This window comes from Schistocerca americana, chromosome 3 (assembly GCF_021461395.2).
Source record: "Schistocerca americana isolate TAMUIC-IGC-003095 chromosome 3, iqSchAmer2.1, whole genome shotgun sequence".
Classification (NCBI taxonomy): domain Eukaryota; kingdom Metazoa; phylum Arthropoda; class Insecta; order Orthoptera; family Acrididae; genus Schistocerca; species Schistocerca americana.
The window spans coordinates 751,698,633-752,852,065 of record NC_060121.1 but is presented as its reverse complement, the minus strand read 5'-3'; the positions used below and the strand labels follow the sequence as shown (position 1 = coordinate 752,852,065).

Here is a 1,153,433-nt window from a genome sequence, read left to right as displayed (position 1 = left end):
CCAGACACACACACACACTGGTTTATTTTTATTACTGATTATTCCCCTTTAGGAGAGTGTGTGAATGTGAGCCAACACAGCTTCACTCCCTTTTTCCTTTTTTCCCAAAACCTCTTCATTAATTCACTGCAGACTCCAAATTTTCTATTAAACTCCATGCATGGACACCAAATTAACTGGAAAATGGCCACTTGTGACGGAGCAAGTTGGGATATTTTTACTTCCTTTCTTGTTTTGCCATTTGCCTCCTTAAAATTCATTTTTTGAATTAATTACCATTATCATATAGGAGTATAATCTGCATTTTCATAAAAGAGAAAGGTTGGCCCTCAGATTTAAAGAACAAAACACCAGATCTAATTCTGTGCTTAGTTTTATGTATGTAATTGATTTTCTAATTTATTTTGACTATTCCTAGTTAGTATCTTTTGTTATAGGGTGAAATCAGTAATTGTTTCGTAACTTAAATTCTATTGTTGACTTATAAACAAATATAAATTCTATACTAATTATAAACATTTGGAGAAACAACTAATAGTATTCTTAAAGGATCTATTTGGATCTATTCAAAAACATGTAAGCAAAGCCAGCCCTTAATTAATTCCCATGTACTTTTCAGTTTTGTCAAAAGTATTGTTTGCATAACTATATTTGTTAATTTCATGATTTAAACAAATAATTCAGGCTAAATCTTGTAGTAGAAGAAACTATTAGAAAGAACCAATTGTTTGATGTATTCAGTTAATCAAATGAGTTAAGTTTTAATTATAATTTCTGTAAATTTAACTTCAAACAATGTATGGTTGCAGTAACTATTATTGTGAGGGTATATAAGGACCCAATTTTTGGTCCCGAATTTCAGATGAGAAACTTGTGTTGGTTAGAACAACAATAATGCATCAACTTAACAGTGAAATAAGTGTAACACAATTAGGCTGTGTGTTAAAACAATGACAGTGTCTGTTCCATATGTACCTGATTATTCCGGAAGAACTACAGACTATGTGGTTATGTTTTCTACTGCTTGTAAATGTTCAACAGTAAACTATTGTAGGAGTATGTGGATGTTTGCCTGCAACCTATTAATGAGGCTTATCGCAAGTTAAACAATAGTGCACTGGCCATATAACTGTGCAATATTGGGGGGGGGGGGGGGGGGGGTTGTGAACAGTGAAAGTAAAGGTCTGTGAAATGGAACTGTGCAACTGTTGCCTACATCATTTACAGTAGGCACTGCACTTCCACCCCATATTTTTTTAGCCAATACGTCGACACCGAGGACAGTTAATGAAGAAATGAAAGTGCGCAAACCGTCACACACTGAAAACAAAGCATGGAAAAATCACACAGGTTTATGTTGACAAAGTCCTACATAAATGGAAAAAATTATCATCAAAACAGTATAAAATGAGTTATATTATTCTAGACACTCTTTGCATACAACTAACAAGGAAAACTTCCCATTGCAACTCCCTCAGATTTATTGCTAAAATGGCCCAGTGGATAGTCTGCCAAAAACTGAACATAGATCAAACACAAAAAACAGGAAAAAAGTGTACTGAACTATGAAGAAAAAAAAAACAAAATAGAACAGTGAACGGTCCAAGCTTAATGAGTGCAACAGTGAGCGAAGTGGAAGAGCAATGGCAATGTGGTTGATTTATCACAGTGTTGAACTACAAAGCAACTGAAAAACACCCTGGTGTATATTTTTTTTTTCTCCACAGCATTATGAACTCTCCATCCAGTCATTGAAATGTTTGTTGTGTTCCTGTAGTCTTGGCAGTTGTCATACTACACACTGGTTATTGAATATGAGTCACACTATAAGAATATATTACTGTCAGATGTAAATGTGATGAATAGTGAGAGAAGACGAGATACCACATAAATGTCTCACAGAAATGAAAACTACAAATAAACAGGTGTGAACTATTTTACAGCAAAGGAATTCAAGAGTCAAAACTTCCAAAATGGAACACAACTTCAAGGATGATAAAAACATATGTTTTGACAGAGCACATAGAAACTGTCATTGTGGAACTGTTGTGTTCACTTGTTGCAGCTTATGTGACAAACTGTCCGCAGCTTGTGGTCATGCGGTAGCGTTTTCACTTCCAACGCCCAGGGTCCCAGGTTCGATTCCCAGTGAGGTCATGGATTTTCCCTGCCTTGAGATGACTGGGGGTTGTTGTGTTGTCTTCATCATCATCATCATCATTCATCCCCATTACGGTCGGAGGAAGGCGATGGCAAACCACCTCCGCTACGACCTTGCCTAGTCAGCGGTGCGGGTCTCCCGCATCGTTCCCTACGCTCCTCGGAGTATGGGACCTCATCATCATCATCATCATCATCATCATCATCATCATGTGACAAACTATTATGTTTTCATCATTTCCTCGGGAGTGGTCACATTCACATTCATAGAAACACCTGAATCAAGCAAGGAGGCATATCTCACTGACTCACTCACCCACTAACCACGCGTACAAATTAGGTGTGTCGATAAGGGATTCCTATCTTATGATACATGTACTGTCACTAACGCCATATGTGATACACCAGCTGTATTTGCAGATACAGTTGACTTGTCACCTTGTCATCAAACGCTTGTGATTCCCATTCGAAAGCCCACTTCCTTTCAGCTGCTGATAGAATAGTTGTGCAGAATCAACTTTCATTATAGGTTTCTTCCTTACACTTATTATCGGCATATGGGAGCTTCAAAGACGGCTTGCCCACTTAGCAGTCCAACACCGTGACCATGTAACTGCGATGCTGTAGCTGGTCATGGTCACTATGTTGCACTTCCTGTGCTTGCTTCCCCCCCCCCCCCCCCCCCCCTCCCCAGTTTCCATGCGTGATCCATTTTCAGTTTTCAATGGGCTGTCCACTGGGCTCTCTTACCACTAAATATGAGGGGGGTGTGGTGGAGAGTTTCCCTTCTAAGATTTTACCTGGAACAGAAGATTAGTTAAAATATCTGTTCTTCTCGCTTGTCAAAGCAACAAATGGGTATGATTTAAATACCCTCACATAAAAAAATAAAAAAGTGACAGGTGTAGGGGATGTTAACCAGTTAGAGCCAAAACAGTAATTAATAATGAAGCAGTAGAGAAAGTTAAATTAATTTATTTTTGGTTTGAGATAGCACATCAAATGACGATGCAGGTAGAATGCTACAGAAATTCCAATATTTATATGGATAATCCAATAGCTTTATGAAACTAGCAGAAGAGATATATTGCTTAAATTTTGCAGGGTGATCCAGTAGGAACAGTCAAAATTCAGGGATGTGACAAGAGCAATTATTCGAAGCATCTCTAGTAAACATGAGCTCTGAAATGCATACTATAAGAGCTATGAGCACTTTTCCTTCTCCGCTGCTGTGAAACAAATCTCTCCTACTCAACAAGTGCTCATAGCTCTTTAGGTATGCATTTTGGAACAAATTTACTAGCCTTTCCTACTGTGAATGATTGTTCCTTCCATTTCCTTGAATACTGACCATTCCTCCTGGGACAACATATATAAAGTAACAGTAGAACCAACACTGTTGTATGGATGTAAATGTTGAACATTTAATGAATGACACATAAAAAGGATAGAAATTGCAGTGATGAGATTTCTGAGAACTGCAGCTGGCTACACATTACTTGAAGATAAGATATGAGGAAAGCATGAAACATTTAGTTCAAATTAAGGAATAGTGAAGTAAAGGAACAAATGGAAAGCACATGTAACAGGAATGCAAGAAACAAGAACACCAAAGTCACAGTCAAAGAAAAGATGGACCGCAAAAATACTTGTGGATGGAAAAAAATTGGAAAAGGTTTAATTTTTAATGACCACATGTTGAATTCTCTGTGGACAAACATTTACAGAAGTCAAGCTACGCCATTGCTTCAGAAGCTTGCGTGAAATGTGGTTCAATATTCTATTGTAAGATACTTCCTCAAAAATTTTCACAACTACAGGATGAGAGATGACTCAGTAATGAGAGGTCACTTGCTTAGCTCTACTTTTATAAACGGGTGTTACTAATGAATACTTCAGTCTCTTAGTAAATAAATCTCAGCTCACTGACTGATGGCAAATTTCATTTGAATGAAGTGTTATCAACTAAGCACAAAAAGTTAGTTGCTAATAAGAATACCATCATTATCACAAGAGCTACTTTCTTTGTGTGACCTAATAATTCAGCATCTACATGTACATGATTACTCTGCAATTCATATTTAAGTGCATGACAGAGGGTTCATTGAATTACCTTCAAGCTACTTCACTACTGTTCCATTCTTGAGCAGTGCTTGGGAAAAATCAATCTGTGAGAGCTCCGATTTCTCTTATTTTACTATGATGATCATTTCTCCCTTTGTACGCGCATGCCAACAAAGTATTTTCACACATCAAGGAAAAACTTTATGATTGAAATTTCATGAGAAGGTCCTTCTGCAACAAAGAATGTCTTTGCTTCAACGACTGCCATCCCAATTTGTGTGTCATATTCATGGCACACTTGTGCCTATTTCACGATAACAACAAAAGAGATTCCCTTCTTTTAATTTTTTTTGATGGTCTCTGTGATTCCTATCTGATGCAGATCCCACACCACACATTAATACTCCAGAAGAGGGCAGACAAGTGTAGTGCGAGCAGTCTCTTTAGTAGACCTGTTGCATTTTCTGGTCTTCTACAAATAAATTGTAGACTTTGGTTTGCCTTCCCCACAACATTATCTGTGTGATTGTTCCAGTTTAAGTTATTCATGGTTGTAATCCCCAAGTATTTAGTTGAATTCAGAGCCTTTAGATTTGTGTGATTTATCATGTAACCAAAATTTAGCAGATTTCTTTTCAGTGCTCACGTGGATGACTTAACACTTTTCATTATTTAAGAGTTAACTGCATACTTTTCGCACTGTACAGATATCTTTTCTAAATCTTTTGCAATTTGTTTTGATCATCTCATAACTTTACAAGACAATAAATGACAGCAGCATCAGCAAACAATCTAGGAGGGTTGTCAGATTCTCTCTTAAATCATTTATTTAGATTAGGAATGGCAGAGGGTCTATAACATTTCCTTGAGTAACACCAGCTATTACTTCTGTTTTACTTGGTGACTTTCTGTCAATTACTACAAACGATGACATTTCCAACAGAAAATCATGAATCCTGTCACACAACTGAGACCATACTCTGCAATCACACATTTTGATTAGAAGTTGCTTGTGAGGAACGGTGCAAAAGCTTTCTGGAAATCTGAAAATAATGTCACACAGAAGAAGGTGTTATTAGATGAATGACTAACACTAACTTCACTTAACGAAGATTTATTCAGCACTTCCACATACAAGAGTGCGGAGCGAACTGCCTCCGGCCAGAACACGTATTGTACATATACAGTTACAGAACATTCCAGTACAATGGTTCTTGACAGTTGTGGGTACTTCTAGAATGTACTCAAACCAAATATAGAAATTAAAATGTTACAGTTCAGGTGAGTTTTGAACTCACGACCTTCCACGCAACAGTCTAGTATCATAACCACTACACTACAGTGACTGTGCTACTCAGCTTCTTCTGCGGCATTGCTCCCTCCTTAAGAGAACAGCATCTTGGTGTTACGTCCTCCTGGTCTGGGAATGAGTCATCGTTCCTGCATACCCTGACTCCTGATGACTGATGTTTGCCCTGGCAGTGATCTTCTTAGAACTTCCCTTGCTTCTATGCTCGTCATCACCTTTCCACTTGTTGCCTGTTGCTGGAGCTTCGAATTTATCCTGGGTTGCAGGATCCTTATAGAGCTTCATTCGAAGGATGTGAACTGTATCTCTGATCTTTCGTAGTCTTGTGTCAGGGTTGATATCTTCAACTTCAGAAGTAACATCAGACAACTGTCTTACAACCTTATAAGGTCCAAAGTAGTGCCTGAGGAGATTCTCAGAGAGACCAACCTTCTGAACAGGAGTGAAGATCCAGACGAGGTCACCAGACTGGTAGACAACAGGGCAATGGCTCGCGTCATACCTTCGGCAGTTGTTTTCTTGAGCCTGCATCATGCGGAGTCGAGCTAACTGCCAAGTTTCCGCAGCTCTGGTTAACACCTGGCCGATGTAGTTGTCGTCCACGTCATCAGGATGTAACGGAAACACAGTGTCCATCATTGTCATCACCTCACGCCTATGCACCAGGAAAAAATGGCGTAAATCCTTTGGTGTCTTGTTTGGTGGTGCTGTAGGCAAATGTCTCGAAAGTTAGCACCTCATCCCAGTTGCTTTGCTCAACATTGATGAACATTGATAGCATGTCAGGCAAGGTCTTATTAAGGCATTCAGTAAGCTCGCTAATTTGTGGATAGTAGGTAGTCGTCATGTGATGAGTAATGTTACACCGACGGTTGATCTCTGTCACAAGATTCGATTGAAAAACTTTCCTTGATCCATAATTAACGACCTTGTGGCACTGTGTTTTAGTACAATGTCTTCTACAATGAATTTGGCTGCCTCGAATGCTTCGGCTGTTTTCACGGCTTTTGTAATGGCATAGCGTATCAGATAATCAGTGCAAACAATAATCCATCTATTGCCACAAGCAGACATTGGAAATCGTCTGAGGAGGTCAATCCCAACACGCTGAAAAGGCGTTTCGGCTGGTGGAATTGGTACGAGTCAGCCAGGTCGTTTCTGAGGAACTGCCTTTCTCCTCTGGCACTCTCGACAATGCGACACATAGTGACGGACACTCCTAAATAAACCTGGACTGAAAAATCTCTTGCTGATCCTATTGTATGTCTTAATAAATCCTAAATGTCTGGCCTCAGGTGTGTCATGGAATTTCTGTAGAACATCTAAGTGCATGTGTTTAGGAATCACTGGTAGCTACCTCTTTCCAAACAGATCAAAGTTTTTCTTGCAGAGTAAATTGTTAATTACCTTAAATTGTCCTTTTAAATCTTCTGACCGATTTAAGGCAAGCATAATTTGAGATACCTTGGCATCCTCGTGCTCAGCAGAGAGATCCTGGAGTGCAGCGAGACAGTCACTATCTTCATCAAAGTCTTGATGGTTTGCACATGGTTTCTTGAGAGAGAGTCAGCATCTTGGTGTTTTCTTCCACTTTTGTACACTATGGTAATGTCATACTCTTGAAGATTCTAGTGCCCGCCTGGTGAGTCATCCTGTTGGGTCCTTAAGACCTGTCAGCCAACAAAGTGAATGATGGCCTGTAAGAACTGTAAATGGCCTTCCATAGAGATACTGTCAAAATCTGCACATGGCCCAAATCACAGCAAGACATTCTCTTCCTGTAGTTGAGTAGTTTCTCTCGGCTTTTGTAAGTGTCCTAGAAGCATAGGCTATAACCTATTTTCCATCCAAGATTTGCACCAGAACAGCACTGATCCCATACCCACTGGTATCTGTGTGTAGTCCTGTAGGTGCTCTATCATCATACAGACCTAGTACAGGGTCAGCCATCAGAGCTTTTTGCAGCACATTAAAAGAATCTTGTTGAGCACCACCCCAGATAAATTTAGGATCATCTTTTAAAAAATCTTGGAGTGGCCTGGCTTTAATACAAAAGTCTTTGATAAAATGACAGTAATAAGAACATAATCCGAGGAAGCTTCTCACATCTCTAATACTTTTAGGAATAGGAAATTCCATTATAGATCTCACCTTTTCTGGGTCTGGCTGCACACCTTCATTTGACACAAGGTGTCCTAGTATTTTGATTTCTTTTGCACCAAAGAGACACTTTCTTGGATTAAGTTTCAGTTTGCCTTGTTGGAAACACTTAAGAATGGCCCTCAGTCTTTTTGTGTGTTCATCAAATGTCTCTGAGAACACTACATCATCATTTAAATAACAAAGACACATTGTCCCCTTCAGGTGACTTAGAAGATTATCTATCATCTGTTCAAAAGTGGCTGGTGCATTACACAAACAAAATGGCATTACCCTAAGCTCTTACAGGCCCTCAGTGGTAATGAATGCAGTTTTCTCATGATCAGCCTCATCTACTTCGATTTGCCAGTATCCCGAGTACATGTCCATGGTTGAGAAAAACTTAGCCCCCTTCAGACAATCTAGTGTATCGTCAATTTGTGGAAGAGGGTAAACGTCCTTTTTAGTTATCTTATTAAGCTTCCTGTATCCTACACAAAAGCACCAACTGCCATCCTCCTTCCTCACGAGAACCACTGGTGATGACCATGGGCTCTGTGAAGGCTGAACGATGTCATTCTTCTTCATTTTCTCTACCTCGTGACAAATTATTTGACGTTCCATTGCTGACACATGGTATGCTCTCTGGCTTATTTGTTGATGGTCTCCAGTGCTAATCCGGCGCTTCACCATCGATTTGTCTAATTTGCTCATCGCCTGTGGATTGAAGCATTCAGAGAACTTTTGAAGAATGGCAAGTAGCTTCTTCCATTGTTCCTTAGTGAGATCTGGTGATAGTCGAGCTAGAAGATCTTGTCTCGTAGTGGTAGCGCTAATTTCGCCCACAAACATGGCATAGGAGGTTTCTATGACACTCAGTTGTTCTCCAATTAATGGCCCAGTGTTTGCTACGCACATGCGTCTTGGAAGAATCTGCAGTTCTCGGCGACAGTTAACCATCCACAATTCACTGAATCCATTCTGAAACGAGCCGACAGAGGCTGAGATGACCAAGTTATTCTTCAGTTGTATGCTTCTCTTACATTTCACTACAAGATCCATGGGTTGATGCATGGCATGATATGTGACAGTTACCTTTCTAGCACTGATTGCAGGAATGATCACTTCATCCAGCACACATATACCCGGGCTGCTGAAACATGTCACTTCAAGGTCACTCTCCATGCACCACAGACTTGATAGTGTAACTAACAAACAACTGAGGAATGGGAGGCGCCGTGTCTACTGAACCAATAACAGCACCAAACAAAAGCCGGTTCTGGCATCAACGCTACCATGTTGCTGGCTTCCGTGTAAATATTATATGTTAGTGCGTGAACGCCTGCTATTGTGTTGTGTTACCGCCTCGACTACAGTTTTTGTTTGATAAACAATGTCACCAAAACAATATCGTTCACCAAGCGACAATCCGTTGCGCCGTGGAGTGCCATTAAATAGTCAGGCTTTGGATTTACTACAGAGGATGCGTGAGTTTTACGAGTAAGAAAAAGAATTTGTTTCTGTTCATGGGCATGCGTCAATTCCTGCCAATAAAGTTTTAGAGCGTACCTCGAAAACTCTAGGACTCAGTGAAAGAACAGTCATAATAAGGAAAGGTGTGCTACTTCAAGACTTACAAGGCAGTGAAGTAAATAGTGTGGAAGAAAGCCCCTTTGGAAGAAACAGTGTGTTTTTAAGTACTCCGGGCAAGAAAAAGAAGCAGCCTCAACCTATTACAGATATTGATTCTTTCCAATCTGATGCAATTTGTCGACACATATACGGATACTATAAAAGGAAAGAATACCCCACAATAGCGAAGTTGCTAATTTCTTTAAAAGAAAGTGAACTTTTCTCAGGGGGGGAAAACATCACTTAAGATTATATTAAAAAGTATGGGCTTCCATTTCAAAAAGTTAGATGGACGAAAACTGTAACTTGAAAAAGCTCATGTCATCATAGCTCGTACCATTTTCTTACACAAAATTGTGGAAACGACATACACTCAGTCATATGGTTAGATGAAACCTGTGTCAGCGCTGGAGAATCGATTGAGACATGCTCGACAGATGATACTCCGAATAGCAGCGGTCATCAGCCAACAGGAAGAGGATCATGATTAATTTTGGCCCATGCAGGATCTTCAAACGGCTTTGTGCCTGAAGGACTTCTAGTTTTTCGATCGAAAAAAAAAAACGGTGACTATCATGAGGATATTGACCACCCACGGTTTCTACAGTGGTTTAAAAATTTGTAGCTCCAGTTTAGTGTTCCGACAGTTTTTGTGATGGACAATGCACCGTACCATTCCATGATTTTAGATAAAACTCCCACCACTAGTGACCGTAAAGAAACTATGGTGCAGTGGTTGCAGGCGAGAGACATTGCTGTGGGCATGAACATGACAAAACTGCTGTCATACTCGCTCATGAAACAATATAAGCCTGTGACGCCTAAATACATTGTAGATGAAATTGCAAGCAAACAGGGTCACTTGGTAATTAGGCTACCGCCTTATCACTGTCATTTTAATCCAATTGAATTGGTTTGGGGTGAACTCAAGGCATAAATTAGAAGTAACAACAAGACTTTTACTATACAGAAGTGGAAAGACTGCTACGTGAAGGTCTTGCTACTGTAGACGCTACCTTATGGAGGAAAAAAGTAGACTATGTTGTTAAACTGATAAGAGAAGCACTGACTATAGATGGCATTATAAATGAAAATGAACAGTTAATGATTTCTCTTAATGATGATGATGATGATGATGATGATGATGATGATGAAGACAACGGTTTTGGTGCCGATTCCAATGACAGTGAAGGAGAACTGGATGGAATTGCGCCATTGACGTCATAAATCGGTGAGTGTAAATGTATACAGCAACTTTTTCTCTCTGCAATCGGGTAGGCTATGTATGTTTTGCTTTATTTCTTTCTAAGAGTATGGATAGCGTGTTATTTGGTATTCTTAGATTTGCATTTTATATGACGTTTTACATGCAGCTATTACTGTAAGAATTTGGAATGACTTTTCATAGATATTGTCATTAACTTCAGGTGTTTTTATTTCCTGGTTTAATATACTATCAAACGCCTAGTCTCCATCGTTGTTCTCTCAATTGTTAGAAAAATGTACTTTGTTGCACTTACGTATAAATTTTGATTGCAGTTTACATTTACAAAACGTACTTCGGAGTTGTGGGCGTTTGCAGTGGCAGCTATTGCAACCTCGCAATCGCAGTGAAGCCAACCACACGCGAGCTGTCAAGTGACATGTTTCACCAGCCCGGGTATAGTCACCACACACTCGGATGTGCATCTTCCTGTGCACAGTATCTCATCTCGTCTAGCATAATCTTTGAGCGACCACAATCTATAATTGCCTGAGAAGCTTTCAAAAAGTCCCATCCAAGAATGACGTCATGACTACACTCTTGTAAGATGATGAATTCTAAGGGCTAGGTATGGCCACTTATACCCACACGAATGACACATCTTCCTGTAGGTTTCACATATTTCCCATGAGCCACCTTCAGCAGATATGTTTTGTTGTCTATGAATACGGTTTTCTGCAACTGGTGGTGGTACTTCTCCGAAATGACTGTATATGACGCTCCAGAGTCCACAAGAGCTTGGGCTTGTCAGCCATCCTTGAGGATATTGACCTAGTTTCCTATCATTTTTGTAGTGATTGACATTGGAGGAGTTTTCTCTTTGGCGGCCTCACCTCTAAGGAAGGTGGCACCCTTTAGTTTTCCAGGTTGCAGCAGCTGGGTCATCGGCTGGAGCTTCTAAACAGTGATGGAGACCTTGATCAGCATGTTGGGGAGCGTCCTCTCCAGCGGCTAGCTTACGGAGATGGTGACCTATGTCGTCCTGCACCCACATCGTCTTGTTCATCTTTGTCGTCCCAGAGTTGGCGTCGGCTAAGATCAGTCTGCTGTCTTCTGGCGCAGGTGTCATCAAATATGTGCCACCTTTCTTGACAATAGCTCTCCACATGTCCCGGATGTTCACAGTGGAAACATACTGGATGGTTATCCTGGGTCCTCCAGACGTTAGTCTTCCTTGGTGCCCAGACAGGTACCTCATGTGGCATTGTAGGAATGTAACTTTGCATGGGTCTAGAACTTTTACCGTTTTAAAGGGAAATAAAGGACGAGATATTGGTTTCAATGTCTGTTCCACTTCCTCCCTTATGACCTCTTGAAGTATCTCGCTGTTTTGCTCGCTGTGCAATTCAAGTGCCTTCTGAACTTCCTCTCTCACTATCTGATGAAGAACACTTGTGAAATCAGTTTCTTCCTCCATCACAGACATCGATACGATGTTTCGAAGCTGTTCAAACTTCTTGAGTGTAATTCTTTTTTGATGCATTGTCTCGATATACTGACACCATTTTATGAAGTCATCTGCTGTCGAAACCTCCTTCAGGAGGTCCTTCATGAGATGTGCAACCTTATCTTCCTCCTCCATTCTAGGATCCACTATTTACACAGCTCCAAGACATCTTGAATGTAGGATGCTGTTATTTCTCCTGGATGCTGTGCCCTGCAATTTATCTTCAGCCTCGTACTTCTGTCGTGTCTCACTGAAATACTTGCGCAGTTCCGTGTGGAATACTTCCCAGCTTGTGAACTTCTCCTCGTTGTTCTCATACCATTGCTTGGCAGTGCCCTCCAAGTAAAAAAATACGTTATCCAAACACATGGTGTCATCCCATTTCTTAAATTTGGCTATAAGCTCATATACCTTCAGCCACTTGTTTGGGTCTTGGCTGTCGGCACCAGAGAACCCGGAAGGATGTCTTAGATGGTGGCACACAGTTGCTGTCATCGTAACGTCCTCTTCTTCTGTTTCCGATAGATTGCGATCGATTGAATACGGCTTGAACTCTGGTTTCTCGCCGTGTAAACGGTGGCTCTGTCATGGCCTGATGGGAGCCAGTGTGTCGTCGATAATGTACGCTATCACAAGTTCCAATACCCAGCGCCTCCACCAGAATAATGTCACATAGAAGAAGGAGTTAGATGAATGATGAACACCAACTTCACTTAACGAAGGTCTATTCAGCACTTCCATATACAGAGCTACAGAGCTAACTGCCTCCGGCCAGAATACATACGGTATATATAGAGTTACACAACATTCCCATACAATGACTCTTGAAATTTGTGGATACTTCTAGAATGTACTCGAACCGAATATAGAAATTAAAATTTTACATTTCAGGCGAGTTTTGAACTCGCGAACCTCCATGCAACAGTCTAGTATCATAACCACTACACTACAGTGACTGTGCTACTCAGCTTCTTCTGCGACAATATAGAACCATTTTGACATCCCCCGTCACAGCACTCCTTACTGCAAGAGAATAAAGAGGTAGCTGTGTTTAAGAAGAATGATCTTTCTGAATCCATGTCAGCTATTTGTCAGTAAACCATTTTCTTCGAGGTAATTCATAATATTCAAACATTATATGTTCCAAAATCCTACCATAAATTGACAATAGTGATGTGGTTCTGTAATTCAGCAGATTACTCCTATTTCTTTTCTTGGGTATTGATGTGACTTGTGCAACATTCCACTCTTTGGGTACAGATACTTCTATGAAGAGAGGTTGTATACGATTGCTACGTATGGAGCTACTGTATCAGCATACTCTGAAAGGAACCTAAATGGTACACAATCTGGACTGAAGGGCTTGCCCTTATTAAGTGGTTTAAGCAGCTCCGCTACACTGAGGATATCAACTTCTAAGTTACTCATGTTGGCATGTGGTCTTAATTTGAATTGTGTAATATTTACTTCTTATTTTGTGAAGGAATTCTGGAAAACCGTGTTTAGTAACTGGTGGCACTGTGATCAGAAACATCACCATTGTTTATGAACGTCCAGCATGCTGGAACAATTGCGGGTCAGCAACTTCTGTCACTCAGTACAACGAAAAGCCAGCCAAAGTTGCAAATTTCACTTTTTTAATTTACGTAACGACTAATTTCAGGCCAGGACACATTCTCATATTCTCATGTGAGATAGTTAAAATGGTATTTCCAAAAATAAAAAGAAACACACCAGAATTATATATGTATTATGAAATGCAAATGAACAGCTGCAGAGGAGTTATCCATATTTATTTATTTATTTATTTATCCATCTTTAAGCATTTACATACAATCGATGTCATCATGAGTAATGTAAAATTTACATATTAAGAAATATAACTATCGTGAGGTATCACACAAAGTTAAAGTAAAAATTTTAAAAGAACATACATAATAAAGAAATACATTTGATACATAAAGATATCCCACATAACTAAAGTGTGCATTTTAAAGAATGTGTATACTAAAAGAATACATTTCATACATAAGAATTTCTCCACATGTTTAACAGTTAAATGTGGAACTACAGAGAAAAAAAAAGCTTAGGAAGAGGTACAAACAGAGTTGCAAGTTCTTTCGTAAGTCAGGTCTATTTTTGAAGAGTTTTCAAATTCTTTAACACTGTAAAAAGCTTCGTCTTTCAGCCAGTTTTTAGTCTTACTTTTAAATATATTAAGAGAGACACAATGTGCCTGCACAGGTAATGTGTTGAAAAGCGTAATTCCCATGTATTCATAACTGTCTTGTGTTTTCGTGAGTCGAGTTGTTGGTATGTCTATCTTAAATGTTTGACGAGTGTTATGATTATGAATGGACTGCTTAGGGTTGTAACTGCTAAAGTTTTCTTTTATGTACAAAAGGCAGCTGTATATAAAAAGAGAAGGGACAGTCATCATCATCTGTAATTCTTTGAAGTATGACCTACATGATATGTTATTTTTTGTAATCCCAGAGATGCTCCCGATAGATTTCTTTTGCCAAATAAAAATTTTCCTGGACCATGGAGAATTACCACATAGAAGAAAACCATAGCTAATATGACAATGAAAAAATGCATACTAGGAATTAATCAGCAGGCTTTCAGAAACACAGGTGCATAATTTTTTCAGGAAATAGATAACTCGCGAAAGCTTTCGAGATGTGTTGCCTATGTGACTCTGCCAGGTTAATTTCGTATCTAATTATATGCCAAGAAGTTTGGTAGAAGTGTACTCAATATCAGCATTGGATAAGCTGAAGGATATATTTACAGTCTTTTCATACTTAATAGCTAACTCACTGATAACTCGCGAAAGCTTTCGAGATATGTTGTCTATGTAACTCTGCCAGGTTAATTTCGTATCTAAGTATATGCCAAGAAGTTTGGTAGAAGTGTACTCAATATCAGCATTGGATAAGCTGAAGGATATATTTACAGTCTTTTCATAGTTAATAGCTAACTCACTGGCTTCAAACCACATATTGGATAATCTGAGAAAATCTTTACTTTGCTCCTGCAGTTTATTTATGTCCTCCCCTGAATTGATGAAAGTTGTATCATCTGCGTAAAGCACAGATTTGCATGGCATATTGCTGGGCAGGTCATTTATAAATATTATAAACAGTAATGGCCCAAGCACTGATCCTTGGGGTACACCTCTAGTGACATTCAGTAATTGTGACTTTTGACCATTGTAGCTTAAAGTTTGCTTTCTGTTACTGAGATATGATTTAATAAGGGAGAATTCCAGATCCCTAATGCCATAACACCATAGTTTTTCCAGCAGATAATTTGGATTCAAAAGAAGATTGCACAATAGAAACAACATTTTCAACAGCATTAATTGTTGATAACTGGGCCCTAAAACCATATTGAGACTTAGTCAGTACATTGTTTTTTGACAAATGCATGTTAATTTGCTTTTGTATACAATATTCGATTATTTTTGAAAAAATAGGTATCAGAGAAATTGGACGATAATTATTAGTGCAGTTTTTATCAGCCTTTTTGTGTAATGGAATTACTACTGTCTTCTTTAGACATTCTGGAAAAATACCACTGTCAAATATCCAGTTTATGAGTGTGCAGAGAGGGAATGATATAAAGTCAATTATTTTTTTTAATCACAAAATTTGAGAGGCCATAAATATCTTCTGATCTAGAGTCAGTTAACTTTGCCACTGATTTAATTACATCACTTATTTCCACATGTCCCCAATTACAGATTGGCACAGTATCAGCAAAGTTTTGTGAAAACTGGTTTATATAAGTAGATTGTGAATTTAATTTTGAACCCTTCTTATGAGAAGATGAGGGATTAGTGTTTGCTGCATTGATAAAAAAAAGAGGTTAAATTCATCTGGGGTGACATTAACATCAGTTGTAACTTTTACGCTATGACTACCTGTACCTAATTCTGCTTTAATGACCCTCCATGCAGCCTTACACTTATTATTGGAGTTTTTAATGAAGATATCATTTGCTCTACATTTTGCTAATATGATTTGTGATCTATAGTGTCTCTTGAGGCTAACATACGTTGCATTGTCAACACTACCATTTTTTACCTTATCATAGCATATCAAAACCATTAATCTTAGCTTCTGTAAATATGGTGTGAACCACCTATTTGGAGTAGTTCTACCATGCTTTCTTGCCATAGTTTTGTTTCGTTTGGTAACCAATGGACAGGAGGTATTGAAAATTTCAGATAGAGTACTAACAAACCTGCTACAAGCCTCCTCAACATTGTTGGAAGCATATATTATATTATTCCAGTTTAATACCTTCAGCTTATCCCTGAAGCTATTTATGCTTTTATCATTTAATAACCTGACATACCAGGTTGGTTCACAATCCCCCATTGTTCATTAATTGTTAGTTTTACCCATATACCTTTGTGATCTGTCAGATGGTCGACATTAAGGAGTCCCAATTCAAAATCACTTTAACTATTCATTTGCACTACATAATGCGTATATATTCCTGACATGTTTTTTGTATTTTTGGAAACACCACTTTGATTATCTTGCACAATGATTTGAAAATAGGTCTCAGCCCGAAACTAGTCATCGAGTAAATAAAAAAGAAATTTGCAACTCTGGCTGGGTTTTCATTGTACTGATCACAATTGTTATCATGCAATGAAGGTATTGATTGCATTTTGCTACTCATGTACTTTACATGTGAGCAGAATTTCCTTGAGTTCACTGTCAGATTTTGAGAGAGCGTTTTATTGTGAAAACTATTAAAAGCACCTGACACTGACGTTTGTGCTGCATTTCAGGCTTCTGTAAAACTTCACCAATCTTGAGGGTTTGTGTTCTTTTAAATTTGGCATGCTGTTTTCGTTGCTTCTGCTGTAATATTCAGTATTGCTACAACCACCTTGTGGTCACCAACCCCTGTATCTATCATGGTGATACCTATTTACTCATGATTATTTGTTGCTAAGAGGTCAAGTACATTTTCACAACCAATTACAATCTGTGTGGACTTCTGAATTAACTGTTCAAAATAATTTTCTGAGAAAGCATTCAGTATAATTCTGGATGACATTTTATGCCTACCACTATGTATGGAGTCCTATTTGAAATGACACTCAAGTTTTCTGTCAACTGTTCAGCAATCTATCATCTGACTGGTGGGGGGGAAGGGCGCTAAAAGGAATCAATTATTAATTTATTCCATTCACCATAACTAACTCACAAGAACCATCCACTTCAATTTCACAACATAAACTGCTGACAGCAACAAGCATATCACGACCCACTGTATTTAATCTATCCTTTCTGAACACAGTTTGGTCATTTGTAAAAATTTTGGCTGAACTTATTTCCGGCTTTAGCCAGCTTTCCATGCCTACAATGATTTGAGATTCAGTACTTTTTATTAGCACTTTGAGTTCTGTTCTTTCACTACACAGCTACAATAATTTACAACACTGATTGTTGCTTGGCCTATCTACATACTGTGTTTACCTGCATCCTTTTAGACTGATGCTCTTTCTGTGGATTCCTGGGACCTTCTAACCAAAAAGCTGCCCAATCCTCTATACACAGCCCCTGCTACCTAAGTAGCTGCTTCTTGTGTGTAGTGTATCCTTGACCAATTTAGCAGAACACTGGAAACCCACCATTCTATGGCGTTGAGTCAAGGAATCTGTAGCCCACATGGTTGCAGAACCAGCTGAGCCTCTGATTCAGACCCTTCACTCAGCTCTGTACCGAAGGACCACAGTCAGTTCTCTCGATGATGCTCCACCTTCATCTGGCAAGGAAGACTAGCAGTCTTTACCACTTTAGCTAGCTGCCCGAGACCAGAGAGAATCCAAAGTAACATACATCATTAGTACTGACACGAACCATCACTTGCAGTTGGCTAAACCCTGTTCTCTTCATGGCAGTTGGAAGCATGCATTGCACATTTGTAATGAGTCCTCCTGGTATGCGCACAGAGTGCACACTGGATCCTTTCGCCGTCCTCGGCAGCCATTACGTGCATAACATTGGGCCTCCTAGCTACTAGTAATTCCACCCCCTGTGAATGCATATACATTGTGGACCAAAAACAATTCCCGTGACTTCATCTGGCTTAGGAACTTTTTCAGCCACAGATAGTCCCCAAAACCTATTCGCCAGATGAACTGGAGAGGCACTCTGATTGCCCCCCTCACAAAGTTTTTCATTCCCTGGCACATCTTGGAATGGCCTCTCACTCGACAACGGGTGAGGGGTCAACCTGTGTGGGCAGTACCCAGGACGGCTACAGTAGTGGACCAATTGAGGGACACACGGAATGTGCTCAATGTCCCTCAGGTGCCCACGTCTAGCCCCTTCACAGCGATGCACATTGGCAACAGCATTAAGCTGTGTGACTGAAGCCAACATCACATGGAGCTTTGAGTGAAGAATCATTTACTTAGCTCGCATCTGAACACAGCAATCACAGTTCCCATCTATACTAAAGACAGCCTGGTAAATACAGAGACACACATGAAATATAGGAGTTTAAGGTGAAGATCACAGAGGGACTTTAAAACACATTGCTGCTTGTAGGAAGCTGTGTCAACTCACAGTACTCTGTTGTGATGCTGCTGTTCCAAAACATACCACTTGACTCAACTCTCTGCAATCTCTACAACATTTAATTTGGTAAAATCAGAGTCTGCTAAAGTCTACATCATGTTGGATGACTGCCCAATTTTTAGCCATTCTGTGCATCCCCCTCCACTAGCCAGTTGCAGCCAATAATATTTCCTCATTCCGAGTGGGTAGCAGCGAGTTACAACTAGACAGTGAGAATCTCACTCCTACTTGCTGCACTGTTGCCATACTTCACGACAACCGAATTATTCATTCAACTCTCAGTCTTTTTTTTTCCTTTTTTTATCGTAGCAGTATGGGTGTGAATGTGTATCCGTAAATGTTTAAGTGCGATAAAAAAAAAAAAAAAAAAAAAAAACAGTTGATGGCAATAAATGTGAAGTGCTTCACAAGCAGGCAAGGGGGATTATTTAACACATTAGTAACTTTTAAAAACGTGAATTTGAAAGCAGGTCTCTTACTGTTGACATTTGAAGACACATGAATGGACTCCAGAACCATGTGGTGATGTGGTGTTGGAAAGAGAACTGTAAAGAGAATTGTAAACGAAAGTGTCAGAGCTGTAGGATCCGTATAAAAAGTTGGTTTCGTGTTGCCTGGAAAGCATCAAAATCACAAGGAACCTGTAACACAAATGGATAGTTTTAACAATGATGTTTTAAAGTGCTCCATGTGAATGATGAATACCTGAAAACACAAAAACGTGTTACAGTTATGCGGCAGAAAATTAGCTTCAATGGTAAGCGCTTCAGCAATATAAAGAATTTTAAAAGATGTTGGTTCCTGATATCTTAAGAAGAGAGTTTTTAGTTTGAAGAAGTGACATAGGTGCAGCACGAACTACATCCCATCACGATACAAGAGGAGGGGGTAGTTCAACAGTGTATTACCTTGATGAAATATAGGCCAATTAGACTCATTCCAGGAAGATCTGGTGGAAAATGAGTGATGGTATTGGAGGTTTTAAAGTTTTATAGGAATACATATAGAAGTGACGGTGGTATTATGATGTAGACTTTAAAACTAAGAAATATTATTGCTTTGTTCCAAAGACTCATGGCTTAAAAAATGTGTGTCAACATATCACTTGCATACATAATAATGAGAACTTCCTAGCCTTTTTGATTAGGACTTTGTATACTTTGAATTATACAGACTATAACAAATTGCCCAAGGAGAAGTTAAGCTTCTGGGTCATTCCATGTCAATTCAACCAATTTGAGAAAATATTCCAGCTAATAGTCTCAGATTTGGCTGAAATTTAGCACACCAATGCTACCAAGTGTGGAACACTCATGTACAAAATTTTAAGTTCCCTGCCAATTAATTCTAGAATTATGGCGTGACCCGGAAGTTGCAACCCGCATCTGGCAATCTATCTTCAGACCCAACTTCAGCTCTTAATAGCTTTGGAACTATTCCACATAGTCCAGTGAAATTTTTACAACCCAGTAACATCCACTTGGAGAACAAATTCTATGAATCAAAATACCAACAAAATATTTCTGAGGGAAAACAAAAAATTCCAAAATGTGATTAAAAAATGTAATACATTAAAAGGTACATATTGTAGGTGCCCTCTGTGCCAAATATAATTCACTCAAAAAGAGTATAAATTTTTTTTGTCGCAAGCTTAATGTGGCCTAAACACACACAGAACTCATCTTGTCCATATCAGTCACACAAACAGAGTTACATGCACATGAAAATAATAAAAATTTGAAAAATTATCTGAAAAACATGGACTTCCTAAGTGTGGTAGCACAAAAGGGACAAGTGATATCCAAGCCAAATTTCAAGCACTGCATAAGTAGACCATAATATAATATGTGGCAAAATTTCAACTTGCTATTGCAAGGCATTTGTGTACAATTAAAGTTGACAGATATATATTTGGTGACTTTTTTTTTAACACGATTTAGCAAGTAATGGTGATGATGCAGACAACTTGTTTCAGATAAAGCTGCAGCAATTGTTGGGAACCATTAGGCAACAGAAAGTTAAACAATGGTAGTTTTCAGGGACAGAATGAGTCATTGTTAGGCAGGAACAACAAAGGAATCAAGCAACAATTACAGGTTACTTATGTTTTTAATATTCTAGTTCAGACTGGTCAGTACTGTTGTGGAAAGTCAGTATGGAGGCAGAAGAATGTACTAGTGGTGCGTTTGTTCAAACAAGTTGCAGTATTGGTAGGGAAGAAGCATCTGAATGTCATAAAACAACATATGGAACAAAATGTGGCATTCACTTTGTACTGTATGATCTGGATGAATCGGACCAAGATTTGTTGCTATGGAGATCTGGGATACACCCTGTGGGTACAAGAAGTACAGTTCCAAGAAACTTTAGTGTTTGTTATCATCACATGAAAGTGTTTCTGGATAAGTATTCTTTCCTACAAAGAAGTTGTTTTGATCCATTTCGGATTCATAAGAAGACAGTGAAGTGTAGCCTCAGAGAAATTGATATAAAATCAGTATTGAAAGTGAATCAGTGCATGTGACTTAACATGAAACCAGGACAAAAGTTGTGTTCCAGGTGGGTTACACTGCTAAAAAATGAAGAATATTCTGATAATTTACACGACACTGACAAAGAGTATCAACCACCTACAACCACAGCGGATGAGCAATTAAATACTTCAGTGACTGCTCTTGGTTTTTCTCCCATGAAGACAGACAAAGCTGGGAAGAGAGACAGGCCCAGCTATGGTAGAAGAAAACTACAAGAAGCTCAAATGAAATTAAAATGCAAAATAGCTGACACACTAATGGTGGAAGAACTATCTGCTCCAAAGGAACAGAAATCATGCCAGAAATGCTCTGATTTGGACAAAACTGATTGATTTGGGGAAAAAAAAAAAAAAAAAAAAAAAAAAAAAAAAAAAAAAATGTGCCATATGCACACACCATTGCATCTTCCAGCTGGCCGATTGACTACACTGCAAAGGAATTCAATGTTTCTACATATATGGCAAAGCAAGCTAGGAAAATAAAAGCAACCCAAGGAGTGCTCCCACAACTTCAGCAGGCTCAGGGTAAGCAATTGAGTTCAGAAATAAAGGTGCTAGTGTCAGAGTTTTATGAAAATAATGACTACAGCCGAATAATGCCTGGAAAAAATGACTATGTAAAGGTGAAAACGTGAAATGTACGTGTACAGATGCAAAAAAGACTGTTGCTATGCAACATATCAGAACTATATGTAGAATTCCAGGAAAATTATCCCAATACCAAAGTAGGTTTATCATCTTTTTTCAATCTTCGGCAAAAATGGGTTGTGCCTGTAAGTGCAAGGGGCACACACAATGTGTATGTGAGACCCATCAAAATGCTAAGCTGATGTTTGCTGCTATAAAGGATTCTGGTCTGGATTACAAAGGTGCAATGAAGCTGCTAGAGTGTGACATCAGTTCCTACCAGTGCATGATACACAGGTGTGAAAAGTGTCCTGGTAAGGTAAATCTTGCAGAACACATGAATAACAAACTGTATAGTGAACTCCTTATGGATGACAATGAACTTGTTTCTTATAATCAACGGACACACATGGATTGCACAAGTCTTGAAACAAAGCAAAGTACAGTGGAAGATTTTGTTGAAATGTGTTGTCAAAAAACAGACAAACAGACCACACACAGCTTCACAGCAACAGCACAATCGGCTATCTCCAGTTTAGTAAGGATAATTTGAAACAAGATGAAATTATAGTAATACTAGACTTTTCTGAAAATTATGCATTTATAGTTCAAGATGCCATCCAAGGATATCATTGGGACAACAGCAAGCAATTCTCCAGCCATTTGCGATTTACTATAGAGGTGAATCAGGTGATGTGTGTGTCATGAACCTGTCCGTTTTTAGTAACTGTTTAATTCATGATGCCATTGCAGTTCATGCCAACATTCGAACTGCCATGGCATGTGTGAAAAACAAACTGCCTCACATACATTTTGCAAAAAACTTCAGTGATGGGGCAGGTAGTCAGTACAAAAACTGTAAAAATTTCAAAAATTTATGCATGCATTACCATGATTTTCAAATTCACGCAGAATGGAATTTGTCTTTAAATATGTCTGCTTGTGTCTGTATATGTGTGGATGGATATGTGTGTGTGTGCGCGAGTGTATACCCGTCCTTTTTTCCCCCTAAGGTAAGTCTTTCCGCTCCCGGGATTGGAATGACTCCTTACCCTCTCCCTTAAAACCCACTTCCTTTCGTCTTTCCCTCTCCTTCCCTCTTTCCTGATGAGGCAACAGTTTGTTGCGAAAGCTTGAATTTTGTGTGTAGGTTTGTGGTTGTTTGTGTGTCTTTCGACCTGCCTGCACTTTCATTTGGTAAGTCAAATCATCTTTGTTTTTAGATATATATTTCCTACATGGAATGTTTCCCTCTATTATAACAATATATATACCTATTCTCTGTGAATCACTGATACAATTGGCAGAGGATTATATACAGACAATGACAATAACAACTTTATTTCACTATGAATATTATTGAAGTTGACAATTTACAGACCAATTGAAACAATGATGGCTCAATTCTGTTACTTCACAGAATCAAATACCAAAAGCTAGTGTGTAGAAAAAGAGCAATGGACCCTGCCAGGATGGGACAAACATTGAAGGAGGAGGAGGAGGAGGAGGAGGAGGTGGAGGTGTGTAGAAAAAGTGCTTTCAAGATTATGAATGTTTAAAAACATATCTAATTACAAAATCTCTCTCTGAAACAAGAATCATTGTAGGACACACTATTGGAATTGTTAAATGGTCATTATTAATTAATGTCAAATTATATCACTGGACTGCACTTTAAAAGTTATTACTAACGTAGAAGGTGTAATGACACGTGCTGCATATTCATTTATTTACAACTATGAAAAGTACTGAATTAATGATTAATGTTCTCTGGACAGGATCTGCATTTCCTAAAACCATTCTTTCAGACTCTGAACTGATCTTAAAATGTTTTTCTCAACTCTGTTAATGAGAACTTTATAATGTATCTTGTATGTAACTGGAAACAGACACGTACTTTCAGAATTTCTGACATTGAATTTTCACTCCTTTTTTATGCAATGTGCACATTAATTCTATTATGAATTCTCATAGAAGATTTTCAGTTCTAACATTTTATGCAATTCTAGCTTTAATTGTTGGACTGACCTTTTCAGTATTTTCTGGAGGTGCTGAAAATGCTAGTTAAGTTACTGAAACAGAGGAGTTAAAGGCCCATCAAAAATTGGGTTAATATTCGATAACTGTTGTGATGTGAGTCAGCTACATACTTAAAAATTACTCCATGAAGCTTCATTTGAAACTTGCTGTTGTTTGTGTTTATATATGACAAATGTAAACAGTGTGCTTTCCTGACATTTAAACTGAGATCCCCACTTTTTATAGACAGTGTGTTACTGATTACACTATCCAAGAATTCCACATACACAGTCTCAAAGTTTCTGCTTTTCTGTACGCAATAAAGAGAGAGTAACAATATTATGAGAAGGAAAGTTGCTACTCACCACGATTAATTGTGAGAGACTTTTTGTTGTGCCTATCCTGACTCAGCATCTCCGCTATATGGTGAGTAGCAACTTTCCTTCTCATAATATTGTTACTTTCCATCTTGGATTTTTAATAAAGAGAGAGGATCCATAGCAAATTTAAATTTTGCATTGGTCCACAATGCATTCTTGAATGGCGTGACTGGTAGAAATTGTACATGAACGGCATGGATCTGGGTCTGAATCCCAGTTTGTTGGATACTTTTAAGTTATCACACAAACTGTCACAATAAATATCTGCAAGAGAATGAAAGAATACATTTTTTAACGTGTTATATGCACATTTCTTTCTTGAGTACAACAGAATTATTTGAAAATCAGATCAGATTGGATCATTAAGAAATTCAGAAAATGTTATACTGGTTATGTGTGCACGCACCCCCCCCCCCCCCCCCCCCTCCCCACCATAAAACAATTTGAGATACACTTAATTAAAACGACACTCTTAATACCTTGGAATATAATATCGTGAGACGCTATTGGAGAAAATTATATTTTGACATTAAAAAGAAGTTGAAAATGAGATAACAAAACCCATCTTATTAGAGCCATGAAAACAGTTTCCGTAAGCACAACTAAGTAAACAGAAAATCAAAAGAAATAGTGGAATATTTTCAATATAAATATCAAGAATCACATAGACATTGCCTGTTTAGTGACTAAAAATATACCACTTACTATAAGAAGTCACCTGTTTAATTTACAATTTATTATAGCACTGGTTTGGATCTTCCACCCCCAAAAAATCATTTTTATTTACTCTTTCATTCATACCAGAAAATTATTTTCAACAAAAAGTAGCCACAGACTTCGTAAATGGGTAATAAAATCTTGTCGATTTCCTTGGTGTCTAATTAGTGGACAACATGTTCTTTTCCTAATTCCATTTCTACCTGTGAAATATTCCACTCACTGTAAATGCATAACATGATTTTTTAAAGAAATTTCTTCATTAGTACATAATGTTTCTGAAAGTTCAACTTAGCTGACAATTAGGGTACGACTACTACTGACCCACTGACTTCAGACAGAACTTGCAGAAGACTACTGCTTACAGCACCAGATAAAGAAAACTACACTGGTTATAAAAAAATTGTGCATAAAAATGAAATTAACAGTGAGTTGGATGTATATCAGGGTGTATATGTGGACACGGAAAAAAAAATCCCGGATTTTTCCCACATTTCCTGGCTAAAAATACGCTTTTTCCATCGATGCAGAATTTCCTGGCACTTTAGAAAATGAAACTCAGGGAGAAAAACACGTTTTGGAAATATGTTTGATGTGCAGCAACATATACACTGCATATTTCCGTATTACGAAAGTATAACTTCGAATTCCACCGAACACCACATGTTACTTCTTGATGCATTGAAATCAAGATTGCGATGCACTTTTGTAAGCCGGTCGGAGATCATGTCACGTGATATCACTAGCTGATGACAGTGGATATTTAGAGCATAGGACACATGATGAAGTCAGCTAATAGCAACATCACCGTTAACTAGTGCGAACACACAAACAGGAAAAGTCAATGGTTTAAATAAATATACGTAGTGTTGCTACAAGAAAAGAAAAGCTTTCACGTATAATATTGGTCTCTAAGATTAATAAGCTGCAAGTGAAGCTAAGCTTTCACATGTAATGTTGATCATCTTTGCACGTGTTACACTAAGGTACATCACACAAATTTGCCAGTAACATTTTTAACGACAACATAAATATCTGATCTTCTAGGCTCAAAATTTGTCTAAATGGTCTTCCTCAAAGAGCTGATTTTTAAATGAGAGTTAAATGCTCTGTGATTTAAGAAATTCTTTGTACATTCTCGCACATAGTTCATCTTGCATAAAAGGAAATTCACTTCAAAGTAAAGCTTTTCAAACAACCATTCGCAATATTTTCTTGCGAAAGAGGTTCATTTCTGCAGCTGCCAGAGAGCGCCAGATAACAGATGTCAAGTGTACAACATTAAAAGATCTTATATTACGTCATAAAAGAAACAAGGCCTTAGAAGATACTCCAGGAGCACCGGAATTTCGTGAACCATACTAAAAGTATAATTTGGCTTAAAGTTCACATTTGTATGTCTTTGAGTACCAGGACTGTATTATCTCATGTTGGGTTCTTTATTATGGCAGAATGCTAGAAGATGAAAATGTGCACTTGAAATGCAGCAAACAGCTGAAACTAGCCAATAGCGTAGAATTGAACACTTTATTTCAAATAAATTGACTTCCTCAGTGGGAAAGATTAAGAAAATCCCAATTTCTTCAGCAAACCGACTAAACTAACTTCATTGTTCTGCGAGGCAATTAATGCTTGACTGTCAGAAAGGTGCAAATAAAATTAAATCTCCAACTAATAACATATTTTAGCCTACCATAATTATGTGAATGTATTTTAATTCACTTGATAGCTCTCCGCCACAGAAATCCATTTGTTTTCATTTGACATGAAAGTAATAAACGAAGAGGAAACAGCAAAATCACTTAACGCAAATACGGGTCTCATGGAGACTACCCACCTCGCCACTGCAACTCAGACTGCTCTGTGCAACTGCTCTGTGCATCAGCCCTGGATCTATGATATTGCCGAACCAGGGCAATACTTCGCTAACCCTGCCACAATCACCGGTTTAGTTATCCTGCGTTTATTCTCTGGTTAGGTGTTATTACATTTTCGGACAATGCATTTTCTGCACTTCTCCCCGAATAGAACTCAAGTGGCTGCTAGCAGTGGACTGTACAACTGGCCCTTACTAGTGTAGTGGTCTGGACAAAAATTTTCTGTTAAAATTTCATTTTCTTGGATGAGAAGATAATAAGCAATATTTTTTGCCTGTTATTCCTATTAGTCATTTATTTCCATTCTGGTAGTCTGAATCTATTTATTTCGCTAGTTTCCAGAATGAGATTTTCACTCTACAGCGGAGTGTGCACCGATATGAAACTTCCTGTGTGCCAGTCAGACTCGAACTCGGGACCTTTGCTTTTCGTGGGCAAGTGCTCTACCATCTGAGCTACCCAAGCACGACTCACGCCCTGTCCTCACAGCTTTACTTCCGCCAGTTTTAATCTGCCAGGAAGTTTCAATTTCGCTAGTAATTACAACAATGCTGACCATTCACAAACCCAATCAACCACATAAACAGTGATTGGCTTTCACGCGTTCGGCTTTATTCCGCTCAGCTCGTATAGCTCCATCCCCTTTTGTCTGCAGGAAAGTTTATTTCTAGATGCAATGGGGATTCCCCTGGCAGGACATCACATATACTACGCATGTATTCAAAAATCAACTCACGATTCATTCAGAAATCAACTTAGAATGTGTTCAAAAACAAACAGGGATGTGTTTCAAAACCATATGAATAATTGATAGACCAATGATGCTAGGTGCTTTATGAAACAAGGTTTCTTTCCTCAAGAGTAGTAATTTGGCCCCCCCTCCCTGAAATTGCCATCCAGGGCAGATACCTCGGTTTGCCCCCGCCCCCTAGATCCAGGCCTGTTGCACATGCGTGAATCTGAATCTTAGGTGCACCAGTCCAGGTAGCATCTGGCTGCTTGCTTCTATTGCTTATGCAGCTAACTGCCGCACTTCTGTAGCCAGAAGCAGGAGGTACTGCTTATATGTGACTCAACTGCGCGCATGCGCATGAGCTCGCTCGCAACTGCTCAAATGAATCTATGTAAACAGACGTGACGTCACGTTCATCGGAGGCAATTTGTTGTTATTAAGCACTGCTTCATCTTTCTAAAGCCTTTGACACATTTTGTTGTTGGCAGACGCTTCTATGAGCACTGTGTTTTTTTGTTGTATATGGCACATTTCCTTTGCACCTTAAGTTTTATTTTCATTTTTTTCTCTTGTTCATGTTTTATTGCTGTAGTATTAGTCTGCAGTAGTGAGATACTGTAATATCCTTTGTTTGAGTATTGGTTCTTACCAGTCAAAGTTGCCTAAATTTAACTGAAAACTAAAACGATGAAAAATTCCCGGAATTCTAAAAAATTCCCAGATTTTCCCCAGATCTCTCAGTTGTCCCGGGTCCTATACACCCAGTATATTTACTGTTCATCAATCACACTGGGAAAATGTTTTTAATTACTGCTATTCTGGAAATATTGGCACTAATAACAAAAATAAATCTATTCCAACACCAAACTACTCCTTAAAAGTATTTTGAGGAATATGAATTTTGCCTGCTGATAAAGTCACAATTGTCTACAAAATTAAAGCAGCATCTTCTGGTTCCATTCTGTACAGTATGCATGCTTCTTTTCTGTCAAATTACATCTGTAATTTTCTATAGCTAACTTAAGTTTTAATATAGTATTAAAATGAGATCAATTATGTAGTCAATTAATACAATTTCACTAAACGCTGAATATTCACATCACTTTTCAATGATCCCTGTGGACATTTCTGATTATTATTATAATAGTGCAATTTACACCACCCAAAACTTCTCAGCGGCTGCATCTTCTCTTGTGTAAAATATAGTTTAATAGGCAGTGCATTTATTTTGCCTCATGGCAACAACATTTTTTTCTCCCATGATTTAAATGACACTTTCAAGAAACAACTGCAAGGAAAATGAATCTAAAAGAGGAAACGAATCAATGATTTTCACGAGAGGAAATTTTATCATTATCAATTCAATTTAATTTGAGTGTAAATAACATTCATAAAATACAGCAGAACTAGAAAAATAATAGTATACAGTTTCTTAAATGCAATACAATAGAAAATATCTAATTCTCTATAATGCATATCAGCTATTATTACTGATACATACTGACAACCTTATACTGTGATGTAAGTAAAATATTCATCAGTCGCTTTTAAAGCCACTCTCATCCAGATATGTATGTATGTTATGTATGTATGTATGTATGTACAAATATGAAGTTACATCTTTGGTCACAAAACATTAACAATGATGTATCACACTGGCAACATTTATACTGGCTAACATCTACTTCTCTAAGACTTTTGTTTAAAAAAATCACAGTATAGTGAAACAATAAAATTATTAGGGAATGGTTTGAGCATTTACTGGGCTATCACATTGCATTACAGAATCACAGTTAACTGTGCTAATAGCTATCAGAAAGTATGTTGAACACGTATCCCAATGATTCTGTTATGATCATCATAATGACTCTGCATTACAACTAAATTATGATTTATGTAAGTTCTTCAGCTATGGGAGTCAACTGGACCCACCAGGAGAGCAAACATAGTGTATCACACTGTTAGCCATGTAGCGTTTTATGTGCTGTACTTTGATATTTTTGACCAGTATTCAAATTGCTTTCAGTTCAACATCAGAAGGTGAGTTGACAATTGGTCTGAACATACGACTGGCACATGTGTTTCCTGACATGGTAACACTGATTACAGGTGAATTAGGCACCACAACTCCAATGTGAGAATCTGGAAATACAGAAAACATATTAGTCTAGAACTAGTTACAGGTGGAAAGGATTTAAGTCCCGGTTCATGCACAAAACAAGATGATACATGTATGTGCAAAATATTTTGGATTTTTTGTATCTCCTTTACAAGTACATCAGAGGAAATGACCCGAAAAATAGATGCATTTTAATGTTATCAATTTTTTGGATTTGGGGTAGCAGCTATTATACTTTAACAGTAATAACTATTTACATTCAATCACTCTTGAAACATGTAACTGAATTGATCAAGTAATGTTAAATTGATTGAATGGAAATAATCATTGCTGAGAACAGATACAAAACTTCCAAGGGATATTTATAGAGGACAGCCAAAATCAGATGAAAATGTTTATTCTATTGAAACAGATTAGTCAAGTTTTCTCGTTACTTCACTCCTTTCTGTGCCTTGCTAAGATGGAATCTAATTTATTTCTCCTTCTGTTTTAATATTTATGAAAGTTGATGTTCCATAAGACTGACTTTACTGTTAATAATCAACTACACATTGTTTCTGAACTATGGTTACTTTGTCGTCCAAACACTTTGCTATACAGGGTTAAGAAATAAAAAGTGTTAAAACGAAATTTTCTAACACTTTCATGACCAAAGCCTACTGACAAGTGTGATGCAAAAGGTGACGAATTTAGATGTGCAAAAAGAACTATAATGTATGACTTCCATTTCTTTCCATGTACAGGGTGCCCATAATTGAAGTTCCAGTTTCAAAACACTGCAGAAAGAGAAAATATGAACACCAACAAGTGTGCGGCACATGGCTATTTCTCAGTTAGCATGCTAGAGGTCCAACACGACTGTCTCCATGAAGCATCGTGCGCTGTTGGTAAAGCTCTTTAAAAAGAACGATGATGTGCCAATATCCCAGCAGAAGTTATGGACACTCAAAGAAGGGCATGAAAGAAGGCACTTGTCCAATGTCTGCTACAGGTCTGTAGAAAATAATTAGAAAATTCGAAAAAGATAGGTTCTTTTGAAGTGCAGTGTGGCAGACGGAGGAAAGCAGTTGATCTGATGTCTCTTGAAGGTGTAGCCACAGCATTGCAAGAGGGGTTGAGCAGTGGTGTGCAAATATGCAGCGCATGTGGAATTGTCTGAACAGTGGACATGCCTGCAAGCACTGCGCATAAAATCCTTCGGAACACTCTGCACTGTTATCCATACAAAACCACCATGTTCAGGAGTTGCTTCCTGCTGACCTGCCAGCAGGGCATTCACTCTGGAATTTCTTACCCACATGGAAATGGACAATGGATGGCCATGGAACATTCTGTTGATAGACAAAGCCCATTTTTATCTCCAAGGACATGCCAATACGCACAATTGCCAAATCTGAGCAATGGAACATCCACACGCATGGTAACTGGAACAATTTCATTCAGCAAAAGTGACTGTGGGGTGTGTGTTGTTGAGATTGTTTATCATATGGCCATATTTTTTTGAGGAGATGAGTTCTGCAGATCCTGTTATCTGCACAGTCACTGGTAAACACTATGAGACTTTTTGCACACCAACTTCATTCCAACTCTTCAACAGTGTGAACGTGTGGGTAGGATCATTTTTATGCTAGATGGCACTCCTCTGCACAACGCACAGCCAGTGAAGCGGCTGCTGCAGAGGCACTATGGCAATGTTATAATTATCAGCTGTCATTTCCCAACAGCCTAGCTGTCTGCATCACCAGGTTTTAATCAGTGTGACTTCTGTATGTGGGGTTATCTGAAAGATAAGTGCTCCAATTACGAATGCAGCTGAATTGAACAACACATTTTGAACATGACTCCGAGACATACTGCATGTTGTGGAATATGCTTGTGGTTTCTCAATTTCAACCTGGTGGCAAAAAAGGTGGACAGCGTAACAAACACCTCTTGTGCCAGTTATACAAAAATTAGAAACCAATGTCATTTTGCTTTTTATGTTGTTTTTGGCCACAGGACAATTACCATATTTATCCAATTGTAAGATGAGGTTTTTTCCCCAATTTAGTCATTCAACAAATATAGGGCTCTCTCATATTCACAGATTACACTATTGCTGCTGAGATTAACATTTTTACATTGTTTAATGAATGATTATAGGGGTCATCTTACATTTTCAGACGGGACTTTGGCCACTGATGATTTGTACAAATTTAGGGCTTAGCAAAAAATACCTGCATTAGAATAGGATCAAGATTCCTGATACACCAAAGCGCTTGATACAGTGTCCATCTTGCTCGAACAATCATGTGACACTTGACTCACAGCACTAGTCGAGAAACTATGACTTAGCCAATACAACAATCTAATGATCTGTTTTAAAATTGACAATTTTGTGAAACAAAGGAGGAAATGGCATTAAATCGATCAACTCACAGATTTTTGTTGTATATGAACAGGTTTTTAATAAAAGTTCTCACTGATGAGTAGATACAGTATACATATATTTATGCGACTTTTTAAATAGAGGTAACATTCAAAGGTGAAAATGTTGTCCCTCAAAATCCATTACTTAATTCTGAACCCCAGTCAATATGTTATTTGGTTCTGCGCAACTGTAATGATTTACCAAGTGGATCGCACAAGGAAATACAATCACTGTTCACATCCTGGAATACCAGGGAAAAACGTTACCAGCATTAGTACAAGATTGTGACATTCAGATGAAACAAGAAAGAAGAAAATTAATCCAGTATTAATTGTCTAGAAAATAAAAATCTCATTACACTGACAGCAATAGTTACCACGAGAATTAACTATGGTGGAAAGACCCACTGCGGAGATACTACAGACAGCTTCATTAGATTGTGGGATGAGCGAAAGTTTGAGAACTGTAGTGAATTGTGATTGTGATATTTTATTTACATATTTGTTGCCGTTGTTACATTTGTCCTGCTCCACTGTAGATACATGCTGCCCTTGTTTCCCTGTTGCTGGAGCACAGCTCTATGGAATGGTTGGAGGGGAAACAGCGACACCAGCTTGGCTGAGAAACTGAATTATAGTGAGTGTGCGGAGGGAGGGTGCTGTGCAGCCAGCAAATTCTGCCGTCCTGCCAACCATAGTAAACTACACCTTGTACTTTGACTTTTTATGAATGTCTACCATATTTAAACTGCAATTTGCCTGAATCAATTTGTACTTTGAACTGAACCAACTTTAAAATTGAACAAATACTCATCAATAGCAAACATTTCTGCAGGAAATGGTAAAAATTTAGACTGGAGCTATTGGTGTATTTAGTGTTTCATGCAGCAATGTTGTCGACACTCATCGGGAGGTATGACGGGATGATGGGGGGGGGGGGGGGGGGGGGGGCAGCTGCCAGTTCTACACATCCAATGAGGTAGTGGCAGGCAGACAATATGGTTGGGAGCAAGAGACATAACATTCTCACATCAGTACAGAAGTGAAATCCACTATTTATTCAGAGAGAGAGAGAGAGAGAGAGAGAGAGAGAGAGAGAGAAACAGTTGTGTTCTCAGGTCATAACATAACCACAACCCCGGAAAGAAAAATATTTGGCACAACAAAGATGTAAATTTTGCACCTGTCCTGTTAGGATGATGACTATAATGATTTATAATAGTGATACCACAGATGAGAGGCTAACTAAACAAAAAGGCAGTGAAGATAAAAATTAATGTAAAAATTTCTTTTTATTTATTTGTCCTTGTATTATCAAAATACAGAAACTCGGTAAATAACAAAGGTAAGAATGCACGAAACAAACTTTTTAGACAAGCCATAGCCATTGTATTGCAATTCATCTGTCATTTGTAGCCAACCCAATTGACATTAAGACACTTACAGTGCCATCTATAGCTAAAGTTTCATTAAATTTTTTTATACCACAGCTCTTCCCCCTGCATCACTAATATGGTATTCAAATTTGACATCTTTCTGAGCAGTGGTTCTCTTTCTACAGTGTTTTGAAACTGGCACTTTAATTATGGTCACCCTGTACATACCAACAATTTCGTTTTGTATATGGATGCTTTGCAGCTTGCAAATACACACTGCTGCTCAATAATGTATGTTGTTTTTTCGCCCTATTTTACTGAAAGCCTAGTAATAAAGCACGTGCTCATCTGCAGCAGCACATACATAACACACACATACATTATCACCGCTATCCATCTGACAGCGATGTGGGCACGTAAGGTGGTAAGGAAAGCATATAAGCAGACCTCTTTCATCCCTTCATGCTTAAGGCCTTTCCCGAAGGTGACGGCATCTTCCAGAATGACACTGTCTGTGTCACCAGCCCAGAATCGTTCCAAGATGGTTTGAGGAGCATGACAGTGAGCTCACATTGATGCATTGGGCACCTAATGCACCTGCACTGAACATGATGGAACACATCTGAACACTATTGTGTGTCAGCTCCATGCTCTCAAACCCCCAGCATATAATTTACAGTAATTGTATTACCTATCCATAGACATCTGGTACTAAATACCATCAGAAACCTTCTGAAGACTACATGCCATGCAAAGCAGAACTCCAGCTGTACAGTGTTCCAAATGTGAACCCACACACACGCACGCACGCACGCACGCACACCTTGAAGCATCGAGGAATAGTCAAATTGGCAATGAAAGGGACTGTGGGGAGTAAAAATTGTGCTGTGCGAAGTGTTGAATGCAGTGTGGTTAAGTGGTGTCTATCACCAGATGGCATATTGCAGATCGCCTATTCGAAGTATCTTATGCTTATATGTTCAGGAATACTCGATATCTGTATAAACAGTGGCACCCTTTGTCCAGGAGTTGAGTTCTGTACTGGCAGTACATTGTCATTCAAACACTAAGGGTTGTATTTCATTGACAACCCTGCTTCCAGATTTGGACTTGATTGTGGTTTTGATATGACATTCTTGGAGTAGATGTTGAGCACTTCAAAACATCCACATCACCCTGGCTTTAATTAGGTAATATGAAAACTGTTACTCACATGGATAGGAACTAGAATACAAGCAGTAACTCATTCTCAAGGTCCGTATATTCAGGAGTCCAATGGATTCAAAGCCAGCACTAAGCCAACTGTGCATCAGGCATCCATCAGTGTCTTCTGGAGACACAGATCAAGATTCAACCTACAAACTATAAACAACAGATGGGATGACTTGAAATGTTTGGTAAATGTGTACTTTTACTTGGATGGCACAGCCCAACAGTGGTACAAAAACAACAAAGAGCAGCTGGATAGTTGGGATAAATTGCAGCCTGCACTGAAGAAAAAGTTTGGCAACAATCAGCAGCAAGTCCACTTGGCAGAAGATCAACTGCAGAACAGCAGCAAGTCCACTTGGCAGAAGATCAACTGAAGAACAGGGTGTAACGTCATGTGGAAATGACAGTCCTACATACAGAATGTTTTGGCCCTATGCCACATTGTGAATCCAAATATGACCAAAGTTGATAAAATCTTATACTTGAAGAAAAGAGTCTCACAAGACACACTACGTTCTTCTTCAAATCAACGGAGGAATTCAAGTGGTGATGAAGCATTGAGGAAATGCAACAGAGAAAGAATCGGGGGAAAGAAGTATGTCTGACTCCTGAATGTGGTCCCTAAGGCAGCTGTGAAAGACCATCACAACATCGCCTCTGTCATACAGTAGGCAGTGAGAGAAGAGAGACACATTTTATGCAAACAGTGCTGTAGGATAAAGTAAGCAAGAGATAGCAGGCATGCAATACTATCTGATACATCAGGAGGTAATATAGAATGTTGAAGAAGATGTGTATTGATCTAAAACACCAACCTCTGCCACCAGACAAATGCTGCAGGAAGAATATATTGGCCAACTCAGACTTATGCCGCATGACAATTCAGCACTGATGGTACAATCAACTCCTGTACCAAATATAATGCCATGTAGAAGAGCAGACAATCCAGGAGGCCAAAGAAACATTTTGCATGTTTCTGCACAGGAAGAAGGACAGTTTTTGACGACTACTATGCCATCAAACAACAAGTATCTTTCAAGTCAACTGAAGATGATTATAGTCGACCTGTGGGATGAAGTCAATATTCATACCCTGGACAATATCATGCTGCAGCCATTTTCTGCTGTCATACGATGTAGTAGCCACTCACCTAGCTGTTGACTTGAGGAAAACTAAGTGAGGTGACAATCTATGGAGGCGAGACTGCCAAGATCAAAGTCCTCCATGCTCAATAGCCACCAAGTTGTCAGGAAATCTCTCTCTATCATCATCAGCCATGGCCAACCTGTGTAGCTGCTAGTTGACTAAAGATGATTTATGCTACATGATCCAAAACCAATTGTGTTGAAAATCACAAAGCGGAAATATGATTAGCTGACAGGAACATGAATTGCAATAATAACTATCAATGACAGAACACAGCCCTTCAAATTTGTTGTTTTAACAGAATGTAGTCATGTTAGTGTCAGATGGAACTTGTTGCATGCATCACAAGCAGCCATAGTGTGTGGAAGAACGCAACCGCAGATTGATGAATTCTACCAACAAGAAAACAGACTCCTCCGGGCAGTTGCTTGTCTTTGAAGACGTTACTGCCATCAGCAAGGAGAGGAGTTCCACTCACCATTTAAGATGCTCATTTAAACTATGAGGCTTTTGTCAACAGCAAAAAGTAGCTATAACTCACAAAAGAAATCTACATGCCAGTGACAATCATAAGCACTGAAAATGAAAAAAATGGAACGATTGTATGGCATTGTTGGCCGGGAGGCCCCATGCGGGGAAGTTCGGCTGCCGTATTGCAAGTCCTTTTCAGTTGACGCCACTTCGGCGACTTGCGAGTCAATGATGATGAAATGATGATGAAGAACACACTGAGGATGATTACCCACAATTATAGATCATTAACTGTCATAAGCAGCCAGAACTCACCCCTAAAGGTAAGTGCGTAGGGACAACTGAGCCAATCCAGGAAGGTCAGCTTAGTGCCAGCGACAAAGAATAGTGTTCTGTTACAACTACAGATAATGAAAAGGGGGAAGCTGCTATGGAACTGTCAAAAGGATTTGGCCTAACTGAGTAATGACCTCAACAAGTGATAGCCATTCTGTGTCAGTTATTGGATGCTTACAAATCTGGAGAGGAGAAAATAAAGAGCAAGTGGCCAGTGATTAATCATTGTATCAAGACTGGGGATCATTCATCAACTAGCCAAGGTTCGTATAGGCTGTCACTGGCTGAATGCTACTCGTTCGTTCCCTCCTGTGGTTATTTTGAAGAAAACAGTACACTGCATTTCTCAGTCGACTATCTATGACTGAACGAAACTACAAAGATGTCTACTCATTGCTGTACACTAATGAGACCTCAGCCTGCTTGAAAAGAGCAAAGTACTTCTCAATAACGAACATGCAGAAGGGCTACTGGAAAATCATGATTGACGAGGCTCACCGGGAAAAAGACCACCATCTAACTCCTGATGGCCTCTGTGAGTTCAAAGTCATGCTGTTTGGACTGTGTGGTGCTCCAGCCACCTTAGAACATGTGAGGGACAATGTGCTTCAAAACTTAAATGGACAATGTATATTTGCTATCTGGATGACATTCTCATTCTTTCAAAGACATTTGAAGAGCATCTAAGCTACTTGACAACCATGATGAAATGTGTTCAGCTTTTGGGCCTCCACCTGAATGCATAAAAATGTTTGTCATTGCCTGAGAAATAAAGATCTTGGGGTACTTAGTTAACAGCAATGGAATCCACCCCAAACCAAAGAAAATAAGAGCAGTCACCGATCTCCTGTCTACTTGGCATATGCGTGTTGATGTGAGAAGTTCTCAGAATGTGCGTATATTACCCCTGACTCATAAAGGACTTCTGTATCAAGGTACATCCCTTGCAAGAACTACTCCAGGGAAATGCCAAATTTTCAGCAATGAAGTTCAAGAAAAATCTTTACATGTCCTTACGGAGGCACTATCACCATCTCCAGTCCTAGTACTGTATTATGAGAATGACAAAACAAAACTTCACACTGATGCAAGCTGTTATGGAATAGGTGCAGCTCTGGCACAAATTCAGAAAGGTGCTGAGAAAGTGATAGCTTATGTTTACAACTCGGGAGAGTAATTCCTCTCCAACAGAGCCTTGCAATTGTTTGGGCTATCAATATATTCCGGCCGTATTTATTTGGCGAACTATTCATAGTGTGACAGACCACCATTCTCTATGCTGGCTAACTTGACTGAAGGATCCATTAGGTCAACTGGTGAGATGGGCACTGAGACTTTAGGAATATGACATCAAAGTGATATACAAAAATTGATGCAAACACAAGGAATTCTTTGGTGAAACACAGCAGCAGGGATGGAATCTTGGTCATTGCTGCATTAAATGACAATGCAGCTGACAGATAGATGCACATGCCATAGTTATCCCCAGGGCATCTGGTGCCAATTGTGCCTGCAGAAGCGCACTTCCACTGGGTTGGAATTAACTTCTTGGGTAGGTTTACAAAGTTGACAAACAGGAATTGATAGATAACAGTCTGCACTGAGTACCTCACACACTTTGCTATCATCAAAATTTTGCTGATTGCTGAAGTTCTGGAAACTGCGAAGCTCCTTGTAGAAGACATCAGTTTGAAGTGCAACAGAACATCCCATGTGATGATCTCTGACTGTGGAAAACTTTTCCAGTCCGGAGTGTTAAGAGGTAATTCCACACTGCGACATATCCCACATAACAACAACCGCCTACCACAAATACAGAAGTGGCTTCACAGATTGCTTTACTAAGATAATGGCTCACGTGCTCTCAATGTCCGTCGATGTCAAACAGATTGGGATACAATACTGCTAGTCACAACATTCAAATACAACACAAGAAGCCACTACAGGCTTCACACCATTCTTTCTGCTCCATGGTCATGAAGGTAAAATGGCAAGGGATACACTCTTCCCATTTCAATCAGGCGATAGTTAGCATTACTATGTGAAACACCTTATCACCAGGACTTTAGAAGCAAGACAGCCTGCTTGCTTAAGGATGCAGGAGGGAGACCAAGAGCATTGTCACACCAAGAAACAGACCAGGAGATGTAGTAAGGATTTTTACACCTATATAAAAAGTGAGACTATGCAGAAAGTTATTAAAGCACTACTTTGGGCTGCACTGTATCCTTTGTCATCAATTATGAAGGCTAGGATTATGACCCTTCATCAAGAAGAGAAAAGTGGAGACATCCTCTATATGCATCCCTACTACAGTCCTGAGGCGCAGATCGACAATGGAAGGTTCAAGGAAACTGAAGACCCACTCAACAATTATGAAGCTTTGACAGGAAGGGCTACTTCTGACACTCATAGTGAAGGTGACGTAACAGCACAACTAGAACAAGTGAATCCCACCAGTACTGCCATACAGAGGACCACTGAAGGTGACATAACAACACAACTTGAACATGAGACTCCATCAGTACTGCCATAAAGAGGACCACCGACAAGATCTAGACCCAGGGTGCTGCAGTCTGCGCCAATGAGAACTTCTGAAATGGGAGGTTGCTGTATCTCCAGGAGAGGGAGCAATGTCACAAGCTCTGGTGCACGCAGTATAGTATAGGGGTTAGCGTAGCTGGCTGGCATGATGTGTGCAAAACCACCAGAAATTATCTGTTATTAAGTATTTATCATTTCTGGGAAGTTCTTGAAATATCTTATGTTCGTAATGTTTGTATATTCTGGAAAATTCAATGTCAGAATAAATAGAAGAAATGACCAGGACTGAGCTCTGTTCTGGCTAGATCTTGGTGTACGAAAAATGTACTTTCAGTACTGCACGTTACCTCATCAGATTTGGATCTGAGTGTGCTTTTGACATTAACATAGTAGAGGAAGACCGAAATTTAATACAGTAGTCAGATTCAAATGGATACTGAATGAATTACGGTCACACAAGTCCAACATTAAGTTGTTCTAGCTGTTTACAGAGCTTAAAACTAGCATTCACTGGATGAGCAAGATTTAGAGTACATCTTGTGTCACACTGAAATTAAATTGGCACCTTTTAGTTCAGGTTAACAAATGTATTCTAGTTCAACTGTAGCAAAGATGAACAGCTGATAAACATACCTGACATCATTTTATTTAGCCCAGAGGCTCTTGACCTGTTGGACACCTTTGGAGATGTTCCCTTACTAGCACCTTCTTCTGTAAGTGTTCTTGAAGTGCTATCTGAAACCAGTTTACCCTTGCTGTGCTCCCAAGAATCATCTGTTGAGGCCTTCAGAGTCACGAGCTGAAACATTTTTATGATTCTTTTGATACATGAAATTTACAAATATAAAAAACAACTGTATGTTAGACTAACTAAATCAGAACCTTGCCTTTTACTGTTCTTACCAACTGACCTATTACTGCAAGACAGATAGGATTAATCTGATAGAACTCTTGTCCAGCATTTACAGTGTATGGTTTGCAGTGGAGGGCACATGAGTTACCAGAATTAATTTCTCCCCTCTCTTTTATAATTTCAAATGGTAAGCAGCAAGACAGATTCAGAGTATACCTCCGAGGTCTGAAGTGCACAAAGATATATGTTTGTGGAAGTTCTGACTAACTGCACTGTGATCTCTTGCAGCAACCTCCAGTGGGTTTTATTAAGGTCTTCTGTGATGTTCTCACACTGAATCAGTGAAATCGTGCATCTATTCTTTGAATACCATCTACTTATGCAGTTAATCCAACTTAACAATGGCCCTAGACCACCAAACAATACTAAAAAACTGCCAAACAATGGGTTTTGAATGAGTTAATCACACTTCCTTATGATTAATATGACAAATAACTAGACACAGAAGCTTTCATGCATACCTTGCTGGTGTAGTACTACTGAGTGAAAGAATTTGGGAAAGAAATGGCTGAGCCACATCCACAACCTACAGATGAGGAAGTCTTGCAACTACTCACTTTCTCAGCTGACTATTGCAATAATGAAAAGTTCATGTTATTATCAGTAGGAACTTGAATTTTGTTATATTCTGATAACTGTGAAAACAAACATCTTCTGACAAACTTTCAATAAACTGGAGATTTAATCCTGTTTATATGGTGAAAGAAAGCTACCCCCCTCTCTGTAAGGACTTGTACCAAGATACAGTGTAGATCAGCAGGCAGGAAGGTGGAGAGAACAAGAGGTTCTGCTCATTACTATGGGTGGTTATTTTTGACCAATTCACAAATTGTCTACTGCTAAACACATTTTCAGCATCAAGGCACAAACACAGAATTTCATACCACACTCTGATTATAGCTTTTGTTCCTTTCAACAAGACCATCACAAAACCTTTGACTGCTGCAGTCAACTCCACTACATGCTGCCTTAAGCACCAAGTCATTATCACCTAATCCTGCTATCTGTGATGGGTGTCTTACATTCAGGTTGCTACCAGGCACTGAGGAACCCAAGTGGTTTCACTCTATACTGTATATTTCTGGAGCACACCAGTGATGACAGTCAGTTAAACAGTTCTTAGATAGACCAATTGCACAAGACATCGTAATATTGTGGTACAAGGAATTTTATAGACATCCCAAATTAATTTGTAAATATGGCTACAGGCAGAAGATTTATAAGTTGTTTTGCTTTATTATTATTAAATAGACAGATGCGAGTTGGCAATTCCTACCCCACCATCTTTTACACATTATAATAATAGCAATTTTCTACAGAATCAAAGGAGTTGTCAAGGTGAAATTTTTTCAGTTTTCCTTTTTTTTAAATTTACTTTGCTGTCTGTTAACGCATTTTATATCACTATGTAAGTGACCAAAAATTTTAGTTTCAACACTGTGCACCCCTTTTTGTGCTAAAGACAACCTTAATGTGGGATAATGAATGCCATTTTTCCTTCTGGTATTGTAATTGTGTACTTCATAGTTACTTTTGAAATGCAGTGGATTATTTACAACAAACTTCATGAGCGAATAGATATACTGCAAAGCAGTAGTCAGAATACCCAACTCCTTAAACAGATGCATACACTATCACTTGTCACTCAAGATTCGACTTGGGCAATATAAATAAAACACTGACTGCAGGAATTATTCAAAACTACTTTCTGAATCTGAGGCTCCTTTGTAAATTGATACTGCAAATGGCAAAATCAGAGATGTAGTAACTGCTTTTTTCATAGAAAATTACATGTGTCTGTGTAGTTTTCAACACAATTTTTTTATGAAAAAAATTACATCCCACTTCCATTAAATGTCAGTTGTTCACTGTTCCTTCCTAGATACATACCCATAATATCCACTTTTTTGCATCTATTCCGCAGCCTAAAATCAAAGAAATGAATAAATGTATAGTTAAAATGTATAGTTTTTTGATAACTCCTCATACGCTAAAATTTGGTGGAGGCAAATTACACAATCTGTATATTGCCTGAACATTCTTGTCATGGCTTACTTTAGCATGGTTTTGTAATGCAGAGTTTTACTGAAAAAGAGATTTACAGACAGCTTGTCATATCATTGTTTGTCAACATTCATCGTGATCCACTGTAGCAACTTCTTGAATCTAAAGTACTCAAGGGTCTACTAATGCAGTATATTATTGAAGTAAGAACCTTTGTTCAGCACTATTGGTCATCTAATGACCATTTACCTGTAAAAGTACAATTCATGCATAATTGGCGAGCAGTGTTTTTTTTTTGTGGTTTTCGGGCGCACAACTTCAATGGTCATTAGCGCCCTGACTACTCTAAGAATGCACCGCGAGGCACAAGTGGACCGCAACAACTAAAAGGGAAAACACGATAAAAGACAGACTGACAGGCATAGGATTAAAAAACAGCATCATCAAATGTCCTTAGCGAGGTTTGTCAAATTGATAAAACGAAGAACACGAGCAGCTGCTCGTGGGTCCTCCGCTAAAATGGCATCGAAAGTATTTGGCAGGTTAAGATCGAGGCGCAGTGTGTTAAGATCTGGACAGGACATTAAAATGTGTCTAACCGTCAGCAAGTGCCCACATGGGCAGAACGGCGCCGGCGCAGCCGTCAGCAGATGGCGATGGCTGAACCGGCAGTGTCCAATTCTTAACCGGGCTAAAACGACCTCCTCCCGCCGAGAAGGGCGTGAGGAGGACGTCCAAGCCACGGGAAGAGGTTTTAAGGCCCGAAGCTTGTTGTCGGTAAGTGCAGCCCAAGCGGCATGCCACAGAGATAAGATGCGCCGACAAATCACCCTGCTAAAATCGGACGAAGGGACGCAACAAGAAGCTGTCCGAGGCTGGAGGACCGCAGCCTTGGCTGCGGCATCTGCAGCTTCGTTCCCAGGGATACCGACATGGCCAGGAACCCACATAAAGCTAACTGGAGAACCGACGTCCACCAGCTGCTGAAGAGAGCGTTGGATCCGGTGTACGAAAGGGTGAACCGGGTACGGATCACTGAGGCTCTGGATGGCGCTCAGGGAATCTGAGCAGATGACATAAGCAGAATGTCGGTGGCGGCAGATGTAAAGAACAGCCTGGTAGAGGGCAAAGAGCTCAGCTGTGAAGACCGAACAATGGCCATGGAGCCGGTATTTGAAACTTTGTGCCTCGACAATAAAGGAACACCCGACCCCGTCATTGGTCTTAGAGCCATCTGTATAAATGAAAGTCATGTCGATGAACTTCGAACGAAGTTCCAAAAAACGGGAGTGGTAGACCGAACCGGGGGTGACCTCTTTTGGGAGCGAGCTGAGGTCAAGGTGAACGCGGACCTGAGCCTGGAGCCAAGGTGGCGTGCGGCTCTCTCCCACTCGAAAGGTTGCAGGGAGTGAAAAATTAAGGTGTTGAAGGAGGCGATGAAAGCGAACTCCAGGGGGTAGCAGGGCAGAGACATACAACCCGTATTGACGGTCAAGAGAGTCGTCAAAAAAGGAACGATAAGACGGATGGTCGGGCATTGACAGTAGCCGACAGGCATACCGACAAAGCAGTATATCTCGCCGGTAGGTGAGTGGCAATTCGCCAGCGTCAGCATGAAGACTCTCTACGGGACTGGTATAAAATGCTCCGATCGCAAGTCGTAAACCCCGATGTTGTATGGAGTTGAGGCGGCGTAAGATGGATGGCCGTGCAGAGGAGTATACGAAGCTCCCATAATCCAGCTTGGAGCGGACGATCGACCGATATAGACGAAGTAGGACGGTTCGATCCGCTCCCCACGACAGACCACTGAGAACACGGAGGACATTTAAAGAACGGGTACAACGGGCGGCCAAATATGACACATGTGGAGACCAGCTAAGTTTCCTGTCAAATGTAAGGCCTAAAAATTTGGTTGCCTCCACGATTGGGAGAGCAACGGGACCGAGTCGTAAGGACGGTGGGAGAAACTCTTTGTAGCACCAGAAGTTAATACAGACCGTCTTCTCGGCAGAAAAACGGAAGCCATTGGCGACACTCCAGGAGTAAAGACGGTCAAGAGAACGCTGAAGACAGCGCTCCAGGACACGTGTACACTGCGCGCTGCAATAGATGGTAAAATCGTCCACGAAAAGGGAGCCTGATACATCAGCTGGGAGGCAATCCATTATTGGGTTGATCGCGATGGCGAAGAGAGCGACGCTCAAAACTGAGCCCTGTGGCACCCCATTCTCCTGGCGAAAGGTGTTGGACAGGACAGAACCCACACGTACCCTGAACTGTCGATCCATTAAAAAGGAACGAATAAAAAGAGGGAGGCGACCGCGAAGGCCCCATGTATGCATGGTGCGGAGAATGCCCGCCTTCCAACAGGTGTCGTAAGCCTTCTCCAAATCAAAGAACACAGCCGCGGTCGGGCGCTTCCGCAAAAAGTTATTCATAATGAAGGTCGACAAGGTAACCAGATGGTCAACAGCAGAGCGGCGCCTACGAAATCCACATTGTACATTGGTAAGTAGGCGTCGAGACTCGAGCAGCCAAACCAATCGAGAGTTAACCATTCGCTCCATCACTTTACAGACACAGCTGGTAAGCGAGATAGGTCGATAACTGGAAGGCAAGTGCTTGTCCTTCCCCGGCTTAGGAATCGGGACAACAATAGACTCGCGCCAGCATGCGGGAACATGTCCCTCAATCCAGATGCGATTGTATGTACGAAGAAGAAAACCTTTACCCGCAGGAGAAAGGTTCTTCAGCATCTGAATATGAATAGAATCTGGCCCTGGAGCAGAGGACCATGATCGGCCAAGTGCGTTTTCGAGTTCCCGCATGGTGAATGGGGCATTATAACTTTCACAATTCGAGGAGCGGAAGTTAGGTGGCCTAGCCTCCTCTGCCTGTTTGCGGGGGAGGAAGGCAGGGTGGTAATGACCGGAGCTCGAAACCTCTGCGAAAAAGCGGCCGAAGGCATTGGAGACAGCCTCAGGGGCCACAAGGACGTCATTCGCGACCTTCAAGCCAGAAACTGGTGAGTGGACCGGCGCAGGCTACCCCAGACAACAGAAGAAGGAGTAAAACTGTTGAAGGTGCTTGTGAAAGCAGCCCAGCTGGCTTTCTTGCTTTCTTTGATAATACGACGACACTGAGCACGTAATCGTTTATAATTGATACAATTCGCCACTGTAGGGTGGCGTTGAAATGTGCGTAAAGCACGTCGACGAGCACGTAAAGCGTCTCTACATGCTGCGGTCCACCAGGGGACCGGTACGCGACGTGGAGAAGAAGGAGGGTGAGGGATGGAATATTCAGCAGCAGCGAGAATGACTTCCGTGAGGTGTGCGACCTGACGATCGCAGCTTGTAAAGGTTTGATCCTGAAAGGTCGCCCTGGAAGAGAAGAGCCCCCAGTCTGCCTTGGAGATGGTCCAATTAGAGAAGCACGGAGAGGGGGTATGCTGCAGGAGATGGATAACACACGGGAAGTGGTCGCTCGAATATGTATCAGAAAGTGCATACCACTCAAACCGGCGTGCAAGTTGGGGAGTACATATAGAGAGGTCTAAATGGGAATAGGTGTGAGATGTGTCCGAAAGAAAAGTAGGGGCGCCAGTATTGAGGCAGACAAGATCGAGCTGGTTGAAAAGGTCTGCTAACAAGGAGCCCCTCGGGCAGGATGCTGGAGAGCCCCAAAGGGGATGGTGGGCATTGAAGTCTCCAGTTAACAAAAATGGTGCAGGTAGCTGAGCAATAAGTTGCATCACGTCTGCCCTGGTAACGGCAGATGACGATGGAGTGTAAACGGTACAAAAGGAAAACGTAAAAGTGGGGAGAGTAATGCGGATGGCAACTGCCTGCAGGCCGGTGTGCAACGTGATGGGATCGTAGTAAATATCACCCCGGACCAGCAACATAACCCCTCCATGAGCTGGGATACCTACCACAGGGGGTAGGTCAAAACGCACAGAGGTGTAGTGTGCCAAGGCAATTTGATCGCATGGGCGTAGCTTCGTTTCCTGGAGAGCTACGACAAGCGGACGGTGCAAGCGGAGCAGCAACTTCAAGTCCTCTCGGTTGGAGCGAATGCTGCGAATATTCCAGTGAATAAGTACCATCGTAAGAAAAGGAAGATGAGAGAAGTGGTCACCTCGAAGGCCGCTTAGGGCCTGGCTTCGAGCGAGCACTGCCACCGCTATCAGTAGGCGGACAGTCATCGTCCATTGGGTCTATAGGGTCATCGGCCATCTCGGGAGGATGGCCGGGAGGGGGAGCTTCCTCCGCCAGTGAACGGCCAGATGTACGGCGACCAGCGGTGCGGCCAGGCGAAACGGATGACGGCCTGGGGCGGCAACCGCTGGGTGGCGCAGGAGAAGAAATGCGCCGTGGCGGAGAAGGAGAACTGTGCTTCCTATGCGCCTTTTTGGAAGGACGTGTAGTGGAAGTACCGGTCGAAGGCTGGGAGGTCGAGGTACGGAGGAAGTCTGCACGGGATGGTTCCTTCTTGAAGGCCCGTGCATCTGACTTCTGGGTCTTCGTCTTAGCAGAAGCTGAGGAAGGTGCTCGTGTCTGTGGGGTGATGGGAGGAAGAGGAGACGTCGACCGCGCGATCTTAGCACTGGCCGAACGGACGACCGTGGTGCTGAAGGTCAGATCGCATGTCTGGGTTGCTACCTCCCGGGTAGTCCGAGGAGAGGGGAGGACAGTACTGTATTTCCCCGCTGGGAGCAGCGTGGGCTTCCTACTGGCCAATAGCTTGCGAGCAGCCGAGGTGGACACTTTCTCTTTGACCCGAATTTCCTGGATACAGCGTGCTTCCTTATAGACAGGACAGTCGCGGGAGGATGCGGCATGGTCACCCTGACAGTTCACACAACGAGGAGACGGAGGTGGACAGTCACCCTCATGGGCATCCCTGCCACAAGTGACACATTTAGCCGCATTGGAACAAGACTGTCGAGTGTGATTGAAACGCTGGCACTGGTAGCAGCGCGTAGGTGTCGGGACATAGGGGCGAACAGAAATAACCTCGTAGCCCGCCTTGATGCGCGATGGCAGCTTAACACTATCGAAGGTCAAGAAAATTGTCCGGGTCGGTACAAGGTCATTGTTGACCTTTTTCATGACCCTATGGACAGCCGTCACGCACTGCTCAGCGAGGAATGATTGAAGCTCCTCGTCAGTCAATCCGTCGAGGGAGCTAGTATAGACTACACCACGAGACGAATTCAAAGTTCGGTGGGCCTCCACCCGGACAGGGAACGTGTACAGGAGGGTGGCCCGAAGCAGTTTTTGTGCCTGAAAGGCACTCTCAGTTTCTAGTAATAAGGTACCGTTACGCAACCTGGTATAAGATTTGACAGATCCGGCTATGGCATCTACGCCCTTCTGAATAACGAAAGGGTTGACAGAGGAAAAATCCTTTCCGTCCTCAGATCGAGAAACTACGAGGAACTGTGGGGCAGGCGGTAGTACTTTTGTCACTGTTGGCTGGTCACGTTTCCGTTTTTGGGTCGAAGTCGAAAGAGATGGAGTAGAATCCATTGCGGAGGAATCCCCCATGATTGCCAGCGTCTCCGATGGCGCGCTCCTTCCTTGTGGGGACCCTCTCAGAGGGCACTCCCGCCTTAGGTGAATGTTTACACCTCAGGTCACACCTCCCGAGAAACAGACGGAGGGACCAATCGGCATGGTCAGAAGGTATCAGCTCAGGCAATCACCCCTCCCCGGGCCTGGCCTTTACCAGGGGGTACGCGCGTGCCTTACATGTCTACCCAGGGCGGGGACTTACGCGTTACCCCGTCACCGGCTACGCGTGCGAACGCGTGGGTCGGCCTTCAGGCACGCACAGGGAGGAAGGAAGAAGAGGAAAAAGAAGAGAGAGAGGGAGAAAGAGGACAGACTGTCTCAAACGCCGAGGCGGAGACCAGAGAAGGCAAGGAGAAGAAGGCAATGAGAAGGGAAGGAGAAGAAGGCAATGAGAAGGCAAGGAGAAGAAGGCAATGAGAAGGCAAGGAGAAGAAGGCAATGAGAAGGCAAGGAGAAAAAGGCAATGAGAAAGCAAGGAGAAGTCAAGGAGAAGTCAAGGGAAAGAGTAAGGAAGACAGTGAGGTGGAGAAGAGCAAAGAAAGGAACCAACAAAAGGAAGGAAGAAACAAGAAGTGAAAAACCAAAAGGACCACGATGATAGGTCGTGGAACTGTCCGTCTCCGGACGCAGGCGCTAACTACCCCCGTGAGGGGGATGGACTCCTTTTAGTCGCCTCTTACGACAGGCAGGAATACCGCGGGCCTATTCTAATCCCCGGACCCGCAGGGGGGGCGAGCAGTGTGTAGTCATGGCCAGTTTTTCATGCACCACCCTGCATTAATTTTGTGTGAAGGCAGGACTATTGCACAAACATGTTTTCTTTCTGGCCTTCTATCCTACTAGCCCAACACCCCTTCCTCTCCACCCACCTATATTATGAAACGATTGTGTGCCATGAAATGATAAACCTTGTGATGAATCTCTCAATCTCAGTGTGTACTTCCTGTCACTCATCAATGGAAAAGTGGAGTTTGGCTGCCTAAGACACTACTACTACTACTACTACTACTACTACTACTACTACTAATAATAATAATAATAATAATACTTATTAAACATCAAATAATCAATGTAATCACTAAAATAATACAATTTCAACACATAATAAATTTCATTCTTCTAAATAAAGTTTGGATTCTGACTCAAGTCAAGTGACAGAAAGTAATGAATGTTAAAGTTCTGTATTTGGAATGAGAGAACATTCCAGTAGATGGATACAGTGAAGCATTCACAAAGTCATTAATTGGGTCACACTACTGTCGTAACTAGAGACCAGATCACATACATCATAAAAACTCTAAAATAAGCATGCAATTATGCATGAAAAATTCTTTTAAAAACTGAATGAAAATCATCAAAATATCCAAAAACAAATAATAAAAAAAAACATGGTAGTTACTGCGTGTATTTAATCTCGAAGTCGAACCAGTGTATATCAATTACAAGAGCAGCACGAGCCAAGCGAAAAATCAGTATATTTTGAACGCTGATATCATTTATTGAATACTTTCTGGTGGAGGTTAGGAAGAGGGCCTTTCTGGGATTAATTTCTAAAAATTTGCAAAAGGGAACACATACCATATTTCAAGAATTGTTCCTTCTTTGCTGTTGTCAAGTAAAAGGTGTCTCACCATCCACAGTTGAGAGCAATGGGGACAAGTGGGGGACGATCACCACTTAAAAGATGTCGATGGCTAAATGACAGTGCTCTATACAGAGTCTAGTTAAAATTACCTCCTCCCCACGATGAATTCGGGAGGAAGAGGTCCAAGCACAGGGAAGAGCTTTCACGTCCCAAAATTTATTATTGGGAAGTGTAGACCAATGTGCATGCCATGAAAGAGCAACACGACGACATAAAAACACTCTGTAGATCGGCGAAGGGACCCATGCGAACAGCAGGTTGAGGAAGAGAGACTGCAGCCTTGGCCGCTATATCAGCCACCTCATTTCCCCGAATACCAACGTGTCCTGGGATCCAGGAATGCCACAGAGACACCCCCCAAGTGGAGCAAGTGGAGGCAGTCCTCAATCCGGTGGATCAGGGGGTGGACAGAGTAGAGAGCTTGGAGACTGAGGAGACAGCTTAGCGAATCTGAGCATATAATACACTGTATTTGCTGATGGCGACGGATGTATTGGACAGCCTGGAGAACAGTGTAAAGCTCCGCAGTAAAAACTGAACACTGGTCGGGAAGCCGAAATCGATTAGGAGTGTAGCCAATAATATAGGCACTCCCAACACCAAATGATGTTTTTGAGCCATCAGTGTAAATAAATGTGGCATCCTTCATTTGTGCGCATAGAGCAGCGAATGCCCGGCAATAAACGAGAGAAGGGGTACCACCCTTGGGAAGCTGACAAAGGTCACGGAGCAGGCAGGTCTGGGGACGGAGCCAAGGTGGTGATGTACCCCCAGTTGTCAAGAAAGTTTTACGAAAGTGGAAGGAAACAGAATGTAGCAGATGATGGAAGTGGACTCCTGGTGGTAGTAGAGAGGAAGGGCGGCCTGCATGTCCTGAATCCGAGGAGGCGTTTAAAAAAAGGTCATGGGCCGGATAAGCAGACACGGAAGACAAATGGCTAGCATAATGACTCAGAAGGACAGCTCACCAATTGGACAGTGGAGGGTAAGCAGTCTCAGCATAATGGTTGTCCACAGGGGTGGTGTAAAAAGCTCCAGACGCTAAATGCAATGCACAGTGGTGGACAGAGTCGAGACACCGAAGAATAGACGGCCAAGCAGAGGAGTAAACTATGCTTCCATAGTCCAATGTCGAGCGCACTAAGGCGCGATATAAGCGGAGAAGGACCACTCGGTCTGCCCCCCACGAGGTACTATTCAGAACACGGAGGGCGTTGACGGATTGCAGGCAGCGAGCTGAAAGATAGGAAATGTGGGAGGATCAGCACAGTTTTCTGTCAAACATAAGTCCCAAAAATTTAGCGAGGTCCACGAACGGAAGGTCGACAGGGCCTGGATGTAGGCAAGGCGGAAGAAACTCCGTACGACACCAAAAATTGACACAAACGGTCTTACTGGGAGAAAAGCGGAAGCCGGTTTCGATGCTCCAAGAGAGGAGGCGATTGAGACGACCTTGAAGACATTGTTCAAGAAGGCTGGTCCGTTGAGGGCTGTAATAGATCGCAAAATCATCCACAAAGAGGGAGCCCAAGACATCGGGAAGGAGACAATCCATAATTGGATTTATGGCAATGGCAAACAGTACTACACTTAGCATGTAGCCCTGGGGTACCCCCTTTTCTTGGGAGAAAGTACGGGAGAGAGTAGTGTTCACCCGCACTTTAAATGACCACTCTGCCATAAATTCATGACTAAAAAGGGGCAGCCGACCTCTAAAGCCCCAACAGAACAGTGTGCGCAGGATGCCTGTCCTCCAACAGGTATCGTATGCTCTCTCCAGATCAAAACATATTGCTATCGTTAGGCGTTTCCTGAGAAAATTGTTCATGATGTAAGTGGAGAGAGCAACAAGGTGGTCAACTGCAGAACGACGCTTTCGGAAACCGCATTGGGCAGGTGTTAAAAGGCTTCGGGACTCCAGCCACCAGGTTAAACGGCAATTCACCATACGCTCCAAAACCTTACATACACGACTCTTAAGAGAAATGGGGCAATAGCTAGAGGGGAGACGTTTGTCCTTTCCAGGCTTCAGAACAAGAATGACGATAGCTTCCCGCCATCTTCAGGGAAAAGCACTGTAGATCCAAATTCGATTATAAAGGCGAAGGAGGTAACGCAGACTATGGTATGATAAATGCAGCAACATTTGGACACATCATCCGGTTCTGGGGCGGAAGAGTGAGAAGAAGAGAGTGCGTGTTGGAGTTCCCACATGAATAAAACAGTATTATAGCTTTCGCTATTGGGAAAGGAGAAAGCAAGAGGTTGCAGTTTCACTGCACGTTTCTTTGGGAGAAAGGTTGGCAGGTAATTTGAAGATCTTGAAATCTCAGCAAAGTGTTGACCCAATGAGTTAGAAATTGTGACGGGGTCCACTAAGGTATCATGCGCGACAGTGACCCCAGAGATCGGGGAGAAACTAGGCGCACCAGATAACCGTCGAATGTGACTCCAAACTTCTGACGAGGGAGTGAAGGAAGGTGCTAAAAGAGCTAGTAAAGAAGTCCCAGCTTGCCTTCTTCCTATCGCGGATGATGCGACGGCGTCGTGCACGTAGCTGCTTATAGCGGATACAGTTGGCCAAAGTAGGATGGTGGCAGAAAATGCGGAGAGCACGTCGCTGCTCACGTATCGCGTCACGGCACGCCTCGTTCCACCAAGGAACTGGGGTGCGCTGGGGCAAATCGGAGGTACAAGGTATTGAACATTCTGCGGCTGTAAGAATAACTTCTGTACCTGAGTGTGCCGATCATCGATGTTAGGAAAGTGACGGTCATCGAATGTCGCTAGAGACGAAAAAAGTGTCCAATCGGCATGGGCAAACTTCCAGAATCTTGGGCGCATAGATGGCAGTTGTGGCTGCAATCTAAGGAAACATGGAAAATGGTCATTTGAGAGTGTATCAGCAAGAGTGAACCATTCAAAGTGCCGAGCTAGCTGAACAGCACCGACCAAAAGGTCCAAATGAGAGAAATTCATCGTGGAGGCAGACAAAAATGTAGGTTCCCCAGTTCTGAGGCAAAGAAGATCCATTTGGTGGAAGACGTCAATCAATAGGGAACCTCGCTGACAAGGACGCAGAGATCCCCAAAGCAGGTGGTGGGCACTGAAGTCACCAACCCGCAAATAGGGGGGCGGGAGCTGACCAAGGAGATCATCTCTTGCCATTGGTGTGGATGATGGAATGTATATGGTACAAAGAGAGAAGGTGTATCCAGAAAGGGAAAGACGGACAGCAATAGCTTGGAATGAACTGTTTAAGGGGATTGCGTGATAATGGACAGTATCATGGAGAAGAATCATAAGTCCCCCATGTGCTAGAGTGCCATCAAAAGAGTGGAGATCAAACCGGACTGACTGAAAATGAGGGAAAACAAAGCGATCATGGGGACACAGCTTTGTTTCCTGAAGACAGAAGATGACTGGCGAGTAGGATCGTAAGGGGATCAACAATTCATCCCAATTGGCTCTAATGCTGCAAATATTCCAATGGGTCATTGACATAGGGTGGACAGCAAAGGGAAGAATCTCACCACAGTTGCTTTCAACTCAACGACTGCTGAGAGCTGGCAGCCGACAGCATGGAATGGCATCCGGCCAAAGGCAGAAGATCCTGATCCATAGGTTGTTCGGGGGCAGCTCCTGCCAACAGCAATCAGCTAGTAGATCGGCCACCAGCATTGCACCTTGGCGACACGGGAGACGGCCGAGGGCGGTTACCGCCAGGTAGCACTGTAGATGAGACATGCCGTGGTGGAGGAGGAGAGGAACTTGGTTTCTTATCAGCCTTCTTGGAAACAGGACGTTGAGATGAGGGAGGAATCAATGGTTGTGTTGTTGAGGTACGTAAAAAATCTTCACAAGTAGGCTCCTTTTTGGCAGTCAGGGTGTCTGATTCTGGGGCTCGTGGTTTGGCAGAAGCTGATGATGGGTGAGCCGTAGAGTAAGCAGGTGATAGTGGGGAGGGTGAACGGGCTATCTTTGCGCTGGCCGATCTGACGACCATGGCACTAAACGTGAGATCACAAGTCTGCGTGGCTGCCTCCTTAGTAGGCCAAGGAGATCCAAGGACAGTACTATATGTACCTGCCGGAGGCACAGTGGGCTTTCGACTGGCGAATAACTTATAAGCAGCAAATGTAGACACCTTTTACTTCACTCTGATTTCCTGGATAAGCCGTTCATCTTTGAAAATTGGAAATGGGGCAATCTCTAGAGGAAGCAGTGTGGTCACCCATACAGTTGATGCAACGAGGGGATGGAGGTGGACAAGCACCCTCATGGGTATCCTTGCCACACATCGCATTTGGCCAGATTGGAACACGACTGGCTGGTACGATTGAACCACTGACACCGATAGCAATGCGTAGTGTTGGGGATGTAAGGGCGAACTGAAATTATCTCACAGCCCACTCCAATGTTCGATGGTAGTTGAACTCTGTCAAATGTGAAGAAGATAGTATGAGTTGGAAGCAAGCCCTTGTCAACCCTTTTCACGACTCTATGAACAGCTGTTACACCCTGGTCAGACAGGTAGTTTTCAATTTCCTCGTTGGACAATCTGTCGAGGGAGCGTGTATAAACCACCCCGCATGATGAATTTAAAGTGCAGTGCGCTTCCACCCGGACAGGAAAAGTGTGTAGCAGTGACGTTCGCAGCAATTTTCATGCCTGGAGGGCACTGACTTTTTCTAACAACAAGGTGCCATTTTGTAATCAGGAATAAGACTTTACAGGGCCTGCAATTGCGTCGACACCCTTCTGGATAATGAAAGGGTTGACTGTGGAGAAGTCTTGACCTTCGTCCGACCGAGAAACAAGGAACTGTGGCACTGATGGAAGAACTGTCCATGGCTGAGACTCATTTAACTTTTGCTTGTGAGCAGACATTGTAGATGTAGAGGAAAACATTGTGGAAGTATTCCCCACGATTACCGGCATCTCAGATGTTACGCTCCTTCCTTGTGGGGGCCCTCTCTGAGGGCACTCTCTCCTTAGGTGATTGTTCACATCTCAGGTCACACCTCCCGAGAAATGGACGGAGAGACCAATCGGCACATTCGGAAGGTACCAGCTCGGGTAATCACCCCTCCCTGGGCCTAGCCGTTACCAGGGGGTACACACGTGTCCTCCTTCTCTACCTGGGGCAGGGAATTACGCGTTACCCCGTCACCGCCTACGCGTGGGTCGGCCTTCAGACACGCACAGGAAGAAGAGGGGGGGGGGGGGAAGAGGGGGGGGAGGAGGGGGGGAAGGACGGGAGGAGCAAAGAAAAGGAAAGGAAAGAAGAGATGTCTCCAACGCTGCATCAGAGAAGAGGGTAAAGAGAAGAGGCAAGGAAAAGAGGAGGACAAAGGAAGGACAGATACTTTCCAGCATAGAAAGCGAAGAAGAGAGACTGTCTTATAGTTACAAGCATCCGTCTCTGGATGTAGGCACGAAACATTCTCCCAGGGAGGGGGGAGGGGGGGGGAAGGGGACGGGAAGACGAGCTGGAGGAGGGGGGGGGGGGAGGAGGGGGGATGGGGAAGGATGTGGAAAAGGAAGGTATGCAGCCTGGAAAGGAAAGAGCCGCACTAGCTCGGGGTCCCATGCATGTATCCACAAAAGAGTTGTGGACCCCCTGGGGGTCAAACAATTGATATGTACAGGACCAACTTTGAGGTATTTCGCACACACAGGCGCATGCTTAAAAACTCTAATATTTTATTTAAAAAACAAAACACAATCATGAATTTTTTTGAACAGCATTAACTTTTAAGTAACACTATTGGACCAGAGCATCATTTACAGCTTATATTACATTTTTCTGCTATTGTAAACATAAAAAAACCAAGTATTGATCCAAGCATTCGATAGTAAGATTGTGTCTTCAACCACTCAAAACTTCCTTTTTTTTTTTGCAGAAAAGGACGATTCTACATCATCTGAGGTAACTGGGCAGTATTTGAATTTGGGTGCTGTGTTGGCACTTATTGTTTCTGGCAAAAGATCACCCGTCCCATTAATAGAACTACCAATTTGGCACAAGGGTTCAAAAGCCAGGGTTATTGTTTAATATGTTTTCAAACTTTTCTTTAAGTTTTCTTGGGAATATCTCCAGTAATGAGGAGCTCACTAGAATAATTTTATTCATTAACCGAATAGATTCATTCAAAGCCAAACCTTGAGTTTCAAGCTTTTTAATACCTGCACGTATAAGGGAAAAATGAGTGCTAATCACAGCAATGTCTTTTTTAATACTGGAATCATTAAAAGCTTCCTTGCATGGCAAACTGCCAAAGCCCCTGCACTATCCAAGTCATTTACTACCGCTCTAATGGCCTCGAAATGTTCATTGTAAAACAACACAACTTCGATCCATGTACCTCAACAAGTTACCACTAGTTCGTGATGTAAAGGCAGGTTTGGTAGTTTTTCTTTGTAGGTCTTGATGCAAGCAGGAACCTTTAGAAACTTACTTTGTGGATGAAATCAATTTATTTACATTCACGAATGTGGACTGTACTTCAGCAAGGCAACGTACTCCATGAGCAAAGCATGTCACATGAATCAAATTGGGATAAAATACTCTGAGAGCTTTTCCTGCTTGGATTGTACAGGGAGCAGCATCTGAAATAAACACAAACACCCTTTGATCTGCAGAAGATTCTGGAAATCTTTTTCTAATACACTCATTCACAAATGTGGTGATCGTAGGATGATTTATTTTTTCAAGTTCTTTCAAGGTTGCTAAATAGGAAGAATAAGGCTCTCCTTTTAAAGCACGAACAATTAAATTTGCAATGTAATGACCACAAGTGTCTGTAGTTTCATCAAGTGAAATCAAGATAATGCTGTCCTTGAGTTCATTGCGTATTTGTTCCCGAACATTCATGTAAATTGTCAGTATGTAATTTTAACGCAATGTCCATTCATCTGATGTATTTTGATTTAAGCAATATTTGTGCAGAAAGCCTTGAGGATATGGTTTGTATGTTTGTGAAGAGGAATACTGCTTGCAACACATAGATCCATGTTAAACTGCCTTTTTTGGTTACCTCAGGACAATTCCCTGCAACTGCAACTTGCTGTCTTCAGAAGGCGTTGTGGTGGTCATTTCTTCTGCATTCCTGCGATTTGAGGACTTATTTTGACATGCTGGTCTATTTGAAACTTATTTTTGCATGAAACACCTTTCTCGCAAACTCGACAATATAAAACAATTCCGTCATATGTAAAGGTGTTCCAGGATGGTCAGCTATCCATGAAATGACATTTCTCTTTTTTGGGCGGCATGCCGCACAACACGTTGCACACTACACGTCATAAACACATTCAACTGTGTACAAGTAAACAGAAAACTAAACTGGGACAATGGACGTGTGACTAAAGGCTTGCATAGCTTAATTTAATAGTTGCTGACGCGTACAGTATGACAGCAAAGGGGACTAACTGGGGGCGTGGGTGCAGGAGCATTGACTCTGTCTGCCTGTTCCTGTTCCTCTTCTGTAATGATTTCACTAGGCCGTGGTATCTGTTAGCGATTGCACAGAGTTCTAGGTTGTGGTCAATCTGTGTGACATCAAAACTAGAGTGAGCTAGAGACAGCTAGTCTAAATTTTTAAATACTGCAAACAGAGCAAAAATATGCATCGTCACTAGTTTTTAGTTAAAATGGGCAATAACCGGTGAAAAGGAGCCAAATATGCAAATGCATATAATCCGGTCTCTGGCAATTACCTTCTCTAAATGCTATTTGTATTTTGGTACATGAAAGTTACCCACCTGCTCATCAATAGCAATGAACTGCCATGACCAGTTAACATTGTATAAAAATGGTCGATGGTCAAAACGGTTGTCATCTGGACTGTAACTTTCTGCATGGCATGCTGGTGTGAGTACAGTCATCTTGTGTCTATTGATTGCATAACATCGGAAAAAGTGCTTAACTTTATTTGCCACCTGAAAGGAAGGAAGAAAAAAATGAGGAATGACAAACTGACACTAGAGGACACTCATTTGCTTACTTATTACAGCAGTGATAAAACTTATGTCAAAATTACATTCAGCATTCTTTCTTATAAAACACACTGTCTGGCAAAAAAAGTAAAGCACCCACAAGACATGGATGAATGTCAATGTAACATCATACATATACACACATCAGTTCGTAAGTAAATGACACAATTAACAATTATCCTTGACAGGTAGAATGACTAGAAGAGTGCGTTAATGATGAGGGCAGGTAAATCTGTCATCAAGGTTCTGGCTGAGACCAAGACAAGGGAGGATCACGGTACAGTGAACCAAGCACATCGTAACACCTTCACATCTGTATCTGCCATCCAAGAACAAGTAACAGACTACCTGCAACATTTTGTATCCTCCCACACCCTTGGCCGGAGACTAGCTGCATCCAGACAAGGAAATTATCATCCTGTATGCAGGCTGCCATTAACATCATAACACTAACTGTTGCTCGGTCCTGTGGCCAGGTAGCATGGACTGGTGATGAATGGCACTGCATTGTGTTCAGCAATGAATTATGAGCCTGTATCGCCACAGATGACCATTGTCGAGTGTGGTGGAGATGTGGAGAAGTCCCATTCTTCCAGTGTCTTGGTGATGCACAGCAGTGTTACCCCTGCTATACCAGGGTGGGAAGCCATTGGATATGATGTCAGATCATGAGTGGTAGTGAACGGCTGATAATGATTCAACAAAAGATTGAGTAAATGTTGCCATCTCTTGAAAGTAATTAAGGACTACAGCAACATTGGATGATTACTATCTCCAGTCTTTGTGGCCTTTTGGAAAGTTTTGCCATTGTACAAAATAGTGAGGGTAATAATAATAATAATAATAATAATAATAATAATAAAAAACCATGTGGAGGCCCGGGAAAAGAACAGGCCTCCAGTATGTTCTGCCAGTCGTAAAAGGCGACAAAAAGAACAAACCACTAATACGGCTAACCCCCCCCCCCCCCCCCCCTTTTAGTGTGATTAGTTGGTTCAGGACAGAACTAATGAAGCCTCGGACAAGCGCTGTCATGGTCAGGGACGACGCTTGAACCCTATGCCCGTCCACAATGGTAACGACACTGCTAGCCATATGGAAAATGATTTAAATCCAAATAGAGGTGTTTTGCAGGATATGCTTCCTGCAACCACCCTAAAAGGAAAACAAAGACAGAGGATGAGATGGTCAGATGAAGATAACCGACACCTCATGTTCTGTTATTACCAAGCAACAAACTTAGGAACGAACACAACTGGATACAGATCACAAGTATACACAACATTTATTACCAGATACCCAGAATTAAAATTTTTAACAGAACAACGACTGGCTAATCAGATCCATGTAATTATTAAAAAAAAAAAAAAAAAAAAAAAAAAAAAAAAAAAAAAAAAAAAAAAAAAAAAAAAAAAAAAAGACCAGGATGCCCCAGTCAGAATTAGAAAACATCAAAAAACAAGTACAACAAATACTGGAACAAAATAATGTGCGATCAGAAGAAGAAGAAAATACAGTAATGGACTCAAACACCCCAGAGCAAACAAACAAAGAACAACACGCATCAATTAAACAATCAGAGGAAAACAAAATCTTAAGACAGACACCAGAACAAGCACAGATAGAACACGAAGTGACACACATGTTAGATATAGAAGAAAAATTTCAGTTGAAATATACAGAATACAAAGACACAAATACAGATATTAGACCATTCTTGCATAGACCACCAAATAACCCACAAGTCGAAACAACAATAACAACTATCAACACAATCATACACAACAAAATAAATGAAAATGCAACTATGGAACAGTTACAACTACTGATTTATATAGGAGAACTCACTACACTAAATGTACACACTAGGCAGAGATGAGAACCAACCAACACACAGAAGAAACCCACAAAACCAGCATGGCAACATAGGCTACAGATCAGAATAGAAAAACTTAGAGAAGACATCGGACAGCTAACACAATTTATAAGAAATGAAATATCAGACAAAAAACAAAAAAGGTTAGGTAAAATCTTACAACAAGAAGCGAAAGAGCAATTAGATGAATGAAGCAGAAATTACAAGCATTGGCCAAACGACTTAAGGGATACAAAAAAATTGAAAATAGAAGGAAACAAAACCAAACATTCAACACAAACCAAAAGAAATTTTACCAGACAATAGATAACACACACATTAAAATAGACAATTCACCAAACATAACAGACATGGAACACTTCTGGAGCAACATATGGTTAAACCCGGTACAACATAACAGACATGCACAGTGGATACAAGCAGAAACAGACACATGCAAGATGATACCACAAATGCCTGAAGTGATAATTTTGCAACATGAAGTCACCCGAGCAATTAATTCTACGCACAATTGGAAATCCCCTGGAAAAGATAAAATAGCAAATTTCTGGCTAAAGAAGTTCACCTTAACACATTCACATCTAACTAAATTATTTAACAGTTACATTGCAGACCCATACACAGTCCCTGATACACTTACACACGGAATAACTTATCTGAAACCTAAAGATCAAGCAGACACAGCAAACCCAGCAAAATATTGCCTCATAACATGCCTACCAACAATATACAAAATATTAACTTCAGTCATTACACAGAAATTAATGACACATACAACACAGAACAAAATCATAAATGAAGAACAAAAAGGTTGCTGCAAAGGAGCATGAGGATGTAAAGAGCAACTGATAATAGATGCAGAGGTGACATATGAAGCTAAAACTAAACAAAGGTCGCTACACTACGCATACATTGATTGCCAAAAAGCTTTTGATAGTGTACCCCACTCATGGTTACTACAGATATTGGAAATATACAAAGTAGATCCTAAATTGATACAGTTCCTAAACATAGTAATGAAAAATTGGAAAACCACACTTAATATCCAAACAAATTCAAATAATATCACATCACAGCCAATACAGATTAAGTGTGGAATATACCAAGGAGACTCATTAAGTCCTTTCTGGTTCTGCCTTGTTCTGAACCCACTATCCAACATGCTAAATAATACAAATTATGGATATAATATTACTGGAACACATCAACACAAAATCACACACTTGCTATACATGGATGATCTAAAACTACAGGCAGCAACAAATCAACAACTCAACCAGTTACTAAAGATAACAGAAGTATTCAGCAATAACATAAATATGGCTTTTGGAACAGACAAATGTAAGAAGAATAGCATAGTCAAGGGAAAACACATTAAACAAGAAGATTACATATCGGATAACCACAGCGACTGCATAAAAGCGATGGAAAAAACAGATGCCTAGAAATATCTAGGATACAGACAAAAATTGGAATAGATAATACAAATATTAAAGAAGAACTAAAAGAAAAATACAGACAAAGATTAACAAAAATACTGAAAACAGAATTGACAGCAAGAAACAAGACAAAAGCTATAAATACTTTTGCTATACCAATATTGACCTATTCATTTGGAGTAGTGAAATGGAGTAACACAGAACTAGAAGCACTCAATACACTTACACGATCACAATGCCACAAATATAGAATACATCACATACATTCAGCAACATAAAGATTCACATTAAGCAGAAAGAGAGGAGGAAGGGGATTTATCGACATAAAAAACCTACATTATGGACAGGTAGACAATTTTAGAAAATTCTTTCTAGAACAAGCAGAAACTAGCAAAATACACAAAGCAATCACTCATATAAATACATCGGCTACACCATTGCAATTACATAACCACTTCTACAACCCTTTAGATCACATAACATCAACAGATACAAAGAAAGTAAATTGGAAAAAGAAAACACTACATGGGAAGCACCCGTATCATCTAACACAGCCACACATCAATCAAGACGCATCCAACACATGGCTAAGAAAAGGCAATATATACAGTGAGAAGGAAGGATTCACGATTGCAATACAGGATCAAACAATAAACACCAGATATTACAGCAAGCATATTATTAAAGATCCCAATACCACAACAGATAAATGCAGACTTTGCAAACAACAAATAGAAACAGTAGATCACATCACAAGCGGATGTACAATACTAGCAAATACAGAATACCCCAGAAGACATGACAATATAGCAAAAATAATACATCAACAACTTGCCATACAACATAAACTAATAAAACAACACGTTCCCACAAACAAGTATGCACCACAAAATGTACTGGACAATGATGAATACAAATTATACTGGAACAGAACTATTAGAACAGATAAAACAACACCACGTAACAAACCTGACATCATACTCACCAATAAAAAGAAGAAATTAACACAACTAATCGAAATATCCATACCCAATACAACAAATATACAGAAGAAAACAGAAGAAAAAATTGAAAAATATATCCAACTGGCTGAGGAAGTCAAGGACATGTGGCATCAGGATAAAGTTGACATTATGCCAATTATACTATCAACTACAGGAGTCATACCACACAATATCCACCAATACATCAACGCAATACAGCTACATCAAAACATATATATACAACTACAGAAATCTGTAATTATTGATACATGTCCAATTACCCGAAAGTTCCTAAATGCAATGTAACATATACCGTACAGTTGAAAGGAAGTCACACTTGATCAAGGTCCGCGTCACTTTCCATTTTTAACCAGACATAACGTCTGAGAAAGGAAAGAAATAATAATAATAATAATAACACAATTATGATTATTATTATTATTGGGAAACTGATTATCTTTGAGGGTTTGCAAAACTTGAATCATGATCAGTAATCTACAATACCCGGGGATTTTCAGTTTCTTCACCAATGTCTACCAGTCAACTGTTTTAGAATTTTGCAACAGAGTATGGAAGTCTATTCTGAATCTTAAACAGTAGCACATAATCTATATGGATATTATTTTTACTTCTAATAACATAGTTGTTAATTGCTCAATTCATTTTAAATCCACTTTTGTTATTGACCAAGAATACTGTTAGGATCTTAAAGGATACTTTCCTGTATGAATGTAATATGTTTCAATACAGTACCAGTACTTATTTGGCAGAATCACGCAAAAAGATTACTCAGTAACACTGATACTTTTAAGTTCTTGAAGTTTCTGGGTGCAAAATGGAACATTATTTTGGTGTTATCTCAAGAAGGTCTTACGGAAGCTTGCTGAAAGACTTGTGTATGGTAACTAATGCTGCTTGGTATATTTCATAATGAAATTTGTCATAAGAAATATACATTTCTTTTTCAAATCAACAGTTACAAATTCACAAAATACATACACAGAATAAGAACAATCGTCATAAAGATAAAATCACACACTTTGGTCAAGAAATGTATCTATTATTCAGGAATACAATTTTTCATTAGCTTACCAATTACTATAAAAAAGTTTAACTATTAATAAATTATAGTTTAAGAGAAGCCTACAGGATTTCTTGGTGGCCAACTCCTCTCACTCTGCTCAATAATTCTTTGCCATAACCAAATGATAAACTTTTTATTAACTGTATCTCATAACACAAATTCTGCAACTCACTTTCAAAAATCTCCTCACTGTGGATCTAAAAAAAAAAAAAAAAAAAAAAAAAAAAAAAAAAAAAAAAAAAAAATGATGCATTTAATCTTTAAGATATCTCTTGTTATGCCTTAGCAAGTTCTTACAAAAATTTGCCAATACAACCACTTCTGATGGCATTTTCAGAAGAAATCCAGCATTCTGCTGCAAAAAGTTTAACGACTTCTGACAAAGCAAGCTGGGATATTTTTACTTCTCTTCTTGTTTTGCCATCTGCCTCCTTAAAATTCATTTTTTCATTTTTGACTAATTACCATTAACGTACATGAGTATAATCTGCATGTTCATAAAAGAGAAAGGTTGGCCCTCAGTTTTAAAGAATATAACACCAGATCTAATTTTGTGCTTAGTTTTATATGCAATTGATTTTCTAATTTATTTTCACTATTCCTAGTTAGTATCTTTTGTTATAGGGTGAAACCAGTAATTGTTTCATAACCTAAATTTTACTGTTGACATATAAATTCTGTACTAATTATAAACATTTGGATGAACAGCTAATAGTATTCTTAAAGCATCTATCTGGCTCTATTAGAAAACATGTTAGTGAAGCCAGACCTTAGTTAATTACAAAGTAATTAATAGTTCTGTCAAAAGTATTGTTTGCGAAATGTCTGTTAATTTCATCATTTAAACAAATACTTCAGCCCAACTCTTGTAGTAGAAGAAACTGTTAAAAAGAAGGAGGTTACCTATGTATTCAGTTAATTGAATGAAGTGAGTTAATTTTAATTTCTGTAAATTAAACATCATCAAACAATGTGTAGTTTCAGCACCTATTACTGTGAGGATATATTAGGGCACAATTTTTTGGTCCTGAGACAGTCAGTCCATGGCCCTGAGACAGTCAGTCCATGGCAGAGTTTCAGACAGGAAACCTATGTTGGGTAGAATAACAATAATGCACTAACTTAACTGTGAAATAAGTGTTACACCAATAGGCCATGTGTTAAAGCAATGACAGTGTCTGTTAAATTTATAAGAAAGACTTTGAACAGTTTGGTTAGGTTGTTATTCAGCAGGATACTACTGTAACAGTGGATGTTTGCCTGCAACCTATTAATGAGGCTTATTGAAAGTTAAACAACACTGGCCATATAACTGTTTATTATTGGGGGGAGGGGGGGGGGGGGTGTTGTGAACAGTGAAAGTAAAGAACTGTGCACCTGTCGGCTACATCATTTACAGTAGACAGTTCTGCACTTTCACCCCCCCCCCCCCCCCCCTATTTTTTCACCCAGTATCACAACGAGGTACGTCGACACAAAGGACAATCAACAAAGAAATAAAGCAGGCGAACATCACATTTGGTGCCCCAGGTGAGGAATATTGCATGTGGGCACAACAAACTAGGACTCGCTAACTTTGAACAGTGAACTCAAGAGCGGTTTACAGTGCAGTGGTGCAACAGCCAATCAGCACTTGGGTTTCATAGCCACAGTAGGCCAGCAGCCAATCAGCACAGCTGACTGGGATAAACAAGACACTTCACATAGAAAATTACAACTTACATCAGCTGTGTACCAGTCAAATCGAGATGACAACCGCAGCAGCAGCAGCAGCAGCAACAGCAACAGCAACAGGAGATGAGTGAATGACAATAAGGTAATTTCATAGCATAAGCCGTTTTATATTAAGTGATACATAATGAGTGGCATTAACGAACACAACAGTGTGATGGACGAGAATGGACAACTGGAAAGAGATTCGAAAATTGGTAATGAAGCTGCGGAGGTTAAGTTTTTAAATGAACAGAAAGATTTAATGGGGACTGGTTCTTTTGACAATAGTGGTTTTAAGTCAGACGTGAATGTACCTTCGAATGATGGGGACGAAAGCCCTATTACAAAGAGCAAAGGGGACGAAAACAGTACTGAAGTGGATGAGATTGTTAAGGTTAAGGAGGAGGAATCTAGTAGCAAAAGTCAGCAAGAGCAAAAGTTTATGGCAGACGGAAAAGTGGAGGTGACTGTAAGGCAAATTATGAGTAGTTTGAATAGTATGTGTATGAAAGAAGACATTAGTAGGGTGGAAGGTAGGATGAAAGACATTAATAGGGCGGAGAAGAAAACTGATAGCATTAGAACTGACACGGTTAGCTTAAAGGATGAACTAAAGAAAAAAATTAAAAAGGAGATTCAGGTAGTCAGCTCTAATCTTTTAGAATTAAATAACAAGGTTGAAGCAGAAGATAAAGATTGTGATGAAAAGATAAAGAATGTAGTACATAACACTAATGAGAAATTAACATTAACGAGTAGTAAATGTGTAGAAGAGAGAAAGAAGCTTTGTGATGACTACAGTAAGAGGGTGAAGGCTTCTGAAAAACAGTGTAAAGATGAAGTCAAAGCAGCCAGGAAATTTTCTGCTGAAAATAGGGTTAAACTCGAGAACCAAATCGAAGAAATTAAAAACGATTTTGAAATGGAAGTAGAAACCACATGTGCAGTAGTGGTAGAGGAAAAACTGCTAAAAGTAAGTAAAAATGTAGATTCCAAATTGGCTGAAATGGAAGAAAAGATGGAAGAGGTACAAAAACAAAAGCATAGAGTATGTAGTATCCCAAACAGTCCTTCATTTGTTAGTTGTAAGAAATTTGATAATTTTGAACCATATGGGGAAGTGCATCCACTGGATTTCATTAGAGAATTAAATGATTTGCCTGAAACATGGAATGACAAAGAGAAAATGTCATTTGTGAGAGGGTTTTTGAAGGGGGATGCTTATGGATGGGCAGCTCAGGTAGCTGATGGTTGTACTTCGTGGCAAAGCTTTGAGAAAGCTTTTTTAGATGAATATTGGTCCAAAGAGAAGCAGCAGAGAATTTTGAGTGAATTTTGGGGAGGAGAGAGATCTGACTCCAGGAAGGGTACTGCGAAAGGTTTCTGTCAGCTTTGGATAAGCAAACTGAAATATTTTGACAAAGAGCTAGGTAGTGAATCAGTAATTATGGGTTTAGAAACTAAGTTGCCTCAGAAAGTTAAGAGAATTGTTTGTACCTGCCCCTAGGGGTAATATTAGTGATTTCTTGAATTCTGTTGATAAAGTGGAGAGGGTGAAGCCCTCAGTAGAAGATTGTAGGAGGAATTTTGATGACAATGTATCAGAAAGAGAATTTCAGGTAAATAGGATGAACAGGACTAATTATAGTAGAAATTCAAGGAATGGTTGGGTGGAGGACAGCCAGATGGGCACTGAAATGGTAGGAGAAATTCAAGTAAAATAAATGGAGGAGATGATTAATTCTGGATCAAACCATTTAAACTAGATAATGCTCCAGTTTTGGCTTACACTAGAGCAGGTAGTGATGAAGAGCTATTTGTATATAAATTTGCTGTATAATCACAAGTAAGGGTAATGTAAATGATAGCAGTAAGACAAGTGTAATTACTAATTCTACTGAGATGTTGAATGACGGTGTGGGTAGCAATGTTTATCCCATAAAAGGAGACGAGGAACTTACTATAATAAAATCAAATGATGGAACAGAGGGGGTTGCTGTTGCTCAGGATGTCCAAAGTGTCAAAATGGATGTTAAATTTTAAAAAAAACATAAGGAATTCAGGTGTTTTGCTTTGCGGTCTAATACTGGAAACAAGGATCAGCTAATTAGACACATATTTGAGGACAGTGAAAGTTACAGTAGGTCTGATTCTGAAAGTAATGGTAATGATGATAGCAGTGACGAATTCAGTAGCGATGAGGACGAGGGATTTGAATTAATAATTGTTAATGATGGCCATTTGTTAAGTAAAAAAGAACAGAGGAGGATAACATTTAGCCTAATGAAGAGTTAGAGCTTGAGAGTGGTAATGAGGAATATAACCATGCTACCTGTCATTTGACTGTGTCTCATAATTTGGTAAGCTGGATGATAGTTTTTCCAGGGAAAGGATTAATGAGGATTTGTTGTATGAAGAAGATCACATGGTACGTAAAAAGGAAGTGTGGCACCCTTTAATAACAGCAAATGTACAAGGTATACATGTTACGTGTTTACTGGACAGTGGTAGTAATTTGAATGGTATTTCACAGGCATTTTTTGAATCTATTAAGAACACAGAGGGTATAGCAGTGATGCGTGTTTCTGGGATAAAAATTATTGGTGCTACTGGTAAGCTATCAAAGAGTGTGAAACGAGAGGTACTATTAACTGTGAAATTGGCAGGACAGCTGTTGGAGTGCAATTTCTTGGTGATTCAAAATCTCAGCACTGAAGTAATGTTTGAGACTAATTTCTCATGTAAATAGCAAATAGGGGGTTCAACATTCTGTGTTGGATTCATTATGTGGCATTAATGCTTACCCCAGCTGTCTGTTTCATTTTTCATGTTACCTGAGACAGTCAAACTCTTCTCCTATCCTATCTGTAGTTTATAAGTGAATCAGGAATATTTTACTTTGACTTTCATGTGATATTATGTTGTGTTAGTTGTAAGTAACAGAATCATGAGAGGATGGGAGAAAGTAAATGAGCACCACAATAAAAGAATTTATGTCAAAGAAGTAAGGTAAACAGACAATGAAAGGTGTCAACATATGTGGACTATAATTAACATCTGAAGTAATCAGCTCATGTGAAGTTAATATAATTTGGTGCATCAGCAGAGGCAATATATGGTAAGAACCATCTTGAATACTAGATCTTAATACTAACTGTGGTAAAATAGAAGTGTTTGTGTTCAGGGCAATCAGTATATGGAGATAACTATCTTTGTCATGGTACAGCTGTTTCTAATATTAAGGAATTACAACTGTAAACAGTTTTCTGGAGTAATGTATGGAATGTATAAACAAGATTTGTATGTATATCGCCCTTCAGGCTGGAATATTAAGGAATTTGATGGAATACATTGAAATAATGGTTTTTCTGAGTGATAATTTTGTCTGATCAGTAATGAGGTTAAGTTTGCCTTAGCATAAGGATCTGTTACTGTGGAGTGTTTTTCAGTAGAATCAATTTTGCATTGGATAAGCAGAGCAGGTGCAGATAATGAAGCAATAATAAAATAATGAATAATGTTAAGCTATTAATGGTTAGAGAGCCTGTCTCTGCTGTAGGGATATTTTTTGAGAAAGCACTCCACTAGTTAACGAGGTAAATAAAATAATACAGCTGACAGACATGATTAGGTAATGAAAAAGATGACTGTATACAAATAAATGTGGTGTAACTGTATTGAGGATCTAAATTTTGAACTAGGAAACATTGGGTACTGTGTATATTGTGCAATTCATGACACTGCAGTTGAGAATGAGAGTTTAATAGAAAGAGCAATATTTTAGTGAGGTACAAGTCATATAATGCTGCATCATTGGATCTATAGGTTATCTGAAAACTTCTATTTGTGTTCTGAGGAATTATGAGCTTAAAGTGGTAATACTGGGATGAAGAACAGTAATTTTGCTGATTAACCCTCTGACTGCTGGGGACATGCTAACTTGTCATGCCTCGCTGTTCCCCTGGCGCACCTGACGTGTATAAGTGCGGCCCTTGGGTCTTCCCTACAGCGCTAAGGATGTGTTGACACGTACTGCACCACTGGCCTTTCCACTGCTAGGGACGAGTTTAGGCGCGCTGAGTCACAGCTAACTGAATGCTCCAGACATGTAAACACACACAGCCGTATTTCCATCCTGCTCTTCCAGTAGCTGTCCGGTGGTCTGACTGTATAGTTCTAGAGCGCATGTGTGTTTGTTGCCGTGTTCCCTCTTTGCAGAATTAGACTTCGATTCCTGTGTTTTCGTTAGTTTTCTTGTTTTCTATGTGAGAAATGTCATGTCACTGTGGTTGCACAGATAAAGAAATCCTGGGTATGCTCACTAAGAGTGACAGTGAATTTGAATTATCTGATGTTGCTAGCCACTGCAACATTTAATAAACAGCTCTTTCAGACAGGGGTCATTTCCTGACTTGTTAAAAGTCACTGAAATAAGACCAGTGCATAAAAAGGGAAAAACTACTAATGTACAAAATTATAGGCCTATTTCATTGACATCAGAACTTAGTAAGTTGTTGGAAAGGCTATTTATTGATCAAATGGAATCATTTTTCTCTAAGTACAATATATTAAAAAGTTCTCAACATGGTTTCAGGAAGGGCAAGTCTACAATAACAGCCATAGCCACATTTATTCAAGCAGTATTGAATAAACTTGACGATGGAAACAAAGTTATTGGCACCTTTCTAGACCTATCTAAGGCTTTTGATACTGTAAATCACTCCATTCTTCTACATAAGTTAGAAACTTATGGGGTCAGAGGAGTGGCATTAGATTTGCTAAGATCATACCTTGCTGACAGGAGACAATGTGTTAAGTTGTACAACTGGGGGACTTATACAAACAGTAAAATCATCTTATAAAATTCTTAACTGTGGAGTCTCTCAGGGAAGTATTATTGGGCCTTTTCTGTTCATTGTGTACATCAATGATATAATAATTCCAAAAAATGCAGACCTTGTGAATTATGCCAATGACACCTCCTTTATAAGCTGGGGCCCTACGAAACAGCTAGCAGTAGAAAATAATATGAAGAACACTAGCCTTATCACAGAACATATGACTAAAAATAATTTAAACAATTGATAAACATAAATTCCTGGGTATTATAGTTGATGAACGTCTTACATGGAAGGAGCTCATCAGCTACATGTGTAAAAAACTCTCATGTAATACCTACCTGCTAAAACGCCTTTCTAGCATAATAGCATCACCAGTCTTAAGACAAATCTATTTTGGTATTATACACTCCCACCTACAATACAGTATTGAGATTTTGGGCAGGGCACCAACGGTATACATGGATAGGGCTTTTAGAGCCCAGAAGAGAGCAATTAGGATAATAGCGAATATTAGTAAATGTCAATCCTGTAGAGAATACTTCATTAAGTATAATATACTAACAGTGCATTCATTATATGTTCTAAGGACTATACTGTTTGTAAAAGAAAATATGGAGCACAGTATAATAAACAGTGATATCCATAGTTATAATAAAAGGAAAGAGGATTACCACATAAAATTCAGAAATAAAAAAGCAACCGATCATAATCCATTTTCTGCTGGAAGATTTTTTTTACAACAGACTGCCAAATACCATAAAAATGTTAAAAGGTAACATATTTAAAATAAAATTAAAGCAGCTGTTATTGCTAAATGTTTGTACTCCATCAATGATTTTTAATGTTGTATGTACTTTATTTCTACTACTAAACTATTATTATTGTTCATGTATGTGCTGACTATGTCCACGACTGTAAAAGTTATTATGGACAAATAAACCATTACCATTATTATTGTCTTTCCTTTCTCAGACCTTAGGTCTGGTTCGGAATGAAAGTGACGCGGACCTTGATCAAGCGTCACTTCCTTTTAACTGTACGGTATATGTTACATTGCGTTTAGGAACTTTCGGGTAATTGAACATGTATCAATAATTACGGATTTCTGAAGTTGTATATATAAGTTTGGATGTAGCTGTATTGCATTGATGTACTGGTGGATATTGCGTGGTATGACTCCTGTAGTTGAAAGTATAATTGGTATAATGTCAACTTTATCCTGATGCCACATGTCCTTGACTTCCTCAGCCAGTTGGATGTATTTTTCAATTTTTTCTCCTGTTTTCTTCTGTATATTTGCTGTATTGGGTATGGATATTTCAATTAGTTGTGTTAATTTCTTCTTTTTATTGGTGAGTATGATGTCAGGTTTGTTATGTGGCGTTGTTTTATCTGTTATAATGGTTCTGTTCCAGTACAATTTGTATTCATCATTCTCCAGTACATTTTGTGGTGTATACTTGTATGTAGGAACGTGTTGTTTTAAAAGTTTATGTTGTAAGGCAAGCTGTTGATGTATTATTTTTGCGACATTGTCATGTCTTCTGGGGTATTCTGTATTTGCTAGTATTGTACATCCGCTTGTGATGTGATCTACTGTTTCTATTTGTTGTTTGCAAAGTCTGCATTTATCTGTTGTGGTATTGGGATCTTTAATAATATGCTTGCTGTAATATCTGGTGTTTATTGTTTGATCCTGTATTGCAATCATGAATCCTTCTGTCTCACTGTATATATTGCCTCTTCTTAGCCATGTGTTGGATGCGTCTTGATTGATGTGTGGCTGTGTTAGATGATACGGGTGCTTGCCATGTAGTGTTTTCTTTTTCCAATTTACTTTCTTTGTATCTGTTGATGTCATGTGATCTAAAGGGTTGTAGAGGTGGTTATGAAATTGTAGTGGTGTAGCCGATGTATTTATGTGGGTGATTGCTTTGTGTATTTTGCTAGTTTCTGCTCGTTCTAGAAAGAATTTTCTTAAATTGTCTACCTGTCCATAATGTAGAAACAAAGATGAGGTGACTTACTGAACAAAAGCGCTGGCAGGTCGATAGACACACAAACAAACACAAACATACACACAAAATTCAAGCTTTCGCAACAAACTGTTGCCTCATCAGGAAAGAGGGAAGGAGAGGGGAAGACGAAAGGAAGTGGGTTTTAAAGGAGAGGGTAAGGAGTCATTCCAATCCCGGGAGCGGAAAGACTTGCCAAGCTTTCGCAACAAACTGTTGCCTCATCAGGAAAGAGGGAAGGAGAGGGGAAGACGAAAGGAAGTGGGTTTTAAAGGAGAGGGTAAGGAGTCATTCCAATCCCGGGATTGGAATGACTCCTTACCCTCTCCTTTAAAACCCACTTCCTTTCGTCTTCCCCTCTCCTTCCCTCTTTCCTGATGAGGCAACAGTTTGTTGCGAAAGCTTGAATTTTGTGTGTATGTTTGTGTTTGTTTGTGTGTCTATCGACCTGCCAGCGCTTTTGTTCGGTAAGTCACCTCATCTTTGTTTTTATATATAATTTTTCCCACGTGGAATGTTTCCTTCCATTATATTGATGTCCATAATGTAGGTTTTTTATGTCGATAAATCCCCTTCCTCCTTCCTTTCTGCTTAATGTGAATCTTTCTGTTGCTGAATGTATGTGATGTATTCTATATTTGTGGCATTGTGATCGTGTAAGTGTATTGAGTGCTTCTAGGTCTGTGTTACTCCATTTCACTACTCCAAATGAGTAGGTCAATATTGGTATAGCATAGGTATTTATAGCTTTTGTCTTGTTTCTTGCTGTCAATTCTGTTTTCAGTATTTTTTTTAGTCTTTGTCTATATTTTTCTTTTAGCTCTTCCTTAATATTTCTATCATCTATTCCTATTTTTTGTCTGTAACCTAGATATTTATAGGCATCTGTTTTTTCCATGGCTTCTATGCAGTCGCTGTGGTTATCCAATATGTAATCTTCTTGTTTAGTGTGTTTTCCCTTGACTATGCTATTTTTCTTACATTTGTCTGTTCCAAAAGCCATATTTATATCATTGCTAAATACTTCTGTTATCTTTAGTAATTGGTTGAGTTGTTGATTGGTTGCTGCCAGTAGTTTTAGATCATCCATATATAGCAAATGTGTGATTTTGTGTGGGTATGTTCCAGTAATATTATATCCATAATTTGTATTATTTAGCATGTTGGATAGTGGGTTCAGAGCAAGACAGAACCAGAAAGGACTTAATGAGTCTCCTTGGTATATTCCACGCTTAATCTGTATTGGCTGTGATGTGATGTTATCTGAATTTGTTTGAATATTAAGTGTGGTTTTCCAGTTTTTCATTACTATGTTTAGAAACTGTATCAATTTAGGATCTACTTTGTATATTTCCAATATCTGTAGTAACCATGAGTGGGGTACACTATCAAAGGCTTTTTGGTAATCAATGTATGCGTAGTGTAGCGACCTTTGTTTAGTTTTAGCTTGATATGTCACCTCTGTATCTATTATCAGTTGCTCTTTACATCCTCGTGCTCCTTTGCAGCAGCCTTTTTGTTCTTCATTTATGATTTTGTTCTGTGTTGTATGTGTCATTAATTTCTGTGTAATGACTGAAGTTAATATTTTGTAAATTGTTGGTAGGCATGTTATGGGGCGATATTCAGCTGGGTTTGCTGTGTCTGCTTGATCTTTAGGTTTCAGATAGGTTATTCCATGTGCAAGTGTATCAGGGAATGTGTATGGGTCTGCAATGTAACTGTTAAATAATTTAGTTAGATGTGAATGTGTTGGGGTGAACTTCTTTAGCCAGTAATTTGCTATTTTATCTTTTCCAGGGGATTTCCAATTGTGTGTAGAATTAATTGCTCGGGCGACTTCATGTTGCAAAATTATCACTTCAGGCATTTGTGGTATCATCTTGTATGTGTCTGTTTCTGCTTGTATCCACCGTGCATGCCTGTTATGTTGTACCGGGTTTGACCATATGTTGCTCCAGAAGTGTTCCATGTCTGTTATGTTTGGTGGATTGTCTGTTTTAATGTGTGTGTTATCTATTGTTTGGTAAAATCTCTTTTGGTTTGTGTTGAATGTTTGGTTTTGTTTCCTTCTATTTTCACTTTTTTTGTATCTTCTAAGTCGTTTGGCCAATGCTTGTAATTTCTGCTTCTTTTCATCTAATTGCTCTATTGCTTCTTGTTGTGAGATTTTACCTAACCTTTTTCGTTTTTTGTCTGATATTTCATTTCTTATAAATTGTGTTAGCTGTCCGATGTCTCTTCTCAGTTTTTCTATTCTGATCTGTAGCCTGTGTTGCCATGCTGGTTTTGTGGGTTTCTTCTGTGTATTGGTTTGTTCTGATCTCTGCCTAGTGTGTATATTTAGTGTAGTGAGTGCTCCTATATAAACCAGTAGTTGTAACTCTTCCATAGTTGTATTTTCATTTATTTTGTTGTGTATGATTGTGTTGATAGTTTTTATTGTTGTTTCGACTTGTGGGTTATTTGGCGGTCTATGCAAGAATGGTCTGATGTCTGTATTTGTGTCTTTGTATTCTATATATGTCAGCTGAAATTTCTCTTCTATATCTAACACGTGTGTCTCTTCGTGTTCTATTTGTGCTTGTTCTGGTGGCTGTCTTAAGATTTCGTTTTCCTCTGATTGTTTAATTGATGCGTGTTGGTCTCTGTTTGTTTGCTCTGGGATGTTTGAGTCCATTACTGTATTTTCTTCTTCTTCTGATTGCACATTATTTTGTTCCAGTATTTCTTGTACTTGTTGTTTGATGTTATCTAATTCTGACTGGGGTATCCTGTTATTTTTTATTATTACACGGATCTGATCAGCTAGTCGTTGTTCTGTTAAAAATTTTAATTCCGGGTATCTGGTAATAAATGTTGTGTATACTTGTGATCTGTATCCAGTTGTGTTGGTTCCTAGGTTTGTTGCTTGGTAATAACAGAACATGAGGTGTCGATTAACTTCATCTGACCATCTCATCCTCTGTCTTTGTTTTCCTTCTAGGGTGGTTGCAGGAAGCATATCCTGCAAAACACCTCTATTTGGATTTAAATCATTTTCCAGTTGGCTAGCAGTGTTGTTACCATTGTGGGCGGGCATAGGGTTCAAGCGTCGTCCCCGACCATGACGGCGCTTGTCCGAGGCTTCTTTAGTTCTGTCCTGAACCAAGTAATCACACTAAAAGGGGGGTTAGCCCTATTAGTGGTTTGTTCTTTTCGTCGCCTTTTACGACTGGCAGAACATACCGGAGGCATATTCTTTTCCCGGGCCTCCACGGGGACCATTATTATTATTATTATTATTATTAATCTCGAAGCTGTTGTCCTCAGTCCTTTACATCAGAGGGGGGAGCAAGAATTACAATCAACAGTTCCTCTGAATTCAAGGAATCAAAAAGTGACAGTGAAATGGTTCGGAAAAAGAGTGCACTTAAGTGACACATTTGACTGGAAAGAAACCAAATTCCAGACGTTAAACCATTACATTGGTCACTCGATTTCAGGACACAAATGTCAATTAGATACTGATCCAATCATTCTATCATTTTTTGTGATATTTGTGTCTCAAGAACTGTTGCAATTTAGTGCAGACGAAACAAATGTTTTTACTTACACCAGAGAAAATGCTACAGAATCTGTGAATTCTTGACTGTCAAAGTGGAAAGACACTGGATTTGAGGAAATTTATTGTTTTGTCTCTATTTGCCTTCTAATGGCACATGTTAAGAAGTTCAAATTAAGTCCAGAGAATTACCTTTGAACACACCAGTTTTCAGCGAAATTATGTCCCAAGATCGTTTTTGTCTACATGTGAGAATGTTACACCTCAGTGATAACTCTATGAGTACTGGAGGCAACAGTCTATTTAAAATTAGGACGATTGTTGACAAAGTTCGTAAAATGTTTCATAATTCATTTCGCCCACATCACAAGCTTTGTATAGATTAAAGTCTCTTGCTGTTCAAAGGACAATTAACTTTTAAGCAATTTATTCCAACCAAGCGAAGTAGATTTCGAATAAAGACATTTGTAATGTGTGACTGTCAGAGTGGGTATATTTTGGATTTTATTGTATAGACCGAGAAAAAGTGGCAATGTAGTGGCAACTCTTATGGGACCACATTTGGTACAGGGTCATATTCTGTATGTCGATAATTGTTACTCCAACCCAGACCTGTTCCTCTGGTTTCAAAACCATGGAACAGCCACATGTAGCACTGTTCGTAAGAAAAGGCGCAACATGCCAAAACTGCAGAAGAACTTAAAATGAGGAGAAACTGAGTTTAAGTCCACTGACAAGGTCCTAGCTATCAAGTGGTGCGATAAGAGAGAGGTGTGCATGTTGACCACAAGTCACACAACACAAATGGTTGAAACAGAGAAGACTGACAGAAGTACTGGCAAAAAAAAAAAAAAAAAAAAAAAACTACAGTGTATTGTAGATTACAATTTGAGTAAGGGTGCATTTGACCATTGTGACATGTTACTGAGCTCAGTGAGATCAGGGCGTAAGATTGTGAAATAGTGCAAGAAATATTTTTTTTCACATTCTGGATTTGTGCATTCTAAATGCTCAGGCTCTCCACCAGTCAGTAACGGGGCAAAAAATGGCACTCGCAGACTTTCACCTTTCTCTCATAAGGGAGATTGTAGAAAAATATGCTACAGAACGGAAAAAAGTGGGTAGTGGAAGGGGCTACGTTGACAAGAATCCTCTGAGATTCACAGGGAGACATTTTCCGGCTATTATCATGAGTGAACATTCGCAGAAAAAGTATGCTAATGCACAGATGTGTGGTTTGCATGAAACAGAAAGTGTGCCGGGAACTAGATACGAATGCAAAACTTGCAACGTCCCATTATGTGTTGTACCCTGCTTTTAGACTTATCATACAAAGAAGCATTACTAATCATTGGGAACTAAATCTGAGACAATTTATTGACACTTCTGAATGAATAACTAAAAAAGGGGCAAAAATGTAAAAAAAATATAAATCTATTTTTACCTTTGCCAATGCCTGTCTGAAGCCTGGATCGAAAAGGAGGATGGGAAATAGATGCCACATGTGTAAAATTATTAAAAGGAAGCCTGACTTTTTCATATGCAGCAGTTTATGGCAAATGAACGGACTTGGTGGTTGAGATGGTGCAATATCTGTACTGTGTCAAATGTAATTATGCCGGGTACATTGCACCAGTATAACAAAACCCATATATTAAACTACATTTGATACATTTAAATTATTAAGACTTAACATGGACAGTTATATTCTTTTATCCGTAGTAGTACAAATATGGATCACATTTGGTCTACTTGTAAAAGACCTGTGTTCAATAACTGATTCAAATGCCTTGATCAACGAAAAACAACATGCCATAGTTAAAACTCTGTTCCCAGTGCGATTTTTCTTGCTACTTTGCCTTTTTTGTTAGCCAATATTGGAAATTAAACTCATTGTTCTGAGGAGGATGGGGGGCTTAAAATTTGTTGTTCGAATGAGTTTGGCTTTGAAGCATTAATAGAAAACAAAAAAACGATATTTGTGAAAGAAGTATCAAATATATCCTGCTTTCATCTAACTGCCACTTGGACCTGTTGAAGGCGTGGACAACTTGGTGAGAAAATGTGTAACAGCTCATTAAGAGTGTGAAAGTGCTTGTGAAAAATACTAAACATTGAGCAAGTGAAATTTTCTGTCGAAAAAGTGAACTACAATGCGCAGTGTAATTAAACTTTTTGCAGTCCATTAGGATTTATTTTGTGTAGCAAGACAGGACTTGTACAAAGTGATATATATCTCAAAATGTAATCTTTGCTTACCCCAAAAGGACATCACTTATGATGAAGATGTCTAATTTCTATTAAAAATACAGCTTGTGGATATTCTGTGCAATTGTACAGTACACTTTATGTAAACATTTTCTTATGGGGGATTTTCATATGGCCAGCTCATAAGTATAAACTTGGAAAAACATGTATAATATAGTTTTGATAAGATTTCGTATGTAATTTTTTTTGTGTGTGTACATTGTTCAACCCAATTTTTGTGATCACTGGTAGTCATTGAATTGCCCAGTTAGCTATCTGCAATTATCTGGTCAATCCAATGAGGGGGTGATGTGACGAAGCGAGCTCTGATATTTTTACTTCCCCTCGTTTTGCCATTTGCCTCCTTAAAATTCATTTTTTACTAATTACCATTAACATACAAAAGTATAATCTGCATTTTCATAAAAGAGAAAGTTGGCTCTCAGTTTTAAAAAATATAACACCAGATCTAATTTTGTGCTTAGTTTTATGTATTTAATTGATTTTCTAATTTATTTCGACTATTCCTAGTTAGTATCTTTTTATATAGGGTGAAATCAGTAATAACTTAAATTCTATTGTTGACTTATAAACAAACAAAGTCTGTACTAATTATAAACATTTGGTGGAACAACTAATAGTATTCTTAAATGATCTATTTGGCCCTGTTCAAAACCATGTTAGCAAAGCCAGACCTTAATTAATTCCAAAGTAATTAATAGTTTTGTCAAAAGTCTGTTAATTTCATCATTTAAACACATTATTTAGCCTAACTCTTGTAGTACAAGAAACTGTCAAAATGAAGAAGTTTTCTATTTATTCAGTTAATTGAATGAAGTAAGTTTTAATCATAATTTCTGTAAATTAAATGTCGAACAATGGGTAGTTTCAGCACCTATTATTGTGAGGATATATAAGGGCCCGATTTTTGGTCTCGAGACAGTCAGTCCATGGCCGAGTTTCAGATCAGAAACTTGTGTTGGTTAGAACAACAATAATGCATCAACTTAACCATGAAATAAGTGTTACACCAATCGGCCATGTGATAAAGCAATGACAGAGTCTGTTAAATTTAATTAAAAGACTGTGAACCGCGTGGTTAGGTTGTTATTGCTCGTAGATGTTCAACAGAAAACTATTGTAGCAGTATGTGGATGTTTGCCTGCAACCTATTAATGAGGCTTATTGGAAGTTAAACAATAGTGCACGGTCATATAACTGTATTATTGGAGGGTTGTGAACAGTGAAAGTAAAGAACTGTGAAACACAACTGTGCATCTGTCGGCTACATCATTTACAGCAGTCAGTTCTTCACTTCCTCCCCCTATTTTTTCAGCCAGTATCACAACGAGGTACATCGACACAGAGGACAATCAACGAAGAAATAAAGCAGGTGAATGTCACAGACTGACCACAAACATAAGGAAGGAGACTCCAAATCCCAACGTATTCTCTATTTAATCATCTGTATGCCCACATTCTGGAACTAAAAATCCTGATTTGTTTAGTAAGTCATAACGTAAACAGTAAAATTAGAGTTCACTGTTGCACTACAGAGACAGGAATTTTTCAGTATGCTAGCATAAATCTGAAGTTCAAAATCACAAACGAAAATGCAGACAACATATGATGAGAAAAAATTGTTCAGATTATCATCTTTTCTGCTACTTATAAATGCCTAGATGATTGTAAGTGAACACCACAGAATACAACTCAGGAGTAGACGAACATTATTGTTTGTATTCTACGGTAACAAATGAGACCTAAAATTTAAAACTGTGGCCTATACATAAAAGCTAATATCACAGTAGAGCCCACCTGTTCTGGAGTACAAGTGTCACGCCATGTGTGAATAAGTTTGCAGAACATGGAATATGGCCCACAGAAATTTTGTTTTCGCAGACGCCCAAATTCACTTAGTTCTGCATAGGTCATTCCCATATCCTGTTCATCAGTTTGTGCCAGCTGACCATCTGCTAAGGGTTCAAGCTCAGCTGTGGGTGGAGCTGCAAGGATTTCCTTAAGTACAGGTAATTCAAATCTGAAAATAAAGATAACAATACATGCTTCAAAGTGATGTCATTTAAAGGTTATTTTAACCTGTATATGTAAATGGAGATTGGCACTAGCAAGAAAAGCATTTCTGGAAAAAAAGGGAATCTGTCAACTATTAATACAAATTTGAGTTTTGGGAAGACTTTTCTGGAGATATTTTTCTGAGGTGTGGTCTTGTATGGAAGTGAAATGTAGGCAGTAATTAATCAGACAAGAAGAGAATAGAAGCTTTTGAAATGTAGTGTTACAGAAGAATGCTGAAGATTACATGGTTAGAAACAACAAATGAGGTGGTACTGGATCAATCTGGGGAAAAAAGAAATTTATGGTACAATTTGATTACAAGAAGAGATCAGTCGACAGGACACATCCTGAGGTATCAACGAATTGTCAGTTTGGTAATGGAAGGAAGTGTGGGAGGATAAAAATTGTAGAGAAAGACCAAGGCTTGAATACAGTACGCGGGTTCAAATGGTTGTAGGTTGCGGTAGTTGTGGAGAGATGATGATGATGATGATGATGATGACGATGATGATGATGACGACAATGACAATGATGACGATGCTGTGCAGAACAGACTAGCATGGAGATCCATAACATAGCAACTAATAATAGTAATAGTAATAATAATAATAATAATAATAATAATAATGCTACGAGGATTGGAACTTAAATAGTGGCAACTATATATTCACAACCGATACAAAAGTTTGCACCAGTTGCTGTCCTTCAAAGTAGTCACCAGCATTGTGTAGAACCCATGGCCAGCAATGTGGAAGGCGTAGTATTCCGTTAGCAGAGCCTGTTCTGTTGATGGTGTGAGTGGAGCTGTCTACTGCCTGTCGAATCTCTGGAACAGTTCTGAAGCAAATGCTATGAAGTGGTTCCTTTATCTTCAGAATCAAATCAAAGCCATGAGGACTCAAGTGTGGGCAGTATTGTGGATGGTACAGTACATCCCAGTCGCTGTATGCGCCCGCACATTGTCGTGCAAAATGGTGGGTGGGTTGCGCAGAAAGTGTCGCCTCTTCTTTTGCAAAGCTAATCACAGGTTAAGCTCCAAAAACGAACAGTAATACGACACAAGTCCTTGGTTGTGAATAAATAGTTGCCACTCTAAGTTCCAACCCGCATACTAGTAATAGTAGTAGTAGTAGTAGTAGTAGTAATAATAATAATAATAATACAGATGATGACGACTATGATAAATGTAGAACCATGAGAGGTGTGGGAAATGGTAGGCAGACCCATAAAGAGCATTTTCTGCATGACACTTCCTCTGCATAATGTCTGTTGGATTCATACCATCATTTGATGAGTACAATAAAAATGAAACTGTATCTCCTCCTCCTCCTGCTCATCAACATCATCACATTCTTATTTCAGAACTACATATACAAGTTTTATGCCAATTAGCTCCACAGATGAGGAACAGATTGAGGACATGTATGATGAGATAAAAGAAATTATTCAGATGGTTAAAGGAGCTGAAAATTTAATAGTCATGAGGGACTGGAATTCAACATTAGGAAAAGGAAGAGAAGGGGAAGTCTTAGAGGAATAAGGACTGGGGGAAAGCAATAAAAGAGGAAACCACCTAGCAGAATTTTGAAAAAGACCATAATTTAATCACAGCTAAAACTTAGTTTAAGACTCACGAGAGAACGTTGTATACACCGGAAGCGACCTGGAGATATCAGAAGGTTTCATACTGATTATCTAATGGTTGGACAGAGATTTAGGAACCAGATTTTAAACTGTAAGATGTTTCCAGGGGCAGATGTGGACCCTGACCACAATTTATTGTTTATGAACTGCAGATTAAAACTGAAATTTGAGGAGATGGGACCTGGATAAACTGAAAGAACTGGAGGTTGTAGAGGGTTCCAGAGGGAGCATTAAGGAATGATTGACAAGAACACAGGAAAGGAAGAAGAATGGGTGGCTTTGAGAGATGAAATAGTGAAGCCAGCAGAGGATCAAGCAGGTAAAAAGACGAGGGATAATAGAAATCCTTGGGTAACAGAAGAGATATTGAATTTCAATGAGGAAAGGAGAAAATATAAAATTGCAATTAATGAAGCAAGTGAAAGGGAATATAAATGTTTAAAAAATGAGATCAACAGAAAGTACAAAATGGCTAAGCGGGAATGGCTAAACGACAAATGTAAGGATGCAGAGGCATATGTCACTAGGGTAAGATAGATACTGACTACAGGAAAATTATAGAGACCTTTGGAGAAAGAGAACTATCTGTATGAAAATCAAGAGCTCAGATGGAAAACCAGTCCTAAGCAAAGAACGGAAAGCAAAAAGGTGGAGGGAGTGTATAGAGGGGCTATACAAGGGAGATGTACCTGTGGGCAATATTGTGGAAATAGAAGAGGACGTAGAGGAAAATGAGAAGGGAGATATACTGCGTGAAGAATTTAACAGAGCACTGAAAGACCAAAGGCGAAACAAGGGCCCGGGAGTAGACAACATTCCATTATAACTATTGATAGCCTTGGGAGAGCCAGCCACGACAAACTCTTCCAACTGGCGAGCAATAAGTATGAGGCAGGCAAAATACCCTCAGACTTCAAGAAGAATATAATAATTCCGATCCCAAAGAAAGCAGGAGCTGACAGCTGTGAAAATTAATGAATTATCAGTTTAATAAGTCACGGTTGTAAAACACTAACACGAATTATTTACAGAGGAATGGAAAAACTGGTAGAAGCCGACCTCAGGGAAGATCAGTTTGGATTCAGTAGAAATGTTGGAACACTACAACTTATCTTAAAAGATGCGTTAAGGAAAGGCAAACCTACATTTCGAGCATTTTTAGACTTAGAGAAAGCTTTTGACAATGTTGACTGGAATATTCTCTTTCAAATTCCAAAGGTGGCAGGGGTGTGTGGTGTTTTGTTTTGTTTTAGGGCACTAAAACAACTGGGGTTATATGCATCAACATCAAAACTACAGAAGACGAAAACAGAGAGGAGTTAAAAAATAACTAAATGTCAATCCCAATTAACGTAAGAGAAGACAGCTAAATGATTAATGGAAAATCGAATATAAAGATGTGAAACAAATACTAACAAAGAGATAGAGGGGCTGGCCAGTACTTACCTCAGCTCAGTACAGCCGATAGATACACATAAAACAGAACTGAAAATTTACGTTCCTAGCTTTCGGAACAAATGTTCCTTCATTGGGGATGAGAGAGGGGGAAAGAAACGGAAGAAGGGAAAGGAGATTCAATTATTCACAACCCAGGTTATGATGCAACAGGGAAAGGAAAATAGGGAGGGTAGCAAGGATGGAGGCATGGTTGTCAGAGGGAAGCCAAAGATATTCTACTGTAAGTACTGTGCCAGCTTCAAACCAAAGACGATGCATACAGAAGTAAAGAGGTATATAGTATAAAGATAAACACAACTATGTAGGACGAAAAGATGCGTGAATGGCTAAAGAGGTGGGTGGGAGAAGCCAAATGGCACATACGGTGTAGCAGGTTCCTAGGTCCCTAGAATTATGCTGGAGGGCATGCTCCGCTACTGAGTATTGGGCATCTCCGAGGCGGACAGTTCGTCTGTGTCCGTTCATGCGCTCAGCCAGTTTAGTTGTTGTCATGCCGATGTAAAAGGCTGTGCAGTGCACGCGTGTCAGTTGATAAATGACATGTGTAGTTTCACACGTAGCCCTGAGTTGAATTGTGTATGTTTTACCAGTAGCGAGGCTGGAGTAAGTGGTTGTGCGGGGATGCATGGGGCAGGTTTTGCAGCGGGGTCGGTTACAGGGGTAGGAACCGCTGGGTAGAGAACATAGTCTGGGAATATTGTAGGGTTTAACAAGGATGTTACGGAGGTTGGGGGGGCGACGAAAGGCAACTCTGGGTGGTGTGGGGAGAATTTTGTCAAGGGATGATCTCATTTCAGGGGCTGACTTGAGAAAGTCATATCCCTGGCGGAGTAATTTGTTGATGTTTTCGAGGCCAGGATAATATTGGGTGACAAGGGGGATGCTTCTGTGTGGTCTGGGGGTAGGAACATTGTTGTTGGATGGGGAGGAATGTATTGCTCGAGAAATCTGTTTGTGGACAAGGTCTGCAGGATAGTTGCGGGAGAGGAAAGCACTGGTCAGGTTATTGGTGTAATTGTTGAGGGATTCGTCACTGGAGCAGATACGTTTGCCACGAATACCTAGGCTGTAGGGAAGGGAGCGTTTGATGTGGAAAGGATGGCAGCTATCAAAGTGAAGGTACTGTTGTTTGTTTGTGGGTTTGATATGGACAGAGGTGTGGATGTGAGCTTCAACAAGATGAAGGTCAACATCCAGGAAGGTGGCTTGGGTTTTGGAGAAGGACCAGGTGAAATTCAGATTCGAAAAGGAGTTGAGGTTATGGAGGAAATTAAGGAGTGTTTCTTCACCATGAGTCCAGACCACAAAGATGTCATCTATAAACCTATACCAGGCCAGGGGAAGCAGCTGTTGGGTCTTCAGGAAAGCCTCCTCCATGCGGCCCATGAAGAGGTTGGCATAGGACGGAGCCATCCTGGTTCCCATGGCCGTTCCCCTGATTTGTTTGTAGGTCTGGCCTTCAAAAGTGAAGTAATTATGGATGAGGATGAAGTTGGTGAGTGTGATAAGGAACGAGGTTTTTGGAAGATCTTCGGGTGGGTGTTGGGAGAGGTAGTGCTCAAGGGCAGAGAGACCATGGGTATGTGGGATGTTTGTGTAAAGGGATGTAGCATCTATGGTGACAAGAAAGGTTTCAGGTGGGAGAGGAGTGGGAATGGATTTGAGGCGTTCTAGGAAGTGGTTTGTGTCTTTGATGTAGGATGGGAGTCTGCGGGTGATAGGTTGTAGGTGCTCGTCTACCAGAGCTGAGATACGTTTGGTTGGGGCTTTGAAGCCTGCTACAATGGAACGGCCAGGATGGTTCTCTTTGTGGATTTTGGGTAATAGGTAGAAGGTAGGGGTACATGGCTCAGGTGGAGTGAGTAAGTCTATGGAAGCCGTTGTGAGGCCTTGTGAGGGACCTAGGATTTTTTGCAGCTCAGTCTGGATGGAGGGAATGGGGTCCTGGGTAACAGCTTTGTAGGTTGAGGTGTCAGAGAGTTGACGCAGTCCTTCTGCCACATACTCCACACGGTCAAGTACGACAGTTGTGGAGCCTTTATCCGCCAGGAGGATGACAATAGAGCGGTCTATTTTCAGCTCCTTAATGGCACGGGATTCAGCTGGGGTGATGTTGGGCATTGTCAGGATGTTCTTGAAGGAGGACTGGGAGGCAACACTGGATGTGAGGAATTCCTGGAATGTCTGCAAGGGATGGTTTTGGGGGAGGTGAGGAGGATCCCTTTGAGAAGGCAGTCGGAACTGTTCTAGACAGGGTTCAACACTGGGTCTAGTATTTGGGGGCTGTGTTTGGGTAGTGAAGTGATATTTCCAGTTGAGGTTCCGGGTGAATGAGAGGAGATCTTTAATCAGGGCAGTGTTGTTGAATTTAGGTGTTGGGCTAAAGGTTAAGCCTTTTGATAGAACAGATGTCTCTGGAGGAGAGAGGGATCTGGATGAGAGGTTTAGGACTGAATTGGGACTGGTGATATGTGGCATTTGACTGTGGTTATAGTTGAGATTTGGTCTGTGTGGGGTATGTGCTGGGAAGGGGAGATTGAGTAGGGTGGCTAGGCTAGGTTTGTTGGCTATGAGGGGGGTTTGTTGAAGGTTCTGTTGTGGTAGGTGTTTGTGAGGGATAGGGAGAGGTACCCCACTTCTTAGGTGTTGCACGAGCACTGTGGATAGTTTTTTCAGGTGGTGTGTGGCATGGAACTCAAGTTTGTAGCTGGCTTCTAGGATGATGTTCCTGAGTGTGTTCTCCATGCAAGGGTTTGAGAGGTGGAGGACTTTGAAGAGAGATAGGAGCTGCTGGGAGTGGTGGTTACATGAAGTAGTGTAGAGATTCAGGACAAGTTGGGTAAGGGCTAAGGATTGAAGGTTCTGGAAGTCCAGGAGAGACTGGTGGAAGGAGGATTTGCACCCGGAGATGGGAACTTTTAAGGTAAGCCCTTTAGGGGTAATTCCAAAGGTTAAGCAGGACCGGAGGAAAAGTATGTGGGATTGCAGTTTGGCTACGGTGAATGCATGTTTCTGGAATGAATGTAAATAATGTGGTATAGGATTAGGGTACATAGTGGGTAACTGGTGGGTAGGGAAATTAAATAACTAAAGTTGAAATAGTAATCATAAGAAGGAATAAAACACAGAGGGAAGGACGAGAAGGAAAGAAATTGTGTTGGTAATGTTCAATAACAAAGGAAGACCACTAAATAAGAAAAATATGGAAAAAGTTGACCAGACCAAGCAAGTATGTCCAGATCAGTGGAAAAGAACACACATTGCTCAAAAACAGAGATAGCGAGTGGCGAAAAAAGAAAAACCTCGTTCCTTATCACACTTACCAACTTCATCCTCATCCATAATTACTTCACTTTTGAAGGCCAGACCTACAAACAAATCAGGGGAACAGCCATGGGAACCAGGATGGCTCCGTCCTATGCCAACCTCTTCATGGGCCGCATGGAGGAGGCTTTCCTGAAGACCAAACAGCTGCTTCCCCTGGCCTGGTATAGGTTTATAGATGACATCTTTGTGGTCTGGACTCATGGTGAAGAAACACTCCTTAATTTCCTCCATAACCTCAACTCCTTTTCGAATCTGAATTTCACCTGGTCCTTCTCCAAAACCCAAGCCACCTTCCTAGATGTTGACCTTCATCTTGTTGAAGCTCACATCCACACCTCTGTCCATATCAAACCCACAAATAAACAACAGTACCTTCACTTTGATAGCTGCCATCCTTTCCACATCAAACGCTCCCTTCCCTACAGCCTAGGTATTCGTGGCAAACGTATCTGCTCCAGTGACGAATCCCTCAACAATTACACCAATAACCTGACCAGTGCTTTCCTCTCCCGCAACTATCCTGCAGACCTCGTCCACAAACAGATTTCCCGAGCAATACATTCCTCCCCATCCAACAACAATGTTCCTACCCCCAGACCACACAGAAGCATCCCCCTTGTCACCCAATATTATCCTGGCCTCGAAAACATCAACAAATTACTCTGCCAGGGATATGACTTTCTCAAGTCAGCCCCTGAAATGAGATCATCCCTTGACAAAATTCTCCCCACACCACCCAGAGTTGCCTTTCGTCGCCCCCCCTAACCTCCGTAACATCCTTGTTAAACCCTACAATATTCCCAGACTATGTTCTCTACCCAGCGGTTCCTACCCCTGTAACCGACCCCGCTGCAAAACCTGCCCCATGCATCCCCCCCACAACCACCTACTCCAGCCCCACTACTGGTAAAACATACACAATTCACGGCAGGGCTACATGTGGAACTACACATGTCATTTATCAACTGACATGCGTGCACTGCACAGCCTTTTACATCGGCATGACAACAACTAAACTGGCTGAGCGCATGAACGGACACAGACGAACTGTCCGCCTAGGAGATGCCCAATACCCAGTAGCGGAGCATGCCCTCCAGCATAATTCTAGGGACCTAGGAACCTGCTACACCGTATGTGCCATTTGGCTTCTCCCACCCAACACCAGTCCCTCTGAACTGCGGAGATGGGAACTTGCACTCCAACACATCCTTTCATCCCGCCATCCCCCTGGACTGAACCTACGTTAAAACAACCTCACTCCCATTCACTCTTCAGTCTTCTCCTCTTTCCCTTTCCTCTTTAGCCATTCACGCATCTTTTCATCCTACATAGTTGTGTTTATCTTTATACTATATACCTCTTTACTTCTGTATGCATCGTCTTTGGTTTGAAGCTGGCACAGTACTTACAGTAGAATAATTTTGGCTTCCCTCTGACAACCATGCCTCCATCCTTGCTACCCTCCCTATTTTCCTTTCCCCGTTGCTTCATAACCTGGGTTGTGAGTAACTGAATCTCCTTTCCCTTCTTCCCTTTCTTTCCCCCTCTCTCCTCCCCGATGAAGGAACATTTGTTCCGAAAGCTAGGAACGTAAATTTTCAGTTCTGTTTTATGTGTATCTATCGGCTGTACTGAGCTGAGGTAAGTACTGGCCAGCCCCTCTATCTCTTTGTTAGAAGACAGCTAAAAACAGGTATGCGGATATAGGGCTACTAAAGACACCATACAGAAATGGAGGTCCAGAACTAAAACTTAAATAGCCTTTGCCATATTGCTTTGGCGGACAGAAAGTAAAATGTGGTCAACAGCCTGGGCGTCATTTGCTAAAATGGCCGATAACTCAGACAGCAAACCAAAGCAGAGATGCAAACGGTTAAAAAGTGGTCATTCCTTCAGGAAGTGGCAGACAGTTAAACTCGGGCGCAATGTGTACAAAGTGGTGGGGGAGCGCCACATATCATATGAAGATGGCTAAAAAGGCAGTGCCCAATATGCAACTACGTTAAAATGACTTCCTCCTGGCGGGAGGGCTGAGAGGACGTTGTCCGAGCCGCTAGGAGAGGCTTAACAATCCTCAGCTTAATTCCCTTGAAGGGAACACCACCTCCTGACGGACAGTAACACAGAGATCATTGGAGGGAACATATGAGCTAGTGGGCTGAGGCACGAGGACTGCAGCCTTCGCAGCAGCCTTGTTTCCTGGCAGACCGACATGACCAGGTACCCACATAAACTACGCAGTGGCTCCACCAAAAGTGAGTAAGTGACAGCTTTCCTGGAACTGTTGCACTAAGGGATTGGTGGTGTACAACACACAGACTTTGAAGCGCACTGAGTGTGTCTGAGCAGAAGACACAATTGAAAAGTTGTCATTGCTGGATGTATTCCATGGCCTGATACAGGGCAAAGAGCTCGGCTGTAAATGCTGAGCAGTGTGCCAGGAGCCAATGTCTAAAGACGTGGGCATCAATGACAAAGGCACACCCAACACCACGGTCAGTCCAAGAGCCATCAGTGTACACATGGGTACTATCGCAAAATTCCATGTGAAGGTCTTGAAACTGAAAGTGACAGAATTGCTGAAGTAGTGTCCTTAGGAAGTGAATGAAGGCCAAGGTTAGCACAGGCCACTTCACGTAGTCAAGGTGGTGAAGGGTTCACACCCACCAGGAAAGTTGCAGGTAGTGTCAAGTTAAGCTGCCAAAGCAAGCGCCGAAAGTGGACTCCAGGACAGAAAAGGGACGCGCCTCATACTGGTGGTCAAAGGAATCATCGAAGAAGGAGGCATAGGATGGGCGGCCATGCATGCAGACAAACGGCATGCATACCTGCTGAGAACGAAGTCATGGCGGTAGGACAGTGGTAGTTCAGCACCTTCAGCATACAGACACTCAAATGGGCTAGTGTGGCCAAATGGATGCCACAATGGTGGATAGTGTGCAGATGGCATAAGAGGAATGGACGAGCAGATGCATAAACAAAGCACCCATAGTCGAGTTTCGAACGGGCAAGGAATCAGTACAAATGGAGGAGGGTGGTTCAATCGGCACCCCAGGGAGGACAAGGACGACATTGAGGAACCACGTACAGCAGGCTGCCAGGTAAGACACATGGGAGTACCAAGAGTGTTTCCTACCGAGCATGTGCCCCAAGAATTCCGTGGTTCCAACGTACAAAAGGGCAACAGGCCCAAGACAAAGATGGTGAGAGAGACCATTTTCACCATCAGAAATTCATACAGATGGTTTTGTCAGTGGAAAAACAAAAGCTGTTGTCAATGCTCCAGGAGTAAAGACGATCAAGACATTGCTGAAGATGCTGCTCAGTTAGACAGGTCTGCTGAGAATTGTCTTTTAAAAATTCTTGAAGGAAACAGGGCAGGCAACCACAGAAGCCTCACATGTAAAGAGTACAGAGGATACCAGTTCTCCAGCAGGTGTCTTAGGGCTTCTCCCTGCAGAAAACCATTCATGGCATGGGTGCACAAAGTAACGAGATGGTCAACTGCAGAACGCTGCACTTGAAATCCACACTGTGCAGTCATTAGTAAACTGCGAGACTCTAGCCACCATACCAGACGGGCATGAATCATACATTCCTTCACCTTGCAAACGCAACTGGTGAGAGAGATGGGGCAGTAGCTAGAAGGGAGTTTTTTTGTCCTTACCGGGATAAGATATGGGTATGATGGTGGCTTCGTGCCAACATCTGGGAAATGTGCTCTCTGCCCAGATGTGGTTATATGTGTTAAGCAGAAAGTGCTTGCCCACAAGAGAGGGGTGTTGCAACATCTGAACCTGGACAGCGTCTGGCCCTGGAGCGGAGGATTGGGATGAACTGAGAGCATGATCCAGCTCCCTCATAGTAAAGGCAGCATTGTAGCACTCACGATTCTGAAAAGAGAAGGGTATCGCCCAAGCCACCTATGCTCATTTCCAATGAAGGAAAGCAGGGTGATAGTGGGAAGAGCTCAAAATGGGCGCAAAATAGTGGCACAAGGTGTTGGCGATAGCAATAGGGTCCACGATAACATCATCTATGGCAGTAGTAAAATACAGGGAGTGAAAGGCTATTTACAATTTGTCCAGAAACCAGATGACAGTTTTTAGAGTCGAGGGGCACGAAAGGGAAGCAGTGGTTGACACTGGAGTGAGACAGGGTTTTAGCCAATCTCTGATGTTGTTCAATCTGTATATTGAGCAAGCAGTAAAGGAAACAAAAGAAAAATTTGAAGTAGGAATTAAAATCCATGGAGAAGAAATAAAAGATTTGAAGTTTGCTGACGACATTGTAATTCTGTCAGAGACAGCAAAGGACGTGGAAGAGCAGTTGAATGGAACGGACAGTGTCTGGAAATGAGGATATAAGATGAACAACAACAGAAACAAGACGAGGATAATGGAATGTAGTCTAATTAAATCAGATGATGCTGAGGGGATCAGATTAGGAAATGAGACACAAAGCAGTAGATGAGCAAAATAATTGATGGTGGTCGAAGTAGAGAGGATGTAAAATGTAGACAAGGAAAGTGTTTTTGAAGAAGAGAAATTTGTTAACATCAAGTATAGATGTAAGTGCCGGGAAGCCCTTTGTGAAAGTATTTGTATGGAGTGTAGATATGTATGGAAGTGAAACATGGACAATAAATAGTTCAGACAAGAAGAGAGTAGAAGCTTTTTAAATGTGGTGTTATAGAAGAACGCTGAAGATTAGATGGGCAGATCATGTAACTAATGAGCAGGTACTGAACAGAATTGGGCAGAAGAGAAATTTGTGGTACAACCTGACTAAAAGAAGGGATCAGTTGATAGGACACATTCTCAGACATCAAGGGATCACCAATTTAGTACTAGAGGGGAAGCGTGGAGGATAAAAATCATAGAGGGAGACCAAGAGATGAACACACTAAGCAGATTCAGAAGGATGTAGGCTGCCGACTCCTGGATGAAAAGACTTGCACAGGATAGAGTAGCATGGAGAGCTGCATCAAACCATTCCTTGGTGTCCCCCAGAAGAAAAAAAGCAATGGGTATCACTTGGGAGGAACGTGCAGGCTATGCCACTGATCCACCGCGCCCCATCCAGTTTTCACCAAAGGTTTCATCCAAATGCATTAACATTGCATGTGCGAAGTGCGCAGGTACATCATCGTGTTGGTATCACATATGCTGCTGCATGTTGAGTGGAAAATGTTCCAACAACTCTTTCAGAGTCTTTCATAAAAATATTAAATATTTCTGTGTGTTCAGTTGCTGGGAGAACATGTATGGACTGACCAGATTATCACCCACCGAGCTGGCCCAAATGTTCATAGTGAAGTGATCTTGGTGACCACAAACAAAGGTGGTGTGCGGTTTTTCCTTGCCCACACATGTTGACTGTGTCTGATGAACATACCCTCTCGCAGAAAAGGATGCCTCATCCATAAAAAGCACATAGTTTGGAAAGCTGCAGAATGGCACACCTTCACAAAAACCACTGACAGAATTCAATTTGATGTGTAAAATCATCTGAGTTAAGGCCTTGAACCTTCTGAGAGGGGTAAGGGCCCAAATCATCTTCATGCCAAACACACACAATTGTGGAATGGCTTACACCAATTTCCCATGCAACACATCATGAGCTTGTTGAGGATATGTTTTCCAGCAGTGGTAATGGCTCCTCTTCAAGCCCTAGTGCACACACTGTGCATTGATTACAGTGTCTGTCAGGCCTTCGCACATGTAACACAAAATCTATACACCAGGTTTCAAAGCAGGCCTTAAATGCACATGTGCTATTATGAGACTGTGTAAGTAGAAAATGTACCTCAAGTGGACTCGGCTCTTGTATGGACTTGTGGATGGCAGTAAATATGTGTGGATCTTGCATTCGTGATTAGGAAACCAATAAATGTACAAATGGTGGGCAGCATGAGCATTTTCATCCACCACCCCATAAGGACTGTGTGTGTGTGTGTGTGTGTGTGTGTGTGTGTGTGTGTGTGTGTGTGTGTGTGGGGGCGCGCGCGCGCGCGCGTGCCCTTTCCTCCCAAGAACAGCGCTCGATTTTCTGTCCACTCCACACACTAACAAAGACAAGTGTGTCCCTGTTTGAAGACAAACTGACGCAAGGCCAACCAGACTGCACAATGTGAACAGGTGCTGCCTTCTATACGACACCCATAAATGAGTCACTTGCACAGCCAAAAGCAACATGTTTACATCCCAGTAACAGGACAAAAACCCACAGTGTTGTCCCGCCTGGAATATCCACAACTATTCAACTACAGCATTTGCAAATAAACATCATAAAATTTCAACCAGATGCCTCTTTTACGTTGATGTCACGAGTACTTTGAAATCATTGGCCTGCAGACCTGCTATGGTATGGCTCGGATGGAATGTTGTGCACCTACACTCTTGGAGGTGCATGACACTGTTCAACAAGACCGACCACCATACGCTAAGGGATGCGGACATGGGCTGCTAAGTGAAATATGCTTGTTATGACCCACTCAACCAGCCCTCTCATTTTCTATATTTATTTCAGATACACACTTTATAAATGGTTTAATGACAGTATTATGGAAAGGATAGTTCCTGTAACTCTTCAGGCTTTCCTGGCGATCTAATGACATCTTGGGTTGTCGGGTGTTCTGCCGGATATCAGCGTCGTACTTGCACGATATTTCGGTCACGTAGCTCGTGACCTTCATCAGGTGCGACCTGAGACTGCTCCTCGAGTGGACCTGGTCCAGTATTTATGCCTATGGCCTTCCCCCTCCACCGACGGCTGCAGGCGCTTCCTCTGTGGTCTGCGCCCATTCCCTGCGACCTGCTGGAGCGTTGCTGCTCCGTTTTCCGTCCGCTGCGGTTCTAGGTGTTCCCTCTGCGGTCCGCGCCCACCAAACCCACTCCTGGGGGTTTCATCTACGGTCTGGGGTACCAAGCGTTCCCCCTGCGGTCCGCGCCCACTCACCACGACCTGTTGGAGCGTTGCCGCTCCGTTTTTCGTCCGCTGCGGCTCTGGATGTTCCCTCTGCGGTCCGCACCCACCAGTCACACTTCTGGGTGTTCCATCTTCGGTCTGGTGCGCCTGGCAGTCCGTCAGGGGCTCATTTTCCATCTCCATGTATCTGGTTCTTCTGTTTGTGTAGTGCTGCAGCTGGCCCCGTTGCTCCTTTAACAATTTCAGAGCCGGATCCCAGGCTCTGCTTAGCTGGTACCCTGTGTCACGGTTCATAAGATCGTCAGCCATTTTAATTTCTATCGATTCTCTTATAACACTGTCCCAAAATCTGGGTGTTTGTGCTAGAATCTTGGTATCCTCATACTTCATGGCATGATCTAGTTCTAGACAGTGTTCAGCAATGGCTGACTTAGTCACCTGTCTTAATCTAGTGTGCCTCTGATGTTCTTTGCGCCTGATCACAGTTCTTGTCGTCTGGCCAATGTAGGACATGCCACATTGACAAGGTATATTGTAAATCCCTGGCTTTCGTAACCCCAGGTCATCTTTGACACTCCCCAGCAGTCCCCCGATCTTGTTGGATGGACAGAAAACACACTTGATATTGTGTTTGCGGAGGATCCTACTGATTCTGGCAGAAATAGAGCCAGCATAGGGCAGATATGCCACCTTCTTTGCTTCATCTTGGTCTTCTTCAGGAACCTGTGGCATAGTGACTGGTTGGAGTGCCCTCTCAATTTGTCTGTCCGTGTATCCATTCTTGGAGAAAACTGTTTTGAGACGTTCTATCTCTATAGGTAGATTCTCTTGGTCTGACAGGGCACGAGCTCTGTGGACCAAAGTCTTCAGAACCCCATTCTTCTGTGCAGGGTGGTAACAGCTGCTGGCCTACAGATACAAATCAGTGTGTGTTGGTTTTCGGTACACACTGTGGCCAATTGATCCATCTGCTTTCCTCTGGACTAGTACATCCAGAAATGGCAGCTGGCCATTCTTCTCCAGTTCCATGGTGAACTTGACATTAGGGTGGCATGAGTTAAGATGTTCAAGAAACTCATTGAGCCTGTCCATCCCATGTGGTCAGATCACGAAGGTGTCATCCACATATCTAAAGAAGCATATGGGTTTAAATGTGGCTGTATCCAATGCCCTCTCCTCAAAACTCTCCATAAACATGTTGGCAACCACAGGGGACAGTGGGCTGCCCATAGCTACACCTTCAGTTTGCTCGTAATATTGGTTTCTGTACAGGAAATACGTGGATGTCAGTGTATGACTGAACAGGTCCAACAGAGCACCGTCAAATTTCTCTGCAATCAGTTCTAGTGAGTCCTTCAGTGGGACCCTGGTGAACAACGATACCACATCAAAACTAACCATGATGTCCGAGTCTATGATGTGCAGTTGTTTGAGGCATTGCAGGAAATCTTCTGAGTTGCGGATGTGGTGAATACATTTCCCCACATATGGAGACAGGAGACCTTTCAAGTACTTGGCTGTTGTGTACGTAGGTGCCCCAATATTACTGACAATAGGACATAGGGGCACGCCCTCCTTGTGTATTTTAGGCAGTCCATACAGTCTAGGTGGCACTGGCGCTTTTTCCCGTAGTTGTCTGATGATCTTATCGGGCATCCCTGTTTCCTCTAAGAAAGCACTAGTCTTCTTGGCCACCTTGTCTGTGGGGTCACACTCCAGAATTCTGTATGCAGGGTCCTCCAGAAGTTGGCGTACTTTCTCATCATAATCCACCCGCTGCAAGATGACAGTGGAGTTCCCTTTGTCTGCTGGCAGTACCACAATGCTGTTGTCTTCCCGTAGTTTCTTGAGTGCAAGCCTCTCCTCGGTTGTGATGTTCGATTTCGGCGGCCTGGCCTTGGTGAGGGCTCTGCAGGTCTCTCGTCGGACTTCCTCTGCCACATTAGGTGGTAGTGTGGCTGCAACTTGATCAAAACATCACAACATGCAACTTTTTAAAAAAAAAAAAGACTAGTGACCTGGTGTTGTGAGCAACATAATACTCTTAGTGCCAGAAGAAATGACAAATGCGCAACTGAAAACTAAGAGCTGCATCCCTTCTGAGCTGATCGTAGCGCAGCTGACTATTGTTTGATCACTCAACGCTGGCTTCTAGTTATCATGAAGAGTGTGCTACAAAATGTGTCTTCATCCATTTTATTTGCATACCAAAAAGCATTTGAGGAGAATTCTGTGTAATTTTAATGTGATTTCTACCTGGCATTCTAAGAGAAATGGCATAATTTTAGTGCGATATTTACAGTGTACTGTAGCACATTAGCAACACAAATCCAGCTGCCACTGCTGGGTTACAAATACATAATTTCCCGATTTTTTGTTTTATGTTCTATTGAGCAACACATGAACATGGGTTCACGAAACACCAGTTGCCAGTATGTTCCAAGCCATTTTAATAACACTTTAATTAGTTCACAAGCAGACCTAGTAAAAATATTGTTACTTGCTTTAAGGTTTTAATAAAAGCTTTTTTTAATTTTTTTGTTGCATCTGAAGATGGGCATTGAGACAAACCAGTTATGATTATTTACCAAAGAAAAATCATCAAACAGATATATGTTTTTCCAGAAGTAGTTGTTTTATTTATAAATGTCACCTTCACGCTGCTATGCACTCCATGTATAGAGAATCGGGTACCTCGATGCCTGATTCCGTGATGATTATGTCACAAGAAATGACCGTATCAATAAACAAGCAATTTGTTTCCATACCAAAAGGCTGTCCACAGAGCCAGTGTGCGATTCAGCATTTTGAGGTGCATTACGCAACACCTGTAGCCTAGGAAGACTGGCAGCATTTGCAGATGAAATTTTTGTTCACCGTAAGCAGCGTCTATGCAGCATTGATGAACACGGAATAGCTACAAGCACAATGACAAGGGATGAACAGGAAAGACAGAAATCCTTCCTATCATTCCTCCAAATTGTATCTGTCCTACAAGTCTGTAAACCTGAAACCACATTGGATTAAAAAATCCACAAATTAAAAATGCTAAACGACGTCATCCATACACAGCCACTATGGGATTTTACATTTTCCAAGCTATGGTCTGAAGGATGAACTGCATTTTTCCCTCTCTTCTAAAAAAATCAGTAGGATTTTAAAGGCAAGAATTTGTATTAAAAATGGCTTACTGCACACATCACTTTATACTTCGACAAGCTATATTTTTATAATTGTAATGTCTTTTCCTCAACTCTAGCTTCCTTCTTGGAGATAAATTGAGTGAGACATAATTAGGTTGAAAGATGATGATGGTGATGATGATGATGAGGATGATGACAACAACACAACAATAATAAGTAAAATAAAAAAAAATAAGGTGTTAGAGGCACAATAACCTGTTCATAGCATAAGTCAGGAAAGCACGGAGATCAGTTTTTGATATCCCTCCAATTGGATTTACATCAGCACTGGAACAGTCATATTTAGTCATGTAGCCACGTAATGCTTCATCAACATTTGCCGATCCAAGTACCAGCAGTCCTCCTGGCCTGTTACGTACCCATAGCATGAGTTGAGCAAAAAGATACGAAATTACCATCCTCAGTCTTGCCTGCAAAACAGAAATCATTGTTACAAATGACAGACAATTCACATTACTTTGTAATTTACTGAAAGTCTACTCACAACAACTACTCATCATGTAATGTCATCTAACAATTTTGCTAACATCTCTGATAATGATAGTGGAAGTGTGGATGCACTGTAAGAAGGTCTTTAGCATACATATTGTAACATTATGGCCATGTGGTTAAAAGTGATAAACCAACCAGAAGTAAACAAAACAAAAAAAGATATTTGCATGAATTACCTGGCACTCCCATGCAAGTATGCACACCTAAAATAAAGGGCAAATTTACCTTTAACGAACAACTGCTTCATTTTCACAGAGTAAAATGGAGTTTTTTTTTAAACATGTAGTGTACAGGTACCTCATGATTACTATTTTTCCCCATCATCTACAGCAATGTCTCCTCCTTTCACTCACTTGAGTTACCAGTAGCCATGGATATTAAAGAAAATACATTAATATTTTTCATAAAAAACATCGGAAGCTTCATTGATAGAAAGGATAAACTCCATATACCCACAGAGGAAAATGATGGGTCGAGTCACAGACCAGTACAACAAAAAAGAATGCTACAAACACTTCAGCTTTCGGACAAATTCCTTCTCCAGAAGTAGAAAATACACATCCATTCCCACAATAACAACTCACACACGTGTCCATTGCTTGCCTCAGGGTACTAAGGCCCTTGCCTTCCTACTGAATTCATGTCAAATTGCACTCTTTAATTTGCACTGTGTGTCCACCAGATGTGACATTTAACTACTATGGTTTTACAAATATAGTGGGTGCTACTACCAAAGATCACATGTGTAATGTCAGAGATGCATAATTTCTATGATAAATGTATGTTATGTTATATTATTTCTTAAAATTTCTTTAAAACCAGCATATTTCTACACGGAGAACAACTTTATTCCTTGCAAGTGGTGTATACTGTATTTACTCGAATCGAAGCCACACTTTTTTCCAGTTTTTGTAATCCAAAAAACCGCCTGCAGCTTAGAATCGAGTGCAAAGCAAATGGAAGTTCTGAAAAAGGTTGGTAGGTGCCACCACAACTAACGTCTGCCGTCGAATACATGTAGCGCTACACAGGCATGCTTTGCAGGCACAAAGATAAATGCTGGTGCCAAAACCTCTGTGTCAGTAAATAAATTAAAAAAAAAAAAAAAAGATGGAAGACGAGCTTTCATCTTCGACCCCAGTTTCGACCACTGCATTTTCATACATTATCCAACGAAGTAAATACAAGTTCTGTATTGTTCATCTTCAAATGTAGCAGTATTTCAATGTACTACGAAAATCCGACTGGCAAGGCTGTTTCTCAGTTTGGGATGTTTGTCAATATGGCCAACTCTACATTCTGAATTTTTTCCTACCTGTGAGAAGAGATGGTTGCTAATAGGAACTTTTATGAATTGTGAATCTCATGCACTATTCTCTTCACTATAAGAATAATATGAATATAAACATTTTGCTATGTATTGTTTCATGTTTGCTGCTATCTCATTTAAATCCTGTCTGACTAATAAACTACGAAACTAGAGTGAGACAACAGCAAATGCGGAAGAATATACATATCATGTCATGTTTATATTCTTATTATTCTTATGCCTAATAGTGATACAGTCACAAATGAAGCACGGCAATTGACTAGATTTTTAAATCTAAGATGACTAATTTCTGTGCAGAATGTAATGTACTAAAGAGGCACCTACAAAGATTTCCAAACGGAGAACAATTTTCGCTAAACTCTCATTCAGAACATCTTCTATCATACGCAGTCTATTATTTGGTTCTTGTTGATCATTATCAAAGAAAGCAGCAGTGTAAGTAACAAAAAATAGCAGTCTCCTGCCATTGTTTCGCTAATGAGACGATTCCCCTCTCTCTCTCTCTCTCTCTCTCTCTCTCTCTCTCTCTCTCTCTCTCCCCCCCCCCCCCCCCCTCCTCCCCCCCCCCCCCCCCAATTGTAAGCGGCGGTAGTGTGCACAAAAGCAAGCCATGCCGCGAGCGGCAACAGGCCGTAAACACTCATTATCAGACTGTGACAAACAATGCATGACACAGTACAGTAATGCATTTTCAGCTTAGAGTGACGTAAACACCTATAACAAAGGGAACGGCACTTATCAGATCAAAGAAAAATAAGCAATCAATTTACACCAGATGAAGCACGTGAAAAAGGTAGGGTACCCGTATAAATACGGATGGAGCACCTGACGCATATCAGTGGCTACCTGGTAGAGCTTAACTGCTAAGAGTATGACTTGAACCAAACTACTTCATCCATTCGACCTAAATTGTGTCTCATGTTGCAGTGGACCAACTTTGTTTCGATTTGGAGGTGCGGCCTAAAACTTTTCTCTCCCCTTGAATTTCGAGTCTCAAATTTCAGGTGCGGCTTAGATTCGGGAATTTTTTTTTTTTCCTTGATTTCGAGTCTCATTTTTCAGGTGCGGCGTAGATTCGAGTAAATACGGTACTCAACTTTTCATTAAGGTAAGTGGTTACAAAAGAATAAAATGTACTTTTAAAATATGAAATTACCGTTTTGGTGAATTGTTGTCACTGAGTCATAAAACCCTTCTCTCAGTTGCCAAAGAAAACCCTTTTTGATCAATAACAGACTAAGTTTGCAAGCTGTTCTTGTGCTTATGAACTACATCATTGTTTTTTGACCTTTTTATTGTTGAACAGCATCTCACAACTGATGCACTGGATGCAGGAATACTCCAAATTAGTTCAAAGAATTTTAAAATTTCACAGTATGGAGACCACCTGACACATTTCAACAAATCACCAACAATTTTATGATGCAGTTATCTGGAAATAAAGGTGACAAGTAGCTGTGAACTTAAAAAGGTAAAAAACAGCAATCTGGAGGGCACGAGGAAGGGGAAGAGAGAGTAGTGTATGGGTGGGAACAGAGATGAACACTATCTGGTGGAGGGACCAGCCTGCCAACAGGTGGCATCAGAGACACTTTCCACCCCTCCTAAAGTGGTGTTCCGTTGCCCACCCAACCTCCACAACATCCTAGTCCACCCCTATGCCACTTCCAACCCCTTGTCATAAGGATCATATCCCTGTGGAAGACAAGTGCAAAACCCGCCCAATCCACCAACCCAGCACTTCCTACTCCAGTCTGTCCCCAGTTTATCCTACACCATCAGGGGCCAGGCCACCTGTGAAAGCAGGCATGTAATTTACCAGCTCTGCTGCAATCACTGCACAGCTTTTTATGCTGGTAAGACTACCAACCAGCTGTCCACCAGGATGAATGGCCATCGCTAAACTGTGGTCAAGAGCAAAGTAGACCACCCTTTGGCATAACATCCAGCTGAACTTAACACACTTGAATGGCAACAATCCACGGTAACGTACTGTCCCGACACCCTCCACCCAACAGTTTCTACCCCCTCTATCCTATCATCTCTTCCCCAGTCTGATCTCCTATCTTGTTTATTTGCAGCCCTCTGCCGATGCATCCACACGTCTTTCTCCACTCCTCTCCTCTCCTTTTATGCACCTTTTTTTCCCCACTTCCCTGCCCCACACCTCCTGGCACTGCTCCTATTGGCGGTTTAATCTCTGCACATACCATCAACAGCATTTTTCTCTCCCCACCTATACACAATTATCCCTTCCCTTTCCCTGCCCCCTCCAGATTGCTGCTTGCATCCCATGTGACAGGTGCATTCCAGCCAGAGATGCTGAGTTGGCAGTCATGGCAGTGGTTTGGGGTCAGTGGAATGCACGCTACACTGCATCTGGCTTGAAACTGTCTTTGAAGAAATCAATCTGTCACAGTTTGTTGTACCACTGTGGTGCCAACTGCTGCTCAAATTGCTGCTGCAGATGCAGTGTGATGCACTAGAGCCATACGCCGAACACGATGGTTTTCCCTCTCAGTAGTGCCAGTGGCCATCCGCAGCCCTGTCTTCTAGTACCATACATTCTTGTGACCACTGCTGCCAGCAATCCTGTACAATGACTGCGTTCCTGCCAATTCTTCCTGCAGTATTGTACACTATTACATGACCTCATTCAAACTCAAGTGAGGTGTTGTTAATGGCATCTTCAGCATTTTAAAGACATTCTTGACAACATCAACTCACAACTTGCAATCTCAAAGATAACTACAGCTGCCAACCATTACAATGTGTATTTAAGGTAAACCTGATTTGCATCCTCATAGTGACGCTACTAGTGCCACTCTAATGCAACTGGCAAGAATTTGAAGAGACATCATCTTTCAGAAGCAGAAACTTGCCTACCAACTTTCGTTTATGTCGCACGACACTGTCTTGGTAATGAGATTTTTTTCTGTCAAAGTATATTGAGCCTTATTCACTGCAATATGATGAAAAATTACTACAATATTTAATTGCAAGACCACATAAACTTTAGGCAGTTGCATCCTTACTTCCTCATCTAGGGCCCAGGTTCTTTTGGCCGACTTTTAAAAAAAGTAGCAAGATCATTCAATGTGAGGAAAAAATTCAGCAGTTTTTATCTTTGACTCTTTTTGTGATAGCAGTGAATTCAATTGATGAGTAAAACAGAGAACAAATATTCCAGTAGAAAATGTGCTTATCAGTCTTGACTGCAATCTTTTCAAATGACTAACTATTACTGCAGCTCTTTTGTAACACTGACGATGTTCATCAGTTTTAAAAATCTCCGACAAATTTGCCTAAAAAGGTCACAGTTTATTTTGCTGTGTCACGTAAAGATAAAATTGAGGCAGTCATTGAAAGCTTTGGATTTTATCAGAACTTGACATGACAAGTTAACCAATAACTTTTTATCCAAGACTCTGCTGCGAAAGACTTTGTAGCCTTCACACTGTGACATAGTGAAGAACTAATGCGACCTGTGAGAAATAACATTTGTCAGTTTATTAGTCCATAATAACTAGGAAAAAGATTTAACTCACATATCTCCTTTTTTATTTTATTCATGAGCACAATCGAAGCAGAGGCAATCAAATCGTTCTGTTTCAGATTAACACTCCTGTGAACACAGAGGAATGTTCTAGATTATGTTCCAGTTTTTCATCATATTCACTAAAATGATTTACAGGTTCAACACAATTTCATTTGGCATTCACATATTACGGCCTCCTAACAGCTACTGGTTGGTGTCAATGTTTTGTATTGAAAGTTTGTATGCAAAATTTAATCTCAGTTCTTTTATTATGTGTGATCCAGTTGCAGGTTTACACAGTTTTATTATATTGTTCTCCTCTTCGAAACTGGGGACAGAAAAGTGGTGCAACAGAACCAAACGTTCACATAGGTGCAGGACTGCTTGGGTTTCCAAACTTTTGTTGCTCAGCATTATGATACAGAATGAGCTGGGTTGCTTACCTTCCTGGCTACAGGAGCATACCTACGCATAATGTAGAATGAACTGTTAAGACTGTTTATGGCACTGAGGTAACATAAAACCTTGGTACATGTGAGTAATTAGTTGTCTGCCATAAAACCAGGAGTATGTTTTCCATAGCACCAGATAAGAAGTAACAATTTTTAGTTCCTCTAATATCATACAAAGGCCTGCAGTCACCACACTATGGGACCTGGGCCTATGCACTATGCATGGGAAATTAACTTTAAGGCAATACTGAGGTTTTAGACGAAGATGAGACAGGAGATCTGATAATTCAATTAATAATAATAATAATAATAATAATACAAGAAGTTAGGAAAGATTTGGAAAAAAACAATATAAGTGAAAAAGATGCAACAGAAAGAGTGTGTTTCAAGAGGAAAGTGTTCAAAATAGATGGATTCCAAGGCAAGAGGGAGAAGAAGACAGGGTCAAAATGGTCTGAGGAGAGAAAAAGGACACATAGTGAAAAGATGAAAAAATACTTGAGGAAAAAGAAAGAACAACAAAGAAGGAAGCATTGAAATTGGTGTGTGGTCCTTAGATGACCCAAAAAAAAAAAGAACAACAACAACACTAATAATAATAGTAATAATAATAATCACATGCTGATATGTGTGAATATTACCAAACTACGTTTAACAGGTCATGGGTGCAAAATAGTAACACAAATTCTTCACAGAAGAAGAACAGAAAAGCTGACAGAAGCCAAATTCAGAAAAGATCAGTTTGGATACTGGAGAAATTTAGGAACATGCAAGGCAATACTGACCCTGACTTATCTTGGAAGTCAGGTTAAGGAAAGACAAACATACTTTTGTAGGATTTTTAGACTTAGAGAAAGTTTTTGACATGTTGACTGGAGTACTGCCTTTGAAATTCTGAAAGTAGTAGGCGTAAAATAGAGGGAGCAAAAGTATATTTACAACTTGTACAGAAGCCAGATGGCAGCTGTAAGAGTCGAGGGGCATGAAAGGAAAGCCGCGGTTGAGAAGGGAGTGAGACAGGGTTGCAGCCATTCCAGATGTTATTCATTCAATCTGTAAACTGAGCAAGTAGTAAAGGAAACCAAAGAAAAATCTGGAGTAGTAATTAAAGTTTAGGGAGAAGAAATAAAAACTTTGAGGTTTGCTGATAACGGTGCAATTCTGTCAGAGACAGCAAAGGACTTGGAAGTGCAGTTGAACAGAATGGACCATGTCTTGAAAGGAGGACATAAGATGAACAACAACAATAAAAGTAAAATAAGGATAATGGAATGTAGTCTAATTAAATCAGATAATAGTGAGGAAATTAGATTAGAAAACGACACATTAGATGTAGCAGATGAGGTTTGTTAATTGGGCAGCAAAGTAACTGACAATGGCCAAAGTAGAGAGGATATAAAATGATTGGCAACGGCAAGAAAAACATTTCTGAAGAAAAAATGAAAAATCCAGGATGTAATGTAACATTATAACAAAAAGGGTAGCTGCTACTCACCATGTAGCAGAGACGCTGAGTCGCAGATAGGCACAACAAAAAGACTGTCAGAAAATAAGCTTTCACCAATAAAGCCTTTGTAGAAAATAGTCCACACACACACACACACACACACACACACACACACACACACACACACAAAACTCAACTGACTCACACATGAACATAGTCATCATTTGTGTGAGAGGTTTTTTTTGTGGTGTGTGTGTGTGTGTGTGTGTGTGTGTGTGTGTGTGTGTGTGTGTGTGTGTGTGTGTGTTCAATAAAAGGCTTGTTGCCCAAAAGCTTACTTTCCAACAGTGTTTTTGTTGTGTCTATCTGCAACTCAACATCTTTGCTATATGGTGAGTAGCATTTTCGTAATATTGGTCGCAGTTAAAGATGCAGCAGGTCTCAGAACACCTGGGGTCTAAAGATGCCTTGAGAATGTGGCCATTCTTAGGTCAGATAAACAATATGTACTGTAGGACAATGCAGGAAGGAACACACAGAGGTTTTATTCCCTAAGCTACCCTGTGAATCCCGCTTCAGCTGAACATGCTTTAGAAAACCCGATGAAATTTGACAAAACCTTCATCATGGCTTGCACTAGTGGCTTCTGGGACAGTGTAATTAAATATGCAATTGAAATAAAAACAATAATAATATCATTAATAGAGACAGCAGCCACCTGCAGCTCATTGCTGTGTGGGATCCAATGATCATGATGTTGAAGTCGGCACCCTGAAAAAAGAGTCAACATATGCCTATATATGGTGATTCTGTGAGCACCAGTGATCTCACAGTTGACAGTTAGTGTATCTACGGGTGAACCTACAGCACACTTGCAGTAATACCACTTGACAATGGCCAAGAAGCACTTTGTTGAAAGCTTGTGAAATTTTAACCATTTAACAAGACTGGAAATCCAAGAATATTTTATTTAATGGTACCATTGTGAGACTCCACATTCTTCAGGGTGTATACGTGAACAAGGAAAAAAAAATTCCTGGATTTTTCCCGGATTTCCCGGTTGAAAATACACTTTCTCCCGGGTGAAGATACACTTTTTCCATGTTAAGTGACAGTATACTCTTACTGGGCACTGTAAAACTCATCAATCCTTTGAATGTTTATGGTTTTATATACCGGAGTAGAATTTCCCGGCACTTTAGAAAACGAAACTCAGGAGGGAAAAACACGTTTTGAAAGACCTTTGATGTGCAGCAACATGTATGCTGCATATTTTTGTATTACGAAGTTATAAATTCGAATTCACAAAACACTGCATGTCACTTTCCGAAGCATTGAAATAGAGATTGCGATGCGCTTTTGTAAGCCCGTCATAGCTTATGTCACGTGATCTCGCCTGCTGATGACAGCATAGGACACGTGATGTAGTCAGCAAATAGGAAGATCACTGTTACATAGCGCGAACACACAAATAAGAAAAGTTAATGGTTTAAATTAATACACATAGCATTCACATATAACATTGGTCTCTAAGATTACTAAGCTGGAAGAGAAGCTAAGCTTCTACATATAATGTTGATCTGTTTTGCACTTGTTACACTTTAAGATACACGACACAAATGAGCCAGTAAAATTTTAAATAAAGACATAAATGTCTGCTCTTCTGGGCTCGAAATTCTTCTAAACGGTCGTCCTCAAAGAGGTGATTTTTAAATGAGAGTCCAACGCTTTGTAATTTCAGAAATTTATTGTACATTCTCACACATAGCTCATCTTACGTAAAAGGAAATCTGCTTTGAATGTAATGCTTTTCAAACCACCATTCGTAATATTTTCCTGCAACCTGTTAAAAATAGGTTCGAGGTTCGTTTCTGCGGTTGCAAGGGAGTGCCAGATAGCATCACCGCGCTTGCGCAGCTACGATGACCCAGGAAGCCCATACGTTCGTATGTGTAGAACATTAAAAGATCTTACATTATGTCATAAAAGAAACAAGATGCCACAAAAATCTGTTTTGTCATCATTTAACGTGAGAGCAATAAACAAAGACAAAACAACAAAATCACTAAACGTACACACAGGTCACGTGGAGACGACCCACCTCCCCACCACAAGTCAGACTGCTCTGTGCATCAGCCCCAGATTAACTAATTTCCGAACCGGGGCAATGTTAAGTAGTGGCGCCCAGTAGTGGCGCCCAGCCACACTTCTGTAACCAGAAGCGGGACTCAACTGCGACTCAACTGCGCATGCGCAAGAGCCCGCCCGCAACTGCTCAAACGAATCTAATTTAAACAGTTGTCACGGCACAGTCATCGGAGGCAATTTGTTGTTACAAATCATTGCGTAGTCTTCCTAAAGCCTTTGACACACTATGCTGTTGGCAGACGCTTGTATGAGCACTGTTTTGTTGTTGTATATGGCGCATTTCCTTTGAAACTCTCGTCCATGTTTTGTTGCTGCAGTATTATTCTGCAGTAGCGGGATACAGTAATATCCTTTGTTAGAGTATTGGTCCTTACCAGTCAAAAAAAATTTAACAGAAAACTAAAACAATGAAAACTTCCCAGAATTTTAAACAATTCCTGGGTTTTTCCCGGTTTTCTCCTGGATGAAAAAATTCCCAGGTTTTTCCAGGATCTCCCGGTTGTCCTGGGTCGTATACAGCCTGTTCTTACATAACCAGAGAGGCGTTTTAATCCATATAAGCACAAACTCCATCCACAGTAACAATGGGATTGGCAAAAACTATGTAGAGAACATAGGTAAGTGATACTTACATCAGCAGAGTAAACAGTGGCATTAGGGAACAGTCTACCAGGTTTCAGATTATTTTCACTGACCAAAATATTTCAAATAATAGACGTCTGGGAAAAGATGGCCTACAACTGAATAGATTTGCTTTGTGAACTTTAGTAAAATGTTTACAGACGTGTGTAAAATTCTAAAAATAGTAATTTCAGAATGTATAAACACAAAAATAATATGCTTAAATGAACACTGATTACCTGAGGAATGCATGAAAGTTTTAAATAGGTAGCGAGCAGCTTTTGTAATATAAATAAATCTTTTGAAAGTTCCTGTATCCTTACTATTCCTTCAATATTTGACAACGTAAGTTGTGATCACAGCAGACTTAATCTTAAATATGTTGGTTGAAAACACCAAATCCACAAACATTCACCATTTAGTTCAGACATATGGTTTCAAGCTAAGCGTTTCTAAAAAAAAAAACAGTAGATCAGTGAACTGCATTGATAATACTATTAAAAACTACTGGTTTGAAAATAGAAAGAAGTACTGATCAGACCTAAGTATTTCATATCATTCAGCTCTGTTTGTCTAGTTCCCAAAAGGAGATAATCTAAAGGCTACAGAAACGCACATATAAAAGAATTTTAGCAAAAGCAATATGGATTTTTCTACAGTAACCTAACAATATCCTGGGTTGTTGGCACATCGGTAAACATGTAACACGTCACAGTGTGTTCATAATTTGTTAGGCAAATTTCAGTTTCCATGGATAGTTACTCTCACACAATTGCTCGCAGTTACTATTTGCTTATATTTGATACTCATTTAATGTTCATAATAATTAGCAGTTGACTTTGCACTATCACTAAGTATTAACAATGGAGAAAAAATTGAATTAATTTTCTTTGTGATGTCTTCTGCTATGCTGCTGATAGCATTTCTCTTTGTGCAGGTTTCAGAGTTTCACAGTAATTTGGAATCCAATAAAAGTTTTTCAAAGATGAAATATGAAGAACACGGCACGCAATCAAAATCACCAATTTCTCCTGAAGACCTACATATGTATTGTTTATTAGTTAATTTCTTGGACATTCATTCCAATGATCTTGATATACAGCAAAAGAAACAGGAAATAACTAACAATTCTGTGAATTGTGGTTCGAACGATGATTGTTGTGCTAATTAAAGTCCAGAACAAAAACACTGGACCTTCCAATCCCAAAGACAACATGCATAGTAGTAGCCTTCAGTGAGAGGTGTACATATTTTGGTTATACAAAGAATGGAGAAAAATGCTTAATCTTAAGCAACGTGCAAAGCTGGTTTTAATCTGTTAAACCTGAACATGAATTATATAAATGGAAGAAAGATTTACACTATGTACTTTAGTGTAACATGACAGTTTGTAACGCCGGAAATGCATATCCTCCTATTTCCATCTATTGTACTGTAAATTTTTTCCTTATTTTGTTACCTGAATATATGACATTTCTGTGCCTTTATATATTGTAATTGTTTTACTGTTTGTATATATATATATTTATGCACTTATGTCGATGTATAATTGGTTTGTTTCGTAAATATTATTTTTATTTTTACGCTGGGTCTTGCCTAGGGAAAACTGCTATCGAACGATTACATCGATGGGTCGTGTGAAGAATCAAAGTGTGTAGGATCTTTGGTAGTGTTAACTCTGCCGCGTGGAGTGCGGGCAGAAGGAGTCTGGCTGGAGTAGCGAGTGGAGCAGGTGTGTTGTGTGAAGGTCGCGCGAGTTGCCGCGCTTTCGGGGTTTGGCAGCATTTAATTGCGCTCGACTTGCGATGATAGTTTCAGACATGGTGTCGCGGACGGGAAGCATTAGCTGGCGCACATCAAGAGCCCGTTTTGTCTGGTGACCGTGTCGAGCAGAAGGCACGCCAACATCCAGCTTCTGCAACAGCGACGGCCGACAATGAGTGACTGTCGCCACCTCCTCGATCGACGGCTTCAAACCATCAATCAACCAACAAGGAAGACTAAAAGCACGTAAAGTTTCAGAACTGTATGGCAGACCTCAGCTTTTCAAACTGTTCAAATCACAAAATTACAGCAACGTAGCATGGACCTTTGTTGCTCATTGTCCCAATTGCATTGCCAAGCAGGGTCCCTTCCTTTTCCGAAATGAACCTGAGTGTCGTTGAAATTCAAACGCCAGCATTAAAATAATATAATTCAATTTCACTGCTTTAATTTCAAAGTTCAGTTAAAGTATTCATAGCTGGCTACAATATTTAGATTACACGAGCACAAATTAAGAGTGCGAGTTTTGTTAGTATATTTTAGCTTACCTGTGACTGCAGCTCAGCTTGGTACGTACAAAATTTTACTATTGTTAATTGTTCAGAATCATTTAATTCAAGTTCAAAGTTAAATCTCTTATTTCTAAATTGCGTAGAGTCAAGTTGCTTTTGAAATGATTGTTGAGGTAGTCCAAGACTAACCGTATTTTACTGAATTTCGATGTGCTTCAGAAAGAAAGCTCACTATTAACTTCAGTCACTAAATTAACTTTCGATTTTCCGGTTTTATTAATTCTTTTGCTAAATTAAGTCAGAGTGTAGCGAGATTTATTACTTATGACAAACTTTCAGTTTTCACACTACACGTGTCAACCTTCAGTTGCCACGCTTCTAGTGCTAATTATATGTGTAATAACCTTTCTTTTTCAGTTACTATAGTAATTGTCCTTAGGACTGGCGACCGTAATTTCCCCCAAATCTCAAATATCTAATTACCGCTAGTTAATTGTTAACGTAACGGCCGCACATTTACTTTCTTTATTAACTTTACCCCTTTTCAAAATTAATTTCCACCAGTTTCATTTGCATTTTTCCTTTCATTTAGATGTAACCCTTTCCTCCCTGTTTACCGACAGATTAACTTCGGTGACGATTGCTTTTCCCAAATTTTCATTAGGTACACGCGGTTTAATTTTTCACTGTCATTAAGGTCGATAAGTGAGGGGGAGGTTACAAGTTCATTAAGAAATGCCATGGCACATTCTTAGGCTCTTTGAGAAATGGAAGATATTCACATGAATGTAGAGAGAAAAATTATTATTTCATGGTAACTGAACTAGAGTGGAGCAAAACACTGCCACTAGGCTTCTGTTTATGTAGAGAGAACAATGTATGCAGGAGTTGCACCACCCATGCGCATGAGTGGTGAACGGAAGCTGTCACTTGCTGTGATGGAAGGTGTAACTGTGGACCACTAAGGAATAAGAGTCTATATTAGCAATAGCGTTTCGTAAAATCTACTGTAATTGGCTTACTCTATTGTTGAATTGTTTACAACTATCAAAGTTTTTTTTTCTGTTTTAGGTTCGCAGTACGTAAGTAGTGGATGAGGTGCAGTGCCCAAGAAGCCATGTTAACCAATCAGGAGAAGGCACAGTGTGTCCTGTGGTACCATGAGACACGATCACCAACCACAGTGAAGACACACTTCCAGACAACATTTGGAAGGAATCCACCTGATGTCAAGAGCATTAAAGCCTGGTATGAGAAGTTCAAGAACACAGGATCGGTTGCTGACCTTCTGAGGTCTGGTTGACCAAGAACCTCAGCAGACAGGGTGGAAGCTGTAAGGCAATCTTTTCTGCAAAGTCCGAAGAAATCAGTGCGCAGGGCCTCACGTGAATTACAGATGCCAAAAAGCTCTCTCCATGACATTTTACACAAACATTTATTGTTTTGTGCATACAAAGTGCAAATCGTTCAGGCCTTGTTGCCCAATAACAGTACACGTCGATATGACTTTGCGGTCGAAATGCTAACACGTATTGAGGACAATGATGGCTATCTCAGACGAATTGCCTTTTCCGACGAAGTGACCTTTTTTGTCAGTGGAGCAGTGAATTGCCATAATGTGCGCATTTGAGACTCACATCCCCCTGGTGAGGTCATGGAGTGCACCACAGGCAGTCCAAAGGTGAATGTTTGGCGCGCGCTATTGCATGATCCTTCTTCGCTGAGGCTACCATCACATCTGCAATGTATCTGGACATGTTGCAACTGTATGCTGTTCCTCAGCTGCTTCAGTATCACTCCCATGTCTTGTTTCAGCAAGATGGTGCACCGCCTCATTGGGGTTTGGACTTCCGTGCCTATCTCGATATGACCTTTCCTGGGCGATGGATTGGTCATGATGGGCCAACGGTTTGGCCTCCACGCTCTCCTGACATAACCCCATTAAACTTCTTTTTATGGGGTTATGTCACGGACGAGGTCTACCGAACACGTGTACCAGATCTTGAAACCCTGCGGCGATGGATAACCACAGTCGTTGAATCAATCCCTCCAGTGATGTTGGCTAATGTGTGGACGGAAATGGAATATCGTCTAGATGTGCTACGTGCTACCAAGGGTGCTCATGTGGAAGTTTACTGATGTGCGAAAAAACTTTGATAGTTTGTAAACAATTAGACACCAGTTTCATATTTGTATCTTACTTCTAGCCTGAGTTATCAATTTATGTAATCAGGGAAAGACTTTTCGGACACCCTGTATGATTACCTTTAAATATAATGAATTTTACTATTATGCAAACCTTCTCAGTCATATCAAATGCGAACATACAGTTGTTACTTGGTACTGATTGGCTTCTAACATACAACATAATATTAGACTTTGCTACAAAAAGAGTCAAGGTTTAAATGTAATAACAATAACTATATAATACCATTTAAGAACCAAAACTTGGTAGGTAGGAAGACTTATACTATGTTTAATCACCACATTGGAAACGATAAATTCAAAGAATCCAACTGGTTCCCAAGAAGTATTGCAGGCACAGATTAAAATGAAATATCGTTTGTTAACTATGTCTTAGAAAAACATTTCTATAAGACTGATACAATACGAAAAACTGTTTTCAGATAAACCAGGAATACAGCAGACAAGACAGATAAAATGACTGAAAATAATATTGTGAAACATAGCTTTAGTGTTTACAATAATCCATTAGTGGTAGCATATAACACTAGAGGAGGAGTCCATTTAGTGCTTGATGTCTGAACACTACACAAATGCATAGAAACAGAAAGAGACTGGCCATTTAATATTGATGAAATTTTAACGAAATTGGAACAATTGAGTATTTTAGTTCAGTGGACCTGATCACAGGACACTGTCATGTTCATGGGTTTCATCCTTACAGTAAGGTACTGTAAGACAATCTTTAACGAACTGCTAAAGCACAAGCACATACTTGATTTCTAGAATTAAATAATAAGGCAAAAAACGATATGTATTTGTTAGAAATCTAGAGACAAGAAATGATCAGAAACCATAAAACTGTATAATGGAGAACCTGGGTAAAAGACTGCATTCTTGAGCAACAAAACAAATTTTATATAAGTGAAGCAATTTATTTAACAACGAATTATAGCAAAATATAGACCCCACAAAACTGTATTGGAAGAGGTTTGAACTAATATAAACAATGAAGTATATATTGGGTAAAAGGAAAATCACTCTAAAGTAAAGCTAGAAATCATGTAAGGTATTTTAGTATGCATGGTACGTTCCACTCAAGTCCGAGAGTTTGAAGTGTAACATGACATTTTATTAGTAAATGCCACGGTGCACTCTTAGGCTCTTTGAGAAGTGGAAATATCCATGTTAATGCAGAGAGAAAAACTATTAATTTAACTGAACTAGAGTGGAGGAAAATATTGTCACTAGGCTTCTGTTTATGGAGAGCCAAGAATATATACAGGAGGAGCTAGGTGGAGTATCAAGGAATAACCAAAGAGCCTGTATTAGCAAAGACTCTTATGTAAACTATAATGTAACTGACTTACTGTATTGTACGTGGACCAAAGAAAAGGAGGAGCCTGGAGCTCATTGTAAAGTATATTGTGTTAATGTTTAATTTGACAATATATGGTTGAAATGATGGAGCTCTGGTTATGAAAGCTTCAAAATGTTTGAGGAAAGAAATTTTCTCTTTTTCCAACCAATTCACAAAATCTTTGGAAATAGAATCCAAGCACGTTAGCTGGGACTGAATAGCAACACCAGATTGACAAGATACATTTACAGTGACCGTTGTATCCGGAAGATATTATCAAATATACCGAACCTACAAAGGTCATGTGCTATGCCAGGAGGATGGCGTCCCACTCTGAGCACTAGGCACACTATAGTATGAAATTTGTGCCAAAATGAAACTCGCAAACATATGAAAGAGAAACCATTTGAAAGATTTATAACTGCTTGTGGATCAGTTAACAATTATTACCAAGGGAGATCTACCCCACTGAACTGCAAGTGAGACGAACATTAATGATTTCCAAGCCTCTGAACTGGTTAAACAGATCCAGGAAAATGAAGTCATAAAATTATGAAGTTTACCTTGTGTAAATGTGTAAAGAAGCTGTCGTTAATAAGTAATGAGCACTCCGGCTTCAGGCCATGAGTGGCCTACTGGGACCATCCGACCGCCTTGTCATCCTCAGAGGAGGATGCGGATAGGAGGGACGTGGGGTCAGCACACCGCTCTTCCGGTCGTAAGATGGTATTCTTGACCGAAGCTGCTACTATTCAGTCAAGTAGCTCCTCAATTGGCATCAAGAGGCTGAGTGCACCCCTGGCAACAGCACATGGCAACTGGATGGTCAGCCATCCAACCGCCGGCCACGCCCAACAGCGCTAACTTCGGTGATCTCACAGGAACCGGTGTATCCACTGCGGCAAGGCCGTTGCCTCGTTAATAAGTAATACTATAGATAAATTTGTAGCTTGCATAAAAAGAAGCTGCTTCTTATCCTCTAAAATGCTGTGTACAAAGCCAGTCAATGAGGTTCCGTGCAAACTACACTTTACTATTTCGACCAAAAAAGGCAGTCATTTGTGCAGTCGTCGAGTGCTATGACATATTCATATGCAACAATGTCAGTGATAAGTATATTCTGCAGCTTTCTCTCTCTCTTCAATGCAAATTGGGACAAAAAAAAAAAGACTACTTGCAAAAGTCTCATAACTGACATCACAAAAACTAGAAAAATAAGAGAGAATAATGGTCAGTGTTACATCCAAAACATCTTCTTACCAGTTGCAGAAAATAATGCATTGGTTTTGTTGGACTCTTGGCCTGGACATACCAGCATCTCTGTCATTAGAAGGACAAAGAAATGTATATAACTCTGATTCTACCTAGAACTAATAGTCTGATTCAGTTTCTCAAAAAAAAAAAAAAAAAGAAAGTGTAATGTGTTTTCCAGGAAACTGTCAGATAGTATTAGTTCTGACAGTTCCTTGTCATTTAAGGTTTTATCTGTGGAACAGCACTGTTAATCTTTAGTTATTTCTGTACTGTCAGTCTGCATCACCACACTTTACGAATTTGATCAAGTATGCCTAGTACGCAGCACAATATGCAGAACAACACATATGACCATTTCTTACTCCATTTCAGTTCTGTCTAAATAAAACTAGTAATTACTGTGAGATGCCTGAATGCACTGATTTTTCTTTTATTAGGTGGTGTGCCTGGGTAAGGAAACCCTTCATTTTTGTCATCCAATAGCCACTTTGCATTTCTGTGGCTACTACAGAGAATAAATAAGGAACTGTTTCATTATTAGAAAAAGATACATGATGCAGAAATTGTCATATGAAATGTGCTACAGGAATTTTTATAAAATATTTGACGTCAACAAACTGACATCTCGATTGATGGCAGTCATCTGTAATATAACATTATAGACTGCTTTCATTTTGTCTTGTCTGCTAATCACTTGCGGAACATAATGCATCTGCAAGTTTAACTGTCAATATGAATAGTATGGATTAAGTCTGCTTAAAATTCACGTGTGAGCATTTTGTATTTTGCACTATGCGGAACTATGTCGTCCTGTCATGGCTGCATCTGCTTATTTGCTGATTCGTGCGCTGAGCAGGAAGGGCTGTACAAACCACTGTTATAATCAGTGCATTATGTGGCAAAAATGACTAACAAACACTTTTTTAAATACTTGCAGCACGCCTTAAAATCTTACCTGCTAGCTAAAATTTTAACAGTGTATTGCTTTCAGTGTCTTCCTCCTGTGTGAAAAATTTCAGGATAGGGTTCAACAAGTTGCACTGGACCATTCCCTTGTAAGTGTTGTACGCTGGCCTATAGACTACAGTTCAAGCACCAGAAACCATGAAAAATATTTAAATTGTTTCTCAGATGTACTCAGTGATGTTTTCCTTGCAGAACCTGACAAAAGTAAGCAAGCAATAAAATTCAATGGCTTACACAAGGAACAAAAGTCTCTAGCACCAGAGCTCCACAATGAGCAACTCCAGGTTGGAATATTAACAATATAAGAAAAAGGATATATTACTACTCCGCATAAAGGTGATGTGATGAGTTGCTGGCGTGCACAATGAGAAGATTGTTATGCACTTAGCTTTTGGCCAAAGTCTTCTCCAGAAAATAAAATGCGCACATTCATTCACACAAGCAAGCACACCTCACACACATGACTGCCATCTCTGGCAGCTCAGACCGGAATATCCAGTGTCAAGTCTTGTTTTCCCTAAAACAACTAGTGTAAAATTTAACAGGAGGAAGGATATAGGATGTAATACATATTTATGTTGAGCTGTCCTGTGATCTGCACAATCACAGCACAAGACACAATTATAATTTTCATGTAGACTTCGCCTTCTTGCCAAGGGTGTGAGAACTCTAGTGCAAAAGAATTCAACACATTCCTATCTAACAGATAGAAATTGGGAATTTCTAGCAACATACTTCTGTTTGTACAAATTATCTGAATATCTACATTCAATTGAAGAGATCAGTTAGCTGCATAGGAAACAGAGTGTTTCATTATAAAGCTGCGTGAAAAGTGTTACTGTACTGTAAACAGAACTCTTTACTTACAGATGTAGGTAACTATATTCTTTGAAATTATTAATGTAATCAAGTAAATGTTAACCTACTAATAGGAGATAAACAGCCCATTTAATATAACTGAGGAAGCAGAACCCTTTTAAAATCAGCAGCTTTTTTCCTTCATTTGGTTAGATTTAACTAGCATAAGGATGGTGGAAAAAGTCTGTAACTAAGGTATATTGTACAGGGCTCCTTATTGTGGTGTTATACTTCTCCAGTGCACTCTGTACCTAAAAATAGCTGTGTGGTATGAAGGACCAGGTGAACACAAGCAGATGACCATTTAAACCCCCAACGACAAAGCTGTCCCAAAATATTGCACCTCCAAATAATTCCATACTAGTGTGTTAAAAAGTATCCCATAAAATGCAATCTTCGTAAGAAATCAAGTTTTACTGCCACCAGCAGGACCATATTTGCTACACTGGATTAGTATCCCTTGAGACCATAGTAAGAGTGGATAAGGAGCTCACCTGTGTCTAGTATCCAGACCAAGCAATAGGCGATGATTTGCTTCAGGGTCCATTCTACACAGCTCATTACACCAATGTCTGGAGCACATAAGGTTCCTTGTTCTTTTAAGGGAAAAAAAAACAAAAACACATGGTCCCTCCAAATTTTTGGAATTTGTCCTGTGTCTAATACTGACTGAAAAATTCTAGGATTTCATTTGGTTGTCTGCAGGTGACTTAATATGCTACACTGGATTCAGTCACCACCAAGCACATTACTAGCAAAGTCTTGGACAGACTTGAATATATGGAAAAGTAGCAGCTTTTGGATTCCAAACTGCTGGCTCTCAAAACTAAGCCATCCATCTCTTTGGCAACACTCTCATAGTAGAATGACGGATTCTGGCTGGTAGTGACAGTAGGCGTCAAGAAGTTATCAGTCACTGTACAGACTATGTCCCCAGGCACTGTTTGGAGGCCTACCTCAATGCAGCTACTGTACTCGGCCAACTGTGTTTATCAAAAATCTTCTTGATAGCTTCCCATATTTGTGTAGAGCATGTTAGAATATTTGATAAGAGTGTAGGAACACTTGCAGTGATCCATTTTGTGCTTTTTGACTGCATGGCACTGAATGGCCCAGCGGAGATCTGACCCTATCCCTGCTGAGTGCAGTGTCAATCACTGTACTGCAGCATCCACAAAACCATGTGTTCTGTCCAATTCCAGAAGAGACATATTCTCTTGTGGCATTAGGCTTTCCATGGCTTAATACTTGATGGTGTGGTAGTGCAGTCCAATGACATAGAGCATATTTTAAAACACTACAGAAAAGACATGTGGAATAGAGGGGATTGGAGAGAGGATTTGATAATGTCAGAGGGTGGCCCTGGCCTATGTGATCACCAAGTGTTTATGTGCATATTGTTACATCTTCTATTACTTATAAGTCAGTCTTGAGACACAGTTGATAAAAATGTCACTTTCTCCTCTCCCTATTGAGATAATCCATTCTGGATATCAACAGGTTTAAAAATTTGTCTCCTATAGATTTAGTCAGAAGTTTGGGTTCTTCCACAAGTATACTGTATATTTATATTACAATGTACGAGGGTGGTTTGAAAAGTTCTCAGAATGAAATAGAAAACAAAGTACGAGGGTTATTCCAAAAGTAAGGTCCGATTGATTGCCAAATTGAAACCACAGTGAACATCAGAAATGTTTTACTTGTAACAATTAGCTACACCTTTCAGCTACTTCTCTACGTAGTCGCCGTTCTGACTTAGACTTTTGTCATAGCGTTGTACCAACTTTTCAATAGCCTCATCATAGAAGGCAGCCGCCAGTGCTTTCCGCCAATTCTCCACGCTGGCCTACACCTCGTTGTCTGTGTCAAAATGTTGTCTTCAAAGACAGCGGTTCATGTGACCAGAGATGAAACTCAGGGGGAGACAATTGCGGACTGTATAGTGGGTAATCTAACATTTCCATTTGAAAACGATGCAGGAGCATCTTCATTGCCCCTGCAGAATGCGGCTGAGAATTGTCGTGAAGACGAAACAGCACGACAGTTATGTAATGTTGGCTGCATAGCTTCAGGCGAAATTTCTCACCAGGCCCTCGTACTTGGCGGCAGACACTATTTTCTAGACATCTTTACGCACTCACTGCGAGCTCAGAAATGAGAAGAGCGACGTGATGCTAACTGGGGTTATACTAGAGACACTACCCAACACATCTGTGCAAAGCTTTATCGGATTTTCATAGTCGTTTCCATTTCGCGACCGATCGGACCTTACTTTTGGAATAACCCTCGTACTTACATCACTGAAACTTTTTTATTTTTCCACGTAGTCTCCTTTTAGATTAATGCACTTGGTCCAACGATGTTCCAGTGCCTTTATCCCATCTCAAAAATGAGTTTCCTCCAGGCCTGCAAAATAGTTGTTAACTCCAGCTATCAATTCTTCGTATGAAGTGAATCTTCGTCCACCAAGAAAAATTTTCAGTTTTGGGAAGAGATGGAAGTCTGATGGAGCAATATCAGGTGAATAAGGTGGACATGGCAACAATTCATACCATTTTGCCATGACAACGGCACATGTGTGCAAGCACGCATTGTCTTGATGGAAGATGACTTTCTTCCTTGCTAAACCTGGCCTTTTTTCACGTATCTTTTGTTGCAATTTGTCAAGGAGTTTAGCATAGTATTCTCCAGCAATTGTTAGCCCAGTGGGGAGATAATATACAAACAGAATCCCCTTCACATCCCAGAACACTGATGCCATGACCTTTCCCGCTGAAGGAATTGTCTTTGCTTTCTTTAGTGGCTAAGAACCAGCATCTTTCTACTGCTTTGACCGTTTTATTGCCTCTGGGGTATAATAATGCACCCAAGTTTCACCTGTGGTCATCTGTGGTCACAAACTGGCACACAAAATCTCGTTTGCTTCTCCTGAAATGGGAGAAACATTGTTCCAATATGTCCATTCTCATGCGTTTTTGATCCAGCGTCAAGAGTCGCGGCATCCATCTTGCAGATAATTTTTTCGTTTCTAATTCTTCAGTTAAAATGCAATATACTCTTTCAGATGACATCTGGCAAGTGTGAGCAATTTCATGCACTTTCAATCGGCATGCCTTCATGACCATTTTGTGCACTTTTGCAATGACTTCTGGAGTAGTGACGCACCTTGGCTGACCACTGCGTGGATCACCATCTAAACTCTCCCGACCAAATTTAAATTCATTTGTCCACTTGGCACCAGCTGAATATGAAGGAGCAGAGTCCCCCAGTGTATTCTGGAAATCGACATGAACGTCCTTTGCTTTCATACTTTTCTTTACAAAGTACTTAATTACTGTTCGAATCTCAACTTTTTCCATCTTCGCAAATCACTATGCGGGAACGACAACAGAGCCATGTCACCATGACAGCTTTCTTCCAAGAGCACTGATGTGGCACATGTTTACAGGCAACAGTCAAATGAATATCACGTGAACAACTCGTTGTGCTAGACTGACCTCTCGTGATTCTGAGAACTTTTCAAACCATCCTTGTAGTATGGAAGTTATCTTATCTTTTCATCTTTCTGCCTAGTTGAGGATTCTGTGACATCAAGATTGGTAAAAGAATTTAAAGAACAAACCCCACTCACATCGCAGAATCTCTCTTCCAAATTCATCTCTCTCTTCAATCCACTGACCCCCACAAATCCATCCTCTACATGTTTCCCAAAATCCATAAACCTAACAATCCTGGACACCACACTGTAGATTGATACTGTGCTCTCAGTGAGAGGATCTTCAATCTTGTCAACCAACATCTCGAACAAAAGCCTGAGTCTAGAATCCCATATTGAAGTTATGAACTACTTCCTTCAATGACTCTCTCCTTTTCCCATTCCATTACCACCTGGATTACTGCTTACTCCCTATACATCCAACTAATTATATCCTCAAACATACCAACTTCTCCTTTGAGAGGAAGATACATAAACAAATCTGCAGCATGACCATGAGTACTTTCATGGCAACCTCCTAAGCTAATTCATTTATGGACTGTCTAGAGGAAAATTTTCTAGTCTCCCTAAAAACCAAACCCCTTATTTGGTTCAGGTTCACTGTGATATCTTCATGATTTGGACCCAGGGTTAAGACACCATATCATTATTCCACGGTCTTACACTTTCTCCCCCACTCCCTCCATTCTGTTCTCTTCAGCCCAATGTGCCACCTTTCTGGATGTTAACCTCCTCCTCTTTGATGGTTCCATCCATACTTCTGTCCATATCAAGCCCACTAACCATCAACAGTGGTCACATTTTGGCAGCTGCATCTGTTACACATTGGAAAATCACTCCCATGTAATCTGGCCACCTGTGGACAACCCATCTGCAGTGATAAGAATTTTCCTTCTTGCCCAAACCTAGTCCACAGACAGATTTCCTGAGCCATGTCCTTACACAATCCTTCAACTACCGTAACGAGCAATAAGCAGTTTGGACCATGTATATTCACAAATTTATGGTTTTATTCTATTTTCTATCTTATTTGAAATCTTTTAAACTCTGACTGTATAATATGTCGTGCCAACACAATTAACCCCCGTGATAAAAAAAAAAAAAGAAACAAACACAGTTCATAAAATTGCTGTACTACAAAAAGATATATATTTTTGTTTATGTGATATATATTAACACATTTGTTGTATTGTACTGTTAAGTGAATTTCATTTTTTGTAAATTATTTTCGATTTAATGTTCTATGTTTCGGTGTTAGTATTAATATACGAGGGTCGCCCACAACGTAAGTTCCATTTCTATTTCTATCTGTGGCAGCACTACGATCGCAGTTCCGAGCATGCGCGGCAGTTCCTCTGACTCAAGGAGAAGACATGTATACCATTTTCAGATTGCTGCTGCTGACGTGTGCTTTGTAGTGCTTCTTTATAATGTCAGCCGTAATTGAAAATGCCACCGTGTGTGAAAACAAATCTGTGATTCGTTTTCTAAATGCAAAGAAAGTTAAACTAAAAGAAATTCATTGGCAAATTTGCGAGGTATATGGACAAAATGCTAGGAGTGATTCAATGGTTAGAAGATGGATCAGACTGTTCACTGAAGGACGTGATCAAGTGCACGATGAAGAACAAAGTGGACACCTGTCTGTGGTTACTGATGAACTGGTTCACACAATTGAAGAGAAGACTAAACACAACCGTAAGTTTATACTTAATGCCCTTGCTATGGAAGTTCCGCAAATCTCACAATCACTAAGTCATGAAATTGTTACTCATTTTTTGGGACAGAAAAGGCATTTTGCTGATTGATTACTTACCACAAGGCCAAACAATCAATGCACATGTTTACTGCGAGACCATTAACAAATTGTGCCGTGCAATACAGAACAAGCGCCGAGGTTTACTGTCAAAAGGTGGTGTTTTTTTCCATGATAATGCCCGACCTCACACGGCAAACATGACCAAACAACTCTTAAGGGAATTTCACTGGGACGTGTCTGATTGTCCTCCGTACAGCCCGGACCTCGCTCCTAGTGACTCATCTCTTCTTACACCTAAAATCTGTCCCTGGTGGTCAACACTTCAATGATTATGACGAGTTGAAAGAACATGTTACCACATGACTGAATACACAGGCAGCAACCTTCTATGAAGAAGGGATACAAAAACTTGTGCCAAGCTATGACAAGTGCCTACAAAATTTCTGATGCTATGTAGAAAACTAGTTTAAAAGTTGTAGATTTTTGTACAATAAATATTTTTTCTGTATCTGTACACATTTGTTTTATATAACCAAATGGAACTTACTTTGAGGACAACCCTCGTATCTTTACTGGTGTACTTTGGAATGATGTTAAGCGGGGGCAGTTGTCTTGCATACATGTGTGTGTGGCGGCAGGAAGGAAAAATGTTAAGTTTTCTGGAGTTACGTACAAATGAAATGTATTTCACTGCATGAACGTTGTAAATTTATGGCAGCAAGGTATCTAGGACTATTATTTATGAAAATAACATACGAAACATTTTGTCATCTACATTATTCTACAAACACGTCAATCTATAGTGCTTCCAGATCTACAAGAGAACCTGGCTTCCAGGCAGAAGTAGTTAAAGCAACGGATTTAAGGAGATCCCCAAGAAGCATAATGAGTATTTTCTCTTTAAAACCACCACTAGACTCGGCCAACAATATTTAATTACTCCATCCCCCGCCCATCCTCCCCTCCTAAAAACATCCCTGACTGGACCAACTGAACCATATCGTTTGCTACAGCTTCAACTGTTTATCACTGTATCCGCAAATGAGGAACATCCTACCCACAATTCCTCCCAATCCTCCTAAAGTGGTATTCTGTTGCCCTAACAATCTATGCAATAGCCTCATCTAACCTTAATCCACATCTAACCCTTTGCCACATGAGTTATATCCCTGGGGAAGACCTCGGTGCAAGACTTGTCTCATACACATATATGCTGTAAGAGGCTTATACTAACCCACCAGAAGCAGAGCCACCTGCGAAAGCAGTCTTTCATACCAGCTATGCTGCAGTTTTCACAGCATTTTATGTTGGCACGACCAACCAGCTGTCCTCCCAAACGAAAGCCCACTACCAAATTATGGCCAAGAAGAGCAAATCTTATCTAGTGGTGGTACAACGTGCTGAGCACAATATGCTTAATTTCAATGGTTGCTTCACAACCTGTACACATCTGGATCTTCCCTCACCCAAATTCATCAGTTTATCTGAACTACGTGTTGGGAGTTGTCCTTGAAAACACGTCCTCCATTCCTGTAATCTTCCTGGCATCAATCTCTGTTCGCAATCTGCCCTCACACTTATCCCTGCCCTGCCTCAGGATACAAATTTTACTCATTCGGCACCCATGATCTCTTCCCAAGTGTCACTTCCCTCTATTCTGTTTCCCTACATACTCCTTGATGATGTCGTCATCACCATGCACTGCACGGGCACATCAGTACTTATGTACTTGTAACATGTTGTATTCCAATCCTATGCACCTCCTGCCTCCCTCACAGCTATCAGCAATCGTCCCCAATCCTCTCTGCCTTTCTCCTCTCACATGTTTCACCAAACACAAATTATCACACCAGTCAAGACACAAAACACTGCAGTCTCACCACACTGTTTTCAGCCAGCACAATGTAACTATGCTGGTGTGGTCATATATGTGTACTCTAGCTTCAAAAATGAGTCATTCAAAAGCTGGCAACATTTACAATCTTGTTTGTGTGCCTGTTGAAACTGAAAGCCTCTACTATTTGATGAGTTACCTTTGCTCCTAAATTATTTACATTCATCTAGAACTTTCCACTACCATATCTACCTACAATATGTTCTACTTACTGCCCTTCCTTCTCTCAAAATTTTTTTAAAATTTTAGTTTGCACACTGTTTTCTTACTTTATCTTCTTGCTCTAATTTACATTACTCTGTACTTCACTGAGGAATTTGTATATATGGGTAGTACATGGTTTATGATGAGAACGTATTTAAACTTTAAATCAACCTCTATCGACTTTGGTTTACTTGCATGCCAACCCAAATTGTCAAGACTTCATACATACCTGTACATTTTGCAAAGCCAAATTCTCTCTCGCACTTCCACCCCGACAGCCAAATCTTGGAACAAGACCCGTCACTGACGTAAATATGCCAAGCACAGCAGACACAGCAACATCGATGCATATATTCGTATGGTAGCTGGAAAAGGGAAATTACTATTCGGATCAGCTTAGTTTACTTATTTTTATATATTCACATATTTTCAATTAAGATATAATGAAGTGATTGTCTGCCAACAGGAATATATGATTTTATAACTATATATCTGTTAGTACAATAATGCAAAGACTACTGTGGGAAAAAATATAATTATTGTGACAAGAGTCCTCCATTAAGCTTCATCTTCAATGTCTCTCCTAACCCGACTCCTTCATTGGGCTCTCCCTCCCTTCCCACTCCGAAAAAAAATTCACCTTGTACTATTCTTTAGAGTTGGGGTTGGGTTGTTTGGGGAAGGAGACCAGACAGCGAGGTCATCGGTCTCATCGGATTAGTGAAGGATGGGGAAGGAAGTCGGCCGTGCCCTTTCAGAGGAATCATCCCGGCATTTGCCTGGAGTGATTTAGGGAAATCACGGAAAACCTAAATCAGGATGGCCGGACGCGGGATTGAACCGTCGTCCTCCCGAATGCGAGTCCAGTGTCTAACCACTGTGCCACCTCGCTCAGTATTCTTTAGAGAATGGAGAATTTACTGCATTGGAACTTTGTAACAGATGAAAAGTGTGTAATGGACTAAAACTTTAACAAACCACTTGTTTCTGTCATTGCTTGAATGTAACATAAGTAGTTTCAAGTTTATAAAAAAAGGACATCATTAACCATCTGTACAGATGTCTTGAATCTGGACATCATAATGCAAAGGTAAAAGATATTCAAAACGTCATGACAGTCATTTAAAAGTTATAAATTAGACACATCCTCAATATAAATTTGGAGCTTTGTTACTTTATTTGTGAACAATTTCAAACATGTTATTTGTAAGGAAGATGATGCTCCATGAAGTCAAACCTATACTACCTGTTTCTGATAAATCTTGATGTAGACATGGGTCAATCAAATTATAAATTTGCATATATTATTTTAATTAATGCCTTCTCTGTACAATACTGATGGAGATACTATCGAAGACAGTGCCACCAAAGCAGAGTTATTAAACAAAGCCTTCCAAAATTCCTTCACAAAAGAAAATGAAGTAAATATTCCAGAATTCGAATCAAGAACAGCTGCCAACATGAGAAACGTAGAAGTGATATCCTCGGAGTAGTGAAGCAAATTAAATCACTTAACAAAAGAAGTATCTGGTCCAGATTGTATACCAGTTAGTTTCCTTTAAGAGTATGTTGATACAGTAGCTCCAAACTTAACATATACAACTGTTCACTTTATGAAAGAGCCGTGCCCAAAAACTGGAAAGTTGCAGAGGTCACACCAATATTCAAGAAATATAGTACAAGTAATCCATTAATGTCGATATGTAGCAGGATTTTGGAACATATATTGTGTTCAAATATTATAAATTACCTTGAAGAAAACGGTCTATTGACACACACAGTCAACATGGTTTTATAAAACATCGTTGTTGTGAAACACTAACAGCCCTATACTCACACGAAGTGTCGATTCCTACTGACAAGGGATTTCAAACTGATTCCATATTTCTGGATTTCCAGAAGGCTTTTGACACTGTACCACACAAGCAGGTTGTAGTGAAATTGTATGCATATGGACTATTGTCTCAGCTATGTGACTGGGTTCATGATTTCCTGTCAGAGAGGTCACAGTTTGTATTAATTGACAAAGTCACTGAGTAAAACAGAAGTGATTTCTGGCATTCCGCAAGGCAGTGTTATAGGCTCTTTGCTGTTCCTTATCTATATAAATGACTTGGGAGACAATCTGAGCAGCTATCTTAGGTTGTTTGCAGATGACGCTGTCGTTTATCGATTAGTAAAGTCATCAGAAGATCGAAACAAATTTCAAAACGAATTAGAAAATATACCTGTATTAGAAAATATACTTTTAGTGTGGCACAACTTGACTAGAAGAAGGGATGGGTTTGTAGGACATGTTCTGAGGCATCAAGGGATCACCAATCTAGCATTGGAGGGCAGTGTGGAGGGTAAAAATCGTAGAGGGAGACCAAGAGATGAATACACCAAGCAGATTCAGAAGGATGTAGGTTGCAGTAGGTACTGGGAGATGAAGAAGCTTGCACAGGATAGAGTAGCATGGAGATGAAGAGCTGCATCAAACCAGTCTCAGGACTGAAGACAACAACAACAACAACTGTATTGTGCAAAAACTGGCAACTGACCCTAAATAACAAAAAGTGTGAGGTCATCCACATGAGTACTAAAAGGAATCTCTTAAAACTTTGGTTACACGATAAATCAGTCAAATTTAAAGGCTGGAAATTCAACTAAATACCTAGGAATTACAATTAGAAACAACTTAAATTGGAAGGAACACACAGAAAATGTTGTATGGAAGGCTAACCAAAGACTGCATTTTATTGGCAGGACACTTAGAAAATGTAACAGATCTACTAATGAGACTCCCTATACTACACTTGTCCATCCTTTAAGAACACTGCTGCACGAAGTGGGATTCTTACCAGATAGGACTGATGAAGTATGTCACAAAAGTTCAAAGGGCAGCATGTTTTGTATTATCGCGAAATAGGAGAGAGTGTGTCACTGAAATGATACAGGATTTGGGGTGGACATAATTAAAACAAAGGCATTTTTCACTGCGATGGAATCTTCTCACCAAATTTCAATCACCAACTTTTACTTCAAAATACAAAAATATTTGGTTGATGCCAGCCGACATAGGGAGAAATGATTGCTATAATAAAATAAGGGAAATCAGAGTCCGCATGGAAAGATACAGGTGTTCATTTTTTCCGCACGCTATATGAGATTGGAGTAATAGAGAATTGTAAAGGTGGTTCAATGAACCCTCTGCCAGGCACTTAAATGTGATTTGCAGAGTAGCCATGTAGAGGCAATCAAAGGAGAAACTACAATAATATTACTACAATTGCATATATCAAAGTATTTCTCCATGTTGATCCACTAACTATAAAGAGACACTTTCTTCCCCTTTAAAAATCTACATTCTCTTTGAGGGTAGCATCCATCCCATAGATCCATTACAAGCATGTGCTAACAACGATTCGCAATCTGTCATTAACTTTCTCCTTTTTTATGAAATACGCTGGAAGTTATGCATTCAAAATATCAAGAAACTCATTAACATGCTTTTCCTGCACGAACTATCGCTGACTGCATCTTCAATTCTGCTGAATGACTGATTAGAAATACATGATTCAAAGCCAATAGTTTAAATAAGTGCAACATATACGTAATTGCTCACTCTAAGAACTAATATTACACAAGAAGAAACTGTTCACTGTTATTGTGTTGACCATTGCAATAATATTTTATCTAGCAACTATAATGGGCGATATTCATTTACAGAACAGCCTTCCTCCATACTATCCTCTACCAAGTTTCACATTAAAACACCATCCAACAAATTATGTATTTTCTTTTTGTCTCTGTCTCTCTCATAATTAGTCACTTACATTGTTATTGTGATAAAAAGTGCCCTTCACAGATAACCAAAGTGATGAAGACAGAATGTTTATGTGGGGGACAGATGTTGACAAGCAATACAAAGACCAATGGTGCCACACCCGACTGAACAAGCTAATCAAATCAGCTGTCACTGAGGACAGCCTGAAATAGATTTTAGAACAAGATTAGTATTTTAATGCTGGCTTAAAGCTTCTGAAACAGTATAACTGAGGAGTCTATCAAAATATGGATGTATTAAAACTTAAAAGGAACTGAGCTTATTGGGAAACTTTTAGGTTCAAGTCATACTGAAGATGGAACATACAAACTACTAATAAATAAAGAAACTGAAGAGTATGTGAACTTTTTTATTATTACATTGGTGCATAAGTCTTTGGCGTTTGCGTTTTGTATGTTGGTTCCGTTTGCTATGGGTTTATTTATACACTGTTATTTTTTATTTATAGTTCACTGTTGCTATTTTAATTTACATATTGTCCTTTTGTCATTTGGAGGTAGTGAATGGAGCTGTGAACACTAGAAAATAGAATGCCAAGTGGAGAATTGGAACATTTCACATATTCTTCTGTTCAAGCTCAATAGAGGGGTGACAGCAATGGAGGTAGCCAGAAACATTTGCGTCATGTATGGAGATAATGCCACTGGACGGAACATGACAAGAAAATGGTTCTCTCATTTAAAGGAGGGTCATTTTGACATTAGTGACTCTCCATGTTCAGGGTTCGATAAGATTGCTTAAACACATTAATCCACAATGATCCACATTAGTGTACTCAAGAACTGGAATTTAAGGAACTGTAATTATCCCACCATTGTGTGATATCTGCAAGCAATGGGGAAGGTTCACTTGCAAGCAATGGGGAAGGTTCACTAATGAGGTTTATGGTACCATACGCTTAAACAAAAATCACACAAATCAGTGGGTGGCCATATATGTATCTCTGTTTGCTCATACCATTCCTACCCTGTATCATTACCAGTGATGAGATATGGGGTTTTTATGCTAACATAAGAAAAAGAAAGGAATAGTTAAGCCCAAACAAAGCAGGAACTCTCTGTACAAAGACCTGCACCCATGCACAAAAGATAATGTTATGCATCTGGGGGAACAGCAACAGTATAGTAAGGCTGTGTGAAGTGATGATACTCCATGATAACATCTGCCCACATTCTGCTGTACTGACAAAGAACTCTATTCAGGAGTTGGGTTGGGACTTCATTTCGCACCTATCTTATTCACCCGATCCCCTCAGATTTTCACATTTTCCATTCTCTACTGAACAACTTTCAAGGAACTTCATTTCCAGATGAAAATGCGCTCTGAACATGGCTCAATGAATTCTTTGCCTCAAAACCACATGATTTCTACAGTTATGGAATTGAAACGCATTGGCAGACCATTGTAAATAGTGAAGGAGAATGTATTATTGATGATTAAAGTCTCTTATGTGTATCTATTGTGTTTATTAAATTTATGGAAAAATGCTACAAACTTATGCACCAACTCAATAGATGGGTCATTGAATTCTTTGAAAAATGTTGTGAAGTTAAAACTGAAATAATAAAATGAATCAGTGGAGTGAAAGAAGACCTGAAGGAAGCAGGACTAACAGTTTGGTATACCAGACAGAATAATTTTTATGTGGAAAATTCGTAGCCGGGTAGTTGGCCTGCCAGAAGAAATGCTGAGCCGCCTCCTCATCTCAACGATTTTTTATGTGTGGGCCTGAAGAAAAAGAAGGGACAACAGTAAGTAGTGTGAAGTGTCTCCTCTCTCCTGTCTCAAGACAGACTCCAATGGATTCTCAGTCAGGTAACAGCACTAATAGAATGAAAAAGCAAGAGGAAGGCATCTCTTTCTTTCATCAAAATATAAGGGGCCTCTTAAACAAAACAGATCAAACTTCTTATTAATGTTAATGAAAAGGTGTACTTAACTGAGCACCATGTTACTGATAAATGTACCTTGCCATCTACAGTAAGTTATAGTTTAGTAACATACTACTGTAGGGAAAATAAAGACAAAGGTGGAGTAGCAATTTATGTTAAGGATAGTGTAGCATACAAAGCTATAGATATTAAGAAATATTGTGTGGAACAACAATTTGAGGCATGTGCAACACAATTTGAGGCATGTGCAACAGAAATAATAACTAAATTCTACACAATAATAGTGTTGGCTGTCTACAGGGATCCTTCAGGTGACAAAGACTTTTCTACATTTAATGGAACTCCTTCTGTCAGGGTTACTTCCAAAAGCAAAGGATATTGTAGTTTTGGGTGATTTCAATATAAACTTTGACAGAAAATAAGAATAAAATTGACTTTGAGATTGTGATGACCTTACATAATCTGATATCAGTAATAAACTTCCCAACAAGAATTACATCCGAGTCCCAAACTATGATTGATAGCATTTTTTTATATGCAAGTAGACATCAGAATTATACTGTCAGGCATGTTACAAGTGGGCTATCAGATCATGATAGACAAATTCTCACTCTTAATGATGGTAATCTGTTCAAAACAGAATTTCCTCAACGGAAATTCATAGGAGTAATGAATGAAGAGGCAAAAGAAACTTTCAACCATAGGTTGCAGCAAATGGATTGGTCTTTAGTATATAGCCATGATAATGTTGAAAATAAATTTAACTGTTTTATAAATGAATTCTGTGCTCTTGAAGAAATATTTCCCAAGAAATAGGTCAGAAACAGTGCTTCCAATTGTGTAAGTAAGCCTTGGATTACAAAAGGTATAAAATAGTTATGGAAAACCAAAAGGGAAACTTATGTTGCAATAAGATTATGTAAAGATGTAGAAAAATGGGAACACTATAGGTTATACTGTAAAATTTTAAAGAAGGAAATCAAAAGCCCTTTATTACGAGAAGAAAATAGATAATTCTAATAATAAAATAAAAACAATTTGGAGCATTGTAAAAAAAGAAACAGGAAGAGATACAACAAGCAAAGAAGATGTAAATAAAAATCAGATATGAAGGTACCATAGTAGATAACCCCAAAACTGTGGCTGAGATTTTTAATAAACACTTCCTATCAGTAACTCGACAGATTGGTTGCAAGCCCAATGTTGATGAAGCTATAACTCTTTGTCAAGCAGTATATTCAAACACAATTTCAGAAATGTACCTTAATCCTGTCACTGTAGAAAAAAATTTAAAAAATCATCATGTCCCTAAGAAGTAAGAACTCTGCAGGGGTGGATAATGTATCTACTAATTTACTGAAATATTCTTGTGTGTGGGTAAGAGACATTCTCTGTCATATTTTTAATGCTTCCCTTCAGGAAGATGTTGTTCCCAGTAGACTTAAGTATGTCACTGTGAAGCCCCTGCACAAAAAGGGCGCTAAAGCTGAACTAACTAACTATCGACTTCTCTCTTTGCTGACAGCTTTCTCGAAAATTCTAGAAAAGCTAGTACATGTAAGAATTACTGATCATCTCATGAAGAATGGAGTTCTCAGCAAAAGCCAATTTTGGTTTCAAAAGGGCCATTCAACAGAAGATGCAGTCTATGCACTTGCAAATGAAGTCCTAGAAACCCTTAATGAAAAAATGCTAGCACTTGGTGTCTTCTGTGATTTATCCAAAGTGTTTGAATGTGTTGATCACCAGATTCTCTTGCATAAAGCAAAGTCAGTAGGAATAAGTGGTGTTGCAGGCAATTGGCTACAGTCAAACCTCCAAGACAGAAAACAAAAAGTTGTCTTGTATAGCTCGGGTGGAGTATGTGATGTTTCCTCACATTCTGAACGGAGTTCCATTACATGTGGAGTGCCTCAGGCCTCAATTCTTTGGCCACTGTTATTCCTGGTTTTTATAAATGATCTACCATCATGTACAAGCCTCCCGTGTACATTTACATTATTTGCTGCTGATACCACAATTTTTATGAGCAGTAGAAAAGATAGTAATCTTGAGGAACTCATTAATCACATACTCTCAGATGTCGTTAATTGGTTCAAGCTGAATGGTCTCATTCAATTCCAGTAATACCAGCTTTATTCAGTTCTGCACAAAAACAGAAAAAGAGAGAGAGAGAGAGAGAGAGAGAGAGAGAGAGAGAGAGAGAGAGAGAGAGAGAGAGATATAAGTGTGACCTATGGTAATCAGCCAATAGAAAGAATGGAAACAACAAAATTTCTTGGAGTGCACATTGACAAGAAAATGAACTGGTCTTCACATATTTTAGATCTCTGTAAGAGGCTCAGCTCTGCTACATATGCTTTACGGGTTGTCACTACATGTGTTGAACCTAACACTGAAAAAGTGGAATACTATGGCTATTTCATTCACTCATGGAATACGGCATTATATTTTGGGGCAACCAGCCATTAGCAAGGAAAGTGTTCATTGCACAGAAGCGAGCTTTAAGAATTATATGTGGATTGCGCCCAAGAGACTCGTGTAGAAACAGCTTTCGAAAACTTAAAATATATGCAAAAACATGCCAATATATTTTTTCTCTGATGTGTTTTGTTTGTATTTCAACCAAACAGTAATTATCATGAGCATAAGACACAGAGGAAGAATGACATACACATCGAGCATAGAAATTTGAGCTTGGTGCAAAAGGGTGTCCACTATACTGGAACAAAACTCTTCAATGCTCTTCCTTCTGAAATAAAGACAGAGATTCATAACAAGAGTAAGTTTAAGAAAGCATTACAAATATTTCTGCTAGAAAAAGCTTTTTACAGTCTATATGAATTTTTAACTAAATAAATTGTAAACTTTTAATATTATATAATACATGTTGACATAACGCCACTAAGAATGTTATTTAACTTGAGCTCTGTATCTGTGGGTGCTCTGTATCTGTTTTCTTTAGTGCTTCAAAGTATTTTCTTTTTACTGTATTGTTGCTCAAAGATTTCACTGAATAAATTTTTATATAGTTATGTACTCAAATGTCTGCATATGCTATAAGATTATCATATTGTATTTGTAAAAACTGACTCGTTCCACGTCCTTGTGAACCCAACACAGTTGGACCTATGGAACATGAAATAAATCAAATCAAATCATTGAAACCAAAAGATTTTATGACAACATGGTGTCTCAAATTACTGACATTTATAAAACATACATAATATAACTACTTTAAAATGTTGTGTAAACAAACATTTAAAGTAAAGGTTCCCATCATTTTACAAAATAACAGTCACAAGCTGGATAAAACCAATCTTTTGGGCATGATTGCAGTGACCTTCCTCAGTATCTATTAAAAGAGAATCTGTTTCTCCCCTGTAGCCACTGCAACCATGGCCACTACAACTGTTTTACCCAATCAATGATTATTTTATAACATCATTCAGTCCTACACACACAAAACTGATGTTCACTGACTGACCTCTAAAGCTTCAGTAGTTACAGTCTTACACTACTACACAATCAGTAAAATAAGGGAAAGGTACCATTCATCTACAGTAGACTGATGCGAGGTGCACACACACGTGCGACAGAAAGCAGTGTTCATTAGCTTTCGAGTTCTGGGTGTTTTTCTAGCAGAAAGTACACACACAGACACTCAAATGCACGCTACTGTGGCCAAATCATACATTAATCTAACAAAACCAAAATCACAGATAGTTCCCAACTGTCCTTACAGTCAATATTAAATACAAAACTCCACAAATAGGTTAAAAAAAAAAAAAAAAAAAAAAAAAAAAAAAAAAAAAAAAAAAAAAAAGCCTGTTTTCGCGAGTGTCATTAGAACTGATACCTTTTAGTGACTCACCTGCCAATCTGCTGAGCGAGTGTATTGGCACGACTTTTTGTTTGTGAAGAAGAATTTTCACTTCCCATGTAGCATGTCACAAGTAACCTGTTACAGAGCTCTTTAGGATCAGATGGAGTGTATTCTGGATCACAAACGATTTTGCGAACATCGGCAAGCACCTGTGGATCTGAAGATGCCAAACAGCTTACAATAAATAATAATTAAAGAGTAAGAGCTCAAATAGCTGTGAAGAAGGAATTAAAACATATGTACCCTTCCAATATAAACATGTTAATTAGTATAGGACATTGCACTTCTGTCAATGCAAAAACAACATTTATGAAAAATAGCCATATAAAGTAGATAATACTGTTTTGTGTCAAGTTGTGTTTTCCAAAATTATTGAATCTTTTTAATATCTAGATACGGAGACAGAAACTGCTTCTCCAGGTTGATTAATTGAAATATAGAGTCCTCTGCCTATTTTTCAATATTGGTGCAACGTAAATAACAAATGAATTAATTGAAAGAAGCAGAAAATTCAAACATAACAGCTTCTCAAGTGAGGAGAAATTTGAATTATATTCGTATTTGGTCATTTAATTCACATTCAGTATGATATTTGTAAATTATGCTGAGCACATGCAAGGTTGTTTTGTTAGTCAAGAACATATTTAATTAATTTTCTGTAAATCTCATTCAAGTTGACGTAACTTTCATATTTAACATCACTGTCACTGAGAGATTCAGTTTTAAAACCAATCTACTCAGGGTTCCATTGTGAAAACAATGGTTATGAATGTTTGAAATCTATCATCTCAATTACATAAATTAATTTTAATCCACTTGGCTTCTGCAAACACTGTTGCAACCATTACTGATTTCAAACAACAAGCCTACAATTAGAATTTGCAACGAAAATAATGATTCAGTTAAATAGTATAATAATAATAATAATAATAATAATAATAATGTTACCAGACAATGGATAGTAAGGTAACCTCTCACTACACAGTGTGTCCCCGAGAGGAATGGTCACCATTCAGGGATATGACAGGAACGATCATTTGATGCTAAAGTCTGTTAAACATGGACTCTAAACTGCATACCTTAAGAGCTATGAGAACTTGTTTAGTAGCAAAGATGTGTTTCACATTAGTGAAGATGAACAAATGTTCACTCTTACAGTGTGCACTTTAGGGCTCATATTTACTAGCCTTTTTTGCTTTAAGTGACTGTTCATGTCCTATCATTGAAAACCGACCATATCTCCTGACACCATGTACATTACTTGATGCTCAACTTATTTGTAATCTGCCTGTAAGATGCTTGTCTTCCAACCAAGTCTTCCAGTACCATTCAATATTAGCAACCACTGTTGAAGAACTCCTTGATAAGGGCTATTTTACAGCACAACTTGATTGTGATACGAATTCAACATTGTCAAACAAGTCAGATTCATTCATTCACACCATGTTCTGATATGCCATAATGAAGGGGAGTAATCTAATAATTCTCCTACCCAGAAAGCACAAGCTCATGGCACAGAAGGGAGACAAGAGGAAATAAACACCAGACTAATAAAATATTACACATTATAATAACGCAAACTAAGAGCAATTGCAGAAATCAACATATACTATTAATGATGAATTCAAGAAATTATTTACAGCAGACTGACAATGTGATACACAACCACAATTCCAAAACAATCTGTCTCAAATCTTTTGAGATAAACTTGCATATTCTCTGCACATTTTCCATTACTTCTTTGAACTTTCTACCTAGGGTTGCTTAATTGTCAATGTAACATCACACTACAGCATTACTGTTTATGCATAAATTAAGATTCAAAACCATGGGAAGTATGTCATTACATTAATCATCTTCCAGTCTCTTTGAAAATCGAGAAACAGACATATACAAAGTGAACAAGTGACGGAAGCTATTACATCAATATCTAAATGGTGCTGTCTTTGACGGTAATTTAGATACAGATGCGGAGTATTAGCCACTGTTACCCTTAAATTCAGTTTATATGACTGAACACAAGCTTGGCACAATACTAACATCTACCCAGCAATAATTTTTAGTGTTCTATTCTGTTACCATTACAATAATAATTTCATTAGAATAGATTATGATTAGAAGTTGGACAATCTACTACACTCACTGATACATAGCAAACTGGATGGAGGTACGATGAAACAGAAAGTAATATTTTCAGTTCTGTTCTGTACATACAGAAGTGTTAGTAATACAGTGAAAAAACTTCAAATCAAAGTAAAAGCAGCAAATTTGGGATATATTTACTACCAAAGTAGAACATGATATTCAAGGAAGACAGAAATTTGAATTTAAAATGATGAGACACCAATGAGAATAGAGAAGACATACAAACTAAAGAGATACATAAAAAAACTGTTAGACTACTGCAAGGAATATAGGGAAGAGAGGATGAGGCAAACAGACACATAACAGAAAGAGGTTTGCATCAAAAATACGACAAATAGAGAAGGTGGTGGTTCAGAAACCAAAATACAATAATGCACAAAGACTTAACATATTCAGTGCACCAAACAAAACTTAAAATTCAGGTTTCCCCTTTTTCTCAAGCAGATGTCAAGACAAGAAAAGAAATTCTTGATAAACGGAATTTTGTTATACTGAAATCTGTACCTACAAATTAAATGTAACTGCTAACAATGAAAGAACTAGCTTTACACTTCTGAAGTGGGTCAGCTTTTCAAAAAGCCTTCTTTTCTCACCAAAAATAACAGCCAATATTGTGTTAAGGTTTGTAAAATGGTCTATATTTTGTTTCAAGCAAAAGAATACAGCTATAATCATCATCATATCCTGATGAACCTACTTAGGCTTTACCTGCATATGGTATGTTTGTCAGGTTTGCAACTGGATCCTCCAATTAAACTGATATGTTTCAGCATTTTCACTGCCATCTTCAGATGCTGAGAGGAACTGGAGAGGAACTGCTGAGGTGTCACAGCTGTTAATTCCTCCAATGCCACAGAACCCTACTGTACCAGAAACCATCCACTATTCCCCATAACAAAGTGCAAGTACAGCACAACTGGTGTGTAACATATATATTGCAATCAGGACAATTACCACTAAATCCACTGCCGACCGTGTTATAGTAGCCAAGAGACAATACATGTTAAAACAGAGCTCCATGTCTTGCTTCAAGGAAACCCAATCAATAAGATAATGTGTTAACTAATAGTTTAATCCCTAACACCTTCTTAAGGGCACTGTCCCAATACACAGATGTGGCAGCAACTACCTACATCTCCTCATGTTTCCCCAACAGCCTTCTGCAAACCATGCTCGACCAATGTGGATTTTTATGGTTGGTGTCTGATGTGGTGATCATTATCTGTATGCCTATCATGGACTGTACAAATTGTTTGGCCTATATAAGCTTTGCTACAGCAACAGAGAATCTTATACACCTGGTCTTCCTTGGCCCCAAATTATCCTTAACAGTGATAAGAAGTGTTCCAGTTCTGGCTGGTGGACAGAACAAAGTCTTGATATCAATTTTTTTTTAAATCCTCCAAATTTTGGAAGAGAGACTCCCAGCACAAGGGAGGAAAGCAACTGTTTCACATGCATCTTCATGTGTTTCTGGTGACTGTCCACACTCCAAGGTATGACAAATCTGCTTATCAGAGTAACCATTCTGAATGAGGCTGAGTACAGGACTATCTCATTGTGGAAGTTGTTTGTCATCAATAAAAGGTCATCATGATACAGTTTGCTTGTGACGCAGCAGTGGTCGCTAAAATAGAAGACATGCTACTTTACAGTCAAGGAACCTGTACTATCTGACAACATTAATATGCAATGAAACAAAAATAAAATTAAGGTGATAGTAAGCATAGCATGTGGACATGTTGGATAGCTAAATGTTAAACTTGGACAAGAGACACACTATGAAATGTATGGCATTTGCTATCCTGGAAGAAGAACAAAGACCCAAGAGGGACATACAAGGACTAGAAAGTATTGCATGGCGACTGACAGGAATTAAGAATTGTATCAAACCAATCTCCTAGTGCTGGTGACAAACAATAACTACATTCAGACTGAGTAGGCACTGCACATACAACACACTTCTTTTACAACTGAATGAGAAATAAACATAAGTCAACAGACACACTCATTTACTACTTCCTTATTACCCAACATTTCCAGTATAATTTATGGGAAAATGCTGTACAATATGTTAGAACTGCAGACCACCACATTTTTAAAATACAATTAAATTCACATATCAAGATTCCAAAATTGTAATAGTATGAAAAACAGAATGAAATTAAGGAAAACTTCACATTTTTGCCAAACTCTGATGATATGTTGCATCAACTGATGTTCAGGTAAAAAAAATGGAAATGCCATGTGGCTAGGGCCTCCCGTCGACTGGACTGTTCGCCTGGTGCAAATCTTTTGAGTTGACGCCACTTTGGCAACTTGGGTGTCGATGGGGATGAAATGATGATGATAAGGACAACACAACACCCAATCTCTGAGTGGAGAAAATCTCTGACCCAGCCGGGAATCGAACCCGGGCTGTTAGGTATGACATTCCGTCGCACTGACCACTCAGCTACCAGGGGGCGGACGATATTCAGGTGATTAATACTCAGTGCTGTAAGTGGCAAGAGAGGTATTCACAACATTTTACATACACAAACAACCAAATTTTTGTGAGAGAATATTTTGAAATACATTTAAGCAGCCTAAAAATAACACACATACTAACTGAGCAGGTTCCAGCAGTTATATGAAGACTAAGATACCTGCACAGGACAGATTGGCATGGAGAGCTGAATGAATCCAGTGTTTTGACTGAAGAATAACATGAAACTGATCAATATCATACGTCGATAACCTTTAGTGCTACAATTTTCACAAAACATGAAGCTGAATTTACAGTTCTGTTTTTGAGGCAACAATGCATCTGCATAAGAGATGCTCTGCTAAAGACATTTTTAAACTACCTATACCATCTTAGCATCACTAATTTGGCACTCCAAGTGGCATAGTGGCTGAATATCAATGACACTGTATATACACAACAACAATGCCAAAACTTCCTGACAGATGGAAACTACGTGTCCTTTCACAGACAAGTGCTCCACTAACTGGCCTATCCAAACATGACTCGTGACCCACTTTCACTACTTCATTTGTCAGATCCTCTCTCTTATCTTCCAAACTTTGTGAAAGTTTTCTTATATACATTGTGAGATAAGCACTTCTGGAAAAACAGGGTACAGTGGAGAAATGGCTTGACCACAGCCTAGGGGACTGTTTCCAGAATGAATTTTCACTCTGTAGCAGAGTGAATGCTGATCTGATTTCAAATATTAAAAGAAAAAATTGTTGAAAAAGAATATACATGAAGTTTTTATGACATCATTATCTCTTGTTGATGTATATCTTGACTTGTTCCACATTCCAGAACATTATCCTCCGTTATGGAATCTACAGAACACTATGAATGAACAAACCTGATTGGTTTTGGAATGAAAAACACACTTTTGACTTCCTTCCTTTGAAAAGGGGGGGGGGGGGGGGGGGTTATTAGTACCAACAACCAATATCTCTCTGCGTTACAGAATGCCTCTTGGGCAGCAGAAAAAACACTGTGCTACCAACAGTAAAAAGTAGTTCCCTTCCGTTTTTCTAGATTTTTCTCTAGGTAAACACTACATATTTACTGATACACAATTACAACTGGTATCTACCATCCCATAAGTGCATAAAAATTTTTTTTTTTTTTTTTTTTTTTTTTTTTTTTTTTTTTTTTTTTTCAGGTAACTGTAACTTAGTATATCTGAGACTTGCCTCCTTTTTGTACAGCCGAAACTACCTGTGTACACATTGAGTAAACAATGCAGGCACAGCTGGAAGAATCAACACCGCCACTAAGAGGCAGGAAGAAGCCACCCTGGCCGGACCTCCTAAATGAGAAAAAATTTAAATTTAAAAAATCAGAAATACAACAATATATAAAGGTAAATCTATATGAAAAATTTCTTAAGGAAAATAAGCTAGAAACAATAATCTACACTTGTTTCTCCTTTCACCTTCTTATCATTCCACAATGCCCCTATATTTAAACATCTCAGGTTTTGATGTGTGTGTGTTAATTTTTCTGCTAAAATTTTTCCCCACATATTTCCCCTTATGTCAAACAGGCATTCTTTGATTACAATGTCCAGGCTGTTTCAGGAGGAACCGTTAACATTTTAGGAGAGGGTAATGCAGACCATTTCGAATAAAACATTCCATGTAATGTGTCCAATTTTTATTTGTTACAGAAATACAGTATGAACCAAACAAAATAGTCATAGAATGTGTAGCACAGGTGAGTGATTAAGTTCAAAATTGATATTCATAAATTCCAGCTCCAAGTTTTGTAGCTCTTCCGAGGTTGTCTTTTTATTCTTTTATGAGGGCAGCACTATTCATAATCTGAACAATCAATTCATTTCATGTGTTAATTTTTACTTTGCAGACTTTACCTTTCAACAATCACTACAGGCAAAATACTTGATAGTAAGGTCACATGACCTGGGCAGCCAAGAAATTTAAGCATTTCTATTGATCCATATTCTGGGAGATCTTAGGTTTAGATTGTGTGTCACTAGAACGTGCAGTGGTCCCTTCATGTTGGAAGAATGTACCCTGCTTGTAGCCATAGGAACCTCTTCCAATAATTAAGGAAGTTAGTTTTCAACAAAATGTAGGTAATGGGGCTCTGGAAGACACACCAGTAACACAACAGGTCCAATCTACCATACTACACTACGTATTTCAGACCCCCTTCATAGGCTAATCAGTTTGCCAGACTGGTTGTAAGGACCAGCCCATCCACAGCTCTCACTAGTACAACTACATGTGGCCACTGACAACTGTCTGGTGGACTTGGTCTGCTGTGAGCCCATTATCATTGCAGTGTACTGATGGACTGTGGTTTTGCAAACATCTGGATAAGCATACAGTTTACTACTGGTGGAACACACATGGATTTACTGCTCATACACATGTGGATGGGTCTACTGATCAATCGACATATGGATAGTGGTCTCTACATAGATGCATTCTCGAAAATTTTTCTCCAAAAAAGCATGTGGGTTTTTGTCAGGCAACCAGGTTGAGTTACGAATGTTACCAGTATAATCACGAGTGAAAGTGGTTTCGTCAGTAAAAAGTATTAATGAGATTATTTGATGATTTGAAATCAGCTGACACCAAATTTCAATTGTCTTCTTTCATTTCTTCCTTGAAGGTGTTGAATCTGCTGTAAATGATACGCATAGAGTCCATGCATATGTAATGTCTGTTATATTCTTGCATGTGGAACTCTTGATTTGTGTAGGAATTTTGTATGTGCTTGTTGAAGGTGTGTGTTCTACTAACTGATAAATGTCTTCTACTTCATCCACACAGTGTTAAATTACACATTCAGATGAAATATGACTGAAGGGCATTGCACCAGTCTTATGCAGTTTAGTGAAAACAAGTAAACACTCTAGGTTGACTGGAATTTAATAAACTAAAGTTGACCATCAGTCCCTTGGTCAAGAGGCAGTTCATCTGCAGTTAGTGACATCAGACAAAAATTTGACTGAATTAGCGAAGTATAAAGGAATAGGAAAATCAAGGCCCTGAAAGCAATATTGATGACAGAGCTGAGACATAATTTAAAAGGACGTAAAAGTATATGGGATGGATGGGCTAGTACAAATGTCAGAGCAAATGAGGGATCTGCCATAGTCATCTACAACAAGAGAAAAGTCACCTGCACTCAACCACATGACAACACGAGTGAGAGAGAAGACAGTGAGCCTTTTAATTGGGAGATTAGTAATAGTAAATGTAAGAAGGTAAAAAACCTAAGAGACATTAGCTATTCCGACAATTATAAAATAAGACGAGAATAATAATTAGGTTGCAGGTGCGTCAGGCCAAGTGAGTGACCCCTGGGGCTCTGCATGAGATGGGGCTCATCCCCTCACAGCCATCCCATCCCTGAACCATTACAGTCAAAGAGGGGTATAGCATCAAAATGCTATCTCTAAAAAAGACAACAGAATGGGGTAGAAAAAAAAGGGCTAACCATGTCTAAAAGCAGTTAAAACTGACCACAGCAGCTGGCAAAGGTGGTGCAATTGAGGATCCCCACACCTAGAATGCTACAGGAGACACACCAATACCAAACAACCTCACCCAACCCAGAAAGTAGTTTAGAACATTATATCTGAGAATACAAACCACTTTTCATGAAGAAAATGGAGAATCAGTTCAACTGCCTGTGAATTGTCTGTGAATATTAGGAGGCAAAGAATCCAGAAAACTAAACTTAGCATGGAGAGCCAGGAGGCGGGGGTATTCCACCAGAATGTGAGCTACTGTCTGCAAGGCTCTGCAATCACAACATAGGGCTGGTTTGTTATATAAAATAAATCTATTGGTTAATCCAGTATGATCAAAGCGGAGGCCACATAGGATGGTGGACTACTCCTGGGAGCAACAGGAAGAGGAGCACGCACCAATAGCAGGAGTCTCCTTTATAGCATGGCATTTATTACACGGGACAATAGCCCACCAGATTTTCCATCTCTGAATGATGAGAGGTCTTATATGCACCTAAAAACATGCACGTGGGGTGTTCAAAACAAATTATAGGTGAGTAACCACTTCTCTAGCCAAATAACTGGCCAGTTCATTCCCTGGGATGACCATAACTTTGGATCCAGAGAAAGATAACTGAGCAGGCAGTACAACTAACGTCAAAGAGTAACATTGATGAATAGCCTGCGGATTGCGCATTGAGTCATTACAAAATAAAAAGGGGCTGAAGGTGGTTTGTTGAACTGAACATAAGCCATCAGCCCTACTACAAAAGACTAAACATTTCCAGCAACAAATGTTGTTCCTGACTGGTAGGCAATGTGTATTCTGCCCTAACCATGATTTTAGAATCTCCAGTGTAAATGATAGTAGGACCCTGATACTCCTGTAGAACTGAGTGGAACAGCACTGGAAGCTCATGCGGTGACAAACTTGAGAACCTTGAAACAGATCAGTTCTAATTTGTGGTCCAGGTACTTGCAAAAGCAGGGGATGGGGCAGTTATGTGGCAAAGCATGGGGAGCACATTCTGAGGAGATTAGGTGAAGGTCTCCAAGGGATATTCCAACTGGCAATTCCACAAAAGCCAGGTAACAGGGGATTAATGACCCTTGTATGCAAAAAGGTTTTGATAAGCTGGATGATCAGGAAGTTATCAGATAGTGACTGAACAAGTGAACATGAATTGTATCATTGGAAATGAAGAGGAAAGAGCCCCTCCCACCTCCCACCATTTGGCAAGGAGACTGTATGGGATTAGTCCTGAAGGTGCATGTGGAGAGTCTTATTCTATAATGATGGACTGGAGCCAATGATTTCTAAGCTGAATGTGCAGCAGAGTCATAAATATGGCATCCATAGTTCAGGTAAGATGAGACTAGGATCTACATGGAGAAGAGTAGCATTACCTGTACACCAAGAAGCGTGGGAAAAGAAGTAGAGACATGGGGCACTCATATCAGCTTTTTATCAGTGAGGAGCCCCAAAAGTCGGGATTGTGTAATAATGTCCAAGCACTGAGTATCCACCTATAGGTCTCGGTCAGAATGGACAGTGGTATGGTGACAGAAATGCATCACTTGAGTTTCTGCAGGAGACAACTGGAAGTCATGAGAAAGGGTCTGAGCGGAGGCCCAAGTCATCAACGTACGGTGCATGGTTAAGCAGCAGTCTGACAGAGCTCACTAGCTCATTGATGAAGATGAGGAACAGTGTAATACTGAGTAAAGTGCCCTGCATGATTCTGTACTCTTAGACCAGTGGGGAGATGAGTAATTTTCCAATTCTAAAACAACTCGTGGGACAAAAATTTATGAAGAAAAGTTAGTAGGGATCCTTCAAAGCCCGAGTCATGAAGGGCAAGTAAAATGTGATTCTGGAGTGTCATATGACTTACGTAAGTCAAAAAAGACTGCAATGAGGTGTTGGTATTTAGAAAAGCCTGTCAAGTTGTTGATTCCAATCTAACCAGATGGTCAACTGCAGAACGCCTCTCTTCGAAATCATGCAGATACTGGGGAAAAAGGCTTTACAATTCGATAACATAGCATAATCACTGGGCTACCTTCCTTTTTGGTAGTTTGCAGAGTATGCTGGTGAGGCTAAATGGTCAGTAGTTGTCAATGGATGTGGCTTAAGTATTAAGATGATGGTACTGTTTCACCACTGTGACGGGGAAACACCTACTACCCAAATACTATTGGAGACGCTAAGTAACTGAGTCTTTGAGTACCAGCCAAATGTTGGATTACTTCATTATGAGTCTAATTAGAGCCTGGGTATATTGTGTGATGAGTCATGAGCCTGAAGCAATTCCCAATCTGTGAAAGGTTCATTATATAATTAGGCATGACAGGAAGTATAGGACAAGGAGATGTCCTCAACCTATCTTTTATTCATTTGAAAGACTATGGAGCTTGGTCCATACATGGGAAGAAGAGACATACATTTCCAAGGAGCAGATGTAGCAATCTTTGTGTTCTTTCTTACTGTGCTTGATTCAGAGCGACTCGTTTTCAAGGGCCAGAGGAAACTGGCCCTCATCATAAATTTTGTGATATAGTTTTATTTGGTGTAACAATATTATGCAAAGGAAAGTTGCTACTCACCATATAGTGGAGATGCTGAGTCTCAGATAGGCACAACAAAAAGACGGTCACACATAGAGCATTCGGCCAGTAAAGCCTTAAACACACACACACACACACACACACACACACACACACACACACACACAATTGCAGTCTCAAGCAACTGAAACCACACTGTAGCAGTGGGGTTTCAGTTGCCTGAGACTGCAGTTGTGTGTGTGAGTTGCGTTTGCGTGCGTGCATGTGTGTATTTTTTGACGAAGGCCTCACTGGCCGAAAGCTCTGTTGTGACAGTCTTTTTGTTGTACCTACCTGCAACTCAGCATCTCTGCTCTATGGTGAGTAGCATTTTTTTTCATAATATCATTACATTCCATCCTGGATTTTCCATTGTTTAATTTTATTTGGTGAATTTTTTCAGTATTATATCAAACAGACTGAGAATGACATGAGTCTGATGTAGTGCAGGTGACACAGACCAGAGGTAATCAGGCCTAGTTTCCACTGCACTGCTACACAGACACCATGTTGCTCTGTGCTGTCAATAGCCGGGCCATTGGATCAGGTCCAGGAGCCAGCGTCAGGTGGTCCTTACTCCCTCCACACCCCCAGCTTCAAAACTGCAGTCACAGTGACATGACCAACCAGTTTCCCTTCCTCCGCTTCGTTCCTAGCTGTAGCATCACGTAGGATCAGCTTCAGTGGGCCCGGAGGATGGAGCAATTTACGCATAACTTCCTTCACCGCATCTCAGCAAACTCTGCTGTCTCTCTCCCCTCCTGCCCACTCGTTTACACAACATTTGGCGCCAGGAGGCTAGGATCTGTAGCTGGAGCCATACCGAGGTGATTCTGCACCCCTGGCAGAATTGCCCAAGCAGTGATGCCGCAGCCACAGTTGCGGCAAAAGCTGATATTTTATCTGAGCTTCAAAATATTGGAGGCAATATGTGACCTTAAATCCCTGTATTTTGCATTCACTGAGTAGGTTAGCACACTTCAGGAGTCAGGGAGGGTGGTCATTCCTGCAACTGATACAGACAGATGCTAGCGCACATGGTTAATTTTTGTCAAGTGGTCAGCCACAGCCTCCACAAACTGTTGTCACATGTGCACTGTTAAGGCGTATGTACGAAACACTGGCATTTAAAGCACAATATCAGGGGTGTGAAATATGGATTTGCACTGTAGTGATATCATGATTTTGATCTTCTTTGGAAGCACATCCCCATATTATTGTCTGGTGAGTCTCCATGTCCACAATGAATGAAGTGGATCCTCCACCTCATCAAGTGGTCATGCAGTTCTTCGCCCATTTGTAGTTTTCATTTCTGGCGAAAAATTGATCATGTACTATGTTGTGGATTTCATGGGGTACCATGGTAACAGGCACATCACAAGGTTGTTTACAAAAGAATAACACCCAGGACTGGGTAGTGTTTGCCATCCTGAGATGGAACCACTTCATAATTTGCTAGAGCAAGAGAGTTCATATGTTTTCCGTATTTTATACAAACATCATTGGCTTAATAGAAAGAAAGGGCCCTCCATCTGTTCAGGCAAAAACCAGGAAGTGAGGCAAACAACCATCTGCAAGATGGACAGTTCTGTTGTTTGCTCATTGTTGAGACCGGAGGGGGCAACTCCCTACTGACAGGATGACTGGCACTGAACTATGTGCCCTGTCTGAAGAGGCTGCTGGTGCCTAGTGGCCACTGGCTGATAGCTCTGGTCATTTCATGACACCAAATATCCACCACAATGCTGCCTACTACAAACAAGGGATCTCTTACAAGATCATCATCCAACTAAACCAAAGGCCACCTGGCATGATGGCCAATGCCCAGGGTGCTAGTACACCCAAATGGACAGACACCTAATCATAGCCATATGTAAGGACACGACAGCTTGGGTCAACAGTATGATCCCTGCATGGTCAGAGGCTATAATTATTAGGGTACATGATGATCCCTCCCCATCCCTCCATAGAGACTGTGTACCATGCTGAGAACGGGAAAATTTCCCTACTCAGTTCACAAACATATAAGAAGCTTTGAAAAGGTGGAGGTCAAGCCCAGATGTGAGGACCACACATGAATTAACTGAAATATGTGGTTTAAAATAAAATGAACTACATGGGGAGATGGCGAAGTTCTATCCGTGATTTAGACCATCAGCAAGGAATGTGTCCTAGATTCTAAGCCTGAGAAAAGATACAGTCAGAGAGTAAAACTGAAGCATAGAAAAGACTGCAATGGCTTGGTGCCCCATGATCGCCATGGACATTCTCACGTGTTGTGAGCCCCCTGGAAGGAATAAACACTCTTGAGTCTACTACTATCAGGTTAAGAAATTTTCTGTTGTACTCTATACAAGCAACAGTAATGTTTCCATTACAAAACTTATATACAAATACGATATTGGCATATTCAGTATTTGAAAATATGTGTGACATGGTCAAATGATCCATTTGAATTGGGAAATAATCACAATCACAGTTTAAGAAGTAAATTACATAAACTCTGGCACAAATTCACAACTAACTTCAAAACAAAAATGACGATTGATTAATAAAACCATGGTCAATGGAGTACCAACATGCGAAATCAAAACTTACCTTTATAACCAGCTGCATGGCTGTAAGTAGCAAGAAAACCACAGGGAATGTGTTATTCAAATTAATTCACCACCACCTAAAATATTTGCTATTTCTCCTGAAAAACACTTTCTTCCATCAGTCATTACTTTCTAATTAACAGTAATTAAAATGGCACAATGTATTTGGTTACAAAGTACCCTTTTATTTAAATTTACAGAAATAATTTCCATTATGTACAGTGCACTTCTCAATTCACCTTTTGAAACTCCCCAACAAATAATTTATTCCTAGTGTTTTCAGCGAGCTAAGAACTTTCACTGTTCCCAGCAAGAACTCATTATCAAGGAGAAAGAACTACCACAAGGGTGGCTGGCTGTATATGACACCATTTCACATAAAGTGGATCAATTTTTGGAATAATCTTTGAGCTCAATATATAAGAAATCCAAGATCTCGGGTGGCATTCAACAGAAGACTGCAAAATTTCATGTGAATAAACTATCAGTGATGTGAGCAACATATCTGGATTACCCTTAGTGTTCTGCACATTTTTAAAATGCTGAATCAGTCACAATTTTCATGCTACATGAGGTTGAAGTTGTGGAAAGATCAAGTGCAACAATTTTACAACCAATTTGGAACAGTAGTAATTTTTGAGAAAATAAAGTACGGATGCCCTTTTCCTATTTGTGCTAAGAAGTTGCTAGTTATCAATTTCACCAAACTGCAGCTGTTATTTATTAGTACTCTAGAAGTTGTTAATATGTGAACACACAAAAATTTTTGCATCAAATTTGTGCTTTACTGTGAGATTGAGCTGCTAATTTTTATCGTCTTTCATTTTCTGTATTTTTAGTTCATTCTAAAGTACAAATATTTTGCACTGGAAAGCTTGCTTCTTTGTATGTTTTGGAGACTCCTCAACATGATTTAAAAATGAGGTTGAAAATAATTATGTCAGACATTCACAAACTATTGTTACACTTAATGTTTACTTTTTGTCTATATCTAAAAATGATCAATACATTATCACAAAAATGAAAATCCAGGATAGAAATAAGTCAAGTAGGAGAATAGGCTACCCTTTATAAACTGCCCTCCACAATGATTCACTGACAATAAATGTAAAAATATCCAACTTGCATTTTATCAATTCATAATATTTTTGCAAGATAAAAGTAGTTATGTAAAAGAAGTTATATAAAAGTATCAATCTCTACTTGTCTTTTTTGCTTGAGGGCTTCAGTGACAAGAGCTGAAAATAATATACAAAACTTTAAAAGTCTCTGGTCCGCGATGTGGGTTTTAAATGACAAACACTAATTTCTTTTACTTTTGCCAATGTATTTTGGCATTTTTTTTAGTCCAAGCACAATACTTGCCAATGCAATCCCAGACTGGCCCAAGGACAAAACAAAAATTGTCCAACTGGCATCAACTTACAAAAAAAGACTCTCACGTATCAAAAATGATTTCCAAAGAAATTACATTGATCAATCCTGTGACAATTTTGTACATTAGAAAAATAGAGATCCATTCATCAGTGTAAAATATAATTAGTGTTAACATTAATCATTACTTTTATCTGATTTTGTATGAGTTGAATGCAAAAATACCTGGATGCCTAAATATTTTTGTATAAAAAGCATACTGAATATTTTCATAAATACCCAACAGGATAAAGTAATAGAAATAATGAATTAATACAACAGAAGCACTCCAGTAAAAGTCAAGACTTGCACAAACATCACCAAAAAGTGTTATCGAGTGATTTATTAACAGTGAGACCAGCTTTGATAAGAATCAATTTGCTACACACTTATTTTTAAAACATACTTCTGCTAGTACATACAGCCACTAATATAATTTCCAGACACACACTAACAACCACATTGCTTTGATTGTTGGTGGCAATCATCAAAAATTACCACAACAACCACCTTTGTGTCCTTTGATTCAAAGTGACTAATTTATTGACTATAATTAAAACGAGAACAGCATACCACTCATCTAGACAATTGTAAAAATTTGCTTCAAGCACTAGTCAGATCAACACGCAATCGTTTCCGGATGTGCACTGACTTATGCGTACAGAGTTTTAATTTCTGGTGGCAGCATGGTTGTTGGCGTGATGATTGTTGGTGGCTACCACTTTCTACTAAAAGCTGCAACATGTTAGCTAGTTAATGTGTCTGGAAGTGACAATGTGTGGGTATGTCTAGAACTTTAAGTACATCTGTACGATGATCTATACAATAGTGGTAGCCTGTGTGTGTGTGTGTGTGTGTGTGTGTGTGTGTGTGTGTGGTTTTTTGTTGTTGTTGTTGTTGTAATTATGGCCACAAAATTAGTCACTTTTAGTCCAAAAATACAATCAGCAGATTAACGCCAAATTAGTTGTATAGCCTGTAATAAAAATAAAATTTGTTTACAAGGAGTTGTAGCACACAGGTACCCCATTAGTGTTTTTAAGGATGGATCCAGTTGTTGGCTCTGACCTACCACCTTGCATAAGAGGAATCTGAACACGGTAGCTCATCATGAGAAACTTTTCTCAACCAATTTATTAGTTAGTACTTAGTTCCAAGTAAATTTAATGCTTTGCTGTAGCTAAATAATGGCTTTCGCATTTAGCAGAAATGACAATGCAATGAAACTTATGTGTCTTAACTGATGACAATAAGGACATAAGGTAGCTAAGTATGAAATATATTTCTTACGATTGATGCAGCCTTATGATGAATGTCTTTTCGGATGAAGTTTAAAATGACAATTTTTATTTCTTGACTATTTTATTCACACATTAAACATAAAAAACACTGGATGTCGACAAGTTCTACTTATTTTGATTTTCACTAAACCAGCAATATCTGGCAGCATTCTCTGTGTACTGTTAACTCGAAGATAAGCTTCTACGTTACAACCTGTGCATGAGCTGTGGGTAGATTTGAATCTCTTCACTGCAGATAAACGTGGTTCACACAATTATGCAAGTCTGAACATCAACGTAATAGTAGCTGCAAAACTGAACTGTTAGAAATTTATGACATAGAAAATTTTTATACAAGTTTACAAGACTTATTTTATTATGAAATTTTCCATGCAACTGCCTGTCATACGCTACCTAGGTAGCAAGTGAGTGCGAGCGCTCATGATTGTATAGTTGCCTCCTGAACAGGCCTGGTTCAGAGTATCTCCTTAACAAAATTCAAAACTTCTCAAGTACAAGAACACTTGCTCTTTCTAATGACACAAAAATAAATAAAATAACAGAGAACAATATTTAGCAAAATGACATGAAAAATTCAGAATTTTGATAACAAAAATTGTTGGATGTTAATACATTAGTAAATTCTTGAATACTCAACATCATCTGTAGTTCAATAGAACTTATCACGCAACTAACTTCTCTGCAAACTGTTAAAGGTCACTCAATAACCTTTACTTGTTCAAAATTTATTACCATTACAAAATTGTTGAAAAACTGTCCCAACTGATTGTCCCTTAACTCTGAAGCCGTGTAGCATGAAAATGGTGAATGACCCAAAGTAAGATTTTAGCAGTATGTTGAACATGGGAGAATGTACATCTGATATGAATATCTCCCTTGGATTACTAATAATTTAAATTTTAATCCATCTTCAGGGGGTCCAGTCACTGATCATTTTCAAATTAAGGGCTTTCCAGGTTTTCAAGACAGCTTTGTTCCATGTTACTTTCCTTTAAAAAATTTGAGACTAAAACATTTTTTCAAAATTTTATATTGATAACTTTTAGAATATGCATTATTAATTACAAGTTATTTCTTTAGTAGTATAAATCACAGACACAAATTGCAACATTTTTAAAATATTAAATACTATACATTAATTTACAGGCAATAAAAAATAAAAAATTACAAATTCTGTTTTTACAAATGTATACACATTGTAACTTGCTGATTCAAGAGAACACACTGTAGAAATTTGTCATGATAAAGATGAAAAAGTCATTTCTTTAAATTTTCTATCTCTGTGAAGCTTGACACAACATACGAGGTCTGTACAAAAATTTCTGGAACTTTGTTCACAAAATTTTTCTATGTTTATCTTTTATTTATGGCGCATGGTCTCTTTCAAAATACTCTCCTCCACCGTTGATACACTGCTTCCAACATAGTTTCACTTCCGGAAGCAGTCTTGGGATGCCTCTTGCTGGTTCACGCAAAGTGTTGTCTGCGAATTTTTTTTTATCTCATCTATTGTTGCAAATCAGGTCAGAGTGTATGGAGGATGAGGCAGCACAGTGATTTCATTTTTTGTGCAATAGTCACGCACCAACAGGGATGACGGTGTGGATGCATTATCGTGATGCAAGAGCCATGAATTGACTCACCACATTTCAGGCCACTCTTAACATTTTCTCGCAGTAGTCCCAACACATCCTAACAGTACCTTCGATTAACAGTTTATCCCTGTGACAGGAATTCATGATGGACTAACCCTTCAAAGTCAAAGAAAATTATCAGTGTGGCTTTGACATTTAACCTGAACTGATGAGGTTTTTGCCATTGAGAACCTTTCCTGACCCATTGTGAAGATTGAACCTTGGTCTCAACAACATATCCATAGACCTACGTCTGATCACCAGTTATGATTCTCTTAAGGAACATCTCTTTCTCAATTGTGTGATCTAAAAGCTCTTAACAGATTGCGAGGCGTATATAATTCTGATCTCTCGTGAGCCGTGGGACAAACTTGGAAGCAACATGATGCATTCCAAGATGCTGTGTCAGGATTTCATGACATGATCCAACTGAAATGTTACATTCTTCTACAACCCCTCAGGCAGTCAGTCTTTGATTGGCATGAACAATTTCGTTGACGTTCCTGACATGAACGTCGTTGGTAAATGGTGGAAGGCTTCCTGAATGAGAGTCACCTTCAATTTTTGTCCAGCCATTTTTAAACCATGTGAACCATTCATACCACCAAGTATGACTCAAGCATTCATCACCATAGGCTTCCTGCATCATTTGGTGTGTCTCTGTAAAGGTTTTCTAGAGTTTCATGCAAAATTTAATGCAGGTGCTTTGCTCCTATATTTCTATCATCTCAAAATTCGCAAACTGTGTGACAACGTTCTACTCAATACAGCACTAAATAATAACTAAGAGACATACAACAATGAAATTTCCAGCAGTTACGCATTAAACAGTCATCTGGAGAGATGCCAACTGTATTTTATTCCAACAAACCTTAGGTGTGAAATTACAAATGTTCTAGAATTTTTTTTTTACAGATCTCATATGTGCTCTTTTTGTTTCTAATTCTTTGATTTCAGCTTACTTTCGTTTCTTCAATAATCATTCCTCCTCTTTCACCATCCTTCGCCTTATGTTTCATATTGTCTTTGTACAAAGAATGTGCATTGTGAAAATAGTGTGTAAGCCTTTTGTCTATGATTAAATTGTCAACTCTGTGTTCTGGATTGCGTCACATATGTACCTCTGAGCAATATGGCCATTTTCTGTTTTATTTTCAACTATAATTTCAGAGTTTACAGAAAAGATTTGAGCAACAGAAGTAATTCCATGTGAAATTATTTTAATAATATGCACAAAATCTTGGAATTTTGGGTATGGCTTTTGTGTTGACATTCGCTGGTACCAGCACACCATGCGGCATAGATGCTGCGAGACGACAGACAGAGGCCGACGACAGAGTCACAGGAAACGCGCCACCAACACCCCCTCAGACACCAGTATTTAGGATCGCCGTGACAGACTGGAGGGAGGGTCTGTTTGAGTCTGTCGAACTGATTAAGTTTCAGTGTCATCAGTCACAGCTCAGCAGGAATTGCTGTAGCCATTAGCTCCGCCACTATCTTAGAGACAGGCGGCACATAGCAACTATAATTGTACTTCACCAGCAGTGAGGTTCACGCGGACGATAAAGAAGAGCATGTACCATAACGAATATCTTAAGTAAACTTTCCATTCTTATGAATAAAGTACCTAGTTAATCTACGCATGCAGTCTGTGTTACAGAAAGAGGATAGTGGCCACCAAAGTACATCCTCTCCTTGCTTCCCATGGTACTGCTCTGCAGAGACAATGAGACGAAATAAAATGTTTGAAGATAATTTGATTACATTAATTTAGAATTAAAGGTGATTTTTACTTCTCCTGTAACATTTAATCTCATCTTCAATTTTTCTTTTTCTGTAGACCTTCACAAATTCAAGTTTGACACGGTCTGCCTTTGAACCCGACATTTTTCCATTTGACACCAAAATTTCAAAACATGCTGCCAATCTTCTCTGAGCTACTTCCTGGTTTAATGCAGTTCTTGGATTCAAGCAGGAAATTGCACATGTTAAATTGTATTTGAACGGCGATCTTTCTCGCAACATCTCTGTTATGCCAACAATGCATGTTCACATATTTTCCTTTAGCAACAATATTTCATCTTCAGATACATTTCTAATTTTTTTCAATGTACTTCTTGTGGCAAAGGTCACACTGAACCTTATCAATGTAATGAAATTCTTTATATCCTTTATATCCATTGTTAAAGATGAGTTTTTGTTTTTCAAGACTTCTAGTTTCACACCTCACTGCACACAATTTTCATAAGACTATGTAGCACATCATAAAGAAATGGAGCCATTGGGACATCACTCTGAAAATCGAGTAAAAGTGGTTCCAACAAGTATGCTGTTGGACTGAAGAATGTCAGTTATGGAACTAACAGTTTGTCACTGAAAGCTTCACAAATGACTGATACTTTATGACTGGGAAATAGTTTTCCATTTGTTTATCTCAGTAACGTAATATGTCCAAAAATTTCCACGGCTTTTTCAGCTGCATTGGTGATTTTGTCCCATCTTGTTCCAGAAAATGACATAGGAAAAGACAAAGATCCAGTTATCTCAGTCTATTGTGACCACTGCATAGGTGAATCATGAAATAAATAATAAAGCACACTAAAAATGACAATTTCCCAATTAGTTTTGGATATGTCCATTTTGAAAGTGTCGTAATATGTGGAAACTGCAGATACCAATCTGTATCAGTTGTAGACAATCTAAGGATTCTTCTGATACCTTGTTAAAGTCATTTAAAAGTTTTAAATTCATGTTTGATCCATTTATTGACAACTGCTAATTTTTTTAAGTTTTCCAAACCCAACAACCTTTTTACACCTTCAAGCAAATTATTTGCTATTGTATATTTCAGAAAAACAGTAACATGTTGTTATTAATGATTTATCAAACAATAGAAAATCCAGTATGGAATGTAACAAAATTATGAGAAGGAAAGTTCCTACTCACCATATAATGGAGGCACTGCATTGCAAGCACGTGTGCACGCGCACACACACAGCTGTAGCCTCAGGCAACTGAGAACACACTGTGTGCAGCAGCACCAGTGCTTTATGAGAGCGGCAGTTGGGTAGGGGTAAGGAGGAGGCTGGAGTGGAGAGGGGGAGGGGAAGGGATAGTATGGTGAGGGCAGCAGACAGCGAAGTGCTGCAGGTTAGACTGTGGACAAGGGAGAGGTGGTGTGGGTGGAGGGGGGGGGGGGGGTGAGCAGTGAAAAAGGAGAGAAATAAAAAGACTGGGTATGATAGTGGAGTGACAGCTGTGTAGTGATGGAATGGGAACATGGAAGGGGCTGGATGGGTGAGGACAGTGACTAATGAAGGTTGGTGTCAGGAGGGTTACAGGATCGTAGACTGTATTGCAAGGAAAGTTCGCACCTGTGCAATTCAGAAAAGCTGGTATTGGTGGAAACGATCCATACAGCACAGGGTATGAAACCATCACTGACATGAAGGAAATCATGTTTGGCAGTGTGGCTCTCTTTGTTTCTTGGACACAGTTTGTCAGTGGCCATTCATGGGGCCAGACAGCTTGCATACACAGAATGCAGCACAGTGGTTGCAGCTTAGCTTCTACACCACATGACTGGTTTCACCGGTAGCCCTGCCGTTGATGGGATAGGTGATGTTAGTGACTGGCCTAGAGTAGGTGGTGATGGGAGGATGTATGGCACACGTCTTGCATCTAGGTCTATTACAGGGCTATGAGCCATGAGGTAGGGGATTGGGAACAGGGGCTGTGTAAGGATGGACAAGTACATTGTGTAGGTTCGGTGGACGGCAGATTACCACTGTCGGAGGGGTAGGAAGGATAATGGGCTGGACATTTCTCATGTCAGGGCACAACAACAGGTAATTTAAACCCTGGTGGAGAATGTAATTCGGTTACTCCATGCCTGGGTGGTACTGAATTACGAAGGGAATGATCCTCTGTGGCTGGACGGTGGGACTTTGGGAGGTGGTGAGAGACTGGAAAGATAAGACACGGGCGATTTGTTTTGCTACAAGGTTGGGAGGATAATTACAGTCAGTGTAGAGACCCTTGGTATATTTCAAGAGGGTCTGCTTGTCACTGCAGATGTGAAGACCTAGGGTGGCTGGGCTGTATGGAAGGGACTTCTAGGTACGGAATGGGTGGCAGCTGTTTAAGTATTGCTAGTGGTTAGTAGCTACTAATGTAGCCATCTTTGAGGTGGAGGTCAACATCTAGGAAGGTGGCTTGTTGGGTTGAGTAGGACCAGGTAAAGCAAATGGTGAGTAGTTGTTGAGGTTATGGAGGAATGTGGATAGGGTGTCCTCACCTTCAATCCGTCGATCGATAGCAAAGATTTCATCAGTGACTCTGAACCACATTAAGGGTTTAGGATTCTGGGTTTTTAGGAAGGATGCCTCTAGATGGCCCATGAATATGTTGGGAAAGGATGGTGCCAGGTGGTGCCCATAGCCGTATCCTAGATTTGTTTGAAGGTAATGCCTTCCAAGGAGAAGTAATTATGGGTGAGGATATAGTTAGTCATGGTGACTAGGAAGGAGCTGGTTGGTTTGAAATCCGTTGGGCGTTGGGAAAGGTACTGTTCAACTGTAGTAAGGCCATGGGCGTATGGGATGTTAGTGTACCGGGAGATGGCATCAATAGTGATGAGCGAGGAACTGTGTGGTACAGGGACAGGAACTGTGCAGAGTCGGCGGAGGAAATGTTTGGTATCTTTTATATAGGAGGGTGGGTTCCGGGTAATAGGTTGAAGGTGTTGGGCTACGAGAGCAGAGATTCTCTCAGTGGGGGCACAGTAACTGGCCACAATGGGGCGTCCTGGGTGATTAGGTTTACGGACTTTAGGAACCATGTAGAAGGTAGGAGGGCTGGGAGTGGTAGGGGTGAGCAGAGAGGGAGAGGTTCTGGGATAGGCCTAAGGATTTGAGTAGTGACTGGAGATCCTGCTGAATTATTGTAATGGGGTCACTGTGGCAAGGTTTGTAGGTGGAAGTATCAGACAGCTATCGAAGTCCTTTCACAAGGTAATCCTTGCTGTTCAAAACAACAATGGTGGAGCCTTTGTCCGCAGGCAGGATTATAATATCAGGATCAGTTTTTAGATGGTGGACTGCAGTTCTTTCTGCCAATGCACGGCTAGTTTACATGTTGAGGGATTTGAGGGCTGATGGTCAGGCAAGGTTTGAGGTTAAGAAATTCTGGATAGTTAACATGGGGTGGTTTGGGGGCAGTGGGGGTGGATCATAGTTGGATGGAGGAGTGAACTGAGTTAGGCAATGTTTAATATTGGTCTTTAGTTGAGTTGGGTTGGTGGTGACCAGCAGAAGGAGAGACGGTCTTTATCAAGTCATATGCCTGTCTATTGTTGACATACACCTCAACGGCCGAAAGCTATAATTGTGAGAGTCTTTTTGTTGTGCCTATCTGCGATTCAGCGTCTCCACTAGATGGTGAGGAGCACCTTTCCTTGTCATATATTCCATCTTGGATTTTCCAGTCTTTGATTTTTGCCTGACGGCTTTCATTCGATCCTAACCCAGTGCTGTTTTACTTTGTTACTATTTTTTTTGCATCACTATACTCAATGTCTGTTCTTATGTCTCTTCTTTCCTGTGTTTCTCTTGTCACCTTGCAAACTGCACTGCACACTCTACTTATGAGCAGCATCAGCTGTCTCAGCCGTGCACAACAGACAGCTATAAGACCACACTGATTGATGGTGCAACATCTTATGCCCCACAGTACTCCCGCCGATATAATTAATCCTCTACTTTCAAATGGGTAGATCACATAACTAATGAGGAAGTACTGAATAGGATTGGGGAGAAGAGAAGTTTGTGGCACAACTTGACCAGAAGAAGGGATTCGTTGGTAGGACATGTTCTGAGGCATCAAGGGATCACCAATTTAGTATTGGAGGGCAGCGTGGAGGGTAAAAATCGTAGAGGGAGACCAAGAGATGAATACACTAAGCAGATTCAGAAGGATGTTGGTTGCAGTAGGTACTGGGAGATGAAGAAGCTGGCACAGGATAGAGTAGCATGGAGAGCTGCATCAAACCAGTCTCAGGACTGAAGACCACAACAACAACAACAACAACACTTTCAAATTGATCACTGTCCCTGCGTCATTTCCTGCATGTTAACTCCCGCACCATTTCGGTGCCACACGATCTTTTGCCTCATCCTATGACCCCCCCCTCTCCCCCCCCCCCCCCCCCAACCACTTTCTCCATTCTATCCCAGTTCGCAACCACTAATTCCACCATCCAGTCACATCTGCTGTCCTCCTCCTTTACATTTATCCATCCTCAGAAATGCTACCCACAGTAATATATTTTTTATTAGTTATTCCTTACTTTGATCCTTGTGAATTATCACCAATTTCAGTGAGTTTTCACCTTTCATTATCACTGACTCCCTCAGATTTCAACTTGTTTCCCCCTTTTGCATCCATTTAATCCTTTTCGTGAATTTTCACATGTATCTGGGTGTATCTTTGTGTAATTTTTTGGACATAATTCTACATTATTTACATAATTTTTTGCGTTTTTCCACCACCATGGATCCTTATCCCTAGCCAGATCCCAGTCTCGCATACTGTTCCTGCATTGTTTCTTGGCTCATGGAATCCCCCTAATGGCCTTACCATCAAATTACCCATCTCCAGCTGCCACCCCCCCTTCCACAATGATCTCAAGCTGTTCCGATACTGCCAATCCTTAGCCCTCACAAACATAGTGCTGTAAAACAATATCAACCAAGCCCAAATCTCTTCTTTGCAATATCTTCTCTCCATCCACAAAATTCTCCTGCTATGCAATCTGAAATTCCTGGAACCCATAACACACATTGAAACTCTTGCCCTGCAGGAACTTGAGCAACATCAACAACACTACCTCAAAACGCTCTTCATCCTGCTCACTTCCTACTCATGCATGGAGAACACTGTCTACCACCTCTTCAACAATCTCCAAACCTCCCCACAACCCCTCATAGCTGACAAACCCTGTCTCGCAGAACTACTACACTTATGCTACCCTTCAAAACTCCCTCCCACCATCACACAGAATCCAGAACCTAAACAGACCTGCGACAGTCATGAACCTTTCCTCCAGGAGCCTTATCCCCACAGAAATATCAGTCATTTCCAAAAGCCTCCTCACCTTTTGCCACACCCCGAAATTCAATGCTACAGGACTTGTTAAAGACCTTCTCTTCTTCTCCCGGTCCCTACACTGGAGATGCTACCAATCAGACTCAACCAAAGACCAATACTGAACATTGCCTAACTCAGTTCACTCCTCCATTCAACCATGATCCACCCCCACTGCCCCCAAACCACCCCATTAGCAGAGGTTGACAATACTGCTTCAGTTGTAAATTACTTTATTTTCACATGACCGGTTTCAGACTGTTGTAAGCCCATCCTCAGGTGTCATGCTGGAAATAACAAAAGACTGGAGATAATTTTCACACACAACACACATAGAAAACAAAAAAAACAATTTTTTCCTAAAAAGTTTAAAAAACTTTTAAAAAACATTTCAAAACTGCCGATCAGGCTAGGTGCTTTGAAACATGTGTCAATGCGCAAGTGGCATCAGACAGTACTACAGACGACTGCCTGGGTAGGGAATATATGCAAATGATGATATGACACTTTCGCTGTGCTGTGGTTCCCGAGCACCGTGTGTACCAGGCATGGTGTGCTGCCTGTGAGCACAGAACAGGGAGTAGCGGATGCTAACGAGGAGGCAAATTGGTAAACCAGAGTGGTAAAAGTGCTGCCATCTACCGACGGAGAGAAGAACGTTGGGCCACTAGCGCGGCAATTCACAATTTGAATTTAGTGGTTTACCCCACGTTCTTCTCTCCATCAATAGATGGCAGCACTTTTGCCACTCTGGTTTACCAATTTGCCTCCTCGTTCGCATCCGCTACTCCCTGTTCTGCACTCAAAGGCAGCACACTGCACCTAGTATATGCGGCGCTTGGGGACCACAGCACACTGTTAAGTGTCATGATATTATTTGTATTTATTTCCTACCCAGGCAGTTGTCCGCAGTACTGCCTGGTGCCACTTGGGCATTGGCATAGGTTACACAGCACCTAGCCCAACCAATGGTTTCTAAATGTTTTTTAAAAGTTTTTAAAACTTTTTAGAAAAAAAAGTTTTTTAGTTTTTTGTGTGTGTTGCAGCACGTGAAAATTATTCCAGTATGACACCTGAGGATGGGCTTATAACAGTCCAAAACCGGTCATGTGAAAATAAAGTAATTTACAACAGAAGCGGTATTTTCAACCTCTGCTATAATGCTCAGTTGCAGATGTTCTTCCAATAGGATTGTTTGCACCCCCTGTTAATTTTTCAGAATTTCTTAACCTCGAACATTCCCTCACCATTATTCCCCAAATCCCTCAACGGGCAAACTAACTTTACATCTGCAGAAAGAGCCACAGTCCACCATCTAAAAACTTATCCTGACCTTATAATCAATCTTACCTGCAGACAAAGGCTCCAGCACTGTCGTTTTGAAACATGAGGATTACATGGTGGAAGGATGCCGCCACCTGTCAGACATTCCCACCTACAAACCTTGCCACAGTTACACCATTCCAGTAATCCAGCATTATCTCCAATCACAACTCAAATTGTTAGGTACATCCCAGAACCTCTCTTAAGTCCATCTCTCTGTTCACCACTACCAACAACACGCACTCCTACCTTTTACATTGCTTCCTAAAGTCCATAAACGTAATCTCCCAGAATGCCCCCTTGTGGCCGATTACTGTGCCCACACCAAGGGAATCTCTCCTCTTGTAGACCAACGTCTTCAACCTATTACCCAGAACCTACCCTCCAATATAAAAGATACCAACCATTTCCTCCACCGACTCTGCACAGTTCCTGGCTCTTTACCACACAGTGCCCTGCTTGTTACTACTGATGCCACCTCCCTGTACACTAACATCCCTAATGCACATTAGAGATGGGCAAAACTGTTCTTTTCAGAGATCGGATCAGAATTGTTCACTCCCTGAAATGAATTAGCTCTTTTTCATGACTCACCACTCATTTACAATAGAAAATAAATGGAAGGCACATTGCCCTTTGAACTTGGTTTATTCCAGTACTATACCTGTATTTTGATCTTATTTGATCCTATTTTGAAGTAACACAGATAATGAGTAAGAATTTTGTATTGTTTATTGAAATTTCCACGATATGACAAAGTTTTTGATTATTGATTTATTTTGCACTATCGTGGTTTTTTGGGTGATCGGAAAATGTTGTAACTTGAGATTTACATTAACAATATATTTGGCTACAATGTATTAAAATTTCATTAACCTCATACAAATACATCGCAAGCCATATATTTTTAAAATGAACGTTTCCTTCCGAAGACGCCTAAAATCGCAAAATCCGTACCAGAATAAGAAAAAAACTATAAATTTGACTGTAAAACGAAAGTGCTGCATATAGCCTTACGCAGAATAAAACAAGGAAAATATTGGTGTATCACATTTTGCGATACGTTTATCGGTTCGCTCGTAATTAAAGCGTAAATTCGAGTGTCCATAATAAAAATCCTATAGTAAGAGGAGTCGTCAGGAACCTAATCTAATCAGTTTAAACAAATAAAAATAAAATAAAAACAAATGATGTATACATAACATAATAATGTAATATACGTAGCGGTATTACTACGAAGAACAATATCCAGTAGAGACGAACTCCGATGCCGAGCCGCTGAGTCGAGCAGGTCGAGCCGCGAACTGTATTACTGCGTCAGCCGAGACCGTAGAGACCAGAGTGACACCTGAGTCGCTTTGCTCAACGCTCTGGCTAGAGTCGAGACGGTCGGGTGAGCGTTGAGCGGGCGAGTTCCGAGGGTGGGGGGAGCGGTGAACTCACCCGCTCTGAGACAAATCGTCTGTTCTCTTGCGAGTAGGTTGTTGCAAGTAGTTCCTATGTTATCCGCTAGGTGGCTCTCTGTCCTGTTGCTCGCATCAACTGCCCAGAGGGCAGGACGTGCGACTGAAACGATCGCCGACAGAGTGCGATGCGAAGTCAAGCTGCGCCAGACACTGCGCGCGGCAGACGACGCACGGAGACGGCACGGCATATGTGAAACACTAAATCCAATGGGGCACTGCACAACGGAGGCAGCCAAGGTAGAAGCAGGGCAGAGGCCGGCGCTGGCTGTGTTGTGTGGCGTGCACTGTGCTGTGACCAGCAGAGGCGCCGCTGATATGCTCCGTCTCTCTCTCTCTCTCTCTCTCTCTCTCTCTCTGCCGTGGGAAACGTTTGGAGCTACCGTTCTTTTTTTCTGAATCACTGATTGTTCACTCCTTTGAAAGATTCAACTCTATGAATTAGTTCAAGAGTACATCCCCCATCTCTAATGCACATACCCTTATCGCTATTGAACACTACCTTTCCCAACGCCCAATGGATGCCAAATCAACCACCTCCTTCCTAGTCGCCATGACCAACTATATCCTCATCCACAATTACTTCTCCTTGGAAGACATTACCTACAAAAAAATCTGGGGTACAGCTATGGGCACCTGCATGGCACTATCCTATACCAACGTATTCATGGACCATCTAAAGGAATCCTTCCTCAAAACCCAGACACCTAAACCCCTCACCTGGTTCAGATTCATTGATGACATCTTTGCTATGTGGATCAAAGGTGAGGACAGGTTTTGAGACTAATTTTCACTGTGGAAACTATTATAAGCATCTCACATTGAAGTCTGTGCTAAATTTTGAGCTTCTGTAAAAGATCATCAATCTTGGAGATTTTATGTCCATTTAAATTTGTCATGCTTTTTTTTGTTGCTTCTGCAACACTGTTCTGAAGTGTTTGGTATACCAAGGAGGATCAGCTTCATCGTTTGTTAATATATTTCGTATAAATCTCTTAATTGCTGCCGACACTGTTTCTTTGACTTCAAGCCATAGCTGGTCTACACTTACATTGTTAATTTGGAATGAGTAGAAGGCGTCAAGTGAATTTTTATCTGCTTTTTTTTGAATAGGTGTATGTTTCATTTATTTTTGGAGGATCTGGTGGTTACAATATTCAGTCTCGCTATGACGACCCTGTGTTCGCTAATTCCTGTACCTGTTTTAATGCTTGTTATTAGCTCTGGGTTATTTGTTTCAAAACGTCAATTGTGTTTTTACAACCATTTACTATTCGTGTGGGCTCAAGCACTAACTGCTCGAAATAATTTTCAGAGGATTCATTTAGCACAATTTCGGATGATGTTATATGCGTACCTCTGGATTTAAACATGTGTTTTCTTGTCAAGAATGACTTCTGCCCTTACTCTCAGGAACTATCTACTTCAATTTCACGACAAGGTGAACTACTCCTAACAGCAACAAACACGCCACCGCCAACTGTGTTTAGCCTAACTTTTCGGAATATCATTAGGTTCTTCACAGAAATTTCGGGTTAACTTATCTCCCGCTTTAGCCAGCTTTCAGTGCCTATAATGATTTAAGCATCAGTGTTTTCTATTAGCTCTGGTACTTTTGCAACACAGCTATGACAGTTTGCAATTGTTATACCGATTGGATCACCAACGAGTACTATATGTATAATATGTAGATTCCCCTTTGAATATTCAAATGCTATTTGAAATATCACAGAGGGTATGGTACCAAAAAAATTGAAAAAAATTGAAGTTTTCAAATACAAATGAAGGTTTTTCCCAGTTTTTTTTCCTGATTTTGAAAATTCCTTGCTTTTTCTAGGTTTTTCAACATTTCAATGTTCACTGGACACCTTGATCTTAAATATAGTCGAAACAATCAAAACTGTCAAAGCTCTTGCAGCCTCCAATGGAAAGCCGTGTAAAATCAGAATTGTTTTGTATCCCGAGCTTAATGTTTGCATAGTTCAGCTTTATTCTATAAGGAACACCCTCGAAAATTCCATTCAGACTGGAGATAGATAGTTGTGGGGAATGAACCTATAGTCACCTGTTGTAAAACTTAGTACAAACTTTTGACTGGCATGCTGGAGTACTGTTGTGAAGACAAATGGCAGTAACCATACCTATAATGTGAGACAGACATTATTTTCTGTATATTTTCACAGTGACAGTCCACTCGAGTTTTAGAGGCCGCAGTTACCTCTCAAATTACAAAATATTTGAACAGGGAGGAGCCATATGTACAGTCTGCTCCAAGTACAGGATACATCAACGAAAAGAGCTGATCCGCCGCTATCCCCAAGAAAAAATGTATCAAAAACTTATCATCAGCATTGTTCTTACAGTGCAACATTTATCAATCCTATGTGAGAAATAACTAGAACAAAAATGGCAGGAGGCATCAGGCTTTTGGGTGTAACAAGTGTAAATTCTAGCAAAGCTTGGAAGTTTATTGCGATTTATCAACCTTCCACCTGTAACTGGAAAACATACTTGGCATTATTTGTACTTGCATTGGTATTACCTTCCTACATTTCCTTTTTTAGGAACAATAATTTAAAATTACAATGAGACAGAGAGGCAGTCCAGTATGTCATTTTGGAAGGCAGAGTTCCAGTACTGCTGATACATTTAAAAATGGGAAAAAAAATTGTTAGGCTTCTGAATTACCATTTCTTTCTTTGAGGAGAAAAGAGAGAGATGATGTGAAAGTACAGAACAGAGAGAGAGGCCACAGGTTCCAGCATAAGTTTCCAACTGTTGTCAGGATGAGGGAAACTAAGACAATGAGTGAGAAGTGTGAGACAGAATGAGGACCTCCTGTTATCTCTAACACTTTACTGCTCCATCTTTATTTCCCATGGTTCACATCATGCATACATTACAAACCACTGTGACGTGAATGACAAAGGGTATTTATCATTATACAAGTTTTAGGGTTTCTTCCCATTCTACTTTGAAATGGAGCATGGAAAAAATTACCATTTAAATGCATCTGTGTGCTCTGTAATTACTGTAATCTTGTCTTTGCAACTCCTATAGGAGCAATACTGAAGGGTCTGCAACATATTTTAAATTCAATACTGGTTCTTGAAACTTTGTAAGTACACTTTTGTCAGATAGTTGGCATATATCTTCATGTGCATGCCAACCCACATTTTTCCGCATTTCCATTACACTGTCCTGAGAGTCAAACAAACTTGTTACCTTTTGCGTTGCCCTTCTCTTCACACATTCAATATTCCCTGTTAGTTCAGTTTCTGTGAGTCAAACACACTTGAGCAACATTCCAAAATGAGGTGTACAAGTGTTCTGTAAGCAGACTTCTTTTTAGAAAAACTGCATGTTCCCCATATTCTAACAATGAACTGAAGTCTGCAACCTAATTCACCTGAGACTGAACCTATGTGATGATTTAATTTTGTTTTGTCACGAATTACTGAAGCCAATTATTTCTATTACTGACTAATTGCAACTGCAAGTTGATATTGTATTTAGAGGTACTAGTTTTCTGCTTCTTTTGTAATGTGCAAACCTAAAACAAAAATAATACAAGCTTTTCAAAGCTTCATAAAACAGATCTGTTTGCAACAACAGTAACAACAGCAGCAGCAGTTACAGCTCCACCATAAAATGTGAAGTGCATCAAAATACAGATTTCATCAAAACTTCATTACACACTTGATATATTTGAAGAGATGATTGACACACACTCCCAAAAATTGCTGGGATGGTGTGAATGACTGCATGGCCTCAAAAACTCTTGTTTGGGTTATATTTCTGACCCCCTCTCCCTTCCTGCAGTAATTAAGTACTAGTGTAAAGCTACTTACTGAGCAGAGATATAATGAATGTTGGAACTGTACTGTTATAGACACTCCATGCAATATTTATGCTTTGCCTTTAGTCTATGGTTAACCCCTGATATATGCATATCAGATTGGTTTTGTTTTGGATGGAGATATGTTTGAGTCGAGGTCAGTCCGAGTTGTGCATTTAAGTATGGAAAAAGAGTTGTAACAAGTAAACTGAAGATTATGCCAATGTTCTCCATGGAATTATTTGGACACAAAAACTGAAAGGCCAATAAATGTCTTCTTCACACCACTGCCAGTGAGACTAAATTTCAATTCTACATCTTCCAGTTTCACTGTTGCCATAAAAGTTACAGATCGATGGCACAGGCACGATAGGGAGATGCCAGTTTAGCAGATACACCTGCAGTAAACTATCAATTTATTTCTCTATGCTGCTACAAGGATGACAACTTCCATATTGGGCCACACACTGCACTGGGTAATCTGTTTTTCATTTCAAAAATATAAGAAAACACTCTTTATTTAGGGATTTGAAATAGGCTTAATTATTATAAGAATACTGTAGGTACGACATTTTACGAGAATAGCTTTAGCGAAATGGAATCTCGCTGTCTAGTTCCCCTTTCTGATTCTTAATGTACCCATGCCTTGAAAAAAATTTAATGGAAACCATACAGTTTATGTTATTCACCATAACAACATAGACTGAAACAGAAAAAAAGGCACCTCCAATACCTATTCATCCCAGGGAAAACAGCAATTCATATTCATTGGTCTGCTTTAAATAGTTAAGACTATAAAATGGCTAGACCCATTCTGAAAGCATGCTTGTATATTTGGCTAACTTAGACACACATTTTAAAATATCTATGACAGTTCTAGTGGACATCTTGAATGTTACAAGGAGGAGACTAGTAGTTCTATAGCTTCTGAATACATGTGTCTTTGCTCACAAAGTGGAACAATTGTAACACTTCTACAGTGATGGGAAAATTAAATTAATATTTAACAAACTACTTTGCAAGTTTACTCTGGGTTTAGCTAGTCATCAGTTCTCCCAAAAATCATCATTGGGAGTGAAACACACTGTATTAGCATGTATGTATCATCTGCCAGTTTAATATGGTGATAAGTATTTAATCTACAAGATCTGGGAATGAAGTGAGTAATCCGATTGTCAGAAGATAGATGTCTCCTTAAGTGTGCACTGATTTCTCATTTGGAAGATATGGACATGCATTCAAAGTTTCAAATACATTCCAGGATAATATAACTGCCAGACACTGAGGACACGTACTTTCTTGAATTTGTTCTCTTGTCCTTGTGAACAGATGAGGGATGCCGTCTTTCCCCATTTCTTTTTCTCCCTCCTCCCCCCCCCCCCTCTCCTTTTTCTGGACTGATACACAAAAGATTTTTCAAAAAGCAAACAAAGATGCTAAATCTGTAGTGTATGTAATGTGTAACTTAACAGCATTAGAGCCTTTTTTTCCATCAAGAATCCGACTTTTCAATCAGGTCCATCTCAATTATGCCACCTTTTGTAGAGTCTCCCCAATGATTGGTATCAAATAGTCAAGTACTCACAGTCCAGCATTGGGATTCTTCTGTCTCCCATGTGTTACAAGTGCGTCTACTATTTATTCTTATATTTACAGCTATATCCTTAATAGGTCCAACATTTAAAAAAATTTCTAGAGAATTTTATTTATGAACCTGTGTGCCTTTTAATTCCATCATTCACTGAAATTAACATTGTAGACCAAATAATTTAATTTGCTTGTCAGCTCTATTAGATACATATTTGAGCAGTTCTTTAGTTCTTACTGTCTCTCCCCTTTGAAATGGGATTGATCTCATTTAATGGGAACAATCCCCTTCTAAAGGGGCAGCCAATAAGAAGACTTCGATATTTCTAACGTAACTGTGTTAGTTATCCTCCAACAAACTTATGAAATGTCAAATAGAAGGAATTTTTGTTCATTTTATTTCCCCATTATTTGCAGAAGCTCTTTCCATCAATGGCACTTATATTATAGCATAAAATGAAAAACATACAGTGCGTAGTTTGGGATCTTTTTTTAATACCTGAGGTAATCCCAAAGCCAACAAGCTGGACCCAAGGCAATTTCCTGCTGAGGCGTGTGATATAACCACTCAATGGGCCTTTCTGTTGGTAGGAACACATCATTATCTGCTGAAAGTGCAAAATCTACACTTATACGTGGATAAGAAGGACTAGCTGCTGCATGATGTGTTCGAGATCGCACAGCATTGCGGTAAGTGCGTATGTCTTCAAGATCCACTGTTGATACTACTACTTCCTGTGTGGAAAGAAAGTCGTAGATAATTAGAAAACAAACTTATAATATGGCATTTGTATTCTGAATACTACCAGAATAATAATAATAATAATAATAATAATAATAATAATAATAATAAATCTGTAATTATTGACACTTGTTCAATTACCCGAAAGTTCCTAAATGCAATGTAACATATACCGTACAGTTAAAAGAAAGTCACGCTTGATCAAGGTCCGCGTCACTTTCCATTTTTGACCAGACATAACGTCTGAGAAAAGATAGAAATAATAATAATAATAATAATAATAATGGGTGATTTAGCAACTTGTGAATAATACATATTTTATTAAATTAATAGATATTACCTATAATAATAAAACAATTACTGGTAAACAATAACAATATGGCTGATGAACAAAATAATACTTCAGAACAATTCATAAATTTGTTCAAAAAGTTGATACTATGAAAATTGTGGTATGTACTACTGAGCCGAAGATTAGCTACTAAGCTGTGCACAACTTCCATACTCATGGACCTAAATCCTTTAAAAAAAAAAAAAAAATGTAGTGTGAAATCTTATGGAACTTAACTGCTAAGGTCATCAGTACCTAAGCTTACACACTACTTAACCTAAATTATCTTAAGGACAAACACACACACCCATGCCTGAGGGAGGACTCTAACCTCCGCTGGGACCAGCCGCACAGTCCATGACTGAAGCGCCTTAGACCGCACGGCTAATCCTGCGCGGCGACCTACATCCTTAGATTCTGACATTTTGCACTGGGATGATAACTCATTCTCCAGATAGAAGACCTTAGACACACCCCAAATTTTAAAAGGAACTTTAACTCATATTCAAATAAAACAATTTTCTCAATTATCAACACCAAGCACATAACATGTGTGAATGCCATAGAGAAACAGTCAGGTGCTCACTCATTTGCACAGACGCCTGGAGCCAAAAGGAAATTCAAAAAGGAAATGGAAACTGACTGGGGATAGGGAAACGCTGGAAAGGGGAGGATGTAGGACACTAGCAGGGGACAGGGGAGGGGGAGAGGAGATGGCATAGGAAGGCATTATACACAATTATTTTATAAAAACATTTTGAAAACTAATTAGTATGAACTCATGTAAAGTAACCTCGGTTATCAATTTATTACACCAAAGCTACTAAAATAGTACATAATGAACACTGATGACACAGCATGGATAATACTTACCACTTCAGACAAACTAAACTGCTGGCTTCGATTCAAGATACCACCATTCAGAGCTATACAGGAGCATCCATTGAAATACATTCTCTGGCCATCACAGCCACGAAGATTGCTGAATAGGTAACAACCCCCTGCCTGCAATTTTTAAGTCAAATAATGCTGTGAAACTGGAAAAGTAAAACAAGTGCTGGTTATATGAGTTGATGCAATCAACCCTAACTCAGTGAGTCTTAAAGTTTCCACAAAATTCTAAATACTGTTATTGGCTGAAGTCGAGCAACCATGCATTAACTTAATTAGAAAATGTGTGTATTGTCACCTCGTCTGCATAAAATTGTTGTCAAATTGACCATGGTTTTGACAGCACTAAGGCAGTCTTCATCAGAATAAAGATTACAAAGGATTACATGTAATCACACCATGGGTGAGAAACATCTGAGCAAAAATGCTCATCAAATTGAAATTATTACAAGAATAAAAATTAAACTGTAAAAATATAACACGTTTGTCAACTGGAATAAAATGTTCCATCGAAATACAACGGCAGTTGCGAGGTCGCTTAGGGCTAAGAACTGCATCAAACTGCTGCTACCGTCACACTAGTGTATTTCAATCGAACATTTTATTCCAATTGACAAACATGTTATATTTTTACAGTTTAATTTTTATTCTTGTGATAATTTCAATTTGACAAGAGCATTTTTGCTCAGATGTTTTTCACCTATGGTGTGATTACATGTAATCCTATGTAACTTTTATTCTGATGAAGACCGCCTTAGTGCTGTCAAAACCATAGTCAATTTGACAATTTTATACAGCCAAGGTAGCTATACACACATTTTGTAATTAAGTTTCCATGAACTTATTTTGTTGTTAAAAGGAATGAAGAAAGAAGAGACAGAGGTAATCATTCTACTTACCTTAATCTCATTAATAGATTGAGCATTAGTTTAAATGGACAAGTTGAGGAGGACAATGCATCATTGTTCCATTTAAGTAACCATCTTGTTTTTCAATCAAAGTGATTTGGGGATACCAAATAAACACTTAGTTGGGCAAATTAAAATATAAAACTGCTCAAGTAATATATTGCCTTAGTTACTGTGATACCTCATCAGTTATTAGTCCTTAATTTATACCCTGACAAATTTAAATGAAATAGACACTAGAAGAAAAACTAGTTATTGAGTTGTTTAGTTAGAAGAGCAGAAGCTTGTTTTTTCACACTTGGTGAGCCAGAAATTCATTTACAGCCATCTTGGGTGTAATTATTGAGGTTGTCCTTGACTCAAAATTTGGTTTGAACACTGCAGTGGTTTGCTGTGCATGACTCAGACAGAGGTGATGTGCATGCCTTTGCTTCCAAACCATGGAGTGACTTGGCATCTTTCACAATAACAAATCATCATCACAGATAAAAGAAGTGAAATGGGATAGAAAAAAATCCTATGACCAACTAAGTATTGAACACCAGACCTTCAGATTTGTAGCTGCACATTCACCCACTAAGTCACACAAGAATTAATCAAAAGCTCCTGATTAGTGTCACAGAAAATTACATCAATTATGATAGTTGGCATTTATCTTCTAGGGTGGTACAGTGAACGGCTGAAAACATGTCTGAAAAGCATGCAGCTCTACCATATGGTTAAATGGTGATGGCATCCTTGTGGGTAAAATCTTCTGGAAGCAAAATAGCTCATCATTTGGGTCTCCAGGAAGAGACCAATCAGGAGTAGTCATTAGAAAAACAACACTGACATTCTACAGGGTGGGGTATGGGATATTAGCTGCCTCAACAGGGCAATCAGGATAAATAACTGTGGATGGATTGTTTCAAGTTAAATACAGTGGGAATTAGCAAAGCATGAAGGATTTCTGGTCAGATGGACACAGGGTCATAAATACAGAATCAAATAGTGTAATGCAAGGGTTAGTCTAATAATGGAAAAAAAAAAAATCAGTAATGCGAGTAAGTTCTGTGAACAGCATAGTGAATGTCTACTCACAGCAACAATAGATATTAGGCCATAATTCACCAGAACAGTACAGGTTTCTTCTGCTAAGGAAGAGATTGAAAGAGTACATGAGATAAAATAAATTATTCAGCTAATTAAGGGAGACAAAAACTAAATTTTGATGGACTGGAATTCAATAGTAAGAAGATCAGTAAAATAGTAGGAGAACATGGACTAGAGGTAGGAGTGAAAGAGGAAGCCATCTGGCAGAATTTTACACAGAGAATTGTTTCATGATTCCTAACACTTTGTTTAAGAATCGTGTAAGAAGACTGTATACCTGGAAGGGACCTGGATGTACTGAAAGGCTTTGAATTAATTACATAATGACAAGACAGAGATTTTGGAACCAGATTTTAAACTGTAAGACATTTTAAGGAGCAGATGTGAAAGGGACATATAATTAATTGGTTATGAACTTCAGATTAAAACAGAAGAAATTGCAATAGGTAGGAAATTAAGGAGATGAGATAAGGATAAAATGAAAGCACCATAGGTTGTTGAGAGTTTCAAAGGTTAAATGGGTGGAATTAGGCAATTACTGGCTAGAACATGGGAAAGACACACAATAGAAGATGAACAGGTAGCCTTGAGAGATGAAATAGTGAAGGCAGCAGAGCATCAAATAAGGTAAAAAGACAAAGCCTAGTGGAAATCCATGGATTAATCAGGAGATAATGAATTTAATTAACACTAGGAGAAAACATAAATATGCAGCAAATGAAATAGGTGAAAAGAAATACAGACTTATAAAAAATGAGATCTGCAGACAGCCATTTTGCACTATGTGGGGATAGCTAGAAGACAAATTAAAGGATGTAGAAGTATGTATAAGTAGGAGCAAGACACATTCCACCTATCAAATAGAGCTTTGGAGAAAAGAAGCTGCTGAATGAATACTATGAGATCATGTGGTAAGACATTATTAAGAATAGAAGAGAAAGCTGAAAGGTGGAAGGAGTATTATGAGGGTCTATACAAGGGAGATGAAATTGAAGGCAATGGAGAAGAGGAAGTAGACGAAAACAAGTCAGGAGATGTGATACTGAGGGAACAATTTGAAAGAGCACCTAATAACAAGTTGACTAAAGACCCCTAGAATCAATGACATTCCTTCAGAATTACTGATATACTAGGGAGAGCCAGCAATGAAAAAACTGTTCAATCTATTGTGCAAGAGGCACAAGACATGTGAAACACCCCCAGATTTAAAAAAAGAATGCAATAATCCGAATTCAATAGAAGGCAGGAACTGAGGGTGTCAATATTAATGATCTATCAGTCAATAACACTGGTTGCAAAATTCTGTCACATATTATTTACAGGAGAATGGAAAAACTTGAAGGCTACTCATAGAAGGACAGTTTCGGTTCAGAAGAAATGCAGGAATACATGAGGCAATACTGGCCTTACGATTTGTCCTAGAAGATTGGCTGAAGAAAGGCAAACTTATGTTTATAGCATTTGTAGATTTACAGAAAGCTTTTGGCAATGCTGACTGGAATACACCCTTTGAAATTCTGAAGATAGCAGGTATAAAAAGCAGGCAGCGAAAGTTGACTACAGTTATAAGAGTTGAAAGGTACGAAAGGCAAGCCATTGCTGAGAAGGAAGTGAGACAGGGTTGTAGCCCATCCCAGTGCTATTCAGTGTGTGCTGATGACATTGTAATTCTGTCAGAAACAGCAAAAGATTTATAAGATCAGTTTAATTTAATTGATAGTCTCTTGAAAAGAAGCCATACAAAGAATATCAATAAGAGTACAAAAAGGGTAACAGGATGAAGTCAAATCAAATTAAGTTATGCTGAAGGAATTAATTTAGGAAATCAGACATGAAAGTAATAATCAAGTTTTGCTACTTAATTAGCAAAACAACTGATGAAGACCGAAGTAGATAGGATATAAAATGCAGGTTGGCTATAACACAAAAAGCATTTCTGAAAAAGAGGAATTTGTTAACAACTAATTTATTTTTAAGTGTGAAAAAGTCTTTTCTGGGGGTATCTGAATGGAATGTGTGATATTGCCAGCTGGAACAACTACAACTGCATCTTCAATTGCATCACTGATTACTGTAATTTTTCTTTCCAGTAGTTTATGCCAATTATTATATTTTTGTGTGTACCGTACATCAATGACATGTATGTATGTGCTGACAAAAATGAATTGGACTTTGCTCCGCCTCAATTTATTATTCAGTAATTACTTTCATTGCACTGGGTCCAACAGTATCATTGGTTTTAACTTCTACATCTATACTCAGCAAACCACCATAAAGTGCATGGCAGAGGGTACATCCCATCGTACCAGTTATTTGGGTTTCTTCCCATTCCATTCATGTATGGAGCATGTGAAGAATTATTGTCTGAATGCCTCTGTGCATGCAGTAATTGTTTTAATCTTATCCTCATGATCCCTATGTGAACAATGCATATGGGGGCTGTAATATAGTCCTAGAGTCGTCATTTAAATCTGGTTCTTGAAATTTTGATAATATACTTTCTTGGGATAGTTTACATCTGTCTTCAAGAGTCTTCCAGTACAGTTCCTTCAGTATGTCTGTGATACTCTCCCATGGATCTGACAAACCTGTGACCATTGTGCCACAGTTCTCCGTATATGTTGAATATCCCCCGTTAGTCCTGTCTGGTATTGATCCCAAACACTTGACAATATTCTAGAATTTGTTGCGTAAGTGATTTGTAAGCAATCTCCTTTGCAGACTGATTGCACTTCCCCAGTATTCTCACAATAAACTGAAGTCTACCACCTGCTTTACCCACAACTGAACCTATGTGATCATTCCATTTCGTTTCATATTCCTATAAAGTGTTACACACAGGTATTTGTGAGAGTTAGCCAATTCTAACAGTGACTCACTGATATTTAGTCAGAGGATACTACATTTTTCGTTTTGTGAAGTGTAAAATTTTACATTTCTGAATATTTAGAGTGATTTGCTTATGTCTGCACCTTTTTGTTACCTTATCGAGATCTGCATGAATACTTATGCAACTTCTTTCAGACAGTACTTCATTACAGATAACTGTACCATCTGCAAAAAGTCTCAGGTCACTAATGTCTGCAAGGTCATTAATATACAACATTAACAGCAGGAGTCCCAAGACACTTAGGCTGTGTTAAAAAAAAACAACTCTTAACTGAACTTCTTATTGTCAGAAGACTTAACATCATGTGAGTTAATATACATCTGTGAAAGAAGAAAGGCCATTCATTACAAAAACTGGCATCCCAATTTACACAGACATATCTTATTTTGCACGAAGCTAATTAACTTATAATTACCACTGAAAATCCCATATCGTCTTAATTCTACTGCCAATTTTACCTTCGGGCATGTTAGGTTCTCAACTTTTAACACTGTACTTTTGTTGCTCTACTTTTTTCGCATCTAGTGACACCTCTTAATAATTAAGCTGCTGTTTGGATTTTGAATAATTTAACATTGCGTAATTTTTTAATGTGGCATTAGTACTCATGAGCCCGACATTCTTAGAGCACATACATTTTCTTAATTCCTAGATTACCTCATCCTCTGTACACAAAAATTTTGTCAATATTTATACTCCATCCTGAATAGCAATATTTTACCTAGCCACTTCTTGAATTACAGTATAACTTGCAAAATAGTCATTCAAAGTGAGGGAGTCTGCACCCTGCCCTGGTCAAGTTAACAAGCATGTAACATCTATGCTCCTGGTGTCTGTTCACACCTAAGCTATGCACAGTTAGTTTGCAGATATACAGACATCTGCAACTGCGAAATTAAGTACAGTTGATGTCTAATAACTTTCAAGTGATTTTCGTAATTCAAGTTGATGAATATTTTGACTGAATTGTGTTGTGATTCGTAGGAGAGGTGAACTATCATCATCATCATCATCATCATCATCATCATCATCATCATCATCATCATACAAATAATGTATTGTTGAATATTGAATATTATGAGTTAATTAACGAGTGAGCTAAGTGAGTCACTGCACTGTACTTTGACAGATTTCTACAAGGCCATACTACATGTGAACTGTGATGTTCTGAGTAAATATGGACAGTGTTTAGTGCCACACTTAATTACTTTGTTCAATCACTTAAGACCATTACTGATTACTGGACAATGCTTCATTAATGTGTGTTGAATAACTTTGTAATTTGTATGAATATTTCTGCAACGTACAAGCAATGTAATCTTTAAGTTAATAAAATAAGTGGAAAAGTGCAACTTGAACTGTGGTGTTGGGTACATTTTTTCTGAATAAACACCACCCTATATTCAAGATTTTCAGCTTCAAGGCAGCAAACAGATACGCTACCAAGGAGGTGATTGAGAATATGGTAAATCAAAGTTGGTGCTTTACAAGCATAGTCATGTATGGTAATGAAATGTGGACAATAAGCAGTTCAGACAAAAAGAAAATAGAAGCTTTTGATACGTGGTGCTACCAAAGAATGCTGACAATTAGAGGGGTAGATCAGGTAACTAATGAGAAGGCTCTGGATCAAACTGGTGAAAAGAGAAATCAATGGTATGAATTGACTAAAAGAAGAGATCAGTAGGTACAACACATCCTAAGGCACAAGCTTTGTGATTCAATTGCCAGTTGATCATAACAGGACATTTTGCGACACTTAACTGTTGACTTTTACTTCATTGTGTACTTCAAAGTTATAAATTATAACTACTCATCCCTTTCTCATACACCTGTGTGAAACAGACAGCAAATTGTAGGACACACAATAGTTGCTTTTCTTTTCTGCTATAGTATTCCTAAGTTACCTCAGCTCACAGTTACACTTTTTTTAGTTATCTGCTGAATATTTCGATTAGTTTGTAACTATCTGTTTAATTATTTCAACATGATGCAACACACTCCTATTTAGTACTTTTCTTGGACCTTTTTGTTTAATAATTCATCTAACTGGTATAAAATAACTTACAAACAAGCAAGGAAAAATGCGTTCCCTACCTTTGCTGAAGCAGATTTCACTAAATCTACTGTAACATATGCTTTACGTAACTCCATGTATGAACCAGAACCATTTACTATGACTTCTACACCATCCAGGCTCATTGGTATATGAGTGCTGCAACATTTATAAGCAGCTTACAGTGATTTTCTATTTCAAAATTTGAAATAAGATTAATAATAATGAAGTCCACTTTGCTTACAAGAAATTAAGTACAGAAGACGATACCTCTCTGGGTGCCACAGTTCTTCACAAATCTCAAACCCGATACATGTGTCTTTTGTAGAAAGAATACCATCTCCAAATGGTACCACTTTCTGTCCAGTATAAGCTGATATCATACGTGGTAGATAATAGTCCTCAACCTGACGAACCTATAGACAAGGGATTGAAATTATTATATGAATCAAACATCATAAATGTTGCTGAAAAGTGCCCATTTTCCTGTGAAAGTTCACATTCACCAGAACTGCATAAGGAAGGCAAGATCTGAAACACTTGTTTAAAGCAGTTTTAAGTGAGAGCCATTTGAGGGAATATTAATTCTATCTGTTTTTGTTCAATTTATGTTTCATGTGCAAGTGTTTCAACCAGCAGAGCATCGAGATACCTGGAATCAGACCACTCACATTGTAGCTGAAGCCCACATATGGAGGCTTCACATATTCCAAGAAGAAATGAACTGTATTAATTGCTATACAATTACTGACCACCATAATAAACAAAAGATTTACTATTAGATTTACTTGTTTCTTCTTCTTCTGCTGCTGCTCTCCCACTCCCACTCCACCTACTCCTACTCCACCTACTACTACTCCTACTCCTCCACCTACTACTACTCCTACTACTACTCCTACTCCTCCACCTACTCCTCCACCTACTACTACTCCTACTGCTCCTACTACTCCTACTACTCCTACTACTCCTACTGCTCCTACTACTCCTACTACTCCTACTACTCCTACTACTCCTACTACTCCTACTCCTACTCCTCCACCTACTACTACTACTACTACTACTACTACTCCTACTCCTACTCCTCCACCTACTACTACTACTACTACTCCTACTCCTACTCCTCCACCTACTACTACTACTACTACTACTACTACTACTCCTCCACCTACTCCTACTCCTACTCCTCCACCTACTCCTACTCCTACTCCTACTCCTCCACCTACTCCTACTCCTACTCCTACTCCTCCACCTACTCCTACTCCTCCACCTACTCCTACTCCTACTCCTCCACCTACTCCTACTCCTACTCCTCCACCTACTCCTACTCCTACTCCTCCACCTACTCCTACTCCTACTCCTCCACCTACTCCTACTCCTACTCCTCCACCTACTCCTACTCCTACTCCTCCACCTACTCCTACTCCTCCACCTACTCCTACTCCTACTCCTCCACCTACTCCTACTCCTCCACCTACTCCTACTCCTCCACCTACTCCTACTCCTCCACCTACTCCTACTCCTCCACCTACTCCTACTCCTCCACCTACTCCTACTCCTCCACCTACTCCTACTCCTCCACCTACTCCTACTCTTCCACCTACACATACACCTACTTCAATTTAAGAGAATCTGCAGGTTTGCTTCCCTTACGAAAATTTTGCATGTCTGTCAATACCTAAATTGTTTCTTTGCAGCTCCAAACTAACCTCAAATTACAATAAATAGAGATTTTTAATGACTGCATGTCAACAGTACAATACAGCATCTGACAACTGGGCTTTCAACAGCTAAAAGTCTCCATTTCAAAACTTGTAAAATAACAGGAGAATAAGGAAGTTGCAGAGATGCATGAAATAATCAACTCAGGTGCCAAAATTATGAGAAAGGTCCAAAAATATTGGCATAGCGTAAGTCAATTACTAGACATTACGCCATAGTGACTTTTTGATGAAATGACATGAAGCCTTTACAGCTCAATCACTCAAAAATTAATATCACACGATATTCCTCTAAAACATAATCCTGTAATGTTTCACATCTGTGTTTATTTTAACTGATAAACATAAAAAATATGGACTATAACTCATTTTATAGGTGATTCAGAATACAGGTAGGAGCTGAAAGTAGCTTAACACTTTACCAATTTCATTAGTTTTCAGAGCTGCAACATTGTCCTAGAAGACAATGTACAACTAATGGCTGTCTCTCCCATATAACTTACATATACAATTTCGTGGAAGAGTTATTAGTGTATCATTGTCAATAATGATGATTTTTGGTGCTAAAATAATAAGCAAGTATTAACTTAGGAACAGAGCAAGACGAATTATACCTTTCTCCACGGAGAGAACCATCTTGTTTCCCTGTAGTTTCCATCTTCACATAGGAACATTTTTGGTCGAATTAATAGTAGTTTCCTATAACAATGGACAGCCATTACAAATGTCACTCAATAGAAACAAATCCTTCCATTCAATAGCTTAATATATTTACCTGTTTAAGAAAGCAACCCTGCAATTATATGTAACATTTCTATGCATAACAGGCATTCCAACATCAATTAGCATGTCTTTACAAAGAGGACTGATAAGTATCTCTAACAGTACTTCCCAGCAGTGAAGGAGTGTGTCACTTTCATGAAAATGATCTTCGCAGCTGTAACCACTGTAAAAAAACCAACACAAGTCATATAACAAACACAACTGCACCAAGAACGTATGTCAAAAGTAGTTTCTATAAATAGTACATTAAACAATGGACAATCCAGGATGGAATGAAACAAAATTATGAAAAGGATAGTTGCTACTCACCAAACAACCCAGAGGTGCTGTTTCACAGATAGGCACAACAAAAAGACTGTCAGAAAGAGAGTTTTCGGCCGACAAGGCCTTTGTCAAAATTAAACTCCACACCCACCCACCCACCCACCCACCCACACACACACACACACACACACACACACACACACACACACACACACAAACTCTCATAACACATGACTACAGTCTCAGCATCTCCACTATATAGTGAGCAGCAACTATGCTTTTCAAAATATTGTTACTACTGCAGTAAAACTATACCAAACAGTAACTTGCAAATTCAAATACCTTCATGGCAGTGGAATTTATGGTATCATTCAAAAATTACATTACAGTTTGTTGTCTTAATACAAGACCAACATTACACAAAAGTAAGATAGAAGAGAGTTGACAAGTTTCCAATGTATTAGTTGCCTTGTTCTTACCAGTACTGCTTTCTACAACACACTGCCGAGTGCTGCTAATGATGATGAAGAAGAAAATGCAATTCAAAAGGATAGTGATAAAAAGACTGTGTTTAGTAGAGAACAAAACTAAAAAAACATTCTGATACAGAAAGAGATGATAGAAGTGAAGCATAGTTCTCCCTGCGTCCACACGATTGCTGTAAATTTTCTCCACTGTTCCACGATGTTAGGGTACTCTTAATTTGTGTAGTGTTCATGATGTATCCACTGAAAAGTGGATCTTGCGGTTCACTGAATCATCATTTTGACAGGTTTGCATGGCCTTTTTATTCTGGATGACATAGGTCTTAGATCACTGGAAAAAATAACTGCAAAGTACCTAGGACTAACTGTCTGGAGCAACCTCAAGTGGAACAGTCTGGACTAACTGCCTGGAGCAACCTTAAGTGGAATACTCTAATGGCTTTGGACAACAATTTAAGTGCGAAGTAGATACCTAAACTTCCATTCTTTTACGAGGTGACTTACTTGAGATGCTCAGCTGACCTTCCTCATTGGCTAGCCTGCTGCTGCAAACTCTCTTTCACTTTATCTCCAAAGTATGCTGCTAGGTACAGGAATCCCTTAAGACTCTTTCTACTTATAAAAATAGGTAGGCATACAAATTTTCATTTGCTTCAAATAACAACATATATTTGAACTTCAGATATATTACAAATCTCACTCTTCATATAAATATATACTGCTTCGAAGCCTCTCGTCTTCGAGTGCTAGAAACAATCTAATTTACATACAAGAGAAAGTTTGCTTAAACACCATGTCCAGTCTCAACATGAACCATACTACACATCTTCCCTTCAACAAGGCTAAGTTTTTCTCAAGCGTACCTTCTCAACTGTTCTCGTTATTATAACAATGGTCGCTGACACAATTAGCACAGAACAACAGAAAAGCTCCTCCATGGCTCTTCCGCATACTTTCACTAAAATTTCCAAGGATCACCTGACAAGTATTTGTCGCTGCTGTTCAACAGCCACGTCTACTTTCTATTCGCGACTGAATTTCAAACCTGCACACACAAACGTGACATGCAGTAGGTACAATTATATCATCTCACACCCACTTCTAAAATATCGTGTGTTTGAGACAGTAGAGGCCTGAGTGGTTCTAGAATGTATGCAGAAATTCTTGAAACACTACATACATCCCCCCTTCCCCCCCCCCCCCCCCTCAATTGAGAAGGGGAAAAAATGGTTGCTAAGATCTAAGAAGAGAAATAGGATAGCCCCAAAGACAGGAAAACCTTCCCACCCCCCTTCCCCAGGATCCCTACCAGTCAGGTACTTGAGTGAGATGCTAGAGGAGGTTTGATATTAAATCATCTCCTACAGAATGGACATTCCCACCTTCAACCTTGAGGTCCCCAAAGGAAATCTTAGCAACCCTATGGAAATGGCAAATGTTGAAGAATCGGGCACACTTGTTGCCGAGGGTTGTCTGAAAGGTGTGGTGTGTGTTTCGTGTTAGCCATGATTTATTTGCTCTTGTAAACTATGCTTTTATTTACAATACCCACCCCTTCAAAAACCTATGTAAACCCTCCCATTTACATCACATATCTTAAATGGTATAAAATACTCTATACAAAATAGAAAATTTATACACTATGGTATCACATTGTTTAATTATTTACCTCATACTATATTATCTATAAATATAACACTCTATTCATTTTATTTTATGTCTATATTATTTTCTTTCATGTTCTATGATTCTCCTAAGTTTTCTTTATCTTGTAGTCTTATCCATTTTTCTAAGCACTATGATTATAGGATAGTTTAAGATATTAGGAATAGATGACAGAATAGTTTAAGATTTTAAAGGAATTCAGTGCAGGAAAACTATTTTGGAAGAAACACCAAAAACAACTTGGGATCTGATGGTTATCACTCCGCCCGTTAACTCAGAATGTTTACATCCCTGGGGGGAATATATGACTCCGCCCGGGTCCCATGGATTTGATATTAACTTTTCTTGTGCACTGGCAGACCAGTATTTCTCTTCAAGCTTCTTTTGAAAATCTCGCCACTGCAAATCAGTCACCACTTCACTAGTTAACCCTAGGATGCATGGTGCCGAAAACACACATGAATGCATATGCAGAGCCTCCAAGGCCCTGCCCTAATTTAAAATTTTCCTCTTTTCATATAATCATTCTTTGGGGATTTTATTTCTGTCAAATTTATTGTCATATTGAAAGATTCCTAAGATAAAGTAACAGGATATGGTGGGCCTGATTAACATTTTATTAAAAAAACTCTAATACTGAATTTTTATTAGTTACATCCATTTACATACAACATATACAAATAATTTTATTAATTCACTCATAAGTTGCAGTTTAAATTTTATAACATTTATTACAACCAATTTCTTCAATTAAAACGTACTCATTATTCACAATATTATGTATATAGGCAATATTTTGACAAAAAGTTATTATTCATTGTTCACATAAAACTGCATTTTTCTTAGTTTTCAACATGTGACAAACAAGATGCACAAAAAATGCCACAATGTTCCTTACAAATGTTGGTTTTACACTTAATGCATGTCATAGCACTTTTCCTTTGTTTATTATATGAACAATAATTGCATCATCATCTTTTACCTGAAACAGGTAGTTGGTTCGGCAATATGACATCTTTTTGAACACCACATCTTTGCATGGCATCAACAAGTTTCTTTGGAAGATTAGAGATCTGAATGCGAAGTTCCATTAGTGGTCTTACCATTTCCTCTGCTAAATCACTTAGGAACAAACGCCTTTTATCACTTCTTCCAATTTGGTATGTCAGATGTTGGGCGGAAAATAAAATTTCACTGTTCATTGCTGCGACGTCCATCATATTCATCCATAATGCAAATGGCCATCATCTTGTTTGTCTCTTGCAAGTGTAATAACGAATTTTCTGGTCCATTCGATTTACTCCACCCTTCGTAGAGTTATAGAACTTTAGTATATCTGGTTTCTTTTTTGCACGAGTTTCATCAATGTTTCTGTCGTGATACATTGTGCTAATGAGAACTACAGACTACTACTTTTTGGGATCATAACTCACCATTGTAATGTCACCTCTAAATGCAAACAAAGAGGAATGAATCGCCCTAGAGGTAGATGGCTTCATCTCATTAGGAATTTCTGGTTTATTTTGTTTGATTGTTCCCACCACTGTAATTTGCTTCTGAAGCATCTCTTCTGCCAACTGCACACTAGTAAAGAAGTTGTCAACAGTAATATTTTTTGATGATCGTTCAATGGTTTTAGCAAGATCTTTCACCACATTCAGTCCAAGGTTTTTCTGAATAAGTTCATGGGGCTTCCTTCCCGTGTAAACATTTTTGTCTAAAGCATATGTAGATGTAGCATCACATAATCTGAATATTTTTATGCCATACTTGGCTGGTTTAGAGGGCATATACTGGGTGAAGCTGCATCTTGCACGGAATGGGACTAGCTGTTCGGCAACTGTGAGCGAATCATTGGGAATCATTCTATTTCTACACTTGTCAGGAAATAGTTCCCACACATAGCGAACAGCTGCAAGTTTGTCATCTGCAGATCGAGCTTCACGGGTATGCCTGTCATCAAATCTAATCGTTCTCCTTACATCCTCGAATCTATTTATTGACTTGGTGGCCTTATATTTAGGATTTGCCTTTTCATCCAAAAATAATTCTCTAATACGGACATCCCAACTCTTCTCAACACCAGAAAGCAGTAAAAGACTAAGAAAACCCTCCATTTCAGCAATTGAAACGATTTTCCACGTTTTACCACGTAAAGCCGCCACTCTTCTGCCTTCAATATTTGTGCAGTTGATGATTTCCTCTAGTATCTCCTTGGAGATGAAATAATCCCAGGCATCCTTAGGTTTACTGGTTTTCAAACCACGGGCTGGACCAGGTGCCTTCTTTACAATGTTATGGACAGGCATACGAAAAGTTGCAGGAGGATCTTATTTCCAAATCGTTCCATTCCGACTAATGTGTGTGTGGTCTTCTATACCTTTTTGTGGTGGTTCTTCATATTCAGACTCTGATGAAGTAATATTATCTAAAGGACTGTCATCTGCCTCAATATTCACATGTCCAGGTTCATTGGCTGATTCTTCACTACTTGCATCTTCAAAAATATTTCCTTCCTCGCAAGAATCATCATCTTCAAACCACTGAGCCACAACACTTTCAAAATTAGCTGCATTTGCACGTTGTGATACTCTTGCTTTGCGTGTTGAAGCCATAGCAAAAGGCGTGTCTCTCAAACAGCAGCTTGTGCAGCACTGAGTCATACTCGTAACAATATGTGCCTTGCAGCAACAAACAAACTGCAGTAACAATGAGGCTGACAAGAGCAGTACAGGATAACAATACTATGCAATAATAAAACATTTGATAGCAAAAAGATCAATAATACACCGACATCGCCAATATGTGAAATAAGTGTGTATTATTTTTTAGTTATACTATTACTACTACAGCTACTGCTGTTGTTGACACTCCTGTTGCTGGAAATACCACTACAGTTATTGTTGAATTAATAACTGCTCCCAAACAAATGTTGAAGACAATATAGGCTAAAGAACATTTATAAATGTGTGAGGGCTTCTGAAGCCCTGCTTATGCATTCACGGTGTATGGGTAAACGTATTGAATTATACAAAAAACTTAAAAAGGTATCTCACTCAGACTTGATAGGAGGAATGTCACAGTGTTAGTGAAAGAGTATTGGAAAGCAGTTAGAAATCAAACAAAAAATTACAGAATTTTTTTAAAAATGAAGACATACAAGGGCCTCTGAGGCCCTGTATATGCATCCTAGGGTTAACACAGCATTAGGTGAAGATATTTTTTTCCTGCTTTCTCTCGGTAACTTTTTGATCTATAGTTTCTTCAACTTGTTCCTCCAAACTACTTATATTTATGATGTCACAGTTCACTTGTTTCTCTTTGAAGTTCCTTTCCACATTATCTACTCGTGTATTAACACCTGTAAATTGCGATTGAATTATTGGCATTAAATTATCCTGTTTATCAACACATTCTTTCAAAGTATTCAACCCTTGCTTTATAGCATTAAATTTAACATTGCACACATTTTCAAAGGATCCTAACTTTTCATTAAGCTCTGATTCTACACTATTACATTTGTCTTCAATATTTAATTCTAACCTTTTTGTCAAATTTTGAAAATTATCACTCTGTTTCTGGCTGAAGTCAAGGAACTAGTGAATTCATTCTTCATATCTAATTTCAAATTTTCTACTTTATTATTTAAGGTATCAAATTCAGTCTTTAAAGCATCCGTGCCTTCACGTAGATTACTAAATTATTTGTTATGTTAGTTGACTTTGGCATTTAACAATGCTAAATTTGTTGTTTGGGCACTTAATTGAGAATTTGCTGATTCTAGTTTTCCACTTACTAAATTTAGTCAAAACTCAAAATGTGACTAACTCAGACCAGTCAGGCATTCCCTTACTAACTTTCATAGCCATATCTGGTTCTTGAGTTTCCTCGGCTTGTCGTATGTTATCCATATTCTTGCAAGCTTTTGATCTTGTAAGCATTTAACTAGCTTTAAGCATGGTAACTACACTAATGAAGTTCACTGAACAGTTTGTACCACTTTGTACTAAAACAATAAAGTTTTGTTTTATGCTCATTCGGCAGAGAATCTGTGCTGCATTGGTGAGCAGATATGGAGGCAGGTCTGCACCGGTGAACAGCAGCTGGCGCCGGTGTCGTCGGATGTTGGTTGCCACGTCTTCGTCCCCGCAATGTGTGTGTGAGAGCTCTGCACTCCCCACTCCTGATCATCTTAATCACAGTGTTGTAGGCATATTTCTTCTTAGATAAACACACTGGAATCTTCTTCTCTATTTCTCAATTCAAAATTTTGCTCCTTTAAATACTTACACATGTTTTGGACGACGACAATTTCAGTGTGAAGTAGATACCCAAACTTCCATTCTTTTACAAGATGACTTACTTGAGATGCTCGGCCAACCTACCTTGCTAGCTAGCCTGCTGCTGCAAACTGTCTTTCACTACTTCTACGAAGTACGCTGCTAGGTACAGGAATCTCTGAAGACTCTTTCTACTTACTTTTATAAGTAGACATGCAAAGTTTCATTTGCTTCAACTAAAGACGTATATTTGAACTTCAGACATATTACAAATCTCACTCTTCATATAAATATATACTGCTTCGTAAGTCTCCCGTGTCTCCAAATATTAGAAACAAACTAATTTACATATAAGAGAAAGTTGGCTTAAACACCATGCCCAGTCTCAACATGAACCATAATACATGTCTTCTCTTCAACAAGGCTAAGACAAGAGTTTTTCGCAAGAGTACCTTCTCAACAGTTCTCGTTATTATAACAATGGTCACTGACACAATTAGCACAGAATAACATAGAAGCTCCATGGTTCTTCCGTACACTAAACCTCCATGGATCGCCCGACAAGTACTTGTCGTTGCCGTTCGACCACCGCGTCTACATTCTTCTCACAACTGAATTTCAAACCTGCACACACGAACATGTGATGCACAGTAGGTAGAATTTTATCATCCCACACTCACTTATAAAATATCGTGTGTTCGAGACCGTAGAAGGCTGAGTTGTTCTAGAATTTGTGCAGAAATTCTCGAAACACTACAATACTACATAAAAAGAACTGTCAGAACAGCAGAGGACAGGCTGAAATTTATTGGAATGAATCTTAAGAAAATGTAATTCAGCAAGAAAGTGGCTTACGAAAGGATTAAAAGAAGAAATAGAGAAGATACAATGAAGAGCAGCACATTTCATCACATCATTTAGTAGATGGGAGAGTGTCATTTGATGATGCTCACCAAACTCCAGAGGCAGTTGCAGCAAGCCAGGCATTGTGTATAATAGAGAGTGTTATTGTTGAAACTCCAAGAGCATACATATGAAAAAGGGTCAGGTGACATATTATTTCCTTATACTTAGGGCTTGTGAAATGTCCACAACTATACAATGAGAAACATTAGAGCTTATATGGAAGTTCACAGGCAATTGTTCTGCCCATGCACCTTTGCGAACGGAGCAGGGAGGGGGCAAATGGTGGTACCACACGTACCCTCCAAAACACACTGTAAGGTGGCTTACAGAGTACAGATGTAGTAAAGATCCTGGGCTGCATTGCTATTTCAGTACAAAGTAGATGGGAGACAAGACGATTCAGGCATAAAATTTCCGATTTTTGGTAACATGCAAAAAAATTTTAATGGAAAAATGAGGCATTATGAAAGAGCTGTGAATCCACTACTAAAAAGAAATCACGAAAGTCACAGCAATAGAAATTTTGCAGACACCAGCATCCTGCTAAAGAGTCAAGCAGGAGAAACACCAAAAGTGCAGCTTGGAATCCATACAGTAAGTGTTTCAACTATGGTGCCAGAGTCCACATGTCAAGTGACTTAAGAGTGAGGGAAATAGAAGCTTGAATTTCAACCATATTCAGTCCAAATGCGGGAACTAAAAGAATAATCAAAAGGTGAAAATGAATGCAAAAGCTTTTAAGAAGAGTATTAACAATAGAAAATTTAAAAAGTAAGAAGAACTAGCTGAGAGACAAAAACACTGCTAGTGTCCTTCCCTCTCAGCTGACTGTGGCAGTCACACAACAGTATGTCTGAGAGACAACAGGTGCTCCAAGATTGCAAGAAACCATTGTAATCTAGATAACATTTCTGAAAAACTGTCTCTTTCCAAGCGTATTTTACAGGTACTGTTGAGACTGATGATGTGAAAGTTGGAACACCCATTTATGTGATTCCGGAGACAATATGAACTCTGATATGGTAATCGACACTGTTCATCATACACACATACCACTTTGTCATTCAATGTTAAAGACAGAGATGTAATTTTACTGACACAATGATCCTCATAAATTTCGGTTTCTGATGTTACATACCATTGAACTAAGTTTTCTACAATGCCAAGGGATTATCTGGTTTGAAGTGTTTTTTTCTTTTTTCAGCGCAGAACCACTTCTTTCTTGATCAGAAAATAGGCAATGCCTTTAAAATTATCTTTGCAAAAGACATAAATGACCTGTACTGTGAGAATTTGGTCTGTGGTTGGTCTTTGTAGGCTGGCTTTACTTATTTCTTGTACCTCCTACTCCATCACATACATTTTTACCATGGTAAGATGCAAAAAAGTGCCATTCAACCTCCAACCCAAAGTCTACTTTGTGGTTGCACAGATTTGAAAAATTCTTTTTGTTTTTATACTGATTACCACTTCCATCTGAAAAGTATACCAGCTTCTCAACCTTGGGAAAATTTTCTTTTATGTAATTTATTACATACTTTTGAAACACGTACAGCCGAAGTGTTGTGCTCCATGTAGGCACTTAGAATGTAGACTGAAGAACTGCAAACTTCATCTTTCTCATTTTTAAAGTAGAGGAAGCACTGTTGCCTGGTCATTGGCCCTATGTACCCTTGTATTGCATCCTGAATCACTAATGTAAAATTTGCTGCAAAATCAACTAGCACTATGCATTCAGTTTCATGAAGTTGTGCTTTTTTGTTCTTCAAAAACTTACTTAGGATTTTAGAGACATGGTAGTCATTTTTGAGCTTTTGTAAGTTATCAATAAAAGATTCCAAGTACTCTTCCTGAGATTTAACCACTATCATCATTTCTGTCCTGTCAGTTGTGACCCACTGTTTGAAGGTAATACTGACTGGCATTTCCTCATCATATTCATGAAACAAAAATTAATAACGGCTTCCTTACCAGGGCATTTATTACACAAACTCATCATGCAGTCAGAACTGTTAGTGTCACAGACCATTAAATCTAGTATCTCTTTGTAGTTAAGATCACTGAGTTTTGCACCCGCAATCATCAGTTTGAGATTCTGATGATATAAACAAACAGGTACGGAGTGTGTCCCTGAGGATCCAGACAAAATAAACCACTTAGGTTGGAGGTCACAAAATTTTGACCTACCAATTTTGCATACAGGATGAGCATTTAAATCTGACAACACTAGTCATTTCTGCTTCATTAATTTAACTGCATTTATAAGAACTCTTTAGCTATCTTTGCAACCAGGGCACATTCCACTGTTTTCATCATCTTCAAAAAACTGCTTTCTCTTTCTGTTTCTTCACTTATACCTACTCCATTCTTCTTCCCTAAAACTGAAAGAATGCCTTGCTCTTTCACTAATTTTCGGGTTAGTTTAACCAAAATATGAGAAACGTTGAATTCATGACCTATTACAGAGGGTAGTGGGGGGGGGGGGGGAAGAGACAGAGGGTAGTGGGGGGGGGGGGGAAGAGACAGAGGGTAGTGGGGGGGGGGGGGGGAAGAGACAGAGGGTAGTGGGGGGGGGGGGGAAGAGACAGAGGGTAGTGGGGGGGGGGGGGGGGGGAAGAGACAGAGGGTAGTGGGGGGGGGGGGGGGAAGAGACAGAGGGTAGTGGGGGGGGGGGGGGGAAGAGACAGAGGGTAGTGGGGTGGGGGGGGGGAAGAGACAGACGGTAGAGAGGGGGGGGGGGAAGACACAGACAGTAGAGAGGGGGGGGGAGAAGACACAGAGGGTAGTGGGCGGGGGCGGGGGAGAAGACACAGAGGGTAGTGGGCGGGCGGGGGGGGGGGCGAGAAGACACAGAGGGTAGTGGGCGGGGGGGGGGGGCGAGAAGACACAGAGGGTAGTGGGCGGGGGGGGGGGGGGGGCGAGAAGACACAGAGGGTAGTGGGCGGGGGGGGGGGGGCGAGAAGACACAGAGGGTAGTGGGCGGGGGGGGGGGGGGGCGAGAAGACACAGAGGGTAGTGGGCGGGGGGGGGGGGGGCGAGAAGACACAGAGGGTAGTGGGCGGGGGGGGGGGGGCGAGAAGACACAGAGGGTAGTGGGCGGGGGGGGGGGGGGGAGAAGACACAGAGGGTAGTGGGCGGGGGGGGGGAGAAGACACAGAGGGTAGTGGGCGCGGGGGGGGGGGGGAGAAGACACAGAGGGTAGTGGGCGCGGGGGGGGGGGGGGAGAAGACACAGAGGGTAGTGGGCGCGGGGGGGGGGGGAGAAGACACAGAGGGTAGTGGGCGGGGGGGGGAGAAGACACAGAGGGTAGTGGGCGGGGGGGGGGGGAGAAGACACAGAGGGTAGTGGGCGGGGGGGGGGGGGAGAAGACACAGAGGGTAGTGGGCGGGGGGGGGGGGAGAAGACACAGAGGGTAGTGGGCGGGGGGGGGGGGGAGAAGACACAGAGGGTAGTGGGCGGGGGGGGGGGGGGAGAAGACACAGAGGGTAGTGGGCGGGGGGGGGGGGGAGAAGACACAGAGGGTAGTGGGCGGGGGGGGGGGGGAGAAGACACAGAGGGTAGTGGGCGGGGGGGGGAGAAGACACAGAGGGTAGTGGGCGGGGGGGGGGGGAGAAGACACAGAGGGTAGTGGGCGGGGGGGGGGGGGAGAAGACACAGAGGGTAGTGGGCGGGGGGGGGGGGGGGAGAAGACACAGAGGGTAGTGGGCGGGGGGGGGGGGGGGGGGGGGAGAAGACACAGAGGGTAGTGGGCGGGGGGGGGGGGGAGAAGACACAGAGGGTAGTGGGCGGGGGGGGGGGGGGAGAAGACACAGAGGGTAGTGGGCGGGGGGGGGGGGGGGGAGAAGACACAGAGGGTAGTGGGCGGGGGGGGGGGGGGGGGGGAGAAGACACAGAGGGTAGTGGGCGGGGGAGGGGGGGGGAGAAGACACAGAGGGTAGTGGGCGGGGGAGGGGGGGGGAGAAGACACAGAGGGTAGTGGGCGGGGGGGGGGGGGAGAAGACACAGAGGGTAGTGGGCGGGGGGGGGGGAGAAGACACAGAGGGTAGTGGGCGGGGGGGGGGGAGAAGACACAGAGGGTAGTGGGCGGGGGGGTGGGGGGAGAAGACACAGAGGGTAGTGGGCGGGGGGGGGGGGGGGAGAAGACACAGAGGGTAGTGGGCGGGGGGGGGGGGGGGGAGAAGACACAGAGGGTAGTGGGCGGGGGGGGGGGGGAGAAGACACAGAGGGTAGTGGGCGGGGGAGGGGGGGGGAGAAGACACAGAGGGTAGTGGGCGGGGGAGGGGGGGGGAGAAGACACAGAGGGTAGTGGGCGGGGGAGGGGGGGGGAGAAGACACAGAGGGTAGTGGGCGGGGGGGGGAGAAGACACAGAGGGTAGGGGGGGGGGGGAGAAGACACAGAGGGTAGGGGGGGGGGGAGAAGACACAGAGGGTAGGGGGGGGGAGAAGACACAGAGGGTAGGGGGGGGGGGGAGACACAGAGGGTAGGGGGGAGACACAGAGGGTAGGGGGGGGGAGACTCAGAGGGTAGGGGGGGGGGAGACACAGAGGGTAGGGGGGGGGGAGACACAGAGGGTAGGGGGGGGGAGACACAGAGGGTAGGGGGGGGGAGACACAGAGGGTAGGGGGGGGGAGACACAGAGGGTAGGGGGGGGGAGACACAGAGGGTAGGGGGGGGGGGAGACACAGAGGGTAGGGGGGGGGGAGACACAGAGGGTAGGGGGGGGGGAGACACAGAGGGTAGGGGGGGGGGGAGACACAGAGGGTAGGGGGGGGGAGACACAGAGGGTAGGGGGGGGGGGGAGACACAGAGGGTAGGGGGGGGGGGAGACACAGAGGGTAGGGGGGGGAGGCACAGAGGGTAGGGGGGGGAGGCACAGAGGGTAGGGGGGGGGAGGCACAGAGGGTAGGGGGGGGAGGCACAGAGGGTAGGGGGGGGGGAGACACAGAGGGTAGGGGGGGGGGAGACACAGAGGGTAGGGGGGGGGAGACACAGAGGGTAGGGGGGGGGGGAGACACAGAGGGTAGGGGGGGGGGAGACACAGAGGGTGGGGGGGGGGGGGAGACACAGAGGGTGGGGGGGGAGACACAGAGGGTAGGGGGGGGAGACACAGAGGGTACGGGGGGGGGGGGGGAGACAGAGGGTAGGGGGGGGGGGGGGAGACAGAGGGTAGGGGGGGGGAGACAGAGGGTAGGGGGGGGGGGAGACAGAGGGTAGGGGGGGGGGAGACAGAGGGTAGGGGGGGGGGGGAGACAGAGGGTAGGGGGGGGGAGACAGAGGGTAGGGGGGGGGGAGACAGAGGGTAGGGGGGGGGAGACAGAGGGTAGGGGGGGGAGACAGAGGGTAGGGGGGGGGAGACAGAGGGTAGGGGGGGGGGAGACAGAGGGTAGGGGGGGGAGACAGAGGGTAGGGGGGGAGACAGAGGGTAGGGGGGGGAGACAGAGGGTAGGGGGGGAGACAGAGGGTAGGGGGGGAGACAGAGGGTAGGGGGGGAGACAGAGGGTAGGGGGGGAGACAGAGGGTAGGGGGGGAGACAGAGGGTAGGGGGGGAGACAGAGGGTAGGGGGGGAGACAGAGGGTAGGGGGGGAGACAGAGGGTAGGGGGGGAGACAGAGGGTAGGGGGGGAGACAGAGGGTAGGGGGGGAGACAGAGGGTAGGGGGGGAGACAGAGGGTAGGGGGGGAGACAGAGGGTAGGGGGGGAGACAGAGGGTAGGGGGGGGAGACAGAGGGTAGGGGGGGAGACAGAGGGTAGGGGGGGAGACAGAGGGTAGGGGGGGAGACAGAGGGTAGGGGGGGAGACAGAGGGTAGGGGGGGAGACAGAGGGTAGGGGGGGAGACAGAGGGTAGGGGGGGAGACAGAGGGTAGGGGGGGAGACAGAGGGTAGGGGGGGAGACAGAGGGTAGGGGGGGAGACAGAGGGTAGGGGGGGAGACAGAGGGTAGGGGGGGAGACAGAGGGTAGGGGGGGAGACAGAGGGTAGGGGGGGGAGACAGAGGGTAGGGGGGGAGACAGAGGGTAGGGGGGGAGACAGAGGGTAGGGGGGGAGACAGAGGGTAGGGGGGGAGACAGAGGGTAGGGGGGGAGACAGAGGGTAGGGGGGGAGACAGAGGGTAGGGGGGGAGACAGAGGGTAGGGGGGGAGACAGAGGGTAGGGGGGGAGACAGAGGGTAGGGGGGGAGACAGAGGGTAGGGGGGGAGACAGAGGGTAGGGGGGGGAGACAGAGGGTAGGGGGGGAGACAGAGGGTAGGGGGGGAGACAGAGGGTAGGGGGGGAGACAGAGGGTAGGGGGGGAGACAGAGGGTAGGGGGGGAGACAGAGGGTAGGGGGGGAGACAGAGGGTAGGGGGGGAGACAGAGGGTAGGGGGGGAGACAGAGGGTAGGGGGGGAGACAGAGGGTAGGGGGGGAGACAGAGGGTAGGGGGGGAGACAGAGGGTAGGGGGGGAGACAGAGGGTAGGGGGGGAGACAGAGGGTAGGGGGGGAGACAGAGGGTAGGGGGGGAGACAGAGGGTAGGGGGGGGAGACAGAGGGTAGGGGGGGAGACAGAGGGTAGGGGGGGAGACAGAGGGTAGGGGGGGAGACAGAGGGTAGGGGGGGAGACAGAGGGTAGGGGGGGAGACAGAGGGTAGGGGGGGAGACAGAGGGTAGGGGGGGAGACAGATGTATGTTCAGAGTCAACGAAACTTCTTAATGAAGTATGGATGAGATGCACCATTGCACCCTTCAATCTGGGTATGGCGCAAAAAATTTATGGAGATAGGGACTGCGTTGGATGAAGGGTGGAGTGGGCGACCAAGAACATCTGAGGGAAACATTGATACCGTTTTAACATTTTCACTCGTTAACCTACGAAGTCCATCCGCACTGCTGCCAGACAGTTGCCACTAACACGTTCAACTGTGCATAAGGTCCTCCACACAAACTTACGGTTGTACGCTTACAAAGTGCAACTGTTATAGACACTTGAACCAAATGACAAGCCAAAACTGACAGTTTGCACTCAACATGCTGGAATGCGTTTCAGAGGATGAAGCAGTCCTCAACTGTGTTTGTTGCAGTGTCAAGGCAACTTTTAATGTTTCTGGGACATTAAACAGACACAATATGAGGTTCCGGGGATCTGAACATCCCTACGTGACTAGGGAGCTTCAGTCCAAAAGTGACAGTGTGGTGCGTGCAGTAGCCACCAGAAAGATCGTGGGAGGCGCACATCGGCACAGCGCATCACGGACAGTAGTTGCTACAAGCAGAGTCCCGTCCACCAGACGGCACGTGAGAATTCGGCCGTGCCCTCTGCCGGTGGAACAACAACAACAACAACAACAACAACTCAGGCAGCACGGGCCGTGCCCAGTCAGTTCACATCGAGCATGTCTAGCAGACAGTTCCCGGTCTACGCTATGTGAAGTGCGACGGAAAACGTGAACCGTGTTACTACACAATTGGCGATGAGTAGGGTCGTTCTTTGGCATGTTGCGCCATCATTCCGGTTTCGCAGCTTATCCGCGGCATGGGGGATTCAGTGTGGGATTTGGTTGAGCAGCAGACGGCGCTATGGCAACCATGAAACAAGTGCTTCCGGCATTGCTCTCCACACAGTCTGCTCCAGTGCCATTCCCTCCTCCCTTTCCCCTGTATAATGAGACGGCGGCAGAATTTCCAGGCATTTCATGTTGCCGATGAGGAGGTATGTCGTGCTCTTTTCTTGTCTTGGATATCTCCCTCTCTGTATCAAGTTTTGCGGCAGCTAGCGCCGTTGCAGGAACCCTCGTCCTTGTCTTTTGACGCATTGTGTTCATTGGTGTCTTCATATAATCGCCGCCGCCCACATGTTGTGGCGGCTAGTTCTATCAATGCAAGAAACAGCCCCATCAGTCTTACTGGGAGTGGGCCGCTACCCTGCACGGTCTTAGTCGCAAGTATCATTTTGTCACGGAGCAGTCGCGAGAGTTGTATGCCCACGTTATGGTGCAAGACGTCATTGTTCGTTCGGCCCCTGATAGGGAGGTCCGGCAACCGGCCCTGCAGTTGGAAGACTCTTCCCTTGAGGAAGTCCTGTCCATTGCTCAATCGTGTGAAGTCCCTCACGCCGTAGGTCAACAGTTGGAAGCGTGGTGTGATGTCGCGGCGGTTCAGGGCAGCGTGGTCGCGTCCACTGCATCCGGGTTGGACGATGTTCGAACGGTACAATCCGGCCGTTACGACTGCTCCCGCACGGCGCGTAAACAGAGTTCCAGCCGCCGGCCCCTATCACCGTCATGTGTGTCGTGCTATATACATCATGACCCTTCTGCACAAGGTTGTTCCTTTTCATTGGTCACCTGCATGAGAGCGAGCGTTTACCTCGTTGAAGGGTTCCTCACGTCTGCGCCTTGTTTGGCTACTTTTGACCCCAATAAGCTGTTGGTCCTGGCTACAGATGCATCGCAGTATGGGGTGGGGGCAGTCCTGGCCCATCGCAACGCGGATGGCTCCGAGCAGCCACTGGCGTTTGTGTCTAAAACTCTTAGTCCCACACAGGGCCATTATTCCCAGGTGGAAAAAGAGGCATTGGCCATTGTCTACGCTGTTACCAAGTTTCACCCTTTCTTGTAAGACACGAAGTTTCAGTTAATCACTGACCATAAGCCATTAATATCGTTATTTGGCCCCGTCTCTCAGATTCCGGATAGGGCGGCCCACAGACTACAGCGCTGGGCCTTGTTCCTCTCTAAGTACCATTATGACATTCATTTTTGCCCTACCAGACAGCATGCCAAAGCCGATGATCTTTCCCGTCTTCCGGTGGGCCCAAAACCTAAGTTCGATCGGGAGGAGATAATGTGTTTTCATTTGGATGTGGCGTCCCGCCAAGTGGTTGATGGCTTGCCGATCACTAGTTGTAGAGTCGCCAGGGAAACGGCAGCTGACCCAGTTCTCTGGCAAGTAGTTCACCTTGTTCGGCAGGGGTGGTCATCCCGACCTCTAGGCAGGGCCTTGGACCCTCTTCGTAATTATTTTGTTCTACGAGACCGCCTCTCAGTCTTGGAAGGAGTTCTCCTTCTGGCTACCGATGATACAGCTCCTCGCGTGGTTGTTCCTGCAAGTTTGTGAAGGGAAGTCCTCACATTATTACATGAGGGGCACTGGGGTGTTTTCCAGTATTAAAACCTTGGCTCGCAGACATGTGTACTGGCCCGGTATTGACAGAGAAATTGAGCACTTGGTGGCCGCCTGTTCCTAGTGTGTGAGCCAACAGGCGTCTCCCAGGTCAACGTTCTCTTCATGGCCGCCTGCAACCCAGGCATGGGAATGTGTTCCCATCGATTTTGCGGGCCCGTTTCTCAATGGATTTGGCTCATTGTCATTGATGCTTATTCCCGATTCCCATATGTGGTTCGCTGCTCCTCAACCACTTCAGAAGTTGCAACCCAGGCACTGGCAAAAATATTTTCTGTGGAAGGTCTGCCAGTCACCCTGGTCTCGGACAATGGACCTCAGTTTATTTCGCAGACCTTCCAGGATTTTTGTAGGCGCTTCGGTATTCGGCATGTTTGCTCTCCCCCCTTTCATCCACAATCGAATGGGGAAGCTGAGCGCATGGTGCGCACCTTTAAGACGCAGATGAAAAAGTATGTGCACGAATTTCCTGCGGAGGAGGCGTTGACGTTTTTCCTGACGGCATACCGGACCACACTGATGAGAGAACACAGCCCCGCAGAGCTCCTCCACGGGCGCCAACCTAGGCTCTGCTGCACCTCCTCCGGCCTGTTCCTCGCCAGTCTTCGCGAAACGGAGTACCCAGTTTTCCACCGGATATGTCGGTCTGGGAACGTGGGTTTGGTCGCAATCCACGTTGGATACCGGCGGTGGTCCTGCACCAAAATGGCCGCCGGCTCTATACCTTGCAGGCGGGGGACCGGGTGGTACGTCGTCACCAAAATCAGCTACGTCCACGTTTGGGCACCCACCCTCCGACCCCTCGGGCACCGGCTTCCCCATTGCCGGCACCCGTGTTTTCTCATGGGACACTACCACTCCTCCCCCCTGTGACTCCCCCACACTGCGATGGTTCTCAGCCTTGGCAGCCTCCAGTAGCTCCAGCAACAGCACCCCCATCATTATAGATGCCCGGCGAGAGCCAGCCCCCCTCGCAGACCTGGTTTCTCAGGAGGCTGGTTCACCTGTGGTCGTCCCTTCCCCATCGTCCACGCCACTGGGTCTTGCTCCTCCCGAAGTGGACCAGGATCCAGAGTTCGACGGCTTGTCTCTCGTTCTGTCCCGGGCTCCATTAGTGGGACGACGGGAGCCTCTTCGTGTGGGTCACTTGCAGCAGTATTCGAAGGTTCCGGCTCGAGGGTTGGCAGATCCCCTCGACTCCAGCCTTCCGATGGACGTGGAGGTCATCGCTCCTGCACGACGCTCCACCTTCCGACGCAGTGGATCACAGTGGCTTCACCCCCCGAAGGAGGAGGAGTGCAGTAGCCACCAGAAAGATCGCAGGAGGCGCACATCGGCACGGCACGTCACGGACAGTAGTTGCGGCAAGTAGAGTCCCATCCATCAGAGGGCACGCGAGAATTCGGCCGTGACCTCTGCTGGTGGAACAACAACAACAACAACAACAACAACAACAACAACTCAGGCAGCATGGGCTGTGCCCAGTCAGTTCACATCGGGCATGTCTAGCAGACAGTTTCCGGTCTACGCTATGTGAAGTGCGACGGAAAACATGAATTGTGTTACTACAGTGTGGAATCATGTGCAACCGAATAATTGGTCCATTTCTCTTCAATGAGTCAACAATTACTGGAGATGATTACCTCAACCTTCTGACCGAACATGTAGCACCACAACTGATTGAATTACAACCAACTATCATTTTCCAGCAAGATGGTGCACCACCACATTGGGGACTGCATGTTCATCAGATCCTCTATGAAACATTTCCAGGCAGGTGGATTGGGAAGGATGGGTCAATTCCTTGGCCACAGCGTTTGCCAGGAGAAGGAGACAGAGTGTAGGGGGGAGGGGGGGGGGGGGGGAAGGAGACAAAGTGTGGGGGGGAGGAGACAGAGTGTAGGGGGGGAAGGAGGAGACAGAGTGTAGGGGGGGGGGGGGGGAAGGAGGAGACAGAGTGTATTAATAAAGTAGCTTTTTTTAATGGGGGTGTGTAAACGATATCGTGTCTCAAACACAGATACGCTGACTTTAAGCAAAGGAATCAAATTTCCATTGCCACCATTGATGACGCTATGCTACAGCAAACATGGCAAGAAGTCGAGTACTGTCTTTAAGTGCTTCGTTCAACTAAAGGTGCCCATACAGAGGTTTATTAAACACTGTCAAAAAAACTTTTATAAACACTGATTACAATAAAAGAAATTTTTTTACAATATTTCAACAGCTGTCATTATAATAAAATTTTGAAGTTGTAAAGAGACTTGATGGACACCCCGTAAATAAAATACATACAAATTTAGGAAGAATAAATATGTCATGACAGCACTGCCATCTATGAGTGAAGCCACACATTATTCAGACTACTACACCATAAAACCCTTGAGCAGAACACTTCCTATGGATTGAAAGAACCAAAGTTACACTCATTTACAAAAAAGGGGGCAATGGAATTGATCCAGGGAACAGTTGTCCTGTAACCACAAGTTATGAAATGCATGTACATACCTACTTTGCAAAGCACTAGAAGTGCCTCACAGAAGCCATTTAGGTTTCATTGCTCTTCCGTGAAATCATTTGTGCTGTCATTCTTTCAATTTGTTCCAGTGTTAGCCGTGTAATGGGGCCCCTTAGGAACATGGTTGCCAAGGAGGGGAAAGAATCCAGCGTGCAGTCTGTGTGCATATTGAGGCGGAGTCATTCCAGATGTGGAAAGGGTGCTTCTGGATGCCATGAAGAGTACAGGGAGCAGCCAACTGCAGGTGGTGGCTCATGTCTGTACCAATGACATGTGTTGCTTTGGATTGGAGAAGATTCTCTCTGGTTTCGGGTAGCTAGCGAAAATGGTAAGGACTGCCAGTCTTGCTTGCGAGATTAAGACAGAGCGCACCACCTGCAGCATCATCGATAGAACCGACTGTGATCCTTTTGTCCAGAGCCGAGTGGAGGGTCTGAATCAGGGGCTCTAGCAGTTCCGAGACCATGTAGGATGCAGATTCCTCGACTTGCGCTGTCGGGTGGTGGGTTTCCGGGTTCCGCTTAATAGATCAGGATTCCATTACACACAGGAAGTGGCTACATGGGTAGTGGGGGCTTTGTGGAAGGGACTTTTTAGGTTAGAGGGTCTCAGGAAACCACAGAAAGAGCGTCCGTCTAAAAGGGGGCAGGTAAAACACAGTAAGGTAGTTGCAGAAACAATCTGTATTGTAGTTTTAAATTTTCATCACTGTGTTGTGAACAAACCAGAGCTCCAAGCCCTAATAGAAAGCACTGGAGCTCAAATAGTTATAGGTATGGAAAGCTGGCTAAAGGTGAAAATAAGTTCAGCTGAAATTTTTTCAAAGAACCTAACAGTATTCAGAAAGGATAGATTAAATACAGTTGGTGGTGGAGAAGTAGTTTACATTGTAGTGAAATCTAATTAGATAATTCCTGTGAAATAGTATGGGTAGAGGTTATACCTAACAATATGACTAAATTATTAATTGGATTGTGTTACCAACCCCCTGACTCAGAAGATATATGAAGACGGTATCTGTTCTTTCCGACATGTGTGCCCCGGTTGAGGCACACATTTTCAACTGTCCCCGTTGATATTTATCAACACCTGTCAGCAGCTTAAGGTCTGGATTTCACTGTAATTTCATTCTTCGAGAGCTGCAAGATCACCAATGGTATCTGTTCTTTCAGACATGTCCGAAAGAACAGATACCACCTTCATGTAGATAAGGCTTATCAGTCAATGATCTTCTTCAGTGCATATACACTCACATTGCCCGAACTCTTATGGGAATCGGTAGACTGACTGCTGCGAGTAATGAGTGTAGTGGGCAAGGGCACTACAAATGTAGTGTGTGGACAGTAAGATGAAAATGTGGGTCTCACGGGGAGCATACCAGAGATAAGTCCCTGCAGTCACACTATCATCTGTGTCCTCGGTGGCTCAGACGGATAAAGCATCTGCCATGTAAGCAAGATATCCCAGGTTCGAGTCCCTGTCAGGGCACACATTTTCAACTGTCACCGTTGATATTTATCAATGCGTGCCAGCAACTAAAGGTCTGGATTTCATTGTAATTTCAGAAGATAAATAGGTGCCCCACTCATCTGATCACATAAGCATAGAAAAGATGTGGAATGATTTCAAAGAAATAGTATTGACGTCAATTGAGAGATATATACCACATAAATTAATCAGTGATGGTATTGATCCCCTATGGTACACAAAACGGGTCAGATCGCTGTTGCCGAATCTACGAAAAAAAGCATGCCAAATTTGAAAAACCTCAAAATCCCCAAGATTGGCAAAGTTTTGCAGAAGTTCGAAATATAGCGCATGCTTCAATGTGAGATGCTTTTGATAATTTCCATAACGAAACACTGTCTCGGAATCTGGAACAAAACCCACAGAGATTCTGGTCATATATAATGCGCACCAGTGGTAAGACGCAATCAAAACCTTCACTGCGCAATAACAACGGTGAAGTTACTGATGACAGTGCCACTAAGGCACTGAAAGGTTTTCCGAAACCCTTTCACCAAAGAAGACGATTCCTGAATTCCAGTCAAGAGCAACTGTGAGGATGAGAAACATGGCTTAAATCGCTTAATAAAGGCAAGGCCTCTAGTCCAGATGGCATACCAGTCAGGTTCCTTTTAGAGTAACATCTCGCTCACAGAAAGTTCCGTACCTAAAGACTGGAAAATTGCTCAAGTCACACCAGTACCCAAAAAGGGAAATAGGAGTAATCCGCTGAATTACAGGCCCATATCACTAACGTCGATTTGCAGTAGGGTTTTGGAACATATGAATTACCTCAAAGAAAATTATTTGTTGACACATAGTCAACACAGATTCCGGAAACACCATTCTTGTGAAACACAACTAGCTCTTTATACTCATGAGGTAATGAGTGCTATCGACAGGGAATGTCAAACTGATTCCATATTTTTAGATTTCCTGAAGGCTTTCAACACCGTTCCTCACAAGCGTCTTCTAACCAAACCGCATGCCTATGGAGTATCGCCTCAGTTGTGCAACTGGATTCGTGATTTCCTGTCAGAAAGGTCACAGTTTGTAGTAATAGACAAAAAGTCAGTCAGTAAAATAGAAGTTATATCCAGTGCTCCCCAGGGAAGTGTTATAGGCCCTCTATTGTACCTGATCTATATTAACAACAAAGGAGACAATCTGATTAGCCCTGTAAGATTATTTGCAGATGATGCTGTCATTTACCGTCTTGTAAAGTCATCAGATGACCACGACGAATTGCAAAATGATTTAGATAAGCTATCTTTGTGGTGCAAAAAGTGGCAATTGACCCTGAATAAGGAAAAATGTGAGTTATTCACTTGAGTACTGAAAGAAATCCGCTGAATTTCGATTACACGATAAGTCACACAAATCTGAATTTGAACTAAATACTTAGGGATTACAATTACAAATAACCTAAATTGGAACAATCACATAGATAACATTGTGGGTAGAGCAAACCAAAGACTGCGATTCATTGGCAGAACACTCAGGAGGTGCAACAGATCTACTAAAGAGACTGCTTACACTACACTTGTCCACCCTATTCTGGAGTATTGTCAAGCGGTGTGAGATCCGCATCAGATGGGACTGACAGATGACATCAAAAAAATTCAAAGAAGGGGGGCTCGTTTTGTATTATCGCAAAATAGGGGAAATAGTGCCACAGACACAATACGTGAATTGCAGTGGCAATCATTAAAACAAAGGCGTTTTTCATTGCAAAGGGATCTTCTCATTGAAGTTCAATCACCAGTTTTCTGTTCCGATTGTGAAAATATTCTGTTGGCGCACACCTACATAGGGAGAAATGATCATCACAATAAAACAAGAGAAATCAGGGCTTGCACAGAAAAATTCAAGTGCTCATTTTTCCCGTGGGTTGTTCGAGAGTGGAACGGTAGAGAGACAACTTGAAGATGGCTCATTGAACCCTTTGCCAGGCACTTAATTGTGAATAGCAGAGTAATCACGTAGATATAGAATATGCCCTGTTAGTCATATCCAATATGGCTCCTGCGAACTTTAACTATACTGTAAGATGGGATGCACCATGTTTTGTACACAGTTTCCTCTGTACACTGATCTTATGTGCCCAGTATTCTGGAAATGAACTGAATTGTGGTGCTTTCCCTGTGACTGAGGCTTTGTGATCATTACATTCCACATCCATGCAAATTGTTACACCAAGAGAGCTGCACAAATTGACTGATTCAGAATGTGATTCATAGATATTATAGTAATAGGTACCACCATTCTGCATTTTGTGAAGTACACAATTTCATATTTCTTTACACTCAAAGCGAGTTGCCAACCTTTGCACTGCACAGAAGTCTTCAAACCTAACTGGATGTGTGTTTGCAGCTTTTTCAGATAGTACTGCATCATCTGCAAAATGTCTGGGATTACTGTTAATCTTGTTTGCCAGGTTATTAATATACAAAATGAATAGTAACGGTCTAAAACACTTCCTGGGGTTGTCTCAAATTACTTCTACCCCTGAAAATGACTATATAAGATAACATATTGCATCCTCCCTACCAATAAATTCACAATCAAGTCATAAATTTTGTTTGATACCCACTACAATCATACTTTCTTTAAACATGAGAGTTTGGTTTTGCATGACTAATATTTTCGAAATTCTTGCTGGTTGCTATGGATAACATCATTCTTCTTGAAACATCTCATTCTGAGTTTACAACATGACCTAGGATTCTTAAACAAATGGACATCAATGAGACTGGACGGTAGTTCTGTGGATCACTTCTGCTACACTTCTTGTAGGCAGGTAGATCTTGTCTTTTCTACAACAACTGGGCACAGTTTTTTTGTGCAAAAAATCTGCATTATATCATGGCTAAAATGGGAGCCAACTCTGCTACAAATCCTGTGTAAAATGTGACATGGATTCCATTAGGCCCTGGAGCCTTGTTTAGTTTAGTGTTTTTAGCAGTTTCTCAGTACTACTGGTACTAGTACCTTTATTACTTATCTTTGAAGTGGTGCAAGAATGAACCTGGGGGAATAATCCTCTACCTTCTTTTATACAGAAACATCTGCAAACGGACTGCAGCACTTCTGATTTTGGTTTACTACCTTTAATTTCAATTCCCATAATACCCTGGAGTGTCTTGACATTAAATTTTGTGCCACTGACAGCCTTTACATACCAGCAAGTAATCTTTGATGGCTTTACGCATTACCCTTTTGAAAGCTGTACATCTTTCAATTGGTATTTCTCCATCTATAACCCTATGCTTTGTTTTACACTGATTATGCAGTACGCAGACTTCAAATACAAAATGCTATCAGGAGCAAAAGGACTACCTTCATATATTTTGAAAAGACAGTTTCCACAAATTCACAGTCATTTGATTATGGTTTTAGGGCGCAAAACTGCTATGGGCATAAGTGTCCATTCTGTGGCTTAGTGAAAGGGGAAAAAAAATTAAATCAGCAGCAATGGGAGCGAAACTCAAGGAAGAGGGAAACTAAAAACAGAAGGACATCTTAAAAAACTGCTATTGAAGGGGGGTTGTTTTCTCCGAAAAGAGCTTCAAATGACCAATGTCATCTCACTGACACTGATAAACTCAAAGATGCCATCGGCTGAGCTCATGTCATCTGCTAAAAGGGAAGATATATCAGGCGACAACTGTAAATGGGCGCATAGCGGATTACAATAGGAGCACTGAAGTAAAAGGTGTCTCACCATCCATAGTTGAGAGCAGTGAGGACAAAGCAGGGGGATCGCCACTCGAAAGATGTCGATGACTAAAAATATAGTGCCCACTCCGAAGTCTAGTTAAAATTACCTCCTCCTGACGATGAGGCCGGGAGGAAGAGGTTCGAGCACAGGGAATAGGTTTTATGCCGTAATTTATTATTGGGAACTGCAGACCAATGTGTGTGCTATAAAAGAGCAACATGATGACATTAAACACTCTTTAGATTGGCAAAGGGAACAAAGTGAACAGTGGGCCAAGGAAGAGAGACCGCAGCCTTCACCACTATATCAACTGCCTCATTGCCGCAGATATCAACATGCCTTGGGATCCAGAGGAATACCACAGGGATGCCTGGAGGGACAAAACTAACTTTCCCTATCCTAAACAGTGGTGCCAATACAGAGATGAAGGAGATTGGCTCTTTCCATTGGTGTGGACAAAGGAATGTATATGGTACAGAGAGAGAAGGTGTATCAGAAAGGGAAAGATGTACAGTAACAGCTTGGAAGGAACTGTTTAAGGTGATCATGTAATAGTATTGTGGAGCAGAATCATAAATCCCCATGTGCCGACGTGCCATCAACAGAGGGAAGATCAAACCGGACTGATTAGAAATGAGAAAAGACAAAATGATCATGGGGACATAGCTTTGTTTCCTGAAGACAGAAGACGACCGGGAAGTAGGATCGTAAGATGATCAACAGTTCATCCCAAGGGTGGACAGGAGAGGGAAAAATCTCACCACGGTTGCCATCAACTCAACAACCGCTGAGAGCCAGAGGCTGACTGCATGGAACAGCATTCAGCCAAAGGCAGAAGATCGCGATCCATAGGTTGTTTGGGAGCAGCTCCTGCCGCCAGTGATCAGCCACTAGTGGTGCATCTTCGTGACACAGAAGATGGCTGAGGAGGCTACCGCTGGGTGGTGCAGTAGAAGAGACATGCTGTGGTGGAGAAGGAGAGGAACTTTGTTTCTTATGAGCCTTCTTGGAAGCAGGACGTTGAGGTGAGGGAGGAGTCGATTGTTGACTGTGAGGTGTGGGTACATAAAAAGTCTTCACAAGTAGGCTTATTTTTGGAAGTCTGGGCATCCAATTTTGGGGCCCATAATTTAGCAGGAGCCGATGAAGGTTGAGCCTTGAGAGTGAGTGGAGATAGTGGGGAGGTTGAACGGGCAATCTTTGGGCTGGCCAATCTGATAACAGTGGCACTACAGGTGAGATCACAAGTCTGTGTGGCTACCTCCTTACTCGTTACTAGGGGTGGGGGTGGGGGGTGGGGAGGGTGTACTGCGTGCTCACACAAAAAAATACTCCAAAGAGCAATGGACAGAAGCAACCATATGGATTTTAAGTTTTTAAGATTTTTGAAAATCTTTCTACAGGTACAAGTAATTTGGCAGATTTTAATGGGTTTACAACAACATTATTAAATGATGATCTGGACAGAAGTTCATTTACAAACTTCTAAGTAAAGTGCACTGCATCACCTAGCTATTCATCTGTTCTACAGCGAAGACTTAGATGTTATGTTACACTGCCGGAAAAAATAAATGATAGTACAGCCTTTCAGAGGTTTCCAGTTCACTCAACATTTATTGTTGCAATGGTGCATATTGAGCACATGAAATGATTACATTTACAGATCAACAGTCCAAGTGGTTCTGAGGTACCAGTTATCGACCCACAAAAAGTTGCTGCACATTTTGCAGAGCACACTGAGTTTCATAGGCAGTGTAAGGGCAAGCATTATTATGTTGGAACAACACATCACCTTCCTTTTGCAAGAACGACTAAAGAAGGAGTCTAACAATAGTCTCCATGTATCAAGTGCTGGTTAGTGTCTTCTGCAAAAACACCAAAGCTGAATGAGAATTGTCGCTTATTGTAGCCCAGACCACAATGCCTGGGATGGGGCCAGTGTATCTTGGACAAATGCACTCTACTAGACAGCGCTCACCAGGCCTACTTCATACGCACAAATGGCCATCACTTGCATACAGCCAGAATCTGCTTTCACTGCTGAAGACCATGGCACACCATTCCATCTTTCAAGTGATCCTCCGATGTCACCTATCAAGCAATGCACGTCCATGCTGTGACATTAGCAGAAGATGGGCTAGAGGTGTGCATGCCCGTAGTCTAACTGCTGATAACCAGTTCATAACAGTTCGTCTTGACATGCCTGGGCTCACAAGCTCTCTTATTTGTGCTGTGAAAGTGAATGATCTTCCACTGCTGCCCTTACAATACGACAACCCTAGTGGGCATCTGTGCAGCATCGTCATCCAGAACGTCTACAGGTGTGAGAATGCTCACATGACCACCAATACCGGCGCCATTACAGAAATGGTGCAGCATATGTAACTCGTGTGGCAATTCTCTGGAAGGACTATCCCACCACTTGGAAGATGATGATTTGATACTTTCAAACTGAGTGAGTAGGCCGTGGATAAGAAGAACACATCTCTGTGGAATGGTTGCATCCTTGCTTCACCACCACTGAGCCTTTTGGCTGAGAGCATTCCCTACTAAAGGGCAGACACAGATGGTGCTCTGGTAGCTATGCCACTAAACTATCTGTTGGCGAATGATGTTGAAACCATTATCGTGTTGTGGTGTCAGTCGCCGCCGAATGTATCAGGATGACCAAATGTAGCGGGCAGACGCCAAATGTAGTGAGTGAGTTCCACGTGGCGCCGTATTAAAACTCGGCAATAACTTTCCAAATGACATATCTGCTTCCACTACAGTGCTCTGTTCACCTCAGTCTGTGTCACAGGGCCTTGCAATGCTAAGGCCACCACCCAAGCGACCCAGTGCAACACGCTGCTGTGTGTCGGCCTTGTAGGACCGCGTCGTCAGGGCTGCGCAGACAGCCGGCTCAGGGGTCTTATTCCCCGTTGACTCAGCCACCGAGTGGCCCACTGTGTCCTTCCTCGCTGGCATAGCTGGTGGTAGCAGGCCGTGGAGTGGCCTGCCACTGGCTGGCTACGGACCCACATTGGCCTCAGGGGGGTTGGACCAACGACCCGTCATGGACTGTGACGCTGGCACCCACCTGTTGCTTCGTGTAGCCTGGCCGTGTAACATGCCCGCCGTCCAGGAAAGCTGCCACACTTGAGTGAATCTCGTTAGAAAATGGCACCTATTTACACTCTGCTGTGTGCCTCTGTTTTGCTAATGTGGCGCTTTGCATCATATACGCACAACACTTATATCGCGCAGGGGACCCCTTTGGCCTGTGACTTGCGCCATAGAAACTGCCGTGGGCACCTTCTCTGACAGTTCTACGCCCCTGTGACCTCTATTTGCCTTCACCACTGCTGGTATGCGTAACTTACTGCAATCTGGCAAGCACCTGGCTGTAACTCGTGCTCTGAATAACACACAAAACTAACTTTCCCTATACTAAACAGTGGTGCCGCTACAATCGGTAAATTCACTGTCCCCCATGTGGCATATACAATTGTCGGATCAAAATGGATGTCATCTTTCCAAGTTTCTAATTTTTCCCAGCAGTACATAATTTCAGACTCTTTGCAGGTAATGATGTGTTCTATACACCGTAAACACTGTACCTTAGCACAGTGCTAAAGAGGGGAAAAAAAGAAAGGCACAGTCCATTAATAAAGTGGTGTATCATGCAATGATTTGTTTTTGGCAGCAGCAGAAATGTAGCAGGAACGTCAGGCCAGTCCAGGCAATTAAAGAAGTCATCTGGCATAGCCTGATGTGGCTGTAACACTCTGTTGTTGCCAAAAATGAATTATTGTATGATAATCCACTTTATCAATGGGTTATGTCATTTTGTTTTGGGTCTGCTAATAGCTCGCTATGGTACTGTCGTATAGGAATTCATTGTGTACTAAGGATGCATGCATGTATCTGCAAACAAACACACAAATAATTACATCATCACTATATGTTTAATTTGATGATTAAAACTTTATGATCACCCTAGCACATGCTAAAACTCTTAATTGGAATATACTCTATAAGAGAGAATTTAATATACATCAAGAGTCATTTCCAAGAACGGTTTTTCACATTGGAATCTGTGAGCATACCCAGCTCCAAACATACCATCTGTGTAGGGATCAGCTACATAAAATTATGCAGTTCTTTATTTATTGAAATCAGCAAACAAATACAATACATGGTAACTAACATTACAAAGAAATACCAAGCTACACTACTCCTGACCAAAATCTTACAACTTCGATTGCACCTGTTGTCACAAATAGAAGAATGATCTGTGCAAGATGCAAGGAACAGATGGCAATTCAGTGGGTGCTCCATGGTCTGTGGTTCCCCAGTCACAGTTGGTGGTATCCACAGGGATGTGCCATTTCTGGAAGTTACTCCTGGATCTCCCAACTTCAAAACAAAGATGGCTGCGTGACCTCCACACTATCAAATTCTGTTCATGCCCCAGTGGGAGGGTTTCCAAAGGAAGAGGCCATGCAGATCGAGATCAAGAGATCCAAAATTGATTTCTTGCTGTACTTTCTACTCTTTGCAACACTAAAGTACTCTTGAGGAAATTTCTTCTGGACCTCAACCTTAAGGTTGATTAAACATATCACTGTACTGGATGGTTTTCCTGATGAGCCCAATTGGTTCTCTCTGCATTTCCATTTACTTCACAACAAATATCAAGTGGTACTATGCCAGTGAAACACTAGAGTTTTACAAGTGGCATAGGTTTAACACAACCTGAAGTAAGTCTACATGTTTTGTTTAGCACCTTGTGCACTATGTTTGTGAGGGTGGATTTTTACAAGACTGGGCATGCATACTCTACAGCACTGTAACATGTTGCTACTGCTATCATTCTCACCGTTTGTTGTAGAGTGCCTCAAATGCTACCAGTTATCTTGCAAAGGATATTATTTCTGGTTTTCACCTTCATTCTACTATTCTCACAATACTTATTGTAGGTTGAAGTATGATATAGAGTGACTCCCAAATATTTTGGATGGATTGTATTTACTAAATGTATCCTTTTATTATGTGATGTAAAGTCTGCAATGTGCCTGATTGTGCTTAAGATGAAACACACACAGTTGTGTTTGTTAGTTTGGACAAAGCTGACTGTCAGAGTTAACAGGCACTAAGGTTCTTAAATGTGTCTATCATGTAGGCTTCAATATCTTCAAAAGATTTCCCTCGACTCACAAATGTCTGCCCTAATTTCAGCTGTTCTGCGCATCCCCTCCACTAGCCACTGGCAGCCAATAATATTCACTCTCTTTCCAAGTGGGTAGCAGCAAGTTACAACTAGACAGCGAGAACATCACTCCTATATGCTGCACTGTTGCCGTACCTCGCAACAGCAGAATTCATTCAACTGTCAGATTTTTTTTTTTAAATTCTTTTTTTCTTGTAGCAGTATAGGTTTGAAGGTGCAACTGTAAATGTTTAAGTGCAATTTAAAAAAGAACCTGGTGACAGCAATAAATGCGAAGTGCTTCACAAGCAGGTGAGGTGGATTATTTACCACATTTATAACTTTTTCAAACATGAATTTGAAAGAAACTTCCTGGCAGATTAAAACTGTGTGCCCGACCGAGACTCAAACTCGGGACCTTTGCCTTTCGCGGGCAAGTGCTCTTCCAACTGAGCTACCGAAGCACGACTCACGCCCGGTACTCACAGCTTTACTTCTGCCAGTACCTCGTCTCCTACCTTCCACTTGAGCACTTGCCCGCGAAAGGCAAAGGTCCCGAGTTCGAGTCTCGGTCGGGCACACAGTTTTAATCTGCCAGGAAGTTTCATATCAGCGCACACTCCGCTGCAGAGTGAAAATCTCATTCATGAATTTGAAAGCTGGTGTCCTACTGTTTACATTTGGAGAAACAAGAACAGACTCCTAAACCATGTCATGTCAACAAGATTACTGTAAAGAGAATTGTAAATGAAAGCATAGGAACCCTACAAAAAGTTGGTTTCGTGTCACCTGGTAAGCATCAGAAATCTCAAGGAACCTGTAACACAAAAGGGATGGTTTTAACAAAGATGTTTAAAGTGCTCCATGTGAATGATGAATGCCCAAAGACACAAAAATGTGTTACAGTTATGCACGAGAAGATTAGCTTCAGTTATAAGCACTTCATCAATGTAAACAATTTTAAAGGATGTCGTTTCCTTATATGTTAACATGAGAGGTTTTAGTTCCAACAAGTGACATAGGTGAGCACAAACTACATCCCATCATGATACAAGAGAAGGAGGTAGTTCAACAGTGCATTACCCTGATGAAACAAGGGTCAGTTAGAATAATTCCAGGAAGATCTGCTAAAAAATGAGTGATAGTACTGGTGGTTTTAAAGTTTTCATAGGAATAGGTTCTCAGATAATTATTCTGCATGATGACTCCATCTGGTTTTGTTTCTGAGAGTAAACTTGTATTTACCTGTAAGAAAAACAGCAGTGACTACCATTTGGAAATGAATGCTGTCAGTGTTGTGGCATGATTCACAATTCTTGTCACACCTTGCTTCAAAGTCAGCCACTGCCAGTTATAATTCAACTGTTACAGAGAAAACACTAAGTATAAACACCAGAAAAGTGGTAATTTTTCTATGGCTTAAAAATAAAAATATTAAGCACAGTATAAACCAGACTTGTGCTGATCTCCTGCAGCTCGTTAATTTATACAAGTCACATGACAGAACGTACAAAGTTTACTTCCTTGCACATGAATGGGGTCACACAGTTTAGTGTTTACCCACATCTCACAGTCAATGTAGCCCAATGGAATTAATTTGGGAAAAGGATAAGGCTATGTTGGAGGAAAAAGAAAACAAAAGATAACATTCACTGAATCGCTTGTGCATGAGGCAATTTAGGCAATAGAGAACATTCCACATGTAGCATGGGCACAGCCTGTGCAGCATGCTGAAAAGCTTCAGAAAGAATAATTTGACAGGGAAGCGATGATGGATGTAAGTCTTGAACCTACCTTCGTAAATTTACGATCAGGTTGTTTGGAAACAGACTCAAATAGAAGTGACAGTGGTATTGCAATGTAGACTTTGAAACAAAGTAATAATAGTTTTAAAGACTCATGGTTTAAAAAAATGTGTTTCTCAACATATCAGTTGTATACATAACAATGAGAACTTCCTAGCCTTTTTGATTAGGACTTTTTATCCTTTGAATTATGAACGCTATAATGTTCAACATGTTGCCCAAAGAGAAGCTAACCTTTCTGCCACCATGTTGTACGCTCTAATAACACGCGAGAATGCAGCTAGATAAATTTGTCAAAAGTCTGATATTTCCACAAGTGAACCCCTACCATTTTCAAGGCACAAATTGGATAAGGCCCTAAAATGACAGTAACTGTTACTTGTCGAGATATCAGTCGTTTTCAATGTTACCGGTCATCATTCCCTGGAGTTATTCACAGAGGATGGTTAATTGTTTGCTTGTTCAATGGATTATACAGGCAGTCTCTCACTGCAATGTCGAACAAGTTAGTTTACACTAATACTGCCCGTTAACCGTGAAAAATATGACAACTTACTGAGCATTTTTATGATAGCCTCTTCTACCACTAGTTCTTTTTTATGCACATTGATTACATTTAACTACAGCCAAACACAAAAACACACACACCTTACACACATTTTTAAAAATTCTATTGAGTAGAAGCAGTTGTCAACCAAATACAATGATTTCAGTTTGTGCTTGAAGTTAATTTTGTTGTGGATTAAATTTTTACTTATAATACAGATCACTATAAATGGCAATTATTGCAAGCAGTTTCAATGATCTTGTCGTTAGTCAATTGTCATATTGAGAAAAATTGCAATTCACTTCTTCAAAAAGATGTCAGCTGTTCTCACCCCCCGATGTGACTTGGAGTAGATCTGTGGAACAGTGGACGCAATGTTGTCAAGACATGAATTAATACTTCATGACAACGGATCAAAATTTGTTTTAATATTTACTATTCCCCTCATAGATTTGAATGTATAATATAATGTAGCATAGGCAAATGAGTCTGACTGTTGTCCGCAGCAATGCAGTTTGTCAATGTGGATTGACTTTGCCCTCTCTCTGCTGCCGCACATGCGTAGTTCTCATCCCTTCGTTGCTCCGCCTCTATTCGTGGAAGCACCATCTTACATGGCACGAGCTATAGTGCCAGATGATCAGCTCAAAGGAAAATCCTTGTGATTGCCAGAAATGGTTGGTCATTGGTATAAACGTTAAATATCATTGGTGAAAGGAAACTTCCTTGTGGTAAGCCATTTCTGTGACATCTCCATCAACTAAGCTGAGTCTGGAAGTTCCCATGAAATTTCTTGTTTTGGAGTAAAGTTTGGTGAAACCATAATCTTTCATTGCCCGGTAGATCTTATGTGACAATACACAATGTCTGACAGTATCATAAGCAGCTTTAAAGTCGATAAAAGCTACTCCTGTAATTTTCTGGGTTTTGAAGCCATCATTTAGGTGTTGAACTGAACATCAGCACACCAGAACCAATTCAATGATCAACATGGTGAAAAAAATGGCCTTTCAGAGTTGAAACTGGCCACCATCTCTCAATTAATATTGAAGGTCTTACACCAAACAAGGAAGAACTACTACCAGATTAGGTAAGTCATAACCAGAATTTTAATTTAATGTGCATTCAGGAAATTCACAGCAACTTACTCCTTCGATCTCCAAAAATAAAAGGGATGAGTCAAGTAATTGGACATCGTCACTGAAAATACAGAAGTATCATCATCAAAACACATAATCAAGATCTCTCTGCTGGGATATTGGTGGAAGATGATACAGAAATTCTCACAGTTGGTTGGTTGGTTGGTTTGGGGGATTAAAGGGACCAGACTGCTACGGTCATCGGTCCCTTTGTCCAAGTACTAAAAAAACACCCACAGAGAATAAAATACGAGTAACAGAATAGAGCACAGACAACACTGAACAAGAGAAACTGAGACAAAGACCAGACAAAACAAACTAAAAGCACACAGAGTGTGGCGGTGGTTGGCCGACCAGAGAAATAAAAAAGGAAAAGCCAACCACTTGAAACACATTAAAAAATCAGTTTAAAACCGGAGGCCAAAGGCCAGAATCAACACAAAACAATAAGATAAAAACAGAAACACTCAGATTAAAGAATAAAAACCCCCTGCCCGAATAAAATGTAAAACTAAGTCAGCCATAGCCGAGTCATCTGTTAAAAGGGCAGGGAGCGAGTCAGGCAGTGTGAACGACTGCCTGAGCGCAGCTAAAAACGGACACTCCAATAAAACGAACCACGGATAAAACGGAGCCGCAGCGACACAGAGGCGCGTCCTCACGGCGCAATAAGTGGCCGTGCGTAAGCCGAGTGTGCCCAATGCGCAGCCGGCAGAGGACAACAGACTCCTTGCGAGAGACCCGCAAGGAGGAGCGCCACACACCGGTAGCCCCCTTGATGGCCCGAAGTTTGTTGCGTGAAGGCAGGGCGCGCCATTCAGTGTCCCAAAGGTCCAGAATTTTGCGGCGTAGGAACGCTCGCAAATCTGTCTCCGGGAGGCCAACGTCCAGAGATGGTGCACTAGTCGCCTCTTTCGCCAGCCGGTCAACATTCTCGTTGCCGGGGATCCCAACATGGCCTGGGGTCCACACGAAGACCGCAGAGCGGCCGCAACGCGCAAGAGTATGCAGGGACTCATGGATAGCCATCACCAGACGGGAACGAGGAAAACACTGGTCGAGTGCTCGTAAACTGCTCAGGGAATCGCTACAGATAACGAAGGACTCACCTGAGCAGGAGCGGATATACTCTAGGGCTCGAAAGATGGCGACCAGCTCAGCAGTGTAAACGCTGCAGCCAGCTGGCAAGGAACGTTGTTCGGAATGGTCCCCTAGAGTGAGCGCATAACCGACTCGACCAGCAACCATCGAGCCGTCGGTGTAAACAATGCCAGAGCCCTGATACGTGGCCAGGATGGAATAAAAGCGGCGGCAGAAGGCCTCTGGAGGGACGGAGTCCTTCGAGCCCTGTGCCAAGTCGAGCCGAAGGCAAGGGCGAGGAACACACCATGGGGGTGTACGCAGAGGCGCCTAGAAAGGAGGCGGAACAGGGAAAAACCCAAGCCCGCAGAGAAGCTCCTTGACGCGTATGGCGATCGGACAACCCGACCGGGGCCGACGTTCCGGCAGATGGACGACTGACTGCGGGAACAGGAGACGATAGTTAGGATGCCCGGGCGAGCTTAGAACGTGGGCAGCACAAGCGGCCAGCAAACGTTGGCGTCAGAACCGCAGTGGAGGGACACCTGCCTCCACGAGTAAGCTGTCCACAGGGCTGGTGCGGAAAGCACCAGTGGCAAGGCGTATCCCGCTGTGGAGAATTGGGTCCAGCACCCGCAACGCAGACGGGGATGCTGAGCCATATGCCAGGCACCCATAATCCAGACGGGACTGGATTAACGCATGGTAGAGCCGTAACAGGGTAGAGCGGTTGGCTCCCCAGCGGGTGTGGCTCAAACATCGCAGTGCATTGAGATGCCGCCAACACGTCTGTTTGAGCTGCCGGATATGAGGCAGCCAAGTCAACCGGGCATCGAAAACCACCCCCAAAAACCTGTGTGATTCCACCACCGAAAGAAGATCGCCGTTAAGAGAAAGCTGCGGCTCCGGGTGGACAGTACGTCGCCGGCAGAAATGCATAACGCAGGTCTTGGCTGCCGAAAACTGAAACCCATGCGCTACAGCCCAAGACTGCGCCCTACGGATAGCGCCCTGTAGCTGGCGTTCAACAGCTGCAATGCCGGGAGAGCTGTAATAAAGGCAGAAGTCGTCAGCATACAGGGAAGCGGAGACAGAGTTTCCCACGGCCGCAGCAAGACCGTTAATGGCTATTAAAAACAGACACACACTTAAAACGGAACCCTGTGGCACACCGTTCTCCTGGACGTGGGAGGAACTATACGAGGCCGCGACTTGCACGCGGAAGGTACGACACGACAGAAAATTGCGGATAAAAATCGGCAGAGGACCCCGAAGACCCCATCCATGAAGCGTAGAAAGGATGTGATGACGCCACGTCGTATCGTACGCCTTCCGCATGTCGAAAAAGACAGCGACCAGGTGCTGACGGCGGGAAAAGGCAGTACGGATGGCCGACTCCAGGCTCACCAGATTACGGAACCCACCCTGAGATGGAGCCAGAAGGCCCCGAGACTCCAGTACCCAATTCAAGCGCCGGCTCACCATCCGTTCAAGCAACTTGCAAAGAACGTTGGTGAGGCTAATGGGACGGTAGCTGTCCACCTCCAGAGGGTTCTTTCCAGGTTTCAAAACGGGGATGACAATGCCTTCCCGCCATTGCGACGGAAACTCCCCCTCGACCCAAAGACGGTTGTAAAGATCGAGAAGGCGCCGCTGGCAGTCCACTGAAAGGTGTTTCAGCATCTGACAGTGGATGCCATCTGGCCCAGGAGCGGTATCAGGGCAAGCAGCGAGGGCACTGCGAAATTCCCACTCACTAAATGGAGCATTGTAAGATTCTGGGTGGTTGGTGCGAAACGAAAGGCTCCGACGTTCCATCCGCTCTTTAATGGAGCGGAAGGCCTGGGGGTAATTCGCAGAAGCGGAACTCATAGCAAAATACTCTGCTAAGCGATTTGCAATGACGTCGGAGTCCGTACAAACTGCTCCATTCAGTGAGAGCGCAGGGACGCTGGCAGGGGTCCGATAGCCGTAGACGCGTCGAATCTTGGCCCAGACCTGCGAGGGAGTGACATGGAGGCCAATGGTGGACACATACCGCTCCCAGCACTCCTTCTTGCCTTGGCGGATAAGGAGGCGGGCCCGCACACGCAGCCGTTTGAAGGCGATAAGGTGGTCGAGGGAAGGATGTCACTTGTGACGCTGGAGCGCCCGCCGGCGATCTTTAATCGCTTCAGCGATCTCAGGCGACCACCAAGGCACAGCCTTCCGCCGAGGGGACCCACAGGAATGGGGAATGGCAGATTCTGCGGCAGTAACGATGCCGGTGGTGACCGATTGAACCACCGCATCAATGTCATCGGTAGAGAGAGGCTCAAAAGCGGCAGTGGAGGAGAACAAGTCCCAGTCAGCCTTATTCATAGCCCATCTGCTAGGGCGCCCAGAAGAGTGGCGCTGTGGTAGTGACAAAATGATCGGAAAATGGTCACTACCACACAGGTCGTCATGCACACTCCATTGGACAGACGGTAAGAGGCTATGGCTACAGATTGAAAGGTCAATGGCGGAGTAGGTGCCATGCGCCACACTGAAGTGTGTGAAGGCACCATCATTTAACAGCGAGAGATCGAGCTGCGACAATAAATGCTCAACGATGGCGCCTCGACCTGTTGCCACTGATCCACCCCACAGAGGGTTATGGGCGTTGAAGTCGCCCAATAGCAAGAAAGGTGGCGGCAATTGGGCGACCAGTGCAGCCAGGACATGCTGCGAGACATCACCATCCGGTGGAAGGTAAAGACTGCAGACGGTAACAGCCTGTGGCGTCCACACGCATACAGCGACAGCCTCTAAAGGCGTCTGGAGACGGACAGACTCGCTGTGCAGAGTGTGAAGGACATATATGCAGACGCCACCAGACACCCTTTCATAAGCTGCTCGGTTCTTATAATAACCCCGATAGCCACGGAGGGCGGGGGTTCGCATTGCTGGAAACCAAGTTTCCTGGAGAGCAATGCAGAAGAAAGGGTGAAGGCTGATAAGTTGACGGAGCTCAGCTAGATGGTGGAAGAAACCGCTGCAGTTCCACTGGAGGATGGTGTCGTCCATGGCTGGGAAAGGCGTGACGGGACTGGGAAGGCAGATTACGCCACTGGGTCACCTGCTGCCGCCGATGGAGCATCCGTGCAAATGCCATCCATTGCGTCCGAGGGACCGGCAAGAGCGAGGTCCTCAGCGGACGCCAGAATCTCCACCTCGTCCTCAGAGGCAGAGCTTGTAGGAAGCGGTGGGATCGGTGCCACCGTAATACCGTTGGTCTTGGGGACTTTCTTCTTTTTCTGCTTGTCACGCTGTGCCTTCGGCGGTTCAGGCTGCATGGGCTTCACTGGGTCAGTCTCAGGGACAGACGACAACCGCGAGGCCCGACGACCAGGGACTGGCAGTTGTTTCAACCACTTGCGGGCGTCCGCTTTTCCACTGGTCGGAACTTGCGAAGGGAGGTCCCCAAGGGATCCCTTCCTGGCGAGAGCAGCCGAAGAAGTCTTACGCTTCTCCGGCTGGGAAGGGGGAGCTGATGTCCCCGATGGTTGGGAGGGTGTTGCTCCTGGAGAAGATGGAGTAGGAGCAACAGGGTGTGAAGTGCCCCCCACAAGCAAGTGGGCCGGTGGAGGCTGACCGATCTTAGAGCCGATTCGTGATGACGGGAGAACCGTCGTTGCAGCAGCGGCGTAGGTTGACGGCATTGCCACAGGATGGAGCCTCTCATATTTCCGTCTAGCCTCGGGGTAGGTCAGCCGGTCCAAGGTCTTATATTCCATTATCTTCCGTTCTTTCTGCAATATCCTGCAGTCCGGCGAGCAGGGGGAATGGTGTTCTCCGCAGTTAACACAGATAGGAGGCGGGGCACATGGAGTATCGGGATGCGAAGGACGTCCGCAATCCCAACACGTGATGCTGGAAGTACAGCGAGATGACATGTGCCCGAACTTCCAGCATTTAAAACACCGCATCGGAGGAGGGATATATGGTTTCACATCACAACGGTAAACCATCACCTTAACCTTTTCGGGTAAGACATCACCCTCAAAGGCCAAGATGAAGGCACCGGTGGCGACCTGATTATCCCTCGGACCCCGATGGACGCGCCGGACGAAGTGAACACAGTTAAGCTGAGTAATTATGTTAAGACACAAATTATCAACTTCATATAATACTGATTATCACGATGTTTGGTTTGTGGGGCACTCAACTGTGCAGTTATTAGCACCCGTACAAATTGCCAACCTCTGCTCAGTCCAATCTCGCCACTTTCATGAGTGATGATGAAATGGTGAGGGCAACACAAACACCCAGTCATCTTGAAGCAGGTGAAAATCCATGACCTGCCGTGAGTCGAACTCGGGACCCTGTGCTCGGGAAGCAAGAAAGCAACCACGAGCTGCAGACGCATATAATATTCTTACTGCTCACTTTTGTAGGATGTATAGTTATGTGAATGGTCATAGTCTCTCAGCAACTCTCCTCCCCCACAGTCCAGAAACAATACTTCATATTCACATAAAATGTCACTGATTTAAAAATGTTTGATCAATTTCTAGTTTTGGCTTCAGAAAGTATTTTCACAGTAATGTGATTTTATCATATAGATGCAGACCTTAACATTGGGTTCATGGTCCAGAAAGTGGGGTGGTTCACAGGGTTGAGATATCAGAATTTTTCTCTGCCCCTTTCTTAGTCATGGTAAAGCAATAAACAGTACATAACCGTACACAAAAAGAGGCAGTAAATACTACCACAAAAATTAAATGAAGTCTCATAACTTCCAGAAACAGTCAAGTATTTTTCACAGAATGTGAAGACTTACCATATTTCTAATTCTGGTCCGCTTCGATAATTTGCACCAGCTTCTCTAGCTTCTTCTATACTTTGTAAAATTCGACTTAGGTTTCCTTTGAAATCTAATGCCCACTGATTTAGTGTGCATACTGCAACAGTGATTTTTCTCCCCATTATTGGAAACAGTGGAGGATACTGAAATAAAATAATGGTCAATGAACAGAAAGAAGAAAACCAATTACATTGCAAACATAATTAAAATCAACTCACACTATCATAGGTGTTCAGAGCCGTCTGATCAAAATACGGAAGCATGAAAGTACATAAATATACACTTTCCACATAAGTGCCTCACTAATCAAACATAAAAATTACAATATTATGGAAAGAATAGATTGCTACTCACTATATAGCAGAAATGTTGACTCACAGACACAAAAAAATGTTCAAATGTGTGTGAAATCTTAAGGGACTTAGCTGCTAAGGTCATCAGTCCCTAAGCTTAAACACTACTTAATCTAAACTACCCTAAGGACAAACACACACACCCATACCCGAGGGAGGACTCGAACCTCCGCCGGGACCAGACGCACAGTCCATGACTGCAGCACCTTAGACCGCTCGGCTAATCCCACGCGGCTAACAGACACAACAAAGAGACTACTAAACAAGTCAGCTTTTAGCCAAAAGGGGGTAAAGGAGTGGCTGGGGCAGTGAGGGGGAGGGGGAGGAACAGGCTGTCTAGGGCCAAAGTGGGAACAGGGAAGGGGGTGAAGGACAGTGACTAACAAAGGTTGAAGCTGGGGCAGAGGAGTTACAGGAATGTAGGATACATTGCAGGGAGAGTTCCCACCTGTGTGATTCAGTAAAGGTGGTGGTGGTAGGAAGGATCCAGATAGCACAGGCTGTGAGGCAGCCACTGAAGTGAAGAATGCTAAGACGGGCAAGTGTGCTCATCAACTGGAAGGTCCAGGTGGTTCTTTGCAACAGTTTTGTCAGTGGACAGATAGCTTTGTTGGTAGTAGCTTAGCTCAGATTACATAACTGCTTTCACAAGTAGGCCCGCCTTTTTTGGGGTAGGTGATGCTTGTAGCCTGACTGTGGTAGGTGGTGGTGGGAGGATGTATGGGGCAGGTCTTGCCTCTATGTTTGTTACAGGGATATGAGCACAAGACAAGGTGTTGGGAGCAAAGATGGAGTAGGAATGGACTAGTATATAGTGTAAGTTTGGTGGGTGGCAGAATACCACTGTGGGAGAGGGTGGGAAGGATAGTAGGTAGAACATTCCTCATTTCAGGGCACAACATAAGGCAGTCACACCCTAGTGGAGAAAGTGGTTAGTTGCACCAGTCTTAAGTGGTAGTGAGTCCTGAGAAGAATGCTGCTCTATGGCCAGATGGTGGGACTTGGAGAGGTGGTGTGTGACTGGAGAGGTATTATATGGGAGTTATTTCAATTTGTGAAGGCAAAATGAGACCCTTGGTATATTTTGAGAGGGACTGCTCATCACTACAGATGTGATGGCCAGGGGGTGGCTAGGCTATATGGATGTGACTTCTTGGTATGGAATGGATGGCAGCCGTTTAAGTGGAGGTAGCTGGTGGTCGGTAAGTTTGATATGGATGGAGGTACTGAGATACCTATCTTTGAGGTGGAGGTCAACATCAAGGAAAGTGACTTGTGGGGTCTAGTAGGACCATGTGAATTGAAGAGAGAAGAAGGTGATGAGGTTCTGGAGAATGTGGATAGGGTGTCCTCACCCTCAATCCAGGTCATGAAGACGTCATCAATGAATCTGAACCATGGGTGATGACTCCAAAGGCAAGGTAATTGGGGATGAGGATATAGTTGGTGATGGTATCAACAAATGAGGGTGTGAGTTTGGAAACTGTTGGGCGCTGGGAAAGAAATGTGCAATAGCAGCAACACTGTGGGCATTAGGAATCTTAGTTGTAAAGGGAGGCAGCATCAATATCGATGAGCAGGGTGTGGTAAAGGAAGAGGAACTGTGGAGAGTTGGAGGAAAAGGTTTGTGTCTCATATAGGACGGCAGGTTGAGGGTAATAGGCTACAGGTGTTTGTCTATAGGGACAGAGAGTCTCTCAGTGGGAATGTGCAGTAACTGGCCACAATGGGGCATCCTGGGTGGACATTAGGAAGCACGTAGAAGATAGGAGTGTGGGGAGTGCTAGGGGTGAGGGGAGGTAGACTCCAGAGAGATGTTCTGGGATAAGCCTAAGGATTTCAGGAGAATCTGGAAAGCCTGTTGTGTTTCTGGAATGGGGTCACTGTGGCAGTGTTGGTAGGTGGATGAATATCCTTGTCCATCCCTACTCCAGCCCTGCTCTCAACCACTTGCAAAACCTGTCCCATACATCCTCCCAGCAACACCTATTTCAATCTGGTCACATGCATGAACGATCCCATCAAAGGCAAGGCTAACTGTAAAATCATTGATGTGACATACAAGCAAAGCTGCAACCACTGCACTGCATTCTACATGGGCATAACAACCAACAAGCTGTCAGTCTGATGAATCGGCACCGACAAAATCTAGTCAAGAAACATCTAGACCATCCTGTTGCTAAATACCCTGCCCAACATAACATTCTTCACTTCAACAACTGCATCACAGCCTGTGCCATCTTCTTACCACACTAGTTTTTCTGAACTGTGCATGTGGAACTTACCCCTACCATACATGTTACGTGACCGTAACCTCTTGGCCTCAACCTTCAGTAATCACTGTCTTTCATCTGCTTCCCTGTTCTCACTCCAGCGCTATAGAGCCTTCTATTCAACCAACGCACCCACAGTCTCTTCACTTCTCTCCTTTTCCACTCCCTTTCCCCCTCCCTCCACCTAATCTCTTGGCTGCATCTAGCTGCCCTACCCTCTCCCCATTTTGTCCTTGTCTTCTACCACAAGCACCGCTATTCCGTTCCCCAACCCTAACTTGCCATTCCTCCCCCTCCCCAGCCTCCCCCTCTACCCTTATCTGGCCTTGGCAGCCAGTGAGAGTGGTCATGTGCTGACAGTTGTATTTGCTTGAGAGAGAGAGAGAGAGAGAGAGAGAGAGAGAGAGAGTGTGAGTGTGTGTGTGTGTGTGTGTGTGTGTGTGTGTGTGTGTGTGTGCACGCGCGCGCGCGCGCGTGCACACACACACACACACACACACACACACACACACACACACACACACACACACACACACACACACACTACATGATCAACAACACATGCCTACATGATCAACAACACATGCCTACATGATCAACAACACATGCCTACATGATCAACACCACATGCCTACATGATCAACAACACATGCCTACATGATCAACAACACATGCCTACATGATCAACAACACATGCCTACATGATCAACAACACATGCCTACATGATCAACAACACATGCCTACATGATCACGTTGACTGTTAGTGCAGCGTCTCATGACATAAATTACTCCCGCCAAAATCATTAATCCTAGACCTTCAAACTGATCACTCTTCCTGCATCACATTTTCGTGCTATTTTCTGTAAATGCTTTCATCTTACCAACCCCATCCTCACTGCCCCACTCTTTCTCCTCTCCTATTCCAGTTCACATATACTAACCTACTTCATCTAGTCACATCTGCTGTCCCCGTTCTTCATTAATGTCTGCCCGCCAAACTGCAACCAACATTGTAGTCTTTATTTACTTTTATCTCTGATCTTATTGTTTTTTCCCATTTATTTCAGTTCATTTTTACCTTCAAGTATTAGCCCTACTACCTTAGGTTTTATCTTGTTCCCCAAATTTCATCCATTCAGTCCTTTTTGTGATTTTTCCTATATATTTTGGAATATTTGTGTGTATTTTTCCTCATATATTTATGTTATTTAAGTATTTTTATGCATTTTTATCCACCACCATGGATCCTTGCTCCTTCCATCTGTGATAATACAGAAACGTTTCCTTGTCCCTAGCCAGAAACTAGTCCCACATACTATTCCCCTGTTGTTTGGCTCATGAACTTCCCCTAAATGGCCTTACCATCAAATTACTCATCTCCAGCGGCAGCCCCTCCTTCCATAATGACATCCATCTGTTCAGATTCCACCAGTCCTTAACCCTCACAACATAGTCCTGCAAAACCATGTAAATCAGGCACAAATCTCCTTGCTACACTTCCTCTCCACCAGTAAAATTCTCCTGCTGTGCAGTCACGAATTCCTGTATCTCATCTCTTAAATTGTGACACTAGCCCTCCAGAAACTAAGTGCACAATACCACCTCAAAAAACTCTCCAACCTGTTCACCTCCTACTTCCACCTTGAGCTATCACTATCCAACTCTCCTACAACAGCCTCCAAACCTCCCCCACATCCCCTCATACCTGACAAACCCTGCCTCGCAGACCTGCATTTACTGTACGCTCAAAAACCCTCCCCCATCAACATACAGAATACAGAACAAACAGATCCAAAAGCCAGTCATGAATTTTTCCTCCAAAAGCCTTAGTCCCACAGAAGTATTAATCCTTTCCAAAGGCCTTCCCTTTTGTCCCACTCCCAAATAGGCTATTTTCCTATGTTAAAAATATGGTTCGGATTATTGTTATTCTGACTTATTATAACATTTAAGTAGCATTTATGATCAACATTATCACAAGGTATGTGTTATTTCCATGTAATAAAAGCTTAAAAATCATTAAATATCAAGATTTGCTCACATGATCGAAACCACTCTGTTATTGGCTGATGCTCTGGTAACTTCACAGACTAGGAGTAAAGTCGAAGCTTTATGTGTGTGATGGGAGCATTAGACAAAGTTATGGGCTTTCTACATACTTTTTCTGCGAACAGTTTATCTATTTCGTAATGTAAAATGCAATTACAACTTTTTAAGTAACAATAATATGGAATTTTGTGAATTATGATAGTGAAAAACCTAGCGAAAGTTCATGCCTTTATGCTCCACCCATTTAGAGTAGAGGTATGGAATGACTCCTTACCCTCTCCCTTAAAACCCACATTCTTTTGTCTTTCCCTCTCCTTCCCTCTTTCCTGACGAAGCAACCGTTGGTTGCGAAAGCTCGAATTTTGTGTGTATGTTTGTGTGTGTATCGACCTGCCAGCGCTTTCTTTTGGTAAGTCACATCATCTTTGTTTTTAGATATATTTTTCCCACGTGGAATGTTTCCCTCTATTATATATATATACTCCTGGAAATGGAAAAAAGAACACATTGACACCGGTGTGTCAGACCCACCATACTTGCTCCGGACACTGCGAGAGGGCTGTACAAGCAATGATCACACGCACGGCACAGCGGATACACCAGGAACCGCGGTGTTGCCCGTCGAATGGCGCTAGCTGCGCAGCATTTGTGCACCGCCGCCGTCAGTGTCAGCCAGTTTGCCGTGGCATACGGAGCTCCATCGCAGTCTTTAACACTGGTAGCATGCCGCGACAGCGTGGACGTGAACCGTATGTGCAGTTGACGGACTCTGAGCGAGGGCGTATAGTGGGCATGCGGGAGGCCGGGTGGACGTACCGCCGAATTGCTCAACACGTGGGGCGTGAGGTCTCCACAGTACATCGATGTTGTCGCCAGTGGTCGGCGGAAGGTGCATGTGCCCGTCGACCTGGGACCGGACCTCAGCGACGCACGGATGCACGCCAACACCGTAGGATCCTACGCAGTGCCGTAGGGGACCGCACCGCCACTTCCCAGCAAATTAGGGACACTGTTGCTCCTGGGGTATCGGCGAGGACCATTCGCAACCGTCTCCATGAAGCTGGGCTACGGTCCCGCACACCGTTAGGCCGTCTTCCGCTCACGCCCCAACATCGTGCAGCCCGCCTCCAGTGCTGTCGCGACAGGCGTGAATGGAGGGACGAATGGAGACGTGTCGTCTTCAGCGATGAGAGTCGCTTCTGCCTTGGTGCCAATGATGGTCGTATGCGTGTTTGGCGCCGTGCAGGTGAGCGCCACAATCAGGACTGCATACGACCGAGGCACACAGGGCCAACACCCGGCATCATGGTGTGGGGAGCGATCTCCTACACTGGCCGTACACCACTGGTGATTGTTGAGGGGACACTGAATAGTGCACGGTATATCCAAACCGTCATCGAACCCATCGTTCTACCATTCCTAGACCGGCAAGGGAACTTGCTGTTCCAACAGGACATTGCACGTCCGCATGTATCCCATGCCACCCAACGTGCTCTAGAAGGTGTAAGTCAACTACCCTGGCCAGCAAGATCTCCGGATCTGTCCCCCATTGAGCATGTTTGGGACTGGATGAAGCGTCGTCTCACGCGGTCTGCACGTCCAGCACGAACACTGGTCCAACTGAGGCGCCAGGTGGAAATGGCATGGCAAGCCGTTCCACAGGACTACATCCAGCATCTCTACGATCGTCTCCATGGGAGAATAGCAGCCTGCATTGCTGCAAAAGGTGGATATACACTGTACTAGTGCCGACATTGTGCATGCTCTGTTGCCTGTGTCTATGTGCCTGTGGTTCTGTCAGTGTGATCATGTGATGTATCTGACCCCAGGAATGTGTCAATGAAGTTTCCCCTTCCTGGGACAATGAATTCATGGTGTTCTTATTTCAATTTCCAGGAGTGTATATACAAAGATGATGTGACTTACCAAAGGGAAGCGCTGGCATGTCGATAGACACACAAACAAACAGAAACACACACACAAAATTCAAGCTTTCGCAACCAACGGTTGCCTCGTCAGGAAAGAGGGAAGGAGAGGGAAAGACGAAAGGATTTGGGTTTTAAGGGAGAGGGTAAGGAGTCATTCCAACCCCGGGAGTGGAAAGCCTTACCTTAGGGGGAAAAAAAAGGACGGGTATACATCCGCGCGCACACACACATATCCATCTACACATATACAGACACAAGCAGACTTTTTCCTCCCCCCCCCCCCCCAGTGGAATGTTTCCTCCTATATATATATATATATATATATATATATATATATATATATATATATATATGTGTGTGTGTGTGTGTGTGTGTGTGTGTGTGTGTGTGTGTGTATTTTTGACAAAAGCCTTGTTGGCCAAAAGCTCATTTTGTGACAGTCTTTTTGTTGTGCCTATCTGCAACTCAACATCTCTCCTATATGGTGAGTAGCAACTATCCTTTCAGAATATTGTTAATTTTCACTAAGAGTTTAATTTTGTCCAATGACACTATCCTTCCTTGTAACAGCAGAAAAGCACATGTAAATTAATTTCAACTTCTCAGTGCAATGCACTTTCAATTCAGTTCACGAACTTGTACAGCGACATTGTGACAATTTGCCGACACAGTGCAGCCTGTTTTATTCTATGGAACACTCAAAAACAACTTTTCAGTAGTTTTATTGTTGTATTTGTGCAGTACACCATTTTCCAAAACAAGACATCACTGAACGAGCTTTATGACAGAAGTAGTGTGGCTAGCCAATGACATCACAGGCATCACAATTTGAATGGAGCATTTTAGTGGGCTTTCACATTATTTAAATTTCATTTACGTTTTTATAAAAGAATACTGAAATTCAAGAAGGCAAAAAAGCATGTTAGGAGTGTAAAATGACATAATTAATCATTTAAGACAATTTCCAGAAAACAAATACCCTCTACAATTTTGCTGGACTTGTTAAAGACCTCTCCATCTCCCGGTCTCTACAACAGATACACTTTTTCACCACCAATCAGATTCAACGAACAACCAATGCTGAACACTGTCTGCCTCAGTTCAACCCTCCATCCAACAGTGAGTCACCCCCACTAACCCCAAATCAACCCACTTAACCCCGAATCTTACCTCACCATCATTCCCCAAACCCCCTCAACATGCAAGCTAACCTTACATCCCCAGAGAATTGTAATTCACCATCCGACACTGATCCCGACCTCACAAACCTATTTGCTGCAAATGCTCCGCAACTGTATTTTTGAACAGAAAGCATTACCTGGTGGTAGGACTCTGCCAGCCATCAGATTCATCCATCTTTTTCCCTGCCACAGTGACCCCATTTAAGAAATCCAACAGGATTTCCAGTCTCTTCTCAAATCCTTAAGCCCATCGCAGAACCTCTCCCCAGAGTCAACCTCTCTCCTCACCCCTACCACTCCCTACATTCTTCCTTAAGTCCATAAAACCTAACTGGTCACAGCACCCAATTATGACCAGTTACTATGTTCCCACTGAGAGAATCTCTGTTCTCACAGACCAACACCTTCAGCTTATTATTCGCAACTCACCCTCCTATATAAAAGACCCCACCCATTTTCTCCAGCTACTCTCCACACCTTCTGTTCCTTTACCAAACAGTACCCTGATTGTCACTGTTGATTCCACCTCACTTCACACTAACATCTCTAATGCTCATAGTCTTGCTTCAATTGAACATTACTTTCCCAACACCCAACAAATTACAAACCTACCACCTACTTACTGGTCACCAACTATATCCTCACTCACAATTACCTTTTACCTTAGAAGGCATCAACTACAAACAAATCTGTGGTACAGCAATGGGCATCCACTTGTCGTCATTGTATACCACATTATTCATAAGTGGTCATGAGGAATCTTTCCTGACTGTGCAGAATCCTAAACCTCTCACCTGATTCAGATTCACTGATGACATCTTCATGAATTGGATCAAGGATGATAAAACCCGGTACACATTCCTACACATCCTCAATGTCTTCTCCTCTATTCACTTCACCTGGTTCTACTGAACTCCACAAGCCACCTCCCACAATGATGTTTTCTATCTTAAAGACAGCTACAGCAGTAATTCTGTCCATATCAAACCTACCAATCACCATCAATGCCTCCACTTCAACAGCTGCCACCCATTCCATATCAAGAAGTGTCTTTCACACAGCCTAGCCACTCCTGGCCGTTGCATCTGTAGTGAGGAGCAGTCCCCCCTCTAAATATACCAATGGTCTCATTGAGGCCTTTCTAGACCAAAATAACTGTCCCAATCTTGTACAGAAACAGGACTCCCATGCATTCTCTGTCCTGTCACCCACCACCCCCAAGTCCCACTGTCCGGCCAGTCAGGAGCATTCCCCTTCATGACTTAGTACCACCCAAGACTGGAGCAACTGAATCACTTTCTCTGAAAGGGTTTCACTATCCTTTCCACCCCTCCCACACTTGTATTCCACTGCCCATTGAACCTAAGCATTATTCTCGTCCACCCATATGTAACCTGTTTCCAACACCTTGCCTCATGGCTCGTATCCCTGTAACAGACCTAGATGTAATACTTGCCCCATACATCCACCACCATCTACTCCACTCCTCTCACAGACATCACCTATACCATCAAATACAGGGTTACCTGTAAAAGGATTAATGTGATCTACGAGATAAGCAGCAACTACTGTGCTGCATTCTATGTGGCTGTGACAGCCAACAAGCTGTCTGTCTGCATGAACAGCCACCGACAAATCGTGGTCAAGGATCACCTAGACCACCCAGCTGCTGAGCATGCTGCCCAACACAACATTCTTCACTTCAGTGACTGTTTCACAGTCTGTGCTATTTGGATCCTTCCTACCAATACCTGATTTTCTGAATTGCACAGGTGAGAATTCTCCCTGAAATATATCTTACAATCCCATAACATCCCTGGCTTCAACATTCTCTGTACTTACCCACTTCCCAGTTCCCATTCCAGCACTACACAGCCTTCTGTTACACCAAAACATCCACAGTCTTTTCACTTCTCTAATTCTCCACTCCCTTCCCTCCCCCCACTTAACATCTGACCTCTCAACTGGACGTAGTTGCCCTACCTTCTCCCAATCACATCCCTACACACTCCCACAAGCACTATTTTACAGTTCCCCACCCCTAACCTGCTACACCTCCCACTCCCTGCCCCAGCTTCCTCCTTGCCCCAGACACAGACTGCTTCTCCCATTATGCACAGTTGCTCACATTCTTGTCTTGGTACACAGTGCCAGTTGTCACGTGTGTGTGTGTGTGTGTGTGTGTGTGTGTGTGTGTGTGTGTGTGTGTGTGTGTGTGTTTGATTTCCTATTCCAGAAGGAGGCTTTTTGGCCAAAAGCTTACTTGTTTAGCTGTCTGTCTGTCGTGCCTATCTGCAACTCAACATCTCCACTATATGGTGTGTAGCAATCTATGCTTTTCATAATACTGGCATCATTCCATCCTGAATTCCCAGTGCATAAAAATTAATCAAACATAAACAAAAGCACTTAAAACAGTACTCATCTACAATGCAAAATGAGATTAATTGACCAGTAATATTCAGTTCTGGGGCTAACATAAGCCTCCTTCAAATTGTGGTTACAGATGTGTGAAAATAACACCAAGTCTGACCCCTGTATCAAAATACCTACATGTAAGGTGCATTTGTGAATGGGAGGGGGAGAAAGAAAGTATGTAAACCAGCTCTCATCAATCCCTGAAATGAGACTCCACTATCCTCTTGACTTCTCTCACAGTGGTATTCCACCATCCACCCAACTTGGGCAATACCCTTGACCACATCTATTCCACCCCTGCTACCAAGCCCTAGCCCCATGGCTCCCATACCTATAAAAGGCTTAGATGCAAGATCTGAGAAATACATCCTCCCACTAACACCTACTCCCATTCTCTCAAAGACATTTCCTATCCCATCAAAGCCAGGGCCAAGTGTGAAAGCAGCCATGTGGTTCACGAACTTACCTGCAACCACTGTGTGTGGCATTCCACTTAGGCATGAGGGGCAAACTGTGCTCAGGAGACACAACACAAAAATGTGTGCTTGACTTAAATGGCTGCCTCCAAGTCCATGCCATCTGGATACACCCCCCCCCCCCCCACCCTCACCTTGGCTGTTCATTGTTCTTGTTAAGAAGCATTTATAAAAAAATCAGTAGCTTTTTTATTTTATTCTCACATTAATACTTCACTTTCTATTTTACAAATGCTATGCCCACAACAATGGAATCTCACAACTGTTCATAGTCTCATTTTTCATACAACTGTAAGAAATATCAGTTACATGGAAACCATTGATATTAAATTTTTTTCTCGGACATGCATGAAAATATTGTGGCCTAATTGTGGTGACTTGTACCAGAGTACAGAAAGGTTTCATTGTCATGCATTATAAAACCTTTCTGTACTCTGGTACAAGTCACAACAATTATTTTAAAAAGTTAAAATGGATCCATTTATTTTATAACTATACAGGGTGTTTGGAGAGGAAAGGTCAATATTTTACACAATGATACCATAGGTAATTCTGAACAAAAATGTTATATGAACATAGGTCCGCAAATGCTTTGTTAGGGAGGTATGGGTATTGAAAGGAACTTTAATTCAGCAAAACTGATGTGCACAACGTGAACGTATATGCAATATAACTGGTCTGTTATGTGATCTTCTCGCAAACAATGCACAGGTACATGCCATGTTTATGATATGCAACCTACCACATATTATGATCATATGACGTATGTAGTACAATCACCTGTTTGTTCAGTTGTGCCATGTAAGCTGCATTGTGTAGTGTACCGGCAAGGGATCAGTCAGTCGTGTAGTGTATGGTGTTAACTGTGTTCGTACAAGCACTGCTAACAATGCCACATGTCTACAGTAATGAGGAACATGCAGATATGGTATTTGTTTATAGCTTCTGCGACGGTAGTGCTACTGCTGCAAGAGAAGAATACCACAGGTGCTTTCTGACTCGACGATTACTTGATCGCAGGGTGTTTACCAAAGTAAACTGTAAGGCCCACCACATTAAGAGTATCGCTTTCATCATCTGAGACATGAATGCTCTCTTTGTTCAGTACCAATGAACATCTAACTGAGCACAAAGACTGTCAAGGCATGCAGGAAATTTCTCTTTTACCTGTATGCAAATAAGAAAGACAGAAAAAGTTTTCATCCATAACAAAACAAAAATCTCTACAACTGTAATTTAGTTCAACTTAGTATAAATAGCAAAAACTCTAGACAGCTCAAAGTAACCATAAATATTTGTGAGAGATACATGTAGCATTTGGTTTCTTGCCCTGCTGGGCCTCTCCTTAAAAGCTCAGTTAGGGAGAATGTGACTCGATATGCAAACCAATTTTCAAATTGCTCTGTAGCTTCAACAATTTTCCATGGAACTGTCTTCACTCAAATCAAATTCCTACCATCTTCCCATAAGTATAATAAAATCTCTTGATACATCCAGCATGCTGGACGTACCTGCATATGAGTAAACCATCCTTCAGGGTGAGTATCCTTACAGTTAAGCTGTAGACGTAACACCATTGGTCAGAATGACATCAAATTGCAATAGAATATTATCAGAGAAGGGGGAAAACATATAGCAGAAGAAAAAAAATAGTGTGACAATTGATCAAAATACGGAGCTGTCATGTGCACTACCTACTGAAGTTGGTATTAACATGCTGGGTACATGGCTTTTCCTCCTTTTGCATCTACGACATTTGCCATCACTGTCTCAACCGAAGACCACGTTCTGCTTGTAAAGCTGTATTACAAGAATAATGACGATAAACTCTTACTGTTAATGTCAATTGCAGGCTTAAACTTATTTGTATTCTTTTAAAATTTTTTAGAACAGAAGGCCTATCCTTTTTCAAAACAATCTTTCTCCAATTTCCTTGTAAATTATGCAAGAAATAAGTAACTTTTGAGAATTTTTGGACACTTACAAAACTATATTTTCATAAGTTACCAGTATGAGCGTTTTTGGATAACATATTGCATAGCAAATCACTCACAGTTACTGCCTAAGAATACATCATCCCAAATTTCACAGTATATCAGTGCAAATAAATCAACATTTTTGAGAATTTTTTGGAAGGTACCATTGCCTTTCACATAATCCACTTTGTAGTAAATTGGCAAACAAGATTTAGTTACTGAAGCACATCTCAACTAGCATATTGTGTTGCATCTACTTTTTCCTTACAGAGGAGTATATATTATCTACATTTATCATGAATTAACTATTTTCGAGTTTGTTAATAACTATAATTGACCTCAAAATGTTTTAGTGGATTAGTAATTTTACCACAGGTTATTCTGTTGCCTTAAAAGAAATCTCATTTTCTGTATTTGCTTCAATTCTTATAGGGAATCAGCGGTTTTTTTAGCTTAACAAATATAAATGATAATGAGCAGGCTTCATTTCAAATTTGTTGACTGTCCTGTAATACACTGCACTAGGCAAAATGCAGTCCCACTGTGAATGCTGTTCACAAACACAGGATGAATTGACTGACATTTGTAAGCAGCTGGAAATCACCCTGACTACTCTCAAATGATTGGCAGCTGCTGCAAACTGGTGTATTGGAAGAGCTCCCAAGAGTCATGTCCTTGTGGTACCATTATCAAAAGCACTTTAAGTACTATCCTCTCCTGTAGATCCTGCCTCTACTGCAGGAAGTACAGGATCTGTCATTCCTCACTCATCCATTTGACTGCAAGTAGCATTTCAATGGCAGCTCTTGTTACACTGATCCCCTTAACCAACAAGTTGAAGGTGCTGTCATTTATCAAAACTGAAACTGAGCCAGTGGGTCGCACTTCACTGCTTTGGGGAAACCTGTTTTCTCCAGTGTCAAGATACAGCAAAACACAAAACAGCAGGCATCTAAATCATCGGCATTTCAACATACTACAAATAATGGTACCCTTTAGGGAAATGGTGGCAAGGTTGTGGTGCATGTAGGAACAAATGATGCTTGTCTAGAAGCTCCATGCGATATTGTTTGGCCAAGACTCAGAAACGGGTGTGCATTAAATGGTAATTGGATCCTTCTACTGCCAACCAGACTCATCTCCTATTGTAACGGAAAACTTCAAAGAAAGTCTCAGTTCACTTTTACGCTAAGCTCCCCAATCTTACTGTATTCATCAGTGGAGACTTAAATCATCCAATTTACAGTTTTGTTAGTAGTGAGCAGAAGACATCCAGTGAAACATTACTAAATTCCTTCACTGAAAACTACCTAGAACAGATAGTTTAGAACCTTTTCACAATGGAAATGTATTGGATTTAATGGCAACAAACAGACTTTACCTCTTTGAGGATGTACACACAAACTCTCATCACTGTGCACGAGGCAGTTGTGGCGACAATGATTATCGAACTATAGAGGGCAACTAAAATAGGCAGCACAAAGATATATCTTTTGAGTAAACTAGATAAAAAATCAATTTTGTATCTTAATGAGGAACTTGAAACTTTCAGCACAGGGCAGGAGCATGCAGAGGAACTCCGTCTCAAGTATAAAAAAATAGCTGACCATGCACTTGATACATATGTACACAGCAGAACAGTTCAAGATTGGAAAAACCTTCAAGGTATACAGTAATTGTGGAAAAACTTCTAAAGTAGCAGACTACTGCATAATAAGTGTAAAACAGAACATAGGATTTTGGACGGAGATATGGTGAATGAAACATTTTTGGCTGTCAAGAAAGAAATGCGTGAGGCATTCAAAGACTACTTTAGCAGAACACTGTCAAATTATCTTTTACAAAACCACAAGAATTTCTGGTCATTTATCAAGATTCACATTGAGACTGAGCAAATGTATTATTTTAGGATAGGTATGTCACTTTTTGCATAGATAATCTTTTTTACGTACCAACTTCAGAAAGTAAATTACACATTTTTCCAACACAAAGGGCTCCTGTGAACAATCAGAGTGTTTGACAAAATCACTTATCTAGCCCTGTGTTTGTCAAGCAAGCCTTACATGTACAAACAATGTTTGTCAATATAACCTAACTTTAGAAGCAGATGCTGTTCGTGAGTATTGAAAATGGTAACAAATATTGAAAAAGCATTTTTGGCACCAACCTTGGCACCGTGCCAAAAAGAGAAGAAGAAAACAACACTAGTGCAAGGAATGGTTCAAACAGAGATCAATATAACCAAAAACATCTCCTGAAAGAAATACTGCTCTTCAAAATTGATGATTACATCAACATTCTTAGAATGGACCCAGAAAATTTAATATCTTGTTAGAATTACTTCGCCCTCACATAGAAAAAGAAGACAATTACGGGAAAATTTATATCAGCTTCCTAATGATTATCAATAACTTTGATATACCAAGCAACAGGGGCAGAGTTTGAAGATTTGAAGTTTGTATCTGTGATTCCATGTCACACCTTGAGTCTCATTATTATGGAAACATGTGAAGCAATAAATGAAATATTAAAAGCCAAAATTCAGGTAAGTGTTCTTATTCTTTTATTCCAACAAGCTTACAGTTATCTCACATAAAAAGATACAAAACACAAAAACAAAGTACAAGTGTTTCAGTCATCTCATAAATAATTATTGTTCATCATCTATGTGTCAACTGTTGGTTGTTAGTCATTCACAAAAACTATTGTTTGTGGAAAAATAATTGATGCCACTGAAGTGCTTATGTCACTGAAGCACATATTTTCAACATGTGACCGGAGTACACGATAACATAATTTCTGTTGAGATTCCCACTTTCTCCTTCAAATATTATATTCTTAATAAATTTTTCTGCCAGTATTCTTTGGCCACTGTCGATACGTTCTAGCATCATGGCCCAAATTTTTTGCTAACAGAGTACTTTCCTATTTTTTTTGGAGAGTTCCTTTGCCAGTAATATCAATTCTTCCTAAAGGTCTCCTCCTTCTTCCTGTGCAGTTGCAAGAACTTTTTTGGACGCTGGTGGCTTTGCTGATGATTACTGTAACAATACATAAAGAAATTGGTATGCAATGCATTCATGTACCTATTTATTTATGGATATATTTGTTTCAGCTACCCAAAACGGAAGATGGTTGGCAGAATATAATGAAACAATTTGGAAGTTGTTGAAATTTCTTTAATTGCATTGGGTCTATTGATGGAAAACATGTCACTACTTAGAAACCACCTCAGCATTCTGGCCTCTATTACTATAATTACAGAGGGATGTACAGCATTGTGCTAATGGGTACAGCTAATGCAAAATATGAGTTTATTACGGTGAATGATGATCTTAATGGCAGAATATCTGATGGAGTAATAAAAAAAATACCAAACTTTGTCTATTGGGAAACAACCTATTGCAGAAAAGAAGTTTCCATGTGCAGTGATGAAGCCTTTCAGTGGCATACAAATCTAATGAAATCATATAGCAAAAATGTCTTAAATGCTTAATTATCACTTGTCTCGTGCCCATAAGGTCATAAAACATCCACTATTTTTAAAAACCAATTAATTTGTCTCTGGAGAAAGCTAAAATTGTTGTATTGGCTTGTTGCCATTTGCACTATTCATTAATTTAAAAACAGCAATTTATTCAGCATGGAGAGGTAGAAACTGAAGACTGTGCTACAAGTACTGTTACACCTGGTGAAGGAATGATTACTGAGAGATGTGTCCAGTTCAGTCATCTAAAGCAGGGAATTCCTTATCGCTAGTGAAGCAAGTATGAGAAGACTGCTGTGAATACTTTGTGACAGATGGAGCAGTTCCCTGTTAAAACAAATGCCTGCAACAATAACATTTTTATATGTGTTACTACCAACTGTATCATTATAGAAAATGTGACAAGATTTAATACAAATAAAGATATACAAAAATTAGTTACCTGATTTCCGATTTTGTTAATTCCGACCTCCTCTTCCATTTGGTCTTCTAAAAGAGATACTTCATCATAGTTCCACAGCGTGGGCACACTGTCATCAAAAGTACTGGAGGACTTTTATTTCTTTATTTTATTGCTCTCTCACTTGTACGACGTCCGAAGAATATTGCTTTCTTCACTTCTTCCTCCATGATGCAGGGTTAAGAAAAGCACAACGCCTCTATCGTTTTGTTCAGAGCTAACATTCTTTTATTTTTATCTATAGAATAGCTCAACTTCACTTTCCACAACAGTGCGAACTCACGATACAGTGATAAACTGGAGCACAAATTCTTTCTTGCTCACATTTTGCGAAGGAACATCTCTGCCATGGTCTGTTATCTTCGAAACATGGCATGCAACTGCTACTGTTTCTGTTTATGTTATTGCATGACACACACAGGTGTACAGAAACGAACTTGACAAAAACTGTCAAACTTTCTGTCAATCGAAGTTCCTGTCAAACACACTATGTTTGACAAGCACATCAAACAGCACTGTACACATTCAAATATTTGGCAAACATAGTCAAGTTTGACAAAATGTTTGATCATTTACAGGGGCCTTAAGATCATTGCACTACAAGTAGTGAATTGTCAGAAAAGAGTACATATTCCAGGCTTCCTAAAGGCACACTTTTGTCGTGGTATGGATAAAAGGTGCACCACAATCTGCAAGTGAAATGGTATGGCAACTGGAAATATACGCCAAAGCTGAAGAATGTGGGTTAGTACGATTCACATGGCCAAAACATCTAAACTGCACACAGACTCATAATGAAATGGTGCCAACAATTTGACTACAGCCAAACAGACAAGGACAATATCGATCAAGAAGTTCACATCTAGCATCATGTGATTTCCATCTTTTTGGACAGCTAGAAGAACATGGGGAGGGAGATTACAGCAATTAGGATGTTCACACAGCAGTTTTTGACAAAAGAGTGAATTTTTATCATTCAGGAATTGAATGATGAATAGAACATGCCAACTGTTCTTTACAGAATCTCTGTGAAAAAAAATTATTTGGCTGTTTCACTTTGAAATGTAGCGCAGTATTTAATAAAAGTTACTTGGTCTGCTATAACAACATGTAAATTACTTGCTGAAGCCCCCTCTTACCTTTGCAACTGATATTAGAGTGACACTTGTTACCACTTAATATATTTTACTACTCTTCTCATAATGAAGTTTAGCAGTGACATATTTCAGTACACCTGGGAATATATTATGTGACAGTAAAATATTAAACAGCCTATACTGCATGTAAGTGAAGAACAGACAGTAATTTACTTGAAGTATTTTCAACACCTTAAGTTTCTGCTTTTGAGAGTTCAATGCATTCTTAATTTGTTTGGCAGACAATGGAGTAATTGTGATCTGGCTGCATGTATGTAGTACCAACACTGCTTCTGCGTGAATTCTATTGTTTACTCTCTCGAACTTCCCATGCCAGTTAGCCAAGTTATTTTCAAATGGTTCAAATGGCTCTAAGCACTATGTGACTTAACATCTGAGGTCATCAGTCCTATAGACTTAGAACTACTTAAACCTAACTAACCTAAGGACAGCACACACATCCATGCCCGAGGCAAGATTCGAACCTGTGACAGTAGCAGCAGCGTGGTACTGGACTGAAGTGCCTAGAACCGCTGGGCCACTGCAGCCGGCAGTTATTTTCCAGAAGTGATTATTAAGTATGCTGACTATATGACTTCTCCCATTTACTATTTGACTGTGTAATTTAACATCTACATGTATTCCTTAAATAATGTTCTGGTTGCTCTTTTAAATATTGGCCATATCATTTTACGATCTGAATATTAATTTCAGAGTTTATACAAGGATTTTGTGATTAAACAGCATTGCATTTGATCTACAATGAAATCAGGCCTCGTCCTTTGGTCAGCAATTTCTTACAATTTCCTTTTCTTGCACACAAACTGTAACATATTCTAATATAAATAACATTCTGAACGTTATCAACTTTGATATGGATGAATGAACGAATGAATGAATGAATAAATAGGGACTACTGATATTTTTATCCCTTCTGTAACCTACAGTTTTGTCATATTAGTGCCACACTAAATACAGGCCACACATTAAATGGTCTAAGGACCAATAAATAAATTTGCTTATAAAATTCTGTAAATTTAACAGTAATGTTAATGGTTTCATGTTTACGTTGTATTCTTTCATTTGCAGCTATTAGGTACAGATGTCACATAGCACTCTGAATACAACCACCAAAACATTTTGTCTACTGCTGTTATAGATTCTGTATTACTCCATCATGCACAGTCCCCAACTGAGCTTTCTGTCCATACAAGAGCTCGGATACCTCAGCAGATGCAGCATCAGGTTTCTATTTAAGAGTCAGCTACCTCAGTCATCTGGTTAAGGATCTTAAGTCAGAGTTCTCTGTAATGAAGCATTTGGCAGTGGCGACAGCAACAGCAACAGTTGTGGCTGAGGATTAAAGCTTCTGTCTCAACATCAGATTACCTCTGGTAGTCCTAACTACTGGATTGAATTGTGCCTCACAAATAGTGGAACTCAACAATACTGTGCTTGTTAAATCCTAAATGACAAACTTGGTGACACAAAAATGCAAATGTGTGGGTTCCTCTTTGATGATGCATAATATGCAGCCTAAGAATTATAGTGTGCACTTCTGTGTATATAACTGTAATATATTTCACTTAAAAAAATTCCTTTGCAAGCAATCAAGAGAAAGGTTGTAAGCTCTCTCGTTTGTGAATAGGTATTAATTTACTTTTGTTTTTATAACCTGTGATACATCAAATAACATATGTACATTGACACAATTTGTGGCAGAACAGCTGAAAAATTAACAATCAATTTAATGGTTAAATGGTTAATGAGTGAAGCTTTCAACAACGACTGTCTATGTATCCACACACCATCTCACGGTCAAGTTTATATATATTGGTATCTAACTTCCTGGCACGGCAGCACAACACATCGGAAAAAAAGGACGTGTCTTGGGCAGATCTTTAATGCGCTGTAGTACTGAAACTGCGTATCTGATAAATAAGAAAGTGCAAATACGAAATCCACCATTCCAAACATCGTGAAACGTTTTCTTCAATGTTATGCGCTGACTATGGAAATCTACATGGACTTAATGACCTAATAGTCCTCAACAAGATATCAATTTGCCGTCCAAGTATGCTGGACATGTAGTAGCCCGTTATCTCCTTACAGTATCGCAGTTTTTAAACCATTTCAGTTCTCTATTGTTTTAACTACGGATGAAATGGTGTCGATGTCAGTCAAAACGAAGGGCATGACCATGGGTGTATAACAGTTTTCACGATATGACCCGTTTATACGTGAAATTAATGTATCCAAACTTGAATGGTGGTTGGAGCTTGCAGACTTCATTCACTCATACAAATGATATAATGTGCCTGTCAAATTTACATACCGTACTTCATTATCGGTCCAGTGAAATTTGCATCCATCTGTAGCCTTCGTGACAATTTCCGTAATAAAAGTTGGAACGACTCAACTAAGCTAGTAGTTGGTAAAAAAAAAACGCAAAAGTTTAAATAACACATGTGACATAATTGACAAAGAATTTTAAGGAGGCCTGTGTACATTTTTCAGCTAAACTGAGTAACTGAAGTATTTCTGTCTTGCTCTCTTAATGTGAAAGAACATTCGCAACAGGTGTGACAAGTCGCTTTACTGTAAGCATTTGTAATTTGGACAAAAAACAGGACTTACTTTTCTTACAACCTCGTGACAGGCGCGGAATGGTCCAACTGCAATTCGTCACCGTACGCTTGAAGAGTGGCAAATCTGCAGCTATCCTGTCAATCAACTTCTGGTATTTTCAGGTGCACAATCATCGCTCACGTATCACTCGACACTCGCAAACAAATACCATATGCCCCGCGATGCACTTCGGGGAAACTATAAATTACGTGTATCGATTAATATGTCGACGCTATCTCGAGTTCCTCCTAGCGCATAGTGTGGTCGTCGATATCGACATAACGTCGCCAGGCTACGAGAAGGAAGTTTCACGAATTCCCGCTTTAATTTAAGAATCCCGAACTAACCATACTTCTGTAATTAAAAGCAACATCGCATGAGGCAAGTCATGCTAGTCTCCGTTCAAGCCTTTTCATAAGCATAATTACTGCATGTTGGTAAATAAATCCTATTATGCATAAATCAAGTGCATACTTCGTCCGTTTACACTTTAATATTGAAGCAATTTATTTTGAAGTTATTAGCAATTTACTTTGCAGTTATTTGCGGATTCCAGTTAATTAATGAGAATCTGCGACGTAAATGAAAGGACAGCGCCAAACATTTTGCTATTTTGCGGGGAGGATAATAAATCATTTAGCTGTAGGTCCACACGAAAGCGTTCCCTTAACGTCAATGCAGCCGGAGTAGCCTATTTACGGCGAAAATTAGTAACCAAATGAAATAAGCCTACACTTCATTAACAAGTTTTAGGTGGTGTTTTTAAACTTACATTGCACAGCGTCGGTAACGAATTTGTTTCGAATGCCTCAGCAGTTAAGCATGAATTTGCAGGACTGGGGATGTGAATCTTTTTATTGCAATTGGCTTTGCAAATCCGAGGTCCATTTGATTGATGCAGTTCCGAAAATGACATTTCCGTAGACTCTTGATACGGTACAATTTTCTACAAACAGGCGGCAAAATATAGTGTTTACTCGTTATATCACATGACAAGGCGATCTTCTGCACCAGCATTCGTTCTCGTACAGCATTAACATTCCCGAAGTGCGAATATGCGTCATTCCAGTGGTACTAATACCAGAAGAAACAAACAAATTCTGTATGTTGCTCCTGGCACATTAAAGCAACTAGACTATAAATTCCAGCTTTCGTCTACCAAAACAAAAAGCACGACGATTCCATAAAACAATTTCCGTAACCGCGGCAACAGCAGTAAAATTTTGTAAACGGTATAGAAGTCTTCAAAGTAACAACGTCTATTTCCCTAACATCATCACAATCCAAGGAAGAAGGAACGTAAGCAGCAACAAGAAATGAAGGCTCTCTGTGCCAGGGTTTGACGCGAATTGCTACTCTGATAGCGCTGACCACGATTGCTACAAGTAACAATTTTTGAAATATTGTGCGACCTCCAATTGCGAAATCTGTAGACTACAGTGGAGACACCTACCTCGGCAACTGTGGCAAGTTTCTGAGAGAGGACGTCGCTCTTGGTTCCTTGTTTGGAATTGCCCTGACCCGACATAATGTTGATGGCCCTGACCCGACATAATGTTGATGAAACGCTTTCCAGCAAGTAAATTTAACTGATATTCTGGACGTAAACATAACTTACGCATCTGATACTACATTTAACAAATGAAAATCCTGGAGGAAATGTAGCTGCCTTTGTGACAAAGCTCACATACCATCGTTTCTCGACTAATGGCCATGTGCTCCTGGTTTTATATTTTTCGTCCAGTGACGTCCAAACAGAACGGTTTATTAGTTATGTTAATTACCTTGTCGGCTCTGAATGAAAATGCACACTAACTGCAAAAGTTCAGATTCTACACGAATCGTACCGTAAATATTTATTGCTTCATTAAGTTTTGCATCGCCTTAGAGGGCCGTCGCTGTAATTGCCTCATCAATTTTGTATTTCATCAAGTATAATCAACGTCGTCAGAGTTGTGACACCGGTGTGCACAGATCATGTGCAAATTGGCTCTAAACCATGTATACATATTCATTTACGTCTAAATCTATACTCTGCAAACCACTGCAAAGTGCATGGCAAAGAGTATGTCCCACTGTACCGGTTATTGGGATCCCCCCCCCCCCCCATTCTATTCAGTTTGAAACGCTGGGAAAATGGTTATTTAAATTCTTCCTCAAGTGCTGTAATTAATCTAAAATTGTGATTATAATTGCCAACTCGAACCCCACAGGAGCGATACGTGGCGAGTTTTAGTATATTCCTGGAGTCACTGTTGAAATCCAGTTCTTGCAACTCTATAAGTAAGTTTTCTCTGGATATTTAACACCTATTTTCAAGAGTCTGCCATTTCAATTTCTTCAGCATCTCTGTGGCACTCTTCCTTGGTCAAACTAACCTGTGACCATGATGTGGCTCTTCTCTGTATACAGTCAATATCCCCTGTTAGTTCTACCTGGTAAAGGTCCCACACACTTGAGCAATATTTAGTATAGGTTGAAGTTCTCTTTGGAGACTGATTTCATTTCCCTGTTATTCTACCAATGAACCAAAGTATGCTACCTGATTTACATATGACTACGCTTATGTGGTTGTTCCATTTCATATCACTGCAAATTGCTAAACTGAAGTCTTTGCATGAGTTACTGCTTCCAGTTGTAACTCTTTGACTTAATAGTCAAAGGGTATGACACTTTTTTTCTTTTTGTGAATTACATAATTTTACATTCCTGAACATTTAATGCAAGTCATCCATCTTAGCTACACTTTGAAATCTTATCAAGATCCAACTGAATATCTCTGGAACTTTTTTTTAGAGAGTACTTCATTATAGAGAACTGCATCATCTGCAAGAAGTCTAAAGTTCATGCTAACATTATCTGCAATGTCATTCATATGCAACATGAGCAGGAAGGAACTCAACACACTTCCATGGGGCACACTCAAAGTTACTTCTACAGCTGTAGATGACTCTCCATTCAAGAGAACATGCTGCATCCTCCCTACCAAATTATTCTCAGTCCAGTCATAAATTTCTCATGGTAACCCATATGATAGTGTGTTTGATAACAATTGTAAATGCAGTACTGAGTAAAATGCTTTTCGGAAATCAAGAAATATAGCATCTGTCTGACTGCCTTAATCCAAAGCTTTGAGTGTGTCATGTGAAACAAGTGCAAGTTGAGTTTCACATGACTGATGTCTTCAGAAACCATGCTGGTTGGCACGGAGAAGGCTATGGATGTCAAGGTTATTGGGCGATACTTCTGTGGATCGCTACTACCACCTGAGTTGGGAACTCGTGTGACCTGTGCTTCCTTCCAAATACTGAGCACAATTTTTCCTTCAGGGATCTATAACTATAGCTAAAAGAGCCGCAAATGCAATACGGAACCTGGTAAGGGGTTCCACCAGGCCTCGGAGCTTTGCTCAGTTTTAATCAAATCAGTCGTTTCTGCCAGTTTTAACAATTCAATTGTTTCTCAACACCACTGACACTTGTTTCATCATCTTTTCAGTGTTACCAGTATTAAACTGGGTCAATTATATGGCTTTTCCTTTGCAAAGGAAAATTTGAAAGCAGAGTTCAGCATTTCTGCTTTTTGTTTGCTACCCTCAATTTCACATCCTGCCTCATCCACATGCAAGTGCAAAGCCTTTACATGCAACCAGAGTATCTTTAGGTTATGAGAAAAATCATTTGACAAAATTCTGCTATGGTAGTCACTGAAAGCTTCACACATTGCTCTCTTAATAGACAATCACGTTTCATTCAGCGTCTCTCTATCTGTAGCCCTTTGTTTTACACCTATTATTCAGTAGTCTCTGTTTCTTTATAAGTTTCTTTACTGTGTCTGTACGCCATGGAGGGTTCCTCCCATTTTGAATTGTTCAGCTGAGTATATATCTGTCTAGTGCATGGTCAACTATTCTTTTAATAATTTTTATTTTGGATGGAACCACAGTCATGGAAAATTTTTTGACTGTAATAATTTTTATTTTATTGTTGTATGATCCAGGTTTCATCCTTAGGTTATTTTCAAGTACAAAAACTGGAATAAACAACTGAAGTATAAATAACAGAAACAAGAAACAAGACAACCACGAAAAATAGTGAATAAATACCACAATTATTTATGTAACATTATTATGAAAAGGATAGTTGCTACTCACCATATAGCGGAGATGCTGAGTTGCACATATGCACAGCAAAAAGACCGTCACACAATAAGCTTTCGGCCAACAAGGCCTTTGTCAGAGTAGACAACAGAAACAGACACACACACACACACACACACACACACACACACACACACACACACCATCACGATCTCTGGCAGAGGCAACGACTAACGAAGGTTGAGGCCTGGAGGTTTGCAGGAATGTAGGATATATTGCAGGAAGGGTTCCCAACTGTGCAATTCAAAAAAGCATATAGCGGAGATGCTGAGTTGCACATATGCACAGCAAAAAGACCGTCACACAATAAGCTTTCGGCCAACAAGGCCTTTGTCAGGGTAGACAACAGACACACACACACACACACACACACACACACACACACACACACACACACCATCACGATCTCTGGCAGAGGCGATGACTAACGAAGGTTGAGGCCTGGAGGTTTGCAGGAACGTAGGATATATTGCGGGAAGGGTTCCCAACTGTGCAATTCAAAAAAGCTGGTTTTGGTGGAAGGATCCAGATGGCACAGGTTGTGAAGCAGTCATTGAAATGAAGAACATCATGTTGGGTGGCATGCTCTCACCAACAGGGTGGTGCAGTTGTTTTTTGGCCACAATTTGTCAGTGGACATTCATGCAGACAGTCAGCTTGTTGATTGTCATGCCCACGTAGAATGTAGCACAGTGGTTGCAGCTTAGCTTGTAAATCACATGACTGATTTCACAGATAGCCCTGCCTTTGATGGGATAGGTGATATTTGTGACCGGACTGGAGTAGTTGGTGGTGGGAGAATTTATGGAACAGATCTTGCATCTAGGTTTATAACAGGGATATGAACCGTGAGGCAAGGGGTTGGGAGCAGAGGTGGTGTGTGGATGGATGTGAGGATTGTGTTGGTTCGGTGTGTGGCAGAATACTGCTGGGGGGGGGGGGGGGGGGGGGGTTTGTGAAAGAATGGGTAGGACATTTGTCTCCAAGGGCCACAACGAGAGGTAGTTAAAACCCTGGCAGAGAATGTAATTCAGTTGCTTCAGTCGTGGGTGGTACTGAATCATGAGGGGAATGCTCCTCTATGGCCAGGTAGTGGGACTTTGAGAGCTGGTGGGTGACCGGAAAGATAAAGCATGGACAATCTGTTTTTGTACAAGGTTGGGGGGGAGGGGGCATAATTATGGTCAGTAAAGGCCTCAGTGAGACCCTTGGTGTATTTTGGGAGGGACCACTCATAACTGCAGAGGCGATGGCTACAGGTGGCTAGGCTGTATGGAAGGGACCTCTTGGCATGGAATGCATGGCAGCTGTCATTGTGAAGGTATCACTGGTGGTTGGTCGGTTTGATATGGACAGAGGTACTGACGTGGACATCTTTGAGGTGGAGGTCAATGTATATAGGGAGGTGGCTTGCTGGGTTTAGTAGTACCAGGTGAAGGGAGTGACAATGAAGGTGTTGAGGTTCTGGAGGAACCTATCCACATTCCTCCAGAACCCCAACACCTTCTCCCTCGTCAGTACCTCTGTCCGTATCAGACCTAAAAACCACCAGCAACACCTCCACTTCGACAGCTGCCACCCATTCATTCCATACCAAGAAGTCCCTTCCATACAGCCTATTCACCCGTGGTCATCACATCTACGGTGACGAGTGGTACCTCTCAAAATACACTGAGGGTCTCACTGATGCCTTTACGGATCGTAATTACCCCCCCCCCCCCCCCATAAGCTTGTATAAAAACAGATCTCCCAGGCCTATCTTCCCAGTCATCCATCACCTCCCATAGTTCCACTGTGTGTCCACAGAGGAGCATTCCCCTCGTGACTCAGCACCACCTAGGACTGGAGCAACTGAATTACATTCTCCACCAGGGTTTCAACTACCTCTTGTAGTACCCTCAAATGAAAAATGTCCTACCCACAATCTTTCTTCCCCCCCCCCCCCCCCCCCACACACACACCCTCCGACAGTGATATTCCACCACCCACCCAACCCGCACAATATCCTCACACATCCCTACACAACCCCTGCTCCCAACCTCTTCCCTCATGGTTGCAATCTTTGTAATAGACCTAGATGCAAGACCTCTCCCATACACCCTCCCACCATCATCTGCTCCAGTCCATTCACAAACATCACCTATCCCATCAAATGTATGGCTATCTGTGAAACCAATCATGTGATCTACAAGCTGAGCTGCAACCACTGTGCTACATTCTATGTGGGCATGACAATCAACAAGCTGTCTTTCTGCATGAATGTCCACCAACAAACTGTGGCCAAAATGTTACTGCACCACCCTGTTGCTGAACACACCGCTCATATCAAACCTACTGCTTCACAGCCTGTGCCATCAGGATCCTTCCCACCTACACCAGCTTTTCTGAATTGCACAGGTGGCTACTTTCCCTGCAATACATCCTAAGTTCCTGTAACCCTCCTAGCCCCAACCTTCATCAGTCATTACCTGTACCCATCTTGCTCCTTCCCTGTTCCCATCCCAGTACCACACAGCCCTCATCTTGCTCATTCCCTGTTCCCATTCTAGCACCACACAACCCTCATTCCACCAATACATCCGGTCTTTGTACTTTTCTCTTCTTTGCTGCCTCCCCCCTCTCTTCCCCTCCATCTAACTCCCCACTGCATCTAGCTGCCCTACCCTCTCTCCACCTCATCCCTGCAAGCTCCCACAGCGGCACTTCAGTGTCCCCCACTCTTAGTGTGCTATCCCTCTTTCAGCCTACCCCAGCTCTTTCTTACCCCCACCTGGCTGCCCCTCTACTCATGCACTACTGTTCATAGTCTGGATTCAGCTTCCAGAGACTATGGTCATGTGTGTGTGTGTGTGTGTGTGTGTGTGTGTGTTTCAACAAAGACCTTGTTGACCAATAGCTTATTGTATGACAGTAATTTTGTGGTGCCTATCTGCGGCTCAGTGTCTCCACTATATGGTTAATAGTAAATATCGTTTTCATAATATTGTTTACTCCATCCTGGATTTTTCATTGTGATTATTTACATTACTTATAGGTCAAAAGACATCCAACAAGTATGAAATACCAGTCCTTCTAAAAAAGCATCTCTCATCATATAGGCCAGATCTATATTTAGACAGTTTAGAAATCTTCTTACTTTTACTAATGACAGATCTTGCCTATATGAATAGATGCACTTTTTCAACAAGAACATGCATTTCATACCAGTCTGATGTCTTTTGACACATAAATAAGATAAAGAATCATGGTAACTGTGCACCATTTTTCACGGTTGCCCTGTTTCCTGCTTTTTTGGTTTATACTTCTTTTGTTTATTCCAGTTTTTGCATTTGGAAATGGCCAAAGGCCAAAATCTGGATCATATTACAATAAAATAAAAATTATTACAGTCAACATCATTCAAAAAAACTATTCTTTTAAGCTAAGCCATAGTTCCTCATTGTCCTAGAGCTTCACACTGACAAAGAAATAGTATCTCATAAGGAACAATTTACTTATAAAAGAAAGCTTGACTATCATGCATTAAAGGAAAGACTGGCACACATAAACTGGTATCAGGTAGGCCTATATGCAACAGAAGACATTAATGAAAAGTGGGAAATATTTTATACAACATTAACCCATTGTCTAAATCGAGTATGCCCAAGGGTCAAAATACTAAAGAAAACTGACAGTTCCAGGAATCTTAAACTCCCCCCTAATGTGATGAAATTAAAGAATGACATGAATGATCTATATATTCTTTTTAAATACACCAAAGTGCAGTACTTTCAATCTAAATACAAAGCCTGTAGAAAGACCTACAGGGAAGCACTTAAGACATTAAAGGCACAGAAGTATGCAGAACAGATGAGTCAAGCCTGTAACGTTAGCAAAACAGCATGAAATATAGTAAAGAAGGAAAGTGGCGGGAATGACAAGACATTGTGTAACAACATAATAATAAGGGGCAATGAAAAATTGGTTAGTGATCCACTGTGAAGTGTGTGGCAGAGGGTACATCCCATTATACCAATTGTAAGGGTTTCTTCCCATTCCATTCAGCTATGGTGCATGGGAAGATTTATTGTTTGAATACCTCAATGCATAATTATTCTACTCTTGTTCTCATGATCCCTATATGAGTGATAACATAGAGCATTGTAGTATATTACTAGAGTCATCTTTTAAAGCTGGTTCCTGCAACTTTGTTGGTAGATTTTCTTGGGATAGTTTATGACTATCTTCAATAGTCTGCCAGTTCAGTTTCTTCAGCATTGCTGTAACACCCTCCCATAGGTCAAACAAACCTGTAACCATTTTGCTGCCCTTCTCTGTATACGTTCAATATCCTCTGTTAGTCCCATATGGTATGGGTTGCACAAGTGATTTGTAAGCAGTTTACTCTGCAGACTGATTGCACTTCCCCAATATTCCACCAATAAACCAAGGCTACCACCTGCTTTACCCATGACTGAGCTTGTATGATCATTCCACTCCATATCCCTGAAAAGTGTTACCTCCAGGCATTTGTGTAAGTTGGCTGATTCCAATTATGAGCCATTAATATTGTAGTCTTTACTCTGTTTTTTTTTTTTTTTTTTCATTTTGTTAAGTGCATAATTTTGCATTTCTGAACATTTAAAGCCAGTTGCCAATCTTTGCACCACTTTGAAATCTTATCGAGATCTGACTGAATATTTATGCAGTTTCTTACAAACAGTATTTCATCGTAAATAACTGCATCATTTGCAAAATGTCTGAGGTTACTATTAATATTGTCTGCAAGGTCATTAATATACAAAATGAGCAGCAAAGGTCCCAGCATACTTAAGGCATGTTAATAAAAAATGCTCATAATTAAACAGCATTTCATTCAGCATCTCCCTGTCTAAAATCCTATGCCTTCTTTTACACCTATTGGTAATAATCTCTGTTTCTTTATAAGTGCCTTTACAGTGACTGTATACCATGGAGGATAACTCCCATTATGAACTACTTTACTGAATTCATAGCTGTCCAGTGCATGGTCAACTATTCTTTTAAACGTGAACCATAGTCCTCTACATGCTCCTTCCGTGTTCTTAAAAAGCTTCAAGTTCCTATTGAGACATGTTTTTTACATAGTTTACTGACCATAGTATCTTTATGTTTGTTCTAGTTGGCCTCTATACTTTTTGGTAATTATTGTTACCACAACCCACCTCATGCACAATGATAACAGTTTCTATGTGGACATTGTCAAAGAGGTCAGGTTTGTTTGTTGCCATTAGATCTAATAAATTTCTATCATGAGTGGGGTTCCAAACTATCTGTTCTAGGTAGTTTTCAGGGAATGCATTTAATAATGTTTCACTGGATGCCTCACTGCTATCAATTTTATACTTCAAACAGATTTCTGTACCTAATATGATGTATATGACGTGAATTTCACTACTTTTCAGGAGCACTTTGAACTCTGGCACTTTGCTGCAGATGCTTCAGCAGTTAACCAATAGGATTTTAATACTTTCATCTGTGGGAGGCATTTCTTTTGATCTTACACTGATAGTTCTCGGTTTCATAAAGCTATCATTATTTGTGTTGGATAGAGAGCCACCTAATCTAAAATCCCTTGTGTGCACCCCACACACAGTCAGCCACCTGAGTAGCAGGCTTTGATGTGTAGTGCACACCTCATGCGTTTATGGGCACCCTATAGTTCTCAACCTTATGGCACAAGTCCAGGAAGTCACAGCCTAGCATGTCACAGAACCTTTGAAGTCTTGTAGTTCAGTCCTTCCACTCGACTCAGAATTATGGGTCCATGATCAGTTTTGGGGAGAATGATGCAAATTGTGAGCTTTTGTTGAAGCTCAATGCACAAGGCTGGTCTTCTCAATGCTCTCTGCCAGTTGCTGGAATGATCCATTTATGACCTTAGAGCCTAGACAGCCATCATTTGTGACTAAATGTGCTACAGTCTGCAGCTGGTTGCACCCTGTCCCCTCAGTGGCTGCCAGAATAACCTCTTCAGCATGTTGAATGGGGCCCCCAGGCATACACACTGAGTGCAACTGGTGTGCTTCCCTATAATCACTTACTGCCATTTCCCTAAGAGGTACCATCATTCACTGTATGTCTGAACTGCTGATGATTAATAGACCCCTACCCTTTTGCATTTGGCTCTTCTTGACACCGGGCAAAACAGTTTCCCCCAAAACAGGTGAAGTGAGTGGCCCAGTTTCAGTTTTGGTGAAAGAGAGCACCTCAAAATTGTTGGTTGGAGGATAAGTGTAACATCCTGAGTCCTCCCTGCTCCCCGTCCACAGGTCACTTAGATCTGTCACTGAAACCCACTGGCAGTCAAGTAGATGAGTAATGACAGATCCTGTACTTTCTACAAGCGAGACAGGATCCACAGGAGAGGACCGTACTTGAGATACCTTTGGTAGTGGTACTGCAGGTACATGACTCTTGGGAACCAACACACAAATTCACAGCAGCTGCCAATTGTGACAGTAATTAGGACAATTTCTAACTGCTTATGAACATCAATCAACTCACCTCACATTCGAGAACAGCATTTACAATGGGGCTGCAGTTTGGCTAATGCAATATAATAGAGGAAAATGAATGAATAACTTGGAACTAAGCCTGCTGATAAATCTTTTATATTTGTTGAGCTAAAAAAACTACTAATCCTCTATAAGAATTGAAGCAAATACAAAAGATGAGATTTCTATTAAGGCAACAGAAAAACCTATGGTAAAATTACTAGTTTCTTAAAACTTTTTGAGGTTATTTGTAGTTATTAATAAACTAAAAAATAGAGCTATATATATCCCTCTTTAAGCGAAAAGTAGATGTAACACAGTATGTTAGTTATGATGTGTGCTTCAGTAACTAAATCACATATACCGATTTACTACAAAGTAGATTATGCAAAGGACAATGGAACCATCGAAAAATTCTCAAAAATGTATAATTATTTGCGTTGATATACAATGAAATTTGTAGTGATCTATTCTTAGACAGTAACTGTGAGTGATTTTTGAAATAAGTTATCGAAAAAACACCCCTACCAGTAAATTATGAAAATGTAGTTTTGTAGGTGTCTGAAAATTCTCAAACATTACCTATTTCTCATGTAACTGTACAATGAAATTAGAGAAAGATTGTTTTGAGTGAGGATAGGCCTACTGTTCTCAAAAAATTTAAAAGAGCACAAATAAATTGAAGCCTACAATAGATGATAACACTAAGAGTTTATTGGGGCACTAGCAAATGTTCAAAATGCACAGTATATCACAGTACAATTAGGTATTCATACAGTTAATGGAAGATTATTCAGAAGCGATGTGAAGAGCAAAATATGTGAATCTAGAATTACAACTGGCATACAAATCTTGGAAACACTGTCTTGGAGAAAGGAAAGTTCCAACAAGGGCATTTTCATGTCATTAAACATGCAAATTGCTCAGATTTATTACTTGGCTATTTCTGCACCAACTTCTGCAGAACACTCCAGATTGAGTTTACCTCAGTCAAAAATCTAGAAAAATGTGCAGCACCAACAGAGAATGTCTTCTGCCTGTTGCAGCTAACATTGCTCTGCCACTCAAGTTACATCATTGAACTCGTATTGTGCCCACCAACAGAGGCCATTCATCACATCATTCATGAAGAAAGCCTTGAATTTCAGACTTGGTCTCCACTCTGGTGCCATCTACGAGCTTCAGTAGATGCCGACTTTATGTCTCATACTGCACTATAGACTTTGTAGACCATTTAAACTACCACATGAATTGCATCTACAACTCCTATAACATGCCTCTGATCATTTGGAGACCAATCTTCATCTCATAGATCAGGCCTATAGCATTCTTCGACACAATCTTGCATACCTTGGCATCTGCTTGGAGGATAAAGTTGGCAACTGTGGCGCCCCCCCCCCCCCTTCCCCCCTCTTCAACACAATCTTGCCTACCTTGGTATCTGCTTGGAGGATAAAGTTGGCAACTGTGCCCCCCCCCCCCCCCCCTTCTCCTCCAGTTCACCCAGTTGGCAGGAGTTGTGTAAGAGCATGTGCATCACAGCCATAAGATATTCAGCCACTTGGTGACAGCCTCCAAGCACTACCTCCATGGGATCTTTGATCGCCTCTGGCAACCACTGAGAGCACACCCGAACAGTCCACTGACACCACACAGAACTCAACAGATGGTACAGTGCACTCCCCACTCCACATACACCCTGTGATGCTTTCACTCTATGCTTGAGGGTGCAGTGCGGAACTGCCACACTCCCTGTGTGCACCCAACCTCTGCTCTTGGACAAGTTTAAACATCCCACTCTGCAATGACAGCACACTGTGCCTTATTAAGCAACAGTTGGTGGACACCACCACCAACCCAGGTGGATGCTTCTATGTACTGGATCACACAACGAATTTAAGATTCCTGCTTGGTACAGGCATGGAGGCCAGCATATTGCCTATCACATTAGCACCTGCTGTTACAGCCCTGAGTAAGTTCAGATCATACACAGATAACATGTTTAACACCAATGTACACAATGCAACAGGAATTCAAGTGCGCCTCACTTCTGGCACAGACTTTTGTCTGGACATTTCATGTTACCAATCTTTCTTAAATATTTTTAACTTTCTTAAACATTGCAGTTTATCACAAAACATTCAGTCTTCCTTGCCACCACGCCTCCAGCTCCCTCATTCCATGCTCATCTGGCTTCGCAATCTCTCTATTACACACACATAATCCTTTCCTTCACTCTCTCTCCAAATGCTCTACATTGCCAGCTTGTCTTACCGCATGATCAGCTGAGCTAACAATTGAGTGCTCCACATCCAGTGCTCTATGTGCACATAACACCAAACTTCATCAGTTGATCTATGCAGCATCCAAGCAGCTGTTGTGGGCTCATCAGATGCCACACCAACTCACTGACATGCAGCCACCAGGCACACTGAACACGCCTGCAACCACACCCTCACCCCTTTTGGAGTCGCCACCTCTACAGCTCTCCAAGGTTAATGGCACTTCACTTCTCAGTGGTTCTCCCCAGTCCACCCTCCTCTTGGATGTTGACTGTAACCTTACTTCTATGAGTATGCATGATGTGCACAGCACACTGATTACTAACAGTCCTCATGAAATTGGTACTATGGAGGGACCACCCATACACCACAAGAATCATCCCCTCACCACTAAAGAACTACACCACGTGAAAATCGCTGTCAAAGAGTTACTATATTTGGACATTATCCACCACTCAGACAGCAACTGGTGTTCCACCATACGTCTTGTCCTCAAAAACATGGTTCGTTTCATTTGTGTGGGGCCTGCAGAGACCTGAACGCTCACACCATTATGAACAGCTACTCAAACCCCCCTACCCCCATGAACCATGGACCTTGCCATTGGTGGGGCGTACCGTAGGTGCAACCACAACGGGGGGGGGGGGGGGGGGGGTATCTGTTGAGAGCCCAGACAAACGTGTGGTTCCTGAAGAGGGGCAGCAGCCTTTTCAGTAGTTGCAGGGGCAACAGTCTGGATGATTGACTGATCTGGCCTTGCAACACTAACCAAAACGGCCTTGTTGTGCTGGTATTGCGAATGGCTGAAAGCAAGGGGAAACTACAGCTGTAATTTTTCCCGAGGGCATGCAGCTTTACTGTATGGTTAAATGATGATGGCGTCCTCTTGGGTAAAATATTCCGGAGATAAAATAGTCCCCCATTCAGATCTCCGGGCGGGGACTACTCAAGAGGACATCATTATCAGGAGAAAGAAAACTGGTGTTCTACGGATCGAAGCGTGGAATGTCAGATCCCTTAATTGGGCAGGTAGGTTAGAAAATTTAAAAAGGGAAATGGATAGGTTGAAGTTAGATATAGTGGGAATTAGTTAAGTTCGGTGGCATGAGGAACAAGACTTTTGGTCAGGTGAATACCGGGTTATAAATACAAAATCAAATAGGGATAATGCAGGAGTAGGCTTAATAATGAATAGAAAAATAGGAGCACTGGTAAGCTACTACAAACAGCATAGTGAAAGCATTATTGTGGCCAAGATAGACACGAAGCCCATGCCTACTACAGTAGTACAAGTTTATATGCCAACTAGCTCTGCAGATGATGAAGAAATTGATGAAATGTATGATGAGGTAGAAGAAATTATTCAGGTAGTGAAGGGAGACGAAAATTTAATAGTCATGGGTGACTGGAATTCGAGAGTAGGAAAAGGGAGAGAAGGAAACATAGTAGGTGAATATGGATTGGGAAAGAGAAATGAAAGAGGAAGCCGTCTGGTAGAATTTTGCACAGAGCATAACTTAATCATAGTTAACACTTGGTTCAAGAATCATAAAAGAAGGTTGTATACATGGAAGAATCCTGGAGATACTGACAGATTTCATATAGATTATATAATGGTAAGACAGAGATTTAGGAACCAGGTTTTAAATTGTAAGACATTGCCAGGGGCAGATGTGGACTCTGACCACAATCTATTGGTTATGAACTGTAGATTAAAACTGAAGAAACTGCAAAAAGGTGCGAATTTAAGGAGATGGGACCTGGATAAACTGACTAAACCAGAGGTTGTACAGAGTTTCAGGGAGAGCATAAGGGAACAATTGACAGGAATGGGGGAAAGAAATACAGTAGAAGAAGATTCGTAGCTCTGAGGGATAAAGTAGTGAGGGCAGCAGAGGATCAAGTAAGTAAAAAGACGAGGGCTAGTAGAAATCCTTGGATAACAGAAGATATATTGAATTTAATGGATGAAGGGAGAAAATATAAAAATGCAGTAAATGAACCAGGCAAAAAAGAATACAAACGTCTCAAAAATGAGATCGACAGGAAGTGCAAAATGGCTAAGCAGGGATGGCTAGAGGACAAATGTAAGGATGTAGAGACTTATCTCACTAGGGGTAAGATAGATACTGCCTACAGGAAAATTAAAGAAACCTTTGGAGAAAGGAAAACCACTTGTATGAATATCAAGAGCTCAGATGGAAACCCAGTTCTAAGCAAAGAAGGGAAAGCAGAAAGGTGGAAGGAGTATATAGAGAGTCTATACAAGGGCGATGTACTTGAGGACAATATTATGGAAATGGAATAGGAGGTAGATGAAGATGATATGGGAGATACGATACTGCGTGAAGAGTTTGACAGAGCACTCAAAGACCTGAGTCAAAACAAGGCCCCAGGAGTAGACAACATTCCATTAGAACTACTGACGGCCTTGGGAGAGCCAGTCCTGACAAAACTCTACCATCTGGTGAGCAAGATGTATGAGACAGGCGAAATACCGTCTGACTTCAAGAAGAATATTATAATACCAATCCCAAAGAAAGCAGGTGTTGACAGATGTGAAAATTACCGAACTATCAGTTTAATAAGTCACAGCTGCAAAATACTAATGTGAATTCTATACAGACGAATGGAAAAACTGGTAGAGGCCGACCTCGGCGAAGATCAGTTTGGATTCCGCAGAAATGTTGGAACACATGACGCAATACTGACCCTACGACTTATCTTAGAAAATAGATTAAAGAAAGGCAACCCTATATTTCTAGCATTTGTAGACTTAGAGAAAGCTTTTGACAATGTTGACTGGAATACTCCCTTTCAAATTCTAAAGGTGGCAGGGGTAAAATACAGGGAGCGAAAGGCTATTTACAATTTGTACAGAAACCAGATGGCAGTTATAAGAGTCGAGGGGCATGAAAGGGAAGCAGCGGTTGGAAAGGGAGCGAGACAGGGTTGTAGCCTGTCCCCGATGTTATTCAATCTGTATATTGAGCAAGCAGTAAAGGAAACAAAAGAAAAATTCGGAGTAGGTATTAAAGTCCATGGAGAAGAAATAAAAACGTTGAGGTTTGCCGATGACTTTGTAATTCTGTCAGAGACAGCAAAGGACTTGGAAGAGCTGTTGAACGGAATGGACAGTGTCTTGAAAGGAGGATATAAGATGAACATCAACAAAAGCAAAACGAGGATAATGGAATGTAGTCGAATTAAGTCGGGTGATTCTGAGGGAATTAGATTAGGAAATGAGACACTTAAAGTAGTAAAGGTTTTTTGCTATTTGGGGAGCAAAATAACTGATGATGGTCGAAGTAGAGAGGATATAAAATGTAGACTGGCAATGGCAAGGAAAGCGTTTCTGAAGAAGAGAAATTTGTTAACATCGGGTATAGATTTAAGTGTGAGGAAGTTATTTCTGAAAGTATTTGTATGGAGTGTAGCCATGTATGGAAGTGAAACATGGACGATAAATAGTTTGAACAAGAAGAGAATAGAAGCTTTCGAAATATGGTGCTACAGAAGAATGCTGAAAATTAGATGGGTAGATCACATAACTAATGAGGAGGTATTGAATAGGATTGGGGAAAAGAGGAGTTTGTGGCACAACTTGACAAGAAGAAGGGAGCGGTTGGTAGGACATGTTCTGAGGCATCAAGGGATCACAAATTTAGCATTGGAGGGCAGCGTGGAGGGTAAAAATCATAGAGAGAGACCAAGAGACGAATACACTAAGCAGATTCAGAAGGTTGTAGGTTGCAATAAGTACTGGGAGATGAAGCAGCTTGCACAGGATAGAGTAGCATGGAGAGCTGCAGGACTGAAGACAACAACTACAACAACAACTCAAACCCACATATACAGGACTTCACATAGCTACTCAATGGTGCACGAGTGTTCAATGTACTTGACTGCCCCAAAGCTTATCATCTAATTCCCTTGTTCAGAGAAAAAATACCTAAGACAGCACTCGTCACCCCTTTCAGGTTTTTTGAGTACTTTTCATGCCTTACACCCTCAAGAACGTGGCTCTGATTGAAAATGATTTATTGATGCAACCTGCCATTTTTATACACCTACATTGATGACATCCTGATCATTTCCGCCATCTGTCATGGAACATAAACAGCATCTGGTCCAAGTTCAGGTCACATTCCCTGGTAACAGTGTTGAAATCAGTCATGAAAAGTCACAACTAACTTGCAACTCTGTTACTTTCCTAGACTGTACTGTTGCTTCTGAAGGCGTCTGATCAACATCCGACTGTGTTGAGTTCATTTATAATCTTGCACTGCCCATTGACTACCTTGAGCTGTGGAGATTTATTGGCATATAAACTTCTGTTACCAGCATCTGCCTCACTCCACCCCATTTACCAATGGTTTTACTGAAAAAAACACTTCTGGCATGGCAAGAGTACCTTGGACAGTTGAAATGATCCATTCCTTCAATGTTCTTGAGATGGATCTAGCCTACACTGTGACACTGGCACATCCAGTACCTGATACACTCATTTCAGTCACTACCGATGCAAGTGACATGCCAATAGGTGCCGTCCTGCAGCAACACACTGACAATAGCACTGAGCCCTCAGTTTCTTTCAGCAAAAAGCTGTCATCTTCTCAGTGCAAGTGGCCAACTTTCGACTGTGAGGTCCTTGCAGTCTAAGAGGCAGTCAGGCACTTCTGTGATGACATTAAAGAGTGAGAGCTTACCATGTTTACTGATCACTGGGCACTTGCAAATACCATCAACAATCTAGGTAAAGATGTCCCCCCACCCCAGGCAACTCAGGCACATGGGCTCAGTCAGTCAATATCGGACAGCTACTACATATGCAGGGATGATAGTGTCATCTCCGGTTGTCTGTCACAAGTGAACATCAATATCCCTCCCACCGACAAGAACAAACTGGATCTCTTAAAAAAAGATGACACTGAACTTGCAAACATACAAACAGATCCATAATGCGCACTGAGTTTTGAATCACACATACTGCCAGGCTCCTCTCTTCTACTTTGACAGGTATTCTCCATGTTGTTGTACCTCCTTCACTATACTTCAATAGAAGAAATAGTCCTGCTAATGGAAAAGCCACATATAACACTATTACACAGGGAATTGTGCATGTAGTACAATGTTACCCATTTCACAGGATTTGAGCTTGATGTATGACTTATGGATATGGATTTGGAAATCAGACTATTAGTTCCTCTTGTTAAGATTTTTCTGGTTGTTAGAAAAATGGAATAATATGGAATCTAAGACCTTTCTGTATCAAGTTCATTAAGTGGTCTGTCAATGGATTTACAATTCCGAGCCTATCTAGACAAAGAAATGGTTAAGTTTCAGAAAAGAGCAGAAGAAGTTAATTTGGCCTACTTTCCTGCTGTTTCTTAATATAACTACACAAATAAATATAACTTTGAGGGTATGGTTCTGGGAAAGATGCCTGAATCTTTTAGCTATTAAACCCACGTACATATCTGTATTGTTTTGATCTAGAAAGGCCATGAATTTTTATTCCTTACTATGTGCTTTTTTTTAAAAAAAAAAAAAAAAAAAAAAAAAAAAAAAAAAAAAAAAAAAAAAAAAAAAAAAAAAAAAAAAAAAGGGGGGGGGGCTACGGGGGGACTTACACATTTGCATTTTTTGTTTAACCAACAACTTAAATACTTAAATATTCTATTAGCATAATACATGCATTTAAATTTATTAAGACACTTTGTTTCTAACTTTCTCTTAAGAAATGATCTGTCAAAAGCAAAAGGCAGAAGGGTGTGGTCACTCTATACTGTCATTCAGTAAGTTTGTGGTGTCCTTCATCGGTAATGCTGGAGTTCATTATGGTGTTGGCCCACCCTTAGCTTTGATGACAGCTTCCTCTCTCACAGGCATGCGTTAAATCAGGTGTTGGAAGGTTTCTTGGGGAATGGCACCTCATTCTTCATGGAGTTCTGCACTGAGGAGAGGCATCGATGTTGGTCGGTGAGGCATGGCATGAAGGCAGGATTCCAAAACATCCCAAAGGTGTTCTATAGGATTCAGGTCAGGGCTCTGTGCAGGCCAGTCCTTTACAGTGATGTTGTTGTGTAACCACTCCACCACAGGCCATGCATTATGAACAGGTGCTTAATCATGTTGAAAGATGTAATCGCCATCCGCAAATTGCTCTTCAACAATGGGAAGCAAGAAGATGCTTCAAACATCAATGTAGGCAAGTGCTGTGATAGTGCCACACCCTGCCATCAGATCGCCACATTATGTACTGTCATTCATCACTCCACACAATGTTTTCCCACTGTTCAGTCATCGAATGTTTAGCTCCTTACACCAAGCAACGCATTGTTTGGCATTTACCGGCATGATGTGTGACTTATGAGCAGCCGCTCGACCATGAAATCCCAGTTTTCTCACCTCTCCTCTAACTGTCACAGCACTTGCAGTGGATTCTGATGCAGTTTGGAATTCCTGAGTAATGGTCTGTATAGATGTCTACCTATTACACATTACGACCCTCTTCAACTGTCGGCGGTCTCTGTCAGTCAACGGACGAGGTCGGCCTTTACACTTTTGTGCTGTACATGTCCCTTCACTATTACATTGAAAACAGTGGACCTAGGGATGTTTAGGAGCATGGAAATCTTGCGTACAGACGTATGACACAAGTGTCACCTAATCACCTGACCACGTTTGAAATCCGTGAGTTCCACAGAGTGCCCCATTCTGCTCTCTTGTGATGTCTAATGACTACTGAGGCCACTGATAAATCGAGTACCTGGCAGTAGGTGGCAGCACAATGCACCTAATATAAAAACGCATATTTTTGGGGGTGTCTGCATACTTTTGATGACATAGTGTACCACAAGCATCAAGCGTGTATCTTACTAGCAATCATTCCTTGCCATGTGATGCTGCTATTGCCTGGATGGGTTTGCACTAATAGTAGATCATTGGTCATAATGTTCTGGCTGATTAGTGTACAGTCTCATTGAGGAAACAGTAGACAATTATTGGTGTGCTAACATACTGCAAAATCATCAGGTATTCAATTACTTTATTCAGCTAAAATGACATTATGTGTCATATCATGGCAAATGTTAGAAATTATAATAATCATGGGAGAGAATGAGTTAAGTTCTAATAGATATTTTTTCTGTTTTCACAGCAATGACCGAATTTTCAAACATTGTGTCTGCACATTATTCCTCTTTATATTCCCAGTCAAGAGGAAATTTGCCTCATTTGAAAACTACACACTGCACTGCACGTGGTACTGATGTTGATCTTAAGGCAAAATCTCTACCACAATATCATACAATAGGTGATGATATGACTGCAATACTTTTAATGTCATGACTCAGTAATCATACAGTACAAACGAAGTAATTATTATTCTTCATCAAGGACTGAGAAATTCATGTAATTACAGACAATTAAATGGGTTTTGTTGACTTACTTGCTGCAAGTGTATGAAACATCCATCACCTTTGGATGGCCATACTGTATGCAATATGGAGCACACATCTTTACTGCTTTAAACTCAGTACAGTACACAACAATGATTTTATGTATGTCTGCTGGTGATTATGATATTCCCTCTTACAAATTTGATTTTACTAACTTAAATTCAATTCACTATTTCATACATTGTTAAGAATTTGTCTGCATCACACTATCACTGAATAGCACTGATGACATTGCTGTCAAGCATCCTAAAGGGAAATAAATACAATACTCCATGGGATTCAATCCTAACTTTTCATCTGCATCAAGTCCTGTGCCCTTTCCATCACTGCTTTAAAATGGAGGAGGGGGGAAGGGAGACAGACATGGTAAAATGACTGATAAAATGCATGGGAACATGGAAAGAAAATCTACTATAAACATAAAAGTATTTAGTGTATTACAGATATTTTTGCTACCAGTGATCATTGTTCAGTCTGTTTGGCTTCCCACAGAGATCTCCAGCACACAAAGGAAATAAACTTAATTGTTTGGTTTTTCTTTTACTGCAGACTGTATCTGTGTTGTCCCAATAACTTACAGAGTGAGATGGCTAAGTAGTTTTAGCTTAGCTATTTCAGATAAACCAAAAGATTTCTCCAGTTCAAATTCTCATTCATATAGACAAACAGAAACATAATTACTGTGGTGTACTGTATTTACCAATGATGACATTTGCATTATGAACCATAATGTACATTGGCACTACATTGAAAATTCTCCGTGCAGGAGCTGACAACTCCTACATGAGTACTGCCGTTGTGTGCACAGGGCCTCAGCTATTGCGGTGCCTACTTGCTCTCTGTGCTTCTGTCTCTCATCTCTGACTGTCCTTCCTTCTTTTACTCACTTTCGCATGGCAACAGCCTTTGATGTTGATCCTGTTATTTCCTAGGTTCTGCTTTCCTTTCCCGTAATATACATTCATTTACTTTACATCATATTTTGGCTGAAGTAATTTTTGGTTTCCTACTGTGTTTGACCTTCAGTTTCCAAATTTTTTCTGTAGTGGGGACTGACAGTGGAAAAACACCTTAAATAGCATCTGCTGCATGCACTTTTAAAGACTACTTGTGCACAATACCTGTGTAGACTCATATATGCTCTTCAAAGCCAAGGCAGTAGACAACCTGACATGGTGGGGCTGTTATGTACCCTTTCTGTTGAGCTCCATGACATCACAGGCATCACACTGCTGATGCATAGGCTGCTGTCTTCTGGAGGTATCAGGACTCCTGGCAAAAGCCATAGAGTATGTGGCATCAGGGCAGATGTTTCACACATGAAAGATATCATACTACACAAAAACAATGGTTGTTCTGATCTGGCTATCTCGTCAGAGAGATCTAAACATTTCAGTGCAGACATTTATAACCCCACTGCTTTCCTTACTCTGGATCCCCATGGGAAGAGCAACAAGCCAGATGTCCTAGAGTGAAACAATTTATCAAATGTACTGGAACAAATGGGGATACTTTTACTGTGACAAAGCCATTATTCTTTGTGGAACATACTGAAGATAAATTTAGACAATCTGAGTCTTTGGAAAAAATGCACAATGGATCAGTGTTGATTAAAGCCTCATCTTATGTGTGTTCTACAGCTCTTCAGCCATGTGATTGTCTGGGTGACATGCTAGTGACCATTGCCTCACACAAAACTTTAAATACAGTCCAAGGAAATCACCTTCCATAGAGAGCTTATGTTCAAACTAGATAAAGAGATCTGGGATAATCTCAGGTAGCAAGGCATACATTTTGTCTGACATGGCCTTTGAAGACAATGTTATCCCAGAAAAAGTCATTCATGGTACATGTGTGACATGAAACCTTGTGTCCCAGTACCTCTGAGGTATTTCCAATGCTTACACTTTAGCCATATGTTATACTGCTGCATGGTGGACCAAAATGCGACAACTGCAGATGCTTACTCCCTGGTAAACAATCAGTTTTTAATGTCAATTGCACATGGAATTCAGCTGATGTTATCAATGTATATACTATTATACATAGTACAGTTACTAATAAAGTTAAGTTTAATTGAAATACCCCTACCATATATAAATACTGATACAGAGTCATCTTTTGACAATTTACATATATGTCTCATATGAACACACATAGGTTTGTCAATAAAAATATTGTAGCTTGATCAGTCCTTGTAGCTGAAGTTCTCCAAAGTGGATGCCAGAGAGGATAGTGCAGAAAAGAATGTATACAATAGTGACAGTCAGCCAAGACTGACAAACTTCGACAGAGACGTCAGTCAAACCAAAATCAACATGTCCACCATGGAATGCTGATGGTCCATGTAGAATGTCAGTTGTTCACCGATTCACCCACTCTTCAAGAAAGAAAAGAAAATACAGGCATACAAATCTTCTGACTGTCTGTCATATATTGGTGCACAAAAAAAATATGTACACCTGCATCCTGTTGATGTGATGACCTATTATGCAAAAGCTAGTCATCACACCCACTACCTCGAGAAGCTTCCTCCTTTGGCATGTACCAGTGACAGAGCTCCCTTTCCAGAAACCCTCACATCTGAGGCCCAACACCAGTCAGTAACAGAATGAACTGTGGCCTGTGGGTCCCAGGACAGCCCATTTTTTATCCATCCCCACAGTCATGAGAGATAAGCCCCAGTAAGAAAATGCTATGAAGGAGGAGGAGGAGAAGACAAAGAAGAGGAAGAAGAACAAGAACAAGAAGAATTTGAAGAAGGCTACTCTGGTAACCATAGAGTGCCATGTCCCCTCACACAGTCAGATTCTGAACCAATGCTCATTAATATCGTCCTGTCCCTATTGGTAAAAGGCAATGATCCTGGGGCATGACTGGTCCTGCTGGCCCTTTCATGACTAACCTGGGCAGCCATACCATGATCATCCAGTAAAACTGAGATCGATATTACTGTCTCCTGCCAGAACAACAATACTTTATTTTCTCTTCTTCCATAATTTGTGTTGTTCTACAAGGAACACACTTTACTGACGAACTTCCCCAATGCTCTGTGGTTATTGTGCATTGTCAGAACCATGCTGGCCCCAAGAAGGCATCTAGAGGGGACTGTACATTGGTTCACCCTGATATTGTCAGTGAGTGGATTCCCCTTTGTACCACATGGAAATCAATACTAGTGCAGGTCTAAGCAATCACTATTTGCAATGTTTACTTACCTCCAGGCAGCCCACATACTTAAATTGAGTCAACTACCTTAATCCAACAACTTTCTCCTCCTTTACTCCTTCTTCAAGACTTCAATGTGCATAATGACTGAGGGGAGTACCACTTCATCTGTTAGGAGTCTTTTAATTGACCAGCTTCTCAGTGACGATGGTCTGTGTCTCCTCATTGATGGTTCTCCTACTCACTTCACTGCCACCCATGGCATCAGTTCAGCTATCGTCCTAATGATCTCTTCCCCCAGTCTCATGACTTTGCTACATTGATCACTAAATGACAATCTTTGTGACAGTGACCAGTTTCCAGTGATACTGCTGCTTCCTTACCAAACCTTACCACATTTGAGTGACTTTGTGCTAAGGCTCACTATCTAATGAAACATAATGAGAAGGAATGCTAGGAGCACTATGTTTTGTCCTTGGCCACGTATGTCTCTTCATCCCAGGTGTGGGCCAAGCTCTGTAGTCTTCTGGACCACCATAGATCCACATCTGTACTGGACCTCTTTTTCCAGGATGGTCTCTGTACTGACACATCAGCTCTTGCTGAACATCTTGCAAATGATTGAAAGCTTGTCTGCCTGACATTTGTAATGGATTCTCGAATTGTGGGGACTTTTATCCCCCTATCAGTGTGGTTTCCAAGAGATATGATCCACAACTGACCATCTGGCTAGGTTGCAAACAGCAGTCCAAGAGGCTTTTTCTAAATACCAACGCATTATTACAGTCCATGTTGACCTACATAATGTATGTGACATTGGCTGGTGCCATCATATTTTATTTACCTCCACAAATGGGAATTTCAAGGCTCTCTACAAATTTTTATTCATCAGTTGTTATCCCACTGACTGTTCTGGGTTAGAGTTGGTACTTCTCTTAGCTTTCCATGGTTCGAAGAGAATGACACCCCACAGAACTCCATGCTGAGTGTCACACTCATCTGCAGTGCCATCAATGGGATAATGACTTCTGCCAGATCATTTGTCACCATTCGCTGTATGTCGACATCTTTTGCACTTGGTACTGATCCCACTCTGTAGCCTTGACTAAACACCAGCTCCAAGGTGCCATCCCACTCTTGTCATCATGACAGTTGTGAATCAAGGCAGTAAACTGCTAGTGTGCCAAGATGAAGACAGTTGATATGTCCTTATTACATTATAGGAGCATTGTGTTCTTTGTATGGGGTGCATCTGAGGGGGCACAATTCTTGGGTATGTCACAGATGTATGATTGTCTTTCTGTTGTTCGCCTTGAATGGTCAAAGTATAAGACAGGGATGGAGGCATGAGGGTGACAGGTCCTGGGATGCAGCAGCCTCATGTCAATATGCAGGTGCACAGCATGTTGAACATCAGGGTAGATGTGTAAACAGCATAAAAAGACCATCCTGTGTTCTGGTTTTATGGTGTCTTTAACAGAGACAGTGTGAGGTGACGAGTCATGTATCTGCATACTGTGATCAATGATCTGTCAGCCTTGTGCACTTGTAGTGCTGTAGATTTGTCCTTTGTCGATGAGCCATCAAGTGGTAGAGGGTTGAAGGCAGCTCTTATGCCTGTCAAAAGGGGATTTGTTGGAGGGAATGAGGCAGGTGGCATGGTTGAAAACACGATTCTTGGAAATGCACATGGTATGATCAGTCGTGAGGACAGGTTTGGAGTGGGTGAAAGTCCAGTAACCATGTGTGGCACGGAATACACAGATGATCCATGCAACACATTTAAGTGCAGCACAAGTTCCATTTGATGGGTATGCCTCCACTGTAGTGAATCTGTAGCAAAATCTTATAAGAAGCCCAGTAACCAGCCTTGTCGAATTGGTGAGCCAATTATGAACACTATCAAGTAGTCACCAGACAGACAGCAGTCATGGGCATTGTCATCAGTTTGCTTCCCTGTGGATGAGATGTGGTGGCACATGGTGCATGGTTGCTCAGTGTGTGGTTTTTTGGCTGGGTGGATGTCACTGCTGAACGGTGATGGTGACATATGTTGCATGATGCTGGCAGAAGTGGCTCTACTCAGATGTGGCATGATTGAGCACTTCTGATGGCTGTGCGGGCGTGACAAGGTTGACAATGTTCTGGATAGGCTTAAGCAAGATGAGGTCAACAGTGTATTATGGCTGTGTGAGCAACACAGGGTCGGTGATGTTCTGCACTGGGTCAGGCATGGTGCAGTTTGGGATATTCTGTCCCACTGTGAGCACAGTGGGGATGGTGGGGAAGTGTGGGTTTGTTAGTGTCACATGAAGGACGTAATTACAGCCAGGTGCAGTGATGTCAGAGTCAGAAGCAGTAGGACAAAGTCACTTGGGTTTGGCCAGAGCAAGGAAGAAAGCATGCTGGGGCTGATACTGTGGCACATGACTGCCAGTATTGTTGCCAATGGTATGACTGCATTGTCAGTGTTTATTGGAATGTTCTTGATCTAATTGTCTCACAGTCCATGGAATGCGTCAAATAGGGGTCAACTAATTTGAATCCAAGCACAGGGAATTCTGCCATTCAGCTGTTACCTCATGTTTCTGCAAGATGGGAATGGCATTGAGATCCCACAGTAAACCATCTGTTGCTTTCACTTGTTCAGGGCCATCTGCCCCCGGTAGCTGAATGGTCAGCGTGACAAATTGTCAGTCCTCTGGGCCCGGGTTTGATTCCTGGCTGGGTCGGGGAATTTTCCCCACCCGGGGACTGGGTATGTGCTGTCATCATCATCATCATCATCTTCATCATCCTATCAGCCTCATTGACTGTAGGCATCAAATTGAAAGATGGGCACTTGGCGAACAGTCTGCCCAATGGGGGGCTCTAGCCATACGATTAAATAAATAAATAACATGTTCAGGACTATTGCACTAAGACAGACCACAGTGCTGAAGCACAGCATGTACACAGTTGATGTTGAAGAGTTGATTGAGTCTCGGTGCACTGTCCAGAACAGACAGCATTACCATGGCAAGTGAATTTTGGCACATGACAATTATCCGAGGGTCATATTGTCCTTGTGCAGTATCCATTTGAAAATTACCTTGTATGTGGTCATTGTGAATTGTTGGGGTCACCACTTAGACAATGTTCCTAAACAGGGAATAGGGAGTGTTCTTGTGTAGTGTCCATTTGAAAATTACCTTGTTTGTGGTCATTGTGAATTGTTGGGGTCACCACTTAGACAATGTTCCTAAACAGGGAATAGGGAGTGTTCCAATAATGTTAAGCAAGGTGGGTATAACTAAACGCTGGCCGGAGTGGCCGTGCGGTTCTAGGCGCTACAGTCTGGAACCGAGCGACCACTACGGTTGCAGGTTCGAATCCTGCCTCGGGCATGGATCTGTGTGATGTCCTTAGGTTAGTTAGGTTTAATAAGTTCTAGGTGACTGATGACCTCAGGAGTTAAGTCGCATAGTGCTCAGAGCCATTTGAACCATTTTTTATAACTAAATATATATTATTATCATTACATTCAGAGACACATCTTTCACCAATCATGATTTGGAACACATGTCAGCAATGTGTATCACACTGAATATTCTCACACTCTACCAATAGGCATTGCAGTAGTTTGGTCTAAACAGTCTTAGAAATTCCTTTGAACTCAGATGCTTGACTGAGGTGAGCTTGAAGATCTTTATCCTGCTCCACATTAAATTGAATTACCTGACGAACAAAACCCTTATTTTGAGATGCATCAGATTCATCATGTTTCCTGAGAGCCAGTTCCAAAGCACCAGAGAAAACCCTTCAATTTTTTTCATCTTGTAAAAAAGTTATCATATGTTTAAATAAATTAGCCCAAACCTACAATTTTATTCTGCTGTCCTAAGTTTTCATTTCTGGCTCACATTTTTCTCATATAATAATTTTAAAAAATATAAATTTTATTATAAAAGTGTATAAAATTAAGAGCAAAAATGAGGAGGATGTTTTTTCTTGCACGCCCTTTTTCAGAAAAAAAAATTTAGTTTAAGAAAATAAGGGAAATATATTCCATTTATTATCTTTTTAGCAGACGTAGGCTAAAATGAACTGTTGTTTTTACATATATTTTGATATCCACCTTTTCAATACTTATTGTTATGAAATCCTTGAATAGGAAAAAATAAATTTCTCAAATTAAGAAATTCTAGGCCATTAAATTCATTATCATTGTTTCTAAATTTTTTTCCTTCCTTTATATTTTAGATTAATACTTCCATCCTCAAGAAACTGAAAATCCCAACCAATAATTAATTTCAAATATCTGTCTGGTAAAATTTATTATCAAACCCCATACAAATCTTTCACCATGTCTAGTATTCAAATACTCACAGCCAGGTGATGTAATACAAACTATTTACTTTAGCTCATCAAATTATTATTGTTAGCATTGTTGAGCTTATTCGTAGAGGCTCCATTTATACAGTAAAAATTTTTATTAATAAAATTTAAACCACACATTATTTGATCAGATAATGTCCATATGGCAACGTATTTACTTTCTTTTCTGAAATATATATCTTATAAAGTGGGCTAAGTGCCTTGTTATTTACTTTGACTGAATAAATTTCATGTTTAATTCTTTGTATTGAATTCATAGTTCTGTATTGTCTTCTATCTTTATAATCTTCTAAACTTATTTTATTTTTAACAAAACATTTGTTAATTCCTTTCCCATTTTTTTCCCTCCATATTTTGGCTTCATAATATTATAGTAAAATCATACATCATTTCTTTATCTAAATCAAGTATACTCATCCCAATATAAATTGGCTTATTAAACACAATTTTTGTTTTATTCATATGAACAGTAGTGAGATTCTCATTAAACGTTGTTCTTCCTTTGAAGTCTGTCTTCACTACAAGTTTAACTCATTTATCTCCATCTAAAACTAATTTTACAGCTACTCTATTTCTTATGTTCTCCATTGACATACGAAACAGACAATTATTCACTAACTTATAGAAATCTTTTTCAAAATCATTCTTCACTTTCATCCTCATTACTGTTATGGGAATGGGATCAGTAATCGGGATATAGAAAACATAATTCCCATATATGTCGTAGCTCATATATATTTACACTGCGTCCGTACAGATTGAAGTATAACAAAGAACTGATTAAAGTAAAGTTAAGACGGAGACTCGACAGAGCACTTAGAGTTCACAGAAATTAAGTTTAGTGGTCGATAGGAACTATTGAGGCCACACAGGCCCACCCCTCCACCCCCACCTCCCCCCTTTCAGTATGGAGTACTACAGATGTCCAAGGGTGAGGGTGTGCGGGGGTCGACTTAGGTGGAAATCGTGTGCGTAGGCAGGCGCACCACAGGTACTTCCATCTCGATCAAGGTGGATTGTGCAGACGGTGCGGCAAGAGGCAGGACCACTTCGTAGTCAGCCAGCCACTGTGGCCGGCCCGGGAGTAAGCGGGTGGGGCGGTCGATGGCATGGTGGAGGCATGTGTGGCCCTTAAGTGGATTTAGGCGTCCATGGAAATGAAAGCACCTAGAGATGCTTGGTCACACCCGCATGGGAGTGTGAGGTTGTGTGCAATGTTGACATGTAAGAGACCGTCCAATGGCAGGACCTTGGTATCTGTCAAAAGAACGAACACTCAGTCGTCGAATGTCACTATAGAAACGTTGTTCACTCGGTGCGGTGGCATGCTGCAGGATAAACTGATAGTAGGTGTGTGTGTCTCCAACACTGGAGGTGAGGGTGTGAAACCTGCACAGGGTGAAACAGGGGGCGAGGTCGGGAAACCAGTGAATGTTGGTGAAGAGTCTTCGGCGGAAGAGGTGTCCGGTGAGGTTGATGGGAGCATGTCTTCATTCTCGATCAAGGATGGATCATCAGCAGAGTCCGACTGTGGCGTTGTGAGACCATCAGGGTCAACGAAAGCCAGTTTCAGGCGATGAAGAGAAACTGTTGTGTGCAGTCTTTAATCATGATATCAAAAGCCATGTCCCCACACTGCAGGACCTTGTAGGGGCCAAGATAAGGAGGTTGAAGAGGCTGCCTAACTGCATCATCATGCAACATGATGTGGGAGCAGTCAGAGAGTGCTGTGGGAACATATGTCTCGGGCAGTGAGTGACTGATGGGTGGGTGCAAACATGTTTGTTGAAAATGCGTGTGCACCCAGCTAATGAAATCTGGTGAGGGGGGAAGATCCTCCCTAATCTGAGGAATAATAAGTTCCCCCAGTAGGACCAGATTCTTGACAAAAACAAGTTTGGATATAGTCCCCTGTAGGTCAGGTTTACAGGTCAAGCGTAGACCAAGTAGCACCCACGGGAGAGCTTCTAACCAGAGACAATCATGGCATCAAAGGGCTGTCTTGAGGGTGCGGTGCCATCTCTCCACCAACCCATTGCTTTGTGGGTAATAGGTGGTAATGTGTATTTTTTTAATACTGCAAATATTACAGAGGATGGTGGAAAGGGAGGATTTGAACTGTCAACCCTGATCGGTGGTGATAGTGGTCAGGCACCAGAAGCGAGTGATCCACGAGCCAATGAAAGCCTTGGCTACCATCTCGGCAGTAATGTTAGGGAGAGGGACAGCCTTGAACCAGCAAGACAAATGGTCGATAGTTGATAAGATATATCTATGGCCCTCTGAAGGAGGAAGAGGCCCAATGAGATCAATATGTACGTGACGGAATCATCCTGCGGGAATGTCGAACTTGCCCAGAGGTGGGGAGGTGTGGTGGCTGATCTTGTTGTGCTGGCAAGCGGCGCAGCTGCATGCCCAGGTTTGACAGTCCTGTTTCCTATTCTTCCAAACAAAATGTTCTGACACGAGACGTGTGGTGGCTCGAACGCTTGGGTGGGCTAGGTTATGCAGAGCATTGAAAACCTGCCGGCGCCACCTGGGTGGGAGCAAAGGGCATAGGGTGCTGGTCGAAGAATCACACCACACCTCGTCAGTAATGCCAGGAAATTTAGCCTTTGTGAAAACAGGTGATGTTTGTGGGTCTCGTGTGAAAGCCTGAGAATCTTCATCAGAAGCCTGGATGGAGGCCAGATCGGAAAGCTCAACGATGCGGGAAACAGTACTGATCCATGAGAAGAAACCTGCAGCAATGTTATCTGCACCCTTGATGTAACAGACGTCCGTTGTGAATTGAGAAACCACATCAAAGTGGCGGTAACGTCTCAACGTGGGTTCTCAGGTAGCTTGCACAATGCTTCTGCCAGTGGTTTGTGATCAGTGAGGACGAAAAACGAACATCCCTTGATGTCGGGGCAGAAATGTTTGATTGCCTCGTAAACAACAAGAAGCTCTCTATCGAATGCAGAATATTTTCTCTAAGCCATAGCTAGTTTCTTGGAGAAGAAATGAAGGGGAGAAACTGTGTCATCCTTGTGTTGTTGCAACACTGCCCCCACCACAATGTCTCTGGCATCCGTAGTGATGAATAACTCGGCCGAGGGGTTGGGGTGGCGAGTGTCACAGTGTGAGCTAAAGAAGTCTTCAGAGCCTTGACGGCCTCTAGCATCGGAGCAGTCCAAGAGATGGGTTTGATCCCGGAAGTTTGTTTTCCTGATAGAGCGTCCGTCAGCGGTGTCTGAACAGTGGCGGCGAAGGCAGATGGTGACAATAGTAATTGATGGTGCTGAGAAAACAGCATAGGTCTTTGTAAGTAGCCGGGGGTGGCAGAGATGTGATAGCCTGCACACGAGATTTGGGAGGCTTTATTCCATCAGCGGAGACAGTGTAACCTAGCAAGGTGACTGACACCTGGTGCAACTGAAACTTTTCTTTGTTGACCTCAAAACCATTGGAGTTCAAGGTCTGGAGGACCGTAGACAGATGATTTTCATGTTCCTCTGCTGAGCTGCTGAAAACAAGAATGTCGACTAGATAAGCAAAGCAAAAATCGAACTGTCACAAGATAGAGTCAATGAAACGTTGCCACATTTGCGCCGTGTTCTTTAGGCCGAACAGCACGAAGTGGTACTGGAATAAACCAAGCGGTGTGATAATAGCCATCTTAGGAATGTCTTCCAGCGCCACTGGAATCTGGTGGTAGGCTCGTTTACAGTCAATAACACTGAAAATTTTGATGCCCAATGACATATGAGTGAAGTCATTGATGTTCAGCACTGGGTAATTGTCCATGACAGTACGAGCGTTTAAGCATCTGTAATCGCTGCACATTCGGAAAGATCTGTCATGTTTGGGGATGAGATGGATTCATGAAGACCAGTTGCTGTCTGAAGGTTGCAGAACACCTGCCGCCAAAAGTTCATTAATCTGCTGCTGGGCCGCGTCCAACTTGATAGGGCTGAGGCATCAGACCTTATGTCTAATAGGAGGGCCAGCAGTGGTAACTATCTTGTGTGTCGTTCCATCAGTGATGGAAGAAACTGAGAACTGCACATAAGATTGGTTAACGTCCTGGCGCCGAGTCTTAGGATGAGTAGGGTGGTTGGGCGATCCTGGAGTGCTCAGTCAGCAGAGAGAGTGAACCAACGCTGCCAGGAGAAGCAGATGAGGTGACGGCAGAGTGAGCCCTGTGTCTGCCGGCCAACGGTCAGTATGCAGTGGTGGCTGTGCCGATGAACGGTGTGGAATGAACCAGCTGATGTTGCTGCAGCAGCGAATACAACTGGTCAGCGATGCATAGGCGGGAGCTGATGGACTTGAACTAGTGTGGTAACAGATGGATCTGTAGATCGGTAGGTAGCTTGGCATACCACAGGGCCCATAGCGTGGCGTCAGACATGGTATGCTCATTCACGAGCAATCGAAGGTGGTGCCAGACTTGTGAGGGGGTGTGGTCCCCCAGGTGCTCCTTGTAGAGAATCTTGATTATTAACTCTTGTGGTGAGCTGGCTAGTCATTCCATTATAGTCTTCTTTGCAAACTCATATTTTGATGCAGCCGGTGGCGAAAAGAGCAGGTCACAAATCAAATCTGAGTGGTCATGGAGGCTTGTGACAAGGCAGAGAAACTTTGAGTTGTCGTCAGACACATGTTGTAACTCGAACAGATGCTCAATGAGTGTGAACCACAATGCCGGGTTGTCCTCATTTAAGGGCAGTAGCTTCAGCAGGCAGCCAGGAGGGAGTGACGACGGTGGTTTTGGTGTCTCCTGGGGTAGCAGCTGAACTGAGGTTAAGTCAGAGGCTGGCGCTGTAGGCCCAGATTTAAACCAGGCAAGCGAATCCATAGTAGCAGCGGATGTCGTAGTTGACTGTGTGTCACGAAAATATGACACGGCAGGCACGGACGGTACCGTGGAAACAGGTGGATGGATGGCACATGAGGGGGTCCGGAAACTGGACTGTGAGTGAAGAATGCTGTATGGAAACGACCTGCTTCTGGAACATGGTGAGAGACCAGCGTGGTGGCAGATACAGGCGGTGCTCTGGCAGGTGCTTGAGCGACTGGAAACGGTGACTCTCATAAGTGAGGGGGGGGACGCCACCAGCATGGAAACTATCTGATGCTTAACATGCCTGTAGTGCATGTGACAGGCCACTGAAGCGAGGTAAGGGACCCATGTTACGCGAAACACTGAATTGTGCATGTAAATTGGACACAACTGAAACACCACGTGCACAGAACAGATCCAGTGTGGTTTGTAGTAATGGCAGCGTTGCACATCGCCTAACAGTAGGTGATGTAGCATGCTGGTTGGTGGCAAAACACGTGTTCAAATGGAGATCACTTTGTTCTTGAAACACTCGATTTAAAGAGACACAATTCGAAATATTGTTCAGTTCAAATTTCACTGTTGGATGGGCATAATCCAGTGACGTGAAGCCTGAGTCCATTGTTCGCTCTAACAGCGTAGTTGTTGACTGTTGAAAACTAATAAGGTTAGCACACGGCATTGGTTGAGAACATGAATCATTGTGCATAAATGATGAATATGCCGTTGGCAAAGGAGCGATGAAACTCAGTGAGCGGAGTTGTGCTTCCACATCTTCGAACAAGGCATTATTTGGTATGGTCCTTGCATAGTGCATATAACCTGTTGCATAAACAATGGTGCAGAAGACACGAAACAAGAGCGAACTTGGGGTCACCACTATGGGAACGGGATCAATAATCAGGATATAGAAAACTTAATTCTCATATATGTTGTAGCTCGTACATATTTACACTTGACACTGTGTCTGTACAGAATGAAGTATAACAAAGAACTGGCTAAAGTTAAGTTAAGATGGAAGCTCGACAGAGCACTTAAGAGTTCACAGATACTAAGTTTTGTGGTCGATACGAACTATCGATGCCACACTGTGTCCAAATCTATATATTTATTTAACCTCTCAAATTGTTTAAATTTTAAAACTCTCTGTAATTTTGTTATCTTCATTCCTAGAGACAGATACTGTTTAAGATTTCTATAGTGATCTACATAATTATGCTTGTCTTCCAGAATAGTCAATGACTTACTTTCCTTAGTTCCTGGCACAATTTTATTTTCGGAGCAAGTGGTAAATCTTACAATAACCATGCAATTCTTATGGATACTCTAGATTTGCTTCAAATATATATCAAATTACAAAAGTATTCAAAATCTCACTTTTTTTTGTAAAATTGGAATTATTTGAGTCTCCCATTCAAATTCACCATATGGTAAATATTGACTCATAGCATAACCATATAAATTATTTGCATCTAAAAATGCTAAATAAATTGAAACATTTTTAACATCATAATCTTCCATATATTTATTATTCACTGTAACATATATTTTACAACTTTGGGATATATAACCTCTTATCCCTGTTTCAACCATAAAATCATATCATAATTGGGTAAAAATTCAAGTGGATGATCAGTAATTTTTAACATCCCATCAAGGGTAAACCAGGTACTGTATAATAACAAGATGGATCTAAATCACATGTTTTCATACACGTTTTTCTAAAATTTCTGAATACATCAGCCAATAACAAGAGATCAGTTTTAAGATAAAGATCATATCATTCATCAAGATTTTAGATATTAAATTTTTTCCAAACTAACTTTGCATATTTATAATCTTCATAACTTATTACACGGTCATTCAGTTTATTGTAAAATTCTTCTCTTGATGGAATCTGTGTTTCTTCAAATTTCTTCCAACTATTCATATAACCATTGGGGGGTAGATGTCTTTTTTAATTACGAGATTGAATAGATTTTCTGGAAAAAAACTTTTTACTATTTTTCATTTGAACCTTTTTTTTTCAAATTTAGTGAAAGTTTGTCAAGGCTTGAAGGCATGAATTTTAACATGTCAGTAAATGTCAATTTCAAAATTTCTGTTTTCTTTCCTAAACTAATGTATCTGTCATAATTATTTGGTATTAAATCTACATCCTTTCTGTCATAAACAAGTTCTTTTACAAACAAATGAGAAGCAATTATGAGAGATTATGGAAATGAATTGGTACAAAACTTAAGATTTTTTGGTTTTAGATTACAATTATTACATAATGGACTTATATATTTTCCAGTCAAATGATCGTGATGGAGAACTGTTTTATTATTTTTTTGTGTAATGCCATCTACAGAATATTCATATATTAGATCTTGTAAGTCTTGATTGTTCTGCAGATGTCAATGGTCTCATTTCATCAGTTTCAGAATAAATTCTTCCAACTTCTTCAACCTCTTCTTTCATACATTTGATGAATTTTATATGACAATTTGGAACTCTATATACAACGGAATCTGTATAGTGTCTATTACTGTATTTGATAGTAACAAAAACAAAAACAAAAAGATTTCTACTCTGATGTCTATTAATAAATATAATTAGATTAGCTTTATTTAATTTACTGTATCCAATTAAATTATTTCTTCTACAATAATCAGGAAGTTTGGCAGTCATGAATTGATGCATTTTAACTTATTATTCAATGAAAAAAATTATTAAGGAATTTTAAATAAGGCTCAGCCAGATTTCTTAGTTTTGATATACCCTCCAGTACATCTTTTATATTTTTTGTTGTTTGTTTTTACATGATGGGTTTGGGTTAAAAAAATCTGATGTTTGATTTCTTGAAGATCAACACTTTTTTGTATGTTATTGGTCTCAGTCTGTTGTTCATCATTTTTCATTCACATCAATATTTTCAAATGTTCATTAGGAATTCATTGTAAGTGATTTTTATAATATCAATCAGAAACATTTTTTCCACAAACACAAGGAATTCTTTTACTATTGTAAAAGTTATATCATATTCATGGTTTGGAAGTGGGTTTATTTTTCTTCGTGACAAAGTGATATTTCCAGCAGAGAGTACGAGTGTAGGAAAGTAAATCTTTGACTCTTTTGTGTGTCTATCAACCTGCCAGGGCTTTCTTTTGGTAAGTCACATCATCTTTGTTTTTAGTTATATGATATTCATTTATACATCACCCCCATATCATTCCATAACCATCTTTTGTGTATCTCTGTGAAGTAAACTTATCAATTGATTTCTCAGTTTTGCAATATTTACGCAATTTGTCTTCTATTTATGTAGAAAACTTTTTATTAGAAAATTTAAAAATTTATATTTTCTAGTTTTTTATTGTATTTTTTAATACAGTCATTACCTCTGGAATTGATGTCAAATGATACCAAATAGTGATAGATCTCTTCTACCAGCACTAACTGCTTTTTTGTGAATTCACGATATTCATAGAAAGTATCATTCTTGAAAAAAATACAATAATGTACCTAAATGCAGAATACATTCCAGGAGGCACTCCTGGAAATTCTCTAAGTTACAACTCTTCATGTTTTATACTGAAAATCACATTCATCTATTTCCACATGGAAAAGTAAGTTACTGGTAATGATTATAATTGTTCTTCCTGTACATGTGCTGACTACACCATTTGTTAAAAAATTGTTTACATAATCCTATACTAGATGTTGACTTAGGCTATCCTTAAATTAATTGTAATGTATGAAAATTCAGCATATATATCATATCAACAAATAACACATCTACACCACAGGGTCTTTGATATATTCCATCTATTTTTTTGTAAATCTTGAAATAAGAACATTAACTATTTAGTTATTAATTGTGATTTCATATCTATACCTATTCACACCCACTTCTGATAAAAAATATATACCACTCCACCCACAAATAGTAAGTGATAGAAAGGCTTACATCATTGGATTGGTTCAGACATATAACTGGTATAGTTTTTGGTATAGTTGGTTGTACTGCTCTTGCTTTAATATATAAGCATTCAGTAGCATTAATAATTCTTAATTCAAGCCATTATAGTAACGATACATTATTGCTCCATAAACATCAGTGTGCTGTAGACCTGATGCAAGATCAATTTCATGAACTAGAACTTCAAATAGGTTTATTTTATCTTTTGGTGTTTCCCACAAATCTCCAAGTACCACAACTCTTCATCACTCATGTATTTCCATTGGATTATTATTCATATTTGGAAAAAAAATCATGACCTAACACATTACCTTTTCCATCTAGATCCTTTGGACAAGAGTGACCATATATTTCATAACTATGCATTCGTCTTTTATTTGTAATTAAAATATCAGGATTAGTGCTATCTTCATGAAACTGAATGTCAATATACTGTTGCCATAAATAAAATGCTGCCTTTGTTACTTGTAATATCTTTTTAGTTTGATCTTTATAATATCATTCTACATTTTTCCTTTTCAATTTATATAATATACAAGTTGTATAGTTAGTATGTATATCTTTTACACCACATCTAGGTTTATGCATAAAATTTTAAGTTACTTCAATTAGTTCATCAGTTATTTCAAGGCCACATGTGTCCTGAAATATCATTAATGCTGCTCTAAATACAACATCCCACACTTGAGTTTTTCCCTAAATCATTTAAATATTTCATTGCCTTGGCCTTTTTATTTCTTACTACTATTTTTGCAAACAGTAATAATAGAAGTTCCTCCATTTGTATACATTTAAAATATTATAAGATTAAAATATGTATATTTCTAATAAAAATTATTTTTATTAACTGTGAGTCAGTCACTGACATCATCCACAACAAGCTCATATATAATAATAACTGAGTGTTTGTTATTATTGATGAAGAGAATACACAATGATTTAAAGCTAAAGATGTAACTAAACTTTCAAATTATAATAAAATAGACAATGCCTTTAAACATTTTGACAAAACAGATACTATTACATTAGAAATGTTAAACCCTTCCATGTTGGAGGTGTTGGAAGGAAATGAAAAATCAACTACGTTCATTAATGAAGGTGTCCTCTATTCTTTAATTGTAAAATTACAAAAGTAAGAAATCAAACATTTAAAAAAATGGGTTACAAACAAGGCACTACCATCAATTTGTGAACATGGAGAATACAAAATAAAAGAAATGCATCAAAGCCAAATAACACACTTATCAAATTTAAATAAAATTAAAGATGATGGAATTAAAATTAGAGATGAACATATAGAACAGTTAACTGAGTCAGTTGATAATGCTTCAGAAATAGTACAAGAAATACACAGAGAAATTGATATACAGGGTGTATCAAAAAGAATCGTTATGTTATTTGAGATATTGTAGTGTTTTGAGAATTTCTGGATAAATTCTAGAACCACTCAGCTTTCTACCATCTCAAACACATAATATTTTAGAAGTGAGTGTGGGATGATAGAATCCTGCCTACTGTGTGTCACATGTTTGTGTGTGCAGGTTTAAAATTCAGTCACGAGAAGAATGTAGACACGGCGGTTCAATGGCAACGACAAGTACTTGTTGGGCGATCCATGGAAATTTCCTTGAAAGTGTACAGAAGAACAATGGAGCTTCTATGTGATGTGCTAATTGTGTCAGTGACCATTGTTATAATAATGGGAACAGTTGAGAAGGTACTCTGGGGAAAGACTTTTGTCTTAGCCTTCTTGAAGGGAAGACATGTGTTAGGGTCTATGTTGAAACTGGACATGGTGTTTAAGCCAACTTTTCTTTTATATGTAAATTAGTTTGTTTCTAATTTTTGGAGACACGTGAGCCTTATGAAGCAGTATATATTTACATGAAGAGTGAGATTTGTAATGTGTCTGTCTGAAGATCAAATATATCTTTAGTTAAAGCAAATGAAATTGGTATGTCTACTTATTTTTATAAGTAGAGAGACTCTTAAGAAATTCCTGTACCTACCAACATACTTTGGAGAAGAAAGTGAAAGAGAGTTTGCAGCAGCAGGCTTACTAGCAAGGAAAGTTGGCCGAGCATGTCATGTAAATCATCTCATAAAAGAAGTGGAAGTTAGTATATTTACTTTGAACTTAAATTGTCATCCAAAGCCATTAGAACCTGGTGACCAGTGAGAAAGGACTGAAAAAATAGGAATTCTAAGACCAAACAACTGAGAATAAGCTGTTGTGTGTTGCCATACCAAATAAAACAAATACGACGAAGAATCTACTACGAGACAACGGAACATGCTCAAGTATAAAAAGGAACAAAATTTTGAATTGAGAAATAGAGAAGATTCCAGTGTGTTTCTCTAAGAAGAAATTTGCCTAGAACACTTTGATTAAGAAGATCCAGTGCGGGGAGTGTAGAGCTCTCATATACATCATGGGGATGCAGACGCGGAAACCAACATCCGACGCCTCCGGCACCAGTTGCAGTTCACCGGTGCAGACCTGCCTCCACATACCCTCACTGATGCAGTGCAAATTCTCCACCAGGTGAGCATAAAACAGGACTTCATTGTTTTAGTACAAAGTGGTACAAATTGTTCAGTGAACTTTATTAGGGTAGTTACCATACTTAAAGTTACTTAAATGCTTACAAGATCTAAAGCTTGCAAGAATATGGATAACATACAACAAGTCGAGGAAACTCAAGAACCAACTATAGGCAGGAGAGTTAGTAAAGAAGTGCCACACTGGGCTAAGGCAGTAAAAATTAATCAAAGCCCAAAGTGCAGATTTAAATGCTCAAAATGCAACTCTAAGTGAAGAACTAGACTCAGTACATTCTCAATTAAATAACCAAAGTGAAACCTTAAGTAGTCAAGTGGCACATATAGGTTTGTTAAATACCAAAGTTGACTCACAAAGCAAAGAATTTAGTAATCTATGCAAAGGCATGGATGCTTTAAAGACTGAATTCAATGTCTTAAATAGTAAGGTAGAGCATTTAAAATTAGATTTAAAGAATGAATTGACTAGTTCCTTGACTATTCATGTAAATCAAATGTTTATGACTTCAGCCAGAAACAGAATGATAATTTTCAGAATTTGAGAAAAAGTCACATCATCTTTGTTTTTAGATATATTTTTCCCATGTGGAATGTTGTCTAAATGTTTTTTGTGTGTATGTGGATGTTTGTTTGCATAATCTGATTCTTCGGCCTTCTTATCTAAAGATAAGATGTAGGTTATTAGAAACCATGGAAACAAGGAAGGACTTAAGTGATAGAAGTTTGTGAATATGGAGAGAGGGAAAAAATAGATAGGTCCTCGAATGAGAAGTAAGAAAGAAAAAAAATAGATATGGTTGCTAGGATCTATGAATAGAAAGAAGATAGCCTCAAAGACAGGAAACCCTTCCGACCCCCTTCCCCAGGATCACTTCCCCTCAGGTACTTGAGTGAGACGCCGGAGGAGGTTTGGTGTTAAATCACCTCCTACAGAACGGACATTCTGACCTTCACCCTTGAGGTCCCCGAAGGAAATCTTAGCAACCTTATGGAAACGGCAAATGGTGAAGAATCAGGCACAATTGTTTGTGAGGGTTGTCTGAAAGGTGTGATGTGTGTTTTGTGTTAGCCATGATTTATTTGCTCTTGCAAACCATGATTTATTTACAATACCCACCCCTTTCAAATCCTATACAAACCCTCCCATTTACATCACATTTCATAAAAGGTATAAAATACTCTATACAAAATAGAAAATTTATACACTATGGTATCACAGTTGTTTAATTATTCACCTCATATTATATTATCCATAAATATAATACTCTTTTCATTTTATTTTATGTAGATATCGATATCTTTCTTATTCTGTGATTCTCCTAAGTTTTCTTTATCTTGTAGTCGTATCCATTTTTCTAAACACTATGATTATAGGGTAGTTTAATATGTTAGGAATAGATGACAGAATAGTTTAAGATTTTAAAGGAATTCGGGGCAGGAAAACTATTTTGGAAGAAACACTGAAAACAACTCAGTATCTGATGGTCGTCACTCTGCCCATTAACTCAGAATGTTAACATCCCTGGGGGAATATATGACTCCGCCTGGGTTCCATGGATATGATATTAACTTCTCTTGTGCACTGGCAGACCAGTATTTCCCTTTAAATTTCTTTTGGAAGTCTCCCCAAGAAGAAAAATTCTCAATATTCACAGTTCCCAATTCTGAGGTTTCTCCTGGAAGGTAACCCACAGCAAATTCAATCTTTTTAGAGTCTTCCCAATTTTTTGGCAAAGCTTGGTTAAACCTTTTCAAGAAATGTGTCAGATGTACATCTCCATTGGACTTAAATTTGGGGAATTGTCTGGATAACCCTGAATTAGCCCCCCATTGCAGATCAGTCATCACCTCACTAGTTAACACCACATTAGGTGAAGTTACCCTTTTGTCTACTTTATCCTGGATAAGCTTGAATTCTTTCCACAGGTCATCTATAACTTTCCTGGTATCATTAAGTTCAGAAGATAGAATACGAGATACATTTCTGGATGTTACTCTCTCGGTAACTTTTCGATTTATAATTTCTTCAACCTGTTCCTCCAAACTACTTATATTTATGATATCAGAGTTCACCAATTTCTCTTTGAAGTTCCTTTCCATCATATATTAACACCTGTAATTTGTGACTGAATTATTGGCATTAAATTATCCTGCTTATTTACAGTCTCTTTCAAAGTACTCAACCTTGCTTTATAGCATTAACTTTAACATTGCACACATTTTCAAAGGATCCTAACTTTTCATTAAGCTCTGATTCTACACTACTACATTTATCTTCAATATTCAAGTCTAACCTTTTTCTCAAATTCTGAAAATTATCATTCTGTTTCTGGCTGAAGCCGTAAACATTTGATTTACATGAATAGTCAAGGAACTAGTCAATTCATTCTTTAAATCTAATTTTAAATGCTCTACCTTACTATTTAAGGCATTTAATTCAGTCTTTAAAGCATCCATGCCTTTGCATAGATTACTAAATTCTTTGCTTTGTGAGTCAACTTTGGTATTTAACAAACCTATATGTGCCACTTGACTACTTAAGGTTTCACTTTGGTTATTTAATTGAGAATGTACTGAGTCTAATTCTTCACTTAGAGTCGCATTTTGAGCATTTAAATCTGCACTTTGGGCTTTGATTAAGTTTTACTACCTTAGCCCAGTGTGGCACTTCTTTACTAACTCTCCTGCCTATAGCTGGTTCTTGAGTTTCCTTGACTTGTTGTATGTTATCCATATTCTTGCAAGCTTTAGATCTTGTAAGCATTTAAGTAACTTTAAGTATGGTAACTACCCTAATAAAGTTCACTGAACAATTTGTACCACTTTGTACTAAAACAATGAAGTCCTGTTTTATGCTCACCTGGTGGAGAATTTGCACTGCATCAGTGAGGGTATGTGGAGGCAGGTCTGCACCGGTGAACTGCAACTGGTGCCGGAGGCGTCGGATGTTGGTTTCCGCGTCTGCATCCCCATGATGTATACGAGAGCTCTACACTCCCCGCACTGGACCTTCTTAATCAAAGTGTTCTAGGCAAATTTCTTCTTAGAGAAACACACTGGAATCTTCTTCTCTATTTCTTTCGTTTGGTAAGTCACATCATCTTTGTTTTAAGATATATCGCATAGGTATGTAAGAACTATGGTGGTTCTACATTGTCTTTATATACAGGGTGGTCCATTGATAGTGACTGACCAAGTATCTCACAAAATAAGCATCAAATGAAAAAACTACAAAGAGCAAAACTCGTCTAGCTTGAAGGGGGAAACCAGATGGTGCTATGGTTGGCCCGCAAGGTGGTGCTGCCATAGGTCAAACGGATATCAACTGTGTTTTTTAAATAGGAACCCCCATTTTTTATTACATATTCGTGTAGTACATAAAGAAACATGAATGTTTTAGTTGGACCACTTTTTTCACTTTGTGATAGATGGCGCTGTAATAGTCACAAACATATAAGTATGTGGTATCACATAACATTCTCCATTGCAGACAGTATTTGCTTTGTGATACATTACCCATGTTAAAATGGACCATTTACCAATTGCAGAAAAGGTCAATATCATGTTGATGTAAGGCTATTGTGATCAAAATCCCAACGGGTGTGTGCTATGTATGCTGCTCGGTATCCTGAACAACATCATCCAAGTCTCCAGACCGTTCGCTGGATAGGAAACAGGAAGTGTTCAGCCACATGTGAAACATCACCCACGACCTGTAACAAATGATGATGCCCAAGTAGGTGTTTTAGCTGCTGTTGCAGCTAATCCACACATCAGTTGCAGACAAATTGCGCGAGAATCAGGAATCTCAAAAACGTCGTTGTTGAGAATGCTACATCAACATTGATTGCACCTGTACCATATTTCTATGCACCAGGAATTGCATGGTAATGACTTTGAATGTCATGTACAGTTCTGGCACTGGGCACAAGAGAAATTATGGGACGATGACAGATTTTTTGCACGCGTTCTATTTAGCGATGAGGCATCATTCACCAACAGTGGTACCATAAACTGGCATAATATGCTTTATTGGGCAATGGAAAATCCATGATGGCTGCAACAAGTGGAACATCAGTGACCTTGGTGGGTTAATGTATGATGTGGTATTATGGGAGGAAGGGGTAATTGGCCCCCATTTTATCAATGGCAATCTAAATGGTGCAGTGTATGCTGATTTCTTACGTAATGTTCTACTGATGTTACTACAAGATGTTTCACTGCATGACAGAATGGCGATGTACTTCCAACATGATGGATGTCCAGCACATAGCTCGTGTGCGGTTGAAGCAGTATTGAATAGCATATTTCATGACAGGTGGATTGCTCCTCAAAGCTCCATACCATGGCTCGCACGTTCACCGGATCTGATGTCCCCGGGTTTCTTTCTGTGGGGAAAGTTGCAGGATATTTGCAATTGTGATCCACTGACAATGTCTGACAACATGCATCAGCGCATTGTCAATGCATGTGCGATCATTACGGGAAGGCGAAGTAAAAAAGGCGAACTACTCACTGTTGAGAGGAATGTCGTTACACGTATTGCCAAATGCATTGAGGGTGATGGACATCATTTTGACCATTTATTGCATTAATGTGGTATTTACAGGTAATCATGCTGTAACAGCATGCGTTCTCAGAAATGATAAGTTCACAAAGGTATATGTATCACATTGGAACAACCAAAATAAAATGTTCAAACGTACCTATGTTCTGCATTTTAATTTAAAAAACCCACCTGTTACTAACTGTTTGTCTAAAATTGTGAGCCATATATTTGTGACTATTACAATGCCATCTATCACAGAGCGAAAAAAGTGGTCCAACTAAAACATTCATATTTCTTTATGTAGTACATGAATATGTAACAAAATATGGGGGTTCCTATTTAAAAAAAATGCAGTTGTGTTTGTTTGTTTGTGTGTGTGTGTGTGTGTGTGTGTGTGTGTGTGTGTGTGTGTGTGTGTGTATGAAGAGGTGTATATAATGAAATAAAAGTGGCAAAGGATTCATGCGCAAAGAGGGAGACAAAAGCATGAGAGTTGTGGGGTAACTATAATGCAGTAATTAGTAGGAGATAGACAAGAAAGAAACGTGAGCAAAGAAAGAAAAAGGAAGAAGGAGTGGCATTAGTCATGCTGATCATTAGGAAATGTCAGTTTAATAAATACTCTGACAAATTGTAGGATAGTGGGACTTGAATAATATATACAGACATAGTACCTACTAAGAGTATAGAAGTTGAAAAGTAGAGGCGGACTCTAGGGAGTAAATGAAGCAGTAAAAAGTGAATACAAAGTCTAAAATAGATTTTTATTTTTACCTGAGAATGCTTAATTATAGCATACGTGGAAATGTATAATAGGGTAATGAACCACGAGGCCTACTCAGAAAGGATAAGAGAGGTGTACCTGTCATTTGCTAAGTATATAGGTCAGGTGTACCTACATGGAGATAGGACAACCTGGGGCCTAAAAAATATGAATGTTTTATAAAGGGGCATACCTACCAGAATGGAAAGAGGAAGTGCTCTCATAAGGTCAACTCACAAGCAAGGTATAGGTACTGATCCTAGGAGAAGGGGACACTCTTGTGACAAAAGTCACAAATTTCACAGGGATTATTCTGGAAAGTTTGAATTCTTTTTACAACTAGCATTGTTATGTTTCATGTAAGTTTCCTCCAAACTATAAAAAATAGTAAAAATAGTATACACTAAGGAAAAGTAGTACAAAAAATAAGAACGGAAAGTGGATTACTCATGTGTCATGAACACCTGAAGTTTATGGTTGAAAATAAGGAGGGCTTTCTTAAAATTCCTAAACACTAGGGACACTGACTGGACATGTCTGCATCTCAAAGTAAAGTAAGAACAAAATAAAGAAACACTCAGCTAAAGATTGTTCTAGAGAAAAAAAAAATGTTGTTGAAGTGAAAGATGTGTGTATAAACATGTATAAGAAAAGTATATTTTTATGATGGATATTAATTACATAATGATTGTGTATAAAATATCATGTTTCTGATCTAAGGGGGGGGGGGGGGGGATATGTAGTGTTTTAGAATTTCTGCATAAATTCTAGAACCACTCAGGCTTCTTCCGTCCCAAACAACGATATTTTAGAAGTGAGTGTGGAATGATAGAATCCTACCTAATGTGCGTCACATGTTTGTGTGTGCAGGTTTGAAATTCAGTCGCAAGAAGAATGTAGACACGGCAGTTGAATGGCAATGACAAGTACTTGTCGGGCGATCCATGGACATTTTAGTGAAAGAACCCTGGAGCTTCTATGTTACTCTGTGCTAATTGTGTCAGTGACCATTGTTATAATAATGAAAAGAGTTGAGAAGGTATTCTTGAGAAATACCTTAGTCTTAGCCTTGTTGAAGGGTAGATGTTGGGACTGGACATGGCGTTTAAGCCAACTTTCTCTTATATGTAAATTAGTTTGTTGCTAATGTTTGGAGACGTGAGAGGCTTACAAAACAGTATATATTTATTTGAAGAGTGAGATTTGTAATATTTCTGAAGTTCAAATATGTGTAGTAAGTTAAAGCAAATGAAATTGGCATGTCTACTTATTTTTATAAGTAGAGAGACTCAAGAAATTCCCGTACCTAGCAGGAAGAAGAAAGTGAAAGAGAGTTTGTAGCAGCAGGCTAACCAGCAAGGAAAGTCAGCCAAGCACGTCAAGTAAGTCATCTCGTAAAAGAAGTGGAAGTTAGTATATTTACTTCACACTGAAATTGTCGCCCAAAGCCATTAGAATATGTGCGTGAACAACATACTGTTGGAAAGAGCAAACTCTAGAGTTTTACATGGTTCCCACTAGATAGCAGCAGTGTGTGCCCACTTCAGCTCTAGTAAAAATAGTGTCGGGACAACAGAAAGCATGTTGTGTTATATGTTTTGCACAGTGCAGGTCAGTAATAACTGTTCATCATGACTTTCATACTAGGTATGGTGTGGCTCCTTGTACAGCACAGAGCATTAGGTGATGGCATGAACAATTCCAAGAAACAGGTTGTTTGTGTAAAGGCAAACTTCTGGGCCATCCTCAAGTGTCGGACACAGACATTGAACAAATCCACCATACTTTCATTGAGTCTGCTAAAATTCGTTCACCGTGCAGCTCGACAGCTTTACATGCCCTGATGTCTGTCTGGTGTGTGTTGCATTGATATTTACACATGAAACCATGCAAAATTCAGCTACTGCAAGCTCTTTGTGAAGGTGAAAAACAACGATGTGTCAAGTTCTGTAATTTCGTTCTTGGGAAGATAGAGGATGACAGTTTTCTTTCATGCTTAGTGTTTAGCGATGAGGCAACATTCCATTTAAGTGGAAAGGTACAGTCATAATGTAGGAATATGGGGTACAGAACAACTACATGAAGCTGTACAACATGAGAGGGACTCTCCAAAATTAAATGTGTTTTGTGCAGTTTCACGGAAAAAGGTGTATGGCCCATTTTTCCTTTGCCAAGAACACTGTTACAGGAAGCACATATTTCGTTATGCTTGACAACTTGCTTATACCACAGTTGGAGACTGATTCAAATGACTTCATTCACCAACAGGATGGGCCACTGCCACACCGGCATCTGGAAGAGTGGGAATTTTTAAATCAAAGGATTGCTGGACAATGGATTGGTGGCACTGGAACAAATGATTCAGCATCACATTACTAGCCTTCAACGTCACTGGATCTGACTGTATGTGATTGTTTCTGCGAGTTTATAATAACTGTTTATGTGCCTCTGATACCAACAACAATGAATGAACTGAGACATTGTATAACAGCAGCGGTTGAAGCTGTAACTCAAGACATGCTCATTCCAGTGCAGGAACAGTTTGAATACCACATTGACATATGCCATGCATCTCAAGGGGGGCATATTGAACACCTATGAAAAGGTATAAAAAAAACTTTTCGAGTTTCCTGTTCATCAAAATTCATTGTATATGTTTATTAGCTTCAGAAATATAGATGTGCCAAATCGAGTGATTCTTTTTTGATACACCCTCTATTATTACCTCTATTATTACCTCAAACATCTGATCAGAATTTAAGACTAAATTTTGTTCTTTTAAAGTTATTTGATGAAATCTTTTAATATAAAAATTATTTCATTAGAGCGCAAACAAGAAGTTTGAAAAGGCAACTGCATACAATTGAAGCTAGACATCCAAATTGTGAAGAAATGTTAAGACTTAATTGTAATCCTAATTCAGTAAATTTACACCAAAGAATGAGCAAAACTTTAAGAATTGTTTTATGACACAATTATTTCATAATTTTGGATGACTTCACACAAGAATAATTGATTAATGATATAATTAGTCTTTGATGTAGTCTTAAACTGGGCACAGCCCAAAGGCTGCTTCAGTTGCCATTTCTTTAGCTGTCACTTAATCGGGTGTAATAATTTCTCATCCCGCAAATATTTTAACAACACTTCTGTATACTGGACAAGAAGAATGATTTACTAACCATTTATCAACACATTTTTTATGAAATACATGATTACATTTCGCTTTTTCAAATTGATGATTTTGATCAGTTAAGCATATAGAACTATCTTCTACTGTCATAGATAATATTTCATAAGATTTTTTTAATTTTTGGTATGAATGATTAGATAAACTTCTATGCCTTAAAATATTGATCCAGTTAACTTTATCTTTAAATTCCATTCAGTCACTTTTGTTCAACTGATATATCATCCCAGTCTAATTTGTCTTGATATTCTCTCATAAAATTTTCAGACATTTCTTGTCCACATGATAGGTGACACCATTATTGTGTCTTGCAATTCTCACATAAAATCTTCAGATAATTTTTGTTCAGTTGATACAACACTCCAATATAATTTGTCTTTAAATTCTCTTGTGAAGTTTTCAGATAGTTTTTGTCTGTATGATATTCCTTACCAGTATATTTTGTCTTGAAATTAATTTATAAAGTCTTTTGTCAGGTTTTGACATCTTGATATATATTGCTAATTTACTCTATCCTGACAGTCTCTAATAAAATCTTCACATAATTTTTGATATGTTGATATCCTATTGCAATTTACTTTATCCTGAAATTCTCTTATGAAGTTTTCAAGCATATAACGATGTTTAGATAGAGATTTTCTCAATCTATTTTATCATTAAATTCTCTCATTAAGTTTTCAGATAATTTATGACATCTTAATATTAGATATTTCCAGTCATCTTCAGTAAGTGGAACTTTCTTTTTAATGTTATCAGCAACTAAACTTAAGAGCCAAAGAACCTGGCACACTTGCCTGATATGGCATGGCATGGACTCAATTAATGTCTGAACTAGTGCTGGAGGGAACTGACACCATGGCTCCTACAGGGCTGTCCATAAGTCCATAACTGTGTGAGGGGAGTGGAGATCTCTTCTTAACAGCACGTTGCAAGATATCTACATCTACATCTACATCTACATCTACATTGATACTCCGCAAGCCACCCAACGGTGTGTGGCGGAGGGCACTTTACGTGCCACTGTCATTACCTCCCTTTCCTGTTCCAGTCGCGTATGGTTCGCGGGAAGAACGACTGTCTGAAAGCCTCCATGCGCGCTCTAATCTCTCTAATTTTACATTCGTGATCTCCTCGGGAAGTATAAGTAGGGGGAAGCAATATATTCGATACCTCATCCAGAAACGCACCCTCTCGAAACCTGGCGAGCAAGCTACACCGCGATGCAGAGCGCCTCTCTTGCAGAGTCTGCCACTTGAGTTTATTAAACATCTCCGTAACGCTATCACGGTTACCAAATAACCCAGTGACGAAACGCGCCGCTCTTCTTTGGATCTTCTCTATCTCCTCCGTCAACCCGACCTGGTACGGATCCCACACTGATGAGCAATACTCAAGTATAGGTCGAACGAGTGTTTTGTAAGCCACCTCCTTTGTTGATGGACTACATTTTCTAAGCACTCTCCCAATGAATCTCAACCTGGTACCCGCCTTACCAACAATTAGTTTTATATGATCATTCCAGATATGCTCAATAATTTTCGTGTATGGGGAGTTTGGTGGCCAGTGGAAGCATTTAAACTCGGAAGAGGATTCCTGGAGACACTCTGTAGCAATTCTGGACATGTGGGGTATCGAATTGCCTGCTGAAATTGCCCAAGTCTGTCGGAATGCACAATGGACTTGAATGGATGCAGGTGATTAGACAGGATGTTTACGTACTTGTAACTGGTCAGAGTTGTACCTGGACATAACAGACATCCCACATCACTCTGACTGCACATTCACCACATCATTACAGAGCCTCTATTAGCTTGAACAGTTCTCTACTGACATGCAGGGTCCATAGATTTATAAGGTTGTCTACACACCCGTAAATGTCCATCTGCTCGATACAATTTGAAATGAGACTTGTCCGACCAGGCAACATGTTTCAAGTCATCAACAGTCCAATGTCATTGTTGACATGCCCAGGTGAGGCATACAGCTTTGTGTCATGCAGTTATCAAGGGTAAACGAGTGGGCCTTTGGCTCTGAAAGCCCATATTGATGATGTTTTGTTGAATGGTTCAGATGCTGACACTCGTTGGTGGCCCAGCATTAAAATCTGCAGCATTCTGCAGAATGGTTGCACTTCTGTCATGTTGAACAATTCTCTTCAGTTGCCATTGGTCCCATTCTCACAGGATCTTTTTCTGGCTGCAGCGATGTTGGAGGGTTGATGTTTTACCTGATTGCTTATATTCACAGTACACTCGTGAAATGGTCATATGGGAAAATCCCCACTTCATCGCTACCTCAGTGATGCTGCCTCTCATTACTCATGCACCGACTATAGCACCATGTTTAACTCACGTAACTCTTGATAACCTGTCACTGTAGCAGCAGTAACCAGTCTAACAACTGTGCCTGACACTTGTCGTCTTATATAGGCATTGCTGACTGCAGTGCTGTATTCTGCCTTTTTATGTATCTCTGTATCTGAGTATGCATGCCCATACCAGTTTCTTTAGTGCTTCAGTGCATAACCCCATATGTTTCATTTGTTAAATACAATTCATATAATTGTCCTAAATTTAAATTTTTACACATAAGATGAATGATTTGAATAAGTTGTTGTTTTCTCAGTTTAGAATAACCTTTAATTCCTAGTTGTTTAGCTCCAGGTTTTAATTTGCTTGATTTTAGGTTCTCCATACATAAAATTTATTTTTTATAAGGAACATATGAAACTGTCCATTTAGTATTTGTGGAAATAAGAATGTGTTGATTAGTAATAATATTTTATATTTTATTAAGGTTGTGACAACAGCCACTGAAAAATTAAATCTCTGAATAATTACAATCTAGAATATACCAAAATAAAATATAATAATCCATTAGCTTTAGAGTATGAATATATGAAAAATATTTTATCCTAATGTAAACTATTTTCTTTAACGGGAACAAACTCCAGTTAAATCTAATACTGAATCATCTAAAACATTATTCACAAGAATAACTATCTGCTAAATTTAGGTATTTTGATGCAGCTTAAAGACTGCTTTAACTGTCACTGGTTCAAAGATATTTGAAAAGAAAAATTAATAACTAATTATATCTTAATATTTCTACATAATATTCCAGCAGATGATAATTTATCCTCTGAAGAATTCAGAGTATTAAAAAAAATGTTGACAACTAATTATATTTTTACTTCATTTATGAAGATTTTCAGGGAAGAAAAATTTTGACATCCTGAAAAAATATTGACTTTACTAACCATAAAAGAGATTATAAAAGTTTTCTACAAAAAAATGAACTTGAATTTTAACAGTAACTTCTTACAATTCCACATTGGATGATTACTCTTTCTTGAAAATCAATTGATTACAAATTTTAGCTGATTTTTTTTTTTTTTTTTTTTTTTTTTTTTTTTTTTTTTTTTTAGTGTACACAAACAATACATATTTCTTCTCCATTTAGACTGTATAATTCACTTTCTCATCAGTTAATTGATCTATGGATGTGGATACATCATCATCAGGATAACATACAGATATAAAATGTGGAAGTGTTACTTTTCTCATTTGTATTGTATGATGCATTTATATATAAAAAAATTTGTTAATAATAATAAAAAATCCAATAAAAATTGTTTTCTATTAAATGGAACCAATTCCAATTACATCTAATGCTGAGGCATCTTTAATGAATATATTTCAGAACAACAACAGAATTATATATAACAATAAAGAAGTACAGCATGTACATAAAGCCTGGGAACATTTTTTTTTCCATGTATACTGCCACAGCATAGTTTGGTAATTTGCCGATAGTCAGTGCTAGTCGCAAACATGGTGACTTCAGGTGCGGAGCAAGCTTTCTGTGTGTTGGAGTTCAACAAAAACAATAGCTGTTCAACAGATGTTTAAAGCCAAGTATGGCAAGAAGCCACCAACAAGGAAGGCCATTTACCACTGGCACAACAAATTCATTATAACAGGTAGCTTGAGCTCGGTAAAAAGAAGTGGACATCCCAGTGTGAGTGAATTGAATGTGGAGCATGTATGAGAGACATTCATAATGAATCCAAAGAAATTGGTGCGTCATGCATCCCATGAGTGTGAAATGGCTCCAGTGACAGCATGGAAAGTCCTGCAACAGAAGCTGTCTATGAAAACATTCAAATTGGAGCTAGTGCAGAAGCTCAATGACGATGATAAAGACAAGTATTTTCAGTTTTGTCCGCAGATGTAATAATTGAATGAGTATGAGGATGGCATTGTTGATTGCTTAATTTTTAGCAGTGAAGCCACTTTTCACATTAATGGGAAAGTGAACAGGCATAATTGTCGAATCTTGGGTACAAAGCATCCACACGAATGGATTGAATTTAAGTGTGATTCCCCAAAGGTAAATGGTTTTTGTGCCTTGTTATGTCTACATCTATATCAGCATCTACATCATACTCTGCAAGCCACCTAATGGCGTGTGGCGGAGGGTACTTTTGGTGCCACTAACTAATCCCTCCAACCCTGTTCCACTTGCAAACAGTGCGTGAGAAGAATGATTGTTGGTAGGCCTCTGTATTGGCTCTAATTTCTCAAAAAGTGTACGGGCCATTCTTCTTTGCTGAGAGCACTGTCACTGGATATTCCTACCTGGACATGCTGCAGCAATGGCTGATGCCTCAAATGCCATCAGACTCTCTGTTCATCTTTCAGCAAGATGGAGCTCCACCCCTTTTTCATCGTGAAGTTCATGGGTACCTGAACATGGAGCTGCTGGATTGATGGATCAGCCATGCTACAGAAGGGTCAACAGTTTCATGAAATGGCCTCCCCGACACCAGATCTCACTCCGTGTGACTTTTTTCTGTGGGGACACATTAAAAATCTGGTTTATGTATTGCCTCTACCATGTGATGTAGCAGTGCTCCAGGAGAGAATATGGGGAGAAACTGCCACAGTCAAAGATGCCATGCTGGGATGGGTATGGCAAGAATTTGATTACTGTATTGAAATCTGCTGGGCCACTCATGGTTCGCATATTGATTGTTTGTAAAAAAACTTTCACAGTTTCTCTTCAAAATGCAATATGTATGACATCTGTGCGATGTTTAGTTCTTGTGTAGTAAATAATTTAAGTTGTTTCCTGACTTTATGTACACCCTGTACTTGTGATTAATTTTTAAAAACAATAATCCATGGTTTAAAACTGAGAACATTGCAGAAGCACCGAAATATGAAAATAAAAGAAAAGGAATTTGTGACCATACTAGAGAAAAACACCAAAAAACTTTGAAAATTTCTATGGAAATGAATTGGTTCCTCAATGAAATATAAAATATAATACAGTATTTGTTAATGAAACATGTTTTTTTGTTGAACATGAAATCAAAAATGGAACAAACTGAGCAATTCCAAGACTGAGTAACCAATGAAGTTTTAACATCAATCAGATGTGGTCAATATAACCTACAAACAACAATTGAAACTTACAAGAACTAGATTTAGAAACTGATAAAGAAATGGCATTGTGTGTGCTAAAGAAAAGAAGAGAAGACATTCAAAACTTAAAAATATGAGAGAAGAGGAAATGCTTTAGAACAAATAAGAGAAATGAAACCACATACCATTGTACCAACTCAAAATACTGATTTGAAAAATATGTTTGTTACTCTATGACTGCTTGATAATGAATAAAATGGTTGCTAAGTGATTAGATATCAAAGAAGAAAGTTTCAAATATGATTACATGTACTTGCATATACATATACAAATTGCAAAGAAATAATAAGAACAGAATATAATCCAAATTCAATCAACTTGTACAATAAAATGAATGAGGAACCGAATCAGAATATTAATTTTTACAGAAGTTACTTTTTGTTAAGTAAGGGATATACTAAGCAACAATTGTTACAAGATGAAAGAAATTCTTGCTAAAGCCTAATGAGTGGGTCCAGTCCAAAGACTGCTTCACCTGCCACTGCTTTAGTTGTCATTTTTGTAAATGTATTTTATCTTTAACCAGAATAGCCCAATCAAATTTTTAAAAAACATCGATCACAGTTAATTTATGTTTGCATCCTTAGTTTTGAAATTCCTTTTAAGTTTCCAGAATCCACTCCTACTACATCAGCTTGTCGTAACTTATGTATACCAAAAGAAACAACATTTCTTCTTTTAAAATTTTTTTTCATGGGTTTATATAATTCATTAATAATTTTTTATGAATATTCAGACCATGACCAACAAAATTGTTTTAACAGATTTACCTTCTATATTTTTACATATTGTACAAATTCCTTCCATCCTCTCTCTTTCTTTTTAGTAGTCACTCTTTGAGGATTATGTGTTTCAGTAACTTTTCTACACTTCAAACACCAGAAGTGTTTCTTCCGTATCATTTGAGTCTAAAAAAACAGATAGATTTAGTTACATGAATATTCTATCTTCCCTTTTCATTTCAAGTGATCAGATATTGTTTTTTTTTTTTTTTAAGTTGGCAGATAAACTCATAATGATTTTATTGTGTTCTTTGGAGGAGCAAGTGATGTATTTAAAAATGAAATTCAAAAAGCTTCAGATGAATGAAAGAAGTGTTTAGGAAACTTGACTTATACAAATGTTCTGGTAATGAATATTCCATATCGATACAACCTATCACTGTGGTCATGTATAAACAGAGAGATAAGTGCTGCAAACATGCTACTCTCGATAATATGCACACAATATGAAAACATAGAAGCCATTGATCTGAGTGGTACAGGACATAGATTCCATGCTAGAGCTGGACTACACCTAAATGAGCTAGGGAACCAGCTTGTTGTGACAAAAATAAACTTATGTGTTGTCAAGAAATCGGAGAGAAGACATACAGCATCAAAGAAAACAGATGCATCATCACATCTTCTCTGTTCACAAAAACAGCAATCATCTCCCTGTTATGCAGAAGTGGTGCACAGCACATCAGAAGAAAAGAAGCAAACTCCATAAATGCAGGAGAAGACTCCAGGCTCCCACACAGATGGTTTTTTTTATTTTTATGGACAGATCCTTACCAAGAAAGAATGAGGTCAGTGATAAAACAAAAATGCCCTTAGGAATCTCAAATGTGGATGTAAATCCCAGCACTGGTAAACAAATAAATTACAGCAACAAACATCTTTCTGATTTTGCCATCAAACTATTCAGTCAATAAGAAACAAAGTTTTAGATGTAGAGATCTTACTAAATAGAGAACTTAAGTTTATTAATGTTCTGTGCATTACAGAACACTGGCTAAATAATGACCAAATTGACTCTTTTTTCTATACCAGGATACACGCTAGCAAATTATTTCTGTAGAAACAGGTATAAAAATGGAGGTACCACAATGTTCATCAAGCATGGGTTAAAACATAAATCAATCAATAAGTTTCAACATTTCAGTGTAGAAAGAGACTATGAGTGGCACTCATTGAAGTCAGTGAGGAAAACACAGTTGGAGCATGTATTCTTGCTTCCCAAATGGAAATTTTGACTCATTTCTAAATAAGCATGAATATGTACTAAACAGTCTTCATCTAGACAAAAAATCAATAGTTCTTTGTGGGGACTTTAACACTGATTTTAATGGAACCAGCAAAAGAAAAGAACTATTGCTCAACCTCACAGATACTTTCTACTTAAAGCAGACTATAACAATCCCAATAAAAATCGGAAAAACTACTGCTACTGCCTTGGATCAGATATTTGTGAATATAATTTGTACTGCAAAATGTATAAGTACAAGTCTTAGTGATCACGAAGCTCAAGTTGTCACCATCCAAAGCTATTTACTGCCGAACCAGAACTATAAAAGAACTATAACAGCAAGACAGTTTAATACACACAATATAGAAACATTCAACTCCCTGTTATCAGGAGAAAGGTGGGAAGAAGTTTTGCAAATATGTGACACCAACAAGAAGTTTGAGAAATTCTCCAGCACCTTCATTGATTGCTTTGAAAATACATTCCCTCTCAAAACACAAGAAATAAGAGGCACAACTAAAAATCAAAGCTATGGATAATGACAAGTATCAAAATATCACATGCAAGGAAAAGAGAATTACTCAAATACAGGAAAAACAATAATTCAACCCTTCTTCTAAACAGTTACATACATGAATACTTTCAAATCTACAGAAGAGTGAAACAACAGGCAAAAAAATGAGCCAATGCTAAGTTCATAACAGAGTCAGCAAATAAAAACCAAGCACTATGGAAAGTCATAAAGAAGGAAGCAAATAAAGTATCCCCTAAAATATCCTTCTTAACCATGAGACCAAGAGTATAACCGATCCCCAACACTGCAAATCTTTTTAAATGTTACTTTGCAGAGAGCACCAATAATTTAACAGTCAGTGACAAAACAGATACTAGAAAGAAACAGGAAAACAAAGTGCACTCATGTTCCACTTCAATCTACATTGATGGAACAGCCCCAGATGAAATCATCAGTACTGCATCAGTTCATAGGAAAATGTCATCAGGGATTGATGGTACATCATAAAACAATGTATTAAAAACATTTCACTTCCTCTTGCAGATATAGTAAATTCATATTTTCTGACAGGCACATTTCCAGACAGTTTAAAAATTGCTGAAGTGGTTGCTATCCATAAGAAAGGAGAGAAAAGAAATATAGAAAACTATAGACCAGTTTCATTATTATCAGACTTTAGTAAAATCATAGAAAAAATAATGTATAATATGTTAATGAAATTTTTAGAAAAAACAAAAGTCTCACTGATTCTCAGCATGGATTCAGGAAAAATAAATCAACAACCAGTGCAATCTATGATTTTATAGAAAATACCCTGCAAGAAATACACAAAATTCAAAGAGCAACTGGCATTTTTTTAAGACTTAAGTAAAGCCTATCATATACTGGGCCACAACATACTGTTGGAGAAGCTCCAAGTGTATGGAATTAAAGGCACTACAGTAAAATGGTTCACTTCGTACTTGATGAACAGAAAACAAAAAATACAAATAAAACATGAATTAAAGGAAAACATGAGGACATGCTTCTCAGATGCAGAAGTTCTAAAGAAAGGAGTCCCTTAGGCATCCATTCTTGGGCCAATCCTCTTTCCCCTATATATGAATGATCTAGACCTGTACACTGAGTCACAAACAAACACTTTTTTGCAGATGACACAAGCATCCTAATTACAGGGAAAACACCAAGTCAGCTCCAATCAGCTGTTAATAAGACTACAAAACAGCTAAATAGATGGTTTGAGGGAAATAAACTTATGATAAACACAAAAAACAACATTCCTAAATTTCTGTTTGAAAGGTGATGCATGCTGCACCAGTATAACAAACTCCAACAAAATTTCATCTTTTCCAGAAACAAAATTTTTAGGCTTTTGGCTTCAAAACAACTTCAAATGCCACATGCATATAAACAAAATTAATGGAACACTAAATAAAACATGTTAAGTCTGTGTTTACTCTATGTCAAAGCAACTTATAGCACTGTTTGAAATGCCTACTTTGCCCAATTCCACAGCATCCTACTGTACGGAATTGTATTCTACGGTAATACACCACCTAGTTCAGTGATCTTATTAACTCAAAAAAGAACTGTGAGAGCAATGTAACATGTTCGACAAACAGATTCTTTTTCAAAAGTCATCAATTCTCCCTCTTCCCTTTATGTATATTCCAGAAATCTGTAAACATATTAGAAAGAATTTAAAAGATGTTAATGAAAATTTTAATATCCATGAACACGATACAAGACAAAAGGCAAAGTTTCATGTCCAGCCAATTAAGACATCAGCCTATATAAGCCCCACAGTAAACAGCACTACACAGATTTACAATAGTCTTCTGTATAAAGTAAGAGACATATCATCATTCTCACTCTTTTGTAAAACCCAAAGGACATTCTTATTGGATCATTGCTTCTATTACGCAGCAGAATTTCTAGATCATTTAAGATACAAAAGACATGAAGCAAGAGAGTGCAGCTACTACAAGAACCTTTGTCGATAAATCATGTATCTGCTGAAACAATCACTGTAATGGTTCTGTATCCCACAATCTGGAAACAGGATGAATCAATAGAACAAATCATATTGTACTGAATATAAAATTTGCAGTTTATCAACATTATATCTTTTTATTTCTGTTTTAAAATCAGTATGTGCCAGGTTACCATTTACATTTGCTCCAAATTGTCTTGCATTTCATATCATACCCAGATGTGTATGTTAATATTTCTAGCATGAAGATTACTTGACTGGTTTAAGTATTGTATTTCATCTGACTTTAAGAAATAAACTGTAAAAGCTTTTTCTATTTCCTTTTTTGTAAAGAAATTTATTATAGTGGTATAGTGATCACTATGGAGCTGAGTAATTTTTCCATTAAGTTGTGTTGTAGTGACATGATTATTAAGTTGTGTTATTATATCTGTATGTTCGGGTTTTGTAGTAATATTATCTAGTTGCAGACTAAAGTCTGCTTTAGTTGATACTAATTCATTTTCTAGATATTGTTTGGTAACTGTGTCATAACCACTTATATGATCCACTAAACATCTACCTTTAAAGTCAATATATCTTTTATTTGCTTTTAAGATTTTAAATAATCCTTTACAAAATTGTTTAATTAAATTTTCTACTATTGATCCTAATTCATTTTTTATGTTTCTAAGTTTATTTGCTCATTAATCATGCAGCCTTTAGGCTTCACCTTATTTCCAAAAAGTCTACTTATTAAACTTGAAGTATCACTAAATTTATAATTATCTGGCATCAGTCTTAAAACAAAATACACAAATGGCCACAAATTACTTCAATAAAATTTTTCATTCATTGTCTGTTATAGTACAATTGTCTTGAGCCAAGATATTTAACCAATTATTCAGGAACATTTTCTCCAAATGAATAAAATAAATTTTTTTTATCTTTTTTCTTAAAACAACAGATCCAGTGTGTGCTACAATGGTCAGATGTATCTAAAGTAACTACTCCATATTCTATTTTTTTTGTTTTTTGTTTTTGCTTTATTAAGTAATGCATCAATCATAAAAACACCATGAAAGTATTTGATTTTAATTGTTTAGAAATTTTTTCTGTATCAGAATTGCTTAATGCATTAAGATACATATGTATTTTGTCCCAGTTGTTTTCTTCTCCATTGCTAAATGATGTCTTTTTTGTTTTTTCAATTCCTTATTATCTTTTTCTTCTCCATTGCTCCTCTTGCAGTACCAGGTGCTCCAACAGCTAGTGAACCAATAGTTGCTAGATATGGTAATGCTGCCTGTAACAAAGGAAGAAATTCTCTTCATGTTTTGTTACTCCTAAATTTTCTTTCTTTTTTGTTAGATATCGATAATTCCCCCCCCCCCCCTTCCCCCCCGCCACCCTCCTTCCTGTTAACCATGGACCTTCCCATACCATAGATGCAACCACAATGTCAGATCCCTTAATCGGGCAGGTAGGTTAGAAAATTTAAAAAGGGATATGGATAGGTTAAAGTTAGATATAGTGGGAATTTGTGAAGTTCGGTGGCGGGAGGAGCAAGACTTTTGGTCAGGTAAATACAGGGCTATAAATACAAAATCAAATAGGGGTAATGCAGGAGTAGGTTCAAAAATGAATAAAAAATAGAAGTGTGGGTAAGCTACTACAAACAGCATAGTGAATGCCTTATTGTGGCCAAGATAGACACGAAGCCCACGCCTACTACAGTAGTACAAGTTTATATGCCAACTAGCTCTGCAGATGACGAAGAAATGGAAGAAATGTATGATGAGGTAGAAGAAATTATTCAGGTAGTGAAGGGAGATGAAAATTTAATAGTCATGGGCGACTGGAATTCGATAGTAGGAAAAGGAAGAGAAGGAAACATAGTAGGTGAATATGGATTGGGGGTAAGAAATGAAAGAGAAAGCTGCCTGGTAGAATTTTGCAGAGTGCATACCTTATTCATATATAACACTTGGTTCAAGAATCATGAAAGAAGGTTTTATACATGGAAGAAGCCTGTAGATACTAGAAGGCATCAGATAGATTATATAATGGTAAGACAGAGATTTAGGAACCAGGTTTTAAATTGTAAGACATTTCCAGGGGCAGATGTGGACTCTGACCACAATCTATTGGCTATGAAATATAGATAAAGACTGAAGGAAGTGCAAAAAGGTGGGAATTTAAGGAGATGGGACCTGGATAAACTGACTAAACCAGAGGTTGTACAGAGCTTCAGGGGGAGCATAAGGGAACAATTGACAGGAATGGGGGAAAGAAATACAGTAGAAGAAGACTGGATAGCTTTGAGGGATGAAGAAGTGAAGGCAGCAGAGGATCAAGTAGGTAGAAAGACGAGGGCTAGTAGAAATCCTTGGATAACAGAAGAAATATTGAATTTAATTGATGAAATCAGAAAATATAAAAATGTGCTAAATGAAGCAGGCAAAAAGGAATACAAACATCTCAAAAATGAGATCAACAGGAAGTGCAAAATGGCTAAGCACGGATGGCTACAGGACAAATGTGAGGATGTAGAGGCTTATCTCACTAGGGGTAAGATAGATACCGCCTACAGGAAAATTAAAGAGATCTTTGGAGAAAAGAGAACCACTTGTATGAATATCAAGAGCTCACATGGAAATCCAGTTCTAAGCAAATAAGGGAAAGCAGAAAGGTGGAAAGAGTATATAGAGGGTCTATACAAGGGTGATGTACTTGAGAAAAATTTTATGGATATGGAAGAGGATGTAGATGAAGATGAAATGGGAGATATGATATTGTGTGAAGAGTTTGACAGAGCACTGAAAGACCTAAGTCAAAACAAGGCCCCAGGAGTAGACAACATTCCATTAGAACTACTGACAGCCTCAGGAGAGCCAGTCATGACAAAACTCTACCATCTGGTGAGCAAGATGAATGAGACAGGCGAAACACCCTCAGACTTCAAGAAGAATATAATAATTCCAATCCCAAAACAGGTGTTGACAGATGTGAAAAATACTGAACTATCAGTTTAATAAGTGATGGCTGCAAAATACTAATGCGTATTCTTTACAGACGAATGGAAAAACTGGTAGAAGCCAACTTTGGGGAAGATCAGTTTGGATTCCGTAGAAATATTGGAACACGTGAGGCAATACTGACCCTACAACTTATCTTAGAAAATAGCATTTGTAGACTTAGAGAAAGCTTTTGACAATGTTGAATGGAATACTCTCTTTCAAATTCTGAAGGTGGCAGGGGTAAAATACAGGGAGAAAAAGGCTGTTTACAATTTGTAAAGAAACCAGATGACAGTTATAAGAGTCAAGGGACATGTAAGGGAAGCAGTGGTTGGGAAGGGTGTGAGACAGGGTTGTAGCCTATCCCCGATGTTATTCAATCTGTATATTGAGCAAGCAGTAAAGGAAACAAAAGAAAAATTTGGAGTAGGTATTAAAGTCCATGGAGAAGAAATAAAAACGTTGAGGTTCGCTGATGACATTGTAATTCTGTCAGAGACAGCAAAGGACTTGGAAGAGCAGTTGTACAGAATGGACAGTGTCTTGAAAGGAGGGTATAAGATGAACATCAACAAAAGCAAAACGAGGATAATGGAATGTAATCGAATTAAGTCGGGTGATGCTGAGGGAATTACATTAGGAAATGAGACACTTACAGTAGTAAATGAGTTTTGCTATTTGGGGAGCAAAATAACTGATGATGGTCGAAGTAGAGAGGATATAAAATGCAGACTGGCAACAAAAGTGGTTCTGAAGAAGAGAAATTTGTTAACATTCAAGTATAGATTTAAGTGTCCAGAAGTCGTTTCTGAATGTATTTGTTTGGAGTGTAGCCATGTATGGAAGTGAAACATGGACCATAAATAGTTTGGACAAGAAGAGAATAGAAGCTTTCGAAATTGGTGGTACAAAAGAATGCTGAAGATTAGATGGGTGGAGGACATAACTAATGAGGGGGTATTGAATAGAATTGGGGAGAAGAGGAGTTTGTGGCACAACTTGTTTAGAAAAAGCGATTGGTTGGTAGGACATGTTCTGAGGCATCAAGGGATCACCACTTTAGTATTGTACGGCAGTGTGGAGGGTTAAAATCGTAGAGGGAGACCAAGAGATGTATACACTAAGTAGATTCAGAAGGATGTAGGCTGCAGTAGCTACTGGGAGATGATGAAGCTTGCACAGGATAGAGTAGCATGGAGAGCTGCATCAAACCAGTCTAGGACTGGAGACCACAACAACATTCAAAAATTGTTTTTTACAACAAGAATAACTTGTTCTATGAGTAAAATTCTTTGTTGCACAACAATTAAAGAATTGTCAATACTATTTAACTGTTCATTATTGGGTTTAATTTTAATTTATTTCAGTTTAGTTTTGCCACTTGGGAGCAAAATATAATCAGTGCTGAAGTTATTTGTTTAGATAGATAATTTTTTTTATAAGAATCAGTATTTTTATAGTCCCCATCCAATATCATCAAGTTCAATACCAGCAACAGCTGAAGCAGTCTTGGCCATACCCATTCCTAATTTTCTCTTTCCATACATTATTCCTCTAACTGCCGTAGTCGCTAATTTTTCTCCAATTGATGCATCTGAAGCATACATTCTTTCCTTTGCAGCTAACGCAATTTCTTTATCTGCTTTGTGTCTTCCATAATTTACACTTTTCTGAATGCACGTGGCAAGTTATTCAAAAATCTAATAAAATATGGAATTCCTTTGAATTGTTGATAATAATAATGCAACATTTTTTTTGTTAGCATTTGTAATTTCAATTTTCAGCTAATTCTTCTCTATCAATAACTGCTAATCTATCGATTACATCACTAACATCATTTGTCCAAATATATTCAGTTGGTTTTTCTGTGTATTTGTTATTAAGCCTTCACCCTTTTTTGCATCTGAGAAATCTGAACTTGAAAGTGGTTGTCTTGCTTTTGGAAATTATTTTTCAGCAATTTCTTTTACTATCTTTTTTATTTTTTACCTTTACTTGATCTTATATTATTTTCAGAATTATTATTATCAGAGTATAATGCTCCTGAATTGAATAATGAATCTATAGAATTTGATAAATCAACAACAACAAATGTTGTCACCCATATCACCCACAGTAATCTGTTTTTTAGTTAACAGTGTGGTGTAGAGCGCCATAAATATCGATATTTGTTCTTTGCGTAAGTGTGCTATCTTCGAGGGGAGGGCTTTGGGCAGGATGTTGGACGCTAACGGCAGTTAGCCTCTGGACTTGTATCTGTGTAGAAGCTAAGTGTGAATAAATCTGTATCTGGGAGAATTCTAGTTGTTTACCTACAACTATTCCATATTCCCTCACTGGTGACCCCGTTTTTGTGTAATACGCGTCCGAGTTATTGCCCGAAGGTTATTTACGCTCCTACTGCGTTGGGTTTCTCCGCGATCACTAGGGCCTTTGTTCAGCTCCAGACAATGGCCTTTCAGCATTCACTGCTGCCCGGATTCCAGCAACATCTCTCCAGCACTCCTGCTGTCGTAGTGGACATGCCGCAAGAATCTTTGGAATCCTTCAGCCAGAACATGCAGGGGAATTCATTGAGTGCCGCCAGTTTCTTCCAACCGCCAAAGGCCGTGGACTCTGGCTTTGTTAGCCTGGACCTTCCCACGTGTTCTCCACAGAGTGTTGGTCGGAACATTCCTACTCCTGTGTCAAACACACACTGTGTCAATACAGTTCGTGGCATCGAGCGAGGTTTTGCTACTTTGGAAAATCCAGTAGTAAATTCAAACTCGAATCAGTTCCCGCCACGTGTGTATCCTTACGCGCCGGCTAGTCAACAGGTGTTCAATGCTCGCCAAACAGCAAATATCACACCGAGTGCGCATCCTAGTGGACGTGTGTGGGATCCTTGTGTTGCTTCTAATCAAGTCACCAATTCTGTGCTGGACAGTAATTACTCCGACATCTACAACTAGCTCCACCACTCACGGTCGAGTGAATACTGTGTGCATAATGGGCATTCACCGGCGTACTTCAGCACTTGTGGCTCTTTCCGAGCTACCACATCAATGAGAATGCACATTTTGACTACAATCCTCACACCGTTCGAGCGTCCGTCGCTTCTCAGCCGCCCCCCCCCCCCCCCCCCCCCCCGGCGTCAAGTGAATTTCGCAATTCCCACATTACGGGATGCCAATAATTCGGACTCACAATCTTCTGCATGCTCTACTTCTGTCCGAAGTAATAGGTGCACCACTGCAGTGACTGCAGTGCCGAATCTGCCGAAATTACCAGATTTCAAACCCGCTCACCCAGAGTTCTGGTTTAACCTGGTTGAGCAAACATTCAGTGTCTGTGCTTTGGACGATGACGCATGCTTCGCCTGCCTCATGAACCATCTTCACGACCGCGTCGATTTAATTTACGATCTGGTCAATGCACCCCCCCTAGCAGGGAAGTATGCTGTGGCGAAACAGACGATACTGGAGCGCGTCTCTAAACCAGGAGAGAAAATGTACGACAGCTCATCTACGAAGAGCGTCTCGGCGACAGGTCTCCGTCCCAGCTCTGGCGGTGCATCCGTCTTCTCGTCGATGAGCAAGTTATGCCTGATGACACGCTCACAGAAATCTGGACTGAAAAGCTGCCTTTACCTGTCCAGACTGCAATCTCTGCATATGAAGATAGGCCAGTAAATGAATGTTTACGCGCCGCCAACAGAGCATACTCCGCCAGGCAACGTGAGCTCCGTGCACTGCATTCTGCTCGTGACCACACTAAGACGCTTTCTGACGCCACGCCCTTGTCTGGTGCTGCTAATAACAAGTTTGTTAAACTAGCCGCCCTGCCTGCACCTTCAACTCCCCGCAACGACAGTGCATCAACCTCTGTGGAAGACTCTGGGGCACATACTCTGTCACCTAGCAACTACCCACAGGAGCACAGGCCCGCCCAACCTTATTGTTTCTTCCACGCGAGATTCGGGGAGCAAGCTCGCAAATGCCAGTCACCGTGTTCTTACCCAAACTCCAACCACAGGTAGGCTACGGTGCCACCTCCTGCGATGTAAACAACGGGCACCATCCCACGTTGCACTCCGTTTCGGACAATAACAGTAAGTGTGGTCGAGTCTTTGTTCGCGATTTAAGATCAGGTGTATGTTTTCTGGTAGACACTGTCGCAGACGTCTCTTTGCTGCTGGTTTGCCTAGCAACCAATAAAGTGCAACCACACAAAACAGTACTTCGTGCAGTGAACTTGTCTAGCCTACCGTGTTCGGGTTCCACTTTGTATACAGTGAAACTTTCGCCCGAGTGCAAGCTGGAGTGGACGTTTCTAGTGTCAACAATTGAAGAACCTATTCTCGGAACTGATTTCCTCAAGCACTATCAGTTGTCACTAGATTTTGTGCAAAATACTGTGTTTTACCCCCCCACCCCCCCCCCCCACCCCGCCCCTTAACAAACATATTCCTTTTGCTTCACCGAGTGACAGTTCGGCTAACACCAAACATGTGTGCTGTGCTAAGAAGTGTGTAAACCTATCCTTGGAGCTGCAATCTTGGACAAACAAGTGGCTAGTGGAGTGTGTCAAGTCTTCGAAGTTGCGGATGGAACGTACGGAAATGCTGCTGCATCTCCGCGACATACACCACGAGTTGGCCTCCACACAACAACGCCTCGCAGCACTACAAGCAGACAACTCATCGGTTACAGACAAGGTCAGTCCATGCCAATCTGGTGTTCCCGTGCCCGCGCATGTTAACGACAATGTTGTGAACTCTGTAAACTGTGTCAGCACCCCCTTTTGTAATGATAGGGTATGCCCGAGTGATGATGCTCCTTGCGTTCTGAATGGACAATTAACTTGCCAAGCTCGTGGCAATGAACTACGGCCATCTGTTGTTCGGCCATGCCCACTCGTGCCTACAGCGCTCGTAGCGGCACGGCCCACTACCAAGAACCAGTGTACCAACTTCGCCCTTGTTAACACGTGTGCGGCCTTTACGCATCCTACGAGTGGGTGGCACACCTGTACTTCCGTGCCCTCAGCGCCACAGCTTGGCCCGTCCGCCACTGCCTGCTCTGCTTCACGGACATCTGACTGTCGTGCCGCGCCACGTATTGCAGTAGTCACTAATGGCACAGTTCATCGGTTACGTCTAACCGATGGGCCGTTCATATCGCAACGCCCACGCTGCCTCAAGCCGGAATTTATGAAAATTGCAAAAGAACAATTGGACGATCTGTTCCAAAAGGGAATAATTGAACCTTCTTCCGGTTGCTGGGCTAGTCCTATCCTGTTTGACCAAAAGAAAGTCGGTACTTGGCTTATGGTTGGAGACTATAGGCGTTTAAATGCCCGCACCATCATTGATAAATATCCGGTCCCACACATTGCAGACTTCAATCATGCGCTCGCAGGTGCAAAGTACTTCTCTGTTTTGGACTGTAAGCACGCATTTCATCAGATTCCTATGGCTCCGGAGGATATTGAAAAGACTGCCATAAGCACTCCCTTCGGGCTGTTCCAATACAAATTTATGCCGTTTGGGTTGAAAAATGCCCCCCAAACGTGGCAGCGTTTCATCAATCAAACTTTATCCCATCTAGACTTTTGTTTCATATACATGGACAACATATTGGTTTTTGCTTCTACTTTGGAACAGAGTGAGGAGCGTGTTCAAGTCGTGACAGAGATTTTAGCAGCCGCTGGTATTGAACTGAACAATAAAAAGATTCAATTGCACCAATCATCCATCACATTCCTAAGTTATGTTGTGTCATCGGACGGTCTGACACCACCACAGGACAAGATCAAGCCTGTTCTCGAGATGCTACGCCCTCAGACCTATAGGGAATTATGCAGGTTCATCGGAACAGTTAATTATTACCGGAAACATTTGCCAGCCGCTTCTGTGGTGCAGGCTCCTCTCACAGATGCTCTTGCTGGCCCACAAACTTCTGGCACCCGCCAGGTACCATGGACACCAGACATGGACAAGGCATTTAATGAACTCAAACAGCTGTTGGCCTCCGCTGTCACTATTGCTCACCCACGGGCGGACGCCACAATGCTTATCACTACTGATGCTTGTGACAATGCTATCGGTGCAGTACTGAGTCAGACATACAACGATGTTATGACCCCCCTGCAGTTTTTCTCAAAAAAGCTAATCAACGCGCAGAAGAAATACTCAGCATTTGACAGAGAATTACTTGCAGTTTACGAGGCCATAAGACACTTCAGAACTGATGTTGAGGGACGAGATTTCTATATGCTCACTGATCACAAGCCGTTGGTTCCTGCCATAAAAAATCCTGCGACTGATCCGCCCCCACGACGCTTTCGTCACATTGATTACATCTTGCAATTTACAAATGACATTCGCTACACACCGAGCGAGGTGGCGCAGTGGTTAGACACTGGACTCGCATTCGGAAGGACGACGGTTCAATCCCGCGTCCGGCCATCCTGATTTAGGTTTTCCGTGATTTCCCTAAATCACTCCAGGCAAATGCCGGGATGGTTCCTCTGAAAGGGCACGGCCGACTTCCTTCCCCATCCTTCCCTAATCCGATGAGACCGATGACCACGCTGTCTGGTCTCCTTTCCCAAACCAACCAACCAACCAACATTCGCTACATCCGAGGAGCGGACAATGTGGTCACTGATTTTCTCTCACGTGTTGGTGCTGTCACAACCTTAATTGACTTAACGGACCTACCTCGGTTGCAATCGGCAGACCCCGATTCCATGCAGTTAATTTCAGACCACAGCTCCTCTCTCCAACCGGTACGCTCTATTTTCCCTGGCATATCTGACTTAGTGTGGTGTGATGAATTGACTGGTACGTTGCGGCCATTCATTCCTAAGCCCCTTCAACGCCAGGTCTACGACAAACTACACACATTAGCACACCCTGGTGTCAAAGCTTCCACCCGTCTGGTAGCTGAACGGTTTGTCTGGAGAGACATGCGCCATGACTGTCAGTCTTGGGCAAGGGCATGCATGTTGTGTCAACAGAACAAAGTTTCCAGGCACACTTCTCCACCCCTTGGCTGTTTTGCCCAACCGCCAGCCCGGTTTCACCATGTTCATGTCGACCTCGTAAGCCCTTTGCCCCCCTCCAAGGGTTTCCATTACTTGTTTACAGCTATTGACAGGATGACTCAGTGGGCTGAGGCTGTGCCTATTCCGAACATTACCTCTGAGACAGTAAGTCGAGCATTCTTAGATTCGTGGATCTCTAGATTTGGCTCACCTGTTTACCTCACCACTGACCAGGGGCGACAATTCGAGTCTTTAATTTTCTCTGACTTATGTAAAATGTGTGGTATTGTCAAAATTCATACTTCTGCATACCACCCCCAAAGCAATGGGCTTGTCGAGCGATGGCATCACACCTTAAAGTCTGCCCTGCGTTGCCATGACTTACTATGGACAGAGGCACTGCCCTTCGTGCTTCTTGGCCTTCGTGCGACTTTCAAGGAAGACCTCAAGGGTTCCGTAGCCGAGTTTGTGTATGGCCAACCTCTGGTTTTGCCTGGAGAATTAGTCACTCTGACCCCACTTCCACGGCCCTCTGAACTCCCTTCACTTCTCGAGTGGGTGTGCTTGCACTGCAGCAAAATTCAACCGCCACCTCCAGCTGCTCATACATCCCCACGCGTGTACGTACCGCGCACGCTAGACTCTTGTGAGTATGTGTTTCTCAGAGACGACTCAGTCAAAGCCCCGCTTCAGTCGCCCTACACAGGTCCTTACAAGGTCGTCAAATGCTTTGAGAATAACATGGATCTCCTCATAAAAGACTCTGTAACCACTGTCTCACTCAACTGAGTGAAACCAGCTTTCATTGAGCCTCAGGTGAACCTCCCTGATTCTGCCCCTATTTCTCCCATTCCTGCTTCGAGCGGCCATCCATCTTCCCACACCATGCATTCGGGTATTGATTCTCCACAGCGTGCTTCTCTGCCGAGCACTGCTCCTTCTCCGCGTTCATCTAATTCGAGTGGCCAATCTTTTCGGGGCTTCACTCCTCACAGCCCTTGCAGTCGAACTGCCAATCACTCGGATTCTACCATTGTGTTACCATCTTCGTGTGACAGCTCTTTGTCACGCCGTTCAGTCCACGCTTGCTCCTTGTTGCCTTCGGTCACGCTCCCTCGTCTGTCAGCTGATCGCCCGAGGTTGTCTCCTGCGCAGTCCAGTGCACCTGCCACCCCCCTCTTAGCAGATGCTTCCCCCTGCCATGGCTTTCCCACACCTCCCTGCCTCCCTACCATTGCTCGTACAGGTTGCATCCAAGAATTCACAACACATGTGCACCCTGATGACATACATAAATTATCTGTTGTCGTAGATGGCGATACGGTGTGTGTGGTACTCGCGTGTGACAATATTGAGGGAGGAAGTGCAGAATCTCGTGTGGTGCGCCGCATTAAATTGAGCAGAAGTGCTGCATGTGGCAATTTGCGTGCCTTTGTTAGGCCTTCTGGCAAGGTGATTCTCTGCCTGCCGGCTGACGAAGTGCTACACCTCCACTCCAGGACGGGACGTCGTCTTTAGCCGCCGGCGTCGCTTGCTGACTTCACGGTCGACGTACCAGGTTTCACCCCTAGTCTCCTACCAGTCGACCGCTTCCGCCTGACGCAGAAGAACTGTGCGTTACCTTCCTAACTTCTCACCCTCCCCCCCCCCCCCCCCCCATTCACAGGGACGTACTCCATACTGTGCGGGGGGGGGGGGGGGGGGGGGGGAGGGGGGACTATGTGGCGTAGAGCACCATAAATATCGATATTTGTTCTGTGCGTAAGTGTGCAATCTTTGAGGAGAGGGCTTTGGGCAGGATGTTGGACACTAACAGTAGTTAGCCTCCGGACTTGTATCTGTGTAGAAGCTAAGTGTGAATAAATCTGTATCTGGGAGAATTCTAGTTGTTTACCTACAACTATTCCATATTCCCTCAACAGCTTCATTAATCCATCTGTAGCTTCATATTCTTTTCCACCAATACTTAATTTATCTCCCACAAATTCTACTGGTAAACTAACAGTATATTTAAACATACCAACAGATTTCAATCCAAAAACTTTATCTTCACTATGATTAATACACTTTAACATTCTTTCACTTATTTTTTTTAACATTACCCGCATTCTCTATATTCTTCTTATTCCATTCTTTAAATTTCATTTTTATTTTTAATCTCTTTCTTCTTCACATTTATTCACTGCAGCTTGAAATTCAGATTCACACAGTGTGTAGTCGAACTTGTGGACGGTCTTCAGATTTCTTCAGTGCAGCCTGTATTTCTGATTCGCACAATGTGTAGTCGTATGTAGCAGAGCTATCATCAGACCACTCATAATGTGGACTTTGGTGTCCTGGTAATTTTTCATGATATGTAACCATTTGTTTTTCAACCTCTCTACATTTTGCAATTGCCTTCAGAACATTATCATGGAAATCTTCAATTCCTGGTTTTTAACAGGGTGATCTTCTTTATTATATTTTTTATATTCTATTCTTAGTTGTTTCTTCCATTTTTTAAATCCTCCTTTTAAATTTTCAATGTTTCTCTTTTTCTTTACCTTTTTTAACAACCTCTGGGTTGTATTTTGAAAACATTTACTAAGGCGAAAAATACACAAATAAAATTTATTTTTAATGTTTAACATTTATGATGGATTTATAAAAAAAAAATAAAACAAAGTATCCTGCTTGTACACTTATAAGAAAATAGCAGTCACATGTATCTGGCCCACATTTAACTCCTCCACTAGCCTATGAACAAATAATGTAATGTTTGCCAATTTTTTCTAATTTTCATATTCTACTATATAATCAAAAGCCTCCTATCTATTGTAAAAAGTCCAAATTGATCCTGATTCTAACTTTCACTGCATATTTCTTTAAAATTGTCAAACTTTAACCCTTAACTACAGTCATGCAGTCCTTGGGACTGCGCTACTTTTCACACCCCTGTTTCTAGGAATGCTATTGACCTGGAAGAACTGGGCAGCCCAGTAGCCTCCTTATTCTCAGTCTACTACTTGTTGCCATGGCAGTCATTGTTGCAATTGCTGTGTTTGCTTTTGTTTCATTGAAACGACTTCCACACGACTGCGTTAGTGTAAGTCAGTGACTGACTGAACATTTTTCCTTTTCATTGTGGTTGTTTTGTTCTTTGTATCCGTCGGTGACAATAACTTTGGAACTATGTCAGGTAACCCTGGTACTTCGTTTGTGAGAACAGATGATCCAAATTTTGAAGAAAAACTTTCAAGAATTATTGATGAAGTCGGGAGCGGCATATCCGATTTTGACTTTTCTGATGTGGAGGATGGTGATTTTATACATAGTGAACATGATTCGGAATCCAGTGTGTCTGGCGAGAGTGAAAGTGATGAGGAAAGGTCTGAAGGAGAATCAGATAGTGATGAAGATGAGGAACGTGCTAGGAAATACTTCTATGGCACAAATAGTTTCAAGTGGTCGGCAGTAGAACCAAACAGGCATGTCAGAATTCCAGCTCATAATATATTGAAGATACCAGCACTTCAACACGAACTCAGGGGACAATCACAGATCGACCCACTGACTGCTTGGAGATATATTTTCAGTGATAATATTCTGAACAAAATACTCACATGGACAAATGAGAAACTTGAAAAAATTAGTGGAAAATACACGGATATGGAGAGAACAGAAGTAAGACCTGGTACAATGTCTGAAATGAAGAGTTTCATCGGCCTTCTTATATACACTGCAGTATTCAAATCAAATAACGAAGACATATATTCTCTCTTTTGTACTGATGGGCCTGGCCGAGATTTTTTCCGTATCATTGTGTCATTAGCAAGATTTGCTGTAATTCTCAACTGCCTGAGATTTGACAACCCTGATGACAGGGAGTTACATAAGGTTTCTGATCCAGCAGCTGTTATAACAAACATGCTACATAAATTCAACAAAAATTCGCAGCGATCCCATATTCTTGGGGCTAATGCTACAGTTGATAAAATCCTAATTGCTTTCAGAGGACACTGTAAATTCAAACTGTATATTCCATCCAAACCGGCAAAGTAAGGCCTGAAGCTTCAATGCCTCGATGACTCCAGGACTAACTACATCTTCAACACCTATCTCTACAATGGAAAAGGCACTGATGGAGCAGGACTTTCCCCAGATGAGAAGAAATATGCTGTTCCCTCTCAGACTGTCCTCAGATTGTGCAAGCCAATAGCACATACTAACCGAAACATTACTGCTGATAACTGGTATGTGTCAATCAAACTTGCAGATGTGCTATGGAAAAATAGTTTGACCACAGTGGGAACAATGTGGAAGAACCGAAAGGAAATTCCAGCATCTTTCTTGCCTTCCCGAAGACGTGAAGTTGGAACAATGCTGTATGGATTAACCAAACACATCACACTCATTTCACATGTGCCTATGAAAGGAAGAGCAGTAATTCTTATATCAGCAATGCATCACTCCATAGAAGATGACGTGGAAATTAAAAAAACCTGTAATAATAGCCCACTATAATAAGACAAAGGGTGGTGTTGATACTGTAGACAAAAAGTGTGGCAAATATTGTTCAAGTCGCCGTACATAATGCTGGACCATGGCCATGTTTTTCTGTATTCTTGACATGAGTGTTGTCAATGCATATATTGTTCAGCAGTCATTCAAGGAAAGAACTGTGTTTACCAGGACGAACTTCATGAAAGCCCTAGTGAAAGAACTGATTGAACCTTCACTGCACAAAAGGATAATGAATAATCACCTCGCACAAGAACTGAGATTTTCTATGTCACAAAAAAGAAGAGAAAGACAAGTTATTTGTGTCGCAAGTGCAAGGTCCCAATTTGTTTGGAATACCCTTGTAAGGTGTGTCCGCAGTGCGTGTAAGGTGGTGCGAAATGTGGCCACTTTCAGTAGTGCAGATTTTTTCTGTTTAATTCGCTGTCAAGAATACTCATTAATTTTAACACTGATGGTACTTGATCAACATTAACCTGCAACAACCATGTTTCAAGTAGTGAACTACCCTTAGATATTTTGATATTTGTCCATCACTGTAAATTTCAATGAGAATTTAGAGTTCAATATAAATAGGTCTTTTCCACAGCACCGAAACAGTATTTTGTGCATATGTTACCATTTATGTATGAGTGATGAATAAATATATAGTACTAAATTCAAAAAGTATCACTAGGTTGGTGATTTTTACGTATTTTTTCCGGCTTCTGAACACGGTCCATGGGACCGCATGATTGTAGTTGGATGAGAAAGATGAGAAGTACTCACGACTGTGATTAAGGTTTAAATCACCACCAACAAACTCATGTTGAATGTTATTTAAATTTAAATTTGTGTGTGTTGAAGTTATCTCTAATTGTTTAGATGTTTTAGAATATCCCTGAGGTAAATAAAAACAATCTTTTCCTTTATGTCTTCATCTACAAAAATATTCTCTAACTACATCTTGATTTTCAAGAACAGAATCATGTAATAGTACTAGTGGATTTTCTTGGCATTGATCTATAGGTATAATTTCATCATTATACTAAATGAAAGTAGTAATCTTCTTGTTACTTTTATCTTCCACTTTTTTACACATTTGTATAAATTCATGATATTTTGATTGACTTAAATGTTTTGAGTAAACATACAAGTGACTGATTGTATTCCAGTTCAACCATCCTGATGCTAGAGTATAACCATCACTCATTAATGATGTTTCTTCACATACACTTGGTCCAATTATTGCACATCGAACAGAATTTGTTTAAAACATACCATGTTTATTTTTTGTTTCCTTCTCTGGAATTCTTATTTTTGGTTCCGAGTCATTTTCATTTAATTAAATAAATTTTTATTAGTATTACTTGAGTCACCTATTTCAACTGAGTGGTAAGTCATCTGTTCTCAAAACAGATTGACTATATCTATACAAGAAAATTTTAATATGTTGCACCATATGGTTTGTGTACAACGTTTCTAACTCCACATACTACACAAAAAATAATAAATTATGTTATGATGGAGAGACAACAGAAATTCCTGTATGTCCATATAGTTTAAGCCAAACATTCATATTAAAGCAGGTGAAATATTAAAATGGACTTATTGTTGAGAATAATGTTGAACTACATATGCATATAAAAGATAGTATTGGAAGTGTGCTTGGATTTAGTGGTCAAACCACTGAAGCTAAAAAAAAATGTTGCTAATAATGTTCTTAAAACTTTTCCATTTGAGTTTAGCTGATGGAATGTTTGTGAATCATGCTCATCACTTTCATAAAGAAACAAATATTATTTCTTCATTCAAGCCTAATGCTGAATTTGTTATATCAATAATTCATGAACCACATTACCCAGTGCTTATTTCAATTTTTGGTAGTATACAGGAATTACAAATAACTGTCACTGATAAAAATGATAATTTAATTGACTTCAATCGGACTTGTGTGAAAATTGTTTTTCAAATGTCATAATAAAATTTTATCCTTATTACATGCACAGCATTGAGAGCTATCAGTTCTGCTCATACCCTGTGGATGAGAAAATAAAAAATAATCTAAATATCCCTAACAAGGATGCAGAATTAACATAAATATAGAAGATGGATGGCTTCATACTAATCATGTTCAGTTTTACATGAGCTTCAGTATTATTGGAACTGATGGTACAGATTATCCAACTTATGATGGAAAATCTATTAAAAAAATAATCGATAATTATGTGTCAAAGCTATTTGGTTTTATAACTATAAAAAAAGGAAGTAATTTTGTGCCTGGAATAGGGCATCATTTCATTACATCATCAATTTTGTTGTATTTGACTTCATCTCTCAATGATAAGCTATGTATGGAAGGACATTTACTTAATAATGGCAAAGTAAAGAGTAAAGAAAATAAAGAGCTTTATTCACTGAATATGCCTGGTGGTTTCTTTAAGTGCTATAAAGAAATGTTATGGGAAGGGGATCTTACTGTAATTTTTACTCGAAGTTGCAATGCTGGAAATGCTCTTCATAGATGGGCTGGCTACAATGGTGCTGGAGTTGAAATAAACGATACACTTTCAAAAGAAGGTCAAATTGTAGTAGAATCAGTGGAAGTTCATGTACCTGTTCTTAAATATGAACCAAATTATTAGGTTGTACAATGAGAATATACGCTGGAAAATTGTAAAGTTCCTGTATCTTTCTATGAACTAAAAACTATGGAGGTTGCTGGTTTAAGCAACAGGAAAAATTTTGAGCTAAGTCTCATAAATTGGTACAATGCAGTAGAACTTGATACTAATTGAGAAAGTATTCAACTGATTGATTCTTCATTATATGATCATGTTAAACCTCAGGATATTTATGTTAAAATGGAAGAAATTAGATATTTCCTGAAGAAATGGAAGATTTTCTTTACATTATAAAAAGTAAGCATAATTTTAAAAAACTGAGCCCAAATCTACAATTTTATTCTACTAATGAAGTTTACAATTACATTATATATGTATCACACACATGTATAAATTCTTTCTACTTGTTTGTTGTGGCTGTTAGCTGCATCCCTATATTGGTAATCTAACTTCTCCTGAATTTTAGCTACATTACATTACATTAATATGGTACTTGTTTCATAGATCATGAATACGACATTTTGTAATGATGTGGGATATGTCAGTTTAATGTAAGTTTTCATTACACAATATATATTTTTTTGCTGTTACTACTTCATATTTAGTAGGAGGAGTTATCATTCAGAACTTCTTTGCCTAGAAATGAAAGACTCAAAACGTTGTTCACTCATCACTTTGATGATTCATATACTTTCATTTGTATATGGTCAAAATTAGTTATTCCAGTCTTATACCAATAAACATCTTCCCCAAATAACACACAAGAGAAACAAGAAACAACATTGCTTTCCTCCCATCCAAATATCCATTTGTTCTTTTGGTAAGTTTTCAGTTTGGACTTATGGCATTGATTTTTTGTTCCCTGCTGCAGATTCAGTTTCAGGAGTTGTCTACACAGTCTTTTTATCTGAATTAAATCATTGAGAATCTTGTTGCTAAATGGAGTTTTTAATAAATCACTTGCTTTGTTCATGTTTGTAATTTCCACAGACAACTGAATTTTCACTTAAAAAACACTCTACACACAACTATACTGTTTTAATTATCTGACCTCACGATGAATAACAATGTCTTTGGACTGAACAGTATTACATGAACATAAACACAAGTACCGGTACTTGACTATTGGTTTGAAGATAGGTGCTCAGCACATGGTGACTACATTAACTAGTTTTTTGTTTTGTGTCAATAACCCTGCTTCTGTGAATTATACAGATATTGAAGTAATGTCTCTTAGTTTCAAAATCTGATGGCATAAGTATATTCAGTACCACCCATATATTTTTATTTATAAGGATATTTAAGTGTATTACTTATGTATTTGATTTAATTTGAACTATAATTTGAGTTTCCAAATGTATTAGCGTTAACTATCAGTAAGATAGTAAAACAGCATTAAAGTTAGATTGAGTCTGGAATGTATTCTACTATTGTTGCTGGATAGCAGAATTGTCCGACTGTGGGCTCTGTGCTTTAATGGTCATTAACAGATCGAATGTAAGCTCTTAGTTGGAGCAATCTTCGCTCTACCTTTGCTGTAAGAACCATGCAGAAAACAACACCCTAGTCTTTCCACATGGTGCTTATGAGGGTAGACGGTGCCAATCTGGAGTTGGCTCGAAGCTTCACAAAACTACTGGGAGAATGTACGACACTTAACACACCTCTTCAAACCAGAGAACACATACTCGGAAGCAATGTTTTAAACATAATTCCTTTATAATACCCTGTCTTTCTTTTTCATACAAGTGATGCCACTGCACAGCAACACTATTCCCTGCTGTTCAGTATGCAGGTAGAATAATACTGGCATCAGCCACTACCCTGACTCACTCCCTTCTCAACTACTGCTTCTGTTTAACGTCCTTTGACCATAACAGCAATCTGATTTCTTTACAAGTAGTAGATAGCCTTTCACTCTCTGTATTTTATCCCTCCTCTTTTCAGAATTCCTGCAAATATTGTCAAACGTTTCTTCTAAATCTACAAATGGTATAAACATGGGCTTGGTTTTCTGCTGCCTTTCTTCTAAAATAGGTCGTAGTGTCAAGGGCAGCCATAAGATTGTTTGTGGGGGCTGGGGGTAGAGGTGAGAGGGAGGGCTAGACCTTACGTTACGGAATATTTTTGACATTTAGGAAGATGAATATCGACTTGTAAGTAGCTGTGGGAATATCAAGAGCTTCAAGACATCGCAGTGTCTCTGACATTCCAGCAATAGGATCTTTTGAGGGCAAAAAAGCAGAGACTATAGGTCACGCATAGTGAGTATGGAGATCACTGGTCACGCAGGATACAGTGGTCAACGTGCAGCGACCAATTTTCCTCAAAAGAGCTTAGCAAGTTCGCTTGTTTGTTCAGAAGGGGAGGCCAACAAGCACTTTCCACCTTCTAGCCGGTCAGCAATGACAGAACTGACACATATGCCCTACAATCTTTCTCAAACGATTTTACCAACTATTCGTTCAAAAATTTCATTTTTGCTTAATCTGTAGCTTTATATGTCAGGTTCATTATGATGTGCGGATCATTTAGTTAATGGTCACAGTTATTGTGATATTGACGTGGAAGTAAGATGAAATGAAATGAAGGTCCATGCTTCTTTTACAGAGCGTAGGGGAATGATGCGGGAGACCCGCACCGCCTTACTAGGCAAGATTCTAATGGAGGTGGTTTGCCATTGCCTTCCTCCAACCGTAATGGGGATGAATGATGATGATGAAGACGACACCACAACACCCAGTCATCCCGAGGCAGGAAAAATCCCTGACCCCGCCGGGAATCGAACCTGGGACCCCGTGCTCGGGAAGCGAGAACACTACTGCGAGACCACGAGGGGCGAACGGAAGTAAGATACTGCGTGAAATTCTAAAAAGGTCGCAATGAAAAATTTTGCATCTAGTGCATATTACATAATATGCTGCTGCGTATGTAATTTAGCTAACATATTGAATTTTTCTTTAAACTTGGTTGGAGATCTGTCGACAATCTCGAGAAAATTGATCTGACATAGGCTAGCAACTCATTTGCTATCGGACCACCCGAGTGATAAAGCCAGAATGAAATCGCCACAACATTCCTCATATTTAATAAATGGTTTGAGATACTGAAATGAGATTTTGGCAAATGATAGCACACAAGGAGGAGACCATTTTGCTGCTTGGTTATTGTGCAAAACTTCATTATTTACTGCATTATTCCACTAACTACACATTCTTTCGATGAAAGGATGTAGTTTTTAAGGGCCATTGATAGCTGGCAAAATGAGAAATGCTATGGGTTTTGGACCAACATAAGTGAAGTCATTACAAGTTTATTTTGTACTGAGGATGTGCTTTTTCATAAGATGCTGACCTTACTTTTGCTCAGTTCCTCATTTAATAAACTTAATAAGCCACTGTTTCAGAATTCTCTCGCAACTGCGTCTGCATACCATGTTTGTGAGGCGAGACTGTGTAAACTCCGCTGAGTTTTGGCAAAAGAAGCAAATTTTAAAATGGAAACAAGAGAAATGTGTAGGTTTTACTCAAAATTCCTCACTTGTGACTCTTCTCTGAAAGTTACAAATAGTTAACAAACCAGGCGAAAATAAATAGCTGCATTTGCGCGGAATTCTGTTTAAATACTAACCAAAGAAGAGGCGACAGATCTTTTTGAATGGTCACCACCTAAGTGTGGGCATAGAGGGGTGTCGCTTAATATTAAACCAAGAATGTGAGTGTAGGCTTCACTTTAGAATGCCACTTCCCCTTGGCATTTCCCTCGCAGTGAGTGCTCTAAGCGACACACTCCCCCCTCCCCTCACATGTCCCCATGCTTCACAAGCTGGGTTGGGTTGTTTGGGGGAGGAGGCCAGACAGCGAGGTCATCAGTCTCATCAGATTAGGGAAGAATGTGGAAGGAAGTCGGCCATGCCTTTTCAAAGGAACCATCCCGGCATTTGCCTGGAGCGATTTAGGGAAATCACTGAAAACCTAAATCAGGATGGCCAGACGCTGGAGTGAACCATCATCCTCCCGAATACGCGTCCAGTGTGCTACCCGCTTCGCCACTTCGCTCCGGCTTCCCCAGCTGACTGCGCATCTAGCGCCAACGGCAATTTGCATGCACTATACCAGTGCATTCTTCACGTATTAACAGTGTAGAAGTTCTGTAACTTCTTTCTATGCAGTAAAACGATTCATGTATAACTATGTCATACATGACCCGGTAGCAGTTCTAGTATGCCTTATCCTCTTACCTCTGTATAGCTAAAAAAACGTTGTAGTTTCCATGGTATTAAAAACCTGCGTAATACCGACTTTTACATCATTTTCTTGAAAAAATACCTGACGGCAATACATTTTTTCTTTTCTTTGAGGATAATGCCCCCAGCTCACCACCTCCGTTGCCCCTTGGTATGGGTGCCCTTGTGTAGCGTCAGTACTGTATCGCGTTTTCCTACATTTTTTTTCCAGAACCAAAACTTATCATTCTTTTGTAAATAATTTATGTCGAGATTAGTGAAATAATATTTTATTAGACAGTTTTACATATTATAGGAATGCAAAATAACACTTAGAAAAATATGAGTATATATTGCTGACTAGGATCCCTGCAATCCATAATGGTTATAGGTTTCAGGCGGTGTTTCAGACCGCTCAGTACCGCAATGGCGACACCGGAAGCAGACTTTTCCAGCGGTTCGCGCTTAGTTAAAACTGTAGTGCGATCCTCCGAGCCCTAGTGGCAGCGAGGCGAAGCTCCTTCAAGGTCACCCGCCTTGCGCAGCGTTATGCAATATACGCACACAGCCATAGAAAAAATCTCACGAGATAGAACAAAACGATCAGATTCTCATAAACATCGTTAAATACAAATGTTAGCTGAACTAAATTAAAAAAAAATCTAATGAGATAAAACCAAAAAATCTAAATTAAATAAGTCAGATAAATAAAAATAATTAAAATTAAGTTGAGACAGCCATCCAAAAAAAACCACCCATCTCCCCAGGAGTCGGAACTCCTGCACCCTTCAGAAGATACAGATCATTAGAGAGTATTCGCAGAGAACCCAGAGAGCATCCCAGAGACCCCAGAGGTACCCAGAGAGTATCCTGAAGTGAACAGGAGAACCCAGAGAGCATCCCAGAGTAACCCAGGGAGCTACAACACTAAGAAGAATCGCTTCTCGGCTTTTGACAAGATCAATGTGTAGTAATGCGATTAAAGTTCTGTATCTTCAGATGCTGCTGCAATAAAGCATGCTTGCCTATAAGATGCTGTTGCCTTGAGTCGAATAAGTATGCTGTTTCCTCACGAGAGAGATATACAGTCCCATGACATCATACTGATAAGCTTATCTAGGCGTGGCACAAAGTAAGCCCTCTCAGTACCGCAATGGCGACACCGGAAGCAGACTTTTCCAGCGGATCGCGCTTAGTTAAAACTCTAGCGCGATCCTCCGAGCCCTAGCGGCAGCCAGGCGAAGCTCCTTCAAGGTCACCCACCTTGCATAGCGTTATGCAATATACACACACAGCCATCAGTATGGCTGTCTCAACTTAATTTTTATTATTTTTATTTGCCTGACTTATTTAATTTAGATTTTTTGGTTTTATGTCGTTAGATTATTTTTTTTAATTTGGTTCAGCTAACGTTTGTATTTAACGATGTTTATGAGAATCTGATCGTTTTGTTCTATCTCGTGAGATTTTTTTTTTTTAAATTAAAAACACAAAACATCTACTGAAGCATCTTTATCTTCTGTGGGTTGCAGGGGTTACGACCCCTGGGGAGGTGGGTGGGTGTTTTCTATGGCTGTGTGCGTATATTGCATAACGCTAGAGCCTGATCGAATCTGCACACCATTTCAACGACCTTTTGGCGAGTGAATCGCCCAACCTAATTGCGGCTTTGGGCAATTTCTCAGTAAATTTATACATGCATATTGCATTAGTGATATGCAGTGTGCGATTTGGGGGGGGGGGGGGGGGGAGGGATGGGGGGGATTTCCCTCCCTCTGCATCAGACCATCCCCTCCTCTGGTTTTAGTTTATGCATCCCAACCTGGGATTTTATTTCCCATGTACTGGAGTAAAACTTTACATATAATTTAAATTTGTGGAGCCGAACATTGAAAGTTTTTAATACAGTCTTACTATTAATACTATTAATATGTTCGCTTATTAATTTTGAAAAAGTGTTATGTAGTAGGTAAGCATTTCAAAACATTTAGAACTAAATGACAAGACGATGCACGCCTCATTTCCGTAGCATGCCACAATGTTGCAAGACGTTGCCCCAGCGTAAACGAGGCTTTCTAAGCCAGGTCTGTATTGTATGGTGGATGTGATGTGTTGCGTACGAAACTAAAACCTGCAATCAGATCCAAACGTCGTGGAAAACTGTGAAGAGGTGTCATCCTGCAGCAAGATAACGCTCGCCCACATTCTGCAAAACGGACAGCCGACGCAATAAAGAAGTTGAGATTCGAGGTGCTGGAACATCCACCATACAGTCCAGACCTGGCTCCAAGCGATTTTCACATGTTTGGACCCTTAACGGAAGCACTACAGGGAAGAAGATTTGAAAGTGATGAAGACGTCATTGCTGCGGTGCAAAATTGGTTACAGATGCAACCGATGAACGTATTTTCTGATGAAATAAAAAAACTCGTAAAACGTCGCGAAAACTGCATTGAAGTCCAGGGATGTTAGGTAGAAAAATAACGCATGTTTCAGTTTTCTATCATCAGAATAAGTACAGCTTTTCACAAATGTGCCTTTACTTTTTGACTTCCTCTCGTATACCTGTATGCAGATGATTTTGTAAATAAGCTTCACCTATAATGTACTTTTAAAGATATAACAAGGGATGGCTTTTCTGATAGTGCATACGCGTGAATAGTGAGTTTCGGCATTAACATCTATTTATAAATAACTGTTTAACCATGGGTAACGCCACCGTCAAAGCTAGTAACATATATAATTGTACTAACCCCCTAAGACATCCCCCCCCCCCCCCCCCCCCCACTGGTAAAAGCACAAATCGCACACTGGTGATATGACGCCAAGTTAGGCATCAGCCATACAGACAAAGTTCAAGAAACTTAGCAACAATAATACTTTTCTTCATTTATTGAAGTAGGAAGACATCCACGCGCACACACATACAAATATACACAGTGGTCAGAAACAGTCTGAAAAACTGGTAAGGGTGTTGCAGGGGAGTAACTGTTAAGAAAAAATATCGATATGTTGCGCCCTTTCCAAGTTATTTAGCATTGAAGTTAGCCAATCAGGTCGTTGTGCGTGCAAATTCAACTACAGACGCGTTTTAAAATATGGCACTGCACAAACTTCTGTGGGTCCGTGAGTTAACACTTGTAGAGATGGGTCGTTCGCGAACTGTTGGGTCCAAAGGAACGGTTAATCAAGATGAACGGAACGAGCGAGGAACGAATTCTAAGGAACGGTCTTTCATAATTCACTTCGGTCGCAGCTTCCCACTTATAGTTCCCGGGAACGGGAAACGGCCGATCTCGTTCCCGCAACGGCCCGTCGGCCGGTCTCGCTCCTGCCACAGTTCCGTTCCCGTCTTGTCCCGGACTCGCTCTGCTGGACTCATCCTTCTTCGCGTAACCACTCGTCGCAGTTCCACTGCCGACTGCTCATAGTTCAGTATCATTCGTTTCGTTCGCTGCGCATGCCAATTCTAGATCTGTTTCAAACCTTTTCTGAACTCTGAACTTCTCGTTCTCTTCGTATTCTATTCAGCGTCCACGACCGGTAATTAAAATGTATTTTATAGTAAATTACATAAAAATTAATGGCATGTAATACATACATCTTTTCAGGTAAACAAACGGCATATCAGCTTACTTCACTATTTGTGCGGCCGGTCCCGTCGGAGGTTCGAGTCCTCCCTCGGGCATGGGTGTGTGTGTGTTTGTCCTTAGGATAATTTAGGTTAAGTAGTGTGTAAGCTTAGGGACTGATGACCTTAGCAGTTAAATCCCATAAGATTTCACACACATTTTTGAACTTTACTATTTCGATAAACAGCAGAAGAAATACTTGTAAAAAGGCAAGATTTTTTTTGTTATTACGCATGCAAAGGAAGTTGGCACGGCACCAACGAGCTAAAATTTTAAATCGTTGCACGGCACACGCGAGTGGCCATTTTCCGTCTTTTTTTGATCCAATGTAAAAGAGCATGTTCACTGTTATGGAAGACTTAACAACCAAATGAAGCCTGCGCTCCATAATAGAGTGTCTGGTTTCACAATTTGTAAAGAGAATATGATAACTTCTACAATATTATTTCAGTGGTACAGGGTGGCACACAAAAAATTGGCCCCGAGTACTAGACTGCTCATTGTCGCCCACCAATCGTCATCTATTGTTTCGAAGTTGTTGTTTGCATTAGCTTATTTGTTATTTCTTTACTGTCTAATTATTACATGTTTATCTATTCTGCTCATAGCGGTCAACAAATCGTGCGTAACTGGCGAGCAGTTTATACTCGGGGCCGGTTATTCGTGCATCACCTTATATTATTTCCCTGCAATCAGCGTCATAACGCTACAGTTGGCTAAACGAGAGGTTTTGCAGAATCACGAAAATTACAAGTGTGTGAGAATTCTGTTATGAATAAAAACTCTGTACTCCAGCGAGGAGGCAAGTGCCCCCTCTTGGCGCCTTCCATCTTCAGTCACCTACGCTACTAATTTTCTATTTTTGATAAGAACCATATACCAAGCACAAATGAACGGTGAACGAGTAAAAATGAACGGTTCTCAAAGAAGAGCGATCACCAGTGAAATAGTTCCCAAGGATGAACGAGTTTTCCCATATCTAAACACTTGCTCAAATGCTCATTACCAGTTAAAATGTGCCTTTTTCGGAAATGATAAATTTAAGGTAGGTGAGCAAAATTATGCTTGCTCAGCTTGAGGAAAGCAAACAAAGAACTTGATTGATGACACCCCCTCTGGCATAAAGCTTGAATCTGCGCATGTGACGACCTGCTTGGTTAACTTCAATGCTAAATACTGTATCTCGGAAACGGCGCAACGCAACGAATTTTTCTGTAACAGTTATATGTCAGCACAAGCTTTTCAAACTGTTTTTGACCACACAGTATATGTTCATGAATCATCTCTACACGATCCAACACCAGCTCCTCAAATTCTAGTCAGAACAATTCTTTGCTGAGAAGCACGAACAGCGCTCTACAGTTGGAACGACCCAGCTTCAATCAACGGTGATAAATTTCATTGACTCCTGTTGCAAAACTTTTCTCTGTACATTCCATCAGCATCTTGGTTCACTATACTTGAAATAGATGTCTGCAAGTTCCTGCACTCAGTAACACTCCATCTTTAACAATCAACCATAAACTGAAAATGGTGATAAACTTCACCTTGATACGTAACAGACGATTGTTTTAGTACCGTCAACGTCAATATGGTAACTGTTTCTGTGCCATCAAAAATAAACAGTTTACGAACAAGACCTCCATGGATTCCTCATTCAAGACTTCATACCGCTTGAAACATTCCCTTCCGACAATTGGTTCCATATTTCAAAATACTCGACTTAGAATCATCTACAATATGCATAATTTCCACCGCAAAGTTTTGGCACACTGCATGTATAAGGAGCAATCAAGAAGTTTCCGTTCAAATGCCGTACAGTCCAGAATCGAAAAGACAATCAGGCAAAATCGTTGTCAGCATTGAGGCAATCATCCTACCGATGAAACAGGTTGAAGATACCTGTTTGGTTAAGAAGCCCGCAACTGCCTGCTGGACATCCTGGTCCGACAGGAATCGTCGACCCTTCAAAGCCTTTTTAAGGGACTGAATGCCTGATAATCGCTTGGGGAGAGATCAGGACTACGAGTTGGCGTAACTTCTTCGTTGTGGCATTTGCTATATGGGGACGTGCCTTATCATGAAGCAGCGGCACACCTTCTCGTAGTGTCCGCCCTCGGTAGCTGAGTGGTGCCGGCACGGTAACTCAGCGTGTTCGGTCAGAGGGTTTAGCTACCCTCTGTAATAAAAAAACTGAGTGAACGGTTCAACGAACAACCTGAACGGGTGTCATGAGACATCCTCCCCGATCATATACAACGAACAAAATAGAACAAAATGAGATAAACAAAGAATTAAAAATAAAAAAAGTAGTCAGCGCGACGGACTGTCAGTCCTAAGGACCCGGGTTCGATTCCCGGCTGGGTGGGAGATGTGTTGTCCTAATCATCATCATTTCATCGCCATCGACGCGCAAGTCGCCGAAGTGGCGTCAAATCGAAAGACTTGCACCAGCTGAGCAGTCTACCCGACGGGAGGCCCTCGTCACACGACGTTATTATTATTATTACCTTCTCGCAGTGTTCCCAGTTTTCGATAGACATGCTGCCCCATACAAATTATTCATTCTCCGATCCATGTTTACTGGCGTTTGTCCTTCGACAGCCAAAAAAAGAATAACAGCACGTTGGTCCTGTTTCAACATACCTGGAAATAACGTTACCATAGTTCGCCTTTCTATGTTTGTTCACGCTGGAAAGACACGAATGTTACACTAATCCTTTGCCTACTTGTCGATGCTTATAGATCAGCATCACAGTCATGCTACGCTGCGCATATGCTGCAGCAACGCCCTCAGAAGGAAACTTTTTGATCGGCCTATATAGTATATGGGAAGAGATTGATATATATATATATATATATATATATATATATATATATATATATATATATATATATATATATATAAAAAAGCGAAATTGCTCACTCGGGATTCGCATCGTGACTTCTCACATGCCAGTGATGAAAACATGTCTCTCACAAAATGTCGCCTGGCGAATACAACCGGCAGAAAAAGGACGTTAAAAAGTGGTAATCTGGCAACAGCGTAACCACATGTATGGTAACTACCTCTGTTAGCACATATTAGTCCTACTTCACAGCTGGTGTAGTGGATAGAGTTATGGGTTAGCATGGAGGTAGATGGTTCGATCCTGGGTTGAGGCATATGTTTTTCATTTGGTAAATGAAGTCCACATGGTATAGTATATGGCATCTTAGTCGTCCACATAGATTGCAGCGAGTCCTCTAGAAAACATTTGCACTTACATACTACAATCATACAATAGGAAGATTGGTCAGCTTTGAAAGGAGTCCTTTCCTTGTAGTGGGCGTGAATTAATTCGCACCACAGCATCTACCAGCTGCAAAAACTGTCTCCAATAGTCCCCTAGATTAGTACCGACTATTATTCTTGCCTTGTTCAGGTCCATTACATTTCGTTAGGGCCTAACGTTACCAGGAGGACTAGCAATGTGCTTTGTGAATTATGTCCAAACTCGGTTACTATTTGTATGTATTATCATCATGGTCCCACTTATTATGGATTTCAACATTGAGTCTGGTAACTACATGCTTTTTAGTACATATCTCAATGCGTTATTATTATTATTGTTATTATTATTATTATTATTGTTATTATTATTATTATTATTATTATTATTATTATAATTATTCTATCAATGGGATTGTGGAAACATCATGTCTATTAGCATTAGGAAAACAGTGTAATTCGAAACCGAACATTTCACAATTAGCAGTGTGAGGATGAATCATGCAGAACAATATCTATCGGAGGGGTAATGCACATTAGGCGGAACAGTGCGCAGGACTGACTGTGTGTTTATACTGTATCCACTGTGCATCAGCCATGGACTAGTTGTGAGCAGAGTAATGCACCCATGACAGACTCCAATGTACATATGTACACGTATCTAATTTTCTCACAGTAAACCTCTAAAACAGTGTGGCAGAGGTACGGCATACACAAACAATGAATATGGGGATATGCTTCTGTTCCTTGGTGCATCTGATAACCAGGCCGGTGTTGCCGCTTGTGAATATGCTGCTAGATATCCTCGTTGATAGCACCCAGATAAAATGTGTTTTGTCATCAGGAGCTGCGCCTTTGGGAGTCAGACTCTCTCCTTCCATCATCGCATGACAGAGGTCGTCCAAGGATTCGCCATACTCCAGCTACTGAAGATGCTATTCTGGAGGTCATACGCCAAGAACCTCAGTGAAGTACATGTAACGTAGCAAGGCAACTGTGTGTCTCGCAATGCATGGTCGTTAACATGCTGCATGAGCATGGGCTACATCCCTATCATTAAGCTTTCACACAACACCTACATCCTGCAGATCGCCATCAGCAGATGCATTCTGTGAATGGTTCCAACAATAATAGGAAGGCAATGATGACTTCATGAACAGCATAATATGGTCGGATGAAGCAGCTTTCACTTGTGAGGGTGTCTTCAATATGTGCAATGCCCACCAGTGGTGTGAAGTTAACTGACACATCACTTGCGACCATGGATATCAATTCATTTTGGCATCAATGTCTGGGCCGGAATATTGGGTGACAAGTTTTTGTGCCCCTACATGTTACCTGACTGGTTGACATTACAAAGGTATCATGCATTCCTCCCAAACTATCTGCCTGTTGTGCTGGAATATGTTCCACTACATGTTCAGCAGAAGATATATTTCTAACATGATGATGCACCTCCACACTCTGGAATTAATGTGCAATAGTATTTAGACAGAACATTTCCAGGGAAATGATGCAGACGTGGAGGTCCAGTTGTATGGCCACTGCGTTCACCTGACCTATATCCCCTGAATTTCTTCCTGTGGGGACACCTGTATATATATACTCCGCTGATGAATGTGCAAGAATTGGTAGCACGTGTTCATGCTGCTCTTGTTACTGCGAAGTGTCCAGAGCTGTATGATCCGGCGGATTGGACGTGCAGGGATCTCGCTTTGAGCATCTGTTTTTATGAGGACAATGTTTTCTGTTGTGAAGGTCATACGGTCATTAATATGGACATTATTATTGTCACTGGTTGCTAATGTGTGACATCTGAGTACTCATATTACGTGTAGTATACATGACAAGTAGATGTTGTGTTACTGTACTGAGCTATCACCTTTAGCATCTCGAAATTTATATTGTTTTTGTAGTTATTCTGTTCTATGACAGGTAATTTGTTTCAACTGTCTATTTCTTATTTATCTAACCACGTACAACGACACAGCACAACTAATATGTGCTGCCAGACGTAGTTACTACGTACTGTGGTTTCAGTGTTGCCAGACTGCTACTCTTTAACGTCCTTTCTCTGCCGGATGTCTCGCCAGACGAAATTTTGTGAGAGACATTTTTTTATCGCTGGGATGTGAGGAGTCGCGCTGCGAAGCCGGAGTGCACACACACACACACACACATATATATATATATATATATATATATCGCCAAATTAAGACACGGACTTTATTTTTAATAGAAATATATTGATTAGCTAAAAAACTATGACCAACTGTTTAAAAGGTTATTGGTTCACGTTTGAAACGCAATACATTAGTGATTCAACGTAGCATGGATTCGACAAGTCCTTGATCGGCTTCCGACGGTATGTGGCACCACATGTTTACGCACAAGTCAAGCAGTAACTCACCAGTGGGTTGTGGGCAGATAGCATTCCAGATGTGTTTCCTCGAGTTTAAATCAAGCGAATTTGGTGGCCAAGGCACCAACATGAATCATTATCATTCTGCTTAGACAGCTGTTACGTTATTCTGGCCTCATGGAAGATGCCATCGCCTTTTGGGAAGAGATCAGTCTTGAAGGGATGCAGATGGTCTGCAAAATATTAATGTAGTCCTCAGCTGTTCAAATGGCTCTGAGCACTATGGGACTTAACTGCTGTGGTCATCAGTCCCCTAGAACTTAGAACTACTTAAACCTAACTAACCTAAGGACATCACACACATCCACCTCAGCTGTCTTCGTGCCTTTGATTACTACCACAAGTCCTAAGGCAGCCCAGCTGAATGATTCCCATAATGTAATACAGCACCCACAAGCCTGCGTCTTTGGTGCAGTGCATGTTTTGGGCACCCATTCGCCTGAATGACAACGTGTCCAGACACGACCATTAACCTGATGTAAAAAGAAACGTGATTATCCGACCAGGCGACATGTTTTCATTGATACACGGTTCTATCTCGAGGACCCGATGGCCACTGCAATCATAATGGATACTATCATTGCGTCAACATGGAAGACTTAGGGGTAGTCTATTGCATAACCCATGTTCGACAAAGTGTGCTGAACTGGGCACTCCGAAACGCTTAAACATGCACCAGCATCGTACTTGTAGTCAGATCTGCCACTGATCGCCACCTATCTTGCTTCACAGAGCGGGAAAGCCTCTGACCTCTGTTCTGCAATTAGGCATGCACGTCCAACACCCTGTCGCTGACTCGTGGTTTCACCACCCATCAACCATTTTCCTTAGATGCTCACAGCAGTAACACTTGGAACATCGACTAGCTTCGCCATTTTAAATCAATGGAGCACAACACTCTGCCCTCGGTCAAACTAGTTTATGTCAGCGCATTTCCCCGTTTGTATCCTGCCTAGAATGATTCTCCATTCCTGTGTTCCACTTATATACTTTCCTTACTGCATCATGAGCCCGCTACTACCGAGCGAGGTGGCGCAGTGGTTAGACACTGGACTCGCATTCGGGAGGACGACGGTTCAATCCCGCGTCCGGCCATCCTGATTTAGGTTTTCCGTGATTTTCCTAAGTCACTCCAGGCAAATGCCGGGATGGTTCCTCTGAAAGGGCACGGCCGACTTCCTTCCCTAAACCGATGAGACCGATGACCACGCTGTCTGGTCTCCTTCCCCAAACAACCAAGCAACCAACCAAGCCCGCTACTCCACCAGGTGGCATTAAGTCTCGCGGCAGACGGTGTTCACAGTGTTTAGGTCGACAAGTACATACATACACTAAGGTCATGCAGTACCTCCTAATTCGTATCGGACCTCCTCTTGCCCTGTGTAGTGCAACAATTCGATGTGTCATGGACCCAACAAGTCGCTGATAGTCCCCTGCAAAAATATTGAGCTATGCTGCTTCAATAGCCATCCATAATTGTGAAAGTGTTCCAGGTCCAGGATTTTGTGCATGAACTGGTCTCTCGATTATGTCCCGTAAATGTTCAATGGGATTCACGTCGGGCGATCTAGGTGGCCAAATCATTCACTCGAATTGTTCAGACCATTCGTCAAACTGACCGAGAACAACTGTGGCCCAGCGACATGGCTCATTGTTATCCATAAAAATTCCATAATGTTTGGGAACATGAAGTCAATGAATGAATGCAAATAGTCTCCAAGTAGCCCAATATAACCCTTTCCAGTCAATGATCAGTTCTGTTGGATTTGAGGACCCAGCCCATTCCATGTAAACACAGTGCACACCTTTATGTAGCCACCACCAGGCTGCACAGAGTCTTGTTGGTAATTTGGGTCCATGACTTCGTGGGTCTGCACCTCACTCGAACACAAGTAGCAGCTAACACCAACTAAAATCGAGACTCTGTGACCAGGGCACGGTTTTCCAATCGTCTAGGGTCCAACTGATGTGGTCACGAACCCGGGAGAGGTGCTGCAGGCGATGTCGTGCCGCTAGCATAGGCAACAGCATCGGTCTTCCGCTGCCAAATTTCACAACACTGTCCTAACGCATACGTTCGTCGTACATCCCACATTGATTTCTGCGGTTATTTCATGTAGTGACATTTGCTTATTAGTACCGACCTCTACGCAAAGGCTGCCGCTCTCGGTCGTTAAGTGAACGCTGTCGGGCAATGCAATGTCCGTGGTGAGAGGTAATGCCTGAAATTTTGGTATTCTCGGTACGCTTTTAACACCGTGGATCTCGGCGTATTGACTTCCCTAACGATTTCCGAAATGTAATGTCCCATGTGTCTAGCTCCAACTATAATTCCGCGTTCAGAGTCTGTTAATTACTGTCGTGCTGCCATAATTACGTCGGAAACCTGGATGCAAATGACAGCTCCGACAATGTACTGCACTTTTATACCTTGTGTACGCATTACTAGTGCCATCTGTATGCGTGCAAATCGCTATCCAATGACTTGTCAGTTCTTGGAAAGTATCCTTGAAGCGGAATTCATAGGTGTAACGTGTGTGGAACTTGATCAAGTAGCAATAAGATAACTGCGTCTCAAACCCCTGTCCTATTTCGTTACGACCCTCCCCTCCGTTAATACACAAAAGAGTTAAGGTAAGGAACTTTAGAAATTTCTTAAATTGTTATTTAAATAAAGTTGCACTTTTCTCAGGAATGACAACGCTAATTCAGTGCAGCCAAAATTATAGAGAAAGAAGTTAGGACAATAAAAATTTCATCACTCATATGTTTCTTATAGTTCCTCGACGAAAACGTGGCTCGCCGACAGTATAAACTACCTCTAGGTTGTATGATGTACGTTTTGCTTTTTGGGTAATATACCGTGTGGTTAAAATGCATTCATCTGTTGATTTAGTTTCCGTTTTATGTATACTAATTTTCATGTTTCCATGTTGTCTTCAAATTGAAAACTTTTTCATTATAGTCAGCCCCAATGACTTCACAAATCAAAAAAATATACTTCCTCTTCAAGAAAGGTTTACATAAGTGAAACAACGACGTACGTAACTACACTCGCAGTTTTCATCACACGGAATCATTTGAATAAACTTTCAAGTACAAAGTAATGAAATTACAATCATTCAATTTGGCAGTATGCACCAACAACTACGTCTCACAAGCGCCAATATCATACGACATACAGGTACAGTACTACTAAGAAGGACAAAGATTGTGACTACATCAGAGAAAGTATTTTACATAATAAATGAGTTGCATTTCTATTATATTTTCTTTGAAGTTATTTTAAACTTTATAATTAAAAATTTTAATGTCTATGACATCAAACGGAAATAAAATTGTATAAGAAAATATCTAAATACAGGCAATATATGAAAAATAATTAAGTTTTTTGAAAAATGACAAAATTAATTTAATTTGTGTCATATTCATTTTTCAACATTGTAAGCGCAAGCGGTCATCAGTGCGATGATTGTTTTGAACAGCACAGTGCTTTGCTAGGCATGGTTTTGTTGGAGATAGTATGCTGTTCTTTCCTCCGACCTTTGAGCTGACTCATCCAGCCAATTGTAAGGGACAGAGAGTTCAATGTGGTCTCAGGTTGGTTGATTGATTTGGGGGGTGAGGACCAAACAGCAACGTCATCGGTCCCATCAGAGTAGGGAAGGATGGGGAAGGAAATCGGCCGTGCCCTTTCAATGGAACCACTTGCCTGAAGAGATTTAGGGAAAACATGGAAACCCTAAATCAGGATGACCAGACGCGGGTTTGACAGTACCTGTCTATTGAAGTTCATCAGCCTGTGCTCTGCTGTTGTCATGATGTGACATACAACTTGTGGAGCGAGCGATTCAGACTTCCACAATGTGTACGACAGTCAGAGAGGTTGATAGGTATTTTTAGGGTGAATATCGGGAAAATGATAGAGCAGCGGTGTAGTATGCTGAAAGCTATTCTAATTCGGCCATGCACTGACAGTCTGTCTTTGCAAACACTGTAAAAAAATTTCGAGACAGTGGAAGTGTGAAGAATAAAATACGCCAAAGGAAAACAGCATCAACTGATGAAAGACATGCAACTAATATTTTAGGGGTGGTAACATACGTTGCCACTATGTGGCAGCTTGAAAATGCGAATTACATCAGCCAAAGGCGTGTTCCACGAATATACGTACGTTCCAACGCACTTCTTTCTTTTCATATTTAGCTCCACGAACTGCTTTATTGCAATGACTTTCAAAATCGATTACAGTCAACCGAACGATGTCTACGAAAACTATAAAGTGATGCGGCGTTTCTATGCAAATTTTTGTTTTCGTGTGCATCATCGTGTACAAACCATGGGCAAATTAGTCTGTGCTATATGGGCTACTGGTCAGTTGATAGTCCAGTGGTAGTAGATAAACAACAAAGTTGATGACGTGTGGCCCAGGTTCTTCAAAATGTGTGTCATCCGTCCTTATTGATGGGTATCTATAGTTCTTAACAGCTGCAGTTATTGGAAGAAACCGCTCTGCAAATAAGATATACTGCAGTAACAAACACACCACAGATTATTTCGCACCTTCGTAACAGAACATCTGACGACCGACGATTCTCGGAATTTTCTGTGTAGGTTATGACAAGAAACTTAGTTCTTCTCCGAGCGACTATCAGTTAAGATCTTTCCAGCTTTTCCACAACACTCTCCAGGAAGTAAATAAACCTGTTACAGTTCCTGCAATCTCTCCAAAAATGGTTCAAATGGCTCTGAGCACTATGGGACGTAACATCTGTGGTCATCAGTCCCCTAGAACTTAGAACTACTTAAACCTAACTAACCTAAGGACATCACACACATCCATGCCCGAGGCAGGATTCGAACCTGCGACCGTAGCGGTCACGCGGTTCCAGACTGAAGCGCGTAGAACCGCAGGGTCACACCGGCCGGCTGCAATCTCTCCACTCCCTTCTGTTGTGTGCGCTTGATTTCTCCTGTTAGACGTGCCTGAAATGGATCCTGCGGCCTCAATAAATGTCAACTTACAGATAATACAAGTAGTTTGTAAGTATTCTCTGTTAGACGAATCATTTGGTCATTGTTCTCCAAAACTTCTTCTGCAACGCTTTACTCCACGTCCCCCGGAAAAAACATGTAGAATGATGTCGAAGGTTAATTTCTGTTCTTAACTTTCAGATCCAAGCTGCTACTTTTGCATGAATGATATTCGGACACGCGTAATCAGCTAGCCGAAATGTGTCATTTTACGTTACAGATGTGGTGAGCGACCAGGTTCCGTTTAAAATTGCACTTTTCTTTTTGCGGTACAACAGGGGGAAACAAAAGATCTTTTTGTACAGCACCTGATGTGCCCCGATACCTGCAAAATAGGCCTTCCTTGACTGACGATGTCTGCGCGTGCAATATTGTTCTTTCGGCTGCTCTCTGCTCGCCTGACGTACTGTTCATTACATCCGCAAATCGCATTATTGGTTACGAGACAGGCGCACGCCAGACGATTTGTCCGCAGTGGCGGCCCGACCGCTCCCTGCCACGTGGTCGGCGGCGCCGCACGCACGTGTGTTGGGTCGATCGCCGCCAGTCCCTGGGAGCCACCGCCCAACTCCCGGAAACACGCCGCTCATCAGCATCTGGAAGAGCGGGGGTCCGAATCGAGGATCAATAGGCTGGGCGCCCGTCGTGCCAGGTGGAGACGTCCCTGCTACGATAAAGCCAGGGGGAGGCGACTCAGATCGAACTTTTACTATGCCTTTCCCTTCTAGCGAGATAGCGGGCGACCACCATGTCTGTCGCCGTTCATCCTGCCGCCGCGAGTCAGATCGTCCTGCGAGAAATTCGGACGCCGGCTTGCAGTTGGGATTGTTGTATTTTTATCGCCCTGTTCTTTCCTGTAGATCTCATTTTTGAGACGTTTGTATTCCTTTTTGCCTGCTTCACTTACTGCATTTTTGTATTTCCTCCTTTCATCAGTATCTCTTCTGTTACCCAAGGATTTCTACTAGCCCTCGTCTTTTTACCTACATGATCCTCTGCTGCCTTCACTATTTCATTCCTCAAAGGTACCAATTCTTCTTCTACTGTATTTCTTGCCCCCATTCCTGTCAATTGTTCCCTTATGCTGTCCCTGAAACTCTGTACAGCCTCTGGTTTAGTCAGTTTATCCATGTCCCATCTCCTTAAATTCCCACCTTTATGCAGTTTCTTCAGTTTTAATCTACAGTTCATAACCAATAGATTGTGGTCAATTTTTAGCATTTGTAGACTTAGAGAAAGCTATTGACAATGTTGACTGGAATACTCTCTTTCAAATTCTGAAGGTGGCAGGAGTAAAATACAGGGAGCGAAAGGCTATTTACAATTTTTACAGAAACCAGATGGCAGTTATAAGAGTCGAGGGACATGAAAGGGAAGCAGTGGTTGGGAAGGGAGTGAGACAGGGTTGTAGCCTATCCCCGAGGTTATTTAATCTGTATATTGAGCAAGCAATAAAGGAAACAAAAGAAAAGTTCGGAGTAGGTATTAAAATCAATGGAGAAGAAACAAAAACTTTGAGGTTCGCCGATGACATCGTAATTCTGTCAGAGACAGCAATGGACTTGGAAAAACAGTTGAACGGAATGGACAGTGTCTTGAAAGGAGGGTATAAGATGAACATCAACAAAAGCAAAATGAGGATAATGGAATGTAGTCGAATTAAGTCGGGTGATGCTGAGGGAATTAGATTAGGAAATGAGGCACTTAAAGTAGTAAAGGGGTTTTGCTATTTGGGGAGCAAAATAACTGATGATGGTCGAAGTAGAGAGGATATAAAATGTAGACTGGCAATGGGAAGGAAAGCATTTCTGAAGAAGAGAAATTTGTTAACATCGAGTATAGATTTAAGTGTCAGGAAGTCGTTTCTGAAAGTATTTGTATGGAGTGTAGCCATGCATGGAAGTGAAACATGGACGATAAATAGTTTAGACAAGAAGAGAATAGAAGCTTTCGAAATGTGGTGCTACAGAAGAATGCTGAAGGTTAGATGGGTAGATCACATAACTAATGAGGAGGTATTGAATAGAATTGGGGAGAAGAGGAGTTTGTAACACAACTTGACCAGAAGGGATCGTTTGGTAGGACATGTTCTGAGGCATCAAGGGATCACCAATTTAGTACTAGAGGGCAGCGTGGAGGGTAAAAATCGTAGTGGGAGACAAAGAGATGAATACACTAAGCAGATTCAGAAGGATGTAGGCTGCAGTAGGTACTGGGAGATGAAGAAGTTTGCACAGGATAGAGTAGCATGAAGAGCTGCATCAAACCAGTCTCAGGACTGAAGACCACAACAACATCCCCTTGTTCTTTTATTGTTGTCTTTCAGCCGGTCGGTTCAGATGAATTTAAGAGCCATGGCTTTGGAACTGTTTAAAGTGACGGTTCTCAGATAATAACATAGCGTTCCTGTACCATTTGCTTCTTAGGGCGCCTTTTGGGTCTTATACAAATGTTGTCGTTATTGTTGTTGTTTCCCTGCCCGAGGCCTGGTTTGACGCAGCTTTCCACGATAATCTATCCTGTCCAAGCCTCTTCAGCTCTGCATTACTGCTGCAACTTATAAAAATTTGCATCTGCTTGCTATAGTCAAGCTTCGGTTTTCCTCTACAATTTTTACCTCTCACGCTTCCCTATATCGCCCAGCTGACGATTCCTTGAAGTCTCAGGATATGGCGTGCCATTCGAGCGCTTCTTTTAGTCAAGCTATGTCAATCACAATAGTCTTTCAGAAAAATTAAGTTTCTGTTGGATACATGGTTCAATATATGCTTGATTTAGTTCTTATTTAAGGAACATGACGCCGAGATTTACACTAGGATGTCTGGGTAATACAAATAGCCTTTTCATGAGAGGAAATCGCCTCGGACATTCGGCAGGGTTCGACCATACACCCAGTACTGATCTTGTTCTTTGGTAATGGTATACCATTTTATTTGAATCAGGAGGCAAAATTAGTCTTTTTGGATATGATGCAAACATTATTATGAAGCTCGTTAAAGAAACACCCAAAGAGAAAATAGTAAATGTCGTTTCTCTTAATCTGATACAATGGTTTCCACATACAAACTTTAAACTCTGGAAAAACACAACCTATCCTGTTTTGTACTGTAAAAAATACCCCACTTGCTATGAATGTAGTTTACCAACATAAGTGATAAACGGGTTAGAAAGTTAAAGTTCTTAGGTATGCATATTGAAAAAAACTTAAATTGGGGAAGCCATATAACAGACCTTTTAAAACGTTTAGGGTCAGCTGCTTTGGCCATCGAATATAAATTTAAATTAGGAATTTCTTTTTTTTTTTTTTTTTTTTTTTTTTTTTTGGAAATAGTATGGAAGCGAAATGTGGACGTCAAACAGATGAGACAAGAAGAGAGCTCAAGCTTTTGAAATGTGGTGCTACAGAGCAGTGCTGAAGATTAGGTGGGTAGATCGCCTAACTAATGAAGAGGTACTGAACAGAATGAGGAGGAATGAAATTTGTGGCACAACTTGGGTAAAAGAAGAGAACAGTTGATAAGGTGCACTCGGAGGCATCAAGGAACTATCGATTCAGTATTAGAGGGAAGTGTGGGCGCTAAAAATTGTATAGGGAGACAAATAGATGAATACAGAAAGCATGTTCGATGGACGTAGGTTGTAGCAATTATTCGGAGATCAAGAGGCCTGCGCATGATTGAGCAGCATGCAGAGCTGCATCAAACCAGTCTTCGGCCTGAAAACCACAACAACAAGAACAGCTTTTGATATGAGAATAATTGTCAACTTTCGGGACATAGAAATCAGTAAATTAGTCTGGTTGTACTGAATGTATTTCTATCAACATTGCCAAAATCTTTTTCTAGATCCAAAAATGCTATAAACGTACTTTTACCTTCCTTCGAGCTATCGATAAAATTGGTATGAAGTGCTCTCGACCACGCACTGTACAGTGGTTTGCGGAGTATATATGTTGACGCAGATGTAGATTCTCTAACGTTTCGGCTCATTCTGAGGTAACTCTTCACTTAGGCAAAATTCATTCACTGCACAAAAGAAACGAAATAGGATTTAATGTGAAATTCACATATTTACATATTGCAGGAGTTTATTTAAACAATTGGGAATATTAAACACAGCCTTACGGTAGATTTATTCAGTGATGAAATTCGTTGTTAACGATCCATTGCAGTTTGACTGTAATAGAGACAGACACTGACAATACAAGAAGGAAAAAATGATCTGCTCTTCCCCCTTGTGCATCTAATTTTTACGACAGAAAGCAGCACAATACTCAGCTATAAAATTCTTTGATAATCTTCCCATTAACACGAATAATCTGCCAGAGAGCAGAAGTCCTTCCAAATGTAGGTTAAAGGTGTTTTGCGGACATGATCAGACATCAACATTCTTCTGTACCATCACATTCAAAAAATGGTTCAAATGGCTCTGAGCACTATGGGACTTAACTGCAGTGGTCATCAGTCCCCTAGAACTTAGAACTACCTAAACCTAACTAACCTAAGAACATCACACACATCCATGCCCGAGGCAGGATTCGAACCTGCGACCGTAGCGGTCGCGCGGCCCCAGACTTTAGCGCCTAGAACCGCTCGGCCACTCCGGCCGGCGTACCATCACATTCCAAAATTTCTATTCTCTATTATTCTAAACTTTTTACCTTCCACGTTTCGCTTTCGTACAAGGCTACACACCAGACAAATATCGTGAGAAAATAATTGCTAACACTTAAATGTTACAAAAAATCGATGTTATAAAAGTGCACTTTTTCAGAAGGCCTTTCTTGCTACTGCCAGTCTGCATTTTATATCTTCTATAATTCGGGCATGAGAACAGAATATGGATTGAGAGTAAATCGAAGAAAGACGAAAATACTGTAGAACAAAAGCAAACTGGAGCTTTTCATTTATTAAAGACGAAAGTATTAAGAAGGAGCAGAAATGAGAACAGTGAGAAAGTTTACACCAGGATTGATGGTCACGAAGTAGATGAAAGATAGGAATTATACTACCTAGGTAGCAAAATAACCAATGACGGACGGAGCAAGGAGGACATTAAAGACAGACTAGAACTTAAAAAAAGGGCATTCCTGGTCAAGAGAAGCCTACTAGTACCAAACATGGGCCTTAATTTGAGGGAGAAATTTCTGAGAATGTGTGTTTGGAGCACAGTATTGTACGGTAGTGAAAGCGGAACAGAAGAGAATCGAAGTATTTGAGATGTGGTGCTACAGAGGGATGTTGAAAATTAGGTCGACTGATAAGGTAAGGAATGAGGAGGTTCTGTGTAGAATCGGAGAGGAGAGTAATATGTGGAAAACACTGACAAGGGGAAGGTACAGGATGTACGACATCTATTAAGACATTAGTGAATGACTTTCATGTTACGAGAGGGAGCTTGTTGTTGTGGTCTTCAGTCCTGAGACTTGTTTGATGCAGCTCTCCGTGCTACTCTATGCTGTACAAGCTTCTTCATCTCCCAGTACTTACTGCAACCTACATCCTTCTGAATCTGCTTAGTGTATTCATCTCTTGGTCTCCCTCTACGATTTTTACCCCCCACACTGCCCTATAATACTAAATTGGTGATCCCTTGATGCCTCAGAACATGTCCTACCAACCGCTCCCTTCTTCTAGTCAAGTTGTGCCACAAGCTCCTCTTCTCCCCAATTCTATTCAATACCTCCTCATTAGTTATGTGATCTACCCATCTAATCTTCAGCATTTTTCTGTAGCACCACATTTCGAAAGCTTCTATTCTCTTCTTGTCTAAACTATTTATCGTCCACGTTTCACTTCCATACATGGCTACACTCCATACAAATACTTTCAGAAACGACTTCCTGACATTTAAGTCTATACTCGATGTTAACAAATTTTTCTTCTTCAGAAATGCTTTCCTTGCCATTGCCAGTCTACATTTTATATCCTCTCTACTTCGACCATCATCAGTTATTTTGCTCCCCAAATAGCAAAACTCCTTTACTACTTTAAGTGCCTCATTTCCTAATCTAATTCCCTCAGCATCACCCGACTTAATTCGACTACATTCCATTATCCTCATTTTGCTTTTGTTGATGTTCATCTTATACCCTCCTTTCAAGACACTGTCCATTCCGTTCAACTGTTCTTCCAAGTCCATTGCTGTCTCTGACAGAATTACGATGTCATCGGCTAACCTCAAAGTTTTTGTTTCTTCTCCATAGATTTTAATACCTACTCCGAACTTTTCTTTTGTTTCCTTTATTGCTTGCTCAATATACAGATTGAATAACATCGGGGACAGGCTACAACCCTGTCTCGCTCCCTTTCCAACCGCTGCTTCCCTTTCATGCCCCTCGACTCTTATAACTGCCATCTGGTTTCTGCACAAATTGTAAATAGCCTTTCGCTCCCTGTATTTTACCCCTGCCACCTTTAGAATTTGAAAGGGAGTATTCCAGTCAACATTGTCAAAAGCTTTCTCTAAGTCTACAAATGCTAGAAATATAGGGTTGCCTTTCTTTAATCTATTTTCTAAGATAAGTCGTAGGGTCAGTATTGCGTCATGTGTTCCAACATTTCTGCGGAATCCAAACTGATCTTCGCCGAGGTTGGCCTCTACCAGTTTTTCCATTCGTCTGTAAAGAATTCACATTAGTATTTTGCAGCTGTGACTTATTAAACTGATAGTTCGGTAATTTTCACATCTGCCAACACCTGCTTTCTTTGGGATTGGTATTATAATATTCTTCTTGAAGTCAGACGGTATTTCGCCTGTCTCATACATCTTGCTCACCAGATGGTAGAGTTTTGTCAGGACTGGCTCTCCCAAGGCCGTCAGTAGTTCTAATGGAATGTTGTCTACTCCTGGGGCCTTGTTTTGACTCAGGTCTTTGAGTGCTCTGTCAAACTCTTCACGCAGTATCGTATCTCCCATATCATCTTCATCTACCTCCTATTCCATTTCCATAATATTGTCCTCAAGTACATCGCCCTTGTATAGACTCTCTATATACTCCTTCCACCTTTCTGCTTTCCCTTCTTTGCTTAGAACTGGGTTTCCATCTGAGCTCTTGATATTCATACAAGTGGTTTTCCTTTCTCCAAAGGTTTCTTTAATTTTCCTGTAGGCAGTATCTATCTTACCCCTAGTGAGATAAGTCTCTACATCCTTACATTTGTCCTCTAGCCATCCCTGCTTAGCCATTTTGCACTTCCTGTCGATCTCATTTTTGAGACGTTTGTATTCTTTTTTGCCTGGTTCATTTACTGCATTTTTATATTTTCTCTCTTCATCCATTAAATTCAATATATCTTCTGTTATCCAAGGATTTCTACTAGCCCTCGTCTTTTTACTTACTTGATCCTCTGCTGCCCTCACTACTTTATCCCTCAGAGCTACCAATCTTCTTCTACTGTATTTCTTTCCCCCATTCCTGTCAATTGTTCCCTTATGCTCTCCCTGAAACTCTGTACAACCTCTGGTTTAGTCAGTTTATCCAGGTCCCATCTCCTTAAATTCGCACCTTTTTGCAGTTTCTTCAGTTTTAATCTACAGTTCATAACCAATAGATTGTGGTCAGAGTCCACATCTGCCCCTGGAAATGTCTTACAATTTAAAACCTGGTTCCTAAATCTCTGTCTTACCATTATATAATCTATCTGAAATCTGGCAGTATCTCCAGGATTCTTCCATGTATACAACCTTCTTTTATGATTCTTGAACTAAGTGTTAACTATGATTAAGTTATGCTCTGTGCAAAATTCTACCAGGCGGCTTCCTCTTTCATTTCTTACCCCCAATCCATATTCACCTACTATGTTTCCTTCTCTCCCTTTTCCTACTCTCGAATTCCAGTCACCCATGACTATTAAATTTTCATCTCCCTTCACTATCTGAATAATTTCTTCTACCTCATCATACATTTCTTCCATTTCTTCGTCATCTGCAGGGCTAGTTGGCATATAAACTTGTACTACTGTAGTAGGCGTGGGCTTCGTGTCTATCTTGGCCACAATAATGCGTTCACTATGCTGTTTGTAGTAGCTTACCCGTACTCCTATTTTTTTATTCATTATTAAATCTACTCCTGCATTACCTCTATTTGAAGGTTGCAAGTGCTACTCTGAGATGAAGAGGTTGGCACGGGAGAGGTATTCGTGGCGGGCCACATCAAACCAGTCAAAAGACTGATGACTCAAAATAAATAACTAAATCAAATAAAATCAAATAAAAATCGGCCATCGTCAATTATATTGCTCGCTAAATAGCAAGACTCATTTATTACTTTTAGTGTCTCATGTTCTAATCTAATTTCCTTAGCATCTTCTGTTTTAATTCGATTGTATTCCATTACGCTGAGTTTACTTTTGCTGCTATTCATCTTATAACCTCTTTTCAAGACAATGTCCATTCCATTCCACTATATTCGAAATCCTTTTTCCATCTGTGACAGAGTTACAATGTCATTGGCAAACCTCAAAATTTTTATTTCTTCCTCTCGAATCCCATTTCCAAATTTCGCTTTGGTTTTCTTTACTGCTTGTTCAATGAAAAGAATGAATAACTTGGACGACATGCTACAAGCGTTCTCATTCCCTTCTGAACTGCAACTCCTATCTTATATCCTTAAACTACTGCAACTGCAGGCTGGTCTTAAAGAGTGTGTTCTTTCAACATTGACAAAAACTTTTTCTTGATCTAAAAATGCCACAAATGTAGGTCCCCTTTCTTCTATGTATACATTGGTATGAAATACCCTCCACCATCCATTTTACAATGGTTTGCGGAGGACGAGTATATACGTTGATTGATGTACGTTTAAGTTTGCTGACGTTTCGGCTCATACAGGGCATAGAGCTGGAAACGTATTGCGTTTGTGGAACCAATGGGTGCCTGCCATCATGGTCTTAACAGACCATACAGAATAATCCACGTGCTGGCTCGACGCTGGAACCCTGCAATGGATGTGAACCTGTCTGCATAGACACTTCCATATCATCTGCTGCGTGCTGGATACGTTACACGCGTGTCGTTATGTCGACCATTGAGCAGGCGGAAGAGCATACAAACGCCAAGTGAAGCCTTGTGGTACCGTTGGATACATCATGTGATTTCAGTTCCCACATATTGAGTGTAATCTGAACACTACCACTACACCAGAATAAATTTAGAGCCCGAGCTAATATCCCAACTTCAGATGTCTCCACATGTCATATTTCAGCGGGATAGTACTCGAGGACAACGAGAAATTCACGAGCAGTCTTTGAAGAATAACATTTAATTGTGCTTGCATGGCCTGCACATACACCCTGAGATGTCGCCCACAAAACCTCTTTATGATGTCAGTGATTGAGTACTTACCCACAAGGGACGTTCAGCTATCGCTGTTTATTATTTACAAACACGCATACAGCCCTTATGCCAGAAGATTCTTCAAGAATATATCAAGATCGTCTTTTATAATATGCCAGACCGTTCAAAGATTGTAATTGCAACAGACGAGAGATTCTCAACACACTGAATTCTCAGGGTCAAATATCATGAATAGTTTTGTTATATCAGTTACCTGTGTGAAGTAATATACCTAACAAGTGGTCACATGTATCTTTGATTAGTGGATTATACATACAGGGTGATTCTTATTAACGTTCAGAAGCCCTCCAAACTATTTAGATGATGCTAATACAAGTAATTTAATATTAGACACATGGTCCCGTAGTTTTCAGAAAGCGAATGACAAATGTTGAACATGTCACGTCGCTGGATGACGTATCTCGCTGCATGTGTAGCGGTTGGAGCTGTCGATCCTACTCTCACAAATAGGGGGCAGTGCTACACATCACTGCGCTTGGCTACTCTGTTTTCATAATAAAACAAATTCATAGTAGTCTTGTATTACCACTACCACAAGCACTACCATATCAGATCGGATTATGCAAGAATGAATGCAGGGTACCCTAGTGCAGCAATGTGTAGAACCGCCCCTTACCTGCGAGGACAGGACCTACAGCCCCAACCGCTGCACGTGAGGCGAGGTACACTACTGGCCATTAAAATTGCTACACCAAGAAGAAATGCAGATGATAAACGGGTATTCATTGCACAAATATATTACACTAGACCTGACATGTGAGTACATTTTTACGCAATTTGGGTGCATAGATCCTGAGAAATAAGTACCCAAAACAACCACCTCTGACCGTCATAACGGCCTTGATACGCCTGGACATTGAGTCAAACAGAGCTTGGATGGCGTGTACAGGTACAGCTGCCCATGCAGCTTCAACACGATACCACAGTTCATCAAGAGTAGTCACTGGCGTATTGTGACGAGCCAGTTGCTCGGCCACCATTGACCAGAATTTTCAGTTGGTGAGAGATCTGGAGAATGTGCTGGCCAGGGCAGCAGTCTAACATTTTCTGTATCCAGAAAGGCTCGTACAGGACCTGCAACATGCGGTCGTGCATTATCCTGCTGAAATGTAGGGTTTCGCAGGGATCGAATGAAGGGTAGAGCCACGGGTCTTAACAGATCTGAAATGTAACGTCCACTGTTCAAAGTGCCGTCAATGCGAACAAGAGGTGACCGAGACGTGTAACCAATGGCACTCCACACCATCACGGCGGGTGATATGCCAGTATGGCGATGACGAATACACGCTTCCAATGTGCGTTCACCGCGTTGTCGCCAAATGTGGATGCGACCATAATGATGCTGTATATATAACCTGGAGTCATCCGAAAAAATGACGTTTTGCCATTCGTGCACCCTGGTTCGTCGTTGAGTACACCATCGCAGCGTCAAGGGTAAACGCAGCCATGGTCTCCTAGCTAATAATCCATGCTGCTGCAAGCGTCGTCGAACTGTTCGTGCAGATGGTTGTTGTCTTGCAAACGTCCCCATCTGTTGACTCAGGGATCGAGACGTGGCTGTACGATCCGTTACAGCCATGCGGGTAAGATGCCTGCCATCTTGACTGCTAGTGATACGAGGCCGTTGGGATCCAGTATGGCGTTCCGTATTACCCTCCTGAACCCACCGATTCCATATTCTGCTAACAGTCATTGGATCTCGACCAACGCGATACGATAAACCGCAATCGCGATAGGCTACAATCCGACCTTTATCAAAGTCGGAAACGTGATGGTATGCATTTCTCCTCCTTACACGAGGCATCACAACAACGTTTCACCAGGCAACGCCGGTCAACTGCTGTTTGTGTATGAAAAATCGGTTGGAAACTTTCCTCATGTCATCACGTTGTAGGTGTCGCCATCGGCGCCAACCTTGAGTGAATCCTCTGAAAAGCTAATCATTTGCATATCACAGCATCTTCTTCCTGTCGGTTAAATTTCGCGTCTGTAGCTCGTCATCTTCGTGGTGTAGCAATTTTAATGGCCAGTAGTGTACGTAATTTGGTGACGTCACATGTTCAACATTTGTCACCCACTTTTGGGGTATTTCCCTACATTTGCGACCCAATGTTTGTTATATTAAATTACTTGTGTCAACGTCTTCTATGTCGCTTCGGGGATTTTCAAACTTTAATAAGAATCACCCTGAATAATAAATATTAAATAACGCAATATGATTAGTAGCACGTCATGTCGTAAGCAGATGGGACAAAAATTTAATTTATTTACCCCCAGGGGATATAATGTTAATATAATATGACACTGTCTGTAGCCTTGATAATGACCTCAGTTCCACAAGGAAGACAGTCTATAAGTTACTTCACGTATGCCATACCTAGCCATTTATAGTCGATTAAATATCGAAGGACACGTCCAAACACGATAGCTCCTTTCTATCAGTGATGTTGATTTGCTACGTTTCACTCGCTGTTCATTGTGGTACTACGCACTGCGCCGTGCAAATAAAACTGAAGCACAAGCTTCGGAGCTTTAGGTAGAAGTCAGAGCATCTACTCGCAAGAAAAAGGAAGAAACAAAGCTTTTACTTCAGACTGTATAAATAACCTTTACCTTTTCATCCTACCTCTTACTTCTAACACAAAAGCAAAAGCTTCTAGCGATCTGCTTCGTCTGCGTTGTCTGCACCCTTTCTTGTGTAAGTTTGGGCATCTGATCTCGTTAACTTGTTCGCCGCAAGACTTCCTTTCGCTTTATTTCTTCTTAGTGAGCACATTTGACATGTCAAAGGTGTCCTTATCCGATTTAGATGAAAGCTCGATATTTGAAGAAAGTACAATAGTGTTTTAAAACATGGTCTCAGAAACGTATCCTGACTATTAGAGAAATCACAACTCTCGGAAGCAAAAAGAAAGAAACAGTAAGCAATTCCTCGTTTGCAGCAAGTTCTTATACAGGCTAGCGTCCTCGAAGAAAGCAAAATGTTTCCCAGAAACAGATAAGAAACATGCTCAGCACCACGGAATTACGCATGCTGGTGCTACTGGAGCAACTGAAATTGACAAGAATGCAAATGGAAAAAGAAACTATGGTAATGAACTTCCTTAATGCTAAGATGAAGTACGAAGACAATGCCCGAGAGAAGGAAAATACTATTCTTGGGACTGTGTTACCAATAGCTTGTTTTTGATCCTAAGAATATTTCTGTTTTTTCACAAATGAAAGAGTTCAAAGTCCTGCATTTTGTATAAGAGCTGCGATTTTTTGTCTTTTTTCATGTCTTCTCCCAGGAATATCCCCCTCACTTGCAGGCTCCTCTTAATCATACATAACTCTCAGACATATTAACTTAAGTGGCTTAGAAGGTACCAGGCAAATCTTGAGCGCTAGCACTCAAACAACTACAGTCAATCATATTTGAAACAATAAATATTAATTTTAAATGTGAACATTTTAGGTTAGGCTTTATTGTGACTGTTATTGACATTAAATGAAACAACAAGTTTACTGTTACCAGTCAGTGTTTATTAATCTCCTCGACGTGTTTCGAAGGTTTCAACCACCATCATCAGGTGGATTTACATTTGTTAGTATGACGCGTGTGTTGTGTTACTATTTTTTGGAGGAACTTGTGGCACTGTCTAGTGGAGAGACAAAACACTATCTCAGAACATGGTTTCGATTTTTTTGACAAAAAACTAAACTATATCTAACTATAAAAATAAAATAAGTGAAACGGAGCACCTCCACTGGTGACCACTGGAGGGGAGAACAGGCGGCATAAGGAAATGAACAGCTCTGCAACACCCATATCAGCAACTATGACGTCTTAATGCATGGTAAATCGGCTGCGTCGACATTAGGCCCAAGTACTGCCGACCAACATGACTTTAGCGCTGACTCCAATGTACAGCTCTGTATATAGCTCCCAACACAGAGCTTTACTCCAACGTCGTAAACAAGCTGCCCAAGGAAATACAACCAAAGACTCTTGTAACAGGCGACCGAAGCGCCATTTGGCGACTGGACAAAGACGGATCGCACCAGTAGGCAAGAATGTAAAAAATAAAATAAAAAAAAATAAAAATAAAACAGAACGAACCAACGCGCCTCAATAATTTTAAATTGCTTCTAGTCAACTGGAAGAAAAGAGAAGCTTAAAATTATACCTACGGTGATAGCATACTCCTTTTTCTGTCGTGTTACATTATTACATCACATGCACTTCGTAAAGAAGGAACCTATGGCCTCTGGAGATATTTTTATTTTCACATTTATATTTTTGTTCATCTCTGCAGTCAAAGACCTTCACAAAACTATGAGCCATCTACTAAACTAGTGTTTTATTTCTGTCTTCTTTTACTAGACAGTGCCACAGGTTCACACAAAGTTGTAAACATAAAACGTACACCGTCCGTGAAAAGGGTTTGCAGCGTACAAGCTAGGTCAACGCGGTAACTACGGTCGCAGCTTAAAATAACAATGGTAAGCAACAGATGTGCACTCGACTTGTCAGTTGTGAGCAGGCAAAGTTAAACAGTGGACGTGCGACCGTAGTGTGTCAACGTTGTTGTGTCACAAATCGCAATGGAGCAACATTTCTAAATCAAGTGTTCAAGACATTATCCAGAATGTTATGAAGATGAGAAAATTGTGTGCAAGGTTCGTGTCATACACGTCGTCTCCCGAACAGATTACTTGACTGAACTGCAAAACGTGGCCAGTTATTTTCTTTAAAGAAGTTATCGCTTGTGCCGAGAGTTGGTGTTATCAATACAAACCTACCACAAAACGACAAAATTCAGGAATTCACAGGAATGGTCAACATGTAGGGCACCTAAAGCATTAAAACCACCATCTTAATTCTTCTCAATTTTCTGTTAATCTAGTTCTGAAACTTTTTGGATGCATGTCGCATTAATTCACGTAAATCCACCTGAGGATAGGCGTTTAAACCACGAAACGCGTCGTGGATATTGAATAAACTATAACTGGCAACAGTAAACTTGTTGTTTCAACCGTTAAGTCACTGGACACACTATTACTCTCACGAATCGTTTGAACATGTTCGTGACGAACATTTAGCGTTGCAGCATTCATAGTTACACAGATAGTTGCTGAATCACAGGGTGATGGCTGATAATCTTTCGACCAGTTCGATTTCCTGTCTTGGTAACACCAAATGCTTCTTCATTCACCATAAATTCAAAATTAATAAAATTCAAACCTCATTGACGGTAGAAACACTCCTGTTATCTGTAATTATATTGATTTTTTTCTGTTATTGGGCCATAGCTAATATAGACATATAATTTCAGAAACTCATGATACCTATATGCAACATTAAAATTCAGCGGGAACAAATGGCGATTTACCAGTTTCTTGTTATTATATTTTACTAATTATCGTCGTCATGAAAAACATTCAGGCAGACGTTCGGTACACTTATCAATCTCCACAATGCCTCTTAGCTCTCCCTTGTCGCAAACTTTTTTTTCTGGATGAAAGCTACCAGTACGTCTCCTCTCACTACCGAATACTTGATTCAACCCACTCGCGATTTACTAATTTGCTACACTCATTCGAAAACACCATCACCTCCACGTACATGTACATATACACTCTGCAAAACACTGTGAATTGCATGGCAGAGGGTGCGTCCCATTCTACTAGATACTTGAACTTTTTCCCGTTCGACTTATGTATTGAGCGCGGGAAGATTTATTGCTTATATATCTCTGTGTGCGCTGTAATCAATCTAATCTTGTTTTCGTCATCCATATGGGTGCGATATGTAGGTCTTATAATATATTCCTAATATTCACTACTTAAAGTTGGATCTTAAAACTTACTAGGGCCTAAGTAGGTTTTCACGGACTAGTTTGTGCCTATCTTCAAGCGTGTACCAGCTCGGTCTTTCAGCATCTTCGCGACACTCTCCCTTGGGTCAAACAAACCTGTGGTCATTCGTGCTGCCCTTTTATCTATCCATTCAATGTCCCTGGTTAGTCCTATTTGGCCTCACACGTTTGAGCAATATTCTATGATGGATCCTACGAGTGTTTTGTAGTCTTGCAGCATTTCCCTAGTATTCTACCAACGAACCGAAGTCTGCCACCTGCTTTACCTACGACTGAGCCTATGTCATCAGTCCATTTCATAACCCTACAAATTGTTATCCCCAGGCATTTTTATGAACTGACCGATTCCAACTGTGTGTCATTGACGTTATAGGGTATTATGTTTTTTCGTTTTGTGAAGTGCACAATTTCATATTTTTAAACATTTAAAGCAAGTTGCCAATCATTGCACCACTTTGAAATCTTATCAAGATCTGATTGATTATTTGTGCAGCTTTCTTACAGACTGTACGTCATTATATCCTAACAGCATCATCTGTGAATACTCTGAGGTTGCTATGAATATTGTCTGGAAGGTTATTAATATACAACATGAACAACAAGGGTCCCAACAAATTTCCAAACATAAGACCGTACCTCTGATAATAAGCGTAGATATGGTACTCACTCAGAATGCTTTTCGGAAATCGAGGAATACTGCATGTATCTGACTGCCTTGATGCCCAGATTTCAGTAAATCGGCGGAGAAAATTGCGAGTTGATTTTAAAGTGATCGTTCTTTTCGAAATCTATGTTGACTGGCGTGAAGATTGTCATTCTGTTCGAGATACCTCATTACGTTTGAACTCAGAATATGTTATAAGAATCTACAATAAACAGACGTCAAGGATATTGGGTGGCAGTTTTATGTATCACTTGTGCTAACAAGCTTCTTGTAGACGGGTGGGAGCTGTGATTTCTTCCTATTACTGGGCCCGCCTTTCGTTCGAGGGATCTTCGTAGATTTCAGTTAAAAGAGGAGCTAACTCAGTCGCAAATTCAGTATAAAATCTGGTAGAGATTCTGTCAAGCGGGAGATTTGTTCAGTTTTAATGATTTTAGTTGTATATGCTTCTGCTTTGCTTCCCGCCATCTCAGTCTCTGTCCCGTCCACGAGCGTCGCTACACTAACACTGCGGCCACTAACAACCTTTACGTATGACCAGAATTTCTTTGGGTTTTGTAAAACAACCTTCGACAGTATCGTGATACGGAAGTCACTGAAGGCTTCCGGCATTGCTCTCTTGACAGCTAAACTCTTTTCATTTACCATCTCCGTATCTATATCCCTATGTTTTGTTTTACACACATCATAAAGTACTCTCTATTTCTTTAGAAATTCTTTACAGTGAATATGTACCATGGACGGTCTCTCCCGTCATGAACTCTTTTACATGTTACATGTATATCCCGTTGCAGGTTATGTATGTATCCTGTGCATGGTAAACTATTTCACGTTGAGCCATAGGTCTTCGATATGCTCCGCCCTTGAGCTAAAAGTTTCAACTTCATCATTGACATAATTCCATAGGGTTTCCTGCAAATAACAACTAACAATTGAACCGAAAACAAGATAGCACCTCAGGGTCTCTCCTGTCCAACTCCCGCTCCTTGAAGTCCAGCTCAATATTCTGTTTTGATCTTTAGCACTGCATCTCTCCAATAGCAAATTTCACTTCCAGGTGCTCTTTAACTTTACAACTAAAGGCCTGATCTCCTATCGTCTCGGTCACAGATATGGTATAAATTAATAGTTTTTATGGCATTATACATATGACCGAGACGATAGGACATCAGACCTAGTGTCAGATATCTTCTCAGGAGAATTAAGCCCGCCAACATCTTATTCTGCTTGCCATAAAGAAGATCTGGTCTCATATCTAAGCTCTGCTTGAAAAACTGTGCCATTAGCTGACAGATCTGGAGGTCTTTTAGAGATGTTTAACTGAACTCACATGTAAGTTCTAAAGGAACTCTGTCCTTATTCATAAGATTGTTTTTTAGTGTGGGAGAGTTCAAGTTTGGCTCATGATACGACACACAAATCTCAGTTAACTTTCATAATAGGTGGGTACTAGAGTAGTACAGTTACGGGGCTGCCGGCCCTGGTATATGTGCTTAATACCGTACTGCGTCTGGAACCGCAAGACCGCTACGGTCGCAGGTTCGAATCCTGCCTCGGGCATGGATGTTTGTGATGTCCTTAGGTTAGTTAGGTTTAAGTAGTTCTAAGTTCTAGGGGACTATTGACCTCAGAAGTTGAGTCCCATAGTGCTCAGAGCCATTTGAACCATTTTTTGAATACCGTACTGCACTTACAGGCAAAGACGTAAGTAGATCCATGATAGCTCGTAGCACTGTTCCCAGCTTTTAGATGTGAAGCACTAATGGCTACAGCGAAAATAGTAGCCGTCTACAGGGCTGTGGCAACAGAGGGACTGGCATAGGGACGTTTCCAAAACCACCTTACGTTATTGGTTGAGGCACACCCGCGCAGCAAGAATGCTCATCCCAGTCAACTGTCAGGGATCAACTTATCGCCAGCTCAACTATAGTAACATGCCCATGACGTCCCATGTACATGCCTATATGCTTGGACAGGAGAGCAGCAATGTGTTTTGTCAGCAGTAATCTTACATAACTTCATCAACAACACACACAACACAGACACACAAACACACACATTTATTCATAAATGATTGTTTTACACTTAACCAAAAAAAGTTTATGCCAAATACTGTACATAAAATTCACCTTGTCAGTAAATTTCGTATCTTTCTCTCCCTCCCCCCCCCCCTCTCTCTCTCTCTCTCTCTCCCTCTCTCTCTCACACACACACACACACATGTATGAATTCCAGACACTGACAGGCTGATCAGAAAAGTATTTTTGCTCAATCTACATCTCTACGTCTACACATACACACTCCGCAAGCCAGCGTATGGTATGTGGAAGAGGATAGCTTGTACCACTGCTAGTCATTTCTTTTCCTGTACCACTCTAAAATAGAGCAAGGGGAAAATGACTGTCTATATACCTCCATATGGGCCCAAATTTCTCTTACGTTATCTTTGTGGTACTTATGCAAAATATATGTTGCCGGTAGTAGAATCATTCTGCAGGCAGCTGTAAATGATGTAGGAGAAACAGTTCTATTCGTAAGCATTGGTAACCCTGAGAATTTTAGTGTGATTTTGAAGATCTCACACTGTAAAACTCTTTTTATTCGATTTAATTATAAACAATAGGTAATCTAATCCTCTCATTCCTGGTTTTTTAACACTGTGGATTACTGAATCATCTCCATCGATATCTATAGGTGAATCATCAATCATTGACACTTTTTTTATCAGATCGAATCGATGCTGTATAAAGTATATCACATACTTTGTTTAATGGCTTATTAAAAATGATGCTGCTAGTTTACCTCGTGTCTCTGATACCGATTCCTTTTATAACTCTTCTTCGTGAACTTAATCATCATCTTCATCACCATCGTCATCATTTTCCTCATGGTATTCATCTCCTTCTTCTCCTCCACTTCCTTCCCTGCCTTCTGCTTTCAAAAATACACAACAGAGGCGTTTAATCTTTACATGCTTATAATTGTTTTATTATCAGAACTGGGATATGATAGAATATTCAAAACGAAATTACTGTTTAACCACAAATCCATAGATGTGATAGGTGATCGAGAGCTGTACTGCATTAAATTGTCCACGCCTATGTACTACTCTGTGGTGCAGCTTTTTCAATTAGACCTCAATAGATATGCAGGGTGTTACAAAAAGGTACGGCCAAACTTTCAGGAAACATTCCTCACACACAAAGAAAGAAAATATGTTATGTGGACATGTGTCCGTAAACGCTTAATTTCCATGTTAGAGCTCATTTTATTACTTCTCTTCAAATCACATTAATCATGGAATGGAAACACACAGCAACAGAACGTACCAGCGTGACTTCAAACACTCTGTTACAGGAAATGTTCAAAATGTCCTCCGTTACCGAGGATACATGCATCCACCCTCCGTCGCATGGAGTCCCTGATGCGCTGATGCAGCCCTGGAGAATGGCGTATTGTATCACAGGCGTCCACAATACGAGCACGAAGAGTCTCTACATTTGGTACCGGGGTTGCGTAGACAAGAGCTTTCAAATGCCACCACAAATGAAAGTCAAGAGGGTTGAGGTCAGGAGAGCGTGGAGGCCATGGAATTGGTCCACCTCTACCAATCCATCGGTCACCGAATCTGTTGTTGAGAAGCGTACGAACACTTCGACTGAAATGTGCAGGAGCTCCATGGTGCATGAACCACATGTTGTGTCGTACTTGTAAAGGCACATGTTCTAGCAGCACAGGTAGAGTATCCCGTATGAAATCATGATAACGTGCTCCATTGAGCGTAGGTGGAAGAACATGGGGCCCAATCAAGACATCACCAACAATGCCTGCCCAAAAGTTCACAGAAAATCTGTGTTGATGACGGATTGCACAATTGCGTGCGGATTCTCGTCAGCCCACACATGTTGATTGTGAAAATTTACAATTTGATCACGTTGGAATGAAGCCTCATCCGTAAAGAGAACATTTGCACTGAAATGAGGATTGACACATTGTTGGATGAACTATTCGCAAAAGTGTACCCGTGGAGGCCAATCAGCTGCTGATAGTGCCTGCACACGCTGTACATGGTACGGAAACAACTGGTTCTCCCGTAGCACTCTCCATACAGTGACGTGGTCAACGTTACCTTGTACAGCAGCAACTTCTCTGACGCTGACATTAGGGTTATCGTCAACCGCACGAAGAATTGCCTCGTCCATTGCAGGTGTCCTCGTCGTTCTAGGTCTTCCCCAGTCGCGAGTCATAGGCTGGAATGTTCCGTGCTCCCTAAGACGCCGATCAATTGCTTCGAACGTCTTCCTGTCGGGACACCTTCGTTCTGGAAATCTGTCTCGATACAAACGTACCGCGCCACGACTGTTGCCCCGTGCTAATCCATACATCAAATGGGCATCTGACAACTCCGCATTTGTAAACATTGCATTGACTGCAAAACCACGTTCGTGATGAACACTAACCTGTGAGGCTACGTACTGATGCGCTTGATGCTAGTACTGTAGAGCACGTCAACACAAGCACCGAAGTCATCATCACCTTCCTTCAATTGGGCCAAATGGCGGTGAATCGAGGAAGTACAGTACATACTGACGAAACTAAAATGAGCTCTAACATGGAAATTAAGCGTTTCCGGACACATGTCCACATAACTTCTTTTCTTTATTTGTGTGTGAGGAATGTTTCCTGAAAGTTTGGCTGTACCTTTTTGTAACACCCTGTATTTAGACCCCCATACAGTGAACTGTACAAAAAATCAGTAGTGTCATATCTCAAGAGAAACTTGAAACCTTTAGCACAGAGCAGGAACATGTACAGGAACTACGACTCAAGTTTACAAGAATAGTTGTCAATGCACTCGATAGATATATACCCAGTAGAACAGTTCATAATGGAAGGGAACCTCCATGGTATACAGGCACTGTAAAGAAACTTCTAAAGAAACAGAGACTACTGCATAATCGGTGTAAAATATAGAATAGGACTCTAGGTAGAGAAATGCTGAATGAAACTTTTAGGCTATCAAGAGAGGAGAATGTTGTCAAATGATCTTTCACAAAACACAAAGAAATTCTGGTCGTATGTAAAGGCTTTTAGAGACATCAAAGATAGTGTCCAGTCCCTAGCGAATAAAACAGGAACTGAAATTGAGAATTGGAAAACAAAATCTGAAACGCTTAACTCTGTTTTCAGACGTTCTTTTACAAAATAAACACCAGGATAATTGACCCAGTTTAATCCTTGTACCACTGAAAAAATTAGTGAAATAAGAATTAGTGTCAGTGGTGTTGAGAAACAGCTGAACGTTGTAACTGGACAAAGGTCCAGTGCCCGATGGAATTTCTATCAGATTTTATACAGAATCTGCTGCTGAGTTAGTCCCTCTTCTAACCATAATTTATCTTAGATTCCTCGAATAAAAAAACGTGCCCAGTAATTGGAAGAAAGCACAGATTAAGGCCGTCTGCAAGACGGATAGTAGAAGTTATCCTCGAAACTACCGTCAAATAACCTGAACATCGATTTGTTGTAGAGTCTTCTGGGCTCAAACATAATGATGTATCTCGAAGAGAATACAGCGTGCATTCCGAAAACATCGATCATGTGATACCCAACACACACTTTTCTCATCAAACATACAGAAAGCTTTCTATCAACGGAGTCAAGTAGATGCAGTATTACTTGGTTTCTGAAAAGCACTTGACTCAGTACCACACCTACTCTTATTGTCAAAAGTACAATCACATGGGATATCAAGTGAAATTTGTGACTACATTGAGGGCATTTTGGTAGTTATCTTGTATGGAGAGTAACTTTGGTTGCTCCCCATGGAAGTGTGTTGTGGTCTTTGCTGTTCATGTTGTATGTTAATTACCTTACAGCACGCACAGAGGCATTCAAACAATCATTCTTCCCGCGCTCCATACGTGGATGGAATGCGAAGAAACCCTAATAGCTGATAGAATGGGGCATGCCCCCTGCCATGCACTTCACGGTGGTTTGCAGAGTATACATATAGATGTAGATGTAGATGTAGACAACACACGACACTTCCGTTCATCACGGTCTCCACGGGCCGACGGTCCGCCCCAGTTGGGCAGTGTTCCAACACGAAAATAACTCCTTAAATTTCCAATATATTCTACGCGTAAATCTTTAGAGAGAGTTTTACGTCTTTCTATGGCCCACTCACGCGATATATGCTTGAAACTTAAATGATGCATCAACCTGACTCTACTCATATAGTTTTATTTTATCTATTGTTACTGTCAGTGGAATCAATGGCCTCTTGAAAACATCTTTTAATTTCACTACTCTGTGGCAAATAATAGACTTCAGATTATATACTATTTGTTAGGAACATGATCTTCCCTTCCCCCTCCCCCCCCCCCCCCCCCCCGCCAAACAATTTTCATATTCACCCAATTAATATCTGGTGACGTTTCTACTACTCTGTTTAGTATAATCTTGGAAAACTAGTGGCAAAGAAATTCTCCTGTTATTGTTAATAACTTATTAATTGCCTTTCTTATGTAGGGGTGTGTCTCCCCCCCCCCCCCCCCCCCATATGCACCATAGACCTTGCAATTGGTGGGAAGGCTTGCGTGCCTCAGCGATACAGATAGCAGTACCATAGGTGCAACCACAACAGAAGGGTATCTGTTGAGAGGCCAGACAGACGTGTGGTTCCTGAAGAGGGGCAGCAGCCTTTTCAGTAGTTGCAGGGGCAACTGTCTGGATGATTGACTGATCTGGCCTTATAACACTAACCAAAACGGCCTAGCTGTGCTGGTACTGCGAACGGATGAAAGCAAGGGGAAACTACAGCCGTAATTTTTCTCCAGGGCATGCAGCTTTACTGTATGGTAAATGATGATGGCGTCCTCTTGGGTAAAATATTCCGGAGGTAAAATAGTCCCCCATTCGGATCTCCGGACGAGGACTACTCAAGAAGACGTCGTTATCAGGAGAAAGAAAACTGGCGTTCTATGGATCGGAGCGTGGAATGTCAAATTCCTTAATCGGCCAGGTAGGTTGGCAAATTTAAAAAGGGAAATGGATAGGTTAAAGTTAGATATAGTGGGAATTAGCGAAGTTCGGTGGCGGGAGGAACAAGACTTTTGGTCAGGTGAATACTGGGTTATAAATACAAAATCAGATAGGGGTAATGCAGGAGTAGATTTAATAATGAATAAAAAAATAGGAGTACGGGTAAGCTACTACAAACAAGTGAACGCATTATTGTGGCCAAGATAGACACGACGCCCACGCCTACTACAGTAGTACAAGTTTATATGCCAACTAGCTCTGCAGATGACGAAGAAATTGAAGAAATGTATGATGAGATAAAAGAAATTACTCAGATAGTGAAGCGAGACGAAAATTTAATAGTCATGGGTGACTGGAATTCGATAGTGGGAAAAGGAAGAGAAGGCAACGTAGTAGGTGAATACGGAATGGGTGTAAGAAATGAAGGAGGAAGCCGCCTGGTAGAATTTTGCACAGAGCATAACTTAATCATAGCTAACATTTGGTTCAAGAACCATAAAAGAAGGTTGTATACATAGAAGAAGCCTGGAGATATTGACAGGTTTCAGATCAATTATATAATGGTAAAACAGAGATTTAGGAACCAGGTTTTAAATTGCAAGACATTTCCAGGAGGAGATGTGGACTCTGGCCACAATCTATTGGTTATGAACTGTAGATTAAAACTGAAGAAACTGCATAAAGGTGGGAATTTAAGGAGATGGGACCTGGATAAACTGACAGCACCAGAGGTTGTACAGAGTTTCAGGGAGAGCATTAGGGAACAATTGACAAGAATGGGGGAAAGAAATACAGTAGAAGAAGAATGGGTAGCTTTGAAGGATGAAGTAGTGAAGGCAGCAGAGGATCAAGTAGGTAAAAAGACGAGGGCTAGTAGAAATCCTTGGGTGACAGAAGAAATATTGAATTTAATCGATGAACGGAGAAAATATAAAAATGCATTAAATGAAGCAGGCAAAAAAGAATACAAACGTCTCAAAAATGAGATCGACAGGAAGTGCAAAATGGCTAAGCAGGGATGGCTAGAGGACAAATGTAAGGATGTAGAGGCTTATGTCACTAGGGGTAAGGTAGATTTTGCCTACAGGAAAATTAAAGAGACCTTTGGAGAAAAGAGAACCACTTCTATGAATATCAAGAGCTCAGATGGAAACCCAGTTCTAAGCAAAGAGGGGAAAGCAGAAAGGTGGAAGGAGTGTACAGAGGGTCTATACAAGGGCTATGTTCTTGAGGACAATATTATAGAAATAGAAGAGAATGTAGATGAAGATGAAATAGGATATATGATACTTGCGTGAAGAGTTTGACAGAGCACTGAAAGACCTAAGTCGAAACAAGGCCCCAGGAGTAGACAACATTCCACCATTAGAACTATTGACAGCCTTGGGAGCACCAGTCCTGACAAAACTCTACCATCTGGTGAGCAAAATGTACGACACAGGCGAAATACCCTCAGACTTCAAGAAGAATATAATAAAACCAATCCCAAAGAAAGCAGGTGTTGACAGACGTGAAAATTACCGAACTATAAGTTTAATAAGTCACGACTGCAAAATACTAACGCAAATTCTTTACAGACGAATGGAAAAACTGGTAGAAGCCGACCTCGGGGAAGATCAGTTTGGATTCCATAGAAATATTGGAACACGTGAGGCAATACTGACCCTACGACGTATCTTAGAAGCTAGATTAAGAAAAGGCAAACCTGTGTTTCTAGCATTTGTAGACTTAGAGAAAGCTTTTGACAATGTTAACTGGAATACTCTCTTTCAAATTCTGAAGGTGGCAGGGGTAAAATACAGGGAGCGAAAGGCAGAAACCAGATGGCAGTTATAAGAGTTGAGGGACATGAAAGGGAAGCAGTGGTTGGGAAGGGAGTGAGACAGTGTAGTAGCCTCTCCCCTATGTTATTCAATCTGTATATTGAGCAAGCAGTAAAGGAAACAAAAGAAAAATTCGGAGTAGGTATTAAAATCCATGGAGAAGAAATAAAAACTTTGAGGTTCGCCGTTGACGTTGTAATTGTGTCAGAGACAACAATGGACTTGGAAGAGCAGTTGAGCGGAATGGACAGTGTCTTAAAAGATATAAGATGAACATCAACAAAAGCAAAACGAGGATAATGGAATGTAGTCAAATTAAGTCGGGTGATGCTGAGGGAATTAGATTAGGAAATGAAACACTTAAAGTAGTAAAGGAGTTTTGCTATTTAGGGAGTAAAATAACCGATGATGGTCGAAGTAGAGAGGATATAAAATGTAGACTGACAATGGCAATGAAAGCGTTTCTGAAGAAGAGAAATTTGTTAACATCTAGTATAGATTTAAGTGTCAGGAAGTCGTTACTGAAAGTATTTGTATGGAGTGTAGCCATGTATGGAAGTGAAACATGGACAATGAATAGTTTGGACAGGAAGAGAATGGCAGCTTTCGAAATGTGGTGCTACAGAATAATGCTGAAGATTAGATGGATAGATCACATAACTAATGAGGGGGTATTGAATAGAATTGGGGAGGAGACGAGCTTGTGGTACAACTTGACTAGAAGAAGGGATCGGTTGGTAGTACATGTTCTGAGGCATCAAGGGATCACCAATTTAGTATTATAGGGCAGCGTGGAGGGTAAAATCGTAGAGGGAGACCAAGAGATGAATACACTAAGCATATTCAGAAGGATGTAGGCTGCAGTACGTACTGGCAGAGGAAGCAGCTTGCACAGGATAGAGTAGCATGGAGAGCTGCATCAAACCAGTCTCAGGACTGAAGACCACAACAACAGCAACATGTAATGGTGTATCAAGGTCAACTTCCTCTTCGCATTTTCTTCGGCGACGATGATCCACGCTGGTTTTAGGCTGTTAATGGAGACCATCAAAGGTTTGCTGTTGATATCAATATCGTACGTTTGGCTGCCGCTTATTATCACTTCGAATGGTCCATTGTAGAGAGACTGTTAAGGCTAGCCACACATTGTGTGTGGGGTATGATGTGTGCACAATCCGCGACTCTCTTGCGTATGAACGGTTTTGGAGACGCCAGTGAATTGCGAGTATGGGTTTTGATGTAATGTACCACACTGGGAAGATCCGATGGGCCTGGAGTAGCAGTCGCTAACACAAATTCAGCAGGTAGCGTGAGCCTCTCGCTGTAAAGCATCGCCACAAGCGAGGCTCATAGGTCGTCTTTAAGCACTGTGCAGACACCGAGAAGCACCCTCAGAAAGGGTCTGGTCCATGTGCTTCCGCGACGCATGACAACTGTTCTCATCGTGCAGTGCCATCGATCCGTGAGGCCGTTACTCTGGGGATCGTATGCTGTGGTGCAATGGTAGGAGATGCCACAAAATTTGCAGAGGGTGGTGAGAAGTGTCGATTCGAAGTTGCGCTCCTGATCCGTGGTAACAATACCCAGGCAACCAAAAGGTGCTATCCAAACTGTTATGAAACCTCTGACCGCGAATTCTGCCGTGATATCTGTCAGGGGAACCGCTTCTACCTAGTGTGAAAATAGGTCAACCATGGAGAGAATATATCTGTAGCCTCCTGACTCTGATTAGAAGTCCCACGAAGTTTAAATGTAATTGGCGGAAGCGCCCACATGGCATTTGGAAACTGCTGAGGTGTGTCTGTGCGTGTCACCCCGCCTCACTTCACTGAAAACAGACACGTACGTGTCTGCTCATGGTAATTGCGTCTGACACCTGGCAGGATAAAGCGTTCAGTGAAAAACTGGGCTGCCATCGGACACCTGAGTGCCTGAAGTTGAGTTTGCGCCACATACACGTGTGTAGGATAGATCGGATCTTGAGTTGTGGTACATGACAAAGGTCGCTGACCTCCGGTTCTGGGATCAATCAGTAATCGGTTTTGATGTTGGAAGAACCATCCGTGAGTAAATGTTGAACAGCTGGGTTCCACTCTTGCTCATTAGCAACATGGGAGAAACAGTCTTCACTCGAGAAAGGCAGTCAACCGTGATGTTATCCAACACCTGCAGCTGCTGGATGTCGGCTGAGTATTGAGCAATTAGGTCAAAATGGCGGAACTGCCTGGGTTGACCGTCACTGACGGGTGTCGGATGGCGTCTGCCAGCAATTTGTGGTAGGTGTAAATGATTACCTGCCGTCCTTCTACATCTTCTCGAAAGTATCGTATGGCTTCGAATACTGCAAGTAATTCATGGTAGAATGCTGGCCATTTCGTCTGGGATGCTGTTAGTTTCCTGTGGGGCCTGAGGGACTGTCTTGCACCCACCACTTCTTGCTGAAAGACCACCTCGACAACTGAATCACTGACGTCAGTTATGATATTGACATAAAGCGTCAGGTATAGGATGTGCCAGCGATACTGCCGTCTCATGGTATTCCTTAGAGCAATCGAAGGCCATTTTCATGTCTGTTGTCAACACTAGTTTTCGTTTCCCTTATGTGTGAGGGCCTGCTAGGGCATCTTTCAGAGGTGCCTGAACTTGTGCTGCGTGAGGTAAGTGTCGTTGGCAGAAGTTCAGGATGCCCAGGAACTGGAAGGTCGTGATAAGTTTCCCGTGGCGGCAGCTGGCGGACAAATTCACCGCAGTCTGGAATTGATCTGATTTCCTCTGTGTTCAGACTATGTCCGAGGAATGTAACTTTGTGCATCCATAGTTGCCTTCTGTCGTCGTCGATCATCACACCTGAGTTATGGAGGGCTGTGAGGACGAGTTCGACATGCCGTTCGTGACTGTGAGAATCTTCAAGGTACGTGTAACACCCATTAGTCTTGAAGAGTACTGCATCGAAAAAATTCTGGCACGTCTGCGCCGCGTTTCTCATTTCATATCGCACAATCAAGGACTTGAAAAGGCGGGGGATATAATAATGGCCGACTTACCGATATCGTCTGGGTGCATTGGGAGAAGACAATAAGCTTTGCGGCAGTCGATCACGCTAGAAATCGTAGCTTCCACGAGCGAATGTGCGAAATCTTGAATGTCGGACACAGGGTAGCCGTCTGTGCTGTGTCACCGAATGCAATCTGCCCACTAGGGAAAGATTTTTGTCTAACGGCTCTGCCTCGTCCAAGATCTTTGAGATCTGAAGTTGAGGCTTGAATCTGACGATCTTTATGTTCAGACCGTCAGGTCCGGCACCAAAGCGGCGTCCACTAGCGAACGTAATCGAGGCCACAACTGCGAAGATCCCTCGGTGAGCTGCTCATTGTAAATCACCTGTCGCACCTGTTGCTCAGGGGCTGCGTCGTACTTCTTGTGGGCCGGCGCTGATAGAATAATGTCACTGATTTATTCCATGTGTTCAGCGAGGTGGCAGATCAACGTCGCAAGCGCCTAGCGAAGTGAATACACACTCGGCTGTCTCAAACCTTAATGTGAGTTGATCAGGCCAGAAATATGGAAGCAGCGCTACACTGTTCTGTGAAGCCAGAAACTGTTGTACCGCCTGAGCCGACTAGCAGTAAGTCATGACTTGTGCTGAGACCGACGTTCGCCCCACATTGGAACATGACGTCAATGTTGCACGGCGGTTGTGGGAACGAAGCAATTGCGTTGAATGTTGACGATCGCAGCGAGCTAGAAGCGGAAGGCTTTGTTGGCACCATATCCGTTTGCACGAAAAAAACAAACGCAAATCGTCTTCGAAACTGGTCGGCTTATAAGTTCACTAATAAAGACTGCAATGATGGCCATTGTTATCTCATAGTCGCTGTATCTAGTGAGATCACTTCGTACAACCAACTTGTTCTGTATTCCACACGGTTAATTCGTGAAGGCAATGAGAACACGGAACCGTAGCCGGTGTCGATGAATTCGGAGCAGTAGAGCTGCCAGAAACAGCGAATGAAGCAAATTTCGTGTCCATTGTTAGTGAGCAATAAAGCGAAGGTAGACGGTATCTTCCGTATAGCTCGGCGTCCATTGTACAAGGGGTAGAAGTTTCCCTCCATGTAGTGGAAGGGAATACTCCAGTGATAACCGTACACGGGCTCAAATGGTTCAAACGGCTCTGAGCACTATGGGACTCAACTGCTGTGGTCATCAGTCCCCTAGAACTTAGAACTACTAACACCTAACTAACCTAAGGACATCACACACATCCACACCCGAGGCAGGATTCGAACCTGCGACCGTAGCGGTCGCGCGGTTCCAGACTGTAGCGCCGAGAACCGGTCGGCCACTCCGGCTGGCTAACCGCACACGGGGTAGAAGTTTTCCTCTGTGTAGTGGATGGGAATACTCCAATGATCACGGCACACAACTGTTACCAATAAAACTTCTATTTTCGACCGCACAATAGAACAAGCTTCCTCCCTCTCCCATCACTTTTACTGTCCACAGCGCGAAGGCTCCAGCCTTAAAACCTCCGCTCAGCCGCGTTGGTCAGCCGTCTTCTTTGCCTCGATGTCCCCACAACTTCTTCGATGTCTTTGGCAGTTAGGAGTAAATCTGCTTTTACATTTTCATGAGTGTTTGAGTTTAGGGATTACGGTTTGGGCCTGGACAATTAAGAACCTGATCAAAATATTTTGCAAGTATTGCAGCATTTTCAGTGTTACCTAAGCCAAATCGGTGAGCTTCGTCCCGTGCCCCTCTGTTGTTAGATTTTATTTGCAGTGCAGGGTGACTCAAAAGTCCATTAACATTTGAAAATTCAATACTTCACCGAATAACGTAGGCAGAGAAGTAAAATTGCCAAGCTTACTTGAAACGACATGTGTTTTAATTGAAACAAGAAGCGCACAAAATGACCAACATATGGCACTTAATATGATACAAAAGCAATAAATTGCAAAACAATTGATTTTTACCAGAGCAGATGTTCTTATAAGAAATTCTCAACATGTCTGCCGTCATTCATCGACAATACCTGTAATCGATGGACAATGTTGTGAACAGCTCTGTAAGAATATCAGTAGGTATGGTGAGAATTTGCCGTCGCATGTTGTCTTTTAACATCCTTAATGATGTCGGACTATCGTAGTTGACTTGAGACTTCAGGTAACCCCACAACCAATAATCAAATGAAGTCTGGGCACCTGGGAGTCCAAGCATGCTGGAAGTGGATTAGATTAGATTAGATTAATACTACACTCCTGGAAATTGAAATAAGAACACCGTGAATTCATTGTCCCAGGAAGGGGAAACTTTATTGACACATTCCTGGGGTCAGATACATCACATGATCACACTGACAGAACCACAGGCACATAGACACAGGCAACAGAGCATGCACAATGTCGGCACTAGTACAGTGTATATCCACCTTTCGCAGCAATGCAGGCTGCTATTGTCCCATGGAGACGATCGTAGAGATGCTGGATGTAGTCCTGTGGAACGGCTTGCCATGCCATTTCCACCTGGCGCCTCAGTTGGACCAGCGTTCGTGCTGGACGTGCAGACCGCGTGAGACGACGCTTCATCCAGTCCCAAACATGCTCAATGGGGGACATATCCGGAGATCTTGCTGGCCAGGGTAGTTGACTTACACCTTCTAGAGCACGTTGGGTGGCACGGGATACATGCGGACGTGCATTGTCCTGTTGAACTGCAAGTTCCCTTGCCGGTCTAGGAATGGTAGAACGATGGGTTCGATGACGGTTTGGATGTACCGTGCACTATTCAGTGTCCCCTCGACGATCACCAGTGGTGTACGGCCAGTGTAGGAGATCGCTCCCCACACCATGATGCCGGGTGTTGGCCCTGTGTGCCTCGGTCGTATGCAGTCCTGATTGTGGCGCTCACCTGCACGGCGCCAAACACGCATACGACCATGATTGGCACCAAGGCAGAAGCGACTCTCATCGCTGAAGACGACACGTCTCCATTCGTCCCTCCATTCACGCCTGTCGCGACACCACTGGAGGCGGGCTGCACGATGTTGGGGCGTGAGCGGAAGACGGCCTAACGGTGTGCGGGACCGTAGCCCAGCTTCATGGAGACGGTTGCGAATGGTCCTCGCCGATACCCCAGGAGCAACAGTGTCCCTAATTTGCTGGGAAGTGGCGGTGCGGTCCCCTACGGCACTGTGTAGGATCCTACGGTCTTGGCGTGCATCCGTGCGTCGCTGCGGTCCGGTGCCAGGTCGACGGGCACGTGCACCTTCCGCCGACCACTGGCGACAACATCGATGTACTGTGGAGACCTCACGCCCCACGTGTTGAGCAATTCGGCGGTACGTCCACCCGGCCTCCCGCATGCCCACTATACGCCCTCGCTCAAAGTCCGTCAACTGCACATACGGTTCACGTCCACGCTGTCGCGGCATGCTACCAGTGTTAAAGACTGCGATGGAGCTCCGTATGCCACGGCAAACTGGCTGACACTGACGGCGGCGGTGCACAAATGCTGCGCAGCTAGCGCCATTCGACGGCCAACACCGCGGTTCCTGGTGTGTCCGCTGTGCCGTGCGTGTGATCATTGCTTGTACAGCCCTCTCGCAGTGTCCGGAGCAAGTATGGTGGGTCTGACACACCGGTGTCAATGTGTTCTTTTTTCCATTTCCAGGAGTGTAGTTCCATGGATCATGAATACGATATTTCGTAATGATGTGGAACGAGTCGGCACGCGATCCTCACCAAACAATGTGCACAAAAGACCTTTCACATGTGTAGCAACATGAGATGGGGTGCACACCCTGCATAAAAGTCGTATCTCCCAGCTCGTGTTTAACAGCCAGGCAAGGAATGATGCGATTCTGTAACACATCGGCGTACTTCGCACCTGTTATACTGACAATTTTGAAAGGAGCACTGTATATTTCCTCAAAGAAAAAGGGTCTGATCACGTTTGATGTGGTAAAATCACACCACACTGTGTCTTTCTTGTCATGCAGTGGTCGTCATGCAAGACGACAGTCTTAGAATTTTTGGTATCACACATTCTGTAGTTGTGGGTGCTGACAGATCCTCACACTGTGAAATGGACTTCGTCAGTACAGCACCATCTGTTGGGTGGGTTTTGCTCTCGTTTTGATTTCAGTAAAACCCTACGTCGTTTCAGGCATATGTGTCAAGTTTTACCTCTCTGTCTACATTATTCCACGAATTTGTGCATGATTACACTGCAATTCACAATTAAGCGCCTGGCACAGGGTTCATGGAACTATCTTTAAGCCACTTCTCTGCCGTTCCCCACTCGAACAGCATGCGGGAAAAACGAACACTAAAATATTTCCGTGGGAGCTCCGATTTCTCTTATTTTGTTATGATGATCATTTCTCCCTATGTAGGTGGTCACCAACAAAATATTTTCACACTCTGAGGAGAAAGTTCGTGATTGAAATTTTATGAGAAGATCCTGTCGCAGGGCAAAACACTTTTTTTAAATATCTGTAACCCCAGTTCGTGTTTCAAATCCGTGGCACTCACTCCCTTATTTCGTGGTAATACAAACGAGCTAACTTTCTTTGAACGTTTTTGATGCCCACAATCACTCCTATCTGATACGGATCTCAACCGCACAGCAATACTCCAGAAGAGGGAGGCCAAGCATAGTGGAAGCAGTTTCTTTAATAGACTTGTCAAATTTTCTAAGTGTTCTGCCAATAAATCGGAGTCGTTGGTTTGCTTTACCCACAACATTATCTATGTGGTCATTCCAGTTTCAGTTATTCTCAATCGTAATTCCTAGGCTTTTAGCTGAATTTACAGCTATTAAATCTGCGCGATTTATCGTGTAACTGAAATTTACCGAATTTCTTTTGGTACTCATGTGATGACTTCACAATTTCCTTTATTAGAGTCAATTGCCATTTCTTGCACCATACAGATATCTTGCGTAAATCTTATCGTTATTTAGGGTCTATTGTCACTTTTTGCACCAAACAGATATCTTGTCTAAATCTTCAAATCTTACTTTCTCCGCTAAAGATCTACTGAAAAGGGCCTCTTTAACAAAACATCTATGGATCAGTTACAGAAAACACTTGAAACTTCCCCTTTGAAAATTAAGAATGACAGTGCTGGAAAAGCTCTTACGTTATTTCATTTTCAAACAGCTGCCGCCAGTTGTGACCGAGCGGTTCTAGGCGCTTCAGTCCGGAACCGCACTGCTCCTACGGTCGCAGCTTCGAATCCTGCCTCGGGCATGGATGTGTGTGATGTCCTTAGGTTAGTTAGGTTTAAGTAGTTCTAAGTCTAGGGGACTGATGACCTCAGATGTTAAGTCCCATAGTGCTCAGAGCCATTTTTCAAACAGCTGAGCAAAACCAAACGTACTGAGACTGTTTTATCTTTACTTATTCTGATCATCACTAAACTGAGACACAATATTTTTAGCGCAACGCAATCTGACTTTCAATAATCCCTACAAAAGAATGCCCCTGACTAACAATAACCTATACCTTTCATGAATCACTTACCTCACAAAAATCTTCGTTTCTCGAACTAGTACAATACAGCGAGCGCCAATACTGCTAGCTAAATGGAAGATTCTAACTACTGAAGGCACTCACTACTGATAGGCATAGTTAGCAAATGAAAGATTTTGATGGAGAAGAAACAATGTATTTACCTTAATAGTGTTCAAAAGCCATAATATATATATCAGTTCATGACATCCAGTCTTACAAATTTCCTTTTTCTGACGGACACACGTCCAGATCGTCCGCTTATAGTAACCTCTCAAAACTCTGGCATCTCTCTCAAAAAATGGTTCAAATGGCTCTGAGCACTATGGGACTTAACATCTGTGGTCATCAGTCCCCTAGAACTTAGAACTACTTAAACCTAACTAACCTAAGGACATCACACACATCCATGCCCGAGGCAGGATTCGAACCAGCGACAGTAGCGGTCACGCGGTTCCAGATTGAAGCGCCTAGAACCGCACGGTCACACCGGACGGTGGCATCTCCCTCCCCACATCCACCACTGCTAGCTGCTCACCTCCAACAGCCCAACGCTACGCTCTGTTCACACCCAACTCCTCAACGCCCAACTGCCCAACAATGAGTCCAACCAGCTACAGACTGCACACAGCGCAGTCAGCGATTTTCATACAGAGCGCTACGTGGCGTCACCAACATAAAACCTAAACAGCCTACTTACACAATGAATATACTAATTTTATGTATACAAGTTGAACTGTTGACATATACATTTCAGTTTTGTAATTCATAGTTTAAAATTGTGGGGAATAAAGTAAAGGGAAAAAAGTTGGTAGCATCAGGAATTGAATCTGTGTCTACAAATTGCTGAATTTGACCATACGGCCATTATGTAACAACAACAGAAGATCCTAAAAAACCCTTCTATGCTTGTACAATACGCTACACGCAGTTAGAAACAAAACCTGGTGCTGTGACCAACATGCAGTTGTAGCGCTGGAAGGGGTGACATCGCATCAGTTGAAAACAGACAGCCTCGCACCTGCTCTGAGTTGATCGCAGCATGGTGGACCGTCATCTCAACACACGACACTGGTTTCTATTTATTGTGGCGAGAGCACTAAAAAACATGTTTCCCTCCACTCTATGGTTCGAAGAGAAACGGCATTATTTTAGTGCGATTTCCGGCTCGCATTCGAAGCGAATTGACATAATTTTAGTGCGACATTATAGCGTGATGTAGCGCATTAGCACATGATCACCAGTTGCCAATGCGAACGACCCAGTGCCACTCCGCAGGACGTGAATGATTGCACCACCACCAGGTCTTGCATAGTGTAGCTATCATCACTGAGTGACCAATAGCCGATTATAGTTTTTTTGGGAAATGCGATTGATATTTCTTCCTCTTCAACTGCGTACACTTTTGCTATGAAGTCTGAGTGTGTAATCGAGAAAAAAAAAATGCAGTTCTGCGTCACTGTACAGTTACTCCATGCTGAAAAAATTCTTCGCGTGGGTAATTATTCATCTGCCTTTTACATCGTGCTCCATTAGTGATATAAACTGTATTTTTCAGAAATGTAATAAGATCGCTTGTGTTTATAGCATATATTGCTTTACGGAAAGAGAAGTACATGGCAGGCGCAGTGCATTTGTGGAGAACAAAATCATGTGTTTCCCACAACATTCCAAATAAACAATTACATCGGTCACCCACAATTTGCAGTAACACGTCTGATAAGTGATTCATCAACCGCAGGAAAGACATTCCCATCCTTCCTGTCACCTCACAAGACAGCTTAGAAGAGGATTGCATTGTTTTTTTATTTTTTTATTGTTGGGTTACCAATCTTCTAGCCAGCTTTATGCAGCCTGCGACGAATTCCTCTTCTGTGCTAACCTCTCCACCTCAGAGTAGCACTTGGAGCCAATGTCCGCAATTATTTGTTGGTTGTATTTCAGTCTGTATCTTCCCTTAAGTTTTTCCCTCTACAACTCCCTGTAGAGTTGTTCCCTGATGTCTTAACACATTTCCTACCATACTGTCCCTTCTTAGTAATATTTCCACCTGTTCTATTGTCGTAATTGCGAGGAGAAGATCCTCGTTTCTTACCTTATCAGTCCACCTAATTTTCAACATCTTTCTATAGCACCACATTTCAATCACTTCGATTCTTTTCTTTTCCGGTTTTCCCGCAGCCAACAAGTCACTTTTACAGAGTGCTCTGCTCCAAATGCACATCATCAGAAATTCTTCCTCGACTAAGGGCTGATGTTTGATACTGTATGGATTAGTTTCTTACTGAACACAACATACAGTATAGGCATAGTATGCGTCACCACACAGTTCACCCCCCCCCCCACCCCCTCCCGCGAGAGAAGGAGAGGGCAGGTTCAAAATGGTTCAAATGGCTCTTTGGTCATCGGTCCCCTAGAACTTAGAACTACTTAAACCTAACTAACCTAAGGACATCACACACATCCATGCCCGAGGCAGGATTCGAACCTGCGACTGTAGCGCTCGCGCGGTTCCAGACTGTAGCGCCTAGAACCGCTCGGCCACTCCGGCCGGCGGCAGGCTCATGAAGCATGAAGCAGTGGATCCCCCCAAGGCGGCAGTGCGGTGTCGGCAGGGCAGGGTCCGCTGGCAACTGCAGAGGCCATGGCGGGGCGTCCACCGTCCGCTGGGACATTACGTTGCGAGCCGGGTGCAGTAGCAACACCCCGCCGTACCTCCACCCGGAGAGGAGGCGGCAAAGGACTGCAGTCAGCGGACGTAGTCTGACGTGCCACAAATTGGGGACAGGGCCTAGCAGTAAGGGTGTCTTCGTGCTGGGGCTTGGGCAGGCGGCGCATTGCAAGTCCTGCACAGTTCGCGCCGCACGTGTTGCATAACGCGTGCCGTCTGTAGGCACCCGCCTCAGCTGCATCTTGCTGGTAGACTGAATCAAACATTGTGGTGGGAGCGTTCCAGAATCGCTGGGTTGGTGACAGGTGTCCCGGACTTCGAAGGTGCGGAATTGGTGTCTCGCGACTTGGGCGAGATGCCAGAGGACGGGTCCAGCAGCGGGGAAAATGTGGCGGTTGTCCTGGGCGGCTCTATGGAGCAGGTGGCAGTGGAAACGGCAGGATGAAATCCATCCTCGACTCTCAAATACTACCTGCCGGGTTGTCACTGGCGGCTGGGGTACCGTTTTCGCCACTCACTGACACCTCGATTTCGACAGCGGCGCACAACGTCTCGGCAGGTTGAGCATGTACACCAACTTCAGTCGATCGATGGAGCTTCTGGAGGCAGTGCCGTGGAGTCTAGAGAAATGGTTCTTCTCCCACACTTGAGCGTGAGGTGTGGCACTGAATTCTGCAGGTGAGGCGGCGACTGGCTGGAATCCACCCAGAGCGTGACATGGGCGCACGTGTGGAGATCCTGATGCACAGACTTGTGTTCGCCGTGACGTTGAGGGAGCACGGGTATACTTGTTGTCATGCATCTGTTGTACAAAGGCTGGGATGCAGGTGGGGCCAGTAATGGATGTGGTCTGACGAAGTTGCCTGCGACAGTGAACAGCTGCCTGCACATGACCTCAGGGGTGAACACACCCGAGTCAGTTTTGTGGGCCACTAGTAAACCTGGGAGAACTGGTGACAGGACAGAGGAACAAGTTGCGGATTAACAGGTAAGGGCAGCTTTTAGGATCCTGTGGACTCTCTCCACCATGCTTTGGTTGGATGGTAACTAGATGTAAAATGGATAAGAGTAACCCACTTTTTGGTCGATGCTTCACACCGGCAAGATGTGAACTGTCGTTTGCAGTCTGTCGTCACATGGCAGGGGCACCCAAAACGTGATACCCAAGTATCTATAAAATCCCTGGTTACTGTATCCGCCATGATGTTTGCCAGTGCCACGTTTTCTGACCACTAAGCGAATTTTCAATGAAGGTAAAGATGTAATGGCGACATTTTGATCATGGAGCGGGACCTATAATGTATGAGTACATGCAAACATGGGAAGAACAATGATCTGTTTGGTGGAACTGGAGCAATAGGGACGTGTACATGACGACCTAACTTAGCACACTGGCCCGGGAGGCATTGGTGCAGTCTCTCTGGATGCTCCTGCCTGAGGACCACAAATACATGATCATTGGGTTGGGCAATGGAGGTGTTTGAAAGCCACCTCGCTGAAATCAGGAGGAAGGTATGGGCAGACGCGCTCCACGGCGTTGCCTGGGTGGTCAAAACTCATGAGAGAGTCACACCAGACGCCTAAATCTCTGTCGTTCACCATGTGTGGTAATGGTTCATTTTTGGGTCGCTGTGCTGTCTTAATAGTTGGGGATAGGCTGCCTGAGCAGTATAGTCAACGTGGGTGGTGAGGGCTCAGGAGCGATGATATTTCACTGCCAGCAGCATGCCATATGTCGGTAGTCAACTATGATATGTACTCCTACTAACGGAACTGCCTGGAGGAAATCTGTGCGCTGTGTGTAAGGGGACAAAAATTGTAGTCGCGCTGCGCTGCAAGTAGGTGCAATCACGTTCAATGCAGCTGCAACCCAAAATGTTCTTAGAGAAGGACTGAAACGCCCAAGGGTGTCAGCAGCGTCGAAAGTTGTGAAGAACGTCTTCTTGTTGATCATCGCCCTGCTAACTGTCGTTTTCGACCGAGATATGTAAGGGAATCAACGCCCCAAGGAAAGGGGTGGTTTCATTGACGTCCTTTATGCCACCCCCTGCGGCCATTTTGCACCGATTCTGAGCGGAACTGCAGAGGAAGGTTGTACGCACCATGAGCCAAATCTCAAACTTAACTGAAGCCATGCATGGGAATTACAGTTTTTCGAAAAAGTGATCCTTTATTTCTGTTGTGCAGTGTAGTAGACTTCTTTTGGCCATAAACGCTTTCTTTGAATACCTTAGTCTGTTTTTTATTTCCGTCTCGCTTCATCCGTAATGTGTATCTTGCTCCCAAGATAGCAGAATTGTTTCGCATCCTCTTCTTCTGGATCCCCAATGTTGATGGTAAGTTTCTCTCTACTTTCATTTCTACTATTCTTCATTAGTTTCATTTATCTTGTGTTTTCTCTCAATCCATATTCCTTACTCAGTAAACTGTTCATTCCATTCAGTATGTCCTGTAATTCTTCCGTGGTTTTACTGAGGATAACAGCGTCATCAGAGAATCTTATCTTTTATATCCTCTCACTTCAATTTTAATCTTACTTTTATTTCCATCATTGCTTCTTCGATGTAGACACTGAACAGTGGAGGAGAACGAGTGTATCCATGCCTTCCACGCTCTTTTATTCAAGCACTTTTTTCTTAGTCTTCCAGTCTTATTGTTCCTTCTTTGTTCTTATACACATCGTGTACTACTCGTCTTTCTCTATATCTCACACCTATTTTTGTGCGGATACTGAACATCTTGCACCATTTTACATCGACATCTACATGAATAATCCGTAAATCACATTAAAGTGCCTGGCAGAGGGTTCATCGAACCACCTTCACAATAATTATCTATTATTGCAGTCTCGTACAGCGCACGGAAAAAACGAACACCTACATCTTGCCGTGCGAGTTCTGATTTCCCTTATTTTATGATGATGATGATCGTTTCTCCGGATGTAGGTCGGTGTCAAAAAAATTTCGCATTCGAGTAGAAAATTGGTGATTGAAATTTCGTGAGAAGATTCTGCTGCAACGAAAAACGACTTTGTTTTAGTGATGTCCATCCCAAATCCTGTATCATTTCAGTGAAACTCTCTCCCCCATTTCGCGATAATAACTACTGCCCATCTTGGAACTTTCTCCACGTACTGCGTCAATCCTACCTGGTAAGGATCTAACAGTGTGCAACAGTATTCTAAAAGTCTCTTTGCTAGATCTGTTACGTTTTCTAAGTATCCCGTCAATAAAACGCAGTGTTTGGTTAGCCTTCTCCGCAACATTTTCTGTGTGTTCCTTCCAATTTATGTTGTTCGTAATTGTTATTCCTAGGTATTTAGTTGAATTTACGGCCTTTAGATTTGACTGATTTATTATGTAAGCGAAATTTAACGGATTTCTTTTAGCACTCATGTGGATGAACTCACACATATCGTTGTTTAGGCTCAATTGCCAATTTTTGCAATATACAGATACCTTTTCTAAATCGTTTTGCAATTTGTTTTGATCTTCTGATAACTTTACTAGACGATAAATGACGGCGTCATCTGCAAAATACCTAAGACGGCTGCTCAGATTGCCTCCTAAACCGTTTATATGCACTACTGGCCATTAAAATTGCTACGCCACCAAGATGACGTGCTACAGACGTGAAATTTTACTGACAGGAAGAAGATGCTGTTATATGCAAATGATTAGCTTTTCAGAACATTCATACAAGGTTGGCGCTGGTGGCGACACCTACAACGCGCTGACATGAGGAAAGTTTCCAACCGATTTCTCATACACAAACAGCAGTTGGCCGGCGTTGCACGGTGAAACGTTATTGTGATGCCTCGTCTAAGGAGGAGAAATGCGTACCATCACGTTTCCGACTTTGATAAAGGTCGGATTATAGACTATCGCGATTGCGGTTTATCGCATCGCGACATTGCTACTCGCGTTGGTTGAGATCCAATGACTGTTAGCAGAATATGGAATCGGTGGGTTCAGCAGGTTAATACGGAATGCCGTGCTGGATCCCAACGGCCTCGTATCACTAGCAGTCAAGATGACAGGCATCTTATCTGCATGGCTGCCACGTCTCGATCCCTGAGTCAACAGATGGGGACGTTTTGCAAGACAACAACCATCTGCAGATGAAGAGTTGCGAAGGTTGAGGCATTACTTTTCAGTCAACCCTCGTACATCAGTATACGCTGCACCACGAACAAATTCGCGCGCATGTCCAGTTCTCAACCCGAGAGAATGGGTGTACACCGACAGAACATTCGCCTGTACGTGGATGCGAAAATTCAGGCTATTGTGCATAAGGTTGGGGGTATGCGCAGGGAACTAGAGACGTATTACCAGACTCTTCTGAGAATGAGTAATCCGTTAAATGAGTTAGTTAATGAAATCGGTAAGAAAGTAACCGACTTAACTGAAAAGGTCGAAGCTATTGAGGGGAAAATAGATGTAGAGTTCCTTGTTGTTGAGAAGGGAAAGCAGGCACATAGTAAGAAGAAGAAGAAGAGCAGATATATAAAGCCTCACGCTGCGTAGATGTCTGATTAGTTTACACCAAGATCTCAACGAAGCAGAAAGTGATTCAAGCGCGGAAGCGGTTCGAGAGCAATTACGGTTGCTAAGGTTAGGGCTTATGGATCGACATCAAACACCAAGAGAGACTTTTAAGTCGGTTACTGAATCTCTCACGCAGCTCTCAGCATAAACAAAACCACATGATAACGATGGTGTTGCCACTGACGAATTCATTATCCGTCACGACCCTGGTCAAATAGATAGAACATTCGGCGGATTTGCATAGTTTAGAAATTGCGGGATGGTTCATAGACTGATCCAGAGGATAGAACAGTTGCAGAGTACAAGCGATTTATTGCATGCATACCTCTAAAAATGCTTATGGGCATGACACAGATTATTATGAACGATAAACAGGAACTCATTCTTGTGCGGAATGTGATGGATAATAACTCATACATTCAAGGAGCTCAAGAAGAGAATATGATCACAATCATCAAGGAAAATGCCTCACATCAGTGTATCAGACGAGGAGCGTTTGGCCGGCCACTGTGGACGAGTTGCTCTAGGCGCTTCAGTCCAGAACCGCATTGCTGCTACGGTCGCAGGTTCGAATCCTGCCTCGGGCATGGATGTGTACGATATCCTTAGGTTAGTTAGTTTTAAGTACTTCTAAGTCTAGGGGACTGATGACCTCATATGTTAAGTCCTACAGTGCTTAGAGCCATTTGAACCATTTTTGAGGAGTCGCTCATGGGAGGTTTTCGAGTACCCAGTGCTACCGACTGCGAGCAGACAAACTTGGGCTATTAAAATCTCTTCGCAGCTAGAGACACCTAGATTCATCATACTTACGTTTCAGACTGATAGAAGATGTAATGTAGCAAATGATTCCACTGTGTTCGACAACTGCAAGTTAACTAATGCCAATGTCTACCCGAATTCAGATATCTACTCATATGACAATTTACATCTGCAGTGGAATGAAAATGTATGCAGGCTTGCATATGACATGTATGCAAGGTTTCATGGTTCTTACTTTGAAAGTGCTGAAGAAGAAGGGGGGAGCGTGTCTACTCAGTCCACGGAAGTTCAAGGAGCTATTACCGATCATGGTAATAGACTGCTCGAAACAGAACGAGATAATGAAGTCTGGACCTGTAGATGTGCGAATTGACTTTGAATCTTCGACAAATTTCCCAGAACTCACTGTCACATATGCTCTAGTTCTACATGACTGAGTCATCAACTACTGCCCGCTCACTGGTGTTATGCAACGAGATGTGTAAATGAACAGGTGCCACAGAGCATTCCACAATGCAATCTCAAGTCGTGAACATCATTTCAGGCGCTCAGAATTCCTATGATGGTGAGCGTAGATAGTTCATACTTAAAGACGTTGCATTCGTAGCATACACAGAAGATGCTGGAATAATAGAGACATTCTCAGCAAACTTTGCATCACTGAGGTCTTTCAAATATGTGAAGTGTGCTAAGACACAGAAGAGTGCAAGGTGGTTAACACATTTCTACCATGGAATGCACTGGGATGATTCTGGCATACCCTATAAAGATTTGGTGACGTCGCTTCAATTATTCAAAATGGTTCAAATGGTTCTGAGCACTATGCGACTTAACATCTGAGGACATCAATTCCCTATACTTAGAACTACTTAAATCTAACTAACCTAAGGACATCACACACATCTATGCTCGTGCCAGGATTCGAACCTGCGGCCATAGCAGCAGCGTGGTTCCGGACTAAAGCGCCTGGAACCGCTCATCCACAGTGACCAGCTTCAATTATTCGACCACACGGATACCATCATCTACATGAAGTTGAAGGAGAAGATCTCATAGATGTGTCGAATCTTTAAGTTTGCTGCTGTTCAAGACCTGGAATTCTACAGGTGTCCTTCTCTCCATCGACTCAATAAGAAGAAGAAGATGTGCGAAAATAGTGTTGCTGTGTCTGCCTATGAAAATGTAAAATTGCTTTTAAGTTGGATGAGAAACAAATGAATTTTTACCTCACATCCTCTGTGCTTTCTTTTTTTTTTTTTTTTCAACCCTATTACCGCTTTGGCAATGTAGTTTTAACCACTTGCTATTCTGTGGTTTTCTTCAAGCACAGGAGATATAACTTTAGACATGTCTGCTATATATCTTTGGAAGCAGACACGGTCACGTGCCTCCTGCTCCCATAACCCAATTCATGCTGCACGATTGGCATAATTCCATGCAGCCATTCTATATATTTTGTTATCCTCCATCTTGAACTTCACCTCCTTAATAGCACTCATCTGCAGCAAAACTAATGTCATTTGTGACCTGCGCAACCTTTATATACGTATGTATACATAATGCAACAGGGAATAGGTCTTTTGTATATAACAACAACAACAAAGACGTATGGTGACGAATTTTTTTTCTTTGTTTGTTTAGTTCACACAAAGACAATATAGTTCTTGAGGTACAATACAATTCTTGAGCTACAATGCAGTTTTTGAGGTACAATATAGTATTCTTGAGGTATAAATTGACTCTGCTATTCCCATGCAGAAATACTTTTAACTTACTCGCTACAACAGTAACACTGGTTGGAAATTTTTTTATAAATCTATGCTAAAAACTAATGTGGAGATACTTTCTTTACTGCAACTAAATTCCACAGCCGCAGTAGCATTGCTTTTACAATAATCCTGATGGACTGTGAGCGATATATATACACTTAAAAACTATTCTGACTTCGATGTCTAGGACAAGACACACATGGTGCATATATATATATATATATATATATATATATATATATATATACTGTTTATGCTTTTTAATATTTTTTTTATCCTTTTTATGATTTTTTCCTTTCACACACATGATGTGTATATATGGTACTACACATTTTTCCTTTTTTATCCTTTTTCCCGCACATGCTCTCTACGTATGTAGAGTATACACACAAATATTTATATGACGTTCACTCACACACACACACACCCACACACACACACACACACACACACACACACAAAATTACTTACACTATGATAAAAGGGCCATACGTACTACTACTCCGCAGACTCTCTCTCCCTCTCTCTCTCTCTCTCTCTCTCTCTCTCTCACTCAATCAGAGTCCGCCACCCCTTCTATCTCTACAATTGAGTAGTGTGAGTATGAGCGAGTTTTAGTCCCATCATCACAAATGACGCTTTTATCGTCATGAGGCGACAGGCCGATTTTAGACTGCAGGACAGTGTACATCTCGTGTCCTCTCGATCGAATGCTGGTCTACCATACCATATGCGGTGGTTGTGGTGCAGCACCGCAAACACCACTGCACAGCCACCGCAAATAGTCTTCAATAGAGAGGGCTCTCGATGCCATACGACACACACCCTCAGCCCATCTCTGGGTGGCACCTTCCAGTGTGCGATACGCATACATTTTTGAGCGTAGACCTACAAACTCCACAATCAGCAGTCCATTCGCCTCGTTCTTCATAAGACCTAACCTTCTTGTTCTGTGGAATAATATCATAACGATTATCGTCCATGTATGAGAACGTGTCGAATTAATTACTGTGGTGCCTCATTACTTCATATGGATTGCAGTTCTTCACCCTATAGATGAAGCTATCTGTATGCATATAAAGTAGTTTAGGATCTTTGAAATGACTTTTCGCAAACTCATAATGAAAGTGGTACATGTGAAGTTTGGACAGGTCTAGTATGCACATCCCCACAAAAATAGGTGTCATAAACTCTAGTGCAGTCTTTGCCATCTCCACAGCAACAAAGTTGTTATTGAATATGGTGACCCACTTAAAATTTGGTCTGGCAATGCATTTTCTTACGCCAGAACGCCCATCCTATTCGGTTCTAATCGAAATCTCATGTCGTTTCCTCAAATTCTTCATTGTTTTACCGAAAATTGAATTATTTATTAGTCTGCAAAAATCTTTCTCAAAGCCACATGTTGCGGAAACTCTCTGTCCCGTATTCAAATCAATATATTCCTTCAATCAGAGGGACTGCTTGAAGGAGATAGCCTGGGTGATTCTAACCAGCTCCATACTCCAGCTGAGACACTGCTGGAGATTACGATAATGAATAATTTATCTCCGCTTATTCCCCAGCATTGTCATGAGTTTTGGCATGGAGCATCCTCATGGAACTAGTTGCTCTGGACACAGAGGCAAATCGGCGTGAGCATTACGCAAACTAATAGGGTATGTGAGTTCTGCCTCCACCACATACCCTGCATCAGAATCAGCTGCCTTACCCCCCACGATTTTTCCACCTAATCCCTTGCATTTGTCTTCGGGCACCATCGAAACACAACAATTGGCAGTGATTGCTGCAGAGCATGCCCGTATAAATTATTTATCCAGGTACATTATGTAACTCGAATCAAGGGATGCATTGAACCTGTAACCCATCTGCAGGTTATTTGCCTCACGGATCCCTCACTCAAAGAAAAGAAGTATGTCAGCATCAGTCAATAATTCAATGCTGCACTTCGTTTTCTCGAGCATTACGTCCCAAGACAAACCAGGTGCCATGTAACAAAAGGCGGGATCCAGAGACTATGTGGCCATGCATAGACTCTGGAATTTATCGAAAACGTCTGCAAGCAAGCGGACATCTGTGTCCATGCAAAGCCGTGCGTAATCTCCTAAAGTGGTGATGTTGACATTCACAGCATGCTCATACTCATCCGTTATGGCATCACCTGTACAGTTGCTGGTGAATGCAGTTATGTCAGGTAGCCTGGTTTCTTTGAGTTCCGCCATACTATCCACATACTCATCTGGGAAAACCCCCTTCCTAGTCACAAGGTGAAATTTTTCCTCATCAGGAAATGTAGCTCGAGTGATATGCATCTCCTTCTTATGTAGAATTTCAACGAGTTTCTGGAGTGGCGCCTCCATAAAACGTAGCATATCAAGGAAGCGGAGCGTATTTCTTGGTGTAATTCGTTTGGAGAATGAAGTGTATTTATCGACACTCTCAGGTAGGACACTGACCTGATCTTACTCCAAGCCGAAATCAACCAAGAGCTCAACTAGAAAGTGAGCGAACCCGCTTAAATAATGAAAGAAAACGGGTATGTGCCTTGGTAGCTGGTACCTCAAATTGCACGCATTGTAAGCTGCGCCACGGAGCTTCCTCGTTAGATGACAGTGGTCCCTATGAGGAGTTTCCACTTTTCTGTCTAACGCAGCCTGCAAAATATGACAATCAACTTCGTTCTCCTTCGATTTAGTTATGGGAACGTTGTCACTGTAACGCTTATCAACCTCCCATGAAAGTTTTTCGAGCTCAGTGAGCAACCAAATCGCAGGATTATCCCCGACGCAAGATTTTTAGCGGTTTAGACTGGAATCACAGGACGATACAATTTGGTATACTGCCACATATGGTACGTGTTTTTCTGTAAAGGTGGTATGTGAGGCTGTAGGGTCACCTTCACAGTGGTTCACAGGAGCGAGGAGGCATTCAAACTTGGTGTATACTACAAATGGGCATCGCTCCTGGTGGTGAGCATTCTTAAATGTTATGAATTTGTTTTTCTCAGTGGGCTTAATAACACGCACCGGGTTCTTGGGAGTGCAATCTACTAGATGTGCCGCTAACAGCTTATCTGAGAAAAAAGGCATTGAGGCACCTTAATCAAATATGCTGTTTACCATTATGGTTGCTCAGTTGGGCGGAAAGAAGTTGGGATATGTCTTTGATCCAAACATAGTGATAATTATCACCTTCAGAGACGAGTAGCATGTTTACAGGCAGCTCACGCTCACCAGAAAATTTTGAGAAATTTAAGGGCCTGATGACAATATGCTTGTCTTGCTCATCTGACTCTTCATAAACATGAACCTATATTCCAGTATTCTGTACCTCAAATTTAGGTGTGTCCTGGATCTTGATGGGGAACGCGATACCACCAACGTTATAAGACCCACGAAGATTATCACCTACATGATATGTACTGGGACGCTCAGGATGATCCCTATGATCATACTTTCTTTTGCAAGTCAGGACTGACCACGCAAAACAAGCCTGATCCTTTCTATTTTCCTCATTAATACATGCCTGATTATTAGCTACACCATTAGGTAGCTTGATACAGCTTGACCCTCCATTTACCGCATCATAACATGTGTATGGATGTCCGGGTGTAGTATTTGGCTGAGTGCTTTAGCTGACCCTCTGACCTCCATCTTGGAAAACCGGGCTAGTGTAGCACTCAAGATGGATTTACGAAACCACTCGGCGATTGACATGCTCTGCGTTATCTCGCCATTCCCCCCTCCCCCCCCCACAAAGATATTGAAGAGTTGTCTCTTCAACACCGGAATCAACTGGGGGGGGGGGGGGGGGGGGGGGGGGAAGAGGAGAGGGCGTGCGATAGTTCAATGCAGAGCACCGCACTGCATTTAATGGCAGGATACCGCGGTTCACTGACAACCTTGAGCAGCTCCTTTTCCATGACAGGAAGGCATGGCTTTAGAAAACTAATAGGGTTGCGGCACCCTCCTGTCAGGTTCTCGATCCTTGTGAATGAGATATACTCCTCAAAGGCATCTGCAATCACCGAGTATTTTAACTGCAGTATGGTATCACTGACCTGATGTCCTTCACTAAAAGGGCGATAGAGAGAACTGCCACTAGCCACATGATCTTTTCTATTACTATTAGTGCTATTCTGTGTTCACCCCACTGATGATGGCGCTGGGCAGGGGCAAGTCGGTATGCGCCAAGGCACAAATACCTTGCATTTACGCTGATTGTGACGAGGCAGATGTGATGATGATGATAATGATGGAGGAGCATGCTGTGGTGCGGCCGGGTCAGACCAATGGGAACAGCCAGATTACAGTGATGGTTCACGATGCTGTTGTTGCTGCTGCTGCTGCAGACATGACCTGGTAACTTGAGGGGTGGTGGATCGTTGCTCGGCCCACAGACGGCAGAGCGGCGGTTCTGGAGTAACGGCGGCGGCTTCCCTCCCAATAACTAGCAGCGCCCTTATAGGCGATGTGTGCCTTACTGGGCGGTTCTTTGGGGAGGAAGAAGGTTGAGCCACCACCGGTATTGGCGCCACCCTGTGGTGGCACGACCGCTGTGGAAGAAGAGATAAAAAAATAATAGTTAAGTGCATTGCTTACCACTGCTGTCCCAGTGAAAGAAAGAATTCTGAAGATCACAAGCTTATAATCAGACTGAGTAATTACCTTTTTCACTCTGTCTCCAAGGCATTAACACTTCATTGGGTGACTCCACCGCACCCTCAAAGAAGTCATCATCATCATCTAAAAGGGACAAATCATGGCGCCTTTCTTCGTCCTCTAGTTCAGTGGCCCATTGCCTAACCCATTCAGGCATCTCATCGTCCCCGTCAGAATTGGCATCTAGCAATTGGTCTGTCTCGCCTACAACAACAAACAAGATATATAAACCGAAAAACAAGTATGAAATAAGAAAAATTTTAATCGCTACTATACAAGAACAAATTACAAGGAAAATTATACTCACATGGCAATCTTGGGTGTGAACTCTCCACAGGAGGCTGGGCTGGACTTCGAGAGTCTGCCATAGTCCAACCCCTTCCATCCCTCCTCACACTCCAAGATAAAATCCTGGACTTATAATATAACAAGGAGACGGAATGAATAAGGCGAATTTAACATACACACGAAAATTTACAATCAAAATACAAATTATTTACTCACTTGGTAATCCTGTCTCCAGAACTCTGCACCTCTTGCCAATACACTATGAATCGTTGCTGCTGCTACCTCTCTTCACCTTGGGGAGAAGAAACACACGTGCACACAGAGATGGAGGTATGCGCAAGTCAGACAGCAGCAGACTGAAGTCAATGGAGGTTGGCTGTGGGTTTATATAGGCACCAAGGCGACCAATGAGAGAGCTTCATTTGAATGGACAGGCAATGAGAAGCTTTTATGGCAAGTCACTATTTCTGGAAGGACTTGGCGCGACCATCATCTCTCTTTCCAAATAACAAGAATGCTTTCATGATTAACGGTGGTTTTGCAAGTGTGCACATACACGATGAAGGCTTTTAGCAGTGAGAAGTTTATCGTTTCTGAGACATTTGTTGAAAGCAGGACAGAATGCCTCATTAGGACTGTCAGGGAGAATGCAGTCAGTGTCATTCTGGGCTATTTTTGTGAACAGGTCCTCTTAGGACAAGAATTTCCAAGCAGCCATCACGAAAGCTCCTACAACAACAACAAAAGTGACAATTATTTCTGCAACACTTTACGAATTCTTAGAAGGGACTGATGTGTAATGGATGGGCTGTCCTGTTAGGACCACTAGGAAGAATGCAACCTGTGTTATTCTGGGAAGCATTGCAAAAGACTTCTATAGTACATCCAGATGGAGACTTGGCTGTTATTTACATAGTGAGACATCAGTATAATACTGACAACCTTTTAGCCGCGCCTGCATGGGGGAGTCGCTATGCAGACATCTCTTACTTGGCAATTAGCCTTGCTCTGGACTGGCAGGTATGCATGGTGGCTGGGTAAACATGTAAGTGGCTGGAGGTGTCTCGATGTGGGACCGCTGTCCTGTTAGGATTGCTAAGGAGAATGCACCCTGTATTATTCTGGGAAGCATTGTAACAGATTTCTATAATACATCCTGAGGGAGACTTGGTTGTTATTTACATTGACATGTGAAGCCAGTATAACACTGGGAACCTTTTAGTGCACCTGCAAGGGTGAGCCGCTATGCAAACATCACTCTCGGCACCACAGCTATGCATCAGCCGCAGTGGCCAGGTAAACACGTGTTTCAACAGGAATTTCTCAGGAGACAGGTATGAAAGGGATGCCAGCGCCTCATGCTTGCGGGACACAAATGGGCACCTGTGTGTGACCCGGCAGCTGACGGTCACTTTGCAGGGCAGATCGCACCACCATGTACACGCACTGGACCTCTGTAGGGAACAGTTCACTGATACATCACTGTCGAATGTCTCAACGATAGTCTGAAAGCGATTTTACATGCAATGAGTGTTTGTGCAAGCCATTATTTTCGGCTGTTTAACGGGCGCTGATAACCTCGTTGTTGTGCGTCCTAAAACACTAATCATCATCATCATCGGCTGTTTAAACGTTGTGAGAGTGCTGGTCGAGTGTTATTTGTGCATCATTTTTTGACAATTTTATGCATAGTAGTATGTCTGTTGCATTATTTTGTCAACAGGTCTGTGGGCTGTGCAATGCATTATCTCGACAGTTTATAATTAGTGAGCGTGTATGCAGAGCGTTTTACAAGCACTATTTTGACAATTTGCCAGTTTTTTGCGTGTCTGTAGGCTGTACAATGCATTATTTTGGTGATGTACGAGTAGTTTGCTAGTCTGTGGGCATGAAATGCATTATTTTGACAGTTTACAATTAGTGAATGTGTCTGCAGATCGTTTTACATGCATTATTTTGGCAATTTACGAGTTGTTTTCATGTCTGCACATCAATGTACTGCACTATTTCGGTGATTTGCGAGTAGTTTAAAGCCTGAAGGCTATTTACTTTCACCCCAAGCTCGCCAGGCCAAGTGTTTTGTATCAGCATAACAAATATACTATGTGAAGTCCATCCATAAATAAATTGTTCCAACTTCCCACTGAAAAAATAAATAAAAGTACACTCCTTCCTCTCTCCAGCAGCTGGACACAGACTGAGTTCTTTTCCTGCTATCCCCCCCCCCCCCACCCCCCACCCCCAGACTGCCATGGGACCATGGCGCCCTCCAGTGACAGTACTGTGTACTAGGTCAGTTGGACTCTGGACCTCATGCTGAACACACTGGATGGAGCTACTGCCTATGACAACTCAAACTGTTTAAATAAACACTGCATGCAAAATGAAGGCTTACGTCCATCCTATCCAGCTGCCCGGAACAGGCTGAGTCCTTTTCCCAACAATTCCAAGGAAGAGGTGGTGGTTGGATGACTTAGGTTAGTGGAGGTAGCCCAAGTGACATTTGTGTTTCCCTGCCTTTTTCTTAGGTTAGTGGAGGTAGCCCACGTGACCTTCTTTCTGCCACAATTTGAACTTGCCGTCATTTTGGGGGGAGGGTAGGGGAGGAGGGAGGGGGTTAGGTTAGTGGAAGTAGCCCAATTGACCTATTTTCCGGCAAAAATTTGAACTTCACACTATGACGACATTGCGACATTGCCACATCTATAGATGCTATCTTGATCCGCCAGCTTCAATGAATTTGGCAAATATGCAATGGGGGGTTGTGCTCTCTTTGTACCCCTACTGCCAATATCTCCCAATTCGACTTCGGTTCTCGAAGTGCTGCAGTTGTTTCTGGAAGTTATAAGTACAGCACAGTATCCAAATTCTAGAAATATATATGACGCTTCTCATAAACAACACATCGTATATTACAATCTTGTTTACCATGACAAGCATAACAAAATTGTCATAATTACATTGATATAAACTCTGTCCAAATTGGTCTGTCTTAGTTAACAGATTCCAATTGAACACAACGATAAAAGGTTTTACCTTGTCCCCGTACGTCACTGTCATTGTTACGGCCATTCTTTTCCCACGGTTCGCATTATATCTTCAAGGCAGCATCTGATGATACTAAATAACCCACCCAACCAACAGTTACCACGAACGTGGTAAGATCCTTACCCTCGTCCTGTCTTTCAAATAGGCTGCATCCATCCATTTCAGAATGAACATACAGAAGTAAACACATCTGAACATCAGACTATACTAATTCTTTGCATAAATAAATTTTTTATGTTATGGATCATCATTCGTCGGTTCGGTAAATGTTTGTAAAACACTTTATTTTACCAAAGTGATATATTACACTACACTGTATGGCGATTACTTTTGAAATAACAAACAGTTTATTAACTTTTCTCCATGTATCTCGTCTTCATTCTTATACAACTGGCTAAACGAGAGATTCAGGGGGATCGCGGGAAATCACTTCTGTAGTTGAGTCGGCATAAGTTGATTCCTGACAGGTGTAGAGGACTGGCGCGCCAGCTTTGCAAGCCTTACCAATACCGCAACGCAATTTTGTAAACGTCTCTATGGCAGCACCTCCATGTTGTCACAGCTCTGTAGACGGCAACTGTTCTCGCCTGCAGCCGTTAGCGCTCCACAGTGGAAGGGAGTCAACAGTGCTGTGAGCTATCACGGAGTCTCTTATGCTGTCTGGACTACAGCAGTGTGTGAGAATTCCGTAGCGAATGAAAACTGTGTACTCCAGATGCCAAGGGGTGGGGTTGCTCGCTCTTACCCTCCCTCTCTTGTCGACGTCTGTGTGTGGACGTGGCCGTTTGTCATCTCTGTAATTCGAAAAATGCTTATACGCTGTCCAGTCACATTAATGTTACAACCTGTCGAAAGCCAGAATAACAACCTTTTGCGCTACTGGCCACTGCGAGACATGCAGGAAGAGAGTCAGTGAGGTTCTGGAAGGTACCTACAGAGATGTGGAGCAATGACGACTCCAGTGCTGTGTCCAGCTGCACTAGGTTTCTCAGTTGAGGATCCATGACGCGAACAGCCCGACCGTTTTGATCCCACTGATTCTCGATTAAATCTGTGGACTTCGGTGGCCAGGGGAGTGCGATGTGTTACCTTGTCCTCCTGACAGATGCCATTATGCCAAGGAAAAACAGACTCCATGACGGAATGTACATGGTCCTCAAGGATAGATCTATATTTTTGTTGATCCATTGTGCCTCCCAGTCGCCTGGACACTTCCGACTGTTATTACAGGGTGTATGCTTTCAGATATTTCGCCCTGTACACGCCAACAGCCATCTCCCCGATCGAGTATAAAGGGTGATTCATCTGAAAAAGCCACATGTCACCATTCAGTTGACGTCCTTGCAAATTACAGCCTTCAGCGCCAATGAACAGCAGTCACCATGGATGCACGAACTAGGCACCTGCTGCGAAGGCCCATATGCAGCAACGTTCGCTGAACAGTCATTGAGGAGACACTGTTGGTAGCCCTTGGTTCATCTGGGTGGTAAGTTTCTCAACAGGCGAACGTCTATTCGCCCAAACATATCTTCATAGCCGTTGTCATCTCGGCCTCGGGCTCAAGTTTCAAAAAGGTCCTGGTGGCTCAGTCTGATTCTCAGGGCCTGCCTTTTGCTGACATCTGGTTGCCATGGATTCTGTCTGCCGCCTTATACATTCTCCAGGATCGGCTGAGCATCTCATCTAACTGATGTATTACATAGCTTCCGACTTAAATGATGCAAATTTTTGCGCCACCACAATTTCTTGCATTTGAACATTTCAAAAAAATGGCTTTTTGGCTTGAATTGTTTTCTGGGTCTACTTTATCGCAACGTTCGTCCCAAGTTCGCTGGAAACTCCGTTTTAGAGTTACAAGGTAATTTGTGAAACCTTCACAGCGGTAAAAAAAAAAAAAAAAAAAAATGGCCGACATCGCGGCCAGTGCGACAGCACGTAATTTCAACGACAGCCTGACAGGATTTGTAGAGATTATGAACCTGCTCGAACTTGAGATCGGACTAGCCTGATACAACTCCTGCACAAAAGCGGACGAAAAGCATATCGAGGGAGCAGAGCAGCGGGTGACAAGTTGATAAAGAGACCCCCAGAACCACAATAGCGACTAAGAAGATGGTGGATGATCTTTTGGATCTGGACGAATTCCTGTATGGTCCACGGAACGCTGAGTAGTGAGTACTACAAAAAATACAAACCAGAACTTTAAACGCGATCTTTTACGAAACCGTTTTTTACGGTTTGGCGGGTAACATAACTTGAGAACTGCACATACTGCGATTTTGATCAGAATATGATTCCGGAATTCTAAATCGATTTGTCTATGAGGGATATCTTCAACAGTCTGTTTTCGGTGCACGCTTTTGTTTCGATTTTGTGGCGAGGAAAATGACATTTTCTTCAACCCGTCACCATTTTGTTGGATCTTAATGGTTCAAATGGCTCTGAGCACTATGGGACTTAACATCTGTGGTCATCAGTCCCCTAGAACTTAGAACTACTTAAACCTAACTAACCTAAGGACTTCACACACATCCATACCCGAGGCAGGATTCGAACCTGCTACCGTAGCGGTCACGCGGTTCCAGACTGAAGCGCCTAGAACCGCACGGCCACACCGGCCCGCTTTGGGTCTTAATATTTATCAATTATCTCATACACACTGAAAGAAAATGTATTGAACATGACTTATAGAAAATTATTTTGGTACGGGTCCTGTAGGAGGGCTTCGACAATTCCCGCCGATGGCCAACGTTCCGGCGCTAGACGCAACTACACTCCTGGAAATGGAAAAAAGAACACATTGACACCGGTGTGTCAGACCCACCATACTTGCTCCGGACACTGCGAGAGGGCTGTACAAGCAATGATCACACGCACGGCACAGCGGACACACCAGGAACCGCGGTGTTGGCCGTCGAATGGCACTAGCTGCGCAGCATTTGTGCACCGCCGCCGTCAGTGTCAGCCAGTTTGCCGTGGCATACGGAGCTCCATCGCAGTCTTTAACACTGGTAGCATGCCGCGACAGCGTGGACGTGAACCGTATGTGCAGTTGACGGACTTTGAGCGAGGGCGTATAGTGGGCATGCGGGAGGCCGGGTGGACGTACCGCCGAATTGCTCAACACGTGGGGCGTGAGGTCTCCACAGTACATCGATGTTGTCGCCAGTGGTCGGCGGAAGGTGCACGTGCCCGTCGACCTGGGACCGGACCGCAGCGATGCACGGATGCACGCCCAGACCGTAGGATCCTACGCAGTGCCGTAGGGGACCGCACCGCCACTTCCCAGCAAATTAGGGACACTGTTGCTCCTGGGGTATCGGCGAGGACCATTCGCAACCGTTTCCATGAAGCTGGGCTACGGTCCCGCACACCGTTAGGCCGTCTTCCGCTCACGCCCCAACATCGTGCAGCCCGCCTCCAGTGGTGTCGCGACAGGCGTGAATGGAGGGACGAATGGAGACGTGTCGTCTTCAGCGATGAGAGTCGCTTCTGCCTTGGTGCCAATGATGGTCGTATGCGTGTTTGGCGCCGTGCAGGTGAGCGCCACAATCAGGACTGCATACGACCGAGGCACACAGGGCCAACACCTGGCATCATGGTGTGGGGAGCGATCTCCTACACTGGCCGTACACCACTGGTGATCGTCGAGGGGACACTGAATAGTGCACGGTACATCCAAACCGTCATCGAACCCATCGTTCTACCATTCCTAGACCGGCAAGGGAACTTGCTGTTCCAACAGGACAATGCACGTCCGCATGTATCCCGTGCCACCCAACGTGCTCTAGAAGGTGTAAGTCAACTACCCTGGCCAGCAAGATCTCCGGATCTGTCCCCCATTGAGCATGTTTGGGACTGGATGAAGCGTCGTCTCACGCGGTCTGCACGTCCAGCACGAACGCTGGTCCAACTGAGGCGCCAGGTGGAAATGGCATGGCAAGCCGTTCCACAGGACTACATCCAGCATCTCTACGATCGTCTCCATGGGAGAATAGCAGCCTGCATTGCTGCGAAAGGTGGATATTCACTGTACTAGTACCGACATTGTGCATGCTCTGTTGCCTGTGTCTATGTGCCTGTGGTTCTGTCAGTGTGATCATGTGATGTATCTGACCCCAGGAATGTGTCAATAAAGTTTCCCCTTCCTGGGACAATGAATTCACGGTGTTCTTATTTCAGTTTCCAGGAGTGTATTACAGGGAGCGTCCGGCGTGACACAAAAACGATTTCCTGAGGACAAAAGTAATAAAACTATATCATCATATTTAGCACTACTTTTTGTTTTACTTGAAAAAAATAATGAAAATCACCTATTTTTCATGCGTTCAAAGAGGGCAACCCCCTTAAGTCGTAGTGGACAGTAAGTGACATGCTACATTGTCTTTGAGTGTCTCACACATTCTCTTCATTTAAAATATGATTACACCTAATTTGTCTCAAACTTATTTAAGGCCGCGTTTAACATAATCATGAGATCAGTATTACCCGAACCGTGGCCAGTTCCTACTTTGTACAATTACGAAACAAAACTATATCTCTGCCTGTATAAAGACTGATTACTGTGAAAACTTATCAAAATCCTACACGTATGAATAATTCAACTATAAAAACCTGCAGCTGGATAATACAGCAATCACTCACTCTCGTGTTGTAAGCACAACGAAAGCCGATACGATTGTCCTTTTGCTGTTTTCTGCATATTAAAATATCTCTTCGCAGCCCAATTCTACACTTTCCTGTCTTTTCAACCGTTCAGCATTCCACATTGTTTCTTATGAAAACTTGCTCTTTTTAATATTCGCAGAAGTGATTTGCAGTACGAGTCCTCTGTAATCTTCAACTTACAACACTCATTCGTCTGTCACCTTCATAATTCAAATCATACCCAGTTCATCACATTAAATTACGAATTTTTATAAACTGCAGCGATGTCTCATTCTTATATGATATTAATTTCTCTTTTAAACAACACATCCTAAAGCTGAGGATCTTCCCTCGTTATCATTGCACTGAAAGTACTGACTTCCCTAGTAAATTCTACGAACTGATACTAATTATTATTATATATTTCAGTTTGCTGTAGCTCTGTTTTATAAAATTTCTAAAGTAAAGTTACTTCCCTACTTTATAAATAACCATTACTGTGGAACAGACGGCTGGTTAGAAAATTTCACCACTAACAGATATCCGAAAGTGGGCTGCAGGTGAAAAAGGTCAGTTATTTCTGGTATGCCCATTCACGTTTGGACTATGAGTCAAACGGATTTATAAGGAGCTCTTCTCAACTTTCTCTTGACGCATATCCCAACGCTCAGTTACCGTAGTATAATACACTACTGGTCATTAAAATTGCTACACCAAGAAGAAATGCAGATGACAAATGGCTATTCATTGGACAAATATATTATACTAGAACTGACATGTGAGTACATTTTCACGCAATTTGGGTGCATAGATCCTGAGAAATAAGTACCCAGAACAACCACCTCTCGCCGTAATAACGACCTTGATACGCCTGGGCATTGAGTCAAACAGAACTTGGATGGCGTGTACAGGTACAGCTGCCCATGCAGCTTCAACATGATACCACAGTTCATCAAGAGTAGTCACTGGCGTATTGTGACGAGCCAGTTGCTCGGCCACCATTGACCAGACGTTTTAAATTGGTGAGAGATCTGGAGAATGTGCTGGCCAGGGCAGCAGTCGAACATTTTCTGTATCCAGAAAGGCCCGTACAGGACCTGCAACATGCAGCCGTGCATTATCCTGCTGAAACGTAGGGTTTTGCAGGGATCGAATGAAGGGTAGAGCCACGGGTCGTAACACATCTGAAATGTAACGTCCACTGTTCAAAGTGCCGTCAATGGGAACAAGAGGTGACCGAGACGTGTAACCAATGGCACCCCATACCATCACGCCGGGTGATACGCTTCCAATGTGGGTTCACCGCAATGTCGCCAAACACGGATGCGACCATCATGATGCTGTAAACAGAACCTGGATTCATCCGAAAAAATGACGTTTTGCCATTCGTGCCCCCAGGTTCGTCGTTGAGTACACCATCGCAGGTGCTCCTGTCCGTGATGCAGCGTCAAGGGTAACCGCAGCCATGGTCTCCGAGCTGATAGTCCATGCTGCTGCAAACGTCGTCGAACTGTTCGTGCAGATGGTTGTTGTCTTGCAAACGTCTCCATCTGTTGACTGAGGGATCGGTACAGCCATGCGGACAAGATGCCTGTCATTTCGACTGGTAGTGATGCTAGGCCTTTGGGATCCAGCACGGCGTTCCGTATTACCCCCTGAACCCACCGATGTTTGTGTATGAGAAATCGGTTGGAATCTTTCCTGATGTCAGCACGTTGTAGGTGTCGCCACCGGCGCGAACCTTGTATGAATACTCGGAAAAGCTAATCATTTGCATATCACAGCATCTTCTTCCTGTCGGTTAAATTTCGGGTCTGTAGCACGTCATCTTCGTAGTGTAGCAATTTTAATGGCCAGTAGTGTGTATAATAGTCAATAGAGCTGAATGTCAATAGCGCAACCATTGAAATCTTTCGTGAGCCAAATTTTGTTAAAATGTATAGGAAGGTGCATTGTTATTAACTTAAGTGGGGTGCTCGTAAGCTGGCCTTTGCTAGAAACATCCTCAGTGTGACTGACGTACGTGCCAACCCTCCCATCGGTCCGTTCGCGGCAGTGCACGGTACCTGCATTGCATGTTCCAAAATCCGCACGAGAAAATGTGATATTTCAGGATTAATATCTCAAATTTCTTTGATCTCAGAGATAAGGGGTCAAGTTTTGGATAGATCTTGGCCTAGAAGCCATTTGTATAGCTGTCGTAAGAACGGATATACTGTAGCTACCCTACAGTACAAGGTCAAAATTTAAATATCACACACTTCCTCCGGCGCAGGCAAATTGAGCAAATCGGCTTATTCTTTTGCATTAGGTGTTGTCTAGGGTGGGCCTTAGACGGCTTATGAAAGCAGTACTTGTTCATGGGCGGTCCTCGAGAAACACCCGAAAAATCACGATTTTGGGGTACTATAAGTACCGGTTGTGCGGATGACCACTTCTATAATTTTTATTCATGGTGAAACGTAACATCAATTATTCATGAGATCGTTTGATTAATTGTTAAGTCACTAGGTAGGACTCATACATCTAATTTCGCCTTTTGAGCTCTGCAATACGATTTTCAACAACTTCGTGGCAAAGTACTGGCTAATACTACGTCCATCCACTGGTAGGAACACGTATTGTCTTAGTTTAACTGCAGTTAGGACTTCGCATTTACAAACTGTTGGATAACAAAAGAAGTACCATATTACTATATTTGATAGTGTTTGAAAACTGTAACAACTCTTTTTGTCATACTGTTATCTTGCTAAACTATTGTTTAACATAACGGCATCTAATTACTTCATACTTACTGAAAAACGCTATAGGAAACTAGTTGACAATGTAAATAAAGTGTTTGTTTAGGCTATTGGTTTATATACTGAAATTTCGTCTACACTAAAAAGTAATGTACTCCTATTTCAAGCAGGAAGAAAGGTCGAAATACTTGGGATAATGTAGTTTCACTGCGGCTAGCAAAAATGTAATCGGCATTGTTTATATTAATCATTTCACTTATTTTTTCATGAAACCGACAACTATTACTTGACTTTGTACCTGTGTCATGTATTTCAATTGAACTCTTCAAATGATAACTTTTCTGAAATTTTGAACTACTTCTGTGATTGTAATTAACGAAATTACTATATGCTACAATGCTCCAGGTGCTAGCGAGACCTGCGAGAAATCGTGGGATAGCCAGTACAGTGTGAAATTTTGAGTTGAACTGTGTGACGTAACGTCAAATAAATTTGTGTACACCTAAAAGTTCCTTTGACTTTTCACGTTACCAGAAAATCCATGGTGTTCTCTGGACCATCATCATTTACGAAATTTCCAGGAAGAATCATCTGCAACGGATCAACGAAAAGAAGTTATGTTCTCGCCACTGTTTCGTCATTTTATTTTATGTTATTTATTTATTTATTTTTTTTTTTTTTTGAGCAATCTGAGTTACCACGTCCAACTGCAAGAGCTTTTATTTCATCTCTGTTTCTCAAGATTAATATTCGTAAAGACTTTTATTTTGATATACTTTTATTTGACAATTATTATCCCCTGCAAGGCGGTTACAGTGCAATTACAGATAGCCAAAAATTTTTACCGTATGTGCTTAAGTTGATGATCCCGAGGAGCCTTCAGACTTTTTCCGGTATCATTATCCGTTGCCGTATTCAGGGGTTCAAAGTTACCGTACTTAGGCTGAAAACCGCAAAAACCTGATTTTAATCGTGTTTACACCGTGGGCAGCAACTTCCTAAATATAAAACTGTAGAATGGGTTCAAGTTTTAACTGTACATTCCGTAGACATTTATCTAGAAACACTGTTTTCTCATTTTTGAAAAACTTTACCCGTTATCAAGATACACCCGAGAAACCAAGAGTTTTAGATATGTCTTCATTTGTAATACCTATTCATGGGCCGGACGGTGTGGCCGTGCGGTTCTAGGCGCTTCAGTTTGGAACCGCGTGACGGATATCATTATCCGTTACCGTATCCAGAGATTCAAAGTTACCGTACATATGTAAGTAAAATACGCACGTAATATCCGGCCTGAGGTGTAAATGTACACACATCAAAAAAAGTGTTGCGTCACCACGGTTCCGAGAGTTCCGGAACCTGTACAGAAAATTGGAAGAGAGATCAACATAAACATCATTTCCGACCTTTTTATTACTCATGAAAACCACACATTGCATGTTATACCACCATACAGCGAGGCCTTCAGAGGTGATGGTACAGATTGCTGTACATACCGGTACCTCTAATACTCAGTAGCACGTCCTCTTACATTGATGCATGCTTGTATTCGTCGTGGCATACTATCCACAAATTCATCAAGGCACCGTTGGTCCTGATTGTCTCACTTCCTACAGTGATTCGGCGTAGATCCCTCAGAGTGGTTGGTGGGTCACACCGTCCATAAACAGCCGTTTTCAATCTATCTCAGGCTTGTTCGACAGGGTTCATGTCTCGAGAACATGTTGGCCACTCTTTTCGAGCGATGTCGTTATCCTGAAGGAAGCCATTCACAAGATGTGCACGATGGGGCATGGTTGAACTACAGACAACACGAGCTGTGTACCTCCTTCCTGGTGGAATGACTGGAACTGATCGGCTGTCGGACCCCTCCTCCTAATAGGCGCTGCTCATGCATAGTTGTTTACATCTTTGGGTGGGTTTAGTGACATCTCTGAACAGTCAAAGGGACTGTGTCTGTGATACAATATGCACAGTCAACGTCTATCTTCAGGGGTTCTGGGGACCGGGGTGTTGCAAAACTTTTTTTGATGTGTGTAATATTGACTGACGTAGTGAACATTCGGCAAGGTTTCTGGGACATCGCAAGGATCACGTTTTTAGTTGCCAATTTATCACCAATAAATCTTAATGACGCGCTGTCTCTGTATAACGGGCATTTCCCTCCTGTAAAGGCTCCCTCATTCGGCGTAAGAGCGTACAAAAATTATTTTATCGATTGAAATTCTTTGTACTAGCAAATGAAAAACTGAATTTTTTGGTATGCTGTAGGTGTAGCTTAAAAATGTTGGCATTTTTATGTAAAGTAGCGTAAAGTGAACTTCCGGTAACTGGGAGACGATTGTGTTTTAACGTTATATTATACGTACTTATTTGTTGTAATAAAAGAAAAATTCGGAGTAGGTATTAAAATCCATGGAGAAGAAATTAAAACTTTGAGGTTCGCCGATGACGTTGTAATTCTGTCAGAGACAGCAAAGGACGTGGAAGAGCAGTTGAACGGAATGGATCGTGTCTTGGAAGGGGGGTATAAGATGAACATCAACAAAAGCCAAAAGAGGATAATGGAATGTAATCGAATTCAGTCGGGTGATGCTGAGGGAATTAGATTAGGAAATGAGACACTTAAAGTAGTACAGGAGTTTTGCTATTTGGGGAGCAAAATAAAGGATGATGGTCGAAGTAGAGAGGATATAAAATGTAGACTGGCAATGGCAAGGAAAGCGTTTATAAAGAAGAGAAATTTGTTAACATCTAGTATACACTCCTGGAAATTGAAATAAGAACACCGTGAATTCATTATCCCAGGATGGGGAAACTTTATTGACACATTCCTGGGGTCAGATACATCACATGATCACACTGACAGAACCACAGGCACATAGACATAGGCAACAGAGCATGCACAATGTCGGCACTAGTACAGTGTATATCCACCTTTCGCAGCAATGCAGGCTGCTATTGTCCCATGGAGACGATCGTAGAGATGCTGGATGTAGTCCTGTTGGAACGGCTTGCCATGCCATTTCCACCTGGCGCCTCAGTTGGACCAGCGATCGTGCTGGACGTGCAGACCGCGTGAGACGACGCTTCATCCAGTCCCAAACATGCTCAATGGGGGACAGATCCGGAGATCTTGCTGGCCAGGGTAGTTGACTTACACCTTCTAGAGCACGTTGGGTGGCACGGGATACATGCGGACGTGCATTGTCCTGTTGGAACAGCAAGTTCCCTTGCCGGTCTAGGAATGGTAGAACGATGGGTTCGATGACGGTTTGGATGTACCGTGCACTATTCAGTGTCCCCTCGACGATCACCAGTGGTGTACGGCCAGTGTAGGAGATCGCTCCCCACACCATGATGCCGGGTGTTGGCCCTGTGTGCCTCGGTCGTATGCAGTCCTGATTGTGGCGCTCACCTGCACGGCGCCAAACACGCATACGACCATGATTGGCACCAAGGCAGAAGCGACTCTCATCGCTGAAGACGACACGTCTCCATTCGTCCCTCCATTCACGCCTGTCGCGACACCACTGGAGGCGGGCTGCACGATGTTGGGGCGTGAGCGGAAGACGGCCTAACGGTGTGCGGGACCGTAGCCCAGCTTCATGGAGACGGTTGCGAATGGTCCTCGCCGATACCCCAGGAGCAACAGTGTCCCTAATTTGCTGGGAAGTGGTGGTGCGGTCCCCTACGGCACTGCGTAGGATCCTACGGTCTTGGAGTGCATCCGTGCGTCGCTGCGGTCCGGTCCCAGGTCGACGGGCACGTGCACCTTCCGCCGACCACTGGCGACAACATCGATGTACTGTGGAGACCTCACGCCCCACGTGTTGAGCAATTCGGCGGTACGTCCACCCGGCCTCCCGCATGCCCACTATACGCCCTCGCTCAAAGTCCGTCAACTGCACATACGGTTCACGTCCACGCTGTCGCGGCATGCTACCAGTGTTAAAGACTGCGATGGAGCTCCGTATGCCACGGCAAACTGGCTGACACTGACGGCGGCGGTGCACAAATGCTGCGCAGCTAGCGCCATTCGACGGCCAACACCGCGGTTCCTGGTGTGTCCGCTGTGCCGTGCGTGTGACATTGCTTGTACAGCCCTCTCGCAGTGTCCGGAGCAAGTATGGTGGGTCTGACACACAGGTGTCAATGTGTTCTTTTTTCCATTTCCAGGAGTGTAGATTTAAGTGTCAGGAAGCCGTTTCAGAAAGTATTTGTGTGGAGTGTAGCCATGTATGGAAGTGAAACATGGACGATAAATATTTTGGACAAGAAGAGAATAGAAGCTTTCGAAATGTGGTGCTACAGAAGAATGCTGAATATTAGATGGGTAGATCACATAACTAATGAGGAGATATTGAAAAGAATTGGGGAGAAGAGGAGTTTGTGGCACAGCTTGACTAGAAGAAGGGATCGATTGGTAGGACATGTTCTGAGGCATCAAGGGATCACCAATTTAGTATTGGAGGGCAGCGTGCAGGGTAAAAATCGTAGTGGGAGACAAAGAGATGAATACACTAAGCAGATTCAGAAGGATGTAGGCTGCAGTAGGTACTGGGAGATGAAGAAGCTTGCTCAGGATAGAGTAGCATGGAGAGCTGCATCAAACGAGTCTCAGGACTGAAGACCACAACAACAACAACAACAACATGTGTCGAAGTATGTAAATGTGTCGATGTACACGCGGTCCAGTCAATGTTCACGTCGACGTGCAATAATCACTCACAAAAGGCAGGTGATAGCGTTAGTAGTGAAGGACATAAAAGAGGTTTTTTTGTGGGGGCGGGGGGGGGGGGGGGGGGGGGAGAGGGTGGGTGAGGGGGCGCGGTGCCGAGACGGGATGGAGTAAATCCGTAAAATAAGTGCAATCGATGTCGTAATGCTGAAACGGAGCGATCTATTTGACGTCCAAAAGAGCATGATCGTTGGCTTTCGGGACGAGGGTGGAAAGATTTCCGAAATTCCGAAGTTCGTAAACCGTTCGCGTGCCGCCGTGGGTCAAGTATACTGTGCATGGCAAAATAGAGTTAATCAAAACCGGCGCCGTGGCAACTATGATGCACCACGGGCTATAGATGACAAGCGTGAACGACGGCTGTGGAGATGTGTACGGATTTATAGACGTGCATCTGTTGTGCAACTGACCGCCCGGATAAACCAGGGGGCCACCAACAGTGTCTCCTCAACGACTGTTCAGTGACGTTATCTTCGCAGCAGGCGCCTGGTTCTACATCTACATCCATACTCTGCAGGCCACCTGACGGTGTGTGGCGGAGGGTACCTTGAGTACCTCTATCGGTTCTCCCTTCTATTCCAGTCTCGTATTGTTCGTGGAAAGAAAGATTGTCGGTACGCCTCTGTGTGGGCTCTAACCTCTCTGATTTTATCCTCATTGTCTCCTCGCGAGATATACGTAGGAGGGAGCAATATACTGCTCCTCGGTGAAGGTATGTTCTCTAAACTTCAACAAAAGCCCGTACCGAGCTACTGAGCGTCTCTCTTGCAGAGTCTTCCACTGGAGTTTATCATCTCCGTAACGCTTTCGCGATTACTAAATGATCCTGTAACGAATTTTATTGGTTTCCATTTTGAAACTTAATGATAACGACATCATCTCAATCAACGTTTTCAAGCAAATTTGATGTTTAAAATAATGGTATAAATTAGGAGTATTCGGGCCCCCAGTACTTCAGGCTTCGTGCATGCGTCCGGTGTGCGTGGTATTAAATCATTCTTCATTTCTTACCACACCAATGTCCACTTAGCAGCTCTCTTGGCTGAAGAAAGTACGTGGCAGAGTTTGGTTCATTGGTAGGAAATTAGAAAAAATAATCAGGGCCAAAAAAGAGATTGTTACCCATCCCACAATATTGCTCAACTAGTGGGACGCGTACTAAAAAGGACTAACAATAGGTATTGAACGTGTACGAATGGTCATAGCTTTGCTTGACCCACTGGACACTGTCACGACGGTTCAGGGAAACCTGAACTGGCAGACACTTGTAGATTGACACACTCTATCCCATGAAAGCGTACTAATAAAGTTTCAAGAACCAGCTTTAAGTAAATAATTTAGGAATGTACTGCAACCCCCTACGTATCACACCTGCATGGATTACGAAGACAGGATACTAGTTAAAGGGCGACAGGGGCGGAAAGCAGCGCTCCATGGAGTCAGATTCAAATTCTTTGTTAGTCATTCACCATTTGTACATGCGATAGGCTTCGTCAGTTTACTTACTTATTAAGTTTACCCTATACGTGTTTACATTATTTGCATTGTGGTAGCCGGCCGCGGTGGTCTCGCGGTTCTAGGCGCTCAGTCCGGAACCGCGCGGCTGCTACGGTCGCAGGTTCGAATCCTGCCTCGGGCATGGATGTGTGTGAAGTCCTTAGGTTAGTTAGGTTTAAGTAGTTCTAAGTTCTAGGGGACTGATGACCACAGATGTTAAGTCCCATAGTGCTCAGAGCCATTTTGCATTGTGGTATTTGGCATTTCTAAACAATCCTCTAAAGAATAAAATAGGGTTGCTAGCTAGAAGTTCTGGAGTTTTGTCGTGAGTGATTTTATTGGTATGCTTGTGACAAATTTACACAGTATATAACTTTGATTGCCATGTAGGTATGACTATTGTTTGTTTTTGCTAGGCTGTTTTGTTTTAAGACCAGGATATTATTGGTTCTCGTTTTATAATCATATCTTTGATTTGTGACACTTAAATTTGGTAGTTCATCGAGTTTGTACTTAACCCTTCCTGTTACAGTACTTGTTCTAGATAACTGTGCCATGTTAGCTTATTTTCAAGTGCAATACCTAAAAGTTTTACATTTTGTTTTTCTATTTTTGCAGCTTTTGATAGACTGAACCACACAATTTGTGTCTTATTTACTTTTGATAGTAAACCAGTTACATTCAATCAGGATGCTGCACTTTCTTTCACCAAATTCTTTCTTTTCTTTCTATTGAAGAATATTTGTGTATGTGTGTCTTTTACAGTTAGTTATAAACAAATGTCCTTTGCCTGTGAAGATTTTTGAGACGAACAAAGAAATGAAATGGGCACAAGAAACTATCTGCACAATAAATGCAACTTGTAAACATAGAAAGCAACTCGCTCGTCAACAATCAGCTTCTGTATTTCAAAATAATTTGTCCAGCTTCCCCCTTTACCAGCAAGTGGCCGATGTGACGGCAGAATTTGCTTCCTTTCATTCCCCTGCTTCGAATCCAGACATTTTATTCGTAGTCACGCGATACTTAAACATGATCACGAAATCAGATAACGCGCTGGTTGAGAAACTCAGTAGCCGACCGTTGTGTGTTACTCGTCTTTCAGAGAAACTTTTAACACGACTTAAATATTTTCAATGCGTTGTGGAATTACATTATTTGATTCGTCTTTCGTTTCAGCGCTTTGCATACCCCAACGTATAAATCAGAAATTTACGTTGAACACTCCGTTGTCTAGATCTGCTTGGTCACAGTCTTAACAGTAATAATCCTCACACACACACACACACACACACACACACACACACACGAAAGTTCTGTCTGTAAAACTTTTTTATGTCAATTAGCAGGAGGTACAGGCCATGGAGTGAAACGAGCAAGAGGTAATAAGGGAGCAATGTAGCGACCATAACTATTCTTAAAGAACACCAAAATACACTCTAAGACATAAAAAAAGCGACGCACCACGAAGAAGGGGCGGAAGTCGGTAGGTGTGTTCTACGTTTGCTGACAAACAAGTGATTACAGTTTCAGAAAAACTGGATGATTTATTTAAGAGAAAGAGATTCACAAACTGAGCAAATCAATAACGCGTTGGTTCGCCTCCGGCCTTATGCAAGCAGGTATTCGGCATGGCATCGATTGACAGAGCTGTTGGTTGTCCTCCTAAGGAATATAGTGCAAAATTCTGTCCAATTGGCGCTTTAGATCGTCAAAATCCCGAGCTGGTTGGAGGACTCTGCCGATAATACTCCAAACGTTCTCAAGTGGGGAGAGATTAGGCTTTCTTGGTAGGGTTTGGCAGGCGCGAAGAAAAGCAGTAGAAACTCTCGCTGCGTGCGGGCGGACATTGTCTTGCTGAAATGTAAGCTCAGGATGGTTTGTCACGAAGGGCAGCAAAACGAGCCGGAGAATATCATCGATATACCGCTGTGCTGTAAGGGTGCCACAGGTAACAACCAAAGGGTTTTTCTGTTACACAGGGTGTTGGGAAACTGCCGGTACAAAATTCTAGGACTTGTTGAGGGGAGTGAGTACATAATATTTTGAATAGAAACCCGTGTCCGGAAATATCATCCAACGACGCTACGGAGTGTCAAAATTATAGGCACAGGCGCCCGTGAATGTATACACTAATGAGCCAAAACTTTATGACCACCTGCTTAAAAGCTTGTTTGTCCGTGTCTGGAACGAAATAAATCACTGACTCTGCGTATCAGCGATCCGACAGTTTGCTGGTGCGTTTGTAGAGGTATGTGACATTAGATGTCATGTAAATCGCGTAAATAACGGGCCACCGATTTGCGTACGCAGTGATGGCGCCTGATAGCGACCCAGAAGGATTCCATTGGATTTACGTCAGGCGAATTTTGTAGCCGTGACATCAATGTGAATTCACTATAATGCTCCTCAAACCACTACGGCATGGGTCTGGCTCCGAATCACAGCTGATTATACTACTGAAAGATGACATTGCTGTTGGGAAAAACATCGAGCATGAAGGAATGCAAATGGTTCTCAACTGTCAGCGTGTTTTCGCTTACTGCCACATGTCCCAGGTAAGAGCAGAGAATGTCTCCCACAGCATAATACCGCTCCCACCAGCATGCATCCGTGGTGTGCTGCACGTTTCGAGCTGCCGCTCACCTCAATGATGGAGTTTGTGGAGACGACCATCGACCTAGTGTAGCAAAAACGCGATTCACCCAAAGAGCCGATATATATCCATTGACCGATAGTCGAATCCCGATGGTCCCATGCTCACTGCGGTCACAGTTTACGATGTCGTTGGGCCAACATGTAAGCACGTAGGGTGGTCTGCTGCGGAGCTTCACTTTCAACAATGTACGAGGGTAATCCCAAAAGTAAGGCCTCCAATTTTTTTATAAGCACATAGACCTGTTTATTTCTACAATGTTTTACATCAGTTTACAGCTTGAACATTTAGCTATTTTTCGACATAATCACCATTTCTGTCGATGCATTTTTGTAGACGCTGTGGCAGTTTTTGTATGCCCATGTCATACCAGATCGCCGCCATGCTGTTCAGAAAGTTATGAACGTCTTCTTTCACTTCGTCGTCGGAGCTGAATCGCTTTACGGCCAAATGTTCTTTTAACCTAGGGAACAGGTGATAGTCACTGGGCGCCAAGTCAGGACTATAGGGTGGGTGGGTGATTATGTTCCACTGAAACTGTTGCAGGAGAGCAACGGTTTGCCGAGCGATATGTGGGCGAGCGTTGTCATGGAGAATGTGTACGCCCTTGCTCAACATTCCTCTTCTCCAGTTCTGAACTGCTCGTTAGAGTATATTTCAGAGTCTCACAGTACCTGTCAGTGTTAATTGTGGTCCCAGCGATTCAGCTTCGACGACGAGGTGAAAGAAGAGGTTCATAACTTTCTGAACAGCATGGCGGCGAGCTGGTATGACATGGGCATACAGAAACTGCCACAGAGTCTACAAAAATGCATCGACAGAAATGGTGATTATGTCGAAAAATAGCTAAATGTTCAACCTGTAAACGGATGTAAACCATTGTAGAAATAAACAGGTCTATGTACTTATAAAAAAATTGGAGACCTTGCTTTTGGGATTGCCCTTGTACAATGAACGGTATGCTCCGAGTCACTTGTGCATGGATCAGCATTGTACTCTTTCGGCAGAGATACAACAGATCACCATCTATCCTTCTTTACAGAGCAGACAAGCCCCTGAACTCCACGTTCTGTGAAGAGTCATGGATGTCCAAACATTGGCGCCTAATGGCAGTATCACTGTCCTTCTATCTCTCTCCATAGATGCTCACCACAGTAGCACTTGAATTTTTGACCAACTTCGTCTTTTTCGAGACACTCGTTCACAGTCCCTGTATAATAATAATTTGCCCTTCGTCAAAGTCGCTAATCTCAACATATTTCCCCAATGCAGCCCATGTCTTCACTAGGGTAATCCCCTGTCCGTGTCTGCTCCACTTACATACTTTTGTTAGCATGTCACATGCCTGCAACGACACCAGGCGACATCCAACGTCGCGATGGGCAGTGGTCAAAATGTTCTGGCTGATCAGTGTATACATATACACAGATCAAAAAAAGTTTGGCATCACCCCGGTTCCCAGAACTCCTAAAGATAGACGTTGACTGTGGATATTGTATCAAAGACACGGTCCCTTTGAGTGTTCAGAGATGTCACTAAACCCGCCCAAATCTGTAAATAACCATCATTGAGCAGCGCCTATTAGACGGAGGGGGTACGACAGACGATCAGTTCCAGTCATTCCACCAGGGAGGAGGTACATGGGTCATGTTTTCTGTAGTTCAAGCATGCCTAGACGGTCGATGCCGCGGTTCGATCGCGTCCGCATTGTTACTTTGTGCCAGGAAGGGCTCTCAACGAAGGAAGTGTCCAGGCATCTTGAAATGAACCAAAGTGATGTTGTTCGGACATAGGAGATACAGAGAGACAGGAACTGTCAATGACATGCCTCCCTCAGGCCACCCTAGGGCGACTACTGCAGTGAATGACCACTACCTGCGGATTATGGCTTGGGAGAAACCTGACAGCAACTCCACCATGTTGAATGATACTTTTCGTGTAGCCACAGGACGTCGTGCTACGACTCAAACTGTGCACAATTAGCTGCATGATGCGCAACTTCATTCCCGATGTCCATGATGAGGTCCATCTTTGCAACAACGACACCATGCAGCGCGCTACAGATGGGCACAACAACATGCCGAATGGATCGTACAGGATTGGCATCACGTTCTCTTCACCGATGAGTTTCACATATGCCTTCAACCAGACAATCATCGAAGACGTTTTTGCAGGCAACCCTGTCAGGCTGAATGTCTTAGACACACTGTATAGCGAGTGCAGCACGGTGGAGGTTCCCTGCTGTTTTGGGATGGCATTATGTGGGGCTGACTTAAGCTGCTGGTGGTCATGGAAGGCGCCATAACGGCTGTACGATAGGTGAATGTCGTCCTCTGACCGATAGTGCAACCATGTTGTTGTTGTTGTTGTGGTCTTCAGTCCTGAGACTGGTTTGATGCAGCTCTCCATGCTACTCTATCCTGTGCAAGCTTTTTCATCTCCCAGTACCTACTGCAACCTACATCCTTCTGAATCTGCTTAGTGTATTCATCTCTTGGTCTCCCCCTACGATTTTTACCCTCCACGCTGCCCTCCAATACTAAATTGGTGATCCCTTGATGCCTCAGAACATGTCCTAACAACCGATCCCTTCTTCTGGTCGAGTTGTGCCACAAACTTCTCTTCTCCCCAATCCTATTCAATACTTCCTCATTAGTTATGTGATCTACCCATCCAATCTTCAGCATTCTTCTGTAGCACCACATTTCGAAAGCTTCTATTCTCTTCTTGTCCAAACTATTTATCGTCCATGTTTCACTTCCATACATGGCTACACTCCATACGAATACTTTCAGAAATGACTTCTTGACACTTAAATCAATACTGGATGTTAACAAATTTCTCTTCTTCAGAAACGCTTTCCTTGCCATTGCCAGCCTACATTTTATATCCTCTCTACTTCGACCATCATCAGTTATTTTGCTCCCCAAATAGCAAAACTCCTTTACTACTTTAAGTGCCTCATTTCCTAATCTAATTCCCTCAGCATCACCCGACTTAATTAGACTACATTCCATTATCCTTGTTTTGCTTTTGTGGATGTTCATCTTATATCCTCCTTTCAAGACACTGTCCATTCCATTCAACTGCTCTTCCAAGTCCTTTGCTGTCTCTGACAGAATTACAATGTCATCGGCGAACCTCAAAGCTTTTATTTCTTCTCCATGAATTTTAATACCTACTCCGAATTTTTCTTTTGTTTCCTTTACTGCTTGCTCAATATACAATTTGAACAACATCGGGGACAGGCTACAACCCTGTCTTACTCCCTTCCCAACCACTGCTTCCCTTTCATGTCCCTCGACTCTTATAACTGCCATCTGGTTTCTGTACAAATTGTAAATAGCCTTTCGCTCCCTGTATTTTACCCCGGCCACCTTTAGAATTTGAAATAGAGTATTCCAGTCAACATTGTCAAAAGCTTTCTCTAAGTCTACAAATGCTAGAAACGTAGATTTGCCTTTCCTTAATCTTTCTTCTAAGATAAGTCGTAAGGTCAGTATTGCCTCACGTGTTCCAGTGTTTCTACGGAATCCAAACTGATCTTCCCCGAGGTTGGCTTCTACTAGTTTTTCCATTCGTCTGTAAAGCATTCGTGTTAGTATTTTGCGTCTGTGACTTATTAAGCTGATAGTTCGGTAATTTTTACATCTGTCAACACCTGCTTTCTTTGGGATTGGGAGACCATATCGGTAGCATATTAGCGAGGCATTCGTCTTCATGGATGACAATTCGCACCCCCATTGTGCACATCTTGTGAATGACTTCCTTCAGGATAACGACATCGCTCGAAAAGAGTGGCCAACATGTTCTCCAGACATGATCCCTATCGAACACACCTGGAATACATTGAAAATGGCTGTTTATGGACGACGTGACCCACCAACCACTCTGAGGGATCTACGCCGAATCACTGTTGAGGAGTGAGACAATCTGGACCAACAGTGCCTTGATGAACTTGTGGACAGTATGCCATGGCGAATACAGGCAAGCATGAATGCAAGAGGATGTGCTGCTGGGTATTAGAGGTACTGATGTGTACAGCAATCTGGACCACCACATCTGATGGCCTCGCTGTATGGTGGTACAAAATGCAATGTGTGGTTTTCATGAGCAATAAAAAAGGTGGAAATGATGTTTATGTTGATCTCTATTCCAATTTTCTGTACAGGTTCCGGAATTCATGGAACCGAGGAGACGGAAAACTTTTTTTGATGTGTGTAGGATGATTTCTTGATGATGTTATAGACTTCCAAGGATAATGGAGGAAGATAAATGTATCAATTTGAGGTAAGGGTCCCAGTACGAGAAATGAACAAATTGAAAGTTATAATGGAAATTCGTTTTGATATCTCTGACAGTCGAATATATCTACTGGTAGTGTTGTTGCTAAGAATGTAGGGTATGCAACTTTCAGAGGTTTTAGCATGGACCAAACACGGGCTCTAAAATGCATGACTGTGGAGCTATAAGTACTTATTCATCTACACTAGTGTGAAACACTCCTCCATTGAACAATTGTTGATAGCTCTTAAGGTATGCATTTCAGATCCCTTGTTTATTGGACTTTTTTTATTTTTGGTCCATACTACCACCTCTTTGTTGCCTACCCTACAGCCTTAGCAGCAACAATACCGGTATATGTATTCCAGGTAAGAGGTATCAGGACGATTTCCTCATACAACAGGGACCCTTACCTCAAACTGATACATTTTTCCTTCTCCATCATCTTTGATAGTTTGTAGCATCATCACAGCATCATCCTGTATGTACATATGAATACAGGTGCCTGCGTGTATAACTATCACGCCTTATAGCGTCGTTGGATGACATTTCTGGACACGGCTTTCTGTTAAAAATACTATGCAGTCCTACTGACTCCATTCTACAAGTCCTAGGAGTTTGTTACTGAATACTCCGAACACCGCGAGTTTTTCTTAACGGAGGGTATTCCACTTCCTGTCTCGTCTTAATTCAATTCCCTTTGGCGTGCAGGTTCTACCTGTGGACTCAAACGAACCGTGTAGGATTCGTTGACATGTGCTATCAGTCCATGAATGGGGACCACTTCCGCCTGAAATGTAGGCAGGCCTTTACGAAAGCAACTGGAGAGTACCCTTTGTGAAACATAGCTTGCAATTTTCAAAATTCTTTGCCGCTTTGGAGCGGTTTTCATACAGTATGCATGCGTTGATGTAATTTGGTGCGGGTGGGGGGAGGGGTTCTTGACAGCCCCTCCCCTTAGATCCACGCCCGCATGACATTCAACAATGCGTATTACCAGTACAGTGGTTCTTGACGCAGTATTGTCTGCCGTCTGCTGTGGTGTTTGTGAACTGCTTGTGTCGGCGGCAGTTAAGCACTAAGCGTTAGTGACCCGGATGTCTCATGCGTGGTAAATTTTCGTAGATATGGGCCTAACGATGCCAGTTATTTCACTTAGTGTTACTATTTTCAACGTTTACTAATAACGCAGTTTTCTGTGCTGTGATGGCTCAAGGAAAACACACTGATCATATGCTACATTTGAGTCTCTATTACTGACGGTTGTTTACATCAACCTGTTAACATTCGAGTTACGACAGGTATGTTTAATTTCTATTGCTGCCGAAGTCATGACCAATCCAGTATCAGTAGCGGTATTGGGAAACAGGTTGACGAAAACCGAAACGAGTGCATTATGATAACTTAGTGATTGAGTAGGCGTTCCGAACAGAGCCTAAGTCTCGAATTTCGCTTCTGGCTATTCAGCTGCAACAGCGCTACATTTTTTGCACAGACAAAGATGCGTAAACACCATAATATACGTGGATATACGATGCCATTAACATTACTGCTTGAAATTGTGTTTTACAAGATGACAAAAATTTACACAACACGAACGATAATTAGTCACTATAAAAGACTATTGTCATCCTATCTCGTCGAACGATCTTATCATGAATCACATGCAATGCTTCTTTCGAAGCCGAGAAGTAAATTAAGGAGGCTGAGTTCACAGCCCAACTGTGGTCCAACATTGTACAGAAGCTTCGGAAAGACAATGTCATGTCAATGCAAATGAACCTTTCTAAAACTTCTGGAATAAAAGAAAATGCATTTCTACATAAAATGTTTATGAAAGTAATAGCGACTCCTAATTTACTGGTGTTTTCTACCAGTAAAATCCAATTAGTAAACTTACAGTACTGGTACAGTAAAGCTGTGCAGCTTTGCTCCAACTCTGAAAAAAAAAAAGAAAAAAAAAAAAAAAACATTCGGGCCTGCCTTTTTATTTTTGTTAAAAATCGGAAGAGTTTTGATCCTGCCCAACGGTTGGCAGTTTCTACTAGCTTATATATTTCAGTTAGTCTTCCACTCGTTGTCTTGGATATCGTTTACTGCTAAGCGTATCTGTATTAATGTATTCTTGTCAAGAAAAAGTGTTATTTTGCTCCCTGAGAACTACATGCGTACACAGAAGGCAAATGTCATTCTTTTATGTGTAGAAATTAGTTATTGTCTAAACCATAACCACAGGATTGTAAACAACACGTTATTAATCTCTATACAATTGAAAACAGCCGTGTGAGCATTACTTAGTTTTGGACGTGATTCAGCTTGGGCTGAATTACCCATTCTTAATTAGATAGGCTATGTTCGTGCGTTAAAAAATCAGTGATTATACCAGGAAAATATTTTGGACAAAATCACCACCATCGACCAATAGTGACACTGAGAAAATGCCTCTTTTGCTTAACTGTTTTGAGAGGTTTTACCTCTATGTCATCCCATTTGTGAAAGAATACCTCTTTTTTTAAATGCCACTTCCACTTTATCAAGAGATGGTATCATCTCCAATAAAACTTTCAATAACACCAGGGTAATGTTTATTTTTCATACTAAGTAATCAAAGACATACAAGTCATACTGCTGGTTGGTTTCAGTTTTTCCCATGGTTTTGATTGGCTCTCTGAGATGCAACTAACACTTCCTTTTGATTTCCTCTGGATGTTTCATTAACTTTGTACGAACTTCCAGCAAGAATTTGCTCTTCTAATAGCTCTTCATCATTTGAATAATCATGCACTGGATGGCTAACAATGAAATAAAGTCTACCACCTGCTTTACCTATGATTGAACCCTAAGATGGTTACATTTCATGCCCCCACAAACTGTTACACCTAGATATTTGCATGAGTTGACTACTTCCAATTGTAATTCATTGATATGGTAGTCATAGGATACTAATAGTATGTTTTTTTGTTTGATGAAGTGTGCCATTTTACATTTCTGAACATTTAAAACAAGTTGCCTGTCTGTGAACGACCCTGAAATCGTACCAAGAACTGACTGAATATTTGTGCAGTAATTATCACATTATGCTTCATTGTAGACAACTGCATCACCTTCAAAAAGTGTGAGGTTAGTATTAATATTGACTGTCAGGTCATTAATGTATAATATGAAAGTAAGGGTCGTGACTCACTTCCCTGAAATTTACCTGAAATTCTACATCTGTTTATGACTGCTCATCCAAGATAACATGCCATCTCCTCCCTCTGAAGAAATCTTCAATCAGTCACAAATTTAATTTGATGTAATTAATTTGATGTCTCATATGAGCATACATTTATTAATATCATTGATGTAGTGCTAAGTCAAATGTTTTTTAGGAAGTCAAGAAGTACTGCACCTATTTGAGTTCCTTGATCCCTGGCTTTCAGAATGTCATCTGAGAAATGTGCAATTTGAGTTTCCTGTAACCGATGTTCTTGGAATCTGTGCTGATTGGTATGTGTAAGATTATTCAGCATGAGATATCTTGTTACATTTGAACTCAGAACATGTTGTAAGGATTCTATAAGAGATGGATGTCACTGATATTAAAGAGCAGTTTTGTGGATCACTCCAGCTACCCTTCTTGTAGAAAGATGAAGAGAGGGTATGCAGTATTATCAGTTGTTACAATAACAGTGAATTCTCAAATACAGACTGTTTACTGCATTCAAGTTTATTTTTTAATTTTTTTATGGATAAAACCATGACATCTACTGACACATAACTAGAGAGCACAATGTTCAAGGAAAAGTTTATCCTGACTACATCTGACACTATTCAGAAGTCTCAAGATGTTTGATATGCCCCCAATAAAACAGTTACTGGGCAAGGAGCCAAACAATGGCTAAAGCAGGACTCCCAGACAAATGACAGACCAGCTTTGTTGTGTTCTAACTTGCCATTATTTATGTGAACTTATTATAATGGCTTCTGTTACTGATACATAACTGGTGTAGAATTAAAAATTCCATTTTGAAGTTATCTGTATATGCAGGTACACTTCTAGAATTCAGATAATTTTGTGCTTGAAATTTTCTGATTCCCAAACTTGTGTTTTGTAAGTAGGTCACAAGCTAACTGTTCAGTGAAATGATGTATGAAAATTATTTTACCCATGAGCAACAGTAATTGTTCCAGTATTACATGTAGTACATGAAAATTTGATTTGTAATGCCAAGCATGGCCAGTATCCTGGGAGGAAAGGGATAGTAAGTCTTTTTTTAGTTAGTTAGCAATAACAACATGACTCATGAGTTACCAAATATTTTCAAATGCCATACAGCACCACTTTTTATCTTCTGGAAGAAAAATTATAAATAAAATAATTATTGTAAGGTTCTGTAAGTGAAGCCAATGAAGTTGAGTGAATTTTTCTAAGAGTGTGATCCTTTGGGGTAATGAGATTGATCTTACACATTCTCAGAACAAAAATTTGGAAGCAGTGCACTGGAACATGTGCCAAAATAGCAGAATGAGCACTAAAAGTCAGATGAACACTGTAAGACAAGGAGAAAAAGCTTAATGTTCCTTTTCATAATTTATGCATGGGGTTTTCTTGGAGTGTGCAAGTAGTACATGTACCAGCATTGATTTTCTTTCTGTCATAATACTGAAGCAAGCATTAGGCAATATAGGAAAAAAATGAAGTGCTAAGAGTGTCTCTAATAATAGATTGATGGAAAAATGCACTAAGCTCTGGTTCAAATGAAACAGTTGTATAGACAATACAAACTTATAGCCTCTTCTACAGAAAGTAATCTGAGGGACCAACATAAAAATACAATCAAAAAAGTTTGTGCACTTTATGGTAGAAAGTTAGTTTTTAGAAGGTGCAATAATACTGAGAAGAAAAATACTCAATAAAAGAATAATAGGGCCTAATGTGTGAGAGTATTTGAAATTTTTACAGCAATACGTGATTTCCTTAAATCACTCCAGACAAATGCCGGGATGGTTCCTCTGAAAGGGCATGGCCGACTTGCTTCCCGATCCTTCCCTAATCTGATGAGACCGGTGACCACGCTGTCTGGTCTCCTTCCCCAAAACAACCAACCTTTTACAGCAATAGTATGAGTTCATATTTGTAGTAATAATTATTACATGACATAAAGCAAAAAAGTAACCAAAATTTTAGGCCAAGGTGTGGCACCTACTTTCTAGCATGGAATATCTTCAGCTTGAGAGCCAGAAACTGCACAGCATTTTCTTTTTAAAGAGTGTCCGTTGCCAGTGTTGCAGTTTTGATGGTCAGGAAGCAGTCTGTAATTTTGTATTTCAGACAGGTTATGTGAATGAACTATAGTATGAAGAACCTGATGTTAATGTGAATGGTGCACAATCAGAGTAACTGTAGATATTTGAATTAATGTATAAGGGCATGGATGATACTGCTCTATATTTTGGCTTCCAGAGAAAAGTGCAGGATTGTCATTCACTGTTGTGAAAACTGAAAATGTGTTCCATTACCATTAAGTCCCCATCAGCATGTTGTTGGATAACAAGAAAGTGGCACTAATTACTGCCATATCCTGCAGTAACAAGTCACATTTAATGCAACACTCATTAAAATGATAATTACACACATCAAAAATTAAAATTTGCTATGCTTGTATTTTGTTGCTTCATGTTAACTTCACTGTGTGTGTGTGTGTGTGTGTGTGTGTGTGTGTGTGTGTGTGTTTGCACGTGTGTCTGTTCCTTTTTTTTATGAAAAAGTACTGTATTTCAGTATTCAGTGCAAAATGTAATTTGCGGGCAGGGTTTATTACTAAACGCAATGCGTGTCAAGAGGGAAAATTAACTGAATGTTGTGATGCATGTGCGATTTTCTTCCATTTACAACAGCTTTCTTTGACTAAGGAAATATAATATCTGATGATATTCTGAAACCATCTGTTGTAAGCTGTACAATAAAAATTTATTGTAAAATTCTGCAAGTGAATCCAATAAAGTTGTGTGAATTTTTCCAACAGTATGATTAATTTGAGTAATGAAATTGGTCTTACACATTCCCAAGGATAAAAATTTGGAGTTAGTGCCTGTCGTTCAGAGGAGTTTATACTTTGATTAGTGAAAATAGCTGGAAAAGTCTTATTCTTTATCTTTCACTGTTCCTTGTACTATAATATTGTATATGCTTTTGTTTTTTCATAGATATATATATTTTGATGTAAATTCTAGTGTTAGCTACGGAATACTTTGTATTACTCCCACTTCAGGCAACACAACAATGCTGAAAGTTGCAGACAGCAAGCCTAGGGCCACTCCCATTCCGTGAGAGCTGAGTTCCTTGCAAGAATATTGATTACTGTGGAGACAGTGGAGCCAAACGGTAGCTCCAGCTGTCAGTGCTACTGGAGCATTACAGGTAGTCGAACGATGGGTGACTGTAGGGGCAGGCCTGCATGTGACTGTGGGCCTGATTAGTGTTCCGATGTCGAGACTGCAAAGCATTGTCAAAGGTGTGTAAACTGCAGATTGCACAAACACTACACTAATAATAATTTTCAGTCTGCATCATACTTTTACGATGTGTCACATGCTGACCACATGGTGATTTTATATCAGAGTTACTTTGTTTATTATTTCATCATGGTAAGTAATTGAAATATAGATTTTTACCCAGATTTTGAATAACTGCATTACAAAGTGGATAAATCTCTTGTCTTTATATCAAAATTAAAAAAGAAAGAATCTACATGCCCAAGCTGAAAAAGCATGCTGCTGAACACTATAGCCTTTCACAGTTGTTTTACCAATGTGATGTAGAGAATTTGTGTAACTTTTGTTGTATTACTGGTGAAGTTTGGCTTTGTTGCCCAATTAAGTACTGCATCTATTTTCAACATTAGATAAGCAGATTATTTTAGTTACACTTGAGCACTCACTCTACTTGTCCAGTTCTGTAGTTAATATAGGAGTGAAATGCAACTGTGATACAATCATTTGAATTGCATGCAGATTTTTTTCAGAACTCATACACTTACATGAAAATGCAAAATTAGTGCAACACTTCCAAATACATGTTTTATTAAAATATTTTTCTCTTTAATAGCAGCATTGAACTACATAACTAAGGGCATCTGTATCATATAAAGTCATTATTTGTCTCTAATATTAAGTGATAGTGCATACGAGCAGTGCACTTTTGGTATATATTAGTGGTAAGTGTGAAAGAAAACTCGTTTGTAGTTGCATGAAAAAGGAAAACATCACACCATTTACAGATATCATTTTCACTTATTTTTATCTGCAATGTAGATCTATTTGTATAGAATCAGAACCCCTAGTGATGAGACTGTGCTTCAAAAATATTCAGCAAAACCTAAAATGGGAGACACATCTTAATCATGTAAATAAAAAGGTAAACACACTTACATACGCAGTAAGAATCCTCGCACAAAGTACAAGCTGTGCATCTGTGATCTTGTGATAGAAGTTTAGTATTCAGTCACTGCTGATGTATGGCATTATCTTTTGTGGGAACTCTTTAGGTACAAACAAAACATTTATGCTACAGAAAAAGATTGTTAGAATAATAAACCATGCTAAGTATAGAGACTCCCATAGACCAATATTTAAAAATCTCAATATACTGCCTCTTCCTTGCTTATATATGTATGAAATATTAAATTTCACAAAAGGAAGTATTTTAAAAGATGGAAATATCTTCAAGTATAACTGTGATTACCACCCTCATGATACTAGGCAGAAGCATTACTTTCATGTCAATACAGTAAGTCAAACATTTCTAAGAGAGGAGTGCATCATGCTGGCATAATGCTGTGCAATCACATGCCATTCTATTTGAAAGAGATGTAAAATTTACAAAAGTTGAAAGTGAAACTGAAAGGTACTTGCTTGACCACTGCTTCTGTTCTGTTTCTGAGTTTTTAGAGTACCAGAAAAGTGTAGTGTAACTGCTCAAATATTCTTAATAAGTCTATAATTTTATTTCATTATATTAAATTTGTCATCAATATTCAACATGTATTGAATAATTTTTAATTATTTATCCTTTCAAAATAACAATATGTATGATGTTGTATATACAGTTCCAACCTGACTTGCCCTAAATCTTTTGAGCAAAATATGTACCTAAACACAATTTACAGGACCAATAAAGAAAATGTGTTTCTCTGATTACTAAAAATGCTAATTTTCTAGGTAGTTGACGCAAAATAGCATATCTTTGTAACTGTCAAATCCACTATATCTGTTCATAGAATGTTATGCTTTACTGTAACCATAATTTCTCACATATGCCGCTCAGACAGAAATTTGTGCTCTAAAGAAAAATTAGGCGGACATCTACTTTCTAAACTTTTGCCTTGAGAGATCATACATTAACATACATTCAGTGATATTAAATCTTGAACTTACAAAAACATAATGTCCTTTAAGTGATATAAAATCTTGGACTTCCAGAAAGATAATGTCCTTTCACAATCAAGACAAAATAAAACTGAGGAAGGTGAACAGAAGAAAGGAAAGAATTTTGTAGAAAGGTTACTTAAATTTGTTGTCAATTTTAGGGTCTTTTAAGTTGGAGCACCGGGCTAGTTGAATAAGGACCTGAAGAAATTACCTATGTTCACATTGGAGGAAAATTCCAGACTTCATCTGAAATGATTTATGGGTGCTGCACAAAACCCAAATGAAACAAAAAGTGAATGAATTCATGTGCTCCCCAGTGTCTTAACTATTGCACCACCTCACTTGGCAAGAATTGTAGAAAACTGATGAATTTACAAAAAAAGGATTTTAGTCTTTCAGAACACTCAGTTAGTATGGAAGAAAAACTCAAGCTGGTAATGTTAATCAACATAAAAGAAAGAAGTGTGAAGGCAGCCATCTGGTGTACATAACATAAACAAAGAGCAACAACTGACAGAGGATGTGTAATGCTTGTAAGTAAAGTAGATGAGTAAACAAGAGGAGCATGGACAAAACATAATTAAAATGAGACATAAGAGGTTTGCTTGGTCTTCAGTGATCTCTTATATTATCTTTTTTTTATCTTCCTCCCTCTAGGCTGTCTTATATTATATCCTGTCATATATTTGCTCATTCTATTTGATTCCTTTGGTATTTGTTGTTAATATTACTTGTCTGGACATTCAATCTTGTATATTTTAATGGTTATTTCATATATTTTTTCATCTTATCTCCTGATCCATGGCTCCAAATGATTAGTATTGCCCTCCATTTGTTCCTTCACCTTCTATTGCCATTCCTTCTTTGTATTCTCTTCATATTTTACTTTATGAATATTATGTTGGCTTTGCTTTACTGTCAAGCAAAGCATGTGATTAGCTAGTGCATACTTTTCACATGCCTTAATAATTTACAAATACTGAAGCAGGCCTAATTCATCTTATGGAATGTGATACACATGCTTTGCCTTTGCTATGTTTTTAATTGTAATCCTGATCTATAGAAACAATGGAGTAAAGGATCCATAGTCAAATGAGACAATATATAACCAGGTACACTCAAAAAATTATTCACCATAAAAATCCTACAACGGATTACCGATATAAATTTCTCATAAGATCTCCACGTTTTTTAAAAAAATATATATATATATATATATATATATATATATATATATATATATATATATATATATATAATTTCAATTTGAACACATATTACTTGGCTTGTATATGTTTCATTAATGCTAGAAGCTGATAGTAAATGTAGGCTGTCATGTAATAGGCTCCTCTCCGTATAGCAATTACGAAAGTAAAATACATTTAAAAAAACCAAATGTATGATGTGGTTCTTGAAGAAGTTCATATTGTTGACAAGAAGACTGAATTTTCACAATTAACACCTTGTTCATTAATAAACTTCAAAAATTTTCATTAAATGTAGTGACACTATTAGGAAAAGGAAAGATTGCTACTCTTCACATAGAGAAGGCATTGAGCTGCAGACTGGCACAGTTTTTTGATTGTACCTGTCTACAGCTCAATGCCTCCTCTACAGAGGCAATATTTTAATTGTGTCTGTCTGCAACATGTTGCCTCCTCTGTGTGGTGAGTAACAGTCTATCCTTTTCAAAATATTGTTGTTATTCCATCCTGGACTTTTCATCATATGTTGTGAATGTTTCCTAACAGAAGACCAGCAATCAGGCATTGCAATCTATATTCTTATAAAACTCAACTTGTAACGGTCATCCAACTTCATTATTTTGCTCATAAAAGTGTTATTCAGTGCACTGATTGAAAGATGTTGTCAATGTACAGGGTGTACATAAAGTCTGGGAACACTTTCAATTATTTATTGCACAAGAACTAAATGTTGTACAGATGTCAAACATATTGCATTTTGAAGAGAAACTCAGAAAGTTTTTTTTACAAACATTCGATATGCTAACCATGAGTGACCCAGCAGATGTCAATATGGTAATCGAAATCTTGTCATACCCACCCCAGCATGGCATCGTCAACTGTGGCAGTTACTTACCATATTCTCTCCCAGAGCTCTGCTACATCACGTGGTAGAGGTGGTACATACACCAGATTTTTAATGTGTCCCCACAGAAAAAACTCACACAGAGTGAGATTTGTGGTCAGGGAGACCATTTCATGACACAGCTGGCCCCTTCTGTAGCATGACCGATCCATCAATGCGGCAGCTCCGTGTTCAGGTACCCAAAAACTTCACGATGAAAATGGGGGGAGCCCCATCTTGCTGAAAGATGAACGGAGAGTCCAATTGCATTTGAGGCATCATCCATTGCTGCAACATATACAAGTAGGAATATCCAGTGACAGTGCTCTCAGCGAAGAAGAATGGCACGTACAGTTTTCAATTTACCTTTGGGAAATCATGCTCAAATTCAATACATTCATGTGGATGCTTTGTATCACAATTCAAAAATTATGCCTGTTCACTTTCCCATTTTGTTGAACTCCAACACACAGGAAGCTCGCTCCACACCTGAACTCACCATGTTTGCGACTGGCGCTGACTATTGGAAAATTAACAAACAACGCTGTGGTGGTACACATGAAAAAAATAACTTTCAGGATTTCTCTTCAAAATACATATGTATGATATCTGTACAATATTTGGTTCTTGTGCAATAAATAATCGAAAGTGCTACCAAACATTATGTACACCCTGTATAATTCTTTTATTTTGTTAATTCTAATGTAGACATTTCTTGGGAGGAGGGAGTGAAATTTCCATTTATTTCATATGACAAGGTCGCAATTGAGCATCGATATACGCTGTTGTAAAACATGTCTTTTGGGTCTTATAAGGGAGAAGAAAACTTCCATTCATTGCAGAGGAAAAGACTGCAGTTGAGTGTCAGTGTATATTATCATGAAACATATCTGTGTAGTGTTATAAATCAACTTCAAACCATTGGTTATTGCTTACAATTACTGTGTAACTTGGGGCTGATAGTCATCAAGTTTTCTCAAGCTTTCTGCATTTCTTGCATATTCTGCAATTGTTGCCAATCATTTGGATGAGAAGCAGCCAGCAGTGGCAGCCTTGTCAATATCCACGCCCTGTGGTATTCAACTTACAACTAGTCCAAACAATTTTTTAAAGTTCACAACTTACAGCTTGCAGTTCACTGCTTTTCTTACTGCACGGATGGACTTTAGACATAAAATCAAAGCTAGCATTAGCGATTAAATACCCAAAATATTAATTTTAACCCTGGAATTCATGCTTGTTTGTTACCATTGCCAGTAGGCAGCTCTTTGCAAACATAAGTAAATACTGAGCACTTTGAAGGATCAGCAGTGTTCTGGTCCTTTGCAGTTGTTTCATATAGTTACTATCTGCACTTTATTCTCTCTGGTATGACACATAAGGATCAACTTTCAGATAGAGTGTAATTTACCAAAATGTACTAATTAAAAGAATTGAAAAACAGGGCAAACTATTTATTTAAAGGAGATTCAGACTTTTCTGCCGAATCTAGCCAGTATGATTTGGATTGATCACAGGTTTTTCAGGTAAATAATGATATGGATCCTACTGATGTGCTATGGACTTTCCTTTCCCTGTTAACAACATTGTCAAACAAATTAAAATTTTAAAACAATGGTAACCCCAGGTTGGAATATCAACAGTGCAAGAAAAAGATAGATTGCTACTTAGGGTAAAGGTGACACATTAAGTTGCTATCATTCATAATTGAAAAACACTTACACATTAGCTTTTGACCACAGCCTTTGTCAGAAAAAGAAAGAGAAACACACATGCATTTGTTCACACGAGCTAGCACACCTCACTTGCACATGACTGTCATCTCTGGCAGCTCAGACCAAAGCTAATGTGTGAGTGAGTTTCAAAAGTGCCTATCTGCAATGTAACATGTCATCTTTATGGTGCGTAGCAGTCCATATTTTCCTTACATTGTTAAATTAAATGCTGATATTCTCTACATTTATTATTGTTATTATTTTCATAGTTGAACATTTTACTATTTTGATGGATGTATTTCTTTCAATAAGTTCCCATTGTTAATGATATCTGGTATACAATGATCATACATCATCGATCCTCTGGTTCAAAGAACCAAAAATAAATACAATAGTAGGAGTTCTGTTCTTGTGTATGTTTCTCAAGACATGATAGGTTTGTTTTTGCACCACTGGAATAACTCAGAAAGAGGGAGAAGTAATTATATTTGCTGCCTCCCAAACTCTTGTGCAGTCATGTGGAATGGCAAATCTGCTTTTGTGACTGCTTAATATGGATTCAGTATGATTTTAGAGAATTTTTGAATAACATTTTGCTATTTCTTAAGAAGATCAATGCAGATCTGAAATGAGGAATGTGATTGTTGATCTGTAATATGCAGAGTTATGGGATCAAGGACAATGCTGTACAGAGATTTGATTAATATTTCACAGCTAGGGAACAAAGTGCTCATAACATCAGGACCAACAAATTACTTCTCTGATTGGCTAATAGATTTTATGGGGTCTAGCAATGTTTGATACTGGATTCATCTCTGTTCTTGTTGTATGTAAATGTTTTTCTACCAAAGATCAATGTACATTCAGTCTAATTCACAAGTGACCCTTCATTTTATGTGAAAATGGCTGGTAGTGTCCTGAGACTTTAGAAGATTTTGAGCCTTAGTTTCATCAAAATAGACTGAAAACAAATGTAACAGAGATGCAGAAGATGAAGTTTGAAACTATATCATCATAAATGACTGATACAGTAGTAACGATGTAGGAAAAGATAGATTGCTATGGGCTGTAAAGATGACTTGCTAAGTTGCAAACAGGCACAACTAAAAGACACTTACACATAAGCTATCGGCCACAGCCTTTGTCAGAACAAGAGAAACACACAGCATTTATTTACACAAGGAAGCACACCTCACACACACATGACTAACCAACTCTAACAGCTTGGGCCATGCTGCTGGAGCTGGTACTCATGTGTGTGTTAGGTGTGCTTGCTCATGTGAATGAATGGTGTGTGTTTCTCTTTTTCTGATGGAGGCTGTGGCTGAAAGCTAATGTGTTAGCATCTTTTAATTGTGCTTGCCTGCAACTTAGTGTGTCGCCTTTACAGTACCATAGAATGGGGCAATAGTGATTATTTGGCCTATATTTTGAAAGTTGAGCTCTCCATCGAAACTGTGATAGTATTGGAGCCGGTGCGTGATATATTAAGAAAGGTAACATTATTGTTTACGTAGCTGAATGCAAAGAATTCCCTCAGGTGTCACCTACAATTGGCCAGTAAATGGTGTGGGAAACAGTTTGTTGCTTGTAAAGAATGTTAACAGTGAAAACTTTAGTTGAAGAGCTTCGTGGGCTGTACAGATAGAGAAAGTTAATATTGTTAACTATTACTTAGTTAGTTAGGTATCATATGAACATTTACATAAATTTCTAAGTAATACTGTTGTGAAGTTACAAAGCCTTATGTGGAAAGTTGTCTTGTTACAGGGTAATAACGATCATAGCAAGAATGTACATCAAGAAGCTTGGGTGTGGTGGAAGATGCAAATACAAATCAATTTCAGTGGAAAATGCATTAAAAGTTATGTGTCAGGAGAAAATGAGCCTCAGGAGGGCATCAGAAGAATTTTCTGTATCATACACAACCCATAATGATATGTTACAGAATAAGTGTAAAAACCGAGTGGGTGCACCAACAGCTTTAGACAGGGAAGAGGAGCTAATAATTGTTGAAGGTTTATTGGTATGTGCCAAGTGGGATTTTCCACTGGGAAACATGGATGTACATAACATTGTACACTGTGATCTTAACCACACAGGGAAAATGGAAAAGAGATTTAAAGACAATCGGCTAGGATTACAGTGGGTTCATGCATTTCTGAGAAGAACACCGAACTGATGTTGAGGATCAGAGAGAACATGAAAAGAGTTAGAGCAGATGTTTCAAGGGAGATCATAACAGAATAGAGTTAGAGCAGCTGTTTCGTGGGAGATCATAACAGAATATTGCGATAATCTTAGGGAAAGGGTGGATGGAGATTGTGAGTGTGATATAATTATCTACAATGAAACAAATTTTTCTGATGACCCAGGACATGTGAAGGTGCCTGTCAAAAGAGGCATCAAGCATCCTGAGAGAATTTTAGACAGATCTAAAACTACTATCAGTGTTATGATGGAAGCATCTGAAGATGGAACATTGTTACTGCCCATTTACTGTTTACAGAAGTAAGCACCTGTATGATACTTGGACTGAGGAATTTGTGTGGGTGGTTTGATCTTAACATGTTTGAATCATGGTGGATGAAAAGTTTGTTGCCCTATGCCATGAAATTGCAGAGACCCAAGATATGATTGGAGATAACTTATCCAGTCACCTCGCGATAAGTGTCATCAAGCTTTGTGAGGAATATGACATTAGATTTGTCCTTCTGCCTCCAAATCTGATCCAACTTCACAGCCTCTTGATGTGGCATTCTTTTGCCCCTTGAAGATGACTTGGTGATGTGTGTTAGATGAGTGGAAGAAAACCAACAGAGGAGTGATGCAAAAATCAGTATTTCCTAAACTGTTGAAAGAAACTTTGCTGAAAATAGGTATTAACTCTGTGACCTAAATAATCTTATGGTTTAAAAAACTGGTATTATGCATGAAGAAGTGTTGTGTTAGCTTACACAAAATGAGAATGACATTAATAGTAATGAACCCTCCTGGATTGCATCCTTTGAATAATGTCTCCAGAAAGCCCAAGTTGGTGACCCAAATACAAGCAGACCTATCCATCATGCAAAGTGCCTGACTGTACCTCTCAGAAAAGGCATTGTGGTTAAGGATGTTATCACCAGTGATATGGAGAATAGGAAAATATGGGGTCACAAGAAGATGAAAATGTGCTGGAAACAAATAACTCAGCCTTCAGGTTGCTAGAGTCATGTCAGTTCTCCCTAAAAGATACCACTTTAACTTCAGTCAAAATTGGAAAGGAACAGCAGCTGTTGAGTGAAGATACTGTTTTTGTTGCATTACCAGGAAAAAAAGAATTCATTTCATAGGCCAGATAATAAGAAAGACAGGTTTGGGATTCTAAGAAGTCAATTTCGTGCGAAAATCAGACACTGGGGCCGCAGACACAATAGACATATGAAAAGAACAAATCATCACAGAGATGTAGCTGATATATTGCAAATGAGAGAAGTTTATTTTCTTAGAGGATGATTGTGGAGTAGAACTAATAGTAATGGAATGAGTGTTTAATTCTGAGTGTCGAGTTTTGTGTTAAAATTTGTGATTTTTGTTGTTCATGTATTTAAATGTTTAGGCCTATTTTTTTATTTTGTAACTGTAGTAGTGTTTGTACTTTTTTAAAATGTAAAATTTTGATCATTGTAACCTATGGGAAAGTGTAACATCAATAATGAAGGAAAATAAACCCCTGATTGGAATGACTCCATACCATGGGGTAACACCGATCAGCAATTTCTTTCCCATACTTGCAATGTATTCACTTGTTTCAATTTTCTATTATTATCAGGTCGATAGACACACAAACAAACACAAACATACACACAAAATTCAAGCTTTCGCAACAAACTGTTGCCTCATCAGGAAAGAGGGAAGGAGAGGGGAAGACGAAAGGATGTGGGTTTTAAGGGAGAGGGTAAGGAGTCATTCCAATCCCGGGAGCGGAAAGACTTACCTTAGGGGGAAAAAAGGACAGGTATACACTCGCACACACGCACATATCCATCCACACATACAGACACAAGCAGACATATTTAAAGACCAAAATATGTTTAAAACCAAAGACCAAAATATGTCTGCTTGTGTCTGTATGTGTGGATGGATATGTGCGTGTGTGCGAGTGTATACCTGTCCTTTTTTCCCCCTAAGGTAAGTCTTTCCGCTCCCGGGATTGGAATGACTCCTTACCCTCTCCCTTAAAACCCACTTCCTTTCGTCTTCCCCTCTCCTTCCCTCTTTCCTGATGAGGCAACAGTTTGTTGTGAAAGCTTGAATTTTGTGTGTATGTTTGTGTTTGTTTGTGTGTCTATCGACCTGCCAGCGCTTTCGTTCGGTAAGTCACCTTATCTTTGTTTTTATATATAATTTTTCCCACGTGGAATGTTTCCCTCTATTATATTGATTCTATTATTATCAAATGGACAAGAAAGAGTCACGCATTTTAAGTGGAAAATTACTTAAACATAGTTTTAGTGCCATGGGAAATATCAGTAAAAAACAACCAAAATGATTGGTATTTCCTGTTTTATGGTAAGTAGCAATTTATCTTTTCCTACATTGTTGATATCCCTGTCTTGAGTTTCCACTGTTTGACATAGAAGTAACTTATAGTGATCATGAGAACACTGAAGCAAATGTTATGAAGTCTATAGGTCAAAATTTAAGTTGGAAGCACGCGCAGAATAATTGAATAACGTAGCTTTTACAGTATTTTTTCTGATTTTACCTATGTGGATTCTAGAAAGATGTGTGCTGCCCAGAAAAAAAGATTCATGTAATTCATTATTATTCTTTGCAATTTTTTAAATTTCGCAAATTATTGTACAAAAATCACAATACAATTGAAAATTTCCAGTTCAAGCGCGATTACAGCACTCACAACAGATAAAATTTCAAATTTTTCACAGGCTCTTTAAAAATTCAAGCTTAAACATCAGAGCGTATGGTACAAAAAATTTACAACTGCCAGAAACAGCCCAGCAAGTAATTGCAGTAAGCTTAAAGAAAATCTTTGCACTAACTTGTGGAAGCTACTTCTGGATGTTTGACAGGTCAACTTTCTGGGGCTGTTTCCACATCAGGAATATGCAAAAGTAGCTTCTGCAAGTTCATGTGCTACTGGACAAATGCCTTAACATAGATCTCAGTTTTCAGAGTGATAGGTAATTGCTCTACAATTTTTGTTAGAAGTATGCTAATATTCCATTGAAAAATTTATAGAGAACAATTTTACAAGCTGAATAGGAAAATTGTACATTTATATGAAGAACAATTGTATTTTTATATAAAATGGTAACTTCTTAAGTAATAGAATCAAGTAAGTTGTCCTTGATGCTGAGTGTTCATCAGAGACAAGGGTATTGTCAGGATTGCCCCAGGAATGTATGATAGAACCACTATTATTTTTTGTATTCATAAATGATCTGATGGACAGGATGGGCAGCAGTCTGTGACTGTTTGCTGATGACGTCATAATGTATGGGAAGATGTTGAAGTTGAGAGACTGTAGGAGGAGACAAGATGACTTAGGCAAAACTTGTAGTTGGTATTATGAACAATAGCTAGCTCTAAATGCAGAAAAATTTAAGTTAAAATGGATGAGTACAAAAAATGAACCCGTAATGACAGAATTAATAGTGTGCTGCTTGACAAAGTCATGTTGTTTAAATGTGGGGGCTTATCATTGCAAAGCTGTATGAAATGTAATGAGCATGTGAATATTGTGATAGGAAAGGCGAGTGGTCAACTTCTATATATTGAGAGAACTCTGGGAAAGTTTGGTTCATCTGTAAAGGAGACCTCATATAGAACAAGCATACAACTTATCTTGAGTTCTGCTGTAGTGTTTGGGGTCTGTGTCAAGTTGGATTGAAGGAAGACATTAAAAAAATTCGGAGACAGATTTGATATCAGCAGGTTCGGATAACACACAAACATTATAGAGATGATTCAGAAGCTCAAATAGGAATCCCTGGAGGGAAGGCGACTTCAAGAAACACTATTGAGAAAATTTAGAGAAATGGCATTTGAAGCTGACTGCAGAATGATTTTACTGCTTCCAACATAAATTCACGTAAGGACCATGAAGATGAGAGACAAGAAATTATGGCCCATGCAGAGGCATAGAGGTAGTCATTTTTCTTTTGCTTTATTTGCAAGTCGAACAGGAAAGGATAGGACTAGAAGTGGTACAGGGGTATCCTCTACCATGCACTGTATGATGGCATGCAGAGTCTGTATGTAGATGGAGATATAGATGAAACACTATTTTTGAAGTGAATTAGCACAAAGTAACAAAATAAAACAAGTTTAGATTTTCTGTGATTTAATGAAGGCATCTGATTGTCTCGGCCCTGATATTCTACCATAGAAGTTAAGTTTTTATGTAATATGTAGTTCAGCACATGCCTGGTTTAGTTGCTATTTGAGTAATAGAATGGAGAAATGGAGAAAGTTACCGTAAGCTGTCTGAGTATTACAAAAAGGGATGCCACATCAAGTGCATGGGGAGAGGTTAGAAGGGGAGTCACACAAGATACAGTCATTGGCCCACTACTGTTCTTGTTTTAAGTTAATGATCTACCATTTTATATGAATTAGTCCTGTTTGCACATGATACAGCCACTGTTCTGAAGCAAAGCAAAGAAGCTTCAACTGAGGAAGTAATAAATTCTGTTTTAGTGAAAATTAGTGACCAGTTTTGTACTAATGAGTTAGCATTAAACTTTGAAACAACACAGCTCATCCAGTTTCATACAAAAATAAACCTCCTGCTGTTAACCTATTGTACCAATAAGGTGGAAAATTTTAAGTTGTGAGGTGTGCATAACGATGAAAACTTAAAGTGTAAAATCTGTGTAGTCTACATGCTAAAAGGTTAGGTCCAGCTTCTTTTCCTACTCGAATAGTTCCCAAGTTTGGGAATACAGAAATGAATGATGTAACATATTTCGTGTATTTATGTCTTCTGGACTAAATTTCTGGGCAAACTCCTCTCTTCATTGCACAAAAGAAAGGAATTATAGTTATGTGTTGATTTCACTCATGTGTAGTTTGCAGGCATCCCTTTAGGCAGTTGGAAATACAAAACTATAACCTCACAGTACTGTATAATGTTACTTATAATCCGTCTTGATTGCAAATTTTTTTTTTTATTCATATGACCGGTTTTGGTTCATCCAGAACCATCTTCAGATCTGATATTTCAGTTACAGGAGTAACCCGTCCAAATCCAGCAACTTTCACATGCTGCGTCACATGTGAACTGAAACCAAAACTGGTCATATGAATATTAAAAAAAAAAATTGCAATCAAGACGGATTATAAGTAACATTGTACAATCACTGATTGCTGCTATCCCATCAGATATTATGTCTGTTTTTGCAAAGTCACAGTACTGTTATTCACTTATGCAATTTATTATCAACAACACATCTTAGTTTGCGTGTACTGTAGCAGGCCCTTAGCCAGGCCAGCACAACCACATCCTGTAGGCTGTCTAGTGGCTGGGGCACTGGTGTTTCCTTGTCAGTTTGCCACACAACTGCTCACCACTGCCAATAGTGGCACTGTGATCGTGGAACCAGTGTCTTCATGTGTGATCACATGACTACACATATCTGTGCGTGCTCCATCCATGGCAATGCTGTGATCATAGTCACTGTTACGTGCATATCAGTCTGCCTGCCTTTACTGGCCATGACAAGGCTACCAGCAGGCAGATGGTATGGGGCTTGCTGTTGGTATAGAGCTGCCGCACCCTTTGGTTCCTGTTGTCTGCTGGCACATTGGCTTTACACCAGCGCTCACACTGTTGGTGTCATCATGGCCCAGGCAGCCTTATTGCTCAAGTACTGCCTCCCATCCACTGCTGACACGTGTCAGCACTGCTGTCATTCAAAGCAACACTGCCCCTGCTGGCCTGTCGGTCTTGCTGCATCCCAAGTGGTCACTGCTGATTGAGTGCCACCTCATGAGTGGCTACTGATGCCTGCTACCACCACCGCTGGCACATCAGATTACCGATACTGCTAATAATGTCGGGTGCCAGTCATGCCCCTCTTGCTGTAGTGCAAGTCACTGAGCATATGCCCCTAGCCAATGCCCTGCACCGGATCCGCATCAGATCTGGAGAAAGTTCTCTATATTGTAATACTAAATGTCATGTATTGTTAATCTTGTGTAATAAACCATTGCAGATAGCTCTGGGAACTGCTGTTTATTTCCAATGCCTTTACCACCATTCAAGCACTCGAAAGGTGATGATGATATGTTCCAGCCCCACCACAACACCCTCGTTGTGTGCACAGTTGCTGAATATGATCCCACGTGGCTCGTCTTGCTTGCCACTGCTGCCTGCCTTGTGGAACTCACGCCCATTGTCCCACCAGCAGCTGATTTTAGGTCCTGCTCCTATCAGGTGCCAATGCTTGACAACCCAGAAGCGCCTTAATCATTGAGGTTGCACCTGGCAACTTGTCCAACTGCAGCTGGAAGTGTACAGCAAGATGGGCTAGCCCCACCATGATTATCTAGTTGCCGGTGTGGCTGTCAATCCAGAGCATATTATTGCCACATCTGCTCCCACTGTCCTGTGCTGTTGCCACCATGCATGGATGTGTCAGCTAGTGACAAGGAATATTTCAGCATTCCCATCATCTACTGGTCTCTTCATGTCTCCGATGGCAGCCAATGGATGAGTCCATGTCTCCAATCAGCCGCAGACACTCAGCCAGCCCTGTTGCATGTGTGGCAGTCATTAATGGTTGAGCTCAGGCCTCCCATTGGCCGCTGAAGTGCTGATAATGCTGCCTTGCTGTCTCCAACTGTCACAGAACTCACCATTGGCCCTCTCATGCTCTCTCAGGCCTACTGTGTCCTCTTCAGCACTTCCATGCTCAAACCTGTAGTCTACCCTAATCGGTGTATTGCATGTTTCTGGCCCACACCTCTCTTGTTGGTGACTGGACCATGTGCTGTCTTTCTTTATGATGGTGCAGCTTATATTGTTGCACTTCCCATGCTCCTCTGTGCACTTGTCATACCATGTGACATTTTTCTGCTGGTTTGGGCATGCCCCCCCCCTCCCCCTGCTCTGCCCCGCCCTCCTCCCTGGCCCTCCTTTTGTGTGTTTTCCTGCACACAATGTGTTTCTGGACAGCTGTCACATCTTGAATGTCTGCCATTGGTCGAGACTTTGCTCCACACAGCCCCCGCATCTCTTCCAGCCCATGCCTTTCCTTATCAGGCATTTTTGATGCTTCTTGTGCGTGCCCCACTCAGAGCCCTGTTTCTGCCCTGTAGATGTGTTTGCTTCCCCTCATCATTTTTTTTTTATTTTGGCTCAGATAGCCCCACCATATCCTCCTAAGATAGGAGGTATATTGTAGTGAGCCACTACAACCACCAACATTACTCCTGCATCCTATGAGTTGTCTAGGGCTGGACCGCAGGTCTTTCCTCATCAGAGACACCAGTTTGCAGCTCAGCTGCATGCACACCACCAATAGTGGCACTGTGATCGTGGATCCATTTTCTTCATCTGCAGTCATATGACTACACATTTCTTATGTGCACAATCCATGGTGATGCTGTGATTCCAGTCACATGATTATGCACATATCAGTCTGCTTTCCTTAATAGGCCACGATGTAACCACCAGCAGGCAGTCAATTCTCCCACTCTGGAGTATTATGTCAGCCACTTGTGGCCCATCAGTCAGAGCCTCATCATTTGCCTCATTGGCTCTCAGGATTGCTGTGTCCTTGGGGCTGCCATTAGTCGAAGTGTCACCGCCATTGGTCCCCGATGCCTGTGCTCATTGGCTATACACTAGTGTGCTCTGTTGGCATTATTGCATCCTGGATGACAATGCTGGTTGAGCACCACCTCCCAATTATCACTGACACCTGTCGGCACAGCCATTGCCCAGAGCAATATCACCCTCACCACATCCCAGGTGGTCACTGCTAATCAAGTGTTGCCTTGCCAATGGCGCTGACAACTGCCAGTGCCAATACCAGCTTATTGGGCTGCTGATGCTACCAGTCTCATTGGGTGGCAATTCTGCACCTCTCATCCGAGCACCGTATCACCAGGCACGTACTGCGCACAGTGGAGCATCTCCAGGTGCCAGCAGCACCCTACCCACAGTACCACACTGGGTCCAGACTAGATCCGGAAGAACTTTCTATATTGTAGTACCATATGTCATAACTGTGAACCTTGTGCAATAAACCAATGCAGATATCATTGGGAACTGCTGTTTACTTTCTGTGCCCTTGCCATCATGCTAGGACACAAAGAGAGTAACAGAGATATTTGGAATCACAACACTAGAAGGAAAAATGAACTGCTTTATTCTTTAATGAATCTTTGGCACAGAAAATTATTTTTTTCTATGTTCTCAGCACTTACGTGGCGCTTCATTTCTGCCCTCCTCAGAATTTGGTTTCTTTGGGTGCATGAAACAGAAAGAGAACAGCAGAAAAATATTGTTGCACAGAAAAAAAAACCATATAATGGGTAGGTGTCTACTTTAATTTATATACTTTATAATTTTATTGTGAAGGTTTATTCTCTAAATTCTATACACTCTTTAATACAGTGTGGACACAACAGTTGTAAATAATAGTTTAATTTATTTATGAAAATTGATGCCCTCTCTGTTTCGTATGCTGATTGGGACTTTGTGGTGGAAAAAGCCACCGGAATCATCTTGTATTACACATATGCATTCCCTGTCAAAAAACAGCACAGTTTATTTTCAATAGGAATATGCTTGTACCTATTTTTAAACAGACTTTATTTCTATAGTTTTTTCATGTTGTGCCTATCAACAACACCCAGGTACTTAGTGCACGTCATTTAGAAATGAGTCTTCAATTCTTAGGCTGCTGTCATTTGACTTTCAATTCCATTGAACTGCATATCTGTTGTTTTTCCAGCATTCATTATGGTCTCAGGATGGTCCAAGCATTACTGGCAATGTGAAACAGGAAGTCGTCCCAGGGTGGTTGGCTGCATTGTAGATGCAAAGAACCATTTCCTTGGCTGTAGTGGAATCATAAGAGCAGGGGAATCAACAACACATTTTATTCATCAAAATTCATACAGTGACTGTGGTTGGCATCATGGTGGTGTTGTTGACACTGGATAATGGAGGCTATTCCAACAAAATGCATGGCAGGAGCAGTAATTTCTCTGCTCAGCAAAGCACAGTGGTGCGGTGGCCTCGTGCTGTAGCCATGTCCCAGTGGTGCTGTGTCAGGCACTGATGCAGTACAGTTGGCCCAGCATTGGACATTCTAGCTGGTAGTGACAGGTGCTGATGGGCATGGTTCATAGTGCCTGGTGGCAGCATAGAGGCAAGACACAATGGACCCTGAATCTGATGCTTCTGTGAAAGATGCAGTGTCAGCAGCCTACTGAAGTTCCCAGGAATCTGTTGATGTAAGTCTGCAGATGTAAGTCTGCAGGAAGCTTCTGGCAGATGGTGCCAGTTGAGACCACAGTAGTATCAGTTTTATGCACAACCCGTAGACCAACAGCTAATGACAGTAGTGGCTAGTTAAAGATGAGACTAGACCACTTTGGGTCGACACTAGCATGGAGCATTTCTCAGTGCAGGCAGCAGTTACCAACAGATACTGTTAGGTCTGTGGGGCTAGTATTTGTACTTGCTTAGATTGGTTTTATTATCAAAAGACACCATTTCTAATGATGCAGAGAGGCCCAGGCAGCTCGGCACAAAATAACACAGTGCTCCAGTGCATATATGGTGAACAGAGAGTTCAGGAGGGTGGTCAGTTTTCCCTCGTAGACAGTTATAGGCTGCACAAGTGAGAATCAGAATCAAGATGGTACTTGACCATGAAACTTATAATACCATGATTTTATGTTGGTACCTGCTGCGATATTGTTCTATATGTTGAAACATTTGCTCCATGCTAATTTGACCTTTCTGCACTGCTAGAAGCCCATCCAGGGAACTGATTAGGTTAGGATCCAAAGTATTGTTCAGGAAGGTCAGGTTTCCAGTAGGTAATATTTCCAAAGGTTTGTTGGGCAAGAACAGTAGCAGACCTCACATTCATTGAAAACACAAGCAAACTCCTGAATTACAATACCTATCATGAGAAATCTATTCAAGTAAACCACACATACAGTACCCTCTAAATAATCATTAATCTTATCACAAAAATGAAATCTATCTACACATAATACCCTGCAGTCTAATATCACAAGCAAAATACCAAGAACTTCATCATTTGTGCAACACTCAGTTACCTTGATACACCTAATAAAACCTCAGAAATCTTAATAAGCTATCACCTCCATGGCCTTAACACACATGGTAATGTGCATGTAACTGGTGTGGATGAAGACTGTCTTTCCTTTTTCTTCCCTCTGTTTTTTGGATTGGCGCCAATAATGGTGCTTGAAATGGTCTTTGATAACAGATGACGAATTTCTTTGTTTTCCCCTTTGGGGTGTAAGGGCTTGATACCAGTTCCTACTGAACACTACATATACTCCTCTTGTTTCTCACTACACTACCCCATTCATTCCTGACATTCAAGGCCTTGATATTGGCTTTTCACATGCACTTCTGCACCTCCCAGAAGATCTTCATTAAATTGTGCACTGGATAACTATTTTTCCTCACTGTAGTTTTGATGATCTCAAACAGTAAAAGGATTTTGTGGCCACACACTACTTCATACAGTGATAGGCCTATCCTTCCATGGATCTTCGTTGTGACAGTGTATGACAATAGGGCATCCCAATCATTGTGATAGCTATTCACATAGTTGCTTAGCATTTTTACCATCATTCAATGCACATGTTTTGTTCTTCCATTCACATACACATTTAAAGGGCTTTTGCATATGCAGCAGATGGCACAGCTGCTTCATTAATTCAGACATAAAATTGATCCATGATAAATGTTTCCAGGAGATTGAATTTTAATGATGAATTATGCACCATTTCCTGTGCTACTGTGTCAGCTTTTTGATTCAGGATGGCTACCATTCCCACATAATGTGAACAATGATCTATTGTGGTCAGAATATAGTGGTTTTTTGCTGGCGTGTGAGTGACAGGTTCCAAAATGTTTATACTAGTCATTTCAAATGATTTACTGGTATCTAGTAACCTTGTTAGTGGAATAAATTGATAGCTTAACTCAGCCTGATGTGCACATGATAATTGCTGCGGTGGCTGCCGCCATCAGGAGCGACTGATGGCAGATGGTGGAAGACATTCACCTTATGCTGGGCTGGCTTCAGTCACAGTACGATTCATGCCATCATGACAGAGTGTCTAAAGTTCCAGAAAATCTGTGCACAGTGGGTTTCCCACATTCTGACAGAGGAGCAGAAGTAGAACAGAATTTAAACATCCTTGTGGTGCATGGAATGGTATCATGATAAACAATATTGTTTTCCATGAAGTATTTTTGTGGGAGATAAAACATGATGCCATGATTCTGAGACAGAGAACAAGTGTCAGAGCCAACAATGAAGCACATAGATCCAGCCCCATCAAAAATATCTAAAGCTGTGCACAGCAGCTCCGGGAAAGTAATGATGATCCTTTTCTTAAATTGCAAGGATCTGCTGCCCATTGACTTTCTGGGACATGGCACTAAAATTAATTTACAACAGTACATAGACACTTTGTGAAAACAGAAGTGCTCCATCAACTCCAAACACCCAGGAATGTTGACAGATGACATCATTCAGTTGCAGGATAATGCCTGCCCACATTTTGTCCAGATTGTTTCAACTATGCTGCAGAAGCTTCACTGGAAAGTCCTTACACAACCTCCATACAGTCCTGATCTCTCCCCATGTGACCATGTGACTTCCATATTTTTGGAACCCTCATGGCCGTTGTTTGGCTTTAGACAAAGAGGCATGTGTCTGAGTACGACTGCCCCTTATGGATGAATCCTTCAGTCCCAACAATCATTTTGACACTGCTAGATCTGCTAGTGCCTTAAAATTTTTACCATATGCATAATAGCAGAAGTATGTCATGCAACATATGAGGCTCAGCATTTCCTCCTCTGTAGCAGAGTAGTTCCTCTCACTTTGTTCAGTTTTTGTGGTGCATAGGCAACTGGAAGTTCCTTTCCATCAACTTCTTGACTTAACAAATAGACAAGTGCATCATTAGTAGCATCACATGATAATATGAACTAATATGAACTTCAGTGAGACCAATACAGCAGACTAACTGGCAATAATTGTCTCAGCTTTTCAAATGCACCTTTGTATTCCAGTGTCCAGTGGAATTTTACACCTTTTTTGAATAAGGGCTTGAGAGGTTGTGCTATTTCTGCAAATTTTGGTACAAGTTTCATATAATAATTCATTAACCGTAAAAATGATTGCAACTCTTTTTCTGTCTGAAGTGTCGGAAAACTTTGTACTATGTTTTCCAATCTAGGATCTTTCCTTATCCCCCTCATGACTAAGTACATGTCTTAAGTAATTCATCTCTTACAGCTTAAAGCGAGACTTTTCTGCATTAAATGTTAGGTGTGCTGTGTCTCATGTCTTAAATACCTCCCTCAACCAACGCACATGCATCTTCATTTGTTTACAAAAACTGATATTGCCCATATACACTGTACACTACTTTGGTTTTAATCCTCTCAACACTCCATTTTCTCTCTCCATCTGAACAAGACTTGAGGAAGGCCTAATGGTACTGACCGGCCGCCATGTCATCCTCAGCCAACAGGCGTCACTGGATGTGGATATGGAGGGGCATGTGGTCAGCCACTGCTCTCCTGGCTGTATGTCAGTTTACAAGAGCAGAGCTGCTACTTCTCAGTCAAGTAGCACCTCAATTTCCCTCACAAGGACTGAGTGCACCCCACTTGCCAACAGTGCTTGGCAGACCGGATGATCACCCATCCAAGTGCCAGCCCAGCTCGACAGTGCTTAACTTCGGTGATATGATGGGAACTGGTGTTACCACTGCGGCATGGCTGTTGGCCAACACTCCATTTGATAAATGTTTAAAACATTGCTGGTATATTCTTGAACCCAAATGGTATTTGTCAATATTGGTAGTGAGCCCAAGGAACAGTAACTGCCAGTTTTGGTCAGTCCTCTGGTGCTGCTTCTAGCAGATGATAGCCACTTTTCAGATCTGTCATGGAAAAGCATCTAGACTGCAAAGATTGTCCAGGATTTCTGTTATATTCAGGAGTGGATATGCATCTGTAGTCGTATGATTATTGATACACCTGTAGTAATAGCAAAAAAGAAATTTCTTCGTTCTGTCCAATCCCTTTTTTGATGAAATCAGCACTGATGCACACTACAGGCTGGTGCTTTCTGCTCTAGTAGCATTGTGTTGGTGATTAGTGAACTTCTTCATCACCAGTTGTAGGCGTTGGTACACCCAATATGTGTTATAATACAAATATGATATGTTCCTATTTGGGATTCTTTAGCGAACCTCATAAATGAACCATTCACAACATGTTGCTTCCCGGAGGCACTAAAGCATGCAAAGGTCCTTCCCTGCATAAGAAAGGAGACCCCGAAAATTATAGGCACTTCTCTTTACTGTCATCGTTTTCCAAAATAATGGAGACTATAATGAAAATTAGATCCGTGGGGTACTTAACAAAGTACAATCTTGTGTAAAGAACAGTTTGGGTTCAGATATGGTAAAAGCACACAGTCAGCTATAGCACATTTTACAAATGTTGTTCTGGAAGCACTACATAAAGGAGATCATATAACAGGCATTTTCCTTGACAGCAGCAAAGCCTTTGATACAGTAGACCACAACATTCTTTTAAATAAACTGGAAGCCCCAGGTATAAGAGGGGTAACAAGTAAGTGGTTTATTTCATATAAAACAGAGTGTAATGAAAAGAGATCTCTTAAACAAACTCCAGTCATACTGTTAAACATGTTTCTGCCCCAGAATACATTAATGTTGGGAGTCCCCCAAGGAAGTGTGCTTGGCCCGGTACTCTTCTTGATATATATCAATGATTTTCCGCAGAGTGCCAAACACAGTGAAAGAATATTGTTTGGTGAAGACAATGACATTCTAATCAGTGAAATACCACAAAATTTAGTGAAGGACAAAGCTGAAGAAACACTCATGCATTTATGTAGATGGGTAGACAACAACAATTTAAAAAAGAAAAAAACCCGCTAGTGTTGTTAGTTGACATAAAAGTTTTCTGGGTATGGCACCACATCATAATGTATAAAACTACTGCTGCTGTACAAAAAGCAACGTTTCAGCCACAGTTGCAGCAGCCTTCTGTGCATTTTAAAGTGAATTTGACAATAATACAAAAATTAATAATGTGTTAATTTACTATCATATACAACATTCTATTCCAAACAGTTTCAAGTTGTTGAATTTAATGAAGATGGGGATCATGTTTTAAATGATGTTTTCCTTTCAGTGCTATCCTCACTATGTATTTGTGTGTCAGTTACATCTTGGAATTTTGTGTTTGCACATCATTAAACATATCTTCCTTCATTGTCAAGTGCACAGGAATATGCTAATGTAGTGGCCTTTGTCTCAGAGTGATGGTGAAAGAGATTTTTGTACCAGAATTTTGCTTGGTATTGGGAATTGATCAGCGGACTCTGTGACATTTCCTCTCCTTGGAGTCTGAATGCAAGACGACATGTGACACTGTTGATGATAATCCATCAATCAGATGCAATCATGAACTTCAGCTGACTTGTTGGTGGTAATTGAGAGCAGTAGACTATTTGCTGGCGTGTGGTTTCACATTCTCCCCTCTCATTCTCTGTGTGTCTCTCATCATCATGAATAACAAAAACACGAAATCACAACCAATGTCACCAAAACAGTTAACATCTCAGTCACTTGACATACAAGCTGCTAAAGTGAAATCAATTGCATCCATGAATATTTTATAATGCAAGCCATGAACAAAATCCTTTTGCTATACTTTTTGCTTGATGCCATGAGGGCTACAAATGGAATGAGGATATGCAAGACATCTGTAAAAGTGATGAATCTGAACACTAAGCATTTGGTAATACTGAAAATCTACCTGTTACTCATTACTTTTAGTAAACAGCACCATGCAGAATACATACATTGCTGTTGAGCACTGACATTGCAGATTCACTTCGATCCAAAATATATTTTGCTACTGGATAGATTTCCAGCATGTGTATTGTAGGCATCTAAGTCATTGCAATGAATGCATTTCTTACACAATAAACCTGACTTCTATAATACAGACAGTTTTAAATTCTGAATAATGTGTGTAGATGTGATTCATACCTTATGAAGTTTTCATGGATAGCTTGTTCTGATGCCCCAGTTAAATATTTGCTATACATGTTATAAAGTTGTTTCAACTAAGAAAGCTGTCTCAGTTAAAAATGCTGTGTGTATTATTTTACAGAAATAAACAAATAAATTAGGCATTATAATTAAATAGAACCATATTAAGATTACTGCATCAGCATTGTTGGTATCTATGAGAAGAAAGTCTGAAATGATATGTGAACCTCAAAGTGTGACCAACAAAATGTTATCACTACCACTGCCAGTACTTGGCTTCCTTAGGGTAAAAATGGAAAATGCAAGAACTACTGATGGCCTAAGTTGGGCAAAAACTATCTACACAAAAGAAAATATGCGAGCAACAAAATGTGTTAGAAAATAACAAATCACTACTTTAAGCCTTGCAGAATACTAATTACTCAGTAATGAACAGACATTATTTGAAACAGTTCTTCATTTATATGAAATAGGGTTTCTGTGAACTCTGCAGTTTCTTCTGAGGTCAAAACAAAATGAATCAAATTATTCATTCAAATAAATCAGTTACATCTTATATTGTGTATTGAAAACAATATTGATATATTGAAGAAGTTGGAACCTTAATAAACTGAAGTGTAAGAGAATCATACATACAAAATTAATTGATATCCAAGAGCAACACATACATTTCTGTGTGTAAGGAGCCTGTACTGAAATTAAGTGGGAAAGTTATCCTGAACCTTATGTGTAATAAAATACTTCAGAGTGGAGTAAGGAGGAAGATTAAGGTTTAACACACTCACAAGAAAGAGGTCATTAGAGATGGATGACAAGCTCACATTTGACAAAGATAAGGCAGGAATTTGTTTTGTCTTGGTCAGAAGAATCATCCTGGTATTCACCTTAAGTGATTTAGGAAAACTTTGGAAAATGTAATTCTGGAACGCTACAAACATATCTGTGGACCACATTCGTTTTAAATGTGAGTCCAGTGCTTTATCCATTGCATCACTGAATGTGGCAAACAGTGTAATGTGGCAAACAGTGTAATAAGAAGAGTGAAAAAAACAGTGAATAGATATGACAGGTGAGACTGAAAAACCTTAGAGGTTGGATTTGGTGGAAGTCAACAAAAGAGAGAGAAGAAAGGGACAGACTGAAGATTTCTTCGAGGCAGGGATCCGTTTGTTCAAAGTGGGTAAATTCTAATCATTATGGAGAAGACTAATGTAGTTCGAAGGTAAGGGAATGATATTTGGTGCTCATTATATCTCATAATACATGGCAGATACGGAAGTACTGTTTTTTATGTCTTTTGTCTTTACATCGTGGTAAGGACAACACATAATAAAGTCAGCTCCAAGGTTACAATTTGGGGGGGGGGGGGGTGACATATTTATTGGCAAACACATTATTGAACAGTTCACAGTTCTGACATGGAATAGAAAAGAATAGTCACTTCTGGTAGAATGATAGAGTCTTTCAAATGGAGCCCAGCTTGAGGTTCATTGGCTGACATCCAGTCATGGTCCTAGACCATGTCCAGCTTGGTAGGGGCAAAGGCTGGCAGGTGGAACCTCGGCAGTGCACTGACAGCTTATGGGAAATTAATGTTTGAAACAAAGGTGGAGTAGGGACATGAGGGTGCCAAGGGGTCAGCCAGGTGATGACATCCTAGATGATTTCCGCTCAGGTGCAGGATGGGTGGTAGGATGTTGGCAGAGCGCTGGCAGCTGATGGGAAACTTGTGCTCAAACCATTGACAGCTGCCAGGTTGCAAGGGTGCCGACAGGCTCAGACAGACAACAACATCCAAGGCGGTGTCTGGCCAGTATCTAGGTCGATGTCCAGTTTCAGCCTTACACGGCACTGGGTTGATGCCCAGTAGTATCTTCGGCTGTACTGGGACTGCTGCTGGTGAATGCTACCAATAGATGGGCTCCAAAGTATAGCTAACACAAAACTCAGAGCATGAGCAAATGCTCTTGAGCAGCGGTCATGCATCATCTGAAATATTATGGTGGAAGGATATTTGTGAGAAGTCAGGTGATGTGTGGTTGCAATGTAATGCCATGCTCAGAGGGCCACAGTTGACGTGTGAGCTGCTGCTGGGTGATACTGATGCTTCTAGTGGAGCCCACTGTAATCTGGAGCAACATGTTGCTGTGTACACAAATCAGCAGCTTGCTTTTGTGGTCTGCCAATATTTAGTAAGCACACGATGTATTCAGGCATGTTTGGGTGCTTTGGTGGACAAAGCCACAAGTAAGTTTGATTCATCTGTGAAGGAGACCGCATGTATTACATTGGAGTCACCTATTCTTGAGCACTGCTTGAGTGTTAGGGATGCATACCAGATTGGATTAAAGGAAGATATAAAAGAAATTCAGAGGCAGGCTGCTAGATTAGTTACCAGTAGGATTGAATAACATGCAAGTGTTATGGAGATGCTTCGGGAACTCAAATGGTAATCCCTGGAGGGAAGGAAACATTGTTTGTGAGCAAGGATATTGAGAAACTTTAGAGAACCAGCATTCGAAGCTGACTCCAGAATGATACTACTGCTCCCAACATGCACTGCACGTAAGGACATCGGAGATAAGATACGACAAATTATGGTTCGTATGGTGGCATATAGATAGTCATTTTTCCCTCTCTCTGTTGCGGAGTGGAACAGGAAAGGAAATAACTAATAGTGGTGCAGGGTACCTTCCGCCACGCATTGTACGTGGCTTGTGGAGTATGTATATAGGTGTAAATGTAGATATGGCAACTCGCTGGCTAAAGTTAGGTTATACTGGAGGTGGTAGTGGCTAGGTGGCTCATACAGCCACAATAAGTGTCTTTGGCATAAAAATGCAGAATATTGAAGCATAGATGTGTTAAAAGCTATTGCATTGACTATTAGAATTATAAACATCAGGGATGTCACAGATCTTTGCAACTTAATTAATTCATGTCTGAGGGAAATTAAGGAAATTTTCCAGATAAAATGAAAAGAGGTTAGGTACAAAATAGGAAATCCAATGAGCTCTGACAACTACAGACCATTTAGTTTGCTTCTCATTTTCTCAAAAGTTGTAGAAATAATAATACACAGCAGATTTATGTTGTATTTGGAAAGAAATGCCATCATAAATGGTTGACAGTTTGCACTCCAGAAAGGAAAATTGACATGAGATGTGCATTTGAATGTATAAATATAATCTCAATGGGACTATATCAAGGCCAAATCCTTTTTGTATATTTTGTGACTTATCTAAAGTTTTTGGTTTAATTGGCCGTGACATTTGAATAAGGAAACATGAACACTATGGGACTAGAAGAACTGCTCCTAGTAACTTTGAATCATACCTGCAAAATAGAAAAGCAGCAATAGAAATACAATCCAAACAAAAGAAATATTTATCAGAATTTCAGTAAATTAATCAAGGTGTACCACAGGGTAGAATATTAGATCTTCTGATGTTAATGGTATTTATAAACTATCTACCTCTAAATACTAAAAGAGAAGTGATTCTTTTTGGTGATTATAGCATTAGCATAATCATTGACACTAATTTACAGGATACCACAACAGAAGTGTCAATCAGTGGCTTGAAACCAATAGGCTGATGCTCAGTAACGAGAAAACTTAAATAGTACTTTTCAGGAACAGTAACAGAAGTAAAATAGAGAAATCCTCAAAATTACAAGCACTAGGTATGAATGTAGTTCAAAATGCACATTTCTTGTGGCTCACTGTAGATAACTGTTTACTGTGGAAAGACCACACTACTAGCAAACTAAGTTCTGTCATATTTGTTCTCTGAAACATTAAACCACAAGTAGCAAATAATGTTATGTGAATGTATATTTCTCATATTTTAATGTTATCATGACCTGCGACATAGAAGTATGTATGGGGTCAGTTGAGTAATACAGTTAAAATCTTCAAACTGCAAAAAGTAATTATCAGAAGAATGAATAATCCAAGAAGAACAGACAGCTGTAAACCACTATTCAAAACACTTAAAATTCTTTCTTTCTACAGTATGTGTATGTATGAATTACAGTTTTTTTTCTTGGAAAAATAAGAACAAGTTTAATAAAAATGAAGACATACATAACCCTGTTACCAGAAACTGTATAAAGTTGAGTGTTCCTCAACAAAATGCAGCTGAATGTGAAAAAAACACTGCTAATGGCAGTAAAACTGTAAAAGTGTTTACCACTTTGTATTATCACCCTGAAAAAATTTAAACAACCAGTAAAAATATTCTGTGTAGAAAGTCCTTTGTATTCAGCCAGTGAATTCATGCGAAATTCAACAAACTGGAAATAGGTATATGATGTGATAGAATTAAAATGTGTGTAGGTAAATTGAAAACAGATAATTTGTAATTATGTATGGTACTATTGTATTTAAAAATGATATACCTGTAATTATGACTGTTATAACACACAACCTAATTCCTGATAATTAAAAAATATGTACTGCTGAAGAAACTTGCTGATATTATTTGTTAAAAAGAGTTTTTATTGCTATCAGACCAAAGGTATGGTTAAGACTCATCATTAGATATGTTTTGGTAAACAGTTCCATACATATCCATTGAATAACCAGTTTGGTCATTAGTTACAAATATGTATTATGTTAATTCTGTGCCTCAAATCATGTCCAGCCTTGGCAGATGGTTTTGTGAGAGTGTTTATTTATAATGTATGCCATGCGTACTAATGAGTAATCAAAGTAGAGCCATCCCATTTGTGCAAGTAAGATCTCTTTTCAAAATCAGTTGTAATGATATCAAAATAAGGACTGTCCAAAAGAATGTAAGCACTGGAAAGTTTTGATAATTCATGCCCCCACCCCCAACCTGAATGCAACAACCATTCACAACTTATAGAGATTGGTTGGAGAAGGATCTTAGATGTGCTCATCCTTCTCTATACTACCTCATATGTGCTTAATGGGACTGACAGAAGGCCAAGATTGCACCAGCATGTGTGTGAAATGTTTTTACAACTTCTGTGGCGTAATTCAGGCAGGATGAAGTTGCCTGTTTGCTCTCTCTCCTGCTGTGTGTTGTTGGTAAACAAAGGGTTACAAATACACAAATCTGCCTCCAGATTGTTATTTGTATGAGGAACAATTGTAAACATAATAAGAATCAAATATGAATCCACAGTAACATGAAATGATGCCATCAGTATCCTGAACTTCACCATATGGGGGGAGAAGGATCCAACAGCCCATTTTTCTTTCTTTCTTTTTTTTTTTTCAGGTTAACATTTTGTGGGAGTGTTTGTGAGATGATAGATAAAGAGGTGCGAGCCATTATGCTCACAGTTTTACAATTATTCTTGGACTGCTTCATATCTGTGTTCAAGACATCAGTAAGCAAATAGCTTGAAACTGTAAACTTTTAAAGCAAAATGTGACACATGTGAAACAAAAAATAAGATTTTGTTCATAATTGTTGTTCAGCAGCTGCAGTGTGTATACCATTACAGTCTGTTGGTTACTATTCGTTCCATATACTGTAGGCATTTCGTGATGTGACAGAGTTTATTCTTCTAAAATGAAAGATTCCTATCTCATTCAATGCTTTTTTGACATAGGCTTGCTTATAATTTAAGCCTATACAGCATTGAACTTTTGAAGACGAGAGATTAATCTGGTCAAACCAGTAAAGTGAAATTAAAATTTTTTTGTGCAACTGATAACTGTTTTTTTATTTTGGTGAGAAAAAATGGATATAAACCAAATGTTTGAAAATATTAGCAGGCTTGTATGAAATTATAGCAAGTTAACATTTAGATATATTATTAATATTACAGTTCCATCAGGGCACAATGTCCATGGAATTGATTGACACATGGGTCTTTGAGGAGGCCTTGATGAAGCCAGCCCAGAGTCCTTGGAGTCTTGTTATTACAAATTTGTTAATAATATAACAGCTTGGAAATTGCATGCCTGTAGGCACTACATTTGTTAAGTATAATTCACCAGGCCTTGTCCAACAGTGTCCAGTTAACTCTAACACTTTTCTATATCACAAGGAGTATGTTTGTGGAGACTGTTGAGATTCCCTTTGGGCTTTCTAGATGATGAAAGCATGGTATATGCACAGTAAGAAAGAATTCTGTTAGCAACACACACTGGACCATTTCCTAGAAACATTGCTTCCAGGAAATGATCCAGCACGTGTTGCTTAGTCATTCTTAGCCCACTGCCTATGCTGTCTGAAATCTGGTGGTGTTGTATTAGAGAAGACATGAAGCCAGAGAACTGGTGTGAATTTTAGCATGCTAGTGAAAATTCTCTTTGCTTCATTTAGCTGGACATTAATATTGCTGATATGATGTCTTCTAACCCACACAGGAGCATAATATTTGGCAACAGAGCATGCAGTCGATTGTGCTGCAGTGTGTAAAGTGTCTTCTTGATCTCCCAGTGTGATGCAGTCAACTACTGATAATTTTATTTCTAATTTTATTTTTGTCTGGTTACTTCAAGATGTTTCCCAACTGCTCTAGAGTGGTCATGTATAGCGTCTGGATGTTTAGGATGTAAGTTGTAGTTTGTTTTATGTTGTTCAGAACAGATTGGTAACTTATTTTGGTTATCTTTGTTGGCATTTATTCCCTTGTAATACTTACTGTTTCGAAGGAGAAGGAAGGAAACTGATACATTGTTCATTCAGCAACATTCAGAAAGTGACTAGCTGGTGGGCTCTAGTTTCGTTACTGCTTTTCATAACCTTTTGTCTCTGGCAACTCACTCAAAAGAATCCTTTTAATTTTTTTTTCTTTATTTTCAACATGTTTGGTTTTCAGGATCATCAGTTTTCACTTCATGATTGCTCACTGATACTTTTGGACCAGCCTATCATAAATGTTGTCCTATAGACAGTAAAAAATTCAAATATGCTAAAGTTCTCACTTTACAAACCTATGGCATTTCGTACCAACATTCATTCTAAGTGTTAAAAATCCTTAAAAATTCACACTGAAAAATTATTTCATGCAGTTTAGAGACTGTTGATACAGTGCTTGCTATAGTATATTTAAAAGTAGACTTAATCTGTCTCATTCTCTGAAATATGCAAAATGTGGATAAGTCAGGTGACCTTCAAATACATGCTCTTTTGAGTGTAGAAACTTAGAAAAGAACAACTAAAAGTAGATTGTAAAAATGGGAATGTTCATTTTCCTTTTATTTTACTTTATTTCTTATCTTCTATGCTATTTCACTTTCCTTTCATAGAGGTCAAAATTACACAGGAATGTTGCACCCTCTGAAGTATAATAGAGTTTTAAATGTTCTAGTTTGTGAAAGTGTTGCACTTTTGACAATAATAACTGAATCAGAAAAACTTCTAGGTTTTCCCACTACATTCCTATTATCATTTCTCTTTGATGTGGACTGTGTTAAAAATAATTTTTCAGTTGTTGAATCATATTGTAAATTATTCTTCTCCCTAGCATAATGATGTGTCATTGACTTCATAGGATTTTGTGAGATGGTTGTTGAAATGATGATGGAAAAATGACACTCGTGTTTATTTATGATTTGAAAGTGAAGTACAATATTTCTTTATTATATTCACTTTTTTGTTTAACTTATTCTTTCATTTGAAATCTCTACTTCAGACTATGCATGGAGTAGTACCTGAGTCTAGTACTACCATTTAAGATGAGGATATATATGGCACTGCATTTACTGTAAGCAGTCTTTCATTATTTTCTACATAAGCAGCTGCATGCAGCCACAGGTCAGTTGCCACAGCACTGTGAGCAATGATGTGTAGAACCCGACTCCCCTAGCAACAATGAGTCACACTTTTCAACCAGGGAGGGGAAATGAGTGTGAGTGTGAGGTGGGGGAGTCGGAGGGCCCCACAGGCAGGCCCAGCTACTTCTCAGACTGTCAGACTATGGATTCAGGAGCTCTTGTTAAACAGCTGCAGGCAGCACTGTTCCCTATCTGTTCGAAGGGTGAGTAAAACTGTTGCTGTCTTTCACATTTTGCAGTAGCTGGAAAAGCAAAATGTATCAGGGACAATGAGAATGTTTTTGTTTATTTTAAAATTACAAAATAAACTATATTTAATTGTGATCTGTGGTAAGAATGCAGTTAAATAACTTGTGAAGTAGTGACTGGGAGATGTTCATTTTCCTTAATCACTCAGTTTGTATCTGTTCAATAAATATTTTGTGATATTCCTCTATCTTTGGTTACTTTACTTGTCAAACTACTATCTCTTGAGTTTATTATTTTCCCAAAAGAAATAAGTTTGCATGCAGTGAATTTAAATGCTGTTTAATGCCACTCTACCTTCTTACCTTTTGGCAGATTACTCTACCTTTTTATGTACTGACTGCTAAGAATATAGTTTTACTTAATATTTTATGATAACCAAAATACAGACATGCTTTTAAAAATTCATACTTTAATTACAGAAAATTTATTAACTCAGAGGTATTGTGTAAAAGTTTGTATGCGCTGTTTTAATGTTAATGGACATCTTTGTGTTATTCACTTTTAATCTCAAGCCAAAAACCAAGTTTGAGTTTAATGTTAATGTTTCTCCTATCTAGTTGTGACTTAGGATGTTTGGACAGCATCATGCGAAATCAACCACTGTAATATGTACAAGACACAAGCTCTATCAATATTTGATTGTATTTATAAGAGCGATGAGAGGTAATTGTTAAGTTTTGTGTCTTAATGCTAAGTTAATATTTTTTTATTGAGGGGTGGGGGTCATTGAGTTGCCATTTGTGCTCCTAAATGTGCCTAAATCAATGCAGCAGTTAGCATTTTTTAAATCATTCATATTTGTAAATACAGATCTTGCACCCATAATTGGGAATACTATAGCTATTTACACAAAACTTTCGAACAAAGTTATGTACTGTTCCTCTGTTATATACATGCAGCTTCAGTAAGTGGATGCATTTTCTTATCTCGGAAAATGGTTTCATATTAGCATATAATGCAAATTTTATTGTGATATAAACCATTTATCTGAATCGTTTGTCAATAAGAAAGGGCTTTGAAACAGATTTATAGTCAGATTGCATGTGAAATGAAGGTACTCTCATAAAAAATAAATTCAGAGGGGAACCAAACTGTCAGTTGTTGTCAGTAATGTTTCTGACATAAGAACACTGTGAAGATAATTCTGATGAACCCATGTTTCTGGCTCATTTAATTTATTATGAATTTCTGTTGTATGATTGACTTTATTTTATGACCACAAGTTGTTTCTATTGTTTAATGTCTTAAATGGGCTCTGTGTTGTCTAATCCAAGAATTACCTCAGTTACATGTGTTGTAATTTAGGCACATCTTAGAACTATGATGGGTAAAGAAAAAACTGTTCTTTTTTACAAAAACATGTGGACTTTGTTATGAACAATCCATTGTAGTTTGAGAGTGATAGAGGTGTTTACCAATATAGTACTAGAAACAGAAATTATATGCATTTCTCTCTACTGAATCTAATTTTGGCACAGAAAGAAGTGCAATATACAGCTATAAAACTCGTGTGATAATCTGCCCAGAGAATTAATATGTCTGACAGATACTAGATGTATTTTCAAATGTAGATTAAAGTTGTCTCTGAATTGTTAATTGTGGTTTATTAGTCTCATAATGTACATAATGTAAATAATTTTATTTAGGTACAGGAGACATGTCAAAATTGTGCTAAAACTTCACAATAAACGTTGAACAACCAATCTTAGTAACAGCATCATAACAGTCTGCTTGTGTCTGTGTATGTGCGGATGGATATGTGTGTGTGTGCGAGTGTATACCTGTCCTTCTTTCCCCCTAAGGTAAGTCTTTCCGCTCCCGGGATTGGAATGACTCCTTACCCTCTCCCTTAAAACCCACATCCTTTCGTCTTTCCCTCTCCTTCCCTCTTTCCTGACGAAGCAACCGTTGGTTGCGAAAGCTAGAATTTTGTGTGTATGTATGTGTTTGTTTGTGTTTCTATCGACCTGCCAGCGCTTTCGTATGGTAAGTCACATCATCTTTGTTTTTAAATACAGTAATATAATTTGTTTCATATATATAATTAATAAATCTTAAGACTAAGCACCCCCCTCCCTGCTGCTCAGATTATCATTTCATCCTTTATGATTATTCTACCATTTCTCCACAGAATCTGCTGTAGCCTTATTTTTTAGAATTCTGGCTTCATATTAAATATATCCTACCCACTAATTTATTATATATTGTCATCCTCATATACTGTCAAGCCCATGCATATAATTTCAGTTTATATGTGGGTAGCATAAAATTCTTTTTATTTCTCGTATTGTATGTATGGTTAAAATGATCGGCTTCAAATAATTTTTGGCTGCTGTGAAGGAAGATTACAATTTCATAAATGTATATGGAGGGAACGGTTCCACTTTGTAGTTTGCAAAATTATGGCCGACAAAATTCTCTTTGCTGTGCAGTACACATATATCTGACAATTTTCTTCTGCAGTTTCTATATTCGTGACACACTATTTGAACATCTCAGAAAATTGTGCCATACCTAACAACGAACTCAAAATAACAATGATGTGTTATTTTTCGTGAACTCATGTCAATAAAACTGCTTAATTAATTTGATGGGAAGTCAATATTTGTATTCCAGCTTAAGTTTGTGTCCTCATTTAGTCTTAAGAAATTTGATCACATCACCTTCTTTCATAAGTTAATTGTTAAGTTGTATTTTAAGTACCATTCATTTGGAATGCTTGGTTTTGAAAGGTACCTTATGGTTGTTTTCAATATTCAGTTTCAACCTATTTGGCTGGAACTGGTTTTAGGATATGAAGTTCGCTCATGATACAACTCAGAATTTTTTCTGCATTGTAATCTTCAGTTAAAACCGAAGTATCATTTGTATTCAGAACTGATGGGGAATTTATATTTATGGATAAGTCATATATGTAGAATAGGAACAGGATTGACCATAAAATGGAACTTAAGTCATACCTTGCAACCCTGTACTCCATTTAGAATAATAATTCTTTGCAATTCATATGATAATTACCCTTTGTTTTCTGTTATGCAGGTATGGTGTAAGCCATTTCAGAGCATTGCCCTTAATCCCACATTTATGTAATTTGTAGATAAGCAAGGCATGGTTTGCAGAGTCAGAGGCCTGTAACTTTACTCCTCTGAGCCAATGCTTTCATATCTTCTCACTAAAGGTATCCAGTGCATCCAGAGTGATTTTTCCTTGCTGGAATCCAAATTGGTTACTCATAATGTATCATTTTTTACAATAAAACTTTGTATCTGGTTTGTGCTTACTTTCTCTAGCACTTTTGACAGGGCTGGAAGAATAGAAATAGGGTGATGGTTTCCCAAGTCTCCACTTGACCCATTCTTGAGCAGAGATGTGATTTCGGCATGCTTCAACATATCAGGAAAACATCCTTGTTCGAAAGATTGGTTGATAATTTGTGTTAAAGGATGTGCTATTATGTGGTACCGTGCTTTAATCACTTTATAGCCTTTCCATTTCCTGTACAAATTTGCTTTCAGTAGCAGCGCCTCTGTCAAAATTGGCTGAAAAGTTGATGGGGAGCCAATATATTACTAATAATGAAGGCTACACCAGAAATTTGCAGTTCAAACACTTTACTAGAATTTTAACGCTGAATGAGCTACTGTTTATCACCAGTTTGTGTCTCCTTTACTTTAATTATGTGACAGATAAAACAAATAGCGACATACTACAGTCAGTTTATGTTCTATAATATGATTGTTCAAGTGCAATAACCTAATACTAATGCAAATATTCATAAAAATTCAAGTATGTGAACAAATAATTAGCACAGTCACTGTCTCTCAAATTTAATAGTCAATATTAGCAAGATATGCACAGTAAGTAACACTTTTCTTAGCCTAGCTCTGTTGTCATAGTGAGTGATAATCATTATTGAAGTTTGACATAGTCCATGGGAATAATTACAAGTTAATAGTCAGTCATTAGGAAATAATGACTGAGTGACTGAATTAACTTCCAGACATGAAATTTACGAGGGTCATTCAATAATTAGAGAGACAATTTGGTCTGGAGAAAAAACCATTTATTTAAAAAAAAAAAAAAAACAATACTTTTTCTACTTTTCAACATAATCCCCTTAAACATTTATGCACTTGTTCCAATAGGTTACAAGCTTTTTTTATTCCAGCCGCAAAGAACACTTTATCTTGATGTTTGAACCAATTTCCCACAAACTTTTTCACATCCTCGTTGTCTGGAACCTCTTCCCGTGTAATGCCTCCTTCATTGCACCAAACAAATGGAAATCACTAGGTGCTAAATCAGGACTGTAAGGGGGATGAGGTAGTACTTTTCAGCCCATTTTGTTGATGGTTTCACAGGTTACTTGAGCAATATGTGAATGTGCATTGTCTCGCTGGAGAATCACACCTCCCCTCTGAGGTCCATGATGTCTCTATCTCATGACTGGCTTCATCTGGTTTAAAAGCAAATCCAAGTAGTATTGGCTGTTCATTGTATGCTGCTCTTCAAGATAATCACAAAAAACTGAACCTTCAGCATCCCAAAACACCCTCAACATGACTTTTCGTGCTGATGCTCGGGTTTTGAATTTTTTCTTGACAGGTGAGGTGGTGTGCTTCCACTCCATGCTTTGTCTTTTTGATTGTGGCTCATAATTGTGAACCCAAGTTTTATCACAAGCTAAAATTTTGTTGAGAAAGTGCTCACCTTCTCTTTCATAACATTCCTTTAGCTATGTGCACACTCTCAACCGTGTTTCCTTGTGTAGCCACATCAACTCTGTTAGGACCCATCTTGCACAAGTTTTGCGGTACTTCAGCATGTTACAGATGATGTTATGAACTGTACCAGTACTAACTTGAACATCATCAACTATCATTTCCACAGTCACATGGCAGTTGGCACGAATAATGTCATCAATTCGAGTTTCAAGTGAGGGAGCTGAAACTGCAACTGGCCAGCCAGAATGGTGTTCGTCAGTCATTGAGTCGCAGCCATTTTTGAACTGCTCTATCCACTTGTAAAAATTTGCATGATTCATACAACCCTCACCATAAACTTTAGACATTATACAGTATAGATTCACTGGTTTCTAGCCTTCAACAAGTAAAAAATGAATAACAGAACATTGTTCAACTAAAATGGATGTTTCAAGCAGACTCACCATCTTGAAATATATTTTTGATATTATAAACAAAACAATGTTTATACATCAGCTAATCAGGGCTCATCCCAGTGATGCCAACTAAAAGCCATAAAAGTACTGAACTTGACCTACTAACAGTTTTTTCCCCAGACCAATTTGGCTTTTTAATTATTGAATGACTCTCATAGATAGCTTGTGCCACATTTTTGACTTGTAATTTGTACTGTATCATATGCAGTATATTATTCTGTATTTTTGGACACAGATCTGGCTCATTTCATGACTCATTGCAAACTGAACTTCATCTGAACAAAAATGGCTTTCAACATAAATTGACAGTAATTAAAACTGAAGTTTTCTCTTTGATTTATGTTTATGAGTAGTTGAGGAGATTCATTTTAACATGGACTTTCAGATACAGTAATCATTTCTGTTGAATTATGCTGCATAGTTTGCCTAGAAATGGAATTCTATTTCAGTAACGTCTCAAAAATGAGATCAACAGGAAGTGCAAAATGGGTCGGTGGGGATGGTTAGTGCACAAATATATGGGTGTAGAGGCATATATCACTAGGGGTAAGGTAGATACTGCCTACAGGAAAATTAAAGAGACCTTTGGAGAAAAGAGAACCACCTGTATGAATATCAAGAGCTCAGATGGAAAGCCAGTTCTAAGCAAAGTAGGGAAAGCAGAAAGGTGGAAAAACATATAGAGGATTTATACAAGTGTAATGTACTTGAGGGCAATATTATGTAAATGGAAGAGGGTGTAGATGAAGATGAAATGGGAGATATGATATTGCACGAAGAGTTTGACAGAGCACTGAAAGACCTAAGTCAAAACAAGGCCACACGAGTAGACAATGTTCCATTAGAACTACTGATAGCATTGGGAGAGACAGCCATGACAAACTCTTCCATCTGGTGAGCAAGATGTATGAGACAGGCGAAATACCTTCAGACTTCAAGAAGAATATAATAATTCCAACCCCAAAGAAAGCAGATATTGACAGGTATGAAAATTACTGAACTATCAGTTTAATAAGTCATGGCTGCAAAGTACTAACATGAATTCTTTACAGACAAGTGGAAAAACTGGTAGAAGCCGACCTCAGAAAGGTTCAGTTTCAATTCCATAGAAATGAAGCAAGACTGACCCTATGACTTATCTTAGGAGGTAGGTCAAGGAAAGGCAAGCCTACATTTCTATCATTTGTAGACTTAGAGAAAGCTTTTGACAATGTTGACTGGAATACTCTCTTTCAAATTCTGAAGGTAGTAGGGGTGAAATACAGGGAGCGAAAGGCTATGTGCAATTTGTACAGACACCAGATGGCAGTTATACAAGTTGAGGGGCATGAAAGAGAAGCAGTGGTTGGGAAGTGAGATAGGGTATAGCCTATCGCTGATGTTATTCAATCTGTATATTGAGCAAGCAGTAAAGGAAACAAAAGAAAATTTGGAATAGGAATTAAAATCCATGGAGAAGAACTAAAGACTTTGAGGTTTGCCGCTGACATTGTAATTCTTTCAGAGGCAGCAAAGGACCTGGAAGAGCAGTTGAATGGAATGGATAGTGTCTTGAAAGGAGGATATAAGATGAACATCAAGAAAATCAGAACTAGTATAATGGAATGTCCGCTGTAAATGGTAACAGCCAAAAAGTTGCAAGATAAAGATTTATTGAAATCCATGACCACAGTTTTGGTATATCTAAATATACCTTCACCAGAAGCAAAAATACACCTGAACAGAAAGACACCTTCATTAGCAAAAAACTTAGCAACATAACTGAGATAGTTTCAAACTCCTTGTTCTAACGTAATATAGTCTGGCTGAGCATAGCTAGTTTTCTTGTCTGTTGATGCTGATGGTCGAAGTAGAGAGGATATAAAATGTAGACTGGCAATGGAAAGGAAAGCATTTCTGAAGAAGAGAAATATGTTAACATCAAGTGTAGATTTAAGTGTCAGGAAGTATTTTCTGAAAGTGTTTGCATGGAGTGTAGCCCTGTATGGAAGTGAAACATGGATGATAAATAGTTTAGAGAATAGCAGCTTTTGAAATGTGGTGCTACAGAAGACTGCTGAAGATTAGATGGGTAGATCACCTAAATATTGAGGAGGTACTGAATAGAATTGGGGAGAAGAGAAATTTGTGGCACAACTTGACTAGAAGAATGGATCGGTTGATAGGACATGTTCTGAGGCATCAAGGGATCATCAATTTAGTATTGGAAGGCAACGCAGAGAGTAAAAATCGTAGAGGGAGACCAAGAGATGAATTCACTAAGCAGATTCAGAAGGATGTAGGTTGCAGAAGGTACTTGGAAATGAAGAAGCTTGCATAGGATAGAGTAGCATGGAGAGCTGCATCAAACCAGTCTCTGGTCTGAAGACCACAACAACAACAACAACAACAATGTTTTAACTATGGGCGTTAATTACTCTGGAATTAATTGAGTGCAAGAGTCGCTTACATATTTTCATCTTTAGCTGTTCAATCCTTTATTTTTTCTATAAGTTTTTCATCTTCTTTATCAGGAAGTCAGTAATGAGGTATATGTTTAAACATGAACAATGATAATGAAATTCAAAATTATAGATTTTAGTAATTAGTACAGTTTTTAGGTGAACTAACTATCTCATTGTATTCCTGATAACAAAAGGAATGTAATAGATAATGAAGTTGGATAAGCCCTGTGTCAGTATTTGAGATTTTTAGGTTCTGTGCACATGTTATATTAATGACAAAATTGAAGGCGTCTCAGAATTTACACATACACATAAAATTAATAACAGTAGTAATAAAATAATGAAATAATAATAATAATAATAGTTTGGGGATGGAGGAAGAGAAAATGGAACAGCTTGAAGGAATCCACCTGCTTTGTTCCAAATTCAGCATGTATCCCATTCCACCTAACAGAATTATTACTTTTTGATGATATAACATTTTCCACGTTCTTTATTGAGTGTTTTTGAAAATCCGTTACATACTCAGCTTTTGGATGGTGTCCAATGGGATTTACTTCCCTCTGGTACCCTACTATGTCAACATCTGACCTAGCCATATTTTTGAGGAATCTATTTAAATACTTTGATTTTGGAGTTGGGTTTACAGTAAGGCAATCACCTACATTAATCATAGATATTTCATGGCTACTAACTCCAATGCTGAATTGTGATTTGGCAGCAGACAATACAGTCTTTGTCTTACTTTTAGGTTGTAAAATCAACTTATAGTTTGGCATTTTTGTGGCTGTCTTCACACCTTTTTTTTAAAAAAATTATAATATCTAACATACTCAGTAAAATGGCAGTTTTATCATATTTCAGTTCATTGTGGAGTTACCTCTTCCTGACACTAGAAATTTGCATACCTTGTGTCATCCACTTACGTTTACCAGTCATTTGTTCACACATGTTTTTAACTGGAAAACATTAATTAAACATCTCAAGAAAGCTACTTAAAAATTCTCAAAGTTACTACTTGAAATACAGCAGTCAAAAGGCCATTCAATATCACTTTACTGAACTGTTTTCATCAGAATTCCTTTTATACAGCTTCCATAACTTGAAATCATGCTGTTTATTCTTACTAGTTCAGTGGATAATCCAGAAGGGGTCAGAGATTCCTAAATCTAAGCAAAATTTGTAAATATCTTCAAACACAAAATGTGTTAAAATATTATCAGTGCAGGTCGCTGACTGTATATTTACTGTAGTGGCTTGCATGAAGTATACATTGAAGCTAAAGTTATTTATTATGTCAGTGTTGTTTATGTGTCATTACTTTCAGCTATGGTATTAATATTAAAGTCATCAGATATTAAAATGTTTTTCCTTTTTTAATTATTGAGGTTTTAAGCAGGCTCTGAAATTTGGTGAGAAAAGCTTCAGTTGTAGCTGATACTCTGTAAATAGAAACTACTATGACCTTTAGGTCCCGTAACTCTCAAATATACACTATTCATTCAAATAATTAAAATAATTTCTATTTTATTCACCTTTACAATTCCTTGTTTATCATAGAGGAATACTTGAATATAAATTAGAATAATGATTTCTGTTCAAATATTTCTCTGTGATATAGAAGCAATTGTTAAGGAGAATAAAATATGAAATAGGAAATTATTTTAATTATTTGAATGAAGAGTGTATATCTATATGTTACATATTATTATTATTGAGATTGAGTAACAATTGGAAATAACAAAAATACCTTTATTTTATGTTTCGTATTATTATTATTTAGATATGTTCATTAACAATAACTTACAAAGTAGTCATAACATTCTGCCTTGTAAAATTGTAGTTTTGTTTCCTGCAATTGTGAAAATTTGAGTGTATTTGGCTAAAGCACAAGAGGAATTAGCAGAATTGTGAGCTTCGGTTTGCGGTAGTAACATTTGGGCTAGGTCATAAAGCCTCCCAAATCAGTGATAAAACCCAGGAAGTGCTACAAATCTGATAGCTTCAGTGTAGCTAACTCTAATAGCTTCAGTGCTTACTTAATAGCACACAGAAGCATACACGCATCCCAACAAATTTATTTGCAGCCTAACAATACAGAACATAAAAATGCAGGGTGAGGCTGAAAAGGTTAATAATACCAAGAAGGTATTTTTGTTGGATATAATTCATATTAAATGGATGTTATGTAATGAAATTTTCAAAGTAGGAGTGCAGGCAACAGTTTAGAATAGAATACAATAGAATAGATTTATTCACCTTTGAGGATTTTCTGTTTAATTGCTGCTGTCAAATTTTACAGATTATATATTTTCCACTTCTACATTAGACTTTACACATTACATAAATATATTTACAATAATCAGTTAATACAGTTACATAATACATTATGTTTGCACACTATATATTAAACATTACATCTGATTTTATATATTGATATATTTAACTTTGTGTATTGCGCAGTACTGCATTTTGTTATTGTAAATAGCTTATCATAATGAAGTATACTTTCATGACAGTCTTTCACTGTGTGATATTCTTAACTTTTAATCCATTTTTCAGTTTTACTTTGAAATTTATTCACACACACTGTATCACCAGTTTTTAGGACTATGTTAAAAAAGCACGATGGCAAGATGTTTATAATGGTCATGAATCTTTGCTAAATGGTATATGGCATGGCAGTTGTATGTAAATTTATTGGGTTATGCTGATGTACTAAGCTTATTAGATTAAATAGATTTATATTTTCCTTAAAATAGATCAGGCTACTGCAAATATTTATACTTGGTACTGTCATCATATTAAATTCCTTAAAGTAATTTCTACAAGATTCTGATGGTGCATGTAACATCCTTTTTCTACCATTTAAATATTATTTTTGCATCACTGGAATTTTTCTGTGATAGAATTTTATATGTCAGATGTGAGTGGAAGAAGGTAAAGTATACATATAATAAGAACATTTTGGTGATGCAACTTCTCTATTTGTGCAATAGACACTACCTGAGAGAGTCTGTTACATATTTTGTATGTATGAGTATGTTATGCAAGCCTTTAGTCAATATGAAAACTAAGAAGTTTTGCTGAGATAGTGTCCTGTTTCAGTGCATTTCAATAGAACAATATTCTTCAGTTTTTGTATAATTTGCCTTAAATCATGTGCTGCATATGTCTTTTTTGTTGCTACATTAAGCTGTAGACCATCCAGGTTCTCTCCTGTACAACTAGTGTAGCACTGTCTACATAGAGCACAGTTTCACAAGGCAATACTAAGGGCAGATCATTTATATATATAATAAATAAAATAGTGTTGAAGAACTGAGCCTTGAGATACTTCTGTTAAGGCTGGTAGACAATCTGAGTTTTGATTCTCTGAACACATAAGCTGCTGCCTGTCACTGAGGTAGGACTGCATAAAGTCAAGAGCATTCTCTCTTTTTCCATACTAATATAACTTTTCAGTCAGTATTTCAAATGAGAGTGTCTCATGGCTGAGAAGGGCTTGCCAAAAAGTGTGTTTAATACATCTGGTTGCTTCAGAAAAGCACTGGCTTTCATTTCAGAGTTTATTTCTGTTTTATTGACCTCCCATCCAAGCTTACATTTGTTTTGTGCATTAAGAATGTGTTCACCATTTACTTTACATTTAAGTAACTGGATTTCTGATTTATAATCCCCTTTTGCTGAGTACATTTGGTTGAGTTTGTTATCATTTTTATACTAGCTGCATAGTCTTTTGGGTTTAATAGGATGCTCTGCTTGCAATGATCCTAGTGATATGAAGAACAGATTTCATTAGAATCTTTAATGATTTGGCTGCAGACTTGTTTGCATTCATATCCTGCAGGATTAATTTATTCCAGTTTATTAAGTTTGATTTGCCTTTTAACTGGTTTAACTTGTGACCATTAATGGTTCAAATCAGACTTCCATTTTCAGTGGAACAGCTATGTATTTTATTATTTAAGGGATCTCAGATGACTGAGGATGACATGGCTGATGGTGAACTATATTTAGCATTATCTATTTCTTGCCTCTACAGTTCATATGGAGGCAATGTCTTTAATGGTGTTCCCAGTTTAGGCCAATTGCATCTATAAATGTTACATTTTTATATTTTCTACAGATTCTTTCCAGGTAACTCTCAAATTCTGTAATTTCTGTGGTTACACAGGGCCATCAAGGAAGATCATATCATTTGCGTTCACTATGATCTGTTGCATTGGTACAATACAAATCACAAAGGTTTAAAAATAAATAAATAAAAAAAAGAATTCCCTACTGCCATGGTCCTGTTCTTATGTAAATGTCATTTTCTCCCCCAAAAAGCACCAAATAGTTTTCAGTCTGCATTACCACTGGCTTCTGAGCAATATTTTTTTTGAAATAACGCCAAGAGGACCAACAGCATATGTAAAACTGATGAGAAAAGAAATTTGTGACACAAATTTTTTGCTTTTTCTGGGAGTAGTTTTGGTAGATTTCTTTCTGCACCTATTGGACTTTTATTCTGAGTACCTTTTGTAGTTATAGATTTGTTACTAGGCTACATTTCGTTTGTCTGTGGGTTTCAATGAATGCTTTGGTGGTAGAAACAATTCCATGTTGGCATTAATCAGTGGTCATCAAACATTTTTGTTCAAGAATTAATATTGACATTATGGGGTGGCACCTCAGGTTGCATATGCAATCATCTTATTATTAATTGGTAATCTGCATAAATTAGTATGGTGTTGTTTTGACCGTTGGTCCAAAGACTGGTGTGATGCTGCTTGCCGTGCTACTCTAGCCTGTGCAAGCCTCTTCACCTCCAAATAACTGCTACAACCTACATCCTTCTGAATCTGCTTACTGTATTCATATTCATCTCTTGGTCTCCCTGTATGATTTTTAACTGTGTCTCCCCCCCCCCCCCCCTTCCCCACATCCCCACACACCTCACTCCAGTACTAAATTCGAGATCCCATAATGATTCAGTATGTGTCCTATCAACTAATCCCTTCTTCTTGTCAGGTTGTGCCACAAATTTCATTTCTCATTATTTTTATTCATTCAGCATTCTTCTGTAGCACCACACTTCAAAAGCCTCTACTCTCTTGTCTAAACTGTTTCTCATCCACGTTTCACTTCCATATGTGGCTACACTGCAGACAAATGCCTTTACAAAAGACTTCCTACCACTTAAATCTGTATTCTATGTTAACAAATTTTTCTTCTTCAGAAACACTTTTCTTGCCATTGCCAGTTTACATTTTATATCCTCTCTATGTTGGCCATCTACATCTACATCTACATCTATACTCCGCGAGCCACCTTACGGTGTGTGGCGGAGGGTACTTATTGTACCACTATCTGATCCCCCCTTCCCTGTTCCATTCACGAATTGTGCGTGGGAAGAATGACTGCTTGTAAGTCTCCGTATTTGCTCTAATTTCTCGGATCTTTTCGTTGTGATCATTACGCGAGATATATGTGGGCGGTAGTAATATGTTGCCTATCTCTTCCCGGAATGTGCTCTCTCGTAATTTATTATTTTACTGCCCAAATAGCAAAACTCATCAACTACTTTGAGTGTCTCATTTCCTAATCTAATTCCTTCAGAACTGTCTGATATAATTTGATTGTATTCCATTATCCTTGTCATGCTTTTATTGATGGTCATCTTATATCCTCCTTCCAAGACACTGTCTGTTCCATTTAACTGCTCTTCCAAGTCCTTTACTGTCTCTGACAGGATTACAATGTCATCAGCAAACCTCAGAGCTTTTATTTCTTCTCCCTGAACTTTAATTTCTACCCCAGGTTTTTCTTTGGTTTCCTTTACTGCTTGCTCAGTGTACAGACTGAATAACATCGGGGATAGGAATCCCAGTTCTTCTCATGTCCTGCCTCTTGTACCCTCATTAATATATGAAATTGTTGCTTTGATGTGAGCTCACAGTTCATGCACACCCCTCAGTACGGTATGGTAGACAGCAGCTTTCTTTAAGTCCCAAAGTAAACAGCCTGATGAGGTTATGTCTGGATGCTTTGGGGACCAGGAAATAGGGCCTCCTCTGCTAATCCAGCAACCTGGAAATATAATGTCCAAAGCCTTCCTAATGGTGGAGGTCGAGTGAGGAGGGGCACTGTCCTGCTGTAGCATTATATTGAGGTGAAGTTCCTCAATGTGTGGAAGTGCAAACTGTTCCAACATATTCAGATAAACCTTTGAAAAAAAATAAAAAATAAAAAAAAATAAAAGAAAAATCAATTCCCCAACACAGTCATGAAGCAGATCACACCATAGCTTTACCTCTAGACTATTGTGCACTGTTCCCATGTTAAATTAGGGGTTCTCAGAGCAATTGATGCACATATTGTGTCTGTTTACCTTCTGGGACACATGAAAGCAAGCTTCATTCATGAATATCACATTTTTCAGACAGTCTGGGTCACCATCAATGTGTCTTAGAATCTCAATTGCAAAGCATTGTGCTTTGGCCTATCATCAGATTGAAGCACATGCAGCAGCTGCACTTTGTGGGCATGAAGCTTGTGCCTCTCGTGGAGCACCCTGTACACCATGGTTGGTGGTTACTGCAACTGTTGAGACATTTGACGTATTGATTTGGTTGGGCCCCAGATAAATTCCCGTTGCAACTGTTCTACATTCGTATCACTCATGCTCAGATGCCCGGAACTCATCCTCTTCTCCTCATGGCACTTCTGGATTCCTCATGTACCACTGTCAGATGGTTGGATGTGACAATAGTGTGCTTCTGTAAGGTGTCCAGAAGATCTGTTGCATCTGGGTATCAGATTTGCCCTCTGTCAACCATTACACATACTGTGCTATGAGCTGGGGGTGACCATTTAAATCAATAACTAACCTGAAAAAGAAAAAACAAAAAATAAAACAAAACAGAAAATCAGTTTAGGTGAATGTGAACATAGTGCCACAAACCACATCTTTTTACCTATCCCCATGTCTGAAATAAGCTTGATCAGGATTGTAAGGATAATTTTAGAATACCTTGTGTCCTATGAGCCTTCAACAGACTAGCTATATTAAAAGTATGGTAAGTTAGTGCTGGACCGTAAGTGCTGATGTGCTTATTGTTAAAAGTCGGCACCATTCACATTTCTTCACATCAGCTTCCCTGTTCCAAACTATCACTGCCATCGGCAACCCCAGGGTTGTCATACTACAATTATTCATTCTCTGTGTATCTGACTGCATTGCCTTTGCTTAAAATATTGCTGTCTCTGTATTTTTGTCTGTTTCTGAGCATAAAAACTAGGCTCTATTAACTTTAGTTACCATTTGCTGGACTGAGACTCGAATTCGGTCTAGCACATAGTTTTAAACTGCCAGGAAGTTTTATTTCAGTGTACACTCCACTACAGAGTGAAAATTTCATTCTGGAAACATCCCCCAAGCTATAGCTCAGTTGGCAGGACACTTGTCTGCGAAAGGCAAAGGTCGCGAGTTCGAGTCTCAATCTGACACATAATTTTAACCTACAAAGAAGTTTCATATCATCACTCTACTACGGAGTGAAAATTTCATTCTGTATCAGACAAATTGCAGACAATTTGCCTTAAACCTGTGTAAAGATTGTCTTACTCTTTGGGCAGTGTGATAAACCTTCAGTGAACTGTTTTGTGGAAGATGATTATGCAGAATTTAGAAAATTGTTGTGGAGAGAAGAGTGTACACAAGCACCATAATGCTTTCCATGTGAACACTTCTGGTAGGTGGCTATTTGCACAGCTAATTACCAGATGCATCCAGTCTGCTCAAAGCACTATCCACCTTATGCCAGTGATTCTTAATGTGTTCCCAGTATAGTGTAAAATCATCTGAAAGACAGATGTGCAAAAAAATTTAGTTGGAGTTGAAAAAATAATTAATCAAACAAAACTCTACAAACTGAACACTAGAAGCCTCAGTAATAAAAAGAGGTGAACTTCTAATACCTATGCAAGAAACTGAAAAGGCAAATGGAACGTAACAGATGTGTTGAGCTTATTAGGACTTCACATGGGAATCACTGAAATTGAATAGATGCATCTTGCTGGATGCAAGCTAATATCACACTACTGCAGAACCAGTAAGGAAAGGGAGAAGGGCTTTGTACAAAAAATTAGGTAAAGTTCCTGGTCATTCAGGTTAGTGAATATTGAGCTTATCAGCTCTTTAAATGCTGGATCACAAAGTTGACCTAGAAACACAAAAGATAGTTTGACAATTTACCAGCAGTAAATACTTTAACCTTTTAAAGTTAGCTAGAGACAGTTTTAGTAACATTATGCAGGATTAACAGGTGAATAATTGTTTGTGAAGGCTTCAATGTTGAATTTAAGCCAGTATTACTGATCCAGGACACCTAGAGCTATTAAATGACCAGGTTTGGACTATTTTCCACGGTAAAATACCATACGAGTTGTTCACAAATTGTTTTACACCCATCTTGCTTCAGTGAGTTATATCTAAAAATAATAGTTAATGGTCTATGTGCCCCCTATGATCAACTATAATATGTACATCAGTTGTATTCAGAGTGTAGAAGAAAGGTCTTGTATCACAAAATGATACAAAAAAGACTTGGTGACTGTGTTTAGAGACATGTCTTGGCAAAATTTGGAAAGAGCACAATTTCAGTCTTTGTTTCCCTTAAAAGAAACAAGGTTATTAAAAAATTTAGTGGGAGAAAGGTGAGGGATGGATAACTCTAGTGCTAGATAGAGAGAGCTCCACTTAATGTAAGTCAAGAGCTGAAACTGTATTATGATCAGCATCATAAAATTGTCAAGGATATTATTAAAAAAAGTAAAATACCTGCACTGTGTTCAAAAAATAACACACTCCAATATAAAAAGAAAAAGAATTATTAAACAAGAAATAAACAAATGTAGTAATCCACACAAAAATGACTTTCCAGAAAACAGCTCTGACCAGCAAATTCAGTGAGTGTTTCGCACAGTGCCAGCAAGCAATGAACCCAACAATATACAAAATAAAACAGATGCATTAGATTTACTTTGACACACACTGCATACAACATCAACAAACATTTCTTTTTAAAAAAAATCCTCAAGGAGACTACAGAATGTATCAGCTCAATAAAAAGTAGGAATTGTGTTGGTTATGACATTGTTTCTAGCAGACTATAAAAATCTTGTGCTGATTTGGTTGCACTGCCATTAATTTATCTTACTAAGTAATCAGTAACTTACTGCATACTTCCTGATGGCCATAAATATGATGCAGTACTCCCATTTTAAGCAAGCGTGTCCAATTACTGACTCATTTCACTCCTCCAATCTTTTTAAGTGACCTGTGGTAGAATAATGACTTGCTTTTTCTGAACAGAACTTGTTGACTGCATATCAGTTTGGCGTTAGTGGAACCCACTGACACATTACGACATAAGACATAATACCAATATGAGTATGGGAGAATAAAATATGTTGTCTCCCTTAAGGATCGGTGCTGGACCCACTCCTGTTCTTAACAGACAGAAATGATCTTCCTATAATTTTAAAGAATGGTTTAAAACTGTAATTGTTATTGATGACAAAAGCAAACTAGTGTTTGGTCCACACTCAGTGGTATTAGACATGCCTCAGATGATAGCTGAACAGGCTCACCCATGGTTCGCAGTAAGTAGTTTAAGCCTTTATTTGCCACACAAAGAAATGTTGTGAAGAAAAAAATGTTAAATTAGATGTATATGGTCAAGTTAACAATTTTAAATGCATTTGTTTTCAAAACTTGGTATGTTGCCTTCAAGTATCAGAGCTGACAAAAGCAATTGGCACTGCGCTATAAATACTACGGTGTTGTTCCCGTGGCTGAAAAATGGTTGAATTTTATACTATTTCATGTGAAGTGTCTTAAAACAATTGCTTTTTATTTCAAAGCACAGTCCAATATTGCTGTTTCCATATTTTACAGTCGAATACCAATGTCTTTCCTTTTGGCCCATACTCTGGCCAGTGACCAAAACTCTCATATTGTACATCATGCACTGGCACAAGAGCTTCTGTTTTCTTCTTCTTCTGGACTTGCTGTCCATCCAGTAGCAAAAGTCAGTCTTCCTCTTCCCAGAAAAGATATGCCGGTTTACAATGTCCCAAGTAAGAATTCGCCAACACATTTGTGTAACAATTCACCTTCAAGATTCCAGAAATAGAAAAGAATGTCTGTTACAAGTTTTTTGTTAATAATGATGTGTTATGCATGGTGACTGCATCTTCAGATGTGAAACATAGCATTATTAACAAAACACTTGCTTATATGGACTGTTGTCTATTTTTGGAACATTGTACCACTGTTGCAGCATGAGGCCAAAATGGAGTGGAGTAATGTGTTCACCATCAAGACTTTCTCTTTCCTTTTATAAGCCATTTGTTTGCACAAGGAAAAAACATTGTCACAAAATTGAAAGGAACAGACACACTGGTAACTGATGGACGCATTACCTTGCACAGTGCCTGCTAAGCATGCACACTATTCAGAAAATTTTCATTAAAGACAACAGAATATCATTGTGTATCAGAGCCAAATTGTTGCTTGCAAGTACCAAACTCTCAACATTTTTCCAAACAATTGGCAAATATAATGTTGCTTGAGAGCAACTTTGCCAAATAAAGGGTTAAGTCTGAATCTCACAAAGATTTATTTTATACAGTTTCAAGCAAACAAAATGATCTGCTGGCTGTGAAGCAGACATTCATTGTGACACACTAAGTGAAACACTATATGTAAATTTTCTTTGTGTCCACCTGAAATTAAAATGGAATCAATAGGTTGATAAATTAATCAATAAGCTCAATTCAGAATATTTTTCTGTTTGAAATATCTCTCATTCTGTACTCCTGAAAACAAATATGTTAGATTATTTTTTATGTTTTTGTCTCTGTTATCTTACAGAATTATCTCCTGAGGTAATGACCTTAAAGCAAATAAAGTGTTTATTCATTATACTTGAGCAGTACAAATATTGTGTAAAGTAGGTAATCACACATCTTGTAGAGCCATTGATTTGATTTGATTTGATTTATTATTGGTCCTGTAGATCATACAATTTGTACAGCAAAGCACATCATGATATAGGACAAGTCAATTTGAGAAATTATGTTAAGATGGTATATGACGAGAGATGACAGTAGTGGCACATAACTCACATAGCAGAATACATATAGGATACATAGACAAAATATAAAAAAAGGTGGTGTGTGATGAGAGATGATGGTCGTGCATGCTGCACATAGCAGAATACATATAAGAGATAGAGACAGATTATGAGTAATAAACAATAATTAAATTATCTTACTAAGTAGAAATATCTACAAGTGAATATAAAGCTTATTACAAGTAATTACAATATTGTGGTACATCGTTCACATAGCAGAATACATACATGAGATTCAGACAGAATATAGATAAGATACAATAATTAAATTATCTTACTAAGTAGAAACATCTACAACTGAATAAACAGCTTATTGCAAGTAATTAAAATTTTGTTTCAAGAAACTCATGTACGGAATAGAAACAGTGATTTAGTAGCAATTCCTTTAATTCAATTCTCATTATTTTTGGGTTTTTGCTTGTTTTTATGTCTGTTGGGAGGTGGTTGTATATTTTAATGCCCATACCCCATTCACATATAATTTTGTGTTGTGGGCTATAATGTGTAACTGTGTTTTGTTTGTGGTGTCATGTGTGTGGCAGTCTGCATTTCTGTCGAGGGCGTCCAAGTGCTGTACTGTAAAACAAGCTAGTTCCAATATATAGAGGCATGGCAGTGGCAGGATTTTTAGCTGTTGAAATAGTGGTTTACAGTGTTCAGTTCTTTTTTTTACATTTCATTATTCTTACTACTTGTTTTTGTAACTTGAAAATTGTGAGAGAATCAGAGCTCTTTCCCCAGAAGATTAGGCCATAGCTCAAGACAAACTCAAACAGAGCATGGTACACCAGCTTCAAGGTATCTACACTGGCTGTGTCTTTTAATGATCGTAATAGATAGCAGGTTTTACTAAGCTTTTGTGACAATGCCTCAATATGTAGTTTCCAGTTTAATGTGTTACTGATGGTAAGTCCAAGAAATTTGGTGTCCTACCAGTTCGTAATGTCATCTTTGCCAATAACTATAACTGCATTGAAGGGGGTTAGATTTTGTCTAGTAGTTCATACTTACAGTTTTTTTGAGTATTTATAAGTAGTCTATTTGCTTCAAACCACGATTCTCAATGACAAGTAGCTTCATTAACTGCATCTTGCAATTTGTCACCTCTACTGGTTATCAGGATATTTGTGTCGTCCGCAGACAGAAAGGAGCTGGCATTTGGTATGTGTTCTGGGAGATCATTTACGAACAATATGAAAAGAACAGGGTCAAGGACAGATCCCTGAGGGACGCCATTTGTTGTATGTAGTATATCTGACCTGCAGTGCCTGAATGTCTCTGATTTTCTTATTTCTACATATTGCTTTCTTTGACTAAGGTAGCTATGGAACCAATTGTCGGCTACACCTCTAATCCCATTCTTATGGAGTTTCATAAGCAGCAGCTTGTGGTCGACCATGTCAAAGGCCTTGGACTGTTCAAGAAATATACCGACAGCAGGTTGTTTATGGTCAACGAAACTTGAGCACTTTTCTAGAAATGGATACAGAGCATGTGTGGTGGTCCTATTTTTCCAAAATCCATATTGGGAAGATGTTATTATGTTGTTAGAATTGAAACATATTTCTAATCTAGTTAACATACAGTATTCAAATATTTTGAGAAGGCAGATAGTATAGCAATTGGCCTATAGTTTGTCATGTCCGTTTTCTCTCCCTTCTTGTAGAGAGGTATAATTTTAGCAAGTTTTAGCTGGTTTGGAAATGTTCCCTCTAGAAATGAGGTATTTATGATATTTGACAGGGGTCCACTGATGTAATTTGAACACTTATGAAGTAAGAAGCAGGGTATCAAATCATGCCCTGCAGAATAAATCTTTTTGACTCTTTTTTTAATAATATCTTCAGTTTCATATGGTGTTGTAGGAGATAGAAAAAAGGAGTTCAGAGGAGTATTATTTTTGAGACAAGAGTGTGCAGTGTTTGGAGACTTAGTCAGGAGATTTGTGGGAGGAGAGTGAACAGTATTTGAAGAGTTGGTTAGGAGATTTGTGGAAATTTCTGAAAAAAAGCTGTTGAATTTGTTGGCAATTTTATGTGCATTTTCAGTCTTTTGTCCTTCTATATTTAGTATGATTTTATCCTCTATCCTTAACTTTCTACCAGTCTGTTCATTTACTATACCCCAGATGGTGTTACATTTGTTGGAAGAGCACCTAATTGTTTTATCATTATGACCTTTTTTAGCCCATTTGACAACTCTCCTGTATGTGTTTTTGTAATTTTTATAGTATACCTTGAACTCTTTGGATTTGCCACTGTCCAGTTTGCTAAGTCTGTGCAGCAGCCTCATCTTTTCTGATGAAGTTTTATTTATTTATTTATTTTATTTATCCATCCGTTGACAATAAATATTGTATGGATGTTGTCAAGGGTACATGTAAGCCATTTCAAAGAAATGGGACACAAACAATATACACGTAAAAAAGTACAAAACAAAATAATACAATGAAGTTAATAATAATACAATGAAATTAATATAGCCTATATACATCCCTGCTTGTTATTTTAAATGAATAGTCTGTTTTTCATAAGGCTTTAGTTTTGTCCTCCCTAAACAGAAAGTCCTTATATACACAACACTGCTTAAGTATATATTTACAACACACAACAGCTGTCCTTTAAGTATGTAAATGTTATGAATGATTAGGTAATGAATGATTAGGTACAGATAGAGTATTTTCCATTTTGCCTTTATAAATATCATCAGAAAAAATTTGTTGACCTACATAGTCATTTACAGAATAAAAACATTGTTTTACTAGAAACTTTTTAAATTCTGTTTTAAATTTGTAATCATCTTCTAACTGCCTGATGTTGACGGGCAGTGCATTGTACAGATTTGGACTGATATGGCTCACATGCCTTTGTGTATTCGTTCTTTTTGTTTGCTGAGTATTGAGTGCTACGCTATTACGGGTATTGTAGTTATGAAAGTCGGCATTTGTCTGAAAATCTGCAATGTGGGTCCTGACATACAATACACATTTGTATATGTATAATGATGGTATAGTAAGTATTCTAAGCTTTTTGAATATGGGTTTGCAGTGTGTCTTTGGATGACTGTGAGTTATTATTCGGATGGCCCTCTTCTGCAACAAAAAAATTTGTTTTAGGCGCCCTGTTGTGGAACCCCAAAATATTATTCCATATGTGGCAAGAGATTGAAAATAGCCAAAATATGCCATCCTGGCACCCTCTGAGGTACAAACATTAGCAATAATTCTGAGGGCAAAACAGGCTGAATTAAGTTTCTGTGCAAGTTTTGTTACGTGGTCATTAAAATTTAAGTTTTCATACACATGAATCCCCAGCAGTTTTGTGGATGTCATTCTGTCTAAGGCTTTGTCACCCCACACCAGATTGAGATTTACATTTTGACATCTTTTCCCAAACTGCATATAATTTGTTTTATTTACATTCAATGTCAACCTGTTTGCATTGAACCAAGAGTGTATGTAATTTAGTACTTTATCAGCAGTTGTTGGTAGCAATTGCTATGGTGCACTTATTATCACACTAGTATCATCTGCAAATATTATTGCTTTGGCTGCATCATCTGAGGTGTGAAAATCATTTATATAGACAAGAAACAATATGGGCCCTAGGATGCTGCGTTGTGGTACTCCTGTTTCTACATTTTTTGCCTCTGATACTGAATTTATTTTGTGGTTGGAGTAAGTTGATGTCAGTCCTACAACCTGTGTTCTGTTTTTTAGGTATGATTGAAACCATTTTTTTCCTATCCCATGTCTACCCAACGCTTCCAATTTTTCTAAAGGAATGTCCTGGTTCATAGTGTCAAAAGCTTTGGAGAGGTCTAAATTTACTCCTACTACACATAATCTTTTCTAGATTTCTGATTATTTGTTCAGGTTTGCACATTACTGCTGTTTTGGTATTTTTACGTGATTGGAAGCCATGCTAATTTCGGTGCTTCATCAGTTTTTCTAGTATTTTTTAATTTGTGACCCAAGCATTCTGTTTTTTTGTTAGTGATAGTCTTTGTTTTCTCTGGGAAGTGGCAATTAAAGTAATATTCAAATATCTGCAGAAAATCTGCAGGGCTTTGGGAAGATGTTGGCCGCTAACATATATTTGAGAGAATTATAGTTGTTTACCTACAACTATATCCTATTCCCTCACCTCTCTTGTAGCATCTACCACTGGAGTTTGTTGGGCATCTCAGTAATGTTCTCATATCAAATAAGCAATTTCATGATGAAATGCTGCACTCGTAATTGTATCTTCTGTAACTTTTCTACTAATCCTGCTTGGTAAGCATCAAAGACTGGTGAACAATATTCAAGAATAGGTTGAACAAGTGTTTTCTAAGGCACTTCTCTCATTGATCAATTAAATTTCCTTAACATTGCACAATGTCCCAGCTCGGCAATTGCTTTTTATACTGGTTCTCTTATGTGGTCATTCCATTTTGGTTCACTCTGGATGGTTAATCCTAGGTACTGCTGTTTCCAGTGATTTGTTGCCAATATTTTTATCAAACAATAGATTTCCATGACCTATGTGTAAGTAACACATTATTTGCATTCAGGGTCAATTCTCAGCCCCTGCACCAAGTGTGGATTGTATGCAATGCCACAGTCTTCTGGCATTGCCACCTTTCTATAACCCTGAGCTTCCAATATTACTGACTAGATTATTAAGATAAATTGTAAACAGCTACAATCTCATAACATTCTCTTGAGGTACCCATAAAATCACCAATAGTGCTGTTGATTTTATTCCTGGTACATGTGCTCCATGATAATTTTTATTGCTTATAACAAAAATAAGTTGCTGCAAACTTGATTATCATTGTTTATGGTTCAAAGGTATACAAGAAGCTCACATGCAACAAGGAGGAGAAAACTGGGAATCCCTACCAATTCAAAAGAAAATTAAAATCTTAACTCACTAGCTACTCCTTTGATTTATGTTTTTTCTAGCTTCAAAGATAGATTATTTCTGTTAACTATTTGGCAAGGAACATTGTCTGTTGAAAATTCCATTACAAATAATAGTACAATTTGATCAGTTTTCTCTTGTTACAGGTGTAGGTAATTATTTTCATTGGAAGCTAATCATGTATTGATGTAAATATTAAGCTACCAATATATTTATCTGTCTATTATGACTTCTTTCACCCCCAGACATTATTGTTAATTTGAAAATGTCCAGTTGCATGGTGTTTTGGACTCTACATTAAATTGTAAGTGCCCCAACAACTGGCAGGATAAGTTACTTTGAAAGTCAGAGGAAGTGAAGCCATTTCATCATCCAGTAGGGACATGAATTCAAATCAACTTTTTGGTTGATGACAGCTTTAATTTAGGATACAAACAGCTGTTATTTGATATAACTGAAGAAACAGCAGCTTTTGATCAAAGTAATATTTTTCTTCTAATGGACTTGCTTCCATTTAGCTGGCCTAAGCGGAAATCATGCTAAGCAGTGTACTGCTTGTTGATTCTTAATATAGTGTACAGATTAACTTTCAAAGAGTTTGCTTCACTTTTGTTAATCTATACCTTGGGTTGTTCCATATCCCTGGTGATTCTCTTTCTTGGTGGGATCGGTTGCTTGAGGCATTATCAGATTTGCTGAAGCTGCCCACTCATCAAGAAATAAAATTTCTACTCGTCAGGAAATTAAATTGGTTTCTACTGTATGGATCACATTAATTTAGTTTTTAACTTAGAATTGTCAGCTGTATTCCAGATAAGGTAGTTAGAAACTTGATGGTTTGCCAGGCATTTTCTTATATATAAAGTGGAACAAAAAACTGCCTCTAAGTTTTAAGTTGAGAATCCAAAAACTAGACTTGGTGTTGGCTATTATTTCTTGTATATCTGTGACACATGATTCAAACTCCAGTTTCCACATAAGTATTGGCATTTTTTCAGAAACCTTATAATGCAACTGTTACATTTATATCATATTGCAAAATAGGTACCCTCAGCATTTCATTACTCACATTTGACAGTTGAAACTTATGAACTGTGATAGCAGGATAATATGTACAGATAAAATCAAAGAACTATGGGGCCTAAGGAATTATTGTCTGGGTAACAAAAAAATGTCAAATAATTTAAACTGGAAAATAATTATGTCAGTGAAATTACAGAAATATATTGAATGTTCAGTGATGATTTCTTCTCAGTTCCATGTAAAATCAGATCTCTCTCCCTCACAACCTGATATATGGGTTTATTTGAGAGTATCAGTTAGAACATCAGGAGATGGCTGTTTTACAGAAAAACAGTGAATGATTTGCAGTAACTATTAAGGTACGTCAGTGTCAGGATTCACCCATCTGTGATCAGATATGAAATAGGAAAGTAAAAGTTGCGCACCCAACATTAGCTGGTATGTATTCCCCTCTTGTGTTTCAAAAAAGTTTTCAAGGAAGTTATATTCCTAGATTTATTTCTCCAAACTCAGAGAACATACCACCATCCTGCCAAATGATACACTGCTAGAGAAACATGTTTCATAATGTGTTTCCTCTGTACCATTTCAGTAGTCCTGTGACTTAGAGGCTATTACACATATTTGGGAGAAAGAGAATAAGTGGGAAAAATAACTATAATGCATCGGTATTTCATAGTTTACTCGTGACTGCCACATTTGCTGCCACTTTGAGGAAGAGTTATTTTCTAGAAGAGTTAATTTCATTTTGGCTGATATTTATTGTTTCACATTGTTTCAGATTGTGGATCTGACATACAAACTTCTTGCCCTGAGAGGACCAACATGGGAGTTTTATAATGCTGTGGCTGTAATATTTATGGAGATGCAAACATATGTGCTTTTTAGGCCCCTGCCGTATAGGTTGCCCTACATGACAGGTGTATTGTGTGGGAATAGTATCGACGTGCTTTAGCAGTGTGTTTTGCAGGACAGCTTACACAACAGGGTCAGCAGGGTGTCTAAGTCCAAGGGCAACCAGAAAATCTGGGAAAAGCACTGGAATTTTTTTCATCTGAGAAAAACCTAGGAATTTTTTAGAATCCCAGGAATTTTTCATTGTTTAATTTTGGGTTACAATTTTTGTAATTTTGATTGACGGAACTGATACTCTGATGAAAAATTTTGCTTTAGGCCGCTACTGCAGCAATAAACATAAACATCTGCTGAGAGCAAAATATGTCAAAGGCTTTATGACAAAAACTATGCACTACCTTGTAACAAAAAGCTGCTTTCAATGAGCATAACATCACAACTTCTTACATTTCTAACAGGTTGCGGAAAAATATTGTGAACGGTGGTTTGTAAGGTGTTACTTTCAAAGTAAATTTCATTTTATGCTAGATGAATTATGTTACCTGTGAGAATGTGTGATGAATTTCTTAAATCATGGAGTGTTTGAGTCTCATTCATAACTTTGAGGACCAGCAACTTAGAAAAATTTCAGGCCCAGAAGATCATCCATTTAAGTTAGTTTTTCATATTAATTTTAGTTCTTTCATAGATTAAAAAGTATGTAATAATTAATAATAATAGCAAAAAGTATCAAGGTATGGTGAGTTTGTGAGCAATTTCATACATAATTAGCTTTCCTATGAAGTCAAAGTGCTTGACAGAACATGTACTCAGCCAGGTAACCAACAAAATTTTTGGTGTGCAGCAGTGAACTTTATAATTGTTCTTGTCAGAAATATCCAGCTGCTTAAAAAAAAATTATGACCAGTATTATAAGTGAAAGCTTAGCTTTTCTTGTAACTATACTGTATGTATATTAATTTAAACCATTAACTTTTCCTTTTTGTGTGTTCACATTACTTAACAGTGATGTTGCTTGGCTGACTACATTGTGTGCCCTACGCTCTGAATATCTGCCATCAATGGCTGGCGATATCACATGACATGAGCTATTATTGGCTGATAAAAGCAAATTGCAATCTCAGTTTTGGTGCTTTGGAAGCTATCATGCTGCATTTGTTGGAATTTGTATTTATACTTCCATAATAGGAAGATATGCAGTGTGTATCAAAGGTCTTTTCAGGATTTCTTACTTTTGCTGGGTTTCATTTCCGAAACTGCCAGGAAGTTGTGCGCCAGTGTATAAAGCCTTTACCATTCAAAGGATTGGTAAGTTTTACAGCTCTGTGGGAAAGTGTATTGTCACTTAACACAGAAGAAAAATGTACTTTCACCAGTATATTGTGTATTTTCACCAGTGAAAAAGTGTACTTTTAACTGGGAAAAAACCGGGAATTTTTTTCTTGTCTGCAATACAGCCTGGTTAAGAAATGGTTTTCCAGCACCTGACACATAGGCTGCCCAGCACAACAGGTGTGTTGTGTTGGAATAGCATCGGACTTGCTTTAGTGGCCTGCTTTGCATGGCAGCCTGCACATCATGGGAAAAACCCTCGGCATACAGGGTGTACTGCTAAGAGGCATGTTGTGGGAATAGCACCAGCCTGCTGTGTCAGTCTCTTTTTTGAAGGCTACATGTGTGAATGGGCATGCCTGGGAGAAGGGTGAGATGGATAGAGGAGATGGATAGAAGAGATGGAGAGAGGGAGGTGGGCAGGAGGGGATGGATAGGGAGAGGGGGTAGGATGGGATATATAGTGAACAAGAGATCAGGAGGGGATGTAAAGACAGATAGTGAGGAACAGGAGGAGAGGGACAGAGGGAGGGGGATAGCTGAGATGGACAGAAGGAGAGCAGGGAAGAGGACATGGGCTGAAAGGTGGGAGGAGGTGATGGAGAGAAAGGGAGGTGAGGAGGTAATGTGCAGTGAGGGTGGAGGAGGAACATTAGTTGTGACATACATGTACACAGGTGAAGCCTTGGGGAAAAGTATTGTTATACATTTAAAGCTGAGCATATGTATGTGTCTGTAAGAACTCCTCTCAGGCCCTTGGACCGGAGTGGGCCACATGTGATAAACCAACTCCTTGCCTCGAGAGGACTGACACAGGTGAGTTTGTAATACTCTAACTCTTAGTATTTACAGAGATACAGACATACATGTTTTTAAGCCCATGCCATGTAGTCTGCCCTGCACAATGAGTGTGTTGTGTGGGAATAATTTCAATCTGCTTTGCAGGGCAGCCCAAAAATCGAGATGAAGAAATGGTTTTCTGACCTCTGGCATGTAGGCTGCCAGCACAACTGGTGCATTGCATTGGAGTAATACTGGACTTGCTGTTGCGGTCTGATTTGCATGGCGGCCTACATATCGTGGAAATAAAAGGGCTTCCAAGTCCGTGGCATATAGTCTGTGCCACACAGGAGTCATGTCGTGGGAGGAGTAAAAGTCTCTTTTGCTGGGGCTCCACTTGCAGAGATGCATGCCTGGGAGAAGGATAAGATGGATAGAGGAAGAGATGGAGAGAGAGATGGGACACGAGGAGATGGGGAGGGAGAGACTGGGCAGAATGGGGTATATAGGGTGAGGGGGTCAGGAGGGGATGTAAATACAGAGAGAAAGGAGGAGGAGAAGATGGACAGAGGGGGGGTTGATGGACAAAATGGACAGAAAGAAGGGAAGAGGAGGCTGAGAGGTGGGAGGAGGAGATGCTCAGATAGGGAGGTAAGGAGGTGATGGGTAGAGAGGAGGTAGGAGGAGATAGAACAAGTGATGTGTGCATTATGCATGACATAAGCCCTGGGGAAAAGGCCTGATATGTATATGCGTAATGTATGTCTGTTTGTGTAGGTGTGTTGCGGAAATAGTACTGAGCTGCTTTATTGACCTATTTTGCAGGGGCTACACGTGCAGATTTGACAGAGCTGGAAGAAGTTTGAGATATATATGGAGGAGGGTATGGATAGAGAGAGAGTAGTCAGGAGGGGACAGGAGAGGACTGATGGGGAGAGAGGGAGAGGAGGAGATGGACAGAGAGAGGTGGGGAGGAGGAGGTGGATAGGGAGAGGGAACATAAGAGATGGACAGGAAGAGAGGGACAGGAGGAGATGGATAGAGAGAGGAGGAGGAGGAGAGGAGAATAACCACAGAGATGTGGAGGAGGTGGTGGACACACAGGTGGAGAAAGAGACGTATGCAATTATGTGTCAAATGCAGATGAAGTTTTGTGGAAAAGGCAGCAGGGGATGTACAGAGAGAGGAGACAGGAGGGGATACGTAGAGAGAGGGGGACAGGAGGGAATAGATAGAGAGGGAGCCAGGAGAGATGGTTAGGGAGAGGGGGAGGATGAGATGGTTAAAGAGTGGGGAGGACAAATTAGAAAGAGGGAGAGTGGAGGAAGATGAGATAGGCAGAGTGAGGAAGATTGACAGAGAGGGTCGAGGAGTTGGTCGGTCAGAGAGAGGGGGAGGTGTAGGAGGCAGTTTGGATGTGCAGAGGGGAAGTGGCCAGGTGGGAAGGGAAGAGGGGCAAGGAGGAGATGGGAAGAGAGAGCGGAGAAGATGGATAGAGGGAGAGAAAGATATGAACAGAGGGAGCTGGAAGGATCAGAGATAGGGAGCAGAGGAGATGAAAAAGTGAGGGGAAGGAGGAGATGGAGAGACAGAGACTGGAGAGGTGGAGATGGACAGATAGAGATGGAAGGATGAGTGGGACAGAGATGGCAGAAGGAAGAGGTGGGCACAAAGAGGGGGAGGAGGAGATCTGTACAATATATGTGTTGAACACATATACAAACAAATCCATGGGGAATATAAAGCAGAATGTCCAGTATCTTCTCGTAAACCCCTCAATCAATTTCATCCAAATTGGACACATGAACAGTAACTTCACAAGTTCCAGCACCCCATTAGAAGCAGAAATATGGGCAAAAAAGTGTTTTTTCTTAGCCCCTGCTGTATAGGATGCTGAGCACAACAGGCAGCTTATGTACAAATAGTATCAGCCTGCCTTACTTACCTGCTTTGCAGGGAGTCTATCCACCAGAGGCGAAAAATGGCTTTCAAGCCAAAGATGTGTAGGCTGCCCTGCATGACAGGCACATTGTGGGAGTAGTATAAGTTTGCTTAATTGACCTGTTTTGCATGGGCTACACATGCAGATGGGCACAGGTGGGGTAAGTTTGCAAACGATATAGGGGATGCACAGAGAGGGACAGCAGTTAGAATGAAGAGAGAGGGGGGCGGGGGGGGGGGGGGGGGGAGGGGATAGCCAGAGAGAGGACGCAGGAGAGCGATAAAGGGTGCAGGGAAAATGGATAGAGAGAGATGGGGAGGAGGAGATTGATAGGAACAGATGACAGGAGACAGGGGCAGAGAGAGAGGAGGAGAAATGAAGGAGAGGCGGGGAGGGGTAGAAGAAGAGATGTGCAGAGGGGGGAGGAGGAGGTGAACCAACAGAAGGTGGGAGGAGGTATGTGCAATATACGTGTTAAACATGTATATTGGCATAGCCATGAGGAAAAGGCTAAAGAGAGAGTGTGTGTGTGTGTGTGTGTGTGTGTATATATATATATATATATATATATATATATATATATATATATATATATATATATATATATATGGTTATAATAGAGGGAAACATTCCACGTAGGAAAGAAATATATCTAAAAACAAAGATGATGTGACTTACCAAATGAAAGTGCTGGCAGGTCGACAGACACACAAACAAACACAAACATACACACAAAATTCAAGCTTTCGCAACAAACTGTTGCCTCATCAGGAAAGAGGAAAGGAGAGGGAAAAACGAAAGGATGTGGGTTTTAAGGGTCAGGGTAAGGAGTCATTCCAATCCCGGGAGCGGAAAGACTTACCTTAGGGGGAAAAAAGGACGGGTATACACTCGCACACACACACATATCCATCCACACATATACAGACACAAGCAGACATATTTAAAGACAAAGAGTTTGGGCAGGGATGTCAGTCGAGGCAGAGGTGCAGAGGCAAAGATGTTATTGAATGACAGGTGAGGTATGAGTGGCGGCAACTTGAAATTAGCGGAGATTGAGGCCTGGTGGATAACGGGAAGAGAGGATATATTGCAGAGCAAGTTCCCATCTCCGGAGTTCGGATAGGTTGGTGTTAGTGGGAAGTATCCAGATAACCCGGACGGTGTAACACTGTGCCAAGATGTGCTGGCCATGCACCAAGGCATGTTTAGCCACAGAGTGATCCTCATTATCAACAAACACTGTCTGCCTGTGTCCATTCATGTGAATGGACAGTTTGTTGCTGGTCATTCCCACATAGAATGCGTCACAGTGTAGGCAGGTCAGTTGGTAGATCACGTGGGTGCTTTCACACGTGGCTCTGCCTTTGATCGTGTACACCTTCCGGGTTACAGGACTGGAGTAGGTGGTGGTGGGAGGGTGCATGGGACAGGTTTTACACCGGGGGCAGTTACAAGGGTAGGAGCCAGAGGGTAGGGAAGGTGGTTTGGGGATTTCATAGGGATGAACTAAGAGGTTACGAAGGTTAGGTGGACGGCGGAAAGACACTCTTGGTGGAGTGGGGAGGATTTCATGAAGGATGGATCTCATTTCAGGGCAGGATTTGAGGAAGTCGTATCCCTGCTGGAGAGCCACATTCAGAATCTGATCCAGTCCCGGAAAGTATCCTGTCACAAGTGGGGCACTTTTGTGGTTCTTCTGTGGGAGGTTCTGGGTTTGAGAGGATGAGGAAGTGGCTCTGGTTATTTGCTTCTGTACCAGGTCGGGAGGGTAGTTGCGGGATGCGAAAGCTGTTGTCAGGTTATTGATGTAATGCTTCAGGGATTCCGGACTGGAGCAGATTCGTTTGCCACGAAGACCTAGGCTGTAGCGAAGGGACCGTTTGATGTGGAATGGGTGGCAGCTGTCGTAATGGAGGTACTGTTGCTTGTTGGTGGGTTTGATGTGGACGGACGTGTGAAGCTGGCCATTGGACAGTTGGAGGTCAACATCAAGGAAAGTGGCATGGGATTTGGAGTAGGACCAGGTGAATCTGATGGAACCAAAGGAGTTGAGGTTGGAGAGGAAATTCTGGAGTTCTTCTTCACTGTGAGTCCAGATCATGAAGATGTCATCAATAAATCTGTACCAAACTTTGGGTTGGCAGGACTGGGTAACCAAGAAGGCTTCCTCTAAGCGACCCATGAATAGGTTGGCGTACGAGGGGGCCATCCTGGTACCCATGGCTGTTCCCTTTAATTGTTGGTATGTCTGGCCTTCAAAAGTGAAGAAGTTGTGGGTCAGGATGAAGCTGGCTAAGGTAATGAGGAAAGAGGTTTTAGGTAGGGTGGCAGGTGATCGGCGTGAAAGGAAGTGCTCCATCGCAGCGAGGCCCTGGACGTGCGGGATATTTGTGTATAAGGAAGTGGCATCAATGGTTACAAGGATGGTTTCTGGGGGTAACAGACTGGGTAAGGATTCCAGGCATTTGAGAAAGTGGTTGGTGTCTTTGATGAAGGATGGGAGACTGCACGTAATGGGTTGAAGGTGTTGATCTACGTAGGCAGAGATACATTCTGTGGGTGCTTGGTAACCAGCTACAATGGGGCGGCCGGGATGATTGGGTTTGTGAATTTTAGGAAGAAGGTAGAAGGTAGGGGTGCGGGGTGTCGGTGGGGTCAATGGCTTTCATTCATGACAATGCACCCTCTGCTCTCCGACCTAAGGAATAACACACCACTTGAAGTATACCCAGTTGTTGTTGTACCTGCTGGCATGCATTGAAGATGTGGTGACCCTGTAGTGTCCACACATTATTGATTGGCATGGGGTGGACCAATTCCTTCAAGTGTCACCAAAACCAAAAGTTTAAGGAGTTGAGGTCTGGGGAATGAGTAGGCCAAGGTATGGAACACCCCTGCCCAATCCAATGATCCTGAAATACCTGCATCAGATGTTTGCGCACATTGTGATGAAAGTGTTCAGGTGTGCCATCATGCATGAATCACATTTGTATTCTTTACTGCAATGGCACAGCGTCCAGCAAAATAGACAATACATCAATGAGAAGTCTAGATAATGCATGTCATTTAACCTTTGTGATAGTCGGTATGGCCCTACTAATCTATTGCCAAGTACACTTGCCCATACGTTGATTGAGAATTGGTGTTGATTCCCTCTTTCCTGAATTGCTTGGGGATTTACATCTGCCCATACATGCTAGTTATGGAAATTCACAAACCATCTTTTGGAATCCTGCCTTATTCGAAAATAAAGTCTTGGATATGAACAGTAGATTGGCAGAACCACTATCTGCCATGATGCTCCTGTGCCCGTAGTGCATGAACACGCAGTAGATGACATAGGTACAGCAATTGTTCATGAAGTACCCACTCCTCCTCCCCCCCCCCCTTCCTCCAGATAAGAGAGTGAGACACACCTTCTGATGCTGCTAATTGTCACACACTGCCCCCAGGGGTTTCTTCCATGAAGGTAGCACACACTCTTCCATGTCAGGTTTGCGGACTGTACGGGCCTTCCACTGTCAGTCATCTGAGGTGCGAGGGTTCCTGTGACCCTCAGATGCCAGAAAAGTCTGCCAAACAGCTTATCAGAGCACAGTCTGCACTGTGGATATTTTTCAGTGTAGAGAGCATGGGCTTGCAGGCTATGCCCATATCATATCTGCAGTTTCACTTGTTGAGTGAATTAATTGTCTAACAGTCAGTTGTGGTGATTACAGTTTTTTAGTGGTGGATGTGACAAGACATCCTGTAAAACATCACTAAATGCCTTCTCTGAAAACTATCTAGAACAGGGAGTTTGGAATGGCACACGTAATGGAAATATATTGGATTTAATGGCAATAAATAGATCTGACCTCTTTAGAAAGTCTACATTGAAATTTGTGTCAGTGACCATGAGGCAATTGTAGCAACAATGATTACCAGAGTGCAGAGGGCAACTAAAACAAGTAGAAAGATTTACATGTGCAGTAAACTAGATAAAAGAAACCAGTAGTGTCATCTTAATGATGAACTTGTAACATTTTCTCAGAATATGAGTATGTGGAGGATCTATGTCTCAAGTTTAACAGCAAAGGTGACTGTGCACTGGACTTATATGTACCTAGTAAAACAGTTCATGATGGGAATGACTCTTCATGGTATACTTGTCAAATACATGTGGACACTTGTTACACTAGGGACAGGCTCTTCAGTGTGGTAGACAGCTGACAGCTCCAACTGTTGAGCCTTTTTACACAAATAGCTCACTTAACAACTGCAAATAAGCACTTACTTAATAAAAGTGTAAAAGACTTCACTATACAAACACAGGCTCAGAAGATTTTTTGTTTGTGTACTCACATAAGAGATTCCCAGAAGAATGCTTCAGCTGCCATACAGTATGACTAAGACTCAGTTTTGCTTCTAGTAGTATAGAACAGGGTGCAGAGATTTACGTAGATTCTTTTCATATAAGCCCATGCAGGACATAATGGCTGATGCGCAGTGACCAGTTTTTGTCCAACTATCTTTATAAAATGATTTTACAGAAACTATTCAGTAAAAAAGTTCTTTTTTGCTTTACTAATAGCTTTATATGTCAGATTTATGATGGCACACCCATCATTTCATTAATGGTCACAGTTATTGTGATGTTTATGTGCAAATAAGATCTTTATGTGGAAATTCAAAAAAGTTTGTAATGGAAAATAGATGTTGCTGTGACTTTTCGTTTGTGCATATTACATAGTATGCTGCAGTGTATGAAATTTAGCTAACATATTGAATTTTTCTTTAGAATTGGTTGGAGAGAAAACTGATCTGACATATCTCACTCATTTGCCATTGTGCTGTGCCAGCAATAAAGCCAGTTGAAATATCCACAAAATTCCTCATATTTCATAAACAGTTTGAGATACTGAAACAAGATTTTGGCAAATAATAGCATGCAAATAGGAGAGTATTTTTCGATATGGTTATTGTGCGAAACTTAATTATCTGCTCTGTTATTCCACTAACTACAGACATTTTTGATAAAAGAATGCAATTTTTAAGGGCCGTCAATAGCTGTTGAAACAAGAAATGCTATGGATCCAGAATGAAATTTTCACTCTGCAGCACAGTGTGTGCTGATATGAAACTTCCTGGCAGATTAAAACTGTGTGCCAGACCAAGATTCGAACTCGGGACCTTTGCTTTTTGTGGGCAAGTGCTCTTCTGTCCGAACTACCCAAGCATGACTCACGACCCGTCCTCACATCTTTACTTCTGTCAGTACCTTGTGAAGGTAGGAAGAAAACATAACTGTAAGTAAATGAAATGTATTTGCATTTGCAAAATGGACAACCATCGGCTGTGTAATGGAATAATGACAATGAAAATTTGTGCTGGACCAATACCCATAAACAGTTGCTGGCTTTTCACGAGTGGTCACCTTACCATTAGGCTATCCAAGCATGACTCATGACCAGACCCAAACTTCCAAATGTCATCAACTATGTGCCTACAACCTGCATTCACTCATCATTTATGTACATTCCTGTACAGGGGAGAAATTTTAATTTAAGGTCTCTTGCTCGGTTTGGCACATGAATATGATATTGTTGTACCTGTGTTGTTCAGAAGTACATTGCAAAGTTTTTTCGTACTTGCATGCATGTCCAAAGGAACAGACATTGCGGCAACTGTAGCCATTATGAAATATACAAAATGTATTTGCAATTGTAAATATGGACTACCATCAGATGTGCAGTGGAATGACGATGGTGAAAATGTGCTGGACTGCGACTTGAACCCGCATTTCACACTTATTGCAAGCGTTTCCATTACCATTAGGTTATGTGTGCATGACTCATGGCCACACCCTAACTTCTGTATATCGTCAACTATGTGTGTCCAGTCTGTTCCTTTCTGTATATCCTATGGAACCCTGCAGTATACTTCTAAACAACACAGGCACTGCAATATTGTATATAACTGTATGTACTTCACAAGCCTTCACTGCTTCTGAAAAATATGAGAGGAAGGGAAGATAATATATTTTTTGGTAATACTGCTCCACAGACTATCAGACAACTGACACATTAATTCCATGTGACACATGATCATTATTTTACATTGTCAGTATGTAGTAAGTGATGTTATCTGCCACACTACACACTTGGCCCCTGTTTGGTTCTATGAGATTTCCTTCTAGCAGCGTGTAGTTGGACTTGTTTTTCCTTGGCTGTTCCTTTGTTTATTCGACTATTTCTTTTTTGTTGCTCTAGAAAGAAACTGTAGTCCTCACATGTCTATATTGTTTAAATTATTGGTCACATTGTGTGAGGGTTCTATCTTTCTTTAAATTGTCTGAAGCACTTAGGTGACTGTTTTGGAAACGTCTTTCATTCGTACATAACTAGAAACAATGTTCCCACTACCCAAATTTTATGATTTTCATTTACTGATTCTTCACTTCCCACTTCCCATTACGATAACACAGGATCAAAAACTAAATGAAATTGATTGAAAACTACTTATGAAGTCACTGCCGTGGCAACTTAAATAATCTTTTAAGAATCAGAATAGTGCTTACTTCTTTGTAACGACTTACAATAAACTTACACAGTTTCATAACAGAAATGATTTTACTAAATGATCTGTGTTAAAATTTACTTGAAGTTTTAAGTTGTTAGAATTAGAATAACAATATTTATTAACATTATCCTTTTTTGATGAAATCACAAATCTTTTCACATTTTTTTTAAGTCTCTTAATTTAGATTCTTTCTTACTTGCTTCGGGCTTTAGAAGTTACCTGTTAAATGAGAATAATAATTAGTATTACCATTCTTCAAATAATTGTAACTTTTTCAAAAGTAATGTCTTTTTATTACAAGTAGATGCATTATGTAACTTCAATAGTTCAGTGTTTTATGTTTCCCTTTTATTGATTCAGCAGCTTATTTATTCCATTTATAGAATAATGAATGTAAATACAAGAAAGTTATAGAAAAGTGAAAATGACTGAATAGCTCTAGTGTAATACTATGAAGGAACTGAAAGACTAGCTATAAAAAATGAAATGTACAAGTGTATTGTGGTGCGTAGTAATTAGGTGTATCTTATTCTTCAGTTAGCAAATCTTGGTCTGTTACATTAGATAGGGGCCCTCGCTTTTCTTGTTAACTGTTAATGATCTTGTAGGCAGTATTAATAATAATCTCAGAATTTTCACAGATGATCCAGTTATCTATCATGAAGTACTGTATTACAAAAGCTAAACAAATATTCACACAGGTCTTATTGCTTTCAAAATGATGCAAATACTGGCAAATTACTTTAAATGTTCAGAAATATAAAAATGCGCACTACATGAAACAACCTAGTATAGTATGACTGAAATATGAATGTGTCACAGTTGAAATTTGTCAACTCGTAGAGAGATTAGATTTACTTTCATTGCAATTGATCCATAGTGAAGAAGTCCTCCAGGTTGTAGAACATGTCAGAAAACCAATAATACATGACAAATATTTACAACTAAAACAAATAAGCTAATATACATTCCACAGGTCCCAAGTGGAATGATCATCATGTTTCTTTCTTCTTCTTCTTTTTCACCCCCCCCCCCTTTTTTTTTTTTAAGTGAACACTTTTATAACACACATTTACTAGATCGCATTAATGCACTGAGTTTAAAATCAAAAAAAATTTTTCTTATTTATAAAGTAGTAAATATGTAATATAACTACTACAATACTTATATATCTAAAAACAAAGATGATGTGACTTACCAAATGAAAGTGCTGGCAGGTCGACAGAAACACAAACAAACACAAACATACACACAAAATTCAAACTTTCGCAGCAAACAGATGCCTCATCAGGAAAGAGGGAAGGAGAGGGAAAGACGAAAGGATGTGGGTTTTAAGGGAGAGGGTAAGGAGTCATTCCAATCCCGGGAGTGGAAAGACTTACCTTAGGGGAAAAAAAGGACGGGTATACACTCGCACACACACACATATCCATCCACATATATACAGACACAAGCAGACATATTTAAAGACAAGGAGTTTGGGCAGAGATGTCAGTCGAGGCAGAAGTGCACAGGCAAAGATGTTGTTGAATAACAGGTGAGGTATGAGTGGCGGCAACTTGAAATTAGCGGAAATTGAGGCCTGGTGGATAACGGGAAAAGAGGATATATTGAAGAGCAAGTTCCCATCTCCGGAGTTCGGATAGGTTGGTGTTAGTGGGAAGTATCCAGATAACCCGGACGGTGTAACACTGTGCCAAGATGTGCTGGCCGTGCACCAAGGCATGTTTAGCCACAGGGTGATCCTCATTACCAACAAACACTGTCTGCCTGTGTCCATTCATGCGAATGGACAGTTTGTTGCTGGTCATTCCCACATAGAATGCGTCACAGTGTAGGCAGGTCAGTTGGTAGATCACGTGGGTGCTTTCACACGTGGCTCTGCCTTTGATCGTGTACACCTTCCGGGTTACAGGACTGGAGTAGGTGGTTGTGGGAGGGTGCATGGGACAGGTTTTACACCGGGGGCGGTTACAAGGGTAGGAGCCAGAGGGTAGGGAAGGTGGTTTGGGGATTTCATAGGGATGAACTAAGAGGTTACGAAGGTTAGGTGGACGGCGGAAAGACACTCTTGGTGGAGTGGGGAGGATTTCATGAAGGATGGATCTCATTTCAGGGCAGGATTTGAGGAAGCCGTATCCCTGCTGGAGAGCCACATTCAGAATCTGATCCAGTCCCGGAAAGTATCCTGTCACAAGTGGGGCACTTTTGTGGTTCTTCTGTGGGAGGTTCTGGGTTTGAGAGGATGAGGAAGTGGGTTATTTGCTTCTGTACCAGGTCGGGAGGGTAGTTGCGGGATGCGAAAGCTGTTGTCAGGTTGTTGGTGTAATGCTTCAGGGATTCCGGACTGGAGCAGATTCGTTTGCCACGAAGACCTAGGCTGTAGGGAAGGGACCGTTTGATGTGGAATGGGTGGCAGCTGTCATAATGGAGGTACTGTTGCTTGTTGGTGGGTTTGATGTGGACGGACGTGTGAAGCTGGCCATTGGACAGGATGTTGACCTCCACCTGTCCAATGGCCAGCTTCACACGTCCCTCCCGACCTGGTACAGAAGCAAATAACCAGAGCCACTTCCTCATCCTCTCAAACCCAGAACCTCCCACAGAAGAACCACAAAAGTGCCCCACTTGTGACAGGATACTTTCCGGGACTGGATCAGATTCTGAATGTGGCTCTCCAGCAGGGATACGACTTCCTCAAATCCTGCCCTGAAATGAGATCCATCCTTCATGAAATCCTCCCCATTCCACCAAGAGTGTCTTTCCGCCGTCCACCTATCCTTCGTAACCTCTTAGTTCATCCCTATGAAATCCCCAAACCACCTTCCCTACCCTCTGGCTCCTACCCTTGTAACTGCCCCCGGTGTAAAACCTGTCCCATGCACCCTCCCACCACCACCTACTCCAGTCCTGTAACCCGGAAGGTGTACACGATCAAAGGCAGAGCCACGTGTGAAAGCACCCACGTGATCTACCAACTGACCTGCCTACACTGTGACGCATTCTATGTGGGAATGACCAGCAACAAACTGTCCATTCACATGAATGGACACAGGCAGACAGTGTTTGTTGGTAATGAGGATCACCCTGTGGCTAAACATGCCTTGGTGCACGGCCAGCACATCTTGGCACAGTGTTACACCGTCCAGGTTATCTGGATACTTCCCACTAACACCAACCTATCCGAACTCCGGAGATGGGAACTTGCTCTTCAATATATCCTCTCTTCCCGTTATCCACCAGGCCTCAATCTCCGCTAATTTCAAGTTGCCGCCACTCATACCTCACCTGTCATTCAACAACATCTTTGCCTGTGCACTTCTTCCTCGACTGACATCTCTGCCCAAACTCTTTGTCTTTAAATATGTCTGCTTGTGTCTGTATATGTGTGGATGGATATGTGTGTGTGTGCGAGTGTATACACGTCCTTTTTTCCCCCTAAGGTAAGTCTTTCCGCTCCCGGGATTGGAATGACTCCTTACCCTCTCCCTTAAAACCCACATCCTTTCGTCTTTCCCTCTCCTTCCCTCTTTCCTGATGAGGCAACAGTTTGCTGCGAAAGCTTGAATTTTGTGTGTATGTTTGTGTTTGTTTGTGTTTCTGTCGACCTGCCAGCACTTTCATTTGGTAAGTCACATCATCTTTGTTTTTAGATATATTTTTCCTACGTGGAATGTTTCCCTCTATTGTAACCATACTACAATACTTATTTACAATTAACACACTGAAATAGTGCAGAAGTTCAATTGATTGTAATATATACATAACCCACAAAATCAGTTGGTTCTACTGAGAAATTCATCAATGGAGTAGAAGGAGTTGGCCACCAATAAATCCTTTAGCCTTCTCTTAAATTGAATTTCATTGGATCTTAAGCTTTTTATGGCTACTGGCAAGTTTACAAGAGTAAGTTTTAGATTAGATTACGTTAGATTAGTTTTTCGTTCCATAGATCCATGCTGAGGAGATCCTCATGGATGTGGAACATGTCAACTTTTTTTTTTAATTTTTTTAAATTTTTTTTAGCTGAAATAACAATACTAATAGTATGAATATATACAATCCATCATTTGTTTCTATTAAAAAATTCGTCTATGGAGCAGAAGGAGTTGGCCACTAGTAAGTCTTTCAAGCTCCTTTTAAATTGATCTTTATTTGTAACTAAATTTTCTATATTTGCTGGCAAATTATTGAAGATGAGTGTTCCTGAGTAGTGGACCCCTTTTTGAACTAAAGTGAGTGCTTTTAAGTCTTTGTGCAGATAATTTTTGTTCCTGCTATTGTATGTATGAACTGAGCTGTTTGTTGGAAAAAGAGATATATTATTTAGGACAAATTTCATTAAGGAGTAAATATACTGAGAGGCAGCAGTTAGTATACCCAGTTCTTTGAAGAGGTTTCTACATGACGTCTGTGAATTTACTCCACAAAGAATACGTATTACACGCTTTTGGACTCTGAAAACTTTTGTTTGACTTGAAGAGTTACCCCAAAATATTATACCATATGACATTATGGAATGAAAGTAGGCAAAGTATGCAAGCTTTTTCATTTTTATGTCGCCAATGTCTGCTAACCCTCGAATTGCAAATACAGATTTGTTAAGGCGTTTCTGCAGTTCTGTGGTGTGACTTTAAATCCTTGTGAAGATTATTCTTATTTCTTGTATTGATTCCATGAACTCAGCTGTTGGTTTGAAAAAGTCATATATTTTTAATGACAAATTTCATTAAGTTTCAAATTGTTCAAATAGCTCCGAGCACTATGGGACATAACATCTGAGGTCATCAGTCCCCTAGAACTTTGAACTACTTAAACCTAACTAACCTAAGGACATCACACACATCCATGCCTGAGGCAGGATTTGAACCTGCGACCATCGCGGTCGCGCGGTTCCAGACTGAAGTGCCTAGAACCGCTTGGCCAAATTTCATTAAGGAAGAAATATATTGGGAAGTAGTAGATAGTATCTGTAGTTCCCTAAACAGGCTTCTGCAGGACATTCTTGAGTTCACACCACATATAACTCTTATTGCATGTTTTTGTGCCCGCAAAACTTTAGCTTGGCTTGATGAATTACCCCAAGAAATAATCCTATAAAACATTATGGAGTGAAAGTAAGTGTAGTATGCCAGATTTTTCATTTTTATATCCCCTATGTCTGACAGAATTTGCTTGCAAATAGAGATTTGTTTAGACGCGTCAGCAGTTCTGTGGTGTGCTCCTCCCAGTTGAGTCTATTATCAAGCTGTAATCCCAAGAACTTAACACTGTCCACTTCTTCTATCTGCTTGTCATCATATGTTAGGCATATACTTGTGGGACACCCCATACAAGTTCTGAACTGCATGTAGTGTGTTTATTCAAAGATTAGTTATGTCCACAAATATTTTATTAGCTGCTTTCTAAGACTACACTTGATTTGCTATTTATTGCAATGTTTGTATCATTGGCAAACAAAACAAACTTAGCATCTGGTAAAGTTGCTGATGAAAGGTCATTGACACACACAAGAAAAGTAAGGGCCCTAAGATGGAACCTTGTGGGACCCCATATGTAATTAGTTCGCAGTTGTATGATGCCTGATAGCTTAATATATGCCTAATAGCTTAATACATGTCTCTTTCCTAAAACACCCTTTGTTTCCTGCCAGAGATATAAAATTTGAACCATTTTGCAGTGTTTCCTGTTACTCCACAATATTTTAATTTACTTAAAAGGATATTGTGATTTATACAGTCAGATGCCTGTGACAGATCACAAAATATACCAGTTGCCTGCAATTTTTTGTCTAATGAATTAAGTACATTTTCACTGTAAGTGTAGATATCCTTCTCAATATCAGAACCCATTAGAAATCTGAACTGCGACTTTGACAGTACGTTATTTGTGATAAGATGGTTATAAAGCCGATTGTACATTATCTTTTCTAAAATTTTTGAGAATGGCAGCATCTACAGAGCCTGACAACCCCATCTTTTCAGTAACAGATATAAAAAGTTCTGCAACACTATACACATCTGTCACCGATGTATCATTTACTCTTAATGCTATTTGCTGTTCTTCATGTGTTGTTCTACTGGTCTCCTCCTTCACTATATCTCACATTGCCTTTATTTTGTTATCTGACATGACTATCTTTACCTTGTAATATATTTGCTTTGATGTCCGTATTACAGTCTTTAATATTTTGCTCTATTTCTTGTAATGTGCTATAGCATCAACATCAGAACTGTTTCGGATTGACAGATACAGTTTTCTTTTTGTTTTACAAGACACCTCTTTTCCTTGAGTAATCTTTGGCTTCTTTGTAGACTTTGCTCTAACCTTGGTTTCGTTTTTGGGGAAAACAGTGTTCAAATAAGAGAAGCACTTTATTAGCAAAAGTGTTACATTTTTCATTCATGCCATGAGCACTATAAACATCACTCCAGTGAATGTCTCTGATGAGTGTCCTAAAATAATCAATTTATGTCTTATTGATTACCCTCTTGAGTTCAGATTTAACAGATTTAACTTTGAGTTCAGATTTAACTGTAGAGTATTTACATTTAACTGAAGAAACTGCATGTCAGGATCTAAGAGGCCATTGACTATTGGTTTTGTAATATAATTTTGTTCATTGGACTTTTCTATACAGATATTATCAATGGCTGTTTGTGAGCAATTGGCTACCCTAGTTGGAAACTTTACAGTGGGAGTTAAGTTGAATGTTAGTGTTACTAACTCAAATAAGTTCTTATTGGGAGGGTGTTTATGGAAATCTACATTGAAGTCATCAGGAATCACTATTTCTCTGTTTTTGGTTGTTAAATGGGCCAGTACAGCTTCAAGGCAGTTTATGATCAGATTAATGTTACTTCCAGGTGCTCGATATACACTTAATATTATGAAGGATTTTTTATGAAATTCTACTTCTGTTGCACATGCTTCCATATGCTGTTCTAATCAAAATTTATGAATGTGTATGTTCTTACATTTATGACAGTTCCTGATGAATGTGGCAACTCCTCCTTTCTCCATTTCTGCTCTACAAAAGTGAGATGCTAACCTAAATCTACATCTACATCGACATACATACTCCACAATCCACCATACGGTGCGTGGCGGAGGGTACCCCATATCACAACTAGCATCTTCTCTCCCTGTTCCACTCCCAAACAGAACGAGGAAAAACGATTGGCTATACACCTCTGCACAAGCCCTAATCTCTCCTATCTTATCTTTGTGGTCTTTCCGCAAAATGTTAGTTGGCAGCAGTAAAATTGTACTGTAGTCAGCCTCAAATGCTGGTTCTCTAAATTTCCTCAGTAGCAATTCACGAAAAGAACGCCTCCTTTCCTCTAGAGACTCCCACCCGAGTTCCTGAAGCATTTCCGTAACACTTGTGTGATCATCAAATGTACCAGTAACAAATCTAGCAGCCTGCCTCTGAATTGCTTCTATGTTCTCCCTCAATCTGACCAGATATGGATCCCAAACGCTCAAGCAGTACTCAAGAATATGTCGTATTAGTGTTTTATAAGCTGTCTCCTTTACAGATGAACCACATCTTCCCAAAATTCTACCAATGAACCGAAGACGATTATCCGCCTTCCCCACAACTGCCATTACATGCTTGTCCCACTTCATATCGTTCTGCAATGTTACGCCCAAATATTTAATTGATGTGACTGTGTCAAGCGCTACACTACTAATGGAGTGTTCAAACATTACAGGATTCTTTTTCCTATTCATCTGCATTAATTTACGTTTATCTATATTTAGAGTTAGCTGCCATTCTTTACACCAATCACAAATCCTGTCCAAGTCATCTTGTATCCTCCTACTATCACTCAACGACGACACCTTCCCGTACACCACAGCATCATTAGCAAACAGCTGCACATTGCTATCTACCCTATCTAAAAGATCATTTATGTAGATAGAAAACAACAGCGAATCTGCCACACTTACCTGGGGCACTCCAGATGATATCTCCACCTCCGATGAACACTCACCTGTAACACTTAAAAGTTCTATACCAGTGGTCATATGATGTTCAGAGAGGGGGTGTAACAATATGTTGGGACACGTAATGAATCAATTACCATAGACTAAGTTGTTGGTAAAGAATATTCCAGACTGGTTCATTGGTAGAATACCCGGGAAATGCAACAAGTCTACAAAGGAGGTTGTTTACAAAACACTTGTTTGACTCATCTTCGAATATTTCTCATGCCTATTGAGGCCTGCACCAAATAGGACTAGCAGGTATACTGAGCATATACAGAGAAGGACAGCACAAATGATCTCAGTTTTTGTTTCACTCATGTTAGAGTGTCACAGAAATAAGAAATAACTGAACTGGCAGACAGCTGCAGATAGATGCAATCTCTTCCAAGGAAGCATACCATATATACTCAAGTTTTTGTGCCCTAAAGCCATAACAAATAATGTATATAATCGAATAATCTGCGCATATTTTTTCCCGAATTTTATGACAAAAAACTGGGTTGCGCGGATTATTCGTAACATTGTTGGTACTGCTCCGCCTCCAACAATACATCCCTTATACTATTGCATTGTTGGGGCCTCCGTCTGTGATGCATCAGTAGCACATTAGGAGTGAGGTATTAATGTCTTCAAACTTGTTAATTATGGCTACAAGTTCTCGTTATTGCTTGTACACTGCTAAAGAAAACGTGAAAATTATTGAAGAAGCCGAGAATATTGGAAACCGTGCAGCAGGAAGAAAGTATGACAAGTATGACATGAGTGAGAGTTGTATTCCTGACTGGTGAAAAAATAAAATGCAGCTTCAAGAAACTAATAGTAATCACTGGGCATTTCACGGCCAAAAAGCAAAGCATCCGGACCTCGAGAAAAGGTTCTGTGATTATATAGATGAGAAACAACAATATGGATGCGCAGTGATGAGTGAAATGTGCCAACTTAAAGCATTGTCTTCAGCCAAAGAACTAGGCATTACCAGTTTCAAAGCTAGCTAGGGCTAGAATGAGATTTTCACTCTGCAGCGGAGTGTGCGCTAATATGAAACTTCCTGGCAGATTAAAACTGTGTGCCCGACCGAGACTCGAACTCGGGACCTTTGCCTTTCGCGGGCAAGTGCTCTACCATCTGAGCTACCGAAGCACGACTCACACCCGGTACTCACAGCTTTACTTCTGCCAGTATCTCATCTCCTACCTCCCAAACCTTACAGAAGCTCTCCTGCAAACCTTGCAGAACTAGCACTCCTGAAAGAAAGGATACAGCGGAGACATGGCTTAGCCACAGCCTGGGGGTTGTTTCCAGAATGAGATTTTCACTCTGCAGCGGAGTGTGCGCTGATATGAAACTTCCTGGCAGATTAAAATTGTGTGCCCGACCGAGACTCGAACTCGGGACCTTTGCTTTTCGCGGGCAAGTGCTCTACCATCTGAGCTACCGCTGTATCCTATCCATGGGAATTATGTCACCCATTATTTAGAAACCTGCACCAGGCAGCAGTGTGCTGCCAGTGCATTTGAAAATCATCATGTTCACCATATACACAGCAAAGAAGAACTACTGAAGGATGGCCACATCCATGAAACAAAAATTAAGATAATTTTATGCTCCCTACTCATTGTCTAAAATTGTAGGCTCGGACCCATTCCTCTCCAAAAAATGGGGATTAAAATATATCTGGAACGAAAAGAGAATTCTAAATAAGAAGTTTCTGCATGATATTGGACTTCAGAGGAGTTCATAATTGGTTAAATTTATCATTAATCTTATTAAGTAGACAATACAGTATTACATTAATGTTAAAATACTGCTACCACTCATCAGCTGCAGCTTTATACAAATGATTTGTCTCCTGTGTGCCAAAAATATGATTATGGAATTTTCTTTGAAGAAAATTTAATAGCTAAGATCCCTCTCAATGCTATTTATTCCTACTGAGTGACTTCAGCAGTTAAAACTGTCATTTTCTGATCTTTAAAAAACTTGTTTTGTACATCCTGTTTGATTATGACTGTACCACACATGCGATGTTGACATTATAGTGGATGGTATGTAGCACAGTTCCCCCAGGTTTAGTACAAGTAAAAACAGTATGTCATAAATAAAAACAAAATAGTTAAAAAACATCTTGTCTATCTGGGGATGTCTACACATGCAACATAGCACTGATGCTTGTGTGATGTTGAATTGCGTAACAGTAGACATCTGACACTTGTTTTTCTTTACATGATGAGTTAAATACATCATGAATGCACAGTTCAACTTAATTGAACTATTTACATCAAAGACTGTGTATCCACAATGAGTTTTAAGCTGTCATGTAAATGTAAACAAGTGCACACATGTGCACTAATATAAGAAGAAGTTGTTTATGAAACAAACATTTTTTCTTAATATAATGGAATTGCATAAATAAAAAATCTAACCACCAAGTGGCAGCAGGACAGCATACATATAAAAAAAGGTTTTACTTATGCAAACTTCTGGACCCAGTGCCTCCTTCAACCAGGAGAAGAGATGAAGGGGAAGGAAGAGAAAATACTACTATCCCTTCACCTTCCCTGCCTCCTCCAGATTGCTGCTTCCATCACATGTGATAGTTACATTCTGGCCCAAACTGCTGGACTTGATGGTCATGTGTGCATGGGGTGTGTTTGCCTGTGTGTATGAATAGTGTGTGTTTCTCTGTTTCTCTTTTGCTGATGAAGTTTGTGGCTGAAAGCTTTGTTTAAGTGTCTTTTAGGGAAATGCATTGATTAAATTTGAACTCAAAAGTTCCTGTTTTGTACTTTACTAAAATCTTTCCCATTAGCAATTAGAAAATCTGTCACTACTACAGGAAAGCTAACATCATTCTATTGACATTGCCTCACGCTAACAGTGCCAAATTTTATTATGTTTTGGTAAGAAATATTTGTGATTCCCACACTGTTCCTCCAACAATAGTTCAGTCTCGGTTTGTGAGGGTAGTTTTTTCAAAGAAATAAATACCAAATGCTGTATTATGGTTTCTAGCTTGAATCAAGGTTGCCAATAGATGAAAAGGGCAAAAAAGATTAGTCACAAACTGCCTGTACCTCATAGTTTGTAGGCTGTTGGTTTTAGAAATCAAGGAAATGAGGATTTCAGTTTCAGAAGTTAAAATGATGGTTCACTTTATTGTTTTGAAATACATGTTGTGATATAAAGTAAGTCATTCCAAATGAAATTACATTTTAGTCATACTGAATAAATTCTGTTTTTAAAAATATATAGGAAGTTACCTCAGCAGCTTTCTACAGAACACTCTGAAATCAAATCAAGTGGAGATCAACACTGATAATAGGACTCTGCGACCAGTTGCGAAGTTGAAGGAACCACGTGATCTGTTTGCCTTGCCTAAAGAATTAGACTGTCCACAGCAAGCTGCTCGCTGGCCAACTGAATGTCAGGTAAAATATGAGGAAAACCACAAAATTCCTATAGCGTTCATTCTTTAACTTATATATTTAGAAATTGGTTAATGTGCAACAAACTCACAAACAACAAGATTAAGTATGTACATTTTTTGAACAATTCCTGTGTACCATTAGTTTGGTTGTTTTAATGATTCATGAGTTTCATCTTTTGATTTTGTTTTTGTATGAAAATAGTTTATTGAACTATTTAAAATAGTTTTTTTACAACATTTGACCTCCCATGTAATATTTTTCATTTGCTTATATGGAATGCAGTTGAACAGTTGTAATTTGTTTTTACCATTCTTCACAAAATGGAAAAAATGTTGTATTCTATGACTATACAAGCAAGAGTCATGATTGGAATCAGCCAACTCACAAATACCTGAATGTAACACTTTGGAGGGATATAAAATACAATGATCACATAGATTCAGTTTTGGGCAAAGCAGGTGGTAGAGTTTGGTTTATTGGTAGAATACTGAGGAAGTGCAATCAGTCTACAAATCACTCATGCAACCCATCCTAGAATATTGCTCAAGTGTGTGGGACCCATACCTGATAGGACTATCAGGGGATGTTGAACATGTACAGAGAAGGGCAACATGAACAGTTACAGGTTAGTTTAATCTGTGGGAGAGTGTCACAGAAATACTGAAGGAACTGAACTGGCAGACTCTTGAAGATAGATGTAAACTATCCTGAGAAAGTCTGTTAACAAAGTTTCAAGAACTAGCTTTAAATTGTTACTCTAGGGGTATACTACAACCCCCTATGTATCTCGCTCACAAAGGGATCATGAGGATAAGATTAGAATAATTACTGCATGCACAAAGGCATTGAAACAGTTATTCTTCCTCCATTTTGGGGTCATACCCTCTGCCATTCACTTCACGGTGGTTTGTCGAGTATAGATGTAGATGTAGATTTGGCACTGAGAAGTTTTCTACACAATTGTTGCAACAGTACAATAATGCTGCAATGTTTATTGAGTGTGATGGTGTTCTTCTTAGACTGTAAGCTTCAGTTCATAGCACATATGTGACCTCTTCTTCACAAATAATATATTCAAGTGGTAAAGTAATTGTTGCTTACTAATTTATTGTCTCCAGTAGATAAAGAATTCTGTCTGATCAAGTTTACAAATTAGAGACATCTATATCTGTACAACTGCTCAGCAGTTCATACTTAAGTGCTGAGTAGAGTGTTCTTCCAACCACCTTTAGACTATTTCCCTATTGTTCCACTCTGTAACAGCTCACGGGGAAAATGAAACTAAAATCTTTCCATACAAGCTCAGATTTCTTTTATTTTATTCTTATTTTATTGTGCAATAAAATATTTTCTCATTAAAAAGTGAAAGTTGGTGAAAGAAATTTTGTGAAAAGATCTCACCATAAATGAAAGGTGCCTTTGTTTTAATGATTGCTATCCCAACTCACTTATCATATCCATGACAGTCTCTCCCCTATTTCATGAAATATGAAAAGAGCTGCCCTTCTTTGTGCATTTTTGATGTCCTCCATCAATCCTATCTGGTAAGGATCTCATACCACTCAGCAATACTCTGGCAGAGGACGGACGAGCTTAATGTAGGCATCATCATTAGTGACTGGCAGAAGTAAAGCTGTGAGAACCGGGCATGAGTCGTGCTTCGGTAGCTCAGATGGTAGAGCACTTGCCCGCGAAAGGCAAAGGTCCCGAGTTCGAGTCTCGGTCGGGCACACAGTTTTAATCTGCCAAGAAGTTTCATATCAGTGCACACTCTGCTGCAGAGTGAAAATCTCATTCTGGAAACATCCCCCAGGCTGTGGCTAAACCACGTCTCCGCTGTATCCTTTCTTTCAGGAGTGCTAGTTGTGCAAGGTTCGCAGGAGAGCTTCTGTAAAGTTTGGAAGGTAGGAGACGAGATACTGGCAGAAGTAAAGCTGTGAGAACCGGGCATGAGTCGTGCTTCGGTAGCTCAGATGGTAGAGCACTTGCCTGTGAAAGGCAAAGGTCCCGAGTTCGAGTCTCGGTCGGGCACACAGTTTTAATCTGCCAGGAAGTTTCATTAGTGATGGTGTTGCATCTACTGAGTGCTCTGCCAATAAAATTCAGCCTTTTGTTTGCCTTCCCCACAACATTATCTACATGATAATTACAATTTAAGTTGTAATTTTAATTCCTAGGTATTTAGTTGAATTGACAGCCTTTAGATTTATTTGATTTATCATGTAACAGAAATCTAACAGATTTTTTTAGTACTCATGTGCATGATCTCAAACTTTTTCTTATTGAGAGTCAATTCCTCTTTTCACACCATATGCACATGATGTCTAAATCATTTTGCAGTTGGTTTTGATCTTCTGATGACTTTTCTAGAACAATTTAAGAGGGCTGCCCAGATTGTCTCCTAAATTGTTTATAGATTGGGAACAGCCGAGTGCCTGTAACTTTTCCTTGGGAAATGGCAGGTATCACTTCTGTTTTACTTGATGACTTCCCATCCCTTATTAAAAACTGTGACCTATCACATCATGAATTTAGTCACACAGCTGAGACAATATTCTCTATTTAATTTACTCGTTTGGCATATACAAAGGCAATCATTCTTACACTCGTACTCTCTGCTGGAAGTATCACTTTGCCACGAAGAAAAATGATCCTAATCCTACTCCTAATGATCCGACTCCTCAAGACACCATCCAAATTGAACCCTGCCTGGAACAGTTCCGTCCTCCGTCACAGCGGGACCCACCTCCTCTTCCTCAAAATCACCCTCTCCAAACCTTCCAGGAATTTCTGACTTCCAGCCTTGCATCTCAATCCTTCTTAAAAAACCTTAATCCTACACCCAACATCACCACTGCTGAAGCCCAGGCTATCCGTGATCTGAAGGCTGACCGATCCATCGTCATTCTTCCGGCGGACAAGGTTTCCACGACCGTGGTACTTGATCGTTGGGAGTATGTGGCTGAGGGACTGCGTCAGCTTTCAGACAACACCACATACAAAGTTTGCCAAGGTAACCCCATTCCCGTAGTCCAGGCGGAGCTTCAAAGAATCCTCAGAACCTTAGGCCCCCTGCAAAACCTTTCACCTGACTCCATCAACCTCCTGACCCCACCGACACCCCGCACCCCTACCTTCTACCTTCTTCCTAAAATCCACAAACCCAATCATCCCGGCCGCCCCATTGTAGCTGGTTACCAAGCCCCCACAGAACGTATCTCTGCCTACGTAGATCAACACCTTCAACCCATTACATGCAGTCTCCCATCCTTCATCAAGGACACCAACCACTTCCTTGAACGCCTGGAATCCTTACCCAATCTGTTACCCCCAGAAACCATCCTTGTAACCATTGATGCCACGTCCTTATACACAAATATTCCGCACGTCCAGGGCCTCGCTGCGATGGAGCATTTCCTTTCACGCCGATCACCTGCCACCCTACCTAAAACCTCTTTCCTCATTACCTTAGCCAGCTTCATCCTGACCCACAACTTCTTCACTTTTGAAGGCCAGACATACCAACAATTAAAGGGAACAGCCATGGGTACCAGGATGGCTCCATCGTACGCCAACCTATTCATGGGTCGCTTAGAGGAAGCATTCTTGGTTACCCAAGTCTGCCAACCCAAAGTTTGGTACAGATTTATTGATGACATCTTCATGATCTGGACTCACAGTGAAGAAGAACTCCAGAATTTCCTCTCCAACCTCAACTCCTTTGGGTCCATCAGATTCACCTGGTCCTACTCCAAATCCCATGCCACTTTCCTTGACGTTGACCTCCACCTGTCCAATGGCCAACTTCACACGTCCGTCCACATCAAACCCACCAACAAGCAACAGTACCTCCATTATGACAGCTGCCACCCATTCCACATCAAACGGTCCCTTCCCTACACCCTAGGTCTTCGTGGCAAACAAATCTGCTCCAGTCCGGAATCCCTGAATCATTACACCAACAACCTGAAAACAGCTTTCGCATCCCGCAACTACCCTCCCGACCTGGTACAGAAGCAAATAACCAGAGCCACTTCCTCGTCCCCTCAAACCCAGAATCCCCCACAGAAGAACCACAAAAGTGCCCCACTTGTGACAGGATACTTTCCGGGACTGGACCAGACTCTGAATGTGGCTCTCCAGCAGGGATACGACTTCCTCAAATCCTGCCCTGAAATGAGATCCATCCTTCATGAAATCCTCCCCACTCCGCCAAGAGTGTCTTTCTGCCATCCACCTAACCTTTGTAACCTGTTAGTTCATCCCTATGAAATCCCCAAACCACCTTCACTACCCTCTGGCTCCTATCCTTGTAACCACCCCCGATGGAAAACCTGTCCCATGCACCCTCCCACCACCACCTACTCCAGTCCTGTAACCCGGAAGGTGTACACGATCAAAGGCAGAGCCACGTGTGAAAGCACCCACGTGATTTACCAACTGACCTGCCTACACTGTGATGTATTCTATGTGGGAATGACCAGCAACAAACTGTCCATTCGCATGAATGGACACAGGCAGACAGTGTTTGTTGGTAATGAGGATCAGTCTGTGGCTAAACATGCCTTGGTGCACAGCCAAGTGTTACACCGTCCGGGTTATCTGGATACTTCCCACTAACACCAACCTATCCGAACTCCGGAGATGGGAACTTGCCCTTCAGTATATCCTCTCTTCTCGTCATCCGCCAGGCCTCAATCTCCGCTAATTTCAAGTTGCCGCCACTCATAACTCACCTGTCTTTCAACAGCTTCTTTGCCTCTACACTTCTGCCTCGACTGACATCTCTGCCCAAACTCTTTGTCTTTAAATATGTCTGCTTGTGTCTGTATGTGTGGATGGATATGTGCATGTGTGCGAGTGTATACCTGTCCTTTTTTCCCCCTAAGGTAAGTCTTTCCACTCCCGGGATTGGAATGACTCCTTACCCTCTCCCTTAAAACCCACTTCCTTTCGTCTTCCCCTCTCCATCCCTCTTTCCTGATGAGGCAACAGTTTGTTGCGAAAGCTTGAATTTTGTGTGTATGTTTGTGTGTCTATCGACCTGCCAGCGCTTTCGTTCGGTAAGTCACCTCATCTTTGTTTTTATATATAATTTTTCCCACATGGAATGTTTCCTTCTATTATATTGATTACATTTTATATATATACACACACATGGATCTGTTTTTCATCATAGTAACTCTGATTTTCTCAGTCTTGACAAAATCAATGCCACAGCTTGCACTTGGCATCACTGCATCATATTTTGATCACTGCATCATATTTTATTAAATAATCTTCCTTTAGTTTTTTCTGCATGTCACAACTGAGATAAATGTATTAGTTAAGAAGGGAGTACAAAATTGGGAAAATAATAAACTCTCCAGATTGAATGTTAGTGACTCTCCTAAAAGAGTGCAAAATTGAGTTTGGAGCACTGTAGATGGTATAAAACTGGTGCCTGGCAGTATTGAGACCCCCCACCAGTGGTGTAAGTCATGGCAGTGAAGTGGTGCGTAAGCATCACTCAGTTGTATGGAATCAGCACAGTAAGATGGGTCGATGTGGAGACGTGACCTAATGGAAGAAAGGAGCCTTTGTGATTGGATGTGACCATGACTACACCATGAATGGAGTTGATTAATTTGTTGATATATCAACATGGACAGTCCAATGTGCCTACAATGAATGGTGTAACACATGCAGCCATGTGTCATGATGTAAGAACAGTGACTCTAGAAAGATCATGACTGACAGGGACCAGAGATAAGGTTCATATCATGTCAGTGATGATCAGCTTCAAACCTGATTTGTGTTATTGCTGTCAGTCAATGCAGAGCCATCTCAATCGGTTTCTGGGTGAATATAACAAAGCAAACATTTTGCAGTGGACATTTGCACTGAGATACCTCACAAAAAGTCATTGATCATAGCAGCATGCAAAGCTGCACTTGTTGAAGAGGACAAATAACTCAGAAACTGGACAGTAGCTAGTTGGAGGTGTGTAGTGTGGTCTAATTAGTAACGATTTTGCAAGACATGTAATGCATCAGTGAACTAGCAGTGCACTTAACCCACAGTACGTGGAGGGTGTAGTTCATGCCAATGTGGTTATGCGAATATTTGGGGTCCATTCATTTAGATTACTGTGAACATGAACTAGAATGTTTATTCAACATGGTTGATTACTAAGTGTTGTTCTTCCTTCTATATCTTAGTGATGAATATGCTGTGGACACTCTCATATTTTAAGATGACAACCACTATCTTCACAGTGCTGCACAGTTATGCTCCTGGTTTGATCAACACCAAGGCACCATGTCACACCTGGACTATCCTTCTGAATCACTGGATCTTAATCCTATAGAAAATTTCTGGAACTATTTGTAAATGTAGCAGTCAGTATCCTCAGGATATGGTGGCTCTACAGGATCGAATCATCAATGAATAGCTTCAATTGGGTGTGGCACACTTGAAATTTGTGGACTCTTCCTCACTTAATTGTGGATGTTACCAAAGCTTGAGGTGGTGTTATATGATACTAGTATTATTTTTTGACTGGTATCCTTTTGCAGATTCCAGACTAAGATTCATCACATCTTCTAAGAAGATGTAATTCCATGAGGTTTTGATTCTGCAGTCTGATGACATTGACATCTTGCCACGAAATTTTAACTTACGACAGGCAGCCATCTGCAAGTCAGTTTTACACTGGACATTGCTGCTGCATGTTGCTAAGCTGATAGATAATATTAGTGTGATGGGGCATGGACTGAGGTCTCGGATGCATGACCAACCCAATAAAGTTCCGTAACCACTGCTGAATTGCTCCATGTGAGGTGTACAGGTGCATGTATAATGGTATTATTGCATGGGATCACTCTCTCAAATTGTGGACCCATGCAGTTAAAATCTGGTGGTCAAAGTGAAATGTTTTTATTTATGATGTGTGTTTCTTATCGTGTTAAACTTCTGCATCTGTTGGTCTCTGGGAAGTGGAATTGTGTTCGGATTTGAAGTTGCAGGCATGTTTATTAAAAAATATGGGGCACAGCATTGTTATCTATTGGCAGTTTATTCTCACAAATCATATACTGTTCAATGATGCCAGATAGTAACTGTTCACAGCTTGTTTGTATATAAGGCCACAGTTGAAAGTTAACTAAATAACTTTGCTCGCCCACCATTGTCATTACATTAACTTATTTCTCTGCAGTTCTTATAGTATCCCTGCATCTAATATTTCACATCAGCTTTTGCCATTAAAATTAATGTATTCTGTGCTCTCATGAATTCACAGTTTGACTGACCTACAAGTAACTTACAACTGCTGGCAACTGAACTTCTCCTAATTGCTCTCGGCTCATGTCCCACTGTTTATAGCTGTGCCTTGTGGCAGGAATGCATCGTATCAGGGTTTTTGGATGATGCCTTGAAATTGAATCTTAATTAATTATTAACTTTTGAATTATGGACAATTAAGCAAAACTAATCACTTTTCCATAAATATGGACAACTGGTCTACAAAGTTAACTTGGTTGCGTGTTCTTAGGTTCCAATTTTGACACATGTAATTTTGTAAGCTGAAGACATTATGGTAGCTTCAAATCTTGATGCCTTCTGTATTAATTAAGTGGAAACAATTCCACGACACTGTTTGTGGTGGGCTACAGTATATCTATAATAATAAGAAGATTAAATCTTTTGCCGGATGAGAAAGTTGATGAATCCGTGTACGCCTATGATGCAGCCGTGATTCTATATTTGTGATAATAAGGTAATGGGAGTTGCCTGCCTCACATTTAATTGGTTGAATTAAATACACATCATTTCCAAAGGATCACACACCTCATTCAGTTGAAAATACTGTCACAGTTGATGAGATCTTCTGCAAAAAGTAGTTTCACAGATTTCATAACACTTGAATCACAAAAGGATTTGATCATCCCCAAGATTTTTGTGACAGAATAACCCATAAAATATCCTCTGGATATACAATGGTTACTTATGGTTGATTTACTTGGCTGTGAAAGGCATGTGTGGCACTGATGCTCCACATCCCTTTCTTGTGCTGTGTGTGGTCTGACTATGAAGATTTTGCCACATTGTTGTGCTATTCTGTAGACTTCACTCTTCCACAAATGCAAATCACCCTTTATTGCACCAAGAAGCTTGCAGATCTATGTGGATTGCTGGACAACAACTTTTACATAATGTTCATTTAGGATATTCTCCAATTTAGATGGAATTTTGTCCAAATATGAGAGGAATTCTCTGGAACTGAACAGCTCTTTATCCTCTTCATTTTGCAACATTTTACATTTGCTCCTTGCTTAAGTTGTTCTAACCTTATGTGAAGAATACCCATTTCCCTTGAACGCAGATTGTCAATGCACCATTATTTAAAGGACACTCAGAGTGTGTGAAGGGTAGTGGCAGCTAGATGTCTGCCGATACAGGTTTCTATGTGTGGACTTATAGTAAACAGAATGTCCTAATGACCAATTTAATTTTTTTCCTTTATTTATTGATTTGTTTCTTACTCTATCGATCCACTTGTGATAAGCTGACAAGGATATGGAATGTGTCAGTTCATTTTTTTAATATGACAATCTGTGTGAGCTTTCTGATTCAATCAGTACTTAGTGTACAAAAATGACAAAAGTAATATTAGCAATGTAGGAAAAGATAGATTGCTACTTACTGTATAGAAAACACATCAAGTTGCAAACAGGGATGATTAAAATACAGTCACATATAGCTTTTGGCCACAGCCTTCGGCAGTAAAGAGAGAGATGCACACAACTTTCACACACATACACACAGCCACGTGTAATGGCCATGCCATTTGAGGCACCATGTCACGGATTGCACGGCCCCTTCTGCCAGAAGTTCGAGTCCTTCCTCGGGTATGAGTATGTGTGTTGTTCTTAGCATAACTTAGTTTAAGTAGTGTGTAAGTCTAGGGACCAATGACCTCAGTAGTTTGGTCCCATAGAAACCCACACACACACACACACACACACACACACACACAACACACACACACACACACACACACACACACAAGCAAGCACACCTCACATACACATTATTGCCAACTCCAGCATCTTAGACCGAAATGCAACATCACATGGGACGCAAACAGCAGTCTGAAGGGGGTGGGGAAGTGGAAGGAGAAGGGATAGTAGTCTACGGATGGGGAGAGAGACAAACACAGTCTAGTAGAGTGTGCAGCATTAGACTGCCAACAGTTGCAGCGTCAGGAGGTTGTGGGGTGGGGAGGTAGGGAGAAAAAAGGAACAAAAAGAGAGAGGAGTGGGGAAAGATGGGCAGATGTGTTTGCAGAGAGATGCAAATAAACAAGGTGGGAGATGAGAACAGGAAGCAGCTGAAAGGACAGAGGGGGTGGAAACTGTTGGATGGAGGTTGTGGGGATGGTATGTTACCATAGATTGAGGCCAGGATAATTACGGGAGTGGAGAATGTGTTGAAGGATAACTCTCATCTGCACAGTTCAGAAAAGCTGGTGGTAGAGGGAAGGATCCGCATGACCTGGGTGGTGAAGCAGCCTTTGAAATTAAGAGCATTACGTTCAGCTGCATGTTGTGCCACAGGGTGGTCTACTTTGCTCTTGGCCATAGATTGGTGACAGCTGTTCATCCTGGTGGACTGCTGGTTGGTAGTCATACCAATATAAAAAGCTGTGAAATGATTGCAGCAAAGCTGGTAAATGACATGGCTGCTTTCACAGGTGGCCTGTCCCCTCATGGGATAGGGTAAGCCTGTGACAGGACTGAAATAGCAAGTGATGGTTTGGTGGACTGGACAGGTTTTGCACCTAGGTCTTCCACCGGGATGTTATCTTTGTGACAAAAGGTTGGGATTTGGAATGGTGAAGGAACAGCTAGGATTTTGTGGAGGTTGGGTGGATGACAGAACATCACTTTAGAGGGATGAGGAGTGTATTGGGTAGGTTGTCCCTCATATCTGGGCATGATGACAGGTAATCAGATCTGTGCTGAAGGATGTGGTTTATTTGTTCCAGTCTGGGGTGGTACTGGGTGATGAAGGGCATACTCCTTTGTGGCTGGTTTTTAGGGGTGGTGGGAAGATTGTGGTTGTGGGAGGAAAACCCCAATTTGGCCCCATCATCCTTCCCCAGGTCCCTTCCTCAGAACACCAACCTTTCATTAGAAGAAAGACCAGCCCTACATCCTACACAACCTCAAAACAAATCCTGACCTAACAATCCTGTCTGCGGACAAAGGTTCCACCACTGTTGTTATGAATCACAGTGACCACCTGGCAGAAGGCATCTGCCAGTTGTCTGACTCCTCCACATATAAGCTTTGCCATAGTGATCCCCTCCCAGAAGTCCAACACAAACTCCAATTCTTGCTTAAAGCCTTAGGCCCATCCCAGACCATTTACCTTGAATCCATTTCCCTCCTCACCCTGCTCACCTACCTTCTACATGCTCTCCAAAATCCATAAGCGCAACAATTGTGGATGCCCCTTTGTGGCTGGTTATTGTGCCCCCACTGGTGGTCTTGCGGTAGCGTTCTCGCTTCCTGCGCATGGGGTCTCGGGTTCGATTCCCGGCAGGGTCAGGGATTTTCCCTGCCTCGAGATGACTGGGTGTTGTTGTGTCATCTTCATCATCATCATTGATCTTCATTATGGTCAGGGGAAGGCAATGGCAAACCACCTCCACTAGGACCTTGCCTAGTATGATGGTGTGGGTCTCCTGCATTGTCCCCTACGCTCCTCGGAGTATGGGACCTCATCATCATCATCACTGAAAGAATTTTGGTACTCATTGACCAACACTAACAACCAATTGCCCATAATCTAGCCTACAATGCCAAAGACACTAACTACTTCCTTCACCGGCTCTTCACCATCCCCCCCCCCCCCCTTTACCTCCTGGATCTCTACTCGTTGCTGTTGATGCCACCTACCCACACACCAACATCCCTCATGCCCACCATCTTATTACCACTGTTGAACACTACCTTTCCCAATGTCCTTCAGATGCCAGATGCACTACCTCATTCCTCATATATCTTACTATCTTTATCCTAACCCACAACTACTTCTCATTTGAAGGGAAGGTATGTGAACAAATCCACGCCAAAGTCATGGGCACCCACATAGCATCCTCCTATGCTAACATTTTTATGAGCCATCTAGAGGAGACCTTTCTAGCCTCCCAAAACACCAACCCCCTAATCTGGTTCAGGTTCATTGATGATATTTTCATGATCTGGGCCATGGGCCAAGACACACTATCTCTGTTCCTTCACAACCTCAACACTTTCTCTTCAAGTGGCTCTCCTCAGCCCAGTGTTCCACCTTCCTAGATGTTGACCTTCTCTTCTCGTATGGCTCCATCTGCACATCTGTCCATATTAAACCCACCAACCACCAAAAGTACCTGCATTTTGACAACTGCCATCCCTTTAAAACCAAAAAATTCCTCCCATGTAGTCTGGCTACCCAGGGACAGTGTGTCTGCAGTGACAAAAACTCTTTTGCTCAGTATGCTGAGGATCTCACCAAGGCCTAGTCCACAAAGAGGTCTCCCATACCATTTCCCCTCACAACCGCAATCCTCCCATCGCCCCTAAAAACCAGCCACAAAGGAATGTCCCATTCGTCACCCAGTATCACTGTGGACTGGAACAACTAAACCACATCCTTTGCCAGGGCTTTGATTACCTATCACTGTGTCCAGAAATGAGGGACATCCTACCTGATATACTACCCACCCCTTCCAAAGTAGTGTTCTGTTGCCCACCCAACCTCCACAACATCCTAGTCCATCCCTTCGCCACTGCCAATTCCAACCCCTTGCAACAAGGATCATATCCATGTGGAAGACCTAGGTGCAAAACCTGCCCACTCCACCCATCCAGCACTTGCTATTCCAGTTGTGTCACAGGTTTATCCTACCCCATCAGGGGTTGGGCCACCTGTGAAAGCAGCCATGTCATTTACCAGTCATCGCACAGCTTTTTATATTGATATGACCACCAACCAGCTGTTCATCAGCATGAACGTCCATCACCAAATTGTGGCCTAGAGCAAAGTAGACCACCCTGTGGCTCAACATGCAGCTGAACATAGCACTCTTGATTTCAAAGACTGCTTCACTACCCAGGTCATCTGGATCCTTCCCTGTACCACCAGCTTTTGTGAACTGTGCAGTTGAGAGTTATCCTTATAATACATTCTCCACACCTGTAATAACCCTGGCCTCAACATATGGTAACATATTGACTCCACACCCTCAACCCAACAGTTTCCACCCCCTCTGCCCTATAATCTCCTCCCCATTCTCGTATCTCGCCTTGTTTTTGTTTGCAGCCCTCTGCAAACGCAACCTCCCATGATTCCTCGCTCCTTTCCTTTTTTGTTCCTTTTTTCTCCCTCATCACTATCCCACAATCTCCTGATGTTGTACCTGTTGGCAGTCTAATCCCACACACTCCACCAGACAGTGTTTGTCTGTCTTCCCAGATTGCTGCTTACATCCCATGTGATGTTGCATTCTAGCCTGAGATGCTGGAGTTGGCAGTCGTGTGCGCATGAGGTGCGCTTGCTTGTCTGTGTGTGTGTGTGTGTGTGTGTGTGTGTGTGTGTGAATTTTGTGTGTGTCTCTCTCTTTACTGCTGAAGGCTGTGGCTGATGTAGAAATCCATCTTTTCCTACATTGTTGATTTTACTTCCTGGAGTTCCCATTGTTTGAAAAGAAATATTAGATCATGGTTACATTATAAATAAGTCATAAGATGACTGATTACACTATACCATACATATAGCAAGTGAAAAATAAGGAAAAAACCACTGAAATGAACTATGTATGTTACAAGAGTATCTACGTAATTGCTCAGTCTTACATTATATTACTTCAGCCGCAGAGTTTGGAGTCCTAGGAGGTTTTTCATTGTGACTAAGAAAATTTTCCAAACTGTAAAATGACCTTTCCAGAAGAACTTGCCTCATAGGGTACCTAAATGTGGAATTGTTGTGTAACATACATTTAATATCTGGAGGGAGATCATTATAAACTTTTGCACCAGCATCTTGGCCACCCTTATGCACGTTTGTCAGATTTTTACATTTATTGTGAATATCATGCTTTCTCCTGATATTGTATTCGTGACATTCAGTATTTATTTTACACAACTCAATAGTTTTACTTATGATACACATAAGTGAAACTATGTCCTGTGAAATACCTGTTTTACACTTTTGTGCAGTCCAGACTTAAAAAATACAAAATTGTGGAAAATGTAGAATTGAGGAAAACACTAAAACCCCCAAAACACAAGCAAAACATATATAATTGGCATAAATAATAAAAAATGTAATCCTCACTAATACATTGTATAAAATCTGTATAAGTGAAGGAAATTAAATGTACAGTACAATGTTAACACAATAATTTATGATAATGAATTTCATCAATTCTTAAAAAAGTCATAGTTATACAACAGCAAGTAAAAACTTGTCAACAAATTGAAATTGGTATCTGGGTACAAGTTAATTGAGCTATTTTTTGACATGCTACAACGACAAATTATATATCAAAACACACATTTTTGAGACATCTTTTCTTTGAATTCAGCCAGAAAAAACCAAAACTTGATGAGCATGGTGATTTAAACAGAAGACTGTGAATTACTGTGATAGGTGTTGGAATTTAACTTGTAGGGGTGTGTGTTTTCCTTCTGTAGCCAGTGGCAGCTTAATTGGGTCAAGTAGACTTCACACTACTTTTTGCGGTAGTAACTCCACTAGTGGGTTTTCGACTATTGACTTTTGTGAGCACTTGTGAATGACCCATATGTTAACTGTGTGCAGTTCAATTATTTATTTCCTTCATTGTGTGTGACATACGTGCACAGCATACAGTTTCAGAGCAACAGTGCATTGAAAGTATGTCATAAATATGCCACACTTACCATTAAATGTCAATTAATAAAGCATCAGTGATGTAAGGTTTCAAGAGATTTTATGCTACCTAATGCACAATACAAAATTCAGATGAGTAAGCTGTACAATAAATGATAATGTCATGGTTAGCTGAGATAGAGCTTATAGGTTCACAGGTCACTGCATGCTAATTTTTGTTTTCAACTTTGCATTTGTTATCACTTTGTGGAACTTTGTTATGATTGTAATTCAACCATTCTGCAATATTCAGTGGTATTTAACATTTCTGTCTGATTAGAGAACGAAGAATGGAATAAAAATTTTCCTTTTTATTATTGAATGTGTGGTGATTTCCGAGAGTGTATTTAGGCAGAAACTAAGAAGGCAGCATTCCTGTAAGTGAAACAAGCAGCAGTAAAATTCATGTTTTTCCTTGTCACAAATATTTCACATGTAGCGCAACCACAAATAGAATGTTGGTGCTATAACTGAGAGTCTCCCATCACTAACATACCCATGAAGATCAACTTGCTAGACAAATTGATACCCTCATTCCTGGTCACCTACACAGCACCAACACATCGTCATTATGTCAGTCCTGCAAAAAGTAGTGTGAAACGTACTTGACCGTCATCATGGTGCAGTGAACCTAAATGGTGCAAGTTGTGTTGGCATTGCTGGTCATGGATTATGTTAGCATTTTCTCTCTCACACTCCCCTCTCCACAACAGCCTAAAATCTCCCTTAACTCTGCCACCACCCACAGTGTGACTTTCAGTCTTTTGTGTCACTTATAACTTGTTCAGTCTCATCAAATGTCAATAGGAAAAAAACGGTTTGAAATCAAGTGAGACATTGAGTAAGAAAGTAGAATCAAGTAAACCTTTCTAGGCAGAAAAGTAATATAGGCAATTTTCAGCATTGCTCTTATGAGGTTTTCACAGGGGCTATGAATTTATGGCACAGAATCATGAAAGTTCAAAGTTCGACTACAGTGGGAAAAAATATTTTTTTCATTTATTTGTTCTTCACATTACATCCTGTTATCTAGAAAGCCAACATAGGGCTTACAGTGACATTTGTGTGGATAGTAATAAACATATGTATTAATTATTTGCTTCTTGTACTTATCAGAAAAGACGCTAATTCTAGAAAAATACTACTACTAGAGTTATTTTTTACCACTGAAAAAATAAAATAAATTAAAATAAATATTAATCAACCAACCATCAATACTACTATAGGTCTACAGTTTACATACTATTTATGTTCTCTTATTAGAGTGCATCTAAACTGTTCATATTTGTTTCCATTGCTGGATCTGCACTGATACTGCTTCAGTCAACAGTCATTGTCTGCTGGATTCCTTGGGCTTAGGGCAGCACATCAGCGGCATTTCCACTTTCGAAGAAATTCCTTGTTCAAGTGTAATGTCTTAAAATTCACACTTCCATCATCACTTGCACCAACACAATCTAATTTCTTGAAAAACCATTTCATGCATTGGTCACTGACCTCAGTTGTCTTCCCTCTCTCTGTAGAGTATCTAATCTAACTGGGATGGTAATATACTGCTGTGTGGCTCAGTTCCTTGTGAAGTCTTCCTTGATCTTCCTGCATGCTGTGGCTGCAGTATTATTCAATATGCCAGAGGTTGACATGTTCTTCAGTGTTTCTCAGGGATCCAGCATTGTTTATTGACCGTTACCCACTACACAATGTTATCAAAAGTATCCGGACACCTGGATGAAAATGACTTACAAGTTCGTGGCACCCTCCATTGGTAATGCTGGAATTCAGTATGATGTTGTCCCACCCTTAGCCTTGATCACAGCTTCTACTCTTGCAGGCATACATTCAATCCTATGCTGGAAGGTTTCTTGGGGAATGCAGACCATTCTTCATGGACTGCTGCAGTGAGGAGAGGTATCAATGTCATTCAGTAAGGCCTCGCACAAAGTCGGCATTCCAAAACATTCCAAAGGTGTTCTATAGGATCCAGGTCAGGACTCTGTACAGGCCAGTCCATTACAGGGATGTTACAGTCATGTAACCACTCCGCCACAGGCCGTGCATGATGAACAGGTGCTCGATCATGTTGAAAGATGAAGTCACCATCCCCGAATTGCTCTTCAACATCGGGAAGCAAGAAGGTGCTTAAAACATCAATGTAGGCCGGTGCTGTGATAGTGCCACGCAAAACAACAAGGGGTGCAAACCCCCTGCATGAAAAACATGGTCACACCATAACACCACCATCTCTGAATTTTACTGTTGGCACTACACACTCTGGCAGGTGACATTCACTGGGCATTTGGCATACCCACACCCTGCCATTGGATCGCCACATTGTGTACCATGATTCATCGCTCCACACAACAGTTTTCCGCTGTTCAAACGTCCAATGTTTACACTCCTTACACCAAGTGAGGTGTTGTTTGGCATTTACCAGTGTGATTTGTGGCTTATGAGCAGCTGCTGGACCATGAAATCCAAGTTATCTCACCTACCTCCTAACTGTCATAGTACTTGCAGTGGATCCTGATGCAGTTTGGAATTCCTGTGTAATGGTCTGGATAGATGTCTGCCTATTACACATTACGACCATCTTCAACTGTCGGCAGTCTCTGTCAGTCAACAGATGAGGTCAGCCTGTATGCTTTCATGCTGTAGGTGTCCCTTCACGTTTCTATTTCACTATCACATCAGAAACAGTGGACCTAGGGATGTTTAGGAGTGTGGAAATCTCATGTACAGACATATGACACAAGTGACACTCAATCACCTGACCATGTTCAAAGTCCATGAGCTCTGTGGAGCACCTCATTCTGCTTTCTCACAATGTCTGATGACTACTAACTTCACTGATATGGAGTACCTGGCAGTAGGTGGCAGTGCAATGCACCTAATATGAAAAATGAATGTTTTTGGGGTGTCCGGATACTTTTGATCACATAGTGTACATCTTCATACTGCACACAGTCCTACAATGTGTGCTCTTGAGTGCTCACATTGCCACAGGTGCAACTGTCATTAATCTGCCTTTTGATATTGTACAGGTATGTAGCATACGGGCCGTGATGAGTCGGGTATTGCATCAGTCCACTCGATGGCTGGAGAAATCTCATTTTTAGTCTCTCCCTAGTGTTAGGGTGAAATTCGTATGTCCTCCTTCCAGTGCCTGATGAGGCCCATTCATTTTGCCACAGTTGCAGTATGCGATCTCCTATTAACTTCTTTTTTGGCCTCAGTTCCAAGTATCCTTCATACTTCCATTTGATTTCCTTTCTTTAACTAATAAAGTGCTGTATTTTCCTTAATTTTCAAATCCAGTGCATATGTTCCCAGAGTTGCTAACAATGCATCATTTGAGTAGTGCAGTAGGCACCCATCAATCTTACAGCACTCCATGTTCAAATGTACTGACTACTGAAGCTGGCATCATAAGCTACAATCTATGAGACCAAACGCTCACACCATATCCCATGACTGATACTAATACAGATTTGAGATATGCTCCGATTGTGTTCAAGCGAAGCTGAAAGTGCCTATTTGCAATGTCTATAATTTTGTTCATCATGTTAGTACCTTTCCTACAAGCCCACTCTATTGGTGTGCAAAGTTATCCATGAATACCCGTGGACACCTTGTTACTGCAAGTCTTCTAATAGTTACAGCATTTAATTCTGTCTTAGGATTTCGTACTATATTTCCTTTCAGCAAGAGATACATGTTCTTGTGAGATGCCAGTGATAATTTGAAACTTCTACACCATCCTTCAAGCTCATGGAGTGTTGCATTACATTTATCTTTTATAATTTTCCTTGAGTCTCTGCTTACTGTGAACAGCACACCATTGGCAAATGCTACCAGTCTGCTTACATCACCACTTTAATATTACTTCTGTAATGTGGATTCCAGTGCTACATCCCAGAAAACTTTAGAACACACATTGACCCCTGCAGACAGCCTTTTGTTATGGTCTTCATAGAAGTGAAGTTGCTTGCCTCCCATGGCATTGTACAGTGCCTCTGAACACTTCAGCTCCCTATGGTGACCAAAGGAAGATGGCCACCATAAATTATCAAAAATATCATTAGTATTGATCATCATTGCTAGAGCATACATAAAACCAGTATCTATTGCTACTGAGTTTGCCTTATTAATTGTGTCTTCAGTTGACTTGCCACTTCTAAACCTGTACTGGTGAGTGGTAACTGCTTATAATAATCTGTGATTTTGTAATATTTTGCCTAATAGTTTTCCAACTATCTTATCAGGAATGTCCAGAGAACTGTCTGTAGGACTTTGGTATCATTAGATCCTTGTCTTTCCCTTTACTTATAGTCACTACCTGGGCATTATTCCATTGTGCAGGCACCTTTCCTCCAAGAGGCACTTGTACAATTCACTTACATAGATATCTATTTAGTCATGTAAGCCTTTGGCAAGGTTCCCATCCAGTCCTGGAGGGTTTTTGCTTTTTCAGCCTGAAAATTATTTGCCTAATTTCTTCTTGTGCAAAGGAATAAACAAGCTTATTGTTTCTATAGTCTTCCTATAACATAGATTGTAATCTGTGCTGATCTTCTGTTTCATTTTCTTCTTCACTATCGGAAGCAGTGTTTCTATTAGCAGGGTGGCTGGCTGTTCCCAACTTTCTGTTACTGTGCCATCATTTCATTTGAATGTGCACAAATGAAATGAAATGAGCGTATGGCATTGTTGGCCAGGAGGCCCCATGCAGGGAAGTTCGGCCACCGTATTGCAAGTCCTTTTTAGTGGACGCCACTTTGGTGACTTGCGAGTCAATGATGATGAAAGACACACAACACCCAGTCATCACGAGGCAGAGAAAATCCCTGACCCTGCCGGGAATCTAACCCGGGACCCCGTGCGCGGGAAGCGAGAACGCTACCGCAAGACCACGAGCTGCGGACAATGTGCACAAGACTATTGATGATTGAATTTTTTTTGCTGACTCTTTTGTATTGAGTTGCCAAGCGACCGGTTTCTACGGTAGTCTCCATGAATTGTTTCCATTGTATCATTTTTGTTTTCCATAACTCTTCCTTAAAATGCTGTTTAACATGCCTATAACTATGCAGCCCTCGGATTCTTTCTTCTTGTGTCATGCTGCTGTGGTATAGCTTCCTGGCTCTTCTTATTTCACATCTTAATTTTTATAGTGCCTCAGTCCAGATGCAAGGTACTCCTCCAGAAGGATCTCTCCTGATTGGTATCAACACCTCCATTGCAGTATGTATGGGTGCTGTCAGTTCTTGCACTTTAATGTCTCCATCATCGCCCAGGGAAGGACTTCCTGGGCATTGAAACACTCTTCCGAGTTCTTCCCATTTAGCCTCCTTGATGTCAGAATGAGGGTCTTATGTGCATGTTTTATATAGTATCTTGGATTTCCCTTCCAGTGAACCTCAGCAGTTAAGTCCCAAAGTGCTCAGAGCCAAGAGCCTTCCAGTGATGGTATAGTGTATGATATTGTGATCACTCTGTGTGATGACACTCTCAAACTTCTAACCTTTCAAATGGTGTGCTTCTGCCATATCTGCTAAGTGACGTCTATATTTGACCTTTGTCTGACCCTCCTTTCATAAGGTGGCATATTGTGAGATGTTTTCAGTAGCTATTGTTGACTTCCAACATGGTTTCCTCTAGTTGTCTTCCACAATCACCAGTCTACCTTTGCTACAATACTGACTTCATGTTTGCATCAGTGGTATGTAGAGGAGGCTTTATTCTTCCTAAGTGACTAATATCCTTTAACTTTAGCAGACACTCATCAATCTCATCACTAAACTGAAAATACATAGCAACCAGGGTGCAACTTTCCTTTACGGTTAACCCTTCCACACAGAATATGTATTCTGTGCAATACGGTGATATTTTTATCACTGTGAAGGCCTTGTTGAATACCACTGTGAAGGCCTTGTTGAATACTTTTATTGTTTCCATAAGACATTGGTCTTGGGTGACCATCTGGGCAGTTACATACATACTGCGGATATTTACAGCCTTAGTATATAGTTCTTGGAGGCACAATACATCTAACTACAACTCTTCGCCATTTTCTAGTCTCATGTGACACGCTTGTACTTCTCATGACATTAAACAGTCCTATTTTTACCTCCATTAAGGATGCTGGCTATATATTCAACAGTCTGGTTATTCTCATCTGTAATCCCATGCTATAGGACTGTGTGTCATCACAAAGTAATCGTATAACATATGTATGGAGAATGATACATTTCTCATGGTAGAAACCTATTTCAATCCAGTTTTTACACTTCTGTTGGTAGAGTGTTCACTTTGAGCTAGGTCCTGTCTACAAAATCAGGAATAGGGAAAGTTATACACCCTCCTTATGGATGCATATTCCTTACCAGATATCTTAACACTGTAGCAACCATCTTCGGCACTTCCAGTATAGTGAGTTGCATCACATTCTCTGTGCTGTCATAAATCTGTGGTGTATCTGCCCTGGTCTGTGGTCTGTTACTTACATTTCTGTAGTAGGTGTTCATTCCTGCATGAAATGACTATGAGCCTTATGCTGTTTTTGTAGTAGATTTGTATCCTGCACTAGCAAATCTTCTTTTGCCTCTGTAGGAAGCACTGTATTTTTCTCAAGTTGTGTGCTGTCACATACAGATGCTACATACAGATACCCAATTTCTGTCACCAAATCTTTCTCATCTGTATCATATGTTTTCTCTTGGGAAATAGTAGTATGAAATTTTAGTTTCTGGGAAGGATTTGTACAACTACATCTACAGTCTACACCACTCATTATTCCTACAACATGTTTTTGTTCCAAGAATATTTCCTTTGCTAGTGACTGGTCTCCCCAAAATATAATTTGATATTGTGTGTTGTTAGAGAATGGAAGTACCCACAGTATGATGCTTTCTTAATGATGAAGTCCCCTATTTCAGAGATAATGTATAAGGTAAAAATTGAGCTGAGTCTCTTATGAAAGTTTACTATATGATTAGACTAGTTTACACTGCAGTCAGTCGTAACACTGAGGAACTTCGTTGCTACAACTCTTTTCTATTATCTGTGTGGCGTGTGGCGGTCCCACCTGCTTTTAATTCTTCGTTTGTTGATTGTCCTCGGTGTCGACGTACTGCATTGCTACACTTGTCGAAAAATATGGGTTGTGGATTCCAACACTGACTACTGTAAATTAGGTAGCTGACAGGTGCACAGTTGTGTTTCATAGTACTTTAATTTCACTGTTCACAAACCCCCAATAATACACAGTTACATGGTCAGTGCACTACTGTTTAACTTGCGAGAAGCCTCATTACTAGTTAGCAGGCGAAACTTCACATACTGCTACAATAGTTTCTTGTTGAACATCTGCGAGCAGTAAAACCTAACCACAAAGTTCCCAGGTCTTGAAGAATAATCAGGTACGCATGGAGCAGACATTGTCACTGTTTTTCCACATGGCCTAATTGTTTAACGCTTGTTCCACAATTAATTTGAAGCATTGTTGTTGTTCTAAGCAGCATAGGTTACTTGTCTGTAACTCTGCCATGGATTCACTTTGTCATGACCAAAAATTGGGCCCTTATATATCATCACAATAATCGGTACTGAAACTAGTTCGAAGTTAAATTTACAGACATTACAATTAAAACTTAACTCATTAAATTAACTGAATACATCAAGAAATTGCGTCTTTTTAACAGTTTCTTCTTCTGTGAGGTTTAGGCCGAATTATTTATTTAAATCATGAAATTAACAAATATAGTTATGAAACAATACTTTTTGCAAAACTGTAAAATACTTTGGAATTAATGAAGGGCTGGCTTTGCTAACATGTTTTCAAATAGAGCCAAACAGATGATTTAAGATTACTACTACTTCATCTTCCAAATGTTTATAACTAGTACAGAATTTATATTTGTTTATACGTCAACAATAGAATTTAGGTTATGAAACAATTACTGATTTCACCCTATAATGAAAGTATTAACTAGAAATAGTGGAAATAACTTATAAATTCAAATTACATACATAAAACTAAGCACAAAATTAGATCTGTTGTTTTATTCTTTAAAACTGAGAGCCAGACTTTCTCTTTTATGAAAATGCAGATTATATTCACGTTTGTTAGTGGTGATTAGTTAAAAGTGAAAAACGAATTTAAGTAGACAGATAGCAAAACAAAAGGGGAAGTAAAATTATCCCAGCTTGCAGTTATATGGTCAGGGCACTATTGTTTAACTTGCAATAAGCCTCATTACTAGTTAGCAGGCAAAACTTCACATACTGCTACAATAGTTTCTTGTTGAACATCTACAAGCAGGAAAACCTAACCACAAAAATCACAGGTCTTGAAGAATAATCAGGTATGCATGGAGCAGACACTGTCACTGTTTTTACAAACGGCCTAATTGTTTAATGCTTGTTGCACAATTAATTTGAAGCATTGTTGTTGTTCTAACCAGCACAGGTTACTTGTCTGAAACTCGGCCGTGGACTGACTGTGTCATGACCAAAAATTGGGCCCTTATATATCATCACAATAATCGATACTGAAACTACACATTGTTCAAAGTTAAATTTACAGAAATTACAATTAAAACTTAACTCATTAAATTAACTGAATACATCAAAAAATTGCGTCTTTTAAACAGTTTCTTCTACTATGAGGTTTAGGCTGAATTATTTGTTTAAATCATTAAATTAATAAAAATAATTGTGCCAACAATACTTTTGACAAAACTGTTAATTACTATGGAATTAATGAAGAGCTGGTTTTGCTAACATGTTTTCAAATAGAGCCAAATAAATACTTTAAGATTACTACTATTTCATCTTCTTAATAATTAGCTCTTCCTCTGCTTTGCCACTGGCAGTAAACTGAATGTAGATTGTTTTATTGAAATTTAATGAGACATTGACACTAAACCATTTTACTATACCAATGAGAATATTGTTAAGAGATCCTCAAGGATCTTCACACATGCAAGATCAATCATTATTGTTGGTGCTGTGTGAAAAACTGATGAAATTTCACTGTAGCTTTGTACATTTTGGCATGTCATTTATAAATATCAGGAACTGTGAATGACCAAGAATGGCTCCTTGTGGCACTCCACATTTGATGCTCCTCCATTCTGATGGAGCCAAACCAGTACAAAAATCATCTATACTAATACCACTTTCTACTCCCTCTCGTTGAGGTATGGTTATAACCACCTATTTGACACACCACTTATTTCTAAACGATTGGCTTTTTGTTATAGTATTTCATGATTCACACTGTCAAAGGGTTTTCATAAATTACAGTCCTGTTGCCACAATTTTGGCATTTAGAGACTCTAGAATTTTGTTTATAAAAGCATAGATTGCTTGCTTGGTTGACAGACCATTTTGGAAATCTAGGTGTTCCAAAATTCTTGTTTATGTGAGCCTTACTTGTATCTTCAAAAACACAATTGAACAGGGGTTTCACTACAGCATATTTGAGTCTGTAAGGCACAGTTCCTTATAGTAAGGATGTATTAAAAATGTCACAAAGTACATTGCTTATAGAAGCACAGTAGTGTTTCGAAAATTGTTGGAGATATTATCTACTTCAGAATTTCTGCGTCTTCTGAGACATGATTGTTCTTTCAGTTTCAGATATTGTGATAGGGCCAATATGAATTTTACTGATATTTGTGGGAGTAGTATTTTGCGTAAGACTCATGGCTTGAGTAACACAGCCATTGCTGCATACGGTATTTGCTCTGACACTGATAACAATTAGTCAAAAATATTGGCTACATTTTCAGGATCACATACAAGATTTACTTCATGTTTGATTTTGAAGTCTTCTAAAGTTCTTTTGTTCTTCTCCAACTCCCTCCAAACAATATTACAAATTGTCTTAATTTTATTATTAGAGTTGTCAATTTCTTGTTCATAATGTAATGCTCTTGATTTTTGTTTCAATTTCTTTTGGATCTTACAATACATTTTACAATGGCCAATTTTTGGTGTGTCCTTTGACATTCTAATTGCAATGTAAATTTCTCTCTTTGTGTTGCGTGATTGTTAAATTACCCTTGTGGTCCAGAGATGCTGAAGTATTGTTTTTAACCAACTTTTTTGGAAAACCCTCTTCAAAGAAGAATGAGAGTTCATTTACTAACATATTAAAGTTATCATGAACCTCATCCATCCTGTATACCAGGCTACAGCCCATCTGCTACAATTTATATTTAAAGATTTCCAGTGAGGCTTTGTTCATTAACCTTTTATTTTTACAGGTGAGGATTGTTTTCTTGAAAAGTGTACTGTCATGTAGAGTGAGGAGTGACAAGATCCTCTGGGATATGGAAAATATCAGAAAACAAGAATACACAATAAATATTTACAAAATAAGAACAGATATGCTAATTTACTTTCCACACATGCCAAATGAAACTGTCCTTGTGGATGTGGACTCAGTCAAAAACAGACAAAATCTTAAACATATTTACATTTAAAAGGATGTAAAACTTGTCACCAAATATTAAATGTTCGGTACACTTAGATGTGTATGCTAATTCTTAGTCTGTTGTAGCCACACATCATCAAATTAAAAAATAATAAAATGGGAAACATTTTACAGCACGTATTTACCACGATAGCTTACTGCACAAAATTTGTAGAGAAGTTTGATTATATGCAATATTCACATTATGTGATATTATTAATAACATACATCCATCAAGAGGTTCTGCTAAGCAATTCATTCATAGAACAGAAGGAGTTGGCCACCAGCATATCCTTTAGACTCTTCTCAGACTGAACTTTATTATTAGTTAAAATTTTTAGCTTCTGGTGTGTTATTGAAAAGCTGTATTGCTGAATAGTGGACACCTTTCTGACTAAAGTAAGTGACTTTAAATCTTTATGGAAGTTGTTCTTCTTTCTAGTACCGATTCCATGAACAGAGCTGTTGGTTTGAAGAAAAGAGATATATTTTTAATGAGAAATTTCATTTTGAAACAAATATATTGGGAAGCAGTAGCTAGTATCCATAGTTCCTTAAACAGCCCTCTGCAGGACATTCTAGAGTTCATACCACAAATAATTCATGTTGCATTTTGTCTTATCATTATGGAATGAAAGTATGCATAGTACACTAGCTTTTGAATTTTTATGTCACCTATATCTGACAATATCCACACAGAAAATAGAGGATTGTTAAGGCACTTCAGCAGTTCTGTGGTATGTGCCTCCCAGTTACATTTATTAGCAAGCTGTAATCCAAAGAATTTAACACTGTGAACTTCTATCTGCTTGTTATCATATTTTAGGCATATACTGGCAAGAAACCTTTCATAAGTTCTGAACTACTTATAGTATCTTTCTTCAAGGTTTAGTGGCAGACTATTGACTAGGAACATTTATTAATGTCCTTGCAAATTTTATTAGTTGACCTTTGTATGGCTATACTTGATTTATTATTTATTGGTATGTTTGTAGCATCTGTAAGCAAAACAAATGTGGCATCTGGTAATGTTATTTATGAAAGTTCATTCACATATACCCGAAAAAGTGAGGACCTTAAGATGGAGCCTTGGGGTACACCACTTGTTATTGGTTTCCAGTTGGATAATGCTTGACAGCTTAATACACATCTCTTTCCCATTGACCCACTTTGTTTTCTGTTGGAGATGTAGGATTTCAACCATTTTGCACCATTTCCTGTTACAACGTAATATTCAAAGTTACTTGAAGCACTATTGTGATTTGCACAGTAAAATGCATTTGACAGATCACAAAATATACCAAGTAGCCTGCAATTTATTGTCTAATAAATTAAGTATGTTCTCACAGTATTTGTAGTAAGCCTTCTCAATATCAGAACCTTTTATAAATCCAAATTGTGTCTTTAGTAATGTCTTATTTGTGGTTAGATGGTTAAGAAGATGACTGTATATTATCTTAACTAAAACTTTTGAGAATGAGGGCAAAAGTGATTGGATTGGAGTTTGATGGTATTTATTTATCTCCTTTCATATACAAAGGGTTAACTTCTAAATATTTCATCCATTCAGGAAATTATCCACTCATGAGAGACTGGTTATACAAATAAATTATAATGTAACTAAACTGAGAGGCACATTGTTTAGTCAGCTTTGTTGATATATTATCATATCCACTAGAATTTTTGATTTTAAGGACTTTATGCTGAACATTACTCCTACTGACTGGTGTTCTGAGGGTCATACTCATCTTATTGTAGTTATTTGTAGTGACTGGTCTGAGATATTCCATGGCAGCATCTACTGAACCTGACAGTGCCATCTTTTCAGTAACAGTTATGAAGTGCTTATTGAAAAGCTCAGCAACACTGCACACATGTGTTACCCATGTATGATATAATCTTAATGCTATGTGCTCCTCTTATCTCTGGTTCTTCCAGTTTATTTCTTCAGTATATCCCATATTGTCTTTACTTTTTATCTAATATGACTATTCTTTCTGATAATGCACTTGCTTTCATATCTGTATTACTATTGTATTTAATTTGGTGTTTCCTGGCTATTTTTTTATTATTATTATTGATGCTCATATTAAAAGTTTGATTAGCTTACATGGCTTCTTTCTTGTTAAGTTCTAGTGGTAGATTTTATTATGAAGCACACACCACTGTGTCGCAGGGATGTGGAAGAAAGAAAACTATCCAACATCCAGATAAAGTACAGTTTACCTTTATCATGAACTAAATGTCATTGATAGAATTGGTAGAAATTAATATAAAAAAATGTCTTTCATTGTCTGGTTTTATAGTCTTGGACCTAGCAAACTGTAATATTCTTCGGTTATATTTCAAAACTACTTTTTCGTAGCAAAGTTGTCTGTTTCACAATAATGTTACATTTCATCCTGTATTTTCCATTGTTTGATTGTCATAGCAAAATTGATTTAAATGCTTACGTTTTACAGTGACCAGAGATGTTAGGCTGGTAGTTAGGGACCAGAAAATGTAGCATATATTTTTGGCAAAATCCACACCAATTTTTTGCAAAATTTGGATCTATTTTCTTTGTAAATCATTAGATGCAAAAATTTAAATAGTTGTCATGCTACAAATTATTAGTTCTTTGAAATTGACTGTTAAAAGAAAAGTTGATTGGGAACTTCTTGGCTGGAATGTTTGCTTTTCCTAAAACTTCAACAACTTTTTCTTCCGAAATGGCCTTTCTTTTCTTCATTTGGCTGTATTTAAGCTATCAAAAATGATTCTTCTGTTGAAAAACAGCAGAATTTTCCCACCAATTAAGTGAGTGCATCTCTGATATAAGGTGTTTCTGGATGTTATTTGTCTTTTCCTGCCCAATTTGATGATCAAAAAATCTGCAGATTACTAATTTCGACCTTTTGTGGGCTTTCGTATACCTACAAGCCATGCTTGACATTGCTACAGATAGAACAGACAAGGCACTTAGCATAGTAGTAGAACGGAGGGTACAGAAATTTGATTTTAATGGTAGGGGAAGAATTTCGGCACCATTGAAAAACGTTACCGATTTTGTTTTCATGTCACTATATCGCAGAGGATGAGTGCTGTAGGCTATTGTCACAGGTGGCCGTGAGCATAAACAGATGTGAATTTTGACTGGCCCAGGGAAAAGAGGAGTGCGGGGAAACAAACTCCACCACAATTTCACTGGATAGCAACCTACAGCAGAACTGACACATTGTCACGAGGATCTCTTCCGGTGTTGTAAGGGTCAAGATCAAAATCTGTGATGGACTGGGATTAGTAACTTCACTTACTTCAAAGTAAGAAAAGAAAACAAGCAATGCACAACACAAATTATTTGGGTATGGTTACCGTGCATGTTTGTTGAAGTCAGCAGAGTATTGTTAACAACATAGTTCAGGCTCGACTTCTAGCAGTATTCAATGCAATTACAGTTCATCTACAGTACATCTACTTTGCATTTATTGCAAAATGCAATTTTTTCCAATCCCTACAGTTATCTTGTCTCAATACAGTTTCCAAATGAATCATTCAAGGTTAATTAAACTGATTTTTCACAAAACTAGTTTTGAATTGCACTTTAAATTAAACTGACACTCTTAGTTAACTTTTCCTCATATTATGTCTTCATAATGTAGGTAGGATATTTTTAGAAATTAAAAGTTAGTCAATCCTTTTGCTGTAATATATTTATACAACTCAAGATACATATCGCTCACATAAGCTACCACTGAACTAAAGTGAACACTCAATGAGGAAACAAGGTGATCGAACTGAAATGAGGTAATAGAATGATCTGAACAAAGTGAGACCGAGATGCTATTGTCTCTATTACTTATAGATTAATACAAACAAACAAATTCTAATCTAGAGTATTCTTACTGCTCTATTTTCTTAGAATTGTATTCCATTTATTTTTTTTAACTAATACTTAAATATAGCAATTAAACTAATTAAAGTTTATGTTTTATTAAAATTATGGCTTAAGACCATCAAAGCTGGCTACATTGCCGCCCAAACTGTGAGCAGTGAATGATTGTATCACTGGCCTCAGTCCCGAAGGCACCATAACAACATCATATATTCAGTGATCTCATTTTACATATACTTGAGTCTACTGGTGATTGCTCACTATAAAATTTCAATTATTATTAGGTATTAAATATTCCATTCTAATACTGTATGATCTTAAAAATGCTCCTTACATATTACAAGTATTTCAGATTATTATACAGGATTTTTCAGTTTTTTTATGCATTGTTTTACAATTTTCATTATTTGTTCTGTCTTGATCTTTCTTCTGGGCAGCTAGAGACTGATGATCTGGAATATTGAGGTCACAGATGCATGACCCCATTGGGGCTGTGGCTGGCAGTTTAAGAGCTGAGCCCATCAGTATCATTTTCTCGAGTTCTTGGACAGCTTTCAGCACTCCAGTAGCCTGAACATGAAACATTTGTACACATTATGAGACTATTGTAAATATTGACAAGTAGAGTTCTGTATTAGTTTCTGTTATTCCAGATGTGAACTTCATGATTTACACAGTATCTCACATTTTGTCTTATCATCTATACAGTCCATATACTGCTTTCTGTTTTTCGTAAAAACATGTCTCATACATTTTTCAGGAACACTGATTACAGTTCCTTTACTTTATGTCACCGAGATTTGTTCTTGTGCGCAACCATGAGTTAAAAATCTTGTGAATTGTTGTGATGACAGTAAGAACAGTTTCTGTCACAATTTATGCATTGGTGGATATCAGCGAGTCATTTCATAGTTTCATGGCAGAAATAGTCCCATTTGATTACACTGATTTAAAGTTACCAGCTTCTGTATAGAAAAAGTCGAGTATGCATAAGCAATGACAGGTTAACATGTTTAGTCAAGAGCTTAGCAGACACAAATATTCACAGTTAGCCATTATAAGAAAATATACCGCGAGCAAAACCACTAGTTTTGATATAGTTAAGTGAAAATATTCATCTCAAACATGTGTTAGATCCAAATGACTTCTATTGACTTTAAATACATTGGTGAGTAAATAGTCAGTTTATATTTCACTCATCAACAGACATAACTCTTGTCTGTGCAACACATGCGCCCTTGGATCAGTAATGCATTGTGAATATTAGAAATAATATATAATTACTCTTACATGCTTTAGAGGAACATTAATTAACAGTTAATAAAAATGAAATCAAGTTATAGCTGGAGGCTATTTAATCTATGTATTTATCAGTTTTCTACAGAGCTTTAAGCTTGTTTTGAAAATCATTAAAACAATTCATTACCGAGTTGATGGTTGAGATGACAGCTTGTTATGAAAATCATTAATACAATTCATTATTATATTGAATTATAGAGCTGAAGACTCATTAAATGTCCATCACTATTATTTCAAAATGAGACTGTAATTTAAATTGAACATTTAATCATCATTGCAAGCAACATGATTACAGCTGAAAATTCACTTAAGTAGTAGCAGCTAAATATACAACTGCGAGATAGCAGTTCATAAGCATTCAAACTTTAACTAAGGACTGAGACCTCAAAAACTTGCCAAAATTTCACATGGAAATCAATTTGACTAAATTTTTTTACTGCTTTTGAACATCAAAAACAATTAATTACCTAAAAGTACTACACATCATAAAATCTTTTTCAAGGAACATATACTTAAATCTAACAACAACTGACACAAAAAACCCTTTTTGCTTAAACTACATCATTACTATCTGCACTATGCACAGGACAAGGAACAAACAACTTTATTTGTAAAATCTTTTAATGTCCTTATGGGGAAAGAGGCCTTTTATTTTCCTCATTTCTGGGTAAGAGAGCTTCCTTTGTGAGAAATATCTTGAATGACATAATGTCTGGAATAGAGAGCTTTGGTGCTTTAGGATGGTTTTAAGAAGAATTTTCTCCCCTATTTTATACTGTATGGTTCATCCTAGTTTTTTATCATATTGCAATTTTCTCTTATTGGCTCTGCATCACAGTTCCTGTAAAATGTGGCATATTTGTTCATCTTTGTTACCTGCTCGCTCAGGAACTCCAGGAAGTGGATCCAACCACTCATTCTTTTCCAACCTCATCAAACATTACCTCAAATGTCATATGTTTAGAGGCTGAATGAGGTACATTGTTAAAAACACTTTCAAATCCTGTTACATAACCGATCCACTTAGACTGTTGTTTTGCAGCATAAGATCTTATAAACATATTTAATTCTCTAAAGATCCACTCGAACTCGGGTCTCGGTCGAGTCTCGGTCGGGCACACAGTTTTAATCTGCCAGGAAGTTTCATATCAGCGCACACTCCGCTGCAGAGTGAAAATCTCATTCTGGAAACATCCCCCAGGCTGTGGCTAAGCCATGTCTCTGCAATATCCTTTCTTTCAGGAGTGCTGGTTCTGCAAGGTTCGCAGGAGAGCTTCTGTAAAGTTTGGAAGGTAGGAGACGAGGTACTGGCGGAAGTAAAGCTGTGAGTACCGGGCGTGAGTCGTGCTTCGGTAGCTCAGTTGGTAGAGCACTTGCCCGCGAAAGGCAAAGGTCCCGAGTTCGAGTCTCGGTCGGGCACACAGTTTTAATCTGCCAGGAAGTTTCATATCAGCGCACACTCCGCTGCAGAGTGAAAATCTCATTCTGGAATCTGATTCTTACCAAATTTAGATTTCATTCATGTTCGTGGTAACCCCATATTCCATGAACTTTTCAAATCCTTTTTTTTTTTTTTTTTTTTTTTTTTGTAATTCAGGGTGTTCTTCCCACATTTCTTTGTCAATTAGCAAATCATTTACATAGAAAGTAACTTTATCAAGCAGCTCTGGTGCCAATACTGTATCCAGAGCTGTGATAAAAATCCCTCTGTTCGTGTTTGGACCAGACAGCATACTTGAAACAGATAGCTTCTACCAGAGAAGATGAAGCTGTATACTTCCTAGATTCTTTACCTTTTTGATCTGCCAGTACAAATATTTTAAATCCACGGAGGTGAAATATTCCACTCTGTAGAATTCTACATTTGATCTCTAAGTTTTCTGGTCACATCCTGACAGGTACAATTATTTTGTTAATATCCCATGTGTGCAAAACCAAGGGAATGCTACCATCTGTCTTGGTCATGGTGAGTAATAGATTGATATATGAAGAATTTGATGGTTTGATGATCTGCCAATCAAACATTTTATGGATCTCTTTGGTCATTACTTCTTTTTTAAACCAAGATACAGGGTAAGAAGATTGACAGAAGGTGCTGTGGGATAAACCTCCGTATGGTACAGGTAACCTTTTATAATACCAGGCTTATTGCCAAATTCCTTAATGTAATTGTTCAACAGATTACCAAGTTCCTTTTGTTGTTCATCCATAAGATACGTGGATTATAAGATACATGGATTCAATCTCTTTAATACTTATAAGGTCTGAAATCTCTACCTCCTTCTGATTATGGGCATCTTACAAACTAAATTCAGCTTCAGTGTTCAGTAGCACTTGACTGTCACATTTTATGTCAGTTAGCTGGCAGTACTTATTGTGAGGTTCCAGCAGTATACTGTTACCTTTACTTTCTAAAACTAATATTTCTACCTTCATGTCCATTATAGTTGTTCTCCCACACAGTAAATCCCATCTCAAAATACAAGAAACCAATTATTTATTCAATACCAAGAAGGTACTTTTCAGTACTTCCTTCTGGATTACAACATCAACCTGTATTTACAATTTTGCACTCTGTGACTGCTCCCCAGAATCTCCAGTAACATTACACTTACTTTTTAAACTGAGCTTCTTAAAAAATCATGGAAGTAGCAACTCCAGTATCTATAATAATATCATAGCCTGTACTGTATTCTCTTTGCCTGATTTACACTTTCTGGGATCTTTGCTATATCTTTGTTATATCACAACATTAGTACTCGGTTTTCATCATCGCATCCCTCATTCTCTGTGTCAAGCCTCAGAAGGCAAAGATTGCTCATTTTTAGTTTTCTGTATGGATCTGTCCATTAAGAGATTCTTCTGTAATGTCTTCCAATGTATGCATACGCTCTGACTGGTTTGTGACCAAGATTTTGAGGTACTTAACTGTTGTTGCATCCGTAAATGCTGTTCAGTAGTTACAGCAGCAGCAGAGACTGCCAAGACCCTTGATTGCAATTTTGGTGCCACTGATTTTTCATGTTTTGATTATCAGAGTGGTGATTTCCATTATTATGGTTACCATTATATTTTCTTTTGTGGCTATTACAGTTGTGTTGTTGGTATTGGTTTGAATTCTGGTTGTTACAGGACTGGAAGTTCTGATTAAAATTAGTGGCTGGAGCTGGCTGATAGGCAAAGTTCCATTTTCATGACCATTTCTATATCAGTTATAATTATTATTGTTCCAATTCTGGTCATGTCCATTAGTGTGGTTGTGGTTATTTTCCTAGAATTTTCACCGTAATTTTGATTATTCCCCTTCCTGTTCATTTGTTTGAGTTCCACTTGATTCAAATCAAGGAGGTCAGCTATTGACAAAAAGTATTCAAGGTTGGTATTTGATACATAAATCAATTTTATTCAAATATTGACAAGTAACTTGGCTGTCAATATTTGCAGTACTTCACAAGGTGAGATAGGTTTGTCCCAATACCGTGTTTTATTAAAGTAGCTGTAGAAATATTTCCCTAGGCTACCTTTCTTGGGGTTGTAGCAGTCAGAACCATAAACCTCTTTTCTCAACTTTTCTTGTTTGCTAGCAGACTGAAATTTGGCAATGAATCAGCATTCAAAATCTTCATATGTGTCACTCAAATCCACAACTTCGTTTGCCCACAAGGCAGCATTGCCAATTATGTGCAACACAACAAACTATACTTTATGATGTTCATTCCATGGTCATGGAAAGATGTTCCTAAAACTTGTTACGAAAGCCATTAGATGTGGGATATCCTTTCCTGAAGAATAAGTCTGGAACTGTCGATTTTTAATAATGCTCTGTTCAAGTTTTAGTAATGACAGGGACAGATAGCAACTTTTTGCCTCATCTGTGCTTTGCAAATAAGGTCTCAGCATAATATGCTCATTGCCGTATATGTACTGAGGTGATTCATTTTTGCTCGGCTTCCTCTTAGTTAGAAAAATGCCCTGATATTTGCTGTTACTAACTGAGATGTCGCTTTTGTGTGATTCAGTATTTCGGTTAATTTCATCCTGCCATTTAGAAAGTTCAAGTACTACTTTGTCTTTAATTTGCTGAAATCGGCTTTGAAATCTTTGATCATGTCTTGTGAATCCTTATCTGAATCTTTATTAGCTGACTGAATAGCAGAAGCTATTTCGGAATTTAATTTTGTCAGGTTACCTTCCATTCAGAAGGCTGTTGCAAGCAGTGACTGTTATATTGACTTGTAAATAATAGATTTCAGCTATCAGTTGTCCTTTTGAAATTTTATTGGCAGATCTAGATTTCAGCTAGAAACTAGCCATTCTCAATGCACTATCATTTTTGATCAATGCACGTAATGCCTGTTGGTCAGGCTGCATCCACAGTTCATTGAATACATGCATTGATCAAAAATTATAGTGCATTGAGAATGGCTAGTTTCTAGCTGAAATCTAGATCTGCCAATAAAATTTCAGAAGGACAACTGATAGCTGAAATCTATTATTTACAAATTTACTTTTGTGTTAATTTCAGATTGTTGTTTTCGATCCATTTGGACATCTCATCTTTCCACTTTCGACTATGATCAACTAGATATTTGTCTATGTTTTCCTCAGTTTCTACTTCAAGGTGCAACAATTTATCAGTCACTGACTTGATAGTCTTTACAATCTGAGTTTGTCTCTCTTGGAAACATCGAATTTTAACTGAGCAACTAAGGCTGGTAAACTTTCATACATTGTGTTGATTTCACCCAACTCATTACTGTGCTAGTTCATTGAGTAACCGCTTAGGTCTTTCTTCCTGTTTTTGACTAATCTTATTAGAAGAGCTGTAAACAGATCAGAACCCATCTTCCAGATGGGTATTCTGTCTGATTTTGCAACTGAATCTCTGTGTTCCTCAACCTTATTGGATAAAACTGTGGGTTTGAGGAATCAAGATTATTGACTCTGTTAACTGCTGTCTGTTTCAATATCATCAAAATCTGTTAAATTTTCTTGTGATCTGAGATCTGTAAATTTATCGGCATCCCTCCTTCCTCTTCTACTCCTAACCATTGCCGTATGAACATGATAGCCATTGATACTATCCTGATAATTATGGTGTACAATCACCAAAAATCCCAATAAACTCTCTCAACAAATCTATTTTGTATCAATATTAATACACACATAACTGGGAAAATTCACTGTGTTCTAACTACTTAGCACTAACTACGAAAATCTTGCCTTGAATTAATTACTAGTCTAAATTACTCCACTACTACTCATCAAGATGTCAATGCTATGCAAAGGCAAGTTTTCAAATACCAATGTATTTACCTTTCATAGTTGTGAGCATTTTCACCAGCAGTACTTCCGTATTCAGATAAACCTTCACCAATAAAATATTTTCTAAGTGAAGTGAAATCATGAATTAATACAAGACAGGTGCATGAAACAAAAAATATCACAGATTAGCTGCAATAAAAAATTTCCAATACACACAATTAAATAATTAAACTTTGGTCATGGTTGTGAGTGTGACCTAACACACAGATTTTTTCATATTTTACATTTTTTTTCATTCAGAGTATCTGAAGTTCTGAATCTCATTAGATGAGTGTCATTTTTGTGTTGCACATGTTCTAAATTTCTTTCAGTCTCCAAGTTTTCTAAAAATTCATTTTTTGATTAAGTTTCCTTGGTTGTATACTAGATGTCCGTGGCATTACTGGTGCGTGCACTTATTTTTTGAATTTTCTGGTGAAGTATTTTCCGTGTTTGTCCTAGTTTCATTGAGTAACTTTTTGTTTACTTTTTTGTATTCATTTTCCAACTTTTCAACTTTCTCTGACATGTTTTCTGAATCCACAGCAGAAAGCCCTTAAAGAAGTTTTTGAGCACTAAAGTTTCACAGTTGTTTTTTGGTCTTTTGCTTCCTTAATTTAATTTCCTTTTGTCTCTATTTTCCACTTCTCTAGGGATTCCAAGTCTTCTCACTTCATCAGTGTCTCATATTTTCCAGACTGAAGTTTTTTTTCCCACTTTTAGAGTGCTGATTGTAAACTGTAAACTGGATATACATTCAATTAGCTCTGATATCTCATCCTTGCAATTTACACACACTTTCTTTGTACCACCAAAATTTATGTTTTTTTGTAGAGATGCAAGATTTACTTTTACACTGGCTGCATATTGTCATTATATTCACTAAGACATCTAAATAGACACTATGACATGTAAAAATAGTACACTGCCACATTTTTCCATTTTCATTATAAATTGGATTATATTTTTAATTCAATTAAAATGATATAAAAATTGTGACAAATCTTCCTCTTCTTGGGCCACATTACAAAATTATTATGTATGTATTACCAGAAGACCTTTAGTTTAAGCTCAGCCTATTTGAGTGACCTCTGTTCAAAGTCTTCCATAAATAAAGTTTGCTGCAGTCTGGATTATTGACTGATATGGTGTTGTAACATTTGCCAACATTGCCAGGCTATGTTGCTACTGCATATGGCTGAAAGTGCGAAGACACTACATTTTCCATGGACATGCACTACCGTGTGGCTTATTGATAATAGCACCCTCTCAGGTAAAATATTTTATCGATAAAATGATCCCCCATTTGGATCTCCAGCCAAGACATCTCAGGAGGATGTCATCAGAAAAAAACAAAACTGATGTTCTGTGGGTCAAAATGTGGATTGTTAGATACCTTAATCAGCTGAATAGATTAGATTTTAAAAACAGAAATGCATAGATTAAAATTAGGTGTAGTCGTCTAAACCCTTATTAAACTACTAAAAAGAAGTTCAAAAATTATTATTGAAGTCGACAATTATTCCAGACTACATGTCAACTGCATTTATGTTCAGCTTGAGCCTGGAGTGTGTAGGATAATGCAGAATGTTGAATGATCTTCAGCAATTATAGTAAAAGTGTTGTCAGCTTAGCTTGTCCCTTGATGATCATTGTACAGGGTGTTGGGAAATTCCCGTTACAAACTTCTAGGACTCTCTGGCTAGTGCTGATACTGACAATTTACAACCCACGAGTGCCACTTACTAGCACCAAAAGGTTGCACGTGTCATGTGAAAAAGAACAGGCATATAAAGATAACACTAGCAAACCAGTGATATTACTGAGATAATCAGTACTGCATTCAGGGAGTCTATATATACTATTTGTAATTTCTTAAAACAGTGAAAAATCCAGGATGGAATGTAATGTTATTATGAAAAGGATAGTTGCTACTTACAATATAGCAGAGATGCTAAGTCACACATACGCACAACAAAAAGACTGTTGTAAAGTGAGCTTTTGCCCAACTAGGCCTTTGTCAAGAATAGACAACATACACACATGCAGTCATGCAAACACAACTCTCACATACATGACCACAGTCTCTGGTTGATGAACCTAGTCTCTTAACAGAAAATGAAAAAGTCTCATGCAGGAGTAAGTCTAAGAATGAATGAGAAAATACAAATTTAAGTGGGATACTAAGAGTGACCGAGTGAATGCATTATTGTAGCCTACACAGATATAAAAACAACACCCTCCACAGCGTACATATTTTTACACCCAGTGGTTCTGCAGATGATGAAGAGAAAGGCAGATTTTATGATGAGATAAAAGAACATATTAGATAGGTAAGGGGTGCAAAAATTTTATTGTGATTAGAGATTGGAATTTGTTGGAGGAAAGAGAAGAGAAGGAAAAATATTATGAGAACATGGACTGGGGGAAAGAAATCAAAGAGGAAGGAACCTGTTACAATTTTATGCAGAGCACATTTTAACCATTTCCAGAGATTTGTTTAAGAATCATGAAGGACAGTAATATAATTGGAAGAGGCTGGAAACACAGGAAGGTCTCAGATAGAGTATACAATGGTGAGACAGAGTTTTCAGAACCAGATTTGAAAACTGCAAAACATTTCAGGAAGCGATGTTGACTCTGAATGTAATACACTCCTGGAAATGGAAAAAAGAACACATTGACACCGGTGTGTCAGACCCACCATACTTGCTCCGGACACTGCGAGAGGGCTGTACAAGCAATGATCACACGCACGGCACAGCGGACACACCAGGAACCGCGGTGTTGGCCGTCGAATGGCGCTAGCTGCGCAGCATTTGTGCACCGCCGCCGTCAGTGCCAGCCAGTTTGCCGTGGCATACGGAGCTCCATCGCAGTCTTTAACACTGGTAGCATGCCGCGACAGCGTGGACGTGAACCGTATGTGCAGTTGACGGACTTTGAGCGAGGGCGTATAGTGGGCATGCGGGAGGCCGGGTGGACGTACCGCCGAATTGCTCAACACGTGGGGCGTGAGGTCTCCACAGTACATCGATGTTGTCGCCAGTGGTCGGCGGAAGGTGCACGTGCCCGTCGACCTGGGACCGGACCGCAGCGACGCACGGATGCACGCCAAGACCGTAGGATCCTACGCAGTGCCGTAGGGGACCGCACCGCCACTTCCCAGCAAATTAGGGACACTGTTGCTCCTGGGGTATCGGCGAGGACCATTCGCAACCGTCTCCATGAAGCTGGGCTACGGTCCCGCACACCATTAGGCCGTCTTCCGCTCACGCCCCAACATCGTGCAGCCCGCCTCCAGTGGTGTCGCGACAGGCGTGAATGGAGGGTCGAATGGAGACGTGTCGTCTTCAGCGATGAGAGTCGCTTCTGCCTTGGTGACAATGATGGCCGTATGCGTGTTTGGCGCCGTGCAGGTGAGCGCCACAATCAGGACTGCATACGACCGAGGCACACAGGGCCAACACCCGGCATCATGGTGTGGGGAGCAATCTCCTACACTGGTCGTACACCACTGGTGATCGTCGAGGGGACACTGAATAGTGCACGGTACATCCAAACCGTCATTGAACCCATCGTTCTACCATTCCTAGATCGGCAAGGGAACTTGATGTTCCAACAGGACAATGCACGTCCGCATGTATCCCGTGCCACCCAACATGCTCTAGAAGGTGTAAGTCAACTACCCTGGCCAGCAAGATCTCCGGATCTGTCCCCCATTGAGCATGTTTGGGACTGGATGAAGCGTCGTCTCATGCGGTCTGCACGTCCAGCACGAACGCTGGTCCAACTGAGGCGCCAGGTGGAAATGGCATGGCAAGCCGTTCCTGCTGCGAAAGGTGGATATACACTGTACTAGTGCCGACATTGTGCATGCTCTGTTGCCTGTGTCTATGTGCCTGTGGTTCTGTCAGTGTGATCATGTGATGTATCTGACCCCAGGAATGTGTCAATAAAGTTTCCCCTTCCTGGGACAATGAATTCACAGTGTTCTTATTTCAATTTCCAGGAGTGTATATTGGTCATGAACTGCAGATTACAACTGAATAAATTGGAGAAATGTAGGAAATTAAGGAGATACACCCGGAAGAAATTGAGAGATATACGGAAGGTGCGAAAAGTATCAGAAGGATCTTTAGGCAGTAATTGACTGAGACAGAGGAAAGTAATAGAGTGGATGACTAATGGATAGCTGTGGGAAAAGGGGTAGTGAACATAGCAGAGTATCAGATAGGTGAAAAGACAAGGCCCTACAGAAATCCCTGCATAACATAAGTGATACTGAATTTAACTGATGAAGGGAGATGATATAAAAATACTGCAATTGAAGCTGGCCAAAGGGAATACATATGTCAACAAACTGAGATTGATAGAAAGTGCAATACTGGATAGTGGAAAAGGCAAGAGGAGAAATGAAAAGCTTAGAAGTGTGCATTACTATGGGAAATATAGATACTGCCTACAAAAAAAGTTAATGAATGAAGCACCAGTGTGAATTTTAAGACCTCAGATGGCAAGCCAGTACAAGTAAAAGAGGGAAGGCTGAAAGGCAAAAGGAATGTATAGAAGAATTTTACAGGGAAAATGAACTTGAAGGCAATATTGTAGAAAAGAAAGTGGAAGCAGATGAGGACGCAAAACAGGATGCAATAATGCAAGAAATATGTGACACACCACTGAAAGACCTAAGTTGAAACGAGACCATTGGAACAGACTACATTCCCTCAGAATTATTTTCATTCTTGGCAGAGCCACTCATGACAAAACTATTCCACCTGGTATGCAAGATATATGGGACAGGTGAGATACTCTCAGGCATCAAGGACAATGTAATAATTTTAATATCACAGAGGGCAGATGTGAATATTACTGAACCCTAAGTTTAGTAAGTTGTGGTTGAAAATATGGACATGATTTATTTATAAAAGAATAGAAAAACTGTTGAAGCCTGCCTCAGGGACGATTAGTTTGAGTTCCAGAGAAATACAGGAATACACGAACTAATACTGTCCTTAAAAGTTATCTTAGAACACAGGCTTAAGAATGACAAATCTAAATATATAGCACTTGTAGATTTCAGAAACCTTGTGACAATGTTGAGTGGAATATTCTCTTTGAAATTCTAAAGCTAGCAGAAATAAAATACAGGGAGTGAAATATTCTCTACAACTTGTACAGAAACCCAACTGTGGTTGTAATCAGAAAGGGATCTAAGAAGGGGGCAGTCATTGAGAAGGGAGTGAGACAGGGTTGTAACCTATCCCTGCCATTAATTGGTTTGTACATTGAGCAAGCTGTGAAAGAAATCAAGGAGAAATTGGGAAAAGGGATTGAATTTAAAACTTGGTAAAGGAATTAAATCAAGCAATGCAGAGAGAATTAGATTAGTGAATGAGACACTTGAAGTAGCAGACGAGTTTTATTACTTGGGCAGCAGAATAACTGAAGATGATCAAGTATAATAAGAGAATATAAAATACTGATGGGCAGTAACAAGAAAAAAGATTTCTGGCAATGAAAATTATGCAGCAACATGAGACAGACATCATGGAAAATTAATATTTTATTATATTATTATTACTATTATTATTATTATTAAGAAACTGTCACTGTACTGCTTAATGATACGTGTTAGTGATTCAATTGTACATGAGTATAAATTGTATAACTTTTGGCGCACATGTTTTTTCATGTTATCATCTGTGGTATTTTGTCATTGTGCAGGTATTAGAGGAAAGAGTACAGCATATTGAATACATACCTGCAATGCCGGAACAATATTATCAGCCTACAGGAAGGGAAGTACAACCAAAACCTATTGGAGAAGAGTCTGGCACAGTTGTCTTTCAATACTACCCCATGAGTGCTGTCAATTATGTAAGTGAATGCAGTTGTCATATTCTATAGGTATAGACAGAAAAAATGTGGGTATTTTGTTGTAACTTAAGCTAAACGTGAACTATAGAAATAGGTCATATATATTATAGTATTTTCCTATTCTCCTTCATGATATTTTGTGTCATATAAAAATAAAAACGCAACTCTCGAAGCTAACTGTAGACATGATAGCTGACAAATGTGTTGGTTTCCTCAAACAGATTGCGTTTTCTTTATTTGAATATAGAATAAAAATATTTATTTCCCAATTAACATTCCAGATAGGTAAAAATGTTGACCAATCATTTCTCTTGGATGACTCTCCTACTTAGTCCTTGATTAGCCTAATTTCCTCCACCTTTTTCCTGATGAAAGAAAACCTATTTGTGAAAATTATTCTTTATGTGCATTTTGTCTGATTACAATTTTATTTCAAAGAACATTTTTCATAGTGGTTCATTTGATGTAAGCATCATATAGTAGTGTAGTTATCCACTTGAACACTTCTTTATATTTCATTCTTTTTTAATATCAGTTTCATACAGTATTTTCTTATATTATCATAGAGACTTGACTTGTGCCATCATTTCAGTTTAGCCGCTCTAGTGTTGGAGGTAGCAAATACTTTATGGATGCAAGTCCTGTTGAGAATCCAGATGAACTACGATTTGAGTCTCGTTTCGAATCAGGTAATTTAGCAAAAGTGGTGAAGATTACAGACACTTACTATGAGCTCTATCTTCGTACTGACCTGTATACCAATAGACACATGCAATGGTTCTACTTCAGAATAGAGAATACACGATCCTGCATAATGTACAGGTATGTTACTGAATTTAGGAACAAAGTCTGTTTTTGATAACTTTGTATAAATCAGCTTCACAGAAAATATGTAAAAATGTTCAGAGTATTTCTATAGTGATCTAGTTTATTTGTGAGAGACAGTATTATAAAGTTATTGTGCAACTGGCAACATTATTCTGTTTCTTATGTAAGAAAATTTCATACTTAAATTAAATAAGTATTTTACCCTTACAATATCTAGGTTCTCAATAGTAAATCTTTCAAAAGCAGATAGTCTTTATAGTGCAGGCATGAAACCTCTCATGTATTCTACAAAAGATGCTCAATTAAACGGCATTGGTTGGAGACGATTTGGTGACAACATCACTTATTTCAGGAATGATCCAGTGTGAGTTACATCTCAGTAGTAACTACTGCGTTTGTCACTCATTAACTGCTAAAAATCTATCAGCGGTTCTCTTTAATTTTCAGAAATGGGGAAGAAGATCAGGCTCCTACATACACACTTACATTCACAACAGAATTTCCTTATGACAATGACCTAGTTTATATGGCACACTGCTACCCATATACATACTCCGATCTGCAGGACTATTTAATCAGACTCCAGGTAAGACAGCTATGTGTTATTGTAACTTAAGTGCTATGAAATAACATTTGGAGCCCAGTGAGAGAAACAGCAGCTGAGTTCTATTAGAGGAAAGTACTACTGGCTTTTCTTTTTGGAGAACAACATATTGTTTTACTATAAATTTACAGTCAGAATATTTTGCACAAGTATGTTACTGTCAATGATAATGGAGGCACACAGAAGCAGTTTAGATGCTGTCTTAGTTCCTTAATCTCTCAAGCATATTTGTATGTATGAGTTTGTGTGACAGTATGTATGAGTCTGTGAGTCAGTGGGCAACAAAATGTAATTGAAAATTTGTGTAATGTTTTGACTGCATAAGGACTTTAAGTATGAAAATAATGTAATTGAAGGCATCAATGAGTGTGGAAGACAAATGCAAGATTCTCCAGTCATGAGACTGGAACATCCCCTTCTGAATCTCAAAGAAGAAAAATAAACCAGCATTGATGACAGTGCTGAAAAACATGAAAGGCCAATTATTTAAAGTAATAAATGACTGATACAGAAGAGAGAAAATGACAGAAGACTTCACACACTACAAATCACTACAATATCTAAAATAGGAAATGCTGTTGGGTGCACCATTTATAGAACACTGTTAGTGTTGTCACATGTCTCTGAAATACTAATTTATATAGTCAAGAGCAGTATAAAAGGAGAAGTAAATAAATATATTTGAGAAGACTATTCCTGATTTAGAGGAGGCAGAGAACAAGAGAAGCAGTTTTGCCTTATGTGCTATTGGAGAGGATGGATATGAATAGAAGAACTTTCTTCCCTTCATTGATTTAGAAAAAGCATTTTAGAATGTGAACTGGGAGCTATTCTTTAGAGCTATGAAGAAAGTAGATCTAGACTGGAAAGATAGAAGAATGGTTAATCAACTGTATCAGAATCAAAGCACAAAAATAAACGTCAATAAGGTCAAGAAAAAGGCCAGAATCAGAAAAGGAATTTGACAAGGCTTTCCTCTATCTCTGTATTTATTTAATTGAGGAAGCGATACAAATCATGAAGAAGAAAATAAGGATTAAAAGCCAATGGTGTGAATGTGAATATACTTTGCTGATGATATTGTAATAGTTGCTGACTCCAAAAAAGAAATGAATAGAATTCTACAAGCCCTGTCAGACATCCTTTAACTATGGAAATTGGAGGTAAACAAACAGAAACTGAAAGTAAATATGATATGGAAAAATATGGGAGAAATTAAAACAAATGTAAAAAATATATTGACAACAAAACTGATTAGTTGAAACATTTTTCTTGTCTCAGTAGTGTAATCGCAGATAACAACAGGTACCGGTACTTAATAGTGATGAAGAGAATGATTCCATTGGCAAAACAACCATTTACGACTAAGGAAAACCATTTCGGAGAGCAAATATACAAATATAGATGTTAGAAAACCATTATCAAAATCATTTGTATTGAGTACAATGCTCGGTGGATGTAAAGGTTAGACTGTGGTGAGACTGGAATGGAATCAACTTGATTCTGCTGAAATGTGTATATAGTGGAAAATGACAAAAAAAGGGTTAGATGTAAAGAAAAACCAACTTGGAAATCATAAGAGATGCTAATGAAGAGAAAAAATTCGAAAACAAAATGGAAAAAATAAAAAGAAAAGTTATTGAGCATGCCATCAAACACAAAAGTTTCATTGTTAATTTTAAATGGCAAGTGATAAGAAAGATAGGAAAACAATGGCATAGGATAAAGTATTTGGAAGACATCGAGGAGAGGATAGGATATGACAATTACATGGAACTGAAACAAACAACATTTGACAGAAGAGAGTGGTTGCATCAATGAGATATTAGACTTTAGAATATGTATGTGTCAAACAGTGGAAAATCCAGGATGGAATGCACGCTGCTGCCAAGAGCAAATGCTAAATGGCGTAGCTTTTTTACTTTGGCATTTTCCTTTCTTCATTGAGATGGGTGTGGGGCTACTTGAGTTATCTTCTCTTGTCCTCCTGTCAGTCTTCACCATGTAGTCCAACCCCCCCCCCCCTCCCCCTTCCCGCAGCAAGCAAATAAACCGATATGGTTTCTTTTTCCTAAGCATGAGTATCGTCTGTTAATTACAAGTCCACACCACTTTCTACTCTTACCTACACCCTGAATGTGATGAGTACTTGAGTACTTGTCTTGGGTGAAATGGATACACTGAAATCAGATACAAGGAATGAAGTGAGCAGACAAAGCGAGGGACACAAAATGGATCAAAACACTTTTGTAGAAAGAGCTTCCCTAGCTGCAGGAGGCTAGTGTGGGAAAGATGGTGTGGGAAATAGAAGGGTGGAGGGTGGGCAGGACACCACTTGGAATAAACTGAGGATACTGTAATTCCATCTTTGCAGCTACAAGAAAATGTTTGTTTTTGTTACCAAAATGTGTTTCATTTTATTCAAATGAAACATCATCATTGCTCTTTAATGAAACTTATTAACAACATGACCTGCTTTCTGAATTGAAGAGCATTTCATTACAAAAAAATGTCGATTTCTACATATGTTATTTCGTGCCTAGTTTTTCAATTGTATCAGGAAATACCATTTGCTTGCAGGTTTGTGGGTTGGTTATTTCTTCATTTGGCACTACTGATTTAATGATTATAACCTAATCCCACACTGCTTTGCAGAACTATGCATCTTTTGATGTTAAACACAACACTAACTAGCACTGCTATCGTTTATCTCTACCTTTTTAGCTAAAAACGTATTGCGTGTTTTGTGTAGTGGTACCAACTTTACCTCTAGTTTTTCTTTGATCTAAAACAATTTTTTTTTCTTTGATCTAAAACATTTTTTTTTTTTTTTTTTTGCATTTTGTCATATGTGTGTTATTCCATTTAATTAATTTACTGTGTATTTGTTTAATATGTAAGAGAAAAAGAAGGAGTGGTGATGGAGTTGAAAATCTAAATTGTGATTAGGGGGATAGATGGGTGTGGTGTGTTGAGGGTGGTGGGGGGGGGGGGGGGGGGGGGGGGGAGAGGGCAAAGATGAGTGAGCAGTGAGAGCAAGGTAGTGGTTTGAAGAGAGAGTTGGAGGAAAAGGTGAGGAGCAAGAGATGAAATGAAATGAAATGGCAGGAGGGAGCAGAGTGATAGAGAGTCAAAGATGGGAAAGTATTTTTTTCCACCTATGAAGAGAGAGTTGGAGGAAAAGGAATTAGCACAACACATTCATATACAAAATAGATAATATGTTAAAAAAACAAGGGATAAACATTTCCTTCAAAATAAATAATTCAATAAATAAGCACCTCCGTAAAGTGAAATCAAAACCAGATGCATACACACGATCTGGTATCTACCAGCTCAGTTGCAGGGCTTGTGAAACCAATCTGTATTTGGGTTGCTGGCAGGACATTTGATGCAAGATATAAAGAGCATTTCAGTGCAGGGAAATACAATTCAAACCACTCAACATTTGCGGGTAACCTTAAACAAGAATACTATAGACCAAGCACTATAGAAAAAGATATGAACATCAGGAAAATCAGCAAAGACAGACACCACGTCCATTTCCAGGAAAACTTCCATATGCACAAACTATTAACACACAATAAACCATAACGCAGTGACCAAATAAATATTGGAAAATTAAAAAAAAATTACACAAAGAAAGATGGGGAAAAAGCCTTTCCATCTCTGACTCTCTATCACTCCCCCTGCCCCTCCCCCCTGCCCCCCTCCCTTCCCCATATCATTTTCTCTCTTGCTTATGACCTTTTCCTCCAACTGTCTCACCATCCCACTACCCTGTTCTCTCTATTCACTCATTTTGCCTCCCCCCACCCCACCCCATCCACCTATCCTCCTGCTCACAATTTAGATTTTTAATTACATCACTACTCTTTCATTTTTCTTACATATTATATAAATGCATAGTAATATAATTAAATGGAATAATACACCTAACTTAATAGCAGAAAAAAGAACAGTTTTAGATCAAAGAAAAACTGGCAGTAAAATTGAACACTGCACAAAACACGTGATACATTTGTAGCCTTAAAGATACAAATAAATAGTAATAGTGCAATTTAGTGTTGTGTTTAACAAGAAATGTGCAGCTCTGGAAAGCTGTGTGGGATTAGGGCAGAAATAACAGTGAAGAAACAACCCAAAAACCTGCAAGCAGATGGCGTTTTCTGATGTAAGCAAAAAACCGGGCATGAGATACCGTAAGTAAAAGTCAACAAGTTTTCTAATGAACTGCTTTATGAATCTAGAAACCAAATCAAATTGTTAATGTTTTCCTTTACAGATCACTGATGATGTTTTATTTCAATAAAATGAAACACATTTGTTGACAAAAACAAGCATTTTCTTGTAGTTGCAAAGATGAAATTAAAATATCCTCAAAAACTGTGAAGCAACTGTGAACAATATGGCCAGCCACACAAATGAAGAACTTAGAATATTCGCCATATAGCAGAGATGCTGAGTCCCAGATAGACATAACAAAAACTGTCACAAAATAAACTTTCGGCCAAGAAGGCCTTTGTCAAAAAATAGACAACGGATGCACACACACACACACACACACACACACACACACACATATGCAAACACAACTCACATGCACACATGACCACAGTCTCTGGCAGCTGAAGCCAGACTATGAGCTACGGCAGCAGTGCATGATGGCAGAGGCAACTGGGAGGGGGTAAGTGGGTGGCTGGGGTGGGTGGGGGGATGGATAGTAGGGTAAGGATGGGGGTGGTGGTGAAGTATTGCTGGAGATTATGCAGGGATGAGGTGGAGAGAGGGTACAGCAGCTAGGTGTGGCCGGGAGGTTAGATGGAGGGCGGTGGAGAGAGGGAGAGTTGCGGAAAATGAGAGAAGTAAAAAGACTGAGTGCATTGGTGGAAAAGAGGGCTGTGTTGTGCTGGAATGGGAAAAGGGAAGGGTCTAGATGAGTGTGGACAATAACTGACTAAAACTAAGGCCAGGATGGTTACAGGAACATAGGATATGTTGCAGGGATAGTTCTCACCTATACAATTCAGAAAAGCTGGTGTTAGTGGGAAGGATCCATATTGGCCATTCATGCACACAGACGGCTTGTTGGTTGTCAAGCCCACAAAGAATGCAGGGATGTGAGTCATGAGGCAAGGAGTTGGGAAGAGGGACATTTCTCATTTCAGGCCATGAAGACAGGTAGTCAAGACCCTGGCGTAGAATTAATTCAGTTGCTCCAGGCCTGGGTGGTACTGAGTTATTAGGGGACTGTTCATCTGTGGCTGGACAGTAAGACTTTGGGAGGTGGTGGCTGACTAGAAAGATAAGGTAAGGGAGATTCGTTTTCTTACAAGGTTCAGGGGATAATTACAGTCTGTGAAGGCCTCAGTAAGACCCTCGGTATATTTAAAGAGGGATCACTCATCACAGCAGATGCAACAGCGCAGGTGGCTAGGCTGTATGAAAGGAACTTCTTGGTATGAAATGGATGGCTGCTGTTGAAGTGGAGCTATTGGTGGCGGTTAGTTGGTTTGATATGGACAGAGGTACTGATGTAGCCATCTTTGAGGTGGAGGTCAATATCTTAGAAGGTGGCTTGTTGGGTTGGGTGGGACCAGGTGATGACATCTTTGCAATCTGGATCAAGGGTGAGGACACCCTATCCACATTCCTCTAAAACGTCAACAGCTTCTTCTCCATTCACTTCATCTGGTCCTGCTCAACCCAACAAACCACCTTCATAGATGTTGACGTCCACCTCAAAGATGGCTACATCATTACCTCTATCCATATAAAATCTACTAACCACCAGCAATACCTACACTTCGACAGCAGTCGCCCATTCCATACCAAGAAGTCCCTTCATACAGCCTAACCTCCTGTGGCCATTACATCTGCTGTGATGTGTGGTCTCTCTCAATGTATACTGAGGGTCTCACTGAGGCCTTTACAGACCATTATTATCCTTACAACCCTATACAAAAACAAATCTCCTGTACCATATCTTTCCAGTCAGCCACCACCTCCCAAAGTCTCACTGTTCAGCCACAGAGGAGCATTTCCCTTGTAACTCAGTACCATTCAGGACTGGAGCAACTGAATTACATTCTCCACCAGGGTTTCAACTACCTCTCATCATACACTGAAATACGAAATGTTCTGCCCACAATCCTTTCCACCCTTCCCACCGAACCTACAAAATATACTCTTCAATCTCTACACAACACCTGCTCCCAAACCCTTACCTCACAGCTCATATCCTTGTAATAGACCTACATGCATGATATGTCCCACACATCCTCCTACCACGCCTTATCCCAGTCCAGTCACGAACATCACCTATCCCACAAAGGCAGGGCTACCTTTGAAACCAGTCATGTGATCTACAAGCTAAGCTGCATCCACTGTGCTGCATTCTGTGTGGGCATGACCGCCAACAAGCTGTCTGTCCACATGAATGGCCACCAACAAACTGTGGCCAAGGAACAAATGGACCACCCTGTAGCTGTGTATGCTGCCAAATATGAAATCCTTCATTTCAGTGACTGCTTCACAGCCTGTGCCATATGGATCCTTCCCCCCAACACTAGCTTTTCTGAATTGCAGAGGTCGGAACTCTCCCTGCAGTTCATCCCATGTTCGCATAACCCTCCTGGCCTCAACCTTCGTTAGTCATTTTGCTCACCCATTTAGGCCCTCCCCAGTTCCCAATCCAGCACTACACAACCCTTTATTCCATCAATGCATCCAGTCTTTTTACTTCTCTCCTTCCCCCCCCCCCCCACCCCCCCACCCCCCCACCCCCTCCTCCGTGCCCTCCATCTAACCTCCCGACTGTGCTTAGCTGCCCTACCCTCTCTCCATCTCATCCCTGCAGGCTCCCCAGCACTTCACTGTCCCCCACCCCTTCCCCCTTACCACCTCCCAGTTGCCTCTCCCATCAGGCACTGCTGCTCGTAGTCTGGCTTCAGCTGTCAGAGACTGTGGTAATGTGTGTGTGTGCGTGTATGTCCTCTAATTTTGACAGAGGTCTTGTTCACTGAAAGCTTATTTTGTGACAGTCTTTTTTTTGCTCTGCATATTTGCAATCAGCATCTCCACTATATAGTGAATAGCAACTATCCTTTTCATAATATTGTTACATTATATCCTGGATTTTCCATTGTTTGAACTTAGAATATTGTTTGGGTAAGAATAGAAAGCACATGATGCGAGCTACAGTCCAAGGTAGATATTGAGTCAGTGACAGCTTATGTAGATCTCAAATGCAATTAGTCAGATTTTAGGATTTGATATGATTTGTTGTACCATTAACTGTTTCAAGAAGCTGGAGGCTCGTTATCAGATGGAGGTGTTTCTTGTAAAAACTAGTGTACTATGTGTGTGTGTGTGTGTGTGTGTGTGTGTGTGTGTGTGTGTGCGGGTGGATGTGGGTGTGGGTGGGTGGGTGGATGGATGGATAAGTGGGTAGGTGTGTGCATGCATGCGTGAATATGGCTACAATGTACATTATCGGACTGAATTTGTCATGGATTCCATGAGGCAGTGCAGTCACCACAACATCATGACATTAGCATCTAGCTGCTCGAAGTCCAGAAAGCAATGTTTCTGTAAAACCTCCATCCAGTGATGATGAGCCTTTAGGGTCTCAAAAACTAGTTAATTATACAAATTCACAGTATCACTGTTACTCACTCCACAAGACAAGTCAAATAAGTCTGAAATTTAATCAAGGATGGGTCTGGACAAAGTGAGCAAGGCCTTACTCATAAAGCAGTTTTATTAAAATAGCAGTGACAGTGACACTACTCTTCGCGAGTATTGACACATTAAAGAAATATGAAGAGGTCATCTTTCCACACTGGTGTTGAAGAGCATGATTTGGAAGTTCAAATTGACTGATGATTTGGAAATTTCTTGTGGGAGAGGGTGACAGCCAATTGCACCACAAATTGTTGAAGAAGTTACTGTCTCCATGGCTGAGGAATGCTGGATTCAATGTGTGATCTAGCAGTGCACAAGTTGCATCATGATAGATGAACATTCCAAAGTCCACCATTGTTTCAGGCAGCAGTAGACCAATATCTAGCGCTGTTCAAAGTTGTCATGGCTGTAGATGGTTGGCACATTGAGCAATGTTTGTAACTTGGAACATAAACAAGGAATACTGTTAACAAATGTTACCCTCTCACGTGGAAATTAAAATGCATTTATTTCAATGGTTTATTTGATTTTTTTCCTTCCCCCAGATGTCCTTAAAAATGTTTCTACAACATTTCATTGTCCTATGTTGATTTGTTTGTCATGGCAGCCCTCTCAAGCAGTGAAAGTTTGATTATAACCACTCTGTACAATGCTGTACCTACTTGTGAGAATGGGGGATTATTCCCATTATAATAGGCTCTTGGTGGTCATTCATAGTCATTAAGCAGAGAAATAAGTAAGGATTTTAGTTTACAGACATAGCATACAATAATCAGCTTTATCCAGGAGTACTCATAATGCAGATGGAGATGTCTTGGCTGGGAGACTGGTATCTGTGATTCCTGAAAACACTGGATCCTGAGTGTGATGCAGGTGGTGTTGGTGGCTTTCATTTGGGTAGAGAAGATCTAGAAAAGAAATTGAGGAAAAATATTTTGTGGTCACATGAGCTTTGTGAAGGTTGCACTTGATTGAGCTGTTGGTGGAGCAGTTGTAATGTGTGAGTTGGACTTTGACCACGGCCCTGTCGAGGAGGCAGTTGATGAGCATGGTCACCCCTTTTTGGTGGCCCTGAAAGGCACCACTGCCCATATGTCATCCCAAGGGGAATAATGATGGTGGGGAGACTGCTGGAGTGGACATGCATGATTGGAGGGATAGGCAGTGGAGAGCTGGGATTATTGTGTAGGTCTTCTGCTGGGCTTGGCCTGTCCTGTGATGTGGAGCGATAGGAGGTGAAAAACAAGGTAAATGCCTCATCAATACCAGTGCAAATTTGCCTTCTGGGTTTTAAAGGCGTGGATGAACTTTGCCACCAGGCATTTAGAACCCAAATTGAACAATGCCATAGGGTTTAAACTGATGCCATTTTCTTCAAAAAACTATTGTGATTCTGCCAATGTGAAGTGAGACCTGTTGTCTGCTACTACAGTTTCTGATAATCATTCAGTGAAGAAAATGTGTAATAGGCTTGTATTGTTATTGCTAATTAAGTTGATTGCATCTGCGACATACAGGGAAATTTGATCACAGCATTAACCAGGATCAACCAATAGGAGCCAAGAAAAGGCCTGGTGAAATCCACATGAATCCGGGACCAAGGGGTCATTGCTTTGGGCCATGGGAAATATCAGTATGCCAGGGTTGTCCGTTCTGGCATGTCAGGCAAACTGCAATCATTTGTTTGATGTCTTTGTCTAGGCCCTTCAAAAAAAGTGTAGTTTGGTCAGTCTTTTGGTGATGATCATGCCCAGTGATTCTGGTGGAGTGACGTCAGCACCTGCCATTGGAGAGCACATTGTATCATGACCCTCATGTGACTGTTGTCTCTGACCAGCAAGAGGATACTATCGAGCATAGAAAATTCATGCTTACGGCACCCTGTACATCTGAACCGCAGAATGCTGGATGAGTTTGCGATCCACTGGCCACTGGCATTTCACATACTTGAGGACATCATCAAGGTCATGATCCTCTGGTCACCTCCTGCTGTGGTTATGGTATCTATAGGCAAATGTGTGAAGGCAGCCTCTGACTCTGACTCCATATGGAAGCAGCACTCCAATGCAGCATCAAAGTTGGGATTCTACCCCACCAGGAGATTGGATGATGTGTCTATGTTCATATGCTTTGTTGTTGAATGGTACTGAACAATGTAGCAGTATCCAAGGAGAAACAGTGCTCTTTGTTGCAGGCCCTGGTCAGTCTTGGTAGGTATGTTAGCATGAGAGTTAAGCAATGGCAGAAGTGGGTTATTATCTGTTAAAAGAACAAAATGCAGACATACATATAGTCATGAAACTTTTTGAGAACAAATATAATGACCAAAACCATTTTTACATTTGCCTGTAATTGCAAGTGTCAGAGTTTTTGAGGCAAATGCAGTTGGGCATTCCACCCTTTTGACTTTGTGAGGAAGAATGCCTCCAAAACAATTGCCTGATACTTCTGCTGCACAAATCAGTAACTTTGTAGGGTCATAAGCCACAAGGAATGTTGGCAGGAGGAGTGCCAGTTACTGTATAAGGCCAAAAATCCCTTGTCTCAAGTAGAGAATCAATGCCATTTAACATTTTTGCAAAGTAGCTAATGGAGCAATTCGCCAATTGCCACTGCATGGGAAATGAATTTCCAGTAGTAGTTCAGCTGACTAAACAGTTATTTTAGTTGTTTGGTAGCCTTTGGAACTGACAGTTTTTTTATTGCTTCTGCATGGTATGAAGCACCAAAAACAAACCCTAGATATTCAGCTTTTGGCACAAAAAAAGAACATTTGTCTTTGCTACACTTCATGTTGGCTTGTTGGAGAATGCTGAATAACGCTTCAAAATTTGCTGCAAGGTACTTCACATTTCTACCAGTGACGAGGATGTCATCGAGATAACAAGCTGTGTCCAGAACTCCTTCCATCAGGTGTTTCAAATATCATTGAAATATTGCTGGAGCACTAGCGATGCCAAACAGCAGATGATTGTATTAGAAAATTCGAAATCTGGTATGCATAACTGAGATGTGCCTGGAGGCTTCATCCAAAGGTAGTTGTAAAAGGACCTCACTTAAGTCAGTTTTTGCAAATAGTGTGCCACTGTCAAGTTTTGCCACATCTTTTATCTTTGGGACAGGATAGGCATCAATGATAGTTTGTGCGTTGTATTGTTTCCTAAAAAATGCCACAAATTCGTGAAGGTCAGTCTTGTTTTCTGACTCCCTCAATAGGAGTACCCCACTGTCTTTGACTCCTGGGGGTCAGGATTTCTTCTTCTTGCAGTCATAGCTTGAGGTGAAGCTTATTCTATAATATGAAATGGACATTTTTGGGCTTAAAAAACATAGACATCACTAAGGGCTTCAAGGTGATGTGTGCTTCAGAGTTAGTGATGCAAGTTGCCTGATGGGATAAAACTGAGGTATATTTCAAAAAAAGTTTCACGATGATAAGTAAAAGGCACAAAAGGTGAGATGCAGTTTATTGAATCGTCGACTTCAGGATCCAAAACATTAAAGACATCTAAATTCAAGTTGCTTGTGGCTCTCGTTAAGTCAACGACAAGAATACTAGGCAACAGGGATACTGCTTTAGACTTAATTTGAGCTCAGAATTGGCCCTTCATCTCAGCGGTGTTATTGCTGTATCTCTTCATTTGTTTTGTGATGGTTTGGAGTGATAGTAAACCGAGCTGCCTATAGGTGTCCCAGTTCATGATGGTGGTGGAGGAGATAGTATCTATTTGAAAGGTGATAGGGACAGTGTTGATTACCATCTATAATTCCAACAATCAATTGGAGATGGGCAGAATGGCCTGCATGTGGATGACATCCAGGCCTTGCACGTAGTCCACTTCATCTAAGTTAGACCCCAGTGTGTTTAGATCAGTACTATCAACGTTCATTTTAAATGTGGACTTTCAAACCTCTGCCTTATGTCCAGTTTTACCACAGGCTTTGCACTTCACACTGTGAAAGTAGCACTGCTGGTGGTGATGCATTTTGAAACAATTTGAGGTGTGACACCTTATAGCACTCCTGTCTAGATCCTGTGTATTTGGAAAATTTCTCATGCATGCACAGTGACAGATGGTCTGAAGCGGTTTCAGTCGATATGTAGTTCTAATTTTCATCTGCTAGAGGAAAGTAGTGCACAGAGACATTCAAGAAACAGGTCAAGAGAATGTTTTCTTGAATTGTTCTGTTTATTTCTTAAAGGCTTTTTTGTTTATTTATGTTTGTACAATTTTGTATATGCTTTTAGTAGTGTGAATGATGTGTGAATGTGGTATAAAGTAAATATGTGGATCATTGTTCTACTGATGAATGTTGTATGACGGGGAATTTTGCATCATAATATGTTAAGTAAGTCTATGGTAAAGGGAAAGGTAATTTGAGCGCAAATGAAAGTAGTTAATAGCATAAAGTATAAACAAAATATCAGAATGTTAAATATTTATTTTGGGAAAAAGTACAGTTCGAAAGTGTGTTATTTGTTGATTGGTTAGTCATAAAAGTGCAGACTAAAGTGGGAGAATAATGTTTTTCTATTGACCTTAAAGAAAACTGACCCATGAGAATGGAGTATTCTTCATGTGTCTTTTCTCTTGGAGATATCAAATGCTTACAGCAATCTAAAGGAGTTGGAGCACAGCCATTCAATGGTACGGTCATGTGTAGCATGAGCTCCAAAGGAAGTTATAATTTGCCAGTTTTAGTTGTGTTACATGTTCCAGAAGTGTTTTAAAGTGAAGGCATATTTATTATGGTGTGTTTGTTAGAAAGTATGGATTTTTTAACTGATTTTGTGTGTGAATAAAGACAGTAATTCTGCATGGCATATTGAGCAGATCAGTGAATAAAAACTTTAGTGCATTAGACACCGATAAACTTAATAGTATGGCGAGCATTTTCATTTAAGAACAATCCGTGCTTAGTAGCTGTTCAGATTTCAGGAAATACATTACCATAAACTTGCTAACATGAATGAAAGACTTTGTGTGTGACTGTATTAAGATTAGCATGAGCTTGACACTGAACATGTAAATTATCAAGGTTCAGAATATACTGAAGTTTTGGCAGTATTTCCACTTTTCATTCAAAATTAAGACCTTTTACTGATTCTTCCAATAGTTACATTGTATGCAGCCTAGTGAGAGTTGCAGTATGGCAGGTTTCTGCTCAGCTTTCCTACCGCCGATCTGCTGCAATCAGTTCATAGGTAGGTGCAGGTAATGGACGAAAGAAACCACACCACTGCAAATTGCTTCATAACAGTAACTTCTTGTTGTGTTGTGTCGGTGACCTGCGTCTTTTTTTTTTAGTGGGAGACTTGGCTGATGTAAACATTAGCTTTGAGAGATGGGACTGAGTTTGGGTTTTGGGTGTGAGGTGGGTGGCAAATGCCTGTGATGGGTCTAGCAGGGTCACTGAGGACTGGACTGACTACTCAAAAGCCCAAGTGAGTGGAAGGCAAGTTGCTAAAGATGGGACATTTAATTTGAGAGCTCATTTCTGAGCCCCTCATCTGGGAAATGAACTAGAATCATATCCCTCACCAGCAGTTGAGCATATGACTGTCTGCACTTAGCACTGGAGCACTGAAAATGGTGACACAGGGTAAGTCCCTGCAGTTGAACTCTTCACTCCTGGTAGAACTGTCCGTTCCATTTGTGATGACTAAACAATTTTTGCCTGGAAGCTGCCACACAAACTTACAAATCAAAATATTGTAACAAAAATGTTTTCAAATGTTCATAGGTAAAGGCATGTAGTTCTGCTTCTGGATTTAACTGCTGCAAGAAGCAATAGACATCAGCTCCTGCCTAAGCCAATAGAAAAGCATATTACTGGGTATCTCTTGAGATACCTTGGGTGATGAAATGCTGTTCTAGATGGGAGGTGTGGTGGGCTCATGGTTCTGCTTTCCTCTCAAATATTGGGAACAGTAGTGGCGACACCCTGACTACCTGGAGTCAATGTGAGACACTCTGTTGGAAACTTTGGGTGATTATTGATTATTGATGCCATCTTTTCCAACATCAGTTGCTGTGCCTGTCACATGTTTTGCAAAAGTGATAGTACTTGGTAAGTCATGTCTGTTGTGGCTGTCTACATACTGAGAGAGAAATCTGATGTAAGCACACTAAGTGTGTGGGGAAGACTCATTACCAAGCAAAGTGATACATGCTGGGCTAGGTGCAGAAGAACATACACTTAGGTAAGAAACAATAGGTTCAATAGTAACAACATAAAGTCACTCTTTTTCATCCTGAAGCATTAATTAACAAGAACCCAAAATAATGTATCATTGAAAGTAACTGTCTCAGTTTAACCTTACTGGTAGGATAAGTAATAGCTAGACAGTTTACCTAGAATGTCTAGTTCACTGAGTATCTGATGAAGTCTATATCTTAAGGACCAGAAGATAAGACAACAGTTTGTGAGTACAGTCACAATAATAAAGCTAGATACCAAATTCTGCAAGGCTGAGTGTTGAAAGGCCAAGTCTCAGCATAGCAAGGATGAAGACTGTTGGATACTCTGTATAGCTCCTGGGGCAACATTCCTTAGTTGGCAATCTGGCATTTACTACCAGATGGCATAAGTACCAGCTGGCAGCTGAATTGGTTTTGGATTGTTTGGAGCCACGTGATGTGGCAGAATCAGATAAGTCCACACTAGCTGCACCTCATAGGAATGATGCTTCTGCTGCGCACCAACAAGGCTAGTGCCCTGAGCCACAATGGTGACATCTTGAATTGTCCTCAGTAACATGCTTGATGTTGTTGTATGGATGTACTTTGTTTGGGCACTCATGTTGCCGGATACAAATTTATAAGAATACGTGGACACTATTATTCTTCTGCATTGTGATTCCCCTTATTTACATGAACAGATGCCATATTGCAAATGAGATTGAATCTTATGAAATTATTAACTGATAAATTAATTAGTACATAAAAATTAAGGTTGCAAAATTATGTAGTCAGAGTCCGAAATCTAACATTAGTTTCAATGATATCTACTGATCCAGTACTTCAAGTTTAATTGTTGCAGAAGATAATTAGTTTTATATAGTTTAAAATACTTTCCTGTAAAGTGGGAATGTTTTATTTTCAAATGGTGTAGACAGCTTTCTCCAAATATAAGTACTAACTCATTGGATTTTTCATGTAAGTAACTATATTGCTAACTTCAGTTAACTTTAGTGAAAAAGTCTAGTTATTTTTGGGTGTAGTAAAAAATATCAGATCGAAAAAAGTTTACCTGTTTTGACACAGAATCAATCTGCTGGAGAGCTGAGAGTCCAAACACCTTGTAGAAAAGAGCATAGCGCAAACGCCTTACAACCAGTTTGTGCTACTGATTAAACTAAGCAACAGAAAACAGAACATGGCATGAAGCAAAGGCCATGTCTGAGGTAGTTGATGTCTGCATACAAACTGCTGGGCTGGGCTATTACCTCTGGCCGGTAAATGACAGGGTCAGTGGGTCTGCCGACGCAATGCTTTATGCATGCCCTCCATAACAGCGTTCTGCACTATTCTGTTGTGACACCAATACCAGCTCATCTGTATCCATCTCAGTATCTGTTAGTGGTGATATTGAATATGCAGTTGTCCCTAACATCAATAGCACATATATTTTCTGCAATAGAATCAAATATGTAATGAAGAAAAAGGTATCCACTGCACCCCTTGGATGGCACTATGTAGTAATGTGCTATGGTGAAACAAGCTTAAGAGAATGTGTGAAATAACTGCAAATTACCAAATTTTGTCACATTAACAGGTCTGGTAATCAGGGCACAAGAGTATCATTGTTGCTAGACAATGTCCATTGATTATCGAGGTGATGTGTTACAGAGTAGATTTAGCATGTTGGAAAAGCAAATTTAGAACTAGGGTGAAAATACACCCCAGTGTATCTAGACATGATTATGATATCCCAGAAACCTGTGGTGAGCAATGGGTGCAGTAGGCAGGAGGGGGGGGGGGGGGGGAATGTGTAGGTTGGAACATGTGAGGTGTGCTGGACCCCATGTACACGACTCATACATGTTGCGGAAGAGAGGAGAATAAGGAGGCATATGTGTTCCTGCACCAGGCTTCCATCTTGCAGCTAATGTGAGCAGGGAGCACTTGACTGCTGAACCAATTCGCAATATTGTGTTTTTGATTTATCTACTATATGGAGAATTCATATCAGAAGTCTCAGGGTAGGACAACAAGTGGGGATACATAGTTGTAAAAGAATGAGATAGACCAACATGTGATTCACCTTCACCTGCCTGCAACAGCAGTAGTATGACACCATCATGCAGGTTCATGTGTTCATTAGCACTTACTGGTGCATGATAAAGGATGCAACAGTTCACCCCAAAGGCCTTTGGACAGTGCCATTCAACGAAGTCCTGTTGGGTAGTGAGATAACTCTGATAATCAAGACGATGATCAAACCCTTGTTTCCATTTATTTAAAGTTATAATTCTATTTAGGGACAAAATTTACTCTCTCAGTTCATCCTGGAGATGGAAAGTGGAGATAGGAAATTCTACACATGACACTGCATAACTCCAGGCACTGATATCCTTTCCACATTGACCACAAATTATATTATATTAAATAGAACAATGGAAAATCCAGGATGGAATGTAACAATATTATGAGAAGGAAAGTTGTTACTCGCCATGTAGAAGAGATGCTGAGTTGCAGATAGGCACAACAAAAAGACTCTCACAATTAAAGTTTTCAGCCATTAAGGCCTTTGTCAACAATAGACTCACACACACACACACACACACACACACACACACACACAAGTCGTGTGGGTGAGTTGCATTTGTGTGAGCATGTCAGTCTGTGTGTCTGTGTGGTGTGTGTGTGTGTGTGTGTGTGTGTGTGTGTGTGTGTGTGTGTGTGTGCATATATGAGTCTATTGGTGATGAAGGCCTTAAATTTCCAAAAGCTTTAATTGTGAGAGTCTTTTTGTTGTGCCTATCTGCAACTCAGCATATCCACTATATGGTGAGTAGCAACTTTCCTTCTCATAGTATTATTATGCTAAATAATCATTATATAGAATGGTGTGGATTGATGATGTGGCTGTATGCAGTTATCAGCCACACATATGTTTTTGCAGGGTGTTGGCTGACTCATATGACTGCCACAGTATCTACCCGCATGATAGTCGACCATTATAGTGGGCAGGGAGACGTCAGGTAAGGCGGGCAGAAAGATGTCACTGGAAACTCAGCCCCCACATTATCACAACAGGAACTTTGTTTATGAGTGTTTAAATTCCTACATGTCTGATACGCGATGCCACATTGCATCTAGAGATAGACTCATTTGAGCTAAAGGAGATGGAGAATAGTGATCAGTTTAGTGACAGAACTAGACCAAGATTTCAGACAAATGTTTGGAAAGGGGGATGTTCAGTTATGTGACAATGAAGCATAGGGGTGTTTGAAACATCACACTGGAGGTGGAGGATTCTTTTTCTTCTGGACACACTTTGCAATGTTAGCTCTGTCCCATAGTGGTTCAGCACATATGACAGGCAAATGTGGTGCACCTTGCCAGTGATTAGGTTTCAGTCTACTGCGCCACGAATAAGTAAAGGTGTGCATTTGGGAATTCTTGTAAATTTTGTGCAGCTATGGCTGGAAGGTAGTAGTTAAGGGATTGACTGGCTCATCAGAAGGCAGGCTCGGGCAATGTTGATATTTTGCAAACTTTCTTGCAAGGCAGGTTTACGATGCCACTTGTAGGCTGGAAGGCATGGCCAGGCAGGCACTGTATACAAGTGTGAAGTAATCAGGGCAGCATGGGGCACTGACATGGTGTGAAGAACCCGTATGTTTACAACAGCACCTAGTGACTTGTGAGTAGGGGCCCAAGTGGGCTGAAGAAAGCTGACATAATTATTTAAAGAGCTCTCCATTTGTCCCCACCAGAGGAACTACATCAGAGGCATAGAAAAAAGGCACATGAATAAGTGAGCCCAGAGGCTCAATTCTGGCAGTTGTGTGGCCATTCTGCCCATGTGCAGAACAGGAGAGAATGTAGGCCAACTATGATAACCTTTTGGTGATGGATATTGGCAACCAACCATCTCACTGAATCTACCTCCAACCTCTGCTGCACATATGCATCATAGCTGTGGCAAGGCCCCTTGGAGCTATAATGGTGTGAGGGGCGAGAATGCTTCTGGCCTCCACCCTCTGGGTGGCATCGTCCAGTGGACTGCAAGGTGCCGTTTGCAGGGCTGGAGCTGAGGTGAGAACTCACAGCATCCCAGGTGCAAAGTTGTGGTTGAGGGAGCAGTCAGTCATGTTCTAGGCCATGGGCACAGCTAACACATGCAGCGGCCACTTAGCCATGGCATGAACAAGAGTGTTATTTCTGCAACACTGGGTGACCAGATGCTGGCACTACAGATGTCGGCATTGGCACTGACCCACACATGCATGCTGTGTGGTGCCATCACCAAGTTCAGCAGATGGTCCATTGTGTTCCTTTGATGTAATAAAGTTAACAACACACTTGCCTGTGTTTCTCTGCACACTTCGGTGTGGGTCACCCGTCTCTCCCAGATCATAGCTCTCAGTCATTCTGACATATTAAAACCCTTGAACTCAGGGGGATTGTAACCATTTGGTGTCAGGAAGTGGTTTCTTCAATTTCCGATGCAGTACATTGTGTTAGAAAGTATTCGCTGATGTCCAACAGTATATTTTGGTTAGAGAGTTGGTTTAAGTGAGTGGTAAGTGAGACAGTGGCACTTGATGTAGGTACCAGCTCAGCACAAGGCAGTGCAGTGAGTCTAAGGTTTACTTATGTTATTTTTTGTTTGCTCTCATTGTCAGAGTCAGTTGTATGAGCTAGGATATGAGATCCTTAGAGTTACTTTGTGTAGGGGTAATGTTGGACAAGATAATTTAGTGCCAGTGAGGTGTTCATATTGCAATTTGTCTGGGCACTGGTTGCCATGAACCAGAACTGTAGCTGCTGTGTATTTGTATGTTGGCATACTGGTCATCTGTCGATGCTGTGATGGAGAAATTAATTTGTGCTTACATTTTTTTGTATAGTTAAATGGTAGTTTGTGTTCTGTCTTTCTTTTTCTTTTTTTTTTAAAAAAAAAGAAAAATCAGTTGAATTATGGTGGAAGTAGAGTACACAAAATGGTGGAAACTTATGCTACTACCTCAGATGCAGTTGCTGCTTTAATTTGGCAAATGGAAGGCATTAACAAAGCAGTTTGAGAGCATGAAGGAGAGAAATTTCAAACTTAATTGTGAGTTGGAGGCTTGTAAAGAGAGTCAAGTTCAGCCACAATGAGAGCCACAGGGGAGTAAGTCTGGACTAAGAGTTCCTTCTGTTCCATATGGCGTGGCAGTGCTTGCACTGATTAATCCCTTTTTGGGCAAGGCAATGGTGTGAGCCTATGGAATATCAGAGCCTACGGAATATCAGACCAGCTGTGTGGCTGGATTGAAGAGTTTTTAGCAAACAAAACACAGCATGTTGTTATCAATGGAGAGACGTCTACAGACATTAAAGTAACCTCTGGCGTGCCACAGGGGAGTGTTATGGGACCATTGCTTTTCACAATATATATAAATGACCTAGTACATAGTGCCGGAAGTCCAATGCGGCTTTTCGCGGATGATGCTGTAGCATACAGAGAAGTTGCAGCATTAGAAAATTGTAGCGAAATGCAGGAAGATCTGCAGCGGATAGGCACTTGGTGCAGGGAGTATCAACTGACCCTTAACATAGACAAATGTAATGTATTGCGAATACATAGAAAGAAGGATCCTTTATTGTATGATTATATGATAGCGGAACAAACACTGGTAGCAGTTACTTCTGTAAAATATCTGGGAGTATGCGTGCGGAACGATTTGAAGTGGACCGATCATATAAAATTAATTGTTGGTAAGGCGGGTACCATGTTGAGATTCATTGGGAGAGTCCTTAGAAAATGTAGTCCATCAACAAAGTAGGTGGCTTACAAAACACTCGTTCGACCTATACTTGAGTATTGCTCATCAGTGTGGGATCCGTACCAGATCGGGTTGACAGAGGAGATAGAGAAGATCCAAAGATGAGCGGCGCGTTTCGTCACAGGGTTATTTGGTAACCATGATAGCGTTACGGAGATGTTTAACAAACTCAAGTGGCAGACTCTGCAAGAGAGGCGTTCTGCATCGCGGTGTAGCTTGCTCGCCAGGTTTCGAGAGGGTGTGTTTCTGGATGAGGTATCGAATATATTGCTTCCCCCTACTTATACCTCCCGAGGAGATCACGAATGTAAAATTAGAGAGATTAGAGCGCGCACGGAGGCTTTCAGACAGTCGTTCTTCCCGCGAACCATACGCGACTGGAACAGGAAAGGGAGGTAATGACAGTGGCACGTAAAGTGCCCTCCGCCACACACCGTTGGGTGGCTTGCGGAGTATAAATGTAGATGTAGATGTAGATGTAGATGTGACAGTTTTCATTAATGATGTTAGGGACACTGCGGAAGCACGTGGGTGGTCAGATGAAATAACCCTTTATGTTGCTAATATTCATTTGGCAGGGGACACCAAAGCATATTTTGTCTACCACAGGACATTAAGTAAAGCACATACATTCCAGGCACTGGATTGTACCAGGTGTATCAAAAGCAGAACAGTGCATGATTTTTTTTGGAGAAATTAAGTACAATGTTGACGCAGGATAATGAGTCTGTGGAATCCATAAGCTAAATGCAAAGGCATGTGTACAGATCCAGAATGCAGAAGCTAATAGAGCGCTATTACAGGAGGCAGAAATTAGAGCATTGGATGTTTTTTGTGTGGTGTACGTGCTGAAATGTCATGGAGGGCACTTATGGAGAACCCAGAGGACTTAGAGGCAGCTCTTAGGATCACAACAGAGGAAGTGCCTACATAGCAGAGAGTGGACCACCACATGTCACTTCTGAACTCAAGTGTTATAGATGTGGTTGGGAGTGGTATGTAAGGAAGCAGTGTAAGCAGCCAGAGTGCTATACGTCTGGCATATTGGGCCACTGGGCATTTGAGTGTAGATGTAGGAAGGGTGGAAAGCACCAGGCAAGGGAAGCAGACATTAAATGCAAATGGGATTGCTTCAACCATTGGAACACAGTTCTGATAGACCATAATACGGCACAAGTTAGTGCACAGTTGAAATGTAGCATAGTGAGTGACAGGAAACAGAGATCTGTGGTGGACACTGATGCAGATGTGTCCGTTATCAGTCTGGACCTCATGGGAAAGAGGAGACTGGAGTCACCACAGTATAGGTTACATGAGGTTGGCAATAATAGTGTGGAATTGGGTACAGCAGAACTGGAGTTTTTGGTCAGAAAATCTAAGTTCATTGCACACATGGAGATGCTGCCATCCATAGGTGAAGGTTGTTCAGTGATTCTTGGGCTAGACTTTCTCGTCAAACCTCATGCTAAGATTGAATGTTTGCAACACATAGTGGAACTTAATGGGACTTAGTTTCAGCTGGAGGAAACAGTTGCAACTGAGACAATGGTGCATGGTTCACTTATATGGAGGTGAGACCATCTAAGCTGCATACATTTTCAGTAAAGATCGATCAGCAGGATAAAATACCATCAGGTATGGGAAAGATAGTGTGCGTTTCAGTAGATACCGATTTTCTGTGGGTTTCAGTAGATACCGATTTTCTGAGGCAAACGTTATATGCGGTTGAACCGCTCTTAAGCATCGAAGAGTTGGATAGTTTGCATTGTTTTTTCTGCTGGATTTTAGTGTTGGTGAGTGACGTTAATGGGGGACAGATAATTCTGGTTAATGTGGATTACTTTGGCACAGGGGAGGTAAATCTGTCAAAGGGTATAATAATAGCCACTCTGGAAATCTTGGAGGATGAGGACTTTGAGAGGTCAAACATAGAGGGAAGCCACAAACAAACCATCTGTATGAAAGTGTTACAAGGGAAAGTAAGTTATTTGGAGGGCAGAGACCAAATGGCTATAGAGAACTTGTTGTTGAGGTTTAGTGATTTATTTTGTGCAAATGGAGGGTTACCGGCAATCCTGCTGACACAACATGACACACCAACAAGGGATGGCGCACCAGTTTATACGAAGCCATACCATATAACAAAGCAGCTATGGCCAATGGTAGAAGAATTTATTGAACAACAATTACAGAATGGTATCATAAAACCAAGTGACAGATGGAGGGCAAAAATTGTCATCACGCCAAAGAAGTCGGCAGATGTGACACAGAAATACAGATTTTGCTGTGACTGCAGATATTTAAATGTGCAAACCATTTCAGATTCTACTCCAATTCCAAACATCATGGAAATTTAGGATAATCTGGGTCAGTGTCGGTTCTTGACAAAAGTGGACATCAGGAGAGGATACCATCATTTGGAGGTGGTGCCTGAAGATAGGTACAAAAACAGTATTTACCATCCCAGCAGGACATTTTCAATACAAATGGTGCCATTTGGACTAAAGAACACACTGGCAACTTTTAAGCGGTTGTTAGATGGGGTACTGAGAGGATTAAAGCCAAAAACTTGATCTCGATGACATAATTGTGTATTCAGAGGATTTATTAGAGCTTGTGAAATGTTTGGAGGATGCCTTTAGTAGACTATGAATTGTATGTTTGACGTTAATTGTGGACAAGTTTCAGTTTTTGCAAACTCAAGTGAACTATCTGGGGCATGTGATTAGTGAGCATGGTGTATAGACTGAGTCTCACAGATGCAGTTCAAAGTTATCCAATACCAGAAACAACTGAGCAGGTACAGTCATTTATTATCCTCTGTAATTGTCGTAGATGCTTTGTGAAGGTCTTTGCGAGAATAGCCAGACCCTTGGACAAGATACTAAAGAAGGGGATGAGATTCAATTGGTTGCATGAACGTCAGGAGCCATTTGAAAAATTGAAAGAAATATTAGTTTCAAATCCAGTATTGGTTTTTCCAGATTTTGAGAAAGAGTTGATCCTTTTGTGTGATGCTTCAAATGAGGCAGACAGTTGGGCTTTGGGACAGATGATAGGTCAGGAACATCTGATAGCTTAGGCTTCAAGGCAGTTAAACAAGGCGGACTGTAACTACTCAACCAAGGAGAAAGAGGCGATGGTGGTCGTATATGGTATTACATATTTTCAGTGTTATCTGTACGGTGACAAATTTAACATCGTGACACACCAAGATCATTGATGCTGTTGCTTGATTTGAAAGATTCATCTAGTAGATTAACTCAGGGCACTTAAACTTAGTGAATTGGCATTTGAGGTAATCCATAAGCCAGGGAGATCTCATGCAAATGTAGATTCATTAAGTCGTGGAGTAGCAATGTTAAGTACACTAGGGAAGAGTGTTGAAGAGTGGCAATGGGCACAGGCAAGGGGTAAGGCAGGCTAGGTGTGGTGTAAGTCACATCCATATTTCATTATGCACGAGGGTTTGTTGTGTAGAACAACAAGGTGTGGACCATGTGTGGTGGTTCCAGAGGGTTTTCGGAAGGAAGTCCTGCAATGAGCTCATGACCATATGTTGTTAGTTCATGGTGGGCGATGTGCTACAGACAGACGTGTAGCAAAGCAGTTTTGATGGAGGAACAGGAAGCGTGATGTGGAACAGTATGTTAAGGACTGTGTGCCATGCACACAGAGGGCCAACATGATGCATCAGAAAGTGCTACTGCAAAGGTTACCAGAGGTGTCCAGTCCTTTTTCTGTGGTACGGTTGGATGTCCTCAGGCCATTAATAAAACACAAGCAGGAAATAGGTATGTTCTCACTATTATCTATCATTTTTCATGATTTTTGGCAATGAGCTGATGCCAGACCAATGAGGTAGTACTGTTGCACAGGCATTAGTAAACAACTGGATATTAATGTTTGGTGTACCTGAGTCCATAATTACAAACCAAGGCACAAATTTTGTCTCAGATTTAATGAAATAAATATGCTGCGTGTTGCGTGTACGGAAGTTACAGATGAGTCTGTTTCATCTGCAGACAAATGGAAGAATGGAACACGTGCATAAGACAATTGCAGAGATTTTGAGCTATTACGTAGGTTCCAAGCTCAACAGTTGGGTCGCCGGTGTACCTTATGTACAGTGTGCTTATAATTCGAAGGTTCAGACTGCAGTGGGCTTGGTGTTCGGCAGGAAAATGCCATCCCCCTTTGATGTTTTGATTCCCAAACTAGGACCAGATGGTGAGTCGGTGAGGAAGTTTGCCAGAAACAAAGTACTTGGTGTGATAAACCTTTTGCATTTCCTTTATGTTTTCGTCTTCTTTAAAAGAGAGAAGATGAATCGGTAGCCCATCATAGAGCCTATGCCCACCATCATGTATTTTTTGACCTTCAGTTGTTAAAAAACAGAGGATTTTTTCTTGTACCAATATGAGGAAGAAAGGATTCGCGCTCAGCTAGTGAACGAGTGGGAAGCATGCCATTTTTAGTGAGTAATTGTAGACTGCCATTTTGGGGTCGCTATGAATAAGTGAGGAGTATGTATTTCATATATGCACCGTTTAGAAAAATACAGTATTGTTTTATTAACAGAAAGGTCGTGTGAGTTGTTATTTCAAATAGTACAATAATTACAAGAACTGAAGCCCACCTGTGTACTTTGGAAAATTACAAAGATCCGATAAGCGTAATAGGAACACGGTCAAGACTTCAAAGGTGAACACGGTGATCAAATGTAGCATTATAAAGAATGGTAAGCACAGATCTACAGTGGAGAAAGAAACTACTTCGCCCTGCAAAATAATATGAACTAATACGAACTTATTTCCAGGCATAGCTCAGCTTATTGTGCTTGTCATTCATGCCGAAAAATTAATCTCATTAATTCAATACATTTTAAAAAGTCATGCATTTCAACATTTTATTATCATCTATTCCATTATTTTATTACATTATACTGGGACCATACCAGGTCGTGGAAATGACCTCGCCAGTGAACGTGAACATACAGTTCCATACAAAAATGTCTGTTTACACGTCAGTTGCATAAAACCATTTAAAGGAATGGTAGAGGGGATACCACAGTTATCGGCAACCAAGCAGGAGGTGAAATTTACAAAGGGTAAAAAGTAGTAACCTGGGATTGCTGAGAAATGTAAGGTGCATGATGTACCGTATAGGTTATGGTCGCATATGTAAGTTGTATAATTCAAATTTGTGTTTTTGTTTTTGGTTTAGTACATCAAGAGGTATGTATTTTTATTGCCAAAAGGAAATTTGTTGTATTTTGTATGAAGTTATTAGTTTTATGTCATTGTTACTGATATTATTTTTGTGGATTGTACATCTTCAGAAACAGGGAGGAGGTGATGGAGTAATTCATGATCTAACCAGGTGGCCAAGTACGGACTGATATGCAGACATGTAAAGCGAGCTTGTGTCTGGGGGAAAGTAAATGGGACAAGTTATGGGAAGGCACTTCTGCCAGCCTGAACGTGCTACCAGAGTGTGGGTACACATTAGTTATACTCCATTTTCATGTTGGAGACTGTATGGTTGAAGTACTACGAAGAAGGCAGACTGGCAGGGTTGAGAAAACTCAAGCTTCAGGAAAGCAGAGTGATCATTAAGGGCACGATTTGTGAGGTAGTTGGGCTGGACTTTCATCTTCTGGCTATGCTTACAGGCTCAACTATTATGACATTGTCGCGGACTATGTTGTATTGGCCAGAAGGATCTCTGAGGGTATTACCTGTTCAAAATTTAACATATTTAAATGACGTACGCAATTCAGAGCTTTTGCAGTCCTTGGACAGATTAATAGAGTCCCAGCAAGGAGGAGTTTCAATGGAACAAATGTGGCAGCATGTACACCATTTCTTGGAAGAACAGACGCACAAAGCATTAGTGGTGAGCATATTGGCCACCAGTTGTGGTGTGTTTCTTGCAGGCTTTTGTGTAATGTATTTCTGGCTAAGATGCAAGAGGGCACAGGCTGTGGATATGCCAACATACCAGTTGCTAGTAGAATGGTTGACTGGCATTGGTCAGGGAAGCAATTTGTTTTAAGGTCTTAATTAGTGTATAAGGGTGTGATAAGGGGTACATGGTAGTAGTAAAGTATGATCATAAGTATTACATGATAAATTCAAGATACTGTCCTCAATATATAAATTATTAAAGCCAAGGTAGTTGAGTGGGAGCACGACATTAAAGATTCCGGACAAATTTCCAGAAGGCAGCAGGTATGCTACACCATGAATAAGTACAGGCATGGATTTGGGGAATTCCTGTAAATTTCATGCAGCTATGGCTGGAAGTTAGTAGGTAAGGGATCGATTGGGTCATCAGATGGCAGGCATGAGCAATGTTGATATTTTGCAAACAATTCTACAAGGCAGGCTTATGATATCGCTTGCAGGCGGGAGGGCATGGTCCAGTGGGCACTGTACACAAATGTGAAGTAGTCAGGACAGCACAGGGCACTGACATGCTGTGAAGAACCAATACATTGCAGCTAACAACACCACCTAGTGGCCTGTGTGTAGGGGCTGAAGTGAGCTGAGGAAAGCTGATGTTGCATTTATTAATGAGCACTCCACACGTCCCCTCTAGAGAAACTAAATCAGAAGCATAGGGAAAAGACACATAAATATGTGAGCCCTGGAGGTTCAAATCAGGGAGTCATATTGCAGTTCTGTCGGTGCCTAGAACAGGAGAGAATGATGACTTTTTAAGTTGCAGGCCAACCAAGATGACCTTTTGGTGATGGATATCAGCAGCCAACTGGTCTGCTGAAATTACCTCCAAGCACCACTGCACGGATGCATCATAGCTGTGGTGGGCTGTGCCAAACCTTGGAGTTGCAATGATGTGAGGAGTGAGAGGGCTGCTGGCGTCCTCTCTCTGGGTGACATCACCCGCAGACCGCAAGCTGCCCTCTGCAAGGGCTGGGCCATGGTGCGAACTTGCAGCCTCCCGGGTGCAGAGCTGCCTGGTCACTGACCAAGCTGCACTTGGTGGATGGTCGGAGCTGCTAATGCTCACTACAATAATGCCAGTCAGTTGCTTCCTTTTGGTGCTCTACATGGGATCCATAAGTTGCCATTTAGGGAGCAGTCAGCCGTGTTCCTGGCCAAGAGCACAGCTAACACACGCAGTGACCACTTAGCCATGGCATGAGCAGGAGCAGTATGTCTGCAAGGCTGGGCGACCGGATGCTGACGCTGCAGGTTTTGGCATTGCCATTGGCACCGACCCATTCACGTACGCTGTGCGGCTCCATCACTGAGTTCAGCAGAGGGCCCATTGAGTGCCTTCGATGTAATAAACTCAGTGAAACGCTTGCCTATGTTTCTCTGCACACCTTGGTGTGAGTCACCTCACACTCCCAAATCATACCTGTTGGTCATTCTGACATATTACAACCCTTGAGCTTGGGGGTTGTAACAAATCTCTCAGAATGGATGATTATGGAGCAATCTGAAAACTGTATTTCAGGCATGAATGGGCAATGTCAGTCATGTAATTTAGTGTAACCCCTTGTAGGACGGTGATAACGTCACAATTTTCCATTTCCTAGTTATCAGCTTCCACAACAAGACCCATATTCTTGGTTTGACATTCCCCTTCAACCGCCTCTTTGAATGGGCTTTGAATTTGTCTTATAATTATTTCACTGAACTTTGCACCAAGCTGTTTTAAGCCATTGTGCTGAACTGTTCACTTCCCCTATCAGCATCTAGAGGGTATACACTACCTCATAAGGAGTTTTTCATGTTGACTCATGAACTCTGCTGTTACATGTAGAAATATATATGGCAGGTAATGATACCAATCATTCTTATTCGTGTAAGGAGATAGTGTGCAGACAGTGATTTTATGAAAGCATTCAATATGTTCATTGGCTTTGGGGTGGAAGGGAGTGGTTTTCCATTTCTTAAGTCATTTAAAAATTGTACCATTCCATTGTGGCAGGGAGCTACAGCAACCAGTTTTGAATTATTCCAGAATAAAAACAGTCTTGGTTGCTCAAGGTCTACTTTGCATTTTATATGTTTTTATGATGGGTGGATTACATAGTCAGTTACTTTTATGTTCATTTTCGATTTTATGTGGCTTTATGATGGATGGGATACATATCCAGCTACTTTTACACAATCTGATCATGCCCCAAAAGGTGAAATGTATAATTGATATTAAATAATTTTGCAGCATAGACCATTTTTATTCTGAAATCTCAGTCCATAATAGTTTACATCTTGTAAAAATAAAGTGGACATGTAATTTGTCCCTTAGTCTATGAAAATGGCATTGCGACTTCCAAAAGGTATTACTAATTGATTATCATTTATTTATTTAGATCCCATAAATCCAATACAATGAAACATTCACTTGGATTTAGGACATATGAGATTATTACCAATTATACAAAAGGAACACATAAAAAAAACCTCTTGCAACAGGAGATATATGTATAAGATAAAATAGACATTAATAGGATAGACAAAATTACACTTAAAAAAGTTGAAAGAAAAGTAGATCTTAATAGCTACATAAAAGACATAGTTATGTTAACAATGATTCCAACTATCATAATGCATAAGAGAACATCAGATTTAATTAAAAGAAAAAATGAATTAGAGTTAATGCAATCAACTGATGAAAGGAATTATTTATTAGATAGTGTTCGAGCTTTGTTTAAATTTGGGAAGCTCGTGTACAATACTAAGTTTTTTAATTCATAATGGAGGTCCATCTTCCTCTGAGTATGGTATGAAATCTACTCTGTAGGAATCAGCATGGGTTTCGAAAAAGACGATCGTGTGAAACCCAGCTCGCACTATTCGCCACGAGAGTCAGAGGGCCATAGACATGGGTTCCCAGGTAGATGCCGTGTTTCTTGACTTCTGCAAGGCGTTTGATACAGTTCCCCACAGTTGTTTAATGAACAAAGTAAGAGCATATGGACTATCAGGCCAATTGTGTGATTGGATTGAAGAGTTCCTAGATAACAGAATGCAGCATGTCATTCTCAATGGAGAGAAGTCTTCCGAAGTAAGAGTGATTTCAGGTGTGCTGCAGTGGAGTGTCATAGGACCGTTGCTATTCACAATATACAGAAATGACCTTGTGGATAACATCAGAAGTTCACTGAGGCTTTTGTGGATGATGATGTGGTATACCGAGAGGTTGTAACGATGGAAAATTGTACTGAAATGCAGGAGGATCTGCAGCGAATTGATGCACAGTGCAGGGAATGACAATTGAATCTCAATGTAGACAAGTGTAATGTGCTGCGAATACATAGAAAGAAAGATCCCTTATCATTTAGCTACAATATAGCAAGTCAGCAACTGGAAGCAGTTAATTCCATAAATTATCTGGGAGTAGGCATTAGGAGTGATTTAAAATGGAATTATCATATAAAGTTGATCATCAGTAAAGAAGATACCAGACTGAGATTCATTGGAAGAATCCTAAGGAAATGCAATCCAAAAACAAAGGAAGTAGGTTACAGAACACTTGTTTGCCCACTGCTTGAATACTGCTCACCAGTGTGGGATCTGTACCAGATAGGGTTGATAGAAGAGATAGAGATGATCCCATGGAGAGCAGCGCACTTCGTTACAGGATCATTTAGTAAAAGCGTTATGGAGATGATAGATAAATTCCAGTGGAAGACTCTGCAGGTGAGATGCTCAGTAGCTCGGTACGGGCTTTTGTTGAAGTTTCAAGAACATATCTTCACCGAGGAGTCAAACAGTATATTGCTCCCTCCTACGTACATCTCATGAAGAGACCATGAGGATAAAATCAGAGAGATTAGAGCCTACGCAGAGGCATACAGACAATCCTTCTTTCCACGAACAATACGAGACTGGAATAGAAAGGAGAACCAATAGAGGTACTCAAGGTACCCTCTGCCACACACCGTCAGGTGGCTTGCGGAGTATGGGTGTAGATGTAGAATCATTGGTTTTGTATTGTTGCTCATTTTTACCGATGAAACATAACAGGAAGTAGATACATTGACATGCCATTATCAGTATCCTTCACAAAGGCCTTTGCTACAGTTTCTGCCATCATACAATCAGCTGGCATCAAACCCAGGTACCAAGAAAAATGATCAATAATGACACAATATATTTATTCTCCTGTTGGATCTGGGTAAGGACCCGTAATATTTCAGCCCACAACATCAAATGACATAAAATCTTCTGGCAACATCTGCAATGGAATCCATGGCCAAGAAAGTTGCACTCTTTGCATGCACAGAGGGCAAGCACATATATACATCTCTACATCACAGTGCAGATTTCACAATCAGTAACAGGTAGTTTTTTTGTTGCTTTGGTGGGCCTAGATGCTTTCATAGTATTGAAAAATGAGAAGAGGCTGGAGTGCTTTCTGTATTACTAACTGATCCCAAGAGGAGGCTTATAATACAGTACATTATCTTCAGCGATGAAATCTGGGAGGATGGCGTACTGCTGACAATCAGCATCCTCTCTCTGTGCCTCTTTCAGCTCAGTGATAAGCACCTCACTTGCTTGCACCACATCTGTCTTCCTGTTTAATGCATCTGTTTTCATACAAAGTTTTCACAGTTTATGATGTACCTCACAATAATACTTAATTTCAGTGCCCAGCCCATTAAGTGACTGCTGTGGGCTTTCAAATTCAGGAGCCCTAAAAGACCAGTATGTTCAGTTAACACTGTGAAGTTCCTACAATAGTAATTTACTCCAAACACTAAGGCTAACAATTCCTTCTCTGTCATGTTGTAATTAACTTCCACCTTACTGAGTGGACAAGAGGTGCAACCATTTGGATTTTCTTTGCCTTTTTGTTCCTAACTCAGTATACAACCTATAGCAAAATCAGATGTGTAGCATGAATATATGAATGGTTTTTCAAGATCAGGATATACTAACAAAGATAAACTTGTTAACACATCTTTGACCTGTTGACCTCTTACATTACAGTCTCACATTCTGAAGTCCATTCAAAACTTACTCCTTCTTTCAATAACTTTGTTAATACGTTAATCTAACAATGGAAAATCCAAGATTATGAAAAAGGTAGATTGCTAATCATCACATAGTGGACACGTTGAGTGGGAGACAAGTACAACAAAAAGATCGCTAAACAATTAAGCTTTTGGGCAAATGGCCGTCTTCTGAAGTGAACACACACCTACATTCATGCAAAGACAGTCATACACATGACCACTGTCTGTGGCCACAAGGCCAAGAGAGTGGACAAGTGTGCGTGGGTTTTGTTTGCTTCAGTATGTGTGTGTGTTTTTTGTCTGCTTCAGAAGAAGGCCATTTGTGCAAAAGCTTACTTGTTTAGCAGTCTTTTTGCTGTGCTTCTCCATGACTCAACATCTCCCCTGTATGGTGAGTTACAATCTATCCTATTCTTAACAGTCTTTGTTGATGGTTCACATACAGTGGCATAGTTTTGTACAAAATGGACAATAATAATTCCACAATCCTTCAAAACTTTGCAATTCCTTTATAATAGTGGATGCAGGAAAGTTGACTACTCCTTCTGTCAGTCACAGATTTGGCTTTACACCAGCTGAGCTAATGATATGTTGCAGGTGTTGAGTCTGCAGTTCTACAAAAGAACATTTTTCCAATTTCAGGCTCAAATACACACCTTGCAGTCTTGAAACTATGCTTCTTAACCAAACATGGCATTCCTGAACTATTCTGGAGATACAATGATTTCACCATCTAAATAGAACGAGCACATCACTGGCTTCAACAGTCATAACAAGGCTGCAGAACTCCTGTAACTCAGAGGGCACCACAAAACTGTTTCTGGCCTCTTTTGGGACATATTCAGAATATGATGATATCCTGGTTTCATGTCTAAAGTGGTGCAGAGTATGCATTTCCCTAGTCTATCCAAAGTTTCATCAATATGGGGCAGAGGGTATGTTTTAGGTATGGTAACTTTATTTATTGACATCATGTCCACACGTAGGTGATGTCTTCTCACCTTTAATAAAGTTCTTGGGAACAATCACTATTGGTGAAGCCCATGGACTAGCAGATGATTGTACATTTTCTACATCAAGCTGTTGCTGCGTACTTTCTTCCACAAGCGATACAGAATTCTTTAAGATTTCTGTGCTATCAGTCTGAAATCTTCGGTCAAAATTTTGGGTTGGACTAGATCAGTAGATGGCAAATATTTCTTCTCCTCTAAGGCTGGATGCAAAAGACTCCACTCAGACTCAGTCATATCCAGTAAATTTTCCTGCAAACAATTTTTAGGGGGTGGCATTAATAACAGACTTCCCTTACCGGCAGTGACTTTGTCTCATGTTCGTCTGAAACTCTTCTCCTCCCAATGGAGGTATACCTTCATTAAATATCTTCTTTATACAGGCCAGGAAAGTACCTTGTGGTATTATGACAACTCTTGTTTCAAAATTGTCTAAACACACTGGGACACATATTTTCATGGTCACAGTTTCTGCCTTACACAGGCTTCATTTTACATGGACCTGAAGTCTGTCAAGAATATCATTCTGAGATATCAAGTCAACCAAAAAGACAGTTTCTTCAGGTTCATAGATTTTTGACTGTCAGCCAGAGAACCCTTTCAGTGCCTTTATTGCTGATATTTGTTTTATTGGCATAGGGCTGCAGCCCAAGAGGCAGTAATCTACCTAACATTTCATCTTCCAATGACTTTAATGACTCAGGACGTAGTTACTGTCTCAACAAGTTCAGCAAGCTGAACTGTTTGTAAGTATTCACACAACAGTCAGTTCATGACACCATCAGACCACTGTCTACAATAATGTGGTCATGCCAGAGTTTGTTCTGGAGCATGTAGTGGGTGCTGTTTGTTTTATTGAGCACTAAAACCTGCAGCTCATGTAATTTTAATCATTCTTCTTTTCTGTTAAAGTTGTTTTTGTGATTTGAATTTCTATAACGCCTCTGTACATCCAAGTGTAATAATGATTAGATCTTGCTAAAAATACAGTATCAGAGAACAGAATTTGGTGTTTCTCTGGTCCCATTGCATGGTCTGGTACTGCATCTTGCCCAAGCAACAACTGCTTATGTGTTCCTTAATGCTGGTGTTAATGCTTCTTTTTGTAGTTCCTACATAATTTGACCGAAAATGCAAGGGATCTTAGTCCTGCTGTGACAAGCTGTGGGCATTAGTACTTTAAGTACTTTGTGTTGTTCAAATATCATGCATCTTTCGCCACTGTAACATATGTCAGCATGATTCCTCAGTCTTAGGCAATGGTCTGATGATGTCACAAACCAACTGTTGGATGGATACGTATAAGCAGTTTGGCTTGCTGAGCTTGTTTGAATCTGTAACAGCTTTCTGAGTCGTTAAAGATTCTGATGATGTCTCCAGCAGTGGAAGACAAAATGTTAGGCAGAGAATTATGCCTTGGGCCTTATTTATCATGCGATATGTTATGATCTTCTGGCAAAATGGTTCTGGTTTCACTATATGTTTATACAGGATTGCCACAATTTCAGGAAATCAGGGAATTTCAAGCATATCAGGGAAATATCAGGGAAATTTGAAAAAAAGAAACAAAAAAAATCTAATTTTTTGTCTCAATAGACAAAGTGATTTGTTTACTGAGATGTCACACATTGTTGCTGGCTGGGTGCAGTTGAGTACATGAGCCACTTGCCTACTCCCTCATTCTTGTTGCTTCTTCCCTTTCTACCACTCCCCTCAGCTTGCAGTCGGTGCTGCCACCACTTCTTCCTGCTGACCTAGCAGCTGCCAACGAGAGGCAGTGAAGTGTGAGGAATAGTTTGGTTGGATCTGATTCTCAGAGACTGTTCACACACAGCTGGAGACAGCTGTCATGTGTGCATGAGTTGTGTCTGAATGATTGTTTGAATGTGTGTGTGCTCTCATTTTCTGACAAAGGCTATGGCCAAAAATTTAGTTGGGAGAGTTGATTGTCTTTCCTATGTGCCTGTCTCCAGCTCAGTGATCATCTTTATGGTGAGTTGATACCTATCTTCATTAGCATTGATGTTCAGAGTATTCATGCATGTTATCTGTTGCACGGATTGATCACTGTGGTCTCATTTCATCAACATGGTGTCTGTGGACATGTGAATAGCTGGCGACATCAGTGGGTTTTCATGATGGGCTAAAACTGCAGGCCATTTCTGTGGGTATCTCTAATGGGTTGGGCCTGCCAGTCTGAAGCCCATCATTTCCCATTAATGTGCAGGCCCTGCTCATCAGATCTAGTCTCACGGATCTACTTGCAGGTCAGGTTTGTTTGTGTATGATATAATGTGTCAGATTTTCATGGTTTATCCATGGACTGAAGACTGTGGTGCTCCATGGCAGGCAAGAGGTCACTGGCAATGGATTTCAGGAATTGTGACCATCCCACTGCAAAGGCATTGCACAATGGGGCATTTTGTAGAATTTTATTTATTCTAGTACATTTTGGCACTTTGAAAGTAGTTTATGTATTAGAAGGTACGGATGATAAGAAGAAGAAAATTGTGGCAGTCACTGGCAGTTTGTATGCTATGTACTCGTGCATTTCATGGAGAAAAAAAAAAAAAAAAAAAAAAAAAAAAAAAAAAAAAAAAAAAAAAAAAAAAAAACAATAACTGTAAAATAATAGACATAACACAGCAGGTGATAACTGACAATAACAAACATAGTAGAACCAACATTTTATTGGCAGTCATCTATAGTGTTGGTTTACACAACACTTACCTGCCTTATACACTTCTTTCAAGAGGCCAATTTTTTTCTGAGGTTATTTCTGAAATCAGTGAAGATATGTTAAATCTGTCTTTCAACTCCAATGAAATATGTATTTTTGTCACCAAATTTGATTCCTTTTATTGAAATAAAAATAACATCAGTGGTCTGAATGAAACATATACAAGGTGTGTTCATAAAGTAAGGTGACTTTATATTTTTATGAAAAGATATTTATTTAATCATCAATATTCTTGTTGTGAGACAGCAAAGGACTTGGAAGAGCAGTTGAACGGAATGGATAGTGTCTTGAAAGGAGGATGTAAGATGAACATCAACAAAAGCAAAACGAGAATAATGGACTGTAATCAAATTAAGTCGGGTGATGCTGAGGGAATTAGATTAGGAAATGAGACACCTAAAGTAGTAAAGGAGTTTTGCTATTTGGGGAGCAAAATAACTGATGATGGTTGAAGTAGAGAGAATATAAAATGTAGACTGGCAATGGCAAGGAAAGCGTTTCTAAAGAAGAGAAATTTGTTAACATCGAGTATAGATTTAATTGTCAGGAAGTCGTTTCTGAAAGTATTTGTATGGGGTGTAGCCATGTATGGAAGTGAAACATGGACGATAAATAGTTTGGACAAGAAGAGAATAGAAGCTTTCAAAATGTGGTGCAGCAGAAGAATGCTGAAGATTAGATGGGTAGATCACATAACTAATAAGGAGGTATTGAATAGAATTGGGGAGAAGAGGAGTTTGTGGCACAACTTGACTAGAAGAAGGGATCGGTTGGTAGGACATGTTCTGAGGCATCAAGGGATCACCAATTTAGTATTGGAGGGCAGCGTGGAGGGTAAAAACTGTAGAGGAAGACCAAGAGATGAATACACTAAGCAGATTCAGAGGGATGTAGGTTGCAGTAGGTAGTAGGAGATGAAGAAGCTTGCACAGGATAGAGTAGCGTGGAGAGCTGCATCAAACCAGTCTCAGGACTGAAGACCACAACAACAACAACATTCTTGTTGTTCCCTTCAGAGTAATCCCCCTCAGAGACAATGCACCTGCGCCAATGTTTCTTCCAATCCTCGAAGCACTTCTCATAAGCACTTTTTGGTACAGCCTTGAGTACTTCCAGTGATGCAGTTTTCATTTCCTCAATTGTTGAAAATATTCATCCTTTTGTAGGTCTCTTCAGTTTTGGGAACAGGAAAAAGTCACAGGGGGGTCAAATATGGTGAACATGGTGGTTGAGGCTTGATTGTCATGTTGCTTTTGGCCAAAAAATCTCTCACGAGGAATGATGAATGAGCAGGTGCATTGTCAAGATGCAAAAGTTATGAATTGATTTTCCACAATTCTGGAGGTTTTTTGTGTATTGCTTCTCACAAATGGTGCATAACTCCCTCCTCCACACCTCAATGTAATTTATTTTCGTTTTTCCAAAATTTACGAAAAATGGTCCATTTAATGATATTATCTACATGACAGAAAATATTTCTGGTGAAATTCTACTCAGAGAAGATCAAATGCATGTTTAAGCAAGGTAATTAGTTTATAAGTGCTAAAATTTGTAGGTAAAAAAAAGTGAAATTAAAAAACAGTTTTATTTATATGGAACAATTTTGCTTTATAACCTTTTACTCTAGATTTATGCATCTTAAATTATTGGAATGAAAATTGTTTTTCATGAAAATTAAGAATTTCTGAAAAACCAATCAACAGTTACTTTTGCTGTAATATATTTATGATCGTATGTACAGCATGTAGACAATGAAAAGCCACAATGACTTATCAAACAAATAAATTCTTGTAAATTTTTTTTAACATAAAACCATCAACCAAATCTTGTGTCAAATCACTGTGAGGCACATTAGTGCAGCTTTGTCCACAACAGTTTTATCACATTGTTGTGCAATGTAGATCAGCCTTCCCATACCCGCACTTTCTTCCGCAACTTTGAGTGCAGCCACATGAAATCAGTAGCAGTATTTTCTCTGAAGCAAGTGGTTGTTTCATGTGAATCGGGGAGAGGTATGAGTTTGATTCCCTCCAGCCCCAGTTTTTGGGATCCAAGTTGTTTCCCAGCCATAGCTAGACTGTTAGGTAAACTCGGTAAGAGTGGAGGCTTCCTGCATCAGTAGTGGGTGGCAAACAAGAGAGTATGACAGTATTGTTTGCCTGACCCAGAGGTACATTAAAACATTTAAATTGAATGCCATTTAAGTTATCCTCAGAATTATCTACTGTTTTTGCGTAGAGAGAGAGTATAAATTCCTCTCCTGCTTTTGCAGTGATTTCAGGAGAGGAAGCAGGATCATTGAATATCTGTGGAATATTATGAAGCTGGGGATACTGGTTGAATAGTTGGAAAGCTAGCATCTTTCCTCTCCCAAACGAGGTTGAAGTGCTGTCACAGCCACTTACTGCAGAAGAAACAGTATCGAATTCTTGTGTTCATGAACAAGTGAGGAGTTATGTATATCTTTAAAATTCTAACACCTTGTTCTGATGCTACCTTTACCTTCCTTCATCAGGATTATGTCTGTGTCATCCCAAGCAAGCACGATAAGCAGCACAAGATCTACATGTTACCCCACTATAATCTCTCGCAGGTAAAATTTTGAGGCAGTTATTGCTTTTGCAACAATTTTAACATCTGCATCATCATCCACAATCCTGGTTTTAATACCAAAAATGTCTAGTTTTTGCATAATCTGTGTGATAATCATTTTCTTATTCCTGAGGTTACTAGGAAAAGAAAATTTCTCATGAGGTCTGCTTCATCGTTTGCCTTTGGTGTTCAACAGTTTTTATGTTCAGACGGCTTTTTGAATATCCATCAAATACAACAGCAACAGCACGTCTCTGAATATAGGCTAGTAAGGTTTTATACATGTCACAAATAATTCCATTCTCGGGCCACACGACTTGGTGGATAAGAAACCCTCCATCTATAGCAAAGAACTTCGATTCATTATTGTCAGTAATCCTTTCATGTAGTTTATTGAAAAGATTGTACAGTAACAACTTTTTGGTTTTCCCTGTCAATCCACTGCTATCAAACAGTGACATTGGTACACTCGATAATTCATACGTGAAACAATCCTTTAAGTCGTCAGGTGAATGATATGTGCGCAGTATTCTCTGAAATAATTCAGTTGTATCCACTTCAGTTATATTTTTTTCGAGCTTAACAGTTGACAAGCACATTGTCCTAACCATGCTGTATCGCTTAAGCTTCAGAAAACCAAATTTTGGTGAGACAGTAACTGTTATTCAAAGAGCTTTTTCACCAAGACACAGCCTTATAGCAGTTTACTTCCTGAGAAGCTACTAATCCAGATCCTAATGAATGCAGTTGCTCCTTATAAGCAAATGCAGTGTGTTGTTGCAAACATAGCTGAAATCTTCTGTGAATTTCCTTGTCAGTTCCCATCCTCCCACTCCTCAGTTCAGCATGTTGATCACTCGAAACTGAATGTAAATTGCAGAACTGTTCCATAGCTTCACATATGTGATGGGCTATTGGTATACCACAAATCCATTGGTTTAACACACTAACAGTGAAACATATTCGATGTGAAACACCTCCAACACTCTTCAGGTTTGTCATAAGCATTTGTTCTATTGTCATGTCAGTTCATACTCCACACCAATACTTATCAGAGCATCGAACCATGAAGAAGCTGTCCTTGGTGAATTTATCAAACTCTGCAGGTTTCATGGTTTCTTTCAATTTTTCTATGTTCTGGAGGTACAAATAATATGCCTCAGCATAAGGAAAGTGTCCAGTTGCATGGAATATTGGGAGCATAGCTCCCACACATTCTGTATGGAGCTTCCAATTCCCCATACACTCTGCTTTGATGAAATGCAGTGCCGAGATGACAAGCTGAATATTTTGTATCCATAACTGGGAAGTTTTCCCTCTTTTCTTAATATCATCCATTGTGCTGACAAATTTATTTTTCAGCTTTTCAATCACTTGATCTTTTTCCAGATTGCTGAAAGATGCACCATTTCTACCCATATCAGAAATACAGTCTTTAATGTGTTGCTTTTCCTCCTCTGTGACTGCCATTGGAAAGAGCACACATGACTGCAGAGTGAGCTTGAATTGCCCTCATGTATGCATGACCTGAAAGCATACAGCATATACAGTCTCCAAAAGTTGAGGGAGTCCACTGTCTCTCATTAAGAATGCTATTGCCCCTAGAATCCTGTTGCTCCTAGAAAAGACATTATCAAGTGAAAGCCTCTTAATTGAATAACTACACTATGTGATCAAAACTATCTGGACACCTGGCAGAATGTAACTTACAAGTTCGTGGTGCCCTCCATTGGTAAGGCTGGAATTCAATATGGTGTTGGCCCACCCTTAGCCTTGATGACAATTTCCATTCTCATAGGCATATGTTCAATCAGGTGCCGGAAGGTTCTTGTGGAATGGCAGTTCTTCAAAGAGTGCTGCACTGAAGAGAGGTATCGATGATGGTCGGTGAGCCCTGGCAACGAAGTCGGCTTTCCAGAACCTCCCAAAGGTGTTCTATAGAGTTCAGGTCAATAAATTGTGCAGGCCAGTCCTGTTGTGTAACCACTTCTCCACAGACTGTGCATTATGAACAGGTGCTCGATCGTGTTGAAAGATGCAGTCGCCAACCCTGAATTGCTCTTCAACAGTAGGAAGCAAGAAGGAGCTTAAAACATCCATGTAGGCCTGTGCTGTGATAGTGCCATGTAAAACAACAAGGGGCACAAGCCCCTCTGTGAAAAATACAACCACACCAGAACACCACAGCCTCTGAATTTTACTGTTGGCACTACACATGCTGGCAGATGATGTTCACCGGGCATTCGCCATACCCACACCCTGCCATCGGATGGCCACATTGTGTGCCATGATTTGTCACTCCCCACAACATTTTCCCACTGTTCAATCATCCAGTGTTTATGCTCCTTACACAAAGCAAGGCGTTGTTTGGCATTTACCGCCATGATATGTGGCTTATGAGCAGCTGCTCAACCATGAAATCCAAGTTTTCTCACTTCCTGCCTAACTGTTATAGTACTTGCAGTGGATCCTGATGCAGTTTGGAATTCCTGTGTAATGGTCTGGATAGATGTCTGCCTATTACACATTACATCCCTCTTCAACTGTCGTCGGTCTCTGTCAGTCAACAGACGAGGTCGGCCTGTACAGTTTTATGCTGTATGTGTCCCTTCACATTTCCACTTCACTATCACATTGGAAACTGTGGACCTAGGGAAGTTAAGAAGTGTGGAAATCTCACATACAGACATGTGACACAAGTGACACCCAGTCACCTGACCACATTCAAAGTCTGTGAGTTCCACGGAGCACCCCATTCTGCTCTCTCACAATGTCTAATGACTGCTGAGGTCTCTGATATGGAGTACCTGGCAGTAGGAGGCAGAACAATGCACCTAATATGAAAAACGTATGTTTTTGGGGGTGTCTGGATACATTTGATCACATAGTGTACATTAGTGAATAGCTCATTCCCTCCATTAGCCTCCACTGCAACTATATCTTTAGCTTTCATGTAGAGTGGTCTTCTTACTCTCTGTGATGGCATAAGTAAAAGCAGTTAAAATAGTGCTATAATCTTTGTGCAGGTTGTTAATGAATGGAAGCGCTAATACATTTGATTGCATATTAGGTTCTCCAGCTGTGATTTTCTCCAGAAATCCTTGTCATACAGGAATGGAAAGCCGTAAAATCATTTCCATCATCCAAGTAAAATCATGATTGGTAGGCACTGTTGCTTTAGTGAATGATTGTTCTGAGTAGACATTTTGCAGAACAATTTCTTCAGTTCCAACTCTATTCTGCCTTCAGAATCTTAGCAGTCTAATTTTTTGGGCAGTTGCAGTTTCAGTAGAGCTCAGCATGACAGAGAGTTTCATTACTTTCTGATGTTCTGTTGCTCTCCCAGGAGTCACAGACCTGATTCCACCTTTAGCATGGAATCTAACTTTGCCTGTCTTTGTTGCAATATTGAAGTCAGATTTATCGAAAATGAACTGCGAAAATGAATCATCTGAAATATTTTGTTTCCAAAACTGAATGGCAGAAGCGTCATATAATGCCACAGGGCTATATGAAGAGCAGAAATCCATATTTGAGACAATTTCAACACTGTTTTTTGATCCCACTTTACGAAACATGTACAGTGCAAGACCAAGTTGCTGAGGGGAGGTAAATGAATGAGGCCTGGTAGCTGGCACAATCACATGGGATACTGCTGTACATTTTTCTAAGGGGGACTGTTCACTACCTTTCTTTTATAACAAAACCATGCCCTTCACAAATTTTGTGTGAAGTGTCAGGAACCATAACTTCAGCATTCTCTGTCAAATCATTGATATCTGGTTAATCGGCAATACTGTAAGGAGTCATTCTTATAACTTCATGGATGATAGCTGCTGCTGCTTATACTATTGTCTTTCTCTCATTTTTTTTCAGTAAGAGCTTGTTCATTGTGCCATTGATTCAAAAGTTTGTGGCCACTGCCACAAAAACATACAACTACGAGATTTTCTGACATTGTGGCAAAGAAGACCCCATTACCGAAGTGTTCAGTCAGTTTATTTTTCAGAGTTTTAATAGTCTTTGTCTCTGCTTCTAGGTGACATTCATCAACTTTCTGTAACAAATTGAGCAGTTAACTATCTATAAATTTTCATAATTCTTGAAAAGCAGCATCAAAGTTGGTACCTTGAGGTTGACCTCTTTTTCGAACACAATAAGGGTTCGACACTAATTTAGCGTGGCAACCTTGATGATAATGGGCTTCTGTGGCTACTAAACACAAAACACTGATGAGGTGTTCAGCAACCTTTCTACCAAAATCATCAACATGTTTCTCTGCTTTCTCAAGCTGCATAGTTTCACAGTTAAAGAGTGAACTTCAAACACTCTATAGCATTTGTGGAGTGATTTTTTTGTTTCCGCCTCTATGTCACACTTTTCAGCACACATGAAACAGTCTTTTTTTGAAATTCTCAGATAAGAGGAAGAGGATCTCAAACTTTTATCATCTGGTTGTGCAACATTCTGATTAATTAGTTTCTTGATATTACATTCCTTAATATATTCATGTCGACATGCCTTAAGCACTTCAGTCAGTCCAGTGTTCTGTAGAAGATTATGAGCTCCATCCTTCCAATCCTTGTTGACACATATCAGAGTTTCCAAGCCCTTCATCACTACTGATGTCTCTCCTTCCGAAAAGATTTACCACAGATATCACAAATAGTAGGGTCCAGCATTATTGTTTTCTCAGTCTAGACAGAAGAAATGAGACTAAGAAGAAGTGCTTCATAACACCACAAAGTGATAATAGTATCACAAAAACAGAACTCTCTGGCACTACTTTTGACAGTGTACTACATTAACTCAACTGAACTGGACACTGGGTAGGAAGAAACGGCAGTGACAGTAGTGGCACGTACTCCTGATTTCAGCAATAATTATCGCAAAAGAAATATTACGTAGAATATATAGGCTACAATATATTTCCACACTCTTAATCATGCTTTTCATTTAAATACTTTTGGATAAATGAAAATATGCACAAGATCTCTTTCGTGTACAATTTTGCGTGGAATATATTTACTAATGAGAGCTCTGTTTGGAAAATGAGCCTTTTTGCGTATAAATTTAAAACACATTATAAACTGATTTTGGAAGGGATAAAAGGGGGATGTGCCCCCCCCTATGAAGGGGAACTTTTCCGTTTCTTATTACTATACCTTCAAAACTTTATAAATTTTTTCCCCCATTTGCTGATTTTCTTACATATTTGCCTGGGGTAATACTCCTTATTGACCAAATAACCTTGGGGCAAAAATTCATGATGCACTACACCACAGCCACAGTAATTGGAAAAAGCTAAACTCTGACATTTGATCGAACTTGGCATGCATTTTTCAGTCTTGGCTCTCCAGGATGCTTCCATTGGGACATATGGGCTTTGGTTTCATTGTCATGACTGTCACATAACATGTTTTGTCACCAGTTGTGATCCATTTGAATATATCAGGATCATCATTGATGTCATTCAAGAGTTCCTGAGCATTGCTCATATGAAGGTTCTTCTGATCAAAATTGAGAAGTTTTGGAGCAAACTTCACTGACACACATCTCATACCCAAAACATCTGAAAAAAATGGGTGACATGAACTGATTGATATGCCAATATCCTCATCAACTTCTCTTATGGTAATTCGATGATTTTCCAAAGCAATTTTCTTGAAAGCTTCGATGCTATCATCTGTTGTTGATGTGCTGGTGTGTCCAGAGTGAGGTTCATGACTGGCAGCGTCTCGGCCATCTTGGAAGAGCATGTACCAATTGAAAACATTTTTTTTTACTTAGAACAGACTCACTGTATGTCACTGTCAACATTTCAGTTGTTTTAGAGTGCTTCTTGATTCCATTTTTCACACAAAAATTTGATGCTAATTCTTTGCTTCATTTTTTATAATAATTAAAAATTGCCGAGCACACTAAAACACATCTAATCTTTCTATCTGTCAAAAACAACTGTACACTTGAAACTGTGAACATTTGTTCAAGACATGTGTACCAACACAAAAAAAGATTGATAATCGAATGTACATTGCCACACAATTTGAAAAGTCACCTTACGTTTTGAACAGCCCTCGTATATACCATTTAGCTTGCTTTCTCCATCTAAAAACAGTTCATTGAAAAAGATGTTTATATTAGTACTTAAGATTTTTGCTCACATGTTTAGAAATACAGAAGTCCTTACCTTTTTTTGTCAACTTATGTCTTCACGTACCATTGAGATCCCAAAATTTGTCCCTCTAGGGGGCCAACAGCTCTTTTGTGGGTACATGTGTGGTGCGCTTGGGTCCCTGAGCTATTGCAGCCTTTGTTCGTTTCTGGGCTGCTTTCCCTTTCCCTTCCTTCCCCTTCCCTGTCCTTCTTTCTTTCCCTTTGCCGCTTACTTTCCTTCTCTTGGTGTTCTTCTTTATGTCAGCCTGGCTATCCTCATGACTTTGCTTCATCTTGTGGTTCTGGTTGGTTGCTTTTCCTCCTCCATTTTGGCTTTTCTTTTTTTGGCCTCCCTCAGGCGTTTGACCTCCATCTCCAAATTTGAAATCTGTGGTGTGAGCCAGATGGGGGAGAAGTCCCTCCCTAGTGTTTTTGGCATGAGTTTGTATCCCCCTCCTCCTCCTCTCCCTCGCCCTTTTCCCCCTCCTCCTCCTTCTCCTCTCCTTCTCCCTTCCCCCTTCTCCTCCTCCCTCCCTGCCAAAGCCCTTTTGCCTCCTTGCTAGGTCACCAATTTGGTAGCCAGTCTGTGTGGTGGGGCTGTTATGTACCCATCTGGCTGAGCCCCCTGATCAACACCAGGGATCACACTTCTGGTACCCATGATGTGAACACCTGGAGCAAGCCTAGAAGTAGTTGCCCATCTTTTCACAGCATCACAACTCCTGGCAACAACTGTCTTGCCAGGCGGCCATTGTTGTGGCTGGGTGGTGACCATAAGGTGAGCCCCTGTTCAGAGTGGGTGGTACGAGGGCAGACATTTGGCACATGATATGTGTTAAACTCTCTGACTGCTCTACTGCAGCCACATCTCTTCCTTAAGTAGTTCTGACTCAGTTCCTGTTTCTGCCTCCACAGCTTTACCCTCCATGGATAAACACTGGGAGGAGGGCCAGCCATGCCAGCTTGAGGCGAAACCCTTTCCACAGTTCCTGGTCTGTACCAGGATCGACAGGGAGACTTTTGCCGCCGTCAAACCCCTTTCCATTGTGGAACATACTGAGGACAAGTTCGGTGAAGTTGAGTCATTAAGCAAGACGAGATCTAGCTCTCTCCTTATAAAGACAACTTCTGCCAGTCAGCCAGCCTTCCTCAGTGCGTGCGACCACTTAGAAGAAAACCCCGTGGCTATCATTCCTCACAAGTCACTCAGTATGACACAGGATGTAATTTTCGATGGGGCCCTTCTTCTCAGGTTCAATGATGATTTTATGGCTAATCTGGAATGACATGGCATTTATTTCATCTGGCATTTCCAGAAAGTCCCTAAGGACCATTGTGTAGACACTGGCACTTTCATCATGGCATTTGAGATGGTCAAGGAAATGGTGTACAGGTGTGATGTGAAACCATACATTCCACCTCCCATGCGTTGCTTCCATTGCCTCAAGTTTGCCCACATGTCCTTGTGATGTGATGCCATTCCCATCTGTGGAGACTGGTGACCACCCTCTTCATGTGGGGAGCCCTTGCGCCCCACGGCCTTACTATGTGAACTGCTGTGGCCGCCGGTCTCCCCACAAACCAGAGTGTCCAGTGTACATGAAGGAAAAAAGTATTCAGGAAGTACAGACCCTTGACCGTCTCAGCTACTTTAAGGACCAGAAGAAATTTGACAGACTTCACCCTGTAAATCTCTCCTTTACCTCTGCCTCAGTTAGGCCTTCCCCTCCTCACCCCTCTCCCTTACCCCCATCCTGCTGCCCTTCCCTGTCCTCACCCTCGGCAGCTCCTGTCCCATCCCCTCCAGGAACTACTTCTCCTCCTCTTCCTCACCAGGGAAAACGACCTCTTCTCTGGCTCCTATTAGGGATGGGCCTCCATCTCAGAACACCCGTCTCCAGCATTCTCAGGACAGGAAGCTTGCACCCTCGGGCCAGAGGAGAGACCCATGCTCCGAGGGCTCCAAATCCACTCACTCTGTCTGATCCTGACATCACTGCCACCTATTCACTTACTGATAACGCCTCCTCCCTCCCTCCGAGGAAAAAAAAGAAGCAGCGAAAGTCAAAGGACGAGGCTTTTCCGGCTTCCCTGAGAGTTTTGCCCCTCTACCTCATCCTGAATCAGACCCAGTTTTTACATTGTCACCACATCCTGGTTCGTGATGACCACTGACCAATTGATGTGACCTCCTGTCAACTTCCTTATGTCTCACCTTGACTCTCACCACACAATAATCCAGTGGAATTGCAACGGATATTATTGCCATCTCCTGGAAATACAATGTCTTGTTTCCTCCTTCTCTTCATTCTGTCTTGCTCTTCAAGAAACTCACTTTTGTGACGACCACTCTCTAACATTTCATGGTGTTGGGCATTCTGTTGGAACTGTGCCAACCCCGGGATAGTGTCTGGAGAGGTCTGCACTTTGGTTCACACTGTTTTCATTAGTGACTGGATCCCCCTTCATACCAACCTGGAAGCAATAGTGGTTAGAGTGCAGACAACTCTGACAATCACCATTTGCAGTATCTACCTCCCTCCAGGTAGGCCACTTCCTTATGCAGAACTGCCTGCCTTAATACAGCAACTCCTGCTTTCACACCTCCTTCTTGGGGACTTCAATGCCCACCACCCCCTGTGGGGAGTGCCACTTTATCGGGTAGGGGTCTTCTATCTGAGCAACTTACTACAGACATTAATTTGTGTCTCCTCAATGACGGTTCCCCTACCCACTTCATTACCACTCATGGCACCTTTACTGCTATTGATCTCACGATCTCCTCCCCTGCTGTCGTGGCTTGCCTACATTAGTCACCCTGCAATGATAATTGCATTGATGCAGTCGTGCAGAGGATCTCTGCCACTGTTGTTCATGCTGCTGGCACTGTTGTCTCCCTATCCACAGGTCTCCCTCATCACTGACCAGTACAATGGTGGACCAAGGATATAGCAGTCACTGTCCAGGATGACTAATGGGCACTGCAACGATTTAAGCAACACCCCTCACAGACCAACTTCCTCACTTTTAAGTGTCTCCAAGCTAAGACTCGTTATCTTATTAAGGAGAGTAAAAAGGAATACTGGTGATGTATGGCTCTTTGTCACAGGTTTGGTCCAAGCTTTGTAGCTTTCTGGGCTGCTAGCAATAGTCAGCTGTGCACGGGCTTATCCTCCAAAGCGTTCTGTCCACTGATCCATTGGTCCTTGCAGAACACCTCGCGACACACTTTGTGACAGTATTGGTGTCCCTGTCCTGCCATCTTTCTCCAGCAGATACACAGAGTTGAACAGACCCCCCTTCTGTTTCAACCCTCACCAAGCTGAATCCTATAATGAATCCTTCAGTGAATGGGAATTCTGGCAGGCCCATACCTCTTTACATGAACAGCCCCAGGCGCAGGTTCCATCCACAACCAGATGATTCAACACTTGGACACTACACAAAAGGCAATATTTACTCAGGGTCTTCAACCACAATTGACTCACACATGCCTTCCCCTCACAATGGCAAGACAGTATAGTTATACCTGTCCGTAAGCCTGAGAGGAACCCAACCTCTCTCGACAGCTTCTGCCCAATTAGCCTGATGAATGTACTTTGTAAATTGCTTGAAAGAATAGTTAGCTTCCGATTATGTTGGGTACTCGAATCATGGGGCCTTTTGTTGCCATATCAGTGTGGCTTCCAGGAAGGATGATCTCAAACTCACCATTTACTCAGATTGGAAACTGCGGTCTGATAGGCTTTTACTAACTGTCAAAAACTTATCACATTCTTCATTGATCTACATAAGGCATATGACATGGCTTGGCGCCATTGCATGGCCCACTTCCAATTTCTATTTGTGAATTTTTATCCCACCGGCTCTTCCAGATTCAGTTGGCACTTCACTCAGTACCCCCTCGGATTCAGGAGAACAGTATCCCACAGGGTTCTGTATTAAGTGTCACACTCTTCCTCATAGCCATCAATGGGCTTGTTACCTCTATTGGCCCTCAGGTTACCCCAGCCTTGTATGTTGACAATTTTTGCATCTGGTGCAACTCCCACTAGTGCCTGCTGGGTGTCGGCTCCAAGGATGCCATCCAATGGACCTCTGCGTAGGCTGTCTCCCTTGGTTTCCAATTTTCTACCTCCAGAATGGAGGTTTTGCATTTTTGTCATCAGTTCATAGTACATCCTGATACAGAACTGTATTTAGGCTACCAGGTTCTAAATGTTGCAGCACAGTCCCATTTCTTGGGCTTTTTTTTTTTTAATGAAAAACTGACATGGCCGCCCCATATTCGCCACTTGTGGACTATATGCATGCGGAAGCTTAGTGCTCTCCAGCTCCTGGCCCACACATATCAAGGTGCAGACCATGCTACTCTTCTGCATATTTACCATGCTCTGGTCTTGTCCAGACCAAATTATGGACGTCAGGTTTAATTTCCCCCCTACAAATACAATGAAGCCAACTCCTGTTTTCTTACACAAATACCCAGACCTTCCTGTGCACTCTGTCCTCTTCGCAAGTGAGGGACGTCTCTCTCCTGATCACTGCCCACTGGTGGGATTGCCGCTTTGAATGTGTCTCACTTCCCTCTGTCAGGATCTCCATCTTCGTTCATTGATATCTGTCCCATGTATCTCCTCTCAGCCCCCTCCTCCACCCCCCCCCCACCCCCCACCCCAGCCCCCCACCTTGGATGGTGCCTCAGCCACAGATTAGGACTGGCCTATTCCAGGGTCGTAAGGTCTCTGTCACCTCTGTCGTTTTCTGTTGTCTTGTACGTTCCATCCTTGCAGAGTTACAGGGGTGCTACCATCTTCTACATTGATGGTTCTAAGATAATAGATAAAGCAGGATACACTTTCATGTCTCCTACTGGCTTAGAACACCATTTATTTCCAGTATCATGTTGTGTGTTCATAGCAGAGCTGCTAGCCATTACCAGGGTCTTCCATTTTGTTACTCAGGCCTCACTCCACAGTGTTTTAATATGTACCAACTCACTGAACAGCCTGCTGCTCTTGTCATCCTTTGGTCTCTGCTATCCATGACTTTCTCTCCTCCCTTGGTCATGCTGCAAGCTCATTTGGTATTCTCTGGGCCCCAAGTCATGTGGGCACCAGGGAATGAATTGGCTGACCCTTTGGCTAGATATGCTGATACTCACCCTCCATTCCCTTTTCATGATTGCAGATCTATGTCAAATCTCTCTTTGCTCAAAAGTGGAATGACATCTGGTGCGCTACTGCTCTCAGTAATAAACTCCACACAATCGAGGAGACTGATACGCTTTTGGTGTGCTCTTCCTTCCACTCCTCTTGGAAGTAGTCCACTGCTTTATGCCGACTATGCATTGGTCATATTGGGCTCAGCCATTGTTTCCTCCTGTGTAACGAACCACCCCCACAATATGACTGTGGAGCCAGACTGACGGTATGCCACATATTGGTGGAGTGTTCCCTTCTTTTGGCCCTTCGTGCTAAGTATAGTCTTTCTTAATTTTGATATTAGTAGACAGTTCATGGATGGTTGAACTGGTCCTCAGTTTCCTCCATGAAAGTGGTTGTTTCCAAATATAAGGCTTTGCTTTACTCCTAGAGCAGTGGCAATGCGGCTGTGGTTGGGACCTCTCTTCACATTTGCTCAGTCTGGGACCCCATGACCACTCCCTCATGGAAAGACCACTCTTTTTTCCTGCTTTTAGTTTGGTCTAACCTGTTGTTCTTTTTACTGTGTGTGTTTTAACTCCCTTGTTTTATAGTTTGGCTCCCCTGATTGGATCCATCCACTTTCTTCTGTGAGTAACTTTGGAATTGTGGGACTTATGATCTTACCGTTTGGTCCCATAAACCCTCTCAATTAATCAATCAGTCAGTCTCAATATTTGTCAGGGAAAAATGCTAAAACTTGTCCAGAAATCAGGGAAATATCAGGGCATTTCACTTGGGGAAACTTGTGGCAATCCTGTTATATTACAGGCACAAGAGTTCAAATTAATGGCATAATATTTGTCTGAGCAAAATAACATACCAAATGTTAAAATTTTTATTAAGCTCTGGAGGCCAGTTTGTCAGCACTGCAGCTGCAACAAGCCGACAATGGGCAGCAGTGTGCATCAGCAGGGTGATTCACAGAGGGTGACTTGAGATATGGACATCTGTGGGTCTCAAGCACGTGGCACCTGCATGAAGGCAGCATTGGCTGGCTGCTGTGGTCGTGAGGCATGGGGTGAGTTATGGCACTGAATGTGGAACCCTCATACTGGACAGGCACGTGCATATCGATCAGCTGTACCAACAGATGGGTAACCTGGAGGCTTCAGCATGATTGGTGGCACACAGTGTGCCCCTAGTGCAGACAATTTGGTCATCCAGCAGAAGGTCAACAGACCCAGTCACGGAATGGATGCACCACCAGGAGCTAGTGGGTGATTCTCTTCCCTTGACATGGCTAGGCGCCAGCAAAACTGCGGTGGTGGCATTGTGTGCAGCGCAGAGCTGTGCTTCTGTGCACCATGCAGGAAGGCCACACGACAGCATGAGTCCAATGCATGACAGCATAGCCAGAACATTCTCCGTGCTACTCAGAATGGTAAACAGGAAGGTTATATCTTGGCACAGGCACCTGGGCACAATGACTATAACACATCTCACAGCTCCTGACCAGCTTCTAGTTAGTCGATACATCCAGTATAATGAACAGGCTCACACCCGAAAGCATCACAGATGAATTCTGGCCACAGCTGAGCTGCTTGCACAATTACTCCATGTCCGACCATGACATCATGCATATTGTATCACCTGGTCACAATAATAGAAGTAGTTTCTGGACAAAAAGTGGGTCAGTTCCAGTTCTGATACCAGTTGTTCAGGTTGGTGAGGGGAGGACTTATATGTGGGCATCCAAGAGGGGTAGTTTCTAAGAAAGAACAAAGAAATTAGTTTTATATGTTGGCTGATTTATTTCATTGTTGGTAGTACATGGGGTACACACAGGGAAGACATCACTGTCTGAAAGGCCACACAACTATCTGAATTAGGCAGGGAGAGTGCAGGAGGTTGCAGGCTGCCTGGATAGGAAATGGTAGTATACAGAGCGTCTGTTCTGGAATCGGCATTTTGCTCCTGTCTAATGAGGTCTCATGGGATTTTTTCCCACACTCCCATTGGTCAAGTTGTGCAGGTGGAGACTGCTAAGAGTTCATCTGTCAGCAATTCTCACCATGGGTATTACGCTTAGCCCAGCAAATTGGCTGGCATTGAGCTGCAGAAGCATTCTTAAATAGCTCCCAGATTAGAAAATTTTGAAGAAATTATGCCCAAATGCCTTCACACTGTGACCTCCTTCACTTTGGCAACCCGGAACTTCCAGTAACCTGTTGTTCATGATCGAATACTAATGATGAAATTTTCTTCTGCCTGAATCTGAAGTCCTGCAACCTTTTTCTCAAGACCAACTGCTAATAATGAAATATTCTCCCAACTGAATCTGAAGTGACTGCCTTTGGGAAAGCACTAACACACTGGTATTTATCTTGTTGATTATGTGCTCTGTAACTATCAGAGGTCTCAAGAATCCTGGCTGAAGTGGCATTTTGCTCAAAACACCAAATATTTCATAATTTCCTTTCCATAAAACAGTGTTTATTTTTTTCTTGCAGCAGATCACTGCCATGTTGACTCTCTTCTTGTTTGGAAAGTGTATTTTGCTTTTGTTTGGACAGTGTATTTTGCTTTTAACTATAAGGTTCAACTTTTGTGATGAGTCTTTTCTTCACAGAAGTAGACTACTTTTAGTACTATTATTTGCAAGGTCATTCATAGTAAAATGTGTTACAGTCATCTGTTGCATATTAGTTATACAGAGGGCTTTGAGATGTAACTTCAGATACAGTGCTGGTCACATAACAGTACTAAGTGTAGAACTTCTATGAAAAAAAAGGATGCCTAAACAGATGAATCTTATAATTAAAAGCAAAGTACATTTTCCAGACGAGAAGAGAGTAAATGTAGCAGCAGTATGCTGAAATAATTGATTGAGATAGTAATAGTTCCATAAATGGTGGGCATAACAAAACAGTGTACAAAACATTTCTAAATGCCTTCTCTATTGTGGTCATATACAAAAGCACCAAAGTAATTGTGCCGAGAGTCATGGATAACACAGGAACTAAAATTGATGCAGCAAAGCAAAAGCAGAAATAGTGAACTCCATTTACAAATGTTCCTTTACTGAGGAAGATACAGAAGAACTGCCACAATTCGCTTCACACACCACTGAAAAGATTAATGACATTGATATTAATGCCAGTGGTTTTTAGAAACAGCTAAAATCTCTCAAAATAAAAAAGGCTCTAGGCTAAGTCCTGTTGGACCCTTTTCAAATTCTGTACATAATTAGCAGCTGAATTAGCTGCTGTTTTAAGTATAATACACCATAGATCCATTTAAAAAAATATGTTCAGTGACTGGAAGAAAGCACTGGTCACACACATCTACAAGAAAAGTATCAGAAGCTATCCACACTAGCTAACACGTTGGACCTCCTTTTCCTGGCATAGTGCAGCAGCTTGACATGGCATGGTCCCCTGCAGAAATATTGAGCCGTGCTGCCTCTCCTCCCCCCCCTCCCCCCCTTTTTTTAAGTCTTCTGGCTCTCCTGTGCTGTCCTCTCCATATCAGAGCAGCACTTGCAACCTAAGTCCTCAACTGTTTGCCGGATGTATTCAATCTCTGTCTTCCTCTACAGTTTTTGCCCTCTACATCTCCCTCTAGTACCATGGAAGTCATTCCCCGATGTCTTAACAGATGTCCTATCATCCTGTCCCTTCTCCTTGTCAGTGTTTTCCACATATTCCCTTCCTGTCCTATTCTGTGCAGAACCTCCTCATTCCTTACCCTATCAGTTCACCTAATTTTCAACATTCGTCTATAGCACCACATCTCAAATGCTTTGATTCTCTTCTGTTCTGGTTTTCTTACAGTCCATGTCTCACTGCCATGCAATGCTGTACTCCACACGTACATTCTCAGAAATTTCTTCCTCAGATTAAGAATGATATTTCACATTAGTAGGCTTCTCTTGGCAAGGAATGCCCTTTTTGCCATTGCTAGTCTGCTTTTGGTGTCCTCCTTGCCCCATCCTTCATTGGTAATTTTACTGCCTAGGTAGCAGAATTCCTTAACTTCATCTACTTCGTGATGATCAATCTTGATGTTAAGTTTCTTGCAATTCTCATTTCTACTACTTCTCATTACCTGTGTCTTTCTTTGATTTACTCTCAGTCCATACTCTGTACTCATTACACCGTTCATTGCATTCAGCAGTTCATGTTTATTTATTTAATCGTGTGGTGACTTTATACAATATACAGTTGATATAAGGTGAGTGATTTTATACGATATACATATGATATAAGACAAGATTAAACCTTAAAGCCCATGTTTTTCAACCAATTAATTAAGCTGGGTGTGAGATTGAACAGGTTTTGGGAATTCCAGGGTATGAATGAAGTGGACAGCATTGGACTAGATCTTCAATTGTCTGCTCTTCTTGATTACATTCACACTTTGGTGAACTGATCCAGCCCCATTTGTACCTGAAGTAGCTACAACAACCATGTCCAGTGCTTAACCTGTTGAGGCGACACCAGAGGTTCCTCGGTAGGTCAAAACCTTTTGGGTTCTTTGTGGGATCAATGTTCCCAATGTTTCTGTTGACCATTCATGCTTCCAGCTTCCATTTAGATCAAAACTACCTGCGATTAGTTGTCCTGCAGTAACACATGCTGGTCTTCTTGATCGCAATCGTTGCTGTGGCAGATGACAGAATTCCTGGTGCAGTGGTAGAGAGGGTGATGCAGAGATTTTCTTAATCTCCCTCAGTAGAGCTTGTTTCCGCCTTAAGCGAGTTGGAGGGATGTGACTCAATACAGGTAACCAGTGGTATGGGGTTGATTTGATGGAACCAGTAATGTAGCGCATTGTGTCATTCAGTTTTGTGTCTACCTTCTTCACATGTACACTTTCCAACCAGACAGGTGCACAGTACTCGGCAGCAGAGTACACAAGCAGTCCATGTTATACTTCCTCACTGTCAGTCAGGACAGCAATGTCATTAGCGAATCGTGGCAGTGACATCCTTTTACCTAAAATTTTAATTCCACTCCTGAAATTTTCTTTTATTTCTATCATTGCTTCTTTGATGTACATATTGAATAGTAGGGGTAAAAGACTACATCCTTGTCTAACACCATGTTTAATACAAGTGGTTTCCTGTTGGTTGTTCACTCTTATTACTTCCTCTTAGCTCTTGTACATATTGCATATTACATGTCTCTCCCTATAGCTTATCACTATTTTTCTCAGAATTTCGAACATCTTGCACCATTTTACATTGTCAAATGTCTTTTCCAGTGTGACAAATCCGATGAACATGTCCTGATTTTTTTTAGTCTTGCTTCCATTATCAACTGCAACATCGGAATTTCCTCTCTGGTGCCTTTACCTTTCCGAAAACCAAGCTGATTGTCATCTGGCACATCCTCAATTTTATTTTCTGTTCTTCTGTATATTATTCTTGTCAGCAGCTTGGATGCATAAGCTGTTAAGCTGTATACTGCCACAGTATACATGCCACACAGTATACTGGCAGTATACATGTGATGTGTTACGACAGCAAAAGGAACCTGTGACCACTGCAGGCAGTGCCACAAGTTCCTCCAAAAATCGTAACGCAACACACACACAAATGTAATACTAACTAATGTAAATCCACCCGATGATGGAGGTTTAAACCTTCGAAACGCGTCGTGGAAATAAATAAAACGGTGACTGGTAACAGTAAGCTTATTGTTTCATTTAATGTCGGTAACAGTCACGGTAAAGCCTAACCTAAAAATATTTGCATTTAAATATTTTATTTTAGTTCCACCTTTCTGACAGTCAAGCATTAATCACCTTGCAGAACAATGAAGTTATTTTTGTCTGTTTCGTAAAGAAATTTGACTTTTATTAATCTTTTCCGCAGAAGCAGTCAATGTATTTGAAATGAAAGGTTTAATTCCACAGTACTGGCTAGTTTCAACTGTTCACTGCATTTCAAGTGCATGTTTTCTTCTTCTAGCATGTATGGCATTATGCCATAATAAAGAACAAAACATGATATAATACAGTACTGGTGCTCCAAGAAAATTTACGTCCCGAAAACCTGGCTGAAAAGCCTAATATCAGGTCAAGGTCTACTTCATTGGGAATCAGGACATACGAATGTGCACTTTAAGTATACACTTTAAATGTGCACATTTTAATATGGTTCACGAAATTCTGATGCTCTTGGAGTATCCACTGATGTCTTGTTTCTTTTATGACATGATGTATCATCTTTCAATGTTTTACACGTTCCTACATACGGGCTTCCTACATCATGGTAGCTGCGAAAGCGCGGTGTCGCCTGTTATCTCCGCTCTCTGGCAACTGCTGAAACGAACCTATTTCTAGCAGGTTGTGAGAAAATATTGCGAATGGTGGCTTTAAATGCGTTACTTTCAAAGTAAATATTCTTTTTCGTAAGTTGAGCTATGTGCGAGAATGTACCATGAATTTCTTAAATCGCAGAGCATTTGACTATCATTTAAAAATCAACTCGTTGATTACAAGCAATTTAGAATAATTTCAAACCCTGAAGATCAGACATTTATGTCATTATTAAAAATATCGTGAATGGTGGTTTGAAAGGCGTTTCTTTCAAAGTAAATGTCCCTTTACGTAAGTTGAACTAAGTGCGAGATTGTACCGTGAATTTCTTAAATCACAGAGCATTTGACTCTCATTTAAAAATCAACTCTTTGATGATGACCCATTTAGAAGAATTTTGAACCCTGAAGGTCAGACATTTATGTCATTATTAAAAATTTTACTAGCACATTTGTGTGATATATCTTAAAGTGTAACACGCGCAAAAAAGATCAACATTACATGTGAAAGCTTAGCTTCTCTTTCAGCTTATTAACCTTAGGGACCAATATTATATGTGAAAGCTTTGCTTTTCTTGTAGCAACACTGTGTATTTTAATTTAAACTATTAACTTTCCCTGTTTGTGTGTTCGTGCTACTTAACAGTGATGTTGCTGTTGACTGACTACATCACGTGTCCTATGCTCTGAATATCCACTGTCATCAGCTGGCAAGATCACGTTACATGAGCTATGACTGGCTTACAAAAGCACATCGCAACCTTGATTTCAATGATTCAGAAAGTGTTTGGTGGAATTCCAATGTATACTTCCGTAATACGAAAATACGCAGCGTACATGTTGCTGCACATCAAAGATATTTCCAAAACGTGTCTTTTTCCCTGAGTTTCGATATCTAAAGTGCTGGGAAATTCTATGCCCATGTATAAAACCATAACCATTCAAAGTATTGATAAGTTTTACAGTTCGGAGGGAAAATATACTGTCACTTAACGTGGAAAAAGTGTATTTTTAACCGGGAAATCCGGGAATTTTTTTTCCCTTGGCCGTGTACACACCCTGCTAATGACTACTGAGGTCATTGATATGGAGTACCTGGCAGTAGGTGGCACCACAATGCACCTAATATGAAAAATGTATGTTACTGGGGGTGTTCGGATCCTTTTGATCTCTTAGTGTAGTTTGTAATACAGTAATATCATTATATGGTATTTCGTCATCATTTGTTTGTAAAATGTCCAGAAGTTCCAACAATTAACATAGTTTTCTGTGAATATAAAATGACAATATATTACCCAGATGTTCTTCTGGAAAGACTTTTCTAAACGTCATTGAATTAAAATTGAGAAACAATAGTAACAGTGAATGATCAACTTAGCTATCTCAAAGAACCTGAGAGTAAGTTTGACTTGCTTCGAACACAAGAGAATACATAAGGGAACATGGTGCTCAGCAGATGGAAGAACCACCAACCAGATAGATCACATCTCGGTGGACTAGCACTATAGCCATAGAGTCATGGGCGTCATGTTGTATAGAGGAGCTGACTGTGCGTCAGACCACTTCCTCATTGTGTGCAGGCTTAAACTCATGTTCACCTACATACATAGGAAGAAGGGGACACTAGAACCTGCTTTGAATGTTAAGAAACTACGAGAAAGTGCCATTAAAGAGCAATATGCTGTAGAAATCAAAAACAGTTTTTTTTTTTTTTTTTTTTTTAATTCTCATTTTTGTTCGCTCTTGTTCGTTGCATCTGCTCAGGGTGGACGTCGTAAGACAGCTGTTTAGGTTCGTTGTTGATCGATTAACTCAGTTTTTTTTATTACAGAGGGCTGCTAACCCTCTGACCGAACACGCTGAGCTACCGTGCCGGCGGTCCTAGAGACCCTGGAAGCAAGAGAGAACATGGAGGAAAGGTGGAAAGAAATAAAGTCCACAGTACTAAGTGTAGCAGAGGATATATTGGGAAGAAAGAAGATAATGAAGAAGAGGAAGTGGTTCAACAAAACATGCCAGAAGGCACGGGTTGAAAGGAATGTACCAGAAGATGGACAATTATGCACAGAAGGTAGGGCTCAAAGTGAATCAAGACAAAACAGAGTTCATGCAATTAGGAAGAAGGCAAGATCAGGAAGAATTTCTTGAGACAGATGGCAAGAGGTTCAAGAGCGTACACCAGTTCAAATACTTGGGATCTTGGTTTACCACAGACAACAACCTAAAAATGGACATCAAGGAAAGAACAGCAGTGGGAATGAAATGCATGCATTCCCTCAGAGAGACACTTGGCTCTAAATCAATCTCAGTGAACTCTAAGATGAAAATCTACAACACAGTGATATGTCCAGCAGTAATGTATGGTTCAGAAACATGGAGCATGACTAAGCAAGAAAAGGAAAAACTATTAATATTTGAAAGAAGAGTAATGAGGAAGACATGGGTACCAGTTTTCGATAACAGAGAATGGAGGAGAAGGAAAAACACGGAAATCTACTTTCTGATGTGACAACCAACTATCCTACAGAAGATAAAGAGCAAACGAATACAATGGATGGGCCATGTGGCCTGTATGCCAGGTGGAAGACAGGCGAAGATGGCACTAGAGGGGAAACCAAACACCAAACAACCCCCTGGATGATCAAGGCAGTACTGGATGGACGACCTAGCAAAGGACCTAGCAGCCCTGGGAATTGAAGACACCTGGAGGAACCGGGCACAAAACAGGAAGGAATGGAGGCAATTAGTGGAATCAGCGTGTGGTCTGCAGGGCCTGTGATTGCTGGATATCTATCTATCTAGTAACAGAACTCTATAAGTAATGTAATTTATTCCTTTAAGATGTTGTGATAATAGTATCAGAATTATTGACACAATATGGAAGAAAACATACATACCCATCGATAACAAAATCAGTCAATTCGGCCATAGTAAAATTGGTCTTATTTTCAAGACACAATTTCTCAATAACTGTAAATGATAGCATCAAAATGACTATGGCAGTGCATTCCCGATTCAAAATACTTTATTTAAATGTGCATCACAGTCTGTTGCAACAATGCATTATTATCCAGATGAGACAGAGATTGGTAGATATGGTGTACATACACAAACAGATGATTAAAATTTAAGAAAAAAATGGATGATTTACTCAATAGAAAGAGCTGCACAAATTGAGCAAGTCAATAATGTGTTGGTGCACCTCTGGCACTTATGCAAGCAATTAGCCTGCTTGACATTGATTGATAGAGTTGTTGGATGCCCTCCTGCAGGATATTATGCCAGATTCTGTCCAACTGGCTCCTTAGACTGTCAAAAACCCGAGCTGGTTGGAGGGCTGTGCCCATAAAATTCCAAATGTTCTCAATTGGGGAGAGATCCAGTGACCTTACTGTCCAAGGTAGGGTTTGGCAAGCACAAAGACAATAAGTAAGAACTGTTGCCAGGCATTATGTTGTTGAAACAAAAGTCGAGGATGCTCAGACATGAAAAGCAACAAAGCGAGGTGTAGAATATCACTGACGTACCACTGTGTTGTAAAGTTGCTGCATATGACAACCGAAAGGGTCCTGTTATGAAATGAAATGACACCCCAGAACATCATTTCTGGTTGTCAGGCCAAATGGGGGCTGACAGTCAGATTGGTATCTCCAGACACGTCTTCACCAGTCATCAGGGCTCAGTTCAAAGCAGGACTTGTCGCTGAAAACAATTCTACTCCAGTCAATGAGATTCAGGATGAATGTGCCTGACACCATTGCAAACAGTCTTATTGGTGCGCAGAGGTCAATTATAGTCTGGGCAGGGGGTGCCAAAAGCACAGTCTCCTTTCTTTGAGCCACTTATTAACAGTGCTTATGGTCCCTGGAGCCAGTTGCACATTGAATTGATGATAACGGTGAATATGGGGCTCTGAGCGCCTCTCGGACAATTTCTCAGTCTTCACATTCTGTCATCTCTTTAGGTCAACCACTTCCTTCCTGAAGCTGTGTTCTGCCATGGTTCACGCATTCATGCCAGCATTGTCAAATAGTGGCATGTGTCCTATTCAAATGTAGAGTGACTCAGCAATTACTCCATCTGGTTTCTTGAGCCCAACTACATGTCCTCTCTCAAATTCTGACATCTGCATGTATTTTTCATGCAGTAGTCTGCAAGGCATAGTTACTGTCCTCCTGAGTACACAAAATGAAATTTGCAAAGGCTTTATACCCTGGTATTGACATGTCCCCTGTTTACTGTCCTTGCCAGCTGCATGGAGAAGCTGTGATGCAGCATCACACATTCATCCATCGACTGCCATAGTATACAGTTTTCCATTTTCTGTTGGTACCTGTATGAATATCAATTTGTGACCAATTTGTATAACTCCTGTGTAGTGTACCATTTTTTTTATCTTTTTTTATGTATTTCTACTCCAGGTCCATAGGCGCAGGTACCTGATAACATGTAGAATGGTCTACTCAAATCCAAATGGTATAACATTTTGCAGTCCAGGACTTGTGCTTTTGGTTTCAGGAAAGCTGCATCACATTTGTCTGACCAATTCCAGGGCGTGTTATTTTTAAGTAACTGACTCAGGGCTGGATTATTAAAGGTTTGTGATGTCACAAACCTCCTATAGGACCCAAATACTCCAAACGTAGCTGTCAATACTTTCCTCTTCTTTGGCTGAGCAAATTCCTCAATGGGCCAAAGATCTCCCCCTCATGGTTGAACACCTTTGCTATCAATCACATGATCCAAAACTTTAATCATTTTATTAACCCAGTCTGTCTTACTAAATTTAAGTTCTATACCTCCATTCTGCATAGCGCACCAGTACCCTCTGCAACAATTCATAATGCTCTGCCCACATCTCTGTAGCTATTAAGGTGTCATCTACATATACTATTAGCTGGCTCATCAGCTCAGGCCCAAACACCTGATAAATTGCTCTTACAAATACCCACATCTACATCTACATCCATACTCCACAAGCCACCTGACGGTGTGTGGCGGAGTGTAGCTTGACTACCTCTATCAGTTCTCCCATCTATTCCAGTCTCGTCTTGTTCGTGGAAAGAAAGATTGTCTGTATGTCTCTGTGTGGGCTTTAATCTCTCTGATCTTATCCTCATGGTCTCTTTGCGAGATATACGTAGGAGGGAGCAATATACTGCTTTGGAGTTTATCTATCGTCTCCGTAATGCTTTCACGATTACTAAATGATCCTGTAACGAAGCATGCTGCTCTCCGTTGGATCTTCTCTATCTCTTCTGTCAACGCTATGTGGTATGGATCCCACACCAGTGAGCAGTATTCAAGCAGTGGGTGAACAAGTGTACTGTAACCTACTTCCTTTGTTTTTGGACTGCATTTCCTTAGGATTCTTCCAATGAATCTCAGTCTGGCATCTGCTTTACTCACGATTAATTTTATATGGTCATTCGATTTTAAATCACTCCTAATGCCTACTTCCAGATAATTTATGGAATTAACTGCTTCCAGTTGCTGACCTGCTATATTGTAGCTAAATGATAAAGGATCTTTCTTTTTATGTATTTGCAGCACATTACACTTGTCTACATTGAGATTCAATTGCCATTCCCTACACTATGGGTCAATTCGTTGCAGATCCTCCTGCATTTCAGTACAGTTTTCCAGTGTTACAACCTCTCCATATACTACAGCATCATCTGCAAAAAGCCTCAGTGAACTTCTGATATTATCCACAAGGTCATTGATATATATTGTGAATAGCAACGGTCCTACGACACTCCCCTGTGGCACACCTGAAATCATTTTTACTTTGGAAGACTTCTCTCCATTGAGAATGACATGCTGCGTTCTGTTATCTAGGAACTCTTCAATCCGGAACATGGAAATGTTATGGCTGAATGGCTAAACACAAAATTGATAACAGAGACCTTCATACAGGAAAGTTGCGTATTTCTTTGACTAGTTTGCTAACTGTATATTGCATCGTCCACAAGTCACATACATGGATGACTCATCTTTCGACATGTGCCTACCTGTCTCTTGTTCCTTGATCTCATTTAACTTCCTTGCATCCAAGATGAGTCTTACACTACCATTCATCTTTAGGGCCTTAAGCAACAGATTGATGTATTCACTACTTGCTCTGACCTCTTCCAGGGCACATTATTTTTCTATAACTGACTCAGGGCTAGATTATTAAAGCTTTGTAATGTCACAAACCTCCTATAGAACACAAATACTCCAAATGTAGCCCTCAATACTTTCCTATTCTGTGGCCGAGCAAAATCCTGAATGTGCCTTGAACCTCTCGAACTCTGATACTCCCTCTTGTATTTTGCTCTGAAATGTCTTCAGTGCCTCTTTATCATGACTAATCCCATGAAGCTTCACTAATCCCACACTTGCTTTACTGTTTCCTTCAGCCACATATTGTGCCACCTTGAAATTATTACACAATTTCATTCTGCTAAAATATGAGACTACTACTTCTCTACCACGAACTTGGAATTTCAGTTCACAGGATTCAAAGTTTACTTCACACCTATACAAACTCAGGAGATCAGCACCTATAAAAAATTTGCACTCAGTTTGACCTCCCCCTCAATGCCAGCTGTACCTTGCCCATCATTCTGATTTCTACTCTTACTAAGCTGCTCAACAGTTGGTACAAGACTTTGTAGCTTAGCTTTTGGTGACTTCTCCAATATGCCACTTCCTGCTGCTGCTGAATGTGCCCACCTTGACGACTGTTTCACTGCTCCTCATCCACCATGCCTCTGCCAGCTTTCGTTTTCTTATTTGTCCTGCTCTTCAGGGCCCACCTTTAGGTCTTGTCATTTCCTTTGCATAACTCTTTGGCACTAGCTGCCAGCTCCCCAATGGCTCTGACCTCACCTCTGTCTGAAAATATTTTTGAATAGCATGCAGTTCTGTTGGCTACATACAGCAACAGCCATTTGATCACTGCTGCTTCCATGCAACACACACGTGAGCATCCAGCATTGTACCTGATAATGGCATAAAAGCCGAAATCTAGATTAGTACAGAAGATACATATAGTAATACAAAGTCAAATAGCGGTTCACTCTTCTGAAAAATAGTTCTGTTTCACATTTCTTATTTTATGATGACTAATTACTGAATTTTATGGACTATAAGACACTAAGGACTATTAGACACACCTTAAGTTTTAAGCATTTTTTAAATAACATTTGTACCATTTTTATTATCAGAGTGAAAAGCCAGACTAAAAAACATCTTATTTTATAAAACTGAACTGACCTTTAAAATCCCTGAAAATCATTATCTGCTAGATTTGGCCATTTTGTGTTCAGCCCTCTATTTACATATTTGGTCTTCCTAATGTTTTTCAGTTCTTCTGTACTAGCCTGCCAATCGTGAATGGTTTTTTGTGTTGGCGGAGGGTTGAAATGCTGCTCAACTGCTGCTTTTTTATGTTCCTCTGTATATGGTATTACTTTCAATTTATAGCCCACATCATATGAATACCTTTCATTTTTTTCTATTATGGAACTAGCTACAAGCAAAAATATTTTACTATTACTAGTAACAAAATCACTTTCAATTCAGGTTCACTGGCACAGTGGACTGCAATGACATGTCATAGGCTAGATAGTGTACTGGGTTTATGATGATGGTGGGGTGGGAAGGAGAGAGTGTTAGCAAGCTTGTGACTCCCCACAATTGCCGGCCGAAGTGGCCGTGCGGTTAAAGGCGCAGCAGTCTGGAACCGCAAGACCGCTACGGTCGCAGGTTCGAATCCTGCCTCGGGCATGGATGTTTGTGATGTCCTTAGGTTAGTTAGGTTTAACTAGTTCTAAGTTCTAGGGGACTAATGACCTCAGCAGTTGAGTCACATAGTGCTCAGAGCCATTTGAACCATTTGAATCCCCACAATTCATGTTTGTTGCATCAGTGCACTGCTGCTGCCAGTTGATTCTAGTGTTCCAGATAGAGGTAGGTTTCCCACAGCTTTGAATACATGCTCATTTTTGAGACTGGCAGGAATTTGAAATCAAACACTGGACAACATTTTATATGAATTTTGAGTGTAAGACACACCTGAATTTTGGTGGCAAATTTTCACAGATAGAAGCAAGTATTATAGTCCGTAAAATATGGGAGTCATTTCTGGCATACCTTTTTCCAGCTTCCTGGCTGCTTAATGCACCAAATTGTAAGATTGTATCATTGCCTGCTCTCTGGAGGAGAACATCATACACCTCTTTGTTGACTAAAAAACAAAATAAGACCTTACATTGTCATTCCTACAAGAGATCTACCTGTTTTAACCTGCAGTGCAGCCACTAGTGTGGTGTTCGCCACCCTGTGAATTCTGTCACTCTACAGTAGCATAAGATGAATATGTGGAAGTTAAGGTTTGCTGCTACTAAAAGAAGTAATGAAGTTCTGATAAAAATGAATTATATACTTGAGGCAGATTGTCCTTTATGAAAACTTGTTATAAAGTTTCACAAATATCACAACACAATACTTCTGACAATTAAGCTTGTTCCAATTGTGCTTTCACAAGTATAATGATCTTTTTGCCACATGGGTCTTCCCTACCCAATGCCAGGATCTTTTCCAAAGGAATGATGCAGACCTACACAGTGCTGTGCCATTAAATGTCCACAGTTCAAATTAGTAGTGGTCATAACTGACAGGTTGTCTTTGACCTCTGCTTGGCCACAAAAGAGAAGTACAGCAGCAAGAGCAAGTTCAGTGGTTGACTTACTATGTACAACATCTGTGTTGTTGCTGGGAATAAACTTTGCAAAGTGAATTACATTCATCTATACCTTTGTCATCACTATAGTCTAAATGAAATTTTAATGCACAGTTATAAAATTGAACAACCTACACACAAGTTACTTCACTTGCTCTGTCTCTGTTTGAGAGCAAAACACAGAGGTTATTTATGAGATTAGCTTTAGCAATGCTGACACCCATCCATCCTGTTTGCCACCAGAATTCCAAGTCGTAACAGTGGTGTTCCTGTTGCCCTTCCCTCTCTCTGCACCCCTGTGATATCAGCCACCATATTTTCCGTAAAAATGAATGTGCTCATGCTTAACTCATTCTCATTGACTTCCTAGCAATCAAGTCACAATTGTGATTGGCCACTCTTAATTTAAATCACTATACCTCCTGTTTTGGTGCTCTTATTTACATAAGTTACAGATGAGAAATAGTACTAAGATCAAAAAGGTTCAAATGGCTCTGAGCACTATGGGACTTAACATCTATGGTCATCAGTCCCCTAGAACTTAGAACTACTTAAACCTAACTAACCTAAGGACATCACACAACACCCAGTCATCACGAGGCAGAGAAAATCCCTGTCCTCGCCGGGAATCGAACCCGGGAACCCGGGTCTGGAAAGCGAGAATGCTACCGCACGACCACGAGCTGCGGACTACTAGGATGAAGCATGAGCATTCATGCTCATAACGTTGCCACATATTGAATGGAGATGTTTGATTTGATTTGATTGTGGCAGGGAAGCTAAAACAGCTTTTGTCTAACCCGCCACTGCCTGCACCAAAACTGGATTTGTTGTGCAGTATCGCTTCCTGTATATCTAATAAAGCCAACCAATGCCCTTAAATAGTGCATGGAGTCCCTTTAGCAGTTTTTTGTTAGACATTATTTCTTCATGTCTAGTTGTCCCAGAAATTCTGTGTCTCTTGCTCTCCAGTGCTGCGCATTCTAAGATTAAGTGTGATGTAGTTTCTTCACTCTCATCACAGGTCCTACAGTCAAGGTCTTCTTCCATTGTACCCATTGTATGTTGGTGTTTTTTGAAATTCCAATGGCCGGTCGTTAGTCCAACCATGAGTTTAATCTCTTTCCTGTTCAAGCCGAGGATTACAGAGCTTCTTTTAGAATACGGCTTTGGTATCATAACCTTACTATGTTTTTGTTTATAGACCTTGGTCCAGTATTCTATGTGCTGTCTTCTAAGCCAGTTCAATAGTTCTAGTTTGATCACACCCTTGGTGATTGTCAGGACAGGTTCCTGTCCAATGAATGGATCCTTTGCCCTCATCCTGGCCAGTCTGTCAGCTTGTCCATTGGCACTGATCCCTGAGTGGCCAGGGACCCACACTAGGTTTACCTGTTGCTTCCCCCTAGCTCCACCAGAGCCATGTGACATTCTGCAACAATCTTAGATCTTGTTGCAGGAGCTGCCAATGATTTCAGGGCTGCCTGGCTGTCTGAAAAAATGTAGATGCTACAGTCCTTGTAGCACCTATGCATATTCTCCTCCACTCACACCCTGATTGCAGTAATTTCAGCTTGAAATACCAAGGCCAGTTTTCCTAGAGAGATGATGCCCTCCAGTCTTGGCTGAAACCTGCACACCCCATCCCCAGCACCTTGGTCTGATTTCTATCCATCAGTGAACCAGACAATGTACCCTGTACAGTGTCGAACTGTTTTTACCCACTGCTCCCTGCTTCTAATTATTATATTGTAAGGCTTGTCAAAGCAATTGGGAGTTATTACATAGTCAGCCAGCATTTCCCTAGCCTCTCCTATATTTACCTCACTCACTATTTTAGTGTGTGATTCTGGATATCCCAATGAGATCCAGTTTTTACCAGTTTTCAGTCTGTATGCACCAGCTGCTGCCTCCATCTTGACCCAAAGGTCTGTGGAGGCATGTCCAGCATGGCTTGCATCTCAGTGGTTGGTGTGCTGCTAATTCCCCCCTGTTATGGCTAAGCAGGCCAGTCTCTGCACCTTAGCAAGCTCCTTACCTGCAACCTGCTGTTCTACCTTCTTCCACCACACTACAGCCCTGTAGGACATCCTAGGTCTAACAACCGTGGTGTATATCCAGTGCATTCCTTTGGGGCTTAGGCCCCAGTTTTTGCCACACTGGTACTCACTAGAGTACCTTCCGCCTCAGAGCAGATGCTCTTAATGTGAGAGGTCCACATTAGTTTCTCATCTAAGGTTACCCCTAGCTATTTCACTATCCCCTTCACAGGTAGAGTTTCATCGAAGAGCTTTAGATTCCAACTTGAGTGTTGGATATGCTTCTTAGTGAATGGTACCACAACCATCTTGTTAGTATTAACCCTTAGATCCTCTTTAATGGGCCAGTCTTGCACAATGTTCAATGCACCTTGTGCCATATTCCTACCAGTGTCAGTAAATTTGCCAGGTATTACTAAGACAAGGTCATCTGCGTATACCTGCCAAAAGCATTGTCTGGAATTTAGTTCCGCAATGAGTTCATTCACCACTAGATTCCACAATAAAGAGGACAAAACTCCTCCTTGTGAACAACCTCTAGTGGGGTTAATTACCATCTTTTCATTCATCATGGTGGCCTCTACCTTCCTTCCATGAAGCATGGCCCTAGTCCACCTACTTATAGTGGTCCCTTGGTCATGCACCTCTGCTGCCCTAACCATGGAATCGAAGTTTGTATTACTAAAATGTCCCCTCGATGTCCAGGAAGATGCAGAGGGCTATTTCTTGAAAGTGAAATGCTTCCTCCACCCTCCCAATGAGTTGATGGAGAGCTGTCTCACATGATTTACCTGGTTGATATGTGTGTTGGTTTGAATGTAGAGGAGCCCTAACTAGCCTCCTCTCTCCAAAATTTACATTAACCAGTTTTTCCAATGTTTTAAGAATGAAGGACGACAGACTGATTGGTCTCATATCCTTGGCCTTGGTATGATCAGTTGTCTCTGGCTTTGGAGTAAAAACAACGTCCTCTACCCTCCATGCATTGGGAATGATCCCTGCTGTTAGGCTAACCCTGAATACCCCGCATAGGATTCTTATGAGATTCTCTCCTACCTGTTGCAGGAGAGCTGGAAAGATTCCATCTGGGCCAGGTGACTTGAATGGTTGGAATGTTCCCACTGCCCATTGGATTTTATTGAAGTCGACGCACTCCTTGGCCAATTCCCAGTCCTCTCTTCGAGTGCCTGAGAACCATTGTCTACCAGGGATTGCATTCTGGTCTATGTTATCCGCCATAGCACATTGAGGAATGTGAGTTTTGAGGAGCAGTTCCAATGACTCATGTGCTATCTTTGTGTATTCCCCATCCTCCTTCCTCAATGTATCTCCTGGATTAGTTGGTACTCTAGTGAGGATTTTGTGAAGTCTGGCTTGAGCAGCCATGCCCTCAAGTGGAGATGTTAGTTGTGTAAGAGCTCACCTGCAGCTGAAGATTTTTGGATTGGGTGGCCCATATTAAGACTTGCATATGAATATTTGTATATTTTGGTGGCTAACTTGTATGAGTTATATGTTTCAACAGAGACTTGGTCAATAAAATGTGTAGTCAATTAATAAAATATGAAAGATCACAGAATCATTTTTTATTCCTATGTTGTGGATTAACTATCAGCAAACCAAAGAGTGTAACTAATGTGTTTAACCGTTATTTTGTGAATGTGATAGAACATGTACAAGCAAAATTTCACCAATAAACATCCTGCATACATCAACATTGATCAGTAGATAACACATTATTTGTCATGCCAGCTAGAATACAAGAGGAACAGCAAGAAATCAAGCTTCTAAAATCAACTACTCATTAGGAATATACAATATGCTAGATTTTGTTGTAAAAATATGTGTAGACTTGATCTCTGAACCACTGACAAAACTTGTATACCTGTCCATCTCAACTGGAAACTTTACAACTTGCTTAAAAATTGTTAAAGTGAAACCACTACACAAAAAAGGAAGCCAGAAAGGGGTGTTAAACTATAGACCGGATTCTCTACTGTCTATTTTCAAAAATTCTATAGGAGCTTTTACATGAAAGACCATCTAATTTAATAAATAAATATAATACACTAATAGAATAATTACATAGTTTTAGAAAATATCATTCAATCAAAACAGCAACATTTTCTTTTCTGTATGAAATGGTACATGCCTTAGATAAGAAGGAACATACCCTGAGCATATTCCTAGACTAATAATAAGCATTTGATACAATCACTCATGATGTTCCATAAGTGTGAACTTTCTGGTGAAAAAAAAAATGTTGGTCTCTTAGAGAATTCTAATGTTGAACTTGAAATTGACTTCAGTGATGAAGATGAGGATTTTGTACCAGAGACAAGTAAAGATGATGATGATGGAGACCATGTGAACAAGGTGGGATTAGTGGAGAAGGATTCTGATTCTGGTCTATGTCAATCCTCACCTCATCCACCACAGCAGGTCAAGTTGAATATCTCTACAAAGTTGATCGCTAGAAATGGAACCAAGTGTGAGAGTGCCAGTTTTTCATCTTCTGGAAGAAGGTTGGCTGTGACTATTCTAAAGGAGAGAGGAGATACCACCACTCCTGCTTGATAACTTGTAGATGACTCTGTCATCTGTGCTTTCTGTTCCAGTTTTGACAAATAAATGCTGTGTCTAATGCAGAAATACACAGAATCAAATGCTTGAAATGTACTGAAAAACTATGATTGGATCATGTCACTTGAGAAGTCACAACAGCTGATAATCATCATATAAGCTCATTGTGTCATTTGTATAAGAAATACATCTGTGGATGATCTTTGGTTACATTCTTGGAGGCATACTTTCTGATTTCCAGTTTCTGTGAAGATTCTCTTAATTGAAGTAGTAGGAGCTGCACTACAGAATTTTGTTTAATTTAACCTGGAACTCCATCACATTACCAAAAAGGAATATTGAAGAGAGGAAGATAGTTTAACATTGTACTCATTAGAGGTAGCCCACCATGTTAGTCATGAGGCATTCAGTGTGCTCTGAAAGGTTGTTCAATACATAGAACCCACATATCCGAATCCTTTCTGTACTATTTTTAAGCCTTTAAGTCTTTGTAAAAGTTGTAGTTTTATACTTATGCTCTGAACTATTTTTGAGGAAAGAGTAGTATTAATTACTGCAAAGGACATAATGAAAAAATGTGCCGTGAAGCAGTTGTCTAAATACCAAGTGTTCAGATTAGATTGCTGCAGCATGTTCCAGAATGATGCTAAATTGCTGAATTTGTTGGATGATTTGTGTAGGGAACCTCTTCCAGGGGTAAGTTACTCTTCCTCAGGAATCTTTAAATTAATCTCTGTCTGGCATTTGCTTGCCCAAAACTAGATTTGTGTTTTCATTCTATTTTAATTTATCATGAATTGAAATCCTAAATACTTGACATTATTTACTCCACCAATAAATCAGTGATAATTTAATCAAACAATGAGTCTTGTCTCATATACATTTCAACACATTTTTATATGTTGCAAAGGTCAGCTAATATTTGTTGAACCAAGTGTTGGTCATCCAAGTTTTTCTTGCAGGTTTGCAACAGTTTCTCATTGTACAAACTTCCTGTACACAACTGCATTTCCCTTGATTGCCTCCAAGAACTGCGTTGTCTTCCAACTCAGTATATGTACATCAGGAGCTTTCTCAACTTGTGATCTGAGTGATTTGCCCCTCACTCCTTTTCAAGCCATCTCCAACCACTTCATCTTTCCTCCCTGAAAACTGAGCATATAATTTATGAAATCTAGGATTAATATTTTCTACTTTGAAGTGTTTTCTATTAGCATTAGTAAACATTTGATCTCCTGATGGTACCCATTCTGTCCCCCTGTAATTTCAACAGCTTTCTAAATTGAATTTTTCCTTAATACGTGTCCTATTAGACATCCTAGAAGTATGTTAAATACTACTTTCACTTCTGACAATGTCTCCTTATTGAAAATGAAGTACTGAGTTGTATTTGCCCAGAAGTTTTCATCCCAGCAGCATGTCTTTATATTCCATAGTAAAATATTTTCTTTATGAAATAGCAGTTGCAAAAACTGCATAACAGGTTGATAGCAGACATCAGGAAGGGAACAAGCAATCTCCAGGTCAGAATTTGAAAATAAAGTAAAAGAGTTTCATGCATTACTAGCCACTTCTTCTACAATTTATGAGAATTTTTGGACTTGGGATGTAAATTCTAGTAATACTAATGTTCATATTATACAGGTTCTTAACTTTTCCAGTAAATAGACAGCAGATAGTGTTCTCTGAAAACAGTCAAGCTACGTAACTTTTCAAATCAACTAGTACACAAAATCAGCAGGTGATTAGTGTAAGAGGGAGAATATGTGGTTTTTTTCAAAGTAACTACTTTTTTCATGATCATCATTTGTTGTAAATATACTTTAACAACAACCAAAATTTCTTTCACATAATGGCTTTCCTGCATCCTTACTTTTCAGATCTCCTAACAGTTTGTTGTGTCCTAGCTATACCTATTGATTTCATAAGTGAAGCAGTGGGTCAAACATGTTTCCTAAATTTACCTCAAGGCTTTTAGAAAAAGTCCTGTGACTTTCTCTTTGTTTCCTTAAGCACTTCATAAATCTCTTGGAATGTAACATCCATTTTCTTTTAGCTGGATGAAGTCAGTATGACATGTTACTTCCACAAATGATTTGTCATCCTGATGATATCACAGTAATTTTTACCTTAATTATGTTCATATGGCCACCTTTCTTGAAGTTTCTTGATTCAGTGGACCTGCTATATAGTGCCACTGATTTGTGCTGCTTGGCTTCTTCACCATCTGCAGAGGGTTGAGTGCTGTAACAGAGTTCTGATCTGCACAAGTTTTTATGAAGTGATGTAACCACTTTCTAAATACTTTTCTGTATTTTATTGCACATATATAACAATTACAATGTTAGGTGAACAGATCTCTTATTAATTTGTAGATCAGAACAAAATCCCCAAATAGAATCTTATAACAGACTGACATTTTACATTATGTATCTCCAACTTTTTGTCAGGCATTGATATTGTCCCCTGCCAATCTACTCCCTAATTTCTAAGACACGGCCAAGCCACGATTCCAAAGCATAAGCAACCCATTCACTGCAGTGGAGATGCTCAGTTGCCTTTCTCTAAATCTGCTCATACATCAATCCAGAGTTTTTATACGGACATCTTTTATTGGCTCGTGAGGAATAAGTGAATAATATTATTCAAGTTGAATAACATTTTCCATCACACTCTCTCCATCCTTAACATGCCCACATCTCTCCCTGCCTTATCTAATTTTGGCGGAAGGGATCTTTCATTCCCCCCTAGTTTTTCAATCTTCCTTTTTATACTATACTTCTGGGAAAACCACCAAATACAGTCTTTCACTTCCCTGGTGATTAAACAGTCCAGAACTTTTTAAACTGCTTTTTATTGCTGACAGTTATCTGTTTCTATTAGTGTCCTGATAAATATGATCACTGTGCATTTCAGTTGCTGAATTAAGTTAATAAACAAGATAATTATGTAAGTGAAGTATTACTTTCAATAAGTGAAAAATAATGTTAAGCTGAAACATACTTCTCAGATTGTTCATTAAGAAATAATGTAATACAGCATGTTCAGTTGTTAGCTACCATAGTCAGATATTTAAATGTAAATCATTTCAAATATGTCTCCATTTTATAAGGAAACATTGTTTATTTATTTAAATGTCTGGCATGTTACAGCATTTAATTAATTCAAAATTCTGTGGCACTGCAGTGCAATAGAAGGTTTGTCCTAAAACTAAAAATTCTGAGGATAACCTTCATCTATCTACATAACTATCAAGTTTGAAATTGCCCCTCCAGATAATAAAATACATACTGATTTTTAGCATAATTTTTTCATTTTTTACAGAATCATCCAATAAAGTCAACATACAGCAAACTTAGGTTATTGTGCCGATCCCTGGCTGGAAATAATGTTTATTACTTAACCATTACAGCACCATCTTATGGAGAAGAATCAAAGGTAAGTGTATATTAATTTAATAACAAATTGGCGTATGTGACATAAATATAATAGATGTAACAATATCACACTCTGGTTTTTCCACCATACTTCATTACTCGATTCAATGGAAAGTCTCTGTGTTTTGGAGCTCTGGATTATGTGTAGCCCACCCATTCTCGTCATTATATTCCTTTCTATTTTTTGTTGTTTTCATTGGCTCAGATAAAAAAAACACTTGTTATATTTGAGGCCAAATAATATTTATTTAATTGTGACATTTTTTGATCTCAGTATCATTAGAATTTCTAGGATGTGGATCAAGTCAGTGTTTTTACAATATTTACAATCATGAATTTTCCATAAAATGTACAATAATGGATACAGTAGAGTACAATATTGCAGCTTCAAGGTAATAATCATATCAGCTAAAGTTACATCATAATAAATAAAAATAAATAATGTACATAATACAACAAGATATACAGGACAAGACATTAGATTGATATTAGTAATAACTAAACATTTGTAAATCAGTTATATCTTTTATGACAAAAAATATATTTATCCTTGCACTAAATGGCCCATCTCAGTTATACAATAACTACATCCATATGCTTATTACGATATATTGATAGTTTTTACTTTCTGGATCGTCTGTCTACAACTGAATGAAACACAATTTTCCTGCTGTATGCACTCATTTCTGCTAAACAAATAACTAATTGAATAGAAGGTATTTTGTAACAATTATTCTTTCAATTTTCTCTTGGTGGATTTTGGTGTATCAAGAGCAAGACTCTTGATATCACTATGTAGAACACTGAAAACTGTCATTACTGAGTAATTTACTCTTTTCTGCACAAGGAAAAAGTTTCTAAATACTGTAGGAGTAAAGGAAGCCACTCATCGAAAAGTAGGAGTGTATAGTTGTTGACAGCCACACAGAATAAAGAAAGGAAACTTGCTCAAGTTTTCAGAGTAAACCCTTTCTTGAGCTAGAACACAAATACATACACATGCATGCTTTCACACACCCATGTCCCTCCATGGCACCGACTGGATGCACAATTCTAGCATTGCAGTTTGGAAGATGGACTAGGTTGGGTTAGGAGTTGCATCAGATGGGGTGGGCAGAGGCAAGAAGAGAGGTTAGTGATGAATGGCTAGTGCCTTGGAGGGAGGCAGCAGGTTTGCTGGCTAGGAATGCAGGAGGGAGGATTGGCAGGTGCATAGGCTAGACATGTGATACACAGATGTCAGAGTAGTGGGGAACAGCTCACACTGAAGACGATATGAGGACATGAATTGGCAGGGGGTAATATGATGGAGAAAGGATAAACTGTTGGGTGGAGAGTGTGGGCGAAGCTGGATACCAGAGATTGAGGCCAGGACAATTATGGGGGGAAAGGATTTGTTGCAAGGGTGATTCCAATCTGTGAAGTTCAGAAAAAACTGGTGGTGGGAAGAAGATTACACGTGGGCGAGGTTGTGAAGTAACCATTGAAATTGGGCATGTTGGGCTTAGTGGTCAACTTTGTTGGTGGTAATAGTTTGGTGGTGGCCATTCAACCTGGTGAATAGCTTGTTGGTAGTCTTGCAAATATAAAAATCTGTGTAGTGTTTATAGCAGAGTTGGTATATGACATGGCTGTTTTCTGAGTGGTGCAGCTTCTGAAGGGAAGGATAAGCCTGTGACAGACTGTAGAAGGAAGTGCTGGAAGGTTATCCAGGCAGATCTTGCACCTAGGTTTTCCACAGGGATGATTGCCAGGCAAGGGGTTGGAAGTGTTAGTGATATAGGAGTGGACTAGGAATTGTGTAGGTTGAGTGAGTGATGGAATACCACTTTAGATGGGGGGGGGGGGGGGGATCTTGGGCATGATGTCACACAGGTCCTAGCCACACTGTTCCAAATTGAATATGAAAAAAACTAACATCTGTAGACTGTTGTGAACCATTATTACCACAAAAATTGTATACATTTGCTGATGATAATCACTCTGCAATTACTACTGAAACAAGTGTTAGTGACAAACATGAAAGTGTGAAATGTTATGGAAATGAAGTTCATAAGCAATGCAGGGGTGGAGAAAACTAAACAACAGCAAGACACAGTGACAAGAGAATCAAGCATCGGTCACAAAAAAAGAACAGTGTCCTTTTCTTAACAGACAAACATGTCAGAAACCTGTCAAGTATTTTACTAGACAAGCAATTGGAATAGTAAAACCAGTTGCAAGTATGAAATATTTTACCAGTGTCAAGCTACAGGAAAAAAAGGATGGTGAAAAATGAATATGTTGTGAACAAAGCTGGTGCCAACAAAGTCATAAGAAATGAGGCAAAAAATTGCTTAGCAAGTCTGTAAAAGTTCTTAAAAGCTAACAAATGTCAAAATGCAACTAGTTGCAACGCTGCCTCATAGGCATGACCTAATATGCAACTCATATGTCAACAAGGAGATATGAAAAAATAACATCAAAATCAAACAGATGTGTGCTTCATTTGGAAAATGTAGAATCATGGATATACGTAAAATGGACAAATGCCTACATACCAAACACGAGATGCATCTAAATTTCGAAGGCAAGAAACTTTTATGTGAGAAAATAAGCAAAATTATTGCAGAGAAAGATGACTTATACAAAATTGCCAATCACAACACTAATAGGGATGCTTTTTTGGAGTAAAACATTCCAATTTAATACTTGTTGTTGTTGTTGTTGTTGCTGTTGTGGTCTTCAGTCCTGAGACTGGTTTGATGCAGCTCTCCACGCTACTCTATCCTGTGCAAGCTTCTTCATCTCCCAGTACCTACTGCAGCCTACATCCTTCTGAATCTGCTTAGTGTACTCATCTCTTGGTCTCCCTCTACGATTTTTACCCTCCACGCTGCCCTCCAGTACTAAATTGGTGATCCCTTGATGCCTCAGAACATGTCCAACCAACCGATCCCTTCTTCTAGTCAAGTTGTGCCACAAACTCCTCTTCTCCCCAATTCTATTCAATACCGCCTCATTAGTAATGTGATCCACCCATCTAATCTTCAGCATTATTCTGTAGCACCACATTTCGAAAGCTTCTATTCTCTTCTTGTCCAAACTGTTTATTGTCCATGTTTCACTTCCATACATGGCTACACTCCATACAAATACTTTCAGAAACGACTTCCTGACACTTAATTCAATACTCGATGTTAACAAATTTCTCTTCTTCAGAAACGCTTTCCTTGCCATTGCCAGTCTACATTTTATATCCTCTCTACTTCGACCATCATCAGTTAGTTTGCTCCACAAATAGCAAAACTCCTTTACTACTTTAAGTGTCTCATTTCCTAATCTAATTCCCTCAGCATCGACCGATTTAATTCGACTACATTCCATTATCCTCGTTTTGCTTTTGTTGATGTTCATCTTATACCCTCCTTTCAAGACACTGTCCATTCCGTTCAACTGCTCTTCCAAGTCCTTTGCTGTCTCTGACAGAATTACAATGTCATCAATGAACCTCAAAGTTTTTATTTCTTCTCCATGGATTTTAATACCTAGTCCAAACTTTTCTTCTGTAGCCTTTACTGCTTGCTCAATATACAGATTGAATAGCATCGGGGAGAGGCTACAACCCTGTCTCACTCCCTTCCCAACCACTGCTTCCCTTTCATGTCCCTCGACTCTTATAACTGCCATCTGCTTCCTGTACAAATTGTAAATATCTTTTTGCTCCCTGTATTTTACCCCTGGCACCTTCAGAATTTGAAAGAGAGTATTCCAGTCAACATTGTCAAAAGCTTTCTCTAAGTCTACAAATGCTAGAAATGTAGGTTTGTCTTTACTTAATCTTTCTTCTAAGATACGTCGTAAGGTCAGTATTGCCTCACATGTTCCAACATTTCTAGAGAATCCAAACTGATCTTCCCCAAGGTCGGCTTCTACCATTTTTTTCATTCATCTGTAAAGAATTCGCGTTAGTATTTTGCAGCTGTGACTTATTAAACTGATAGTTCGGTGATTTTCACATCTGTCAACACCTGCTTTCTTTGGGATTGGAATTATTACATTCTTCTTGAAGTCTGAGGGAATTTCGCCTGTCTCCTACATCTTGCTCACCAGATGGTAGAGTTTTGTCAGGACTGGCTCTCCCAAGGCCGTCAGTAGTTCTAATGGAATGTTGTCTACTCCTGGGGCCTTGTTTCGACTTAGGTCTTTCAGTGCTCTGTCAAACTCTTCACGCAGTATCAGATCTCCAGTTTCATCTTCATCTACCTCCTTTTCCATTTCCATAATATTGTCCTCAAGAACATCGCCCCTGTATAGACCCTCTGTATACTCCTTCCACCTTTCTGCTTTCCCTTCTGTGCTTAGAACTGGGTTTCCATTGGAGCTCTTGATATTCATGCAAGTGGTTCTCTTTTCTCCAAAGGTCTCTTTAATTTTCCTGTAGGCAGTATCTATCTTACCCCTCGTGAGATAAGCCTCTACATCCTTACATTTGTCCTCTAGCCATCCCTGCTTAGCCATTTTGCACTTCCTGTCGATCTCATTTTTGAGACTTTTGTGTTCCTTTTTGCCTGCTTCATTTACTGCATTTTCATATTTTCTCCTTTCATCAATTAAATTCAGTATCTCTTCTGTTACCCAAGGATTTCTACTAGCCCTCATCTTTTTACCTACTTGATCCTCTGCTGCCTTCACTATTTCATTCCTCAAAGCTACCCATTCTTATTGTACTGTATTTCTTTCCCCCATTCCTGTCAATTGTTCCCTTATGCTCTCCCTGAAACTCTGTACAACCTCTGGTTCTTTCAGTTTATCCAGGTCCCATCTCCTTAAATTCCCACCTTTTTGCAGTTTCTTCAGTTTTAATCTACAGTTCATAACCAATAGATTGTGGTCAGAGTCCACATCTCCCCCTGGAAATGTCTTAAAATTTAAAATCTGGTACCCAAATCTCTGTCTTACCATTATATAATCTATCTGAAACCTTCTAGTATCTCCAGGGTTCTTCCATGTATACAACCTTCTTTCATGATTCTTGAACCAAGTGTTAGCTATGATTAAGTTATGCTCTGAGCAAAATTCTACCAGGTGGCTTCCTCTTTTATCTTAGCCTCTTTTATCTTAGCCTCTTTTATCTTAGCCCCAATCCATATTCACCTACTACATTTCCTTCTCTTCCTTTTGCTACTGTCGAATTCCAGTCACCCATGACTATTAAATTTTCTTCTCCCTTCACTACCTGAATAATTTCTTTTATTTCATCATATATTTCATCAATTTCTTCATCATCTGCAGAGCTAGATGGCATATAAACTTGTACTGCTGTAGTAGGCGTGGACTTTGTGTCTATCTTGGCCACAATAATGTGTTCACTATGCTGTTTGTGGTAGCTTACCCACACTCCTATTTTTTTTATTCATTATTAAACCTACTCCTGCATATCCCCTATTTAATTTTGTATTTATAATCCTGTATTCATCTGACCAAAATTCTTGTTCCTCCTGTTACCAAACTTCACTAATTCCCACTCTATCTAACTTTAATCTATCCATTTCCCTTTGTAAATTTTCTAACCTACCTGCCCGATTAAGGGATCTGACATTCCACGCTCCGATCCGTAGAACGCCAGTTTTCTTTCTCCTGATAACAACTTCCTCTTGGGTAATCCCTGCCCGGAGATCCGAATGGGGGACTATTTTACCTCCAGAATATTTTATCCAAGAGGACACCATCATCATATAATCATACAGTAAAGCTGCATTCCCTCGGGAAAAATTACGGCTGTAGTTTCCCCTTGCTTTCAGCCGTTCGCAGTACCACAACAGCAAGGCCATTTTGGTTAGTGTTACAGGGCCAGATCAGTCAATCATCCAGACTGTTGCCCCTGCAACTACTGAAAAGGCTGCTGCCCCTCTTCAGGAACCACACGTTTATCTGGCCTCTCAACAGATACCCCTCCATTGTGGTTGCACCTACTGCTATCTGTATCGTTGAGGCACGCAAGCCTCCCCACCAACGGCAAGGTCCATGGTTCAGGGAGGCGGGGATTTACTTACATACCAGAATGTTCAGTATATAATGAATTAAATGGAGAATTTGGATGTATACCTAAATGAATCAAACTCACATTTCTTTGTGCGAGTGAATTAGATTGCAAGGAAGAGCAAGCATGTGGACACAGACTAAGAAATTACAAACTTGTAAACTTGTACTGCAAAAGGATACATAAAGTGAAGGGGTAGGTATTTATAGCAGAAATGATAAAGCATGTGAAAAAGTCAAACGAATTGATGTTCTGAGTAAAGAAATGGTTCTTGAGGCTCCGCCAGTAAATGTAAAACTAGGGAACAACAGCCTGATTATAGCAGCTCTGTATAAGTCATCTAGAAGCAGTACTGGAGAATTTTTCAGTGGTCTGGAGGACCTGCTGGGAAGACATCAGTGTAAAAAAAATATACTTTCTTTTGGAGACATCAACATAGACTCTTTAAATAAAAGCAATAATTATTTGTGTTAAGTTGACTTCATTCAGTGTTATAGCTATTTTCACATTAACCCAGAGCGTACAAGAATTTCTGTAGAAAGACAGACATTTATTGACCACATATTCACAAACATAACAAAGGAGAACCTAAATGAAACCATCACTGAAAACAACATATCTGACCACAAATCCGTTAGTATGGAAATTGATGTATGGAATGTAGATACAACTAAAAGTGATATGTTAATGTATAATAGAAAATTTAATTAAAATAAACTTACGAGGGCATTAGGTAATGAAAAATGGGAACCAGTTTACAATGCAACAAATGTAAATGATAGATGGGAAAATTTGTATAAACTATTCAAGTAAAACAAGTGAATAAAGTTATTAACCCCAAAGCTGAGAATTTGCCTCCAGAAATCATTGAACTGAGAGAGAACATGAAAGACTGTTACATACTCTTTAGAGGTACTAAATTACAATGCTGTTTAACAAAATACAAACTGCTCAGAAAGAAATACAAATATTCCTTTACTAACCTTAAAGCTCATTAAAATGCCTGTCATTAAGTAACTCAACCTGTGTTAGTAAAACAGCCTGGAAAATAATGTGTAAAGAATGTTGGAAACAGCAATCTCATGAACAGACCAGCACAACAGGAAAAGAAAATGATGATTTAACAAATGATCCAAAAGAAGTGTGTGAGCAATTTACACAGATGTTTAATACAATTGGTACAAATGAAACACATGACTGGGCACCGAATTTAAATGTTGCAAAAACTAGCCAATCTTTTTTCATCCATGTCATTACTGAGGGGACTTCCTAGCAGTCATTTGAAAATTTCAAGCTAAAATGTCTTGTGGCTGGGACGACATTTCACCTAAGCTGCTAAAGGAATGCAGAGGAGAGTGAAACCACTGACACATTTAATAAATATCTTCCTCTGTCATGGAGAATTCCGTGATCTTTTAAAAATCACTGAAATCCTACCGGTGTATAAGAAGTGAATAGGAACTGACATGAAAACCTATAGGCCAATTTCATTAACTTCAGAGCTTGAGAAATTTGTACAGAAATTAATATTAAATCAACTTGAGATGTATTTCATCAAACGTAATGTATTTAACAATCTACAACATGGTTTTAGTAAGGGAAGATCTGTTGTAACAGCAGTAGCAATTGTTATACATCAAATATTAAAGGAGCTAGATGAAGGAGATAAATAAGCACCTATTTGAATATGAGTAAAGCTTTTGATACTGCGAATCATACAGTTCTACTGCATAAATTAGAAGCATTTGGAATGAGAGTGGTAGCCTATTTGAAAGAAAGGAAATAGTGTGCCAAGTTTACTTCTAAAAGGAATGAACAGTTGCTAACAACCAAATCAACCCACAAGACACTTCAACATTGTGTGCTCCAAGGAAGGATATTGGGGCCTTGTGTATGTTAATGATGTAACTGAACCCCAAAACTACAAGGTTGTAAGTTGTGCTGATGACACAATGACACATCTTTTGTCAGATGGGACAGTGATATGCAAACTACTACAAACAGTCATGAAATCACTTATAATTTTCTGTCAAGTTATCATACTGCAAATAAGCTGCTCATAAATAAGTAAAGAGAAGACACTGACACTGCAATTTATGCTTAGCTATAATCAGAACATAAATAGAACCCTATTTATATCTCCATTGGCCCTTAGTTACACAAACAAACACAAATTTTTGGGTATAATTGTTGATGAACGCCTATTACAGAAAGAACATATAATCGTATTTGTAAGAAAATCAGTACAAATCTGTATCTACTGGAAAGGTTCTCAGTCTTTCTGGACCATAATAACTTGACACAAATATACTTTGGAGTGATACACCCACATATTGTAACACAAAAGTGATGAGTTCTGATCTTCACATGGTGATATCAAGTGTATGAATTTATATTTCATGTCGTTAAGTTCCTGTAAACAGTGCATATAGCATAAGTTTGTTTTTGCAATAAAACCTTCACTATTTATATCAAAGTGTACACTTACGAATGTTAACTAAACCTTTGTATATGTGAGCTAAAATCTGCAACAATGTCCAAAAACTAATTGTTATATGGACAGCAAACAAAAAAATAAACAAATTTCAGCACATGAAGATAGATAATTAAAGCTCTGATGAAGGATGTGGTTCAGTTGTTCTATTTTAGGTGATACTGAATGACAAGAGGGGCATTCCTTTGTAGCTGATTCTTGGGGTTGGTGGAAAGTTTGGAAATGTGTCAGGACATGGCATAGGAAATCTGTATGTGAATTAGGTTTGAGGGGAGGGGTATTGGGTTGTCTGTGAAGGCCCACATGAAACATGGTGGTCAAAGGAGTTCTCATCACTGACATACGTCCTCCATAGGTGCTCAGTCTGTATGAGAGGAATTTTTTTGTTGTCGATACGATGACAGCTGTTGAAATGCAGGTACTCTTGGGGTTTGATGTTAATGGATGTGTGGATGAAGCCATCACAGAGGTGGTGGTCAACATCCAGGAAGATTGCACTTACCAAGGTTAGAGCAAAGTCTACAAAGAAGCCATGGATTACTCAAGGAATAGGGATATCTTGTAAAACAAAAAGAAAACTGTATCTGTCAATCCGAAACAGTTCCGATGTTGATGTTATAGCACATTACAAGAAATACTGAAAAATATTAAAGACTGTAATACAGATATCAAAGCAAATATATTACAAGGAAAAGATAGTCATATCAGATAACAAAATAAAGACAATATGGGATATAGTGAAGGAGGAGACCGGTAGAACCAGACATGAAGAGGAACAAATAGCATAAAGAGTAAATGATACATTGGTGACAGATGTGTATAGTGTTGCAGAACTTTTTAACAAACATTTTATAATTGTTATTGAAAAGATGAGGTTGTCAGGTTCGGTAGATGCTGCTATGGAATACCTCACACCAGACATTTCAAGTAACTTCCATAATATGAATTTGGCCCTCACTACCCCAGCAGAAATAATGTCCATCATATAATCTTTAAAATCAAAAACATCTAGTGGGTATGATGAAATATCAACGAAGTTAATTAAAGAATTTGATTCTGAACTAAGTAACATATTAAGCTATCTGTGTAAGCAGTCGTTTATCAGTGGAATATTTCCTGAATGGTTGAAATGTGCTGAAGTTAAGCCACTGTTTAAGAAGGGAGATAAAGAAATAGCATCAAATTTCCTTCCAATTTCACTGTTGCCAGCATCCTCAAAAATTTTAGAAAAAGTAATGTACAATTGGCTTTATAACCATCTTATCTCAAATAACATACTGTCAAAGTCACAGTTTGGATTTCTAAAGAGTTCTGATATTGAGAACGCTATCTACACTTACAGTGAAAATGTGCTTCATTCATTAGACAAAAAATTGCAGGCAACTGGTATATTTTGTGATCTGTCAAAGGCATTTGACTGTGTAAATCACAATATCCTTTTCAGAAAATAAGAATATTATAGTGTAACAGGAAATGCTGCAAAATGGTTCAAATCTTATATCTCTGGCAGGAAACAAAGGGTGTTATTAGGAAAGAGACATGTATCAAGCTATCAGGCATCATCCAACTGGGAACTAATTACATATGGGATCCCACAAGGTTCCATTTTGGGCCCCTTACTTTTTCTTGTGTATATCAATGGCCTTTCATCAGTAACATTACTAGATGCCAAATTCGTTTTGTTTGCCAATGATTCAAACATTGCAATAAATAGCAAATCAAGTGTAGTCTTAGAAAGATTGGCTAGTAAAATATTTGTAGACATTAATCACTGGTTCCTAGTCAATACTTTGTCACCAAACTTTGAAAAAACACACTACATGCAGTTCAGAACTTGTAAGGGGTGTCTCACGAGTATATGCCTAACATACGATGACAAGCAGATAGAAGAAGTGGACAGTAAATTCTTCGGATTACAGCTTGATAATAATTCAGCTGGGAGGAGCACACACCAGAACTGCTGAAGCGTCTTAACAAATCTCTATTTGCAATGTGAATTGTGTCAGACATAGGGGTCGGGATATAAAAATAAAAAAGGTGGCATACTATGGTTACTTTCATTCCATAAAGTCGTATGGGATTATTTTTTGGGGTAATTCATCAAACCAAGCTAAAGTTTTCTGGGCACAAAAATGAGCAGTAAGAATTATATGTGGTGTGAACTCAAGAACATCCTGCAGAATCCTGTTTAGGGAACTAGGGATACTAACTACTGCTTCGCAATATATTTATTCCTTAATGCAATTTTTCATTAAAAATATATCACTTTTTCAAACCAACAGCTCAATTCATGGAATCAATACTAGAAATAAGAATAATCTTCACAAGGATTTAAAGTCACTTAGTCTTGTACAAAAAGGTGTGCATTGTTCAGGAACACACATTTTCAATAACTTTCCAGCAGCCATAAAAAGCTTAACAACCAATGAAATTCAGTTTAAGAGAAGCTTAAAGGATTTATTGGTGGCCAACTCCTTCCACTCCATTGATGAATTTCAGTGCAGTAATGTGTTCTTTGTAAATAAGTATTATAGTAGTTATATTACACATTTATTACCTTATAAATAAATAAAAAACTTTTTTATTTTAAATTCAGTGCATTAGTATTTGTAAAATGTCTCTTTCATATAGTGTTAATTAACAAATGACAATCATTCCACTTGGGACCTGTGGAATGGTACATTAGCTTATTTGTTTTAGTTGCAAATATTTGTCATGTATTGTTGTTTTTCTGACATGTTCTACATCCTGGAGGACCTCCTCACTACAGACCAATTGGAATGAAAGTAAATCTAATCTAATCTACTCTTGGGTTCAGGAGGACTAGGTGAGGAATGTTGCAGAGCAGGTTTGATGTTATGAAGGAATGGGGATAGGGTGTCTTGAGGATAGAGTGCCTTGGCCCTTAGTCCAGTTTATGAAGATATCAAGAGGGTTGATGATGATATATTTCTGATCTGGAATCAGGACCAAGAGACCCTATTCTCATTCCTTCAGAAACTCAGCAAGCTCTCTCCTATTTGCTATACCTGGTCCATGCTCTACAACCAAACTTCCCAATGTCCTAGTCCATCCATCCATCACTACCACTCCCAACACCTTGCACAGAGATCATTTCCCTGAGGAAGACCTGGGTGCACCATCCAGCACTTCCTACTCCAGTACTGTCACAGGCTTATTGTACCCTATCAGAGGCCAGCCCACCCAGAAAGCAGCCATGTCAATTACCACCTTTGCTGCATACACTGCACAGTTTTTCTGTCAGTATGACTACCAATGAGCTGCCCACCAGGATGAATGTTCACTGCGAAACTGTTGCCAAGAACAAAGGTGACCATCCTGTGGCACAACTTAAGACTGACTATACATGAACAATTTTAATGACTGTTTCACAATCCAGGCCATCTGAATCATTCCTTCCACCACCAGCTTCTCTGAACTACACAGATGAGGGTTACCCTTGCAACACAGCCTTTCCTACTGTAATCATCCTGGCCTGAATCTCAGTTAACTGATTCTCTCCATGCCCTCCAATCAACAGTTTCCCCTTCCTCCATCCTGCATCCTCTTCCAATTCACATCTCCATATCACCCCCAGTGTGTGTTGTTCCCCACCAGCTCTAACACCTGTGTGTCACATGTCTAGTCCATACATCTTCCACCTCTTCCTTCCACTTTCCTAGGCAGCAAACTGGCTGCCTCTCTCTGAGCTGGGAGCCTATTTTCCTACCTCTTGCCCCCCCCCCCCCGCCCTCTATCTCTCTCTCTCTCTCTCTCTCTCTCTCTCTCTCTCTCTGTACCCACCCCACCCAATACAATTTCCATCCTTAACTAGTCCATTTGCCGAACTGAAGCACTGGAATTGTGTGCGCAGCCAGCAACATGTTGTCGGGGAATAGGTGTGTGTGTGTGTGTGTGTGTGTGTGTGTGTGTGTGTGTGTCTACTCTAGCTCATGAATGGATTTACTCTGAAAGCTAGCAAGTTTTCTTTCTTTTTTGTGTGTGCCATCGACAACTTAACGCTGCTGCTCTTTGGTGACTGGTCTCCTTTACCCCTAAAGCATCTACATTCCACCAGTAGTCTTCTACTACAAGGGTAAAGTTTGTCAGGTTATTGTGTGAGTCCTATTTTGATCCATTTTTAAGTGGACATCAGCTGCACAGCCCCTTAGTTCCACCACATAATTAAGAAAGGGGTAAATCATTCCAAAGTATAACATTTTTAATGTTTGACTAGGAACTATTTTTGCCAGCTGGCTAAGGAAACATACTAGTATGCCACTGTTGACTTTTCCACATACAAAATTAATGTAGGTAGTTCACCATAAATTTTCATCAACATACATAATCACAAATTTGGAGCTGCCAGTTTCCATTGCCAAGATGGTGTATACATTATTTACATTGGTATGGTGTGAATAGCCCATTTTAAATTCCAGGCCCTGATCATTGATGTACAAGGTGTCTGTGCTAGAAGTATACACAAACAAGACCTTGTAATGAAAGAACTCACTGTTTTATCTTGTTTTGTAAATATCCAATCAATAGAGACAATCTCGAAGATGTGATCCTCACTGTTTCATGAACAGCCTTCAGTCTCATAGGTCATGTGTGTCAGTGACAGAGCACACATAACTCTACATGTTGGTGAACTATGCAGTTTCACAGATGCCTCCGAAGTCATTTTTCAGCAGGGTAGTGAGGCCCCCCATTCCCATTATCATTGAGACGCTACCACATTTCTCCCTGAGATGTTTCCTGAGCATTGCCGAAGTAACAAAATACTGGGCATCTGGGCTAAAGATATTCAAAAATGTCTAACAGAAGTTACAAAATACAGGATGTCTGAGCTAAAGGTGGACAAAAACATTTGTTTATATTTAATTTCTGATTAAGGTTTGTGAGTTTATTTGTCGATAGTCAGTACATTTAGTGAGATAACATGGGATGTAGAATTGTGCATTGAAAATATGGAGTAGTTAGATAGTAAGAGAAGTGAAATAGTCATTAAAAATATTACACATAGTATTGGGGTTTTTCAGAATGTTGCCATCATGCATTATGCTGAATGGTACTGTATTCCTCTTGGGACCGTTATGGTGTATGTCATTTAGCTCCCTGGATAGATTGCTCTATTGCTTTGCTGTTAATCTGATTTCGTATTTTAGGAAATTCAGTTTCAAAAGTTTTGATTGTCGGATCATATTTTTCCTTAAATATCTGCAGAGTAATAACTTTATAAAGCAGGTTTATATCATGTATACTCTGCCTGAGGCTAATCTAGCTTGACAGGCATTTCAGTCTAGAATTACTTCCATTTTGGCAGGGTTTCACTACCTTCTAGATTTCAATAGAATTTTTTTTCCATTTGTTGGTAGACTTTTTCATCTGCTGCTAGGGATCCTATTTCTTCTCCATTACTTTGTGTTTAAAGCCATTAATGTTTGATCTATTCGGAGTTCATTTCTGCAGAACAACTTTTGTTATTTTTGGTACATCTGAATTTATGTACTCTATCACCTGATAAAAGTGGTCAGAATAATGAAAATCTTAATTACTGTAATTTACATTATCTATAGCATTCTTGTTGATTGTATTACATAAAACATTTTAATGGAGCATGTCTCCATTTCTATGGCACCTGAGCTTACTTTATTTAAAAGACTGGATGAGCTAATACATAGTTGGACTTCAAGTTTACTGTACTAATGGAGTTGTCAAATGTTAAGAATCACAAAGTATCAAAAACTGACACAGATGGTATTGAAGTTACACAATAATAATTATGTTATAGTTAATTGTGAACTGGCTTTTGACTTTTTAGGCCATCCTCAGATAACTTAAGACTAAACTGGTGGTCTGAACATCACAGACAGTTTATAGCTGTTCAAAAATTGTTTTTCAAAGGATATGTGACCTTTCACAACTATGTATATCTATATAAATGCCACATGTGTCATGAAATACACAAAGAAGTTGCGAATAAATATACCTTATATATCTTTATACTCAAAGATTAAAAGTATGAGAATGTACAGGGCAAAACAGTAAACAAGTGAGTACTGGCATATATTATTATGTCTTATGGACGAAACATCTTGTGAATGTGGTGAACAGGTAAAAAATGTGGAAAGTTGATGGGGATTAGTTATACTGTTTACAACAATCATAGTATCATATGGTTAGAAAAATATCAGTTGGCTACTGTTACTTTAGCAAGAGTGAATAATGGAACTCTATTTGATCTTTATGTTGTTTATTTATTCCAAAACTTTCAAGCAGTGTTAGTCTCCTGTGTTTATTTGCTGTATCAAGAACATCAAATTTAATATTGTTATTCTAAGCATGTTCAGCAGAGGTGGAATCTTTTCTTTTTCAGTCTCCAACACCATTAAATGTTCAGTCAGTCTAGTAGTTACAGCCCTTCCTGGTTGGGCTACGTATAATAAGCCACACAAATTGCAGAAAATCCTATAAATTCCACTCTTGAACAGAATGTGGACAACATTCCTGATATAGAAAACATGTGTATACTTCCTGGATTTTAGATTGCTGGTTAGTACCTGAGAAGTGCTCCCTATATATAGCACAGGGGCCTATTTGTTGTAAGTGTAATATAATGCCATCTGAGGAGATTATAGAAGTGAAGTTACCCTCACATTTTTTTCTGTTAAGTGAGTTGTGAGTTAAGATAGGGCTATAACCATTGCTGTATGCAATTTCTTTAATTAATTTTAATACATTTCCTAAATCTGATTGTTTTATGGTTTAGATAGCAGATGGTGCACCATGTAGTGAACACTGCATGTTTGTGTGTTACAGGATGCTGGTAATTGACAGCCATTACTGTGTCTGTAGATGTTACTTTCCTGTATATCTTTAATAAATATTTTTATTTTCTATATCAATGGTAAGGACTAAGAAGTTAATTGAGTCACCCATACAACTCTATGGTAAACTTAATTTTACTTTGGTGTGAATTTAAATGTTGGAAAAAATTGTTTATCTGGTGGTGCCTGTTCACAAGAACAGTATATTATCCACTTAAGTGGTGTGATACTGTTTTTAGAATTCAGGGGCTCCTTATTTAAAAATGTATGGCCAAAATTATCTACCCACATTTCTGTTAATAAGGGGCTCAGAAGGACCACATTGCTGACCCATCTGACTGACAGTACAGAATATGATGAAATTGGAAATAATTTTGCCTTAAGCATGTCTCAGTTGGCAGTCTTATATTGTCAGTCTTCATTGGAGTTGTTCTCGTTTTACACATCAATTCTGTCATAATTACAGTTGCCTTTCAACAGCAATATTAGAAAATAAGATGCTGATATCAAATAAGACTAGCTTAGCAGTAGGTGGAGCAGATAGGTATTTTAATTTTTTGACTAATGCAAATAAATTAGGTTTTCCAAAATTTTGGTTTAAATTTTGTTTATGTTTCAAGTAGTGACTCCAACTCTTTGGCTAATTTATGGCAAGATGCTGAAACTGAAGACACTACAGACCTTATTGTAATACTTGCTTTGAAAAGCTTAGGTAATCCATACAGCCCTGGTGCTATGGGATTCATATGTTTAGAGTCATTTTCAGTAAATATGTATATATTCTGACTTCTTAAATAACACTAAACTTTTTCCTTTGCCACCTGTGGTGGCAATGGCATCTTGGGAAGATAGTTTTTTCTTTAATGTGGTCAATACTCTTCACCTTCTCCACAACCATCATTGAACAATATGGAATGGCCAAGCTAAGACGGCAGGTGACAGGATAGGCTGTGAATTCAGGGGAAATAAGAAGAAGGCATAACTGACATCAGAGTGTTTTATTGGAAAAAGTTATACAGTGACATAAATAAGGGGAATGTGATGAAAAACTTAAGTTTCTCAAGACTGGACCACCGCATCCCGAGGCCAGGAACAGAGAGAGCAACAGTGTCCCAATCCCACTATTGGTAAATCTCACGTGTTTGATTAGGGGAAGTTCATTGATCACCTGGGAAGTGCCACACCATCAGGGCTGACACCACAGCATCAGCAGTGGCAGTACGGCATGTGAGCCCTCATCTCCCTGCCCCGACTTTGGTGGGAGGATTTAAAATATAGAGACTCTTACAATAGTTATTAATAATTATACACTGTACACCTCCCACTCACCCTGTCCACAAAGCTCTACATGCTGTGCTGATTTTGCTATGATTGGTTGGATGTTGAAAGAAAAATGAAAATCCTTAAGATGTTATATTCATAGTAAACAATTTTTGAGGGCCATGAAAACAATGCTTACAAACACATTTATGTAACCGGCCTTCCAGTAAGCATGCCTGTGGCTTGGTGATGTGACAAAGGAAGCAGATTGGACAGAATAAGTGCCAGACTGATACTGATGGATAAGTGAAGATAAGCTAAAACTCATATAACTTGTATGTGCACACTAACTGAGGAATTACTGCATTATCATCATACAGGCAGGGCTATGGAATATATAGTTAGAAACTTTCATGAGGTTTTAGTTGATTCATACATGTTAGAAGTTAACAATAATTCCTCTAATTTTTATTTTATTTTATTGTTTTTAAGAAGAAGAGAACAACATATTAATGTGTTGAGAACTGCTATGATGAAAACTAAGTTAAGTAAAAAGTCATATCTTTCTGGAAACTGTAAAACATGACCTCATCTAAATATACTAGTTTTTATTATAATAAAACAATGGAAAGTTCAGGATGGAGTAACAGTGGTACGGAAAGAAAATCTTTTGGAGCCAAGAGGACCAATCACTGAAAGCAGAAACACTGAGCTGCACACACACACATGCACACACACACACACACACACACACACACACACACACACACACACACCCATACACACACACACACACACACACACACACACACATGCGCGCGTACACATGCACACAACATACACAAAATGCCTATTCCCCTACATGGTGCCAGTTGGAGTGACAGTGCCAATACCGTTTTTCAGCAGGTGGACCGGTTGTGGTGGGGGAAGTGTCAGGTAGGGTGGATAGAGGGAGAGGGAGGCAAAAGCCAGGGTGAGGGGCTGGGGTGGGTGGCTAGTGACTTGCAGGGATGTGGCTGTTATGCCAGCTAGGAATGCAGGATCAAGAGGTGGCAAGTTGGAACTGTCACACACCTTGGTCTGCAACACGAATATGATCCTTGTGTTCAGAGAAGCTAGTGGTGGACAGAAGAATCCAGTTGCGTAAGGTTGTGAAGCAGCCATTGAAATTGAGCATGTTGTGTTCAGCTGTACATTGTGTCACCTGGTTGTGAACTTTTTCTTGACAGTAGTTTGGTGGTGGCCACACATTCTGGAGGACAGCTGGTTGTTGGTCATACCAACACAGAAAGCTGTGCAGTGCTTGCAGCAGAGTCAATATATGACCTGGCTGCTTTCACAGGTGACTAGGCCTCTGAACTGGTAGGATAATCCTACGACAGGTGTGGAGTAGAAGGTGCTCGGTGTTGGATTAGGCAGGTCTTGCACCTTGGTCTGTTACAAGAGTATGATAAGTGGAGAAGGGGCTGGGAGCAGAAGTTGCTTAGGGGTGGACTAGGATCTTGTGGAGATTGGGTGGGTGATGAAACAGTGCTTTAGGAGGGGTGGGAAGGATCCTGCTTAGGATGCCCCTCATTTCAGGGCAGGATGAGAGGTAATCAAAGCCCTGGCAAAGGATATGGTTCAGTTGTTCCAGCCCAAGGTGATACTAGGTGACAAGAGGGGCACTCCTTTGTAGCTGATTCTGGAGGATTGAGGTGTTGGAGATGTGGCACAGGAAATCTGTTTGTGGTTTGGGAGGTATTGCCTATAGTGGGCATGGGAGTTTACATCTCTGCAGATATGTCATCCATGGTGGCTAGGCTGTGTGGAGGGAATTTTTTGGTTCTGAAGGAATGGCAGCTGTTGAAACACAAGTATTGAAAATGACAGATTATTATTTACCTTATAGAAGAGCCATTGTATCACAGACAGGCGCAATGGAAAAGACTGTGAAATATATTTCAGCTCTAGCATAAAGTCCTTCTTCATCTTGTGTACATCCTGGGACAACCAAGAAATCCAGGAAAAATGTGGGAATTTTTTCATTTGAGAAAAATCCAGAAGAAAAACAGGAATTTTTTGGCATTCAGGAATTTTTCATTTTTTTCCAGTTAAATTTTTGTAATTTTGACAGGTAAGAACTGATACTCTTAAAAAGAATTTTACTTCATCCCACTACTGTAGAATAATACTGCAGCAATAAAACATCAATGAGAGAATAACATCAAAATAACAATTTAGCTGCAAAGAACTTGTGCTATATTTTTATAACAACAAAACACAGTGCACATACAAGCATCTGCCAACAGAAAAATGTGTCAAAGGCTTTAAGAGCAGGACTCTGCAATACTTTGTAACAACAAACTGCTTTCATTGAATCTTATGTCACAACTGTTTATATGCATGTAAGAAAGTGTGATGCATTTATTAAATCACAGAGCATTTGACTCTCATTCAAAATGTAATGCTTGAGGACCAGTCACTTAGAAAAATTTTCGGTTCAGAAGACCAGCCATTTGTTTGATATATCTTAAAGGATAATACACGCTAAAGGAGATCACTATTACATGTGAGAGCTTAGCTTTTCTGGTAGCTATACTGTTTGTATATTAAGTTAAACCATTAACATTTCTTATTTGTGTATTCACAGTGATGTTGCTATTGGCTGACTATATCATGTGTCATATGCTCTGAATATCTGCTGCCATTGGCTAGCAAGATCATGTGATGTGATCTGATTGGCTGACAAAAGCATATCACACAGTGCAATGACAATTTCAGTGCTTCAGAAGCTACCATGCTGTATTTGGTCGAATTCGTATTTATAATTTCGTAATAGGAAGATATGCAGTACTCTTGTTGAGTTGCCTCAAAGACTTTTCCAAAACGGGTTTTTATTTATCTATTTTTTTGTTTTTTGTTTCCTAAAGTGCTGAGATATTCTACACTGATGTTTAAAACCTTTACCATTCAAAGCATTGATAAGCTTTAAAGCTCTGGGAGAAAGTATATTGTCACTTAATATGGGAAAAATGTACTTTCACCCAGGAAAAAGTGTATTTTTAACTGGGAAATATTGTAAAAATCTGGGAAACTTTTTTCGTGTTCACATGTATATCCTGTTCTTCTGCTGTACGAAACACATACACACACTCATGCAAGCACAACTCACACACGCATGGCTACTGTGCCAGAGCACTAGAAACTAACTGTAACTGCATCTGACAGAGATGCAGTCTGCTATGACAGGTGGTGGAAGAAGCACAAAGTCGGCCGGGCAAGGGGTAGGAGGGTATGGCAGGGGGAAGATGCTTGTGCTGCTTGCCGGAGCATGTAGGTACTTGGTGGGGCCAGGTTAGGGCTGTTAGGTGTGACATTGCAAGGCTGTGCTGAGGTCAGGTATAGGAAGACGAAAGAATAGGAAGGAGAGAAGTAGGTATATTGGTGGGAAAGAAGACTCTTGCTCCTACAGTCTGTTCCAAAACAGAAAAGTTTTCCTATCCCCTGCCCCACATAATGTTAATGTATTGTTGCCTAACTCATGGAATCACCCAAAATGACCTTACATCAAATTATCCATCTCCACCCCTCCTTCCACAATGACCTCTACCTGTTCAAGTTCCATCAGTCCACAGCTCTCACCAGCTTAGACCTGTAAAACCCTACAAATCAGGTCCAAACCTCATTCCTGTCAGTAGGATTCACCTGCTTTGCAACCTCAAATCCTGCACCCCTTCTCTCAGATTGAGACCCTTTCCATCCAGAAACTAGAGCATCAAGCACACCACTACCTCAGACAAACCTCCAGCCTGTTCACATTGTACTCCCATCTTCGACTACCACCATCCACCACCTCTACTAGGGCCTCAATGAAATCTCCCCACCACAGCCACCAAACCGTGCCTTGGAGACCTACTACATTTAGCACACCCTCAGAAACTCACTCCCACCATTATGTAGAATCTAGATCCTAAACATACTGTAACATGGTCATGAAACTGTCCTCCAAAAGTCTCAAGTCGTCCAAAAGTCTCAGACTCACAGAAATATCAGTCCTTTGTGAAGGGCTTAACTTTTGTCTCACTCTCAGAGGCAATCTCCTTTTCCCCATTCATACTGCGGAAACGCTTCTGTTGCCACCAACCCTATCAATCATACTCAGTCCAAAATCAACAGTGAATGATGCCTGACTCAGTTTTCTCCTCCATTCTCCTCCATTCCCCCACTGCCCCCAAATCACCACCTGTTAACTTTTCAAAATTTCCTAATCTTGAATCTTGCCTCACCATTATTCTCAAAATCCACCAACAGGGAAACCAACCTTACATGCACAGAACAAACCACAATCCAACGCCAAAAACCTGACCCTAAGCTTATAATCCTACCTACCGATAAAGGCTCCACCTCTGTTATTATGAACATTATGAACCACAAGGATTATCTGGTGAAGGGCTGCATCAACCATCAGTTACATCCACCAAAAAACCCTGCCACAGTGATCCCATTCCAGGTATCCATCAGGATGCCCAGTCCCTCCTCAAATCCTTAGATACATCCCAGAATGTCTCCCCTGGGTCTGTTTTTCTCCATACCCTTGTCATTCCCTCCAGTCCTATCCTCTACATGCTTCATACAGTCAATAAACACACCCGCTCAGTGTGCTCCATTGTGGCTAGCTACAGCAGAACCCCAGATACCTGAGCCAATGTTAAGGGAAGTAAGAGATGCAATCAACAAATTGAAAAACCATAAAGCACCAGGATCAGATTGCGTAACTGCAGAATTAGTTAAAAATGGGGGACAGAAATTAGTGGAAGTAGTTCACAAAGTGATAACTCAAGTATGGAACTCAGAGATGATACCTGAAGAGTGGCAGCAGTCCATTCTGATCCCTATTTTTAAGAAGTGTGACAAAATGGATTGTAGTAATTATAGAGGGATATCACTATTACCAGTATGTTCCAAAATTTTCTCGAATATTCTGCTAAGCAGGCTTACACCATATGCAGATGAAATTGTGGGGGATCACCAAGCCGGATTTCAGAGGAACAGATCAACTATAGACCAAATATTCACCCTGCATCAAATTTTGGAAAAGAAATGAGAATACAATAAACCAGTTCATAATCTTTTCATAGATTTTACAAAAGCATATCATTCAGTATTGCAATCAAAATTGTACAGAATTCTTTTGGAACTTGGAATACCAGAGAAGTATGTTAGACTTATAGAAGTGAGTTTGAAAAACACAAAAGGTAGAGTACCCGTGGGGAAACTGGAGTCAGAAGAATTTGCAATAAAGAATGGACTTAAGCAGGGAGATGCCCTGTCTCCACTACTTTTTAATTTAGTCCTAGAATATATTGTACGAATGGCAGCAGATAATTCAGAGGGTGTGGAGTTAAATGGAAATATTAAGATATTAGGGTATGCAGATGATCTAAACATCATTTGCGATAGGAATCTTTGCTCTCATGGACCAATACCTTCAGACTATTACCTGTAACCTACCCTCCTACATAAAAGACACAACCATTTCCTCCACCGACTCTCCAAGGTTCCTGTTTCTTTAGCACTTGGCACCCTGCTCACTACTATCATTGCCAATTCCCTCTATACTAATATCCCCTATGCCCATGGCCTTGCCACTATTAAACACTACATTTCCCAACACCCAACTGACTACAGAACTTCTATCTACTCACCATGACAAACTGTATCCTCTCCAGCAATTACTTTTCCTTTGAGGGAATCACCTACATACAAATCCCTGGTTCAGCAATAGGCACCCACATGGCACCATCCTATGCCAACTTATTCGTAGGCTATCTAGAGGAAACATTTCTAATCATGCAGGATCCCAAATCTCTCACCTGGTTCAGATTCATTGATGACATCTTCATTATCTGGACTGAGGGTAAGGACACCCTATCCATATTTCTCCAGAACCTCAACACCTTCTCTGCCTTGGTCGTACTGAACCTACCTTCCTTGATATTGACCTCCTTAAGTGCAGCTGCATCTGCACATCCATCTACCAGCCACCAGCAACACATACACTTTGACAGCTGACATCCATTCCTTACCAAATCCCATCGATACAGCTTAACAACCCATGGTCATTGCATCTGTAGTGGCAAGCAGTCACTCTCCAAATATACCAAGGGTCTCACGGAGGCCTTCATAGACCAAAATTATCCTTCCATCCTTGTCCAGAAACAGATCTCCCATTACCTGTCTCTCCAGTAATGTAGCACCTCCCACATATCAATTGTCTGTCCACAAAGGAGCACTCCTGTTCTGACACAGTACCATCCAGGACTGGAGCTATATGTCATTGTGCCCCGAGATGAGGAATATCATCCTCACTGACTTCCGCATCCCTCCTACAGCCGGACTGAATTTTTTCACTATGCGAATTTTGAATGGTGATCTGTTTTAATTGTTAGAAACCATTTAAAAGCCAAAATCACAAAAAATATTTTTTATTCAAGACAACCACTTTTAACTGTTTAGCTGTTATCTTCAGGTCATAAACATTTTTTGGTAGTAAACGATGCTCATTTTATGCTGACCTCAAGCACAAGATTTCAAGTACATAAAACTTAGCACATTACAAATGTTTGTCATTGCTTAAATATTTAAAAACATACAGCATCATGTCTAAATGGCCATGTCCATATATATGTTGCTCACAGATGCTTGTTGTATGATCCAAATACATACTTACTTACTTACTTACTTACTCTCTGGTCATACCGGACTCGAGAGTCCATTACCGCAGCAACATATTTTAGCCACCTGTCCCTGTCTTGGGCTATTTCCTTCCATTCACCTTCAATACCTAGGCTCCTTAAATCAGCCTTCACATTGTCCTCCCATCTATGCCATGGTCTCCCCACAGGATGTTTTCCCTCTAGGTGCCCTACCAGTACTCTGCGCGCTGCTCTGCCCTCATCCATTCGAGCTACGTGACCCGCCCATCGCAGCCTACATGATTTAATAATACTGATTATGTCAGGGCTTGAATAGAGTTCGTGAAGCTCTTCATTATGCAGTTTTCGCCACTCTCCGCTAATGTCATCCCTTTTTGCTCTGAAAATTTTCCTCAAAATTTTGTTTTCAAATACTTGAAACGGCTTTTCATTTTGCAAAGTGAGAGACCAGGTCTCACACCCATACAGCATAACTGGTAGAATAATAGTTTTGTATATTCTAATCTTTAAATTCCTAGACAATATCCGTGATGAAAGTAATCTATTCAATGAAAAGTAGCATGCATTTCCCACCCGAACCATACGCGACTGGAACAGGAAAGGGAGGTAATGACAGTGGCACGTAAAGTGCCCTCCGCCACACACCGTTGGGTGGCTTGCGGAGTATAAATGTAGATGTAGATGTAATCTCTTCTTCAGTTCGGATTCAATCTCATTTCTCGAAGTGATGTCCATGCCTAGATACTTAAATGTGTTCACTTTTTCAAACTGCATGTCTCCAACTCTTAACATCTCCTTATCTACTGCTGTTGGCATTCTAGTAGTAACCAGGTATTTAGTTTTGTCTTCACTTATCCTTAGACCTACATCTTCACTAGCCTTGATTAATGCATTCCCATTTGCTATTACAGATTCTTTCCTATCGCTAATGATGTTTAGATCATCTGCATACCCTAATATCTTAATATTTCCATTTAACTCCACACCCTCTGAATTATCTGCTGCTATTCGTACAATATATTCTAGGACTAAATTAAAAAGTAGCGGAGACAGGGCATCTCCCTGCTTAAGTCCGTTCTTTATTACAAATTCTTCTGACTCCAATTTCCCCATGCGTACTCTACCTTTTGTGTTTTTCAAACTCGCTTCTATAAGTCTAACATACTTCTTTGGTATTCCAAGTTCCAAAAGAATTCTGTACAATTTTGATTGCAATACTGAATGATATGCTTTTGTAAAATCTATGAAAAGATTATGAATTGGTTTATTGTATTCCCATTTCTTTTCCAAAATTTGACTCAGGGTGAATATTTGGCCTATAATTGATCTGTTCCTCTGAAATCCGGCTTGGTAATCCCTCACAATTTCATCTGCATATGGTGTAAGCCTGCTTAGCAGAATATTCGAGAAAATTTTGGAACATACTGGTAATAGCGATATCCCTCTATAATTACTACAATCCATTTTGTCGCCCTTCTTAAAAATAGGGATCAGAATGGACTGCTGCCACTCTTCAGGTATCATCTCTGAGTTCCATACTTTAGTTATCACTTTGTGAACTACTTCCACCAATTTCTGTCCCCCATTTTTAACTAATTCCGCAGTTGTGCAATCTGATCCTGGTGCTTTATGGTTTTTCAATTTGTTGATTGCATCTCTTGCTTCCCTTAATGTTGGTTCAGGTATCTGGGGTTCTGCTGTATGTATTTCGTATGCCTGCTCATTTCCTGCTTCCTGGTGTACATTTAATAGATGCTCAAAATGCGCCCTCCATTTACTTAATATAGCACTGGGGTCTGTCAGTATTCCCCCAGCATCCCCTCGAAGTGCATTTGTCCTAGCCCTGAAGCCCTTCCTATACCCATTTATGTCTAGGTAAAGTTCCCTAATTTTTTTTGTTTTACTGTTTGTTTCCATTTTTGTAATTTGATTGTTCAAATAATCCCTCTTTTTTGCTCATAGCCTACGACCAACTTCCCTTCTCAAGTTCAAGAATTCCTCTCGTTTTCTGTCTCCCATTCTATCCCAATCTAATTGTGCTTTTCTCCTTTCCTCTACCAATTTCTTGCACTCCTCATCAAACCACGGTTTCCTCCTGTTCATCTTAATTGTACCTATTGTGACCTTCGCTGCCTCTTTGATATTATTCCTTACGATGATCCACTGTTTATTTACATCCTCGTCTTGATCTTCATGTGTCCTGAGAGCATCAAACCTATTTGAAATTTCTATCATGTACCTTCTTCTAAAGTTTTCATCATTTAGCTTGTCAGTGTTGAACCTAACAAGTTCTGCAGTGTGACACCTTGATGTTGCTGTAGATAGCCATTGGAGAACTTTGGCAACTACAAGAAAATGATCAAAATTGCAGTCTGCTCCCCTGAAAGTCCTAACATTTTCTATACTAGTGTGCCATCTCCGATCTACAAGAACATGATCAATTTGGTTTCGGGTGTGTCCATCCGGAGAGACCCAAGTTGCTTTATGAATGTCCTTCCTTTTGAAATATGTGCTCTCAACAAGCATGTCTTTTGAAACAGGAAAATTAACCACCCTTGTGCCATTATCATTCAAAATGTTATGTAAACTTTCTTTCCCAATTGTAGGCCGGAATGCTTCCTCCTTCCCTACCTTCGCGTTAAAATCACCTATGATTAATTTTGTATCATACGAGGAGAACTCATCCCACAGTTGATCTACTTCTTCATAAAAGCCGTCTTTAACAACCTCTTCAGTGTCCTCAGTTGGTGCGTGTACATTAATTACTACTAGTCTATTCCAACACTATAACTGATAGTCGGTCACTAAGGAACCTTATATCTCTGATTGCGTGAAGCATTTTTCTCTGTACTGCAAAACCTGTTCTGAAACTGTGAGCTTCCGCACCTCCATAGAAAAATGTATAGTTACCCCTCTTTATGCTGCCCTTCCCCTGCCACCGAGTTTCTTGAATAGCTGTAATGTCTACATCGTATCTATCTAATTCGTCTAATAGTGTCTGGAATGTTCCTAGCCTTTTCAAACTTTTAACGTTCCATGTTCCCAACCTGAAAGTTCCTTTCAGCCTGAATCTCTTTGAAATAGGTTCCGCCCGGAGATCCGAATGGGAACCTAGTTTACCTCCGGAATATTTTACTTCAAAGGGACCCATGCCCATTAATGTTGCTGATTCTTGATGAATAGATTTGATAGTAAGAGAAGAAGAAACAGGGATGGTTCATCATGCCATCACCTGCTCCCCACCAGCTGTCCGTGACTGCTTATTTTTTTGTATTCGCAGCTACCCTTCATATCTGAAGGCCATATCCCCTATCCGTAACCTGGGGACGCACTGTGCCATGGTGGTAGGGGCCCACGAGACAGGATCCAAAAACATACACAATAGATTATCTGTTTACATTTGCTAGACACATACGAGACAGTGCAAATCCATTTTAGATGGCATACAAGGTACAATAAGCCTCACAAAGGCTGGGTGCACCCCGTTTGCCAATAGCTCTCTGCTGTCCCATCCAAGTGGTAGCTAAGCCCAAAAGTACTTAACTTCGGTGATCTGACGGGAACTGGTGTTACCACTGCAGCAAGGCCGTTGGCTTCCTAACAACACCATATTTTCTGAAATGTATTGGTGACAAATATCACTACAACATATGCTTCACTTCCACAACCTGGGGGACTGATGACCTTCGCTGTTTAGTCCCACTTAAACATCCCAACAACCACCACCACTTCCACAACCCATGGCCTAAATCTCCACTAGCCACTAACACCTATCCCCAGCTCTGCTCCCACTCCAGTACTTCAAATGTCCTCTGTCATGCCAACACACTGGCAGAACTTTTCCCCTTCTCTTCTTCCATCTGCTCTGCTCTCCCCCCTCCCCCTTCCTCCTCTCTCCCTGGGTGAACCAGAACTCCAGCAAAAAACTCTCAGAGGCAGTAGTATGGGTAAAAACAAAGAAATAAATTCTTAATTATCTACATAATATCTCAAAAGAGCTAATTAGTGAAATACTAACATGAGAGACAACATTTAGCTATATGAATTCAGGGCCATAGAATCTAAATTAAAACTCTCAAAAAGATAAGAAGAAGTGATGAGAATCTAATTACCACTGGTTTATGGGAAGATTTGCATTAAGAGGAATAGGGATTATCAGTTCAATTCTCAGATACTAGTCCCTGTTCCGTCACAAATCTGCAACCTTGAAGGAAGAGAATTCATCAATAATGATGATAAGAGGCTTCAAGAATGCTGAAAGGACAGATAGAAAACATGCAAAAATGAAATAAAAGTTGATGGCAAAAAAAAAGTTGATGGAAAAAAAAAAGTTGATGGCTGTTAATGGTAGTAGAAAAGTGCGCAACAACAGCAGAAGAGCTGACCTGGGATGAGCTACAGTACCACAATGGTGACAACCTTCACTTGCATACGTCAACAAGGCATTTACAGGCAGTATGGTTATGGCACAGGAAAGCACTCTTGTAAGTGAAGCATACATACATAAAATGAATTCAGCTGAAAAAATTGCAATAAGAAACAGCAGTCACATATTATTCCTGTTCTGCAGTTGAAAACAAGAAAATATACAGTATAAAATCCAGGATGGAATGTAACAGTATTATGAAAAGGAAAGTTGCTACTCACCATATAGCAGAGATGCTGAGTCGCAGAAGGCACAACAAAAAGACTGTCACAAATAAGTTTTTGGCCAACAAGGCCAGTGTCAGTGTCAAAAATAGACACCACACACACACACACACACACACACGCACACACACACACACACACACACACACACACACACACACTCATGCAAACACAACTTACACATACATGACTGAAGTCTCTGGCAGCTGAAGCCGCACTGTGAGCAGCAGCAGCAGTGCATGATAGGAGTGGCGACGAGGTGGGAGTAAGGAGGAGGCTGGGGTGGGAAGGGTGATGGATAGTAGGGTAGGGGTGGGGGACAGTCAAATGCTACTGGGGAGTGTGCAGGGACAAGGTGGAGAGTGGGTAGGGTAGCTAGTTGCAGTTGGGAGGTTAGACAGAGGGCAGGGGAGAGATGGAGGGGTTGGGGGAAAAGGAGAGAAGTAAAAAGAGTGGGTGCATTGGTGGAATGAGGGCTGTGTAGTGCTGAAATGGGAACAAGGAAGTGGCTGGATGGGTGAGGACAATGATTAATGAAGGTTGAGACCAGGAGGGTTACAGGAACATAGGGTAAATTGCAGGGAGAATTCCCATCTGTGCAGTTCAAAAAACCTGGTGTTGGTAGCAAGGATCCATATGGTACAGGCAGTAAAGTAGTCATTGAAAAGCAGGATGTTGTGTTGGGCAGCGTGCTCAGCAACGGGGTGGTCCACTTCTTTCTTGGCCACAGTTGTTCAGTGACCATTCATGCGGATAGACACCCTGTTGGCTGTCATGCCCACATACAATCCAGCACAGTTGTTGCAGCTTAGCTTGTAGGTTACATGACTGGTTTTTCAGGTAGCCCTGCCTTTGATGGGACAGGTGATGTTTGTAATTGGACATGAGTAGGTGATGGTGGGAGGATGTATGGGATAGGACTTGCATGTAGGTCCATTATGGGGACATGATCCAAGAGGTAAGGGGTTTGGAGCAGGAGTTGCATAGGGGTTGAAGAGTATATTTTGTAGGTTCGGTGGAGAGCAGAATACAATATGGGAGGGCTGGGAAGGATAGTGGGCAGGACATTTATCATTTCAGTGCATGAAGTTAGGTAGTCGAAGCCCTGGTGGAGAATGTAATTCAGTTACTTCAGTCCTGGGTGGTCCTGAGTTACGAAGGGAAGGAATACTCCTCTGTGGCCAGATGGTGAGACTATGGCAGGTAGTGGGAGACTGGAAAGATAAGGCATGGGAGATTTGTTTTTGCACAAGGTTGGGAGGATAATTACAGTCTGTGAAGGCCTCAGTGAGTCCCTCGGTATATTTCAAATTTTCCTCTGTGGCCAGATGGCGAGACTTTGAGAGGTGGTGGGAGACTGGAAAGATAAAGGCACGGGAGATTTGTTTTTGTACAATGTTGGGAGGATAATTACAGTCTGTGAAGACCTCAGTGAGTCCCCCAGCATATTTTGAGTGGGACTGCCCATCACTGCCAAAGCAACGATCACAGGTGGCTATGCTGTATGGAACAGATGGCAGCAGTTGAAGTGGAGCTTTTGCTGGTGGTTAGTAGGTTTGATATGGACAGAGGGACTGATGTAGCCATCTATGAGGTGGAGGTCAACATCTAAGAAGGTGGCTTGTTGAATTGAGTAGGGCCATGTGAAGCAAATGTGGGAGAAGCTGTTGAGGTTCTGGAGGAATGTACAAAGGGTGTCCTCACTCTCAATCCAGATCGCAAAGATGTCATTAATGAATCTGAACCAGGTGAGGGGTTTAGCATTCTGGGTGCTTAGGAAGGAGGCTGTTGGTTTGGAATCCATCGAGCATTGGGTAAGGTAGTTTTCAATAGTGGTAAGGCCATGAGCACTAGGGATGTTAGTGTAAAGGGAGGTGGCATCAATACTGATGAGCAGGGCATGGTATGGTAAAGAGACAGGGACTGTGGAGAGTTGGTGGATGAAGTGGTTTGTACCTTTTATGTAAGAAGGTAGGTTTCAGATAATAGGTTGAAGGTGTTGGTCAACGAGAGCAGAGATTCTCTCAGTGGGGGCACAGTAACTGGCCACAATGGGGTGTCCTGGATGGTTGGGTTTGAGGACCTTAGGAAGCATGTAGAAGGTAGGAGTGTGGGGAGTGGTAGGGGTGAGCAGAGAGACGGATTTTGGTGAGAAGTTCTGGGATGGGCCTAAGGATTTGAGGAGTAACTGGAGATCCTGCTAGATTTCTGGGATGGAGTCACTATGGTAAGATGGATGTATCAGACAGCTGGTGGAATCCTTCTGCCAGGTAATTCTTGTGTTTCAAAACAACAGTGGTGGAGCCTTTGTCTGCAGGTAGGATTGTAATGTCGGGATCAGTTTATAGATTGTGGACTGCAGTTCTTTCTGCGGATATAAGGTTAGTTTGCATGTTGAGGGATTTTGGGAGTGGTGGTGAAACTAGGCTAAAGGGTAAGAAATTCTGGAAAGTTAATAGGGGGTGATTTGGGGGCAGTGAGGGTGGATCACGATTGGATGGAGGAGCGAACTGAGTCAGGCATGGTTCAGCATTGGTCTTTGGTTGAGTCTGATTGGTAGGGTTGGTGGCGAAAAAGTGTTTCCACTGTAGGGACCAGGAGAAGGAGAGAAAGTCTTTAACAAGTCCTGCATGATTGAATTTGGGAGTGGGGTAAAAGGTGAGTTCCTTTGAGAGGGCTGATATTTCTGTGGGGCTAAGGCTTCTGGAGGAAAGGTTGAAGACTGTGTTTCAGAGCTGTTTAATTTCGGGATTCTTTGTGATGGTGGGAGGAAGTTTTGGAGGGTGGGTAAATGTAGTAGGTCTGCGAGACAGTGTTTGTCATCTCTGAGGGTATGTGGGGGAGGTTTGGAAGTTGTTGTAGGGGTGGTGGACAGTAGTACTCTAAAGCAGGAGTAGGAAGTGAGCAGGGTGGAGAGTTTTTTGAGGTGATGTTGTACATGTTGCTCTAGTTCATGGAGGGCAAGAGTTCCAAAGTGTGCTATGGGTTTCAAGAATTTGGGATTACGTAGCAGGAGAATCTTGTGAATGGAGAGAAGGTATTGCAAGGAAGTGTGGGCTTGGTTGATATGGTTTTGCAGGACTGTGTTGGTGAGGGCTAAGGACTCACGGAATCTGAACACATGGAGGTCATTGTGGAAGGAGGTATGGCAGCCAGAGATGAGTAATTTGCTGGTAAAGCCATTTTGGGGGGGGGGGGGGGGGGGGGGGGATTCCATGAGCCAAGCAACAATGCAGGAACAGTATGTGGGACTGGGTTCTGGCTAGGGATAAGGAAACTTTTCTGCATTGATGCAGGTGGAAAGAGCAAGGATCCATGGTGGTGGAAAAAATGCGAAAAATTACATAAGTAATGTAAAATTACCCCCAAAGAATTTGCAAAAATACACCCATATATTTGGGAAATTAAATTAAGTAACTTTAGAAATAGAAGTTATTTTGGCAGCTAACAGTAACTGTCTTATTCTATTCACTCTCAAGCCTGGTAGCTGCTCAGTCCTTGAAATGAATCTGATATGAAGGTTCCAGTCACAGATTATACTGGTGTGTAATGGCAGGCTGCTGACTAGAGCACATCTTCAGGAATGCGGCTTGCTTTTATGTGTCTTGGGTGCTGTGATGGCTGATTTCTGCAGATAACTGTCATGTCATACCTGGTGAAGTTACACCAGTCAAAGTGCACCATAACTACTTGGTGTGGTGGCTGTAACTCTGCACTGACTGCCGAGATCAGTCTTAATATTTCTAAGGGACTTTCTGAAGAGTGGTGAACTTCTTAATCTTTCCCTTTTTTGTAGCCTGATTCCATAACAACAACCATTGCCGACGCTTATAATCTGGAATTCTGACATTTCTCCACTTAACTTACCTAGCAACAGCAGCAACATTGTAGGTCTAAATTTGTTACAGATGGTCCTCAAGCATTGGGGCAGCTGTTTCACCACAGTAGCAACAATACCTGGGGCACCTTTCCTAATTCAAATGATGAATGCATTTTACATCCATGCAGCCAGTAGATTTATATAATGTAATGTAATGTATGGGAGCAATCTGTCCCAGTTTGTATGATTCTGATTCACATAATGCATTATTTAGAGAATTGGTTATGGACATGCCTTATGTGGCCATTACCTTTTGCATAGAAGAGGGTAATTACCATATCTTGATTATTAATAACTTGAAAACCTGTGTGGAAATTGATAATATGAATTTTCTCCTTTGATCTTTCTGGAGAGGTTTAGAGTTTCCAAGCAGAAAAATAAGAAAATTTGCCAGTGGTGCCACAACTAAAACCGAGCAAGGTGGTGCAGTAGGTAGCACACTGGACTCACATTTGGAAGGCCAATGGTTCAAACCCACATCTGGTCATGCTGATTGAGGTTTCCTGGGATAACCCTAAATCACTTCCTTTGAAAGAGCATGGCTGATTTCCTTCTCCATCCTTCGCTAATCCGATTGTAGCAATGACCTTGCTCTTTGGTCCCCTCCCCCAAATCAACTGATTAACCATAACCGAAAAATGGGAAAAGTGACCAATAATCGATAGAACATATTTATTACTTTGACCTGAAATTGGGAAAGCAACTAAGTTAAATTTTTTAATGGATGTGAAAGTGTTTGAAGAAGAATTTTTAGTTTTATATAGTGTGCTCTTTGGTCACATAGTAGGCAAGACTGTACATAACTTTTAATATTATGCTGGCATGTAGGTCACTAGCACATTGAGGCTACTCACACATTGGTTACCTTTTTCCTCTGTGGTATTGTTGAAATGAAATGAGCGTTTGGCGTCATTGGCCGGGAGGCCCCTCGCGGGGCAGGTCCGGCCGCCATATCGCAGGTCTTATTACATTCGGCGCCACATTGGGCGACCTGCACGCCGGATGGGGATGAAATGATGATGAACACAACACAACACCCAGTCCCTGAGCGGAGAAAATCTCCGACCCAGCCGGGAATCGAACCCGGGCCCAGAGGACGGCAATCCGTCATGCTGACCACTCAGCTACTGGGGTGGACTTGTGGTATTGTTGTGTACTACCATGTGACTGGTGCAAAATTCTCTCTGTAAAGGATTTCAGAATAAACAGCCAATTGTTGTAAAATCCTTGAGGCTTAACAATCACATTAATGTGGCATAATGCATCACAACTGTAAATTTTCTCTCGTATAAGCAATAACTCCTTCTCTGTTGTGTAAAGTTAAGCTCACCTTGATTTAACTTGCTAGATGTATATCCAACAGGATGTTCAAATTCTCCTTGATCTTGAGCAAGGACACATCCAACTGCAAAATTACTGACATCACAGGAGAGTAAAAATGGTTTCTTAAGATCAATGTATGCCAAAACAGGGGTGACGGAGTTTGAATTTCTCTCTTAGTTATTGTGCAATTTCCTCTAGAGAAGTGGAAACCACAATGGTGTTGTCTAAATACACTAAGCACATGAAAGATTTCAGTCCTCTCAGCAATAAATCCACAAGCAATTGGAATGTTAAAGTATTCTCATGTAATGGGACAGATAAAAAAAATCTATTCCCCAAGCAACAGCAGGAGAATACACACACATAAAGTTTAAGGACATTTGCAAGCTTGTGGAGCCAGCAGCTCCTTCTTCTAGCTGGTGCTGTGAAGGGAAAGGAAGAGGATGAAGAAAAAGGATTGGCAAAGTTAGGAAATGGGGAGAGTATGGAAAAGGTGGCCGAACCCTAGGTAAGGGGAGGCATACTGAATGGGTTTAGAAGGAAAGAGTCTTTCCTCACTCTTTCCACCTATGTGCTCTCTCTTTGCACTCTTAATGTTATCACCCTCACTATTATTTCACAGAAGTTTCTTTTGACTTTTATATATGCTGAGTCACTTCTCCCAAATTTCATTCCTAAGGGATTTATATTGCTATATTCCTGTCTTCTTCTCAACTTTTTATACTTACTTCTTTTGTTGATAAGTTGAAGTATTTCTTCTGTTACCCAAGGGTTCTTCACAGCTATTGTTGTTGTACCTATGTTTGTCTGTCCAACATCTGTGATTGCCATTTTTAGAGATGTTCACCCCTCTTCAAATGAACTGCATACTGAGATAACCCTTGTCACAGTATCCATGTTGTTAGAGAACTCCAAATGCATCCCATCACTTCCCAGCACTTCCGTATCCCACTTGCTTCCAAGCTGATTCTTTTGGGTGACTCTCTTAAACTTCAATCCACTCTTCATTTATTGTGAACTGAGTCTATATCTGCACCTGGGTGTGCCTTACAGTCCAATATCTGATTTTAGAATCTCTGTCTGATAATGATGTAATCCAGTTGGAACCTTCCCATGTCTCATGTCTTTTCAAGTATACCACCTCCTCTTGTGATTCTTGAATGTAGCATTTGCTATTGCCATTTGAACTTTATTGCAGGACTCCGTTAGTCTTTATCCTTCTTGTTCTTATTGCCAAGCCCATATTCTCTAATGAAACTGTCTCCTGTTCCTTCCATGACAACCGTATTCCAGTCCCACATGATTATTAGATTTTCATCTATCTTTATATACTTAATTATCAGTTCAATATCCTTATATACTTAATGTATCTCTTTATTTTCTGCTTGCACATTGGCATGTGTAGCAGAACTACCATTATCAACATTGGTTTGCTGTCAAATCTTATGAGAACAACCCTATTACTGAAGTGTTCACAGTTACCCTCTCTTTGCCCTACTTCCTTTCCTATTCATAATGAATCCTACTCCTTTTGTAACATTTTATGCTACTGACAATATTACCCTATTTTCATTTGACCAGTAATTATTTTTCTTCCCATTTAACTTCAGTTTCACTGTCCCACCTGCCACTATGATGAGATTGAGCTTTTTCATTTCCCTTTACAGATTTTCTAATTTTCATACTATGTTTGAACTTCTGACATTCCATACTCGAACTCGTAGACTTTTATCCCAGCATTGGTTCTTCCATATTTTTCTAATGGTCAACTCTGCCTTGGCAGTCCCTACCTGGAGAGCCAAATGGGAAACTAGTCCAGAATCTTTTGCCAATGGAGAGATCATCATGACAGTTTTTCAGTTACAGACCACAAGTCCTGTGGATGCACATTAGGTGTCTTTTAATGCAGCAGTTTCCATTGCCTTGTTCCTCCTTACACCACTGATCATCACTTGTCCCAAAGGGCAAGAGAATACACTGAACCTCTGTTTGCTCCTCTGCCATGGCATGGCTGTTGGCAGAACAAGGGTGACTGCTTATACCAGAAGTATTCAGCTGCCATTGCTCAAGACTTTTATTCATAATTTAAGATATGGCTGGATACAAACCTGGGACACAGAATATTTTGTTTACTTGTCAGAGTGGCTACCCCTAGACCACAGGTCCATTATTGCTACTTGAAGGTAAACAATAAAACAATCTCCATTTTTCTCCTCTAACCTGGAATGTCCGGACTACTTATCGCTCTGCCTTTGAGGTAAGTGGCTAACTTTACTTAGCTCATTGTCAAATACACAAACTAAAAGGAAGATCAGGAATGGAAAAATCAAAAGAAAATTGAATGAGGAGATTAGCTTCCTAGCTCGCCCGTTCTTCATTCTGGAGCTACAAGACGCCATCAACTATTTGAAAAACAATAAGGCCGCTGACCTCGACGATCTGAGATCTGAGCAAATTAAACATTTTGGACCGAGAGTACAAGCACAGATCCTAGAGCTAATGAATAATGGTATTATAACAATGCAGATTCCTAAACTGTGGAGGAAAGCTCAGGTTGTTGCGTTACTAAATCCACGGAAAGACCCAGCTGAAGCTAAAAATTTCCGGCCTGTCTCACTGCTTTGTCATCTATTTAAAGTGCTGGAGCGAATGATACTCAAACGCATAGCTGATTATGTGGACAAAGCCCTCATTAAAGAACAAGCTGGATTTCGACCAGGAAAATCATGCTGTGGCCAAATCCTTAATCTCACACAGTACATCGAAGATGGCTATCATAGAGGAGAAGTAACCGGGGTTGCATTCCTGGATCTCAGTGCCGCATATGACACAGTTAACCAAAAGTTGCTTACCCAGAAGGTGTATAATGTCACTAAGGACTACACCCTTTCTATGTTCGTGCAATGCATGCTACATAACAAACGCTACTATGTAACCTTACAATCTAAAAACAGCTGATGGAGGACACAGAAAAATGGTAGTGTCTTGGCTCCAATATTATTTAACATCTATATGAATGACTTTCCCATCAGCCACCAGACATGAATGTTCATTTATGCCGATGATGCAGCAGTGGCCACACAGGATAAAATCTTTGAACAAGTGGAGGAGAATCTTACAGGAGCCTTAACAGAACTTGCTACCTATTACGAAGGCAATAATCTCAAACCAAACCCTAGTAAATCTCAAGTATCCGCCCTCCATCTTAGGAACAAACAAGCCAAACAGAAACTCCAAGTCATGTGGCAAGGGGAAGAGCTGAAGCATACAAACAGCCCTAAATACCTGGGAGTAACACTGGACAGAGTGCTTACTTTTAAGCAGCACTGTCACAACACTATAAAAAAGGCCTGTGCCAGGAACAACATACTGCGGAAGCTAACAGGTTCATCGTGGGGAGCTCAACCACACGTTTTGCGCACCATGGGTCTGGCGCTGAGTATCTCAGCAGCGGAATACATGGCGCCAGTTTGGAGGAACTCTGCTCACACTAAGCAAGTTGATGTCACCGTAAACAAAACTGTACGTACTGCAATAGGATGCCTCAAACCAACTCCCAAAGACAAAATTTATCCCATCATAGGCATAGCCATGATTGAAAGATCAAAACAAATGAATGATCCTCGACACCTGATGCATATGCACCGAAAACAACGTGTCCGGCTAAAATCCTGCGGGAGTTTCATTGAAACCACTGAAAAACTTGCCACCAAGCCCATTGTAATGCGGCTATCTCTTTGGGAAGAAATGGTGCCACACTTCACAATGGAACTACTTGAGGAGGGATCTGCAGGATTTCAACTACTTTTACAACTTGGAGGTCTTTAAACCGGCTGCACACTGGAGTAACTGGGTGCAAATCAAACTTATTTAAATGGGGCTAGAGTGATAGTGATAGGTGTGAGTGTGGAGCAATACAGGACTTGGACCACCTATTGATTTGCCCATATATGTCTATAACATGCACTAAAGACGATGTTTTGAAAGTCAATGACAAAGCAACCTACGTTGCTAATTACTGGGAAGGGGAGATATAATTGGTGCATCTGGATACAGAAGAAGAAGAATACACAAACATCAATTAAAATTAAGCATATCTTAAAATATTAGGTCTCTCTAAGTACTTTTTTGCTGAGTAGGAAAGGAAGCTCTCAACATTAGTTGATGTTTTAGGTTTTTGCTGGTAGTTGTTATATGCATATTAGTATTATGAGATACAGATGAAAACCACAGGCCTCACAAATACTTGATTCACACCAATTACCACTAATCTAATGACTCTAAGAGTTGGTCTTGTTGCTAACTCATCTTTTATTTCTGACCTTTTAGGTCCATATCAAATTAATTTAATCATATTTCCACTAGGAAAAAAAAGACACAAATAATCTGGAAAAAAATTAATATCTAGACAGAAACACAACAATAAAGACGTTTCACAACTTCCTAATACTAGACCATTGTTTACTTGTTTTTACTCCTCTCTAATCAAAATCTCAAATTCTACTACACTTACAACACACCTCTACAAAACTTGCCCCCATGGCTGTGACAGTGATTGTTGCATTTGGAGATGGTTTCATAGTGGCTTTCCACCTGTGTTGCTTCATTCAGTAGTAAGATCTGCTGAAAGATACGGGACAGAGGAAGGTTACCTTGCTCTGTGTAGTGATGTGACAGTGTCACCTCCTTCCTTGTTGCAGACAATGTCAGTGAGTTGCCCATAAGGTTTATCTCTTACTCAACTGCACGCTAGGTTCACAAACCTCAGAACTTAGCCCTGCAGTGGTGCTTAATGCCACCAACTAATGATTTACACGACAGTGGTTTGTTGAAGTTTAGACCCAATCTATTTGTTGTGGCTACTTTTTTACATGATACTGTTGCAGTTCTATGAGCCTGAATCTTGAAAGCAGTGGAAGCCTTTCCTGACTCTTTCCAAGCTGCTAACAAAAATTATCATAAAAATAACTGATGGAAAGGACCTTGGTGATTCAAATCATTGGAATGAAACAGTGTGACTTCACGAGAATCACACTTTCTAGGCTCTTATTTCCATCTTTCTTTTATCCTTAAATATTTGTGCATTAATCATTTATTACTCTAACCTGGTGCTCATGTGCTGCACAGTCTGTTTCATGTCACAACGCTAAAACTGGCTGTACACTTAAGATTAAACACTAAGATACATGTATTTCTAGTGCTTTCGGCTCCTTAGTCTCTTTTCATTACTTACCTAGGGTTAAATGCAGCTATACATGTCTGTCTAGCACTTGTGGCTGGTTAGTGACTTTCCTTAAATATTCTGGTAATATTTATTATTTATGCAGTTGCATGTTACTGACATCCACTCATTTCAGATGACCTTTTGTATAATAAATTTACCATTCTGATTGTTACCATAGCTTCTTGCCCAAACTGGTGTATTTGAAACTCTCCCACAACTTTTTAACCTGTACCTTTTCAACGCTGTTCAAATCAGAATGTCCTCTGCTGTCACTTTTCATAACATGTACACTTTTGATGTTATTACATGGTACTCTGATTCGTCCAGTGTGAACTCTCTAGTAACACTTTGAAATAACTTTACAATCATGCTCACTCCTTATAAATACAGTTTTCCTTACGAACTTCTTTTGCTCCTCTTATCCTTTAGTGCTTGAGGTGAGTCCAATCACCTGTTGCTATGGAGTGTCAGACACCACAAACTGCATCTGAGCTGTAGCTTTTTCTCATAGCATCCTTTCTTCAAGACTCCAGAATTTTCTGTACACTTTGCTCCAGCTCCACCATGTGTGAGTCACATTTCACCGGGCTCTAGGCAGCACTGAGCTCCATGATGGTCGGATGCTCCTGTCATGCATTACAGTGAATTCTAATGGTAGCATTCAATTAAAATACAGATATCTATAGATCCAAAGGTCTGATTATCAAGTGTTTTGCTCAAATCATTATTAGACTAAATAGAGCACACATTTGTGATGTGTTTGTCTGTAATTTCTTCTCTTAATCTTATGACTTGATTGTGTAACTTAAATAGTAGGAAATGAGCATGGGCAGTGGGACAGTAGATCACACTCTAGAACTTGCCAATTTGGATGTCTGTACTCATTCATAAATGCTGGCATAAAGCTTTAAATGACTCTTACTTCCTCTGTGTTTACTTTTATCTCTTTATAAACTGGTAATAGCTAAAGTGTCTGAATGTGTTCTTTCCAGAAGAAGAAAGCAATTGTAGTAACTGCACGTGTTCATCCTGGTGAGACTCCTTCATCGTGGATGATGAAAGGATTCATGGACTTTTTGACAGGCGATAGTGGACAAGCAAAGGTGACTGTTATTATTAAAAATTTTAAATATTTTGTTGACTGTTAGTTTGGTTTGCAACAATATGATGTCTGTTATAATGTGTATGTCATCATGAATATTTTTCCACTACTTCTTAAATTCTTTACCATAAATAAATAACTGATGGGGGACATGTGGACAAATTTAAAGGATCATAAAAATAGTTCCGATTTCAAAATTTTGCTGCTCTTCTAGTGACAGCGTACTTTTCAGCACCCATATCCTACATGATTCTAGATAGATGTTCACATACACACAGATACCTAGACACTAATCTCCACAAGATTGTGATAGTGGAGGGGGGGGGGGGGGGGGGGGCAGGAGGCAAGGAATGGGTATGAAAGTACTGGTAGGTAGCAGAGGATAACACAGATGGTTCTTGATGGCAGTGATAAAATGTAGACTTCTCCTGCCAACTGACATAAAGCTGAGGGAGTTGAGTATGTTTGAAGAGGAGGCAGAGAGAGAAGAGAAGCCAAGAAGAGGAACACAAAGTTAGGAAGAAATGAGGACTTAAAATGACAAGAAAGGAAAGGGTTAAGGGTTGAGATTATCAATGGATAACCAAACGAACCTCAAGAATAGAAAATGTGTTAGATACAGTTCCCACATGGCCATTTCAGAAGAGCTTTAACACTAGAAAGGGGTTGGGGATCCAAATGGTATGTGTTCTGAAGCAGCTGTTAAGCTCACTGGTGCTTAGTTGTGCAGAATGTTCCACAACAGTGTTATCTTGTATGTGGTTATCCACACTATATGACTGCAGTCAGAAAGGCCATTGTTCATAATAAGTGACAGAAAGTCATTGAGTAAAACAGAAGCAATATCTGGTGTTCCCCAACGAAGTGTTGTAGGCCCTCTGCTGTTTGTGGTATGCATAAACAATTTAGGAGACAATCTGAGCAGCCTTCTTAGATTTTTTACAGATGATGCTGTCATTTGCCACCTTGTAGAGTCATCGGATGATCAAAACAAACTGCAAAATTATTTAGACAAGATATCTGTATGGTGCAGAAAGTGACACTTGATGCTGAATAAAGACAAATTTGAAGCCATCCACATGAATACTAAAATGAATCCACTAAATTCTGGTTACATGTTAAAGCATACAAATATAAAGTTTGTGAATTCAACTAAATACTTTGGGATTCCAATTAAAAATGACTTAAATTGGAATGATGACATAGATAATGTTGTGGGAGAAATGAACCAAAGACTGTGATTTATGGGCAGAACACTTAGAAAATGCAACAAGTCTACTAAAGAGACTGCCTACATTATGTGTTTCTGTCTTCTTCTGGAGTAGTGCTGTGCAGTGTGGGTTCTGTATCAGACACTGAAAAAATTCAAAGAAGGGCAGCTCATTTTGTATTATTGTGAAATAGGGGAGAGAGTGCTACAGATACAATATGCGAATTGTAGCAACCATCATTAAAACAAAGAGTTTTTTCATTGCAGCAAGATGTCCCATGGGATCTCATACATAGGGAGAAATGACCATCATAATAAAATAAGAGAAGAAAGAGCTTATATGGGAAGATTTAATGTTCGTTATTCCTGCGTGCTGTTTGTCAAGAGTGATATGGTAGAGAAATAGCTTGAAGATGGTTTGATGAACCCTCTGTGGCTCTTAATTGTGAACTGCATAGTAATCATGTGGATGTAGATGTCAGCATGGTCATTCATGGATGGAGCTAGCAAGACTGCTAAATCACTTGCTGGGCATGTCAGCCTCTGTTAGCGAAACTTGGCACAGTGTATGATGACGCTTGATGTATATGTGTCTTCACCAGCATGGAAATGTGGGCAGCCATGCTGCCTGTGTCTCATTCCGCTTCCCTCCGTGGCAGGGGTTGGCAGCTGCTGCAATGGACAACCCATCAGTGCAGAAGTACCAAGTCCAAGTAGGAGAACTGGGCAGTACCAGAAGGTGCTGCAGTGGATGCCTGAACATGTAGCAGATACACACTGTCCCATGTTGCTTGGTTGACTGGTGTGGCTGTCACATCCCTGACTATTCATTATTATTATTAATGGGTCACTTGTTGTGCCGAGGCACTGTTTCCAGTTGCACTTGATACAACAAATCTGTGGCCTAGGAGTGTGGAAACTGCTTGCCTCACCCTGGAAGGGCTCCATTTTATCATTGTTGTTGTAGTCTTCAGTCCTGAGACTGGTTTGATGCAGCTCTCCATGCTACTCTATCCTGTGCTTCTTCATCTCCCGGTAACTACTGCAACCTACATCCTTCTGAATCTGCTTAGTGTATTCATCTCGTGGTCTCCCTCTACGATTTTTACCCTCCACATTGCACTCCAATACTAAATTGGTGATCCCTCGATGCCTCAGTACATGTCCTACCAACCGATCCCTTCTTCTGGTCAAGTTGTGCCACAAACTTCTCTTCTCCCCAATCCTATTCAATACTTCCTCATTAGTTATGTGATCTACCCATCTAATCTTCAGCATTCTTCTGTAGCACCACATTTTGAAAGCTTCTATTCTCTTCTTGTCTAAGCTATTTATCATCCATGTTTCACTTCCATACATGGCTACACTCCATACAAATACTTTCAGAAATGACTTCCTGACACTTAAATCTATACTTGCTGTTAACAAATTTCTCTTCTTTAGAAACGCTTTCCTTGCCATTGCCAGTCTACATTTTATGTCCTCTCTACTTCGACCATCATCAGTTATTTTGCTCCCCAGATAGCAAAACTCCTTTACTACTTTAAGTGTCTCATTTCCTAATCTAATTCCCTCAGCATCACTCGACTTAATTCGACTACATTCCATTATCCTCGTTTTGCTTTTGTTGATGTTCATCTTATATCCTCGTTTCAAGACACTATCCATTCCGTTCAACTGCTCTTCCAAGTCCTTTGCTGTCTCTGGCAGAATTACGATGTCATCGGCAAACCTCAAAGTTTTTATTTCTTCTCCATGGATTTTAATACCTACTCCGAATTTTTCTTTTGTTTCCTTCACTGCTTGCTCAATATACATATTGAATAACATCGGGGAGAGACTACAACCCTGTTTCACTCCCTTCCCAACCACTGCTTCCCTTTCATGCCCCTCGACTCTTATAACTGCCATCTGCTTTCTGTACAAATTGGAAATAGCCTTTCTCTCCCTGTATTTTACCCCTGCCACCTTCGGAATTTGAAAGAGAGTATTCCAGTCAACATTGTCAAAAGCTTTCTCTAAGTCTACAAATGCTAGAAATGTAGGTTTGCCCTTCCTTATTACTTATATTTGTGTAATTTATTGTCAAAAAATGTGTTTCAACATTACAATGAATATCACATAAAGGGAAAAAAATGAACCCCCCACCCATCTTTTTACTCCAAAATAATCCAAATGGAATTATTTCCTTTGTTTTTTTGTTTTTGTAACAAATAATTGTTTTTAATTTTTTCTTGAGATATTAAAAGAAACCATTGGAATTTCAATGGTCCTGAATGAATTACCATTGACCTAACAGTAATTTTGAGTGATTAAACTCATAGAAGGGACAGGCTCAGGTAACAGTATTTTAAAAAATTTAAGTTAACAAATGAACAAAAATCTTGGTAATTTCATTTTTCCCAATGATTATCCACACTTTGAGAATTATTTTGCAAAAAAATAAGATTTTTGCTCTCCCTTTATGTGAAATCAATGTGATGGTGATCCTTTTTATTTATTTATTTTTCATAAAAAGATAATACACGTGGCGCCTGTTCTTTTGAACATGTCTGAAGAATAGACACCCTGCAAAATATACAAATGTGATACATTTATGTCAATTGAAGGTGGAGGGGGAAGAAAGGAAAGGAAAGGGAAGGAACTATTGAGTTTCTGCTGAAGCGAAACATTATGCGGGTTCAGTGATCACGAGTGAAAATGTGTGCTGGACCAGGATTCGAACCTGGGATCTACAGCTTACTAGGTGTTAGCCTCTATGCCACCCATACACAGTGTTTGTGACAATTGTGCAGAGTATCTCGCTACACCCCTCGACCATCCAACATTCCCATGTACGAAGGGCGATTGAAAAGTCCGTGCAAAAATAAATACTACTTACGTGTTTGGGGTAAACTATTTTTATTTTTCAACATAGTCTCCTTTTCGACTTATACACTTCATCCAACGCTGTTCTAATTTGGTTATACCTTCTGAATTATAGGAATTGTCCAAATCTGCAAAATAGCTATTAGTTGCTGCAATCACCTCCTCGTTTGAATAAAATCTTCGTCCCACCAGCCATTTCTTCAAATTGTGGAACAACTAGTAGTTCGAGGGAGCCACGTCTGGAGAATAGGGGGCATGTGAAACGAGTTGGAATCCTATTTCCATTAATTTTGCGACCACAACTGATGAGTTGTGTGCTGGTCCATTGTCGTGATGGTAAAGAACTTTTTTGTGGTCCAATTCCCGGTGTTTTTCTTGCAGCTCAGTTTTCAAACGGTCCAATAATGATGAATAATATTCACCTGTAATAGTTTTACACTTTTCCTGATAGTTGATGAGAATTATGCCTTTTGAATCCCAAATGACAGTCACCATAACCTTTCCAGCCGAAGGAATGGTCTTCGCCTTTTTGGTGCAGATTCTCCCTTGGTAACCTATTGTTTAGATTGTTGTTTGGTCTCAGGAGTATAGTAATGTATCCATGTTTCATCCACAGTGACGAAACTATGCTTAACGTTCTGTGGATTTTTCCTGAATAGCTGCAAACCATCCTTGCAACATTTCATACGATTCCGTTTTTGGTCAAGGGTGAGCAAACGCAGAACCCATCTTGCGGATAGCTTTCTCATGTCCTAATGTTTATGCAAAATATTATGTACCCATTTATTCGAGATGCCCACAGCACTAGCAATCTCACACACCTTAACTCTTCTATCATCCATCACCATATCATGGATTTTATCAATGATTTCTGGAATCATAATCTCCGTAGGGCATCCAGAACGTCCAGCATCACTTGTGCCCATGTGGCCATTCTGAAAATTTTGAAAGCACTTATAAGCTGTTCTAATGGAAGGTGCAGAGTCACTATAATGTTTATCAAGCTTCTCTTTAGTCTCATGAGGCATTTTGCCTTTCATAAAGTAATGTTTAATCACCACACGAAATTCTTTTTTGTCCATTTTTTGACAATCACCTGACTTCCTTGATTCACATGAATGCCAAACACAAAGGAATAGACCAATATGGCTGAATCTTGGTGTGCTTTCTTTCCAAAGATGCTACTAACTAAACATGACCTTGGTAGACACCAGTGGTGCCATCTCTCAGACTTTGCATGGACTTTTCAAACGCCCCTCGTAGCACCACCCATCTGCAGTCCCAATCCATGTCCTCTATGCTCGCTATTTTTTGATTCCCACAGGAGACAGAATGTAACTGTGCACTGGCACTGAAGGTTGTGAATTCATTACCCATAAAGGCAAATCAATTATATTAATACATGGTGGTTGTTGTTTTGGGCATGTCAGAAAGAACAGGCACCCCGAATTCATATAATTGATTCACACTGATGGCAATCTTCAGTGTGAATGCAAATTCACAAGGGTAAGTGATGCTAGGTAGGAATGTGAATCAGCTGGGGAGCATGTCAAGATAGTCCACACATTTGCAATAAACACTGTGTCCAGATGATGCAGTGGTTAATGCGACTGCCTAGTAAGCTGGAAATCCCGGGTTCGAATCCTGGCCTGGCACATGTTTTCACTCACTGTTGCTGATTCTGCGTAAAGTCCTGATGCAGCTGATACCAATGGTTCCTTTCCTTTCTTTTTCCCCTCTCTAACTTCAATTTTCATAAAATAAAAAGCGTAAGGAGTAATTTTTTTTCCCATCTTGATGGTTATATGCAAAGTTGTAAGATATTTTATCCTACAATCGATATATTATAGAGTATAGAAACTTCAGATTTCACATTGTTCAGATGGTGACTAAAAATCTTTTTTTGTGTTCAGAATGTTAGCAAGTGTGATTTTGTGCAGTCACAATGGTAAAAACAACAATACTTTCAATCTTTGAAGTGCCATAAAATTGAAACAGACGGAGATAAAATTCTAAAACTTGGTATGGTTGCTTATCTCCATAGGGAGAACAAATAAGCCAAATTTCACCAAATCTTAGATCATAGATGAGGTGCCTTCCATGACTTGGCACGGAATAACCCAACAGCAGTTCGCCTACTTTGAGAAATTCAATTTTGTTGCCTTGCCTAGTTGTTGTCTTGTCTTCCCTTTTACAGAACATTACTGACTTCCATTTAAATTTATCTACAGATTTTTGGCTTGTCTGATTCATTGTGAGATTATCGGAAATGCAAGATACATTATTGTTTTTAATGTTCATACTACATGCACATGAATTTTTGGGACGTATTTTCATTTGATGTACTTCACGCATACAGGACCGCTTTTCTCATATTACTGTATCATTTTCTCCTTCATAAACAATAGTTTGGGCTGATGCCTACAGTTCACTTGTAGCAATATATGATGGAACCATTTGAAATGTTGGATTGTTGCCTAGTACAGAAAGTCTCCTGGTTTGTTGACTGTCTTCTGTCATGCCTATATCATAAGGGCTTGAAACAATGGAGCACTACTCTAGAAAAGGTCACATAGTGTCGTATAAATGGATCCCAATACATGTGATATACTTTCCTAAAAACTTGTCATTTAAGATACCATATTTTGTAGTATTTTCCTAGAAATATTCAATACTTAAAATACAATTCTTAGATTATTTGATTTGCTATATTGAGCAATAAATAATTTCAATGAAAAGTTATTCAGCATTTCACAGTTTCATTTATAATGACAACAGTGTACAGATAAATGTACCATTTTTTATCTCAGACAGTAACTTTGTTCTCCATACATTCTGCAGTGGGGTAGTAGAACTTGACTGTTAATATATTAGAGACGAATGCTTTCAGAGACTGAATCTTCCTATTAAATATATTTCTACCTTTTAGGTGATTTCTAATTTTTAGAAAAGTTTTTAATGGTGTGAGAGTAATCTGAAATTTTCTGTGTAGTGAAAGTTGTAGTTGTGCTTGAAATGGAAAATTTTGAGTGTGTGGCTGTCATTGTACAAGAAAATAAAGTTATAATATTTGCAATGAAGGCACTCTTGGCATTTTTAAATAAAACAGCACAAGCCTCTCTTGAGTCTCTGCTGCTCAATGAATGTGTTTTTTTTCTTTTTTTTCTGCATCATTAATAGCCTTGTGATGTCAGATGAGTTTGCCTAGAAAATTATATTTATTGAGTAACTGACTCAAAGTAGCTGTGTTATATAATCTTTTTGGCACCCGTAAGATCATATACACTTTGTAAAGTGTAAATAATTTGATTTATTTGATAAACAATCTATATCTGCTTTTTAATTAATATATTTATTGAGATGTATGCCTAGGAACTTTGACGTGCTTGCTTCAGTCATTTCCTGGTCATCCCAAGTTATTCTTATGTCTATCATTTTTGGCAGTTTAGTTGTAAACAGCCTTTGTAATATTCAGTTTTACACTATTTTGATGAAAGCAGGCTTCAAGGTTCTTTAAGATATTTTGCAGACTATATGAAATTTTCTCCTAGGACATCATTTTTAGTTAAGACTGATGTGTCATCTTTGATTACAACTGCTGAGATCTACTTTGGATATTCTTTTGGTGTGATCCAGGAGCTCTCATCTGCAGACTCTCAAATCTAAAACTCCTGTGAATATAATTATCTTGTAGTCATTATTTGTCCATAGTTGCAAGTTCATGGCTTCATATACTATTTGAGGTGATTTTAAAAGTATAAATAACAAACAACAATTTTAAACAATGGAAAACCCAGGATGGAATAATGATATTATTATGAAAAGATTGGGTTGCTACACACCATATAGAGGAGACACTGAGTCACAGCCAGGCACAGCAAAAAGACTGCTATACATTTGAGCTTTTGGTCAAAAAGCCTTCTTCAGAAGTAGAAAACACACACACACATTCACACAAGCACAAATCATAGATACATGAGCACTGTCTCTGGCCATGGAGATCAGACTGCACACAGTAACTGCACCTGATGTGACATACACAAAAATTTTGTGTGATGTTTGTTTATTAGTATTCATCACAAAAGAAAAACATATTTCTCCAGTTCAGAATTTTTTTGTTAGTGTTCCCACCATAGTGTTCATTAAAGTCAAATCATATGAAACTGTCACTTCTGTCACTCTGCTAGTAACTGGCCTAACTAACTGAAAACTGTTCGTAACTGTCCACTTTCAGTAACTTATGTTTTGATTTCAAAGAGGAGAGAGTATCAGCCCACTTGATTTATCATAGCACACTGAAGAATGAAAATTTTGGTATAGTATTAGCTAAGCGCAAGAATTTTCATGAAAAAGACCCAGAAATTGTCTTACTTATAAATGGTAATAAATCTGGCTGAAACAAGGTGCGAATAACAATGAAATTCTTAATTCTGGTTTGGAATGTATATCCCAAATATAGGCTGAATGCAAGTGGTGGAGGTGTTTTTATTGCCATAAATAATGCAATAATATCCAGTGGGGTTAATATGCATTCTGTATAAGAAATAATATGGGTGAAAATACATATTAAAATTTGATCAAATAAGATAATGCAGGGTGACAAATATTGAACTATATGAAATAAAATCATCATAACTTCTGAACAGTTTGCATTAGGACATTCAAACTACATTGTTGGCCATGGCGCATGATGGGAATTAGTATCCCCATGCACACACAACTTGATATTGTCGGCCATTTGCACATGAAGATGTCACTGTGCAGTATGCCTGAGTGTATAGCACTTTTGAAGGCCTACTATGCGAGCAATAACAGCCTAACTGTGGCTCAAAGGAAGTCTGCAGCCGAATCCAAGCTGAAGACAACCAGCCCAAGTGTGCTAACAATCAAGAATTTGATTCGCAAGTTTGAGAGAACGTGTAGTGTTTGTGATGACATTGTTGGCAATGTCAGTTGTCCAAAAAGGGTGAAAATGCCTGGAAACTATGAGAAGACAGCCATCATGTTTCAAACCAGGCCCAGGAAATCGATCAGACTAGCTGTACAGTAGGTGGGAATCAACTGGGAGACACTGGGCCAAATTGTTGTTGAAGACCTGCACCTCTTCCCATTCAAAATTCAAACCTATCAGCCATTAATTCCCAGGGCCATGGAACAGTGATTGTGTTGCAGCAACACTGCTGCCCAGGTATTGATGAACAGGACTTTGATGTGAATATGGTTTCGTTTAGCGAGGAAGCCCAATAATCGGTGTGATATTCCTTGATGGCACAATGACTGCCAAATGTTACGTGAAGGTTTTGAAGATTATTTCATCCTCATTATCCAAAGTGAACATGATTTCGATGAGATGTGGTTAATGCCAGGTGGATCTCAACCCCATCAAAGCAGAGGAGTGTTTCATGTCCTGGAGGAGCACTTTGAGGACCGCGTTCTGGCTCTGGGATACCCAGACACCACTGGCATGGGCATCCATATTCTCCCAATCCAAACATGTGACTCCTTTTTGTGGAGCTATATTAAAGACAAGGTGTACAGCAATAACCCCAAAACCACTGCTGAGCTGAAAACAGCCATTCAGGAAGACAGCATCGATATTCTGACACTACAGTGTAACATGCCAAATTTCTCTATTCATCTGTGACACATCATCGCCAAGGATGACAGGCATGTCAAACATGTCATAACCTAAATCCCAAGATCTACAGTTGCATTTATATTTTGAATAAAGTGTGTGCACGCCGTAGTTTGTAATGAAATTACTTTATTTTTTATTTTTATTATTATTTTTTCTTCTTCTTTGTGTAGTTCAATAATTGTCACAGTGTAAGATGCATATGTGCCTCCTTTCCCAGGAACAGTAGTGACAGAACTGTTGAGACTCAATTTGGAGATGGTTCTACATAAATTTTCTAGTCATTGTGTCATATCACAGGGAAATTTAAACTTACCAATTACAGACTGGAAGACATAAATGATTAGAGTAAGTAGTGGGGAGAGGGAATCGTTGAAATCATTCTAAATGCCTTCTCTGAAAATTACCGTGAGTCAGTTAATCAGAGAACTGACTCATGAAGGTAACATCTTAGATCTCTTGACTACAAACAGGCCTGAACTTTTGACTCATTTAATGTAGAACAGGTGATCAGTGACAAACAGAGCATAGTGTGTCATGCTTGATTTAATGGAGAGAAATCTTAAAATTCTAAAGTAACTTTGTGCATGTTCCAAGGGAGTGTCATTAGAAAAAGCAATTGAAGATATTGTTAAGGATGTCTTTCAAAGAATTATTAGGTGGTTCTCAGAAAATTGACTCTCCCTCAATTTTGAAAAAAAAACTCACTATATCCAGTTCTGTACACCAAATAGAGTCATACCAACAACTGATGTAGCATATGAACATGGCTCAGTTAACAGGGTAGATTTCTCCAAATTTTTGGGTGTTCACATTGATGACAACTTGAACTGGAAGAAGCATATTACTAAGCTTCTCAAACAACTAAGTTCAGCTTCTTTCGCTCTTCATATAATCGCTAGTCTTGGCAATAAACAGATCAGCCTCCTAACGTACTTTGCATATTTCCACTCAATAATGTTAAATGGAATAGTTTTCTGTGGTAACTCACCACTTAGACATAAAATATTTATTGCACAAAAGAGAGCAGTGAGAGTAATTAGTGGTGTTCACCCAAGGATGTCATGTAGGCACCTTTTCAAGGAGTTACATATTTTAACTGCAACATCAGAGTGCATATGTTCGCTAATGAAATTCGTTACACATAATCCATCTCAAATTGTGAAGAAAAGTGATGCTCATATGTACAACACTAGAGGGAAAAATGACCTTTCCTATCCGTTATTGAAGCTGTCAGTTGCTCAAAAAGGAGTACATTATTCAGCAATAAAAATCTTTGATCATTTGCCCAACAACATAAAGTGTCTGGCAGGTAGCAGATCAAGTTTTAGATCTAGCTTAAAATCATTTCTTTTGGACAGCTTCTTCCACTCCATGTATGAGTTTCTGTCTCAGAAATGATAATTGTAGTTGCATGTGTAGAACTAAAAATTTCAGCAGATGTTGTATGTATCCCATTAATTCCTTGTCTGAAAACTTTTCAATATCTGTCCATGACTCATATACAACAAATCACTATAGGTAAAGCTTCAACATACATTGAAGCATCACACTCCTGTGACATGCAGCACATCTAAACAGTTCCAGTACTCTCAGGCTACATAAATGTGTAAATCACCCAAGAGCGGTGCCAGAGTTTTAGATATACTAACTAAACTAAACTCCGCCCGAACAGGCCATGAAAGTCCAACGGTACAGACCAGTAGCCATATCATCCTCAGCTCACAGGCATCACTGGATGCAGATGTGAAGGGGAATGTGGCCAGCACACTGCTCTCCCGGGCATATGTCAGTTTACGAGACCAGAGCCGCTGCTTCTCAGTCAAGTAGCTCCACAGTTTGCCTCACAAGGGCTGAGTGCACCCTGCTTGCCAATAGTGCTTGGCAGACTAGATGGCCACCCATCCAAGTGTTAGCCCAGCCTGACAGCACTTAACTTCGGTGATCTGATGGGAACTGGTGTGACCAGTGCGGCAAGGCCATTGACATTTTAGATATACAGTGAGAAAAAAAGCAATGAATGTAGTTACAGGTCTTTGATTTCTGCCAAACAGTCTTTGTTAAAACAAATTAAAGTCACAGAACTTATGAAAAAATATTGTCATTATATAGACAAGATTTCAAAATGTTTGTATGAGGTGTGTTCAGAAAATTCCAGAACATTCATATTTCATGCTGATGGTGTGTTGGAGCATAATGTGGTATGCATTCCTGCACATGCCTGTGTTTAATGTGAAACTTCTGGAAGTTTGATTGTTGTATGTCTGTTAGTTATTGTTCAATGCTGTATTTAGTAGAACATTGTGTCACACAGTTTGCAAATTTTGAGATGATAGAGTTAGAGGAGCAACGTGTCTCCACAGGGAAACACTTGCAGACACACACCAAATGATGCAGGAAGCCTATGGTGATGGATGCTTAAACCATACTTGGTGTTATGAATGGTCCACATGGAAGTTAAAGATGCCACTTGTTCGTCTACCAATTATGCTCATCCAAGGAACATCAATGAAATTGTGCATGTCAATCAAAGACTGACTGTCCAAGATATTGCAGAAGAATGTAATATTTCAGTTGGATCATATTATGAAATCGTGTCAAAGCATCTTGGAATGCATCATGTTGCCACCAAGTTCATTCCATGGCTCATGAATCAAAACTAGAAAGACATTCGCCCCACAATCTGTAAAGAGTTTTTGGATCACACAAATGAGAACAAGATTTTCCTTAAGAGAATCATAATCGGTGATGAGATGTGGATCTACAGTTGTGATGTTGATACCAAGGTTCAATCTTCACAGTGGCTTGAGAAAGGCTCTCCAAGACCAAAAAAAGTTCATCAGGTCAGGTCAAATGTCAAAGCTATGCTGATAGTTTTCTTTGACTTTGAGGGATTAGTTCATCATGAATTCGTGCCACAGGGACAAACCAGTAATTGATGGTACTACTTGTTGTGATGACTGCAAGAAAACATGATAAGGAAACACCCTAAAATGTGGCAAGACAATTCATGGCTCTTGCATCACAATAACACACCCCCATTTTCATTCTTGTTGGTGCGTCACTATTGCACAAAAAACAAAATCGCCATGCTGCCTCATCTTCTGTACTCTCAAGACCCGGCACTTGCAGACTTTTTTTTCCCAAAATTGAAAATCCCATTCAAGGAAGTAGATTTGCAATGATAGATGAGATAAAAAAAAGTTTTCAGACGGCTACCATGACTGCTTCCGGAAGTGGAAACAGTGTTGAGAGCAGCGTATCAATTGTGGAGGAGAGTATTTTGAAGGAGACCATGCACAATAAGTAAAAGGTAACCATAGAAAGATTTTGGGGACAAAGTTCTAGGATTTTTTGAACAGACTCATATTGACTGCTTCTACAGTTCTAGTGTTGCACTGTTTGGAAGAACTGACTGATCATGTGATTGATGACTAACAAGCAGGATTCAGGAAAGGTTGATCATGTGCCAAACAGATAGATAACATGGAGATGAAATGAAAGATCTGCCATTCCTTGCTTTCTTTGTGGTCATGAAAGAGGCCTATGGCTGTCAACAAACAGACTATTTTTGATACTCCAGAAGATCTCAGAGTGGACACGAAGATCAAAGAATGAATCTATGAATCTGCCAAAGGCTGCATCAAAACTGAATGGCCTTGGTGTTTGACATAATTTCAGCCCCCTTTCCCTTTTCCCTACTGTTTAACTTAGTTCTGCACAGTGTTGTAACAGACTGGAAAAAGACATCAAATGTATGTACCTAAGATATTCTGGATACAGAGTCAACATTAAATGCTCAGCCATTGCTGATGATTTAAAAATTATTGCTAAGATATGGAAGAATTAAATATGCCACAGAAAAATTGCAATTGCACAGGACATCAACAGAGGCAGGACTCTGGATGTCTTACAAGAAACTATTACATGCAAAATTTGTATCAAAACACCAGAAAAGTTCTACTGAAGAAAATTTTACAGCTATCTTTCTTCAGATTCCTCTGAAAGATCATACTTCCACTAAAATAATACAGTAGCTCAAAGTTAGGAAGAGCCATTGAACTTCAAAAGACATTTAAAATTATGTGGAACTACTACATCCAGAAAGTAATATTGCACAATAGCGACTTGTGACATTACAAGACAGTTCTTTCACTGAGAGCAGTATATGCTCTAGAGAACATAACTCTTGGTGTTGCGGAACTGAAAAACAGGGGTGGAAAATTGTTACAAAAATATATGGCCCCACACAATAAACTGACATTTGCATGAAGTGGAGAACATGTGTGACCTCTACACACTGATAGATTAGCTCCCTGATACTGTGCACAAGATAAGCTTGAAATTCTGTGAAGATATTTATTAAATGACAATACATTCACCAAGAGACTTACCTTCATTATTAATTCAAAGATGATCAAACTCAGTGACTTAGAAGAAATTGGATAAGATTTACAAGACATAAACTCAACAAAAGAAATCGTAATAAATTTTCTACCCTTTGGAACTCTAGTAACAAATTAGAGATTTATAGAGAGCCTTAAAAAAACTGACAATAAATGGTTAGAAGATTGGAAGAAAATGCATAGTGAATTCATTATTTTGGATGGATGAGAAGGCAAAAACTATCAAATGAAGTTAAAAGCCCTTTAGGCTGGCAGTAGTAAGAAAAAAAGGAAAAGAAAATATAATGGGATTAGTGACATCTGTCTTGGTAATAATAATATAATATCATAATTCAGTATTGGTACCGATTACGTTTTTAACATAAGTGAATGACTTTCCAATGACTTTAAAAGACATTTTAAAAAACTTTGATTGCGTTACTGATGCAACTACATTATTTGAGGAGATGCTTTAACTGACAAAGTCTCATTTTCTGTTAATTTTACTATGCTAAACTTACTTTGAATATTCACAAAAATTAATTGTAGTTAATTATTAATGTATTTGTCATCAGTTGCTTCTGCTTTTCAATATTTAGCTTGACTCATTCCATTTCCTTGAAAGTTCTTCATTAAACTCCTTCATGTAGATGAATCCGCTCATTTCTGAATGTACTATACTGATGCTGATGACAATGCAAAATAAATTATTGTAGGTAAATTCTGTTTTTGAAATATAAAAACAGTGTAGGAGAAAGAAAAGGGCACAGAAAAAGTAATCAAAAATAATCAGGTTGCAGCTGCAGCGATAAATCACTGTGAACTCCCATTCAAAGAAACAGAACATACCTATATCGTTTATGTGTAGCTTGGTGTAGTGTCTCTGATCTTAAACCAAAATCTCGAAATTCATTATTTTGTACCCTTTTTCTGTTACCATTGACACCGTGTTATTTATTCCAGTTTCATTATGACATAAATCCATTATTGTTTTTTCTCTCAAATTCAGGAGCTCAGGGAAAAATTTATTTTTAAACTGGTGCCGATGTTGAATCCTGATGGAGTGATTGTTGGGAACAATAGGTGTTCACTTACTGGGCGTGACTTAAATCGTCAATACAGGACTGTGATTAGAGAAACATACCCACCAGTATGGCACACAAAATTAATGATAAGACGGTGAGTGCTTTGTCACATATTTAGGGTACACTGGGATATTCTCTGAGGAAGTTACTTGATACTGTCTGCACACACTAATTTGACACTCAGTGAGGTGGCTGATGGCAGCAACCATAAAGGCGCTTCCCATTTATGATCATTCCCATCAACCATCATGCCGAGTATCAATTTGGTTTGTGTGAACAGTATACAAAACTCTTTATTATAATATGTAATTATGTGTATCAAAATATTTTTAATGTACAGTCAGTGGCCTGCTTGTGGAAACTGCCAACAAGGCAACACTTAGTTATTTGTAGCTGTTGATCACTGTAAATTCTGGTGTGATCCTTGCTTCTATTGCTTAGTTTACTGTTGTTGTTGGATTACGTAAATACAATTTAATATTTTTTTATACTTTTCACTTGTCACTATTATGGTATGTTTTGAATGGAATATCTCATCAGCAACAGAATATGCACATACAGTGCTGAATCAAAACAATGTGACTACATTCTTAAATAACATGTTGGTCCATGTTTGCAAAGCACTATAGCAGCAAATCTGCACAAGATAGTGTTGATAAGTCCTTGATAGGTTTCTCAAGGTATGTGGCACCAGATGTCTACACAGAGGTTGTACAATTCCCCTAAATTATAAAGCTGTGGTTTGCCGATGTACAGCAGATGCTCAATAGTATCCCAGATGTGTTCCATTTGGTTCATGTCAGGCAAATCTGGTGATTAATGCATCAACATGAGTTTACTTTCATGCTCCTCAGACCACTGAAATTTGATCCTGACCCTGTGACACAGACAATTGTCCTGCTGGAAGATTGTATACCCACTGAAGAGTACATCAAGCATTAAGGGATGCAGCTATTCAGCAGTAGGGCCTAATGCTTGTGTAGTCCGCAGTTGTCATGGTGCCTTTGATTATTACCACAGGTTCCATGGAAGCCCATGTGAATGTCTCTCATAGCATAACACTGCCCCACTCCAGGTTTGTGGCAGTGACATGGTGCATATTTCAAGCAGCCATTCACTTGGCTGATGCTGATCTGCTCCAGGCTTGTGGCAGTGACATGGTGCATGCTTCAAGCATCCATTCACTTGGATGATGGTGTTTCTAAACACAACCATTGATGTGATCCATCTGAATGGGTGACACACTTCTGTTGATTCACAGTCTAATCTTGATAATCCCGTGACCACCAAAATCATAAATGATGATGTTGTGGGTCAACATGGGAACAGGTTGGACTTGATTGCTTTGGAACTCATCGTACAATGAAGTGTGCTGATGGTGTTGTTTCCAGGGCTCTCAAGTGTCCAGCCGGATGTGATCGTTGAAGTCCCACAATATTTCAGCGAATAACCTTTCCGCCATCATCAGGTGGTTCTGATGGAATGGTCTGTCTGCTCATTGTCAGATTTATTTATGTCTGTCAGTCGGGCTTCGATCCCCTGCGCTGACGGTCTGATTGCAGCCGCCGAACTTCCAGTTGCGGCCGTCGACATTCCATTTGTGAGCGCCGATGCTTCAATTGCGACCGTCAACAATCCATTTGCGGGCATTGACCCAGGTCCGCGCCCACCCTGGCGTCGCGCCGGGTGGTGGAAGATGCAGAATCCCGTGGAGTGTCCTCGGCGGCAGTCATAGAAGGGCCTTGTGTCCGCTTGTGGCGTGACTCCTTGATGGAGTTAAGTAATGGTTGCCATGCCTTGCTTAGTTGAAAGCCTGTGTCTCCGTTTATGAGACTGTCCATTACGCGAATTTCAATGGCCTCCTTGAAGATGCTGTGCTAGTAGAAACTGGTAGGTGCCAGAATCTTGATCTCTTTGTATTTCGCGTTGTGTCCAGTTTCCAAGCAGTGTTCTGCCAGTGCTGATTTGGTGGGCTGGCCCAGGCGTGTGTGGTGTTGGTGTTTTTTGCAGCAGTCTTCGACTCTTCGGATTGTTGACCAATGTAGTATTTGCTGCAACCATATGGAATATTGTGTATACCCACTTTCTTGTGGCCAAATCTGTCTTTCACTGTCCCCAATAGGGCCCCTATCTCGGATGGTGGTCGGAAGACCGTGTCAATTTTGTGTTGTTTTAGCAGTCTCCCAATTTTTGATGTTGCGTTGTCTGCATACGGTTGAAATGCAAGGCTTGTTTCCTCGTCTTTAGACTGTTCTTCATCTGGATTTCGCCAGTGTTTCCATCGTCTGAGGGCTGTCTGAATCTGTCGTTTGCTGTATTCGTTCTTGTGAAACACATTTTCTAGGTGTTTGAGTTCTTTGTGCAGACTTTGGTCATGCGATATCGAGTATGCCCTATGAACCAGTGTGTTCACCATCCCATTGAGCGGTACACGCTATGACCCAGTGTGCCATTTGATCTCTGCTCTACGAGTACATCAAGAAAGAGTAATTTCCCTTCCTTCTCGATCTCCATGGTGAACCGTATGTTGTCGTGGATGGAATTTAGATGTTCTAAAACCGTCTGCAAATGATCAGGTCTGTGGGGCAAGATGACAAATGTGTCGCTCACGTATCAGTAAAAACATACGGGTTTCCATTCGGCCTCTTGAAGTGCCTCCTCTTCGAAACTCTGTATAAATAAGTTGGCTACCACTAGTGAGAGAGATGTGCTGATGGTCTTCCAAAATATTTGTACCTGCATTAGAATTGTATTATGTCATCAGATCTGTCACAAAATGCCACCTATCTTGCTTTACAGAATGGGTAAGTCTCTGAAGTATAGACACAAACATGGCAGAGCGTAAACTTGAGACAATTGATGCTGGCATTTACATGGCAGAAATGTATAGATGCTAATATCAGTTGTCTCAAGTTTATGCTCTGATTTATTTGTGCCTATATAACTCTCCTGGTAATGCACCAATAATGACTATGTTGTAGTTTAAATATAGATCTGCAATAAATTATGGATTTCTGCAACTGACTGCTGTCCTCCTTTACATTTGAATATTCAATGGCCGATGTGCACCACTGGTATCGGGTGGATTCCAATTTACATATCACCAAAATAGATCAACAGCAAGTGAGGGCACTTGCTCGTCTCCCAACCCCTATCCCCTATCCCTGCTGCCCTCCTCAGGAATCTGGAGTATAGAGTTTTTATTCTTTACCCAATTCTCATACACTTCTGGATGTGATTTCTCATGAGTCTGGTGTATCTCTCATGTAGCCAGTTTTAGTATTACTATGGCTCAGGCAATTGCTGTATAACTTATGTTTGATTGGTTGATGCAATATTATGGAAAATTATGTTATTTCTTTGGGCACTGCTGCATTTTTGTGTTGACCTAAACTCAGAGCAGATGCAGACTGTTGCAGGATAGTGTTTTTTTCCTGTTGATTCCTCATATCTGCGTTTATGTGGGTACAGAGGAGAACAAGTCAAATGCATCAACAAGCTGCCACAGATTCCCAGAAGAATCTCCATCCCCTTTCCACTGCCACATAATTTAACCATGGTAGTAGCCTGGTGTCCATCATCAGTTCTCGGGTCACCTCAGTCCCATCCCTTCTGCCATAACTAACATTATTTGTATATGAATAAAAATATTGTTTCTAAATATTTTACAGCTTTTTTTCCTCACTGATTGATCATTTTGTTGAACATATGTTTAACTTAAATCATAAACTTCAAAAATTGTCATATCCATAATCATTTTAATGATACAAAAAGATGCACTTCAAAAATAATAATTAAATCATGCTTATCTTTTAAGTATCAAAGAAATATTGATTGGGGAATTCTGTTCTCTGGCGTAACATACATTTTTTTGTGTCAGTTGCAAAAGTTAGTTCTTGTGGTGTGACACAATTCATTTGCGTAAAAAATAGCAGTTAGAGTCTTGTTTTCAAGAGATTTTTTTGTGCACAGTGTAGGTCACATAAAAAATTATCAAACAGTCTATGGTTTTCATTTAATAAATATCTAAGATTTTCATTTGAATCTCTCCAACTGATCAGAATGAAATGCATAAATTTGTAGAATCAAGGATGATAAATAGAGAACTCCCACTGATATCTAGATACTGTTTTTAAAATATTTGCAAGCAAAGAAAATAAGAAAATGTTTCCTTTGAATGTAATGCTGTGGCAGTTGTTTTCACCTTCATTTATTACACATTTATTTAATTAATGACAAGCCACTTCAGTTGCTGATATATTCTTGATGTCGCTTCACCACAACACAATATCTACTTGGAAATGACCTGGATGTGAAGCCCAAAAACTGAATGTTGATTTAAAAAAAAAAAAAAGAGACTATATCAGCAACTGCAGCAGTCTTTCTATAACAGAGTATAAAGTTGTGGAACAATGACACTATCTAGACACCGCACAACTAGTAACATATTTATTTGTCATTAGGAAGCATGAGCTTTCTGCTTATATAGTATAACTCTGAATTACAAAATTTGCAATTACCTTTCTTCATTACTAGACTGATTGAGGAATGTGGAATTGAAATGTACTGTGATCTTCATGCACACTCACGAAAGCACAATGTATTTATGTATGGATGTGAAAGCAGACGCATTGGGGACAGAAGGCTGCAAGAACAAGTGTTCCCTCTGATGTTGCATAAGAATGCTGCTGATAAGGTAATATTTTAGAAATCTTTCCATAGCACAATATTACTTGCAGTACATTCATATCTTTACAAAACTATTTTTAACAGTTCTCATTTGAGAACTGCAAGTTTCGTATTCAAAGGTCAAAGGAAGGAACAGGTCGTGTAGTTGTGTGGATGATGGGAGTTACTAATAGCTATACAATGGAGGCATCATTTGGTGGTTCAACTCTTGGAAGCCGTACTGATACTCACTTCCACAGTCAAGATTATGAACAGATGGGTCGTTACTTTTGTGAGACATTGTTGGATTTTTGTGACCAGGAACCAAGCAAGGTGAGTTATCTAGTTTGCATGTGGTATATGAAGTAAAATTGTGAAAAACTGGGTAATTTAAAAATGAAAGCAGTGCATAAAATCAGTTTTACTGTCAGATTATGTTTTACTTTGTTGTGTAATTTCACAATGACATAGAAAACATACTAATTTCAATCAGTTTTATAATTTTGTTTCGCCTCACTTTGCTGTAAAGTGTCTTCCACTGACATACATTTCTCTTTATTCATGCTAAAACTTCATATCTGAATTTCTTTGACAAGACAGTTGTATCAGATTCTATGTTCAAGTTACATACATGCTGAAGTTGAACAAGTTCTTTGTTAGTTTTTCTTTTTTTCTTCCTCTTCTGCTTCCAAATTATTTTACTTAATGTAACTAATACAAGAATGCAGCAAAGATTTTTAACTGTGGAAAGTGACAGTTCTATTGGTAAAGCAAGCTAAAGCGAACAGAGGAGACTATTCATTGAACTATATGATGTCAGAAGAAATGCTATAAAGAGATTTTATTGCCATCATTTTCTCAGTCATAGTTTACTCTCTACATCTGCATCTACATCTATATGACTGCTCTGCAATACAGACTTAAGTGCCTGGCAGAGGGTTCATTGAACAACTTTCGTTGTGTTTCTATACCATTTCATTTTGAACAGCAAATGGGAAAAACGAACCCTTAAATCTTTCCATATGAGCTCTGATATTGCTTATTTACAAGATTCTCTGCCTATGTAGATGCATATCAACAAAATATTGTTGCATTCAGAGGAGAAGTTTGGAGATTGAAATTTTGTAAAAAGATGTTGCCGCAGGGAAAAAGGCCTTTGTTTCAATGGTTGCCACCCAAAATCACATATTGTATCTGTGACACTCTCTCCCTTATTTTGCAATAATAAAAAACTAGTTGCCCTTCTTTGAACTTCTTTTGTTATTCTCTGTCATTTCTGTCTGCTAAGGGTCCCTTACCAGAGTCTGTTTAGTGCATTTGTTGCGTCTTCTAAGTGTTCTACGAATAAAATGTAGTATTTGGCTGGACTTGTCCCCATTTAAGTTGTTCATAATTGTTATTCATGTGTATTTATTTGCATTGAGAGCCTTGGATTTGACAGTATTATGAAAAGGATAGATTGCTAATCACCATGTAGAGGTCCGCCCCCGGTAGCTGAGTGGTCAGCGCGACAGACTGTCAATCCTAAGGGCCCGGGTTCGATTCCCGGCTGGGTCGGAGATTTTCTCCGCCCAGGGAATGGGTGTTGTGTTGTCCTAATCATTGTCATTTCATCCCCATTGACGCGCAAGTGGCCAAAGTGGCATCAAATTGAAAGACTTGCACAAGGCGAGCTGTCTACCCGACTGGAGGCCCTCGTCACACGACATTAAAAAACCATGTACACGAGACATTGAGATGCAGACAGGCCCACCAAAAGACTGCTAAACATTTGAGCTTTAAGCCAATAGACAACATGCATACATTCACAAAAGCACAACTCGCACAAACAAGACCACTGTCTCTGGCCACTGAGACCAGACTGCAAGCAACTGCGCAGCATGAGAGAAACCTTCTGGATTGAGGGGGTAAGGAGGAGGCTGAGGTGGGAGGGACAGGTATAGCAGGGTAGGGGTGAGGGTGGTAAAGGTAAAAGGAACATGGTGGGGACAGGGTAGGGCAGCTAGGTGCAGTAGAGAGGTTGGGAGGAGAGGGGCAGTGGGAAAGGAGAGAAAGAGGCCAGGGAAAAAATACAGAAGTAGAGGAGGAGAAAAGGGGAAAGAGAGATTAGTGTGTATGTTTGTAGAATAGAAGGCTGTGTAGTACTGGAGTGGGAGCGGGGAAGAGGATAGACAGTTGGAGACCAGGGACTAGCGATGGTTGAGGTCTGGGAATGCAGAATATTCCATAGAGAGATTTCCCAGCAGTGCAATTAAGAAAAGCTGCTGTTGGTAGTAAGGATCCAGTTGGTGCAGGCTATGAAGCAGTCAATGAACTGAAGCACATCATATTGAGCAGAATGTTCAGTAACAGGTTGCCCACCTGTCTCTTGGCCACAATTTGTCAGTGGCTATTCATGCAGACAGATAGCTTGTTGACTGTGACGACCATGTAGAACGCAGCATAGAGGCTGCAGTTTAGTTTATAAATTGCATGGCTGCTTTCACAGGTAACTCTGCCTTTGATGAGTAAGTGATGTTTGTGAGTGGATTGGAGTAGGTATTGATGGGTGGACATGTGGGACAGGTCTTGCATCTAGGTCTGTTGCAGATTTATAAGGCATGAGGGAAGAGGTTGGAGGCAGGGGTGGAATAGGGCAGACAACGATATTGTGCAGGTTTGGTGGGTGGCGGAATACTCCTGGGGGAAGGATGCAAAGGATAGTGGGTAGGATATTTCTCATTTCAGGGTATGACTGAGACAGTCAAAACCCTGGCAGAAAATGTGATTCAGTTGCTACAGTCCTGGGTGGTACTGAGTCACAAGGAAATTCTCCTTTATATCTGGATGGTGGGAATGTGGGAGGTGGTAGGCGACTGGAGAGACAAGGCGTGGGAGATCTGTTTCTATACAAGATAAGGAGGGTAATTTTGGTCCATGATAGCCTCTGTGAGACCCTTGGTACATTTGGAGAAGCACTGCTCATCACTACAGTTACAATGGCCATGGGTGTCTAGGCTGTATGGAAGAAACTTCTTGTTATGGAAGGGGTGTCAGTTTTCTAAGTGGAGGTATTGTTGGGGGTTGGTAGGTTTGATATGGATGGAAGTACTGACGTAGCCATCTTTGGGGTGGAGATCAACATTAGGGAAGGTAGCTTGTTGGTTTGAGGGGGAATGGTGAAGCATTGTTGAGGTATTGGAGGAATGTGCATAGGGAAAAATTTCTTGAAAAAATGTCACCTAACTGTCTTTCTGTTACCACCATGTCTCTGCATGCTCCCACAAGCAGCACTTAACTGTTCCCCAGCCCAACCCTGCTACCCCTCCCCCTTTCCACCCCAGCCTCCTCATTACGCCCACCAGCCAGACTGCTTCTCATTTCACATGCAGTTGTTTGCAGACTGGCTTCAGTGGCCAGAGACAGTGGTCATGTGTGTGAGAGTTGTGCTTGTGTGAATTTGTGTGTGTTGTCTACTTTAGAGGAAGGTCTTTTGGCCTAAATCTCACATGTTGAGCAGTCTCTGTTGTGTGAACTTAACATCCCCTCTATATGGCAGTTAGCAATCTATCCTTCTCTTAATATTGTCATTATTCCAACCTGGAGTTTTCATTGTTTGATTGGACTTTTAGATTTGTGAGATTTATCATGTAACCAAAATTTAATGGATTCCTTTTAGGACTCAAGTAGATGTCCTCACACTTGTTGTTGCACCATACAGATATCTTGTATAAATCATTATAGAATTGCTTTTGATATTCTGATGACTTAACTAGACGATAAATGACAGCATCATGTGCAAACAATCTAAGAAGGCTGCTCAGATTCTGCCCTAAGTCATTTATATGGATTAGAAACATCAGAAGGCCTTTAACCCTTTCTTAGGGAATACCAGATATCAGTTCTGTTTTACTTGATGACTGTCTGTCAGTTACTACAAATTGTGACCTTTCTGACAGGAAATCGTGAATCCAGTCGCACAAATGAGGTGATACTCCTTAGCCACGTAATTTTGTTAGAAACATGCAACATTTCCAGTATCATCTCATGATCAGATTAAATTTTACTGTGTATCTAACAGTTGTGTTAAGGTCAAACGCAACTAAAATATATTGCCCGACTCTGTGAGAGTACAGAATGACGAACCCTAATTGACTATGTACTGTTGGAAATAATGCTCTGTTACAATAGGTAGCAGTTCACAATGATTCAGAGCACTATTTTGGTACTGAACTACTTGCCATTACTACATCCTTACAGGCCAGCTGCACTTAATCCACCTGACAAACTTACATGACCTTCCCTCTAGCGCAGCTATCAGTATGTTGCACTCAAAAAATGTGAATTCTGAATATTTAAGTGTTCAACACAAGCTCACTTGGAGAGTTTGAATATAACTATGAATGAAGAGAAACTAATTCTTCTAGAAGGGAACTATATTTTGGAGCCCAGTGTCCTCACAATAAGTGGTTGTACATTCATAATTACATTAAAACAAAATCAAAGATGGGGCTTATCAGAATTCTCAAAGCAGTCTTAAACATGAGTGTGCCGACACCAGTGGTGCAAAGGCCACACACAAAAATTCACTAACATAAGAGTGTTGTTGTTGTGGTCTTCAGTCCAAAGACTGGTTTGATGCAGCTCTCCATGCTACTCTACCATGTACAAGCCTGTTCATCTCTGAATAACTACTGCAACCTACATCCTTCTGAATCTGCTTACTGAAATCATTTCTTGGTCTCCCTCTAAGATTTTTAACCCTCCACGCTTTCCTCCAGTACTAAACTGGTGATCCCTTGATGTCGCAAAATGTGTCCTACCAATCAATCTCTTCTTCTAGTCAGATTGTGCCACAATGCCACAAACCTCTTTGCTCTTCAGTTCTATTCAGTACTTCCTGAGTAGTCATGAGATCTACCTATCTAATCTTCAACATTTTTCTGTAGTACCACATTTCTAAAGCTTTTATTCTCTTCTTTCCATACGTGGATACACCCCATACAAATACATTACTTTCAGAAAATACTTCCCGACATTTAAATCTATATTTGTTGATAACAAATTTCTCTTCTTCTGAAATGCTTTTCTTTCCATTGGCAGTCTACATTTTATATCCTCTCTACTTTGGCCATCACCAGTTATTTTGTTGCCCAAATGGCAAAACTCATCTACTATGTTAAGTGTCTCATTTTCTGATCTAATTCCCTCAGCATCGCATGATTTAATTCACCTACATTCCATTGTCCTTGTTTTGATTTTGTTTGACATAATCTTATATTCTGCTTTCAAGATCCTGTCCATCTCATTCAACTGCTCTTCCAAGTTCTTTGCTGTCTGTGACAGAATTAAAATGTCATTTGCCAACCTTGAAGTTCTTATTTCTTCTCCCTGTACTTTAATTTCTATTCCACATTTTTCATTTGTTTTCTTTACTGTGTGCTCAACATCTAGATTAAATAACATCAGGGATAGGCTACAACCCTGTCTCATTTCTTTCTCAACTACTACTTCCCTTTCATGCCTCTTGACTCTTATAACTGCCATCTGGTTTTTGAACAAGTTGTAAATAGCCTTCTGTTTGCTGTATTTTACTCCTACTACCTTCCAAATTTCAAAGAAAGTACTCCAGTCAACATTGTCAAAAGTTTTTCTAAGTCTTCAAATGCTATAAACATAGGTTTTCCTTTCCTTAACCTGACTTCTATGAGAAGTCATATGTTCACTATTGCCTCGAGTGTTCCTACATTTTTCCAGAATTGAAACTAATTTTTCCCAGGTCAGCTTCTACCAGTTTCTCCGTTCTTCTGTAAAGAATTTGTCTTAGAATTTTGCAACCATGACTTACCAAACTGATAGTTTGGCAGTTGTCACATCTGTTAGCACCTACTTTCTTTGGAATTGGAATTATTACATTCTTCTTGAAGTGCGAGGGTATTTTGCCTGTATCAAACATCTTCTTCAGTACATGGAAGAGTTTTGTCATGTCTGGCTGTCCCAAGGCTATCAGCAGTTCTAACAGAATGTTGTCTGCTCCCTGGGCTTGTTTGCATGTTTTATAAATGCTACAATACAGATTACCTGTATTGAGGAGATGCAGTTAATGGTCATTGCCACACAGGGCTTGCTTAAGTATCCTGCCTCAAAGCAACAGTTCAGTTGGAATCCTTTAAGCAGGCTGTCATGAAGCAACAGTCCCCACATGCTCTGGGCCTCAGCCCATTCAGCCTGTGAGTCCAAAAGCTCAATTTCCTTCTTATATGACCTTTATGGTTGTACATATTTCAAATTTTCCTTGAACACAAACTTAATGCCGCTTTCCTCTCTCAGCACTCCTGCTCTACATATTTTTGCTGCTTGTACAAATTCACTGGTTTGTTCTTTGTGCCTATTTTCATTCCTGCTGTTTTGAATATCTAATTTTGAACCCCACAGATCCCCCATTTGCTGTCTCAGTGAACCTCTATTGTTTACTGTTTCCACTGCCATTGATGTTTGTTCTTCAAGTAATGTCACGATTCCAAACACATCCCCACCTCCAGGCCTCTTTGTTATGTTAGAGTCCTTAGCATACCACATTTTCTGGTTGTGCCTTCTGCTATTTCATGTGCTCCCTTCATTCGTTTTGTGACAACAGTGTCCAAGGCCACCTCTCCCCATTTCTTGTCCCAAGTTACTCGCAATCCCTGCTAAATGCAACGGCGTGCTAGCCCTGGTACTAATACCCCCATCAGCACCTGCACCTCACCTCCAAGGTCACTTGTGGCCTCTGCTGGCTGTTATATGTTTATATGAATTCCGTATCCATTCTGCTCTGGAGTTTCATTAGGTGATGGGATCTCAGACCTCTATGCCTCCGGCCAGTCCCTCACTGAGACATTGTCTAGTTTCATGTGTCATCATGAAGAGTCTGATTGTCATGTTCCATTTCTTCTCCATTGTGCACAATATTCTGTCACTCATCACAACCATTACACAAGCGAACAGTGTCATGCATAAGCTGTATCAGCCTCCCCTCTTCTCTCCATCATGACACACTTTGCTGGCTGCTGTCCCTACCATGCAAATGTTCCACTCATTCTGTGAACCTCATATACTGGTCATAATTGCCCCTAGGTGCAGCTACCAATTCCCAACAGATTTTTAATGGCAATATTTATTCTCTGCCCACAGCTAACAGTTCGATAGCCATACCCAAGTCAAGAAATTTGATTTGGTTCCACCAAAATTCACAAGTTTCCTTCAGGTACCATGATCTGCTTGATATTTGTTATCAGTCCAGAAACCCACCAACAACTCCCTTTGACTCTCTTCAGACCAATATTCTTTTAAAAACTTGTCACTACACTTTGATAAATCAATACATGTATTAGACACCTCTTTAACCCATCTAACAGTGTCCTCTTGTAAATAGCCTATCTCAAAAGAAATCTGTTTTTTCTCTAATCTGGATATGTGCAACACGTCCAAGAATGTCTGTATGATCAAGTTTGGATGCACATTTCTAAGCAGATTTAAGCAATTAAATTTCATACAGCGAAAGAATGCTGCATGCACTGGAGCACACGATGAAGCCTGTTCACCCCATCTTTACATCTTGGAGATTGCTTGTTCATTTTTGCAGATTGCTTGTTCATTTTTAATCATTGATGAGTTCAGTGTCTTATTATGCGCAACCTGTCCTCTTTGAAGTGATTCATGCGCTGTTTGCTCTGTGATCATCACTTGAGTTGTATCTCTCACAGGCCCCTTAAAATTATTACTGTGTTCCAAACATAAGTTGTTACTAATGCTACTTAACTCTCTAGTAACCAGAATCAAGCAAGACTGGGGCACACCAGCCAATGGGCTGATAGTGTCAACGGGGAATCACCAGTACAGCACAAACACACACAACAGGGATGACTGACAACACATACCTCAAGGCAAAATACCAAGACCACAGAGCAAAATCAAACTGGATACCAAGACGTAGCAACTATCAGTGACCAGAGAGAGGATGAATGGATAAACAATCACTAGCACTGTCGAAACACGACTGTGGTCTTAGCCCCTGTGCTGCCAGCTTTATTTAAGTGCTGATAAGCTGGTGCAGTGGGTGTGGCTTGTGCATAGCACTGTGGCAGTGACAGCAGCGCTCGCAGATTATAGGGGTGCTCCCTAGCTCCTGTCATCTACATCCATGCCTTCTGGTGGGTTGTAAAAATTGTCAGGCTGGGATACCACATCCCTCCCTCCCAAAATGGGCACATAGAGCCTGAAGTGCCCTAGGCAATGTTATAGAAGGTGAACAGGTCATGTCCCATCAGTGGAGGCTGCCAGCTGATGGAAGGGATGTGGGCACTGTGCTGGGGAACTGCAGTGTGGGGGATGATCCTCAGAGCAGATGGAAGCTGTGGTGATGTCTCAACCTCCTTACCTGTGCCCACAGGAGCTGCCAATGATGTATTGGAACACAAATGGTACTCTGTGAGGCAGAGGAACATATGAGGTCGGGGACTCAAGAGTGATCCACTGCTGGAAGTGCAGGCTGGAGGCAGGAACGAAGTTGGTTTATGTGCCAGTGCTTCAAACCTCTTGGGGTGCCAATCGTCATAAGGTGCTGCACCATCATTAGTGTTCACTACTATAGCCGGCATCTGTGAGGATTTCGATCGATAGCGACATGACCAAACAGCTGAACCTGGAAGGTATTGTCCACCATGTCGGGTCTGGGGTTCCTTGGGTTGGGGTGCCAGGAGTTGGAGGAGGATATGAGACTGTTGACCATAGAGGAGTTCTGCTGGGCAGTGGTCATGGATAGGAGTGGGCCTATAGGCACTCAGGAACATCGTGATTTCCGCTGTTATGGTAGGTGCACCCACGGCCTTCAACATTTCTTTTTTAAATGTGCACACATCTGCATCACTTCACCATTGGAGGAGGGATGAAACATAGGGCTATAAGGATTTTTGATGCCATTAGTGGTGCAGAACTGTTCAAAGGCTGTAGCTGTGAACTGGGGTCCATTGCCAGTTGTGATGGTGTGAGGAAGCCCCTCAGTGGTGACATTCTACAAAAGGGCATTGAGTATGGCAGCTGTGACAGTGGACGTCATTCTGACTGCATAGTGGTAGTTGTAGTGGACATCATGCTGACTGCTTAGGGGTAGTTTGAATAAGCATCTATGAGAGTGAGCCACATAGTGCCAACAAAGGGACTAGCAAAGTTGAGATGACTGCAATCCCAAGGGCGATGGGGAGTAGGCCAGGGCGCAAAAGACTGAAGTGGAGCAGCTTGATTTTGAGCACATGCAGAACAGTGGCACACCATATCCTCCATGTCCTTGTTCAATCCTGGTCAGTAGACATGTCACCTGGCAAGGACTTTTGTTCATAACATATTCCAGTGCCCGTGATGGAGAAGTTCCAAGATGTGAGTGCGTTAGGTAGTTGGGATGACAGCGCTGTGCTTACCTGTCTCGACATTCATCAGGAGCACATTGGAGATGATGAACAATTGATGAGAGAGGTGAGCCCAGGTTCAGAGCTGACGATCATTAACTTTGCAAAATAAGTGGGCCATCCTTGTAGTACATAGTGTATGACAGGCTGAAAGATAGGGTCGCAGCACATGTCCGCTGCAGTGTGAGTAGCAGTGATAGGAAACCCATCCCAGGTGTGTTGTCATTCCTCATCAAAGTGAAAATGGATATCTCCAGTTGGTCAAATGCTGGGCTTGGTCCTGATAGTGAATCTGAGAGGGTATGTGTGTTTGCATGTTGTGCAGTAGACTTGTACTTGGTGGTGCAATTGTAGGAGCTCAGAAAAAGAGCCCAATGTTGGAGCCTCTGAGCTGTCCACTCTGGAAGCCAAGAGTGTGGCCCAAAGAGTGCTACTAATGGCTTATGGTCTGTAACAGGGGTAAACCGGGTCCACAATAGGTACACATGGAGTTTCTTCGCAGCACATATGACCACCAATGTCTCTTTCTCAATCGGGGAGTAATTGCGTTGCGCAGGCATCAGTGTATTTGATGCATAGGCGATCAGTTGCTCTGTACCATCATCATTATGGTGTGCTAGCACTGCACCAATGCCATAGGGAGAAGTGTCCACAGTCAAAACAAGGGGGCATGATGGGAAAAAGAGGTAAGGCAGGGTGCAGAGCGTAACATACATTTCAGCTGTGTGAAGGCCTGCTCATGGCCTGCTGACCACTGAAACGGAATGCCTTTCTTCTGCAACTGGTTGAGGGGATGCATAATGTGTGCTGTCTGTGGAATGGACTTAGAGTATTAACTCACTTTGCCCAAAAATGCCTGTAACTCCTGGAGGTTTTGGGAACATGATAGAGAGTCAGTAGTGGAAACATTATGATCAGTGGGCTGGATCCTGTCTTTGGTGAGCAAGTGGCCAAGGCAGCCCACCTGTTCCTGAAAACACTGGCATTTGTGCAGATGGCATTTGAGCCCTGCATCACATGATGTGCTACAGAGGGAATTCAGGCTACACAGGTGGTCTTGGGGCATAGTACCCATAACAATTGAATCATAAAGGTAATTGGTAAAAGCTGGTATGGAAATGGTTAACTGTTCCAGGAATCACTGGAAGATCACTGGAGCAGGAGAAATCCAAAAAGACAAACACTTGTATTTGTGTAAGCCAAAAAAAAAGCATCAGCAAGACATATTTTAGAAAAACATTCACCTACAGCAAGCTTTGGGAGGAGGTCCTCTTGACGTGGTATGGGGTACATGTCCACCAGAGCTTGGGCATAGAGTGTCAACTTAAAATCTCCACATAGTCAGAGGGAGCCATATGGCTTCTGGACCATGAACAGGAGTGTGGCCCAAGCACTAGTTTTGACTGGTTCTATGACCCTAGCATTGTGAAGACAACCTAGTTTGAACTTAACAACCATCTCTAAGGAGGCTGTAACAGGACATGCTCGACAGAAACAGGGCACTGCATCTCGACGTAAAGAAATATATGCCTCAAAATTACTGGCACGCCTCAAGCCAGGCTCAAACAGAGCCACGAAAGAGGCACAAATATCATCAAGTTCCTGTAAGTGCACTGTATCCAAGATGACCTGAACTTCATCCATAATGGAGAACCCAAACAGCAAGAAAGTATCCAGGCTGAAAATATTGCCAGCTGAATGACTGTCGACAATACACAGCATTAACCACCTTGTATGTTGCCCTAGTGGTGAACTGACTTCTAAGGGGAGTCGACTTGCGAGAGGGTGGGGCCAGTGCTGGGTAACCCAGATGAGCGCTTATCAGGAGACTGACCAGGGAAACCATCGCTCCCATGACAACTTGAAAATGAACATCCTGACGAGCGATGGTGAGATCAGTAAATAACTTGGGGGCACAAGGATTTCCCTGGGGAATGATGGCCTGAAGTTCACGCACAATTTAGGAGTGGGTCTGTTTGACCTGATGCCTGACAGCAGACGGTTTGGAGATGTCCATCCTTTCCACAATAAGTGCAGTGTGCCCAGCAATCACGGCAGTCTGCATGTTGGTGCATCACAAAACAGACAGGACAAGAAGTTAGACCATGCTCTGTGTGCCAGTAGGGCAGGACTGGCTGCTGAGAGATCATTGACATGTCCGAAAGTGAGGAATCATAACACCACCATTGGGAAGAAGGCTTGCAAGAATTCAGTGTCCATGGTGGTTGCTGAACTGCTGCAGCCTGGGGGTGGGGTTTAAGACATTCATTTACTGCCTGCACGATCTCAAAAGAGTGCATGATTTTCAGTATGTCATCCAAGAAAGGGTTGTCTAGCTTGCAGATATTCTGAGTCTGGAGCCAGTTGTATCACTACATCACAAATAAGGGAGTCAGTATATGAGGTTTTGGAAGACAGGTTGGCACAGGTGAAATGACGATGCAATCCGCCAGAGGCCCAAGAAAGGAAGAGCAACTCTTGGAGAGTATCATCAGAAACCTAAAAAGTGGCAAAGTGCTGTTTCAGCTGCTGCAAATACATGCCCCAATCCTTGTTGGTATCATAAAATGACAGAAATGTAGGTGGGTGAGACTCTGTCTGGGAGGTGACAACATGCTACATGGATTGTGAACCTATAACTGTAATCTTTCTAATAGAAGCTGAATTTCCAGATGCAGAAGGTCCATTTGCTGTTGGGACTCCTGTTGGAACTGCTGTTGAATTGCTGCTGCAGGAGCAGCTGTTGCTGTTGCTGTTCTGTGAGCTTTACAAGTTTAGTGTCCATAATGCACTGTTACCCTTTTACCTCATCACCAATTCTAGTAACTGGAATCGAGCGAGACCGTGCGCACCGGCTGATGGGCTGATGATATCAATGGGGGATCACTGATACAAGAATGCACACACAACAGGGACAACTGACAACACACACTGCATGGCAAAATGCCAAGACCAGAGAGCAAAACCAAATCAGATACCAGAACATGGCAAGTATCAGCGACCAGACCGATGATGAATGGATAAACAATCATGAGCAGTGTCAGAACGTGACTGTGATCTGAGCCCCTCGACTGCTGACTTTATAGGACAACTGTGAGCATCAACAGACCAGTGTGGTGGGCATGACCCACATGTAGTGCCAACAGCAGTGCTTGGAGACTATAGGGGAGCTACCTAGCAGCTTTCATCTGTGACCATGCCTTCTGACTGGCTGTCAAAATTATTGGACTGGGATACAAGAAAGTCATCATTAAATTTAGTTTCATACTCTATTTGTCTTAACTCTAACAATGCCATGAAGACATGATAACCAGTCTGAATCTCTTCCAATGTTTACAAGATTTTTGATACTGATTCTATGGGGCATTTGTTACAATTAGTGCACATCACAACAGCAATAGAATATACCTTGTAACAATCTCTTTTTATTGTGTTTCCACTTAGTGTTCTAATGGCAAATGGTTCAAATGGCTCTGAGCACTATGGGACTTAACATCTGAGGTCATCAGTCCCCTAGAACTTAGAACTACTTAAACCTAACTAACCTAAGGACAGCACACAACACCCAGTCATCACGAGGCAGAGAAAATCCCTTACCCCGCCGGGAATCGAACCCGGGAACCCAGGTGTGGGAAGCGAGGATGCTACCGCACGACCACGAGATGCGGACTTCTAATGGCAACTTATATTTTGTAAACTGTTCACCAGTGCTTTACTTCCATTTTTAATCCATGCAAATTTACTGCTTCCACATTGGCATTCGATTCCTTGATTCCAATTTGGACATTGTCATTTATTTTTTCCACTTAACTCTGCACTAGTTAACCTATGCTTTCAGTGAGTTCCATCTTGAGATCCCTGAGCATTGCAATTTGCGAAATCAGCAAAACATTTTTCCCCTGCAGCTTCACCTGGCTTTTCCATATCATCTGTCATTAATTGAGTGTCACCAGTGCCTGTCATCACTGAATTGCTCAAATTAATCTCTAATGGTTCCACTTTCACTTGTGTTAACTCTACAATAATTGAAAATTCTACTCTCTGCTCCTCATCAAACACTACTTGTGTCGAGTACATATCTGGAGTAAAAACTTGTGTCATTAATTGTTTCTTAGCAACACCCACTGAAATTAGTTGATCATCTAGTACCTGGGTATCTGCTGGGTCTTTGATATGACATTTTGCATTAATGTTCCCAACAGTTAGTTAAGAATATGAGAGAGCTTGACTGTTGTGGCAACTGTCGGCATATAGACTCCTGCTGCGCTGACTGCCATGCTGATGTGGTGTGTTGATGCTGCTCCTTGGCTGCAGAGACACACTTGCAGGGTGCTGAAAGCTGGATGCCTCTCCAACATGGCTGTTTTACTTGAGTCTTGCTTATTCCTATCTTAAACTTGGAGCATATCTGACAAAACCTATGTACCATATTACTAATTACTCCATAGCCTTCTGTAATGAATTTTGGCACCATGACACACCATTCTAAAACAGTCCTTTACTGTAATAATATTACGAAAAAGAAGGTTGCTACTCTCCATATAGCAGAGATGGTGAATCGCAAATAGACCTGACAAAAAGACTGTCACAAATAAAACTTTCACACACACACACTCATGCAAGACAACACATGGCTGCAGTCTCAGGCAACTGAAACCACACAGTGAGTGCAGCACCAGTGCATGCTGGGAGTGGTGACTGGGTGGGAGTAAGGAGGAAGCTGGGGCAGGGAGGGGGAGGGATAGTGTGTTGGGGGTGGCAGACAGTGAAGTGCTGTAGGCTAGACGGAGGATAGGGGAGAGGTGGGGGGGGGGGGGGGGAGCAGTAGCGAATAAGGAGAGAAATAAAAAGACTGGATGTGATGATGGAATGATGACTGTGTAGTGCTGGAACGAAACAGGGAAGGGGCTGGATGGGTGAAGACAGTGACTAATGAAGGTTGAGGCTGGGAGGGTTATGGGCACGTAGGATGTACTGCAAGGAAAGTTCCCACCTGTGCAATTCAGAAACGCTGGTGTTGGTGGGAAGTATCTATATGGCACAGGCTGTGAAGCAGTCATTGAAATGAAGGATATCGTGATTGGCAGCGAGTTCAGTGACAGGGTGGTCCATTTGTTTCTTGGCCACAGTTTGATGGTGGCCGTTCATGTGGACAGACAGCTTGTTGGTTGTCATGCCTACATAGAATGCAGCACAATGGTTGCAGTTTTGCTTGTAGACAATATGACTGGTTTCGCAGGTATCCCTGCTTTTGATCGGATAGGTGATGTTAATGACCAGACTGGAGTAAGTGGTGGTGGGAGGATGTATGGGACAGGTCTTGCATCTAGGACTATTACAGGGGTATGAGCCATGGGGTAAGGGATTGGAAGCAGGTGTTATCTAAGGATGGACAAGTATATTGTGTAGTTTCGGTGGACAGTGGAATACCAATGTGGGAGGGCTGGGAAGGGTAGTGGTCAGGATATTTCTCATTTCAGACCACAATGAGATGTAATCAAAACCCTGGCAGGAAATGTAATTCAATTGCTCCAGTCCTGGATGGTACTGAGTTACGAGGGGACTGCTCCTCTGTGACCAGATGGTGGGACTTTGGGAGATGCTGGGGGACTGGAAAGATAAGGCAGGGAGATTTGTTTTTGTACAAGGTTGGATGGATAATTATGGTCAGTGAAGACTCCAGTGAAACTCTCATTATATTTTGAGAGGGACTGCTTGTCACTGCAGGTGTGACTACCACAGGTGGCATGGCTTTACGGAAGGGACTTCTTGGTACGTCATGGGCGGCAGATGTCGAAATGGAGATATTGCTGGTGGTTGGTAGGTTTGATATGGACGGAGGTACTGATGTAGCCATCTTTGAGGTGGAGTTCAACATCTGGAAAGGTGGCTTGGTGGGTTGTGTAGGACCAAGTGAAGGAAATGGTTGAGAAGTTCTTGAGGTTCTGGAGGAATTTGGATAGAGTCTCTTCACCCTCGATCCAGATAGCAAAGATGTCATCAATGAATCTGAACCCTGTGGATAGGGTTTCCTCACCCTCGCTCCAGATAGCAAAGATGTCATCAGTGAATCTGAACCAGATGAGAGGTTTAGGATTCTGGGTTTTTAGGAAGGATTCCTCTAGATGGCACATGAATAGTTTGGCACGGGATGGTGCTATGCAGGTGCATAGCCATACCACAGATTTGTGGGAGTGGGGCAAAGGTGAGGCCTTTGGAAAGGACTGATATTTCTGTGGGGTTAAGGCTTCTGGAGGAAAGTTTCATGACTGTGTTGCAGGTCTGTTTATGCTCTGGATTCTGTATGGTGGTGGTAGGGAATTTTGGAGGGTCCAGAACTGCAGCAACTGAATTACATTCTCTGTCAGGGTTTTTGTTATCTCTTGTCATGCTCTAAAGTGAGAAACGTCGTGCCCACTATCCTTCCCATGCCCCCCACAGTGGTATTCCGTCATCCCCCAAACCTACACAATATACTCATCCATCCTTACACAACCTCTGCTCCCAATCCCTTACTTCATGGCTCACACCCCTGTAACAGACCTAGATGGAAGACCTGTCCCATACATCCACCCACCACCACCTACTCCCGTCCAGTCACTAACATCACCTATCCCATCAAAGGCAGGGATACCTGTGAAACCAGTCATGTGATCAACAAGCTAAGCTGCAACCATTGGCTGCATTCTGTGTAGGTGTGACAACCAACAAGCTGTCTGTCCATATGAATCGCCACAAACAAACTGTGGCCAAGAAACAAGTGGACCAACTTGTTGCTGAATATGCTGCCACACATGATATCCTTCATTTCAATGACTGCTTCACAGCCTGTGGCATACGGATCCTTCCCACCAACACCTGCTTTTCTGAATTGCACAGGTGGGAACTTTTCCTGCAATACATCCTATGTTCCCGTAACCCTCCTGACCTCAGCCTACGTTAGTCACTGTCCTCGCCCATCCAGTCCTTTCCCTGTTCCCATTCCAGCACTCCACAGCCATTATTCTACCATCACACCCAGTCTTTTTATTTTTCTCCTTTAGTGCTACTCCTGTCCCCCTCCTCCCCACCTCTTCTCTGCTGCCCCGTCTAACCTGCAGCATTTCACTGTTCACCACTCCCACCATATTACACCTACCCTCCCCCCCCCCCCACCCTCCCCCCAGCCTCCTCCTTACCTCCACCCAGTCACACTCCCATCATGCACTGGTGCTGCTGCTCACAGTGTGACTTCAGCTGCCAGAGACTTCAGTTTTGTGTGTGTGAGTTGTGTTTGCATGTGTGTGTGTGTGTGTGTGTGTGTGTGTGTGTGTGTGTGTGTCTTTTGTCTATTGTTGACGAAGGCCTTAATGGCTGAAAGCTTTAATTGAGAGAGTCTTTTAGTTGTACCTAGCTGTAACTCAGTATCTCCGCTATATGGTGAGTAACAACTTCCTTCCTTTTCATAATATTGCTACATTCCATCCTGGATTTTCCATTGTTTGACAGTTCTTTACTGTTTATTCAGCTTTATTCCAAATTACTACCAGTTGATGCACCATATTGCAGCATTTCTAGTGTCCTCTCATGGCTAGATTAATTTTTACTATGAATCTGAGAATTGTGTTGGTGCTGCTCACAACAAAAATACATCAGCTGACAGTGAGAGGATGCAGAATTTAAAATCCTAATTGACAATGTACTGCTGTGCATTATTCTCTGTTGCAGTAGGTGGCAGTTTACAGGGATACAGACCAAAATTTTAGTGCTGACACACCTGACAGTACAGCAGGCCACCTGCACTTCTTCCACGTGACAAACTTGCTCAGCAGTATGCTGCACTCAAAAAATGTGAATTCTGCCCTCTTAAGTTTTCAATACAACCACACTTGGGGAATTTGAATTTAACTATGGATGAAGAGAAACTAGTTCAGATAGAAGTGAACTGTATTGTGGAGCTAAGTGTCTTGAAAGAAAGTGGCTGTAAATTCATAATTACATGAAATCAAAATTGAAGCTGGCATGTATCAGAATTTGCAGAGCCAGCTCAAACACAAGTGTCCCCATACCAGCAATACGAAGGTGAAACTTCACTCACATAAGAATCTATGTTTTCTAAATGCCATAACACAGCTTATCTGTGTTGGAGAGATGCAATTAATGCTGTTTGTCACACAGGACTTATCACACCTCACCAGGATAGTTTGGAAAGCTGTAAATAGTTAATAAGATTTCCTCCAAGCTAATAAATTCCACAAATTTTGAGTTGCAAGCAAACGGTCATCAGCGATGATAAAATCACAACACTTGAACAGTTAACAGTTTGCCAGTATGCTATGCTCAATCTACCTTCACAATTGGGAGTGACTTATTGAACCTGCCAATGGCTCTTTAACTATTTGTGACTAAGCCTCAACAATTTGTCACCAGCAGAAATATATTTGAAAAATCGTCATAAAGTTCATAACCTGTGTGACTTTACTCAGACCTCATTCATAGTACAGTACGTGTACAATACAAACCTTGGTGTGCAGTCATGATGGCAGGAGACTTGGTAAACATCTGCCAAGCTGTTTCCTTAAAATGGTGCACCACCCCATTCTCCTGATTCTTTCTGTCCATGATTTTAAGTTTACCATGCATGAACTCCACTTGCATCTACCCTTTCTAGACTTCACTGGTTTCATACACCATGTTGACTGGCAATATTGGGGACTGCCAGCAGCATTTTCCCCTGAACGTGTGGTCTAGTCACCTTGCACTCACTCCATCATGTAAGTAAATTCTCATAGGGTTGCTGAATTAGAACTCAAGAATCTCCAGTATATATACTCCAACCACTATGGTGTTTTCATCATTCTTAGTGCAGTAAAATACCACAAAAGTGAACAAGATTTTGAGCTAATTACTTTTCTTAATTATTATGCTTAAGTGTTTAATTTGTTTAATTATCAGCCTGAGTGTGCACATTGTTATAACAGCCACCTACCATGTCTCAAGCCCCTTGCAGGGAATGGTGTCAAAAGCCTTTAGGAAATGTAGAGATGTGGAATCAATTTGAGACCCCTGTTGATAGTACTCATTACTTTGTGAGAATAAAGTTTTAGATGTGTTCCCCAAGAATGATACTTTTCTGGATCTGTGTTGATTTTGTGTCAGCAGATTATTTTCTTCAAAGTAATTAACAATGTTGAAACACAGTACATGTTCCAAAATCATACTGCAAACTGGCGTCAGTGATAGGGGCTCTGTAATTCGTCAGAATACTCATATTTTCTTTCTTGATAACTGGGTTGACCTAAGTAATTTTCCAGTCTTTAGGTACCAATATTTCCTCAAGCAAGTGGCCATACCTGATTGTTAAGTACAAAGCCATTCTATCAGCATACCCTGAAAGGAATCTAATTGGTATACGTGCTGGACTAGGGGACTTACATTTAGTAAGTGTTGCTACACTGAGGTTATGTACTTCTAAATTTCTCATCTTGGCAGCAGTTCTTGATTCAAAGTCAGGAATATTTACTTCATCTTCTCTGGCAAGGAAATTTTGGGAAACCATATTTAGTTAAATTGCTTTAGTGGCACGGACACTGGTGTGATTACATTGCTATCATGCAGTGAGAAGGTATTGATTATGTCTTGCCATTGGTGTATGACCAGAATTGATTTGGATTCTCTGTGATTTCAAGATAGAATTTTGTTATGGAAACTATTGAATGCATCTCACATTGAAGTTTGTGCTAAATTTTTAGCTTCTGTAAAACATCACCATTGTTTTGAAAAGGCAAAGCTGGTTGTACAGGACCATCTGGTGTAAACTTCCAAAATTCCTTCTGGTGTACTATAATATTGACCAAAGATTTGGTGATAACACTAGCAGACCCAACATTCCTTTGCACTTCTGATTCAACTAATCCCTATAGGTTCTCCTCCAAACTAGTCTATATATTTGGGCTACTGCGTACTTCACTAAATTCTTTACTTTGTTATGCTGCCTCAATCCAATCTCACATCTCTGAGATTTGGGTATGTATATCATAGAATTCCTGGCTTGTAGGTTCTTCTATTTGTTTCAGTTTCACAGTTATCTCTTTAAACTGTTAATTAACTTTGTTTTGCACTAAACTGCCATATTTCTCTATCTTAAGCTTAATTTCTTAGGTAAATTTAATAAGGTCACCTCTATATCCGAGATTTTATTTACTTTAGTACCTATTCCCTCCCTTTGTGTTTTTAAGTTTACAAAATTTGTATTTAAGTTTCTTAGCTCCTTGCCTTGTGTTTCTCCTTGAATTTTAATATTATTGGAAAACTCGTTTTTGGTGGATTTTGATTACTCACTTCGTGTTTTAATACTATTTGACATTTCCTTAAATTTATCTAATATAACTGCTAGATTTTCTACCAATTTTGTGTGTACTGACTGGTGTACAGTGTCTCTGACAGTATATACACTTAATATCTCCTAACTATATTGACTGATAAGGGGACCATCAGAAATGTAAATAACAGATTTTGATGGGTCTTGGATATGTTGTAGAGGGACATGCTCTGAGTATCAGGCTATCTGCTCCTTTAGCAATGGGGCTTTATTTTTGAGAAAATTGATTTTGAAGTTCACTGCATGCTGTAATACGCATAACAATAGCCATGTTCCAACCAAGTGAGTGTGGTGCGTTGGTTAAGGTCTACAGCTACCATGCTGGAGGTACTGTGTTCGGGACCTTTCTGTGTTTTTGCTTTTTCTTTTATTAGAATAGTCTGACATTTTTCCATTTTATTTTACAGAATATCAACAAACAATTAATTTTGTGTGAAATTATTAAGAAGGTTAAATTGTGTAGGCTTGGTCAAACAGAAAGCAGATTATCCTCACAGACGTCCCGTGTGAACTCTGTGTATTTATTTGGCTACAGCGATATTTTTTATATTTCACAATACACAGAGTTTGCATGGACAGTCCTCTTTGTATTTAGAACATTTATTGCCATGGTCAAACAAACAGTGGTGACCTAGCTCCTAAACCACTAGTTTCCATTTGTCTTCAACATTTGTTGCTCACAATACGTCGTTAGTGCCGTGCATGTTCACAGAATATAGTGAAATGGATGACCCAAGTGTGTCTACAGAAGTGCAGCCAAAAGAAGATACACTATATGATCAGAAGTATCCAGACAGCCCAAAAAACATACGTTTTTCATATTGGGTGCATTGTGCTGACACTTACTGCCAGGTACTCCATATCAACGACCTCACTAGTCATTAGACATTGTGAGAGAGCAGAATGGGGTGCTCCACAAAACTCGCAGACTTTAAATGTGGTCAGGTGACTGGGTATCACTTTTGTCATACATCTGTATGCAAGATTTCCACACTCCTAAACATCTGTAGACCCACTGTTTCCAATATGATAGTGAAGTGGAAACATGATGGGACACGTACAGCACAAAAGCATACAGGCCAACCTCGTCTGTTGACTGACAGAGACCGCCGACAGTTGAAGAGGGTCATAATGTGTAATAGGCAGACAACTGTTCAGACCATCACACAGGAATTCCAAACTGCATCAGGATCCACTGCAAGTACTATGACAGTTAGGCGGGATGCGAGAAAGGTTGGATTTCATGCTCGACTGGCTGCTCGTAAGCCACACATCATGCCGGTAAATGCCAAACAATGCCTCGCTTGGGGTAAGGAGCATAAACATTGGATGATTGAACAGTGGAAAAACGTTGTGTGGAGTGATGAATCATGATACACAATGTGGTGATCCAATGGCAGGGTGTTGGTGTGGTGAATGCCCAGTGAACGCCATCTGCCAGCCTGGGTAGTGCCAACAGTAACATTTGGAGGCGATGGTGTTATGTTGTGGTCTAGTTTTCCATGGAGGGGGCTTGCACCCCTCGTTTTTTTGTGTGACACTATCACAGCTGAGGACTACTTGATGTTTTAAGCACCTTCTTGCTTCCCATTGTTGAAGAGCAATTCGGGGATGGCTATTGCGTCTTTCAATGCAATCGAGGACCTGTTCATAATGTACAGCCTATGGCAGAGTGGTTACATGACAATAACATCCCTGTAATGAGCTGGTCTGCACAGAGTCCTGACCTTTGGGATGTTTTGGAGTGCTGGCTTCATGCCAGGCCTCACTGACCAACATTGATACCTCTCCTCAGTGCAGCACTTTGTCAGGAATGGGCTGCCATTCCCCAAGAAACCTTCCAGCACCTGACTGAAGGGATGCCTGTGAGACTGGAAGCTGTCACCAAGGCTAAGGGTGGGCCAACACTATACTGAATTCTAGCATTACCAGTGGAGGGTGCCACGAACTTGTAAGCTATTTTCAGCCAGGTGTCAAGATACACATAGTGTACATCACAGGTAGAGGAGTTGAATGAACAGTCAAGAGGTGAAATCACTGAACGCCATCAAATATGCCAAAAAGTTGCTTTGTTATTTAAATCTTCTAACAAACACAAACACACCACCCAGCACGATCTCTGCTAATTCATTTGCAATTGGCAATGAGATATGTATCACAATGCAAGATCTGTTGGCCAAGAGACAGATCATTGATGGTGATGAATTAATAAACATGAACGAAGCAGACAAGGTGTATGTATATGAAGCAGTAAGTTTCACTTTCATGTGGATGTTCTCTTTTTTGTGGATGAATTGATATAATACAAAGCAGTATACGGAAGTAGAGGGAGATGCCAATTTCATCATCGAAGAATTTGCACATGAACCAGCAGGTTGTGCCTCTATCCTACAAAGAACGAGCAGTCACTCTTGCAGTAGCTCATCCGTAATGGAGCCTCAAGAGTTTGCAGTCCCACAGCATCTCTTGATTAAAACACAAATCAATGCTATATCAATGGAAAGAGGATGTGAAATGAGGTGGAATTCAACGCGATATATGGGACACTATCAATCGTGAGATATATGAATGGTCTGTCAAAGCAATATAGAATTTGAAACTAGTAAATCAAATCAAAGTATATGTCAAATACATTGTAAGAAAGAGAATGGCTTGTGATAATAAGATAATTTCTTCCACGAGCAGGTGACAACCAGAACTTAACAGCTCGGTATGAGTTGAATAATTTAAACAAAAGCATAAAATCAGGCAAAGGAAGATACAAAGTCATCAGTTTCAAAGAATGTACAACGATATGAGAAGTATTAGTAGCTGTTGAAGAATTTTGTACCCAGACGAAAATCCTTATTGGTAATTTTAACACCGATCAAACAGACTGTCAGTATCAATTGATGTACAATAGATCCTTCTCAGAGAAAGGGACAAGAACTGTTCTCATGCAGAGAAAAGATTTAAACAAGGTAAGAGTGTACACAGCGCAATACACTGTGTCAGGAAAGATGATCCCTTACTTTTTTTATGTATGCAGGAACCATTGCGAAAATTTGGCCCTAATGTTCAGAAAAGAGTGGGTGAATTTACCTTCAAATTTAAAAACATAATTGTATCCTGCACAAAATCAGGGAAGTTCACACAACTGGTGTATGAAGACTTTTTAAAGTCTGTGATTCTTCCATATGTGGGATAGGAAAAATTTCTATATACATTGATATGTGGGGAGGGCAGACTGATCTGTCCATATTTGATCACATCTTCGTGGATGAAAGGAAAGTGTGGACCTGCACCGTAAAAGTTATCCCATCAAAGTATACTCCACTTTGCCAGCCATGTGACATATCTTTTTACCGACAGGTTAAAATTTTCACAAAGAAAATTCAGAACTCTCCCGATTTGTTGAAGACCAATGGAGCAGTCATGTCCAGGGATGATTCCATAAAACTACACTCATTAATTCTGCATCGGCCGTGGTGGTCTAGCGGTTCTAGGCGCTCAGTCCAGAACCACACGACTGCTACGGTCACAGGTTCGAATCCTGCCTCGGGCATGGATGTGTGTGATGTCCTTAGGTTAGCTAGGTTTAAGTAGTTCTAAGTTCTAGGGGACTGATGACCACAGATATTAAGTCCCATAGTGCTCAGAGCCATTTGAATTCTGCATCAATTCAGGGCACCTGCTTTTTTGAATATGATCAAATACATGTGGTATGCATCAAAGTTAATGGATGAAAGAGAAACCTTTTTGAATGTAAATGAACAATGTTTTCTGGTATCGCTCTTAAATCTCCATGCACCTGAAAGACAGTAATAATGACGTGAAAATTAAATTACTACTGCAAAATTGAATATTTCTTAATAATTTCATACAATGTACACTGTTTGTTGATATTCTGTAAAATAAAATGGAAAAACGTTGGACTATTCTGCTTTTTAAAAAAAGCAAAAACATGGAAGGGACCCAAACATGGTACTTCCAGTGTGGTAGCTGCAGACCTTAACCAGTGCACCATGCTCACTTGGTTAGAATGTGGCTAACATTATGTGTATTACAGCACACAGTGAACTTCAAAATCAATTTTCTTGTAAATCAAGGCTCGTTGCTAAAGAAGCGGATAGCCTCATACTCAGGGCACATCCTACTACAATATATTTGAGACCCATAAAAATCCATTGTTTACACTTCTGCTGGTCCCCTTGTTAGTTAAAACACCACTGCACAAACACAGTGAAATGGGTCACTACAGTTCTTCACAGAACAGATTTAAAATATTCTCAAGTCTGTGCTGTCTACATCTCATCTAATTAGTTGCACAGCAAGATGCCCTTCTCTGCCAATGCATGACTCATGGGCAAAGCGATTAGTTGCTGTGTACTCATCACGTAATTGGCCACTTCTCTGTGAAGCGATGCTGTACTGTGGTCATGGTGGTCAGCTGTCTCAGGGATGCTGCCAGAGATTGCTTCTGTGACTGTAAACTCACAGTCCCCACTCAGAATTCTTCTGTGTGATTGACAAATTTCTTCTTTATACCCATGCCTGAGATTGCTTAAGTAGACTACTATGTATTACTTTTGATCTTGTTGCTTTGTTCAGCAGGTATTCTTTTCACAACTTTTAATAGTGCTTCTTCAGTTTGAGCACAAAATAACTTATTTCTTGTTAGCTAATCAAATCTCTTTAGGTGACAGCCATGCATGAGTCCATCATTATCTTCATCGTTGGTGACTTTTGTTGCTCAGAGCAACATTGTAACTTCTTGTCTTATTTTCTTGAAAAATTACAAATGGTCTCTCCTTTCCACACCTCCAATTTGTGTGTACTGACTGGCATACAGTGTGTCTGACACTATATACACTTAATATCTACTAACTATATTGACTTAATTAAAACACCACTGCACAGACACAGTGAAATGGGTCACTACAGTTCTTCACAGAACAGATTAAAAAATTCTCAAATCTGTGCTGTTTGCATCTCACCTAATTAGTTGCACAGCAAGCTGCCTGTCTCTGCCAATGCTTGACTCATGAGCAACATTAGATGTTTTGGAGTGTTGGTTAATGAAATGTTATACCTGGTGAACAGTACATCACCCAGTAGCATGTATCTTCACTTTACCTCTTCAACTTGTTGCATTGTGTAGGTGCTGGAATAGAGCATTAATCTGTTGAAATCAATGATGTAAACAATTTAGCACCAACTCTTCTGTATTTTTTGCACAATACTATCCTTGTACAGATTCAGTTACAGTAGTGAGTGAACAGTTGTATCTAACTGCGTAACCTAATGACAGATTACAACATATATTTGGCTTTGACATCAGCTTTGATAGCTGTACAAGGGTAATATTTCACATAAAATACAGAAGAGTTGACGCTAAATTGTTTACATTATCTGTCTGAACAGATTAAAGCTCTATTCCGGCATTTCCATTCAGGCAATGAATGAAGCAGTGGAAACTTCATCAGCAGTTTTAGGAAAAGGATATTTAGGTACTCACCTTAAAGATGACCCTTTGAGTTGCTGACATGTACAACAAGAAGACTGTTATACATTATAGCTTTTGGCCAAAGCCTCCTTCATGTGTGTGTGTTGCGGTAGGTGATGAAGAAGGCATTGACCGAAGGCAGTAATGTGTAACAGTATTTTTGTAGTACCTGTGTGCAACCCAACAGGTTATTTTTGTGGTAAATAGCAATCTATCCTTTTCCTAATATTGCCGATCAGGGAATGACATTTTTACGCAACCAAACTTCACTTGTTTTTTTAATCATTTACATTCTTGCATGTGCTGCTTTGCTCCTTGGCCTCCAAGGCACTATCAAGCAGTGACACCCAAAGAACAAGCACTCTGCCACAGCAAGTGGAGGTGTTTACTCACCATTGCACCTTGGTGATGTCCAGAGCTGATATGACTTACACTTTACCTGCACATCCATAAAAGAAGAGTGTGCACAGTGGGATGTCCCACATTTAACAATTACCTAAGACTATATTTTTCAACCTGCACAGATATCCTTTGTTGGCCTAGGAGGATGAACGAGCAACATGTTATCACTTAGAACCCCATGTTACACTATATGTGGATGAAATAAGATTAGCAGCTGCACACACAAATGTGAGATTTGTGGAAGCCCTACAGCAAAATGACCAGCCCTGAGTTAACATTGCTGTGAGTCGTATAATCATTGAAGAGCCCCACAAAATGCTTAGCAACACACAGGAAAGTAAGTTTAGCTTATTTCATCAAGATGTTAGAGGACTGAGTAATAAGGTAAAAGAGCTTCTTATTTGTTTGGAAAATTTACAGAGCTCTGAAAAGATAGACATCCTGTGATATGTGAGCACCTCAAAACCATAGGGTTAGCTAAGTTACATATAAAAGATTCCACTCTAGCAGCCTACTCATGCAGAACTAATATGAGAAAAGGAGGTGTTGTTATGTGTACTAAGACTAAACACAAATTCAGAAACATTGAGGCAAGTAGATTTTGTAGTGATCAACACATAGAAGTGTGTGCTTTTGAATTAATACTGAAAAACATTACTCTTTTAATAGCAATTGTATATAGGTCCCCACAGGGAAATTTTGAATTATTCATAAGTAATCTGGGTTCCTTACTGTGCTATCTATCAGACATTAGGAAGCAGTCAATAGTTTGTGGTGACTTCAGCATAGGTTTTCTAAAGGATCAGATAGGAAAAAGATCTAGAAACCTTATTTGAATCCCACAATTCGATCTTGGTAGTTAATGTCCCAACACAGACAGATAAAGACAGTGGGAACCTAACTGATAATGTTTTCTTTCATGAACCTCAAAGCAAGAAAATAACTGTGTATGTAGTGACAAACGTTCTCTCTGATCATGCTGCACAGTTAGGATAAACAAGATAGCACCTTACAGTATGACTCTTTCTCAGTGGAAGTTAGTCAGAATAATTTATGACTCCAGGGACAAATGTTCCTAAGAATAGATGACATGGGATGAAATTTGTAATGAATCAAATGTTAGCATAAAATTTAATTTATTCCATGATACATTTCTATAATTATTTGACAATAGCTTCCTGTATTAGCTATATGGAGAAGACATGAAACAGCCACGTAAAAACCATGGACCATTAGAGGGCCTAAAGCATCATGTGAATGGAAAAGGGGATTATATCTGTTCGCAAGAAAAGGCAGAAATCCTGCAGTTGTTGAACACTACAAAAACTACTCAAAAGTACTAAGAAAAACTATTAAAAATTCAAGGAATGTGCACATACTGTCAGGAATCATTAAGGCGTAAGGCTGTATGGAATGTAGTGAAATGAGATACAGGACAACCAGCGAATCACACATAGCAAATCTATTTAATAATCAATTCTTAAACATAGTAGAAAGCATAAAAACGAAGAGTTCAAGAGAAAAGTCAGATCAGCCTGTTGCAAAAGCAATTCTCATAAAATTCAGTTGAACAAATATATCATCAACTTCTGCTTCTGAAATTAAGAAATTATATATTCTCTCAAAAATAAAAGCTCATCTGATTTTGATGGTGTTTCCAATAGGGTACTGAAGACTTGTTCCCATATAATAAAACACACCTTATCGGAAATATGTAATGCATCACCAGTTCTAGGCATTTTTCCAGAGAAATTAAAATATGTCATTATCAAACCCCTCTTTAAGAAACATGATAGGAAATATGTCAGTACCTACCAACTTGTTTCACTGCTGACATCATTTTCCTAAATTTTTGAGAAGGTGATGAATTCTAGAATAGTATTTCACCCAAGCAACAATAATATCCTCAGCAAATCACAGTTTGCATTTCAGTAGAGCTGCTCTGCTGAGAATGCCATTTACATTTTCAACCACCAAATTTTAGAAGTGTTACATAACAAAAATAGCCCTGGTTCGTATTTTCCGCAACCTATCTAAGGCATTTGACCATGTGAATCACAATATTCTCCTAGATAAATGAAAGTTTTATAGAATTCATGGTATAGTCAACCAGTGGATAATGTAATCTAATCATGGATAAGCTAACCAAAAGAATGCAGAAAGTTGTACTTAGTAATCCAACCAATGTAGTCTGGCAACTTAATTCTGAATGGGGAGAAATCATCTGTGGGGTTCTCCAAGGCTCAATCTTATGTTCATTATTGTTCCTCATATGTGTAAATGATCTTCCATCTACAAGAGGCAGAATTAGTTCTTTCCCCAGATGTCACTCGTATTTTAAGCAATCCAAGCATACACACAGCAATAATATGGTAAACAATGTTCTGAAAAATGTCATTAACTGGTTTTCTGCAAATGGTCTCACCCTCAATTTTAGAAATACATGACATATTCAGTTCTGCACATCTAGGGGTACTACACCAATGATAAGTGAGGCACCTCATCTTTAAGAAAGAATGTCTTCATTGCTCAAAAATATGCAGTAAGAATAATATGTGGTTCTCATACACAATCATTTTGTAGACATGTATTTAAGGAGTTGGGTAATCTGACTACTGCTCACAGTAGATTTATTCCTCCCTGAAGTTTATTGTAAATGATCTGCTGCAGTTCAAAAGAAACAATGATGTACTGCACAAACTAGCTTTTTGACTTAGCTGGAAGCTTCAAAGACATTTAAATCAAAACTCTCAACATATTCATTCTTTTTTACTTCTTTGTATTAGTACCTATGATAAGTAATATGACGCATCGTGTAGGTAAAGTAACATGATACGCGATGTCATGTCTTATAACATGAGATATGCCATTGTGTCATCTCACATGGCATTCATCGTGTCATGCAATATTACTCAGTGTGTCATTAAAGTTTAGGATGCCTGCATTCCCACTCTGGGACATTTTCTATTATAGATGCACCCCCACTCTTAGAGACTTCCTGTTGCCAATGCATCCCACTCTATATACGCCTAGAAGTTTAGGATGCCTGCATTCCCACTCTGGGACATTTTCTATTATAGATGCACCCCCACTCTTAGAGACTTCCTGTTGCCAATGCATCCCACTCTATATACGCGTATAAATTTGTGTCGATTTGTTCATACATCCCATACATGTAACATGGGGTGGGTTTGGGGGAGAGATGGTCCTCTTGGGGAAAAATTAATTCCCTTTCAACCAGAAATCAAAAAATTCTTTTAGTGTCCCCCCAGGAACAAATTCACCCCCACAAAATTTATACCTCCAGAAAAACTTACTTAGTTATTTCATAAATGCCCTTCAGTCTTATGATATTGTATATTGTTTACTATGGATGATGAATCTTCTGTATTTTGAGCACAGGTATGAGGACTATAGCCTAGAAATTACAAGATGCAAGTGTGCCATCACCTTGCAATGAAGAGAGGCAGGGGAAGCATGAGTAACTTATAAAAAAAGTGCAATATGCCAAGATGTTTTGACTTAAATGTCTTTCAAGCTTCCAGATAAGTTGTGAAGCTAGTTCCCTTCTTTTACATCCCTAATATTGCCCAAGCACATTCAACCTTTTTTGTGCTATGATAGGAGCGTTTTTGATTCTGGTTGCCAACTTTTACTCTACCATAATTTCCACATTAGACCACCACAGCTTGGCATCAAATGTAGATTTTTGTTGACCCAGGCAACAACTGATCCAGAACCATGTTGCTGTAGTTGGGCATTGTTAGTCTGGCTCCTCTACAATTACCTGCATAATTTGGTTGAACCTGTCCGGTACAACCTACCATGTCCTCAGAGCACACAAGCCTTACCACCACGTCAAGGTCACATGTCAATGGGAGGTTTTTTGTTTTATTTTTTCGTATCTTTATTTTTATTAGTTTTATTATTTTGTTTTATATTTTTAAAAATTTGTTTGATTTGTTATTGCCTTTTTAAAAAAATTTTGTTTTGTAGTTGTACACATTTTATTCATTTATGCATGAGACTGTAGGCACAAATATATGAAACATTAACCATAAATATGTAATACAGTGCACAAAATAACAGGAAACATAAATACAATACTGAATGAAATATTAAACATTTAGTGAAGTTTATGATCATAATCTATGTAAACAGTTTATATTACATTGATAAACTTATGACATGTCTTTATTACATAGGTAAACTTATTAAAAAGCTTACTATATCATGAGTTGATTGGTTCACACAACAAATAATAAACTATTGAAAGCAAACATCTTGTTATTAACTCTTATCTTAAAATTCTTGTCATTGTTTATATAAAGTATACAATAATAAAGACTGAAAAGAAAGAAACTGCTGCAATAAAAACTCACATGAATAATTTAGGTGTGAAATGTTGCAACAATCAATCCAAATTAAGTATTAGCATGCTGGCTGAAATAAGCAGAAAAACTGAGAAACAATATATGTTCTGTAAAAAAGCTGGTGACCACAGGTGTTAAACTGACTGATTTGTAATTCCCTAAACCATGTGGATTAACTAGGAGGGGGAAATTAAAAACAAAATAAAACATCATGAGTTGACGGGACATAAGATGTTATTTGAGTGGTTAGAATATCGAGTGAAATTTACAAAGAACTTAGTAGCATGTGTCTCCTGTTCAGTATGGAGTTACAGGCCCTGTGGTGTGGGTGTGTGCACTCATTTAAGGGGAAGTGTGTCGTAAAGCCGCTATATCCTCCCCTGAGACAAGTTGACTACAACTGTTGTAATGTGTTACTGGTATCCTGAATGATGCACTGGGACAGACTTGTGTTGGAGCTGATCCTGTACGTGTACAGTTGGCGACACATCTGGGGTTCTCGCTGGCCTAGGGAGTACCTCAACATCACGTAGACCATTCATACAAACATGTGACATATACAGCCAACAGTTGCCCTCTTGCAAATGCACCGTGATCCCATCACATTACAGGTAACACATGAGGACATAAGATATCCATGACATACAGTTGTGCCATCAGAGTTCCCTCAGTCACTACTAGCTATGGTTTGAAGTCATACCCAATGGCTTCCCACATGATGACATCAGGAGCTACACTTCTGTGCCTCTGTGCCTGCAGTGTTAACAGCAGCTCATGCTTGGAACAGTAATTCACTAGTCTGGAAATTTCTTGTGGTGCAAGGTGACACAGAATGTTGCAATAAGTCCATTACTTTTTCTTGTATGGCAGGCATAGATGTGAAAGAGTTACAGTAGTGCTTGGTGCATAATACAACCATTGTGGTTGATAGAAACCTTAACAATTACTATGCTTGCCCTCACATTCACAAACATCCCCAATGTATAGCTGCTCTCACATCCAATTGCCCCACAAATGTAGATATTGCATAATTCTGCCAGCTTGCCAAATGAGGACTCACAATGAGATATCTTACTAACTCTGTCAAGTGATGATAACTCTGTCTCACACAAGTATGTGGCATCTCAGTGTCCTTCACAGCATTAAATCAACATTTAACACTGTTCACACAGCTTGTATACCTGCCAGTCCTGGTAAAAACACTACACATGAACAACACTACTGCACTCTGGTGGCCATCTTCCTATGGTGTGCATGTATGAAGTTATATCGACATCTGGTTGTGTCTCCTGGGTGCTTCACTTTTTTGTTTCCTCTTATGATTCTGTATATGGAGTTTTCATTTCCTTGGGCAAACTGTTTCAGCTCCTTTGCTTACTCCATCTGATACTAACCCATGTTTGGGTTTTCATCAAATTGTGTGGAAGTCATCGGGAACATGTCTTTTTCACCAGTAATGTACTGCAGTCTTTGACACTCATAAGGATGCCTCTATATAACATAAGCAAAATGCTGATCCTCTTAAATCATATTGTACACAGCATCAATGTTTTTTGGAACAACAATAACAATGATCAAATTCTAAAACCCACGAAACACTCTTTTCTGAAGGTGATTGATTATCAAATTTGAAAAAAGTTATTTGAAACATTGTTGTTGAGTTAGTCCATTATGAAAACCCTAAAAAATCATCCAACAAAAGTTTAATGTAAAATTTAAATTTTTTCTTGACTCTGTTCCTATAAACATTCCCTGTAAATGAACTACTTGGGCAGTTTCTGCCATTATTTTATTAGTAACAAATGACACATTTTAAAGCATAATAATATTCTATCTAGTGGTTATTCATAAAAACTTATAAGGTGACCCATGTAAGTGGAGAAATTTTAGGCAACTGATCAATATGAGACAAAAACAATGGATATCAAAATAGAAAAGTATGAGCAGTGTGCAGTCAGTATACTAATAACCAACCTTTTCATCTCAGAGTAGCACTTACACCCAATGTTTTCAATTGTTTATTGGATATATTGCAGTCTCTTTTCCCCTACAGCTAGTGCCCTCTACAGCCCCTTCTACTATCATGAAAGTTATTTGCTGATGTTTTAACTCACTCCTATCATGATGTCTCTTATTCTAGTCAGTGTTTTCCACAGATTCCTTCCCTCACTGATTCTGTAGAGAACCTCCTCATTTTTTGTCTTACTAGTTCACTCAATTTTTAGTACCCTTCTGTAGCACCAAATCTCAGGCACTTCTCTTCTTTTCCTGTTTTCCCATGGTCCATGATTCATTCCCATGCAATGATTTGCCTCAGGTGCACATTCTCAGAAATTTCTTTATCAAATTTAGGCCTACATTTCATGATAGTATACTTCTTCTAGTGATGTATGCCTCTGCACATGTGGTAATATGCTTCTTATATCTATTTGCTTCATCCAGCAGGTGTTATTTTGATTTCAAAGTAACAAAATTCCTTGATTTTGTCTTCTGTGTGGTCCCTGATTTTGGTGTATCTCCAATGAATTTATAAATTCAAAAAGAATGTTATCTATCCTTCCTGCCTTGTTTAATCACAAATCTTTGGACCAGCCAAACTCTGATTCTAATGCTGTTCCATACTGTGTTGTAATTATGTCTTCCATATCAGTACACATCCTTTTCTATCGTGTCACCATTGCTCATCACATTTCTGCTACCCCTTGATATTTTGGTCTTTCTGTGGATTACAGTCAGTCCATAATAGGTGTTTGTTATACTGTTCTATTCGGTCAACAGATCCTGTAATTCTTTTTGATTTTAAGGATGGCAGTTGTTCATGTCATTCCATCCTGAATTTTAATCCAACTGCTAACCCTTTAATTTGTTTCTCTTGTTCCTTCTTTGCTGTACAGTTTGGACAGTAGGGCTGGAAGATTGCATCTCTACCTTATTCCTTCTTGGTCTTCCATTCTCATTGTTCCTTCCTGTTGCTTATACATATGATATATTATTTTTTTCCACTATAGGTTATATCTATTTTTCTGAGAATCTGAAACATCTTACACCACTTTATGTTGTCAAATGCCTTTTTTGCATCTATATGTCCTATGAAAATGTCTCAATTTTTCTTAATTCATCCCTCTGTCATCAATCACAATGTCAAATCTACCTCTCAGGCACTTTTATCTTCCCAAAAGCCAAAGTAATTGTCATCTAACAAATCCTCAGTTTTCTTTTTCTGTTCTTCTGTGTATTTTCCTTAACAGCAATGTGGGTGCATCAAGTATAAAGTTGGTTTTGTGATAGATCTCATATTTATCTGCTTTTGCTATCTTCAGGATTGTGTGGGTGATGTTCTTCCAATTCCAAAAGGTGACTGATATATCTCCAGTCTCTTAAATTCTACATACTTGTTTAAATAATTGTTTGGTTGCATCTTTCTCCAATGAATTTATAAATTCAAAAAGAATGTTATCAATCCTTTCTGCCTTGTTTAATCACAAATCTTTGGACCAGTCAGACTCTGATTCTAATACTGTTCTATACTGTGCTATAACTATGTCTTCCATATCAGTACACTTCCTTTTCTATCATGTCACCTGACATTTCTTCCCCACTGTAGAGCCTCAATGTACTTTCTCCACCTATTTGCTCTGTTCTCTGGATTTCGCAGTGGAATTCCTTTTGCACCCTTAATGTTGATACATTCGTTTTTAATCCTGTGGTGTGGTTGTCCACTGCAGTGCACAGCTGTTAATGTCATTCCTTTGGCATTTTTAATCAGTCATGAGGCTGCAAGGCACAGCACCAGTAGGGAGTATCCACTGGCGTGGAATGCATATAATTGCAGCCTCAGGACTAGTTAAAAATGCCAAATATGTGACATTAAGAGCTCTCCACTGCAGCAGACAACTGCATGACAGGATTAATTTTGCCTGAAGCTATTTTTTTCTTTTCTGTATGCTGAATCTATCCTTCCAGTGACCATTTGCTTCTTGATTTTGCTTTAGATTCCCTACACCCCCTACTGGTTTGATTCCTAAGTGAGTTATATTGGTGTGTTTCTTTCTCTTCCTGAACATTTAGAAATTTTCAGGCAGTCATTGTGATTCCTACTTATGAGTAGCTTAATCCACATGATTGAGAGAATTGAAAGTCAGTCAGTTTAACATCTGTAGTCAGCAAGCTTTTTGCAGGGCTCATCATGGGCTCCTGATATGGATAGGATGCGGGTATGGGTGAAGGTATTTCTAAAAACCATAAACAGAGAGTAGGGGTAATGAGGTACTAGCCATTAATGAATATGAACTGTTTAAATATGCAAAATATCCAAATGAAGCAAAATCACTAGGCACATGCTTTTTTGCTGATACTGCAAAGTGAAACTAGCACAGCATCCCTTTCTGAGACTACATTACATTCAGTCTAACAAAACATTAAAAAAATACTTATCTGAATAAATATTTTAATTGATCATGGGTTGGTAATTTGTAAATTGAGACACTTTTTCAATATATCAAAATTTATTTCACATATAGGATAGCCATAAGTGAACAAAAATCCCACAGACAAAGACAAAAAGATATAGACGCACACCATGCAGCAGTATTTATTAAACTATTATCTCAGAATAATTAATCATTAGAAAAGCATTTTGTTTAATAAAAGTTTTACAAAGCATGAAACATACTACATTTTCTCATATTTCTTTCTATGACTAATAATATTGCAGTTGGTCTTAAATTTGATATTTTGTGTTAAAATTATGTGTGTTTCTTTTTTTTTTCAGTTACAACTTACATTTATTTTATGAAATTTCCTGGCCTTTGACAAATACCCTCATATATTCAGTAATTGTTTGTTGTAACAAGATCATACACAGTTTAGTTTTTTCTATATAACATTATTTTTATATGAAAATGAGGTTTCATTTGCTTAAAACAATGAGATGTATAGTACCTGAATATTATAGTCAACTATAATTCACATATTTATGCACATGAATTTCAAAATAAGTAAGAAACCTATTGTGTACATTAAACTACATTAACATCCACCAGTCAGCATGATGAAACACCATTCTCACAAGAAACCAATACTATAGGTTTCAAAATAATAGGTATTGTGAAATTTAGTCCTGGTATCATATTCTATACTGATTCCTAAATGAAGCAGTTACATTTGCAAGTGGAGAAAGAGCTATCAGAGAAAGTGGTGTAGTTTAAAGGGTGGCACAGGGTAGCATTCTTGGACCACTATTATTTGTTATATACACTGCTGGCCTTTAAAATTGCCACTCCAAAAAAGTAGCATGCAGCAAACATCAAATTTCTGTAAAGTGGCTACATGCTTGAATATACAGATGATAAACATTTCAGGACAATTGTATAAAGTAAGTAGGAGTAGCACCATAAACATTCTGTATGTGAGGGAAGATTACACACCAGGTCTCTCATTCAGAACTCAGATTTAAGTGTCATTTGTTTGTGAGTGGATTGCGTTATCCCTTGTGTAAAAAGGAGAACCACCTACCAGCATGTCAGAATTTGACGATGGCAGGATTGTGGTCTTTCGAGACTGCTTTCATCATACAGTGATATTGCTGCTCATGATACCATGACCGTAATTTGCATATGGAATTGATAGGTTCCTGTGGCCATACCTAACAACGTGCAGATTCTCTGTAGCCACATATGACCAGCACCCAATAAGACAGATATGTTGTTCACTTGCTCATGCAGGGTCCCACAGCCATGACACATACCTTGAATCAGGACATGTGGTTGTTTGTTACAAGAGAAGTATACACAAAGACACTACTAAAATGTTTGTAGTTCCACTGTCTGCCAGCTTGAAAGTTGTAGTAGCAGTTTCCCTTGCTGTTGTAGCAGAGAGAAGTCTGCCAACAGTGGTGCACCCATTGATGACAATGGACACAAGAGTAGCATCACATAAATCTCTCTTGCCACCCCACCTTTTTTTCTTTTGATAAATTACAGTTCTGGATATTTGATGGACTTACTTGCTCTTAAATGCTATAAAGGATCTGGTGTCTAATCAAATATTAGACTATTTGCAGAATATGTTATAGTTTATTGGAAAATAAGACAATTAGGTGATTTCAAAACTCTGCAGAGGGCTTTGATAAAATAGGCAAGTGGACTAATAATAATGGGACAATAATCAGTGTTAAAAAGAGCTGTTTCATCAGCTCCCACACCAGAAGGTTCATAGCAACATATGATCTCAATCTAGAACGACAACTGCTTGCAGAGAGATCTGATGTTAAGTATCCAGTGTGACTTATGATAGTAAACTGCATTGAGATTTACATGTTAGAAGTTTCGATTTCAAGGCAAATAAGGTCCTCTTGGAAGTAATGTGTGTTTTAGTGGGCTGTGAAATGAAAACAAAGGAAGAGATTGAATGTCACCTCTTGGCAGATTAAAACAGTAATACTGCAGTATTCAAACAACGGAAAAACCAGGATGGAATGTAACAATATTATGTAAAGGAAAGTTGCTACTCACCATATAGTGGAGATACTGAGTCACAGATAGGCACAACAAAAAGACTGCCACAAAAAAATCTTTCGGCCGTTAAGGCCTTTGTCAACAATAGACCACACACACACACACACACACACACACACACACACACACAACTGCAGTCTCAGACAACTGAGTGTGGGTTCAGTTGCCTGGGACTGCAGTCATATGTGTGAGTTACATTTGTGTGTGTGTGTGTGTGTGTGTGTGTGTGTGTGTGTGTGTGTGTTGTCTATTGTTCATGAATGTCTTAATGGCCAAAAGTTTTATATGATCTGTGACTCAGCATCTCCACTGTATGGTGAGTAGCAAGCTTTCGTTTCATAATACTGCAGTATCGTAGTTTTATGTTGGGCCCACTCTAATCATATCTGACATCAGACCATGAGTAACTACAAAGAAGACACACAAAGTTTGCCCAGGATAACTTCAACCATTGGAGTAGTGTCATTAATGTGATAAAGAGTCTGAAATAGGACTGATTAGAAGCCGTAGGAAAAGTCATGCATCAGGTAAAATTATAAGGTACAACATGGGGTACTGCAGCTTCAACATAATGATCGTCTGCCCTTGACCTTGTCTACTCAACGGCAGAATATTCTAGCCCTGTCTGCATAAACAGTAGCCACACAAAGCTGTAGAATTGCAGTGAAATCAAACAATTTGGATCCACTCAGTATTGTTGTTACCTGCTCTGAACCAATTTGCACAATGTAATTTATATCGGTCTGAGGGAATACAGGAAAATCTGCAACAACCAGCAGCTGCTAATTCATGAGGACGTAACTGCTATCCAAATCATCAGGCTCTGCTCCAGACATCCCTCACTCAGAACAGCTAGCAACCTGGCGAACCATAACTTCAGTCTCCATGAAGCTTTGGTGTAATAACACTCTGCCAGAACTCCATGGCTTTCTCTAAGTCAATAATAAACCATGGGAACTTCATCTGTCCTGTAAGACATGAATAACCACAGGAGATGATGTGACCTGTTATGCAGATGGGGAAACATTATCACTGTAGAATGCACCTGTAGCTTTCAAAAACAGACCATGAGACATATTTTTGAAGAGTTATCTCAAAAATTGTATCCTGTGAACCAGACATTGCAGAAGATATGATCAATTTTGTAAATAATTTATAAATTTGTAAACTACGTACTTATTTCAGTTGTATTTCTAAAGTGATGTATAACTATCACATCATTAGTAAAATAAAAATAATAATAATAATGTAGGTGAAAACTAAAAACTGCAAAAGGTAGAAAATTAAGGAAATTGACGTGGACAAGTTGAAAGAACCAGAGGTTGTTAAGAATTTTAAAGCAAACAATAGGCAACAATTGATTGAAAAGGAGTTAAGGAATATGGTAGAAGATGAACAGGTAGATTTGAGAGGTGAAACAGTGAAGGCAACAGTGAATCAATTAGTTAAAATTGCAAGACCTAGTAAAAATGCTTGGATATTACAGTACACATTGAATTTAATTAGTGAAAGTGTAATATATAAAAATGAATCAAATGAACAGACAAAAGCGAATACGGACATCTAAAAAATTAAATTTGTAGAGAGTATAAAATGGCTAAGCCGGACTAGCTAGAGAATAAATGAAAGGCTATAGAAGCATGTGTACCTATGGGAAAGCTAGATGTCATCTACAGGAATATTAAAGAGACCTCTGGAGAAAAGGGAAGCAACTATGCGAATATCAAGAGCTCAAATGGCAAGCCAGTAGTAAGCAAAGAAGAGAAAGCTGAAAGGTGGAAGAAATTTAAATATCTACATATACATCTATACTCTGCAAACCGCCTTGAGGTGCTTGGCAGAGGGTATGTACCATTGTACCAGTTGTCAGGGTTTCTACCCATTCTATTTGCTTATGGAGTGTGGGGAGAGTTATTGTTTGAATACCTCTGTACGTGCAATAACTATTCTAATCTTATCCTCACAATCCCTATGTGAGTGATACATCGGTGATTGCAGTAATTGCCTAGAGTCATCATTTAAAGCAGGCTCTTGAAACTTTGGATATTACTTCTGTCTTTAATCATCTTTCAGTTCAGTTCCTTCACAAACCCGTGACCATTTGTGTTGCCCTTCTGTGTATACATTCATTATACCCTGTCAGTCTTATTTGGTATGGGTGCCATACTACCAATAAGTAATCTCCTTTGTAACTGATTGCACTTCCCCAGTATTCTACCAATAAACTGAAGTCTGTGACCTGCTTTACCCATGACTGATACTATGTGATCATTCCGTTTCATCCCTACAAAGTGTTACACCAACGTGTATGTATGAGTTGCTCAATTCCATTATTCTCATAGGCTACTACATTTTTCATTTTGTGAAGTGCACAATTTGACATTTTTGCACATTTAAAGCAAGTTGCCAATTTTTGTGCCAGTTTGATCCCTTATGATGATCTGACTGAATAGTTATGCAGCTTCTTTCAGACAGTACTTCATCACAGATAAATACATCATCTGCAAAAAGGCTGATATTACTATTAATATTATCTGCAAGGTCATTAATATACAACATGAACAACAAGGATTACAACACACTTCTGTGGGGTGCATCTGAAATTACTTCTACATCTGATGATGTCTCTCCATCCAAGATAACATACTGTGTCTATACAAGGGAAAGGGACTTTGAAACAATACTATAGAAAGAAAAAGGAAGTAGATGAAGATAAGATAGGAGATATAATACTTCGAAAAGAATGTTACAAAGCAGTGAAAGATCCAAATTAAAATATGGCCTCTGTAATAGATGACATCCCCTCAGAATTATTAAGATCCTTTGGAGAGTTGCCCTTGTATATTGAGAAAGCAGTAAAGGAAAACAAAGGGAAATTCAGAAAGGATATTAAACTTCAGGTAGGAGAAATGAAAGCTTTAAACTTGTTAATGACATAGTAATCCTATCAGAGACAGCAAAGGACTTGGAAGAGCAGTTGAATTGAATGGATAGTGTCTTTAAAGGAAGATATAAGATGAACCTCAACAAAAGCAAAACAAGGGTACTGGAATGTAGTTGAATTAAGTTAGGTGATGCCAAGGAAATTAGACACTAAAAGTAGCTGACGAGCTTTGCCATTCGGACAGCAAAGTAACTGATGATCGTTGAAGTAGAAAGATATAAAATACAGGCAGACAATGGCAAGGAAAGCATTTATGTACATGAGAAATTTCTAACACTGAATAGAAATTAATGTTTTAGGAAATCTTTTCTGAAATTATTGTGTGTAGAGTGTAACTTTGTAGAAAGGGAAGCATGGTTAATAAGCATTTCAGACAAAAAGAGAATGGAAACATTTGAAATATGGTGCTACAAAAGAATGCTGAAGATTAGATGGATGTATCACATAATTAATGAGATGGTATTAAATAGAGAAAAGAAATTTGAGGCACAACTTGATTAAAAATGGGTTTGATTAACAGGAACATTCTGAGACATCAAGAAATCATCACTTTAGTATTGGAGGAAAGTGTGGGAGGAAACACTGTAGAGAGAGAGAGAGAGAGAGATATCAAGAGTTGAATACAGTGAGCAGGTTCAAATGAATGTTAGTTGCAGTAGTTATTCAGAAATGGAGAGACTTGCACAGGATAGAATAATGTGGAGGGCTATATCAAACTAGTCTTGGAACTGAAGACCACAACAGTGACTACAACAACAGTTTTTTTGAAATTCAGAGTGAAAAATGTGAAAGTTTGCAGCAGTATACATCTTCTTTAAAAAACTTTGGGCATGACTGAAATTGTTCATGGAAGAAATCTGTTTATTAGACCAGCATCATTGGCAACATTTCAAGTCAAACACACTGTTTTAATTTGTCAAGAAGCTGCACTTTGCTGCAGTATGGAGAAGTTCAGTGTAGGAAAAGTCTCTCGTTAGTGAATGAGACATTCTCTGTCATTTTTTTCACATGATAGTTTAACAAAGTAGGTACAAATAAATAAATAAATAAAGAGTTTGGAAAGTAAAAGACAAGTGTTGGAAGACTGATATTCTCAGTTAGACCTTGAAGGAGTGTCATTTGGTTCACTTGGCATAGTGTTTACCACAAAAGGAAGGTATGTCGGTTTGATTCCAAGTCAAGCATCTACCTTTAATCTGTCAGGAATTGTCATTACTACTTACAAATGGATGTGGAGTTAAATTTTTACTCTGGTATCTGAGAAGACTGTTTGCCAAAACGTTTCAAAGACATTTTACCAATTCTGATAGGGAAGCCTTGTTGCCTGATAATTTATTTAGTTGCCAGTCATTAGCTCTCAATATTCTCTTTTAAGGGCATTTGCTATTGGAATGTTAAAGGAACTATTTTGGTTCTGTGAGTTGAGTTTTCTTCTAACTTTCAATACATGCTACTTCTTATTACCAATCAGGTCAGCAGTTGTGATCATTTTGTTAATTGTTATTTGTGTTTCAGATTATTACAGATTACAATTTAGTTTATAATGTTTACATGATGCGTTTGTGAAAGTAGTGATTCAAACAGTTAAATCTTGAATATTGTAATTATTGTATTAACAAATTATTTAGGAATAAGGGAGACAACTCACCGAAAGGCCTCATCTGCAGGTACACAAACAAGAGATATAGAGCTTTGCTTTGCTAGCTTTCAGAGTGAAATTCCTTTCTCAAGCTTGTAGGAAAAACATGTACACAAACACACACACACACACACACACACACACTATTGGATGGATGGGTGGGGGGGTGGGGGGGGCAGCTACTTACCATAGGTTTAGGCTAGGGTGGTTACAGGAGCAAAGGATGTGCTATAAGGATAGCTCCCACCTGTGCAGTTCAGAAAAGCTGGAGGTGGTGGGGAGGATCCAAATGCCACGTGTTGTGAATCTTGCATGTTGTGCTCTGCTGCATGTTGTGGCATTGAGTGGTTCACCTTGGCAGTGGCCATTCATTCTGGTTGGCAGCTGGTATGTTGTGATACCAATGCAAAACACTGTGCAATGATTGTAGCTGAGCCGGTGTATAACATGACTGCTTTCACAGATGGCCCAGCCTCTGATGGCTAGGATAAGCCTGTGACAAGACTAGAGTAGGAGGTGCTGGGTCTTCCACAAGGGGAGACCCAGATGCAAGATCCCACCCAGCACCTCTTACTTGACAAGGGAGACTCAGATACAAGACCTGCCCTATGATCCCCCCAGCACCTCCTACTCCAGTCCTGTCACAGGCTTATCCTACCCCTCAGAGGCCAGGCCACATATGAAAGCAGTCATGTTGTATACCAGTTGTGCTGCACCCACTGCACAGTATTTTACATTGGTATGACAATCAACCAGCTGTCAATCAGAATGAACGGCCACCACCAAACTGTTGCCAAAAACAAGGTGAACAACCCAGTGCCACAACATGCAGCAGAGCACAACATGCGAGATTGCAGTTGCTGCTTCACAACCCATGGCATTTGGATCCTCCCCACCACTCCAAATTTTCTGAGATGCGCAAATGGGAGCTACAGCACACCCTTCGTTCCTGTAACCTCCCTGGCCTAAACCTAACTCGCTGTCCCCCCTCCCTCTTACCCAGTATGTTGTGTTGTGTGTGTGTGTGTGTGTGTGTGTGTGTGTGTGTGTGTGTGTGTCTATACACACATCATCCCCTGTCCCAGTACCCCCGCCCAGTATGTGTCAGCTAGTTGTTTGGTGCCATCTCAAAACCTAGTCTGTGAAATCGTGTGCCGAGCTGCCTACTATCTGCCCCCTCTACCTGCACCTCCAGCTAGCCCACAGATGAGTCCCCACTCTCCCACAAGCTGCTAGACACTGTACCCCAACCCCCTCTCTGCCTCTTGCCTTTCTCCATCCCTCACCCCACTCCATCCAGCACCCCCACCTCACCCTGGTACACTCACTGTGGGCCAGTAAAGAGTTGGCACTCAACTGAGCACAATGCACAGAGACATGCATGTGCATGTGAGTGAGTGAGTGAGTGAGTGAGTGTGAGTTTGTGAGCATGTTTCTCCTACAATCTTGAGAAAGAAATTTCTTTCCAAAAGCTAGCAAATCAAAGTTCTACACCTTTTGCTTGTGTGCCTGTTGACAATGCAGCACTTCTGCCTTTTGGTGAGTCATCTTCTTTATTGCTAAATAACTCATTATCCGCATCCAGAACTTTCCATAATTTTTGTCTTTTCAGATAAAATACCATAGAGATATCACATGTCATTTGTGTGTCTATACATTATTAATGTATTTGCGTGAGTGAAGAGAAACTACAACCAAATGAAGAAAGAGAAAATTTTTATATTTTGTTAACAAGTGTTTTACTCTTTGAGGGTGATTCATGAATGTTAGTTTCAGATTAAAGCCATTAATTACAGTGAGGTACTTCCAGTCATTGTATGTTTATTTTGCATCACTCCTTACTCATTTTATTACCTTGCTTATCACATATGTATTGTACCATTGAAAATATTGACATTTGTACTTTTATTTTTATCATTCTCTGTATATAAAGCAGAATTTAAATTAGAAGTGGTGAAAGGTTAGTCGGTAAATCAGAGAAAACAAAATACTAGGAAAGGAACATAAAAGAGTAAAACATGGAGACAGATGACAGTTCAAAAAAGAAGAAACTATCTGTCAACAGAAAGATGAAAATATGAAACAATAATATATTAGAAATAGCAAGTTGCCAAAAGAAACAAAGAAAACGATGGAAAAAACATGATAGGATAATAGTGTAATAAAATGAGAAAGATAGTACTGATGACAAATCAAGAAGACTGGCAATAGGAAGAAGGATGCAAAGACCATGTGTGTACAGCAGAAATAGATTGACAGACAGGACTGAACAGAAGTGAGGAGACAAGGAAGAAAATTTAAACCAGGACAGGTATTGTAATATATGTTGACTCCAGATGGACATCAGTAATAAATTGCATACTTTATAGTAAGTCTCTCAGAGTTGAAATTTGGACATAGTGAAACTTGAACATTATCTCTTCTATTGTGCTACCATGCAGAATTTATTTTGTTATAGAGTATTGTGCTGTCAGTTGTGTTAAAATTTCCCCCATTTTCTGGATGAAAACTGTATTTAAAGTATCAGTATGTGTATGGGAAAAAATATTTTAACTTATTAAAAGACATAAAAATAGAGAAATACTATTATTTGCATTATCACTATAGCATTGAAAAAACTGTTTAAGTCATTAGCAGTCTAACATGGATAATTGTTATTCATGCTACCTTGTGAAAACATAATGGTAAGAAATTGAAAAATTGTTCCATTTGTCATGGAATGAAGCTTTAACAATTACACATTAATTTTTAAACAAGAACTTAAAATCTGATTTTATAATTTTTTTTCTATTTAGTAAAATATTTACCATGCACATTTCCGCTCTGGTCAAAGACATTACACTTATCAATAAACAAAAAATTAATTTAAGATAAGTAAATTCTTTAAGCTTGTGGCACTTATGTAACTCTGTATTCATTGCATTACTCAGAATAACTGCATTATGTGCCAGTAAATGTTGTAGGAAAATTCTTGTAGAATGTAAGTACTTTTTGATTGAAGAATAACACACACTAAAAAACAGAAGCTTTGAGTTTTTGATAGGCACACACAGAAGAAAGAAAACTTGCTAGTTTTTGGAGTTATCCTTTGATGAGCTATTGATAGGTGCACTGGTTGTGGTGGGGGTTTTATTGATTAGGGTGGACAGAGGAAGAGGAAGGCAGGGATGGAAAATGGGGGTGAGTGGTTAGCAGCTCAGAGGCAGTCAGTCTGCCTGCTAGGAATTCAGGAGGGAGGTGTGGGAGATACATGGGCTAGGTGTGTAATGCACAATTGTAGTGGTTGGTGTGGAGTGGCCCATGCTGAAGGTGACGTGGGGACATAAAGTGAAGGAGGTTTGACAGTACAGAGGAAGGGGAAACTGTTGAGTGTAGGATGTGGGGACAGTAGATTACCTGAAATTGAGGCCTGGATAGTTACAGGACTGGACAATATGTTGTAAGGATAAATAAATCTGCATAGTCCAGAGAAGCTGATGGTGAAGGGGATGAACCAGATGGCCCAGGTTCTGAAGCAGCTATTGAAAGTGGGCGTCTTGTACTCAGCTGCATGTTGTGCCACTGGATGGTGAACTTTGTTCTTGGCAACAGTTTGGCAGTGGCTGTTTATTCTGGTAGACAGCTGGTTGATGTACCAACATAAAAAGCTGTGCAGCATTTGCAGCAGGGTTGGTATGTGACGTGGTTGCTTTCACAGATGGCACAACCTGTGATGGGATAGGATGGCTGCTTCCACAAATGATGCAACCTGTGATGGGATGGAATTAGCCTGTGGCAGGACTGGAGTTGGAAGTGCTGGCCGAGTGTATTGGGCAAGCCCGTGGTCTACCACAGGGATATGATTCCTGTGGTAAGGGGCAGGGAGTGGGTGTGGCATCGGGATGGAGTAGGATGTTATGTAGGTTGTGTGGGCAACAGAACACCATTTTAGGAGGGGTGGGAGAAATCTTGGGTAGGATGACCCTCATTTCACGGTGGGATGGGAGATAATCAAAGCCTTGGCAGAGGATGTGGTTCAGCTGCTCCAGGTGAGGGTGATACTGGGTGACGAATAGGGCACTCCTTTGTAGCTGGTTCTTGGGATTGGGGGGTGGGTGTTGAGGATATATGAAGATATGGCATGAGAAATCTGTTTGTGGACTAGGTTTGGCAGTTATTGCCTATCTGTGAAGGCCTTTGTAAAGCCTTCAGCATCATCACTGCAGATATCCTGTCTGTAAGTGGAAAGGCTGTATGGGAGGGACCTTTTGGTGCAGGAAGGATCGTAGCTGTCAATGTAAGGTACTTTTGGTGATTAGTTGGTGCAATGTGGACAGAGGTGTGGATGGAGCAATCAGAGAGGTGAAAGTCAGTGCCCAGGAAGGTGGTGCGTTGGGTAGAGGAGGACCAGGTGAACTGGATGAGAGAAGTGTTGAGGCTGTGAAGGAATGTGGATAGGGTGTCTTGGCCCTGATTACAGATCATGACAGTATCATCAATGAACCTGAAACAGACTACAGATTGTGGAGCTTTTGAACCCCTGGTCACCCTCTCAGGACACCCAGACCCTGTGTAGCTGACCTCTTCAATATACCACATCCTCCTAATCTCCCTCCCAACACTTCACAAAACCCAGAACCTAATCAAACCAAAAAACTGTTACTAACCTTCCTAGAAAAAACTTTAGTCCCACAGAAGTTTCAGTCCTATCCCAAACCTTCACCTTTAGCCCAATGCACAAGTTTAACCACATTGGATATGTCAAAGTTCGACAGTTCTTCTCCTGAACCCTACAATGGAAGTACTTCTTTGCCACCAATCCCTCCAACAAAAGCCAACCTAACCCCAACATTGAACTTTCCCTCTCCCAGTTCATGCTACCATCCAACTGTGACCTTCCTCCCCTTCCACCTACCCAACCTCTGACCAGGTTCCAGGAATTACTTAACTTGAACTTGGTCTTATTACACTTCCCTAGGTCCCTACCTAAGAACACTAACTTTTTAGCAGAAGAAAAGACAGCCTTACACAACCTGAAAGCAGATCCTGATCTAATCATCCTTCCAGCAGACAAAGGCTCCAACACTGGTGTACAGCTAAAGGTGAGGGCTTTGGATAGAACAGAAACTTCTGTGGGACTGAGGTTTTTGGTGGGAAAGGTAACAACAGTGTTTTGAGTTTGCTTGAGTTCTGGGTTTTGTGGAGTGTTTGGAAGGAGTTTTGGAGAATGTAGTATATTGAAAAGATTAGCTAAGCAATGTTTGGGTGCTGTGATGAGTTGATGAGGGGGTTCTAAAACTTGCAACCCCTAGTTCATTGATGATATCTTCATGATCTTGGGACAGGGCCAAGATAACCTATCCACATTCCTTCACAATCTCAAAATCATCTCTCCTGTCTGCATCGCCTTGTCCTCCTACACCCAATGTTCCACCTCCCTGGATGTTGACCTCCACCTCTCTGATCGCTCCATCCACACCTCTGTCTACCAGAAACACACAGTACCTGCATTTTGACAGTTGCCTTTCTTTCCACGCTGCAGTCCTTTCCACACCAAAAACCCTCCCAAACAGCCATGCCACTCATGAAAGATATATCTGCAGCAATGAGAAAGCACATGCCCAGTGTATTGAAAGCCTTGCAAAGGTCTTCATAGGCAGTTAATTACCCTGAAAATAGGCCACAAACAGATGTAGGGAACATGCAGCAGTCCTCAGCAGTTAGGAGGCTTATGTCAGTTGAAAAGTTTAACAGAAAGAAAAAGGTTCTGGTGCTAGGTAGTTCACATGGTAGAGGTGTGGGTCAGCAGTTGCAGGAAGTGTTGGGGAGCGAGTACCAGGACACCAGCATTGTGAAGCCTAGTGCAGGGTTGGCTCAGGTGACTGACAGAGTAGGGGAGTTATGTAGGAATTTTATGAAGGAGGATCAGATAGTGATAGTGGGTGGAGCAGGGAACAGTCTTGATAGGGATGGAGAATATGACGTAGGTGGTGACTTGGTAAAGATAACTACTCAAACTGGTGGCACTAATGTTCATTTCATGCAACTGTTTCAGTGTCATGATTGACCTCATCTTAATGAGGCTTTTAGGTGTGTTAAAATGGGGCTGGGGAGGGTGCTGATGGCACAGGGCATGGGTCACATTTCAGTGGTGCCAGATGGGTCTATCACTAGATCAGGTTTCACTAGGCATGAGCTGCACCTCAGTAGGTATGGGAAGGTGAGGCTGGCAAAGCTTTTATGTGACAGTGTAGTGGGTGGTGGTGGGATCACCCATAGAAAAATTCCTGTAGTAATTTGTGTTACAGCTGCACCTTTTTTAGATTGAAGTCAGCTGATAGGTATACGTGCTTCAAGGAAGTCCCTCTAACTAAGGGCTCACTTTCAGTGGATGTCATGTTTCCAAGTAGAGAAGGAACTAGCATATCTCTTCAAAATATAAGCGATATTAGAAATAAAGTATGTGAACTTCTTATAGATGTTGAATCTGAAATTGTTGGCATGTCGGAGCATCACTTAAATAATTTGACAATTCAGAGGCTTCCTTTAGCATAATACAGATTAGCTTGCTGTTTTTCAAGGAGTTCCTTGTGGAGTGGAGGAGCAGCTATGTACATAAAAAAACAGTATTCCATTTGAGTCCATAGATGTATCAGGGCACTGCACTGAACAGATATTTGAATGCTGTGCAGGGGCAGTTGAATGTAGTGAAACTAAACTTCTAATTGTTGTTGTTTATAGGTCCCCTAACTCTGACTTCAGAGCATTTCTGCTCAAGCTAGAGAGGGTTCTTGATCCACTTTGTAGGAAGTACCAGAAATTAGTTACATGTGGTGACTTCAATATAAATTTTGTATATGATGATGCAAGAAAAAAGATGTTGGTAGATCTCCTAAATTAATATGATCTGATGCAGACTGTGTTCCTTCCAACTAGAGTGCAGGGGAACAGTAGCACAGCCATAGACAATATTTTTATTCATTCTTCATTACTAGATGGGCATTCTGTTAGTAAAAGGATAAATGGGCTTTCAGACCATGATGCACAAATTTTAACACTGAAAGGCTTTTGTAGTCAAACAAATTTCACATATAATTACTAACTATCTGGGAAAGTTAATCCAACAGCACTAGAGAGTTTTTTAGACCTTGTCAAGAAACAAGAGTGGCAGGATGTTTATTGTGCCAATAACATAGATGATAAATATAGTGCTTTCCTTAACACATTTCTCATGCTCTTTCAGAGTTGCTTTCCATAAGATCATTCTAAATGGGGTACTAGCAGTAGTAGGCAGCCTGGGTGGCTCACAAGTGGGATAAGAATATCATGTAGAACAAAGGAGAAATTATATCAAAATGTTAGAAGTAGTCACAATCAAGCTACAGTAGCCCATTACAAACGGTAGTGTAAGGTACTTAAAAATGTTATTAGGAAGGCAAAGAATATGTGATATGCAAATATAATAGCTAATTCACACAATAAAATTAAAACCATATGGTCAGTTGAGAAGGAAGTGTCTGGTCAGCAGCAGAAGGTCGACGATATAAAGTCAGTCGTAGTAAAAATATTTCTGTTACTGGTAAATCGGATATATGTACAGTATTTAACAACCGTCTTCTGAACATTGCTGGTGAATTAAATAAAAATTTAGTTTTTGCAGGGAATCATACAACTCTGTGTGATATAGACAAGGGGGAGATTGGGTTGATAATTAAATCACTGATGACTAAGGATTCTCATGGTTATGATGGAGTACCTAGCAGAATATTAAAATACTGTGCTGAAAATGTTAGCCCTGTATTTAGCCATATTTGTAGCTTTTCTTTTAGGAATGGTCAATTTCCTGAGCGATTAAAGTACTCAGTAATGAAGTTGCTTTATAAAAAGGGAGAAAGGGATAATGTAGATAATTTTAGACCTTTTTCAATAACATTGGTGTTTGCTAAAGTTATTGAAAAGGCTGTGTATGTAAGGATAATTAATCATTTTATATCACATGATTTGCTATCAAACCTATAGTTTGGCTTTAGCAGTCATTTAAGAACTGAAAATGCTATATTCTCTTTTCTCTGTGAGGTACTGGATTGGTAAAACAAAAGGTTTCGACCAATAGGCATATTTTTTGATTTAACTAAGGTGTTTGATTGTGTTGATCACAAAATATTGCTCCAGAAGTTGGACCATTACGGAATACGGGTAGTTGCTCACAATTGGTTCACCTCTTGCCTTAGCAACAGACAGCAAACGGTCATTATTCATTATGTTGAGAATGGCTGTGATGTGGGTCTGAGTGGTGTACAGTTAAGTGGGGGGTTCCCCAGGGATCAGTGTTGGAGCCACTCCTGTTCCTTATTTATGTAAGTGCAGGTAACTCTAAAATATTTCTTTTTGCTGATGACACTAGTTTGGTAGTAAGGGATGTTATGTGCAATATTGGCTCTGTTTCAAATCGTGCAGTTCATTACCTATGTGCATGGCTTATGGAAAATAAACTGACACTAAGTGACAGTAAGACTCAGCTTTTACAGTTTCTATCACACAATTCAACACAACCTGATGTTTTAATTTCATGAAAGGGCATATGATTAGTGAAACTGAACAATTCAATTTTCTAGGTGTTCAGATAGATCATAAACTGTAGTGGAAAGCCCATGTTCAGGATCTTTTTCAAATACTTAATGCTGCAATTTTTACTATTTGAACAGTGTCTGAAGTGAGTGATCACTCGACATGAATATTAGTCTACTTTGTGTATTGTCATTCACTTATTTCATATGGCATTATATTTTGGGGTAACTCTTCCCATTCTAAAAGAATATTTTTGGCTCCGAAACAGGCAGTTTGGGCAATAAGTGGTGTAAGTTCATGAACCTCTTGTTGACCCCTGTTCATGAGTCTGGGTATTTTTCATTGGCCTCTCAATATATATAATCCTTACTGTCATTTCTTATTAACAATATTTGCTTCTTCCCAAGAATAAGGAGCTTTCACTCACTTAATACTTGGCAGATATCAAACCTGCATTTGGATCAGACTTCCTTAACTCTTGTGCATAAAGGTGTGCAGTATACTACTGCATCCATTTTCAATAAGCTACCACTTGAATTCGAAAATCTTAGTAGTAATCCATGCACTTTCAAATCAAAACTGAAGAGTTTCCTTATGGGTCACTCCTTCAATTCTCTCAAGTAGTTCCTTTAAAAATTAAGCTGATTCTAGTTATATAGTTGATTGGGTTTACTTAAACTTATGGATTGACTTTTTTTGGGGTTCATAAATATTTCATTTTTATCTGTTAATCCTTTTATTTTGTGATTTCACGTAGTGACATGTTCCATGACCTTGGAGATTTGCTCCTCAATTTGGTCCTACGGAACTTGAAATGTAAATAAATAAATTTCCCATGCTATATCTTCACACACACCCAGTATTCCCACCAACCTCAAGAATAAACTACAAAGGACTGCCCTCCTCACCACTCAATATCACTCTCAACTGGAACAACTTGACCATGTCCTTTGTCAGGGCTTTGATTATCTCTCATCCTGCTCTGAAATGAGGAACTTCCTACCAACATCCTTCCCACCTTTCCAAAAGTGTTGCTTCATTGCCTGCCCAACTCCCGACTCCTTTACCACAAGAATCATATCCCTGTGGCAGACCAAGATGCAGGACCTGCACAATATACCCACCCAGCACCTCCTACTTCAGACCAGTGACAGACTTATTCAACTGTATCAGAGGCTGGCCCAACTATTAAAGCAGCCATGTCATACACCAGCACTGCTGCAAACACTCCATGGGTTCTTTTGTTTGTGTGACTACCAACCGGCTGTCCACCAGGATCAATGGCCACCACCGAACTGTTACCAAGAACAAAGTTGACCATCCAGTGGCACAACATGCATCAGAGTAGGGCATGCTCATTTTGAGTTGCTGCTTCATAATCTGTGCCATCTGGATCCTCCCCTCCACCACCAGCTTCTCTTGATTGTACAGATTGGAGTTATCCTTATAACGCGTCCTCCACTTCCATAATCATGCTAGCATCAATCTCAGGTAACCCACTGTCCCTTCACCCTCATCCCAAAGGTTTCCCAATCCTCCATCCTGCCCCCCTCCCCCATCCACCCAAAATTCACATTTACATGTCACCTTCAGTGTGTGCCATTCTCCACCAACCCATACAATCATGCATTCATGCATTACATACCTGCCACCCCTTCCTCCCATATTCCTAGCCTGCTAACCAACTAACTAACTGCCTCCATCTGAACTGCCAGCCACCCATCCCCAGATCCTGTCCTACCTCCCACTTCCCTCTCCCTCTCCCTGTATCCACCTCACCTAACTCTGCCCCCACCACAACCAGTCCACTAGCTGAGAAACAAATCATTGGTACTGTTAGTCCAGACAGAACCATAAAGGGGCAGAAGAGGTGCATGCATGCATTTGTGTGTGTGTGTTTTCTGTATATACACTCCTGGAAATTGAAATAAGAACACCGTGAATTCATTGTCCCAGGAAGGGGAAACTTTATTGACACATTCCTGGGGTCAGATACATCACATGATCACACTGACAGAACCACAGGCACATAGACACAGGCAACAGAGCATGCACAATGTCGGCACTAGTACAGTGTATATCCACCTTTCGCAGCAATGCAGGCTGCTATTCTCCCATGGAGACGATCATAGAGATGCTGGATGTAGTCCTGTGGAACGGCTTGCCATGCCATTTCCACCTGGCGCCTCAGTTGGACCAGCGTTCGTGCTGGACGTGCAGACCGCGTGAGACGACGCTTCATCCAGTCCCAAACATGCTCAATGGGGGACAGATCCGGAGATCTTGCTGGCCAGGGTAGTTGACTTACACCTTCTAGCGCACGTTGGGTGGCACGGGATACATGCGGACGTGCATTGTCCTGTTGGAACAGCAAGTTCCCTTGCCGGTCTAGGAATGGTAGAACGATGGGTTCGCTGACGGTTTGGATGTACCGTGCACTATTCAGTGTCGCCTCGACGATCACCAGTGGTGTACGGCCAGTGTAGGAGATCGCTCCCCACACCATGATGCCGGGTGTTGGCCCTGTGTGCCTCGGTCGTATGCAGTCCTGATTGTGGCGCTCACCTGCACGGCGCCAAACACGCATACGACCATCATTGGCACCAAGGCAGAAGCGACTCTCATCGCTGAAGATGACACGTCTCCATTCGTCCCTCCATTCACGCCTGTCGCGACACCACTGGAGGCGGGTTGCACGATGTTGGGGCGTGAGCGGAAGACGGCCTAACGGTGTGCGGGACCGTAGCCCAGCTTCATGGAGACGGTTGCGAATGGTCCTCGCCGATACCCCAGGAGCAACAGTGTCCCTAATTTGCTGGGAAGTGGCGGTGCGGTCCCCTACGGCACTGCGTAGGATCCTACGGTCTTGGCGTGCATCCGTGCGTCGCTGAGGTCCGGTCCCAGGTCGACGGGCACGTGCACCTTCCGCCGACCACTGGCGACAACATCGATGTACTGTGGAGACCTCACGCCCCACGTGTTGAGCAATTCGGCGGTACGTCCACCCGGCCTCCCGCATGCCCACTATACGCCCTCGCTCAAAGTCCGTCAACTGCACATACGGTTCACATCCACGCTGTCGCGGCATGCTACCAGTGTTAAAGACTGCGATGGAACTCCGTATGCCACGGCAAACTGGCTGACACTGACGGCGGCGGTGCACAAATGCTGCGCAGCTAGCGCCATTCGACGGCCAACACTGCGGTTCCTGGTGTGTCCGCTGTGCCGTGCGTGTGATCATTGCTTGTACAGCCCTCTCGCAGTGTCCGGAGCAAGTATGGTGGGTCTGACACACCGGTGTCAATGTGTTCTTTTTTCCATTTCCAGGAGTGTATTTTACTCTAGCTTATCAAGTGATAACTCCAAAAGCTAGGAAGTTTCTTTCTGTTATGTGTGCCTGTCAAATCTCAATGCTTCTAATTTTCTGCTATGTGGTAGTAAAATTGGTATTGAGAAGCACAGAAAACAGTTTTGTTTGAAGGGATCTACTGACTTAAATACAATACTGTTTGTCCACATTATGAAAATTTGTTAAATGCCATCAAATGCTTCTTCTTTTTACATGAAGACACAAAAAATTTGCACCATGCACTTTATGAAACAGTAAATTGCCAGCTGTGATTTTGGAAACAGCAGAAGTTCAGTTTGCATACTGTCCTGATTTATACTGTTCCACTAACCTTTATCTGTCAGTCAGTACCTGCAATACAGCAGTCTTCCCAAATGATATTCATAGCATCCTATGCAGTCCAATAAGTGTTTAAGAATGCATGTCTAGGATCATGCATGTGAAGTCTAAAAATGTTTATATAATGTAGATTGTAATGTGGATGCATGTATCAGAATCATTTATTACTTTTATTTCCTTGCAGAAGTGAAGAAAACAGAATATTTAAAGCCTCATTGATGTTCATGCACTGAAGTTTTGTAGATGTATTTGTCACTGCATTCAAATGATAATTTGAAAATCAATTGTTGTACTGTATGTAACAGTTTTGATATGTATAAACTTACCCCACTTGATGACTCTACATGCAAAATGTGCTATCCTATCAACAAAAAACATCATATGAACATTTTCAAGCCCAGGGGTAGTGTGTGTCTGAGAACGGAGTATTATAATGTCTCATCAGTTCCACTTCAACCCTTAATACACAACATGAATCCAGTTTTTTACCATTGTAGTATACACCTTAGTATGAAGTGTGATTTACACAGGTCAATCAATGGCGATGGCAGTCTGAAAGCATGAGGTAGTTTGTTGTACAAAGCATCTCCATTAGTATGTATGATACCACCTTTGATTTCTTGCTCTGGATACATATTTCAATATTCTGTAGGGTCTGCTATATTTTGAGATAATATTTTTCCCCAAAATTATCAAAAAATGGTACAATACTGTTAAAATGTACAAAGATGGATAATTTTGAGTCTTTTATGAATCAAACAAACTTAGTGGGGTGATTGTCACAAAGATCAGACAAGTAGTCTTCCATTGGAGGAAAACCGAAGATAAAAATTTAGGCAAACATCTTTTAGTTATTATATAAACTCTTGTAATGTTATATTTATTAATAAATAAGAGTTCAACATTTTATTTGAGACAAATAATGTAAAAACCAAGTTTTTGTACTATTCTGAACAATGCAGGGATCTAAACTATTAATTATCAAAGGATGTCATATTTGATAATTAATTGAAACCCTCAGCTGCCCACAGGTGTTACTGATATACTGCAATAGGGACAGCTGAAAATGTGTGCCACGACCGGGATCCGGACCCAGGATCTCCTGCTTGCATGGCAGATGCTCTATCCATCTGAGCCTCTGAGGAAACAGATGAATAGTGCGACTGCAGGGACTTATCCCCTGCACGCTTCCCATGAGACCCACACTCCCAACTGTCCACAATCTACATACGTAATGTACCTAATAGATATTTGCCCATCCTCTCACTACTCACGCACACTAAGGTGCCGACTTCCCATAAGAGTTCGGGCAACCTGTGCACATTCGCACAGACAAAGGTCAAAGGCTGGGTAGCCTTTAACTATGTATATGAAGATAGTAACTGTTATTGAAAGAACAGATACCACTGATGACCATGCAGCTTCTCTAGAATAAATGATAATTAATTGAAACCCTCAGCTGCCAACAGGTGTTGTGGATATACCTCAATGAGGACAGCTGAAAATGTGTGCCCTGACTGGTACTAGAACCCAGGATCTCCTGCTTACATTGCAGATGCTCTGTCCATCTGAGCCACTGAGGACACAGATGAATAGTGCGACTGCAGGGACTTATCCCCTGCACAGCTGAAAATTTGTGCCCCATCAAGGTATATCAACAACACCTGTCGGCAGCTGAGGGTTTCAATTAATTATAATTTATTCTAGAGAAGCTGCGCGGTCACCAATGGTATCTGTTCTTTCAAGAACAGTTACTATATTCATATATATAGTTGAAGGCTACCCAGTCATTGACCTTTGTCTCTGTGAATGCGCACAGGTTGCCCAAACTCTTACCGGAATCGACACCTTAGTGTGCACAAGTAATGAGTGTGTGGGCAAATATGTATTTGGTACATTACGTATGTAGATTGTGGACAGTTGGGAATGTGGGTCTAACGGGAAGCATGCAAGGGATAAGTCTCTGCAGTCGCACTATTCATCTGTGTCCTAGGTGGCTCAGATGGATAGAGCATCTGCCATGTAAGCAGGAGATCCCGGGTTCGAGTCCCAATTGGGGCACACATTTTCAGCTGTTCCCATCAAGGTATATCAACAACAGCTGTTGGCAGCTGAGGGTTTCAATTAATTATCATTTATTCTAGAGAAGCTGCATGGTCATCAGTGGTATCTGTTCTTTTGAGAATAGTTACTATCTTCATATATGATTTTATATTTTCTGTTGACTGTAGAAATTATTTATTTCACTATTTCTGTTTCAGCCTTTGGCCCATTTTCAAGTGGTACTGCAAAAGATGCTTCAGCACATGTCAGACTAAAATTCTCTGACATGGCTACACGTAATCATCAGAAATAGGCGTTTTCACTGTAGAAATATAGTAACATCAGACAAATGTGAAGCTCTGTATCTCATACAAATTATTTACATCATTTCATGATGTGCAGAGCTTTGCAGAGCTTCACATGTGTCTGATATTACTGTATTACTTCAGTGGAAAGGCCTATTTTTGATGATGACATGTATAAATGTCAGAGGATTTTAAAGTCTGACATGTGATGAAGCAAAATCTTTTACAGAACATCTTGAAAATGGCCCAAAGGCCAAAACTTCAAATACAGAAATAAATAACAAGTTTGTTTGTATGGCCACCCTCACAACAAGCACAGTCAGATTTTTTTATTTTAAATAAAAAACACCATTTTTGGCTGCACTGTCTTTTATTCCTCCCAGACATCTTTTGCCTTTTTCATTTTAAGTCATCATCAGTGGTATCCAGAATGGCACAATATGTAGACAACACATATCAAAACAAAACTGTATCATTCTAGATCCCATTGAAGATGCCTTAAGGCGAAAAAGGTGAAATGCAACTGTGTGGAATATACTAGAGTGCAGCAAAAAATGGTGTTTTTTTATTTATAAAACAAAAAGAGAAGTAAATAATTACTACAGTCAACAGTGAATATGACATCTTTAAAAAAAATTCTACATGTGTGTGAACCCCGACCATGAGAGGTCAACGTTAATTATCAACAATAAAACCCACTACAGTTGTAAAAATTATTTATTTCTAGAAAGTAATGCACAATCCAGTTTCAGGGCCTGTGACCCATCTTCAAATGCATATTAAAATGAGAGTCCATAAAGGATGCATAACTGAGGTTATTTTAACTTCACTTATGTATCCTCTATGGACACTCATTTTAGTATATACATTAAGATGGGGCACAGGTCCTAAAACCAGGTTTTGCTTTCCTTTTTAGAGATAAATGATTTTTACAACTATAGTGGATTTCATCATTGATGATGAATATCATCAGTTCTGGACATCTCATCAAGAGAAATGTGTCCTGAACTATTAGTGTAAAAAAGTATGGCAAAAGATGATGAATGAGGATGTTTCTTTGTGTGGGCAGCAAGTGGTGGAATGGACACAAGAGGGCGTACTTTGTGAGCCAGAAGAAAGCAGAAAGTTTGCAGATGCTGCAGCTTGCCACTGTGTGGGCAAGATATTGGATGACAGGTACAACAAACAAGGATTCTTTGGCAATGTCCAGCGAATGAGAAGAGAGCACCATGCTCTACTTGAAGCTGCCTTCACAGGTGACACCACTAGTGCTGTTTTGGTGACTACATCCTTAATTATGAGCTAATTCAGCTCATAATGCCTAGGTTACATAGATTGAATGAATACTAGTCTTGAAAGTAAAGATGAGAACGTTTGCTGCAACTCATAAAGAAACGGCCTCCCATCATATTGTGAAACAATCCCTGTGGCTTTAAACAATTGCTGGCATTTTATTAACTGATATTAACACTGTATTGCTGGTTCAAACTTGCGTTTATATTAACTACCGTGTTTGCTGGGAATACATCATTCATTAAAGTTATTTGAATCAGTGATTCGCACTGAGGTGACAGAAGTCATGGGACAGTAATATGCACATATAGAAATGGCAGTAGTATCATATACCAGGATATAAAAGGGCACTGCATTGGTGAAGCTGTCATTCGTACTCAGGGGATTCATGTGAAAAGGTTTCCGATGTCATTAAGGCTGCACAACAGGAATTAACAGACTTTGAATATGGAATGGAAGTTGGAGCTAGATGCACAATGCATTACATTTTGAAAATCATTAGGGAATTGAATAGTCTGAAATCCTTTGTGTCAAGAATTTGCCAAGAATACCAAATCTGAGGCATTACCCCTCATCATGGACAATTCAGTGGCCAATGGCCTTTACCTAACGACTAAGAGCAGTGGCATTTGCATAGAATTGGCAGTGCTGACAAGAGTAGTATTTTACTTCAAAACAATTATTCTGTTGTATCATACTGTTCCTTGCCTCTCATGATTTTGTCAGTTAACTTGATAACTGCCGAGTCTCATTTCTGTGCTTTAAATGGTAAAGTAGCTCACTTGGTAGCTGCACTGCAGGCACATTTATAATGTACATGCATAAAAATGCTACAAAGTTGTGTAATGTGTAAGGAATTCAGCTTGTTGTGATATATGTATTACAGGAAAAAAGGAAATTAGCCATTTTGAAATAAGTTGTCATGACAAAAAATAAAGAAGTGCCTTATATGAATGATAACATACAGTAAATAGAAAATTCATCACATAAATGTGTAACTTTGCAGATTGTTAATGCTGCGAAAAAGGAACGTCTCAGGGTTAAAATTGTAACACGCCTTATGAAGGAAGGTTCCAGTGCCGATGAGCCAACTAACATCACACTCTCAGATTACTCAAGGTATTACTCATCATGTCACTTAAATAAATTAGTAAATGCTGAAAATAGCTGTTATAACAGTATATAGTCACACAATTTTAAATTAACTATATTGCATATTATATAGTGCCCACAGTATTGAGTAGAAGTGAAGTATCATTGGGCAGTATTAGCAGAAATGTATGCTAAAACATATGTAAAGAAAGAAAAAGGCTGCAACATCTTGAGAGTGACCACAGTTAAGCCAACACAATTTGGAAAGTCAAATAAATTAATTCATTCATTGTGTTTCGAGTTCCTGCCATGAAGGACATAAAAATTGAGATATACATTAGAAAAGTGGGATAGTAGCTAGAAATTGCATTAATAATTAAGTATTGTTAAAATACTGTATGTTGTTTTTGCTTACTTAAGTTAATTATAGCAAAGTAAAATGATCAAGAAACTTCCTGTGTTAGAAAATGCTGAGCCTTCCTCACATACATTAAATAGTTGTTTTTTAAATCTCATATTAAAGGTTAATGTCTATGTGACCACATGTATAATTCTCACAGAATAATAGCTGTAGAGGCATGTTTAGAATGAACATTGCTATTTAGCCTGAAGCTAAAAGGCATTTTAAATTCCTCAGTCTAGATAATCTGATGATTTGTGGATGAAGTGGCTGATTAGGTACATTTTGAATTTCTTGCTTCATATCAGAGAGAGGCCATCAGAAGATGTTTAGCTATCAAACTTACAAATTATTCTTACTAGTCCTGTTTGTTGAATGGTTATGTGGTGATTCCAGTCCTAAAAATGACGTGGCAGAGGATGGAAATCAGCATCAAGCAATTTGTTATCAAAAACTTTTATAAAACATAGGAGCACAATACAACTGAATGGCTCCTAATGGTGTGCAGACTCTATGGTCCTTTATCCACCCTCCATTATCTACAGTTCCTCTGCTCCTTTCATTCAATATGGTGTTCCATGGAAACATAAATACATACAATCAGACACTACTTCATAACTTATTTCAAACTTGATCTTAAAAATACAAGAATATCACTACATTAACATTTTCATATATCTCTTGCATATACTTAATAATAATTCACACTGCAAAATCAAAACTTACATTAAGAAAATTACATGTTCCTTTTAAGGAAAGTGGAAGCCCCTAAACCAAATGCTCCCACAAAACAGAACTAACACTCACAAATTGCTACTGTAAATCTACAATTGATTCCTGTCACCTTCAAACTTAAATACTATTGTAACCACAAAATCCTCAAATTCTGTCATCCCTAGTTAAAGGCCATTACATAATTATTTATTATAAAATTTTAGCTGCTGTTTGTTCACTCAGGTTCCCACTCTGCTTAAGTTGTTCCATCACTTAACTCTGGCTGCATCAATTAGTTCACAGTTCAAGTCACATCTTATTTCATATTCATATTTTCACCATAAGCTCACCACCAGATTTACCTTTCCTATTGTCACAGATTACTTAATTGCATTCTCAAAATTATATCTGTTTCACTATCAGTCTATTCCGTATGACCAATTAAACGTGTCCTACTATACCTCATTACACACAGTCCCTAAACATAAACTTTATTACTCTTTCACCAAATTCCTCAATAACCTCAAACTTCATAAACAGCATAACAATTCTTGAAGATTCCTTACTCATACTTCATCCTCTGAAAGCTTTTGTTTGACTTGAAGAGTTACCCCAAAATATTATACCGTATGACATTATGGAATGAAAGTAGGCAAAGTATGCAAGCTTTTTCATTTTTATGTTGCCTACGTCTGCTAACACCCGAATTGCAAATACAGATTTGTTAAGGCGTTTCTGCAGTTCTGTGGTGTGCTCCTCCCAACTGAATTTATTATCAAGTTGTAATCCCAGGATACTGTACTCCATTTAGTATAACAGTTCACTGCATCTGAGGTGATTGTTAACCTTTGTTTTATGTTGTGTATGTATTATGTCAGCCAATTTAGAGCATTGTCTTTAATCCTATATTTGTCTAATTTGTAGATAAGCAAGTCATGGTTCATGGAGTCAAATTCTTTTGTGAGATCACAGAAGATACCTGTGACTTAACTCCTCTGATCCAGTGATTTGGCTATCTTTTCAGTAAAGTTATTCACTGCATACAGAGTGTTTTTCCTGGTTGAAATCCAAATTGGTTATGTATAGTAATATCATTTTTTACAATAAAGTTTTTGACCTAGTTTACAGCTACTTTCTCTTACACTTTTGACAGGAGTGGAAGAATAGAAATAGGCCGATAGTTTTCCACATCTTCCCCTACCCTTTTTTGAACTGAGGTCTGAGTTTGGCATACTTCAAAACACTGGTAAAGCATACCTGTTCAAAAGACTGGTTGAATAATTTAGTCACAGGAGGTGCTATTATGCCACACACTGTTTTAATCACTTTAATGGGTTTCCCATCCCACCCAGCAGAGTTTCTATTTTTTAATGATAATATACACTCCTGGAAATGGAAAAAAGGACACATTGACACCAGTGTGTCAGACCCACCATACTTGCTCCGGACACTGCGAGAGGGCTGTACAAGCAATGATCACACGCACGGCACAGCGGACACACCAGGAACCGCGGTGTTGGCCGTCGAATGGCGCTAGCTGCGCAGCATTTGTGCACCGCCGCCGTCAGTGTCAGCCAGTTTGCTGTGGCATACGGAGCTCCATCGCAGTCTTTAACACTGGTAGCATGCCGCGACAGCGTGGACGTGAACCGTATGTGCAGTTGCCGGACTTTGAGCGAGGGCGTATAGTGAGCATGTGGGAGGCCGGGTGGACATACCGCCGAATTGCTCAACACGTGGGGCGTGAGGTCTCCACAGTACATCGATGTTGTCGCCAGTGGTCGGCGGAAGGTGCACGTGCCTGTCGACCTGGGACCGGACCGCAGCGACGTACAGATGCACGCCAAGACCGTAGGATCCTACGCAGTGCCGTAGGGGACCGCACCGCCACTTCCCAGCAAATTAGGGACACTGTTGCTCCTGGGGTATCGGCGAGGACCATTCGCAACCGTCTCCATGAAGCTGGGCTACGGTCCCGCACACCGTTAGGCCGTCTTCCGCTCACGCCCCAACATCGTGCAGACCGCCTCCAGTGGTGTCGCGACAGGCGTGAATGGAGGGACGAATGGAGACGTGTTGTCTTCAGCGATGAGAGTCGCTTCTTCCTTGGTGCCAATGATGGTCGTATGCGTGTTTGCGCCGTGCAGGTGAGCGCCACAATCAGGACTGCATACGACCGAGGCACACAGGGCCAACACCCGGCATCATGGTGTGGGGAGCGATCTCCTACACTGGCCGTACACCACTGGTGATCGTGGAGGGGACACTGAATAGTGCACGGTACATCCAAACCGTCATCGAACCCATCGTTCTACCATTCCTAGACCGGCAAGGGAACTTGCTGTTCCAACAGGACAATGCACGTCCGCATGTATCCCGTGCCACCCAACGTGCTCTAGAAGGTGTAAGTCAACTACCCTGGCCAGCAAGATCTCCGGATCTGTCCCCCATTGAGCATGTTTGGGACTGGATGAAGCGTTGTCTCACGCGGTCTGCACGTCCAGCACGAACGCTCGTCCAATTGAGGTGCCAGGTGGAAATGGCATGGCAAGCCGTTCCACAGGACTACATCCAGCATGTCTACGATCGTCTCCATGGGAGAATAGCAGCCTGCATTGCTGCGAAAGGTGGATACACACTGTACTAGTGCCGACATTGTGCATGCTCTGTTGCCTGTGTCTATGTGCCTGTGGTTCTGTCAGTGTGACCATGTGATGTATCTGACCCCAGGAAAGTGTCAATAAAGTTTCCCCTTCCTGGGACAATGAATTCACGGTGTTCTTATTTCAATTTCCAGGAGTGTAGTATTTTCCACATCCTTCATTGTGACTTTTTGAAAACCCATAATATACTCAGCTTCTTGGTGGATGACAAAGGAATTTATTTTACTCAGATACTCTGCTACATCAACATCTGACTTTGCCACATTTATGAAGAATTCATTTAAACTCTCTGAAATTTGAGCCAGGTTTACAATAAAGCTATCATCTAGTTTAATCCAAGATATATCATTACTATTAACTCTAACACCCAACTCTGGTTTGACAACAGACCACACTGCTTTTGTTTTACTTTTATGTTGTACAATGAACTTCTTGTTTGCCATTTGTTTGGCTGCCTTCACTACTTTTTTAAATATAGCTTTATAATGACAAGCACACACAGTATATTTCAGTTCATTGCAGAGCTTCCTCTTCCTTCCACTAGAAATTTTTATTTCCCTGGTCATCTATTTAAGTTTATTTGTGAATTTGTTGCATGTAGTTCTAAGTGGAAAAGTTTCATTAAATATTTCAAGGAAGCTACTTAAGAAATTGTTATAGTTAGTATCACCAGAAATACAGCTGCTATAAGGCCATTCAAACTCTCTTAACTTATTTCTAAATGTAATTGATTTTTTTATTGAATTTTCTTTTAATATGGCTTTTGTTACATGAAATGTCTTTCTTAGTTTTTGGTAGTTCATAGAATGCAGAGTGGTTGGAGATTCCTAAATCCATGCAAAATTTATAAACATCTTCATATACATAATTTGTTAGAATATTAGAATATTATCAATATAGGTAGTTGACTGTGCAGTTTTTCTAGTGGGCTTCATGAAGTTTATTTTGAAGCCAAAGTTTTTTATTAAGTCATATATGTAACAAATTCACTTGTGCACAACTAGAAATACTACACCTATGATAAGTGTAACACATAGTAAGGAAATAATAAATGGGTGGAAACTTTAAAATTCTAGGGGTCCATATTGATGAGCATTTAAATTGGGAAAAGATACATTTTGTAAACCCTACAACAACTTAGTTCAGCCACATTTGTGCTTAGAAACACTGCAAATCTTGGGGAGAGACAAATTAGTAAGTTGACATATTTTGCATGTTTTCATTTGCATGTCATATGGAATAATGTTGTGAGGTAACTCACCTTCAAAAAAGTTCAAAAAAGAAAGTCTTTATTGTGCAAAAAAATGCTGTAAGACTAATATGTGGTCCTCGCCCATGATTGTCTTGTAGACATCTGTTTAAGAAGTTGGGTAATCTGACTGCTGCTTCACAGCAGATTTATTCCTCCGTGAAGTTTATTGTAAATAATGTACTGGAGCTCAAAAGGAACAATGATGTACATAATTACAATATCAGAAGGAAGAATTACATTCATTATTTCGCATTAAAGTCGTCTGTAGCACAAAAAGGGTTGCACGTGGTGCAACAAAAACTTTTGATCTCTTACCCAGTGATCTAAGATGTCTGACAGACAGCAAAGTAAATTTTGATAACAAACTGAGAATATTTCTCCTTGACAACTCCTTCTATTCCATAGAGAAATTGCTATTACTATAATGTGTAAAAGGTGTTGGGCAGGAATTACTAATTCACATCTTTACACTTAAAAAAAGTGAATTTCAATTTGTGTTTGGGAAGAAATTGTGAATGTAAAATGACTTATACCACATCATTATGATCTGTCATGCAAAATGATCCACAGAACATATAACAAACTATACCAATAAACTTGTTTATTACATGGATTTTTCACTTAGCTGTTTAGATTATCTCCGTCTAAATTGCTAAAATGGTCACATTATGTTCTCGTTGAATTACCTTTTTTGTTTATATGGATGTTCATGGTGGTAATCTTTTGATATTAAGAGCTATATTATTGTTTGTTGACCAACTGCGGACTGCCATATGCACCTTGTCAGCTTTTACCCTGAACCCTTCTGATGTCCTACATGTAATTATTACATTGCTGTCATCAGCCAGTAACAATTTCATGTTGTGTGGCCCACAGTGGGAAGTCAACAGTGTAGATGAGAGGCAGTATTGATCCTAATACACTTGCTTGAGGGACTCCAATGTTATGATATTCAGAGCCAGCTGAAATTTTGGAATCTATACCCTCTGCATTCTGTTTGCTAGATGAGACATAAACCACTCTTTTACAATCTGCCTTATCCCAGTTCTTTAAATTTACTTAGAAGTATTTCATGATAAACTTTGTCAAATGTTTTATTGAGGTCTAGGAAAATGCTTGTTATGTGTTCTCCTTTGTCCAAGGCTTCTGAAACTAATTTTGCAGTTTTTGCTGCACCATCTTCTATTCCTCTCCCAAACCTGAAAGCAAACTGTTAGTATTTATTTAAATGATCCATAAGTCTATTTTTCATAATAGTTTGTGTTGTTTTTGTAAAAGACGACAATAGCAAAATTGTTTTTTAGTTCTCTGTACTTTCGGTGTGAATTGTTTTGGGATGCAAAGAACTTTTGGCTGCTTTAGGTGGTAAGGGAAGCAACTGGATGTGAATGACTCATTTATAAGATCTGCTGGGGCACTTTTATGGTGCTAGTGCAGTCTTTAGGTTGACACACTGGAATCTCATCTAGACCACTGGACAATGTACTCTTAAACGTTCGCATGATGCCAATGTCTTCCTCCCCAGTGCTGGGTAGTAGCAGCATTGTGTAAGGTAGTGTTGATACCATATACAACAATGGTGTGTCAAATGTATATTTGTCTTAGTCTTATAGCCAAACATGAAATGGCATCATATCAGCGATGTTTGCTTATTATCAAAACTTATCAATATTACTACTGAATTGATATAATTATTGCGCCATATGTTTCATACCAAAGGATGTATAAGCTAATAGCAAGAAGTGTAGCTTATTATGTGGTGGCAGCGAACAAATTTGAATGATCAGTTTAATAATATCATTGCAGTTATAATATCATGTGCTTTTTCCAAATTAGTGAATGAATATTTTCTTCCTCTGAAGTTCTCTGCTGGTAACTCAGTCTCACTGTTTTGTCAACATAAGTTACATATGTCAAGAGTTTGTGGCGCCGATGAAATTGACACTAACATCAATATACATTCATCTTTGGACTCTAAGTATTATCTTTGGCTGTTCCGCCATGTTAAATTCAGTTCTTTGTGATCCTTGTATGTGTTAAGGTTAATAAATGAACTATTGCTAAATGGGTGTGATTATTGGTGCAACCAACTGGTAATCTTCTTCACTGATGACCCCGAGTTATAACGTCTTTCATTTTCGCCGTTTTACTGTGTCCGCGAGCAACGTGTAAGTTATTTCTGCATGTATTGCATTGACACAGCATACGAACAATGACTTCAGCCCAGCGCCTAATGCCGGATTTTGTGATCGACATGTGTCATGTTGCGGGCAATGTACACCCGCCAGGACTGCAACACGATGCCTCTCACTCAATGATTCCGCCAATTTCGCTGGACGTTTTCGAGCCTGCAACAATAAGTGAGGTTAGGAGTGCGCATGACTCTGGCTATCAAATGCCCTTGTTCCTGCCACATGTGCCCTCCCTCATCGACTGTGCAGTTACCTCTTATGGATCTCTGTGCAGTTCGGGACCAATGCCGAATTCTCCAATTCTTCGTCGGACAACCTACTACCGCCAGGACAATGATTTGCGCCGCCGCAATCCATACAGTACCACGCGGATACCTACCATGTGGCCAGAACTGCTTCGTTCATGGGTCTACCTCCTCAGTATCCGACCATGCTCGCACCTGCCTTGGTTCAGCATCAGCACATGCCTTCCTACTTCAATACCTCGGACTGCAACAGGAACAATAACTCGTTATCTGTGCAAGAACTCCACCTCCGTCCCACTGCTACACCTCAGCATTTTGTGCCATGACATTCACCTTAGCCGCACACCGTTTTGAGAGGAGTGACTTTGAACAGTGAACATTCACACATTCCGTCCCTCGATCGACATCATTTCCCACAATGTGCTTCTGGACAGCCCACACCTCTGCAGCCTCCCTGCAACACAGGTGACCCCGGCTCTGATCATACATCGAGCTTTCCACAGACTAACACGCGTTCTCAAACTTTGAACTTTTTCTCACCTGTTGCCCCTACGCCAGCACCAGTCGAGCTCCTGCTACCGTTCTTGGTACATCTCGGTGCCTCATCCATGTCGGTCTTCTGCAACGCGTCAATCTGAACACACCCACAATGTGTTGAGCTTCCGCAACTGCAATTGACACATTACGGTGTCTCATCCGCGTCGGCCTTCCACGTCGTGACGGATCGCGCTCAACCACAACGTGTCACCTTCATGCTGCCACCCAAACAGCCATCACTGCCACATCCCCTGGAGGCACACTCTCCTGGAATACTACAGCAACAACAGCTTGATTCAGGCAGTACCCCGACGAACTCAACTCAACGTGCTCTTCTGAACATTCTACAATGCTTACCGACACTGCCACCGTTTAATCCCGACAGAGCAACAATCTGGTTCAAAATGGTGAACAAAGTGTTTGACCATTACAAACTCGACGAGTCAACCAGGTATCTGTGCCTCATCACCCACCTGCACGACCAAGAGCATTTGATTGATCACCCGGTCAACGCCCCGGACTCATCTACCCGGTACACTCTAGCCAAAAAGACAGTTCTACATTGCTTTGCACACACAACTGAGGCAGCAAGACAGCAAGTGCTCCACAATGAGCAATTAGGCAATGACAAACCTTTCCAGCTCTGGAGACGGCTACGTGCCCTGGTCAGCGCTGATCTATTCTCTGACACAGCTGTCCTCGCCATCTGATCAGATAAACTATCTCCTCATATCCGCTTTGCTCTGGCTCAAAGGTCTCCTGAACCTGTCGAGTCAAGAATGACAGTTGCTCACAAGCTTCACGATGCATCACTGCTCCATTTTGCCAGCCGTTGCCTACCTGACAAGTCTCAGGTTCAGGCTCATCGCCCTGCGGCCGGACGTGGCTGGGGCTGTATTGTGCTGACCGTTCTGCTCACTCCGGGAAGCAGTAAACAAGCAACTGGGACACCACCGGCAACCGAACCTGCTGTGGCCACCGAACCTTGGGCACTGCCACTGGCAACGAACTTTCCGCAGGAAATGCAACTGCACTACCCGTACTGTTACTTCCACACACGGTTTGGTGAGGCGGCACGGATCTGCAGACCACCCTGCTACTTCCCAAATTCCAATCGCAGGTCGGTCTGGGTGCCGCCTCCTGTGCACAACATGACAGGCACCCTCCAGTGCTCCATTCTGTCTGGGAACGACCGGATAATTGCGGACAACTTTACATTAAAGACATTTCGTCAGGATACCTTTTCCTAGTGGACACAGGCGCCGATGTTTCACTGCTGTCTACATCCTTAGCATTGTCGAACATCTGCCCTCATCATACTTCACTGCAAGCCGTGAATTCAACTACACTACAATGCTCGGGTTCAACTTCCCACGTCTTCTCACTCTCCGCAAATTGCAAACTTGAGTGGACTCTTTTGGTGTGACAAACCTATAATAGGCATTAACTTCTTGCAACACCACAGATTTTCACCAGTCCTAGTGTGTAACACCGTGTTTCATCATCCGTCCAAGACTCGCTTCCCCAGTGCTCCGTCGAGCAACCCCCACCGTGACACATCGGTCCAGGCTCATCTCATCCGTACATACATGCTCGTCTCTGTCGACGACGTTACAATAAACCACCCACAAGTGCCTTGTCAATCTGGAACACGTCGCTTGCCTATGCAAGGAAAACTTCGAGCTCTCCCTCCGGCTCCACAAAACACAGCTCCAGCTCTCCAATGCAGCAAAGGAATTACAGACACTACAGCAAAGACAAAGCAAGGTCAGAAAGTGTGCCTAATCTACTTGCAATTCCAGCAATTGAGCCTCTGTTTGTTTACCTCCTGCTACCCCTTGCAACTGTGCTATCAAGACTGCCATAACGTGTACTGGCAGTTCCGCAGGGCCACACCCTCCTAACATGGCAGCGTTTGACACTCGGCCGGACACAAGTGCTCATGCGCGACGAGTGTCAATGTTCCCGAACTGATTTCTCCTACCCCGCCCCTTGCAGACGGCACCTCGTACTGTGCAACTTCAGCTCATGCACGCCACCGTGCGACCACCACTGACAACACAAACAGTGCACTGGCGCCAAGCGTTAGGCTGCAACCGTGCTGCCACAGGCCGCGCCCTCATACGGTGGACTCACTTATGTCTCACGAGCTCTACCGAGCTTACCAACCAGACCACGGTGACACTGCTTCGGGACGGCGGCCATCTTGTCGCATTGACTACTTGGACACTTTGCCGCCTCGGCTTCTGTCGGATCCGCCCAGTGGCTCTGAACATGACGACCACGCCTCGCCTGCCTCCTGCCCGCCACACATTGTAAACAAACTGCCTCCCGTCCCGCCGAGAACATTTCCGTCATCACCAATGACACAGCTCAAAAGCTTCGCCTCATGTCAGGTCCCCTGATCTCCAGTAAACCACATCGACTTTGTTCCGAGTGCCTCTCCGACCTTAAAAATCAGATTTCTGAACTACTAAGCTCCGGCATCATTTAACCCTCTGCCAGAAGCTGGTCTACACCCATCCATATGACACCCAAGAAAGACAGGTCATGGCGCATGTGCGGAAACTACCGTCGACTAAACGCATGAACAATTATGGACACCTACCCCATACCCAACATTGCCGACTTTGCCAGTTCCCTCACAGGTGCAACTACGTTCTCTGTCATTGATTGCAAATGGGCCCATCACCAGATCCCCATGGCACATGAAGACATTTAGAAGACAGCAAGCACCACCCCAATCAGGCTATTTCAGTTTCGATTCATGCCCTTCAGTCTTAAAAACGCAAGCCTGACCTGGCAACGCTTCATCAACAAAGTGCTATTCGATCTAAAATTCTGCTTTGCATATCTTGATGACATTCTTGTGTTCAGCTCCTCCATCGCGGACAGCATTCGACATGTGCAAACTGTTATGAACACTCTCACGGCAGCACGCATTGAGACCAACCAAGACAAAGTGCCTGCTACGTCAACCCGCTGTCACTTTTCTTGGTTTTCGGGTCACTACCGACGGCATTTCACCACCCCCTGAGAAAGTACAAATAATACTAAACCTAACCAGACCTTTGTCATTAAAGAGGTCTGGCGCTTTCTGGGGACAGTTAATTATTATCGCCGACATCTACCTCAGGCTGCGGAGATTCGGCTCCACTGACAGACACCTTGGCAGGCACCAACACTTCTGGATCTCGGCCCGTTCCATGGAACCCTGCTATGACTGACTCAAAAATCTTCTTGTCATCGAGGCCTGTACCATCTCACATCCTCATCCCAATGCACTGCTTTTCATCACCACAGATGTGAGCAATACTGCCTCTGCAGTTCTTCTCGAGCAAGCTCACCAATGCACAACGGAAATATTCCGCGTTTGACTGGGAGTTGCTCTCGGTCTATGAAGCAATTAAGCATTTTAAGACTGACGTTCAGGGATGCCCTTTCTATTTTTTAATGGATGACAAACCCCTGGCTGCAGCTATTACAAACCCGCCAGCTGACCCGCCTCCTTGCCGCTTCAGATTCATGGACTTCATATCTCAGTTCACCACCGATGTCAGACACATAAAGGGTGCTGACAATATAGTTGCTGATTTCCTTTCATGAGTCAATGCCATCCATTCACTGTTAGACCTCTCTGAACTGCCTAACCTCCAACCCGCCGATGAGGAAACACAAAACCTGATTTCAGACTCTACTTCTTCACTGCACTTCGTCCGCACCACCTTCCCTGGCATTTCTGGTGACGTCTGGTGGGATGACAGTACGGGCACATTATGCCCCCTCATCCCAACCACACTCCATCGAGCTGTCTTCAACACATTGCATAATTTAGCCCACCCCGGTGTTCGCGCATCCACTCACCTTGTAGCGGAGCGCTTTGTGTGGAGAAATGTCAACAAGAACTGCCAGAAATGGGCATGCTCCTGCGTCGCGTGCCAACGCTGCAAAGTACACAAGCACACTTCACCCCCCCTCGGCGCCTTTTCGATCCATCGTGGGTGTTTCCAGCATATTCATATTGACATTGTTGGCCCCCTCTCCTCCTCTAACGGCTTTTGTTATGTTTCCTCGTCTATCGACGGAAAAACTCGCTGGGTTGAGGTTGTCCCCCTCCCCAATATTATGGCAGAAACCGTTGCTCGAGCTTTCGTCAAGTCAAGAGTATCATATTTCGGATGTCCAGCTAATATCACGACTGACCAGGGCAGACAATTTGAGTTGGCCCTGTTCAACATGATTTGTAACATTAGCGGCATCCGGCGCATCCTTACCACAGCATATCACCCGCAAAGTAACGGGCTAGTTGAGGGCTGGCACCGCACTTTCAATGTTGCTCTTCAATGGCACAACTCTCTATGGATGGAGGCTCTTCCCCTTGTGCTACTCGACATTCATGTGATTTATAAGGAAGACCTCAAATGCACAATAGCCGAGTTTGTATATGGCCAGAACATTGTTGTCCCTGGCGAACACGTGAGCCCTTCCACTTCTCTCTCTCAGTCTGACTTACCTTCCTTCATGGATTGCGTCAGACGCCACTTCATCAACCTCCATATCCCTCCGCCTGCCGGCCATCCCCCCCCCCCCCCCCCCCCCCCCGCCCCCTCGCCTAAGGTTTCCGTCCCAAAATCTCTGGACAATTGCGAATACGTCATGCTCCGAGATGACACTGTCCCCTCCAACCTCCTTATACTGGCCCATACTGAGTTCTCCGCCGCTCAGCCAACAACTATGATATCCAGATGAAAGATTCAGCTGGTACAGTCTCTCTCAACAGACTTTAGCCTGCTCATGTCGAGCCTTCTTTTACCCCCCTTCACCCCTTCAGGCCACGACCACGCCACTCACTGTCGTGGCTCGCGACGCTCCGATCACTCCCTCCACGTCGGACTTACTCACTCCATCGTGTGACTTCCAGTTCCAATCATCGAGCTTTCTGATCTCGCCCTCTACTCCGGTCTCACGCACTCCGTCGAGTGGCCACATGCTCCCCACATCAAGCTTAGGAGCTTACCTACGATCACGCCCTCGCACCAGCCCCTTAGCAGGTCCCTTCGATCTCTCCACCGTCGTCTGCTTCGCCCTGTTGAGGTTTCTCGCGCTCCCCCCCCCCCCCCCCTCCACCCTCCCACCGTTTTGAACGTGCCCTCACTCAAGGTGTTTATGCCTGTCCCCCCCGGACATAATCCATGACATCTCAATAATACTGTGTGATTATACACTGTTCGTTGTGTGTTTCTCTTCATCCAGTGCTCACGACACGACCTCCGCCATTCCCTGCCACCTGGTGAAATATGTTCCCCTTCCGCCTGACGTCAACCTGGACATGCTGGCCTTGATCTTTGTTCTTGGCCATAGCATTAAATAAGTTTTGCTCATACATTAAAAAAAATCACAACTAAATAACAACACAGTCAGGTCAAATAAAATGGGTAGGGTACGCCTGTTCATTATAAAGCCAAATGACAAGTGTTAATCTACTTTAAACAGGACTCAGTATTTACAAATGTAGCTAACAATGTTCTTATAAAAACACAGATTTAATCAAATAAATAATAAATTATTAATATGAAATAAGCAAAGTTGTTTGGTAAGACTGAGGAGATGGTAGCTTTTTTCACAGCAACAGCTTCCTTTCTAATTGACTTGATTGAATTTCTTTGGTATAATCATGAATAGCAGTAAAAGGTATAGTGAACTACATTGTTAATACAATGCACAGAGTAAGTTTCTGTGAGTTTCTTGTCTTTTGTTACTTTTATCTTGGCTTGTTTGTGCAGTGGACAGTCTCTTTCTTAATGGTATCTGTGAAGCATGATGAACCAATGTACAAATATCTGTTTCAAGGTACCAAATTAGAGAGTTGATGCACATTCTACTGTAGCCATATCTTGTGTTCTTAATATTATTTTTCCATAAACTCTTTCTTGTCTTTTTTTCAGTGATGAGGGCGGTACAAGCAGTTGTTCTGAGGATGAAATGATGCATTACAAACAAGAATTCACAGATGAGTGTTATCAGTCATTGTCAGTACCACCTCCATCTCCTGTCCTTCCTCACCGAGAGCATCACAAAACAGCAAACAAAGTAAGATAAAATTAATATTAATAATATATTTAATTTATCTGCTACAAAATTTTACATTAATTTCATAATAATATCTGTTCTTAGGAAAGATCAGTTCCTGAGAAAACAACTCCTTCACCTCAAAGAAAAGTACTTCAGGTGGGTGAAAAAAGTTTATGTGCTTGGCTGCGTAAATATCATAGTCATAACGTATGCTCATGATGTGCTTCACAGTTTTAATTTCAGTGTTATTTCTTATATTGTGTTCCAAAAGAGCTAGAAAAAAATGGCCATATTGATACTGTGTGGATAAAACTATTATTAATGGTAAGAAATATTAGTATTTACTTATTTTTCACTCATAGACAATGCACATTGTATGACTGTTGTCCAATGTATGTACAATAGCTACATGCTTCATAACATGCAGAGGTAAAAGCCAAAACACATATATTTACTAGGTGAGAAATCCAGCATTGTCCAGGTACTTATTTACTGCTATCTCCAAGTCTTTGCATGTGTGAAATTTATTTTTAACTTGTAAAGCTTCTTTGTATACAATGTTTGAAGTAGTATGATTGGGAACATGAACATAGACTTTGTTTGCTTCACTAACACAGAGAGCCACTTAGAGCTGTCTGTGTGAGAAGCAACTGACTCAGTCTCACATCCAAAACATGCCAAGCCTGCCTTGTGCTTTGTTTACAGTCAGGGCATAACATAAGCTCAGCAGAAATTGCTCATATTTAAAGCAAAATTGCTAGGAATAAATGGAATTCAGTGTTATAAAAACTCACTCACCTTCACCTCTTCCTATCAAAATTTCCTTTTCTATGATGTTACGTTGGACACAAGAAACTGTTAGTGAAGGATTCTGAGGAGCAATATCATTCATGTGGCTCTTGATCAGAGTTACGTTGCTTCTCACTCTAGGAACAAGTTTCCAAATGGTTAGTTAAAGCCTGATATTCATGGGCTACAGCAAGTCTCATCTCATGATCATCATCAGATTCTTGAGAATACGTATTCATCAATAGTTTAGCCTTTCTGGTTTGTTCAGGAAGATTTGATTGTTTTCTAGGCATTGCTATTCATAAACAAAATGAACTCATAGTGTAATGACTAGGCACCCAAATCACAAAGCAAACTTAATAAAACCATTTTTACTACCAAAGAATGTAAATAAAACCTATCAAAAGAAGCAAATCAAAGTTGTTAAGTATTTCATGCAAAAAGCTTAATCAGAAAATCCATATACACTACCCAAGTAAATTAAGTTTTTGTTTGTGTTCTTAAGTTAAGATTGTGAGCACAATTTTGATACTGATGTAAACTCCCAAAAATACATCTGTCACTCAGTTTAAAAAATGTAACAGTTTCATCCGTTGGTTGTTTGGTGTAGTATGGAGTGATGATTAAACACGTGCACTAAACTCAGCCTCCAAATTTAGATAAAATTTCAATTACAATATCTCTTTTTTGCAATGATCCAGTTTTGATAAATAAAGTGCATACATTGCCCCAACACACGGTCTAGTTACCTGTGAAAATCTCTTGATAATTCATCTTGTACTTTTGGAGATTAGCATGTTCAAACAGATGACATGGTATAGTTAGATAAAGCTTTAAACCACTTTTTTTTCTCTTGTGATCCAATTTTGGTGAAACAAAGACTGTACATTGCCCCAAGTTCCAGTGAAGGTACCTGTGAAAATCCCATGAAAATTTGTGTAGCAGTATCTGACATTAGCATTTTCAAAGACGACAAACACAAATGACAGTTTTACAGTTTTATTGATAATAGAGATATGGCCATACTATTGACATGGAAACAGAACAAATGCACCAAATTCTTATGTCACAGCATACTGTTTGATACAGAAAAAACCCTGATGGTTCTTTACAGTTTACAAAAACAAAACTCACTATCATTATCATCAGCTTCCTTTCACAGATTAGGCTATCACCTGTTCCAAACTCACAAGCAAAATCATTCCCTCCTTTTCTGGGGTCTTCCAATATCTCTTTTCCCATTTGGCTTGTAGTTCAGGTTCTTCTGGGGAATTCTGTGACCTGTAATTCTTATGAGGTGTTTTCTCCTATCTTCAGAATTTTTTCATGCATCAGTATATTTATATCGAAAATATTTCTGTTCTAATTACTGTCTTCATTTCTTATGATGTCTCTTCTTGTGGAATTCTTTGTCCTTCTTATGAACCTCATCTCTCATCTCATCTCACCTCATCTCATCTCGTCTCTCTCACAATAACACAAGAACCAACCACCATCACATTACAGAATGTCATGATGGTCTGAAGCTGAATGTAAAAATAAAGGTGAAGATAATATACTACTTGAGTAACACCCAAAAAATTTTGACAAAAAAGTGTTTGCACCATCCCTCAATTTCATTTACATTTTCCTGCCTAATCTTCCTTCGCCTTATACCAAAATCTGGAGACGAGAAGGTCCATCAGTTTGCTTGTAAAGGCTGTTAGTTCTTTTATGCGCTATATGTTTAGTGGCAATCTGTTATAAAATAAGCTCCCTGCATTTACAAGTTTTCTGTCTGTTATTTTAAGCCTTTTGCTGTGAAAATGGCTGTTCTTCCTAGTTCTTGAGTTGTGTTCATGGACATCCCTTTTTAATGATGATACTTAAATTAACATTAAACAGGTAATTTTTTCATATATGCACAAACTAGGGACAGTTAATATTTTTTACTATTTAATTTTTTTTACAGGATTCCTGAGGTGTTAGTTTTCTTATTTATCTTATCGCTTTCTTTTGAAGTTTTAAAATTCTCTTAATATGTACATCTTTTGCTTCTCTCCATATTTTTATACAATAAAATGCATGTGAAAGTATCAGTCCATAATACATTGCAAGTATTGACTTGGGCATTTGCTTCATTAGAAACATTTGAGCTTATTTTTGAGCAGATCTTGTCAAGGTGGTTTTCCCATCAGAAGTTTGTTTATTTCTATTCATAAGAAGTTATTATGGTCCACATCTTCTAGGACTGTGTCCCTAATGCTAAGAATAAAATCCTTTGTTTGTTAGTTCTGTTTGTTTGAAATTTAGTGTCTGTTGTTTTCTTTTTGATTATGAATATGTTATTTTCTCTTAAATATCTTTCTGCCATTTGCATATCCTCACTAGCTCTCATTTCAAGATCCTTTACTGAGTTGCTACACATGTTTTCAGTACATACAGCAGATGACATGCCATTTGTGTACAAAATAAAGAGTAAAGGTCCCTGAGATACTCTGTAGTTTACCTTTAGAAAGTCATAGTAGATTTTTTTTCCTACAGAATTCACAAGTCTATTTTTTACTGGCTATGCACCCATTCTTCACAATGGAAGTTAAAGGAGGTTATTTCCTTACCACCACTTCTTAGGATTCTGTACATTAGTTGGTAAAAATGGAACCTATATAGGAGAACTTTGATATCTGGCTTTTGCTGCATTGGCACATATATTATATATGGTGTCTGTTACCTTCGACATGCATATCTTAAAAAAATAGATGCCCTACCTATACAAAAGATAAGTAAAATACTAGCTTTTTTGATCAACACTTGTATGTTAATCTACTGGGTGTTGTTATGCCTGAGCAATGATGCTGTGTACTTACTGCTGTTTTTTCAGTTTTCAATGTTTTCTGAATTCTTAAGCAGATATTATGGTGTTAAGTATCATTTTAACATGTTCAAGTCAGCTGTGGTGTAAACTTTTCTGGTTAAATAATATGTATGGCTTGTGAAGTCATCACAGTAGATATTTTTCCACTGTGCAGCTAGTCCATGATTGAAAGTGGTAGTGGATAAATTTATTGCAAGATAGCACATCACACATTTCTCCAAGTATCACACATTTCTCCAAGTATATTGATGCCATTGACAGTTGCTTGAAAAAAATTTTTGATTTATTTGTACAGATAAGATTGTGGTGCATAATTCTGTCATTCATGTAGACTTCAAAACATTCATCTGTCACTAAGGTAAAATAATTTGCCACAGCAAATCTATAGAATTTCATTTAATTGTCCTTTGCTCTCTTCAGCAATTTACCTGTAGCATACCTCTTCATTATTTAACTCACATTTCCACAAAGTAGTGTAAAATTAAAGTTGTTGTTTCAGAAACTCTGCACTATTGTTTTCATTTACATACAGTTGCGTATAGGCCAAATTTGTGGAATCATATTTTCGTGTTTATCTGTAATTTAACTATTTAACTGACTTATTCTTAATAAACTATTACATTTATCACGAGTGAAAAGTGCTTGACTTGCTGTAGAATAGTTCGGCCGGGGCTTTGGTGTGACAGGTGCTATAGTTTTTTTCATGTGGGTGACTGTAGTGGCGTGGGAATAGGGGAAGTAAATGAGACTCATCAGTGGTTTTGTGGGATATGTAGTAGAGATAGGAAGGTACTAGAACAGGAGGGGAAAATTGCCACCCTTCAGGCTGAGTTAGACAAGACCAGGGGAGATCTTGACAGGTTAAGGAGGGAGAATGGTAAAGAGAGGTGGGAAGTGGCAACAGCCAACAGGAGGAACGGGTGTAGAACTTTGTCTGACGGCTTCATGGTGAATGTGGAAAATAGATATGACCTGTTGCTCCAGTTAGAAGCTGGTGAGCCTCAAGCAGTTGCAGGTGTAGACAGGGCACAACAAACTTTCAGCATCAAAATGAAAAGTAAGAATGTAGGAAAATCAGTAAAGAGAAAGAAAGTGTTGTTGTTAGTTAGTTCCCAGGGAAGAGCTGTTGGCCAACTTTTGCAGGATGAACTAGGATGATAGTGCTCAGAGCCATTTGAACTATTTTGAACTAGGATCAGAATACCAGGTCACCAATTTTTTTAAAACCTAGTGCTGGTCTACAGCAGGTGACAGAGGATTTAGGATCACTTTGCAAAGATTTCACTAAGGAAGACAACGTAGTTATAGCGGGTGGGCCAGGTGATAGTATTGACAGAGATCCTGGATACAGTATAGAGTGTGACCTGGCAAAGATTACATCAGCATCGAAGCATATTAGTATTGAGTTTGTATCTGTTATTAGATGCCATATTAAGTGTATATTGAGCACCTGCAGGTAACTTTAATCTCTTCATAAACCACCTTGAAGCTGTACTGGCCCATTTAACAACCACAAACAGAGAAAAATAACGGTTGCTGGTGACTTCAACGTAGATTTCCTTAAAGACTCTCCCAATAAGAACTTATCTGAGTTAGTTACACTATCATTCAGCTTAATTCCCACTGTAAAGTTCCCCACTTGGATAGCCAATTTCTCACAAACAACAATTGATAATATCTTTATATAAAAGTCCAATGAACCAAATTATATTACAAAATCAATAGTCAATGGCCTCTCAGATCATGACGTGCAGTTCCTTCTGTTAAATGTTAATACTGAACAGGATATAAAATCTGTTAAGTCTGAGCTCAAGAGGATAATCAATAAGCCAAAAATTGATTATTTTCGCACACTCCTCAGAGACATTCACTGGAGTGATGTTTACAGTTCTCAGGGCATGAATGAAAAATATAACACTTTTGCTAATTAAGTGCTTACCTTATTTGAACACTGTTTTCCCCCAAAACTAACCAAGGTTAGAGCAAAGTCTACAAAAAAGCCATGTATTACTCAAGGAATAGAGGTATCTTGTAAAACAAAAAGAAAACTATATCTGTTAATCTGAAACAGTTCCGATGTTGATGCTACAGCACATTACAAGAAACACTGCACAAAATTAAAGACTGTAATATGGACATCAAAACAAATATATCACAAGGAAAAGATAGTCATATCAGATAACAAAATAAAGACAATATGAGATGTAGTGAAGGAGACCGGTAGAACCAGACATGAAGAGGGACAAATAGCATTAAGAGTTAATGATACATTAGTGACAGATGTGTATAGTGTTGCAGACCTTTTTAACAAACATTTTCTAACTGATACTGAAAAGATGGGGTTGTCAGTTTCTATAGGTGCTACTGTGAAATATCTCAGACCAGACATTTCAAGTAACTTCCATAATATGAATTTGACCCTCACTACTCTAGCAGAAGTAATGTCCATCATAAAATCTTTCAAATTAAAAACATCTAGTGGGTATGATGAAATATCAACACAGTTAATTAAAGAATGTGATTCTGAGTTAAGTGACATATTAAGCTATTTGTGTAACCAGTTGTATATCAATGGAATATTTCCTGAATGGTTGAAATATGATGAAGTCAAGCCACTGTTTAAGACAGGAGATAAAGAAATTTCCATCCATTTTCACTTTGGTCAGCATTCTAAAATTTTTTAGAAAAGGTGATGTACAATCGGCTTTATAACCATTGTATCACAAATAACATACTATCAAAGTCGCAGTTCAGATTTCTAAAGGGTTCTGATATTGAGAAGGCTATCTACACTTACAGTGAAAATGTACTCAATTCATTAGACAAAAAATTGCAGGCAACTGGTATATTTTGTGATCTGTCAAAGGCATTTGACTGTGCAAATCACAATATTCTTTTAAGTAAATTACAATATTATGGTGTAACAGGAAATGCTGCAAAATGGTTCAAATCTTATGTCTCTGGCAGGAAACAAAGGGTGTTATTAGGAAAGAGCTATCAGGCATCATCCAACTGGGAACTAATTACATGTGGCGTCCCACAAGGCCCTTACTCTTTCTTTTGTATATCAATGACCTTTCATCAGTAACATTACCAGATGCCAAGTTTGCTTTGTTTGCCGATGATACAAACATTGCAATAAATAGCAAATGAAGTGTAGTCTTAGAAAGATCCGCTAATAAAATATTTGTGGACATTAATCACTGGTTCCTAGCCAACTCTTTGTCACTAAACTTTGAAAAACCACTCTACATGCAGCTCAGAACTTGTAAGGAGTGTCACATGAGTATATGCCTAACATATGATGACAAGCAAATACAAGGAAAGGACAGTGTGAAATTCTTGGGAATACAGCTTGATAATAAATTCAACTGGAACGAGCACACCACAGAACTGCTGAAGCATCTTAACAAATCTTTATTTGCAATACGAATTGTGACAGACACTGGGGATATAAAAATGAAAAAGCTGGCATACTATGCTTACTTTCATTCCACAATGTCACATAGGATTATTTTTGTGGGTAATTCATCAACCGAAGCTAAAGTTTTCTGGGCACAAAAACGTGTAATAAATGTTATATGTGGTGTGAACTCAAGAACGTCCTGCAGAAGCCTGTTTAGGGAACTAGGGATACTAAATACTGCTTCCCAATATATTTATTCCTTAATGAAATTTGTCATTAAAAGTACATAACTTTTTCAAACCAACAGTTCAATTCATGGAATGAATACTAGAAATAAGAATAATCTTCACAGGGATTTAAACTCACTTACTCTTGTACAAAAAGGTGTGCATTATTCGGGAACATACATTTTCAATAACTTTCCAGCAGCCATAAAAAGCTTAACAACCAATGAAATTCAGTTTAAGAGAAGCCTAAAGGATTTATTGGTGGCCAACACCTTCTACTCCATTGATGAATTTCTTATTAGAACCAACTGATTTGTGTGTTTTCTGTGTCTGTCTGTATATATATATATATATATATATATATATATATATATATATATATATATATATATATATAATATGTCTGCTTGTGTCTGTATGTGTGGATGGATATGTGCGTGTGTGCGAGTGTATACCTGTCCTTTTTTCCCCCTAAGGTAAGTCTTTCCGCTCCCGGGATTGGAATGACTCCTTACCCTCTCCTTTAAAACCCACTTCCTTTCGTCTTCCCCTCTCCTTCCCTCTTTCCTGATGAGGCAACAGTTTGTTGCGAAAGCTTGAATTTTGTGTGTATGTTTGTGTTTGTTTGTGTGTCTATCGACCTGCCAGCGCTTTTGTTCGGTAAGTCACCTCATCTTTGTGTGTGTCTATATATATATATATATATATATATATATATATATATATATATATATATATATATATATATATATATATACAACAATATATATATATATATATATATATATATCAAACTTCTGCACCATTTCAGTGCCGTAATGTGTTCATTGTAAATAAGTATTGTAGTAGTTCTATTATATGTTTATTACCTTATAAATAAATAAAAACATTTTTTTTTTAATTCAGTGCATTAATGCAATCTTAGTAAATGAGTGTTTGTAAAATGATTCTTTCATATAGTGTTCATTAAAATAAATGATGATCATTCCACGTGGGACCTGTGGAAGATACATTAGCTTATTTGTAAATATTTGTTATGTGTTATTGTTTTTCTGACATGTTCTACATCCTGGAGGACCTCCTCACTATGGATAAATTGAAATGAAAGTAAATCTAATCAGCTCTTACAGCAGACTGACTGGAGCCCAATACACAAAGAAAGAAATGTTATATTAAATTCAACCTGTTCACAGATGAATTCATGTCCCTCTTTGAAGCAGTATTTCACAAGAAAACCATTAAAATTAGCCCCATAATTGCACAATCAAACCCTGGATTACAAAAGGGATAAATATTTCATGTAATACATAGAAATGGTTTATATATGTCACAAAGATGTTCTGAAGATCCTGCAATAAAAGAACACTACAGATTATATTGTAAAACCCTAAAAAGAATTATAAAGTGGTCAAAAACCTTACGTATTAAAAGTGAAATAGGCAACTCTAACAACAAAATAAAAACCGTCTGGCATGTCATCAAAAGGGAGCTGGGAAAAAAAGATGAGGTGTATCCAGTGTAGAAATAAGACAGTGCAGTAATTTAATTAAAGAAACAAATGCAGTTGCAACAGTCTTAAATGAGCACTTTCTAACAGCTTCTGAGAAAACTGGCTGTAGGGGTTCAGTCAACGAGGCTATGGACCCTCTGAAAGGATCTTGTCTGTGCAAAATTAATCAAATGCTCACAGCCCCAGTTACAGTCAGTGAAGTGAAAAGGATCATCACTAAAATGCAAACCAAAATGTCATCTGGCTTTGATAATATCTCCACTAAGGTACTTAAACATTGTCGTAATGCCATTTGTGTAATACTTTGCCATGTATTTAATGAATCCCTTCGACAAGGTACTGCCCCTGATAGAATGAGGTATGCCGATGTGAAACCATTGTTGATGCTTCTAACTACCACCCTATATCCCTTTTAACATGCTTCTCCAAAGTTCTCGAGAAACTGATGCATAGGAGAATTGTAGAACACCTGAATTTCCACAAGGCTCTTAGTCAATGCCAATTTGGTTTCCAATCAGGCCTGTCAACTTATGATGTCATATTCTCCTTTACTAATAATTTTCTAGAAGCACTGAACAATAAATTGGCTTCAGTTGGTATTTTTTGCGACTTAACCAAAGCCTTTGACTGTGTGAGCCCTGAAATCCTTCTTTCAAAAGCAGCCTATTATGGTTTAACTGACAGACTGGGAATGTGGCTCAGATCATACCTGACTGACAGAAAGCAGATGGTATTGCTGAATCATGAAGATGGCTCAATAGCTTCATCTGGCTGGGGAACAGTTAGTGTAGGCTTACCGCAAGGTTCGGTGCTTGGCCCTTTGCTCTTTCTTATTTTTATTAATGACCTACCTCACTGTTCTAAGGCTACCATCAAATTTACTCTTTTCACAGATGATACATCCCTTGTAATTGAAAAAACACCTGAAAATGATATTGCATCATCTGCCAACTTGGTGTTCCGTGACCTCCATAAGTGGTTCAGATGCAACGGCCTAACTTTAAAACCCAGTTTATACATTTCCATGGGTCTCACAAACTTCAAGATGACATAAGTCTAAGCTGTAATGATCAAGATATACATCAAGTTTATTCAACAAAATTTTTAGGCATCCACATTAACAATAAGTTAAATTGGTCTTGCCATATTTTTGCCATATTTTAGACTTGAGAAAAAGACTTAGTTCAGCAACTTATGCTCTACATACTATAGCAACAACTGCTAATAGTGATGCTGTTAAGGCTGCTTATTTAGGCTACTTCCATTCATTGTTATTCTATGGCTTAATATCCTGGGGTAACCAACCAATGGCAAATAAAGTATTTGTAACTCAGAACAGAGCAATTTGAATTATAAGTGGAGTTACAGGAATTATTCATGCAGAAATCTTTTTAAAACACACAAAATATTAACAATGACCTCACAATATATCTTATCCTTTATGTGCTTTTCAGCTATGAACCTACACATGTACAAAACCAATACTTCTTATCATGACTATGACACAAGAACAAAACATGACTTTCATGTTGACAGAAAAAACTTGAGTCTGATACAAAAGGGAGTATACTACTCAAGCATAAAGGTGTTTAATGCACTCCCATCTGACATAAAAAATCTTACCAGTGAAATGCCAAAATTTAAGAGTCAATTGAAGGAATATCTTCTGGAAAAACGTTTTACTCTCTTAACCAATTCTTTAATGTAACATTGTAACTTAGATGGAATATTTTACTTGTAATATTTGCTATTGCCACTTTGTAACTTAATACATCTTACACCAGTATGGGAATTCATGTTCAGGCAACTGGCACTATCAAATTCCTGCTAATGTATAGTTTGTAACATGGAAAATTGTGATTTACTATTTTATCATTTTATATCTCTGTTTTACCGTAGAAAATGCTTAAGCCTGTAACTATTAACATACTTTGTTTCTTATACACCCATTGCAATTTACATTTGTTAGCATATACAAGTACACTACTGTGTTAATTTATGTTGTGACTTGTTCCATATCCATGCAATTCTTTTGCATACTAGATCTATGGAACACAAACAAATAAATAAATAAATAATCTAATCTCAGCATCTATTGGTTTCTTGGTGTGTTATGAAACTGACAGTGCCATCTATTGGTTCTTTGGTGCACTAAGCCTTCACTAAGGTAAACATCCAAACTACTAAGATGGGCGTAGTCTTAAAACTTTAAATTACATATTTATTTTTAAAAAACCGAGTTGTGATGAAATAAAAACTGGATGTTGCCCAAAGCTGTGTTCGAGTCACCTGCAGAAACACCATGAAAGTTGGTGTAGTAGTTTCAGGGGTAGCATGTTCAAACATAGACACAACAGTTTTAGATAAAACTATAAATTGCAATATCTATCTCTTTTTTGTGCGTTCAACAGTTCAGTTGAGTTGGTGCTGCTACTTCACTATGCAGTTGTAGGATCTCAAGATTGGTGAGTAGGTGCTGAAGCAATTATCCTATTTGACTGAAAGCATCTATCTTTTGCCAATTTATGCTAATAGAGTACTCGAGTAAATGCTTTTAAACTAGAGTTGGAACCAGTTCATCAGTCATTAGTGTCCTTCCGCAGACTTTTCATCATTTTATTAATAATTGTAACCATCCCTTCCATACCTGAAAGATAGTGTTCACGCTTTTCATATAATCCAGATGGGTTCAATTAATGTGACAGTGCCAATTTAGAAAGACATGTCTTAGGGACAACGTAAGAAAGTTCAGAGTAATAGAACCCAAATTTTTCCAGTAAACAAGTCCGCAAAAGTGCTGTTTGTGAGATAACTGCGAATGTGTGTTTATGAGCTGCCACTGACTTAAGTATGAAATATTGTCCTGGTTATGTAAACTTTTCAATTAAGTCTTCATCTAATTGTGCTTGGATTTCATCCACAGTATAGCATACCTAGTATTTCATTGGGGAATGAAGTTCCATCACATTTTGGTTCTAATATGAGATGACATATAACGTCCAACTATGGTGCAAGATGAATGGGTCAAGTAGGGCCAGTATTTTGATTTTCAAGGTCACCTGGCCTCAATCCTTTGAACTTTTCTGTCTGGGGTCACCCCAAAAGTTAAGTATACAGCACTGTTATTCATACAGTCAAAGAACTGGAGCAGTGAATTGTACAGTATTCTTAAGATTTATTAGATGATGCAGGGGTGTTTGAAAGAATTCATGCCTCATTACAGAGACTGGTGCAGTATAGCATCCAGATGTGAGGACAGCACATGGAATGCCTTCTTTAATAGGTACCAGTGTACTAAACTGCAAAATGTAACATGCTGAAGCAGTACTGTATATCTTGTTAAGGTAGACCTAGAGTGAAATTTGAACCCAATTAGATGGGGTCTTTACTGAAAAGCTTATATTTCCAGTACATTTGTACTAGCCAGGACAATACTTCACAATGAAGTGTGTGGCAGCTCACAATGACCCAATAGCAATTACTTTCCAAAGTGCTCCTTTCCGGACCCATGTTTATTGGTACTTTTTGGCTTCTATTATTGTATACTTTCAGCTCCATCAGCTTTCACTGCTAATTGTGAGACAGCTTGTATACAAATTTTGCATTTGTGTGCCTTTAACGCCCCTCGCAACTTGTGTCTTAAGCTAGCACTGGCTAGAGTGCTTCAAACTATTTGGTAGAGTCAAAACTTAAACGAGAAACATGTCTCACATATAACACACCATTTCATCTAATTTTAATTTCCTGTTGGCAGTGCCTTAAATGCCAAATGTAGCAGGAATATTGATATAGCTGAACTAGTTAATAAAATAGCAGCTTTGTAATTCCAGTAGAAAGAGCTGGCAAAAAGCAATTGGATATTTAGATTTTTTTATAATATGGATTAAAAGATGCTTGCCAAAACATCAACATAATTTGAGAATATTTTTAACAATTCTAGTGACTACAGCATCTTGTCAGTGCAGTTTCAGTGGGTTAACAGTGATAAAAAACTATGTAATGTCGAGTATAGATGAAGAAGACTCCCAAATTCAGCTGTCTTGTCAACAGAATAGGACACAGCTGCTAAATTTGATATCAGTGACATAATCAGTGAGTTTTCTTCTCTCAGAGCAAGGACATGGAAAGTGAAATTTTAATAAAACAAATTCAGGGAAAGGAATGTGTTCACAATGCTAAATTATCGCCCCTTTTCTTTTATTTCCAATTAATAATGTAGTAACTAAGTAATACATAAAACTGATTGAAGTCAGTTTATGGCTTTATTCGTAAGCACTGTTACAGTTGGTGGCTGATTCAAATGCACACACACAGCAATACCACACCCAGCACACTCACACTCATATGTCCTAGCAGTAGGATACAGCGCACCTCTCTCTCATTCAAAGTGGGCACCCAGGCGACGGAGCAGTTGCTGACTGCCTGATGAGAGACACATCCATCAGATACGGAGTGTGGCAGCTGGTACTGACAGGGGAGTGTGGGCACTGGGTCGTAGGGTTAAAACATGCTGGGACATGGACATGTCTGAGGGCGGTGGGCTTCTACAGCATCCGACAACAGCACTGGAGAGGAGGGTGCCATCCTGATCTCTGCATCGTCATCAGCAGGCAGGTCCCAGTGCAGAGGAGATGAGGTTGGTTCCATCAGTTACAGTGGCTAAGGTGGTGATGGTGGGGGATCTGGTGGAGGCAGTCCGACTGGAACAGTGGACTGGGCAATGGACCTGAGGCCAGAGATGGTCGAGCACCTGGCACCAGGAAGCTGTAACCCCAGGGCACCACATGTGGAGGACACAACCAATGGGACAGGGCACCTCCAAAGCAGGCAATGAAGGGCTCAAGGCAGAGGGCAAGGGGTGGGCTGTGCTGACAGGGGCCGCCCATCTGAACCAGAAGCTACTGGCAGTGAACGGGATGCAACTGATCAAAATGGCACACTGCCAACCAATCTGCCATAATGGCATCATAAAGACGGTGTCTGTGGTGTTTGACAATAGTTGTCAGTATGCAAAAGGTCAGTGACCAAACCCTTGTGCCCACACCAGAAATCCTGGCCAGACAAACCCAACCACGGCAGATGCAGTGCAGGCCACAGAAAGTGGAGGAGCATGTGAGGCCGCCAGCTGTGAAGCAGCTCAGCTGGGCACTGCTCCCCCATAGGCATGAAGTGATAACTGCTCAAAAAGTGGGGAAGGGCATCATCCAGCGAAAATCCACAACCAACTTGTTGATTTGGAACTTGAATGTAAGTGCCCTAGTGATTCCACCATGCCATCCCATCAGTAGAAAAAAACCTCCAACAACATATGAATTGTGATGTCAGCCGACATCGATGCACACTGGAGAATGTAAGGAAACTGGTTATATCCATCCACAACCAAGAGCCAATAGGAATTCAAGAAGGGACCTGTAAAGTCTACATGAATGGATTCCCATGGCTGGTGGGGAGATGGCCAGCAAGATAGGGATGCCATGGGAGCAGCCTGTTGTCAGGCGCACTGCTTACAAGCCACAACAAAATGGTCGATTTTTCCATCAATCCCTGGCCAAAAAACGTGTCTCCTAGCTAACAGTTTAGTGCACAAAGGTGTAGAAGCTTGCACTGTAATGCAGCGCGAATGACTGCTGTGTGAGAGAGGTCTTCAGTGGACAACAGCGAAACACCGCACAAACAGAGACCCGATACCACAAGGAACAATAGTTGTGCAGGGGCCAGAGCCTAACCTGGCAGTATATCTGGCCAGTAATTCTTCATGATAAAAGTTAGGATCAAGACCCACAGGAAGATGGAGCAAGGCAACCACATTGGCTTGTTTAGTCATAGATTGAAAATTAATTTCATAATTGTAGCAAGACAAGAACAGCACCCAGCATTGTAGGCGGGCTGCTGCCTTGTCAGCCATGGAAGGGTGAGGGTTAAAAAAGGAAATCAATGGTTAATGGTCAGTAATAAGGTGAAACTTGAAGCCAAATAAAAATCATGAAATTTCCAGAGAGCATACATAATGGGAAGAGCCTCTCTTTTCCACCTGTGAATAAAGCTGTTAGGCCAGAGTGAGAGATTTAGAGGCAAAAGCAATAGGTTGTTCAGATCTTTTGGCATATTGGTGTGCTAGTACACATCCAAGGCAATACTGTGAGGTGTCAGTCACCAAAACTACATACTGGTTCAGAGAGAATGTAGCTAAACAAGGGGCTGAGAGTAGTTAAGATTTCAACATCTGAAAAGCACCTTCGCAATCCAGGCTCTAGGAAAAAGGTACATTCTTGTGTAACAAGGATGCGACAGCTGTGCCAATGTGGCCATCCCTGGCAGGTATTTATGGTAGTAGACTGTCTTCCCTCAGAAGACCTGAAGCTCCTTAGTGGATGAGGGGCAAGGCATAGACGTAACAGTAGAGATGTGGTCTGGCAGAGGGCAAACCCCATCCCACGAGATCTCAAACCCAAAATAAACAATAGAAGGTTGAAAAAATTGAGATTTTGCAAGGTTATAGAGTAAGGCTGTGGACTGTAAAACAGAAAACAAGGTGCACAAATTCCGCAAGTGACTGGCCATGGAGGAGCCCATGACGACAGTATCATCCAGATAATTAATGCAACCCAGGACATGCATAGTCAACTGATCTAAAAATCGTTGAAAAATAGCAGAGGCACTTGTCACACCAAAGGTAAGGCACAAATGTTGATAGAGACCAAAAGGAGTATTCAAAACCAGGACTTACCAAGACAATTCGTCCACAGAAACCTGCAGGTAGGCTTCAGAGAAATCAATTTTAGAAAAGTACTGGACACCCAGAATTTTTACCAACAGTTGTTCCTGGCATGGGAGATAATATGTATTAACGATCAACTCCACGTTGATGGTAGTACTGAAGTCGCCACAGAGGGGAAATTTCCCTGATGGTTCCAAACTACAACTAGCAGAGAACCATTTACTACCCATAACAGGATGCACTACCCCTAGAGATTAAAGTCTATCCAACTCTGTTTTCACTGTATCTTTCAGGGTGAATGGAATAGGATGTGCATGACAAAAATTAGGCTGAGCCATGGATTTTAAAGAAATATGAGCAGAAAAATTCATAGCGCACCCTACTCCTTTCAAAACAAGTCTGAAAACTCCTCACACACTGTCTCCAATTGAGAATACAGTATGTGATTGGACACAAGGTGAACAGCATCAGTTATAGAAAACCCAAATGTCTGAAATGTGACCATCCTGAAGAAGTTCTCAAACCCAGCATTAGCATCCACCACAAATGTAATGGAACAAGCCACTGATTTGTAAGAGACATCTCAGCAAATGACACAAGGAAGGAATGTGGCCTTTCTTCTGGCAAGCATTACAAGTAGCCCGGCAATTAGGGAATGCAGAACATCTGTTCTGGACAAAACAGAAAGTACAAGAAGGTAAAAGAAAGTTACCGATATGGAGCAAAAAGCAGGTGGCTGGAGGACTGGTGGGACGGTACCCTGTCCATTAATAGAACCTGACAAAGTGGTCGCTGTCAAAATAAGCTGTTCAGTCAGGGCTGGTAGCATCATGTCCATAATGAATAAACCTGATAAAACTGCCCTTAAAGTTTGCACACCTGGGAACCATTCAAAAGTTGTCGTCAGTTGTGTAGTAACCAAGTAATACACAAAACTGATCCAAGTCACAAAAATATGGCTTTATTCATAACCTCTGGACTATCATGAAAATAGCCTCTCGGGACTCTACAAGACACAGTGCAACTGGTGTTGCCAGCAGACGGTGTCACGGAGACAATGCCACATGCATGCATGCTCAGGTCCAGTGGCCAACCCATGCTGATACAGCTGGCAGCCAATTCATGCGCACACACGAGGTGACACCACACTGGACATACCCACACTCATGGGATACAGAAAATAATTTAACACCATTAAGAATTTTGTAATACACCTTTTCTTGGCTACCCATGTGTGTTAGCCTCATTTGGCTTTTTAGGCACCTTATTCAGTTAGTGCTCACAGGGGGAAGAGGACCTTTGTTTAGCTAAAGCTGATAAGCTGCGGTTTTCCTAATCCTACTACATGGTGGCGTCTGGAGCCTACATGGCCTGGCATACCACTACCAAGAGTGCATGGATTCTTGTCGCGGCCACGAGTGTGGCTTTGCGCAATGCTATGGAAGCTTCAAGGATGGGATTTGTAATTTATTTACTGCAATGATACATATAGTTTGTTGTGTGCCATATTTTTCTACTGTATAGTTTGTGTTAGCCTTATTAGTCAGTAACACCTCATTTTTGCTAATGAAATCTCCATTATAAATTTCTGGAATTTGTGTAGAAAAAATTGCAGAATTGTGGCCTTTTTTTGGGTGGTGGGGGAGGGGGGGGGGGAGGGAGGGGGGAGGCTGCAGTCCTGCTCTGGCAGTTCTGCTAATGGCAGGGGATCAACTCGGTATGGCCCCAGGTCAAAGTATGCATTTGACAATTTCTTATGATCATACCACCTCAGTTTTGTTTGTTATGAAACTTGCCATTGCTGTCTTTGTGAATCTCACCATTCTGAAGCCAACCTAAGATTCATTTAATATGTTTCATTTTTCTGTGAAGTTCGTCATCCTATCCTTAATGTGTGTCTATTATTTTAGACAAAATAGTGCAATAGTTATGAGTCTGTATTCTTTTGGGGCTTCTTTGTGCTCTCTTTTAAATAATGGTACTACCTTGTCCCTCTTTCGGCATTTTGGGAAAAGTCCATTCTTCACTTCAAAATTTACCAAAAATGTCAGAGGCTTCATAAGACATTTAGTATAGTATTTTCCCATGTTTGCTGGTATACGAGCCAATTTCTCTGTTAGTTTGTTTTTTAGTTCTCTAATATTTTTTGAAACTTCCAAATCATGTTTGAAATCTGAATAAACTCTCATGCATCCTTTCGCTACTATTCATCCTCTTTGTTAGTACTATGTTTTGTTTAATAATTTCTCAGCTATGCCTACATAGTTCTGACTGAAGGTACTGCACACGTCTCATAGATCTGCCTTGCTTCCTCTGCTTGTTCATATTTTATTTGTACTCTTTAATAAATGTGATTCTTTTATATCCTCTTTATGCAGGGTGCCCCAGGAAGAATGGTAAATGTTTAGCGATATGACAGGAACAATAATTTGAAGCAAAAACCTTCATATGAACATATGCCCTATTCTGAGTGTTTTTCTTTATTCTCTGTGTGATTCAGTCATTGTCATTGTTTACAATGTACCACAATAGTAAAGAGGAAGTTGACACAAACAGTTTGTTATGTGACACTTTTGGTCTATCAGGGTAGGAAACTACCTCAAATTGGCTAGAAAAACTACATATGAGGCCTGTCAAAAAGTAAAATGTATCTGTCGACCAAGAATAGCTCCAATAGTGATGATTTAGCTAATACAAGGAATACTGTAAAATATTAAAAAAAGTAATTCAGACATCTAAACAAATGCACTATGAGAAGAAGATAGCAATGTCAGGGAACAAAATAAAAACAATATGGGATATAGTGAAAGACGAGACTGGTAGAACCAGAAAGGAACAGGAGCAAATAGCACTAAGTGTAGATGACACATTAGTAACTGATGGGCATAGTGTGGCAAATCTATTTAACAAGTACTTTATATCCATTACTGATAGAATGGGATTGTCAGGATCAGTAAATAATGCCCTTGAATATCTGAAACTAGCCTTTACAAATAGCTTCAGGTACGTGATATGTCACTCACTTCACCAAAAGAAATAACTTCCATAATAAAATCTTTAAAAACAAAGCATTCTAGTGGTGACGATGAAATATCAGCAAAGTTAATTAAGGCATGTTCTTGTGAGTTTAGTACAATTCTAAATTACTTGTGTAACCAGTCAATTATAACTGGAACATTTCCTGACTGGCTAAAATATGCAGATGTTAAGCCTCTATTCAAGAAAGGGGATAAAGAGATACCATCAAACTACAGACCAATTTCACTTTTGCCAGCATTCTCAAAAAGTTTAGAAAAAGTAATGTACAGGCAGCTTCTCAACCATCTGACCACAAACAACATATTATCAAGAACACAGTTTGTATTTCTGAAGGGTTCTGATATAGAGAAGGCTATTTACACCTACAGTGAAAATGTACTTAATTCATTAAATAACAAGTTACAAGCAGCAGGTATTTTCTGTGATTTGTCAAAGGCATTCGATTGTGTGAGCCACAATATCCTTTTAAATAAATTAGAATTCTATGGTGTCACGGGCAGTGCAGCGAAATGGTTCAAGTCATACCTCGCTAACAGGAAACAAGGGGTGTCAGTGCAAGGGACTAGTGAATTAAGTCATCAGTCATCATCAGAATGGGAAGAAATTACATGTGGTGTCCCACAAGAATCCATCTTGGGGCCATTGCCTTTTCTTGTGTACATTAATGATCTCTCATAAGTTACACTGCCAGAAGCAGAGTTCGTTTTGTTTACAGATGACACAAGTATTGCAATAAATAGTATGTTGAGTGTAGTTCTAGAAAGATCTGCTAATGATATTTTCATGGATATTAATAAATGGTTTAAAGCCAACTCACTGACATTAAACTTCGAAAAGACTCACTATATGCAATTCAGAACCTGTAAGAGGTTTCCTCCCACTATATGCATAAAGTATGAAGAAGAGCAGATAGAAGAGCTTGACAGTCTTAAATTCCTGGGATTACAAATTGATAATAAATTCAGTTGGGAGGAGCACACCACAGAATTGCAGAAACACCTTAACAAATCTGTATTTGCAATTCAAGTGTTACCAGACATATGCAACATAAAAATGAAAAAGCTTGCATACTTTGCCTACTTTCATTCCATAATGTCATATGGTATAATATTTTGGGGTAACTCTTCAAGTCAAACAAAAGTTTTCAGAGTCCAAAAGCATGTAATACGTATTATTTGTGGAGTAAATTCATGGACGTCCTGTAGAAACCTCTTCAAAGAACTGGGTATACTAACTACTGCCTCTCAGTATATTTACTCCTTAATGAAATTTGTCCTAAATAATATATCTCTTTTTCCAATAAACAGCTCAGTTCATACATACAATACCAGGAACAAAAATGATCTGCACAAGGACTTAAAAGCACTTACTTTAGTTCAAAAAGGGGTCCACTACTCAGGAACACTCATCTTCAATAATTTGCCAGCAAACATAAAAAATTTAGTTACAAATAAAGATCAGTTTAAAAGGAGCCTGAAAGACTTACTCGTGGCCAACTCCTTCTACTCCATTGACGAATTTTTTAATAGAAACAAATGATGTATTGTTTATATTCATACTATTAGTATTGTTATTTCAGCTTTAAAAAAATAAAAAAATTAAAATAAAAAAAAAAAAAGGATTGACATGTTCCACATCCACGAGGATCTCCTCAGCACAGACCTATGGAACAAAAAACTAATCTAATCTAATCTAAAAAGTGTCCGACCTTCGGCCAGAAAAAATATTTCGAATAGCAGGCGGGGTTGGGACCCTAATGCCCTTCAAAGTAGGCCCCTTGTGCTTGCACCCACTTAGCCCATCGATCCTTCCACTGCTGGAAGCACATCTGGAAGTCTTCTTTTGGAATGGTTTTCAGCTCCATTGTCATGTTCGACATTATCTTTTCTCTACTCTCAAAACAGAATCCTTTCAGTGGCGTCATCAATTTTGGAAACAATCAGAAGTCGCAAGGAGCCATGTCTGGAGAGCAGGGAGGTTGTTGATTGGCTGCAATGCCATGTTTGGCAAAGAAATTTTGGATCAAGTGGGATGAATGTGCGGGGGCATTGTTGTGATGCAGTTGCCAGTTTTTCGTCGTCCAGATGTCTGGTCTTTTGCGGGGTCACCGAAGAACATCTTGATAGTACTCCTTTGTCACTGTTTGTCCTTGCGGTGCATATTGTGATACACAATACAATGGACATCAAAGAAGACAGTCAGCATCACCTTGATTTTGCTTCACACCTGCCACACGTTCTTCGGCCTTGGAGACTTGGGATGCTTCCATTGTGACGACTGTCTTTTTGTTTCTGGATTGTACCCGTACACCCATGACTCATCTCCAGTTATCACGGTGTTCAGAAGCCCAGGATCAGTGTTGGTGATGTCCAGAAGGTCCTGTGCAACATCAATACAGAGGTCTTTTTGTTCTGGTGACAACAACTTGGGCACAAATTTCTCAGGCATTCGGTGCATGTTCAAATCACCACGCAAAATTGCATGTGCAGGATCTTTACTCACTCCAACCTCTTGGGCAGTCTCCCACATGGCTTAATGACGAACTGCCATCACCAAATTTTGCACCCTCTTAACAACAGCTGCACTCCAAGCAGTTTGTGATCTGCCAGAACGCTGGTCACTTTCTGCTGATGTGTGGCCATTTTTGAATTGGTTGAACGACTCCTTAATTTGTGTTACACCCATTGCATCTTCTCCAAACACCTGTTGAATCTTACAAATTGCTTTTCTTTGAGAATCGCCAAGCTTTTCACAAAATTTGGTGCAGTATCTTTGCTCAACACATTAAGTCATCTTGAGGGAATTGGTAATCTGATGAACACATTGTGGAGCACCTGAATCAGTGACCGACAGGCAGTGACTGACGCACTGGAAGGCGGGTACAAAATTCATGCATGTGCCTAAAGCTATCTTCCTTTACAGTGTACAGCGGCAAATCAAGGGTTGGATACTTTTTAGACAGACCTTGTATGTTACAGTGCAAACGGACTGCGTGAGATTTTCAGTATTCTCTCTCTCTCTCTCTCTCTCTCTCACTGCACAAACTATTAGTCGTAGAGAAAAAGTGGATAAGAACTTCTTGCAGGAAATTTAATGTAGTTTAATTTTGTAATGAAACATTGTTTCGCTAGAGGCTGTAGTTTTTGAGTTATTGAAGAAAAACATACAAAAGTGACAGTAAATGTGCTCTATCTCATAAACCAATTGGAATAGAGCACATGTCCGAATGAAGTATTTTGCTTTAAATGAGCATTCCTATTATGACCTTGGCTATTGACCATTCCTACTGGAATACCCTGTACAATTCCAGATTATTTTATAGATTTTTGGAAAGTATCTGTTTCTAGTGTTTGCTGCCATGCTTTTGATTTTCTTATCTTTGTATTATATGCCATATTCCTGCTCCTCTAAGTGTTATGACTGGCTTATTGTCTATCTTTCTGGTAATTTTCATATAGCTCTTTCAGTTCATTTCTAGGTTTCTTTAATTTCCATGGCGTTCCAGTTCTTGTTTGATTTATCACTAACAGTTCTGTGTACTTTTTGGCAACCTACATTAATGTGATTCAATTGTTTTCCATAGTATTACACATAAAATTAAGATTGATGCACGTTAGAGCCATAAACCCACCAAGTTTGTGTTTTGATCTCTACAAATGTCTATGACTGCACCTCTGGTTTTACAAGACACTTCCAAGCATGTGTCAAGCTATTTCCATATTTATGCAGTAACATCCTGTCAATGGGCATCACAGTAGCACTGATGTGTTCTCTGAGCAGTTCCAGAGTTTTTGTCAGTGTGGGTGTTTAAAGTTGATCCTTATGTACCTCCAGAGGAAAAAGTCACAAGGGAACAGAGCCACATCATCTTCTTCACTATGTCCAATCCAATGATGCTGAAGTTCATTCTTTAGTTAGCAACAAACATCAATGCTGATATGTAGGGGAGTTCCATTTAGTTGGAAGAAGAAATTTTCAGAATCAGCAGTCAGTTGTGGAAACAACTACAACATATCTGGGGAAGAGGTATTTGCCAAACTCTTCTCACAGAAGAAAAACAGCTCATTCAACTTCATCTGTGACATTGCACAAAAAATATTAACCTTCGGTGAATCTTGTTCATGCACTACAATCTCATGAGGATTTTCAGTGTCCCATGCTCTTACATTGTGTCAGTTATCCTTTCCATATAAATGTTAGGTTGCTCTGTCACTGGAGGTGAAATGTTCGTCATCAAGTGTTTCCAGTATTGTTATGCAAATCAAAGGTGCTGGCTGTAATATTCCAGGTGGGACAGTTTGAAACTGCCATTGTAAAATCTTGTGCACACTTTTCTGTGGTATTTCAAGTTCGTGGCTTGAACACACCATTGAATTTTTTGGACTGCATATGAAACATTTCTTCAGTCTCTCCATAGCTGCATCTGGTACACTTGGTCAACCAGTACTTTTCTGTATATAGAGACAACCAGTGTCAATACCAACACCCAAGTTTACATAGTGGTTCTTTTTCATAATTCCTTCTGAATGCACTCTTCACTGTTGTAACGGACAAACATCTCACATACCCCAACACCGTATAACTCTTTTCTAACTTTGTCACCATTTTGTTGCACTGCACTCATAATGCTGACTGGTAGGCACATTGCAAACTCTGTGAGTTTACAGTCCTGTTCATGTATCAGTCATATTTGTACATGTAATAGCCTACTTTGGAAAGTATAGAACTTCGAAAATGAATTAATTATTTATAGGAGCCCTGTATATCTCAGACAGTTTCCCATCTCTCTTCTATACTGTCCTCAATATAAACATCACTCCATGTTTCTTTTTCTAGCTAAAATTTTATTTTACGCAAATTTCTTAGTTTACTTTGTCTAAATGCAGTCACTATTTTATCCTCATTCCTTACCTCATCCCACAGTTTAATTGTTTGCCGAAAATTGTCTACAACAACAGTGCTCACAGTAGTCTGCAGCAGCAGTGCTCACAACCTGAACTTTTTTTCTGTCAGTGAGAATATTTGGCGGAACACACTCTATTAGTCAGCCTGACATGTCTGTGCACCTTATTCGATATTTTTCATGGAACTGGATACTGTTTGACCTTATAATGTCATGAAAACTTTTTGTGTAGCCTTTGTCTTTCACTATTTAGAACCTATGTATTGTTGTTGTTGTTGTGGTCTTCAGTCCTGAGACTGGTTTGATGCAGCTCTCGATGTTACTCTATCCTGTGCAAGCTTCTTCATCTCCCAGTACCCACTGCAACCTACATCCTTCTGAATCTGCTTAGTGTATTGATCTCTTGGTCTCCCTCTACGATTTTTACCCTCCACGCTGCCCTCCAATGCTAAATTTGTGATCCCTTGATGCCTCAAAACATGTCCTACCAACCGATCCCTTCTTCTAGTCAAGTTGTGCCACAAACTTCTCTTCTCTCCAATCCTATTCAATACCTCCTCATTAGTTACATGATCTACCCACCTTACCTTCAGCATTCTTCTGTAGCACCACATTTCGAAAGCTTCTATTCTCTTCTTGTCCAAACTGGTTATCGTCCATGTTTCACTTCCATACATGGCTACACTCCATACAAATACTTTCAGAAACGACTTCCTGACACTTAAATCTATACTCGATGTTAACAAATTTCTCTTCTTCAGAAACGATTTCTTTGGCATTGCCAGTCTACATTTTATATCCTCTCTTCTTCTACCATCATCAGTTATTTTGCTCCCTAAATAGCAAAACTCCTTTACTACTTTAAGTGTCTCATTTCCTAATCTAATCCCCTCAGCATCACCCGACTTAATTTGACTACATTCCATTATCCTCGTTTTGCTTTTGTTGATGTGCATCTTAATTCCTCCTTTCAAGACACTGTCCATTCCGTTCAACTGCTCTTCCAAGTCCTTTGCTGTCTCTGACAGAATTACAGTGTCATCGGCGAACCTCAAAGTTTTTACTTCTTCTCCCTGAATTTTAATACCTACTCCGAATTTTTCTTTTGTTTCCTTTACTGCTTGCTCAATATACAGATTGAATAACATTGGGGAGGGGCTACAACTGTGTCTCACTCCTTTCCCAACCACTGCTTCCCTTTCATGCCACTCGACTCTTATAACTGCCATCTGGTTTCTGTACAAATTGTAAATAGCCTTTTGCTCCCTGTATTTTACCCCTGCCACCTTCAGAATTTGAAAGAGAGTATTCCAGTTAACGTTGTCAAAAGCTTTCTCTAAGTCTACAAAAGCTAGAAACGTAGGTTTGCCTTTTCTTAATCTTTCTTCTAAGATAAGTCGTAAGGTTAGTATTGCCTCACGTGTTCCGACATTTCTACGGAATCCAAACTGATCTTCCCCGAGGTCAGCTTCTACCAGTTTTTCCATTCGTCTGTAAAGAATTCGCGTTAGTATTTTGCAGCTGTGACTTATTAAACTAATAGTTCGGTAATTTTCACATCTGCCAACACCTGCTTTCTTTGGGATTGGAATTATTATATTCTTCTTGAAGTCTGTGGGTATTTCGCCTGTCTCATACATCTTGCTCACCAGATGGTAGAGTTTTGTCATGACTGGCTCTCCCAAGGCCATCAGTAGTTCTAATGGAATTTTGTCTACTCCCAGGGCCTTGTTTCGACTTAGGTCTTTCAGTGCTCTGTCAAACTCTTCACGCAGTATCGTGTCTCCCATTTCATCTTCATCTACATCCTCTTCCATTTCCATAATATTGTCCTCAAGTACATCGCCCTTGTATAAACCCTCTATATACTCCTTCCACCTTTCTGCCTACCCTTCTTTGCTTAGAACTGGGTTGCCATCTGAGCTCTTGATATTCATACAAGTGGTTCTCACCGAGCGAGGTGGCGCAGTGGTTAAACACTGGACTCGCATTCGGGAGGGCGACGGTTCAATCCCCCGTCCGGCCATCCTGATTTAGGTTTTCCGTGATTTCCCTCAATCGCTCCAGGCAAATGCCGGGATCGTTCCTTTCTAAGGGCACGGCCGGCTTCCTTCCCCGTACTTCCCTAATCCGATGAGACCATTGACCTCGCTGTCTGGTCTCCTTCCCCGAAACAACCAACCAAGGGGTTCTCTTCTCTCCAAAGGTCTCTTTAATTTTCCTGTAGGCAGTATCTATCTTACCCCTAGTGAGACAAGCCTCTACATCCTTACATTTGTCCTCTAGCCATCCCTGCTTAGCCATTTTGCACTTCCTGTCGATCTCATTTTTAAAACGTTTGTATTCCTTTTTGCCTGCTTCATTTACTGCATTTTTATATTTTCTCCTTTCATCAATTAAATTCAATATTTCTTCTGTTACCCAAGGATTTCTATTAGCCCTCGTCTTTTTACCTACTTGATCCTCTCCTGCCTTCACTACTTCATCCCTCAGAGCTACCCATTCTTCTTCTACTGTATTTCTTTCCCCCATTCCTGTCAATTGTTCCCTTATGCTCTCCCTGAAACTCTCTACAACCTCTGGTTCTTTCAGTTTATCCAGGTCCCATCTCCTTAAATTCCCACCTTTTTGCAGTTTCTTCAGTTTCAATCTGCAGTTCATAACCAATAGATTGTGGTCAGAATCCACATCTGCCCCTGGAAATGTCTTACAATTTAAAACCTGGTTCCTAAATCTCTGTCTTACCATTATATAATCTATCTGATACCTTTTAGTATCTCCAGGATTCTTCCAGGTATACAACCTTCTTTTATGATTCTTGAACCAAGTGTTAGCTATGATTAAGCTATGCTCTGTGCAAAATTCTACAAGGCGGCTTCCTCTTTCATTTCTTCCCCCCAATCCATATTCACCTACTATGTTTCCTTCTCTCCCTTTTCCTACTGACGAATTCCAGTCACCCATGACTATTAAATTTTCGTCTCCCTTCACTACCTGAATAATTTCTTTTATCTCGTCATACATTTCATCAATTTCTTCATCATCTGCCGAGCTAGTTGGCATATAAACTTGTACTACTGTAGTAGGCATGAGCTTTGTGTCTATCTTGGCCACAATAATTCGTTCACTATGCTGTTTGTAGTAGCTTACCTGCCCTCCTATTTTTTTATTCATTATTAAACCTACTCCTGCATTACCCCTATTTGATTTTGTATTTGTAACCCTGTAATCACCTGACCAAAAGTCTTGTTCCTCCTGCCACCGAACTTCACTAATTCCCACTATATCTAACTTTAACCTATCCATTTCCCTTTTTAAATTTTCTAACCTACCTGCCCGATTAAGGGATCTGACATTCCACGCTCCAATCCGTAGAATGCCAGTTTTCTTTCTCCTGATAACGACATCCTCTTGAGTAGTCCCCGCCTGGAGATCCGAATGGGGGACTATTTTACCTCTGGAATATTTTACCCAAGAGGACGCCATCATCATTTAATCATACAGTAAAGCTGCATGTCCTCGGGAAAAATTACAGCTGTAGTTTCCCCTTGCTTTCAGCCGTTCGCAGTACCAGCACAGCAAGGCCGTTTTGGTTAATGTTACAAGGCCAGATCAGTCAATCATCCAGACTGTTGCCCCTGCAACTACTGAAAAGGCTGCTGCCCCTCTTCAGGAACCACATGTTTGCCTGGCCTCTCAACAGATACCCCTCCGTTGTGGTTGCACCTATGGTACGACTATCTGTATCGCTGAGGCACGCAAGCCTCCCCACCAACGGCAAGGTCCATGGTTCATGGGGGGCACCTATGTATTGTATGTATATGTATTAAGGTTGCAAAACTAAATTTTTTGGTGACTTTGTAACATGCCAGGCTGTTTCCTTGTTTATTAGTGCACTTAAAGTTCATGTCACAACCGTATGTACCGGTATTGAAACATTTCCTCACCCGGTAGATAATGCGCAGTGTTCTCGACCTGCCTTGCTTTGCTTATTCAATATTGTCTTCCGGGTAGCTGCGTCCATCTCACCTAAATCACACTGAAATTAATAAGCCAGGTTAAGTTTTCCAAAATCAAAAGTCAATATCGTATTCATTGTTGAACATTGATATCAACCACAGTGCGATTTATTTGTTATCACTTGCACACACAATATTCATGTGACCAGGCCTCTTACACTTAATCGTCACATTAGGTAGGTCAAAAACTTCCAGTCTTTAACAAAGTTCACAATTACAAATACCGAAAAATTAACCAACTTGCCGCACTTTTGCTCCAAGAAAATCTGACCGAGAACTAACTAGAGCTGCACCAGCTCGGACCTTATATAGACGAGCGCTTGAATATTTGACTATTTCTGTAAATATATTATAATTTATAATTTCCCAGGGTTAAAATGATCCTTTCTAACTGGTTTTGAAGTTAACTATTGGGTTTTATCATTTAAATAACATGAGTGAGCTGTATACGCGGAACTAACTTAAGCATCCACTGTGGGAATTCCCGACTTATAACCACGGCAGCCCTTTTGAACAATAATTTTTACATATTCAAATTTACTTAATTCTTAATTAATGCCCTTACAAAGTTGAGACTGGAGTTATTTTACGTAGTAAAATAAAGGTAGCAAAAGTATCAAAACAGATCTCAGAATTATTTAGTAGTTTGGTCACACTTGGCACTGAAAGTCATACAGGCTACAGATTTTAAGTCTTAATATCTATTTAATTAACAGACTTTAGGTTAATTTAAACACTTTGCTGGAATCAGTAAAATTTAGGCTTTCTTTTGGATGCAGTCTTATAGCTGAATTTGATCTATTAGCTCATTCAAATTTTACTTAATATGTATCGCACAATATACGTCATTGTCCATAACTGTTAATAGTATGCATTTCCAATAAAACTGATTAGCTCATATCTTTCAGAATAGATATTAGAATGTACTGAAATAATAGATTTTACTAGGGGAATTTTATTTAAACTATTTCTGAATTCTGTACTATGAGGCTGAAGGCCACAGAATCTGTAGTCGGAATCTGAGTAGCGAAAATAAAAAAATACACTCCTGGAAATGGAAAAAAGAACACATTGACACCGGTGTGTCAGACCCACCATACTTGCTCCGGACACTGCGAGAGGGCTGTACAAGCAATGATCACACGCACGGCACAGCGGACACACCAGGAACCGCGGTGTTGGCCGTCGAATGGCGCTAGCTGCGCAGCATTTGTGCACCGCCGCCGTCAGTGTCAGCCAGTTTGCCGTGGCATACGGAGCTCCATCGCAGTCTTTAACACTGGTAGCATGCCGCGACAGCGTGGACGTGAACCGTATGTGCAGTTGACGGACTTTAAGCGAGAGCGTATAGTGGGCATGCGGGAGGCCGGGTGGACGTACCGCCGAATTGCTCAACACGTGGGGCGTGAGGTCTCCACATTACATCGATGTTGTCGCCAGTGGTCGGCGGAAGGTGCACGTGCCCGTCGACCTGGGACCGGACCGCAGCGACGCACGGATGCACGCCAAGACCGTAGGATCCTACGCAGTGCCGTAGGGGACCGCACCGCCACTTCCCAGCAAATTAGGGACACTGTTGCTCCTGGGGTATCGGCGAGGACCATTCGCAACCGTCTCCATGAAGCTGGGCTACGGTCCCGCACACCGTTAGGCCGTCTTCCACTCACGCCCCAACATCGTGCAGCCCGCCTCCAGTGGTGTCGCGACAGGCGTGAATGGAGGGACGAATGGAGACGTGTCGTCTTCAGCGATGAGAGTCGCTTCTGCCTTGGTGCCAATGATGGTCGTATGCGTGTTTGGCGCCGTGCAGGTGAGCGCTACAATCAGGACTGCATACGACCGAGGCACACAGGGCCAACACCCGGCATCATGGTGTGGGGAGCGATCTCCTACACTGGCCGTACACCACTGGTGATCGTCGAGGGGACACTGAATAGTGCACGGTACATCTAAACCGTCAACGAACCCATCTTTCTACCATTCCTAGACTGGCAAGGGAACTTGCTGTTCCAACAGGACAATGCACGTCCGCATGTATCCCGTGCCACCCAACGTGCTCTAGAAGGTGTAAGTCAACTACCCTGGCCAGCAAGATCTCCAGATCTGTCCCCCATTGAGCATGTTTGGGACTGGATGAAGCATCGTCTCACACGGTCTGCACGTCCAGCACAAACGCTGGTCCAACTGAGGCGCCAGGTGGAAATGGCATGGCAAGCCGTTCCACAGGATACATCCAGCATCTCTACGATCGTCTCCATGGGAGAATAGCAGCCTGCATTGCTGCGAAAGGTGGATATACACTGTACTAGTGCCGACATTGTGCATGCTCTGTTGCCTGTGTCTATGTGCCTGTGGTTCTGTCAGTGTGATCATGTGATGTATCTGACCCCAGGAATGTGTCAATAAAGTTTCCTCTTCCTGGGACAATGAATTCACGGTGTTCTTATTTCAATTTCCAGGAGTGTATAAAAGTTCATTGCTTAATTAAGTTACTGAAAGAGTGTAAAACCAAAACAGGATAGCAGTGTGTAACCCTGCTTCGTTACATCATTCCCCCCCTCCCCCATGGAATTATACTGATGAATATTTTTAAATATGAATCTGGATAATTCCATGGAAAAAAAATTTACATACAGGTGTTACATATATACCAACATCATTTCACACACGTAGCATTTCATACACTAAAACATTTCAATAGAAAACCCTGGAGGCACTGGTCATCAAATAACACATATTATTCAAAAAGACAGAGTAAGAATTAACACATTTAAATTTGAATTTTCAATGACATATTGAAATCTTCCTATCTCAATACAAGAATAGTTACAAAACAAAAGAAACCATTTACAAAAAATTGACATAATAATATTTACATTACATGAAAACATTCTTATTTCACACACGACAGTTATCTGACAGCTTGTTATTTTGATCATAAACAATTCATAGCTTACTGGTGAGTCCTTCCTCACACTTGAGCTAACTCATTCCACTTGAGATCACTGCTGTAGTGTCCATTATTTACCTATTAACCAGAAGTCTTGTCCTTTCACCAGTAGGGTGCTTTTTTGCTTCTTTCAACCCCACATTACTGATTACAAATACAGACATATATATATATCTAAAAATAACTTTCTGTCATTCATTTTAAAATTATAATATAAAATCTTATCTAAGATAACATACAGATACCTATTTAACACTATTTAGTACCGCAGATCAACAAGGATTTCCTGAAAGCTTTCAATAAAGTTATAGTATTATATAAACATTGCATATGAAAAAACATTTCTTTTTATGGAAACTGTTTCTAATATAAGTTCTCCACTTATTGTTTCCCAGTTAATGTTTTTTTCAAAGGAGGTAAGATATGATGGAGTCTAACCAGCAGTACACATACTTTGTCACATGCTAAATGTTTTTGTAATTTGGATTCAACGGGTGCCATTTTAATTATTAATTCCTTAGGAGTGCCATATTGATTATAGCCTTTCTTTACCCAGGTGTCATAATACCTATTGTATTCTAGTTCTTAACTCCTCATTATAATGTTTATCTATATTTCAGTTGTGCCATACTCTCTTTTTTCCTCTGTTAACTGTAAATATGTGAAGTGTATTCCTACTAAAACATTAATTACAGCAGACACAGGGTCCTTAACTATTCCCTAACCAATACTTCATTTTACTATTTCATACTCATTGACTTCATATTCCTTATTCTCATTATCATCATTAAATAATTAATTAACTAACCCCCTGCTCTGCCTTCACTCAACCTCTAATAACAAGAAAGACACTTCACAATCACACTTTTTCATACTTATCTTTGACTTACTTTATATACAGAACTTCATTATTGCACACTTTATATACTTCAATACTCATCATATTACTGACTATTCTTGCCCGAAACCTCAAACTATTATCACACTTGAAGACGTTTACTTCATTCTGTTAATACTCCATATATGCAACTCTGTTTCATCACTTGACAGTATAAGCAATATTCCTTCTAATTATATTTGAAAAAATGACATTATATTTCTCATATTATTTTATAACCTCAAAATATTATTGCTGCTGTTCACTGATACGCTATTACTCTATGTTCAGGCAAGTGTTTTCTTACTTTCATTTGCATTTTCCCATTTTGCTTTTTACCTCCTAGGTTCCAAAACAAACATAATTGCTGTCCAAGTAATCCATAGCATTTCTATTCAAATTCCAATACATGTTATATTTTTAAAACTTATTTCAAATCACTTTCCACCCTTTGTAGCTTCCTATTCCACCAGTTACCAAATATCATTACTAATACATACATAAATAGCAAACTGAAAATTAAATTTATATGGCCTAACTTATACGATAAGAACATCGACCAGCTAAGATATTCTCAATGGGCACTTGCCAAGTAGAAAAATGGGTAATATCAATAAAGTTTATCATTAATCATATTTCCTCCTCTGCAGCTTTCTATCTAATTATTTTTCCAAATACTATGACAGCACTTTCATAAAGTTACCATAAGCATCATTATTCACAAAACTTTCCAGTTTCTCATACTAAATGGCCCTCTCTTCATAATTAGACTGGCAACAATAAGTATTCAATTGAAAATAAACAGTTGCTAAGCAAAGTCAAACAGTACACTACAGTAAAAAGGCAACAACCTGCCACAGGCCTCAAGATCAACAAGTCATGCATTATATTAACAGTATATATACATACAACGTCCTGCCCCCAGTCTCTTTTTTAACAAAGCAGTCTTTTATGGTTCATAAACAGTGACTTAAATTTGTTGGCTTTTTAGGCCTCCTATTTTCAAATCTTTCACTAACCTATTCAGATCTTGCCAACATTTTGTTTCATCAGGTGGCACTTTTTGTTCCTGTGATTCACACTCCTTCAAAACATCTGTTAAGGCTTGCCCCAGTATAGTATCATCTGGAGGTTCCTGCAAATTATGCCCCTGTGTTACATTAGTGAATAATTCCTTCAGTTTTTTCCGTGTTCTACTTTCTGTATCTTGCTTTGGAAAAATGTCCCTAATTTTCTCATATCCTCTTTCAGTAAAAGTATATTCACTTTCATTTACACCTGAAAATTCATCTTCACTGGAGTCATCACTACTCTCTTCCTCGCATGGGCCAAAGTTACTGAATTTCTTATAACAAATAAAAAAACTATTTACACTATTACACGAGTTGTGCTTTACAGTTTGCACTTTCTTTTCCATTTCAGCTAACTTAGACTCTACACTAGTGTTTACATTCAGTAGCTTAACATCTAGTTCACTCTTTACATCCTCAATTTTGCTTTCAATTTTAGATCTATTTTCAGCACAAAATTTCCTAGTTGCTTGTACTTCCGCCTTACCCTTTTTCTCAACAGCCTGTACTGTATTCACAAAGTCCTCACATAACTTCCTTCTCCCCTCAATGCAATTAGTACTCACTTTTTTAAGTTTGTTATCAGTCTCTTCCCTTACTTTTATCATATTATTATCACAGTTCTTTTCTACTTCATTCACATGTTGTTCATCAGTCTCTTCCCTTACTTTTATCATATTATTATCACAGTTCTTTTCTACTTCATTCACATGTTGCTCTAATTCAGACACTTTTTCCTGAATGAGACTAACTTCCTTTTTCATGTCATTAGCTAGTATGGCCATTCTGGTACCCATGCTAATCATATCACTCCTCACCTTACCAAGTTCATTTCTAAGTTCACTACTTATATCCTTACCCATATTATTCACAGCCCCCATGATTTGCATGAGCACATCTTGTAAATTATTCTCATTTGACGAAGCCTGTACCTTTTGAGCACCACTATCAGTGTTCTTTTCCTCACTGAAGTCCTTTCCATCAGCATTACTCCCCTCTCTTCCCACTTTGTCTCTAATTGCAGTGGACGAAGCCTTAATTTCCTCGTCCTGAATACCACTTACTTCACTGTCAGTTATGGTCAAATTTAATTGTGACCTATACCCACTGTCGTCTGTGAATTCTAATACTTCAACTTTTCTACCCTCTAAAGTGTCACTCCCTTTCATTCCACTCGCAATGTCACTAATGTTTTCCACTCGCTCAGTCTCTACTACTTTGTTTTCCTCACTTTCCATTTTGACGAAAGTTACAATATACATATTGCTCGTACGATACCTTAAGGTTCCAGGTGTCTTCTCCGTCAGTTGTCAGCCGGTGTCTTGTTTATGATTTCTGTGGTCTGCTACTGCTGCTGTTGCTGCAAACTCGCGATCTGTCAAGCTGCTCCCATTCGTATTCAGCACCTGCTGTCACTGACCCTGGTCAGCTATGTCCAGCTTGCATGGATTGGCTGCTGCTTCCATGATGGCCGCCGCTGCTACAAACTCGTCGCGTTGATTGGCTGCTACTGTTGCGGCTATTCTTAAACTGCGTCGGATGTAGTTATACGTGCACGGTTCTCACTTCTGCCATTGTTGCCACTGATTTCACTCTCACTCGAAGTCTGTCTTCCAAATATAATCTTAAGGCTCATAAGTTTGATATCCTCAGCCAAAGGGGCACCACATGTAACATGTCATAACATGTCTCCTCACCCGGGGCACCACATGTAACGTGCCGGGTCTGTATCCTCACCTGAGGCACCACATGTAACGAGCCCGGCTGTATCCTCACCCAGGGCACCACATGTAACGTGCCGGGACATGTCCTTTTATTAGTGCCTCTTACTAGTTCACGTCACAACCGGATGTACCGGTATTGAAACATTTCCTCACCCAGTAGATAGTGCGCAGTGTTCTCGACCTACCTTGCTTTGCTTATTCAATATTATCTTCCCGGTAACTGCATCCATCTCACCTAAATCACACTGAAATTAAGAAGCCAGGTTAAGTTTTCCAAAATCAAAAGTCAAGACTGTATTCATTGTTGAACATTTATGTCAACCACAGTGCGATTTATTTGTTATCACTCGCACACACAATATTCATGTGACCAGGCCTCTTACACTTAATCATCACATTAGGTAGGTCAACAACTTCCAGTCTTTAGCAAAGTTCACAATTACAATTACCGAAAAATTAACCAACTTGCCGCACTTTTGCTCCAAGAGAATCTGACCGAGAACTAACTAGAGCTGCACCAGCTCGGACCTTATATAGACGAGCGCTTGAATATTTGACTGTTTCTGTTAATATATTATAGTTTATAATTTCTCAGGGTTAAAATGATCCTTTCTAACTGATTTTGAAGTTAACTATTGGGTTTTATTATTTAAATAACATGATTGAGCTGTATCAATTTAAATACGCGGAACTAACTTACGCATCCACCGTGGGAATTCCCGACTTATAACCACGGCAGCCCTTTTGAACAATAATTTTTACATATTCAAATTTACTTAATTCTTAATTAATGCCCTTACAAAGTTGAGACTGGAGTTATTTTATGTAGAAAAATAAAGGTAGCAAAAGTATCAAAACAGATCTCAGAATTATTTAGTAGTTTGGTCACAATTGGCACTGAAAGTCATACAGGCTACAGATTTTAAGTCTTAATATCTATTTAACTAACAGACTTTAGATTAATTTAAACACTTTGCTGGAATCAGTAAAATTTAGGTTTTCTTTTGGATGCAGTCTTATAGCTGAATTTGATCTATTAGCTCACTCCAATTTTACTTAATATGTATTGCACAATATACGTCATCGTCCGTAACTGTTAATAGTACGCATTTCCATTAAAACTGATTAGCTCATTACTTTCAGAATAGATATTAGAATGTACTGAAATAATAGATTTTACTAGGGGAATTTTATTTAAACTATTTCTGAATTCTGTACTATGAAGCTGATGGCCACAGGATCTGTAGTCGGAATCTGAGTAGTGAAAATTAAAAAAAAAAAAAAAAGTTCATTGCTTAATTAAGTTACTGAAAGAGTGTAAAACCAAAACAGGATAGCAGTGGGCAACCCTCCTTCATTACAACTTTATCCAGTAACACATCTCCACTCCAGCAAAAAACTTTCAGTGCTAGTGCTTGTAGTTCGTATATTCCCATATGAAGGCACTTTCCCCTATAAACTGTATTTGTGCTGCTGCTTCATCGAAGCTGAGTTCTGGTCAACTTGAGGTGGTGGTGGAGTGTAGTCAATTACTTTGCTTCTCTCATATATTGCTGCATTGCTACAGTAGCCTGGGTTTTTCTTTTTTATCTTTCTATATTGAAAACCTTTAGGATTAATTTTGTATCTCAATAGACCTAATGTTTCTGTGTATTGGTATTAACACTCTGCACCCTAAAGAGAGTAATCAGTCTTTCTTATATGTCATTCTTGTGGTCTTCAGTCCAAAGATTGGTTTTATTCAACTCTAAACCCTAGTCTCCTCATTTCTCTATAATTAACAGTACATACATCATTTTGAGTGTGCTTACTGCAGTCAAGTCTTGCCCTCATTCTTCAGTATTTTACTCCCCCCACATATCTCCACTACCAAATTAACTGTTCCTTGATGTCTCACAGTGTGTCCTATTAGTTTATTCCCTCTTTTGGCAAAGTTTTGTCATGAAGGCTTCTTTTTCACAATTTAGATTTAGTACCTGATCTTGTAACCTTCAACATTCTTCTGCATCGCTATATTTCAGTACTTTTTATTCTCTTCTTGTGTGTACAGGTTATTATCCATATTTCACTTTCATATGAGGTTACACTACAGACAAATTATTTTGGACCTGACTTCCTAACACTTAAATTTACATTCATTGTTAACATATTTCTCTTTTTCAGGAAAACCTTTCTTCCTATTATCTGTCTGTATTTTACACCCTCTTTACTTATGTCACTGTTGTTCTCCTATTGATGTTTATCTCATAACTTCCCTTCAAGACACTATCCATTCCTTTCAACTAGCCTTTCAAGTCCTTTGCCAACTCTGTCAGAAATACAATATCATTGACAAACCAAAAAATTTCGTTCTTCATCCTGAACTTTAACCATCTCCCAAATTTCTGTTTGACTTCCATTTTTGCTTGCTCCATGTGCAGATTTATTGACATCAGGGAAAGTCTGAAAACCTGTCTCACCCCCATCTCATTGACAGCCTCCCTTTCAAGATCCTTGACTGTCATAGCTGCAAGCTGATTTGTGTAAAAGTTGCAAAAACTTTTCATTCCCTACATTATATACTGATATCTTCAGAGTTCAGAGCAACAATAACTGCTGACTTCAGATATTCTTCAGTTTTATACATCGATTGGACATTTATGTTCTAGGTTCAATAGCTATTCCTTGAAGTGTTTAGCCATGTTGTGGGAAACTGCCAGGCATCAGAACACAGTATCATTGGCTGTAAGGCCAAACCCTCATTCAGTGTGGGTGGACTGGGTATATGAGCCATGTAAGTGTTATAGAATGTTGCTGAGGTAATAGCACTGGACCAACTCCAACTGCAGGTGTGAATGAGTTGGATAGCTATCTTCTCATTTGCACTCTTAAATTCCTGTCTGTTAGTACTAATCAGATGCTGGTCACGAGGTGTGGAGAGAAGCCTAGAATGCACTGTTTATAAATTAGGCCGTTGTGCCAGACCTTGTTGAAGGTCATTTCAGTATTAAGGAACAGTGGCTTTTGTTGATACTGCTGATTAATGTTGTGATGAGGGTTAAAGTAGAGATGTTAGAGCAGATAATGGTTTGTTACCTGAGAAGAATTTTAAGTTTGTCGTTGAATGTATGAAATCTTACAATGGAAAGTCAAGGTCAAGGAGGAATAACAATATGGAAAGTGTAGATTGATACTCACCACACAGAGAAAGCATCAAGCTGCAGACAGGCACAATGAAAAAGAATGACTAAATATTCAGCTTTTTACTGTGTCTTTCAACAGAAGCAAAAAACCTACACATTCACAAAAGCACAACTCATACATACATCCCTGCTGTCATATCCAGATGCTATGGCCGTCTGAGATGAACAATAACCTACCTGGGGTGCATAGAGGGAGAGTGGAAGACTCATGGAATGGGGAGGTGAAGGGAAAGCAGGGTAGGAATGGAGGTAGATGCTTGCACTGCCTGTGGTAGATGCAGGGACAATGTGGGGACAGGATGAAATTAAGGACTTGCTCCATTACTATACTCCACAAATTAGTATCTTACAGAGTGTGTTTTTCCTGATCCCCTCATATTATCCAAGGTGACTCCAGTCTTCAATTTATTACATTTAGATTGGTACCTGAGCAAGAGGACAGAAATGTAGAGCCCAAAGATTTGAAGGATTACCCTAACATACTTTGTCATTTATTAATCAAATAACTTACGTCATTACCCAAAACATTCTGAATTTGAAGATGTCAAGAGAGAGGAGTATGGAGATATTTTTACTACATAATTAGATTTTTTCACTTTTATAAGTAATTGATTGATTACGTTTTGTACTGCGGGAAGTAGCGAGTGTCTATGTATGTAAAGGTAGCATGCAGGTGTTCCAGGAAGCATGATTATTGCTTGTGTAATCCCAAAATATTCTAGCACAATGTATATTTGTACATTACATTTTACTTAGACTGAGGAGAATTTGTGTTGGAGTGTATCTTCAGTGCTTTATTTGACTTTAAAAGGATCCACATTGTCTCTCTGCATTAGAAGCAGTAAATTTCTGTGCATTATAAGTGGTAACAATGAATGTTATTTGAATAATTTTGGATTTGGACATATATGTTATACATAACCAATGTTTAATGCACATGTGCCAAACAATAAATTCCCTGTTATACATGAAAGCATGTAAGATAATGGTCTCCAGTATGTGAAATATTAGACAAGACTGCACTGCGACACATGTGTTTGTGGTGTTAAAGAAGGGAGACCCTACAGCAAGGAAGGTTGATTAGATTAGATTAGATTAGATTAATACTAGTTCCATGGATCATGAATACGATATTTCGTAATGATGTGGAACGAGTCAAATTTTCCAATACATGACATAATTAAGTTAATTTAACAACATACTTAAGTTAATATAACAACTTTTTTTTTATTATTTTTTTAAATTTTTTTTATATTTTTTTTGTTTTTTTTTCTTTTTTTCTTAATTTATATCTAAAAATTCCTCTATGGAGTAGAAGGAGTTGTCATTCACAAATTCTTTTAATTTCTTCTTAAATACTTGTTGGTTATCTGTCATACTTTCTATACTATTTGGTCAGTGACCAAAGACTTTATTGCCAGTATAATTCACCCCTTTCTGTGCCAAAGTTAGATTTAATCTTGATAAAAGTGTCCTGCTCCCTCTGTTTGGCAATGAAGCAATAACTGTCATCTCTCCACCATCAGAGATAAATGAAACTTTAAATTTATTTGTTAACTACTTCAGTTTTGTTGAATAATTAATGAGCTTTATTTTAAGAAAGTTTAGACATTGTCCTTGTTATTGTATATATTACCCATTGTATAATTTAATTTTGTAAGGTGTATATTTTTTCTATTCTTTGTATCTTTCATATTTTAGAAGTTTCAACACCAGTATCAAAAGAATATATTGCTACTCACCATATACAGGAGGCACTGAGTAGCAGACGGGCACGTTGAAGAAAGGCTAGATATCATTAGCTATTGGACCAAGTCCTTCATCAGACAAGTGTAATGTCCTGCAAATACATAGAAAGATAGATCCCTTATCATTTAGCTACAAAATAGCAGGTCAGCAACTGGAAGCAGTTAATTCCATAAATTATCTGGGAGTATGCATTAGGAGTGATTTAAGATGGAATGATCATATAAAGTTGATCGGCGGTAAAGCAGATGCCAGACTGAGATTCATTGGAAGAATCCTAAGGAAATGCAATCCGAAAACAAAGGAAGTAGGTTACAGTACGCTTGTTCGCCCACTGTTTGAATACTGCTCAGCAGTGTGGGATCCGTACCAGATAGGGTTGATAGAAGAGATAGAGAAGATCCAACGGAGAGCAGTGCACTTCGTTACAGGATCATTTAGTAATCGCGAAAGCGTAACGGAGATGATAGATAAACTCCAGTGGAAAACTCTGCAGGAGAGACGCTCAGTAGCTCGGTATGGGCTTTTGTTAAAGTTTCAAGAACATACCTTCACCGAAGAGTCAAGCAGTATATTGCTCCCTCCTACGTATATCTCACAAAGAGACCATGAGGATAAAATCAGAGAGATTAGAGCCCATACAGAAGCATACCAACAATCCTTCTTTCCATGAACAATACGAGACTGGAATAGAAGGGAGAACTGATAGAGGTACTCAGGGTACCCTCCGCCACACACTGTCAGGTGGCTTGTGGAGTATGGATGTAGATGTAGACATAGATGCAAAAGTGTATATGTCTTTTGTTTCGTCAACAGCTGATGAAAGACTTGGCCCAACAGCAAACGAAATTATTAGTCTTTTTTCAATGAGCCTCACTGTGCCTCCTCTATAAGGTGAGCGGCAGTCTACTGTTTTCATAGTATTGTTATTCCATTCCAGATTTTCCATTATATTTTAGAAATTCTCTTTATTACAGGCCTGGAGCTGGGGGAGGGGGGGGTCCAAGGCATCTAGCCCCAGAAGGCAATTTCAGTGGCACTAAATTCATATTCTTGAAGAAAAAAACCTTGATTCACGAAGCACCTAACATCCAGCGTACATTGGTCTATTGATTGTTCATATTGTGACAAATCAAGCTGGGATATTCTTATATTCTTCTTTCCCCTCTTGTTTTTCCATCTGCCTCCTTAAAATTCATGTTTTCACTTTTAACTAATTACCATTAACATACATGAATATAATCTGCATTTCCATAAAAGAGAAATATTGGCCCTTAGTTTTAAAGAATATAAACCAGATCTAATTTTGTGCTTTGATTTTCTAATTTATATTGACTATTCATAGTTACTATATTTTGTTATAGGATGAAATCAGTAATTGTTTCGCAACTTAAATTCTATTGTTGACTTATAAAGAAATATAAATTCGGTACTGTTTATAAACATTTGGAGGAAACTAATAGTATTCTTAAAGGATCTATTTGGCTCTATTTGAAAACATGTTAGCAAAGCCAGCTCGTAATGAATTCCAAAGTAATTAACAGTTTTGTCCAAAGTATTGTTTGTATACTTATATTTGTTAAGTTCATGATTTAAACAAATAATTTGGCATAACTCTTGTAGTGGAAGAAACTGTTAAAAAGATGGAATTTTTCGATGTATTCAGTTAATTTAATGAGTTAAGTCTTAATTGTTATTTCTATAAATTAAACATCAAACAATGTGAAGTTTCAGTACCTATTATTGTGAGGATATATAAGGGCCAATTTTTGGTCCTGAGACAGTCAGTCCATGGCTGAGTTTCAGACAACGAACCTGTATTGGTTAGACCAACAACAATGCATCCACGAAATAAGTGTAACGAAATTAGGCCATGTGTTAAAACAATGACAGTGTCTGCTCCATATGTACCTTTCTATTCTTCAAGAACTGTGAACTTTGTGGTTAGGTTTTTACTGCTCGTAGATGTTCAATAGTAAACTATTGTAATAGTATGTGGAGGTTTACCTGAAAACTATTAATAAGGCTTATGGAAAGTTAAAACAATAGTGCACTGGCCATATATAACTGTGTAGCATTGGGGGATTGTGAACAGTGAAGGTATACTACTGTGAAATGCAACTGTGCACCTGTTAGCTACATTATTTAAAGTAATATGACGATTCCAAATTTATATAAAAATTTTTTGCTACTACTACTTTTTGTCTCGTGATTGAGAAACTGGAGTGTATGAATGAATTGCGAAACTATTTCCCTAACATTAAATGTTTTGCTTGTAGTAGGCCTAATAGCTATTTGATATTGGTACTTTGCGAATTATATTCAATCATATTATTTATGTAGATGAGGTAGATAAAAATGACCATATGTGTCAAAACAGCATGTGTTACAATTTCTATTTCATTTTATCTAGCAGACAGTGACAAAAAAGGCATAATCAAATCAAGAAACCATACCAGTCTTGGGTGCTATTTGTATTACCAGCTTATTCAGTAGTTTGATATTTCAAGTCGCAAAATCTTTGACAAACTTTAATGAGGTAATAGAGTCTTTCGCAGAAAGAAAAGCACACCATGTAAAGCTGTAGCAAGATTAGGGAGGAAAAGATTCTGTCACAAATAATCCCACTCAGTATTAATTGTATGCGGGGAGAGTGTCAAACCTGCCGACTGGGAGCAGGAGAGGCGGCTTAGGACATTTTAATTTCCACTGTCCTGAATAAAGGTTAGATGGCTTCCATTGCAAAATGTACATGATTGAATTCCACCGAGCGAAATGCCGTGATGTGCAATAGAAGAAGGCTGTGTAAAGAGGCGTGGCACTGTAGTTTGCCACATTTAAGGCCAAATAACATTTCTTACATTTCCTCAAACATATATGTTTTATATATCAAACTCTTCTCTATGAAATTGCTTTTCTTGTGTTGGTGCAACTCCTCTTTAGCTGTCTCCTGTATATTGGCCATTATAGTTCCACATGTCATTACGCCATCTTTCAATCCTAAGTTATGTAAGTAAACTGGGACACTTTCTTTCTTATCCATGGCTTCTGCCCTCAAAGACCTCATGTCATGTTGAACTGAAATCTATTGAGAACTTCATTCTGGGTGAGTGGGTCAACCAGAAAGATAGTTCATTTAGGCTCTCGTATTTTGGCTGTCATCCAGAAAACCCTTCCAGTCCATCACATACAGTTTCAGGGATGTTGGCTTTTAACACTAAGATACATATATTATGGAATTTTTGGAAATGGGCCCCTTCCTGAAGTTTCATCATATCTGTGTGATACTGTTTTCACTGAATGGTGAATCGCATCACTGAATACAACAGCATGCGACCAGTCATCAGTCACTCTCTCATAGTGGTGCAGAAAGTCATTCCCCAGGATGACAACAGGATGACTGCTTCCTCAGTGCTTCCATCTCAAGCTCATACATTTTCCCACCAGTTGCTAACTTGACATAGTACATACCTTCAGCCTTAATTACTTTGGCCCACAGTAGGCTAATATGGCAGTGGTGCAGCATTTTAAGCCCCATTAAGAATTAAACTCACTTCAGCACTCATAAAAGTCAAAATTCCTACTTTCCTCGCTTGTATCTTTCCATGCACAATTATGCTTACCACGTCTTGTAAACCACAGAAATTAATGGGGTTGACAGTTCCTACTGGTTGGTGTGGAGGGGTGGCTGTTCCTGTCCTCTATCCATTTCCCTGATTAATTTCCCCTTTGCTTATGTAATTCTACAATCTGTCATGGCTGTTATTTGCTCTACATGGTGCCTGAGGACAGTTAATATCCAAATGTCTAATTTCACTGTAGCTTGGACAGCAAGGAGCCCTGCATCTGTAAGCTGTATGACCTGTCCACCTATAATGTTCACAATTTGTGTCATTTGTAAATACCCAACGCGGGCCACTATTGTGTGAACTGCACAAAACAAATCACCCTGCTTCCTCTCACAGGAATGCTAAATGGACTGCTTCATGTAAGTGGGAGATGATGCCACTTTAGCTTCACCGCCAATTTGGGGATTGATACAACAGATAAAAGGCATCCACAGATTCCACATAAGTACGCGTGTCACCTTATAACTTCAAACACACCACATTCAATGGAAAGCTGTCTGGCCACAAGGAAATGCGACAGACATCATGAACATTTTTGCAGGAAGGTGCATATGTTTTCAGTACATCCTCCCTGAGAAAGAATGGATGAATGTAACTGCCAGAAATCTGCTCTCAGTAGTGGATTGTGAGGCAACTGTATTGGCTTCAGTTTCTGTAGGGCACTGAGAGGTGGCCTGAACTTATGAATCTGACTTTTGCACAGCTGCTTGCATTCACAGCTGGCCAAACTGCTTTTCTGTCTCTATATTTTTAATAGTGATCTTATGTAACTGCTTCTGCAGATCACAAATGAGGTCATATGGTAGGCTGCCTGGTTTTGTGGGCCAGTCCACATGCAACATGACAGTACAGCATGATGGACTGTCCACATTTTAATAGCCACTACTCAACATAGCAAGATAGGCTAGCAGTGTCTTGGTGATGGTGACAAGCTAGTCCATTGTCTGGGACTCTGGCATGGTAGATGCTCCTGCATGGTGCATGTGAGTGTGTCCCCACAAAGTTGGCTGACAAAAGACAGATGCAACCTTAAGGCTGCATAGGAGAATATGGCTCATGGAGGCACCTAGCCACAAAATTATAAGGGTTTTGGGCTCAAATGGTGGGTTTTTTTCCCACTTCACTGACACCAGTGAACAGGATGAGAGGAGTCGAGCTCGTGAAATACATTGCCTGGTTTATTGGATGATTAGGGCTACATAGAGCTCTCATTAGGGGTACATAGAGCACACCTAGGAAAGATACCAAGCATTTGGAAGGAACTGTTATGGTTAAAGGAGTTAATGGAAGATGCGTATTGCACATGACTGCAGAGAGAGTGAGCCCATCTGGTCCCAGCACTCTGCTTCTGTCTGTCGAGGCCCCAAGTGATCATTCCCCCACACATTCATTGGTTGAGGGCTCTAGGTGAAAATTTGGTAGGTGTCCATTTGTCAGCAGTCTTCTACCATGGGAACTCTACATGGCCGGTAGCATGGGCCTGTACTGAGCAATGAGCTGTGGGAGCAGCCTTGCAGTGACCAACAAGTCTTTACCAGAGAAAAGAAAATCTTCCATACCAAAAATTGTGTAATTACCTATTCCTGATTCCCTTGAAAAAGTGGCCACCTGCACGTAGTGTCAAAATCAGTGACAATGACATTACAGAGAAACAAGTAATAATTTGTCTAATAATAGTGGAAATCCCTGGCCGGAGCCATACATAGAATAGGGTAAAGACAACCACTCATCTATAGGGAATTGATGCATGGAGCATTGCAACAAATAACAGAAAACAGCATGCAGACTAGCTTTCGAGCACTGACTTTTTTTCCAGCAACATTACACACATTCACACCCACAACCACACAGGCATCCAAATGCGCTCTCCATTAGCCATGGCAGAACTTGATAATGGCTGTACTTTCCCCTTGCCCTCAGCCATTCACAGTACCAGCACAGCAAGAACATGTTGGCTGATGTTACAAGGCCAGATCAGCCAATCACCCAGACTGTTGTCCCTGCAACTACTGAAGAGGCTGCTGCCCCTCTTCAGGAGCCACACATTTGTCTGACCTCTGAACAGATGAATTTGAAAGTACCTTTGTCTAATTCACATGTATGGTCTCCTTAATTTCTGGTGCACCGTATAGCCCCCTCTTATCTCTACTACATTGGGTAATGATTACTTTTTTTATCTTGTAAACCTCATGCATAACTTAAATGATGTGGTTTGCATTCTGTTCTCTCAAACCTTGACATGAACTAAGAAGAAAAGTTAGAAGTTGTATTGGAAGCTGTGTGTGTTAATTTATTTAATTTACAACAGAATATTGAATCACTTTTCTGATAATAAACTTTAACAACTTCCCACTTTCATTCTATGAAGCATTCTCTACAAGTAAACAAAATATCATTTGACAAACTGACTTGTCACAGAAATAAAGGAAAAGCAACTTGTTGGAATTTTCTGTGACCTTGCCAAAACCATATATTGTGCAAATCATAGAATCTTAATAGTGAAACCAAACTTTATCATATAAAAGGCACACTTCTTGAAGACATATCTTGGCAACAGAAAACAGAGGCTCACATTAACATATAAAATCATGAATATAAAATTATATGTAGTGTGAGGAAACATAAAATGTGGTGTCCTGCTTGGTTTCATACTAGGCCATCCCCTGTTCATGAGCTATATAATTGAGTCAACAAAGGTAATGGGAAACATTAAAAACTGAGGATAAAATTATGGACATCCAGTTGGATAGCAAATTTAGGTGGCTCCAGCATATGCCTAAATTAACCAAATAGATCATTCCTACTTGCTCCGCTCTTGGAAAGCTCTCTCAATGTGATTTCCTATAGGAGATGTGAAAAGTGTATTTTTCATACTTCCATTTCATAACATCTTTTGACATAATCTTCATATACTGTGCATCTAGGGTCTATAATCAAAACTCTTGCAGAAGCCTCTTCAGAGACATTGAGATTCTTAATCTTATGTGTTAATATATTTACCCCTTAACAGTATTTGTTGGTAATAATAGGAGTGACTTTAGATTTAACAACCACTGCAAGATCATTATCAGATGGTGGGTATTTACAAGAGCTTATTTTTAATTTGTGCATGGTGCAAAATACAGGGCTACTATAAGTGAATCATTTGTTTTTCATAGCTCTGTATTTTCCTTAGTATTACAGGTACAAATATGACTGATGCATGAATTGAGCTGTAACCTCACTAAGTTTGCATTTTGCACTCTACAAATGTTCTATGAGTGCCCCTCTGGTCACAAAGCATACGTTCAAGCAGTAGGCAAGTTTGTTCCATACCTTATACAGCAACATCCTACCAATGGTCATCACAGGAGCATTGTTATTTTCTCTGAGCTGATCCAGTTATTTTGGCAGTGGGGTATGCAAACATGGTCCTTAATGTACCTCCAAAGGAAAAATTCACAAGGCGTTAGGCCAGGTGACCTGGGGTCAAGGAAACAGAGCCATATAATCTTCATCACTACACCAAATCCAACAATGCAAAAGTTCATTCATAGGTAGCGACATAGATCAATGTTCCAATGAGGACATGCTCATCTTGTTGGAAGACGGAATTCTCTAATTCAGTAGTCAGTTGTGCAAACAACGACAACTGCAACACATCTGGGGGAGTGGTATTCATCACAGTCATCTTACAAAAGAAAATGGCCCATACAACTTTGTAATATTGCATAAAAACATTAATCTCTGGCGAATCTCATTCATGTGTACGCAAACTGTTGATACCAATGTACAATGCTTTGTTTATATGCAGATTCTTTTCCATAAATCCTTCAGAATGCATGCTTCACAGTAGCAACAGATAAGCCTCTTGCATAGTCCAAAACATAAAACTCTTTTCTTACTTTGTTGTCATTCTGTCAAGACACTGAACTTGTAACGCTAACTGGTGGGCACAATGCAACCTCAGTGAGTTTACTGTTCTAGCTGTGCATCAGTCACATTTGTTCATGCAGTATTTTGGAAACTATACAACTCTGAAAACAAATAAATCATTTATAGTAGACCTGTATAAAGTCACTGTAAATACTTACCATCTGATGCTTAGCTTGCAGCAGCTCTAAACCTAACCAACAGCCTTCAAACTAATAAATGTAAATGTCATGTGACTAGGGCTCCCCGTCAGGTAGACCATTTGCCGGGTGCAAGTCTTTTGATTTGTCACCAATTTGGCGACTTGTGCATTGATGGGGATGAAATGATGATGATTAGGGCAACACAACACCCAGTCCCTGAGCGGAGAAAATCTCCGACCCAGCCAGGAACCGTACCTGGGCCCTTAGGATTGACATTCCGTCGCACTGACCACTTAGCTACCAGGGGCGAACCTTAAACTAATAATAATAACAAATACAAATAACAAATACAGTTTCCTTATAAACCACACACAATCTTGAAGTAATTTCCATGTGGATTTCATGACCCTCCAGATTGAACTCAGTTCCTTATTCACTGGAGGGGGGTGGGGGGGAGGGGGGGGGGGAGGGGTGTTAAACCCTAACGTTCTTGCCTTATTCACAATGACTACTTACTACATAATAACATGAGACACTAAAAATTCAATTAATTACAATTTTTACCGAGAATTTCTTAAAAACTAATCTCAAGAATTTTATTTCTGGTATCATATAAAATGGTTGATTCAGTAACTAGTCATAAATCTTAACTTTGAAAGTATTACAGAGCAAGAGCCTAACAGATACTGAACGTTTTTTCAAATGTTTTAAACATGTTATTTTATGTGAGTTTGCATTCTTTGTCAGTCTACATCTCAAAATCAAAGTCCATTTTGTGTCTACTTATGTGAAGATGTATATTCTCTCTGGTTTCATACACATTTAAGTTGCTTTAAACTTGAAGCAATGCTGGATAGATGTATAGGTTTGCAACAGCCAGCATTGAGCTCTTTATCAAGAGCTTTTACCTCCCTCGATGCCTCAGAACATGTCCTACCAACAGATCCCTTCTTCTAGTCAAGTTGTGCCACAAACTCCTCTTCTCCCCAATTCGATTCAATACCTCCTCATTAGTTATGTGATCTACCCATCTAATCTTCAGCATTCTTCTGTAGCACCACATTTCGAAAGCTTCTATTCTCTTCTTGTTGAAACTATTTATTGTCCATGTTTCACTTCCATAAATGGCTACACTCCATACAAATACTCTCAGAACCGACTTCCTGACACTTAAATCTATACTTGATGTTAGCAAATTCCTCTTCTTCAGAAACGCTTTCCTTGCCATTGCCAGTCTACATTTTATAACCTCTCTACTTCGACCATCATCAGTTATTTTGTCCTACCAACAGATCTCTTCTTCTAGTCAAGTTGTGCCACAAACTCCTCTTCTCCCCAATTCGATTCAATACCTCCTCATTAGTTATGTGATCTACCCATCTAATCTTCAGCATTCTTCTGTAGCACCACATTTCGAAAGCTTCTATTCACTTCTTGTCTAAACTATTTATCGTCCATGTTTCACTACCACACATGGCTACACTCCACACAAATACTTTCAGAAATGACTTCCTGACACTTAAATCAATACTCGATGTTAACAAATTCCTCTTCTTCAGAAACGCTTTCCTTGCCATTGCCAGTCTACATTTTATATCCTCTCTACTTTGAGCATCATCAGTTATTTTGCTCCCCAAATAGCAAAACAGTTACCATATAAATGATCCTTTATTTTAAATACATTTGCTGTTTTCAACACCTAGAATGAATAATATAAAATCGCTTTTACTTCTAGTATTATGGTTGTTAAATCTAAAATCACTCCTATTATTACCCACAAATACTGTTAAGGGGTAAATATATTAACACATAAGATTAAGAATCTCAATGTCTCTGAAGAGGCTTCTGCAAGAGTTTTGATTATAGAGCCTAGATTAGATTAGATTTACTTTCATTCCATTTTATCTGTAGTGAGAAGGTCCTCCAGGATGTAAAACATGTCAGAAAAACAACAATACATGACAAATGTTTACAAAATAATATTTACAAAATATTTACAAATAAGCTAATGTACCATTCCACAGGTCCCAAGTGGAATGATCATAATTTTCTAATGAGCACTCTGTGAAAGAGTCATTTTAAAATACTAATGCTCTGAATTTAAAATAAAAAAGTTTATTTATTTATTTATAAGGTAATAAGCATGTGATAAACTACTATAATACTTATTTAAAATGAACACATTACTGCACTTGAAATAGTGCAGAAGTTAGATTGTACTTACACACACACACACACACACACACACACACAGACACACACACACAAACACGCACACAAATCAGTTGGTTTTACTGAGAAATTCATCAATGGAGTAGAAGGAGTTGGCCACCAATAAATCCTTTAGGCTTCTCGTAAACTGAATTTCATTGGTTGTTAAGCTTTTTATGGCTGCACAGTACAAGAAGATTATGCCAAAAGATGTTTTTGAACGGAAGTATGAAAAATATACTTTTCACATCTCCTATACGAAATCACATTGAGAGAGCCTTCCAAGAGCAGATCAAATAGGAATGATCTATTTGGTTAATTTAGGCATATGCTGGAGCCACCTAAATTTGTTATCCAACTGGATGCCTATAACTGTATCCTCAGTTTTTAATGTTTCCCAATACCTTTGTTGACTCAATTATATAGCTCATGAACACGGCATGGCCTAGTATGAAACCAAGCAAGACACCACATTTTATGTTTCCTCACACTGCATATAATTTTATATTCGTGATGTTATATGTTAATGTGATCCTCTGTTTTCTGTTGCCAAGATATGTCTTCAAGAAGTGTGCCTTTTATATGATAAAGTTTGGTTTCCCTATTAAGATTCTGTGATTTGCACAATAGAAGGCTTTGGCAAGGTTGCAGAAAATTCAAACAAGTTACTTTTCCTTTATTTCTGTGACAAGTCAGTTTGTCAAATGATATTTTGTTTACTTGTAGAGAATGCTTCATAGAATGAATGTGGAAAGTTGATAAAAGTTTATTGTTAGAAAAGTGATTCAATATTCTGTTGCAAATTACCTTCTCAAAATATTTTTAGAAAATTGGAAGGTAGGAGAGGGTCTACAATTGCTTGCTTATCTCCATTTTTATAAGAGGATATTACTAGCGCATATTTCGGTGTTTTAAGAAGCAAGAATTTTATTCACCATAGATCATTTTACAGTGATATTGGCTTCATCATACAGGATGTACTAGTATATACAGATAATGAAATAAACAAGTGTCAGTACATTATAGAATACATTTATAGCATGTCAGTGTACAAAATTACACCAGCATAGCTTCTAAAAGTTAATGCAATTGCAATAAGCTATATTATAATGTAATATAATATACTATTGTATTGTTTATTGTATACATTATGTAATTACACATGAAGTACATCATGTCAAACTGACTGATTGCAATGGTAACTCGGGGGAGCTATCATAGAGTTACTGCTGTTTAGTGTCTTATTGATTTCTGTTATCATTAAACAGTTGGTTTAACAAAACTGATGTCTGCTGGTGGAGTCTATAATACCTGCATGAGATATAATAATGTAATGGATCAGTTTGCAGTGGCCTGTCTGTTTGCCTCCTCCCCCCCCCCCCCCCCCCCTCTTTCCCCACTGAACTTTGATTTCCACACCTCTATATATACATAGTCAATGAATCTACTATTAACATAATTGTTACTTGGCTTCCACAACTATCCAGTATTACTATACTCCCAAGGAAGGTAGGTATTTACTGATGAGACCAGCACTGTACCAAAGTGTGATGAATTTTGTGTAAGAGTGAACTGCTTGGGTATTCGTTGTTGTTGTGGTCTTCAGCCCTGAGACTGGTTTGATGCAGCTCTCCATGCCACTCTATCCTGTGCAAGCCTCTTCATCTCCCAGTACTTACTGCTACCTACATCCTTCTGAATCTGCATAGTGTATTCATCTCTTGTCTCCCTCTACGATTTTTACCCTCCACGCTGCCCTCCAATGCTAAATTGGTGATCCCTCGATGCCTCAGAACATGTCCTACCAACAGATCCCTTCTTCTAGTCAAGTTGTGCCACAAACTCCTCTTCTCCCCAATTCGATTCAGTACCTCCTCATTAGTTACATGATCTACCCATCTAATCTTCATCATTCTTCTGTAGCACCACATTTCGAAATCTTCTATTCTCTTCTTGTCTAAACTATTTATTGTCCATGTTTCACTTCCATACATGGCTACACTCCACACAAACACTTTCAGAAATGACTTCCTGACACTTAAATCAATACTCGATGTTAACAAATTCCTCTTCTTCAGAAACGCTTTCCTTGCCATTGCCAGTCTACATTTTATATCCTCTCTACTTCCACCATCATCAGTTATTTTGCTCCCCAAATAGCAAAACTCATCTACAGCTTTAAGTGTCTCATTTCCTAATCTAATTCCTGCAGCATCACCTGGCTTAATTCGACTACATTCCATTATCCTCGTTTTGCTTTTGTTGATGTTCATCTTATACCCTCCTTTCAAGACACTGTCCATTCCGTTCAACTGCTCTTCCAAGTCCTTTGCTGTCTCTGACAGAATTACAATGTCATCGGCGAACCTCAAAGTTTTAATTTCTTCTCCATAGATTTTAATACCTACTCCGAACTTTTCTTTTGTTTCCTTAACTGCTTGCTCAATATACAGATTGAATAGCATCGGGGAGAGGCTACAACCCTGTCTCACTCCCTTCCCAACCACTGTTTCCCTTTCATGTCCCACGACTCTTATAACTGCCGTCTGGTTTCTGTACAAATTGTAAATAGCCTTTTGCTCCCTGTATTTTACCCCTGCCACCTTCAGAATTTGAAAGAGAGTATTCCAGGCAACATTGTCAAAAGCTTTCTCTAAGTCTACAAATGCCACAAACGTAGGTTTGCCTTTCCTTAATCTTTCTTCTAAGATGAGTCGTAGGGTCAGTATTGCCTCACGTGTTCAAACATTTCTACGGAATCCAAACTGATCTTCCCCAAGGTCGGCTTCTACCAGTTTTTCCATTTGTCTGTAAAGAATTCGCGTTAGTATTTTGCAGCTGTGACTTATTAAACTAATAGTTCGGTAATTTTCACATCTGTCAACACCTGCTTTCTTTGGGATTGGAATTATTATATTCTTCTTGAAGTCTGAGGGACTGTCTCATACATCTTGCTCACCAGATGGTAGAGTTTTGTCAGGACTGGCTCTCCCAATGCTGTCAGTAGTTCTGACGGAATGTTGTCTACTCCCGGGGCCTTGTCTCGACTTAGGTCTTTCAGTGCTCTGTCAAACTCTTCATGCAGTATCATATCTCCAATTTCATCTTCATCTACCTCCTCTTCCATTTCCATAATATTGTCCTCAAGTACATCGCCCTTGTATAAACCCTCTATACACTCCTTCCACCTTTCTGCTTTCCCTTCTTTGCTTAGAACTCTTTTCTCCAAAGGTCTCTTTAATTTTCCTGTAGGCAGTATTTATCTTATCCCTAGTGAGATAAGCTTCTACATTCTTGCATTTTTCCTCTAGCCATCCCTGCTTAGCCATTTTGCACTTCCTGTCGATCTCATTTTTGAGACGTTTGTATTCCTTTTTGCCCGTTTCATTATTTTCTCCTTTCATCAACTAAATTCAATATTTCTTCTGTTACCCAAGAATTTCTACTAGCCCTCGTCTTTTTACCTACTTGATCCTCTCCTGCCTTCACTATTTCATTCCTCAAAGCTACCCATTCTTCTTCTACTGTATTTCTTTCCCCCATTCCTGTCAATTGTTCCCTTATGCTCTCCCTGAAACTCTGTACAACCTCTGGTTCTTTCAGTTTATCCAGGTCCCATCTCCTTAAATTCCCACCTTTTTGCAGTTTCTTCAGTTTTAATCTACAGTTCATAACCAATAAATTGTGGTCAGAGTCCACATCTGCCTCCGGAAATGTCTTACAATTTAAAATCTGGTTCCTAAATCTCTATCTTACCATTATATAATCTATCTGATACCTTTTAGTATCTCCAGGGTTCTTCCATGTATACAATCTTCTTTCATGATTCTTGAACCAAGTGTTAGCTATGATTAGGTTATGCTCAGTGCAAAATTCTACCAGGCGGCTTCCTCTTTCATTTCTTAGCCCCAATCCATATTCACCTACTACGTTTCCTTCTCTTCCTTTTCCTACTGTCGAATTCCGGTCACCCATGACTATTAAATTTTCATCTCCCTTCACTACCTGAATAATTTCTTTTATCTCATCATACATTTCATCAATTTCTTCATCATCGGCAGAACTAGTTGGCATATAAGCTTGTACTACTGTAGTACGTGTGGGCTTCATGTCTATCTTGGCCACAATAATGCATTCACTATGCTGTTTGTAGTAGCTTACCTGCACTCCTATTTTTGTATTCATTATTAAACCTACTCCTGCACTACCCCTATTTGATTTTGTATTTATAGCCCTGTATTCACCTGACCAAAAGTCTTGTTCCTCCTGCCACCGAACTACACTAATTCCCACTATATCTAACTTTAACCTATCCATTTCCCTTTTTAAATTTTCTAACCTACCTGCCCGATTAAGGGATCTGACATTCCACGCTCCTATCTGTTTTCTTTCTCCTGATAATGATGTCCTCTTGAGTAGTCCCCACCCGGAGATCCGAATGGGGGACTATTTTACCTCCGGAATATTTTACCCAAGAGGACGCCATCATCATTTAATCATACAGTAAAGCTGCTTGCCTTTGGGGAAAATTATGGCTGTAGCTTCCCCTTGCTTTCAGCCGTTCACAGTACCAAAGCAGCAAGGCCGTTTTGTTAGTGTTACAAGGCCAGAACAGTCAATCATCCCGACCGTTGCCCCTGCAACTACTGAAAAGGCTGCTGCCCCTCTTCAGGAACCACACATTAGTCTGGCCTCTCAACAGATACCCCTCTGCTGTGGTTGCACCTATGGTACGACTATCTGTATCGTTGAGGCACGCAAGCCTCCCCACCAGCGGCAAGGTCCGTGGTTTCTTGGGGGGGGACTTGGGTATTCAGCACTTGCAAAAAACTAATCAATACTAGTTACCTTACACAGTTAGTATTATTTTTTTCTCAACAGAGTAATAAAAATGTATAGGGAACATTGGTTTCTTTGCTATACAAAAATAATAAACTGACATAAAATTGATAAGGTATATTAGAATGAATTGTTTCATTTTTCCCCTTAATTGTGTTGCAACCTGTTATTTTGTGTGCAAACAGCATTAATAGTTCAAAAATTTGCTGATGTTGTTCAAGGTACATACTGTAGTTCAAAAAGTCAGGCTCTACACGCCAAGTAGACTAGCAGGTACATAGTAATTGAATTATACAGCCACAACATTTTCAATTTTCTTTCTTCCGAGTAAGATATTTGTTTACATTTCATTTAAATTCAGAGTGAGCTAAATATCAAAGGCTAATATCATACAAGCATTAATAGTAGCTGATAAATAATGTAGCATATACAGAATAGTTCTGATCACTGCTTTACTATGCTCAGATATTCCTTGGGTCAGTTTTTGTTCGACATTTATTTCATTTCCCTGAAATATTTTGCTTGAGATGTTGATTAAATAAGTCTCTCTGTTGCTGTTAGCATATGATTATATCAAGAGGATACACTCACATCACTTACAGAAATATTCTAAACTAATTTTTGTTTCAGGTTCATAAGACTGTTATTGATCTATCAGCAGGTGATACTGGAAGTGACTACTGTGAGCCTCCAACTGACATGGATTCTGGTGAGGAAAGCTCACCATGTCACCGATCTAGCAACAAAAACAAAAGCTCTTCAGATATTAAGTGTATGTGTCATTTTCACATGATTTGGTACATTTTAAATAGTTTAACAAATGCCATTCAGCATCTAAGTACAGTAATAGAGAATTAACCTGCAGTTTTCTCTGATTACAGTTGTCAAATATGGGGAAAGACTTGATATGCCTCCAGAACTAATTGTAACTCCTGCACAGGTATTTTAATTCCTATTCTCTTGTCTAAAATCATGAGGATGTTGAAACTCATTTACAGTAATATATAATGAAAAGGATAGATTGCTACTCACCATATAGAGATCTTGATTCGCAGACAGGCACAACAAAAAGGCTGCTATACATCCATACACACACACACACACACACACACACACACACACACACACACACACACAAGACCACCACTGTCTCTGACCTCTAAAGCCACACCACACACCTCAGCTGCCAGAGGCAGTAGTCGTGTGTGTGTGTGGTTGTGTGTGTGTGTGTGTGTGTGTGTGTGTGTGTGCACATGCATGCATGTAAATTTGTGTTTCTACATTAGAAGGAGACCTTTTGGTTGAAAGCTTGAATGTATAGCAGTCATTTTGTTGTGCCTGTCTGCAACTTAGCAACTCCTCTGTATGGTGAATAACAATCTATCCTTTTCATAATATTGTTGTTATTTCATCCTGGATTTTTCAATGTTTGAAACTTATTTACATGTATTTGTAGTTTCAGATAAGTGAGACACCTATGGCCATGGACATCACAGAGAGATTAACTGGTGAGTGAAAACATGGAACACAGTTATAAATACTTTCTCATTTAAAATAAAAATTAGTATTGATAAGTAATCATCCATGAAATATCATTTGGAATCATATAAGTGGAATGAATTGAAACAAATAGTAGCCCAAGAAAAGAAACTATGCTGGAGTTCTTCTTTCCATAGTACTTGTTCTATTAAGGGAAACATAAAAGAATATTTTTTATGTTGATGCAGGAAGGAAGTGTTCCAATCGTGTTCTCCAAGACCATTCTGATAAAAGATCTGTTGAAAGGATTGCTGTAAAAACAACTGTCAAGAACTCATGATTTTAAATAGTGTGTTGGCTTTGCAATTAATTATGAAATCACATAGATGTAGGACTATTTTTTATTATAAAACATGCACACATACTATAAACATGCAGAGATATAGGAAATAACCAATTTCCTAATCATATTAGTAAACTTTTCTCATACCACTTCAGCAGTCATTTCATCAGCTGTGTGTCTGACAATACCTGAGACAGAATATACAGTTAAACAGTAATAGATAAAGCACCATAACACTTTATTTGAATACACAGTTTGATTTATTAGAAAAGGTCTTACAACACATCCATGGTTGGATTATATGTCTCTTTATTGGTGGTTACAATATCTGTGTGTATACAGCGTCTGTATCTTCGCGTTACAATGTCCTTCAGGTATGCATGCAAGCCTTCAGGAAGAGACACTGTTCTGACAATTGCATCTGGGATAAATACTCAAATGGATTTGTATTTTGCGAATTTGGATTGACATGAGCTGTTTGTAACACATGAAAATTTGTGTCAGACCAGGACTCGAATCTGGATTTGCGACTTATCACAAGTGGTCACCTTAACCACTTCAGCTGTCTGAGCTTGCCTCTGGCACCGATCCAAAATTCCATACATCACAGAGTCCACCACCATTATGCTCACACATTTCATGATTTACACACAGGGAAAGACATGTATTCTATCACCAGCAGTGAACATAATGGTGGTAGTGGACTCTGTGACACACAGAAGTTTGGATCAATGCTAGAGGAGTTCCTGGATAGCTGAAGTGGTTAATGTGACTGCTCACAGTAAGCAGGAAATCCAGGATTGACTCCTGATCTGGCAGAAAATTTCATATGTCTCAAACAGCTGCTGTGTATCCAGATTCACAAAATGTGAATCCGTTTCATCATATGCCTCTCTAATGACTAGTTTCTAAGCTTTAAAATGTCATCTGTATTCTACAGGCATGGTGAGACTATGTAACCATTTACCTCAGAATACATATGTCATTTCTGTGCTGTCCATCACAGAGGGATGGAACTTGAAACTGATATTTGGTTGTAGTGGAGAATTTTTTACCAGCTCAGAAGCCAAACACATACAGTAAGGTTCTAGTGTGCAGCAAAAATGTATGTTCATGTAGCTGTCCTAGTACTTACTTAAGTGTAGAGATGTGACAGATGATAGTGACAAGGAATGTATAATCTCACAAAATATATTCTTTGTTATCAAGAAGTAAGAAGAAGTTTGAGAAAATACTATCCTGTAATACATGCAATAAATTTGACTGTATGGTCAATATACCTTAGAATGACTACATAGTAAGATCTTCACTTTTAAAACATCAGCATAAAAATCAGGTTGCTAAGTTTACAAAATTGAAAGTCAGTGGAGTATTCCATTACGATTGGTTCCATAAAATCTTTGGCTTCAGCAAGAATTTTTGACTTCTGGAGACATGATGGATTACCGTGGACTGTGATGCAAATGCCTAAGGCTATCTGTAAAAGCATTTAGATCATATACTAGCTGTGCTGTAATTTTGGCACAACATTTTATGTGGATGTGACAGGTAACCAGCTGACCACCTAAATGAAAGGCCACTGCCAAATTGTGAGCACTCAGTGGTGGCATACATGGCTGAGCAGAACATGCTGATTTCAGTAGCTGCTGCACATCCCATACCATCTGTAGCCTTGCCCCCAACACCAACTTCTCTGAGTTATATAGACAGGAGTTGTTTTTACTACAGACCATTCAATCCCATAATTCTCCTGATCACAATCTCAGCTAGTCCCTGTTCCTCACCAACCTCACACCTCCTCTTCCCTCTTCCTTTGTTCTATGCCTACACAACCCCCTTCCAATCCATTCTTACATTTCATTTTCCGTTGTTCACAACTCCCCCTGTCTGTGACCAAAATGGCTCACAGGTGCCACATTCCTATCCCCTCATCTCCTGTCTCTCCCTGTCAGCCACTGTTCACCCTTCCCCTATTCTCCTTCCCATTCCTCACATCCTTTCTCCTCTCACCCGTTCCACCCAATACAACCCCTCATCCCAGTTGAGCTGCAGTGTTATCACGATGCGGTCAGCCAGGGCAATACAACTGTGCAGGTGCCTGTGTACTCTGTAGCTCTGAATAAGGATTCATCAGATAGTTGGCATCATTCTCTGTCATTCCCTGTCAACAACTGAGCACCTCAGGTAAGTTCAACACAATAGATCAATAGAGAGATAAATAAATAAAGTACCAGAGAATAAGAAATAGCCTACTGGCTTATGCAGGATAGGTATTTTAAGTGGTGCCTGGTTTACAAGGACAAAATCAATTGTAAAGGCATGGTAGTGAAATAATTGAGAGTCTACAGTTTAGAACGTCATAAACTGAAGAAGACTAGTGAGTTACAACGAGTGGATGATAAGAAAAGAATGTTGAAAAATACAGTAGGACCACAGAAAAGACAGATGTGACATGGAAGAAGAGGAAAATGAGAACTTTCATAAACATACCAAAAGCGTTATGGATCCAAGTATAAGTAAAAGTTTGAATTCTTTGGGTGTTTGATGTGAATGAACAAAGGTTGGCCAGAAAGATGTTTTAGTGTGTCATAGAGTTAAAGATAGCAAAAAAGTAAATAGGAGAACCATACAATATCTGATCCATAACAAACAAAGTATAAAAATTGAATTGACACCTGCAAAAATCAGGGCAAAATGTCAAATCCACAGTGATATCATCCAAGTAACATAAGAAGATAGGAAGTGAAAGAGCATATCTCTGGACAGAGAGGAGAGGATGACAGAATCAAAAGTCGTGCGTATGAACAACAGCAGACATACTTGTATTGGAAATCAATGACAAGCAACTGATAGAGGGTGAAAGTGTGAAATTGCTGTAATTCAATTTCTATTTGAATTTGGAAGCCTTTTCTGTCTTTCTCTTTCCCTCCAATAAAATGGTACCCTGGAGGGGAAGTAAGAAAGGGAAAAAGATCAGGAATGTTAAAACTGAAGAAGGAAAGGGGACAGTTACTAATACCTGCCCCCACCATAGGACCTCCTCTGCAGGGAGAGGCTACTGATGGGCCATCCTGGAGAATGGAGACTGATAGACATCCTCTCCAAAGCACAAAAAATCGGCTCCAACACCATAGTAGGGGAATCCTAAGAAGAGTTATGAAATGCTCATGCTAACTTCAGCCCGACATTTAAATCTGGGTAAAAATGAAGTGACTCATTAGATGCTCCATTTAGCCAACAAATCTACTATATTAATGCAGTTGATAAAACCAAATATAGGCCCATCCACTTAACTTATATTTAAAACAATAAAGGAAATTCCTGTATGGAACAATACATAAAATAAAGGAACAATGGCCACTCACATGTAGCGATACAGGACACTGATGTGTAGTGCATAACTACATATAACAGAAAAGAGTGGCTAAACACCATCTAAAGTATAAAAATCCATAATACTACTCAGAAAATCAAAAAAGTTCAAATTTATTTTGCACAATGAATTAGTGTACCACCCTCTCCCAAATAGGACATACCCCAACTTAATAAACTACAACATATTAAACCCCACTATAAACAGAAAAAGACACTCAATAAGCTTAATTTAAAATCTTGTCAGGAATTGCAAACTCGATCAGAATTATGTCTCCCACCTTGCATTGTGTTGGACTACCATGTTCACAACTTTTCTTCTATTTTTCTCCCTTTTTAAGTAATCAATTCTAATGTTTATGGCCTTTACCTATGTGTCAGCCATATCCAGAGGCAAATCTTTCTTTCTTTCACATCCTTCAGTAGCATCACGTCTCAAAAGCCTTGATTGCCTTCTTTTTGAGTTTTCCCATGGTCCATGATACACTACCATACAATGCTGTGCTCCAAATGTAAATTCTCAAATATTTATTTCTCAAATTAAGGCATGTGCCTGGTATTAACATACTGCATTTAACCCCTTGCTTTGGCCATCATGTGGTATTTTGCTCCCATGGTAGCAGAATTCCTTAATTTTGTCTACTTCATGGTGACCAATTTTTATATTAAACTTCACTAATTCATTTCTACTACTCGTTACTTTTCCCTTTCTTTGGTTTACTCTCAGTTCATATATGTACTCAGTATACTTTTCATTTTATTTGGCTGGTCCTTTAATTATTCTTCACTTTCACTGCAGATACCAAATGCCATCAGCAAATTTTATCATTGATATCCTTCCACCCCAAATTTTGATCCCATTCTTGAAGCTTTGTTTTATTTCTGTCATTCATACTGAACAGCAGGGGTGAAATGTTCATCTGAGCCTTGCACCTTTTTTGAACTGAGTGCTTCATTCTTAGTCTTCTATTCTTATCTTTCTTTCCAGGTTCTTGTACATATTGTATATTACGCATCTTTCCCTGTAGCTAACTCCTATTTTTCTCAGAATTTTGAACATCTTTCACCATTTTACATTGTCAAATGCTTGTTCTTGGTGACAAATTCTGTGAATGTGTCATGATTTTCCTTAAGTCTTGTTTCCATTATCAGGCACAATGTCAGATCAGCATCTCTGCTGCCTTTGTGTTCCCAAATGCCAAATTGATCATCATATGATAGATGCTCAATTTTCTTCTCCATTCTTCTGTGTGTTAATCTTATCAGCAACTTGCGTGAGATGTTAAGCTGATTGTGTGGTAGTTCTCACACTTACCTGGAATTCTTGTCTTCAGGATTGTGTAAATAATATTTTTATGACACTCAGTGGTGTAAGTCTCCTGTATCATAGATTCTACACACTGATTTGGATAGTCATTTGGTTGTTACTTTTCCCAATTATTTTAGAAAGTATGAAGAGATGCTACTATTCCTTCACCTTTATTGATTCCAAGTCTTCCAGGGCTCTGTCAGATTCTAATTTGAATCGTACATCCTATACTGGTTTTCTTTCTTGAATCTTTTGTCAATAGCAGGTGCAGTCCATTCTGTGAAAAGGCAGAAAACTCAGAAAAAGATGTAAGTGTGATCTCTTTTTCATTGCTGCTGCATAAAAAATAGTCACCTTTTCTTCCTAATGTATATTAAATTTTACTAAAATCAGTGTTACTAATTAAAAAGTATTATTCCATTTGTGATAACTTCCTGTAATCAATCCAGAAAAACAATTAACAATAAATTATTGTTAACAAAATAACAGTATCTGTGCAGTATTGTGGAGCTAGTCCTCCCAATATCTTCAGGCTGTACATCAAGTGCAATAGTCGTCAGTCTGTGATACACAGCAGATGAACTCCAGACAGCCATGACACTTGCTAAATAATAGTCCATTAAAGCTAAGCATACCCAAACTTGACATTATCTTTGATTGCAGCAGCAGCATGAGTACAAATGCTAGTGTCACTATTGATGGTAATACAGTCCTATAATTTTTCCAAATTGACACCCATTTCTTCTTCTCCTGTGTCATCGGGCATTTCCTCCCCTTGTAGAGGCCTTCTGTGTACACTTACCACCCATCTGCTCACATCTTTGCCTTTGATAATGGAGTTACCTTTGGGCTCTTGGTATTGACATCCATGTTGTTAATTACAGTTAAGGTTACTTTCCACCAATGTGCTCACATCTTTGCCTTTGATAATGGAGTTACCATTGGACTCTTGATGTTGACATCCATGTTGTTAATTTTAGTTAACGTTATTTTGACTTTTCTATATGCTGAATAAATTTTCATGATGACCATTTCTGTTTCAGTTTCTTCACATTTTCTTTCTTTCATTTATCAGATAAATTATTTCTTCTGTTAGATTTCTTCAGGGCTACCTTCCTTATATCCATGTTTGTCTGTCCAACTTCTGTGATTTTTGTTTTTAGAGATGTCCATTTCTCTTCACCTGAAACGTCTGCTGTGGTAATCATTATTGCTTTATAGAATATCAGACACATCTTATCACTCCTCAGTACTTTAGTACCACACTTTTTTGCACATTGATTCTTCTGAATGATTTTCTTAAATTTCAGTCTACTCTTCATCACTACTGAGTTGTGATCAGAGTCTATATCTGCTTCTACATATATCTTAAAATCCAGTATCTGATTTCAGAATCTCTGGCTGACTGTGATGTAATCCACTTCTTATCTTTCCATGCCTCCAGGCCTTTTCCAAGTATAACTCTTCCTCTTGTAGTTCTTGAACACTGTATTGAAAGTTATTGCAGATGTCAATTAATTTGTATCCTCTCTCTCATTCCTACTGCTACTGAGCCCTTATACCCGCATAACTCCATTTTCTATTCCTTCTTTAATTACAATGTCCTAGTGCCCCGTGTTTATTAGATTGTCACCTCCTTTTACACACTGAATTATGCATCAGTATCATCATACACTTTCTATATCCTTTCATCTTTTGCTTGTGAGGTCAGTATGTATACCTGGCCTATTGTTCTGCATGTTTGTTTGTTGTTAATTCTAATGAGAACAACTCTACCACTGAACTGTTCACAGTAACTCACCCTCAACCTGTCCAGTGGTAGAAAGTGTTGGTAGGAAAATAATGGCTGCAGTAGGCTAATACACTGGGTAACAAAAGTCATGGCATAGTGATACGCGCATGTGCAGATGGTGGTAGTATCACATATACTGGTACTATCTATAAAAGAGCTGGGCATTGGCAGAGTTGTCTTTTGTACTCTTGTGTTTCATGTGAACAGGTTTCCAGCATGATTATGGCTGCATGATGTAAATTAACAGAATTTGAATGCAGAATGGTAGTTTGAGCCAAATGCATAGAACATTCCATTTTGAAAATTGTTAGGGAATTCAGTATTCTGAGATCCACAGTGTCAAGAGTGTGCTGAGAATACCATATTTCCAGCACTGCCTCTCACCACAAACAATGAAGTAGCCGAAGGCCTTCACTTAATGACCAAGAACAGCAGAATGTGCATAAGAGTTTTCAGTGCTAACAAACATCACTGCATGAAATAAAGGCAGAAATCAATGTGGAACATAGAATGAACTTATATGTTGGACAGTGCAGTGAAATTTTCATTAATGAACTGTGGTAGCAAATGACTTAAGCAAGTGCCTTTGCCAAGAGCATGAAATCGCCTGCAGTGCCTCTCCTGGGCTCCTGATCATTTCTGTTGGACAGCAGACAACTGGGAAACCATGGCCTGGTCAGCTGAGTCCTGATCTCAGATAGTAAGAACTGGTGGTAGGGTTCAAGTGTAGTGCAGACACCACAAAGTCATGTACCCAAGTTGTCAACAAGGCATTGTGTAAGCTGTTGGTGGCTCCATAATGGTGTGTGCTGTGTTTACATGGATTGGTCCAACTGAACCAATTGTTGACTGGAAATGGTTATGTTTTGATACTTCGAGACTTTTTGCAGCCTTTCATGGACTTCAAGTCCCAAAACAGTAATGGAAATTTTAAAGACGACAATGCACCATGTTGCCAGACTACAATTCTTTGTAACTAATTTGAAGAATATTCTGGACAGTTTGAGTGAATGATTTCGCCACCCATCTAACATTTATGGGAAGTAATCAAGGGGTCAGTTTGTGCACAAAATGTTCACCAGGAACACTTTTGCATTTGTGGGTGGCTATAGAGGAAATATGGCACAATATTTCTGCAGGAGACTTCCTATGACTTGTTGAGTTCATGCCACATCAAGTTGCTGCACTACATCTGGTAAAAAGGAAGCCCAACACTATATTAGGAGGTATCCCCTAACTTCTGTCATCTCAGTTTGTGTCAAGACGGGGGAAATCTTCAATCTGATGATAAATGTAATAGCTCTTCCTCCAGAATGGGTACCTTAGACTGGCAGTGGCCAGGAAAACGTTTCTGAAAAAGAGAAATTTGTTAACATCGAGTATAGATTTAAGTGTCAGGAAGTCATTTCTGAAAGTATTTGTATGGAGTGTAGCCATTTATGGAAGTGAAACATGGACAATAAATAGTTTAGACAAGAAGAGAATAGAAGCTTTGGAAATGTGGTGCTACAGAAGAATGCTGAAGATTAGACGGGTAGATCTCATAACCAATGAGGAGGTATTGAACAGAATTGGGGAGAAGAGGAGTTTGTGGCACAACTTGACTAGAAGAAGGGATCGGTTGATAGGACATGTTCTGAGGCATCAAGGGATCACCAGTTTAGTATTGGAGGACAGCGTGGAGGGTAAAAATTGTAGAGGGAGACCATGAGATGAATACACTAAGCAGATTCAGAAGGATGTAGTCTGCAGTATGTACTGGGAGATGAAGAAGCTTTCACAGGATAGAGTAGCGTGGAGAGCTGCATCAAACCAGTCTCAGGACTGAAGACCACAACAACAACAACAACAGGCTAACAAATGTGGAAACAAAATGGAAAGCACTTTGATACAGAGAATGATGTATCTGTGCTGTAAATACATAGTGCGTGTGAGCGGGACTATAAAGACTTATAATGTGGACAGTATCCCAGTACCAATAAATCTGGAGGCAATATACTACAAGGCGAAGCACAGCATGGTGTTTCTGCTGAAAACTAGTTACCTCCAGGCAGAAACAGTCACACTGCAAGATCAATCCTTTGCTCAAATATAGTGGCTAATTAATAAAATGGAGAAGTCAACCATATGAGAGCAAAGTATTTCTCTAAGGACTGGAACAATGTGCACAACAAAGTGTTAGGAAGTGATACAAGATCAACCTGGTACAAAATAGTTAACAAAACAATATCAGTGAAAGAAAAGCTTCACAAAATATGTTTGTTTGTTAGAGTGTAACCTTACTGGTACCCTGCCACGCAGACATGTCTGTGGAGAGAACAACATCATAAGAAAATGATGCAGAAATAGAATCTGGCTGTCCTGTCCTGACATGAGATAGAAAAAGTGTATTAGAACTTAAGGGGGATTCAGGTCAATTTGCAATAGCCAAGTGGTTAGGAGCAAATACAGTGATGGCTGGTGATTGTTTTGGTCAGTGGTGAACACTGCTACAGGAAAACTATGACAGTTTGCAGATTTTGGGACTCGATAAGAAGACAATGGTCTGAATGTCACTTGTTCATAGCATTCTGACTAACTATTGTACTGAAGGATATTTGTAAGCAATTGCAAAAGCAAGGGATTTGACTGTTAGTATAACATAAGTCAGTGTCCAAGTCTGTAGGATGAGAGCTAACAGAAGTAGCAATCACTAGCAGCACTATAAAGCACAAACATTTGAGAGCAGCATTCCAAGTGAGAAAACAGACTTGAATCAAAGCTTACCTGAGGCTGGGTTTGAGCGACATGAAGTTGGCTCCAAATGATCTGACTGAGAACTCTCCTTAATATGAAAATCTGGAGTTTTTAAAGGATTGTGGTGGTTCATGGTTTCTTCCTATCTTCAACTGGCATGCCAATCCACCATCACTTTACAGACATTGGCCAATCTGATTTGTGGCTTTGCACCTCCAAGGTGCTTTTCACCAACAACATGGCTTCTCCTACTCTGAAGACATGGATGTTCCTGGCCTGGTTTGTGTACCAACAAACTCCATGTTTGATAAAAACAGTGTTCAGCTGAAAGCTAAATGTCACTTCCCTTCCTAGTATGGCTAATAAGTGTTGTACATCACTTTGGCCCACTGTAAGGGTGGAGGGTGTAGACTTCTATCTTGAGAATAGGGACTGCTGTTCTAGCAGTTATACTGATTTCCCATCTCACTCCAACCTGCGCATATCGAGTGATGTTGCTGTTCTTAGGAGCAAGGATACTGCTTGCTGCGTATACTAAGATGTGCCTATTTGCAACCACTGTCTAGTCTCACACCTTACAACAACATCTAGATGATTTATAAAGTTATCATTTACTTCTATGATCTGAAAATCCTAATCTGTGGCAGTTGCCCAGAGTGTTTCCAGTTCACATATGCCTTCCATTACTGTTTACTTCAAGTAACCTAAACGCTACTACTTGCAACTGCACTCTGCATTTTGTCTCTGATTTCCTGTGTTGGAGGACCCTCACTGGCTTCTAACAACTTCAAACTTAGCTATGCGTAAGTCAGTGAGTCATCAATAGATGATATGGCTTTGACTTGCAGAACAACAAGACAGCACATCGCACTAACATTGGTGTTAATCTAATGAGAACTACCATCCTACAACAAAGAAAAATATATCACAACCAAGACACAGCTACTACTAAAGGACACTTAACTAGGCAAAAAGTATACAAATTACTTCCCAGAGCTGGAACTTATGAAAATATGAGATTGAAAAAAATGAAAGAAGAAGAAAATGAAGAGAAGAGATAGAAGTAAGAAATGCTTCTATTGCAGTATCTGTCTGGTTGGCTGCTGCTGGTGGCTTCCTGCAACGGATTTGATGGTCTTGTCCTTGTTAATGGACACAGTATGTAGAAATACATGCTGTGTGGGGAAAAAATGAAGCATGTGAGGCGTACGATGTAGCTGTGTCTGGTCACTTTCCTAAGTGAATGTGTTTTATCACATACCCATTGGCAATGATAGTTTTGAATAACCATTCACTGATATTGGGAAGAGGCAAATGGCCTTGTTTTCATGCCAAACCATTACTGAGAAGAAAACTAATGAAAAAAGAACAGCAGGGCAGTATACTATATTTAGGTGTTTATTTTAAGCTAATAAATAACAATGATATGGAAGCAATAGACTGCTACTCACCTGGTAGAGAAGGCACTCAGTTGCAGACAGGCACAGTGTAAAAGTAGGCAATATATATTCATCTATCAGACAAAGTCCTCCATCAGATGCAGAAAATACACACATTTACACAAGCAGAACTCACTCACACATGTGGCTACTATTACCTCCAGGCACTAAGGGCTGACTGTGGACATTTGGAAGTTAGGAGACAACATCCTGGAGGAAGTAAAGCTATGAGGATGGGTCAAAAGAGGTGCTTGGGTAGCTCAGTCAGTAGAGCACTTGCCCATGAAAGGAAGTTCCCAGAGTCATGTCTTGATCCAGCATACAGTTTTAATCTGCCAGGAAGATTCAATTCAGCACACACTACACTGCACAGGGAAGATTCATTCTGGAAACAATCCGTAGGCTGTGGCTTCCAGGAGTGCTAGTGTTCCATGATAAGCTGTAGAACTTCTTTGAAGTTTGCTAGGTAGGAGATGAAATAATGTCTGAAGTAAATCTGCAATGACGGGTCATGAATCATGCTGGGGTAGCTCAGTTGATAGAGCACTTGCCTTGCCTGTGAAAGACAAAGTTCCCAGGTTGGAATTTCAGACTGTCACACCATTTTGATCTGCCAGGAAGTTTTGAATTAGCACACATTCTGCTGCAGAGTGAAAATTTTTTTCTGCACATAATTTTAATATTTTAACTCTCTCTCTCTCTCTCTCTCTCTCTCTCTCTCTCTCCCTCTCTTTCTCTTTTACAGTTCTGGATGTGTTAATGATTGCCTCTAATCTAATGGGTCTGGTGTTATGCCTTTAGTACTTTAGTATTTACAATATGTTCTCCAAACTTTACCTCTTCTCTTCCAAATTGTGCTTTGTATAATTGTAAAATGATCCCTTGAGAATGCAAAATAATTAATAACTTATTTAGTGTATAACTATATTATTCCCAATTTTTAAAAATTATAACTACATCACACGTCATTTATATAGAGCTGGATTGACAGCTTAGCCCATCACTTGAATGCATATTCCAACTGAAACATTTACTAATGAAACTCTCAAACACTTAAACTCAAAATTGCAAACCTCTTCCTTCAAATAAAACTGCTGTGTACTTCTGAGAACCCAGTTTCTTCTTCTTCTTCTTCTGCTTTTACGGCCTCATTGGACCACTTCAGTCAATCATTTCTGGTCCTCTTCTTTGGTATTTTCCCCTTCCGAGTGGCCCAGTATCTCTTCATTCGTTCCGATGCTTTTCGTCGTTCCTCATCTGTAAATACCCTTTTCATTGTATGTCGTTTGTCAATTTTTGGTTTAAATCTTATTTCTGTGTCCCTCAACTTCTTTAAATTTGGCGTTTTGTTCTGCAAATCATCCAGAGTTATTTCCAGTTCTTCCATATCCTCTCTTATTTCCTTAAGCCATCCTCCTTGTTGTTTCAAATTCCAGAGTTTCTCAATAATTTTCCTTGATAATCTGGTTTCTGGTGTCCTCAGAATGTGACCACAAAAAGAGATCCTTTTCTTTCGTATAGTATCGGTGATGGGCTCCAGTTCTCTGTATACCACTTCATTTGGAACTATCCGCCATTGCCCAGCTTTTTGATATTTCTTATTTATGCATGTTCTAGCAATTCTTCTCTCTACTTTTAAAATTTTGTCAATTCTGTTTTTCTGGGTGACTTTAAAAAGAGTTTCACTTCCGTATGTAACCTCTGGTTGAACCACCGTCTTGTAATGTTTTAATTTTGTTTTAATTGATAGACATTTTTTATTGTACGTAGACCAGTTTATTTATTTATTTATTCCATTTTTTGACATCACCTGCCAATAATGTGTTATTAGGTGGCTCATTATAATATATTTTTCTCCTGACAATCTAGCTAATAGATAATCTATTATAAGTGGTTTATCCCTTTCAGTTTCAATCATTTTATTGAAAGTCATTATGTCTAATGCCAAATGATGTGATCAATCTGGTTTTTTAAGCTCCATGTATGGAGTGTTCTAACAGCTGACAAAGCCCTAATAATATTCCATCTCTTCATTCTTCCAATCTTGGCTTCTTCAGTCTCCTTAACTGATACTGGAAGTGAATATAGGTTAATGCAGAATGGCTTGTGTTTTTTAATTATTGATTTATGAGGAAAACTTTTATTACACCAGGTAATAGAGAAAAAGATATTCCCAGTATCATTAAGAATTGATGCTTTGTCTCTTAGTTTAAATATATTGCCTTAAAAAGTCATGTGACTTTTATAAACCCACTTGATGTTGGATGGTACACTTACTACCACTCAACAGTGATGTGTCTATGATCAGTCTTCTGGCTGGACTGTGTGACATCATAGCAGGTTCCACTTGCTTGCCATGATTACCATGAAGAAAATTCACTCTTCCATCATTTAACTCTATCAGAACTTTATTTACTGATAACCAACCAGATTCTAATAAAATAGGAACATTAAGCCCTTAACTAGAAACAAGTGGTACTCAAATATATATATATATATATATATATATATATATATATATATATATATATATATTAAAAAAAAATCAAAGATGAGGTGACTTACCGAACGAAAGCGCTGGCAGGTCGATAGACACACAAACAAACACAAACATACACACAAAATTCAAGCTTTCGCAACAAACTGTTGCCTCATCAGGAAAGAGGGAAGGAGAGGGGAAGACGAAAGGAAGTGGGTTTTAAGGGAGAGGGTAAGGAGTCATTCCAATCCTGGGAGCGGAAAGACTTACCTTAGGGGGAAAAAAGGACAGGTATACACTCGCACACACGCACATATCCATCCACACATACAGACACAAGCAGACATATTGAAATATTCAAGCTTTTGCAACAAACTGTTGCCTCATCAGGAAAGAGGGAAGGAGAGGGGAAGACGAAAGGAAGTGGGTTTTAAGGGAGAGGGTAAGGAGTCATTCCAATCCCTTGTGTCTGTATGTGTGGATGGATATGTGCGTGTATGTGTGGATGGATATGTGCGTGTGTGCTAGTGTATACCTGTCCTTTTTTCCCCCTAAGGTAAGTCTTTCCGCTCCCGGGATTGGAATGACTCCTTACCCTCTCCCTTAAAACCCACTTCCTTTCGTCTTCCCCTCTCCTTCCCTCTTTCCTGATGAGGCAACAGTTTGTTGCAAAAGCTTGAATTTTGTGTGTATGTTTGTGTTTGTTTGTGTATCTATCGACCTGCCAGCACTTTTGTTCGGTAAGTCACCTCATCTTTGTTTTTGTATATATATATATATATATCAGGACTTAACATCACAAGATTTTTGCTTTAACATATTTCCCTACTGTTCTTATAATTCCAATATCTTCAACTCCTGAAATTGACATTACAGGAAGATTACTTATCATCCCACTTCTCAACAAAGTTTTGGACAGTAATTCTTCCATCACTTCTGAAGTTGAAGATAATGATGTTTGTGATCTTTTCTGTAGACCCAACATACTAAAGGTTTAAAATTCTCTTTATTAACTTCCTCCTTTTCTTTTAATACAAGTAGTTAATCACTTAATTTACTATTTTCATCAAATTTGATGAACAAAACTCATTATTATGTAGTCAGTATAGTTTCACATCTGAGAATCAAACCTTACTCCAAAAAGCTCAGAGCCTTCCCTTTGCACATTATTGCTGTTATGAAAACTTTGTTTGATCTTCCTGTACTTTCTGAGTTGTTTCTTCAGTACAATATCTATCTTGGGATCTCTCTGTACTTTCTCAAATTGCTCATTTATTGATAGCTTCCAACAAGCAGAACCACACACAAGAAAGAAACTGAAGATTTTTTTAGGAGAAATGGAGTGCACAGTATCATCAGCAGCAGAAACAGCATCATCAGTATCGTAAAATACTGTGCCATCAGTTGCAGAACCAACAGCTAAAACATCACTGACACACACATCAGAAGCAGTAGATGTTCCTCAGTTAGCAGAAACAACAGTAGAAGTTAATAGAAGAATCACTAGGAGCACAAAATCCACAATGATTTTTGGTGTCCTGCCTGAAGAAGAATCCAGATTTAACACAAGTAAGAGCACAAACTGATGAATCTTCCAATGTCTGCCCATTCAATGTGACTGTGCCCAGGAGAAACACCGAGTAAAAGCTTTTCACCCATAAAAAGTATCAGAGTTTTGTGTTTCTTCAAGAATCCACATAGCATAAGAGACAAAGGTTTAAACTTACATATATTCTTACTAAACTACTCAAATCAGTAAATTTGTTTTGTGTAGCTGTAGATTTGCTCAACGACAATAACTTTGCTTAATTTCCATAGAAGGCCATCTCTATGGTAATCATTTCCGCCAAAATCACAAAAACAGATGTGGCAGTCTAATTATTGCCAGAGAGAGTGCAGAATATACCCAAACTTTAAACCAAATGACTGAATTATGAAAAAAATTTGAACATTTGTAGTAGAGATCACTTAAACGATTCATACTGTGCCTGCTCTATGGGTTATGTATCCCTTCAGTATTCACACTTAGGTTTTTTGTTTGTGTTCTCGGTTGAAGTGGCATGGGGGAACAGTTTTATGGAATTATTGTAAGGTATTCCACACAATATATGTTTCCACTTCCTGCTTTTATTGTGTCTTACCAGCTTTATGATTCTGGTGACTTTCAGTGTCTGGTTGTGCTGGTTTTTGGTATTTTTCTAGGTATCCCTTGTTACTCTTTTGACACAGAGCTTTGTTCCATGACAACATTGGGGTGAGGATGTCATCAGATGGTTAAGTGATTTTCTTTGTTGGTAATGTCCTACTCTCATATTTATTTTATTTTAGAAGTTTTAATTGTATAGGCCCATATCTGACACTTTTTAAAAGTAACTTGAGGCATTCCCTCGCATCTGCCACTCACCCACCCATTGTTTTGTAATACAATATTTCCATTATTACTGTTTACACCAGATCATGGAACTTTAATTGTTCCAAAACCAGCACTGGAAATTGAACCCAGATCCACCAACTGGCAGTCAGCCACTCATCTACAGAGGCAGATGGTAACCTGATGGTACCAATATTATACCAATAATAATATTATATCCATACTGAAATATAAGTACCAAAAATAAAATGCTATATCATGGGAAGTACGAATTGCAGACCTACAATGCTGACAGCTCTTATTGATAGTTTCTTCCTTAATGTTGACATTCAGCATCCTGAACATTAAACAATTCTTTCAATATCTGATAATAACAGTTTGTTACTGAATATGGCTGTGTCAAACACAAATAAGTACATAAATTTCAAATTTATTTTCTCCTCGTAACTATTGCTTATGACTTCTTACACAATGATAAGGAGAGGTCGGCTACAGAGTGGTGTGGCAACTGTTTTCAGCATAGGAAAGCTGTACAGGAACGGAAGTGAACCAGCTAACACAATGAACAGAAAATTTACTTTACTTGTATTTCTCCAAGCATATGAGGACTCATTACAAATAATGTACCTACAAACAGGGTCCACCTATCCCAATGTCAAATAGGATAAGGCTTGCTGTAGTAAGACATGAATGATGGAGTGTGAGACACAACTCATAGTGAAATGCCTTCAGCTGGAAGTGGGCTAAGTGACTGCTGCCAGCCGTCCTATTATTGCAGCACCAGAGAGCACTCGTAGTAGGTGTGGTCCATCATATCCCATACAACCAATATCAATTTCAAACAGAAATCTGCCATTCCTTTACCAACATTGATACGCTGTGTGGTGGTATAGGTAATCGAATGACAATGGGGTGGGAGGGCTGGGTACAGGTGACAATGAGGAGATGGGAGCCAAAACTAAGGCTGATGCCGATCTCCTGCCCTTACACCAGTATACACCCTGAGCATGCCTGGGAACACCACAAGAAAAACTGGACAGAGGGTGCACACCCACATCCAAAGGTGGAGCAGCAAATGAAGACAGAGGCATTTCAATGACTGCAGAGGGCCCAAGGTGGTACATGGGACAGCCACTAGGAAGAGCAGCCCATCCTCAGACAAGGGTGGCTGTTGAGATGGCGATGACCATGATAGGGCATCAACTTCCATCAGCTCCGGAACCGATGCTATTGGCGCAGGGGCCATGGGAGTCTGTCCAGGCAGGCATGGAATCTGGAAGCACAAAGCCTGCAGCAGGATCATGCAATTTATGTGGAAGAGTTTGATTTGGGTGGCATCTCAGCAATCCCCTTGGCCCCTGCAGGAAAAACATAGAACATCCAATAAAACATACAATGGTGACTCGCTTTCAGTGCCTCCATCCACAATACAACCCATGAAAGACCAACTCATTAGTGTGACACTTTGCCTGTCTGGGCAAGTGCAGCAACTGAAGCAAGGTGTGGTGGCACTGTCCACATAATAACTCCACTGCTGAGTGTCCGTCGCATGGCTGGGAGTGGTAGGAAGACAAGAATGGCAACAGAGCTTGATCTTGTGGTTGGAGGTTTGAAGTTTGTCTATCTTTTGCTTAAATGTCCATAAAAAGCATTCAGCTTGGGTGTTGTATTGCTGGTGGTATGGTGCACTCATGATGTGGTTTATGTTGGAGGCAGTGCAAAATTGTTTAAACTCGACAGCAACAAATTGATGCCCCTTATCTCTCACAGTCGCTTGAGGCAGTCCCTAGAGGCAAAAGATCGACAAAAAAGTGTGGATTCTAAAATGATCTGTAGTGGAGTGCATAGGAACCAAGAAAGGAAATTTTCTGAAAGCATCAACAGTGATGATCCAATGTGTATTCCAGTAAGGATCCATAAAATGCAAGTGTAAACATTGCCAAGGTGCTTGATCTTTGAGCCATTCAGAGAACTGGTGAGGTGAAGCTGACTGATCGTCAGCACAGGCTAGGCACTGAGAAGTCATTTGTTCAGTTTGTGTGTTAGAACTGTGCCAAGTACAATGATGTAGCACCAGCTCTTTGGTGTGCCCCAATGACTTTGATGTAGCAAACAAAGCACATTAGGCTGGAGAGCCTGGGGAATCACAACACATGACTGCTCACTATTGCTGTGAAGCAAAAAGACACCTTGCTGAACTGCAAGGCCACATCAATGGACAAAATATCAGTGAACCACAGAGCTACAAATCTGTCTGGCTGAGCATGGATGACCAGTGTGGATATATCGCAACAGAATCTTCAAATCAGAAGCCACTGCTGTGGCTTGGGTAATTTTCTGGTAAGCAGAAAGATATGCAAAATATCTGTGTCTTGTGCATCAGTGTAGCAACAACAAGCAGAGAACTCATCGAGTGTCGAATCTGGTCCAATAGTGAGGCGTGAAAGGGCATCTGCACTGGCGTGCTAAGAAATGGGCCAATACACAATCTTATATTGGTTATTTCACACAAGAAGAGCCCACCATTGCAGCATCTGTGCTGTGTGAATTGAAACTGGCTGAGAAGGGTTAAACAAAGATTATACAGGTTTACAGTCAATAACCAACGAAAAGTTTCCACCAAACAGATACTGGTGAAACTTTGTGACACCATAGACAACGGTGAGAGCCTCCTTTTCAATTTCAAATAATTACATTGAAGTTTGTTCAACAACTTTGAAGCAAAGGCAATCAGCCTGTCAACAGAACCAAATTTGTGCAACAAAACTACACTGATACTGTGAGAGGAAGCATCCACAACCAAGACCACATGTTTGGCTGGGTCAAAATGAACAAGAGATCGATCACTAAGTGAAACATTAGACTTAATCAGATGTAACACATAAGCTTCCCTAACACAGATTGCAATACCCACATATTGTGTGGGTGTGGAACGTCACGGACAGCAAGCAAATGTGTTTGCAGTGGATGAACATCCAGGTTATAAATGACATGTCCTAATTAATGAAATTAAGAGTGAAAAAAATATACACTAATCTTTCAAACAATGGAAAATCCAGGATGGAATGTAAAAATATTGTGAAAAGGAAAGTTGCTACTCACCATATAGCAGAGATGCTTAGTCACTGATAGGCACAACAAAAAGACTGTCACAAATAAAACTTTCGGTCAGTAAGGCCTTCATCAAAATAGACAACAAACACACACAGACACACTCATGTAAACACAACTCATGCACACACGATTGCAGTCTCAGGCAACTAAGATCATACTGCGAGTAGCAGCACCAGTGCATGTTGGGAGTGGCAACTGGGTGGAGTAAGTTTGAAGGCTGGGGTGGGGAGGGGGAGGGATAGTACGATAGAAGTGGCTGTTGGGGAGCACACAGGAGCAAGGTGGAAAGAGGGTACAGCAGCTATGTGCAGCCAGAAGGTTAGATGGAGGGCAGTGGAGAGGTGGGGAAGGGAGGGATAGCAGAAAAGGAGAGAAGTAAAATGACTGGATGCAATGGAGGAATGAGGACTGTGTAGTGCAGAAATGGGAACAGAGAAGGGACTGGATGAGAGAGGACAACAACTAATGAAGGTTGAGGGCAGGAAGGTTATGGGAATGTAGGCTATACTGTAGGGAAAGTTCGCACCTGCACAATTCAGAAAAGCTGGTGTTAGTGGGAAGGAGTGTCATAGGACCGTTGCTATTCACAATATACATAAATGACCTTGTGGATGACATCAAAAGTTCACTGAGGCTTTTTGCAGATGATGCTGTGGTGTATCGAGACGTTGTAACAATGGAAAATTGTACTGAAATGCAGGAGGATCTGCAGCGAATTGACGCATGGTGCAGGGAATGGCAATTGAATCTCAATGTAGACAAGTGTAATGTGCTGCGAATACATAGAAAGATAGATCCCTTATCATTTTGCTACAAAATAGCAGGTCAGCAACTGGAAGCAGTTAATTCATAAATTATCTGGGAGTACGCATTAGGAGTGATTTAAAATGGAATGATCATATAAAGTTGATCGTTGGTAAAGCAGATGCCAGACTGAGATTCATTGGAAGAATCCTAAGGAAATACGATCTGAAAACAAAGGAAGTTGGTTACAGTATGCTTGTTCGCCCACTGCTTGAATACTGCTCAGCAGTGTGGGATCCGTACCAGATAGGGTTGATAGAAGAGATAGAGAAGATCCAACGGAGAGCAGCACGCTTCGTTACACGATCATTTAGTAATCGCGAAAGCGTTACGGAGATGATAGATAAACTCCAGTGGGAGACTCTGCAGGAGAACGCTCAGTAGCTCGGTACGGGCTTTTGTTAAAGTTTCGAGAACATACCTTCACCGAAGAGTCAAGGAGTATATTGCTCCCTCCTACGTATATCTCGCGAAGAGACCATGAGGATAAAATCAAAGAGATTAGAGCCCACACAGAGGCATACCGACAATCCTTCTTTTCATGAACAATACAAGACTGGAATAGAAGGGAGAACCGATATAGGTACTCAAGGTACCACCGCCACACACCGTCAGGTGGCTTGCGGAGTATGGATGTAGACTTAGATGTAGATGTAGATCCATATGGCACAGGCCGGGAAGGAGTCATTGAAATGAAGGATGCCATGTTTGGCAGCATGCTCAGCAACAGAGTCAAACACACAGTTTTTTGATGCCTATTCATTCGGACTGACAACCTGTTGGCTGTCATGCACACATAGAATTCAGCGCCACTCATCACTGCAGATGTGGTGATCATAGTTGTCTAGGCTGTATGGAATGGGTTTCTTGGTGTGGGACAGGTGGCAGCTGTCAAAGTGAAGGTATTGCTGGTGGTTAGTAGGTCTGACATGGACGGAGGCACTGACTTAGCCATCTTTGAGGTGGAGGTCAACATCCAGGAAGGTGGCATGTTGGGGTGATTAGGACCAGGTGAAGCAAGTGGGGGAGAAGTTGTTGAGGTTCTGGAGGAATGTGGATAGGGTGACCTCACCTTCAATCCAAATCACAAATATTTCTTTAGTGAATCTGAACCAGGTGAAAGGTTTAGGATTCTGGGTGTTTAGGAAGAATTCCTCTAGATGCTCCATGAGTAGGTTGGCATAGAATGGTGCCATGTGGGTGCCCATAGCCATTCTATGGATTTGTTTGTAGGTAATGCCTTCAAAGGAGAAGTAATTGTGGGTGAGGGTATAGCTGGTCATGGTGACTAGGAAGGAGGTTGTTGGTTTTGAATGTGTTGGTCATTGGGAAAGATAGTGTTCAATAGCAGTAAGGCCATGGGTATTAGGGATGTTAGTGTAAAGGGAGGTGGCATCAATAGTGACAAGCAGGGCACCGTGTGGTAAAGGGGCAGGAACTGTGGAGAGGCGGTGAAGGAAGTGGTTGGTATCTTTTATGTAAGAGGATAGGTTCCAGGTAATAGTTTGAAGGTGTTGGTCTACGAGAGCAGTGGGGGCACACTAACGGGCCGCAATGGAGTGTTCTGGGTGGCTGGGTTTATGGAATTTATGGAGCATGTAGAAGGTGGAAGTCTGGGGAGTGGTAGAGGTGCACAGGGATGTGGACTCTGGGGAGAGGTTATAGGATGTCATAAGGGTTTGAGGTGTGAATGGAGATCCTACTGGATTTCTGGAATGGGGTCACTGTGGCAAGCTTTGTAGGTGGATGTATGTAACAGCTGGTGGAGACCCTCTGCCAGACAATCCTATCAGTTCAAAACAACAGTGGTGGAGCCTTTATCTGCAAATAGGATTATAAGGTCAGGATCAGTTTTCAGATGGTGGACTGCAGTTCTTTCTGCAGATGTGAGGTTAGTTTGTATGTTGAGAGATTTGGGGAATGATGGTGAGGTATGGTTTGAGGTTAAGAAATTCTGAAAAGTTAACAGTGGGTGATTTGGGGGCAGTGAGGATGGGTCACAGTTGGATGGTGGAGTGAACTTAGTTAGGTAAGGTTCAATATTGGTCTTTGGTTGAATCTGATTGGTAGGATTGGTGGTGAAAAAGCATTTCTACTGTAGGTACCGGGAGAAGGAGAGAAGGTCGTTAATAAGTCCTGCCGTATTTGAATTTGGGAGTTGGGCAAAAGGTTAGGCCTTTGGAAATGACTGATATTTCTGTGGGGCTAAGGCTTCTGGAGGAAAGGTTCATGACTGTGTTTCAGGTCTGGTTAGGTCCTGGATTCTGTGTGGTGGTGGGAGGGAATTTTGGAGGATGGGGTAAATGTAGTAGGTTTGTGAGACAAGGTTTGTCAGCTGTGAGGGGACATGAAGGAGGTATGGAGGTTGTTGTAGAGTTGTGGACAGTGGTACCCCAAGGTGGGAGTAGGAAGTAATCAGAATGGAGAGCTTTTTGAGGCGGCATTGTGCATGTTGCTCTAGTTCCCGAACAGCAAGAGTTTCAATGTGTGTTACGGGTTCCAAGAATTAGGGATTGAGTACCAGGTGAATTTTGCAGAGGGAGAGGAGATACTGCAAGGAGCTTTGGGATTGGTTAAGGACTGGCAAAACTGAATTACATTCTCCATCGGAGTTTTGACTACATCTCATCATGCTCTGTAATAAGAATGTCCTGCCCACTATCCTTCACATCCCTCTCGCAGTGGTATTCCACTGTACCCGGAACCTATACAATATACTTCTCTATCCCTACACAACCCCCACTCCCAGCCCCTTACTCACGGGTCATACCCCTGTAATAGACCTAGATGCAAGATCTGTCCTACACATCCTCCCATGACTACCTACTCCAGTCCACTTACAAGCATCGCCTATCCCATCAAAGGCAGGGCTACCTGTGGAACCAGGCATGTGATCTACGAGCTAAGCTGCAACCACTGTGCTGCATTCAATGTTGGCATGACAAACAACAAGCTGTCTGCCCGCATGAATGGCCACTGACAAACTGTGGCCAAGAAACAAGTGGCCCATCCAGTTTCTGAGAATGCTGCCAAACGTGACATCCTTCATTTCAGTAACTGCTTCACAGCCTGTTCCATATGGATCCTTCGAACCAACACCAGCTTTTCTGAATTGCACAGGTGGGAACGTTCCCTACAATATATCCAATTTTCTCATAACCCTCCTAGCCTCAACCTTCATTAGTCATTGTCCTATCCCATCCAGCCCCTTCTCTGTTCCCATTCCAGCACTACACAGCCCTCCATCACTCCCAGTCTTTTTACATCTCTCCTTTTCCGATATCCACTCCCCCCCCCCCCCCTCCCCACCTCTCTGCTGCCCTCCATCTAACTAACCTCCCGACTGCACATAGCTGCCCTACCCTCTTTTCACCTTGTTCCTGCACATTCCCCAACAGCAATCACTGTCCGCCACCTCTACCCTAATATCCTTCTTCCTCACCACCCCAGCCTCCACCTTACCCCCACGCAGCTGCCACTCCCATCACGCAATGGTTCTGCTGCCTAAAGTGTGGCCTCAGTAGCCTGAGACTGCAGTGTTGTGTGAGTTGCATTTGTGTGAGTGTGTATGCGTGTGTTTGTCATCTAATTTTGATGAAGGCCTTACTGGCTGAAAGGTTTATTTGAGACAGTTTTTTTGTTGTGCATAGCTGTGACTCAGCATCTCTGCTGTACAGTGAGTAGCAGCTTTCCTTTTCACAATATTGTTCCATTCCATCCTGGATTTTCCATTGTTTGATTTGCGCCTGATGGTCTTTTTTCAATCCTAACCCAGTGCTGTTTTCCTTTATTACTGTTTTCCATAGCATCACTATACTCAATGTCTGTCTTTCTTACTCTTCTTTCCTGCGTTTCTCTTGTCACCTTACAAACTGCACTGCACGCTCTACTTACAAGACATCCTGTATCAACCATCTCAGCCACTCACAGCAGACAGCCATGAGACCATGCTGATTGTTGGTGCAGCACCTTATGTCCCACATTACTCCTGCCAATATCATTAATAATACCTTCTAACTGATCACTCTCCATGGGTCACCCTACCGTATTTTTGCATGTTATGTCCTGCACCTTTCTGGCACCACACGCTCTTGTATCTCATCCTATGAACCCTTCCACACTCCTCACTTTTTCTCCGTGCTGTCCCAGATTGCACCCACTAATTCAACATCATCAAGTCACATCTGCCATCCCCATTCTTCATACTTATCCACCCTCAGACCCGCTACCCACAGTAAAATATATTTATATATTATTTATATTTTTCTTTGATCTCATTGCGACTTATCACCAATTTTAGTGAGTTTTCATCTTTTGTTACTGTCAACTGCCACACATTTCATCTTGTTTCCCCCTTTTCCCTTCCTTTCATCCTTCTCTCGTTTATTCAAATGTATTAGGGTGTTTTTCTGAAAGTTTCAGACATAATTCTACATTATTTATGTAATTTTTTGCATTTCTTCCACCATAATGGATCCTTGCTCCATCCATCAGCATCAGTACAGAAAAGTTTCCTTATCCCCAACCAGAACCCAGTCCCATATACTTTTCGCGCATTGTTTCTTGGCTCATGGAATCCTGCCAAGTGGCCTTACCATCAGATTACCCATCTCCAGCTGCCAACCCCCCCCCCCCCCCCTTCCACAATGATTTACACTCACCTGTTCAGATTCTGCCAGTCCTTGGCCCCCACCAACATAGTACTGCAAAACCATACCAACCAAGCTCAAACCACCTTGCAGTACCTTTGTTCGATCCGCAAAATTCTCCTGTTATGCAATCCCAAACTCCTGGAACCCATAACACACATTGAAACTCTTGCCTTCCAGGAACAAGAGCAACATGCACAATGCCACCTCAAAAACCTCTCCCCCCTGCTCACTTCCTACTCCCACCCTGGAGTACCACTGTCCACCACCTCTACAACAACATCCAAACCTACTCCATGTCCCCTCATAGCTTGCAATCCCTGTCTTGCTGACCTACTACATTTACCCCCCCCCCCCCCCAAAAAAAAAAAAATCTCCCTCCCACCACCACACAGAATCCAGAACCTAACAAGATCTGAAACACAGTCATGAACATTTCCTCCAGAAGCCTTAGCCTCACAGAAATATCAATCATTTCCAAAGGTCTCACCTTTTGTTCCACTCCCAAATTCAATCATGCAGGACTTGTTAAAGACCTTCCCTTCCTTTACCCAGTCCCTACAGTGGAAACACTTTTTCACCACCAACCCTACCAACCAGACTCAACCAAAGACCAGTGTTGAACCCTGCCTAACTCAGTTCACTCCTCCATCCAACCATGACCCACCCCCACTGCCCCCATATCACCCTCTATTAACTTTCCAGAATTTCTTAACCTCAAACCATGCCTCACCATCATTCCCCAAATCCCTCAATATTTAAACTAACCTTACATCCACAGAAAGAACCGCAGTCCATCATCTCTACCAGCTGTCAGATACATCCACCTACAAATCTTGCCACAGTGACACCATTGCAGAAATCCAGTAGGATCTCTAGTCACTCCTCAAATCCCTAGGCCCATTCCAGAACCTCTCCATGGAGTCCACCTCTTTGCACACCCCTACCACTACTCGCACTCCCACCTTCTACATGCTCCTTTAAGCCCATAAACCCAACCAGCCAGGACACCCCATTCCAGGCAGTTGCTGTGACCCCACTGAGGGAATCTCTGCTCTCATAAACCAACACCTTCAACCTATTACCCAGAACCTACCCTTCTATATAAAAAATCCCAACCATTTCCTCCACCGACTCTCCACAGTTCCTGTTCCTTTACCATACGGTGCCCTGCCGGCCACTATTGATGCCAGCTCCCTTTATGCTAACATCCCCAAGGCCCAATGCCTTACTGCTATTGAAATTGAACACTACCTTTCCCAATATACAAAGGGTTCAAGACCAACAACATCCTTCCTAGTCACCACGACCAACTATACCATCACCCACAATTACTTCTCACTTGGAGGCATTACCTACAAGCAAATCAGGGTATGGCTATGGGCACCCGCAAGGCACCATCCTATCCCAACCTATTCATGGGACATGTAGAGTAATTCTTCCTACACACTAAGAGTCCTAAACCCCTTCACCTGGTTAAGATTCATTGATGACATCTTTGCAATTTGGATCAAGGGTGAGAACACCCTATCCACATTCCTCCAGATCCTCAACAACTTCTCCCCCATTTGCTTCACCTGGTCCTAATCATCCCAACAAGCCACCTTCCTGGATGTTGACCACCTCAAAGATGGCTACATCAGTTCCTCCATCCATATCAGACCTACTAACCACCAGCAATACCTTCACTTCAACAGCTGCCACCCGTTTCGTAAAAGGGAGTCCCTTCCATACAGCCTAGCCACCCATAGTTGTCATATCTGCAGTGAGGAGTTGTTCCTCTCGAAACATACCAAGGGTCTCACTATAGCCTTCACAAACCGTAATTATCCTCCCAACTTTGTACAAAAAAAATCTCCCATGCCTTATCTTTCCAGTCTCAAAGTACCTCAGAAAGTCCCACCATCTGGCCACAGAGGAGCATTCCCCTCATAACTCCGTACCATCCAGGACTGGAGTAACTGAATTACATTCCCTGGCCAGGGTTTCGACTACCTCTCATTGTGCCCTGAAATGAGAAATGTCCTTCCCATTATACTTCACACCCCTCCTAAACAGTGGTATTCCGCTGTCCACTGAACCTATACAATATACTCATCCATCCCTACACAACCCCTCACCCCAATCCCTTACTTCATGGCTCATACCCCCATAATAGACCTAGATGCAAGACCTGTCCTATACATCCTCCTACTACCACCTACTCCAGTCTGCTCACAAACATTACCTATCCCATAAATGGCAGGGCTACCTGTAAAACCAGTCATGTGATCTACAAGCAAAGCTGCAACCACTGTGTTATATTCTATGCGGATGAGACAGCCAACAAGCAGTCTATCCACATGAATGGCCATCAAAAAACTGTGGCCAAGTAACAAGTGGATCACCCTGTTGCTGAGCTCGCTGCCAGACATGACATCCTTCATTTCAGTGACTGATTCACAGCCTGTGCCATGTGGGTCCTTTCCACCAACACCAACTTTTCTGAATTGTACATGTGGGACTTTCCCTACAGTATATCTTATTTTCCCATAACTCTCCTGCCCTCAACCTTTGTTAGTCATTGTCCTCTCTCATCCAGCCCCTTCTCTGTTCCCATTCCAGCACTATTCAGCCCTCCATTGTACCCGGTCTTTTTACTTCTCTCCTTTTCTGCTATCACTCCCCGCACCTCTCTCCTGTCCTCCGTCTAACCTCCTGAGTGCACATTGCTGCCCTAACCTCTTTCCACCTCACCCCTACATACTCCCCAACTACATGTCACTGTCTGCCACCTCTATTCTATGATCCTTCCCCCTCCCTGCTCCAGCCTCCTCCTTACCCCCACATGCACTGGTGCTGCTGCTCACAGTGTGGCCTCAGTTGCCTGAGATTGCAGTCATGTGTGTGTGAGTTGCATTTGCATGAGAGTGTATGCGTGTGTTTGTTGTCTAATTTTGACGAAGGCCTTACTGGCCGAAACCTTTATTTGTGACAATCTTTTTGTTGTGCCTATCTGTGATTCAGCACCTCCGCTGTATGGTGAGTAGCAACTTTACTTTTCACAATATTGATCCATTTACCTTTTTTACATTTGTGAGCAGCTGCAGCCAACATTTGAAAGAGTGTGTGAAGATTGCTAATGTGTTCTTCAGGAGTGCGACCTGAGATGTCAATGTTATCCAAACAATTTGAGCAAATAGGAACTTTTGAAGTCAACTGCTCCAGAAAATTCTGAAATATGGCAGATGTGGAAGCACTGTCAAATGGTAATTACAAAAATTTGAAGAGACCCAGAGTACTATTAACAACAAAGACATGTTGTGACTGCTCATCCAGAGGAATTAGCAAGTAAGCATCACGCAAATCAGTTTTGGAAAAGTACTGACTGGCAACCAATTTATCAATCAATTCTTCCAGGCATGACAAGGGATGACTGTCAATGACTGTTTGAGGATCAACAGTTTTCTTAAAACTGGTGCACAAGGGACACCCACTGACTGTCAGTAATGGGTGCTATGACCTTACTGTCTTGCAAAGCAGTAGGTTCCAGAGCCACCTGTTCTCAAAGAGCCCGAGGGACAGAACGAGCTCTAACAAAAGATAATTGTGCATTATCCTTTGTTGTGACATGGGCAGCAGAATTACTGGCATTGCCTGAAACCTCAGAAAACAAAACCTGAAATCCTGCTCATAACTTAACAACACTGTCTTGAGTATCAAAGAAAGAAACAGAAAGTATATTGCCCTGAATGCTTAACCCAGAGAAATCAATAGAGTCTAGAGCAAAAATATTAACACTGCCTTGGGAGGAAAGTACTGTGAATGTCACTGTTGTGCTTTATTTCTTTGTTGATGGTCCTCGGTGTCAACGTACTGCATCGTGATACTGGCTGAAAAATGGGGGATGGAATTTCAAGACGGACTACAGTAAATAATGTAGCCGATAGGTGCACAGTTGCATTGCACAGTTCTTTACTTTCACTGTTCACAATCCCCCAATATTCACAGTTAATATGGCCAGTGCATTATTGTTTAACTTTTGATAAGCCTCATTAATAGTTTTCAGGCATATATCAGCATACTGCTACAATAGTTTGCTGTTGAATATCTGTGAGCAGAAAAAACCTAACCACACAATTCTTGCAGAATAATATAGTATGTTCCAGACAGACATTGTCATTGTTTTAACACATGGCCTAATTATGTTATACTTATTCCACTGTTAAGTTGATGCATTGTTGTTGTTCTAACCAGCACAGATTCCTCATCTGAAAATCGGCTGTGAACTGACTGACTTGAGTCCAAAAATTGGGCCTTTGTATAGCATTTGAATAATAGGCACTCAGACTACACATTGTTCAATGTTTAAGTTACAGAAATTGCAACTGAAATGTACTTCATTCAGTTAACTGAATATATAGAAAAATTCCATCTTTTTAACAGTTTCTTCTACTGTAAGGGTTAAGCCGTACTATTTTTTTAAATCATGAAATTAACAGATATAGTTATGCAAACATTACTTTTGATGAAACTGGAAATTACTTTGGAATTAATTAAGGGCTGGCTTTGCTAACACGTTTTTGAAGACATTAAGCATCCTAGTGATTATTTTTCCATATGCTTATAATTATTACAGAATTGATATTTGTTTGCTAGTCAACAATAGAATTCAAGTCATGAAACAGTTACTGATTTCACCCTATAGCAAAAGATATTAACTAGGAATAGTCAAAATAAATTAGAAAATCAATTACATACATAAAGCTAACCACAAAATTAGATCTGGTGGTATAATCTTTAAGACTGAGGGCCAATGTTTCTCTTTTATGAAAAAGCAGATTATACTCATGTATGTTAATGGTAATTAAAGTGCACGTCATTTATGTTGGCGGCCGAGTTTAGGTTTGTTCTGCGCATCTGACGTCACAAAACACAGTCAGCCAATGAACAGAGAACGACGTTGCCAGATATTGACTGCAGAGCAGAGCACGGACAAGTGCCTTCAGTTTTAGAAACATTCAGTCATAAATAAAGTAATAGAACAAAAGCAATGTCTTGATAGCAGACTTTCTTTTATAGAAAGTTTGGAAAAAGCATTCTTTATACCAATTGCTTCATATTCTAATAATTAATTAAACCAAACAAGAAATAAGACTCCTAATTCAGGCGATAGCAAGGAAAGGTGATTGTATCAATCTCACGAACCGCTTTTTCACAATAAAGAACAGCGGTAATTGTTTATTTCCTATTGTACTTCGACGAAGTGTGAGTAATTCGTAGTCATACCAACAGTGTTTGTCAGTATTTTGCATGACGTGTTAGACGCCTCATTGACCTATGTTATAGGACGAGCTGCGGCAGCGTAACGGTTAAGGCGTTGAATGAAAGCGCCCCAGTATTGGTGGCCAACATCCCTTACCTTATGTCCTTTGTACTAGAGTATATACTAAATAGAAGCTATGTCCTCTGCACAGTCACGGATCCACACAGGACAGCACGGCAACTCTATATTGAATTGATGGGACAACCTCCCCTTAGTAAATTGGAAGTCCTCTTACCTACTGAAAACTGGAAGCAAGTGTGGTCAAATGTCAATAGCAGTATTCTGCCGTCCGATGTGTCTGCGATGTGGTATAAACTTGTCAATAACACACTGCCCACCAATCAGCCTTTAGCCAACATTCAGCTTCTCGCCTCCCCCAACTGTGGCAGGTGTGGCGTGCTTGACACCAGAGAACGCCACCTGCAATTCTGATGTGTGGAGGACTTGCCAGTTAATGGTGGCTCTCATCACGCTAACTACGCCAGCCCACATTTCTGTTGATAGTGTCATTGTACCGGATTTTAAATATTTCCCGCGTGCAAAACACAATACTGCTGTGTGGTTGTTGGGCCATACTGTCTACGCCCTCATCGACCGGCAAATTCACGATGGACTCACCTTTTTGACTCATATTTGGGACAAATATTCTAAGATCAAAAATAGTAATAAACACCATGAATACTTTGCCAATTTCTTATCATCTGCATTGCATCATGCATATGCGAAACAACTGTAAGATGTGTCCGAGCCCCTCTTATTTGCATCAATTGTCTATTTAGTCTCACAATTGAGTTTTGATGATTCGTACACTGATCTCTTTCTTGCGTCTTACATGCAGTTCTATCAAAAATAAGTTTAGATATATTGTTGGTGTCAGGTGGTGAAAAATAACCAATCTCCAAGTATTTGTCTACCTTTGTTATGTGCCGACCTGTAAACTGGTTTATATAAGACCATATTCTTATCATCTGCATTGCATCATGCATATGCGAAACAACTGTAAGATGTGTCCGAGCCCCTCTTATTTGCATCAATTGTCTATTTAGTCTCACAATTGAGTTTTGATGATTCGTACACTGATCTCTTTCTTGCGTCTTACATGCAGTTCTATCAAAAATAAGTTTAGATATATAGTTGGTGTCAGGTGGCGAAAAATAACCAATCTCCAAATATTTGTCTACCTTTGTTATGTGCCGACCTGTAAACTGGTTTATATAAGACCATATTAGAAAAAAAGAAAAGAAATAAAATGAGGAAAATTACAGAAAGAGAGTAATTGAGTAATAGGATGCGGTTCCAGTTTTATGGTTAATTAAAACAAAACAAAAACAAATAAAAAAAATAAAAGAAAAAAGAAAAAGAAAAAAATAAAAAAAAAACCAAGAGAAATATAAAACAAAAAAGGGAAAAAAAATAAAAAATAAAAAAATTAGTAAGCGAAAGGTGAAGAGTTCAAACCTTGTGCGGTGCATAATATTTTCTTTATTTAAAAACAATATCGAAGTGTCTTACCTCACGAATTTTATTCATTTGAATGCAATTTTTTTGAAATTTCTAGTGCTTTGTCTCTTCATTAACCCTTTCGGTGCTGCAGACACATGCTCCCCGCATTCAGCGCTGTGTGCGACTTTGTCATCACTGCACTGCTCGCCTGTGCAGACACATGGTGTTCCCACTGCTTTGACACACGTATCATTCGATTTCACAAAACCTACACTCCTGGAAATTGAAATAAGAACACCGTGAATTCATTGTCCCAGGAAGGGGAAACTTTATTGACACATTCCTGGGGTCAGATACATCACATGATCACACTGACAGAACCACAGGCACATAGACACAGGCAACAGAGCATGCACAATGTCGGCACTAGTACAGTGTATATCCACCTTTCGCAGCAATGCAGGCTGCTATTCTCCCATGGAGACGATCGTAGAGATGCTGGATGTAGTCCTGTGGAACGGCTTGCCATGCCATTTCCACCTGGCGCCTCAGTTGGACCAGCGTTCGTGCTGGACGTGCAGACCGCGTGAGACGACGCTTCATCCAGTCCCAAACATGCTCAATGGGGGACAGATCCGGAGATCTTGCTGGCCAGGGTAGTTGACTTACACCTTCTAGAGCACGTTGGGTGGCACGGGATACATGCGGACGTGCATTGTCCTGTTGGAACAGCACGTTCCCTTGCCGGTCTAGGAATGGTAGAACGATGGGTTCGATGACGGTTTGGATGTACCGTGCGCTATTCAGTGTCCCCTCGACGATCACCAGTGGTGTACGGCCAGTGTAGGAGATCGCTCCCCACACCATGATGCCGGGTGTTGGCCCTGTGTGCCTCAGTGGTATGTAGTCCTGATTGTGGCGCTCACCTGCACGGCGCCAAACACGCATATGACCATCATTGACACCAAGGCAGAAGCGACTCTCATCGCTGAAGACGACACGTCTCCATTCGTCCCTCCATTCACGCCTGTAGCGACACCACTGGAGGCGGGCTGCACGATGTTGGGGCGTGAGCGGAAGACGGCCTAATGGTGTGCGGGACCGTAGCCCAGCTTCATGGAGACGGTTGCGAATGGTCCTCGCCGATACCCCAGGAGCAACAGTGTCCCTAATTTGCTGGGAAGTGGCGGTGCGGTCCCCTACGGCACTGCGTAGGATCCTACGGTCTTGGCGTGCATCCGTGCGTCGCTGCGGTCCGGTCCCAGGTCGACGGGTACGTGCACCTTCCGCCGACCACTGGCGACAACATCGATGTACTGTGGAGACCTCACGCCCCACGTGTTGAGCAATTCGGCGGTACGTCCACCCGGCCTCCCGCATGCCCACTATACGCCCTCGCTCAAAGTCCGTCAACTGCACATACGGTTCACGTCCACGCTGTCGCGGCATGCTACCAGTGTTAAAGACTCCGATGGAGCTCCGTATGCCACGGCAAACTGGCTGACACTGACGGCGGCGGTGCACAAATGCTGCGCAGCTAGCGCCATTCGATGGCCAATACCGCGGTTCCTGGTGTGTCCGCTGTGCCGTGCATGTGATCATTGCTTGTACAGCCCTCTCGCAGTGTCCGGAGCAAGTATGGTGGGTCTGACACACCGGTGTCAATGTGTTCTTTTTTCCATTTCCAGGAGTGTATTTGGCCCAAAAATTAGATTTTTACACATCTTCTTGACTGATATCTTCCCCCCATAAATGACTTAATTTTGTTTCGATGTTCGACCCAGTTATTGTGCAGCATTAAATGTAGTAAGCCATTGCACGAAATTTTGAAGAGTTTGCAGAGGTAAAAGTCCATAGCGTATACTTTCCGTATGGTCGATTTTAGTTGCCACAATGTTGAGAATGAAATGTGGACAAGATACCGAAATTTCATATAAAATTTACTGTATAACAATATCTCATTTAATTTAAGTACCACATAGGTGTCGTATGTAATATTGAGAAATATTCCGTCTTTTGCGACTGTAATAAAAGTTTTATTTACACCGGGCATGTGTGGCTTTATTTTAAAGCACTTCAATCAATCAAATTTTATATGAAATTTAGGTTGGGGTTGGGTTGTTTGGGGAAGGAGACCAGACAGCGAGGTCATCAATCTCATCGGATTAGGGAAGGAAGTCGGCCGTGCCCTTTCAAAGGAACCATCCTGGCATTTGCCTGGAGCGATTTAGGGAAATCACGGAAGACCTAAATCAGGATGGCCAGATGCGGGATTGAACCGTCACCCTCCCGAATGCGAGTCCAGTGTGCTAGCCACTGCGCCACCTCGCTCGGTATGAAATTTAGGTATCTTGTCCACATTCCATTCTCAACATTGTGGCAACTGAAATCGACCATATGGAAAGTATATACTCTATGGTCTTTTACCTCTGCAAACTCTTCAAAATTTTGTGCAATGGTTTACTATATTTAATGCTGCATAATAACTGTGTTGAACATCAAAACAAAATTAAGTCATTTATGGGGGGAAGGTATCAGTCCAGAAAACGTGTAAAAATCTAATTTTTGGGCCAAATAGTTTTTGTGGAATCCAATGATAAGTGTGTCAAAGCAGTCGGAACACCATGTGTCAGCACAGGCGAGCAGTGCAGTGAAAATATCACGCACAGCACGGAATGCGGGGAGCACGTCTCTGTAGCAGCGAAAGGGTTAATGTGGCCGTGGTGGCCATGAACTTCATGAACTGCGTGCTCCCCCCTAAACGTTAAGTTTGCGAACTATACTATACTATGGTGCTGCTTCTCTTGGCGCGTGCATCGTGTGCAACTGGCAATGCAGCAATCTCCCGCGTCTGGGCGGGCATGCGCGAGCCGCCAAGATAAAAGAATTGAACTATAGTCAGACATGAAAAAATGAATTTTATGTAGGCAGAGGGCAAAACAAGAGGGGAAGTAGAAATATTCCAGCTTGCTTTCTCACAATGTTTTTGTCAAATTTTGAAATTTTGTAGGAAGGCAGCAAGAGCCTAAGACAGGAATGTCTTGAGGGTTATACACCATCAGTATATGGTGCAATGTGCACAATTATGTTTACCAAGCCCACCTGTTTAGCTGGGGGGGGGGGGGGGTAACATGGGAGTGGGCCCAGGTTCGATTCTTGGCCAGGTTGGAGATTTTCTCCGCTTTGGGACTGGGTATTGTGCTGTCCTCATCATCCTTTCATCCTCTTCACAGGCACGCAAGTCGCCCAATGTGGCTTTGACTGAAATAAGACTTGTACTTTTTTGTGGCCGAACTTCCCCAGATGGGGTCTCGCGGCCAACAATGCTATATGCTCATTTCCATTTTTTTATGTTTGCCAAGTTATTTGTAATTACTATAGTTGAGCAAAGTCACTGAAGCTCCAGTGTCATGTTGCAAATAGACTGATCATCCAACAATAGTAAGAGACACAAAAAATTTGTTGTCCTCACATAGCGCTGCAGATGAGTTGGAACCCTTTCCTGAAAGGCTATTACACTGTTGTTTTGCAGTAACGACTCTGTGGGGCTTTTAAAATGCACTGCACACTCATTGTGTTTTAGATTTGTGTGAAGGAGTAGCAGAAGGGGGTGCCTTATGCTTTCTCGAAGCACACAGACTGTACATGTCCTCGTGTGCCGCAAAAAGAGTTTGTTGCTTCCTGCGAGGAATAAGATCGGTGATCATGTGCAGTATTACAGCAACAGCATGACTTCACCCACCATGTGACAGATGTGACACATGTTGATGTGAGCCTTGTAACTGTGGCTGGCCGGGATGCTGTTTATGATCCACCAACGAGGTCTGTTTGTCATAGCTATCAACAGAACAAACAGCCACTACCTCAAAGCTGTCTGCTGTGCTTTTTCAGGAATCATAATAGTTAAGAATCTACAGAACATGTTGCAAAGAAGGGTCCACATATTTAGGAATCTGTTTCCAAATTCGAGAGTCTGCTACATTGTGTGTGATGGCATCATGAACCATTGCATCATCGCAGTATTTGCCACAATCACATTTGGATCTACACTGTCTATTAAGGCCTTGCAATCAGTCACTCACTGATGGTATGTTTGTCCTTGTTGCTTACATGACCTGAAGAACTTGTAATTGGCAGCCACCACTTGAACCCTGTCCTCACAATACTTTGGAAGTGCCTGCAATATGTCCTCATAGTCTACCAACTCAGGCCGTTAAGTGGGAGACAACTTTGTGCACAGGTGGTAAACAGTCATGCCTGCAGTGGCCAAGAAATAAGAATGTTCATCAGTATGTTGTACTTGATGTGCTATGATGTGAACTTTGTATTGTGCAAGGTACTCTGCCCAGTCTTTCTTCACTTCATCAACTCATGAAATGGTCACACATACACAGGTAGTGGAGATGCTGGCACTGTTGGATCTGGCATCTTATTTGAAGTCATCTGCACCATCATGAAGCAATTCATCACCTCAAGCAGTTGTGCCATTTGTTGACTCTGAAACTGAATAAACTGAGTTAGATTAACTGCAGGCAACACAGCAGGCAATTGTGGCTTACTAGCATTAGTAATTAAGCAATGCACAAAATAACAAAACAAGCAAGCAGTGCACAAAGACCAACAGTAAAAACAGCACAGAGACAGCAAAAAGCGCTGCAAGCACAGCAGGCTTGGAACACAGAATGTAAAGAGCGCAAGCAAAGCAAACACTGGGTAAGCAAGAACATCAAAAGCCAAGAAATGGAAGAAAGGAGTTTGAAGACAGCCACATGTAGGTAGCAGTACTTATTGCCAATGTTTGTTGTGTATGACTTCATACAAAACAATAAGGAGAGGAGGGCTACAGAGGAGTGTGGCAACTGTCATCATAGGAAAGCTGGACAGGAACAGAAATGATTAGTGAACAAGTTAACACAATAAACAGAAGACTTACTTAACTAGTATTTCTCCAAGCATACAAAGATTCATTACAAATAATGCAGCAAGACACAGAGTGCAGCTATCTCAATGTCAGCTAGAATGAGGCTCGCTGTAGTAAAGCACAAATGAAGGGAGTTGGAGACTTGACTTGTAGTGAAGTGGCTCCAGGTGCAAATGGACTGAGCGGCTGCCACCTGCCATACTACGAGGGCCGTTCAGAAAGTAACCTCCGGTTGATTTAAAAAAATACACCAAGTTAAATAAAAATATTTTAATATATACATCTTACAACTACATCTTTGCACTATTTTTCTACATAGTCTCCATAGCGATTGAGGCACTTATCGTATCTCTTCACAAGCTTTGAAATTCCTTCTGCAAAAATCACCCGCTTGTGCCTGGAGCCAGCCTGTGACCGCATCTTTGAGCTCTTCGTCGTCATCAAACCGCTGTGACCCGAGCCATTTCTTCAAATGCATGAAGAGGTGATAATCACTTGGCGCCAGGTCTGGGCTGTAAGGTGGATGGTTGATAACGTCCCACTTGAAGGACTCAAGAAGGGCCGTTGTTCTGCGAGCAGAGTGAGGACGGGCGTTATCGTGCAAAAAAACGATACCGGAAGTCAGCATACCACGGCGTTTGTTCTGTATAGCCCGTCGTTACTTTTTAATTGTTTCACAGTACACGTCTTGATTAATGGTTGTACCACGTTCCATGAATTCAACCAACAACACCCCTTTGGCATCCCAAAACACCGTTGCCATCATTTTTCTGGCAGAAAAATCTTGCGAGGCTTTTCTTGGTTTGGTAGGCGAATTTGAATGTGCCCACATCTTTGATTGTTCTTTTGTCTCAGGGTTCACGTACTTAATCCAGGTTTCGTCACCGGTCACGATTCTGTTTAACAATGGTTCTCCTTCGTCCTCATAACGTGACAGAAAGTCTAATGCAGAGGCCATTCTTTGAGTTTTGTGGTGGTCGGTAAGAATTTTGGGTACCCATCGTGCACAGAACTTACGGTAAGCCAATCTTGCTGTCACTATCTCGTACAAGAGAGTCTTAGGAATCTGTGGAAAACCAGTAGACAACTCCGACATTGAGAAACGTCGATTTTCACGAACTTTTGCATCAACTGTCTGAACGAGTTCGTCAGTCACCAATGATGGTCTACCACTCCTCTCTTCATCATGAACGTTTTCTCGTCCACTTTTAAATAAACGTACCCATTCACGGACAACTCCTTCACTCATAACTCTTGGTCCGTACACGGCACAAAGCTCACGATGAATAGCTGCTGCAGAATATCCTTTGGCTGTAAAAAACCTTATGACAGAACGCACTTCACATTTGGCGGGGTTTTCTATTGCAGCACACATTTCAAACTGCCACAAAAACTAAACTAGCGCAGGTACGACGTTCACTCGACCACGGCTTGATGCCGACTGACCTGTTGAGTGCGTGAACGCACAGATGGCGTCGCTACTCCCCCCACAACCCGCACTGTGACCAATCGGAGGTTACTTTCTGAACCACCCTCGTATATTGTGGCAGCAGAGGGCACTCGTAGTGCAGAGCTGCTGGGGCTGCATTCACTGCACGACTGCTGTTGGCATCAGATGGAAACTTACCATTCCATTACCAACCTTGATATGCTTTGGGGTGGTATCAGTATGTGATACCACAATAACATGTAATTTTATATGCATTAGCAGTGTCAGCAAAGTACAAATACAGCATAATTTTTTTTATTTTTTTGCCATACACTACAATTGAAATACTGACAATCATAAGGGCCTAAAGTACACTGTCATCAATTTTCAACTATAACATATATGTATTCTCTTGACATCTGTTGATCTTATGGGGAACTGGTTTTATCTGTGCTGAATGCCTACATTGTATACATGAATATTCATGAAAAACTGTCTCATCGATTTTTTTATATTCTCTGGGTCCAAAGCACAAAGCATGATTTTGTTGCTCTGCATTGCTCACTTGTTATCTCTGATTGCCAACATATCTTAGTGTCTACGTCATCCATCAAGTAGTACTTTGTGATAAGAAGCAGATTGGCAATACAGCTTGTCTTGGGTAGCACATGAAGATGGAGGTTAAAGTTTGTAATAATGAAATGGTGCAAAATAAGGTAAAAAATATGTAAGACATGAAAAGGAATGGCAAAAAATTCAGAGAGCAGAAAAGGAACGGGTAACATAGATATTCATAGCTGGTCAGACAGTGTTGCCTTCATATGTGTGTGGAGTGATAATGTAGCACTGTGAGGGAGTGATGAAACACCATCCTATTTATTTTAAGTAATGAAGGAAATTACAAAAAAGAAAGTTCTTAACGCATTTGCACTCATGCCCTGAACAAAATAAAAACATCACTTTTGCTTCATTCATCTTGCATCAATCCAGTCTAAACAATTTGAGGAGTGAACTTACAAATTTTTATTTCCCTGCCACATTTTTCTGCCATTCGCTGATGTCTTCAGTCAAATAAAAAAAGTGTAGGGGAAAACGACTTCAGTTTTCTTACCTAAAGGTTGATGTCACTTTGTGCAGAAAGAAAGCCAAGCTAAACCTTTTGTATGCTGTAAAATGGTTGCTGAGGATCTCAGAACATTACCAAAACCAAAATTTGATGTGCAGAGTGTGATACAGGAAGTTACTTTTCTAAAAAACTGTAAAACAAAAAAGAGTTGAAGATATCAGCTTAATTTCATTTATTTGCACAGAGGTACATTTAAAGTTTTATTTGAATAGGTTTTAAAAATTATATCTTGAAGGTGGCCTCCATTCTGTTCAATGCATTTGGAGAGTCGAAATTGGAAGTTTAGGTCCGTGTTCTCCAGCGTGTCTCTGTCTTTGTTAACAATATCAGCAGGAATATTGTTTTGCAGTTCACCCAGGGTCCATGGTCGATTGGTATACCCCAAGGATTTAAGGCAGCCTCATAAGAAAAATTTGCAGGGGGCTAAATCTGATGAGTGTGCTGACCACTGTAGATTAGCTCTCAAAGGGATGAGATGGTCGTGGAAGTGTTCATGCAAGAGCAGTCATCTGTACATAACACTCAGCCTCTCACTCTCTCCGAAAAATCATGAGCCAGTAACGCCAGTTTTGGATGCTACACACCAAACAGTCACACATTATGTATTAGGGGCTGCTCCTGAAGTTCTCAGGAATTTGTGCCACTCTGTTATCACATGTTTTGTTTATTCACGCATCCAGACAAATGAAAACATGCCTCATCACTGAAGAACACAAGGGCATCATGAAGGGGATTTCTGATCCAAAGATCACCTGCATTTCGTCATGAAACAAAATCACAAGGGTTAAGTGTATCCACTACTGCCAGTCTGTAAAAATGAAATTTCAAGTCTTCATGATGAATTCATATCACTGTGTGACCAAAAATTGCATGAGCAGCTACACATTTGCATGCAGATTGCTTGGGGGGGAATTCAGAATCACCAGCCTTACTTTCTCAGCATTTTCTGTGGTCCTGTTTCTTTTTCTGCACACTACAAGTATCCATAAATGTGACCACTCACATAACATTTGATTTTCGATCAGGAACATGACCTGCAGGGGCGATGTTAAACTGTTCCCTGAATACACGTTGGGTAGTGATGACTGTACAACCATTGGATAAATAAGTTACCATGCCAAACACGCACTCCTCTCTCATACACTACATGATTGCTACTAAACTAACCTTACAATAACTTTTAGGTGCTGCTGTTTTGATTGTGCTCAACCCCACACAACAATCAGTAATGGGTGCAGTGTGGCACATGTTTCAAATAAGGAAGTTCATGCCTCACACCCTGTACTTAGTAACAATGTATTTTTCAGATATTTTGCAATGATGAAGTTTTCAACAGGTTACTCGGGACTGTTGTTTAAAGTAGTATATTCTTCACCAGAGTCTTGTGAGACCACCATTTTCTGAAAGTCAATTTGAGGGAGAACACAGTTTGTCATCTCACCATAGTTTGTAGAAGCTTGCAAAATCTAGTGCCCAACATGAAGGCAGAAAGAGAATATCAATCCTGAAACACAAAGATTTAATAAAACTACTTTATTTCAAGCTTGAAGTGGACAGGCAGTTTTATCTGAACCTCAAGCCACAGTATGTGCCTAATGAAAAGCACGATAACAAGGATCATGAAGTGTTGGAATATGTCATACTTTTGTGTGGAGTGCATTTAATATCCGTTCTTTATGTTCTGATCCTATTCTCACATTACTTACAGACTTAAAAATTGTCAAAAAGGCATTATTGTCACTTGCTTATTCATAAAAATTTGGACAATTAACATTAATATTAATATTAGTAATAATAATCCCAAATTTTAATTAAAGTTTTACAACATAAAGACATACATTAGTTTTACATAGAAAATTGTTAAGATTATTTATTTACGACTAACTAACAGTTTCATTACATACTCGAACACCAACATATAAAAGACAGAGAGGTAAAACACAGTTTTACACAGCACAGATTCAACTTGTCTTACATGCCAAAGGTATAAAACATAACAGATATGACGAACTTTGTAATTTTCATTTCCAACTGTAACACTTCCTCCATATAAGAAATATGAAAAAAACACTAAATGTCCAAAGTGGATGTTGCAATGTCTTTTGTAATTGACTGGTTCATGATACAACCCCATGGGAGAGTGTTGTGTCAACACCTGTTGTTGAACGCCTTGTGTCCTTGTCAACAGCATAATCAGCATCACTGGAGACTTTTAAACAAACTGCATTGTTCTTGTAAATAATTCCACAAGTCATCGTATTCTTCAGATACCTAAAAATTCTTGTCTCTCGATTTCAGTCTTCAACTGTAGGGTCTTCCATGGCTCTAGCCACTTTGTTCACTGCAAAAGAAATATTATGCAGATGGGAAACTGTAGTCAAATACATCAAACATCCCACCGCTTCACGATAAGGAACTTTGGCTGTGGTGTGTGTGTGTGTGTGTGTGTGTGTGTGTGTGTGTTGTCTAATCTTGACAAAGTCCTTGTTGGCCTAAAGCTCACTTTCAGGCAGTCTTTTTGTTGTACCTATCTGCAACTCAGCATCTCTGCTGTGTGGTGAGTAGCAACTATCATTTTCATAATATATACAGAACTCAAGTCTAACAGGAAACAAATTCACAAATTCACCTTTCTTACCCATGGCAGTATGTTTTTTCTATGGGTGGTATTATTGGTGTGACATGACTGTTTCCTGTAGATTATGAGGAATAATTATTCATGGCCAGAAAAACATCAATCTGCATGACTAACACTAAAAATCTCACTAGAAAAGTCAATAGTAATATTATCTAAGCAGGCTTCTTTATTAGTGGCACTTTTTTTGTATGGAATAAATTTAATTTTTGAAAAAGATTTCTACAGTTCCATTTGGATAACTATAAAGCCCTAGAACTACCATATTCTAGTCTATCAACTTTATGCAGCTGAATTCACTAATTTGGAACACATTTGGATTACATCAACTTTTGTGAATCTGAGACTATCTTTGACAAAAATTGCAGCTCTACCATTTTTTCTGTTTTCTGTATATAATGCTTGCAACAACATATACTTGAGGAACAAATATGGCACTTCAGATTCAGTTAGCTGGTATTCTGATGTACAAACCAAGTCTACTTTTTACTGCTGCAGTAATGTGCTGATTCTGTATCTTATTCCGAATGCTGGATGTACTGATTTGTAGTATAGTAAGTACTTTATATCTGTTAGTAGTTGGACCTACTCAGCAAGATGTAATTTCCTTCAACACTAATAGTCCTATTCCTTGTGAAGAATGGAGACTTCTTATCATTCTGACACAATACCATAAAAATTGCTCATCCTGTAATGCAACTCTTCTTGGTCTCATTTGCATTATCTGGATGCTTGCTACTGCTGTTTCAGATGATAATTTCATTGTGCTTCTTCTGGGCTTTAGGCTCATTCTCTGGATACTTTCTGGTGCTGTTGTTGTTTATTTTCCTGTGGAGCTTTTGCTCTCAGATGTAATGAGGTCTTCTGTTGCTGGGATAGATGCTGTGGCACACAGACATGATCCTGGATGTTTTGTTTGTAGGTTTCTTGCTTCCTCTGAAGCTGCTGATGTTTCTGTTGTCAGTACTACTTTGTAGTTGTAAAGCTGCCCTGAGATTTTGCTGCTTCTTTCACTTCTGTAGTCATTGTGACTGTACCTTCCACTGATGCTGTTGGGGATGACACAGCTATTCTCACCATTGACATCAATTTAGGTGCCTCTGTCCTTATTTCTCCTGAATTTTACACTGACATATTTTGTTCTGATTTCATTTTTGCTGGTAATGGGATCATGATGTTCTTCATACCAGTTGCATCCTTTATCATTGCCAAGATTTCTATCTCATGTTTCCCACTTCCCTCTGACATTTCTATGGAGACCATGTCTTCTGGCATATTCCCTGAGATCACTGTTCATGTCTAAATAAGTAGCATTTGAGATGCTTCTACATATCTTCTTCGTGAACTTTCCTTTTGTGGCTGTTAACTCAGTGTTTACATGTAAATTTTCAATTAACTAATCTTTGTTAAAGGCTAACGATGTAAAAGTTTATGAGTGGTAGTTTAAGTCTTTGACTCCTTGAGTGTCCTTGTTGTAGGCTGGTTTTCATTGTGATAGTAATGAAGAGTGTCACCTGGTTCAGAAAAAATAGAGTATCAATAGTATGCTGTCAAATCCTGGTGTTGGAGAGATATCATCAAACCACTTTCAGACTATTTCTTTTCCATTATATATTAGAATAGTGTGCAGGAAAAACATACACTTAAGTCTTTCCATACAAGCTCCAATTTCTATTAATTTTTATTGTGATCATTTCTCCCTATGTTAGTTGGCATCAATAAAAAATTTTCACATTCACAAGAGAAAGTTAGAGTTTGAAATTTCATTGTTCATTTAATCGTATTATAGGCAACATTACTCACTTCATTTCAGTTTTCATTACTTTGGCCAGAAAGGCTATATGCTGGTGGTGTACAAAGATCTAGTGCATTTTCTCTGGGTTGTTTTTTTTTTCCCCTCACAGAAATTTCATTATTATTGAATCAGAAAGATGGGTAGTTTGCACAATATGTATCATGGTGCTTCATCTGATCAGAATAGCAATAATTAGCATAACAAAGTAAGACAAAGCAAAGATGATGTTCCTTACAGGAAGTGCTCAATATGTCCACCATCATTCCTCAACAGTAGCTGTAGTCGAGGAATAAAGTTGTGAACAGCACTGTAAAGCATGTCCAGAGTTATGGTGAGGCATTGGCGTCGGATGTTATCTTTCAGCATCCCTAGAGATGTCGGTCGATCACGATACACTTGCGACTTCAGGTAACCCCAAAGCCAATAACTGCACGGACTGAGGTCTGAGGACCAGGGAGGCCAAGCATGACAAAAGTGGCAGCTGAGCACACAGTCATCATCAAATGACGCGTGCAAGAGATCTTTCACACGCCTAGCAATATAGGGTGAAGTGCCATCCTGCATAAACATTGTACGTTCCAGCAGGTGTTTATCAGCCAGGCTGGGGATGATGCGAATCTGTAAAATATCGGCGTACCTCTCACCCGTCACGGTAGCAGTTACAAAACCAGAATCACACATTTCCTCGAAGAAAAAAGGCCCGATAACAGTAGATGTGGTAAATCCAACCCATACCATGACTTTCTCGACGTGCAATGGAGGTTCCACGACAGTTCTAGGATTTTCAGTAGCCCAAATTCTGTAGCTGTGGGCGTTGACAGACCCTCGGAGCGTGAAATGAGCTTCAGCGGTCCACAACACATTACTCAACCAATCGTCATCTTCCGCCATCTTTTAAAACACCTACACTGCAAATGCCCTCCGTTTCACTAAATTGCCAGGTAACAGTTCATGATGCCGATGGATTTTGTACGGATAGCATTGGAAGGTACACCTAAGTGCCAACCAAACAGTAGTGTATGGAATGCCAGTGCAACATGTGACTGCACGAGCGCTGACTTCCTCATGCATAGACGAATCCGCTACAGTCTCCATTTCTTTCTGAACTGTCTCAGCAGCATTACGCCTTGTGCTCAGTCTGCCACTACAGGGTCTATTGTTTAAACAACCCGTGGCTTCAAATTTCAAAATCATTCTCGCTACAGCTGCATTTGTCAACGGACCTTAACCCGTTTGAATCCCCTTCCTATGTTGATAGGATCATAACGCTGAACTAGCACATTCCCCATTCTGATAATACAGCTTCACTAAAAGTGCCTTTCAGGTAACGTCAACATGCTGCGACTGCTGGCGCATCTGATTCTCTCTCTCATTACAGTTACTTTTATACATGATTGTCATGTGCAGTCACTGACACACTGACATTTTGCTGTCCAGCGCCATCTGTTGGACATTTAGTGTTTTTTTTTTTTTTTTTTTTTTTCCAAATAAACTCCCATGTCATTCCAAGAATGTGTGTCAATTTTTACCTCTCTATCCACATTATTCCGTGGTTTATTAAGTTTTCAAATTTATACTGACTTTTTGATCACCCGGTACATATTTATACACATGTGAATTGCAAATAACAAAACTGATCACATGATTCTTACAACCTGTAGGCAGCATGTAACAAGATAAATAAAATAAATTCCATGCTCTCACACGTAATTCCTTACATGAACACATTTTCTCTGCATATAAAAATATTATTTTTAAAAATTAGCCTCTTCTATGAGCCCACACCAGTTACTAATTCTGTCTTTCTTCAAGGAACCTATCAGTACGGTTTATACAGAATGCCTCACAGAGGAATGTCTAACCAGATGTATTGACACTACTAGGTGTAGAATAGGTAAATAATAAGAACAACAGGGAGCTAAATGCTTGGATAACAAAAAATTAATGTTTTGTAGAGTGTTCAAAAGCATTTTGTGTTCTTATAGCTTGGGTGTAATGTTATTATGCGATGAAGGATGTATCACTGAAGGGCACAAGAATGATTTACATGTGTGTTGAGGACTACAGCATTGCAAATTAACTTGTTTGAATTGAGCCTAGAAATTGGTGTTGGATTAGATCTTAAGCAGACAGGCTTTTGGGGTTACAGACTTTAAATAATCCATATAAGTGGACCTATGTACCTACAAGAACAGTTATCAAAAGAATGAAATGTTAGTGAAGGTAGAATCAGTTCAAATATAGGATTAGGGGGTAAAATTCTAGATAAGAGAGAAAAGTAAATAAGATGGGACAGAAACCTGGATAGAAAAGATGTAGATATGAGCAAATGAGAAGGGGAAGTATGCATTCACCCAGCTGGGGAAGGCACTACTTGCTACATAGTGTGTTCATCAAAGAACAGTGAACCCTCTACCAAATTACTTCATTTACTTGCAGAAGCTTTCTCAATGCTGCTTGCAAAGTAATGGGCTCCCAATTTCAGAAGAGATTCAAGGTAGAATGGCTGCAATTTTATAAATTTTGTAGATTGTAAATATGGTTTCAGTTGAGTAATGTTTTTCAGATCAAATATTTTATTAAATTTAGGATATGCTAGTACATAAGCATTGTCATGGAAAACTAGTCTTGCCTTAAAAGGGCCTTGGTCCTCATTGAAAAATTTACTGATCTGTTCATTTACTCTACTGGATCATTCTTTTCTTTTGACAAGTACTAAATCCTCTATTTTGATAGTAGTTGGTTTTGTTTTATTGTCATGTCTCCTTTTCTTTTGTGGAGACCTTTCTTCAACATTACTTTTTAGGGTCTATTTTTCTCATCCTTTGTTAATTCACTCACAGTTACAAACTTAAGCTTTTTCCCCAATAATGATGGTAAGTTTTTGCCAAATGTTAACTCACAAGTAGCAAAACTAGTAGACTCATCCTATTAGCTATTTTTATGTTCTCAAAATTTGTTTATATGACTGGCCCAGGTTGTGTTCTTTTTGCTACAATATGTGTGACACAGTCTATTGATCTCTTTCATTACTCTTTGTTGATACCTCTGTGCAAAAAATAAGTGGAAATTTGTGTGTGTTAGTTTTGTCATCCCCATACATTGCAAAAAAAAGTTTTGGAAATGAACTGAAGCTAAATTTCTAATTTTTCTACAACTGTTTTTTGTTAACCTTATTTATTTGGCAAAGTTTTACATATTTCAAAAAGTGTTCTTACTACAAAAATGTTTTTGCACCCCCTAGTAGAAGCAGGTATTGGTCCTAGAAAATCTGAAATGTGCTATTCCATTTTCAAAGAAAGAGGCTGCAAGGAAAGAAAGAGAGAAAAAGCTAGAATGGGGACTAGTTGGAGGTCTAACAGTAGATATAACAATCTGTTAATGGTAGTTGTCAAAAAGAATGGAATGTCAGAGTGTTTTTAAGGGAAAGTGATAGACCTGTCAATATTGATGAAATTGTACAAAAATACCTGTGGGTATATAAACTCTGGCATAACTAAAGAGATCAGGTCCTCTACTCTACAGCTAGTTTCCAGCAATATTTTGTGGTCTCTTTTGGATTAAATTTTTTTGTTAATGTATTCACCTAAGCTGTAGACAAATTCTTGGGTAATAAGTTACTTAATAAAGTAACAGTTTATGTAGATGACAGTTTGGTCACTAGTTCTGACTGGCAGGAAGAATGTAGGGTTTTAGATCAAGTACTGAAAGATATTCGAGAAGGGGGCATGGAGGTAAAGCTGAGTAAATGTGAATTCGTAAGAAAGAAAACATCTTTTTTAGACCACCTAATTAATGAAAGGATAATATAAGGTACCTTCTTCTGGCAGAAGGATTGAAGGGGAAGGAAGATGGGTGAAGGAAAAAGACTGGAGAGGTTTAGGAAAAGGGTAGAGCTCAAAAGAGACACTCAGGGCAGACTTACTGAATGGAGTGAAAAGGAAAAATGTCTTTCTTTCTCATCTCGTCTGGTAAGTCTCTCCTGATTCGGGGTTCTATATGACTTTTCCAAACTCTACACTTTTCCTAAACCTCTCCAGTCCTTTTCCTTCACTTCTCTTCCTTCCCTGTCAACCCTTCTGCCAGAAGAAGGAGCCACTAGCTCCGACAGTTTGCATATGTAAAACCTTTTTTTTTATATGTGTGTTCTCCTGCCGCCACCTGGTGGGTAGATTTTTTGTCTATCAAGTTACCTTACACTGTCAAAAGTTGATTATTTGCATTGTTATAATTAATAAAATGGGAATACAGCCTGACACAGCAAAACTGAAAGCAGCCAAACACTTCCCTACGTCTAAAACTAGAAAACAGCTTAAAGCAATGTTTGGATTATTTAAATATTATGGAGAATTTCCTGCGATATAACAATCCATGTTTGAGTAAGGAAATGAAATATATTATACAGAACTGGACAACAGAGTGTGGAGAGGCTTTTCAGATGTTTAAGGGAGAAATAGTTAACAGCAAGTTGTAAAACCTAGACTTTTCTTTGTTTTTGCATGAACATTGATTCAAATTTTTGTGGTTTGGATGTTGGAATATTTCAGTAAATAGAAAAAAATGAAAGAGTGGCTCATAGAACCATATCTTTTGCAGCAGAACTTAACATTACCTTGATAAAAAATAAAAGTATCAGAACTGGAAGCACTGGCCATAGTTTTTGGTTTCCAAGAATTTGATGGATATTTATTACAACATAAAACTATAGTTTACACAGACCACAAAGCTTTCCGTTTCCACCCCCCCCTCCCAGTAGTGCGGACAAAACACCCTTATTGGTCAAATGGGCTTTGTATTTGCACAGTTTGATCTGTAGATACATAAAATGTAAGAACAAAATAACTGATGGTCTTTCTAGAATGCCTGTAGTGAAAAGAAATGATGATGGTCAGGATATAAATGCGGTTCAAATAAGTGAGCTGAAATATGAGAACTCAATTAGACACATTTAAAGGTCATGAAGCGTACAAAGTGAAGGTAAAAACCTTAAATTAATTTCCAAATATTATAATTCTGATAGTTATACAAAAGTAAAATGCTGTTACATTATCCACAAGGGATTATTATTCAGGAGAAAGACAGCAGATAAACAAGACTGGAAGTTATTTTTCCCTGAGTAACAGATGTACAAATTAATTTACTATCTACATGAGAGTGATGGGACCAGAAAAATAGTGGCTAAGATTCACAGAGTAGTAATATTCAATAATTTGTCAAGAGGAGTCAATAAAAGATTAGCTAGAAGTGATAAATGTGCATGAGTAAAGACCACTGCAGTACCATCAAAACATTTAATACCTTCTGTCTTTTCCAGTGTGCCAAAGGAATTAATTGGTATAGACTTGTTGGGACCATTACCTGCTATTACCGGGAGAGGTGAACACATTTTTGTAGCACTGGACACTTTCTAAAAGTATGTAATACTTTACCAAATAAAGAAGGCTAAAACAGAAATCTTGTAGAAAAATTAGAAACAGATTGTTTTCACAATGAGGGGGTACCTAAAGAACTTTTGTCAGACTACTGACTTCAGTTTATTTCCGGAAAGTTTTTCTGGAACTTATGGGGATGTACAAAATTAACCACATAAAAATTTCCATTTATTTTTTTGCCCAAGGATATGAGTGAAAGGATAAAGAAAGAGATGTGCCATACATATTATAGTAAAAAGCACACAGTTTGAGCCAATAATATAAAGAAAATTTTAGACTACAATAAACAGCTAATAGAATGAGTCTCCTGGTTTTGCTACTTGTGAGTTAATGTTTCAAAAAAAAAACTACCAACATTATTGGGAAGGAAACTGAGTTTACAAGAGCATTACTGCTATGTGTGGTAGGGGCCAGCATGCACAGCTGGTGCCCCTGCTCTGTTCAGAATGGTCAGTAGGTTCCTGGACGCATCAGCAAATGCGTTAACTGAAGATTCAGTTGTGAGACATGTTTATTTTTTACAATCCAGAAATCATCTTCTGTACTCTGCTAGGTCCTTGGGGCACACTGTCACATCTGGGTGCTGCTGTGTTCCTGTGGCTGGACCTCTCAGAGAATGCGGGAGTGTTCGGTCATTTCCGCAGCTTCTCTCACCTTCCCACACCACATTGTGGAGTTGTCAGATTCTGTGATGCCTGTCGCTATTATCCTGCTAGGCACTGCATGTTGCAGTACTGTTGGTTGTCATGATGACCAACACTACAGGCCATCAGGTGATTACATTGGCATGATGTCATGCTGTCTGCCAATCCTGACCTGCCCTCCAGCTAGCTGATGGTGGTTTGGAGGCTGTGACATTACAGCAGCTTATGCCCCAGCTCATTGTCAAGGTGACAGTCTCCTGAATGGCTCATCAGCAGCAATTGTTGTTCTGGTCTCGAAAATGGCTCTTGACATCTCACCCAACAGTAGCAGAGAACTGGAATGATCTTGCACAAACTGTTACGTAACAGTAATCAAAGCATTGAGTGGGATCAAGGTGAACACCATCAATCCTTCTGATCAAGTGACCAATGACCTGTCATCAGGTGTATTTGTTATTGTTGGGGGAGGGTTTCACTATTAGATGTCATTTGTAATTACTTAACCATTTTCCTTTATTCCTAGCCTTCAACAGTCTTGCCCCTGCTACATTTGCTTAATTATTCATTTCGGTACATTAGCCCTTTTGACAAACCCAGAGCAAATAAAGTTGCGAAGTGAATCGTGCTTCTTGCATAATGTTACAGAGGCACACTGGGGCTCACCTATCTCTCTGCCTCTGTCGCACACTTCCTCCTGAATCACTTGTAGTCACACACTACCTTGCTACTCGCAGTCACACACTGCCTTGCTAAGCTTGCAGTTTCTGCCAGCCTGCTCACCTGGCATACTCACTTAAGACACATGCCAAGGTTGTTGACACACTGGCCCTCCTGTGGACACAGTGCTTGGCCAGTGAACTTAGAAATTTTTTGTCTTCCCAAGCTGAGCTTTTCTGCTGTACCACAGTATAGTGAATATTGCCTTATTTTTTGATTCAATAATAATGAAATTTCTGTGGGAAAAAAAACAGAGAAAACTATAAGTATGAAAAGGCACTAGAAGTCTGTACAGTACCAGTATGTAATCTTTAAGGATAAAATAATGAAACTCAAACTGAAACAAGTAATGTTGCATGTAATAAGATTAACTGAACAATGAAACATCAATCTAAAACTTTCTCCTGTGGATGTGAAAAATTTTATTCATATCAACCCACATAGGGAGAAATAATCATCTGAGTGAAATGTATGAGAAATCAGAGCTTTCCCAGAAAGACTTAAGTGTTTGTTTTTCCTGCATGCTCTTCGAGTATCGAAGGGAAGAGAAAGAGTCTGAAAGTGGTTCAACAAAGGCTCTATTAGGCATGTAAGTGTGAATTGAAAGGTATTCATTTAGATGTAGATGAAAAGAAGATTTGTTTTTGTATAGCCATTCAGGATTGAGTAAAGAAAATTGTATTGTTTTAAAGTGAAATATTGCCTGCAGTAATTAATATTTGGTCTGATACATCAGGAAGGTAAAGTTTTGTTGCTGTGAGGCATCATTCTTTAGACTCATTATCACAAGTAAAGCAAAGCACAGATTTAGATATATAATGATTATGTAAGTAAGAAGGATGTGTAAAGAAGCAACAAAACATAATGAGGTAAATGGAATAATTATGTAGCAGTGAACTGGCAAAATATGATGATGTAATGCAGCAACAAAGTATAATGAGGTTTCTGTAATGGTGAATATGAGAGGTATTAAGTATTAAGTGAAGCAGCAATGATTAGGTGCCTTGCCTTTGTGGTAGTTTAATTTTTGTGAATACATTTCTTCAGTTGAGATGTCAGTAAGAAAGGAATTTAATGGTTTAACAAACATTACTAGGTAATGAAATATGAATGTGTCCAAGGTATGATATTAACTGTAGTGAACATCTATGTGTATGATGGCCACCTTTGAGCAGTCTATATGAAAATTATATCGAAAGGATAGGCTAATGGGAAATGGAGTTGATGTATTTGTCACAGTAGACAAGAAACTCAAATCCACTAACAAAGAAATTGGAGCTGCATGCAAGATTATTTGGTCAAAACTTAGTATCAGGTTAGGCATAAAATTATAACTCAATCCTTGTATTGACCACTAGACGCACCTCCTGGTGTAACTGAAAACTTTCCAGAAACACTGTTTACTAGTGCATAAGTTCCCCAATCATACTGTAATCATCTGTGCAGACCTAAATCATCCAACAATCAATTTGGAAATTACAGTTTTGTTAGTGGTGGGAATAGACAGATGTCCTGTGAAACATTGCTAAATATCTTTTCTGAATAGTACATAGAACAGATAGTTTGGAACATGACTCATGACGGAAATGTATTAGATCTTAATGGCTACAAACTGACCTGGCCTCCTTGAGGTGTCCACATCAAAACTGGTATCAGTGACCATAAGGCAGTTGTGACAACAATAATTATCGAACTACAAAGGGCATATAAAACAATAAGAAACATTTACATGCTCAGTAATCAAAATAAAAAAAAGTAGTGTCATATCTCAATAAAGGAACAGAAACATTTTAGCACAGCATAGGAGCATGTAAAGGAACATCTATATCTACATCTACATAACGTACTCTGCAAGCCACCATACAGTGCATGGTGGAGAGTACCCTGTACCACTACTGGTTCTTTCCTTTCCTCCACTCATAGATACAGCAAGGGAAAAACAACTGTCTATATGCCTCCATATGAGCCCTAATTTCTCATATCTTATCTTTGTGGCCTTCATGCGAAATTTATGTTGGTAGCAGTAGGATTGTTCTGCAGTCAGTTTCAAATGCCAGTTCTCCAAATTTTCTCAATTCTGTTCCTCGAAAAGAACATTGCCTTCCATCCAGGGATTCCTGTTTCAGTTCCTGAAGCATCTCCATAACACTTGAATGTTACTCAAAACTCCAAATCACAAATCTAGTAGCCACCCCCAACTTACTTCAATGTTTTACTTTAATCAGAACTGGTGCAGGTCCAAAACACTCAGGCAGTACTCATGAATAACTTGCACTACCATACTATATGGAGTCTCCATCAAATACACTTTTCTGAAATTCTCCCAGTGAACCATTTGCCTTCCCACTACACTCCTCACATGGTAGTTCTATTTCATATTGCTTTGCAATGTTATGCCCATATATTTAAATGACATGACTGTTTTGAGCAGGACAGCACTAATGTTGTAACCAAACATTACAGGTTCGTTTTTCCTACTTATCCATATTAATGAACATTTTTCTAGATTTTGTAGTGGCACCACCGTTTAGGATAGGGAAAGTTAGTTTTGTGCAATATTCAGAGCACTAGTTACAGCCAGGTGCATGCCAAATAGCAGTAAGCTGCACATACCAGCAGTTGTGAAGGCAAATAGAGGCCACAGGGGCGTAGAACAGCCGGAGAGGGCGCACTCAGCAGTTTCCATGGCGCAAGTCACAGGCAGAAGAGGGCCACTGGCCAACCTAAGGATGCCATATACTGTCCACCACTGACAGAATCTTGGGTCTTGTAGACCAACTCCTTCAGCCTATAACCACAAACTACCCTTCTATATAAAAGATACCAACCATTTCCTCCACCGACTCTCCGCAGTTCATGTTCCTTCACCATATGGTGCTCTGCTTGCCACTATTGATGCCAGCTCCCCTTATGCTAACATCCCTAATGCCCAAGGCCTTACTGCTATTGAATGCTACCTACCCCAACACCCAGCAGATTCCAAACCAACTTCCTCCTCCTTAGTCACCATGACAAACTATATCCTCGGCCACAATTACTTCTCCTTTGTACGCATTACCTACAAATGAATCCAGATACGGCTATGTGCACCCATGTGACACAATCTTATGCCAACCTGTTCATGGGCCATCTAGAGGAATTCTTCCTAAACATCAAGAACCCCAAACACCTCATCTGGTTCAGATTCATTGACGACATCTTTGTGATCTGGATTGAAGGTGAGGACACCCTATCCACATTCCTCCAGAACCTCAACACATTTTCCCCCTATTCATTTCTCTTGGTCCTACTCAACCCAACTAGCCACCTTTCTCAGTGTTGACCTCCACCTCAAAGATGGTTACATCAGTACCTCTGTCCATACGAAACCTACCAACTACTAGCCTTACCTCCATTCCAACAGCTGCCACCCATTCCACACCAAGAAATCCCTTCCATACAATGTAGCCACCTATGGGTGCTGCATCTGTAGTGACGAGTGGTCCCTCCCAAAATACACCAAGGTTCTCACTGAAGCCTTTACAGACCGTAGTTACCCTCCTAACCACGTACAAAAACAGATCTCCCATGCCTTATCTTTCCAGTTAACCACCACCTCCCAAAGTTCCACCATCCAGCCACAAACGAGCATTCCCCTTGTGATTCAGTACCACTCAGGACTGGAGCAACTGAATTATATTCTCTGCGAGGGTTTTTACTATCACATATCGTGTCCTGAAATGAGAAATCTCCTACCCACTATCCTAGCCCTAACTTCCCACAGTGGTATTCCACCATCCACCATACCTAAACAATATCCTTGTCCATCCCTACACAACCGCTGCACTCAACACCTTTCCTCATGTTTAATATCTTAGTAAGACAACTAGATACAAGACGTGTCACATACATCCTACCACCAACACCTTCTTCATTCCAGTCACAAATATCACCCAGCCATCAAAGGCAGGCCTACCTGCGAAAGCTGTCATGTGATCTACAAGATTATCTGCAACCACTGCGCTGCATTCTACATGGACATGAGAACCAACAAGTTGTCTGTCCACTCGAATGGCCACTGACAAGCTGTGGCCAAGAAACAACTGGACCAACCTGTTGATGAGCACCCCACCCAACATGATGTTCTTCATTTTAATGACTGCTTCACAGCCTGTGCCATGTGGATACTTCCCACCAACACCATCTTTTCTGAATTGCACAGGTGGGAATGCTACCTGCCTTATATCCTATATTCCATAACTCTCTTGGTCTCAACCTTCATTAGTCACCGTCCTTACTCATCTAGCCCCTTTCCTGTTCCCAGTCCAGCACTACACAGTCCTCTGTTCCACCAACATTCCCAGTCATTTTACTTCTCTCCATTTGCTTTACTCTCCCTCTCTCCCCTACCCTCTGTCTAACCCCCCAACTACACCAAATGCCCTACCCTGTCTCCACCTCGTCCCTTCACGCTTTCACCAGCAGCACTTTACCAACCCCTACCTCTACCCTGTAACCCTCCTTCTCCCCTCTTCAGCCTCCTCCTTACCTCCTCCTGTTTGCTTCTCCCATGATGTGGTGCTGCTCGCAGTCTGGCTTCAGGTGCCAGAGACTGTGGAAATGTGTGTGTGTGTGAGTGTGTGTGTGTGTGTGTGTGTGTGTGTGTGTGTGTGTGTTGTTTATTTCTGATAAAGGCCTTGTTGGCCAAAAGCTCACTCTCTGACAGTCTCTTCATTGTGCCTCTCTACAACTCATCATCTGCACTATATGGTGATTAGCAACTATACTTTTCATAACATAGTTACAAGAACTAGCTTCAAATGACAACTCTAGGAATATACTACAACCTCCTACGTATCACTGCTGTAGGGATCATGGATGAATTACAGCCTGCACGAAGGTGTTTACACAATCATTCTTTCTGTGTTTCATACATGAATGGAATGAGAAGAACACTAATAACTGGTACAATGGGATGGACCCTCTGCCATGCACATCCATGTGGTTTGCAGAGTATATATGTAGATGTAGGTCTAGAAGTTGAATTCAGTCACTCTGTCTGTTTTCTGCTTCTTCATTACAAATTTCCTTGGGGTTGGGTGTTGAGTTTTAAAATACACAATTTTTGCCTTTTAGGTTAAGATTCCTACGTTATAACTCTCAGCAGTAACACTGAATTTATAAACAAGATTTTGAAGATTGTCCTCAATGTTAACTATATCAAGCTGGTCATCAGCAAAGAGTGTTGTCATTAGATATTTATGTTGGTTAAAATTATGGGTGTCAAACTCTGTTTTTTATGTATCCTTTGCCTCAACATATAATCAGCATAGAGATTAAAAAGCACCAAAAACAAACTGCATCCTTGTTTCATAGCACATCCTCTAATTCTGTCATTTCCATTTTGTGTTTGCTTACTTTTTCTTTCACTCCTTGTGTTACAGTGGGTTCTTCTAACTTTACAGTTTCTTCATACTCTTTTGTCCAAAGCTTCTTATAGTAGTCTAAGCAGTCCATGTTAATATTATCTTATTATATTTTGGATCCTGGTTCAATGAGTATCGTTTTCTGTTTCAGTTCTCATGTTTTTGTTTGCATCAGAAACTAAACCAATTTTGTGACACATTACAAGTTCCTAATCAGGGGCACATTATTTAGTTCACCTGAGTGCTTTGGTAGTTAGGTTTTCGAGTCTCTGTATATTAATCTAATTTACTAGACACAGTTTCTGTGTTTTCGTCAGCATCTATAGTAGAGTTCTGCAGCTTGTGCTGATAGTTTGTTACCTGGGTAGTTTAGTTTACTATGGTCTTTAATATGAATATAGGCTGTGATTGTTGTGTGTAGATGCAACCCAAGTTGGTGACACTTCAGTGTCAGCTCCAGGCAGTGATGGCTTTGGTTACACAGCTTGAAGCTGCAGTGGATGGACACCACTGTTGTGGGCCAGCCATGGGTATCCAACAGACGTACAGCACGTTGAGTCCTCCAATCAGTCCTCACCAGTAGCCAGCCCAGTTACAGCTCACACTGAGGTTGACCCCACACCTATGGTCAAGCGAGAGGTCACCCTAGGACATAGAAGGCAGCGAAAGACTTCCCAGTGGTCCACACGTAAGGCCTCCCCAGTTAGTCTGACAAACAGGTTCCAGGTGTGTCCGTGGCCGACACTGTCACTCATCCAGATGCCATCACCTGTTCTGTTTTAGAGGAAACCTCTCAGCCTGCAAATTTGGGCAATCACAGAGGGTGGGGTTATTGATAGTTGGGAGCTCCTACATTAGGCGCATTATGGGGTGCCTTAGGGACATGGTTGTAAAGAAGGGGTAGAAAGCTTATGTGTACTCCTTGTGCATACTGGGTGGAGTCATTCCAGGTGTGGAACGAGTCCTTCTGGATGCCATGAAGAGCACAGGGTGCAGCCAACTGCAGGTGGTGGCTCATGTCGGTACCAATGATGTGTGTCACTTTGGATCAGAAGAGATTCTCTCTGGTTTCAAGCGGCTGACAAAAGTCATAAAGGCTGCCAGTCTTGCTTGTGACATGAAAGCAGAGCTGACCATTTGCAGCATAGTCGACAGGACCAATTTCGGACCTATGGTACACAGCTGAGCAGAGGGTCTGAATCAGAGGATCCGACAGTTCGGCAACCATGTGGACTGCAGATTCCTTGACTTGTTCCGAAGGGTGGTTGGGTTCTGGGTTCCACTGAATAGGTCAGGAGTCCACTATAAGCAAGAGGGAGCTACACTGGTAGCAGGGGTTATGTGGTGTGGACTGGGTGGTTTTTTTAGTTGAGAGGGTCTCAGGAAAATACAAAAAGGGCTTAAGTCACAAAGGGTGCAGGCTGAACATAGGAAGAACGTAGATACAGGATACTACAGTTGTAAATTGTTGTAGCTGTGTTGGAAAAGTACCAGATCTCCAAGTGCTAATAGAAAGCATTGATGCTCAAAATGTTATAGGTACTGAAAGCTGGCTAAAGCTGAAATTTTTGCGAAAAACCTAACAGTGTTCCAAAAGGACAGGCTAAACACAGTGGGTAGTGGCATCTTTGTTGCTGTCAGAAGTAGCTTATCATGTTTCAAAATTGAAGTAGATAGATCTTGTGAGTTAGTATGGGCAAAGGTCATCATTGGCACTCAGAATAAAATAAAAATTGGATGCTTTTATTGACCTCCCATCGGCTGAAGGTACAAAGAAAACTTGAGTTTAATTTCAAACATGTACCTGACTCATATGATTGTAGTTGGTCATGACTTTAATTTACCCTCGATATGTTGGCAAAAATACGTGTTTAATTCTGGAGGTACACTTAAAACATCATCCAAAATTGTGCCACATGTGTTCTCTGAACATTATTTTGAGCAGTTAGTTCATGAGTCCACGTGAATAGTACGGTAGTGAAAACACACTTGACCTCTTAGCAACAAATAATCCTGAGTTAATAACGAGCATCAAAACAGATACACGGATTAGTGGACATGGGGTTGTCATAGCAAGATTGAATATAATTACCCCCAAATCCTCAAAAAATAAACGAAAAATATACCTATTCAGAAAACATATAAAAATTCACTTGATGCTTTCCTGACAGACAATCTCCACTCCTTTCAAATTAACAATGTAAGGGTAAACCAGATGTAGTTTGAATTCAAAGAAATAGTATTGGCAGCAATTGAGAGGTTTATACCAAGTACATTAACAAACAATGGAGCTGATTCTCCTTGGTACACAAAACAGGTCAAAACATTATTGCAGAAACAACAACAACAAAAAGCATGTCAAATTTAAGCATATGCAAAATATACTTCAATGCAAGATGCTTATAATAGTTTCCACAACAAAACTTTGTCTCAAAACCTGGCAGAAAATCCAAAGAGATTCTGGTTGTACATGAAGTATACTAACAGCAAGACACAATCAATGCATTTTGTGCGTGATAGCAATGGAGATACTATTGAAGACAGTGCTGCCAAAGCAGAGTTACTAAACACAGCTATCTGAAATGCCTTCACGAAAGAAGGTGAAGTAAATATTCCAGAATTCAAATCAAGAACAGCTGCCAACATGAGTAACATAGAAGTAGATATCCTCGGAGTAGTAAAGCAAGTCTTCTGGTCAAGACTGTATACCAGTTAGGTTCCTATCAGAGTATGCTGATGCAATAGCTCCATATTTAAACAATCACATACAACCGTTCGGCTCAATGAAAGACCCGTACCCAAAGAATGGAAAGTTGCACAGGTCACACCAATATTCAAGAAATGTAAGAGGAGTAATCCACTAAATCACAGGCCCATATCATTAATGTCAATATGCAAGGATAAGCAGGATTTTCAAACATGCATTGTGTTTGAACATTATGAAGCACCTCAAAGAAAACAATCTATTTACACACTGTCAACATGGATTAGGAAATATCATTCTTGTGAAACACATCTAGTTCTTTACCTGCATTAAGTGTTGAGTGTTATCAACAAGGGATTTCAAATTGGTTCCGTATTTCTGGAAGGCTTTTGAAACTGTAGCACACAAGCGGCTTGTGGTGAAATTGCGTGCCTATGGAATATTGTCTCAGTTATATGACTGTATTCATGATTTCCTGTCAGAGAGGTCACAGTTTGTAGTAATTGATGGAAAGTCATCAAGTAAAACAGAAGTGATTTCTGGCATTCTGCAAGGTAGTGTATAGGCCCTTTCCTCTTCCTTATCTATATAAATAATTTGGGAGACAATCTGAGCAGCTGTCTTAGGTTGTTTGCAGATGAAGCTGTCATTTATCGACTAGTAAAGACACCAGAAGATGAAAAAAATTGCAAAATGGTATAGAAAATATATCTGTATGGCGCGAAAATTGACAATTGACTCTAAATAATGAGAAGTGTGAGGTCATCCATATGAGTGCTAAAAGGAATCCATTAAACTTTGGTTACATGATAAATCAGTCAAATCTAAAGACCATAAATTCAACTAAATATGTAGGAATTATAATTACGAACAACTTAAATTCGAAGGAACACTGTTGTGGGGAAGGCTAACCAATGACTGCGTTTTATTAGGAGGACACTTAGGAAATGTAACAGATTTACTAAGGAGTCTGCCTACACTATGCTTGTCCATCCTCGTTTAGAGTACTGCTGCGCACTATGGGATCCTTACCAGATAGGATTGATGAAGCACATCGGAAAAGTTCAAAGAAGGCAGCACATTTTGTATTATTACGAAATAGGGGAGAGAGTGTCACTGAAATGATGCAGGATTTAGGATGGACATCATTAAAACAAAGACATTTTTCATGAAATTCCAATCACAAACTTTCTCCTCTGAATGTGAAAATATTTTGTTGGTGCCAACCTTCATAGGGAGAAATGATCATCATGATAAAATAAGAGAAATCAGAGCTCATACAGACAGATATAGGTGTTCGTTCTTTCTGCATGCTATATGAGATTGGAATAATAGGGAATTGTGAAGGTGGTTCAATAAACCCTCTGCTAGGCACTTAAATGTGATTTTCAGAGTATCCATGCAGATGTAGATATGAATCTGTCTCAGGTTCTCCTGTTAACTGACCTGCATAGCTGCTTCATTTCTGTTGTTAGTCTCTTGTATTTGTCTATGTTTTATGTTGCCTTGTTTTTTATCCATTTAAGGTATGCAACATTTTTTTTCTCTTTACTTAACCTCTGTATATCATCATTACAGTATTTCTGGTATTTCTTTTCTTCCTTTGACTTTTGTGTACAGTAGCTTCTAAGGCAGCTTTTCCTATTAAAGTTTTGATGTTCTCCTATTCTTGTTGCAAATATTTGCCCTCCATTTTTTCATCACCATATGTATTCAGTCAGTCCTTGATGATTTTCTAATGGAAGTTTGTCTGAGCAGCTAGGTTTTGTTGCTACTTTTATCATACTTAATTTTCAACCATCTGTCTGAATGTTTACTGTTGACATGGGCATTTAATGATCTTTGTTTAGTTCTTCTCACCAGTGTACTCTCATATATGTGAATGTCAAAGCTGTTTTCTGATTGGCCAGAAAGTAGTCTATTACTTATTGGCATCCTCTCCCTCCCTGGACTGTTTTGTGTATTTCTTTATGCTTGACGTATGTGTTCATAATATGGAAGTTACTGAAACATGAGTAATAAATATTTTTTTAAAAAAATGAATACAAACTTATGGCTGTTTCTCAGTGGTTTGTATCTTTTTTTCTGTACATTCATGAAAGCTTCCCTCTTCTGTAAGTCTTATTTATTTGAATCCATTCCTATGTATCTGAGGTACAACATTTTACTCACATTTTCCATACTGTGATTAGTTTGCTCTTCATCTGTCCTTTCTTATACGTCATAACTCTTTAAAAAAAAAAAAAAAACATCATTTAATTATAAGTGCTTTATTAAGAAAACCATACATGTTTGCATTTACTTCCCAGTAACTGAAGAACAGCAATTTGTGGAAAAAAGAATCCATACCTACAACTGGTACCATGCTCGTTGCCCACCACTTTCTAGGTAAGGGAGACTATGACTATATTGCAAAAAATTAAATTATTTACAAAATTCATTCTCAGGTAGTTTCTCTCATACAGTAGATGAAAATAGAAGATTACCTTATAGTACAGTCATTCCTCAATTCATGTTGAAATTAGTGCATAGTTCCTTAATACATTTAGTGTAAGTATTCCTTCATGTTATTGCTTAAAAATTATTATCTGTTACTCCTATAATATATTAAATTGTGGTTATTCCTCTTTCTCCTAGATTTAATAGAATGTTCATAAATATAAACTTGTTCTTCATATTACACAGGTTCATATGTTTGTGCTACTTCCTCATTCTCTCAAACATATAAAAATTTTTTGTTCCTCATTATTACCGTTTATGTATTGAGTAATTATCAGAGTAATGATTAATGAAATGCTCGAACTGAGTACAGTGAAAGTTGTGATATAAACACTACTATAAAATTACAGCTGATGAAGTATTCTAACAGCTTTTTATTGAGAACAGACTGCTATGTGTGCTCAACAGAGATAACAATGAACAACATCCTGCCCAAATTATCAGTTTGTCTTTTGTAAATTTTTCCATTGAGTATCAGTTTTTTATTTGTTCATTTTTATAAATTATCTTTATCTCTTGTATTATATAAAGGATGGAAATGATTTTCTACGACTAACTCCAGCTTATTATAGAAAAAAATAAACTCACTGATATATATAGGTAGATATTTGTTTATAATTACAGTTTCTAAAGAATCATGAATCTTTATTCACTATGAATCATTTCACAATGATATGGGTTTCATCAATTTGATACAAGATAAAGTATATACGGTGCACAGTAGTACAATGTGTAGCATTAAATATTAGTTCTACAAAGTTTGTGCAGTACATAATAATACAATTAAAGGTAACAGTTTTTAAAAGTTAATATAATAATCTGGTAAAGCAAAGTATTCTTTAATATTATAGAAAGAGAGATCTGTTAACCAGTTGTACTACTTATGTTTAAAACTAATTATGTCCATGGTGTGAACAAAGACTGGTAACTTATTGAAAATTCTGAGTGGGTTTACTTTGTGAGAATTTCCAGTCATTGATAACCTGTGCCTACGTATATCTATATACAACTGTAAGTATTTTGAACATGGTAAAGAGTGGACGACAATGTTCCAAATGACCTGTCTTACAAATTACATGCAAAACTTTCTTTTGTATTTTTAAAATGTTATCGACATGGGGAGAATGTCCCCATATAATAATGCCAAATGATATATGTGACTGGAAAAGTTCAAAGTATGTCATCCGAAGGTAATCCATGTGTACCATGTCCCTTAGTTTCAAAAAGAGGTATGATACCCGAGATATCTTTTTGCAGACATGATTGATATGTTCTTGCCAATTAAGTTTGGGGTCAATGTGAATACCTAGAAGTTTTAGTTTCTATATCCTTTGTCATGCCTACTATGAGCTGTTGTGTTTTATCTGGAGTACATAAGAGTTTATTAGCAGTAAACCAGTCCAAAGCTATGTCAAGAGATTCTTTTGTTATGTGATTGAGTTCAGTGATGTTCTGATGAGAAGTAAACAGTGTAGTATAATCTGTGTAACATATGACAGGATGAGGTATGTTGTAAGGCAAGTCATTGATTGCAACAATGAAAAAGAGGGGTCCGAGGATAGATCCTTGGGGAACACCTGTGTCTATCTCGAGCAAAGAAGAATGCATATTTCTGACTGAAACGAACTGTTTCCTGTTGTTCAAGTAAGAAGTGATGATGGCTAAAGTGTTCTCTTGCAACCGATAGTATTCCAATTTTTTTTAGTAGGATGTCAACAGGAATGCATTCAAATGCCTTGCTTAAGTCACATAATACAAGTGATACTTTGTTTTTGTTTCCAACAGCAGATAATGTTCAATCAATGATTTCTAAAACAGTAGCAGTTGTGTTTTTTTCCTTGCGAAATCCAAACTGAAAGTTACAAAGTAAGCCAAGATTGATTGATTGATTTGATTGATTTATTGAACACCCATTTTACCATGTACAATGATATGGGATTTGTCATATCTTACATACAGAAAAAACATGAATAACAATATATTATGCAAAAAATATCAGTGAACAATCTGAATTAAATATATGGGCAAAACAATTATAGCTTACATGATATAAATTTGTAACAATATAAGACACAAATAAGTTACATATATTCTGTGTATAATGGACAGCAACAAGAAACAATGATTATAACACTCTATATTGACAAATTAATTAATTTTTGTGTGTACATAAAAGGGTCTACCCCACGACACAAGTTTGTATATGAGTAACTTATAAGATAGGTGAAGGCACGCTATCTTTCTGAAGAATTCATGTATTCACTAACACCGTAAAAACTATTACTAATTAACATTATTTTGAGTTACTTTTAAAACTGCTCAGCTTGTGAATCCTTTTTATTTCTAGGGGAAGAGCACTATAGAGAATTTTCGGGTGGTAAATTGCACTCTTGTTGTACAGGGCTTTCTTATGCACTTCTCTGTGAAATTCATTACTCTGTCTTGTTGTATAGTCATGGAACTCACTGTTTAAAGAAGAAAACTGGGGGTGAGACTTCAGAAAGCATATACTTTCATAGATGTAAATCGATGGAAGAGTCATGATTTTATATTCCTTGAAAAATTCCCTACATGTATCTCTAGGTGCAGCTCCTTTTATGATTCTTATCACTCTTTTTTGAATAATAAAGGAGCATTTTGCCTGACTTGAATTGGCCCAAAATATGACACCATATCACAAAAGACTATGCATAAATGCATAATATGTACACAATACTGTTTGATCACTGCAGCACTTTTTGATCATTCTAAATACATAGCAACATTTACTTAACTTTTTATTGAGCGCATCTATATGCTTGTCCCACTTAAGATGCTCATCTAACCAAATTCCTAACAATTTTGTATTTGGCGTTTGTAGTATATTCTGTTGGCCTAGCTTCACAGTTATATTGGGCTTCACATTATTTGAAACATGTCTGTAATTCATCCATAATGTTTTTTCTCATTCACAAATAAACTGTTGTCCCTGAACCATTTACTTGCTTCAACTGTTGTTGTTTCAATTTTCCTGTTAAGGTCAGTCTCATTCTGAGCTTTACTAAAGAGACTTGTATCATCAGCAAAAAGTACACAGTCTTCAAAGTAGGTATTTAGCTGGTTGTGCATTAGTGACTCATATATTTTCGACAATATAGGCACAATTGAAATTGGACGATAGCTTTCAGACAGTTTTTTATTCCCCTTTTTATAAACTCGGATGATTTTGGATAGCTTGAGTGTATTAGGAAAAACTCCAAATTCTAAGCATTTATTGAAAATACTGGCTAATGGTGAGCATATTAAGTGTATTGTTTTTTTAGTAATGTAATTGGACAACCAGTAGCAATCCATACTTTTTGAATTTGAAAATTTGGCAACGGTTTTTAAAATGTCAGTGTGTGTGTGGTAGGATTCCAGTGAAATACATGGTCATTGGGCAGAGGGGTAGCCAGCAGGACCGTTGTGGAAGAACTTCTTTCTTTAATACTGTTTGTTATTTCCTTAACCAAATTAATAAAAAAGTTATTTAGTACCTCAGGGTCCATCAAAGGCACTTGAGTGTGTTTGGGAGTGAGACATTGATTTATAAATTGCCATGCTGCCTTGCATTTATTGGGAGCACTTTCTATATACTTTTCAGATGCTAGTTTTTTGCAAGGAGGAGCTTAGTTCTGCAGAATTTTTTGGATTTAGTATACGAGTTATAAACTCTCTCTCTCTCTCTCTCTCTGCTCAGTCCTGTGAGTACAGGCATGCTTGTAAATCCAGTGTAATGTGTGCAAGTTTTTCCTAATTTCAGAAAGTTCTGTGGTAAACCAGTTAAGCATTTGATCTTTAGGTTTCCTTGTAGTTCTAGCTTTTGTTAATGGAGAACAAGAATACCATAGTTCTATAAATTTCTCAAAAAAGTTATCAAAGGCTATTTCTGTTACCAATTTCCCTGGTTGACATTTGTATACCCAGCCCCACTTTTCCTTCCTTAACTTATCAATCAACAGTGTAATGTACTCCTCTTTTTGTCCTCTCACCAGTACAGAGTTATGTTCGGTAGTTTTAATTGGCTGCCTCTTATAAAGTGTCAGGAGCAAAGGATCATGATCTGCAAAGTGTCCTCCTGCAAATGTGACTCTAAAATCTTCCTCAATGAAATTAACTACACTCCTGGAAATGGAAAAAAGAACACATTGACACCGGTGTGTCAGACCCACCATACTTGCTCCGGACACTGCGAGAGGGCTGTACAAGCAATGATCACACGCACGGCACAGCGGACACACCAGGAACCGCGGTGTTGGCCGTCGAATGGCGCTAGCTGTGCAGCATTTGTGCACCGCCGCCGTCAGTGTCAGCCAGTTTGCCGTGCCATACGGAGCTCCATCGCAGTCTTTAACACTGGTAGCATGCCGCGACAACGTGGACGTGAACCGTATGTGCAGTTGACGGACTTTGAGCGAGGGCGTATAGTGGGCATGCGGGAGGCCGGGTGGACGTACCGCCGAATTGCTCAACACGTGGGGCGTGAGGTCTCCACAGTACATCGATGTTGTCACCAGTGGTCGGCGGAAGGTGCACGTGCCCGTCGACCTGGGACCGGACCGCAGCGACGCACGGATGCACGCCAAGACCGTAGGATCCTACGCAGTGCCGTAGGGGACCGCACCGCCACTTCCCAGCAAATTAGGGACACTGTTGCTCCTGGGGTATCGGCGAGGACCATTCGCAACCGTCTCCATGAAGCTGGGCTACGGTCCCGCACACCGTTAGGCCGTCTTCCGCTCACGCCCCAACACCGTGCAGCCCGCCTCCAGTGGTGTCACGACAGGCGTGAATGGAGGGACGAATGAAGACGTGTTGTCTTCAGCGATGAGAGTCGCTTCTGCCTTGGTGCCAATGATGGTTGTATGCGTGTTTGGCGCCGTGCAGGTGAGCGCCACAATCAGGACTGCATACGACCGAGGCACACAGGGCCAACACCAGGCATCATGGTGTGGGGAGCGATCTCCTACACTGGCCGTACACCACTGGTGATCGTCGAGGGGACACTGAATAGTGCACGGTACATCCAAACAGTCATCGAACCCATCGTTCTACCATTCCTAGACCGGCAAGGGAACTTGCTTTTCCAACAGGACAATGCACGTCCGCATGTATCCCGTGCCACCCAACGTGCTCTAGAAGGTGTAAGTCAACTACCCTGGCCAGCAAGATCTCCGGATCTGTCCCCCATTGAGCATGTTTAGGACTGGATGAAGCGTCGTCTCAGGCGGTCTGGACGTCCAGCACGAACGCTGGTCCAACTGAGGCGCCAGGTGGAAATGGCATGGCAAGCCGTTCCACAGGACTACATCCAGCATCTCTACGATCGTCTCCATGGGAGAATAGCAGCCTGCATTGCTGCGAAAGGTGGATATACACTGTACTAGTGCCGACATTGTGCATGCTCTGTTGCCTGTGTCCATGTGCCTGTGGTTCTGTCAGTGTGATCATGTGATGTATCTGACCCCAGGAATGTGTCAATAAAGTTTCCCCTTCCTGGGACAATGAATTCACGGTGTTCTTATTTCAATTTCCAGGAGTGTATAATGTTGTCCAAGCATGCATCCATATGAGTAGGACACTTATTTGTACAGTATAAGTTTACTGATCTTAGTACATTCAAAAATATTTTTGTGACTTGTTTGTCTGTGTTAGCCATTTCAATAGTGAAATCTCCACAGACACAAATTCTTGTCTTAAATTTCAAATTTTTTTTAAATTTATAATTCAAATTTCTCAGTAACTAGGTTAACATCACCATCTGGGGCTCTATATAGGCTAACTACTATTATGTTTTCATCCAGCAGCTTAACACAACTGAACTCTGCATGTAGGTCTGAGTTATAAGTTGTTACATCAGTTTTAGAAAATTTCACTTCTTCTCTTACAAAAATACCTGCACCACCATTCTTTCTCTAATTTCTACACATGATGTCAGCCACAACATACCCCTGAGGGACAAATACGTCTACTTGCTCAATTGTTAGCCGGTGTTCAGATATACATATAACGTCCACAAACAAATCATTACAAAGATGTTCTAATTCTAAAATCTTATTTCTAATGCAACGGTTGTCGATTTGTAACTAAGTTAATATTTTGTCTTTATCCATATTTATTTGGGGACTATTCATCCCCACACAGTTGCTTGGAGTATTAGGTCTGGTTACTTTCTTTACTCCAGTGATACGTCTCCTTTGTTGCTTGTTAAAATGTAAGAAGATGATGTAGTACTTGCCTGAACGTTGATCTTCACTGTCTCTTTTATGTGGTGTTGCAGCATGTCTGATCCCACCAAAAATCTTGACTTCTCTGCAGAGGCTTCTTGCTGCATGTTGATCTACGTACACAGCATGTTGGAATTTTCTTTGCTCGTGATGGATTCCTATTTATTCTTGTTTCTGACATCTGCATTGACTGCTAGTAGGAAGTCTTATTTTCATCTATACATAGTGCAGGTTTATTTAGTGTCCATATTTGTGTTTCCATTTCCAAAGGGCTCTTTGGAATATTTTTTTCTTTAGTTGATATCTGGATTGGCTGCTTGTGGGAAATCTTCTTTTGAGCTGCACATGCTGCTGGTTTATTTGCTAAAGCTACACTCATTAGTTCATTATTTGCAGTTGTGCCCCTCCACTTGAGTTCAATCCTTGGTTTGTTATCCTTATTCTTCATGTTCGCTAACTCTAGAATCCATTTTGCCATAAGTTCCTTGACTGTTGCATTTAGATGCAGCCCATGCAAGGTATATAGCTCTTTGCTGTTAGGTGTATTAACGAATTTTGCATTTTGAGAGCCTAGTATTTATTTTTTATTTTCTATTTGTGCTGTTGATTTATTGATTTACACAAGACCAGTCAGCCAGGTCATCTCTGTGAGGAACTCCCACTACTATCATGTTTGTATTTCGTAGATCTGACAGTTTTTTTTGCAATGAATGAAGTGCCATGTTGGCTTCATTTTTTGCCACATCATTAGCACCAGCCCAAATAACAGCATAGTCTTCTTTATTTAGTTTATGTAAGCCACTGCATTTTTTAAGTATCTCACTCATTGGGGCTCCAGGCATTACCTTTCCTTCAATTTCATAATTGTTTCTAGCTAGATTTATCATGTTTTCAGTGCAACTTCTGCCATGGCTATCAGAGGCAATGTATATTTTCAGTTTTTGTCTTAGTGACTGTTTTTCTGCGACTATGTATTGCTTTTCCAAGAAGTCACTTGTAGACTTGCTTTCATTTGTGATTGTAGTTACTGGTTTCCGTTATCCAGCATTATACACTCTGTGTGGAACATCATGATTTAGTACAGACACTTCCAGTTTGTTGTTTATGTTCACTTGTCCCTTTTCTACACTATTGTAAACATGTTTACTACACGATTCTTGTCTCTGTAAGTCATTAGTGAGTGTACATATCACTGAATTCACCTTCATAAGTTCCTCTTGTACAGTTTTGAGCACCTTCTTTAATTCTTCGCATTCACAGTCACAGGTTTTCACAGGGTCCAGATCGTGATATGCATTACAAAAACACTGAATCCATTTCCAATTTTTCACGCTATTTGTAGTATTAGTACACGAGTAATGGAATTTCTACTTACACTTTATACAGCAAATAATTGATTATGTGAGTTCCTTATGGATTTGTCACACATATGGCTCAATATGTGTTTCTTTCTGCCTGGAGCTGCAGTAGGGACAATATGTTTCTTGATGTTCCTCACAGTATAATGCAGAATGGAACAAGCAACAGCTGCAGCTGAGTACCAAATCTAGGACATCAAACAGCTACAGCTGTTGACCTACCAACAGAGCAGGACCTAAGCACTACTGTGCCGCCAGACTACAGCAAGTCAATGGCCTGGGACACTGTCCAATCTACAGGAAGTTTCCATGGTTCCATCCACCATGATCCAGCAACAGCCAAGATCAGGTCACAGGCTCCTGTTTGAGACGCTCCTGAGTGACATAGAAACACAACAGCTTCCACAGTCAGCACCATACAGCTGCATTTAAAATGCTTGTGTCCAGCCTGTCATTGTCAAACAGCTGGGTAGTAGTATGACATCCGGCCCATATTGGTCAGCATAGTGCTGATGCTGGTGCCATCACCACCACCCTGAGCCTCAAACCTTTGTTTGCCATTTGATTACTCAGGCACTTAGGCAGTTCAGAACTCTGCCCCCTTTAAGAGTTTGCAGCACTGAGTGCAGCCATCCCCAACTGTGCTGAGTTTCATATGGAAAGCTCCTTTGCTCTCTGTCACTGGGGCAAGATGCAGTCTGCAAGACTTCCCTTGACAAAGTAGCTGCAGCAATGGCACACAGCCTGCACATCCCCTGACATGTTCAGACTTAGAGGTCAACACACCAGGAGACATGGTGTCAGTCTATTTGCCACACTCATCAAGGATCAACACCAGTTGTAAGTGTAGCAGAAGGAGCCACAGCAGCAGCCAAGTACTGAATCTAGGACATTCTCAACTGTCTCCATCAGCCCCAATCATTGACCTGCTGATGCAGTAATAACGAGGCACTTCCATGCTGCTGGACTACCATGATTCAATGGTCTGGCACACTGACCAACCTTCAGGAAGTATTTGCAGTTCAACGTCCTTGGGTGTGATGACAGCCAGCCACAGGACACTGGCCTCTCTTCGAAACATTTCTGTGTGCCACAGAAACACAGCTTCTTTCACATGGTTAGCACCTGACAGTGGTATTTAAACCTTCAGGATCAGCCCATCATCATTCCAGACAGCTGGGCAATGTTGCTTGTTGCTGTACCTAGCCTGGGTTGGACACAGCCATGGAATATGCAGTGACCATGATGCAGATGCCACTGCTATCACAGGCCATGAATCATGAACTGCTGGCAGATCACCCAGGCTCCTTGGCACCCAACATCCTGTTGCAGTTGCCGCGAGCCCACTTGCTGACATATCTGCTGTGAATGTATGACAAGCCAGCTCCGTAGCACTGGGGAAACACTGCATCCATATACAGTGCCGCATAGTTCACCTCCCTGGGTGGAACTACTTGCTGTCACATCACTAAGACTCTTCTGGTAACAATGTAAGGTGCCCTCACTGTTTTTCTACTGGCTTCCAGTTCAGATACGGTGCCATGACTATCCTTGCTGATGCTGCTTCCAGTGTGTCAGCAATGCCAAGCTCAACATTCCATGTCTCTGGCAGCAAGCATATGCTGCAGGTTGGTTTTTACACCTGCCTTGCCTTCTTTGCCGACAGGCAATGTTATGGAAAAGTGCTAAACTGCACCAGAGATGAAGGTGCACCCATGTAATTGTCTAGATCAGATGAAATAATAAAAAACTGGTTTGATCATTAACTGTTTCTATCTCCCTAGGCATCTTATGAAACCAGTATTCCCCCAAGTGATAATCAAGTGCCTCCTGGCAATCACCAGTTTGGCTCCCACCACTCAGTAGCAATTATTGGACCCCCAACCTGCTGCAAATGTTCATCTTGTTACCAATTCAAAATGGAATATGTATGCTATTTTTCATTCATATTAGTAAGTAGCATTAGATAATTTATGCACTGAAAGTACAAACATGCATAATTTACTTATTATATGGTCAATATGACTTTCCAGTTCTAATATTTTTCTAGAATGTGATGAGTTAGATGTTAACATTTAATTTGAAGATAGGCTGTGATTAGCTATTTTTTGTGAAACATTACTATTTTAAAACAAATTGGGAATGAACCAGGATGTCAGTCTAACCAATAGATCACAATTCATGAATTGCGGCTTCAGTATAACTTTTCCATTTTTTCTACATTCTCAAACTCCATAGGTACTCTTCTAGAACAAATAAATATAGTGGCTGTAAAAGATAGAGACTCAAATGATTGAGCAAGCCAGGAAAGTGACTGGAGTTTTGATACTCAGCTTCAGTATAAACATTTGTGCCAACATATCACATAAATTTAAGTTGAAACAATGTGCTGAAAAGGGAAATGAATCTGAACTTGTGGCATTAATAATCAGTGCCTAAGTAAAGACCTACTGTAACATGCCCAGCATGTTGTATCTTGGTCTCAAGGTACCGTTTACCTTTGCTACTACTATTGTATCTGTACTGGAAAACCCAAATAATTCTACCAGAAGCCACCTCTGAAAGAATGAGTAAACCACAGAAAGAAAGATATGAGCCAATATTTCATTATGAATGACGTCATGTATTTAGCATAAAAAGTATGTGGCAATATGAAATTATTGTGGAATATGTAAGTGTTGTAACAGTGTTTTTAGCAGTCCCCAAAAAGTTCTCAATTCTTCTTAATGATTTCCTATTAATGTTACATACTGAGCCCCTGCAAGGATGTAAGTGCAGTTACAGATTTTTAGTTAAATCAAACTTTTGATACAAGTGGTTCCTATTATAGCACACTTTGTTGAAAAAAAAAAAGAAAAAAGTCATTTATGAACCAACTCCATGCATATTGTATCACTGAGATGTGTGACATATTTAGTTTACAGTGAAGCACTCTCACAATTAATAAAAAAATCTGGGCTATTATTCCATGTTTGAGTTGATTTCACATTAAATCCTAATGGCATAATAGATAGTAATATTTTATTAACTGTGACATTTACAGCAATGAACATTTACATTTTGCAGGAGCACTCTGCAGAAATTTCACATTTAATTCAAGGAAACCCTTTGCAGAGATTAAAAGTGTAGGACAAAAGAAAATGAACGTAGAACATTTTGTGAATTTCGGTTTGACAAGTTCTTTGTGGTCCAATGCACTGCATTGATGCACAAAATATCCGATTAAGTATTTTCATTCACTGATCACTCATTCCTTCATTTATTCATAGGGTTCCACAGATCCTATCATTAATTAGACAAACTAATTATGTGCAGAGTATTAACATTGTTACTATGAGAAAAATCTGACTAGACTGGGAACGACATGAAAACTCACAGAAACTGACCAAATGGCCAAGTGCATCAACTGTGAGTTTTTTATTTTATTTTTTTATTTATCTACAAATTCCATAGATCCTGTTATGCGTATGATGCTAGGATGTAGAACGACTTGAGTAATATATGTTCACAGACCATGGTATCAATTAGTTTACAAGAGCAGAACTAGACATAAATTACATAAGACTTGCAAAAATAATAATGAACTAAAATAGTCATAGGAATAATACATTATGCAAAGTTTATCACATTGCAAAAGCCTATTTGTCACAGTAACTATATGGTTACAAATAGGAAAAAAAAGAACATAAACAAACAACAGTAAATATAAATACATACGAAGACTACTTTTCTCTGTTGAAGTATTCATCAAGTGAGTAAAACGTTTTCTCGATTAAATATGTCTTTAGATTGTTTTTTAATGATGCACTGTTACTACGTAGACTTTTTATATAGTTCGGTAATAAGTTAAATATTTTGACACTGGGGTAATGCATTCCTTTCTGTACATGAGTTAAGCTTTTTAGTTCAAAGTGGAGGTCAGCCTTCTTTCTTGTATTGTGATAATGGAAGCTTTCATTGGTTTCATAGTGGGCAGGATTGTCAACCAAGAAACTCATTAGGGAAAAAATATACTGGCAGGTTGTGGAAAGTATTCCAAGTTTTTTAAAGAGCGTACGGCAGGAGGTTCTCAGGGGTACTCTGCACATTACACGAACTACTTTTTTCTGCATGAGGAAGATTTTTTTAGATGAGGGTGAATTGCCCCAGAAGATGATGCTATAACACATAATGGAGTGGAAGTATGCAAAGTATGTGGACTTCGTGACATTCATGTCTCCAAATTGTGAGATTGTCCTAATGGCAAAAATTGCTGAGGACAGCCCTTTTACAGTCTCGAGGACATGGTGGTCCCAGTTGAGCCTATTGTCTTTGTGGAGGCCTAAGAATTTGGTGCAGTGTACCCTTTCTATCTGATTATTGTTATTTAAAACAGTAATCTCCTGGGGGAGTTTGTGGTCAATGCTGAAATGGATATAATTTGTTTTGCTCAGGTTTACTGTGAGCGAGTTCACTTGGAACCAGGTTAATAGTACTGTAAGTAATTTGTTGGCATCAACCTCTACATCAGTGAGCTGTTTGTTACTAATCAAATTGCTGGTGTCATCAGCAAACATGATGAACTTGCATGTATTGCATGATAAAGGTAGGTCATTTACGTATATCAGAAACAGCAACGGACCAAGGATGGATCCCTGGGGTACTCCACGGAGTACAGTGCTCCAGTCTGACTCTACTACCTCTCCCTCTTTATTGCTCCCATTGAGAATTACCTTCTGCTTCCTGTTTTGGAGGTAGGATTTTAGCCAGCTTCCCAGTGCCCCAGTGATTCCATAGTGGCGTGCTTTGTTGAGCAGTATTTTGTGGTCCACACAGTCGAAGGCTTTCGACAGATCACAAAATATTCCAACTGCCTTCATTTTATTATTTAGGGATTCCAGTATATCATTTGTGAAAGAAAATATGGCCTCAGTTGTGGACATACTTTTCTGGAAACCGAACTGTCTATCACTTATGATACCAAAGTTTTCTAGGTACCTTACAATTCTGGAGTGCAGTAGTTTCTCAAGGACTTTAGAGAAAGTGGACAGGAGGGAGATTGGACGATAGTTTGAGACTTGTGTTGTGTCTCCCTTTTTGTGGAGAGGCTTCACTATAGCAAGTTTCATGCCCTCTGGGAAAACACCCTGGTACATAGAGGCATTAAATATGTGGACTAATACTTTGTTTAATTGGTCAGAGCAGGTTTTTGGCAGCTTACTGGAGATTTTATCTACACCAGATGATCCCTTACATTTTAATGAGGCAATGGTTTTTTTAATCTCATATTTGGTTATGGGGGATGTCTTTATCTCGCTCACTGGAATGGGAAAACTGTGCTTCAGTAGACCCATGGCACTTTCTAAGGATCCATTGCAACCTATTTGCTCTGCAGAACTTATGAAGTAGTCATTGAATGCATTCACAATAGTCTCTTGGTTGCTTATAGTATTGTCATCAATGTTTAGCACAATGTCTACTGGTTTACTGGCACTGTTCGTACCAGTCTCGCTCCTTATTATATCCCAGATTGCTTTAATTTCATTACTGGATTGGTTGATTTTGGATCTAAAATAGACTAAAAAAGACTGAGCAGCTGCGCAGCTAACTTTAAAGGGTGGCCATGAGCACTGTCAGGTTGGCCAGAAGGTCATGCCTCCATAGACAGCATTGCAGTGTGATACCAGTGCTCACAGTTTTATCAGCGCCACCTAGAGCCTGTCATCAAGTTCCGTGCCTTCTGGCTGGCTTTCAAACTTGCTGAGGCAGGATACCACAATTGTCACTAAGGTGTGGTGTTGTATTTTGTGCTCACATCGGCTACTTCAAAATAGCTGCTGCTCCTTCAACTATAGTTAGTAGTTGCTGTCCATCTAGTACTATTCCTTAATAAGTCATGTGACTATATCAATAATGTTCAAAGAACATGAAAAGTTTACAGTAAACTTTGTTACTTGGCATGTGATTGTATTGTATTGTATGTTAACCGGGGACCTAGAAACGACAACTACCGTAGTCCACTTCACCCCTCCACCACCCCACACCGAACTCAGGGTTAATATGCGGTTCGGCCCCCGGTGGCCCCCCCAGGAAATGTCTCACACCAGAAGAGTGTAACCCCTATGTTTGCGTGGTAGAGTAATGGTGGTGTATGCGTACATGGAGAACTCGTTTGCGCAGCAATCGCCGACATAGTGTAACTGAGGTGGAATAAGGGGAACCAGCCCGCATTTGCTGAGGCAGATGGAAAACTGCCTAAAAACCATCCACAGACTGGCCAGTTCACCGGACCTCAACACAAATCCACCGGGCGGATTCGTGCAGGGGACCCCTTCCCGCCCGGAAAGCCGTGCATTAGACAGCACGGCCAACGGGGCAGGTTTGGCATGTGATCAGTAAGATATTTCCATACCTGAGTCTAAATATTTACATAATTTGTAGAACAGACTTGTGAAAAATAGTTTAGTGCAACCTCAGGTGACCCCAGAGCACAGAAAAGCGTGGAGGTGAACCGAAACTCAAAATTTTTAGTGATTTGGTGGGGACATCCACAACAGGACACCCAAGTCCAAACAAAGGGCTGCGGGTACAGTTTTGGCCAAACAACATGTGTATGTGCAAATCAATGCTATGTGGAAGGAGAGGTCATTATGGGGGCGTGTTCATGTCAGCAGACCTACATGTCCTGGCACAGAATACTGGTTCAAGTCCAGTCATGCTGAATGCCTGACCAGATGAAACACTGTTTCGTAAGGGTGACAAATGTGCAGACACCAGAGTGTGCAAGATGGTGAGTGCAATCAAATGATGGTTTTCAGAAGACTGAAAGGGACATGAGAGATTTATGGGTCTGCTGGGCTGCAATGGTTCTATGTGCACATCACACCAGATAATATGTCAGAGACAGGTAAAGGGATTAATTGGAGATTGAGGCTGGGTCTGATCTTGAGTGGTGGCTAGAGCATTGCAATCTAGTCATTGTGTTATGGCTGAGTACTGGCTAAGACAATCAGCCAAAATGTTACTATTGCCGGTGATATGCCAGATGTTGGTAGCCTGAACTGTCAAGAGGAGATCTGATCTAAATCTCTTCCTACAAAATCCAGCAGTGACATGGCTGTGGTCTGTAAAGATGGTTAATATGCATCCCTTGACTGAAGGTCAGAAGCACCAAGTGGCTTTTTAGACCATGAGGAGTTCACAGTTGTGTGTGTCCCAGCAGCATTGTGGATCAGAATGCTTGGAAGAATAACAAGCAAATGGGTGCCAAATAATGACTGAGGAGAGGCTGGTGGGGTAGGGGTGGGCCAAAAGGGCTGCATTGGTGCAGTTCTGTTTTGTCTTTTCAGAGCTCTCAGTCAGTGCCTAGGTCCACGAGGTCAGTCTCTTGCCTTTCTTCATACCTCCACAAAGTGCGGTCAGAAAAAGTTAAACATACTGATGAAATGCCTGAGGCCCTTGAAAGTGGTAGGTTGTGGAAGGTCTGCTACTGCCTGTACTTTCTTGGGGAGAGGGTGGGAGCCAGTGGTAGTTAGATAATCTCTGAGAAATTCAACCTCACTCACCCCAGAAACACATTTGGCGGGGCTGCAGATCGCCCCAGCTTCATGTGGACATGTAAAAACTCCTCAGAGATGTTGGCAGTCTTCATTGGGGCCTCTGGGGTAAATAAGTACATCATCTATATAGAGGAAACACCATGATGCACCTTGGAGGTTGCTGTATAAAAATCGCCACCAGTTTGGTACAGCGTTGCAGAGGCCGAATGACATAAAAGTATACAGAGCGAGGTGGCGCAGTGGTTAGCATACTGGACTCGCATTCGGGAGGACGACGGTTCAATCCCGCTTCCGGCCATCCTGATTTAGGTTTTCCGTGATTTCCCTAAATTGCTCCAGGCAAATGCCAGGATGGTTCCTTTGTAAGGGCACGGCCAACTTCCTCACCTAATCCGATGAGACCGATGACCTCGCTGTTTGGTCTCTTCCCCCAATAATCTCTCTCTCATAAAAGTATGTTTGAACAGGCAGAAAGGAATTATTATGGCTGTTTTTTCACTGTCCTCTGGGGCAACTGGTAATTGGTTGGCAGTTTTTGGACAGTCTATCTCCATGCAGAGTGTTGCTCCCAAAATGGCATCACTGAAAGTGCATAGGACTTGGATGATGTAATGGTCATGAATGGTGCAGGTGTTGAGCTTATGGTAATAACCACAAAAACGCCAAGAACCACCCTTCTTTGGGTCAATGTTAAGAGCTGAAACGCAATGGCTTTTGGAAGGGTAAGGTATGCCAGTAGCAAGTAGCTCTTTGAGCTGATTCTGCACAATTTTGCACTTGTCAAAGGGCAGGGAGCAAGCATGCTGGAAAAATGGGGGCTGGGTACAGTGGTAGTGTAATGCACAGTGTCTTGCTGAATGTTCTTTGGGTACTGGAAGGCCGGCTAAGAAGAGAAAATTTCATAAAGAGCTCAGCATATGGGCCTGAATATGCCACCTGTTTCACGGCAAAACATAAAGCATAACAAGAGCTACAGCAGATGGACTTGCTGGAGGCACTGTTGACTAAATGACGCTTTGCTGTGTCAGCCAGAAGATTGTAATGGCCAAGAAAATCAGCACTTATAACAGGATTGGTAACATCTGCAACTGTGAAACTCCATAGGAGTTCACAATTAAGGCCTAAGTTGGACGAACTCTGCAGTATTAGGTTGGTGCATAAGTCTGTAGTGTTTTTGTTTTGCGTGCTGATATACTGGTTGCTGTTGGTTTATTTATTGTTTGTACATTTGTATTTGTAGTTCACTGTTGCTGTTTGAGTTTACATTTTGTCATTTGGAGATAGTGAGTGAAGCTTTGGACACTGGAACAAGGAGTGTCAAGTGGAGAAATTTAAACATTTTCAACATATTCTTCTGGCTGAGTTGAATAGAAGGGTGACAGGAGTGGAGGGGCCAGAAACATTTGCACTGTGTATGGGGATAATGCTATTGGACAGAGCATGGCAAGAAAATGTTTTTCTCATTTTAAGGAGATGTTTTGACATTAGTGACTCTCCACATTCTGGAAGACGTTTGGTTTTTGATGATCATTTAAATGCATTAATCCACAATGATCCATATCAGTGTACTTGTGAACTGGCAAAAGTGATGAACCGTGATTATTTCACCACTGCGTGACAGCCACATGCAGTGGGAAAGGTTCAAAAATCAGGTGTGTGGGTACTGCATGCTGTAAGTCAAAATCACAAAAGTCAGAGGGCGGCCTTATGTGCACCTCTGCTTGCTAATCATCAGTTGGCTCATGAACAACCCGACCATTCTTATTCTGTATCATTACTGGTGATGAGAAATGGTGTCTTTATGCTAACATAAGGAAAAGAAAGTTATGATTGAATCCAAAACAACAGCAACTCCCCATACAAAGACCTGCGTGCATCCACAAAAGATAATGTTATGCATTTGATGGAACAGTGATGGTGTGGTGTACTATGAATTGCTTCCTCAAGGTGGAGCCATTACTGCAGATATTTACTGTCAACAACTGAGACATTTTGCATATTCAATCCAAGAACAATGAAGTGATGCTACTCCATCATAACGGCCACCCATGTTCTGCTAGATTGACAAAAAACACTATACGCAAGTTGGTTTGGGAAGTCATTCCACACCAACCTTATTCACATTTTCTTACAAACTCATATTTTTAAGTTTTTTGCTCTGCTCTCTATTGAACAACCTTCAAGAAACTTCCTTTATGGATGAAAATGCACTCCGAACATGGCTCACTGACTTCCTCACCTCAAAACTACATCATTTCTACAGTCACAGAATTGACAAGTTACCTCTTATAAAAAATGAAGGAAAATATATTATTGATGACTACAGTCTCTGTTATGTGTATCTGTTGTGTTCATTAAACGTAAGGAAAAATGCTATAAACTTATGCACTAGCCCAGTAGTAGTAGCTTAGTTGTTGCCAGTGGTGATCAGGAGAGTGAAGGTAGGACCTAGATTTGGAAGACATTTGTGGGGCAATAGGGATATCTCAGAATGGTGTTGATGTGGTAGTGAACTAGAGAATTGTATCATTCAGGTCTTCAATGAACAGTTGTGAAATGATACAGCAACTGGTTGTGCCACCTTCTGGTGGCTGCTGTAGTTTGGGGACTGAGACCAAGGGGATCAACAGTTTGTAGCATTCTTGCTGAATCTCTGGTGGTACCAGCAAACTGAAGTAAATTCACTGTGGTTGTCAGAGGGGGTGGCTGAAACCGCATTGTTGGCGGCTGTTTTTGCCTGTGCCTTCATCACCAGGATGGGGAGTTGTCAGTGCCCAACAGTGAGCGGGGAAGGTGTAGGTGGGTGATTCTGGCGGTCAGTGATGTTATTTTTGAGCTCGCGTAAGTCGCAATCTGATAGAGGTCGAGGGCATGTGCAATGGACGGGAGGTTGTCAGTGGTGGGGGAAGTGAGAAACGTCACATGCAGAGAGCTGATAGATAGAGCAGGAGACACGGGCAAATAGCCACTGGTGGCTGCATGTCCGAGACATGGGGCGATAGCTAGTGGAATGCATTGCAGCTGCTGCTGTGGGGGCATTTAAAGACTCAAACTGTTTATTAGCCAAAACAGTTACCTCATTTAACCTGAGGCCAGGGAAATCTGGATGGAGTGGATAGATGCATAAGGCAGCAATTGAGGAACAGACCTTTGGGAAGAATGTGCAGCTTGACAAGCTCTCAGAAATTATCCAGCAATAAGAGATGGGCACAAGTCACTCCACTGCTCAGAGGATAACAAATAGCATGTCTGATGCAAGTCTGAAAGTGCAGAGCTGGAAATGAAACACTGTTTGAGCTTAGTGTATCTGTCTGAGGGGGGCAGTTGTGAAATAACATCCCAGCCGTGCGTGGGTAGTGGTGGTCAGATCAAGCTGGCCAACAGCCATCCCAAACCTTGCTGCATCAGTGGCAGCCTGCAACAACTGTCTCAATAGAAGAAAAGCACAGGCGTGAGTGCTGAGGGTTGAAGGGGGCAGATGGATTGCAGTGAGACATGTGTGTGGTTCTGTGGGGTTGGCTGGTGCTCACCAGTGACCTCATTGGTTAGCTAATTCAAATGGTTCTGAAGTTCTGCCAGTTGTGCCAGACTTCTGAAATATCCAAAGTGCTTGTTGGCGCTGGGATGGAAGGGATGATGGGAGGCTGCTGTGTGAAAGGTCCATCAGGCATGGCCGCTCAAGTAGTGGGGACATGTGGTAGCAGAATTGTGAGAAGAATAATACAAAATATTTCAGAAAAGAGGGTGAGCAGGACACAAGCAGTGTGGATCAAGCAGTGAAATATCTACCATGTGTTACTGCAAAAGGAGATATTCTGGTAGACTGCACAATAAAACTGTGACTGGTGCAAGTGCGTGGTACCAGAATTTGTAGTGATCAGCTTAGGGCATATGGGTAGTGTGCTCAGAGAGTGGTAGATGGAAGGAGAGCATTAAAAGGGGTGAGGCAGAGGGTGGTGATAGTGTCTTGGCAACCTAGCAGTAACAAACTGCAGTCACAACCATGTGGAGCATGCCCGATAAATAGAGTAGAACCAGCATATTACAGTACTGAAAGTCTTGCTTTTTTTAGAGTGGGTCATCAGTGAAGACATGCTTTCTTCCTTCTGCTAATGATAAAATAAGTAACATAAAAGAAGTCATGCAGAGGGGGCATTTGGTTAGATTGGCATGACCCTACAGGTGTAGAAATGAAACTCTGGGTTGATTTAGATGAAAGTAGCCCAGACTTTATTGTGTGACTAACTGATACAACAAAAATAACAGACACAAAGTAAACCGAGTACTGGAGACAGTGCTAGGCCAACATCTTGTCTTTAAAGCTCCAAAACATGAGGCTATGGTAAACTGAGTCGAAACACAGTGTGGGACCTGCTACTTCAAGGCTCCAACAGGAGGCTCACTGGCAAGTGTTTGTACCTCAGGCCTGGGATATTGAGTTGCAAGATACTACAGTAATGGAGATTGAATGCAGAGCCTTAACAGTAGAACAAACTCTGGTGACGCATAGTGACTAAAGACACAAACAACATGGCATTGTGCAAGATGAGTTATCAGGAGTATGGCCAGGAGGTGTTGCCTCAACAGAGTTGGAACAAAGACTGGTGGGTCCCAGGAAGCATGATGGCCAAAGAGCTACCTGTGGTGGAAGTTACCAGTGTGAGTGTTGGACAAAAGCACTGGTACACTAACTGACGAGAACTTCTCTGGCTGCCAATATTTGGTGAGTGCAATGTGTTGTCTGCTGCTGTCAGAGGAGGCAAACAAAGGAAGTCACCACCAGTTTTCATCATCAGAATAGAAAATCCTGCTCTGAACACAACAGAATTAAGACAAACAGAATTAAGACAAAGTCTAAAGAAAGATTTTGTTCAAATTGACACTGGCAATGGAAGCCTACAAACTTATATCAGAGGTAGAAATTGTTGCTGATCTATTGGATAATATCCTTTCTCAGAGCTATGTAGCAAAAAACTCATTCACAGACACACAGCTCCATTGTCTAAAGGGTGCAATATTCCCCTTTAAATATTTGTGTGTTCAAATTCAGATTTCTTGTTGTCTTGCAATTCAGAAGCTCTGCACCTATAAAATAGCTTAAATAACGTTCTTAGTGGACTACAGTGGACCAGCTCTTTTGACTTTGTCACCACTGCAGTAATTGGTTGGTTGGTTGGTTGGTTGGTTGTGGGAAGAGACCAAACAGCGAGGTCATCGGTCTCATCAGATTAGGGAAGGATGGGGAAGGAAGTTGGCCGTGCCCTTTCAAAGGAACCATCCCAGCATTTGCCTGGAGCGATTTAGGAAATCACGGAAAACCTAAATCAGGATGGCCGGACGCGGGATTGAACCGACGTCCTCCCGAATGCGAGTCCAGTGTGCTAGCACTGCGCCACCTCGCTAGGTACTGCAGTAATTCTAATGCTGAAGTTTTTGAATCTTCAAGCAATTTAAAAATTTCTGTCAATAAATACAACATTCTTCTTCTTTCAACAAATGCTTTTGTTGCATCTCAGTAGACAGTCACTTGTTGTCTTTCCTTAGCAACTCAGATATTCTGCTTATGTTTACAGTTTGAGATCATACATCCAACTACTGAGATTTTTGACAGTTCTCTAGACGTCTTCTGTTTTGCCATGACATCATTCACCATCATCCCAATGCATGTGTTTGCTTGGTGGTGCACTGCACTGCTCCAAACAGGGACATTGACTCACAGAGATTACCCAAGCCCCATGCAGGTACCACAACCTATGTTAATACTGCAATTGCTGCTCCACCCTGAAGACATGCAGTGTCAAATAGTGGAAGTGTTATATGCAAAATAGATGACAAAACCCCAAAAACAGCTTTCCAACATTAACTACCAAACTATTACATAGTTTCAACAATCACAACTGTCCTTTGTCGCCTGGGTAGCTGTAGTGTTACATGTGACTCTACTGGAGTGTTACACCACATGTTCCCCCACTGAGACAAATGATGTTATCACAAATATGTAATGTAAATACTCATAAATAAATATACTGCAGTACCTATATTTAAAACTCTTAGCCTTTCCATTACTATATTGTCTTTATTTCTCTTTTATATTTTATTACTTCAGTTATTCATTCCAATCTGCAATCAGGTAAAAGATAGTTCTTTTTATGATGTTAATATTAAACTGCTACATACAGAGGCTACTTCAGTACCGCTGCATCTTGGGTAGTCGTGTGAAAACAGGTTTAATTAATTATATGGACAAGGGAAAGCTCATGTGGTGGAAACTATTGAATGGGGAAAGAGGGAGGATAGAATAGAGCCCCTGGTGAAGAAGTAAGAGAGAAAATGTAAGATTGGAAATGTTAGAAGCTAAGAAGGAAAGAAGACAGATGCCCTTTCCACCCCATCCCTAGGATCCCTCCCTGCAGGATACTCCACTGGTGGGTGTGTTGTAATATAAATAAAAAAATATTTACGTATGAAAAACATTTAAAAGGATAATACAATTGTATTATTAGAAATGTTCTGTGCTTGTACAAATTTTAGGCTATCGGACTTCTTCTCTTACATTTCAACTGCAGTTGCAGGCAGCAGACTTCAAGTACACCAGTACACTTCATAAATAAGAAAATCCTCGTTGTAACTCTTCAGGCTTTCCTGGCGAGATCTTGACATGTGGAATAATTGGATCTACTGCCAGATGTTTGTGTTGCTCTGGCACAATATTTCAGCCACCTAACTCGTTGCCTTCTTCAGGTGCTACCTGAGACTGCCGTGTTGGAGGATCTTATCCAGTATTTATGCCCAGAGAGCACTGGGTGCTCTCTTTGCCGTCCGCGCCCGCCTGGCGCTGCTTGTAATGTGTTGTCTCTTCCCCAGTGCTCCCTCAGACATCTGCGCCTGACTTGGGTGCCATCTGTGGCAGCTCTCTGAGGCCTGTCCTGTGTCGGGCATTCCGTTCGCGGTCCGCGCCCGCAAGGTGCTGCTCCTGAGGTTTTGGCCCCTCCCTGGTGCTCCCACGGACGTCCTCGGCTGGCTCGTCCACCATCTGTGCTCATGGCAGGTGTCTGGGGCCAGACCCGCATTTGGCATTCCGTTTGTGGTCCGCGCCCGCTTGGTGCTGCTCCTGAGGTGTTGGCACTTCCCTGGTGCTCCGACGGACGTCCGCACCCGCCTTGTCCACCATCTGCAGTTGTGGCAGCTGTCTGAGGCCCATATCGTGTTGGGGGCTCTGTTTGCAGTCCGCACCCGACTGGCGCTGCTTGTAAGGTGTTGTTTCTTCCCCGGTGCTCCCTCAGACGTCCACGCTCGACTTGGTCTCCATCTGTGGCAGCTCTCTGAGGCCCATCCTTTGTTGGGTGCTCCGTTCGCAGTCCGCGCCCGCCTGGCGCTGCTCCTGAGGTGTTGGCATTTCCATGGTGCTCCGACGGTCGTCCGTGCTTGGCTCGTCCATCATCTGCGGTCGTGGCGGCTGTCAGAGGCCCGTCCTGCGTTGGGAGTGGCGTTCGCGGTCTGCGCCTACCTGGTGCTGCTCCTGCAGTGTTACTACTTCTTGAGGAGTTTCTTGGTTCATTTTGTTGGGCCCTGATAAGCTCCAGAGCCGGCCTCCACACCAAGCTGAGCTGGTAACCACTGTCTCGGTTTATTAGGTTGTCTGTGACCTTGATCTCGATGGCCTCCTTTATGACACTGTCCCAAAATCTTGGCGCCTGTGTCGCAATTTTGGTGTTTTTGTAGTCCATTGAGTGGCCAAGCTCCAGACAGTGCTCCGCTATGGCAGATTTTGTTGCCTGTCTGAGTCTGGTTTGCCTCTGGTGTTCTTTGCGCCTGACGTCCACCGTCCCGGTTGTCTGGCCAATGTATGACTTTCCACAGTGGCACGGGATGTTGTAAATGCCTGGTTTACGTAGCCCCAGTTTGTCCTTCACACTCCCTAGCATTGTCCCAATTTCGGAGGGTGGACAGAAGATACTCTTTATACCATATTTTGAAAGAATTCTGCTGATCTTTGCAGAAATAGGTCCAGCATATGGCAGGTGCCACCTTCTTCATCTCCTCTGTCTCCTTTTGTGTACTCTGTGGTTGGCTGGTAGGACGAAGTGCCCTTTGGATGTCTGTGGAGGAGTATCCATTTCTGCTGAACACCAGCTGTAGATGTTCTATCTCTGTGGCCAGACTTTCCGTATCCAACAGATCTCGAGCCCTGTGAACTGATGTTTTCAAGACTCCATTCTTCTGTGCCGGGTGGTGGCAGCTACTGGCTTGAAGGTATAAGTCAGTGTGGGTGGGCTTATGTTACATTATGATAACCTGGGGGTCTTTCATCATGTACCTACACAGTTGCCCCCCTCCACACACACACACACACACACACACACACACACACACACACACACACACACACACTGTATGTTGACATGGTTTGGAGACGTACAGTGTTTTTTGCTTGTACATGTTTACATGTGCCGATAGGGGTCGATGCCCTTTATTTGTCAGCTCCTCATTTATTTAATGGAAAGCATATGCCAGCTTATCCTATGTTCATTAGAATTCTACAAGAAATTGAAAGATTATATACATAATATGATAATCCATTACATATTTGAATTTAGCATGCTCACAATAATGTTGAGTTTGCTTCAGTCTCGCTGCTGGGTTTCACACTTGTGCACTGGCCGATTTGGCAACTAAGAGCTAGACGCTAACAGTCAACATGTTAGAAGCTACAATCGCATGTGGTTGCACTCATTTTCTTAGTGTTGATTTCACATTGAGTGTCACACTTTCACCTGAGTACCACATATTGAAGAATTGCCATGGCATTTGTCTTCACTCTGGGTACAGCAGATGTGTGCTTATTGTTCAAAATCTGACACTGTGGCAGAAGATCTACATTTTTACACCCCAGGCATCATTATTACCTGTCATACTCGCGTTATCAGTGGAGAGACCCCCAACCACCAGTGTCTGTCGATGAGGTAAGTACTGACTCTAACAACTATAGTTCACTTGTTAATGTGTCTAGTGTTGTGAGCCATGATACTCAGAAATTATTTCGTTGCAAACACATGTTCATGTCACCCCACCTGACTATCCACTTGTTGAAAGACACATATATAGCTGTCCAAATCATAGTACAAATTACTTGTCTTTAAAATTCATTCTTCATATGGAGTTTGGTTTCCAATGAAAATTCTTACAAGTGTTGAGTTACAACAATATACACAACATGATAGCCTGTGGCTGACATTCCATCCATCACTTATACTACAAACATAAAATTCTTAAGTTTTAAACTGTCATAAAATTTTCATTAGCTGGGTTCTGTTGCTGTAGTTTGCTTTTAGCTTCAACTTCTCTTCATTCACATCACATACACAAATTAATTACATACGCTCCCCATTATCATGATACAATACAAGCATATGATACATTTATGCTTCATTTTATAGATAGGCTTTTATCATTTATGGGAGCTCATTTTTTCCTTAGGTAGAGCAGGGAGAAAAACAATGGAAATAGGACTAAAAAATTACGCATTGCTGGCCTAAGTATGCTTGGCGCCACCACCTTTGTTTGGTAGGGAAGAAAGGAAACACTCATCTACTGGTTCAAGGATTTATGAGGAAATGTTACTCGTACACTCATGGACTACTTGCTAAGGAACTTTTGTTTCATAGAAATAATGTGTACTGACAAATCATTCACGCAGTATCATGTTGTTTCTTCTTATGCTGGTGCTATTTACTTCAACTCACATGTAGCTTAGTGTGAAATATGACATTTTTACCATCGTAGATTTATCTTTCTCGAATACTTGGAAATGTCATTATTCATGCTTTCATGTGACATGATAAAAATTGCTCGAACAGTCCACGGGGATACTGCCGGTTCATAGTGTCCAATGGGCACAATATTTTGGCAATCAGACATGTCGCCATCGTCAGGTGCACTGACACAGTTCGTGGACTGTTCGAGCAACAAATAGACCAGGAGAAACTGAAGAATCACATGATAAAAATTAATTGGTTTTTGTAAAATCACATGCTCAAATGGTTATGTGTACTCTGCAGTGAATAGGTACTGATAAATGTCACAGAGATATACTGTGATGATGCATATTTTTATTTTTCATTGCCTTGTGACCTTTGTATAAATATCCTTACAACTAAATTGTTTACTCAAGGTACGGCCCATTTCTTCATATGGTACCTCCTACTCTAAATACAATACTCTTCTTCTGCACTGATTGCTGAAAGAAAAAAACTTAAAACTAATTTCATTACGTTGCTTGATGGCCACTGATACATTTGGTCATTTCATCCATCCATTCATAGACATTCATTTATTCTGTTACCCATTATGATCATTTACTCTGCAAAGAAAAATATTTGTCATTTCTTATGGTATTTTGTCGTTTGTCCTTAGCTTACACATCTCGTATAATTTTTCATAATGCTTCCTTTTGCTTGTAAATATGTTGTATATAGCTTAGCATTTAATTAAATCTTTGTGTACATAATCAATAGGTTCCTTAGTTCTTAGGCAGTAGATCTAATTGCTTAGTATTTCTGTTTACTTTGTATTTAAGTTAGGTACTTGTACATATTGCATTCCTATTTGGTTGTGCCTCCTGCCAGACTGTCGTGCATGCACACAGGTCAATGTCTCTTCTCCTACTACTGATGTCAGCACATATTGCTGAGCACAGACAGCTGAGCCATAAGCTAATTTTGTTTATAACTTCGCTTTGCTTGAAGCGGTGTATTACTTCTCATTGCTGTTAATTTTATACCTACATGTTCTAGTATGATTAAAAAAAAATTATTATATTAAATATATTTCAATTCTTGCAATTTAAATCTGTGTTTCATACTAGAATGTCGTGTTCCCAGTTTGGCAGAACTTTGCCACAGGAGACACAAAAGCGGTCGAAGACGTCCGTCTTCTGGTCGGCTCCTGATCGTTGTCAGAAGGAGGCTAGTTTTTGATTACGCAAAGACTTCTATTATTTGGAAAAGAACAACCCGGATTTCTTTACGTAATCAGTATGAATTTTATAATTACCTAAGGGACCTATAACAATGAACAGAAAAAAAATTGTATTTGCAAATGAAATCATTAATAAATGGGGCAGCTATGAGTTGTATAGAAGACAAGGAGCGAGCGGCCTTCTGACTACGACCAGGATGTCGCAGTATTCTCTGCTGTAGTATAGGCTGTTTGACATTTATAAAAATAATATGGCATGTAGGTTAAAAAAGTATAAAGGAAAAGAACAGAATAAGAAACCTGGTAAACACTAAATATATTCAAACAATTCTCACTAGCAAATTAGGGCTTATTTATAAACAATATAACTTACATAAGTACTTTTCTAACTGTAGGTGCGATCATATTTCAACCTGTCCTGTGCTAGCTCCTGTGTTCACGTTTTTGTCACAAATTACAGTCATTACTTTTCTCCTTCGTTAAAGACAATTCTTGCACTGTTCAACACCTTCGATAACAATAACTTGCCGATTTACAGTTTCGAACATAAATTACTTGAATGTTATTAATTAATAATGTTGTCTGCACGCTGGCAAGACCGCTCACGTTTTTAGCTTAAAGTCGACCTTCTTCACGTTTTCACATTACAAGCAGAAGTACATTAAAATCTGAAGATCTACCAAAGTTTTTTTACTGCGAACTTTAATTTAGATCGAAACGGAACTAAGTGCAGCTTCTGTTAAAATGTTTCTTTGACTGCGCAATCGATGTATTAGCGTCTGCGCTAGATGCGCATCTTTACAGTTCGTAAATTATATAAAACAAATGTCTTTCAAAGAATAGGTCTCATTTCATAAGTTTATCATTTAATATAAAGATCGGTGAATGCCTTTCCAAGGGTACTCACAGCTTTCATACTACGGAAATCCCAATAATATTACATCGCTTCCCGCGTGAGGAGTAATGATTCCGAAAGATCGTTACGACTCACGCGCAGTCGTAATATTATTGGATTCACGTACTTAGTGAATGAATTATTTAAGGATCTCTCCTTGTAGGGAACAAAACAAACATAAGACACATAGAATTATATACGTTTCACACCAAGTCGTCAAAACTACTCACAGTTGCTTGATCATTAACAAACTTGGCTGTGGCATGATGCCATCATAAGTGTTCAAAGATTTAACATAGGTTCCTTTTTTTGTTCTCAAGAATTACTCTCGTTCAATCAATAGAAACATTGAAATAGTAACATAGATACAAGTAGAAATCAAATACACGTACAGATACATATATACATAAATATTGACAAGAAAACAAAGTCGATGACAGTATTGGTGCATTTCCGCCAATTTTGAACAGAACATAAAACTTTTATCAGTCTTTCTCGTAGCGACGTCACTCTTCACTTTGTGGCTGGAAGTATTTTTCATGAACTCGGATGATTTTCACAGGGGAATTCTTTCATCACCTTTCACTTTTCAATGCACTAAAACTGGGGATCACCTTTTCACATTCTGGTGGAAAACACTGGGAATTTCACTATGTGAAGGGGGAAGTGATATTTCTTGACTCGACGATCCATCGGGTCATGTCGGGAATCAGGAAAGTTGATGACTGGTTCAATGACGAATGAGTCAGTTTGGTGGCTGTCTTAATCTCATTCCAATTCATGTTTCAGCACATGAAAATACAGAAAAAAATCTGTATTAGGACTTGCTCATTAACTAGCATCTTAATCTAAGGTAATATAGAGTGAGAATTTAAGACAATAAAAATTACTACATAGACTATGTACATATACATTATGTATTATTCATTTTTTGTGTCTAGGTTTTATATTCTTTCGTTAGCAAATATTAGCAAAACACGTTTCGTCTTGTACAGGTCTTTCTTAACCAATGTATTTAGCAATATTGCCGAAGCAATTTTCATAGTTAAGGAAAAGTCATCATTAGTGTCCTTTGAATTTAAATATAGTAAAATCGTGCGTAGTTTATCAACGTTTTATTATTTTTATGTCCATTTTCATCTCAAATCTGGAGCACGCTCGCACCCGTTATGGAGAGTAGTGCTTATTGTTGAAGTACGGGCCGGCGAGCATTCATTGAATGTTGCCACAGTGCTTCACAGTCACGTGGTAACGAACTGGCGGTTTGACAGCGTTGGCAGTCCCCGTCCTGCACGAGGCAGCTAGTTCAGTGGCTACCAATCGTTTTATAACTTAATCATGGGTACTGGAGCAGCTCGTCAAGGTGACATGGTCAACCTGGACGGTAAATTGACTGCACCAGCGTCGAAGAGCAGTCATCGATGAAAATGACTACTGTCACCTATTGTAGTGAGTACAATAGCTTGTCTATCCTTTGACTGATAGTCCCTGTATCGTCGTTGCAATGTGAGAATACTTGTAAAGCTACTTCACACGCGGAACATCACTCGTGTCCATAAGTTTATTACAGTTTTGAGTCACACAAGAGATAACTAGTTTTTCGTGCCCGTACATGTGTCAAATTACGATTTTACACACGTGTCTATCATTTTGTCAATGAGTCACACGCATCAGTCCATATCTGTCCATATAGGTGTCTTTATACTACAGAGTAGCACAGGTAATGCTAAAATTACTTATCATAAAAGGATCATTTACAAAACATACATAGGTTTTTTTTTTTAACTACTGTCCAAGACCTAACGAAAGTCGTGTTTGCTATTCTGAATGGTGCTTCTGAAGCACGTTAGATTTTATATGTATTTTAAATCTGATTCTTTTCCTTTTCTTATTGTTCTATAACAGCCTTTTTTTTGTCACTTACTCGGTTGCATCAATAATCAGTAAAATATACCCACTTTGGCGTGCCGAACAGTTCACATTCAAAACTTCATCTAACAGAAATCGAGAAAATTATTCATATTTCCTAGGATGCATTTGCTCACAGCAAGTCAGATTTACATCACGTTTCAATAAGTAACTGCAGATACGCATTAACCAACGACCCACGATCGTCAATACACACAATATACACACGTCAAGTCTTTTGAACCAATTTCCAAATTTCTTCCCCTACCGGGTAGGGTAGGAAGGTAAGAATGCTAAAGAAGAAAACTACAAATGGATAGTGCAAGGAAATGAAAGATACGAAGATAGATAATAGGTGAAATAATCAGTTGAGCAAATTCATTCTTCGGCTCCACCGTTTTTAGTGTCATCCACGTGGCATAACTTGACTTCAGCATTAAAATGTCGCACAAATCCGCTTCCAAAGCATCTTCAAATATATCCCAAAATCACGGCATGCGGACCTAGCAGAAGAATATAAGCAGATTATCTCAGTCCTCAACTAGGTATCTTAGTATCGAAGGACTCGTGGCATAGGAATAGTATCTCTAAGTTTCTCCAATACAGGACCTAATTCTTATTATAAATATAATTATATAAATATAATTATATAAACATAAATTCAAATTTTTTAACTGGTTAACTCATAGTAATAAATAAATTTAAGTTGCTCTCCAGTTGCGAGTAGCATTATTCATTTCTTTGCACATTAACTATATGTTGCTGCTTATACTCGGTGTAATCTACAGATTAATGTATCAGCTTTGCATCATACATGGTTCTAGCGACTTAAAATATCAATCCTTTGAAAGCTTAACTTACGTTAATACTTCACATATACAGACATTCTGGTCTGAATGAGGGATTTAAAGAAAGATTTGCCATAATTTAAAACTAAAGCAGCAGGTGGCACTTTGGCACATCCCTTACTCAATTCAACGACTGCAGCCTTCTATTGCTCAAGAAACTTAAAACTACCTTAAAAGTAAAGCAAATCTTATTTTCCAAATACGTAGAGTACCTTCTTCAATCACTTCATATCTTTCAAGCTCCATCATTACTTTGTGTCCACTTCACTCAAATGATAACGTCACCTGCAGAATACATGTACATGCTGTTGACTCACATACTTTCTAAACAGATCACACTCTTGCTTCAAGTTGCAGCTTAGCATAATAAATGATATATTTTTTTAATGTTTTTCATGGTACTTCTTTAGGTCTACATGGTGGTAAAGTCCTTTTATTCGTCCACTAACTGGATCTGCCAACACGTAACAATCAACATTTGGCTTCCTGACTATAAAAAACGGTCCTTTATCGGTGTTGCCACTTACGATTTTTACGTAAGATGAGTGACGGTTTGAAGTGTGTCCTCAGAAGAACACGCTCGTTCAGGCGATACGACAGAATTTTATTGACATGCTTGTCAAATGCCTTTTTCCTTAAATGGGCATGAGTTGTGACAGGGATCAGGGCTTGTCTTAACTTATTATCTAGGTTGACGTCTGGACCTTGTATCTTGGGGATAGGATCAGTCCATTCATTGCTTTCCTTTTGAATGGAGATTAATTCTGAAGGTGTGAAACCGGTCGAAGTGTGCGGAAGATTATTCACAATTTCTTCAAATGGAGTAACGAAATCGACCCACCGTGTTTGCTGGTTCGGTACGTAGGTGCGAATAAAACGATTAAATACTTTGAAGACTCGTTCCGTCGGGTTACTTTGCGGTCTAAATCTTGAGATTAGAATCTGTCTAATACCATTATTGGCAAGAAACTTGTCTCCACTCTTTTCCAACGAAGTTTGAAGCATTATCAGACAACATGGTTTCCGGCTTACCAAAACGAGGAAAATAATCCTTTTCTATTCGTCTTATTAAAGATTTTGCACTGGAAGACTTCATCGCGTATAAACGCACGTGCTTAGTGAAGAGGTCTAGCAAAACAGCAAGGTACTTAGCACCTCCTCTTCCTCTAGACAGTGTTGCCAACTCTAAAAAACCCATGTCGCTAGATTCAATATCAAAAGTCGCTAGAAAGTCGCTAAAACTGGTTTTACTAGGGGTGTGCTGAAAATTTCGTGCTGTGAATGGTGCAATAAGCCAGTGGAGGGGGGGGGGGGGGGGGGGTGTAATAAAATATTAATAAAAATTCTCATACGTAACTGCTATATTGTCTTAATTAAATGACGCATCTCTTGCAACAAAATACACGCAAAATACGCTAACGTTTAATTAAACATGTTATCATAATTGACGCAACACCTAAATTGTTGTTTCAATAACATTAGTCAAATATACTAGAAATATATAACTATATTTGTAACAAAAGAAAGCAAGAACTCAAATTAGGTTACAAAATATATACATACCGGTATGTGTGCTATTCATCATCGTCACTCAGAAGCTCGAATGACTCTTCCGTTTCATGCTCTGACAGAACTGTAGTTCATGTAGAGGGTTGAACGTCGATCAAAAGATGATGTTGCAGTTCGACTGGTTTTGTCGCAAAAGAATAACTTTTGATCGTTCCAATAAGCTCCAATACGTCTGACGGTATGTCAGAAGATGCACAACCTTTATTTTGTTTCTTCAGCTGTTCTCTCAATATGATTAAAGCATTAATTGTCTTTAACGATAATCTGTTATGTTTAGTTTTTATAATGTTCATAGAACTGAATATTCTTTCCACTTCTGCATTTGAATGCAGTAGGCATAGACCAGTCATTGCTAGCTGTGAAATCAAAGAAAAAGGATTCTCCCCTGCGGCATTTTTATACTGCACAACCTCACTCCAAAATCGAACAGCGTTAGTAGTGTTATTCCACCTAATGAAGTTGATATTATGCCATTCTTGCAGCATACCGTCTACGAAATCGCCACTAAAACCCAATTCTTTGGCTTCATCCGCTACAGCATTATTTTTATTCACTTTTAGTGTTTCTTCAACATTCAGCATTGACATTTTTTCCAGGATCGTAACGTTACTTGGCAGTCTTTGTTGAATTTCTTTTATGCTATTTGTGCGTCTTTTAAAGCATGTTTAAGGTAAATCATGTAAAGGTGATTTGAGTCGTCACAATACATCTTGTACAAAAGATCGGCAGTGTAACAATTTTCTTGAACCATGGCAAGTGATAAATGTAGCTTTAGTTCTTCCCACTGCTCCAGAATTCTTGGTATTGCTGGTTCAATTGAAAACCAACATGTTGCGCAGACCTTCAAAAGGCTGTTTTCCACAATTTATTGTCTCATAAACCTTTTTATATTCCCCTTGTCTTTTGGGTGAAATGGAGAACCAATTGTAGGTTTCCCGTACAATAAACTATGTTTCTAGGTATGGTATTCACTGAGGCGTTCGAAACTGCAAGCTGAAGAGTGACAAATGCAACGGATCAATACCAAATGCTTCAAACCATATTCTCTCTTGAGTTGTTCGAAAACCCCATTGTTTATTCCAACCATTGCAGAAGCATTATCTGTGCCAATTCCTATCATATTAGCGATTGAAAGTTTGAGATCTTTCAAAGAATTCACAAGAACAGCAACCAGATTTCTTGCATCTGCAGTTTCTACTGCAGCGAGTTTGAGAAATGCTGATCTAATGGTTTGGTTGTTTACACTATAGTACCGTATAACGATACCTAGAATTTTAGATATTGATACATCTGTGGATTCATCTATTAGTACACTGTATTTTTGGTTACCAATATCTTCAATGGAGCCAAAACTTAAGTTGTACTGTTAGTGCACTTTGTACGATGTAATTGCATGTTTTTAGCGCCCTCATCACCGGAAAACACCTTCTTGCACATTATTCCTAAATGATCTACAGTTAAAGTAGAACAATTTTCAGCAATAAATAAAGAAAGGGCGCCTTCCGCTCTGCTTGCTATTCTAACTGTAATTTTCGGAACAATTTTCACAGGTAAGGTGGTTTGTGTTTCTTTTTAAATCAATTTTTTGTTTATGCTTAATAGTTTTCGAATGCTTTCTAATGTCACACAATTTAGTGTAATACTCTGTTGCACATACTTGACATCTTGCCTTGGATAAGTCTCCAACGACTGGTTTCAGCCATTCATTGAATTCAGGTTCTGCTTCCCACGCATCCCGATATTTTTGAGCGTACTGCTTCTTCTTCTGCGGTAAATCCATTATGTAAGCCACCACAACATAAGTTTCACCAATTTATAATCACTGAAAATACATTAAAACTCAGGCGAACTAGAGGTCAAGAAACAATGTTCTCACTCAGTAACTCGATATCAGTCCTATTGTTCATTGTTTAAAACGTAATAATGTCTCAGATACCCCCACCGAATTATTCTTGCGTTACCACTGTGCATGTGGTAATAATTTGACTGCGAGTTAACATTTCGAAAAATTAGAGGTTGCTGGACAGAAATGTATTTTATTGTACTCAATATTACGTATGTTTTTTGTCAATTCGAAAAATAAAGGGAATCCAAAAGTTGAAGAATTATAGATCGATACGCTATCGATGGTAACAGGCTAGTGGGTAATGAATAATGAATTGTTCTATAGTCAAGGTTTTCTTACTCTTTAGGCAATTCCCGCATTCAGGTTTACTAAATGCTGAACAGTGCTACATGATCTGCTAAGAACTTAATTTAACTTAGTAAATCTAGAACAAAGTCAGTGTAGTACCCATTCTATCGTTAAAATCTTAGTTTTGTTAATGAAAATACTGGCCCAAAACAGTTTTGATTTGTGCTTCAAAAGTCGTCAGTACTCCAAAAGTCGCCAGATTAGTCGCTAAATAATTTTTGTCGCTAAAAAGTTTTCTTTTGTCGCTAAGACGAAGGCAAAAGTCGCCATTTCTAGCGACAAAGTCGCTAAATTGGCAACACTGCCTCTAGGAAGTGGACCCGCATAGTCGAGACTGACTATTTGGTTAGGACGCTCAGTGTAGATAGGATTCAAAGGTATGGCATTCGAAAGATTGAAGGGCTTTGCCTTCTGACAGATTAAACAAGTGCTTAGCAGTTTATGAATTCTCTTATGCAGATTGGGTACGTAGCAATAGACAGAAAGCTTTCTTTTACACTTCTCGGGGCCATAATGTCCCCAGGATAGGTGAGTGTACCATTTGAGATATTCAACGTACTCCTCAGGAATACAAACACACCATTGCTCCGTCAACATAGATGTACGATGAAATAAAACACCATTGTGTGATTTATAAAATTTCGACAAACGATGATTGGGGTTGTCTTGTAGAAGCTGTTTGACTCTCTTCCATTTACGGTCACTTTCTTGCAGAGTACCCATCTATCGGCAAAGACGTGGAAAATAACTACGATTCAACGGATCTTTCATAAGGAGTATCTTGTGATTGGAAATCTGTTCTACAAGTTCCGTAGGCTCCGGCATACCTTCCGGCATGCGTGACAGTGCATCTGCAACGACGTTGTTCTTGCCTTTCACGTAAACAATTTCGAAATTGTACTCCTGTAGAAATAGGCACCAGCGAGTAAGCCTCGGATGATAGAGCTTACACGAAAGGAGAAAGCTAAGAGCTTGATGGTCGGAATACACTTTGATCGGATGGCCATAAATGTAATAATTAAAACGGCGGAACGCCCATACAACTGCCAATCCTAAATCTGTAACAGAGTACGATCTCTCGCACTCCGTCAGCACACGACTGGCGAAACTAACTATCCTAATCTCTTCTTTATCTCCAGTTTTCTTTAGCTGGAACAAACAAGCGCCCAAGCCTTGAAATGAGGCGTCACAAGAAATGCAGAATTCGGAGTTCATATCCGGATGACTGAGGATACTGCTATTCAGAAGAGCTTGTTTGATTTTGTCAAAGGCTTGCTGACATTCAGAGGTCCATACCCAATGAACATTTTTCTTTAATAGATTGTGCAACACTGGACTGTTCATGGATTGATTTGGTATAAAGCGACGAAAGAAAGCCGTTAACCCTAGAAACCCTTTTAATTGTCTTTTGGTGCAGGGCACAGGGAAGCTCCTTATTGCAGACAGTTTGTTAGGATCGGGAGAGATTCCCTCAGAAGAGATAATATGACCAAGGAATTTTACTTCCTTTTTTACAAACTTTGATTTCTGTAAATTGGCAGTAACGCCAAAGTTAGCAAACCTCACGAAGATTTTCCAGATCAAGTCAAGATGTTCCTCCCATGAAGTCGAGGCTACTAAGATATCATCGACATAGACAGTTATTTTGTCCAGTAAATCATGACCTAAGACATGGTCAAGTGCGGCAATAAAGACACCTGAACTAATATTCAAGCCAAAGGGTACGACACGAAATTGATATGACCGACCCACAAAGATAAAGGCCGTGTACTTCCTTGAAGATGGCGACAACTTCACCTGCCAATAGCTACTTCGAAGGTCGATGGAGGTTAGAAATTTGATACAATAAAACCTTTGCAGTTGCTCCTCCAATGCTTCCGGTCGGGTACACACAGGAACAATAATTTTGTTGATGTTCCTAATGTATAGAACAAGCCTAACACTTCCGTCCTGTTTAAATATAGACAATAATGGGCTCGAATATGGAGATTCAGAGGGCTCAATTATTTTCCAGTTTAACATTTTGCGGATTTCCTGTCGTACTGCTTCCTTGCGGGATTGCGGAACTGCATAGGTGGTTTTACAGTAGGTGCTGTGGGGCTTAACCTTCATGTCGAATACATAGTTAGGTATGATTCCCGGTTTCTTAGAAAACACATTGATAAATTGTGTCAGCAGGTCGTATAGTTCCTTTCTTTGTCGGTCACCTAATCCTTCAGATTCATTAGCGTTCGTCAGTAATTCTTCATGTGTCGGTAATAAGTCAAAGTCTTCGTCCGCATCTCCTGACTCGTCTAAATAATTGAAATATTGTTGCCGAGATGTGAGCTTGCGGAGCTTTACTTTATGTTCTTGGCTGGACAACTTAACTTTGGTCCTCATAAGTCGAATCACTATACTCTTATCACTGCATCTGAGAGTACATGTACCTTCATACAAATCTATGATGACACGATTCTTACGTAGAAACTCCATTCCTAGGAGGCGAGGTACTGACAGATTTTTAACAACTAGAAAAGTACATGGTACGGTGTCTGATGCAAATCTCACTGGTACATGAATTTGTAGCGTCACCTTTTGAACTAGAGAGCCTACAGCTCCGGATACGGTACACCCTTGTACTGGCAATGACAGAACTTATTCTTGCCTCTTAAGTTGGCATCAATATTATCTAACCGATTTTTCATTGTACCAATGGTGGTATTTAGATCAAACCATTTTCGCTCTGTCTCCCGTTCCTTTTCCCTTTCTTTTTGTTCCCTTTCTTGTCTATCTCGTTGTTTTTGTAATTTATAAGCTTCCATTTCCAGTTTCTCCTGTTCTCTTTCTTGAAAAAAAATTCTCATCATTTCAACCATCGAATTTTCTCCCGCTACGTCACGCACACCATCATCGTCTGCCGTTCTCTCCATTCGCGAATCGAGTCTGCCTGTTCCCGTTCGCGAACGTAGTGGGTATGACTTGACAACTGTGTCATCACCGTCATCCACACTGTTTGTCGGCTTTCCTTTGTCATCTGCCATGTTTATTTTCAAGTTTGTGACGTAACTGCTCAAAGAAATATTTCGCAGCACGCCGATCGTCAACTCTCAGATGCGCACGCTGCGACGCTTCCTGATAGTCAAACGTCACACCGCGGTAGCTGACAATTACAGAGCTATACCGGGTAGAAGACAAGATGGCACCTAACTTTGAAAATAAGTGACAAACACCTACTAGACACTTAATCCTGCTATTATGGCATCCATCTTGTGTTCTTAACCGTAGCAACAATGAAGATGCTAATAATGCTAACAAATAAACTTTGCATCAAGAGATGATCAGAAATGAATTCTAACTACGTAAATAAGCAACTCTGCAAGGAAGTAACAGCAATAGGACAAAATGAAGCCGTAAGGAAAGAAATTCCGGGAATCAGTTTTTTTTTAATACAAGACGCGAGATTTTATGCGTAATGAAAACCGTACTTACATCAGTCGTTTTGCGCACTGCTGTTATTTTTCGAATTTTTTTTTGATTAATACTTCCTCGGTTTCGTTCAGTACTTCCTTTACGGCTTCCCGATGTCCACCGGATGATGACATGAAACAATAACAGAACAGATTAAAATTTTTTTTATCAAGTCCCTGTTCAGACGCCACATCTAGTATGATAAAAAAATTATTATATTAAATATATTTCAATTCTTGCAATTTAAATCTGTGTTTCATACTAGAATGTCGTGTTCCCAGTTTGGCACAGCTTTGCCACAGGAGACACGAAAGCGATCGAAAACGGAAGTCTCCTGATCGTTGTCAGAAGGAGGCTAGTTTTTGATTACGCAAAGACTTCTATTATTTGGAAAAGAACAACCCGGATTTCTTTACGTAATCAGTATGAATTTTATAATTACCTAAGGGACCTATAACAATGAACAGAAAAAAAATTGTATTTGCAAATGAAATCATTAATAAATGGGGCAGCTATGAATTGTATAGAAGACAAGGAGCGAGCGGCCTTCTGTCTACGACCAGGATGTCGCAGTATTCTCTGCTGTAGTAAAGGCTGTTTGACTTTTATAAAAATAATATGGCATGTAGGTTAAAAAAGTATAAAGGAAAAGAACAGAATAAGAAACCTGGTAAACACTAAATATATTCAAACAATTCTCACTAGCAAATTAGGGCTTATTTATAAACAATATAACTTACATAAGCACTTTTCTAACTGTAGGTGCGATCATATTTCAGCCTGTCCTGTGCTAGCTCCTATGTTCACGTTTTTGTCACAAATTACAGTCATTACTTTTCTCCTTCGTTAAAGACAATTCTTGCACTGTTCAACACCTTCGATAACAATAACTTGCCGATATACAGTTTCGAACATAAATTACTTGAATGTTATTAATTAATAATGTTGTCTGCACGGTGACAAGACCGCTCACGTTTTTAGCTTAAAGTCGACCTTCTCCACGTTTTCACATTACAAGCAGAAGTACATTAAAATCTGAAGATCTACCAAAGTTTTTTTACTGTGATTTTTTATTTAGATTGAAGCGGAACGCAAGTTCAACTTCTGTTAAAATGTTTCTTTGACTGCGCAATCGATGTATTAGCGTCCGCACTAGATGCGCATCTTTACAGTTCGTAAATTATATAAAACAAATGTCTTTCAAAGAATAGGTCTCATTTCATAAGTTCATCATTTAATATAAAGATAGGTGAATGCCTTTCCAAGGGTACTCACAGCTTTCATACTACGGAAATCCCAATAATATTACAATGTACAAATCAAAAGAATTACTTATGCCTATACACATTACTTTATCTTAAAATACACTCCAAGAGAAAAGTTACACTTACAGTTATGTACACTATGTACAATTGTCTTGTGATAGAAAGAAAAAATGGTACCTAGCTTCATCATGCTATAAAAGCTTTTATATCTTTGTGATGGTGGAGACCTTTGTCTCTCCCTGTTTCCTCATAGACTACTCTGTACATCCCAGGGTATGGTATTTTGGAAATTACATATGGTCCTAAATAGAGTAATTGCCACTTCTTATTCAGTTTGCCAAATTTTGTCGAATTAGGGTGCGTCTATAAGAGAACTCGTTTCTCTTCAAAAATTTGTGTAACCTGTTTCAGTTTCTTATTATAAATTTTCTTTCTATACTCAGCCCTGTTTTCTAGAGTAACCATGGCTTCTTTCATTTTGCCTTGTAGTGTCATTTCTGTAGTGGGTACCTTCGGTATGGGCGACTCCCACTCATTTGTTTGTTTTGTCCAGAACATCAATTCGTTAGGTGTTCAAATGACCACTATGGGACTGAGGTCATCAGTCCCGTAGAACTTCAAACTACTTAAACCTAACTAACCTAAGGACATCACACAACACCCAGTCATCACGAGGCAGAGAAAATCCCTGACCCCTCCGGGAACCGAACCCGGGCGCGGGAAGCGAGAACGCTACCGCACGACCACGAGCTGTGCACTCGTTAGGTGTGAAACCTGTTGAAGAATGTGGAAGGTTATTGACAACTTGCATGAAAGTAGTTCCATATTCTAGCCGTCGGATGTATTTGTGAGGGGTTTATGTCCTTATAAACCAGTTAAATCCTTTAAAGACTCATTCTACTGGTCTTGCTTCTGGGTGAAAAAAGCTTGCTAATATGTGCTTTATACCCTGTGAGGTCATAAATTGTTTCCATTTTTGCCCAATGAAATATGAAGCTTTATCAGTTAGTAGTACCTATGGTTTACCTACTCATCTCAAATAGTCCCCTCAATTCTTTTTCTAATATTTGTGGCTGTTGCATTTTTAATGGGATACATTTTGATATGTTTCAAGAAAATATCATATAGTGCTACTACTTTACGTCTTGGATATGGACCAGTTCAGTATATTTTGACACATTGGACTGTTTTGATTTTTGACATATTTCACATTTTCTTAATAGCTGTAGGACTCACCTTCTCAAATTTGGAAAATAATGAGGTGTTGCAATTTTTACAGTACATTTGCCTACTTCATAGTGGCCCCATACTTCATGTGTGTGTGTCTTATAAACTCATAAACATAATCTTCAGGAATGTACACACACCATTGATCAGATTTTTCATGTTTCCTATGAAACAAAACGCCCTTGTACTCCTGATACCATTTACTTACCTTTCCATCTTCATCCTGCTTAAGGTTTTGCATGACTCTGCTCCATCTGCAATCTTGCTGTTGTACAATTTTCATTTGCTTACAGAACTTATTCTAATCAGGCTGTTGTGTTGTACCATGCATTAATAATGTTCTGAGTTCTGCATATTGCTCTGTTAATTCACCAAACTCCTCTACTCCTTGTGGTAACCTGGACAAGTCATCTGCAATAACATCCTGACTTCCTTTAATATAAATGATCTAGAAATTGAATTCTTGTAAATATAGACACCACCTAGCTAATCTACAGTGTAATAGTTTACATGTTAAAAGAAATGACAGTGACTGCCCCACAAGATATATTCAAACTTTTTAAATGCCCATATTACCGCTAAACTTTCCAATTCTGACACAGAGTAATGTCTTTCTGCTTCTGATAATGTGTGACTAGCAAGACTGATGACCTTGGGCACTTCTTTACCTTCTTCTTCTCGCATCTGGAACAAGCATGCCCCCAGCCTCTGAGATGAGGTCAGTAGCCTGGGGTTTAACTATGACCGGTTGGTGTTTTCCGATCGTGTAGTGTGACTTAATTCATTACCTGGAGTAATTTCAGTTAGTTGCACTGTGCGTACTTTGCCAATTTGTGTCGTTAGCTGCTGCATCATTATTTTGCTGCCAAAAGATCGGCTGCAGTACAGCATAAAGCATGGCATTGTTGCCATGAGTCGGCCACTGCTGCGGCTGACTGTTTCTGTTCATGTTCGGCATAGAGCCTTGTGATGGTGGATTCTTTTAAATTGTTTATTTTTTCCATTCCTGTTACCATATTCCTTACCTCTGGGTATGTAACTTTGTTTTTGTGTGTACCATCCTTGTTGTGTATTTAGATCACATTTTACTGACCGATTTACATAACTATGTTGTTGTTGTGCCTGATTTTCTGTTGCTCTATTGGGTACAGGTCTTTCTTCATAGATTAAGTCGATAGAATCAAGCACTGACAGAAAATACTCAGTGTCGTGCTCGGGCATTGTGACTAATTTTTCTCTAATGTGCGATGGTAAATGACTTTCAAAATTTTTACCACATCTACTTGTGATATTGTGTTCATCCAGTATCATGTCTTGTTCAGGTACTTTTCAAAGTATCCATGTAGACTACCGTATTTGCCATTGAATGGTGCAGTGTTAAAAACCTTGCATCTGAGTCTTTCTTGCACTTCCTCAGACCAGTATTTGCTGAGGAAAGCTTGTTCAAATTTGATATAAGTGCTGCAACATTCAGCCACTTCAGTTGCCCATAAAAGAACGTCACCTGTGTATATCCCACAAAAAATCTGATTTTCTATGCGTCCAGTTGTGTGGACATACATGACAAAAATCAGTGATAAATACTACTGGATTCATTCTTTTACCTTCGGTAGTGAATGTAGGAAACTGTCAATGTCTCAGCAAACCTTTTTCTGCAAAAATAATTGATAGACATGCAGCATTTACAGTCAGATTTATGTTGTTATTGTAGTTACCTGTAATTCCGGTTGTTAATTGTTCAGGTGTAGGAGTTATGGGTATGTTTGCATTTTGCACTCTACAACTGTCACTGACACCTGCTGTAGGACTTGTAACAGTTTGTGGATAAATACCAACAGGTTGTGGTTTGTTCACTGTAGCCTGTGTATTGTTTACATACATATTTTGAGATATGGTAATATATTCTTCTAAAAGACTGCGGATCCTATTTCCCGTGACTTGTAGGTTAATGTTTACCTTGTTCACAATTTCATTTTCTTTTTTCTGAATAGCCCTTTCTACTACATCTGTGTATAACTTACAATCTCTTACTAACTTCTCTGCAATGTAATGACCCTTATCTGACATACCTGCTTCAGCTTGACTAATAATATCACTCAGATTTTAATTGATCTTCTTTCTCTCCTTCTTAGCACATGCCAAGTCAACTTATAATGTTGCTACCCTTAAAGTAAGCTCTTCTACAGCTAGGAGTACACCTTCATAGTCTTTATTTAATTTGTTAATGACAGTGGTTACCTTTTTTCTGCCAAACACAACTGGTTTTGTGTGGCTTCAATATTTGTGTTTGCATCTGTGATTTTCCTTATGTGTTGTTCCACTTGATCATGATGGTCGTTAAAAGAATCTACTTACTGTTTTAACTCTGTAATGTTACTTTTAACTTCAGAAAGTACTTCATGCTTTACTTGTTTTTTCATGTCATTCAATTTTGTGTTGATTTCAGTGCAAAAATTTTTGGCTAAATCATTGTATGACATTTTAATTTATACAGTCTACATGATTCTCACACAATGTTCAAATTTCATTTTTGAATCAGAGATTCAAAGTAAGTCACTGCAGTCAAAGTTTTCATTCTTGATGACATCGTCACTGGTAAACCCTTAGTAAAAATGTCTGCTACATGGCTTGTGTTGAAACATATTATACATTGATTCTGATTGAACGGCTGTCGTATATACTGCTAATATGTTTCAATATGTTTAGAGCGTTCATAGACTCCGGTGCCTTTTATTTTTTGACAGTACTTTGATCATCAATAGGTAATGGTGGAATTGAACTTTCTTCAGTAATTTTCATTTTCTTCAATAAGTGATCCAGCCACATTACTGATTTACTTGCTTCACTTGCAGCAATGAACTCAGCTTCCAATGATGACTGTGCAACACATTTTTGGAGTTTACTTTTCCACATTACTGGTCTACCACAATACTTTCTTAAAACTCCGCTTGTTGAATGTCTAGTCAATAGTTTCACCTGCATGATAAGCATCACTGTAAGCTTCATCGGCAGAACTCGTTGTTTTTCTCAATTGACTTCTATAATCAGTTGTATCTTTCAGGTAACAAAGAATTCATTTAATCAGTTTAAAGTGGGCTTCAGTAGGTGAATCTTGTGCTCTTGAAGCAACATTCACAGGATAAATTTAACCTGGACATATTCCCAATGTTAAATACATGAGACTACCAATAATTTCTCAGTTAGTGTCTGTATCAGTAGCTGGTGTTGAAACTGAAATTAGGCATACATGTTTAATCGGTAATAGTATTGGAATGGTATCAGTCATACCATACCTTTCTAACACTCTTTTTGCATGTATAGTTTGATTAATCTTCACACAATTTTCAAATCTTTGGAACTGAAGGCCTGAATAGCAATCCACTTTGGTTACCACAATATCACACTCTTCTTGTAAAAGTTTTGTGCAACTATGAACAATTTCATCAGGTCCCATTATCAATCCACCATCCACATGAAATAAAAGGATTAAATTTTCATTAAAATATGTATGTGGATCAGCACTGCTCTTTCAAGCACTCTTACCAACATTTTGCTGCTTGCTTCAATCCGTTCAAGCTTCAAAGCAATCTGCACGTGGCATGTACCATCATCAGCATGAAAATGTCTTCCTCTAACATAGAACTCAGGAATGCCATTTCAACATTAAATTGTTTAAAATTCCGATTTCATTGAACAGCGACAAACAAAAGGGCTCTCATTGTTTCAGACCTAATCACAGTGTTAAATGTTTCAGAAAGATCAACTTCTGGCCTGTGACAAAATGCTTTTACAATTAATCTTGCCTTGTAACAGATGATGCTGATGTTCAATTTTGTTTCAGTTTTAAATAGCTATCCTTCTGGCTGGTAAATCAACTAGTTTCCTCTTATAAAACTTTTGAAGTGATGTTTTCCTTCATCCAGTCCAGCTCTCCAATTTTCTGCACCTGAAAACTTTACTGTTTTGTCATAGACATTTGGAATTTCCCTCGGCCTCATAATCTTTAGTTGCTAAGGTTCACCTTTTTAATGTATTGGCCTTCTAATCATTTATCTATTTCTCAAAACTCCATGTCCATTTATACTTTCAGCTCCATGGAAAGAGATGTCATTTGCATCTTCAGTCACTTCAACATGATCATAATGATCCAGTCCTGTAATATTTTCTGCTATGGTTTCCTCATAGTTCATATTAGATGTTGTTGCATGTGTAAAACCATCCATAGTTAAGATGATAACTAACTTGGTACCATCACTTGTCAATGATTGTGGTAATATTTCATCACTGAATCTTACATCTCGGCTGACAATAAATGAATGCCCATCTATATAACCCATCAAAGATTTGGCATCAAACTTCTTTCATTTCTGCACTGCAATCCAAGCAAAACATTCTATTTCAAGTACTTTCAGATTTTTCTCTGTAACAAGTTGACCATATCATCTTGTATATTGTACTGCATATGATCATAGCAAATAAATACCTTAAATAAATAAGCATATGTAGCCTGGAGACAAATCCCCAGAGAAGTGGATAAATGAGTTGTGATAAAGCTCCCTAAAAAGAGAAATTGTCAGATTGCAACAACTGGTGCAGTATCATTTTGCTGTCAGTGACCAGTAAGGTCTTTGCCAGAATTATTTTAAATAGGTTTAAAGACTCAAATGAAACTCAACTTGTGACAAAGCAGGCTGGGATAATTTTACTTACCCTCTTGTTTTGCCACCTGCCCACTTAAATTCGGTTTTTTTTTTTTTTTTTTTTTTTTTTTTTTTTTTTTTTTTTTTTTTTTTTTAACCATATGTGAATATAATCTGCATTTTCCTAAAAGAGAAAGGTTGGCCCTCAGTTTTAAAGACTATACCACCAGATCTAATTTTGTACTTAGTTTTATGTATGTAATTGATTTTCTAATTTATTTTGACTATTCCTAGTTAACATCTTTTGTTGTAAGGTGAAATCATTAATTGCTTTGTAACTTAAATTTTATTGTTGACATATAAACAAATATAAATCCTGTGCTAATTGTAAACATTTGAAAGACAAAATGCTAGTAATCTTAAAGTATCTATTTGGCTGTTTGAAAACATGTTAGCAAAGCCATCCCTTAATTAATTCCAAAGTAATTAACAGTTTGTCAAAGGTATTGTTTGTGTAACAATATATGTTAATTGCATCATTTAAACAATAATTCAGCCTAACTCATGTTGTAGAAGAAACTGTTAAAAAGAACCAATTTTTTGATGTATTCAGTTAATCAAATGAGTTAAGTCTTAATTGTTATATCTGTGAATTTGACTTTAAACAATGTGTAATTTCAGCACCTATTATTGTGATGATACAAAGAGCCCAATTTTTGGGCACGAGACAGTCAGTCCATGGCCAAGTTTCAGACAAGAAACTTGTGTTGGTTAGAACAATAACAGTGCTTCAAATTAAATGGGGAATAAGTGTTCAACAATTAGGTCTTGTGTAAAAACAATGACAGTGTCTGCTCCATACATACCTTTCCATACCTCAAGAACAGTGAACTCTGTAGTTAGGTTATTACTGTTCATAGATGTTCAATAGTAAATTATTGTAGCAGTATGTGGACATTTGCCTGCAAACTATTAATGAGGCTTATGGAAAGTTTAAGCAATAGTGCACTGGCCATATAACTGTGTAATATTGATGGGGGGGGGGGGGGGGGGGGGGTTGTGAACAGTGAAAGTAAAAGACTGTGAAATGCAACTGTGCATCTGTCGGCTACATCATTTACACTAGACTGTAGTTGTTCTTGCACAACCCATTTTTCAGCCAGTGTAGCAACCAGTACGTCGACACTGAGGACAACAAATGAAGAATTAAATAAAACAGGAAGGACCTTCACCAACTGCATAAATAACAGCCAGTTTTTGAGCACAACATAGTTATGTTGATCTTCTTAATACTCTTAAGACCATCATAGAGCAAAGAAAAGAATTCCACATATGTACAAGAGGAATCTCACAGGGCCAAAAGAAGTAACAACCAGAGTCTTGCTGTGTTGTATTTTGTCACCAATGCTGTTTCTACTTGTCCTTGACTCAGTTATGAGAAGATTCACAGCAAGCAAGAGATGAGGAATCCAGTGGGGAATCCATGAACATCTGAAGGATATAGTTTTATTAGCTCAGAGGCTGACAGATATAAAACCAAAATTAAACTCTCCAAGAAGAAGGCAATGGAATGGAATACCCAGAGAATAAGGAAGAGATGCAGACCTGCAGGTACATGAAAGAGGATGGTGTAAGGGTAAGCAAGGAGAGTTGGAAAAAACTGTGCAGAATTGAGGGAAATAGTTCTCTCAGGCATTTTCTCAGCTGCTTTTAGGTATGAATAATATAAACAGAACAGTAGGTCTGGGAGTAATCTTTAGAGTGAATGTCATATCTGTTACTCATACAAATAATGAAGTGCAATAACTTAACTGAAATAATAAAAGGAGGATAAAGTTTGTTGGCCAGTTTGGTGATATCATCAGATTTGGGACCAAGAAGCATTGTCAGAAAAGGATAAGAATAAGTGGTCGTTATGTGACACTACTTTGTTGAGGAGGATAAATGAAGTTTCAAACCAATGGAAGTTGTGTATTCCATAAAGAACAGTAGAAGAGTACAATTACATGTAGTTCTGCAGTTTATACATCACAAAAGTTACAGATCTATACATCAATCATAGTTCAAGCAGTGAGGAACAATATAATTTTACACTAATATTCAAACGTATTAAAAAGTAATAAAATAACTGTATTTATGTGAGACAAAAGTTTAAGTGTAAAGTTTTAAGAGAATAGTAAAATTTACAATCCAAGTTCATGTAACACACAACCCTTTAAATACTGAATATATGATTTCAGTTCAGTTACCCCAAGCAACTTTCTAGATAAACCAATCATTAGCTTTGGGGTGTGGGCTTTCCAATATCTCAAATGGATCTGTCTAAAAATCAAAAACATTCTTTAACTCAGCTGCCAGTCAAGTCTCCTGCTTTCAACTGTGTCATTTTATACCTAGTATGGTGTCTCTTTCTTTGTGCTTCACTTTGTTATTTCATTGTTTCTCTCACAATGGCTTCTCTCTCATCTGCTGAAATAGATTTACACTCTGGAAATTCAATGAGTCTATTGATAAGATTAGCTGGATTTATGTCAAATAGTATTCATGTGGTGAAGAACCTGTGGACCAATATTACAGGGACTGAGGACTTAGCAGTTTGGTCCCTTCTCCCCTCTTTAAACCAAGCAACCAATATCACAAACTGTTCATCACATCTTCAAAATTTGCAAAATGCTCAATCGAAGATGAGTGTTTGTGACAGCAGCAATTCCTGCACATTCTGCCAATATCTCTCATACATCTCACTGCAAGATTACTGGATGGGTGATATGCAGATATTAAATGTGTTTTATTCCTTATCTTTCTGTACACAACTTCCACGATTTCAATACAAATTATCATTGATTATAAGACATTATTGCTCCAAGTATATGTATATATGTAAAACAATCCTTTTCAGTTTTGTTTTTTTTTAATCTGTGCTTTACGTGTTGCTTTTCAAATATGATATGGCTTAATGTACTTTGAAAATATTTCTACCAACGTGATGTACTTTGGAAATATATCTACCATGATAAATATAAAACAGTACTGCCGCGCTTGTTCATGGTAACTGACCATAAAAATTGAGGGCATCCAGTCTCACAGCTTTTTCTGAAAGTAAGTTTTGCTTATGTCCCTGACAAGTTATGGTACTTACCTTCAATCATCGACATCTGTTACAGAATTAGTTCTGTTTTCCTACCTTTTTTGCTGTAATGTGTAACTATGTATTTTCATTTAGTTTATTTGAGCATTTTAGGGCACCAAGAAGTCCATGAGAGTACGTAATAGGTTTATCGATACACTATTCTGCCCAACACAATTTCAGTGATCTGAGTCTAAGTTTGTTCTTTTAAATAGAATCCCTCTGTGTATTTTGTAAATTTGTCAACCTTTCCTCAATCCTTTTTATTAAAACAACGTTTCATTAATCACCAATTATAATACAATTCTGGTTTCTATGAATTTCATTGCAGGTGACTCTAATTACCTTGTCATCTATAATCCATTTTAAATACACAAGCCTGAATTTCCTCCTCCATCACAATATTACTTTGTCCTTAGCAATCTGGATTTAGACCTGGCAAAAGCTGTACAGAACAGCTGCTAAATCTCACATAGTTTTTAGAAGATGGGTTTGAAGCTCTTAAGGTGCTGGGAATGGTATTTCTCATTCATATCAGCAGCATATGACTGTGTCAATCACCAACAATTACTTGCCAAGGACTACAACATGAACAAAGACTTTAGCTCAACTAGGTTCATACCCACTCTTCTGCAGACTCGCAGCGTAGACAATCTGCAGAAATTGCTGTTCAATATATACATGAATGATCATCCCATAGCACCCAATAGCAGAACCTTCATGTATGCTGATGACCTTGCTCTGGCCACGCAGAGCACAGATTCTGAATCAGTGGATTACACCCCACAAATACCCTTAAACTGCTTTTCAGACACTACGACACACACCAATGTAAACCACATCCCACAAAGACAGAACCGTGTGCTTTTCATTTTAGAATCAGGAAAACTAGCTGAAAATTTAAGATAGTGTCGTCAGTGAACCCACGAACCATGGACCTAGTCGTTGGTGGGGAGGCTTGCGTGCCTCAGCGATACAGATAGCTGTACCGTAGGTGCAACCACAACAGAAGGGTATCTGTTGAGAGGCCAGACAAACGTGTGGTTCCTGAAGAGGGGCAGCAGCCTTTTCAGTAGTTGCAGGGGCAACAGTCTGGATGACTGATTGATCTGGCCTTGTAAATATTAACCAAAATGGCCTTGCCGTGCTGGTACTGCGAACAACTCAAAGCAAGGGGAAACTACAGCTGTAATTTTTCCCAAGGGCATGCAGCTTTCTGTGTGGTTAAGTGATGATAGCGTTGCCTTGGGTAAAATATTCTGGCGGTAAAATAGTCCCCCATTCGGATCTCCGGGCGGGGACTACTCAGGAGGACATTGTTATCAGGAGAAACAAAACTGGCATTCTATGGATCGGAGCATGGAATGTCAGATGCCTTAATCGAGCAGGTAGGTTAGAAAATTTAAAAAGGGAAATGGATAGATTAAAGTTAGATATAGTGGGAATTCGTGAAGTTCTGTGGCACAAGGAACAAGACTTTTGGTCAGGTAAATACAGGGTTATAAATACTAAATCAAATAATGGTAATGCAGGAGTAGATTTAATAATGAATAAAGAAAATAGGAGCGCGGGTAAGCTACTATGAACAGTATAGTGATTGCATTATTGTAGCCAAGATAGACACAGAGCCTACACCTACCACAGTAGTATAAGTCTAAATACCAACTAGCTCCGCAGATGATGAAGAGATTGAAGAAATGTATGATGAGATAAAAGAAATTATTCAGAAAATGGAGACAAAAATTTAACAGTCAAGGAGGATTGGAATTCGACAGTAGGAAAAGGAAGGGAAGGAAAAGCAGTAGATAAATATGGACTGGGGGTTAAGGAATGAAAGAGAAAACAGCCTGGTAGAATTCTGCACAGAGCATAACTTAATTATAGCTAACACTTGGTTTAAGAATCATGAAAGAAGGTTGTATATGTGGAAGAGGCCTGGAGACACGAAGATTTCAGGCAGATTACACACACATCAAAAAAGTTTTGCATCACCCTGGTTCCCAGAACTCCTGAAGATAGACTTTGACTGTGAATATTGTATTACAGACACAGTCCCTTTGACTGTTCAGAGATATCACTAAACCTGCTTAAAGATATAAACAACCATGCACAAGCAGCACCTATTAGACGGAGGGGGTCTGACATCCTGTTAGTTCCAGCCATTCCACCAGCAAGGAGGTACATGGCTCGTGTTGTCTGTAGTTCAACCATGCCTAGACGGTCAATATCGCATTTCAGTTGCATCCACATTGTTACTTTGTGCCAGGATGGCTTGCTAAAGGGAACTGTTCAAGCATCTCGGAGTGAACAAAAGCAATGTTGTTCGGACATGGAGGAGGTACAGAGAGACAGGAACTGTCGATGACGTGCCTCGCTCTGGCCGCCCAAGGGCTGCTACTGCAGTGGATGTCCGCTACCTACGGATTATGGTTTGGAGAAGCCCTGACAGCAACACCACCATGTTGAATAATGCTTTTCGTGCAGCCACAGGACATCGTGTTACAATTCCAGCTGTGCGCAGTAGGCTGCATGATGCACAGTTTCACTCCCAACATCCATGGCAAGGTCCATCTTTGCAACCACAACACCATGCAGCACACTACAGACGGGCCCAACAAAATGCCGAATGAACTGCTCAGGATTGGCACCACGTTCTCTTCACCACTGAGTGTTGCATATGCCTTCTACCAGACAATTATCTTCTGGTAAACCTTGCGGGATGTAAGGTCATGGTCCATGAAACTCTTCAGCTCCTAACGTTTCGTCCAGTGCTTCGCTGGACATCTTCGGCAAGACTCACCGGAGGAGAAACACCCCTCTGAAGATGTCCAGCGAAGCACTGGACGAAACGTTAGGAGCTGAAGAGTTTCATGGACCACGACCTTACATCCCGCAAGGTTTACCAGAAGATATGTCATCCGGTCGTGAAAGCCTTCATACTATTACCAGACAATTGTTGGAATGTGTTTGGAGGCAATCCACTCAGGCTGAATGCCTTAGACACATTGTCCAGTGAGTGAAGCAAGGTGAAGGTTCCCTTCAGTTTTTGAGGTGGCATTATGTGGGGCCAACGTACGCCGCTGGTGGTCTTGGAAGGCACCTTAATGGCTGTACAATACATGAATGCCATCCTCCAACCAATAGTGCAACCATATTGGCAAGGCATTTGTCTTCATGGACGAAAATTTCTGCCCCATCATGCACATCTTGTGAATGACTTCCACATCACTCAACTAGAGTGGCCAGCATGATCTCTAGACATGAACCCTATCGAACTTGCCTGGCATAGATTGAAAAGGGCTGTTTATGGATGACGTGACCTACCAACCACTCTGAGGGATCTACACTGAATCGCCATAGAGAAGTGGGACAATCTGGACCAACAGTGCCTTGATGAACTAGTAGAAAGTATGCCACAATGAATACAGGTGTGCATCAATGGAAGAGCATGTGCTACTGGGTATTAGAGGTACCAGTGTGTACAGCAATCTGGACCATCACCTGTGAAGGTCTCACTGTATAGTGGTGCAACATGCAATGTGTGGTTTTCATGACCAACAAAAGGGGCGGAAATGATGTTTATGCTGATCTCTGTTCCAATTTCCTGCACAGGTTCCGGAACTTTTGGAACTGAGGTGATGCAAAACTTTTTTTGATGAGATTATAATGGTAAGACAGAGATTTAGGAATCAGGTCTTAAACTGTAAGAATATTTCAGGGGCAGATATGGCCTCTGAACACAATCTGTTGCTTATGAACTGTACATTAAAACAGAAGAAACTGCAAAAAGGTGGGAATTTAAGGGGATTCGTCCTGGATAACCTGAAAGAACCATAGGTTGTAGAGAGTTTCAGAGAAAGCATTAGAGAATTATTGACAAGAACGGGGGAAAGAAACACAGTAGAAGAAGAATGGGTAGATTTGAGAGATGAAATAGTGAAGGCAGCAGATGATCATGTAGGTAAAAAGATGAGGGTTTGTAGAAATCCATGTGTAACAGAAGAGATACTGAATTTAGTTGATGAAAGGAGAAAATATAAAAATGCATTAAATGAAGCAGCCAAAAGGTAATACAAACGTCTCAAAAATGAGTTTCACAGGAAATGCTAAATGGCTAAGCAGGGATGGAAAGAGGAGAAATGCAAGGACGTAGAGGCATATACCACTAGGGGTAAAATAGATACTGCCTACAGGAAAAATAGAGTGACCTTTGAAGAAGAGAGAACCACCTGTATGAATATCAAGAGATCAGATGGAAAACCAATCATATGCAAAGAAGGGAGGGCAGAAAGGTGGAAGGAATATATAGAAGGTCTATACAAGGACAATGTACTTGAGGGCAATATTATGGAAATGGAAGTGGACATAGATAAAGATGAAATGGGAAATATGATACTGCGTGAAGAGTTTGACAGAGCACTGAAAGATCTAAGCCAAAACAAGGCTCCAGGAGTAGACAACATTCCGTTAGAACTATTGATATCCTTGGGAGAGCCAGCCATGACAAAACTCTACCATCTGCTCAGCAAGATGTATGAGAAAGGTGAAATACCCTCAGACCTCAGGAAGAATATAATAATTCCAATCCCAAAGAAAGTAAGTGTTGACAGGTGTGAAAATTATCAAACTTTCAGTTTAATAAGTCATGACTTCAAAATACTGACATAAATTCCTTACAGACAAATGCAAAAACTAGTAGATGCTGACCCCGAGGAAGATCAGTTTGGATTCTGTAGAAATGTTGGAACATGCGAGGCAGTACTGACCCCACGTCTTATCTTAGAAGATAGATTAAGAAAAGGCAAATCTACATTTCTAGCATTTGTAGATTTAAGAAAGCTTTTGACAGTGTTGACTGGAATACTTTCTTTCAAATTCTGAAGGTGGCAGGGTAAAATACAGGGAGCGAAAGGCTATTTACAATTTGTACAGAAACCAGATTGCAGTTATAAGAGTCGAGGGGCATGAAAGGGAAGCAGTGGTTGGGGAGGGAGTGAGATAGGGATGCAGCCTATCCCTGATATTATTCAATCCGTATACTGAGCAAGCAGTAAAGGAAACAGAAGTCAAATTTGAAGTAGGAATTAAAATCCATGGAGAAGAAATAAATACTTTGAGGTTTGCCAATCACATTGTAACTCTGCCTGAGACAGCAAAAGATCTGGAAGAGTAGTTGAACAGAGAGGCAAGTGTCTTGAAAGGAGGATATAAGATGAACATCAACAAAGCTAAATGTAGTTCACTTAAATCAGGTGATGCTGAGGGAATTAGATAAGGAAATGAAACACTTAAAGTAGCAGATGAGTTTTGCTATTTGGGGAGCGAAACAACTGATGATGGTAGAGAGTATATAAAATGTAGGCTTGCAATGGCAAGGAAAGCATTTCAGAAGAAGAGAAATTTGTTAACACCGAGTATAGATTTAAGCATCAGGAAGTCTTTTCTGAAAGTATTTTTATGGAGTGTAGCCATGTATGGAAGTGAAACATGGGTGATAAACAGTTTAGACAAGAAGAGGATAGAAACTTTCAAAATGTGGTGCTACAGAAGAATGCTGGAGATTAGATGGGTATATCACATAACCAATGAGGAGGTACTGAATAGAAATGGGGAGAAGAGAACTTAGTGACACAACTTGACTAGAAGAAGAGATGGTTGGTAGGACATGTTCTGAGGCATCAAGGGATCACCAATTTAGTACTGGAGGGCAGCTTGATGGTAAAGATCATAGAGGGAGACCAAGAGATGTATACACTAAGCAGTTTCGGAAGGATGTAAGTTGCAGTAGGTACTTGGAGATGAAGAAGCTTGCACAGGATAGTGCAGCATGGAGAGCTGCATCAAACTAGTTTCTGTACTGAAGACCACAACAACAGTCAGTTGACAAACTGGAACACTGCAAGACCCCAAAATATCTATTGATAGATCTCTTACTATCAAGCAGCACTGCATGAATTGCAAGTCAAAAATTTCCACCAGGAATTATCGTCTACAGAAACTGGACAGATCACAATGAGGTAGTCAACCTGAAATTCTACGATCCTTTGCAATGACATTATGCTATTCTGTTACAGAATTTGGATGTCCAGTTTGGTATAATTTAGCACATGCCAAATAGGTGGACATAGCTCTCAATAGCACTTGTAGACTCATAACAGATTGTTTGAAATCTGCTCCAGCTGAATGACTTTACCATCTTGCGGGAAGAGCAACATCTTCGGTTGGAAGAAAAATAGCTGCAAATGAGGAAAGAAAGAAAGTGGAACAGATGAGAATGCATCTGCGAATGAGGAAAGAAAGAAAGAAAGTGGATATGGGGAGAATGCATTCTCTTTATGGGGGCAAACCACATCCACAGTGGCTGAAGGAGTAGTTTCCTTAGGACACTGATGCCACTTAGAACCACTGCTGAAAAAGCTAGGTTGCAACTATACATGTCTATATAGCTACTGGCTGGAAAAGAGTTTCAGAAACTCTACTTTCTGGCTGTGATGACAAATGGATGACTTGAAAATCCCTTAATAGACCAAGATCTGATTGTGATAGATCAAAGGTTAATTTGGCAAGATGAGGCAATTCAGTGTGGCTATGGAAAAGGCATTCCCGAGGGCATGCAGCTATACTGTATGGTTAAATGATGATGGCGTCTTCTTGGGTAAAATATTCCGGAGGTAAAATAGTCCCCCATTCGGATCTCCGGGCGGGGACTACTCAAGAGAACGTCGTTATCAGGAGAAAGAAAACTGGCATTCTACGGATCGGAGCGTGGAATGTCAGATCCCTTAATCGGGCAGGTAGGTTAGAAAATTTAAAAAGGGAAATGGATAGGTTAAAGTTAGATATTGTGGGAATTAGTGAAGTTCGGTGGCAGGAGGAGCAAGACTTCTGGTCAGGTGAATACAGGGTTATAAATACAAAATCAAATAGGGGAAATGCAGGAGTAGGTTTAATAATGAATAAAAAAAATAGGAGTGCGGGTAAGCTACTACAAACAGCATAGTGAACGTATTATAGTGGCCAAGATAGACACGAAGCCCACGCCTACCACAGTAGTACAAGTTTATATGCCAACTAGCTCTGCAGATGACGAAGAAATTGAAGAAATGTATGATGAAATAAAAGAAATTATTCAGGTAGTGAAGGGAGACGAAAATTTAATAGTCATGGGTGACTGGAATTCGACAGTAGGAAAAGGGAGAGAAGGAAACATAGTAGGTGAATATGGATTGGGGCTAAGAAATGAAAGAGGAAGCCGTCTGTTAGAATTTTGCACAGAGCATAACTTAATCATAGCTAACACTTGGTTCAAGAATCATAAAAGAAGGTTGTATACATGGAAGAATCCTGGAGATACTAAAAGGTATCAGATAGATTACATAATGGTAAGACAGAGATTTAGGAACCAGGTTTTAAATTGTAGGACATTTCCAGGGGCAGACGTGGACTCTGACCACAATCTATTGGTTATGAACTGTAGATTAAAACTGAAGAAATTGCAAAAAGGTGGGAATTTAAGGAGATGGGACCTGGATAAACTGACTAAACCAGAGGTTGTTCAGAGTTTCAGGGAGAGCATAAGGGAACAATTGACAGGAATGGGGGAAAGAAATACAGTAGAAAAGGAATGGGTAGCTCTTAGGGATGAAGTAGTGAAGGCAGCAGAGGATCGAGTAGGTAAAAAGACGAGGGCTAGTAGAAATCCTTGGGTAACAGAAGAAATATTGAATTTAACTGATGAAAGGAGAAAATATAAACATGCAGTAAATGAAACAAAAAGGAATACAACCGTCTCAAAAATGAGATCAACAGGAAGTGCAAAATGGCTAAGCAGGCATTGCTAGAGGGCAAATGTAAGGATGTAGAGGCTTATCTCACAAGGGGTAAAATAGATACAGCCTACAGGAAAATTAAAGAGGCCTTTGGAGAAAAGAGAGCCACTTGTATGAATATCAAGAGCTCAGATGGAAACCCAGTTCTAAGCAAAGAGGGGAAAGCAGAAAGGTGGAAGGAGTATATAGAGGGTCTATACAAGGGCGATGTACTTGAGGACAATATTATGGAAATGGAAGAGGATGTAGATGAAGATGAAATGGGAGATACGATTCTGCGTGAAGAGTTTGACAGAGCACTGAAAGACCTGAGTCAAAACAAGGCCCCGGGAGTAGACAACATTCCATTAGAACTTCTGACGGCCTTGGGAGAGCCAGTCCTGACAAAATTCTACCATCTGGTGAGCAAGATGTACGAGACAGGTAAAATACCCTCAGACTTCAAGAAGAATATAATAATTCCAATCCCAAAGAAAGCTGGTGTTGACAGATGTGAAAATTACCGAACTATCAGTTTAATAAGTCACAGCTGCAAAATACTAACACGAATTATTTACAGACAAATGGAAAAACTGGTAGAAGCCGACCATAAGGAAGATCAGTTTGGATTCCGTAGAAGTGTTGGAACATGTGAAGCAATACTGACCTTACGACTTATCTTAGAAGAAAGATTAAGGAAAGGCAAACCTACGTTTCTAGCATTTGTAGACTTAGAGAAAGCTTTTGACAATGTTGACTGGAATACTCTCTTTCAAATTCTAAAGGTGGCAGCGGTAAAATACAGGGAGCGAAAGGCTATTTACAATTTGTACAGGAACCAGATGGCAGTTATAAGAGTCAAGGGGCATGAAAGGGAAGCAGTGGTTGGAAAGGGAGTGAGACAGGGTTGTAGCCTCTCCCCGATGTTATTCAATATGTATATTGAGCAAGCAGTAAAGGAAACAAAAGAAAAATTTGGATTAGGTATTAAAATTCAGGGAGAAGAAATAAAAACTTTGACGTTCGCCGATGACATTGTAATTCTATCAGAGACAGCAAAGGACTTGGAAGAGCAGTTGAACGGAATGGACAGTGTCTTGAAAGGAGGATATAAGATGAACATCAACACAAGCAAAACAAGGATAATGGAATGTAGTCGAATTAAGTCGGGTGATGCTGAGGGAATTAGATTAGGAAATGAGACACTTAAAGTAGTAAAGGAGTTTTGCTATTTGGGGAGCAAAATAACTGATGATGGTCAAAGTAGAGAGGATATAAAATGTAGACTGGCAATGGCAAGGAAAGCGTTTCTGAAGAAGAGAAATTTGTTAACATCGAGTATAGATTTAAGTGTCAGGAAGTCGTTTCTGAAAGTATTTGTATGGAGTGTAGCAATGTATGGAAGTGAAACATGGACGATAAATAGTTTGGACAAGAAGAGAATAGAAGCTTTCAAAATGTGGTGCTACAGAAAAATGTTGAAGATTAGGTGGGTAGATCACATAACTAATGAGAAGGTATTGGATAGGATTGGGGAGAAGAGAAGTTTGTGGCACAACTCGACTAGAAGAAGGGATCGGTTGGTAGGACATGTCTTGAGGCATCAAGGGATCACAAATTTAGCATTGGAGGGCAGCGTGGAGGGTAAAAATTGTAGAGGGAGACCAAGAGATGAATACACTAAGCAGATTCAGAAGGATGTAGGTTGCAGTAGGTAATGGGAGAAGAAGGAGCTTGCACAGGATAGATTAGCATGGAGAGCTGCATCAAACCAGTCTCAGGACTGAAGACCACAACAACAACATGGAAAAGGCCAGATTTTCATCGTATGCCTCAATGCAGACTGTGTTCAGTCCCTTGCACAGAAGATGAACTTTATCAAGGAACAGAAAAATGCACTGGAAGTGCCAGCCTTTTTACAATTCGCACTCTTTTAATTAAATTGAGGCCTTATAGTCTAAATACACAGTAGTTCCAACCCTTAACAGGTATTTTTTAACTTTTGTAAAATCCCGGTGTATAACTAACAGCTCTTCTTTAGTTACAGTGTAAGTCCTTTTGTCATGTCCCCACTGTACGTTAGACTTGCAACTATCGCATTCTTATTGTGGAAGAAGTACATCCTCTATGTTTATCATGTTGTTATTGAAGCTCACACAAGAAAAAACACATAACATAGGCAGTGATTACACAGTAATAACCAATGGAATGTTACAGAAAACTTGGGTAGAACTCCCAAGAAACATTATGCAAAATCAACAATGGAACAACTATATCATTGTTGTTGTTGTGGTCTTCAGTCCTGAGACTGGTTTGATGCAGCTCTCCATGCTACTCTGTCCTGTGCAAGCTTCTTCATCTCCCAATACCTACTGCAACCTACATCCTTCTGAATCTGCTTAGTGTATTCATCTCTTGGTCTCCCCCTATGATTTTTACCCTCCACACTGCCCTCCAATACTGAATTGGTGATCCCTTGATGCCTCACAACATGTCCTACCAACCGATCCCTTCTTCTGGTCAAGTTGTGCCACAAACTTCTCTTCTCCCCAATCCTATTCAATACTTCCTCATTAGTTATGTGATCGACCCATCTAATCTTCAGCATTCTTCTGTAGCACCACATTTCAAAAGCTTCTATTCTCTTCTTGTCCAAACTTTTTACCGTCCATGTTTCACTTCCATACATGGCTACACTCCATACAAATACTTACAGAAATAACTTCCTGACACTTAAATCTATACTCGATGTTAACAAATTTCTCTTCTTCAGAAACGCTTTCCTTGCCATTGCCAGTCTACATTTTATATCCTCTCTACTTCGTCCATCATCAGTTATTTTGCTCCCCAAATAGCAAAACTCCTTTACTACTTTAAGTGTCTCATTTCCTAATCTAATACCCTCAGCATCACCCGACTTAACTCGACTACATTCCATTATCCTCGGTTTGCTTTTGTTGATGTTCATCTTATATCCTCCCTTCAAGACACCATCCATTCCGTTCAACTGCTCTTCCAAGTCCTTTGCTGTCTCTGACAGAATTACAATGTCATCGGCGAACCTCAAAGTTTTTATTTCTTCTCCATGGATTTTAATACCTACTCCAAATTTTTCTTTTGTTTCCTTTACTGCTTGCTCAATATAGAGATTGAATAACATCGGGGAGAGGCTACAACCCTGTCTTACTCCCTTCCCAACCACTGCTTCCCTTTCATGTCCCTCAACTATTATAACTGCCATCTGGTTTCTGTACAAGTTGTAAATAGCCTTTCACTCCCTGTATTTTACCCCTGCCACCTTTAGAATTTGAAAGAGTGTATTCCAGTCAACATTGTCAAAAGCTTTCTCTAAGTCTACAAATGCTAGAAACGTAGGTTTGCCTTTCCTTAATCTTTCTTCTAAGATAAGTCGTAAGGTCAGTATTGCCTCACGTGTTCCAGTATTTCTACGGAATCCAAACTGATCTTCCCCGAGGTCAGCTTCTACTAGTTTTTCCATTCGTCTGTAAAGAATTCGTGTTAGTACTTTGCAGCTGTGGCTTATTAAACTGATAGTTCGGTAATTTTCACATCTGTCAACACCTGCTTTCTTTGGGATTGGAATTATTATATTCTTCTTGAAGTCTGAGGGTATTTCGCCTGTTTCATACATCTTGCTCACCAGATGGTAGAGTTTTGTCAGGACTGGCTCTCCCAAGGCCGTCAGTAGTTCCAATGGAATGTTGTCTACTCCGGGGGCCTTGTTTCGACTCAGGTCCTTCAGTGCTCTGTCAAACTCTTCACGCAGTATCGTATCTCCCATTTCATCTTTATCTACATCCTCTTCCATTTCCATAATATTGTCCTCAAGTGCATCGCCCTTGTATAGACCCTCTATATTCTCCTTCCACCTTTCTGCTTTCCCTTCTTTGCTTAGAACTGGGTTTCCATCTGAGCTCTTGATGTTCATACATGTGGTTCTCTTTTCTCCAAAGGTCTCTTTAATTTTCCTGTAGGCAGTATCTATCTTACCCCTTGTGAGATAAGCCTCTACATCCTTACATTTGTCCTCTAGCCATCCCTGCTTAGCCATTTTGCACTTCCTGTCGATATCATTTTTGAGACGTTTGTATTCCTTTTTGCCTGCTTCATTTACTGCATTTTTATATTTTCTCCTTTCATCAATTAAATTCAATATTTCTTCTGTTACCCAAGGATTTCTTCTAATCCTCTTCTTTTTACCTACTTGATCGTCTGCTGCCTTCACTACTTCATCCCTCAGAGCTACCCATTCTTCTTCTACTGTATTTCTCTCCCCCATTCCTTTCAATTGTTCCCTTATGCTCTCCCTGAAACTCTGTACAACCTCTGATTCTTTCACTTTATCCAGGTCCCATCTCCTTAAATTCCCACCTTTTTGCAATTTCTTCAGTTTTAATCTACAGTTCATAACCAATAGATTGTGGTCAGAGTCCACGTCTGCCCCTGGAAATGTCCTACAATTTAAAACCTGGTTCCTAAATCTCTGTCTTACCATTATGTAATCTATCTGATACCTTTTAGTATCTCCAGGATTCTTCCATGTATACAACCTTCTTTTATGATTCTTGAACCAAGTGTTAGCTATGATTAAGTTATGCTCTGTGCAAAATTCTAACAGACGGCTTCCTCTTTCATTTCTTAGCCCCAATCCCTATTCACCTACTGTGTTTCCTTCTCTCCCTTTTCCTACACTCGAATTCCAGTCACCCATGACTATTAAATTTTCGTCTCCCTTCACTACCTGAATAATTTCTTTTATTTCATCATACATTTCTTCAATTTCTTCGTCATCTGCAGAGCTAGTTGGCATATAAACTTGTATTACTGTAGTAGATGTGGGCTTTGTGTCTATCTTGGCCACAATAATGCGTTCACTATGCTGTTTGTAGTAGCTTACCCGAATTCCTATTTTCCTATTCATTATTAAACCTACTCCTGCATTACCCCTATTTGACTTTGTGTTTATAACCCTGTAGTCGCCTGACCAGAAGTCTTGTTCCTTCTGCCACCGAACTTCACTAATTCCCACAATATCTAACTTTAACCTATCCATTTCCCTTTTTAAATTTTCTAACCTACCTGCCCGATTAAGGGATCTGACATTCCACGCTCCGATCCGTAGAACGCCAGTTTTCTTTCTCCTGATAACGACATCCTCTTGAGTAGTCCCCGCCCGGAGATCCGAATGGGGGACTATTTTACCTCCGGAATATTTTACCCAAGAGGACGCCATCATCATTTAATCATACAGTAAAGCTGCATGCCCTCGGGAAAAATTACGGCCGTAGTTTCCCCTTGCTTTCATAGCACATCATTTAAAAGTCATGGAACACTTGTGCTCCGTGGCAAGGAGTAAGTATATGTCAGTGCACCTTGCGGCCAGCACGTGAACCTCGTTGAAACTTGCGTTCCATCAGCTGATCACGGCTGCCAGCAGCGCGACCACCTTAGTCGCCAAGTAGCCCCCCACGGGGGACTGGAGTGCCATTGTTGTTGGTAATTGGCTCAGACACTCTCCTTGAATCTGGCCGGAAAAATGCACATGACATCCGGACCGCATTGTACGTTGTGTCTGCGTTGAAGGAGCTGCGTGAGGTGCTGGATTATCAGCTGGTGAAAACACCAGTTGGTGGAGGGAACTGTACACATCTAAAGTTTCCTCCAAGGCAAAAGCAGGTTTAACTCAGTCAACTGACACTGTGTTCTTTTTTCCATTCACCATAATGTCCATCATTTTGTCCCATCTTGTTATTATGCAGTGTGGCCCAGTGTAAGGTGGCATGAGCACTGGTTTAATGCCGTCTTTGTGTAGCATGACTTGGTTGCAGTGCTTTAACTTTTCATGTACAAACGTATGCAGTGTCCCATGTTGTGATGCTGGATGCAGTCGCATGTGTGAAATACAATTCCGCAATTGGATTATAAACTGGAACGACTGTGATAAGTCCCCCGGTGAGACACCTGGATCAATAAACTTGCCTGGTAGCTGCAGGGATTCCCAATAGACCTACTCAGCAGGGGATGTGTCAAGGTCTGACTTAGTTATGCTGTGGAGGCCGAGTAGCACTAAGGGAAGAGCCATGGTCCACTTTGATTTGTGACACATTAGGGGAGTTTTGAGGGACTGGTGCAACCGTTCAACCATGCCATTGATGGCTGGATGATAACTCATTGTTACGTGATGTGATGCGCCACAAAACTTGTTCAGCTGAGTAAACAATTCAGACTCGAACTGGTGTCCTGGGACTGGCCAGCGCTGCTGCAAATGGTTCTTGAAGTTCTGCCACATGTGGCAGATGGCAGCGATAGAAATTAAGGATTCTGAGGAATCTACGTAATTCTTTGGCTGTCTCTGGGCGAGGAATATTCAAAATGGCTTTAACTTTCTCTGGCAAACGTGCGATCCCGCAGAAGAAATTAGGTGACCCAAAAACGTTATCTCCGGTTGTCCGAACACACACTTAGTGACGTTCAAAACAATGCCGTACTTGTCAAGGCGCTCAAAAACTTCAATGAGATGTTGTTCATGTTCCTCTGGTGTGGCAGAGAAGATGAGTGTGTCGTCTAGGTAGGCAAAACAACAAGGTAACCTTCGTAATAGAGAATCAGCGAATTGTTGCCATGTTTGTGTAGCATTTCTCAGACCAAACGTCATAAATAAGCTTTCGAACAAGCCTAAATGCTTTGTAATGGCTGCTGTCTTCGGGATATCTTTCTCAGCAACTGGAATTTGTGTGTATGCTTTGGCAAAATCCAACACACTAAACATCTGTTTGCCACACAATGCTTGATTGTAGTCTTTTAGGAGAGGCACTGGATAGTGGTCAGGAATTGTTCTCGCGTTTAAGGCTGGGTAGTCGCCACACAGCCACCACGTGCCGTTCTTTTGAGGCACCAAATGCAAGGGTGACGACCACACACCACTAGACGGGCAGATAACGCCCTCGGCCAGCACAGCATCAAACTCTGCCTTAGCGATCGCATACCAGTTGGGAGCTAATCGTCTGGGTCTGCATGAAATTGGGGAGCCAGCAATCGTATTAATGTAATGTACTGAATCATGTCGTACCTTTTGTGGGGCCCCTGGAGGCCTCGTGAGAGGAGGAAACCATGCTAGCAGCTTAGAGTACCTGTCGTCTGCAGCCTGGTTTGCCTTGGCATCATAAGTTGCTGCTTGGCGCTGGAATCCAGCAGTGAACAGCCCTATGACTGTGTCCAGCTGCCGAGCATTTGCAACATCAGGCATCAGGCAGAAATGCGCCACGAGATCTGCGCCACTGATAGGCTCCGTCATGTCTGCGACTATAAAGTTCCACACCAAAGAACATCTCAGTCAGAGATCTAGTTCCACATGCTGTACTTCATAAGTCGTGATCGCAGAATTATTAGCGGCCGACAGTTGAAATGCGGCGGCCGGATGGTATTTATGTAGCTTATCGCGTGGTAGAATGCTGAGGTCAGATCCGGTGTCGATCAGAAACTTTCAGCCTGTCTTGCAGTCCGATACGAATAGACGTACAGAAGATCTGCCTGGTATGTTTAATTCTGTGTGATGTGTATTGCTGGCGTATGCACAAGGCAGATTACATTTGTGTGCCTGCTCTCCATATCGCTGGTGATACCAACATATGTTAGTAGGTGGCGCATCACCAGAGGTGTGCACGCACAATGAAGATTGGCTTCGGGATCTCCGTCAGACCTGTCCTTTAATGTTCCGGTCAGTGAGCAATTCATTCATTTGTCTACTGAGGGCAACGATCTTGCTTAATAAGTTCTCGTTCAGCTGTTTGTTAAGTGTTTCCACTTTATTCGCAACACTATTGTAGTAGGGTTTAGTTCCCATCGAAACACTGGAACATGCCATCAACGGATCAGAATAGGAAGCGAGCACGATTGTGTCTTGAAGACAGTTGGCAAGATCAGCTATGGCGTCAAGTGGCATATTGGTCTGTGACGTGATGATGGCTTTCACTTGAGTTGGCAATCTCCTGCTCCATAATGTACTAAGTAGTGCATTCGGGACCATGCCTGCATCGACATTGCTCCTCAGGTGACGGAGGTATTGGGAATGTCTTTTGTCTCCAATGACCTCCTGTGTTAGAACCTACCGTACCCTCTCTTCCTGTGAGGCAGATACTCACCGAATTAACTCGATCTTGAGTTTCGTGTAGGCCTCTGTGTTCAGCAACAAAGTTATAATATCCTGTACTTTGGCAGTGTATTGATGGTCTAATTGGCTCACTACCAATGCAAACTTGGTGGAATCTGACTTCACACCTGCACAAAGAAAACTCGCCTCGACTTGTGTGAACCATAGTGCGGGATTGTGAGGCCAGAATGGTGGTAGTCATACTGCCAGTCTTGAAATTGTGGGAGTTTCTGGTGTATCTGTCATGTTTCAGCTAATGAATGTTACTTTCTTGGTCCTGATGAATCATCTTCTTAGCCACAATCACGTTGGGGTCACCGGATGTCACGTTCCCACTGGGTGTTAGGCTCGCAACTAACTATCACATTCTTATTGTGGAATAAGTACATCTATGTCTATCATGTTTTTATTGAAGATCACTCAGGAAAGAACACACAACATAGGCAGTGGTTACACAATAATAACCAATGCAATGTTACAGAAATCTTGGGTAGAACTCCCCAGAAATGTTTTGTGAAATCAACAATGGAACATTTATATTGTAGCACATCGTTTAAAAGTCATGGAATGCTCATGCACTGTGGCAAGTAGTAAGTACATGTAAGTGCTCCTCACAGCCGGCATGCGAACCTCGTTGACACTTGCATTCCATCAACTGATCGCGGCTGCCAGCCGTGCACCTGCCTTAGTCACCACACTTTCATGTTTCTGGAGCATTCTATGTGGAAAAGCAATTGTCTGAAGTTTATCTTCCCCATTCCCAGTTTTATTTGAAACAAATATACACCAAATCCATTATCACTAGCAGTACAAGATAAACAAAATGGTAATAATAAATATGGTGTACACAGAATGTTGCAGTTACATAGAGTATCTTTTATAGAATCAAAAGCTTGTTGGCATTCCTTGTCTCATACTCAAACAGAATTCATTCTCCGTTAGTTACATAAACGGTGAATTTATACTCTTATTACTAATGTACTTTATAATAACTACAAATGTGCCAAAGAATCAGTTTAAGTGTTTCTTATTTCTGGGCACTGGGAACTCAGCAATGGCTTTAATATCATCAGCCTGGTGATTGAAATTCAATGTTGATGGTTTCTGGTATGGTATCAGTGTTACAGTCCCTGTGTGTAATCTATAACACTCGTATGTTCGATGTCAGAACATTTATTTAGTAAATTTCTCACGACCAACTTCCTTGATGGTTGCTGAGGTGGCTCTGCTAGACAGTTTCACCTAACCGTGTTGTAGCCACCTTCACAGGCCTTCGCCTCCTTGTGTGTGGATGTGTGCTGAAGCGAGCATTAATTGTCTTCCAAGCTATTTGAATTAGGTGGACAACTGAACTTTAAACCTTCTATATTGACAATTTCTTTTAGAAAATATCTCTTAATACACAATTGCATGTGCAATGTGGGTTGACAAATCTGTTAGAAACTGATGTTACTTGGAGTAGAAGTAGTTTCTACACAAGCCCATTTGACATTCATGTGTCACAACATCCAATGTAGCCACAACCTTTTTTACTTTTCTAAACACCTTCAAACTCTGACACCAAAGAACAAGCAGCCCCACACAAAAGGTGGGTGTGGGGGGATGGAAGGGGGGGGGGGGGGGGGGGGGAGTGTTACGCATCATCCCATCTTGAAGATATAATGGGTTCAACATGTTCTCCCATCTGCACATATCACAACAATACCTCCCACAGTGGGATGTCCCAACACTTTTCATTCATTTCATAAAAATGTCATGTCACACTTCACAATGTACGTTTTTCAGTGATGCAATGTCTGAAGAATTTCAGTTCATTAACTACAAATGTATATTTACCTACTTTCATTGTCATTTCTCTTTATCCCAACTTATCAGACATTCATTTTACTAATAAATAATATTTATACCAACTCTGACAACAAAACAAAATGTCATCAACATGTATGATTAATTTAGAGGACAATTCTACACCTAGAACATGATACAAGGCTCTCATGAATTCTGCCACAGAGACATTTGAACCAAAGGGCAAAATGCAGTACTGATAGTGTTTACATTGAAAAAATGTAACATATTTCTGAAATTCTGTAGTGACTGTGCACCAGTAGCCCTGCAGAAGTTACAGACATTCTGCTAAAGATCTGGAGAAAATGATTACAAAATTCAAAAAGACAAGTTCTTTTAAAGTGCAGTGTGGAAAGGGAGAAAAGCAATTGATCTGACACCAGTTGATGATGTGGCTACAGCATTGCAGGAGGGGTCAAGCAGTGGTGTGCAAACATGCAGTGCATGGGGAACTACCAAAACGTGTGAGGATGGTGCATAAACATATGCTCATATGGAAGTGGACAGTGAATGTCCACAGAACATTATGTGAGCAGACGAAGTACCTTTCCATCTCGAAGAACGTGTCAATATGCAGAACATGGGTAACAAAAAATCACACACAAACATCACCTGGTACCACTTCTTTCAGAAAAGGTAACTGTGTGGTGTGGGTTGACAGCATCATTTATCATAGGGCCATATTTTTTCAAAGAGATTAAGTCCTAGGGGTCCTGTTACCTGTACCATCACTGGTAAACACTATGAGAGTCTTTTGCATACCAGTGTCATTTCATCCCTTCAACAGCATGGATATGTGGGTAGTATCAGTTTTATGCAAGCCTGCACTCCTCCACACAGTGTATAGCCAGTGAAGCAGCTGCTGCAGAGGCATTTTGGAAATGCTAGAATTTTCAGCCATCATTTCCTTACAGTGTGGCTACCCAGATCATCTGATCTTAATCCATGTGACTTCTGAATGTGGGGTTATCTGAAAGATGTGATCAGTCCTCCAGTTATGAACATAGTTGAACTGAAGGCACCTATTGAGCAACTCATTCTTAACATGACTCCTAAGTCACTCTGATCTATTGTGGAACATGCTGTTTCTCAATTCCAATTGTGGCAGATAATAGTGGACAGCATATTGAACATGTTTTGTGCCAGTCTCATAGCATTTAGAAGTCAGTGCTTTAATTATGGACACCGTAAGTCAGTGTTTTAATTATGGACACCCTGTACTCAGACTTATATAATAAGTCATTTATGTTTTTAGGATGGTTAATTCCTGTACCACACATGACCCTTGCTGTTGGGGGGAGTCTTGTGTGCTTCAGCTATACAGATAAGCTGTTCCATAGGTACAACCACAATGGAGGGATATCTGTTGAGCAGCCAGACAAACTTATGTTCCTGAAGAGGGGCAACAGCCTTTTCAGTAGTTGCAGGGGCAACAGTCTGAATGATTGACTGATCTGGTCTTGTAACATTAACCAAAATTACCTTGCTGTGCTGGTACTGCGAACAGCTGAAAACAAACTACAGCTGTAATTTTTCCTGAGGGCATGCAGCTTCACTGTGTGGTTAAATGATGATGGCATCCTCTTGGGTAAAATATTTCGCAAGTAAAAGAGTCCCCCATTCGGATCTCTGGGTGGGGACTACTCAGGAGGATGTTGTTATCAGGAGAAACAAAAGTGGCATTCTAGGGATTGGAGCATGGAATGTCAGATCCTTTAATTGGGCAGGTAAGTTAGAAAATTTAAAAAGGTAAATGGATAGATTAAAGTTAGATATAGTGGGAATTCGTAAAGTTCTGTGGCATGAGGAACAAGACTTCTGGTCAGGTGAATACAGGGCTATAAATACTAAATCAAATAATGGTAATGCAGGAGTAGGTTTAATAATGAATAAAAAGAATAGGATCACAGATAAGCTGCTACGAACAGCAAACTGAACACATTATTGTAGCCAAGATAGACACAAAGCCCACATCTACCACAGCAGTACAAGTTTATATGCCAACTAGCTCCGCAGATGATGAAGAGATTGAGGAAATGTTTGATACAATAAAAGAAATTATTCAGATAATTAAGGGAGATGAAAATACCATAGTCATGGGGGACTGGGGACTCACTGATGCTGCTACTAAGGCACTTCTACCTTCCTCCTCCTGCCTGCTGTTCAGTCCCTCTGTGGCCTGTCACTTCATTTGTGACTAGGAAAGCTATATGTTGGTGGGTGTCCCAGTGGCTGGAAGTGAGGAACTATAAACTAAGTTCCATCAAGACTTCAGTGTAACCATGAATCACCTCCTTCCACTCACAATGGTGTGAAGAAGTTGCCCTTACCCGGTTTAGAGTGGGACATTGTCCATTGACACGTGGCTTCCTCTTATGTCAGAGATGCAGGATGCAGCTGTCAGTAAGACATCTTTTAACTGGGCGTGTTTTATATGATGACCCGAGGGTTGAACTGGGCCTCCAACAGGATCTTCCCTATATTTTAAATGATAACAAGACAAGTGTTGTTCATGTCTTAAAATTTTGTATGGTGTCCAGAATTCTTCCCAAAATACTTGGTGTGCAATCTTAATGTATCACAGAGTGGCTAGATCATGTATTATTTCTAAGTTGTCATCCAGCCATGGTTATTTGTCCATTTTAACAGCATCTTTACAGGTTTTTTCTCCATGATTTTATTTAGTTATCCTGCTGTGTCTTGCTGCGGCTTTATTACGGGTTTTTCTGAACATCACCTTTTTGGGGTTGCTTTACATTTTCTGTGGTGGGATCAAAAGTAGTTTCCCAGTTTATTGATCTCCTTACATATATTATGAAAATCTTCTTCGGTATAACATTAATGCAAGGGCGCTGATAACCTAGCTGTTTAGTGCCCTCCATCATAAATCATCATCATCATCTGTGGACTGGAATTTGATAGTAGGAAAAGGAAGAGAAGGAAAAGTAATAGGCATGTAATGGGGGTAAGGAATGAAAGAGAATTTTGTACAGAGCATAACTTAATCATAGCTAACACTTGGTGTAAGAATCATGAAAGAAGGCTGTATACCTGGAAGAGGCATTGAGACACTGGAAGATTTCAGGTAGATTATATAATGGTAAGACAGAGATTTAGGAACCAGGTTTTAATTTGTAAGACATTTCCAGGGGCAGATGTGGACTCTGACCACAATTTATTGGTTATGAACTTCAAAAATGTAGAAATTTAAGGAGATGGGACGTGAATAAACTGAAAGAACCAGAGGTTATAGAGAGTTTCAGAGAGAGCATTAGGGAATGATTGACAAATTCAGCGGAAAGAAACACAGTAGAGGAAGAATGGGTAGATCTGAGAGATGATTAGTGAAAGCAGCAAATGATCAAGTAAGTAAAAAGACAAGGGCTGGTAGAAATCCTTGGGTAATGAAAGAGATATTGAATTTAATTGATGAAAGGAGAAAATAAAAAATGCAGTAAATGAAGCAGGCAAAAAGGAATACAAATGACTCAAAAATGAGATTGACAGGAAGTGCAAGATGGCTAAGCAAGGATGGCTAGTGGTCAAATTTAAGGATGTAGAGGCATATATCAGTAGGAGTAAGAAAAATACTGCCTACAGGAAAATTAAAGTGACCATCGAAGAAGAGAGAACCACCTGTATGAATATCATGTGCTCAGATGGAAAACCAATCCTAAGCAAAGAATGGAAAGCAGAAAGGTGGAAGGAGTATATAGAGGGTCTATACACGGGCACTGTACTTGAGGGCAATATTATGGAAATAGAAGAGGATGTAGATGAAGATGAAATGGGAGATACGATACTGCGTGAAGAATTTGACAGAGCACTGAAAGATCTAAGTCAAAACAAGGCTCCGGGAGTAGACAACATTCCACTAGAACTGCTGATATCCTTGGGAGAGCCAGCCATGACAAAAATCTATCATCTGGTCAGCAAGATGTATGAGACAGGTGAAATACCCTCAGACCTCAAGGAGAATATAATAATTCCAATCCCAAAGAAAAAAAGTGTTGAAAGGTGTGAAAATTATCAGACTATCAGTTTAATAAGTCATGGGAGCAAAATACTAACACAAATTCTTTACAGACGAATGGAAAAACTGGTAGAAGCTGACCTCGGGGGAAGATCGGTTTTGATTCCATAGAAATGTTGGAACATGCAAGGCAATACTGACCCCACATCTTATCTTAGAAGATAGATTAAGAAAAGGCAAATTACATTTCTAGCATTTGTAGCTTAGAGAAAACGTTTGACAATTTTGAAGGTATCAGGGGTCAAAGACAGGAAGCGAAAGGTTATTTACAATTTGTACAGGAACCAGATGGCAGTTATAAGAGTCGAGGGGCATGAAAGGGAAACAGTGGTTGGGAAGGGAATGAGATGGGGTTGTAGCCTATCCCTGATGTTATTCAATCAGAGCAAGCAGTAAAGGAAACAGAAGACAAATTTGGGGTAGGAATTAAAACCCATGGAGAATAAATAAAAACATTGAGGTTTGCCAATGTCATTGTAATTCTGTCAGAGACAGCAAAGGACCTGGAAGAGCAGTTGAATAGAATGGACAGTGTGTTGAAAGGAGGATATAAGGTGAACATCAACAAAATCAAAATGAGAATAAGGGAATGTAGTCAAATTAAATCAGGTGATGCTAAGGGAATTAGATAAGGAAATGAGGCACTTAAAGTAGTAAATGAGTTTTGCTATTTGGGGAGCAAAGCAACTGATGATGGTCAAAGTAGAGAGAATATAAAATGTAGGCTTGCAATGGCAAGGAAAGTATTTCTGAAGAAGAGAAATTTCTTAACATCGAGTATAGATTTAAGTGTCAGGAAGTATTTGTGAAAGTATTTTTATGGAGTGTAGCCATGTATGGAAGTGGAACATGGATGATAAATAGTTTAGACAAGAAGAGAATAGAAGCTTTCAAAATGTGGTGCTACAGAAGAATGCTGAAAATTATATGGCTAGATCACATAACTAATGAGGTGGTACTGAACAGAATTGGGGAGAAGAGAACTTTGTGGCACAACCTGACTAAAAGAAGGGATCAGTTGGTAGGACATGTTCTGAGGTATCAAGGGATCACCAGTTTAGTATTGGAGGGAAGCATGGAGGGTAAAAATCGTAGAGGGAGACCAAAGAGATGAATAGACTAAGCAGATTAAGAAGGATGTAGGCTGCAGTAGCTACTCGGTGGTGAAGACGCTTGCACAGGATAGGGTAGCATGGAGAGCTGCACCAAACCAGTCTCTGGATTGAAGACCACAACAACAACAATATTTCCTATATGTATGAATTTATTCAGGTGTCTGGAGTCTAAACCTAAACATAAGTCTAGCATCTCCATCATGTTTCGCCACAACTACTAAAGGATTGTTATAAACCACTGTTACTTCCCTCAGCTATATCATCTCTATCTTTCTGTCTTTTTCAATTTTTTTTCAACATCTGTCCTCCTTGCAATTGGTTTATTATATGTTATTGTAAAAAAGTGGCTCATAGAGTTTTAGCTTTAGTACACTTTCTCAATGCTTTCATTACCTGGCATATCACTAGGTATGTCCCCATATTTCAGTAATAAACCTTTTTGCTCCTTCCTTTGTCATCATTCAGCCATACAGTTTCAGATTCCTTTTTCCTTAAGAATTTTCATTAACACTTCTTCTTCTTCAGCTTCTTGTTCTCTATTATCTTTAACTACACAATTTCCCACTTTCACAAATGGCAACTTATATTCTCACAAGCATCCTCCTTTCCCTTCCTTATAAATTTTGTTTTGATTATAGTTCCCTTCTTGTCTGTCACACACTGTATTTTTTTCTTCCAGTCAAGAGCTCTATTAACTTTGTGTAACCAGTCTGTTCCCAAACTAAAATCTTCACTTAATTTTGGAATTATCAGACAACCACATTCAAATTCTACACCCTCAGTTATATCAGTAATGTGTGATTTCTTACCACCTTGCTTTGTCTACCAGTAATCCCTCTAATCATAACCGCTACTATTGGCATTTCAGTACAATTCATATTGTGTCTAAATTCATTACTCAGAGTTTCTGATATTGCAGTTATTATGCCTGAACCAAGTAATGCTTTTCCTTTACACCACCCTATTTTTAAGTAAGAAAAAGGATTTCTTATCTCCTCATCTATAGTCACATCAGTGTCCTCATCTAGAAAATCCTTCTCAACTTCACTGAATTCCATATCCTTGCTATTCTGAATGCCTTTGTGCTTGCCTCTAGCTAAGTTACTTACTTTCTTAGTCCAATTAATATTTAAACAAGGAACATTACTGCCATTCATACTATAATTATCATTCCAGAAGTTACCCAAAACCACAGTTAAATCTTCACTCCTCCAATTCCACCAGTTAGGGTGAACTTTTTTGGACAAAATGGTGCCAGCCGCGGTGGTCTAGCGGTTCTAGGTGCTCAGTCCAGAACCGCGCGACTGCTACGGTCGCAGGTTCGAATCCTGCCTCGGGCATGGATGTGTGTGATGTCCTTAGGTTAGTTAGGTTTAAGTAGTTCTAAGTTCTAGGGGACTGATGACCACAGATGTTAAGTCCCATAGTGCTCAGAGCCATTTGAACCATTTGACAAAATGGCTAATTTTTGGCAAACTGAGTCACTAAGTAGCTGTTCCTAATATCTATACAAACTTTGTACAGAAAACTCATGTTACTAAGTACAAAATCCGAAATGAAGACTGATCAGACAACTTAGAAACAGATTTGTTCTGAACACTTTCTGTGACTAAATTATGAGCATCATTTGACATTGTACCTGTGACAGAACTGGACACGTCTTTTACATCACTTACATTTTTACTTACCTCTCACAACTTAATAAATAACATAAATTCTGCTTCTTCCTCATACAATGAATTATTCTTTAAACCAACAAAATAATCTACATCTTCATTTTAATTACTCTTAATTCTTCCCTCGTCAAGAACATCGCTTACATTACAAATACTAGCTACATCTTCATCTACCACATGTTTATTACTCTGTTCGTCCTCCGCTACTTCATCACTTCCAGAAGAGATCTCAAAAATATGTAACTGCCATCACCAGTTTTATTTAAAAAAATTCCCATAAGCATATTGTAAAAGTTTTCTAGTTCTCCTTCTTGTAGTTAATAATTAGGATTTTAAATTTTTATTCTACTCTATTCACTAACCAGTCTTGTCAGAAATCACCCCAAAATTCTTAATCCACTTTAATTTTGTTAGCTTGGTATGCCTATGTACTTACTCTCCTGCTGGGACGGGAGCTATTCTGGTTAGAATATCTGTCAGAATTATTGGCTCTGTATTAAACTCATTATTCTTCACTCTCATATTGTGTACATCCAGTGGTATGACAATTAGTTTACCTGTTTATTAAGTTCAACACCTTGACTGAAATGTTGAGGTGGATGCTGATTATTATTCCAGTTTCTGTTATTTCTTTCAGGTTCCCCATTATATTGTCTTCCCCTATTATAAAAATCTTTTGGTGGACCCCTTTCTTGATTTTTGTAATTATTCTCATCATTTCTCCCATCCTCTTGTTTGAATCCTGTCTGTTATTTCTTTCTAATGCCCTATCCACCTTATTTCCATATTTCAGAAATTGTTCAATTGATTGGCCAGGTGCTGTTGAACATTCCCAGGTAACCTTCTGTGCAATGTATCAGATTGTGTCAAGTCATCAAAAGGTCGAATCAAATGAACAAGTTTCTTTAACTGATTTTCACAGAATTCTTTCTTATCCCCTGTGTGTCCTCTGTAACTTGGCTCATCAAGCATTTCACTTTTAATTCTAGCTTGTTCCAAATCTAAACAAATTTTATCAAAGAAACTCTTTTCAGAAGCTTGATATTTTAAATCTTGTGTACAATTTTGATGTGTCCAAGATAATTCCTCCCCACCCAAACATCATTTCACAAATTTATTTTAAGATTATCAGCATTGTCTGAAATGAAATCATCTTTACAGTGTTGTAAGAAATCAAAAGAATGCAAACTACCATCACCAGGAAAACTTTTCAGTGGTGTGTTGTACAAAACATTACAACCTGTAGTAAAAATGTTATTGCATATACATCTTCAAGCAAATTATGTAATTGCTTTTGAACACCAAGCAAATTATGATAGAGTATTCCCACATTCAGTGTCTTTTTCATAAACTGACTTCAACACCAAATTTTTTTCATTTAAATTACAAAATTTTGTTTTGGAACTATTATTAATAGATAAAACTTTGCTAGACAATTTATGTTCAACCTCTGAAATTTCACTTTGCAAATTAAGTTTCAAATTAATTACTCTTTTATCAATGAAGTGAACACTGGATTCTGTGATTGTGTCACTGTTACCTAGTTCTACAATTTTAGCACTTGTGACTGCAGTTTAATCACTTACTTTGTTTTTCATAGTAATTATTTGGTTACTTAGTTCTTCCTGGAATGACAGAATTTGAGTCCTGCAATGGTTCCTAACAGCTACTGCTGTGTAGTTACTCTTCCAAACAGCATTCCATATGGGCAAACCAGTTTTATCTTTACCTGCAGTTACTCATACTTCATGTACTTGGGTTGTGCCTGGCTTTGTTTAAGGAAGAATAGCTTTCTGTGGTTACAGGGTTGAGCCACGCATGTCTGCTTTCATGCCCTGCAGTTCATTCACTGCAATTAATAACATGTAGTTGTGATCCTAAAGTCAAATAGTCTATGCATTGGCTAGAATTGCAAGTTAATAAAATAAATAGATATACAAAGTAAAAGTAAAATGAATAATTTAATAACAAGGTTTCTATTCTAACGTCTGTAGTTGAAGTAGAAAACAGAGAATTATGTTGAATAATGTTTATCCAAGGAAAAACATTTCAAATAAATGGGAAATGGTCTTGCAATATCCAAGTAAAGTTCAGACTAAGAAATACCTTTATCAAATCCATTAAAGCTACATTGAAAGTGTCACAAGTATGGTAGCAAAGTGCACAGACTAAATAGTCATCAAAGATATGCAAAAATGAAGTCCATTTTGTAATCACAATACAAGAAATATTCAGTAGCTTGAAACAGATCAGAGTTCAACATGATGATTCACAAATTAACACACACTATACAAAGAATAGTTACTCATAGTTGTCAATCTCAGTTGCATAAATCAAGCGGCAAAAGTTAGAGTCCTGCTCTGGAACACATCCAAACCTTTCGAAACATAAGTCCCTTCAGAAGTATGTATGGCAGAAATAAGTATGGCAGCGGCCACTCACCACCCATAATCTATCACTTACAAGACCAAGACATGCAGGCTACTACAGGCGTGTCTGCCTTCTTCAAGAACTTAACATAATGTGTCTAGAATTACTCCCATGACTTCTTCTTCTGACAAATCCCGGCCTCCACTTGACTCCCATAGTGTTCCACTACTGTCTGCTTTTCCGTTGACTGAAGGCCATCCCCACCAAAATACATCATCCTTAAACTCTACAGATATGATCTGATTCAAGTTGACCACTTCCCAGACAAAATTAATATATAACAACAATATTTAAATAAAGAAATGTCATTAACATTCAGTTACACTCAGATCATTTGCAATAAATATAAGTAATGGTTAGTTCATAAATAAATAAGCCAGCATTCTTGCACAAGTGTGCTCATTTGCTCACAATAAATGACAGAAGATTGTCCTTAAATATTGATTAAACAATTATTTGTGCTTTTTTGACAGAAGTGTTTGGTTCTCTTTCCATTTGTGGTGTCTGGTAACACGTGCAGTTGACCACTTTTAACTAGCACATTTTTGTAACAGCACTTGCAGTCAACATTTAAATAAAGTTACAGGCAAAATAGTAAACCTTTCATTAAATAACCACGCAAGTATGATAAAATGTGAGGTATTCACGCATTATTCATTTGCTGTGCATTCTGACAAACATTTTCATAGTGCAAAAGATACAAAATATGTCATTAATCAATACCTAAAACAGAGACATAGCTCTCAGGTATGCTAGCTATAGTGCAGTGCTGTCACCTGAGATACCAGTTGTTAAAATCACATGGTTTGATTAAAAGCTGTTAATTCAGAGGGTCATTGGGAAAACATTTATTCACCATGTAATATTAACTTTGTTGTTTTAAAGATACTGGGGTTACTGTTGTGTTACTGGATGTGCCTCATACTTCTGGGATTGCCAAAGTACTCAGATTTGTATTAAAATTTAACTCTGACTTATTGTTGAAGTTCAGGGAGCTGTAACAGCCATCTTTAAGATTGTCTGACACTCCAACATTTCCTGGAGCATTATCTGTTGCAGAAAGGCCATGTGAGTCACAGCCATCCAGATTCACAGCATTGGGATTTACCCGTTTCTGATGATGCTGCTCATTTCTGCACATGGCTGGCCGGCAAACCACAAACTAGCCAGGCTGGCTGGAGCATGGTATGTGCCCTGGGTCTGCTAGCATTCAGCTGTGCCACAAATTTGTCCCTCCTCAATACAAGGCCTAAGTGGACAGATAACTCACCACATACTCATAATATTACATTCCGTAGCTCCAGCATCACAGTTCTCATAAGTTCTACTTCCTAACGCATTTCTAATCACATCACCATTTTTTGCTAACTCATTCTTTAAAATGTCACTGTTTAGTATTAACTTGTTTTGCGGAGCATTATTGTTTCATGCTATATCATTGTTCAAAGTGTCATCATTTTGTGCAAACTAATTCTTTGAAGAGCCACTGTTTTGTGCCAGTTCATTTCACTTTTTAGATGAGCATCATTTCTAGCCATTTCACTTATAGCCTCAGTATTATCCAAAATTTGTTTGTTTGTTTCAGCTAATAAGTTTGTATGTCCAACATAAAATGTTCTAATGATGGTTTCTCTGTATTTTCCATACTCTGACTCAGTACTAACCTTAATCGTTCCCATCAAATAAGTCATGTACTGAACCACTTTTCTCTCTGTTTAGTGCCATTTTGAAACATTGTAGTGATAATGGAAATCTACAAAAAAACTATTTCAGTTGAAAAAGGAGAATCACAACTAATAACATTTCTGTCTCTGTTTCCTACTTTGATGCAACAATTAAAGGAGAAAATTGATGTTATGTACTTAAGTTTCACTGTTGTATGTGCCATCATGTCTTTATTCTCCAGTCCTATTGTTCACAGTTGATAAATTTTTTTTTAGTTTCTTTTCCACTCCAGTTTTAAATTTTAAATCTCTTTGAGGTTATCTTAAAAATATGTTAGTGACTAATATTTCTTCATGCTGTACAATATGAAATCCCAGGACAAGGCACCTGCATGTAACATGCCACTTCAGTAACATCTATACAATGACACATCCACTGAATGCACTTTTGTCATTGTTCTGAAGAAAAGTCACTGAACTGTACATTCACTTTACTAAATATAACTTTCTACTTAGCTGACTGTCTAGAAATTTTCCTCGTCTTCTTCTCAGTGTATGACTGTGTCGACAGATCTTGACTGTGCTAGGAATATATACTGACTTCAGGATTATGATTGTTCAGTGAGTCACTAACTATGAAATGAAGTAAACTATGTCCTTTTTTGTAACTTATGTATTTTCACCTCTTTAAATGTCAGGCTGAGAAAGTGGAACATCACGAGCCCTTGGAGCCACTGGTTCCAACTAAAGCTGTCTCCTTTCTACTGCATCACAAATGTGAAGTGACTCCATTATACAACAACTTCCTGCTAGATGCAAACAAGAAGTAGTAAAAATATCACATTTGAGGCAAAGAAGTTCATATGATTTACATTATTGTCAAAGACTTTTTTCAGTTAATGGATACATAATTTCGCAAAACTGAGTAAAAACTAAATTTATAGAGTCAAGTTAAAGGTTCCAAATTATCATCATTACATGTAATATAAATGAATTAATGAATTGTAGAGAATATAGTTTTTTATGAACTTTTCTTCTTATAAATGAAATACCAATACCAAATACTATCAAAGGTTTCAGAACATGATTCTGGCTTGATTATATCACAGTTTAGAATCACTTGCACTGGTGGCAACGCAGAGACTGGTGAGACAAGCTGTTCCTGTGATCAATGATGGCACCCATGTTCAGGAAAAACATAACACCTTGAATAACTAGAGAAAGGATTTTCATGTTCACAGGACATGTACATTAATATGCTCTGCAGAAATGATTAGCATTTCAATCACCTTGGCTCAGCATGTGTTCTGGTCCGCCCCGATAGCTGAGTGGTCAGCGCGACGGACTGTCATACCAAGGGGCCCGAGTTCGATTCCCGGCTGGGTCGGAGATTTTCTCCATTCAGAGACTGGGTGTTGTGTTGTCCTAATCATTATCGTCATCATCTTGTCATGCCCATCAACATGCAAGTCACCAAAGTGGCGTCAACTCAAAAGACCTGCACCAGGCGACCGGCCTACCTGACAGGAGGCCCTAGCCACACGACATTTCATTTCAGCATGTTTTCTTTTGCCTAGTAGGCACATGAGTCCTGGTAACTTGCTCCATGTGCAATGGCAATGTCGTGTATAGGGTGCAAATGACATCCTGTGATAATGCCATCCATGCTGCATTCACCTAGTTCTAAAGTTCATCTGTGGTGGCTTTCATTGGGTCACAGCACTGCACCCGTCATTTCACAATATCCCATACATTTTCGATTGGCAACAAGTCTGGTGGTCTGGCCAACCAGGGCAAAAGGCTGACATTCTATGACACCAAGAAGCCATGTGTTTGACAGCAACATGTGGTCGTGCATTGTCTTGGTGAAAAATGGCATCCGGGGTGTACTGCAAAAAAGGTATGGCTATAGGTCGCAGGATGTCATTCACGTAGGTCACACTGGTCACAGTGCCCTGGACATGCAACCAACTGTGATTTATGTTTGCACCCAATAGCACCCCATGCCATAAGACCTTGAGTTGGTACTGTATGTACTGTGCAGATGTAGTCACTGTGATGCCGCTCCCCCTGTCTGCAGTGAACCAAAATGCAGCTGTCATTTTCAAACAAATAGAACCTGGATTCTTCTGGAAACACTGTATGATGCAATTCCTGTCTCCAGTGACATTGTACCGTACACCATTGCCATCTAGCAAGTTTCTGCACACTAGTCAAAGATAGGCGGAGAAATGGATGATGCACATGTAACCTATGCCGTAATAAATGGTGATGGACTGTCACATCTGTGATGTGTTACACTGCTCCACTGTTGCACCAGAGCTGAGGAGGATGCAGATCTGTCCTGCAATGCCATTTGGATGAGACGTGGACCTTCTCAGGTGGGTGGTGTGGGTTATGCGGCCTGACTCATCTCATTGTGTTTGATGGCCTTCCATGAATCATTTTGCACGCACCTGTTGCACTGCTGAAACACTTCATCCCACATGAGCAGCAATTTCCCAGATGGATGCATTACTTTCTCTCATGCCAATAATGTGCCCTCTTTCAAACCCGCTGATTTGACAATACAGATCATGTGTACATCTGCGAGGCACCTTGCATGTCTGCTCAAGTCACATTGATGCATTATCTTCAGTTTACAGTGATGACAGGAGCTGCAGGCACATTTTGCTGGTAGGTAGTGTTGTGGCACAATAACGATGTTGACGTTGAACACACAGGTTGACATGGTTCAAATGCTGATCATTTCTGCAGAACATACTAATGTAGATGTCCTGTGAATATGAACATCTTATCTCTAGTCATCCAAAGCGTTCTGTTTTCTCTGAATATGAGTGTACATATAGTCCAGGGATCAAACCAAATTGAAGCATAATAAAGGCAAGGTGAAAAATATCGGCTAATCAATGACATGTACTGACAACTTCAGAGAATTAGCAAGAGGCTGACTGTCAAGTGGGGAAACTGGTGTGTGCTTCCCCAGAGTCAGTTCTCATTATCTTGCACATCTTTGTTTTGAAGGTTCTGATCATCTGCTCAGCTTCAAAACTGGACATGAGACGGAAAGGGGCAGTGGTCAGTTGCTCAGTGCTGTTACATTTACAAAAATCCTGAAATGCAGATGCTGTGAATTGAGGGCTGTTGTAGGAAACCAGGGTGGAGGGTGCTTCCTCTATTGCAAACATGATGGACAGGGCATGGGTAGTAGCTGCTGTGGTAGTGGTAGCCACATGTGTTACATATGGAACGTTAGAGAGGGCATTGACCACATTGCCTCCCAGAATGGTCCAGCAAAATCAACATGGAGTCTTTGCTGGGGATGGGTAGGGCATTGCCAAGGGTTGAAATAGTGTGCTTGCTTTGATTGTGGATACAGGGCTGATAGTTCCAGACAGTGTGTTCTATGGCAGCATAAACACTAGGCCAATACACATGACACAATGCTACTGGCTTCATTCTGACATTTCCCCAATATGCAGTGTGGAGGGGCTTTTCATACGGGGACGAAGTGTAGGGGGAACTACTTCTTGTTATTCAAAATCATCCGTAGCTAAGAAAATGACCCCATCAATGATGTTAAGCCTGTGTCATAATGAAAAATAGGTCCACCATTCCAGGTTGGTGTCCTTAGGCAGGTGCTCTGGCCAAACCCACTGTAGAGCAGACAACACCCTGCAGTGTACTGGATCACAGAATAATTCTGCTACTACTTTGCATTCCATAATAAGGATTTCAGTGAGGGTGTGTTACTGATTTGCACCTAAGGTAAAACACTCCACTTGTGCCTGTCAAACTCTGCATCTGGGCCACATGGGAATCAGGAAAGTGCTTCACCATTTTGAGTGCTGTGTGGTGGGCCAATTGGATCTGGTAGGTATACTTAGGTAACAGTGCCCACCACTGCAGCCATTGCACGATCTTATTGGGAAGTTTCGAATGGGAATCCAACAGTGAAATGAGAGCCCTGTGATCTGTGCCATATATGATAGCCAATGCCTCTTTCTCAATTTGAAAATAATTCCTCTGTTCCAAATTTAATGTTTTAAATGGAAATATAATGGCTATGCTGTGTTATTGGCATATTTGTGAGACCGCGTGGCACCAATGCCACAATCTGACGCATCAATGACAAGCATTAAGCGTTTGCTGGGATGGAACACTGCTGAACAAGGGGCTGACCTAAGGTACTTTTTAGTTGGAAGAAGGCCTTCTGATACACCTCTAACAACATAAATTTAATACCTTTCTTATGAAATTGATTAGGCAGATGGAAAATATGGGCCATATTTGGAATGAACTTTGCATAATAATTTCATTTGCTGAGAAACAACTGTAGTTCTTTGAGGTACTTAAGAGCTTGTAACTTAATTATAGTACCCACATTATCATGTGTGGGTATGAGCCCTTCTTTACATAATGTATGTCCCAGGTACTTAACACTTAGCTCAAAGAAACTACATTTGTAAGGGCGACAATGCAGACCATGGTCTTGGAGCCACTTAAACAACAACTAAAGGTTGCGCAAATGCCGCTTCTGCATGGCCCCAGTAATGAGCAAGTCATCTAAATAATTAACACACTTGGAGCACCTTGGATGAGCTGTTGAAAGTATTTCTGAAATATTGCAGGGGTTCTGGTGGCCCCAAGTGACAACTGTTGTAACAATATGTGCCACATGGCGTATTAACCACTAAAACATGTTTTGACCGATCGTATAAAGTCAACAGAAAGCAGGCATCAGAGAGATCTATCTTTTAAGAATAATGGCCACCAGCCAATTTTGCTAGCAATTCCTGTGGCCTAGGGTACAGATTTACATTTTCTCAAAGAGTCTACTATTAATGGGCATTTGAGAATGTCTATCACTTGGCCACGTAAACCCCAATAAGGGGATGGTACATTACCTAGTGGGACACAGCCCATATCCAGTTTATCTGTACTAGTTTAACAGGAAAGACAATGACTTTGGGAACATCTGACCACATTATGTTTAACTGTGACACCTATGATGGATTTAGGGAACCAGTAGAGACTAATCAACCATGATATGAACTTACATAATACAGTATAATGAATCGTGGGCAATAATAGTGTTGCTAACACCATTTCTCGGCATGAAAATGACAAATTTATCAGATTATAGCAACTACAGAACCCCTCCAATCCTGCACATCACTGAATGAGAATTAGCATGAATAACAAAGTGCTAGTGAGTGCATCATGGAAAATGTGAATATGAGTGTTGCATCACTGAATGTGCATGTGCAACCACGACCACTGAGATGCAGGAGGCAGAACATGCAGCACCATATCAGTCTCAGATCAGCGTAGCTTCCAGTTCCACCTCAGCAATGGATACGGGGAGATGCACAATGAAAGGAAGCTTAGCAGTCTGGTGTTCTTCCGAGACTGTTTTCAAGTACACACTCATACACAAAGGATTAACAATAATCATAAAATTAATAGATGATTACTATGGCAGAGATAGAGCTGTAACATGCTCTGATGACACTCCAAAGCATATTCACATTCATATATAAATTCACTAATATTGGTGCTGATACATAATATATTCAAAGGGATGGAATGTGACAATATTATGAAAAGGATAGATTGCTACACAACATATAATGAACATGTTGAGTCACAGACAGGCACAACAAAAAGACTACTAACCACGTAAGCTTTCAGCTAGAAGGTCTTCTTCCACAATTGTGTATGTGAGATGCATTTGCGTGAATGTGTGTGTATCTGTTGTCTATTTTCGAAAATGGCCTTCTGGTCGAAAGCATAAGTGTTTAGTAGTATTTTGTTGTGGCTGTCTGTGACTCAACCTCTCCACTATAGGTGCATACTATTGTGTGTGTGTGTGTGTGTGTGTGTGTGTGTGTGTGTGTGTGTGTGTGTGTGTGTAATTTTCTTTCTTATCTATTACTTGCTGATTACTATTATCATTATCATTAATAAGCAAATATAAGGGCCATGGGCTGTTGACTTGCAAGGCTTGGCACACGTATTATTCCTATTTTTATGCTGAGGCATTACTTTGTAATCAATCAAAACATATAACAACTTCAAAAAATACTAGCAAATCGCTAAGGATTGGATCAAGTGACTCAAAGCCATCACACTAACTTCTCTGTCAGGAGAAAGATGGTTAATAACATTACACATTAATGAATCTGCATATGATGCACCACATTGTTTACAGGAAAAATCACACTTGTGTGCCAAACCTTGCAAGTCAACAGGCCAAACTCCTTATGTTTGCTTACATTGCTAAAACATTGGTTAAATATGAGCCTAGTTGCAACTACGAGGTGCTATCCAAAATTTTCAGGTTTGGTGCTGCCATCTGGACTAATGGTCATCATCACCCTCGAAGTAGTTCCCATCCGCATGTACACACCGGTCCTAGTGCTTCTGCCACTGATCAAACATTTTCTGGAAGTCCTGTGTTTATCACGACTAGCGATGCTTCTTGAATCCTCTCTAGAGTATTGAACCGATGGCCTTTCAACTTGAGTTTTAGTTTTGGGAATAGCATGAAGCTGCAAGGTGCCAAGTCTGATGAGTACAGTGGGTGAGGTATAACCACCATGTTGTTTTTTGCCAAAAAGGTTCTGGTGCGCAAGGACGTGTGACAGGGTACGTTGTCATGATTCAGCAGCCAGTTCCCTTAACGCTAATGTTCCGGCCCTCATTACCACACATTTTCAAGGAGCCTTTGCAGAACATCACAGTACTACGCAGAATTCAATGTTTGGTTGGGTGGGACGAATTGTTTGTGCACAATTCCCTTGGTATCAGAGAAAATGACTATCATGCTCTTCACTTTGCTCTTCATCTGTCTCGCCTTTTTTGGGTCTTGGAGAGCCCGGGCTCTTCCACTGGGATGATTGTTGGCTTTTCTCTGGGTCATAGCCGTAAATCCAGCTCTCATCTCTGGTGATAACCCATGACAAGATGGTTGGGTCATCAGATGCGGTCTGACGAAGGTCCAGATCCATCATAAATAGCCACACACCAAACCTAGAGTATTATGGAAATCACTGTGGACACACAACACGTCCTCCCAGGTAAATGCCTCTCTGCACACTGTCCCATCAGATATGCAGCTCTTGCCACCTAGCAGGTCAAAGATCTATTACTCCTACTTTCCAGATGGCAGCACCAGTCCCAAAAATTTTGTATTCCACCTCGTATCTGGGTTTGGTGACCATAGTAGTCAACTAACAAGCCACAAACATCAGAAAAGCTTAAACTTCTTGTGTCTGAGGGTGGGCACAGTTTCTGCTCCAGTTCATGCAATGTATTATTAAAAGACAGTAAGAGCTCAGCCTGTCATTCTGGAATAGTTATTTGACTTGCCTTGCAGGGAAGAACAAAGGATATTGAAGCAACAAAATGATATTGAAGCAACTGAATGCTGGTGGGGTCGCAAGGAACCAGAAACTTCCAAATGTTGTTAATTTGCAGCAGTTGTAACAACAGTTTCTGCTGTTGCTGTTGGAATTTCCACTGCTGTTCATGCTATGTTGGAACTCCTATTGTTGTTGTTGCTGCTACTGTTGTTGTTGTTGTTGTTGCATTTGCTGTTGAATCTGGAATTCACTCTGTTTCTTCTGCTTTGGCTGATAGCACGGAGACTGGTGGAACAAACGGGCAAGTCCTGAGGCTGATGATGGCAGAGCTCATCAAGTAAACAGCTAACAAAAAACAAGTTCAGAGCATAGCAAAGCATTTACAAACAGTCCAGGAAGCAATTAAAATTAAAACATAAGACAGAAAAGGTCAAAACTCTACTGGACAATGCTATGTACTTAAAACATCGGTGAATTAGTGAGAGACTGATTGACAAGTTGGGTCACGTTGTTTACCAGCACACACTCACATCAGTGAACAAGCCCACATGAGGTGGCTGCAGCAGCACCCTTCATGGGAGCGAGCTGTGACCAGACTAAGAAGTGCTAGTATCTCTGATCTGTCCTTGTTAAAACCTGGTAGCAATTTTGTGACACCAGTCCATCATCTGATTCCAAGCAGCTCAGATAATATGATACTCTTTTTCTATATGCTGCTGAAGATTTATAAAAGAAAATTAGAGGTAGATTTTTCTTAACAGAGGAATACTGATATTATTTGCTCTTGCACTGCATTTCAGCCAGTGCTCTGGAATAATCTGAAGGGATCCAGAAACTGCTAAACATATGGGCAATATTATTTGAGCTTCTTCAATGCATCATTCTACTGGTACCCTCAATTTTTGACATGTAGGAAGTTATGTTTTTGAAAAGATATGTCCATTATGGGAATTTTGTTGCAGTTTTTACTTCCTTTGGTATCACAGCCATCACAGGCCATACAGTTTCAACTTTTCTTTCAGGAATTTCTATAATTTCTCTCAGGTCCGGAAAATGCATCACACTTTTTTGCCTTACTTTTGCCAGAAGATGACTACCTGTACCAAAAGTTCTCCTTGGTGTTCTCACTTTCAGTTCAATTGATGGCAGAGTAGTCTTAGCACTGAACCCCTCACATACTGATGAGAAACCTTACAACGTTTAAATTTTAGAGGAATTGCTGTTTATGCAAGTCATTGTTTCCTGCTGTCCATGAATTACTTCTCCTCAAAATGGGCATCACATATTACCCTGTTGTGCCACTCTTCTCAAAATATTGCCTGTAATAATAACTAACAAGAAAATGCATATTTTTAACACTGAGCAGATGAACATCAGCGCAAACTTCACATTCTCTCATGCACAAATGGTAGGTGGGTGTGAAAAAATGAGATTCAGTCATGTTTGATTCTTAGGAGTCCAAAGTGCCTCTGACATTGCATAAAGGGTCAACCGCCCCTTATGTACTGTGAACAATATATGTTTGCCTCACGCAGGTCGCAGTAGGTACTATCGATAGTCAAGCACACAGTGCACCAGAGAGTAGTCAGTGTAGAGACTCCGAGCAAGTAAGTTGTTAGCTGTTAATTGAGCAGGGCAGATTTTGGCAGGATGGCCAACTGTGTTTACAATTGTTTAATGGCTGTGTGTGGGCCTGACCTCCAGAAAATATGTAAATGGCGTTAACTGAGTGATTTGTTTGATGTGTTTATGTGTTCATTTGAACACTGTGATTACGCAACAACCATGCCAGACACCTGTGATTTAGATTACAGTGAGGACCGTGTATTCAGTGCCACATGAAGAATGTTGGCATGAGACAACATTAATAGGCAACCTGTGATGAGTTATCCATTATTACTTTGTCAGACGAAGGGAGTAACTACCTCATTCAGGTTGTTTAGACAAAAGATATAGAATATTAACAACAAAGTATGTAACAATTATTGCTACCTGAGATCCTAATTAGATTTGTTGGTTTTGATATGAAACAATTCCCATGCAAATGTTAATCGATCAGTCTTTATTAGTTGTACGCGGTCAAACTATCTTAAACTGTTAGGCTATAATCCACTAGTCAATAACTGTGAGTTTGATAGAGTGTTTCAATTGCTGAAAAAGTTCAGAAATGTGTGATTTCTGATCTCTTTTTCTACACAATATTATTTGCTTCATAAGTGAAATGAGTCCTGTTTATAATGTTGTTTTCTCTTTAGTGCATAGATTTTCCATAACAAGAAATAATTTAGTTTAGAAACACATAATCTCACCATGTATCTGCTTGCGGGAAAAGCACCAAGTAATAGAAGTGAATAACAAAGAGCTCTAATGAATTATTCACTTAAACTTGGTTTACAATGGTGCAGACATGAACAGATGAGAATTCTCTGTAGTGTAAGCAGTGGGTGAGTGCAACAAACCACATTTTGTCATGTTTGAATCACATTCCCTCTGTGCTGTTTTCTGTGTGATCTGCTTTATGTTGATTGTTTCTGTTTTTAAATTTCCTCCTCAAATATAATGAATAGCCAACAAAATATTTACATCTGTGCTGTAATTGGACAGAGAAAAAAAAATCTGCTCACCAAGCAATGGCAGGAGAAAACACATTAGAGTTTAATGAAATGTGCAAGCTTTTAGAGCCATCCAACTGTATTATATTTTCAAAAATTCCTTATTTCCGTTGATATATATACTCTGAACCAATTTGAAGTGCATGCCAGACAGTACATCCCACTGCACCAATTATTAGGGTTTCTCCCCATGACATTCACAGGTAGAATGATTTTTTACGTGCCTCTGTGTGTGTTGTAAGTAATCTAATCTTGTTCTCATGACCCCTACAGGAGTGATACTTAGCGAGCTGTAGCATGTTCCTAGAATCAACATTTAATGCCAATTCTCAAATTTTGTAAGTAGGCTTTTTTGGGATAGTTTATTCTACCTTCAAGAGTCTGCCGGACCATTTTGTTCAGCATCTCCGTGACACTTCCCCATTGACCATTCACGCTGCCCTTCTCAGTATACATTCAATATTCCCTGTTAGTCCTATTTGGTATGGGCCCCACACATTTGAGCAATATTCTAGAATGTATCACACAAGTGGCTTGTAAGTAATCTCCTTTATAGATTGATTGCATTTCCACAGTATTCTACCACTAAACTGAAGTGTACCATCCGCTTTACCCAAAACTGAGCTTGTGTGATCATTGCATTTCATATCCGTACAAAATGTTACTCCCAGGTGTTTGTATGAGTGGCCCAGGTGTTTGTATGAGTGGGCCAACTACAACTGTGACCCGTTGATATTATAGTCATGAACATTTAAAGCAAGTTGCCAGTCTTTGCACCACTTTGAGATCTTATAAAGATGTGACTGAATATTTATGCAGCTTCTTTCAGATAGTACTGCATTACAGATAACTGCATCATCCACAAAAAGTCAGATTATTATTAATATTGTCCACAAGGTCATCAATATACAACATGAACAGCAATTAGTCCCAACATACTTCCCTGGGGCACACCCAGTTTTACTTCCAGCTTTCAGTGTGTCATGTGAGAAAAGTGTATGTTTGGTTTTGCATGATCAGCATTTTCAAAATCTGTGCAAAGTTTTGGAATAATGCTACAGGCTGTAGCTGCAATTCAGTGTTAAGTACACTACCTTCATGTGTATCACACTTATGTACAAACACAGATACCTACATATCAAACAATGGAAACTCCAGGTAGGAATATCAACAATGTAGGAAAAGACATATTGCTACTTATCGTAAAGAAGACAAGAAGACAGGCACAATTAAAAGATACTTACATACAGCTTTCAGCCACAGCCTTCATCTCTCAAAGAGAGAGACACACCATTCACACACACAAGCAAGCATGCCGCAGGGCACACATGACTGCTAACTCCAGCATTTTGGGCCCGAGATGCCATATTATATCTAAGACTGACAAAATTTAGACACGATCAAATGCTTAGGGCTCTTTGTTATTCTTACTCATAATTAATGCATTCATTCACCTGAATTCAAAATCCACTTCCTAACTCTTTTTTATCTTTGAAAGGAAATCTGAACATTTTTAGTTCAGTACTTGTTTGTCTGGTGCTTCTACAGTTGATATGCCCACAGGGGTCCAACACCATGACTCAATTCACTAGCAGCGCTATCTCAGAAACAGATATACTTCACAGGCATCATACAGTGGAAAATGACTTGAGGCTGCTTATGGTTGGGAAGTGTTGCCCCAGATTTCACTGAACAGAGTGCCATCTAGTCATTGGTGAACAAGTAAGTATGTGATGCTTTCACCACTTGGTGACCATTCCCTGACAAAGGTTGTCTGCCGAGAAAGGAATTGGTGAATCTGGTTCTAATGCAATCTGGGATTCACATTATTATTATAAGCCAAGGAACTTTCATTGAATATTGCACTACACTTCAAAGTAATACAGATGCATGACACTGGCTTTTGAAACAATCATCAAGCCTGTGTAAACAACAGTCAGAAGGTCTACCAGTTATTCAATTCCTTGATGGTAGAAATCTGCTCCTGGATAACAGAGCAATTTGGGACCTGCTGTGTGAATTTCCTCATCATTGGGAAATTCTTTCCATTCAGATGTTCTTTCAGATTGCCATAAAGATGGAAATTTCATGGTGCAAGACCTGGACTTCCTGATCAGCATCACACAAGTTGCGTGACCTTGGACAAATTGTTGGCACCATTTGACTGCGGCTGGAAACGACATTGCATTTGGTCCATATACCATTAGAATTTCATGCTGAATATGTGTGTAATTTAGATTTTTTTGACATAGAAATCTTTCTGTCCAACCTACTTCACCAAGTGGGTTAGCACAGTTGTTAGCACAGTAGACCCACATTTGGGAGGATGACTGTTCAAACCCACATCTGGCCATTTTGCTTGGGGTTTTCCACAATATTCCTAAATCGCTTATGGCAGATGTTGGGGTGATTCCTTTGAAAGGGCATGGCCACTCTCCTTCTCCATCTTTCCTTAATCTGAGCTTGTGCTTTGTCTCTAATGACACTGTTGTTGATGGAACATTAAACACTAATCTCCTCCCCACTCCTCCAACATACTTCAACTTTGCTACACCATTTCATTCCCGCACTGTGATGCACTAATTATCAGTACCACAATGGAGCTGTGTCTGCAGGAAACCTGGAACATGTACTCTTTTCTGACAGTGTACCACTTTTGTTGCATGATGGTCATAAAATGGGATGACATGTAAGTTGCTTTCTGTCTCTATGCATAACATTTGATATAAGAAAACCTCAGGTTTTGGAATATAAAATCAAAATTGATGTTGGGGTATCTGCTTTTTTTCTGAATGAAAATTTAAAGCATGTTTTGTATGATTAATAAGTAGACATTATACAGGTATTTTATTATTTTAATTAGCATTCTATGACCTGTGTGTGTGTGTGCGTGCGTGCGTGTGTGTGTGTGCGTGTGTGTGTGTGTGTGTGTGTGTGTGTGGACTCATTCCATGACCAAGTAACTGAAACACTAAAAAAAGTATAAAACAGCATAAAGTAAGTCTTCACCTGAAATCACTAAGTGTAGAGACACCTGAGAAAACCTATCATTAAAAATTCCAGTACAGGGAAAAGTTATTCTCTTTTTTGTAATCTACAATTTTTATATCTTACTAAATAATGATAAAACCTTATGATGTCAGACCTCATTTTCTACAAGCTCCAGGTTACTGGTTCAGAATTATGTTCCTTTTTTAACCATTGTTCTTATTTTATGTATCTTGTTTACATCTAACTGTTTTTAATTATGGCAGTGGGTATATAGCCTATATTAAGGCAAGAAGATATGAGACAGTGGCTGAAGTTAACAATGACCATAGCGAGTAGAAGAGAAAGTGTGCTGACTCCACTCACATTAACACAGGTGGCATATGGGAGGTCATATGCCCACGAACTGCGAGCAGCACTGTAGGTTGAGACTCAAGTTGAGGTGTAATCAGACGGTATTTTTTGCTTTTGTCTACACTTATTTAGTGAGTTTGTTGACAGTACTGTGAGTGAACGTTGAAGGGATGAAGGCTGCTATGATAAAGTAGTGTTAAGAATTGTAGTTACTCATATTTATAGAAGAAAAAGAACAAAAAATTCCATGTTTTTTGTTCTAACTTGCAGATTCAGCTGCAGAGAAACTAAAGCCAAATATTTTTAGGCCTCCAAAAAACTAAGTAGAATTTTCAAAATGAGTGAGAGTAATTCCTCAGAAATACAAAGATCTGACACATTGGTTTTGTGTGCAATTCACATTTCAGTGAGGAACAACAAAAGCATGTAGTGGCACATGTCAACACAAATGATGCCTGCTGCTTGGGTTCTGAAGCCACCCTCAGCTCCTTTCGGCGGCTGGCTGATTTGGTGAAGGCAACTAGCAATGCATGTAGGGTGCAGGCTAAGCTGTCTATTTGTAGCATTGCACCCAGGGCTTTCATGGTTCTCTGGTTTGAAGCAGAGAGGAAGGTCTAAACCAGTGGTTCAGATAGCTCTGCAATGGTATCGGATGCGAATTTCTCGACCTTGCTATCGGGTGCTGAATTTTAGGATTCTTAATAGGTCAGGCATGCACTACATGCAGGAAGCAGCTACTAGGGTAGCAGAGTACCTGTGGCATGCTTTTTTAGGTTAGAGAACCCTTCCCTTGGGAGCAGAGACAATTTGCCTGTTAAATCAGCCACAGCAAACTCGAAGAATCTTGGTCCTCGCAGATCAGAGATAGAAAAGATTAATATGATTTTAGTAAACTGCAGGAGCATCCAAGGAAAGGTCCCAGAATTAGTATCACTTGCTGAAGGTTATAATGCACAGATAGTATTGAGAACAGAAAGGTGGTTAAAACCAGACGTCAATGCCAATGAAATCCTAAGTTCAGACTGAAATGTTTATCATATGGATAGGTTAGTTGCAAATGGTGGCAGCATGTTTATTGCAGTAAAAAATTCAATAAAATCTCACAAGGTTATCACGGATTATAAATGTGAATTAATCTGGGTGAAATTGAGTATCAAAGAACGGTCAAAAATGGTGATCAGATACTTTTGTAGACCACTTGGGTCAGGATCTATAGTTGTAGAGCGTTTCAGACAGAAACTGTAGAATGTCATTAGTAACTTTCCTGATCATGCTGTTGTAATAGGAGGTGACTTGAACTTGCCAGGTATAGACTGGGAGTGTTATGCCATCAAAACTAGTACCAGAGACAGGGAATTGTGTGGCATTGTTCTGGATGTCTTGTCCGAAAATTTCCTGGAGCAGATAAAAAACCAACTCTTGAGGGTAAAGTCTTAGACCTCCTGGTAACAAACAGACCTGAACTTTTCGAATCAGTTAATGTAGAGGTATCAGTGATCATAAAGCTGTGACAGCATCTATGACAATGGGTCCTACAAGGAACGTTAAGAAAGGAAGGAAGATATATTTGCTCAGCAAGGGTGACAGGATACAAATTTCAGAATATCTCAACAGTCAGCATCAAATAATGGCGATGAAGAAGAAGATGCAGAGAATAAATGGAAAAAATTCAAAGGCATGCCCTAGACAAATATGTTCCAAGTAAGGTTTTAAGGGATCAGGAAGATCCACCATGGGTTTAATAGCCATGTTAGAAAATCACTACATAAACAAAGAGCACTTCATCTAACATTCGAGAGAAATAAAAACCTAGCAACCAAACAAAAGCTGAACGAAGCAAAAATGAGCATAAGGAGAGCAATGAGAGAAGCGTTCAATGATTTTGAAAGTAAGATGTTATCAACTGACCTGAGTAAAAACCCTAACAGATTTTGGCTGTATGTAAAATCAGTAAGTGGGTCAAAACCATCTATTCATTCTCTCAGCGACCACACTGGCACCAAAACGGAAGATAACAGAGAGAAGGCCAAAATACTGAATTCGGTCTTCTAAAGTTGTTTCACCGTGGAAGATCATGTAACACTGTCCCTCATTTCAATCATCATACGAACATCGAAAGTGCAGGTCATTACCGTTTTTAAGAAAAGCCAGAAGACAGATCCACACAACTATAGACCTATATCGCTAACATCTTTATGTTGTAGAATTATGGAACATGTTTTATACTCAAGAATTATGACGTTCTTGGAAAATGATAATCTCCTCTAGAAAAATCAACATGGATTCCACAAACACTGATCCTACAAAACTTAGCTTGCTCTGTTCCTCCATGAGATCCACAGCCCAGTGGACAATGGTGCTCAGATTGATGCCATGTTCCTGGATTTCAGTAAGGCATTTGACACTGTCCCACACTGCCATTTAATGAAAAAAATATAAGCTTATTGAGTATTGGAGCAGACCTGCGATTGGATTCAAGACTTTCTTGCAGATAGAACTCAACACGTCGCTCTTAATGCAACTAAACTGACAGATGAAAAGGTAATATCTGGGGTACCACAGGGAAGTATGATAGGACCCTTGCTGTTTACAATAAATATAAATGATATAGTAGAAAGTGTCAGGTGCTCTTTAAGGCTATTCACAGATGATGCAGTTGTCAGTACCAAAGTAGCAATGGCAGAAGATAGTAAGAATTTCCAGAACGACCTGCAGAGAATTGATGAATGGTGCAGACTCTCACAGTAGATGCTGAACGTTTATTTATTTATTTATTTATTTTCTGTCCATATAACAAAAAGTTTTTGGACATTGTCAGGAAAATTTAGATTACATTACACATATACACTAAAATATTTACATTCTTTCATAACAACATATGGATCATACACATGTCTGTACACATTATTTTTCAAAAGGGCACTACAAGTAGATTCCTCTATAGTGTAACACAATTTAGCTTATATTTATAATAGTACAGTACACATAATACAGTGTATAATTACATTCCTTCATACCACGGACAGACCGGAGACATTGTCTATATACACTGTTTTCCAAGATGGCACTACAACTTAAAGTCCTCTATAGAGTAACAACACTTCTCTATCAATAATTGCTTCAGTCTACTCTTTAGCATATTTAGATTTACTTTCTTGAGTTCACAGGGTAGTGCATTCTGTGTGGGCTGTGGTCTGTTGCCTTTTTATTGGTCACAATTCTATGAAAATTTTCCCTTCCTCGTGTATCATAGTTGTGTACATTACTGTTTCTCATATTAAATTCAGGATTTTGTTTCACGAACATGACTGTCTGCAATATATACATGGAGTACACTGTAAGAATTTTATATTTTCTAAAGATGTCTCTACAAGGCTCTCTCTTCTTTACCTTGGCTACCATTCTTACTGCCTTTTTTTGTAATCTAAAAAGTCTATCTATATGAACTGCTGATGCCCCACCCCATATCTCAATACCATTCTGAAGGTGCGGATGAATTAACCCAAAATACACTCCTGGAAATTGAAATAAGAACACCGTGAATTCATTGTCCCAGGAAGGGGAAACTTTATTGACACATTCCTGGGGTCAGATACATCCCATGATCACACTGACAGAACCACAGGCACATAGACACAGGCAACAGAGCATGCACAATGTCGGCACTAGTACAGTGTATATCCACCTTTCGCAGCAATGCAGGCTGCTATTCTCCCATGGAGACAATCGTAGAGATGCTGGATGTAGTCCTGTGGAACGGCTTGCCATGCCATTTCCACCTGGCGCCTCAGTTGGACCAGCATTCGTGCTGGACATGCAGACCGCGTGAGACGACGCTTCATCCAGTCCCAAACATGCTCAATGGGGGACAGATCCGGAGATCTTGCTGGCCAGGGTAGTTGACTTACACCTTCTAGAGCACGTTGGGTGGCACAGGATACATGCGGACGTGCATTGTCCTGTTGGAACAGCAAGTTCCCTTGCCGGTCTAGGAATGGTAGAACGATGGGTTCGATGACGGTTTGGATGTACTGTGCACTATTCAGTGTCCCCTCGACGATCACCAGTGGTGTACGGCCAGTGTAGGAGATCGCTCCCCACACCATGATGCCGGGTGTTGGCCCTGTGTGCCTCGGTCGTATGCAGTCCTGATTGTGGCGCTCACCTGCACGGCGCCAAACACGCATACGACCATCATTGGCACCAAGGCAGAAGCGACTCTCATCGCTGAAGATGACACGTCTCCATTCGTCCCTCCATTCACGCCTGTCGCGACACCACTGGAGGCGGGCTGCACGATGTTGGGGCGTGAGCGGAAGACGGCCTAACGGTGTGCGGGACCGTAGCCCAGCTTCATGGAGATGGTTGCAAATGGTCCTCGCCGATACCCCAGGAGCAACAGTGTCCCTAATTTGCTGGGAAGTGGCGGTGCGGTCCCCTACGGCACTGCGTAGGATCCTACGGTCTTGGCGTGCATCCGTGCGTCGCTGCGGTCCGGTCCCAGGTCGACGGGCACGTGCACCTTCCGCCGACCACTGGCGACAACATCGATGTACTGTGGAGACCTCACGCCCCACGTGTTGAGCAATTCGGCGGTACGTCCACCCGGCCTCCCGCATGCCCACTATACGCCCTCGCTCAAAGTCCGTCAACTGCACATACGATTCACGTCCACGCTGTCGCGGCATGCTACCAGTGTTAAAGACTGCGATGGAGCTCCGTATGCCACGGCAAACTGGCTGACACTGACGGCGGCGGTGCACAAATGCTGCGCAGCTAGCGCCATTCGACGGCCAACACCGCGGTTCCTGGTGTGTCCGCTGTGCCGTGCGTGTGATCATTGCTTGTACAGCCCTCTCGCAGTGTCCGGAGCAAGTATGGTGGGTCTGACACACCGGTGTCAATGTGTTCTTTTTTCCATTTCCAGGAGTGTATATTTGCCTTAAAGTATCATGGTCCAAGAAGGCCGAGACCCGTTTCAGTAGATACACATTTCTACTGATTTTCTTGCAAATATTATCTGCATGGTCTTTCCATGACAAGTGTTCATCAACAACGATGCCCAAAAATTTATGTGAATTTGCATATGCCAGGCCCAATGGGGATGTAAATACAGTATCAGTTATGGCAGCATTATAACTGTGGATGAACATCATTATTACCATTTTGTCTTTATTTACAAATAGCTTGTTTGCTGTAAAGTATGCAGACAGAGTATTGAAATTGGTCTCGGTACTGTTAGCTGCAGACTGCATATCACTGCCACAGCTGATGAAGGATATGTCATCAGCATAGCTTACAACCATGCAATTTTGGGGTTCAAATAAGTTATTTGCATATACAAGGAACAGAAAAGGCCCTAGTATGCTTCCTTGAGGCACATCACATTGAAGTGTCCTGAGGTTTGATTTGGTTGTTAGGAGCTGTTCATTATTTTGATAAGTTAGCTTTACACACTGTTTCCTGTCTTTCAAATAGGAGGTAAGTAGTTTCAAGGCTAGTCCTCTCAACCCGTACTCTTCTAGCTTACACAGAAGAATGGTATGATTCACAGTATCAAAGGCTTTACTCATATCTAGGAAAGTGCCTATTACCTTGTCACTTTTGTCTAGCTTATTTAATATTTCATGAATAAAAAATGCTACTGCTGTTGTAGTAGATCTCCCTTTTCTAAATCCATGTTGTAGGTTGTTTAACAGATTGTGTTTGGTGAAATATGATTCAACTTGATTTAGTATTACTCTCTTTAACAATTTGCCTAGTTCTGAGGTTAATGATATTGGCCTGTAGTTTTTAGTGTCAGTTTTTAATCCTTTTTTATGCACTGGTATAATTTCAGTAATTTTCAAAAGGTCAGGGAATACTCCATTTCTGAGGGAGGTATTTATCAAGTGAGTCAGGGGTTTCACTAATTCATCCCTGCATTCCTTTAGCAGTTTAGGTGAAATGTCATCCCAGCCACAAGTGCTGATATGATTGCTAGGATGTCCCTCTCAGTAATGCCATGGATATAAAAGGACTGGCAAGATTTTTCCAAGACTAGTAACTTCAAGCGAGAGCTGAATAAGGAAATCAGTGGCTTACAGTCAGTAATGAACAGGAACTCCATACAACAAAACATACTCCATACAACAATACATTAAACTTTTGAATGCAAAAAGTGATAGTTTGTGCATCCTTTTCCAACTGCAAGTAATTTTGTTATGCAGCAGAAAGTGTCTTTGGTGAATAAGTGGTGGATTACTTGGTGCTATCTGGATTCTGATGTGACAGAAATGCAGCAATGCCATACTGGCATGTATTGATGGGTAGGGTTAATGATTTACCTGGCAAAGGAAGTGCAACAGGGATCATAGCACAAACACTGCTCAAGGGACTGAAAAGCCTGTTGACAGTCTGCAGACCATATGAATTTGGTGCCCTTTTGGTGAAACCGATGAAGAGGGTGGCAAACATGCATGGCCTGGGGAATTAACTTAGCATAATAAGAAATTTTGCTCAAGAACAATCAGAACTGCTTCAAGTTTTTGGGTATCAGCAAGATGATGATGCCTTTTAGTTGCTTATCTGTAGGGATAAGACCACATTTGCTAAGCACAAGGCCCAAAAAGTGCACCTTTGGGGAATAGAAAAGTACATTTCTCCAGTTTGCAATGGATGCTTTTCTCCAGAAGGCATTGAACGACTGCTTGCAGATTTCATAAATGCTCCTCTCACGTGGAGCTGTGACCCAGAAGTCATCAGTGTAGGTTGTATGCAACAGGGAAAGTACTGAATCAGCATCTCCAAGTATCACTGATAAACTCCTGGTCTAGACACAACTCCAAAGGCAGGTGATGCAAATCAATGCATAAAAAACACCGACTCCCTGAAAACTTTGCCAACAACTCCTCCAGCCACAGAACTGGATAGGAGTCTGTGCCACAAAGGCACAAGGCACCATTTGGCTTCTGAATCACCACCAAGGGGAGGTCCACTGACTTGACAAAATAGGATAAACGAGACCAGGGTCCTGCCAACACTCCAAATTGCCTTGCATGGTGTAGGGAATGGAGCAGGAGTGACAAAATTTAGGTATTGTTGATGGCTTAAGGGAGATATGTGCCTTGAAATTTTCTTTCCACAGTTGGCCATAAAACTGCATGAAGACTCAAAATCTTGAAAGGGACAAAGTGAGACACTAAATGTACTTTCTGAACCGTTCGGAAGCCAAAAACTTGGGAGGCATCCAACCCAAAAATATTTTGCGTCAATGGTGAATTAACGAACAATAACATTAGTTGCTGTTCTACATTCTTATAATGTATTCTACATTTTTATAATGTTCTGAAACAGAGAATTGCCCTCTCAGAGAAATATACTGTTTACTTTAAGATGTAGTGGCTGTCACAATGGAGGAAGTTAATTAGGCTGACTATCACTTTGTGTCTACCTGAAACTCAATTGGTTGCGCATCCACTAACCATTGTTTGCAGAATACACTGGGGTGATGCTGGTGTTGTTTCAAAGACAGCCTCGAAGTCCAAGGAAAACACTGGGGCTTCCAACAACTGTTCTGTAGCTTTCCAACAATCAAAAATTGTTGCCAAATGGCCAGCTTTGCAGCATAGCACACACAGGGCATCTACATATGGGCAGGCCTGTTGAAGTTGCACTAAATGACAATCGGGGCAGGACTGCCAGCTTGCCCATTGATCAAAAACAGGCAGGGAAGGGGAGAAATCCTGAGAGTCAGAAAAATGATGCTGGGGAGCACAACGCTTTGATTGACTCACACCTGACAAGCCCACAGGCAGTATTGTGACATCACTGCATTTCCTTTGTCACTGCCATAAGTTCATGTGATTCCAAGAACTTAGCATCATCATCTAAAGACGGATTGGACAAAGGCAGTGCCCTACTTTGAACCTCATGATCAGGTGTTAACCGGACTATCACATCCATAACTAGAGACTCTGCATAGGAGGTAGCACACTAGGGACACTCAGATTGACACTTGCACAAGAGAACTCGGAAGTCTGTCATCCACACTGCTTGTGACCAGCTGGGACATTTGTGGTACTAGTTAGACAGTAACCACACCACCACCACATGACTTAAATGACCAAAATACTGTGTGAGCAGCTAATAAAGTTTCTCAAGTTCAGTTTCTCAGACTCAGCAGAGGACTCCAAATACTGCAAAACTTCATACAATCTGTGAGAATTTAGAATCTGTGTCTTGCTTGTGCAAATATCTATTGCATTGCTATGTACACTATTTTCTTTATTTCATGGACTGTAGTGTACAAGAGTTCCAAAAACTGTTTTTAACTTGTTATTGTGTATAATAAATCTTATAGTCTTAATCAGAAACCACCAGCAAATTACTCTGCTGACATGCTTTTGGCTCATGCTGTATAATTCAGTATAATACTATAAAAAATACAAGATCACTGGCTAGCGGATATTAGCATAGCATGCAGCAAATTTGAACCATGTAATAGCTGGTACAATGGTTTCCCTAAATATCAATTCACTGGCTCCAGTTGAGAAACTAATGGGAAGAGAAAACCACAGTACATGGCAGTTCACTGTGTGAACATGTCTGGAACATGGACAGTTTTGGGATTGCATCAGAATAATGGATGTAACTAAAGTTTGTACAGCAAGAACCAAAATTATACCCTCCCTCCATCCATTGATATATGTTCAGTGCAAGATATGTCTACAGCTAAAGAAGCACTGGACAAGCTAATGCAAGTCTACGAAGATTCTGGCATCTTTCAAGGAATAGTTTTACCAAAGACACTGCTGACAACCAGACTAGAAAATTGTTCATCAATTGAAGAATATGTGTCAGAGATAATTTTTGCTTGACAAAAATAAAATAGCTTGAGCTTTGAAATTAAAAAGGAATGGATTGGGTGTATCCTACATTCAGAATCACCTGATAAATGTAAACCTATTAGTATGAGTTCAGAAAATTCAAACTTGCTAATCACAGGAGACTCCATAAAAAATAAATTACTGCAAGATGCCTCTAATAAACCATTGACAAGAGGCACTGCTCTGTGAGTGAACAAGAAAAAGAATGATATTGTTACTTCCAAAAAGAGTCCCAAGTGTTATAAAAAGTATGGGAATCTGGCAAAAGTTTGCCACAGCAAAAGCAAAAATGATGGAAAAACTTTGGCTAAGACAGTGAGCTACCAGATGTTCTTTTCAAATTCAGGTGCAGGTATGTAGATTCAGGCTCATCAGCACTCATGTCTAAATATCCATCTGATGAGAATAATGTTAAAACAGTGATAGGCTTGCAATTTGTAATAGCAATTAATGACAGCTTACCTGTAAAAGGCATAGGATCTTCATTTGTAGATGTTCTCAAGGGCAACAAGAAAGGCACAATTGAAGTGGAGGATATTCTCTATGTGCCTCAACTAACCACAAATCTACGATCTGTTAGCAAAATAATAAAAAAAGGTCATTTGACTTCATTTAACACACTAGGCTGTCAAATTTTCAACACAACCAAAAATGTGGTTACCAATGTGTCATTAGCAAATGGTATGTACAGACTCCACCAACCATCCATATGATTGAATTTTTGAAGCAAAATTAGTATTACGGTCAAATAGTGCAGACTTGTAGCATAAAAAACTCAGTCATCTGTATTCTGGAGCTATACAGGCACTTTGCAGAGGCCTCGCTAGTGGAACTTTATTTGAGGAAGCAGTTAATGCACCATGTGCAGTTTGCTTAGAGAGCAAACAAACAAGAATTCCTTTTTCAAGATCTGATTCAAAATCCATGGAAATTCTCAAGCTAGTTCACTAAGGTTTGTGTGGACTAATGCAAACTAGGTCAACTGAAGGAGGACCAAATACTTCCTTACTGTAATGGATGACTATTCCAGGAAAGTACGTATACATACTCTCAGTAATAAAAACTGAGTACAACAGCTGATTTGAGAATTTAAAAATTTTGTTGAAAGGAAAACTGGAAAAAAAGATCTGGACTCTGCATACAGATAATGGTGTACAATATGTGAATGATATTTTGATTAACTTTTACAGAGAAGAAAGGTCCCTACATCAGATTATGGCACCATATACACTAACACAAAACATGGTAGCTGAGTGTTATGACTGTAAAATTGTAAGAAAAGCAAGATGCTTGCTCTTTGGAGCAAATTTGCCAAATAAATTCTGGTCAGAAGCAGTCTTAATTAACATATCTCCAACTAAGGCAATAAAAAGTACGACTCAAGAAGAAACTTGGACAGACAAGGAGCCATATCTTCGACACCTCAAAATATTTTGAAGGAAGACCTATGTTCTCATTCTGAGAGCCAAGCAACTAAAATGGGACAAAAACGTATTGAATATATCTTAATATAATACTGTGAAGGATCAAAACCATACAGAATTTTTGAACCTATTTGCCAGAGGATCATAAAAGCAAGGGACGTTATTTCTGATGAAAGTGCTTCTAAACAATACAAAGAAGAAACCGAGTCACAGGAACCAAGTTGACTGTTTCTCCCACTGACAGAAAAGAAGCAAAATGAAGTAACAAATGAATTAGAAGAAATGAACCTGAACCTGAGACTGTCACATCAAATAGTATTTCAACGAATACTATCTGCAGTGAGAAATCAAGTCCAGACAATGCAAATAATTGAGCAACCGCAGCAACTTGAGTCAATAAGAAAGTCATCCAGAATTCCAAAGTCAAAGAGTTGTATGACTTCATAACTTTTCACTCTAAACAGTCAACAGACACTGATCCTTTGTTGTCACTGCAAGAAGTAATGATGTCAGACAGTGCTGAAAAAGTTTGCTGAAAGCACTGCAAGAAGAGTTAAAGTCTTATGAAGAGAACCACACATGAGAGTCTGCTGTTTTTACCTTCAGATAAGAAACCAATACATATATATGAAATGTGTGTTTACAACAAAGGAAGATCCGAAAGGCCACATGGGCACTATAGAGCACAACTAGTAATAAAAGGTTGTGCTCAGAAGCAAGGACTGGATTATTATACAACATACGCACCAGTTATAAGATATAACTCATTAAGATATTTATTTGAGATGGCTGCTCAACATGCAATGATCATGTAGTAATGTCATGGTTTTCTTACAAGGTGACTTACATGAAGAGATTTATGTGAAAGTTTCAGAAGTAGACCCGGTCACAAAGACAGTGAAAAATATTGGTATTAAAACACTAAAAAAGGCAGTATATGCATTAAAATAAGATGAATGCTGTTTCAGCTTGAGATTAGACAGTCCACTGTTGATCTAAACTTCAAAAGATTGACAGCTGATCCATCTGTTTATTACAAAAATCAAAGGTTAGATATTTTAATAGTCATTGTTTATGTGGATGATATGCTGATTTTCAGTAACAGTTCACAAGAGAAAGAAGTTTTCAAAAACTTTTTAGGTACATGAATTACTAGGAACTGCAAAGAAGGTTATTTAAGGATAGACCAGATACACTATGTGGAGCAAATTCGGAACAGGTTTAATATGAAAGAGAGTAACCCTATATCTAAGCCACTTGACAATAACCAAGTGCACATTCATGACATAAGTCCAAAAACAGAACAAGCAAGAAGCTATGAAGAACATACCCTATCATGAAGCAATAGGAAGTTTAATGTATGCTCAGTTAGGAACAAGGCCATATATAGCTTATTCACAGGAATTGTCAACCATTTTTGTAAAAATCCATGTGTGCCACACTGGAAAGCAGTTAAAAGGATCATTAGATATCTAAAAGGTACCAAGAATTTGAAACTATTGTTTTCTAAAGCAGAAGAATGTGACATAAGAGTTTGCTGTGTTGCAGACTGTGCTGTAGATTCTGAAGACAGAAAGTCAACAACTATTTATCTGTTTAAATATCAAGGAGCAGTAATCTCCTAGCAGAGTAACAAACAGCTAATCATAGCCTTTTTATTTATTTAGCCATCCGTGGACATTTTAAAATTTATGGATGTTGTCAGTTGCATACAGTCATATATTTATACAGTTTCTTGTTACATGTAGTTAAACATTGTGACATATAAGTTATTTTCAATCATTTTTTTCTCCTTATCAACAAACTGTGAAACAAAAGCTATTTGCAATCATTTTCTACTAAGGAATTCACTTATAGTGTAAAAGCAGTGTTCCTGCAAAAACAATTTAAGATTTTTCCTAAAGCGGTACATGTTATCTGCTTCTTTTATTTTCTGTGGCAATTTATTATGCAGTTTTACACCTTCATACAACAAGCTATTTTGAGTCTTACGTTTATTCTTCCTGTCTAGGTGAAGACAGTGACTTGTTCTTGTACTATAGTTATGAAAACTGCTATTTGTGTTATATTTTTCTTGATGTACACTATGGTTTGGAATATAAATTCACAAGGAACAGTTATAATTTCTAACATTTTGAAAAGTTCTCTGCAGTGGGCACACTTACTGCTTTTTGTTATAATTCTTACTGCTCTCTTTTGCATTTTAAATACTGTTTGTAAATTCTGAGCACTGTTTCCCCAGAAAATAATACCATAACTGATTGCTGAATGAACATAACTAAACTATACAGATCTCAAACATTCACTACTGCATGCGGATACAAGGACTCTAAGTGCATAACATGTTGTGGATATCTTTTTCGAGAGTTTCATAGCCACTTCATTTGGCTGTCAGTGAGCAACCCTAAGAATTATGTTGTATGTACATCATCTATGGAGATGTTACCTAGTTTTAAATTTAAGGGACTCTGTTTTCTGTTCATTCTAAAGCATATTGTATTTCTTTTCTTTACGTTGAGAGTTACTATGTTTTCCTGAGACCATTTGTGAACATCCTGCAGCACTTCAGTAGAATTTTCCAACATTTATGCTGGTGTCTTACTGGTGATTACTATGTTGCTGTCATCTGCAAAAAATATCTTCTCTCCATGGCTGAAATGTTGTGGGAAATCATTTATATACACCAGAAATAATACAGGGCCTAGTACACTTCCTTGAGGGACACCAATATTGATATATTGTGGATCGGATATATGTTTCTCAATGTACTTTGATCCACTGGAGACATGTGTGATCTCTACTGACTGTACTCTGTTTTCTAGATATGAACGAAACCATTTGAGAACCACTCCCCTACTCCTAGTGCCTCTAATTTATGCGACAGCTTCTGGTGGTCAACTGTATCAAATGCCTTAGACAGGTCTAGGAAAGGCCAGTCACATAGCTGATCTCACCTAGTGCTTCTAAAACTGTTTTCGTAAATTGTGCTATTGCAGATTCTGCACCTCTACCAGGCCTGAAACCATGCTGGTCATTGCAGAGGAGGTTAAATTTACTTAGATAGCTCATAAGCCTGTTTTTCAATTGTTTCTATTACTTTGGAAAAGCTTGACAATAGGGCTATTGGTCTGTAGTTCTTAACATTTTCTACATCACCTTTCTTGTGAACTGGTAAAGCCAGCCAGAGTGGCCGTGCGGTTCTAGGCGCTACAGCGTGGAACCGAGCGACCGCTACGGTCACAAGTTCGAATCCTGCCTCGGGCATGGATGTGTGCGGTGTCCTTAGGTTAGTTAGGTTTAATTAGTTCTAAGTTCTAGGCGACTGATGACCTCAGAAGTCAAGTCGCATAGTCCTCAGAGCCATTTGAACCATTTGAAATGGTAAAATTTTGGCATGCTTCAGATAGTCAGGGAAGCAACCAGTTTTGAAGGATTCATTTATGATTTCTGTTAGTGGAGCTTTTATACCGTTTATGCATTTTTTCAGCACACACATTGGAATTTCATCTAAACCTGCAGAGTTTTTGTTCTTTAATTGCCTTACAACATTGCATACTTCCTCCTCAGTAGTTGGAAGCAATACCATTGAGTGTGCTGTATGCTTCTGTATTGGTTGATTAGCACCTTTAGGAAAAATTTTGTGTAAGTTCATTGCAATGCTGCTAAAGCAGGTATTCACATAATTTGCTAATTCTTTCAGGTTACTTTTTAAGTTTCCTTGTTCCTGATTTGTGTGCTTGTACCTCTCTGCTTCACAGTTCCTGTTTCTTGTTTCACTACAGCCCATGTAGCTTTACTTTTATTATTGGCTAAATTTATGAACCTATTGTTGGCTGATTTTTTTGCAGTGTTGATTACTTTCCTGTAGATCCTTTTGTAGTTTTTGTAGTAGTGCAAAAAAACTGGATCACTATTGTCCTTTTTAATGGAGTTTAGGTATTTACAAGTTTGAGCACTTTTTCTAATTCCTTTAGTAATCCATTTATTGTATCCACAACTGAGGCAGAATATATGGTCCCAAACTCAGCATGTCAGGAGGCTCTATGGCTTCAAAGGTTAGACAGTGAAATACCATCACACCCCAAGAAGGATCTATAATTTAGAACCTGTGCAGCCGGCCTGTGTGGCCATGCGGTTCTAGACGCTTCAGTCTGGAACCGCGTGACCGCTACGGTCGCAGGTTCGAATCCTGCCTCGGGCATGGATGTGTGTGATGTCCTTAGGTTAGTTAGGTTTAAGTAGTTCTAAGTTCTAGGGGACTAATGACCTCAGAAGTTAAGTCCCATAGTGCTCAGAGCCATTTGAACCATTTTTTTTAGAACCTGCGTCTTGCTTGTGTAAATATCTTCCGCATTGCTGTGGATGCTCTTTTTCTTTATTCTGTGGACTTTATTGTACAAGAGTTCATGTAATTGTGTTTAACTTGTTAATGTGTATAATAAATCTTGTGGTCCCAATCACATACTGCCAGCAAATTACCATACTAACACAATCCTACACTGCTGGACAATAACAAGACAGCCTTCTCAAATGTATCAATGATTCACCTCACCCAGTAACACAGCAAAAACTAGTGCAGGTAACTCTCCCATCTTTCCATAGAGTTGTTGAAGTCAGTGTCAGGGGTCAGTGGCAGAGAAGGCTGCTCTGTAGGTTCCTGACACATGTGTATGGAGCAGTTCTGCATTCCATTGGAGCAGTTCCTGCATTTGCTCTTGCTGCAACCTTTGTGCAACTGTTACTGTTAGCACTGTTAAAATACCGGGCCCATGTGTGACGTTCGCCTGCTTGATTTCATCGTTGATAGTCCTCAATGCCGATTTACTGCATTGTTATACTGGCTAGAAAATGGGGGGTGGAAGTACAACACTGGCTACTGTAAATGATGTAGCCAACAGTTGCACAGTTGTGTTTCGCAGTTCTTTACTTTTACTGTTCACAACCCCCCTCCCCCCCTCAATATTACATAGTTATATGGCCAGTTCACTATTGGTAAATGTTAAGCCTCATTAAAAGGTTGCAGGCAAGCATCAGAATACTGCTACAGTAGTTTGCTGTTGAATATCTATGGGCAGTAAATACTGTCCGCCCCAGTAGCTGACTGGTCAGCGCAACAGAATGTCAATCCTAAGGGCCCAGGTTCGATTCCTGGCTGGATCAGAGATTTTCTCCACTCAGGGACTGGGTGTTGTGTTGTCCTAATCATCATCATTTCATCCACATCGAAGTGCAAGTCGCCAAAGTGGCGTCAAATCGAAAGACTTGCACCTGACGAACAGTTTACCCGACGGGAGGCCCTAGTCACACGACATTTATTTAGCAGTAAATACCTAACCACACACTTCACAGTTCTTGCAGAATAATAAGGTACATGAGACACTATTTCTCAAATAAATTGAACAGACCCTGTCTTTGTTTTAACACATGGCGTATTTGTGTTACATTAATTGCACTCTTAAGTTGATGCATTGATGTTACTTGAAATGGTACATAATTTCCCTCTAAAATTGGCCGTGGACTGTCTTAGGACCAAAAATCTATCCTTTATATATCCCCACAATAATAGGCACTGAAACTATACATTGTTCGGTGTTCTCATTCAATTAACTGAATACATTGAAAAATTCCTTCTTTTTAACAGTTTCTTCTACTACAAAGGTTAGGCCAAATTATTTGTTTAGATAATGAAATTAACAGATATAGTTATACAAACAATACTTTTGACAAATCTGGTAATTATTTTGGAATTAAATAAGGGCTGACTTTGCTAATATGTTTTCGAATGGAGCCAAGTAAATACTTCAAGAATCCTAGTAGTTCTTCTTCCAAATGTTTATAATTGCTATAGAATTTATATTTGTTCATAAGTTAACAATAGAATCTAAGTCTCAAAACAATTACTGATTTCTCCCTATAATAAAAGATATTAACTAGGAGTAGTCAAAATAAATTAGGAAATTAATTACATGCACAAAACTACACACAAAATTAGACCTGGTGCTATATTTCTTAAGACTGAGGACCAGTCTTTCTCTCTCATGAAAATGCAGATTGCATTCATCTATGTTAATGGTAATTAGGCAAAAATGAAAATAAAATGAATTTAATGAGGCAGTTAGGAAAACAAGAGAGGAAGTAAAGAGATCCCAGCTTGCTTCATCACACATGGTGGCCACAATGTAGTACTACGAGAGAAAGAAGAGAGTTACATGCATAAGAATGTTGCTGCCACTTTTGTATCTGCACAGGGTGTGAAAACACAGTGGAAAATCACTCACTGTTAGCTGACAGTGGTTCGGCTGCAAAGCCAAGGAGCTAAACCCTAGAAGGGAGAATGAAACTGAATGTGCTCTTTGATCCATGTGGGAACAGAGGGTCCAAACACCACCCAGAGATGAGTAGAGACAAAAACACAAAACAATTCAATGCCCTCCATAACAGCATTCTGCACTATTCTACTACAGTACCCACACTGGTTCAACTGTATCCATCTTGATGGCTGCTGAAGGGGATGTTAAACTAGCAAAACTAAAACGTTATCACATGGGTTGAACCAATCAAAAAAATGGAAAACAGAGAGACACATTAAAAAATTATACTATGTATAACAAGGCACTGTACTGTTGACAGTGGAGTATTATTAAATATGGAGTCCCATAAAGCTCAGCATTTGGTGCCTTCCTGTTCTCCATTTACATAACTGATTTATGAAAGACTTTGGAGGAATTTTCAGGAACTTTTATACCAGATGATACCATACCAATATACTGATGAACAGCCCTGTATCTCTGTACCAGACATAGCCAGGAAAATAAGGGAACAGGCTAGCAACTGGGCCACAGCATACTGCTTAACTATTTATATTGCACAATGCCAAACAAATAGTAATCCAGGTAAGTGCAACGAGGAGTCATATACTGAGAGTTCTTTACATACTTAATTATTTGTATAGGTGATTCATCCACCCAAAGAATGAGAATTTCAATGATTTCTATTTGCTATCAATATTGATACTAGTTGATGTTGTTGTGGTCCTCAGGCCAGAAACTGGTTTGATGGAGCTCTCCATGCTACTCTATCCTGTGCCAGATTCTTCAACTCCAAGTACCTACTGCAACCTACATCCTTCTGAATCCACTTAGTGTATTCACCTCTTGGTCTCCCTCTAAGATTTTTACTCTCCACACTGCCCTCCAATACTAAATTGGTGATCTCTTGATGCCTCAGAATATGTCCTACCATCCTATCCCATCTTCTAGCCATGTTGTACTACAAATTCCTCTTCTCCCCAATTCTATTCAGTACCTCCTCCTTAGTTACATGATCTACCCATTTAATCTTCAGCATTCTTCTGTAGCACCACATTTTGAACACTTCTATTCTCTTCTTGTCTAAACTATTTATTGTCCATGTTTCACTTCCATACATGGCTACACTCCATACAAATACTTTCTGAAACAACTTCCTGACACTTAAATCTATATTCAGCATTAAGAAATTTCTCTTCTTCAGAAAGGCTTTCCTTGCCATTGCCAATCTGCATTTTATATCCTCTCTACTTTGACCATCATCAGTTATTCTCCTCCCTAAATAGCAAAACTCATCTACTACTTTAAGTGTCTCATTTCCTAATCTAATTGCCTCAGCATCACCCGATTTAATTTGACTACAGTCCATTAACCTCATTTTGCTTTTGTTGATGTTAATCTTATATCCTCCTTTCAAGACACTGTCCATTCCATTCAACTGCTCTTCCAAATCCTTTTCTGTCCCCTGACAGAATTACAATGTCATCGGCAAACCTCTAAGTTTTTATTTCTTCTCAATGGACTTTAATTCCTACTCCAAATTTTTTCTTTTGTTTCCTTTACTGCTTGCTCAATATACAGATTGAATAACATCAGGGATAGGCTACAATGCTGTCTCACTCCCTTCCCAACCACTGCTTCCCTTTTATGCCCCTCAACTCTTATAACTGCCATCTGGTTCCTGTACAAATTGTAAATAGCCTTTCGCTCCCTGTATTTGACCCCTGACACCTTCAAAATTGTCAAAAGTTTTCTCTAAGTCTACAAATGCTAGAAATGTAATTTGCCTTTTCTTAATCTATCTTCTAAGATAAATTGTCGGGTAAGTATTGCCTTGCGTGTTCCAACATTTCTATGGAATCAAAACTGATCTTCCCCCATGGTCAGCTTCTACTAGTTTTTACATTTTTTTTCAAGAGGTGGAGCCCCTCCACGCCCACACCGGCATGATGGCCAACACAAAAGGTCTACTGCCATCTCTGCATAAGGGTTAGTATTCACTAAAGTGAGGTGTCGCAGGATGTGGGTACTGCGATGTTTGCGTACGTCTGGTTAGGATTAACCATTAATACGCGCTCATCTGGAGATAGATTGGTCGAAATCTGACGAAGGGTAGCGGTTTGAAGGGCAGAGGAAAAAAAGTGCCAAAGCAAGAGCCAAGGGAAAGAAACCTCTGCGAAAGTTAGGTCGGGCGGCAAGAGCAGTAGCGGTTGTCTTGCTGCCTGCGATAGGTTGTGCAAGGATAGGCTTTGTTAGTAGTGGGTATCATGCATGTCGATACCTTGACGTTGTGCGTTTGTGCTGCTCGGCGGCTGGCGCTGGGTGCTGGTACAGAGTCCTCGTTCAGCGTCCTGCAACCTGCAACAGTTAGGTTTGTTATCGGTCTTGTGTCCGATAGGTCATATACCGGAGGCAAAGTGTGAGGGAGTGTTGGCAGATTGTTCGTGCGTCTGTGGGCGAGCTCGTCGGTGTCCCTGCTGTGGCCTGTTGGTCGGCTCTAATAGCAGCTGGTAGTTACCAGTCAGTGTTGCTGATATGCAGGGGCTTACCGGCGTTTGTCGCTGTTTGCGTATGTTAGTTTACCATAGGTGGTTATGCCCTAGCTAGCAGTGTCTTTGGCCGCTTGTGTTTCCACCTGTGGTTGTGATCGTAGTTTCCCAGAGTGAGGATGAAAGGATTGTTCGAGTGTCTCGAGTTCCTGTATAGTCATGAGGCGTGTTTCTTGAATACTTCCTTGAGGGTATCAAGGCGGTATTCATGGTGAAGATCCACGGTGCGTGTGTAGCGTGGAGCATTGCTGATGATTCGTAGCACCTTGTTCTGTATGATCTGCAGGCGGCGCAGTCGTGTGGGAGCTGCATATCCCCAGATGGGAGCTGCGTACATCATCAGAGGTCTAATCAGTGTCATGTATAAGGACCTCGACACCCTCCTATTCAGTGTGCTTGCCCTGTTGAGCATTGGGTAGAGCTGTTTGAGCCTCGCGTGCGCTCGGTTGGCAACGTATTCGATGTGGTCCCCCCATGTAAGTTTCCGGTCCAGCCAGACACCAAGGTATCTGACTTTCTCTCGGAAACGTATTGGGCGTGTATGTAGTGTTATCGGTCTACAGTGTTGGGTGTTTGCGCAGTAGTTTCGGTCTGCGTGTGAACAGAACTGCTTCGCACTTGTCGACGTTTACTTTAATACGCCATCGCTCCAGCCAAGGCTCAGCTGTTCTGTGTGCTGTCTGTATTCGTGAGTTGATGTTCGACGGTTTTCAGTCTTGCGCGAGGATGGCTGTGTCATCCGCGTAGACGGCTAACGTCGTGTTTTGTGTCGCTGGGAAGTCATTAATGTACAGGTTAAACAAGATGGGCCCTAGGATGCTTCCTTGGGGTACTCCAGCTTGGATACCGTGTTGTGTTGATTGTTTATCCTGCACGTTAGTGTTGAAACATCTGTTTGTGAGATATGAGTGTATGAGACGCACGAGTCCGTCCGGGAAACCAGCTTCACTTAGTTTGCGTATGAGTCCGTTGTGCCAGAGACGATCGAAAGCCTTTTCGATGTCTAGGAACACGGCCCCTGTGGCTTTGTTCATGTTGTAGCCGTGTGTTTTATGTTCGACTACGCGGAGGATTTGTTGTGTTGTCGAGTGGTGATTCCTAAAGCCGAATTGCTCCGGTCTTAGGGTGTCGTTGGCGATGCAATGCCTAGTGATACGTTTTAGTATTACCTTCTCAACAATCTTGCTGAGCGAGCACAGCAGACTGATAGGTCGGTAATTTTGTGGGAGGGAGTGGTCTTTCCCTGGCTTCCTGAACATCAGGACCTTGGCCGCCTTCCAAAAGTCAGGGAAGTGTTGGTGTGTCAGGATGGCATTCGTTAAGTGTGTGAGGTATTCTACGGCTTTATCCGTGAACTCCTGGAGGACACTGTTTTGAATGCCATCAGTACTAGTTTTTACATTCGTCTGTAAAGAATTTGTGTTAGTATTTTGCAACCATGACTTATTAAACTGATAGTTTGATAATTTCCACACCTGTAAACACTTGCTTTCTTTGGGACTGGAATTATTATATTCTTCTTGAAGTCTGAGGGTATTTCACCTGTCTCATACATCTTGCTGACCAGATGATAGAGTTTTGTCATGGCTGGCTCTCTCAAGGCTATAAGTAATTCTAATGCAATATTGTCTACTCCTGGAGCCTTGTTTTGACTTTGGTCTTTCAGTACTCTGTCAAACTCTTCACTCAGCATCATATCTCCCATTTCATCTTCAACTACGTCCTCTGCCATTTCCATAATATTGTCCTCAAGTACATCGCCTTTGTATAGACCCTCTGTATACTCTTTCCACTTCTCTGCTTTCCCTTCTTTGCATAGAACTGGTTTTCCATCTGAGCTCTTGATATTCATACAAGTGGTTCTCTTTACCCCTAGTGGTATATGCCTCTACATCATTACATTTATCCTCCGGCCATCCCTGCTTAGCCATTTTGCACTTCCTGTTGATCTCATTTTTGAGACGTTTGTATTCCTTTTTGTTTCATTTACTGCATTTTTATATTTTCTCCTTTCATCTGTTAAATTCAATATTTCTTCTGTTACCCAAGGATTACTACTAGCCCTCTCCTTTTTACCTACTTGATCCTCTGCTGCCTTCATTATTTGATCTCTCAAAACTAGCCACTCTTCTTCTACTGTATTTCTTTCCCCCGTTCTTGTCAACCGTTCCCTAATGCTCCTTCCGGAACTCTCTACAACGTCTGGTTCTTTCAGTTTATCCAGGCCCCATCTTCTTAAATTCTCACCTTTTTGCAGTTTCTTCAGTTTTAATCTACAGTTCATAACCAATAGAGTTTGGTCAGAGTCCACATCAGCTCCTGGAAATGTCTTACAATTTAAAACCTGGTTCCTAAATCTCTGTCTTACCATTATATAATCTACCTGAAACCTTCCAGTGTCTCCAGGCCTCTTCCACATTACAACCTTCTTTCATGATTCTTGAACCAAGTGTTAGCTATGATTATGTTATGCTCCGTGCAGAATTCTACCGGGTGGCTTCCTCTTTCATTCCTTACCCCCATTCCATATTCACCTACTACTTTCCCATCTCTTGCTTTTTCCTACTATTGAATTCCAGTCCCCCATGAATATTAAATTTTCATCTCTTTCATTATCTGAATGACTTCTTTTATCTCATCACACATTTCAATAATCTCTTCATAATCTGCAGAGCTAGTTGGCATATAAACTTGCTCTACTGTGGTAGGTGTGGACTTCATGTCTATCGTGGCTACAATAATGCATTCACTATGCTGTCCATAGTAGCTTACCCACATTCCTACTTATTTTATTGATTATTGAACCTACTCCTGCATTACCCCTACTTGATTTTGTATTTATAATCCTGTATTCACCTGACCAGAAGTCTTGTTCCTCCTGGCACCAAACTTCGCTAATTCCCACTATATCTAATTTTAACCTATCCATTTCCCTTTTTAAATTTTCTAACCTACCTGCCCGATTAAGGGATCTGACATTCCATTCTCTGATCCATAGAACACCAGTTTTCTTTCTCCTGATAATGATGTCCTCCTGAGTAGTCCCCGCCCAGAGATCTGAATGGGGGACTATTTTACCTACAGAGTATTTTACCCAAGAGGACGCCATCATCATTTAATCAAACAGTAAAGCTACATGCCCTCGGGAAAAATGACAGCTGTAGTTTCCCCTTGCTTTCAGCCATTTGCAGTACCAGCACAGCAAGACTGTTTTGGTTAATGTTACAAGGCCAGATCAGTCAATCATCCAGACTGTTGCCCCTGCAGCTACTGAAAATGTTGCTGCCCTCTTCAGGAACCACACGTTTGTCTGGCCTCTCAACAGATACCCCTCTGTTGTGGTTGCAGCTACGGTATGGCTATCTGTATTGCTGTGGCATGCAAGCCTCCCCACCAACGGCAAGGTCTATGGTTCATGGGCAGATTAATACTGGTAAGAAATCAAAATATGTGACATAAATGGGTATATCTTTTTACTGCATTGAGGTAGAAACAGACAATAACAAGTGAGCTAGTTGGCATATAAAAATGCACTACTGTGGTAGGTGTGGGCTTCGTGTCTATCTTGGCTACAATAATGCGTCCAGTATGCTGTTCATAGCAGCTTACCCGCACTCCTTTTTTTTTTTTTAATTATTATTTATTATTAAACCTATTTGTGCATTACCCCTATTTGCTATCGTATTTATAATCCTGTATCCACCTGACCAGAACTCTTGTTCCTCCTGTCACTGAACTTTACTAATTCCCATTATATCTAACTTTAACCTATCCATTTCCGTTTTTAAATTTTCTGACCTACCTGCCCAATTAAGTGATCTGACATTCCCCACTCCGATCCGTAGAATGCCAGTTTTCTGTCTTCTGATAACGATGTCTTCGTGAATAGTCCCCGCCCAGAGATCCGAATGAGAGACTATTTTACCTCCAGAATATTTTAGCCAAGAGGACGCCATCATCATTTAACCATATAGTAAAGCTGCATGCCCTCGGGAAAAATTACAGCTGTAGTTTCCCCTTGCTTTCAGCCGTTTGCAATACCAGCTCAGCAAGGCCATTTTGGTTAATGTTACAAGTCCAGATCAGTCAATCATCCAGACTGTTGCCCCGTCAACTACTGAAAAAGCTGCTGCCCCTCTTCAGGAACCACACATTTTTCTGGCCTCTCAACAGATGTGGTTGTGGTTGCACCTACAGTACGGCTATCTGTATTGCTGAGGCACACAAGCCTCTCCACCAACAGCAAGGTCCATGGTTCATAGGGGGACTGATATTGGTAAGGCATCAAAATATGTAACATAAATGGTTATATTCTTTACTGCATTGAGGTAGAAACAGACAATAATCAAAGACAAGGAAAAGTACTTTTTCCTGTGATAAAATAACATATTAACAATTTTCAAATTCTTTTCCTTTACTTATCATGTAAGACCTTGCATGTTGCCAACATTCCTGGTTAAAGGTCAACAGGAGGTACCTTATAGGTTATGATGAGTGCATTTATGAATATCAAAATATGTGACATTAATGGCAGCATCTTTTGATTACATTGACTTAAACGCTTAACTGTTATACACCACCAAGGGACCATACCCCTTATTATGTGATTTAAATATCAGCTTGACATGCTAATCAGTTCCTGAGAAGGAAGGATCTTAACACATGGACAGACAGACAGGTGGTGTAATAACAAATGACTGCCTTTTCATATCAGATAATTACAAATTAATAATTTTCAGATTTTTTTGTTTACCTGTATTGTTTGGCCCGCCCAGCCCAGTGACCCCACCCCCATCCCTCGGGAACGTCTCACACCAGACGAGTGTAACCCCAATGTTTGCGTGGTCGAGTAATGATGGTGTACGCGTACATGGAGAAAGTGTTTGCACAGAAATTGCCGACATAGTGTAACTGAGGTGGAATAAGGGGAACCAGCCCGCTTTCACCGTGGCAGGTGGAAAACCACCTTAAAAACCATCCATAGACTAGCCGGCACACCAGACCTTGACACTAATCTGCCGAGCAGATTCGTGCTGGGGACCGGCATGCCTTCCCGCCCGGAAAGCAGTGTGTTACACCATACGGCTAAACAGGCAGGCTTTGTTTACCTGTACTGTGAAAACTTTTTCTTTCCAAATTTCATTATTCTAGCCCAACAAGAAGTATCCTGTAGGTTTTGTTGAGTGAGTCTGCAAGTATCTAAATATGTGACATCAGTGGACTTATTTTTTGATTGAAATGACTTAGAAATTTACATTTATTTTGCCACCATGGGACCATAGGTCTTAGCATGTACATGAATTTTGACTATATATGTCTACCCACTCCTGAGAAAAAGGGATCTTGACAGAGAGATGGACAGACAATCATATAACAAATGACAAAATTTTTCTTCATGTGAGATAATCATAAATTAGCTATTTTTGGATTTTTCCCTTTATCTGTACTGTGACAGCTTCCTTATTACCAAAGTTTGTTAATCTAGGCCAGTAGAAAGTATGCTATAGCTTTTGATAAGTGCGTTTGCAAGTATCAAAACATGTGACATAAATGGCCATATCTTTTGGTTACAGTGGCTTAGAAGCTTCAGTTTTTTACTCTGCCCAGGGACTGTAGACCTCAGTGTGTGACATAAATTTCAATGTGATTCTTTTCCCCATTCGTGTGGAAAAAAAGTTTTTAACAATTGGGCAGAAAGACAGACAGACAACAAACTGACCTTATAAGGGTTTCGTTTTTCCTAATTGTGGTATGGGACCATAAAAATGATTTATATAAATAGAGATCAGTAGACACATGCTCAAGGTGAGGAGTCGTCTCCCATCTTCAATGAAATTTTTTTAAACGTAATCACCTTCTTAAATTTTTGTCACCTTTTTCAACCTTCTTTGCTCTTTATGGAAGAAAATAAGCTATTTACTTTTTTTCCAAGTTTCTGCATCCATGTTCATTCATTTAACTTTTTGGGATACTCTAATGATGAAGGTAGTTATAATAATCTAACACAAGGAGCTTCTGAAATATTGTTCCTTTTTTATTTTTGTATTTTAGTGTTTTGCATATTTTGCACAGCTGTTAATGGTGTCAAATATTGCTCTATTACAACTGTTTTTGTCCCAGATTTTTATTTTGCTGCAGTAGTGAAACTGCTGCTGTGGTACTTTGTTCAGTTTCAGAAATAAACCTTGAGATGGTAAAATGCAAATTCCGTAGTGAATGGTTAGAAAAGATGTACAGATTGAAAAGTAAAGTCTCTGCATGGAGGAAAAAAGTTAGTGAAAGCGAACTACTCTGCAGTGTGTGTTCTTGCGCTATTAATTTTCAGACAGTTTTTAACAACTCACTCTCAACAAAACATAAGTGTAATTTAAAGTTAAATGTGGACCACATCAGTTACTTACAGAACTTGCATATCAGAAACAACCTTCTATTTTGGTTCATGTGCCAACAATATGGAAGTTAGGGACCAAGGATAGTGTCATCACTGCAGGATTGATTTGGACAATGAAACCAGGGATTTCCAATTACTCTGTGGATTTGTCAAGTGATATTTGTAACATTTTTAAAACGATGTTCCCTGATAGTGTTTCTGAACCTTTTTCACATTTGTTGAATAAAATGAGACACCTAATAACTGGTGGACTGACACCATATTTCTGGGAACATGTTAGAAGAAGTACATTCATCTTATTGAAAATTAAGTTTTAATGAAACTACCAGTGTTAAAGATAAAACCATTACTTTTGGTCAGAGAGTAAGTGTTGCAATACAACACATTGTCTAAGAACTTTCTTTATCTTCAAAGCAGATGGTGAAACATTACATCAGAAATTATGCAAAGTGCTTTATGAAGCCAACTTGTCCCTAAAATAAGTGCCTGTTGCTGGGATCAGTTGGACCTATCATCAATAAACAAGTGTTTATGTTCTCAGCTAGTGATGTCCAGGAGACACTAGGTAGACAACTTATCAACATCAGAACTTGGCAACAATCATATGTGTATAATGCATATGTAAAAGCTTTGGAGTGTATAGGTGAAGAAGCATCCAAATTTTCTGGTCAATATTAAGTGTTGTTTTGGCAGTTGGCCTTTTCACTGGGAAGAATTTGAAGGAGTTCAGTCTAAGTTTAACATTCCACATCACACGTTTCCAAGGGATGCAACCACAAGGTGGCTCACATTATGACTTTCAAGCCACCAGGATTTTGGAACAGTGAGATGGTATACAATATTACTTTTGTAAGCATACACCTCTAATAAAGTTTTCTGCTACTGTTCAGTCCAAAGCCTATAATGTCATTTTGAATGCTTTAAAAAACTAGCAATGAAAGCAGAATTTCTATTCAAAATTTCATTGGCAGGACTATTCAATAAGTTCATACAATGTTTCTAAAGCCAAACAAGTTTGATTCATAAGTTGAATTATGGAAAAGCATACTCCAAATCTTCTTGGTTCATATTTTGAAGGTTCCACTTTGAGAAAATTTGAGAGTATTTCTGAAGTTCTTCATAATGAACTCTTTACATTGGATAATGTATGTCTTTTGAACAACTAATGTTAATAGGCAAGTAGCTGAAGAGCTTAGTAAACTAGAAGAATGTGATGAATTATGGTTTCTAAAGAATGCCCAAAAACATTACATCACAGTTTGTAAACATGTGATGGAAAAGACATGGTTGTCAAGTGCTCCACTGAAAAGATTTCGTCTTTTAGGCCCCAAAGAAAGAATAAAGAGTAGAAGCAACAGTGACATGTTAAAGGTTGCAAAAATGACACTGTTTGGCATCCAGCAAGACTACTTATTAGACAAGTGGAAAGTTCTACAGTTTTAAAAATATAACTCAGCTTCACATATCAAAAACATTGACAATTACTGGCAATAACACATGTCAAAAAGAGACTTGAAATCCATAGAGTTAAAGTACCCAAACTCTTCAAAACATTTTGAGACCTGTCTCACTTTGTCCAACAGAAATGTGGACATAGCGAGAAAATATTTCATTTTGAGCCCACATTAGGGGAAGGCAAGGCAGCGATGAATGAAAGATTTTTAAACAGTACTTTGAATGTGTTGCATGCTTTGGAACAAGACCCTCATTTTCACTATGTGCTCATTGACTCATGGCTCATTAGGTATGGACAGCAAGCACATACCAATTACACTGCTTATCACGAAGAATGTGAGAGGAAAAAGAAAACTTGAAGTAGAAGAAAAGCAAAAAGCGGAAAAAAACCAAAGGCATCTTCAATAGGATATCAATATGATGAATAACTTGAAAAAATCAATTGAGTATGAGGCAACTGTGCTGGAAAAAAATATGCCAGTTGTCTAAGGAGGCACAAGAAGAACATCACTTTGAAGCTTCAGCTAAACTGAGAAAGCATTTGGCCGAAGGTATTATTGAGGGTGCATATATCATGAAAGTAGATAAAGAGTGAAAGGAAAGGAGGTGGAACTCATTAGGAGAAATCTTGCAAAAAGAAAATCTAGTATGATAACTTCATTTCTTGCTAAGATCGCTAAGAATCAGTAATCCAAAAGCATTTCATTGATCATTTTCCAGTACTGAAGGGAGAATGTCATTAGTTGTAAAAATGTGATGTAGATTTTCCTTGTGAATTATGATTACCGGTATCAAATTACTGATACTGAATTACACTACTGGCCATTAAAATTGCTACACCATGAAGATGATGTGCTACAGACGCGAAATTTAACCGACAGGAAGAAGATGCTGTGATATGCAAATGATTAGCTTTTCAGAGCATTCACACAAGGTTGGTGCCGGTGCCGACACCTACAATGTGCTGACATGAGGAAATTTTCCATCCGATTTCTCATACACAAACAGCAGTTGCTGGCATTGCCTGGTGAAACGTCATTGTGATGCCTCGTGTAAGGAGGAGAAATGCGTACCATCACATTTCCGACTTCCATAAAGGTCAGATTGTAGCCTATCACGATTGCGGTTTATTGTATCGCGACGTTGCTGCTCGCATTGGTCGAGATCCAATGACTGTTAGCAGAATATGGAATTGGTGGGTTCAGGAGGGTAATACAGAACGCCGTGCTGGATCCCAACAGCCTCATATCACTAGCAGTCGAGATGACAGGCATCTTATCTGCATGGCTATAACAGATCGTGCAGCCACATGGACTATCAACTCGGAGACCATGGCTGCGGTTACCCTTGACACTGCATCACAGACAGGAGTGCCTGCGATGGTGCACTCAACGACGAACCTGGGTGCACGAATGGCAAAACGTCATTTTTTCGGATGAATCCAGGTTCTGTTTACAGCATCATGATGGTCTCATCCGTGCTTGGCGACATCGCGGTGAACGCACATTGGAAGCGTGTATTCGTCATCGCCATACTGGCGTATCACCCGGCGTGATGGTATGGGGTGCCATTCGCTACACGTCTCAGTCACCTCTTGTTCACATTGACGGCACTTTGAACAGTGGATGTTACATTTCAGATGTGTTACTACCCGTGGCTCTACCCTTCATTCAATCCCTGCGAAACCCTACATTTCAGCAGGATAATGCACGACCGCATGTTGCAGGTCCTGTACGGGCCTTTCTGGATACAGAAAATGTTCGACTGCTGCCCTGGCGAGCACATTCTCCAGACCTCTCACCAATTGAAAATGTCTGGTCGATGGTGGCCAAGCAACTGGTTCGTCACAATACGCTAGTCATTACTCTTGATGAACTGTGGTATCGTATTGAAGCTGCATGGGCAGCTGTACCTGTACACGCCATCCAAGCTCTGTCTGACTCAATGCCCAGGCATATCAAGGCCATTATTACGGCCAGAGGTGGTTGTTCTGGGTACTGATTTCTCAGGATCTATGCACCATTGCATGAAAATGTAATCACATGTCAATTCTAGTATAATATATTTGTCCAATGAATACGTGCTTATCATCTGCATTTCTTCTTGGTGTAGCAATTTTAATGGCCAGTAGTGTACCAATTTACCTTGTGACGGTTTACTTGTGATAACTGCCCCAGTTTAATTACACCATCTAACCACATGTGACAGTTCAGTGACAATACTGAAAAGAAGAAAGATTGCTGAGAAGACAACAAGCATCCTGTCTGGGGATATTTTTAATGTATTAATGGATTTGAAAAATGTTACAGAATTAGTAGTCTACCTAACTTGTTGATGCTGTCAATGAAATGAACTGTGGATTCAGTTCTTGCTTGTGTCATATAGAGGCAGGATCATGGTACCACAATTAGACTTCTGTAAAACTGAATGACATTGAATCTAATTCAACTTCACAGAGACAGGTGCAACCACTGCTTGTAATGATTCAGAATATATGAAGATTTGTGACATATTTATGTGTTTCTGACTTGTAGCTAGAACCATTGAGGTGTTTGTTCCATTAATTGGGAATGACTGAAGAAGCTTAGGTGAGACTAATTATTTAAGCTGAATGGACAAAATATTTACATGAAAGTAGAGCTTCTTCTTTCTTGGATTTTATATAACTTCTGAGACTGGTGATTTTAAGCAGTTGTGGTGGTTACAATTTCCCTAGGCTTTCTTTTGATTAGTCCAGGTCTGATAATTGTTTCAGGGCTTAACAGCTACTTAAAGGTAGTTAATTTTTGGTGGATTATATGAATGCCCCTAAAGTGTGGCATCTTCCTGAGTTGATAATGTGATCTCAGGTTCAGGTGGGTTGTTTGGCGACAGTAATAGCTGATACCAAGGATGGTGAGAGCCCCTAGCTAGGATGTGTGCCACAACCTGCATGTATTAATAAATTTGTATGAAGGAAAAAAATGGCCACACTCTATCCGCAATCATAATAGAGAAATTTATCATCATGTTAACTGTATTTTTTGGCAGGGAACAAATTAAGACAATTTGTTTGCACCATATTTGATTACTGAAATAATTTGTCACCTTCAAACCACCTTTTCAAAATATTATATCACCATTTCATCACCTTTTTCAAATTTTTGTCACCATTCTCACCTCTTTCAAGTGCCATCATGGCTTCTCACCCTGCAAGCTAAGTAAAACCCCAAGTGTAAAATTTCTAGGCATCAAGATGGATAACAAATAGAGGTAGCTCCAGCATGTGGATATGTTAATCAAAAAGATGAGTTCAGCCTTCTTGCACTTATAAATCTCTCTTACTGTGTTTACCTGTGGATGAAATTGTTAGCACATTTTGCGTACTTTCACTCAATGCTGTCCCATGGTATAGCTTTTAGGAGAAATCCATCTAAAGGCAGAAAAGTAGGTATTTTAGAGAATCTTTCATTGAGAATATCGTGTGAAGTTGATAATCGAATATCTTGCAGAATCCTTTTCTGTAATCTTGTAATTCTTAAGCTTATGTGTCAATACATTTACTACCCGACAGTATTCTGGTTAATGTAAGACTGAATGTAAGATGAACTGTGAAACTTACAACCATAATACTAGAAATAAAAATAATTTCCAAGTGGACTATGTCTAGTATTCAGAATGGAGGTTAATATTTTGGTGTACAAGTCCATAATAGATTTCTGGTAGACATCAGACAGTAGAAATCCCCAGATGTCCAAAAACATAGCAAAAGAGTGCCTTAATAGGCACTTCTTCTATAATTAATCAGAATATTTGAACTCAGAGATGTAAATTCCATTTAAATATTTTTTTTAACTTTTATGTTACAAAGACAGCTATAGCTGTCTCTGAAATAAGTAAAGTTACTTAAATTCTTAGTATGAAGTAACAGAGGAAAGCAGTGTCTGAGTAGCGTAAGAGAATGAGGAGTGGCTGCTTTTCTGCTTATAAAAAGTAATCTAGAAATTATTTCCAGAATTATGAACATGAGTAAATTAAAATTAGTCTTAAATGGTTGTTAGAATACTTTACAGAAGTATCGTATAGTGGTTGCTTCTGCTAATTTATGTACAGTATGACTCACTTCACATCCTTGAATGATCTGCTCCATGATTGGTTAATGAGAGATGATGTGTGAATAAATGAATGAATAAATCCAAAAAAAGAAGCAATTATAGTTGGAGTCACGAACAATGGCTGTTGAGTTAGACTTGTTTCTTTGCATCTGCGTCATTCATTCTTCAACAGCCAATGAACATTCAGAAGCGTTTTGAGCACTCTGCTGTGAATACCATAGCTAATGCGAGCGTTAAACATGATTGCAGCAAATTGTTTAGTGAATTTCTATTCCATTTGTTGCAAGCTGTCATCGCTGACAGTGGTGGTAAGTGATAAATTCTGCATAAGCAAGAAAGAGACATAATTTGCAGGACATATGCTCTCTTCAAGTAGAAATCACACCCATGTGCGTACCACAACTGTCACTTGGAATCACCAACAACTCAGTCCCCGTCCATGCCTCAACATGCGTGAATTGCCATCATATGAAGGAAAAAAATGGCCACACTCTATCCGCAATCATAATAGAGAAATTTATCATCATGTTAACTGTATTTTTTGGCAGGAAACACTGTAGTAAGAATGTTGTGTAAAATGATAAAATACACACCTTGCAGTGGCCTCATTAACAATTCCTACATGAATTTCACTGAAAATTTAAGCCTTAATGGTTTTTGTTTGATATGATAAAAATTAGTATCAGTTCTACTGCAACAAGCATAAAAGAAATAAAAATAATTTTATGTAGGCATTGCATCCTTGTCTAGGGGTTATGGAGTCTGCTGAAAAGGTATTCAAAAAGCTCTCATCTGACATAAACTAAGATGTTGGGAATTTCCTACCAATTCAAAAGAAAATTAAAAACATATCTCATTACTACAAATAATCTGATTATCCAGATTCAAAGATTTAAAATTCCTGTTACCTACATGACAAGTAGGAGTATCCATTGTAATTATTCATTACAGATATAATTAGTTTAAAATTACTTGTTATTTGTCACTTCACACCTTGGAACTTGCTTCTTCCAGTCAGAGCTAGCAGTCACTTCGTTAATTGTCTGTTCAGATGCATTTTTCAAGTAATGTGAACTACACTTGTAATCTCTCATCAGGCACTGCTGGGGCAGTCCATTTCACTGTCACTGGTGCAGCAAGCATTGATGCATACCACCCATGTTGGCAGGCTACTCCCTGGATCTGCTGAACAACCACTGTGGTATTGCTGTAATGCCACATGACAAATGTGAAATAACAGTTCTAATCAGAGAGTATTACTGTTTTGTAAAAAAAATTTGTTTTGTTACTGATGTAGGTAATTATTTTCTTTGATAAATGGATATGCAAAAAAACTAAATAAACTGCCTGATCAAAAAAACAGAGGCATCCAGAAGACATGGTCAGATGTCAACATGTACACACAATCACTGCATATGTAAATGATTAGAGTTGCTATTCTCTGTAACAGGTAGAATGACCAGCAGAGCACAGTGCTGTTGTTCATGTTTCGTATTGTTACTAGGTCTGGTAGTGAATATATGGGGCACGAACAGCATCAAATGTTGAGTTATGACTGTGGAGGAGAGATAGACAATGCATATTCATGTGAGACAGTGTAGTCAGCAGCTGAGTGAGTTTGAAAGGTTTATTGTTGTGGGTCTCCATTTGACAGGCTGGTCAAGTCATTCAAATTCATGGGGCATTTGGATGTGACAGTGGCCCAACGTAGGACAGCATGGGAACGTGAGGGCAGACATACTTGTCATCAAGGTTCCAGTCAACTGCATCTGACCATCACTAGGGAGGAGCACCACATTGCACACCAAACATATCATAAAACTTCGCATATGTGCCTTCCATCTGAGAGCAAGTCATGGACTCCCTTCAGTATTCTGTCATCCTGCTCCATTGGTTAGAAATCAGCTAGTAACAGTTTGACTAGGGAATTAGCATCACGTGTAGGCTGCTATTAATATCACAAGGCAAAAGGCTGCATTTGGAGTGGCTCTGTGAGCCGAAAGTGTGGACTCCTGATGAATGCCATTGGATTGTGTTCAGTGAGGAATCAAATTTCTGCACTACCCCCCATGACCATCGGTGATTGCAATGGTGACCTGAGGAGAGGTCTCATTCCTCTGATTTTTGGAGAGGCACACCAGTGTTACTGTTGGCTTCATGGTGAGGTGAGCCATTGGATAAGAGTTCAGGTTATGGTTGATGGTACAATGGTACATCACAGACATCCAGTGTCCTCATACGATACCTCTCATGTGACGTTTTTCATGGTGTCATTTTTCAACAGGACAATGCTTATACATGTATGGCACATATGTCTGTGATCTCTTTGCATGTTGTTGAGCTATGCCTGTCATCAGCAAGATCCCCATATCTCTCCCCTGTAGAATATGTGTGGGACCAGGTGGGGCAACAACTCCATCCAAGTGCCAGTAACCAGTATATCAAGAACCAGTTACAACAGCTCGTAGGCCAGCTTGCATCAGCGGTGGATACAATAGCTTTATGATGTCCTTCCCACCTAAATTAATGCATGCCTCTAGGCTAGAGGGGGCGCAGCATCATACTGATAAGTGTGCTGATACTGCCAAGTTCTTTGCAAATTTAACTCAATAATTCAATCATTGAAATAACATCACATATCTTCTCAAACTGCCAAGTTTCATTTCATTTCCTACTCCTCTTCTGATTGATTCACTTCTTTTGTCTGGCAGTGTATTACATTAACCAGTAGACAATATGCTGCAGCTGTTGAATACAACTAAGGAAGAAGCAGAAATCAAATAATGGAAAATCCAGGATGAAATGTAACAATATTGTGAAAAGGAAAGTTGCTATATAGCGGATATGCTGAGTCACAGATAGACACAACAAAAACAGACTGTCGCAAATATAGCTTTCGGCCAGTAAGGCCTTCGTCAAAATTAGACCACACACACACACACACACACACACACACACACACACACACACTCACTTACTCACTCACTCACAGGAACACAAGTCACACACCCGACTGCAGTCTCAGGCAACTGAGGCCACACTGCCAAGGAAGTAGCAGCTTCTTTGAAATACATTCTGTCCTTCTACTTTACTAGGCTAAATTTACCTTACGTAAGTGTAAAGTGATAAGCCATAAAGTGGTGTTTTGTTGTTAACACCAAACACAGATTAATATTTTAAGAGTTGTTTCCCTTTTGTTAATTATACCATAGTGCATTCCATATTCCTGAAAGTTCTTTTTGTTGATGGGATCTGAAAAACTCAATACGTGAAATAGGAAATGTTAATGTATAAGAAAAAGTTATATTAATTATGTACTTAAATTACAGGGCAACTGCTGCTCCAGGCTATTGGCAAAATACAGTAGGTGACCTTGCCAGTGAGGTGCAAGTGAAACTTGGTACAACACTGCGCCAGAAGCTCTGGACAGCTCTACCGTGCAGTTGTCACGGGACTCTCGATACTCATTGGAGTGGTCATCTCTCAGCTCATGACATGCTGCTTCGTTCCTGTTCAAAGAAGTTGGTTGCATTACAAAGAACTGGTGGAATATCATTTGATACATCTAGGAATGTCACTTCTGCTTCCCATCAACAACGTAATGTGCAGTCAACAGATGCAGACAACAGGGGTCACACAAGTCTCAAGTGGAAAAGATACCGTAAACTTACAGAAATTCCAACTTCAGATATCACTATACAGCTCACACAACAAGCTTTGCAATCTGGCTCTGATACAGAACCTGGACCTTCACACCAAGCTGATACTGCCAAAAAGAAAAAAAAGAAACGTAAAACTACACATTCCAGGAAAGGGAGACGTCTACAGTCAGCCAGTGGTCATTGCTCACCAAAGAAAATCACAAAATCTTGATAAAAAACTGAACATCTTGAAGCATTTAGCAGCATAAATTACTTGAATGTAATAGTGCCAAACTGACTGAACTGTTATGCACATATCATATATTTATGTTTCTAAGTATATCATACCTTGGTATTCCCTACCTCCAAGTGTGGAAATGGAAGAACAGTAACTGATTTATTTACTTAGCATATGAAGAGTCCAGGGGAAAATCCTGATAGGTCACAATTCTTATTTTTTTCAGGAGACGGAATTTAAAGTTTCAAGACTCATAAAATTTTAATTTCTCAAGTTATATTCTTCATTTTTGTTTTAGACCTCAATATATCTTTCAGAGAAAGAGCAGTTCTGAAATTATACACATCTGAATAGGATTTACAATAATATGATGCATTTTTATTATGAAGGCAGGCCATACAGAGGAAAATTATGCCAAGTTCATAACATATTGCAGGTAACTACAAGATTTCAAATTCATGTTACAACAAATTATCTCATATAATCATTTAATAATCTTCTATAAAAGGTCCTGTGCTTTTTCGATGGTGGGTTAATGCCAAAGATGATCAAAATACACTTGCACTTCACTATGGCAAAATCTTTTCAAGTCTTGTAAATCTCTGTATTTCTCAGCAGATATTTTAAGATCACCTGCAAAAAAATCAGAATCTCTTAATTTAAATAGCTGTATGCCTAATACTAAAAAAAATACTATTTCAATAAATAAATAAAACTTTCATATCACACTGCTGTAAAAAAAAATTACTATACCTTCATATTTAGCAGAGGGTAGGCTGAACTCGCCATCTTTCAGGCTAGAATCTTGCCCTTTCTTTCCACGAAGAAGTAATGAAGCTTGCTCATATGCTCCATTGTAGCTTCCTCTATACCGAACCAGTGCTGCATGGTGTCGTGTGACTTCCAATTCTCTTATTGGCCTGGACTGGAAAGGGAGTTTCTTCTTGTATATTGTATTATCCAGATGCTCTGTCCAGCATTTGATTATCTCTGGTTGCTCCTCAACATCAATGATGACAAAAGGCAAAGCATGTGTGTGTGAATTCTGAAAAACCTGACACCAGTCCTTTGGAATTTGACATTCCTGAGTTTGGTCTATCATATCAATATTTTTATCACATTCAAGGTACAAATGACCTCTTATGAGGAATGTCATCTTTACATAGTCCAATCGTTTTTCTGTATGGACCAGATGGTGAAGGAATCTGAACACAGTGGCATTCTTGATTTGCCCTCCGCAGGAGTCACAGAAGATCCCCAGATGTCCGACTTCTGGAGTTAGAAAATTGTGCACAAAATGATAAAGGAACAATGAAACTTCGTCTGCTCCTTTTCGGCCTTTGCTCTCTGGATACATGTAAAAATAGCTGTTGCCAAAACGTGAACATTGAATATAAATACAAAAAGCTGTCATTTATAATAAACTTCATTTGTCTTTATATTTGGACAAGGAAAGTTTTTGCTATAGTCCATCGTAATTGCAACCTTTGATGAATTTTTTTGACATTCCATCTTTGCCCTTTTTTCCTGTCATAGAACACTTTTTGTTTTCTGAGATGCAATTCATGGGCTATTTCATTGGATCAAAGTTCGGAATGGAGCCTTACTTTATTTTCAACAGATGATCGTGGATATCCAAAACTTATATTGAAATCTGAGTTGAATATAGTGTGGTATGTTTCATATGACATGTTCTGATCCTGAAACTTCTCCTTGAACATATGTAACATTCTTTTTAATATTCAAAGACTCTGGTAGGTAAATTTTTTCTGACTTTGTCAAACTGTAGTGGCTGTTATGACCTTTAAATGATTTAATGTGCCCTCTTATTATTGTATGTGTTTCATTTTTCAAAGCCTGTGGGCGGGAGCTGTGTTTCCCTCGGCTGTCTCATAGAGGTTGGTCTCCAGATTTAAGTTTCTTCAGTAAATGATCTACCTTGCCCTTCTTTATTCCATGTAATGACATAAATGCTTGCCTGTACACATGTACTTCTTGTACACTTCCATTAATGGTAATATAACACTGAATGTATATGATACATCACGAAACTTTGCTTCCTCCACTTCTCTTCTAGGATGCCTGCGCTGTATAGGCAGCACTGTGATTAAATCACTTAAATAGAGGTTTATTTCATCATAATTTTGAAAGTGGTTCATGTTATTAGTAATATTCCTTTTATTTTCATCACTGACAATATCAAAACAATTGTATTTGCACTTACGTGGTACTCCTGTTTCATGTGACTGCAATCTTAAACATTTGGAGGCATCTCTAATGCAACCATACTTCTTCCTTTTCTTTGTCAGCATCTTTGATGACATTCTACAATTTTCTTCGCAAGTAGATGAATCACTGTCTTCTTTATTCATTTTACACTGACAGAATACAATGCTAGATCTAACTTCCTCCACAAATTCCACAAAGCTAACAACAATGGTCAACTTATACACAACAATGCCTGTGGAAACAATGATAAAACAACGATCATTAAGTCATAAAATTTTATCGGTGCATTCTCTGGACTTTTCAGGATATCCCTGTTTTGCGTGGACTTATAATGTTTTCCGCCTGCACATGCTTACAAGATATCAGAATATCTCTTGACTCATCAGGTTCTTGACCAGTTCTGTAAAACTAGCTAAAACTACACTGGCTGGTCTATTAAAATATGAAAAATACAGAAATTTTGGAATTTTGAACTTATCAGGTTTTTCCTCTGGACTCTTCATATACAAAACTATTTTTCCCATGAGAATGTGTGTTTTTATTGTGCTATATGGACTACGTTTTTGTGCAGGTACTGAGTACTGTTTGCAGTTTTGCAGTAGATAGACTTTTCTAATGTAATATTTAATATACAATTTTGTTACAAATAACGAGTGATGGAGTGGTCCTCAAAATAATGTTAGTTTCATTTTGAAACGTATATTTTTAAACATGTGTGATTGTTTAGTGTAACATTTTCCCAGCAAAAACCAGATGCAGTTTCTTCAAGGCCACAAATATGTTCTGTAATTTTCTAAAGAATAAAACCAAGTATTTTCGAGAAGCATTAACACTTTCTTAAGCTGGTTACTTTTTTGTAGTACTCCCATAAACAAAGAAGCACTCATGTAATAGCCAATGTTATTGCAATAATTGTGAGCAAATAAATATTTACAACATTGTCAACAAGTTCATATTGTTTGATTACTCCGATCACCAGATGAAGCTACAGTACATTTTAGATGACATTTTCAACCAGTTAATTTCCAAAAAAAAAAAAAAAAAAAAAAAAAAAAAAAATCTTTAAAGAAAAAATGCATACAAACAGTGAGGCTAAAGTATGTGTGGTGTACAATTGAAGCATATTTCCCATAGCTATGCAGAGATGGAGTAAATAATGACCAGGAATAAATAATTAATTAAAATGCATGAACTTTATTATTCATAATTAGTCCACTGCATGGAATCTCTTCACATCTTGTAATTAGGTTTTACATCATGGACAGTCCACCAGGTTAAGAAAATGCATAACTCCAACTGAAAATTATAAACTTTATGACTTTTTTTTTCTTTTCATAATAGCAAATGAAGACTGATAGTCATTGACATACACAATGTACAGAAGTTATGAAGTCCATAAACAGATCTTAATTCTAAGTATCAAATGATTTTTTATGTTAAGCTAGTGAATGTCATGTTTGCATTGGAGAAGAATACTGGGTTTCCAGACCAGCATTTGTTCTTAACATTTCGTTACCTGCCAAACTGAGTTCACAGAAGATAATCACAGCTGTGTGAGTATCATATTCTAATGCAAATCAAAAACAAGTTATTCTAGCAGTGTATTATTTTGCTTTATTAATTTTAAGAAAACTTTCTTGTGCGTTTTTTTTTTTTTTTTTTTTTTTTTTTTTTTTTTTTTTTTTTTTTTTTTTTTTTTTTTTTTTAAAAAATGCACAAGTTCCTGAATGTTCATAATTTCCTTTTACATCTACATCTATACTCTGCAAACCACTATGAGGTGCATGGCAGAAAGAACGTCTAATTGTATGAGTTAATACTGTTTCTGCCCATTCCATTCACGCATGGAGTGTGAGAAGATTAATTGTTTGAATGCCTCTGTGTATGCAGTACCGTAATTATTCTAATCTTATCCTCACAATCCCTATGTGAACGATATGTAGGGGATTGTAGTATATTCCTGGAGTTGTTATTTAAAGCCAGTTCTTGAAACTTTGTTAACATACTTTCTTGGGATACTTTACATCTGTCTTCAAAAGTCTGCCAGCTCAGTTCCTTCAGTATCTCTGTGACACTCTCCGACAGATTAAACAAACCTGTGACCATTCATGCTGTCCTCAATATAGTTTGAATATCACCTGTTATTCCTATTTGATACGGGTCTCACACACTTGAGCAATATTCTAGGATGGGTCACATTAGTGACTTGTAAGCAGTCTCCTTTGTAGACTGCTTGCACTTCCCCAGTATTCCACCGATAAACTGAAGTCTACCATCTGCTTTAGCCACGTCTGGGCCTGTGTGATCATTTCATTTCATATCCCTACAAAGAGTTATATCAAGGTGTTTATAAGAATTGGCTGATTCTAACAGTGAGTCATTGATATTATAGTCATAGGATACTACGTTTTTTTCATTTTATGAAGTGCACAGTTTTACTTTTCTGAATGTTAAAAGCAATTTGTAAATCTTTGCAGCACTTTGAAATCTTATCAACATCTGACTGAATACTTATGCAGCTTCTTTCAGATAGTACATCATTATAGATAACTGCATCATCTTCAAAAAGTCTGGTGTCACTGTTAATATTGTCTGCAAGGTAATTATTATACAACATGAACACCAAGGGTCCCAACAGACTTCCCTGAGCCATACCTGAAGTTATTCTACATCTGACAATGACTCTCCAAACAAGATAACATGCTGCATCCTCCCTTCCAAAAGTCCCCAATCCAGTGACATATTTCACTTGATGCCCCATATGATTGCACTTTTGGCAATAAGCATAGTTGTGGTATAGAGCCAAATGCTTTTTGGAAATCGAGAAATACTGCATCATCCTTGATCCAAAGCTTTCAGTATGTCATGTGAGAAAAGTGAAAATTTGGTTTCACATGATCATTTTTTTTTTTTTTTAATCCATGCTGGTTGGTATTGTAGAGGTCACTCTGTTGAAGATATCTCATTATGTTTGAGCTCAGAATATGTTCCAAGATTCTACAACAAATCAGTGTCAAAGATATTGGATGTTAGTTTTATGGATCACTTCTGCTACCATTTTTATAGACAAGTGTGACCTGGACTTTTCTCTAAGAACTGGGCATGGTTTTTTTGTTTGTGGGATCTACAACAGATTATAGTTAAAAGAGGGGCTAACAATAATCTCCTACGGTAGTCACTGAAGCCATCACGCATTTCTCTCTTGACAGCCAATCACGTTTCATTCTGTATTTCTCTATCTGTAGCCATATGCTTTGTTTTATACCTATTATAAAGTAATCTCTGTTTCTTCGAAAGTTTCTTTATCGGGCTGTCCACCATAGAGGTTCCATCCCATTATGGATTGTTCTATTACGTACACATCAATTCAGTGCATGGTCAACTATTCTTTTAAACTTGAGCCACAGTTCCTCTAGATGCTCACACCCTGTGCTGAAAGTTCCAAGTTCTTCATTGAGATATGACACTACTGATTTTTTATGTAGTTTATTGAACAAATGTATCTTTCTGCTTGTTGCAGTTATCCTTTGTACTTTGTAATCATTGTTGTCAGAAACGTGTCGTGGTCACTGATACCAGTTTAGATGTGGACATCCTCAAAGGGACCAAGTCTATTTGTTGCCACTAGATCCAATATATTTCCATCATGATTGGAGTTCCTAACTATCTGCTATAGGTAGTTTTCAGAGAAGAGATTTAGTAACATTTCAGAGGATGCCTTATCATGCCCACCACTGACAAAACTATAATTTTTTCAATTAATTGTTAGATGATTAAGTCTGCACCGGTGATTACAGTATGTCAACAAATATAATCTACTAACTGCCCTTAGCCTATCTTATTTTCTAATGTATCACTGAAAATAATCAATGTTTGAAAGCATCTTATAATATGAAACAATGAAAAGTCCTGTTTAGGATATCGACAATGTTACAAAAAGGATAAATTGTTACTCATGCTGAGTTGCAGACAGAAACAACAAAAAGCCTGCTACACACTGAGCTTTTGGCCAAAGATTTCTTCAGAAAAGAAAACACACACACATCCACACAAGCTAGCACACCTCATAATACATGACAGCTGTCTCTGGCTGCTCCAACCAGAATGCAACTGTTGCATTGAACAAAAGCAGCAATCTGGAGTGGGGTGGGGAAGAGGGTGGGATTTCAGGGTATGCGCGGGGGCAGAGAAGAGCACTGTCTGGCAGAGCATGCAGGGACTAGATGGCAGCAGGATAAGGCTGCCAGGTGCAGTGTTGGGAGGCTTTAGGGGAGAGAGGGAGGGAGGAGGGGGATGTAGAGTGGAAGAGGAGCAGAGCAGAGAAGGAGAAAAGACTGATGAGTGCATTGGCAAAGAGAGAGACACACACAATGAGCATGAGGGATGTGAATTGGGAGGAGATGATAGCACAGAGGAGGTGGAAAGCGTTGGGTGGTGTGTTTTTGGACAGCAGGTTCCTGTAGCTTGAGGCTGGGTTAATTTCTAGTGCAGAGAATGTATTTTAAGGATAACTCTCATCTGCACAGTTCAGAAAAGCCGGTGATGGAGGAGAGGAATCCAGACGGTCTGGGTTGTGAAGCAGCCATTGAAATGTTCAGGTGCCTGTTGAGCAACACTGTGGTCCACTTTGCTCTTGGCCACAGTTTGGCAGTAGCCATTTATCCTGGTAGACACCTGGCTGATAGTCACACCAACATAAAAAGCTGTGCAATGATTGCAGCAGAGATGCTATATGACATGGCTGCTTTCACAGGCAGCCTGGCCTCTCCTGATGGGGTAAGAAAAGTTTTTGACAGGGCTGGAATAGGAAGTGCTGAGTGGGTGGACTGGGCAAATCCTGCACCTGGTTGTTCCACAGGAATATGATCCTTGTGGCAATGGGTTTGCCATTGAAACTGGCATGCAGATGGACTAGGATGTTGTGGAGGTTGGGTATGTGACAGATAACCACTTTAGGAGGGATGGGAAGGATGTTGAGAAGCATGTCCTTCATTTCAGGGCATGGTGATAGATAATCAGAGACCTGATCTATCTGTCATCATGAATTGAAATGAGGGTCATCCTACCAAAGACCCTCCTCAAGTGGTGTTCCATTGCCCACACAACCTCCGCAATATTGTGGCCCATCCCATACTCCTCCCAATCCCAACCTCTTGCCACAGTGATCATATTCTGTGGAAGACCAAGGAGCAAGACCTACCCAATCCACCAACTCAGCACATCCTACCCCATCACAGGCCAGGCCACCTGTGAAAGCAGCCCAGCCATGTACCAGCTCTGCTGCAATCATCACACAGCTTTTTATATTGGTATGACTACCAACCAGCTGTCTACCAGAATGAATGGTCTCTGTCAAACTGTGGCCAAGAACAAAGTTGAGCACCCATGGCACAACATGCAACTGTAAATGACATGCTTGATTTCAATGGCTGCATCACAACTCAGACCATCTGTTTCCTCCTCTCCACCACCAGCTCTTCTGAACTGCACAGATGGAAGTTACCCTTATAACACATTCTCCACTGCCAAAATTATTCTGGCCTCAATCTAATGTAACCTATTGTCCCCACACCCTCCACCCAACAGTTTCTGTCCCTGTCCTATTACCACCTCCCAATTCATGTCCCCTCACCCTTATTGCACAATGCTCTCTACCAATGTAGCCATTGGTCTTTTCTTCTTCTCTTCTCCTCCCCTTTCCCATTCCTCATTCCCCCCAGCTCCTTCCTCCCCCACACCCTAGCAATGCTGTGCCTGACGGCCTTGTCCTGTCACCATCTAGTCCCTGCATGCTCCGCCAGACAGCGAACCCTCTGCCCTCGCCCATCCCCAGTACCCTTTTATCATTTCCCCTTCCCCATCCTGCTGCAGATTGCTGCTTTTGTTCAATGCAACATTTGCATTCTGGTTGGAGATAGCAGTCATGTGTATGAGGTGTTCTTGTTTGTGTGAATATGTGTGTTTTCTTCTTTTCTGTAGAAGGCTTTCACCAAAAGATCAATGTATAACAGTCTTTTTGATATGCCTGTCTGCAACTCAACTCAGTGTGTCATCTTTCACAATTATTATTATTATTATTATTCGTTACAGTCAACTTTGGACTACGCTAAGCATCAGTCATTTCTTGTGCTTTTTCTTGCGTTCTTCCCAGTACTTCTTCATTTTTTCTGAGTGGGCTTCTTTACGTTCTTGCGACCAGGTTGTTCCCGTCTTCTTTGATTGCGTTCGGTCTTTGAATCCCTGTATTTTGTTGATGGCATTCCTATATTCCATTCTGTTGTAAACTGTCTCTGGTATAATGTTCATTTCTGCAATGTCTTCTTTTATTTCTTTCAGCCAGTTAATTTGTGTCTTTCTGCTTTCCATGTATTCCAGGATTTTCTTTGCCGTTCTTTCTGGTGCCATTCTTTTGACATGCCCATAGAAACTCAGTCTTCTCTTTTTAAAAGATGTTGTCAGTTTTTCAATTTTCTCGTATAACTCTTTATTGGATCGCAATTTATAATCCTGTCCATCCTTTTTAGGTCCTAAGATCTTTCTCAGTATTTTTCTCTCTTTTATTTCCAATTTCTCCAACAGACGTTTTCTGTTCAGTGGGATGCATTCAATCGCATACAAACTTTCTGGTTTTATTACCGCATTGTAGTGCCTGAGCTTGGCATTGATGGAGATCGACTTTTTATTGTATACATTTCGGCATAGCTGGTATGCCGTTTCCATCTTTATTGCTCTTTCCTGTAGTGAAACATTTGGTAACCCTGTCGGTGTAATCCATTCCCCTAGATACTTAAATTTATGAACTCTCTTAATTATTCCATATTTAGTTTGCAATGTCTGTGTTGGGTCTGTTTTGTCCTGTATCATCAGTTCTGTCTTTTCATACGATATTTGTAGACCTGTCTTCTCAGCGATCTCATGCAGCATTTCTATCTGAATCTTTGCTGTTTCGATGTCATCTGCCAATATTGCCATGTCATCAGCAAATGCCAGACATTCAATTTTTGTTTTATTTCTTCCTAACGTTATCCCATTTTTCACTCCAGCTTCTGCCATCTTCTTTCTCCATTCCCTGACCACTTTTTCAAGGACAATGTTAAACAACAGCGGGGAGAGCCCATCCCCTTGTCTAACACCTGTTCCAATTACAAACGGCTGTGACAATCTACCCAAAAACTTCACTTGCGATTTTGTTCCCGTAAGGGTTTCCTGGATTAGACTTCTGCTTTTATCATCAATCCCAAATTCTTCTAATGTGTTAATCAGAGTTGGTCTATCAATAGAATCATATGCTTTTTTGAAGTCTATGAATGTAATTACTAGATTTTTCGATGTGCGTGCGCGAAGTTGTATTATGGAGAGTAGACTGAATATCTGTTCACTGCATGATCTTCCTTTTCTAAACCCAGCCTGATATTCACCCAGTTCTTTCTCTACCTGATTTTCAATCCTGTTTTGTAGTGCCTTGGATAGGATCTTATAGGCCACTGATAACAATGAGATACCTCTGTAGTTATTTGCATTTGTCTTGGCACCCTTCTTATGTAACGGATGAATCAATGCTGTCTTCCATTCCTCCGGAATCTTCTCTGTATTCCAAATCTCTTCAAACAGCGCCTCGAAATTATTTATTAAGTTTTCTCCTGCGTATTTCAGTAGTTCCGCGACTAACGAATCTTTACCAGATGCTTTATTGTTTTTCAATCCTTTCAAGATCTCTTTAATTTCTTCTTTATTAGGTGGTTATTATGAAAAGGATAGTTGCCACTCACCATACGGTGTGGCACCGAGTCACAGATAAGCACTACAAAAAGACTGTCAGAAACTGAGTTTTCGGTCAACAAGGCCTTCATTGGATATGGTCAACATACACATGCACGCCCTCACCCAAATGCATCTCACACACATGTGACCCATTTCCTAAACCTTGCCAGTCATTTTCCTTCATCCCACTTCGTTGCCCTTCTCCCAGAAGAGGGAGCCACTGACTCCACAACCTTGTACATTTCCATATCCTTCATAAGTGTTGTCCCCTGCTGCTGCTGCTGCTGCTGGGTGGGTAGATTTTTTATCTGTTCACATTATGTTAGTTTACAATTTGCTACTTTTTGTTTCACAAATACTTTACAAAAATATACTGTCAACATATCACTGGAGGGAGGGAATGTAACATTCCAAAGACATTTAAAACAGTGATTTTTATTACTGCTTTCTTCAGCTACAATAATAATAAATGAAAATCTGCTATAAATAAATTAAAAAACATAAATATTTACCATTATCAATTTGTACTCAGTCTCTCCCCTGTCATTGCAGTCCATGATCTTTCCAGACTGTGTACCTAGATCAGACTGTAGTGCCAAGACGTAACTGCTCAAGTACCTAACATCACTGTGCTGTCAGTGAAACCAGGAATGACAGAGGCAGCCCAGGTATGAGCTACACTGGATTTCTGTTTATTGGCATGATTCCAGAGATTCTCAAGAATATTGTGAAAATCATGTCTGATGAAGATTATGCACTTTAGTTTTTGAATATTGAAACTTAATGCTCTGTTTGCCATTGCTTGGAGGGTGGAATGGAATAGACATGAGACTTCCTTTAGAAAATGTTTGAAACTGAGAGGTAAATTAGAGTCTATTTTCTAAGGTAATTGTTTCTGGTAATCCTTCTACAGCAAAAACTTTACATAATGCTTTGAAATAAACAGATGACAGAGTCATGATTGTGGGAGCTGTCTGCTAGGGCTGTTGATAAAATATCACTGTATCAACATTTTTTCCAGAAAATATCAATACACATTGGCGATGTTTTTTCACCAATAATCTATATTGAAATGGCAATATCGAGTGCCAATATTCTTATTTTATATTATATTATTTTCACAGTTTTCAATAAATATTTCCAGTTGTTCTTTTGAAATTATGGTGAACATAATTTTACTTTCACTGTGTGAATGAGTCTTACTACTTTTTGAGCTTTCATCACATCCAGTCTTCATCTTTGACTATCTGAACCGAGTATAGATGGCACAAAGAAGTAGTACGATCCCACTGGGGAGGGAGGCCTGGTGGTGTGTATGGAATAAGACATCCAAAGTGAAGAAATAGCACACTAGTTGCGTTAAAAAACAAATTTTTAACACACGTAGTATGCTATTTCTTCACATCAGTGTTCTTCAAAAATACTTGCTGAAACTGATCAACAAAAATCTAAATGACAATATTGGTCTTTGCAGTGGGCGGAGACATGTGTGGGGAAATGTTGACGTAATCAACTCTCAGCACTACCAACAAAAACTGCAATGGTTAAGTTCACCATGCAATTTTGATGCAACATCTGCTTGGTTGCTAGTGTTTGCAGAAGTGTGTAAATGGTGATATTGACATGAAGTGTTCCAGACAAATCCAATATGTGACGAAACCGAATGACGGACCCATCAGACAACTTTATTGTGCCACTTGGCAAAGTGGTTATCACTAGGTGTGAACAAGCATTGTTCTCCTTTCAATTCTTGCTCTGAGGGGGATAAGCAGGCTGCTAACTTGTTGATGTACAGAATATCTAATAGGAAATCAATACAGCTCTCAGCCAATATTTTTTCCGACTATACCTCGGATTCCATCAAATCGCCCCAAAACCAAATTCATTACTCACAAGAACCAGTACAGAAGACGTCTTAACTGAATACACCTGAAAAGACACAGATCTGTCCACAATAGACTAAACAGATGGCGAAATTAACTGCCCCGTCACCATACAAGCTGCCTGACGAAACATCGGCACCAAAACAACCATAGAAGATCATAAGGAAGAACTTCCATCCATGCTAAGGGAACTAAGGCACCAGAAGAACAGAGCCAGGACAAAGAACAGAGATTCCAAGGACAGACAAGAAACAAAAATAACTAACTCGCGGAACCCAAAACTGCCTTATGGAATTACGTTAAGAACAATGAGAGGGCATGATGACTGAAATAACCCTCCAGAAGCCAGATGAATGGCGCATCATTAAAGCCCTAAAAAACAAATGAAAGAGAGACTTACAAACCAGAAATAGTATGAAAGCTTTCACGACCGGATGACAGAAGATAAACCAGAAATAACCCCAACAGAGATTAGAAATATCATCAGGAGAAAGAAAGAGAAGTCAGCATCTGAGTTAGATAAAATTTCCCATGCCCACTCAAATCACCTCCCTGAAAAGCCACTGGTACTACTCCCATGAATCATTAACTGCTGTGTAATGCATTGCCACTTCCCCAACAACTGGAAAGAAGCAAAATTAATCACCCTCCACCACACACCACTTCGTGGCTAGCGGAGTATACAAGGGGCGTTTGAAAAGTCCGTGCAAAGTCTGAGAGATGGCACTGCCGGTGCATATCAAGGTCATGTTTAGTTAGTAGCATCTTTGGAAAGAACGCACACCAAGTTTCAACCATATTGGTCTATTTCTTTGTGTTTGGCATTCGTGTCAATCAAGGAAGTCGAGTGATTGTCAAAAAATGGACGAAGAAGAATTTCGTGTGGTGGTTAAATATTACTTTATGAAAGGCAAAATGCCTCAGTAGATTAAAGAGAAGCTTGATAAACATTATGGTGACTCTGCACCTTCGATTAGAACAGTTTATAAGTGGTTTAAAAATTTTTGGAGTGGCCATATGGGCACAAGTGATGCTGAACGTTCTGGACACCCTGTGGAAGTTAAGACTCCAGAAATCATTGATAAAATCCGTGATATGGTGATGGATGACAGAAGAGTTAAGGTGCATGAGATTGATAGTACTGTGGGCATCTCAAATGAATGGGTACATAATATTTTACATAAACATTTGGACATGAGAAAGCTATACGCAAGATGGGTCCCACGATTGCTCTCGCTTGACCAAAAACGGAATTGTGTGAATTGTTGCAAGGATGGTTTGCAGCTGTTCAGGAAGAAGCCGCAGGACTTTAAGTGTCGTTTCATCACTGTGGATGAAACATGGATACATTACTATACTCCTGAGACCAAAGAACAATCTGAACAATGGGTTACCAAAGGAGAATCTGCACCAAAAAGGTGAAGACCATTCCTTCGGCCGGAAAAGTTATGGCAACTGTCTTTTGGGATTCGTAAGGGATAATTCTCATCGACTATCTGGAAAAGGGTAAAACTATTACATGTGCATATTATTCATTGTTATTGGACCATTTGAAAACCAAGCTGCAAGAAAAATGCCTGCGATTGGACCGCAAAAATGTCCTTTTCCATCACGACAATGCACCAGCACACACCTCACCAGTTGGGGTGCAAAATTAACTCGTTTCACATACCCCTATTCTCCAGACTTGGCTCCCTCGGGCTACTATTTGTTCCCCAATTTGAAGAAATGGCTGGCAGGACAAAGATTTTATTCAAACGAGGAGTTGATTGCAGCAACTAATAGCTATTTTGCAGACTTGGACAACTCCTATTATTCGGAAGGGATCAACAAATTAGAACAGCATTGGACGAAGTGTATAAGTCTAAAAGGAGACTATGTTGAAAAATAAAAAAGGTTTACCCCAAACACATAAGTAATTTTTATTTTTGCAGGGTCTTTTCAAATGCCCCTCGTATATGTCAATGGAGGAAAGCATTTAAAAATGCCAAACAGCTACTGTCCAAATAGCCAGCTCAAAACAGTGGGAAAGTACTTTGAGTGAGTATTTTTATAGAGGATGGAGCGATTCCTCCTGGAAGGTCATACTATCAGAGCAGAACAGTTCAGTTGTCAAAAGAAAGTCCCAGTGGAGCTACAAATATTGCAACTGACTGAACACACAGTGCGAAATGTGAACCTATCGAACTCAGCTACAGTGGTGTTCCTCAACTGGGAGAAGGTCTATGACAAGATGTGGCACATAAGCTTCTCCACAAATAAGTGAGAAGCCAACAATTTTGGACAGGTAGGTCATGATTATCGACAATTATGTAACACAGTGTCCCTTGATGGTAGTAGTGAGTGGAAAATCAAGGAGATTAATGAGAGCAGGCATATCCCAGGAGCCAGTTATCTTCTAGACTTTATTAAACCTTAATGCCAATGATCTCCCCCTTGCAGCACATGTAAACATAGTCCATTTCACTGTTGGCACCTCTGTCTTCAGTAGCAGAAGAAGGCATCAAACCATCATCAGGCATCTTCAGAGGCAGCCGGACATACTGAAATGTGGTGCAAGGGCAACAAAATGACACTTATGTGCCACAAAAACAATAGCAGTATACTTCACTAGGAAGATACCAATCCTAAAGGAAAGATTGCAGCAACTAATAGCTATTTTGCAGACTTGGACAACTCCTATTATTGGGAAGGGATCAACAAATTAGAACAGCGTTCTTTCAGGAATTGATCAGTTGTTTATAAATAATGTCCATTTCAATAGCTTCATGTAAGTCTGTGATCCTTGTCCATGGTGGGAAATCTAAAATCACTGCAGGACTTTATTTTGCACTATTTGGAGAGCCTTTATATGTATGTTACTTGTGGTACCCCAGGACGTGTAACTGTAAGTCATCACTGATAAGACTGTAGTTTTATAGTGTGTCCTCTTCATTTAAATGGTGAGATCTTTGGTGATGAAGAATTAAACATCCAGGAACTACCATGGAGGCGGGAAGTCAGATATCCGGGAGTGAACTTGGATACTAAATTGGTTTTTAGAAACCACATTCAGGAGAAACCAATAAAGGACTTGCAATAGCTGAAGCTTTGATCCCCTTCTTCATCACCAAAGATCTCACCATTTAAATGAAGAGGACACACTATAAAACTACAGTCTTATCAGTGATGACTTACGGTTACACATCCTGGGGTACCACAAGTAACATACATATAAAGGCTCTCCAAATAGTGCAAAATAAAGTCCTGCAGTGATTTTAGATGTCCCACCATGGACAAGGATCACAGACTTACATGAAGCTCTTGAAATGGACATTATTTATAAACAACTGATCGATTCCTGAAAGAAACATACAACAAATTCGACCGCCGTAGCGATAATACCAGACACCTAACAAATGTAGGGGTCACCCATCCATAAGCATGGCATAAGTAAAAGGTACCTAGATTATTAATTGAAGGTAGAAGGACAAGCATAAACAAGAAGGTAGCAAGATAGTCAAAAGAAGACAAGCAAATCTGGCAGAAGACAGTCAATCAAGATAGAGAAATGCGAAGTCCTAGGTGAACCAAGGTGGTGATGACACCATAGGGGAGGACTGGGAACCAAAGGGTTAGAAAAAATCATGCCCCATCCTTTAAAGTGAATCAAAAATGGACCTTACAGCAGAAAATCCACACACCCATGACAATCCTACAAGTCAAACTGGGAAAAAAAGCTGTGGCACTATTGAGAATACTGGGGGCATATTTGATAGACAGTGCATAAGCTAGGACTGACTTAGGAATGGGCGAACATAGTTGACATGGTGGGATTTTTACAGTTGTTTGGGGATTGGTAAGGGTGTGAAAAATATTTGTATATCCAAAATGATTCTCAGTGAGTGGCCTGAAAGGAGTATATTCTACGGTGTCACTGAACAACCCTGATCAATCTACAGGGTTGTGAGCTAGTCTTTTTGCCCAAGTTTACTACCAGTTTTCTTAGTGCAAAAGTGACAGAAATGGGGTTGTGGTGACTAGAAGCATCATCACAGTACACTGTCTGTGTGTTTATGATAAAAATCCTTAACATTGACAGTGTAAACTAATAAAAGAAGAAAGCACATATGTGGGATCATTTTAAATCTAAAAGGGTCACACTATTTGGACCTGCAACAGTTGAAACCAAACTTTGACTATATTTAGAACTTATGCAAGTGGAAGACAGATTATGCCCAGCTTATCAAAATTATTTTCCAGTCCCATTAGTGATTACGAAATTGTATCCACATTGGTTTGCCTAGAATTTAGCTTATAGTTTATCTGGTACTTGTAGGCACTGTGACTCAGTTATTTCGTTATTTGCACTTACTGTGCATCATCATTGTCGCGTCTCGCTGTATGTGGAGTAAGTTAGGTTTACAATTATAGTACACTTTCTCAGTGCAAAAAGAAAAAAATGCAACCATTTACATGGTATCTTTGCAACAAACACTTTTTTCCTCATTGACAAGTTACACCAGTATATGATGCCATAAGACATTACAGAAACAAAATAGTAAAAGAAATTCAATTTCTTAAATTTTCATCTTCAAAATCTGATATTATCTGTAATCTGGGGCTTAGATGTTTTAAGATGATCTGTAATATGAGACTTCCAGTTCAGGTTCTTATTCACATAAATGCTTAAGAATTATTAATACTTTGTTTCATTCAATGGAAGAATCACTGGAGTGTAGCAATATTATGAAAAGGATAGTTGCTACTCACCATATAGTGGAGATGTTGAGTCACAGATAGGCACAACGAAAACTCTCTCACAAAATAAACATTCGGCCAGTCTGGCTTCAGCTGCCAGTGTGTGTGTGTGTGTGCGCGCGTGCACGTGCACCTGTTGTCTATTTTTGACAAAGACCTTGTTGGTCAAAAGCTTATTTTGTGGCAGTCTTGAATATTTTGTTGAGTTTATTGACTTATCCCTATGCATTATTTCTAACAGAGTGGTCAGGTCTTGTGCAATACTGACTTACATGTATTATGTTTTAAATAAACTCAGTGAAAGTCTGTTTGCAGAGAACCTGTAATTTATTTTCAAGAAAATATTATTTAAATTTCGAAGTTAAGTTTGATTACAATACTTGCACTGTCAACAAAGAGAACTATTTTCATTTCTTTGTTGTTTGATGGAAGATAATCTATACATAACAAGAACAAGGGTGAACCCAATATTGATTCCTATGGTATATCTATAATGATTGGTCCCCATTCTGAAGATACTATTTCATTGTGTACGTTCCCCGAGTTTCTTAACACAATGCTCTGCATACTTTTAGTTATACGGGAAGAAAACCAATTACCATCAAGATCTCGGACACCACAATATTTTAGCTAATCTACAACAATACTGCTTCAGTTTAAACAAACTGCATCAACTCAAAAACTGGTTACTTCTGTATTCTGGGACTACAAAGGGGTCCTACTCACTGATTTCATGCCTCCCAACACAACAATCAATAGTGATGCATACTGTGCTACCCTTGAACGTCTCTGTCGTACTATCTGAAACGACCACATCTTGTGTGAAATTATCCTGTTGTAAACAACGTGCATTAGCATACTGCCCGGCATACACAAGCCTTGCTGCACGCCCTACAGCCCAGACTTGGTGCCATCAGACTTGTTCCTGTTTCCAAAAAGTGAAGGATCTTGAGAATGCATTGCAAATGATGAAGATCTGAAGTCTGCCGTCATGTCCTAGTTGAATAACCACGCAGCCACATGGTATGAAGAGGGTATATAGAAACTGGTGCCAAGGTACGACAATGAAAATGAGTGTAAGGAGAGCAATGAAAGAGGTGTTCAGCGACTTTGAAAGTAAAATTAACTGATCTGACTAAAAATCCTAAGAGGTTTTGGTTTTGTGTAATTCAGTAAGCAGTTCAAAATCCTCTTTTCATTAACTCATTGACCATACTGGTGCCGAAACTAAAGATAACAGAGAGAAGGCCAAAATATTGAATTCAGTCTTCCAAAATTGTTTCACCACAGAGGATCGTAACACGATCCCTCCTTTCAATCATCACATCAACGTCAAAATCACCTTTGAGATAACTGATCGCAGAATGGAAAAGCAATTACAATCTCTTAGTAGTGGAAAGGCATTAGGACCAAATGAGATACCTGTATGATTCTACAAGGATTACATGAAAGAACTTGCTCCCCTTCTGGTAGCTGTAGATAGCTGAAATATGGAAAGATACCTAAAGACTGGAGAAAAATGCAGATAATTCCTGTTTTCGAGAAGAGTTGTGGGACAGATGCACATAATTATATGCCTGTATTGTTGATATGGAATATGTTTTATGCCCAAGATTTATGACATTTTTGGAGAATTAAATCTCCTCTATAAAAAGAACTGAGTATTGTTCGTCAATACAGCATCCTTACCAGATAGGACTGATAGAAGGCATAGAGAAGATCCAACGAAGAAAGACATGTTTTGTAACAAGATGGTTTAGTCAGCACAGGGGCATTACAGAGATGCCAGTAGCAGAAGTTACAAGACAGACATAGTACATCACAGGGAGGTTTACTATTGAAATTTCAAGAGAACAATTTCTGGAAGGAATCGGACAACATAATACTTCCTCCCACATACATCTTTTGAAATGAGCACTGTGACAAAATTCAACAAATCAGGGCTAATACAAAGGCTTACCGACAATCATTCTTGCCACACCACATTCGCGAATGGAGTAGGGTAGGTGGGGATCTGTTAGTGGTATCACAAGTATCCTCTACTAACACATACAGTTAGGTGGCTCATGGATTATGAAGATGTAGATATAGACAAGTGCCTTTGGCATTAAGACAACTAAGTGGAAACGTAGACAAATTATGTGCCAAAATGTGTATATTCAGAATTTACCTTATTAGTAAAGAATATCTTGGTATGGTAGGATGTTTTTTACTTTCTCAGCGGCCCTTGGTTTTCTGGTCCTAAATCACAGAAATAAATTTGTCAAAAATAGTCAACTGATCATAATTTTATTATTTTCACTGAGTCACTACAAAAGAATGCACTGGCAGGATTAAACATTATCCATATAAATTTAATGTTATTGCTTGAATAGTTAATTTCACATTCCTTAAAGTAACACAGTATTCTCTGTAATATGTTATCAGTCCTACTTATCTGTTCATCCTAACAATTTCCTTTTGCTTGCATATGTTATTTTGATTCCTTTTATAATTAGGGGATTTTTTATGTCTTATTAATGTCACACTTCATTTTGTTCAAAAAGGAATTACTAAAGATTTATAGAAGCTCATCTATAAATATGCTTAACTTGAAACTAACACCTGTCACAAAATAAGACACTCACCAATCAGCTTCCTGCAAGGCTGCCTTGAAACTTCCCATTGTCCATTTTCCATAATACTACCTCACTCTAATCAGAATAGTTATTTTTTATGGCTACTTGTGCATCATGGTCAAACACACACCTCTGCAGTCTGAGAGAGCTGAAACTACACTGCCTATCACAGCTCAGCATCTCCACTATATGGTGAGTAGCAACTTTCCTTCTCTCATATTGTTACATTCCATCCTGGATTTTCCATTGTTTGATATATCACTGAAGAATTCACCATCAAAAATGTTGTCTATTGGTAGACTGATTTCCTCTGTAACTGTGGTAGGGAAAATTAACGCAACAACTAGTATTGTAAGTGTAAAATAACATTTCTAAATCATTTTTCTTTCTTCTGAATCTTTCGGAAAATTCCCATAAAAATGTTTACCAACTATCATCTGCTATGTGGCATAATAATGCCAATTTTTCTAAAAGTATTTGAATGGTTCCCTATGAGGGTCTTTATACTGTAATAATTATGATGTTTTTGGTAGCAGCAATTCGCAGGCACAGGCTTCTAGTTGTTGATCAAAGCAAAAACCAGATTCCAATAGGATCTCTATTTTTTTTTACATACTGAACTCCTTTCTCCATATTTTCTCTACAGAAATGGGCTGCTAATTTGTAGTTTGGCATTTACGTGGTGTTTGGACATACAATGCGTCGACTTCCTTTTGACATTCTAGACTGTGTTAACACAAAAATTCATTAACTTTGTTTTTAGTCTTGTAACATTCTGACGCACAACAGTATGATTATTCAAACTAGTTTCTTTAAGGTGTGCGAGTTCGTTGAGGTGTACCTCTTTTGAAGCAGGCTATCTGAATGGCGGATTTAAAGTAGTGTTACCTCTCACAGCTCAAATCATAGGAATTCTACCATTGGTGGCACTCCTGCTGCCCCTCGCCCCTGCCCCACATATTTGCTACCAGTTCAGCTAAACTATCGTTCCCGCTCTTGTTAAGGAATAGGCAACATCTTGTGTAGTCTTTATCTACCAACAGCAGCACCTGAAGTTAACAGCATCCCAGTGGAGTTCCTGGTTAACTTTAATGATGACTTTATTCATACAGATTTTAACATTCCACTGCAGAACCTCAACAAAGCCCACACTTGTGTATAATGTTGTTGCACCAACCTTCTCCATGACACTCCTGATAGTGTTCTTATTAATGGTCTTGCACTACTCTCTTTCACAGCTGAATGAGGCTCCTCCCCTTGTATCTGTTATTTAGCTCAATTGTAACAGAAATACACAAACTATTCCAGGTCCTGTCCACGTAATATCTACCATTATTGATTTTTTTTTTCATCCATTGAGTATAAAGAAACCCTCTATTGTCATTTGGCAGGCAGGCACTATGAGATAAGCATTGTGCATTACTAAAAGGTTTACAGTTGAAATTCTGAGTGAGTACATTTCAAGTAGGGAGATTAATGATTAACATCCAATCATCACTTGTGTCGTTAGATATGGAGTACAAGCTCGGGATTAGGGAAAGGTGAGGAAGGAAATCGGCAATGCCCTTTCAAAGGAACCATCCCGGCATCTGCTTTTAGTGATTTAGGGAAATCAACGAAAACCTAAATTAGGATGGCCGGGCATGGATGCGAATTGCTGTCGTCCTGAATGCAAGTCCAGGGTATATTTCAGAGTCAAGCAACATACAAGGTCCATTCAAAAAATTCCGTAACGTTTGTAATTTTGCATAATGGTGTGTTGGAGCGAAATGCAGTTGACATGCCTGTATTTAATGTGTAACTACTAGAAGTTTCATTGTCATATGTCTGTTAGTTATTGATGAGTGCCATACTGAGAAGAACACTGTGAGACACAGTTTGTGAATTTCAAGATGACAGTGTTAGAGGAGTGCATCATCTGCCTTAAATTTTGTATGAAACTCAAGAAAACCAACCAACCTACCTACACCCCCCCCCCCCCCCTCTCTCTCTCTCTCTCTCTCTCTCTCTCTCTCTCTCTCTCTCTCACACACACTCACACACACACACACACACACACACACACACACACACACACACCAAAATGGCGCAGGAGGCCTGCCATACTCGAAGTTACAAATGGTTCATACGATTTAAAAATGGCCGGACCCTCATTCAGGATCCCTTCAGTGTCTACAACTACTCTCATGTCAGGAACGTCAACAAAACTGTGCATGCCAATTGAAGACTGACTGTCCGAGAGATTGCAGAAGAATACAACATTTTGATTGGATCATGTCATGAAATCCTGACATAGCATCTTGGGATGCACCGTGTTGTGTCAAGTTCATCCCACAGCACGAGTCAAGACCAGAAAGACCCTCACCTCACAATCTGTGAAGAGCTTTTGGATCGCACAAACGAGAATGATATATTCCTTAAGAAAACAACTGGCGATGAGATGTGGGTCTGCGGTTACGATGTTGAGACCAAGGTTCAACCTTCACAATGGGACAATAAAGGTTCTGCAGGAATTAAAAAATGCATGTCAGGTCAGGTCAAAGTCATGCTGATAGTTTTCTTTTACTTTGAAAGATTAGTTCATCATAAATTCATGCTGCATGGACAAACTGTTAATCGATAGTACTATCAGTACGTGACATCATGTGGCAAGTGTGAGAAGGAAATGGCCTGAAATGTGGTGTGAGAATTCATGGCTCTTGCATCATGATAACACATATGCACATTCATCCTCGGTGGTGTGTGACTATTGCACAAAATATCAATTATCTGTGCTGCCTCATCCTCTGTCCTCTCCAGACCTGACCCCTGTAGACACTTTTTTATTTCCAAAGCAGAAAAATTTTGTGGACCAAGTTCTGGAATTTTCTGAAGAGACCTTGTATTAGTACCTGCAACATACACCTAATGAAATGACAGCAGTGATAAAGTGAGAGAAATTATGAGCACATACAGAACTTTACTGACAGTCACTCCTTCCACACACCTCCGCAACTGAACGGGGAGGGGACAAAAGATGTTGAACTAAAGTACACGCCATAAGGTGGCCTGCAAAGTAGAGAACTCCCTCCCGTTACCTACAGCACTACCATTATGTAGTCATTTGATGAAAGAGTGGATGGACATCAACACCATGTTGTAACAAACTTAGCATGTCATATATATAAGCAGATTTGTAAATTATTCATGGAAAAACAGCTTATATTTGACTATTAAATCTGCAATCAGAAAATATTTCTTGTATACTTCAAAACGAATACTGGATACTAAACATGTAGCTTGTATGCAAGTCCTATGCTACAGGTGGAGGAATGTATCTTCAAAATAAGTTTCAACATTACAATTAAATCGATACATGTAATTCGGCATGAGTGTTTCTTTAAAATCGGGGTAGAAATAATGTCACCTTTTGTGAGCTGCATGCTATGGCCTCTCTTGGTATGCAACTGTTCATCTGAATGGGCTTCTTTATGCACAGAAGTAGAGTCTCTGACTCAATGAACAGATGCACAATACAAGACTCTATGCAATCAAATTTTCTAAATTACACATTTCCCAACCTTTTACGAGGTGTATTCCAAAACTATGGTCAGTTTGGTCATTAAAAACAATAAGCGCATGAGTAAAGGTTTTCAGTCACAGCAATATCTTACTACATACCTACTTTACTTTTCCACATAATTGCCATTCACATCCAACTCTTTCTGTAACACTGCACCACCTTCTATAACCTCACTGCATAGAAGGCTGCCCTGGGAAGTTAACCAGTTGTTAACGCCAGTCTTGAGTTCATTGTTATTTTGAAACCTAGCCACTTTTCCAAATGCAAGAAGCGGAACAGTCCTTGGTGCAAGGTTGGGACTGTACAAAGCATGCTCAAAATGTTCCCAACAAAAATCTTATATCTTCTCCTTCGCTTCAGCACTGGTGTGAGGGCATGCCTTGTTATGGAGGAGGAATATATGGAAGACTACAATTTCCCACAGTGTTTATTTTGGATTGCACATCTCAGTTTGGTTAGCATTCAGTTTCAATTCTGTGTTGTACAATATTCACACCTCGTCACCTGTAACAACGTGGGAAAACAAATCATCTCCACCTTTTCTATAGCCCTCCAATGACTGTTATGCACTACGCATCCTTTGCCCTGTACACTGATCAGTGAGCATTTTTGGAACCCACCTCACACACAATTTGACATCCGAGTTGTTCAGGGACAACCCTGGAAATTGAGGTTTGAGCAACATTTTAGAATTCATTAGTGAGACCACTTCAAAGTTTTTGTTTCACTTGATCAACAATGTCATTGGTCTGAATACTGGGCCTCACACTCCACTGTTCATCAACTTTTACATGGCCATTTTGAAATTCTCGAACTTGTTTGTCACTCATTGGTTCAGGTTCATACACCAGGCATAACTCAGGAGGGATTTCAGCAGACGAAGTTCCACTTGTCATCAAAAATCTAACCACACCATGCACTTCACAACTGGCATGATCCACAATTTTGTCTGCGATTTTGATCTGCTCTAATCACCGACTGGCAAACCACTACTGAATCAAACCAACAACATTGCAGTAGTGTGGGTGACACACACACACACACACACACACACACACACACACACACACACACACACACAAATTCTTTTGCTTGCATTTGTAATTCTAATAACACTGAACAGCTTACAAATTTTGTTTTGTAAAGCTTATTATGGAGCAGGGCTCAAAATAGGACCACATCACATTTTGAAAATGAAACTAGTCCAACAATTTCTACTCCGACGTAAGCTCCAGTTTCAGTATTGCAAACAATTACAGATGTTTCTATTGGAACCACTGCACACATCACACAGGTTATGAAATTCTCAACAAAACAAAAATCCTCCATGCCAAGCATGTAGCAAAAAGTGATGGGGTCTGTTTACCGAGTGCTATTTGTGATTGTCAAAGTGTTTCATAGTCAGGGCACGCATCACTGGTCTCTCGTTTCAAATGACAGGCTTTTTATAGGGAGGACACATACTGATCATGCATATATGAGAGTCGTGCTTAATTAAATTTAAGTTTTCCTGGTCTTGTGGAGGGCTGAATGCCAACTACTCAGAATTTTAGAATGAAGTTTCATACTCAGAATTTTGTTTTTGTGGGGACCCACAGCCTCAAAATGCTTAACATATGTGGCCTCATACTCTTAGATTAGATTAGATTAATACTAGTTCCATGGATCATGAATACGATATTTCGTAATGATGTGGAACAAGTCGAATTTTCCAATACATGACATAATTAGGTTAATTTAACATACTTAAGTTAATATAACAACTTTTATTTTTTTGTGTTTTTTTATTCTTTATTTTTATTTTTTTTATTTTTTTATATATATTTTTTTTCTTTCTTAATTTACATCTAAAAATTCCTCTATGGAGTAGAAGGAGTTGTCATTCAGAAATTCTTTTAATTTCTTCTTAAATACTTGTTGGTTATCTGTCAGACTTTTGATACTATTTGGTAAGTGACCAAAGACTTTAGTGCCAGTATAATTCACCCCTTTCTGTGCCAAAGTTAGATTTAATCTTGAATAGTGAAGATCGTCCTTTCTCCTAGTATTGTAGTTATGCACACTGCTATTACTTTTGAATTGGGTTTGGTTGTTAATAACAAATTTCATAAGAGAGTATATATACTGAGAAGCTACTGTGAATATCCCTAGATCCTTAAATAAATGTCTGCAGGATGATCTTGGGTGGACTCCAGCTATTATTCTGATTACACGCTTTTGTGCAATAAATACTTTATTCCTCAGTGATGAATTACCCCAAAATATGATGCCATATGAAAGCAATGAGTGAAAATAGGCGTAGTAAGCTAATTTACTAAGATGTTTATCACCAAAATTTGCAATGACCCTTATTGCATAAGTAGCTGAACTCAAACGTTTCAGCAGATCAATGTGTTTCTTCCAATTTAATCTCTCATCAATGGACACACCTAAAAATTTGGAATATTCTACCTTAGCTATATGCTTCTGATTAAGGTCTATATTTATTAATGGCGTCATACCATTCCCTGTACAGAACTGTATGTACTGTGTCTTATCAAAATTCAGTGAGAGTCCATTTACAAGGAACCACTTAGTAATTTTCTGAAAGACAGTATTGACAATTTCATCAGTTAATTCTTGTTTCTCAGGTGTGATTACTATACTTGTATCATCAGCAAAGAGAACTAACTTTTGCCTCTTCATGAATATAGAATGGCAAGTCATTAATATATAATAAGAACAACAAAGGACCCAAGACTGACCCTTGTGGAACCCCATTCTTGATAGTTCCCCAGTTTGAGGAATGTGCTGATCTTTGCATGTTATGAGAACTACTTATTTCAACTTTCTGCACTCTTCCAGTTAGGTACGAATTAAACCATTTGTGCACTGTCCCACTCATGCCACGAAGATGTGGTGAAAACCAAGGGAATTGTTTGCAATTTAGTTTTGACATGTTTGGAATGTAGCTGTACTGCCAATACAATGTCATCCCACGTAACAAGAAGATTGTATGAAAACAATCTAAGATTAGTGTATGCACTTAGATCTATTGGAAAAGGGTGAAGGGCAGGTGCTGTTCTTTGTGCAGTGATGAACATTCCTCCACCTCCAAAAAAGTTTGATGTTTACAACAAGACTATTGGTGCAGTTGTAGCTGAGGTAAGTGAATCTACAATGTTGAAAGCAGCCAAAGAAGCAGTTCAGTTGAATGATACGAAATCTGCCCCCAAGGCAAATTTCTGCTGGTTTTGATGGCAGTTGGCAGAAACATGGGCATACTTCCTTAAATGGCCTTGTCAGCAACTTCTTTTGGTACTGGGAAGGTTCTGGATATTGAAATTATTATTAAGTTCTGTGACATCTGTAGCAAAAATCCCACTATACAACGTGTGCAAAAAGGACTATGATGGTTCTAGTGGAGGCATGGAAGTGGCTGGTGTTGCTAACATTTTCAAAAGGTCTGTGCAGTCAAGAGGTATCCTCTATACAGACTATCTCTGGGACGGGGACAGTAAGGCTTATCAGAAAGTGGTAGTAAGGTAAACCTTATGGACCTAGAGTAAAAATTAATAAACTGGAATGTATAGGACACGTACAGAAAAGAATGGGATCACGACTTCTAAAGCTATGTAAGGAAAAAAGTTAGGTGATAAAGAGGGCCTGACAAAGGCTGAAATAGACAGGAGGATCCAGACTTATTATGGTATGGTCATTAGAAATAACTGCAACAATGTAGAAGCAATGAGGAGAGCCATCTCGGCTATATTCTTTCATAAAATTTCAACAGATGAGGAACCACAACATAACCTTTGCCCACGGGGACCTGACAGCTGGTGCAAATTCAACAACCCAGCTACATCTTCCAGCTATAAGCACAAACATTCAATTCCAGAAAAAATCCTGCTAGCTGTGAAACCCATTTTCAGAGACCTTCGCCAACAAGAGCTCTTGAAAAAGTGTCTCCATGGAAAAACTCAAAACCCAAATATAAGTTTGAATTCTGTCATTTGGACAAGGCTACCAAAAACTGTTTTCGTTAGAAAAGAAACACAAATTTGGTGTTCATGATGCAGTGATGTGCTTCAATGCTGGTGTGTCAAAGAAGACTGATGTATTAAGACTCTTGGGAACAAAGGATGGTATCAATACTGAAAGGGGACTGAAAAGATTGACATGGACCGTATCCGTTATGCTGATAATTCTGCAGGAAATGCTACCAAGGAGGCCAGGATAGCCAGAAGATCAAAGAAAGGATGAAAAAAAGAAAGATCAAGAAGCTGAGCCACAGTATAACCCTGGAATGTTTTAAAAGTGTGTCTGTATGACATTGTACATTACTTTCTTGCATGTAAAACTTTAATACCACTTTTCTCAAAACTACATTTTTTGACCTTCTGGTACACTTTTCTCAAAAACTAGAACTGCTACAGACATCAGACTTACAGTATCTCTTGTTAATACAATGATGATTAATTAGATAAAAAATAGACCAGTAGTGATATAAAGAACAGATTTACAAGCTCCAAGGTGTTTAGAAAAGTTTTGATTTTTTGTCTTACAGAACAAAAAAATGATTACTCATGAAATATATAAAATACATTAACCATTTTTATGTGATTTGAGAATGATGTTTCGGCTGTACACTGTAAAAGTTTCAGGTCTTTATCTCCATTAGTTACTTCAGCAAGTGTACCTGACGTTTGCTAGCATTGATTCCTTATGGGAGTTCCCTCGCGACTGTGTCCCCGTAAGAGATACTGAAGGGAAATTAGGTTCTAAACCTGAAAACACTGAATATGACATTCATTGTAAAATGTCATATCTGCTACGAAGACTAGTTATATTTATGGAATATGGTAGAATATTTTATCAAAAATAAATGTATTTCCAAATTTTGAAAATATCTGACTAGATTACAATACATTTAAAAAGGTGTTTTGCCCTACCAGACAACATTATCCCACTGGGATTATACTGATGAATCCTAACTCCAGCTTTCTTGGTCCCATTTTCATGATTAACATCGTTTCTTACCTGTAATTGGTTAATAGCATAACTTTTTGTAAATCTGTTTGCACAGAGGCAAAGTTTGCAATATGATCTATACTCAGCCTTCATGAGGCTAGAGAGAGAGAGAGAGAGAGAGAGAGAGAGAGAGAGAGAGAGAGAGAGAGTGTGTGTGTGTGTGTGTGTGTTTTCCCTGAAATATTTCTGCTTATGCAACTTTATCACAAAGCCTTTACCGATCTTCTCATTTCTCACAGTTTTACAGTATTTCTTTCCACTCGAAGTCCTCTTCATTCTTCAGCTGGCCTAAATGTTAAATTTAATATCTTTAACTGAATAATCTTTTAGGACACTAGGTAATCCTTAGAATGAAAAAAATGAAGAGCAGCTTCTGTTTCACTTACGTTTATTATTTTCACATTTCCTTGAATAATAAAGAAGATGTCCAACACATAAAATGTGCACAACAAAATAAACTTCTCTGAATTATAGCTACATTATTTCAGTAGCAAATGGAATGAAACAACAAATGCTTCTGAATTAAGGAACTCAGATATTGTGTCTTCCTACACAGCCAAAAATTCACAGATATACAAGACTGAAGAACTATTACAAAATAAATAGTGAAAGCAAGTCATGCATATATATCTAACTGTCATGTCTATGACTGCACAGGGAGAAATTCACAGATCGTTCAATACTGATAAGTGTAAAATGGGTGTAGATTCTGCAATACAACACCTGCAACATGTAAGATTATAGTTAGTAGCAATATAATGTAATATGAAGCCTTTTAAGTTTTTAAAAATAATTTGTGTTACCATTAATTCCATCGTCTGTGAGAATTCTTCGCTGAACCAAAACTATTCTCACGCCCCCGGCTGTAGCCCCACTTGTTGTTGCCTCCTATAAAAGTAATTAATACTCCACTGTCATCTAATTTTTTTTCAAACTTAAGATACGGATTTTTAATGACTTATTAGTATCTTCGAAAGGCTAAATATTAGTTTTACTTTTCCATGCATATAATGGATATACTGTTACTAATACTTCAGAATAGACAAAAAATTCTGTGTGTAAATCATGCAATTACAGGGAGTACATTCCACACAAAATTACATCACAAATGTCTCAAAGCAAACCTTTCCATCCTCCAAACTGTGCCATCTCAGCTAATTTAGGGTTGATTTCTTGATTCGCTTCTTTAAGAACCGATATCAAGTCACGAGCTTGACGACTATCTTTAGCTGTGAAAAACGCATACGACGTTCCCGTTGACTGACTGCGACCAGTTCGTCCAATTCTGTGTATATAGTCTTCTGATGAGTTAGGAAAGTCATAGTTGATTACAAATTTTATCCCATCAACATCTGCAAAAAATTCAAGTAGTACATATTTTAAATAAAGACTGAAGTTCCTTCACTGTAACACATAAGGAATGAAAAATCAGTGATTAACACATTCTTACTGAAAGAAATGTAATATGTACTTGTTGCAAGTTGCACCCATAAGAACTGTGGATTTGTACGGTGAACTACCTAGCCTTAAAAATATACACATTGAGCTGATATTAATTTGCCAGCAGCCTTAAGACTCACTTCTAGTCATGTCCTTTCTCTTTTGAAAAACTCCTTTCGTCATAACATACTATAAACTCAATATTTAAACAATTTTTTTCATATACTGCAACCTGAATTAGCACCTATCTGTAAGGAATTTACTCCATGGTACTTCCTGGCTGATTAAAACTGAGCCAGAACAACAGTAACTCGGGACCTTTGCCTTTCAAAGGCAAATGCTCTACCAACTGAGCTACCAAGATCGACTGGCTAGCCATCCCCAGAGCTTTACTTCCACCTAGCTGATCTATATATATTTATGTATGTATCATCTGACACTACCCCAGCTATCATACTCCCCAGTATGAATTTCGCCTTTGGGTTCAGATAAGCTGATGAAAGTCAGGAAGGTTCACTCTTAAACCTACCTTTTCATACATCACTTTTGCCGCAGGTAAGTCTTTCCCTGGCCCAACAGAACTTGCAGATAGTTCTTTAGCACTGCTGACCATTGAGAGACTCTTTTCAACTTTGAGAACAGAAGAGAAAAGAAAGATTCAAGAGCTGAACTATCACAGTTGTTTAGTCATATGAAAGCATCAATGTTAACCAAAACCCTCGAGTGGCAGCTCATTAGCCGAGTGTGAATTGCCTCAACTATTGCAACAGCACTAATTCTCTAAAGTAAAGACTTTACTTTCCACATTATCCAAAGATTAGGTCTCCCTACCTTAAGAAAATATACAAGTTAAACACTATGATGCTGCACATACTGCTTGCAATGCAATTCATTTCCACTGATGTGAAAAAAGTCATGTGATAGCCATATGCACATATACAGCTGGCAGAGTATAGCTTACACATGATATATAATAGGGCAGTGCATTGGCAGAGCCTGTATTCTGGTGATCCAGGTGCTAAGGTTTTCGATTATGATTATGATTGCATGACAGAATTAACAGACTTTGAACATGGAACGGTCATTGTAGGTAAAAGCACTGGGCCATTCCATTTTGGAAACCATTATGGAATTCAATATTTAGAGATCCACAGTGTCAAGAGTGCCAAGAATAACAACTTTCAAGCATTACCTCTCACCAAATACAACACATTGGCTGACCGTCTTCACTTAGCACCTGAGAGCAGCAATGTTTGCATAGTGTTATCAGTGCTAACAAGCAACACTGCATGAATTAACTGCAAAAACCAAAGTGGGACGTACGACAAACTTATCCGTTACAACAGTGTGGCGAAATTTGATGTTTATGGGCTATTGTAGCAGATGCCCAACGTGAATACCTTTGCTAACAGCATGAAATCACCTACAGCACTTCTCCTGGGCTTGTGACTGGAAAACTAGCCTGGTCAGAAGTGTCCTGTTTTCAATTGGGGAGAGTTGATGGTAGGGCTCGAGTGTGGCGCAGACCCCACAAAGCAGTTGACCCAAGTTGTCAATAAGACACTATGCAAGCTGGTGTTGGCTGCATCACTGCAGGCTGTGTTTACATGGAATGGACTAGGTCCTCTCGTCCAACTGAAACAATCGCTGACTGGAAATCGTTACGTTCCACTACTTTGAATCATTTGCAACCATTCAACAATGGAATTTTTATGGATGACTGTGCCATACCACAATTGTTTACTATTGGTCTGAAGATCATTCTGGACAATTCGAGAGAATGATTTGGCAACCCACATCGCCCAACATGAATCTCATCAAACATATATGGGACCTAAACAAGAGGTCAGTTCGTGCACAAAATCCTGCACTATCAACACTTTCGCAATTAGGGGCAGCTGTAGAGGCAGCATGGCTCAGTATTTCCACAGGGAACCTCCAACGACTTAATTGAGTCTAGACCATGTGAAGTTTCTGCACTACGCCGGGCAAAAGGAGACCCGACATGATATTAGGAAGGATTTGTTCCATAAAGCATCAAAAGGTAAAGAACCAATGGTAATTTAATGATCAAGTCAAACTGCTCATAATCCTATACTGTAACCTCTACAACATAAAAAGTTAAAACTTATTTCTATGAATACAGAGTTCCAGACTTACAAGCACAAGACAAAATAATCACCAAATACCTGTCAGTATTTACAAGTGTATGAAACCAAATTACTATTAGGTGTGGTGTCAATACAATATGCTATTCAACAGACTGCAATAAAGGTAGTGTGGCACAACACTCCTATTTCCACTGGGATGATACGATATGCAATGCCACTCACCACATGACAAGCAACAAGACAGCACAAATCACAAGCTCATCTGCAAAGGATGTTATTGTGGATTATTTAAAGCTCAAAAAACTTGAAGTTAAGAACTGGGTGCTCCCATACGGTGCTATAAATTCAAACAGTTCAGCTTTCTTATGAGGTCTCAGCATGAGAAACTTCAAAATTAAAGTTCGGGTAGTATTTCTACAACTGTTCAGTTTTGCTAAGTAGTACATGATGTAGCTTGAGTAGTATTCAGAAGAAACAATGCTGGACTGAAGCGAAACCATTCACCATCAATGACATTGCAGCGGGTGGTGAACTCACTAGTGACAATTTCAATATATATGCTATAGTTCGTATGCTCCAACTTACTTCTTAAAACCCACCAAACAAACTGGGCAGTTACTACATGTTTCTAAAACACACCTGGTGGTTTACTTACCTGCAAAGTTAAACAATAACTGTGGGCAATAATGAAAAAACCAGTTCATTATCATGTAACAAGATACAGGAAAAGCATCTTTTCCCACCAAATAGGTCCCTCAAAAATTGAATAAGAAAGACTGCATAGCAGGGAAGCCCCAAAACAGTAGTTTTTTCACTTTTTTTTTACATGGAAAGCAAAAGTTGTACTGAAACACTAACTACAGACTGACGCTGCTTTGCTTTACCTACCTAAAACAATTTTTTTAGCCACATCGTTTGACCTGGTTTTTCCCTCGCTGTGTGTCTTACAAGTTGCATGGAGAGGCCAGCATTCTGTATTGCACCAGGCAATATGACAGATATATGTCTGTGTCTCATTGTTGACATCCCTGTGTGATTAACGAAGTCCCTACAACTATGTTTCTATGCGCAACTCCCAATGCAAATTGATTCTGCATCTTATCCTAAGTCACAGCATATTGCGTTGCCTGTCTAAACTGTGCCGTAAGGGTAAGAGCCAAGGCTCTGTCAGAACAATAAAACTAAAATCAAGCAAGTAAAAAAGTCCAATACTACGAAAAATTGTTGTAGCCTGCCAATATCTTACCTAGACCACGTGCAGCAACATCAGTAGCAACAAGGATGCATGCTCTTCCATTGCGGAAATCTGAAACATAAAACTAATTAGTAGTAAATAATGCAAAAGGAAATCTACAAAACACTTATAGAATGGTTCACATACTTAAGAGAAGGTTGAATTGTGATGCCCATGTAACTAGAAAATCAATAGAATGAACAAGATGACCCAAAATTACGAAGCAAGAAAATCTGGAAGGATACAGCTAGAATGAACACTAAATTGACAAACACTACACTCTTGACAGAAGGAAAATGGAAAGGGCCTTGTAGTTGGCATGTGTTCAGTAAGGCCCTTGCCACATGGGAAAAACTAGAAGTTAATGTGACAACAAACATCTTTATGATGGAACTGAGCCAAAGAATAGCAAAACCATTCTGCAAGTACGCCTTACTTTTCAGAGCTCCAAACAGCCACACCAGTGTTCCTCACCTCATTATATTCCTCACTAGTTGACATGCTGTGGCGCAGACTAAAAAAACGCCTATGTTCATTACAGAACGCAAAATGAATCTTATTTCCTCAAATTGTTTCTTCTTGGAGTGTAAACATGTATATTATTCCAAAACATTTTTTTTTGTCAAAATAATTTAATTGGATGATAAAAAATAATTCGCCAAGCAGCAACAGAAAACACATGAAAGAAAAGTATACTGTTATATCATCAGTGACCTAGTCACTAAAACAGCGAGGCAAAGCCTATGTTATTTTTAACATGGGAAGTATCTGTAACTAAAGAAAAGATTCAAGTAACTTAAGTAAAGAACCCGGTATCACCCTCAACAACCGCTGATATTTTGACAGGTGAATGCAGCATCATTTTCGTACCATAAATCAAATGAAAAATCACCTAGCATAGCAACCAAAACACGCAGTTTTAAACTGGACAAAAATGACAGCCTATGCAAATTGATTTCTACATTGGAGAGGATATGGTGGTTCTAAGAAGCTGTGCAAATTCTCACCACCACGAAGCCAAATTAAGAGAATCTTATTCATATTTGGAGAAGAGGACAGGTTTCAATGCTGCCGACTCCAAAGCGCATTAATCATAAGAGGATATACAACAATAGGCAACAACATGTCTCCCAACAACAACATGTGTTGGCATGCCAGTTGCAGCAACATGCTTGTTTACACATTGCAAGATGACTATGCCAAGCAGTACAATCTTGTCATCACAGCAGTAAGATAGGGTTCTTGCATGACAAGCAAAGTAGTTTCTACATTGCAACACAACGAATTTGTCCTGAACGAAGCTGGAAGCAGTGCGTAAACACAACAAATGGGCTGCTAGCCCATATAAATGAATATCAATTTTAAAAGAGGTATCAGCAGTCCACCACTGCCTACCATGAGGTAAGGGCTGGATCAGCCCAGTGCAGTATGGGTCAGCAAGCAGCTGCCAGAAGTTTAAATCTCCATTGCCGCAGCATCTAGTACCGAATCGTCATACTTGGACTTTGTGCCTCTCCAAAGGTGGGCTGCCTCCAGGCTAACTCCAGCAGCAGAAAGGCTCCTGCCCTTGAGGGCAGCATGGAGGTCAGGGTGGAACACCACCTCATCCTTCTGCATCACACTGTCACTGTTACTCGCAGAGATTGATTACCAGATGCTGTCATCCCTTGCAAGTACTCTGGAAGTCTTCCACACAACTGGCGCCACACACAAGCGTGCTGTTCACAACTGGGCCACACAACACTGAGCAACCTTGCAGTGCCAGCATTCCTTGACACTAACGTCATAGCCTTCTGGTCAACAGCCAGCCACCATCTAGCAAAATGTTCCATCCTCATCACATACTGAGATGGTACTTTGCTTCTGCACCATGATGCTGCAAGTAGTTGCACAGGTTTTATTAAAATATTTGACTTTTGCTGTTTATCTGAGCTGGCACTGGCCTGTACCCTCTCCCCAACCCACCACTGCAATAAAGCCCTGCACAGAAACAGTCCTTTACCCCAGGTCTACTTCAGTTGGTGACAAGTGGGACATACAAAACCTACAACTGTCATCTGTGGATGAAGATGACAATTACTGCAGGGTTGCAGTTTTGTCAAAATGCTATGGGCTGAGTGCAGTTTTTTGTGTGTGTTTTGTATCACAGAGTACTGTGGAGATTCAATGGGTCTTCTCCCAAATATGTAAATGAAATGTTACATTCAGTATGTGTCAACTAGTCACAAGTCTGTGTATATGTAAATAACAATTAGTTTTGCACTATGGGTTATCAAGAGCAAGTGGTGTGGCTCATTGTCAAGGAGTATGTAAGGTATTAGCTATGTGTAGCTATCAGAAGGCAAAGTCGAATGCTGTCCGGGAGTACCAACACTTTTCAGGGCATAAAGCAGTATGACCAGACAATAATCAGGTGGAGTAGTTAAGTTACTTAAGGCAACGAAAACTCCACGTAGGAATAATGACATAGCAGGAAGAGAGAGACTGTTACTTACCATAAAGACAACGTGCCTAGTTGCAGACTGGCACAATTAAAAGACACTTATATAAAGATTTCAGCCACAGCCTTCAAGAGAAAAACAAGCACACCTCACACACACACGACTGCCAACTCCAGCAGCTCGAGCTAAAATGAAACTATCACATGGGATGATAGCACCAATCTGGAGAGATTGTGAAGAGGAAGTGGTAACAGTGTATGGGTGGGTTGAGGGAGGATATTGTCTGGCAGAGTGTGCAGGGACTAGAATGTCAACACGTGCAGCATCAAGTTGTCGGACAGGATGTGGGGAAAAACTGAGTCAAAGAAGGAGAGAATTGGGTAAAGATGGGCAGATGCTTTGGTGGAGGGTGACATACAAAGAGTGTAGGAGATGGGAATGGGGAGGAGGTGATAGAACACGGGATTGGGAGGGGGGGGGGGGGGGTGGAAACTGTTGGGTGGAGGGTGTGTGGACAGTATGTGGTGTAAGTTGAGGCCAGGATAATTATAGGAATGGAGAATGTAAGGGTAACTCCTATTTGTTTAGTTCAGAAAAACTGGTGGTGGAGGGTAGGATCCAGATGGCTCGGGTAGTGAACCAGCCATTGAAATGAAGTGTTATGTTCAGTTGCATATTGACAGGATGGTCTACTTTGCTTTGAGCACAGTTTGGCAGTGGCTGTTCATCCTGGTGAACAGTTAGTTGGTAATCATGCCAATATAAGAAGCTGTGCAATGATTGCTGCAGAGCTTGTCTATGACATGGCTCCTTTCACAGGCAGCCTTGTCCTCAATGGGGCAGTATAAACCTGTGACAGGACTGGAATAGCAAATTATGGTCTGATAGATGGGTACGTCTTGCACCTGGGTCTTCCAAAAGGATATGATCCCTGTGGCAAATGGTTGGGATACGGCGTGGCATAGCGATTGACTAAGATGATGACGACGAAGATGATGATGATGACTGGGCAATGAACACCACTTTAGGAGGGGTGGGAAGGATCTTGGGTAGTATTTTCCTCGTTTCAGATCATGATGATGGGTAATCAAAGTCCTGGTGAAGGCTGTGGTTCAGTTGCTCCAGTTCCGGGTGGTACGGGGTGATGCGGGGAAGGGGGGGGGGGGGGGGGCGGGGCATTCCTTCATGCTGGTTCTTGTGGGTGGTGGGAGGATTGGGGTGAGAGGGGAGAATGGCGCAAGATATCTGTTTGTGGACTACATCTAGGGGATAAATGTCTGTGTGACCCACAGCATACTGGACAACGGATTTCTTTCTTGTCACTGCAGATATGCGGGCCCCTGGGTAGCTAGGCTGTGTGGGGAGGATTTTCTGGTAGAACAGGGATGACAGATGCCAAATGCAAGTGCTGTTGGTGCCAAATGTTAAGTACTGTATTGTTGCAAGTACTGGTGGGTTTAATGTGGAGAGGAGTGGCTGAAAGCTTATGTGCAAGTGCTTTAATTGTGCCGGTCACCAAATTAGTGTGTCACCTTTACAGTTAGTCTCTCTCTCTCTCTCTCTCTCTCTCTCTCTCTCTCTCTCTCTCCCCAATTGTTGTAAGTTACATAAGAGGTATTATGACAGTGTTAAGGTTAAGTATCTTTACAGTTTGATTTTGATTTGCTGTTTCGTTGAGTGAGAAGTGTTAGTGTAGAAGCACATTTAACTGTCCTTGTTTGTTTTTGTGTGTTAAAGGGTAATCATGTCGTGATCAGTACCACAGATGGCTGTCATGGGGCAAGTACTGAAAATTTTAGAAGATGAGGTATATGTACGGACAATTTTAAGTTGTCTTAGAGACTGTACACACTTCAGGTTAGGGAGAAGGGAATTGCTTTTCCCAACTGCAGAATATGACAAAGAAATATGGATGAGATTTGAGGAAGCAACAAAGGGGGGAGGGGGAGGGAGGGAGGGAGGGAGGGAGGGAGGGAGGGAAAGAGAGAGAGAGAGAGAGAGAGAGAGAAGCAGAGATGAGGGATAAGTAAAAAAAGATGAAAAACAGGAGAACAGACCCATGTCTAGTTTACTCATTTTCCGTAGTTAAAGATGTCATATCCGGAAATTCAATGACTGGTGGGACAATCTCACGAGTGGCAAAATTAAGACAACTTTTGAGTAGCAACATCATTTACTTTTAGGGTTGTAAAGAATCATAGCTCAGGCACGATACAGAGGTTGATGCGCAGTGTCCAGTTTTCGTCCAAAGCGCTGGATGAGTTCGTTTGTTCAGAAGGTTAGGCTGATAAGCGTTTTTCCATGTTTTTGCAAGTCAGCGATGACAGAATTGAAGCTCACACTCTGCGATCTTTCTCAAACAATTTTATGAAAACTACCTGGTAAAAAAAATTCATTTTGCTTTACTTATGGCTTCATGTCAGGTTCATGATGATGTGCCGCCCATTATTTCATTCATTGTCCTAGTTATTGTGACATTTATGTGAAATTAAGACACTGTGTGAAATTCGGAAAAGTGTGTAATGAAAAATTGCGTTTGGTGCCTATTACATAACATGTGAATTTTAGCTAAGACATTGAATTTTTCTTTAGACTTGGGGAGACCAATCTCAAGAAAATTGGTCTTGTGCAGCACGCTGATTTGTGATTGCGCTGTGCCCGCGATAAAGCCAGAGCGAAATATCCACACCATTCCTCGTATTTCATAAATGGTTTCTGATATCGAAATGAGATTTTGGCAAATCATAGCACACACAGAAGAGTATTTTACCATTTTGTTATATAAAACTTCATTATCTACAGCATTGTCACAATAACTGCAGACTTTTTCAAGAAAGAAATTTTTAAAGGCCACTGACAGCTGGTGAAATGAGAAATGCTATGGGTTTTGGAACAACATATGTGAAGATATCACACTTTTTTTGTGCAGGGGATGTGCTTTTTCCATAAGATACTGACTTTAGTTTTCCTCAGTACCTCACTTAATTAACTCAATAAACCACTGTTTCAGAATCCTCTTGCAATTGTGTCTGCACAATATGTTAGTAAGGTGGGACAGTAAAATCTGCAGTGTTTTGGGGGGAAAAAAAAAATAAATAAATAAATAAATAATAATAATAATAATAATTTGTGCTTTACTCAAAATTCACCACTCATGATGCTTCTTTGAAAGTTATGAATACTTAACAAGTCAGGCACAAATAAATCATTGCATTTTCAGTGGAATTCGTTTCAGATAATGAAAGCAACGGTGACAGTAGACCCTTTTGAATGGTCACCATGCAAGTGTGGGCGTGAAAGTACCCCACTTAATATTTACAAAGAATGTGAGCATAAGGTTCAGTTGGGAACAGCACTTCCCTGTAGCACTTGGCATTTCCCCTACAGCATTCTGACCGACCCCCATCACTGCCACTCTCCCCGTTTCCCCAGCCAACTCTGCACCTAGTTGCCAGGGCATTTTGCGCACACTGTACCAGCTCCGATATCAAGTGAAAATTTGAAATCTGAATTAACTATAGAGGCGCGGGTGTGTGCATGCGCTGCAATGTGGGTACTGTCAAGAAATATGTTTCTCATAGTTTCCTAGTCTTCTAATGCTATCGTGCTGTGCATGGGGCCTTCAAGTCATTTTTCTGCAGAGTTAAATGACACATGGAGTTTCCTTGGTGGCAGGTCTATATGGGCAAAATTAGTAGTTGTATATCGTGTTGTACAGTTTTACAAGGAACCAATTGGTTATTAGTGAGAACGAACGCAAGGTTCGATGTTTTAGTTTTAAGGTACGATTTCAGATAAGTTGTATAACAGAGATGAATGACAATCCTGAGGTCTGATGCTGTAGGGTGGGTAAGTGCACAGCCTCAACCTTGTGGCTGAAGCCGTAAATATGTGCACAGGTTTGATGCAGACCAGTCCAAGTTAGACACACAGGACCACGCCTTCTCAACAATGGAGGTATTGTAGCACCATTTTCCACCACTGCAGTGAAAAATAGCAGCTCTGTCACAGCAGTTTAAGAAGCTGGCAGGCCGAGCACCAAGTCTTTCAACACAGCACGAAGAGTTCCTGCAGGACAGACCAAGCAGCTTCAATACTGTTTAACTATGGATTTGTTATTCCATGTGTGGCTGGAAGCAGTGCTTCACCACAAAAAATAAGCTAACTCTTGTAAATAACAGTCATTTCAGCAGAAGTCTTCACAGTTCTATAGTCCCTAAGACAATAAGATGTCTACACAAGGTACCAGAGCAATATGGCTCAACAAGCAGCCACCACCTGTAATGGGCCTCTGTCGATGCCTGTCCATCTTATAGCATCAAGCCATCCTCCCAAGACTCTGCACCTTCCTACTGCTGGGCTGCCTCCAGGCTCACTTCAGCAGCAGCCTGACTCCAGTCCTGGAGGGCAGCAGATGTAAGTCTGCGACAGTACAGCCTATCCCCGCCTTCTACACTGAAGCAAGTGTCCTGGTCCCATGTTTCTTCATTTGCAGGGGTTATTCTGTGTCCAGATGCTGTCATCACCTTCAAGTACTCCAGCAAACCTCCACACCACTGATGCCTTCTGTGAGCAACTACACCATTCCTAACTGTGGCATGCATTGCTGAGTAGGCCCCTTGAACGTCAGCATTCCTGACTGCACACATTAAACCCAGCTAATGGGCTATGCTCTAGCTACCAAAGCACACCATGAGCCATCCAAGTCGCACACCAAAAGGGACATGGCTGCAGCACTAGAAATATAGTAACATGATATCTCAAAATGTTTGACCAGAACTGCTAAGAGCCTACAACCCCATCACAATGAACTGTTGCAACCCAAGGCTGCACTAAGTGACTTCACGCTGGGCCACTTCAATATATAGGTCACTGAGGCATGTTCCGGAAACCCAAATGAAAAGAACTGTAGCATTCATACATGCACTGCCAAGTATAACTATACAGTCAATATCATCTAAGACAGATTATCTAGTTACTAACCAACTAACTGCACTGATTATATTCACTAATTATATCACTGACTAAAACTATATTTTGTCAGGAACAACAGAAGAGTAAATGCAGCAGAACTTAACCCTTTGAGTACTATGGGTTTCTGCCTGAAACAATTTTACTGATTTTTTCCAATGAAACCACCAATGCTATAACAAGACAGATGTCTAGCAGTACACTGAGGTACTATTTCTTCTTTTAATCATTGTTTACTAAAATATAGGCCCCAATTTAGTGAAAACTTTTAAAATTAAGATTTTTTTAGTATCACTGGGACTCAAAGGATTAAAATGTTCAAGACATTTTTTATGGTTAATGCATCAAAATTAACCACATATTCATGAAGAGTAATACCTCTAACACAACAATGGTGGTCCATTTGCCAACTCTGCTCAACTGAGCATTTCCTTTATATTACAGGACATCGATAATTTAGTAAACTAACTGTAGGACCTATTTATCCTGAATGAACCAGAATGCTTCCAACCCATTATTGTGCCATTTCCTTTTGGCTGAGAATGGTGACACTTTTCTTCTACCACCGTTGACCTGAGAAACTCAGGGGTCCTTCCATGTCAAGTGGTCCAGACATTTCCACATGAATTTTTGTGTTTACCAATGATAATTGAAAACAGGCACACAAAGTCTTGCGATCACCAATTCAATATCTGCAGAGATATAGTCATTTGTTTGACCTCACAGCACATCTTCCAACAGTGTATCCTTTTAGCTTTAAGCAACTTTGAAATATAACGTCTCCTGCAATTTTTTTTCCAGAAGGAAACATAACTAGGCGATCTTTTGAAACCTAATTTCCCTAGTAATTTCCATAAGGGAAATTTGAAGCGAAGTGGGTCACAAAAATAGCCACTTGAAAAATGAAAAGTTTAGCTTTCTGTATCTACAGAAGTGTGAAACTAACTTTAACCTTTGCATATAACAACTTAACCAATGGCGTTAGAATATAAAATTGCATCCTATCTCTTTCTAAAGCACAACTGATATTTGTATAAATACCACAAATTGCTGATCTTAGCCCATTTTTACAAAAAATGTATTTTCTGCAAACTCTTATACACCATCTTCATTAGAAAGACAGTGTTCCACAACACCTGAAAAGTAAGTTTGGTTTTGCAACGCGAGCATATAACACACTGAAGAGCAGTACAAAGTGGAGGTGTAGTGAACATGTGCCCATATTCTGCTGGTACTCAAATCTGACTTTTCAATTGTTATTGGTCTCTGGGGAAGGTAATACCAAAAGTCCTGATGAATTAAAGGTGAGCTTGAGTCACAAAAAACACATACATAAATAATGCACTTGAGAATGAGAAAAAATTCTAGAAACATTTAGCTCAGCATGAATAAAATACATAGCCAGCACTGTTTACACTAGAAACATTTAAGCAAGACAAAAGTGTCAACTAGTGTTCGATGTGGCCATTCGCCAAAACAAGCTAAATATGGTTTGACAAAGATGTCACGATGATCACAAAATTGCATTTGAGCAAAAGAGCGTTTGGAAATAGTTGAGTGGTCATGATATCTTCATTCGAACGAACCTAGTTACTCCCATCAGCCACCGCACCACGTAGAGCTTGGCAGCAGCGGGAGATGCGGCACAAATTGTTAAAACTTTTACTCATTCAAATTCACTGAATAGAGTGGCCTGGTGTCAAGAAACTTAACTACTTAATATTTGTAAACACTACAGGACGGCCAAAATTATGCCAGCATCATATCTTCTCCACTAACATTTTTTCGTAAGGAATAAATCACGGGAAAATTATAAATATGTTGACGCAAAATCAGGTGCAAATTAACATTGTGGGCATAGGAAATTTGATGGGACCGATGCCAGCTGGACAAATTTTGACTTTTTTCTGTTATGGGGAAGTGCTTCAAACCACAAGCTGTTTCAGTGTCAACTGTTCAAATCCCTATCCTCACATTATGACGAGTGTGAAGCATTTTTATAAATTCTCCTAGTGATTCGGAAACAGAGCTGCTCCTGGCAGAAATGTTGAAGAGGAAGTAAGAGGAATGAAGGAAAGAGACTGACAAGGTTTAGGAAATTGGGATGTTATGAAAGTCACCCAGAACCCCATGTCGTCCGAGACAGTGGACAGGATGAGAAGAAAGCCTGACTGTTGGGGGACTGCACTGGATGAGAGGTGAAAAGTTAGGAGTGTAAAGTTGGAGAGTAATAAGAAAGACAAATTACTGATGACACACTGTGCAAGTTAAAAGAAGAAAGCTAAGTGGATTATACAGGTAGACATGTGAGGTGGACACCTTGTGTGCACGCGTGTGCGTGTGTGTGTGTGTGTGTGTGTGTGTGTGTGTGTGTGTGTGGGAGGGGGGGGGGGGGGTTGAAACTGCTGGAAACCTTCCCAGTTTTCAAGTTCACTTACTATTCAAAATTACTTCTGATTTAACTTTCTCCAGCCACTACTAAACAACTGTACACCATAAAATATCTTAAGATTTGAGTACTAGCAGAATAAAGGCCTATTTTTCACTGCACTTTTAACTGTCATTCTTTACACCTCATGCGAAACAAAATCTAGTTTTTAGGTAGTTTAGAATATGGTCAAATTGGTTAGAAGTTAGCAGAAAATGTTTTTGTGAATGAACTAAAACACCTATTTTTTGGTGTATTTACAAAATCAACTTTGTGCCCTAGATGCAAAAGTACTAGAAAGGAGCAGAAGAATGGAACTTTATATTCCAAGATCTTGCTTTGATGAGTTATTACATGCAATGTTTCAGGTTAGTTGTTTGACTGGCTACTTCAAATTATCTACATGAAAACTGCTCATGACATCTCATTAATCTACTTAGAGAGACCGCAAAAGTTGTACGATATAGCCTAGCTTGTTTCTTTCAATCAAATACTGGCCGAGAGATCTCTCATGGATTGCCAAAAAAACTCAGGGGCGACAAAAATAAATCTTTACCAATGTTTACTGGGAACACGTGCAGACAAAATTGCATCAAAATCCACAATTTTACCACTTGGCATAAAATCGCTTATTTGCATTTATTGTTAAATTTCTTTTTTATGCTAACACCATATGGACCAGCACTTACAATATTCAGTCAACATCCAGGATACCAACAAAACTTGCATTTACAAGATGCTAGACAGATGACAACATTTGTAACACACTATCTTCACTTTTGTGCAGTAACACTAGAAATTTGCCTGCTTGGAAAGTTTCAACCACACCAACCTGTACTGTCCACGTAACTCTTGTGCACCTGAGTATTTACACTGCATCTAATGGCATTATTTGAATGTTTCTTATTTTAATATAGTTTTTAACATTTTATTTTCCTATGACAATGCATTGTATCTCTCACTGTACCATTCTCTGAATTCTCTTAAAACAATTTATCCTCAAAATGTTTGGTTTCACTAACTTCCTCCAAAATTTGCATCAAAGATGAAAGAACAGAACTATTTCACCTAATGTAACAATGCTTATAAAATTTGTATTCCTAGCCATCAATTTAGCACCCACCGTAATACTGTACACTGGAATTTTTGAAGTTCCACAATTCGTCAAGAATAACCAATTGAAAGTACAGGGTGAGTTAAAAGGACTTAGAACTTTGAAATCTTATAGAAATTTACCAAGAACTTACCAAATCAGTTTGTGTGTCATTTTGTAGCAAAGAACCTTAAGTTTCACGTGAAAGTGTAATTGTGGCTTGATATGACAATAAGTGATGCAGTAAACATCCCACTGGTAATCAATTTCTTCCCACACTCGCTGCAGCAAATTGGGCATAATTTGTGCAACAGCAGCATACATTTGATTTTTCAGGTCAGCTAAACTGATGAGGAACACGCACATGGTCTTTGATGTGACACCAAAGAAAGAAATGCAGTTGTCAAGTCTGGGCAGTAAGAGAAATCTAGGTGATTGGCCCTTCAAGGCCAATTCTCTGACCTATGAAGCCATTATTGAAGAAATTTCGAACTTCCGTGAATAATTTGCTGATAGCAAATCACCCCATCCATTGTATCTTCATCAACCTGTTTTCAAGAGATACAAGATACTGGAAGCACACAGTACAAGAGTGAAAGTAGCCATTTTAACTGTGCACTACTCTGATACACTTGGTGGTGGAATTGTGTACTGATGCCCTGCATGAATCAAACTATGTTGTATGCTAAAGATTCCGTAAGTTCTCAATTTCTATACCATTCCAAAGTTATGTGTCTTTTTTTTATTCACCCTGTATGTGAACTCGAGATTGTATTAGCACAAGTGTCACACTAATACCAAACACAGTTCCGAAACTTTTGTATCAACTTGTACACCCTCATCCATTCACTTATGTTTTCAAAGTCAAAACAATGCACTGGTGAAATTACCTTTTAAAATGTAGTCTCTTTCTTGTTGCGACTTATCCCCATGCATGCAAACAGCTTCAAACCTGGAAGAAACAGCATGCTGGAATTATATTTTTTTCCATGTCTTACTTAAGAATCGTAAAAGCAGCTGCAAATATAACAGTGGAGACTGAACTACTACTCTAATTAACAAAACAACCCAAAACACATACCCATATTTTCTTATATTGTATGCTATGTTTTCTGCTTTCTTTTTTGTTGACACGAATATTATGGTTTTGTTCTCACTTTCATTAGAAATTTCTTGTAAGATACGGCACAACCTGTGAAGAGGAAATCATTTAGTTCTGTTCATTAATGTGCACATCCATTTACTTCAGACTGTGTCATTACAGCAACACTAGATAGTTTTTCCATTAACTAGACTGTAGTGTTACATCACATGTCTATGTAGGAAGTACACAAAAATAATACCAAACACTAAAACAGTTATTTCATGTAACTGACAATGTACAAGAAAACCTATGACTCAAGATATTTTAGTTTTCATAACAATGCAACATTTCTCCAACTACCAACAGTTAAGATAACACACTTACTTATTTTCTTTCTCATGTTCTTGACAAACATCCACAATCTGTTCAATATTATGATTTGCACAAAGTTCAAGAGATCCTACATTGATCTGAATGTAGTCTTTCAGGAAATCTTCTGCCATTTTCCGCACCTCTTTAGGCCACGTTGCTGACCACATGAGGGTCTGGCGATCAGGCTGAATTAAAAAGAGAGGAAAAAAATCCAATTAGTTTCACGGAACTATTGTGCAATGACTTCACACACATGAAACTACACATAAGGCCCCAAATCACAGGGCTGCAATTAAGGAATTCAGAAATAGTAAATGTTTTTCCAGTATTTTGGGGCTACTATCAAAAACTTTATATTGTGATCCCATAGGGATCAATTCATGTGAAATCAACTTACGGTCTGGCTCTTGTTCTGATGTTTTGTGAACTGGTGGTTTCAATGGTGACTGCAGCTGTAGTGGTGGTGGTGGTGGTGGTGGTGGTGGTAATAGTAGTAAAATGGAACCTCGCATAATGAGCATAATCCATTCCAGAATCTTACTCTTAGCACGAAACACTCTAAGTGAAAATTTATCCCGTATAAGTTAATGTGATACGATAATGCGTTCCATGCAGAAAAAGTACTAAGTTTTTTTTATTCATGCCATTTATTCAAAGAAAATTATAGACACCATATTATGTAATTTATTATTCATAATACTCAAGTTTCTTTAAGAAGCTATCTGTAGTAATTTGTTTCTGCCGACACTTCAACACTTGGCAAAAATGTGACACAACATCATCATCAAATAAATTTGTATCATTTGTAACCACCTTTTTTTTGGGGGGGGGGGGGGGGGGTTTTCATGATTTCAGCATTTCTCTTACAGCACCAGAAGATTGCTGCTTTGCTATTACATCATCATCATCATCATCCATCATCTGAAGAACTCTACAGCTTCCTGCTGTGAAACACGCCAACTCCATATGCTCTTCAGTGGTCATTTCTTGGCTGTGATCTTCCACAAGCTCATCAATACCATTGTTATCCACTTCTAGTCCCATGGTCTTGGCCAACGACAATCTCATTAACAACAGGCTTCACAGTCAAATTTGACAACACACTGCGGCCAAGGTTCTTCCAAGCAGAAGTGAGAGGTCTGTTGCTATCCCCTTCCCATGCTTTTTCCATCATCTTGACACAGGAAACAATGCTGAAGTGATATTTCCAAAACTCTCAGAGTGAGATTCGTAGCTTCAGCAAACTCAAAGCAAAGCTCTAAGACTGCTTCAATATAGGGCATATCAAGTTGGAAATGATCTGCTGGTCCATAGGCTGGAATAACGCAATGTGCAGGGAGGCAGGGAATTCTTCAACAAAGTGGTTTTGTAAGCTTGGAGTCTGAGGAGTGTCATCCATAACAAGCAAAACAAGGAGTGGCAGATTCATCTCAACCAAGTATTTTTTCACATAGGGAACAAACACTTCACTGATCCAATCACGAAAAAGATCATGTGTCACCCAAGCCCTTATGGACCTTCACATCACATTTAACCTGCTCTTCTGGATTTTACACTTCTTGAAGGCTCATGAATTTCTGAATGGTAAACAAGCAGCAGTTTAGATTTTCAAATTGCCACATTGGCACAAAATAGCATTGTCAGACATACTTTCATTGGGTTGTGAATGGGCAATGCACTTTAATGTTATTAAGGCAAACTTTGGCATCTTTTTCCAGGTAAGACCTGTCTCGCTACAATCAAAAACCTGCTGTGAAAGATAATCTAGAGAACCTACAAGCAACTTGAAGTTGCTAATTATGATCTCTGCTGCCTTCTTGTCAAGAGCTGGTTGCTTCAGAACATGTCAACACTGTGGATGCCGGTTCTTCCCAAACCACCCACAGCTTCCCTTAAACACTTCAACCACTGATGATCCTGGTGTCTTCTTAATGAGGTTGGAGAAAATCATTCTCGCCCTCTCACAAATGATGTTCTTGTTAATAGTGTTGCCTTGCAATTTCTTTAGAATATTGAACTGTTTTTTAGATACACTTGTCTCTTCCTTTTCCAGCATCTGTTTCCTTAACCTTGTCGTTCTTGAGGATAATGCAAATAGCTGACGTAGACCGACTGTATGTGTGTGTTAAGTCATCAATGCTCACACCACGTTACCCGTTTTCAATTATTTTTGTGTTTCATTTCTAAGGTCATTTTCTTTCTCGTATAGTCCTCATCTTGCGGCTTTATTTTTGGGAAATTTCTAGGAAAGTTATTAAAATTTGCACACAAAAAAACTACATGAACAAGATTAGAAAAAATGTTTCACGACAAGCTGCACTAAGATCATTGCTGAAAGAGCGATAACCCCACACTGCAGTACATACTAAAGACATTGTTCATATACTGTTGCTGACAAAGGTGTCCATATTGTTAAACCTTTCCCCTGCTGTGCACGAATGGCTGGTGACGTAACACTAAATCATCGTCACTTTTTATGTGAAACTTTGCTCATTAATCAAGTTACTTTTTTATAATTTGTTTTTCACATTAAGCAAGCTTCCAATGTATCTGGCTGGCTTGTAGACCTTGAATTTGAATAGTTGTACAGGGGTCCTAAAGTTCCCGGAATTATTTTTAGCAGTTGGCAACACTGGAAGGCAGGGAAAGTTGGTGGAGAATCTAAGCTTCGAAAAGAGGCAAATGTTAGTCAGCTGTGGGCAGTTGTCGAGGCAGAGTCATGTTCTTTGCAGAGGTATCTACTACAGCCTCATAGGGACCGATGACCTCAGCAGTTTGGTCCCATAGTAACTTACCACCACTACATCCTAACTGAACAAAAATTGGACCAGTTTTTGGAGCAACATTATGCAGTCTAGTTGTGTGTGAAACTAGGGGGGAACGGGGTGGAGACGCCTGAAATGCTTCGAAAGGCCTACTGTAACAGGGCGATGAAACAAAGCCCAACTTTCATGTGGCACAAGACATTCCACTCAGTATATCCATCAACATCACAGAGGACTTGGTGCAAGAAGTGCATCAATTGTGGACAAGGACTGGCGATTAAGTGTTCAGATAATTGCAGTGGACTGTTGGATACCCAAAAGCATCTTTAACTGCATTTTAACCGAAGATTTTCAGATGAGTGAAGTTGGCATGAAAATGGTGCCAAAAGTCCTGATGAGTGAGGTGAAGGAGCAGCTTTTGTTGAAGTACCAGGAATTGCACAACTATGTAACAGATCCAGAATTTTTAGACAGAATGACCACATGGTACAAGACATGGATTCCCAAGCACGATCTCTAAACAAAGCGACAGAGCAACAAGTGGTGCACCAAGTAGTGCCCTCACCCAAAAAATGCACGGACGAACAAATTGTGGGGTTGGGTTCTTTTGGGAAGGAGACCAGACAGTGAGGTCATCGGTCTCAGCAGATTAGGGAAGGACGGGGAAGAAAGTTGGCCATGCCCTTTCAAAGGAACCATCCCAACATTTGCCTGGAGAGATTTAGGGAAATCGCGGAAAACCTAAATGAGGATGGCCGGACGCAGGATTGAACCATCGTCCTCCCGAATGCGAGTCCAGTGTCTAAGCACTGCGCCACCTCGCTCGGTAACAAATTGTTAATCAATGCAATGCTCATTGTGTTTTTTGTCAGAAATGATGGTTCACAGTGAATTCATGCAACAATGACAAACAGTCAACAGCAAATTTTATAGAGAGGTGCTCAAATGGTTGCTCAACAGGGTTCGACATGTCTAGAAAGAAATTCATGACAATTCGATCACATACCATGACAATGCATCAAGCCGCACCACACTGTCTCTGAGCTGCTGGTCAAGACGGGTGTGGCAACAATACCCCAGCCACCATACAGCCCTGATCTGGTACGAACAAGCTCCTTTTTGTTCCCAAGGATCAAAAGAACCCCAAAAGGAACTCTGCATGGGATGCTGGAGGCAGTAAAAGCAGCTGTGACAACTGCACTGAAGGAGAACCAACTTCCAAGGGTGCCTTCAATGTTTGGGTGAAGCATTGGAATTGGTGCACCGGAGCAAAGGGAGAATACTTTGAAAAGTTTAGAAAAGATTGTAAACTGATATTGAGTAAGATTTTTACAAAATTCATTCTAGGAACTTTCAGGACAGACCCCGTTCACAGTTTTTTCTAAGCTTTAAAAACGTATTAATTATATTCATAAAACGAATATTTTCCAAATAAATTTTCTATTAGACGGTGTGCGTATGAGTGTGGGTGCGCGGGTATCAAACTTCAGAACTGTATTCCAGTGTGAACACATTAAATAATATTTTAATGGTAACCACAGCACCCAGCATGTAGGTTGTAGGACATGACTTTACTATCAAGCTTGCATAGAAAACTTAATAGCACCAACCAAATGAGCTCACGAAATCATTAATTCTTTATTTCCCGAAATTTAAGGCATTAAATTATTAGAATTATATAGGAACCTATTACCTGACACAGATTACCATATTGCTGCTATTCACACTGAAGCATCATTATAGGAATGCACATTCAAATACAGAGAGATGTAAACAGGCAGAATATGGCACTGCAGTTGGCAACGCATATATAAGACAATAAGTGTCTGGCACAGTTGTTACATTGGTTACTGCTGCTACAATGGCAGGTTATCAAGATTTTAGCGAGTTTGAACGTAGTGTTTGTTGCCTGGGATTCCGACATGTCCTGGAATCCACACAAACACCACCAAACAACAGTACTGTTCCAGGGCACAGATGGACTCCTCAATGGACGCTACCAAAGTACGGCAAGGGTAGCACTGGTCGATAGCTTGTAGGCTGCTCAAGGAGTCAGTGAACAGGAGAAATGACTCACCAGGCCATGAGCGCATGTGCTAAAGAGCACGAGATATGGCCGCCAGCTCTGCAGTGGAAACAATGCAGCCATATGGCAAGGAGTGCTGTTCAGTATGTCCTCCATGAACTTATGCAAAGCCTATGTTACCATCAGGCACCGAGCCGTCTGTGTAAACCACCTCATGGCCCTGATACATGTCGAGAATCGAGAGGAAATGATAGAGAGCCGCAGGATTAACGAAGTCCTTAGGGCCATGTGAAAGGCCCAGAAGAATCTGTGGCCTAGGTGTTCACCATGGAGGTGTACATGAATTGACCTCAAGGAGAGGTGGTAAGGGGCCGCAGATGGGGGAGATGAACCGCTGTGGTTGGGAAAAGGAGACGGTGATTCGGATGCGCAGGAGAACTACGAACGTGTGCAACGTAACTGGCAAGTAATTGTGCACGCCTAACCTTCAATGGAGGGACTCCTGCCTCCATCAGGACACTGATCACAGGATTTGTCCTGAAAGTTCCTGTCGCTAGGCAAATGCCACAGTGGTGCACTGGGTCAAGTAGAAATCACACTGAGGGCACCACTGAACTGTAAACCAGACTCCCACAGTCAAGCTGGGATGGAACAAGGGCTCTGTAAGGCTGAAGCGGCGTAGAGTGATGTTCCCCAGTTTGTGATGCTCTGTGCAGCAGAGGGCACTGACATGCTGCCAGGACTTCTGCTTAAGCTGACGAACGTGAGGAAGCCACATCAATCGGCATCAAAAACCAGTCTTACAAACCGATATGTCTCCCTACAAATCGATATGTCTCCACTAGAGTGAGTGGATCATCAATTTCCGACCTCCCTACCTTGGCTAGTAAGTATGGCACCACCACACAAGGGGTTATGCGCATTAAAATCTCCCAAAAGTAAGAAAGGTTAACGGGCGTTGATCAATCTGCACAGCCAATACATTCGGGGGGTACTGCACCATCTGGAGGAAGAATATACACTGCAGACAGTTATTTCCTGCATCGTCCTTATCCTGACTGCCACAGCTTCAAGATAGGTTTCAAGGGTCACAGGTTCACTACATAGCTCAGGACATAGATACAAACTCCACCTGACACACTATTATAGTCACTACGGTTTCTGTAATATCGCTTATAGCCACAGAGGGCAAGGGTCCACATTGTCGGGAACCATGTTTCCTGGAGAACAATGCAGAAATCAGGTGTGAAGCTTAACAGTTGCCGTAGCTCAGCCAAGTGGAAAAAAAAAAACACACTCAATGAGGCAGTCTACACCTCTATCACCTGCTACCAGCAGATGAGTACCTGTCCGTTCAACATCCGTCGTGTCTGAGGGCCCAGCAAGATCTACATCCTCAGCGGACGCCATAATCTCCACCTCATCCTCAGACACAAGAGCTTGTAGGTGGCGGTAGTGCGGGTGCAATGGGGGTCTTTTTCTTTATAAGTTTTCTCTCGCTGCTCCTTATGTTTGTCGGGCTGGGAGGGCTTCACTCATTCAGTCTCAGGGACTGAGGACGACAGTGAATTTCTACGACCAGCTACCTGTGGTTGCTTCAGTCACACCACTGAAAGGAGTGACCCAAGGGATCCCTTCCTGGCAAGAGGAGCCGAAGAAGACTTGTGCTCCTCCAGCTGTGAAGTGGAGACTGACATCCCCATGGTTTCGGGGAGGGGCATTGCTCCTGAAGTAGGTTGTGCAGGAGCAGCAGGGAGGGACGTGCCCTTCCATCAAGGGGGCAGGTGTAGTCACAGCTCAGAGCCAACTGTACGCAGTTGAACGGAAAATGGCAGAACCATTGTCATAGCAGCAGCATAGGTTGATGTCATGTGCACAGGAATTAGCCTCTCGTATTTTCTCTTAGCCTCAGTGTAGCTCAGTCAGCCCAGGGTCTTATTTCATTACTTTTCTTTCTTTCTGGAAAATCCTGCAGTCTGGCGAGCGAGGCGATTGTGATCTCCGCAGTTGACACACATGAGAAGCAACGTACAGGGAGTATTGGGATGTGAAGGGCATCCAGGATCCTGACAGATGACGCTGGAAGTACAGCGGAAAGACAAACGGCCGAACTTCCAGCACTTGAAGCACCATATCGGGGAGGGATATATGGCTTTATGTCACAGCAGTACACCACCACCTTTACCTTCTCGGGTAATGTGTCACCCTCGAAGGCCAAGATGAAGGCACCTGCAGCGACCTGATTATCCCTCAGACCACAGTGGATGCACCGGACGGAATGGACACCTCACCGCTCTAAACTGGCGCGCAACTCGTCAGACTGCAAAAGAAAGTTCCTGCGAAATATATTACCCTGGACCATAATCAAGCTCTTATGGGGCATGATGGAAACAAACATTCCCAACATGTCACACATGAGTAGTGCCCGTAATTGGGCAGAGAATGCAATTTTGATCTAGACCGACCCTGGCCACATCTAGGACAAGCCCTCTACCTAGACAAACTCGTCCTCTAAATGCTCGACAAAAAACTGAGGTTTCATTGACAAGAAAGATTCCCTATCAACTCTCGTACATACATGGTAGTGGGGCGAAAACTTCGTTGCCATCTTTAGCCTGGCGTTCCTCCCACAGTGTGGCCTGCGGGGGCAGGGTGGGGGGTGGGGGGGGAGGGGGGGGGGGGACGATCTGGGGTTGCATTTCTTCGCATTCAAGTTAGACCTTGACTGCTTAGAGAGTGCTGGTGTTTTGAGCACCAACAAGAGATGACGTACTAAGCTTCATTGCATGTCATCCGCTCTAATGCCACCCACTCCAACCAGGGGCCCCTCCACATGGGTGCCACCCAGCCACAGCAAAGGCCACCTGGCAGGATGGCCATTGCCGTGAGTCTCGATGCCCCAGGCTGACCAGCATCTACTCCTTGGCAAATGTGGGGAATTAACAGCGCAGGCATCAGCAGAGCGATCGCTGTGTGGTCAGGGGCTACAACCAACAGGGTACATGGCAGCCCCACAAGGATTGGCTACCATGGTGGATATCAGGCGCAAATGAGCTAAGTAGTCCATTATTGTCGACAGCGTAGAAAGTAATACTGCACAGAGGATGAAGGAAAACACACCCAGGGGGGTGACCTCGCCCAACAGCTGGAGAATGAGCGGAAGTGCAAATTCACATCGATTACAGATGCGAGAGGTCTCAGTGCAGGAAGGACACTATGCGCCATGTAAGGTGCCCTTCCCCAATTGACTCACTCTTGGGGAAAATTTTGAAAAATGGAGGTCAAACCCTACAGGGGACAATCACGAAGGCCGAAATGTGAGAGACTCCTTTTAGTCGCATCTTACGACAGGCAGGAATACCTCGGGCTTATTGTAACCACTGAACCCGCAGGCTGACCACAGTATCTGCGATTTGCTAGCCAACAAAGTTAGATGTAACAGAAAGAAACCACACTATCAAAATGGGTCATGCACACAATATTGCACAACTAATTCCGTGGAAAATCATTCTCTCCTCAATTTTGTACAAGTAAGTAGTGTAGGAAATAATAATCGTTAAGGATCACGAAAGGAAGTTACCCCAAATTAACAGTAACAGCTGAAAGAAATTTGACAGTTCAAACATATACAACCAACACAACAAAATGTATATATCTCCAGTGAAATTTCCTGTGGTTACTCCTTTGGTGATAATTGTGTGTATACAATCTATTAAAAAGTCAACTAATTTTTTCTAGTTTTAAATCCTGAGAGAAAATATAAAATTTATTATTTAGTGCATTACCCTGATTTGCTGAACAATCTTGCGAATCTGCGGCTCAAATCCCATATCCAGCATTCTATCTGCCTCATCAAGAACAAGGTATGTGCAACGTCTGAGGTTTGTAGTCCCACGCTCGAGGAAGTCAATCAAACGACCAGGGGTCGCAATTGCAATTTCAACACCACGTTGAAGAGCACGTTCCTGATTGGGGGAAAAATACATCAAAACATTTTACAACTAAATTTTACAGGATATGTGAAAATCCTTTAGGGATAACAGGTCTTACCTGTGGATGTTTCGGAGCACCGCCAAAAATGCAAGCATTCCTTATGAAAGCACTGCCACCAAAATTTGATGCAACAGTTTGAATCTGTTGGGCAAGTTCTCTGGTTGGTGCTAAAATAAGAGCAATGGGACCATCTCCACGTGCTAGTTGTTCTTGATTACTTATGTGTATAACAGCTGGAAGGATGTACTGTAAAGAAATATATTATAGTTGACAGATTGTAATAGAACTAGTTCCAGTTTTAACAACAACAACCTGTAATTACACATGTAAAAATTATACAGAGGTAACATTATGCAGAACATGCAAGGGAAAGAACACAACTGAAACTAAATATCTAAGGAATATTTAAGTTGTAAAATGTGTTGCAAATGAAGGTAAGCAAAATGTCAACAACTAATCAGCCCCACATATAAGTTGTGAGGCAGAGAGGGAAAATCTGCATTTGTGCATTCTGACTGCTCTTGAGAAATAATGCGTTAGTATTTTAAATCTGAACAGAGAAAAACACAAAGAGCAGAGATGGCCTAGTGAGCTGGTATCATTATGGCTATTTGTTTCATAATATGGAAATGCTTTAACAGTCTCAAAGGGAAAAAGAGAGCCATTGATTGTATGCAATTCTATTATTTGGAATGTGATAGTGCCTCATTGAAATATAACAGGACAAATGATATATGCACCCCACCTGTATATTCAAGAACAGACAGCATTTGTCAGCTGCATTTGTTCTGAGGACTCATCACGACTCTGAACTGACTTAAGAATCTAAATCTGAGACATTAAGTTCTGTGATCAAGATAATAAAACAGATGGGCACATGCAGAGTCACCTTCCACTCTATGCTCAATACGAGAATGTAAATGGGCGTTAAGTCACTAATATTAGCACATTTTACACTTCACAGTTACAGTACAGTGACTTGCAAGGAGTATGTTTGTACAATCAACAAGATTTATTCTGTTCAATTTTAACTTAAAAAAAAAAATTTTTTTGAGAATCTGTACTTACTGCCAACGTCTTTCCTGAACCAGTTCTTGCAATTCCTACCATGTTCTTCCCACTCATTGCGATTGGCCATCCTTGAGCTTGAATAGCTGTAGGTTCAGAGAAATTCTGCATCCTAAAACAAAGTATATGAATCAACAGAGAAATGCTTAAAATTTTAAATGATTATAAATAACATACTTTCACAAGGATGATTTTCTTCCCTATTCAACCAAGCATATCCACATTATTAAGTCTAACTAGTCTTTGGTATTCTGTGACACTACATCAACATTTTCCCTCTTGTCTGTATTGTTTATTGTCCACATTTCACCCCCACAAAAGGCTATGCTCCAGACAAATACTGTCAGAAAATGCTTCCTACGACTTAAAACATAATATATTCCTCTTTTCATAAAATGTTCTTTCTTGCTAATTTCAATCTTTTTCACAGTTAAACACCTACTACTTTCAGGGTCATTTCCTAATTCAATGCTCTCTACACTACCTAATTCAGTTCCATTACATCCAGTCATCCTTTGAGTTCCACTGATGAACATCATACAAACTTTTCCAGGCACTAGCCATTCCATGTATCTGACAGCAGACAAAGTCCTTTCTCGCCTGACAGAATTTACACATCACTACACAGCACTTAAGTCATGCATGTACACATTAGTTTTGTGCTTGCAGTTGTCCATTTTCAATTGCATTTTTAGACATCTGTATTTTTTTATCTGCTTTAACTGGTATGTTTTCGTATTGTCTCCTTTTCCATCTATTAAATTTAAGTTTCTCATCACTAGTAAATTTTTTGCTTCCCTTTTAGTTTCCAAATATCTGATATGTAAACGTTTTATTCCTTATACTAAGTCAATTCAGAATGACTCGTTTTCATCTGATGTGGTAGCATTAGATCTCATGTTTTCACCATAATAGATTCTGGACTGTAGCACTTTTTAGGGCACATAGTCCACATGAGAAGATGTGTACTTCAACACATTTCCAGCTCTGTGGGTGTTTGTAAAGGAATGTACATTTATTCTTCCTCCGTTTGGATGAAAACCATAGCACCATACATTATGAGAAACATCTGATGGGGAGCAATGACAACAGTAACATTTTATAACTGACAAAGCACCATCTTAGTTTGAACATTGGAAGTGTTTTATGTAACTCTTTCCCACTGTGCACGGTACAACCTGCCTTCCTCTGACCTCTGAACTTGACAAGTCAGTTCTCTGGCATCCTTTTAGCCACATTAAGCATCAATTAATAAAGACAAATGTTCATAACTATGAAAGTTCCTGTGTGAATGTTCTTTTTAGATGGTCATTTGTTACGACTTTAAAATTTCACATTTGCATTCAAAAGTTTATTCCGACTCAAATTAACATGTAAGTGCTATTTCTTAGCAAATTATATCCAGATGAACTACTGGGTGGTTATAATCAAATTATGTTCCAAGTGCTGCAATGCAGGCTGTATACATTGAGGGAAGCTCAAACATCACTGATATCTTCATTAATGAAGCTCTATGAGCTCGCGGAGTGTGAGTGGGGTGGGGAGGAGGAGATGAAAATGTGGTGTTGTCAGCAGCCAGTGTGGTACAGGTGCAGGAAAATGGGAGAAATGATCAAACATGATAAATGGTGGTTCTGGCACATTTATTAGTATATTGTCACAACACCTGTTCAATATGATCTCACTCAGCGACATGCTGCATCTGACAGGGCACAGTAGCCAGTTGTTTGGAGCATAACCTGTGTAATCGGAGCAATGTCATAATATGTCATCCTTCAGATCAAGAACAGTCTGGATCATCACTGATAGGCATGATCCTTTAGATATCCTCACAACCAGAAGTGACAGTTTAGGTTGGGCGATCTGGAAGGTTTCATCTCAAAATTGCCTACGAGATGATAAAATTACCAAGGGTTTCTCAAAGCAAGTATTTCATCTTGCAACCAACACTTGTTGTCACCTCATCTTGCGTGAAAATGTGGACACAGTCATGTCCTTGCAAAGCTATGATCACATGTTGATCAAAGAGGTCCTTATAACACACAGATGCCACTGTACAAGTAACAGGCCTCCGAACTGTCATCTTCTCTAAGAAAGATGGACTGACAACGAAGGCAGTTGTGGAGCCTATCTCGGGGCTTCATTTGGTGCATATTTTGAATCTTCTGCACTGCAAAACCTTCGGATCTGTTGACCACACGAGAGAGAAGTCTTGGGACAACTCTACCACTGTCTGCACAAATTGAGGCATGTGCTGCATCATCTGCTGAAACTACAGCAATTTTAACTGCCCTCTCACTGCTGCCCCATCTAATTCAAGTTTTATTTGCAGCTGTTTCCGTCGGCAATATTCCCCACGAAAGAGCTCTACTATTGACACCATTCTGATAACTAAACTGTTTACAAACCAAGAGTCACTTCACACACACACACACACACACACACACACACACACACACACACACACACACACACACACACACACACACAGCCAAGTGACAAAGGACTACCGCCAAAACAGGAAACATTCGACATCGATTGATTGATTGAGAGTGTATGGGACCAAGGTCATCAGTCCGACGATTCCAAAAAGGGTTGCATAAGAGGGTGTGCTAAAAATGAATGCATTCAGTCAGAGGAGTCAAATTATAAAAAGAATGATCATTAAACACACACAGTATAATCATAAATGGTGACACCAAATCTATAAACTGGAAAAAGGGGAGGTGGTCATGGGGGTCACAGACCATGAAGACTGCAGGAGTCCCAATCACAACCAACCTGCCCCTGCTCCAAGCCTAAAAGGAGAACCTTCTATCTGGAAATAAAAACTACGTTCATGGAGGAAACCTAGGACCAGGGCAACCATCTGTGGATCGTCCACTAATATTAAATTTAAGGAAGCAGGAAGACTATACCTAGCACGAAGGGTCGAAAGAAGGGGACATGCCACCAATATGTGATATATCGTCAGTCTGGCACCACAACAACATTGTGGGGGCAGGACATTACATTGGAGGAAACAATGGGCGAGCCAGGTATGGCCAAAGTGTAAATGACATAGGACAGTGGACTACTCCTGAGAGGGGCGGAAAGAAGTGCCGCAGACTGCAGTAGACTCCTTGATTGTGTGGAGTTTGTTACTATGAGCAGTAGAGCTCCAGACTGCGTTACACTGTTAGGCAAAGAGATTTGACGTAGATCCACATATCAGCGTTAGGCAAAGAGATTTGACGTAGATCCACATAGCAGCAGCTGGAAACGTGGAAGGAAAAGGAGGGTCAGTATCTGCTTCTCTAGCCAAACAGTGAGCCAATTCATTCCCTGGGATTCCCACATGACTCGGGACCCAGAGAAATATGACAGAAAAGGCGGCATGCTCAAGGGCAGAGAGAAGGTCATGGATGGCAGAGACCAAGGGGTGACGAGAGTAGCATCGATTGATAGCCTGAAGGTTGCTCATGGAGTCAGAACAAAACACTATGGAGCGACGCATGAGGAACAAAAAAGGAGGGCCCTGTAAATGGCTAGAAGCTCTACTGTAAATACACTACACAATCCTGGTAACAAATGGTGCTCGAATCTGGTAGGAGACGAAAGCGTATCCCACCTTATCAGTAGTCTTAGAACCATCAGTGTAAAAGACGGTGGCACGCTAGAACTCTGCAAGGATGGCACATACAAGACGCCAGTAAACCATAGGAGCAACAGAGACCTTAGGACCCTGCAAGAGAGCAGTCCTAATCCGTGGTCTAGGGACCATCCAAGGGGGGTTACAGGAGGAGAGAAACGGGGTGCAGTCCAGTGAGTGCAGATGGAGATCCCAGCAGAGGGAAAGCTAGACGCATGCCAACCAGCAATCCCACGCGCGGGTGGGTGGGTGTTAGGAGGGAGACATCCCTCATTGGCGAAGAGCACAGGGTATAGAAACATTCGACATTCTGACCATATTTCATTTGGTGGCAGAAAGTGAAACTTATTTCTTCAAGATACTCCACGAACCCATCAATGAACATTACCTATGATGTTTCAGTGTCCTATGACTTACTCCAGCCCACACTGCAGCACTCTGAACACTATCAGTTTACTTTTAACAACACGGAATTTATTTTCTGCATATTAATATATACAACAACTGTTTTTAAAGACTTGTTTGCACATCTGATAAAGTAAATTTCAAAACATTCTTCCTACTACTAAACAGTATTATTTTCCTTCAGAAACAGCCTAAAGCACTGCAAAATTGAATCATGCACACGTGATCACAGTCGATTAAATCGCAATCCAGTAGGCCCAATAGGAAGGTGGAGGTTACGAGGTAATCAAAAATCAGTTAATATGGCTAATGGCTATCACTTGTCGAACTCTGAAATGTAAAAACTCTTCCACAATGTGTCAGAACTTTCGAATAATACTGCAAACTTTCAAAAGACAAATGTCAAGTTGCAGACAATAGACAAAAATGATGTACCTACTGTACATGTTTGGATCAGTCAGGGTTATCATCCAGGAAAGAGCTGGAAAAAAAAGTATTATGGAAAGAGAATGTGTTTCAGGTAAAACATTCACTATACTCTACAGTAAACACAAAAATTTTGAATGACCTTGCACATGACCCACACTTTAAACACTTATGGAGAAGCTGCAATTTCTGTCCCCTTTATAATACTTTCCTAAAGATTAATGTATGTGGCCAATTTTCTTCTATCAAACAGAAAAGCAAATGCCACCATCCTCCCTCATTTAGACTTTTTGCTCTTTTTCATTTCTACATCAACCATGTAACTTTCCCTAATTTTTTATTATATCTGGAACAGAATAAGGAATTGATAAAAAGCACACCTGAACGTTGAAGGGGGTGATTTCTGTTCTCCAGTGTGTTTTTGTTTGTTTTGTTTTAGGGCACAAAAATAACGGAGGTCATACGTACCCATGTCACAACTGTAGAACACGGAAACAGGGAGGAGTTAAAATACAGCTAAATGTCAATCCCAAAATGACAAAACAAGACAGCTAAAAACAGGGACATGGAGAAAGGGCTACAATGGACACCATACAGAAATGGAGGTCCAAAACTAGAAATTAAATGGCCTTCGCCATATTGCTTTGATGGACAAAAAGTGAAAGGTGGTTGACAGGCCGCGCGTCATTAGCTAAAATGGTCAATAACTGAGACAGCAAATCCAAGCGGGAATGTAAATCGGTGAAAAATGGACATTCCATCAAGAAGTGGCTGACACTTAAAACTTGGGTGGGAGGGCCAAGAGGTCATTCAAGCCATTGGTAGAGGCTTAATAATGAGCTTATTCCCATGAAGGGAGGACCAATGCTGATGCCAAAGAGACAGCAACACAGAGATCACTGGAGGGAATACAGGAACGAGTGGGCTGAGGTATGAGGACTGCAGCCTTGACAGCAGCGTCAGCAATTCATGGCAGACAGACACGACCAGGAACCTTTATAAACTTCACAGCGGATCCACCAAGAGTGAGCAAGTGACAGTTTTCCTGGACCCATTGCACCAACAGATGGGCGGTGTACAACACACAGAGGATTTGAAGGGCACTGATAAAGTGAGCAGAGGACAATTGAAAAGACTGTGTTGCTAGATGTACTCCGTGGCCTGATACAGGACAAAGAGCTCAGCTGTAAATACTGAGCAGTGTGCCGGAAACTGATATCTGAAGACATGGGCGCCAATGACAAAGGCACACCCAACACCACGGTCAGTCAGAGAGCCATCAGTGTACACAAAGGTACCATCACGAAATTCCATGCGAATGTCATGAAACTGAAGGCGATAGAGCGAAGCAGGAGTAGTGTCTTTAGAAGAAAATGATGGCCATGGTGAACACAGGCCACTTCACAAAGCCAAGATGGCGAAGGGTTCACAACCACCCGAAAAGTTGAGGACAGTGTGAAGTTAAGCGGCCAAGGCAAACGCCGAAAGCGGACTCTAGGAGGTAACAGAGGAGAGAGACGTGCCCAACACTGGTGATCAAGGGAATCATCGAAGGAGGCAGCATAAGATGGGTGGCCTTGTTATGGCAGACAAACAGCATACATACCTGCTGAGAAGAAAATCACAGCAGTAGGACATTGGTAGTTCAGCAGCTTCAGCATACAGACTCTCAACCAGACTAGTGCAAAAGGCGCCAGTGGCCAAACAGATGCCATGATGGTGGATAGTGTTGAGAACGCGTAAGAGATGGACGTGCAAACGCATAAACAAAGCACCCATAGTCTAGAGTTTCTAACAGACAAGGGACCGGTAAAACCGGAGGTAGGTGGTTCAATTTGCACCCCATGAAGTGCTATTGAGGACAGGCGGGACACTGAGGGACTGTGTACAGCGGGCTGCCAGGTAAAACACATGGAAGGACCCAGAGTTTCTTATCAAGCATGAGCACCAGGAATAGCGTAGTTTAAACGAACAGAACAGCAATGGGCCCAAGATGTAAAGGTGGTCGGAGAAACCATTTGTGCCGCCAGGAATTCATACATACTGTTTTGTCAGTGGAAAAACAACAGCCGTTGTCGATGCTCCAGGAGTAAAGATGATCAAGATGTAACTGAAGAAGCCGCCCAGTGAGACAGGTCCATGGAGAAGTGCAATGGATGGCAAAATTGTCAACAAGAAGGGAGCCAGAGATGCTCGACAGGAGACAGGTCATTATAGGGTTAATGACGATAGCAAAGAGGACAACACTCAGGACAGAACCTTGAGGCACACAGTTTTCCTGGAAAAAGATACCCGACAAGGCAGAACCGCCATGCACCTTGAAAACTCTGTCTTTTAAAAATTCCTGAAGGAAAAAAAGAAGAAAAAAAACAGGTCAGGTGGCCACGGAAGCCCCACATGTAAAGAGTATGGAGGATACCACTTCTCCAGCAGGTGTCTTAGGCCTTTTCCAAATAGAAAAACATGACCACAGTCAGATTTCCGTAGAAAACCATTCATGAGATGGGGACAAATTAAGTACAGGTCAACTGCGAAATGCCACACCAAATCCACACTGGGCAGACATTAGTAAATTGTGAGACTAACCACCACACCAGCTGGGCATGAATCATACGTTCCATCACCTTGCAAACACAGCTGGTGAGATCAGGCAGTAGCTAGAAGGAAGGTTTTTGTCCTCACCAGCGTAGGTACGAGTATGATGGTCGGGAAATGGGCCCTCTGCCCAGATATGGTTGTACGTGTTAATCAGAAAGTGCTTGCCTACAAGAAAAAGGTGCTACAACACCTGAATGTCAACACCGTCTGTCCCAGCGGTGAAGGATCAGGATGAACTGAGAGAATGCTCTAGTAAAGACGGCATTGTAGCATTCGCGATTCAAACAGAAGAGAAGGGTACAGTTCAAGCCTCCTCCACTCGTTTCCGATGAAGGCATGGCGATAGAGGGAAGAGCACGAAATTTCCGCAAAATGGCAGCCCCAGGTGTTTAAGATAGCAATAGGGTCCACAATAACATCATCTGCTAGTGTCAGGCTGGAAATTGGCAAATGGATCTTTAATCCTAGAGAGCCATCAGAGGCTGATCCATGTGACAGAGGAAGGGGTGGAACTGTAGAAAGAAATAGTGAATGAAATCCAGCTAGCTGTTTTGCTATCCCAAAGAACTCTATGGCACTTCGCACACATCTGTTTATAATGAATGCAGTTTGCCATCTTAGGATGACAGTTAAAAATGAGGAGAGCATGTCTCAGTGCGCGAATTGCATCGCGGCACACCTTCATCCACAAAGATACCAGGACACAGCATGGTAAAGAGAAAGTGCAGGGAATGGAACATTCTGCAGCATTAAGGGTAACCTTGTCATCACAACTGGGGAAATCCTGTTCATCGAAGGTCGCCAGGGAGGAGTAAAGCTGCCAGCCAGTCTTTGTAAGCTGCCATTTGGTTGTGCACCCAGGTGGGGTAGGAGTCAGCAAACAGATAGCTCAAGGGAAATGGTCGCCTGAGTAGGTGTCAGAAAAAACGGACCACTCAAGAAGATTGGCAAGCTGGGCAGTGCAGAAAGATAGGTCCAAATGGGAATAGGTGTCCAAGGAGACAGAAAGGAACATGGGTGCCCCAGTGTTAAGGGCAGAAGAGGTTGAGCTGATTAAGATCAGTTTAGGGGACACCTCTACAACAGGTTCTTGGAGAACCCCCAAAGGGGATGATGGACATTAAAAGTCACCAAGTAGCTGTAATGGGGAGGTAGCTGCCCAATAAGCTGAAGGAAGTCTGCCCTGGTGACATCTAATGACGGAGGGACATAAATGGAAGAGGGAAAAGTCAGGTGGGGAAGGCAAAGGCTAACTGCAACAGCTTGAAGTTGGGGATACGGAGATGGGTTGACTAGGAACATCTAAGCAGCGCTGTCGGTCTGTGGAGTCTAATGCCAAGAAACGGTTGGTGGTGCACACTGGCGACACTGAGGCTGGCCGGGCTAAGGTATCACATGGCAACATCGTCGAAGAGCGTCTCCAGTGAAGCAGAAGATCGTTTGCCTTTGGTAGACTTCTTTGAGCCTTTCCAGTTAACAGCAGAAGACATGGGTGTTTGGCTGGAGGGATGTAGGAAGTCTTCGCGGGAGTACCCCTTCTGTCCTTTCCTGCCGGTAGGGTAGCTGTTGGCTTTGCCCCTTGAGGCGAGAGTTTGATGACTTGTTGCACAGCTGGGCAGGGGGATGGCAATACTACCTTGACACTCTGATTTCACAACCTCAGAGCGGAATTGGAGGTCGCATGTCTGCGTGGCCATGATCTTTGTGGAACGAATTGAACTATAGGTGCTAGACAGGAGAATGCAGGGTTTGCTACTAGCCAGTAACTTGCGAGAGACTGGGTAAGTAACTTGTTCCTTTACACGGATCTTTTGGACAGCCTGCTCATCAAAATACACAGGACAATCCCAAGAGAAGGCAGCATGGCCACCATAGCAGTTGATACAGTGGGGAGGAGGCATCAGACAATCAACCTCATGTGCATCCCTACCACAGGTTACACATTCGGTGGGGTATCAAGAAAACATTCTAGGGGTTGAAACAATGAAACAGGTAGCAGTGCGTCATGTTCAGAGTGTATGGTCGGACTGTGATACTTTCATAGCCTGCTTTGATCTTTGACGGTAGCACCACTCTACCAAAGGTGAAAAAAAAGAGTGCAGATGGGCACTAAGGAGGAATCTACCTTTTTTTATAACCCAGTGTACGGCCATGACAGCTCATCAAAGAAGAAAGACTGGATTTTGGCCTCTGTCAGACCAATGAGCAGCCTAGTGTAAATAACACCATGGGAAGAATTTAAAAGTTCTATGGGCCTCAACACGAACAGGGTAGACGTCGAGAAGTGGGATGGCAGGCAGGTGTTGTGCCTGAGAATCAGAAGTAGTCTCAAAAAGCAAAGTGACATTCCGTACACAAGAGCAGTATTTCACATGGCTGGCAACTGCATCAACACCTTTCTCAATAATTAACAGATTTACCGTGGTGAAGGACTGACCATCTTCAGTATGTGAGACCATGAGGAACTGTGGTGCAGCTGGAAGGGTCTTTGAATCATTAGCCTCATTCCGTTTAAGTTTCATAGATGTTGGCTCGTTGCGAGAAAATCTCCACTATTGCAGCATCTCCAATGGCGCGCTCCCTCCAACTGGCGGCCCCGTCACAAGGGGGTGCACCCGCCTTAGGCGATTGTTCACACCTCAGGTCACACCACCTGGACTGAGGGACCAGTCTCCAATTTGGGAAGGTTGGAGCTCAGGCAATACCCCCTCCTTGGGTCTGGCCTGTACCAGGGGGGTGCAAACCATACCTGTCAACCCGTGGCTGGGAATTAGGCGTGAAGTCATATGTTACAAGTCAGACACATGGGGCGGGCTTCAGGAGGGCACAGAGTGGAAGAAGAAAAAGAGGAACCTCAAATGCCGAAGCAGATCATTGAAAATAAGGGAAACAAAGAAAGGTAAAGGGAACGAGAAACAGTGAGACTGCTCTTATGTACCGACTTCTCTAGTTCTCTGTTAACATGCAATAATCCAGGTGCTTTGCAATATTGTGATGGCCTGGTCACTTGTGTGTACAAAGTGATTGTGGTGTCCTACTTTTACATTGTAACAAAGACACAACATGCACCTTCTTTAACAAAAATCAAAAGAATTCACATTTAGTTTGTGTATTTGAGACAAGAAGGGGTGCTAACTGGATCTGAATCCATTTAAATACAACAATAAACATTAAAATAAACTGCTCAAGTGCTTAATAATCACTACATAGTGCATGCTGTATGCCAATATCATGTCTACAAACACTAGCAAAAGCTAAATGGTGCTTAGTTCAAAGTCACTTCCTTCCTTGACAAGGTCATTTGTGTTTAGTGGAAAAGTCAATGGAATTGCCCAAGAATATAATCATATTTACCATAACACTTTCTACACTCACTTATTACACTTCTTCAAAAATTGTTTCTGTGTAGCATACAATATTACTCAACTTCTTTGGTGTTACTTGGGCCACTGATGTCTTAAACAGTTCCAAAATTTTTGTCACACTGAAGCTTTTATTATTTGTTGCCACAGAATGCTAAATCTATGACCAAACCATTTCAATGGGGTTGAAGTGGCAGAGGTATTGTGGAAGCCAAAGAATGCTGGCAATGTGTTCTTTTGCCACCTCCTCAACACATCGTTGAAACTGTGGCTTATTTTGTTTCACAAGCTTACACAACTACCCTGAACTTTCACACTAACATTTTAACCATTCAATGTCAACTTTTTCAATTGCTATATTTGGAGTTTTGTTTTTAAATACTGGTCTGTGGCATTATCCATTACAATGATAGATGGCCAATTTTATGTTTTCCAATAGTTGCCCCTTGAAACACTTCAGATAATTATAGCGATTCATATCCTTGTGGTAGTTTCTTGTTTTGCTCTATTTGTAAACCAGATACAAATCAGTACAAAAACAGAAGTTCGAGCATTCATTCAAGACAATATTTGCACCAATTTTTTGTACCTGAAACCGAGAGCTCTGATAATCATAAACAAAAGTTTTACTGCCACTGAATAATTCTCCCTCATTGTGAGCAATGCACAGTTTTTTTTTTAATGTTTGGGTGTTCTCTTAATATTTGTGTATGTGGCATCTAACAGCATATCTTGTTGGAATGACTAAGTTTGTTACTCATTTTGTCTCCCCTTTTCCAGTTGTCTGCAGATGAAATGAACCAGCCCATTACTGTTACACAGAGGGTCTCTTCTTACAAAATTTCAAGACAGTGCTTATATGAATCTTCAAAGCATCTACAATTCTTTCCACTTCATTAAGAGGCAGCAAGAGTCATACCATTGTTTCAATTTCTTGAAATATCCCCCACACCGAGCGTGAAAACTTACATGCCTGACCACACAAAATGCAAGCAGAAGGCTGAATGTTCTATTTAGCAACCACACTCTTCTGCTCACTTCCACAACAACTTTCAAACATCTGGGACATAAAATAAACTTGCCATTCAAAGATAAATAGCACACAATGAAAACTGATCAGATTCGTTAAATTACTTGGTGCAAGCATTGTCTGCAACTGTCTAGTAGCCATAGTAGTGTGATTTGACGATACTGAATGGAATAGGAAGTGCAACTTGGCAATACTGAATGGCACAGAAGGTGCATCTAAACACATTACCTTAGCAGTTGTTGCTGCACTAGCAGCCCTGTGAACAGCTAGCTAGAAGTTAATCACTTTGTTATTCTTATCCATCTGTAACTGTTTACCATCTTCCTCCTCTCACTCCCTCTTTCACTCATATCATGCCCACTGCTGCCAATCCTTAGTTGGAAACTGCCTTCCTAAGTTGTCTTTGTTGTACTCATGAACAAATGGAAAAAAATGGAAATGTTTTCCTTCTCCTCCATTATAGTAACTACAAAATTTAATATCAAATATTACATGTAATTTATGACATGAATCAAATGTCAACTATGTAGAATATATGGTTAGATTTAAGAGAGGGCCCAAGTTCCTAATCTTGTCAGAGAAAATAAACCAATAAAAAATATAATTTTCTGGTTTGTTAATATTTCACAGTAGATCATGTTATTCTTAAATGGAGAAATAAAATACTAATGTCTTGACAAGCAAGGAGCAACGAAATTATTGCGCAAACTAGAATGACTTTATAACCATATTCTTTCAATGAATTTTGCAATTTGTACATGACCGATCTGTTAAATGTACACCCTTCTTGAAGAAAGGTGAAAGGGTGGCGCGCACGCCACACACACACACACACACACACACACACACACACACACACACACACACACACACACACACACACACGGAGAGAGCTCTTCCAGTACATACCTAATACTTTCCATCACATAATCAGGAAAATTTGACTCCTCGAAATATTGAATGGGATTTGGGACATCAATACCCTTCACTGTTATTTCCTTTGATCGTCTATAATCATCCACTTCAAACTTATTCCTGAAAATTAGATAAATGTTACCACATAACAAAACAAGTGACAAACCAAGATGAAACACACACAATAATAAACCAAGTTAATCTACAGCTCCCAACTATCAATACAGACAAATGCTATTGTTATAAACATGACCTTACCTGTTTGCCACATTAGGGTGTGGGACATAAAAATCCTTTGCTATTGGGGAAAGCATACTCATATCCCAGGCTGGTTTCCTTAGTCCACCACCAAGTTGGTCATCTCTTCCCCGGAAGTTTTTGCCCCCCCTGCGATCTTCAAATTTGTTCCCCCCTCGATAGCCACCCCCGTTTCTTTGGAAAGACCTGCAAAATTCACAAAGTATTAATGCAAATAGCTACCACACAATGTAACTTACAGATAATGTGTCTATTTGGTTGTCATGAGCACTAAATCTCAAAGCAGAAAATACCTTGGAAATTAATGAGTTCTTTGACACTGATCTCCATAAGGAGAGATGGGACATTTCTGAAACATACCCAAGTCTGATGTTGTACAGGGGAAAAATTAGATTTGTCTGCAAGCTCATTTTATTATTCAATAATTGAGGCACTGAGAACCGTAAGGGCCCAAAGCACACTGTCATCAATTTTGAGATTGTGGCATGCATGCATGCTTCTGATATCTGCTAATCCCTTTGCGAGCCTGTTTCATCTAAATCTCTAGCCCTCACACTGTAGTTATGAACGTTCACGAAAAGCTGTCTTACCAATTTTTTAGATATTTATTTCCACATGGGCCGGAAGTACGTTGCTCTGCACTCTCAGACTGTTATCTAGGGCTGATAATTATAGTTTTCACATTGTGTACATAGTAATAATACTTCATAATCACATGTGTATTGGCAGTTTAAACTGAACCTCAAGCTACAGAATGTGGCTAATGAAAATGATAATGAGGATATGAAGTGTTTAAGTAAGTCAATTTGTAAGGTGGTTTTAGTATGTGTTGGATTGTTGGTTTAAAAGAGGGGGGAAGGGACCCAACTGTTAGGTCATCGGTCCTTTGTTCCAAATAAAACAATGTCAGAAGGGTGAGAATAAGACAAGCGGAACTGACAACACAAAACAGAGAGAAAGGAAAAACCATAAAAACGAAGGAAGGGCAACACACACTTAAATGGACAAAAGGGGAGAAGAAAATCACTGAAACACAAGAAACAAGTCGAAGAGACAAATGACAAAACAGATTACCATGGCTGGCTGACCATGAGAATAAAAAGGACAAGCCAGCCACTCTACAACACATTAAAACCTCCACCCTAAAAGCACAAGGGTGGAGGACCCAAGAGGGACATAGGACATGCGCTAAAACTTAGATCAAATGATAAAACTCACCCTCACGAAAAAAACGTAAAACTAAAGCTGCTGCTGAGGCATTGTTGCCCAATAAAGAAAGGTTGGGAAAGTCAAGTCCACCGCAGAGCAGCTAAAAGTGGGCAGTACAGCAAGTGGACGACGGTCATTTGTGAGCCAGAGCAACACCGAGGTGGGTCCTGACAACGGAGAAGGTAACCATGTGTTAGCCACATGTGGCTAATGCCGAGCCGGCAGAGGACAACTGATTCCCTCCGATAGGACCACATGGAAGACTTCCACACATTCGTAGTCTCCTTAATGACACACAGTTTGTTGTGTGTACTGAGGTTATGCCATTCGGTCTCCCAAAGCCGCTAAACCTTGCAGTGTAGTACTGAATACAGGTCAGTTGCAGAAAAGCCGATCTCCATGAGCGGTTTCCATGTAGCTTGTTTGGCCAGCCTGTCATCAAGTTTGTTGCCTGGGATTCAGACATGTCCTGGAATCCACACAAACACCACCGAACAACAGAACTGTTCCAGGACATAGATGGACTCCTCAATGGATGCTACCAAAGTACGGCGAGGGTAGCACTGGTCGACAGCTTGTAGGCTGCTCAAGGAGTCAGTAAATAGGAGAAATGACTCACCAGGGCATGAGCGCATGTGCTAAAGAGCACGGGATATGGCTGCCAGCTCTGCAGTGAAAACACTGCAGCCATATGGCAAGGAGTGCTGTTCAATATGTCCCCCATGAACATATGTAAAGCCTACGTGACCATCAGGCAGTCACTTAAGAACAGATCTAAAAACACAAAACCCTGTTTATATCAGTATCAGCACTGATAGTTAAGTGTTCAGCCACAAGGTAGCATGTGGTCCTACATTTGTAGCCCAGCTGCTGTGTTTTGGTTGAAGTGGTTGCAACTACGTATTATTTTTCCAGTGTGCAGCTTTGAAAACTCTGCAACAAAACGTGTAGCATTCATCCTATCCACTGTTCTGTTTAGCCAATGTTTTCAGAAGAGGATGGCTACAGTGATCCTAAGTTTGACATTGAATTTAGCAGCTCAGAAAGTTAAGAAGAATGTGATTCATATGGCTACACCAAACTGAAAAAAAACTCCCTTGCCATTCCAGGTGTGAAGAGGACAGTGTCCTTAAGTTCCTGGTAAATTAATGACCAGTGGGAGGAGCGGGGAATACCACAATCATGATTTCTTTCCTCTCAGCTGAGCTGTATGCCAGCCATAACTGGTTGTTTAAGCCCTGTTTTTAATAATCGACAATTTATGTGGAATAATATACATACAATTAATACACTGACAGGGTGCATAACTAGACAAGGGGGGAAAAGTCCCCGGCGAGAAACACAGTTTTTCTGTTTTAAGTGACAGTATATGTTTCCTCAGAACTGCAGAACTTTATCAATCCTTTGAATGGTTATGGTTTTATACACCGGTGTAGAATTTCCCGGCACCTCAGAAAACTTAACTGGAGGGGGTGGGGGGACATTTTGGAAAGATCTTTGATGTGCACCAACATGTAAACTGCATATTTTTGTACCAAGAAAGTAGAAATCCGAATTCCACCAAACGCAACAAGTTACTTTCCAAAGCATTGAAATCAAGATTGCAATGTGCTTTTGTAAGCCAGTCATAGCTCATATCACATGATCTCACCAGCCGATGACAGCAGATATTCAGAGCATAGGACACGTGATGAAGTCGGCCAATAGAAACATCACTTAAGTAGCGCGAACACACCAACGAGAAAAGTTAGTGGTTTAAATTAAAATACATAGTGCTGGTACAAGAAAAGAAAAGCTTTCACATATAGTATTGGTCTCTGGGATAAATAAGCTGCATGAGAAGCTAAGCTTTCACATATAATGATCTTTTTTGCGCATGTTACACTTTAAGATACATCACATAAATGTGCCAGTAACGTTTTTGATGACATTTCTGCCCTTCTGGGCTCGAAATTCTTCTTAATGGTTGATGAATTCTTCTCGGGTTATCAGCTGAGTGGTGGTGTCGTCTTGTCACAACATTTCTATGAACTTCATACCAATCATCTTTGCCAGAAGATGAGGGGAACGAAACTCACTGAAACGCTGCAACAAGACGCCACCACTCAGCTGATAACCCGAGAAGAATTCATCAGTGGAATACGCCAAGAAAGATTGCAATCGCATATACTTCTAAATGGTTGTCCTCAAAGACTTTATTAATAAATAAGAGTCAAACACTAATTTAAGAAATTCATTGTACATTCTCACACAAGGTTCATCTTTCATATAAGGAAATTTACTTTGGAAGTAGCACTTTTCAAACAAACATTCACAATATTTTCCTGTGACCTGTTCGAAATAGGTTCATTTTAGCAGTTGCCACAATGCGCCAGATAACAGGCGTCACCGTGCTTGCACAGCCATGATGATGCAGAAAGCCCATTTGTTCTTCCGTGTAAAACATTAAAGGATCTTACATCGTGTCATAAAAGAAACAAGGCATTAGAGGATACTCCAAGAGCATAGAAATTTTGTGAACCATATTAAAATGCACAATTCGGCTAAGTGCATATTCATATGTGCAGATTCGGATGTAAATTTTCTTCGAGTACCAGTACTGTATTATCTCTTGTTCGGTTCTTTATTACGGCATAATGCCATACATGCTAGAAGATGAAAACGTGCACTTAAAATGCTGCATAGTTACAACTATGCCAATAGTGTGGAATTATAAACACTTTGTTTCAAATACATTGATTGCCTCAGCAGAAAAGACTAATAAAAGCCAAATTTCCTCAGCATACAGACAACAGCAACTTCACTGTTCTGCATGACGACTAATGCTCGACTGCAGAGAGGTGAAAATAAATTTAAATCTGAAACTAACAACATATTTTAGCCTTCCGTAAATATGTGGATATACTTTAATTCACTTGATAGCTCCTGGCCACAGAAATCCAATTTGTGTTCATTTGACATGAGATAAACAAATATCACTAAATGTTAACAAGGGTCACGTGGAGACTACCCACCTCCCCTTTACAACTCAGACTGCTCTGTAAATCATAAGTCCCCGATATTTCTAAACCGGGGCAATACTAGATGGTGGCGTCCCCCCCTCCCTGGAGCGTTTGAGATAGGTCACCAAAAATTTAAAAAATTGACTTTTCAAAAATATGTTCATTTTGTAGTGCACATCTTTCTGAAGAGTCTGGTATACAGGGATATTATAATTAAAGTTAAGCTTTCAAAACACTGTAGAAATAACACCACTGGTCAGAATGACGTCAAGTTGCAACAGAGTATTATCGGAGAAGGGGGAAAACTTATGACAGAGGCAGGGGGGGGGGGGGGGGCGTGAAAATAGCATTTTACGTGTTTGAACACGCAAATGAAAACACCTGTCAAGTGCATGACCCACTGAAGTTTGTCTAACACGCCTGGTACATGGCTTTTCCTCCTCTCGTGTCTGATGTTCGCCACGACTATCTCGATGCAGGATCGGGCTCTGTTTGTAAAACTGTATTACAAGAATGATTACTGTGCACATGGCACTCTGCTGAAGTTCCGGACACTTAAGGGTTTAAAAAAAAAAGGTGTTGGTCTGATGACTGCCATGGGTCTGGTGAAACTGATTCGGAAATTCAAAAAGAGGGGTTATTTTGTTGTACAACCTAATATAGGGAAGCAGTCACCACAGCAATGCAGGAGAAAACAAGTGGTGGAGTCCAAACGTGTAGTACACGGAGAATTGCCCAAACATTGGACATACACGTCAGCACGGTGCATAAAATCCTATTAAACAGCCTCTTTGTATCCATTCAAAATTACCCATGTGTACAAACTGCCTCCTGTTGACCTGCCAGAAAGAGAGACCTTTGCTTTAGAATTTCTTGCTAGCATGGAAGTGGACACTGACTGGCCGTGGAAGATTTTGTGGACAAACAAAGCCCACTTCCATCTGACAGGATATGTCACGACACAGAATTGTCAAATATGGGCAAAGGAAAATCCACACGCAAATCAACCAGTACCACTTCATCCTGAAAATGTCTGTGTGCTGCTGGTTTACAGCATCATTTATCATAGGGCCATATTTTTTTGAGGAACAGATACTTCCGGTCCTGTTACCTGTACTGTCACTGGCAAGCGCTGTGACACTCTTCTGCACAACCATGTCATTCCAGCTCTTCAACAGTGTGAATGTGTTCATGGGATCATTTTTATGTGAGGTGGTGCACTTCTGCACATTGCAAATCCAGTTAAGCAGCTGCTGAAGTGTGGTTTCAGAAATGCTAGAATTGTCAGCCGCCATTTCCCTACAGCTTGGCTGTCCCATCACCTGATCTTAATCTGTGCGACTTCTGGCTGTCGAGCTATCTGAAAGATGTGCTCAGTGATCCAACTGCAAACTTCGCTACATTGAAGGCAAACATTGCATAACACATTCCGAACATGACCCCGGACACGCTTGATCAGTTGCAGAACATGCTGTTTCTCGATTTCAACTTCTTGTGCAAAATGGTGGACAGCATACTGAAAATTTTTGTGCCAGTCACACGGAAATTAATATTCCAATTTGAATGATGCTTTTTACGTATTTCGCTCTGTGTAATGCCAACTTTGTAATGGATGCCATGAAACTACATTCAAAACAGTGGAAATTAAAATGTCCCATGGTTCCTCTCCTGCTCCCAGTCTGCCAGTTTTACATCCTGCACCTCTTTAAAAAAAAAAAAAAAAAAAACCCTCAGCTAATACTGGATGGGATTATTTGTACATGAGAGAACAAGAACTCTTCAGAAAATGGGCACTCTTTATTGCTTCTTAGCTAATAACTTGCTGTTGTGTGTGACAACATTAAATACAGGTTACATAAAATCAGTAAAGACAAGAAGCAAGACAGTACACATTTCTTCTATACTGAAGTCCTGGCATTTTTGTCTTTCTAATCTTGCTACAGTTTTACATGGACTTATCAAATGTTTTACTACACGAAAAGACAATGTCTTTTTTGTTGTTTTAGGGCATACAACTACAGTGGTCATTAGCACCCAGACTAAATTATGAATGCACCGTGAGGCACAATGTTAAAACAGCAACTAAAAAGGACAACACTATAAAAGGCACATTAACAGGCAAGGGATTAAAAGAAAACAGCATAATCAAATGTCCTTAGACAGGTTTGTCAAGTGGATAAAACGAAGAACGCGAGCAGCCGCTCCTGGGTCATCCACTAAAATCTCATCCCGAGTACATGGCAGGCCAAGATCAATGCGGTGTATTAAAATTCGGACAGGACATTAAAATGTGGCGTACCGTCAGCAATTGCCCACATGGGCAGAACGGCGCCGAGAAGAGCGTGAAGATGTCGTCCAAGCCGTGGGGAGAGGTTTCAAGGCCTGAAGCTTGTTTTCAGTAAGTGTCAATCAATTGGCATGCCACAGCGATAAAATGCGTTGACAAATTACCCTGCTAAAATCAGATGAAGCCACACAACAAGAAGCTGTCCGAGGCTGGAGGACCGCAGCCTTGGCCGCGGCATCTGCAGCTTCGTTCCCAGGGATACCGACATGGCCAGGAACCCACATAAAAGTAACCGGAGAACCACCGTCCGCCAGCTGCTGAAGGGAGCGTTGGATCCGGTGCACGAAAGGGTGAACCGGATACGGATCACTGAGGCTCTGGATGGCGCTCAGGCAATCAGAGCAGATGACATAAGCAGAATGTCGGTGGCGATGGATGTAAAGAACAGCCTGATAGAGGGCAAATAGCTCAGCTGTGAAGACCAAACAATGGCCATGGAACCAGTATTTGAAACTGTGTGTCCGACAATAAAAGAACACCCGACACTGTCATTGGTCTTAGAGCCATCTGTATAAATGAAGATCATATTAATGAACTTCGAACGAAGTTCAACAAACCGCGAGCGGTATACCGAAGCTTGGGTAACCTCCTTTGGCAGCGAGCTGAGGTCAAGGTGAAAGTGAACCTGAGCCTGGAGCCAAGTTGGCGTTTGGCTCTCGCCCACTCTAAAGGTTGCAGGGAGTGGAAGATCAAGTTGCTGAAGGAGGCGACAAAAGCGAACTCCAGGGGGTAGCAGGGCAGATACATACAACCCGTATTGACGGTCGAGAGAATCGTCAGAAAAGGAACGTTAAGACGGGTGCTTGGGCATTGATAATAGCCGACAGGCATACCGACAAAGCAGTATATCGCACCGGTAGGTTAGTGGCAATTCACCAGCTTCAGCGCGAAGACTCGACGGGACTAGTATAAAACACTGATCGCAAGACATAACCCCTGATGTTGTATAGAGTTGAGGCGGGGTAGGATGGACGGGCGTGCAGAGGAGTATACAAAGCTCCCATAATCCAGCTTTGAGCAGACGATCGACCGATATAGGCGAAGTAGGACAGTTCGATCCACTCCCCACGGCATACCGCTGAGAACACAGAGGACATTTAGGGAACGGATACAACGGGCAGCCAAATATGACATGTGGAGACCAACTAAGTTTCCTGTCAAATGTTTCCACGAATGGGAGAGTAACTGGACCGCGATGTAAGGACAGTGGGAGAAACTTTGTAGCGCCAGAAGTTAATACAGACCGTTTTCTCGGCAGAAAAATGGAAGCCATTGGCGACACTCTAGGAGTAAAGACTGTCAATACAAGCTGAAGGCAGCGCTCCAGGAAACATGTACACTGCACGCTGCAGTAGATGGTAAAATCGTCCACGAAAAGGGAGCCTGATACATCAGCTGGGAGGCAATCCATTATTGGATTGATTGCTATGGTGTAGAAAAAGACGCTCAAAACTGAGCACTGTGGCACCCCATTCTCCTGGCAAAAGGCGTCTGACAGGACAGAACCCACACGTACCCTGAACTTTCGATCCATTAAAAAAGCACAAATAAAAAGAGGGAGGCGACCGCAAAGGCCCCATGTAGGCATGGTGCGGAGAATGCCCACCCTCCAACAGGTGTCTTAAGCCTTCTCCAAATCAAAGAGCACAGCCACTGTCTGGCGCTTCCGCAAGAAGTTATTCATAATGAAGGTCGACAAGGTAACCAGATGGTCAACAGCAGAGCGGCACCTACAAAAGCCACATTGTAGGCGTTGAGATTCGAGCAGCCAAACCGAACGAGAGTTAACCATTTGTTCCATCACCTCACAGACACAGTTGGTAAGGGAAATGGGTCGGTAGCTGGAAGGCAAGTGCTTGTCCCCTGGATTAGGAATCAGGACAACAATAGATTCGCACCACATGTGGGAACATGATCCTCAATCCAGATGGGACTAAGTATGAAGAAGGAAATCTTTACCCACAGGAGAAAGGTTTTTCAGCATTTGAATATGAATAGAATCAGGCCCCAGAGCAGAAGACCATGACCGGGCAAGTGCACTTTCGAGTTCCCGCACGGTGAATGACGCATTATAACTTTCATGATTCGAGGAGCGGAAGTTAGGTGGCCTTGCCGCCTCTGCCTGTTTTCGGGGGAGGAAGGCAGGGTGGCAATGAGCGGAGCTCGAAACCTCTGCGAAAAATCGGCCGAAGGCATTGGAGACTTCCTCAGGGGCCACAAGGATGTCATTCGCAACCGTCAAGCCAGAAACTGGTGAGTGGACCTTTGCTGGCACAGGCTACCCCAGACAACAGGAGTAAAACTGTTGAAGGAGCTTGTGAAAGCAGCCCAGCTGACTTTCTTGCTTTCTTCAATAACACGACTACACTGCGCACGTAATCGTTTATAATTACTACAATTCGCCATCGTAGGGTGGTGTTTAAAGGTGTGTAAAGCACGTCGACGAGCACGTGTAGCGTCTCTACACGCTGCTGTCCACCAGGGCACCAGTACGCGACGTGGAGAAGAGGTAGTGTGAGGGATGGAATATTCAGCAGCAGTGAGAATGACTTCCGTGAGGTGTGTGACCTGACTATCGCAGCTTGCGAAGTTTTGATCCTCAAATGTCGCCCTGAAAGAGAAGAGCCCCCAGTCTGCTTTGGAGATGTTCCAACTAGTTGAGTATGGAGATGGGGTATGATGCAGGATATGGATAACACAAGGGAAGTTGTAGCTCGAATATGTATCAGAAAGAGCGTACCACTCAAACCGACCTGCAAGTTGGGTAGTACATATAGAGAGGTCTAAATGGGAATAGGTGTGAGTTGTGTCCGAAAGAAAAGTAGGGGCACCAGTATTGAGGCAGACAAGACTGAGGTGGTTGGAAAGGTCTGCTAACAGGGAGCCTCTCAGGCAGGATGCTGGAGAGTCCCAGAGGGGATGGTGGGCATTGAAGTCTCCAGTCAACAAAAATGGTGCAGGTAGCTGAGCAATAATTTGCATCATGTCTGCCCTAGAAGCGACAGACGACGGAGTGTAAACAGTACAAATGGAAAATGTGGAAGTGGGGAGAGTAATTCGGATGGCAACTGCCTGCAGATCAGTGTGCAATGTGATGTGATCGTAGTAGATATCATCCCGGACCAGCAACATAACCCCTCCATGAGCCGGAATACCTGCCACAGGGGGTAGGTCAAAAATGCACAGAGGTATAGTGTGCCAAGTCAATACGATTGCATGGGCGTAGCTTCGTTTTCTGGAGAGCTACTATGAGCTGACAGTGCAAGCGTAGCAGCAACTTTAAGTCCTCTGGGTTGGAGTGAATGCCACAAATATTCCAATGAAGAAGTGCCATCATGCGAAGAAAAAGAAAAAGGAGAAGCAAGAAGGGGGTCACCTCGAAGGCCGCTGAGGGCCTGGCTTCGAGCAAGCACTGCTGCCGCTATCAATAGGTGGAGAGTCCTCGTCCATATTTTCAATAGTTTCGTCGGCCACCGTGTTAAGATGGTCGAGAGGGGGAGCTTCCTCCGCCGGTGAATGGCCAAATGTTTGGCTACCTGCAGTGCGGCCAGGCGAAACAGATGACGGCCTGGGGCGGCAACCGCTGGGTGGCGCAGGAGAAGAAACGCGCCGTGGCAGAGACGAAGAACTTTTCTTCCTATGAGCCATCTTGGAAGGTCATTTAGTCAAAGTACGTACTGGTCAATGGCTGGGAGTTCAAGGTACGTATGAAGTCTTCACGGGACGGTTCCTTCTTGAAGGCCCGTGCATCTGACTTCTGGGTCTTAGTCTTGGCAGAAGCTGATGAAGGTGCTTGTGTCTTAGGGGTGACGGGAGGAAGAGGAGACGTTGACTAGGTGATCTTAGCCCTGGCCGAACGGATGACCGTAGCGCCAAAGGTCAGATTGCATGTCTGCGTCGATACCTCCCCGGTAGGCCGAGGAAAGGCGAGGACGGTACTGTATTTCCCCGCTGGGAGGAGTGCGGGCTTCCTACTAGCAAAAAGCTCGCGAGCAGCCGAGGTGGACACTTTCTCTTTGACCCGAATATCCAGTATACAGCATTCATCCTTATAGATGGGACAGTCGCGAGAGGACGCTGCATGGGCACACTACAAGACAGTTCACGCAACGAGGAGACGGAGGCGGACAGTCACTCATGGGCATCCCTGCCACAAGTGACGCATTTAGCCGCATTAAAACAAGACTGGCGGGTGTGGTTAGAACGCTGACACTGGTAGCAGCATGTAACGCCCTGCTCAGCGAGAAAAGACTGAATCTCCTTATTAGTCAATCCGTCGAGTGATCTAGTAGATACCATACCACGCGAAGAATTCAAAGTGCGGTGAGGCTCCACCCGGACAGGGAACGTGTACAGGAGTGTGGCGCAAAGGAGTTTTTGTGCCTGAAAGGCACTCTCAGTTTCCAACAACAAGGTACCGTTACGCATCCTGGCACAAGACTTGACAGGTCCAGCTATGGCATCTACGCCCTTCTGAATAACGAAAGGGTTGACAGATGAAAAATCCTTTCCGTCCTCAGATCTAGAAACTACGAGGAACTTTGGGGCAGGCGGCAGTACTTTTGTCACTGGTGGCTGGTCAAGTTTCCGGTTTTGGGCAGAAGTTGAGAGAGAAGAAGAAAAATCCAATGCGGATGAATCCCCCATGATTGCCAGCATCTCTGATGGCGTGCTCCTTCCTTGTGAAAACCCTCTCAGAGGGCGCTCCCGCCTTAGGTGAATGTTTACACCTCAGGTCACACCTCCCGAGAAACGGACGGAGGGACCAATCGGCATGGTCGGAAGGTGTCAGCTCAGGCAATCGCCCCTCCCCGAGCCTGGCCTTTACCAGGGGGTATGCACGGGCCCTACTTGCCTTCAGGGAGGAAAGAAGAATAGGAAAAAAAAGAGAGAGAGGGAGAGAAAAGACAGAATGTCTCAAACATCAAGGCGGAGACCATTGGGTGGACAAGGAGAAGAAAGCAAGGAGAAGAAAGCAAGGAAGGCAGTAAGAGAGGGAGGACAAAGAGAGGAAACAAACAAAGGAAGAAACCAGAAAAAGCGAAAAACCAAAATGACCACAAGTGTAAGACGTTGAACCGTCCTCCGGACACAGGTGCTAGCTACCCCCCTTGAGGGGGAGGAACTCCTTTTAGTTGCCTCTTACTACAGGCAGGAATACCTTGGGCATATTCTTACCCCAGACCCGCAGGGGAACACTGTCGTCTTATAATACTGAAAAAGCTGTTAATATAAATAGTACCCTAAACTGATCCAGTTTCTTGATCTGATTATGTGTCTGCTAGATAAAACGAAATAGGCTTGCCTAATATTGCAGCAACTGTAACACATATCAAATAAATGAAACTGTTTTGGCACATATGGTCATTTCTATTAACACATCAGAATAAAATTCATTAAGTACCAAAATCAAATGCCTATTAGGCCTACTACAAGCAAAAAGCTTTGTAAGGAAATAGTTTCACATTTCACGACATCAAAAAGTAGTAGCGCAAAATTTTAATGTAAGTTTGGAATGTTCATATTCTTCCATAATTTGTGCAGTGTCGCCATTTCTTCTTCCCTGTTCTAACAAACAATCAAGTCACCACTTATTCTGTAACTATTCCTGCCTGTGCCAGAACTTATTCTCTGGTTAACTTCGCCAACCCTGACAGAACTACCGGTATAGTTATTCCATGTTTATTCTCCGGTGAAGTGTTATTACGTATTCATACAATGCATTTTCCACACTGCTCCCAGAATAGAACTTAAGCAGTTGCTAGCCGGGGACTGGCCGGTCTGGCCAATTGTATTTTTTTTTTTTTTTTTTTTTTTTTTTGGTCAAAATTTCGTTCTCTTGGATACATCGAGAAGATAATATGTAATATTTCTTAACTGTTATTACTGTTAGTCACTTATTTCCACACGTAGTCTGAATCTATGGATTTGGCTAGTAATTATAAAAACTAATATCTTTCCCAAACCCAGTCAACTATATAAACAGCAATTGGCATTCACCAATTCGGCTTTATTCCGCTCAGCTCGTATGACCCCATTCCTTTTGGCTGCAGAAAAGCTTATTTCTAGATGTGATGGATATTCCTCTCGCAGAGACATCATGTACACGATGCACACATTTGAAAATCAACTTAGAATGTGATTAAATATGTTCAGAAACCAACAGCAGTGCATTTCAGAATCATAAATAAACGATAAACCACATGCGCTGGATGCTAGGCATTTTGTGAAAAATTTTTATGGAAATAATGATGAAAGCTGGTTTTCAGTACAATGCTTCAAATCCCTGCATATGTTGTCACAACTACGGACAACTATGTATAGTTAATTTGGTAGTGACGAGACAAAATTACTGCTTTCTGATCATTTTACAGCACGATTTTCTTAGAACAGGTACCACTGAAGTTTCCTTGGCATAAAAATAAAGCAAAATGGAGATGGAGTATGGTAATTCAATATCACTTTGAATGGCAGATCCACTAGATTTCAGTTTCCATTGGACACCAACGAAACAATCAAGATGAAGTCTTGTGTCCTCTACAGTGAGGCAATCGGATGTTTTCTGTAATCTCCAGTAGCAACTCTACTGGCCATTACTCTTGTGACAAACAAAATCTAATTGTACTATGGAAAAACCAGCTATTGAGGACTGGAATATACATATGTTTGAAAGTCACATTTTAGAGATGGCAATTTGATAATTTAAGGTGATGCTGATTTTCATGGTGACAAAACAGTTCATTCAACAACCACTACTGGGGCAAAGTAGGGTGGTGGGGCCAATACCTTGGGCACGTCAGTTGCCTAAATTAAAGCTACATCTAAAACTGAATAGGCCAAAGAATGATTCTGCTTTTATTACCAACTGAATTAGCCACAAGGCCAGAACAATGTAAAAAATTTACACTGATAATGCTAGTGCTTTAAGTGGAGAGAAAAGAACACAATCTACAATGAAGTCCAACAATTGTATACTCATTAACTGAGATTATGCAATGATGAAATAATCTTAATTCCATTATTCTATCAAGCATCAGTGTAGCCTTTTATGGCAATCATTTATTTCCACGTGGATGATTAGTCTAATGCAGAGTGGTGTGTTGCGTCATCTTCCCTGTCCTTACCCATTTTGTATGGTATTCCCAACAATTCTCCAGTGGCCAATTGTAGTGGTTTCTACTGAACAATGGGGGTTGCCACATCCTCACACCTACTGTAAATCATACTGGAATGTATTGATGGCAATGACAACATAACAGAGCTAACAAAGCCATGTTAACGAATTTTGTTATGTGCAGTGTGGCATGCAGGAAATTAACATTCTTCCTTTGTTCAGCGATTTTTATGTTCCCCTTTTAAAAAATTGGTCATGGTTTAATTTCAACTGCTATTTCATTGTATTATTAAGTAACTATAGCATTTCCCAACAGTTCCTTGTAATTCGCTCTGTCAGTGACTATTTCAGACCCAATGAATGTTTTGGTAGAACTTTATACTTCCACAGCAAAACTGCATGGAAAACTTCAAACAAAGCCCGATTATGTTTGCACCTTATTAATGCATTTTCGTCATAAAAGCTACAACTGCAAAGTAAACGCAAGGAAACTAAAATACATAACTGCAATATCACAAGATGAGGAAATGTAGCGCGCCCAGCGTTTCACAAAAATGGATAAAAGTTACATGACGGACAATTATATCATACAGGTTCCTTAATTTGGGTTCTGTTACACCGAAAAGCGTGAAAGTGTGGTGCCAATTCTTTGATATAGTGACAGAGTTTTTACAAATGAAAAAACGCACACTTTAGGTTCGTTACACTACACTGTCCAAAAGAAGTTAACCGGTGGTTTTCTACTTACATATTCGCGGCAATTACTTTTCTTTGGTGAAACTTGTAGACGTTGGTTCCAATGCTTACAACATGTGGTGTAATTGAGGTAAGCCGGTGACCTGTAAACAAAAATTACAGTCAGAAAACGGCAAGGCAAATAACATACAAACTATAATATAGCCAATGCGTGAATCAATTACTACTAATACCATTAACTGTTATCCCAGGTAAGTTTACCTTTAAATACGAAACTCATTCCACGTTCTTACCTCGAGGGGGGTAGAAAGGCCAGAGGAAGCAGAAGCGGTCCAAAGCACTAACCTCACATAAAGATATAACCCATCGCTTAGGTCAGAACGCGACGAATAAATAAATTTAACAATGGAAAAATAACCTACTTCTCACCGTCGAATACTTTTACATTACTTTACTTATGAAAATATTTTCCTTCGAAGCAGCAAACATACAGAACACCATAAAATTTTCCTTCGAAGCAGCATCACCACACGATGCTCTATGTACAGTTTATTCAGACACTGAAATCGGCATCAAAACTAGTATATCAATTTGCTAATACAAATAACTTATTTCGACAGCAAATTTTGCAGTTCTTAACTTCCCCACGTTGCTTCTATCTGTTCTTCTACAAACCATAACTGTTAATAATTCGTAATCCATTTTTATCATACTTACGTTACTAAAAACTGCGTTTACATTAAAACTGCAGTACTAATATTCGCACTTGAAAGTGCTGCGTCGGATACTGATCTTATTCATTAGCGTCCTGGACTTTTGTAAGTGATAACAACAGCTAGGTATGTACCAATTATCTAGAAACAATGAGTCCAGAACATGGCCAATACTATAATGAAAGACAAAAGCACCAGCAGTTAGCTCAACGAATAGGAGTTCCATAGAATTTCATATTTCCAATATGTGAACAAAATTCAAAAAATTACAGTAATCGCTTTAAGATTTCCCACATACCTTCGAATCTCACTGTCTATGGCTATCAAACCAACTGACTGTTTGGGGACTTTAGGAAGCACTGTTAAAATAACGAGTCACAGTAGTACTCCACTTTACGAACGGATAACTGCGAGTTCAGCATTTAACTGCATGGTCTGTATATCATGCATCGTGTCCAAAGTATTAGGTAGTGGCAATTTTGTAAGGCAAGAAGCAGAGTGCTGATAAAGGAATAAATAGCTTCATTATGTTTTGGCTGCCGTCACTGATTTATTTTGTTTTAGTTTCTTAAGTTTCTAACAGCTTAGTAAACAGTTTGAAACGGCATAAAAACGTAATAAAACAATAGTCCTTTATCATTTACAGGTGCAGTAGGTCACTCAAACAAATATTAAATTTCTTAGAGGCCAGTTTTCAAGCCATTTCAGATGAGGCATGCAGAAAGCAAACATGATCGCGCATTTCTGAATCGCCATCCTCTGCACTATGGGTTGCTCACCATGAGGATTTGAAATTAATTATGTGAACAGTTTTTACTCCTGATCGAAAGATGTGTCTAAAATGGCTGATGAAAATATTCTAATATTCCATTAAGTGACTCTTGGAAATAGGGTCGACTACAATTGATATAATACACTTTTAAGACAAAAAAACGATGCACCATGAAGGAATTATCAGAATGGTATGGAAATTGATAGCTCTGATGTACGCTACAGTCAAACAAATGATTATAAGTTCCAGAAAAATTGGATAATTTGCTCAAGAGAAAAAGCTTCACAAACTTAGCAAATCAATAATGCATTAGTACACCTCTGGTCCTTAAGCAAACAGTTATTCTGCTTGGCATTGATCAATGAAGGTAATGGATTTCCTCCTGAGGGATATTGTACCAAATTCTGTTCAATTGGCGCGTTAGATCATCAAAATCCCGAGATGGTTGGAGGGCCCTGCCAATAATGCTCCCATTCTCAAATGAGTTGATATCCAGCAATCTTGCTCGACAAGGTATGATTTCTTAAACATGAAGGCAAACAGCAGAAGCTTTCACTATGTGCATTCTTGCTGAAATGTAAGCCCAAGATGGGTTGCCTTGAAGGGTGTAGAATATCACTGATGTACTGCTGTGCTCTAAGCGTGCTGCAGAGGACATCCAAAGGGGTCCTGATATGAAAAGAAATGGCACTCCAGACTATCACTCTGGTTGTCAGGCCATATGGTGGGTGACAGTCAGGTTGGTGTCCCTCCTCTGTATGGGGCATCTCCAGACACGTCTTTGGTCTGGAATCTCATTGACTGGAGTAGGAATTTCTGCAGTGATGAATCTCTCTTGAACAGAGCGTGGTGGCGCAATGATTACACGCTAAACTCTCCTTTGGAAGGACGACACTTCAAACCTGTGTCTGGCCATCCTGACATAGGCTTTCTGTGATTTCCCTAAGTCACTTCCTTTGAAATGGCATCGCTAACTTCCTTCCTCATCCTTCCCTCCTCCTCTCATCCGATGGAACTGATGACCTCGCTGTTTGGTCCCTTCCCCCAAATCAGTGAACCAATCTCTCTTGGAACTGAGCCCCAATGACAGGTGAAGCTGTGTCTACAGATGCCCTGGATAGCTGTGGGATGCCAAGCTAATTGTCGCCTACCATACAGCCCAACAGCCAGCAGTGATGGTCTATGGCGGCATTAATTCTCACAGCAGTACCCCTTTGCTTGTCTTCTGTGGCACCCTCACAATACAGCGGTATGTCAGTGATATTCTATGCCCTTCACGGCAAGCCACGATTAATTCCCATCGGCACATAGCGAGACTTTCCTTTGCATGTCTTTGTGTTTGCCAAACCCTACCTTGGCCATCAAGGTTGCTGGATGTTCCCCAACTGAGAACATTTGGAGCATTAAGGACAGGGCCCTCCAACCATCTTGGGATTTTGATCATCTAATAGGCTAATTGGTTAGAATTTGGCACAAATCCTTCAGAAGGAGATCCATCAACTCTATCAATCAATGCTAAACAGAATAACTGCTTGCATAAGGACCAGAGGTGGACCAACGCATTATTGACCTGCTCAGTTTGTGAACCACTTTCTCTTGAATAAAGCATCAAAGTTTCTCTGAAACTGTAATCATTTGTTTGTCTGTGCATCTACATCACATATGGGAATTCCTATCCCATTCAGATGCTTCCTCCACGATGCATCGATTTTTTCCTTTAGGGTGTGTAGAGTCACCGTGTTCAGATATGTCAATAATGCCATTAGTTCTTTATTGGCATACTTTAAAACCATCATCTGTGTAGACATTTACAGAAAATTCACTCTGAGAACAGCATGTTTAATTAAGGTGCTGAATGTTAACAAAATGCAGTGAATTAATACTCTGAAGTTATACAACAGGAAAACGATACCTACTGTAAACATTTAATTTCACACCATAAACACTGTAATCGAGATGTGTTCTTTCATTGCTTTTGCACTGTTGTCTATGTACAAGAGGTACTTCATGATAACACACACTAAATACATGAATAACTTGTGTTGATATATTTAATTCTAGGAGATACATGACAACTATTGCTGACTACAAGAGAGTTTTGCTGGACTGAGGCAGCAGTACAATTTCGTTTATTAGATTCACCATTAGCTCTTCCTTCTGAATCCTCAATAAATCACGAGAACATACCCTGTCTACCTCGACAATTGTTTCATTTCTGCTGACAGTACACTGTTCTATGTAGCCCAATACAGTACAAATGAATGGGAAATTTTCTATCCCTAGACTCATTCTCATTGATATGGTTATGTTTCTTCTGTTGTCATTGTTTTTGGGGCCATGAATTCTATGGGATCGTGTCTTGCACTGTTGGATAGTAAATGCCTCGGTACATCTTTCTAGATTTTATGGAGTTATAAAAATTGTGTGAAACAGATTTTTATTTAAATATATCCTTGTTAATATAGCGACTTTTGCAAATACATACACTTCTTCATAGTATCGATTCCACAGTCAGCATTTGTACAAATAATTTGTTGAGGTTCCCATTTCTGTTAACTGAATATACTAGTTGATGGACTAGATAGTATCATTATTGGAAGATACACTACAGTTTTCGTTGTCATTAACTATAATACAGTTGTAAAATGCGCCACTCTCAGAATTTTATTTCGAGCAATGTCCATAGTTCACTTCAGTGTTTCAAGAACAGTAATTGATTCTGCAATAAAAATTTAGGCCTCTTCTAGTAATTGTTATTTTCTACACTCCACTGACTGTGATCAGAAAGGTGCAGATCCTAGGTAGCTGTTTAAGGGATGATTCGATTCATTGCTGTAAATAAAGTAACAATGTGGCCATTTTTTTGTGTATCTGTCCATACATTTTTGGGTGACTATAGACAGGATTTTTCTCCAGGTTAACCAGCAGACTTGTACATAAGTGCTACATTTTCGCCAAGTAATTGTATTCATAAAATAGAGATATTTTTGTGATCAGAATTTCCTTTTCAAATAATGTCATAATGTGTGACAATGGTATAAGGTGGATTCATAGCTATTCTATTGACATCTTTTAGAATAGTAGAAATTGAGTCTATGCTGGGTATTACCAGATTTCCATCAATTAATATCAATTTTAAATAATAGTGCATATCTTCATAAATCAATCAGGGAATTTCATCCTTCCTCTTATGATTTCGAAAGGGAAAGGTAACCTTTGGAGCTGTTCAAGCTAGAACACAACAGTTCTGGTGTGGCAAGCGGCTGACGCATCCATTTATTTCCATTCTACATTCCGACGGACTTAGGCAATTCTGGCAGGACAATGCGACACCCCACACGTCCAGAATTACTACAGACTGGCACCAGGAACACTCTTCTGAGTTTAAATACTTTCGCTGGCCACCAAACTCCCCAGACAAGAACATTATTGAGCATATATGGGCCTTGCAACGTACTGTTCAGAAGAGATCTCCACACCCTCGTACTCTTACGGATTTAAGGACAACCCTGCAGGATTCATGGTGTCAATTCTCTCCAGCACTACTTCAAACATTAGTTGAGTCCATGCCACATCGTCTAGCGTCACTTCTGCGTTCAAATGGTTCAAATGGCTCTGAGCATTGTGGGACTTAACATCTGTGGTCATCAGTCCCCTAGAACTTAGAACTACTTAAATCTAACTAACCTAAGGACATCACATACATCCATGCCCGAGGCAGGATTCGAAGCTGCGACCGTATCGGTCACGCGGTTCCAGACTCGAGCGCCTAGAACCGCACGGCCACTTCTGCGTGCTCGCGGGAGTCCTACATGATATTAGGCAGGTGTACCAGTTTCTTTGGCTCTTCAGTGTGGTAGAGATATAGTGTACAAATTATGTAGAGCATGAGACTACACATTGCTCTCTGTGGTAGATCATTATTTATTATTGTGATAAAATAAAACACTTCCTGCGAAAAAGATGGACATACAAAAACATTATTTATTAATCTAGCGCCAATGATTTTGTCTCTGAAACTAACGTCCTTGTTATAATATGCAAAGCAGGTTTCTCGAACACACTTTGTTAGCTTGCTTAACTTTTGAGACAATATATTTCTTTGTGCACTGTCAAATGCTTCATGAATGTTCAAATATCCAGCAGTTAGAGATACACAAAGTTGAGTGATTAGGCTTGGATGTCTATTGGATGAGTAAAGGAGGTTTTGTGTTACACTGTGTTCTTGCTTCCTGCATCGATGTTAGTGGTCAGTTTGTGATCGTGGTAAATGTGAGGTAGCATTACTTGTTTGCAGCTGTCGATTGTGTCAATTTAAAATTTAATCCATCTCAGTAACATCTCGCGAAAAGAACGCCAGCAAACACAGCCCATAAATTGTTTTGAACTCATCCTGGTTGATGTGAAGTGGGGCGCTGTTATGTTATAAAGGGAATAGCTTAGATGACGCTAGTACCAATAATATTCTACACCCTGATTTTGAAAGTTTCACTGCCTAGGGCTACATATTATGTGGAACTTGCTGACTTTTTCTAAATAGGTTCTGTCAAGTTTAGCATTATCGTCTCGTGAAATAAACGCCCAGACGCCTCACCATAAACAAAGCCTTGGCAAACTTCCTCTCCAGTAAATGCAGCATGATTTCAAACAGGCATGGAACATGCCTATACCTCAATTCTTTGTCCTAGCCCACAGATACATTTTAACATGATAATTCCCTGTTTTCAACGTAATGTTCAGTATTTTCGATAACGTATTCATGTTAAAAGCATAAGACTGCTCCTTCTTTGTTGATTGCACCTTACAATTGGCGTGAAAATTGTGTTGTCTGTACAACATATGTAAAAATTGAGTGTTGTAGATACAAATAGATACCAAATTTCCATCACAACAAGGCATTTATACAGAGAAGACCCTACTGGCCACACCTGCATTGACGCCCCGAACTCGACCATTGGTGGGTACCGCACCTCCAATGGCCTGTGTACGTGTGTAAGGAGAGGATGACAGAAGAGCATCGTGCTGCATGAATTGTACAGAGACGATGTACTTAAGAATGCATGTAACTTTCTCTCTCCTGCCCTGTTTGCGTGATAAAGCCATTATCTGGCCTGTGCTCATAGACAATGCAGAAATTTCTGGCCCCAGAGACTGATTGCCCAAGCACTGTGGTAGGCACTACTGCCCAGAGCCAACCAGTTGCAATGGGAAGGGCAATAAGTCGGGGCGGCAACAAAGGAGTGTGTCCATAAGCCTCTCAACCTCCCATCGTTGGAGTGTACAGTTTAGAATTTAACTTAGGGGATGGCGACATGGAGGTGTGTATGGCTCTGTCATGTTGGCAATGTGACTGTAACACATTCCATGAACAAATTTGCAGTGGATTATGAACAAATTTGCGGCGGATTTCACAAGCCTAGTACATCAACCTCTTTTTTCGGCTTCAGAGCCTAACTCAGATCATCAGACTGTTTTTCCATTGCCACTATATTCCATTTCGTTCAAAAATGGTTGAAATGGGTCTGAGCACTATGAGACTCAAGATCTGAGGTCATCAGTCCACAAGAACATAGAACTACTTAAACCTAACTAACCTAAGGACATTACACACATCCATACCCGAGGCAGGATTCGAACCTGCGACCGCAGCAGTCGCGCGGCTCCGGACTGAAGCGCCTAGAACCGCACAGCCACCGCGGCCGCCTATTCCATTTCGCATTAGATGTCTCTCTGCATGGAACTGCCAGCAGTTGAGTGTGACACGACTCCAGGGTGGGTGATGCTGTATGTCTTATGCAACACACAGGTTGACAGCACTGACCAAACTTGTGGGAGTGGCAGTGGAGAAGAAAGAGACATTGGAGGAATAGGAGGCACAAATATCTGCTCACGTTCTGGACAGTACGATATGACGCTGGCTGGTGTAAGTGAAAGCCTCCAGGAACGCGGGACCAAATGGTCTGCTGGAGCATCTAGCGACCAGTTGCGAATACGACACATTTAATATTATTTCCAAGGTTTGTGGTAGCGAACTCAGTCACAGTAAGGAGAATACTGCAGCATTGGTGAAACGGTTGCGGCAGCAATGTGCCTGGCCCTGCTTGCTTTCTATGGCGGTGTGCTACTGTAACTGTCCTGTGATTTTTTTCTGGATGGCGAACTTAGCAACGTAGACCTGCAGTCAAACGTCCTTTGCCTAAGACAAAGTAGTGCCACTATCCTGGAACTTAGATTCTGACATCATAGACCCTGTCCAGTATCTCAGCCGGCTGCGGTGGCCGTGCGGTTCTAGGCGCTGCAGTCCAGAACCGCGCGACTGCTATGGCGGCTTTTCGCGGATGATGCTGTAGTATACAGAGAATTTGCAGCATTAGAAAATTGTAGCGAAATGCAGGAAGATCTGCAGCGGGTAGGCACTTGGTGCAGGGAGTGGCAACTGACCCTTAACATAGACAAATGTAATGTATTGCGAATACATAGAAAGAAGGATCCTTTATTGTATGATTATATGATAGCGGAACAAACACTGGTAGCAGTTACTTCTGTAAAATATCTGGGAGTATGCGTGCGGAACGATTTGAAGTGGAATGATCATATAAAATTAATTGTTGGGAAGGCAGGTACCAGGTTGAGATTCATTGGGAGAGTGCTTAGAAAATGTAGTCCATCAACAAAGGAGGTGGCTTACAAAACACTCGTTCGACCTATTCTTGAATATTGCTCATCAGTGTGGGATCTGTACCAGATCGGTCTGACGGAGGAGATAGAGAAGATCCAAAGAAGAGCGGCGCGTTTCGTCACAGGGTTATTTGGTAACCGTGATAGTGTTACGGAGATGTTTAATAAACTCGAGTGGCAGACTCTGCAAGAGAGGCGCTCTGCATCGCGGTGTAGCTTGCTCGCCAGGTTTCGAGAGGGTGCGTTTCTGGATGAGGTATCGAATATATTGCTTCCCCCTACTTATACCTCCCGAGGAGATAACGAATGTAAAATTAGAGAGATTAGAGCGCGCATGGAGGCTTTCAGACAGTCGTTCTTCCCGCGAACCATACGCGACTGGAACAGGAAAGGGAGGTAATGACAGTGGCACGTAAAGTGCCCTCCGCTACACACCGTTGGGTGGCTTGCGGAGTATAAATGTAGATGTAGATGTATGGTAGCAGGTTCGAATCCTTCCTCGGCATGGATGTGTGTGATGTCCTTAGGTTAGTTAGGTTTAAGTAGTTCTAAGTTCTAGGGGACTGATGACCTAAGATGTTAAGTCCCATAGTGCTCAGAGCCATTTGAACCATTTTTAGCCAGTATCTCAGGCCATATTTGTTTGCGATTTATTTGAAGAACATTCTGTACAATTCGAGCGAATGGTATGGTCATCCAGATCACCTGACATAAATCCCATCAAACATTTATGGGACGTAATAGAGAGGTCAATTCATGCACTAACTCATGCACCAGCAACACTTTCGCAGTTACAGATGACTACAGAGGCAGCATGGCTCAGTATTTCTTCAGGGGACTTCCAACAACTTGTTGGGTCCATGCCATGTCTAGTTGCTGCGCTACACTGGGCAAAACGAGCTCTGACACGATATTGTAGATATTCCATGACTTTTGTCACTTCAGTGTAAGTTACATATAAAAGATTACACTCTAGCAACTTGCTCATTCGGAACTAATGTGGGAAAAGGAGGAGTGGTTACATACACTCCTGGAAATAGAAAAAAGAACACATTGACACCGGTGTGTCAGACCCACCATACTTGCTCCGGACACTGCGAGAGGGCTGTACAAGCAATGATCACACGCACGGCACAGCGGACACACCAGGAACCGCGGTGTTGGCCGTCGAATGGCGCTAGCTGCGCAGCATTTGTGCACCGCCGCCGTCAGTGTCAGCCAGTTTGCCGTGGCATACGGAGCTCCATCGCAGTCTTTAACACTGGTAGCATGCCGCGACAGCGTGGACGTGAACCGTATGTGCAGTTGACGGACTCTGAGCGAGGGCGTATAGTGGGCATGCGGGAGGCCGGGTGGACGTACCGCCGAATTGCTCAACACGTGGGGCGTGAGGTCTCCACAGTACATCGATGTTGTCGCCAGTGGTCGGCGGAAGGTGCACGTGCCCGTCGACCTGGGACCGGACCGCAGCGACGCACGGATGCACGCCAAGACCGTAGGATCCTACGCAGTGCCGTAGGGGACCGCACCGCCACTTCCCAGCAAATTAGGGACACTGTTGCTCCTGGGGTATCGGCGAGGACCATTCGCAACCGTCTCCATGAAGCTGGGCTACGGTCCCGCACACCGTTAGGCTGTCTTCCGCTCACGCCCCAACATCGTGCAGCCCGCCTCCAGTGGTGTCGCGACAGGCGTGAATGGAGGGACGAATGGAGACGTGTCGTCTTCAGCGATGAGAGTCGCTTCTGCCTTGGTGCCAATGATGGTCGTGTGCGTGTTTGGCGCCGTGCAGGTGAGCGCCACAATCAGGACTGCATACGACCGAGGCACACAGGGCCAACACCCGGCATCATGGTGTGGGGAGCGATCTCCTACACTGGCCGTACACCACTGGTGATCGTCGAGGGGACACTGAACAGTGCACGGTACATCCAAACCGTCATCGAACCCATCGTTCTACCATTCCTAGACCGGCAAGGGAACTTGCTGTTCCAACAGGACAATGCACGTCCGCATGTATCCCGTATCTCTAGAAGGTGTAAGTCAACTACCCTGGCCAGCAAGATCTCCGGATCTGTCCCCCATTGAGCATGTTTGGGACTGGATGAAGCGTCGTCTCACGTGGTCTGCACGTCCAGCACGAACGCTGGTCCAACTGAGGCGCCAGGTGGAAATGGCATGGCAAGCCGTTCCACAGGACTACATCCAGCATCTCTACGATCGTCTCCATGGGAGAATAGCAGCCTGCATTGCTGCGAAAGGTGGATATACACTGTACTAGTGCCGACATTGTGCATGCTCTGTTGCCTGTGTCTATGTGCCTGGGGTTCTGTCAGTGTGATCATGTGATGTATCTGACCCCAGGAATGTGTCAATAAAGTTTCCCCTTCCTGGGACAATGAATTCACGGTGTTCTTATTTCAATTTCCAGGAGTGTAGATTAAGACAGAACAAAAGTTCAAAAACACTGAGACAGGTAGATTTTGTAGTGATCAGCCCATAGAAGTGTGTGCTTTTGAATTAATACTGAAATACAGTTCACTTTTAATTGTAACTGTATGTAGATCCCCACTGACAAATTTTGAACTGTTTCTGAGGAATCTGGACTTCATGCTGTGCTATCTCAGAGACAGTAGCAAGCACTTAATAGCCTATGGTGACTTTTCTGTAGATTTCCTAAAGGAATCTGATAGGAAAAATGAAGCGGAAACCTTATTTGGATCCTATAATTTGATCTCAGTAATCGACTTTCCAAAATTGGTGGATAAAGAAAGTAGGGACCTAATTGATAATGTTTCCTTGGGTGAAGCTCAAAGCAAGGAAGTAAATGTTTATCCAGTAACAAATGCTCTCTTGGACATGATACACAGTTAGGATAAATAACATAGCGCTTATGGTGTGGATACTCCTTAGAGTAAATAAGTCAGAATTATTAATAACGCTAGGATAAACGTTTTTAAGAAAAAAAGAAATTTTAGCTATTCTATAATAAATTAATATCACTATTTCAAATTAGCTTCCCACATAAGCTAATCAGAAACGACATTAAACAGACATGTAAAAAAAAAAACATGAATCAATAGAGGGATTAAAGTATCTCTTGAAAGTATCTGCTGGCAAGAGCAAATAGAGGTCCAGCAGTAGTTGCGCACTATGAATATCAGTCAAAATTACTGAGAAAGTTATTATAAACCAAGGAACATGCACATAATGTCAGAAATTACTAATTCTGACAACAGACTGAAGGCTATATGGAATATAGAGAAACCAGTCACAGAACAGGATAATATCATTGTTAAACTGAGTGGAGGGGTTATAAATGATGAGTCACAGATAGCAAATATATTTAACCACTTCTTAAATTTAGTAAAAAGTACAGGGGCAGTTCAAGAGAAAAAAGGCAACTGTATGTTGAAAAAGTAACTCTCATAAAAATTCAGTCAGATGAACGTATCACCAACATCTCCTTCTGAAATTAAGAAAATTGTACATTCTCGTAAAAATAATAGCTCATCTGGTTTCGGTGGTGTTTCCAATGGTACACTTAAGATTTTTCTGCATATGATAAGCCTGGTCTTACCTGAAATATGTAAATATGTTATGCATCACTAACTCAAGACATTTTTCCAGAGAGACTTATTACACCCCAGGATAATATCTCCAGCAGACACGAAAACTTCATCCAAGTTCTACCTTGGCAGCTATCAGAAGAGGGAAATGCTGAGCGAGTTGTGGTAAACACGGAAGTTATCACAACATTGGGGAATGACCGAGTCCCCAAATCTACTAGCAAAAATAATGACATCATGGAAGCCAAGAGATACCGTCATACTAGTGACAAAGCAGAGCGTTGTAAGGAATGCTGCACACAAGACAACATTAACTATTCAGGTGTCAAGCCAGCAGAAAAGAGCTCCTGAAAGATGAAGCTGCGGAAGTCTGAGGTCACTAGGAGAACTGGCAGTGAAGGAAGACCAGGACACATGATGTCAGAGCCATCCCCATCACCATAGAGTGAACAGGAAGCACCAACATGAATACCCTACCTTCCTAACAAACGACTAATTGCTGAGTGCTTCGCTGCCGACTGCCCATTGTGTAGTCTCTGACTATGTATCAGCTGCAACTATCCAGTGAGAGTGGAGGCTATGGAGGTCGACCCTCAGCAGGCCTAGCTGTCTTCGAACGTCTGTGGAACTTTGAGTCTGACTGGAAGGTTGCTGCTGCTACTAGGTGCACTGCCAACTTCTGACGCGATGCTGACGGGGCATTGAGGTCACCATCACTCTAAAGGCCTGCAGGAGGCTTGACCTGCATGACCTGGACAATGACTGTCATCCACTTTTGAGAGGATGGACACTCTTGCTGCCCATCTCGTTGCTGTAGCAGACACTGATGCTGCTGGCATCTGTCTTGTTGTTATTTTCTGTGACCTATCTAAGGCAACTGACTTTGTGAATCACAGTAATCTCCTAGATAAATTGGAGTTTTTGGGACTGATAGTATAGCAAATCAATAGATAATTTGATATCTAACTAAAAGAATTTGTATTCAGGAATTCAACCAATGTAGTCCAAAGATGTAATTTAGATTGGGAAGAAATCATGTATGGGGTTCCCCAAGGCTCAGCCTTAGGCCCACTAGTGTTCCTCATGTGAGTAAACAATCTTCTAGTATACAACAAGGAAAATCAGTCCTTTTTGCACATGGGAGATGTTGCTGCAGGTGCTTTATCACTCATTTATCCATTTTTTCCCATTGTACTCTTGGGGTGCATCAGTTGTGTGGTATAATGCGTACAAGAAGTATACAACTGTGTGTTCTGTGTATGACTTAGAGTGTCATCTATCTGCAATCGTTAATAGTAAATCTCTCCATACTGCAGTCAGCAGAGGACTTACAACACATGTGTGATGAATCATGTCCATCGACAGAAAACCTGTTTCAGTACCCTCCTGTAGATGAACGCTGATGTATGCAAAGTGTGGTGTCACCGCCAGACACCACACTTGCTAGGTGGTAGCTTAAATCGGCCGCGGTCCATTTAGTACATGTCGGACCCGCGTGTCGCCACTGTGTGATCGCAGACCGAGCGCCACCACAAGGCAGGTCTCGAGATACGGACGAGCACTCGCCCCAGTTGTACGACGACTTTGCTAGCGACTACACTTACGAAGCCTTTCGCTCATTAGCCGAGCAGACAGTTAGAATAGCCTTCAGCTAAGTCCATGGCTACGACCTAGCAAGGCGCCATTAGCCTCACATAGTTTGATAGTTATCGTATGGAATGTCTCATCAAGAACGATGTATACAACAAAGAATAAAAGTTAAGTATTCGAGGAGCTGCATACTTTTCTTATTAGAATTCACTACTTATCCTGTTCCAGAAGTCACGCCAGTCGGCGTGTGTGTACACGTGCCTTTCTTTCGGCTACCCGTCACTGTGGACTGGCTGCCTTGTCAGTCCATAACACAAAGTACTCTATTTCTCTGCCACATCTTAGACATAAAATGAGTCTTCATTTTCCTAACAGCACTGGATCTAAGTTAGAGACTGGGCTTTGTGAGGTACTGCAATCCCTGTGTATGCTTCAGAAATATTGTGTGTGAAAGAGAGTGTGTTCTGTTCACAGAATTATCCCAGTATTGCACATTATTTCTCACATCAATCACCACTGCTATGTGTTTGTGTTGATGTCCTACTATCGCTTCTCTCTTCCCAGTACCTACTTTGTATGGAATACACACAACAAAATTTCTACAGAATTGACAGCACAAGTGATTTATGTAAAATGTTTCAAAATCCTTTTGTCTGGGGCTCCATCTTGCATAATTCAAATATTTTTTTCTTTTCCTTCTTTCTCATCTTAATCGCCTGCTATATCAGCACAGCACTGCCAAATGTATCAGGCTCATAACTACTATACTCAAATAAGGAGTGCCAAACACCTCAGCATGCAACCATCTAAAAGATTGTGTGTAATTGGATGGACTGTAACCTCCCCCCACCTAATCAGCCTACTGGATTGTGATATAACTGACCATGATCGGATATGGCTAATTAAATTTTACAATGAGTATGGCTAGTGAGTAAGGCTATCGTTACTGAAGGAAAACAACGCCAGTTAGTTGGAGGAAAGTGTACAACAGACCCTTCCAAAGGAAGAATCTATTCCAAACTTAGGTAAATACTGGTGATAATTTTGAAATGGATGGAATATAATGCAATCGCTCATGAAAAGCACAATGGGGAAAAGGAGTACCACATAATATTTGCTACAAAAATTACTGATAATACAAAGAAAATACTGATTATCCAGAAAGGTGGTAATTAAATGGTCGCCAACCTGCCAGGGCAATGAATCTGCAGATTATTAAGAAAGGTATTGTCAACGAAATATATACAATTACAGGCATGCAACAGAAGGTTGCCATACTTTTCCTCAGCACAAAAGTTCAAGAGAAAATAAATGAATCAGAAAGCACTGAGTTTGCAGTTACTTATTCCTAAATACTAAATTTTGAATGTAAAGTTAAATGGACTTACTGTTTAAATAAATGACTGGCTTTACTCAAACTTTGTTATGTAAAAGAATGACTTTCAGTAACCTCAGTGTAACACAATAAAAAACTTAGAAAAAGCGAGCAATTTCCTTTTGATTATTGAAAGACTGAATTGAATTTACTTTAAGCAAATGAGCAACTGATTTTACTTTTAAAATAACATCAATAAAATACATACCAAGCCAGCAGAAATCACTCAATAAGATAAATACAGAATAAATGAATTATTAATTTGTGCTGTATATTTAGTTATCAGTTTTGCCAGTGAAATTTTACATTAATTTAAATGAATGAAGTTAACAGTCCAAACTGCAAATTTTTAAGTCTCTCTTATGCAGTACAAGAATGAACAGTTACTGAAGCATAAAATTTAGGCTGAAACTGAACAATGGCAAACACAAAATAACTGGCAGTAAATAGTTAATCAATTTTCACATTCTTAGACACTCGGTGACTCCATGGAAGTGAAATGAACCCTGCCTGGTAATAATGTCTGATGACAATGACAACACAGGTGCCCTACAAGTTTTAACTAATGCATGTTATTCTTCAAGTTAGTCACACTTTGTGAAAGAAATGTTACTGGATAAAGCCTCTACAGTACTATATCTGTCAGTTAAGAGCCTTGCAATGTTGTAGCTGTGCGGGTGATGAAGAATGTAGCCAATGACAATGCTGGGCTGCCGCTGGTGCTGCTGCTGGATGAGAACCCCGAGTCGTCTCTGGAGCTACGGATAATTATGTGGCAGGGAACAGCTAGCACTGCAGCTTCTTCCACCTGTCCACTCCTACAGTCCTCAACACTACTCTTGGGTTAACAAATTAGTCGTACCCGCACTGGCGGGGTCGTAAATACACCCCGTATCTGCGGGAGCGCCCAACAAACACTTCCGCACTCTTTCATGACTCAAGCTGCTCGTTTCTTCTCTGCTCGCAACGTGAGAGAGACTCTCCATACGCAAAGAGCAAAGATAAACAACAGCACAGCTACTACCATTTCGTCGTTGCTATTGATATATTGAAATAAAGTTCCCTTGGCTATCACTTAGCTATTTACAATATTTTCATTGTAATTACAATCACTTATCAGCCAGGTGATAAATACACTATTACATCGATTATGTATTAAATATAGTTTCTGCAGTACAGCTTACTGATTCAGAATTAGAAGTACAGTACAAGTTATCAACGGATATTAAACAGCAAAAATTTTGGATGGTGCAGAAAGTATTTTATCTGCATTTTCGATATTACAGGTTGACTTGAGTAAGACTGGTACAGAACAGTCTTCGCAGAGTGGCAGTTACATTACTGGAATGCGAAAAGCAGTCCGCATCACCAGTGCCAGTCAGCACAAATTTCGAACAGGTGTTATACTCTGAAAGCAAGATATTGAAGTGTATTGATTACATGTAACACAGCTTGTTCTGTACCGTCACAAGACACCGAATGTAGTGGGTATAGTACCCTTCTACTATTGGTCAGTTTCAAATGAAATCGGAGACAGTGTTGCACAGAAGGTTGTTTAAAGACAGAGGAAGAGTTATAAGATGCATAAAGAGAGACAATACAGAATTTTGCTCAGGATCCTCAGCCTATAGGTTCAAAGAAGTGGCAGCTCGATTCGAAATAGAGGGTTTTGTATCAACTGAATCTCTGACTTTATCCCATGAAAGTGAGAATACTTTCTGACTCCATCCACAGAAAGGGAGATGGCAAATCGTAATAAAATCTTGTTGAATTTTTAAAGTGTTTCAGCTAAGGAACGTAGTTTTCGCCCCTCCTCCCTGCTGACAGCTATTTCCTGCACTAAGAAACAGTATTTGTGTCGTGATGTAGGCTGTGTAACAGGGATCACGATATGTTCACATGTATATGACTCTCACAAAGTAGTGGAGGGAGGTGTTTTAGTAATGATACAGGAATTGAGAACATGCAGCAATGTCATCAGCTGGTACCATCACAAGATCGATGGGGTGAGACGTTTTGTTGAAGTGACAGCTGTAGTAGGATAAGGGCAGCATCAACCCAATTTTTATATCAAATTGATACACAAATTGATAAAATTGATCAATTGTTTATCCCCACCCCGACACCCATTCCCATCCCAATCCCAACCCCCACATGGCGTCATGTTTTTACCCCAGCCAGCACATGGGGGGTTCTCAGCTGTGACCCTTCCCTTCCCCACCCCCTCTCTCTCAACCATTTACCTTATCGTTGGGAATGACGAAATGTAGAGCAAAATTCAAAAATAGTGGGAATTTCTTTGTCCCAAGACTTTGCTGACGTCCCACCCCACCCCCACCTGGGAATTGCCTGAAAATTGAAAATTTTGGATGCTCTTTCTGGGATTCGAAGCCCAGTCCTCTTGGGCGGAATGCCCAAGTCCAACCCCCCCCCCCCCCCACCGCCCGCCCCCCCCCCCCCCAACATATGGAAACCATCCAGATGCAGGAGAGGAATGTTAGATTATTGTACTTTATTTATTTTGGTTGGGAAACAAAAGTAAAAATAGATCCTAATTACGTAATTAATCACAAAGGGTGGTCCTAATTACACAACCATAAGCATAATTCTACACAAGGAGCGCCTAAAATCGCAATATAGCTCAAAAATTGACGATACCATACAACTAGTTTTATCCTGCCGGGGAAAAAAATTCACAATACCTCTCGAAACTAGTGGCAGTTGTACTCAAACTTTACACAGGATGATCCCTTCACCTACAAGCTGGTGGGAAAAAAGGCTGGAGTGGAAGGTACTAGCTTAATTTTTGGCAGGAAATATGTTCAGCTGGTGAGATGCCTGTGCTGGACAGAGAGGAGTTTAATAAGTGTATTTCCTGTAAGCTGAGGACTGTGTCTATCAGTCTTTGAAGTGAGAGTTCGCTACAGACACCTCCCGCTGTATTTATTGCTCAACAATCACCCTACAATACACATAATAGAAATTCAAGAAAGCCAATACATGCTACCACTGTTGATGGTAAATGCTTCACTGTGCTAATTTCACATCGAAATTGTCATGAAAAAAAAAAGAAACTCGCTCTTGTAATCGGTGGGTCAAAATGCTGACAGCAGTCCCCGCTGTGTCTGGGAGCAGAGTCCTCAGTCCAGTGCGTTCACAGCAGAGCACATGACTGGGTGGGCCAGGAGATTGGTCTGTGCCAACGGCATGCACAATAGGTCACAACGCTGGCGACCCACAGGACAAAGCGAGATAAATGATGGCAACCCCAAGCGCGACTTGTTTGCCTAAAATGCAGCTTGCTGCTGCACCGCACCATCCTCCACACTGTCCTCTCATCTCGAGGAGCTCCACTCACAAGCGCACGCCTTTGTGTCACGAAGAACACTTGTATTTAATATGAATACACCTCTTATAAGCCAAGATCTATTAAAAAAAGAAAGCACATTCACGACGATAATAAATGTCCGCTTTCCACGAAAATAGCGGCAGTCCATTTTCTTTTATTTTTATGGGCCAGATCGGTATAGATTTTAAGTTCGACTGCAGAGTGCAATTTGCATCTCCTCCCCCCCCCCCCCCCCCCCCCCATGCCTCCCGTTATTTTGCCACATTCAACGAGCGAAAAAAGAAAAGAAAACTACAGTGCTGCCGCCGATTACAGATGACCAAACTGCAGAAGTTGGTCCTATACATCTGACAGATGTACTAACTTATCACACGACTCCTATATGTATCCACCACGCCGAAAAACGAAAAAAAGTCCACTAGGTAGCTGAAACAACTACCGATTACTGCAGAATGTGTCGTCATTATTTCGAAACTTTCTTTGGAGTAAAGAACAAGTCAGAATTTAAGCTCCAAACAAACACTCTATGTTAAATGATTCCTTTCTTTTTGGTGGACAAAATTATATGGTTTGAGAGTGACCCTCGCATTTAAATCAGTGTCTATGTGTAAATTGTCATGCACATTGCATTCCAGACATGTAAAATAACATTTCAGAATACAACGATTCACACCATTCGCTCACATCTTGGAAAAAACACAATCATTTTATTTTCAACAAAAGCGAGCTATAATTCAAAAGCACATTTTTATTTTGTACACTATGGTAGGTCCCATAAAAGAAAAAGCAAATCGAGAGAGCTTGTCCTGTAATACAACCTCCTAACATCACCTAGTGGAGAATCTTCTAAGAGTCCTCCAATAAATCGATGGCAAAAACCGTCTGCACGCTGACATTTTACATTTTTGCTCCATAACTCCTCTCTGCCTAGCTGCATGCAAAGTTTCTGCCACACTTACTTGATGAAGTAAATCCAGTAGACTAACATTAGCAGCAGATTCTTACTTTCTAGTTATCTAAGCAATTTAATCATCACAGAACAGCCTGTTTCACACAATCTACCAACATGTCAATAACAACACTATCATATCTAGGTTCCACAATGAGCTAAAATTCTAGTGCTGTCTACTTCATAATCAGAGGTTATGAAGTATGATATAACACAGGACTTGTGAGGTAACACCTATTTTTAAACATGGAATCGTGACGATACTAATGAAAACAGTCATGATTCCACGAGAATAGATACAGTCGATTCCTATTGTCGAGTAGTTTCATTTAGCTGTAAAATAGGTCACAGGTTGATCTTCTTTCCATACCATAGCCAATAAGAAGGGCCCACAGTACTCGTGATGTTATGTGAATTACTCTTGCTGCATTTGTACTGTGCCCAATAAATGCCATACACGTAGCTTGTCATATTAAACATCTGCCAAAACAATCATTTCAGTTTTCACTGCTCTGCACTTCAGAAACAGACTTTTTATCTCCGCATTTTTGCATAGCCACATCGAGGAATGCAGAGAACTAAGGACACCAATCGTCTTGTCACGACTCTGAACTCCTACTTTTTTGGCACACTCGCACGTCCAGCGATAATGTATTTACAATTTTTTATACTCTTTGACAATAGCTTTCCCCTTACTAGGCCAGCATGTCTACTTACAAAATGTTAACATTCCATGTGTATTCTCTTTCTTAAATAGCAAATAGCATTTATAACTTGACAACAAATTTACAAGAATAATTTTCAGCAGAACTAATAAATTTGGAAATTTGTGGTAAGTTCTTATGGGACCAAACTGCTGAGGTCATCGGTCCCTAAGCCTACACACTACTTACTCTAACTGAAACTAAGTTACGCTATGGACAACACACACACCCATGTCCGAGGGAGGACTCAAACCTCTGACGGGGGGAGCTGCATGGACCATAACAAGGCGCCTCAGACTGCACCGCTATGCCTTGCGGCACAGCTAATAAAACAAACTTTGTAAAAAAATGTATGATCATCCACAGAGTTGTGGTGTTATAAGGTTACATAGTTGGCTGGATCTTTTCATGTGTGGTAAAGTAGAGTGTGCGAAAGTTTACAAACACATTTGCCAGAAACAAGACGATAGTTTTTAAATATAAATTAGAGTAGTCTTCCAACGTCTTGCATTCAGATGTGGTGTGCATTTTACAAGCTCTTTGATAATCCTGTTCTTCGATTGCTATTTCACTGCTGGGCAAGATTTTGGAAGCACCACTCACCGTTAATTATTCCTCCAACAAAAAGGAAACATCAGTTACATGCTCACAGGTAAATATGCCTCTCCTGTTGAACAAATTAAACTGCTCACTACAGGGGATATGTACATTTGTTATTGTTAACCCTTTAGGCTCCAAATATGGATGCATTTTTCCAGTGAGAAAGTTGAAGGAATCTATAAACCTAAATTTTATGTTGCTGTAATTATCCAAGCTCATAAATTTCGTAAATGTTTATTTTCCATATTGTGCACAATCACAGCAACATGGCCTGGATTTATTTCAGCTGTTTCTTCCATTTGTTTACAGTTGCAGATGGTCATTAAATATGTGTCACAATACGTCAGATTATCAAACACAACAGCTACAATAAAAATGCCTTCATAATTTACATAACAGCTATCATGTGCAGCACCATAAAATCTAATCCCTGTGTTTCACATCTTTTTTGTGCAGTGTTATTTGCAAATGTGACAGATTTCCGCTGTTTGAAATACTCATTCCTCTTCAGTGCTAATACGAGGGCAGTTCAATAAGTAATGCAACACATTTTTTTTTCTGAAACAGGGGTTGTTTTATTCAGCATTGAAATACACCAGGTTATTCCCCAATCTTTTAGCTACACAACACTATTTTTCAACGTAATCTCCATTCAATGCTACGGCCTTACGCCACCTTGAAATGAGGGCCTGTATGCCTGCACGGTACCATTCCACTGGTCGATGTCGAAGCCAACGTCGTACTGCATCAATAACTTCTTCATCATCCGCGTAGTGCCTCCCACGGATTGCGTCCTTCATTGGGCCAAACATATGGAAATCCGACGGTGCGAGATCGGGGCTGTAGGGTGCATGAGGAAGAACAGTCCACTGAAGTTTTGTGAGCTCCTCTCGGGTGCGAAGACTTGTGTGAGGTCTTGTGTTGTCATGAAGAAGGAGAAGTTCGTTCAGATTTTTGTGCCTATGAACACGCTGAAGTCGTTTCTTCAATTTTTTAAGAGTAGCACAATACACTTCAGAGTTGATCGTTTGACCATGGGGAAGGACATCGAACAGAATAACCCCTTCAGCGTCCCAGAAGACTGTAACCATGACTTTACCGGCTGAGGGTATGGCTTTAAACTTTTTCTTGGTAGGGGAGTGGGTGTGGCGCCACTCCATTGATTGCCGTTTTGTTTCAGGTTCGAAGTGATGAACCCATGTTTCATCGCCTGTAACAATCTTTGACAAGAAATTGTCACCCTCAGCCACATGACGAGCAAGCAATTCCGCACAGATGGTTCTCCTTTGCTCTTTATGGCGTTCGGTTAGACAACGAGGGACCCAGCGGGAACAAACCTTTGAATATCCCAACTGGTGAACAATGGTGACAGCACTACCAACAGAGATGTCAAGTTGAGCACTGAGTTGTTTGATGGTGATCCGTCGATCATCTCGAACGAGTGTGTTCGCACAGTCCGCCATTGCAGGAGTCACAGCTGTGCACGGCCGGCCCGCACTCGGGAGAGCAGACAGTCTTGCTTGACCTTGCGGCGATGATGACACACGCTTTGCCCAACGACTCACCGTGCTTTTGTCCACTGCCAGATCACCATAGACATTCTGCAAGCGCCTATGAATATCTGAGATGCCCTGGTTTTCCGCCAAAAGAAACTCGATCACTGCCCGTTGTTTGCAACGCACATCCGTTACAGACGCCATTTTAACAGCTCCGTACAGCGCTGCCACCTGTCGGAAGTCAATGAAACTATACGAGACGAAGCGGGAATGTTTGAAAATATTCCACAAGAAATTTCCGGTTTTTTCAACCAAAATTGGCCGAGAAAAAAAATGTGTTGCATTACTTATTGAACTGCCCTCGTAATTATCAGCTTGTTCTTCAACAGGGAATTCTTTATTCACCCAGCAAACTAATATAGATGTTTATTAAACCACTCAATATAATATGCACCTTTGTATAGCCAAAACTCTGAATATTCTTCACTACAACTGCAGTGTTCACACAAATCTATACTATATGGTTTATGCAAATGTACCTGATAGGAATACAAACGAGACTCAGTGTTATGACTGCAACCAGCCAACCAACATGCGTTCTGTATGAGTGTAAATCACAAAAGGCAGTTTTGGTTTATCTATTAAATGTATTGTCTTATATTATTGATGGAAATTTAATGATCCATTGTAATTGTATCTTGTGTAGAAAAAGTTTAATGTAAAGATGTAAATAATGTAAACTGTATCTTTATTGATCAAAATTCAGTCATCCATTTTAATTGCTCACACCCAACAATGAACGAAAAAATATAATAAATTTCATATGTAGCATATTTTTTTGGTATTTGAGTTTTCCTTCCTACTAACTCATAGTATGTTACCACTCAATATCATCGAGTGCAGTGCAGTGAACTCTTGCTGTTATGAGACAGAGGAAGCCTTTGTGTGGAAGGAGTTTCTTCTGAATGACTCACTTATCCTGATAAAACCCAGTGGAGCTGAGAGGCAGTGTCTATATGTCTGTCACCTGCACTACATCTCATCAGGATTGCAGAGCCATTCATAGATAACTCCCTTTGTACTGAGTCTTCCTCTGCCTCTTAACAGCAAGCATATTCTGTATCGATGTGTGTATTCTGTGCATGTCTCTGATGAAACAAGTTGGAGAGATCAGATTATTCATAGTTTTTCTCTGAGCATGATGAAAAACAAGGTTAATGTTTTTCATACATAAGAGATAGAATCACATACGATTCTATTTCCATTGAAGGGCTACAGTGTTTGTTGAATGAAAGTCAGAAATATGTTTGTGATAGAGAAGAAATGATTACTTTTGTATGAGAGGTCATTACAGAGAGAAATCACTGCACTGCATGAGACAGATCACGTATCTGGAAGGAGTATATCATTTGATGTCTTAGACATAAAAACTGACGGCCGGCCGGCCGGCCGCCACAGAGTCTAAGTCGTCTGAGTCATTCACTTAAGGTGGCCAATAAAACCGACCGGCCCTGACAACGCTAAGTCCGGCCATCTGCACGATCTGGCAACGCCGCTATATATTTTGGCGATACGTTGACGACACTTTTATAGTGTGGCCCCATGGTCTGGACCGTCTTCAAGAATTTTTACGTCACATGAACTCCATACATGAAAACATAAAGTTTACCATGGAGATAGAGAAAGATGGTTGTCTGCCTTTTTTAGACGTCTTGCTGCAACGGAAGAGTGATTGCACACTTGGTCACTCAGTGTACAGAAAGCCCACTCATACAGATCTGTATCTACAAGCTACTAGTTGCCACCATCCAGCACAAACAATGGGCGTTCTCAAAACCTTGATCCATCATGCCCATACTAACTCTGACGCCGACAGTCTTGAAGCGAAACTGGAAAACCTGCAAAAAGTATTTCTGAAAAATGGATTTTCACCTAGGCAAGTGAACAGAGTGATGCAGACCTACAAACGATGGAACAAGGAAGAGGAAGAGGCATTCAGGTCGACAGCTTATCTACCATTTATTGGGAATATTTCTTCACAGATAGGCAGAATATTGAGAAAGTATCAAGTGAGAGTCATCTTTCGCCCTCCTTCCAAAATTTCATCACTGGTGGGAGCCGTTAAAGACGAACTGGGCCTGCGTAAATCAGGTGTTCACAAAATTCCGTGTGAATGTGGCAAATCATATATAGGGCAAACAACACGAACTGTGCAGTAACGCATTGTGGAACACCAATGGCATACTCCCCTTCTCCAACCCACCAAGTTCGCAATCGCCAAACATTGTATTTCCACAGACCATTCCATGAATTACAACGACACAAAAATTTTGGCCCATACATCAAACTTTTGGAGCTCGATTATCAATGAATCTGTGGAAATAAGATTGTGTGACAATGAGACACTCATCAATCGAGATAGCGGTTATCAGCTAAACTCTGCTTGGAATCCTGTTATAGAGAAACTTCGCAGTCCACGTAGTTCTCTGCATAAAGATGAAAATCGACCTGATATCGATACGCCAAGCTTACTCTTTGGAGGGCGCAAGGCGCAGCGCACGGAGCTGTTATGAACGCGTACGCTGAGCAGCGCATTCGCATTGTCATCATGGTACGGCTTTAAATAGCGGAGTTCAGCGGGTACTCGCCTCCCAACGTACCCTCCAAACCTACCTTAACCAGTTCACCACTTGGTGTAACCAGTGGTTCCTCCGTCTCAACCCCTTCAAAACCCAGGCAATCATCATAGGCCGCACCACTCGCTCCTTTTGCCTCCATGATTTCTATCTCACCCTTTATGGTTGTCCCATCCAGCTCACCCCCACCCTGAGATACCTTGGCCTCACCCTCGACCGACACCTCACCTGGACTGCTCATCTCCAGACCATCCAGCAGAAAGCCCATTCCCGTCTCCGCCTTCTGAAACTCCTGTCTGGCCGGACATGGGCATTGCATCCTTCTACCGTCCTCCACACCTACAAATCCCTCATCCGTCCTATCCTCTGTTATGCCAGCGTTGCCTGGATCTCCACCCCCACCCGCTTTTACAAGGTCCTCCAAATCCTTGAACGCCATGCGCTCTGCCTTGACTTTCGTATCTGCCTTCCTTCCCCCACACGGCTCCTGTATGAACTGATCCCCTTCCCCCACCTCCTCCTTTTCCTCCAACATCTCCACATCCTTTACATTGTCCGCAGGCTTGATCCCCCCCACCCTCTGGTTTCATCCTTCCTCTCCACCCCCCGCCCGTTGCTGCGCCTCTATCGCTGTATCCCTCCCTCTCTCCACCTCCACACCCTCCATCTCCTTCATCAGGGCAATTTCCAGCGCCTCCCCCTCCCGGATGACGAACTTAGCCGTGACATCTACCTTTCCTTCCAACTATAACCTGGCCTTGTCCCCCCCCTCCCCAGGGCCCCCTTTTTCCTCTCCCCTCCTTCTCCCAGAGCGGATTTTTCTCCTTCCCCCCCCTCCCCCCTGAGACCCTGCATCCCATCCTTGCCTCTTTCCTTCCCACATCCCTCCCTACCTGGTCCTTTTCAGCGCGCCCCCCGCCCATCTCCCCCCTCTCTTCCCGTCCCTCCCTCCCTCCCTTCTTCCGGTCTCCCTCATCTCCTTGCGCCTGGCAGATCCTCCGTTTTGTTCATCGTCAGTGTGCCACGTTAGTGTTGTGTTTAGTGCTGTTTCTCCTGTGTGTCAAGCGGTGTGATTTTAATTGTGTACTGCCTTGAGGTTCGCCGTCAGTGTCTGTTATGTGCTACGCCATCCGTCGATACCTTCTATGCTCCAGTCATACTGTGCCTTGTGTTCTTTTAATTGTCGCAGTGTGTGGCTTTTTGTGTGTGCTACTTTTAAACAGTTTTTTATCTCCATTTTACAGTCACCCCGTTTTTTTTGTCTATTGCCTTCCATGATGTTCCCCTTTTTTATATCTATGTTCACCATATTCTCTCCTTTGTTGTTTTTAAATGTCTTCTATTGTTTGTTCTATGTCTTCCGGCTGAAGAGCAGCGCATATGCTGCCGCTAGCCCGCCCTGATGGGGAATTGAAATACAATAAAGAAAAAAAAAACCGTACTCGCCAGTGCTATTACAGTGGCACTCACCTGAAGATGGCCAGAAGACTCTGCGCCGAAATATTGTGGTAGGACGTTACTGATAGCCGGCAGTTCTCTCGTGTTTTTATGGAACAATCAGTACGCCAGCAAAGCTTTAAACATCATACTTTAGCATTGTCAGATTGTTTTGGATATCGTGAAAGAAAATTCTGCTGCTGATTAATTTCTCTTTGATGATTACTATTGCGTTCAGTAAACTAATGGAAAACGCATTTAAAATATTCACTGTACTAATACAAATCAAATTCAGTTTACTACAAAAACATCACGACAGCAGTCTATCTTAATAAAGCATTACGTATCTGTAGGTGCCTCCCGGCCAACGTTGCCATACGCTCATTTCCATTAAGTATCTGTAACACGATTGAGCCTATTTTAACACGAATCAGTGGGATATTACCGATTTTTGACTTCGAAAATGTCTGGGTTTACTTCATGTCCTGTATCATTCGCAAGTATTATGGAAATGTGGCACTTCATATATAAAATTATGTATTCACAACCACAACAAATATGTCGGAAGAAAATAAAAGTGGCATTACGAGTTTTGCAGTACCGTAAAGTTTTTGCTCTGACACTAAGGGGGTACTAAAGTAGCAAGACGAATTTTGCACGAGCGTTTTCTTAAGATTCCCTTATTCAGTTTGTATCTGCTACAAAATAATTAAAATAATTAAAAATAATAATAATAATAATAAATAATAATAATAATAATAATAATTAATAAAAATAATTAAAAATCTGGCTCTCAGCGAGTCTCGAAAGGCGAACAAAGGCAACGTGCACCTGACAGGAAAGTATGTTACCTAGGAGCTAGCGAAAAGGTGCGGTGTCTTTGACTTACTGGCCCAGTAGCCGCGATGGCAGATAAATCGCAACATAAGAGACGAGAGTAGGTGTATTTCCCGTGTGGAACGACTTTCGTTGACTCAAAAGGATTAACTGATATCCTTATGTCACATCTCAAGAGAATATGACTCACATTATTCAATTGAAATGACACGACAATATCAAGTGAATTTAACAGGATATTTCCGTGCCATCAAGGAAGTAACTCGTCGGTCATAGAGTTGCGAAACATATTCTGCGCTGTTGCCAAGTTTCAGTTATACTGCCAGGAAGGATACCAGCTGATGTGTTCTGTGAGTGACCTCGTAAGTGACTATAGCTTCGTCCCAAAGTTGCGTGTGGCAGCCGGCCGCGGTGGTCTAGTGGTTCTAGGCGCGCAGTCCGGAACCGCGGGGCTGCTACGGTCGCAGGTTCGAATCCTGCCTCGGGCATGGATGTGTGTGATGTCCTTAGGTTAGTTAGGTTTAATTAGTTCTAAGTTCTAGGGGACTTATGACCACAGCAGTTGAGTCCCATAGTGCTCAGAGCCATTTGAACCATTTGCGTGTGGCAAGGGCGGCAATATCCTCATTATATGTCAATGAGTCTTATTCACATTTCTGTAAATAGTTTTAGGGGCTAGAGTGTAACTACTTGTAATACATCGATGCACTGAGTGCAAACTAAATGCCATAAATTAATAACTGTGACAATTATTTGTTCTTTACTGTCTTAATCGGACCGAAACCTTGCAAGCGTATTCACCAGACGTGATTCACAATTTTGGAGCTTCTCTAGTGGTTGAGTTGGCAATGTATCTCTGCTGTGCAATATTGTTACTGAGATCACTGTCATTGGCACATCCATCAGAAGACAGGCATGGCCTTGCTTCTTGTTGTCATCTTTTCTGACGGATATTCTGCCTTTGCTCGAAACGTGAAGACTTAAGGTGAAATCGAATATTCCATATGGCGAAAATCTGATGTCTGTATTCTCCCAGCTCTGACATTCAAAAAACAGTTACAATATGTGGCAGGAAAGTGCCTGTGAACCAACAATTAATAATGCAGTCATAATTAGTGGAACCTGACAAATTCCATCTGTCATCTCATAATTGTGAAAAACATCTTTTTTCATCTGTGCACCACCGCAGTATAAACGCAAGGGTTCCGTAGGATTCCTATACTTAAGTTCGTTGTGATCGTTTTCACTGACAGTAGGGGAGAAGCAAAACCATCTGAGTTGAAACATATTTTTCCCCCGGATTTGAATCTTTGGCTACAGTTGCAGTAGCACATCCAGTAAGGTATCAAGAATGTGAACAATCACTCATTGCTGTAGTATAGGCTACGGTAGAAAGAAGCAGGTCTCCGGCAAAGTAAACGATGAGACACTGTCGCTGTCACTTATTAAACAGGAATTTTTCAGAAAATTACAACTATATCTGGTGAAATGAGTAGGTTGATGCACCTCCAGTCCAGCACTATCACCGAGTTGCCAAACATTTTCCGAAAAGCAATTAAGATAAAAATGTGTGTGTGTGTGTGTCTGTCTTCTTTCGGACATTTCCGAAAGAACAGACACTATGAATCGAAATAGATAGCCTTGTTAACCAATTAAATATCTTCGGACATGTCTGAAAGAACAGACACCACACATATATCCATACACAGGGTGTTTCAGGAGAAATAGTAGATATTTTAGCAGTTGGTAGTACAGACGAATTGCATAAAAAAATTACATGTAAATGCGTCCACTTTATATTGAGTACAGAGATACAGCTGTTAGTACTTAACCCTAACAAACTCAAAGCAAAGGCAAATGAGGATGTTCAAAGTTGATTTTCAAAAGTTCCCCCACCAACTTCAATGCACATTTGACTTCTCTTGAGAACACCACGTGTAGCTCTTCTGATGTCGTCTTTGCTTTCTTTTATGAGGGCTGCAGTATTCATAATCCGAACTGTCAAATCGGCTCTTGTGTTTACTTTTTCTTTGTAGACTTAGCCTTTAACCATCTCTGCAGGCAAAAATCCAAACAGATAAGGACCGGGGACCTTGGTGGCCAAGAAAAATGCCCACATCTACTGATCCATCTTCCGGGAAATGTTAGGTTTGGATAATGTGTCACCTGACTACTAGAATGTGCAGGAGCCCCGTCATGCTGGAGGAACATACGCATTCTTGTAGCCAAAGGAACTTCTTCCAATAACGCTGGAAGCTCATTTTCAAGGAAGTGTAGACAACTGGGTCCTGTAAGGACCAACATACGAAACGAAAATGCATTGAACCCAGTTATATGTACTCAATAAAATTTGGACACATGTTATATGGCATTTTTTTTAGCAATATTTACTAGTCCTCCTGAAACATCCTGTATAATTACTCAGGTCTCGATGGGTCATCGAAAGTTGTCAGTGCTAGACGCACGTCATCGTCCTAACCCTCGAGGGAATACAGTGTGGCCGCAAGCGAGTGGAATAATAGTCAGGGGGGGGAGGGGGGTACCGTGCATGTGGTATGCAGCTAGCATGGGAATCCGCGTCTGACGAGGAGCGTGTGTAGATAGGTGCTGCAGAGAGGTTGACTGCTGTGTCCCGATAGTGCCCACCGTCGGAGGTTCTTCGAGTCCTTGCTCCAGCATGGGTGTGTGTGTGTGTGTGTGTTGTCCATAGCGTAAGTTTGTTTATGTTAGATTAAGTAGTGTGTAAGCTTAGGGACCGATGACCTCAGCAGCATGGTCTCATAAGATCTTACCACAAATTTACAAAATTTTAAATCCAAAATACTCCATCTCGTTTCTTACAATAGTGCAATAGGTGCGCACTGGTTAGATGTAGCTGAAGAGAGACTCCATCTCGGATTGTGGGTATGGGCGAATCCCAAGCGCATGGATACGAACAATTGGGAGCGGAAACTTAATGTCATCAGAGCCTTGTTGAAGGGCCATGACATGCGATCGTTAGACCGACTGCAGAAAGTTCATTTTATAAATACATATATACTTAGCAAAATACATCATGTCGCAGCAATCTTACTGATACCGCAGGTCACCTCACATAAAATACTAGCTGCAGCGTGTTGGTATGTGTGGAAACAAAATATCTTCAAAGTATCCTTCCATACGGCGACTTTGCAGCGGCAAAACAGAGAACTTGGAATTAAATACGTTAAATCTATATGTGATGCACTGTTTCTAACTCGTGCTTTTAAACTAATACACGCCACTAAGACAGGCATTACGAAACTTCTGTTCCTCTCGTTAGATCCTGGAGATAGGAACGCTCCTGTTAATGTAGCACATATAGAGGCCATCCTAGATTACGTCAGAAAGTACTATGTCGGTTGGAGCTATATAAGAATTCCACCAGCACAAACCAACACTAGAACCGTCTATGATTATATTACCAGACATAGTCTTCATAAACCAATTCAGGTAAATTAACCAGTAAAAACTGGATGAACGTCTGAAAAAATTTCAACAGTAAAATTCCACCAACTAGAGTCAGTGCCATATGGTACGATGCTGTAAATGAAACCATACCCACAGCGGAACGATTATGGAAAATCAAATTGAGACCATCTCCATACTGCAACAAATGTTGGCTTGTAGAAACTGTAGCGCACATGTTCTTATGTGAAAATAGAATCAGTATTTGGAACTGGACTAGGAAGAAATTAGAACTTATCAACAGAACCGCAGAAAGTCATATACCGATAACTGAAGCTTTACAACCCGACTGGAAATGTTACCCGTCCTCAAAGAATAACAGTTATTCGTGGCTTCTGGGACAGTTTGTGTTTTACGTGTTAACAAATAAAACTTCGAACTTAGAAGGGTACATGTTTTATATTGCAGAAGAACATTTTAAGTTGAAGAAGAATAACAAAAATAAGGAATGGTTCCAAAATTTATGTGGGCTACAAGGAGGTGGACAGTTTTATTGATTTGAAGCAGAATACTATTCTTTCAGTTTTTATTCCTGGAATTTTCTTTTATATTGGTTCTAAAATCAGAACTATTCTAATTTAGAAAAACCCCACCGGCTCCAAAATTTCTTTCATTTGTTGAAAAGTATATGGCTTCATTACAGACCTCATATGCATCCAGTGCATAACAATTTGAATTGTGAATATGTTTCTGAATGAATGTTTGTTATGTATTTTTCCGTCACTCTTCAGCCTGTTATGAGGTATGTTCTACAAGGAACGCACGCCATTGGAAGTGGCAATCTGTAATTTGTTTTACCTTAATTACTACTTCAATTTTGTTCTACAATTTAAGGCATATATGGCACCAAGCATGGAATACATGGGAATAACGCAGCTACTCAGTGACAGGAATGGGCGATGCATTGTGGCCAGGCCTTGGATCTTCGTCCCTTGCCCTCTTTGCCTCCGCCTACCTGGTGCTGAAAATCTTCTCAAACTTAAAAAAGGGAAAAAATAGTGCACTGGTCAGCACGTCTGCCTCGTAAGCAGGAAGTCCAGGTTCGAAGCCCGGTCGATCACAAATTTTCATCTGCCGTCGTTGCTGTATTTCAACACGCTGTGACAGTGTGGACGTCGGTTTCGATATTTAAGATGCAATTATTTTTTGAGGCAATAGGGGTGATTTGCGAACATTTGTCTTGCCATCAATGTAACGGGGATTCAACAGCATCCAATCCTTAGTCATTGCTTTGTGCCGGCGCTAACCCATGTCATATACATGCGAATCATATTGTAGCGCATATTTAGTCAAATAACGAAAGGTCAGTATAGAAGTATTTACGAACAGTAGAAGCAGGATTGCAGCGAACTGATCACTTAACCAAGTGCTACATAGAGTACTCATGTAATGAATCATTCTAACTGCAAAGCTGATGGTAATATTTGTTAAGCAATTCACTGCAGAATTAATGTAAGACCTGCAAGATGATCTCTGTAGTCATAATGTACCAATAGCAGCTCGGGAATGGAGTACTATGTTCGTTAGATCGGATTACTCAAGCTGATGCCAAACAAAGAGAAGCGATGACACCACCACACTATCTTTATTTAAGTAGGTAGTCAGCGCTAAATTATGTACGCCACCATCAACGTTACTGTAAGCAGCTTGACAGCATAACACCACCACACCCACTGAAAACTTGTACCATTATCATCACAGAGTTGTAACTCGCAGTGATTACAAGTTGCTGATGTTTGTCAATAATAGCGGAAAGCCCCTCATGAATGTGAAGTTCCATTTGCATTACGCCTAGGACGGAGAGAATCCTAAATAACAGTAATAGGCTACCCAGCGTAGAGATGAGTCCACGTATTGTCTCAGGTTCTTGCACTTTGATACGAGGGTTCTTTTTTAAGTAAGGGCCGTAGTTCGCGCGGACGCCGCAACAAGCCACCGCGCCACTTGCCGGCATCCTTCCCGTTCACACTAAATGCAAGTTGCAGCTCTGTAGCTGACGTGTACGCATCGCTGTGCTACTTTATAATGTTTACGATTATTGAATCGCCCGCCGCGTGTGAGATACGGTCAGTGATACGTTTTTTGACCGCGAGAAGCCTATCAGCTGCAGAAATTCATCGTCAGTTAACAGAAGTTTATGGCTTGAATGCAATGAGTGAAGGTAAAGTGCGTCAATGGGTTAAAGAGTTTAAAAATGGCCATCAAAACGTCCATGACGAAGAACGCCCAGGCCGGCCCTCTGTGATCACTGATGATTTGGTGGCTGCAGTCGATACAAAGATTCCCGAGGACAGAATATTCACAATTTCCACTATTTCTTTGGAATTTCCACAAGTTTCAAGATCGGTTTTGTACAAGTGTCTGAAAACCTAAACTTTAAGAAACTGTGTTCTCGGTGGGTACCCAGACTCCTCACAGAGGACCACAAAGGGAAGAGATTTGCCACTTCATTGGACTTTTTGATTCGTTACGAGGAAGAAGGGGATGATGACATGTTGAGTCAAATTGTCACTGGAGATGAAACATGGGTATCCCATATCACTCCCGAAAGCAAGCGACAATCAATGGAATGGCGACACACAACCTCACCCGTCAAGGTCAACGCCAAACAGACGCTGTCAAAGCGCAAGATTATGGCAACTGTGTTCTGGGACCGGCGCGGTGTTTTGCTAGTGGACTTAATGCCACGAGGAACGACAATCAACTCAGATGCCTACTGTGCAACTCTAAAGAAGCACCGCAGAGCAATTCAAAACAAAAGGCGTGGCATGCTGACAAAAGGAGTTTTGCTCCTGCACGATAACGCTAGGCCTCACACCTCGCAAAAGACTCGGGGTTTGATTGATTCTTTTGGCTGGGAAGTTTTGGACCATGCACCATACAGCCCCGACCTTGCTCCTAGCGATTTTCACCTTTTCCAGTACCTGAAACACCATCTTGGTTGGCAGCGCTTCAATGACGACGATGAAGTGAAAGCGGCCGTGAACTCTTGGCTGTCGGAGCAGGCGGCCGAATACTTTGAAGAGGGAATTAAAAACTTAGTTGTACAGTATGACAAGTGCTTAAATAAACAAGGCAACTATGTAGAAAAATAGGTAAAAGTGTGTAGAATCAGAAAATAAAAGTTTTTTTACAAAAGTATTTATCTTTTTTTAAAAATAAAAATGGCCCTTACTTAAAAACAACCCTCGTATTAATGCAGTTCCCGATGGTTTCACATTAACAGGTTCTTTTGGCTGTCGGAATACTCATGTGGAAATTATCAAAGTGTAATTGCTAGAACGCTCACCTACTTTCTGGACGACTCGTCTTACGGAATGAAATCTGAAGTTCACTCTTAGTTGTGTTGCCTGCTGCATGGACTCTGTGAAGTGTTGTGGCAGCTGGCAGTCACTGCTGAATACTGACATGTGCAAATATCCTCACTGCTCTAGGGGAACTCGTCTTTGTTGCATTTTTCCATACCGCAATTAGCACAATAACATAACGCTTATTCTTCTGAAGAAATTGATGCCCACAAGTCCTTAAATACGAATCTTCGAGCGGTAGTAATGCATGAAAGGAAACAGATTGTTGGACAAAAGACTGGACAGCTCCCGGCTTTTTGTGTTTCCGATAGCGCCTACGATAAGAATCTGGTGTCATATTAGCTTCAGAACCCTAGACTGTTTATTTTTTTTACTTCATACTAAAACAAAAGCAATGATATGAGAACAGCAAATGACTTATATGCTTCTCAGGAACTTTAGTTTTTCGTGTTTATTTTCTCACTTCATACCAAAACAAGGGCGTTTATATGAGAAGAAGAAATGAAATATACGCTCCCAAGATATAACATTTCCTTGTGTGCTACTAATGCGTGCATGAAAGCTCTGCAGTTAATTTTTGTATGTTGGATTAATTTTGATATCACCTCACATTCCTTTGTGGGAAGGTTCCTATTTTCTTGGGATTCAAACAGATCAGACATTTCATCACCGGTTAATATTCGGATGACTAATGACACGATATTCGTTCCAATTCCTTCGTGGCACTTGTGAGTAGCGTCTCCTACAAGAACATGCAGGCAGTGATGTCCGCACACTGCAGTCAGAGCCAAGGTGATTTCTTTGTGTTTATGGCGAAGCGTCTGCTGCAGTGTCCACGCTCAGCCAATATAAACAAATCGCGGCGGCATTGGACACTGCTAATCACTGCACTTGGTCGCGAGCCTCGACAACAAGAGCGCACTGGCTCTGCTAACGATACTATGGAGTTAATACATCTTACATAGTTAACGTAATATGCAGGACGTGGATTGTGTAAAAATTCTGTTTGTAACTCATATTTGATGCAATCTTTATTGTTGGTTGTCTCTCTAATGTTAATAGTGTTGATTCAGATTGTGCATGAACACGAAAACACTCACACACACACAAACAGTGATTGATTACAGTGGGGGTGCCGACTGAACAACACATGCATCAATCAATTCCTCAGTTGGCGTCGAGTGGATGAGATTTTTCAATTACCTTGCATTTCAAGAATTGTAAGGATGAGACTGAAAGTAAATGAATTTGTATGCCAAAGAGCTGCAACAACGCAAAGCTTGATCGATTATCAGATAATTGTCCACATGGGTTTTGTGGGCGATTATACTTTTAGTAACCAACCCACCCACCATCATTACGTAAGATTTCTCGAAGGCATAGGGGCACTGATTTCATTAAGTCGTCGATAGTGTAGCATGATGGTTTACTTCCCACTATACGTTTCCTATATTCGTCCAAGTATCGCTTGCATTTGTAGGTCCACATGGCAATGACCTTGTTACCTCTCCCCACATATTCTCTATCTGGTTGATGTTCGGTGATTGTCAAATAAATGGCAACAGCTTTATCCTCTCATGGCCCTGAAACCAATCTTGCACTGCTCTGCTCTGATGGATGGGGTTCTGCTCCTGTTAATAAACTGTTATTTCGTTACTTCATATATTTATATTTGAATAACATATTTGTAATAAGCACATTGTATTAGTATTTTCCATAGTGTCATAGCCCTGTCATAGATACGTGATAAATATTCATATGATGAGAGCCAAAGTCAATTACCCACATTAAGACTGACTGGTATCGAAATGAAATTACAGAAATCGGATAATTTGCACGTCTGTATTGCAACAATGCTCCACAATAAATTCCTTTGATGGAGTAACAGCTAGCAACTGTCTAAGAAAAAGTGAGGACTATATCAGCTAGCAGCTATGTAACGGAATTATAACCCATATTTATGTGATGGAAATATTGAATCGAACAATACACATCTATTTCAGTGGAGGGAAAATTCACCATATCGGATTTGTTGATGACATAATAATAATAATAAGCGATAGAAAAAACAGATGCCTATAAATATCTAGGATACAGACAAAAAATAGGAATAGATAATACAAATATTAAAGAAGAACTAAAAGAAAAATACAGACAAAGAATAACAGAAATACTAAAAACAGAATTGACAGCAAGAAACAAGACAAAAGCTATAAATACTTACGCTATACAAATATTGACTTACTCATTTGGAGTAGTGAAATGGAGTAACACAGACCTAGAAGCACTCAATACACTTACACGATCACAATGCCACAAATATAGAATACATCACATACATTCAGCAACAGAAAGATTCACATTAAGCAGAAAGGAAGGAGGAAGGGGATTTATCGACATAAAAAACCTACATTATGGACAGGTAGACAATTTAAGAAAATTCTTTATAGAACGAGCAGAAACTAGCAAATTACACAAAGCAATCACTCATATAAATACATCGGCTACACCACTGCAATTTCATAACCACTTCTACAACCCTTTAGATCAAATAACATCAACAGAACGAAGAAAGTAAATTGGAAAAAGAAAACACTACATGGCAAGCACCCGTATCATCTAACGCAGCCACACATCGATCAAGACGCATCCAACACATGGCTAAGAAAAGGCAATATATACATTCAGACAGAAGGATTCATGATTGCAATACAGGATCAAACAATAAACACCAGATATTACAGCAAGCATATTATTAAAGATCCCAATACCACAACAGATAAATGCAGACTTTGCAAACAACAAATAGAAACAGTAGATCACATCACAAGCGGATGTACAATACTAGCAAACACAGAATACCCCAGAAGACATGACAATGTAGCAAAAATAATACATCAACAACTTGCCATACAACATAAACTAATAAAACAACACGCTCCCACATACAAGTATGCACCACAAAATATACTGGAGAATGATGAATACAAATTATACTGGAACAGAACCATTATAACAGATAAAACAACACCACATAACAAACCTGACATCATGCTCAGAAATAAAAAGAAGAAATTAACACAACTAATCGAAATATCCATACCCAATACAACAAATATAACGAAGAAAACAGGAGAAAAAATTGAAAAATACATCCAACTGGCTGAGGAAGTCAAGGACATGTGGCATCAGGATAAAGTTGACATTATACCAATTATACTATCAACTACAGGAGTCATACCACACAATATCCACCAATACATCAACGCAATACAGCTACATCCAAACGTATATATACAACTACAGAAATCTGTAATTATTGATACATGTTCAATTACCTGAAAGTTCCTAAATGCAATGTAACATATACCGTACAGTTAAAAGGAAGTCACGCTTGATCAAAGTCCGTGTCACTTTCCTTTTTTAACCAGACATAACGCCTGAGACAGGAAAGAGAAATGATAATAATAATAATAATCCAATGTGGCGGATAGGGAAAGCCTCCCACATATGGGTGGTATTGATGAAATCAAATACTTGGGGTAAGCCAAATACCTGTTGAACCCAAAATCCAGACAAGTCTGAGTGAAAATCACTGGTACCCTGGTCACCGTCTGTTAGCTCAAAGAGCTCGGCTGAAAATATTTGCTTCCAAAGGATTCAACACCCTCTGGTCCTGTCTGGTCCTGGTATCACAGAGGCCAAACCAATGAAACACAAGGAAACATGACCTGTGCAAGCAAGTCGACCTTACCCCAGGTAGTACACAACCTGCCCGTCGACAAGCGGCAGCTAGATTTTCGGATTCTGGGGAGTCCAGGCTAGCACAGCAGAGAATATCGGAGATCTCTGGTAAATTTCCCTACAAACAGAAAACATGTATTTGAAAACCAAACATCGATACATTTTCCATAACGAAAACTAAATAATCTCACATAAGAAATCGACCGACAAAAAATTCTCATCCTTTTTCTTCAAGAACCAAGACTAACTGACAATGAAACCTTGCATTATGGAAAGTATCGCGGCTTCAAGAGCAAACCAAAACCAAAGATAGCTAAAGGCCCACCAATCTTCGGCATGGCATTTCTCGAACACAGATCTATCATCAACTCTGTCAAAGAAATCACACCCAACAACAATCGACTTATGATTATGCTCATTCGGAGCCCTAATAAAATATATACATTCACCAATGCACATTCCCCCACCAACACCAATAATATGAAAAACACCGAAAATGTTGAAAAATTCTGGAACACACTCGAAAAAACCATGAGCCAAATTCATCAAGATGACGTGAAAATATTGATGGGAGACGTCAACTCTCTATTTGGGACAGAAAAGACCTATAGATAAATCATTGGCACAAATTCATCACACCAAAACACTTACACCAACAGCACATGTCTGACTGACATTTGCTAACAATTCAACCTCAAAATTATGTCTACCCACTTCAGGAAAAAAACCAGTTCCCAGGTAACATGCTTGGCTACCAGGTGCAAGCTGCTTTCGTTCGCCTTTCGAGAATCGCAGAAAGGCAGATTTATAATTCTTTTGTAGCAGAGCTACACGCAGGTAGATACAAACTCAATAAGGGAGTCGTAAGACAACGCTCGAGCAAAATTCGTCTTGCTACTTTTACTACCCCTTAGTGTCAGAACGAAAACCTTATGGTACTGCAAAATTCAGAATGTAGCTTTTGTATCCTTCCGACATATTTGTTGTTGTTGTGAATACATAATTTTATCTATGAACTGCCACATATTCATAATACTTGCGAATGATACAGAATATGAAGTCAATACAGAAATTTTCGAAGTCAAAAGACGGTAATATCCTACTAATTCGTCTTAAAATAGGGTTAGTTGTCTTACAGATACTTAATGCTTTATTAAGATAGACTGCTGTCGTGATGTTTCTGTAGTAAGATGAATTTAATTTGTATTATTACAGTGAATATTTTAACTGCGTTTTCCATTAGTTTACTGAACGGAACAGTGATCATCAAAGAGAAATTAATCAGCAGCAGAATTTTCTTTCACAATATCTAAAACAATCTGACAATGCTAAAGTAGTTTACAAATTCTATGCCTATAGAAATCTACTGGTCCTAACGACGTCATTAAACCAGTATAGTTTCAAGAGTATTTTCGTCTAGAAATGAACTGCCTTGACAGTTGATCGATCAAGAGCGGGAAAGGTAAAATTTTACGAGTATATGATGAGAGGGACAATTGATTGAGAGAGGACTCCCCTATCAATACAAGTGCCTGAGAGATGACTTTCCTATCAATCTCCTGGACAGTTTTGTTTATCAAATCAAGAGTGCCTTACCACACGTGATGTAGTTTCGTCGGCTTATTTTCTTACATTGCGACCGAAAGGTGTCTCAGTTGTTGGCAACAAATTCCAGCAGTGATGCACACACCTTGGGGCAGAATTCGTAGCGCAAAACAAACTTTTGGAGCTATCAGATGTAAAATACTATGTTCACAATACTCTTTGCTCAAGTTTACGTCCCCGCATGGTGGTTAAACGGTAATCCATCACATATATCAGTAGTCGAGACTTCCTTAATGTGGAAAATCATTCATGCCAGAACGATCTCTGTTGAAACAAGAGTATCTTTTTCTGGCGTATTTTTCCCAAAAGCACTCACAACACACACAGCTCAAATCTTTCTAGCTGCCTCCTCTGCATTAACCCCTCTCATAACATTAGCAAAAGTAAATTTTGTGTTGCAGATGTTACACCTTTTTCCACATGCGACTCAATTTTACAACGTTTAACTGTAGTTCATGATTTTCAAGTATGCAAAATCCAGTGCTTAACTGCAAGGTGATAACTAGAACTTCGAATTCGAAAATGACAGTTGATACATACACTGGCAGCGTCGCGCCGCGTTCACCTGGTCGGTGCCGGATTTAAAGCGGCGGGTGGCGTCTGGCCGGTGCCCGGTAGCCGCTGCAGCGCGAGGAAACGCACTAGCGTAAGCTGTTCTGATCGCGATGCAGCCACGAGTTGTCCTGTGGAATTGCTTCTGGATGTACTTCTTATTGTTGGTGGATAGAATGTGAAGCGAATTGTCTTCGATGTTCAATCAGACTCATAACATTAGACAAGGGCCGAAATGCGGTAACAAAAAAAAAAAAAAAATACAGTTGGACGCGAACGCAACTATAAGTTTAAAAGTCGCGACGACTACCAGTTTTTTTATCTTATTTTGTTCTACATTGTTCGGTGAATTTGTTCAGGGCGGGCGTCCGATGACACCCGTTCACGTTCTTTGTTGATCCATTCACTCAGGTTTTTATTACAGAGGGTAGCTAACCCTCTGACCGAGCATGCTGAGTTGCCGTGCCGGCATCACTAGACCACAAGCTCACCGAACTTAATTACATCTCGGAAGTAGACAACACTTCCTCCTGACACTTCCGCATCTAGCAGCGTTGCCAGATCGCGCAGATGGACGGACTTAGTATTCTCAGGGGCGGTCGGTTTTATTGGCCACCTTAAGCAAACGACTCGGACTCGGGCAGTTTTTATGTCTAAGACTGTACATAGGATGTACAGAATTTGATGTATGAAATACAGAGATTGTATGTGTGGATGGGTGGGTGGGTGGGTGTGTACCCAATGTATAAACGAATATCTTCGACATTTGAATCGTTTTAATGTTACATCATGTATGTGTAGGTGAATTATGTATTACTTTGATCTTCACTTCACTCTAACAGAGGTAACAGAGAGAAATGATTACTTTGCCACAGGCATGTCTAACAAGCACAGTATTTCTTTCTTTGACGTATCAAATACAGCGAGCACATGTGTTTGCAAGGATTACACTGTGAGCTCAGTACTAAACTGGAGAGACTACCACACGAAGCAAAGCAGTGACGCATGATGCCACAGTTGCCATGTTAAGACGAGGCAAGGTTGCACATTGTTCTGCTACATAGAAAAAATACTATTACCATTTATGTACACTATATGGCGCTGTATGTGTTTATTTTGTAGTTCCCTGTTGCTGTTGCTTTCTACCTTCTATCCCTTCCGTGGAAGATCAAATTCGTAATTATTCTGCTGTGTTTACATACGTAATTTCCGTAGCGCCGTTAAAGCTGCTGACAAATTATACCTCTCAAAAATCTGCCCTCTACGCAAAAGATATTTTACTTTCACTCTTTGCATTCTATTTCCTGAGCGACGAGACTACATAGTGATATAAAATGACCAAAATATTGATACGAAAAATTTCGTGTTGTAGCTACTTCATCAGATATGAGGCGAAATTTCATACAATAACACGTGCAGCAAAGTGCATTTCTCTCTGCGTGTAACGAGAAAAGTTCTGCACCCATCTTTAGGTAACAAAACTGCTAAACGATTGCTTTGTTACTGATTTATTTATTTAGTTATTTAGTGCACATATTATGACGTTCATGATATTGGAATTGTCAAGTACAGAACAGTACGAAACATTATTCTGCTTGCATAGATACAGACAGAATAAAAGCTTGCAAAACCCATTGGTGGATTTTACTAAAACTGTTAAATACCAGTACATTAGTTAACTAGGCATAGTAACGTAACAGTACAAAAGCTAGGTGCATAATTACATATATATTTGGATGAAAGAAGTTTTGTTTCATCTAGGAATGGTTGATAATTATGAATTTTTGTTTAGAGAGTTATGAAGCAGACCTACAGATTTGAGCAAAATTCCAGGTTTTCGTTAATGCTGCAGATGCTGTTGTTTATTACTAGGCTTTTTAGTTCTTTTTTGAATGTATTACTGTTTGGTATTTTTTTATGCTATCTGGCAATTCACTGTATAGAAATTTTGGTTTGTAAACAGCACTTTCCTGATATATTGATTTTCTGTGCACATTCCTGTGATAGTTGTCCCTGTTCCTTGCTTGATAATTGTTGATCTCACTATTCAAAGCTGAAACTTGATGGCTTTTTAATGAAGCATATGCTTTCAAATATAAATATAGCTGGTAAATTCATCATTTTTAATTCCTTAAAGACACCTCTACATGGTGCTCTGTAAACAACATCACTTTATTAATGTTACAGCTCTCTTTTGGAGCTTAAAAGACTGCTTTGCAAAAGAGGTATTTCCCCATAACACAATTCCATACTTCAGTAGACTATGCACGTATGTGTGATAAGCACTTAACTGTTTCTGTATTGCAGCAATTTTTAAGCACCCTTAATATGTAACAGTACTTGTTTAATTTTTTGTTAAGCATTTCTACATGTTTTCCCCATCTTAGATGCTCATCTACTCATAATCCTAAAAATTTTATGTAATTCTTTTGCTGAATTCGGCTATTCAATAGCGTCAATATTACATTGGTCCTATTTTTGTTCCCTATATGGTTGAAGTTCATCCATACAGTTTTCTTGTCATTGGAAACTAAACCATTTTTCTGCCACTTCTGCTGTTTTGACGATTTTTTGGCTGCATCTCATAATCATTCTTCCCTTTTATAATGAAGCTGGTATCATCAGCAAATAATATGGTATCATCTGTTGAAAACTGTTGAGGTAGTTCATTAATAAAAATCAAGAATAACAGTAGTCCCATTACCAAGCCCTGGGTCACCCCATAATTAACTTTTATATATTCAGAATGGTACACATTTCTATCTTGAGGAATTTGTACACTTTGTTTCCTATCAGTTAAATATGACTTGATTCACTCGTAGGAAATACTATGGACACCATAATTATACAGTTTTAACAGCTGTAGATTATGATTTATAAGATCAAACGCTTTGGAAAAGTCCAAAAACAACCCACAGATCAGTTCCTTGTCCTCAATAGCTTTGTAAACAAGTTTAGAAACTGAAGAGAGCTGTTTGTGTAGATTTGTCTATTCTGAAACCATTCTGTGCATTTACAAAAATTTTATTTTTGTTTGGGATGTCTAGCAATCTGTCATACATTATTCTTGTCACCACTTTTATAAACTGATGTTACTGTTTACTTGGAAACACACCAATTTCAAAGGAGTCATTGATTATGTCCACAAGTTGAGAGACAACATTATCGTTACTATATTTAATAATATTGTCAGGGTACCATCAAATTCGCAGGTCATTTTGCTTTTAAATTTGCTGATAGGCGTTTGTACTTCTTTGGATGTTACAGGATATTGGTATATTGTCCTTTCATTTATTGGACTTGTTATCTTTGTCTTTGGTTTATATTTTGTGGTGATCAGCTTTTAGGCTACATTAATATAAAGGTCATTAAACATATTAGCTATTAGAAGTGGATCATCAACAATTTCATTTCTGTTTTTTATGGTGATTTTACAACTGCATTTTCATGTTCTGCTGTACGATTATTAATAACTTTCCACATAGATTTCATTTGCTGTTCTGATATATGAATCATTATATTTCCTTTTGGCAGCAACTATGGCTTCCCTGTGCTTTTTCCTATAACACTTGACATATAGTTTCAAGATAGTATTTTGCTTTGCAGACTTATATATCATTCTCAGACTTTCTGATGACTCTTTGATTTCACTTGTTATCCATGAATTTGATTTTTGTTTATTTTCATTCTGTTCAGAGGGAATGAAATACCTAGCAGTATTTATAATTTGACAAGAACTTGTTGAATTTCATATCTACGGAACTATTGCTTTCTATGTCCCAGTTTACATTTTTTAACATTAGATTAAAGACCCTAATGCTGTCATCAATTATTAATCTTCTCTCAATATATCTCCTGTTGTCACTTTTCTCATGAGATTTATCTAAAGTGAATTTAACTGCTTGATGATCAGAGAAACCTGTATCCAATACCTCAGATTTAAAGCCACATTTTGATTTTTCAGTGAAGTAAGGTTTATAGTACTTTCAATTTATCTGCTGCGTCTGGTGGTATCTTCTACACAAATGTCCATATTGTGTTTTTTTTAGTAGATTAACAAGTTTTTGCCCTTTTTACAGTCGTCTTTGAAATTAATATTGAAATCCCCAAGCACAGTTATGTATTTTGACTGACTATTTAGATAGTTTAGAAGATTTTCCAAATTTTCAGAGAACATTTCAAAATTGCCAGATGGGGATCTATATATTCAAGCAATTACAATTTTACTATCTGTTAGTTCACGTGAACAATATTCAAAATCTTTTTCAATACAGCAGACATTTTCAAACCTAATATCCTTTGATTTAATACCTGTTCTTACATATATACATGTTCCTCCCACTCTGTATGTTTCCCTGCAAAAGCTGCTGATCAACTGGAAGTCTGAAATCCTAACTGCTCATTTTTGTATTTCTTGCAGCCAGAGTTCAGTCATACACAAGATAGAAATATCCTTCAATGAACCATTCGTCTTCTGTTATTTTCCCAAATTGTAAGCATACAGTTTCGCTGAGTGACTGATCTGCCTGTTGCAAGTAGTTAACACAGATGAGTGATGGTGTGGTGGTCTCAATCATGACTAAATAATGAAGGTTTCTGCATAGTTTTTCCTTCGCTTTCAGCACCAAATTTAGCCCATGCTTTGTATAATTAGTCTTCCTTAAAAACAGATTTACATCCAGTACATTAGCATGACTGTACTGGGCAACATATTCCATCAAGAACGTGTTCATTTTGTATATTTTGTCGTTCTAGTCTGCCCTGTCAAATCTATAGGGTACTGTACACAGAATCACTTTAGTGTTCGTAGATTTTGTGAGTAGAGATCTGATTTTGTTCCAACCAGAACAATAACACAGTCAAATTTACTGATGTCCTTTACCTTTTCTTCAATGTTATTAACATAATATTTCAACTGTGCGTTTGGTTTGATAAAGGACGTCGCAAAATATATTGGTGGAAGTGTCTGATTTGATAAACTAGGACAGTGTCGTCTGTGACTATCAGATAGAAAATAAAATCTTTCCAGTACTTAAAACTTTCTTGTAGCTGTCGTTATTTATTTTACAGGAGTTACTAAACACACTACTTCTGGACAATGCAAGAGCAGTTTGTTTACTTTTGGAATTTTCGTAATTTATCGTAGATAACATATCACGGCTGTTGTTGTGAACTAAATTTACACTGTTTCCACACTTTTCTTGGTTTCCGAAACTTTGTGAACGGTTTATGCACATATCTTTTGTCAACTTATCCAAATAAGTCGAGTTTTATTTTGTTGTTTCCTGCTTTAACAGTAGCTCACGTTTTTCTAATGTAAGTTTACTAATATCCACTTTCAGTTCACTGATCATGAGTTGTAATTTAGAAACACGATTTAGTTTCCATATTTCAGCTTTATATTGTGCACACACTTCCTTTTTACCAGCAAAATTGGCACTTTTTTGACGAGATACACGATAGACTTTTACACGGGCTGCCATCTTCAGCTGCTAACATCTTTAATGTTAACACAAATCACTTAACTGATTGTTACACTAACATCTAAGAATTTTGGGAAAGGAAGCAAGTGGTTAAATTAGTAAAATGTAAGCACCAGATTTTACTTTTTATTTATTGTTTTGCTGCACTTAGTGCACTGGGTGGTAATAACTAAACTTTTCCTAGTTAACACATTATAACACAGAAACTAATTACTGTATGAGTACCAAATCTTGGTAGCATTAATATCAAGGACATGGGGAAGAGAAATAATGTAGAATCAATTCAACTTAAATGCTTTTAATGTGTTACTTCTGTACATCATACTATTTCATACTGGAACCATTACTGCTACAAAGGGGGTTCAGTATGGTGCCCATCAGAGTCCATAAGAGCCTGAAAGCACAGGATTGCATTCTGCATAACGGAATTAAGTATGTCCATGGGTGTGCTGCGCTTCAGATCAGCTCATGGGTGAATGCTCTCCTGGTAAACCCTGTCCTTCAGGTAGACCCAGAAATCACAGGGAGTGAGATCAGGTGATTGTGCCATCCAAGCATTTGGAAATGATCAGTTGATGATGATTCGATCGTTTCCAAATGTGTTCCGGAAAAGGAGGTGAACTTCACCAGAAACGTGCTGTGGGGCCCATCTTGGATGAAAACTTTAGAGTTCAATGCATCTCTCTTCCATAGGACACGTATGACATACTGGCGAAGCATATCACAGTAATGCTGACCAGTCACAGTGCACATTTTTTGGGCCTTGAGCGCCAACCTTTTCAAAAAAGAATGGGCTAATGATGAATTTATCCAGGAAGCCACACCATTCAATGACATGTTCGCCATACAGAAGAACTTCATGCACTGTGACTGGAGGTGAAGATCCCCATACTCCACAATTCTGTGTGTTCACCTCACCAGTCAGTGAAAAATGGGATTAATCTGCCCATAGGATTGTCTGGGACCAGCCTTCATCAACTTCAACCCTTGCGAGAAAGTGGAGAGTGAAGTCAACACATTGTTGTGTAGCCTGTGATGTGTGCTGCTGTACGATATGGATCTTGTACGGATACCATTTGAGAATGGTTTGAAGCACCTTCCATATGGTGGACCACATTCAACTGTCATAACACAGCATGCGCTATGCCTGACAGTCAGGAATTGCACGCAGCATTGTCTGCCATAGCAACAGCGATTCCATCATCCACCTATGGTGCAGCTGGTCGTCGTCCTCTGTCTGGAACAACACCCAGTTCTCCAGTTCATTTGAATTTCATCATGGTCCGCACAGCAGGTGCAGAAAGAGGACCCTTCTGTAATCCTTTCAGCCAGCAATATTCTTGAAGTGCAGTTGCAGCATGACTGATGTTTTGATGATATAGCTTCACCAGTAATGCCATGTTCCTTTTGCCCAAGCCCATGTTGACACATCAACAGACGCACAATGACTGGTCAGGTATGAGAGACTATGAATCATGAACGCTGATCACAGAACCTGGTGGCCATAGTTGGAACTGGACAGCGCCACTGTGATGCATGGAAATCATGCACCCCATACTTTGGACACTAATACTACCAAGCTTGGTAATCATTGGTAATTAGTTTCCATGTTATGACATGTTAAATACAGAAAGTTTAATTATAATGACCCCGTATATTCACACATTATATATGGCAAATGTAATTAGCTTCCCCAGCCTCTGCCTCATGCCCGAATAGTTACCCTGTGTAGTAGCTGCTGCCTTTTTGTGTGAACGTTTAATGTAATCTGAATGTACACAGTAGCAGTACGTTGTATTACCTGTGACTCCTGCATGGCTTCACAGTCAATGGCAGGGATTAGCAAATGCACTCTGCCGAATACATTGGCTTGTTCGCCAAAGAAAAACAAACAGAATCAATAAGCCTGTAATAAAAGTGGTTCGAGTTTAAGGTAAATCTCACTAGAGAAAAACGAAAGCATTTTTCTGTATGCTGCACTACTTTAAACACTGCTACAGATGGTCGAAGTAAACTACCTCTCTAAATCTTTATAGTAAAGGCAGCTGGATTTGCCACACGAGTCTTGCAGTAAGTGTGATCATTTGGGCACATGTAAGGAACAGTAATAAGTTCGTTGCACTCAGTACATCTTAACATTTGCATAATCTTTTTCACAACATATCCCGACGTCGAATAAATGATATTAACCTGGTATTCACTCAGTAGTGCTGTATCAAGAGCCTCGAAGTAAGCAGTAGCTTCACTATCATCAGTGAACTTATCACTTTGCTTCTTATGTCACATGAATTCATGAACAGTCAAAGAGCACACTTTCTCAATGTCGTCTACTTTACTCTCGTCGCTTGCACTAACATTGTTCTTGAGCACCATTGTTCTCAGAGCAGAGTGGAACTGTAATGTGGTGGGATTATTGTTCCAACCAAACCCACGTCTGATTCATGGAAAAAAGAATTGTGTATGATCTTGTGAGAGTTTATATGTTAAAAAATACTTTGAGGTTCAGTATCTGAAACTGAAACTCCTGAGAGAGTTTTCTAACATTATGTATGCACATCAAAGATCCCAGCACAAATTATTTTCGTGCATGTACTAATGCACATACACCATCAATCCTTAACGTTTGAAGGAAGTTTTCTGCAGAACAAAGAAATACAGTCCAATAATTTACATTTTCAGCTCTCAATGTTTGTATAAAGCCCTTAGCACGAACAGTCCTAGAGTTGCACAGATCAAACAGTTTATCAATATTTCTGATTAATTCTACAGTGGCAGAGGTGTCCTGAAAATCTGGGTGCTGGGAAATGCCTAGAAATTCAATAGCATCAGCAATACTGGAGCTCATTGTCTGGGCTGCTAAAGAGACATTCATCTTCTTATTATAGAAATTCACATGTGAACCAAGGGATGAATTGGTAAATTTAAAAGATTCACACTCTTACAGAGATTGTAAATTCTAAATAAAGTTCCAATTCACATCTCCAGCTTCACAGTTAATAATTTTCTTTACAGCTAAAGTATTACAAAGTAATTTCAGCATATGACATGGATCAAGAATTGTATGACATTACTGTCATTTGCAGGATGCTTGAAGTAACATGCAAAATTTTCCAGATTACAGTGAGCACCTAAGATTTTTCAGTGTCCGAATGTTGAAAGCAGCACCATCACATGTTACTGACCTCACAAGAACACCAACAGAAAACAGTTTCGGTATAAAAACTCTGACAATTTCAGTCATTACGTCTGATGACAGTTTATTCACAAACAAATATACAATTGGGCACTTAAACTTTTCGATATATGACACTATCTGAAAAATTAAAGCTTCAGTAGCCAGTTCTTCTGCATCTACATTCGTATTGTTGCCCATATCAACAACACCTGCATACACATTTTTGTTGTTGTTGCACATAAGCTGCTTCCTAATTAACATACTATCAAAAATAGGTGCACAATTTTTAAGATACCGTTTGTCACTGGTATTCTGTTTTAGATACACAGAAACCTCTTGTTCAGGTTCAGAATTTAGTGATGACACCCAGCCATGAAGAATACTGGGATGAGGCAAAAGAAACAAAGAATGTACAAATCTAAATGCCCTAGGAGCATAGAAATGCAGAGTGGGGGAAAATTGTTTGGTTAGTTGTTGTATCGCCTGGACTGCTTCTTTGCACCAATGTTGGAGGAGTTCAATGGGGTAACTCTAAAGTTTAAAGGAAAGCCACTAAAACTTTGCTAAAGAGCATTTTCCAGGTTGTCATTTACACAGTCTCTTTTTTTCAACACTATAATCAATTCTGCCATTGTTTCCACCTCTTTTTCACCCCACTTAAGTAACAGAAAAATGTATAGTAAGCTTAGGAATCTCAGACCACAGTGCTCTATTAGTGCCATTAACCTGTGTTAGCACAAAGCACACAAATAAGAATATCAGAAATTTTAGAAAAGAAAATACAGAAATGTTCATCAATAAAATCATCCTCACTGCTAAGTCCTAAGTAAATGAAAATTTCTGTAACTTTCTGGAGACCTTCTTGATGGTGTTCAGTGATTGCCTTCCTTTTATAACTACAAAAACTGACACACCTAACAAGGGTTCATGGATAAAAAGGGGTATTCAGATTTCGAGCATGAGGAAAAGAGAATTTCATATGGAGGTGATAGGTAATCGAGACCCAGAATTCTTAAATTATGTATGGAAATATAAGAAAATCTTTGATAAAATTGCCAGACAAAAAATTGGCGAATAATATTTACATTTCAAATGCTAAAAATAAGTCTAAAGCAATATGGACCATAGAACTACACAAATCTGCGAAGTGTTTAACAGGCACTTCATAAAACCATGTAAAACTGATGAACTTTCACTGCCAAACGTGTAACCTGTTTCCAGTTTATGTAACAACACTAAATTTAAATGCACCCATATATTCTATTCTGAAGTAGCTGATATCATAAAGTCCTTGAAGAATATAAATTCTGTAGGCTGGGATGAAATTCCTACAAAAATAATAAAGGCAGTCTCCCATAGTATTGCTCATCCTCTGTCCCTTATAACGAATCAATCTTTTGAGGACGGATGTTTTCTTGATAGACTGAAGTATGCTGAAATATGACCCATTTACAAAAAAGGCAGACATGATGAAGTGAGTAATTATCGACCAATCTCATTGTTATCAATATTTTCTAAAATATTTGAAAGAACTGCATGTAACCACATAGTTAACTATAATAATCGGCATAATGTTATCCAGAAGAATCAGCATGGTTTCCAAAGAAGACACTGCTCTGTGCAAGCCATTAATGAACTTATTACAAAAATTAGTAGTAATCTAGATAAAAATATGAATGTATTGGGCATCTATTGTGACCTAAGTAAAGCCTTTGACACAGTAGATCGCAAACTACTACTTTGCAAGCTACAGGCATGTGGTTTTAGTGAAAATTCGCTAAGATCTTACCTATTAAACAGGAAACAAAGAATAGTAATAGAAGAAACTGCTAAGAGATTCTTCGCAAGTTGGAGAAAGACAGAACAAGATGTGCCACAAGGATTTATCTTAGGGCCAATATTGTTCTTGTATTATACAAATGACCTGTAAACTAACATAAATTCAGACACTGTTCTTTATGCAGATGACTCTACAGCAATAGTCTGTTGCAAGGAAAGTGAAAATTTAATTAGCCAGCTTCAGCAGACTCTGGCTGAAATAGAGGCCTGGGTGAGAAATAATGGTGTGAAGTTAGAACTAGCGAAGACACAAATCATTAACTTTAGCACAAAACAAGCTTTACAGGATATACTAGAAATATCATATGAGGACGATCACCTTGGCGCCACAAACTGTTCCAAATTTCTAGGTGTAATGCTGAACAAGAATTTATCATGGACAGCCCATGTAGATGCCATGTGTCACTGTTTAAATAGCCTAATATTTGCAATGAATGTTATAAGCAGTAAGACAGAAACACCAGTCAAAAAGTTGTATATCATGCATATTTTGTATATGTGATTAGATATGGTACAATTTTTGGGGGATCAGAGAAAACAAACATACAGACAGTCTTTAGGCTATAGAAAAAAATCATTCGAGCCATGGCAGGTGCAGAAAAAAGACAATCATGCAGACCTCTGTTCAAGGCCCTTGATCTTATTACTGCTCCTGGCCTCTATGTCTATGAGAGAATTAAGTTTTCTAAATAAAAACCATAACATTTTGAGGATAACCTGTATAAACATGATGATGAATAAAGAAACAAATATCAGTATAAGTTACCAACTCGTAGGCTAAAACTGCTGGAGAAGACACCATGCTATATGGATATGAGGCTGGGAAATAAAGTCTGTGACAAATTCAAAAAATATGAACCAGAAGAATTTGGACATCATTTAAAAAAATATCTATATTACTACCATGTAAAGAATTTATGACTGACTGTCACAAATAATTGTGCCTGATGTTACATTTTATTCTGTCATGCTGAAAAGGCACATTTTCTTAATTTTACTTAATTTTCAATATTTTGTGGTACTTAAAATTACAAAATATATGTAATTATTCTGTATACGTACAATAAGAAGTAGCTTTAAACTGACACGTCACCTATGTTCCAATCATCTGATTGTATATGAAATGTCATGTGACAGTAAAGTTTTTATTCTATTCTATTCTATTCTATTCATCTGCAGTCGTCTCACCTTTTTTCCTAAGGGTCACAACTCAGTGAGAGACATCAAGCTGAACTGCATGATGCCATCGGATTCACACAACATATTTGTAGTTTCTATCTCATTCATCTCCTGAAAGAAATTAGATGTATCCATGAGCTTCCTAGCCGCTGTTGTGGAGTGGCTCTAGGCACTTCAGTCTGGAACCGCACTGTTTCTACAGTCAAAGGTTCGAATCCTGCCTCGGGCATGCATGTGTGTGATGTCCTTAGGTTAGTTAGGTTTAAGTAGTTCTAAATCTAGGGGACTGATGACCTCAGCTGTCAAGTCCCATAGTACTTAGAGCCATTTGAATTTTTATCCGTTAGCAACAATTACGAGCTACTACAAATTCAGAGAGCTACATACATAGCAATTTGTATTGTAGTTGCTAGTTTTACGTGAGAAACTGATGGTTTATCCGAACAAGTTTCCTCCTCCGGTTTTTTCACTTGCAAATGGCCTAGAAAACTGAATAAACGTTGTATAGCCTCATCCTTCAGCAGTTTCCTGCTGTCGTTTGTAAAATGAGAGCTACAAATGACGTTATGTTTTGATGTAGTCCAGTATTCCCTTCGTACTGCATGCACCCATTTCTTTATAAGTTCTGGTTGCAAGTGAGGAAAACTTAAAAGATTTTAGATATTAGAGCTGTAGCAAACCGTATGAAGTCGGTACTGAGTAACGAATACTTTGGCAGACACGAAGTACCAAATCATTACTCATAATGTTGTTACTCGTTACTGTACCATACTTTGCGCTCGGTTCTACTCGACCGTTTTCGGAAGATATGTGCGCGCATCGGCGCAGTAGATGCTATTTCATAATGTTACTTATAATCCGTCTTGATTGCAAATTTTTTTATTGATATGACCAGTTTCGGGTCATTCAGAGCCATCTTCAGATCTGTAACAGATCTGGCGTCTGGTACATTTGTTACATTCCATTTGCATATACTGTATTCAGTAGATTTTTTAAAATAAAAATACTTAATTCTTAGAGGAAAACAAGTCCACACTGTAGAGGAAGACAAGTTCACACCAGCACCATAGATATATCAATCGCCCTACGTTTTTTAGATCATAAAAAAATGATAATTTTACTGTTTTAATTTTGATAAGCACAGATTTTAACCTTGACATCTACATATTTTAATTAAGTATTTTTATTTTAAAAAATCTACTGAATACAGTATATGCAAATGGAATGTAACAAATGTACCAGACGCCACCTGTCAGTAATAGTGTTATAATTAATATAAATGACGTCCCCTCTGCCAACCAACTCTATGTGATGCAGCATGTGAAATTTGCTGGATTTGGACGGGTTACTCCTGTAACTGAAATATCAGGTACGTTCTGGTGCATTTGATGTTGATTAGATAGGATGAAAAAGATTTGCTTCCGTGAAATAGTAAATTAGTATTATTATTGTTACAGATCTGAAGATGGTTCTGAATGAACCAAAACCGGTCATATGAATAAAAAAAATTGCAATAAAGACGGATTTTAAGTAACATTATAAAATCACTGATTGCTGTTATTCCATCAGACATTATGTCTGTTTTTGCAAAGATGCTATTTTGACACTATAGTTTCTGCTGTACAAGCTTTGTTGAGTAAATTTAGCTTCATTTGAAATATTGTTTTTGGAATATTCTCTGTTAATATTTATTGTGAGGTGAGTAATTTATATACGCATTCTTGAAGAATTTTAAATGATTTAGATGTTTATTATTTGTTACTTCACTTCACTTCAAAGGCGGATGTGGCTGTAGTGTGGGTGGGGGAGTGTTGACACACCACTGAATCGATGCTACCAACCTAGAAGCTAGGAAGTGTGCCTATACCATATGACTCCAGTGGTATAATGGATTCATGAATGCGTATTATACAAATTGTCATTTTCAAATGTGATACTTTTTCACTAATGTCGATATTATTTTAATTGTCAATGTCACAAAACACAGCACAACAGTCCCGTGGTTCGCAAATGTAGTCATACAACTAAGTTCGGTCACACAGGCGGCAATGAGCAATAGGCGACAGTCGTCACGAAATATTCCTATTGTTTATGAAATTCCATGAGCGAACTTAGGGCCAAGCCTTCAAGATAGAATGCGGGAACAGTACATAGAGTTCTTACTCGTTTCCTAACTCTTATGTCAATCAGGACCATTGTTTAACAGTACTGTACTGTTCTTTTCAGTGAAATTTACAACGGACAAGAAAAGAAGCAAACCATGGAACTTTTTCACCGAAGTTACCGATGATAAGGCGAAATGTGATCTTTGCCATACCTTATATACCGTGAAAGGTGGCTCTACATCAAATTTTAAAAAAACATCTTATAAAACAACGTCGATCATCATACAAGACTATAATTACTATTTCACCAAATCCACTAGTGCTCACCAGATCCCAAGAAGGTCGAGAATTTTCTTCTGAAATGCCATTACCGCCTACATCCACATCTGAAGTCGCTTCATTAAAACCTCAACCTCGACAAAAACAAACAACCATTGCCACCGTTATCAAAAAACCCTTAAGTGTTGCAAGAGAAACAAAAATTACTGAATTAGATTTCAATATGCTAATTAAAGATTTACTACCTTTTTCTGTGACTGAAGATGCTGGCTTCAAAGCTTCAATTGAATACTTGGAGCCCAGCTATAAATTACCATCAAGGTATGTACTAAACACGACATTACTGGATGCTCAGTATGTAAGAGTGAAAAATAAACTAGAAGACGAACTGGGAACTGCGTCTCACATTTCCTTCACGACCAATGGTTGGACTTCTCTGGCAACGACGTCCTACTAGCAGTTACAGTACACTACAACACAAACTGGGAACTGAAGTCTGCATTATTAGGATGTTTTGAATGTTATGAGCAGCACACAGCTGACGATATTAAAATGGAATTATGTAATTTATTATGTAAGTGGGAAGTACAAGACAAAATATGACGCTAACATGAAATCAGCAATTTGGTTGGAGGGCTATGAACATCTGCCTTGTGTCGCGCATACACTTAATTTAATAGTGCGTTCTGGACTTAAGAGCATAGAAACCATTATACAAAAAACAAAAACAATTGTACAACACTTCCATAGAAGTCCAGTGTCTACAAAAAAATTATCATCAATACAAGAGCAGCTCAGGCATGGACAAAAGCCTTTAAAACTGAAAATGGACGTTGCAACTAGGTGGAACAGCACACTGGATATGCTGGAAATGATTTCTACTCTACAAGAACCCCTTGAAGCGGCGCTTGGACTTCTTCACAATCATGTTGAAAGTCTCCTTGAAATTGAATGGTTAGCTCTACCAGAAGGTATCAAAATTTGAGGCCTTTTAAACAGTTTACAGAAGAAATGTCCTCACAAACGCAAATGTCTGTTTCAAAGGTGCTATCAGCCACTGATAGTGTACCAGGGATATTTGACAGTTTTCATATTAATTTAAGTGCAGAAATAGCAAAGAACTTTCTGTTTAAGTTGAAGACAGAATTTAATAACCGGTTTAAAAACTGTGCTAGACATCCAGTCCTTTTGAAAGTGTCCCTATTAGTTCCAAGATTTAAGAGGCTTAGTTTTAAAGATGAATCTGCTCACGAGTTCGCCTAAAGCTCATTAAAAACTGAATTGGAAACAAATATTCATTCAAGAACACCATTTGAAGCAGAGTTGCCCATGTCTGTATCAGTCATTCCTTTTGACAAAGAGGACTCAATTTAGAAAGAATTTGATGCTAAGACAATGTCAAGCTCTATGACATCAGGTGTTACCAGCATAATTTCAATGAGGCAATATACGGAAGAAAAGTTATTAAGTAGGCATGAGTGTCCTTTAAAATGGTGGCAGGTGCGAACACTTCTCCATCCTGAGCTGGACGTCATGCTTAGCACAAAAATATTTATCTGTCAGAAATAGCATTCTCGAAGTTGGGCCAAATATTGTCTGATAGGTGGAGTTCCCTGAAGCTGAAATCCATGGAAGAAATTTTATTTTTAAATTTGAACCAAAGGTTTCTGTAAGACATTTCTCTGTACATTTTCTGTCTGTTGTATAAGCTACATATTATATTGATTATTGCACTGTTATGTTTTTGCTAGTGCATTCGCAACAAATTGTCTTTAGCTGCCACATTAAATAATTCAAGATTTACTGGTTTTTGTTTTTATTCAGTCGTTAATCCTGCTTCAAACTGATTCAAGTAAAAAAATACACCAAAGTACCAAAATGTAATCGTATGGATGTGTCTGGACTCCATACGAGTTATACGATACCGTCGCTAACGAAAGTAACGAGTAACGATACGTTTGTAACGGGTATTGTTGTCTGTAGTAACGAATACATACGGATACACATTTTCTCGTTACTTTCACAGCTCTATTAGACATATTTTTACAGGATTTGAATTTCTCGAACACTATTTCCTTTACCATATATTAAAGTATGTGTAACTTACAGGCAGAGTTGAATACCACTTCCTGCTGTCCATCGATTGTTCCATCCAGATGCAACACAGCCCTTTGTTAAAAAAGAAGCAGAATCACTTTAAAGTCACAAGCAGAAGTACAACAAGAAGTACTAATCTCCCGTTACAATATGGCGACTCCACCAAAGAGCGTCACGGTTTTCTAGGCAAAGATGCCTTTGACTAGTCTCTCCAGTTCAGTATTGAGCACATTGCGCATACAGAATTTTTTGACGTACAGAAACACCTTTCTTACCTACATAATACATATTTTTGAATTTGGAATCGTTTTAAGCATGAAGGTACAAAAAGAAGGTAGATGGCACTATAGGCTCGTGCTGTACACTGTTTTGAATCCAGAGTGGGTGGGGCCTGCCACCATATCAAGTAGACCAGAACATTATAATAGCAGACTATTGTTTACGAGTGATTCTTGTTCATTATTTCTGTCCTGTGTGAGCAACGACTGTTATAAATACTAAAAATTATAGAGGTTACATGAATAACATAGTGTAAGGAAGGCAATTTAGAACGTTTTTCTGTTCTTGAATGCGTGTTTGCTCTAGTAACACACGAATGTCAGACTGACGTCATGGGGAAGTATCACCTCGGTGAACTGTGAGGGTATGAATGTGGTGAGCCTAATATTTTGGGCTTGTTAAGATAGCAGACATCAGCTTCAAGTTTGTGATGTAATGCCACCTCCCTTCTTTTTTTTACCCCCATGGTTTTAATATTACACCAATATATGTATCTGCAGGTAAATAATGAATAACTTTCACCATGACTTCGCTTTAATATTAAGTTAGAGGTGAGTAGCTGCCACAGAAATAGTGGATATATCTTTGATTTGAAGTTGAGGGCTACATTCTATTTCTTTTTTTACTGTATGTCTGGCACATCAATTTAATATTATGGTCTGATTGGTTGGAAAGAGATCATAAATGGGTATAAAGCACGCAAATGGTCTGTAAGTAAATAATATAAATTGACAGGTTTTTATGCCAGTAATAACGTATATCTTTGACTTTCAATGAAATAATGAACGTATTTTTGACTTCCAAGTTGAGGATACGCAATTTTCTTGTACTGTGTTTCTGACAGACCATTTTAATACAATACTTTGATTGGTTGGAAAGAGGATAAAGAAGAGGGGCATGAAGAACACGGTTGGTTTGTTTCTGTCGCCTTGAGCGAATGGACATAAGGAGTGGAAGAGGATGAGATGATGTGATTTGATATGTATATCAGAAATTATGTAATTCAACGCAATTTTTATGCATGATGTTGACACCATGTACTGACTGGTTGCAAGAAGGGGATGTGCGCAGTAAAAAGCAGAATTGTTCTGTTTCCATCACTTTCGATTCCTTGGTGGGCTGTGGATAAGGACAAGAGAGGGAAAGGGCAATACGTGATGTGGGTTTTGGAAATAACCCAATTCAACACCATTTTTACACATCATTTTAATACATTGAAGCGTCAAAGAAACTGGTGTAGCCAGATGTACTCAAATACAGAGATATTTAAGCAGGCAGAATACAGCACTGTGGTCGGTTACTGCTGCTACGATGGCAGGTTTTCAAGACCTTTCATGTCTGCATGGGACTGTTCAAACTGGTGGAGGGTCTGTAATGATCTGGGGTGTGTGCAGTTGAAGTCATATGGCACCACTGATACATCTACATACGGCTCTGACAGGTGACACCTATGTAAGCATTCTGTCTGACCACCTGCATCCATTCATGTCCTTTGTGCATTCTGAAGGACTTGGGCAATTCCAGCAGGACAATGCGACACTGCATACGTCCAGAATTTCTACAGAGTGTGTTCAGCAAACTCTTCTCTGTTTAAACACTTCCACTGGCCACAAAATTCCCCATACATGAACATTATTGAGCATACCTGGGATGCCTTGCAATGTGCTATTCAGAAGAGATCTCCACCCCTCGTACTCTTACGGATTTATGGACAATGCTGCAGCATTCATGGAGTCAGTTCCCTCCAGCACTACTTCAGACATTAGTCAAGTTCATGCCACGTCATGCTGAGGCACATCTGAGTGCTCACGGTGGCCTTGCATGACATTAGGCAGGAGTACCGGTTTCTTTGGCTCTTGTGTGTACTATGCTCTAACTAATTGGAGTTTTTTTAAATTTCTCACTAACACAATTGGGCTATTTCCGCAATCTTGGATGTTCAGTATTGTACTATGATCGGCAGGAGATAAAGAGGGGAGAGGGAGTGGTTATTAATTTCCCATCAACACAAGTGGGAGCATTTTATAACAATGCACTCTGGTTGGAAAGGGCAGTGGGCATGAGGTATAAAGCATACAGCTAGTCTATTTCCATCATTTTGGATGTTTAATACTGCGCTATGATTGGCTGGAGATAAGGATGGGAAGAGAGAGGGAGTGAGTTTTAACTTTCCCAGTAACACAATTGGGTAATTTACACCATGTTTGGTTTTTAATGCCATGTTACAGATAAGGAATACTGCACAGTGATTTGTAAGGGAGAGGGGGGAAGGTTTTATTTGATTTTTTCCACTAACTCAATTGGGCTATTTCTGCCATCTTGGATTTTCATTTGCTCTTTTAGTTTGAATACTGCACTATGATGTGATGGAGATAAGAAGGGTGTTTATTTCCCACTAACAAATATTATGACATCACTAATAACGATAATGACATCATGAGTTCAAAGTCATTGAATCATAAGAAATATGCAGACATTCACTTCTTATGAGTGACGTAACTATAATTTACGACATAGTGGGCAAATCTGTGACCGTTAAGTTTTCCTGAGTGTTCTCCATCTATATTACTAAGCGAGCATTGCTGAACCCATTACCAATTCTAGGGTGCCTATCTAACAGCTTAGAGTGGCAACACAAATTTCATTTTCATTGTTTCGCACAATTACTGACCGAATTTATAAATTTAAAATGCTGATATAATCTAATCATTCAGAGGCATAATCTTATGTTAAATGTTTAACACAATAATATAACACTTAGAAATTGTGTGTTTTGGTCTTGAGGTAGCATAACAGACCTCGCATATATATCCAGACTTAATTCATCCAGAATTTGAGAATGAAAGCGCTTAGTGACTTCCAACAAAGTTTTTCCTTGCTCACGTGCCCCACAAAATGCTAAGGGGTAAAGTTATCTCTTACTACATTTTCAGTGTTCATGCAATCAAAAGTCAACATGACACAGTTTACAGGCAGTACCCACAAGCACCACTGAATGTGCCTACAAAATTATATCATTGTACGACATGTAATTCAGGAGAAATGGCGTCATAAACACTGAGATGCGTGAAAAACTTAGTTTTGTTTAAATGGAGCGGAAATTATGCAGACTGTATTTAGTGTTTCATTAAGAGAAGGAGGATTATGTGTTTAGTAAGTGGATAAAGGATGGAAAAGATCCACAATGGTTTAATATCGGAGGATGCTGAAGAGGCAGAGGCTGTTGCAATCTCAGTTCAAAAGGGAACGCACAATGACGTCAGGCGAAGGTAAGCTGAGATTCGTGCTTCTGTGAAAAGATTTATTGGCGAAGCATGCAACAACTAGCACCAGAAAGCAGTTATCTGGTCGCGTATAACAGGTTAGGTGAAACAAAGTTAACAGTTGGATATTTTTATTAACCGCCCTATACCGCTGTGACAGTTCTAGAGTCATTCAAATTAAGTCTACGGTCAATAACTCGTAAATAACCTGATCATGGAGTAGTAGTTGGAGACGACTTTAACCTATCGAGTATAGGCTGAGATGTCTGTGGATTCATCGTGGTGGGTATAGTCAGACAGCCAGCTCGGCAGCCCACAGACAATGGAAATATCTTAGACCTTGTAGCTACAAATAGGCTGGACCGTGTCGACAATGTCAGTATAGAAACGGCGTTTAGCAATTATGACGTCGTTGTAGCGACCATGATTACGCAAGTTAATAAATCAGTCAAGAAGGCTAGGGGAGTTTTTCTCCTAGATAGAGTAGATAACCAATTGTTAGCATCTCACTTAGACAGTGAACTGACATCACTTAGTTCCAGTAAGATGGATGTAGAGAAATTATAGATAAAAGTTTAAGCAGGTTGTAAACCGTTGTGTGGAGGATTGTGTATCTAGTAAGTGGATAAAGGATGGAAAAGATCCACGATGGTTTAAATTCGGAGGATGCTGAAGTGGCAGAGGCCATTGCACTCTCAGTTCAAAAGGCACCGAGCGGTTATGGGCGCTACAGTCTGGAACCGCGCGACCGCTAAGGTCGCAGGTTCATTTATTTATGCCTCGGTCGCAGGTTCGAATCCTGCCTGGGGCATGGATGTGTGTGATGTCGTTAAGTTAGTTAAGTTTAAGTAGTTTTAAGTTCTAGGGGACTGATGACCTCAGAAGTTAAGTCCCATAGTGCTCAGAGCCATTTGAACCTTTTTTTTTTTTTCAATAGGGAACGCACAGTGACGCTAGGCGAAGGTTAGCTGAAATTCGTGCTTCTGTGAAAATATTTATGCGCGAAGCATACAACAACTAGCACCGTCATACCTTAGCAAAATATCTGGCAGAGAACCCGAGGAAATTGTGGTCTTAAGTAAAATCGCAAAGCGGGCCTAAGGCTTCCTTTCAGTTCTATTTACCAGTATGTCGTGGCTGTCGAAGATAGCAAAACGGAAACCGAAGTTTCGAATTTCACGTTCAAGAGATCGTATACACACGAGAATCTTATAAACATACCGTCATTTGACCATCGGACAGACTCCCGTATGGACGACATAGCAACAAGCATCCCTGGCGTAGAGAAACAACTGAAAGGTTTGAAAGCAAATAAATCACCATGTCCGGATGCAATCCCAATTCGATTTTACGAAGAGTACTCCACGGCATTGGCCACTTACCTAGCCTGAATTTATGCGAATCTCTCGCCCAACACAATGTCCTAAGCGACTGGAAAAAAGCCCAGGTGACACCAGTGTATAAGAAGGGTAAAAGAACGGACCCGCAAAATTACAGACCAATGTCCCTAGCTTTGGTTTGTTACAGAACACTTGAACATATTCTCAGTACAAATATAATAAACTTTCCTGAGACTGAGAAGTTTCTGTCCATGAATTAGGAAGATTTAAGAAAACATCGTTTGTGCGAAACTCAGCCTGCCCTTTTCTCACTAGTATACTGTTAAATGTTGGTGAAGGGCAACTGGCAGCTATCATATTTTTAGATATCTGGAAAGCATTTGACACAGTGCCCCATTACGGGCTGTTAACGAAGCAACATGCGTATGGCGTAAGTTCACAGTAATGTGAGTGGCTCGAAAACGTCTTTAGGAATAGAACCCAGCATGTTGTCCTCAAGAGCAAGTGTTCATCAGAGACGAGGGTATTGTCAGGAGTGGTGCTCCAGGGAAGAACGAAAGGACTGCTTTTGTTCTCTATATGCATAAATGATTTGGCTGGCAGGTTGGGCAGCAATCTGCGGTTGTTTGCTGATGATACTGTGGTGTACAGTATGGTATCGAACATGAGTGACTGTAGGAAGATACAAAACTACTTGGACAAAATTTCTAGTTGGCGCGATGAATGGTGCTAGCTCTAAATGTAGAAAAACAATGTAAGTTAATTCGTATTATTAGGAAGAACAAACTTGTAATGTTTGGGTTCAGTATTACTAGTGTCCTGCTTGACACAATCAAGTCATTTGAATATCTGGGAATAACGACTTCGGTTTATTGGGAGAATTTTGGGAAAGTGTGGGTCACCTGTAAAGGAGACCGCATGTAGAACGCTAGTGCGACCTATTCTTGAGTACTGCTCAAGTGTTTGAGATCTGTACTGGCTTGGACTGAAGGAAGACATTGAAGCAACTTAGAGATGGGCTGTTAGATTTATTACCGGTAGGTTCAAACTATACGTAAGTGTTACAGAGGTGCTTCAGGAATTCAAATGGGAATCCCTGGAGGGAAGGTGACATTCATTCTGAGAAACACTATTGAGAAATTTTAGAGAACTGGTGTTTGGAGCTGACTGCCAAACGAGTCTACTGCTGCCAACATGCACTGTGCACAAGGACCATAAAGATAAGATATGAGAAATCAGTGCTCACACAGAGGCATATAGACAGTCGCTTTTCCCTCACTCCGTTTGCGAGTGGAACAGGAAAGGAAGTGACTAGAATGCTAAAGGGTACCCTCTGCCATGCACCGTATGAATCTACGTAGGTGAAGATGTAGATGTATAAGCATAATTTCAATCATTTTCTAAATTTTTTGTCATTTACTTGCTTAGTGTTAAATGTTTAACACCTGAACTCATTTTAAAACTAATCAGACATTTGAAGCTGTTTTATACACGGACGTTCGATTCTTTAAAGAATCTGAGGTTTTCTGGTGCTCTAATCACTCTCAAGACTGCAACTGGATAAATTCATCAAAAACATCATATGTATATAACCCCCTGTCATTTCTTAAAATGATAGCAAGGGTTACTTACAGGGATATCGATGGTCTTCGACGATTTATGGGTCAGCGTTCTCTCGAGTTATAAATGTGGTAAATAATCCCCCTCGCCTGCTTGTGGAGCGCTTCATATTTATTGCTACTTGGGGAGCAAAATAACTGATGATGGTCAAAGTATAGAGGATGTAAAATGTAGACTGGCGATGGCAAGGAAAGCATTTCTGAAGAAGACAAATTTGTTAATATCGAGTATAGATTTAAGTGTCAGGAAGTTGTTTCTGAAAGTATTTGCATGGAGTGTAGCCATGTATTGAAGTGAAACATGGACGGTAAATAGTTTACACAAGAAGAGAATAAAAGCTTTCGAAATGTGGTGCTACAGAAGAATGCTGAAGATTAGATGGGTAGATCACATAGCTAATGAGGAGGTATTGAATAGAATTCGAAAGAAGAGAAATTTGTGGGAGAGCTTGACTAGAAGAAGGGATCGGTTGTTAGGCCAAGTTCTGAGACATCAAGGGATCACCAATTTAGTACTGGAGGGAAGCGCGGATGGTAAAAATCACAGAGGGAGACCAAGAGATGAATACACTAAGCAGACTCAGAAGGATGTAGGTTGCATTAGGTACTCGGAGATGAAGAATCTTGCACTGGATAGAGTAACATGGAGAGCTGCATCAAATCAGTCTCTGGACTGAAGATCACAACAACAACAACAACTACAACACTAACTGTCACTGAGTGAATTGATCAAATTGCAGCAAAATTACAAACATTCATAAAAGGAGCAGTCCTCATTCCAATATATACTGTATAATAACAATGCAGAATAAGTAAGTATGCCTGACATACGTAACTATAGCTAACAGCTTGTTTAATTTTTTAGATATTTACTGCTCACAAAGGACTATCTTAAGAGTTGCCTGACAACTCTAAGACACAAAAACAGAGAAATAATTCCAAAATAGGTTTTGTTGATTGCATTTACAGCACTCTGATGAATCTTAGAAATGTCATATTGTAACACGTGGAGCTTCTGTATAATTTTAGTTTTAATTATGTGGGCGGTTGCAGTCAGAGAATATTTTCCAGTACAAAATCTTGTTTATAGCAGGTGTTAGTTACAGGTAGATGCATCTATCTCTGCACAACAAAAAACATTATTTATGAATATTATATTTTGATATTTGTTTACCTGTTATTAATATGAATTTGAACTGGGAAATGGTCCCTAACTGAAACCAGTAGTGCACTTAAAACTAAATTATACAGCAGTGTGTTCCAATACATCATTTCATTTTAACTTTATGGACTCATATACATTCTTCATAACATTTGGCCAAAGTCATTATTCTGATTGCCAAATATGCTCTCAGAATAAAGCTTGGTCTCATATTTGATCAAATAATTCAAGTATTACAAAAGATGTACCAGCAGACCTGAGGGGTAAGGTTTTGCAGAAGATAAATGAATATTGTAAGGTGAATATAGGAAAATTGTCTCAAGTTTTGCTATCCTTTCTTTTCTTTATGGTTCCACACTTCATCTCATGAATGTAAGTTCTTGTACGAAGGAGAATATCTGGTTATACCTTAAAATATTCTGGTTTTCATCTAGTGTGGCAATACACATTGTTGAGCCAACATTTTATCACCACTGTCCACTATGGGGATAGCCACCAGACACATAATGTAGTAAGGAAAACTTGTCAATTGTTTGTGTGCTACTGTTGTGAGGATCTATGGAAAGTGGCTGAAGGCTGGTGAAACCACAAATAAACAACATCATGTTGGATTTCCATGCCTAATCACAGAATGTGGAGGTTGAAGACTTGCGCACTATGAAAAGCAAGTGGCAATATGTGGTAGCTCTGATGACAGGGTGCAATGTTTGTGCAGGTCCAAGTGTTTAGGAACCCACTGTGAACCACACATTTTTGAATACTCAGTTCTGGAGCAGACAACATCTGTGTGTTCCCATGTTGACCCAGCAACAATGTCAATTGTAGCTTCAGTTTCTTGTTACAGTACCTTGACGGTCCTGTCTGCATATGCCTTCATCCAGGCAAATGGCTATTCTAAACAGGCATTGTGCTGCGGATGCAGGCTGGTGGAAGAAGTATTATGTTGTGGGGGCATTTTGCCAGAGGTTCCATGAGATACATGGTAGTAATTGAAGCATCATGACTTATATGAACATTAACATCTTTCCCACAAGGCCAGAGTTTTGCTACAGATGTTTGACAGTGCATGTTAATAAACTCACACTGATGTCTTGGTCACCAAATTTGCCTAATCTGTACCTGGGATGCTATTTTTAAAGCTATATATTTTAAAATTGTTTACAAAACAACCTTGTCCCCTTCAAAATACTCTCTACTGCAACTAATACATTTGTCCCACCAGTGCTTCCACTGTTCGAAACATTTTTTGCAGTCATCTTTAGAAATGGCTGACAACTCCACCCTCGTTTTTTTCTTGACTGCTTCACTGTTGCCAAATCAGTGTCCTTTCAGGGCCAGGTCAGAGAGTAAAGTGCTTGGGACAGCATAACTATGCCATTTTAGCCAAAAACTGTCTAACAGAGATGGCTGAGTGTGCAGTTGTGTTGTCTTGGTGGAAGAACCAGTGTCCTGTCTGCTACAAATCAGGCTGGGCCAAGTTGCAAGATAACCCACTGGTCTCTGGAAGTTGACCAATTGTCTGTCTGTGGCCTGTGAGCACAAGCTCTTGAATTTCTTCAGTATTTTCATTGATTCGGGCAGTTGATGGACGTCCAGAATGATGTTTGCCATCAGTCGACATGTTGCCATTTTTAAATTGAACAAACCATTGGTACACTTGAGTTTTCCTCATAACATCATCGTGGTAACCTGTTTTCATCATTCAAACAGTTTCAGTAGCATTTTTACCGAGTATAAAACAAAATACCACAGCTGCAAGTTGTTCACTTAAACTTGCCATTACAAAAAACAAACAAGAACAAAACAGCACTAGCTAAAACAATCACTGCAGATGAACAGAACAAGCAAGGTCAACAACAAAGGTGGCACTGAACCGACAATGAGTTGCACTATACACACCTAGCAGTAGAAAGGTATACCATATAAGCTCTGCCCATGGCAATTTTATTCTGTTTTAATTGGGTACACCTCCCCCCCCTTACTTATACATACATGTTCTGCAAGCCACCATACAGTGCATAATGGAAGGTAACTTGTACCACTACTAGTAGTTTCCTTTCCTGCGAGGGAAAAGTGACTATCTATATGCCTTCATATGAGCGCTAATTTCTACCTTACATTCATGGTTCTTATGTGAAATGTACATTGGTGGCAGTGGAATCATTCAGAACACAGCTTCAAACGCCAGTTTTCTAAATTTTCGCAACAGTGTTTCATGAAAAGAATGCCATCTTCTCTCCAGGGTCTCCCATTTGAGTTCACAAAGCTTTTCCATAATACTATAACATGTTGATCAAACCTATCAGTAACCAATCTAGTGACTCACCTCTGAGTATCTTCATTGTCTTCTTCGAATCCAACCTGATGTGGATTCCAATCACTTGAGCAATACTCAAGAATGGGTCATACTAGTGCTCTGTACCCTGTCTCCTTTATAGGTGAACTACACTTTCCAAAAATTCTCCCAGTAAACTGAAGTCAACCACACGCCTCCCCTACTACCACCCTTATGTATTCATTTCATTTCATACTGCTTTGCATTGTTATGCCTAGATATTTCTTTCATTGACATGACTGTCAAGTGGCACACTACCATTGCTGTATTTGAACATTATGGGATTTTTTTTCATACTCATGTGCGTTAATTTACATTTTTCTAAATTTAGAGCAAGCTGCCATTCATCATACCAACTAGAACTTTGGCATAGTCATCTTGTACACTCCTATAGTCACTCAATGATGACACTTTCTGTACACCACAGTACCATCAGCACACAGTCACATATTGCTGATCAGCCTGTGCTTCAGATCATTTGTATGTATAGAGAATAAAAAGGTATCACAATTTACCCCCCCCCCCCCCCTCTTCTTCCTTGTATGATTAGTTAGTGTTTTGACTATAACTATTGTTCCACATGGATTCTTCTGAAATAACCCTGTTTTTTCTGATATCCTAAACATCTTCCATGCATTACCTTTGTCTGCAAATACTTCAAGGCCACCAAAATCTGCATGACTTCCTGCCACTGTTATTACTGTCATCCAAATACTACCTCCAAAAACTGCACTTACACAAACAGAAAAATCAAAGTGACATTCTCTAAATGAGAGCATGCATCATCATGGTGGAGACAGCATGGGGCTGCTAGGTGCAGTCAGAAGGTTTGGGAAAATGGGAGGGTGGAGGGAAGTGGAAAATGTGGAAAGTAGAGAAGGAAAAAGGGCTAGTGTGTGTGTTGGCAGGGATGGAAAGCTGTGTTGTGCTGGACTGGGAGCAGGGAAGGTGTTAGGTAAGTGGAGGACAGGGATTATGAAGGATAAGGCCAGAGGGATTATGGGAATGTAAGATGTATTGCAGCAAGAGTTCCAACATGCAAAGTACAGAAATGGTGGTGTTGATAGTAAGGATCCAGATGGCACAGGCTGTGAAGTGGTCATTGAACTGAAACACACTATGTTGGATAGTATGGCATGTCATTTTAGAGGGCAAGAATAAAATTTTGTGATTTTTGTGAATGAAGGGGTCCAAAGATGTGCCTTTCGATGTTAACTTCCTAATCTGAAAGGTTTTTTATTGATAAACATTTGGCTTGGTAAATTTATGCTTGATTATTATTTGTATTGAAATTTTCAACAAAAGGGCATAAATTAATATAAACTCCAATAAAATTTGGTCAAAAAGTAGTTTAATGAACTCATACAATTTTCTTTACATTCTGTCTCTATTATTAAACACTGAAAACACATTGTAAAAAATGTAAAGAGCTTCAACCAACAACATTCATCAAATATTGCTTTGATTCATTCCAAGACATCATTCATCTGTCTGCTTCCTGGCCTCTAATGTATCCTCATTTCACGTGAGTACGCAGTTTACCAGAAGCTTCTGCTACTTGTTTCACACACCTCTCTATGGATTGTCCACGAAATGACAACTGTGGAATTTGCATTGGCTCCTGAACAAACTTTGTTATTTCTGATATTTTGAGTTTAAAAGTAAGTGGAAGTTCACATACTATTCCTGACCAGCTTATCATTTCCAAAAGTGAAGATGCATTTGGATTTACTGCAGGTGTCTTCCTAGGCTGAAAATATAGTTCTCTTTGTGTATCATCATTTTCATTTCCTCAGTTCAGTTATCTTCAGGACTCCTAAACTCCTTTATTCTCAGTCTACTGAACATAATATTGTCTGAAGCACCATTTCACTAAATGTGTAAACTGTACTGAATGTTGCAGTGCTGGGAAAACAATATCCGCTACTGCCTTCTTTTGGGATTTGAGGAGCTTCAGTTGATAAAGAATATGGTGGGTTCCTTTCACCCAAAAGAATTTCAATTTGATTGTAAACCAGCAGGAATCATAAACACCAACAATACATTCCACAAGGAGTTGTAACATCTTCATGCCAATGCCTTTAAGGTCATGTTTTGAAACACATGTGCAACAAATCCTATCTGCAGTTGTTAACCACTGAGAGTGGCTTACAGGACCAATTTCTAACTATCCCAGATCAGTCATAACCATGAGCCTGATCTGTAGAGAAATCTTTGACTATAGTCTCATTCAACAGAACCAAATGTTGTGGAATGGACATCCTGACAAATCAAAGATTGGTTTCAAGTTCTATTGCACTATCAAGCACGTTGCCAATCTTATCACTACACTTGTTGTTAGACAAAATTTTCCCCTCCAACTGTTTGATCGAGTTGTGTGAAGGTAGCTCATTAATTTGACAAGCACAAATGAACCTCCTTCCTTGCTAGTCTTAATATTAATTGAGTCATTACCAGTAGCCTGCGAACTTTTATCAAAGCTGTTTTTCTTTAAAAAATTCAGAAGATGGTTAACAATAATTTCAGCTGATTTCCTTTTCATTAAGATTTTCTATGGAATAGAATGGAAAATATACCTTCCACCTGATTCTTTGCAAACACAATATTTGGAAATTGATGATTTATCTTTTTGTCACAGAACTTTAGTGGAATCTTGGCATCCAGCAAAGAAGATACATTCAATCTTGCCTGTGTTGCATTGAGCATGAAATTCTTCATCAACCAATTTCATGACTTTTTCTTAGGCCCTTTTTACTTTATTGTCTCCTTCAGTCATTAATCCAGCATGCAAATACACAGCTGTACACCAACATCTTACTCAGTACGCAATACCCAATATTTTGTAGTGCAACATTTCAATATTGCACTTTATTATACTGCCTCATACTACAAGTAGAAGGTACACCAGAATCATCACATAGTATCTGCAAAGGATCTTCAGAACTTTCATCTTCAACATTTGTTGTCTCTTCATCCTCTTTGGAAAAAATAATTTCATTTGACTGTAATGTTAACTCTTCTTTCCTTTTCTTCTTCTTGTCAGAAGTTCTTCTTAATTCATCTACTTGCCTCTTCTGCTTTTTGTCTTTTGTGCTCAGGAAGATCTGATAACCCAGTTTGATGCTTTCAATAATTTTTTTTTCTGGATTTGTGACCGGATTGTCAATAACCCAGAAAATTTTTATTGAATTCACAATGGCCGCGGAAGCCTACCTTTATACAGTTTGATGCTATCCAGCAGATCCAACATTCTCTCTTTGACCTTTAATAAACACTAGCTATTTGACAGCAGCTTTATATCCACATCTACATCTATGTCAATACTCTGCAAGCCACCATACAGTGTGTGGTGGAGGGTACTCTGTGCCACTACTTGTCATTTCCCCTTCTGTTCCACTCACAAATAGATTGAGTGAAAAACAACTTTCTGTATGTCTCCATATGAGCCCTAATTTCTCATATTTTATCTTTGTGGTCCTTACAACAACATATTTTGGCGGTAGTAGAAACGTTCGGCTGTCAGTGGTTCTCTAAATTTTCTCAATAGTGTTTCTTGAAAAGAACATCACCTTCCCTCCAGATTCTAATTTGAGTTCACAAAGCATCTCTGTAACACTTACGTGTTGTTCGAACCTACCGTTAACAAATCTAGCAGTCCGCCTCTGAATTGCTTCAATATCTTCCTTCAATCCAACATGGTACGGATCCCAAACACTCAAGCAGTACTAAAGAGTAGCTTGCACTAATGTCCTACATACAGAAGAACCACTGTTTCCTAAAGTTCTCCCAATAAACAGAAGTCGACCACTTGCCTTCCCTACCACATTTCTCACATGCTCGTTCCATCTCATACAGCTCTGCCCAGATGCTTAAATGACTCGACTGTGTCAAGCAGGACACTAGTAATGCTGTATTTGAACATTACAAGTTTGATCTTCCTACTCACCCACATTAACTTACATTTTTCCACATTTAGGGCTAGCTGCCTTTCATCACACCAACTGGAAATTTTCTCTAAGTCGGCTCGTATTTTCCTACAGTCATACAACTTAAACACCTTACCATACACCATGGCATCATCAGAAAACAACCACAAATTGCTGCCCACACTATTCACCAAACCAAATAGGGTATATAGAGAACAACAGCGGCCCTATAACACTTCCCTGGGGCTCTCCTGATGATACCCTCATTTCTGATGAACACTCACCGTCCAAGACAACATACTTGGCTCTATTATTGAAGAAGTCTTTGAGCCACTCACATATCTGTGAACGTATCCCATATGCTTGTACCTTCGTTAATGGCCTGCAGTGGGACACTGTGTCAAATGCTTCCCGGAAATCTAGAAATATGGAATCTGCCTGTTGCCCTTCATCCATAGTTTTCAGGATATCATGTAAGAAAAGGGCAAGCTGAGTTTCACATCAGCAATGCTTTCTAAAACCATGCTGATTGGTGGACATAAGCTTTTTAGTCTCAAGAGAATTTATTATATTCGTACTGAGAATATGTTCAAGGGTCAGATATCAAACCAAAGTTAAGAATATTGGTCTGTAATTTTGTGGGTCTGTTCTTTTACCCTTCTTATATACTGGAGTCACCTGCACTTTCCTCCAGTCACTTTATGCTGGGTGAGAGATTCATGATAAATGCAGGCTAGGTAAGGGGCCAATACTGCAGAGTACTCTTTGTAAAATGGAACTGCGATTCCATCTGGACATGGTGATTTATTTGTGTTCAGATCTTTCAGTTGCTTCTCTACACCAGGTGTGCTTATTACTATGTTGACCATACAGCAGTCTATCTGATGGTCAAATGTATGGTTCCCTTGTGTGAACGATTTCGTGAACGTGAAATTTCAAACTTCGGCTTTTGTTTTGTTATCTTCAACTGCTGCACAAGACTGGGCAACAAGGGACTGAATGGAATTCTCAGGCCTGCTTTGCAATGTTACATGTGACCAGAATTTTCTTGAGTTCTCTGCCAGATCTTTTGCTAAGGTGTGATGGTGGTAGTTGTATGCTTCACACATAGATCTTTTTACAGATGCACATATATCTAATAACCTTTGCTTGTCATCATTTATGCATTCCCTTTTGTACCAAGAGCGCAACAGGCTCTGCTTCCTCAGCATCTGCTGAATTTTGTTATTAAACCACGGTGCTTCTTTTTCATCTTTTACCCACTTCCTAGGCACATAACTCTTCAGACCACAATTTACAACCTGCTTAAACTCTGCCCATAATTTCTATACATCCATCTTACTGGAACTAGAGAAAGTCAGTTCACTGTCTAAGTGAGATGCAAACAACTGATTACCTGCTCTGTCTAGCAGAAACACTCTGATTTCTTAACTTTCGTAATCATAGTTGCTATAATGACATCATTATCACTAATCCCCGTTTCTATACTGACATTGTCAATAAGGTTCAGCCTTTTTCTGAGCTAGCTGCTCAATACAATGTTCAGAAAATGTGTTCAAAAGTATTTCACATGACTGCCCGTCTGTACCCCCCCCCCCCCCCCCCCGCCCCCCTGCAATGTATTCACAGACATCCCAGTTTATACTTGGCAGGTTAAAGTTGCCTCCAACTAGTATAGCATCATCTGGGTATTTGCGCACTATTGACCATATACTCTTTCTGAATGACTCTAGAACTGTCACAGCAGAATTAGGTGGTTGGTAAAAACACCCAACAATTAACTTAGTTTCACCTACACTTGTTATCGCGACCAGATTACTTCACTGTCACTCAACTTCGACCTCAGTAGAGACAATATTTTTGTGAACTGCAATGAACAGTCCTGCTGCTACAGCCTCTAATCTGTCTTTCCGATATACATTCCATGACTTGCTAAATATCTCAGAACTTTCCACTTAAGGTTCCAACCAGCTCTTGGTCCCAAGAATAATTTGAGTGTGAGGACTTTCCCCGGAGGGCAGTAAATTCGGGAACCTTATTATGAACACTTTCAGAGTTTACTCATGAAATTGTGACAGTCAAAGTGTCTTTATTAAAAATGCTGTATGACTTCCCTTGCTATGAGTCGACTGGTGAAAATTTATCAGAGCACTTCTAATCACTGCCTAGCCTATAAACCCTCATGTGCACTCCACAAGTACTCTGCTAGCCAAGTAGCTGCTTCCTTTGTGTAGTGCACCCTTGACCTATCAAGGGGAGTCCTTCAAATCTCCACATGATAATGCAGGTCTAACCCTGATCAGCTCTGGGAATGATGCTGCAAATGGTGAGCTCTGCTTGCAACATGTGCAAGGGCAGCAGTCTTCAGCATCTCTGCCAGCCACCTGTACAAACAGTGGATTGCCTCAGAACCCATGAGACAGGGGTCGTTGGTGCCAACGTGAGCCACAACATGCAGATGACTGCACCCTGCATGCTCAATAACTATAGGCAAGGACCCTCCATATCTCAGATGAGGCCCCCTGGCAAACATACTGAGTGCACATTGGCTTTCTTTCCATCTCTGAATGCTATCTGCCTAGGGGGCTCCATAATGCTCCTAACATCGGAGCTCCCAATAACTAGTAAATCCCTCTGCCCGTGTGCCTGCTCATACCCTGCTGAGGGAGTGGCCACCTGTCCACTCACAGGGTGGAAATCCACCTGGCCTTACCCAGTCTTTACACTGGCCTTCTGCCTTAAGCGACGCAAATGCATTACCACCCACCACTCACCCTTCAGTGAGGGCAGATTCACGGCGTCAGGTGCACTAGGAGGTACCTTGGAAGCAGAGCCCATGGGAAAGACAAATGGCACGTGAGATGTCCTATGCAACATGCCAGATTCTCCACCACTGCTACACCCTGAGACAGCAGCCTAAAGGTGATTGACCGTACCCAACAGCACATTCAGCTGTTTGCGAACTGTGGCCTGCTGATCCTGCGTTCGCACACTGCATAGACACATCCTAACCATTCTAGCAAGACTAACAAGACTAACTGAAGAAGTGAACTATAAAAGCAGGCAATCCTAGATATGTGAGATGTTACCCTCCTGATGTGTCACCAATGGACACTGCTTAGTACAAGAGCAGGAGATGTGCACGTCATGTTTACAGTCAGCACCATCTGGACATAGACCCTCAAATTCTGGACTTAGCTTAATCTCACACTTGCATGTGAGAATGCAAAGATCTTTTTGGTCATTGCTTTAAAAGTCTCTTTCACTACCAGTTTTCCTCTGCCGAGTGATAAGTTTTTGCCTTTTCCCAGTTTGAAGAAAATTGGTCCTTCAGGACTGTGACTCTGTAATCTAAAATTGGCACCACACAAAAATTGTTTGCTAGCCCCCACTTTTCAAGCACTTTTGGATAACTATCCTTTGTAAGAACTACTGCTGGGTAATTTCTGACATTCTCTCCATTGTGCTCTCTTAGCAGAAGCCCATATCTTAGAACATCACATAGAGTTGAGAGTTCAGAAGGCTGCATTTCTCAGCCAGTTCCAATGAAATTACTCATGTGACTGGTGGTTGCCAGTCTTTTCTTCCTTTTACTAGCCATGGTTACGAATTTTCAGATTTTGCAAGTGAAAGAAACTAACTGCACCTAGAAAAAGAAAGAAAAGAAAATGTCACAAGTCATATGATATTTGGGAAATGGGGTACTGGAGGTGTGATAGCACGATAGTGACACACCATAGAGGTACAATTTCCACACTATTTATTGCTAAGCACAATATACATATCTTGTGTAATCATTACGAGCATAAGAGCATACTGCTCTCACTGCCTGCCAGGGCAGCAATCTTCCTTTTCTCCAGTCAGAGGTGTTACACCACCGCTGACACCCTACCCCCATCCCCATAGTGCAGAGCATGTGAGGAGAGGCTACAGTGGGATGTCATCTATCGGAAGTGATGGAGACAGGTGCGTGACAGTGGATGCGATGGAAGACACATTGTAGTCAGCAAGGTGTGCCAGGGTACACAGGGCATGGCCACAGTGTAACATTGGCAGTGTGATTAATGGATTGCTGCCAGCAGCATTAACAGATAAGGATGTAGTTTTTAATTGTTGCTGGGTTGGCAACAGTATTTGAAGAGGGAGGCATGTTGGCGGCATTGCCTCGCATTGTTGCGCCAACAAGAAGTGTTGTGGGGCCTGCAGCAGTGTAAGCCAGAGCAGTGACAATGAGTGTACCATCTGCTAAAAAAAGGGAGGTGAGTCCTCTGGTGTGCGGTGTGTAACAATGCATCAAGGTCATCTTTATGTGCCGTGCAAATGCTCAGGAGAACTCATAGAAGGGCCTCCACCCATGATTCTGAATGGCACATGAGAGCAGCTTTCATTGTCCAATGCCACTGTTCCACTAGGCCATTGGATTGGGGATGGGAGGTGGTGGTATGGAATTGATGGCATCTGCATAGATGACATGTCACTGAGCAGTTGGGATTCAAACTGCTGACTCTGGTCCAATATTAAGGAGGACAGGCAGCAGAATCTGGCAGTCCAACTGTTGACAAATGTTTCTGCTACTGTCTCTGCTGATATGTTGGGAATTGTGGATTGTGTCACACAATCTATCACTGACAGAATGTAATGGTAACCATGTGATTCAGGGAGTGGCCCTAAGATGTCAATGTGAACATGCTGAAACCATCCTTTTGGAATCAGGAATTTACCAAAGGGGGGCTAGTGTGGCAGCCAGTTTTTGCCTGCTCGTGTGGAATGCAAGTCCTGGACCACGTGGCACAACCCTTTTTAATGTTAGGCCAGATAAATCATTCCATGATGAGGCATAAGGTAGGGTGCACACCCAGATGTGCAAGGTTGTGAAGAAGGTCAAAAATTGTCCTGTGGTGTGACTCTTGGATGACTAATCAGACCCGTAAATTCAAAACGCCACACCAGTCTTGTTTGGTCATGTTGGATAGCGTGTGTTGTTGCAATTGTTGTCCAGTGTCTGGTTTGTTAAACAAGCTGTGGAGATCAGCAGCTGTCGCTTGTGCATCTGGGATCCTATTGAAGTCCAACTGGCAGAGGTATCTCCAATAAGGGAAAAATAGTCTGCTACAATATTATTGGCACCTTTGATGAATTGTCCGTAGTAGTGAACCGTGCTATGAAATCAAAGTGGCAGAATCTCCTGGGTGTAGAATCTGCCAATGGGTCATGGTCTATATATACAATAAGGGGTCTTCCCTCAACATCATCTTGAAAGTGACAAACTGCTTCACATATTGCTAATAGTTCATGATCAATGGGGACCATTTTTTTCTGGGTGTCGGTAAGTTTGTGGGAGGAAAAACCTGAGTGGCTGAGTAATTCCACCAACTTTTTGCTGTAAAGCAACCTCGATTGCGTAATCGATAGCATTGTACATGATAATTAGATGTGCGTTAGGCGATGGGTGGTGGTGGTGGGGAGGGGGGGGGGGTCCTGACATGTAACAGGCATTGTTTTACTTTGTCAAAGGCCATCTGCATTTGTAATGTCCAATTGAGGCATCACGTACCAGATGTCCAATCGAGGCATCATGTACCAGATGTGTTCGTGCAGCACATTGCTTGTGTTATGATAGTGAAGTCTCAGCAGTGTGTGCCAATTGGTTCCTGTAGAAATTTATGACCCCCAAAAACCTACACAGCTCTTGGTAGTTTTTGGGAGGTGGGAGAAGGTGTATCTGGTCAGTTTCCTCAGGAGTAGGATGCACCCCAGGCAGTTGCCGAAGTTGGTACTTGTCATTTTTTTCATGACCCCATGAGAAGCTAGCCTATCATGGATGATATGAAGGTACTCGTCATGGTCTTGCTCACTTTGTGAAAAGATTATAATGTCTCATAGAACAGAAAGACAAATTGAACAGTACAGCATCAATAAACCTTTGCTATATCTGTGCCTTGTGTTTTAGTCTGTACAGCATGTAGAGGAACTCAAAGAGACTGAATGGCATCATTATCAAAGTGTTTGGTATATCGTCAGCCACCATCAGTATTTGCAGGTATGCGCTTTGCAATTGACAATGCTGAAAATTTTACCTCAGCCAACAAATGTGAAAAATTCCACAATTTCAGAACAGGACAGCTGACAATGATTGTATGAGTGTTGAGGTAATGGTAGTCATCACACAGGCGCCAAGTACTGTTTTTTTAGGAGCTAATTTAATTGGGGAGGTCCAAAGACTGATGGCCTGACTAGCCCAGCCCATAAAAGTTTGTCTACCACAGCTTAAGCCACTTTTAGTTTGTGAGGAGCTAGATAATTCGGATAGTGACAGACAGGGGGACCTGGTGTGGTTGTGATGTGGACTGTGCTGTCCTGCATGGCACAGATTGTACATGGTCTAATGGGGGAGCATGGAGTAAGTCCAGGAAGTGGGGCATGATGTGATTCACCGTTGCTGTTAACGTCACACGGCATTGTCTCAGGAGTACACTTGAGTGGGGGATTGTGAAGCATTGCTAACCTGAGAAGTGTGTGTAGTAGCAGCACCATGGTAGTGATCGGTGTTGAGACGATGAAGGTCATCAAGATGTTGTTACGGTGCATGAAATGATGTGGTGGCGTTCAGGATTCATCTCCATAATTGTTAGTTGTTGAGGTGTGTGACGTCATTGTCATGATGTAATTATGAGTACTTGGCTCTCTTTAAGCATAGCTGGATGAAAAGTGCTTTGCTTTGTAACTTAAAGCCGAGTGGTGTGTCGAGCACGGGCAGTGTCACTGAGTGTGTTACTGTGTCGGAAGGTAGTGTATGACCACATCAAGGATCAGCTGCTGGCCATCCTGTCATAATAGAAGGGTGTGATTTAAATCTGGCAGTAGTTGGAAATTCCCAAGGAAATTGGTTCAACCATCTCTGCCACTAGAAATGTCCAAGGTATTTACATATCTGTTCCGAGGTCGAGCATGATGTGTGCAGTTCAGCAGATGCAATTACAGTATCATTGGCCATGCACAGTTGCAGCAGTGACAGTGACATTATAGCAGGCGCAACAGCAGGTGTTAGAGCAGGCAATGGAGCACTCACATCAGCCCTGGTATCAACGAGGAAATACATGTGCAGGTGCCTGTTATGGACGAATAATCGGCAACTGTCTGCCCATTGAAACACTGCATTGGTGCTGTTTTTTGTATTGTGTAGGGGCACCTTGTTAATGAACTGTTCTAGTCTGGGTAGATGCAGGGTTGTCTACAGCACTGTGCATCCTGGCCACATCTGGTGCAAAACCAGCAGTAGCATTGTTGTGTGTTGGGTGTGGAAGCAGGTGATGCACTTGGTCAGTGCAGCTTTTGTTTATACACGCAGTTGGGGCTGTGGCCAGCTCAGAAGGCAGCAATTCAACTGTTGCAATAAACGTCTGTTGTCTGCTGGAGCTGTGAAAGGCACTCAGGATGGTAGAGGCAGGGGGCACAGCCTTGTCTGGATCGGTCCAGCCATCATCAGGCAGTGTGTGGCTGCACAGAATGTCAGGGCAGCTCGGCCAGGATCATGCAAAATTGGTTTCAGTGTAGGTATACTGGGTGCTGACTGCATCATAGTGCTGTTGATTGTTAACTAGAATGCAGTGTTGTGATAGTACCTGCATTCTGTCAGCAAGTCGAAGTTTAAGCTCCAGAGGTGCCACCTCATGTGCTAGCATTGCAGTCTGGATGTTCTCTGGCAGTTTTAGGAGCTGAAGTGTTTATAGCATGTGGTCAGTCAAGAGCGCTGGGCTAAGTAGAATTCGCAGGCAGCACCAGAGTAAAGACGGCATGCTATTGTCCAAAGTGGCCTCGTTGATGATGAGATGTAGCTGCTGCTCAGGCGTCCACGTTAGTTGTTGTAACAGTAGTGTCTTGGCAGTTTTGTATTTATGAGGAGCTGGAACATCCAAAAGCAAGTCGCTAATAAAGTCCACACTGTATCTGAGATGGTTAAGAAGAGTGGCGAACATCTCATCATCCCCAATGATGCCACTGGCCATCATCAAACACTCACTGAGGGCAAACCACGTTGGGGAAGAATCTGCATGGAACAACAGTAGTTTTGGGTGGTAGTGGGCAGTATGATGGCTATCAGTGGATTGATTGTAAGGCACCATTGCAAGGCGGGTATGGCATGGCACAGTAAGTGCAGAAGCATCAGAGCACGAGATGGGCAGGAAATGCACCTCAACTAGCATCACACAATGATGTGTGTAGAACTTGGGTGATTTTTCGAAGAATGGCTGTACATGTGAGTGAAGTTCCAGGGTCAATGCAGTTGGTATGAATTTCCAAATGTCAGATGTCTGAGACAGCAGGAAATGTATGTGAGAGTGCAATGAGGTCGTGGCCCCATAAAGAAGAAGGCATGGTCCATTTATTATTCAGTGGCACAGGCAGTGTCTCATAGAGTTCCTGCAGATGTGCAGTCATTCATGATGTGGCTGACATGGCTGTGATGTCATTCGAACCAGGAGGCAACGGTATCTGATCTTGCCAAGGTGAGGTTGTAAAAAATGCGTTTTCAGAGTCCATATTTAGTGTTGGTGCTGGATGCAGGTGATCCACATGTGAATCATAGTGCTGGACCAGAAGCAAATTGGTTGTAATGTCCAGTATGGCTGGCATGGCTGCAATGTGACTGATGTCACAGTCTGTCTTGGAGAACTCACGTTTAGTTGCAACAGTCAGAATCAGATTTGGAAAATTGGAATGTACAGGTACTGAAAGTTGATGTAAACCTTGATCCCACAGTCTGTTGGCAGATGGGTGATGAACCAGAACAATGGAGTGTTATGGTTTGGCCATTGTTGTTCAACTGTAATGGCACTGCGGGAGGTATCCATATGGTTCAGGTCATTATTGCGAGTGCCAATAATCACTAGCACTGAAACACGTGATATTTCGTCCTGTGCAAATTTCAAAGGCACTTAGATTACCATTTGTTATGGAGGCAGGCAGCCATTGTTTTTTGTGATTTTCAGCAGAACTTTTGTCTGCAGCACCAGGAATAGATTCACTTGGTGTCAAATCTGAGATGTTTATCGTGAAGTCACCTGGTAAATTCGACACTACACCTGGCACAGTTCACTGCTTGATGTCATCAGCGGTGAGAGGCTGGTCCGAAGATGTGGTGAACAATGAAGGCATTGTTGCTATGTTATGTGGCACTGTAGTATTGTCCAAGCCTTGGCGGATATTTAGCAATTTTGCATAGGGTTTGTTTCTGGAATTTGCAAGAACTTGTTGAGAGATGTTCTTGACATTGCTTAAGAAACAGTGATATTGTAACATTTGTAGTGGCAGCATTCTTAGTGGTGTAACCAAAGCAGTAGATTTTTGACTTAACAGCAAAACTGTGGCGCAATGTGGGTCCCCACTGTCGGAAAAGGGGTACTGGAGGTGTGATAGCAGAATATGACACACCATAGAGATACGATTTCCACACTATTTATTGCTAAGCAGAATATACATAACTCTTGTAATCACAGCAAGCGTACTGAGGTTACTACTCTCACTGCCCGCTGGGGCAGCGATATTTCTTTTCTCTAGTCACAGATTTTAAGCCAACACAATATAAAAAAAAAGACACTCTGCTGCAAATGAATACTGATAGTTTAAAAACTATTACGAGTGGTGTAAAAAAAGTTTATTGATTTTATAATATATTCTTATTCTTAGAACAGAAGTACAGACAGAAATAATGACAAGAAGGTAGTTCTTAAAAAAAAAAAAACAGTTGGCTGTGAATTTACACAAAATGTCGTGAAATTGAAGTAGCTATTTACCAAGCAAAACAATGTAATTGCAATTTCTTGTAAATATAATTGGAGACTGCTAACCAAAACATAACTTTATGACCCATCTCATATTTTGAAAAACAGCCAGAGTATTTGACACGACCTATTGGCCAGCATGTTCAGCAACTGGGTGGTCCAGTTTGTCTTCTGGCCACAATTTGTCAGTGGCCATTCACATGAACAGACAGCCTGCTATTTGTCATGTATAAAGCAGCACGGTGGTTGCAGCTTAATTTGTAGATCACATGAATGCTTTCACGCATAGCCTTGCTGTTGAGCAAGCAGGAGACGCTTTTGAGTGGACTGGAGTATATGTTGGTGGGAGGATTATGGAACAGATCTTATATATAGGTCTGTTGCAGGGGTATCAGCCATATGGCAAGAGATTGGGAGCAAGCTGGAGTAGTGACAGAGAAGGACATTGTGTAGGTTTTTTGGTTGGCTAAATACCATTGTGGGACGAGTGGGAAGGATAGTGGCTAAGATATTCCTCATTTCAGGACAAGACAAGAGGTAGATGAAACCCTTATGGAGAATGTGATTCAGTTGCTCCAGTCCAGGGCGATACTGAGTCACAAGGGGTGTTGTCCTTTGTGGCAGGTGGTGGGAATATTGGGTGTGACTGGAGAGACAATGGATAGCGAGAATACTGAGTAGGTATTGTGGGCAGCAGAATACCACTGTGGAAGGGGTGGGAATAATAATGGGTAGGTAATTTTTATTTCAGGGCACGATGAGAGGTAATTGATAAACTGGCAGAGAATTACACCAGTTAACAAAGACCAAAAAAGATTGATTAGTGGGAAAACCATGCAGTTGGCAATTTCTGTGCAGGAGTAGAAGAGAGTGTCATGAAGAACATTCTAAAAATGCAGACCAGTAGGGTGTAAACATGGGGCTAGGAGGTGGGGGCGCAATTTTATGTCTTTCATCAGTATCTCAAAAACTGCGGATTCTAGCAGTTTCTCAGTACACAAATAAACTACATTTCCTATAATGTCCTATTAATTTTTTCTTTACGACTAATAATTTCCATGTTGTAGGGGAGGGAAAATCACATATTATTAAAAAAAGTCTGCATTTTGGAAAATACATTCAGCTGTATGACTGGTTTCATGGAATTACAACCACATTTTCAGGTGATAACTCCTGCCTTGACTATATAGGATTTTGCATTCAAAATAGTGTTTTAATAGTGTGAAATTAATGTTTAATGTTAAATGAAGTGGCTTAAGAACAAATATTAATTGTGTGCAGTAGAGCCATATTAAGGGACAATTGTGTTCTGGGGGGTGCAACAGGGTGGAGGGGAAGAAGACATTGGAGGGTAGAAGTGTGAGGGAAGGTAGGCTGCTAGATTGTGGTCATGCACTTTCCTCCTCCTTAGTTTTATTTATTTATTTATTTACACGTCAAGATCTGTAGGACCAAATTGAGGAGCAAATCTCCAAGTCATGGAACATGTCAGTACATGAAATTACAACATAAAAGTAATAACAGATAAAAATAAAATGTTTGTGAACCCTTAACAAAGTCAGTCCATAAGATTAATTAAACTCAATCAACAATAATCAGCTTAATTTTTCAAGGAACTCCTTGACAGAATTGGAGTGACCCATGAGGAAACTCTTCAGTTTTAATTTGAAAGCATGTGGATTTCTGCAAAGATTTTTTAATGTGAGTGGTAGCTTATTGAAAATGGATGCAGCAGTATACTGCACACCTTTCTGCACAAGAGTTAAGGATATATATAGACACACACACATGTGGATGGATCTCATTTCAGGGCAGGATTTGAGGAAGTCGTATCCCTGCTGGAGAGCCACATTCAGAGTCTGATCCAGTCCCGGAAAGTATCCTGTCACAAGTGGGGCACTTTTGTGGTTCTTCTGTGGGAGGTTCTGGGTTCGAGGGGATGAGGAAGTGGCTCTGGTTATTTGCTTCTGTACCAGGTCGGGAGGGTAGTTGCGGGATGCGAAAGCTGTTTTCAGGTTGCTTGTGTAATGGTTCAGGGATTCTGGACTGGAGCAGATTCGTTTGCCACGAAGACCTAGGCTGTAGGGAAGGGACCATTTGATGTGGAATGGGTGGCAGCTGTCATAATGGAGGTACTGTTGCTTGTTGGTGGGTTTGATGTGGACGGACGTGTAAAGCTGGCCATTGGACAGATGGAGGTCAACGTCAAGGGAAGTGGCATGGGATTTGGAGTAAGAGCAAGTGAATCTGATGGAACCAAAGGAGTTGAGGTTGGAGAGGAAATTCTGGAGTTCTTCTTCACTGTGAGTCCAGATCATGAAGATGTCTTCAATAAATCTGTACCAAACTTTGGGTTGGCAGGCCTGGGTAACCAAGAAGGCTTCCTCTAAGCGACCCATGAATAGGTTGGCGTACGAGGGGGCCATCCTGGTACCCATGGCTGTTCCCTGTAATTGTTGGTATGTCTGGCCTTCAAAAGTGAAGAAGTTGTGGGTCAGGATGTAGCTGGCTAAGGTAATGAGGAAAGAGGTTTTAGGTAGGGTGGCAGGTGATCGGCGTGAAAGGAAGTGCTCCATCGCAGCGAGGCCCTGGATGTGCGGAATATTTGTGTATAAGGAAGTGGCATCAATGGTTACAAGGATGGTTTCCAGGGGTAACAGATTGGGTAAGGATTCCAGGCGTTCAAGAAAGTGGTTGGTGTCTTTGATGAAGGATGGGAGACTGCATGTAATGGGTTGAAGGTGTTGATCTACGTAGGCAGAGATATGTTCTGTGGGGGCTTGGTAACCAGCTACAATGGGGCGGCCGGGATGATTGGGTTTGTGAATTTTAGGAAGAAGGTAGAAGGTAGGGGTGCGGGATGTCGGTGGGGTCAGGAGGTCGATGGAGTCAGGTGAAAGGTTTTGTAGGGGGCCTAAGGTTCTGAGGATTCCTTGAAGCTCCACCTGGACATCAGGAATGGGATTACCTTGGCAAACTTTGTATGTGGTGTTGTCTGAAAGCTGACGCAGTCCCTCAGCCACATACTCCCAATGATCAAGTACCACGGTCGTGGAACCCTTGTCCGCTGGAAGAATGACGATGGATTGGTCAGCCTTCAGATCACGGATAGCCTGGGCTTCAGCAGTGGTGATGTTGGGAGTAGGATTAAGGTTTTTAAGGAAGATTGAGAGGCAAGGCTGGAAGTCAGAAATTCCTGGAAGGTTTGGAGAGGGTGATTTTGAGGAAGAGGAGGTGGGTCCCGCTGTGACGGAGGACAGAACTGTTCCAGGCAGGGTTTAATCTGGATAGTGTCTTGGGGAGTTGGATCATTAGGAGTAGGATTAGGATCATTTTTCTTTGTGGCAAAGTGATATTTCCAGCAGAGAGTACGACTGTAGGACAGTAAATCTTTGACGGGGGCTGTTTGGTTGAACCTGGGAGTAGGGCTGAAAGTGAGGCCTTTGGATAGGACAGAGGTTTCGGATTGGGAGACACGTTTGGAGGAAAGGTTAACTACTGAATTAGGGTGTTGTGGTTCCAGATTGTGTTGATTAGAATTTTGAGGTTTTGGGGGGAGTGGAGCTGGAAGTGGGAGATTGAGTAGATGGGAGAGATTGGGTCTGTGTGCAATGAGAGGAGGTTGAGGTTTGCTGGAAAGGTTGTGAAGGGTGAGTGAGTTGCCTTTCCGGAGTTGGAAACCAGGAAATTGGATAGCTTTTTGAGGTGGAGGGTGGCATGCTGTTCTAATTTGCGGTTGGCCTGTAGGAGGATGCTCTGAACAGCCGGTGTGGATGTGGGAGACAAAAGATTGAGGACTTTTATTAAGGATAGGAGTTGACAGGTGTGTTCATTGGCTGAGTTGATGTGTAGGTGAAGGATTAGGTGGGTGAGGGCAATGGATTGTTCAGTTTGGAACTGCTATAGGGACTGATGGAAAGAAGGGTTGCAGCCAGAGATGGGAACTTTAAGTGTGAGGCCTTTGGGGGTAATGCCAAATGTCAGACAAGCCTGAGAAAATAAAATATGCGAGCGTAATCTGGCTAGGGCGAGGCATGTTTGCGGAGAAAATGTAAATAAAACTTAATGGGGTCGTTGTGGGGGTGTTGTGAGGGTGACATGGTATTAGAAGGTGGAAAGTGTAACATGAGGCTGAAATGAAAATGAAAATAAAAATATATGGGGAGAGATAAAGGTGAACTGGAAAGTAACTGGAGATCTGGTGTGAAAAAAGGCGAAAAAGTGTTGGTTACAGCTGGGCTATGTTGGACTTGGGTTGGTAGACAACGATGTGCACAAAGGTTGTGTTGACGCCAAAACACGTTAAAGGACGGTGAAATTCGGGAAAATTTCGAAAAAACTGCATGTAAATGAATTAAAAGGAGTGGTTTTGTGGTGGCAGATTATGAAAATGAGGCTAACAATTGTCTGACGAAGAAATAATGACGTTAAAACCTGTGGGAAGCGGCTAAAAATTATCAGTGATGTGGGAAAAACGGAAATGGAAATAAAGCGAAAGTTATTAGAACTAGCCGAAATGGGTGTTTAATAGCTGAAAGGAACTGTTTGTGAACTAGAAACGGTGGATTTTGTAGCAGTGGTAGCGTTGAAAGCGGAAAAAATTTTTTTTGGTTATGGTTTGGAAGTGGGTTACGTATTATTGAGTATATATAGGCGAGATAAAATTGTATAGTAGATTGCGGTAAAAAGGAGATGGTGAGAACAAAGTGAAGCTGCTGGCAAAAACAGAAAGAGAAAATAAGACGACAGAAAAGATTTCGAAATGCAACAGTGACAATAACAAACGTAATTGTTGGGTTCAAATTAATTATATGAATATAATAGAGGGAAACATTCCACGTGGGAAAAATATATCTAAAAACAAAGATGATGTGACTTACCAAACGAAAGCGCTAGCAGGTCGATAGACACACAAACAAACACAAACATACACAACAAAATTCAAGCTTTCGCAACCAACGGTTGCTTCATTAGGAAAGAGGGAAGGAGAGAGAAAGACGAAAGGATGTGGGTTTTAAGGGAGAGGGTAAGGAGTCATTCCAATCCCGGGAGCGGAAAGACTTACCTTACGGGGAAAAAAGGACAGGTATACACTCGCACGCGCGCACACACACACACACACACACACACACACACACACACGTGTGCACACAATTAAAGGGAACAGCCATGGGTACCAGGATGGCCCCCTCGTACGCCAACCTATTCATGGGTCGCTTAGAGGAAGCCTTCTTGGTTACCCAGGCCTGCCAAACCAAAGTTTGGTACAGATTTATTGATGACATCTTCATGATCTGGACCCACAGTGAAGAAGAACTCCAGAATTTCCTCTCCAACCTCAACTCCTTTGGTTCCATCAGATTCACCTTGTCCTACTCCAAATCCCATGCCACTTTCCTTGACGTTGACCTCCACCTGTCCAATGGCCAGCTTCACACGTTCGTCCACATCAAACCCACCAACAAGCAACAGTACCTCCATCATGACAGCTGCCACCCATTCCACATCAAATGGTCCCTTCCCTACAGCCTAGGTCTTTGTCGCAAACGAATCTGCTCCAGTCCGGAATCCCTGAACCATTACACCAACAACCTGAAAACAGCTTTCGCATCCCGCAACTACCCTCCTGACCTGGTACAGAAGCAAATAACCAGAGCCACTTCCTCATCTCCTCAAACTCAGAATCTCCCACAGAAGAACCCCAAAAGTGCCCCATTTGTGACAGGATGCTTTCCGGGACTGGATCAGACTCTGAATGTGGCTCTCCAGCAGGGATACGACTTCCTCAAATCCTGCCCTGAAATGAGATCCATCCTTCATGAAATCCTCCCCACTCCACCAAGTGTTTCTTTCCGCCGTCCACCTATCCTTCGTAACCTCTTAGTTCATCCCTATGAAATCCTCAAACCACCTTCCCTACCCTCTGGCTCCTACACTTGTAACCGCCCTCGGTGTAAAACCTGTCCCATGCACCTTCCTACCACCACCTACTCCAGTCCTGTAACCCGGAAGGTGTACACGATCAAAGGCAGAGCCACGTGTGAAAGCACCCACTTGATTTACCAACTGACCTGCCTACACTGTGAAGCTTTCTATGTGGGAATGACCAGCAACAAACTGTCCATTCGCATGAATGGACACAGGCAGACAGTGTTTGTTGGTAATGAGGATCACCCTGTGGCTAAACATGCCTTGGTGCACGGCCAGCACATCTTGGCACAGTGTTTCACCGTCTGGGTTATCTGGATACTTCCCACTAACACCAACCTGTCAGAACTCCGGAGATGGGAACTTACCCTTCAGTATATCCTCTCTTCTCGTTATCCGCCAGGCCTCAATCTCCGCTAATGTCAAAATATCCAGCGTGAACAGGGGTCAACAAGAGGTTTGTGAACTTACACCACTTGTTGCCTGAACTACCAGTCTCTGAGCCAAAAATATCCTTTTACAATGGGAAGAGTTACCCCAAAATATAATACCATACGATATAAGCGAATGAAAATAAGCAAAGTAGACTAATTTTCATGTCGAACAATCACTCACTTCACATATCTTTCAAATAGTAAAAATGGCAGCTAAAGTCTTTGAAGAAGATCCTGATTGTGGGCTTTCCATGACAGTTTACTACCTATCTGAACACCTAGAAATTTGAACTGTTCAGTTTCACTGATCATATGCTCATTCTGTGAAATTAAAACATCACGTTTTGTTGAATCATGTGTTAGAAACTGTAAAAACTGAGTCTTACTGTGATTTAGCATTAGTTTATTTTCTATAAGCCATGAACTTAGGTCATGAACCGCACTATTTGAAACCGAGACAATGTTGCACACAACATCCTTTACTAACATGCTAGTGTCATCAGCAAACACATATTTTAGAGTTACCCATAATACTAGAGGACATATCATTTATATAAATGAAGAACAGGAGTGGCCCCAACACTGATCCCTGGGGCATCTCCCAGTTGACCATACCCCACTCAGACCCCACATCACAGTCATTCTCAACATTGTGAATAATGACCTTTTGCTGTCTGTTGCTAAAGTAAGAGGTGAACCAATTGTGAGCTACTCCCTGTATTCCATAATGGTCCAACTTCTGGAGCAATATTTTGTGATCAACACAATCAAATGCCTCAGTTAAATCAAAAAATATGCCTAGTGTTTGAAACCTTTTGTTTCACCCATCCAGTACCTCACAGAGAAATGAGAATACAGCATTTTCAGTTGTTAAATGACTTGTACAGCCAAACTGTACATTTGATAGCAAATAGTGCAATATAAAATGATGAAGTATCTTTAAATATACAGCCTTTTCAATAACTTTAGCAAACACTGATGACATAGAAATAGGTCTAAAATTGTCTACATTATCCCTTTCTCCCTTTTTATAAAGTGGCTTTACTTTAATCATTTAGGAAACTGACCATTCCTAAAGGAAAAATTACAAATATGGCTAAATACAGGGCTAACATGTGCAGCACAGTACTTTAATATTCTGCTTGGTACTCCATCATATCTATAAGAGTCCTTAGTCTTCATTGATTTAATTATTGACTCAATCTCCCTCTTGTCTGTATCACAGAGGAGTATTACAGACATCAATCTCAGAAAGGCATTTGCCAAGGAAGTTATATGATTCCCTGTAGACACTACAGTTTTATTTAATTCACCAGCAAAGCTCAGAAAATGATTTTTAAAAACTGTACATATATCTGATTTATCAGTAACAGAAATACTTTTACTACAAACTGACTTCATATTGTTGATCTTGTGCTGCTGACCAGACACTTCCTTCACAACTGATCATATGGTTTTAATTTTACCCTGTGAATTAGCTATTCTATTTGCATAACACATACTCTTTGCCTTCCTAATGACATTTTTAAGCACCTTCCTGTTTGTAAATGGGTACTGTAGCTTGATTGTGGCTACTACTAGCTTTTTGACATAGTTGCTGCTTTGTTCTACATGATGTCCTTATCCCACTAGTCAGCCACCTGGGCTGCCTATTACTGCTAGTACCCAGTTTAGAACGTTTTAATGGAACGCAACTCTCAAAGGGCATGAGAAAAGTGTTAAGGACAGAATTATATTTATCATCTATGTTATTAGTACTATAAACATCCTCCACTCTTGTTCCTTGATAAGGTTTAAAAAAAGCTCTCTACTGCTGTTGGATTAACTTTCCTACATAGTTTGTAATTATATGTGACATTCGTTTGAGTCTGCATTGGGACTCGTCTGCATCTGGAAGAGAACGCAAGCTATTACCCACCCTATCTATTCCACTGTGTCAGAAGAAGCAAATATAGGGTGCTTCATAAAGTTATACTGATCCTCTGCAGCACAGATTATCAATAACTGGTGACTCAGAGTGCAGACATGCCTAGGGTTGTCTGTTTTTCACAAAGAGCACTAACATTACATGGAGTACAGATATGAGTTACTAACACAAGCAACACATGTGGACAGAATCTACCTAAATCTCTGTGGACTATTCTACACTGCTAAAGGGCAGACTGATTCTTAGTCATTTGGTATGGCGGCTGTAGCATTCTTCCAGGGAAGATAACTTTCCCTACCTTGAGTGCTGCTTGCATTTCATTTTACAGATACACTATATCTCCCCAACATTTCCTGTGCAGTTCTTTTGTGAACTGACACAAATAACTTCTCTGAGCTCATGTTTATATAGTAGAATTATTTTCAGTTTATTAAATGAGTGCTGTTCTGTTATGTAAAAATGTTGAACAGATGTGGCTGTCAACTATCTACCACAATGAAGAGCTGGTCATGAGTGTAACATGCTGTCAATAAGTATTCTACAATGTCAATTTCATCATCTCCATATCAGTGGCTGGAATAGTTTTCACAGGTTGAGTGGTATCAAATGCATTGCCCCACCCTTAGCTCTCCCAACATCTGATTGCCCCTCCGCAACACAAGTAGGTCACCAAGTGGTTACTGAACTTAAGATATCTCAACCTAAGTCAATCGATGCATTAAAGTATATTACTGTTCTAGACTTGAACACAATCAGTCCCATCCCATCAAACACATTCTCAAACACCTAAGAAGATATACTGTGAATGTGTGGTAAGTGGCTCCATTCAGTGCAGCCCACTCAACAAGTGCCAGTAATTTCTGAATGTAAGAGATTTATGCAGTCTATCAGTAACAGAATTAACAGTGAGAGAAGTGCACTGTCTTTCTTGTCAATCATTAATTCACTACCAAGAGACTATGACATAATTATGTGGCATGACAAGATGCTATCAATGATAAACAGTAACATGATGTCACATTTACCAATCCATTACCTTTCCTACCAACACTGCAAAGGTCACCGACAATATGACACTTACAAATTACACATTTATCAGCCTCTGTTTATAGGAATGCATTTAACGTAAAAGCTCAGTTAACAGCTGTAAATAAGTAGTTATGTAATAAACTGAGCTCATATAAACATGAGCTCAGTGAAGATATTTTGTCAACTCACGGAAGAGAACTGGACAGGAAATATTGAGGAGATAGAGTCTATCTGCAAAATGAGCTGCCATAGAGGATGACTAATAATCAACAGCCTACAAAGATTTACACATATTGTGCCCATATGAATTAGTATTATTAGTTTCTCATATCTGTTTTCCATGCAGTATTAATGCAATTTGTGGAAAATAAGCATCCCCGGACATGTCTAAGCACTGCATTTCCAGTGACTCGTAAGGCACACTGCGGAGGATCAGTAGTTGATTCTTGTGACATTGTGGGATAGATAGAATGGGGAATAATTTGTTCCCTCTTTACTTTGCAGACTCAGGACAGAGGGAAATGCATGACAACAATCCAGGGAGCTATTTTCTCCCACCTTCTACGTTCCACTCCTCCCCCTCCATCCTGTTACACTCCCAGAACACAATTCATCAGTGAAGATAGCTCTACTACACTTAAATGTGGTACACACATTTAATATTTGTTGTTAATCCATTTCATTTAACATTAAATATTAATCTTATACAATTAAACTACTATTTTTTTTAAAAATATGCGGCTTATGCATCCTCTGAAATGCAAAAATTCTTAGTCCTAGAGAAAAAATGAATAGGACCTTTTTTGTAGGAAATGTAATTTAATTTTGTACTGGGAAATATTTTTGCTACAAGCTTTGATTTTGAAGATATCCAAGAAAAACATAAAAAAGTGATCTTTAAATGCACTCTCCTCCCACCTCACCCCACCCCAACACTCACAACTTGATTTCAGTATATCATTCATGACACTCATAAATTTGTGACTACATGAATTTTTCCCCATATTGTCCTTTATTGACTGTACTAAATGTGATTCAGTTGCTTCAGTCCATGGTGGTACTGAATCACGAGGGGAGTACTTCTTTGTGGCTGGAAGGTGAGAATGTGGGAGAAAAGGCATGGAAGCTCTGTTTCTGTACAAGATTGAGAGTATAATTTAAGTCTGTGAAGGCTTCAGTGAGACCATTGGCTTATTTGGTAAGAAAGGGCCAGATGAAGCGAATGGGAAGGAAGGTATTGAGGTGCTGGAGGAATGTGGATAGTGTGTCCTCAGCCTTGGTCCAGATCACAAAGATGCATCAATGAACATTTTTACATGTATTTGTGTACTTTTTATGTGTTTTTATCCTCCACTGTGGATCCTTGCTCTTTCCATCTGCACCAATACAGGAAAGTTTCCCTATCCTTAGGACGAACCCAGTCCCACGTAATGCCCCTTGGTATTGTGTAGCTCACAGAATTCTCTCAAATGGCCTGACCATCAAATTACTCATCTCCAGGTGCAACCTGTCCATCCACAATGACCTCTATCTCTGTCAGTCCATAGTCCTCACCAATCTAGTCCTGAAAAAATACGTAAACCAGTCTCAAACCTCCTTGCAGTACCTCCTCTAAATCCGTAAAATTCTCCTGGTTGTCAATCCCAAATTCCTGCATCCCATATCTCATACTGGAACTCTTGCCATCCAGGAACTAGAGCATCATGCACAATTCCAACTCAAAAAACTCTTCAACCTGTTCATCTCCTTCTCCCATGTAGGACTACCATGATCTAACAACTCTACCAGAGCCTCCAAACCTCCCTCATAACTCTTCACATCCAACAAACCCTCCCACCACCATAAAGAACCGAGGACCTAAACAGATCCAAAACATAGTCATGAACCCTTACTCCAATAGCCTTAGTCCCTTAGTAGTATAAATCCTTTCCATAGGCATTACCTTTTGCTCCTCTCCCAAATTCAATCATGCTACAATTTTTAATGACCTTCTCTCATTCTTCTGGTCCCTACAGTGGAAACATTTTTCTTCACCAACCCTACCAATCAGACTGAACTCAAAACCAATACTGTGCACTGCCTGACTCAGTTCTCTCCTCTATCCAACTATGCTCCCTCCACCCAAATATTCCAAGTGCATCACTGAGGTATTCACAGACCAAAATTACCCTCCCAACTTTGTACAGAAACAGATCTCCCATGCCTTGCCTTTTCAGTCACCTCCACATATCCACCATCCAGCCACAAAGGAGCACTCCCATCATTACTCAGTATCATCCAAGACTGGAGCAACTAAATCACATTTTCTGTCAGGGTTTTGGCTACGTCTTGTCGTGCCCTGGAATAAGGAATACCCTAACCACTATTCTGCCCACCCCTCCCACAGTGGTATTCAGCCACTCCCAAATCCATGCCATATCCTTGTCCATTCCTACTGTACTGGTTGGCGCATCCTTGCCTATCATTAGGCATTTAGTAGTTGTTGGGCTGATTGTCGGGCGTCACTCGGAGGGCAGTGAAAGCAGCCCATGGTGGTTTTTACGTGGAAGGCCACAGAGTGATAACAACCAAGTGCAGGCTGTGTGTGGGGCAGAACATAACAGAATATTTGCGTAACAAGTGGGGCAACAGCAGTCGGTGTTCTATAAATGACGTGGCAGTGATTACTGTGGTTAATACTGTGGAGGTTTTAAGTCACTGCCTTCAGAGAGGAACAAGCTCTCCAAAGCACAGACATGAAGGTATGTTGCTTTTGACGGAATGTGATAGATGGGAGCAGCTTCCGGTTCTGTAGTACTTATAGGCCAAGTCAAGGGACTGTTATGTGGTAGGCTTTCTGGGTAATTCCATACTGAAGGGAATTTGCTGCTCTGAAATGACATTATTCATTGCTTATTAAACTGGGTATTGCTGCAAACTCATGGGCAGTGTAGTTGGTCTTTGTCTTGGGGCACCCTAAGCATTGCAAAACTCAGAAGTTATAGAAGTTATTGGTGATTCGTTGTCTATCAGATTAGTGTGTGTACTGTGATGTGAGTATAAAGCCCACAGTTATGGTGATGTGGGGACTGGATTATAGTATCAAATAATTTTCACCTGACTGTCCAGTGCTAAGTGTGTTATTGGACCTCACATGGATTTTTCTGTATCTCACTGGGTAGCAGGAGCTGTATTGTATGGTATCTCTGTTTCAGATTAAACTTAGATATGGTAACTACCAGTTGTCTGCATGGATAGTAAATAGAAAGCCCAAACAACTAATGGTGGTTAGATGAGTGGAAGTATACCACACTGGTGACAAAAGATGGAACCCCATGAGCCATTTCACTGATGTTTGTATGTTATGTAAATGTTTGTTTCGTATCTTTATGTCCTAAATTAAAGTGATTTTAAATTTATTAATTAGTGAATTTGGTGGCAATTTCAATTTTAGTGATGCTTTTGTTGATTTCAGATTTCGGTAATGCTGTTACTGGTATTACGCGAAAATCTTCAAATATGAGTGCAGGGGGTCCCTCTGTAGAAAATTATAAATAAAGGTGAGTAGACATGGAATCGTTGGGAGTATACCAAAGGTTCCCACCAAAGTCTGTGTTGGAAGAATTCTGAACTGGGCTCATCTTGGAGCCATATATGTCCTGTTAGTATTAGGGGGTTGTTATTATTGCTATGTAATGTGGGATAATTACACGTTTGGAAATAACTGCTAGAGAACACTTATGGTGTTGCCTTCAAATTTATGTGGAAGTGAAGCATCATGAACTTTAATGTTTCTGTAATGGCTTGTTGCCTATAAACTGTTCCTCCTCTGTAACCTAATCATATCACGTTTTCTATGAAGGCTTTGTTATGAGGAATTTGGTAATATATCAGATAAATGTAATAATAATGTTTTGATAAATGGAACTTTGTACTCATTTTCTGAGTTTGATTCGAGTAGTTGAAGTTCCAAGGCACAAATGGTAGTAGGCCATAACGTCCAGCAAATCAGCACACAGTGACAGAATTCTTAGTTTAATGATTAATTGTAGCTTCACTATTCACTTATTATTGTAATTTTGTGATGTTACAGAATGAAATCAACAACTATAAGGGACCTCACTTATCTAGGGAAAGCGGAGCTAATGTACAAATTGCAGAAATGAGGTGTCCAAATGCAAGAAAATGTCAGTGAATTACAGCAAAGATTGCACCAAAAATGGAATTACCAATGACTATGATCCCAGAGGGTGTAGAACAGGTGAGTTTGGCTGTCGCTGCTGTTAATATTGTGCTTGCAGAAGTTAATCAGGCAAGGGAGTTATTTACTGAGTTGATACCAACAGTTCATAAATTATAAGCTAAAGTAGTGTGTTATTCACACAGAGTGGATGATTTGGTAGACTTACCTGCTGAACAGAGAGAGGCATTTCAAAAGCAAATTGCTGAATTGTGGGAATGGAGTATTATGTCAGAATTGGAAGAGGGCGTGAGTGCCACTAAGGAAACAAGTAAAAAATTATAATATGCCTTGGAACCCCATGTAAGTATGTACACTAAATTACCCAATCCTTTAGTGCAGCTCTTAATAGGTTATGAGGTAATATTATGTGACACAGTAGCAGTGCTGCATTTGTTGGTAAAGATTGAGGATCAAATTGAGCGAATTGGAGTATCGCCGCAACGTGTGTTGGGGAGCTACCTTAACGTAACTAAGAATAACCTAGTGCAAGGAATTGCCTCCAAGAGTTTTACAGGAATTAACTATTCTACATATGGTTGCAAAAGGAAGAAACAGGAAAGAGCTCTGCTTATGTAGGTAGGATAAAGCAGAGTTTAAGACCTGAAGATCAGCAGATGGCAGTATTTTATATGTCCACAGTAATTTTAGTGATTTAAATAAAATAGTTTGCTATGTGCAAGGAATGACACATGTAGATGCTCAATGTGATGCCAAAGAGGGAAGAAGCAGCTGTGGTGTGAGTACTGGTTTATTATTTAACATGGAGGGACACAAAGCAAGAGACATTAATAACCACGGCTCACAATATTATAATACAATAAGAAATATGAATTGCTGTAGATGCAACATAACGGAAAACATATCGCAAGATCATAATTTATGGAGGCAGGCAAGAACACCAACAGAGGAAGGGGGAAGCAGGGAAATCCAATATTGGGGATGTGGGGGACACGGTCATATGAAACGAGAATGTCAACTACAGATATAAGGGGGAAAGGAGAAATGATGCCAGGAGAAGGTGGCTGCATTAACAAATCTAAATTGTGGTCCCTTATTTAGAGGTATACATTATGCAGACTCATGAGATGAAATTACCATTTATATGTTGTAGTGTCAATGAAGAACTGGTATGTGCCTTGTTAGATTCAGGTAGTCCAATAACAATAGTTAGTGAACAGTGGGCTTGAAGCATTAGTGACTATTGTACATAGCCACTGTTAATTCAGGAAGGACAAGTAAGCAGAGCAGCCAACAGTACTTGGATAATAAAGGCTATTTGTGGGTCAAATTTAAAACTGGACCATATACCTAGAAGACGAAGGTCGAGATAACAGCCTGGTTGGCCACTCCACATGTTATTAGCTCAGACTTTATAGTTACAGAGGGTTTGAGCTTGGGTAGTATTAAGAACTTCAACCAAAAGGTTGCTCCGCTAAATAATATAAGCTACGAGGCTTGTAAATTTAAGTGGGAGGAACCACATCATCAGGTTTTTGAAAATATCATTTGAACAAGCATGGACTACAGCTCCAGTTTTGACAATACAAGATTTTGATAGCCAATTTATTCTTCAGGTAATGCATTGTTGATGCATCCATGCAGGGAGTGGGAGTAGTTTTGCTCAAGGAAAGTGCTGAAAGGAGGCAACCCATAGATTATGCATCAAGGGCACCGAATGAAAAAAAAATCCATTTATGAAATTGAAGTGCTGGCAGTACTGTATGGATTACTTCAAATACATCTAGAACACACACATTTTTACCTGGAGACAGACAACCAGGTGCTTAGTTGGGTGCTAGCCAAACCCCGTAAAAGAAGGTATAAAGCAAATTGGGCAGTAACAATACCTGAATTTTCCTTTGATGTAGTAAATATGAGAGGAAGTAACAACATGATTGTGGATACTTTAAATAGTGTTTGATTCCCAGAACACCTAAGAGAAGCTGCAGATAATTCATTTGGATATTGAAAAATATTGGACACAGGATCAGGAATTGCTGGAAATTGTAAATTAGGTTAAGAGGGGAGAAACTAAGAAGCCATACCATGAGCCACCAGTGGGGGAGGGGGGAATCAATGGGAGTACACAAAACTCATAGTAAAATCTAGGAAAAATTCATCTGAAAAAATATGGATACTGAATTAAGAAACCATATTGCAGCCCACTGGATTTGCTTGGAGAATACAAAATGGGATCATCTTACATACAGGCTAGTGGACAGGATATTACAAAAGATTTTTGTTGACTTTGTCAGACTTCTCTGGAGAACAAAGGAAGGGAATAAATATATCTTAGTTTGTATTGAGGCATATTCAAGAGTTACCTATTTTATCCTGAAGAAAGGAGCGAACTCATGCACAGTTATCCATGGATTGAAGGACATTTTTGCAGTGTTTGGTCTGTTCACTACAGTGCTGATTGACTGATAATGCTTCGTCATTATGTCACATGCTTTTAAAAAATTTTCTATGGATATGGAGATTAAGCATATTACCACTACACCTTATTATACTAATCCTTAATATTGTTGTTGTTATGATCTTCAGTCCTGAGACTGGTTTGATGCAGCTCTCCATGCTACTCTATCCTGTGCAAGCTTCATCATCTGCCAGTACCTACTGCAACCTACATCCTTCTGAATCTGCGTAGTGTATTCATCTCTTGGTCTCCCTCTACGATTCTTACCCTCCACACTGCCCTCCAATACTAAATTGGTGATCCCTTGATGCCTCAGAACATGTCCTACCAACCGATCCCTTCTTCTAGTCAAGTTGTGCCACAAACTCCTCTTCTCCCCAATCCTATTCACTATCTCCTCATTAGTTATGTGATCTACCCATCTAATCTTCAGCATTCTTCTGTAGCACCACATTTCAAAAGCTTCTATTCTCTTCTTGTCCAAACTATTTATCATCCACATTTCACTTCCATACATGGCTACACTCCATACAAATACTTTCAGAAACAACTTCCTGACAAATCTATTCTCGATGTTAACAAATTACTCTTCTTCCTGTGCAATCTGCACAGCCCCAAGGTTTTGATTTTTGCACTCCATACATGAAGGATTCTGTTTCTGAAGAAGACGAATCCTTCATATATGGAATTCATAAATCAAAACCTTAGAGCTGTGCAGATTGCATACCACAGGAAAGATCAGGACAAGTGAGACTGCTTGTTGTCTTGACTGATGCCAACATTTAATACCACTAAGCACGAGATGCCTGGGTATACTCCTGCAGAATTAATTTTCAGATTCAATGTGGTGACTCCATTGTGCAACCTGTAGTAATTAGATGATCTGTTGCTGGAGAAAATATTGGGTACGCAATTGGTTTCACAATGGAAGAACATTCAGCTAGTGCATGCAATTGAAACTAAAAGATATAATCAGGGGCAGCAAGCAAAGCCATACAAGGTGGGGGCTTGGGTCATCAGAAAAAAAACACCACTCTGGAGCAAGTAAAGTTGGTGATAGGATATCAAAGAAAGAGTCTTGCCCTGTTTCAAGGAACCATTTCAGGTCATCGATCAGTTAGGTTCTATCAATTTGTTATTTGATGCCTGTGAGGGAAGGAACATGTGTGCTCATCTTTCCCAAGCGACGAGAGGGATCGACCATGGAGGAGAGAGTGTGGGAGGTGTATGTGTCAATTGGCATATCTTTGCATATAGATAGGTTTGTGGCAATGAATGGGCTGTATGTCATGCATCACTGGGAGGACAGCGGCGGCAACCATGAAGGTTGTTACATGGTGGACCAAGGAGCAATAACAAGCAAGTGTGGGCTGTATGTGAGGCAGGACACAAAAGAAAATGTGTGTAACAAGTGGGGCAATGGCAGTTGGTGTTCTGTAAATGAAATGGAAGTTTGCGGTGATTACTGTGGTTAAGACTGTGGAGATTTTAAGTTACTGCCTTCTGAGAGGAACAAACTCCATCAAGCACAGACAGGACAGTGTATTGCTTTTGATAGAATGTGGTAGATGGGAGCAGTTTCCTGTTCTGTAGTACTGATAGGCCGAGTCAAGGGGCTGTTATGTGGTAGGCTTTCTGAGTACTTCCATACTGAAGGGAATTAGCTTCTTTGAACTGACATAATTCATTGCTTGTTCAATTTGGATTTGCCACAAACTCATGAGCAGTATAGTTGGCCTTTGCCTTGGGGTCCCTTAAGCAATATAGAACTCACATAATGGAACAAAAGTTATTGGTGATTGCGTGCCTATCAGATTAGTGTGTATACTGTGATGTGAGTATAAAGTCCACAGTATGGTGATGTGGTGGTTGGATTAAAGTGCATTTTTAGCATCAAATATTTTTCATCTAACTGTGAAGTGCTAAGTGTGTTATCGGAACTCCCATGGATTTTTCTACCTTGCTGGGCAGCAGGATATGTGTTGTACAATATCTCTGTTTCAGATTAACCTTAGGTATGGTAACTACCAGTTATCTATCTGGATAGTAAACAGAAAGGCCCAAACAACTAATGGTGGTTAGATGAGTGGAAATGTAGCATGCTGGTGACAAAAGATGCAACTCCATGGGCTACTTTGATCATGTTTGTAAGTTATGTCAATGTATGTTTTGTATCTTTATGTCCTGAGTTAAAGCGCTTTTATATTTATTAATAAGTGAATTAGATAGTGTGACGTTCACCTGCTTCATTTCTTCATTGATAGTCCTCGGTGTCAATGTACTGCATTGTTATACTGGCTGAAAAATGGTGGTGGAAGTTCAACACTGATACTGTAAATGATGTAGTCCACAGTTGCACAATAGCTTTTCACAGTTCTTTAATTTCACTGTTCACAATCTCGCAATATTACACAATTATATGGCCAGTTCACTATTGGTAAATGTTGATAAGCCTCATTAATATGTTGTAGGCATCATCAGCATACTACTACAATGGTTTGCTGTTGAACATCTATGAGCAGTAGAAACCTAACCATACAGTTCACATTTCTTGCAGTACAATACAGTACGTGTGAAAATATTTCTCAAATAAATTGAACAACATTGTCGTTAATTGTTCTAACACATGGCCTATTTGTGTTACACTTATTCCACTGTCAAGTTGATGCATTGTTGTCAATCTAACCAATACATAATTCCTGTCTTAAAATTGGCCATGGACTCGGGACAAAAAATCGATCCTTTATATATCCTCACAATAATAGGCACTGAACCAATACATTGTTTATGTTTAAGTTACAGAAATTGCAATTAAAACATAACTTGTTCAATTAACTGAATACATCGAAAAATTCCTTCTTTTTAATATTTTCTTCTACCTCAAAGCTTAGGCTGAATTACTTGTGTAAATAATGAAATTAACAGATATAGTTATACAAATACCACTTCTGACAAACCTGGTAATTATTTTGGAATTAATTAAGGGCTGGCTTTGCTAATACGTTTTTGAATAAAGCCCGATAAATACTTTACGAATCCTAATAGTTCTTCTTCCAAATGTTTATAATTAGTAAAGAATTTATATTTGTCTATAAGCCAACAATAGAATCTAAGTCACAAAACAATTACTGATTTCGCCATATAATGACATGTAGTAAAAGACATTAACTATAATTTGCCATAATTACAGACACAAAAAGAAGTACAAAATTAGTTCTGGTACTATATTCCTTAAGACTGAGGGTCAACCTTTCTCTTCTATGGAAATGCAGATTATACTCATGCATGTTAATGGTAATTAGGCAAAAATGAAAATAAAATGAATTTAAGGAGGCAGATGGCAAAAAAAGACATGAAGTAAAGAGATCCCAGCTTGCTTCGTCACAATGGTAGTCTGGATTTTAGGAATTCTATTGTTGGATTCAGATTTTAGTAATGCTGTTACCGGTATTAATTGAAAATTTTCAAATAAGAGTGCATGGGGTCCCTCTGTAGAAAATTATAATATAGACATGCATGGACGTAGAATGACTGGGAGTACATGAAAAGTTCACACTAAAATCTGTGTTAGGAGAATTCTGGGCTGGGCTTATTTTGGAGCTGTATATGTCCTGTAAGTATTAGGGGGCTGTTATTACTGCAATGAAATGTGGGGTAACTTATGTGTTTGGAAATAAATGTTAGAGAATCCGTGTGGTGTTGCTCCTGAATTTAAGTGGAGTTGAAGCATCATTGACTTTAATGTTTCTGTAATGGCTTTTTGCCCATAAAATGTTCCTGCTGCAGAACCTAATTGTATTATATTTTCTATGAAGGCTTTGTTATGAGGGTTTCAGTAACATATTAGGTAAATGTAATATTAATGTTTTAATAAATGTCACCCTGTACTCATTTTCTGAATTTGATTTGAGTAGTTGAAGTTCAACAGTGCCCTATTCCAGCCCTGCTCCCAACCCCTTGCCTCATGGCTGATATCCCTGCAACATACCTAGCCGCAAGACCTATCCCAAGCATCCTCCCACCACCGACTACTGCATTTCAGTCACAGGCATCTCCTACCCCATGAAAGGCAAAGCTTCATGCAAAAGCATTCATGTGACCTACAAACTACGTTCCAACCATTGTGCTGCTTTATATATGGGCATGACAACTAACAAGCAGTTTGTCTGCGCAAAATATCTATGAGAAACTGTGGCCAAGAGACTACTGGACTAACCAGTTGCTGAACACACTGCCAAATGTAATGTGTTTCTCTTCCATGACTACTTAACAGCATGTGCCAATCTGGATCCTTCCTACCAACACCAGCTTTTATAAATTGCACAGGCGAGAACTTTCCCTGCAATATATCCCACTTTACTGTAAACCCCTGGCCTCAACCTTCACTAGTCTCTGTCCAGTACTTACCTATCCCCTTCCCTGCTTCCACTCCAGCACAACACAGCCTTTTATTCCCCCAGCACATCCACTAATCCTTTTCCCCTTCTCTACTTGTCACCTTCCCCCTCCCCCCAAACCTTCCGACTGCACCTAACAGCCCTACCCTCTCCCCACCATGTCCCTGTACATTTCCACAAGCAGCACTACACCTTTCCCCACACCACCCCACTATTGCCTTCTTCCCCGCTCCACGCCTTCTCATTAGTTCCACCACCCACACCGAATTGTTGGTCCCATCAGGAGCAGTTGTGACTCAGTCCAGCCACAATATCCAGAGATAGATTTGTCAGTTATTTGAGTGTGGCACAGTGGTCACTGTATGTAATGCTTTATGACCAACATTTAGTTAGTTGTTATAGTCTAGGTCATTAGAGTGGTTTGGTGGTTGTTGTTTGTATGCAGATTTATGGATTCAACATGAACTATGAGCTGTTTGAAATCTGTGAAATAATAATGCATTACAGTGAATTAAAGACCAATGGAAAGATACTCATTATATCTAAGAGCAATGGTTTCCTAACTGAAAAGTCACACCAATATGAAACACAAAATTTCTGTCATGCATTAGAATAAATGAGAAAAAAATCCAAACAAACACTAAATGAGAGGAAAAATAGAGATAATGTGATAATTAGGCACAAACAAAAACTGTGTCAAAGATGGGCACAATATCTTTAAGATATACTGAATATCAACTCAGATATGTATTTAGATACACAGAAACAAGAGGAAAAACGGCAAGAGAAGAGGTAAGGGAAAAGGAAAAAGATCAGCAATACAAGAAATGAAGCTGGTGATATACTGATTGAAAAATAGTATTGCATTTGGTGGAGATGGCATGTCAGAACTTATAAATTGTGGTGGTCAACCCCTAACGCATGAAACCCGTGCACTAATAAATAATGTATTGGAACATTAACAGAATTTCTGTCAGTGCTTGACGGTGCGTGACAACAATACTGAAGAGAAAACTCTTTCCTAGTATACTGGTAAATATTATTTATTTGCTCGTGAACTGTCTTTCA

General features: G+C 40.3%; 4 protein-coding genes across 6 annotated transcripts; 1 reads left to right on the top strand and 3 right to left on the bottom strand.

Moving 5' to 3' along the window:
• Positions 1 to 29,200: 29,200 nt before the first annotated feature.
• LOC124606531 (glutamine-dependent NAD(+) synthetase) lies at positions 29,201 to 235,655 on the bottom strand. The gene is made up of 16 exons (XM_047138516.1): positions 235,467 to 235,655; positions 215,068 to 215,234; positions 175,990 to 176,160; positions 175,829 to 175,913; positions 173,767 to 173,912; positions 173,538 to 173,655; positions 166,533 to 166,664; positions 165,086 to 165,321; positions 137,384 to 137,499; positions 131,528 to 131,696; positions 122,162 to 122,297; positions 95,849 to 96,063; positions 78,831 to 79,053; positions 57,037 to 57,213; positions 39,759 to 39,924; positions 29,201 to 29,654 (listed from the first exon to the last, which is right to left on the bottom strand). Exons 2-16 carry the CDS (start codon positions 215,211 to 215,213, stop codon positions 29,524 to 29,526), a joined length of 2,367 nt encoding a protein of 788 aa, XP_046994472.1. The 5' UTR covers positions 215,214 to 215,234; positions 235,467 to 235,655; the 3' UTR covers positions 29,201 to 29,523.
• A 202,388-nt stretch (positions 235,656 to 438,043) lies between these two features.
• LOC124607382 (cytosolic carboxypeptidase Nna1-like) lies at positions 438,044 to 971,416 on the top strand. Its single transcript, XM_047139698.1, has 19 exons — positions 438,044 to 438,106; positions 485,612 to 485,787; positions 526,416 to 526,568; positions 527,161 to 527,390; positions 527,614 to 527,760; positions 527,844 to 527,982; positions 599,335 to 599,448; positions 638,821 to 638,931; positions 654,038 to 654,207; positions 658,650 to 658,809; positions 658,887 to 659,114; positions 716,804 to 716,916; positions 730,838 to 730,982; positions 731,067 to 731,120; positions 785,343 to 785,484; positions 785,594 to 785,652; positions 786,169 to 786,220; positions 846,465 to 846,543; positions 970,375 to 971,416. The coding sequence occupies exons 1-19, from the start codon at positions 438,046 to 438,048 to the stop codon at positions 970,916 to 970,918; spliced, it is 2,877 nt and encodes a 958-aa protein (XP_046995654.1). The 5' UTR covers positions 438,044 to 438,045; the 3' UTR covers positions 970,919 to 971,416.
• Positions 971,261 to 989,873, bottom strand: LOC124607381. 2 transcript variants are annotated; one of them, XR_006978823.1, is made up of 2 exons: positions 989,708 to 989,873; positions 971,261 to 971,557 (listed from the first exon to the last, which is right to left on the bottom strand). XR_006978823.1 is itself a non-coding variant. In XM_047139697.1 (2 exons), the coding sequence occupies exons 1-2, from the start codon at positions 972,336 to 972,338 to the stop codon at positions 971,457 to 971,459; spliced, it is 762 nt and encodes a 253-aa protein (XP_046995653.1). In that variant the 5' UTR covers positions 972,339 to 973,257; the 3' UTR covers positions 971,261 to 971,456. The 2 variants fall into 2 exon arrangements, 1 of the variants encoding a protein (XP_046995653.1); XM_047139697.1 differs by lacking the exon at positions 989,708 to 989,873 and adding an exon at positions 971,678 to 973,257.
• Positions 989,874 to 999,098: 9,225 nt separating this feature from the next.
• On the bottom strand, positions 999,099 to 1,053,099 carry LOC124607380 (ATP-dependent RNA helicase p62-like). Of its 2 annotated transcripts, none has more exons than XM_047139696.1 (14): positions 1,053,040 to 1,053,099; positions 1,052,799 to 1,052,889; positions 1,038,379 to 1,038,564; positions 1,038,115 to 1,038,240; positions 1,025,754 to 1,025,865; positions 1,024,743 to 1,024,931; positions 1,024,478 to 1,024,657; positions 1,015,914 to 1,016,086; positions 1,015,527 to 1,015,637; positions 1,015,336 to 1,015,397; positions 1,003,525 to 1,003,584; positions 999,852 to 1,000,079; positions 999,531 to 999,615; positions 999,099 to 999,450 (listed from the first exon to the last, which is right to left on the bottom strand). In XM_047139696.1, coding segments are annotated over exons 2-13 (1,512 nt in total). In that variant the 5' UTR covers positions 1,052,801 to 1,052,889; positions 1,053,040 to 1,053,099; the 3' UTR covers positions 999,099 to 999,450; positions 999,531 to 999,532. The 2 variants fall into 2 exon arrangements, with proteins under 2 accessions (XP_046995652.1, XP_046995650.1); XM_047139694.1 differs by having other exon boundaries at positions 1,053,008 to 1,053,048.
• Between the last annotated feature and the right edge of the window lie 100,334 nt (positions 1,053,100 to 1,153,433).

Excerpts from the sequence above, each read along its gene's own strand:
- LOC124606531 (XM_047138516.1), bottom strand. The coding sequence starts at position 215,213 with ATGGGGAGAAAAATCACTGTTGCAGTATGCACACTAAATCAGTGGGCA. Across the intron at positions 173,656-173,766 it reads GAACTGTGGCACCCAGAGAG|CACTCATATACCAATGAGCC; the intron begins GTATCGTCTTCT and ends TAAATGTTGCAG. Across the intron at positions 29,655-39,758 it reads GCTAAATAAAATGATGTCAG|ATTCTCACATTGGAGTTGTG; the intron begins GTATGTTTATCA and ends CTGTATTTCCAG.
- LOC124607382 (XM_047139698.1), top strand. The coding sequence starts at position 438,046 with ATGGATTCAGGAGCTCTTGTTAAACAGCTGCAGGCAGCACTGTTCCCT. Across the intron at positions 638,932-654,037 it reads GCGATAGTGGACAAGCAAAG|GAGCTCAGGGAAAAATTTAT; the intron begins GTGACTGTTATT and ends TCTCAAATTCAG. Across the intron at positions 731,121-785,342 it reads CTCAAAGAAAAGTACTTCAG|GTTCATAAGACTGTTATTGA; the intron begins GTGGGTGAAAAA and ends TTTTTGTTTCAG.
- LOC124607381 (XM_047139697.1), bottom strand. The coding sequence starts at position 972,338 with ATGACAGCTTTTTGTATTTATATTCAATGTTCACGTTTTGGCAACAGC. Across the intron at positions 971,558-971,677 it reads ACCCTCTGCTAAATATGAAG|GTGATCTTAAAATATCTGCT; the intron begins GTATAGTAATTT and ends ATTTTTTTGCAG.
- LOC124607380 (XM_047139694.1), bottom strand. Across the intron at positions 1,038,565-1,052,798 it reads AAAGTAATTGCCGCGAATAT|GTCTTTCCAAAGAAACGGGG; the intron begins GTAAGTAGAAAA and ends TGAATTTTGCAG. Across the intron at positions 1,015,398-1,015,526 it reads TACAATATAAGAAAATATGG|GTTTGAAGCTGTTTGCATGC; the intron begins GTATGTGTTTTG and ends TGTTTCTTCCAG.